We start from the raw sequence: 1,153,433 nt of genomic DNA on the forward strand, positions 1-1,153,433 counted from the left end.
CAGTCTATTTGGATAGTCTATGCTTATGAATGATAATTATATGTACTTCATTATGTTTTTGTATCTTACATCTCTTTTGTTGTTCAAATAAAGTTAGCTGACCTCTAACTACGTTTACCTTGGATAAATATATAATATTTATGAAATAAATAGAGACTTATTTTATGACTTCGTTCTAAAGTGTATTACATTATATTGAACGCAATAGATATATTTATATCACGGTAACCATTTAACTATAATTAACAAAATAATAAAGCATTTACTTAATTAAGAGATATTGACCCAATTCGTTTTGTAGGTCGGTACTAATCACCCGCTCCTAAAATCAGCAAAAAATCTTCTACTTGGCTCCAAGAGCAACCTTCAATCTGTTGGTCTTATTGTCCTGCTAGTGTCCAAAGCTGCTGGCTTCAATGCCACGGACTACTCCAGGGACCATCATGATTCAGGAGTTCTGCATGCTCAAAGAGCCTTGGCTGAAATTGTGGAGATGAAGCGAACGGGCCATCTTATACATAAAACGATGGTTAATCTAAGAGAGAAGCAAAAATATGGGGACAAATACAAGGATTTGTTGTATGGGAACAAGATCGTTTTACTTACAGGTATGTCTTGGTTGTTGATAGCGTATTGTTATAAATCTGCTGTATTTTTGTACGTAGAGGAAATTAGTCATCTCTTGCTTTGACAGTGTCTAAAAAAGGCTTTAAAAAACCTACACTATTATTTGAGAAAACTCCCAATTTTCTCTCATACGACTAGTTGGCTCAACCATTTCCTATGCATTTTGAACTGCTTCATTTTAAAATCCTACATCGTTAACATTTCCAATTCATATTATTATTATCATTCTTTCAGGTGATTATCTTCTGGCTACATGCCTGAAAAACCTCGGTACACTTCGCAATAACGAGGTTACCGAGCTCATTTCCACGGGCCTTCGTGATTTAGTCGAAGGAGACTTTCTTGGAGAATTTGACGAGAATAACAACCCATTACCTACTAAGCCTAAAGGTATTTTGTTAGCCAGGTGATTTTTAATTCTTTCCTTAAGTGTACTAAATCTGAGGATATCAGATTATATTAATCAATTCCAACAGGCAGTAATGAAGTTACGAGCCACTATGCCTGGGAATATGAAGATAATCTAAGCAAGCTTGGCTCTAACGAGTTCCTCGGACAAGGCAAAGATGAATGGATTCTTCGGACCATGCTCACATCGGGCAGTTTGCTCGGCAAAGGTTGTCAGGCGGCCATGAAGTTGTCATGCCGCGGGCAAGAGATGGAAAGAAACGCTTACATACTTGGAGGGCACTTAGCTTTGATTTGGCAGCTTTACTTGGACGTGAAAGACTTTTTCATACATCCACATTCCTATTCTTTAGTCGGTGCGCCAGTTATTCTAGCGTTATGGGAATATCCGACACTATACGCGTACATTTTACAATCGAAGCTGGAGAAAAAACCGGTGGAGTTTAAACAGCTGTACTACGCTGTACGCAGCACGCGGTGTTTGGAGTATCTGTCGAACTTTCTAGACGATGAACTGGCGGCCATTTTGAAGTACAGTGAGAAGTTTCCGGTGGAAGATGCACGGGTGGCGTTGCAGAAGATGGCGCTAACAGTGCATAGTGAAGCCATTCAATATATGGAAGAGTAAATATTGATTAAAGTTTTAGAGAATCTAATATTTTATTTTATATGTATTTTTAATGTTAGATTTGTCTTAGGCTGCAAAAAGGTTTAATTGTTACAAATATTTTATATAAAATCGTGGAACCAGCTACAAAATGGACTGAAGTTTCGATTAGCTTAGTTTACATAAAGTACATCGAAAATTATCTGGGTCGTAACTAACAATTAGCGCCTGCTACAATCGTGCGATACACTAACATTGTGGTCACGACTGCATCCACGAGTTCTCGCGCTGAATCAAAATAATTTGCGAGCGATTTATAATTGAACGTAAATATTCAATTTCCAAATTAAATATTGAGTGAGCGCGGTGGTTAATTGAATTTTGACGTCCGTCATTCTCCTGACCTGCCCGGGAGGCTACCGGACGCGATTGCCGCCATCGGACGCCGCTACGGAAGCTGTGACAGCTTGTCATTTTTTAAATGTCTGTACTTACCTTGTTTAATTATTTTTGGAGCAGGCTATTAACGTGCCACACACATACTAAAGGTTTTTATGCCCTTATTATGTATATGCTCTCACGCGTGCCACTGCATATTATGTCTTATGTAGGTATATTTTTCTGCCATGCGTGTCACATGCACGCAGGTTGCGAAAGGCTGCAGCGAGTTAATTGAACTATGTGTGCGGCACATGCACGGATCAGAAAAAACTAGTTTTTCTGTTCCGTGGGCACACGCATGCGGACGTAAACTCGCACGACAAGAAAAATACTAACTACTAGACTATTTTTGTCACAAGTTGTTATTTTTTTGTGGTCTGATAAAAACATCTACCAATTTACTTGATAAATGCTTAATTCGTGAAATGGCCGACTCTGTTAAATACCGATTTACTAACTCGTAAAATAGTCAATATTCGAAAAGGTCTCTTGAAGAGAAAAAATGATGAAAACATACTTTTCAGAAAGGACGAAGGAGGAAAAAAATATTGATGTTTCTTCGCAGATGGGCAAGGGTGGCGCAAAACTTAAAAATCTCTATTATAACAACTTAAACCATTTATTTCTATTTACACAACAATCACATTTTAAATTCAACAACACTAAGAAGCTAGTCTATAACAAACAATATTTGAATATAAAAAGTACCGTAAATAGTTTTTTTACTATTGTAAATTAAAAATATTAAAAGTAAATAAAAACATGTAAGTCGTAAAAGTAAACCCGAAAATTACAACACTGACACATACACTGACTGACACAGACACTGACAAATACAAGTATGTCGTGTAGGTATATTAAATTATAACTTGTTTCAGTAAATAATGCAATGCAATATTATGACATTTCTATTTACCTCTCACTCATTTTCTATAATATGTAAGCAAGATACAGAATTAGCCATTTTGTTTTACAGAGTTTATTGATTTTCCATAATAAATACATGAAATATAAACCATAATATAACAAAATGTAATAATATTACATCTTAATAAAAATGAAATACAAAACTAAATACATAAGAATATAATTTAATATCATGGCATATTCATGGATATCAAATATAAATTGTATCACCAATAATGTTATACTTAATGTAAATGGTTTATAAGTAAAATACAAGTGGATCACAATTTAGTAACTAAAGTTTGACGAAGCAAATGTCCATGCAGTCCATCTCAAGTGGCGGCTATGGCATACTGCCTCATGTAAGTATTTGCCTTACCACACCCTTCAAACCTGAATACAGCAGCTGAACTCCTTATATTAGGCTGAATATTTCTTAGATATCTCTTATTTTTTTTAAAGTTTCTTGTTATTAAAACTGCATATTATTTAGTTAATTCTAATACTGTATTAATATTATGGCAGAAATATCATTGATTGATTTATTGATTAACTGAATGTCATTTAATCTAATCTATTACTCATATTAACAAAAATTATGGCTTGGCTTTGGTACATCAATACTGCTGTGAAATTAACTGAATAATAGATACCGATAATTAAAATTCTACTTACAACATATAACTATAATATGTAGTATTTATGAAAAAGAAAACACCAAATATCTAAATTTCATCCTCAAATTGTCTATAAAATCATAAGAATAATAAAAATAACTGTGTAGGAATCTTAAACATTTGATCTAATACCAATGATATGAAATTCAAGGATTCAATATAAATTATGCGTAAATTAAAGTACAGACAAACACTCTAATGCCTTGAATTAAACATTACCTTGTTCAGTTATTGACATGCAAATCATTGTGACATGTGAGTTGCCTTATGTAACATGTTTCAATGTCATGAATTAGGACAGTTCATGAAATGCCCAATGCTGCCGCGTCATTGTCATCTGTTTAAATTATTTTATGAACTCAATTCATACATTTTACAGAATTAGGTATGGTGTAATTGTATATTGTACATAAATAATTATATCAAAACATTACTACCATTATTGCAAATTATTTTGTTAAAAAAAATAATAAAATATGATACAAAGTTTTAGTCCTTAAATGGAGTTTGTGAATTGTATTTCACAAAAATGTTGACAATAAGTTTCATGTCGATTGTTATGATTAAAGGTTTTAGAATATTTAACAAAATCATAGAGTATACAATTGCAAGTAATTATATACTCTAAATATAGTGTAAAAACAATTTTCATTATTTTATAATTATCATTGTATTAATGATATTTACTTTATGAATTTTTAGATTATAAGTACTTCACAGTTCGAGACAGTTCACAGATTGCCATAAAAAATATCTTCCCTACAACATATCAAGGCTAACTTATCATTTATCAATATCGTTTGGTATATCTCATTATCTGGTAACCTATTTATCCACTTGATTCGGTATTGTTACTGGGCAATTGATTTCTTTCCATGATTTAGTAATTGCAAATAATAAGTTTACAAGAATCATCATAATTGGTAGTTAGAAAATGTTCTGTAAAAATTGATTGCACAATTGGACTATGGCCAGAGTTATTTCAATTTATAGCAGCTAAGATTTATTGCTGTTCTGGTGTAAAAGGCTATGGTACTCCATATTATTCAATGAACTTTCCCAACTTATTTGCACCGAGTAATAACTCATGAGTCAAGAGGCATCATGTAGGTCACCTATCCTATTTATGGTTATGTATAACATGGCCTGGTAAGATACTGATTGATATGCTAAGCAATGGAGCTACATAGTGCTCATATTTCCTTCATATGTAATTGTCTAGTACAACTGGGTTTAGGTACGACTTCGCTTCAATAATAATAATTAGGAACTATTGTATAAAAATACATAAAAACTGGCCATCTAAGGCACACGCTTACATTATAAAGTTTTTATAAGCCTCTTTATTGTATGAACTGACTGATTGTCACCAAATAACTCGACATAGCTCCGAGCTTTTTCAGAATGTTCCTCATGCAATAATCTTGTCTTTTCTATAGCATTTGTGTTTCTGATATGTGATTTTATAGTATCTAAATTTACCTCAGATACATTTGTTAAATTTTTTAACTGGTCGTAGAGTTCAGGGCTTTCGTTTAGTGCAAATAGAACAGGAGCACTTACCAACGAGAAGGATTCTTTGCTATTGTTTGTGAATTTCTGTAATTCACTCGCAGCTTGCCACGCTAAGCATAGATGACAGCCGAAGAGGAAAGCAATCTTTTGGTCTTCGGAGCTCCTGTCTGCTAGTAATGCGGCACCTTCGCAGCCCCGACCAAACAGCGATCCACCATTATACATTGTTCTCAGAGTCCATTCTCGTATTGGTGATCCGAGTATGTCCTTCACATCCAAAGGCACCGTGTCGCTTGTAATTTTGAACATATCTCTGTCTCGTTTGATTGGTTTCCCTGGCAAGGGAATATTTTGGCAGTCTCGTTGTCCAAAGAACTCCCCTTCGCTCAAGTCTCGGAGGGCTGTTGATATTAAGTATGAAAGGTCCTGATTTTTTATTCTAGCGAGCATGCCATTGGCTGTTACTAACAAATAGTCGCCTATAAGTATAGCTATTTTGTTGGCGAAGATAGAGGTTTCCATTGCCTTGCCCCGCTCTTCTAAAGGTATATTAAGCAAGCCTCTGTGTATGTAGTGCCCTGTGCGGATCATCTCTGTGAGCTCGGCTAGCATCCGTTGCTTCTCTGTTACGGAAGTGGTTAGTAAGGGTTGTACTGGGGATGTTATGGCCTTGGATAGAAGCAGGATGATCAGTCCCCATGGTTGTAAGTTATTGTGTTCATTGTATAACACTGTTTTCGCTGTCCTCATGATTGGATGGTTACTGCCAACCTAAAAATTATTATACATTTCTATTGGCTGTCATTTTTTAAATGCATATCGAACATTAGAACTGCATGATGTTATAGTATATTAATTATCAAATTCTTAAATGGTCAAGAAACAGGGATCCGAGTTTCAAATTCCAGGACCTCTGATTTTTTAAAGTTATGTGCGTATTAGATATTCATTATCACTTGCTTAAATGGTGAAGGAAAACTAGCTGAACCTGAAGTATACCTGGCTGAACTATAATAAATTATCAGCAAAAATACTTTACTAATAACTTAAATTATTTTTTTGTTACACAATAAAATGTTTATGAACATTTAAAATATTCTTAACCTTGTGCTTAGAAATAAGGAAATGACCTTGAATAGGCCTATCAAGTATCTTACATAACTTTTGAATGGAGTGCTTGCATTCTTTAAAATTAGAAAAAAATATATTTGTAAAAAAGGCTAAGTAATTACTTAGAACTATTTAAGTGCTGTAGGGTCATGACTTTGAATATAATTAGTTATGACAAAAGTTATGAAATATAATGAAATTTATGATTCAAATAGATAAGGTATTTTTGAATAAAAGCCAACGACGTATTAATGTTTTAAGTAAGAGAAATTGAATATTGACGATGGTTTGAGGAAAATATGTACTTACAACTTTTCGCAGATGCATCGCCATATTAGCGAATTCGTCGCTTAAAAGCCATCGGAGGTTCATGAATGAGGTGGGGTATCCAACAATCTTCTCAGCTTCTCTTATAACTTTACTCCACTGGGCCAGGGGTGGTCGGTACACGAAGTCTTCTTGGGTTAGGTTCGTCATAGTGCTCTCCAGTCGAATTTGCTGCGACGATAGCACGGTACGACGGAAATGGCGCATCATAGCGTAAGACATGATTACTCTGTTTATTTATAAACGGTTTTTATAGAACAATTACATTCGTTTAGTTTCGCGCTTAAATTTATTGTGATCAAAATCGTAAAGTGCGCTCCGATCACGGTGTGATTATGTCATTGTTTATTTTGACATTTCGCTCGCGTTCAGAAACGCGTTGTAAAGTGACAGCTAGGTAGAATAACATTTCTGAACGTTATCAAATATTATTTTGTTACGTGTAATAATTAAAATTATTGATTTCAATTCGGATAAAGGGTATTTTTCGTTTTTATTTTCGATGAGATTGTTTACAGCATGGTTTTAATTAGAATAATTTGTCCAATAAGCACACGCCTTCTATTTACTATAATAAAAGCAAGACGGTTTTATTGAAGAATGAAGACCACACTTTTTACTGAGCAGTTATATTAATATCTCAATTTTCGAAAGTTCTGTACTACAAATAATTTAAATAATGATTAACTCAGCTCATACTCTCTTGCTTGCTACGTGTATACTTAAATTAGGTCCTGCTTAGATTTGTTGAGATAAGGGACAGACATAAGACATAGGACAGATATAACAAAGAAATAAAAGGATAATTACATCGACGCGGGAGCACTGCACTTTAGATACCTACGAACTTTATAATATTTATGATTTGATTATAAAAAATATGATCAATGGTCTCAGTCAACATTTCATAGACATGGGTTATCTAAATGCCGATATTATTGTTTTAAAAGTTTCACTAACATAACCATTTTACCATCACTTAGGTCTATTCGTTTTTAGGTCAGCAGAATTTTAAGTCTGCGAGGACATTAACTGCATAATGTTGACTCATTAAACGCGCCAGCCAATACCTATGATTAGAGTTTCCCGCAAAATTAATGTTAATTTTTTTAAAGTGCATGCTCTACATATTGTCGCATTTGTCACTTTCGCCTAATCCCTCCCTGTGGAGGAAATTTTGAAAAAGGACAGGTATATTCGTAACAGCTTTCTACAGAAACATAATTCATTTTAGATTTTATCGTCGCCCCACTCGAACATAACACTAATAAATATGAAGTACTGAACGTTAACGCTTCCACGGCGGCCAATCACGTGTCTGGGCGCAATAATTCAAAAAATAGAAGGGTCAGTAGGCCCCTGGCGAAGACGGTGGCTCGTCCATAGCAATTAAAAATAAAACCGATGTATAATTTGTTGCCAGTTTATGGTGGCCCCATCCTGCGGCCGCAAAACGACTAAAATGTACGCATTTGCATTTTGATCGGCGCAGTTCTGATTGAGTGAGGTCCGCGCTCCGTAGGTAGGACGAGTACAGGCGAGGGATAAATCGGATTGATTTCGTTTTTTACTCTTTCAAATAATCGGCAGCCTGCCAGGTATTTTGTGTCGGATTGTGCGGGGTTTATTAAACTTTTTCCTCCGATAAATGCGCGGGATATTTTAGGAATTCGCGGAATATATGGGAGAGATTTGGCGTCAAAACTAAAAGGGTTCCATCAGTTAAGTTCGGGAACGTAGGGCATAAACAAGTATTTTATCGGAGTGTATCTCGGCCGGCCGGGCCGCCGGTCTGCGGGCGGTGCCGTGCAATTACGGCCTAATTGCCGCGTTCATTTCGCAGAAATAATTTACTAATATACATCTACGCAGACCACGCCTCGACCATCAACATCGCATCTTCACATCTATGCACATGTTGCTACATAATGTGCGGTGTAATTTTTGAGGGAAGCTGCTCCTGTGTGTAAAAGTTAAGTGGTTGGTAAGTGGACGTTTGCTGTTGATACTGCAGACATTACAGGTTCGTCCAGTTTCTTCTCTTAAACTATGGGTTTAAATACATAACTCATAAAGAAAGAGTGCGTCATTCCTCTTATGGCACATTGCGTGCGTTGCTACGAAAACAGATTCGCTGAACAATCAAGAAAAATAAATCATAGGCAACTTTGTTTTTCAACTTTAGCTGTTCATGATATGATTGTAGAAGCACCGCTTTACGGCTTTTTTTATCCTATAGCAATAACATTAACGGTATTATGTTCTGGTTTGAAGATGACGTCATATAGCAAGAAATGATGTTTCTAAGAATTGCGCCAATTTGTCGTCAGGTACAGTAATGGGTCCAAGGTCGTTCAAGTTAGATGCATTTTTTTTATTTGATGATGTTATGGACGTCACTTTTTGAGTATTATACCAAATAACGATGAAGTATAAGTGTCTGAAACTACACGTATTGGCTGAAAATATAGAATCCAAGGCCATTAAATTAAATAAAAGAAAATAGGTATGTCATTCTGTGAGTAATTATGTTGTGCAGTTATTTACTGTATGCCTGATATAGTTATCGAACTACGTAAATCGCTAAAAAATATAGGTGCCTACATAGCTATCTGGTAGTGGTCTAATATACCCTCTGTAATACCCAAAACACTAGTAACTGTAAAGAATACGATCAAAACCTCCTTCCTACCGAAAAACTACCCTCCGAAAAACTTACAATATACCTACATATTATATATTTAAATAGATACACTTAATGTATAAAAAAACTATAAAGTAATGTAAATGAGTGTTTTATTTATTGTCTAATACTCATTGTTCAGTCTTTGTTCTTCCTTTGGTAACGGAAAATTAAGAAACACCTCAGAGATACAATCTTCTTTACAAATCAGTAAAATTAATGACAGCCATGTAAATATTTAAATTTGAACGCACCCAAAATATTTTACGGTTGTTCTTAATCGACATCACGCTTCGTTTCAGAAAATTAAGTACTCGTCTACGGTCACCAAAACGTTCTTATAACTATGCATAGAGTAATTTTTGAGAAGGGAACCTTAATAAGTGAGGTGCGCTCCTCCGCCCGACGGTAAATTGCTTCTTCGGTTATTATTCTCCGCATCGCCAATCCTATCCATTTAAAACCAATTATGTTTTATTATAGCTTACAGAGAGGGATGGGGAATGTTGTGTATGGCGGCAGAGAGGGATAGAGCGCGAACCACAGACAAGAGTAGGTTCGTCGAGCGCGCGCTTTTGTTTTTATTTTTTAAAATGCACACACGGGCACGGGCGCGCTGTCTTGATGCCTGATCGTGAATGGAGCCCTAATGGACGCTTGGAAATATAAAATTAAATCGGATATAATGAGTTACATAGGCTATCACGATCGCGGGTTCGACGGGTCGCGGAAGGCTTTTGTTCTTGGGTCGACGAACCCGCATCGTTTTTAGTAATTATAATTGACTTTTTGTTTCTTATTTCACGTTCACCTTAATGGAACGTTAATGCGAACCGTCAAAACTCGTGTTATTTCTCAATAAAAGTCATCAGTCATCGGCGCGTTAGCTTGGATGGATGGAGGATGTAGCTGTTTCCACAAAGATGATTAAATTTAACATGATTACTTATTGACTGTTATAAGATTTAGTTTAAGTATCTACTAATGTACAAGATATAAATTAGATTTTCATTTTTTTATAATTATCTAAATATAACCTAAAGAACTCTTTGTAGTTGGACCGCAGGCTCCACCACCACTTTTATTTCTGCCGAATAACAGCAGTTGCTTCGCATCTATGCCCAACCTCAGGTAGGAATTTGATCTTATCTGCGGTTGATTACTGTTGTCCATGGACGGCAGTAGCTACTAATCAGATAGACTGCATGCATATTATATAAAAATATTAATATAAAAATCCTATGTCGGACGTAGATTCGAATCCCGGTTAGGTGATAATGGACATTTGTTTCGACCGGTTCAAAAAGACATAATGTATATAGCATCTACAATTTTTAAATTTTGTAATAGGACTCCGAAAGAAATTAAGAGTCGTAATTAATTATTAGTAGGTACCTATCGCCTGGGGTCCTAATTTGGAATCTAAGCGCCTAATTACAGCGCAGCCCGGGGTGACCACTTAATTATTTCTTCCATTTTGAGTTAAGGAAAGAATTAATCAATTTTTATGCAAGTCTAATACTTCGATAACTTTAGGTTGTTCAATATGTTCTTTTTAATTTATGAAATGAAACAGTGCTTGTTATGAAGATTACTTATTTTAAAAAAGCAGTGATAGTCTAGTGCTTAAGAAACTCGTCCTCTTGATCGAGGGACCGAGGTTCGAATCCCAGGCATGTACTTCTGATTTTTCAAAGTTATGTGCGTATCAGAAATTATTTATCACTTGTTGTTTAAGCAAGATGAAGGAAAACATCGTGAGGAAACCTGAATACCTGAGAAATTAAAAAAAAAGTTTTCAAAGGTATGTGAAGTCTACCAATACGCACTTGGCCAGCGCGGTAGAGTATGGCCTAATCCTCCTCAGTCGGAGAGGAGACCCGTGCCCAGCAATGCGACAGTAATGGGTTGATGATGAAGATTACGTAGTCAGTTAGCAACTTTTGTTATAGCTAGGTTAATTAGCGTTGCAATTACCTATCTAGATAATTAACCAACAGTGGCTGATAGATAGGCGGTAGAAAAAGTATTGTTTGACGGGAAAGGTGCCACCGCCACACCTATTTCTAGCGTGAAGCCGTTCTGCCTTTAGGTGGAAGGGTGTCAGCTGAATTATATAATAATCTACTTTGGTATGAAGCGACCATCTTAGTACTCAGGAGTGACACAACACATTAGTGTTCGGCTTCAAGTACTTATTCTATATGAAGTTGATCTATATGGCCATGGGAGACTACTGTGGACTGCAAGCTCGTTTACTACTCCAATCTTATAAATATCACACAGCACACAGATAGTTTTAGTCCTCAGAACTTTTGAGGACTACGATGATCGTTTCATTATGTACGGCGGCGGCTAAAAGTACATAGTAGTAATAAGTAGTTAAGTCGGCGTTCATTCATGCTAGAAATAGGTGCGACAGTGGTTCCTCCCCGATTTAACTATTCTATTTCTTTCAATCTTTAACCTTTCAAACAAGTAATTCAAAGTCCAAGTTTGCTAACCCAGGGTTTTACTTTACGTTACACCTTTAGGTACACTGTTCCAATTTTCAAGTGATACTTCGTGGTTCAAGTGTGCCGGCATCACCTTCAAACCAATTTCTACGTACTTACAGCTCGTAATGTTAAGTAAGGGTTGAGTTCGTGTTTTAAGGGCGTGGAAACATTCATGGCCTACTACCGCTCGTTTTTACTCCTAAGGACTAATATGGAACGCCTCGTGTGCCACAACCTTTAAAATAGAACACAGCGCCTGACACTGCAGGAAAAATCCCTATCTCGTTATTGAAAAACGCCGTCACTACATATCTCTTTCCGTCTACTATATATCCTAAAACGTTACGTAAATATCACAAACTCCCACGGTCCTATGTATACACAATGGTCGCATGCAGATCCGTTCGTCCGTCTCAGTGCGCATTAGCGTACAATGTACAATGCGCTTGCGCATGCATCGACTATCCTTTGATCCCGCCGCTGGAACACTGGTTTGACTGTGATGTAGTAGCGAGGAGTGTTGCGCGATCAATGTGTGCGATAAAGCTAAGCTAGAACACATCTTTTAATGGTATTGTCGTAAGAAATTTCGGCTCAAATCTCATAAAATTGAATACAATCCTAATGATCCTAAGATGAATTAAGTTGACTGAAATCCTGCTTTAGTCAGTAAGGATACCCACACAGGATGACAACACAGACCAACTGTATTGGACTATATTGGACCTGAACGATTGTTATTTAAGTAAAACAAAACTTACTTTAGTAAAACTTTAAAAATATGTAAAATACGAAGAAGAATACAAGTATCAGCAACCATGGAAGTCGCAAGATTTTAAGATTTTTGCATGAGGGAGGTAAATAATGATCAGCAATTTATAATTATTAATTTAGTATTACAAAGAGCCATTTTAAGTGGCATTTATTGTAACTTGGATATTTCAATAACATCTTTTATCGCTTATAGTTCAACTTTTTGAATGCAACACATAGTTTTCAAAAGACCTGCATTTACTTAACTGAAGGTAGGTACTTGATTTTTGACGCCCCGTATGTAAATACATCCGTCGGTTAGCCTTCGAACCCTTTGATCAGCCCTTATATACTTTATTTGTATTTTTTCAGCGCCGTTTGTTCCAGTGTTTGTGTTTTTCAGGTTAATCATTTACTTTTGCGGCATACAGTAATTGGTAAGAAGGTATATCTCTGAAATTATATTTTATTATTATTAAATTAGAAGGGCTATTAAATAATTCAATTATCTTATTAACGATATTTAAGGGGTATCACGGCTAACGTTTTATGTTTAGTTTTACTTTTTTAGTATTTCCTTTTCATAATTACTTTGAATAGTTTCAATGTTCGAAATACTATAGAAAAATATATCAGTAGTTGTTAGCCTTATTTTTCATAAAAATATTAATGTGATATTTTATATGTTTATGATATTTGCAATTACAAAGGAAAACATTTTTTAATAAAACAATATCATGCATTACTTTGTTATACAGCCTTGTTCACTACGAGGATCGTGTTACTATATTGGGTTGATTGGAGCATTATAGGACCAGGATTTGATACGGTACTACGAATCAAATCTCTCCGACAAGACGATGTAGATTCACTTGCATAATCGCAGCTTATACTTACAAGGGTAAAAATAAAATACTAATAATCATGCTCAACTCTCTTGAGAACAATGAGAAACACAAGCATAGTAACATCTCTAAGTGGTGGTGCTTGCTTGAACGAGGTGTTCCTGCCGTTTCATGCTAGTAGGAACACGGCCAAAAGTCCGCCTGAATGCGTCGCAACCTTTGATGCTAAATTGAATCACCTCATATTTCCTAGCAAACAATGCATGAGCTGATGCTATACTTAATATAAGATAGGAACAAGTGTAGCCGCCGCCGGTGGTGCCACTGCCATAAAGAGTTATCAAATCTTTAACTTCATCCGTACGTGTACTACCCTTCTTCCAATATTCTACATTTTTTCAATAATGCCTTCCGTCTACGTACAAAACAGGGACCATAATAAGTAATTATAAGTATTATAATACAATATTTAAATTATAATACCTACCTATCAAACAAAATAAGAAAAATATGATCGTACAAGTAAGCTTCTGTTTTAGATTAGAACCATTTTAGAAGTTACCAGTAGCGTTGTAGTTCTGCTATTAGCTACTAGATGACGTTACTGGTAACGTTTTATGAAATGAACGCAGGGAACTTGTGAGCGTACAAAATTTAACAAGATTACAAAAACTTCATTAAGTAACTGCAGATATTTTGTATGTTATTTAATACAAAAGAAAATATTTAAAAAATGCTTTAAGAATCGTAAACATTTTAAAAATATACGAGTAAAATAATTGTGAAGTTTGATTAATGTGTTTAACTTATTTTGGGTGTCTAATTTAACAAACTATATATAAGTACTTAATACCTAATTCACTTGTTCATGTACCCTTTATACATATTCGAAAAACATTGTTATAAAAGGAAAACATCAGTAAATACAGAAAAAACAAGCTCTACAAACAACTGAAGTTAAAAATGCATGATGGCGGAAATAAAAACCGCTGTTTTAAACTCACCGAACAATTCAAATATATTATTTACCGGGATTTCTCTCAAACAGAACATGAGATTTTTCGAAGCTGCCTCCGCTTCTGGGATCAAATATTTAAGCGGTTCCCTTTCTGTTCTAAATGTGTCACTGTATTTTTCTTTTTGTTTGGTTATAAAAAGAGAGAAAATTTAATTTATATGAACCTTACCTAATATTACAAAACGATTAAAGATAGAAATAACACATAGGTAATAAATCATAGATTAGTAAAGATTACTCGCCCTTACAAGAAAATGTAACGTTTTGACAATTGTCACTGTCAATTATTTTCGTATTTGAAAAGTATTTAAAAAATGTAGTTTTTAGATCATTTACGAATGAAACGATATTTATTCGCACTTTTTCTTAGATTTCGTGTCTTAACTGTGCATGTCAATATTATTCCGCGTAAATTACACCATGACAGTCATTAAACGGCTGACAGAATTGTCAGCAGTCATTTAACATAGATTAGTAAAGATTACTCACTCCTAACAAGAAAATGTACCCAGTTTTGAGAATTGAAATAGTTACGTAAAAAAGTTTTGCCACGTCTCCGTGCTAAAATGTCCTTAAAATATTTGAAATAATTATTTATTTATTATGTAAATTACGCAGTATTAGTTATTTATTCGTAAATTTTCTCTAAAAATGTTTTTATGTCAAGAATTAAAAAAAAGAACTTACTAATAAGCCGTTTGTGGCTTCATTCAATTTCAAGGCGGCGAAGTATCTTTACAAATCTATGCCATTTAATGGCTTCCTTCAATTACAAGGCGGTGAGATATCTATACTTATCTACATAATAAATAGGTAGATTAAATATCCTCCTTTTTTAAGTCTGTTAAAAATGAAATAATTTCCGCGAATGTGACATCTATACAATAGATAATAGTTTATTAGGCCATATTTATTTATTTATTTATATTAGTTACGTATGATTCCCGCCAATTTCATTGACAACTGTCTACATTTAAATAAATTATTCTTAATCCCGTTCAGGCAGTGTGGTGTTAAGTGCCAGCTATTTATTCAGCCAGTCTAGCGGCTAGGTGAGCTGTCGGGGTGTGCTCTAATGTGTTTTTGATTGTCTCCTACTCTCCCGGCAGAAGGCAGACTTTTAATGTCTTAAGCGGTTTGATTAACATCTTCAATCTATATAGTCATATTGCAAATACGAGTTTAATTATGTTATACCAGTGATTACGTACATAACTATATATTATTATTGTCTTAGGTCTGCACATAAAGAAATAAGAAGGTTTTATATTCGAAAACGGCTTGTGATCAATTTAAATAATGTCATGATGTGGAAAATTTAAAATTTGTCTTGGCAATTTCGATTAATATTAAAATACAGTACAATTCTTATAGTAAATACCACCATTTGTATAGTTGGGCTAAGCACATTTAGTTTTATCATTCCATCTTATAAGAAGTCGACATATTTAAGTAGTAAGAAAAATAAAATTACAAAGCGTCCAATTTTTATTGAGTGCCTGTTTTCTACTTTACAAATATCTACATCCATTAACTTTTTAAGATCCTCTGCTAGACGTAAGTCTCTGCTAGACTTAAGTTGGACTCCAACCAGTGCTGTGCTTTCTGAGTTTAACAGTTTCCTGCTGTCTTCTTCAGGTTATCGGTCTTAGTCGAGGGCAACTTGACCATGTTTTACCCAAACTACTACTTACATAAAAATATCAAAGCATTTACTTCGGTAACCGTCTCTTCTTAAGCGATACAGTAAGTACCTACTTATATGTTATTCAAAACCAATTCCCACGTTGAGCTAGAAATAACAGAGTACGTCAGGGTATCGCGTCGCGCCCGCTTTAAGTACATTTCCTTCATTTCGGAATTCCCGCTCACAATCATTGTAGCAATTTTCCGGAGCATCCGTCGTGAGAGGCGAGGGTGGTGGACCGGGAGCTGTGGGGGAAATTTGCTCGAATCTTACATACAGTGGAAAGATATTTTTATAATATAAAATAGCAAACAAACATGCGGTCTGTCTGATGGTCTGTCTATGTGGCTAATGCAGCCCGTGGACATTTGTAATCAACCCCAGATAAGATTAGATTCCTATCTCAGGTTGGCCACAGATGCGCCGCTAGCCCTGAGCACTGAGCTGGAGCAGAAATAGTGTGGCGGTGGTGCCATCGGCGTCAAACCACAGAGGCACTGTTGCTATTAGACAGAAATAGGTAAGGCAGTGGTGTAATATAGTAGAAGTCGATGCAAATAAGAAATATATATATGCAGAAAGAAGAAGAAGAAGATACGAATTTGTTACATTTTCATTTGTTTTGTTCCGAAATATTCAACAAATTTTATAAAATTGACGTGGAAACATTTAAAAGTGGAAGTTCTCAAGATTATATTCAACGCATCTCTTCATAATATAAGCGAAGCATCATATTATTATGAAGATGCAAAATAGCCTGATATATTTATTAATCGTAAATACAGGAAGTAAGATCATATTCCTTATTAGAATATCGTGTGGGCGGCGGTTCGTTGACTCTACCACTGCGCCGGAAAAGTAATATTAGTAAATTATCTACTTTAAGAATCATAATACAATTTTGTCTTATTGAAGTGTTTGTTCAGGATATTTTCGTGGTAAACATTAAAAATATTTAGATGAAAGTAACACTTTTGCTTTAAATAATTTCGTGTAAATCCCATTATAGCTACTGATCATACATTAGTAAAGATACTTCGCCGCCTTGAAATTGAATGAAGCCACAAACGGCTTATTATAGTCAGTTTTTTTTTTGAATTCTTGACAAATAAAAACATTTTAGAGAAAATTTACGAATAAATAACTAATACTTCGTAATTTACGTAATAAATAAATAATTATTTCAAATATTTTAGGGACATTTTAGCACGGAGAAGTTTCAAAACTTTTTTACGCAACTACTTCAATTCTCAAAACTGGGTACATTTTGTTGTTAGGAGTGAATAATCTTTACTATACTAATCTATACTACTGATAAATAAAAATATAATGGTTATTTTCTTAGCTCTTAATTTTCTATTTTAACAGACTTCCGAAAGAAAAGAGGTTATCTATAATTTATATTTTTCAATTTACTTATACCTATAGTCGTTTGGCAATATCGACAACCTAATTTATGTCTTAGAGTATTAACCAAACTCTACATATTTTACGTTCTATAGGTTCTCTGAGTGTTAGGTAAAAGGTGTAGAAAGAATCATTTGTTGCCAGATTATCTATCTATAACTGCCCTATATTTGTAAGTCTTATAAATAATTGGAATGTCAAGTAATGCTATGTTTTACTTGAAAGGAAGGCAGGTAGACAATGCATTTGTGTCTGGCCTCCAGTTGGTTCTCAGTAAGTAAACGTAGTTTTAACCACTCACAACCGAGCCCACGAATCCTATTTTAATACCTTAAAATACATAGTCAAGTATACAATTTAGTTTCAAAATATCACTACAACCTCCCGTTCAGGGTGGGTGGTGAGTGTCGGAGGGAGCGTGTGGAAATTACATTCCGCGAGCGCCGCGTATCTATCACTCGCGAATTTAACTTTAGTTCTCAACTAGTGGGCCTGCTGTACCCCATGCATATTTGGGGTGTTATGCAGTTGAGTGGGATGAGTTCAAGATGTTTTGAAGGCTAAACTCTAGCCTGATAGCGAAACAGTGCATCGATGTTGTGTTCAGTACCCTTACCATGTTTTTACGTTTTGACAAATATGACTGTTTTGGTATTTGTTTACGTATTGGCCCATACGATTTCCTAGTTCTGACACAATCCGCTAGAGGCGCTGATTGGAATTTGTATGGGCAAATACGTAAACAAAACAGTCATACTTGTCAAAACGTAAAAACTCATGGTAAGGGAACTGGTTTGAACGGTGTGGTAAACGTATGCTTTTTGAGAAGTTTTTAGTCCTTAAGGGTTAAATCAATAATGTAGCTATGTTCAGTAGAAACTCTTGTCTTATCCGGATTGAAAAAAAGGAATTGTTAAGATTAAATAAAATAATAACACTATTCGTTGTAAATTTAATTTCAATGTCCTTTTTTGGTAAATTAAGTGCAGTGGCCTGAAACAACAAATTTAATAGAGGTGTTACTTAACGAACTTTAAAACCAATGTAAGCCATTTTACGCAATTATTTCTTTTTTCATTTCAGAGGGCTAAGGCTCGTGTGGTGAGAAAAGCTATACCCACCTACCTATGCCTCAAAATACTGTCAATCTACTCTTGGTAACGTTTGACCAGCTCTTGCAATTAAAAAAAAAACTACGTCCAGCAATGGTAATAAAGTGTTGACGATGACGACATTAGGTACTTTATTTTTAGACCTAGATTATATTAGAATTTATCTTTATATGCCATTTTTATGACGTGAATGTATTTGAGTATAGGGCCTATCTAATGGCAAGGGCCACTGCCATCTATGGCCATCTGTAAATAAGATTAGACATCTATTTGGAGCTATCTATTGTCATACCACCTTGTCAAACTCCTCAAAAGAAAGTACAGCGGAACTAAACACTTTTAGAGGTGTTAAGTACACTTCTTAGGTTTAGTTTCGGGGTCACTGCTGTCACACCAAGAGGTTCTACCACCTTTTTTACATCCTTAATATTTATTTGTATTTATAAGTTATAGGCACCATTTCTTATACCATTACAACAATAAAGATTTCTGCCACTTTTTATAGTTTCAGGTTTTTACGGAAAATCCCATAAATTTGCGGCATCACTGACCAGCCTGTCATAAATCACTGCATGTCGATCTTTCAATAATCCAATCAAAGCGGTTCCTATCCGAACTAATGTTATTGTCAAACCGACCAGCTATTATCTGCCCGAAGCGAGCATCTAAATGTCCAGTCACGTACGGTAGAGCGAGACAGACAACCTCGAATGCATTGTGTGCGAGCGAAATAGATGCAACGATGTAAACAATCGAAGTTATGCAACTTTAAAAGGTCGTATAATGCACCAGAATAAAGATATTATACATTTTATCACGACGCAAGAGAGTAACAATTCGAGTGTACGATTTTCGCTGAAAATTCGCAATAGTAACATTGGTGACATCGACTTTAGCAATCTATATGATTTTGAACTATTACTTAAAAGAAATAAGAGTGAAAATAGGGTAGTTACGTGCTAAGATTCCGAACCGTTTTCATTAGTCGGTAGTGAAGTGGCGACATCTATCTTGTTTCTTATATTGACATGGCCGTCACAGGCGGAATCGGAATGAGGTAATAAAGAAATTGGTTTGTGTTTTATGTATGTATCGATACGATATAATGAATGGGGCTTAATTAAATTTATTTCAATTTGTTTTCTCGGTTGCAACTTTTGAGTGGAGTGGGGATATCCGGCTCGGAGGACCAAGTGGTTGTTGTTGTATTTATTGTAGGTTCCTCAAAAGGTTTACAAAATGCGAATTTGGATAATTTCGTACGTAATCAAAAATACAAAAAAAAAGATTGATTAAAAATTCAGATTCCAGAAGAAGTCTTGACTTACATATGTTACAGGTGGCTTACGGGCGACGTTAGATGTTACGGGCGACTACAATATCTATAATGATGATTATGTCCATAATAATACACAACAAACTTTTAACTAACACAGCTTATAAGTAATCTGTTATTAACACCTATTATGTGGGTCTTTAGTTGCCTGAAAAAATTGAATTTTATTTTATTTATTTATTTAATATCCCCTTTTATTATAATCGCCTAAAATCTATTTGTCACTTGCAAGCGTTGTATTATAGATCCAGTAGTCTATAGCATAGTATTGTCTATGGTAGGATATTGCAATAATGTCTATGTTAGTGCAACATAAAGGTCTCTAAACACGGCTAAATGAGTGCAGTTAGTGTCAGCCATTCGCGAGTGAGTAACGCACCGCGGTCGCCCGCCGAATTTTTCACTCGTCAACGCGGAGTGATCGTTCTTTCACTAGTGTAGCGTCAGCAGAAATTACCAAACTTTAATTTGCTAGAAGTTGCTGATGTTTGAAGAACCCTCTGTGGTTCGACTTTGGAGGCACCATCACCACCGCAATTTGTGTCTAATAAAAGCAATGTTAAGCGCTGCTGTGTCCCGCTTTGAAGAGTGTGGTAAGCGAAAAATTCTTATCCGAGGCGTTCCATCTTAATCCTCAGGGGTAGTAATGCATCTGTTGCCAATCTCAGGTAGAAATCTGATATTATTTGCTATTTATTGCAGATGTCCAATCATGGTCTATGGTAGAATATTGCAATAATGTCTATGGTAGTTAACTAAACACGGCTAAATGAGTGCAGTTTAGTCTCAGCCATTCGCGAGTGAGTAACGCACCGCGGTCGCCCGCCGAATTTTTCACTCGTCAACGCGGAGTGATCGTTCTTTCACTAGCGTAGCGTCAGCAAACTGATCAAGCTTTTATCTGCTAACGTTTGAAGAACACTCTGTGGTTCGATTTCGTAGGCATTATCGCCACACTTATTTCTGTTAAATAACAGCGGTGTTAAACGCTGCTGTGTTTCAATTTGAAGGGTGCGGCAAGCGAAATATACAATATACATATCCGAGGCTTTCTAACTTAGTCTCAAAGAACAAGGTTCATTTGTTACCAACTTCAGGTAGGAATCTTAGTTTATCTGCTATAGATTGTAGATGTCTATGGGTAGCAGTAGTCATTTACTATCAGGTAAGACTAGTATATGCAATCTGCCTGATGTTAGTCACTTACTATCACGAAGACTGCATGCTCTTCAATATTATTCGCAATCGCAATTCTTACTCGTAGATACTTTAATTAAGCTAAAAAATGTATGTCCGGCATAAATAAGATAAGTTTATTTAAAGAGGTGTCCTTTGTTGTCAGCAATAGGTTTGCCCGAAGTCCTTTCGGAGTCGAACAATGAAGCGTTCTACCACCTTTGAACCACGATTTCTGTTAAGCCAAAATTTCTCAGCTCTGAGGTAACAAATATACCATATTATATTGATGTAAAGTTCAGATTTTTTTCAGTCGGTACCCGCGAGTCCGCGATGTCCGCTGCGTGCCGCTGATTTACCGGCGCGGGCATGACGGAGCGACACCGGCGCCATCTGTGCCGTGTTTTGTGGCCATCGTATTCATGGCGACATTATACAAGTGTTAGACAATCGTGTCTAAATTAAACGACGATTTCAAAATATATTGCATGTATTAAAACAGAATTATTTAATTCTGTAAGTAAATTAAGAAAATGTATATTATATATTACTGTATATTATAACCAGTTAGTTAGGAGCAATAATTTACGTTATTGAATTAATGTTATTGTAATTAAGTAGCATTTTAAGGTATTAGTAGTTTATGGATATGATTTATTAGTGCGACACAATTTAGTTTCATTTATTTATAATTAACTTACCCATATTTCTTTGCTTTGTTATCCAAATGCAGGTCACATTCGGGATTCATCTGAGCTCCGCTGGCCGGATTTGTCGTGTCATTAATAAGTCCAAGCGGTGAGTTATCGTCCGGAAGTTGATATTACGGAGCCGAAACGCACTGCGGTGCGCCAAACAATAACAATAATTCCAACGAAAACGGAAATTTCCTAGCGAAAAATCGTTAAAACGGCGGACAGAGTCCAGCGCGCGCCATCAAAGCATTATTTGGTCCATTTAACGTGAAATAGTTGCCGTGGACGTACTAGGAGCGCAGAGGCAGGGGGGAGGTTTTAAAATACGATTTATTACACTATCAGCGGTTTAAAAGCCGGCTCACGGTCTGTGCGCCTGGTAGGCGCATGTCGCGGCGCGCGGGCTCAGCGGGGCGCCTTTGAGTGCTCCGGCGTCGATTCCCGCTCGTACCGACGTGTACAGGTTGTACACATTTTCCATATTATTATGATTTACGTAGATAACCTTCCCGGCGGGCGCATTCGTTCGCGTGATTTATTCCACATATAAATATTTCTGTGCGTAATTGATTGCAAATTAACCATTAACGGTTGGAACGAGATAGTCCATTAAAGACGGCTAAAGCGTAACATGTCCTAATATTTTATAAAGGACATGCTACGAACACTAATCTATTCATGTTCCGTGTTACGCTCTTTAATAGTATTACAAATGTTCATTTAATTTATTCATTTGTTATGGGTCGCGTGGATGATTCTAAATGCCAGGCTACTGCATAGCATGGCATGGAAACACGATTTACGTGCGTACGTAACTCCACGCATATTCATAATCTGGATGCGTTTATATAAATATCTTTGAAAGGTTGCAATGTAGGTCCTTCATTTTAACTCTTAGCTTATCATCAACAACTACCGGTCCTTAGGTTTTATTATGACATGAAGGAGTAGACAGCCATATCACCTGATGGTAAATGGCGATGTCCACGGGTTGACGATCAGTCCTGAAGTGAATCACAGATATTGCTACTTCTGAAAACTAAGGTGGTCGCCATATGTAAGTCAGTCGGTAGATTCAAGAACTGAAATAGGTGTGGCAATGGAACCTTCCTGGTTGGAACATACTCATTATACCTTGCATAAATAAGCTCTGTAGTGACAGCCTAGTGGTTAAGAAACTTGGGCTCTTGATCGAGGGGTCCGAGGTTCAAATCCCAAGCACGCACCTGATTTTACAAAGTTATATGCGTATGAGAAATTAAATAGCACTTCTTTAAACGGTAAAGGAAAATATCGTGATGAAACCTGCGCACCTGAGAAATTTAAAAAAAAAGTTTTCAAAGTAATGTGAAGTCCACCAATTCGCATTTGGCCAGCGTGGTGGACTATGGCCTAATCGTTCTCATTCTGAGAGGAGACCTGGGCCCAGTGGAGGGGCAGTAATTTGTTGATGACGAAATAAGCTCCATTATTCTTCACAAATATTATTCAGAAACATTTAAGAGTCGTCAACACCCTCAACATAACATCCAGGTACGCACGATGGTGATATACCATCCTGTACGGATAACGTTCAATGATTCATTAGCGGTGGTTACCGTCCGTTGTTAATGGTTCGTTTAACTGGCCGATGATTACATCGTGTCACGATTAGTTATTCAGTTATTTTAGGGCTCCGCATCGCTACCAGATCGTAAGCGAAGAACGTAACTAAACTTGGTAAGAGTAATTCATTTGTGATAAAGATCGAACTACTTTGGATATTATACTGGTAAACTCTTTTTAGAAGGTGTATTTTAATTAAATGTCGCTTGCATAATTTTTTACCCAACTTTTGACGTTTTTTTTTTAATTTTTGAGCTTGATATATTGAAATAATTACTTATTTAGTTGTAGTTAGAAAATAAGGTTAATACTGATATGTTATATAACGTCATTGCCATCAATGTCCACTATTACAGTTAGTGATCTTCAAAGAATAAATACTTCACCAGGGATATTGCTGTTAGCTTGCAATTCTGATTGTGAAAAGTGTTGGCTTTGGAAAATCTTAGCTTAAATCTTAGCTTATATTTAAATTTCATATTGATGACAAAATTAATATTGTGTCATACTTATTTAAAACGTTACGTTATCGAAATTTAACGGCGATGCATTAGGTTACAGTTGAAAAACTTAAATAAAATAAGAATGATAATGAAACTGCTTTTTAGGTCAATACCTAAACTCCGGTTGTGTTCCATCGGAGACCCCGGAGTTCTCCACCAAGCGCTGAGAACGGCAACCGCGGGGGTTTTAGTGCGTAAAAATCCCACATAACCCGGCGTCGCTCCCACGGCGTCGGGTACCTTTTGAAGGCTTCCCCCTCGTAAACAAAAAAAAGGTCAATATCTAAAGTACAGTAAAAAGTAACTAAATTATTGTAATTTAGAAACTAACTCTCCAGGGTATCAAACCTTTGTATTGAAATAAGTATTTTAACTATTCGACATTAGCCTAGATACTGGTGTACTACGAGTACTAGCCAATCGGTAAATGACATAACTAAATTAATGGTTTAGTATTCCATTCAGCTGATAGAGTAGTCTAATACTTAGTTATACTTTCTTGATGTTTAGTAAACCAAGCTTTGAAGAGAAATGTGTGAAATTTTAAAGGATTAAATAGGAAATATTCGCGTGATCCTATCGACGTAAATAAATAGGAGTATTGTTAGAATAAAAGGAAACCGGATATATTTTAGACAATATGTATCGTCATAATCAACATATTGTCCCATTCTTATTGGTTTTTAGTGTATGTAGCTAAATTCAAATAAGAGTTAGTGCACTTTTGAATGCTAGTTTTCATATATCAACGATAGGTACCAAAAATCGGTAATCTTGAATTTAATTCCAGACCTTCAGAAGGGCGAATTCTGCAAATACTTAGAAATGTATATTTTAAACAAACCTTTCTTTACTAAAGTTTAATAAATCAATTGATAATTACTATCAATTAAAACAATAATGACTGAATAATATCAAAACTACTTAAAATAAATTTTGTACATTACGTAGTTTATAATAGGTTTTAGGATAATTAGACTTCCATCATAAGTAATCATGTATGAAGATCAACTAATCAGTTACTAAGATTAGTTCAAAATCTCATTAGGCGTCGGCTACCCGCTGTAAAGTTAATTATCCGGTAATCGAGCCGGATAAATCGTGTCTTATTGTTTGTTGACTGTACCTACGCAGGTGATTTGCAAATGGTACTGATTGCAAAATAAATAGGGTTTAAATAATTGTTTAATTTTTTTCTAATAATAAGGTGTTGTTTATATTTTTTGACATTGAACGTGACATAATATATCGTTTATATCTGACAAAATTATATTTTTTATACAATACTAGCTGACCCGGCAAACGTTGTGTTGCCATATAAATAAAAAAATCTTAAGGGTGAACAACCCTTATCACTTAGGGGTATGAAAATAGATAGTAGCCGATTCTCAGACCTACTGAATATGCATATAAAATTTGGTGAAAATTGTTAAAGCCGTTTTGGAGGAGTACCTACGTTAACTAACATTGGGACACGAGAATTGTATATATAAGATTTTGATGGGTACCACAAGTGTATGTTCATTGGTCAAGCTGTAGATGTCAATAAATACGTTAATACGCGTTGTATGGAAAAGTATTACTTTATTAAGTATCCCTTATTGACGCTCTCTACATTTTAATTTTTTTTTTCTCTTTGTAAGTTTCCATAGGTAGTCTTTACATGCGTTTGAGTTCTTTGTGATATTTTCCTTCACTGTTAAATCTAAGATGATACGTTTTGTAACAATTCTTCACTCAAAATAACTCAATGTAAAGACTGCGAAATTGTGTTGATGGCACATAATCATATTATACGTATCCCATATATCCGTGTATATTAGAATTATAAAACTACAATACGAAGTGTCATAGTAAATTAAATTAAAATTTAATCAATTTTAAATGGGGCAAAATACAGCATATACAGGAAAACATTGACCAATCACAGTAATTAACTTTACACGCACACTCGCATTTCTAACGCAATTATATTTTATTTGCGGACGCTCCAGGCACTTGTTTGTTTCGGCGTAAAACTTTAATTAACCAATAAACATGTCGCGTGGGCCCGTCTTAAATTAGCCCCCGCGGAAATTGCGAGCGCTGCGTGGCCATGCCGCCCTGGTATTCCACCTGGGAAGCGATATTTATTATTTAGATTATCCCGTGGTTTCGGGGTTCATAATAATTCTACACAATGGTTTCTGTATGTATATTCCGTTTATAAGCTCCCTACACTGTATGTCGTAATTCGTAGTAATTGTTGAATTTCTATATCGCCTGCGTATTATGACCGCCTGGTACAGAAGTGAACTGGAATGAACTTGCTGTCAGCCTGGTACACTCGACGTTAAGGGTGTGTACGGCTCAATTATGCCGCCCTGGTACTTTTTTGACAAGGTGCCACTTTGGTCACAACTGCTTATAATATAATTAATAAATAGAGATAAATAATAGCTATATAATTTGAATTCATGACATGAAAAAGTTTACAATCATTTAAGTTTTAAAAGTTTTTGAATAAATGTATAGTTATTGCCTTGTCGTATTTTTTATCTTTATAATGTACTAGTGGTGCCCGCGGCTTCGCCCGCATTTTAAAGATATTATATGACATACATAAAACAGAAAATTCATACCTTCATTGGAATGACAGTGGTGCCATCTGTCGGTCTTACCAACTCCCAAACCTTCGTGGGCTCTTGGACAACAACTTTGCAAAAGATCATCACTTGATCAAATGCATAGTTTCCGATTTTATAAAATGTATATTATTATAGACAAATAATCATTTTTATATAAATAGATAGATGATCGACTAACATGGATAAGTAAAGTAACTGTAGGTAAATTATGAAAAAATCGAATTTCGACCTTCTGGGTTGAAAGATCGATTCACTGAATCGATCCATTACTGGAGATCGATTAAAATAATCGATTTTTTGGTTCAAAAGATCGATTCTCCGATTAATCGATCTCAGATCGCCATCCCATCCGTAGTTCCCGTGGGATTTCCGGGATAAAAACTATTTATTTATTTATTTATTTATTTATTTATTTACTTTATTATACCTTAACTAACACGGGTATAAAAGGCGGACTTAATGCTAGAAGCATTCTCTGCCAGTCTACCTTTAGGCTAAGCAGAAAACGTGCAAGGCGGTATGTCTAGGAAGAGTAATTATAATATATAATTATAATTATATATGTAAGTATATAAAATAACTATACAAACAACAGGTTACATAACAAACACACACATAATATAATATATATAATTATACATACAATAGGGTACACTATAAGAAAAATGATGAACCGTAAATATAAGCACTATGATTTCTGTAGAAAATATAATTTAATTATATTTTTAAAAGTCTGTCTGCTGCAGGCATTGCGTAATTCATTCGGAAGAGCATTCCACAACCGAATAGCGTGAATTGCAAATGACTTGGATACGAAGCCAGTCCGATGAAGTGGAATCGTTAAAACGAGAGAATTGGAAGATCGCAACTGGCGCTCGTGAGAGTCACGGAGATACTGAAACTTTTGCTTCAGGTATCCCGGCGTAGGCGGTTCAGATAAAATAGAAAAAAGAGTAGAAAGTAATCTAACCTGTCTACGCTCACGAATAGGAAGCCATTCAAGTTGGCGACGGTAAGAGGAAATGTGATCGAATTTGCGCAGACAGAAGATGAATCGAATGGCGTGGTTAATAAGTCTTTCCAACTTATTGAGATGCTCCTCGCTTATATCAGTGCAACATACATCAGCATAATCAATAATTGGTAAAATAAGCGCCTGTACTACAGTGACTTTAACTTTAATCGGAAGAAAGTTACGAAGGCGATTTAGGACGCGCAGCCTCGCAAATACAGAACGGCTGACTTCACTCACGTGGTCCGACCAGCTCAATGTTGAATCCAAACATAGGCCGAGATCTTTGACACAAGATGTGAAAGGTACAATAGAGTCCTCAAACACAACCGGTGAGACGGAACCATGATCCAACATCGCCAACTGCCGAGAACTACCAATTATAATGGCTTGGCATTTATTGGGGTTAACGCTGATTCCATATCTCTGTGACCAATTACTTATGTTGGCAAGATTATTATTAATAATGCCTATAGCATCATTGACATTATTAATGTTGGCTTGTGCGTAAATTTGTAGATCATCGGCATACAAATGGTAAGAGCAATTAAGGGAAAGAGTAAGGAAATTTATATAGAGAGAAAAGAGTAATGGGGACAGAATTCCACCTTGTGGGACTCCATTAGTGAGACTGCACCAGTCTGACAGCGTGCGATCTACTCTAACAGCTTGCCGGCGTCCGCGAAGGTAAGATGAGAACCAATCCAGTACTGTAGATGAAAACTTATAATATTGGAGAGCAGCAAGAAGAATATCATGGTTCACCATGTTAAAAGCATTAGAAAAATCTATGAGAACGAGGACGGTGACCATTTTATCCTCCATGCCATCACGAATATCTTCGATAACCTTGAGAAGAGCTGTTGTTGTGCTATGTCCTGTTCGAAAACCGGACTGAAAAGGGCTGAGAACATTATTGTTAGAAATAAATGAGGAAACTTGTTTGTGTACAGCAGCTTCAAGAATTTTCGATAAGAAGGGTAGTATAGAGATAGGTCTGAAATTATTCACATGACAGGGGTTAGATACTTTCGGAAGTGGGATAACAAAAGCCTTACGCCAGACAGAAGGAAAAACCCCAGTAGCCATGGAAGTGTTGATGACGTCAGTAATAATGTTGAGTAAATGTGGCAGTATTGGAACAATCATAGATCTACTCACATCATCAAACCCAACCGCTTTTGATTGAATGGACGAAATAATTTTTAAGATTTCATCTACGGTAACGGGAGAAAAAGAAAAATTATGTATATCGAGTTGAGCCATGGAAGTAATTTCAAGAATAGTTTGTGACTTAATCTTAGGACAAAGAGAAGAAGAGGAAGAAAAATGAATGTTTAAGTCATTAAGTGAGAAAGAAGTGATATCAAGACCACTATGACAATTGCCGATGCCCAGTGTATTTAAAAACTTCCATATTTCGGCGGAAGACTTGTTAGATACCTTTTCGGTGAAGTAATTGCGCTTAGCTGCTCTTACCATTTGATTACAGCGGTTGCGTGCGACTTTATAGAGACGCCAGTTTTCGTCACACCGGTCACGCTTAAATCTTCTAAAGGCCCTGTCACGTCGTGTCATGGCCATGCGTACTCCACGAGTTATCCAAGGTGCAGGAGGTCGTTTGGATTTTATGGGTTTTAATGGAGCATGCAAGTCGTACAGTTTTAGAATTATTTTATTCAAGAGAGATATTTTATCATCCACTGTTGTTGCAGAAACCACTGTTGAAAAGTCAACATTAGCTGCATCATTACAGAGTGCGCCAAGGTCCATCTTTGCAAAATTGCGCATCCAAACAACTTTAGGAATTAATTTAGGTGGTTTTAGTTTATAACAGATGAATAAACAGTCATGTTTAGAAAAACCAGGAGCCGATAATGTACCATATTTTAAAACATGTGTAGGAGAAGAAGTAATAATTAAATCTATCAAGCTGTCAGGAGCGTTAATATTGTGATGAGTCGGCGAAGAAGAAAGAATAGAAAAATTAACAGATGAAACAATATTTGATAGTTTGGTACTACGAGTAGATTGAATATTTAAATCGGTATTAAAATCACCCATAATTATATGATGTGTGTATTGTGAACAAAGCGATTCCAGAATAAGCTCAAAGCTCGAAAAGTAGTCAGTTGATGGAGGGCAGTAGACCACACCAAGAGCAGCTTTAGCACGTCCCATCCTGATTTCTACAATCAAATACTCACAAGAGGCGGAGTACAGGGAAGGAGAACACAAGATTACAGAAAAGGAGATATCATTGCGGAGATAAATGGCAACACCGCCTCCACCTTTCCCCGTTCGGTCATTTCTTAAGAGTTTATAACCTGGGAGGCTGTAGGAAATAGATTCTAAGCTCGGTTTTAACCAGCTTTCAGAAATCAGGATAGCGTGCACATTAGAATTGAGAGAAAAAGCGTCAAGAAGTTCAGAGTAATGAGCAGGGATGCTTTGAGCGTTCAGGTGACATACATTGAAGGCCAAAGGGGAAGAATCAAGCATAGAACATAAAGAGTTTTGAAGAGTGTCCGGCTCTTCAAAAAGACTATCACTCAAGTCTGTAGAAATAATCGAGTCACGTGCTGAATAAAATGATTCATCATCAGACATACTAATATTCTAAAAAATAATAATAATAATAAACAATATTTAAAATAAATAACTATAATATATTATATAATACGAGAGTAAAATAAATTAAAGACAATAATTAAATTTCTTAAGCAAATTTTCTGCTTATCCCGCCGTAAGAGGGCTATTCACTATGAATATCACAAAATATTTAAATGCAATCTTTAAGACAATTTATACAACAATGTTAAATAAAAATTTAAAAAAGAAAAAAAATATATAAGCAAAATTTATAGCAAGACATTAAACAATATTAGCAAAAACGGAACGTTCAAAAGTGTAAAAGTATTATGTGACAAGTGACAGTGACGTGCGGACAATTGTTGAAAATTGCGTTCAGAAATAACGTTAACACACTAAAAGAAATATGCTCACAAAATAAATTTACATTAACATTTTTGACATTGATGCATAAACGAGTAGACAATTAGATATGCAAATTACAATAAATAGACACAGGTCTGTTAAAAAGACAATTAACAATATGTTTAATTTAGTAAATATGTAACTACCCACTAAATTTAACAAATCTAAAGAGTAAACAAAATTATTATTTAGTGGGTAATCACTGAGAATATAAGTACCTAATAACACTTCTAACTGTATTGAGAGTCATAAAATAACTGTATCACCTATTTCTTTCGAGCCGTGCGTTTCGACTTCAAATACTGTGTGGCATTACTTGCTGTTATTGGAGTTGGAGAACGGGGTTTCGCCTGCCCTTCTTCAATAAGTAAATCATCGTCTACCGGGATATCATCGAGGTCCTGCTCGCAATGTATGCGTCGTCTGGAGCCATCCGGAAGCTTAGCTACGATGTTTCCACCCATGGTCCAGCAGTTCTTAATGCCAAGCTTTTTACGCGCAAGGAGGAATAGTGACTGCCGTTGGCGTGTAAGAAACTCCGACAGGACGAAAGGTGTTCCTTTGAATCCAGCCTTCTTCCTCCAGACTGCAGCCCGATGTGAGAGATCTACAAAACGAACTAAGATAGGACGGGATTTCCCCTCAGTCATGGTGCCCAGACGGTGACAAGCCTTCAGATGACTACTTGTCAGGTCACATATACCAAGCTTCTCATTAAAAAGCTTGGCTATATAAACTGGAAGGTCTTCATTCTCTTCAGGGACACCACTTACTAAGATAAACTTTCTCCGGTGACGCATCTCGATTACATCAACTGCCTTGGAGAGCTCCGTTATTTGATCGCGAAGAAAATTAAGCACCGTCCAGACGTGGGTCTTGAAATCGTTGAACTCCTCGTGAAGACGACTTGTTGTAGTGCTACTCTTAGGTTCTGTCGCCTTGAACTTTGCCTCAAATTCAGAGAATTTCTTCAGGAATGTGGCTTCAATGGCATGTTGTGTTTCCAAAATTGCATTAACGTTGGCCATTGTAAATAGATTTATAGCAAGGATATTTAAGTGAACAATAAAATTGTGAGGACAGTGGTACAGGCGGGACGACGCAGTGTTATTATAGGTCACAGTTCATATGCACGTATATATTTACACTTGTAAGTAAAGTCACTTATCGATTTTCGAATTACACAAAAACTTTGAGGAATTTTGTAACTAAAACGATATTTATTAAAGTTTTTGCAAAGAACTCAGTGCTTACTTCTTGACCTACCGCCCAAAAAAAACTATCCTATGTCCTTTCTCGGGTCTCAGACTATCTTTGTACAAAATTCCATTCAAATCGGTTCAGTGGTTTAGCTGTGAAGAAGAGACAGACTGACCGAGTTACTTCCACATTTATAATATTAGTAAGGATTAGTAAGGAAGTAAGGATTTGCTGACGGATACATAATTTGTTTGATCCTGATAACCTTTTTTTTAGCTGTCTTCGATATCTTCTATCCTCGATTTTTTGTGAATCGATTTATTGCACTTCGATTCGAATCGATTCAAAAATTGATCTTGTTCCGAAAGAATCGCCACCCCTAATATAATCCCAATAAATCTATATAAACAAATATAATGTTGCAACCGTCTCCGAATGCAAGAATTGATATTTTTAAACTCATGGTTACTTAGAGTATGCCAAAAGACCCACAAACGTAGGTAGGATCCATTACTGGAGACCGATTAAAAAAAGTCGACTTTTTTTGGTCAAAAAGTTCGAATTTCTGAGTAATAGATCTAAGATCGCTATCTGGGATAAAAACTATCCTATGTCTATTCTAGGGTCTCAGACTATCTTTGTACAGAATTTCATTAAAATCGGTTCAGTGGTTTAGGCGTGAAGAAGAGACATACAGACAGACAGAGTTACTTTCGCATTTATAATATTAGTAAGGATATCGATTAAAATGATCGACTTTTTGTTCCAAAAGATCGATTCTCCGATTAATCGATCTTAGATCGCCATCCTTAGTTCCCGTGGGATTTCCGGGATAAAAACTATCCTATGTCCGTTCTCGGGTCTCAGACTATCTTTGTACAAACTTTCACTAAAATCGGTTCAGAGGTTTAGGCGTGAAGAAAAGACAACCAGACAGACAGACAGACAGACAGAGTTACTTTCGGATTTATAATATTAGTAAGGAAGTAAGGATAACTCCAATTATTACTAGTATAGCTATGTTTTGTATATTTAAGAACGTTTAGTTTTTGCAAATAAAAATTATAATTATTGAAGTACAATTACTAATGTGGGATAAATTATTACTATTTGAAAGAACTGATACTATACTACGATAAAATTAACTATTACTGTGTAGCTACTTTGGATTAATATTGTGTCATTGTCACGAAATATTAATATTCTTAATTTTGCAGATGTAGAAATAAAACGCATTTTTTTTAAATATCGTGAGTAAAGTATACGGTAATTCAGAAATATATTTATATCTATTAATCATATATTTTGTAAACCTAAATTTCCACTGACAACTAGGCACAAAAAGTCCATATCCTGTCTGTTCACTAGGTGCTGTGAATTGATGTTGCCCTGGTTGATTGGGTATCATTTTTGATATACACAAATGTTGACTATAAAATTTCATAGTGCCCAATTAAATTTTCTTGTACGGAGAAAAATGTTCTCTTTCTACTCATGTTCCCCTAGTAATGCTTCTTATATTGATACGGCTAGTGGCGCCCTGGTACTTTTACACGAAATAAATTACATCTTATTCATGTTCTCCTAGTACTCTATCTCGTTAAGAAGACGTTGTCGTGCTCGTGATGCCCTAGGAAATAAAATACTGAATCAAAGGAAGCTGTCTTAACGAATTTGTAATCCCTAACATAAGTTAACTAAGTTATTTTTATTTATTTACAATTACAATTATTATTATTTATCTATAGCTTATTTATCTGTGCATATACTTTTATATTCGTATAGGTATATACTAAAATTATCCGTTACTACACACAATCTGCATCTTCATGACATAGACGAATTGAACCAATTAATAGGGTGCAAGCATAACATGAAGAGCGTAGTGTTATCGAATACCTAATTTATATTGAGTGTGTAGATATCACAGTATCTTTGGGGGCGCATTGTCAGGAGGGTGTACACTGTAGATGTGCTTCCGAGCGCATACTTGTAATTTGAATAATGGTCTTTTGAAATCAAATTTGACTTCGGTTGACTACTTTTTGGAGTGTTTCCATGGTGTTTTGTACAAACATGATAGCAGTGATAGTTGGTTTGAAATTTCTTCTCTCGATGTGGGACTTCCCGTTCGAATTCTAGGTAGATAGATTAGATAATCTTTAATGTAAGCTGTAAGCTGTAAGCTTGAGAATTATTTAAAAATAAGTTCTCAAAGATGTATGAGTCTATCAATCCATACTTGGCTTATGTAGTGGAGTATAAGCCTAAACGATTGTTCGCCAATAGAACCAACGATAGCTTGAAGCATTCCAAGGCGTAACATAGAGCTACTTCAAAGGTGGATACTACGTCATAATTTTCTACTTCTAGGGTTGAATTCTGTGATAATTCCCTAGTTTGGAGGCTGAAGAATTCAGTGTAACGTAGGCAGAGGCGAAGCTAGGGTCTAATAAAAGTTGACGTTAGTTTTTTCATTTCTTTTACGTGAACGCCGTCACACATCGAGTTACCAGGGCCACATAAATTGGCATAGCTTTAGTTTCATCTGGAGTTCTCTTTCTTTTGTCGCTGGGGCGGAGGGGGGCCTGGGGGGCTAAGGTTGACAAATGGGCCGCTCCGAGCATCCGCGAGCGATACAATCGGTGCGTTGCTTACTGCTCCGTTGTAGGAAAAAAGTAGGGCTGCGTTTGGCGAACGGGAATGATGAAGTGTTTCAAGTTCATATTTTAAAATTGTTTCAGAACACAGATGTCCTTGAGGGTGTGAAGTGCAGGTTGTGGATAGTGTGAAGTGAGCTAAAAGATTACGTGCTTTGCAGATTAACCCTTAAAGATTGAGATAAGGTCAAATAAATTATGTTTGTAATTCAAAATAATAAACAATAGAGTATCAAAACATCAATATTTTATTCGAATGAAGCATACATAGGCGATAGTGCATCAAATAATTTTGTCAATAACGATAATGGTATTAACAATTATAGGTGGCTAATAACAAATTGATAAAATTGGTATTTCATTAAAAGTATATTCAGAAAGAATGGAATTTAAGTATTTCTTAATATCAATGCAAATTTTTGCTACGTATTAAATTGGTTAAGTCGATACTTAGATTGACCTATATAAATACACTGGCAATAAAATACTTTAAAAGTGGCAGTTATATCTTTACTTTCTTTTTTCGCAAATGTATTTTTATATAAATAAAGGACCTATTTCAAATGACTTATTTCTCATACTATTGTTGTAGAGCAAAAAGAAATTGTTGGAACAATGTGCGAACCCTGCAGCACGCGTCACTGGACCCGTCCCGGAGTGCCATTACTCACTGTCGGCCGCCATTTTCGAGCCCCGCCCGCTACGAGCTACGAGCTACGCCGTAGCGACGTACCAACCGCTTCGCTGTTCTGGGCGCCTGGTGCTTTCATTCAACTATTGATAAGTACTTGTTTGTTTTATTTGTTTTGTTTTTGTTTGTGAACATTTTGGCAGTGTTTATTTGTATGTGTGAAAAATATTGGATGTAAATGGTGTTGCAAGTAGAAAGTAGAAGTAGACAGATGTCATTAAAGAAAATTGCAAAGGGTATTTATTTTACGTAATTAAAATGAATTTGCTGTTTATTGTATGACATTAAATTATTTATATAATTTTAGAATATGTTATATTTATAATTAATATAAAATGAATTACTATACTAATCATATATTTTTACAGGGAAATGTGTTATGATTATGAGAGTGTTCATAAATGAAAAACAAAACATTTTTTTTAGTTTTTAATATTTTTTACACAATTCGTAGCATTCATAATGCCGACACATTCCTTCCTCCACGACGTCCCGTCAGCGATTCGGTGTTACTAACTTTACATTATAAACCAGACAATTCGTGTAGTATACTTCCGTATAATATGTACCTCGCCGAAATTATACAATACAAATATATAATTAACATTTTTGTTGTCGTGTCGATCGATAGAGCCATGTCGCTGAGAGACGCATCTTGATTAGTTCCTATATTTACAATAACTCCATGACTTCCAAACTCATTATGTATAATGTACATATACATATAATAAAGAGAAAAATCAAAATAAAATTCTTCAATTAATACATTAATACCTAACAGCTACTATTTAAGACTTTCCTCTTAATAAAATATATTACAAGAGATGACGTTAACAATAATATAGGGTAATATTAACAAAGTCCGGTGTTGAATTCACTTTCGTTACAAACTCACAAAATTATCCTTTTAATACTGAAACTTCACTGGAAAATAAACGGTTTATACAAAGTAAAGTGAACACTCATTGTATACTGATGTTTATATTTACAAAAGATAACATTTCTTTTCTAAAATGATTAGGTTGCGGTGTGATTGCTTTCCTAATTACTATTTCTAGCTTCTGTAAATAATTTCGAGTTTATTTTGAAAATTATAAATTGTATATTTAGAAAAATAAGCATTATTACCTAAATTTAGAATTTTAAAATCCATAAAACAGGCAAGATTTTCAACGTGGTAATCGGCCAAAAACCAGTGTTGCCATAGAAACAATCACATCGCAACACGACAAGTATAATGGTAGATATTACACTAGAATAAAGCTTGAGTTCGGATAACTTTTAAACTATCAAAGTTATTCCGTAGCTAGGGACCAATTTGACAAATTTATAGCTCCCATTTCGTATACATGGCTAAGGCTGGTAATCTGCAATTACCCTTCAAATATTGTGAGGATTCAAAAATATCTAAATATTTGGTTCCGTGGTCAGTAGTACATTATACATATACATATTTCAACCATTAAAATCTAAATATAGATAACACAATTGAAACGCAAACGGTGCTTCCATCCATAGACAATAGCACTCCACGGAACGGAGATCTATCTTTACAAAAACGTGCCAAAACCAACTTTCGTTCACGCGTAGCTCGAATCGATTGGTTCCAGCGATTCCTTTTAAAAAAATAATGACCGAAATTCCAAATTTGAAAGTTCAAATCTAATTTTCAGTCGAGAAAATTTACGTTTACAGTTTCATATTTCGTATAACTTGACATTGACATAATTAGTAAGTTCCTAATTAGCTTTAACATCACCATCCTCCGCTTACGTAGAAGGCAATCGTTGTCAGGTATCAAGACAATAATATAGAGCTAAAAATCTCATCGCATTTAACATTGTAAAATATCATTTTTATCGTATACATCGGTTACAAATTGTGCTACATTATTGAACACCAAGGCAAGGTGAAACTATGATATCCGAGTCCCAACATCACCGTAATAATAAATATAGTATATAATATGATACATAATAATATATAATTCGAAGATATGTATGTCACCTGTAAAGCAAAAATCACAAAACTACTGCGCGGACAATATAATGTTAGGCATGCCAGGAATTGACGTTCACCTACAATTACGTTTTGAGCTCGATAATTGAATAAATTAGCTTAGGTTACAGACGCGAGACAGTTCAAACTGAAGTGGTTAAGTAAAATTTTACATTTAAAACATCCGATGGTTGCTCCCAAGTGCGTAAGGACTGCCGCACACGGTCGAGGCAGATCTTCTCCGGGCCGGACGCGAAACGTTTGCCTGACATTGTTTAGCAATTCACTCGACACAGTCACTTATTTCCGAAAATCGATCAGCCTCTGCCGTTACCGACTTGTCCTCGCATAACAAAAGTTATTCACAAATAAATCATACCTAAATAACTATTACATACACAACTCCTTTACAAAAGTCCCATCTATTACCGTCTGTCTTCTGCGACCCAGTACTTCCAGTGATAGTTACAACTTACAACTATTCAATTATTTATTTATATTTACGTAATAACAATACACAATTAGCTATAAATATTTATACGATAACTATCAAACCATTTATTGTTACATTCATCAACGTCGCTCTATAGTTCCGAGTGATAAAACCGTTTCATTTATTATTATTTATAGTAGGTGATTGCACCAGTCGTATAATACAGCGTCCACAGAGTCACTTCGCGTAAATTTACATTAATTTAATAATTAAAGTTGACTTTAAATCTTAATTTAGGAGATCGTATACTGTTTCAAATATTACAAAATGTTTCGCGTTTATGTACATTTAGCATCGTTCTCCTGTTTGTGTCGGCGCGCGGCCGGTCCGGCGCGGCGGTCCGGCGCGGCGTGTGCGGCCCGCCGCCGGACGACGTGAGTTATTCATATCTGGAACAATGATACACAAATTATACATTTTGCTGCGGCGATGATGTTGCGTAATTAGAAAACTGTAATCAAGCCGTGACGCGCGATGCATTACAGAGTGCGCTTTTCATTTTTGTTTTGCTATTAAAAATTGTTGTAATGGTTTTGTATTTTTTTATTCGACGATATTAAATATTGTAAGTAAATAAGTAATTTATAATTTTAGCACAGTAGTCCACCTGATGGTAGGTGCTCACTGCCATCCATGGATATCTGTAATCAACTCCAGATAGGTTTGAAGTCCTACCTAGAAATGCGTGGCTACATCTATGGATTAAGTTCGACGCCTCGACCAAAAATGTATTTCCTTACTGTGATAAGTAAAGGCTCCAGGAAATACTCTTTAAACTATAACAAAGCACTGCTTAATACTGCTGCTTAACACACAAAGGGTTCTACTATCAATTAAAATCCGTACAAGTAGTTGAAAATAAGAATACTCACATGTACAATTCCGCGCATTAGAGATGGTGGCCGTAGTACTCAGCGGGGTAGTGCGCGTAGCCCTGGTGGAAGGCGGGGTCCGTCGGCGGCCTGTGCATCATCTGCTGGCCGTCCATCATGTAGCCCATCGTGGCCTCCGGACTGTACGCGCCGCTGGGGCCCGCGTGCGGGAACACTGCCGGGTAGAACACTGAACGGTTAATTAGGCCTGCTGTATGTTTCCTAGTGGTGTTTATGTGTGTGTGTGTGTGTGTGTGTGTGTGTGTGAAAGAGCGTGTGAGTGTGTGAGTGCTAACTTGATAAACATGTAGCTTTTTTTTAATTGAGCGATAAGTTTTAAAAGTTAACAATGAATCGATTGTTATTTACAGATTTAACTGACCCTGTTATTTATAAGACATTTCACTATGGCGGTGTTAAGCTAATGATAATTTTGTTCATTGCTATGATGATATTTCAATGCGGAATGATTAAGCCATAATCTACTATTTTGCCCGAGTGTAAATTTTACACATTCAAGATTTTCTGAAAACGAAGTTTTCTAAAGATGCTTATCTTCATCGTTATTTTTCTACACTAATGGTTTTTCTAATAAAAACATGTTGTCTATGGTAAGTTGACAACTTAGAGAGTTGTCAACTTACCATAGACAACATGTTTGTATGTTCTTGAGTGGGGTATAAATGTATTGTTCAAGTTCGTGAATGATCGGTATGCAAAAAACCGAACGATAGGCAATAACAATAAAACCTATTCCGTAAACTTTTGACGACGCAGAATTATGTCGACAAAAAGTCCCGTCAAGCTCCCTGTTCGAATCCGCTCAATTTTGCCACAAAACTGTTATGTCTTCCGGCAATATATCGATGGGGATTATCAATCGTAAACTAATGGTGTTCGTCCATTATAGACGGCGATTTCCGCCTTCGTCGTGGCTCCTTTATGGTGGCACGCGCCATTGCCCCGCGGAGTCCCGGAGGCCCGCGAACGCGCACGGTTCGAGACCGACTAATGTTTGAACGGAATTGATTTGAAATAAAAACGTTAGTTTTTTTTTATAAATGCGTATTTAGCCTAAATAAATAACTTAAAAAGCCTAAACAAGTTAAAAATCGAAAACACTCTTCAATATTTTACGTAATAAAATAATTTTGGGTATTTATTACAAAAAACATATAGATAAATTAATTACAATAATAATTATTCCTTTATTTTCATAAATATTATTTTTTATTTGTATTTTAAAAAAATATTTTGAATTTAGAATACACCTCGGACCACACTTTGGAATACCAGAGAAGACTCGTTAGAATATAAAGTTTTGTTTATGGGTTCCTTTTTTTAATGAAATCATAATGATTTAAGTAAATAATGTTTGGCTGAAAGGCAAGAAGCCAAGACCATAAAATACGATATTGAAAAATATGTATCGACTCTCGTTTTTACAGTGATGGATTGAACAATTGATTATTTGTCGACGATTGATATTTTATTACCTACTATCAAAAACCACATAATTTAAAATCTTGAATCGCAATCTTTTATTTCAATTTCGCAAAACTTTCAGGAATATTATCGCCCCACGTTAACAGTTGCCGACAGCTTTTCCGGTACTCATATTATTTTTTCTATTCCGACGGTTCCCAGACGTTCTCTGAGCACTCTTCAGGCTGGCTAGATTTAAAACGCCTTGTTCACGCGCTGGTGGGTAACTCTTTGTCTATTGTTTTAAAATCGTATAAACTATCTTTAGATTTCATAAGCTGGAATTATATCAATTGTAGCATTGAAATGGGAAGTATTGTTGTAAATTATTCATAAAATTTTAAGTAACAATTTTACTACAAAGTAGGTTTACATTTTTTTACATAAATACGAGTATAATATAGATAAATCCCGTGTTAGCTGTTTCTTAACAGATTGCGAAAGAACTTTGTGAGATTATACTTTGAGAGAAAGATAGCACATATTTAGACTAGATAGGTGGAGTTATTATTGAGATTTGAATAAATTTTTTAGAAAAACAATGGCAGTACGGACCTACTACATTACTAAGAAAATCGATTGTCATAATAAAAAAATAATTTTAAGCAAAATTGTGCAGTTAGTTCACATATATTCGCTTCTAAATCCTCAACACTACAGCAGTGAAGGACATCCGCAAAGATTATCGCCTACTAAATCATAGTTTCCTGGTACCGTGCTCCCGGAGCGTTATTGTTTCCTGTCGGAGTCTGGAGCACGGAGACACGCTCCACTTCACACTAGAGCCTCCTCGCTTTATAGTCTCTGCTTATGTAGTTCTAGTAGATCTTGTTTATTTTTTGTTGAAATGTCAGGTTTTTCCTTAAGTTAATTCAGGGTTAGAGGGAAGTTTTTACAGGTGAGCGAAATAACAGTGCAGCAAGATTATGGATAGATCTTCTACGTAGGGAGCATAGATTAGTAAAGATACTTCGCCGCCTTGAAATTGAATGAAGCCACAAACGGCTTATTTTAGTAAGTTCCTTATTTGAATACTTGACAAATAAAAACATTTTTAGAGAAAATTTACGAATAAATAACTAATACTGCGTAATTTACGTAATAAATAAATAATTATTTCAAATATTTTAGGGACAATTTAGCACGGAGACGTGGCAAAACTTTTTGACGCAACTATTTCAATTCTCAAAACTGGGTACATTTTCTTGTTAGGAGTGAGTAATCTTTACTCTTTAGTGAGTAATCTATGGTAGGGAGAGAGACTTTTGATATTTATCATAACATGGGTGTCGGACGTTACTATTGTCATGATAAAGAGCAAGAGGACTAAGAGCAATGTAGGTATGTGTTTACATCTCATACCACAAATTCAAGAATAAGAAACTTATTTTCTTAAAATTCTTGCGACATAAACCAACAAATGTAATGAAATGACATAACGTTTTGGCATTTAAACAGGCGCTGCGGTCAGTTTTATCTATTCTCCGAGAATATTTTGGCCAATCCATTGTCTTAAGTAGCCGGGCGTCGGAGTTTTGGCGTCGGCGTCGCACTCTAAACAGGCAGTTCATAAAGCCGGGGCAGAATCCTAAATATCCAGCTGGATACCGCCAAGTTTGCCGACGACGGAAAATGGAAAAACCGGAGGGTACGATAGATGGAAAATTGTTTTGGCAATCGACTAAAGAAAATGGCCACCGCATTTCCTGCGGTCAGGCGAGCCAAGAGCGCTTTCCAATCGCCGCCCGCTAACGTATTCCCGCTGCGTGCGATGATTCCCCTTCGGCACACTCCGCATTCGGGAACTTGCTTCGCCCACCACAACTCAATCCGCGCTTTTTGTTCCCGCTGCACCTACTGCTCGGCTACTATTTGTCGACGCTTTTTCTCCTTTTTAGCGACTCCGGCGATGGTGCGTGCAGTTTGCGCTCGACGTTTCTTGGCTTCCGACCAACGAGGCGGCTTATGTCTCGCAGCGACTAATTGATGCAATTATTCGACTCCGAATCCCTAGTCGGATGCGCGCTAATGATAAAATCGCTTCATTATCCATCCGGACGACTGTCAGTTACTTAACGCGGCGGGAAGCTCTTCGGGCCGACGGTACTATAATGGCGCTGCAGCCGTATTTTTGGAGACAACGCGTTACTGCCTTTTTAATAAACTGCAGAGCATCACGATTTAATCCGCGCGAAAAGCTGAATAAACGATTGGTTGGAAATAGCGCGATGGCCGACGCTCGAACGAATTGTAATTTACAGTCTCGCGCGGTAATGGCGTCGCATCAGAGCGCAATTTATGCCCTTATAATAAATTCATTAGCCCGTGCCGTCGAGCCCGTATATATGCGAGCGTCGATCCACTGACAACGTTATGCCGTCGACGGACATGGCCGTGTTCGTCGTGTATCGTGTACCGTCATGCCGCCCCCATTCGGTTATTTGCGATTGAGCTTGTAATGAGGAGAAAATATCGATTGGAAACCAATTACGGAGGTACTTTGGCATCAATGTTGTATGAGCCTTCTTGTTGCCAGTCGTGTTTCGATAGGATGAATTAACTTTTGAGTCCCATCTGCTGTAAAATCGCTCGTGTGACAGTTATACTAGCGAAAAGCATTTTAATGCTATCGGGCTCGCTAAGTATCCGATATAAAGACGTAACCGTAAAAGCTAATTTACTTGCCGGTAAACTTGTCTCACAATTGAGTTGTTAGGCTGATCAAATGAAGTTATAGTGTCGTATTTTGCAAATGTTCCGAGCGAATCTCGTTCCATATAAGTCTCGCAGAATCGCTTTCATTAGCTAAGAGATATGGAGATTGAACTATCACAATCCGCCGATAAGGCAACGACTAGGTAGAGGGCTGTTTGCGAAAATGCAGAGACAAAAGTAGATCTAATCCCGTGTAGGCAACGAATACCCACATATCTAGATATGAGGTAGGTACGCCGATTGTCGGGAGGGGAGAGTGATGGATCGCTCGGGACGGGTCAACGAATTCGGACATTATTCTTTTTTACCCTTCTTGCGTTCCGTTCGCAAGAGTAAGCCCTTTTTCTGCGACGTCCTTTTTTTCCTTTCCCCGGGCGGAATTTTTGTGCCCGGGGAACGTTTTATGGACTGCGCTACAATTACAAAGTAAAAGTGGAATTGGTCGTTTGTAATTCTATCCCATATTGTTGACGAAAATAGACGTTTGCTTACATCGGATGTTCACTGCTTGCTACTTAAGAGATTAATGTTCGTTTTAACAATCTGGCTTTCTACGGATTAGGTAGCTCAGCTAGTTACTTGCTTGGTAGAATCTCTTGAAATATTAGGTATGCTGTACGGACCATTAAATTTTATTTTGATGTGAAACATCTATAGCCGCACGTAAAACCGATTTCTGGCGACGCATGCCGTGGTGACGCGTCGCCACGCTATACGATGGTATATATATATATATATATACAGTCTATATGCAGTAGTGTGTACGGTGTGGCGACGCGTCGCCATGCGCAAAAACCGTAATATTTTATTTTATCATTATGACATATTTAGTTCCTATCACAATATGTTCTTTTCTGCATATTACTTTTACAAAATAATGTCGGTGTTTCACATCTGCCAGGCGTCCCGTGACGGCTCACATTGTTTCTTTTTTTATTTCAATATTTAAGACAAAGAGAGTCAATTGATACTAGATAAAAAAAAAACTTTATTATTGAACATTATGTAGTGATATTACTTATTGATATGAAGTTTGATTACGAAAAAAAAAGATTAAAGGCTTATGAAATCAGACTATTTTTAAGCCATAGACAACACATCTACTAAAACATATCATGTCTGTGAGAGCAATTTTCTCAATAATCCTTTCATTACTTGCAGCAGGTACCAGGCGGACATAAGTGTCCGGTGCTCTAAAAGCCCCGGTCTCCCGGGAGGCGGGCAGCCTGCATACTGTATGAAGGCGGTCAGCAAACTCAATTTTCGGCTTCAAAGTCGTTGTGGCCACCAATTTCGAATTTCGAAACGTGTTCGATGCATCGTCATTGAGTTTGGAGGACCGGTGAATACAAGATCAGTTTGATGTAAACCTTTAACATCTATGCACGTAGTCAGTATATCTAGGTAGATGTTTGTTGAACAATATGGTATTTCGTACAATGTTATAAACCTAAAATGTTATCTAAAACGCTATGCACATTATTATATGTGACGTCATTTCGATAGTAAGGAAAAAATTGTTGTCGTGCTGCGTTTGTGCATTATTACAATATTTACTAATGCAATGACGTCACGAGCCTAACACCACGGGATCTAGTATTTTATGCATAAATTACAATAATGAATAAAACAGTTTTTAGTTTTATATAACTGAAATAAAAATCTATTAGATTCTCTCCACCTTAAAAACTCCACAATAAAATCTCACAAAGGGCCTTAATACCCTATTTAATGTATTTATCGTAAAGTTATAGTTTTCATAAAGTGATTGAAGATAAGTTTCGTGTTTTGAGTGTAGTGTAATGATAATTATGTGAAATAGACGTATAAGAAAAATGTTACCTGCTCTATTAGACTGGTCTATCATTGGTTGAACTATCCTACGTCTTGCGTTGATAAACCTGGAAAAGAAGAAAATACACATTAGTATATTAGAATATAAGAAGACACATTTTAAAAATACTGTACAAAACACTTAAAATTATATATATTTTTTATTTACAGACTTCATCAGGAATGTCAAATTTATCTTTTTTGTTCAGTGAAAATTAAAGTAAGTCTTGTTTTGTGTTGCGTGTACTATAGATACACAGAAAGTCAGACCCGAAACACAAATATAAATGCATAATTTATCTGTCGGCCTAAGCGAAGATCAAACCCGGAACTCTGCGTTTCCGACATAGGTACAACACTACTCTATGTGGCAAACATTAATTATACAGAGAGTAAAAAGTAATTAATTAATTATTATCTCACCTGTGTTATTTATAATTAATATATTTCGCCATATACGTACCAGGATACCATAAATACGAAGCATCAAAATTTTATACGCGAGATTGTTTGGCCAATGTGTTATGAGAGCGCGGTGCATTCCCAAATTAACTGTCACTATGAATTTGCTGGTTCGCGGGATACTTCCCGATTGCTTTGTGATTCGATTAGGTTTTCGCGTAATTTCCAACGAAATTCTATATGTACAACTATTTTTGTATTTTGATGATTAGTTTTTTATAATATAGGAGCAGCAGACGAGCATGCAGTCCACTTGATGGTGGCTACTGCTGCCCATAGATATTTGTAATCAACCCTAGATAGGATTAGATATTCCTACATGAGGTCGGCCACAGATGCGCCGCTACACCTGAGGATTAAGCTGGAACTCCTCGGAAAAGAATGTCTCTTTTACTACACCCTTCAAACCAGAACACTATAGCTTAAGCACTGCTGTGTTCTTATGAGGCAGAAATAGGTTATCGGTTGAATTGATAATACACGCGTGTGGTATGCGTGCGTGCGGTTTACAAGTAAAAAGGAAATGCAATATCTCTGTCACGCCATTATCCTGATACAAGGGAGCGTATTGTCATACATAAACTGACTAGATAATTCGATGTAGATAATCCGTTTGAATGACACAAAGCTTGGTAGAACTTTAACCGATAGTTATATCTTGGGGAGAAAGTAGTATAGGAAAAAATTGTATAAGTAGTCATTATCAGCCGTGGCCACGTAGATAAGTTGTGTTGCAGACCCAAATGACCCGACAGAAGACCGTAAGCGCGAAGACACATACTAAAATCTGAGATCGATTACAAATGCGACACGGACAATATATATATATATATATATATATATATAATAATATATATATATATATATATATTTGAGCCTAACGATAAAGCAGACGTGCTACCTGATGGAAAGTAATCAACGTCGCCTACGAACATTTGCAACACCAGAGGAGTCGCCAATGCATCGCCGGCTTTGAAGGAGAGCTCTATTTGCACCTTTTTTGAAGAGCCCCATGTCATAGCGCTCTGGGAATACCTCAGGAGGAAGTTCATTCCACATCTTGCACGTTCGTGGCAAAATCCCCACTATTGATAGATAGTTTTTGAGGGCTTACAGTTTAGACTATCAATCTGCTGATCGGTCGTATTGCCGTATAAAACATTCATAAACAAAAAAAACATATTTCGCCACCATATAGCAAATCGCGGACGCCGTCATAATCCCATTACACGCATAAAATATTCAGATTAGTCAATTTCGTTTCATCCCGTGACCCTTACATTATCTGTGCTTTAGTTCACTGGAACATTTCAAAATGGAGTCTGTTCGAAGGGTAACTGTAAAGGGTCTGTAATTACTCCGTCCGATGCGACTAATGTATTGTTAATATCTAGATTAGTTCATTAACTCTTCACCGACGGGACCCACGCCTGGGGTCCGCTGGGAGGGGCCCCGTTTTCCCAAATCGTAATATTAATTTTGACGGCTGTAATTGTTATTGCAACGTTTGCGACAATATGTTGTAGACAGTTGTGTGCGATTTATGATCAATATTTGGACACCTGAGGTACAATTAGTTTATGATTCTGCTTTTCTGTTTAATAATAATTCTGTATTGTAATTTAAAATTAATACTCATTTGCGTCTACATTACGTCATAATCTAAGTACTAAGTAACTAAGTAGTAAGTCTATAAATACGTAGGTATAGGTTGCCAGATATGCAGTGCCGTGATATGGTGCCTCCAAAACAAAAGTAACTAGATGTACGGTAGATAGAGCCACTTGAGTTATTTTTGAAAGATTTCGAATTTAATTTTTTTGTTATGGTCTCTACCATAAAAAATAATAAACTTCAGCAATCTTAAAACATATCAGGAGGACACAAAACAACATGATGTTTCAATAATGCAATAATAGCATGTTCGTCTCACAGCATTTGCATCCAAGTTTGCATTATTATATTTGAAACATTACCCTCCGACAACCCGCCGCTGCCGCTCGTAAATCATAAAAACTGATCTCGATCCGTTAATTCCGCAGCCTAAGGGTTGACAGCAGTATTGTCAAATGGTTGCATATACAGGATGTTGCCACCTGCAGTGGAAAAGGACAAGTCTCGACAATTCTAAATATATTTGCATTTCAAAATATAAAAAAATAAAATACGATTTGTTCTTTTCATCTAATCAATACATTTTACGTTTTTTATGTTTAATATTTATATAATCGGAAAAACAGAAAAACAAAGTTATACATATTTCATTCTTTCCGGTGTATAGATTTATGGTTAATGTCGCCATAATAATTATAATTATTTTTATTTTCCTTTTTCTTATTAAAAGTTATAGATTGATATGTAAGTCCGCACTACATAATATGTAGTTTGTAAATACGAGATCCATAACGGTTCTTAGCTTTTTAGTAGCTCAAATCAACACTGTAGTAGGTTAATTCATACTAAAAGTAATCTTAAGACTAAGATCTTTTCACTTAAACTATAAAAAAATATATTGAAAAATTTGTTGGCGATTTTCAACACCCTGTATATTATACATCGGTGCACTCGAAAAATGCAGTGCACACGTCGGGATTTATGCGTTTCGTATGCAAATTGCATTAATTGTAATGAGATTTGAGCGTTAGTGAACCCTTCTCGGAGAGAATTATGCCCATTAAAATGTGAGTCGTTACTGTTTTCGAAAAATAAAACGGAAACATGTGTTATGTGTGATATTAGGGACACATTTGTTGTATGTTTTGGTGCAGTGGTAACCGTATTCCCGCTTAAATAGACATCTTAATATTTTTTTGCATGTATAAAGTACCGAATGAGTAATAAGGTACTTTATATTAATTACAATCTAGCCTACTATAAGACTAATGAGTAATTTACGCTAACTTAAACTGCTAAATAATCATATAATGAAGGCGGCGTCCTCTGACACTGCACTTCTTTGTCTTATCACATAAAGGAGTAGACACATTGTTCTTGTGTTCTATAATATGTTAATAATGAATTCACAATTTAGTTCTCTTGATTTATTATTAAGTCAACACTATTAAGGACTAAGATGATCGCTTCTAAGTCATCCAGCATCCCTCCCACGCAATAACTTCTCACGCTAGAAATAAGGCGGTAGTACCTCCCCGCCAAATCATACTAGTTCTACCACCTTTCAAACTATTACTAGCATACTAAAACACAGTATTTATGCTATAAACGGATCATAATTTAAATATGTAAAAAGTAATTTGATACCAACATGTCGAAGGTTTGCAAGCAAGTTGCAACATAAACCAAACACATCAGATGGCTTCTGACCATCGTACAATGCAGTACATGGCACGCACTTTTAGTTATTTCTCAAAATGGGCGGAGTGTGGGATCAACTTATGTGAATGGTGTGGCCGCGCACACTGGCTACTTTTTAGAAAAATAGCCTGAATATGCGATTGTTGGTAACGTGACGCGATTTTACGATTTGTTTAGCGTTTGGAAATGTCCGTCGTGAGGGTTAATTTTAGCTTAGATGAGAAGAATCGTATGTATGCTTATCAGAATGTTTCAAAAAGTGGTGTGACACCTTCGTCAAAAACATTCTTGCTCTATAGTAGTTGTACATGTAAATCCTTTAAATTTAGTCCTCAAGGGTTGCAACGTGTTTGTGACCAGGTTGCAATGTAATGGCTATGGTTGCAAAGAAAACAGAAAATTTTTATTTTATAAATTTCCTTTTTGAGAAATAAGCCTGCTTACGGGCGATCGGCACTTCAAACACACTACTACCACATTTCCAATTCACAATACAAAAGTATTATTGACCCCTTCAGCCCACACGACAACACGACCCACTCTAGTCCACTAAACTCATGATATCCTGGTACCACGATATCTGTTATTATTATTATTGTGCGATTTCCCGGCTTTCCCTAAATAGGAAAAGTTAAAAGGGCCATTTAGGTCGTCGGACACGTTCGTGAGGTAGTTTGGAGCCCTGTGAGGGTAAGGTTCGACACCGTGAAATACAATGTAAGCCGCCTACTCTGTAGGGCACATTGACTGCGATACGATAGCGATGATAAATATCTTAGAGGCATTCAGCCTTTGGGACTAATTTGGATGATAAAAGATGATTAAATGTCTTGTTAAGCTACAGGTGGTACTGTAGGTATGTAGATAGACAATCAAAAATGTTACTAGCACATTTGTTTCATTCCTTAACTTCACGCCTGATGTAACAGGATAGACTGCACTACAATTATGATTTTTATTTCGTATTTTTGTAACCTTTTTTCAGTACTAAATATTGTTCTGCTATTTTAATTAGACACTAATTTCCTACAAGTTATGTACAATTCGAAAATATCTACGAAAAAACAAAACAACTTATACAAATATTTATTTTCTATTAACCCTTCGAATGCTACTACAACTCTTAAGAAAATATCATAAGTAAATAATGCCTCTGATGCATTGAACGAAATGATGTTAGAGATTTAATCCTACACACTTATAGCATAGCATAGCATTCCGTACAACAGCCACCCATTTCCATCGTACAGAAACTCTGAGCTGCGTCGCAAGAATAAAATTTAATTTCGCTCCAAGTTTTTGGATTTTAATTACCTGAAAGCAAATTAAATAAGGGCTGAATTCCTCGCTTTGCGCGAATTCTTAGGAGAGGCCGTTTATAATTTATTAGGCGTTTCGGAATTGCGTAGCTGTCAAGTGTTATGTTTATTGAAATGGATATTGGGAAGGTATTTTCTGTTACTAAGAGATTTTGTAAGCTTAAATACCATTCTGATATTACGTAGGTATAGCTAACGGAAATGGGTTGGTATTAATTGTTATTTATTAAGATAGTGGCACGAAATGATATAGATTCGTTTTAACAGAATGATAAATCTTTTAATACGTTGTTACTAAGATAGAATTCAAAGTATCTGCTAGCTTCATAATAATCTAAGGGGTTTTTTAGCAAATTCTTTTCGAAGGTTTTAGTTAGTTATTTATCAATAAACTTTTGTTACATTACTTACTTATTAAATCCTCTAGTGTGATTTAATTGTTGTCCTACTCGTACTAACTACTTTGACTTACTAGGTGTATTTTTTATTTATTTATAACAATAAGCACTCTTCCGTAAAAACAGTTCAAATTCGTGTGAAATCAACCAATTCGCACTTGGCCATAGTGCTCTATGCCTGATACCTGATGATCTGAAGTGACCCGTGCCCAGAAGAGGGACAATAACAACTCAGCTCACATAATTATTAAACTATCATATTAATTTTGTAAATAACTTTTTAAATAGTCCTTCCATCGTTCTTACTTCTTACGTCTATGATCAAGAAAGATTCCCCAAGAAATACGTTGTTTAAACAACAAAACACCCAGCGCAGGTGGGGTATTACGGTGGCTATAAATTACCTTTTTCCTAATTAATCCCCTATTCCGGAAGGACTCGCCTAGTACCTGTGTCACAGATAAAACTTTCCCGAAAACAAATTTCGTATTAGCTGTTTTGGGAAGGTCCAGAAAAGTTGTAATTTATTTTTTTATATCTTTACGAATATTGTCTTAAGTAATGTTTTATTATATTTTTAGGAATATAATATAATCCCTTCTTTGGCTCTAACATTATAACACTTAAAAACATACCTATAGAGTTTTCCTATATTATATAAATGCAAAATTTATAGAATTGAATTGAGTTTCTGATTTTTAAATATGACCTATGGTTTACGTGGAATATAGTACGAGTATGTGATATAAAATTAATTTAAAATCTCGTTAGTTTTCACTGTTTGTATATCTTTTGTTTCGATGTTTTTATTCTATAAATTACGTGAGATTGAAGATCAAATAACTATAGTTAATTAACTCCTACTGTAGACCAAAAATAATTATGTTCGTTCTACTTACATTTTATGTATGTAATTCTCGAAGAATTAGATTATATCTTTATATTTCTGTTTAATAACATATCAGAAACATACACTATTTCTCTATAGATATATACAGAACAGGTAAGGCAGGACAATAAATTCCGTTTTTCCCTAATTAAGGTCGGATCCCGCGCGGACCGCCCTAACTCCTCTTGCAGTAGTTGCCTGTTTAAACTTTAATTAAATACTCAACTATTTTTGAGCTAATTACTTATGGGTAAAGTTATAGCTGAGAATTATAATCCTTATACAATATTATGTACTATAAAAACTTAAAAACATTTCAGAAAACGAAGCCGTTATAAAGATTTCCCAAAAAAAGTCACCTTTGTTTAATTTGTTTAGATCTTTTAATTGCCAAAAATAACTATTTTTTTTTATTTTTGAAAACAAAGTTCAATGAAAATACACAAATCCAGCTAGTCCATCGTAATTGGGAATACCAGAGCAACATGGATTATCGGCGGTGGTCGCCGCCAAATGAAGACATTAGTTTTCATAAAGCTGCAGATAGTCTTATCCTAGCTAAGGCTGGGTAAGCCTTTGGTAAATTTTAGCTAAACTATGAATAGTGAAGAATAAAAAATATTTGTAAAATTAATTTAATAGAGAATTAGTAAAGTAATTATATGAATATGTAAAATAACGCAGATAACTATTATAAAAAACTAAGAAAGTATAACCGATAGCTTGATAACGAATAGTTTTAGAAGTAGAAAAGAGTTATTTACCAACAAAACCAACCCTGTCAACCCTGTCTTACCCGATTATAGAAATAGTGGAAATGAGAGGAACAACAAACGTCAAATAAAAACTTACGACATATTAGCGAACTCGCAAAATACGGTTACCGCAGTGGGTCTACCCAACAAAACATCGGGGTTCGGTACCAGGCGCGTATAATTCATTATTAGCAAGTTGTTTTTCCGTCAGTTTGCGGTTGACTCCGCAAGTACGGAACTGTTTTCATGGCAAGAATTACGTCCGATGTCGAAAGTATTTGCGCGTTATGGGTTCCGGGTACAGGCTGTGGCGGTTATGGGAAATATTTTATTAACGCCGACATTTTTCATAATAAGGAAAATTCTGACGAAGCCTATGTGCGTGTTGGCTGCAAAGAATTGAATTAGTTTCTTATCAGGATTCTAGATACTTCAGGTTCAGATAACTACACAGTTTAGATATGTACTGTAGTATGAAGATGGAGACTCATTTTATGATGATCACTCAATTTAAAATACTTGTTCGGGCAAAGTGAATGTATCCGAGTATTAAAATGAACATAAAAATAAATACATTTAATATCGAAGGTTTCGCAAAATCAATTTCTTTTTCCAAACTCACGATTTCAGTACAAATACTAGGTTTCCATAGCTACATAGCATCATCAAAGGCCGGAGCTATCTAAATCTTGGAGATTTGTAATCGACGCCCGTATCTGCAGGCCGTACAAACAAAGGGTGAATAACTCAGGGCCAGTACAAATGCTACAAAACCCCGCAAATCCACTCCGGACAGACAGACGGATCGCGTTCTGATGCCTCGGGATATCCTTCTTGTCATGCTAGCCTGGTAACTTTTTCTTGTAGAACAAATGATTAAGATAGATAGAAAATATCAAATAATAAAGTGTATTTAAGGGGTGGTTTATAAAGGTCTGCAAATAGATCACATTTTTCTGTTATCTAAAATACTTTTAAATTAGCTACTACTTTATTCAAACCAATTGCTGTATTTTCTTCAGAAGTAAGAAATAATGTAAACATTATGAGAGTCGTCGCTAATTCTGAAAATATTATGCGATGTTAGTAGTATCATATAATTTGGCATAATGTGTATTTAAATTGTGTATTCAAAAGAAAATAAACATGAAAACAATTTAATATTGGCTGATACTAGTTACCGTGCTGTAGCGATAGCAGTAACATAACATACATTTTCCATTCATATAAAATAGTAGAATAAAGACACCATCATATGTCAGACCTCGTTACTTAATACGGGAGAATATTGGCGATAAACATCACTAAAAGTGATTTATGACTCCGTTGGATTCGGAAAAACTCGAAAAACAAAGCGGACTCGATCACGTACAAATCTACTAATCCGTAGTCCCCTTGGCGGACAATAAATATTTTTCACGAAATCCACCGTCCGCGGCGTCGCATAGAAACTGCTCTAAATCAGGCAATTATAGGTGTGACCAGTAAATATTATAACCAGGGGATCAGGAGTGGAGGACGGTCAGAATAAGGACCGTTAAGGATATTACGTATTGTGATTTTATTGTCGGAACGTTATCCGGACCTAATATTGCCTTTATGAGCTCGGCGCACTTAGATTGGGTGATAATGTATGCTAAAGGAAGGTATTACTTTCGGTTGTAATGGCGAAGGCGATTTTTAGCACTGAGTTTCGTATCTTTATACTTATTTTTGATTATATTGGTGGTAATTTCTTCGCATATTTGTGGACTGGTAAAGGTGTAGGATGGTAGAGCCAATATGTTTCGATCGGAAAGCCACTACCGCCATACGCACTTCTAGCGTGGAACAGTTCTGGTGATATACACCTATTCTTTTTAGTAGTATCTAATATACTCACTCACAGTCATAGCTCACTATAATCATATCGTATAGGTACTCGTACTTCCTCAACATAAAAGGAAGAATATAATATATTAAAATGTGTTTGGTACATAATTTTATTTCAAAATAAATCTGGTCTTCGTCGGTACAGGAAAATGCACATCACTGTGGTGCATAGCTAATTATATTCCACATACTATATTATACATGCTGTATCGTTGTGATTACCATTCGACCTAACGATAGAACCCATGTTTGTAACTTAGTGTGTCAAGGCGATAAAGCGGTTTTGAATGGAATTCGCAAGGACAATACTGTGTATGATAATGCAACATTCTGCAAAGATAAGTTTGAAATGACTAACGTCATAATGTTAAAATTTAGACAACGACTCATTATTAATACACAAACACAAGCAAAAACTCTAGTTAGGTATGGTAATAAGTCTTAAAGTTAATTATTTTACAAGCAATGAGTACTAGGACACCATAAAAAGCATAGCAGCGGGCGACGAATTATGATCGCGACAAGTGCTTCATTTTAAGGAGTGCGCCTTAATCCGCTTGGCGCCTGGTGGCCGGTGGGTGTAATTACGCGATATATCGCAGTGGACCCTCGAACCTCGACCCTCTCGACCTTCCGTCCTCATCACGACGCAACACATGGTGCCGTGTGCTAATTGTTAGGGTCCGATTTTCACTGTTTTTATTCGCACAGTTTAGGGGAGTTGACGATTGGGACGCGAATTATATTGTTTGGGGCCGGGTGTGATTCCTTACAGTTATAGTTTCATGATCGTGTTCCGACATTTATACAAAGTGGTGAAAACGTTGAACATGTTGTGGACGTAATAACACAAAATTGGCAGAATGTGTTTATTACGCTAATGACTTGTATAATACTTATGTAACCTTATTGATTAGCTCATCAATAAAGCGAAAAATAAAGTTGAGTGTAAGGACAGCAGTATAGTGGAGATATACTTAAGATATACTAATGAAAATAAGATGAAAGTTAATGACAACTTTTTATCGCAAACGGAGCTGCAGGTTAAAAATATTGAAGTTATTCATAATAATAAAATATGACACATGAAATTTGACGTCCGATACCAAGAATACCACGGAATACTATGAATAATATTAAATTACCATTCCGTAAGGCCTAATACTGTAAACGATTGAGCGGAATCCTTTTGATCGGGAGTCTTACACGACTGTAGATAGATTTATAAGTAACATCGTACATATTACCGCGGTAAAAGCTCGTACGAATATAACTTCACTGTTTTAAAAAATTGTTTCACTTTAAATAAATGTCTCTTCTTTTCAACAAATAATTTTTCGCGATGGCCGGTGACTAATTAGGTTCTAAATGAAACGATATAAATCTGCAGTAAATATCTCAAAGTGTCACAGATGGTGTCAAAACAGCCGGTTGGCTCTCAAACCAGCGGTAATGGAACCGGGGCGGAGCGTTTAATATAAATTCCGATTTTTAAGTGAATTTTATAAGAGTCAAGAATTTCTATTTAAATGTACGACTAGTTTTGCTTGTGGCATTGCTTGCTTGTAGTAAGTGTGTAATAATTGTTAATTTTACACCTCCTTTTCTCTGTTTAGCGTAAGGATAGAATACCCCGAATTCCCATTCATAACCACTGCGATTTTTTGCGATATAAATTTAATTTGCTATAATGAAACACTACGTTACTTGTTGTAACTAATGAGCAGTAAAACCCGGTCTAATAACTTATATCTTTAAAAAATAATGTATATGGAACTACTAGTTAATACTTGAGTTATGAGTAGGTACCTAACTACCAACTTTCTGTTGGACAGACATTGTATTTTACTCGTATATTATGTAAGGAAATAGCAAACATGTGAATGCTTCTTTGTTGAGTGTTTCGATGCGTAATGGGTTTTTTGGCAATGATACACTCTATAAACTATTTTAGTAATTGTAATTAGTATACACTCTATTTTGCGACATAATTCACGACTATCAAAATAATTAAACAGTAAAATAAAAATTACAAAAAGAACAAAAGTGACACAAGAAAGTATCTTCATAGAGCTGTTAGGTGCAACATGACTTTTTGGCGCTTCTGAATTGATCCTTTAAACTTCCGAAAATATTGACTACTACTCTAGTGATATAAATCCCTCAGTTTTAAATAATGTTAATTTACCATCAGTTTTTTCACTACACTTTTAATATTTAAAGGATTCCTCATTTTTCAGGTCAAAGGGGTTGCTTCATGGCCCCAAGGAAAGACATCGGCGGATATCCCGATAATAGGCCCGGCGCCATATTGCGTTGATTGCTGACGTGTGCCGAATTTATCCCGCATTAAACATCGGGCTCCCAGCTGCGGCCTGACGGGGACACGCACTTCCCCGAGTTATTGGTTTGATCCCAATAAGTAAAGCAGCTAGCCCAATGAGAATACTGTCGCTCTAACTATGCCTATTGGAGATATAGTGGTAAATGGTTCAGGTCTTCTCCGAAGAAAGGAATAGGTTCATGATCAGCGATTAGGTCGAAAAAAAAAGAATTCTGTTTCATGGCTAGAAGTTTGGGATGCATATCTCAGTGTGTTTGTTTCGAAATTCTCTACAATTTTCTCGAAGGTATGTCTAATCCACCGTTCTGCAAGAAGCATTCCAAATTAGTTTTCAGGTATTGGAATTAATTTATTATAGAATACAGGAATGTGTTCTATTTTTGGATAAAGTCACCTGATCGTTTCGACAGATTTATCTGCATTTACATAAAACATCTGTGTATTTACATAAAATAGAAAAAGGCCAATTATGCTGATGAAGATTCAAATAGTTTATTTCCCCGTTTTAGTGTGAATTGGCAGCAATAACAAATATTTGCAATTAATCAAAATTTTTGCTGATAAATAGGTTGTGCGGTCGTATGTTAATACGTTTCTGATATTAATTATATTCCTGTTTTTGGTTTTCGGGTGTAAATTTAAAATAGATACCAGGGCGGCATGAGCGGCGACCACTAATGAGCGCGACAGCAGCGCCGGGCGGCCGCTGTGGTGGCAGCGTGAACTAATTTGCAGGAGTGATGAATTGCTGGTTGGAGCGTGTGCTCCTACTGACTCTTGGTTGTAAGCTTAATAATTGATATCATGAATTGAGTGATTGAGAAGTAATCTTGGAATAGTACCTAACTATGTCGTACATAATGCGTACATACCAATGCATAAAATTAAAAAAAAAAAACTTAAATTTTCTCCGAAGTTCCCAAATTATGGGGCTTTGTTCCAAGACATTCTTCAAATTAAGTAAGTATATTTGAATATTATTAATGTTAGAATACACTGAATTAAATTGTATCTAGAGGTCTATATTCGGGTTAAGAACATCTAAGTCCCTATGATTAAAATCCCAAATGAAAGTTGATTAATTTCCCAATAATTACTTCAATCTACGTCTATTATAATAATAAGACAAAACACGTGACCAACTTTCGTATAATTTAAAAATAACGCACAATCTAGGTAATTCAATCCAACGTGTTAGACCTAATCTAGCCTTATCCCAGCTCAGATTAACATTCCTACACTAAAACAAACGGTGACATGAGTGGAATATCTGGTTTTGCAGCAATCTGTTTGTTTGAGACCACCCTGCTACATGCTTTAAGGCGCGGCTTATTATAAGCTATTTATTAAGCTTATATATAAGCATGCACTTATAAACTGACTTATAAGAGGATTCGATTTCGGTGTAAGTGAAAGAAATCGAATGTTTATAAATGAGAAAGGGAATTGCAATTGATAAATCGCATAAATTGTAAATAAGCGGATTCTTCGAATATATTTATGAATATTGATTCTTGGATGCGCTTGCGCTTGCTTGAGCATTAGCTAGAGCTTGAAATTGCAAAAAATCGAATAAAATTTTATCTATCTATTAAGATTCTTACTTTAAACTATAAAAATCTCGAATCCTACAATTTTTGGTCAAAAGTTTTAGGATACGAGTAATTGAAGGTACAAAATATTTACTCAAAGAATTTCTAATCACTTCTTATATGGAATTAATTTTAGTAACTATATGTTTTTTTTTCCAAATCCATCAATTTTGATAAACGTATCGAAACGACACAAATATGAATTTCACATTAAGATTATTTGAAACTCATGAACTAAAACAGAATATCGCGTGTGTGCCAATCTAACCAGCCTATCAGCAAAAATAGTCATGATTCCATTTGACCTAGTCCAAAAGAGGATAGAAAAGCAGTATTTTATCTTATCATTGATATTGCTTTAATAAATCGTTAGAAAGCATACGATTAATTCCGCATAGCTGTAAATGTAAAACGACCACACTACTTTTCGTTTCACTTCGAACAAATCGAGCATAGATTAAAAATAGACAATTCGGTACAGAATAAAAATATATTTATCGGGAATAACAATAAATCGTCCGGTAAAAGCTTCCATATTTGTTTACGCGCACGTCAGCCTCCTCGGCGGCTGTCAAATAATAAAATAAAAATTAAAGACGCATTTACACTCCGCTAAATTTGGACCACCTAGTGAGTTAGTACTTTGCTAGTGATCCGGCTAGTAGCAAATGGATACATTGATTTCTGTGTATTAAATAAACAACTATCAAAAGTATTGTTATCATGCACGTCATTTTTTTGTGTTTGGATCTCATTTAGTTCAGATATGACAATTTCAATTAATTTTAATTTTTATACGCCGTTACTATATATGTTAAATTATTGTAACACTTTCAAAAGTATGTTATTAAGCTGTAATGCCGACAGATCCGCACTTGACCATCCTTTTGAATATGCCTTGAATCCGTTTCTCGCAAAGATCCTTGCCCAGCAGTGGCCCTAAAATCTCTCCCAAATCACTTATGGTAATAGTTTTTACATGTAAAAATATTTTAATGTGTCGGATTACTTTTATTCCTAGTGTAAGGGCAGCATAAAGCGCGGAGCAAGCGGTGGTCATAATTGGAATGGCCGCCGGATTAAACGCGCAAACAAACTCGAATCTCGCGTTAAATCCAAATAAATTGAGAAAGGAATGCGCGCTCGGGGGTTTTAAGAACCGGGATTAAAAAAGTAATGTTGTCTTTGGTATATTCTTTTTCGGAGATTTCGTAGAGTTGTACTTATCTGTATTGATTATAATTCGTTACAAGTGCTTAAGCCGAAACTTTGGTTAGATTGTTATAAATTTTAAAGACTTTTTACTAATTGTACGAATATTTTAGTTCTCAATCATTAGATCATTCCAGTGGAAAGAAAGCATTGAACTATCCATAATAATACAACATAGACTAGTTATAATTAAAAAACGAACGCAAAAACCATAGAGTATTTTTTGTTTTTATTCTATTGTCCCACGCGTATTGTTCGAGTTAGGCTGATTAGTTCGCCATATGAGCTCCAACCGGTCGTACGGTATGCTTATGACAAGATATTATATTTTTTGTGGGAAAAGTAACAATCATCTTATCTGATATTAAGTCATTGTTACTTATTACAGCTATATCAATCGACTTAACATTAAAAAATTGGGCAGTTAAAGGAAGGATGTTTTTTTTAAATTTTACTGGATCGAGTTTTGGGGGGAGAAATGAATTTTAAAAAATTGCACTTTTAGCCTTTATCAAAATATATCTGCTCCGTAATTCTGCCATTCACACTTAAAAATTTCGCCTTGTTTCTGTACTTTTTTTTTGTTTTACATCTTTCAGCACGTACATTGCTACAATAAACTGAAACATGTGTACAAAGTTTATCAATAAACATTAGGTATGTATATAATTATCAAGTATATAATTTATACCATTATCATTTTCACAATCCATAGAGCCATGACCCATAGACAAGTGACGCCACCACACAGGGTGTCGAGGCGCGTCCCGTTACGTTCTGCGGCCATTTGTCAAACTAATGACGCGGGAATCTGCGTTTTAACGTACCACCTGATCGCTGCACTTCGCTCACTTCTTTGTGAAATAAAAGGCACATGCGTAAATTATTGCGTACAATGTTTATCGTTTTATTTACCTGTGTTTTTTAATCTGAAATGTTTGCTTCGATTTTTTGATGTGAAACATCTATAGCCGCACGTAAAACCGATTTCTGGCGTGGCGACGCATGCCGTGGCGACGTCGCCACGCTATACGATGGTATATATATACAGTCTATATGCAGTAGTGTGTACGGTGTGGCGACGCGTCGCCATGCGCAAAAATCGTAATATTTTATTTTATCATTATGACATATTTAGTTCCTATCACAATGTGTTCTTTTCTGCATATTACTTTTACAAAATAATGTCGATGTTTCACATCTGCCAGGCGTCCCGTGACGGCTCACATTTTTTTTTGTTTATCTTTTTGTTTTTGTGTATAACAACAAAAACAGTTATAGAAGTTAAATCTTGCTTAGTTTAATGGACTTTTAATATGGTAATATTTATATTATCAAGTTTTTAAAACACAACACGCATATTTTTCTTGTTTTCATTAGTTGTTTGCCTCACTAGTTTGTTATTTTTACGTGATTTGAGAGGATGTCGAAATCATTAATAGGCCAAGATATACCTACTTAGATAGATTAACTTCCGTACAGTACTTAGGTATTACGGAACACCATTTTATTGTTTCATGTGCAAATCTTAGGTTTGGTCTTGTGCTCGGGGATTCTTCCCAGAGATACATCCTAAGAGCTAGCGGTGACCGACACAGGCTATCCGCACTTTATCAATCGAATTCCCATTTTTAATGGCCGCCTCGCGTGTCTCGTACTCAAATTAGCGTAGGTTAATCGCGGTGTCGCAATCGGAAACAGCCGAAGCGCGGTTTTTATTTTAAAAAACCACTGGCCAAGATAACGCCCTCGATTGTGCCGCCATGCTTTTTAGTGTAATTTAATACTTCGAACTGGTAACACCGAAAAAAGTTGTGTAATCTGTGTCGTTATTAGCTTTTAAGGTTACTAAGCTTTATGGTAATGTTTTGTGAATTCTAGGCTTTTACAGTGGATTATTATTACGATGAAAATTCAGGAATACATTTATAACATAAAATATTTTGTATAAAATATTAATTGTATATCATGCCCTAGACTGAATGGATAAAACGCACTGTCTATAATCTATAACGCAGAAAAAATAAGAAAGGCTTACCAATTTAATGCAAACGGTATTCAAATTCCGAACAACAAAACAATATGCTAAGCGTTTCACAATTGGCAGCCCTGTCGTCCGTAGAATGTAATTTATCACGTCTCAAAGAACGAATGAAATAGATAAACACGTGATCGAAGACGCTCTCAGCTCTGCCTTTGCCTATCAAAGTTTCCGATATCTTTTAAAACTCAGCGCCATTTTGAGAGATACATTATTTTAATGGACGCGGCGAGCTGATAGTGTTTGTTGTACCTACCTGTGGTAGTGACGCGTATGAAATATTAAGTATTCTCTTGTTCAGTATAAGACTAAAACCGACGTAGCACTTTACGTTCTATTTTGTAACTGTATGAGAAAATGTTAGTTCGCGCAAATGATGCGGATACTTTGAATTTAACTTAAAAGATCTGTTTTTATAGAGACCTGGGTTCGATTCCAAGTTAGGAATCAATAGCGTATGTAGGTAAAGAAGATGCCGAATTGCTTTTGGCATAGGTATTCATGGTACCTACCCATAGTACTACGCCTATTTAGATTACAACAAGATGGGATATTCTAAACAATTAAAAACTAGCAAATGGAAAATTATACAGCTGATTAACAACGAAAATAAAATTGTAACTTACAACAAAAATACACACGAGTATCATATAAAAATAATTTCATTTCTCTTCCCAATCTTATACGATGGCCAACAAATTTATATTTGGCGTTGATTGTCCAATTTGTTCAGTACACAGCGTTACAGCAAATTACGTACACTTTATTGTAAAACATATATTTGGCCCGAGACTTATTCGATGTGTAATCAGATAAGGCTGTTTCGAATGCCAAAAGCATAATATCGAGTCGTATTTCGATGGATGAAGGTCAGATTCGAGATATGAGACGGCCGCAGCTAGATAAATAAATCTAGTTACAGAATATCTAGATTTTAGGGAATATTAAATTACGTTTTTGTACTTCAACAGTTGATTTTAGCGCTGATCAAAGATGCAACGGAATTTAATATAAATAAATTATGTGTTACACATAGATTAGTAAGGATACTTCGCCGCCTTGAAATTGAATGAAGCCACAAACGGCTTATTAGTAAGTTCTTTTTTTGAATTTTTGACAAATAAAAACATTTTTAGATAAAATTTACGAATAAATAACTAATACTGCGTAATTTACATAATAAATAAATAATTATTTCAAATATTTTAGGGACATTTTAGCACGGAGACGTGGCAAAACTTTTTTACGCAGCTATTTCAATTGTCAAAACTGGGTACATTTTCTTGTTAGGAGTGAGTAATCTTTACTTATCTATGGTGATACATTAGCGGGGGCAACATCGTAGTAAGTTAAAAAAATCATACCCACCGAAATAATTACCTACACCTTAATAAAAATCAATGTTTTGACGTACACATGTGCAACAAAGGCGTCTAAAATAAATATGAATACCATTTTTAATAAAGAAATAATTAATAACAGTATTTTTATTTGTCACAAAAATCTGTAATCGCAAATCGTGCTGGCATCCAGAATAACTTTCCTCGTGTTTGCTATTTGCATAACTAACGTATCATATTGCCTAATTATCATATTCTGCTAAATCCTAAAAGGCTTTCGAAATAAGAATAAGAGAAACAGTTTTTTCGCTATCATTATTAGTGTATATTTTAACGGCATTTTATTCGTTACATAATAATAATGAAAATTTAGCTTCTTTTTCGTTACATAATAATAACGAAAATTTAGTCTACAATTGACTAAAAGTATTTTTGGCAACGTACTGGCACTTTAATATTAATTACAAAATTCTATAATCTATGAATTCCACCTCACTTTCACTACCGTCGGTACGGTCGCCAAGTGGAACATACTTCACGACTGCAGCGCCACCTATATATCATCATCACGAAATGTCATTCCAACTTGTAGTCGTTCTAATTACAAGTAAAATATAACGTTTGAACAAATGACACGCGGCGATGAGATCCGTCGATAACGTGACAACGCATCGTCAGCATCAATCATGTCACAATTAAGCTTTTAAACGACTCGGGGATTTATTGTAGTCCACGGACGATTTATAAAGCTGGCAATTAAACGGAAAATGTTAGGCGAGATTTGTTGTCAGCTTTTTGTAGCGAATAAACAGGTGCAATGGTTGACGTGTTGTTGTATTGGTGTTTTTTTGTACGTAATGTTTGTGATTCTGCAGTAGACTGTTTTAGTGTGAATTGGTGGAGGAATGTATGGGTTAGAGGTTAATCCTTGTCGGATGTTGACAAAACTTACATATTATATGGTCTCCGATAAGGTTTAATGCCACATATCCTTCAATACCCGAGGCCAACTTAACGTGTTCTACAAATCAAGGAAGTGCGCATGAAATTAAGCCACTAGACGTCACTAGTTATACTTGGAAACCGCTATAGTTCATTGTCTATAGTCTTTTGACAGATGAGTAATAATTATCGAAGGGGGTTTTTAGGATAATTGTATTATACAAAATTTTATACTTTTTGTTTAAAAACCCTAGTTTGTTTTATTATTTCTGTTACATTTTTCTGTACGACTCGTCCAACTCCGCCAGGCAAAGTAAATACAAGTTCGCAATCATACAGCCAGATGACTCGTGTCGATAGGTGGAACAAAGGCTGTAAATAAGGCTTAACACTGAAGCGAGGCCATTAGAGACCCTTAGCGGAGCCCGAGAGATGCCGGCGCAGATCTCAGTGTTGCCATGAAATCACCCAGTTATAATAAGATGGGTAGTGTTGCCCGCTGTCGTTTTTGTCAGGTTGTCCATGCATTTATACGGTTTGTTTTGTGTGTTACCAGGACTGTGATCTTAAAACTTAGAAATGCTATATTTTTTTTCAAAATATTTATATTGAGTGAATCTTAATAATACATTTAAAAAATCGAATAATATTATCTATAACTCGTTGTACACAGAAATAAAATTCAGTAAATTAAAAGGAAATTATAAACAAAATATTTATTTCTCATATTTAGCTCTTTATGGTAATGATCGAATTTTCGAATATTTCATGCACTTTTCCTTCCTTATTACATAGACTTTACTAATTTTCATTTTTAAGTTTATAAAGGCCACAAAGTTTAGTGTTTGGTGTTCATACATAATAAAATATTGTAGCTATTACAAAGACGACACGTCACGAAATAAAACAAACACTAGATTATGAAAACGCTAATGTACTAAGCATGTTACTTGAGATAGAAATGAAAACTAACATCAATCTCTATAAAGGGTAGTGGAGATGGAAACTTGAAGATGAGCATTCGAGAACTTGTGTGGATGCAGTAACGCCAACTGTAGCAACAAACTTACGTACCAGTCTGCGAAGTTGGCAACGCTTTTAACCCTAGTGTTGCAGTTATTAAGGAAGCCCCATCTTTGTTTTATAATTGGAACTTTACTTTGTTCTAAGTTATCTCGTTTGTTTGTCTCATTATTTGTCCTTGTTTCTTTGTTAGAAATTTTGTAGAAACTTTTGTACCTATAAATACGTATAATTTAATTTTTATACTTTTATTTATTTGTAAAGACGAAATCTTGGAAACCAACGAATTGGTTTCAAATATAGTCTTTGCATTTTAGAAAGCTTTTTTCTTAATAAAAATAACTTATGAGTGTGATATTTCAAGGCGTGAGAAACCATAGCTCGTCAAGTATATTTCGTGTTCCAAAATCAAGTATTCTAGAACCATTACGAAATCGCTGACACGTAAACGTAAATGGATATAGCCGTCGCAACGTATTATGACCGTGTGATGTTATCGCGAGGTTTTACGCAGTTTTATGTTAAGTACGACACATATTAATTGTTTTGTCGTTTCACAACGTTTTCTAGCGATGAAAAATCTGATTTTTGTCTCGATTACAAGCACGACTAACCAGTTTCGTGGATTGACGGAATTCCAGTAATCGACGTCTATTAATCAAGGTGCACTTGGAATTTTTATATTTCTAAATACTTAATAATGCATAATGTATGCGATAGAGGCCGTTTGTTATTTCTCACGAGATCGCAATCTCGCATAAATAAAAAAAATATTGATGATTTTTTAAATTAAACTGACATTTCATTTAATTTCACGCAAGCAGAATCGAAACGCGAATTGGTACTTTTATTGCGTAAAATTAACAGCGCGGGCGATAATGCAATCATGCAGTAACGGAACGCGAGCGGATGTGACCGCGCGTCTTTCTGTCACAATTAATTTCCGGGCGTTGGAATTGGCGCGAAAACTGTCGCGACGCGGGGCCATGGCGGGAATTTTAATTACGCACCCGTATTCCGAATACCAATGTCGTCTTGTTTAAATTAAATATAAATTATACGCTCCTAGACCCCGTTGCTCGCCTGGTATTGCGAACTGCCGAGTCACAAATAAACAGTTGACTTCAGAAGGTTTTCTCATGGATGAGAAAACGAGGCAGAATTTTGAATACTATTTTTATTGTTTTAATTAAGTAATTATCCACTACCAAAACGCTTTCCGAATCAAAATGTCAAGCTTAATAAAATTAACTACTACAGTTTCTTGAGAGAGCATTAAAGTTTCGAAACAGCGAGCTAAAGAGTGGCAAAACTTATTAATTTCATAATAAAACTCCGCAAATAGAAACTCCAAACGTAATTAGAGGGCAGATGAGGAGCTCGCAACGCAGACGGGTGCACTTCTTATGGCGTTTAACAAACTTTGATAAAAAGATTAAGTATGACAGTTTGAAATATAGCCACCGCAGACGGTGGAAAAAATAACAGTGCAAAACTTTATCGGGCGGGACCGGGCTCCATTGTTGGCAAGTACGGCGAGTTAATTTCGAAAGAAACAGGCGAGGCGCAGGTGTGCTGCCGCCCGTTGTATTAATTCGAGCGTCTCGTCTAATGCCAACGTATGACTGCGTTACGGGACGCAGCTGAGTTTACGGGCGAAGTTAAACGCGTCTCCCGCGAGCCGGGGCTTTGAACAAATCCGAACGCAGATTATGACGTCTCGCCGACTCTGTGACAATCCGAACGCACCCATTACGCGTCCGTACAGAAATGGCGCCATTACCGACCGGCTTTAATTGTAAATTATTGCTCGGGCGATGCTCGTTCGGCCGACGTTAGCTATTAACATAATTGTTTCAAAAGAAACGCAAGTAAACGATCTACTAGAGATCGTAGTAAAGATATTTAAAGTAATTAAGAGGTATATTTGCATAGCGATGCGACCGCGTGACATTTCGTGGGCTCGCCATTTTGTTTTTATCTCGACGCTCGTCGCTTATCATCTTCTTAGAAAATATGGGGGCGGCGTCCATTAGTTAGATGTAATGTTTTTGTTTTATTGCCGTCTCGTTGTGCCGGTTTTACACGAGTATTATTAAGCCGCGTCGAAGGCCCTAAATATGCATTTTGATGCGTCGAAATGACCGTAATTATCATTCGAGAAGTTGTAACTTTTCGTTTATTGCTTGTATTACACACCGTTTCAATGCAGGATTGCGCAATAAAAGTCTATTTTTAATTGGATCATTTTCATTTTTATGATCTTAATAATCAACTCGAAAACGGCTATTGAATTTTATTGGTTGACATTAATATTACGATTAAAGTAAGCAACGACGTATGACGCTTCATAGAGGATACATTCATAGTAATATTATTACTTTGTAATCCATTATAATTTAAATTTCCAACCCCGTGGCGTGGTGGCGGAACCATCGAGATTACAAGTTAACTTTTCCGATCACAACAGCATAGACAAAGGCTTAAATTATACACGGGTGGATTGGCAGAGACGGATTTACCCTTTGACAATCGCCGAGCCAGTTGGGGTGACAAATTGTTGTCTGTTATGTCGTTTACATTGCACTTTCGGTCGGTTTATCTGCTTACTTATTCATCAAAACGTAATGCTATTCATGATCGAGGCATTTCGCTAATTAAAAACAACGAATTTAGAGATAGGATGGTGTTATTAATAACTTACATTTACTTATAAGATTTTGTTTAGCGGATTTTAAATAATATTTCTCATTTTATAATTAGAGAATGAGGTAATTAAGGCGAGAGGTACTAGGATATTAGAAGTTGGAGTAGTGGTCGGGGGCTAATCTAAATAAGCCGGGACCATAATTCAAAACAAGAGGAGCGCTGATAAGAAAGTTTCATTACCCAAATGGTGAATTTAAAACCGGGCTTAATCAGGTTTATGGAGGTTTATCCAAAATCAAGCGGGTCGGCCATGGCTCACGCCACCTGTGTGTTTAGGTACGGATTACTTTGCGAAATTTTCGTAAATATTGCAGGTTGGACGTTGGATTCATTTCGCTTCGCCGGGCTAAATTAAAGTCACGAATTACAAACATTATCTGCCTATCCTTATTTTGCTTTATACTTAAATTTCAAGCTTCAAATTGTTTTGACGTAGAGTTACTTGGGCTATTGATTCCTGCACGCAATAGTGGTTTTATTTACATTCAATTAATTCGTTTATTATCTAATCAAATGATTTTATTATACGAAATGGGCTTGTTAATTTCGTGATTTATAATAATGTTAACGTTTGTATCGCTAAACATTAACCTATTATTGAAATAGGTATTTTCAATAAGCATAGTTTCTTAGGTAAAAGACATTTGAAAATAAGATAACCATATTTTCAACCTTTTTACAAAACTAATTCAAAATTGAACAACACAAAATTATATTTTAATTTTTATTTAAACAAAGATCCGTTATACCCTCGCGTATTCAAAAGCACATACAATTAAATAATAGGATTGTTTGTTTGTGCGTTTCGTTTAACTAAGCCGTATTCCGAGGCGAGCCGTGGTACCAGGGCGGCATGAACGGCTGGAGGCCCCTAACCCCTTCGTTTGATAAATGGCCAATTACAGCCCGCTCCGTCCCTTCTGTAGCTTGTTGCCTATTTTGAATTGCTTTTGCTTTTTCGTTTAGATTAATATCTAAATAGGATAGATACGGATCCCGCTTAGCTATCTACGTTGTTTTTAAACGTAAATTTTCGGGAGCCCTCTTTGTTTTCTCCCGTTTTTCGCGGCCATTGTTCTAGGTCTTAGCGTCTTTGTTCTTGAGAGTAGAGCTCTTTGTAAAGCGCTAATGTCTGTTGATTATGAGACCCTGGTATTCGTAGTTTTTAAGACTCGTTCTTTATGTCGAGATGTTGGAGGGAAATGAGAAATGTTGAATACGACTTTACTTTCTATAGATCTGTATCTAAATTAGTAATCGAAAAAAGTTGAGATATTTTTTAATGCATAGAGTTTTCATATAATTCATATAATTCAATTCCCATTAAGAGTAGGCGGAAACGAATATTAACTTCGTACCCTCAAAGGGTTAGCGACAGTTTTTACATTATTTAAGGGTCTCAGGTGCTAATATTCGTGAATTCTTAAACTCGTGTCATTAGTTGATAAGGGTGCGCACCCCTTGTTTATTCTCTCTATCCGGCGAGTACCAGAGAACCATAATTGCAGCTTCGAATAAAAAATAAAATTTTCATCCCGTTATTGCGAGGGATTATTTTTATTTTGTTTTATTTGACTGGATTTTAAACTTTTATTTCAGCGTGCATACGTTGTTTCGTTAATCTGTCCGTCTGTTTGAATAATTTGAGTAATGATTGTATGAATGCATTATAGTTTTAACTTTGGGTTATCGGGCTTATGTTATAAAATATAAGCCAGTTCTTTTGCAAAACAATATTATATTATTGTTCGTAATTCACAAATTTTAAACGATTGCGATTGGTATTTTTTCTAGTCTTTTCTTGATATTAACCAGGAATATAGCTTACAATATCACATAAAAGGTTGGCCCCTGTAACACACCGCCACCTAACTGTGGTAGAAAGCGATTCTGTGTTCTGATGTAAAAGTGTGGTAAGGTCTCTAGTGACTGTATATGAGGCATTCCAACTTAGTCCTTTTTTATAATATAGGAGGAGCAGACGAGCATGCAGTCCATCTGATGGTAAGTGGCTACTGCCGCCCATGGACATCTGTAATCAACCCCAGATAGGATTAGATATTCCTACCTGAGGTCGGCCACAGATGCGTCGCTACCTCTGAGGACTAAGCTGGAACGCCTCGGAAAAGTCTCCCTTACCACACACAGTTCTATTTGGATTTCCTCACAGACATCCATGACCAAATACCATCTGATGGAGATGAGTGTGCTTAACACTCATCTCCATCAGAGATGAGTGTTAGGCTACTTTTCCGTATAGATAAATTATCAATAATATGTGTGGGCGGCTGTGCTACTTAGTGACTTTCCTCTGATATTATTTATCAATAATATTTCGGTTAGTAATCACAAAAGACAGTGGACAAGATATTTTATCATTTGAGACAGAGACTATTAAGATTTGTAGAACAGTAAGCTCTCAAAAAAGCTTCGAAAGCTTCCAGTTTACACCATTAATTCCATGCCCACGTGTAGCATTGTTTGAAAATACGAGTACTTTGGTTTTTGATCACACTAACATACCGTGGTCCATATTTTTATATTTTAGAAGTCAATGGGCATTCAGTCCATCGGATGGACTAATGCCGCCCATGGACATCTGTAATCAACCTTAGATAAGATTAGACTATAACTTGAGACTGGCCACAAATGCGTTGATATGATCGAGGACTAAGTTGGAAAGCCTGGGATATATGTCACCCTTCTATAGGAAGGTCTATCTTCAGATAACACTGCTTTAATTATGTAAAAATATGTGTGGCAAAGGTGTCCTTAGTCGAATTTACTAGTTGTATCGTCACATTCGTGATACTTTAACATCAGTTTGATAAATGTCGTAAGGTACATTCCAAAAAAATCTAAAATAAAGATGATTACGTAAAAAGAAAAAAAGAACATCTTGAAACCATAGACAAACCCACACCGTGAATGCGTGGCATTTGACAACCGATTGTTGTCTATGACATTGTTTTTAAACCAATTTGCGGCCATGATTGATCGCCTCGGCCGTTAGTTAATTACACGTCACGGCTAGCCTTTAACACCTGGCAGATAGTTTTTTGGCGGCAAAATCATTGGCTATCGTTTTAGTACATGTTTCTTTTTATTCGAATCTATTCTAAGGTATCCACATATCACTGTAAGATTAGTAAACAAGTTATAATAATTTCTTACAGTGTTTAACAATATAACTGTAAAACTAAAGTTAAATTTAGTTATTTCGTCATAAATACGTTTATGTATCATCGTATTAGAATATTATGATGAAAAGCTATAAAAAAATAATAGAAGGCAATTCTATTAAAAGTTTATCAATGGGAAGATCATCAGTGATTTTACGGGAACTAACATATATACATATAATGGTTATTGAAATTAACACTGGAAGGGATAAACAAATATTGCACTTGGTAATATTGTAATGTGTATATTACTGGACCCGTACACACACATTTAAAATATTTGCTCAAAGATTACAATCATACAAAAATCGCAGACTACAAAAAAAATATGGAGAATGCCCAAATATGGCAAGCACTTTCGAATGTAAACCTACACATTGGTGCCACAAAGCCAAGTACAAAAATAACTGATGATACAAGTAAAATACACTTAGCGGGCAAGCTGTGGGAGTAGCCAGCCACAAATAATTTATTTCCCGATAACACGGCGAAATGGACGTGTGTGGCCACATCAAAAAATAAATAAATGCCACATTTAAATAACAAGACGCGTAATTTGTGAACGATTAAAACCGTTTATGACTTAATGAATAGTTATGGGTTCGTTTATAGACAAGACGGTTAAGTTCGGTCTACGCAATTGAAGACTATAGTAAAATACAAAGTAGATTATTTACTTCTAATAAAAAACCTGATTTAGGTACATAGTGAAAAAGTAACACAATTATAAATAATAATTGTTAATAAATATTCCAAAAAAAATTATATCGATTTTCCATTTCATCAAAATGTATCCGCTAAACCTACATCAAATAATTCTTCAAAATTTTGAATTAAACTGAACGTTCAAAGTGGATAAAAATCGGGTTCGAAGATTCCGTTACTGTTACGTACATACATACATACAACCCAAGCTAATAAAAGCGTGTTAAAAATATATATGTCGTGCATTCTTCGCATTTCCGGAAGTAATTTCAAACATGCGTTTTAAATTATTTTACGGTTATTTATAGTAATATAACAAGCTTATTTTTGTCAACGGTACCATGTCTAATTGATACAGCATTAACCACTATCAATATATAAATTAACGGTATTAATCTACCGGTGTACACCGGTTTCCGCATAAGGTGGACCGTGGGTGGAAATAAATGATCCCAAAGATAAAGGTATACCAACGGACAAATGGACCAAATTTGTTTGAAGCTAAAACGCATATCACATTCAGAAACTGATAAGTAAATCGTAATGTACGTATGCCATATTAGTTATGTACGTAAATAATTTGTCTGAAATGATATATGCGAAGTTGTGATAAAACTGTATTTTTGTATTGTTAATCAAGATAGGAACACGTTTTTCGGATAATTTTAAATTAATAAATTTGATTATCAATTTGACTGATATAATCTGTATTTTTTAATTGTTAGATACATAATTGTCAATACTATACAGCCAACGAATAAAAAACCAACTTTTGTTATACATACAAAAGCGAATTTATTTTTTAGACACATTCTTTGATAAGATTTCTTATTAATTGCAATATATTATCTATGGTAAATATTTGCGCAAGCGGCCTCAACAACAGATAAATCTAATCCGCCGTATACATATTTATGAAGAAAAAAACATATCTAGCAGAAATAATGTGATTTGTCTTGTCAAAGATAACACGTAACTCGTCCATAATGTGTGATCAACTTTCTATGAGCAATTTAAATACCTCCGAGTTTTTAGGCGTGACTGCCGGCCATTTGGCCGTCTTTCGGGATTAATGGAGACAACGAAATGATCTCTTGTTTTTTTTTACACAATCTTTTGTTTTTATTCTGTCAGAAAGTGGCAATACAATAAGTTGTGGGTGACGTTAATCCGCTGAATAAATCGTGTAACAGCGCACATTTATAAATAGCTGTGTTAAATTATTTTAGTAATTGTGGGTGGTCTTCGTAAAATAAAATTATGGGTGTAAGGAGATTATTTTTACTTCTTTCATAAACATAGATAATGCTTTTTACCAATTTTCTTATAGACTTATACACTTTATCATTTAATTTGAAACCTAAATTTGAAAGCTGTCCAGATAGGAATTGAACTTCAAACTCTTTAGGGCAGATCGAAGAAGTCCCCTTCCTTGATTTGAACGTTGACATAAACCTATAATAATAATTACACCTAAAATACTACTGATATACGATATAGGTACGACAAATATCAACATACCTACGTACCTATAAGATGGAACCAAAAAACCAGACTCTTTAAATTAGCATCATATACCCTGCCAATGTTACCATAATAACATTTAAAACGTTTAAACAACGCTGTTAACAAGAAAATCCGCCGCCTAATCATTTAAAAAAAAAGTCCACTACAATAACTGTCAAGCCACAGATAACGTCACGAATAAGACAAACGTCATTTTTATTTTTTTAATTTAATTGGGGTATTAACGGCGCTCAGATAAAGTCACTCTATACTTTAGAGATCTTTTCTTTTCTTTTCTTTTTAAGGCTCACTTATCAGATGGCTTACCGTTTGAATTTAAAGGTACGTCAAGTTTGTAAGAAGTTTTAATAGACTAACGCAATCTGATCGAGCCGGGAAAAAAGCATTAAAATAAATTTGTTGAATCGAATTCTTAACTCGGTAGGGATTGGACAATAACTTTCGTATTCAACCGTTATAATTGTTTTAGCACTCCCACTTATCTTTTTTGTTCTTAATTTACTTTGGTTTGTTTTTTATAAAATTCGTTAAATGACACTTCATAATAGCGTTACAGTTCAGATATCCAATTTTATAATTAGTTCTTGGAGTGATTTTAAGAGATTAGTAAAGCCATCTCTTTCGTTAATGGAAATCTAATTTTGAATAGAAAAAGAAACTTAAGTTGAACATTATGTGTTGCATCAAATCTGACATATGAGGTGTCATTGGATTCGACTCAATTGCGGGATTTACATATATTACCGATATCATTTTACAAGCTTTGATTTTTAAATATGGCGCCCGCTAATATAAAACAAATGAAAGTTTTGGTTTGATTTTGTTAATTTAGTTATTTTTTTTTGTCCCCCCTCTAGCAACCCCGCCTCTAGCAACTTATAATATTTAATTTAATTTTTATTATTGTGGTACCTACTTGGATTTCCCTTTTCTGGCATTATTATTCTGCAATCGTATTTTTATAATAACTTTTTTTATTGCCTACGATATACAGGAAGAAATAAAATAGTATTACAAGAGGCACCGTATAAATATATGTATAATATAGTTTTAAGTCACTTTTGTCTCGAAATCTGTAATAGAACGGGTACCTAGTCAGTGTAATCTGTAGAATCATTTGAGTTCCAAAATTATCTCCGCAAAGATACGATCTACGCAGCTTCATTGTTACAATAAAAGACCAATAAATCTATAAGCAGACGTTATGTTGTAATTTATTACAGTTAATCTGATAACGATTATCATTATTAGGTCACAAGTCAAATACCTTTAGACAAACGTTTAGGTACAGTCGGCTCCAAAAGGAGATGAACCTATTAAAGTTCCAAAAACACCCAAGCGTTCATAAGTAGCTGTACACAACTAGCACCATAATTAGAAGAATATTATAAAGTTTTCATAAGGTACTTTTGAAGCTGACTGTACATCAAAATAGGTCTTAAATATCACGTTTATCTATATACAATTTGTTTTTATATTAGCTTTTTAATTTTATACATAACCTTCTATGAGGATGTATTTTGAATAAATATGTTTATCGTGTATTTTCCAGTGCTCTCCTGGTCTTCTGGTCGTTACTCTACTTACTAGCTAGGAGGCTAGACTTGTATGTATTTATTTCAGTGTTTCTCAAAGTAGACGATAAAGCCAGACGATTTGTTGGATTATCTTCTTTTTTGTTGTCCTATGCCACAAAGAGCCGAAAATGCAAATTTTAGGAGGTGTTACCAATTGATTCTCAAAGTGGGCGGTTTGCGATATAAATTTGAGAATAACTACTCTAACCCAATTGTTTGCATTTGTTATCAAGTTAATAACTCCACATCGCAAATATGAGAAGAAAACGCGCCAACTCGAGCGAATGGGAAACGAAAAAGAAAATTTGGTCACAACTCGCTATAAATCGGTCGGAGGCTCTAATTCCTTTGTTTGCCAACCCGAAAACTGCGTCGGGGCGCAACTAGCTGAACAATATTTCACTCGCTCACTCGCTACCGAATGTGACGAGTTGGAAAGTGACAGATGACGGCATAGATCAAAACTCTTATTTCCCCGTCTTAGAGGTGGCATTCGTTTGTCGAGTGTCGATACATAAAAAGGCTGTGTTATGTGCTCGAGTTGGCAATTCGCAAAACACCCGGTAGGTATACCTAAAGGTTTCCTTGTAACGATTCCGGAATCCTTATAAGTCTACAAGGATTTTTGCAGTAATGTATATGCCGGGTTTGAAATGTATTTTCTGGGTTGAAGGATGGCGTGGAGGTTATATTACAAGTTAGTCTTCAGTGGTAGAAACTTGTTAGTTTTAGCTAGAAACTGAGTCCTATTGGGAGGTTGCTACAGATAACCATGAAAGCAGTGGCCAAAATCACATTACGCAACATATCTCCAACAGATAATAGGTAGCTTTTATGATAAAATAATTTTTAATTATAATAAAATTAATGACCTAATATTTTCATGATCTTTGCATACGGGTGTATACAAAGTAATATGAGACTAAAACTAATATTTTAAGAAAATATCTCACATACATATAAATATCACATAAATATTTACATAAACAATCCTCACGCATTAGGACGCCTTCTCTCTCATTGATATTTACATTCAATCAAAATATAAAGCACCATCTAGCGGAAAGCGCTGTAAATCCATTATTATTATCATCATTAACTAATGCCTAATAATATAATTGCAGCTGAACATAACAAGCGCATCATGCTTTATTCCCAAGCATGTGACGTCGCATCGTTCAGCGCCATCTAGCGGCGGGGGGAGGCGCTGGAGGCCTGCCAAGAGCTTTGAAAGCCTGGCATCATGAAAGCTCTGTGTTAATGCTATGTATAAATCGCTTCCAACTATTACCTAGCTACATTATTTATTTAACGAATGTATAAAATAGGATTTGCCGGTTTTGGCTCCAAATTAAAGTCGGATTGGTAATGCTATTATCTATGATTCTCTTTTAACATGTTTTGGTGATAGATTTAAAATTTCCAATTTAATCTTTGTGTGTAAATTTAGAAATGTTTTTTTTTAATATTTGTCTTTACAAAGTTCATGGGTACCTAATGGTACGGAAGCTTATTTTCAAGATAAGCGAAAACGTAAGAATTTGAATAGTTGCAATTTTATGTTTGTAATCTGTGGATTTGGTGACTACATTCAACGCCATTCCTGGATACTAAGATGGTCATCTAATATGCCCCTTTCCATCGAAACGCAAAATTGCTTCACTAAAGAGCGGTGGTGGTTCTTGCCCGGTACCATACTGGCTCTACCACCTTATATAAGTACCTACCTATTTGATACAAGTAGATTTTAATTTGAAAATAAAGGCTGACTGTCATAATTTTACATTTTACTAGTGTACTCTGGTTCTCACAACTAAGGCAAGCCTGGAAAATACTTCACCACAATCTCCAACAAATACTCAATTTTTTCGCTAAAAAATCAAAACTCTATACCCAGTACACGGATTCCTTTAAAAAAAACTGAAATCCGAGCCGTAGTGACAAACCGAGTTCAAACTATGGTGTTGATCCCGTGACGTCACTGCCCGTCGGGCACAATGGCGCAATACCGGTGTACATTAGCGATCGGCGACACAATGGGTGATTTATTGCAACCGGATAACAGAGCCGGATGAAGGAAGGATTTTTCAGAGGCTCGACCGACTAAATTTAGTTGTAGGTAGGTATCTATATTATTCGTTAATCGTTGGAATCGTAATCATTTTTTTTTAGTTTATAAGCATTAAGTAAGTAGCTACAATGATCTAGTATCAATAGACCTTTAAACCTAGACTTAGTCTTAGTTCATTGTCGTAAAAACAGATAATTTAGGAAGTTTAATCTTATGAAAAATATAAGTAACAAAATCAAATTAAGTTAATTCTAAGTAAATTAAGAATAAAAATAATTAAGAAAAATAAATATTATTTTTCTCATTAGCCATACCAATTTTTCATTACTTTTCGAAATAATATATGAAAATCAGTCAAATTTCGCTAACTACAAAATGCCAATAAGCATCGTACACCTCGCACATTGTCTAGTAATTACAGTTTTATGTCTACAATGTGCTGCACCCTAAGCTTTGAACAGTTAATTAAGTTTCAGGTGGTTGGTACGGGAAGTAACGGCGAAGGAAATTGTTGAAAATTGATCAATTTGCACCTATCTATATCAGTTTCCAGGCGATGTAAGTAGCATTTAGCGGAGAAATGTGTTGTATGTGCCCATGGACATCTGTAATCAACCGTAGATTAGATTAGATTCCTACTTGAGGTCGGCCATAGATGTGTCCCTACCCTTGAGGACTAAGCTGGAATGCCTCGCAAAAGTATGTCTCCCTTACCACACCCTTTAAACCAGAACACAGCAGCGCTTAACACTGCTGTTATTAGGCAGAAATAAGTGTTATAGAGACGAACCACGGGTTTTACCACCTTCAATTCTATTTATAATTAGTTACTTTATTTGAATTATGGTGTATAGAAACTGGAGCCACGCTACCCATTTCCAGAACACTTAGTCACACATAAAAATACGAGCTAAGAAAACTGAGCATAATCCCATACTCCTGCAAGATATACCGCCCATTAAAGTATAACCAGCGAAGCCCAGTATTATTCATGGCGCTTCCTTCATTTTGAATAATTAAAAATTTGGCACGAGACGCGGCCAGTAATCAACCGTATCTACCATCTTCATGATAATATTCCAAATATATCAAGAAATCAGATGTATAAATTCTCTTATTCATCTTCTAGGAAAATATTAATCTCCTTTTTTATAATAAAGAATATGTATTTTAAAATATATTATCGTGTTTCCAAAGTTTTTGTGTGGAATCGTTTCTCAACTGTGAAAACAACTTTGTAATATATTTTCATACAATAGAAGGAATAATAAGCTGTATTTCTTTAATTAGTGGATAAAGATTGAAATAGTAATTATATCGTTAATTACTAATTTAACTGGTTCATCGAATAATTTGTCATCGGTCTCAAATGTTTAACTAATCTTAACAAATATTTATGTAAACAGAACTACTTTAATTAAAAAATTATAAAAAAGATATAGAAGTTAGAAATATAGAAAGAATTGTAGAAATGATTACATCGCCACTATTATTTTAAATCATCCGTACAGACCAATAAATACGTTTTTGAAAATGCCTATGTTTTTATCATTTGTGCTTATTTTGAAGTCCTGAAAGGATCCACAAACTTTAAGTATTCATACAGATAGTATTAGTAATTAACAAATTACTTAGACACGAAGTCATTATATGTAATACTTCTCAAATTCTAGACTTAACAAAGGTTCCTAAGCACGGGGAGCTTTACAATCTATTCTAGGAATATTGATCCCCCAGTGCAGCCCCAGACAGACCTCACCGCAAGCTAAGTCTAGCTCGCTAGAAATTTTGGTACCTATTCTATTTCGACATGCCCCATCTTAGCAAGCCATTTCTTAATAGAAAACGTCTTGAATGAATAAAGGCGAGATACGTATCATTTTAAATAATCGTATTTGAATTAGGTATATAGCGCATCATATGAATATTAAACATGTTTAAGCAACTGATCGTATTTACCAGGGTAAAAAGTATACTATACCTATGTTAATTGTAGGTGATAAATTGCACACAGTTGTGACAGAAGTAACTGATGAAAATTGTTAAAGTTGTTCTCTATGTTTCTAAAAACATCTATGTATGTTCACAAACGCCTCAAGTGTCCCTTATATAATATTAAAAGCGTCTAAATCTTCACTAATCGTTTATTATTAAGGGTGGCTGAGTACGAACCTGCAATTCCACGTGACTGCAGTGGTAACCGCTGTACCAAAAGTTTGCTACATAAAGTAACTTAAAGAATCAAACTACTCCAACAAAAAAACTCAATAGTTACTTCTCAAATAGAAACAAAGAAAAGCGAACCGAAAAGAGATCGCCGGAAAACTGTTGGAGCGGCAAAGGGCCCGCAATAAACATGGCTACCTTTGTCACACTTTGACGGCCACTGCCTCTATTAAATTATAAGCGTTTCCTTACAACTTACACTTTTCCTTATTCAATGTTACCGAAAACAGGATACATTATAGATACGGCGAGCAGACACGTACAAAATGAAAACGGGGGTTGGGGAGACCGAGGGAGGTATGGAAATGTTGGTCAAATATATCATCCGGTGGCTGACAGGCCAATTCTCTTATCGCGCTCGCGCTGCCGCCGCGCGATCTAAGCGGGCTTAGCTAATATAAAATGGTTTTAAATTCAAGTTTAATTCCGGGCTATCTGCGCCCAACCCGTAAATACCCCGCCCGTAAATACACGGCCCACATACAAAAGGCCCGATTTACGCGTTTGACGGCAACCGAATATTTTAGCGGGATTAGAACGAGTTACGCGTAAGACGAGAACGGATTTTAATAAGGAGACGACAATTTACGGGTTGCGTGCACGGCGCTTTTGGTAGCACTTTTGATGCTTTACGTACTTGTACTGGATTTGAATATATTTTGGATTAAAGTATATTTTGTAAAGTAAAAAAATGTAGAGCTGAACATGATAATATTTATAATGGCCCAGATTTTCTTCTAAAGAAGGGTTTTAAGTAAAATTTTATAATAGAATTTAACGTTCTAATACTAAATGGTTTTAGCACCGACTGTTAACTCGAGTTCAAATTCGACAAAAGTCCGGCTATACAGAGATAGGGCCTAAGGGGCTATGAAATTTTAAAAGAAAAACACCGTGAAGAAACTGGCATGTCTTCGTGTTCTCAAAAGTGTGTGAACTTCACCCTTAACTTTTACTGCGGTCGGAGAAGAGAAGTGGACATTTACGGGTTAATGATGAATGATTCTGTTTTCACATCAAGCAAATTAATCCCAACTCTAAGGCTCCCCAATCACGTAATAAGACGTATCAATAAACAATACGGGAACCCTTTCAGTGCGTGCGTAGTTGGTAACTGGTGTTTAATAAGAGGATGATAATTTAGCGCCGCGCAAGATGGCGGTACGGCTGCGTTCATTATAAACTTGCTTCATATTCGTTATGAACGCAGCTGTGCGAAGGAGCTGTGTGGGATTGTTGGATTATCCCTTCCGTTTATGTTTATATTTTTGTGTAATTATAAATACATAATTTATTGTAATATAAATACATAAGTTTGTTACTGATCCTTTGTTACTGAGTAAAGGAAAGTGTCATATTTATAGTAACTGATTCCTGGACATGTTATTCGATAGGAATGTCCTTAAAAGTTTTTAAGGACAGGACGGACAGTCAAACCGATTTATCGTATCGTGTGCAATCTGCCTATGAGTCAGTGTTCTCTAGATATATTTCGCTATACATTGGCATGAATACCACTTGTAATCTATCACAAAACAAACAGCCACCAAGTATGGATAAATAAGGCGAGCCCGTAAAATTGCACCAGCAGCGTCAGTTTACAGCACCAGGACATCATAAAGTGCAAACAACGGCGTTTTCCATTACAATATGTTTACCGATCCGCGGCGCATTATGTATGTTATCCTGCTACCCTGGTAGGACGAGCCGCTGAATTTATGAGACGCCCGCAAATATTTGGGCGCTAGTAGAACCCGCCTGACAACGGGAAGATTGTCGACTGTTTACACAACACAGTATGCTAATTTTTCTAACCGTATTCCGTTCGCCACTTCTGTGCTTCCGTGTTTCCGGGTTTGTTTTTTGATAAAAGACCACTGTAATCGTGTAAACAAAAAAATACAACGCACTATCCATCAAGTGTAAAGTCAAATGCATAGTTTTACCATGTTGTAGTTTTTCTAAACATTACATTGCTTCCTACTTCCGTATTTTGGTGCGCTGTGACGTTTAGTGTCATTAAATCTCGTAATAGGATATCATAAATCGCAGGAGGTGGACGGAGCGGCCGGCCGGGCGGCTGTCATCGTTTGTCAGGGCATTTCACGCATTGTTGGCGAATAACGCAGGCATTGTGCGCCGGCCGGCTGGACGCGTGACGTGACGCGCGTGCGATATGCCGCTCCGGTCATGTCGCCCTGGTACCGCTATGTCATCACAACTGTAACTCACAATTGAATAAGGAAGCTTGTATAGCAGGAATGCTAAGATTTTTGAAGGGTTGTGTTGTGGCTGAAATTGTTTTATGTATGATGATCATAGCTTATTGGTAGGGGATCTTAGACTGTAGTTTGACTGTTCTTATCCAGCAATATCCAGAATGATTTGTCTACCACAAATCATTCTCACTTTGAGAGAAGACTTACGTCCAGCATTGGGACAGTAATGGATAATGAATACCTAAATGAGGTAATTACTATGGGCTGTATACCCAATACCTTAGAGTAGGTGAAGTAAGAGTTAGATTACTGTACATGATCTCAAAAGAAAATGTAGATTTAAAACAATATCTTTTTGCACGGCGAAGTCTATTATTATTACACGTAAGTCCTAACACAGTTGATCTAACTGTTTCAATAACAAACACGCCAAAGTAAGTCTTGTTCATCTAGATGCGCGAAAAAATATGACCTTAGAAAATAAAAAATTGATATCACCGACAGACAATCAAATCCACTTATTTTATAGATATATAAAAAATATTACAATCAGAATGAATGTGGCCTTTGAACAATAAGAATTATCGTAAATGGACCTGAATTCCGATGACGGACCTATTCTGATCCGGTGCTTCCGATGGACCGATTCGAAGCCATTTCATTACTGCATCCTGACAGGATGGAGAAAAGGATGCAGTTCAAGTTAGGGATGCAAGTTGGCGAAATTAACGATATCAATATCGATACTTACCTGCTGATAATATCGATTTTTAACGCGTTATTGATACCAATTTTCAATGTTAACGATAACTAAAAAAATAATAACTAGAAGGACCTCTTTTTTATTTGCCGATAAATTTCAAGAATATTTTATTTTGACGACCTTTTTTTAATATATAAAATATTTATAATTTTTGATATCGATGTTTCAATTTTAATCGTAATGATAATATCGTATCAGCTATACTTTCTATATCCTTATTTTAAGTTCGATATTATCGTGAAACCGATATATACCCCATCCCTAGTTCCCGTATCCTCAACTAAAGGACAAGTGGAGAAGCGTCGAGAAGATTGCCGACGTCCGGACGCATTCTTGGCGTCGTTTCGAGATGCAATTTCAAAATGCGTTCTTGCAAAGAATTCCTTGTGTAGGTACAGCCAACTGTGTCTACTATACTTCTATATACCTTCGTACAACGTTCTCTGGAATTCTTTGTCGATGGTCTGAACAAAGAAATCAATACTCTATGACATATACAATGATATCAAGAATATAGTTTTGTCTATGGTAGAGGCGATATTATAGCCAAAGGCGGAAGGCATCTATTTTAACTAGGTATGTGAATGGTAAATTGTAGAAGAGATGTTCTTTTTCATGGGTTACTTAAGGACACAACATTAAACATAACATTAAAATTTGGAGTTGACTTTATTGAGGTCCAAAGTTAGGGATCCCAAAGGACTATTCTATCTGGACAATCACTCTAGTTCACTTATTTTCATCTAGCTGACGCTGCAAAGATCTACCTGCGCTTGAAGTACGTACATCATCATCATCATCAACCCATTACTGTCCCACTGCTGGGCACGGGTCTCCTCTCAAAATGAAAAGGATTAGGCCATAGTCCACCGCGCTGGCCAAGTGCGTATTGGTAGACTTCACATACCTTTGAGATTTTTTTTCTCTCAGGTATGCAGGTTTCCTCCGTTTAGCAAGTGATAATTAATTTCTAATACGCACATAATATCGAAAAATCAGAGGTGCGTGCCTGGGATTTGAACCTCGTACGTACGTCGTACGTTAAAGTAGGTACATTCAAAAGTAACCTCAAGTTGTCCGCCTAAAAATATCACATAATACGGATCGTTGAAAAAAAAACAAGAAATAATCAAATATGTTCGGTATGCGACGTCGAGATCACATCAGAAATTTAAGCCTTCAAGAGCCGGGCGGGTAAAAAGAAAGAAAAGATCGGAAATAAAAAGAAAAAGATAAAGGTAACTAAGCTGACCCCGCAGTCGCACGCGTAAATTCGAATCAAGGAATCAAATGTCAGTTTATGAAAACAGTTTTTTATCTTTTGGTCCACGCAGCGGTAGGTAGGTGTGATTTGAATCGATTTGTTTTAACCGATTCGACCATTTTATTGATAGAATCGATTACGTTCAAGCTTCTTATGAGTGTGTTTTAGATCTCCATAACTACTCTCTCAAGATTGAATTGATTTTTTGTTCACGATTTGTAAAGGATAATAACTTAAAGCCAAAACGATTAGTAGTTCGATTATGGTGAGTGGTCTCACCATTGTCACACCTATTTGTGCCTTATAACAACGGTGTAAAGTTATGCTCTGGTTTTATTGATATGATTTAGGTAACATACCCATCGCAACTCAGAAATCTATTGGACTTATACCTGTTTAGATTAGGTACTCAGTAAACACCTTACTTCTCTGGAGGAGGACTCCGTGCATTTCCGAAGTCATCACTATCATCAGCAAAAGTAAAGAAATAAATTTCAAACAGGATTACTTTTTTATTTAGACTTCGAACACCGCCTTAGCATAAAGTGAAATAGAGACTTGTTAAACATTTTATAGGAAATAGCAAAACTGTAACTGCGCTCATATTGACATCTATGTTATGAAACGGATGAAATCAGGAAAAAGTACATATAATACACATACATAACCGCGAACATAACTAATTTATTTATAATTAAATAGCACCAAGCACCGCCTCTTAGGTGCACTAACTTACCCGTTCTTATTCAGTAATTACGTTTAAAATATGATTTAGATTCTATACAAAAACGCACTTAAAGCCACATAAATATTATAACTTCCTTTATTATCTTTAATCACGATAAGTAACGCTAAGCGCAATTAGGCGTAATCACAACAACAGTTACTTTTGTACACGACGGTCTTCAGGTAGTGATGTTGAAAAAGTACTATTAATAATTATAATTCCACGCGTAACCAGAATAAACAACGAACGGGCGGGCAATCAAACTGTTTTTAAGCTATTGCATAGCTTTTATCGCGGGCTTTGAGCGCGGCGACCGAATCGAGAAATTCCGTAACGAAAATAAGTAACACCTTTCAACAACTCGGTTGCCTGGAGACTTAATATCCAACTATCAAGTCTCCAGGCAACCGAGTTGTTGACTGTCAATACAAAAATATGGATATAATTGAATAAAGTATTATTTTACATTCCTTATTATTTTATTTGATATTGGCGACGAGATGTCGAATGAACTAAAAAACAATAAGGAAATACGAGCCACATTACGTGGGTTAATTAAACGAACCGAAAATTGCATTTCGGGAATAGAAAAAATTGACATTGAAGAAATAAATATACGACTGAATTCTTTACAAGAAAATTTGAACAAATTCTACGCGATTCAAGAAAAAATTGAATGGCTTACAGAAGAAGAAAATTTAGAAGAGGAAATAAAATACAGGTACGAATTTGAAGAAATATATACAAAGCTAAAATTTAAATTTTTGAATGTACAAAAAGAAAATAATCGGCTAATACCTGAATGTTCTTTTATATCAGCAAGAGCGGAAGTTTATTTGATAAACTGTTAACTGTCAAGGCACGCTTGAGACGTACACCTAATACAAAAGAGTTATCACCTTATCAGTTAATGTTCGGCAGAGAGGTAAGAACCTATATGCCTGCCTTATTTAAGAAATCCGCCCCACTATCCAGATTACATTACAATGCACCGCCAACGCAGGAGTTCGGACAAGGTGATAAGGTACAAGTCCGCAGTTACACCAACCCAAGAGTTAAATGGGAGTTCAGAATCGTCATCCGAAGATTAGGTAGACTCCATTATGAAGTCAGAACTGAAAATGGCATACTGGTGCGCCGTCACCTTGACCAAATGCTGCCGGCGCCCCTGGTGGTGTAAGTGAAAATAGCGGTGGAGGACTGTTGGATATCAAGTCTCCAGGCAACCGAGTTGTTGACTGTCAATAGAAAAATATGGATATAATTGAATAAAGTATTATTTTACATTCCTTATTATTTTATTTGATAACCTTAATTCGTCAACTTGAACACAGATGGCAGTAATACACATTTTTTTATAATCCGTGCAGAAATCTTAAAATTGCGTGAAGTATATTTTATATTCCCATTATAAAATTCAAAATTATATTACCATATTATCCAAATAATATGTTTTATCAACATAAGCTATGTTGAATTCTGGATTGATAAAATAACGTAAAAGAGTGTTTGTTATTTTTAAACGTACAATTACAACTGACAGACTTGACAGCACAAAATCAAAACGCCATTATGATTTATGGTACAAATAATTTGTGTACAAAGTGTTTTAAATATGAATAAACAAAGTGCATTTATTAATGAAAAATGCGATGTACCTGTAACATTCGGCCAAATGTTACAGGCACATCGCATTGATCCATTTATATTGCTGGTTGTGAATACTTTACGTCACTTATTAAATACTTTTCTATTTTATATTTTAGAATGTTCAGTCTTGCTTGGAGTTATGAAATGTCAGCTAATATTTGCAATGTCTTATATAATAGAGATATGATAAAATAGTGGATAAAGATGTATTAATGTAAATGTTGATGATTATGGAAGAATATATTGTATTTCTGGAATTCCTTCTGAGCGTTTTCATAGCATAAAAAATGCTATGCAATAGCTTTACCGCGGCAGTCTCCGAGTGCCACACGTATTTTTTTTATATATTGCTGCGTTTTTCATGCGGTCTCTACGTAGAGTGGTAGATTGGTGCATCGTAGAGTCGCTTATTTTTTTTATAATATAGGAGTAGCAGACGAGCATGCAGTCCACCTGATGGTAAGTGGCTACTGCCGCCCATGGATCTGTAATCAACACCAGATAGGATTAGATTCCTACCTGAGGTCGGCCACAGATGCGCCGCTACCCCTAAAGACTAAGCTGGAACGCCTTGGAAAAGTATGTCTCCCTTACCACACCCTTCAAAACGGAACACAGCAGCGCCTAACACTGCTGTTATGAAGCAGAAATAGGTGTGGCGATGGTGCCGCCGGAGTCGAACCACAAAGGGTTCTACCATCTTCAGAACAACAATACAATTCAGGCTTATAACATTGGTGTAAGTTGAGCGGAAGTTTGAAGGCTGCTAGTGCTGCCAAACTTACGTTTAGAGCGTTCCAAACTAATCAATTGAGGTCGTATTGCTTACGCCCGACCTCAGAGAGAACTTCAAAATGAGATATTTTTATAAAAAATAAATTATTATATAAATGTCATCATAATCGACTGTTTAGTTACTTGTTCCTATGGTAAGGTAGAGGTAAGGTAAGAACTAATTAATACAAGACGTTCCAACTAATTATTTAAATATACTTATATGCATCTGTAATCGACCTCAGATATTACTCTTATTTATTAAATTTCGAAGACGTTCATGGCTACTTAGCTTATATACGTACTCCTAAGATGATTGAATTAGATAGTTACTTAAAAAACCTAGAACATATATTTTCATTAGATATATGGACTTAGCTTTTTCAGAATCGCTTTTTATCGAAACATCATGGTATTAAATTTCTTACAGCCATAAATAAAAACATAGACAAACTGATGTAGTACGTAAGATATATAGATGACCGCTCGTTATATATAGCTAATATCGCTTCATATTGCGTGAATCATATTTTTTATTAAAAAAGTAATTGTCTTATCGAAAGCATAATGCGTAAAGAAATCAACGAAGAGTTTTAACACGTGCAATAAAACATTAGAAATTGCTATTTTTTTAAACATTAGATATTGCTGGTTTTTTAATTTATGGTAAGCAATTTAGTTCGGTAATTCGACGAAAATATGATTGACAATCTACTTGACGGTGACCAACAGTACGATGTTATCCTTAAGATGGGACATCTTGTATAATTATTATCTTTCCCTACCGTCTACCACACCCTTAAACAAAAAACAGCAGCGCTTTATACTGCTATTATAGAAACAAGCTTAAGCTTAATGTTGGTATCTGCACAATCGAACTACAAAAATTTTTAGTTGCAATCCTTTTTATTCCCACTGCTAGTTACAGATCTCTAACAACTAAGCCAAGACTCAACACACACAACCATTAAATCACCCAATTATTCCATTAACTAAGTAAATAAAAAACAAAGTTATGCAAAGTCATGAAACAGAATTAGTAGGTATCAAGTAATAACATGAGCTTTATCGTATGTAATTTGAGTACACTAAATTTACAGGCGACGTACCTCCGCTTACGGTACCGCACTCCTGAGACCCGAGATTTCTGTTGGAGATCGCCTTTTTGTTATTCACACTTCATTTTGTTAAATTATTGCGTTATTGTTGGCTGATGGGAATGGTTTGGTGTTGTAGATGTCGCTAGTGCGTAACTGTGTATGTCCACTAGCGCCCTCTTTATGCTTAAACGTCGTTTAAGGTTTTGTTAATTAATACTTATCAACAAAAGAAATCTTTTAACGTACAGTGAGAGCATTTTCGCTATATTCATCAAATTAGGTCTATATTACACATGGACCAAAATGCGACATATTTTTTTCAATTATTCTATTTTATGAACTCCAGAGATAGGTATATTGCTGTACTGTAAAAGATAGAATATATAGTCTGATTCATAATTAGGTGTCCAAAATGTAAACAAAGGTGTTGACCTATCAAGAAAATAAGTTAGAAATGGTAGTTTCTTATTTTTGTCGAGATTAAAGTAAGACAACAATAATAAAATAATAATCTAAATCAATTAAGATTAATTCACATTTTCTAATATTTATATCACCTCAATTTCGATCCATACAGTTATAATAATAAAAAAACAAAGTTTATGGTAGAAAATTAAAATGTGATAATGGTAACACAACCGAAATCCAAGACATTTCTTGTGCTGTCATTTTTAAGTTTCGTAACTGATATTATTAATTTTCGTGATTGTGATCGAAGTCGAATGTTTTCTCGTTTACATAACGCGTTTGCTAAAATGTGTATATTTGTTAATTTTTTGTTTTTTTGTTGAGTTTGTTAAAGTTTTTGTTTCTTGTCAATTTTGACAGTGGCATCTCTTTGTTTACATTTTGGACACCTAATTATGAATCAGACGAGTATCGATGATTAAGATGTTTTTTTCCTTTGAAATCATCGCCCCTATGGAGTCGTTTTGATTTGTGCAACACAAATGGTGTAATGCCTTAAGTTCTTACAAACTAACCTTTTGACATCCTGATATATGCCGGAATGTTTGCGCACTTACCTGAAACAATAAAAAGGTACATGAATTAACTGCTTAATATCTACAAACAAAAATATTTTTATCTACATTTCCAATTGAAAATGTTCTAAAAGGTATAGTCCTCGCCAAACTGCTAGTCCGCTCTGAAGTTGTTGCGAGCAGGTGTAGTACAATTTGCTATGGCGACGCGATTCATTTTCTATATTCAGAGGGGACTAGCAGTTTGACGCGGACTATTTTTTACCTAAACACGTAATTTAAAAATAATAAAAATGATTAGGAATTACGTTGTATATATTGTTATACTTCAACATAATATTGCAAGGTAACATATTTTCTTTCTTACATTCTTTGTACGACATTTTACAGTTATTTCCATTATGACACTATAATTCTTATATCACGTAGCCATTCGCAACTGTCCGATATCGGTACATAATTGGGTGGCCACCCTCACATTATCGAGGAGCGGTTTAAAAATTATACGTCCATTATTAGCTGTTTACGCCGTGATTTGCGGCAATTTTTATACAGTTTACTTGAATGAGGGGTAATTGTGTTTCTTGGGCTTTCCTAGTTATCAATGTCACCACCCTCTGCATTTAAGAGTCGTCAGTATAGGATTATTTTTAACTTCGATTTCGTTCTGTAAATAGGTAGTTAGATGCACTCTAAAATATATAAAGTATGTGTCAGAGGATATTCTTTCTTAAAAATCTTCTAGATTCTTGATAAAAAAATATATGATTCTTCATAAGAAAAACAGACAGCCTAATACTTTCTTGACTATGGGTGTAATACACTTAAAGGTATATTGTCGTATAATTTGCATTTCTTTAGGTTAGACAGCTGACTTTTGTCATTTGGATTCCTAAATATTTGAAAAATATATTTATTAATTGGCTTATAACATATAAGCCAATTTTGGAATATTAACTAACCAATCAAGTATAAAGAAGGTACGGTAAATAGATTTTTAAATAAACTTTAATTTGATTTTCAAATCTAAGTTCCACAACAAACCATTGATTAAAAACATAAAATACAGTCCGATTCAATCAATTTAAAATTACACGTGTAGATTTCAAGGAAATCGCGTGCGCGCTTCAATAAAAAGTACCTAGGCGAAAATTGCATAATGACATACCTAGAAATGTGACGACGCACAACTGTAATTGGCATAACTCATTGGCAACTGTAATTTGAGTTTGATAAGTCGCCAATTTGTGTGTGATTGGAGTGTGATATTAATTGGCCAAGTGCGCGTCGAGCTTGCACAAGGAGGGTTCCGTACTACCGAGTTTACATTTTTTATTTTTAGTATTTGTTATCATAGCAGATGAAGAAGTAGATGCATTGCGAAGAGTTTAACTGTCTACCTATTACGATTCAGTAGAAAAAGCGAAAAACGCCAAAAGATAGCGGTTTCTTGTATGGCGATCCCATTTATTTTCAAGTTTTCTTTATTTTTAGTATTAGTTGTTATAGCGACCACCGTTATACATGGATACTCTTTAAAATTTTCAAGTATCTAATCATTACGGTTCATGAGATAGAGCCCAGTGACAGACGGACAGGCAGCGGAGGCTTAGTAAAAGCGTTCCGTTTTTCCCCTTGGATGCGGAACCCTAAAATGGCAAATTGCTCACACATGGCGCTGGATGGGGGCGGTTTGATTGCGGTTTATCGGAATAACTCCTTGTTAAATTGTTAGTTGTAGGTGCAATATGTTACTCATTAGAATTGGTCATGCTGGAGTTTCCGAGATTTATAGTTAAAAAGTTTTTTTTTTAAATAAATTAATGTTTTTGGAAGATACAAAATTAAGATAAAATTTTAAGTGAAATTTTAAATATCGATATCATACTTGCTGTTTAGGTAAAATCTATTGTACGACTCTTATACAAAATTATAATTTTATCTAACTTAAGAAACGTGGAATGTGCGAAAATTAGTGGGAATTGAAAACCACAGACACTCTTTAATTTTATTTATAAAATATTTTTTTTACTTATAAAAAACTAAGGTTGTAAACTCTAGCATTAACATCACACTATCGAAAACAGTAAAAAACAACAGTGCTACATCCAAAAACAAAGACGCTTCGTTGCAAACCAACACAAGTGACAAAAATTAGCGTGCTTAGTAGTCCTCGTCACTTCCCAAGTTAGTCCCGACGTGAGCGGGACGCGTGACTGTCACTCAGGGCATGATAGGTAAATTGCTCAAATTGTTCAAATTGCTCAAATTACTCAAAAACAAGTTTAATTAACCAATTTGTTTCGATTCGGAGCGGATTCAATTGTTGTTGCACGGTCACGTGACGGCATTGTCGTGCCGTATCGCCGATTTTGAATTGCCCGCCCATTATGCTGTTGGTATTGTGGACCTGCTGCTGCGCCTGGCTTCGTTTGTGTGATTGTGGTAATGATTATCAGGGACTAACCACTATACTATACCTATAGGTAATAGTGTCATTGGGTAGTGACATTTAAAAAAGAAGAAGAGAATTTTTACTTTAATGGTGGTTCACTATTATTAGGTGGTGAGATCGATATCCACAAGTGGATACTTGGACTGAGTTCGAACCTAGAACCGTCTCCACCTGTGGCTCCACTCGGCTACATAAATGAAAAAAACTAAAAAAGTAATGTGAATATTATTTTTGTACATATCTATCTACTTAAGAAGATTATAACGAGAGGATTATACCTATGTTAATAAAAAATAGATTAATACTGGAAGTCCAGGATTCGTATCCCAGACCTCCAATCTTCCAAAAAGTTATGTGCGTATTAAAAACTAACTTTCACTAGCAATGAACGTCAATAATCGAAGATAACTTATATCTTTGAGGGCTTTCCATAAATTTATACCTACGAGTAGTATCTATGATACATCGTTATATTCTAGGAGGAGACATGTGCCCAGCAGTGGTACAGCAATGAGGTCATGTTAAGTTGACAATGAATCAACAAATAAAAGAAGATTATATTAATCAGCAACAGGTAAATCCAGAAGGTACTAACAATATCATTAGGACAAAATAATGATAATTTGCAAAAAGTTTTTATTGCGAAAAGAAATAGAAACTAGCAGGAGTGCATTACATACGTGCTAATGTAACTAATGAACCACCTATACCGCGCCACCATTCAGTCTTCCACCTTTCCTCGATTTTCCCACCGCCTTAGCCTTTCCCGAAAGAAAAAAGGCAGCCGCCCTCTCGCTCGCACCAACTGCACCTTGCACCCGACATTATAGCCTTTTCACTCTTTTGTTTCGACGTCATCTCGCTTGCGCTCCGCCCATTTGTAAAATCGACTGCCCGTCGGCCTTGCACCTGTCTCTTTCTTGTCCGTCTAATTTATGTGGGAGTGAGCGGGCTTGATCGATGCTTTGTTTTCCGCTTCGAACGTCCGCTTAAAAAATGAAGCTGACCCGCGGATTAGGTTATTCGTTATAACCGGGTGTAAATTCTGATAAGGTGACGCGATTGCGTCGCGAATTCTCAGGGCTCGGATGTCGCTGTGGGAACGGCGAGTCCTCGTTTTGCTGCGTTTCGTAAATCTATATTTACGATAATGCTATCCCGTGCCGTATTACGTTACGCGGCGGTGATTAATGATTAAGCTCGGGAAAGAATCGATTTTAAGAATAAACGCCCGTGCACGCCGACGCCGCACGCCTCGATTGTTAGGCGACATAATGAAGACATTTGCGACCAACTGCCATCTATCTCGGTTCGAGCAAATCGTTATTGTCGATGGTCCGGCTCTATAAATCGCTGGTTGTTTATGGTCCCTCGAAAAAACATTTCGGAATTAAGATTTCAAGGCGAGCGCGCGGAATGTGACGCGCAAAAAGCGCGGGACGGTTGACAAGTTGAGAAATGTCATGGCGGTTTTTTTCGGGGTCAGTTTTTGGCGGGAACGCCATTCTAATCAAAATAGTTTACGCGTCGCTCGTATTTTCGCCCCGAACCCTTTGTTTATTCGTTTCCGAAGCTAAACAGTCTATCGTGGGAATGGCTCGCTTTTTTTCGAAGGCCCGATGTTGTTTTTTTAATTTGACACTTATTTTGTGAATGGCTCGAAATATATCAAGCTGACAGGTCCGGAGATCCTTGAGTGTCGTTCGTAGAAGTCTAAATTTAACGGAGATCTAGATAGAGATAGCGCCAGATGGCCGTAGAGACACGACTCGAGTATCAATTTTGTGTGGTCGCAAATTTAAACGTCTAAATCCTAAAGAAATCGTACGTAAGTTAGAAATTACAAATTCAGTGCGCTCATTGCTGGTTTCTTGAAAATTAGCAAATTTACCAAATATTTATTTAAATTATAACAATATAAATACAAGCATACTAAAATATAAATAGATATTTAATTAAGTAGGTACATATTAGATACTTGTCGCAATTCTTAAGTACAGACACACTTACTAATCTACATTACTCTTAAATTGAAAAGCTAGAAGGCTAATACCTAATACCTATGTACCTTATTCATGTCGGTACGTGTACTCTATGAATTTCAGTTAAATAAAAGTAATATAACTACGCGCTTTACCTATTACTTTTACAAACAATTTATCACACCATATAAGCCGGCTACAAAAACGTCATAACTCTGATAATTGAATTTCTTATCAAGAATTTTTAAACCAAAATGTATCATGTACGCATCCTACCTACACTGCTATATGCCTTAAAGATATATTAAACCTAACCAATAACATAGGAGCATCATCTAAGTATCTAATAAGTTACAATAAAATTTAAACAGACCATAGACAAAACGTAACGTCAAAAACAAATAGCAAGTACTTGTATATTCGCGGCAAACGGAACGGCACACGTCACGCCGCGCGCCGCCGCCAACTCGCAAACTGTTATAAATCACAAACAAATAAAAACTGGCGCGAGGTGAAAACGTTATTATCTTTATAATTGCACGTCAAGACTGTACGCCGAGTTTTGCCCCCATTTTTTCCCACTTTTCCCCTATTTTTTCGAGTTTTTCCTCTGTTCTCCCAGTCTTGCTATGATATATCGGCCCATGAATACACGATGCGACACCTGCACGCTTATGAATCCCGTATCCCGTGACGTCATTATAGCTTCTGTCACCCAAATTGTAACTGATCGTTGTTTATGTACACGTTTTTGGGTAATATAAGGCGACAGTTTGGTATGATTATCGTTAGGTACTCGGTAAAATAGCTATTTCAGGAACTTAGTACGAATAATGACTTTTCTACCATAGGTACCTATAACATTTGCTAGCATTATATCGATTTTTAACTTGTGTAGTATGATATGGCAAACTTAAGGTGTTCCAAAATCAACAGGGACAGCGAAGGAGTACCTACATAAAGAGTGTCTGATCGATATTAAATAGAACTCTTAGTTATACACATTAAAGTCACCAAGTACATACATTAACGTCACCATTTCAAGATAATGGAGTTAATGCCCTTCTGCTACTTCAATGACACAAAACATTCAAAACGACGACAAAGCAGGCCTTTATTAGAAATCACAAGGCCAGTTTACGCCCATTTGACTTTTAAATTATCCTACGTGTATGAATCATACAAGGCACGAGACCTCATTACTTATGAATATAATACAGAAATGGATTTACGAGGCGTCAAGTGACAGTATCAAAAACTAATTCGTCAAATTTGTAATTGCCGCTTTGTACGTCTCATCTCGACGGACATAATACATAGCTCACTGAATAGAGATATCTTGGCGCGATACAGCGAGCCCCATCCAGCCTCTTAGTGTTACGCGCTAAAGGAAATAAAACATTTCATTCGCTCCAAAATGGATGTTTATCAGCGCACAACAAAAAAAGCACGCACAAGCGTAACAATGCGCTTACACGGCTAAATCAAATAGGTATAAACCAACAAAATGCGCGATAAGATGTCTGTGCCCCGCCTCGCCGGTAACGAAGCGCCTCACTATCGATGTCTCTGTCAAAAACTGTCAAAAACGTGACAGGCGCCGTGTCGGGCTAACGAGCCGTCCGGGCCCGGCGCGTCACCGTGACGACGCACTTTTGACTTGGACGCGAACCACGCGACCCGCCGCGCCCAACGCCATCTGTTATCAAGTAGAACAACTACCGAGCTTGAAAGTTACGTCCTAATGTCAACGACCCTTTGAGTGATTGTATTGAAATAAAACAATCACGACGCAGAAATACATAAAGATGCAAATGAACCGCGCCCCCGGGCGGCGGGCGGCGGAACGAATTTATCGCTGCGCGCGCACCTCATTACCGCTAACAAGCATTCGGACTCTTTCTTTACCCCATAAATATTATATTTTACACCTGCACTAAAAGGAGCCACGGAGTGCGAATGGTCTAAAACACCTTCGTTTACTTATTTCACAATTAGTTCGTTTCGCAGTACAAGATGTCTTTACCTAGTTGTTATTTTATTGTTATTTGTTTAGACAACTAATGAGCTTTCGACGGAATTAGGTACTCAATAGCTCTAAACTACAAATCGATGAATATGTATGTCTATCTACCTAAGCATTTAAGATTTGAAATAAATTGTCCTTATGCTGACGATTAAAACACTTAAATGTCTAAATACTAATAGGTACATAAAGCTTTAGCTTAACATAATAGGTACATATGGATAAATTTTTCGAGTTTTTAATAATTCGATAGCCAGCACGCATCCAAATAAAATATCAGTTTACGAGTATCGTTAGTAATTATAATTGATTGTAGGGTCACCAGCAAGGCGTTGGGCCTACACATTGTAGTCAAAGGTCAAATAATTCTAGTACCATTTATTTGTCATACACACCGGCCACAAAGCGGAATACGAATTGCTCAATTGTCCAACTTATTTTATGCGCTAGGGATTTCCCGCGAGTCGTCGTGGATTTTGTATTTTGGGCACAAACCCACAACTGGGTGAAATACCTAGATTAAAGAATATTTAGTTATGGAATATATTTATGGACATATAGGTTGGTAGTACCTACCACTTTTTGTTACCTATATACGTCAAGTAGCATATAGTAAAACAGAAATAACTTCCATAAACTAAATCTGTGTAATGACGTATGCCTTATCAAAGTTCATTAGGCAGTTATAAAAACAGACAAACAGACTTACTTTATATTACGTAGCTACCAATGTCAAGATGACAACACACCCGGCCTAGACAAAGGACGGAATGCAAATTGCTCATTTGCCCCGATCTAAGTATATTTTACATAAATAAAAAAATGCGTGTCAGTTTGCAATAGTAATTTAAAAAAACATTATAAACGCATATGGGCTATTATTGTGCAATTACGATACTACATATATAAAAAACTGTGTTCAATGCGATGTAATTATTTAATTGTATTAAAAACTGTATTTCTGTAAATTATATACGATATGATGTTAGTTTCTACGGGCATATCGTAGAAATTATTGATTAGATTTCTACAATACTTTCTCTTAAATATAGACGAATTTACTGGGAGTATAATGAGCTACTTTACCGTCCAAAAATACGTAATATTTCTGTTTAAAATTGAAAACCTATCATGGGGTTGCATGTGAGTAAAATTGCGCGTGTCGGCTTGTTTTTCTATTAATTAACCCATTGGAATGCACTTAACCTTTTATCCCGCAAAAACTACCACCGATGTACCTAAGAACGTGTTCAAAATAAATGCATATGTCATATTTCTTACGGGATACCTACAAGCGTTTAATTTATTAAGTGGTTAATAACCGCTATATATCATATCATGTCAAAAGTTAAAACGATTGTGTCGTTGTGTTTTACACCAGCTGCCGTTTGCACAGGTGTGGATAAGTTGTTGATTAGTTTTTCAAATTAATCCTATATTACAAGAACATTATTTAAATAAATAAATTCTACGTTTGTTTCTTCGGCGCATATAAATACAAGTGTACTAATATCCAAACAATGATAATATGCCAATTCATTATATTAGAAGGTGGTAAGTTATTTTTAGTTTGATTGATGCGACTGTCGTAACATCTATTTTTACTTGATAAGAGCGGTTTCCTTGTACTAAGGGCGTGAATACACAGATACTAATAGGAAACAACGAAGTCCTCAAGGGTACTAATGAATTGATAATAGCTCTCAAAATAGAACTCCATTTCTGTTCAGCGTTAGTAATAGATGGACATATACATGGACGACAATGAGTACTCAATATCTATATACTCAATAGCTCAATATTAGATATTAAACAAAAATGTATTTTGACACAGAAGGAGAAACGGTGCTATTATAAAGGTAATGTCGTGCCAAACATAAGGCACTCCAATCAGTAAAATTAAACCAAACATTACAAAAGAATTACAATTAACTTCCTAAAAGCAATTGCAATATTAAACTTTAACATTACCGCAAAACAACAATGTTTGCGCAACCACAAAACATATTTGATAATTACTATAATTGCTAAAATTGTGGTTTAAGTGACTTTGCCGGGGCGCCGTGAGTGTTGTGTGAACTTAAATAATAGATTATTCTTAAATTATTGACAAGACGATTAGTTGATATTTAGACCCTTTGTGGGGTGAAAATGAAATAAAAAAAATAAGTAAGTAATAGTCCGCGCAAAACTTCTAGTCCGCTCTGAAGTTGTTGCGAGCAGGTGTAGTCATACAATTTGCTATGGCGACGCGATTCATTTCTATATTCAGAGCGGACTAGCAGTTTTACGCGGACTATACCTACCTATCCCTTATAAACGACCTTAGTATGGCGATACTTTTCTATAATAAAAAAAAAACGTATTAACCTATCGTATTAACCCTAATAAACGTATACCTATTTAAACTATTCAAATTGTATGTAATAAATCATAAAAAATCTCGCGTAATCGTATTTTTTTACAAAAACTTATTAAACATTTTAGATAGGTACTCATTTCACAAAAATATAAGCACAAAGAATAAATAATTCGAGTATAAACGTATAAATACGAAACTAATAGATTACAAAAATGGCGCCAAATGACGCGTCGTTTGTATAGCTACGAGTATAAACACCTATTGAAGATGTTTATATTTAATTTTGTAAAAGTTGAAGATTTTGATTTGTCTTTGATCTGTCAACGGCCATTACTGCCATTACTGTGCTACAAATGATAACTTTATGACAAAATTTATAAGTTTTGATATGAAACATTAAATTATTGTTTCTGTAAGGTACACTTTAAATAAAATAAAAGATCAAAAAAAAATACATTTTAAATTGGCTACTTGAAAGTAGAAAGATAATTGATTGATAAGAAAGAATATTCTACAGTCAAAAAATCTAAATAGAGAAATGTTAAACATTTTGTGCCATTCTTATGTCATAAGTTATTTTATATTTAAACGAAAAAAAAACCAAATACTCTATGACTCAAACTCACTGATAACACACGCACATTACCAAACCGTCAATCTTACATTTGGAAAATATCTCCACATCTCCAGACCAACATACCTACATATCTGAAAATTGTACCCGTAACAAACAGGGAATTTCTCGAGATTATTGCGGGACGCACCGAATATTGCCGATTGATACCTCGGGATGAGGTCCCCGGGGACTTCGTATGGGGAAAAAATAGAGCCTCTATCTTGTATACAAGATATTGCTATGGTTTTGTGTGAACGTTTCTCATGTTAGTTTAATTATTATTTACTTTATTTATGGCACTTTTAGCTTAATATTATTTGAAAGTATGTAAGTATGGTAAAATAGTCTAGGAAACCAGATTTGATTTGCAAACTTACGAGATTATTTTGAAATTGCAACTGAATCAACATCTCAAGAGATTCTTTACGTTGATTGAACATTGATTACAATAAAGATTATTAATAAAATCTGTTAATAAATTACTATTACCCATTGCAAGACACTTTAATTTTTAAAATATAGGATAGGATTATTGTTAAATTGCTCAGATATTCTAAAACTCTTTAGACACTTTTGACTAGATCATGAAATGTCCGATCTGTGAAAAATATTAAAAAACGAAAACAATCATGACTTTATAAGTGACAAGGCGATTTTCTAATCTTTTACGCTGGCTATTAATATTGCATAGCATAATCGTCTATAACCGTTCAAACTATAACCAAGACATCAGAAGGACCAAGGGGAATCCATTTCATACTCAACTTAATACATATGTAATAGAGAGGCGTGGCCACAATATCTGCAGGAGCAGCGGGCTAGCAGAAATTGAGAAGCGTTATCGTATCGAAATCCACCGTATCTGGGCCGGCGGTCTCCAAGGAAATCATTGGTAAGGCATCCGGAAAATTTACCGCGCATTCCGGATTATGTGGCGTAACACACCTGCCTCTTGCTTATGCCGCCCTGGTACGTGATGTATTTTGTTGCTCCGATATAAAGGGAAACTGAATTGTCGCTGGAAGTGTGCGGAAGATTGTGGACCCGATACTGTTTAAGCTTAACGTTGTGACCGAAAGATTTAGGGAGACTTTTGGACTTTACTCTTCAAATATTTACTTGGTAGGTATATTAACATCATTGCATCTTAAAAATATTTGGTACATTAAGTTTAAAAGTAGAATAATTAAAATAACTTTTTCTAATTGAAGGCTTTAAAGAATATTTAATAAAAAAAATACTACGACATTTTAATAAAATATCTCTGTTATGATACAGAGATTTTTGCTTTAATTTAAAAAACACCTAAGTCGCCTTCTTGAATTCAAATTCAAATTCAAAGTATATGAAAATCCACATTAAACTCGCGACACGTTAATGTCACGTATTCTATAAGTTTCATATTTAAAAGGACATAACAATGGAAACCATAAAATAAATTCAAAACAGACAATAGGTATCGACGAAGGATATCCAAGAAAGCTATTAGGCATTGATTGAATTTCTAATTATTCATAAAGGGGGGGTATTTCCTGAAGCAATCGCATGTCGTTTCAGGCGGTGCGGGCATGCTTAATAATTCAGACGTCGACATCGTAATAGAGCATACATATTCAATAGCTGGTCGATAGGAGTAACATGATCTAAGAAACTTACGTGTTATAATGAAATTATGAAAATTTACACATTGAATTTTCAGTCAAGTCTGGTTACTAACTAATAGTGGTCAAATTGGAAAGGATAAATATTCAGAATTGATTTGATGCTATTGTTTGATTATGTGAATTTGTTGAATTTAATATTTTTCGATGGGATTTATTGAAGGTAAGGAACTTTTGTGGCTTGACTGCAGTGGCACCACCGCCACATCTATTTCTGCCGGCAGTGTTAAGCGCTGCTGTGTTTTGGTTTGAAGGGTGTGGTAAGGGATACATACTTTTTCGAGGCTTTCCAGCTTAGACCTCATCGGTATCGGCGCATCTGTGGCCAACCTCAGGTAGGAATATCTAATCCTATCTGGGGTTGATTACAAATGTCCATGGGCAGCAGTAGCTACTTACCATAAGATGCTCGTCTGCTACTCCTATATTATAAAAAATATTAAAAAACGCCTACTAACAAGGATTTTCTATCCAACAAATATTAAAAAAAAAACTGCATAAAAATTAAGAAATGATGGTCCGGGTTGCCAGGCGAGAAATAAAAGCAAGGTAGGGTTCTGTTATCAAAGTTGCGGTTTACCTTGCAAATCGCGTGAAGGCCAACCCGAAACTGCCCTTCAACGGTGCCCCAATTAGAGCATATTGTCTAAACCTTGGCCCTATCTGTAACCGCATCGTCGTACAAAAATCGTGGTGACATTTGGCGTAAACAGACCACTAGCTTAACTGTGGTTACTTTAGGGTTGATAGAAAATAATGTGAGGAAAAACAATTAATAGGTTGATCTTAAACTGAAAAGTTTAAAAACGGAGATTATTAAATATATTAATCTATATATAGGTCTGTCACTTTTTATGAAGGTTGCAGGAAAAAACAATTTCAACACTTAAAAAATTGAAACTTTTACATAATTACAGCATGTATAATGAATTACTTACAGTATGTATAATGAATTAGACAGGTCAATACCGAGATTAATCAATATTTTTTTAGTTACTGAAAAGTGACACAATTCTGCTTGTGTAGATCCAGATCGAAAATACAGATTTTTCATGCATTAATAATAACTAACGTTGAAATTAAACCCAAACTTACCCCAAGTATTAGCCCAAATTATATTTCTATGCAAAGTTAGGAAACCTAGATAGACATTAGCTATAATATTATTGTCACTGAAAACAACTACAAGGTATACAAATAGTCTCTTTTTATTTATACTGCAGTTGTAAGTGGTAGCCCTAAAGGTCGAAATAGGGCAATTTGCGGTGCAGGCCCGTTGAACGCCGTGACATTAACGCAGGATCTCCACTCCGGGACGTTCGAATTGTTTTCGATTGCGCACGCGTCACGCGGCCCGGTGCGTGACGCTCGCCCAATTTTCTGTAATTTTTGTGTCATGGATATATTCGAAGGGATTGCAGTATACAGATTTAACTTTTTAAATAGTAATTCTATTGTTTGCTTTATTACTATGACAAGACTGTTGGACTAACATGACTGATGGAAATACGTATATTTGTCTATGGATATTTGCAAAATTAGTTTCCAATGCATAAACAATTTTGAGAAAGACAAATTTATTTATGTTGTATTTTTGCATTTTTTTTAAGGAGCCTTACATTTCACCCTTGTTCCAATATTTCTCTTTCTACTTTATTGCAACAAGGATTAAGCTACTATGTTCTAGAGGCCCATAACGGAGAAAAAAAAGTTTTGTGGGAGGTAGGGTTGTCTCCTATTCCATTTCCTGAAACTTGGTTACAAATTTTAATCCCTTCATGTGACCGCTTATCATCAAACGGGTTACAAAATAATTTGGTATACACAAACATTTCATTCATAATACGAGTATTAAAGCAATACGTAACACGCCAATTGCTACATCGCAAATAAAACGCCACCGAAACGCAACTAACTTAACAAAGCTTGTAATAAAACAAGATGTAGCCGTCACTCGAGGATCTATCCGAGGATTCGCCCTACAATTCCCAGTTTATGACGTATTAGTGAGACGTCAATGGCGACGTTTATGCGTCGTAAACCGACCTCTGCTCACTTGTTGAGTTTATGGCGACATCCGTTGCCGGGACAGTGAATGAGATGTTCCTAGTTCATTTGGGATTTTGTTCGTTTGTTGTCAATCTACAATGGTAGCTAATGTTTAAGTTAATCAGGAGAAAATGCTGTTTACATGTCGCATTACAATAGTCCTAAATGGCGGTGTGAAAATAATGTAAGTTAAAATAAATACAAATAAGAATCTATGAAACTGTCCTGTAGGGCAGGTACAGTACGAAATAATTTGAAGTTACATCGATAATTGAAACATTGGTTCGTAGTAGTTTTGACGAAAATTGAAATTTAAGTATATTTAACCGTTTGATGCGATCTCGAAGTCTCCCACCATTGGAACGAAAATCATAATCAAATCAATTTATTTCAGCAACTCGATCTATATTATATAGAATAAATAATCGATATACAACTCGATAACGATAATTGGGTTAACCGCAATTATCATTAAGTCCTACCATATTTGCATTTCACTCTCCTAACAAATCGATTGGAGGCTCGATTTAAATCGATCGTCTCATACATCGTAATTAGCGCATACCCGTACCTCACTGTAAGACAAATGCGCCTAGTACGTGGTTGTGAGACACCTTGTAACTTATGCGCGCCGGGGCGGGGTTAATAGCTAATATCGCCGCCTAATGACCGCACTCGTCTCGTAATGCCCCGCGCGGGACCCGAAACTGCGACCACCTCGCGCGTATGCTCGCCTGGTAATTTACAAGTGATTGCACTATTATGTTCAATCGTCTGTTCGCGTGTTCGGCTGTTTTGATTATCTAATCTAGCGATAATTACGCAAAGGTTGTGCGGATCAAGAAAAATTCTCATTAGTTCTTGTCGTGCTAGTCTTTTGTATGTCTACACTGCTTTGAGTTATTTCTAAATTTGCTGATATGTTTTGCAATAGAAGTACTAATGAAAACTATAAGAAGGTTAACCATGTTTTTTTGACATTTCATTTTTATTTCACGTAAGTAATAAATGACAATTGGGTTTGATATATTTTTACCTGTTTTAAAATTTATATTATATTACTTAAAAAAAATTCAACATGTTGTTACACAAATATAAAACTACAAATGAGTTGATCTATTAATAAAAAACCTATATCAAAGCGGTTGACAAGCCGACACTACGTCTATTGTTCTAATCGTACCGTGAAGCCATTAACGTTCTCGACTTTAAGATCGCGTTAACGTACGAAAGATATAAATTAACTCCACTTTAAAGAGTGCAAATAAAATCTATTAAGTCGGAGACATGTCGTAAATCATGCCCGAATAGTGTAAAGGAGACGGCGCCTAGCCAAAAATGGCTCGCGAGACGTCGAGCGGACGTAAATGCTCCCTCCGACATTTTTATGCTTAAAATTTAATTGCCTATACGATTACAAAGGGATCATTGTTTTCACAGCCCGACTGATTTATTAACTCTTCAAAAATACCTTAAAACTAATCTCGTAACAACACCATCGGACGCAGATCAGTTGAAATAATATTTATTTACTACTGTGCTCAGTGATATATGGTGCGCGTTAAAACTCAAAAGACTTTTTTCAATCTTTAGAAAGACGGTTAAAGTCAGTTTATAAATCACTGGGGCATAATCAAAAACATTTCACCGGTTTTATTTATAAATAAATTTTATTTTTACGAAATCGCGAATTGATGGTGTATAAAGCAACCGTTTGCTTCGCTTTTGAATAAATACGTAAATCAAATTGTTTACCGCATTCCCGTGGCCGATCCCGTCATTAAAATGTCTAAAATCACGTTTGTCTATCTTAAATATTTTTATAACCCAGACAGCAGACACTGAGGTTCCAAAAGTTAACTAATTACAAAATACCAACATTTAATTTAATTAAATACCTCTGCATTTAAACGTCTAACTTGAACATACCAACCAATTTATTGAATTCCATGACTCTATTTTATTGAAATATCATGTCTTCATACCTTTTACTTTACCTCTTGTTCGATTAGATTTATAATAAACCTAATAAATCAGAAATATGTCGATTAATAATTCTTATTTCTATTTTTTGTAAAGTTTGTAAATTATAACTTTACAGTACATTCTTTATTCAATATAATTATGTACATACAAAAATTGATGAAAAATATTTATTTTGAATATGAAGAAATTTTGCGGGTTTTCTATTATTAATATTCATGAAAAGTAGCTTCAGCGAGTAAAGTGCGAATGGAAAATATAAAAATAACCAATTGATACCGTAGAACCGATATTAAGACCGACCACCAATTGGTCGACACCACTTGGTATTAATAAAACGTATAATTCTAACGTTCGTGATACCCTAACCGATCGTTATCTATCCGTATTCGCTAGCTATCTCCGCTGGTATCTGGTAGCGGTAGGTACCAGATACCTTACTGTAATAGGAGAACAAAGAGATGTCGCAATTTGCAAGCCAGCGGGCCTACCCATATACGGCGGCAGGTCGCCCGAGATCTATAAAGGTCCTACTTGTTCTGCGATCCTGGTATATTAGATGAGATTAGATTCTCATTGTTACAATTGGCTTTGCTTGTTTGACTGTGTGTATGTCCTATTTATTGTTCGATGCAAATTAACTAAGGAAATTCTAACTCGTTACCTACCTACTATTATGATACGTTGTGTTCTATGCAACATAGATTATGTAAAATTGTCCTTTGTGTATTGTCCTTTTGTTGTTTTATTGTATTTTTTATTTATTTTTTTCTTTTGTTTTATGTTATTTTTATTTTTATTTCTTTGTCTCTCTACATTATAGTATTTTATTTGTGTTGCAATTATCCGAATAAATGTTTCTTTCTTTCTTTCTTCTTTCTTTCTAAATTATATTGACTTTCAAAATAATGAGCAAGTAATTTCAAAATATTTTCAGTAAATATTGACTTGAAAAAACATTTGTAAGTGTTATCTGTTGTTTCATTTCAGTAGTTGGCACGTGGCTTAAAATTAAATTTCCTAAGTAGACCATGATGCCGGCAAAGTCCATATTGGTAATCACACTCGTTTGAGAATTTTATGGAAAACTGAGGTTTTCGCAAGACTATTTTTTTTGCATTTTTGACCTCCGTTGCAAATAAAATCTCCGAAAGGCGGAAACCTACAGCGTATACAAGACAAGACGAGCAAGGCAGGATGTATCAGGCAGGCCGACACTGATTGCCGGACCCACCTTTACAATTACCCCGCGAGTTTAGTCGCTTTGGTACCGACTTCGAATTGAAAATGAATCGGTTCGGTTATAATTATTTACTACAATGTTTGAGAAAGTTTTCTGTACTTAGATGATCTTACGTAATTAGTTATTTTCTAAAAGGGTTTAAGAAGTGCTTAAGGCAGATATGGGTAGTGTATGTACACATATTAAACGTTTCCATTTAGTCTATATGTACAGCATTGACAGCACTTGTGTACCTCACGAGGGTCGTAGTAGATACGTAGGTAACATTGCATTTTAAACTTACAATGACTTCAGGTACGATCCCGGATAAAGCAAACCTCTAAACAATGAACTTTTTTGTTCTGAGTTTTTATACCATTTTGTGTCCCCTTGGCACCCACGACACGGGGATTCTAAGTGTGGAATTATGAGTTCATATAGGGTTTAGGGAACATTTTAAGTTGATAACAAATGTCTATGAACGTCATATCGAGACGCATTGTTTATCAGGTGAAGTGCAACGTCAGTTACTTCGCTAACACGACTGCAGTTGCAGAGAAACTTGCAATTTGTGCAATCCTCGCAATCAGCATGTGGCAAACGCCATTGGTTTGCTAACGTAACACGTGACTAGATTTCGAAAAGCAGAGCTTTAAGCTTAGAGCTTTTAACGAAATGGGTCCTTAATGTTGACCTGGATATATCTAGATCTAAGAACTAAAATCTAGGGAATCTTACCTCCTGATCGGGGACCTGGAAAGCTTTACATTCTTACAAATAGTCGAATATCCTTTAATAGTATTTTTTGCTACGGACAGCTTATAAGTCCAAGAGTAGTATGCAGGGTCTTTACACGATGGTATAACTCTCTGTGGTTCGACTCCGACACCACCGAACCACAGCACACCTATTTCTGTCTATTAATAGCTGTCAAGCGCTACTATGTTCTAGTTTGAAGGGTGTGGTAAGTAAGTAAGACATATTTTACCAAGGCATTCCAGCTTAGTCCTCAGGGGCAGCGAAGTATTTAGGAAACTAATAACTGGGTTTGATTACAGATGTCCATGGGCAGCAATGGACACTTACCAGCTGGATTGTCTTTTTTTTTTTAGAATATAGGAGTAGCAGACGAGCATGCAGTCCACCTGATGGTAAGTGGCTACTGCCGCCCATGGACATCTGTAATCAACCCCAGATAGGATTAGATATTCTTACCTGAGGTCGGCCACAGATGCGCCGCTACCCCTGAAGACTAAGCTGGAACGCCTCGAAAAAGTATGTCTCCCCTAACACACCCTTCAAACCGAAACACAGCAGCGCCTAACACTGCTGTTATAAGGCAGAAATAGGTGTGGCGGTGGTGCCGCCGGAGTCGTACCACAAAGGATTCTACCACCTTCTAAATACATGTCTATGTATATTTATAGAAACAACTATGATATATAAAGTATGTATGTATAAAAGCCTAAAGTTTGTATAAAAGACTATTATAACTGTAAACGACAGCACTTTTGATATCAATTTAATTGATTTTGCAAACAGATGCGTTGCGTTTGGCAATGTTTGGTTTAAAAACAATACGGTGGTTGTTGTAATGCCGTGAACTAACAAACAACGTATAAATAGGGGAGGAATCGCTTACGGCGGTAGGGATGGGGTGGTTACGGCTTAATTTGTTTAAAGTATTTTATAAAAAAACAAAAAAGCAGTTTGTTGTGAATATCGTTGATTTGACGGTACCATTGGTCATCATACCGGTCGGACGCGCAGAGGATTCGGGGTTCGATCTCCGGCCAGACAATCATAATGATGAATTTGTGTCCAATTGTCCATAGCACCCACGACATAGGGAATCTTAGTTTGAAGCTTTGCGTGTAGAAAGCTCTTTTGACGATAAAAGGGTATGAGTCTAGAGGGATAGCTTCTGTAGCTGACAACAGGTAGAAACTAACTACGAGTAAAGTAAGTCAAATATATACTTCAATAACAAGTAGTTATACGTATAGGTTAAGTTTGCCGTTGTAAAAAAAAAACATTTACCTATATATTTTTAAAAGATGTGTGTTATGGAGTTTCTTTCGCCATATCGAAACACTTAGTGAAGTGGTGGTAGATGTAATGACATTCAAAAAGAACCTATTTTGAATAAAAATATTTGACTTGATTTGATTTGATTTATACACATTTTCTTAGCTACTAATAAACTGTGATAAATCGTCGATCGTTAACAACGGTACATCACTAGCTGTCAGCCCGCGGCGTAGGGATGTTCCGGCAGATAACAGACGAGGGTGCGAGCTAGTGCTGTGTTGTACCGATAACCATTGTTTGCAATTACACGGAAATTACTGAAAACACTGAAAAGAAATAAATTCTTTTTGATATTTGGTTTTCGGTTGCCTATAGTAGCGACACAATCGCTATTTTAACTTTTGGTTGAAAGCGGCAATGTAGCGCTGTTCTGTTTTATTTACAATTAAGTTGTTAAAGATTTATGATTGACTTCTGATAGAACGCCTAGTCTCAAAGTTATTTTTCTCCTATATATTTTCTCCTCCTCCTATTTTCTCCCTTCTACTTAGAAGTGTTGATGTTGAGTGGCTACGGTGGCCAGTTGGACATAGATACACACAAAGACGAATACAAACACACACACCCCTGTTATATCGTTTCTCATTCAGATGTCTGCCTGACCAAGGAACGAACCCGGAAACTTGCGCTTCAAAGTGGCACGTGACTATCACACGAGTCGTCGGTAACTAATGAAAATGTTTATCACATACCTAGCTATACCTAATACCTAACCCGACCCGAATCCTACCCGCAACCCAATACCTCCACACATCCATTAAGGGTGGTAAAAACCGAAACAGACAATGGCCGGTATCAAGAGGTTTCGATCACCCCCACGACAATTAATCATCCCCCGCCCGGAGGCTGGCTCATTGTCACAAAGGCGGTCACGACTCCACGGCACTCGTAATGAAGCTTCGATTCCTGAGTAAGCAAAGTCAAGGAAAGAAAGAAAGAAATGTAATGAATGACAAAATACTAGCTGACCCGGCAAACGTTGTGTTGCCATATAAATTAAAATATGTAAAGGGTGAACAACCCTTATCACTTAGGGGTATTAAAAATAGATAGCCGATTCTCAGACCTACTGAATATGCATATAAAATTTGGTGAAAATCGGTGAAGCCGTTTCGGAGGAGTACGGTAACTAACATTGTGACACTAGAATTTTATATATAAGATTATCTATATCATTTTCGATCAATGAAATTAATAGACTAAATACGGAGTTGGAAATTGGATTTTTCGAAATTTTCTCTATACCAATATCAAAAATTTACAAAACACGACCTGAAAATTTAATACACTGGCATAACAATTAAAATTTCGACACTTACTAATAATTTTGTATAACAATTAATATTTACATCCGAAACGAGCGTATAAAAATGGCAGTTAAATAAAAAAATCATAATTAGTCGTTTTACTTTGTTACAATTAAGAATTTACTAATTAAGAAGAGCCTGCCGCTTAACGGGTGGGTAATTAAAAAATTCCTAACGTGTAACACCTAGTTGCTTCTACGTTAGTTTATTACAAACTAGGGATGGCGATCTGAGATCGATTAATCGAAAAATCCATCTTTTGGGCCAAAAAAATCGCTTATTTTAATCGATCTCCAGTAATGGATCAATTTGTCCTGATGATCTATTTTCGCTTTTTTGCCCTTTATAGGTCAAAAGATCAAAAATGGATTTTTGGAGAATCGATTCTTTGTGTCCCGATTTATCTGTGAATCGATTTATTGCACTTCGATTCGAATCGATACAAGAATCGATCTTTTTTGGAAAGAATTGGAATCGCCATCCCTGTCAAGCACAAAATATGTTAGTCTGTTATGTTAAGTTTATAAATGGGCGATTAATTAATTAAATATTAACAAGGCATAAATATAATTAAATGTTTCGTGGCATGGCTACGTTGTTTTTCCGTTCGGCGCTGAGTCAACTATTTTTTAATTGTATTACACTTAATTGCGAATCTTCTTTGGTCATTTATTTCTTTATGATCGATTTATTTGCTAATTACCGCATACAGTATCTGCTTATACTAGGTATTGTAGACAGTTTAAAAATTGTTCGGATAATTGAGCGTTTTTTAACGAAGTTATTCAAGTACAATACCTACATAGTCCTACGAGGTATTCCAACTTAGTCCCTTATGTACAATTTTCGCTTAAGACAATCTAATAAAATAAATTGATAATATATTTGCACTGTGTACCCAAGTAATGTCTTCTTATATATAAAATTCTCGCGTCACAGTGTTAGTTACCGTACTCCTCCGAAACAGCTTTACCGATTTTCACCAAATTTTATATGCTTATTCAGTAGGTCTGGGAATCGACTACTATCTATTTTTCATACCCCTAAGTGAAAGGGTTATTCACTCTTAACATTTTTTATTTATAACAACGTTTGCCGGGTCAGCTAGTTATACATACTATAAAAATATTAATTTGTTACATATTTTTTAGAATTTGTTGTCATATTTGCATTTTTATAGACTATTTCCATCACAAAAATATACATCATGAATCTGTAAATCCACCTTAATCAAAAACCTAAAACGTTTTGCATTAAAATTTAATACAAAAGTGTCAATGCCCAAAACGCACGCCCGATCATTACCGAATATTGCCGAACAAAGCCGATCGTTGCCGAGGGGCGCAACGGAAGATGTAATGATGTTTGTCAAATGGAAAATGAGATAGGGAAATGTAGACGGCGCTGAATTTGCGACCTTTTCGCTGATGTTGCTGTTATGCTGTATTCGTATGCAAGCGAGGCTAGAGCTAAGCGATTATCATTTGTTATTAGTGCCACACGATATAAAATTTATTTACTATATACGAAACCTCCATATACGTTGGTGCTTCAAATACTAATTCTTAAATTAATATATTCTGCTTTTCTATATTACCAAAATGGTAAGACTTTATTCAAATATATTTTATTGCGAATGTAATTGTTTTATACGAATTTATTATTATTATTTCCTGGGTTATTATTTTTAATGTAACTTTTTACCCTTTATGAAGAACTCAATTTTTCCCTACTGCTGCGCAGAATTAAAAATAAGCACTTAAGCTAGTTTACCATGCTGGCCAAGAGTGCGTTATTTAAAATGAAATGCATATTCATTATTTTATTAAGATAAGTACTTAATGTACCTACCAAATGTATCGAAAACAGAAAAATAGCGTTAATTTCGGCAATGACCTGAAAATTAAAAATAAAACGTAATTGCATCGCTTGCGGTGTGCAGCAATCCAAAACCACCCTACAATTGCGACACGCTTACATTTACGCGGTAAACTTCATTTGCTAATAAAAATTCAGTTTCAACACAGATAAAATATTAGATTGCGTTTAAAGTTACCTACTTCGTTTAAACTGTTTACGTCAAATGAATTAATTTTGTAAAAATAAATGCTGGCTAAGTTGCCCTTTCAGTGGAATGCTGACATTTAATTAAACTGAGTGCTTCACTTTTACGAATACATATTAAACATTCCCGATCGAATATTTTGATAATCGCAATATTTCGTTGCTATTTATATGGATTATGGACCCCCGCGTAGAGGCTTCGGTCACGCGACGAAAATTAAAAAGTAAAATTGAAAAGTTGCCGATTAAAAAATGTAAAATCGAAAGCTTATTGAATTTTTATTGTGTGCAACATTATTTTTTTTCAGGCGCGCAACATTCGACGTGTCCGTATCGGCGTTTTAAAAATGGATCTTTGAGTGGTTTATTGCAAAAAAATTGGAATCTGACGTTAATTTTCTTTTTTACAATTAAAAGCGTAATGGAGTTGAGTGGCCAGTGAACTATAATTTCATCGTTCTGTTGTTGTTTACTTTTTGTTGCATTAACAAAGTGGCAAAAGATTCATAAAAAGTTTGACATAACGTTCATGTCTGGTTGCAGTCTGTATTAAAAGTGAATAAAACCTTTGATTCAATGTGCCAATTTGACATATATATATTTTTCTTCTTCGCTTGATAAGTGTTAATAAGTGGTGATTGTCGCTCATAGAAATCCGTAGTCAAACCCAAATAGAAAAAATGTCCAATGTCGATCCACCACCACAGGACTTGAGCGCTGAATAGAGTTTATTGAAGTTGTTCTGCCGTACCAAACAAACAAAATCATAATAACTATGCACTAGCATAGCTAGTGTCATCTAGCGGCGAAAAGTGACAACTAAAAAGAGTTTAAACAGTTGCATTTTGCGTCGAAAACAGATCTCAAATCCCCGTCCGGCTGTCTTAAAGGACTTAGCGCGAAAATTTATAGGAATCCGCTCACTCCATTTCCGAATTCAATCTAAAATACAGGTTCCTAAATGAAAATTTAAATGCGCCGTAGTAAATTACTGGAGAAAAAAGAACAAGTCGAGTTGAAAGTCGGATTCTAGCTCAATGGGTTCAGTAATAAATCTTTGGGTCTCAACAGCTGATGTACGCTCGAACCACAGAATAAATAGCGGTAGAAGTGGTGTGTTTCGCGGGTAAGGTTTGTTTACGAAAATGGTCAACAGAACACCAACGTAAAATATTGATCAAATTATTTTCAGTTTTCAAAGAATATGTGTATGAAAGTTTTTGAAAATCTTATAATTTGGAATATCCGTATAGATTTCTGCTTAAGGTATTACCGTGCTTAAGGTTTTATTGAAACTTTCGTGTCTTTCCTCTCTTAGTCTTAAAAATCGTCACGAATTTAAAAGTTATAATTAATGAATTTCACAATTCATGAAAGAGGTTAAGATTTTTCATGAAATTTAACTTAATAATTAGTAATTTTTAAGAAATTTAAACGCATTATTTTAAGCGTTTCGGGAATCTTTCGCATTTTTTTTCGAACTTCAATTTTAGTTTTTAGTTTTTTTTAATTTAAGCTGAGATACACAAACTGTAACATACCATGGCATGTCTGATTGATACGTGTTCTGTGTTAGCGGAGCCCTATCGTCTCCCGGACAGGGCGTGTGTTGCGCAGATAAAATAAATGGAGAACAGTGAAAAATGACGACGCTGCCGCGCGGAAAGACACCCTGAAAGGGTCGAGCTCCGTTCCCGGTCAGCTATGTTTTGTCCGGGACACGCTGTGGAACAGCCGTTTCGAATGGGAATTTGCTACGGTGTTACGTATTTTCCGGTTGTATATATGTATAATGGGAATTGGCTACAGTATAACATATTTTCCTGTTATACCTAACATATAAAGTATTATATGATGTAATTATTTATTTACAGTAATGTTATGTATTTTACATCTATTTCTGCCTAATAGCAGTGTTAAGCGCTGCAGTATTGCAGGTTGACTTTGAGAGGTGTGGTAAGCGAGACATACTTATCCAATGTTTTAACTTAGTCTTCAGTAGTAGTCTCACCGCGCCGCTACCCTTGAGGACTAAGCTGGAACGCCTCGGAAATGTATGTCTTCCTTACCACACCCTTCAAACCAGGACACAGCAGCGTTTAACACTGCTGTTATAAGGCAGAAATAGGTGTGGCGGTGGTGCCGCTGGAGTCGAACCACAAAGGGTTCTACCACCTTCTAAATATACCAACCTTTAATAGGCAACCTTTTTAATCGGCAACCTTTTAATAGGCAACTTTTCGTCAAACACAACATTTTGTGATTTATATTTAGCATCCACTAAATTCTTTACCAAAATTGTTCTCCTTTTAACAAACAAAATCTCCTAAACGTCCCTTACGTTTAAGGCTCCACTCGGAACATCCTCTGGGCTTTGGCCCTCATAAAGTGGCTCGTAAAGCCTTCGCAAGGTCGCTTAGCACCCGTTAAAGTGGTCCTACTAACTGCACATCTTAGTTGCTTCATGTTTCTAACGCCCTGGTACCTACAACCCTTTTAGATAAGTGATTTGGACTGTAGGTACGTACGTATTAAATATTTTGTAATTAACATTTCAAATAGATTTGATTCTTACTATATTGTTATTACTACATGTAACTGGAATTAGTGATATATTTTTATTTTATTTAAGTTTAAGTTAACAATAAATAATCTGTCATTAGATGGTTAACACTACTCTTTTGAATTCTTTACGTATAACATTTTTTACATATAACATTTAAATTTATAAATAATCATTGCAACGCAGAAAAAATCGAAATTAAAAAAAAAATATATTCGCTGAACATAAAGTGTCTTACTTATCTATGGTTGTATAGTACGAACCTAAGTTTGACATTAATAATACGTGTCATTAAGAATATTAAAACAAAGTGAGACTTAAAGCATAAAATATAATATTTAAAAATAGGCAGCCTTTAATCACTTACCGACGTAATTATTTCGCAGCGTAAAGACAACGAAAGGCACTTACCTGAAACAAAGAAGGCAAAAATTAATTAAAATTACAATGAAAAAGTGCTTCGTCATAATTTATTTACAGAAAAGCCCTTTTTATTTTAATTATTGTTTATAATAGAATTGCAAAAGAGACTTAAAGTTTTTTTTTTTGTTTCGTACTTGTCCTGCGGGTTGCATCTTATTTTGGTAATTAATTTTAATTTGTTTAGGTTACAATTGAGCAAAGGGATCTGTTTAAATTTGATTATTTTTCAGAATTTCTTTATTTGCTAAATTGTAGTACTAACTGTAGGATACAATTTTAACTTAATTTAATTGTTAAAAATATTCAAAATTTAAATCAATGAAAAAAATTGTAAACAATATAAAAATGTACGTAAAAAGTAGTAATAATGAAACAGAATATGAAACAGAGAATTATTTAAAAATAAAGCGAAACGAAAATCCAAAACGCCAACCGTTACCCGGACGGAAATTTAGCGAGAGCGTAGATATCTGGGTAGGAGGGCAGACAGTAAAAGGGTCTATAAGAGCCTTTAAGGGAGTCCCCGAGTTATCTCGGCGCTAGCCTCGTAAAATAAAGGTTTACTAGCCCGTAAAGAAAATTAAAATGAATTATTTTGACGAGTATAAGGGGCTTTTTTGAGGCGTAACCCTCGTTTACTGCTGAGGTGAATTGTTATTACGCTATAAGGGGTAATTGTTTTTCTTGTGTTTAATTCAAAGCTTGTTTTCGTTGTAATTACGTCGGCTAACCTGTTATTGGGCTGCGGGGCGTACTTTACGGGGATTTGCGCCGTAAAATTGAGTTTGCAAACACGTAAATTTGCATAGCGTAATGGTGAGTCCATCTCTAATGCGCTGATTACGGCTGTTAGGATTTAGTGAAACGTTTTAGGAGAAAGGCGGTGCCGCTCCCGATTAACATATCGTAATGTGATGTAAACGATCAATTGATTGTAATTACGATAGGGAAGCCATTTACGAAATGTTTACAGAGACTTTTAGACGTTGAAACCAGAAGGTGGGACTACGTCTGAACGATTTTGCAGAGTGAATGTTGATTTGTTAATTATGATTCAAAATTATCCTTAAATCACTATCTAAGGATCAATATCGCTCTTAAATTTGAATTTAGACGAAGGAAGAAATCAGCGAACAATAAAACAAGACAGGCTCAAAGAAGAATGTAAGATGGTCAATGATTATTTATATGATACAGAAATTATAAACCTTGGAGCAGAATTATTGATGGGATACCAAAAAACACTAACAAGACATTTATTAAGATAATAAAGCCAATGATTAGCAAAGAATTGAATGAAGCCATATCGTACAAGCTCTTTTTAACAATAGAGCGATGAAAAAGTAAAATTCTGTTACTTCACAATTTGCTCCCAAACAGAAACAAACTGGGCAGCACGGTTGTTTAGCGACAACGATACAGCGATAGAAAAATAAAGATTAAATAAATGACCCTTCAAAACCAATCCGAACTGTGTAGTGGGAGCAAGCGGCAGTAACTGCGTAAGATCTCCGAAATGGCGCATTTGGACCGCGCCGTTCTGGCGATACGGATCGCGGGTAAAAATTCAGGCTCCGATTACAGGGGAAACGAGTGTTTTATCACGAGCTACGGCATGGTACAGCGTGATATACGGGTGACGATTCGCGGCGGACACGATGCTGTTTTGGTACATTCTAAACTCTACGAAGTTGTGACGTAGTAAACTGCAATATTCTTTTATTGAATGGGATGTAACTTTTAGGTAACGTGAGTGCACGTTGTTTTATTGGCACTTCGCACTTGGACATTATATATTAAGGTCAACTTAGGTACATATTTTTAAATCAGATGTCATGTATGTATGTCTTCTCTAGAACGTTCTTCAGTTCAAAGGTCTTGACGAACTTTATAACATTATATTATTCTAGCATAGTCTAGTTAAAAATGTAACCTATCTCGTTTATATGAACTTGCTCTATTAGTTATAATGTTTTAAGCAATACGCACCATGTAAAGCAGGATTAAACAATAACATTTACCTTAAATGAAAATGTTATCTAAACAAATATCACGAAAATTAGGCATTCTCTCGTAAACGTTTAATTTCACCTGAAGCGGGCGCGCCCGTAACAACCTACCGTGTGTTTCCCACACTTAAGGGGATAGAATCACACGAGGTCCTCGTCGGTGCAGTAAACGCAAAAGTAAAACGCGAGATAGTGTTTTCCTTCACGGTATGGAGATGGGGCGTGATTTCATTGTTGTTTCCAATGGATTCCAACGAGCTCCAATGATACGTGTGGCGTGTGGCTGTGTTGGAATGGAGCGATTTATCTCCGCGTTTAGATACCCCTTTATGTGCAGTAAACGTGTGGTGGATGGGCTTGCGACTTTTGTTTTCAATAAAAGTTTTTGAGACTGTTTTATTCATAGAAAATTTAAGACTTATTATTAATATTATTTTTAAATATATTTGTTCTATTTTTAAAATATTGTTATCAAATTATTGAACTACGGAATTATTGTCTATGGTGTCATTATCTTTCTGTAGTAAAGTATAAATAATTTAGAAAAGGTTTTATTAAAAATAAATTGAAAGAGTTTTTCTTTAAATAAATTGGTATTATAACATGTACACAATTAAAATTGTTTAGCTTTATATTTAGGCGGCTAAAATTACGTGTAATAAAAACGGCGGGTTAAAATCAGAGAAACCCACATTTAATTCGAGAGGGCTTCAAACATAAAAAATAAGCGGGAGGTGAGGTGAAAATAAAAAAAAACACTCGCGAACTCTCAAAAGATCTTATCAAGAGGTTGGAAGTAAACAAAAATCCAGGGTATTAAACTTGAGTGTCGTTCGCATGTTGTTTTACGGGGCAGGGCTCGTAAAAGTCGGGTCGCCTGACACTGATTCTTGATGGACAATTTGAGAGTTTTCAGCGTCGTAGCCTCGGGGAGCCGGGGCGTTATCACTAACTCCGCGGGAATTACGAATGGTTTTACGAAAGGGAAATTGTTGTCAACTGCGCGATTTCGAGTTATTACTTGTTCGCAAATTAGGTGAATGCGACGACTATTTAACTTTTTGGAGTGTGTTACTGGTAATATTAACGTGAAATGTTTATTATATTATATTTGAAATATTGGTTTTATGTATCGGGATTATTTTGACCAGTTGGTAGTTAGTACCAGGAGGGAATGAGATCGCGAGTGCTATCAGGCTACCAGGAATTCAGAACACAATACTGTTAGTGGAATACTAGGCGAACATAATTCAACAGCAGTTTCTTTTTACTCGTCGATAAATGGTTGTAACGAAAATCTCTTATAAAATATAAAACGATATGTTATAAAAATATATTTACAAGATATTTTGTATGTAGTGGTCAATAAGACAGAAACAAAAGCCTTAGTTTTTACTTTCTGTCAATATCCCTATCTAACTAAATTAGTTTTAAATATAAATATAAATAAAAAAAAAATCGAATAAAACGGATGTGAAAATAATTAATTCCTAAAGCTTTTAAAATAGTGGTTACCAGGAAAGCAGTAGATACAGATTATTGTAGCACACTACCAGGCAAACATAAAATTGTAGTAGTTAACAATTAACCAATGAACGCTTTATAAAAAAAAAATACAGCAAAATTCCCAGGAAATCAGTACACAAAAGCGTAGCGAAGTACCAGGCGGGCATAACCGTCAGGAAAGTATGTCGCTGGTATTTCATTTCGCGTCAGGTGAGAGCGGTAATTGCCGGAGTAACGCGTGTTATTGCGTCCGGGGCGAGGGTGCGTCCACTTAGGGGTGAGGCATAGTTTTCCGAGTTGACGTGTCAGTTATTGTTATGTGTTATTGGGGGTGTTACGGTGCTTGCTAAGATGTTGTTTTTAAACTGTTAGTTATGGGAGACATGAAATGGAAGTTATAATGAGGGTTTCTAGGAAGTTTGATGGCGATATTCGGATCATTTTCTCATATATAAAAATGGTATAAATAGTAAAATAGGTCCGTCAACTATATGATCTAATAAAGATATCTAAAACTGAAATACTTATTTCCATCACTCCGAATACTTTTCACTTAGGTCCAACCTATCAATCCTATCGTTTTACCACGCTAGGATATTTAACTGCAAATTTATTCGACCTTCATAGTTTTATTCCTTATACGCGATTTATTTGCGGTTTCTGCCATATGATTTCCCTTATTTATATTGCATTTGGATATTTCGATAGTTTTATGATCCAGCACCGAAACTAAACATTCAACCCTTTTATCATAAGATCTGTCTTAATATACTAAGTCGGTATAGTTATTTTTAGGAGGATAACGGAGGATTAAAATGAAGAAATTGTAACGCCAAGTTTGCAGTTTTTAGAACCATATGTGGTTCGACTACCTAATACATAATTCTGCCTAATAACAGCAGTATTCAGCGCTGCTGTGTTCCGTTTTCAAGGGGATAAGAGAGACACTATACGAGAGTTTACTTAGTACTCAGGGGTAGCAAGGCATTGCCAACCTTAGGTAGGAATCCAATCTTATCGGAGCTAGATTACAGATTGGCGGAAGAAGCCACTTACTGTCGTTAGTTATTTCAATATTATAAAAAAAATCAAGTATCCTATCTATTACGGTTCCGGAGGTGAACCCTGTGACAGACAGACAGGCGGACAGACAGCGAAGTCATAGTAATAGGGTTCCGTTTTTACCTTTTTGATACGGAACCCTAAATAAAGCCAAATTTTGCATAGTTTGAAAACGAAAAAGCAAAACAAGACGAAGAAATACATAAAATTACTTGTTTGGTTCTATCCATAAAACCGTGTCGGGAGGTGCCTAATACGACAATGTGTCAAACTAAGTTAGGGCATAAACAATTTTATTGTTAGCACCAGCTAAAGCGGGCACTTGCCGTTACCTCAAGTAGTTGGAGTTTATTGTTACGGTACGTCTGATACGGGCGAAGTAAAGGCTCGGCCGAATAGTAGCGGAAATTTCGTTGACAAATATTTATCGCATGAAAAAATGGAATAAACAAAATTGGTGTCGAAATGTAAGAATTACCATAAGAAGTGTCACTACGTTAGGCAGATAGAATACGGTTCTAGTTCGGCGAAACTACTGTCACATTTATGTTCTGGCTGTTAAGAAAACAACAGTGTTAAGAAATGCTTAATTTTGGTTTTAATGGTGTAGTGAGTTACACAAGGCGTTTTAAGTTATGAATTCAACAGCATCACATCTCAGTTCATCACAACTCTAATTAGGTTTTAAAATCTATTTGGGTTTGACTATTGGCCATCAGAGAGCATTTAAAGTGCAAATTCGCTAATTGAATTTAATTAAAAAAATGTTTCTGTATGGTTCTCAAATCATTACTTTTTCATGAAAAACAATTATTTAAACGATATAACTAAAGCAAATAACGATGCATTTAATCGTCATTATAATAAAGGCAGACACTTATTTAATTTATGGCTAATATACATATAAAAGTTTAAAAGATATTTACAGTAAAATTTAAATTTGTTCAACTTCGACGCTGATAACTTGCTTACACTGGCAACCCACAGCAAAAGTTTTGATTATGTTATTTACTCGGCAATAATTTCCGCTTACAATGCGAACCTACAACTAAGCTAGTAAATTGTTATTATGTGCCTACAAAGACGTAGCGTATGTCATAGTGTTGATTTACAACTAGATATATTGCCCGTGACAATTTTATATTGAAATCTATGTATTTGTGTGACATATGACGTTCTAATTTGAGTTACGGTATGGATTTTGTGATGATGATGATGAAATTAGCAGCAGTAATAGCTTAGTGGACAGCCTCTAGCATCGGGGTTCCCAGGTTTGAGTACCAGGCACACAACTCAGATTTTTTAAAAGTTATGTGCGCATTAGAAATTATTTTTCCTTAAACGTTAAAAACTTCGTAAGAACTCACACGCTTGAAAGTTCTTTAAATATTGAGATCAGAGGTGCCTGGGATTCGACCCTCGGTCCTCCTGATTGAAAGACTAAGTTTCAACCACTGGGCTTTCACGGCTTTATTGTGTGAAGTTTACCAATTCGCACTTGCCCAATGCGGTAGTCTGCCTAGTCCTCTCTTATTCTAAGAGGAAGCTCATACCCAGCAGTTTAATAAGCAGCAGGTTGAGGACGACAAAAGTTAACAGGGTTACTACCATCTCTAAAAACAATATTATTTTAATCATACATTGACATTTCGTACCATAATTCGATTAAATGTATCAATAATTAATTTCGATGCAATATTGAAATAAAACTTTCCTGAGCTATGAGGGTTTCTAAAAGATGGTGGTAGGCCAGTTTGACAACTTCTGTAAATTTTACATTTTACAGCCGATACAAGATCTAACTCTACTTTACAGTGATACAAATAGGTACATAATGTACACAGACCCAGTTCCCATAGTAAGGAACTCCCTAAGCGGAGGCTTATGGTATTATTCGAATCACAATACCCTCAGTCATAATCTATTGGCCACTAATCAAGTGTAATCCGGTAAGCCGCCTAATCTGGACTGTCGAGCTAGACCTATACGCTAGACTTGGCATATCGTTGCTATTGTAAGCCATCAATAGGTATCGGGCATCCTTTGTTACCTAATATTGGTTATGTTACCTTGGTTAGTAAGCTAATGTGATTAGTTGTAAAATAGTTCTTCGTAGAACTTCAACCCATTATTGTCCCACTGCTGGGCACGGGTCTCCTCTCAGAATGAGAAGGATTAGGCCATCGTCCACCGCGCTGGCCAAGCGTGAATTGGTAGACTTTACATACCCTTGAAAACGTTTTTTTAAGATTTCTCAGGAATGCAGGTTTCCTCACGATGTTTTTCTTCGCCGTTTTAGCAAGTGATAAGTAATTTCTAATACGCACATCACTTTGAAAAATCAGAGGTGCGTGCCTAGAATTTGAACCTCGGACCTCTCCTTCGAGAGGCCGCGTTTTTAAGCCATAAAGCTTTCACTGCTTTTTGTTCCAATGCAGTTTCTCCCAGAGTTCACACTGATTCGACTAAGGGCATTTTCATATTAGACGATATGTGGGACTACTGCCGCTCATGAGAAAAAGATAGTGTACTGGACACACGGACAGTACTTTTTTAAAGATAAACGACTGAAATCATCGTAACGCTGAATAATTACAATCAATCTTAAACTATTTTTGCCAATCAAGATCGAAATCTGAGATTTTCTAGCAAACGTCGATCTTTGATAAATAAAAAGATGGATATTTATAACAAGCGCTCTAAGTGTCCTCCACATTAAAAATTGAATTCATACACCTTTAAGAACATCATGGAAACTCAGGCATGTAGGTTTCTTGGCCATTTATCGTTAAAACTGCTTATATCTTAGCTTGCGTTATTACGCGCATTATTTCAATCAAATCTCGGGACTTCCATTAGTTATGGTTAAAAGGTTGCTAAACTATTACTGTCTCAATATCCTTGTAGATTTAAGAATCAGGTGTGTTCAATTTAGAGAACGTATAGAGGACACAAAAGGATTTCTTAAGCGTCCGCAAATACACCCTTATTACTACGATAAGAACAATCTCGAGAAATGTTGCACGCTCTACAAATTACGACTTCTGTTGAGCCAACACCGTGCGCCACAAAGAACGGGCTTACCTTTGAAAGAAATTACTTCAAGAACCGACCAACCTAGATCGAGCATTCAAAAGAGAAAAACAAAGTTAGAATTTCTCGTTTTGTAAAACAAGATCCTACAAAGAACCCGCTCAATTCCCGGGAGGTATGAATGAAAAATAAAATTTGAAATTCAAATCCGACGTTCCTTATCAATTACATGTACTAGGAGCCCAACAATAAGAGATAGCGGTGTCTCTTTGGTTCCATTCTTCCCGAATTTGCATCTTCATACAATGGCAATTAGGGGCGCGTTCGTTAATTCGACAGGGTCCCACCGCGCGGAGGTTTCAATTTGACGTGGCTCGGATAGAACCTTGTGCGCATAACGTGATTATAGCACATTTACATGTATTTTATGTGCGCCCGGTGTCTAACTAGCCGTTACCTTCAATAACGGATTTGAATACATTTGTTTGTATTGTTTCATCTTGTTTATTGGAGGGCCATTTCCATAATATTTGCTTTAAATTTACATTACATCTTTTTATAGCTTTAACTTTGAATTTAAGCAGCAAGAATTTGTTTTAAGCAACTTCTAGTGCAATTACAACCAATAAGAAGCAATACTCAGCTTCAGATTTGAGATTGTTAATACAAATAGGTAATAAAAGTAAAGAGAAACAGAATTACCTGTTATTATTAAAACTAAATACACTTATGATTCACACGGTACGAACTCAAGTCAAGAAAAGTACGCTTAATTTAATTTTAATTGACTTAACTTTATGTAGCCCTGGTAGATGTTAATAACTAATTACTACGCTATTCTTATTTATTGCGTTGGTTTTATGGAACTAATGTTTTAATTTAAGATAACATTAAGTTTTCCTTCGTATTTTTTTTATTTTTATTACGTATTAGATAAGATAGGGAGTTATGACGTATGGTAGTTATATTACGTAATTTTATCTTTTTTTGAGACAAGAATTATTTAAATTTGGAACAGGCATGTCCAAGAAACAAATTCATGTACATAACAACAAAAAATCGTTTAAATATTTAAAGTTACTTCGTGACCAATTAATACCATTACACACTAGACATCTTATAGATAATTATTATTATAATAGAGAGCCGATTATTCACACACAACTATTTCAAGTGTCTGACACTTCCTGGATTTGTGATTAGCGAAAAAAATTAATTACACATAGTAATTATGTAGTGCTGGTACCAGGCGAGCAGAAGTACACAAAGGCTCACCTCCGACCCGATCGTGTCGACTTGATGTGACTTTTGTATGTAATTGAAGATGCACCATGTAATTATGTACTTTGATACTATAATTACACTTTGTCTTAAATTGTAGTGTAACTACGATGATAAGTGATAGGTGTGAAGAAATACTTTGACAGAATGGAAATCGAATGATTCATAAATGTCAGAAATATACTTTCAATTTGTTAAAATGTTTTGACATTAATATCTGGAGAATAAAGTAACATAAAAAGTTACAGTACCTATTACGATATTTGAAAAAAATAAAACAAAATAACAGTAAAACTCGACATAATTATGACTTATTGATTGATAGTTATGAAAAAAATTTGTTACATACGATAAATTTAATAAATAATTTATTTGTCCTTTTTTTCAAGTCTAAATAGATTAAGTGAAAAATACACGTATTATGTAAATTGGATTAAAAAAATATAAAATCGAGCACCGGCATGTAAGGAACTCGGCGGCCATGTTGGATCGACATGGCGCAATGGCCAATTTACTCCGCGGTTTATTGTCGGATGCGCGCGCGCATGCGATATGCACACCCACACGCTAATGCAACGCATATGGACAAATTTACTATTTTTTTACCTTTATTTCTTTAAACTAAGAACGCACGTGAACAAATATTGAAATATTTTGTTTTTATTTACTCAAATAAAAATAGTTTTCTTTGTATTATTTTAAATTAAATATTGTTTGGCGTATATTTTGTATTATAACTAATGGGTCCGAGTCCGATCAGATGAGGTCCTGACCCAAAAATTCTGAACAACAGTACCACCAAAAGTGTCTAATACTAATCTATCTTTCTAGCTGGAATTAATTAATCATAACATACTCTAAAAAAACATTGAAATCGTATGTATAGAAATAGCATACGAGAATACAGTTCATCATGCTAAGTGGCAATTGCGTCTCATGGACATCTATACTCAATCCCAGATCTAGGATAAGAGATAACCTGAGGTTATCTATAGATGCGTTGCTACCTGAGAGCTAAGTTGGAACGCCTCGTATGATCCTATCTCTCTCACTCTAGTTGTCTATTTTGATACCGTCAAAAAGGCGTCAAAATAAATAAAAGAAAACACAAGCCTGTTAAACACGAATTAGCTACATATCGGTACAAAAGTTGTACCATCACAGGCCTTAACGAATCCAACGAGAACCCTCTTAAAATCATACTAAGTAATTTAGTTTTTCTTTTCAAACCATTAATCATATCTGCCATACCCAAGAGCCGATCTGATTATTATTTGATAATTGGCCGCATTAGTGCCGGCATAAAGTAATTTAATTAATTTACTGCGGCATTCGACAGTATTATAGTATTATATACTGTAATCCTAATAGATGAATGGATCGTGTTTGCGCCGACTGAATCGGATTTCGATTGTATGCGAGGTTTGGGTACTCGCCGAGTAAAGGCGAATAGACGCGAGTACGATATAATCATCTATTCGGGTTTTCAGAATAAATCAAATGATTGCGCGTTCTCGTGCGAGGTGTTTACATAATCGTCATTATTCGGCGAGTTATTTGGCCGAGTGTTCGCAAATTTTAACTGGAGGATGGTAGATTGTAGAGGCAACACCATCTCATCTAATTCTGGTTTATTAGAGCGCTGCTGTGTCCTGATTTGAAGGGTGTGGTAAGCTAACCCCACTCAAACGAGTTATGCTACTTAGTTCCCAGGAAAAGCAAATCATCTGAAGCGGACCATATGTAGGGTATTCTAATCCTATCTAGGTTTGATTATAGACGTCCACAGGCAGCAATAGCCTTTCCATCAAGAGAACGAATTTATTTATCATTTAAATATCGCAAAAATAAAATATAATGACTCTTTTGCAAAAAATACAGATCGATTCATACCTAACATAATTTTCTCGTAATTTAATCCAAACCAAAAAGTCGACCAACGCCACGATACATGTTTAGTGCGGTCGGGAATTCCTTGCGCATTATTAAGCGCATTTATTGGCTAGGCAGAGCGCACGGCTCATAAAATACGCGTTTTATATCAGCCCAACGGAGATAATCACGTTATTCCTGCACTGACTAAGAACTTGGTTGGTTGGCGGCTTGTTCGATTGCAAGCGGTGAGATTTAAAAGATGTTAAAGCTACTCGCTTATGCTACATATTATGTTTCGTTATACACCGCGAGACCACGCTACTGTAGCACATGGATTCATTTATTTTTAATATAATCCCAGCAAAATTATTACTGTTTTTTTTAGTTTTATAGCACAATCGTAAGGAAACCTTTTTTTTTTTTTTTTTTCTCGAGGGGGAAACCTTCAAAAGGTACCCGACGACGTGGGAGCGACGCCGGGTTATGTGGGATTTTTACCGCACTAAAACCCCCCCTAGGTGGCCGTCCTTTAACGCTTGTTGGAGAACTCCGGGATCTCCAACGGAACACAACCGGCCTCCTTCCGCCGTCCTTCCCGGGGTCGCTTGCTGGACGGTTCGAGCTCCCACTCTTGCCGTCCGCAACCCCGGAAGCCCCCTTTTAGTCGCCTCCTACGACAGGCAGGGGATACCGTAGCCCTATTCTAGTCCCGGAACTACAGGGACAAATCGTAAGGAAACCTACTTGCTTGTTAGTTTTGTAAAAGAAGAGAGAAAAAAAAAAAAGGTATAATGTGAAGTCAGCGCAGTGGACTATGACCTAAACCGCTCTCAAAGTTAGATGACTCCCGTACACAACGATGGGACAACTAGGATTATTATTATTATACTTACACTTATTCTAACTTTGTAAATGAAATGACAATGAAAATATTCTTAATTATTTTCGTATTAAACATTGTATCTAACGTTTTTATTTATTTAAAACTAAACGATGAGGCAGACGGGCTAACTTATAGAAAGCAGTGACCGACGCTTATGGACATGTGCAACACCAGAGGAGTCGCCAATGCATAGCTTTGGAGGAGAGCTCTTTGTGCACCTTTTTTAAAAGCCCCATGACATAGCGATTATCGCTTTGTATCTAACAATAGCCTAATTATACGCGATGGTGGTAGATAGTTAAGGTGTTCGGTTACATCGGATGGTGAGCGTCAGTTGCCGCGATACTAATATCTAAAATCTATCAGAGCGCTATTTCTTGGGAAAATCTACTAAATAACAGAAAAATATAGTTTAAGTTATGACTACGGAACCCTCAGAATATTTGTATATCTATTACTAGCTGACCCGGCAAACGTTGTGTTGCCATATAAATAAAAAAATGTTAAGGGTGAACAACCCTTATCACTTAGGGGTATGAAAAATAGATAGTAGCCGATTCTCAGACCTATTGAATATGCATATAAAATTTAGTGAAAATCAGTAAAGCCGTTTCGAAGGAGTACGGCAACTGACACTGTGCCACGAGAATTTCATATATAAGATTATAAAGCTGTTGTTTGTGTTAAGTTTAAGTTTAACGCAAAAAGTCCAGTAGGAATGATTAGTATGCGACTTTGTCTTTTTTTTTACTTTTGTCGTGTCACTGAAGTCGCGAAAATTATAACAGTAGGATAATATAATGTAATAACACCTACTCCGTGTGTAGAACGATAATGGCATATATATTATGTTACTAACGAAATTGTTGGATAAGCCTACTCATAACCTATTACCTATTTACCTTTAACATTATATAGAGGCATTGTACTCTCTTCTTATTAGTTCTGATTATGACTTTCATTTAAGTAAGTAATTTCGATATCTAAATCAATATTATTAAATTATATTTATAAATGGTATCACATAGCTATGGTATTATTCTATAGTATTCTATGGTATTATTTAGGTTACTCATGTAAAAATTAGTTCAAAATAAAGTATTTTATTAAAGACTTGACAGTCCTTACCGCGAAAATTAGGTGAAAGTCATAATTTTAGGTCATAGGTATTTTGGCGATATTCATCAAAATAAAAAGTCATAATTTTAGGTCATATTATCCCGATTCTCACAGCCAAGGTAAAAAATAATATCTGTAATATTATATATAGGATCTATTTACCTATTATAACGGTTAATAGTATCTATAATAAATTATGTACTTACCAATTATTTACTTGTAGTATCGTTAACCCTGTGTCTTGTGCTAATTGCTTCTTCTGGTCCTCCGATGGGTAGGGGTGCTGTAACAAATAAACAAAACTTATATTAAAAACTTGTGATGACATAATAAACATATGAGTTGCCTCCAAATATAAGTTTATTTTTATAATATACAATTAATAAATAAGTATGTCTGATGATAAGTGGTTACTGCCGTTTATGGCTATCTGTAATCAACCCAAAATAATACCAGTGGTTTGCCCCAGATGCCTGAGCAAGTAAGCACTGAGTTACAACGCTTCATATAAGTATGTCCCTTACCACTTCCTTCAAAGCGAAACACGCGCTTAACACTGCTGTTATTACGCAAATATGTTCATAATGTACACACGCACTTAATACTACTGTTGTTAAGAGACAGATGTGACGGTGGTGCCTCAGAAGTCGCACCACAAACACTTATCACCAACACAACTAATAGACAACATACAAGACACCGAACGCCAAACTTTTCCTATTCTACCCTCTTACGAAGTTTTTTAACCCGTCGAACGCGAACGGAACACAATTAGACAGGATCCTAATCGAATCTGCTCGGACAACCAAATTGACTAATTAAATCCGATTGCCCGGTTTGCTTCTAATTTAAATAAAACGCCTTTTTAAGCCCGGAAGTGGGGATTACGGTAAGGGGGTAGCTATGGAGTCGTCTGTTTGTTTGTGATTCAATTTGTGTAATTGTTAGTATGGAAAATTATTTCACCTGAAACTCTGTTTCTTAATAGGTTCTTAATTAATCAACCTTTGATTTTTCAAGTTTATATGCGTATTATTACTATAATGGTGAAGTAAAATGAGAGTTTTAAAAATGTTTTTCAAGGTAAGAGGTTAAGAGGTGGACTTGTCTGAAACGCCTTTTAGTCGAAGAGGAAATCCGTGCGCAGCAGTGGACGAAAATGGGTTTACGACGACGTCGAAAATATTTTTATCGAATCCCAAAGAGAACATTGAACTTTTTAAAAGCTCAAGCTACAGACAAACGTATTGAAAAAAACTTTACCTACTAATGTAAAATTGCAGACGTGTCTTACAATTTCATTCAAAATGAAAACGTGCAAAAATGAAAAATACATTCATATTCCCAGATCCAAAAAGATATATATACACACGCAAAGAAAATTATTTAAACCGAAGAAAAATACCTCTCAGAATATGAAAGTACCAGGGCGACATGAGTCGCACGTAGATCTAATGATATTGGTTTCGCAGGGAGGCTCCTCTGAGACCTCCTCTATTTCATCCGTAGCCGCAGGTAGCAGGTAGGTAGGTAGTAAATTATTAACTCGTTCGACTCCCCGGCCGATACCCGCTGTTATGATACGTGACTACTTATCATTTTGCGCGAATCTCGGATTGGGTAAAACGGATAAAACTACACGACGTCCCGCTCAAATTCATTATATCTTCTCGGAATATTCTCGTAATTTAAGCCGGTTTCTCGGTTTGCGTTTCCCGTGTCCCTCTTGTTTATTATTATAATGTTATTGGAAACGGCGTATAAATTTTAAAGCCTATGAAACTACTCGTGTGCTTGTGATTTTAATTAAAAATTCAAATGCGGTATTAAAATACAAAGATACATAATTCACTATCTATTTATAAGCATTTACTATGCGATGCCAGTAGGTACCTCAATAACATTAATTTCACAGATTACGTGTTAATTCAAATGAAGGAGTATCTTAGCGTCGTATTTGATATTGTCTTAATAAATTCCCGAAAAATCTCAACAAAAATCAAACGGGCGTCATATTACCCTTCGAGATATACAAGATCGTTCCCAAGTACAGTCGTGAGCGTAAATAAATAAAATAAAATAAATAAAAGCGCGCGAGGCGACGAGATGGCCGATAACGCGCCGAAGAAATTGATACGTCATCCGTTACGAGCTGACGCATAACGCGCATTGTGCGCGACTGTACCGCTTCATTATGATTTATAAACACGACCGAGTGTTTTATTATGCTGTGTTTTAGGTTTCGAGGTATTGTTCGAGTGTGTTCGATATTTTCAGTTGCTCATACGACGGTAGAACTCTAGTATCATAGGACTGTAGTTATTTCCGCCTTGTAGGTGCACTGCCGTCTTGACTTGGTTTGATTGCAACTCCTGATTTCATAAGACCGTAGCTACGAGTATATCTGCCTTGTAGGTGCACTGCCGTCCTTGGTTTGATTGCAACATTTTTTATGTCCTACTGTTGGGCGCAAGTCACCTATATCTGAGAGAGAATGGTTCATGAAGCTACTCCAGGTGAGTAGACTTTGGTTTGAACGGTGCACAATACATTTAAAACGTTTCAGTTAAATCCTCCAGTGTAGAAACGCATTTACTCCAATCTTAATTAGTGTTGGGAGACCACTTAACACTGAGTGGTACATCACTAAAAAAAATAAACAAATTAATTTTGCGTTGTCATTATTTCTGTTAAGAGAGCATTACAAGTACAATATATACCCTTCGCCTCGAATCTCAAGTGCGTCATTCGCTTGTAAAAATTAACCCTTACTCACCCACCGTTGATCTGTAAGACCCAATAACATTTTCCGGGACCATAAAAGCGAGCCATAAAACGAAACAACATACGTCGTATCACTGAGGCGTCCTGATGCGCGGGAGTATGTAAATAATATATTCATAGTGAAAATTACACGTAAAAAGATCTTCGCAATCCTATTCTGAGGAAAGGGGAGTGTTATGGGGCGAATTACGTCGTTCCGTGCATTTTATGCCGGTCTCCGCTCGTAAAGCAATAATCTTTTTGCTGTTATTTTAAAACGGAGTGTCTATAAAATTTGATACTAAATGCCTTCGTAATATATACCGCGTAAAACATTGTCCTCTTGTTTGTCTCATTAGCGTGAGAGTAGGGGAATGTGGAGGCGCGGTGATAAATTTGGCAGTAATCATAATGAGGGTTAAGTTGTTTGACCTCACATAAGCTAGTGGGTCATACAGGTGAGATATATGAAGGACTTTTTCTGCAAATTTATTCCCAGAACATTAGTTATAAGCGACTTCCTGTGATGCGACAAAAAAATCGTCGTTTTTTCACTTACACAAATTTGATGTTCATGGGTTCTTAAGAATATCATTTTAAATACTCTAACATGTCAGAATGTTTTATGAAAAATAATTCGATCTTTTTACTGGAATACTTTAAGAAAACCAAATTCAAAGAAGGGTGAAAAGATTTCGAAAATAGTCTGCTCAAGCGGGCTGACTAATAGACATAAGCTACTAAAGAACATCTTAATATTAACAGCTTGTATGACATCGCATACTATTAACGTTAAATCTATTACACAATATGTAAAGTTATGTTGCAATTTCAGATCAGCGTTGCCTAGTTACGTCGCCAGCTTATTATTGATATTGAAGCGCCTAGTTAACCCATTGTCAGCGCTCGTGGGTGGCTCATAATTGTCATTACCAGAGTAATGCGTCACTGTTACGCCGAAGACACAATATTCCTCTATTGTGGAAGTTTAGCGGCGTTCCGTAAAGTAAACTAATTGTGAAATACACATTAGGTCGATCGTACGAACGCGATCGCACTGTTTACGACCGATACGTATTTCTGGCCCACCCATTGATCATATAGCGACTTCATTACCGTTGTTTATAAACGACTAAACAATGAATCGAATGAGATTTACATTTTTTTTCGATCGATCGCCATTACCAAAAATATTTACACTTTATAGTTCGATCTTAATTCTAAACATGTGTTAGTGAACAGGAATAGACGGGAGGTCTTCAGTGTTTATTATTACAATTGAATGTATTGGGCATTGTTGAATTGCATTAATGCATCCATAATGCATGAAATTCGTTCAAATGGCCACAGGATGTTTGGAGCCGATGTTTATAACTGTTCCTTGAGCGACGTCGGTCTAAACTGAGCGAATGAAGCGGTTATGTGACCTGTTTTATTGATTGCTGCAATAGCCGGGGTGGTTTAGACCACCGTGGCAGCGTAACTGTTAAACCATTTGCGGTAAGACGATTTAAAAATATAATAAGCTGTAGTAATCATCTACATTAGTTTTCAAGTTATTTTGATAAACGAAAATAACATTGATTGTATCTACATTAAATCTGGTTCCGTTAATTAATTAGTATACCAAATGCTATGTTCGTAATTAGTAAAATGACAAAATTAATTTGCATATTCATAAACTTAACACGACTTGTCACTGTATGAAACGGCGCTGTCACTTTTTGTGGCTGTTTCAACGTTTGCTTTGCTTGTTTCAAATGATAAGTGTCTCTAGATAAAGAGTTTTTCGTTTTCGGAAGGGGGCATTGCACTCAAAATATTAGAATTGGTATGCGTACAGCAAAAAAATTCAAGTTCGCCCCGACCGATCTGAGCGGATTTTTTGCGCTGACTTTTTCGTGGTCAAACCTGAGTTGGCGCGTCGGTAATCGAAAAAACATTATCAAAAATTTATGAACCCTATTACGATGATCGCAAAAACTGGAAAATGATAAACTCGCCGGCCCTCCGGGTAACGGGACCGCGGCTATATACGACGGGGCTTTTTGTCCGATGACAATTATTTTTAACTACCTTCCCGATCGCGAGTTAGCTGACTTTGTTTGCTTCCAAATTTAATAGTATGTCTTTTTTCTTATCTGCTTTTGGTATTGCCGATCTTGAGCATCGTGGACAAATTGCGAACCATTCTTATATATTTTTATTTTGTCATTTTTAAATTGCTTCATTCGCCGATTATTTTAATATATATTATTACCAACGTAAGGGGCATAAGGTCTATTTATAAGAAAGAAAAGATTTATGCAGACTTACTTATAACAGGAGAACAACTGAATCTTCATCTGCCATGGCAAGCGCGAGGCACCAGTGCCTCATAAACACTATAGAGATATCAAATTTCGAAAGGCAATCCCGTTCCGCTCTCATCCACCCTCGTAAATCACAACGAGTATTAAAATCACGATTATACCGGGCATAAGTTAGCAATAAATCGAGAATCGAGTACGAAAAAACTCACGCGCGAGCCCCCACGGTACTGCCTCGAAAAATACGCCTTGCGAACTATAAATTTTGTTTTGCTATGGAGGAGAAACAATCCATTTGCTGGCGCGTACATCTATGGGGTGTTGGAATAGGGATATGTAAATATGCGAAGAAAAAAGAACGCGATGTTGCTTTTAAGCTCTGAATGGAAGTTGTGCGTGTCGGTACGTACGGGTTCAGCTGGGACTAAACAACACCGTCGGTATTCCAGGGTTAAGTGCGCTTGTGATGAGCATCGATATTTATTGGAATCATTTTCTCGAAATCCTTGCCATTCCTTCTGTTTATTACGTCTACAATTGAGATGTTTTTGTTAATCATTTTCGAGGAGTATGGTTGTAATTCTGAACAAATGACGTTACACCCTTGAAACCCCAATACAAAATTACATTAGGAGATGGTGTTGTCGTTATCAACCCATTACTGTCCCACTGCTGGGCACGGGTCTTCTCACAGAATGAGAAGGATTAGGCCATAGTCCACCGCGCTGGTCAAGTGCGAATAAGTAGACTTCACATATACCTTTGCAAACATTATTTTTTTAAGATTTCTCAGGTATGAGGAAACCTCCTCACGTTTTCCTTCAGCCTTTAAGCAAGTGATAATTAATTTCTAATACGCACATAATTTTGAAAAATCAGAGGCCTGGGATTTGAACCTCGGACCCCTCGATCAAGAGACCAAGTTAACCACTAAGCTATAACAGTGGTACCTTTGTGATATATAGTATAATAAGTTTATCTAGTTAGTTTTACAGATGAGTCCTGTTGGGAATAAGAAGTGAAGGTATGAAGAAAACACACTAGTTTTGACACGTGGCGTGGCATGCATAATTTACGGCTCAATCTGGAAACGTCACGTCTTGCCGGGGAAAAATTTAATCCATCAACCTTGAGTATCAGTTGCTTCAAACTAACCCTTGGTTAGGGCGCATTCGTGAAGCAACTTGGGATTTTAGCTTCAAGTCGAGTTATGAAGGGAATCTGTATTGAATGAATGAATATACTGGAACGAAAGAGACTAGGCGAAGAGGTTGATTCAGTTACTGATGAGTTGAATATTTGGATGGAGACGTTTAGTTTTTTGATAGAAAACGGAAGTAAAATGGACTTGAAGATGTTATAACTCTTGCTATTTAAATATAGTTATATTTCTATATTTTTTATTTTTGTATGTTCAATTAATATAATAATAAATTCAAACCAAATATCATAAAGAAAGAAGAAAATGGTTAATAATATTTTATTATTTATATTCCAAATCTGTACTAGTTCGCATCTAAAAGACCATAATTCCTCCCTGCAAACAATTCAATTAACAGTTTTAAATAACAAAACAAGATTTATGGGTGAGTCGAGATTGCAATCTTCAAAATTCAACATTAAAATCCACCTACTCACACTACTGGGACACTGTGAGTCGTTAAGGGCGAAGGGCGACCACAAATAGACGTCAAAAAACTGGGGGTCCCATGCTATGGGGCCTTTACGACCGACCAGGGACGCATAAAGGTACGGAGGTGGTCCTAACCCTATCAATGCGACCAGATGGATGACACTATCGTGACCCCACGCGCCTGTATCTCACCGTTTGCTAGACATGCCTCTTTGTTTATTTACGCCGTAGTTTATGTGCGAACAATGCCGCTTTTTACTTCAACGCAAGAAAACCGTTTCAGGTGACGTAATGTGACAGTAATGGCAGAATAAACATGTAGAAACGAGAAAAGGAGGTATCCATATTCCATGAATAATGAATGCTATAATTAACTACTTATGAAAAGCTGTTAAAGCGACACGTTTTCCCTTGTTCAGATAAAAACAATGCGCCATCTTAATGTGGATGACTGTAAAAGTAACTCGTTAAATTTTATAGCGGTAAAGTAAGATGCGTTTGAATGAGCATAGATAGCGTTTTTAAATGTCTCACCGTTGTTTTACATTCCATTCTTCTAATTAGATTAAATTAACTTTATTTCCATTCGCAATTTTTACATATAACTTTCCTCTATTGTAAAAAGTTACAATAATGATTTTGTCAATAAATACAATTTTATTACTCTATTAAAGTGACAACGATATATGGTGATATATTGGAATGTTTTAATTAGATCTCCATGTCGAAATTGGGAGGGCCGGAATATCGAAGGAAATTAATGCGGACATCTGCCAATACGGGTACATTTTTACCGAATTCAGATAAAGAATTCAGCGGTCAATACGATCCACCACGACAGGATAGTGTTAAATTATGCAAATCCGTAATGGACAGAACGTCCGCGTTTTTTGCGCGACCGAAATAGTTTTTTAACCCTTCTGTGGCGAATAATTTTTGGAATTGTTTTTTGTAAGACTTTTATTGCCAAATGTCGCCCGTAACGGTGAGCTGTCAGGCGAATTAATTAAAAACTCGTATTAGTTTACCGAGTGGAAAATTTTAACGGTTTCAATTCTATTTTGTCATTTTTATGCGGCGTACAAAACGGGATCGGAGTGTTGATAATAAAACTATTATTTTCAAACTGGAGTTTCAGAATAGAGTACAAATTAATATTTCATGTGTAAGAACGATTTTAAGTACTTACTTTTTAAAATCGCTCGCAAACGCTTCTTAAAAGATTTAAAATTCGAATTTTCGCCGTTAAGTGAATTTCACGAATCAGTTCAAACCAACGGACCAATGGCACATCATTTCAGCTATTCTCGCGCATGAATCGACCAATAGAAACAATGGCATAGACGTCAAACGATACTAATCTGTGGAGCCGGACGCGGCTGACGGCGGAAGCCGCACCGGCTGGGAAATGAGATAGAACTCCGTGCGCCCATGTCAACCTGGTACCTTTGATGGAATTGGGCCGCTGACGTCACACATCCTGAAGGTCGATTCCGAAGACGATTGTCCCATTCATCGTGTCCTGGTATTTGTCGTGTCCAGTTGTATCGTATTAATTTGCAATATCAAAAGTGCTGAGTATCTTCTAACAACTTGAGACGCGTATTATGATATTAAAATCATTTTAATTGGCATGAATGAGTTCTCTTGTTTTTCCTGCAAGTTATCCCCACTTAAAAAGTTAGTAGATTATAGTGACGTAAACATCAAATTGGATTAAACAACTGTATCTAAATTCAAAATGATTTATATTCATCTCAAAAATCAAGTCTTAAAACACTACAAGGACAAGGATACTAATCTTAAGGATTAAGTTACATTTGACAAAATGCTGCTAAGTTATCGTTCTAACCAGAATACAGGAACTTGTAAGGCTTTCTATGGCCGAGGTAACGGCAATAGATGTTTTTTATGTGGAACTTTGACTTTGAAAGTGGTATTTGATCCGCGATAGATGGTTTCTTATGTTGAACTTTGAGTGTCTAAAGCGTATTTGATTACCAACGTGCATATTCTACATAGCTATACGTAATAACATGGGTATAGTCCGCGCCAAACTGCTAGTCCGCTCTGAAGTTGTTGCGAGCAGATGTAGTCACACAATTTACTATGGCGATGCGATTCATTTCTATATTCAGAGCGGACTAGCACTTTACGCGGACTATAAATAAGCAAACAAATGTAAGTATCCCAAAAACTCGACTACACTTGTCCCGTACTTTTTGCGAACAATGACACAGCAAAGTACCCAGAAGAAGCGGATGAATATGTAGTTACTTATAAACTTTGCATATCGAGGCACATCAAAGCCGGCGACACACCTGCGACCCGCGCGGGCGCAGCGGCGCGCTCAAACAGTTGAAATAAACGCAAAAAGGAGTATTCATGAGGAGGTAGCGGATGCTGCAGGGGTGGCGAGTTCGATCTCAGTTGAGGTCGTTTCCGATCCGTTAGTAGCATAGGAAAAAAATATTGTAACTGACAATTTGGGAGACCTATACAGAAATAACTAACAAGACTCCAGTTCTGCCCTCATAATAAAGAATACAGTAATGGACATTTTGGCGCAATTCAATTTTTTACATCGGACATGGCATCAGAAGAATATGCTAGGAAGAACGAAATGTTATTTTTATTGGTAGACTGTAAATCATAGAGAAAAATGAAGTATTTGCACTAGATTTGACAGTAACCTTTAATTTAAACGCGTTTTTCTCGGTACTATTTTGCTAATACTCCGTTCTTCATTACGACGGCAAAGTTCTAGTCGGGCGTTAGTGATTAACTACAAACTGTTAAGTAAAATTTAACTAAATTTCATTTCAAAAATCATATCTTTCAATAATTAACTTATACAGTTGTTATGTTGTTCGCTACAGTTTTACTTCTTAGGCTCGTGTTGCAATTTTTTTTAGTTTTTTTATATTTGAACCTGACGATAAAGCAGACGTTCTACCTGATGGAAAGTAGTTAACGTCGCCTATGGACATTTGCAACACCAGAGGAGTCGCCAATGCACCGCCGGGTTTGAAGGAGAGCTCTTTTTGCACCCTTTTTGTTGTCCTGTACAAGAGCAGTTGGTAGCCCTAGTTGTCAATTTAGCTCGCTTTGCATGCGGCTCGCGGCCATTGTGTCGCTGACGTTGCAACTGCACTGATTTGCTGATATTCACTCAAATACCTACTATAGCGGTGTCTAGGATACAAAGTGTCTCCTACGTTAAGCGGTCTATTGTTGGATAGGATCTAGTTGTGGTTTATGTAAGAAAAATAATTTAAAGATAGTTAATGCAAAGTTGGTGATAGGGCACCACCGACGTACCTAAATCTGCCAAATAACAGCAGTGTTAAGCGCTGTTGTATTCTGGTTTGAACGGAGTGGTAAGAGAGACATACTTCATCCAAGACATTCTAACTTACTCGTAGTCTTAGTGGTAACGTATGTGTGGCCGACCACAAGTAGGACTCTATCTTACTTAAAGTTGATTACAGTGACGGAAATTATAGATTTAAAAAATCCTGTTTTTTCCACATAGATCAAGAAAACTTCTTAACGCTAAAACTACACTTCTATACACATGTACCCGTACCCGGTTTTTCCTCAATCGACTTACACCCCAGATTACACAGCTAATAATATTCAAAAGCCGAGTGTAGAAATAAAGCCGCATACACACAGATAACTCACGCGCGACATACAGGCGGTCGCGATGATTTACGTCGCGTCGATACGTGGCAGATATGAAATTTGTCAAGCGGCGATAGCGGCATCTTCTACTTCTGCTTCTTCTTCTACTTCTACGGTTGGTAAAGGTGGTACAATCATTGTGGTTCGAATCCATAGGCACCCCGCTATACCAATTCCTGCCTAATAATAACAATGTTTGATAAGCGCTGCTGTATTCTAGTTTTAGTGGTGTGGTAAGATAGACAGACTTATCCGAGACGTTCCTACTTACTTTTTAGAGATAGCAACGCATCAGTGGCTGACCTCCAGTAGGACTCTAATCTTACCTAAGGTTACAGTGCCAGAAAGCCTCTTATTTTCCCTTTAGATTTAAAAAAATCTCTTTTATCAAGAAAACTTCTTAACGCCAAAACTGTACTCTTACATTTGTAAGCTGTATTTACTCGTGCAACACAGCTAATAATATTCAAAAGCCGAGTGTTGAAATAAAGCCGCATACACACAGATAACTCACGCGCGACATACAGGCGGTCGCGATGATTTACGCCGCGTCGATACGTGGCAGATATGAAATTTGTCAAGCGGCGATAGCGGCTGTTTATGCGCGGACGTGTTCGTACCGCGTTTCCGAACGCAACGTTTGTCGATGCCACAGATAATGCATGTCTATGGTTTAGGTTTAGTTGGATGGGACAGTTTTTCGCGCCTTGACGATCTAGCGCTGAGTATAGAGATTCGTCAATTTGTCAGTCACAGATGATACAGCGATGTCTATGGTTTGGGTGTCTGACGAGTAACCGATTTTTTTGACAAATCTAATGCCCTCTATAAGCTCAAAGAGTCAACATTTCCATATCCATCATGATCCATAGAATCAATAAACAAGCGCAAACTTGACGTCTTTCAGCCTATGGCATATTTTCGAGGACTATCCACAATATGCTAAAGGTAAAATATAACGTATCTCTTATATAAAATTCTCGTGTCACATCGTTAGTTACCGTACTCCTCCGAAACGACTTTACCAATTTTCACCAAATTTTATATGCATATTCAGTAGGTCTGAGAATCGGCTTCTATCTATTTTTCATACCCCTACGTGATAAGGGTTGTTCACCCTTAACATGTTTTTATTTATATGGCAACACAACGTTTGCCGGGTCAGCTAGTAGGTAATATAAATTAGAATTAATTTAGTAGCATTGAGGTGTGTTGACAAATGTCTCCCTAATATAATAGTTATATATAGTTTATGATATACTTAATTAAAAATATGAGTACTTAATATTTTGACATGTCAAAATTATTTATTTATCTGTGGATGTCATCACGTCCAGTCAGTTAAAGTTGCGAACACGGTGAAATGCTGTTAATTATAATGTTATTATTTTCGAGATTATCTGTAGCATATCCATAAACATATTTATCTAACCGTTTATTTACAGGCATAAGTTTTTGTAAATTCAAAATTATTTTCCAAACGTACACGTATGATTATTTTGTGCAATTAATTTTTAATTTTATTTTAATGTAATTTTATTTTTATGTCTCCTTGGAACTTTGGGAAAATGGTAATGGAAAATTACAAAATAAGTATGTACTTCATCCTACCTTATGCCTGGTCGGTAATCAAACCCAGAACCCTCTACATATCAGACTCTACGTCACACGGGTCTAATTATAATACTCCACACATTTAATCGGATTTACCCAAAAATATGGTATTTACACAAAATGGCAACATTATGCGATTTTATAATTTATTCGCCCGGGGCGCTAATCAGTGTCCGGCACACGGCAATCCGATTAACTAAAATAATTTTCATTTCGGTTCATTCCTCTGGTACTAATTATATTGATTATACTTTCCGACCGACGTATTACACGTTAATGTATGGTCAATTGGTCAGTTGGATAGTTTTTGCTGTAAAATTATAAGTACCTTTTAATAAATGCCTTTTTTAATATTGGGCCCGCAGTATATATAGGGATATAATATTAATCTACAATAGATCCCTAGGTCTAGGATCAAAGTTTGATTGACCAGAGCAGTTTTTCATCAAATTTGATTGTTCAAACAATCTCTTTATCAATCCTGATCATTGATACCCTCTATGTTACTTAAGTAAAGGGTAGATGGGTATCTTAATATAATCACTAACTACATGATAAATTTTTATTACCGTATCATTGGAGCATAACAATTACAGGAGTTCCTTAAGTAAGTAAATGATTAGTAAGAAATTCACAATTTAAAATGGCGAATCTTGGAGGCGAAAATATGTAGAATTTCCTAAATAACATAAATAATTAGTAAAAAATGTTTTTTTTTTTAAATTAATCCCCTAATGCAATAAATAGAGCTAATGAAAGCTTGTAAGGAATTCCTAAGAACTAAAACAATTGAGTGCCTCCGTAGGCCTGTACAAAATAAATATATTTTATTTCATTTCATTTTAAGACATAAATATCTCAATATATTGATATTTATTAAATAATAAGAGGATTATACACATCACAATTTTCCAAACAATCAAAATACTAATTAAAAATATCTCAATTACTTAAACAAACTATTATAATAGCTAGCAATAGTTAAATTCGTTAAATCCCAAGTGAAGCGACGATCTAAAGACCTTTACTGTAACATGCGGGGTCACGTGCGAGGGCGGGCGCTCCGCCCTGGCCTCGGGCGGCGCTGACGACACCGCTTTGGCGGGCCCTACGAGATGTCTTCACGCCTCACTACTGAACGACGCTACAGGACGGTTACAGGACCAGGGCTTGACCTAAGTCGATCAACAAGGGTTTGGTTTGTTCTTGATTGATGAGTTACGAGCAATGATGCGTCATTGTTTTGTTGAAATGTCGCAATGGACATTTTACTGTTTTTGTCAAGGCAATTTGAACGTAGGTAATGATTATCTAAAATGGGTCTCATTTTATGGAATTTATAAAAATAAACGTCTATAATTTTATATTCGTTTACTATTTAGTTTACTTCATAGATGAATCTCTTTTTACGCTAATGCTTTGATAGGCATAACATTGGATCGATTATTAGTAACAGACGTTAGTCAAGTTGACCAATGACGTAGTACGTCAATAGTATAATAGAATCCGTGACGTGGGACGCCGCCAATGACGTAAACCGTAACTATTAATAGGAGTTGAGGCACATTGATACAAGTGACAGATTATGAGATGAACTCATAAAAAACTCAAATGAGTCAATTTCTCATTGAATTTACTGGATTTTAGACCTATTAATGTAATAATTGGTATCTATCCTCCCTATTCTGAAAGATCAGATACCGAGAATGAAATAGTAAAATGGTAGATGAGGAACTAAATGCTTTCTATAACATAATAAAATAAGAACGACTATAGACTATACGGCAGTTACAACCAGTGGTAAGAAAGACTCGCATACTAGTCACAGAGGTTGGAATACTAGTCACAGACCCATGATCAAGTAATGCGTTTAAAACTAAATCATTGTAAGAAAACCTGCATGCACTGGAGCTCTTCAATAGGAGTTCTTAAGAAAATACTGCTGCACGTATAAATAAAAGTGACCATATTACAGTATCTGAACTAAATGATATAAAAATGCATTATACAATACCAAAACACTCAATATTTCGAAATAAGCCAGAGAGAGCGAGACAAAACAAAAAGGTGCAAATCAGCCGCCTGACCTGACCTCTCGAGAGAACTCCGACTCGAAAATGTACCGCTCGTCCGGTTGAAGCACGCGGCGACATTCGATAAATCACCGGAGCATTGGCATGGCTCTGCCGAGGGTTAGTGATGGCTCTCCGTTGCTGGGTGCATCCGTAATAGTGATAACAATATTGTTTTAGTGTTTAGACGTTTCTCTAATGTTGTATAAATGCAGGATGTTAAGGTTGGAAGGGCTATAGATTTTTGTCAACATATTCAGAAACTTTCACCTACCTTCACAAGAACACTATCTCGGATTGATTTTCTGTTGCCATTTAAGACAGCACGCCTTAGCACCAATTTGTAATAAATACTGCTTATGTATGACAGTTTCCTTTGTCCTCTCCTAATATTGTTGAATGGTAGATTTTATTAATTCTGTAGTCAAAGTATGGTGACATTTCACCCTTATGCCAAATGAAGCGCATTTGTTTTCTGATTTGATGAATGAAGTAAGATGATACGAGTCTTTCCTATTTAGTTCTCAAGAGTAAAAACCCATTCAAGATCGATGATTTTAGAGTTCGTTATAGATGCCCAAAAGACTTGGGCAGATTGTCTAAGATACGTCAAAGGATTTAAATTTTCATCATTTTGACTGAGTACTTCGATTTTTGTCTATGCTCAACACCTTGGAATAGATATATGAATACAATGAAATAGAACAATCTATCTAAGATGACGAAATCTTAGCCTGTCCCCGAGATTTCTAGAATATATTCGATTTGAAAATTCACATCTGGTACAAGTGGCATGACAGTCGATAAATCACAAAACCTTTTGGCATAGACAAGAGTTTAGACATTCGTAGCTATATTCAGTTCAACATAAATAAAATCGTGACGTTTTCAAAATCATGATATTCCAAAGCTAAGTGATTAAGTAAAAACGTGAATGATTTATCCAATTAAAGACAAAACGAACAACAAAAGAAATCAATAATTAACCGTAGTTCTTAACTTAAATAGGGTTAAAGTAAAAACCGTTTCCACCTCATTATTTGCGAACTTAAATTGCTATAATTAAATCGGAATCATGAATGGATGTAGCGAACACCCCAATTACAAAGCACGAGCCGTTCAAAGATGTTTTTTCTAATCTCTTCCCACGCACAATGTTCCAGTGTAATTATAGGTTCAACTCGGTAATAACACATCGGCTCAATAAAATTGTATATCATTCGGCTCTTTCCCGGCGCGTTGGTTGATTAGAGCGGCCATCTTGTGGGCGGGCTCACCCGAAGGCGACACGATCCCAGTTCTATTCTCAAAAATAACACTAATCGCACAAATCGAGCACGCGCGCCAACTTCGAACGTGTGTTTTTCAAATTGGAAGCGTCCTTTACCGTTATTACGGGGCGGGATTTGACTACTGTCACTCTTGACAGTTGTGATTGACGTTCATAAATACGCCAAGTGCGAGCTTGTTACGTTCGTTCGGAAACGTAAGAAACGTTTTTATTAAGACGAGAGCTTTCGATGTCACCGCTCGGTCGACGAATTCCGGGGAATCTGACATCAAATGCGCAAGTTTTAGAGTGGATATTTGTTTGAGGGATCTATCGGTTTTCGATGGTATAATATTAATTAACCGAGGGCCACGTCTGGTGCAGATGAGTGCATATTGAAATGTCAAAAATCAGTGTTTCTTTTACTTCACATTTTCGGCCAGTTCCAATATCCTCCACGTCAAGAGCGAGATAGACAGCACGGGTGGCCACTCGTGGGTATTCCGAAATGAAATAGAAAACCGCCTGTTTTTCAGGAAATAGACGCCAAATGGAATATTCCATCTCCCTTTTGGTTAGCTATTTTGCGTTTTCAAGTGGTAATTGAATCGTTTGTAAATTGATATTGTCCATTACACGTCGTTTTTTAACTGGCTCTAGTTAGTTTTTGTCTATCAAATAAACGTTATGAATTTTAAAATCAGTAAGTTATTATTAGGTATAGGTACATAGGTATTCTAATTTATCATAATAGTTGATTTTCAAACGTACGTGCTTAACAGTAATAAAAATATGAATAAAGAACAGAGATAAATTACTTTAATATATTTTACAGAGCAAGGAAGACATAAAGAGCGAACGTCTTTTCCATTTTCTAAGTGCAAGGAAACTATTGACTCCAGTATCTTATGAATTTTAAACGCCCTGTCGCCCGCAACATTCGCGCTGCCGCTGATATTAAATTTCTAATGTTAATATGTAGCACATTAGAATCTGGCTCGCAGAATGCATATCAACATACCGACGCGTATAAAAAGTTTAATCCAAGAAACGAACGGGGAATCACTCATTCATATTCATAGTGGTGGAACGGAGAGGCTTTCACGAAAATGGCTCCGTGTCTAGCTAGGAACAGGATGAGATGCATGAATATTAACACGGAGCTGGTACCAGGGCGCCATAACTATATTAGAGATGCTAGCGTACACCGCATGCCAACGGTAGGGGCACGTTTGAAGTTGCGCCGAGCAACGTTCTGAAATTTGACATTTTGACAGCTCTCCGACGGCGGCTGCCTTCTCTCCTATCCCCCTCCCTCCCGTACCCACACCATCTTTTTATCTCTCTCGTACGTACATCGTAGGCAAGACTCCCGTTTCTGCTACGTCTGACTTCTGATGTGAATTGTTAATGCATCGGTAATTGATATTATAATTCTGATAGCCATTTTGCCGTAATGGCGGCGGCTTTTAGTATAAGAGCTGCGGTCTATAACGGTATGTGTTATCCGATACTTTTGCCGGTTTTTGGGAGACTTTTTTCATTTACTGTTACGTCGATGTGTTACATCATTGTAGAGCTTAAATTCTAATGGATACTTTTGTAATCGTTATAAACATTTTGCTTATTAAAGTATTAAACCCTCATCTAGATCTTTCACATGTGGATACGAAAAAGTTACTACCAAAAACGCTAGTAACGAGCCTACGTCATCAGTGGCTGTAGTGCTACGAATTGACGTTGTCACCTGTCAGCTTGGGTATCGTTTTTAAAAGAAGCGACGGTGCGTTCGGCGATGAAAACTTCGGCAAATTCAGCCGACGACATCAGAACACGTGCTGACTAATCACTGTCTGGTCTAGCCCAGAAAATAAAAGCTAGCGACAAAAACCGACGCGACAGCTCTGTCAATCGCGTATCTGCGACGCTGGAGCGACGCGCCGGCAAAAAGTAACCGAGAACCATAATAAAAAGCGAATTTAAAGCCCAAAATTGCACGTCGCTCGATAATGTAAGCTACCCAAATTCGTTATTCACCGAAGCACGGAAATTTGAAACGTTTGAAAGGAAACAGCGTCGTCATTGTTCCAGTGGGCGCCGGGAAATTTTATGATTTGATCTTATGTAGCACACTGCTATTTTCGTTATACTACACCACTCTAGCCTAACAGAATGTCCAAATTAAACGTTACTTAACAATATTGTCCGTAAGAGGTATAAATATAGTTATGAACTCTATGAATAATCTCGACTCCAGATCTCAAAGTGAACGTTTTGAAATACCACCAAATATGCGACAGGTTTAATATAATTGAAACGTTTGTCGCTACAAACGAAATATAAACAATGCTGCAGTTTCGCAACACGGCCAAAGCCATGAAAGCATTCCCAAAATTCATTTTTGAACGAACAAAACAGTTTAAAGTGTGTCGAGGTTTTATTTAGCGGGAGATATCGCGCGCGCTGCGTAAACATCAAATTTTATTGACATTCGCGCGGCGTGCTGCATTTTTTTTGCAATACACTGTATTTTGTTTTTTTCGACAACTCTCTTGCATTTCGTTTTTGCTGAAAAATTGACATCATTAAAGCGCTTATTAATCCTTTGGCTGTTGTAAATTGTTTTTGACGAAGATTTCACTGGCACGTGACTAGAAAAGTTACCAGGCGAGCAGAATTCGACAAGCGTCTTGAATTTGGCGATATCAAAGCGCTCGTTGCGGACGGCGCGTCTAACGTTTGTAACACAAAGGTAGGAGTAACAAAGCGAGCCTCGAGGCGGGCGCATGTTAAGAACGCGCCTAATCAAACGAGCAAGTCCCGTTTCCACTTTGTTCGTAGTTTCTTTGAAGTCTCTGCGTTGATATGATCCCCCGGTACCTGTGACGCGACGGCACTGAAGTAACAGCAAAACTCGGATTGTTTATCAAATCACGAGTTCGCTCGGGGCTCCGACTTCAAACACTTCTGAATAGCAAAGAATGGCTTCGTAAACAAATAATGTCTATAAATTTCAATATAATTTATGAACATAAAATTTATCTATTAAATCAATAGAATTACTAAATAAGCTACAATAGCAGCTGCATTCAACATATTATTAAAATTCGTCGAATACAGTTGTCTTTGTCTTCTAGTAAAACGAATATGTTATGTAATTTTTAAAGTGGTAGAACCCTTTGTGGTTCGACTCCGGCGGCATCACCGCCACATCTATATCTACCTAATAACAACAGTGTTAAGCGCTGCTGTGTTCTGGTTTGAAGGGTGTGGTAAGGGAGACATACTTTTCCGAGGCGCTCCAGCTTAGTCCTCAGGAGTAGCGGCGCATCTGTGGCCGACCTCAGATGGGAATATCTAATCCTATCTGGGGTTGATTACAGATGTCCATGGGCGGCAGTAGCCACTTACCATCTGTACGCTCGTCTGCTACTCCCTCCCACATTATAAAAAAAAAAACATGAAAATGCTATAACATTACATGTTTTACTGCACCACAGCCATACCTACTTTTGTCTAAGGAGTAGTCTGTAGTTTCTTCCTCTATACATCACTAAAATATTCTATACAGAAGAAGAGTTCTACCTGAAGACCATTACACAACAGTTCCAATATTTACAACTTGCCTACTGTTAAAAATCTAAAGGTCAATTATGTAATTTCTGCATTTTGTCAATTATTTCGGCATTTTAGCAGGACAAATGCAATATAGTAATAACTTATTATTATAAGTCGAACTACAAATAGTACCATCTTCAACGTAACGTTCGTAGCTCTATCGAATATCCCAATTTGGGAGATACAATGAAGTGGAATCGTATTTCACGGCACAATGTGAACAAAGCGGGCCATCACTATACAATGCGTTGAAGCTAACTATATATTAGATTACTAGTTGCCGATCTTAGGTGTACTAGAATCCACAATAATTAACACATTTTTCTGAGAAGTTCTCTGAATGATGTTCTAAGCAAAAGTGGCTATAAATTTATCTCGTATTTTTAGGGTGCGTTTAGACGTAAATAGAAACGTTAACTGATTAATTGTCCATTTGTTAACAATTACAGTTAAATTAATTAAGACTACTTTTTAATTATATCTATCATCTACTGTATTTTCCCTATCTACTGATTCATACTGCGTATTTACTCTATACGGAACAAAAGGCGTACCTAAAGCAGATTACATACACTTGCAACTTGTAAACTCTAAAAAAAATTAAGTCATCCTGAACTGTATCCTTCAAACCAAATACAGCACTATTGCTTATAAGCAGACTTGCCAAGATATCGCAGTCGAACTACAATGAGAGCTATCTTCAACGTAACATTCGTCTGCTAATTTGGGAGATACAGTGAAGTGGTGTCGTATTTCACCGCACAATGTGAACAAAGCGCCGTGTACACAATGAGGGCCATCACTACACAATGCGTTGAAGCTGAGCTGAACTGAACTATACGTTAGATTTCTAGTTTCCGATGTTCTTACTAGTTGCAAGTGTTAAGATATTTGGCCTTAATCGATTTCCTTAAAGAGGCGTTTTTAATTTAGAAATACATACCGTGCCGCTTTTTTTGGCTGGACTTGGCGGAGGCACTGCCAAGCCTCCAGATTCAGAGAAAGTCAGGATTTTAGGGATGTAGAGGGCAAATAATAAGGCAAACCTAATTTGTATCTTTCTGTAATTTCATTTGTGTTTGCAATTATTCGAATAAAATGTTTAAATAAACTAGGACATATTTATGTGTGTTACTCTTGATAATACCAAAACTGAAAAAAGACTAAAATAAGGTTAAGACTGAGAAGCTAGATTTTTGTCTGAAAAACCTTACATAACTAATAATCTCTTACTACGATAGTTTTATAATTAAGAAGAAACAGATACTTAATTTTCTAATATATTATCTTTACCCTAAGGGTGGTATGCTTCATAAGTCTAAAATTAAGTCTAAAAGCTAGTTCTTTGTCTAAAAGTCTACAATAATAAAACTTATTAGTTATAATAAGTAATTTATTTAAGAAGAGACAGCTTCTTAATTTGCTATATGTTAGCAAATTATAATCTATATATTTCGCCTATATTTTTATCTATGTTAGACGCAGATCCAATCAAGACAGGCTGGCGATCAGCCAATCAGAGCTCTGAGGATTCCTTGGAAGTATTTACATGACACTACGCGGATATGCTTTTATCTTTTATACGGAGAAAGGCGTATTCGTCTGATAGTAGAATACTATATAATTCCAAATTAAAGTAGAATGAAGCTTACTGTCCACCAGATTATATGGGGATACGGCTGGCCATGGACATTTGTAATTACCGAAAAGGCTTAGAATCCTACCTGTCGGTTACAGATGCATTGTTACGATTGATGACTAAATTGGAATGACTAAATTGGATGACGTGCATGCAGTCCAACTGATAGCAAGTGGCTACTGCCAATCAAGAACATGCTTAATCAACGCTAGATAGGATTAGATATTCCTACCTCGGTCGGCAACAAATGCGCCGCTACCCCTGAGGACTAAGCTGGAGCGCAGAAAAAGTAAGTCTCTAAAAGTACTAAATTGGAACGCTTAAGCTAACTAACCTTAGCCTTACTGGCCTTATAGCTATCGCAGCAGTACAAAGATATTTATTCCAGAGACATAAGCACGAACCAAGCCCTACAAAATCAATCCTTAAATCTTAAGCTAAGTTACTTAAAGTAATCAAAGTAACTATTAATCTAATAAGTTATACGGAACACAGCTAAGTGTGATTAGGTTTCGATTGCGACGTAAGGCCCGCCGCACACGGCTCGTGACGAGTCAATTCTGATCGTATCGTGTGTGCTATGCTGTATTCGTGAATACATATAGGGTGTTTAAAAAATGTAACAGTAGCAAATAATTGAAGGTGCTGCATTAAGAATTACCTAATGTGTGTATCGGGAATAAAGAAGTCAACTCAATTTACAAGATTTGAAGAGGCGAGTTAGTTTATAGTCGAAGTAGCCATTTTTTTTTAATTGAAGTTACAATTGAGCATGACCGTCAGATAGAGCAGACCCTCTGATATTAAGCGATCACTGCCGCCCATTGTAATCAACTCAATATAGGAGTTCTATGTGAAGTCGATCACCGATGCGGTCACCCCTGATTACCAACTTGAAGTGCCTCGGGTGTGTGCCTATATCGTAATAATATTGTACAATTCTAAAACAACGGCATTTTTTTAATTATTTTTCCATTTCAGAACAACCTGTACACGGATAATCTAAGAATCATGCACCGGCGGTAGCATGGCAAAACGCGACAAGTCACTTTTAACGTATTCGCCGCAAGGTGGCGTCGCCTTCGGCCCGCCAAATTATCATAAGCTTTTGCGGGTTAAAAAATATATAAAAATGTACTTGACGTCTCGCCCACTTAGCGATGGCGGGAAAAAATGTGAATTCGCAATTTAAATTATTTGCCAGTTGATCCAGCTCGCGTGAATTACATAGGCAATGGTTTAAAGCACTTGAGGGTTATTAATGGTGCAAGTTTTCAAAGCTTTTGTAAAAATAGAACTAACGTGAGCAAAAGCAATGTAATGCTTGACCTAAAAAATGCGAAATTTCCGTCATTTAAGCACTAGCTTATAGTGCCTCACACGGATATTTTAATATTCCAGTTGCCTATTAAGTCTTATCAAATACACTTAGCAAATACGTAGATCAGCTCGCGTTTCTGTAGTCATATTAAGTATGTACCGATTTAGTGTCACAAATTGAAATTAAATATTATTAAAAGCAATGTTTATCAGCAAAAACTTCCAACTTGTCAAATCAAATAAGGGCTCATGCAATTGAAAAAGTGAAAAAGAGTAAATAAGCACATATCTCTCGAATTTATGAAAACTCTTGGAATATGCTGAAATTTTTAAAGATGCAGTTTTTCTTCGAAGAATTTTAGTTTGAAGCACTTGAGCAAATAACTTAGTGGATCTTGGAGGCTAGACACATTTTTAATGTTCCTAAGTGGAGTCCTGGCGGTATAATTTAGTATGCGCCGGTTTGAGTGCAGTCTAAAAGTGCGGGTGTCTGAATTTTAAGACTATGTACGAGGTAAAGCTTTCGCTAGATAAGTCTGTTGGGTCTTTCTTTGCAGTGTTTTGTGATATTTTCGTTTTCTTAAACTGTACTTTCTATTTGCGGATAGTCTTTGCTTACGTATATCGTATTATGTAACTTGTGAAGCCAACGAAAATTTCTCATATGACATTGCAGATGAGGAATAACTCATGTTAGACAGAGACTACCACTACCTTCAGATATTGCTAAACAAAGAATAATTGGCTTTCGCCACTATTCAGAATTCAGTTACCATTAAAGCTTTTAAAAATAATGCTACTGTTCTGTACGTGGTGGTATTTAAGTAGTGGACCACAACAATTCCTGCCAGCTTCCATTTTCTACCTACTACCTTTTATTTTCGCTAAGACAATCAATAAACCGTAAACCCTTCATCTTTCATAAACCCTTTACCGAACAAGGGGCCAATTTAAAAGCACCTGTGTTCAAAATCTTTCTTGGCGTACTAAGCAGCAATTATTTAAAGTGTAAAGTTTAAAGAAGTGAACTCGTGGAGTCGTGGTGCATTATGAAAATGGCTGGCACCCCCACCCCGGGCGGCCCCGCCTCCTCTAAGTAATTGTTTCATATAAGACATCTAGAATGCTATTTTGTAATTGCCTTTTCCATTTAATTGATTTGCTTGTGTTTGCTGCTTGTGGGCTGCTTTATGTGCGATACGTTTATACGTTTTAACAGTAACACTTTTTTTGGGACTAACAATACGTACATATTTCAAAGACCCTAATGGATTCATAAAACTAAGTAACTGTTTTATTCATGTAGCCTTATTCTATGATTCATCTTCATTTTAATCAGGACATAATTATGGTGGCAATCCTATCAAAGTATCAGCACAAATGCACCCAACAAAAGTGAGTCTGAAAGTAGATTGTGTCATCTGCTATGCAACTGTCTTAGATCCAGATAAAACAATTACACATTCCAGTTTCTTATGAATTTCTGATTTCAATTTACCAACAATTCTCAAGTGGCCGTAGGAAAATTTCTCATTACGTACCTCACAATCATTTGCATACAAAGTATTACTTCTTTTGAAATCTATACAAGAATTTGCATTACGAACGTTTCTTTCCAATAATATTGGTTGTAATTATTTTTCTCATGCCAAGCCTCATAGCGTACACAAATTGAAAAAAAAAGAAACAAACTAAACAATTTTAATAAATTTTGGCGTTTTGATTCCATCTCAGCACTTCTAATAAACCAATCTGCCTCATTATTTTATTATTTTTTGGAATAAGAATCATACAAATTTGTTACTAGTCGTCCACACATCTAAGAACAAATTGGTAAAGATCCAAACGAAGGGTGCGTTTAGAACCTCAAAATTACTAACGTATAAGTTACACATAGTGTTATAAAGTAAGATGATGAAATTAATATTATGACACATGATAGCATTAATAGTGCACACTTTTCTTCCTACTATATCCCACAAAGCAATTAAATACGACAGCGTTTACGAATCAGCGATTTTCTAAAACATTTTAATGTTGGAAAATACTCCAACAACAATATATCTGTGGAAAGTTGAGCGTAAATCCGCGGTGACGTCAGCGGGTCCAATCCCGCTAATGGCGGCTTAAAGTTCGCTTATTTCGTCCCATCCGCGAGTTACGGACGCTCGCCAAAATGGAAATTTCCGGGTTATACGCTTTTGCGTCTATGCCGCTATTTTTATGAGCTTTGCTTGTCCTTGAAGAATAAAATAATTATAGAAATTTGAAGCGAAGAAATATTTCGAATAATTAATATTGACTTTTTCCAAATACTATGCTTGTTGGTATGGCGAGAAAAGGTAAAAAGATGTTTTGAAAGTATTAAAGACTGCAAATATATGAGGTTTGAATGTGACGGCTTAATTTTCATACAATCTTGTTTGAGTACGACCTTTCTTATTTTGACAAGACCGTTTAGTATTCAAATACGTCATTTTATATTTTTAAATTTCATTTGTGTCGCTCTTGATTATGACATCGATAAATTCATTATAAAATTTAGTACTTCCTAAAAAAATTGAAAATTTTGCTTGCAAACCAATAAAAAAATATAAATAGAGTTCACAACCAGCCTATAAACCACTTAATTGCGCAAAATTAACTTCATAAAGGGATTGTTACATCAATTAAACGGGTAATATATCTTTATATTTATCCCGGATTAGCCGACCCCCAGTACCAGGGGGTCAGCGGTGGCGAGCGGTCAGTCGGCGTTATCGCGCGCCCCACGCCTGATTAGCTAAGCTCCACTGCCACCGTAAGCCTTCCATAGGGAAATGAAGATACGCAAAAAGTTGGTCCTTCGAGCCAGATTACGGCAGGTAGGAAGGGTTTAAGTTGTATCTGGAGTTATGAGCTGGACCATTAGTTAAGCTTAACTGAGTAGTTTAATAAGCGAAGTTACGTTAAGTAGTATAAAAAGCATTAACTTTATATATTAATAACTAAAATTATGTTAAGTAGTAATAAAATCAAAGATATTTAAAGTAGATCGGACACAGGAAAAAAGTGTCATCTACGAGTTATTACTAATTGGTAGTAACTTGGACGTTTGACATCAATCCATCTGAGATGGTGTCACAGTAAACCAGGTTGAAAGTTTTTGTATGGAAGTCCAGTACAATACAAAGTTCGCTCTATAGCCCTATATATACCTAAGTGTTTAAATTCTTTGGATAAAACCTTAATTCTAATACCATTTTACAAACAAACGTATATCGACAAATACATAGTCTAGTCGTTCATGTCTTTATACGATATGAACAATGAACATTTTTTATAAATAGCCTACTTATGCACTTTTACTTCTGACCATTACTTACAATAGGAGAAACTTACTTCTACGAGAAAATCTCAAAACTAATTTTCCGTTCAACCGGCACCCATTGTTAATAAACTAAACATAATGTAAATTCGTGTAAATATGTTATTACATGTAAATGTCAAATGCCAGCTGACCGATAGTCGGAGATGCAAATACAGCACTATCAGCGGCCAACAGGCAGTATGCAAATGGCTTGTTTATTAAAATAAAATAAATACGGCCCTGTCCCCGATGGGTAGGGCTGCTCGCTTCAATTATATCGACTAGACAAATTATCGATAAATTTACTCGTTTTTTTATATAAAATTGGAGTAGCAGACGAGCATGCAGTCCACCTTGATGGTAAGTGCTTACCGCCGCCCATGGACATGTGTAATCAACCCCTGATAGGATTAGATATTATATCCCGAGGTCAGCCACAGATGCGCCACACCCTTCAAACCAGAACACAGCAGCGCTTAACACTGTTGTTATTAGATAGAAATAGGTGAGGTGGTGCCGGCGAAGACGAACTATGAAGGGTTCTACCACCTTCTACTTTAAATATCTAAAATATTTTGGATTTATGAACTATCAAAATAGTCAACAAATCCATCTATTTAAAGATAAAAAAGATAGATAGGTCCTAAATAACATTTTTTTTATAGAATTGAGTTGTTCTACCGTCGCTAATCACAGATATTTTGCCACTCTTGGGGACTTAAAAAGTCGGCATATATTTAAGTCATCTGGCATCCACACTTCCAATGTCACGCAAGAACTGCTTTACGAAATAGGTGTGACGGTGGTACCTCCTCGACCGAACTATACTATGTCTACCACCTTCCTTTATTGCCTATGATAATGAGGCAAGTGCCCGTCTAGTATTTGTTATTTTCATACTTTGTTTTATGAAAATTATTCTACGGCAGACTTCTAAATTTGTTATTTTTATCCTTTGTTTTGTATTAAATTCGCCTTACGTATAAGCCCTATTTATAGCACGACGAAACGACAGCCCTAAGGGCCGCGATCAACGATTGGCAGAGGATAATTATATCATTTGTCAAATTTGAAGACACTCATATTTTTTGCCTATAAGCGATGCCACTAATAATGGCCGCTGGCATTATAATTAGGTAGCCGGCTGTTTGAATGATTGTGTGACATTAAATTTATGCGATTCTCTACTATATTTAAAAGCCAGATGTAAACTAAATGTAGAAAAAACTAATTTAGGCGAAAAACGAATAAAGCTGTTACAAGGCACGAACAAATATTTGTAAAATCTATAATAGTTTCATATTACTTGAAACAGCAGTGTTGAGTGCTCCGCTTTGAAGGGTGTGGTAGGGGAAATATATTTAATCGAGGTGTTCAACTTATTCCTCAATGGCGGCAACGCATATGTGGCCAACTTCAGGAATAGAATCTTATCCGGGTTAGATCACAGGAATGCGCGGCAGTAGACAGTTACCATCAGGTAGACTGCTCGTTAGCTACCCCTACTCGTATATTATAAAAAAAACTTAACAATCGATTTCCAATTCCATTTGCGTCGAACGAAATTATTTTCCCTGAGCTGTACAAAAAACATAAATTCGACCGACGATCTTACTCGGCCCTTATAAATTTGACCCGATCCTTCCTGCGCACTGGGCGAACCTTATTGGATTACACAGCGTCCACGCTGCCATTTTGTTTTTAGAAGAAAAACCGTGAAAACATCCGGGAAAACACTTTCCGAGTTAGCCGGCAGCGAGAACTTGCGCACAATCTAGATATATGGGCGAGTTAAGATGTGCATCTAAATAGCCTCTGCCGCCCTGGTACCTAACTTTAGATTACTTGCACAAGTTTACCGACTTTCCGGGGAAAACGGTAAGTTTCCTCGGAAAAATTCCCGTGTAACTTCCATTCAGTTCGGCTCGAATTTACTGTCTAACTTGGATGTTTTGCTTCTGCAGAAATTACATAGTAATCATGCAAATAGTCAACCCGGCCCGGAATGGAAGTACCAAACAATTACGGATACGAATGAATAACAAATAAGGAAGCGTTCGTGGGTTGCGAGTCACTTTTGCGTTTACCTACCAGTACAATTATTGTAAACTAACTATTCTTAGGATTACGTAAAGATTTTCGAATTTGGAGTAGCGAACGAGCTTGCAATTCACCTGATGGTAAGTGGTTACTGCCGCTCGAAGACATCATTGTGTAACCAACTCTATATAAAACATATTCTACCTGAAGTCGATCACAGATGCCTTGCCACTCCTGAGGACTGAGATAGTCACCTTTTTTATAATATAGGAGTAACAGACTAGCATGCAGTCCACCTGATGGTAAATGGATACTGCCGCCAATAGACATCTGTAATCAACCCCAGATAGGATAAGATATTCCTACCTGAGGTCGGCTACAGATGCGCTGCTACCCCTGAGGACTAAGCTAGAACGCCGTGGAAAAGTATGTCTCCCTTACCACACCCTTCAAACCGGAGCACAGCAGCGCCTAACACTGCTGTTATTAGGAAGAAATAAGTGTGGCTGTGGTGCCGCCGGAGTCGAACCACAAATGGTTCTACCACCTTCACCTGAATTCTATCCCAGATCCATTGCCGCTCTTAAGGACGAAGATGTTCGCCTCATATGTAATTTAGTAGGCATCCAAACTGTCCACCGAAACGCAGTATTCACGCTAGAAAAGAGTATAGCGGTGATACATTACCGGTAGAAACATACCAGTTCTTATACCTTCTTTGTCATAAATAGACATCAAATAGATTTAAAATCGCTACTTAATGTACTCGTAAAATATCACAGGTACTCATAATGTAGCGTTAGTATCGTAAAACCCTAAAAGCATCCCCTAATACCTTACGACACCCTTCAAAAACTCATCATTCGCAGTACTAGGGCAGCACAAACTGTAGGGTTATAACGCTATTAAACATTCATCGATATAAACACTTGCCGCGTTTCCCTATTAGGCTGGGGCCCTATAAATCGATGTCTCTGCAACAAAAAGGTTAAAGTTCTATATTTGGCACTTACGTCACACTTATTTGTGTATAAACGTTATTTGTTATTTGTTAAACAGGTGTGGTTAGGGAGACAGAATCATTTCAACTTACGAGTAGATCTCAGTGGTTGCAGCGCATCTGTAATCTCAGGTAAGATTTTAGAGCTATCTGGGATTGATTATAGATCTCCATGGACGCTAGTTGCCACTTATCATTAAATGGACTGCATGGTCATTTGTTACTTCAATGTAACAATATTAGTCTAATTTATATTATTAAAAAAATAATTTTGAGTGGTTTTAAGTATTTATGTGTTACAGAAGCTTTAGTTGCTACTACAATAAATAATATTATGCAACCTATCTTATCTTTTACAACATCTTTTAACTAAGTTTTGAAAAGATTCTTCTTTAAAATATTGCGTAGGTACCAGGGTAACATACATTTGAAGAGTCCATTTCGTTATTAAACATTCATTGAAAACACTTGGCGCGTCCGCCTATTAGGACGGATCCCGATGGACGGCGGTATCGGACGATACATTTTTAAGAGGGTTCCCAATTGTAAGGTAAAGGACTTATGTCCGGGACAGTTTGTTTTCTTGAGAAACGTCTAAAGGGTTCGAGGGTTTACATTTAACTATCTAAAAAATATCTAGCCAAAGAAAAAATATACACGTATTAATTTAATGTGTTATGTTTATTTCAATTAAAAGATGATGGACATTCATTGCGGTGGTCACTTATGATTATTGCAGTACTTTATATTACTTTATTATTGAAATTTTATAAAATAATACCGTATTTATTACACTTTTATACAGTTACTGTCACCTTCGTGCATAATATGCCTCAATGGTCGACATTATGCACGACATAAGTTAATAGTTATGCTTGCTATAATACTTATTATAAATACTACTTATTATAGTTATTATAAATACTTACTAATGTATTAAATTATGAAGAGTTCCTTTAACAGGAAAACGTAAAATAATTACTTAAAGAAAATAATGGAAAATTATACTCTTCTAGGGAATCATAGGTAGGTACGTAATAAATATAAATACGAGATTTTATTTACACGAGTATTATAATGCATACTACTAGTTGATAAACGTGTTTACTAAATAAGTAAGTGGCTACTGCCGCCCATGGATATTTGTAATCAACCTCAGATAGGATTACATATTCCTACCTACATTTTTAAATCAACCAGATTATAATCTCTAAAATTATATTTTACTAACACGTACCTGTATACAACCAGAAACAATACATCTCTATAGAGCCGCCTTCATCCGATAAGCCGTCAGGTGTCGCAAAAATAGGTGCTCTCGCCCTTTTTAATATACCCTAGATTTGCAATAACACCTCAGACGCGGGCGCCGGAATATACGGGCTTCCTTGCAATAACTGTGACATCAGAATACATTAATCAAAGAGGTAGCGGGATTTTTCGGTAGGATATTACGCATCTAACTTATGGTGTCCTGGTACCTAATATCGCTCTCGGATTGTAGATTATGTTCTTTCCGCACGTCGGCGATCCACTTTATTTATGGTGTGCTGGTAATCCTCTGGTATATGTGATATTAAAATTATTTCGTGTGTACACTTAGTTCACATACATGTCGCTTCTATGTGGGTTACACAATTAAGCACTGGATTAAAAAAATAAAGATGAATAAATTTTAATTTATTTTTTCATCAATCTACCTTTAAACTTTCAACATTATGCCCCTTTAAATTAAGCTTGTATTCAATTGTTTTGGTACCTAATAAAAAGCTCTTAAAATTTGGAATATTTTATACACCAGTGATAATTTCAAAACAAAATTATACCACCAACAGGCAAACCCAAAGATACGGTATGAGAGATAGCTGCCGTACATTTTTCACCGAAACCCTTGGCTGGCCCGAATTCTGCGCGAACCCCTCATCCTGAAACCTGAGAGGCCCCTGTCCACTCCCGGAGATATCTTATCTTAACGACCCTCCCTCCGCTGACCCCTCGATACACCGAGCAGATATGAAATGGGCAATTTTGGTCAACTCCGCTAACTACACTACCGAAACGACTGTTTGTTGTTCGCCGTAAGTAATTGTGCGATGTACAAGTTGCGTTTAATCTTGATTTTTGGTGCCCGTTGCCACCGGAGTTGGTCCACGTACTCGCGTAACGCCTTTTAGTGTAATAGCATTGCTTAAGTTTGGCCGACCGGGACAAAACTGTTTATCTCTATTCATAATAGGCTAACAGTACCAAATATGACTATTAGTACCAATTAGTTCAGTGAAATAGGGTTATGCTAGAAGTTTTCAAGGTCAAGGGTTCCAGTCTCGTAAATTACTGTCGTAAAATAGCGTTAGAAAAACATTTTTGGTCCTCCGAGCCGGATCATCCAAACAAAACTTGTTGAAACGACGAAAATTTTACCGAAGTAATCCGCGACTAGCAAATAGATTACTTTCTGAAGCAGTGTCAATATTTTCGCAGCATAACCCTTTAATATCAAACGCCAACACAAGGATCCTATGCAAACGCAAGGAATCCGATAACTCGGAGCCACCCCGGGAAGCGAACCGGAGACCCTCGCAAACACTCGCCGTGCTATCGAATGACAAGTATTAATTAACTGAGCTAACGAAAGATGAACGCTTTGTTTAAATGGCCCTAAAATGATTTTAGTCAACACTCGACATACTCGGCTTTCCAACTCCACTACCAACCTACAAAATTTTGAACGTATGAGACTGGTCCGTTATTGAATTTGGAAATCGTGTCATCAATCTCAAAGGCATCCCATTTAAAATACATTGCAAATTCAAATTTCGTTCTCGCATCCCAAGACGGACTTGGGAGTTTCCATCCCTGTCTAATTCATACTGCAGCGCGTGCTATTTCACCTACACACTCTATTTCCGGCAGCACCGAATATCCTGTCCGACCGTTTGCGGAGGCATTAAACATCGTGGACTTAAAAAGTGGGAGGAATATCTGGCTCCGGGATAAACGGAAATGATTCCTGTCGTCCCAGGATGGATGTTCCCGGTCCGCATGTCGAAGATTTCGTTCTTGTTATGAATAAAAGTTGCGGAACAAAAAGTGTAGTGACGTATGCAGTTGGCAACGCGCACCGACTGCAACCAACTTTGTGCAAAGAAACGGCGATATTTTAAACTTTGCCCAAATAACTTTATCCTGACACGAGGCTTTTGGAACGGCATTTATTTCAATTGATTTTTTCAGTAACCGTGCAGTTTTAAAGTTTGTTCCTGTGAAAAAGGTATTCTGATTTCTGACACTCCTATTGGAACAAAACTTAAATTTTTATACGAATTTATAGAAAAAGACTTCATAATATCTCCTTGGTGACGTTTATAAATAAGCCTTTAATTTCCAAGCATTAATTTATCCATCGTAGGAAACTTCTTAATAAATAAACGCCTCTATACATTGGGGACGACTTCCAGTCAACCAGTGTTTATTTCGTCGCCAAATAAAAAAAAACCTACAAGTTAATTCTTAGAAGATTCCCTTACAGCGTCGTCGCCTTCCAATATTAATAAATTCTCATTTCCAGGATTCGTATGCAATTTGCCCCCGACTCCTCCAAGTAAAACTTACGACTTGCCCTTACCCTAAATAAAGCAAGGGCAGAGCAAGTTTTCCCAACGTTTTTAACGCGAAAACGAACAAAATTGAGCCATATTTTGGGGAGGGACCAGTTATTGGATTAACGGGTAGACGCGGGTAAATAAGTCCGGTAATTTTTACGGGGCTCAAAGAGTTTTGTTAAGATGGAATCATTTTTATTCTAGTCCACAACACTTATCGCACGTAGATACAACGGCGTAACGAAGCTAATAGACCGAACAATCTCAGGATGTATTTATCTGAGAAAACGAGCAGTTGCTCGATCGCGGAAAACAACATCTAGCAAAGAATACCGCTCGCATTAGGATGAAATAAACATCAGGTCAACGGTTCTATTTCCCATCGGATCGAGCGGTTTGACATGCCTCCATAATAATCGTAAAGTACCAGGTTGGCATAACGCAAGAGACATTGTACTCGCATAAATAAAGTATAAATTCTTTCGGCGCGATGCTTCCATTCCGCTGCGGTGCCTCTCAAAGCGAACCCGATACGAACGTAACTCAACACCGCACGCCTAGGAATTCCGTGTTTCGCAATATCTCCTCTCTATGATGTCTTGGTGCTTCTATTAATATTATGTTAAGCTTGTCGCGGGGAATTATGTTCGTGTGCTTGAAAGAAGACGCAACAAAGTTATTATGGGAAACGTAGATGCCGTCTAATGTTTCTGCTAACTACGAATTTCGGCATAAACTTCGACGGTGGTCTTACTAATGTTACATTCATTATACATAGATACACTAACTTATTAACATTTAGGTCCCGTCTATACATTTAGGTCCCGTACAGTCATGGCAAACAAAATATCTTTACTAGCACGGTCCGTGTCTGCGCGACTGTGTTATGGTAGTTATAAATACGTTAGTACTGTCTGAGAAAATACTATTTTGTCTGCTACGGCACGTGTCTGACACGCTCTGCTGTTTGTAGATGTTAATGAACTCTGACAGTAATCATTGCATGTGTCAATAAATTTTGGAATTATAAAGTTTTCCCATATTATAAACGAATAACATGTCTTTAAACATTTGATTTATACAAACAAGTACCAGGCGATCAGAAATACATCAGAACAAGAATCCAAAAACAATAGAAGAAGAGAAACGCCGCGGGGATCCTGTCGCGGGATTACCGCAGCCTTATAATTATTTTTAGCCCCCTAAAAGGGCTTAAAGTCGCTGGTGGGATTTGTTCCCGGCGACGTTATTCAATATTATTTCTTGGGAAATTTTCGGGGAGACATGTTACGGCAGGTAACGCATTATGGGAGATTTAGCGGCTCACGATCCCGTGGATCGATGGTTCAGAAGATTATACGAGACAAAACTAATAATCGTACGTTCGTGTGTAGCTGATTAATAGGTGTGTGCGATGTTATCCTTATTGATTATTATTGAATGCTCGACCGTTTGTTGTGTTATAGCGGTATCTTCCATTCCTATCAGGACACTAAGCTTTATTATAGCTGTGATGAGAATATCATGTCAATATTTTTCACAACATGATGTGATAATTTATTCCAATCATATTCCTGTTCAATTCATTGATGCTTTGAACCAAGAACATGAATATTTCGACATATTGCACAGACATTTTCGATCGAAACGATGGAATATATATCCAGCGATCTAAAATTACAAAACAGGCAGTAACCTGCTCGGATCGTCGAAATTCAAATTCAAACGGACTAGATTGTAGTGTTTTAAAATTCATACCGTTTACAGTCACGGACATTCGGATTGTTACCAATATTGCATGCGCCGCGCTGAATTTAAATGCGACCACGGTCGACGATTTCCAACTAGCGAGATCACTACTCTCCTTTTTTGGGCCGTTATAGCCGAGCAATTCCGAATTAGCGTTCGGGCGTTCGATTCAATCACCGCGGCCGCCGTGTCGCGACATGACTCCGACCTGTGTAATCGCTAATCGAACGTCCATATTCGTATCTGGATCCGCGGCCAAGGATGCCGGCGTGCGACATTGAATTCATTTGATTCGAAAATTCGAATTGAAACACGGTCGCCGAGCGGGGCGGTGCGGTTTCCATTGAAACGCGCAGGTGGCGCGCTGTCACCGCGCGCCGCTCCATTTCCCGCGCCGTAATCGAATGAATATTACAAACATCACGCTGACAGCTATGCACTCGCGGCTCGTATGTGGGTCGAATGCGCTTTTTGATGCCAATTTGAAGTATTGTCTACGTCCGACCGCGCTTCCACCGCCACCTATCGACGCTCCGATTTCGGGAGCTTTAAAATTCCGACATGAAATACGATTTGCGCCGCTCAATAATGGATTGGAGATTTTCGAGTTAATATTGACACGTACCGACCTATGCCGGTACCGCTTCGGGGAGCCCGTAATGAAAGCACTTAGCGCTAAGCGAAGCAATTATAAGTAATTTGGAACGCGGTAATGGCCGTGGACGGGGATGCGCAAAAACGCGCGAAACGGAACGAGCTAAAAGCTCCCTAATTCGATTGTCGATGGTCGCCTACTTTTTAAACTTCGAACTCTGGACGTCCCCGGAAATAGGAGAGCTTCCGGATTTTTGAACGAACGGTGCACCGTATTCGAATTCAGAAACAAATCGACAAAGGTCGCACCGGGTCGAAGCGAAAGCTTTTCACGCTTTTCAGTGGCGGCAATTAAAACTCGTTCGTGGAAAATTCAGGGAATTCATAGCCATAAAGAAAGCGGGATTCGGGAGGCCGTGAATGAAACAGAGGCACGGGCTCAGCGGAGTTTGCGAGCGTCACCTGAACCGAGCGAGAGAGCGCCTTCGGAGCCGGTGATTTATGGGCGCGGATCCGGACCGGTAATGAAATTGCACCCCGCGCCCCCGCGCCAGAAAGCCATTCTAGAAATTACTACGCAACACGGAGTCGTGCATTCGCGACACTCGGAGCTCCCTATCCGTACCGTCTTATGCTAATGTTTATTTTTTACGTCATCAATCACAATGATAAAACGTGGAGCCGGTATTGAGGCGTCGAACGGGACCAGTTTAATTGCGTTCTCCATGGAAGAGGTGCCTTTTCAAACACTCTTTGTCTACGCAATGAAAAATTTATTGCTTTCGCTGGAAAATTTTAATTGAACGGGAGGCTCGTCGCTTACAATTGTCTCGCGAAACGTTGACGCTTTGTTATTAATACGTTTTTTGCATTCGCCACTTTCAGCTTTTTAATGGAGATTTATAATTTCGATTTAAAACTGTCGAATCGTTTCTCGAAAGTTTAATCAGTTTAAAATGTGTACACGTAATAAACTATGAGGAATAGTCGACGAAAATAGATTGATGGTGTGTAAATTCGCATACGACATAGTCAATCATGCATTTCTTCCATTAGTCATTTGTATGGGAAGCTACACCCGTTTAGAAAACTGAAAGGAAATAATAAATTAATGTACTTAAGTCTGTCTTGTGTCTGTCTACAAATTTATTTAGTTGTTATTGAATATAATGGACATCGTGGCTGGATGTAATTTTAATAATTGTACAATAAATAATTTTAACTAGTCATGAAATGTCTTGACTAATAGTTATTTATTCTTCGTAATTGTATCTCCTTAAAAAATATATTATCTCTCGTTGTTCCTAAAATATTATTCACTACTTTGGATCCAAGAGCTCCATCTTGCGTTTGTTATACCCAGATTCTCAATTGCAGCAACTCTTTTTCTACGATTTCCTAAGTAACTAATTTACACAAGCCTAGCATAATTATTCTCATCAAGACAACACGCGATTTTGTCAACAATCTATTAAAAAGATCAATGAGGTATATGAGAATTATCAGTGAATTTCTAGTCCTAACATTCAATCTCACATCACCATCCATCAGCTTTAGTATAAGCAACTTACAGTACTCACCGTTAAGTGCTGGAAGAGCCACGCTCTTAGGATATTCGTGGCGACCTTCGGGAAGATGCCCCGTTTCTTCTGGTTCTTCTTGCCGTTCGTGTCGTCGTCCTCCTCGCCCGTGCCCTCCCCGGAGCCGATACTGGCGTTGCTGGCGTCACCTGGAAACAAAGGAAGGGTTTTATATCTCTCATTTCAACTTTCTCTTGATTTAGATTAGATCTACGTAGCTCAGTTTGTTGTTCCTCTGCCGAACATATATTTGCCTCATAGTATAGTGTTCGTGTACCTATTTTTTGAAAGAAACCAACTACAATCGGACCAACTTGTAGAAGCTTTACAACTTAGTCCTCAAACACATCAATTTTTGTAGCTTCAAGTCTGTCTTTCGTAAGTCTTAATGCTACTTTACCAAAGGCAACGCAGACGTCTACAATTACAGCTATTTCGTTGAATAAATATTGACCAGAAAATAGCTTTATTTGTGATCCGTGTTACTAACTGATGCTTAACGGACCAGAAATTTGTGTTAACTATCATTTTCCTCTAATCCAATTACTAGAATAGCAAGTAAAAGCCCGTTATCACCACACATCGCCACAGACAGACAGGCGAGACAAATTTCGTACTCGGCTCATTACAATAACGTGTTAATCGCACCGTAGGTACCAGGCGTGCAGGGACCGCAAGAGATGTCGCGTCGCGTCGTTCGCTTATCACCCGTGCGTCTGGCATATTAATTAGAAACGCCAACTAGTATTTATTTAATCACCTGCCACACCGCTGATTCGTATCTTGAGTATATACGCTTAATTAATTCTTAGTACGTCTCGCTACGTGTCTGGTTGGTTCGCGGATTCGTTACAGCGATGTGCGTTTGCGCGGAAATCGTCTACATACTGTTACTTTATCGCTGCGAGCACACTTCGCTTGGTTTATTACATGTCGATTGTTATGCCTGATTTGGGATTTAGATTAGCTTTTATTGTAACTATTATTTTATTGTTTCCGTGCGCAGCGAATTCATGCTTCGTTATGTGAATGTGCTATAAGCGTTGTAGATTACAGTGGGGTAACTAAATAATATTATGATTTGGAATACACCTGGGACTACTAAGAAAGACGCTTGCTAACCAATTTATATAGTCACTACACCATTAATAAAAATGTAGACAACTCTCAAAAAGAGAAAACAAACCAGTTGCGTAGCAGTAGAAAATGTGCTGTCGACAAGCTACTTCGTGTCTACATCTAATGGTTGCAACGACTTTGAAAAATGTTTCCTTCTTTTAGAACATGTGGTCCAACTAAATTTAAAGTGGATTTTCGTGAAAACGTACATCGGAACAAACAAAAGATGTTTTCTGATCGCGGCTACGAAGAATATCTGAATAATTAAGGGGAGTTTCACTTCGGCGATGCTGTACGTGTACCAGGAGAGCAGGAGCTTGGAACACGATAAACAAATTAGTGTGCACTGAGCCGCATCAAATATTCATCGTAGCAGGAACAAATCGAATCAGTACTGTAGCGGGTGTGAGCTTCATCTTACTCCTGTTCGTCTGGTAACGTTCGATGTTAAATAAAAAACGGCATCTCTCATTGTTTTGTCTTTGTTTCGGTGTTTTAATTTAAGCTGTCTATTTGAGACTTATTTGTCGATTCCATTAGTATCTTTTTTCTATTGCTTGTACTTTTATTTTCTTGGGAATTCGATATTTTTGATTTTATGACACTGGATTCTTTATCAAGAATTTATGTTTGCTTATTAATACGAGAAATAAAAGCTTTCTTATTATTGTTTTAAGTTATGCACTTCTCAAAAGCACATAGTTCGTCATGGTCAAACTGTATAAATTTTTCAAAAAAGCTATCTAATTTTGATAAAATTCCCTCGATATTGATAACACTGACAATGGATCGAGCGGCCGGTGGCGTTGGCCATTGTGATGGTAATGGGGGCAGGGTAATAAAATTACTCTTACGCCATTACCCCGCGATACAGGGTGTGTAGAAAACGTAAAGCGAAATTGGGAAAATCGGAAATTACTGGGCAGGTAAAAGTGATTTGGTAGGGCGGATTTTGTTATGATCATCGTAGTATAATCACAAAAAATATGTTTACTTTTAGCAGAGTGGTCTGAATTTTGATTTCTTGAAGATCCTAATTTTTTACTTGGAATCATGTTAGATATGGTCTCACATAAGAAATCAACTCGACAAATAAATCAGACTTGTGTCTGCACCGCCGTCACAACTTTTTCTTCCTTCAAAAACTATAATAATAATCATGTTTAGGCAGCGAACCTAAATTGGTAAATTTAAACTAAATCCCTAAAGGTAGAAAGTACTAAGAATTCAAATAAGACTCCGATTATATTTGGAGTAGATTACATATACCCATGCAGTGACTACTCCTTACCAATCGGACTACATGTTCATTTAGACTTCAAATAAAAAAAAATACATTTTTGCCTCAATACCAGTTTACTAAATACATATTGTGCCATTTATTTAAAAAAACATCAATACAACACCCTGTAGCACCAGCGTGCAAAATCTGAGTGCAGTTGCATGATGCATTCCATGTAATCCCCTCATTCATCACCGACCCCTAATGTCCCCCGCCCCTCGCAAACAGGGGTCGCGTGTGAAAAGTCAAGAGATGCTGCAAATTAACTTAATGTGATGAAATTGTGCCAAGTTGTGCAGTTTGCGAGCGACAAATGTAAATTTCTTGTTCGGATCGAATTTCGTTAAGTGGTCGCTTTGGATATCATTTGAAAAGGAGACGAATAAAACCATAAAAGTGACGTCACTTTTCACGAATTATAAAGTTCGATACTGTATCACAATATTGGAAATCATGGCTTTTTAGATGGTTTATTCTGAAACATGCCTTATACGACTACATTAAATGGTTTATTTTATTTACATTTCTTTTTCTTTTTGTTAACATCTTGTATTAAGTTCTATTTAAAATACGTTGTATAGATACTAATTAAATTATTAAATAGATTTTTACATATGGCAGATAAGAAACATCTCCCTTACTGAAAATTATTTCTTGTTTACAATTTTCTGTATTTATTTGTGTTATAACGTAGAACACAGGCAATTTTATATGATTACATATATTCCAAAAAGATCACATAAAGTTTCCAAATAAATAAGCTAATTTCAAACACTATCTTACAATAAATTCAAAAGCTTCTATAAAATCAAAACATGATTTCTAATCTTCCAAAAAGAATCCCACACGCACACATGTAACCCTACACTTGTGTTATCTCGGCATCCCCACGCAGGGGTCGCGGGTTCGGTGTCGGGTTGCGGCAATCGGCTTACAAACGCCATGGGAGCAAACACCATAGATGGATTACCTCTAATGAGCAGTTCGGTTACCGAACCTAACGATGGTAACGCTATGTTTGTCACTAATTGGGTGAAATTTCTTTAGAACTAAAATGGAACGTTTTTCAAAATGAAGTATTTTAGTTTACTTTGAAACTTCTAAGCTTTTAATGGCAAAAAAATCAATAATTACTGCTACCTGGTTGAAAAAAATATTAAAATTTTTATAAATTGTTTTATTGCCAAATATTTCGCTTCTATTTTGGTAGATAAATATTAACAGCCCTAACTCGCTCGCAGTGGTTATTATACGGGTACAAGTAGACAGTTCTGGGTTCGATCTTGCAGAGTTGCTTTGCTTATGCTTAAATGCATTCACAATATATTCTTAATCTATTTTGGTTCATGACACATAAAATCGTCAATACATTCATTATCCACTCATTGCTGTCCGGTTGGCATAGCTTTTCACTCTGTATGAAAAAGGTAAATCAATATACCCTAAATTAGGTTTTTATAATTGATTTCAAATCCATAATCTTCATAAAGTCATACCACTATGATAAATAATAATTCTCATTGATTGAATTGAATTTCATTGAAGACTGTGTAATCTACGCTGTTTTCTTTTGAATAAATCACATCTGATTTTAAAACGCGCCAAAAGAAACTCCAAAAATATATAAACCTCCACACACAAATCCCAAGTACCAGGCGTACAGGAGTGTAAACGAGTCATTAAAACCTCACAGCGATATAGCGCAACTTGCAAAACGTTGCTATTGAGCGGATCGCAACGTCCGCTTAATCACCCTGGTTGAGGAAAGCGGCAGACGCGCTGACGCGGCTGTTGCTGACGACCTCTTTGTGTAGTTCTGCTGTATTTGTAACGTGTCACCTTTACTTGTACGGGTATGCTTGCTAAATGATAGGATAGGTAAAATTATTTTAATGATCATAGTTAGAACAATCTTGGTTTAGAGTTAGAGCACTAGTTTTTAGAAAATCCATAACCGGGGACCTAGTTTAGTCCCTGTATGGAGGAAATTTAAGATAGAAGTAAAATAAAGTTGATTTATATGATCAAGTCTCATAAATATCAAATTCCAATAGGAGTGAAATGAAAACGTGAATCTGAAATTGCGTTGCCCCATTGGTCGATGATTTCGATAAAACGAATAAGTAAGCCAGCAGTACCATATCCAAAACAGTATCATGAAGTTGTTGCTATTCGGCAAAAATGGGTGTCAACTGGGGGTCCTGTTTAAAAAATTAAAATCCTCCCAAATGAAGTTTAATATATTCTGCGAACACAGCGTCAGTCAAATTAACGAGTCCAATAAGGCTTGCATTTCGGGCACCGAACCCCAAACTCCATTACGTCACCCAATAATCCCACAAAAGCCGATGCAACCGATCCACCTTCGCACCATTACCACCCCGACGTCACTCAAAAACCATCCTTAAACATACAACATACGATCGAAAAATGCAGCCGAATCGTAATTGCGTTTCTGGTGGCAATTTTAATTAGCCCTTCCATCCCCCACCCCTCCGTGGTCCAGATAAGGGTGTTTGCAAATAGAAGGGAGTGGAAGAAGCCAATCCATCAAATCGCTGAGCGCATTACGACGCCGCGGCCGCCCTTAGGGATTGTGACGTTAATAGACTGGATTGTCGATAAACATTTTATGTGGAAAGCTTTTCGGACGACTCTTTACGGTTTTTTAAATGTTTTATTCTGAGCTCATCTTTGGAAATTACAAAATCAATTGGTGTTTAACTTTGCGCGATTCATTCGTTTGTTTGTTGCGTGATTTTTGTCACGATATTGCTATTAAAACATAATTATGCAAAAAGGATTATCTACTAAATGACAAATCCATGTTTTATTTATTGGTTCTTAATAGAGATATTATGTAACAGCAAAGCTATGATTGTATAAGAAATCATTCAGAACTACTCCAAAAGAGCGTTGATACATAAAAATTGGATAGACAGAAATATTTGTTCAATGCTAATCTTAAGTGCATGTAACATAAAAATAATATATTTTTCTAATTTTCTAGAATAAGACCCTGAGAAATAGCACGAAGACACGCAACATCGAAACCAAATCCGCATTCTTGGATGACGTGTGTTTTTACAAACAACATCAAAATCCATTAAATCTGCTTAATATTACTGACATCGATAATTTACACGACAGTAGTCCGCCTTGGTTAAAATAAACATTATATTCACGTTCGTAACTGTTACACCAATTAATCTCTGCTCACTAATATGGTCACTCGATATTATAAGATACAGTGTTTTTAAATAAAATAAAACTATGAAAAATGTGGTACAACGGTATTTCATTAAAACCTCACATTCGGTTTCAAAATGTGTATTAATTTATCAATGCTCGTCTGATTTATACGCTCACGACACTAGAAAAACCAGAAATTAAAACAGAATTAACATCTCGCGATTGCGCCGATACTTGTTTTTACATCGAAATAAAATGTTTCTTGTAAATGAACAAATATTTATTTCTGTTCAGTGACATTATTACTATTCATGACATTACTGAGTTTAATATTAATTTTTTGTCAATTTTTTATAATAAATTAAATAGATATTTTTTGTAACGTGTTTTTGACGACATTTTATTTTACCGATAGTATGTAATTTATCGACGTTTCCCACGACGTCCCATCACTAGTGACGCATGCTTCGATTGTCGTAACTCGATAGCATGCACTCGTTCACACTGCACTATAGGGTTCGATAAATCTCATGGAAGAATGTTGGTGACAGGAATTCTAAAATTTTAATGAGATGTTTATTTATTAAGATAATAGTATATTTATTAAGATAATTAGATTCTTTACTACATACTAGCTGACCCGGCAAACGTTGTGTTGTAATATAAATAAAAAAATGTTAAGGGTGAACAACCCTTATCACTTAGGGTTATGAAAAATAGATAGTAGACGATTCTCAGACCTACTGAATATGCATATAAAATTTGGTGAAAATCACAATTTGGTAAGGCCGTTTCGGAGTATATATAAGATGTAACATAGGTATGTATAATACATGTAATAGATAAATAAATAATACATTTGTAAATCCTTAAATAAATAAATAACCTTTCGAAAGCGTTCCAGATTGATTGAATATTATTTTTTAAGTAAAACACTTGTAATAAAAATTACAATAAACGATGAGGTAAATAAAAACCTTCACGAATCCGCAGTGCAGCAGAGGTATGCTCAAGACTTTCTCCAGCTTTCATCAGATGGACCCCAAGGGTTCCAATTGAATTAAAAACTCCACAATCATTTCCTAAGCGTCCCTCAAAAAATCCGTTTTTTTTTTAATTCTGTCAATTTGTCCCTGATTTTAAAAATACTATATGGATACCTTTGATAATAAATGGCGTTGAACGAAATCAAAATAAATTAAAAAAAAAATTGAAAAAAAAGTGGAATTGGCTGATTTGCGAATTAAGGTATCGATATGTAAAGTAACATTGAAAACATTAACTTTAACTAAATTCATCCCCAAAGCGTATTGCCCATCACCCGGCGTCTATCAAAGCCAAACAATCAAACAGTAATATCGTAAAACGTTACTGTAGCATCCGCGTACTCACTATGCATATAAAACAGTTGTCTGTCGGTGTTATACTACAAATAATTGACTTCCTAAAACAAGGGATAAGTATCGTTTAATTATTTCCTGTTTGGATTTAAGTTTAATGTTCCTATAATATGTAAATAAAATTTCTAGATCTAGGCTTATTATTTTTGTAAAAATCGATAATTACCTATCCTTGAGATGTTTACTTACTTATTCATTATATTACCTACACAATTCCAAATATCTTAAGGTGGTAGAATTCATAGTGTTTCAACGTTAGTGGTATAAAAGTAGAAACTATCATTACAATTATTCCTTTTCTTTTTCTATTATCTATACTAATATTATAAAGAGGAAAACTTTGTTTGTTTGTTTGATTGTAATGAATAGGCTCAAAAACTACTGGACCGATTTTAAAAATTCTTTCATCATTCGAAAGCTACATTATCCACGAGTAACATAGGCTATATTTTATATGAAATATATTTGATAAATAGATATTGAGGCGGTACAAATTTCGCCGGCTCAGCTAGTTCCTTATAAAAGTTGTTATGCGCTGCTGTGTTTTAATTTGAAGTGTGGTAAGCCCTTATATAAAGCTTTTAAACTTAGTACACGAAGGTAGCAACACATCTATAACTGACCACAAATACCACCAATTACCAACGGCAATGACCGTTCACCTGATAGTAAAATCGACATACTCCTTTACCGTTTCAAATCCAAAAAAAAGCATTCAAACTGCACCTAATGACTGAAATATCCACGAGAACTTCTTCAAATAGTCAAACAAAGTCGCCGGCTTCAACTAGCAACTCCGTTCACTTAATGGACCATAAACTCACCCCATAACTCCGCTATCAGCCGCTCCAAGTGTTATACCCTCTTAATTGTCGTTCCGAAATCATTCGAGATATTAAACTAATTTTCAATGCGTAATTGTGGTGATCCGAGCCATTGTCAAAAATTTGCCTATCTCTAAGCGGTTTATTGCTGTAATTGCCTCATCTTTGGCCTGTCGTCGTCTCAATTGTTTTAGGTTCGATTCCGGGTAATTGAGTTGAGAACATTTGTGTTTTTTTATTGGTAGGTTATGTAATAACATTAACGATGATACGATAGATACAATAAATGTTAGAAAATATTTTTTTGCGGTCAGTAAAAGTTTTGTGAAATGGTCAATTTCGGAATTAATATTAATTATTCAATAATGTTCTCTGTTACCTATAAGTACTCTTTAATTCTGCCTAATATTAACTTAAACGATGTTATGTTCTGCTTTGAAGGTCATAAGGAAGATACCTATTCGAGGCATTCCAGCTTATATACTTCCCAGAGGATAGCAACGCACCTGTGGCCCACCTCAGATAGGACTCTAATCTTATCTTTGGTTAATTACAGATGTCCCTGAGCAGCAGCCACTTATCATCAAGTAGACTGCAATCTCGTTAGCTACTATCTTATAAGTAATTCTGTTAAATTATTTTTATCCTTACAGTACTATAATCATTCGTTCGTTCTCGCTCCGTGCAAAATTTAACTCCAGTGAAAATTCGCGATGATTCAGAGTCTATAAAGTGTCCCGAAATCCCGTCGCAGAACGCATATCAAGGGATTAAGGATAGTCGGCGGCCCCCGCGCCGACCGTTCATCCTCGCATTGATTTCAATTTGAATTTTAATTGCGGCATATTATACAAAATTACATCGCTTAATATTCACCCCGGGCGGTGATTTTTGCATATTTTTAACCCTGCCGTCGTTCGCCCGATAAAAATCGCATATATTAAGTAAGAGGGCCGGATTTCGCCCAGATAGCCCGCCGGTTTTCATTAAACCCGATCCGGCGGAGATATCCACCGTATTTTATTACTTATCCGCCAAAAAACATTTTCGGTGACGTCTTAAAACGCCGAATGCCAAATTTTGCGCGATCTAACTCTCCGGAGATCGGGCGGATGATTATTTTTTCGCGTTTCGCAAGCATAACGGTTTATTAAGAGTTCTCGAAGTGCCAAATTGTGAAATTTTGTCACCGAAACTCGTTATTTTAATTCGGAATGGCGAATTTGTGTTCAGCGTTATGGACGTTTAAATGCGTTTTCTTACGACTTTAAATGGTACGACAATGGAGTTTTATTATTATTTCGATAAGAGGTTTTAATACGAATAAGAAGCAAACGCAACACTTAAGCAGTTACATATGATAATTTCGAAATGGTAGAGAAGTGCGAGTTACGTAAGATTTGAATACAACCATCCATCACCCTCACACTGAATAATCTACGTCTGAACGTAAATTCCGTGCAATTTCCGGTCAAAAGCTCCTTAGGAATATATCAGGGATAAATTTGCACCGTTTATTAGACGTAGTGTTTAGGGGTTGAAGGGGTAAGGATAATGAATGCTGCAGCGGTCCCAGATTTGATTCCCGTTTGACACGTCGTTAAAATGCAAATTCTAATATGAGCCATTACATTCAGTCAAACGTCGTTAGTGGAATGAGTTAAAATGGCGTTTTGTTTGGGGTGGCTTATCTAATATTGTGTTTAGCATTTTTATGACGCTGTTGATAATTGTAAAATCTTTGTTCTATTTGCTATCTGCTTATTTTGTAACAGAAATATTTAATTAAGTAAATTAGTTTTCTTTTTCTATAAATGAGATTTTATTTCTATGTATAGTCTGCGCCAAACTGCTAGTCCGCTAATCTTAACCAGTACAGATGTTTCAATATTACATACCTCTTCTTATTTTTTTTTTGGTCTCAGAACAAAAAATAGGTACCTACCTAAAGACTTCCAAGTATTTTCACAAACTAATTTCTTATTGAAATCAATTATAGACAAGGCTTCATCTACATTTTTTCATTTTGATTACACTAAAAAGTAGAGCTCAGAAAATAAAAAATAATTAAAACTACAAACATCAATCAATCAATTTAATTACATATCGATACATAGAACATAAAATACACGATAGATAAAATTCTATGAAACGTTTTAGCGACATTTACATGCGACCAGCAATAAATGAATATTTAGAATACTTGAGCATGTGATCTGCGTGGACTGCGTGAATATATTTACTTGGCCGCACCTGCATTTATTCATTTACATATTGATTTCTAGATGCACAACTGGTACCTACGTAGTACCTAGCTATATGTACTGTTAGGTACTGTTCAAGTATGTTTCGAGGTAATAAAGATTGGAATTGAAAATGACGTAGCTTGGATGGACTTTGGGTAAAACAAAAAAGTTTTATTAAATATTTTGTCTATGTATTCATTAAATTATGAATATTATATGAAAGATAATACGATAGTGGTGGTATGGGTGGGTGTGGTATGGTGGTGGAGCTAGTATGGTACAGTCGGGGAGGTACCACCGCCATATCCAATCCTAGTGTGAAGCAGCTCTGCGTTTCGATGTGTATGGCTGACTTACATATGAGGGGACCATCTTAGTCCTCAGGAGTGACAACGAATCTATGGCCACCTTCAGATAGAATCATTGGTTTATATAGAGCTGATAATAAATATCCATGGGCGGTAGATATTCTATCAAGTGAAATAGACGCGTCAGTTATTCTTCCCCGGTCGAATCATACTGGTTCTACCACTTTTAGTAGATCTTCAAACCTATTTGGGGTTGACACATAACCTGGATGACTTACCATCGATCATACATATTCGCTACTTAAAAAGTTTATCATTACCTACAACACAATTAGCCACAAACCTAGCAACCACATTTAACTATGGTCGTTGAAACGAACAATCCAGCGAGGTCCACTCCGTCAGAGGTCCGCCCCCCGCCGGCTGGACATAAATTGTATCCTCAATCCGTTTCGAGATCGTTAACGATTGTTGATATCTGACCTTTCGCATAACTTATAGTTTTACAGTGTGAATCTAAGCTAAGCAAAGGCATGGGAAAGTCGATATTTTTGCTTATATAAGTAAAATTGTACTGTTTGTCTTTAATTTGCAAATGAAAGCTTATTCCTGACTTAACTTAACTTATTCTTGGCTTACGTTTGTAAAACGAGGTTTTAGCTTAATTTTTCAACCGTTTTGTATTTTTATAATTTTGTAAACATCTCTACTTATTTCTACGTCACTACTAAAATCCTTCAGCTTTGTCTACAAATCGGTCCACTTGTGCGCTCAGATCTAATGAAGAAAGTAAGATAGGTAGGTAGTTATAGCTGATTTAGGCTTTGAGTAAATTGGTCAATAGGTATACGACAATATATGTGTATTAAGTAGATGAAAAAAAAACTTATTGTGTGCATGATCTATGTCTTTCTATAAGAAAGAAAGTTGAAAAAATAATTTAAACAACAAAATTTCGAATTCGATATTGCGTAAAATTCACTTCAAAATAATCAACTTAATTACCAGTACTCTTCCGAATAATTTTTCATCATTAAGCATTACGCTAAAACAAAAAAAAATAGCTAATCGCGGTGTGCTGCGCCTACGCACTGGTAGCAACCGGTATAGGAACATTAATTCGAGCGTGGTGTGCGGCCGGTATTTATGAACACCCGCGCCCCATGATAGCCTGGTACACGGCGTAACACTACACCGGCTTGTTGGCCGATTAATCCCGGTTTTGTCCGTTTGTTCGTACGTGTGACGGGTGCCATCTCTCATTCCTGTCGCGTATCTTGTGTCAGTGATTTGGTGCGGATTCGGTTGGTGGCTGCGTTTGATATGAGAAATGACGTTTTGAGTCGCCATTGCGGACCATAGACAAGTTTCTTTCTTTCGAGTCTTGGAGTTTAGTAGAAACGTGTTTAAGCTATTATGACTAGTAAAGAATGAAATAAACTGCAGCGAAAAATTGGATATATAATAAAAAAAATTCAAGCATCTATCTATTACGCTTTAAGAGGTAGAGCCCTGTGACAGACGGACAGATGGACAGACTGCGAAGTTCCGTTTTTACCCTTTGGGTACGGAACCCTAAAAATATGCAAAGGTATGTACCAATATTATAACAAGTAAACTACCTAATCAGGGAATATAATGAACTTAGATGCATTAACGACCTGCGCAAAATAGTTTTCATTTTGTTCATTAACTCAAAATCAGTCCATCACAGGTATTACGCCGAAAATATCATCCATATTGGCAACAAAATCAAAAAGGTATCCGAAGCACGACTATACCTGTATCATCTTTGTATCGCGAGGCGAAAATTAATACCAAAAAGGAAAAAAATCGAGAGAATGTTATCGAAAACGAAGTCGATGTCATCGTCCTATGCACAGATCACTCGATACTGAGGCGAGTGTGCCCGCAGCAGATACGATCGCTTCCCAAACATATTTCTACACTCCCAACGGAGGACTTTCAACCGTATCACAGGTAAATACAAACTTGTAGATACGCACGGTAATTTTCTGAAATTAAACCCGTAGGTATGTGAAAACGGGGTTTTTAATTAAGGCGCCGAGTCCACCAATCAGTCAAGATACGATATGTCAGAATGTTTTGAGCGGCGCATGTGTAACCGCACAGAGTTGCCATGTGAGAAAATAAAAACGTTTTGTTTCGAGTGTGTTTAACGATTTGTAAACGTATTTTACATTTCAAATTATTGTTCTTGATAAGGTACGATTGTTAAAAGTATATTTATAGTTTTATAAGATTTTGTTATCTTAATATATTATTATTGTAATTACAAGTTTAAATTTATGTTAATTTCAGCGTTCTTTTCAATTACAATTCAAGTTTGTTGCTAAATATTTCTCATGAATTATCAATTTTCAGACAATTATACACTAAAAGTTAAGAAAATTAATTTTTCTGTCGCTTGTTTATTTAATTAATCACAATAATTATTTTAAGACATTGACTTTACAGTAACCTATTGTGATATTCATCACGAATCATGTTTAATTTAAATACTTCATTATAACCATAAAAACTACACATCCGACAAATTGTCAAAAATCCCTTCCTATACAAATTATAACTGGCCCTAAAACCCTCAAAAGTATAATAAAACGGGCGTCTAATAAAATCTGAGTCTGGTAATTGAGCTGTTGTCAATCGGTAGTTCCGGCACCGTTGTCACTTGTGATTCTGTGCGCAGCCGTGGCCGGCCTGCAACTAATTGTTATTTGAATAAGTACGTGACGACCGCCAGGGAACGCCACGCGCACCGAATGTTAACATTTAAGACTTGTACTGAGACGCCGGCATCTGGTTTTGAGGAATTGAAGCTAGCGAACGTAGAAGATACACTCATAGCCAACCGTTGTAATCAATTATTGGTAGGATTGAATTCGTGACAGGCTACGGATGCTACTTCTAGAGGAGTAAGGTGACCGTATGTCTCCCATCTAATCAAAATACAGCAGTGCTTTGTTATAAGCCGGTCGTCAGACTATGAAGAGCACTACAATTCAAATCAAATCATTTTTTTTATACAAAATAGATTCTTTACAGAGCACTTTTTGATCGTCAATACCACCGCTTCACAAGGTTTTTCGTTATGGAAAAGAAGCGGCGAAAGAAACTGCATAATTATCAAAGGATACATTAACAACGGATAAATGATAATGATAAATGATATGTCTTAGGCAACAAAGCAAGATCTCATTGGGCCACTAGAGACCAGGTTTTAAAAACGTTTCCTCCCATCAGACCCCACCAACAACCCCCATTGCTAGCAATTGACACTAGAATCACTAGAGGAACCTCTGAGAGTCTATGCCCAACACTAAACCGATCCACTTATAGATACAATCCATTTACAAAAGACTTAATGTCCCTTCTTCACTAGATCATAAGACCGTATTGATTCGACGCTCATTTATGGGTTTTTTATGGTTAAAAGTGTTGATGGGTGCCATCGCGACGTGATAGTAATACCGATAAATGGTATCTAGTACGGTCTATCGAATACGGTCGTTAAATATTTAATAATGCAATAGTAATGATTTATTGTTTTACTTGAGGATCATTTATCTTTTAACAGCTAACTTCTGGCTACAGATTTGGATTAACTACTAAGTATGCATGAGCTTATAATTGAGTGTAATCACATATACTTTAGTGACCTATATAATTTTCTTACTTATACCAAATATTCAAACTTTTGAAATGATTGGATCTTTCTATACCAATAGTATTCCCAAATCTATATCTTCTAAAATAAATTTAGAATGACACGCAACTTATAAATGTAACATAATATAAAAGCGACAAAAACAAATCTCTATAAATAAAATGCTATTTCAAATTTTAATTTGTTGACACGAATAAATTCTGGCAATCGCATCATACTATTACGGTTGTCAATTTCGTTATTTAAACATCTCACTGAAAGATATACCTACGGGAAATAGGAATTTGGCAACAAAACATCGAGGAAATCGTAGATGGCCGACGTATCTTAGTGATGGTGTGAGTGCCAAGATTTTTGAGTGCTGGCAACACTGCGGTTAAAGTCACTTTTGGCGCGGATTCGATCTGTCATCGTGACGCGCGACGTGTCAACGCATTTTAAACTTGGAATACTTCGATGTTAGTCTCGTAACATGTTTTAGATTGAAAATTACTGTCATTTATTTAGTTTTATGTCACAAAATTCATGGACTTGAGTTATTAAATCTCCGAAATCTAAAAGTCTATCCGTAAGGATTACATACAATTACAATTAAAATATGTTATGTTAGTTTTAATTTGAACCACTCTAAATATCTTTACACTATAGTCGCCGTCAGCCAAAACCAGCAAGTGTAGAAAAATTGGAAGACAAAACAAACAGTAACGATCCGCGACATATTAAATTACCGATCCGGATTCTAATTGAGCGGTCGGCGGTCATTATCTGCGGCGGTCGTAAACCGCGCGTTTTACGACAGCGGCCCAGTCGCGCGCATTAGCCGTAGGTGCGGAATAAATCAGGTGAAACACAAATATTACTGTCAGTGCGGAGGGCGTCATAAACGGCCGGAGGTATTCGCAATTATTTATCCCGACCGAAATAGCTGCGCGCGCGCCGTTAAATGCAGTTTTGCTTTTCGCGAGTAATCCGTGGATTAACGTGGAATTGATGTCGGCGCGTTTTTGGTGCGTCTTGCGCGCATAAATAAGCGCGCGTAATAAGCCCGCGGTCGCCAAACGCCCGCTCGTATGTTATGCTTTCCTGGTACTTGTCCGGCCTTAATTAACTGTTTGTGTGTGTGTTATGTTAAAATAGCATTTGTCTGTGTTTCGTAATGTCTTTGCTGTAAAAATTAGAAATACAATTCAGGAAATTAAAAGTTTATAACAGTTAAAGTTAACCAAACCTCTTTCTTAAAATCTATTCGTTTTTAATGTAAATTAATATCAATTAAATTACTTAACAGACATCGTTTAAGGCAGTCAGTGGCATATAAATTGTATATAGGTATCAATAAGAAAAATAAACACTTAGTTACGTCTATATTGAGAGTGACAATGTTATAGAAATCATTGTCGTTTATTATAACATTCCTTATTTACGATTACAGGACACTACATTACTTATTTTTTATCAGCTATATCATTACACAGCTAAATAGAGACTATTTATGTCGTAAATACTTGTATTAATAAGGACACAAACTGCTTTACAGAATTCATTATTTATAAACTACTTTTTCTCGAAGATTTAAAAATATGAGTTGTAAAACATAACGTAGGTGTGCAGTTGGAATGAGAGGCAAAAACGTTTGCTTCAACCGGGAATGAACGCCCACCTTGTTACGTCTGTAATATATTACCGGCTAAATTAAATATAGACTTCTGATGTAGGACTTGGGTTTATGGAATGATGTGCTTAGGTACAGCATCATTTTAAATGTGGTAGACCTTTTAAAGTTTATGAAAATGTGAAACCTATTTCTATTCTGCTTTGTAAGAAGTGTTAAGTGCTGCTCTGTTGGTTTGAGGGAGAGACATTTATAGAAAGTTTTCTAAGTTAGTCGTTAGGGGTTGCTAGAGCTTTTTAATTGACTAAATCACCTAAATTTGAAATTGAATAAGATATATTGTGCTGATGACTGGAAGCTGATCATGTCTGTATGCTTAGTTCTGTGAGATGTCTGTATGTTAGATCTGTCTAGTTATTGTAAGTGGCTTCGGCCTTTCTAATTAGATCAATAAAATAAATAAATAAAAATAAATATTCCTAACATTGTCAAGCTCGGACTTTCGTCTACAAAGTTGAGTAATGTCAGGCACAGTCCAGAGTCGGATGGGTGTTTCAAACCAAAGACAAAAAGCAAATCATACACTTCAAACATAATTTTAAGTATTTATCATATTCGCACACATCTCTTCCTATTTTAAGTTATTTATATCAGTAGGTACACCCTTTCCAATAATTACAATATTTGGCAATCCGTTCCAGCGTTGCGTCACAGTTTATTTGTGTACGGTAAGCACAGCACGCATGCACCGTGTCCATCACACACGAACGTAAACACAGCGGCCACACGTTTATTTTTAATTGCGGCGGTGCGGTGTTGCCAGTGGGTAATTGGAAAATTCGGGAAAGGAAAAGTTGAAAGGTATTCGACTTTTGTAGCGTATTCGTGACTATCTACGTAGTAAATTAATATACAATACGTGCTTAAGTTATAATTCTTCGTAGGAACACACGTCGTAGTAACATATAAAAATATTCGTCTTTTAAGATTCGTCGTAAAAACTGTTAAAGATGTGGCACGAGAGATTTATAATTTTATTATATTTCGATTGTTTATCAATAAGTTATCTCTCTTCCCTTTATAGTATTTATACTTTTTACACTTTACATTCAATTTTTATAATAGTAGGTATATATTGTAATAATAAATTATTTTTAAAAAACAAATTACAATATGGTTTTCCTTATATCAATTTATATTTGTAATTAGTAATTGGGGCAATATTGATCGAAAATACTAAATGTATAATAAATTGCTTTAAGTTTTTATTTTTTTAACACACTCAATAAAACACCCAGAGACATCCTAACTACCACAATATAATTACCACAACTATGTACACTAGCGCGTAGCCTCAGAGTTTCGTGTTCCGTCCGGCAGGGGCGCCACAATCGGCTGATTGGTCCGACTCTTTTGTCTTGTTCTAATTTTATGGAGTGCTAAACGCTCACGAGTGTCGCGACGTTACCCGTTAAAATGTAAATTTATGCGAAATCATAGAGATTTATGGCAGCAGCAGTGACGTACGGACGCTTCGGGGAACGCCGCGACGATCTTGAAACATTGAGATCATCTGCGTGGTTTGAGTTGTTTCGAATGTTGCTCTCTTTTGGTTTACATACCTACTTTCTGTTCATACACTTGGAGTTACACTCGGTTTTACTTGTCCAAACTTTGTACTTCTTTGTACGGATTTTTCTTTTGTTATTTTCCTTCATACTGTTAAAAGAAACAGCCTAAATAATTCCTTTTAAAGTTATGTTGTAATTACGCAGAACGCCTACTCACGACTGCTCTATAATGTTGGTATAAAGCTAACCATTTAGTTTTTTGCTAAGCTAAAAATAATCTCCTATTACTAATTTTTCAAAAGTCACTAACCAGCTAGATACAATGTCATAATAATATCTCATCCTCATAATAATACAAGTCGCCTCATAACTTTACTGTCCGCTTTAGCCGTAAATTGTTATAATTGGGACCCACTATTTTTAGCCACGAACGTAGAGACGGGGCTCAGAGGGAATAATATATATATATATATATATATATATATATATATATATATATATATATATATATATATATATATATATATATAATATAAACAATAACATAAATACCGCACGGTCCCACCACCTGCTCCATATGAAAGTACCAGGTTACTATAAATATTAAAGAGATGGCGAGCGCGCGCCGCATTTGCATAGGATGTTCAATTACGATCCGGGAATATGGAATGTATTATAAGCAGTTCCTACATTGTTATGCTTTTCGGGTGGGACCGCCTCCGCATGATTGTTTCCACGTTCAAGATGTTCATGTTTTTTGCATGCACACCCGCCGTGGCGAGATAATTTCCCTTTTGCATAAACAAGACACGTCTACCGCTTTATTTTGCGAATACAATATTATTAACTAAGCCTCCAAAAAGGAAAAAACGTCGCCTTTGTACCGCACCGCACTACGGTATCGAGTCAACGCCATCTATCGTCGAATAGCGGGACTCGGACACAGAAATCGATTAGAGTTCGAAATTAATTCAATTATCTGTAAGTATTCTCTGTGAGCCACTTATTAGTGCCCGGAGCGGAGTAATTTGAATAAGGCACGCTCGATTAAAGTCGATGAACACACCCGAGGCTAGTTTTCTTTTCAAATTACCTGCGGTGTGTACATGCGACCGCAGCGCACGGTTTATATCTTTCTAGTTTCTCGTTAGGACCTATTTTACTGCATATCCGTTTGTCAAAATTTATTTTCTTTTTTTAAACCTCCTAACCAGCTACAACCTCAAACGTCCGTTCAAAACCACAAGTTTCATACGTGTCACTGGCAGTAATGTTATACGAGTTGCCAAAATAAAAAATAAATATACGTTTGTCGCCCGCGAACAATGACACTTGAGGCAATAACATTTTTTACAATTGGTTACATTCGTACTGCGCAGTAATTTCTTACGGTCGAACGGACGATAGAATATAGGACCGTATTCTTTTACTTTTTACAGTAATACGTCTTTAGGTTAGTATGCATGCGTAATTTTGCCTCAAGGTTTAAATATGATATTTACGCAAACGATAAAATATCGTGTTATTGTTATGGCGTCGATGGATCGACAATGGTATTGATTAAATGGTTACACAACGGCACTGCTGCGTAATCTGCGTGATTATTTCAAATCACCGACACATTACATTAGAGGTAATCTCTCGTAATGGCGGCCGTGAACGAGTCTATGAGTGGTGTTGCCAGTTTACAGTACCGCGTTGCATTGATTGTGGGAAATCGAAACTCCATTGTTGGCACACCATTTTTGTTTGTAAATTGCCTTTATTTGATTTAACAATACACTAGCTAGGCGGATATAAAATCATCGTGCATTATTACACGAATATAATAAAGAGAAAGTTAAAAGTAGGTGGTAGGATGTTTGTTAAATTCTCCTTTGTATTTTTTTCAAAGTACAAAGTACGACCTTGCAATCGGAATGGATATTGACAGCGAGGCGGGAAGCGCGAAGATGCCTCGCGCTTTTTTCTTTTTTAAATCGAAGTGTCACCGGTGACGGCCGATCGCGCTTTATGCCTTTGTTAATATTTTATTTTATTATTTTGTAACCGCGTTTACTCCAATCACTTACCTTATCGAAATATCTCCGGCTCATTTGTCAGGGAGCTTTTGCAAGCGTCATAAAGTAAGAATTCTGTTGGTTTTTTCCTGTCAGTTAACAAACCGTGACAATACCTTTAAAAGTTGAAGTTTCGCAACACGATATACCGAGATAATGTATGTTTCGATGTTATTGTTAAATTAAAAACTATAAATCGGAGGTGGGAGCTCGGAAAGGGCTGCGCTGTCCCATAATTATTATCGAGATGTATATTTATATTAATACGCATATTACCCATATTCGGTGTGCGGTTTTATTTTATTTTCGTTAAGACGTCCGGATTACGTCGCGATCGGAGTTACGGAACGAGGCTCCGCAATAAAAAAAGCAAATCCCGAGACCGTAGCGAAAAAGCAATAAGACGCACGTCAGAAATAACTTGAATTACAATTTTAATCTTGTCAAATCCCGGTTTTTATTGTGATCGCTCGGACTGCGTACGGGGGACATAATTTTCGTTTTCAAAGATTATTTAATAAGGAGTGTTCGCCGCAAGAAATCATATTAAGGACGAACGGAGCGGGCCTCGTATAAATTCGCGATTTTTACAACCGACTCATTATTATTTTTGAACGTTCGAAACGGCCGCTTATGAATAAAAAGCTGTCTTTATTTCGATGCAAAAATATTGTCTGACGGCAAAAAGGTTGAGAGTGGGCCACGTGTGGGATGACGGACGCGGCTACTTGCAACGACGAAACAGCTATACAGCGATACTGCTCCGGCGGCTCACGAATGTTACATCGCTATCGTTCGCATCGGCGAAATCATCGAGATAGAACAAAACGATGAGCGTCGCAGATTAAGAAATTCCAATCGACACCGAACAATAGGAATTAACCACATTCCTCACGTGCCCTGTCTATTACAAAACGCTTTTTTCCACCAAACTTTTTGTGCCAGCGTTTATTTTAAGTAGATGGATATTTTATCAAATTACTATAATTTTAGTCAAACAAAACTACAAGCTGTCAGAATTGACGTCGGTAAATCATCGGCTTGACCCTTTTTTGTTGCTTTAATAATTTCGTTAAGGGCTTTTTAAACGAGCCACATATTTGGAATGACTGGTGGTACTTTATGGTTTAAATCGGTTTTATAGGAATTTAAATGGCCCAGCCCCAGCGTTGGATTAGAATATTCTAATTGCGACGCGGGCATCCCAGTTATTCGGCTCGAGTTAGTTTACTTCGTAACTTAAGTAATCTTGAGTCTTACAACACGTTCCTTTCTAATTATTAAAATTTGTTTAATTAAAACAAAACTCACTTGAATTTCAAGTTACAAGTATGTTGACATTTATATTTACATATTCTTAAAGTATATTCATAGATAGTTTAAGTAAAATAATTTCAATATATCATTGAGACATTTTACCATGTGATACAAAACAGTATATCGACGTTTGGACATCGGTTCACGGTGAAATCAGTGTATCAACGAATTCGGATGGGAACGAGAATTTCAAGTGCCTACAGATAAAAAATCACATGTCTCCAATAGTGATAAGACAAGAAAAACAAACGGAATAGGCGATCCGGGGCGGAAACTATTAAAGAATACGCCAAGATCCGTCAGAGCGGTCCGATAGCGGAGATTTATCAACCCCACTCATTATTCATATCTCAACAAAGAGGAGCATAAATTACGCGCCCCGAAAATATCTAAATCCTAATCCATTCGCCTCGCTTGTCCCCGACTGAATCCGATTTTAAAATATTTATGAAAAGGCAAACAAAAAACGTACAACTCGACGGACAGAATTAAAAATAATAATAAAAAAGCGAACCTCGAGATCCGACGCTCGAAAAAAGTTAAAATGATCGTAGGGCATCGAGATGTGGTGTCCTTTTTTTCTCCACGTATACCCAGTTTCATTAGATTCGTTTCAATTCAGTCCGGATTAGTCGGAGAAAGGTCTTGATAAAATGCGATGCTCGTTGATTTATAGAGGCCATTTTTGGGACGTCGCCTGTAATTAAACGTAGCTGGATCTATCGTTTTTACAGGTGGCCGAGGATACGGGCCGCAATTGGGGATTATCGATAGATTGTGTCAGGATGGCGAAATTTATGACGTTTGTCGATGATAAGATCGGTGACGTTTACATTGTAATCACATAATCGGTGACGAATGTCCGTTTAGATACAGAACAAATTAGATTCTTGTTTTGATTACACACATATTTCTAATACAAACAACCCGACGTAAAGCAAATATCTATATGTGCCTATTATTTAAAATTCCGCTAGGGAGTAAGCAGACTCGAAATCCTCTGTATGGCAGCCATAATTGATTCATTATTTAAATAAGCAATTGGAATAATATTTTGCTTTCCGCTAACGAAAACGGGTTAATTGATCAAAACTGATATCTATTACACACTATGAATAAATCTAAAGTACTTCCTGGTTCCCTTATAATAAACTCAACGCAGTTTCAATTTATTAATTATTAAAAGCAAATACCGTAGTTTATTTCCCATAGTTCTTTAAACACGACAATATTAAGGATAAGCCTTTTCCTACATCGGTTCATAAGCTGTTCATAGTGCGATCCCTTTCCATCACCAGCAGACATTCTTTGAAACCAAAACCGAGCTACCAACACAGGCTTTATAGGTCAGAGTGGACAAACAAGCCCACGTGCGCGGGCTATGCTCGTGACAGCTCCCAAATTGGTCACGTGGCTTAATAGCGGGGTTGGTTGGTGGCAGTTTTTTCCCTCACAACAGTTGGCTCGCATCGATCGGAATTACTCATCGCCTCTTCGCCCTCTTGTGACTGGTTGCCATCGATTTTCCGGGATACCCTAGTACTAACTGGTGTGACCTTTCGAAGCATTGATAATTGATCAAGTGATGTGACTATGCATGCGTTCTTGGTGGTACCTTATACTTGTAAAGCAGACGATAAATACTAGAACTTAATTGCTAACCATAATATCTTCTTTTTGAACAACTGTTGCTCCTAAAGTTAACAAACTTAACGACTTAACTTAACTTAACGACTGTTAAAGTTGTAAGTATTATCCGAAGATATGTTATGTATTATTGTAGTGTTTGACCTGACTCTATTTCTATCAACTTTCAATTAATTCAATTATTATTCCCACATAGCGTTGTTAACTTATTAAACTTCAGGCAAAGTTAATGAGAATTAGCATCTGATTTATGTTTGATCACTTACCAACTGTAGTAACAACTTTTATTAAAAAGTAGTTCTCAAATACATACATACATGTCAAACGTCAATCAATATGAGATGGTATCTTGACAATGTCCACTTCATAGCCCTATTTAATCTCTTTGCTTAAGACTCATTTAGAAACACAGGAAGTTTATTTCAAACTAGCTGACCCGGCAAAGGTTGTGTTAAGTGTGTTAAAAAAATGTTAAAGGTGAACAACGCTTATCACTTAGGGGTATGAAAAATAGATAGTAGCCGATTCTCAGACCTACTGAATATAAAATTTGGTGAAAATCGGTAAAACCATTTTGGAGGAGTACAGTAACTAACTTAAAGAAGTCATGCTTCATCCATTACTAAGGGTTACAATTTACAAACACTCTGAAATGCAAACTGCAGTACTTTCAAGTTACACATAAGAAGAATAACCTCTGTAACTATCTTCAAACAAAGCAAATGTACTTTAATAAAATTAGGTGTAAGTAACGTTTACAAAAAGTGACAACAAACTGCATAGTACTCATTTTAATAACTACTTTCTCAAATTATACTTTCTTGAACAGATGTTTATCATAGACAATTTATTCTACTTAGCAAATTAGTTATGTGAAACATATGTTTTGGAGCTGTTATAGCCTAGTGGTTAAGAAACTCGGCCTCTCGATCGAGGGGTCCGAGGTTTAAATCCCAGGCATGGCATCACCTCTGATTTGGAATTATGTGCGTATTAGAAATTAATTATCACTTGCTAAAACGGTGAAGGAAAACATCGTGAGGAAACCTGCATATTTGAGAGATTTATAAAAAAATATATCTCAAAGATATGTGAAGTCTACTAATACGCACTTGGCCAGCGCGGTGGACTATGGCCTAATTCTTCTCAGTCTGAGAAGAGACCCGTGACCAGCAGTGGGACAGTAATGGGTTTCATGATGATGTTTTGGAAACCAAAAACCTTTACGCCTTTTAGTAAATGTTTCTCTGGTTTTATAAGTAATGTTACTTCGAACTCAGTACTTATTATGTGTGTACTAATAAGGGTTTTCAAACTTAAGTACCTATGTACCTACCTAATAACCACAACTAATTCCTTTGACATACTTTAAATTACATTTATTTTTGTTAAAACAACTTTTACTGCTGTTCAAGTTTTAAATCGGAATTTACTTCCATTAGTTTATCATTGAATATTGTGTATCTATAATATACCTACTCCCAATCCAGAAAATTGTCAATAGCTACCATACCTTTACACATGAGGAAGCGACTACAGAAGAAATAACATTTAAGACGATCTTACAATTCTTAGGCAACGCAAACAATGTCGCCTATTCGAGACATTTAGCTTGTAATGTTATCCTAAGTGTAGACCCTAGTGACCAGGCTCTACAAGGATGTTCAGTTTCATTACAGCGTTTATCTGGAAGGCTGTACAATCTTCGGGGCCTCGTCTGCGCGTGTGTGTGTCCGGCGGGGCGCAGTGCTCGATTAGCGCGGCCGGCACCGCCACGCCGCCTGATTGGGCCATCCATCACCGCCGCCCCCGCACCCCCCGACACACACCCCTGCCCTCCGTCGCCGCGCACCGGCCCTTCGATTCGCAACCCTCCTGCGTGACGACTGGGCTCATATTGGTGCAGTACCAGCTCTCCACCGACGCGATAATGCCGCGACGCGCGCAGCGAAGTCGACTCGAGGCGTATTTTTGAGACGGATACTTAGTGCGTTACATTATTATAGTTTCGTTGTTTTTTTCTTGAGTCGGGCGTGTAACCCAGTCGGTGTTTTCGTATGGCGGCCGGGTCGACGCACCGCTCCGGTTATGATACCGAATGCTTCGAGATTTTTGATTGAGGTTTTATTTTATTTGGCGCGACGTTCGCCCCGATTACGTTTCTCGTATTCGTTTACCGGTCGGCCGGTTTTTGTTTCGACTCGTTTCATTGTTCGTAACGAGATCGATTTTAGCGATAAGCGAATGCTTTTAATGAAGACGTGGGTGTGTTCGGCGGAGCCGGCGAGCTCGGGGCCTCGGGGGCACTCAATGCCAATGGCTCGCTCTTGACACTTCCACCACTTGGCTGTACTTGGAATATTTTTAAACACCTGACTTCCACCCACTCGGCCGCCATTGTCCGGCCCGTTATAAACACGTTCAATCGTTAGTGAGCAAAACAAACTCTTACACCGCCTATGCGCTTGAGGTCGTGTCCCTCCCCATGACTCAAGACCCGTTGGCACTGTGCTCACTAAGCCGATTTGTTATCCTTAAAGTTCCTGGTTCGATTTCTCGTATTTTTATAGTAGGAGTTAGATGGATTTTGGTATAGATTTGGAAAACGTGGACAGAAACACACAGTTTATCAGATAGTATAATAAACATTAGTTACTTATTTACCAAAGTATATTAGAAATAATGCAATCCAATTGCAGTTCGCACTTGGCCCTATCCTTAACCCCCTCTTACTATGAAACGAAACCTCTGCTAAGTACAGACAGACAGTAGGTTTTACGTAGATGGGTTTTAGGTAGATGGGTTTACGATAACTAAAATAAATAAAATTAAGTAGACTACCAAACTATCACATCACATGAATTGTAGGTACCTACTTTAGGTAAGTTTCTAGCCAAGCATCGAAGCAGGTGTCCTTTTATATAGATAGTTCGGCATTGTGACCACTGCGTCACAGCGTCGTTTACATAACAGTAATATAGGAAATGTATACATGAATCGGTCTGTTCTTCACGTAAATGTATACGAGTATTAGCATATAATCGGCCCGTGGTGCTGGGGTCACGGTCTCGGGCAAATTGGTAGGACACGCAAGGTACCACCGATGGTGTAGTACCATAAAGAACAGAACAGAATTCTTAAAACTAGAACAGAGTATAGGAATAACAGTTTAGTAGTTAGGTCCCTACGTATTTTATGTCATGGAAATAAACAAAGAAAGGTTTGTTTCTAATTAAATTCTGAAATAGAATTCCCGCGCTAAACTGCTAGTCCGTTCTGAAGTTTTTGCGAGCAGGTGTAGTGGCGACGCTATTCATTTCTATGTTCAGAGCGGACTAGCAGTTTTACGCGGACTATACCATAAAGAACAGAACAGAATTCTAAAAATGAAACAAGGCAGAGAAAGAACAGTTTGGTATGTCGTTGATTTGTGCTTAGCTACCTATTTATGTAATTGAACGAAATAAAGAAAGGTTTTTTTCCAATAATATTCTAGAATAGAATTGTGAACTTAATAAATACAAGCTTTGTATAGCATTTGAACCTTTTAGAAGATCTAATTAAAAAAAACTATTTTCTACCCTATTTAGTCCTTTTAGAGGACCTATTTCGAAAAGCCCTTTCTTAGGGCCAACAAGGAATTGTACAAAGTCATGCTTCTAGAGTTTCTAAACCGGTTCAATATATTCCTTAGCAGCTATTACTTTCATTAAGTACCCATCTAATTAATAGATTTCATTAAAATAAATAGAAACAATCGTACTGGATACATCACTGCCTTACGATATCGTACAAATGTTCATTATTAATATCACTGGTTTTACTACCTACTACATTCTTGTATCCGTGAAATGGCCGTTTATTGAACTACGGTGGCCACCCATATGTGAGAGTTAGGATATCCCGTTTCTAGACATTTTATAATATAGAAGTAGTAAACGAGGGTGCAGTCTGTCTGAGGGTAAGTGAGACAATCCCAGATAAGAGTCCTATCTGAGGTTTGTCACTGATGTGCTACCAAGGACTAAGTTGGAAGGATTTGGATTAATGTTTCACCCTTAGCTCACGTTACCTACGTGGCAAGAGGGCGTTCCAACTTAGTTATTAAAGTATGTGCTTCATAAAGTAACTACATAATAAGAAATAGCACATAAGTGTTTGGGGACGCCAAGTGATCTCAGAGCTAGGTCGCCCCATGTCTTTAATACGCTCAGTTAAAGTTATATTCATTTATAAGCAGAATGTAACAAATAATCACATTAATTAGGTAGACCTATATAATATTGAATTTAGATTCATTTTATTCTTGACATATGAAATATCATTTGAGAAGTAAACCACTGAAATTTCTTAACGTTTCTGTAAAATTTACATTTTCCTAACTTTTTCATTCATTTAATCTGGGAATGTCCCATTAACCAGTACATAAAGGCTGGCTAACCTAGTTACGTCGGTTTTACGATGCGACCAACGTATATCGCTTAATAAAATATCAATAACTTTATGCACATAAAAATAGCTCGGATTAGTAAACAAAATGGCAGGTCTACAATTTGCGGATTTAAACATTATTTTAAAACTTTTATTTTTACCTAAAACTGTTTAAACTACTGCGTTCTGTTCTGAAGGGCAAGGGAGAATAGGAGACGTTCTAATTTAGTCATCAGGGGTAAAAACGCATTATTGGTATTATGAGACTTTATATGACTAATTTAAGGCCAATATTTATTACCAGTCGAATTTTTATGACTGTTTTAAGGAAAATAACTGTCGACAGTGGCCACTCAACATCAGGTGCACTGCATGCGTCAAAGGTAGAGGCAATAGGGTTCCACTGGGAAGGTACCACCGCCATACCCCTCTAGCGTGAAGCATGTTTTTTTTTATTATATAAGAGTAGCAGACGAGCATGCAGTCCACCTGATGGTAAGTGGCTACTGCCGCCCATGGACATCTGTAATCAACCCCAGATAGGATTAGATATTCCTACCTGAGGTCGGCCACAGATGCGCCGCTATCCTTGAGGACTAAGCTGAAACGCCTCGGAAAAGTCTGTCTCCCTTACCACACCCTTCAAACCGGAACACAGCAGCGCCTAACACTGCTGTTATTAGGTAGAAATAGGTGTGGCGGTGGTGCCGCCGGAGTCGAACCACATAGGGTTCTACCACCTTCAAATTTTAACCCATTCGGTTTAACGTTTAGAAGACGAATGTTTAAACAAGACTTATAAGTACCTACCTAATCTGAAAAACAGGTTTTGGAGGGAAATCCGCGCTATCTCATCAGAGATCGTAGAACACGACGGATAGCTGGGCTTAATAGCCGCTGCGAATATAATAAATAAAGGGTGTGTACATGGATCAGTAACAGAATAGAGAGTCATCATCAATCCATTTCCCTAATAAACTTATTATAATTAATATTTTTTAGTAATACCAATAGACTCATAATCAATCCATTTTCCTATTAATCTTATGTAAGTGAATATATTCAATCCACAATGTTTGTAATTTTAACAAATGTTAGGAATGGTATGAAAACCTGTATTTTACTTTAGGAGTCCATTTGGTTACTACATTCTTGTTGTAGGTAAGGGTAGAAGCAATCATTTGAATCATATTTTTTCCATCTGTGTATGTCTAGGCACTGATAGCACTAACTAGAAACTCGGCCTTTCAATCACGGGTCCTAGGATCGACCCCATTTCATATTTCAACGTTATAGGCGTGTCAGAAATGAATCACTTGCAAAGTTGTCAGGAGTGTGTGAAGTCTACCAATTTACACTGTACCAGAGTGATGGACTCTGGCCTAAAACCCTTTCATTCTAAGAGGCTAATACTCAGCAGCGGCAAAATAATGGGTTCTAGACTAGATGACAATTTTTAACACTTTTAGGTAGGTATTTCTACTTTTTACACGCTTTATATTAGCTTCACTTGTATGTTTGTCAGTGAGTAACTCCGTTTTTCAGTAGAAAGACATCAACATACATCTTTATCTTACCCTGCATGTATGAAAGAATGAAATAGAATACCGAAAGCTTTTTAGTTGATTTTATCATAAAAGCGTGTTTTTTTAGTTTTTTGAACTATATTTATTAGATAGGGACCTTAATTTTAAATTGGGAGTCTACGTTTACTAGGTCCACGTGTAACGTGTGGCCGCGGGAAGGGCCGAGTGCAATTTTCGCGCGCGCATCACCCCGGACGATCGACGATTGTACGGGGACTTAGGGCCAGAACACACTGCCTGGGGCCGAGATATCTACGCTATGTAGTAAAGGATTACCCACTACCTAGGGCCGAAAGATACCTAAGCTATGTATCTATTATATTAAAAAGGATTTGTACTTGAATGACGTAATCACAGGGTTAAGAGGAGTGATGAAAAGGTGTTTATATTTTTAGTTTTAAAAAAAAGGTTTTGTAGTCGATAGCTATGTTGATAGTTATGTCTATACCTATGTTTGTATGTCCACGGTTTTTATAGTAATATGAAATTGATGAATGTGGACTACAAGTAAAGAAGGACACAGAACATAAACTGAAAACAGAAATGTATTTTTATTTGGAATTCGAGAAATCTACATCTGACCAGTATTGCTGACGTTTATCTTAAGCTAATCCTTCTTTCCCATAGTGGGACTGTGATACAGTCCCGCTATGGGAAAGAAAGATTTAATTTACCTTTTATTAAACTAATAAATAAGAGATGGAAACTATGTAGAAAGGTGCCCTATTTTCACAATCTAAATATATATAACTCAAAGGTGACTGACTGACATAGTGATCTATCAACGCACAGCCCAAACCACTGGACGGATCGGGCTGAAACTTTGCATGCAGGTAGATGTTATGACGTAGGCATCCGCTAAGAAAGGATTTTGATCAATTCTACCCCCAAGGGGATAAAATAGGGGATGAAAGTTTGTATAAATCTTCTTAGTTAATAATATTACTTCGTAACGCGAGCGAAGCCGCGGGCAAAAGCTCGTTATTCTAATAAGACTCAGAAAGGTTGATCCATGGATAGCAGTGGTCACCTACCATCAGTTGGACTGTCCAAACCTACTTGATGTCCATGCTAGGTTATAGTAGGTGTCGTGTGCTTTTACCATCGCTTCGCTCCCAGCTGTGTAGCCAGCCTTATAAGGCCAAGCGAAATGAGTGCCCCGAGACCGCTAGTAATACTAAAATGCATCTTTGTGCACTCGAGCGGTGAGCTTTGACTCTCGAGAAACGTAGATTAAGATTAAAACGTGCACGGGATTCCCGCCTGTAACACTTTACGATACAGACTAGTTCCCCATGAACGTTTAAAGTCACTTAGAACATTCTACAGTGTTGCCATTGCTAACGAACAACGATTCCCACTCTAATTTGCGGACATGGCGAGCGATCGATCTCATTGGATTTTTGAAAAAGGAACGAAGGCCTTATGAGCGAGGCACAAATTGAGCAATTTCGTGCTTGCTCGCTCGCGCGTACGTATCGCTGTCGTGCCATCTCGCTCTCTAATTTCGCGTGCCGGATTGGAGTATTAAAAATTAGCCGTGTTCATGTGCTCATAGCGTAATTATGCAGATCGCCGACAAATGCAACGGCCTAATAGTGCCTGCTTTACGTTCTAGTCTTAAATTTGTATAAGGAACCAACAAAATGTTTGAACTCTGATTCAATGTTATGGTTGCTTTCGAAATAAGACCTTAAAGATGACGAAAAATCAAAATATATTTGACTTTAATAATCTTGAACTAGTCTTAAAAATGGTTGAACTAATTTTGATATAACTTTTACGCAACTGTATAATACATGCTAAAGGACGGACAAAGCCACTCCAAGTCATGATAACATCTACTAATAAAAACAATGATAATCTCAGGGGTACGACTTGACCTCTCACGCTTTCAGTTTAAATCTAGGATTTAATTTAGGCAAACCCTTGTGAAAAATATAAGTTGCGAGCGTAGTTACTTATTATAATTGCATTTGGTGTGAAAGGAACTTGGAATACATAAGAACAGTTAGAAAGATCTACAGTCTAACAGTTCTCAAAGATTATGAAGGCTATCTCTTATGGCCTCTTATGGCTCCTATCGTTTCCCATGACCTAAGAGCCTTATCACTTGCTAAACGGTGAAGGAAAACATCGTGAGGAAACCTACATACCTGAGAGATTTATAAAAAAAATCTCAAAGGTGTGTGAAGTCTACCAATACGCACTTGGCCAGCGCGGTGGACTATGACCTAATCATTCTCATTCTGAGAGGAGACCCGTGCCAAGCAGTGGGACAGTAATGGGTTGATGATGAAGAGCCTCCCTGAGTGAAGGTGCTTAGGCCACGCTGGCCAAGAACAAATTGCTAGACTTCACACACCTTCGACAATATTTTCAAAATTTTACAGGCATTTTCCTTCACAATTTAAACAAGTTATGCCATTCAGAGGGACAATAATTTATTACGATACCTACACTATTACATAATACTGATAAACATTATCATCACATACCTTCATAGTTCTTTAGATAATACCTATGTTATATAAAGATAAACATGGAATTCTATCTAAGCTTATGTACGAATAAACATAATGGGATTAATATATCTTAATGGAGCCATTTTAGAGATCCGTACACAAGAGGTAAAAACAGGAACCTTTTATTAAGCCTTCTGTCTGTCCGTCATAGACCTCTTAAACTGTATACCTTGGAATTTATGCAAAGTGTAATTTATGACTGCTAGTCGTACAATTATAAAAAATACAAATAAATTAAATTGTTTAAATAAAAGAGGGGATAAGTATTTTTGGCGTTGTCCATTTATATATTGAACCGTAATACGTAAACTCTTCTCGCATATACTTCTATATCTATGATACAAAAATACTAAAAATAAAAAGTCGAAAATTAATTACATAATACGGAACCCTCCGTATTCGAGTTCGATTCGCACTTAACCTTTTAACGTAATTGGCCGTATTTGCAATATCATTGCATCAATATTCAATAGCTATCAAATGTCCTGTTGGTATATAAATAAACATTTACACTAACTACGCGATAACTACTTCAGTAATGAACCGGATAGCGACCTATATGAAAGTGGCATTATTATGTCTAATTATGATAAGTGTTGCTCTTATTAGAAAATAATTTATGGGAAAATCGCCCCGAGAGCTGGCAACCCTGATTCCGTTCCGTGCATCGCTTGCCTAAACAGGCATTCCAGCGACCGGTCACCATGGCAACCGTCGTACTACCGACCCGGACAGAACTCCTTCCAATACACGCGATAAACATCCTTATTTTCAAATGCACCAAGGACTAATATCCCGTCCACTACCAAATGAAGTTATAACCTTCCGTTACAATACGCTACAATCGTCAATACGCAATCATAACAATGAAACTGCGACCTTAATGTCTACAAGTAAAGTGCCATTCCGAACGTGCAAATGACTTAAGAATAGCGACATAAGGAATTATTTTATCTCTTTCGCACGTCGTAAAGACGCGATCGCGCGCGCTCGCTCGCACGCCAATCCTTTCCCGCCGAGGACGGAATCGATTGCCTTGCGACGTCCCTCTCTATCGGAGTTTTTGTCGGCGCTCCGTTGCCGCGATCCACTGTAATCCGTCTTCGGCGGCATTCATTCGAGACGTTAGATAAAAATCGAAATCGTAACGAAGCCCCGAATAAATTGACTCCGCTTCTTCCGATTCCATTTCTGATTTTAGTACTTTATTATTTTTTATCTGACGGCTTATTTTTCTCAGGAACGGTTTTTAAAACGGGCGTATTGAAAGGAGTTTCCTAGTGCGTCGCGCGTACGGTGAAACGGCCGACGGGCGAGCGACGGTCGGTAATTTGATTTAGTGTAATGGAAACGGGCAATGAAGCTGACGTATTATAATAAGAACGAGGCAGGTATACGTCGATCGCACGTGCGCGAGCGAGATGGACAGCGTGGTCACGTGCGACGGCGTAAGGGTGCAAGTGCACATCGCCGTTATCGTAATTGTATCTCTGTCGTGCATGACATAAAGCCTAATATGAGCGGTCAATATGGCGGAGTAGTTTTATCGTTATGAATGGGCCACTAGATGGCGCTGCCATATCGATGTCGTATATATTTGACAAGTGAAAGAATGGATGTTTGATTGAAATGTTCCGGCTGTAGAGATTCCGATGCCTATATAAATAACTCCGCGATGACATGATAGCCTGGTATGTAACGGTGATTATCAAGACAAAAACACAAACAATATTTAGGAAATCCCACTACAATGGCAAGCCGTGTGTGTGATCGGTCACTCTCAATCTGCTCTAAAAAGAGTTTCGCATTCGATCCCTGGTCATGCATGTATCTTAATGTCAAAGTTAGATTTTTAATTTAGATGTGCAGACTATCCACTTATCATTGTGATTATCCGTAGGACATAGGGCATTCGAGTAAAGGAATGAATGATAGTATGAAGGGCGTTCTACTGTCGGTCATGACTACAAAAACATTATAGGTACCATCAATATTATAACAATTTTACACATTATTTTAAGTGAAGATAACTTTACTTTTTACGGCACTTTTCCCAACACTCGCATCAAATTGTAACCCACCAAAAAAAAAAAACAAAATTTGTTTTTTTTTTGTTGTTGTTTGAAACCCAAATATTCTAGCCAAACATTCAAGTGATGTCAAATAATGCATTTGTCAAAACGTTTTTGCCGCACTTGTGCCCAAGTGGACTCGAGTGCTTGTGGCAACACTCGACTTGTGGGAAGTTTATCTTGCAAATCTGCACTTGAAAAATATTTTTAAATAGTCTACTTATTAGAATTGTAGTAAAATATGGCGTCGACTGATATGAATGACGTAATGGAAAAAGTTTATAAGTTCCAAGAATCGCTTTACGTTTGAAAAAGAGTTCTTAAGTTGATTCGAATTGGTTTTACGAAACTAAAAGTATGATAAGTCAACAAAAAAAAATGTAATTCTAGTAAAAAAACTAATTTGAAAATAACTTGTACGTATAGCAGACTAACTAGATATTAGGTAGGTAGGTACCAAAACTAAAATTATAATCAGTTTTTTGGCATTACTTTTACGGCATATCTACGGCAATTAATAGTACATTACAATACGAGGACGAAAAATTTTTTTCTGACAAGTGTGAGTTTGCAGGCCGAGCCGCAGGCGAGGACTGCAATCACACGAGTCAGAAAAACATTTTTCGTCCGCGTGTTGTATACAATTTTATATTACGGGGTCGGAAATGGGGGTTTTGCGCACGCGAAGCGTGCGTAAAACGTCCATTTACGCACGCCGTGATATAAATATATTTTTGACATCTCATAAACTTAATTCAATACAAGAGGTGCAACTTATAATATTTTAAGGAAACTATGTCCACCTTATCACAGCAGTGTTAAACGTTTGTATTCTAACTTGAAGATTGTGGTAATGCAGATGATACCATGTTTCGTTCAAACTTCACAAGTCCTCAGGGATGTAACGGCTAAATGTGCCGACCTCAAGTAGGTAGGACTTAAACTTTATCTAGGGTATTATATATGATGTCTATAGACGGCAGTAATATCTGCTCTTGAATTCCAATTTTTTAAAAAGGGAATTTTCTTGTACTTTTTTATATAATATAAGAGTAGCAGACGAGCATGCAGTCCACCTGATGGTAAGTGGTTACTGCCGCCCATGGACATCTGTAATCAACCCCAGATAGGAATAGATATTCCTACCTGAGGTTGGCCACAGATGAGCTGCTACCCCTGAGGACTAAGCTGGAACGTCTCGGAAAAGTCTGTCCCTTGCCACAACCTTCAAACCGGAACACAGCAGCGCATAACACTGCTGTTATTAGGTAGAAAATAGAAATGGGTGTGGCGGTGGTGCCGCCGGAGTCGAACCACAAAGGATTGTACCACCTTCCACCTACCTAAAGAGCAGTTTTTTAGATTACAATTGAAATACCTACTTATTTACCTAACTAGATCTCTAAAACAATATCAGACGGAACCCTTTAACTCATTCGATTTAAATAAGGAACCCCAAAATTTTACCTACCAGCTATTTTAGTTTGACAAATTATTATATTAGGTTCGTTTAGTTAGCAGCCATTATGTCTCGGTTGTTTGGTCTCCACGTTTTCATCAGCTCATTACCAGCGCAGTTGGACTGTCATCGGCCATCTTTGTCGAGTGACAGTGCTACTGATGGAAATAAATATTTACTTAATAAGTGATATTGCTGACAAGGTGTGATGGAGACGATGGAGTGGTCGACATAGGTATCTATCGCTTTGCTCGAGGGTTCTAGATTCGATTCCCAGCTAGGAACACGTCTGAACAATTAAGAGAGAGGTATGAATTTGATGTAGAATATCAAAAATAAGATTCCTAAGTTCGTTGTGTTACAAAATTCTATTCTATTCTGAGAAAGTTTTGTCAAAATGTGTTCACACTTTTAGGTATATCAAGCTAGTTCATTTTAGACGCAGTCAATCATGTGAATTAAGTTTTAATAAGGAGCTTAAAATATGAAGGAATACCTAAAAGAAAGCTTATTTTATAAAGGTCTAAAATGTTCTAAAAACTAACAACCTTTTCTTGCCCAGGCTGATGGATTCCACAACATTCTGATACACCTATGTCCAGCTGTGGGATTAATACAAATAAGAAATGACGTATTTTACACACAAAAGTAAAACTACATTTTTGCAAATTGCAACACCTTAAATGCCCATATGTGACTTATTCATTTAACTAGATGATCTTACTCAAAAAGTTTATGGTAAATAATATGTAAAGTAAACAAAAAAACTGAAAGAAAGGCTACGTTTATATTATAAAATGTCATCTGCTCTAGGCGTCTTATCATATTATTCACTTAAATCTTAAAATAGATAATTGTGTTGTACATTTTTTTATATATGCCTGCCTAGATTCTTAGGGTTCCGTACCCAAAGGCTAAAAACGTTCCGTTTTTCCTATTACTATTTAATCTTATGGAATTGATCTGGATTTACTAAAATAAACAATATTTTAATTTTGTGTCACTTTTTAGGAATATTAGCTTTAGGAAGAGGAGTGTTTCATTATTTTCTATTCTGTATTAGAGGACTGCTTTTGGACACATTGGAAATTCTACAATGGAAATCAGGTAACTTCATGCTTAAAAACTAATGTTTAAAAAAATCGCATAAAAATGATTAAACATATTTAAACATTGTAATGTCTAGTAGGTGCTATGATAACGGACACCTGTGTATAATTTTAATGTAATTTAAAAGCAGCTTCTTATCTAAATAGTTAATGCAAAATAATGTGCACATTTCTGTTACTATGTAGTAATATAAGTATAATGGCTGTATGTATAATATGACCGTATAAATCAGTTGGTATCTATTTTTTTTCTGTGGTCGCGAATTAGCTCGCGCATGACGTCTATTCTAAATTTAAATTTGAATATTCTGTATATGGTAAATGGTATTTGGGTTCAGCAAATACCATTATGACATAAGCTGGCTATAAACGTGAAATTCGTCATAAAATAAAATCGTCATTTCATTTACCTATAGTAATTTATTTTGTTAATGAAGTCGGTCACAGATACAGCTACCTCTACGGACTAAATAATATATGCTGTGTGTATCTGTCCTATCACTGTCTTCAGATTAGAATACAGAAAACCATAACACTTTCATCTACACTACCTAATATTATAAAAAGGAAAACTTTGTTTGTTTGTAATGAATAGTCTCAACAACTACTGGACCGATTTTAAAAATTCTTTCACCATTCGAAAGCTACATTATCCACGTTTGCCGGGTCAGCTAGTAAGGCATAAATAGGTCCCAAAATGTAATGAAGACAGGTTGGTAATTTGCATCCGTATATCACGCCGTGTCTCAATGTATATTTGTATAAGTGTTTAACAAAATCATAACGGTACATAGCAGAGGAACAACAGTGTATAAGTCATGTATATTAGTGTTAAATATAGAAACTGGTTGGATATTTACCTGGGTATTCACCAGGGCTGCCCAGGAACACCGAGGAGTAGACCCGCCGCGCCACGTCGGGTGGCGACGACCACTCTCGCCGCGATGGGCACCATTTGCCTGCAAAAAACACATTTTGTTAATTATTTGGTCTAGCTTAAATAGTTATTGAAGTTTTAAGGGATCAAAAGTTGAAGCTTGAAGGTGGTAGTAGGTGATGGGCCACCACCGCCACACCTATTTCTGCCTCATAACAGCAGCAAGACATATTTTTATACTTTCCAGCTTAGTCCTCAGGGGTAGCGGCGCATCTGTAGCCGACCTCAGGAATATGTAATCCTATCTGGGGTTGATTACAGATGTCCATGGACGGCGGCACTTACCATCAGGTGGACTGCATGCTCTTCTGCTAGTCTATATTATAAAAAAGCTTCAATTGACTCCAAATACTTTGTTTTTAGAACTTGTCGGACAATAAGGAGATATGTAATTGTAAACTTTTTATAGGTCCATTGGTCAGAGTGGTGGACTATGGCCTAAAATCCTTCTCAAAATAATAAGAGAGCTCTACGAAAGGTTGATGAAGATGTTTGATTGTACCCATACTTGTTATAAAGTTATTGACAATTTCTAAGCTTAGTACCTACTCGTTGATATAACAATCATAAATACATAACTAGATTATTAAACAAGATATTTATTTATTTATTTATTTATTTATTTATTTATAAGTTTTTGTACACAGAGAAAGTAATAAATAAATAACATAATAGAAACACAGTACAAAGGACTACTTATTTCACAATGAAATTTCTTCCAGCAGCCCTGGGATTGGAAATCTCACACGAAAACAAATTCAGCGCGCAAAAACAAAATAATAATAATCTACTAAGGTTATAAATACGGATAAATATATAAATACATACGATACATACATATAAACAATATATATAGGTATATATACATATTATACATACAAATTATATACATACATATTATATTATGACAGTGATAAGTAATACTCTTTGACTCTCTTTTTAAACAAAGAAATACTCTTAGAGAGACGAATACTAGGTGGTAATGAATTCCACAGTAACTAACCGCATGAACAGAGAAGGAATGGGAATAGAGAGAGGTTTTGTGGGAAGGATAATTTAAAAGGGATTTAAAGTGACGTCTGCAGGGTGCCAGAGAGGGCCGTGCATACGAAAAACGTTGCTTCAGGTACGAAGGAGAGGATGGATTTTTAAGGATATTGAATAAGATACAGAGGATACGAGTATTCCTGCGTAGACGGATTGGGAGCCACTTGAGATCCTTGCGAAAATGAGAAACACGATCAAATTTACGTAAACCAAAAATGAATCTAATGCATAGATTTTGCAAGCGCTCAAGTTTATTCAATGACTCCTCTGTGGCATCCAAATAGCATGCGTCCGCGTAATCCAAAATCGGTTGAATGAGAGTTTGAGTGAGATATTTAATATATTTTTATGATTAATTTCTTGTAATAAAACGGTTTCAGTTTTAAATCACTGTAATCTTTACGGCATGTCAAAACTATCGAAAAAAGAAAGTGTCTTAATAAAATTGTATCTTAATTTTATACACATTATTTTCTTTTACCGTATATTATTTTCTATTTTTAAACCATAGATTAGTATTTTAAATAGTGGCTTTACTCCGAAATGACATGTCAAAATTGAGTAGATAATAAATTACTTTCTTTTATTTGTATGCTGCTGCCGCAATTGAACTGTTCTGCTATTTCGATTTCTTCTGATTTTTCTAGCTGCCAACCATTGTAAGAAAACAAATTGTAGACGCACTACGACCCTTGGCATTCGAAAAAACCATTACAATTCTTGCTAATGTCCTCACTCGTCGCTCCGTCCCACCGCACATGCGACATCGTTTTTACAACCGATTTCGATCCCAGAGAAAAAATGCTACATTAAGCGCTACCCGCCTATCTAATGGATTCGGCCAACTCTCCCAGGACCTCCACGTCATTACGCAAAAAACATCTACCAAGAAAAAAAAGAAAATACTCCACTCAAAAAAACACCTCATGGGAGCGCGAAGGTGTTGCCACCCCTAGTCTTTTCTTACCCCAAAATAAGGGGAGGCAATATCATACACCATTAGCAATTTTCCTACTTTTTTAACGGTGTCACACTGTATAAGTACATTATTCGGCTCGTAATGGAAACCGACGTAACTGTTCGGTAGTAAACATGCACGTACGAACGAGGGAATACGTTGCTCATTTTAATTATTTAATCGAATAACAATCCCATAGTGCAGTATTTTAGTGCGGCCCGGGGGGCGGCCGGCCAGAATTTTGAAAAGAACGCAACCGCCATAATTTTCTCTCGCGTTATGTACCTTTTTCGAAATTCGTAATTCGAACAAAAGCGCGCGCGGCGCAATGGTGCATGCATGATTGATAGCGAAGCGATGACGTCGCTCGCGCGGAGCGAAACGAACATTCGATTTATGAAAATAAAAAGCCCTTGACCTCTGCACTGTCTTCGTTATTAAAGCTTCGATCCCGTGTTGTCTCGCACTTTCCTCGAGATAAGATTGCCAATTTGCGGCGTCGTCGCCCCCGAAATAACGTAACGGAATTGCGTCGTTGGAAGAAGCGAAAATTGCTCCATAGCCGACTCAAAAAACAAGTTAACGCCATAAACAAATACTAAAAATCTTGTAACCGAAATAAGGCGGCACTCTAAATAAGAATTAAAGTAAAATTGCTGAGGTGTGACTCCCTCGACGCGAGGGGTATTAAGGCGGCTCCGCGCGACGATATTCATAAGGCGAAAAATTGTAATAACCTGGCGAATATCAGAATAGGGCGAGCGAGGTGGCAATGCTATGTTATTTATATGAGGGCGAGCCCCTCGTCGTATTTGTTAAGGAAATTGTCTAAATATGCCTGTTGTACTCGCGCGCCCGCCGTGACGCTACACTCCTGTTCCGTTGAAACGTTGCCACGACATGTTATTCTTTATGTACGTGTACGTATCATTAACTGTCACTAAATCAACAGGCGATTTACTTTTTCACACCCAGGAAGTTACAAATAAGTGCGCGAGTCACTCTAATGTAGTCATGCCGATGAAATATTATAAAAGTTTAAAATGTATTAATTACTAAGATAGAAGTCGACGCATCCATTTTATGTAAATTCTCCAACCGCATCCATTTGGAAATCAAAAATAAATAAGAAAGCTCATTCCGACCCGCCTGATACGCATCAAACAGACTATTAAAGGCAGATGCAATAAAAGAATATGAAACAATAGCAATGTTTCCGTTTAGAGAATATATTACGCGTTCATAATTCTTTTTCGTGTTTCCCGAATTAAAACAATTGCCTCGAAAAACTGTTTTGATCCGAATCGCTCGAAAACGAACGCCAGATCCAGCATAATAACAGTGATTGTGTGAATCGAGAATTAGATCTACCAGAGGGGCATAATTTAAAGGAACCAGCAATTATTTTTACTCGATAATCACTATTAATTATTTTTTAACGATTCGCTTCGTTTCATTGTAGCTTGAGTTAATTTGCGTGCTTGGAGCTTTTTTGTTTTGATGTTGAGTAAGTGTAGGAACTTATTTTTCGAATAATAATATTTCTTTAATATCTGACTAACAGTCGACATTATCTTCAGAAAAAAATTAAATCTTGTCAAAACACTTAAGCTTTTTATTTTAAAATCTACATTATTGAATGAAAAGGGATAAAAAAATACTTTTCAACAATAGTTCAAATAATTTCCAAGAAACAAAACATTGAAACAGAGCAGCACCTGCCAGCGTCTACCTGTGCATGCACCGAATAAAGGAAGGCCCGCGAAGATGTTCACTTCTCACGATAAATCACTCGGAGTTTTTCTCCGCAGAGACACCTCGTGTTTTATGTGCGCCTGGTACTACGCTCCGAATGTCGGACCCTTTTTGGTTTTTTTCACCCACTTGTATTATTTATTTTTATTTTTATTCCGAACATTAAAATTGGATTTTGTATCAAACACCCAAAAAACTTCCGACGGACCGATACGCGTAAGTTTTTATGTATATTTTTTACACAATACAACTGTTATACACAGAGAAATACTAAATACATTTTAACATTCAATTATGTAAGCTGTGGACTTACATATGTGCACAACAAGCCTTAAAGATGAAGTCTGGTCGTCCTTTGAATAAACTATTATATTTTCTGACATAGAAAATCCTGCGATTAAGTCACTACTGATGGATATCTGCAACTAAATGGGACAAGAAGACCATGTTGATATATTCTGCTACAAACAGTATGATAAGGATCTTCTAACAGTTATAATCTAAGATCCGATTGCGTCATTTTTACGTCTATCTGCTTCATTAATATAAAATTCGTTTTTTTAATACAATATGCTGCTCAAGACTATGTTGGTACGCCCATGTACCGACACGCTCCAAACCCAACTGCATGGTAAGTGGCTAATGCCGCCCATGGACATCTGTAATCAACCCCAGATAGGATTAGATATACCTACCTGAGGCCGGCCAAAGATGCGCCTCTACCCCTGAGGACTAAGCTGGGATGCCTCGGAAAAGTATGTCTCGCTTACCACACCCTTTAAAACGAGAACATAGCAGCGTTCAACACTGCTGTTACAAGGCAGAAACACGTGTGGCGGTGGTGCCGCCGGAGCCGAACCACAAAGGGCTCTACCACCTTCGACAATGTGTATAAACAACTCAAACTTTATTACTCTTGTTTAGACATTGCGTTTAGAAAACCAAACCCAACCCACTGAGCCATCGCCGCTAACCGCCACATACCACTACATAAATCGAGCCTGTATAAAGCAATTTGGTTAATGGCCCGCCCTGAGCTCCACTTGTAGCGGGTTCGATCCCATCGATCCACCCGACGGCGGTAATTACCTAATGTTTGAAACGTATGTACCTATATGTTTGTATGACGTTCCAAATTTGATACGTAAAGGTGTTGAGCCAGTGGTTCTCAAGCTATGTAACAGTTTTTAATTTATTAATGTAATCTATAAATAGTTTAAATGAAAGTCCAATAATCGTATGAAACGACTCGTTTATAGTGTTGTCGAGTGTTTATAGGAAATAATTAGGATGTGTACACAAAAATATATAAATCATAAATTAGTACATATTTCTTAGTAGAGGGGTATGAATCATCTAAAATATGGACAGGTAGTTTAAAATTGTTGTTAGGTTTAACTAAATTAGGTACAGGTTTTTAGAAATATTATTAAAGTGCCTACAGGACGGAGAAAAGAAAAAAATGCCTTAACCAAAGATAAGTATTCTAACACCCAGATCAATAATAAAAGTCTGAAGTCATAATTTAGATATCTGCTTCCATGGGGATCTAACCCGGAACCAGATGCGCGACAAACTAGTATAGTGACCACTCCATCATCATCTTTAAACCTCTTTATCCAACAGTTTCAATACTCCACCACACCCAACACGGTATCACCAATAACTCATCCACTACCAATTTCTGTCGACCGTGAAAACGGTAATAAAAATGCATTTTTAAAACCTTTCGCTAGCAATGCCTAATTGCTCCCGCCCAAGGTAGGGCGGACCGCCCGCCCTGTTCCGTCGCCTTATCCGAAGCAATAAAGGTCATTATCCCGCGAGCTGGACACGTCTTTTACTGTCTTATTGAACTCGATCCCCCATTAGGTAGACTTACAATCGTCATAAGAAAAGTTATCTGTCAAAGGAAAACGACTCGTGTTTCTGGAGAGTAAAGTGGGGATCGGTCCGTCGGAGTCCAGGGTCGATGGCTCGCCTCGGGGGGAGTATCCTAGGTATATGATCCGTAGGTACGGACGGACAGATCGATAATGTATACCTATTAGACGTGCATTTAGCTTGTTTGTTTTTGGGCGAAGTCAAAAACGTGTTCGAATGAAGCCGCCTTGACAGCGGCGTAATGAAGTTTCGTTAAGTTTGCACGATCGATCCGCAAATATATGTTTTGAATGATTGCACGATATTTTAGTGTTCCGATACGAACTAACGAATATAACTTTTAACAAAGTGTTAAAATACTGCGTTTATGGTTTATTTTACAAATACGTAAAATATTTATATGTACTAACTTTGTATACTTGTTTAAAATATAACTTCTGTGGTTATTTCTTACTGAATTTGAAATAAAAAATAAAAGTATTCTATGGTGCTAATTCAATGACTTTTTAAATACTTTTAAAATGCTTCTCAATAGTGAACAAAAATTGATGTAATATGCGTTGAATCGAATAACATATTCAATTTTTTTACAAGGTGAGTAAACAGGATGAAGCCTCATTAGTTGACTATAAACATATGTAAGCAGCAATAAAGCAACGATTGGGAGATATACCCTAACTACTGTAATACTTAATTTAAGCAGACCAATACATAACATAACTCAATAACAAAACCAACAACATAATTACAAGATACACGAAAAAATGTGAGCAGGGTTCGTTGGCCCGAACATGGCCGCCGTGGTGCTCCGGAAGGCTATCCATTACGGGTTGACAGCGCGCGTTTTTCAGCCGCGCACTTTGACAGCCGCTGTCTGGGGCGATTTGACAGCTGTCAAACCCGACCTTGACACTGTCAAGCTGACAGCGGTTATCGATCATCGCGAACTGGAGCACGTCACGTGATGCAGCCGAGATTGATAAGGCCGTTGACTATAAACAAACTTGTAAACAACGGCCTATAGTTTTTAGAAAGGAGCCGTGGTTTGCCGAGATGTTATCAGTTGATTGTAACTAGATTAATAACCTTCTTAAATCGAATAAGGTCGAAATATCTAGACGTCAAGATCGTCTACTTATTACGAAACTTATGAGACACACTGAGCAGCAGGTACATAATTTTAAATGTACGAAAAGATGGCGATTCATATCTGCATTCAATCTTAATGGAAATAACAAAGTTTTTATAGAAACAACTTCGATTTTTTAAATTTACTAAAGATAAATTCTACACTTAGAGCAAAATCAAATGTTTTAATTGATCACTCGAACATTTTTCAAAAATAGAACCCGAAATCCAATACATGGCATTTTTTGTATCTAGCACTAGTTACACGAGTCCGCAAACATTTCGTAACTGTGCCTGACACTTCAATTAATTGATCTAAAGTAAAACTACTTGTCACTGGCCAAAAAAGCGCAACACCGTCCAACAAAAAAGAAAAAAGCGTTCAAACGTCAAACATTAACGGCTGTTCCAAACTCAAATTGATTTCCCGCTTTATTCGTTTGCACTACGAACTTCCCGCTACATTTCAGTTCACTTTTTTCCGATCGCAAATTTAGGAACTATGTTCGCTAAGGGCACTTGTCCGAATGAATATAAAACAAGAGGAAACATGGAGGGTGTGTTTAGTAATGACGTTTTGATGGCCGGGCGGTTCCGGACCGAAGTAATGTGATTGACAATGATGTTACGGAATTTCCACAATTATTGACATGCCTAGCTGAATATATTGTGCCCTTGGCCTTTACTCTAGTTTAGAAAAAATAATTTATGATTTGTCACTTAACTTTTTTTTATTCGATTATTTTTCCAGTCGGACAGAATGTTTTTGAACTTCGAATGAAATATATGACGGGTTATAAAAAAGTTAGTAACCTGATTTTGTCTATAACATTGATCCTAAACAGATTTATTTGGACATTATTTACGTTTTTCATAATATTAAAACTGCAACGAATATATTTTATTTTTAATTTCAACTAAGCTCACGATCCGTGTACAAATTAATCTAGGTCGCGAGCGGCATTTAAAATTTAGATCCGAACGCACAAATATCAAGTATAGTAGTACCCGGATTACCGCGGAACGTAATAAAAAGGCAAAAATATACCTACTCCGGGGCGAAATTGTGCCTGTCACGGCGATCCGTACGACGGCACCGTACCGCTCGTGGGATGGCTACCATCACTTAAATATACACTTTATGGCAATAAATTCAAGGTTCGCCATCTAAACGTTTAACATAAGCCGTTCTTTACAGCCAAAAATGCGGAATGTATATAGAAATGTGATTATTCATGCCGACTTTGAGAAAAATTACAAGTGAGTGTGACAGGGGGTCGTCGTAATTATGGATAAAAGGTTAGCCCCACTTTCTAGGTCATCGATCTCGGTTGATTGTAAGTGAAAAGATGCATTACGTGGGAACCCGGTGCAGGTGAACTCCGTCTGAAATGACTGGTTAATTCGATAAGGTTCGATTGGCCGGCTCTTAGAATATTCACGAATGTTGCCGTACACAGCAGTCGTCATGTTGAGGTTTCTGGAATGTTACCGTAGGTACAGCCGGCAGCCGTCATGTTGAGGTTTCTGATGTCCATTGATTACCTATATTGAAATCGCTACCTTATGACAGTTAACAATCATTCAGTACTAACTAAACGTAAAAAGTGAACTCTGTTGAGACTCTTCGTTCACATTCAGACTGCTGATATTACCACAATTTTCTTTCTGCCTTCTAGCAACATCATTCGCTAGTGAGGTCTGGTCTAAGGAATTTGTTCAGCTTGACTGTATTGTATTCTGATTTCTGAGGCATAGATCAGCAGATCCACGTGGATTCTACAAAACACATCTATTACACAGAAGGTATCGGGTTCCATCTCGTGTGTCATCTAAATAAAAAATGTTCCGTTCAAAGTGTTTCTGAAATTGATGGTGAATTCGTGAATCCTTATCTTGTAAATCCCATGTTTTATCCAAGGATTATACTAATGTCCCATTAAAATGTTTTAGAGTATACCTATACTTGCCTACTTTTACCATAATCTCACTGTAACAAAAAAAAAACATAATTTAGCTTGTAACTACAACACTTGTCACTACAACCAGCCCCAAATCATAGAGCCCCCAAACTAGGTTCTTCAGGATAGCAGGACACGGATGCAATTTCATAAAGCAATTTAAACCCACTCGGTCAAGTTTTGGCCTACAAAGAACACAAAAGTAAGGAGTGTATAAGGGTGCTATGAGGGTACTCTGAACGCAAAGGAACCTCAGAGGCTCTTGTACTTCTAGCAAAGGCCTCTAGGAAAGTGAGATACAGCGGTCCCTTTACCAGGGCTTTTAAAAGTAGTTTTAAAACTGTTTTTATCATAAAACTAACCAAAAAATAGATTCCTTTTATATTATTTTTCTATTTTTTTTGTGATTCGTGAATTCGTTGAAAAATCTATGTCATTTAACGATCACTCTCTCATTTATCTCTTTTAACACCGAAGTAGCGAACAAGCATGCAGTTTACGTTATGGTCTGCCGCCACAGGACCAGCTTAATATAGACCAAAGTTCTACCTGAAGCTGATCACAGATGCATCGCCACACATGGTAGGTTCGTAAGTCAGCCGGTATACATACCTTTCCACCGAAAGGCAGAGTTACTTCGCGTTAGATATAGGTATGGAGGTGATACCACGGTTAAACCATATGCTACTGACTTTTAAATTGATGTTTGCCCTGTCAGCCTATATCTAACTAATTTTGTGTTCATATAATCATAAAATAATATAATTTGGATTTACTTTGTCTTAAAAATACTCTGTCTGTCTGTCACCAGCTCCTAAACAGATAAGATACATAACCAAAGTACCAGGGCAACAGGAACTGGGAGTAGTCGACACCCCACGGAGCTGCCAGCCGCACGCCCGCGTCTGCACAACGCTAATTACTTTCATACCGTACTATGTATCTGTTTGGTTTAGTATGTCTCTATTTGGTCACGAATATTTGTAATTGTACTTTAGTTTATTAAAAATGAAAGATTCTGTTAAATGAGACTGATGTTCTGATATTATCAATAAAACATCTATATTATGACGACCTAACCGCCATATCTACTTCTTAAGTAATTTAACAGCGATGTTGAACATTAATTTCTAACATTACAGGAGGCGTTCCAACTTAGTCCTGAGGCAGCAACGCATCTACTCGTATAATTAATCGACGTTAGCACTTCGAATCTCATAGTTGTCCGTCAAAGATATCCATGAATAAAATCGTCAAAAATCTCTACGTGGTCATGAATTCTACTACTACCTATATACTAACATTACTTATAATATCTGGACTAAATTGTTATTTCGATGAAGAACTAATGAACAAAGTCTATAAACATGGACATCAGACTAAATTTAGTTCTTTCGACTTTAAACGTGTCACGTGCGTAGCGCAAACACATACTTTTCTATACAATATTTTGTAGAGGTTTGGCCCGTACCTGCGCGGCTGTGTCACTGTAGATATAAATACGTACTATATATTGAAAAGAAATCCTTTGTCTGGCACGACACGGTCTGATACGGTCTATGTCTGTACACGTAAACAATCCCCAAAAATTAAGCATTATTCACTATTACAACGCAACAAAAACAGTTATTTTCATATTATTTACCTCAAAATTAAACAATATATGTATACTAAAGTACCAGGGCAGCAGCAAGCGGAGGCAACGCCCGCGGAGCTGCCAGCCGCACGCTCGTCTGCGCGGCGCTAATTACTTCCATATCGCACTACCCGCTATGAGACGCGTAATTTTCCGAACACGATACAATACTATTTAAATGATATACGTATCAATTTGTATAGACGCTGCATTAATAGTGTACAAGTAGGGAGTAGTGTACAAGTAGGGGGGAAGTGTTAAGGAAATATGATACTGAGAGAACATGAAATTATGGGTCATATTTTTTATAGGAATGCCTTTTCGGAGTTAGCTACTCGTACAAATGAAATATAAAATTCATTTTACCACGCTTGTTTTCTTAGATTGTTTGTGATTGTTATATTAATATAACCGCCATTTTCTAATACGTCACTTTACTATTTTCTTTTGACAGATTGACTTAGTGTTGTTCGAAGTTCAATACCTACTAATTCTCGAATCGTTTTTCGATACAATATTTTAGTTGTTATGTTTTTAGGTAGTTAACTGATACTGGTACTGATATACTATAGTTATTTAGTAGGATAGGCGCGTAAAAGTAAAACCAAAACTTATACGGGAACAGAATACCTAACTAAGCGTACTTTCAAATCCTGAACTCTTCAAATTATTTTGTATTAGTACAAATTCCACACCCAAACTGCTATACATTTCGAACACATATAGAACAGAATTCCACATCGAAAGTGTTCGAGCAGTGGCCCAAAAACTTGGGGGTGCGGGGTGCGGGGGGCCCTCTCAGCCCTCTGTAACTAAATTTTGAACTGTCACGCAGATTAATGACGCTAGGCCCGTGCGATACGCGCTAATGCCTGTGGATTTGTGTGGATAAGACAGTCGAGTATCTTTTGCATGCGGGGTGAACGGGAAACCGAAATAAATAATAAAAAAAAAGCTCTACACTCACAGCCCACACTAGGATTCCCTGTATCGTGGGTGCTATCGACGCACACAGAGACAAATACACAAACATCCAGACCCAGAAACAGAAATGTAATATCATCATTTAGAAATCTGTCTGGCCGGGGATCGAACCCGGGACCCTCTGCTCGTCAGACCGGCATGGTGACCGCACCGCCACGCGGCTCGTCAAGTATGAAACATAGTTACTAATTAAGTCACAATGTATACAATAAATGGAGTTTTAAATAATACTTAAATAAAATTTTGTGTACTTCCCAGCCTAATCTAAGGATGCCAAAATCCAAAAATACCCTTTTTTTAATCTTTGTGCTCCTAATCTGGGCTAATATTTGTAAAAACGAAACCAAGTTTCACGAAATACTCAAATCAAGATTAACGATTTTTATAAGTAGTTGCAAAATCTTAATTTTATATTTTTTTTTTTTTTTTCATGCATTTATTAGTTTATCGTGCAATAATAATTATTATCGATTCTCTGCTTCAACGTTTAGTGTGCATATATTATGACGTCATAATTCCTATTACAATAGTCTGTTTACCTACTTATTCAAACTAACCTTTGTACCTAAAATTAAGATTTGATAAGCTACCTATTTATTTAATCCATTTTTATCTCAAAACAACAGACTACTTAGTTCTAATTGCAATAACATAGATATCGATAACAATCGATAGAAAACATCAGTATTTATTTTTCGATATTTCTATAATGACTAAAGAATTTGTTAGATGATAATAATAATGAAAATAACATGTTATTTATATTGTTGTTTTAAAATTTCGACAACTGATTTGGAAAATTTTCAAAAAGTGTTCATGGGCAGCAGTAGCCACTTACCATCAGATGTATTGAATGAACATTTCCTACTATCATTTTTTTTAAAGCAATCCAATTTTTTAATTTAATGCGTTGGTATTTTACAGAATATCACAACAGCAGTAGGTATTCAAAATATCGTTGATTATTTAATCAATTAGTTATAATTACTAATTATAAAATGAGATAAGCGGGTATAATTAGACAGGTATTATGTCTAAGCCACAGGTAATCCTCTGTTTGATAAATTTAATCAAAATAATGCCCGAAATTATTTGTAATTCAGCTAATAACAACTTGATGTATATCACAATGGAGCTTTTGTACATTATTGTGTTCATTCTTGTTGCTGATAATTTAAATGCTAAATATTCTGCCTAAGGTTTTTTAGGAATAGCAGACGAGCATGCAGTCCACCTGATGGTAAGTGGCTACTGCATGGACATCTGTAATCAATAGATATTCCTACCTGAGATCGGCCACAGTAGCACCGCTACCTCTGAGGACTAAGCTGGAACGCCTCGGATAAGTACGTCTCCTTTACCACACCATTTAAACCAGAACACAGCAGCGTTTAACACTGCTGATATTAGGCAGAAATAGGTGTGACGGTGTTACCGCCTGAATCGAATCACAGAAGTTTCTACTACCTCCAGAGTGGAATAAAAAAAGGCCTTTGGTACCACCTATTTACTAGTTCCACATGTCTTCTTGTAGTAATATTTATGTATAGAATATTCATTATTAATAACAGATGTTCACAAAGGGTGATCGCTTAACATAAGGTGGCATGCGTACTATGTCCCTTACATACATTGACAATTACACATATATTGCATAACTTAAATGTTTTTGTAATCCATCATTCACTTATTACCGTCCCCTCACTGTCACTTAACATAATTAATGTAATTATAGATGAACAAACATTAGCCTTAAAAAAATGTTAAGTGTGTGTGAAGTTTGTCAATTCGCAGTTGGGCGAGGTAGACCTAGAGGACACCCGTGGCCCAGGATAGTACCTAATAGTTGATAACGCCAAAATATTAATAACAAAAATAATCAAATATTTTTAAAACGTGGTAGAACCAATGCTTTAACCATAGAAGTACCACCACCACCTATTTCCAGCATGAAAGTTCCTGCGTTTCGGTGGTAGGGTGTGGCTGCTACGGTTACATTTAAGGCTACCTTCTTATCATTCAGAGTTGCAATCCATCTGTGATCATCTTTGGGTAAAATAGTCTATATTATGGAGTGGGTTACAGCTATCCGAGACGCCAGTCATTTACCATGAGTTGGACTGCATGCATTTACTACATTATTGATAAAAAAATCTTTCAAAGCACCTATGTAAACATTTCCACAATTTATTTTAAATAACACCCTACCATCAGGTAGACTGCATTTACTACATTAGATAGATAGATAGATAGATAGATATTATTTATTGCACACTTCAATAGATCGTAACAATACACAATTGTATAGGTTAATTGTATGCATTATTCATATAAAAAAAATCATTCAAAGCACCTATAACAATTTCTCCAATTATTTTCCAAGTCGTATCCACACTACCTTACCCGCCGCCGGTGCGAGGGTACGGAATGGATTTCGGAAATCGATTGCCTCCAAAAATATTTACAGCGACCACGTGCGGGCGACGCGCGACGCACGCACTACGCTACTTGTACAAATGTACACATATTTAAATGGAATGAGGATGAAATACAGCTTTAACGTTAACATTTTGAAAAATATTAGTTAGTCTCCCAGATAATAAGTTGCAACTGCCGACCGTGGATGTCTATAATCAACTGCAGATAGGATTAGAGTCGTATGAGGTCAGATATGCGTTGCCAGTTGCCAGCTTTGAGAACTAAGTTAGAACGCCTCGTAAAATTATCTTTCCCTTTTCTACCCTTCAATACTGAACAGAGCAGCGTTTAAAATTGCTGTTATAAGGCAGAAATAGGTATGGGAACGGAGCTGTTGGTATTGTAAGGCAGAAGTGCTGTTATCAGTAGGTATTTTATAAGATATTTCTCTATAAATAGATGGCGCTACCTGCAAACATTAGGTAGAGACATGAATTTGATTTGAAAGTAATGAATGAATTTGAAATTAATTTAATTTGAAATTAGAATCACTGTACGGTTTCCCAAACACTATGGTTTCTTAACAACATTGTATGTTCTCTCGTGGATTACCAACAGCGATAATTCAATTACGGGCTACGAGAGGCGGTTAAAATTTAATAAAGAGTGTAATTACAAAACCAGTATGGCCATTTACGCGGCATTTAAATCATAATATTAAAGCCAAATCGAAAACATAATTTTGGTACGATATTTTAATTTATGGCCACACCACAGCATAAATAAGCGTGAAATCCCCAAAAACGTTGTCGATACGCAAAATTTATATGTCAACACCGGCCGCACGGAAGCCAATATTACCATTAGATAAATATTCAACATTATAAATAAACCCCGACCTAGCCAACATGAATAAAAACACAAAACCACTTTAATATAAATTATGAAAAACATTACACATTGCCACACGCGCAGTAAACGTCATGACGATCAGCTGATCAAATATATTGCTACTATAAAAAGTGAAAACGCAAACTACGCGCCCCCGTAGCGCTGTCCCTTTCGTGCGGATGAACGAATCGTAGGAAGGAGCGAGAGGGATATAAAGTGAGTCGCGCCGTCGCGTAAAATGATATATTAATGTCAGCTGCGTTTAGGACCTCGTGAGTCTACAAAATAATAGATGGTCACAAATAAATTACTCGGCGAGTGCATTTCTGAACGAAATTCGGCCGGCCGTCGACCTCGACCGTGGCGCGTAAATCACGATTGATATACGGCTTGCGAAGGTCGCCATCTTGGATTTTGCGTTCGAAATTTGAATCTTCGCTCGATTCGATCGTTTTGGTACGTGTCAACGGAGCGTTTAGCGGTTTCTCGTGACTCCGACAAGCTGTTAACAATAACAGTACAATAAATGGGTCCTGGAGACCGAATCCTTCGTGTTTCTTTTCGATACATCGATGCCATAACATAAACATGAGCTTTGGGCTCGAACTAGGTCAATTCCGAGATCGGTTCCGAGAATGTTATTGACAGGGAGTTAAGTAATCGTGTTTGTCAGGTTTAATCTTATAATTAAACGGATTTTATGAAGATTTGAACAGTTAAATGACAGAAAGAAGATAACTTATTAATCCGCGTCGCCTCGTCTACAAGTTTCGAAAATAGAAGCGAGATTATTTTTTACAAAAATCTTTATCTGTTATTCAAATACGGCGGCATAAAACACTCGCGTACATAATATTAGATTGTAATGCATAATTTTCACACCTATTATGTGCGCTAACAATCGGACATGAATTTTATGGATTCTATTACGCCATGCAGAAATACAAAACGAATTCTAATCAGATTTTATGTAATGGCAATACCGCCGTAACAGGCAACACTTGCTAATCATACGTCAATCTGACAGTTTATCGCGCCATCTTGGAATGGCTGCAACAATTACACAAATTGTTGATTGCTAAACGTTTTCATGTCCGCTCTGTACACTAATTGCTGGTTAATTTGCACTGTCTGTTTGTTTTCCCTGTCACATGTCGTTTCGTATTAGTTTTTTGTTTTGACGAACTAGGTAAACGTAAGAAACAAGAAGTTATTTACATAACAAGCGGTGTTGTCTGGTACGAATGTATGAATTACATTTGAATAATCATAAGAATTACGAATAATGAAACATTGAGATGCAAGTTTTCAGTTCAATATAATTCTTCCTCAATCAATATCTTTCCATAATTATGGTCACCAATTAGCATGAATAATTTCTATTGCAGTAATTTGTCATACATTCCCTTTTCATCATGTTTATAATCACAATAAAGAAATGTGCCATAATTAAGCCATAAAATAAAAATATACTTAACTCCGCGTTACACCGCGAGTAGCTTTTTAAATAACAATATGAATATGAACAATATGAATATGAATAAAAAAATAATTGAATATGTATTTAGATTTATGGTTTTTAGCCCTAATTTTCTTATTTCCGCATAACATAACCATTTTTTCCGTCAACAACAAAAAAAACAAATCAATAATTTTGTACTGACCATGGCATTTATCGAAACGGCCCATTGTGTTTAATTAACGAATAATGCACAAGTTAGATACATATCATTAGTAGCAAACCACATTTGTATGGTGCTGGCGGTGCGGAACCATTAATCACTTTTGGAGGTCCGTAGGCAGTGATTACACGGGAGACAATGGAAGTGCATTACAGTACGATATTTGCTCGCTCGATGTTTCGGAATATTCCGATAACTACACGGATTATAATCTGTGATGCATGAACAGGCTATAAATAAAAACGAAAACGTCAAACTTCCATAGACAAGGAAATTTGACATATTTGTTTTTAATTTTAACTAAATAACTACCTTAATATTGCTAAACTACTAATAACTAACTACTAATATTGTAATTAAAAAAATTATGGAAACCAATAACATTTTCAAAAATTAAAAAGTTATGACTGATATTGATCCGGTTATTGATATAATGAACTCCACCTCAAAATGAGAAAGACAGATCACGATCGACGCGAAAGAAACCGAGCTCATTAAAGCAGTAATTAATATTGTACGGCTAACCGACACAAACAAATCAACGAACAGACGGATAAGGCGATAACACGATTTGAAATAAGCTTAAAAAAGCAATAGCGTCCGTCTCTTTTCGCCAGCGCTGAAACGAAAGAGACAAAACCTTCAATTTCAGTGCTGTTCGCGTTTTATGATAAATAGCAAAACGAAAACGCTTGAGTGTGTTCTCGTGTCCAATTGATATTGTTTGAATTAAATTTATTTTATGCGTTGCGTTGCGAAATTCGTGCCAAATGAATACGCTGTTTCCGAACTGACAAAATTCCCGCGCATCAAAATTGAAACGGATTCGAACGTTGATTTTTGAAATTGGAATGAATACGTCATTTTAATGACGTGCATGAATTCGAAAGCGTCCGGGATATTTGTTTTATATTTCAAATTGTTCTATTCGGCAAATTGTTAACGAAGAAGTTATTGACTGGGGCTTATTTCAGTATTCATCGTTCTTGTATTGAGCGTAAAAATAACTTTTGATACACTTATTGTATCTATAACTTACACCAATTAGTCCTACTATTACAAAAAAAAATATTTTAGAAAAAATCCAATTACTAAAAATATTTATGATAGTTATGACAAGTGAAAAGCGAAAAGCTATTTAATTTTTTACCAATAGCAACACTGGTAATAACTTCGGTATAACATTTGTCTATGGTCCATCGATATGAGACCATACGATCGATATCAGTTAGGTCGATATTCGATTAAGAGGCTGTAAGAGCAAGACTTTAAAACGCCATAAGTGCTACGGGTGCCTTAAACACATTTTTAACGCTACCTTAAACTTTTATGGGCGAATTTCGTTTGTTTATTACAAATGAGAGTTCGAACACCAATAAATTAAAATGCTTTAATGACCTAATCAAAGTTTATGACGCGAGGCGAATCCCGGACTCCTAGTGTTGCCCGATTGACTTATTTTGCTGAAAAAATGGCCGACGACCGTAATTATTTTGGTTTTATGAAGATTGGAATTTTTGTTAGTGATTTTTACAGCCACTTTGATTTATGACGCTTCCTGGTGACTTACCCATCGCATCTGTAACAAAAGAAAACATTTTTTAATTATCTGTGCAAGGTGATTTCATGTGAACATTAAAATTAATTAAATCTTAAAAATTGTGTAACTATTACTAATACGCTGAATATTTATATTATTTCATTTTAAATAAAGAATTTATATCTACACCAAAACCATGCCATGTGTATGTAGGTATAGATAGGCAAGACCATAGACAATATTAAAAAAAAGAACTAAATACCCCCATAATAAATAATAATAACAATTTAAAAATGAAAAACCCACACAAGATACATATCTAGAGTAATGTTTTACCCGTTATCAATTTTGAGAAAACGCTTATCAGGCTATCGTGACAAATTTGACACATTGACAGCTCCTTGACAGTTTGACAGCTGATGTTTGGTGGAGCATAGAGCACTTAATTAATAGAGCCTAAATGATCAATTAAAAGTTGTTTCATGAGTCAAGACATCAACTTGACGGAGAATAAATAAATAGTAGTTCTTATTCCAATTACAAAACATATAAATAAAAATAGAATAAAAATATCTTTACATTTCTTTAGATATTTTGTCCTAATCAATTTATTAAAAACTATGATCCGATAAATGGCATTGGTTTACATAAGTCTTGCTATTACAATAAAGGGTATATGACACGTATCAAATGTTACTTTGACTAGTACCTATACTATGTCCTTATGCCCTTCAATCTACTATCACTATGTCTCAATAAAACCAAGCAACAACATATTCAAACTTGCGCAACTTAGCGCCACGATTAGCAAAATCAAATAGCCAATAAAAAATTCCGTCCGAACCCGGGCAGCGGACTAGTGCTAAATAAATAATTAAAGTAAGTTTTTCCCGGCCGTCTCGGCACGCTCGCTGTGCCGGTTTCATTCTATTTACATTCCGCGGCCGGTTGCACGCTCTGCCGGTTAATTGCTCTGTCGGTTGTTCAACGTATCGTAGTGATAAGGTTCATTCAGACGCAGTTTCTGGTGATAAAGGCTTTCTTGTATTGTCGTGTGACGTAAGTTTGTCTTAAGGTGGTTAAATTTGGTTCAAAGAACATTGTGTCTATAAAGAGTACGTTTTCTCCAATTTTTCATATGATATCGAAAATTTGAATATACTGTTAGGTAAAATATTAACCGTACATTTTGGTTATTAGAACAAAATAGACATAGAAGTAAAATAAACTATTAACATAAAAAACTTTGTAAAGAGTGAGCTAGATATGATTTACCAAGTAAAATAAGTATGTCTAAAATACTGATATTATTATGAATGGTAACTGGTATAGATTACAGCATACATAATATAATTAGAACGCCATTTACAATCTTTAACATGTAATTATTCATTTACGGCACTTTGACACCTTTTTCCCTATCTATATACAATAGGTATATAACATTTTAAATAAAGAATATAACTTGTCGTCACATCATCATTTGCAATGATATAATCATTCATCATCTCATCATGAGCTCGGTCATCACCCAAATGTACAATGATTATACTCATCATGAGCTCAGTTATCACGCGATATGAGACGGTTTTGCTCATCATAAACTCAGCTATCACTGGTGAACATAACCATGTTAGCAGTTCACAATCTTAGTTTAAACAAGCAGCACCAAAACCATGTCTCAGCTAATCCGAGTGTAATCTGCGATCGGGGATCACCGAGCGGTAACCGATCGCGGCGCGCCGGGCCGCAGTGACGCAACCGTACTTGGAAATGTACGTATGATTCCACTTACTGGCTACGGGCGGGCTCACATGGAGACGCATTTTTTGAAAGTCAATTATGTGTGTTTATTTTATGTATTTTATTATATATTTTTTTATTTTATAGTTTAACCTAACGATTAGGGAGACGTGCTACCTGATGGAAAGTAGTCAACGCCGCCTATGGACATTTGCAACACCAGAGGATTCGCCAATGCATCGCCGGCTTTGTATGAGAGCTCTTTTTGCACCTTTTTTGAAGAGCCCCATGTCATAGCGCTCCGCGAATACCTCAGGAGGAAGTTCATTTTTATACAAACTTTCATTTCATAAAAATAAACTTTAAAAAATACTGTCTTAGTGCTCATCTTCGTTATATAAGAAACTGTAGAAAATGTATGGTTCTGGACTTCTAGAAATTTGCTGTTTTTTTAAAGATTTAAGTAGCAGTATCCTGTGGATGTCAGCTAACTTACATATGTGGCGACTTTAGTCCCTAAGAGTCTCGACGCATCTTTGGTCGGATTTAGGTAGAATCCCTGTTCTGTATGGATTAAGTTTTGGACGTCTATTTGGCCTGCTTATTTCTCATTTAAAGCTTGCTTTCAGATAAAACACTGAACTTTTCAATATAGGTTAGGTTAGCATGTATAGTTATTTTATCCTCGTATTTGGTTCTCAAAATGTTTTTCCAAAACAATCGCAGGCCCATGTGAGACAGCGCTAATCCGGTTGCGTGCCTCGCCGGCGAGTGGGAGTCAGTCTTAATAAGCGGCTTATATACAATAATAGCGGTGCATTCGTCTTACAAATCTCCTCCAATATCGACCTTAGCGCTTGCCCATACGGCGAGACGGCAGTTGACGCATACTTCTATTTATGTCGTGGGTAACAGTTTCAATATTTGGACATAAAGTGGTAACTCGTGGTACGATTCTGGAGTCGACCCCGCCACAACATTTTTTGTCTAATAGCAGTGTTAAGAGCTGCTGTGCTCTGTTTTGAAGGGCGTGTTAAGCAAAAGATGCGTTCTAACTTAGCCTTCAAAGGTAGCAATCTAGTGTTTAACCAAGATACGAGTAGATACTAAGATAGACCAGATAAGACAATCTGTTCTGGTTCGATTTCAGACATTCATGGATGGCAGTCCACTTATAAGGACAGAGGTTGTTATTATTCCAGGTGAATGTAAGCCGCCGCTTACGGTGCAGTTCCCGCTGAAACTGGAACGAGACATGTACTAGATCTCGCGGTGAAACACAAACATTCTTATTTTGCACGAACTTGCTCTGCACTCCACTTGCCGTTTTTGTACACTGTTCCCCTTGCAATGCGGTACGTATGACGTGCTTGAATGCAGAATGTTTCAACGTAAATATTGTGTTAGTTAACCTTGTCTTAACTTAGTACCGCTAAATAAAGATATTGTTTACAAAGTTAGCTACTTTCGAACTTTGTTTTGTATGAATTCGCTTGTGGTTTGCTGTTTTATAGATAAAAAAGCTCTTAAAATAATTAAGCACTTATTAAAAAAAGAAAGCAGACGTGCTCGAATACTGAACATAATAAAAACGCTTAAAATACAAGCAATTAGTTTTATCACACTCAACGACACGAGTAGAGAATGACCAGGGCGGCAGAACTTCGCGGAGGTGTCTATAAATTTATCGACGGCGACACCGCTAATGCAGGACTGAGTGTCGCTGAGTGATAGCGCGAGATACACCGAGTGACGGTAAGTGCGATCGCTTGTACGGCTGATACCGCTGCCTACACGCGTATGCTGCCCTGGTACCGAACACGACTCGCTCATTACTTTTTCGTCCTTTAGGGACTAAACCCCAATAGATCTCGACTATTCAATGTTTATGAGGGGATCGTAAATTTAAATTTTATGTACAGCTAGTCGGTTGTCAAAATGTACACATGGTGGATAATGGTTTGTTTATCACATCTATCTTCAACAGGCCAGGAACTTTCTCTAAACGTTATCAAAATAGAGATCTAACGACAAAGATGTCCGTACTTTCCTATCTGATCATTGGTATTCACGAAACTTTAATTAGCTACGACCTAATGATTTCACAATTACATAACATAGCATGTTCCTTCTTGAAAGACATTTTGTAAAGTTTCGAAACATAGAAAGCTGCCCACCTATGAAATATTTACATTATTGTAATGAACTTTTAAATAAATAAATAATCTCCTACTCCTTTAATCCTACCCAAGGTACCACTGGGTGCTATGAACACACATAAAGACGAGTACACAAAAAGGTACTTGAACCCAACACGAAAATTAATTAAAATAATGATGTGAACCCACCGAGGATCGAACCCGGAACACTATGCCTGTCAGAATACGTTAAGTTGGTCTAAATAACAAACAAGTAATACAACAAAGAACTATTATATTACCAATTTGCTCTATCATTCTCGAATCTCACTTCAATATACTCGTAACTCAAAAGCGAACCTAGCCCCGTTCAATACCACCTGCATTTACAGAATCAAAAGATTTGCCATTATCATACCCGTGAGCGGACCGTATCCATACCGTATCTTTATCATTTCCCGGGCGATCCCGGAGCAAATCCCTACATCCGGGGATCGAGCGGGATCCGGTAATCCCGGTTAATAACGCCTCGCAAGCCCCGCAGATATTTGATAATGGCGCATTAGAAAGTTATAATTGCCCGGTTATTATTACCCGGTGATTGCATCAGGAAACCGTTTGTTTGAATGCAATCATGTTGAATTGTGGACGATTCGTGTCTAATGGAATGGATTGGATTGTTTCGTGAGCTGGAGGCACCGCCGGAGTTTACATTTTCATTTTTATACGTAAAACCATTTTAGTAGAAAATTAGAGATTTATTTTAAAGTTTTTTAATTAAAATGCCGTTAAATCACATTTCCAAAAATAAGCTGAAGCTAGCAGGAAAATATTTCTTACGTTTTTCTAATTTTACAATAAGCAGTAGCTTGTAAATCTATTTACAAAAAGACAGATAATTAATTTTGATTTATATATCTGTATTTTGCTGGTGTATAGTTGCAGTCGTGTTCGCTAGATTGATTTAGTTATATTGTTCTAATGGTGTAATTTAAGATGTTGTTCAGAAAATTTAACGTCAAGTTTCTCAACTGCTTTTTTAAAATTACTTAAAACTCGAATAAAAAGTATACAAATCTGTATCTATATTTTCACATTACAGACATCCTTGTACTAAATGTTTCCGATATTGTACCCTAAAATCGCAAGTAATACCCAATTTTGATATTTCCACCCATAAAAGGGCATGAAGGGCTATGGGAATATCCCGTAAAATTCCCATAGTCCCCTCCGGTACCAGGGCTTCAAAAATATAGAGAATTCTACGGCTAATGATTCCGCGCTCACACGAAATCCTACCAATATGGAATCTACGAATACCTGGAAAACAGACGGGAAAACGGGAATGCTTCCCCTCCGTGTTAAAAGAGAATATATCGTGTGTAACGAGAAAGAAAAACGTTGGAAAAATAAGTAGAATGTGTTAGGAAAAGCTTAGAACGCAACCTTTACTACAATGTGTAATGAAAGAGTCTTATTATAGAAACGTTTTGAATGAGTGCAATGAACTAATTTAACTTTTAAACAAAATTGAACTACAAACGAACAATTGCCGCATTACTTAAGAACAGTCGTCGTCAACTCATTACTGTCCCACTGCTGGGCATTAGTCTTTTCTCAGAACGAGAGGGATTTAGACCTTTCTATTTTAAAGAGCTCTAAGGCATGTAGGTTTTCTAACGATGTTTTCCTTCGTCCCAGCAAATGATAATTAATTTCCAATACCTACCTACATAAATTTGAAAAAATCAGAAACCTGTCTTAGATTCGAACTTCGGAGGCCTAGGTACAACCACTCGGCTATCCCTAACTTAAATACCTAAGAATTGATGGTAGATACAATCACTAATTTTGCTGTATTCTGGTTTAATATGTGTACCAACTATACAAAGATTGCGTGTTGATATATCACATAGTAACATGACACCAAACGTAAGTTCACAGAACTTAAAAACACGTAAACCAGCAAAGCTGTAGATACACGTAGATACGTAGATACATCATAGATAACTCCTATCGTAATGTTTCAAACAAGGCGTCTCCAACAACAGTTGCATTTACAATTGTGTTCGTGTTTATAAGGTGAATTGTTACGCATTAACTTTTTTATCGTCGTACACTCTTTGATCTCCGCCCATCTGTTCGGATTTCGTCGTAAGGGCTGGCCACACACGTTCGTTTACGGTTCGTAACGATTTTACAACCAGACAAACAAACATGCGGTTCCTAGCAACGCAGTAACGTTACCGCAGCGTTAGCCACTATCAAAGGGAAACCGCCCAATTTCTTCGATTCCAGCCACTACTGCGAACTGTGAAAGACCGTGTGGAAAGAATAACTCTTTTTCATTTCGTTCCACGTCTTGTATGTCATAACATGTCGTTTTCAATTCAGTGGTCTGTTGGGATTTTGGAATATTTAAGTCATGACTTGATATAGGAAATCTAGGAATATCTTCAAATGTTAGAATTCGTTTAGGTAATTAGAAATTGTTGAGAAGTGTCTAGTTACTATACTTGAATCTTATAAGTTTATTTTTAAGTAATTAACTACTCGTAACAAGATACTAGCAATTCCTGAAGCATGTCTAGTATAAGTAGATGATATAAGTCCAATTACAGCACAACTATAAAATCTCACATAAAAATGCGACCAATACATAACATAGGAAACGCTTAACACATACTTATTTCATGAGAAATAAAGAGATGACCACGAATCGCTGCGAATATACGAGATGACGTCAATATTTTCATTAAAAGCAGCGTCTCAATACAAAGCCGAGTGATTTATACTTGAACACAGCAATAAAACGAAACTCCACTGGCGGTTGGAGAAATTTTCTATTTGGACGGACAAAGGGCACAATTAAAGACCATTGTTCGAAGGGCCGGCGCACTCGGCCGCGATTAGTTCATTATTATATAATTTTATGGCAACACCATCTCCGTACAATGGTTGTCACTGGACCTATGAACTGCCCTTTACTCGGATGAAGCCTGAAGTCATTAAATCCTTAGAGTATCCTGAGCATCAGTAAGCTGATTCTATTTTAAGGAAAATTACGATTGACTCAAAGATTAACTTAAAGGTGTAAGTATTTCTATATTTACTGAAGATACACATAGAACGAAGAATCCTAAATAAACACTAATTTTAGTGTCTAAATTGTCGATCTTATAAATTCTAGATATGGAGAAAGAATAACCAATAAAAATTTACTAGTCGAAAATTACTACGACTTTGATGATTTGGTTACCTTTCTTAATATATATCCGTAACTTCTACTAAACCTACCTTCTTAATAAAGAGTGTCCTTAAACATGTACAAGCAGAGAGCAGAATAAAACGGATTAGCAATCATATTCACAATCCTTATATCCATATTACTATGTCCGTAAGCGCTAGATCAAATCAACTAATCTTTGTATTACCTCAAGAAACAATTAATGTTAATACAAGATTATTCTTAGCGTAAACGAATTCAAGGGAAAAGATTATCCAAATAGTACCGGCTAATGTAGATAGACAAAGGAGGTTCCAGGAATGCTGGCGCTTTGATATGCCTCCAATAATAAATACAGTTGCTTTGCTGCTTCCGCTGGCAGACAATTGGTTGGGATAAAGTGCATTTGCTCGACTTCTCAAAATTCAGTTATTTATGGCTTTGTAACAACGCGTTTAGTTACATCTTTAGTAACGATTTAAGTAACATTAAAGTTGTTATCATATACTTAGAATTTTTTATATCCTGTATCTATGGTTGTTATAAAACACATTTGAGAAATTCTCATATAAGTGGCAATTTATATTTTTAAAAATAAATTCTTTAAACTTAATTATATGCCTTTTGACTGATTGAATGAAAATTAAATAGGTAGAAACTTATTAGAAATTTACTAAGTCGAATAATTAATAATAATCGATAGACTAAAAGGTACAGAATATTATAATTTAAAGATCATTTGCTTAAACGGTGAAGGAAAACATCGTTAGAAAATCTGCACACAACCTACTTTAAAAAAGTTATCAAAGGTGTGTGATGCCAACCACACTAAACTTGCATGATGAACCTAATGCCAAGATCCTCACTTAAGATGATGGTAGAAACAAATAACTGACGACCTGCGTGGCGGAGCGGTCACCATACCGGTCTGACGCGCAGAGGGTCCCGGGTTCGATCCAGGACCAGACAGAAATTTAAAAGATGAATTTAGGTTTCTGTTTCTGGGTCTGGGTGTTTGCGTATTAGTCTCTGTGTGTGTCCATAGAACCCTACAGGGAACCCTGGTGTGGGTATGTGAGTGTAGAAAGCGTTTAAAAGCGTTTAACTGTAACGTAATGTGTGATAATAACCATAGATAGATAATTAACAGCACCTTGTATGTAACTAACTAGTATCAGCAAGAAATGACACAAATTATACAGATCAGTAGATCCGATAACAGCTGAACGAAAAAGTAATGGAGACAAAAACAATGCACTTAATGATTCCACACACACCCTCAATCTCAGTTCACATTGTTTTGCATGGCGTCTAATGAATAACAATACTCTTTGGTTATAGATATTTTTAGGGTTCCTTACACAAATGATCAAAACCCTATTACTAAGCTTCCGCTGCACGTTTTCGTCACGGGGCTGTATCTCTTGAATTGAAATATGTATACAATTTTTTTAATGCCTGCTAAAATAACAAAGAATAAAAGATAAAACAATAAAGAGGACACTTAAAAGAAAACGTTTTGTTTAGAATATATTTTGAACCATAATATATGGGCACTTGAAATTGCTATTGAAATACGAGTAATATATATAACTACAGATGCTATCACAACAAATCATGAAACAGAAATAAAGCTAAAAATTCATACAAGAAACATATTTTTTCAGCGAATTCAACTGCTTGATCAATCAATTGTGATACTCGTACACAAAAACATAATGGTACTACGGAACCCGTCATTGCCAGACCGACTTACACTTGCCCGATTTTTTCAGTGTTCCCATCACCGTACCCCTTAGTTTACACAACCGTTTCCCAACGTTAATTACCCTATGGAATACACTAATGTTTGCATAGAGCATTATTATTATCTACAGATTAGCCAAGTTACGATGCTGTAAAGATAACCGCCCTACCGTCTTATTCTCCACCGTTTGTTTGGCCTTAACAGCTCTGATAAGAGTATGTCTCAGTTTATGATTGTCATAGGTTATGAAAAGTACTTGTAGTCTTTGATGTAACGACTTCATTAAACAACTCTGTCTTTCAAGCGCCGGCTTCTTAAGTCCCAACTACATTTGTTAACAGTTAAGAAATATCGAAATCGTCGAACACGTACAGATGAAAGGAATATAGGCCACGGATAGAACATTAAAACATCGCGTTCTTTAAAACAAAGTTATCAAGCATGTATGTAATCTACCAATTCGCACTGTGGACTATAGTCTATATCGCTCAACAGTGGAACAGTTATTGACGTTGGGCCATCCATCTGGACTCTTCAAAAAAGGTGCAAATGGAGCTTTCCTCCAAAGCCGGTGATACATTGGCTCCACTGGTGTTGCAAATGTTCATGTACGACAGTGACTCCTTTTATTACACGGCCCGTCTGCTTCATTGCTTAGGTATAAATATAAAAAAAAAATAGTCATGAAATATAAATTAACTATAATTCACTGTTTTCTTAACACATTTGTAATGGGAGCCATTGAGAATTATTTGCATCTATTACACCAATGTTAAGTGCTACACCACGTTCTATAATAGATGGCCTATGTTTAGTCTCCCTGTGCGGTTGCTGTCGAATGGTCCATCAACCAGCAAGCTGTCCAACCAATTACCAGGCGAGCATAGCGGCTCGGAGCTCGTTTATCCAGCTCTTTGATCTAGAGCCTAATTATTACATCAAGTGTGCAACGCTCATGACGCCCTGGTATTTCTGGTTCGTGTCGCGCTTTGATATTTTGATGGCGGGCGACTGCTACGAGAAAATGCTTGCTATAGGGATGTTGATTCTCTCAGAAAAAGATCGATTCTTTAATCGATTTTAATCGAAGTATAATAAATCGATTCACAAAAAAATGAAGGCCCAAAGAAGCAATTCTCCAAAAATCTATCTTTTCGAGATCGATTAAAATAATCGATTTTTGCCCAAAAGATCGATTTTGCGATTAATCGGTCTCAGATTGCCATCCCTAGCTTGTTAATTAATGTTTTTTGACTACGATATTGTATACCGTTTCCAGGTCAGCATCAGATGATTCTGCGAAGTACATCGAAGTGGAGATAAGATTATTTTCGCGTATGTAATGAGGTCATAGAAATGAAAACAAGGTTAAAGGAAAATAAAGTCTCACATTGCTATCCTATCTAAAATTGAATGCTTATCTTATATATAAAATTCTCGTGACACAATGTTAGTTACCGTACTCCTCCGAAACGGCTGTACCGATTTTCACCAAATTTTACCTGCATATTCAGGAGGTAGGTCTGAGAATCGGCTGCTGTCTATTTTTTATATGGTAAGGGTTGTTCACCCTTAACATTTTTTTATTTATATGGCAACACAACGTTTGCCGGGTCAGCTAGTAATATCTAAAAATTAGCCTGGAATTCGAACCTCGGACAGTCAATAAAGAATAGCTTCTTACATTCATAGGCCCACACTAGGATTGCTTGAGTCGTGGGTGCCATGGACACACGATGGAACCATGCCATGGATACAAACACCCATTCAGAACAGATATCCAATCATTCAGCATTTTGATGTTTGCCTGGCCGAGGATCGAACCTAGAACCGTCTGCGCGACACACTAGTAGGCGACCTCTTCACCACGCGCGTCGTTCAACCCACAGTCCAAGAAATCAAAAGCTAAACCCAACAAATGCAAAGCCCGGTCAAGCCTTCACCAGTCCCATCCATCCTCACGCGATTGTCTACAAAACTAATTTGTGCAACAATATCGTTGAGGCCGTAAAACGCAAAAAGCAGTAAAGGTTTCGCACGTTGCCCGGATGGGCGGGGCCGCGCCGCCCAGCGTTTGGCCGCGGCATGCGATGCTCGTGTCTTTATTAGCGCTGCTTTACTGCCGATCAGCACCCTAGTGTTTCTCCTCATCGCTTCCTATCCATGTACCTAACGTCTACTCTACATTAAAACTCATTCGCTTTTTAACCTCTTAAATTTTCTGTAATTTTGCGTCTTTATTAGCGCTGCACAATGCCGATCAGCACCCTAGAGTTCTTTAAATCAGAAAAACAATGATACCAATTTGCCCTTGGCCAGTGCCGTGGATTGTGGCCTTAATCTTTGAGCAAAGAACCGTGCCCAGAATTGAGACTGTAATAGTACAGTAACAGTGAGACAGCATCAGTAACAAAAGACGACGATTTCATATAACTAAGGAATATTAATATTATTAACCATTAACCATATAATTTACCAAGAAATATCTAACAAAGCTAAAATCTTCAGAAAATTACAATTTTCGCTACAATTAATATAATGGCAACATCCACCTATCGGAATTCCGATCCTGTTCACTTCGTCCATCAACCGACATGAAGGGTGCCTGGGATTCCTCGGGGGCATCTCACAAAATCCGCGTGCCAAGATAAATTGTTGCAACCGGAGTTAATAGAAGAATAATGAAACAATTACCCGTATTGGCGTTGCGTGCGCCCCCACGCACTACCAGGGGTGCATAGGAAAAAAGAGCCCGAAAATAACTCTGATAGACACTTTGCGTGCTGCCCACTATTAGGTACTGCCCTCGCTATCCAATTTGGCACATTATCGGCGTTAGCATTGCATAGACAATAATAGGAAGATCGGTTCGTTCGCACCTTTTTTGTTATTTTAATCTCATTAAAATGTAGTTTTGCTCGCCGGGAACATATGGCCGAATTAGGGACGTTACGCCTGTCAACCACGTGATCGGTTGGTGTAAATCGATGTTCTGTGCGAATGGGCGCTTTTGTTTTTGTTTTTATTACAACCTGTGTCTATCGACAGTGGCGTATGTATATTTTTAATTTCGACAAATAGCACCGAAATATCGTTACCTCCGCTTTTAGTACGTAATAGAAAGTATACTATAATAATGACGAAAGGATCGTCGTAATAATGACGATAGTGGAAGCATCTAATGTAATAGTATCCAATAAGTGTTTAACTAGACTTATTTTGTCAGTTCTATTTATGGCTACCCACAAAATAACGTTCGTTTATAAAGGGCCAGACATCCTTGCCTGTCACACAGATTAGTCTAGAGTCTAGACGAGTGTAACGTTACTACGCAACAGAATATTAATATTTCGAAAATATTTTCGACCAGCAACAGTGTTTATTTGCGTCCAAACATGCTTCTGGAAGATTTGACGTAACATTTTTTCTAATGGAAACAGCCGAGCGTTATCGCGTAAGTAAATGTTGTCTATAGCCAAACTTCTGATCTGAGGAGCAACATCCGGCTTTATCTAATCTACGGTCAGTGTTTGTGAAGGCAAGATGAAATCCACTGAGATACGCATGCATACCTACAAAATTCTATCAAAATACCCACAAAATAATTCCCTATTTGACACAGAATAAGAATTATAATCGTTTACAAAATGGCGGCGATTCGTGATTGTCTATACGCAACGCCATCTTGAATTTGCTACAATATCAGTGACAGATAAAAGTTGGCGCCACGTATGTTTGTGGCCTGTTAAATTCTTGTATTACAAATATATTCGTGTTTGGAATTGTATTTATACTGTGATCAGTAAGCTAAATTGATAACTTTTTATGATGTGATGGAATGAAAATAGTAATGTATAATTTTTACAATAATCGGTACCCAGTTTTTATGTAGTTTGTTATTTCGCATTGTAATCATGTATTCAACACATACCTATTTATTTTAATTGTATTGCTACAAATAATAATGTGAATTCTTTCTAATTTGATTTAAATACATTTCATAAAAAGCAGATAAGAAAGACATAGACATACCATAGACAATTTGGCTACTTACGAAATAAAAAAAACTGTACAAACGGATTATTGATATACTTAATCCAAATGTACACGACGCAATAAAAAACATCATAGACACGCAATTTTTTATGCGAATCACGCGACGCATTGAATAGTGATGTGCTGTGTTCCGATATCGTTAATTTCGATCTAATCGCTCCAAGACCACAAGTATTGTCGCTACAGATTACTGTTGCTTGTTTGTCGAGCCCATTGACTTTTGAGTGGTTTTAAACAAACACCATTGAGCTGAGAACAGGAGAACTCTTGTGCACCCCTCAGCAAATAACACTCACTGTATTTATTTAGAAAAGTCTAATCTCGCCGAGTGGTTTATCGTCGCATCCGGCGCATGAGTATCGTAGCAACGAAATTTAAACATTCCTATGACAATAATATGTTCCTATGACAAATAGCGTGTTGGCGTTTCTCACGGTACCTACCCGTTTCTAACGGTAGCGAAACTAAGAAACGTATTTTTTTTTGACGAACACAGTATTTTGAAGGTGGTAGGAATCTTTGTGGTTCAGCGATCACCGACACACCTATTTCTACCATAACAGCTGTATTAAACGTTGTTATTTTCTGGTTTAAGGGAGTAGTAAGGGAGACATACTTTTCCGAGGCGTTCCGGTATAGTCCTCAGGGGTAGCGGCGCATCTGTAGCCGACCTCAGATAGGAATATCTAATCCTATCTAGGGTTGATTACAGATGTCTGTGGGCGGCAGTAGCCACTTACCATCAGATGGACTGCTCTGTTCCATATTGATTACAGATGTCCACATGTCAGGACTCGTTAGCTACTTTAATCTTATTAAAAATAGCCATTCCAATTCGTAAACGTGATTAATTACAGAAACAAACACGCCTAATGCACACGTCGCGGCGTTTTTAAGTGGAAATACGTAAATAAAACGCAAATAGGTGCGTCTAGTTCGAGAGGATTAATTAAAATAAGTATGTGACATTTTCACACGACATTCATTAGGAATATCGGACCATTAGTCATCGGATTCTATTTCCAATACCCCAAAGTTTTTCTGTTGAGATGCCAAAGTATCCCACGTTCTAGCGGACTCTTAATTAATTTTAAGTGACGCGCGTGATGGCTGAAAAGACAAGAATCAAGGGCCAACAAAAGCTAACAAACAACTGTCATCGCTTTGTTCTGTCAAACTGGACCGTCAACTGTCACACGTCAAAAGATGAGCTGAAACCGCTTTCAATTTGGGATATTAATGAATTTTTGTAAATGACCGACATGTAATTTTGGGATATTGTGAATATTTCTAGCGGTACGAAAACGTTGGATGTTTAAACAAACAGACAACTATAATGATTATAATACAGAAGAGTATTCGTAGTATTTTCGTATTCACTTTTTCTTTCATGTTAACAATTTTAAACTGTAACAGTCACATTAAAATACTGTTAGAAAATACATTCAAATTATTTTATCAATATCATTTGAATTAAGTATTTTGTGTTATTTTCATAATGTGCTATTTTTATAAATAATAAGTTCCCATTTATATAGTCACTGGCTGGTACGATTGTGTGAGTTAGCATAAAAAAGAAAAAGAACGTTCTTGACATTGGAGTTGTATTTTGAGTGAATAATAAAAGTTGTAAAGACGAAGATGTATTTTCATTTCAGTACATTATAGATGTCATAAACACAAAAACTACCAAATGGGCTTAAATTCACCCTCAAGTTTGCTGCAATTTAAGTCACCACCGAAAAATCCTCAATTTTAGAGTATTTTAGTAGAGTTCAAAGGATATTTTTGAAAAACACAGCGTTGTACGGAAGCGTACTGAAACTGGACACTCCGGAACGGTTTGTCCGTCTCCTGTGATCACAGTTCGCTGTGTGTAGTGCAGAATAATTGGTTTCGCACCTCCACGCCGTGCGATTCCCAAATATTGGCAACACCGAAACCGCCGTGCGAAAGTACACACGTTTTTATAGGTTTACAAATAGTGCGTCTGTCTGTATAATGAGAATAAATACACATATTTCTATAGCTATATAAATAAATATCGCTAAATCGTCTATTTTTAAAAAATGTCAATTTCTAGGTTTATCGCTGTTAATTGTCACATTACTAGTATGGGTCTCTTCTCAGTATGAGAAAGGTTTAGGACGCTTATACACAAGTGAGGATTGGTAGATATTGTATAACCTTGAGAACTTTTAGAGAAATCTAAGGAGTATAACTATCATGATGTTTTACTTCACATAATATATGTCAATTTTTAATACACACAAAATCTTAAGAGGAAAGTAGAAATCTTAGAGGCGTAACCAAGTCCGGGATTCGAACCGCGGATGTGGAAGTACGTCATTTAAACCATGCTAATACAGATTTAGTCTGGTTACGTTTTAGACGTACGAAAAAAATATTTTAACAATCTGTGTACTATATACATTTATACTGTGCAATCTGTTTGTCCAAGTTTAACCTAGAACAGACATTTACAGGACTTTTACGCGAAAAGAGAATTTTAGCTTCTTCTCCATAACGAAACACCTTGTGAAGTGGTGGTAGTTGTGACATTCAAAAAGTGCTCTGTAAAGAACCTGTTTTGAATAAAAAAAAATGATTTGATTAGAGAACCCTAAAATATTACCAACCCACTATCATACCAAAACCCATAGAGTTTGACGAACAAAACCACGGGCAACCACTACTAACAATCATAAATAAAACATCAAACACCCATCGTAAGATACAATTTTGCTAAACTGTCCCCCCATTAGTATGCCTCACGTAAAAATATTCAAATGGTATTGTGTATGGCGTTGGCGCATACGAATCGGTAACGAATCGACTTGGAATCGATTTAACAAGGTGTTAGTTTCGTTATCTGTGTGTTGTGACGTCAAAGTATTAAGACGAACGTCTACGAAGTAATGTAAGAGTAAACGAAAAATATCTTACATTCATGTGTGTGTGTGTTTTTTTTATAATATAAGAGTAGCAGGTGGACGTCACCTGATGGTAAGTGGCTACTGCCGCCCATGGACATCTGTAATCAACCCCAGATAGGATTAGATATTCCTACCTGAGGTCGGCCACAGAGGCGCCGCTACCCCTGAGGACTAAGTTGGAACGCCTCAGAAAAGTCTGTCTCCCTTACCACACCCTTCAAACCGGAACACAGCAGCGCCTAACACTGCTGTTATTAGGTAGAAATAGGTGTTACGGTGGTGCCGCCTGAGTCGAACCACAAAGGGTTATACCACCTTCAATTACATGTAAACCTAATTCTTTATGAAGTAGCAAGCGAGCAAGCAGTTCATCTGATGATTAGTAACCAGATGTTTTCAGTTTCAAATCTCATAAATAGATATGGACATGGAAATCTGTGACAGGGTTGGAGATTTATCTGAGGTTAGCTATAGAAGCGTTTCTACCCCTAACGTAGAAGTCTTGACAAACCTGTCTCTCTCTAGTCACATCCTCTAAACGGCACTTACAACGAATACAGCAACACCCAGAACTAGAATGGGAATTTAAATTCATTTTAGATTTTTGTTTGACCGGAGATCGAACCTAGAACCCTCTGCATTTGTATTGACAAATAAATCCCTATTTCAAGCGACATTTAAAAAAAAGTGATATTATTTTTACTGTTGCTTCTAAACGTCTTTTCAGAAAAAAGTCTGCTCGTCGTAAGTCATCCTTCATCAAACCTTACTTTCAAAAACTTCAAATATCGAAATGACTTATTCGGAAACTAGTAACATTTGTAGTGTGTCCGTATTGCCGTAATGTTGCATGTCATTAGCCCATACGATCGTCACGCGATGAATTTTACTATTTACCGGCTTCCACCGGCTTCAGGCTTCAGCTGGCTAGTAACCACTAGACTTACACGAAACGTTTTGTTAACATATAGCTTATGTTGTAATAGTGTTGAAGGGTTGTTTGTGTAAGATGATCCATTTGATGTTCGCGAGACTTAAGTTTAAGAGGATAGAACTATTTGTGGGTGTCATAGCAAATCATTTTTTTATTCAAAATAAGTTCTTTGCAGAGCACTTTGAATGTCATTACATCTACCACCACTTCACTAGGTAAAAAGCGTAACTAAAAGAAGTTAAGTAGACGAAAACTAAAAGAAGAAAGTAAGTGAAGTGAAAAGAATTTAAGAAAAGGATGAACCATTTGATTTAATTCCAAGGCGTAGTTTGGGGTGTTAGAACTCATCATGGGTTGGTTTCGCAGTCACCCCTGCGTTTTTTTTTCTTTTTACAATAGTGTTATGCGATGCTGTGTTTTGAACCAACTAGGTGTTTCAACTCAATCCTCAAGTGTCCTCAGGTAGACTTGTAATTCTATCTGGGCTTCATTATTGATATCCATGATTGGCAGTTGCTATTTACCATCAAGTTGAGTGCATGCACGTTTGCATACATAAAAAAAAAACAAAATATCTAATCCATCCGATAAAACTTCTACAGAAAACGCACAGTCAAATAGTACTAAAATGAAAACCAACATTCATTAGCGATTTAAAAAAAGCTAACTTCGAACACACCCTTACTTAACTTGTAACACACAATAAAAACTTACGGTCTTATTCATAAAAAGTTATAGCACACTTATAACGTTGCTATAGTACGATTGTCAAAAAGTGTTATTCATAAACGCATTTTAGGCACTAAACCGTTCTATAAACCTTCTATAACTTATAGAGGCCAGAACCCTACTATAACAGTGCTATAAGGCAAAGATGGCCGACTCTCAACAGCTGATTCGTGATTACTAACCTAATTTGACAATACGTTTTTAATAAATTATGTCAATGTCCATTTTGTATACAAACTTGAAATAATTTATTTTAATATCCGATAAATAACATTATTATATCACTATTTTAAATTACAATGCAAATTTTACAAAGCTTAGATTATTAAAAATCTAGAAAACCGTCCACTTCGAAGAACATTGCACTAAAGAGTGATCTGTTTTCATTAGACTATCGATTTAAGTGTCCCGTCCGTAGTTAGGACGCGCGTGCGGACGTAAGCATACAAGGCAAGAAAAATCGTCATATCATTATTATTAACAACTAGATGCCATCAACTTTACGTGACTTACAATTGAGATACACAACAATAATTCTAAGGGAGCTTTTCTGGAAATTCGCTCAGCAGGAGCTGACCGAATATTCTGTAACTGTGTCGAAAATTCGACACACGAAAGGCTATAGGAAGCGTTGTCGCTTTAATAAATCGACAGTAAATTTCATAATTGATCTCGTACGTAACGATCGTAAATTAGATCGCAGAGGTCCTGGTACACCTTCTGAAATACAGGGTTTACTGCCATAAGATATTGCGAATGTTTACAAAACGAAACTTAATTGAATTTAACTTTATATAATTATATCAATATTACATAAAACATTAATATCCAACCAATTTTCACTCCTTTATCTTTTAACAACTTTTGCTTCACATCCCATTTTAACAAATAAAGTATTTTTAAATTCGCGGTATTTACAAATACAATGACACTGACATGTGATTTGGTTTTATCGACAACCCATTGACAAGAATGTCAAGACAGAATATTTTTTAGTACGAAATAATGTCATTTAATGATGTTTATCTATGGATATTCGTCAATTTGTTCGCCGAACTTCACTATAATGGCAACATTTTCATTTATAGTTGACTTTAGCGACACATTAGTTATAGAAGGTTTATGGAACGTTTATGAATAAGCAATTTTATAGAACGTTTTATAAGCTTATTGAACACTTTAACTAATGAGTGCTTAAAACCTTCTATAAGCATTTTTTATGAATAAGACCGTTAGAAAATGATAATTTAAACAAATAATAATGAGTAAACCAACACGTCGGTACTAGGCTCCCATACATTGTCTGCGCTTCGCACAATGAGTGTTTTTAACCACTATTACGTGTTCAGGCCTCACGTGAATATTGATGAGACTTTACGAGTATCAGATTTAGTAACAATAGTTATTTTATTTTATTCATGTGAGGTAGTAGGCCTTTTGATTTATGGTCGTTTTTTAGTGTTTTATTTTGTAAACAATTATTGGTGAATAGAAAATATAATAAATGTTATTTATCGTTCAGAAATTGTCATTTGAATCACTAAACCACAGACAATATAGATATTGTAGGTACAATAAACAAATATGGCCTCAAATTCATAACAGACTTTCTACTAAGCACTATAATAGTCCTATACAAAAGTTTAGCCATATTTTAATTACGTTATAGGTTGAGTATATGTTTTTTATTTCTATAATTTAAGCTATTAATATATTTAAAATATTATAATATAGGTAAGTGACTATTGCTGCCCATAGACAATTGTAATTAACCCCAGATAAGATTAGATTTTTACCTAAGGTAGAGCACAGATACGCTGCTACCTGCAACCCTTGAGGACCAAGTTGTAATGCCTCCAATAAGTATGTCTTCCTTTCCAACAAGAACATTGCAGCGCTTAACACTACGAGTACACTATACTATTATTAGGCAAAATAGCTATGGCGATGGTGTGTTCGGAGTCTTTCGACAAACGGTTCTACCACCTTTATATGCGGTAACCACTCTTTTTTTATAATATAGGAGTAGCAGACGAGCATGCAGTCCAACTGAAGGTAAGTTGCTACTGCCGCCCATGGACATCTGTAATCAACCCCAGATAGGATTAGATATTCCTACCTGAGGTCGACCACAGATGCGCCGCTACCCCTGAGGACTAAACTGGAACGCCTCGGAAAAGTATGTCACCCTTACCACACCCGTCAATACGGCACACAGCAGCGCCTAACACTGCTGTTATTAAGCAGAAATAGGTGTGGCGGTGGTGCCACCGGAGACGAACCACAAAGGGTTCTACCACCTTTGTCACTCTACATTATAAGCAACATACTTATCTACTTCTAATATATAAGAAATGATTACTGCTGTCCATCCGAACCGCTTCCAATTAGAAATCTCAACACCACGCCTATATATAATTCCACTACATTTAAATGGCAAATGTCTCATATTTCCGATGTTCCCATGTCAAGTATTTACTCCTATAATAGGCTTCATTAATAACGTTTTTTGTTTATATTTATTTGCATAGACTAATGTTAGTCGGGTCGATAACCTGTTTTAGTTCTTGTTCGACTTGTTCTCATTTTGAACGAGTTTCTTTCGAGTGTGGGACTTCTAGATTTTTTCTCTTATGTCAGTTTTTTTAATATGTATTTTTATTAAGTGTGGGATATTTCGGATTTTTAAGCTAGTATTAATTTTAGATTTTTTATCTTTTCGTGATGTAACAGCATTTTAACTTTTAGTCATCTATGGATATCATAACTGATTTAGTAGTTCGTCTCCACCGATTTTTTTGTTCCACTATTGGGCATGGTTATATTGTAACTGGACAAAACCTGGGACATACTCCACCACTCTGTTCCAATGACGATTTGTAGAAGAATAAGTTATTTTGGTTTTACGAAAAACTTTATATATTTTATTTACGTAAAAAAAAAGCAGTGATAGCCTAGTGGTTATTAACTCGACCTCTCGATCGATGGCCCTCTGATTTTTCAAAGTTATGTGCATATTAGAAATTAATTATCACTTGCTAAACGGTGAAGGAAAACATCGTCAGAAAAACTGCATACCTGAGAGATTTAAAAAAAATTCTTAAAGGTATGTGAAGTCTACCAATACGCACTTGGCCAGCGCGGTGGACTATGGCCTAATACTTCTCATTATGAGAGGAGGAGACCCGTGCCCAGCAAAGGGACAGTAATGGGTTATTGATGATGATGATGATGATAATAATGATGATTTTATTTACCCCTGTACTTACTGTCTTACTTTGAAAACATATATTTACCCCTGTAGACAGTAGGTCTACTTTAAACACTTTCCTACTGAAAACATTTTTCCCAACTGCTAACCAAGTACCGTTTAAATCTATAAAAATGTCAGTACACTTCCAAACTTCTAAAACTTTCTTAACATAACTAGATTCAAAACACATAAATTCACACCGAGGTCCCGCGTTCAATCTTGATTCAGTTTTGCATAACACCCTCAGGGCGGAATCGGCAACAAAGTAAGTTCTAGTGGTCCCAAATTCGATTACTGATGGAGGGAAAAATTTAAGGGTTTGTGAGATACTTACAGTTCTTGTCTTAATGAATGCGATTAAGGAATAGACTTAATATGTAGCTTACCTATATCTAAGAGATTGAGTAGTAATTAGTAACTTAAGAGGAGAGTAGTTTACTAAAATCTTTCAGCATTCAAATTTAACGAAACGAAGTCGCAAACGAGGATGCAATCCACCTGGTGGTAAGTCGCCACTGACGTGATCTGACCTGTAACCATACCGAACAAGCTACCTGAAGTCGATTACAGATGTGTTTCTAACCCCGAGGACTCAGATGGTCGTCTCATATGTAAGACAGTCGTAACATGCTAGAAATAGCTGTGTGGTAAAAATGCTAAAATAACATTGCACCCATTTATTAGTTTCAAAGATTTACAAGTTATCTACCTGATTTATTCTCCGAAACTATAATATCACTAGTCGTAACTTTGTTTATCGTTATTTTTTTGAAAATGAAAGCAAAATATTCCAAAAATACATAAAAACTTTAAACCAGATTTGTCTGACAAAAGTTCTCCATTTGATTTTGCATAACGTTTGAGGGCTCCAAAAATCGGCTAACAAAGTAACACTTCGGTGAAGTGGCGTCGAGTGGTCTCAGATTCGATTACCGACTAGTGCAGGGGCAATAACTCGGTTTGAGAGGTTATTCGATTTAGAGACGATTACAATACGCAAGTGTCGTTGAGGTGCGGTTTGGGGTACTGTTACATTGGGGAGAATTGCGTTGATACATTTTAATTTTTTTATTTCTACTTCGAAGGAAGTGATCTTATTGTAGACTGTGTTGCCGTCTTACGGATAAAGTTTAAAGTCGATAATTTGAAGTGTTATTTCAGTGACTAATTTAAAACACAATTTGTACAAATTAATAATAATGTATTACTTATTTAACAATTTTAAACGTTGCAGGAGAAAGAGGAGGATATCATGAAGATAAATTATTAAGACAGGTCTTAACAAAAGTAATTAAAGAGTATTATTATTATTAGTAACAAGACTTGGTAAAAAGTAATAGTGACATTAAAATTAAAATAGGATCAAAGACAAACACATCGCAATCAAATTAAAAAAAAACACACGAAAATCTCAATAACAAGAAAATACAGCGCACACGTAAATTTCGTAGGGGAATTACCTTGAATTACGCTATAAACATTCAACACATGAACGAGACACCGTGGCCTCGTAACGGAGCGCTCCCTACAGCCCTCAGGACCCTTCGACACTTTTAAGGGCCCATGAACCAGATCGTAAAGACTTTAAGATCTTGTGTAAAATTAGTAGATTTTAGATAGCAACTTTAGTGTGCAATGAATTTAGTGGGATGTGAGCGGTTCGAAAATAGCGGAAAATAGGGTATGAGAATAAAGTGTTAATATTGAGTGGTCAACTCATTAATATAAAGCTACAACTTGTTATGTCTTTTCTGGGAACTTCTTCCCAAGTTATTATATTCTAGTAATCCATGATGAATCCTAGAACACTTAATGTCCCATTACCCAGGAGTGGGTCTCAATGAGAGAGATGACTGAAGCCTCAAAAGAGAAGAGTACGAAATGATTATACTAATACATTTGTATAGTGTGGTAAGGGAGACAGACTTTTCCGAGGCGTTCCAGCTTAGTCCTCAGGGGTAGCAGCGCATCTGTGGCCGACCTCAGGTAGGAATATCTAATCCTATCTGGGGTTGATTACAGATGTCCATGGGCGGCAGTAGCCACTTATCATCAGGTGGACTGCATGCTCGTCTGCTACTCTTATATTATAAAAAAAAATATATATTATTTCAACTACAGCCATAAAAAAATATTGTAATAAAAGTTTGTCACATATTTATGTTGTGTGTTATTTAATTGGTTTTGAAATAACATTTTTAGAATAACTAAGACAAATCAATTAGAAAACACTATTTCCAAAAAGAAAAACTCGCAAAACCTAACCCACAAAATATATTTCGAATCAAAACCAAAAAACCGGACCCAAGAACAAGATACAAGATTCATAAAAATTGTAATAAGCGAGCAAATTTTCATAAATTACCGTCGTGAACATGCTATGGCACAATTTGGGAGGCTCATCCCTTAGAGAACCCTTCGACAGGGAATGGGCGATGAAGGAAGCATCAGACGGCAAGACGCCGATGTATAAAATCAGTATGAGCGTTAAATAAAGCCCTACGACCCATAAAACAGTCAGCCGTTAGGGATCTCTTTGTTTAGGATGGCGCGATTAGGGTATCTGTGGCATCGAAGGGAATATCATAAGGGACGGATGACTTGTTAAGATTGTAACGGGTTATGGAAATGTAGACAATGAGTTGGAAAATTAGACAGTTGTAATTGTTGAGGTTGAAGATTTGTATATTATGGAAGTAGTAGGGTATAAATCTTTGTACTATTAAGGGCCTTCTGCCGGTCATGGATAGATAGAAGCAGAATTTTACTAAAGAAGATTACAGATACGATGCCTTGGTAATAGTTCACATAAAAATGAAGAAGTTGGTTGTACTACACCTTCAAATACAAACATAGCACTAGCATACAGTAGTTCAAGTGGAAAATAGGTAGATTCATGCTGTTGAAAATGAAACTCTTGAAAGAGAACTAAAATTAAAGAAGACAACACTGTAATACTGTAATAGCCATTGCACCACAGATGTTTCGTGCAAGAAATTAAACGACGCTAATAACAATAAAGAAAATAGAAAACAAAATCAAGGCAGATTCAGTATCAATAAAAAGTATCATAACTTCATAACGAGATCATGCGAGCTCCATCATAAAAATCGAATAGCTCATAAACAAGTCACTCGGAGCCCTCGGACAGAAACGGTAACATCATGTTACGGATGAAGGCGAGAAGTTTCCTCGGCTCAAGATCTCTTGTCTTTATTTAATCATCGTGCAATTGAATGGCCGCAGTCTCCGGTTGACAAATTCGCACGCCCTCTACATCGCCTTAAACGCGCACTTAACCGTACCCTTCCTTCACCCTCGGACGCCTCCATTCTTTTTATATCGCAACTTTATTAACGCATAAAGGTCTGGTGATGGCCCTTTAAGAATTAGGATGCGTCCCGCGGCCAGCTCGCTCGAGCTGAACAAATGGAGTGTCGGAACGACTCCGAACCCGCGCATCCCTCGCAATTAATGCTACCGTTATCGTCGCTTCTCTATTTGAATTTCGAACTACATTCAAAGTTCTATCTGCGCGGCTTCGATTCAAATTTCAAAAATTAAAAATCTCCGATCGTTCTCGTATTCCACTGTTGTTTTTAAAACCGGTGGCCGCAAGTAACGATGTTTTTGTGACGATTCCCGGGAACCGACTTTTTTGAAGCGAACGGCGGCGAACGGCTCGTTTAAGAGTGAATAAAATGGGAAGAAAATAATTCTATTACGAATGTTGTACACGGAATAAAGGGGGGAAAACGTCCCGATACGAGTATCGACGCCGTGAAAGCAATCGGATTTACATGTCTACCGGCAGTGTACTAAAACGAAATCATGAATGAAGCGCAGTATAGGAAACCCAGAACATTATCCTTATGCTCCCATTTTACGACCTTTACCCCCATCCAGAGGAAAGGGTCACATCGCTGCGACACGCTGTAAAACGTCCCCGTCCCGCTCGCACACGGGGCGTGCTCGTAAACGCGAGCGAGATAATCACGAAGATGAGTCGAAAATTATTTTTTTTATTATCACCATCGGCGGTGCTCTTTTATTTCCTTTTTACGGTCCGAGTACCTCATAAAAAGACAATAAACTTACTATTTACAGACCATCAGGAAATTGTTAGCCGTAGAGGTCTCTTTACGACACATGTTTGCGTGGCGGAGAGGAGCCCAAGTGATGCACTCTTTACGATTGACGCGCGCGTAAAAGTGTAAGGAATGATACATTTTATCTGCTAGTTACTTCGCGTGGCTTGCCCTCAGTGAAAGACAATGGAGTGAGGAATGGGGGAGCTTAGTGTTTGATGGCCGATATTGACACATCTAAGAATATTATGCCTTAAAGAGTAGCAGTACTCTGCTGCTACTGTTCTGATTGGGAATATGTGGTGAATCAGGTTCACGTCTTCACAATATTAGTTCCCAGAGGAATCGGTACCATATACCCACAAGAGGTGTAAAAGCCTGGTCTAGCAATGAGCTTTTAAAGACTTAATGGCCTCAATGTATCAGTAACTTTTGTTCAATTTCAGGTTCAACATTGTGATCTAAGGGTTACTTACAAACGCCCATAAGCGGTAATGACTACTTTAAGTGCTGCGTAACAAATCAACAAACCATTTATATTTTTTTCAGTACCCATATATGAATTTTATATACGGAATTAGCGCCACATAACGCGCAACAGCCAAACAGATCATCCTTACACGTTAATAACGCGAAACTGAGCAAAGTTATTAGTTCATGAATAACGAATAAAGATTAAACGCTCGTAAACCGATATCGAGCGGTTGTTGCGTGCAATAAAATTTGGAGAACGCTCCGTTTATCGCCGGCTTTATCCGCGGAATCACTTTAAATAATAACGCCATCTAAAAGATTAACAATAACTTTAATATTTGTTATATATTTGACCACGAATGTGTTTTTGATTTTTGAAACGAAAGTTTAATTGAAACTATGCTGATAATACATATCGATTCATATATGTATTATTAAAGGTACGAGTAGGTACTTAAAATATATCTAAGATAATCCGATGTGTATCAAGAGTTATTCATGAATATTTGACCACGAACGATGTGTTTCCATTTGAAATATAAGTTTAATTGAAATTCCGTTAAAAATACGTACCAATTTATATTTTAATAGGGAACACATTTCAATAAATATCATAAGATAATTCTATGTGTACCAGGAATCAAATATCAATAAGATTTTAAATCTTTGAATGCAAATCAAATGTAGTCAACTACACGGATTTTATCAATGCTAAGAGGATAATATCCGCAGCATTGTTACTGGAACAGCACCGAATACTTTTATATCTCCAGACATTGAACGTGTCAGACACAGCCAGCGACAGACAACATCATACTTTTCTATACAAAATGATAAAAACATTATATAGCAAAACACTATTTTGTCTGCTGCAACACGCGTCTAACACGCTCTACGTCTGAAACACTTAACAAGCTTAAAACAAAAAAACAAACCAATAATCACACTTAATCCAATATACCGTACCCAATCTGACGTATTCAAAAATAAATCCTTTGAATTGAAGTGGGAACATATCGTAAAACAATTAGCTGGTAATCCAGCGGTAATTTACAGCGGCCGCCAGATCGGTGCTAAATCATAAAAAGAGCGTTAACACATATTAGTTAAGTGGGTTTAATAACTATTATTATGCCTCTCCACGGATTCCTCAATAAAAACGCAGTTTAAATAAGGCTTGACTAAATTGAGCGGTTGGGTTTTGGTTTCACGGTTTTGGATTGTTTCGCTGTTTCTAGTACGATTTACGATATTAAGTCGGTCTTTTAATCGGGAAGTTTGAATCCTAGACCTAAGATTTTTTAGTTCGGTGTAAATTAATTATCATTATAATTTCCTATAATGGTGCAAGGAACTTCATATATGCTCAGGGTAGAAAGTCTATTTTATATCCGAAAACAAAATGTTTCATTGAGATTCAATATTTTTTTGTATCACGCAAATAAACACTTTTAATATGGAAATAATTTAAAAAAATACAATCAGTTATTTTTTATTAAGAACCAAAGGAAAAGTGGGTAATCCTGAAAATGTACGCAAGATTAGGTAAAACTATAGATAACTATTAAATGAAACTGCTGACTATTTATGAGTCGTACAATTTAGTCAAAAATGCGAAAGCGGGTGTCAAGAGCCAAAGAGTTGGTACCCGCCCAAAATACCGCGACGGCTCCCGAGGACCTATCTCGTACATCACCCACTTGTCGCACCGAAACTTACAAAACGATGGACTATGAAAGATTTACTCGCTTAAGACAATATTGAAAAAAATTAACCAATTTTTGGACGACGTGTTTATGTTATAAGTAATTTTATTATTAATTATAATTTAGTTTTACTTTAGTTTACTTTGCATGACATAATAATACAGCATGTATTTTTTTCAAAATAAACTCGTTAGATAAAAAAAATACTTCAGTAGATATTTTGCATATAAGTATTTTGAGTTGACGTAATAATTAAGGCATTGAATATCTAACTGCCGAGCTGCAGTCTGGTTGAGTTGGGCAGACATAACAATTTGAGGCGCTCTTCAGAAGCAGGAACGAATTTCTGATCAACCTCAGATGGGACTCCTGTCCTTTTTGGAATCCAGTAAATGTCCATTTGTGACAGCCGCTCATCAATATGTAGGCTGCATTATTATTTGAAACTTTCGACTTATTGATACACTTAAACTGTGTATTGACACGTCGTTTATTAACCCTTGCGGATAAACAACTAGAAGTCGCTCGTAGATGGTAGAACAAGTCCCTAACACAAGAGAACAATTTATTTTCGCGCTAGTTTGCGATTGCGACATTAGGGGTTTGCAATATCTTGGAGCACGGCCTTCGGGCGCCAAGGATTTCAATATTGTGAATTCCAAAGATGCCTTCGCATAATGAATTTTGGGATTGTCTTGCGGTTTTTCGGTTCAGACCCTCCGTATTCAGTTTATCAGTACATACGGCCTATGTAATGGAGAACGGAATATCTTCGAGTTTTTCGAGGTACGAGTACGTCGCGGCCTGACACCGTCGTTACACCAAATATATGATAATAAGGGACGGTATTATTTAGGTCCGACGATTCGTATGATAAAACTCAACCAGTGATATCTCCAGCAAACAATTCCTATGGAGATTCCGGTCTTGTTTCGGGGTTAAATCTGGGGAATGATATATAAGGGGCAGCGGGAATTTTTCCTTATGCGAAAATATTGTGCAGAGAAATATGAGTTTGGTTTGGCAGAAATTGGAGGGTGCGCTCCGGTGCCTTTCTGTTCGAGATGTTTTGCTGAACGAGTCGGTTCGAGTTCTCGTAAACAGTTTTGTGAAGCTTTCAAACAATTGGAACTTTGGAATTCTATGTTTCAAGTATCAATTTCTTTAAGCGAAAGATAGTTTGGACTAAACATTACGAAGTAAACAGTATAATTAAAAAAAGATATAAGCAATATCACGTGCAATTTACGAATAATATTACGAAATGACGTCTTCTACTTTCATAATAATTAATAACTGGAACATATAAATTTTAGTTATTAATTGGATTTAAGTACAATATTAATAGCAACTTCCAATTAAAACGGAAGGAGTGAAATGCTTTCCGGTCTTTCGACTCTTCCTTTACCGATTTACTCTAACGATTATCGGATTTATGTAATTTACTATTAAATATAAAAAAACGTGTCCGTCTGTAGCTCAAAAACCAGAAATAAATAATAATGGGACTGTCTTAATTACCAGGGCCGCATAGGCGGGAGGTATTAGAAATCGGCGCGTTAAGAAATTCGAAAATGGAACGGGTTAATTTTTTAACGTTGGCGGTTCATTCGTTGTTCCCAGTTTACGGGCCGCGGTCGCCCGAGGCGGGACCGTTCTAATTAAAATCGCCCAGTTCCTCCGCTATTCATTTTCATCCTTTAAAACGCTTTTTGTTAGCGTTATTGTTGTGGCCGACTAATTTACATGTTAATGAGATGGCCGACGTAATCAAATCGGGAATCGATCACCGTTCAATACGTAATTTGCTTTAGTTAAATACTGGGAAGGACCCTATTGATCTTGTTCACAACGAGGTAATAACTAATGGACTTTACGTTTACGCCTATAATTGTCCGAATTAAAAGTCCTACAAGCAAAAAGTGCTGCAATGATGAACTAGTAATTTGTTTTGACAATGGCTAAATCAATTATGCCGTTAGGTGTTATAAATTTATACACAAATTTCATTTGAAAATTGAAATTGAATTTATAATATTATTTTAAATAATAATAACAACGTTCGCCTTGCTATGCTTTAATCGAATATTTTTCGCAAATTTATTATTAAACTCGTTATCAATCACTAAGTCAAAAATTACAGAATAAAACTAAAACAAACTCAAAACAAACTAAACACAAAGTTGCCCAAAGTCATGACCTCATCACCAAAAACAACAGAGCTACCAAAAAAGTACCAGGAGCGAAGTATTTGTTTTTAAAAACATTCCTAATGCCTATTAGCATTATTACAATGGTACCAGGGAGGCATGAGCGGCCGAGCTTCTTTGTCCCGCGATTATGTATGCAAATGACGCTCACTACACCTGTGACTCTGTTCTCCTGGTAAACAATAACAGATGGAAATGGGAAACATTGCTTTCCCTTTGTTTGTGGTACGGCTACCGGTTTTAGAATATAAACGGCTACTGCGGAAACGGTGAAAGAAAAATTTGTAAGTGTCAAACGTACAGTGTCGTATTGTTTGCGGTTTTTCGATTTTTATTAAAAAATCCTACATGGTTTAGAAGTAAAACATAGTCTATGTTATTCCTGGTCAAATTCACTATTTTTAAGTGAAAGTTTCGTCGAAATCGGCTTAACCATTCCGAAGACAAACCACTACAAACAAACCACACCTATTTCTACCTAATAACAGCAGTGTTAGGCGCTACTGTGTTCCGGTTTGAAGGGTGTGGTAAGGGAGACAGATTTTTCCGAGGCGTTCCAACTTAGTCCTCAGCGGTAGCGGCGCATCTGTGGCCGACCTCAGGAGGAAAAAAAAAGATTTCTAAAACTGGTTTTTGGATACAGAGTGATGCATAAAATCGCCTCAATTATTTTTGTATAGATAAAATGGTATCCTAATTTACATATACCAGACTAGAATTAAAAATGAAACAATGTCATAACATTAAAAACAAGTTTAAATATAATCAAGTAACTGTATATCGAGGAACTAATTATCGTTTGAATTTGAACGTAATGAGGCAAGGTAATGGATCGTTTAATTAAAAATCGACCTCTTTTTAACTAAAGCTCGTTTTAACTAATCTGATCTAGTTGTAGAAGTAGTAACCAAATAGGCTCCTAATTGGTAATCATTATAATGTGTACATTACATTAGATATAATTCAATTGCAGATATTTCCAATTCATATTTCTATCTATATCTTCGTTCAAAGTCTTGTAGCAGCAATAGGAATTACTAAGGTAGAACATGGGGCATTCCAATTTAGTATTCAGTAGTGGAAGAGTATGTCCTTATACTACTGCGACTCCTGCTCCTGCTGCCTGGTTATTACCAAATGTTTAAAAGCCGCATCCGCAGCCGCGAATTTCTTTGGAAAAGAGGTAAAAAATCTTGGCAACACCAATAAACAATTTGACCTTATAGGCTCACACAAAACATTGCATATCTATTTAGCAGGTACATTATAATTCGAAAAAATATAGCTATAATGTATGCACATTGCACATACTAACATGCAAGCATATCAGGTTACAATTGTCCAATTTATCCGCGCAGTCCCGAGGCGTGAAAACTGACAGCCCGCTCATTTTCGCCCAGTATCGTTGCACGTAACGCCAGTGTTGCCACATCAACTTCATTTTTTAACAACACTACACGTTACTGTATGCCACGCACTTGCAACACTATACGCCAGATATAATCGAAGCAAATTAAATGTTGGTTTTTTGCCTATTTTGTGTAACGAGCGTGAAATTTTAATTTTAATTGCGATAATTTTGCAAAGAAAGAAACTTTTTTATCTTCAGCACTTTATATAGAACTTTCTTCACAAATATTTTAATGGCTGATCGTAGATAAAAATAAGCACAAATGCACTTTTTTACTTATATTTGCATAGTTTTACATCGTTTTAAAGTAATACTAACCTATATGATGTACATACATTTCTAATGAAATAATTCTTATAAGAAATATTACTAATGATATTTTACTAGAATTTATATAAGAAATGGATTCTAATAAGACAGTACTTTTTTCAAAATCTAATTGTAATTAATGAATAATGATGCACCTCTTACAAGTTCAAAAAAATACATGCACTTTAAAATCAATACAATTTTTATACGAACCCTTTTAAATAACATTTATAATTGCCTGGCATTATAAAATATAATCATTGCATGTCACATACATGCAATGATTATATTATAATGTCAACTACAAAAACTTTTGTCATTATAATAAAAAACAAAGCGTTTTTAAAAATTCTCATAGAATAAGTGCAGACAAAAAACCGATGACACGTGGTGGCATTCAGTCTATGGGCAGGACGTGACATCTGTCAAAATTGAAGCGCCTAATTCATTATCTGTACTTATAAGAAATAAGTCCTACATTTCGAATTTAAATAAATTTTCTTTTTTATATGACAAATTTATTTAAAGACAATTGCATTTTTAAAAGCTAACATTTTCTAAGCTCAGGCTGAATGTTTTTCAATCTAGCTGTTTGCCTTCCTTGTAAAAACTAAAACTGATTTTGCAAAGACGTTTGATGAAGCAACACTTTTTACGAGGAATAACTCTCTTACTTTCGACCCCAGCTTTTTCTTTATAAATCTACTCTATACTCAAGTACTTTATTACCCTGCCAATATTGATTTTATAATTTCTACGAAATTTATAATTTGTATGAAAATACACAGGTAAAGCCGCGAGCAGCAACTAGTGTTATAATAAGACATCAAGTTCCTACAATAATTTGGTGCTATACTTTTGATAGCTACAGCCTATGACTATGCTATACAACTTTAAACCTTATTACATTAGAATAGAGTCGTCGTGAATTAAAACAAGCACAATGACATTGTAAGTGATCAACATACAATCGTCACGTTATCTCACTGTTTGCAAATCAAGGCGGGAAGCGACGCCATTGTGATTAGCATCTTTTTGACCGCGCTCTAAATTCAAATATAGAGCGAACGTTGGTGGTCCTTTTCTTGTGAGTTTATGCTAAGGTAAGTTCCTTTTCAGCCAGTCTTAAATTATCAACCAAAATAATAAATACTTTTTGTTAAATAAATATACAGTGATATGTGTTGTGGAATTAAGTAGCGACCGAAGTATATTAAATTTTAGTTGTATTTTATACCTAAACATTAAAAATAAAATGAACTCTAATTCAGTTTCAATAAAATATTATTAAAAGTCTTATTTTGCAATTTTTATGGGTTATTTGCTGAATGGTCCTGACATACCCGTATTGAGGCGAAAGCTTAGGGAGTTTCTCGAGAGTAGAGTTAAAGCCGATTACTTTATCACGCAAGTGTATGGCGGCAAAAATGTTTAAAATTTTCAAAATATTTACCATTATCATTATACATTTATATGAATTTAGATAAATTCAGAAACTGAGAATTTATTGTGAATTAAGTTATTTTTAGTAGGTAATGATTAAGATATTGAAAAATCCAAAACTATTGATTCGGTACGATTTAGGCTGTTAAAACTACATTTCATATAATTTTGTAATTTTTAAAACTTATAACAAAAAAATCAAAATTTAAGTCTTTTACGACGAAAACACCGTAATATTCGAAGCGAAAAGCTTACCCAAAAGCTCGCAAGAGTTAAAGCCGATTACACCAAGTTGTTATCGCAAACTTGGAGAATTCCGCCATACCGCGCTCCGCCGAGCGGCTAATTTCTCCGCCGACGTAATTAAATGTATTTTTAGTTGCGGTTAATGATTATTTCACACTAACTTCGAACGCTTTGAGGCTGCCCTTTGTGCTTTTAGCCTTACGTCTCAAAATAGTATTGTTTAATAAGTAGAATATTTTGGTACGCTTGTGACTTATTCGTGAAAACTGCTGAAGATTTTTAATGAATAAAAGTTAATAAAACATTGATTCATTTATAATTATAATTTAAATAAACTATATTTTCGATAAATATCGACAATTATTATTAAAATTTATTACGAACTACTTGGTCTATATGCAACAGAATTAACGAAACATTATTTGTATATGGTAAAAAAATAAATGACCAAATAACACAATAATCCAAATTCAAAATAATCACTGCGTCACCCGCAAAGGCATTCCCGCGTCATTTCGGCGTTCTAAATTCAAACTTCGCGGGGGACGCGGCTCCCTCACTTCGTTTCGTTGAAAAAATATAAATATCGATTGTAACATATTCACACGGAGCGAAAACAGCGCAGTGATAAATCACCTTCGGGAAATTAAAACTGTCTTTAAAACAATACTTTCTTTGCGTCCGAATGCGCCCCCTGTAGCGATTCTATCTCTTTCGCGCGTTTATAATTTCAATACTCTCATCTCGCTCTACTTTAACAGGAAATAAAGAAGGGAAGATACGACATTAGTTCAATGAAGCTTTATTTAGATATTTGCGGCGATAACACGCTCCTTTTAATTATATTACTTTGAAACAATGTCACTCTCAGGTATACCTATTAAATGATTTACTTATAGATAAATTTCATTGAAGTCCATATTAGCCACATAATTAAAAAAATCTTAGGTTTTATAAAAAAAGAACTTGCCAGTTACTGCGATATTAACGTAAGTATCTATATTAAAAATACTTTAAATTATTTAAACCCCATAAAGTCGTCTTTTACGATCACGAACGATTAACTAAAAGAAACTAACAAAAGTTATTAAAACATTTTCCCCGCGTTTCGGATGCACAGATCTGATAATTAAAAACATCACAGATACATTAACGAGAGCGCTCCAAATCTAATTTCTTTCGAAACAAAAAAAATCTTAATTACTTTTTCTGTCTATCACAAAAAGCGGGAGATAAGACTGTTTTCGAAACCTCGTTATCAACGGCACCCTAGTGCTTGCACCCTTCTTTCGTCTTTTTTCCTTTTAAAACCCCCTAGAATACCTATCGCGCGTAATTTAAAGATAACTAATGCTCCCAGTCATTAGGGGACGTTGAAGAAAGTAAGAAATGAGAAAGAAATGCAGGCAAATGCATTTTTAATATTAGAAACTCGATTCCGAATCGATTCTCTCGTTTTGATACGCCGTAATGGAAGGTGTTGGCTGGATGTTTTTAAAGTGTAGGTATGCTATAGGTCTCCCCCAGTTGTGGGATATTAACTTTTTGATAAATATTAAGTCGTGGTTTTTAAGATAATGTATAAAGTAGTAGCACACCCGTTCTAATCTTGATAAACTATTTTCAGAATGTTTTTGAAGAAACTAGGATTAAGTGGGAAGAAAGTTCACGTAACTTATAAACTTGATAATACGGAATTACAATATTGTTCATTCAGACAATAATAATAAAAATCATTGTATCTGTTGCTTTTATTTTCCGATAGTGATGCCCGTTGGTTTCATATGGGACGCAATAACATGCGTACGATCTCATTCTGTGCGCGTCGCTTTAATTTTTTTATTTCCTGCCACGTTTTACGATGTCCCCGGCTCGTCATCGCGGGACATAAAGCTGTTCAGAAATATTTATTACAATTAAAAATTTTACGACCCAATAAAAACTATAAATGTAAAAATCTCTCCGCCATTGTTGAAATAGGTCTAATTGACCGACGGTGCCAACGACGTTTAACGATCCCAAAAAAGTTGTAAAAAAATTAAATTAAAAATGCCCTCCATGGCACTACAAGGTGTTTATTTTTTGTTGAACAAGAAATGTATAATAATCCTACGGCAGTAAAATACTATCGGACGTTTACGACAAATTCACGCGAGACTTACTTAATAAATCCGACAGAATGTTGGAATTTATGCGCGCAAAGCAAGACAGTAGGTAAAAAGGAATCTTTTATGAGGCAGTAAACCGACTCAGAATGCGGCCGGGACTCGGGATAATTCGGGAAAATCCGACCGGATTTTAATTAAAATTATTCAAATACTTTAAAATTGGTACCCTCATTAGAACTTGTCCGGGAGAATCAGGAAACTTTAACTGAAACTTGACCGAATCTTGCTAATATTTGTTAAGTAAAATTCGTGGAAAATGTCCTTAAAATCTTTAGAACTTCCAGGTCTTGCAATTTGTACATAATAATGCTATTATATTAAAGTTATAGACAATACCACCTCAGGATAACTCAATGACATTTTTTGTAGTAAGAATGATAAATAGCAAACTTTACCATAGACAAAAAACTATCTAAAAGGCCTATTGCCCATAAAGTTACCTTCAACAAATCCATTAAAATTAAACATGGGCACATTACTAGGAATTAATCCACCTAATTATAATTTTTCAAGCACCGACAGAATAATTTTCATTATTATAATCTGTGGACATTTATATTCGGGCGGCAACACTAAAAAGAAAACGGGAAGTGTTGCCAGTTGTTTTCATTATTATTTTTCCATGCTCACGTTTAGGAAATATTGTGACGTTGCTGTAGGAATGTTAAAAAGTGGTCTTGATTAAATAAAACGTCGCCATGTTAGAGGGGGGAGCACGTGATGAGAATTAGGCATTAAGGGTCTATAAACTGAACGGTAAGTAATGGTTCACTAAACTTTAAAGATTTACGTGGGGCGCTAAATGATGTAAGAAATAAGTTTTGTCGGTAATTCATAATTATTTTTTATGCTACTCGAACTAGTGCGTACGATGATCATTAGACTCCTCGAAAAGTCATATTAATATGGTTAATGAAATATCTAAAACTTAATCGTATAAAGCTTACCATCATCATACTCCGTTTTCAAAGCAAATTCTCTTACCTGTAAAAGAAATAAAATTTATTTAAATTACACAGAAAAAAAAATATTTTATGACGTCAGAATTCTATAGAGTAGATAATTCTGATGTGGTTAATGGCTGCTCATCGACAGCAAATCTGATATTCTTAAGACCTAATTATGCAGATGGTCTGCATTAAGGCTATGAAAATTGGTGGGAAAACAGATACGAAGAAATTATAAGTCTAGCTTTTATAATTCATCTAAAAAACCCTAAAAAATAAAGCTAAACCTATGTTCAACGTACACAAAATACCAGGATAACAGAATATGCAGACATGTACCAAATCGGCGCTATATATCTCCTCTAACAAGGCGAGCACGCGGACATTCTGCCAATATACCGGCCGGATATTTTTTTCTAACAATAAATTGCGGAATCTAATGAAAGGGCCTAGCCGCGTATGTATTTTATGTATCGCCATTGTGTTTCACGTTTTGCCCTTTCCGAAATTCCTCGGAGAAAACTTGTATTTGTGTAGTTGTACATACGACCACAAGTTTCGTTAAATATATTGGCATACCTCGGCGAAGGATTACGCAAGTATGTGGATTTGGGAAAATGTCTTGCAAAAACTACGCTCGTAAACTTGAGTATTTTACATACGTGTTTAGTGTTGTGGAGAAATTTAGACGTTTGCGACCTTAAGGGATAAAGGTTTTGTTTATTATTTCAGCGACGTTTTTGAAATGGCTACGAAATTGGATAATCCGCTTACTATAATGGATATGCTTTTCTTGTTTGCTGATGCTTTTCTTGACCCATTTTTATCGAAAGCGTTATGGTAACAATTGTAACAAGTGAACAAATTTATTGTAAACGTAATAATGTTTGAAAATCCTATTCTTCTTAGGTCGAGTTCGGAGCCACCATCTTCACCACCACTTCTATCTTATAACAGTATTAGGCTTTGCTGTATTTAAGTTTGAAGGGTATGATAAACTAGTAACATTTATACGAGGTGTTTCAAATTAGTCCTCACAAGTAGTAAGAATCTGGCCGACCTTAGGTAGGACTTCAATACAATGTATTTGTGTAATAGATTTTTTATAAAATAGATGTAGCATTCAAGCATGCAGTCCAACTGATGGCAAGTGGCTACTGCCGCTCATGGACATCTAAAAGTACCCCAGGTAAGAACAGATTCCTACCTGAGGCCGGACAGATGCGCCTCAGAAACGTATGACTCCCTTACCAGTTATTTAATATAGATACAAGTAGGTATATAGTACGAGTAAGTACTTAATATAGATATTTTAAAAACCTTTTCCAACTCAAAGAGAGGGCTCTTAATTCACACGTCACCAAATCTCAAAATATCTGGTACATTGACAAAACTAGTCCAAAGTTTGCCTTGAATACATCATCCACAGTTTATCGACAAACCAAACAAACTCCATACATTTACAAAAGCAACCCTTGAAGGGGATGATTACAAAAAGCGAACATTAATATTTATATATGTCGCATACAATTATTACCGGCTGTACTCATTCATGCACCTTTCATAATGCAATAATTTCTATGACAACTGTGACCATCATTTCGACGAGAAAGGGATTTTGTTAGTTCTAGAATGGGGGCAATGGGAATTATTTTAATGTAGCCATCATTTTAGGAGATAAATCAGGAATAAATAGTGTGGTAAATTTATATTTACAAATTTGATTGGTCTAGGAGAAAGTACTCGTAAATAGACAAAGACAGAATAGTTCGGTTCCTTTTTACTTTTCTTTGTCAACTAATATACATTAAATAATAAAAAATTAAATTCACAAAGATATAAAGATTATTGTCGAATTTCCACCACGATGCAAACACATAGTCATAAAATAATTAATATAATTAGTTAACATAATTCCAAAGTTAACATTAATTACAAGACAAATAAGTTAAAACTGGACCTAAATTATGTAAGAAATTAAGAATACCTCATGAAATCCTACATCTGAAAACGACCGTATACCGGAAATAATAAAAAAACTCAAAGCTTAAAGACCCATATTATCATAAGCCGAATGCACGGTATCACAGAACACAATTGGTAATTACAGTTCCCTAATCAAACAGATCGCCGCCCAAATCCGATTGCCAAACATGGTCACAGGCCACAGCGTGTAGCACTACCAGCATCCCCATCTATTCACACCAGATTGACATCTGTCAGCCGAGGGGGCCGTGGGGTCGTTTTGACCCCATACTTTTTCGCTGGTGGAATAAATTTTTAATCAAAATATTTTCGCCTCCCCTCGCGGACGATGTTAATTTCTCCATTGTCAATGAGTGACACAAGTTAAGTCGAGATGGGTGTGGCTTGACTTATTATGAATAAATTAATCACACACTGTTCAATATGAATGAGGATACGTTGAGCTCGCGTCGACTTTTACGTCAATAATTTTTCTCAACAATAAAATTATGAGCTCACCACGGAATAATTTCGACCATTGTACCAACGTGAATACATAAAATTTTTGGTCTACTTATTAATATTTATACCTCTTTGACCAGTAAAGCATTATTTATCGTCATTATGCGCGAGAAGTCGGCCAATGTGTAAATTACCTTACAGAACAAACGGACAGAACATCTCAAAAGGCTAAAAAAACAAAAGAGACCAATTAATTCTGAATCTCACAAAAGGCTTCAGTGAATGCACGGACGACAAAGCTTGCCAATGTAAATGATAGGTGGTAAAGAGCCGTGAAAATTATGTAGGTATCGTATTCTGGACAAGCAGAGAGCATGCCATGTACGGCGCGTCCGGGGCAATTTGTTGCTTTTTACCGTTTCAGAAGGCCGGTAATGCCGTGAAAATTCGTGTGTGGTATATCTGTGGCTCATCGCACAAAGCTTTATGTTTTAAAAGGTATAGTCAGAAACAAGTCGTAATTGGCGTCGATTCGATGCGGCTATCGGCCACCGGAGGCATTTTCATGAGAAAAGAGTGATTTTTTGTAATTTATGTGTATGGTAATGTGATGTGTCCCGATTTTTCGTGCGCTCTTTGTGTTGAATATACACTAGTGACTTTCCTGTCTCATTCAAGCATCATCGAAATTGTGTTGCTAGCGAGCAGAGTAATCTTTGTGATAATAATTATTGCTTATTTCGTCTAATTTATTTCTACAATCTCTGTTATCAACGACTACATTTGTAGCAGCTTCTTTATGTGCTAAACAAAATGTGCTTAGCAAAATATAATATTAAAATATGTTTAAAAACTCCTATAGTAAGCTATAAAATTCTAATTTAGTTTATTACGCCCTACTTACATAATACCTTAGTCACTCTTAAGGCCTCAGTCGAGCGTCACATAAAACCGACATGTAACACGTCCACAACGTCTGCAGCAATCTTCAGTACGAAATTTAGACGAGATCTAATCTTAATGAGACAGTGTAGCATTCCTCGCAGTAATGAAACGCTGCGCTCCCCGGAATCTCATTTTCCACGAGGTTGCAGACGCATACTCTACATTGTAGAGTCTACAAGGCTATGCTCTACCATGCTACAGGCCTGAGATATGCAATTACAATTCAAGATGCAATTCTGAAACGGTTCGTGTTGGAGTAGATTTTCAGGTATTCTCTTATGTTGGAAGGAATGTAATTAAGCAAAAGGCTTTGTTTCATTAAATTATTTTGGGTTCTTAAATATATCAACTCTATGAAATATATGAGAATAAAATAGTTTTTAACTAGATAAATTAAAAATTAATTAAGATATAAAAAGTCAACTTGTTATTGGTATCACATTACTCCCGTAAGTGCGAGTACGAATAAAGAAATAATTGAAAGGTGCAATTGTTTTGCTATTAATTGACATTAAAAAAGATAATATATCATTGACTCCATTATTACACATCCATTAATATAAATAACCAAGAAAGATAAAGGAATGTTACGTAAACAATAAAACAAAGCTTACGTTTACAGAAAGTATCGTTTAATTAAGACAACAATGTTAATTTGTAACAACGCATAAAAATATTAGCCCCAACGAGGAAAGGAAAACAATTAAGATTCCTAATCTTACAGTATTTCATGGTTACAGCAATCTATGAATCAGGTAATGAGCACAAATTTATTAAGACATTAAAAATGATAAGTAAATTCAGCGAATAATTCTTCCTAACTGAAAACGGCCATAATAAAATTAAACTACGCAACGGAATGCTTAACGTTTGGGAAACTAACAATGTATGTAAAACTAGGGTTGCCAGCTGTGCTATTGTAAATAGATTTATACTGTTTTTTACGTTATATTTTTTACTGCTGAACAAAATAAAATATAGAAAATTTGTTGTTTTTATCTGTATTCTGTTTTTGATCATTTGATTGCATTAGATCATTTCAGGAAAATTATAAATCCTCTATAATTGGCATAGATTAAATATGCTTCAAGAGTTAGGGCCCTGTGAAAGACGAAGAGACGGGCAGACAGCAGTGGCTCAGTAATAAGGTTTCCTTTTTAACCCTATGGGAACGGTACCCTTAAAAATAGGCTCCTCATTTATGTTCATTATATTTTGAGTATGTGCCTATGAAAATTTTAAAAATAACAGTAAATTTATAAGTTGTGCGAAAAGCACTGAAAATATGTCTTAAAAACATCAAAAAATAGAATACTGTTATTTTTTCTATACTACTTAAAAATATATATACTTTAAAAAAGTTGCCAACCCTAAAACTGACTAATTTAAAAACCGAAATGACGTTTTGTGATCTCCAAGACGTGTACTATGATTTATCGCTCTCATTTGCGGCCCTTTAGACAAACGGACAAACTAATTCAAATAGGCTACTTGAATAAATATTTCAACTTAAAAATGCTAATGTCCAACTAAACCTTACGTTTTCTTTACAAACAAAATGTGTGTGGAGTTAACTAGAAAGGTAGTTTCAAAATTGTGTAATGTTATTATTATTTAAAAGGGATACGGTAGCCCGCCACCGAGTGAAATGTAACATTTTGTATGTAATTATATTTATGAGATGCATGCGGTATGCGAGCACATTGTTAAATAATTTGAGTGTATTTATAGCCTCGTAACTTTATGGTTTATGAGCTCAAAACTATGGCGCCTCGTAAATATCTTGAAATTAACGCGACTATTATTATTTACTTACTAATGCTTTATTAAGACGCGGAATTAAACCAGAAATAATTGCGTTTTAATAAACTTATTGATAATTTCAAAAGAAATTGTTCCGTGAAATTCATAAAAAGAAGTCATTCAACAGTTATTTAATTAACGTTGACGTGTGAATTGCAAGAAGCATTTACGAATTACAAATGTGACTAATTAGTCATCACCTTTATTAACTTGTCCTTGGAAATTGCAACACATGGTGCTCCTACCGCATTGACAAATACCAAAAAATATTATTATCCACCAACCTTGGCGTAATTTACAAAAGAATTCAACCATTGCTCATATATGGACGCTTGTAATTGTCGATTTGTTCATCCCATTCTGCTTTTTATTTTGTGTCTCTTTTCCTACCGTGTGTGCTTTCTCTGTCCACCGCGCAGCTGTCAGCTCTATGACGAATCACTTTGTCATTCTGACAACTTTTTGTTCGTCAATTGTAATTCTCACCCTTTTGATGTTTGATGAAAAAAATTGTAATCGCCACGCACGCTTTGCGCTTAGATTTGCGCCACGCCTGACCCCGCATTCCGGATTTTGATATGAATTCTGCGAGCGAAGAATGTTCGATAACACGAAAATGCAATTAGAATTTAAATAAATTTATGAGAATTGATGAAGCTTTTTATTTAATGTTTTACCTCATTTATTTTTTGAAATACATGTATGTATTAATAAAATCAAAGAACGTGTCTATTATTAGTATTTTTGAAGTAAGTTTTTGAAGAAATTAGAAAGAAAATACTAGGTTATTGTGAAATTTACCGATGCTAAACAAATGTATATTGATCTAAGTTACCTACTATAATGATTTACCAAAATATCAAATACCTACACAAGTACATAGTCCCCACATAAGCCCTTACTAAAATGCACCAACACAAAAAAACTTAATTTTCTACAAGAATTTAATAATTTCTCAATGCACAAGCCAATTTTCGAATTAAACCATCTCAAACTAGATCCATTTTCCAACCCATATCCGTCACAAACATCCATGTTATCCTAACAATTACCAGGGCTAAGCCGTTCAAAAAACACCCAAAGGGTTGGACAATACCACCCGTTATAATTCCATTGTGATCGTTCATCCCTAATTCTTTTATTTATTACATTCCGAATAACATCGTCCGATACAATTGTAGCAAATATGGCGTTCTTTTGCTTCGTTTAATTTTATTTTATTCAGTGGACTTCAAAGGAATTTTACGGTTCATTTCTGTGATATGTATTTCGATAGTAAATATATGATGTAGGGAACGTGAGAATGTAGATAAATTAGTTATACTTGGAAGTGACTTAAAGGAAAAATGCAATAAGGTCTCTCCGTCACAACAGATAGTAGACATGTCTTTAGTGTTGTAAACAGGTGATGAGATCTTCAAGGCGTAGGATTTAGTGATGTTCTGATGTGAAAGTCCAGGCAATCGTTGAAGACTTTTCATCAGATGACCCCCAGGTGATGAAGACTTCCTAGCTTTTTTATCAGGCAGTACTTTTGCCAAAAGTTAGATTTAAGCCAATGAGTTATGTACATAATGTATTTAAACCGCTAATAGGTTCTTAAATGTGCAACGTTTGCTGTCCAATGATAACCGATAAGTTTAAATTTCCTAAAGAAGTTCCTCTAAAGTTGATTTTAGTTTTTGGTACCTACTTCTGAATACAAAGCTTGATCGACGTTTTAATTCTGTCATACCACAGTCAACTCAAAACAATCTATAAGACAAACAGGTGTGGTGGTGTCACCACAATCGAACGACAGAATTTTATCAAAACCAATCAACCAAACCAAGTTATTGTTATGATAAAACAATAGGAAGTCAATAGGATCGGTAAACGCAACGTGCCACGCGTCTTCGCATAAAGAAGCATAACGTAGCGACGCTTCGCATAAAGAAGCATGATGTAGCGGCGCTTCGCATAAGAAGCATGTAGCTTCGGTCCTGTCGCATTATCGGAGCACGCAACATGTCTTACGTTCCATTTCCAAATGAACCAACCAATCATATTTCGTGGAAAACTATAGGTAACGGGAATCTATCACGAAGGCCCCGCCCTACCACTGCGCCCCGCTAATCTAATATTAAACGCGTTCGGATATTAGATACAAAGTGAGCATTCACAGAATTTAATAATCCCACTCCCTACCCTCTTCGCTTCTTGAATTATTAATAATTGGCCAAGTGCAAGTCGAGCTCGCGCAAGGGTTCCGTAAGACCAATATTTTCATATTTGTTTAATTTTTAGTTTTGTTATTATAGTAGCCACTTAAGTAAATACATTGTGAAAATTTGAACTGTCTACCTATTACGGTTCAATAGATAAAGCGAAAAACGTCAAGAAATAGCGGTTTCTTGTATACCCCCATTTATTTTCTTATTATTTTTTTATTTTTAGCATTTGTTGTTATAGCGGCCACCTTTATTCATACTCTGTAAAATTTTCAAGTCTATTACGGTTCAGGAGATAGAGCCCTGTGACAGACGGACAGACGGCCAGACAGACAGACGGACAGACGAACAAACAGTCACAGGGCTCTCTCTCTCCTGGATCGTAATAGATAGATAGGCGTAATAGATATGTCTGTCTTAGTAATAGCGTTTTACCCTTTCAGTACGGAACCCTAACAATTTTATGATTACATTTAGCATTGAGTGTAAGTAGCGCGCGACGTGACACGAAACCCGATGGCCGGTGAAAAACGGCGGGAAATCGTTGCCAGTTAATATTTTATTGGTTTCGATAGGTTTGAGTTATGTAACCCTGGTGGGGCCGGTAATTTTCAATTTTGTGCCTGAAATATTGATAAGGCGAGCTCCCCGGAGATCGGTTTATTGTCTAACTTGCGCCGGAATGTAGGTACTGTCCTTAAGAGACAGGAAAAGCCGAAAATAAGCTTTAAGTCGTTTTAACTTGGGAGTCTTGTTAAGTTTTGTAAACACGAATCGGTTTGGATCTTTTTATTTTTAAAATGTGTAGCGTTGCGATTTATAAGGCAAGGCATGGCAGACAGACTTTAAAAAAAATGGTTTTTTTTGTTGCACAAATTAATATTCTTGACACATTTCCAAAATATAAAAAAGATATGATAAAAGCATTTGAATAAAATACACGAAAAAGTATAAAGAGAATATATAACAGCCACTCTAAATTATGAATCTGAAGGTTTTTTATACATATTGTTCAGATAACTAGTATCCACAACTGTCAAAAATGACGTTCTTACTATACAATAAAATAATGAAAAAACATTGATTGACAAAGAAAACAAACGGACAAGCGTGAAACTGGCGAATCGATTCAAGGGATTCCGTCCGTCGACTACAAGCGTGACGATTTGGGAATCGAATTATCCCAAATAAGATTAATACGCACCAACCGTGCTTGGTTCTAAGCAAGTTACCTACCAATTTGCGTTTTCAATATTCGATCTACCAACGATTTGGCTATTGAAGACCGACAATTGCTATTTTTCACTGTTTCTAGACATTCGTCAAATGTAAGATTTTTGCTAGGCAAAAGCAATCTATCCCGATTGCTTATTAATTCGAGCGTAGGTAGATAACGGATAGATATTTTCTTGTAAGCTGTGACAGCGAAAGAGTCACTGCCCTATCTATTTTCGTACTATATAAAGGACTAGCTGACCCGGCAAACGTTGTGTTGCCATATAAATAAAAAAATGTTAAGGGTGAACAACCCTTATCACTTAGGGGGATGAAAAATAGATGTTGGCCGATTCTCATAGATACCGGATAAGCACATAAAATTTCATCAAAATCGGTCAAGCCGTTTCGGAGAAGTATGGCAACGAAAACTGTGACACGAGAATTTTATATATTAGACTTAGTTTTGGAAAGCCATGCCCTGCAGTACAATTCTACAAATAAACCCGTTAAAATAAAAAAAAAACCCGAGTCTAGTATTAAATACATAATTGGAAATCTTCTACGTTCATTAATCGTTAAATGCCCTGACAGTTTACTAAATTAAACAGATGCAGTAAAACCAAATTAACTTTTAGACAGTTTACAAACTGCGCCAATCTTTTTCTCTAAGTGTTAGATAATAAGTGATAATTAGGTAATACATATCTCAGACACACAACTAATATAATTTGAAAAACAAGGATAGTGCAAAGACACATTACAGGTGACAGTCAACAACAACAATTCAAAAAAACCTAATTCGAAAAAAATGACCGAAACCGTCGCAAAAACTTTAATCGCGCATTCGCTTAATTAGACTCGCCACGGTGTATAAATAGATTAGATGAGTAAAATACATAGATTGATCACTCCTAACAAGAAAGTGTAACCAGTACCCTTAGTATGAGTTTTTACGTTTTGACAAAAATGACTGTTTTTGTTTTTGTTTACGTATTTCCCACATATTTCCAATCAGTTCTGATACAATCCGCTAGGGGCGCTGATTAGAAATGTATGCCCATTATAATGTATATATTATATTATATAGTACAGTTGTAAAAATTTAAATTGCGTAAATAAAGTTTTGCCACGTCTCTGTGCTAAAATGTCCCTAAAATGTTTGAAATACTTATTTATTTTATTATGGTATTAGTTATGTATACGTACATTTTCTCTAAAAATGTCAAAATTTTAATAGCTGACAAATCAACGTGTTGTGGCTTCATCCAATTTGAAGGTAGTGAAGTATCTTTCTATTTAACTTATCAAAGGTGAATAGTAAAAACTGCGACGTTGGCGCAAACAATGCACGTCACACGCCATTTGCGCCGCTTAAAGAATATCTATCGATATAACTTCGTTTAGACTTGTCCAATTTACTAAAAGCCTTTGCGCTGACCATGGGTTTGGTCGATTTCAAAATAAATGTTATTTTATAAACTGAAGTTGCCAATGCTTGCCTAGTGGGCCTTATAATAGTGTCAATCGCTGCTGTGTTCTGGTTTGAAGTGTGTACTTAGTCCTGAGGGATAACTCTCAATAACGCTTCTGTGGCCGATCTCAGGTAGAATTACGATCTTATCTGGAGGTTAGCACAGACCTCCAGATAAAAAAACAAATATTTATCGTACTTAATAAGGAATAAATCTTAACTTATTAATTCGGATTTCTATTTACGGCAGTAACGTCAAGATTGAATGTTGGTTCCGTACTTCAATATTATTAAATAAAATTTAAAATCAAAATCTTAAATCAAATGCCGGCCTATTTAAATACGGTAACTGGTGCAATGAACAGCAATGTCCATTGAGCAACAGCTATTACGAAAAAAGTAACACGAAGTTATGTTAAACTTGTACAAAAAACCCAAAGATCTAATCACTGTATCCTTCAAATTACGTGTACTGAGGAGACGCGACCCGGATGGAACGCAGGCAGAATAGAATTCACGGCACACAGTGACCACTCAGCGGTCACCAGCCGTGCTTAGAATTAACAAAGTTGACGAGTCGAGCGGGGATATGACGAAAATGGGCCCCAACAAGTTCGGGGCGCGATAATTTTATTTAGAATCCACTTCACCCCAACCTCCCAGCGGAGGCGGTAACACAATAATCGTCATATTTTGTATCTACGAATTATATTTCTCGTTTCGGGTTACGATTTAATGATTCTTTTCGGGTGTCTTTTTTGGCGATGTTGAGTTGTCTTGTGTTCAAATGAATTTAATTTGAGACGAAAGCTTTAGTTAAATAATACATTTGTTTCTCATATAAGGAGTATATAGGTAGGTAATTGAAAAGTCCTTATACATATCATTAATAATTAATTGAAAAAATAAAAGGCATAATGATGGACTGATATTATTTACACATTTTGACAATTTTTAAAGTAAAAATAATACAATGTTTTTTACAGCACCAAAGAGGAGCTATAAAGGAGGAGAGGAGGAGTAAGGAAATACGGTTGGCCAGTATTTTTTAAAATTCGAAATAAACTTTCAGTTTTTACGGGTCAATTTTGAGAACGACTATGTGAATTTTGACAATTTTTTTGCAAAAGGATATTCCAAAACATTTATATGAAAAAGCAAGTCCCATACAAAGATGCAGTTGCACATACTCGTAAACGTAGTCATTGTTATAGACCAATAAAAATATTAATTCCGCGAACAAACAGGGCGGATTGGCGCGAAAATCCATCAGACAGGTTTATGAGGACGTTTTTTAATAAAGCCTGCGCGACGCCCATCGACAATTAGCCGAATCATCCCGTCTCATCCGAATTTCATCCCATAATTGTCAGTTATAATTGAAAAACGCAATTACGCCGAGCACGTCAGTTAATTAATATTAAATTCGCAAATAATCACCCCTCTCTCCTCTCGGGGGAGGCGGGTGTTCTGATTGAATTATAGGCGAATTTTGAATTTTGAATAATTCAGGGCAAGTTAGCCCTTTCCGCCGCCAGGGACGCCACTTACTCGCATTGTTTTAGATTTAATTTTTAATTTGCATTTCGCTACTAAGAAGGGTTGTGGCGAAGTGCGCGAATTGTTTCAAATTACACCAAATTGCACTATGGAGGGTTATGTAATGTTTTGTTTGTTTTGGATGATTTTTATTTGCGGTTTTAAGAGGCAAGTTACTTTGATTGTAATGATTTGAAGGTGGTAGAATCCTTTGTGGTTCGACTCCGGCGACACCACCGCCACACCCATTTCTGCCTAATAACTGCAGTGTTAGGCGCTGCTGTGTTCCGGTTTGAAGGGTGTGGTAAGGGAGACAGACTTTTCCGAGGCGTTCCAGCTTAGTCCTCAGGGGTAGCGGCGCATCTGTGGCAGGTAGGAATATCTAATCCTATCTGGGGTTGATTACAGATGTCCATGGGCGGCAGAAGCTACTTACCATCAAGTGGACTGCATGATCGTCTGCTACTCCTATATTATACAAAAAACTTCTCGTACTTTAAATAGAGCACGACTGAGTCAAAAGATCAGAATTTTCGAAGTTGTGCATTCTACCACATTAAGTGCAAGTTGATTTGGAGACTTGAATCTTGCTCCACTACACTGTTTACGAATTGGTGGTTGGTATACATTTAGCGTATGTTTAGCCTACTTTAAAGTTTTGTCACTGACGGTCACCCATCCACCTCCCAACCGCGCACGTTGCTTAACTTCAAAGATCATTTATGAACTACACAAACCCGCGTCAATATACGCATCTTTCATTTACTAGTTACTTTAGTTAAACTAATCGAGTAAACTGCACTTTATATTATCGCATCCACATACGTATTTATTTCATTAAAAATAACATCCACATACGTAACATCCACATACGTATTTATTTCATTAAAAATAAACATCGCAAGAAAACTACTACTCATTTATAAAATTAGAATAAAAATTTCAAACACCATTTATATAGCCGCTAAATCGCTAAATAAGTTAAAAAACCTCCTGTATCCATTTCAAAGTGGTGCATAATGGATGGTTGTTATTTTTTACGCTAATTACAAGCATAGCAGGATACGCCATGACATTTAATGTTAGAAAAATAATGATACGAATGAGTGAACGGAATTAATTCCTCGTGGAAACATCTTCCGCCGTCAACTAGCCGTGATGTTTTATGCTGGCTTTAAATATAAGTGATAAATAAACTAGTATTAGTGTTATAGTCAGTTTTTTAGGGTTCCGTGCTTAAAGGGTAAAAACGGAAAAATACTATGTTTCTTTTGTGACTGTATGTCCGTCAGGGCTCTATCTATAACCGTAGATAGACACTTGATTACAAATAATGTTTTGTGGTCGTTGTAAGAACAAATGCTAAAGGTAAAAAAGTTAAAAGGGGGTCTTCATACAGCAACAGAACTTTTATATATTGAATCATAATAAATTGCCACAATATCGAGATAGTGTGAAGTTTCTGGTTGCTGTTTTTAGTGTTTCCCAAGAAAGCATTAAGAAGGCTATAGCTACGCCCAACAGTAGCGTTATAACTACTGGTGTTTCAATGCAGAAAAGTAGTCTTGATGTAACCTCAAACATACCATTTGCTTGGAGAAAGGTTTTAAAAGAAGCGCACATGTTATTCCTTCTGAGCAAAGAAGTTACACATTACATAAGGCACCACTGCCACACCTATGGCACCACCGCCACACCTATTTCTACCTAATAACAGCAGTGTTAGGCGCTGCTATGTTCCGGTTTGAAGGGTGTGGTAAGGGAGACATACTTTTCCGAGGCGTTCCAGCTTAGTCCTCAGGGGTAGCGGCGCATCTGTGGCCGACCTCAGGTAGGCGTATCTAATCCTATCTGGGATTGATTACAGATGTCCATGGGCGGCAGCAGCCACTTACCATCAGGTGGACTGCATGCTTGTCTGCTACTCGTATATTATAAAAAAAACAGGCTTACTAAATAAAATAACTTATCCTCTTTAAGATATATGAATATAGATATATGAATGTTTTCAAATAACCAGTGATGTTAGGAAATATATTATTTGATAAATTTTCACTCATCCGAACCAATCCGAAAACAAAGCGTTCAAAAGGGAAATGTAACTCTTTGCAGCGTGTTTTGCATGCGGCGAGAGGCGTTTAAAGCTACCTATAGCTTAACCAAAATTCAATTTCGTTCATTTGCAACCCACCGCCGCCGACAAACCAAGCTGAAAACCAAACAATTACACATACGTGTGTCGAAAGCGTAATTTTTCCACGAAAAAACCACGCCGAAATGCCGAAAAAAACGCGATCACTGACGCTTTGTTAGTTTTCGCGCCAACACGCTGGCCATTTTTGACAGCTGTCAAAGCGCCGCTAGTGATTGCGTCTTTTGTGAAATCACACGGCTCGCGCGGCGTTTTTTTAATTACGAGCGCGTGACGGAATTCTCCAAAGAGACATTTGAATAATACACAATGTAATCCCACACAAATGGCCATGCGGATAGGCGCACGAGAGCGATAATCGGCCGAGATGCGGCCGATACGTGCATCACAATCCCGTCGTCCGCCTCATTTCAATACCTATTGTGTCCGCCGTCGGCGCGGCTCGAAACGTCATAACTGCGCCTCCGATACCGGCTCATCCGTCATTTCCTTACGAAAGATACATGACAATCGATCGAGATTCAGAACGTAACATGTCGCGGCGACGTGACGAGTGATTCCGACACTCGTGACTGATTTCTGAACGTCGACAAGAGCGCGCCGGGAGAACGCGTTGAGTTCTTTTTTCGAGATTTTCTTAACGGTTTCCTTTGTGGAAGAAGGTGACGCGAGATTGTGACGCGACGATGTGTCGCTGTCATTTCTGAATTGGTCGTTGAAGGGTGTTGACGTATCTCGTCGGATCTAGATGGAAGTGTGGACGTATTAATTGTTAGGTGCGCGGTGCGCAGGAGTAGCTCGCCGTCGCCGCCTCGCCAGTTGTTCGCAACCCCTGACATTTGACGAACTAAAAATGGTAGCATTTCGAACGGAGTCAATCAAGCGGGTGACGGATCCGCATGAGCTGTTACGATGCAAATGAGTCGGTAAATGCGACATGGACGCTGTATTTTGTAGTATGCATAATTGACCGATTCGCTCGGTGGGAAATATAATAATGCACATTTCGTATTCAATACCTATTAAGGTTTTGCGATGATTAATGTCAGCTAACCTCGTAGAATTATGCAACATGGCGGCATCACGTTTGGTCACCGGATGTGGGTAATCACTCGGTGATCATTCACTTAATTGGATTTCGAGAATCGAGATAATTTTGTGTAAGAATTAAGCAACAAGTTAAATAACGATAGCGAAATCATGAGATTCTATAAAGTAATAAAGTTTCATCAGTAAATTTAAGTTAAATCTATCTACTCTCTTATACTGACTCATAGACAACGCCCAACAGAAACCGGTGAGTGTATCTAGAAGGATGAATTTCGAAGAGGAGTTCCCACACAGATTAGTATTAAGAAAGGATTTTATGATGGAACGCCCTTCAAGCCAGAACACTTTTTTCTGCTATTATTAAAAATATATAAGTTCGATGGTTCTTCTAAAGGTGAAGCACGAACGGCTATATTCAAAACTTTTTTATAATACAGAAGTAGCAAACAAGCATGTCTTATCAAGCTCAGATAATATTGGACTTCTATCTGAGGGCGATCAGAAATGCATTGCATACATTAATATTGGACTTCTATCTTCTAATTCTCGAAGATTAAGTTAGAGGACCTCGGAATAGTATATCTTCCTTACTTCAACATCAAACTAGAACACAGCAGCGCTTAACACTGCTGTTAATATGCAGAAATAGGTGAGACGGTGGTTTCATCAAGAATTCTATCACCTTCAAGACTTCTACTTCAAAGCTGACTGAACGACTAGCATAGTTGTGGATAATAAAGAGCATCGTACCTGGATCAGTGGCGTCGAGGGTCTGCGGCGGTGGCTGGCTGAGAGGGCCGGGGGTGCCGCCGGAGCCCGGCGAGCGCACGTCGTCGTTGACCGCGCCGCCGTACGACAGAGAGGACGACGGCGGTCTCTGTTGACAATCGTGTTGCTGTGTTATGGTTGCCTGGTACTTGCTCATGGAGAAATGTTGGTAGTTCCTTACTGTTGATAATATTTGGTTGATATAGAGGCCTATTATTTGATCAAATAGATGTTTGGACGTAAGCACTGTTCCCAACAAAGAAAACTGATGCATATTCTTTTTTTCACAAAAAAAACACTGACGCGTAGCTATACTAAAATGACAATAAGGTACTAAAAATGAAAAACGTTTTTACTATTTGATGAACTGTATAACTTTTGACTAATAAGGTTTAACCAGCATTAGTCAAATATCACCCTTATATCTTGGTTACTTTCGTAGCCAAAAACTTCCAGGAAACTACGAGTATTTAAATGTGTGCAGAATCCATTCAGTTTATTTGATTATTCAAAATATTATTCAAACATCATCTAAAATTGTAAGAGGCTGAATTGTAATATTGTAACTCATATGTTAATCTAAGATTAGAATCTTTCCACACATCCCTACGGAGTTCCAACCATTGTTCGTGGCTTGTAATTGCATTTTTGTTCCTTGTCACAGTTACCTCCAGTCTATCTAGGTGAGTGAGCCCGCTAACAATAATATCATCAACGTAACGACTCCTCTCTGTGTCTCTTTGCATTGTCTCCAAATGAACTACATTTAGTAGCTTGTATTAAGCAAGACCTTTTGTTTACGTAAGTATTTTCATAGGGACTTTCAGTTTTATTGTGTCTATTACTAGACTTGAAGTACTCTATACACTATTCCAGAGGCAATTAGTCCTCAACTAATTTACTACAATCTTTCTAGTTATAAGACCTTTATCTAACCAAAAGAAAACCTTGAATTTTCAGTCAGAAATCAAACAGCTACAATTTGGGCACTAGAGTGTTACCTTGGCAAACTCCATTAAGGAAGAGCTGTTGATTCGCAACCAGCGAAAGTAGATAACGATGTAGCGTATCGTTAGCGATCCCGCTCCGGCCATTACCCGGCGACAAGGCACCTGCGTAATGGCCGCCTGCCGTGCGCGCGCGCCTCATTAAACGCGCAACGTTACACGGACGTTGGGAAGTGCTCGCATCTACCCATTCTAACGCTGGATCTAACCTCTATTCAATGGTTAAAAATAGTGGAGAAATCGTCGTGGTATAAGCTACGATTGAGTAATTTATGGCTGATAATTGATTATCTATCTTAAAGAGTAAATTTCAATATAGGTGTCGCTGTGGTTGTTAGCATAAATAACCAGGTTTAGATGACAAGGAAAGATTACAAAATATCTGGCTTAGACAGGAATCGAAGCTGAAATCTGTTACAACGTAGCCTGGTATGGTAATCACTGCGCCGCAAGGATTGTCGTTTATTCATGTTCAAGATCTCGATAGATAGATATAATAAATATATTGTCTAAATTATTGGTCCATTTGTTCATTCCTTCCATCTGGATTGAAATCCAATCCAATCCAATCCAAGAATTGCTAAAGAACCCCAAAAATCCCTTCAATTTATGAATCCGATAGCGAATCCGATAGTGGAACAATGATTAAGCTAGTCAGCTTAAAGAGAGAAAGCTTTACTAAGCATCTGAACTGCGTATAACTTCATCACCAATAGTTCCGTAGATACAACTATCTTCGTGCCGTTGCCCTCAATAATTCATTAACTCACCCAAAATACTATATTATTTCGCCATACACTTGATAAATCAAATCCGTTTATCAGTGCGTAATCCCGGCGTTATCAGGCTAATAAATTTATCGGAAAAAAGTATTTCAGGAAGTATTTTTGTAGCAGAAACAAAATCTACGTTAAAATCGACCGCGGCTACACAAAATGGCGTAACATCGATCGCCAAGGGGAGTATCACATTAAGAACAGTTATTTGGAGTGCTCTGACATATTGCCTCGCGCCTAAATACAGTTTTGATTGATACCCGCCCGTTCGGCGCACAATTCGTGTCGTAATTACCGAAAAAACACAGCTTTAATTGTTATTCATGTATCGTAAAATTGACTGTGCTCTAACGATCATTACGACACCGGATTGTTTTTAATTGAAATAATGGCCGCACGGTTAATTGAATATCTCGAGGATTAGAGCTAATGTTCTTGCAGCTAATTTCAAATGCCTTCACCGAGTTTTAATTAAAAATTCACGCTAATTTATATTGCTGCCGTACCCCTGCTTCCTTCCGCTAATTAAATTTGCGTGTTTAAATTTCGTTTATTTATTACACTTAAAATAAGTTATAAAATTCCTATTTGTTTACCTGTAAGGTATATAACAGAACGCGTTCAAATTTCTTATGTGACATTTAAAATCTAATGTAACACTGCCTGCAATCAGCGAAAAAACTTTTAAATTGATCCAGTTATGGTCAAAATTGACTCTGTTATGTTTGGTGAATAAATATTTTGAATAATAAACCAACATTTATCAAATTTAAACGTAAGCAAATATATACTATGAGCATTTGTATGATAAGCATTATGAAGAATAGACCCTTTTTTCCCTTAAAAGTAATGTCTTCATCAATAACCCAATATAGTCCCACTCCTGGGCACGGATCTCCTCTCTGAATGAGAAGAATCAGTAATGTCATAAACATATAAAATCAACAAGAAAACGCAGCGTTTAAAACGCCGGTAGTGTGATCCTTCTATGGCCAGGAATGTCTACAAAAATAGACCGCGCGTATTGCGACTGGCAATTTCAATAATCATTAAAGAAACGGAGCAGACGGTATTATGCTATATTATTGTATTCGGAACAGATGTCCGCCACTTTCAATTACACCAATCAGAACCTGACGCTGGCTCTATTCCCCAATTTGAATATCGAACACATGCTCCCGCGGATTATTTGAATTGGCGTGGAATTGGCAACATTGATAACGGTTTAAGAGCTTTTTTTTAATTCAGCCTGATTGAATTCAATAGTGTTATTAGGAGTTATGTCTGAAGTTATTCAGGTTGAATAAAATAGCATTTTAAAAAGCTTAATTACATTTTATTCGATTAGTTCAAAATAGCAAGACGTTACGACTTATTGCAACTTATTTGCAGTAAATTATTCATAGATTCGTATATTATTATTCTAGACTACATGTGCAATGTTTTTTTTTTGATGTTTGGGCCATATTTTTTAACTTTATTTAAACTTTATAACATTTCGTTGCTTTTTTTTAACTAACAGCCATCTTTAAAATTCCAGAACCAGCCCTCTTATTATTCGACATAGGTTTGTTTAAAACATTCCATAATTGAATGGTTCGGTTTATTTTTTCAAATATCCTTCCAAACAGGAAGCAGGAGCGCTAATGTGTTCACACTCGCGCCATATGTCAGAATCAACATGACTTATTCGGGCGACGTCATTACCGCATGCGGCTTGCGGCTGCGGCTTGCGGCTAATGCGACTGTGCTATAAGAGCATTGTTTAACTGATGTTAAGCAGTTGGTGAAGACTCTAAGGACTTTATTTAAAACTAGTCATGTTGTGGAGCGGTCATGATACGGTCTGACTGCCATGCCACTACTGGTACGACGAAATACTGACTTATACGAAAATATTAAATATATTTGTCGCACTGGATCTGGGAGTTTTTTGTCTATATGTCTGTCTACATGAAACTCTACATAAATAATATTGAATTATGGTTGTTAGTCTTAAGTCTTTTGTATTTATAGACTAGGCAATATTAAATGAAAGATGTCTGAACACGTGAAATAGCCAAAGGCTTAAAATATTCAAACGTAGGGTATGAAAACCCTTTCAGAACAAGCTACTAAATAGGTAAGTATTTTCGAGAACGGTATTTTTTTCAAATATAATAAAAAAATACATTATTAATTTATTTATTACTAAGCTAACACTGGCTGGCCGCAGCCGCGTATCAGCGCCGCAGTCCGCTGCACCGACGCCATTACTATAATTCTGTTTACACGCCATTGGGGTATTTTATATCGTTAGCGAATATGTCAGTCGCCATTTGGTTAACGATGGAATAACGAATAACACCTTTGATCGTAATTTGACGATTCGAAAAACAAAGTGCCATAGACACGCGATTGGTTTTCGAATTTCGAATAGCAGATGCTCGAACTTTAGGAGCATTTCAAATTGATTATCTTTTTTTCTTTAGAAAGAAAAGGGTATGTATTCCACTTGATGCTTTCTACGACCAACTCTAAATAGAAGTTCCACATGAATCCTGATGATGATAACAAACTATATTTTTTACTTTTGTATTTTAATAAAACATTGACATATCCATATAAAAATAGTTACAGACAGACGCTAAGATTTTTTATATACTATTTATAATCAATTTGATGCGTTGCATTCATCTTTTAATAACTTTATTGTCAATTATACTGCTAATGATTAAATGAGTTACAGGAACAATTAAATAACGATTAAGTATCTTAAGATAACATTTATCAACTTGCAAAATTAATTTACAAAATCATGTAGATACTGAGAATAATTATGCGTAATGCAAAATCTTTGACACAACCGTTAGTATCTTAGTCATGGAGATTAAAAAGTTATTAGGCAAATTTTCCTGCTACGTTTCGCGGTAAATATAAGATGTTAAGAATGTCAGTCTCCGCTTGAGATTATAAATACAGATAAAAAATAAAATATTTATATATTTTACCTACACAAATTGAACATCTCAACCGCGTATAGGCGGGGATCCATTTGCGAAGTAGTAATTTGGCATTGTGTGCCGGGTTCGTTCCCGGGGGCGTGGCGGTGTGCGATTTGGAGAAAGTTTTTTGCGGTCTGTGACCTCATCTCTGTGGGAATTTTGGGTCTGTTGCCACATACCTATGTATGTCTTTAGGGTTCCCTAACCAAAGGGTAATACGGAACCGTATTACTAAGCCTCCGATGTCTGTCCGTCTGCCATAGGGCTCTACCGCTTGAATCTCACTTATTTTTTTTACAGAGTAGATATTACGGTGGCCGCTATATTTATAAGATGGAAGTAACAAAAACCATGCAGTCCATCCGGTGGTATCTAAGTGGTCATGCCCATGGACATCTGTAATCAACTCCATAGAGAACACCTCCTACCTAAAGCCGATCCAGATACAGGTGCATTGTCAATCCTGAGGACTATAATGAATGATGTCCAATTGTCCATGCGCGGTAGTATACTGAAAGTTTATAACTTATTTTGAAATGACGGTCTGTTACAATTATTTTAATATTTTATTAATATAGAAATTTAAATACAAAAATCTAGAATTTGTAAAAGTAAGAAAACAATTTAAAATTACAAAAAATATTCATAAGTCAAACTTATGAATATTTTTTGTAATTTTAAATTGTCCCACTTTCACTGTAAAGATAGGAACATTCACACACATGCATATATTAATAATCTATTCCAAGACGCAATCACATCGACAATTATAAAAATTACAGCTCCTACACACGATCCTATAATTAAACCGATACATCATAAGGCGTGGCACACATCCCCGTCTAATTAACGTAGTCGTGCGATAATCGCAAAAACGCCCGCTTCACACGGCGAGCGGCGCGTGTCGGCTGTCGTGGGAATGCTCTAATAGGAGTTGTATGGTAACATGGAATAAGTGAAGTAAAGGTTCATTTACTAAGATTTTGCTTACTATCAACAGATCAGAATTAGAAGATGCAATATAATAATTTAAATACGTTATGATAACCGTTTTTTTCGAGTTCTTTTATTCTGACTTATAATAATTGTGCCAAGCTCTGCTTTTAGGCGTATTTTTAAACATATCTGGCGTTCTTCCTTATGAAAAATGTTAAACAGACGTTATTATAAAGCCGTCTACTCCTTGACGATCTATCATCTGAATAGATTTATAATTCTATACAATACTATTTATGCAATTTATACTTGCGCATAAATAAGGAACATAGTGATCTTCACTTTATATTACGAGTATTATTGCAGTTCAATCAGGTAAAGGGTCTCTTTACAACTTTATCATATTTCCAATTACAATATACGAAATATTATCCAATTTCATATTTAATATTTCAGTGTCGCATAATTGAATAAACAATCGCAAAAGTGGGTGTCGCGAGCGTCGCGTGCGCTGTATCACATTTCATGGGAACGAAATAGTGCGAATTGTTCCTACTTATGTGCACCTAGTACATGGTGTTGCTTGGGGATCTATTCTGTTGGCACTAATGTCACATCTATTTTCATTGTGGGTATGTCATATTAATGTAATTAGTCTTTTTAGTGTTGTGTAAATATGAAATATTAAATTTTAAAAATATGAAATACAGTTTATTGGCATTCTGCCTTGGACCATAGTCTTAGATTTTTTTCGCTGACATCCTATATCTAAATTAATTCCAAATTAGTTTAAGCAAACCTAAAATCACTGATATAAGAATTAAGTAATAAATATGTTATTGAATTATTATTTTTCTGCTTATTTTCCCATATTTAGATTTGACCCCGACAATAGCCGTGTTCCCTAGTAATTTTAACATGAAGTACCAGGCGGGCATAGCGTCCAAGAAGTGTACGTTGTCGATAAGAACATTGGCAAGCGCGCACAAATGTCCAGTCCGTGCGACCCTCGCAAGGGGTAGAAGGGGGAGCGACCCGACTTTTCCATTACCATTAATTCTCCCAAATGAGAGTTTACTATTGTGTCATCTTGAGAGCGGTCATACGTCTTAATGTAACCTTCTTTTGTTTTGGCTTCGTTTATTTTGTTTTCAGTGTTTTAGAAGTCGCCTGCCCTTGTTCTCTCTTATTAAGACGTATCTTGATGATAGGGGGTGGATTTCACTCATAAATTACTAAAAATGGCTCCTAATTATTTCTCTATTAAAACGCGGTATTATATCTTTATTTTAAAAATAATTCTGCCAAAATTTTTCATTCTCCCTGCTTATTAAATTAAGAAAATAGGTATATCACAGACTAAAATATGTTTATTTCTAAACCCAATATTTTGAAAGCCTAGAAAAATTTAGCAATTTAAAAAGCATATAAAAATATGAGAATAAAATTATATTTATAAATGACTTATCTAAACAGTGCGGTTTGCACTAACAAAACGCCTACAACCGCCATCTTTTCCCACCTGGCGCCGAAATTCGATCGCGCGCACGCGTTGTTCCAAAATCGAAATAATTCAAAAAGCGCGGAACGTTTCCAACCCTTTCCATTGTTCTTTTTATGAATTGTTTTGAATTGAATTCATTGCAGTGCGTCTGACGGCAGCCTGTTGTTCTAAACGTGTTCCACGTTTAAATAACGGAACAATATTCCATTGATGAAAATATAAAGCCTGGTTTTGAATTTATTTAGACGTAGAAAAACAAAAAGTGGCATAATATTATTTTCTTCAAAAATATTACATTTCTATTAAAAAAAATACCTAACAAAATCAAAGCTATTGAAAAATAAATCTATTTGCAATAAATTACTAAGAAATAATAAATATAGCTCTAATATTAGGTACGTGTACCTAAATTGAGCTTAAGAGAACTGGTCAAAAATATTGTGGATCAAAGAATGACATTCGACATTAATATATTATAATCAAAATCTTTTTTTTTTCATTAATGATACACAACATAAATCTTTGCTAAGATATAATATCAAAATCGGCTCCTTTGGATAAGCCTATTAATAAAAAAATAACTTATGAATGCGTGAATGATACACCAATATAATTTATTACCGTGTCCATATTTGACCGCCATAACTTAACTTAACACAACTTACTTCCCGGATCAGTTATTTAATGTCGCATCTAATTCTTTATTCAAGGTCGTATTTTATCGTCTTTTAATCTTTACCCATAATGTCACCATAGTTTTATGGCGACCCGTGATGATAATTATAAGTAGGTCCATGGCGCCTCTGGGTCGTCGAACTTATGGGAAAGGCGGTAACAAAGTGCTAACATTTCTCACATGATCCTTATTTTTAGCGAACTAAAGTTTAGTTTACATTTTGAGTTAGAATTAAAAATTCTTATCATTTTTCGCATATCAATTTTGAAGTGTTTGTAATGATTTCGTTTAGTTTCGTGACCCAATTCACAACGATATCAAATCGTGAATCATTTTAAGATTAACTATTCTCAGTTTACTTAACTATATCTATACAAATAAATAAAATCAGTTCTGTCTATCTGTAAACTTATAAATCACTTTTCCGTCCGTCCGTAATCCCTCTGACGTCACATTATGACACAAGAATATAAAGGATTTTTGAAGATTGTTGTCTTTTAAATGGTCAAACTATAGCGATTGACATTATGACACAATTTATATTATAATAACCTTACTTATTATTAAATTAGTCATTCTAATTATAATAAATATTATAAAGGAGTATTACCGAAAGCCTTTATTGCCTTCCTCCTATCATAAATTTAAACGATCTCTAGGTATATGAAAATCGAAAACTACATACGATGGATCATACAGACAACACCAAATAAAGAAGCTAGTTCACGAAAACATGATTACTAAACATCCAAAAGTAAAAAGTAATCAGTCTGTTTGCAATTGGCGAAACTCAAAATGAAATGGATTTGAAATTGCAATCAGTTTTTTCCCACCGTCTGGAACATGCGATTTCTCAATCAAATATTGATTGAAAATCGACTTTGCTTGTACCACGTAATCTAGCTATTTGCGAAAGGTATTAGAAAGTGTGATTAAGTGTAGAAAAGTTTGTAAAAGAACAATAAACATACAAATAACAGATATAGAAAGAAATGAAAAATATAAAAATCGTTAAAAACAACAAAATGAAGCGGATCACAGTTACGCGTGATTTGAAAATCATACATACAATGTAGTTCAGTTTTCTGTTCATATTTATCATAAATAATGATCGGAAATTACATATTTCCAAAGTTATTCCTGAGGACTACGCTGATATACTCGTACCTCATAAAAGCCTACATACGTGACCAGAACACAGCAGTGCTACATTTCTATAAGTCAGAATTGATGGCGATAGTACCATCATCGAACCAGGAAGGATTCTATCACCATTATATATGCACCTATAATAGTACTTATCTATAATCGAACCCAAACAAACGGTTGCATTGTAAATGTTAATTCTGTTTAAAATTCAGCTGCTCCGGTATCGCCAGCAGGTTTATACGAAGCGACAGTTATAAGAGATCTGATAACTACTGATTGGCATTTGCTAGTAGAATATTAAATAAAGGTTTTATCAGAACACTTGTTAGCACCTCGACTTGTTAGAACGCAACGGCTCGTGAATTTAAACCATTTCACGTATCAGTGAACTAAATAAAATGCCTAGTCAAATCATTATAATTGATGTACGGTTACTTTTGTATCTCTAATCAAACGTAGCTTGATTTTTTGTTAAAAAAACCGACAAAAAAGACACTCAAATTTCGAACAAAGATTAACGTTGTCAAATATAATGTGACGAATCTTCTATATTTAATGAACCGTTCTTAAAGAAATTAAGAGTAGAATTAATGAAAATATGTTTAGCAGTGGACCTAACTGTAGACATTCCGCCTTCATCAAGGGAATGCGAGCAACGCAATGTCGCATCGATATGTAAATTGAAAACAAGTCCTTAATTAAAACTAATATAGCGATTTAAAACCATGCTAGTGTGAGAAATAGAGCTTAGTGTATTTTAAGTACTATTTTTGTTTTGATGACTAATACTTTAACTTTTTAGAACTGTGCTTTGGGAACAGGGGCAATAGCCGTAGATTTTCCTGGAATGATAACATAGGGCTTTTTAATAAGGTGCAGGTGACTACTTTTCATCAGGGAGCCCATCTGTGGTATCGTAAAGTTACACTAGAAGAAAAAACTGTCAGTTCTATTTTTGCTTCATAGCAGCAAAGTTGCGCTGCTATGTAATCTAATTTAGGTAGGCCTCTTGCTCCAGAGTTACCACTGCAGTCTTACTGCTCCAACTTGTCAGAAGGACAAACTGCTCGTGCATAAAAAACAAATCTGCCTTACGATTTTACTAGGATCATGCCTACACGGGCCTCAGAAAATAAAGGAGGTTGTATGCAAACTACGTAGCCACTACGTTGCTGGAGATACAGAAACGCAAAATGAAAAAAACATGAGTATAAATTGTTAACAAGATCTCGCCGTGTCATATTTTAAATATTGTTACGTGATTTTAATATATTTATATTCTGTCAGAGTTCGAGAGCGAGTTCAATCACATTTACGTGTTATTTTGGTCCAGTATTTTATATCATTATTTATTTATTCAACTGATAAAACAACTTCAAATAAGAATTGACTCATATTATGCATGAGAGCAGCAGCATTACTTCTCAAACATAGTGATCAATATAAAAAATTAGCCAAAACTTATTTACGACTTTTCAATTACCAGTCATTTTGATAAAATATTAGAAACTTACTAACTTTAAAAGTTAATTTAGTTACTAAATTACAAAACGTAGGATACCCTGCACTAGTAGAACTAGCGTCTTAATCAACAGATGAGAATCAATTCCACCAGGACTGCATACCTGTACTATGCTATTTTCGTCCGCTAAGCTGGAGCGACTAAGAAAATTAATATAGCCTCATTTAATATGCAAATAGTGTAGCCTTATCTCCGCTGTCCGGTCCGTTCAATCAAAGTGTCCTTTACTGCTATCTTGCGATCGCACCTCCTTGCGTTCATGCCGCCCTGGTACTCGTATTTATTACCACCCGCTATCATTAAGCGTATCTTCGCAATCTGGACTGTTTTTTTTATCTAAATCTGGTTTTGTCTTGTTACCATTTTTACCGTTTTGTCTAATTTAATTTTGTGGATAACATCTTGATTATAACTACAAGTTAACCTTGCTTTTCGCATCCTCCTTGTGTAACAACTATTCATACTTCAAAAATATTTTCTAATGACTCATACTAACAAGCATCATAAATACGTTCAAACAAAACAAAATTCCATTCTTAAAATTCCAATTCAAATTCATGATCTACTTCAACAATGAGATATTTTCATAAGCATCTCCGCTCGTTACATACCTATCCAAACACGTTAGAATGGGCTCCAGAAATCAAATTCAATGGCTAATCAGCAGTAATTGTGTTGTAATAACAACGGGGCCGGGTTCCCATTGTGATGAAACCAGAGACCGCCACACTCCCAACCCTTCGGGGAACGTGTGAAAGAAAACATATTGGGGCATTTCTTTCTCCAACCCTGCATTTGGTAGGGGCTACCACGATCCAATGATCACGTTTTGCAAATACTCGAAATTATGGGTTTGTAAAAGAATCGTAAACACTAAGCCTTGTAAAAGCTCAGGAAAATCAAAGTGATAAGGCGAAACTCTAATGTTTAAGCAATAATGAAATAAATGATACTAAAATACTAAAAAATTTGCCCCAATACTTTGAAACATCTCTTCAATAGAAATGTACCGAATGTAAACAATAATGCACGAAAAAGAATCAAATTAATCTGATTGAAAATATATCAGATTATGCATAAATTGTTGGAGTATTGATTACAAAAATTGTTACAGAAATTGTTTTTTAATGCATTACATACACAAAGACAAACGACACCAACCATTATATTAGTTGCAACAATAAATGCAAAGTAATTGATCTCTGCATCGCAAGGGTTGGACCAACGCTGGTGCGTCAGGCGTCCCGCTGGGCACATTACGCTGCTCTTTCTGCTGGCACAGTCAGACTGCTGTTTTCAAGTTGCTCTATCTTTATTTTAAAAGGCTCTTCAGACCAATAAATCAAAATGTACTTTAAATTTAGAAAATATAGGTAAAATAATTATTGTTACTCTCGCACCTGTAGACTTTGTAGACAAAATAACTTTGATTTTTAAAACTAAACTTTCGGTACATTTTTGAATTCGTTCGAAACAGTTGTAAATTTTCGACGTATATCGTCTCTCATGCAAATTTTATTATTTCAACAAAGGAAATAATTTGAAAATTACTTTATGAGAAACCAATACATTACGAAGTAATTATCTAGGCTAATACCAACCTAAGACCACCAAAGAGCACAATCGTACGTCAAACCGCTAATCACTACCGCCCTCGACTACTAACGATTCAATAAGGATTATAAATGATTGCCGATAATAATTACTGGCTCCACGATAATTAAATGTAAACGTGTAATTGAATCAAACGGAATATAGTAGGAAGTTATTAATTTGAAACGCGACAACGCTCATCAGAATGTATCGAACGTAGTGATATCGATGAAAGGTAGGGTTGCTACCAAGATTTCAATGTCTTGACCAGACAAAAATTTAAAAATAAATGCAATCTTTATTCATAAAGTTATTAATAAACATATAAAGTTATTAATAAACATATAAACATATTAATATAAATGTAGATGGACATAATAAATGTAGGTCAATTAATCAGATTGTAATTCTTATAACATTTTTATACTTGTACGATAAAGCAGACGTGCTACCAGATGGAAAGTTGTCAATATCGCCTATAGACCTTTGCAACACCAGAGAAGTCTCCAATGCATCGGCTTTAAAACAAACTTTCTAATTTTAATATTAATTCAAGCACGCAAATACAGCAAACCACAATAATTTGCGTAACTTAAACTAATCATTATCATAACTTATAGCTCGTGTATCAAAGTAATTGCTCCATCCAGAATCGAATCGTTGAAATCAGTTTCGTTGACAAATCCGACAACCCTGTTAAAAGGTGATTTGCATAATCAGGGTCCGCTACTGCACATCGATATAATCTGATAGGCCTTTAGAAAGTTGGTACGAAACAATCAGTGGACTGGATCTGGACTCAACTTTATCGAAAAAGCTTATTGTTTTGAATTCTGATGCGTCGATATTGACGTCGATATTGATGCGTCGAGATCTAGAACTTACGTAATGGTATTGAATCCTGAATTAGGTTTCGAATACTCAAATCTTTACTGAATCTGGCTAAACTATAAATGTTTCATTATGATGATTGACCACAAGGCGAACTGCAGTGGTCAAAATTCGACCGTTATCATTATAGAAAATGTAAGGACTTTTGTAACATTAAAGTTTGTAAAATTAAGTCAATAGCAATAGAAAAAACTGATAACAAACCTAAGACAAAACGATACTGAACTGTTATATATCAGTCTAATCAAAATCGAAAGAAACTATACAATTTCGAAAAAAAAAGTACTTTGTATATTTAAAAAATATTTTTTAACAGATCAAATATTTCGACACAGTTAACTCAAAAGGCAACACAATTAATAGCTTAAAATAAATCTGCACAAAGTACGATTTCCGCCTATTCGAAACAGAACATTTCCAGGTGAATTTTGGATTCCTAGACCTGTCAATCTTCGTTCGAGTCTGCAGACGTCGGAAACAAATGTAGTAACAGACATGAGTAATACGTACCTAGATAGAAACGAACCAGACCTAAACTTAGTTACATTGAAGGCTTTATAAATGGTTTCCAAACACATAAGGTAAGCTTAGAGTAAATGTATAATTTCAATTTTCAGATATTTTTTGTATAAATTCAACCGACTTTCTGTGTGTGTAAGAATCTAGAAAATCCCGTTTATTTTTAGGCTAAGCTTGTGATAAATATCTGAGGCCTAACAGAGTAGATGTTATAAGGAAGTCTACCATTGGTCTAAATTCCACCAAAGTCGTCAGTTTTCGAAATTTCACAAAAAATATAACCAAATCATGAACCATAAGCAATAGAAAATCGGTTGGCAATCAAAAGAGAAGGTTCTAAAATGTTTTGTATAAGGTCTATTTATACTTATAGATAGAAACAACAAAATTTTAAGTTCATCACTTGAAACATCCGCAATAAAGAAATTACAAGCCGCGTATCATGTCAATCCGTTACACATTACTTGAGTTAATCAGTTACTCCAAGAATATGGAATTAATATGTTCTAAGAGCATTATCCTCGTGATATTTAAATAACAATAAAGTACACTGCCACAATCTATCATAACATCAGACTCACAAACACAATATCGCTAATAGGTGTCGTTGAAGAATTCTCTCAGATCGTGAGCTGCGTATGTATTAGGATGGTGCTATTAATATAAGCATGCATCCTGTGCAAGTCTAGCACAGACAGCACAGACGGGCAGACTGATAAACATGTTTGTTTGTATTTATTTAACGTTATAGTTTTCCGGGAACTTTGAATTGAATGAATGTTTCATTGCAATTATTTTCATTTCTTTAAGTGCTCTAATTTTAGGCACAGAAATAGTTGTTTCACAAACCAATTTTTTTATCAGATCCATTCTAAATTTCTTCATGCTTACTGAAAAGTTAAAGTTACTTTTTTCAGTCTTTCAAATATTTACACATTTAGAGCCTGCCTAACTTTAGTTTAAACTTTCTATAGTGATAAATTCTTGTATATTCTACTGTATCAAGCCTTAGCTTCTCATATGCATCTACGTTTATACTCGTAAAATTAGTGTTTTTCGAGACACTTTTTTCAACTCTTTATTTTGAGCTAACTCTTTTTGAAAATATCATAGAGGCTCCATTAAAATAAACTAAAAAACTGTTGACAGACATCCTTATATTACTTTCATGGCATCGTGATTGCATTAAATTGAAATATAAATAAGAAGGTGGCATCAGACACAGGGCAGACTAACTATTAATATTTACTAAAGTAAATATGCGCATTCGCTCACCACCACACGTCATTAGATATTCAATGTAACGGAACGGGAGAGCATAAATAATTCAGGAACCGTAGTCTATGGTCAAGTAACTCCCGCTTAGCGAACTTAGGTGCTTGCCACATTGAAAGCGAGGCGTCTGCTAAACGTGTTGATTATTTAAATATGAGAACGAAAAATCAAAAGAAAAATAATTAAAAAGCAAGGTTAAGAAAGAAAACGGTTGATATTCTGAGTGAAGAAGTAACTGACAAAGAGGCGATGAGAAGAGACTTGAAAGCGATGTGAATTATGAAATTAGTTCACATTTCCCTGATTTTAAAATGACCTGATGACGGAAATATAATCTTAGATTAGGTAAGTACACGAACGATGCAAAAAATGTATTTATCGACGATAGTAATCTTTGCATAATCTTATCTGTATGTTTGACAGGAATCATCCAATGCTCTCGAGATATTGATAAGAAATTCCGAATTGCCTACGAAAGCGATACCTTCGTTTCGAAATTAGCGAAAACGAGAGGCACGAAAAGGAGTACAATTCACGAAGATGAACTGATTGGGATATAAAGTTTCTCAGAAATCATTTAGAATCGTATAAATTAGAATTTGGAGCTTGCCTTGGTATCAAAACACAATTTTCCAGTTTATTTGTGACATAATAAAATAAAATAAAACTTTTGGTTATCGAAGAAATAATAATATTAATTTTAATTTTTTTTAATATACACGTTTCCTGTTTAATAATCTCAAAATTACTTATTTCGATTTCATTATCATCATTAATGATGAATGGATTATCACTATGATGAAACGGCATCATAGCTTATTACGCTGATCAATCGGGGATTAGTAATTTTGAGTCTAGATCCGGAATTTAACTGGAGTGAGACCCTAACCAACTTCCTATCACACTTCCGCTGGATTAACTAATTGAATCCTTAATACTGTTTGATTGTAGTGTTATTTAAATGAGATCGCGCCTAGGTTTCATTTGGGTCATTAGGGGCAACGGAGAAAATTCTAATTAACAACTTTCACCGTTTCTCTAAGTCTAAGTAGAGTATAATTTTCCATTTTCATAATTTGAAATATAATCGATTAGGCTGAAATAATTGAACTGCAATATTAAATATTGATCATAGTATTATATAATCATCAAATATGTATATTAAGTTGATAATAGTGAAAATAAACAATTTAATAGACTCGTTTTAATTGGGATGTAGAAGGCACGATCACCACACCTAGCTATTTAATAACACGTACTGTGTTTTGGCTTGAAGGGCGTGGTCAGTAAGAGGTATTCTAACTTAGCCCTCATGAATAGCGATAGATCGGAGATCGACCTTAGATAGGACTTTCATCAGGGTTGATAACAGCTGTCTATAGGCAGTAGCACTTACCATCAGGTACACTACAAGCTCGTATGCTACTTCAGCATCAAAAAACCAAACTTTCACTGCATTTGTCTCACCACAAAACATTAAGCTCCCACAAATAAAAATTTAAACAAAGTCAATAACGGAAGCCGCCGTTTGAATCCAATCGAAATCCTATTTGCATGGGGACAAAACACTTGAGTTCACATTAAAAGTATTCGGTCCGTCAATTGAGTCCGAGCCGTGGGCCTCAATAGGCTTTTTACAGAAAAGCTCTTATTGTGGGCGGCTTAAAGGGTTTCGCGCGACAATACGGCCCGAGTTTAATTAACCGGAGCTTAAAGCTTAATTGTAAGTGCAGTTAAGCCCAGTAACACGTGTCGGAGTTTCGCAGGGCGCTGCTCTAGGCCCGCTATTACAATTCATATTGAAATTTTCTTATTTCGCGCGACACTCAATCGTGTTTCAAATGGTTTGAATGGGTTGAATGGGTTGTATGCTCCATTGTGGGGAAATTGTTTTTTCATAACCGAGATACAGCAGCAACAACTTCATTTTTTCGTTTCATTTTGGGAAATTTAAAAGATGTTATAAACGTTTTAGATACTAGTTAGCAATACCTAGTCTTAGGTCTTATAAAGACACAGAAATACGACAAAACTCTCAGACTTGGAACAGAAACTTAAAGTCATTCTTTTCATATCTTTGTCTGGATACGAACCACCTTTAGGCCGATGACTGCTATATTGAACCACTTTATGTACCTAGTGAATTAGCGATCAAAGAGTATGAAAAAAAACAAACACAAAAGCGCAACCTCTAACTATTCCTATCTAATGTTTATCTTAGAAATATCACCACTAAACCTTCTGTATCCCGGCTTATTTACAACCGCGAGCAATTTACAAGAAAACCAAACAGCAATTACCGCACAAAAACAAATAAGAGGAAAAATCATTAGGGGAACGGCGGAGGGATGATTACAAAGGAAAACACGGCGCTGGAGTGCAGTCATTATGTGCCGATTGTTCAGTTGCTAGGGGTAGCGGGTTCGACAATGGCCGGGTGAGATTACGCCTGTCGGCTGTCGTGACGGCTATGGGGTTAAAACCTATGCTTCAGCTTTGTGGGTAATAGTTGTGATTCCGGTAGTTTTGATTCTTATTTGTTTAGGTACTTTTCTATTTCACTAAAATTATAGTAATTGGATTGGCAATTGATTTCACTTGAGCCCTCACCTCCTTTTTTTATTATTTAAACAAAGAAATCCAGACTAGAAAATAGCAGAGGTAACTTCTACCCAGGGACATCTGTAACCAACTCCGTATAGAACAAACGTTCTACCCGAAGCCAAATGCAAAAGCGTTGGCACTTCTTAAAATTCTAAGGTAGTAGAATAAGCATGACGGCATGAAAAGCGTCATGCCGTTTACCGTAACGGCATACGAGTCAGACCACATCCACCAATAAATTCACAGCATACAAGTCAGTTACTCCTAAGCCGTGGAAATACAAGTTTCACATCAAAATATTATGTTATTTACGTAAACAAATACATTTCTACCAATCCGCATTTGACCAGCGGCTATTGTCTAAAACTTCTCTAGAGAAGAGACCCGTGCCCAGCAGCGGGACAGTTATTGCCTAGTGCCAAATTACCATCAATAATTGTTTTCTATGTCAGTTACGCAAAAAAAAACATTTGTATTTCTAATCCGTTCTTAACCAGCGATTATTATCTAAAACTACTCTTAAGAGAGTAATTTAACGACAACGAAGTACCTTCCCAAACTTTGTAACTATCCCATCAATATCATGTCCAAAACTGCCCATAAACCAAACCCGTGGAACCTCATAATCACATGTCACATTCATATGTGTTCCACGTATTGCAATTCCTATTATCCGTAGCCGCTGCATAAATCTAGGGTTCAATATCAGACCTTTGCATGCATGCATTGCATGTTTGTTGCATGTAACCCGACACCTCGATAGATCGGCCTTTGTGCCCTCCGCCCTCTGTACTATTTGTTCCTTGCTATAACTGTTGCTTGTTGTACGAGCCAAAAGATCGCTTAATGTTTTATTATTATGCCCTAAAGTTGTATGAAAATTATTGTGGATGTGGGCAACTTTTTTGCTGGCTGTACCATTGTATAAACACAACAGCCTTGGTTGTACCTCCGTCTTAAATTACTACTACAATAATGATCCGGTACTAATCGGAAGTAGGGTTTAATTACGTGTGACAAGATGAACGTACCTAAGAGACATAAATGTTATAAGTTTAGCTAAGATATAAAGATAATAAACAATTATATTTAGAAAAATTGTAATTGGATTAGAAATATACCCTAATTCACTATCAGTCTTGCGGATTAATATAAATTAAGATAAATATGAAACATAAAATACAAAACCGAAATATGTAGTTTGAGTTTATAGATTTTTTTATTTTATAATATTAGGTACATAATAGCAGTAGCAAGCGATGAAGCCCTTTAATGGATTCGGTAAATGGGCACAGCCGCCCATGGTCATCCATAATCAACATCAGATAGGTTAAGAATCGTACCTGAACGCCCACCACAAATGCCTACCCCAGAGGAGTAGCTGAGTAGAAGACTATTGAGTTAGAACGCGTTCTAAAAATCTACAATTCATCATTATTAAAAGCATTTTCAAAGTCTTAAAAACCCACAGTAAAGGAGTCCATAAGACAAATACTTAATCCACAATAGAAAGCGAGTACCGTAAAAGCATTCCATACTTTCACACATAAAAGAAACTTCCAATACTAGAGGAAGTTAGCGAAAAGATGATTGAAACAAACCCGACAAAGTTTCCGGACACGTCTCCCTAAGTGTATTAAACCGCCTGAACTTCCCTAAAAAGTGAAAGGAGACAAAGTGAAATAATATAAATACTTTCAATAATAAAAAGTTGATATTGGCACAAGTTTTTCGGTGTGTGGCCCAAGTTATGAGCGATATTTTTTAAATAAGAGATAAAAATAGCTTTTTTCAATAAAGTTCTGTTGAAAGGACAAAATAAAAGTTTTTAAGGAATAGCTTGGATACTGTTATATGCAAAACCTCAAGCTCATGTGCCTAGAGTAAAATATAAGTTAACAAAACTAAACATAAACCTTCACGAGTGGTAAATTGACAATTGTGAGAAGATATTAGGTGCTACACTGTAAGGTTATGCCTTATTTTAATATTAATTATTGATTTATCATGCAATTTTGACGTCTTAGATGATAACGTATCATTTGCTACCACCATAAGTTGGTAATTTAATATTGTGCCAAATACAACATTCCCCGCTATCGCTTTTGAACAGAAAACTGTACATTTTACATTTCGTCCTTTCCCCGGCTGTCGCTCCTACCTTAGACCTACACAAACTTAGACAGCTCGAGTCTTGGGAACGGAACCAGTGCGTTATGATAAGCACGTCGAACCGGGAACGGAATGGCGGAGGAATGGCGTAACATTGAATGTGCCGACCATAAACAAGGGAGTTTACGCCATTTTGGCGTGCGACGGCGAGTGGCTTAGCCGAAGTGCTGAAGTTTAATGGATTCATACGTACTGTAGAAAGTACTGAGACGTGCTTTGTATTGGAAATTATTGAGTTTTTGTAAAAATGTTTTCATTGTTTAAAAGGTTCGATTATTACGTGGAGAACTTTTGGTACACTTATATAGGAAATTCCCTTATATTCTTATTAACCAAACGAAAGAATCAAAGTACTAAGGTAAGTAGGTAAGGTATTATTATTTTTAGTGATCTTTAATTTTACTCATAAGATAGTAAGAACTTCAATCATTGACAAAAATAACTTTCTAAATGGGCAAGTGACTAATAACTTAAATTAATTTAGATAGATATTTCTCGATGCGAATTGTTTCTTAATAATTACGACAGCAGCAAGAAATCTAAAAATATGTCAATATACCTACATTTCCGAAACCAGTGACGAGTAGATACTCAAAAATAATAATCTGTAAAAGACAATAAAGATACAAATATATTTTTGGTCGTCGGTCTGTCTGTCAAGAAGTTTCGAAGGGACGGACGTGATGGGAATCAATCTGGAACAGGTGACCCAAGTTATAACTGACACTTGTCAACTAACTGTGAGTTAATCTCGAAGTTTGTGACGTCATCTATTTTGGATTTTGATATGACGAGCGGTTGATATATTTGGCTGTTATTTTTACCAGGCATTTCTTTAAATAGTATGTAATGTGTTCTATATAGCCTGACATATAAATATGATCTATATTATATTCTAGAAGAAGAATGAAGAATAATTTAACTTATTACTAATTTACATATACAACGCTTAAAATGCTTAATATGATTTAACATCACATTTGTTTCACAATGAGAGTGCATTCCACCTGCATCGCTTACAGCCGCCCATAGACATGGGTTCCTGAAGTAAATTACAGAGGCGTTGCCCCTCCTAATGATCACCTCAGAAACATAGGAAAATTAAATTTTCAACATTAAAAAAATCTATTATGACGTCCAAAAACGCCAAATTGTGCATCAATACAATATTTTAAGCTTTGTCTTCCCTTTTTAGTCTTAATTTAAAATCCATACCCTCTTATCAATATCACGTAGGTACTTGTAAGCCCTTATCGGTCACAAGGAGATTTGAACGATCCCTTATCATTACCACTATCATCACTTTCTGTGATATCTGATAGTTCCCAGGTTACAGGACGCCATGTTAATCTTACATGAACTTCTGATTATTTATTTTTAAATTTTACACATCTTATTTATTATTTACAAATCATCTTAAAATTAAGCTTATGTTGTGAAAGATCCTAGGCGGGTTTTAGATTTTTATAAAGGAACCCTATTTTTGTAGATAAAATTGTTTTCTATAAAGCTCTATATAAATTCATCTATGTTTAAGTGAAAGTTCTATCTCAATCGGTTCGGTCGTACATACATATATAGAAAAAAGTTATATGTTTTAGTTTAGTAACTCTAAACATATAAAGAGAATTGTAGCTATTTTAAAATTACAGACAGACACTTCAAAGTTATTTATTTCTATAGATACCTACTTACTGTAATGTTTGCGTTTTACGACTCAGATGATTTACGATCAATATCATTTCTTTCCACAAGTACACGTGCGTAACGCGACGTAAAATTTATGACTTCTATATTATGTACAATATTATGTACTTACTACCTAAACGAACGCCACACCTATTTCTGCCTTAAACACTGGTGTGAAGTACTCCGGTACTCATTTTTTACCACGCTTTTATTAGCTTGGGTTGTATCTATGTATGTATGTAACGGAATCTTTGAACTCGATTTTTACCCACTTTGAACGGTCCGATTAATTTAAAATTTTGAACAATTATCAAGAACCGATGACAATACACGATTTTAATAATTTTATCCTATTCTCCTCATCAGGATCGTCAGGAATCAAGATAACGATAACGATTTTCCTTGTGCGATTTTAGCGTGGTTTTTAGTTTTTTAACTATAAAACTCATTCTATCTTGATCCTCTAGGGAAAAATGCATTTATGGCTAGATTTCAATTCTGTCTGGAGTGGATTACAGATATTGAAGGATAGAAGATGTTAAGTCAATTTTATGAAAAAATCTTGACTTTTGCGTGACTGTGGAGAGTCATGTTTTTCGAGCGTATGTTTGTACATATATATATATGTTTCATTCTTAGACACGCCCTGCACCCCAAACGACTTTACAGCTCCTAACATATGAAGTGTCATTGGATTCGTTTAAATTGTGTAAATGGCGGGTTATATATATTTACTATTAATCTTTAGTTAAAATCTTTTTATACTTTTACCTCAACCAACATGACATAATAATTGTATACGGGGAAATCATTTAACCATTTCATTGAAACATGGGAAATTCCCTATGAACAATTTTCATTAGATTTGATCGATATGTTTAATGGTTTAACATCATGATGTAGTTGGAAACTGCAAATTAATTGCGAATACAATTTTCATTAACTTAGTATAATTACGGTGCCAATCCTTCTACTGTCAGCGAGAACAATTACACTCGTTTTTGCTTCAAATCTACGTATCGAACATAGTTTTGTAAGTAAGGTATTCGTCATAGTATCGGAGAGTAGAGAGAAGCGAGGCGTAATATAAAAAAATGTATCACAGACTTCGATACTATTTAACCTAGCACCACGAAAATTGGCGCATAACTGCTTTTTATTCAGAAATTAAATTGTACCATCCACGTTGTTGTAATTGGTCTCTAGGTGCCAAATATGTACGCTGCAGTACATATTTGGCCCATGGACATTTTTTAATATCAATTCCTTTACTTCAACTTATTCAGCAAATCTTCAAAACCGAAGCTAACAGCTATCAGACTATACTTTGGAGTCTTACAGAAACCTTCAAAAGCGATAAAAATATTGATTGGACTAGACTAAGTCCTAATCTACTAAAATAAATCAACTTTACATCTTAAGCGACACTCGCCTATCGCTACACGCAAGTAATACAACAGCAACACAAACTTTTTCAGACAATACTTCAGTTTAAAAAAGACGAAAGTTTAGCTGGCAATTATAAATTGAGCGATTATCATGATCGGTTATAACATTGTTGCACGTATCATGGCGCAGGTTTTCATGTACATTTTCAACGATTAATCATAATACTTTCAGTTTTACATAAATATCGCGGATAATCGCGTGTGTAGCGAATATAAACGTACCGTGCGTAAGTTTTACGGATTAATTGTAATTCCGGTTCGATTTTTATTGCTACAGTTTTTTTAATAAATTAATGAATACTTAATATGTACTAATATTTTGTACGCTCACTCTTGGGACGCTGGGCTGAAGTTCTCTAAGTAGGTAGAAAGGGCTTAAGCTTTAGTTCATTACGTTGGAGCAGTGTGGATTGGTAGAGTTCGCAAATCTTTGAGAGCTTTTCCTTCAAGTTTTAGATATTACGTGTGTTCTATGAGACATGTGGACATGTAGGTTTTAAAGCATCAAGATCCCTGCCCAGCCGTGGGACAATAACAAATCACTATTACAAAATTATTTGTAATACCTGTGACATTTTCGTAACAAGTGCAGTACAATTTTAATTTGCCAATACAAAATTATGTTTTTCTTTTTGAAACAAAAATGAACATCTGGTTTATTGTTTCAAAATTGTATTGTGTGTGTTTGTATCATTTAGACAATTAACTTTCTCTTTCAACATTTTACTAGAAATGTATTGAAAGTTAACTGTAAAAGTAACCATACAATTAAAAGTAATGATGTCAAATTGAACGTAATCGGGTCTGTGGTCTTGGGCCCGCATCGGTTTAAGTGACATAAAAAGTACTAGACTAGGATCATTACTTCATGATTCAACAGACAAGCCAGGATATAGCCCAGAAAAACGAAAAATCAGATAGCATTAAAAAGTTTTTACACAGTTTCAAAAGGAACTTTCAAAATACATTCTTTTGGCTGTAGAAACGCTTCAACCAAGACAATAAACTTTTATGTTTTTTACGAATATTACAATAGTTATAAATTCACTAATGCTAATTAAATTGAAATTGTATCAAATATATATGGTTACTAAAATGCACAAAATTTTGAAAAAACTATGTAAAGACATGTATTGATATAATATGTAGTCGAGTTTCAAATGGATATAACATATAGCGATATGTAAACACATAGAATACTATAGTAAATACGCTATGTACACATCAACAAGCGAATGACTAAAACGAATTAATGAAGGGAGTATCACTTCCCAAACTAACATTGGTTACTCCTAATAATAGCAAAGCACCCTAAGAGCCACCCTTTAAGAATTCCGACTAATAGAATGCGGATAGACAGACAGACAATCCATCACTGGTCCCCTCCAATGTATTATTTATGGGGACATCCTGCACCAACCCACGGCTAATCTTTCAATATCTTGAGAATTCGGGAGCATCAAAACCAAGGGATCAGAATTCTTGGCAATAACAACGATATTGACATCGACCTTAATGATGGTACAAAAAGGATTATTGTCGCTTGGCTAAGGACGCGAAACGCTGCTCCAGCGAAACCAGAGTAGACCACGAAAGCTGATGCAGACGGCTTAGTCGGTAATTTTAAAGCAGCAAAGGCCATTTTCGCGCAATCCGAACTCAAATTTATCGTTGCCTGGTCGGAATAATTGCAGGATTTGTTTGTTTTGGTACGGAATGAGAGTAATGGCATTGCATTGGATGAGAAATGAAATTAATGGTGCTTTCTTAATGAATTTTCGTTATGGGACCCACTGCTTGTAATCGACTTGTCGGCGGTAAACATACAATTAATAAAAATTACTGTGTTTTCTTTGCAACGTGTTAGTCGGTTTCAAAAACAACGTCGTTTACACCCGGAAGATTAAATCTTGTCCTAATTATCAAAAGCGCCTTTAAAAATACTCGAAAACATTTTCTAATCACCCTTCAGGAAATATAAACCGACAGACAACTAGGGAATCCACGATATGTAACATTATCTCGTTGCTACTTTGAGAGACATAATTAAAATCATTCGGAGTCTCGGCTGCTTTACAAAAACTAAACATATTTAAACTTGAGATAAAACTAAATAGAAATCAAAGCGTCCGCCGTCTATTTCTATAAATACAACACTTAGTAGCAGGAGATGTGGAGAAAAAAAATATTTTCGAGCCGAGATATACTAGAGGGTACCCAGAATAGATCCCTGTGGGACTCTTTACTTTGCAACGGAGTTGGCTTGTTCCACACACTCGTGTTTCTGTGCCCCTGGTGGTTTGCTGCCGTGGATTTAGTTTTATTTTTAAATTATTAAGAAATTCTATCTATCTCGTCTTATTAACAGATGAATATTTACAACAAGAGTTACAGTAGCATTACAAAAAAATGTATCTACCTAAAGATTTAAGTATAAGTCACGAATACTTTGTTAATCATTAAAGACATTCAATATACGTACTTACTAACTACCTATTTACTATATACTTTACATGTAGTGCTTAGGTATCCCACAACACGCAAATCTAATCTCCAAATTCTCAGTTACTCATTAAGCATCTCATTAAGTTCGCCTCATAAACAAATCCGAAGTGGATCCGCCGCCAAAAATCGAGCACAACCTCTTTCAAATCAACGTTTGTTAATTTAAAAATGGCCGCTCATAATCGGTGCTGCGCGGGCGCAACTCATTACCGTCCCGCAACGAGTGTCCGTAAATCAAACGGACACCAGCGGCCATCGGATAGGGATCGTGGATCGGAACGATCGGAGATATTCGATTACCAACCATCGCTACTTTTGTCTCGCTTATTGTTTTGCTTCACTATCTGATTTTACTAAGGAATCGTATATCGTAATGTGTTTTATAGCAGAAGTAACAAACGATGCTGTTTACCGGATTGCAAGCTATCTATTGATATCTGTAATCAATCCGAGATAGGGTTTTACCTAAAGTCGATTACAAATGCGTTGCTATTCGAAAGGACGTGGGAACGGCTCGTATAACGCTCATTAGTAATACTCAATCCTAACCAATACTAGAAACTTTGAATTTTGGCAATAATTGTGGAATTTTTAACTTTAGTAGGCAAAAATTGTATTCATTGTTACTAGTTAAGTTTTATTCGTTACCTTTCAAGTTATTTATCAATTATTTAGCTATTGTGGGTTAGACGGCTTTCTAATGCAGTAATTAAAAGTAATGTTAAAACATATTGCTACAGTATCAGAGAATTATGTTAGTATGTAATCTATGTTAGTGCATTGCATTTACCCGTATTACCTCATAACTAGTAAAGTAAACGAGTTTCGATTACTTTATTACTATAGTATCCTGTCGATGTAATTAATTCTAAGGAAGGAGTTAATTTTTAATTTAATATCATTTTACTTGAATTCATTGTAATTATTTTTCTATTTAAATTGTAAGTTTTTCATGTAACATTGATTTTGTATATATCTACTAGTTTTCGTCAAAATTCGACCATAATCATTATAGATAATTTAATGTTTTTTTTTAATCCATAACAATAATTTTATAAAAAGACAATTTAGGCCACTCTAATTTTATTGTATTTTCTTTTTCATATTTTGTTTTTTTTTTTAATGTGTTAGTTACATAATCATGTGTTACATAAAGATGCATTATTTAAAATTGGAATCATCAATGAATGATTAAAACAGTAACTTGAAAATCATTATTTTTAAATAGTTCAACGATAGTCGATATAGTAGGTGGCCTAATTTTTGTTTGCGATTATATTGACTTAATAAAGCAATCTTTAACGACCTTACTAGCTGAGGAAGCTATAACTTTTATAGCAGAGGTCTTAAAATAAATATAATGTTAAATATCTCCAACATCTCATCCTCTCCATTGTAACTATCAGGTAAATATATTTCTATATCAGTCTCGCCCCCATTTCTGTAAGCACGCTCCATTTGAATCTGGACGTTACTTTTGAGTTCAAAAGGTCCAAAATCTAGATTTTTGTGAATGATCTTGGTCTTTGTGACCTAGAATGTGGTGGGGCGCTGCCAAATAATTGACAACGATGTCATCGGTGGCATGAGTGCCAGCGCGTTTCGCAAGCGAACTCCAAAACTACTAAGTAGTTGTCGTCCTAGTATTAATTTATTATCTGTGCTGGGTTCTTCTGATGCTGAAAATTCATGATCTGTGCTCCGAGCACTGTCTTTTTGTGTTAAAATTTTGGGCTTATGTGGGCTAATGTAAGTTCCTCAAAACAAAATTAAAAAAAAATAGAATTGTTTCAGTGGTATTCGTATGACCAACATGATCCTATTATCCCACTACTGAGGCACAGCTCTCTCAGAAAAATAATGATATAACATAATTAAACTTAGGCATATACCAAAAAATATACTAAAACTTGTCTGTATCTCTATTATTCTATGAACAATGAAGATACAATACATACATCAGTTCAGAAAATCTATAAGAAACCATTTCTGCCTAAGTCACAACAGTCTACAATTACGATCTTCCTATTTTCTTTATCTTGTCTTTCTTTTAATTTTGTAGTATAAGCTCTCAAAATTTTACCAACTATACGGTGTGGGTTAATAACATTACGCAGGATTCATTTCTGCGATATGTGGGTTCCACGCAAAATCACATGCTAAGCTACACTGGCTCTAAGGCTATCAGTTGGGGTCATTGCAACCTGCCTTATACAGCCCGGTAAATGGTATTGACATACAAATGATACCAGTTTGTCGCTTCTCAGGCCTAAAGGTCAATGAAGATCCTAGCATCCATTCCATACTTGTCTGTATTAAGTCGTGTTCTTGTGTCTTTAGGGTGTGGCAGGTACATAAGGTAATGTAAATTAGTTTAAAGTAATTCTCTTTTAAAATAAGAATTGTCCTAGCAATCCTTTACTTTACTATTCTTCCCTTCTAAGCAGGTTGATGGACTAGGAATCCCCTTTAGATCATAGATTCTGTTTGATCTGACTAAGCTATATTCAGGCTCGCCATATCTTCTGTAAAGCTATAAAGGTCATCAGGGCCAGCAATAAGTACGTATTATAATCTTTTTGGTACAGAAAATATTAATAAACCGATGGTACTTTTTATCATTTTCCTAGTATGAGGTATTGTCATTTCTCAAACCAACCCAAGTCAAATAGCAAATCCCCATCGTAGCGCAAATCGAAACTTTCGGAACAAGGAGCCGAACACTTTCGGATCCAATTCACTCAGATCGACACAGCAATTGGTGTCAACAGCGGCCCGGACGCGGGTTACCGCGGTCCCCAGCAATTAAGAACCTATCATGGCATCAACCATCCAATTCTCGAATTATCCAATCGAAATTCAAACCCGCATGCTGGTTGGTGGCGAGAAAACAATTGCCACGAGCTCGGGATGGTTCGTTCAACCCGTTCGTGAATCATCGGCGGCCGTCGGTTGGCATCACGCCTAATCGTCGTACGGCGGAGTCGCATATATCTCGCGGGCCGTCATCGTTTCATTCTTTGGCCGGCCGGAGCGCCCGTTGACTGACGGGGTGGTGGTCGGTTTTGTTGGCTGACAAATTGGAAGCACCTCCGCTTCGGTCACCTGTGCCGCCGTCCATTCAGCTCCCGACGCGCCGGTGCGTCGACAATTCGAATGGATTTTGAATGTACTCCGATTCGAGGCTGGAGATTGATTAGTCATATTGTGTACGAACTAGGTTTAGTTGAAAGATTTTAAACATATACGAGTATACGCTTGTCTGTATTGTTTTATTTCCATACAAGTATAGTACGGTGTCGTCAATCCATTACTGTCTTACTGTTGGGAATTGGTCTCATCCTCTCAGACTGAAGGATTTAGACCATAATACACCATACGCTGCGCCGCCATAAACTAAGTACGACTTCATAAACTTTAAAAAACATTTTTATCTCTCAGGCGTATAGATTGCCTCATAACATTTTCCATTTACGTGATCATTAATTTCTAATACTTTAAAAAGAACATGCCTAGAATTCAAACCTCGGACACTGTGATTGAGAAGAGCTTTAACCACATTTACGATACCAAATTTTGACCACCACACGCAAATCTGAAAATTAACGATCCTGAAACCCTATAGCCGAACCGCGGTACCAGGAGACAATAGCGCGTAGGAGCCGCATCAGTCCGCTAACGAGTGTAACCCGACGCGGCAACCGATACGTTCATTAGCTCCTCGCCATTCACCGCCAGATTGTCTTACAGAGTAATAAATTGCCGGATAAAAGACGCACATAATGTTTACGTAGTATCGATAATCTTTACAGAATTTACAGGCACGCTAGCGCCATCTGCGCTATCGGTAAATCTGAAATTACGTGTCCTGAACCTAAGTGTATTGTATTGTATTTGTAGAAATAGTTCGTAAACTATGAGTATTAAACAGTTGATTATTTAGTTAGATCAATACGGTAAGTCCTATGAAGATGATCTATCATTTTACTAAGGTTATATAAATAAAGCAGAAATATTGTTTGTTGTTAACATTTCTGATGAACTTTGGGTTCAGGACAAACGAATCTATTAAATATTCAGTTTCAATATTGAACGTTGTCAATATCAGTTGTACATACACGGATTAAAGCAAAAACATATGTAGATATAATGTAGACATTTATATCTCACAGTTGGTAAAAAAGAGTTTACAAACTTCACTTCGTTTTTTCATTAAGAAACTTTTAACCCCTTTATTTTTCATTATGAGCAGATAATATATTTCTCAAAAATACAATATGATATTCTAAAATAACAAATAAAGCAGTAATATTTTTTATTTCCAATTTCGATTTCTGGACAAAATAATCACAATCGAAAGCTCATATTAGCAAACATTAGGGTCCATCCAAATTTCTTGTTCAAAAATGATATTTATAAGGATAAATCCTTAATAAATTTCAAAAGATTCGCGGAGGTATCCTTTATATTCAGTAGAGACGTGCATTTCGCCAAATTAATACGAAAGGTTTTAAGTAAAATAAGACAATATACAGGGTGATTGTTTTAATTGGGAGTAGTTGGCCAAACCCGAAACAATGATTTAAATATCGAATTGGTCGAACATTAATTTGGGTGGTACACGATTTGGTTAAATACTTAGTATGTGATTGTAAAGATAACATAATGTATTTTGTTGCAAATGTCTCCTTTATTTTTGTCACTATACACAAGCGCTTTTATCATCATCATCATCATCAGCATGGCCTAATGATAGTGTTTTTCCCTAAATCAACGCCTTAGATTCTCGACTAAGACTTTTTATATATTGAATTACACGATTTTATTAATTACAACAATAGACTTCATCACTATAAAGCATTTTTAGTTGGTCTATACTTTTTAATTTGACCATCCGGACTTAGAAAAATACACCCTGTATAAAGAGAATGCAACTCAATATGGCGACGAAAAAGTCGTCAACGTTGCACACCGGCCGCGTTGGGCGAACACTTTTTGTTCGCGCGCGCCGAACAAGTCATAAAACGACGGCTTTTGGAAATCTGACCAGTATTTGGAACGATGGGTCCCCGCTAATATTGGAATAAACGATATTTAAATTAAACTTCTTTGGCGTTTAGGAGAGTAATTCTTTCCGAATGAAACAAAAGTTGCGCGCGCAACAGGATGAAGTTGGTTTCCAATGATGAAGTCTTTATTGCAGTTACTTTAATAGATAACTGTTTTGTAAGCGAGTTGCGATTCATTACAAAAGGAAGTTAAAAGTCGTACGTATTTTTATGAAACTCAGACGGAAAAGAAAGAAGATTTATAAGCAGTGATGTAGGTCTACTTATAAAGAGTAAGTCTGATGACTTCCCAACCCGTAAATATCCAAAATACACGAGTTATGCGCGTGAGTTTTACAATAAATGTATAGTAAGGCATAAGATAACATCGTTACTATTATTATAAGCTCTATATACAACCGCAATATAAAGAAAAACATTAAAAGTATCGATTTAATCCTGCAATCATAAAAGGAATAAACAGAAAAACATTAATTTATACCAACAAGTCTGCCTGCAAGATATTGAGAATTTCCACCGCAAAGCAAATGTTTAATACTATTTATTTGCAAGATAAGAATAAAGTGCGGATTTACAAAAGCCGGCGGACCCCTAAAACTTAATTAGCAGCTTTAATAATTAAAAGCGAATTATCATTCGGGCGGCGACAAAAAGCTATCAGGCTTTCGAATTTCACTCCTCGTATTTCGAAAATCATCTCTCGAACATCTTTTACTTGAATTCTTACACGACCCAACTCAAAAAAGCTCATCTGTGAACAGCTTAAAAGCTGCAAATTGCACCTTATTTGTTGCACGCTACATTGTTGATTCGTGCAAATCAAATTTTGTTATCGATTTGGATTTATGGCGAGCTGAAATGAATTCTATCTTTTGTGTGTAAAGTTTGTTTTGGTATTGTTTTATTACTTGCGTGTCCGTGTGTTTGGGTGCGCAAGCGCAGCGCGGAGTGACTTATTCGCGAGATAGTTCCGGAGATAGGGGCGTGTGTACAAAACTATTGGGAGTGAGCAAATTGAGCTTTAGTCGGATCCGATCTGCGCAGGCGCAGACCTAGGCGAGCTCTGCGAGACTAGCGGATAATGTCTGTATATTGCGAGAAAATGTTTCAGATTTAGAATATTTTAATGTTTGCTGTTTCTTTAATATTTAGCTTCTTTTTAAAGTTATTAGAATGCAATATCATTGTTATTATTTCCAGTATTGTTACGTCTATAGGACTGATGTAGATGAAGTAGGTGTCTCGTGTGGTTTCAAACAAATACTGGTATTTTTCTTCTAAGTTTATATTCTCTCTATTTTGTACAGTTAGTGTGTATTTTAAATTATTTGATCGTATTACATCAAGTATTTACGCCATTATTAATAAAATTCCCTCCTGTTCCATAATTGGTCTCTTTTAACATGAAAAAATCACATTTATAGATATTTTTCTGATTTTTATTCGCTAAAAGAATATAGACAGACTTTCTAGCATACCTATAGTAGTACTAAGAATTGTATTTTCTATTTGAGTCCTAAGAACTTTCTAATCTACTGTATTAAAACTGTCAATCTGTTAGTCATATATAACCTTATGAAATTCTTTCATAACCCTCGTTTATAATTCCTATACCATAGTCGTTTGACCGGTCGGGGCAAAAACTCTGGAATCCATTCAATGGATTTATATCTTTATTTAACCCTCCTAGTTAGTTCTTAACTACATATCACGTTTATATTTTATAATATTATATCTTTCATATTTTATTTAATATCAATGATTTAAAAATTAAGAAAATATGATTGTAACATTTTGAAGTTTTATTAAACCAACTGTATAGTTTAATTCGATAATAAGTAATCTTATTGTAGCATTATTATTATCAACGCATTACCATCCCACTGCTGGTCATGGGTTTTCTTTAATAGTTTAGTCCAGTGTGCTGGCCAAGAACGTATTGGTAGAGTTCACACACCTTTAATAACTTTTTCTTAGCCTCTCTCAAGTATTCTTATGAAAAAAGTAACGTAAGTAAAAGAATTACAGAAATAGAATTACATAAATAATTCGAGTTACGTGTATCGTCTAAAAATAATTGTCTCAATGTCAGGAGTCAAACCCGGATCACTGCGTAAAAGGCCAACATTTCTACCACGAGGCTATTACTGCCATGTCGTCATTAGGAATCAAAACTCAATATTACGCTTGATCTGATAAAATCAACTTTCGTTTTTCCATAGTAGTACGGAAGCCTAAAACAGCTTGAATTCTGCATAATCTACATTTACAGTTACGAATGGGTTTCTGCATAATAAGTATCAATGTTCATCTTGCCAAGAATTTCAACAATTCGTCGTCCAGATAGAATACAAATCCGACGGCGACTTCACAGGCGGCACTGGTCACCATAACTGTCCTTATGGAGTTAACTTGCATTTGTATCGAGGTAGGTTTTAGTGGGTACATACTACAAAACCCCTAAGTTACCCGATGTCGCTCCCATGACACCGGGTAACTTAGGAAGATGTCCCAATCGTCAAAAAGTATTTATTGTTCGGTTGTGGTAGCATATTTCTGTTGTAACAGTTATAAAGTGGCTGTATTCTAGTATAAATAAAGTAAGGTAGATTTACGCAAAGTGTACTAACTTAGTCCTAAGCAGCAACGCACCTGTGACTGATTTTAAACAGGATTCTGATCCGATTTAAGATTTGTAACAGATGTCCAAGACCGTGGATATTCCAACCTAGTCTTCAAAAGCATTGACGGAGAACATCTGTACCTAGTATTTATCATCATTGTGGATGTCCATGGACGGCAGATTCTACGTAGATACCATCAGGTCCATCAGATAGACAGCATGCTGACTATGCTAACATTTTAAATAATCGTAAAAATATTATCTTATTAAAAATAGAAATACTAAAACTTTATAAGTTATAAAGCAGGTCAAAACCGTAGTACTAAACCGCTTATTACTTAATAATTCAAAAATTTACAAATTTATTTCTAGAATTTACAATTCGAAAATAATTTACGAAATGTCATCGATAAGTATACTGCAATAATGAAGACCAATTTCATAAATTATGCATTAATGACACCTTTTTAATTTAATTAATTTCTTGTAGCGTCCTTTAATTAGAGACGCGAGAAGGTATCACCACTCCATATGAATACTACTTTTTGTTTAATAAATTGTTTAAATAATAATGCGTATGTCATATCGAATTCTTTAGATGGTTCTGTGGTGCAATTAATATGTTATGTAAAGCATACTGGTCATTGATTATCAATATTATATTGCTTGTATTATTACTAAAATGAGTATAAATAAATTGAATTTTATTACGCAAGTTTAAGGGTCAACGCTCGACGAGGCAGATCTAAAAGTTTACAATTTAAATTTGATCTATTTGGGCACAGCTTAAAATATGTGTGTTTAAATAGCACTCATAATAAAACAAATTCTCGCGTTCTTTCCTTTTGTAACTCTTAAAAAATTGTAGCGCGACTTCATATTTCTGTTATTAATATTATAAAAAGTTTAATATTCTCATAATCTGGCACTAAGAGCCCACAAAAGATTTATAAATACAGCCAGACGATTCTTTTTTCAAATCCACTGCACTTGGCCGAACGTTCAAACACGGTCCCGTTCTGAAATCAAAAGTGGATTCGAAATTTGAAATTGTAATGCCGGTCAGCCGGATAGTAAATATTTGAAAAATAAATCCGGACCAGTTCAAACTTCGAACGCCACTTATACTTTTTAATTTTATATCTCGATTGACCTTCAATACAATGATCGAGTGAATACATCGAGTTTGTATCGAGTTTTTGTTGCTTTTTGCCTTATAAAAATCGTATAACGGTATCCTAAGGAGTTAAAATTAAACAGACGAAGATAAACAAAAAGTTCTTTAGAGTCTTTATTCAAGTTACGGAGTGTTAAGTGAACACACGTGTGGCGGTCCCGGGTTCGTTCTTGGGTAAATTTAGACCGGGCGGGTGGCGGGAGGGGGGCCGCTAACGAAGCACCTTTTTATAGAAACTCCGTCCCACAACTATCTGGCGCATCCAGGAATGATGTATCATCGCTAACGAGACCAAAGGGAGGAAATAAAATCACAATTGTAATGCGTTCAGGCCCGACACTATTAAGCGTGATATGGTTACGTTAAAAAAACGTTTCGTTATCTTTTAAGTGTCTGTAACCTTTATTTAAATACAGATTATATTTTCCCTTTGTGTTACTGAATAATATTATTAAGAATTTATTACTTTGTTTTTGATTTTCAAGTAATTCATAATTACACAAAATATTTATGATTTAAAAATAAAATTAACTAGAAAATTTAATCGAGTTATGACGTCATGCATCTTGTACGCAAAGGTAAAATGAAAAATACTATGGGCTAATATAAACAGCTATATATTTTTAGACACAAAACACTATAAACCACCAACATCAGAATTCGTTGCATCCGCGAAAATTAGACGCCCTGGGAACCGCCAATCAAACGAGTGCGTTCAGAATAAAGATGGCCGATTTTTATTATAATCTCCCGTAAAACTGGCAAGAGGCGCGCGGGCCCGCGGCGTGAATACCAAATGCATGTGCATTTGCATTTTGAATTACGCGGTCGAGACCGGCGCCTGCCGTGCGAATGGCAACACTGCTTTATATGAGAACTGACCAAGAACTGGGAACTATTTTTAAATATTTCTCTAGAAAAGAGTCTATTGATAAAGTTCATAACTAAGCAAGTAAGGCTTAAATTTCCATTTTCAAAATTAATCAGTGTTTATGTATACTTCTAACAAGGCTTAACCTTCAATTTTCTAAATTAATCATTATTTATGTATACTTCCAAATGCATACGAAGTTTTAAGGAATTTGAGGACAACAAGTAACATTTTAACAGCACCCTCTAAATAGGCCTATTTTAATTATTGGAGAAATCCACCAAAATAACATATTCTACGAAAATTTCATTCTACTAACTCTTATAGTTCAGGTCATAAGAGTCCATATTTCTTTTATATACAGAAACTTAAAAAATCTATTTTTGCTCTAACTTATCCATTCCTTATTTTTACCCTTGTCTACGGCAGCTTTCAAAAGTATTACTGTTTTTAATTAAGTTTTAATATGAATAGCGCTTCGAAAATGTATTTCATACTACACCCGTTATAAGTTACATTTAAATAAATCACAAAACTAAACTCCGCCACCTAACATTCCGGGAACACCTTGAGAACGCTAGGCGAGTCAATTCGGGCGACGCATTATGTATCTGGTTTAGAGCACGACGCACGACGCATGCGACGCAGGCGTGCGACGCATGCTGATACCATATCGTAGATCCGTCTAGGCCAATACTAGGCCACTTGAGTTTTGGGAATTATCTTATGCTAATTATTTTTAGTAAGAGGTTTTAGATCTAGTGCTTTAGCCAGGAAGGTACCAAGGTCCACATGATGTGAAGCAGTTCTTACGTTTGCAGGAAGGAAGGATGCTCACTAATTTAAATATGAAGTGACCATATGAATGACCTCGGTTATAAAAGATGAGTATTTTTGAAGCTGACGCTGCAAAATGTATCAGGTAAGAGGATAAGATGTCCCTGCACTTGTTTCATGATATTCTAGCGAAAACATGGTTTCGATTACTTCTTAAATGCATTTGGTTTTATTGGAAGAACATCTTTTCGCATTTTGCTTCTTACCTCGGCTTTAAGAAATATAACATATTTAAATAAATTTGATCTTAAATTTGGTAAGGCCAAAACTAGAATTGATCTTAAAAATACTTTCTGAAGTTCATTATAATATTCAACACTGAAGTACTCGTAGCATATTGCAATAAATATCAGGTAAAGAACATTCTGATCATTCACAGTATTCAGAAATGATATTAAGTCATAACATTCCGCTTCAAACATAAATCTCGCAGAATGTCATTAGAGGACCAAGCAAGAAAGGGAATTGCTGAAAGCGAGGCAGCGTCCCACCTTAGAAGAAAGGACAATACTATAATGAATTCATAAAAATACGCGCGTGAAATCTTTTTCCCACTACACGAATTCTTGCTAATCTCGCCGACTTATTTGGGGGCACACATACAGACAGCCGATAAACGAGTTTAAATCGCGGCCCGCGACGAGACAAGCATGTCATTAAGCTACCAACTTCACGTAACACTCCACAAAACACATCTCCTAACTTGGACACTTGTATCTTCGAAGACATAAGGAGTAAAGTTGATCGGACGGCACTTTAGCGGAATTCCTCAGTAAATTTGGCCGCAGCAGATATTGGATTGACATATCTCGAAGTCAATCTAGCGTTTTCAAGTTTTTCAATGCGATCGGAGATTACGGACGCGTAGTGCTTGCTTTATCAGTACGGACTGTACTGCTTGACGCTAATTGTAAACTTTTTCCACAATTTCAATGAGTACTTAATATCCTGTTACAACAATAATAAAGACATTCCGATCAAAATAACACCTAACGTGACATTGATATATTATTCGTATGTCGTGAATGAATACAATCAATCAATTAGAATGCAAACGCATTCCAATAAAAAACTATTTAAATTTCTCTTGCATATTCATATCGATTACCTATTTAATGACATCAATGATCGATGTCATGCAGGTTACACTAATATTTAAATAGTCTATCGCCAATACATCATCGTGAATCTAAAAAATATCAAAAGCAATAACTGAGCAAAAGTCAGTTGTGAGTCCTGAAAACCTATCATATTTCTTATACGAAATGTTTTAAGCATTCATCTACTTTGTAAAGCAGTCGTCACTTGAATAGATCGCTCCGCAAACTTTACTACGACTACTAAACAGACGCTAGAAATAGTCCAAAAAATAATCCTCTAAATCCCAAATGAACCAACACAACAGCCGAAAGCAGAGTGAATAAAATCCCTCCCAATTAGATGCGTTTCCTTGCCAGCGTGCCTGACAAGTTTGAGAGCCGCCAGCGCCGCGTCCCCATCTGTCACGGCGGTCACACGTCAACCGCCTCCCGCTCCTGCGCGCCTGGTACCGTAATTATAGAAAGCGCTAATTAATTAGCAGATACACATCGTTCGGCTTTCATCTTAGCAACAAGTAATTGAAAAATTGGCAATAGCCTCCTGTGTAATGTCGCGCCGCTGCCTCGGAATAGGTTATCGATCATTGTTGTGAAGAAATTGTTCGGGCTGGGCCAATATATCGTTACCGATGTAGTATGTCACATCTAAACAAAAGTTTGTATTAATAAATTAAATTTACACGTAACGGCAAAGCTGTAGTAAAATGTAAAGTTGTTCTATCTTTACACGGACAGTATATTATAGGAAACAAGTCATAAATTACGCGTTAAAAGCATTTAAAAGTACACTGAACCTCGTTCTTGAGAAAGTGTCACCCAAATCGTGCGTATACATAATACAGACGTCATGATTAGAGGACGGCTGATGATAAACTGCGGGCGGGCAGTGACAATTCACGTACGAGCGTGACAGCGATATACGACAGAGGACGAGTGCGAAAAGGTCGACGTATCACACGCGAAGTATAAAAGGCGAGGCCGTTGATTTTATAATTTATTTGTTACACATTTGTCGTTGCGTGAAGATCGGGAGATACATGGGCTTTTTGTAGACTAGTGGGTAATACGCATCAGATGTGATTTGAGGGATAATTTATGGTGTTTGTACAGCGGATGTCACTGCGCACGTTGTCGTAAACCAGCACTTTATTGAAGACATTACGGTACGAGAAACGGATAAGTAACCGCAATGAGCGTCGTAAAACGCCTACTAGGCAGGTACTCCGACATTTTTAACGAGGCAAAAAGCTTCCTGATTTGTTGTACGTAAAAACTTAATACTAGTGAAGTACCTATGTCGACACCAATGTATTAAATGAAAATAACAAATTGACGCATACTTATATCTCTTAATACTTCTGGTCGGCCATTGCCCAATGTCGATTTTACAATCGCCAATCACGTGGGTATCTGGTAATGATCTTAACAGAAAAGCATCGTTATTATTGAATACATAGATACCTCGTCATTGGTAGAATAAATTTAGTCCAGGAAAGCGGTTAGCCAAAAAATACGCATATGTCAACCATATGACAGCAGATACGTTCTTCACTCAGCTTTTAGCGGTTTAGCGAAATATGCTTACTCAGTGCACTAACTATATTTATCGTGGCTAATTCTCGCAGTTAGTCAAGTTTTAGTGCGGTTCAGAAATCAATCAAGTCCGTATTAACCGCGGCCCGTTCGCGCCAACTGGCTGTCTGACGCGTCGCGGCCGCCATATTTCAACGCGCTTTGAGATATATACCCCGTTTTATCAATGCATCGTCGCGATTATTTCGATGATTTATATCTAATTATTATTGCATGTTAATGACGTTTTCACGGCGCATTCGCAGCGTCGCCGAGGCTATTTGCTTTTTAATTTATGCGTTCAATATGGTAACACCATTTCGGTTTCGATTGATGTGCCATACTAGTTGTAATACATCTGTATCCGCTCGAATCTTGGACGTCACTGCAGATAATAAAATATCTATTAACATATAACCATCTGTACATTTCGGATATTTGCGAAAAAATAAGTGAGGGAAATAAAATATCGATAAATCACCGGACAGAATTAGCTTTTAAAATGTAGTCTAAAATTTATTTCTTCCTATATATTTCGTAAGCACATTTCACACCACACTCCACTCCTACTAAAACAAGTTCTAGAAAAAACAATACAATAAACCTGTTTTCTTTTCTACCTACCCGCTTCTTTTTGTACAATTTTGTTACAATTTTGGAATTTTTAAATACAAGATTTAATTAGTAAACAACAATGCAATATTTACTAATCTCTTAATAATATTATCTTCTACTAAAGGGCTGAAAACTCAAAAACCGCGGTCCTCTCACGAGTTGAACGCCCTGAAGCGATTCTGACAGTTTACGCGAGTACTGGGATAAAATATAGCTCGCGTCAGACAGGGGGGTGTCAGGGAGGGGGTGTTCCGCAAATAACCGCCGAGCAAAACAATGCTCATGATATTGGCGTATCAGTTATGAGACGGACATTCGCAAGACGAGCTGAGATGCATCTGAGTTATCTACTGTGATCTCTGCCACAGATGGATACACGATTTGCATATTTATAAATTCATTGGCTACGGAAGACATTAGTTAGGACTAGAGAACTTAGTTATTTAAACAGGAATCTTTATTATTTCGTATAAGTGTCTCATTATTTTAGTTTGATGGTTTGATCTCTGCCAAGCTATTGATGAGAGGTCTTCCAGAGGTCCTGGAGTTGGAGATAGTATATATTGACGTACCGATAACATGTCTACCAACCAGATTCTTGTATTAAGAGAAATCTCATTTCGCAATAAATTCATGGACAAACATTGCAACGGCATTCCTCAATGCAGTCACATTTTTGAGCAACACTTCATTTCGTCCATTCCACAACGCACCGGGGCAGTAACGAGACAAAGAGACATGGCGGCTATATCGGGTGCTTATACATAATAACAAGAACGTAGGACAGACGGACGGACGAGCGACAGCCGCGAGCTATAAATAAGTAATGCGCCAACATTTTATTATTATCATCATAGCCGAGCACGTGCGCCACATTCCGACTCACTGGCAGCTTCTGAACCCGAATAAGCGCCCAGACGGAGACAATCACCGTTTTATACATTTTACGCTCCTGCCAATGCATCCAGAATAACAACTAATAAACTATTTGCTTTAATATCGCAAAACACTTAGACCCGAAGAACGGTGGAAATCTGGCTAGGATTCAGATGCAACGCAATAACAATACGTTGCGGGTGAGTGACACTCGGAGTGGCCACCGATCTCCAGTTTTGACGGCCTAAATTGAAAGGTCGAAAGGATAAACTAATTTGGTTCACGTCAGCTCTTCAGTTATTAAAGTACCACTTAACATTACGTTGGGTTAGGTCAAGTCGTAACTAACATTTCTTTCACGATCGAAAATTATGTTGTTCCCAATGGCACTTTGTGTTCCAACACGTGTTTTCTAAACTCCGACCGCATAAATATCTATAATTTTAAAACGTTCGCAAATTTCCCAGAAATCTCCGATAATAACTTCCCTGAGAAGACGGCCGGCAAACTATATCATCTCTTTGTTTGCATATCAAGTTAACAGCGTGCGGCTCGCGTTACGTGCGGTCGGTTTAGCCACTCGCCTTAACCCTGCGGTCTATTTGCGAACCGTCGCCAAGGTACTCGCCTCATTGATTATTGTTTTAACGGACAATTAAAATTTGATGACCACTTCAGCTTCGGTCATCTTCGACTCACTACGTATTAGCGCCAGTCGGTTACGTCGAGGTCGTGTGTCCGCGATCGCCGGTCGATCCGATCTCGACTCGCAGCGGTCGACGTAGAGCATCTTATTAGTCGCGTGGGAAGTTTGTTATGACTTTCTTGAATGGAAGTGAGCCGAGAGTGTGGGGCCTAAGCATCAATAAAAATAGTCGTAAAACCGACACTTTGAAGCACAAAATGCACTCTAATCTACAGACTTAGAGTCGTTATTCTAAACTGAAAGGAGTCGCGCAAGGAGCGCGTGAAATAAAAATCATGCGTATGCACACATTCGTTAAGAATTGACACTTATTAAGGGGGATAATTTTTTTTAATTGGCATGACGACATCACTTTATTTAGTGGTGACCGCTCACTCCGAGTTTGTTTGATTTGGAATTCCCTTCGTTGGCCACGTCAATCATGTTCACACTCTTTGTTTAAGGAATTAATTCTTTCGAGTGGGTTTTTTGTCCCCAGACACAGTAATGGTGCTTGCGCGTGTGTGCCGTCGGCCAATGCGGGTATGGACGTAGACAACATGACAAGATATGGTAGGGCCAACTGGGACACTTATGCCTCGATTATTAACATACAAAGTTACAAGTCATTTAAAAGTTCAACACAAACTCGTATTCTAAGAAACTAAAATATACTTACAGTCCAGAGTTTTTCCTTCAAGATAAGCTGATGAATATTTTAGTAACGGTGTAGAAAAGAAAATAAAGAAACAAAATAATTGGAATGTCTCTAACGTTTATCCTTGAGCATTACAACATGCCCGACACTCAAACTATTCGAAACCTGCTTTATAGATTAGCCTCAATTTGGAGCAGAATAAAAACTGGCATAATTAAATTAATCCGAAGATAATAGTCAGAAGTCATCTTAAATTGAAACGAAGAACGAGTCCGTTATCGAGTGGCCAGGAATAATTGTGAGCAAATCATAAGTCGAACCGTTCCAAATTCAAATTGCCCGGTTCGGATTGAGAATAGCGCGCGATTGGCCGCCGAGCGCGTGACCAATCGCTAATTAGAAAATGTGTTCGGATGTGCTTTTACGGAAGCCGATCGCTGTTCTCTAATTAAATTTTTAAACGAATTTCTGATTTCGAACGCGCTATTTCCACTTCTGGTGTTACTGTGGCCGGTTTTATTGCGGGCGTTTTTAATTGTGAGGAATCAGTAGCCGCTAACGGTTTCCGAAATAACTCTGCGCATATCAAAACATCTCCCAATCGAATTTGATTGAATTCCTAATTGATCCGGTAGGTTATCTACGAGATTCAAGAACCCATTGATACTACTATGGCGTTTTTGTGAGCAATAAAATTCTGTTTGCAAATTGGTTTTTGTTGTTGCAAATGAATAATTCAATTGAAAGTTTTGGTCTGGTTGAGGAAAACTCTGCATGGGGCCTAGCCAGCTTGTCAGAGTTCCAAATATGTGAGAAAACAGTTACCTGTATAAATTTAAGGACCTTAAATACACCTAATACAGACTACCATGAATTAAAGATAGAGGTCTGCTTTTTTTCTGTGATAATGGGTCATGTGCAAGAAGTAGAATCGTAATACTATGAATCTTTTTTCTATTTTATCTTAATATAGACATGAAGTTCACAAGAAAAGGATCACAACCGTAATTCTAATAACCTATCCTATTTCTGCTACATCTAAAGAAATGAAAACTGAAATTAGAGTCCTGTCTGAAAGTTTTCTTATTAATATTTTCTTTATCCCTCTTTGATCCCGAGACTCTTTGGTCATACGGTGCACATTAGCTATAAATATGTACCACATGTACCTTGGCCAAGGGAGATCATTCAGCGGAAATCTCTCCAGTTTGCGGCAATGGCTCCGCAGGGCGCCAGCCCCCTGTCCCGATGCCCAAAAACCGTAAATAAGGCGGAAATATCGACACGACAGGAAATATTGCATTCTTGTACTGGATTCAATTTCCGGGTTGTTTGGTTTTGGGGTGGAAAATAGTGGGTTTAGAATTGCGACCACTAGTTAGTTATAGATCTACGTAAAAAGAAAATAACTTCTAAATTTTGTACCTATTAAAAGCTTTAGTACAATCAATAAAAAAATGAAAATTTGTGATAATGATGTGTTTAAAAATTCAAATTAATAAATCTTGGAATTTATTTTAAGAGATAGCGGAGTGATATACCTAACATTGGGATCATAGTTGAAATAGGTCACATGAAGATCAGACCAATAGAACAAAATAATTCCAAAGATTTTAGCTAACTTAATCTTAGGAAGAAACTCTTTAGCTCAATGCACCGTCATTTTTTGTAACCTTATTCTTATCATTAGCTGCGACATCTTCATCATCTCTGCCGTGGTCTGCTCACCAACCCTTATCAATCACAATTTCCTAACCATTACCTAATATTGCTACAATCTTCAGAAATATAACAATCATAGATGTGGAATGGAGACATCGGCACCCCGCGGCCGGCCAGCAGGGGTTTGGAGAGCCCTAATTGGCCCTTTGTTGTACAACTGGTGGATTTATAAAAAGCCTTCGATGAGACGCTTTTTACCCAGCTCAGGATACCTTTCATGAGTGCCATGGACACAAACACAAATATACAAATACAGTATAAATCTAAATTAATTATTTACTGATTAGGCTGGGGGTCGAACCCAGAAACGTGTCAGACTAATATGATAGCAGAACTGGTAATATTATCATTGTTACTTGAATGGTGATTGTCCGTCTTAAAAAATGTACTTGCTTTTATTTCCCAAGATCAGTTACTTACCAAACAATTGTTCAGTTATAGTAATAAATTGTGTTTAAACAGATTAAAATTATGTTTATATTAACTTTTTCGTATGTCTACTTTAAAAAGTATGGAATCTAATTTTTATGAAAATCTTATAACTTATGTACTGTACAGTACATAATGGTAATAGATGTACTTCTCTCTAACTTATTCCATATAAGATTCTATCAAGATTTGACTGACCATAGATACTACAAACGGGTTTAGAAGTTATTGTATTTGCCTATAAGCTAAAGTGAATATTTAATTGTTACACAAGATTTAATTTACAAATGCGTATATTTAATTATTGTTTTCTATAATTATTTTTACTTATTCCATTGTTTGTTAAATTAGAATGCGCTAGTCACCATCTTCGCCACGTTTTATGTATTTTATGGGAAAACGTTAATCCATTTCACTGCACCGAACCTCAATACACTTAAAGGCAAGACGTTATACTAATAAAGGATATAATTACCTAAAACGCCATAACAATAAATTACACGGCTTTTACGACTAACTTATTAATAGAAGTTTCGCGGGTAAACCTTAGACTGTCGTAAACAATTAACCGCGTCGTAAAATTCTCTTGGCCGCTGATTGGTCAGAATTCGGCCAATGGACGCGCGTTCCAGATTTGAATGAGACGGTTTACGACTGCCAGGCGGCGTCCTTCGGGTATTTTGGCGCCAAAATTCGCGGATCCAGTCCAAAATGTTTAGAGATAAGCTTGGTGATGAGTCACCGACAATGTGGTTCACATTTGGTTGGATAGGATTCAGATCTCTAGATCAACGTTTGGCGATGGCGTCGCTACGCAAAACTTTAAATTAGATATTTCAAAAAGAAATAGTTCAAAAACGATTGCGAAACATTTCCAGCAATAGTTGTCTCTCTTTAAGATTAATGTCCAGTATATTTATGTGTAAAAATAACTTGTAAATCTTATCATTTCGCAAATGGCGTCAGCTACTGCGGTCTCATTAAGATTTCTCCGCTCTAAATGCTTAATTAGACGGATTTATGGAACAATCTAGAGGGTTATGTAAAATGGAAGAGGTTAACGAGAATTTACAATGCAATAAAGCAGTCAGGACAAACAGACAGACTGCTTTATCTAATATACATGCGCGGGCGCGCTGACGCGGGATCTGTCGCGATTGTACATATCAATTGTGGCTTATTGATGCATGACTTCGTCTCCGATGCTTTACTGTGGGATATGTTGCTCTCTGATTTTTATTAGCTATCGTTATTAGCTGAAAGGATGTGTTTGTAGCTTTCATTAATCTTCTCTGATGAGACTTATTCTATTTTTTAAAGGTTGATGTTACAAATGTGTACCTGACGGTAGCATCTGATAGTAAGTGGTATGCCGCCTATGAATTAATATATTTAACCAACTCCATATAGAATCTAGTTGATCAAATAAAAATGCCCTTGCCACCACTCCTGAGTAGGTACCAATATTACTTTATATGTGACTCATAATTAAAAAACTCAAAAGTTAAAGGATTATCCATATATTCTTAAAGTTATTCTGGATGTATGTACCTATTATAATCTGTGCAGATAATAGGAACCTATTGACAAGATTATAAACGAAATTTTCTTAACTATTAGCTTTAATGAAAAAATGGTGTCTTCCCAAAATGCACCTTTTCTTACACAATAAACACAATATGAGCAGATGACATTATAGAAAAAATTACATTAGACTATACAGTACGGAGTTTCGTTATTACAAGGGGAGAAAAAATCTATGGCTGGTAATCCTCTATGGCCCAGCGCGTCACACGCACCGAGACCAATCCGTGACGAATTGCTCCATCCACCAAATCCCGGACAAGTCCCCTTATTTTTATTATTTCTATTGCTCATACCCTAGTACATTGCATTATTCATAGCTCGTACGGATATGTTGTATGTTGCCAATTGTTGAAACGACGATATTGAATGAAACGGCGCCAATGTCGATTTGCGACCATTCGAATATGGAATAGCTGTCTGCTTTGCCTATATTATCTGTATTCCGCCAGTTGGAGTAATGAAGATTGGAGTTTATTTTTTTCGAGCAAAGCTTTGACTTTAAACAGCCAAGTTAAATATTATTTTTAAATCTTCCCAGAATTTCTTGGATCAATCTGCGGCGTGTTACATGAAGTTTGTTTGTGTAGACGTGTATTATTTGTGGGTTTCTCCGGTCTAGACGGTAGCCTCGTTCGTCAATCGATATCACAGCATCTGTTAAACATTATCTGAAAAGCGGCAATTATTCTAACCCCAATCTCATTACGAGCCCCGCGGGCCGCAATCGGCATCCGTCAAACGTCAATGGCAGACTATAAAAAATAAATAAAATATCAGATTGTCGCGTAACGTCTTGTGAAAAGAATCCGCCATGTTTTACGGCGAGAAATGGGGCTTATGCGCAATACCTTTATATTTTTTGTGATTTAATTCACAACTGTAAATACACCTTATCGTAGAGAATTATTATATTGAATGCAAGATAAAAATTATTTTAAATTGGCAGTCACTCTACAAATACCTTGATATGTCTCCGTGTATGAATGTGGTATTCAGCTATAAATAATCTTATATTTGTGTTGTAATTCCTTTTTCGTAGTCCTGGCTATTAATCTAAACCTAATTGAATAATAATTATTTTTTATTATTATTAATATTATTGTTTTTCATATTTAATTATTTTTTATCTCATACTTACAATGTTAACATACTCATAAATTACAATGTTAACCCGTATTTTATGTACATGTTTTTTTAGTCTCATTTCAATATAATTTCCCAGACATCCAGTATATTCTGCAAAATGGCCTATGCCTAGATTCTATTCTATTCTAATTCTCAAAAAGATCGTTCAAAATGTAAAACAGTCTTCCCAAGCAGTGCGCAGCGACCCAACAGAGATTAGTGCGCGGGGAGCAGTAAAGAAACAATTTTCCGGCTTCCCCGCACCGGGGGACCCGCTTTATGGTACGACATGATAAAAATACACAATTTTTCCCTTATTTCAACCCCCTTGTCAACCTTGGCAACACTTAACGAGTTTATTTTTGTATTGTTCAAGCTTTTCGGCACCTTTTTTCAATAGGGACTCATCGTTTTTGGTTTAAAATCAAAAGTGAACAATAATCAATATAATGTAAATTTCTGTACTATGTTCATATGATTAGCTGTGATTAAGAAATGTGTATGTTTAATTTAATCCTATGAATATAAAATGCAGATAAATAAAGTTTAAATCTGTCTTTTAAACTCTCAGAATTTTAACCAAGAGTAAAGTGAAGTATGTAAGTGAAGTGTACCTAATATTGTATCTAATAATAAAATTATGTCTCTCTGTAAAATTATACTTTAACTTATTTTTAATTATCAAGTAGGTATATTACGTATGATATACCCATAAATTAAAACAATAATTACCTACTCATATATTAGGTATATTAAGTGTTATGTTCAATAAATTTGCCTTAAGATAAAAAATAAACGACTCACTTATTTCAAACAGAACATTTTATTGTTTAATCCGTTCAGAAAATAAAATTATAAAAATTAATCAAATCACATTGACATACAAGATGGGCGTACACCAAACAGCATATTAATATACATTCACGTTAAGAAATAAATTCCATAAAACATCATAAGAAACCTACATTACTTTAAAACCTAACATAGACAAGATTCAACTACGCAATGTTAACTCATATACAGACAGAATAACTACTTTAGCATATATTACCGCCCTCGCAAAATACTCCTTGTCTCATACTTTAGGTTAAACGTATGGCTTCCATGTTAACAATGACAGAAATAATATATAACAACACAAAACAATTCAGTCTCAACGCCCAAAAACACCTCACGTATCACTAAACAAACGAACGAAAGCTTCGAAAATCTCCATTCTGTAACTTCGCGCCAATTCGAACGTCAACGCAATGCGTGGATTCTAGTTATTTTGCCTTTAAGTGGCATAGACAATAATTGAATTGAAATCGTTGACTTAGTAAAGTCAGGCCTATTGAGTGCCACAGACAAAATACATTGAAATCATTTACAGTAAAAAAAAATTCGGGTCTAGTTATAAAATGCGAAACAAATGTTCCAAGAAAATTTATGACAAAATTTGAGTCGTTTAACAACGCAATAGTTGTTATATCATCTTCATTATATCATTACCATTAAGTATTTTTATTTGAAATTTATTATCATAAATCAAATCGGAATTTTATTATACTATTATTATATTTGCAATCTTAGATGAGTAAAATAACTTATAAAAACTTGCAATATACTCCATTTTTCTTTAACTTTTGCTTATACTTTTTGACATTTTGTCCATTGCTAATTGCTAGGATATAGACCTATAGCCAATGGTTTGTCTTTGTAACACTTTTACTCGGTCGTTTTGAAGACAGACCCAAAATCTATTGAGGTTACTGATGGAAACAGATAATAAATTAATGGCAGAAATGTCGACGGAAGTTACAGAATCGAGTGGCCTCTGCGTTGCGTGCTTCTAACTTTATGGAATCGCGAACAAATCGAATATTATGAACCAATCGTGTCCAGTGACGTCAGAGCTCGCTCACTCCATGCAGTGTACAAAAATACAGCAAACAATCTTAATTTATCTAACGTTCCGCGCCCTAAGATCGGAGAGAAAGCTATCGGAACAGAAACAACGCGACGTCTAATTATAATTTATTCAGTAGAAGCATCTATTCTCTATTCATAACGCACATACATATATCGCCCGGTTGCGCCTCTCGCATTCAGGGCACTAGTAGACTTGCTACTTTTGGCATCGACTGTCGACAATTTAGCTGCTTTTTAAGTTAGAAGGATGAGAAAGCGTAGCGTTAAGCGTCGCAGCTTATGTAGTCGCTTGATGCAACAACTGAACGCGAAAACGCGATACAGCTTTAATGCAGCTAAAACACGCGTTATCGATACTGCGACTAATCACAAGTCGCCAAGTGACGCAGTATCGATATAATCGCAAAAACGCAAATAAACATGCGTTTTCGATACTGCGACCGATCACAAGTCACCAAATCGTAATGCAGTATCGACATAATCGCAAAAACGCGTTCGCCAATGTCAAAAGTAGCCAGTCTGCTAACGCCTCACCCGCGCTCGCGCCGTAGAATGCGACCGACCCAACTGACTTTAATTATTAGTTAATTACACCTAGCGTATACTGCATACGTATTTATTTTTCCTTTCGACTAACTAAATTGTATTTTAGTGCTTCTATTGTTAGTGAACGCAAACTGTTATATCTATTACGTATTTATTTACTAGCCGAAAGATAAAACTAGCGTCTACCACCATTAAAATCGAGGACAATAATTTAAAATTCTTAAGTAACCTTATTATCTCACTTAGGCAAGTTAAAGTTGTATCTTTACGTATACTTCGTTTTCAAATAGTTTCCCAATATACCTAATATTAAGTTTTAAACTAAGCTCAATCGCATCGTAGCTTCTAGAAGGTTCGTATGGCAATAGGACAGTGGCTCCGGGGAACAGAGGGTTCCGAAGTGCTCCTTACGCTGCTTTACTCACTAAACGTAAATATTAGTATACACATATTACAATCAACGTTATACGTATGTTTTTTTAATCGTATACATAATTCCGGCGCAAAACAAATTTCGAACATCGGCGCGCATGTTCGGTCGTCGCTCGAGAAGTCGAGACGACAGAATCGAAAGATCCAATCGTCGAGTCGCAACTCGACTCGGCGCTCGAACGTAAAACTAACTGAATGTTTCGATTCTCGCAAAGTTCCCGATTATCGACATCGATAACCGCACCCATCGACACCCCTTCACTGTAACGTGCGTTTTAGAATTGGAATTTAGAAAATGAAAGTTCTCAATCAGATCGTACAGTGCTGAGAGGTTGGCCAATTGCAAAAACGAAGATTTGTTCTAAGGGACTTATTCTAGGGCGGTTCGTCGGGTACCGGTGAAGGTAGCCTTCGGAACCGCCGCGGGCGCTCCGTGCCGGGGCAGGGAGCGCGGGACAAGCTGGAGGCGTGGGATAAGAGAACTAATGTGCGAGCACCCCCTTAAGTACTTCGTTTTTGCAATGGCCAGACTAAGAGCAGGGGTGCACGAGATAGCTCGTGGTCGAGTTGGGTGCTAGCTGGGGATCGCGCCTCTGAATGAGGTGGGACTTGGTGTAGGGGGTACTCACGACGTCGGGGGTGGAGGCTCCGTCGTGGCTGCTGTCGGGGGCGGAGCGCTCGCCGTTCGCGTCGGGCGGCCGCGCGGACTCCCGCTCGTCGATCACCAGGTCGATGGGCATCTTGCCCTTCAAGCAGCTGATGTAGCGGTGGCAGAAGTTGTCGCATAACTCGTGCACCTGCGGACAGGTGGCGCCACGTCAGTACGTTGGAACGCGACATCTTTGTACACAATACAGGTGATCGCTTTCTATACCTTTAGCATATATTTTAAAATATTAATTCTCAAATTTCTCTTTTGATAACTATATCAAATTACTTCATAATTTATGACAATGAAAAATAAACATTTACTTCTTCATATTACTGTACTAATTTTGTTGAAACTTTTTAAAGTTTTAAATGTAATTAAGACATTATCTTTATAACATTTAAATTACAATACATACTTTCTAAAATCATGCATTACGAAAAATAACACAAAAATTAATAAAATTCAAACATAAAAACAATGAGTATCTTGACGCTTGAGTCGAATATTCTGATCACTTAACATCAGTGACGCCTGGCATTCAAACTTCAAGCAAGTTCAGTGACACATCTCAGGAGACGCTGTGACCTTTAAACTGGCGAGCGTCGTACGGAACTAAAAAATGCACACAACAATAGAAACAAAGGGAATACATTTCGAACGAGAGCCAACTGTCGTGTCTTGTGTCGTAAAAATACGCATTATAAAGGTAAATACAGTTTTTTACGCTCCGACCAATAAAACCCGACCCCCGGCCGCGTATTAATTTCCTACCGAACGGCCTTATAAATTTTCATAGGCATAATTAGCTTAGAAATTAACATAAGCCCATAAAAAGACTAACGAAATTTTTAGACGTACGGTGAAAAGTAATAAATGGCAGGTGCTAGGGATTCCTTTTTCGAAAAAGCAAAAAGAGGACTCGAACCAAACATCTAGCGGATTTGAAAATAGAACGCAGCGCCGGAAGCGGAAACGACGCTCCACCGTTGACAGCTAATTATGTCTTCGTGATACTAATTTCCTAATCGACAAACTTTTCTGAATTACACGTTACGTTTGACGCACACATGCTTGAAATATTTTTTATTTTTTCCGTGATCTATCGGTTACTTTGAGTCGTAAAATATGACAACAATTTCATACAACGTAGACAACGTACAATATTTACGTTACAAATTTGGAACGGTACGTGAACCATTAATCAATCATTCATTACACTTCATTCAACACGCACTAATATGTATAATAAAATTTATATATGTGCGGTCATAATTTAAAGTCAAATCAGTTATTGATCTTGAGAATCCACAGTGCTCTGGCAGTAAATTAAAAACGCAACAGATACAAAATTTATTTTCGCTCCCATTCAATTTTTAAATAATTAGCACGATTCGAATTAAATATGGCGACGCACGCGCCAATACGGATTGTTTACAATAATTTGAATTTTACAACAGCCGTTCGGTTGAAATCCATATTTATGACTGAGTGATGCTAGCTGAACAGCGGTTTCCAAACTGTTTTGACATTCAAAACTGATTGAGAACGACTGTCTTTTCAAAATTGACGTAAATTTATATACGTTAGTGTTTTGTTGTTTATTTTACATTTGAAATGTTTAATGTTATCCCGTTATGAATTGTACTAACGCTATAAATAAGAATTTAATTTAGGAACTAAAATATGATTTTATTTTCACATGACCATTTTGTTTTAACTGTCTTCCGGATATGAAAAAAAAGGTTTCAAATGCAGAAAAGTCTACCACTTCACTCTATTTATATTTAATTACTTAATTTTCGACCAAAAACACAACACAATAAATTAAAATGAAAAACAAATGTATCTACAACACAACAGGCAATTTACTAGAATAGAAAGCGACGTAACTATTTATAAAGGAAATCACCAAAATTAGTTGAAACAAGTTGCGCATAAAATGTTAAAGCGCTCCCACATTGCTGTAACTGAAACCCAAACTGCCCATTAGAGGTGGTGTGTAGCCACCATAACTAGCGGCCGCTGCCGACCACTCCATGAGTTCAAAATAAAATGAAACACCCACTAATTCTATGACGGCTATTTCGATAGTGACAACCACTACGCTTGACATCGTAACTCTTCGGAATCCAAATTTGGGATTGTTTTGTCGCGACCCCAAAACGTCCTAACTCTGTCAACTTTAAGGAAATTTACGCCGTATTTCTAAACTATTACGGGTCGTTATAGCCTAATGTGACATTGTAAATATGTTGTTTAAATACAAGTGAGATGTCTTTAATGAGATATTACGACATTCCGAGCCGCGACTCGTAGCCGATTATCGTTCAACATCAAACTCTTTCCAGAAATTTAAATCCCGAATCGAGTCGAGACGAGCGTTAGTGAACGAGTGTTTATTTTTTAATTTTGGAATTAATGTAATGGCGGGTCGTTGACGTGTAGACTATAAAATCTGATTAAAATATTTTGTATTTTTTTTTATTTCCTTTTATTTGTATAGAGTTAGGAACAGCAATTTATGCGTTGAAAATTAATTAGAATCGTTGTTTCGGGAGTTTTAAATATTTTTGCTTTTCTAATTGTGAAATTCTGAATTAAAATTCGTTTCAAACGTCAATTGACGCGCGATGATTAGAGTTGAGTTTGTTTACGAAACTGGCAACTCGGTCTCTCTCAGGAAAAAAAACAAAGAGAAAAACAGATTAATCGGGCATGTATCGCCATTACACAGGTATGCGCGTATTTTTAAAGTGGGGAAGAGGGCTGCCAACGCGTGGGCGGCCGATCTATGCCACGGTCGGGTCGCCACTGAAAGGGATATTTTCTCATTTTCGACAGGAATTAAGAAGTAAACTAATTTTCTACCTAGCCTACACTTCTTTCTATCGTTTAACAGTAAATATAGAAGGAACGCTTTTGATTTAATTTAGTCTTAAAAAACAGTGCATTTAGAGGCAATTTCTGTAATATGAAACATGTGTTGTCAATTTTATTGTAACCTATCACCTTCTATAACGTATTCAAAATTACATTGTTAAGATGCGTATATTTTATGCGTAATTTCTCTTGTCTGTTTAGAATTATCACATTCTTTAAACGAGAATATAACAACAGTATGTATTAGATACTGAAGTCACGTATAACCATTAATTTCCTACGCTGTATAACTTTTCGAATTAATATATTACAGAATCAACTTGTTTATGTCAGTCATATTATGTCCAACACGACCTTTTACAATATTATTGGCCGTCTATAAAATATTCGTACCACATAATAGCCATATTAACAATTTTATTCAGAAAATTACATATTAAAATTCATATTACCGGTAAAATTCACGATTGACACCGGCAATCGAATCGAGCGGCCATATTAAAAACTATAATACATTCAAAACGTAGGTTCCATATTCAAAAGCATAAACTTGACATGAATAAACACACGGTAACGCCAGTGTATCTCATTCCGCGAGAGATGCACGCCAAAATGTTATTTATGACGTTTACACAAAGCTCGCAAATCGCATACGCGCTGAAATGTTTATAGTAAACTTTGTGGTGCATTGTACGGCCGTCGAATAGGCGTATGCAAAAGGCTCGGCATTTTTGGCCGACATTTCTGATCGGAGCCCACAGAGCAGCATTCCTTCTTTTCTTTATTTTTTTAATTTAAATAAAACCGGTCAGTGCCGCATTCAAATGAGGCCTCGATTGGTTCGCACCTCACTTCACTCCGATAACGTTTCTATTCACCTTTTCGATTTTCGCCGATTCGATTTTCAAACTTTTAAAAACTAAAACGCTGTGGTGCGCCAGTAATTTATAAAGTCAATAAAAGTGACCGCCGAGAGCCGTGTTCTCCGATATTAGCGGTCGTGAGTGTTCGTGTTATAAACGTTGTAAAACGTCGGTGGAGGCGTCGTAAAGGGGTCCCAGGTTCGAGGCCCGGCCCGTAAACTAACAAATCTGACCTACATCGTAAATCACTTAGCCACGCTGTTACAGATAACATTTACGAGTTAGAAACAAAATATGAAAAAATTAAACGGACGAAACAAGTAGGTTTTTGGTGTTGAACATTTTAATAGCCGCGAATCGTTGTTATTGCGTTCGGATAATATGCAATAAATTATATTTGTGATCTTTACATTCGAATAGCAATAAAATTGAGTACCGTATATCTACAAGTGTGTAATAAAGATACATTTAACGTATTTTAGACGCTTTTATCTGTATTTTTATATTACTAGACTAATATAGAGGAGTTTAACCTATCTAATTTTACGGGATAATGCGTCTGTGACCAACAGAAATAACTACAGTATATATAAAACTTAATATGGGATATATCTGTGTCCGTCTTTAGGTAGATCAGTATATTATTACCTTCAATATTATCTTCGCTTCCATGACTACCAGATGTACTAAATATCTTTTTTTCTAAATGTATTAAAAACTATTATGTTAACAACCAAAAATCCGAGTAGTTTGATATAAAAGATAAAACCTAAAGAACCGTCCATTCAAATATATAAGAATAATTAGGGGTATTCAGGCACATAAAAAGAGCCACAAACCAATCGGTGACCGAAGGGCCGATGTGACCGCCGGCGGCCATTTTAAAATATTAAATACATAAATCAAATGTTATTGGAATAATATCGGAATAATCTCGACCGGCTCGTTAGGACAGAGGTCGATTGAGTTTTTTCTATTACTTTAGTAGCTGTCATTTATTTGGTGGATTGATTTTCGAATTCCGAACTTATTACCTGAGTTAAATATTTAAATTAACGTTTTGTGTGGATGTTTTGTTCTGGTAGTATTCTCTACCTACTTTGTTGTATTTTTTATAATATGTTCGATGTCGAAAACTTTATTTCTTAAATGAAAACTTCAAATTTTAATTTTGATAATGGCGAAAACGGGCAATACTTTATATCCACCTACCATAGATAGATAAAACATTTAAGACCTTTTGGCGTCATCTTGTCACAACAAATAACTAGCGTTTATATGTAATATCATCTATATGACTGTCCCACTGCTGGGTACGGGTCTCCTCTCAGAATAAGTTAGAAATAGTTTTACAAAATTCTCAACTAAGCTTCCTCACATTTCCTTCTTAATTCAAATAATAATTCCTAACACTCAGACAATTAAAATTTGTTTTTTTAAATCCATCACCTGTTTGGTGTACCTAGTGAAGCGGAAACGCATCCTAACGGTTCGTTCACAAAAACCCGGACGATAAACCGACATGTATGGATTCGGACAAAAAAATATAGGTTTCGTCCGCACAGGTAGACGCGATATGTATCTAGGATCTGGGGCCTATCACCATCTTTTAAAAACCATCATAGTTCAGGAAAGTTTTATTTCCTCCTTAAAACCGTAAAATATTCCGTCATACACAGTTGAACAAACTTAAACCCTTATTAATTTTTCGCTTATCCATTGTTTATAAAACCAACTGAAATTGTCATATTTTGCTTAAAAAGTTAAATTTCCTGCAAAAAAGTAAAAATATGATTAAAATAATATTGTTTTAAGAGATGGTAGTAACCCCCCTGTGCTTATTGGGTATCTCCATTCGGTCACCATGTTAAACTGACGCGCGGTTCCGGTTTCGGTTATTATTTCTGCCTTGCAGTGTTCATCACTGTTCTGATTTTAAGGGTCTGGAACAGTATGGAAGAGTGGTTTAGAGACATTATAGGTAGAAAGCGTTCCAACTTAGTCATCAGGCTGCGGCCGACCTTAGGTAGGACTCTACTATTCTATACATATTACTAGCTGTCTCGGCAAACGTTGTGTTGCCATATAAATAAAAAATGTTAAGGGTGAACAATACTTATCACTTAGGGGTATGAAAAATAGATAGTAGCCGATTCTCAGACCTACTGAATATACATATAAAATTTGGCGAAAATCGCTAAAGCCGTTTCGGAGGAGTACGGTAACTAACATTGTGACACAAGATCTTTATATATAAGTTATAATATAATATTTTTCAAAAAAGTTTCAGTACAGTTTTTAGTAAACAATACTAAAACGTCACTTATTTCGTAAATAAAACCCAAATAAATTTTAAATCCCAAATGAAGCCCAAATCACACGATCCAAGAGTATTACGTGCGACTTCCCCGGAGTGCTCGAAGGGCACTTTTGTTTTTTAATCCCTTTGTACGGCCAGCGATCGTACTGGATCGCATTACAAGTTATCTTGTTACAGACCTTTTCCGAATTTATCGCAGTGTCCTAATCTCACCGATGGGCCAAGGTTATTAACTTGTCGATAAAAATAATAATTCCATATTTTGATGGCATCTTCGTTGCATAGTCCTTGTATTGATCATGATGAATGCTTTACCATCATCCTCAATCTATTATTATCTCTTTGCTGGGAATGAAAGTCTCTTTAATAAAGTTATAGCCTCCATATAAGGCTCAAATATTTTTTCGGAAAGAGCAAATGACTTATGCAACCAACCTCCAAAAAATGGATCCCTACATGAGATCAATCGCAAACACTTAACTGCTTTTGAGGACTAAGTTGGAGATTATATTAGCACTATCTTACCACTCTCTTAGAATTCAGCAAGTGTTATGTAATCGTTGAAACAGAATAGAGCAGCATTTAGTCATAGAGCCATGATTGTACTGAGAAGGCACTTATACCACACACGTTTCTAGTTTAAAGTAGTTCTTGCGTTTCAGTGGAAGAGTGGATGATACCTGATTTACATGTGGACCATTTTAGTCCTCAGAAGTAATAAAGCATCGATCGGCTTTTGTTAGAAACACCTGCATAAGTGGTTTCAGAGGGTGTTACCACTTATCATCAGGAGGACTGTATGCTTCACGGGTAGCAGTGTCTATTTACCTACAAATTATTTTTTTCGTTTTTTTTTTGTTTTTTTTTTTATTATATAAGAGTAGCAGACGAACATGCAGTCCACCTGATGGTAAGTGGCTACTGCCGCCCATCGACATCTGTAATCAACCCCAGATAGGATTAGATATTCCTACCTGAGGCCGGCCACAGATGCGCCGCTACCCCTGAGGACTAAGCTGGAACGCCTCGGAAAAGTTTATCTCCGTTACCACACCCTTCAAAACGGAACACAGCAGCGCCTAACACTGCTGTTATTAGGTAGAAATAGGTGTGGCGGTGGTGCCGCCGGAGTCGAACCACAAAGGGTTCTACCACCTTCAAATGTACAAGATACTCATTTCCTGACAAAAACCTTTCACTACTAACAAGCCAGAAATAGGCGTAGTATACTACCTTAGTTTGTTGTAATTATGATCGTATTCGCGGATGGCAGCAAAAAGCCGTACCGTTAGCCAGCATAATGCGAATCACCGCGGAAACGGGTTCTCGGCCAGGCCGAAATGGGAGAAAAACGGCAACTGGCCATAAGGTCGGCTGGACGACAACGTATATAGCTTGTGTTTAGGTGACCCTTACTGTACTAAACTTAGGTAGTAACCCTTATGAAAGAGAACTAAGGATTTTCTTCTTGATTATTGTCACTAAATAAAGTACATTGGTACATTTTATACTATACTAGCTGACCCGGCAAACGTTGTGTTGCCATATAAATATAAAAATGTTAACGGTGAACAACCCTTATCACTTAGGGGCATGAAAAATAGATAGTAGCCAATTCTCAGACCTACTGAATATGCATATAAAATTTGGTGAAAATCGGTAAAACCGTTTCGGAGGAGTACGATTACTAATATTGTGACACGAGAATTTAATATATTAGATATATGTAAAGGAGTATGCAGTTCACTTGATGGTAAGTGACCTCCCGTCCATGGATATCTGTAATCAACCAGGTAGGAATGGTGTTCATCTGAAGTCGGTCACAGATGCCTTGCTACCCCTGATGACTATGGTGGAACGATTATTTTATGTACATGTCAATGTATGTAAGTTTTGGATCAAATCACCCTTAGAAACTAACAAATATCTTCATACTTCACATAACCTATCCGCTTAGGGCCGTTGAAGAAACCTTTAGGCCATAGACCCTTGTCCAGAGACAATACAATCAATACTGCAAACAGCCCTGCATTTTTGTTATCTGAGTTCGAACATTACTCCGCACAATTTTGCATCTGTATAATATCATTATATGATTATAATATGATATTACACAGATACAAAACGTAAATTAAATTAAATTGTAAAATTACACCCGTTTGAGTCTAACATAGGTATAAATAAAACTAAGGAATTTCGTGTTCCACTTGGTATAAAAATATCTGACCGCATAAACCATTTAAAAATCTATATTTAACTACAGGTGTCTAAAGTAACCGATAGTGTCACACCATCAAACCCAAAAACTAAACCGAATAACAATCCCATTCCAAACGCATTTTAAAAAAAACCTTCATTAAAACCGGTCGTTCCGATACGTTATCTCGATTTTAATCGATACCGGGATAATCGAATCGATATTCGGAGTCAGGTGATACCTAAACCGGCTTCGCTTCGAAATGTGTTCCCTTGTTAAGTATAAAAAGATTACTCACTTTTTCTAATTCTAATAGGTGAAACCGTAGTACTTGGATCGCTTGCACCATCTGAAAACAAATAAGGTGTTGATTAAATGTGTAATCATTAACGGGTTGTATGTTAAAACTAATAAATGGACGGACATATTAACTATTTATATATGTAAGAACGAAATGAAAAAAATCGTGGGGCGGTGGTGGAACATTGCATCCAAAGACATTATGTTTTTATTTTGAAGAATACTAAAAAGCGGTTTTTATCCTTGTCTACCTATTTACTTATCTTTCTAATGATTATGCCGATTTTAATGGGACTTCTACGCAAAGATAGACAATATTACAAGTTACGTCATTTTACATTGTTGTTGAAGTTACTTGTTATTGACGACATATTTAGGTTATAATGTGAAGATTTAAAATCCTTAGTTAAGATTTGACTTCCTTAGCGCAAGAGTGGAAAGTGAATACCTATGTTTGTAATTATTTGTCTAACCAGGGTACGAACCCCGAACCCTCTTATCACAACACATAATCGACTCTTCAATACAAGACATTATACTGTGTATAAGCGAAACCGCATGCCCCAGCTATGCAACGTACTCGTATTGTATTGTATACAAGGTATTGTGGGCTTCGTGCACAAAGCGCGCCCAACAATGACCTGCGAGCGAGGCCCGCTCATTACAGATATTGTTTCGATCGCCACAATTCCAATTCATTTATGAACTCCTTGTACCGAATTCAATGAATGAATTTAGTTCGCCTTTTCTTGGCTCTTTTAAAATTTATTTTGCCTTTTTATAGCTCACCGAGTCCAGCCAGTACCAAATAGAGTGCATTTTTGTTCTATTTTTAATAAGTATTTTATTTTTAATATTTTTTCTTTTTATTACTTTTCTCGTTATTTATTTTGCAATACGCAATTTGTATTTTTTAATCTGAATGAGGTTACATTATTTAAAAAGAGAACTTTTAAAATTAGAATTCTTGAACGAGCAACACATTTCATTTCGGACGAAGACCTTTTTAAAATTGGAATTCTTTACACCGTTACAAAACTAAACAGTACTAAACAAACATAGTTTAGAGTAACTTAATTTAGTGCGCGCGTACTCGAATGGTCGAGATGTTATCAGTAGATACTCCTTGGTTGGTGTTTGAAGATGTAATCGTGTTTTTTTCTATCGATTCCTATCTAAAACCGGCGGTAATGCCGTTTTAATAGCGCTTTGATTTCTTTCTGATTGCCTAGTACCTAGGAGGAGTCCACAAATTTTGTTTTTGATTGATGACGATCCGAGATACTCGGGAAATAGGTGTAACGGTAATCGTATCGGAATAGAAATAAAATCTTTTATAGCTTCCAAGACAATGTTTTATCTTGTTTAATAACTTAACACATGTATGGTATGGTACCAGAATTATACATAGTTAAGTTTGATTTATAATTCTATAGTCTATACATGTGTCGTAAATGGTTGTTCTCGTTTCTTTTTAAAGTAATTGTGGCTTTACGAAATTTCAGGTCAAGATAACAAACATTTCTTTTCCCTACGGAACATACATTTAAAGTTCAAATTGTACTTAAAAGAGCTGATAATTTAATACTTTCGTTATCGTGGCAGTTTTGAAAGTTTTTGAATATTTTGTAATAGAAAAAAGTATAAAAATCTCTCAAAATATCCTTTACAAAAAGCTTTATGTACCAGGGCGGCATAACACGTACGTAGCTGCAATATCAATTAAACCCGTACTAGCGCCACCCCAGTTGTTTGCACAGACGCGCCTCGCGCTGACAGCCTGGTACCAGATAAAAATATGTTAACTCGGTACACACTTGCCACCGAGATGTTTGCCACCGAGCTGTTTGCCACCGCTTTACCGCTCCGTCAACATTATAAACGCAGACTCGAACCCAAACTGTTTGCATGGGACCACTTAAACATGCTACCGTAAAACAAAGTTCCTTTATTAGGACAAAGTTTTTGTTGTTTGGGAAGGCTCTCGAATGATGTGAGCTAATTGCCCTTCACGGTTTTTGAGTCGGGATTAACTGTCGCTGTGGACATTATTTTTTGGAATTCGTAGACGTGTCAGATTATCGAGTAAACGCAGTTAGGTTAGGTTAGGTTTTAATATATACTTGATCTATTTCATAACAATATTTTGCTAAACTTGTGTCGTAGTTACATGAACATAAAGATTATTTTATATTCTAATAACTTGAATAAGAAATACTAACAATAAAATATGTTTAATTCATACTTCTGGTGACTGTTGAGATCATCCACTTATGAAAATGTGAAGCTTGATTTCATTTAAAACTTTAATCGACTTAAATAAAGAATTATGTAATTCTAGTACCAGGATCACATAACAATATAGAGCAGTCTACAAAATCATACCACGTGTCAAGAATTCCAATATTAGTTTCTAATAAGTAAAAAAGTGTTCTTTAGATTGTTTGCAGAGGTTGGCAGCCATGTTGATGGTGTTAAACGCCTCAAAAGCTGTGACAGAACAAACACAGATGTGACGTGGGCAAACACGATGGTCGCCATAGCCACCACGGGACGTAAGGGTACCATGGTTTTGGAAATTTATGATAACGTCCCATAAATTTATATAAGTTCCCAAAAAATTGAGAATAAAATCTAGATTGTAGGTACTAGGCATCTAGAAATTTACTAGAGATGATAGAAGAAATAATGAAGGAAATATGAAGAAGTCATTTAACGTCTCCAATGAGAAATTATCATGATTAGAGAAATGATTAGATGATTAGAGAAAGAAAAAGAGATGAGAAATATATATTATTATGTAAGTACTAAGACTACAGAAGTGAGTGAGTCTTTAATAATATTTTTAGAAAACTAATAAAACAAGAACTTGCGTAACAATACATAAAGATCTCCATATATGCCAGAGTATATTTTCTTCAACAGCAATAATATAAACTGCGTCATCTGACATTTAACATAATCATAGTAGATATTTATAGGAAACGGAATTGCGTATTAAAATATGACCAGTTCGTCCATCAAACATTTATTGGCCGTTTATGAATAAACATGGGAAAATGCAGCAACATTTTCCGAATTTGTATATTTTTCCAAATTAGTCTTGCATACACGTGGTCATTAAAATACATAACCATTAAATATTCAAATTTAAATTCCTAATGTTAATAAAGATGATTAAGCGCTTATATCAGTCTAATATCAATAAAATGGAAAGGAATGTAAATATTAAATTAATGGACTGGGGAAATTGGGTTTATGTAATGATTATCATATAAATTTAGAATTAAATCACATTTTCTGCATGGATACAAAATAGCTTGTATTTTAATAGCTTACTAGATAAGTTTACCTATTTCTGCCTAATAACAGCAGTGTTAGGCGCTGATGTGTTCCGGTTTGAAGGGTGTGGTAAGGGAGACATACTTTTCCGAGCGCTCCAGCTTAGTCCTCAAGGGTAGCGGCGCATCTGTGGCCGATCTCAGGTGGGAATATCTAATCCTATCTGGGGTTGATTACAGATGTCCATGGGCGGCAGTAGCCACTAACCATCAGGTGGACTGCATGCTCGTCTGCTACTCCCACAGTTTCGTCTGTTTATAGGTTTGTGGCTGTTCATTTGTTTATTTGACAAAATTATTGTTTCTCACAACTGGAAATCAATTTCAGACTTTTATATTTGTTCCAAAAAAATTTAAGCAAAAAAGGTTGAATCCAGTAATTCTATTTTAGGGGTAATATAAGAACAATTGACTTTAGGATCATCTCTGTTTTATATGGAGTTGGTTACATGCGTCATGTTTGGTGGTCACCATTTACCATAAGATGGACTACAAACTCATTTATTTCTTAAATATTAAGAAACATAGGGTCCAACTCAACCACTCGTTTAAAGATGAAGATTTTCCAATTAACCTAATTTTCAAAATATCCCGCCTTTACCAAATGCGTGGCTACCGTACCCCGTAACCAATCCGTTTGCTCTACAGTCAATAGTGGGTAGAGTAGCAGTTTAAACAAACTCTCGATATCCCTGGCCACACACTAATGCGACAGGAACATTTTAACCAGCCTTTTAAAACGAAAAACAAACATTTTAACTGGCGTATAAAACTATATTTTTTAAAATTTAATCCCCATTTAGTACTCATTTTTGCATAGAGATAAAATAAAGTTTTAGAACCTAAAAACCTGATAACATTTCGCTAGACAGAACTTATTTACAACTATTTGGAGCCTAAAAAGTGTCCCTACTCAATCCCCCCAAAATCTATAGCTTTCCTCACGTTGTTTTTTTAACCGTTTAAGGATGTAATATTAACCTTTAATAACTGATACTTTCTGAAAAATTGTGCGTACTAAGGATTTGAACCAAGAACTTAATTTAAAATTAACTCCACTGAGCTAACAAACTTATAGTAAGTTGTAAACTTAACCATTTCTGTTCCCTAACAGGTGAGCAAATCGAAGAACATAATTATAACATGTAAGTGTAAGTTTCCAGAAGAATCCAGAGCTTTCCAGGAAGAAAGCTCAAGTTGAAAGCTCGTTAGCAAAATGCTCAGGTTTGTGGCACGCGGCCTGGGGCGCCACGAGCTGGAATGGGCTTCGAGGAATTATGGGTAATTTTTGAGTTGGGTAATCTGTGAATTATCCAAAATCTTTTGGTAATTGGAATGTGTCATATACCAGAATAAGTTAAGGCCTTGAAGGAGTTTTCAAGATTTTGAACTTGGTAAAAAGAGGGCATTATTTTTATTGACATTTTGAAGTGGATACCAAATTGTCCATGGTAGAATGATTGAAAACAATTTTGTAAGTAAAAGTTATTTAGAGCTACGACTAATCTGAGAGAATATATTATCTATATGCAACGTGTATTTTTTTATAATTATTTTTAACAGAATATCGATAATTTTATCAGACGAATACATTTAAAAATCACTACGCCCTAATAAAGTTACACGGTTTTTCTCATACTTAAGCTGCTTTTGAAGTGTGTATTTAAAATACACACACTTCTATAATTATTTAACGAATCTACAACATTATTCCAATTTTAAAATATGTCATTTTTACTACAAAGTCACAAAAACCAATCGAAAAAAAACAAAGGATGCTTGTGACTTCAATACCACCTTAGTGATTTATAACGCAATTTAGACTTTCTTTTTATAAAAACAGAGTTTAAATTAAAATACAACAGAGACAATACAAGTAATGACATACAGGAATCGACAATTATTTTATGAATAGCATAAAGGGCTACAAATTGCCCTAAAGGTGCTTTCAAAGACCTTAAATAGGTCGTCTTGAATAGAATGAACCTTTCCTAAAATTCAAGGAACTCCATTGAACAAGCAATTGTAAGGAATGTATTTCTTTGCGTTTTATGTTGACAGTGTAAGTCGGAAATTACTTTAGTTATGTGGAAAAAATCAATAGTCTATACAAAGTAATAAAATCGAAATGTTTGTATGTGATTATCAAATATTTCTCAATAGCTAAATACATTTTCTTATTAATAATGTGTTTATTAACGTTTCTCTTAATTTAATCTAATGATGTAATTGAAATCCCCTTTTGAAGATATTTTGTTTTTTTTTTAATACACGTAGTGACCAAACTTTCGTCTTAAAGGTCTCCTGCACGATTTTCATTTTTTATTTTGACATATTTTAATGCTCTCCTATAAATTTACATGTTAAATTTCGATCCAGCAACATAATTCATTGACTGATTCGTTGTTATTTAAACTTATTTTAACATCAAGTATAATTATCAGTTACCAATAAAATTTTGTAAGACGTCATTTTTTAACTAAATTTTTCTTTGTTTGTTTCTTTCTTTCTATCAAACTTACGCTCATTTCAAACTTGGAATTGTCAAAAACAAACCATAAATCTAACGAGCGTTTATATATAATTAAGTGGGTGAAGCATGTGGCCCGCAGTGGTTCCACATGGCTTGGGGCAAAAACTGGTGCTGTGGGCCCGGATGTCACTGTTTGAGTTGCTTATCTCACTAACACCGCTATCTATGTGTATAGTAAAATAAAGGTGGTACAGGGTTGTAATTGGGATATATTTGACAATGAACTTAATGATTGGTTGATTAAATTTTATTTGAAAAGAAAAGGGTTAAAAAAATATAATTGTCGCTAAATTAAAGGTATTTTAACGTTATTGACTTGTATAGGAAGAAGTCGATAAAAAAAGAGAAAATACTTAAGTTGTAAAGTAAGGTTTAAAAATTATTTAAGTTTTTAAGAAAATATACAATACTATATCTTGAAGTAAAACTTTTGGCGAAACTTAAGGATAATTTAGATTTTCTTTTGGTAAAAAAAATAATATTCGTATTTAAAGCTATCCTTATTGATGTGTTGTCAATAAAACAAAAAATATAACGGTATTTTTTACTATTAAGTTGTCACTGATAGAAAAATACATGAGGCATAGTCCACTTAAACACGTTTATGACCACGCTAATTTTTTATTCCTAAATCAATAAATATTAGCAATTAGCAACTCAATTTAATTGAATAGCTTAATTAAACTTTCACAGAAGTAAGGTAAGGGCCAATAACGTTAACTTATCTGTTTTTTCATTACTTTATAGTTCCAACATTACATCAATGGTTATCAGCTGTTTATGGCGTCATGGCTCGCTACAACCCTGCTACACCCTTGATTTATGGTGTTGTGTCTTTAACTTTAACTAAGATGTTTTAACGAGTTAAACTTAACCGGAACGTAACTATAACAAGTAATCGTTGTTTTTTTTTAATAGAGTTTTTTAAGCTTTAGCAAATCTATGTTTTTTCGTCATGATAACAAAAACTATGTGAACAATTTGTGGTTCAACTTCGGAAGTACCACGACCATACCTATTTTTGCCTTACAACAGCCGTGTAGCTGTCGTGTTCAAGTTTGAAGGGTGTGGTAATGGAGACATACTTTCACGAGGCGTTCCAGCTTAGTCCTCAGGGATAGCGGCGCATCTTTGGCCGACCTCAGATAGGACTATCTAATCATATCTGGGGAATATCTACTCCTATATTATTCAAAAACTTTGATCCTATTTGGACATTATTGCAGAGCTCCATGTATTCACTGACCACTTATCATCACATAAACCTTGAGCATGATTACTATTTTTAGTTTCCATCAAAAACATAGATAGTAAGAAGTCCAGCAAGTAATAAAATACTTAGTAACCAACAAAAATCAGACAAAAACGTATCAAATTCATTGAAATCGATCAAAAAATCGGTAAAGAAGCGGCAGATAAAACTGATTTACCAAACAGAGGGCCAGCAGTCGCCCGATTCGTAAGGCCTTAGATTTTATTTGTTAAAAATCGGTTAAGTATCCGTGTCGAACCGGGCGGTGGGTGGCCGGACTTTTTGTGGGCCTTTTTGTGACCGCGGGGGACTGTGCCATTCGGTTTATGAGTGACATTATATTCTGGTGCTGTGGTGGTAATATCAAGCTAGAGGACCGCGTTCGAATCCCGGTCACATTGTTCATCGCTTGCTTCAATGGTGATACTTGTGATGACATTATATTCTGGTGCTGTGGTGGTAGTATCAAGCTTGAGGACCGCGTTCGAATCCCGGTCACATTTCATCGCTTGCTTCAACTTGTGAAAATTATATGTCAAAGAATTTAGTTTAATTATAGTATCAATTTAATACTAATTAATTAAGCCCATGAATTTACCAGCTCTTAAGACTAAAGTACGTCTTATATAGGGTAGTCTTAGCTGGAACGCTTTATGTGCATATCCAAAAAATATACTACAACACTATTATAAAGCTCATAGATCCGTGTATGATTTTAGACTAAAATTATCGCGGAATTGAGACATTTTATTATGTTACGGGTACTCACGATATGCGTTTTTATTGCCATTATTTATTTGAATTACACAAACCTCAGGTGTTCTCCAGTGAGCGTCATTACTTTCCTCGTTTCCTCATAGATCCGTGACCTGATCTGAGGACTAATGAACCTCTGATTTTAATATAGTCTAATTTGAACGTCTCGTGGTCATATCCAAAAACACGGCTATTACAAAGCAGTAATAAAAGTGACATGACCACCAGAATCAATCAAAAACCTCAAGTGACAACACTATATCCACTATACCCATGGACATACCACCATTTTCCGAGAATATACCTGTTTCATTTTACTGACTAATCATACCGTAAATTAAGTGATACGTGAACTATAAAACATTATGGTGTATAAACTCGACCGCGACCACCTATTATTTATCAGATAATAAAACTGTACTTACTAATGAGTCGACCTCTGGGTCTGCTATGTAGTAGGGTTTTTCTTGGCGTATCTGTGGACAGAAAACAGATTATTAATAAATATAATCATAAAAGTAAAAAAAATATACGTAGCTAAGTATCGCTATCGTTTTTATGGTAGAGTCGTGAAGAAAAGTACTTTTTAAAAGTTTTAGCGTGCTGAATTAGCCTAAACCCTTCTTAGTCAGGTCCCATACATTTGCCCAACAAGGGAACAAGAATGGTCCAATAATTGTGATGATTCACAATAAATTCTTCAGTGATCCTTATCACACTGATTACGTGTTATTCTTTATTCACCTTTATGATTAATATAAAATCTTAATTTAATAGCATTCCATTCCTATTTATTAATTGTCATTAATGACATTATGAAGGTAATAAAACAAAGAGAGCCTTGAGATCTGTAATACGTGTTGCTTCTTCTGAGAACTAAGCTAGAACGCCTCATGTTTCTACCACTCTCTAAACCAGAACACAGTAGCTTGAGACTAGGGCATAAGGCAGATAGAGATAGGCCATAGACAATACATCTAGTTTTTTTTTTATGCTTTTAGACGACTCTACTATATCGTTACACAGATCGTGTAAAAGGACCCTAAGAATTACCTACATCGATGCATATTGCATATAATATGTAGGTATAAGTATATTGTCACATACATGTACATTGTATGTACGCACATTCTACATACCAAGACAGATCTCTTATAAAGATAAGTTCGCTTTACATTTTAACATATCTCGTTTCTTGCGCACAACAAAGAAACAGAAAATCTTTGGATTCATTCGTAACTAATCGTACAAAAACCGATAGACAAAAACAAATCGGATTATCAATCACACGCAGACGGACAAAAAGGCGAAAGTGTTATATATATTTGCAACCTAATGAGACACCATTTCGCGGTAGATTAATGCGGACGAAGCCGGGTCGTAACGCCTATGCGGCTAATAAAGTTCCCCCCGCTTCGTTGCGCACGCGCACAGATCGCTAAGCGCAGAAGATCTTATCAACGCTAAGTGCCTACGCGCACAAATCGTATCAAAATAGCTCATGTGTCATTTTCGTGGAAGTTACTAATTAATGAACTGTTTTAATGTAGGTCAGCGCGTTTGTCAAACAAAACGAGGTATTTCTGGTAACGCCCAGAAATTTCGTCGAGAAATGTCGAGAGATGTCGAGAAATGCTGTTAATGTCTCGTGTTTACCACTTCAGAAATAATGAAGCGAAATAATGAAGTTAAATATGTGACGTCTAAAGTGTTAGGACGAAATATCACAACAGTTATTAGATATTATGTTGAGGTAGTTATTTCTACGTATTTTCAGGTATTCTACGAAGAGCTAAGTTTCTAATGTTGGCAGGTTATTTCTGAGTAGTCCTTTAAACTTTGCAAGAAACGTCAGATCTAGATTTAAAAACACCTAAGTCATAAAAAATCACAATTAAAAAGTAGTACCTAGGTACTCGTAGACGTTCTATTATAATAAAATTTATAAGGTAGTAGATCCAGTAAAGTTAGATTGGAGAGATACCACCGCCATTTCTATTTCTATCTTGAAATAGTTCTTGTGTTCAGGTGTAGATGTTGGCTGACTTACAAATGACCACCTTAATCTTAAAACCTCTGTCCTATATAGATTTGATTAGACATATCTAAAGGCGGCAGTGACCTCCTACCATCAGGTGGATTGCGTACACCTTTGCTTAAATTAAAAAAAGAGAACCTTTAAACCACATATTCTTTTAAAATGCACACAAAATATCATGCGCGTCTGTGAATACGTTATCTGTGGACTACCTCGAGAACCTTTTTTCCATAAGCTTAGCTGACCGGAAATGCGATACTATCACGCATCTATGCACCGTGCTTGAATTTTATGACTGTCCATGTTTATTTAAGGCAAAAAACTGACACAGTATTCAAGGTAGAAAAAAGTTTATATAGTGGATATACGGCCCGCTTGGTAACCTTTGCTACTAGTATAGAAGAGGAGTATTTTATGTGGAACCTGTAGCCTATATAATACTAGCCCCCGGTAATACAGCCAGGACAGGATAGTAATCTTTCATGGGACTCTACCTAAAAGTATTAAACTTCTGTTAAATTTAAAGCTGAATTTATACGTCTTTCTATCATTTATTTTTATCTAATAATAGTTATTTTATATAGGAAGCCACTGTGTAAAATTATATGTATTATGAGTGGTCGAACGACATTTCCATCCATTTCCATAAAATGCATTACGTACATACAATTTTTGGAGAATGGCAAGTACTTCCATGAATTTTTAATTTTATTCACAAAATAAAATATATTTTTAAGACAATAAAATTGGATCTTTAAAACAAAAGCGACATAGGCCGTATCTACTTCGACTATCGACTATCGTATTCGACTTTGAGAAAGTTCTTCAAAAAGGCTCAGCTGCTCCTAATAGTCCTAATACTAAGCCATACTTACACGATAAACAAAGTATTAGCATTCGATTTTTAATGCTTTTCATTAATAGACAAAGATTAGTACAAACATACCGATGAAGGCCATACATTGAAAGTCATGTACATATTGTATGTTTAAGGCTTTAACGGATTTGACACAACATTCCCCTCTGCTACCTTCGCTTAAAGCCTATTTTCCCATGACCATTAATCGTATAACCACCATTAAAATGTATAGAATCGATTAAGATCGGGCAAACATAAAAGTCGCTTATGAGTTATCGATTCTGTTTTAATTGAAAATTTGTCCGTTTACCTAAACATGATAATCGATTTTATGGTGTACATTATTTGTATTGGTAACAATGCTTTATGAAACGGAAGGTCTAGACTTATAGGGTTTCTAGGTTATGTACTTAGTATAGCGGGTGTCTTAGTGGAATAGGTATCTATATTATTATGTGCTAAGGTTGCAATGATTGGAAGATATGAATTATTAAAATGTAACACTGCTTTGTTCTACTTTGAAGGTTGTAAAGAAATTTACCGACTTCCTTCGACTTAAAGAGGTTTTCTATTCGTCAAGTATTTATTTTAACAAGTAGCATTTACATTACACGTTTCAAGTTAGTGCTCAGGGGTAACTAGGCATCTGTTACCCACTTCGGGTAGAACTCCATTCTTATATGGAGTTTGTTGCATCTGGAATATACCTACCTACTTAACATTAGATGGACTGCAAGCTCATGTCTTCCTTTAATTTCTTATATAATATACTTATATGAGGCATTCCAAATACTAATTTGGAATTACCTCAGACTACCTCAAATCTATCTTTGCCTTTATAACCTACCCTATTTAGATTGTATGACTAAAATACATTACATTATATTTGTTAAATCAATTTTTAGTCGCATTATACAAAATTACCTACATTAGTAGCTAAACCCAAAACATCGAAACCTATTATCTTTCAGACAAAAAACTTAAATACATCTTCGACCAATCTGATCGCATGTACCGCCCATGGGCAAGGAAGTTCCTCATTTTGGGGGGCAGCGACCCATGAAGCCCCCACTTTTGGAATTAAATGCTAATAAGCCAAGATCGACGGATACCATGTCTTCAATGGAAACCATTTTGTGCTAATATACCTTTGGAGGTAAACTCAGCACTTTGTTAATAAAGTTTTTGGGTATTTTAGTTGAAATTCGACTTCTCACGTTAGGGATCTGGGGTTCGATACCCAGGCCTTGAATTTTGAAAATTATGTGCGCATCAGAACTAAGTTATAAATTGTGTTAAAAGTGGAAGAAAATTACTTGAACCTACATGCCTGAAGGTTCTGTAAAATAAGCTCTCAAAATTAAGTGAATTTGGAATTGGACCCAATGGACTAAACTCTTCCCATGAAATTAGACCCGAACCCAGCAATGGGACAATCATTACTTGTAGATAAAGTATATTTTAACAAAATGCTTTTCATAAAAATAAATTAACACACAAATAATTAAGTAAATTTGGAATTTGACCCGAAGGACTAAGCTCTTCCCATGAAATTAGACCCGAGCCCAGCACTGGGACATCATAAGTTGAAGATAAAGTATACTTTAACAAAATGCTTTTTTATAAAAATAAATTAACACACAATGCACCTAATTACAATCACTTAACTATCGAACATTTATATTTTCATCGAAAACTTAAAACGAGAATCGAATGTAAACAACTTTAATTTTCCCGCTAAACATTTTACACGAGAAGTATCTTAAGAATCTTAAGAAGCTACACATACAGTGTTTAATCGAATGTCTAGATCCGATATAAGATACCTAATCGTAAGGTCATCTTGCAGAAGTGTAACTTTTTACAATTGCCTCGTTATTTTTTTACTACAAAGGTAATAATCTTTTATTAACCAGTTACAACGTTGAGTCTATTGAACTAAATTGAATATTTGAACTATTCAAGTTTAGTGTTGTCTTTTATAGAAGAAGCAAAGGAGTATTCCACCTCTTCCAGGAACAGCAAGCGAGGCCTACCAGATACTAAATGAACCCTACCTATGGAAACGTGCAACCGACTCTTTTTATAATTTTTGAAGAACCCTTTGTGGTCCGACTCCGGGGGCACCGCCGCCACACCTATTTCTGCCTTATAACAGCAGTGTTAAGCGCTGCTGTGTTCTGATTTGAAGGGTGTGGTAAGGGAGACATACTTTTCCGAGGCGTTCCAACTTAGTCCTCAGGAGTAGCGGCGCATCTGTGGCCGATCTCAGGTAGGAATATCTAATCCTATCTGGGGTTGATTACAGATGTCCGCGGCAGTAGCCACTTACCATCAGGTGGTCTGCATGCTCGTCAGCTACACTATACTATAAACTAATCTATATTGTAAAAAAAGCAAGATTCTACCACGTATAAAACTTTCTTCAGGACTAGTTAGAAATACGAGCTCGTTACGCACTGATTGTCTATTAGGTCCTAGTTCAGATAAATCAGTATGTCCTTACAATAAATTAGGTTGCATTAAAATTGATTCATCAATATGAAGAGTAAGAGTTACTGTTACTTTGTTGCAGATGAATAAAGTCGTAAGTACCATTCAATTTTAGCTGAAGAAAGTTAAACGTGTTCTATTGATACAAATATTATGAGCATAGTTTTGTTGGGAGCCAAATCAGATTATAGCCTACGATATTTTGATGGTAAGTGACCACAGTACAGGAGTCATAATAGATCACAGGTATGTAGTCATTAGGAAGTTGGAACACCTCTATTAATATAAAAGCTACTTGATAAGCCCTAGGGCTTAATATTTTAATAATATTTAGTTGGATTTTATTGCATTATTTTATTTTTCTTTTATTTCCGACGTAGAAGAACTAGCTTCCCATAAACGACAGACTAAACTAGACAATATACGAAAGCCCAAAATATTTTAAAAAATGCCTCATCAACCACTAGTAACTTTTGACTCCAGAAACTTTCGAGCGTTATTTCTCTATTCATAGCATCTACCTGAGTATCCTTTGTGCATTTTCAGGCGAAATACTGCATTGTTTGTTTAATTGAATAAGTGCCTTGTGATCCCTTTGTGCCCTTAAGGGTAAGGGATGTGACTTAACGATTCATAAGCTTTATTGTCGTTTATTTCCTTTCATGAATATTTCTGTTAATTTTGGAGTAACCTAGTCTAGTGGTGTGAATTTGATTTATTACTGAGGGACAGCGACTCGATTCCCAGGGTAATTTTTGATGTCCTGTGCATATTACTAATTACTTAATGACAGGGACAAAAACATAAGGAGATATACTTGAGAATTTCACTAGAATTCACGAAAATTAAGTTTACCAATTCTCACTTTGTCTATGAGATGGTTTATGGTTTAAGCCTTATTCTGAGTGGAAACCCATGTTCAGTGGGACAGTGAAATGAAATTGAGGATGTGTCTGCGAATAGGCTAACCATTCCCAAACAGCTTGTAAGTTGTGACCCGAATGCCAGCTACCTGACCGCTGTAAAAAACCACGGAACCCATTATTAAATTCATAAGGCCCGGACCGGTGATCCAGCTACAAATGAGGACTCAAATTAAACTCTATTTAACGCGTATCAAAGTGCATAATGAAGGAACCGTTTAAGTGGCACTTGGGGCCGTAAGCAGCGCGCAAGCCTCGGCATCAAAATCGCTACCAAACGTGGTACCCTGTAATTTGTAATAAAAAATCTATTTATAAGATAAAATAAAGCACCGAGACGCTACCTAAGGTGCCCGTCGATCGATCTCGTCAGACTTTTAATAAATCAATCCGTGCGAGCCATTTTGACGCTTGTCATACCAATATATGATTTAGATTCGCACGCACGTGGTGGTCGCGCCCAAATTATTCCGTAATGCGTAAAGGTCGGATTTTGTAATTTAGTTAAGTCGCCTCCTATTTAATAACTTTTTATACGATCGACGGCGAGCAGGTGATTTGGTTTTTTATTAATTTTTCGAACTAAAAACCGATCGCCGCTACTGAAGTAGTTCGTACTCAAAATTATAGTGTATTAATATTGTTACAAATTATTATTTATAGCGTGCGCGTGCGACGCGACCGCGGCCGACACGACACGATTGACGCCGTTTACCGCTTCCGACCAACGACGTGCGAATATATTTATTTCGCTTTACTACCACCCATAAAGGGACGTAATGAACAAACGTCTTTATGGTACACTTGTAAACGTCAGATATCAGTCATTTCAGTGCGCCGCACAAAAAATGCCATAAATATTTCTTAACAAAACGGCTCCTACTGAATATTGTAGCCATAAACTCGGCTCTATAAAATGAGGTTTAGTTGTTTAACTTTTGTTGCGCTCTACAGTGGAATTAAAAGAACTTAGACGACTACGGAACGGGATCTTTTGTTTGCTCAGCGTTCCCGCCATAAATATGTAAATGATAACTATTCATAACAGAGGGAATACATAAATATTTTACTGCCGGTTTTATTCTAAGTTGTCAAAAATGCAACGGTGTCGCCCGAAAATCCGGTCTTGGTTAATCCGGGACGTGGTGCATTCCGTTTCGAGTCTAGTTTAGGCAAAAAGTGACCCGTAACAGTATCCCACAGATAGCATGTGTTCGTTTTTAGTTTTAATTCGCTAGTTCAACCACATGGCGCGAGACGCGGCTAGAGATGCGACGATATCGATATTATCGAACCCAAAATATTGATATAGAAACTATTGGTGATACGATATTATCATATTGAAGACAAGGAAAAATCAATATATATTTTATTTAACAATTGTTAAAAAAAAGGTCGTCAATTTTAATAATCTTTAAAATTTGTCGGCGAAAAAAGTCCCTCTGGCTATATTTTGAATTATGGATATATCATTATCGCGTTGAAATCTTTAATATTATCGGCATATCGATATTTTACATCACAAACTAGCATCCCTACCAACCAACTCCAGCTTTGTGGTCCGTCATCCCCGTTAGACAGCTCCGAAACGAGAGGGATGGGGCATAAAGGAGTTTTTCTTGCGTTTTTTGCCCCGAAATCCGTTTCGAATTTTATTTTTAATACAAGAAAAGTATTCAAAGATACGAGGGCAGGTAGACGGGGTGTTTGCTTAGTTTTTTCGAGAATTCCTCTTGATTTACGATCGCTCTCTGTGACGATTTGTGAGCTGTAATTTCTGAGTTTGTCACTAGTTTGTGATGGTTGATTTATTAATTTATAAGTCGAGAGGCGTGATCCGGTTTTGACAGTTGATGGTAACATGTAATTTTTGGACAACCTGTTATTTGGTGGAACGATGTGTCAGATTTTGAATAGTTTTTGTGCCGAGTAGGTAATAAGTAGTGTTGCTTTATGTCGCATTTTGTGCTAATCTCTGTTTAGATGTTATTAATATCTAATCCGAACAAGAACAATCGGAGACATATGCTTTTACTTTTTGACTGCAGTATTAACTTCAAGAGCAAGAGCGTAATAGTTATTTCTGTCTAAGTCTAGATATATACATCTATGTACCTATATAGGCATAGGTAGGTGTAGAACTCTATGTTCGACTACCTTTTAGTAACCATGAAAGTGCTCTGATTTGAAAGGTTTGGTTAGACAGAGATAGGTACGTTACGTATGAAACCTTTTAACTTCTAACGAGCACATCTTTGTACGACCTCAAATTCTGTCCTATTTGGATAAGTCTCTAATCAGACGCTCATTTACACATGCCTGTTATCAATATTAAATCTATCCAATTACCTACCAAGGATCGGAATGGGATTTTTCTAGTAGGCATTCTCAAAGGCTATTTTTAGTAGGGAAAACATTAGATTAAGACATTGACTAAAATCGACCTATGATAGGTAAAACATTAGATTGATTATAAATAACGCTTAACTCAACTTCTTAAACTATCCAGCTATCAGTAAACAAAACAAATCACGTTCTCATAAAGCGCATAGGTGTCCGCCATTACCCGGTCCCGCGGGGGTCATTTCGACCCGGAAGGTCAGTTTTTCGGCCATTAACGCGATCAGAGGGTTGTGCACGATTAACCGGGTATAAAGGTGTGGGTAATGACTCACTCAGGGGCAGTCGGCTAGAATAGTCCCGTTTTCCACTATTGCCTACCCTACCCCTTAAACGTGATGTTCTAATTGGTGTTATCTTTATTTTATGATATCCTGGTGTATTGTGAAGTAATCTTTATAAGTGCACTTTACAAGTGGCGCCTAAACTGCAATTACTGTAATGTTATAGGTAACTTTATGTTTGTATACTTTGTCTATTATGAAGTGACATTTTCTTGCAAAGACATTTTACTTATTATTTATGTGATTCAAGTGTGTTTCTATTTTTTAACTATATAAGGCAGACGGGCTACATGGTGGAAAAAAGTCGCACTGGACATTAGAGGACATTAGACAATATCAGAGGTGTCCTCAATGCATCGCCAGCTTACAGGAGAGCTCTTTTTACTCTGAAGAGCCCCATGTCATAGCGCTCCGGGAACACCTCAGGAGGAAGTTCATTTGTTTTTTGAGTAAGGATCCTTTCATACAGGAATATTAATTAAGAATTTAAAGTGATTTATACCAAGTTTAACTAAACATACATATAAATTATAACCCAACAGCATCACAGAACTACAAACACTTTAATCCCCACACAGAAGATACATCAAAACACAAAATTTCGAAAAAAAAACACCATTTTGTACATCATCGCAAAATGGTCTTTTCAAAAAATTCAAAAAGCAGCATCTATGAATCCAAATGATGGATTTAAGAAAAAAATGGTGATCCGTTTTAAGATGGCGTTGGATTATTATTTATGAGACAGATGTTTACTTTTTTTAATTTTTAATCTTCTTTGCAACAGATTCATAATTTTTTATAAGTTTCCATTTCTAAAGGAATACATTTGAATAGAGACTGTTAATATGAGATCTCTGTAACGTTTTAACTGTAGTTTATAATAGCAAATTAGCTTTACAAATTTATCAAAGGAAGTAAAGGACAAAAAACACTGATGTTTTATTATTAATAGATATTACGAGGGACTGTAGTATGTCAAGTAACATAACTAGCACAATATAAGGTGGTGGTAGATCTCTCTGTTTTGACTGCATAGGCACCAATGTCACACCTATTTCCGGCTAATAACAGCAGGATCAAGCGCTGACGCGTTCTGGTTTGAAGGTTGTAAGGATCAAACATTGCTATGTTCTGGCCTGGTCCTTCCAACTCTCAGGAGCCGTCAAACCAATGTTAGTTAGAACTCCACAGGAGTAACGAGGTCTATGACTAACATTAGTTAGATCTCTTATCCTATTAGGCTTAATTACAAATAACAATGAGCTGAGTGACTTAGACTGCATGCTCGTCTGCTACTTCGACTTCAAATAAAAACAGTAAATTGTTTGCAAGCGTATGCAAATGCTACAATTTACATGTTTTCTTTTAACCGCTCCACATTAAGACACAATGGCCGCTATCTCCGATCAGTGTATTAACCCTTGACGTTCTCAGCACCGACACGCCAACAAACACACAAACACACAAACAAACAATGAGTTCACAGCCGACCGTGTTTACAGTACTGAAGAGCACTCGCGCACGCTCGATTTGAAAATAAACAAGTCAAAAAGTGTTTTTGGACGGGAAAAAAACAATTTTAAACAGCAAAAGTTCAACTAAATAAACACGGGGCCGAAGGAGCCCCGCATAATGGAATAATAGTTCGAGACCCAACCCTGCGATCGCTTGCGTTTATTTAAACAAAAATAAACGCGGCCAAAGTACTGCATTATGAATAAGTAAGCATATTCGCCGCCCTATTCGGTGCCTTTTTTTAATTTCCACACGCCACCCCTCTAAATCCCGCCGGGCCAGAAATTAAAGTGTAATGGTCCAATGTTTAATAACTTATCTGCGGGTAGCGATGTGTTTGGGCTTTTGTTAATACAATTTTTAAAGTTAATTCCTTGAAAGGGTTCGGAAAATCGATAGGGAATTTGCATGGAGTTGTGGCTTAGCGTACCCCGCCGCATTTTAGTGTTACGTACTTAATTCTGATGCGTGGCTGTTAAGTTTATAATGTCAGTGCTAGAAAAGTGTTTATAGCCACGCTAATTGGATAGTGAAAAGTCGTAAATTTTTTACGCGTTCATTTAATAATATATTCGCACGGTAGTATTTCGTTTAATTTTATTTCTGTAACTTAAAGTTTAAAGCAATTTATGCTATAAACTTGAAATATGTTTAAAAAAAGTCACAAAATGCAATAACTAATTTTAGTAGTCATTCAATTGTATATAATTAGAGAAAAGTAGAAAGCAGAGAAAATTACAAGGGGCATGTAGACCCCGATGCGTTTTCGCGTTAACCCCCAATCATTGACACATTGATGAAACAATCACAGGACGGGAGAGGGTTAGGCGCATTACCGGACATAATCTTGATTGATCTGCTACAAATAACGTTGGTTTTGCTCAGCGTGACCAATCGGTCCCGGCGACCCCGCGCAGTTGAGGGTTGATTGCACTTTTCGCACTACGACGCGCGAAATTATTGTACTCATGAATATTACATTATTTTGCGTTTTTATACATCTTTTTTTCTTTGAGAATGTTGGTTGCAAATTACGTCGAGTTTACGACACTCGCTATATAAAATACAATGTAATGTTAGGTGTGTTTGTAAAGTATCAGAAAGCAATAATACCTACATAAACCTATTGAATACCTCTCTCATTATATTTTTACAGTCTTATATTATTAAATGTCTAATCATTGATCAATATAAGGTAGTAATTTGAAATAATTAGTGCATTTATAGTACGGTACCATAATTATGCTATTTCTTAATAAACCGGGGCGTATGACTGTCAGTCTAGACCTAGGGCTGAAGCAATTACCTGGGTCTAGATTACAGGGGAGGCATGATCGGGGTGAATAATGCACGGTGGCGAAGTATTCAGGGGTTGATAATACGTGGTTACTGGTCTTTGATTATATGATACCTTCTTTTTAGAACTTGCATTGAATTTAATATCAATTGTGAGTAAAATTGTGTATTTAAATTAAATGTTAGGTATAGTCCGCGTATAAATGCTAGTCCGCTCTGAATATAGAAATGAATCGCGTCGCCATAGCAAATAGTATAGTCATACTCATAGTATAGTTGTTGCGAGCAAGTGTAGTCACACTTGCTCGCAACAACTTCAGAGCGGACTAGCAGTTTGACGCGGACTATACCTACTTGTAGAACATATAACACAGTAAATAATGCAGTCCATCTGGTAGTAAGGTGACTACAGGGTGGTCATTACAGGGTTTTTTAACAACCCCAAATAGAATGAGAGACCTAACTGAAGGCGGCCACAAAGGCATTGAAATGAAATATATTTATTATGAATAGGCCAACGGCGGCACTTACAAATTGTCAGTTACAATATTTTTCTTAAATTTCTATTTTCTTAAATTTTTCGATGACATTGCTAACCCTGGGGACTATTTTACCCTACAATATACCCTTCAGACCAAAAATAAATGCTGATGCGAAAAAATAGGTTTAAACCAAAGATACAGTAGGTGTGGCCAACCAGTACATTACAATTCTATAAATACATAACCAGTATATAGAATTACAATTATCCTGCCACAGATAATATCTTTACCATCAATACTATTTACTTCGTATGTAAATACCATGCAATAATTATGCATTTACCTAATTATATTCTTATATATGACATCTTAACTACCTACATAAGATACATACAGATTTGAATGTACCAACCAATAACACCATAACCCAAGCATTATATTGTCAAGAAATAAAACATAAGTTTACAAAAGTTTGAAGGCGTGTCATAATACAAATTGTGGATCCATAGACTAGAGTATGTTATTTAATCCATAAACAATAATTATTGCTCATTTATGGCTCAACGGCCATCTTTGAATCAATCTGTCATAACGCCGATTATATTCTTTTGGTTTTGTAAATACCGGCACCTGATAATTTGGAAATCTTATATGTAAAGGGAGTGCCAACTATATAAAGTGAGTAAACACTAGCTTAAGGGCACAGGACTGATCTGAGCGTGAACTAAGGGAGTCCTATGTCCAGCAATGGACTTTCGAAGCCTGGTAGCTAGATGAAAATAAAATATGTTTATTAAATTTGTAGCTGGCTCAAAATCCAAAAATACTTTATTGTTTCGTCTACAAAATGACATTATATAATAGCGAGAATTGAACAGGACGTTAACAATATGACCATCACGGGATTAGTCAAATAAGCAAAATTAACAAATCCATTTCCCATACGCTAAACCCCATAAAATACCTATAATAGAACGACAAACATAAGCCACCATACACACTGCCTACATAGCATCCTACCCTACATTTGTAGGTAAAAACACCCTCTAATCCACGTCAGCTGCTTCTGACTGGTCGCCCCGTCCCCCTTGCCACGAACTCACCCTTATTTACCCTTAAAAGCCCTTAGACCCCCCATTACTCACTGTTTCTACTACCCCGAGTGCCAAGTTACGCTGGTCATTCATTTATGAACCAGAATTTCTTGAGCCCCCGAATTGTTCCGTTACCTCAAAATGGCGAACAAATTTGAAGATAGAAGGCGCGGTGATGGATCTAGCTGTCATGGTCGTTTGTATGGAACTTGCCCTCCTGTCAAATACATAATAAGTGTTTTTTTTTATTATTTTTGGACTACGTGCAGGTTAGCGATGGATGCGCCCGCTTTAATCGTTCTGGAATTTCTGAGCGACAGATTAAAAAGAAAATTGTTATCGATAACCTTGTCTGGACGTCCTGATTGAAATTTATACTGATTGATTTTTAAAGAAGAAAATATAAGAAATTTTTTTCGTAAATTTTTTAATAAAAGATGTACCTAAAATTTTTTTGAAGTGTTTTGTGACTGAAATCATAAATATTAAGAACTCCATACAATGCTAAATGGTCAGTGCCATAGGTACATTTAAATTTACAGACATTGGAAAAATAAAATGTTTTTTTTATTTTCTTGAAGGCAACACTAGTGTCTAAGGTAAAGTACATCTTTTGTTTAGAAGCCTTACTTTAACATACTCGTATCTTTCACGCCAGAACACATCAGATTTTACTATAGAAAACCACCAATGCGACCTCTACCATCTTCAAATGACATAGTTACTGTAACTTTCCTAAAAATCGCGAAACAAACTAAGAATTTAAGAAATCGTATCTTCAAGCAATTGTTCACAGCGGCATAGAAAGAGTAATGGATGGTCGGCTTTTTAAACGCATGCCCATTTCTGCTGAGAAATCGGGAGCTCGGCGAGCTGTCGCGTGGAATGCCCGCGACCCTTGTAATTACCGCTATACAGGGAGATCCAGCTTCCAACTTTATTTTTAATTTATCAACCGCCTGTAGCTACCTAAGAAGTATCAGAAAGCTGGTAAAATTTAATGCATTTGTTTGGCTACTGTTTAGAGTATTGAGAGATTCCTCTTCATTGAGTATTAGTTATTTGAAATCTGTTGAAGATTCTTCTCGATTCTAACTGTATCGAAACTTGCATTTTTTTCTTGACTGTCTTACTATTTAGAATTCTTTATCACTAGTTTTTACTGATTTTTATTGAGAAACTTTTCATGAGCTATGGTACCTTTTAATTAGGTATTATTTGCAACTCGATAATTCCTCATTAATGCGTACATCTACAATTTAGAAACTACCAAAGTCGTAACTTAACTTTCCTTTGTCATTATTTTTACTAAAATAACATTAAAAAAGTAAAAAGCCGTGTGAAAAACCGTAGATTTGTCGAGGATAATAAACTTAGTTAATTGCAGCCAATTTATTATTCCTGCAACTCTACATTAAGAATCGAGCAATTTCCGTCGTTATCTTGTTAAATTTGCACGCGGATTTTGTCTATGAATATAAAACGCTAAGAAAAACTTCTTTTCACCATTAAAACCAAACGGTATTTGATTTTTAACAAAAAACTGCCCATTAAATGCTCAATTTAGACGAAATCTAATTTAGCGTGTGATAACAGTTTAATGTTTTAATTTCGAGATAATGAAAATAATGACGCAATAAATAACGAAACGCTAACAATACGAGTTACTAAAAATTATATAGAAAACTAACAAAAAATAACTAGCACGTTTATTTATTTATTGCAAAGTAGATTAACAGATCTATAAATCGCGACGAATGCGCAGTTCCCGCCGAATTGGCAGGCCGGAGTGGGCCGCGTTACTTATGTACGATATATTTCCCGCGGTCGCGACGAACGAGAAAAAAGACGAAATTTAATTGACGTTAATGATGCCAATCACAATCGGCCTGTATGTCTGTGGCGCGCACCTAGTGTATTTATGTCATTATTAACCGGTGCGAATTAATACTCATTTGGCGTCCATTTTTATCGCGAGGTTCTGACGTCTGGGCAAAAAAACCGCCATACCACTGGCGGGCGGCTTCGCCCTCCGCTTTTTGCGCGCCAGTCTGGACCGCAGCGCGCGCGTTCTGCCAAAAACGGACTGTTAATCGCTCTCGTATGACACTTTGTAAAATAAAAATATATTAATTAAACGAACCGACGCAAGCGAGTGCCATTTTATGCAACGCCGACGCGTTCGACTTGTGTGCATATCTTTAACCAAATATCTCTATACCGCTGCGTATTTATTGTCGTTTAATTGCACTAATTATGCGAACCTAATTTCGATTCGTTTAAATTCTATCTCCCGATTCGGATTGACCGTTCGCATTTCAAATTCAAGTTCTATAACTCGAACTGGCAACGTCACGTTCGATTTTCAAAAACTGACGTCTCAATCGGCTGTGACCTTGCGCGGGCGTCTTAGATTACATTCATTATTTATCGGAATGCGAGTTGAACCATCGCAAGTGTAGTGTCGTGGTGGTGATGAAAGAGCGTAATGTTTAGTCCATCGGCATATTAATGCCGTTTTAAGCGGACAAAAACGCGATGCGAGCCGGCCGGCGCGGCGTGTCAGCCACTAATTGAGCGACGCACGCTATCGCGGCCGGGCCTCAATCACTACACTAAGTTTATAAGCGAATTCCCTTAATAACCTGTATTTATTTTTTAAGTCGTTGACCCCGAAGTTTAGCGCACAATTTATCGACATGCCTGTGATAACACTCGCTTGTTTGGAATAAAAAAATATTTCAGACCACCAAAGATGTACTCGCATTGAATTTATTTGCTGAACAAGGTCTCACATGCTAAGGCATTGACTCTTAATAAATGTAGCTTTGTTATATGCTCGTGTAATAACTACATGTTCACCAACGGTATTGAAAGCCGGTAGAGGTCTACCGGCTAATAAAATCAATCAACGATTTCTGGACTATAACTTCCCTTTCCACATGACTAGATGCCATATTATTATGAAATTGAGTTCTTTTTGCAATCCTCAAGAAAAATGATACCTCAATCAATTTCTTTATTACTATCATCACGCGACGGCTAATTGAAATTAAGAATAATAGAATTACTTTAATTATAATTTGGATCGTCACGACCTTGCAATAGCGTGACGCTGGTTCTATTGTTGACGATTTAAATTTAGAACACTTGCACCTATTTCTACGCTGCATCATTGATCATAGAGCCAAATGACGTCATTCCTACTCCTTCAGTCTATGTATAGTTTCTTTTTTTTAATTCAACCACGTATTGGGTCGATAGTGTAAACATCCTTCTTGAAGATGTCTGGAAAGGAAAAAGTTTAATGACTAACTAATTGCCGGTAATTGATGGAGATTGCTTTCAAGCCTGCTGCTAGCTTAAATACATGTCATAAATACCCTGTTTACTTCAAGGAGTACGTTTAATTCAGTACTAGTATTTAAAACTTACTCACTACTATAAACAGATAAGTATTCATCGTTGCAAGCTGAGACAGGCATTATTAGTTCGATTAAATCTTTTCGATCCCTTTTATAAAGCCATAAATTTCGCCGCTATTGTAACAATTTTCGGAGGCTTTAACTTAGAAATGTGGACAAAAAACCGTCGGAACCTCTCGATGTTGAAGGGCTGAGGGCTGTTTCAGTAACCTGAATTTCGGCCGCAAGCCCGACATGTCGCGTAAGGAATTTCGAGTAGCAAAAACCACTCGATGGGGACGATAAAACGAAATCGCCGATGCGTTTAAAAAAAGCGCAAATGCTACGTGCGAGCGAGAGACAAAAAACGTATCGTATCGCGGTTCCACTCTGGCGCGCTCGGCTAATGAATATTGTGCGGTGCGCGGGCGCAGCTGCATCGATCCGCCATTATTTATTTTATTTCCGCGCCAAACTCCGAATTGGATCATGGCGACACAGCTTCAATTGCGCGTCCAAATCCCCTCAGCCGACAATCGCAGCTAAACGGACGGCGACAGATGTAAACAAACAGACAAACGACAATAACGGCATGAAAGATACAACTTCTCTTGTGATCTTTTATTCGAATTTCAAAAGAACATCTATGGCTGGTTGATCTTTCTTTGTGATGCGAATGAAAAGCAGTCATGTTTTTGATATCACTCGGCGTTTTTGTTGCAAGTTCGAAAATAAAATTGTGAACATATTAAATGAACAAAGGAAGCGAAATAAAATTATGGCGTGTTGGTTATACTGTTAAATTGAACCGAGATAACAGTATATCTCGTTTTGGCCAACAGCATTGTGCATCCAGCAGGTTTCTAAATCAAGATATCTACAAATAGATCATCTTCAAGTGGGCGACGCGCCCGACCGTTACTAACTTTTTCACTCGACGCTACATGCAATAAAATAAATATTTTATACCAACATTTTCCACGTACTAGCACATAAAACATAAATTTATATGAGGCGACAAGTAATAAAATAATTTGTTTAAAAGGACTTATTATGACAGGTAAAGAAAACCGATCGCTGGATGGCGGCAAAAACGCGAAAACAATTATATTTGTAGGTATTTCTGAGCATTTCTTTATTTTAACGTACCTTTTAAGGAAGATAGTTGTTGTAATTATTATGATTATTCACAATAAGTGTATAAAGATAATTGTTTTCAATAGCCGTAATTAGAATACGCATTAATTCAATGACGGCTAGGCAATTTATAGAAAAGTTTATTGCGGGAGTTGTTAGTTAGCGTGTACATGACAAATATTGACGGTGAGTTGTTAATTATAATATTAGAATTCATTTATTCCAGCTATTAAACGACGGTTGCATATATTTACACCTAGCTGAGCTGCTTAACATATTGAGATATATATCGTACTGCATACCAAAGTCACTGCGCACGCACTGTAACCCGACGCCGTTCTAACGCATCTGTTTTTTTTTTGTATTTTTTTAGAATAGGTAGACTACAAAGTGGCCGGGATTAATATGACATCCAGGATTTTACTTTTACGCTCCTATAATCCCAAAACTAGTTAGAGCAATGACTCATATGCATTTTGGTTCAAAGGTTCCTTATTAGGGTTCCGTAACCAAAGGGTAAAAACGGGACCTTATTACTAAGCCACCACTGTGTGTATGTGCTCTATCTCTTGAGCCATAATAGACGTACGGAATCCCGTGAGTACGACGCATACATAACCAATTCCATTTCTTCGTTACTTTCGATCAATCAGCATGCAAATCAGCTTTAATGAAGCTATCTGCGATAATGTTTTTGTTTTGAATGCCTCACCAATACCAGTAACTGTGAAACCAGTGGTCTGGATGACCACGGTGCGTGTACTAATTCCCCCCTTGAACGCACCGTGACGATAACACTGTTGCTTAACTGTACTTTTTGCGAATTGAAAAACACTCATACAGTAACATTTTGCTATACTTTTACTTTGTACTTTATTGGTCTTTATTGGTCTTTTTGTACATTGAAATAGCAAAGAAGCATGAAGTCCTGATGATTGCTGCCAGTATGGACATGGACATCTATAACGAATTCTAGAATTTCAATCCTTAGTATGTAAAAATTTAATACATTCAATATTATTACTATTCGACTTTAGCTGTACCCATGTACTCGCAAATAAGAGATCATTAGGTATATTTTTACTCTTTATTGTCTTACAAAATTCGTCTCACTTACTACATAATTTTACATAAAAGAAACGTAATAATTATTTATGGTATTGAATCTAAAGAATCTGCACTTATGAGTATAATTTCACAGTATTTCTCACAACTGTTCATTACTTTGTTACTGCTAAGTACGCGAGTATCATCCGTTGAGCGATCGACAATTAAAATTCCCGCAATTATTTCCATTATTCACTCCGTTCCATTAAATATCACACACTTCAGACCAATTATTTATGTTACTTGCTGCTCTTTTTCTGTTAACAACAATTAACTGTATCTTTTAATGTGATAGATCGTTGTTATTATATTCTAGAATCTAGAATCAAAATTTTATAATGAGGTGTTTTTTATTTTTATGTCCGAGGCGTGCAAGCTGATATCTTCAAGATAAAGAAGAAAGACGCCGCCTTCCTCTCGCAACTCATTAATGATAATAAAATGTAAGGACATTGATTCGTGACTAACGTATCTCATTAATTTAAATTGTTAAGGCAAACGAGTACAAATAGTGCGATCGGCCCTACCTGCGATACTTTAGATCGGCCGGTCGATAGGCCAATAAATACCGTTAAGCCCGCTCGACGACGCATACGCACATGTATTTATTTTGATAATAAACTAGCGCTAGGAACGGCAATAAAAAGATCGCGCAGTCATCGACTGACAACGTACGCACTCGACTCGGCAAGCGGTCACTCGATCGCATCACTACCGTGCACTACACTAGTGATGCGCCTATTCAGCGCCGATGACGGCGCGGATGACAGTATCACAACTAAACCGATCGCTCGCCGGAGAGCACTATATCAATCATTCCACAATCGTACCGCATGCCACTTAAATAAATTTATAACATATTAAGTACGTTGAAAATAAACACTTTACCGTTTATGATTTATTCGGTGCGCCGATGAATTATGGACGTTGCTTATTAAAGTGTTCTAGAGCGGGAGGTCCGAATTTTTATCTCTTTTTGTGGCAATTTCACGTGCCACCGCCACCGATAAACGTTTTATTGGAGTAATTAAAACCGGCGATTAGCGTTTGTAAATGTTACATGTGCGAACGCATGATAAATGTGACATTTTACAACGTAATCGGTAAGCGATATTTTTTATTGCACTATCACTACCTGTCACCCGATACAGATTTTATTATTTATGTAATAAAAATTATTCTACTTCCATATTCGCACGCAGATATCATCGAACCCCGGTCGGTGTTTATGTAAATAAATAATTAATAGTAAACGGTCAGTTCCATGACACTGTCGTCTTATCGACGTCAGTTATCTCCGGCGGGCCCCAAAGGTCGCAGCCGCTTGCAATATTACAGCTATAAATACAATTTAATTTCAATAATTAGTGTACAGCGAAGTCTTTGACTGATAACGATTAATAAATATTGTTGTGCTATTAAAAAGTGAAACTTATACCCATCGTGGCACGCCAGTGCAAAGTCACTTCCGCCTACGGAAACGATGTTTGACGTTTAAATGTCAGGCGAAGACGTCGGGTATTTTTTAAATTGCATCCCACCGCAACGTGTCAACGCCTATTCAGCCTATTGTGCCAGAAAAAAGAAAAACCCACAAAGATTTTGCGGTATAATAAATTTATGAGAAAATTACCCAGCCGTTGATTGTCGGTTTGTATCCAGATTACCTGTTTTGCAAAGCCGAATTGATACAAAATGACTCAATTTATGGGGTCTTTTTTGTTGTCAAAATAATAGGTGTTACCTCGGCAATGTTGATTTGTATTATGTTATTATCGGAAGGATAATGAAATATTGGATAAACGTGGGACCACTTTCTGCATAATGCATGTTTATTAAATTTAAAAAGCTCCACAGGAAATTTGGTATTGAAAATGATAGCATTTTGAACTTTATAGGCGATGTTATGAGTATACACACTTTATGTTACTCTGTTATTATACTTTAAAGGTACTTTCACCAAAGCACAGAGTATAAATAGAGCTGTTAAAAGCGTTTTAATCTGTACTAATTTGTTTATGCTTCCAACATTTAAAAATGGAAGTCGCTTAGCTAGCAAGGAACGGGCGCTATTTTTAATCTTCAATATGGTAAGGCAAGCCATGCATTATGGAAATTAATATAAAAACGTAACAAATCGATTGTGGTTCGCCGATACGAGAGCTAATTTGCTCGGCGATCGAATTCGCATACAAACAGCTAACAAGCATCGAAGTTGGGAACGAAACGGTAATGCCGAGGCGAATGGCGCGTAAACAATCAATATGGCGACGCCTACACAATCCAATCATTGATTTACCGTTGCTAATTACGCTTTATAGTTATTAAATCATTATTCCGAAGAAATTGCCTACTGATTTACGGGACGCCATTTTGCGCGACATTTTAATATCCGAATGCGTTCGCGCGCTTTTTTACTTTTTTAATTCTGATGGGTAATGGAGGCAGGTGCGTCGGCACAAATATTCGGCCGAGCATTCTCTTTCGTAATTTTCGTATGGTGCCACTAAATGGGTTTTGTGTATGGAATCCGATTGGGAGTCGTGGATTTTTATGAGTTTCGATTCTAGGGATGTTTGCGTGGATATGAAACGGAATCCGGCCATGGGAAAACCGCATACTGAGTTCAACTTTTTACGGACGCTTTGTTGTCGACATAAAAACGTTCCACGGCTTTACATTGTTGAAAGCGATTGTTTTCGGATAATAACAACTTAATAATAGTTATTAAGAGTTTAAAGAACCTCAATGTGTTCGTACCATCTTTGTCTAGATTACTTTCTTTTTATCACACCGTACATTCCAATATTAGATTATATTTTTTGTTGCAAAGCCATATCAATCTTCAAACACACTTTGGTATTCTCTTTTCTAGTCACTATAAAATTGCTGATAGAATTTTGAAGTCATTAATTCTTTTATAATAAACTAGCAATTACCAAGAAGGCTATTTCATGCCTTTTATAATTCTACCGTTCATTGCAGCCCCTGAAGACAATGTTAGAATGCTTCGGATAAGTATATCATCCTTACCACACTGAATCAGAATACAGCAGCGCTTAACACTGCTCTTATCAGTTTGAAGGTGGTAGAACCCTATGTGATTCGACTCCAGCGGCACCACCGCCACACCTATTTCTACCTAATAACAGCAGTGTTAGGCGCTGCTGTGTTCCGGTTTGAAGGGTGTGGTAAGGGAGCCATACTTTCCCATACGTTCCAGCTTAGTCTTCAGGGGTAGCGGCGCACCTATGGCCGACTTCAGGTAGGAATATCTAATCATATCTGGGGTTAATTACAGATGTCCATGGGCGGCAGTAGACACCATCAGGTGGACTGCGCGTCTGCTACTCCTATATTTAAAAAAAAAAACCTTATGAAAAGAGTAATATTGATGTACCTGTTTGCTAAAGACTGCGATGTCCTCGTTGAAGGACTCGGAGGAGCAGACGTCCCCGCCGGCCACGCCGGGGTCGCGCGGCGTGCACGTCGCCAGCTCACACTTCTCGAAGATCAACGCCAGCAGGGGGAACAAGGGGTGCCTGGGGAAATCATGGGCTAATTAATATGATTATCAATTGATATAACGACGGATAGTGTGTAAATTTACACGCCTTTAAAAAGTCCTCAAAGGTGTGTCATCAACCCATTACTGTCCCACTGCTGGGCACGGGTCTCCTCTCAGAATGAGAATGAGAAGGCCATAGTCCACCGCGCTGGACAAGTGCGTATTGGTAGACTTCACATACCTTTGAGATTTTTTTTTTATAAATCTCTAAGCAAGTGATAATTAACTTCTAATACGCAAATAAATTGATTTGAACCTCGGACTTCTCGATGGAGAGGCCGCGTTTCTTAACCACTAGGCTATCACTGTCAAAGGTGTGTGAAGTTTACCAATTTGCACTAGGCTAACACTGTGGTAAGGCTTAGTTCCCTCTCACTCTGAAGGAAATAACCTTTCCCAGAAGTGGAACAGATGTGATAAATTGACGACATAATTATGTATAAATGGTAAAATTAAATATTAAGTGATTGACTTTAACATCATTAAAACTATTATGGAAATTTTTCAATCTACTCAATTATAAGTAAATTTTGGAAATCATTAAAATTACATATAAAAAATTTCATATATTTTAGCAGATAGGATATCATCATGCATACATACATACCTACAGCATGTTTAATACATACATTTAAATAATATTAATAAAATTACATTTCCATTTCCATCACACTACAAGTATTACTACGAAATACTACTACTAGATACAATAACAAAGTATAACAGCTCATCCATACAAAAGCTAAGGCGAGTGTTACGACGGCCGATTAAACGCAGATTGTCAACACGTGACAGATAGTATCGCTGCGTGGCGCTAGTGGCGGCGGGAGCGGTTTAGAACTAAGGGTCAGAGGTTACCTAAAGTTACTTAAATACAGGATTATAATGAAGATCTGATTGAAGTAAATGTTGCTATTAAAAGCCTATAATACCTAGTGTTTAAGAAAATCGGTTAAAATTTGACGTGATTTTTAGCTGTCATTATATATATAACATTTTTGGACTTAAATTACTCTATATAACGAAAATAAACGTCTCTAAAGCAGTATACCTACACTAATTTTAAGCAGTCAGTTTTATTTTTTTTATAAAGAAATGACTTAGAGACACTTCTTATATCTAAGTACTACAAAGTGTAAATATGCAAAAAATATTTTTATTTAAAATAAACATATTCAGGTAAAGAAATGTTTCTTTATTTCCTAAATAAATATTGTGATAAAAACCTTGGGAACACCGCATCAACGACTTTAGTATAATTCAATAAACAAAACGCGACAAAAACATTTTTGTAAGTAAAGTACTTCAAAAAATTCTAAAAAGCTAGGCGCCATCACATTTCGGATCTAGACTACAGCAATAAAAACTACAATGACGTCCGTAAGTGAGATACAAAAGGTGAAGGAGATTGTCAAGACGTGACATTGACTCAATCGCGATCATAGCGGGTGCTGCCACTGTGATAGGAGGAGCGATTTTAAAATTAAATATTCTACTTAAAAGAAATACGGGACGAAAAATTCTTATTCTTTTGCGAAGTCGATTAAACTAAACTCTATGAATGTTAAAAAGTAGAGTAAAAGTATTTTTTTATTATAAAATTTAGATTATTATTACGAAATGATATTTGAAATCACCCCTAGGAGATCTAAGTAGGTGATAGAAACTACTTACATATAGATGTGTATGTAAAATGAAATATAAATTATTTTTAAAAGGGTTTTTTGTTAAAAGACTTATGAAACCCTAATAAATGTACTCTGGGCAACACATAACCACTTAACATACGATGACGCTCTTTCACTATTTAAAAAAAAAATAGATAAGACTTAAAAATGCTAATTAACATTAGCCATTGATGCGTGCGTGCGACCCTCTAAATTAACTTGGATCGTGTTTATATAATATAGGCATAGAAAATTAAATCCATAATGAAATCGCCTTTGGAACCAATACATTATAATTTATTGCCCTCAATTAGCCAGTAGTTGTCAGGAAACATTAAATATTAAATATAAATTTCGTGTCAAAACACACATGAATTTTTGCGTTCTAAATATGTTACCAGCAATAAAATAACACTAGACAGTTCAAAAAACTGGAATACAACATGTTGAAAGCTGTAATTACGAAATATAATAAAATGGGTGTATATTAACACACTTAAACACAATATTCGCTATCGAAGTCAAATCTAAACAAGAAACTTTACATTTACATTTTACAAATGTAAATTTGAAGTACCTACCTGTCTAGTTTTTTTTAAGTCTAGAGTCAGGTCTAATGTTTTAGGTATTCAAAACTGATAACGCGGGTCGGTAACCCGTAATTTTTCGTAAAAGTTTTAATGTATTTCTTTGTTGCTTATTACAATTACCTTGGCTGTACCCAATGTAAGGTTAACGTAATTTGAATATGTTCATGTAGAAATTATCTATTGTCTATGGCAAAATCGCTTAGTTTTTATTTTATCTAGGCTTTAGCTGCGGCTTTACTTTTAGTAAGTATATTAAATAAATTAAAATCCATAACGCGTTAGCAAAAAGATTTTTATAATCATTCCTAAATTAATGTGAGCTTTACTAATAACTTTCGTTTTGTGTATAATTTATTTCTTAATTAGTTTTAGAACTCTTTACACATAATTAAATGTAGATATGTAAATATTCAAATAAGTATCTAAAAACAACTCCCTAATTGTTATGGGTATCTACATCTACTTATAAAATCCTAAAAAATACACATAAAATCTATTACAAAGAACGGACAGACGGTATATTTTACATATATAAAAGATCACCCACATTGCAACTAGGTTCCCATATGGACGGCCAACGACCGTGACCACTCACCTATAACTTGTATAGAAAACATAACATTACGTGAAGAAAAATAAGGTAGTTTGCAGTTAAACGTTAAAGAGCTAAATAATAATTACAATAATGCGCAAAAAGTGCGGTTAAAAACGAATTCCGAGTGAATAACCCGATTAACTTGCGATTAACCTTCGAACAATGCATGGAAGTATTGGAAAGGTAAGGTAGGGTCTGTTTTCAAGCGAGTTATAAAGTAAACTATATCTATCAAGATATTACTATATAATCTTTCTTTTTTTTGGTATGTCTCAGATTTAATTTTGTATACTTTAGTACAAACACTTTAGTCTAATTCCACATTTCCTGAGAGAGAAACAGTGGGATAAGTATAGGTTAAAATGACAAAGTTTTGGCAAAATATTGTTAATCTTCGTATTTTACTACCCCTGAGAACTAAGCTGGAACGCCTCGGAAAAGTCTGTCTCCCTTACCACACCCTTCAAAGTAAAACACACGCGCCTAACACTACCGTTATTAACCAGAAATAGGTGTGACGGTGGTGCCGCCGGAGTCGAACTACAAAGGGTTCTACCACCTATTATTTACTTTATAAAAACGTTTAAACTTTTAAAAAAGTTTCAAATATTTTTTGCAAATAATTTTATTCTTTGCCAAATATCTATTTATCAAATAACGAAATTAAAATGTATTAAAAATAAATAAATTATAAAAATTAAATCCGCCCCGCTATTTCTTTTCCAACCGCCTACACTTAGACGCGCCCTTAACAACAGAAGCTTCTCAGACTTTTGATCAGATAACCCGAGATCTTAGTAGGGAGTTGAGAGTGCTAAATATCACACTCTTGTCACTATCTGATGCCAGAATGACAAATGTTTGACGTTTATTACCACTCTATTATAAAACTAGAAAAATGGTCGTTTATCTGCTGACAGAATGTAACTAAAAAACTAATTTAGGTAAAAATAATTTTGAATTGAATTCTGGGGTGTTCGCAATTATTCAGCGGTGTGTCGTCTAACGGGTGTAAAGACTATGCTGGCACATGAAGCATTCCAGCTTAGTTCTCAAGAGCCTAGAGTAACAAACTCCAGAATCCATACCTAAACCCAATCAGATACTTTGCTACGTTAGAAGGGCTAAATTTAAAGTACCTAGGGCATCTTATTACGCCCTCAAACAAGGCAGCTATTTCAACTATAGATAATTTTTGTGACAGTAGTACTTCTGGTAATTAACAAAACGTTGCACAATATGCTCTTAACATAGTTCCACTGTATCTAGTTAGAACTTCTTTTATATAATAACATTAAAAATCCTTAACAACATTACGAAATAACGGCCTTAAGATTCTATTATTCCGATATTAATATTAAATAATCCGTATTAACAGCACCTGCTACTGTTCAGCGGTATCTGATAAGCTATAAACCCTTATCAGTATACACGATAATACTGGTTTAAAACGATTAGTACACGACGTTGCAATCGATAAAATTAAACTATCCAAAACTTATCGTAACATGATGTAATCTAAACAAAAATAATATTTATCCGACAATTTATATTACTTGTCAGATAATTAATTATTAAAAAGCAAATACTAAGTGGGGTAGGACTACATCTGTCAATAATTGTGTCAGAATAATAAGTTATTTTTCGTGTTCATCATCAACCCATTACTGTCCCACTGCTGGGCACGGGTCTCCTCTCATAATGAGAGGGATAAGGCCATAGTCCACCGCGCTGGCCAAGTGCGTATTGGTAGACTTCACATACCTTTGAGATTTTTTTTTTTTTTATTATCTCTCAGGTATGCAGATTTCCTCACGATGTTTTCCTTCACCGTTTAAGCAAGTGATAATTAATTTCTAATGCGCACATAATTTTTGAAAATCAGAGGTGCGTGCCTGGGATTTGAACCTCGGACCCCTCGATCGAGAGGCCGCGTTTCTTAACCACTAGGCTATCACTGCTATTTTTCGTGTTAACCTGTACTTATTGTCAATACTTATTGTGTTTATCGAATTATATCCACAATGAAAATCGTAGATAAAAAAATAATGAACACACGCTTCTTATAATCTGACCCTAACTAAGGAAATAACCAATAGCACATTATAAAGTCTTTTAAAATCGAATGAGTTCTGTACTTTTGGTTTCATTTAGCTTTTAGTATTTTTTTATTTATTAACATTTAGTAATTTTTGGCAACAATCAGTTTTAAATGTTTTCGTTTTAGTTCTATCAAATAGAGGATGCCTAGGCCATACTCTACCATACTACGTCTATACCATAGACTAGTATAACTGTCAAAGTAATTAAGATTATTAAAGGTTTATTTAGATTTTAAAATAAGTGAGTATCTACAATAGTAGGTATAACTTTAGGAAATAGTTATTTTAAACTTTCGACAAACAACAATTATATTTATGTACAGAGTTACAGACAATTGTTGGTAATAGCCAGGTTTATGCCGTAAAACAAATTAATATAAAAAGCACATTATAATTATAATTATTATATTATGACTTAATTTGAGGCAATTACGTTTTATTGACATTATTATACTAAATTGCCAAAATCATTGCGTAGTACATGACAGCTGCAAATAAGAATAAAAAGATAATTACATATAATTACTCTTATTATAATAACTAAAAGTTAAACTCCATAGATCCTAGACTAACGCTAAGTTTTAATGAGTAATGAAGTCATTAAGTTCGTTGACCTGTTTTAAATTTTGAATTTTTAGACACGATTATTTTTTTATAACTGTGCGTCTAATTATAATAATGTACACGTGTATGTGTCGGATGTATAATAAATTGGTCTTTATTTTATATATTTCATTTTGTTAATTCATATTGGCATAATGGCAACTGCCGTGGCAACGTGACCATCAATCCCAACTAAGAGTTTTATGATCAGCCACAGATGCGATGCTATCCTGGGTACTAAGCTGGAATGGGTACAAGTCTCTCCCTTACCACGACCCTTCAAACCAAAACAGCGCTTAACACTGTTGTTACTAAGCAGAACCATGTGACAGTGGTACCGTCATCCATATCTATGGGCGGAAGTGACCACCTACTAAGACTAGACACTACTTCTATATTAAAAAAAAACACAAGAACAAAACATTTTAAACCATATTTATAAATTTAAATATTTCTCCATTATTTTATTACACGAACAGAGCTAGTAATTGATATAAAAACCCCATTAACATATTAAAACAAGACCACCTTGCGGGGCGCATTTCGCAAGTACTCAGTACATTCAGATCGGAGATAACATCGGTACTTGCAATGCGTATTATGAAACGATATATTCTTCATCTCTATATACCTACCCGGTTTTCCTTGTCTGCATATATTATTTAACTTTATTCTAAAATGGTTATCTTGCTAGCTTGGTTCCTTCTTACTTTGTCTTAAATGATTTTATTGTCAGTAAATTTTATCATTTTTACTTTCCTATCACACCTGTCATCGCTTAAGTATATTTTCTGACTTATAGCTTCTTTAAACAGACCTCCCTTTAGAATGAATGTAGTGGAAATAAGAGCTCATGTTATGTTGGATGCAATTGGTTAAACTTGGAATCGATAAAATCTAAAAGACTAACAACTATTCTTATTTACCTTCAGCGTTATTGTCTGCGTGTACTTTAGAGCGCTCAAGCCATATGTAACATTCTATTTACCCGATTTTATTCAAACTCGTACAGCAAATAATACACACTAACCACGATCTAGTACAACTAAAGTGGAATTTATATGTTACTCTACCTGTATGTCACCCGGTGCTCGTGATACGTGTCACCCTATCTAGCTTAGCTTTAGTGCGCGTGCAACTCTAGCGGCTAGTGGCCACGACAGCTAAGGTACAATTCACACGTTACCCCTCCACTCACCCATAGATCGCGTCCTTGTCTCGCTTGTGCACGAGCGCGGAGGCAGGTTGTGCACGGGCGGCAGGTGAGGGTGTCACCCGGTATTCGTGATACGTGTCACCCTATCTAGCTTGGCTTTAGTGCGCGTGCAACTCTAGCGGCTAGTGCTCACGACAGCTAAAGTACAATTCACACGTTACCCGTCCACTCACCCATAGATCGCGTCCTTGTCTCGCTTGTGAACGAGCGCAGAGGCAGGTAGTGCACAGGCGGCAGGTGAGGGTGTCACCCGTTACTCGTGATACGCGTCACCCTATCTAGCTTAGCTTTAGTGCGCGTGCAACTCTAGCGGCTAGTGGTCACGACAGCTAAAGTACAATTCACACGTTACCCCTCCACTCACCCATAGATCGCGTCCTTGTCTCGCTTGTGCACGAGCGGCTCGCCGGGCAGCGCGTGCGCGGGCGCGGCGGGCGGCGGGTAGTGCACGGGCGGCAGGTGAGGGTGCGTCAGCCGGTGCTCGTGGTACATCGCGCCGCCCTCCATGTAGCCCCCGCCGTGGAGGCTCTCGTCGTACTGGAAATTAGGATTGGATGATATAGCATACGTATATTCATGAAAATAATAACATTTTAGAGTAATATTATCTTGTATTACGTGTGTTTTTGGAAAGATTTTTTGTAGACAAAGATGTAAATCAGATAATTTACTTTATTTAAAAACAGACATGTTTTGTGCTCGTATATTTCGAAAAGTTTAAAATGGATGTTATCTCACCTGAATTACAATATGTATGGTATCGCCTAAGTAAATTTACTTACACTTAGATCAAAATAAGTCTTATTTGTGTGTAGTGTAGTTAGAAAAGTATTAATACCTAACTCGTAATTAGTATTTAGCCTTAAACTTCAGTACAATTCTGAACGAACGTTGAATACATATGCACATCCACCACGTGGTTAATCATTACTTATTTCTAATTAAAAAAGATTAAATCCCTTCTTAACGCTCGGGTTGCAAATCAAGCAACTTCACAATTACCTTGCCTACTTTAAACTTGCATTTATATTTCGATAAATTATATCGCAATTACGGAAAGAAATTAAAACGTCAGTGCAATTGCATTTTGCAAAATAACAAGGATAGATACATCATGGCTTTATAGATAAAGTTTTTATCCACAAAAAGAAGGGCTAGGTTTATCAGTTAACGAATTAAAAAACCTCAGGCATTACTCACGCAATCTAAAACACGTTAGCATTCAGTTTACAATTAAGTAATGAAATGGACAAGTCGAGTTGCAGTCGAGTGGAGACGGTTCCGTACGTTGAATATGTTATTAGGTGCTAATTAATATATAATTTATTTATCGTGTTTTGTAAAACTTCTTTAACTTCATACAGGTGTTCTAACAATCTGTAAGTAGATATTTTTTGTATTTTATTTAAATTTTAACTCAGTAGTAACGGATATACAGGGATGGTAATTGAGAGATATTCGTTTCAGCTATTATGATAAGTAATTTCGAAATTATTTATTAAAATATTAAAAAATATATATTTAAGACTCCTATTTTAAAAAAATATTTATTTCCCTTACACGTTCGATTAATTCCGTAACAATTATTTTTATCAAATCTCCAGTAAGTGCGGTGCAACTTACAAGGATTATGTTTCATCATTACATACGGAACCCTAACAAACTTAACGACTATTTCGATGAATATTCATTAAAAATAGCCAAGTCATTGTATGATAGCTATCTCCCATCTTGCCCATCAATTAAGTCCCAGAGCTTTTAAAATATATTCCCGAGCTTTTAAGGAACTAGCGGGTTGAAAGGTGCGATGGGCGAGCTTTGTTTCGATGGCAATTAGCCTGATGTATGCGAGAAATGCCTTTTATTTAGATGTTTAACGTTAATCGCCTAGAGATTTTAAGTTATATGCTCTCGGCTTTACTAATTTTTAAACGGTCTCTTTGTTTCGGATGATAAGCGAAATTTTATGTAACAGATGTATGTGCAAGTGGGTGTAGTGGCTGGGTAGAAAGGTGCCGGGTTCGTGCCCTGGTTGGATAAACTTGAAAATTATTATTGATATATTAAGTTTGTGTAATGTAACACGTGAGGGAAATGTTTGGATGTTTAATTGTATTTGTGGGTCAAATCTTGAATTATTTCAGACTTTGGCCAATAATGTTATCCTTAGTGTTGGAAAAATCTTAAATAAAACACTATTTATGGATAAAGTTTAAAATATGAAGTTGATTCTGCAGAATATGTTATTTTAATTATTTTCTAATTACCTACATATATTACCAATTATAGTGAATCATAATAACTAAATATAACATTTTATATCAGAAATAAATTACCTCCTCATCAATCTTATATATAAAATTCTCGTGTCACAATGTTAGTTACCGTACTCCTCCGAAAATTTACCGATTTTCACCAAATTTTATATGCATATTCAGTAGGTCTGAGAATCGGCTACTATCTATCATTCATACCTCTAAGTGATAAGGGTTGTTCACTTAACATTTTTTATTTACATGGCAACATAACGTTCGCCGGGTCAGCTAGTCATTTTACATATTTATCATTTCACTCACTACAGTCGTATTTTTCCGTCATAGTATCGCTCTAGCATAGCTTTTAGTATAGTTAAGACCAATTATACAGTTGTTAATATTTGTAGTTAATGGCATTCAAGATACGGTTTAAATTTAACCGGTCAAATGTTATTACCTAATCGTGTATTGTTGCCTATGAATAATACATTAGGAATCTCTTCTTTGTTTATTGTTAGCTTAACTGGATAAAATCTACCGTTATTAAGTAATGACTAATGAATAGAATAATATAACGTTTTTCTTTTAGTCTTATATGATTTTGTATGTATTATGGCCATAGAACGTACACATACACACACACAAAACTGTAAGTGTTCAAGGTGATAGAACCCTTTGTGGTTCGACTCCGGCGGTACCACCGCCACACCTATTTCTACCTAATAACAGCAGTGTGCGCAGCATGCGCTGATGTGTATGGATTCCAACTTTAAAGATAGAACATTTAAATTTTTAACCTAATAGGTAGCGTTTTCGAGATTTAAAATACGACAGAACGTCTGTCCAAACCAACATACCTATACATACCCACCGTAGGGCACAGGTGCGTTAATGGTGGTGGTATCGACCCTCAGAATCGCACCGTCACCGTTTTTGATGGCGGGCTCCACTCCACGCCTGACATTTTGAAATAAAGCGGTGCCCTGATATATTTATTGTGTCAGGATTTGTAAGGCTGTATTATATTTAAAGTGATGTTCGACCGTTAATTTTATAAAATCACCGTTATACTTGAATTTAAAATTCGACCGTTAGTCTTAACTTTTGATTTTAATTTGTAAAATGCTTGTGCAATTTCTGTTATTAAGAATTATTTTATATTGTCCAAATTGTAAAGTTGTATTTACACTTATTTCTCACTGTAATGACTTGACTAAATAAATATCTAAGGATAACTATTACCTCCTTACAAAGGAATATACCACAAATTGCTATATCCTAACATTAATAAATAATTTTAACTTAAAATCAATTTGTATTTTATAAGTACATTACCATACTTGAACATTTATATTTTAGGTTTCTTTCTTCTATTCCATAGCGATAGATGATATATGGAAACATTTGTAGTAATTACGATTTAAGATCAATATTAGTTTATAGTAATTAAAAAGTTATATACCAGGCAACCAGGAACACAACGTAGCTGGAACATAATCGGTCATTTGTAGTTTTATCGCAACCTTTGACCATTACGCGTTTTCATTTCCCCGGCCAGTAATCCACAGTTTAATGTACACTACTTTAACTTTAACCTTTACTTACTAAGTTGATCTTAAATGTCTCAATATGTTTAGATTTGTTGTAAATAAAGGCATAATACAAAAAATTTAAAAAAAAAATAAGGTTATATGTCGTAAATGTCTGGATACAATCTTATATTAATTAATTTTAAGTGTAAATATTTTATTTCGTATAAATAAATAGGTTCAAATTGATGCTTGAAGTACTTATGATATTTTGTACTTACTGAAAAACCAAATAGCTACAGTAGGTACTTGCATGCACCTTAATTTTTATAAACATTATATAATTAAATTTAAAACTCTACCATTGACGTCATAAAAACCAAGTACCTACCTACTTAGTTAGTACCTAAAATTCAAATCGAATGATGCTAATATTATTTTTAATCTGTTTCTATTTTCCTATGCTCCTACTATTTAAAGATTCTAAAGATTTATTCATCATCACATACCCATATACAATATACATATACTATGAAGTTCTTGATGGTTTTACGATCAAAAATAATTTAAATCACCTGACTAGGCCTACTGTTCAAAAAGCAGTCTATCGCTACATTGCTCTACAAAGTCATTACCATTGAACTGTCGCAAACGCCATAATTATTGAGTTATTACGTCTTTCTAGCGAGCTGCTCGCATTTTCTTCGCATACGACCTGATGTAGCCTAGATTAGGGTAAACACTCTATATAAACACTATATTGTTATGCTTAGGTACTTTAAAAACATTAAAATATAAAATAAGATTTTGATTTATAGTATATACCTACCTATCTATATTTTTAATAACGTAATCTTACGATAAGATAGGCGACCTGTCTAATATTAGATACCTAGTCATGTCCGAAGGTGGTAGAACCCATTGTGGTTCGACTCCGGCGGCACCACCGCCACATCTATTTCTACCTAATAACAGCAGTGTTAGGCGCTGCTGTGTTCCGGTTTGAAGGGTGTGGTAAGGGAGAAAGACTTTTCCGAGGCATTCCAGCTTAGTCCTCAGGGGTAGCGGCGCATCTGTGGCCGACCTCAGGTAGGAATATCTAATCCTACCTGGGGTTGATTACAGATGTCCATGGGCGGCAGTAGACACTTACCATCAGATGGACTGCATGCTCGTCTGCTACTTTTATATTATAACAAAAAAAAAACAACCTAGTCATAGTGGTCTATGGACATTTGCAACATTAGAGGAGTTGCTAATAGTTCATCTTATTCTGCACTTTTTTGAAGAGCCGTAAATTAAAGAAAACATGTTTTAAAACAAATTAAAAGATAAGAGGATAGGAACATTTTTTCTATATATTAATTCCGGTAAAATCAACAGATACATTTTCTCAATACATAAACCAAAACAACTATGCTAAGTATTTATTACACAGTATGTAAATAGTGCTTCAATGGTACAGTACACGACCATAAATGTCTCATAAATATTACAATGTAGCGAATATAAAAGAAATCTACATTGATCTACAAATGTTAGCAATTATGGCTACACAATTGATCAGCAAATAACACAGTAGACATGGGGGATAGCACATTTAATTACAAATATGTAATTTAATAATTAAAGCGCAATCATCCCTCCATTGCAATTATGTGTACCTAGCAATCTAGGTGCCCTAGCGTTTACCCTAGGTTAGGTATTGCAAATTACATAGCACGAAATGTAGGGACGCAATGGTCAAATCGATATAATTATTTAATCGATTTTCACTAATATGTATATTGGAACTAAGTGGAGTAGAATCAAATCCCACGAAAAAGAAAAAAATAATATGTCAATATCAAATGACACCTGTCAAATCTAATTAGGTATGAATGAGAAATGCCGCTGAATTTAATGTGCGATGAATTAAATTAAGTTTAATTACCCAGTAAATATTTTATTTACATAACAACATAAATATTGTCATATTAAATTTAAATGAAGTGACAATGGTTTTAACTTAATCAATACAGCTTTGCCTAACCTAGTACTTAGATTGAAGAAACTATAAGCCAATTAGGTCGAGGTTTATGAAACATGTGTATGCAAAATATATGTGTGTCAGTGACAACATACATAACGCAGTAAGCCTATGCATTTACTTAATTAGAAGTGATTTATACACAAATATCTAGTTTCTAATCCCAGGGTAACCTATGACGTTTAGAGACGACGGCATTGAACAAAACTCATTTGAACTTTACAGGAAATTATTAGAATACATTATTAATAATAATATTATAAACCTGATGCTATAGTCGAGCTATTACACTAGTGTGTACTGGTCTTAACATTGGACTTATATTTTGCAAAGTAAGAACCATAGACACTAATAACAAAGGGTAACAAAATACGATTTATTTTTAATATAACATAATTTTCATGAATTATTAATGGCCAGTTGCACTGAGATAAATGTTTTTCTTGCGTGAAATAAGTAACAAATTTAGAATCCTACACTAAATTATAGTGGGTAATCAATTAATTTTATTCCCAAGCATTGTGTAAACGACAGTTACTTAAATTATTCCGCGCGTTTACTTAAGTTAATCAAAATGTACAAATCTTTACATATTATGAAATATGGCGACCTTTGGAGTTACAACTGCGACCCAGTTCAACCACCATATTAATGACCGCACGATTTAAAATCGCAACTTAAGATTACAAACCGCACGACAATAATCGCAGTCGTAAAAGTCGCCTTAAATCATAATTACTTATTTAACTACGCTTGTACGAGAATCAAACGTTGTTATTGATACCGAATTACGGATAATTAGAGGAAATTAAACTGTATTACATTGTCATAAAGAGGTTGTCAACTGCGCGCGTAATACGTTGCAATTAAAACAGGGAATTATGTATGCATGTGTGTATTGAGTCGTCACACGACTATAGTTCATATGCCGACGTGTTAAGGACGTATTGTTTATACGGAGTGTTTACAATTTGCGCGCGCAATATGAAAATGGCCGCAACTTAGGTATTTTTATTGGAGCAGTCGAAACAATGGGTGAGGCTGTATGTATGTGACGCCTTGGCGCTATAAATACGATTTTATAAAGACGGACGTTTTATTACGTTGTAAATGTAAAGAAACACGCTGTGCTCGATATGCCCAATAAAATAAGCACAAACATAAATACAGCTTTTAATTCGAATGATACGCCCGTGATTTCTTTACTTTTTTCTTTATAAAGTGTCCTAAAAAGGCAAATGTAACAAAATTTTACAGCCAGGTTCTATAATTTATTTTTAAATGTTTAGGTATTGTTAATACATTTTTTGTTATAAACCTATTTTATTTAACTTTTCTAAACAGGTTAACGTTAACTATACCTAGTAATACTTGCGGAGTTATAATTTGCATAATACATACTCCTTATCAATCTAAGCTGCAGTAAATGATAATTACAGTGTAAATACTGAATAAGCAGGCGATAAATAGTCCAAATAAGATATAACGACTTAATTCCACTTCCCGCCAAAACCACTGAACTGACATCAGGTACCTACTACTTATTTAGCTTATCTGTAATCTTGTACTTTTTAAATAATAATACACGTGTATAAATTATTTTTATCTGTAAAAAATGTCTTCATTCAAATTATTTAATGTTAGCAAAGATGTTAAGTACCGCTAACGACTATAAAAAGATTATATTATGTAACAAACAAATAACAACAAACAATAAAGTACTTAATAAGTAAAATTCTTGTATGTAAATGTTGAAACACATTGACCTGTTGCAAAGAATAGTCTATTATATTTATTTTAATAATAAAGAAACATTGATTTTGTTTATGCTTTATATTGAGGAAGTATGTAAAAGGCCTAATGACTGATTCATAATTTAACATTTAAAAAAACTATTATAAATAATTTATTAAAGAATAAAGTTTAACAAAAAATAATAACAACACTCGGTCGACGCGGTCAAAGGAACATTAAAATAAAACAATAATATTATAACGAAAAACAAATTAATTTTGGCAGTCTGTGGAATCTTATATTTATAATAGACAATTCTATTTTCGAATTTGGGAACCGGGTAATGACGTCACGATGCAAGCTCGCGAGCGGTTAGATTTTCTTATTGTGACCACCGCCGTGACACACTTCTGAGACACTTACGTCATTAATTTGTAGGCGGTTGACATTACATGTGGTGTCGGACTACAAAAACAAGAGAGCGGCCATCGAAAACATTCGAGCGAATTCAAATTCTATTTTATTGAGAATAGACACGAATTATCACGTAGCCACGCAGGCTGTATAAAAATATTTTCCCATAAATTTTTAGGTCAGTGCCGAGTAACATTCCGTCACGTACGAAGGGATAGGGGTAATTAAAATTCTGTAATGATCACACCGACACCTCTGCTAGACGTGAACCGGTATTTAGAGTAGGTTTAACATTATTGAGCCATGTATGGAAACAAAAACTCATGTCAGCATATGACACCCGTGATGGATGCCGCGCAATAAAAATATCGACGGCGACAGACGGAAACAAAGTTCTTTCAAAATATTTTAATTATACACTAGCAGCCGTATCCTCGCAGGCGCTAAGCTGTCCTGTCCCTAAAATAATAAAGCTAGTCATTAAATATTTCGAAAATATGTAATGACTACCTTTTGACGTCTTGAAAGCCGGTTTCGAAATGAAATGATACGTTTTAAAAATGGAATCGCTCCGTCCCGCCTTTTTTACTCCGAGATAACCTTTAGTCCATTTGGTTCGCCATAACGAAAAAATAAGCATCGTACGTTTTAATTTTTTTAAATGACATTCTTGTGGTTTTTTCTCGCTGGGAATCTTTACTGAGTAATAAGTTCCATTGGGCGGTCCGGTTTTTGCGATCCGTATGGTTTCTCGGATTCGTTTCTTTATGTTTCGATATGATTAAATTTTGAAAGGCGGTTACGCATTGTCTCGGGTTCGAGGCATAAGTCATGCCGTCAAACTGATGAGTTCTGAACCCCGTTGCGCTAATTAAAGCCCATGGATTAATCGCTTCAGTTATTCAAATTTCGCTTAGATTACGGCCGCGGGTCAGTTTTTTACGATTCGCGGTTTCGAGATTAGTTCGGTTCTGGGAAGAGGAAAAGCCGTTTCGCGGGAATAATTAAATGTGACTGAGTTGTTGAATGGCAGGGCATTGTCGAGACGTAAGCAAGGAAACGGTTCATAACCTTATGTAATGTAAAAAACAGAGCTGAAGGGAAGGTATTCGAACGCAGACGGTTGGGGAAGACAGCACCGTCACTTGTGCCCGACACGGGGTGGGACATGATGAACGCCACCCTAAACGTGCGCCGTCTCCTTCTAACTCGCACCCTCGTCCATGCCGCCGTCCTCCTCTCTGTCATCTGGCGACGCGCTCACATGTCTGGGGCTACCAGAAGCGATTCGTAACAGTGAATAATGTATTTGAACTGCTAACAATGCTCAATACTAATATGAACCGGCATAACACTCATTACACCGCTATGTCTATTCGTTCGCATAGGCGTTCCCGAATTGACAAGAACACAATTCGGAGAGCCAGGTGAGTAGCACTCGCTCCGGTGTTTTTATGTGCTTTTTAAATCGATAGCGGTAAATCAAACATCGTTAGACCTTCCGCGACGCTCGTATCGAATTTTACTGCGCTACTCGACCCATACGTAATATGATCGTAAAACTTAGAAAAATCTTTTTACATTAGCTATTACGCGGACGAATTGAGACGTCCGAGCGGGCGACGGGCGGCGGCCGCGGCGATGACCGCCCGAACTCAACAGTGATATACCATCGTAGCGGGCGCTAGTCATAAATTCCGTTTCATTCATGATACAGAGCATGAGAGCGGAGGAGCGCTGCGTTTGTTTCTCGACCATAAATACTAATAAAACGGCCTCGTTACGGGGACGGATCGAAAATCGGGCACACGACTTCTTAACGACACCTATTAGGGATCTTCTGTCTGGCCGATTTAATTGAAAAATTGTATCCAGAGCGTTGCAAGAGTCGGATCCGAGTCCCGCGCCGGATGCGGGCCCAGACGTCCATTATCCCATTTGCTCATCCGCATGGGGACACCGCTCCGCCGACGCGGCAACACTAACACGTGTCAATAGACCAATCGACTCTGCTACCTTCGCGGCCACTCCGAGTTCTAAATTTGAACGTAGGGCCGAGCGCCGCGCCTCGCACGGACTTAAAACTTCGATATTCATTCCTCCGCTAGAGTGTTCCTCCTTGTGAAATAAAAATAGATTCCTTGAGCGATGTCGACGCACGGATTCGGGCGATTCGCGAGCAGATTTATCGGCGGGCGAAGCACTAACGCCCGTTTTAAGGCCGAGGATGAAAGTTTTACTCGCGTATACATTTTTAATTTGAACTATTTAATAAAACACGCGAGATGTAACGTCACGGTCCGGAGTGGTCGTTATCGCCGGTTTGGGGAGTCGATTGTTTACGATCGTGAAATTAATTTTAATAGACTATTAACCTCGGCCCGAGATTAGGTTTACAAATTGAAACTGGAGTAGTTATCTGCAATTCTGCGCACACGGAATATTATCTGTCTTATATGTAAACAGGGGGGTCAATAGCTGGCCCATGAACCACGATAGGGAGTTGAACCCGTTATCGAGTGCACTCGGGACGGGACAGCTTCACTCTTAGTCAGATTTCACGTAAATATACCTCGTTAAGATAACGATTTCCTTTCGACGCGACGCTCGTCTCCTTTTTGCTCCACTACACGAAATAAGTACCTACTTAAAGGATTTTCTTGTCTGAATTAAACTCGGATAATTTATGGTCCTCCTCCAATCTGAGGACGCTAAGTAGGTGTCTGAATGCGCCGCGTAGGTTTATTCCACTCAATTTCAATAATAAATATTCAAACAATACTTTTGTTAGCGATCGGATTCAACTGTAATATATCCGGTATCGAATTATAACAAACAACGCATTATTTCACAGGAATATATTTAAATCTATACCTCCAACGAGCGACCTAAATACATTTAGTTCACAAAGTTGAAGATTTCACAATATTGGGAAACTTTTTAATTCTACGTTTTTTGTCCCGGACACCAGCGTTTCGGCCGTCGGTGTTGCCATGAAAAAATAAAAAATAAAAAACCGTACGCCATCATAAATAACGTTGACATAGCCGCCCACGCGCGCCTTATTACGTCCGTCCGTCCGTCCGTCCGTTCGTTACCTCCATTGTGAGTGTGAATGCAAGATTAGCCACAGCCGCGTCGTGATTGACTATTTAGTGTTATTATGTCACTGAAGCCTTCATTGAAGCTGGCTTGGTTACGTTATCTATTAGAGGTTTTTGTTGTGGACACCACGGGTCGGCACTGCTGCGATTAAAAACGTTAATTTGATGTTTTATCCATCCAACATTTATTTTTAAAGCAGTCTTATTTATAATTCTGATATTCATTAGGTACTGGATCTACATATTATTTATTTATCAGTACCTATGTATCAAAGGCAAAATGTAATCAACAATTTTATTGATTGAATAATTTAAAATTATATTTAATAAATTCGTCGTATTTCGCAAATTATTATATGGTAATATACATACTTATATATGGTAACATACTTTGAAATACCTACCGATACTGGTAAGGTAAAATATTAGGTATATTACAAAACTTCTTATTTGACAACAGGTAAATATTGTTTTGAGCTTATTAGATTGGTACCTACATTAGGTAAATTTATTAAAGATAATGTATTCATCATTGGGAGAAATTGTGAACATAAACAACTTAATTACAAGCCTGATTATTATATTTGGTATACCTACACTATATGATTACTTCATAACATTTACAAATCAAATGTAAGTAGAACGCAATAGGAACCATGGGCTACTTGCATACATGTAGATATGTAGATGTATTACAAATACAATGTAACACGAATAAGGTAGTTAAATCGGTAGGTACTGGGTGTAGCCGTTTCGTTCTTGGCAATAATTTGGTCATCGCCCCGACCGTGGGACCGCATGCATTACATGGTCAATTGCGACTGATAGATTGATACGATAGGACTTATCGTCAATATTTAAACTATAGTTAAATGTTAAGTTAATCTTTACTTACCTAAATGTGTGTGTACGTTCAAATTAGTCTTTATAGTCCGCGCCAAGCTAGTCCGCTCTGAAGTTGTTGCGAGCAGGTGTAGTCATACAATTTGCTGTGGCGACGCGATTCATTTCTATATTGAGAGCGGACTAGCAGTTTTACACGGACTATACCTACCTAAATGTGTCTACATTCATGTTTCGCATGCCGCTGCAGATTTTTCTACCTTATATGAATCCTATTTGAGATTGACTACTAATATCCATGGTGGGTAGTGCCTATTTATCATCAGATGGAATTGTTTGCTCACATAACTTAATAATGGTGATTTGTACACTTAAAATTAACTACTTTACCTATAAAAATAATGTTAAGACATACTTTTCTATACAGGTACTAAAATTTTCAGTCAAATATCCATAAGAAACTTGAAAAGACTATTAAAATTTGTTATGGCATCTGTTAAGTCTATTTTGTTAGAGTGTTTTATAGCGAATTATATAAATTATAATTAAATGTTTTTAATTATCTGCGCTCTTCGTATACCTAAGCATAATAACAATAATTGAGGAAAACTACAGTTGTTATGCAAATAAATAACTTTCATTTTTAGCAGACACACCACAAGATTATAATCTTATTAAATGAGCCGTTTATTAAAAGAATCTTGTTAACTAAAACTGTACTGCCTAACAGATAAGTCCCACTAATTACCCATAACGACTTACAATTCATTTCACGGCGGCCATAACTCTAAAAACTGTCACCGAAAGCGCGCGCTAAATAGCCTATAACGGACCGTCGTGATTCCAATTTCAAACCTCGTTATAGTATCGTATGTAAAAAGCAGAGAGCGATATCCAAAAAATATCCAGCATTTAAAAAAGGAACAGTGAAATTCGTATGCGTTCGGCAAACAGGCTACAATGGCCAGTGTACTCGATAGTACGCCGCCATTGTTGCAACCCTTCACGAAACCGCCGCATCATCGCGCCTCGATTAATATTGTTTAATGTATCCAGATCCCGACGGCGTATTAGAGGAATTACAACGTTCCGGGAGTCACCGAGGATTTGTCGATCGACGATAAACAACACGGCACGAATGCTCTATTTGATCGCCGAAAGAAATACACTGACGCAAATATTCGAACGCACATTTACTTGTCCAAATTAATTTCCCGCGCTCGGATTGGGCTGATTTGTTGTTACGTCTCAAGGTAGATAACTTTATGACGTCTCAAAAACATCCGCTTAACTGTTGCGACGATTTTAAAGCGCATTACGACGTTTTAATGGGCCGAGCGTACCGATAGCAATATTAATAATACTACGACGACACCGCTCTAGTCTATCAGGAATTCTGTCGGGGCGCCTTTAAAAAGGATGTTTAAGCAGTCGGTTACACAATAAACCCTCAAATTAGCGAGCGCGCGAATTAACGTTGAATCCAAAGTGCGCAATTAAGGCGCGTCTACAAAGAGCCAATTCGAAAATGAACAGCGATATTCAAATTGAAAAAGGTACGCGCGGCGAATAAAACAATGAGGACTCCGTACGGTGGGCGACATGCTAATCATTAAATCGGTTCGGAGGAATATCAGTCATGCGTCTCGCGAGACAAAGCCGCGAATGGTGTGGACCGCTTAGATTTTGGTGTTGTTGTTGAGTTTGTGGTCGCTCGTACCTGCCCTCGGGTAGTCGGTATGCGAGCCGACGCATCTAGAGCGGAGTTGGTCCGCGCGAATCCAAATTCAAAAATGGAATGGAACAGCGAAATTTAAATAACAAATTAGTGGGTGCGTTCGCGAAGCGCGTCGGCCATCGGACTGATTCGAATTGATTTTTATGTCGGGATTATGTTAAAAGTTTCGCCCGATACATAGTGTCGGGCGATAACCATATCTGCATACCGGCTCGTTTCTAGTACAAAATTTACTTACATTATTGCTCAAACAACTATTTAAAACTATGTAGGTAAGCAATTGCATGTAACTTAATAAAATATTACAGACAAAACAAACAAGCGCTTAATAGGTATAGTTAATAAATTATAAATTCCTTTCAATTGCCTTCATTATTTTTTTCTTGCCTTTATTCTAAACATTAACCTATTCGAAAAAAGAACGACAATGCAGATAACAAATTACTAATTAAGAATTCCTTTACAAGTATTTCTTTTAAAAACTGGTCTTTTTGAATGCATCTATATTTTAATATATGATGTTTTTAAATATATTTAAATAGCAAACTATTAAGCGATAGCGAATCGCTATTTTTATACAAGTTAACATAAACTTGTAACTAATGTAATATATAAATAGGCAAAGACAAAACATAGTCACTTTTCTCTCTGCTTTGTCAACCGATTTTTTTGATTTTGTTTTATAGCTATACGACTTTTTAATCTGTAATAATATGTAAAAAAAATTGTATAGTCCTAATTACGTATAGGTAGTACAATAAGAACGAGAATTATAACACTTCGAGTGCGTTTTTCATTTTATAAGCAGGAACCCTAAATTATTATCTATCTTTCGTCCACGGTGTAATTCATTACATCAAAGTAATCTCCAAATTTCAGATTACACATTTCCGTGAGCCATTAAGGAATTACAAAAACGAACCGTAGGTATATTTTTTTCGAAACTTATCTACGCCTACGAGGATTACAATTTATATGTTACGACCGATCTCGTATGGTAAAAGGCTTACGTGCACAAAAAACAAAGTTAACCTATTTAGATTTTGGATTACTTGTTAATTTTAACTCCTACGAACAAATGTAATAGAATTCTCATGTAAAAAGACGACTTATAAAATATGGCAACCTAAATCTCATAAATATAACATATAAATACAATATAAAACTAAAAATATGGCAACATAATACTTAATGGATTAAAAAATATTTGCAAAAAAGAAGTATTTTATGGTCTGAAAGTGAAGTAAGAACAGAAGAATGGTTATAAGCGACATGGTCTCAATAGTCTCAAAGATATGGCGAAAAAACATTTGCAAAAGTCAAAATAACTTTGTATACATACTTTATATACATAATATCTTACTCAAACTTATTAAAACGAATATTTGATAAGTTGTACAACGTATTTTTAATAATTCATCATTTCGTAGTTTTAAATTACTTCCTTTTATGACTTTAAGAGCGCATTATTTTGAAACCACTTTATTTTAAGGCCGGAGATGTATTAACACGCTTATGTGTACTTAAATTCACTTAATTTCAGTTACATGGAGATTGCCACCCCTATTATTTTCATTTTATTACACCATTTAGTAACTCTTTATAGAACACACCTATTTTCGAATAAATATAACTGAGGTACAGACATACATACATATAGAAGGATAGATCGAGGTACCGAACAATATTAAAGGATTAAGCTTTGCCATTTTACTACAGAACCCTAAACTTAGCAGCGACTTAGAGTATCCAAAAGAATCAAAATGGCGTCCATTTCCCAGTTCGAAATAATCCGAGTTGAAAAATGGTCATTCTAATCACCCGATCGCATTAAAACTCGGCGACCGGTTCCGCCGGTTCCATGTTTTATTATTTATATAAATTTTAATACATCATTTGTCTTATATACTGTTATATAATACATCAACCGTTAATTTATCTGGTCATCCGGCCGGTGACCGTTTTAAGTGTTATTTATCTGTGTCCGAAATGGATTTTCTATTTTGAATAAGAAATAGACAAGATAGACGCGTCCGTTTGGATTAGTTGCGTTCGGTTTTCGAACAATCGGATAACCCACGTTTAATGGGTGTCCATAAACAAGATTTTTTTTATTTTAGTATTTTTAAAATTAGAAACAATTCGTTTTTGGCAGATTTAATCCGTAAAATCTACACCTTTCAGAGTTATTTTGTATGTCAGAATTCATACAATGTTATCTCCAAACTATTAATTTAAACGCACATCATAAATGGTAATTTTTTATTGCTTTTTATATCATTTTATTAGATTTGTATCAATATTATTACATTTTAAAGAACTACGATCAAAATTGATTGCATGGATTCATATGTATTAGATTGTCTATGTTTTGACCAGTACAATATATTATCTGTTTCGAAGTGAAATGTAGCAATTAATACCGGAATAATATTTGAATATTTGTGTCAAAGTTTTGAATATTATCAGACAGCTGCTCGACCTAAAACTGATTGGCAATTTAATGAACCGTTATTACAATTTTCATCAAATATTAACACTTCGCCATTTAGCGTGAATTTAAAGCTTTGGTGCAATCAGATAAACGAACTAACTATCAAATACCGTGATGAAATGGCCGATTATTTATTTTTATAACCCATAACACATAAATCGATGGCATACGTTATGTCAGGTGATAAGTGTAACGTGACGCGGGTTGAAACACTTCATTACTACTATCTACTTCCTCGACAAGCAGCCTAACACCTAACTTCGTTTCGCAACCTTGCCAGCCCTAAAAATTAAAAACCGAGCGCTAATGTTACCTTGTTATCTTTCGTGGCGACGAAACTAATGGCGAGGCATTTTTCAACACTTAAAACATAAAATCGAGCTGTTTTATCGTGAAATGTGTACAAAACTGCCTATACAATACCGGTATTATCTTTACTGTTTAAAGTAAGTGCCAATAATAAGTTTAATGCGCTCCGAACGGTCACATAGGCCGCGAATCGGCATCTTAGAAAAAATAACGTGACACAGTAATGGCCGCTCGCAATCAGATGCTCGTAATTTTTATTCAAAAACGTAACAATCATTTATAACGTGTGTTGAATTTTCATATTAGCGAGCTGACAGTGCCTATTTTATAACATAAATTTTGTTAATGTCACGACAAAAGTATAATAAAATATGTTTTAGTCAACGTATTCACACAATTTTTACTATAGTAACACTACGCTATATTTATTTGCAAGCGGTCTAAGAAAGAGATATTTGCAGTCGGTGATATTTGGCTAAAGTTTTATTGGTCGTTAAACCGTTTTTGCAGCTCGGCCAGTTGTATTAAACTGATAACGACGTCTTATATTTCCCACTTAAGCGTCTCTCTTCGTTATCAGGGTTAAATATTTTAGCGAAATAAAATTTAATGGTTACGACACATTTTGGTGGTTGCAACAAATTTGTGGAGTTTTTTAATTAAATAAAAACCGAACTAAAATTTTATCAAATTAACTGTATACTAAATGGCTCTTGTAATAAAACTTCTAATAATTAAATTTACTAACACAGGTATTGCTGCAAAATTCATTAAAAGTAGTTTCTCTGCTTTTTGCAAATAGCTTGATTAGGTTTGTTATCTAAATGACATATGCGCTTTTAAGAAAACTATCGAATGAAAGACAAGTAGCTTTTTGGTAAACTTCGAATGATGTTCAATATCTTCTTAAATTTTCACGGTAAAAGTAAGCAGTGATCCAAAGCGCGTTATCGCGCGTTTGTGGGCCATCAGTACAACATTATCATAGTAGTGGACAAATTGATATCCTTATCGCGTATATCATAAAATTTACGATAGCTCTCCGCTCACAATATTCGGACAAGTCTTGTGTAAATATAATTTCGTGTAGCAATTTGGACACTAATTTACAGACGCCCTAAACGTTATTAAATGGCAACACTGATAAAGCAGGCGCGAACGGCGGGAAAGTGATTTTTACTCTACGTGTGGCGTTTTACCATATGCAATTGTTATTAAAATAATACAATATAATTATTATTTAAGTTTATATTTACAACGAAAAAATATTTTGTTTACATTTACGTATCTTTTAAATTAATATTAATAAGAATAAATGAAACTTTATGTTGTCTACATTTACAGAAATGGCGCGAATAGAAATATTTTTCTTCTGTGGTCATTACTGTTTATAAAAGAGATATTTTTTGGTAATTTGATAAATTTTGGTACATACATATATATTATAAAATATTTAAATAGTTATTTCACTGTGCCCTTAACGACATTATAACTTTAATATACGGACACGACAACTTCTAATCAACTTTTTTATTAATTAGCTTTTTCTAGTAGGAAGAGAATATCAAGGTAATATTTTTTGTTTTATTTATAAATTACTATGATCTAGTACTATCAATTTAGGATGTAAGTTTTAATTATTTAAAGTAACTACTTGTTCACTACCAATGTAGGTAATAAATAAAATTAAGGTTACAATATTGTTTCATCTTTTATCCAAAATTTATACTCAATAGTTTTAGCCGTTTCTGTTTAGCATATTTAGTGTATTTTGAGAAATATAACTTAAACTTAAAACGTTTATAAAGTGGCAGTTAATTAAAAATAACAAACACTTCAAAATTATTCATTGGTATAGGTACCTACTAAAATATAATGTACCTATATTTGGTATGACGTATTTTGGCTTACAGTTAGAAACTAAGTTTTAGCCATAGATTAGTAAAGAACTAAAGATACTTCGCCGCCTTGAAATTGAATGAAGCCACAAACGGCTTATTAGTTCTTTTTTTTAATTCTTGACAAATAAAACATTTATAGAGAAAATTTACGAATAAATAACTAATACTGCGTAATTTACATAATAAATAAATAATTATTTCAAATATTTTAGGGACATTTTATCACGGAGTCGTGGCAAAACTTTTTTACGCAACTATTTCAGTTCTCAAAACTGGGTACATTTTCTTGTTAGGAGTGAGTAATCTTTACTAATCTATGGTTTTAGCTAATAATTTGACTCAATATACGTTTTAATACGTATGAGTGTCAATTAAATTAAATGCGTGTAATTTTATGATACCAAAATATAATAAACTTAATCCGACGGACGTCGCACATGTATTTTATCCTAAAGATTTACTAGAATTAACGTTTAGAGCGCAGATTAAATATTGATTAAAAACTATTAATGATAAAGCTTTTTTGTTCGCATTTAGATAATCCCTGCATTTATCTAAACTCCTTATCGGGACAAAGCCGAAAATCCTTTTCGATTATTTTTCGTTTTAACACGTAAACATTCAGGAGTGGCACATAACATGTGTCCATACTTAAGCCTATCTATATACTTGTCTATTCGATTTACTTTGAAAAATTCGATCATAGTCATTATTGAAACATTAGGGATATTTAGTATTTGTCTACTTATATAAATCCTTGCCTATATTTGCCTTTCTTATAAATCTAAGCTGTTTTAAGGATCAGCTGCTTACGATTCATATTAAGAAACTTTAGTAAGTCAGCATACATAAGATAAAACTTTTATTCTAAAATTAAGACAACTTGATAAGTACTGTGATTTATAAATGTAAGGAATAATTATTAAAATAATAAAGAAACTCTCTCATATATTATAATTTGTTGTAAAAACTTTTTATACGCATACGTTGTCCGGGCAACGACCGACGGACATAATTACTATATTATGATTACGCCAATAATAATAATATTATTGTGCATTACGCTAATATTAGATAAATGAACCGTTTAATAGAAACCTATAAACCCGGAGACATGGTGATAAAAGTAAGATGTTTTGTATTTTATTATGGCAACACATTAATAACCAAATGGCGACGAAGTCTAAAGCTCGTTTAAATCTGTTCATTGATAGTGTAGTCAAATATCATGTGAAGATACTAGATATCAATAGCAGGTTTAAAATAACTAATATAGTTTTTAAGTAGACGTAGAAGTATATTTTTTTAGTCCTCAATGTAGCTCTTGTTCATAAGGTCCGTTATATGTGCTTACCGTCGGCTACGGACATATGCAACGGAGAAGTCGCCTATGAGCTGCCGTCTTCTAGAAAAGCTTTATTGCCGTGTTTGAAGTCTACATCTTTTAAATAGGTACTATAAAGTTATTCATAATTTCTAACGCAATTACTACCTAGTATAATTATTAGAACGTCCATTTTTTTGGTTGGTTGGAATTAATAGAAATAGTTACGAGTATAGCGGTTTGCATCGCGTACAAACTATTAATGAGAGCGAAAAATGTAAAACTTTGTATTATAATGATAATCAGGTAAAGTAAGTTATACATTTTATATTTAGTATGCGTATCAGATAATTATAACATAACATATTTTGGTTATCTCGGTACCGTGGCGTTTATTCGTATATTTTTGAATTAAATCCTCTAAAATTTAACATTTTATTTTATTAATAATAACGTTATATTTTAGACAAATAGTCGATAAATTTTAAAATAGGATTATTAATTTCAATTAAAATAATTATTTCATGAACATTTTTTATGATAATAAAACTTTTATTCTATTAAATGACTTTTTAAACTGCTTACTTATTTTTATTATAATTTATTAGGCTAACGGTTACTAAGTAGGTTCATATGTAGTATTTATACATTTTTTCGCGACGGAACTACAGATTCGCTTAATCTCGTTTATAAATTCGTAGTAAAACGGATTTTTCTCACAGTTTTATAACTCTGAGACGGTAGGTCATAGTGGCGATATAAATTAAAATTTATGTAAATGACATTCTTCTTACATTCATATGATAAACTATGTTATGTAATTTATTATTGTGACTTATGTCTAATTTATCTGTTCTCATTTCAAGATAAAACCGTCAAGTTAAAAATAATTACTTATTAATGATTTCTTAATAAGTTATGGTAAAAAAATATTAATGATGTTTTTAAGATTTTTAAATATGCCTATGTAACCGTTAACGAATGGTCTACGAACTTCGTGTTCGTATTAAATTTTATACCATACGTCTTTTTGGGCCTTTATATATTATATTTGAGTATTAATAAATGAGGCCTGTTTGGTACGATCAAAATATATATCTGAAATAAAATTATCAAAATGAATAGTAAGTATTATTAATATTTCTGACGCATTTTGCTAGTTAGTGTAAATACCCTTTAACAAAGCTACCTTCGCCAAAGTTGAGAATATTGAACAATAATACCTATACCTATTATATCCGAATAAATTTTCTTTTATTCTGCTATTTAATTTTTATTTTCAAATAAAAATAAATACCCATAGTGATGAGTTATGTTCCTTAATAACGGTTACACAAACGCATATGCTTAAAAACGCGTAATTTAAAAAACGAATTAGAATTGTACGAAAATAACTCTGTTACTAGAACAGACATAACTACGCAAAAAATACCTGTCTGCGTAAGATAATTTCATAAAACTAATTAACAAGATGCAGATCTACCAAAAACGTGGCTTTATATGTTTTCTTGATTAATTATGTCCGTGTTAATTGCTTGTGTATGATGCCTAAAGTTTTACTCACATTATCTGTAGTGTGGCTTTATCTGTGTGTTTGTAGCCATAGACAATACGTTTCTTTTTAACATTAAAATACTTCAAGATATTTACGAGCGCACTGTATTGACATATTTTTTTTTAAATAAAATATGTAATGTATTTATTTTAAAATACGCTAAGATTTAAATAACTATCAAATAAATATAAAAATTGTAACATTATTTTTAAGAGTGAATAAGTATCAGTTTTCAATCCATCTAATTAAACAATGATAATGTCTATGAACGCAAAAACGTTCGCGCTTATTTATTTAGTGACAAAATCGAGCGCCGTATGTATTCATACAACAGTTTTTACATACCAATAAAAGATTGGGATTTTAAAATTGTGCAAAGATAAAATAGATCCTAAATTTAAAAAGGTAAACCAATCAAAGTCCTTTTTAGCTCATTATCATTATCAAAGCGCATAATACCTACAAGTTTGCGTTATTCCAACACTAATGACCCAAGACTGGCCCTGGCATTATAATCTGAGTGTTTTTATCTTATTAATAGTGTTGGATTCAAATCCTAAATGTAGGTACTTCGTAGGTAAGTTTTAAGTGCGCGGATTCATTGGAGTTCATTAGTTTCGAATAATAAAATATAAATATGGAGGGTATGGAATTTAATTTATCATCCGTACTTACTTTATCAGTGAGGATTAGGTAGTAATGTAGTAATAGATAAAAGATATTAATTAAATAATATTTTGAAGCGAAATGTATTTTACCGTCGGCCGTGACGTATCGGAGCCAGATCCATTTGATACGCCTTATCTCTTGTTCGTTTTATCGTTTTAAACGACAAATTATGTTATTATCCGTTATAACTTTTTTGCAACTGATTTAGTGTTTTATTTACTAGTCGTAAATTTGAAGTAGAAAATAAATATTGCCTTTCGTACAAATAAAAGTTTTCAATTAGATAAAATAAAATTCAATTTAAACTGTTAATAATTCATATGATGAATATTTTTGTGGATTTAGTTTTTGAGTTATAATTTTAATTCATTATATCATATTTAAAAGAAATTTTAATAAGATTTATTTTTAATATAATATTATTAAAGTATTTTGTAATAAACGAATGTTGGTATTGTATTTTATTTGAATAATATTATAATAATGACATGATTTATCATTTTTATATCATTAAGTAGAATGGCTTATTGCTTCCCGCTATTAATCATTTTGATTGTTTTATAAGTAATGTATCTGCAATTATATTTTAATTTAAATATTTCTACACTACTATTTTTAATAGTAAGAGCAAAATAACTGAGTTAAGAAATATTTATTTCAATGTATTAGTATCGTAAAAGCGATCATAAAGTTGTTTTTGGTACGTACCTTCATACTACAGCTTTGCGTGTATTGTAATTTTACTACTGTTATTACGTTAATGTGCTCGTAATAATGAAAATAAAACAACAAATAAAGTTACAAGTAATAATAAAAACAGTGTTCGCAAAAAGAAGGATTAAACGTTACTGCGTTACCTGCGTTAACAAAAACAATGCAACCCTAAATCTTTTCGAAAGTTGTCTCCGAAATGCCGTTAGGGTATCTTTGTGGCGCGCTCCAAAAAACTTTTTCCTTTCATTGTCAATTGAATTTTATTGTTGGTTTCCGAGATGGGCCCTTTTGTGCCCAACCGTGCGTTTAAAGCCGCTTGTAGCTCGGTACCTACGGCCCCAGACCCCATAAGAGCAGCCGGCGACAATGGGCTCCCCGTTGCACGTCATTTTATCTCATTTGTCGCGCGAACCGAACTGCGTATTCCATCAGGTGTCCATCCGCATTCATTTATTCACACATCACATATTCCAACACTTATTATGCGGTGTCAGCAACGTCAATACGTCTAGTTTGTTTTTTAGCTCAACGACACGACTCCAAGTTCACGGATTCCACTACTGCTACCGACTTAGTCGATCTTATGCGCATTTTTATCGTAGCAGCGGGACAGGTTATTGTTATGATTATGTTATCTGAGCTTTATGGTCGTAAAGCGTTCATTTCTTTTTCATTATCGGCGGTAATACGGCGGCCCGGTCGACGCATTCTAAACGCACCATTACGTATTCCGAGCGCGTCAGACTTGTTAAAACAGCTCCCCGGTGTACGGACGCGCCTAATGTGTCGCATCTGACATCACTTTCTGATTTTAGGATTCTACTTTGATTTTACACCTACTTTGCATTATTTACGTTCGCCTACCTATTTAACATAATATCCTTGACTATGTTTTATGGACCTATCATTTTAAATGTTAACTTAATAACATATTTCAAACGAATCAACATCGTCTACTTAGGCTATCGACGGCAATGTATCGTGGGCTAGGATGTGAGTGTGCCTAACGTGTAACACTGGAAGGAGAGCGTACGTACCCTAGGCTGAGCCATGAAAGCTCGGCCCGAGCCCGGGTGCAAGGCTCCGCTGGCCACCACGAACGTTTTTCGTCACGGGCCCAAGCTAACACACCACACAAGCACGTGAACACATACACATAAATTATTTGACACCGTCACAACGGCCCGCTAGCTCACTAGTGTCATAATGCACTCGCGACGGTGTAGTTTTGGAAGGTGCGAACGGAACGCGTCGGGGCCGAGCGAGGCGCGGGGGAGCGGGAGGCCCGGCGCGCTCGGCAGTCTGGCGGACACTGGCGCGGTCGGAGCGCGCGGAGCCGTCGCCGGGGCGTGGCGGCCGGCCCTGCTGCCTCCGCCAATGGCGCCGCGCCGCCCGCTCCAGTGCCGCCCGCCACTCCGCGCCACTCCGCGCCGCTCGCCACTCGCGCCGCCGCGCCACCGCGGACGGTCGCCACGTACCACACTCTTCACACACGAGTTTTCCTCCGGATTTTCTCAATCGACATTGCTCGACGCCGTCCGCTCGGAACGCACGGCCACCGCCGATCGGATGATACATTTTTGCGAAACTTAGGTATTCTTTTGCCGATGAAGGAATGCATAATTTTTGAACAGGTGTGCCGAGCTCACGCATGCGCCGTACCTAGTGTTTACTAAGACCGGGTCGTAGAGTGGAAACTTTTTGCCTAACTTTAAAAATAACTCGTAGGTAAGGAGCATGTATGTTATTTCGAACACCAACATAAACTTGCTTATTATAGTAATTAAAGAAAGATAAATGAACCCACTTACCTAAATCGTTATCACCAGTTGGTGGATAAAGTCATCTTATGTATGGGTTTCTATGAAAATGAAACATGTTGGATTATGATTAAGCTGGTTACTTAAGCTTATTCTGTAGCTGAGTAGTTAGCAGGTACCTACTAGTAAAATAGTAACAATAATCTGTCTCAGAATTGTACCTACCTAGCAGATAAAGTGGCGTTAGATACCTACCTACGTCACAAGCGACCTATACACTTAAAGTAGGTACCTACCAACCTAATTACATTTAGTAGGCGTAGATGACTTTCTAGAGAATTGTGTTTTACCACAATTTTCATGAGTAGGTAGTAACTTTAACATCTTTTACATTATTTGAACGGTTTAAGTTGCCTGGGGGGTTACTACCATCTCTTAAAACAATATTATTTTAATCATACATTTTACTGTTTTAAGGAGGTCATAGTACGATACAAAATAGTGTTGATGCAATATTGCAATTAAACTTTCCTGAACTATTATGGTTTATAAAAGATGGTGGTAGGCCCCCTGTACCTACCAATTATTTTTGTGGGAAGTGTGTCACTTATTAACTACCTATTCTAAATTATAAATCACTTTACCTAAGTATTGTATCATTATACATATTAGAAAAAAGGAAATTAGAAAATAGATAGATACCTAGAAGATACTACTTACCTACCTACAATGCACTACAATCATTATAGAGGTACCTATTAAGAATTGTATTTCTTTCACCTATTCTTACTGAATTTGAAAAAAAGAAGCGTTTATTATAGATATTTAATTATTTATGATTGCAATGGGTCTAATGAGGGTAGACCTGATTGCAATGGATACAATGAAAACACTAAGGAGGTATTAGCTAGTATACCTATCCTTGTTTAAGTTTTATTATTGCTAAGTTGTTTTATAGCTAAGATGAAAAAACCAAAGAAGCAATAATTCGATGTTATGGTAACTAAGTGATCACCCATGGATATGCCTACTGTAAGATGTATCACAGATGCTTACTACTCCTAAAGACAGATGGTCGCCTCATGGTCGATAAATACCACCACCACCACCACCACCACCGAAATACAAGAAATGATAAAACATTGCTAGGAAAAGGTATCTACTTTTCCAGACTTCCCAAATAGTGTTTCCTACTGCGACATGATACAACAACTAAATGGACAAGCAGCTAAGTGGTTAAAACTCGACCTATCGATCACGGGGTCCAAAGTTCAAATATCTGACAGCATCTCCGACTTTTCACAGTATTTATCACTTGCTTTAATGGATTACGGCCTAACCCCTCTCATTCTGAAAGTAGACCCATGCCCAGCAGTGGGACAGTAATGAGTTGAAGACGATAGCAACAGTGGTTGATACTTTTATTTTTATAGATAAAGGTGGTAGAACCCTTTGTGGTTCGACTCCGGCGGCACCACCGCCACACCTATTTCTGCTTAATAACATCAGTGTTAAGCGCTGCTGTGTTCCGTTTTGAAGGGTGTGGTAAGTGAGACATACTTTTCCGAGGCATTCCAGCTTAGTCCTCAAGGGTAGCAGCGCATCTCTGGCCGACCTCAGGTAGGAATATCTAATCCTATCTGGGGTTGATTACAGATGTCCATGGGCGGCAGTCGCCACTTACCATCAGGTGGACTGCATGCTCGTCTGCTACTCCTATATTATAAAAAAAAAGATACCTATTAAATGCATAGATTAGATTAAATGTAAAATTGTTAACAATATTCTGATTTTCATTAAATAGATACGGGTATTTTGTTAGGTACCTATTATTTTAACAAATATCTCTTTACATGTACTTATTACCTAATCATTTATAAATAGGCCTATATCTATGCGTAAACTAGGAATACTTAATACTTTAATAGGTACACAATTTTAAATTAAAAAGTTTTTAAAAACCCTACGCTAAAAAAAATCATTTGTTTAATATTTGTGCTAAAAAATTGTTTTCGGTCGTTATTCTTACAAAAAATTCACCAGTGAAGTAAGTTTTACCGAAATTAAAACGTTTTTAAATATTAAACTTTATAGCGGTCATTAAAAGTAATTGTTTTACTTAAAAATAATATTTAATTTTATTATAGATAATATGAGGTCGTTTGGATCTATTAACTGACATTATTAATTAAGATTACAGTTATTTTTTATTTAATAAACCTTTTATAAAGATACAATAAACTAAATTGACTTGTATGTCTGTACTCTTTAAGTATGGAAGAGATAGATAGGTTACCTTTAGAGGTAGATACCAAGAAAATACCAACCAAAATAAAAAAAAAAACAAATATTTTTTTAAAATAACTTTGTCTATGTGAGAAAATTTTATGTTTTTTTTTCTATATTGATGTAGCAAACGAAGCAGTCTGGAGAAGTGACCTAATGAAGACGACATCCTTCAAACTGGAACACAGTAGCGCTGAACACTGAAGTTATTGGGCAGAAAAAAGCGGGTAATGTACCTGCCTCCGAAGTCGAACCATCGTCGTCGTCATCGAACGTCAAAGGTTCTTCCTTTAATCTAAACTATCAAAAACTCTACCAAGTCTTTTAAGGACTAAATCTAATTTTACCCCGATTTTTTATCATAATTAGCAAACAATAAATCAGACAGTTCCAGGAGGAAAGGCTTGTTAACCTAATAATATTCTTGTTGGGCTGTAATTTCTGCCAAATACGTCATTAAAGGCGTTTTTGCCTCAATTATTTTTTATTAGCTCATGATCTTTAACTGGTGAGAAAATATGATTTCGCGAAATTTGCGCGGATGGGTAAACAAACGCTGATATTAATAATTAGTTCTACTTTAAATAGATTAACTTTTTATATAGCTATATATAATAGGTAGGTACCTATAGTCCGCTCCAAACTGCTAGTCCACTCTGAAGTTGTTGCGAGCAGGTGTAGTCATACAATTTGCTATGGCGACGCGATTCATTATTAACATTTTAAATATTCTATAATTTTTATGTACCTTTTTATAGGTACCCATTTATTAACTTTTCATATCTCATTCTGTAAATACTGTCTTTGAGACTTTGAATAAAAGTTTCGTTAGTCAATTTCAAGATTATTTTCCTTCTAACCTTTCCTTTCCTCCTTTTCTTTTTTTATTTTGGAATTCGAAATAAGTACCTAATAACAGAATGAGAACAACACACATACAATTTTACTTTCCATTATTTGTGTAGATACATATAGGTATCTACAATTTTAATTGTTTACTTTAAAATGGTAAAATTATTTGTGGTAATTATACCTAATTATGAACTTGCAATATACCTACGGTAATTATAAAAAAAACCTATATACATATTATATAGCTACGTATTTAAAAAACAATCCATATAGGTATCTACCTATTTAAAAATATAACCTACTCGTTAATGCCATATAAGAGAAGTGGTATTAAGCTGTTATATTTTGATTTGGAGGGTGTAGTAAGGTAGAGACGCTTACACGAGGCATTCCAAATTAATCCTCAAGGGTAGCTGCGCATCCGTCCTCGACCTTAGATAGAACACCACTCCTATGTAGGTTTACACATGTAAAGAAAATATATTTCCTTTATTTTATTGTTCTAAATTATTTAGTAAAAACCGACGTTATACAAATGTTGACATAGATAGCGCAATACGATTATTGTATTATTATCTGTGGTACTTATGCTAAAGAAAAGGATTTAAGCTCTGTCAAAAACAAAGAACACGTAAATTTTGTGACACAGTATTGGAAGTTAAAGAACATTAAAAAAGAGAATTTGAAATTAAAAATACACTTTAGTCGTCGTTTCTTTGTTTTTTACAGGTAAGATATAAAATTGTTACTGTAAATAATGTCGAATTTGACGACCCGCGTGGCGGAGCGGCCACCATACCGGTCTGACGCGCAAAGGGTCCCGGGTTCGATTCCCGGCCAGACACATATCTAAATGATGAATTTAGTTGTCTGTTTCTGGGTCTGGGTGTTTGTGTATTTGTCTATGTGTGTGTCCATGGCACCCACGACACAGGGAATCCTAGTGTGGGGCTGTGAGTGTAGAAAGCGTTTATTAAATAAGTGTAAATATAACGTTTTGTGCTAAAATAAAACTTTGTTTTTACAGAGCAACACGTGGTTATTATTTAACCAATATACCCAAACAAACACATTCATATTATATATATATCCAGAGACAGCACACATACCATCTGGTAAACTACCTCAATTTCATGAAAAAGTACTCAAAAAGTAATTTAACATGTGTCGTTAGTTTTATGTAGCTACCTATAGTGTAATAGATATATTTAACCCATTGACGTAAATGCAAATGTTATTATGAAAAATTGTAGGTACTCGTCCAGTTCTGGTATACAAGTATGGTTTATTGGTTTTGCTTATCTGCACACGTTTTAACAATGGCGTTAGTTTGAATAATTCATTATTCACGTAATTGAACACACAAACAATGTTGCAGACATTTAAGCTATATAATTTCTATGCAACGGTCTTTAAGGATTATAAAGATACTATCTACCGTAATGTATGGGTAGTTTTTTATAGGTATCTATAGTAAACTAACTTGCAGTTCACCTTATGGTCAGTGGTAACTGCTGACCATTAAGTTTTAACCAACTCCACATTCAGCCGATCATACATTGATCATACCCGTGAGCACTAAGACGGTTCTTTCATAGATATGTAAGCCTTTAATAAACTACCTTTCTACTGAAACGGAGAATTATGTCTACCTTGCCTAGACCTCTGCAAGACTTTCTATTGGTGAGAATAGATTTCGGTTGCCTAAGGCCGCCACGGGAAATAATTAAGTACTTAGTACTGTAAATACTACATTTTTGATATTTTTTTGGTAATAAGGAACTGCACTCTAGGCTCTAGGCGCATACCGTTGTGCACACCAGACGGTGTGGCGAGCGTCACGCTCACCTGGGAGGAGCCCGATGGGGCAACGCGCTAAGAGGACTCCGGTTGCGTTCCTCTGGAGATCCCGGAGTCCTCTACGCAGCGCACAGGACGGCCACCGGGGGGGTTTTAGTGCGGTAAGAATCCCACATAACCCCGTGCCGCTCCCACGGCACAGGGTACCTTTTGAAGGTTTCCCCCTCGTAACAAAAACAAAAAAAAAAAAGGCTCTAGGCGCACGACTGTAACCGTTCCATTATTAAGACAGGTATCTACTATCTACGCATATCTGAACAAGGCCAATAGTTATTAAAATTTTATAACGATGTCTAGACCTCGAACCATGTGGCTACGTACCCTTAGCACGTTTTCACCTAAAGTATATTTTCTTTCATACCTACTAGATAGGCCGCTGTATGTAGGTAGTATATTAATGTGTTAAAAACTAAGTCATTCTTAATTACCTAAGTGATTCTCTACAGTTTTAATAGATGATAGTATTAAGTAACAAAGATGATTTTTATTACCTTTAGCCCCTCTCAGTTATAACCCTCGCTGTATTTTTTAAATTTTTAAATCAGAACTCTACATTTTACAAACCTTTTTCTTCCGTTTTAAAGTTGTATTTCTAGTCCTTACAACATTGTTCAACCTACTTATAATCTCAGCTAAATAAAAATGTTCATACACAAATAAAATATAAAATCGTCTAACGATAATTAGTACATAGGTACATACATACACAGTTCTGAAAAGTATGTAAACAGATGAGCAATGAATAATGCAATATCAAGAATAGCTCTGACATTACAAAACGACGTTTTTGGGTCACTCGCCATATCTGCGGGCCCTACACTTAACATTTAGTCAACGTCCAATAAGCAATTAAATAAATATGTTAACATTGTTAATAATTTTAAAATACACGTTATAATATAGCATGTGTAGCAAATTATAAAAATATATAAATTAAATTAAAAAATATAAGGAATTTGGTATTTTGTCGATCTATGTTACGTAAACATACTCTTAACTATATCTTATGGCTATTTTTCAACAATACCTAAATATAATTTAATACCTAAGTATCTACTTAGATGGTTCTTTTAGTGTGAAGAATAATATCTATATTGAATGGTATCTGACCAAGATTTTATCTAGATGTAGCTGTCTAAATTCCATCTTTGGAAGGAACATTTGATAGATTGATTATTAAGAACGGTTCAAATCTATAAGTGGCTTCCGTTAAGGGGCAGGTAGGTACCTACTTGTCTTTGTGTGAGTAATCGTGTATGTATTGTACCTACCTACCTAACACCACCCTTCATAGTTAGGTATATTAGATACTAGAAATTATTTATAGTCTTATTATTAGAAATTGTCAAATTTTGAGTTTTGGTAGGCAAAAACTTGGATAGATTGATTATTGAAAACGAACTTTAATCTCTAAGTGACTTCCGTTAAGGGCACCTATAGATTCGTACTTATCTTTGTGTGAGTATGTACGTATTGTAGCTACCTAACCACACCCTTCACAGTCATATTACTAAGCTTTAGCTTGAAAAATACAAAGCCTAGCCTGAAACAAGTTAATAGAAGCCGGTAATGGCTAAGCAAAGCGAGGCGTGGCGGCCCGCCTTCGAACCCGAGTCATTAGGGCGCTGCAGGGTTCGCACAATGAGTTATATGCGCTGATTTGATGCATATGTAGTGGATACTTTAACTAAATAGTTCGTAAGGTTAAGTCTCTGTAGTCACTTATCACAACTAGCTGACACGGCAAATGTTGTGTTATTATTATTTTATTAATATGCTATGTAATTAAAAAAATGTTAAGGGTGAACAACCCTTATCACTTAGAGGTTATGAAAAATAGATAGTAATTCTCCAACCTATTGAATATGCATATAAAATTTGGTGAAAATCGGCAAAGCCGTTTCGGAGGAGTACAGTAACTAACATTGTGACACGAGAATTTTATATATAAGATTACTTTAATAACTTTCTATAAATATTTTAAGAACAACGGAATTTGAAGTAAAGAAACAAATTTGATGTTTCAACATGATGTAGTAACTACCTAAGTAGTACTTTTATTTTTTTTCCCTTATTTTATACACTCGGAATCAAGAGATTGTTACTCCAGACTCACAGACTCCACGACACCCTAATATAATGATTTTTATAACATGTTTGAAAAATATCTTTTAGACTTCAGTCTTAGTATTCTCGACCGCATTGCCTTATTTAAGAACTTTCCAACCTGCAGGATTCCACGCATTTCCTTCACATTTAAGTAAGTAACATCTAATTCTAAAATAATCATCTTTCTGGCATTTTTTACAATATAGAAATAGCCGACGAGCATGCAGTCCACCTGATAGTAAGTAGCTACTGCCGTCTGTAATCAACCCCAGATAGAATTACATATTCCTACCTTAGGTTAACCACCGATGCGCCGCTACCCTGAGGACTAAGCTGGAACGCCTCGGAAGTATGTCCCTTACCACACCCTTCAAACCAGAACACAGCAGCGCTTAACACTGTTATTGCAGAAATAGGCGTGGCGGTACTGCCGGAGTCGAACCACACAGTTCTACCACCTTCCATATAAAATATGATATGCATCTATTAGAAAACTCCCAACGATTTTCTTGTATACATAATTAAAATCTTGATTAACACACTTAGTGCATTAACTTCTCATTACGTTCATGTTCTTACGTTTTTACGTAAGAATGTATTTACTCAAGATGTTATCGGCAAATAGAAGTTTTTGTTAGGACATCAAACATCGCATTGTCAGTTTTTGTCGTATTTGTGACAGTAATTGTAGTGAATGGGATTCATTGCTATGCAGGCTTTGTTAGTTATCATGTCATCTGTTATCAACCTCCCTAGGCACCTGAGTATAAGAACTACGTAGGTATATCATCACATCAACAACCCATTACTGTCCCACTGCTGGGCACGGGTCTCCTCTCAGAATGAGAAGGATTAGGCCATAGTCCACCGCGCTGGCCAAGTGCGTATTGGTAGACTTCACATACCTTTGAGATTTTTTTTTATAAATCTCTCAGGTATGCAGGTTTCCTCACGATGTTTTCCTTCGCCGTTTAGCAAGTGATAATTAAATTCTAATACGCACATAACTTTGAAAAATCAGAGGTGCGTGCTTGGGATTTGAACCTCGGACCCCGCGATCGAGAGGCCGAGTTTCTTAACCACTAGGCTATCACTGCTTTGGGTAGTAGGTAGGTACTATGCATGTACCTAATTATGATCAAATGTAAAGTAGATTATGTCTTGATATTATTAATGAAGAAAGCTGGATTCTTGTACATTATTTACTATTAGCAATTTGCCGTATAAAATGCAAAATTGTGACATCTCGAGGATATTCAGTACCTAATAAAACAATTATTAAATGTGACGTTTTTTATTTGGTAAAAGTAGGTATTGCTATTATTAACATAAATTAAAGAAATATCATATTGTAGGTAGGTTCTTTATTATAGGTAATTATATTGAACACTTTTATTACGCCTTGTATTGGGTGGAAGGAGCTATTAACTTCGTGAACCTACGCAACCTTATAAGTAGCACTCTACACTTAGCTCTATGTAGAGTCATACTTAGTTATAAATTAATAATGAGTCGTAGAGAAAGTAAGACATCATTTCAGCTTGAAAACAGTGTATCTTTGAGAAGTAGTCAATGAATTTATGGAATTAGTTAACAGCGTGCTTATTGCTTACGAAAACATATAAACGGAAAACTAAAGCAAGATATATAAACATGTTTAAAAACATTAGTAATGAAATTTGTGTAATTATAATCTGTCGCTTTTGTTTGTTTGTACGCTCCCTAATGAATTGTGATATCATAGTACATTTTTGTAAACTTTCTCATGTAAGTGAATGTCATTAATTCTTAATGAGAAATAAATATCCAAACCCATAGATAGGTATACTTATGTGAATATACCTAATCTATAACAAAAAGTACCTACAAAGAATATCTACGTACGTAAAAATAACAAAAGCCGAAATAATATTACTTTCATATTAATCCTTAAAAAAGCAATTTAATTAAAATTTCATTATTTAATACTAAAGTAACATTCACAACATTTATATTTTATAATAAAATAAAATGTAAAACTACAATAATTTAAACCCAGCAAATACTTAAAAGAAATACACAAACCAAACCAAACGTTCAACATTTCAAGAACGCTACCACTGACGCCATCTATCAGGGAGTAGCGGAACTAACCGTACGTCCGACAACCATTTTATTTTAAGCTTCATATTTACGACGCCACGTGTAATAAGATTACACTCGTATATCCACTGTGATATTATTGCTATAATAATAATATTTTCGAAGGTGTTTTGAAGATATATTTGCTCGATAATCGGTTTTGATGGTTATATGCATGAATCATAAAATCCACTTGATGTTTGTTAATCGTACTTACTTTTGGTATACTGTAATAACTTATTCTTTAATTATACCTACTTTTGTATATAATGACTTGCTTAATAAAGTCGTTTTAGAATTTTTTGACCTATTTTTTCGGTAAGTAGGTGTAGATTAATACTTTGTAGATTAATATTACACATTGTCAAATTTCCTTTTTTTGATAAATAGATGTCGAAAAAATAGATTGCTAGTGCTACTATGTAATAAAAAAATCATATACTTTTTTTAACGTTGTAGGAGTAAACGGTCTTTCTGATATTACATGGTCGTTGCTTAGTTTTTTTTAAGTTCCGATGCCGCCTATAGACATTTATTACTGTTACGGAGTCTTACTTCTAATTGATCGGAGGTATATTCTGCTTGTGTAGATTAATTTATAAGGATATTAATGTGACTTATTACCATATCTTTAAAACAAAAACACAACAGCGCTTGACACTGTTTCTATAAAGCAGAAATGAATGCAACAACTAACAATGGTGACACCACAGTCGAACTACAAAGAATTCTATAGTCCATATCTAAATTTTATTTCTATGCGCTCCATCTGCATTCCTATAATCTATATTTGTAATATTTTAATTAAAGCACGACAAGAACTAAGCTGTTAATCTCCGATATATAATTTGGAAGGGAATCGTAAAAAAGGATAATTATCTGGGCTTAGACCTTTCCGCGTATACATTTGTTACGTTAAGATTTCTGTGGGCTCGGTAACTATGGAGGAAACTTATTTATCTTTTACCGATCTTTTACTTAGTCTTACACAAAGCCTGAAAAAATAGAGGTATGTATGTATAAAAATAATATTCGAACTTTTAGAATTTAAAGAAAAGAATTTACTTTAAAGAATATTTAATTATAATGTTAGAATGAAAAGTAAAATGTAGGTAGATTTTCATAGTAATTAATTAAACATTTAGTAGATTCAAATGATTACTACGATTTTTTTGCAAAGCATGGATTTATACATAATTTAATAATCCGTTCAATATCTTGACTTATATTTTTGGCACTAGTTACAAGTAGAGCCGCTTATTTTTTCGATTCTTAGTAGATGTAACTTATGGTCTAAGAATTTAACATAATCCATCATTTCTAGGTACTTGTGTATATAGAAAGAAATAAACGTATTTTAGTCACAAAAGTACCTATACGCGCTTTATCTTTATTTTGTATGTAAAGTTTGAAACTAAAATAAATGTTCATAAGTACTTTATTCTTATAGTATTTTCTATTATTACAATTAGTTTAAAACAAATAAAAACTTGGGGTCGAACTAAAACCACAGACATTATAAGGATTTTTGTTAGACATGCCGTGTTTATAATTAGCTTATATTATATTTTAGCGTAACGTAGGTATATTTGAAACTTATTTGCATACGGCTACCGTTTCTTATCAAAACCACTCACTGACATAAAACCGAATTTAATTTTTTTAAATGTATGATTTATATGATATAAAATGTTCACGCAATTTGGTAATTAAACGGCTTGTTCGTTAAATTTCTTTATCTTTTATATCTTTACAGATTAATTAAAGTCAACACACGGCAACGGCAGTTGTGTTTATTTGAAGTATATCCTTTGGTAAGCATCATTCGATTGAAAATTTTGTGGAAGTAAAGAAATATAATTAATTATTAGGTAACTAACTTATATGCTGAAATGTCTACTGTACTTAGTTTAGTTCCCACGCAACTATGTTAAGTAATATACAACTGGTTTCCATAATAATACAATCCTAAGTACTTTTTATACCTAAGTACCTACTGTAGTACCTGGGCCAGAATAGGGCTACGGTATCCCTGCCTGTCGTAAGAGGCGACTAAAAGGGGCTTTCGGGGTTACGGGCGGCAAGAGTGGGAGCTCAAACCGTCCAGCAAGCGACCCCGGGAAGGACAGCGGTTTGTGTGGTCGCATATCGCTGTAATCACCAGGGGATGTGAAACGAGCGTAAATTGCTCCCCCCAGGGCAGAGGACGCGTTAGTAGGACTCCGGTTGTGTTCCGTTGGAGATCCCGGAGTTCTCCACCAAATGCTGAGGACGGCCACCGGGGGGGTTTTAGTGCGGTAAAAATCCCACATAACTCGGCGTCACTCCCATGGCGTCGGGTACCTTTTGAAGGTTTCCCCCTCGTCAACAAAAGAAAAAAAAAAGGTAATACCTATATTATTCAGAGCTATTTACGATTGTCATTATTATTGTGACAAGTTATTATGACATAGGTGTTTATGATAGGGGAATAAGTGGTTTTAGTAGGTAATCACTTATTGTTAATAATATAATATTAAGTTGTCTCTACCTTTTCTTGACTTACTTAATGAAGGTACATTAATTTATTTACTTATATTACAGAGATATATTGCATTACGTTTGATTTTTACTTAATCATTAAATCGCAATAAATATAAGTAAGACTACATAAAAATAATGTAAGTATTTACTAGTAAATCTTACATCACTTTTTCATATACCTATCTACTAATGACATATCTCACCTAAAATCTTTTTCCTTAATAAGTACAAATACCTATCGATTAAGGACTAAATTTAATAAAACGTGCAACAGCTACATATTATATATTTTTAAAGAATCCGTTTCAATACTTGCCGAGCCGTGACCACATGTGCGACGACACATGGTGCTAGCTACCTTCGGGGAACGGTCCCAATACGATACATAGGACTATTTACTACAAATTAAACTATTTATCCGTGTGAAAATTGTCATAACTGTTTTGGTAATAACTTTATTACTTTATTACTAAGATCTGGTAGTGGTCGATTAGTACAAGTAGATAGAGCCTTACGGGAAACGACTGTGGTGCTACAACACCTATTTCAACCTGGTAGAATATTATGGTTTAACTCCGGCGGCACCACTGCCACACCTAATAACAGCAGTGTTAAGCGGTCTGGTTAGAACAGTTTAGTAAGGTAGATTAATTTTAGCAAACTTACTTGAGGCGTGAAACCTAAATTGTCCAAAATGCTAACATGTCTGTGGGTAAACTTAGGTAGGAACCGAATTCCATCTGGGATTGAATATAGGTGACAATAGGCCGCAGTTGCCCGGTTGCCACGTCATACAGTCGACTGCATGCTTATTGGCTTCTTCTATATTTTAGAATTAACAGAAATCAAAGAAAGCAGTATCGCTGCTGTATTATAATTCGACTTGTGACGTAAGGTAGGAAGGGACACTTACTCGGGGCATTCTAACTTAGGTTATCCTCAAGGGTTGAGTTTTTATGGCCGACTAAGCTAGGACTCTAATTTTATCTGGGATTGATTATAGATTTTCATAGACGGCAGTGATAGCCTATTATAGCTGTGATAGTGGTTAAGAAACTCGGCCTCTAGATTGGAGGGTCCGAGGTTCAAATCCCAGACGCACCTCTGATTTTTGCAAAGTTATGTGCATATTAGAAATTAATTATAACGGTGAAGGAAAACTTTATGAGGAAACCTGCATACTTAAGAAAATTAAAACAAAAAAAAAGTTTTCAAAGGTGAAGTCTACCAATACGCACTTGGCCAGCGCGGTGGACTATGGCCTAATCCTTCTCATTCAGAGAGGAGACCCGTGCCCAGCAGTGGGACAGTAATGGGTCGTTGATGATAGACAGCAGTAGCTAGGTAGTACTTACCTAGCATCAGGTGGAACATGCTCATTTCTTATTCAAGAATCATAAAAATATATTTTACGATGTCCAATCCCACAGCTTGTATTGAAATGTTAGAACATATGGTTAAATTCAAATGACACATCAATATTGATTTACATAGAAATATTTTACACCTAACATCGTGTCGCAAGGTGTTTCGCTAGGAATAAATAATATATACCTACTTCTTAAGGTATTTTAAACAATAAGGCTTTCTTTCCTCATCGTAGCAACTGCCTCATTAGGTTTCAGTGTATCCCGGAGACAATGAAATGAAATGAAATTTAGATATTGTTTTGTTTTTGTATGGGCCTGCGGAGGCACTTACAAATTGTCAGTTATAATTCTTTATACTACTACTGGGACGGTGCGCGTGGCTATCATCAATCCTTTTATGTCTTAGAATGAGAAGAGACTTCACGCACCCTTGAGAACTTTTGTATGCAGATTGCAGAACACTGGTTTCCTCGCGATCTTTTCCCGTAACTATAAAGTGATAATTAATTCGAATACGCACAAAATGTCAAATAATTCGAATGTCGGACCACCCTATTACAAGGTCGAGCTTCAAACTTCTAGGCTACTATTTCTTTGGTACGTACGTACAGGAAAGGTGTTTAGAAGGTGGTAGAACTCTTTTGGTTCGACTCCGGCAGCACCACCACCACACCTATTTCTGCCCCATAACAGCAGTGTTAAGCGCTGCTGTGTTCTGGTTTGAAGGGTGTGGTAATGGAGACATACTTTTCCGAGGCGTTCCAGTTTAGTCCTCGGGAGTAGCGGCGCATCTGTGGCCGACCTCAGGTAGGAATGTCTAATCCTATCTCGGGTTGATTATAGATATCCATGGGCGGCAGTAGCCACTTACCATCAGGTGGACTGCATGCTAGTCTGCTACTACTATATTATAAAAAAATATATATATAAAAAAGTAGACTCTAAAAAAGTTAACCTGACCCATAATCGAACCTTAGACTTATAATAATATAGCCTTTTCTTCAGATCAACTTAACCTAATATTTGTAAAAACTTAGACCTTCGAACCTTACGCTTACTGATACGTACATCATAAAACACCTACCTATTTTGAAATCCCAGTTCTAAAACAACACCGTCATATTTACACCGAGTGCATTACATAAACACGTGCACTGAACAAAGATGTCAGCGCTGAACGTTTGTTCAGCAAACATCGCTGACAGCGGTTATCTTAATCGTGACTTACTGTGATTCACTGGTAACTTGAAATGTCCTCTTATGTCAAAATAAGTTCGTTTATAGAGACACGGATATAAACTTTAGTAGAATTGTCCTATAAACGAGGGTCGGTTATAGATACGCCGAATTTTATATAGGATTTGTAGGTTTGTTGCTTTTCTACTAAAAGTAGTGAATGAATACAGTCCTATTTTTTTACAAAAATCGTATTTGTGGTTTATCTGATATATAGGAAGTATTGTATAGGAAGTGTTGGACAACTTTGGACAAGTCCGATAATATAGGAATTGTTCAGTCTTTGGACATTTGAAATCAACCCCAAACACGTTTGGAATCCTACGTGAGGTCAGCTCTAGAAAAATTGTTACCACTGAGGACTAAACTAGAATGCTTCTTGTCCCTTACCACAATCTTCAAACCATCACAGCAGCACTGAGGACGGCTCTTATTTAGCAGAAATAGGTGTAATGATGATGCCTTCGGTCGAACAACAAAGGTTTATAACTAAAAGGTTAATAAAAAAAGGTTTATATCTAAAGGTTAGATATTATCTAGTTTCTGATTAGAAGATGGTATCTCTACCACACTCTTCTACAACAACCAAATAAAGAATTATGTTCTACAAAGCCCCCAAATTGAAATTGTATTTTACATATTTAATTTAATTACAACTAGATTCTTTAAATGTTATGTTATAGCAGTTAAGTGTTAATTGCAATAGCGTGCAACTTTTTTCCAAGTGAAACATATGACTGGAACTGTCAGATAACGTCAGTTGTACACTGACCTTATCAGATCTGTGACGTTATTGACTGGTGTACAAGGGCCTTTACTTATAACCTGAATTAATTTTCTTAGTGCAGGGGCCATTATTAAAATGAACCTTTTTATTAACTTTTTTGTTAATTCTCAAATTGAAAGTTTGCTCGATGACTTTGGTGGTTTTTTATGTCCCACAGGGCGCGGAAACTAACTTATAGAGAAATTTGGAAAATACTCGGCCAAATACGAATTAGGTTTTTCAATACTGCATGCTCATTTGCAGCCTAAAATCTTATAAAAAAATTATGAAAATAATATTATACTCTTTCTTAATGTAGTAACGTACATATGTTAGCAGTTATAGTTCTTTATAATAGATAATTGTAGTTACCAGATTTTTATTAAAACGAATTGACTCACAATTTTGATTTATTCTCTACATCGGCTTGATAAGATTATCATAGAACCGTTCCATATAATACTAGCTGAGCCGGCAAACGTTGTTTTGCCATATTAATAAAGAAATGTTAAGGGTAAACAATCCTTATCACTTAGTGGTATGAAAAATAGTTAGTAGCCGATTCTCAGACCTACTGAATATGCATATAAAATTTGGTAAAAATCGGTAAAGCCGTTTCGGAAGAGTACGTAAACTAACATTGTGACACGAGAATTTTATATATAAGATTACGCCTCATATGTTACCGACAAGTCTTTGTACTTAAGTAATATAGCTTGCGATTCTATATCACTGGACATACAAGATTAAAAGCAAAATTCTGATATTCCTCAATACACATGAACAGTGAAGAACAAGACTGTGTAACGTACATGTATTCAAAAGTTTACAGAGTAAAAGCAATTCTGATTTTCCTCGACCCATATGAACAAGAATATGACTGTGTAACATACTTAGATTCAAAAGTTTAGTTTATTCTTCATCGGATTTATCAGAGCACCATAGGATATATAAAACTGCGTTTTCATATGGTATTATAACTCATATTTTCCCTACAAGTCCTAACAAGTCTAAAGTCCCTTATGAATCTACATTGCATCGTATACAAGATTAAAAGCAAAATTCTCATATTCCTCGATGCACGTGAACAATTAAGTAGTTGTTCTTACTCTTGTGTAACATTTATACCTATATCTATGTATATACGTTAGGTATAAGATAAAAATGGGCGTTTTCACAAACATCAGTAAATCACGGCGTGTGGAGTGTTTAAACACTTTGGGAATTAGGCACGTCAATCGGCCATACCGCTTAGCAGCCCATAAATATATTCAGCTCAAAATATTTCCGTTCGCAAAAACTCGCGCAAAAAAGCGACCAACGTGACGAGAGAGCGGTGCTCAAAGTTTGGAAATTGTGTTTAGTTTATTTATTTATTAATTTTATTGTGTAAAGCATTTAGTACAATAGGTTAATAACGATACATAAAGTCCAATTAAATGCTATCTTTACAGGTGTTACACATGTCAAAACTTAGTCAAAATGTTAGAATTAACAATAAAAGTAATAAAGGTAAACTATATTAAGATTAAGACGTGTGCAATCATGAGCTTGAGGTCATCATCAACCCTTTACTGTCCCACTGCTGGGTACGGGTCTCCTCTCAGAGTGAGATGGATTAGGCCATAGTCCACCGCGCTGGCCAAGTGCGAATTGGTAGACTTCACAAGCCATTGAAAGCTTTTTTTAAGACTTCTCAAGTATGCAGGTTTCCTCACTATGTTTTCCTTCACCGTTTAAGCAAGTGATAGTGAATTTGTTTGAGGTGATTGATTAATTTTAGAAATCCATAGATATTTGGTTAATAAATTATGATGTTAGAATAAATTTGAAATCAAAATGAGGAATACACCAGTATTAAAAAAAGGGAAGTCGAACTTTCTGAAGTCATTACAAAAACGCGTTGTAAAAGCAAAAGACGCTATTTTATTTTTTAAAAATAAATGTATCAAGTACCACTAACATTCCCAATGATAAATCTTCTAACGTCTTAGGTATAATATGATACCAAATCCATCAAATTGCTAAACACATATACTCGAAAACATACGTTTGTAGAGAAAAGAGATTTATTACAAACATCACATGGCGATTCTAAACTTTGACAACAACTGGCAGCTGAAGTGGATGCATACCAAAACACATCGTTCTAGGAATTGAACCCGGTAACATGTTCGTTCTGGACCCGTGCCCCGCCGGCCTCGTGGCTACATATTTCATTAAGAAGTAGTATTGATTATTTTTAAACATTATCTCACATGTTTTGACTGTTATGATTTTAAAAGAAATATCGAAAATAGCTCTCGGTCATTCACCTATACTACATATAATAAATTTTATTTACAAGTCATGTTTTAGAGCAGGTACCTTATAAAAATATGAAATGTAAAGGTTGGACGTCTTGGTTTAACTTCGGCACCACCGTCACAATAATTTTGTCTAATAACAGAAGAGTTGCGGTGTTGTGTTTTAGTTTGGAGTGTCGTAAAGTATTTAATTTTAATTTATGCGAGATATTTTACTTACGTCAAGGGTCGCAACGTATGTGGCTAACCTCAGGTAGCTCATAACTTATCTGAGTTTGAGCATAGATGCATCAGCATCTGCATCTCAGTGGTCTCCTCCATCAGGACAGCAGAGTCAACTTTTACCATCAAATATAATTCTTGAATTAGCAGAGATACTTAACAAAAAAATACAATATAATTATTCAAAAATAGAAGTATATTATTACCTACATTAAAAAAAGGCTGTCTACACTTACAGCCTCACACTAAAATTTCCTGTATCGTAAGTGCTATGTACACACACAGACAAATACACAAACACCCAGACCCAGAAACAGAAAACTAAATTCGTCATTTAGTTATCTGTCTTGCCGGGGATCGAACCCCGTATGATGAACGCAAGTCGTCTGTTTCAATATCATCATTTGAACTAAAATTCTTAATAGTAATACTTAATCTTAACTAAATAGGTTTTATACATATTTAAAATCCGTGTTAAGCCTCATTTTGCAACGTGCTAACATCAGATGGAAGCGTGTTCTCTACTTTTGTAATAACGTTTATAACAACCTAGTTTTACGAGCATACTAACTTTTTGTTCAGTCCACGTGTAACCTGCTTACGGTTTTTGCAAAGAAACACTAGATTTATTGGGTACTAGCGGTGTCCGTGGCTTCGCCCGCGTTTAAATAAAAATAATATGACATACATAAAACAGAAAATCGACTTTTTGGCCCAAAAGATCGATTCTCCGATTAATCGATCTTAGATCGCCATGCCTAGTTCCCGTTGAATTTCCGGGATAAAACTATCCTATGTCCTTTCTCGGGTCTCAGACTATCTTTGTACAAAATTTCATTAAAATCGGTTCAGTGATTTAGGCGAGAAAAAAAGACAAACAGACAGACAGAGTTACTTTCGGATTTATAATATTAAATATTAGTAAGGATAAAACCTATTCTATGTATGGTTTTGAAGTAGAACCCCACTCTGAAGGCACCATCATATCATTTACGAGTAGTTCTGCCTAGTACCAGCAGTGTTAAGGGCTGCAGTCTTCCACTTTAAAGAGTGTGGTAAAACATAGTTTTCCGAGGCGTTTCAACTTAGTCCTCAGGGGTATCATAACCTCATTAGCTTAAGATAAGACTTTTCTATTATTAAGGAAACTTACTACTCGTAACAATACTTTCTCCATGTAGAACAAGATTATTACATGAAGTAAATTAAGCGATCTCTACTCCTGATTACTCGGATGGTCACCGGCATGTAAATCTGCCAGGATTCACACCCTTCCATCGAAACATAACTGCTTCACGCTCGAAATAGATGTGACAGTGGTACCTCCCCGGTCGAATCATACCAATTCTACTTTCCTACAAGATTACTGGACTTAACATCACATGGTAGCTCGTTTCCTATATTATAAAGAGTACAATACCATTTACAATGGGATATAAGTATAGATAATACACGGTTATTTTTCCTGGGACAATGACAAGGACTTATTCGTAAGTGACCACTGCCGCCCATGACATCTGTAATCAACCCCAGATAGGATTAGATATTAATAGATTAGATTTCCAGATGCGCCGCTACCCCTGAGGACTAAGCTGCAACGCCTCGGATAAGTATGTCTCCCTTACCACACCCTTCAAACCAGAACACAGCAGCGCCTAACACTGCTGTTTTGAGGCAGAAATAGGTGTGGCGGTGGAGCCGTCGGAGTCGAACCACAAAGGGTTCTACCACCTTAAGTAAAGCGTACAATTTATATTTACTATAGAAGTATGTAACGTTAAATTATAGAGTACACTTCTTTTACTATAGATGTATAAGTATATATAACTCGGTTATTTTTCCTGGGTGCGCTAGCTCGCAGTCAATCCGATAGTGGGGCTAGATTAAATAGCGGCCATTATCGAAATTAAACTGGATTTAACACGAAACCACCACGAGGCGTCTACTAGATCTATGTAGCACGATCTAGGGACGGATATTGGGTTCCGTATACGTTATATTATTTTTATTAGGATTTTTTAACACTATGATAATAAGTGGTGGGACAACTCTAGCTCCGAAATAAATAATTAATTCTTTGTACGACTAGGTAAACTTGTATATTTAAGTTATAAAAGATGCAATTTTGTACACGTATGGAGTTTCTTTCGCTGCTTTTTCAATACCGAAACACCTTCCGAAGCGGTGGTTAGTTGATGACGTTCAAAAAGAGTTCTTTACAAATTAATTTTGAGTAAATGAGATTTAAATTTGAATTAAAAACATTTGAATTTAATGTTAATATTAACAAATTATTATAATGTTATGTTACTTATCAACTTAAAACAAAAACAATACAGTTTTTAAATACAATTAAATTTATTTTTTACACTTGAATTTGATTATAATATATATCTATGGATGTAATCTGTACAAGTGTACCAAATCATAGTCAATAGTAAAAATCAAAGTTTAAAAGAGTCTTACAATAAGACTCCTTACAGCCAAGTAAAACGAGCCAGATCTACTTCCGCCTAAAAAAACCAGACCAATCTTGATGAAAACCTTTGCGACCGCCAATTTAAAAAGTACTTAATCTATCTAGATTAAGTACACCCTTAAAGGTGGTAGAACCCTTTGTGGTTCGACTCCGGCGGCACCACCGCCACACCTGTTTCTACCTAATAACAGCAGTGTTAGGCGCTGCTGTGTTCCGGTTTGAAGGGTGTGGTAAGGGAGACAGACTTTTCCGAGGCGTTCCAGCTTAGTCCTCAGGGGTAGCGGCGCATCTGAGGTCGACCTCAGGTAGGAATATCTAATCCTATCTGGGGTTGATTACAGATGTCCATGGGCGGCAGTAGCCACTTACCATCAGGTGGACTGCATGCTCGTCTGCTACTCTTATATTATAAAAAAAAAGTACTTTAAGATAAAAACCTTTACAATGTAGGTAAAGCGGAACCCTAAAAGCTGTGGGCCAAGTACGGTAATTACGGCATGTGGGGCCATGCTGGTATGAGGCCCCGCCCGCTCACTGCCGCCTCGCTAAGATTTGCATACACTAATGTGCACACGCGATCTGTATTTTACAAGACCTTCATTTTTACTCTAACGTACTCTTTTTTACTTTATCGTATTCTTGTTTACTCTTTATACTATGACAGTGTTAGTAAACATATTCGTTTTGTGTTTCCTATAATTTGATTGCTCGATTACTTAGTAAACGTATTATTTTTGTGATTTTTAAATTGCAATTCCCAAATTCATATTATTTTAGTGTCATTTAGATTCGTTTCATAGATGACTTTTTAAAACAGGTAATTCGTTTATGTAAATATTTTTGGATTTACAATGCAGTAGTTTTACCAGCCAACAAGTAGGTAAGTAGGTATACTTATATTCTATAAATTTTTAAGTAGAGAATAGTACCTTACTGGTTTCCATTGCAGGATCATAGCGGATAATGATTTACTAAAGCTTGTACCATTTAAAAATGGTTGCATACATAATTTCATGAAAATAAGTCGTTTTAGCAGTCATAAAAAGATTAAATACTTATGTTATGGTAAAATGTATTTACCTTATCTACACATGAACGCAATGTATAGATAGGTATTTGAAAGACCTCATGTGATACAAATAAGTTTTTAAAACTTGGATCTTAGAACAAAAATTTATTTCGCCGCCATTTTAAAAAATAATCTCAATTACAGCCTTTGACCACTAGCCACCCAAAAATAAACATTGTCCTCAAATTTAAAAGACCACACAGCTCAACACTTGGTAGATATTTTTACATAGAGATTGCTTAGTAAAAAAAAATATTAGCTGTCCCATTTAAACTGAAAACCTAGTCACCCTACACAGACTAGGAATTACTGACCTAACGAGTAGTTCGTGTTAATTTACTTCCATTTTTCTTTTAAATAAAGCATTGTTTCCTTTACACGTATTTTACTTGCAACTTGGAGCTTAAGTTACAATACGTATATTTATAAACCTGACGCTCTCTGACGCTAACTGACGCTGCTGAAGCTTGTTTGATATCGCTGTTTTTATAATTGTATAAATATTTAAAACCTGTAGTTGTAACTTATCAGCTTAAAGTGTTGTTATTTTTAGTCCATTTTTTTTATAAATTATGTAGTTAACGGGCACGTCCACACTACCTAATGATAAATAGTTACTGCCGTCCTTGGACATCAGGGACTAAGTCCAAATAGAAAAGATTCTGCCTGACACTGACCACAGATGTGAAAGATTATGAAATTAAATAACAACGACTATGAAGGCTCTCTGATGGGCACTGTAATTCATAACATCTTAAAGTAAACTCCAAGAGGCATTAGTGATTAGTTGGGACGCGTCATATAGGTTGTTGTTTTTGGTTCTCCACCCTCTTTAAACCACGACACAACATACTTAACACTGCTATTATTAGGCAGAAATAATCTTGGCTATTTTGATAGGCACCTCTTTATTAATAAAGGGTTTTAACATATGAGTATGCAGTCTCTTCCTGTAATTAATTCCAAAAAGGATAGAAGTCCTATTTAAGGATGACTGACTTATTTGATATCAATGCATATCAATGCATATCATTACAAAAAATATCACTTTGTTACGAAATTATAAAATTTCTGTCACGAAAAATTGCTTTATTTAGTGTTTAGTTATTCTACACACTTTTCACTTTACGTAAGTATTTTTAAATATCTAAACATAATGACGTATTTAAGACTTTGACTTCCCTATTTCAGAAAAAGACTGCGAAGATACAGTCCTTTTAAACCACAAAACAAACACAATTATTGCAATTAGCAACGTGAATTGGCTTAAACCGATATTTAGGGCCGATAGCTACCTACTATATTAAGATGACTTCACACTTACCGAAAACACAAACCCGAGCCGTCTACGATACCGACATTAGGCCACAACAATTGATGGTTTTATAATTGACATGTCATCCATAGCTCTCTTTTTCAGGGTTCCGTCCGCATAGCGTAAAAACTGAACTCTATTACGAAGCCGCCGCTGCCTATCCGTCTGTCATAGGGCTCTATCTCTTGAATTGTAATAGATAGACACTTGGAATATTGACAGAGTATGTATAAGGGCACCGCTAGAACATCAAATACTAAAAATAAAATAATCATGAAAATAAATGGAGGTCGCCAATCGCTTTGTGAGGAACCACTATTTTTCGGCATTTTCGCTTTATGTATAGAACCTTAATACGTAGTCAATTCAAATTTTTACAACGCATTTACTACGGCTGCTATGATAAGAAAGGACTAAAAATAAATAATACTTAAATTAAAATTTGCTATTACGGAACCCTCCGTGCGCGAGTTCGACTCACACAGCCAATTTTTTAACTTTCCAAGCCACTCATTTCGTCCTTTGTTATGTGGCTTAGTCAAATAATGCCTTAGGAATTAATATAATCATTCTTATTTAAAATGGTGATTGATTATGCTGACGTGGCTATTTCGTGGAGTGTCGTATGTGCTGTGTTAGGTTCGGAATAGGTGGATCGTGTATTGTTTGTCGATCGGTGATTTATGTGTTGTTGTCCTGGCAGCGAGCAGCGATTAAGGTGTAAAGCGAGAAAATCCATAATTAATCAAAAAATATTTGATCAGTAATCCAATTAATTCATTGGTTTTAAACACTGCAGTAGCGTGTAATATAAATATTTTTCTTAAATCAATATGCTTTTTGTTTTAAAATATTGTTGCTAAGTTCCTGGGTACTGTTTTTCAAAATGCAGTAAGAAGACTTAACTAAGACATGAGACGTTTTCATTTAGTCCTATGGAGCTGCGACGCAACTGTGATCTCAGATAGAAGTTCTGTCTTATTTTCAACCGGTGATAGATTTAATTGTCGGTAGTGATTTACAACAGGTAATTCGATTATATGAAAAAAAAAACACATTTTTGCATCCGCAGTATCTATTTAAAGTGGGACTGTGGAGACACCACGATAAGAAATAGTAAAGAAGCATGCGGTTCACCTGATGGTAAGTGGCTAGTGCCCATGGTTATCTGTAATCAACCCCCGTTAAGACTTGATTCCTGAGTGAGATTGGCGATATATGCGTAGACCTCGAGGACTAATTAAAACGCCTCGGATGCTTCTTTTACCACAGCCTTCAAAGGGCAACAACACTCCTAACGCAGCCATTAATAGGCAGAAATGGGCCTCCAGAGTTAACGACAAAGGGTTGTACCTATATTACATAAATATTAGCGATACTTCAACAAATCGCTTGCATTCGCTTGCGCTATCCACACATCGTCAGACATGTCCCTTAAGCCTCGTGTCCAAACGTGTTCTGTATCGGTATTCGCCGCATTTTTTGTGACTGACAAGTGTCATCGAGGCGCTATGTCATGTTCCTAGTGGAATGCTTGACGTCCCGGCCGCGTCAGATGTCTTCATCGTTTTGTACTGGTAAATCACAAGTGTGTTTATTAGATACTAGCTTTTACATGCGACTATGTCTATCTGATAAGAATTTTTTGAAAATTAATTGTACCTACTCTACCTATGACCGTTGAATGTGGTCTGAAGTAGCTCATGCTCCACATGTACCATTAGGTTAAGTTTGCCATTATAAAAAAAAAAAAAAAAATTAAAGATGTGTGTTATGGAGTTTCTTTCACCGCTTCTTCTCCATAACGAAACACCTAGTGAAGTAGAGGTAGATGTCATCAGCGGTGGTCATCACGCTGATGCGACATTTTTTTATAATATTGGAATAGCAGTCCACCTAAAGGTTAGTGGCTATAGCCGCCTAGGGATATCTGTAATCAAACCCAGATAGGATTAGATATCTGAAGTCGGCCACAAATCAATCCTGAGGATTAAACTGGAATGCCTTTGAAAAGTGTGTCTCCTTCAAAAAAGAACAAAGCAGCGTGTTAAACACGGCTGTTACTCGTATTAAACAGAAATAGAGGTGACGGCGGTGCCACGGGAATAGAGGGATCTTCCACCTGCAGGTTGTGTAGGCAAATAGCATCCCTTTGTGCATGCTAGCACTTTTAATTTTTATATCACTTTTAGTAGGATTTTTAAAACCCGAAGTTTAAATTAATGTACGACCAATTAAAAATAATCTGATCTTAATTAAAACCGTAACTGTGGTAAGACTACCACTGTTTATTAAGCCTGTTTACTCACTGCTCACCGATTATTTGTACTGTGATAAGCCCACATTATCTGACACCAGCTTAACACCTTGTTAAATGTTTAAGTTTGAACAGGTGGATCATCCTTTCAAGTTAAACTTGGGAATTGTTAGTGGAATTTTGAAAATGTGCCCTTATATATCAAAATTTTGTAAGTACCTTTTTTGTTTTGAAGGTGGTAGAATCCTTTGTGGTTCGACTCCGGCGGCACCACCGCCACACCTATTTCTACCTAATAACAGTAGTGTTAGGCGCTGCTGTGTTCCGTTTTGAAGGGTGTGGTAATGGAGACATCCTTTTTTGAGTCGTTCCAGCTTAGTCCTCAGGGGTAGTGGCGCATCTCAGGTAGGAATATCTGATCCCATCGGGGGTTGATTACCCAGATAGGATTAGTAATTCCTACCTGAGGTCGGCCACAGATGCGCTACTACCCCTGAGGTCTAAGCTGGAACGCCTCGTAAAAGTATGTCTCCCTTACCACACCCTTCAGACCAGAACACAGCAGCCCTTAACGCTGCTGTTATAAGGCAGACAGGTGTGGCGGTGGTGCAAGTGCCATCTTTAAAAAAATCAAAAAGCCATACGAAATATTACACAACTAACCTTTCAAGAAATAAAAGATAAATGTTCTCCGTCGAAAAGTATATAAAATTAATTGCTTTTACGCTCGCAATTAATTATTATTTGACATCATTTCACACTTTATTTCCGATCTCGAAATTAGATTAAGTTTCAACCAATTAATGAATTTATTTTATCTTTAGACACATAGTAGTGTAAAACTTGTAAATGAAATTAAATTTATGAATTTTAATAGAAAATTTAATTCGATTTAAAGTAACTTTGCGGATTAACTTTACTTTAATTGAAAATAAAAGTTGCAAGGAATTATTTTGTAATAAATAATATATATGAGAACCTATAAGTAAGTACCTACGAGTACTTTTTATAAGAGTTTTATTTTATTAAATGTGGATTTTAAGTAGCATTTTTTGTCTGCCTCAAAGCTACCTATCGATAGGTATATACCTATCTTTTATAAAATGTATATTTTACTTTTTACGATTTACTATTTGATTTGATTTGAATTATTTATTAGTCTTAAGAATATATTCTAATTAATTATAATCGACGTTTAATTTATTCATAGAAATTGCTACTTATATTTTTGATCCATAGTTTAAAATGAATTTATAACAATACAGGCCTCCAATTTTCCTTTTTGTTAAAAATAAGTTCCTACATCATATGTTTTTCTAATCTCCTGCTTAGAACTATTATGAATATTATAATGATGACGAATTATGATGATGATAAAACCTGTAAATAATCACCTAAGAGAATCTAAAGATAGCCTTAAAAACTCCAACATATTTAGTGATATGTTTCAGAAATGTTATTTAATAACTTGTCATTTCACTTTAGCCTTAAGCATAAGTAGGCCACGTAAATATAATATTTTCTAATTATATATGAAAAGTCATACATTACGTAGTGTTATTAGCTTAATTCGTAATTTCGAAAACAATAAAAACAAACATGTTTAGTTCTAACAAGTTGTTTTAGTGCGACATAAGAAACTAACAATTGTTTTCGCATGTACCTAGAAATGTTATCGTAATGTATGTTTGTGTGACGGACAAAGGATGGAAATGTAAATGGCCAATCACAACAGACGTGTAAATATGTTGGTTTGTATGTAAAGTGGGGACAGGTGTATGTGTGAAGGTAGCTATTTAGCTAAGTAGTAGTAGGGTTCCTAAATCATAATACGAACAAATAGAAAGTTCCTACTGCAGAGGTAATATAAGTAATAACTGTAGAATTATCATAAAAACAGCAAAACCTTCTGTTTAAGAATATACGAGCTCGTACCTAGCTTATAGCACTTTCACACTTCAGATGAATCCAATGATGCCTCGTATATTAAAATCCGTAAAACCCAAAACTGTCTTGACATTGGACTACAGGTGGCCTACCACCATCTTCTAAAAACCATCATAGTTCAGGAAAGTTTTATTTCAATATTGCATAAACATTATTTTGTTTCGTAACACAACCTCCTTAAAACATTATTTTCAATGTATGATTAAAATAATATTGTTTTAAGAGATGGTACTAACCCCCCAGAGCGTATCAAAGAAAGAATAGAAGATATCTACAAACTTATTTTTAGAGAAATTTCGGGCATACAGGTTTCTTCATGATTTCCTTCATTGTTAAGTAATTCTACATATTTTGCACTTTAAGTATTTTTGAATGTCTAAATATAATGTCTTATTCCAGACCATAGATTAGTAAAGATTACTCACTCCTAACAAGAAAATGTACCCAGTTTTGAGAATTGAAATAGTTGCGTAAAAAAGTTTTGCCACGTCTCCGTGCTAAAATGTCCCTAAAATATTTGAAATAATTATTTATTTATTATGTTAATTACGCAGTATTAGTTATTTATTCGTAAATTTTCTTTAAAAATGTTTTTATTTGTCATGAATTAAAAAAATGAACTTACTAATAAGCCGTTTGTGGCTTCATTCAATTTCAAGGCGGCGAAGTATCTTTACTAATCTATGTTCCAGACTTAGATTTTATTTAATAAAAAGATCGCGAACATAGACAGTTCTTATAATTATTGCAATTAGCAACATGAATTGGCGCAAATGATTTCCTTAATTGTTGAATAAGTGTTATTGTTTGTTTACCTACCTAGCTTGCCTACCCTTGTGCTTACTCTCTCCTAGTTTAAAATTAAATAGCTTCACATTCCTAAGTTTTTTAGCCTTCGTAAACCCTTTAGAGCAGAACAAAGCAGCGCTTAATGTCATAAAGCAATCAAATCAAAGAGATATCTATCTTCATTTGTTTAGCAACGGACATCTATTTATGAACAATTTAGAAATAAATAAATTAAAATACGTAAACAATTAGCGCTACCTATTGGTTTAAACCCGTATTAGCAGAGAGATACAATAAGTACAATATTATTTATTAAACTTGGTGTATTAATACACAGATTAACTGTCACGTCTCTAAAATCCATAGACAATATATTTATAATCTTTACATCTCTTATTTATCTGTAAAGTGGATTTTAAAAATCAATAAAAATACCCGTTATAACTTAAATCTTATACAATAGCATTTATTGTGGGTATTAGTTTCGTCGAGTAGTTCTTTGTTGAAAATAAAAGATTTTATTTATTGCCTTCAACTGAAGCTTTTGGTTATATTATTAAATTTCGTAAAAGTACTCGTAGTCGTCATTTTGTCTTTAAAATGTTTCTTGAAGATGTTTTTTGTTGACGAATGGTTGACATATTATTTTTGTTTGGATTCCAGAGGTAACTATGTCTATTGTCGTCAAAATTGTTAAATACTTATTGGGTACCATCTACCTAAATACTTATTGGGCCATAGACAAGATTTCATAGTTAATATTTTTTATCCTGTATCACGCTAAAACCATGTCGGATTAATGATAAACTGCTAATTGGTAAAAACTCGTGGACACACTTCCTCTTCTTGCCCCGTCTATTACTATACAGAACCATTTTCTTCTTTTAGGAAATGAGCAAGATACTTATTATGTAAGTCCCTATCATAGGTATATAATCTAGATACTGATAGATTACTTACAATAACAATCTACTTATGTACATAGATTAGTAAAGATTTCTCACTCCTAACAAGAAAATGTACCCAGTTTTGAGAATTGAAATAGTTGCGTAAAAAAGTTTTGCCACGTCTCCGTTCTAAAATGTCCCTAAAATAGTTGAAATAATTATTTAATTATTACGCAAATTACGTAATTATTACGTAAATTAGTTATTTATTCGTAAATTTTCTCTAAAAATGTTTTTATTTGTCAAGGATTCAAAAAAAGAACTTACTAAAATAAGCCATTTGTGGCTTCATTCAATTTCAAGGCGGCGAATTATCTTTACTAATCTATGCTTATGTAATGAAGTTTACGGCAGAGCTTTATTCACAGTTGTACTTGAATCTAAACCAACCATAAATACGAAAAACAAATTGGTACCTAGGTATTGCCCGGTATCTGCCTAAAAGCAGACTCGTTACTACCCCTGAGGATAAGTTAGATCTCGTATAAGTCAAAAATATAGGTATAAGCCTAATTTGAATTAGGAAACAAGATTTACAGATTGTCTAATCATGCCAACTCACTTGTCTGTCTGTCAACGCAAATGATATACCAAAACAAATATTTTGTCTGTTGCAATTCCATGTAACGTTCAAAGTGAACCGAAAAAACAATCTATCTCAATTCTGTTTAATTAACTCTGCATTTAAAATGTGTAGAACCGTTCGCCCCAATTTTACACATTACAAACAAACAATGTCACGGCTGTGATTCAACAAAGGACTCGCCACAAACGTTAAACTGCTCAGAAGTGACGGGCATTTAACAGATTTCATAATAACTAAGGCGATCAATTCGCATACATAATAATAATTCTTGACGAGCGAAAGCTAAGCCGCCGGCCATGTGGCGGGATGCCAACTTCAAATGAATTAAAAAAAAACTATCCGCACATGACGCCCAAATCCGAAATTCCCTCCAAAGCGATCTCACGCTGCGCTCCGAAAAAAATCCTCGCCCGTTCTTTTTTCAAATTTCTTCCATCGAACCATTGTGGCGCATCCGAGCGCTAGACTCTTTATTAACAAGATTTTGAATATTCCATTGTCGCTAACACTTTCTATGTTCGAAATTTAATTTTTTTCCAGGGCAGTTTGGACATTTCGCTTGAATTATCGCCGGCCAGCTTTGTTAAAAGGTTTAAGACGATTGCTCCTTTTTTTTCTAAACGTCAGTGAATGGGTCGCGCTTGACGTGGGTGAGCGCGTGTATAATTGCCATCAGGTAGTTTGGGGCTCGGATCTCGTAATATATGGATAATTAAAGTACGGCTTAAGGTGGAATTTTTGTCAAAGTTTATCGTCGTTTTGATTGAGGTTACGACTTTTGGCGTTGTTATGCCGTTCGATATGGCCGTGAATACGTAGTGCGGCGGTAGCTTTATGTGGGACATAAAAATATTCATTGGGATAGTTCATAGCCCAATCGGGACTCGATTTGTCTTGGTACATTATAAAAACATCGACCGACTATTAATGCGTTACGAACGATAAAATAAAACGGACCACCTTTATTAGGTTTCATTAAACATAGAAATGTGGTTTTATTATCTTTTTAATAATTATAATATGTAATAATTTCGCTTCGGGCGAGCTTTAATAACTATGATAAAAACACACATAATTTTGTATTAGAAGAGGACCGATCAACCTATATTTTTACGACTCATAATTAAATACGGCGTCCGTCGAATACTCGTATTAAGCGGGTTATTAATATTTGAATGACAAATTGACAGAATTTGGAATGAGTTTCACTAATTGTACCGCAGATTAAAAAATCTTTTGTTTTTAATGTTTGTGTTCCCATGATCGTTGGTCCATTGTTAGCCCACAGTTGGGCACAGGAAATAGTTAATGACACTTCGCTACAGCCTTCACTATAGAATTCGGACATTTAGGTTCCATCATGATTTTTTCTTCGCCGATAAAACTAATTATTTTTTATGCATACCTTCATCAATTTTTTAGGTCCAATTTTGGTCTTAGACCTCCCACGGGCTACAATAAGACCGTTCCTGTGCCTGGCTTCCAGCATGTTCCAGCTATCTGCAGGTCTCCAGTCCACTTGGTTGGATGACTCTTCTCGGTGGGTCCTTCTTTCGGCCCATCCTCATCAGAATCTTCGAACAATAAAAAAATAATGATGTTGAAGTTCAAGAGTAAAAGGTCTAAATGCTAAAACAAACATCTTAAAAATATTGGCCTTGGATTTGAAGACTGAAAAGCCTAACTTATAAGTCATAACGCCCACAAGTTCCACATGGTTTAATACCAATACAGAGAAGTTAAAAATGGTTTAGTCTTAGAAGAGACGATGACTTACCTACTTTCTAGAACGGAGAAATCTTTTAAAAATTGGTCGCAAATTTGAAGGCCTAATTTAAAGAAGAAAGAAACTTATTTATTTGTAAAAGTACTACAGCATTATGTGACATAAATAATAGCAAACATAATTTTAAAATCAAAACATTATTCTACCACTAATACGTTCTAACAATCGATCTTACATTTCAAAACAGAAGGTAAAATCAAAATTATTTTTTTCTAAATCTTACAAAACCAAAAACTTTCTTTTACCTTGTACTTTTAACAAAATGGCGCTCGTCCGAATAACTCTCCTACCTACATAGGCCCCCCTCGGCGCGAGAATCACCGACATACAGACAAGACGACATAAAACTAACATATAAAGTGAAACTGGAAACGGCAGATGTATTACAACAATGTGCTATTTTATGGAATAATGAATATTTATTTTATTACGTAGTTTAAATATTTGCAAGAATACTATTCATATAGCCAAATAGGTACTTACCTAAAATAAAAATGTAGGTATGTCTGTGATTTTAAAATAAATCAAAATTTCAATGACTGTTTGTAATTAAAAACGTGTTGTTATGGTTATAAATTAAATTAATTATAGATACTTAGACAATTATTTTAACTTTAATTAATATTTAATATTTGAGTTGCAAAAAACCCTCCAAGTTTTTCGAATAGTGGCATACGTGTGTGATGAGCAAAACTTGCATTGGACCTGTCACATGTGTGACGTCATGACGATATGTCGATGTTATACAGTCGGTTAGGTCCACCACAGATGCGCCGCTACCCCTAAGGACTAAGCTGGAACGCCTCGGAAAAGTCTGTCTCCTTTACCGCACCCTTCAAAACGGAACACAGCAGCGCCTAACACTGCTGTTATTAGATAGAAATAGGTGTGGCGGTGGTGCCGCCGGAGTCGAACCACAAAGGGTTCTACCACCTTCAAGTACGAGTGCAATAAACCTGACCTTTATCAAGGCATCTACACTAAAAGTCCAAATATAGAACTGTACTCGACGACTAGTTTCACAAAATTTGAATACAACGCCACAAGCGCGCAGATGTGACCAAAATGGCATACTTTTATCTACTATGGCCTATGATCACTTAATATTGTATTCATAGCCCATAATATGTTAAAATGTTATTGATTGTATGCTTGTAACATAATATTGCTTCTAACTTTCTTGTTTGGCCACCTGTCCCTAAGTTACGTTGGTCATTTAAGCAAACAAAGGAACTAAGTAGGTTCCCTATATCGTGTATTAATTCGCAATGTCAACAAAACCTTATAACAATGATGATGTAATGAAATGTGTTCACACACACAACAACTCTAACATGTGTTTATTTGTAGATTTAGATTAAATCTGGCTAAGTAGTAAGTAAGTTAATCTAGATTTCTATTTTGGATCTAGTGTCTAGGTGGCCGTGAAGTTACTATAGATTGTGTTCATTACATTTCTCCTCCTTTATTAGTCCCTAAAAGGTCATGCATTTGTTTATAATAGTCTGGTTTAGAGATAGATTGTATTCTTCACTATTCGATTATAGCGGCACCAGAACTATATCAACTTTTTTCTGATAAGATCTGGTGATCTGGTGTGAAGCGCTGCTGATTTCTGGTAGACGTCTGGCGTCTAACTTAAATCGAAGAGATAGCAACGTATCCGTGGCTGACGTCACAACTCCAGTCCTATCTGTAATCGATTGTAGGTACAGCAGTTACCAACAAGATCAATGTAAAGATCTCATCCAGTACATCTTAAGTCGGTGTAGAGTTGAACGCACGCTGGCCCACGTTTCACTGACGAGGTAATTTCGCGACCATCCTGATTACTGTTGCCACACGACCGGTTTATACTGAAACGTCCTAAGAATACATTTTAGGTGCCCTTACTGAAGATTCTAGATTACTTAAGTACTAATAGTCCACTAGAAAAGCTTACCCCTTTCTAATGACCTCAGGTTTGCAATAAAATACTACTATTAAAATATTTTTGAATTTTAATATGCTTAGTTTATTTTAATTTGAGATCTACTACAGAGTTCCCAGCACACTCATAATCTCTTCTCTAGAGTGAGAAAGTGAGTGAACAGAAGTGGGATATGAGGTATTAGTAACTATAAATTAGTTGGTACCTACTATAAAAAAATAATATCAATAGATATTTTTTTAAACATAGAAATAACAAACGAGCTTTCAGCTCATCAGCTCCAGATGAGATTGGAGTCCTACCTACAGTTGGTCCAATACCTTACTCTACCTGAAGACTAAGTTGGGCTTGGCTAAGTAATTAAAAAAACTACCAGATATAATTATCCCGTAAACATTACCAATAAGCTGGTCACCCCAGCGTCGTCGCATAACGGCTCGTTTTAAAATTATTGTACCTTATCCCATCGTAATGTACCTTCGCCTAAATTAGGTACTTTAATAACTTAAGCATTTCTAACATTATGTCCTTTATAATAATTGTTATCACAAGAGATTCTTAACACTTATGCTATGATATAAAGGTGCTATCAACATCGGATTAATGCTAATGTTTTTGTGGTTTATTCGCCATTTAATAGTATAAGCATCTTTTCTGTTAATAATAAGAAACGAGGAGAAACCTCCATGAGGAAACCTACGTTTTTTAAAAAGATCTTAAGTAAAGATTCCACTATGAAGTCTACCTACCAGCCTGCTGTCTAGAGTCTAGGATACTGTCATCGTGTAACTACTTAATATGCCCTAAATCCTTTTCATTCTGAGAAGAGACCCGTTAAAACCTTCTACCACCATTCTACCCGTTCACCTCACAACCATCACCTTCGAAGCTTCACTGCTGGGCTTTTTGTCGTTCGACTACGGTGACACCACCGCCACATCTATTTCTACCTTATAACAGGTATGTTTTGGTTTTAAGGTAGACATTTTCGGAGGCATTCCAGCTTAGTCCTGGGGGGCAGCAGCGCATATGAAGCCGCTCTCAGGTAGGAATCTGACTTTATTTGAGGTTGATTACAGATGTCTATTGGCGGCAGAAACCATTTACCATCAGGTCTGCATGCTCGTCTGACACTCACATATTATAAAAAAAATGATAATCATGTTGATGATGATGATGATGATAAAGATTATGAATAAAGTTGGCTAAAGTCATGTCTACCGAAAGGCCTTCGAACATTGCTGCCGGCCTACTAATACCAATAAAGTATGTTAACATAGGTATAATTATGTAAACTACATAGATAGCTGCATTCCAAGTCGTTTTATTACACAATTTAAATTAATTCTACGGGTGTGGTCCGTTTTAAAACAATAAATACTTAATGACCAATATGTCCCTTGAGGCAGAATGTCTTTGTCGTTATAAATTAAAAAAAAAGAAAAGACATGTGTTCCGGCTCGTACTTTACGTAACACATTTTACAATTCACAAAGGAGATAGACTTTGCAAAACTTTCTAAATACAGACTTTCATCATTCCAACAGTATCGGGAACAAAGCAAGCAATTCCACTCGCAAAAACATCTGTAACACAACAATGCACACTAATTAACCCGCGGCGTCCATCTTGCACGTCCGCCATTTTGATAGAATTATTGGCGCGTAAATTAATATTCAAATTGCTCTTTCAGATGTCGACCGCGGATCGAACGGCCATACAGCCCTCTGACGCTCGTGCAAATAAAAATGATAATTACTTTGTTAAGACTTAAAACTCGGAACAGTGAAGTTTTTAAACCTATTTTAAAAAGGTGTAATGTATGGTGAATTTATTAGGTACTTGTAGCACTTGCTTTTAAGAGAAAATATACCTTATTTCTTACTTGACTCAGACATTTTTTTTAGAATCCTTATGGCAGATACATACTGCGTTATTACGACAAACCGTCTGATCTTTATATAACATACCTACATACCTATATAGGTATGTAATATAATTAAAGGGACATAGCATATTAACTATAAAATACATAAGTTTAATAATTTCCCGGGATAACTTACATAATTCTTACATCTTATGTTTTTCGTTTAAAGTAGCTACCTACCTAAATCTAAAATAGAACATTTAAATTCGGAACTTGGCAGATTGATCGCTGTTATCTGTCGTTGTTTTTAAAAAACCTCGGGATAGAGCGCTCCCGAATGCATTCTACTGTCAAATTTGAATGTCAAATTAGCTTGATAGATAGATGGCGTGGCGATCTGACGAAAGCCTGGCGTAGATTAATGTGGATTGAGGTTTAGGATCATCTATTCTGTCCTTATGGAATGGTTAAGATTTAACCGTTTCAAAGTGTTTTGATCAATTTGGGCGCTGTTGAATAAATTATGGGAGATTTTTTTGTTTTATTTTGGGTTGAGTACTTATTTGTTATGTTAAAGTAAGAATGAAGTGATTGGATTAATTGCTATTTAGTTATCATTGTATCTATTTTAAGTATCAGTCAAACTAGTAATTATTATACAAACAAAAACCCGAATACCTACTTCCTATCTGAGGTCGGCCACAGGTGCGCCGCTACCTCTGAGGACTAAGCTGGAAAGCCTTGGAAACGTATGTCTCTCTTACAATACCCTTCAAACTAGCAGCAGCACTTGATACTGCTATTATTAGACAGAAATAGGTGAGGCGGTGGTGCCGCCGGAGTCGAACCACAAATGGTCCTATCACCGTCAAATACATAAATACTCTGATAGGTAATCTATACCTATTTTGACATTAGTCAAATTTTAAATCCAAATACAGTACCCTTACCATGAGTTTTTACGTTTTGACAAATATGACTGTTTTGGTATTTGTTTACGTATCTGCCCACACAATTTCCAATCAGCGCCCCTAGCGGATTGTATCAGAACTATAGTGTCAGTAACGTAACATTTAATGTCTAAATTGACAAAATGGCGCTTTATGTTTTGTCTCTCTTTTTGCGAACATGTGAGGCAGACAGAAAGACTTGAGCACTTATTGTATTTGTACGTTTACTCAGTCTATTGAAGCAAACAAAACAGAATATTGGATTGAGTAAACGTAACGTAAAATTGTGGGATGCTTTGAAAACTCCTGGTAAGGGTTTACGTACCTACCCATCATAGAAAGCTTTACACAGGAATGCAGATAGAGTTATAACATCTTCGTTTCTCGTACGAACGTAACGTCTTAATTACTTCTAACAATGCACCATTACCTCACAGGGATCGATTATTGCTAATTGTTCACCTCCGACGGTTCGAAATGCGCTGGTTTTAACGAGTTTAAAGAGAAAATGAGCCATTTACGTTGTTTATGTATCAGTAAATAATGATGTATGTACTGATTGAGTCGTCTCGCTAACTGCCCATTCTTATCTGTTACCGCGTCGGTGATTTGTTTCCACCTTTATACTCTTCAGGCTTTGGAGGTCAATTGCTGTCGCTATGGAAGTCTACCTCTAATCGCAAGTTTGATTGCTCGAGAAATAACCTATCTTTGTGTGATAGTCACATGTTGGCATACTAAAAGACCGAAACTATCTACCATGATACGACCTTCGGTAGACACCTATTTCGTAGCATCAGTCATCAGTACCCTTACCAGGATTTTTACGTTTTGACAAATATGACTGTTTTGGTAATTGTTTACGTATTGGCCCATACTATTTCCAAGTTCTGACACAATCCGCTAGGGGCGCTGATTGGAATTTGTATAGGAAAATACGTAAACAAATACCAAAACAGTCATATTTGTCAAAACGTAAAAACTCCTGGTAAGGATACAGTTCATTTGAGACGTAATAGCTACATTTATCTATATCAAACACAAATGACTAATACTGTTTCCTATGATCATGTCAGTTATCTTAGGTTTCTTAGTATTTATAATCTATATTGTACCCTGTGTATTTTACTATTAAAATATTTGACTAGACACTTTCAAGAAATAAGCAAAAACAGCTAAACAAGACCTTAGTGACGCATTGTTGATACAATTGTACAATTTGTACATATACCTAGTTCTTATACTCATATTAACACGTCGGTGTAAGTAAAAAGATTTATATTTCCTGTGTTACTGTGTGTAGTATTAATGTATGGTAGCTTACCAATTTGAAACGAGAATGTATTTTAAACATGTACATGTCTGTGGTTAAATATGGAGGTGGGTATGTTCAAATAGGTAATTTGCGTCTCGTGTAGACACGAGTACCCAGTCCTTATCAATAGCGGATATAAACAAATGTAATGGACGTAAAGTGTGCGTTTATACAGCGGCGTCGTGCGGCCGAGCCTCGCCCACGCCACGGACTTTATCTCATCTCGCGTCTCCGTTCCTACATCTTTATCGCCCAGCCTCGCCGACGACAATGTTTGCCCACCTAATCCCCGCTCTCGTACTGTTGCCCGATGCCAAACGGTAGCGCTGAATTTATGACATACGGCTCTATCTTATCTGTGGCCACTCAGCCCCATATGTCACCCCGGCGCTAATGGACCGGCTAGGCGCTGGCTAAACACTTTCGCCCTAAAATCTGTGCCGGAGTCGCCGGAACACAGCGTGCGCCTTTCCGTGCAATTTATTTTAAATCGCGGATGCCCGCGACACTAATGAAGGGACACAATGGGAGCACCTTCGAGAAGCCGCGAAAGACGGCTCGCTAATTCGCGCCCTTTCACCCGTCAATCAGCCGTCCGGCCGCGTACACGCCCGCGAAACTCGAATTAGCAACGCGAAGCGGAAAGAGCCCTAAATTGCTCGACTGGAAATAAAAGCTATGATTTAGTCGTCGCACGATCGGTAAATCTACCTACGAGTATTTACCGTTGCATGCGAAAATATCGCGCGATCAAAATTTTCGCGCCGCGATACGTCAAGCGGAGTGACGTCGCCGTGCGTGCGTTTCGCTGCGTTCAATTTTAAACGAGATTAATTTCGTGAACGAAATAATTATGTTGACGACCTGCTTAATGTCAAATGTCGCCATGCGTGCCGGCAGCATTCGTGTAATTTTATACCTGAAATAAACATTTAAATACTTAATGGCTACGCGATAATCGCTTGTATCCCACATTAATACGAATGGGAACGGTGAACGGCGCGCGGCCATAAGCAGGTGTAAATTAAGGATAAATAGATATCATATCCAATTACAGGACCAATTTTAATACAATGAAGGCCTTTAACGCAATTATAAGATGAGTTAACCGACAGGTTGATGAAGAAATTGATTGTAAAACTCGCTGACATCGTGGATAGGTAGGCATACTAACAAGCTATGATATTATGGTCTATGGAATCCGCAATTATGTAGAAAGGTTAAAAAATCGTATGATCTGTAATTACATAATTATGTATTTATATATTCCATTTTTTCTGCGTAAGTCATTATTTACTATTGTTTCTTTTTAGTAAGTGTAAGTAAATATAATAATTCCATGAGATGTTGAAAAATAGGTATCAACTGTCGTACATGGAGACAGCTGTGTTTTGTTCGGAAATATTCTTACATCTACACATCCAAGATTTGTCAATAAATTTTTTCAAGGGTATGTGAACTCTACCAATGCGCAACAGGTCAGCGCGGCTAGACCATAATCGATCTATATTTCTCTCGCTCTGAGAGGACACCCGTACTTACCGAATAGTGGGTCAGTAGTGGGTTGGCGATGACGACTTGTTGTAACTCGATTTTATTTTACTTTTATTTCCAGCGTAGTATTACACCAATATTTACGACAATTCTATATGATTTGCAATAGTTTATGTATTTGATGTAGGTGCTACCGAAATCACGCGAATTTAGTATACTCCGTGTTTTCGTTCGTGAGGCCATAAGTATTTTATTTTAACTTGTTTCTAAGCTAGCAACTCTACAATGCGTGTATCTCCCTATAAACCTAAAAAAAATATAACAATAAACATAATTTCCCGCAGTCTGAAAATCCGTACGCACTTAATAAAGCAACAAAATAAAAACCAAGGAAATAGTTTCCATTTTAAAGTTCACTCCAGTTCAGCTAACCAAACATTGTTTATCTTAAAACCGCGGAGCAGAACTATCTGGAATCGCGTAAATCATTTTCTTTTCATAGACTATAGCTGGTTTTCACGTTAGGCTTGCTACACACGGTGCGGTTTAAAACTGCCATAAACTTTAAAAGTAGGTATCTTAAATATTTTTTTTACCCGACTGCGGCATGACCTGCAGCTCAAATGGCTTGAAGAATTTTAACATAAAAAAGTGTCGTCGAATAAGTAGCAGACGAGCATGCAGTCCACCTGATGGTAAGTGGCTACTGCCGTCCATGGACATCTGTAATCAACCCCTTATAGGATTAGATTCCTAGATCCAGGTTAGATCCTGGGGTCGGCCACAAATGCGAGGCTACCCCTGAAGTCTAAGCTGGAACGCCTCGGAAAAGAAAGTCTCCCTTACCACACCCTTTAAACATGAATATAGCAGCGCTTATCACTGCTGTTATTAAGCAGAAATAAGTATGGTGGTGGTGCCGCCGGAGTCGAACCACACAGGGTTCTACCACCAAATAACATTGGCTTACTTTCCTTCAGTTACTTATTTCAAATCAGTCGCGTTTTTGTTTATCAATAACTAATTTTCTTTCTTTCTTTTTTAGTAGCATCGTGTGCAAACGGCTTAAATCCGTTAAATGTTAGCTTACACTGTTCAATCAAAGTTTTTCTAGACCTGCATTTCCAGTTCGCTTGATTTATTGAAAGAAGTCTAGTCTAGACTCAATCATGATTTTAACACGTTTTTTCACTTACGCATGGAACTTAATTACACAAGTAACTAGAAAAAAAGTACTTATTCCGAATATAATGGCTGTAAAATGTAGAGGAAATTAAAAGGATTTTGCAGTTTTAGAAAATATTTATTTCTGTATTTTTAATAAATGGTATGGGCTGTAACCCTTTTATGTTCTAAAATGGGCATGATGTAGAGCTAGTTGTCTTAAATGAAATTAATTTTTGACGCATATTTTTTACAATATTATCAACAGGTAGATGCTCCGGTTATTTTTGAATGCTTATTATTAATAAAGTGATGTCCAGTTACCGTTAGCGCCCGTTGTTAATAACCAATATTACCATTTTTTGCCCAACATTGATCGAAGGTGAACAATTTCTAGTAAGTAGGTAGAAAATGTCAAATTTCGTTCATAGCAATAATATTATTTGCCTTACTATGCAAAATTTAAATACATTAATTAATCATAACGGACCTTAGTCGATTTAAGATTTGTAATACAATTAAAATATTTATTAAATTTTGGTTATATTCAACACCGAATATATCATTATCGAATCGCGTCCTTTGGGATTCAGTTTCAACCGATTATTTTTTTAAGAGTATGAAACAAGCATGCAACCAACCTAATGGTATGTGGACATGGAAATCGCAGTAACTTTAAGTAAGAGTTCTTTATTAGTTCTTCCCTTTCTTAGTCCTAGAGTGACCTACCTAGAGGTACCTAGAGGACTTAGCTGGAATGCCTTATTTTACCATACACACTCGTTGAACCTACCACACTTCTCAACAATATTGTTCTAAATTCAGATGTATGCCTGGCCGGGCATCGAAACAGAACCCTCGGCGCGTCAAACTAGTATGGATACCGCTGTGCCACGCGGGTGGTCATTATTATAAAATTACAAATGGACACTTTAATTTTATTTGCTTACATAGCTGTTTAGAAGATGAAAACTTTCATCCCTTTTCTTAGGGCAGAGTTTCTCAAACTTACATATTTTAAACAATGGCAAACCTTTAAAAGAAGTGGCTGTATAAAAAAAGTAACATTTACCTACACAACCTAATAAAATTGTTATTAGTGAATGATATGGAAAGGATTTTTTGTTGCTACAAGTTGATGAAATTGAGTTGATTCTAGGTGAAATTTTACTATGATTTTAATGCGTACTCACATAACTAAGTAATCGTCGTTACACAAAGATCGCGTACCCCCTACGGTTCCTTAGCGTACCCCAAACCACACCCTACTTTGGGAAGCGGTGCCTTAGTAAATACCTGAGTACTAGAGTCAGTATTATAATTTTATTACGTGAGAGGTTGCACAACACCCTGTACTTGCATTAACATTATCTGCACTCAATAAGCCTGCGACAGGTGCCACGGGCGAGTGGGGCTTAGTTCCGTGTTAAATAAAATTGTTGATAACACACTTTAGCGACTCTATTTTTATTCTGAAAGGGTAATGTTTTTCATGCGTATGTATGTGTTTTTATAATATAGGAGTAGCAGACGAGCGTACAGTCCACCTGATGTTAAGGGGCTACTGCCGCCCATGGACATCCGTAATCATCCCCAGATGGGATTGGATATTCCAACCACGGACGCGCCACTACCCCTGAGGATTAAGCTGGAATGCCTCAGAAAAGTAAGTCTCCCTTACCACCCTCAAACCAGAACACAGCAGCGCTTAACACTGCTGTTATGAAGAAAGACGTGTGGCGGTGGTGCCGCCGGAGTTTAACCACAAAGGGTTCTACCACCTTAAAATATGTATAAATTTCGACGTCTACTTAGCACTATGAAGTCTGAAAGGTTTTGCGTGGGACTGGTATGTGGTATCTCTGCCTTATTACAATAGTTAAATGATGCTGTTTTCCAATCAGAAGAGTGTGGTACAGCTAGGACATGAGAAGAGATGTAACAAACTATGTCTCATTCATTGGCACGCCCTGCCACCAAACAGCCTGACGAATTTTTGGACAAGAGATATTTGCTGGCTTCGTCTAAATTCACTTTCAACACGAAATGTTTCAATTTAGTCCTCAGGGGGACTATAGTTACAACATATCTGAGGCCGTATTTAAGACATTCTATTCGGAAACTTGAAGAATTACTCAAATCTAATCGTAAGTAAGGTTTGATTACACAGGTCCAGGGTGGTATGGGTCATATACCACTAGACGAAGAGCATCTTCCTCTTCAACATTATTTTTAAAAAGGTACATTCATAAGCAATTACAGTTGGACTTGAAATTACTTAAAATTATTATTTAATTTGTCCTGTCCCATTTTTTTGTGTTCCGTGTCACATTGCCCAAGTCACGACATCTGTGATATGATCTTTTGAGCTGAATTTAAAATCGTGTAACTCACGATTAAGTGTGTAATTTTGAGCGTACAATTTTTAATTTTACAAATGTCAGCTTAAGGAATGTTTTTCGAAAGAAAACATTATTAAAGCTTAATAATGTTTTAGTTAAAAGCGGCTAAACCTCGGCCTCTCAGTCGGGGGTCCGAGGTTCGAATCCCAGGCACGCACTTCTGGGGGATTACCACCATCTTTTAAAAACCATCATAGTTCAGGAAAGTTTTATTTCCTTCTTAAAACAGTAAAATATTCCGTCATATACAGTTGAACAAACTTAACCCTTATTCATTTTTCGCTTACACATTATATAAAACCAACTGAAATTGCATAGTCATATTTTGCTTAAAAAGTTAAATTTCCTGCAAAAGAAATAAAACTATGATTAAAATAATATAGTTCTCGATAAAAAGATAGTTCTCGATGGTGTGAAGTGTACCTACCCCTACCTACCCTACAATTCACGCTTGGCCAGCACTCTGAAAGAAGACCGATGCCCAGCAGACAATCCTGGTTTTAAATTGAAATGGTAAATAAACTATTTGACGGCATTTCTTAAATAGCTAAATACACGTATTAATTCTTTTATATATTTACCTAGGTACCTATGGAATATAGACAAGTATAGATATCTCACCGCCTTGTAATTGAAGGAAGCAATTAAATGACTTAAACGGCTGACATTTCTGTCGGCCGTTTAATGGCTATCGAGTGTAATTTACGCGGAACAATGCCGACATGCGCAGTAAACTAGTGCAAGAACACGAAATCGAAGAAAAAGTGCGGAGAAATATCGTTTCATTCGTAAATGATCTAAAAACTACATTGTTTAATATTTTTCAAACACGAAAATAGATGACAGTGACAATTTCAATTGTCAAAACTGGTTATATTTTCTTGTTAGGAGTGAGTAATCTTTACTAATCTATGCTATGGAATGCCTGGTTTTTTTAAAAGGCAAACGGATTTCTTAAATTAATTCTATGACTTGTATTTAGATTTTTGATTTTAGAATTTGACATTTTGACATTTTATATTGTAATCAATTAATTATTTGGAATCCGTTTTATTACATATAAAATTAAAGAAGGATTGTACTTTAACCATGACTAATCATGTAAATTAATATAATAATGAACTATAACCCATTATAAATTGCATGCCTTGACAGGTGGAATTTGGCGAACCTATTCTATTACCGTCGATCAATTGTATTTACCCATTTTCAGGCAATAAATGATTTGAATTAAATTTGAAAATTTAGATAGAGGTAACTAATATAGCATGTGTAGCAAAATGTAGAGACGTCATAAATCTCATGTTATTTCTTCATAATAGATCCATTGCTGTATATTATTGCAACTCTATTGGAAATTGGTATAGTTTACAGGCCATCTTGACCAATGGTAGATAACACTAAACATTATAAAGTAAAATTAATGTAGGTTTCGTCACGAAGGTTTCCTTGCCGTTAAAACAAGTGACTATAAATTTGTTTACACTGATGATGTATACTTTATTATCACTTTATCTTTCTTTCTTATCTTTTAAATACTACATCTGTATCTATTCTTGTACCTAAATACAGGAAAAAAAGTAAAATAGTAAAGTAGTGTGGGAGCGACGCCGGGTTATGTGGAATTTTTACCGCACTAAAACCCTCCCGGTAGCAGTCCTCAACGCTTGGTGGAAAACTCCGGGATCTCCGATGGAACACAACCGGAGTCCTCCGAGCGCGATGGCCCAATCGGGCTTTGCCCTGAAGGGAGCAGATTACACACACCGCCGTCCATCCCGGGGTCGCTTGCTGGACGGTTCGAGCTCCCACTCTTGCTGCCCGCAACCCCGGAAGACCCCTTTTGGTCGCCTCTTACGACAGGCAGGGGATACCGTAGCCCTATTCTAGTCCCGGGACTACAGGGACAATGTTTTTGGGCCTGCAAAATCTTTTTGAACGCAATAACGATAAATGAGTATATATAATAGGCTCATTAAATAAGCATCACCTCTGATAATTTCCATTTTAAGATTTTTTGCCTTACTTAGGCTATCTGGGCTTAAGCCTCTATTAGTCACCATGTGGGGGAAAGAAAAGTCTTCTAGACGAGTACAAATAGTATGAAAAAAATTAAACCAGAATCCGCATTAAATGTACCACTACCATAGATAAGTACAGATACTTCGCCGCCTTGAAATTGAATGAAGTCACAAACGGCTTATTAGTAAGTTCTTTTTTGGAATTCTTGACTAATAAAAACATTTTTAGAGAAAAATTACGAATAAATAACTAATACTGCGTAATTTACATAATAAATAAATAATTATTTCAAATATTTTAGGGACATTTTAGCACGGAGACGTGGCAAAACTTTCTTTTTTTACGCAACTATTTCAATTCTCAAAACTGGGTACATTTACTTGTTAGGAGTGAGTAATCTTTACTAATCTATGAACACGACGTACACTTTTTAATTCGGCATTGCTAAGCAACATAGGGTTATACCTGCCTACCGTATTGCAACTTTAAGCCACACGAAATTAGAGAGGTCCTCTTCCCGAAAATTTTGCAAGTAACTAAATATTAAATCAAATCAAAACAAATCATTTTTTTTTTATTCAAAATAGGTTCTTTACAGAGCACTTTACAGAGAATGTCAATACAACTACTACCACTTCACAAGATGTTTCGTTATGGAGAAGAAGCAGCGAAAGAAACTCCATAACACACATCTTTAAAAAAAATGTTTTTAAATTAAGAACATGTGCAGCATACTGTAGTCACCAAGTGCACAGAACAAAAACCCTAGCTTTCTATCTCTTCAAGATATGAGGCCCATTCCTCTACAAGGCATGGGGCTCTTCAAAGAGGTGTAAAGAGAGCTCTTTGATGTCGATGTTACATTGCCGATTCCTTTCCTGTCTCCTCTGGTAGTGGTGGACGTTATAAGTGTTTCTGACAAATCGTTTCATTATCTGACTTCTTTTACTAAGTATTTCTGTAACCAATAGGTAGAAAGAGTTAAGGTAACAAACGGTAGCTACATAGGTCTGTAAAGATTTAGTTTTTAAACAATACCTACACGGGACTCTTAAAAAAAGGTGTAAAAAAGAGCTCTCCTCCAAAGCCGGCGATGCATTAGCGACTCCTCTGGTGTTGCAAATGTCCATAGGCGACGGTGACTGCTTTCCATCAGGCAGCCTCATCGTTTAGGTATAATTAAAAAAAAAACATAAGTTCGTTATAACTTTTCCCTTAAGCATATAACTGAACCAATGTGCAAATTTTAGAGACAGATACTGTGTTCGATTATCCACAGGAACTGATAACTAAAGATACTTATCTATTTAATTCCTGTAAGAACGTAATTGCATGCCAACGATAGGTAGAAAAGATAGATAGTGTTTACTTATCTTTAACTTTCAAAAATAGTTTATTAAGAAAATGGGTATCTGCTTGCATTTACAAATGCTTTTATTGAATAGCAAATTGATGGAACATAGATAGGTTCAATTAACTACACTAGCCAAGAAATGTGAGTTTACATCAGTACGTAATATGGAAGTTGAACCTATAAAAATTTCATCGCTTCGCGGAGCTAATAGAAACAACTTGTTCTCCGGTAGCCGTCCCGCCCACCATCCCAAAACAACCCTAATTATTCCCCGCGACCGATAAATCAATCAAACATCACCCAACGTGTTAATCCAACGTCATAAATCTAAAAAGATTTACGTTATATGCTCGTAACCCGCCATGTTATTACGCAACCAAGCCAAGGAGACCCCTGTCGCGATGAGGAATCAAACCGGACAGGTGTCGCCGCGGCCGGCCGGCTAGCCTGAAAAAACATTTACTTCAAAAATAGAATTCGAATTCCCGCGCTTAATTGCGCGGCTGCCAATCGGGCCGCGTGCGAGCAAGATGGGTAGTTAAAACGAGCGAGACGGCCAACGGAATCGGAACCCCGCCCCGTTAACAACATGGCGTATAAATGATTGGCGGGCTTTCGGCGGGAGCCTCCCAGCGGTGACGTGACGCGGGAAAACGGAAGCGGGAAATGTCTCCGAAGGCCAGTAGGCGGCGCGGCGAGCGGGAAAGCCGCCCGCCACAGATAAAAACACGACTTGCAAATCAACCGCTGCGCTACTCCATTCGCGTTTTGTTTTTGCTTTCGTTGCAACTTTTTTTAGGTTAAATTATGGCGTAATTAATATGGTTGTAATAGATGCTTTGCATTGATTACAAATAGGTATCCACATGAAGCCATTAATTTAAATTAAAATGAGATAGTTTGAATCTAATCTACCTATTTGGATTATTTAAGAGCAAAAACAAACAGGAACATTAAATTACTTTATTATTTTTGTAGACTAGGTAGGTATAATAAAATTATCTAAACAACACCTTAACATCTCTTTTTAAAAATTTTAAGTGTCTCATAAGAATAAAATTGATTTAAATTACAATTACAGCAATTAACCTCGGAATTTAACCATGAAGACAGTAATTATTGTAGCTAGATAGGTATCATACTGTATGATTATAAATTAAAGTAAGTAAATTTAGATATTATTTTAAATGATTAAAATCCCAGAGAAGGAATATGGTAGATACGACACGATTCAAGATAACATAAAAAAATATTAAAAAGAATATATTTTTTCTTACGTATCCTTGTCGAATTTTCTAGATAAAGTTTATGCAAGCAGATATTACCTAACCTAGGTGGATAGATAAGCGTCCCTGTAGTTCCAGGACCAGAATAGGGCTACGGTATCCCCTGCCTGTCGTAAGAGGCGACTAAAAGCGGGCTTCCAGGGTTGCGGGCGGCAAGAGTGGGAGCTCCAACCGTCCAGCAAGCGACCCCGGGAAGGACGGTGGTATGTGTGGTCGCATACCGTCGTAAACACTACATGGTGTGGGAGGAGCGAAAACTGCTCCCCCAGGGTAGAGCCCGATCGGGGTATAGCGCTTGGAGGGCTCCGGTTGTGATCCGTCGGAGATCCCGGAGTTCTCCAACAAGCGTTGAGGACGGCAAGGGGGGGGGGGGGATTTAGTGCGGTAAAAATCCCACATAATCCGGCGTCGCTCCCACGTCGTCGTCGGGTATCTTTTGAAGGTTTCCCCCTCGTAAACAAAAAAAAAACGGGGGATAGATATTGGACCCACATATTTTTAAGGAAGGAAAGGAAACAATCATGTAGTCCGTTTGTGAACATCTCTACAAGACTTCAAATAAGACAGTCACTCTACCCGAAGTCGATCGCGGTGTGTTAAGACAACCTTTTTCCTTTTTTTTTAGTGGCGGGGAAAATCTTCAAAAGGTAGGAATAGCGGTGTCTTCGGGGAGACGAATGAGTTATGTGGGACTCTTGCCGAAGTAAGACCTTCTCGGTAGCCTTCCTAGATGCTACGTATTCCGGGAGCTCTAACAGAACGTAACCGGATAACACGGGGCTCCTATCGGGCTTTGCACGGGAGATACAATAGGCTCGTGGGATGAGCTTATTTCCAATGTTTACGACGTGATGTGGCCACACAATCCATTCTTCCTGGTATCGCTATGTGGTTGATTGGAGTTCTTAGTATCTGTTATGCCTCAAACTATCTGTGTCAAGCCTTCTGAATTGAACGTACCTTCTACCTAAATTGGAATACCTTGTAGGTATAAGAGTCTCATTTACTGTGGTAAGGTAGGATGTGATCCTTGTCCCTGTAGTCCCGGGACTAGAATATCGCTACGGTATCCCCTGCCTGTCGTAAGAGGCGACTAAAAGGGGGCTTCCGGGGTTGCGGGCGGCAAGATTGGGAGGTCGAGCCGTCCAGCAAGCAACTCCGGGAAGGACGGCGGTATGTGTGGTCACATACCGTCGTAAACACCAGACGGTGTGGTGAGTCCTGAAGCTCACCTAGGAGGAGCCCGAAGGGGCAACGCGTTCAGAGGACTCCGGTTGCGTTCCGTAGGAGATCCCGGAGTCCTCTTGGAAACGCTGAGGACGGCCACCGGGGGGGTTTTAGTGCGGTAAGAATCCCACATAACCCCGTGTCGCTCCTACGACACTGGGTACCTTTTAAAGGTTTCCCCCTCGTAAACAAAAAAAAAAGGTAGGATGTGATCCTACTATTAATAGGTACCTACTGTTATTGCGCAGGAAAATGTAGGAGACGGGAGTATTTGATTTATGCCGTCATCGTCATTCCATTACTGTCTCACTGTTGGGCATGAGCTTTCTTTCAGAGTGAGAGAGATTAAGTACAAAGAACATCGCGAAGGCTAAATCTGAATTGGTAGACTTCACACATTTGATATTTTTTAAATTTCTCAGCCATAAGTAGTTTCTTTAAATTGTTTTCCATCTAAATATATATATAACTCAAAGGTGACTGACTGACATAGTGATCTATCAACGCACAGCCCAAACCACTGGACGGATCGGGCTAAAATTTGGCATGCAGGTAGATGTTATGACGTAGGCATCTGCTAAGAAAGAATTTGGATCAATTCTACCGCCAAGTGGATAAAATAGGGGATGAAAATATTACTTCGTAACGCGAGCGAAGCCGCGGGCAAAAGCTCGTCACCGTATAAAGAAGTAATAATTTATTTGTAATATTTAAATAACTGAAAATCACAGATCGAGTTTCAACTATTAGACTATCGCTACCTTTAAATATTTAGGTAAAACACTACAATATTTACGACCATTTTCTTTCAAATTCAATAAATCGTTCGTGTTATATTTTTAGTAAATAATAGAGATCGAAAATGGGCCGAATTGCTTCGAGAAAAGAATGCTACGGCCGTGCCGCTTTATTTGGCTTTGGCTCGACTTGGCGGAGGCACTGCCGTGCCTCCAGATCTATGTTGTAAAGATATATCTTTATAAATACAAAACGGCAATTTGTTAATCATATCACATCTTGATTTCGCCAGAGACACTTCGCGATTGAGTAAATTGTAGCAAATTAAACATGGTTGGTAGAGCCTGTGTTCGTTCACCTATGGAAATAGCACCGTCACATTTATTTCTATCTCATTATAGCATTGTTAAATCCTACTGTGTTTTAGTGTGAAATATCGTGCGTGAAAAGTGAGAAACTTGACGGTATTATATATGTATAACTATGCCTAAGTAGCAATTACGGTTAATAAGGTAGAGTCACTTTAAATGTGAACCTTTCGTGGTTCAATTTTGGAGGTAAACCTATTTCTACTTTATAACAGTTTTATGCGCGGCTGAGTTCGGATTTGACGGGCGTTGTAAAGGAGACAGGTACCTACTAATCAGAATCGTTCCAACTAAGTTCTCAGGGGAAGTAACGCATCTATGACTAAACTTTAGCTCTATTCTTAAATTGGGTTGTTTGTAGAAAATCATGGGCGGTAAATATTTCTCAAAATCAGATGGACTACATGTTCGTTTTGCTACTTCCATAATATAAGATTGTTGGTACTCAATGATAGCAACGTATCTATGCTCGATCTCAGATAGGCCTCTAACATTACCTTATAAGTAATATGGTGTTTAATTTTATTTTCGCCATGTTGCACAGAGGTTCACACAGGGGGTCAAAAACCGAAAATTGTTTAATGTACAAAATTCAAAATCGCGTTTATATTTAACAAAAGAATGTTAAACGTAAATTTGGGTCACGTTTTGGATCCGAGACAATAATGACCCATTACCATAATATCTCAAAATTAGTCTAAATGGTAACCATCATAGGGGTACCAAGTCTGCCAGGATATTTTGTGAGATATAGAATATTTTTTGGTTCGACTTTTTGGAGGCACTCCCGCCACACCTATATCTGCTTTATAAAGTAGGTAATCGCTGCTTTGTTCTTGTCAGAAGTATATGGCATGGAAAAGACAGTCACAGGGTTATAACATTTTTTTATAATATTGAAGAAATGAATATTCGTACAGTCCACCCGACGGTAAGTGGCGGCTGTCGCTCATGGACATCTGTAATTAACCGTAGATAAGATTTGATTTCTACTTAAGGTAGGCCGCAGGTGCGTCGCTACCCCTGAAGTTTTCAATCTGCAACAAACGTCAGGTAAAACTTCAATCTGATTCCAGGTGTCCTTGGGTGGCAGTGCCAATTACTATGAGGTGGACTGCAATCTCATTTATTACTAAATTTTATAAAAAGCCGGGAACTACGACTGAACGCCTCATGTTTTTAGGTACCACATCCTCATACGAAATCTCGTCACCGCTTTTTTTTTTTTTTTTTTTTTTTTATAATATCAGAGTAGCAGACGAGCATGCAGTCCACCTGATGGTAAGTGGCTACTGCCGCCCATGGACATCTGTAATCAACCCCAGATAGGATTAGATATTCCTACCTTAGGTCGGCCACAGATGCGCCGCTACCCCTGAGGACTAAGCTGGAACGCCTCGGAAAAGTCTGTCTCCCTTACCACACCATAACACTGTTTTAGGACACAAAAAGGTATAGCGACGCCTTTGCAGTTGAATCACGACTTTTTCACCTTTAATCTCTCAGTACATTCACCAAACATTATTCCTGGACATATCTCCAAACAGTCCTCAACAACCAACTCGCCTGGTTCCCCTACCTCAGTTACATAACCCGATCACGCGATGCCATGAATGTTAATACAAAACACATTCAAAATCGCATCCATTACTGACGCTTTGGAACCGGCTGGGGTCGTTCACCCCTTGCAAACTGACGCCTTGAGCGAAATGTTGCTAAAAATAAAGATAGTTAGTCAAACTCTCAGCCGAACTTATAAGTTTAATGTACCTTAACCTTCAATAAGGTAAAGACACCTTGTTTTTGTACCTGAAGTTGCTAATGTACCCTTAACCTTAGTAAGGTAAAGACACCTAATTTGTTTTTGTACCTGAAGTTGCTGATGAGCATGCAATCCACTTGACGTTAGGTAGATATTGCCCATAGACATCCGTAATCAACCCCGAATAAAGGACCATGCTTCACCTGATTGTATGTGGCTACTGCCGCCCATGGATATCCGTAATCAATTCTAGATAGAATAAGAGCCCTTCACGACGTCTGCCATAGATGCGTCACTCTTGATGACTAAGTTGGAATGCCTCGGGTAAATATTTCGGGCCTGTGGAGGGACATACGTTCCCTCTGGCTTTACAATGATTAGTGTTCCGAGGAACTATTTGAACTGGTGCCTACGTCACCATTTCTCCATCGCACCACTCGCCGAAGGATGAAGTTCCATCCACACCAACTGGACTCGTGGCGGTTCTCCACGATTCGGTTTGCACGGACATTCTTGTCACGGACGTGCAAGATGTGGAATGAACTTTCTCCTGAGGTATTCCCGAAGCACTACGACATGGTGCTCTTCAAAAAAGGTGTAAAAAGAGCTCTCCTCCAAAGCCGGCGATGCATTGGCGACTCCCCTGGTGTTGCAAATGTCCATAGGCGACGGTGACTACTTTCCATCAAGCAGCCCGTCTATCTCATCGTTTAGGTATAAGTATATAAAAAAAAAGTCTTTTTTACATTCTTCAAACCAGAACACAGCAGCGCTTCACACTTCTGCTATTTAGCATGATATGCCGCCGGAGTCGATCCGTAGCATTCTACCACCTTTTTATAGGTATTTACCAACATATCCACTTAGAGTATATTTATCAACATATACAGACATAAAGCATGTCGAAAATATCGTGGGAAAACCTAAAAAGAGATTTCGCAGCGTATGAAGCCTACCGATTCTCACTTGGCCAGCCTGGTGGAGTTTGACCCCAAACTCTTGAGAAAAGCCCACCAGTGGGACAGAAATAAGTAAAAGATAAATTATTATATTCTATATTTTATTATATTCAACTTTTAAGTTTATAAACTTGTGGTTTAGCAAACATAAATTACTTATGTCTATAAATCAAAATAACCTATTAAAATTTACATTCTTAAATCTTAATAGAGTAATTGAAAGCGCTAAAAAATTTATGGTTAGATTAATGAAGTGCTTAATAAAAAGATAAAATGAGCCATAAATTCATAAGATATATAGTTTTAAACGATTTTCGGTAACTACCGCTGAAATAAATTTACCTGAAGTAAATATCTTACTCTACATAATCAGATTAGAATAGGCAATGGTTTAATGATCTGATTTTAAGGTTGTGGAACCTTTTTTTTCTCGAGGGGGAAACCTTCAAAAGGTACTCGACGACGTGGGAGCGACGCCGGTTTATGTGGGATTTTCCGCACTAAAACCTCCTTGGTGGCCGTCCTCAACGCTTGGAGAACTCCGGGGTCTCCGACGGAACACAACCGGAGCCCTCCAAGCGCGATGCCCCGATCGGGCTCTACCCTGGAGGAGCAGTTTTCGCTCCTCCCACACCTTGTAGTGTTTACGACGGTATGCGACCACACATACGGAGTGCTCCGAGTGCGAAGGGAGCAGTTTAACCACACCGCCATCCTTCCCGGTGTTGCTTACTGGACGGTTTGAGCTCCCATTCTTGCCGCCCGCAACCCCGGAAGCTCCCTTTTAGTCGCCTCTAACGACAGGCAGAGGATACCGTAGCCCTATTCTAGTTCCGGAACTACAGGGACAAAGGTTGTAGAACCTACGAGAGATAGAATGGAAAGAGATTTTTGTGGCCTTTAACTAACTGAAGGTCAAATTCAAAGACGACGAAAAAGGCTTTTCATAAGAAGAAATATAATTATGCAGTCTCCAAAATGAGTCGAAACTCGATTGAAAGAGGTTGAAAGGAGGAGGAAGTGACGAAAACGAGAACTAGTCTATCATCGTCCTATTTTAATCTTAATAATTTAGTTTAATTTTAATTAGAATTTATATTATTACTTATGACATATTTGCATACCCTTTGAGTTAGGATAGGAGCACAAAACTTATTTATTTCGCGTATGTATACCACCCTAAATAAATAAATAAAGCTTTTATTTTTATTAATTCTAACTAAACATGTCATCTTAGTCTATTTAAATTTAAAAAATAATTACAAATATTTATTATAAAAAATAATTACAAATATTTATTATTATATTTACCTAATATAATTTTGATAATATAATTTTAATTCTATATAATAATATTTTTTTTTTTATAATGTAAGAGTAGCAGACGAGCTTGCAGTCCACCTGATGGTAAGTGGCTACTGCCGCCCATGGACATCTGTAATCAACCCCAGATAAGATAAGATATTCCTACCTGAGGTCGGCCACAGATGCGCCGCTACCCCTGAGGACTAAGCTGGAACGCCTGGGAATAGTCTGTCTCCCTTACCACACCCTTCAAACCGGAACACAGCAGCTCCTAAAACAGCTGTTATTAGGTAGAAATAGGTGTGGCGGTGGTGCCGCCGGAGTCGAACCACAAAGGGTTCTACCACCTTCAAATATAATATTAATTTAATTTGATTTTATATTTATATTATTATTTTAAATCTATTTCTATGAATACATTGAGTTAAACATTAAAGTTATAAAATAGGTATGTCTTGCTATTTCTTTTTATCCTTAAAAAGACCGCCTAGGGCCAAAGCCTCCTCCATTCATTGCCATCCAACTCTATCCCTAGCGAGTCTTCTCCATTTTTTTTTACCAGTAATGTTATATCGTCACTCCATCTTTTGTATGGTTTACCTTTTACGTTTTTTATTTATCGGATACCAGTTTATTATTGTTTTACCCCGTCTTTCATCTTGCTCTCTTTGTATACCACCTTATCCTGAAATAAATTAATTTAATTTGAATTAGAATTACCTGCATGGCATAATGGTAAATAGGTTCGTAAATAGTGTTAACAATTTGTACAAAGTCTAAAATCAATCTACCGAGTGTACTTAAAACTTTGATTGATAACCATCACATTGTCTCCATAATTATCACTCTTACACACGTATTTACCAACTATAAACTTAAGCTATACCTACCAGCTTTACATTACCTGACAGACAAACACCTACAATTACCTGACAAACTTATATTACATTACCTGACAGACAAACAAGACTCTAGAAATTCAAAGACACATCTCTACATGGGTACCTGTACATTGTTAACATAGCCTTTAATAATTTAAACAAGGTAGCCTTCATTCATGTGAATAAGAGAATTATTATTAATTGCAGTATTATAATAATTAAAATGAATCTCCCTAATTCAGTAAACATATTTTGTGAATATTAAATACGGCATTAATAAAAAGAGAGATACTCATTTTGGTATTTCTTTGTATTGCTCTAGGTACTTAAAACTTTTTCAAACGTTTTAATTATGAATGGTTATATAATTATACCTAATTATATCATAAATGTAATATAAAATAAAAAGTTTTCAACACCAAGGGAAACATGACTATAGGTAAAGTTATACTCGTATTTATGAAGTTAGCAACGCCTGTCAAAATAGATATAGCAATCAAATTTCCATCGGTTGTTTATTTATGACTCTACGACCAATATCTGAATGAGAAAATAAGGTAAATTTCATTACCCACATAATAACACAAACTCAAGATTGGATTAACTACCAGCAAGGGGTTTAATACACGTTTATGGGTCAAACTAGTGAATCTAGAGACATGAAACTTAATGTAGAGGTCTTGTGGACATAAAACTTAAATAAGCAATAAGTAAAGTTTTATAAACACCCCAAAGAGGGCTTTATAGCGAGTGAAAGGTTATATTATAATAAAGAGTCAAGGTAAAGTGTGCGTTGATATCTAATGAACTTCAATATTGAGCCTTTTGTACGTACGTACTATTGAGTATTTTTCTTCCTTCCCTTGAAAACATTATTATCTAAGACTCTATGCTGTGTTTTGGTTTAAAGGGTGGATTACGGTAGACATACTTATCCGAAGCGTTCCACCGTAGTCTTCAGAGCTAGCACTACGTCTGTGGCCGACCACAGATAGGACTCTAATCTCATCTAGGATTGATTACTGATATTCATGGGCGGCAGTAGCCACTTACCATCAGGTCGCATGTTTGTTTGTCTCTTCTATGACCTAAAAAACTTTGCCTACTTACCATTCCTTGTGTGTGTCCATAACACCCATAACTCATAGAGCTGACACAAAATATCTAAGTAAACAAACATTGGGTGGTCCTAAACGCTACAAGTGGCAACAAGTGCACATGTGAACCACCTACGGCGACTAAAAGATAAAAGATAAAAGAAAGATATAATAAATCAATCGATGGCCCTGTTTTGACAGCGGCCGCGTGTGGTCGCAATATTTGGTGGTGTGCGAAATTATGCAATGAAGTCATTTTAAGATTACGAAACCTTAGGATGAAATAATTAATTAGTTGATATACTTAATTACTTAATTACGCTAAAGGAGGCGGCGTGTATAAAATTTTGTAATAGATATTTTGTAATTTTCTTTCATGAAAGAAAAATATGGACATTTAATTTGAATTTGTACAATAAATAGGTTTTGTTAATTTTTCATTCACTGTAACTAAAATTAACTAATAGTAAGTGTATTTGAGGGAATTCTGGTACACTGTTGCTTGTCAGAATGAGCGATGAATAAAAGAAGTAAACTTAACATCCAAAATTTGTATGTACATTTATATGTAAAAAACAATTAAAACATTTAAATGGAACAAGTAATTGGTATAATGGCTGAAACTAGACGTTTATGAAAGACGCTAGAACAATTAAGTTTCGACCAGGGAGGTACCACCGCTATACGAATTTCTAGAGTGGAGCAGTACCTACCGCGTTTCGGTGGCCGGGTATTGATACCGGCGACCATATTAGTACTTAGGAATTGCAACGTTTCTCTGATCGACTGTATGTAGAACAATTCTATATGGAGTTGATTAGAGACTATTAACCACGAAGTGTGTTGCAAACTCATTTCCTACTCCAATCTTATAAAAAAAAACTTATATTAGCTACAAACTAGAATGCACAACCCGGTTGCTTAATTAATTAGTCAATTGTTGTAGGTAATGGTGTTACAAACCATAGGTAAATTTTCTATCATTTTTCTTAAGTGGTAAGTAATTAGTCAATTAAACTTATTCGTATTGGTAAGACTGATTTCCATACTTTAAAACCAATCATCCAATCTTTTACTAATGTTTAGTTTAATTAAGTCTCATTATAAGACCTGTCTCATTATTTACTTACAAAAACGAATCTCAGTAACCAGCAAGCTAATAAAATATACTCGGGAACAATAAAACATACGTCTAATTAAACCGCCCCGGGTGGTAGCAAATAAAGCTCCTACGAGTATAAGCCAACTTGCTTCCTGCATGGAACATGCATGCATACAACTTTGTAAATCTTATCCATTTTGAAGAAAAATTAAATGTATTTTACTAACTTGCTTTGCAAAAAAGGAGGTTTTAAGGTGGTAGAAACCTTTGTTGTTTAACTCCGGAGGCACTACCTCCACACCCGTTTCTGGTCGGCCGTTACCGAAAAGAGGTGGTTTTAAAGTAGTAGGCTTTGTGGGTCGACCTTAGAGGCACAACCGCCATACCTATTTCTACCTCATAACAGCAGTGTTAAGCGTGTGCTGCTGTGTTCTGGTTTGAATGGTGTGGTAAGTGAGAGATACTTATCCGAGGCGCTTCAACTTAGTCCTCAGAGGTAGCGGCGCATGTAGCCGAGCCCAGGTTGAACTCTAATCTTATCTGGAGTTGAATAGATGTCTATGGGCCGCAGTAGCCACTTACCATCAGGTGGACTGCATGACATTTGCTATTTCAATAACCTGCTGACATCACACAGCTTTGAATTAGAGTGTTTTTACACACAGACATCTTTATTTTATAATTCATATAAGCAAAGTGCTGGTTAAATGTGTCTCCAGCAAAATACAATTTATGCACAACGTCGATCGTACGTTACGTCGTTTAATTGACACGTCTTACATGTTTTATCTTTTATTGTGATAATAATATGTTCAGAATACAGGAATTATTAAACTTTGCCACTTACATTTGATATTTTGTAAATGTTGAATGAAATTTCTTTTTTTTATGACATAAGAGTAGCAGACGAGCATACAGTCACCTGATGGTAAGTGGCTACTGTCGCCCATGGACATCTGTAATCAACCCCAGATAGGATTAGATATTCCTACCTGAGGTACACACGGCCACAGATGCGCCGCTACCCCTGAGGACTAAGCTGGAACGCCTCGGAAAAGTCTGTCTCCCTTACCACACCCTTCAAACCGGAACACAGCAGCGCCTAACACTGCTGTTATTAGGTAGAAATAGGTGTGGCGGTGGTGCCGCCGGAGTCGAACCACAAAGGGTTCTACTACCTTCAGAATTAATTTCATTAAAAGCATTTTGAGAGGTGGTAGAACCGGTGTGCTTTACTTATGTGTGTCGTAGAACGGGGAGGTCCCACTTATACACCAATTTGTAAAGTGTAACAGATCTCTGTTTCGGGGGAGTGGATGCCGACTGACTATGTAAGAGACGATCATCATATTTATCATGGTATTCAAGTGATAACGCATCTGTCATCGGTTTCAGGTAGGACTTATTTTAGATAGAGTTACAAATGTCCTTGGGCGCCAATGACCACATCATTAGGTGTACTGTGAGCTGTAACTGTAATATTAAAAAAAGTTTGAAGGTGGTAGAACCCTTTGTGGTTCGACTCCGGCGGCACCACCGCCACACCTATTTCTACCTAATAACAGCAGTGTTAGACGCTGCTGTGTTCCGTTTTGAAGGGTATGGTAAGGGAGACAGACAGGCGTTCCAGCTTAGTCCTCAGGGGTAGCGGCGCATCTTTGGCTGACCTCAGGTAGGAATATCTAATCCTATCTGGGGTTGATTACAGATGTCCATGGGCGGCAGTAGCCACTTACCATCAGGTGGACTGCATGCTCGTCTGCTACTCCTATATTATAAAACAAAAGTTACATCGTTAGATCTTTAAAATTCCATGACAGATGTTGTAAAATTACTAACTGACATTTTAATAAATTATTGGAGCCCAAGCATTTTACTGACCCTTTACTACATCTTTACTATACCTACCGTTGAGCACACATAGGTCTCATCTCATCCGGTTATAGATCAGGAGTGAGAAAAGTTAAGGTCTTTAGACCCTCGTGTTGACTAAGTCTGAATTAATAAACTTCACACGTGTTTTGAGAATATCGTAAAAAGATATAAAATCCACATCCCTTCATTTTTCCAAAATGTTATAATATGTAATGTCTGTCTACATTCTAAAAACAAACAGTGTACAGAATTTAATGACTGATCGACGTCTCGCGCACAGCACTAATTTAATTAACAATAATACCTAACGCGAATGATATTGATTACCCCAAAATTAAAATAAAACTACCTTATCTCACAAACCCGTTAGGACTCCGTAAACTGAGATCAGTCACACCTAATTAATGAATTTTAATAAACTAGCCTAACCTAATATTTAAAATCTAAAATCACCATTTCGATAGATGCCTGTGCTAGATCAAACCCGGAACCATACACAACAGCCTACTACGAGTAGATACGCGACACGGCTAATCAATCCCATAAAAAGCCTCACTTTTTGCCCTAAACCTGCGTGTCAGATCCCGATAAAATCAATGAAAGTATTCATATATTCGGCGAGGTGTCCCCATAATTAGTACGGACACATAAACAGCTGCTTACGATTTATTAATTCGGTGTTTTCGGTAATTCAATTAGGGGTAGGTTCGGACGTGGAGAAATTACGGTGATATTTCATTTGATTGTGCTTGGAAATGTATTTCGTGTTAGAAGACTCATTAAAATCTTGCGGCCATTCGAAAACGTAATGTCATTATTTATATTTTTGTAACAGGTGAATGATAAATGTTTTGCATGTAATATTTTTAGACAAATTAATCATAGATTTTATAAAATCCTTACTGGAACTGGCCACCTGTTCAAAGGATTCTTCAAAGGAGTAGGATTCCTGAGGTGGACTATCGCTTCCTATCGGACGGTAGAACTTCGTAGCTATGTGTAGTTACAAATAAATTGTAACTTGTTTTAAAGGTAAAAAAAACATTACGAGAAAACCTACATACGAGGAAAGCATGTAACACAAGTGTCTAAAGTTGTGTGAAGTCTACTAATCCGAACTTATTCAGACTGGAGGACTATGAGACTACACTACTAACTCCTTTTCCTACTAAACAGAGATCTATGTCCAGCAATAGGACAGTGGGCAATTGATGAAGACCATGAATTATATTCACAGTTGAACAAACAATAATGTAATACAAACCTCCATTGCCGCCGATTGCCCAACACACAGACACACATTTCAATTTTATCTGATTGTATTCAAAGGTACGTCTAAAACAGCTTTAAAAACTGATCGATGGATATGAAACCCATTACTAATATGTAATTGAGCATTTGTTCAGAAAAATAAACCTGCAGTTCAATAATAATCAATCAACAGTGGTAGTGAAAAGTACATCCAAATTGACCGAAGGTTTACCGCCACCTTTTTTAATAATATATTTCACCTGGTAAGTGGCTACTGCCGCTCATGGACATCTGTAATAATCCGAGATAAGATTCCTATCTGATTTACGCCATAAACACATAGCTACTCCGGAGAGCTTAGCTGGAATGTCTCTCTTAAGTATGTCCCCTTACTCCTTCAAACCAGAACACAGCAGCGCTTCACACTGCTGTTATTAAGCAAAAATAGATGTGGCGGTGGTGCCACCGGAGTCGAATAACAAAGAGAAACTACTTTTAAACTATGTTGTAATTGCAATAAACATAGTACAATAAATCATTGTACTCATTTCATTTCAATCAATCACAAATGCTAATGGCCAGATGTACCACGTCTTAGTAGTTACTAAGTTGCTGGTAGAATCAATTATAGATCAATCGATAGGGTTTGACATATACTCATACAGAAGAAGCAATGTTAATTGGACGTAATTATGCAAAATAGATCCAACCACAAAAACTAGCTTTTGAGAAAATAGATATTTTAGTAAAAATTAAATTGCTTAAATTATGGTTGGTATCACTGATATCTGTATATTTGAAAAAAAATGTACCGTGCAGCTTGAATACTTTTTGCATATACGAAAGTTGATATGGAAATGCCATTTGTGATAGTAACTAAAAAAACTGTTTTTGTGGGTTGGATCCATTTTGCATAACTACGTACAATTATTCCTAGTAACTGCTATCTGCACATTTTTTATTAGACGTAGCAAACGATTATGCAGAACTTCATCCCCTTGTAACGAATTTTGTATAAAACAAAACAATCGGGGATGTACTACCGTCACACCTATTTCTTTTGTAAAACAGTACTTACGTTTCTGTGGTAGAGTATGGCCGCTGGCTAATATATGTTAAAGGCGACCATGTCAATCATCACTAGTGGCAACTCATCTGTAGTCGGCTTCTGGTACAATCCCTGTTCTATACTAAGTTGGTTGTTGGTCATAAGTGTCAGTAATCACTTACCATCGAATAGACTGTACTCTCGCTTTCTACTTCACTCTTAAAAAAACTGCAGAAATACAACCACCACACCTATAGCAAGGTGTAGAGCTGCTGCGTTTTGGTTTTAAAGAAAAGACAATCGTCAAAGATGTGCAAAGAATTCAGATTTCTGCATTACCAACAGTAATCAATTATCATTAATTGAAATATAATGAAATTAAAAGCATGCATATTTTCGGCTTTACCCAAAGATTGACTGGTAGAGAATGCTTCTAGCATTAAGTCCGCCTTTTATACCTATATATATTTTTATGGTATAATAAAGATCTAAATAAATAAATGAAATTAAAAGAAAATGCTGAATTTGAAAATTATGCCGAAATATCTATGGTGCCGAAGCTAAAAGATTTTCGTGATAATCCGATTATATCTAATATCGATACGATATAGATACCATCATTGATAGCGTGGCAGTAGAAACAAGGGGTTCGAGATTAAATTCCCAAGCTCCAGCATTTTTCAAAGTTATGTGCTTATTATAAATTAATTATCACTTGCTTAAATGATGAAGAAAAACATCGTAAGGAAACAAAGACGGTACTTTTAAAGCTAGTAAAGAAATCAGTGATACTAAATCTTCATTAACAGACCGCGATACCCTAAAGACGTGTTAATTACATAGATATAATGTTGATAAGAGCGTGATATCAGATAAGTGGAACAAAGAGGTCGGAACACGTCGCCGGAACACTTGCATACCACAGTTCGCGATGTTGTGCCGCAAGTGCATAAGCGGAGCGGAATTTTGTAGCGGAGTTTTTGTTTTGAAGCGGAGTACATAATGTAAAATTTCAGAAAGGTGCGTTAATACGTAGTTTTTACTAAGCTGAGAGCAATAAGGATCGGTGTCCTATGTGATAAGTATACGCTTATGCAAAAAGAAATACGTACATAAAGTAGAGGCAGAAGTATATGTTTTTCATCCGAATTGCACTCAATACAGAATGTCAGGCGAATGAAATTGCGAAATAAATTTGGCCGAGAGTTGATTCGTAGTTCAGTAAACCATATTTAATTAATAGCTATTTAGTTTTCACATAACTGTTTTCACAAAATATTTTTTTGAATAAAAACGGTCTGCTGTTATAGGTTATTATACAACAATGTAAAAAAAGTCCGTGAATGAAAGCAATATAGAAATTCGTACTGCACATTTTTTTTAGATTATTAATAAGTACAAATAGGTGCCGTTGGACACAAATGACAAAGGATTCTACCACCATTAATATATAATCGGTATCTGGATCACTTTAAATATACCTAACAACTCACTACTAACTTTCTCTTACCCGCTGCTTCCATGTGCTTGTACCACACACCGCGCACTCGTTTTTGCCGTTACATCAGAGTGATGGTCGGAGAATGCATTAATATACCGGTAATTACTGCCGTAATCAAATCAGTTGAACTGGGAGTAATTAGGAAGTCGGATAGCATTAAAATATTAGTCTTACTTTATTTTACCTAATATAAAAAATTTTAGCCTTATTGTTTTAATATTAGAGAAATTTATTTACCTTCTCTTGTTTTTTCTTTCTTTGGGACGATTATTCCCAAAAGTAGCAGATGAGTAAGTAGGTAGTCCATCTGATGGAAAGTAGACACTGCCGTCAATGGGTATCTGAAAGGAAATTTAATTTTGTCTTAGTGTAGACATATTGTAGGTGGTAGAACCCTTTGTGGTTCGACTCCGGCAACACCACCGTCTCACCTATTTGGTGGTGTAGTAAGGGAGACATATTTTTCCGAGGCGTTCCAGCTTAGTCCTCAGGGGTAGGGGCGGATCTTTGGCCGACATCAGTTAGGAATATCAAATACTATTTAGGGTTGATTACAGATGTCCACGGGCGGCAGTAGCCACTTACCATCAGATGGACTGCATGCTCGTATGCTACTCCTGTGTTATAAAAAATAAATCAAAAGGACTACACTACTACTACAAGACTGAAATATACACCTTTTGAAGGTGGTAGAGCTTTTTGTAGTACGACTCCGGAGGGACCACCAACAGATTTTTTTCTGTCTAGTCCCGGCTTATAGGTTGTGGTAAAAGAGACATACTCAACAGGCAGTTGCAATTTAGTCCTCAGGGGTAGTATCGCATCTGTGACCGACCTCATATAGGACTATCTTATTTGGAGCTGATTACAGATGTCCATGGGCGGCAGTAGAGATTTTTTTTTTTTTAATAATATAGGAGTAGCAGACGAGCATGCAGTCCACCTAATGGTAAGTGGCTTCTGCCGCCCATGGACATCTGTAATCAAGCCCAGATAGGATTAGATATTCCTACCTGAGGTCGGCCACAGATGCGCCGCTACCCCTGAGGACTAAGCTGGAACGCCTCGGAAAAGTCTGTCTCCCTTACCACACCCTTCAAACCGGAACACAGCAGCGCCTAACATTGCTGTTATTAGGCAGAAATAGGTGTGGCGGTGGTGCTGCCGGAGTCGAACCACAAAGGATTCTACCACCTTTAAGATTTACCATCAGGTGAATTGTATGCTCGTTATGCTATATAATTTTAGCTTTTACGTATTACAATAAGGAAGACGTTAGTTCGTCTTAATGAGAATTAAACTATAAAAAAGTATAGATGTATAATATTATTCAAATTTATTTAGCACATACGTAACTACATACTTTGGATAGGAATTAATTGCGCTCGGATATGGCTTTATCAATAAATATGTGAATAATTTTAAGTATTAGATAAATAAATTAAATAACTACTTTATTTTACTGCAAGTCTCATTTTCTCTTTATATTGAAACATTTTGATGTTCTCGATTCTCTTAACAATCTTATCAAAAAATTAAAGCATTTTAAAATATAAATATGTATCAAATTAATTATAATTTATAACGACTCTTATACTAAAAACGTCAAAATAAACCACGGTTAACAAATCGTATCTATTTTGCCAGATTTTTATTTAAATTAATTTATGTGGTTTCAGAAAAATGCGCCCAAATAAGTTTTTCAGTTGTGGTCACATAGTATTCATGTGTGGTTAAAAATATTCTCGTAAGTCTTGCTTTCTGAGGCTAGATGTATTGGACTGGACATTGGACTAGACGAAAGGACTATTGGGTTTACACGAATAATCTGAAGAAAAAAGGTATAACAGGGGCTTTCGTATAATATCATCACGTACACGAAGACATTAAGAGAACCTTTGTGGTTAGACTCATAAGTACCTATCACCCACACCTATTTTTGCATTATAACAGCAGTGTTAAACGCTGTTGTGTTCTGTTTGAAACGGTGAGGTAAGGAAGAAATACTTGCCGAGAAGTTCCAACTTATTCCTCAAGGGAAGCTGTGCATCTTCATCTTGTAAAACCTGTGACTCTTACCTTATCTGGAATTGGTTACAGATGTCTGTGGTCGGCAGTAGCATGCTGTTTTCTACTCCTATATTATAAAAAAACGTTATTAAGTATACAGTCTACGTACGTATCAAAGCTGTAGTCTATGGTCATATCTCTTATTAATCTGTGACAACAAGTGACATGTTAAACTATCTAATTGGTCAATAAGTGATTCATCAGAATGTTTACCAACAGCTGTTCTAGTGGAGCAAGTGAGCAAACTTTCACTTAGCAAAAGCTTTCGAGGGCTTTTCCTTGTACCAATCTGGTTGATATTTGATAATGTCATAGACAGTCCTACGAAGCAATGATGGACCAGTGGGTAGAAAATAGGCTTCTCGACCGGGAGGTCCTAGGTTTGAACCCTCTTTTTTTTTAAGTTATGTGCGTATTCGTTGGCTGACCATACAACTACAGGGAATTCTGTAGATCTGTAAGTGTTGAAAGTTCTGTAGGAATCAATTTAATAAAATGTTAGTTAGTTAGTTCTTAAAGGTGGTAGAACCCTTTGCGGCTCGACTCCGGGGGCACCACCGCCACACCTATTTCTACCTAATAACAGCAGTGTTAGGGGCTGCTGTGTTCCGGTTTGAAAGGTGTGTTAAGGGAGACAGACTTTTCCGAGGCGTTCCAGCTTAGTCCTCAGGGGTAGCGGCGCATCTGTGGCCGACCTCAAGTAGGAATATCTAATCCTATCTGGGGTTGATTACAGATGTCCATGGGCGGCAGTAGCCACTTACTATCAGGTGGACTGCATGCTCGCCTGCTACTCCTATATTATAAAAAAAAGTTAGCATATAGTAGTTACTACAAATATGTATATGCTAACTTTCAATCTGACTGCTCTGGATTAGCTACTTATTAATATTGATATCATCATCATCATCATAATCAAGTCTTTATTGTTCCACTGCTGAGCACAGATTTCTTAAGTTTAGGTCATATTCCAACGCTGACTAAAATATAATTGATACATTTCACATATCTTTAAGAACTTTTTTAAAGATCTCAGGTAGGTATACAGGTTTCCTCCTGATTTCCTTCACCGTTAAATCAAGTGATAATTAATTTATAATGTGCACTAAATCAAAGGTGCATGGAATTTGAACCTCGGACCACTGGATGAAGAGACCGAGTTTCTACCACTGCTTATTTTTCTATAAAAGTACCTAAAGGATGTCGAGTGAAATGCGGAACCGAGCTGGCAGCGCAAAAACGTGAAGATATGTAATTGCTCCCGGCCCACGATTACCAAGGTGTTCTTATGTCACAGACTCACTGTTTTACTCTTAATGTCTGCCGGCGTTTAGGCATGTAATGCTCTATAATCATTGACCATAAGATTCAAGCAGGGATGTAACGATTTAGCGGAAGTTAGATATTGTCGACTCTAAAATATCGATACGTGCATCTTAAGACGGAATGATACAGTCCTTAGATATCGATACGATATTATCCAGATTTTATCAACCATACCTAGGAGGTGATAGGTGATAATCTAGTACAACTAGCATCCGTAGTAGGTCTAGTGCAAAGAAACTCGGACTTTTACACTGGGACTCTTGGTAGGTTGACCAATGATCCAGAATTTTCAATATTAAAGCATAATAAGTGTGATGGAGATCCAAGCATCCCGCACGTGTTGAGACACCCATGCCCAAAGAGCATAAGAGAATAAGCGAAGCAAATTCATATCATATGCTGAGTATTCTAGGCAGAACCTTATGGTAGAGTCACATCAACAAAATTCGTAAACTCATTCGTTTTAGAAACGTAAAATAGTTTCGATAACGTATTTCAATCCAAAATTGTGTGGCTTAACCGATCACGACTCACGGACAGAAGGCAGAGATACGTCTTATAAAGCATATGTAGTATTACGAAGTACCTATAAATAATTAGTCAATCAATCAATCAATAACGTATGTAACAATTATTGTATCTTACATGATCTCTTTATGCGGATTTCCGTGACAATTGCAACACGAGTAGATGATCCTACTCGTATGTCGACGTAACGTATAATGTAAAATCTTACTGCATTTCCTCTATCACTCATAAGGGAACGAGACATGAATAAATAAAAATGAGTGAACTTTACCTAATTTTTATACTTACCTACTATATTTTTTATATCGAGAATATAGCCTAAAATAGGAAATTATCATGTCACATGTTACCGTACTCCTCCGAAACACTTTACCGATTTTCACCAAATTTTATATGCATATTCAGTAGGTCTGAGAATCGGCTACTATCTATTTTTCATACCCCTAAGTGATAAGGGTTGTTCACTTAACATTTTTTTATTTATATGGCAACACAACGTTTGCCGGGTCAGCTAATATTAATTATATAATTACTCCAATTACGATTTCCTATATTTATAGTTACGTTTACTTAAGGGCTCAGCCTCTCCTTAGATTATTTAGAAATTGCGCCAAAAATAAAAACCTAATGAGGTAGGTATAACATTTCTGACACACCCGCTGAATTTTCTGAACCATATAGTTCTTCCAAACAAGCGTGCTACGTTTTAGACCTCACCTTCATCAGGCGAGACTGACTCCAATCGCTTGGTTCTACAATTACCATCAGCTACAATTACCACCAGGTCATAGATCAGTTCAGAATTATTTTTTTTGAAGGAGGTACTTACTTTTACATGATTATTTTTTGGACGTTATGGTCCTTCCATCTCCTCACTCTTTCCCATAAAAATAAGTGAGTAAGTTACATTATTTTCAAATTAATAAGTACTTTATCAAATTCCTCATACTCTTAAAGACCGATAGATTTACTGTAAAAACTGAGAGACCTGCAGTAGGTCAGTAAGAAATGGATTGACATCATAGAAACATCGATCCATCAATGCATTAACGGGGCATAGACCTCTAACGCACATAGATCATTAAATAACTTTTAAGATACGGGTTTGGGAAAAATAAAAATATACCAATCAGCTGTTTCTATCAGATCCAATTTTTCGGAACTAGGCCTAATTAGAAGCCTCATTTACCTTTCTAGAACTTTCTAATACTACAAAGTAATCGGTTAAGGTACCTACTTAACAATTACATAAAAACAACAAAACCCCATCCGCACATATAATGTAAAAAAATAACTTTTAACATAACCGAATTCATACTATCGAATTTTTCTAGGCAACAACATATCAGTTTAGAAATAAAATTTTATTTATACTCCATACATTACGTTATTCTCGTCGCTGCATTATCTAAATGTTGAATTAAATTCAGCAATGTATAATATACATTTGTAAGCATCGTAAGTGTGCCCGCTAGATACATAATGGTGGTAAAAGTAACCTATCACAGAATGGAAAGGCGAAACGCACATTTCACCAAGTATAAAACGCTTGTGGGGACCACAGAGTGCATCAGTCAATAGTGAGAACCAACAGCATCCAAATCAACCAACATGATCGCTTTCGTAAGTTATCTGTGTTATTTTTTACCTGTATTACGTAAATAGGGCGGGAGATAAGTAGAGCGGCATTCGGATGTCAGTTTCATTGCTTTTCCGGCTTGTAAATTTTAAACTATACAAGTGATAATATCAAAAGACAGTATTTGTAAAATGTAATAATGTATCCAATATTGATCCTATCACTGAAATCGTAATAGGATCAATATTGTGTATCGGAATCTCTATAAGTGGTCTAACATTTCCCGCCATATTTTGTCACAACTGTCAGTTTTTAAATAAAAACGTCCCACAACAATAAAAAAAAACAACAATTACAAAAAAATATTATTTAATCATTTTTTCATATATCGATTTAATATCGAGTGCACATTTTAAATTAATGCGATATGGAAGTAGGTACTTTCAAAAGCGTATTATGTCACTTATTATTTTTAATACTGCATCTTTACAAAACGGAGTCATTACATAATGCCACAGCTTCCGGAAGGTAGTGAAAGGACCACGTGTTCCTTTACTATGGCCACTTCCTCGTGTTGTAATGGTGTCATTTGACATTCCAATTGATGGCTATGATATTTTTGAGAACATATTGTAACAACAACAAAAGTACAAAAGCTTACAAAAGGGTACAAAAGCTTAATATTATTTTTTCAAATTGATTAAATTTCATTTGTTTCTTTGTTATCAATAAATTTTATTGTAGAACAATAATAAGATTATCAAGTAATATTTTGACATTTTTTATATATTTTTATATTTTTTTTATATTTATTCTGACATCATAAAAGCAATAAATGATTTTAAAAGTAATTATTTTTACTCTGATTTGCACGATAATTGTACGATAAATAAAATAAAATAAGACCATACTCATTGCTCCAAATGAGGCCAATTCATTCAGTGGCCTACAATACTACATAGAATGGTAAATGAAAGCTTAATTTGCTTATAAAATTAATAAAAAAAACTAACAACTTACTGTAAACTTACTGTAAATACTAAAAACAGTGAACAACTTTACCATACATTATAAATGTCGTCGTCGTATCATAGTCCTTATTAAGTTACGTATAAATCAATTGTGTGTCTATTTTTTTAATATACAAATATAATCACTTACCGACAATATGAGAGAAAAATTTTCAGTCATTAAATAAAATAAACCCCTCATTTTTCAGAAAGCAACAACCCTCCTCCTTATCATCGCTTACGCAGCTGCCCGCCCCTCCGAGGAATGGGAGCCCGAAGGCCACTCGCACTCTGAACACACCAAGCCGTACCACGTGACCGTCGTTAAGAAGATAGGGGTGCCCATCCCCCACCCGGTCGCCGTGTCTGTCCCGCAGTACGTGAAGATCCCGATACCCCAGCCCTACCCCGTTCACGTCACCGTTGAACAACCGATCCATGTACCCGTTTATAAGGTGAGCCTAACCTAACCTAACTTAAACCAGTGTAATATTAAGATGAAGTATAGATCTTAAAGTCAACAAGTACAGTAATGCAACAGCTGATGTCAAGGACTATAGATACATTACTGTCTTTACGGATTAAGTTAGAACCGTACATATCTGATACGGTTCTAACTTACTAGATACTGATCTATCTTTGTAATAATCGCAACATTAATAGTACAGCAAGTGACATGTGTAAAAAAACATTATTGAAAAAGTATCCATCTTTATCCAGCTGAAGGTGTCATTATCATATTTTAAAGCACACCACATTGTTTTGTCTTCTCACGTGTTCACAGGCTGTAAAAACGTCTATATCATTAGATTCATTAGCAATCGCATGATTTTTAATCGTGTGGCTTATTAATTTTCTCCTTTTTATGAACACTTCATCTAAAGAGAAACTACATTTTTATGTAGCTTTAACAAACTAGATTCAGATTATATCATTTCCATTGTCTTTTTTATGTACTCTTCGGAACGGTTGAAATAAGAACACCATTCATGTCACTGCACAGATTATTTATTATTATGTAATGTGACTGGCCGCAACGAAAGTAAAAGCGAGCGCCAGTGGAGCGTGCATTCTTTTTTCAAAAGTTCCCGCGCATTTGTGACAGTTAGCTTAACCTAATAATGGCGCCACTTCCGATTGTTAACTGTTTGAGTATCGAATGTAATGAATGATGTAACTTTTTATTTTCATTTTATTGATAAATTGATTGATATTTTAAATAGCTGTGATGGCTGAACACGGATGTATTCTGATCTAACATTTTGATAAATAATATATGAGCAAATATACGTTAGATAAATTAGAGACAAGTTGATTTTTAAGTAGTTTATAAATAATATTTTTATATTTAAGTAGGTGATTAAAATTTAGGGGAGTCTGAAACCACTTTTCATTTATAATCAGTGTCTATAATTAGCAACATATTTTAAGCCCTATTGATCGTCATCGTCACTCCTAAATATGCATTGTTAACTAATTATGCAATATTTTTTCTAGTCATCAAATACTTATAAATTCTAAGTCTGTACTCTAGATTCTAACTTTATACTTTTGACAATTCACAGGTTGTACCCCAGATCGTAGAAAAGCCAGTTCCCTACACCGTTGAGAAGCCCGTCCCTTATGAAGTCGAGAAGCCCTACCCCGTGGAGGTCGAGAAGAAGGTCGAAGTACCCATCCCCAAGCCCTACCCCGTTCACGTTCCCGTGTACAAACACATCTACCACCATAAGGGAGGCAAGCATTAAGCAAATCAAAGCAAAATCTTCGAAATTTAATAAAATTGGAAGTAACTTTAATAGAGCAACTCTAAAAGACTCTTAAACTATATAATGAGAAAGTCATTGGTTCAAAAACGATTTAATTCAGTACTTGGACCAATCGTGGCGTTTTCAGTTGCAATTTCAAAATTAAGGCACATGAACACTGTTGCTTTACTATAAGGCCTTTGTCACACAGATGAGTACTACCATTTTATTAGATTTGGATTCATAACGTAGCATCTATGACAATTTTTAATAGTTTATTGGAGGTTGATCGTAGATGTAGTGTACAAACACGAATTTGGTTTAAAAGCGGATCATAGCTTACCTTGTAGGTTATCCGCGGACTGTGCCGAGTGGCCAACTTGTAAATAAATACAAATTATAATGTAGTGCTGACGGAATGCCGTCAGGTGAGACGTATGCTATTGTGATATTTATTGCGTGACCCATTTGTTGTTGCTGTGTTGCGTCGTTGTTGACTATTGTGTAATTGTTGTTGTTTGTTTTTGTTTATGTAGATTATAATTACAGTACGATTTTATAAAATTGTTGTCGTTTCTTTTTATATTTTGGTGATTTTATTGTTGCTCGTTTTACATTTTCGAACACGTCATAAATTGTGTAAATTGTATCGAAACTTTCTCATAAAATGGTTAATCAGATATAATTAGTTTAAAACCCAGGTATACTTATTAAAAAATCAAGTTTTAACTTATACCACACTTCCCCAATATTGTGAAAATCAAACATTTTAAAACTTTAACACAGATAAAAAACTTAAAAAAAAATCAACAATATCAACATGCACTTGGGCTAAACAACTAGTTAGTCGGAATTAATCTTAAATAAAACATTATGTATCCTGGCAGAGTATCCGAGAAGCCAGTGCCTAAAAAGGCGCTATCTGCTAATTTAATCTGTGGCCGCGCGATGAGACCACTTTCACTGCGCGGTCAAGGTCCCGGTCGATGACACCCGTTGCTCGCAATTTTTCAGCTACAACACTCACCATTGCTACTCTTACTAAGAATCTATCGTACATGTTATATGTGGTTGATGCATTGGATAATGTCTTAATTTAAAATAACTTTTTGCTGTAGAGAACATAATAATATAGTATTTTGAATGCATAGTAATCACCGCAGGTCATAGACGTCCATAACAATAATCAGTTACAGTCCCGCTGCTCGGTATGGGTCCTCCTTTTTTAGAGTAAGATTTAGCCCTGGAGTATGGGCTATATCTTTCCGCAATGAACATTTAGCTGTACAATAATGCTTATTGGTAGACGTACACGCTTCTAAAATCATCCTAGAAAAATCACAGGCAGATTCTCGACGTTAAATCAAGTGATAATTTCTACTAATAAACTCCTTTTTTTGTTGACGAGGGAGAAACCTACAAAAGGTACCCGGTGCGGTGGGAGCGACACAGGGTTATGTGGGGGTAGAGGACTCCGGGATCTCCAAAGGAACGCAAGCGTAGTCCTCTTAGCGCGGTGCCCCGTAGGGCTCCGCCCAGGTGAACTTGACGCTCGCCACACCGTCTGGTGTCTACAACGGTATGCGACCACACATACCACCGTCCATCCCGGGGTCGCTGGCCGGGCGGTTCGAGCTCCCACTCTTGCCGTCCGCATCTCCGGAAGGCCCCTTTTAGTCGCCTCTTACGACAGGCAGGGGATACCATAGGCCTATTCTGGTCCTGGAACTACAGGGACAAGTACTAAACTCGTTATACCGAGTTTAAGTAGTACCTAAGCAGCGCTAAAAAGTAGAGCTTAAGTTGAGGTCGAAAATAAAAGCGATTATTTTAAACAGTAATATTTACAATTAGAAATTAATAAGAGCTTTGTAAGAGATTTGTGAACTTTAAATTATTTTAAAATGTATTGATTTAACCTCAAATTAAAACCAGAATAGGTGGTAGAGCCACTATTGTACAACCGGGGAGGTCACACCCATTTCTCACGTGAAACTATTACGTTTCGATAGAAAGATGTGGATGCTGGCTATTTATTAAAGCATCTATAAACTTCAGATAGAATTTCTGTTCTGTATAGATACTTCATATCTATCAGATGACACCAACCCTTTACCATCGTGGTATCGTAGACAACAAACTGGTTTCCTACTTCAATGTTTACAAAAACAATCGTAAGTCTTTTCACCACATTCTTTATATGAACGAATAACTTCACACTGCGATATATTTACTGCAATAGGTATAACGCAGCAATCCATATTTCCACTACAGTTAGGGTTCCACTACAGTTGGTTCCACTAGTTCCAGTTAGTACACGACCGACTATTATTATATCCGTGAGAATCAACCACAACATTTTCTAAGTACACCTTGCGTATTAACAACTTCAATATAATAATAACGCTTCTTCAAGCAGTAACCTTGCAACAGGAAAATTATTTGCATTCCGCCATTTTATTAAGACTAAAGGAATTTAATACCTTTTACTATCAACAAAGAAAAACTGCGCTTGTATGTATTTTATTAGGGTTTATAACCGCAAAGCAGGTTGTTCGAACATAATTACAGTACATTATGATTTCATTGATCCCCACTGCATCTAGATGCACCCAGAGGGGGGTCAAATTGAAATTGCAATTTTATCCGCTACTAAGCTTGTGACCTGACGATGCTTGCACGATGGTTTATAGTAATTAATTCTAGGTTAGGGTTCATATATTTTAACTTATAATTATGACTCCCGGCACAAAATAAGACAGAGTCTTAAGCTTAAGTGATCTAAACGTATTTCAGGGAACTGTTTTCTTACAATACAATGGTTTGGCTTTAATAAAGTAAAATTGAAATCAGATGCAATGCAAGACTACATAACAAAATAATATTCGTTAATTTACTAAAAAAAATAGTAAGAACACAACTTACGTAAGTGTCTCTACTTTACAATACTCGATCTAGAACATATACTCTTTACATAGATATTTTAAGGCAATAAAGCCCCTTTACGAATAATCCTTCAAAATGATCTTTGGTTCTACAATAGAGACTACTGCTAAACAACTGTTTAATCAATAATCAATCATTAATCAAGGTCCTTGTCACTACATAAATTGCTGCAACACAGTCCTTTTTGTTCTAAAGTCATACTTTTTGTTTATTTTATTTTCTTAATTTTTAAATGATACAGCGTAAAAAAGTTTTTCATTCATTCATTTTTTCTCCCTTTTTTCTTTCTTTCACAAAGAACATTTCGATGCTTTTAAAAGTTAGTGTAGTCAAAATCATTTAACACAACAACAATGACGTTTAAACAACACAAAATGACAAAAGGACCTGCCCAACGTTAGTAGATCGAGGTTTAGGCTCCCCGCTGCGCGTGAGTCACTTTTATGGCGTTTTGATATGTCATTTCGTTTGTCTGATTTTATTACTGGAAGAGACTTGGCTTGTGTCGTAAAGATTTTTACGAACGCGAATAACTTAGCTGAATAAACAAATTATTTATGGGGTCTGTTGTGTTTCCACCAACCTGTGTTGGAGGTACCTAACTACTGATGTCCCTCAACTATGGGGAGAATATAGGTGTAAGGTTATACCCATGTCAAGCAGTGGGACATAAAAAGGGACATTTTTTTATAATATAGGAGTAGCAGACGAGCATGCAGTCCACCTGATGGTAAGTGGCTACTGCCGCCCATGGACATTTGTTACAGATAGGATTAAATATTCCTACCTGAGTTCGACAACAGATGCGCCGCTACCCTTGAGGACTTAGCTGGAACGCTTCGGAAAAATTATGTCTCCCTTACCACATCCTTCAAACTAGAAATATGTTTGTTGTTATGAGGCAGAAATAGGTGTAGTCATGGTATATAAACAACAATGTGATGGTGATGCGTTGATAACAACTACATGTATGAACTGTAAACTTTTATTTTTAAACTTCTATATAGGTACCTTTAAACCCTTCATAGTTCGAATACCGGAACCGAATTTTACCACACCTTTTTTGTTTTAGGGCTCGAACACAAAACTGCGATGCGACGCGATGCGAATTCGCAACGCAGAAAATTGCGATGCGAATTGCTGCGATGCGTCGAGGGAGCTCGCAGATTTTTGCGATGCGACGTCGCATCGCAGTTTTGTGTACGAACCCTTATAACCGCCCGTGTCCATGACGGTGTCTTGTGAAGGATTTGTTTAAAGAGTTGCACACACGATGCACGCCAACATTGTTAATTCACAGGAAATATTATGTATAGTTTGGTGATAAACTTGCTAGGAATATTTTGTAATAAAGAGGTCTGTTCTGTGCACCCAAAATCAATGTTTTTCTCGCGAGCTTTGCCTTAAGGAAGCCTCATTTATGGTGAAATGCGTTTAAAAAAGACATTTGTATGCAATTCGGAGTAGGTACCTACCTACCGCACTAAAGTAAGATGAGTAGTAACCATTAAAACAGTACCCTTACCATGAGTTTTTACGTTTTGACAAATATGACTGTTTTGGTATTTGTTTACGTATATGCCCATACTATTTCCAATCAGCGCCCCTAGAGGATTATATCTGAACTTGGAAATTGTATGGGCCAATACGTAAACAAATACCAAAACAATCATATTTGTCAAAACGTAAAAACTCATGGTAAGGGTACTGGTAGGCGCACTTTTCGAAAAATATTTCAAACATGACTTAATACGAACATAACGTCATATCGTGCAGGAAAACCGAATTAAAACAAAAATAAAATCATTAAAACCGTTCCTTCATCAATTAGTTCCACTCGTCCTCCGACAGGGGCGCTGTAACATGTTTTTTTTATTTTTCATTAGGGTTCCTTAGATAAGAACACACATGTTAATAAGAGTTACGTGACATATCACGTTTAACTAAATGTCAGTGTAATTTATTAACCCACACTATAGTACTAACTACTTTAACAACATTTTAATTATAGTTTTAATTGAGGTTAGATTAACAAATTCGAAAAGCACGTAAATAAGTTGTCATTTCATTATACCTAGGGCAGCGGTCTTACATGCGAAGATGCAGGTTCGATTTCCGAACAGGTAAATGTTTCATTCATAAATTTAGATTTCTGTCCTGGGTCTGGGTGTGTACCTACTTACTTGTCTTTGTATATTATCCTTATCCTTACTATTATTATAAATCTGAAAGTAACTCTGCCTGTCTGTTTGTCTTTTCTTCACGCCTAAACCACTGAACCGATTTTAATGAAATTTTGTACAAAGATAGTCTGAGACCCGAAAAAGGACATAGGATAGTTTTAATCCCGGAAATTCAACGGGAACTAGGGATGGCGATCTAAGATTGATTAATTGGAGAATCTGGACCAAAAATTTTCTGTTTTATGTATGTCATATATTATTTTTAAACGCGGGCGAAGCCGCGGGCACCACTAGTATACTTATACGTCTATAATACATGGCTGTCTTACATATTATTATCAGGTGACCATTTTAGTCCTCAAGAGAGGTAACTGGCAACATCTGTAATCGCCTTCAGGTAGTACTTTGTTCTATATGGAGTTGGTTGCAGGTGTTCAGGTCGGCAGTGACTACTTACTATCAGATGGACTGCTTGCCTCTTCTGTTACTTTAATGTTATAAAAACATTATATAAGAAATCATACTGTAGGCTGATTAGTAATTACCAAAATAAAAACCGGACAGTCATGACATTGTGTAGACAAACAATATTGGCTTTAATAAGAACTACTCGTAAGTATGTATTTTGAAATACAGACAAACATTTAAAAGTTTTATTCGTATAAACTAGTCCTACATCGTTCTAATATTGATACAAATCAATACACGTTTTATACAGTGCCAGGTTAGATGGATATCATTCGAGCTTGCCGGGTTTTTTGTTTTATTTTTTTCGGTGTGGTAACACTGAGATGCGCGCACGCACCTGCCAGCCCCCCGCCGGGGCCAGGCCTTTCATGCCGACGGATTAATACCGGGTTTTCTTCAATTTTGACGAAAAAACCACAGATAACCCCAGGCTTAAGAGGTCATTATAATTTTTTAAACGCATCGGTTATAAATAACCCAATTGACCGCGTCGATCTCGTTTGTTTATGTTTTGAACATTATTGATCCGGCTGTAATCTACGGCCCATTACCAGAGGTTTATTAAACAAGCTTTCAATACCATTTTCAACACGCTTTGGTATTTTGTAGATTTTGTACCCGGATTTCGAATTATAATGACTGAACGATTAAAAGATTTATATTAATGTTGGTACTGTAGGTAGTTAATATAAAAAAGATCTGTGACGGAAAGAAAAATTACGCAAGCTTATCTTTTACATAACGATATACTAATTGCTCTATAAATAAATAAGATAGTGAAATGCTGTGCATTAAGAACCTACATCAGGTTTAAATGGCGCTAATAAATCAAGCGTTAGTCGGTAGACAGGTAGCCTAGGTATCTATCTTCTTACTTAACAGGATTGCCATGTAATAAATTATCTGTACAAAAACAATACAACACTAGGCGTGTACAGTACAAACCCTAAAATTAAAACAAAACAAACAATGAACGCACGCACGCGCATCGCATCCGAGCTTTACGTATCTAAACGTAAACATGCTCATGTAAACGAAACAAATGTACACATTATCCACCTTAATGCTCCCTAACTCAAAGTAATACAGCTTACAATAACCGAATAAAACAATATTGGAATCGGTAAACGTATTTTTGTCAGGTGATAAACAAAGCGAGGCGGGAAATTGTGCGCGCGAAATCTGGATAATTTCGCGCGCTCTGTCAACAAACATGGCCGCCGGCGCTGCTGCCAACGTCTGAAACAAATGTGTCGAAATATCGAATTATAACTTGGCTCCACTGCATTATTACGTCATTCATAACGTATTTAAATTTATTAAATTGCCCCAGTTTACGTCAGTGCGATCTGTTTAACGGCGCTGTTAATTTGTTTGACATCTTCCGAATAATGTTATCGATGTAATGTACGTAGTGCATTTATATTCGCGTTCCTGATTTTAGTATCCCATTTGGCAATCACCTATGAATCTAAGTACGTGCTAGTCTAATAGTTTTATGTTTACAAATAAACATCCTGCTAACAAAATGGCTTTATCTAACGAGAATACGAGAAGATGTCTTAAATCATGGACTTCATTCACTGGGCATTGCTACCACAGGTCGTGAGAGCGGTCAGAGTGGCTTTACTCATAAAAGGTCTATATAAATACATCATTGAACTTTCACAGGTTGATGACTTAACATTTTTTATAGAAAGAGCGAATGGAAATCAGCAGCATACAAACCTTTTAACAATAAATATCAAGAAATCAGCCACTGGAAATTTGAATAGGTCCTTACTCTTATATAAATTAGTTTGGTCCCTACATATACTCGTAACTGTTTGTTATACCTATAGATAATCATATGTACATGTGCATCGCGCCAGATCCGGACGAATGTAGCTCACCTCAACACGCCTAACTACGCCTCGTGACTGTGTATTCGTTTATATTAAGAAACTACATAGGTACTTTCTGGTGATTTACTGTTAGAAAAACCTACTAGCGCTGAACAGTGCTGAAATAGTACCTGCCTATGCAGAAATAGGATAGAACAAGTTGCAGATAGAAATCTCTATGAACGCAACTTTGTTTCAGATCATCGATTTCGTTGATATTTCTGATATTCATAAATGGCCTACGAGTAACTTTTTAAAAGTTTTAGTGCATAATTCGCTGTGATGATCAAGCTATATTTAACTTATCAGTCTTGTAGGTAAAGTCTGTGATGTCCTGTAGTTTTGGGACCAGAATAGGGCAACGGTATCCCCTGCCTAACGTAAGAGGCGACTAAAAGGGGGCGCCCGGGGTTGCGGGCGGCATGAGTGGGAGCTAACGGTGTAGCGAGTGTCAAGCTCACCTGGGCGGAGCCCGACTGGGCAACCCGCTAAGGGGACTCCGGTTGCGTTCCTTTGGAGATCCCGAAACCCTCTACGCAGCGCCGAGGACGGCCACCGGGGGGGTTTTAGTGCGGTAAGAATCCCACATAACCCTGAGTCTCGCTCCCACGGCACCGGGTACCTTTTGAAGGTTCTCCCCTCGTAAGCAAACAAAAAGGTAGAGTCTATGACAATTAACAACTGATTTCATCATTAAAATAAGCGATGCGAAGAAGTATTGTACTTACGAGTATGTAGCTTCGAAAAGTCAGAGAGTCGGAGATTCAAACCTGGTTATAAAAAATAAAAAATTAAATAAAAAAAACATTGTACACTCCACATACTCCGCCTTATTACTCAATACACGTTACATTTAATTTTCGTTATCTGTGCGCCCAAAAGCAAACAAAGCATAGAGTATAGAGCGGTTGACATTCCAACCTCTGAATATTTCCAACTTCGATAACACATCTCGAGTCTAATCGCACCAACCGATCGACCAACTCACTACCATACGATACAAGTATCTTTATGCATTAACAAACCATTATTCGACACAATATAATCCGTATTTCCTTGTAATAACGTCAATATACCAACAATAAGGTCCTGTTGTATTTTGGTACTTGGAACACTCAACATTCCGGGTTGTCGATTCGAGATGACTCAATTTGAACGCATTTATCTCTCATAACATTGAATAAGATGTTTCTTCGACGGCTATTAATTTTTGTGTGCGATGCTTATGAATAATTGGCGTAAAACAAAAAACGAGCATGAAATAAAATATCGATACAACGTATTGAATATGGTTAATGATCAGAAGTTCCTTTATCAATAAATTTCTACACGATACTAAAACCAATAGACTGAAATACCATTGTCGTAAGAACGCCTGTTCAGGTAAATATTAGAGGTACCTACATGGTATTAAATATCATAATTCATTTATTTTACTGCAAAACTATACAAACACACATACGATTAAATATCGCACTTTAAATATTCGAAGCCATTATGCTCTTGAGATTATGTTGACTGATACTTACATAAATTTAGTAACGACCTTTTTTTGGATTTGTAGATGATTTACTAAATATCCCTTTTTACAAAACACTTGTATATAATATCTCCCTATTTAACTAAGTATATCTAAAAAATCAAAACAGTGCAGAAAGTAACGAAAACGTTGAATATAAACACAAAAATATATTATATTGGCGCTCAACGCCACAAATTGAGAGATTCTCTTAAACCTTTCTTCTTTATACCATTAATAGTCTGTGTTGACACCCTAATTTTAACTCGCGCCTTTTTTCAAACGTCGAACGCCTGGCATTCTTGCAATAGACAAGCATTAGTCAAACTGTCAAAACGCGCGCACAGAACTGTCAATGGACTATCCATAACTCAAAGATGGCCGGTAGCTGAATTTAAAAATAAAAAATGGTGGAGTCGAGCTTTAACATTAATGATTCCGTATCTTCTATATCAACCAATAAATCTGGCAAATATAAACAAGTTGGTACTCTTAATTAAACAGATTATAAGAAATATTGAGCATAACTTGAACCTAAGTGCGAATTACCTAATTCATGGGTGCCATGAAAATACCCACAGAGGAACACAAACATCCAGACCCAGCAGAAATTTCAATTTATCAATTAAATGTCTTACCGAGCATCAAATCTGGAACTCTCTCTGTATTTGACCTATATGATGTCCTCGTCACCACGCGAATTCATATAGTCAAAGCGGGCATGTAGAGTTTGTAGGTAGAGTCTTTAATGAAACATTGAAACATTAAAATTATTCGAGGTCTAATTGATGCTTCGCACTTACACAATGATTTGGCTCGCTTTTATGTCCCGAACTACCTTCGACGATCTCGGAAGCACAAATTATTTGCTGTTCCTTCTACTCGTACAGTTGCACATGCCAATTCTCCCATACCACGAAGTCACGAACCCTGTCTGCTCTCAATGCACTTGAAGCCTTTCCTTACTTCGACTTGTATGCGGACGAATGACAGAAAGTTTTGAATGTGTGCCTAAGTTTCAGTGAGCTCCAGTGAGGATAACTAAATAATCTAATACTGTTATTAATTCTATAATTGTTACAATTATTATTTATTTCCAAAGATTAATTATTATTTTTGCAATTATTCATTCATTATTATTATTATGTTTTAAATTGGAGATGTATTATTGTTATTTGATTTGTATTTATTCTTTATGTCGACATCAAATTGTTTTACGTATCATTTAATTAGTGTGTGTCAATTAGTATAATTGGTTCTGCGACACCGTTCTATTTGACAAGAAATAAATAAATAAATTGCGGTCAACCCATTACTGTCCAGCTAGTGGGCTCTGTCCATGCCATGATCCACCACTCTATATACACAAATGCATATTGGTAGTATTCATAGATCTTTAAAAACGTTTTTAAGAACTATCAAGTTTAGAGGTGTTCGTTACTTACAATATTAAAGCAAGCGACTAGGACTTAATTTTTCATACACACAAAACATCGAAAAATCAAAGCTGAAAGAAAATTCGAAAGACGAAAAAGCCGTTCGAGAGGCTGGGTTTTAAACAACTAGGCTATCACGGTTTTCTACAACCTTCGCGGACCCCTAAAGTTGACAAGGACAAAGCAGTGTTCGGGCCCCCAGATTTTGATTGACTGCACCGTAAGTGACGCATCGTCAAAAATGGCGAGATCCAGCTTCGGTAATCGATGTCTGAATCAGTGATGTGGTCACCACTTAGACAGGTGATAAACATCTTAGCACAACATTAATCTATATATCTTTTACTATCCTTTTCTTTTAGAAAAAGACACTTACCTACATCATTCCATAACTAAAGGTATCGGTATACAACTTAAGTAATTAAGAATAAAATGCAAAATTTGTACAAAATATGCTAGAAAAGGAAATTATAATAAACAGTTGTGATTTTTTTTGTGAATTAGGAAATAGAGTTCGAACGTGGAAGAACCCTTTGTGTATCGACTCCGGTCGCACCACCGCCACACCCATTTCTGCCTCATAACAGCAGCGTTAAGCGCTACTGTGTTCTGAAGGTTTGGTAAGGGAGACATAATTTTCCGAGGCGTTCTAGCTTAGTCCTCAGGGGTAGCATCTGTGGTCGTCCTCAGGTAGGAATATCTTATCCTATCTGGGGTTGATCGCAGATGTCCATGGGCGGCAGTAGCCATCAGGTGAACTGCATGCTGGTCTGCTACTCCTATATTATATATAAAAAAGAGTTTTCGATTTTTCAAGTTTCAAGCATGATAGGTTTGGTTTTCTCACAATTTTTCCTAACCCTTAACGAAAGTGTTACTTAATTCCTTATAAGTACATAACTTTTAAAAACCTTAGGTACGTACGTGCCCAGGATGCAAACCTAGGACATCAGATTGAGACGCCAAGTTTCATCCACTCAATTACTATTTATGCCTTATCACAAAATTGCTGATATATTACGTGATAGCTTTACATTTTAATTAAACAAATTATTTGATGACTATGGATAGAGTTCTTTTTTTTTTTTTTTTTTTTTTTTTCTTTTGTGGCTTTGGCGCATGGACGCTCAGCCAATGACACGTAAAAACGGGGAAACGAGGATTAGAAAAATAAAAAACGGATGAAATTTGGAAAAGGAAGGATCAGTACAGTAGGTTGAATATAAATTTACATACAGATAAAGATATAATAATTAAAGGTAGGTATATAAATATTAAATTTTAATATCATTTTTCATAATAAATAATGCTAAGATTTTATATATATCAGGATCAAGGGTAGACAATAAATATGGTATACATAGTGGAAATGATACATTCGTAAGACAAGATAGATTTTGGTAAAGGGCGGAGGAATCGTGTAAAGGACAGGAAAAAAATATATGATTTAGATTATGAGTTCCACTTTTACAAACACATTCGGAAGTATCAACAATGCCCAATTTCAAAAGATGTTCTTTAGTACAGACGTGCCCCAGGCGCATACGTATAAGAATAGAAGTAGCAGATTTATCAAGCTTTAGTTTATAAAACCAAGGCTTGACAGGGATTGTTGGCTGTAATTGATGATAATATTTCCCCTTTTTTTGGGAACTCGATGTCCAGTGTTCACTCCATGAGGCGTATAAATAATCTTTAGCAAGGGATATTAGGTCTTGGGCGTAATTTTTAAAAGGAAAAACGTCACCACACTCCACTGCATCATTTGCCAATTGATGGGACTTTTCATTTCCTGCAATCCCGGAGTGACTTGGTAACCATATAAAAACTACATCAAATTCATTTAATAGACATGTATGGAGTTTATTTCTAATATCCAAGATTATTGACAACTGAGCTTTGTATTTAAATGGGAATTTCGTGACAGTCTGCAAAGCACTCTGAGAATCAGTAAATATTAAAGTTTTTCCTAATTTCATTGTTAATATATATTCAACTGCTTTGAAGATGCCATAACATTCACCTGTAAACACAGAGGTTTCAGGTGGAAGTTTAATTTTTTGTACAATATTGTACTGGGAATGATACAAACCTACACCCACACAACCAGATTTAGATTGTTTAGAAGCATCGCAATAAATATGATGCCAGCCTTGCCATTTATTATTTATAATTGAATTAAATTTAACATTACATTGAACATCATTTTTCGATAAGGAAAACTCGCAGATTTTAGGAGACATTAATAAAGAATCGTAACTATTGTTAAACAGCGGTAGCATAGTGTCAGCGGATGTAGGAGCTTTAATACTATTAAATTTCTCAAAGCTTCGAAGAAGGCAGGGTGGAGATTTATGTGTCCAATATGGAGAATTTTTTAATTCATAAATTTGACAGATTTTTGTTAAAACTGGATGATTATAAATTTGGAGACACCTACCTAAAAATCTATCGGACAGATATTGTCGTCTTAAGTGTAGAGGGGGATCTCCACACTCAATTTGTAACGCATTGATTGGGCTAGATTTCATTGCACCTGAAATGATCCTTAAGGCTTTGGCTTGCACACCATCTAACTTTTTTAAACCAGCAACGTTACATGGTTCTAATAGGAAAGAGCCGTAATCAATAACACTTCGTATCATGGCATTATATACAAGTTTCATTGTGTACGGATGGGCACCCCACCATACACCTGACAGACATCTTAGGATATTGAGGTTTTTTTCACATTTATTAGCTATATATTGACAATGTGGTATACCTGAAAGCTTAGAATCCAAGATGAAACCTAAAAATTTTACCTCACTTTTTGTTGGAATGGTATCATTATTATATATAACATTTAAATGTGGAGGATTTCGCATTCTGGAAAATAGAACTATTGCACTTTTGGACACTGATATTTCTAAACCATTTCTGTCTAACCATTCTTTAAGTAATTTAAGAGAAAATGATAAATTTTCACAAGCTGTGGGTATTGATGAACTAGTAGAATAAAGCAATAAATCATCAGCGTATTGGAGAACTCTAACAGAATCATTAAGCGTTTTATCCAAATCATGAGTATAAATGTTATATAAGATTGGACTAAGGACCGACCCTTGTGGAAGCCCCTTCCATATCGTCCTTGTAATGACACGATCTTCTACATTTAAGTTAATATCTCTTTCAGATAGCATATTTATAATAAAATTTACAAGTATGTTAGGGATATTCAATTGAAGCATCTTAAGCTTTAATATTGGAATGAGAACATTATCATATGCAGATTTTATATCTAAAAAAGCTGCTAATATACTACAATTATTAGAAAAAGCAAGGCGTATATCTGTTACTAAGATACTTATATTGTCAAGAGTACCTTTACCTCTCCTAAATCCATATTGACTATCAGCCAAAAGTTTATTACTTTCGACAAACCATTCAAGTCTATTTTTAACTAAATGTTCGGCAACTTTTGCTATAGTAGTTGAAAGAGCAATGGGGCGATAAGATGAAACTTCCAATGGAGATTTGTCAGGTTTTAAAATGGGTATGATAATCTGAGATTTCCATGATGGAGGGATGTGCCCGCTAATCATAACAGAATTAATTAAATTTAAATAATATTCAGTGACACCATAACAATTATTTGAAAGAAATGAGTATGGTATGCCATCAGCGCCCGGTGCAGAGTCTTTTAAGTAACTAAGTACAGATGTTAATTCAGACATGGTAAATGGTGAGTTTAATCCGTCGCGATCATCGTTATATGAAATAGAAATAGGAATTATGTTATCTTCAGGAACTGAGGCTGGGGCTAGTTTGTCCATAAATTTACATGCAACTGATAATGGCATTGTATGAGTTACGGATGGGTTAAAGGCTGATCTAAATTTTTTAATATTCTGCCAAACCAGAGTAGGACTAACATTAGGGCATAAAGAAGAACAAAATCTTTGCCACCCTTCTAATTTTTTCTTTTTAAGAATTTTCTTTGAAGCTTGTGACACCTGACAGTAAATGTCAAAATTCTCAGTTGTCATTGAATTGCAATAATCTTTTTCAGCTTGTTTTCTTTTCCAGACTGCTTTAGAACAATCTTCATCCCACCAGGGTGGCGAAGGAATTTTATCGGGCCTGCTTTTTCGAATAGGAAAAGATTCGTCGGCAGCTTCAATAATTAGTTTTGCCAAAGCCTCGGCGCAAACTGGCTCCTGTCCTCTACAAACTTTAGGCAAAGTAGATAATCTTTTGTCAACATTAGACTTAAATAAAGTCCAGTCCGGGCTATTGAGTTTATATTTTAAACGGAAGGATCTTTTGAATGTATGTGGTTTAAGATGGGGAAAAGAGATCAGCAATGGCATATGATCACTGCCATATGAATAAGGCAATGATTGCCATGTAAGAATAGATGCAAGATCAGGAGTGCATATAGATAAATCTGGCACACTATCACCTTGTTCAGGCTTAGTTCGCCGAGTAGGTGTTCCAGTATTAAGTACACACAAACTATTTATATCTAAGATTTCTAATAAAGATTCTCCATAACATGTAGATTTTGAACTTCCCCATGTAACATGTTGACAGTTTAAATCACCTAATAATAAAAATGGCTTTGGTAATCTGCTTAGAAAGACATTTATTTCAGATAAGATTGCTGAAGAAGGATTAGGAATATACATAGAAATTATATTTACATTATATACATAAGCTCCAATAACACATATACCTTCACTATGGGATGGCAATATAAGTGGAGTAAAGAAGACTGAATTGTGTATGAGTATGGCGACTCCACCATACCCATCAGGCCTGTCTTCTCTGAGACATGAAAAACCTGGAACTCTAAAAGAATAACCTGGTTTTAACCATGTCTCAGACAGAGTAACGACTATAGGGCTATATTTATTAATTAAGTGTATTAAATCACTTTTGTTGCTAACTATGCTGCGGCAATTCCATTGGACTATGTTGGTTAACTTGTCCATCTTGGTTTTGCGCATTATTCATTTCATTTATTAAAAAGGCAGCGTTGTCCGGTTTTACAATATTTAACTTTATTAAAGTATTAATTAATTCATTTATGATATCTTTTACAGAAAAATGTTCAATTGTACTTTTTGCAATAGCAGAACCATTGGGTGCAGAAAGATTTGGGCTATAATCTTTAATAAGAGAGTTATGAGCTAATTTGTCATATCCTCTCACTTGTTTAGGTGGTACACGTGGTTTCAAAAATATTGTTTTTTTTGTAGATGTATTAGTACTTGAGTGTGGTGCTGTGGAAAGAATAGATTCGGAATGTAATGTGTTTGGTTCAGAAAGTAAGACTTCGGCATATGACCTGGAAATAGGGGGATGTATTTTAGAGGCTTCAAGATATGACATGCAACTTTGGGCCATTGTCAGCTTAATCCTTTTTTGTCTTTCAAATTCTGGGCAACATTTATTTATAGCAAAGTGTGATCCTGAACATGAACAGCAGTACGCATTAATTTCAATGACACTACAAGTGTCTCCTGTATGTTCCTGACCGCATTTATAGCAACGTGGTTTAGATCTACAATGCACCTTAGTATGACCATATTTACAACAATTATAACATTGTATAGTTGGATAGATATATAGTTCCACACTTAATGAATTATAGCACATGAAAATTCTCTTAGGTAATATCTGTCCATCGAAGGTCAGTACTACAGATTGAGAGGGTTTCCATACAGGTGATCCTTCAACAATTACCTTATAATTCAGCCTACGCATATTTATAACATCACCACAACCAATTGGTACTGATATATTCGACTTAATTTCTTCTTCAGACCATTCTGAGGGAACTCCTTTTACTATGCCGACTCTCGTAACATTAAATGATGGAATAAAAGCTTTTAACTTGTTTTGTTCTAAAAGGGGGCTCAAAACAAATTTATTAGCATCTTCATAGTTGGTAAATGCCATACTTATTCTATTGCGACCTATTCTTTTAAGACTGCCATTAACAATATTTTTAATCACATTATTATTTTTTTTGAGGAAATTACCAAATGCAATAGGGTGGAGTGTGGCACCGTCAGACAAAGATTGTGTAACTTTTTGAACATGTACAAGGAAAGGAGCATTATCTGTTTCAATATAATAACGAATGCGCCTAGTTGGTTCTGTACTAACTGTATCCTGGGTATTAGATACTTCCAAATTTGAGGTGTTACATACATCTGCGGGTGAAGATTCCAATGGAGGAGAGCTAATATCAACTTTTTTATGGGCTCTATGTTTTTTCTTTTCATTTCCACTAGATTCCTCACTTAAGCACATGCAGCTACGATTTGAATTATTATGGTGTTTTGATTTATCGGTCCTTTTCTTTTTATTGCAGTTTTTACAAAATTTGCGCGCAGCTTTAACACGTTTCCTTTCAGACCTGATAGAACTATCAGTGTCCATACTGGATTCGTTCTGTATTACAATATTAACTCCGACCTGGGGGATTTCAGGTCCCCCAGGATCGAAGGTACCATCCTCCGCCATAAAATAATTTAAAAGACTTACCCAAGTGAGATATTTACAAAACTATATATAATAAGATAAACTAATAAAAATATATTTACAATACACTACTTAACTGATCTTTAAACTACTAAAAAATAAATTAAATGAAAAATCTCAAAAAAAGGCGCCCGCCAAGTTGAACGTTTCCCGCGCTTTCTCAATGGATAGAGTTAGTAATTAATCGTTCATATGACCATAAACAAGGATAAGTCATTCATCAATATAATTAAGTCAGTTGTCTTACTACAAGCGGTTAGCATAATGCTAATTGGCTTATTTATCTATGGTCGGGGCTGCGTCTTCACTTAGATTCATTGTCGTGGGTACCATAGACACACAAATAAGAGTATACAAAAACTAGACCAAAACATAAATCTAAATTCGTTATTCAGATCCTTACTTAGCCTGGGGTGCAACCATTGCTTCTCAAAGTGCTAAGAATGCCGTTGTGTCCTACGTTTTAATGAAATAGAGGAAGCCAACGAGCATGCAGTCCATCTGATCGAAGTAACTACTGCCACTCATTAACGTCTGTATTTAGGATAGAATTGAAGTCCTACCAGAAGTTGGTCAGATGCATTGCTAACTCAGAGGATTGAGTTGAAACGTCTCGTATAAGTGACTCTCCCTTACAAACCCTTCAAGCAGACAGAAGCCGCGTGTTACATTGCAATCATTAGACAGACATTTGTTAAGTGATCATACTTAGAACGATTTTTATTAGATTGAAATAACAAAGAAGCACGCAGTCCAACTGATAGCAAATGGCTATCGTCCATCGACATCCAGGTAAACGCAGAACTGCTTTAAGCGGAAATTTCCAACAAAACGCAGAAATAGGTGTGATGGTACCTATTTGAGGAACTATTGGCTCTACCAGATCTCTTAATATGTAGCTATGAAATCTTGACTATTTCTCCAAAGTAGATAAGACCAAAGTTTTCAAAAATCGTCCAAATAAAGCGGTTGGCAGACAACAATGGGTACATTTGAATTGAATTCCTAAGACTGTTAAAATTCGTTTTATTCTAACATCTATCGTTCGAATGCGCTTTGAATGGACAGAAAAAAATCACTGAGCAAATCTTCTCTTAATTTAAATATCTTACCATAAACAACACCACAGACTCACCATCGACCTCGATGTTGGAGTAGAACAATATGAATACAGTTAATAAATTAAATACTTTGTAGTAATACTTGTAGTATACAGTTTCTGCAAGTGATATGTGACAGTTACTATAGCAGTGCTGTATTTTTGTAATATAAAAGTGGCTGACAAGCACTCCTCCTAATAGAAACTAGCTACTACTGACCATGGACATCTTTAATCAACCCCAGATTACATTAGAGTTTTACCTGAGGTAGAACACATATGGGTACTCTGAGAATTAAGCTGGAACGCCCCGGAAAAGTATGTCTTCCTCTCAAGAACACAGCAGCGCTTAACACTGCTGTTATTAGGCATGAATAGATGTGGCGGTGGTGCCTCCGGAGTCGAACCACAAAGTGTTCCACCACCTTCAAAGTTGCTTCAGATTGCAATTGTTAACATTTGTTAAACCGCTAAACCTCGCAGTAGGCCTGATGAGCGGTTTGAAAACACCCGGCAAGGATTTGCCACTCATTCGAGCAACATGATGAAGTATGCTTCAGGCCCTACCCAGTTAAAAAACCCATGAGCAGCAGTGGGACATAAAACAGTTACGACTTGCAACCAAGACATTTCGTGATACTTAACAACTAATTTTATTATTAAAATGTGTTGTCAAAGTTTCAACTACCATTGTATGCCCGCGGCAAAACGACTAACAAGCACATACATACTTACATAGGAAAATTACATTAAATTTTATTTGCAATATTATTCAAACGAAAAAACGCAGCGGGCGAACGAATTTTTATTTACTTTTTATTTTTTATCTATGTACCTTACAAATGGCGTCGATGGCGTTTTTTATTCGCAATCAACAATGTTTTCGTGACATTAATCTAGCAATAATGTATCGTCGCTGTTAATAACCGTCTATGCGGAATGTTCAGGCGCATTCTGCTTACGTACACCAGGATTTTAGTAGAAATTGGGACAAGTCTTGTCTAATTTGTAACGGTTGAATATAGACAATTAATTTTAACACAATGCAAAAACTCTACTAATGACAATAATGAAAGGAAACAAATTAATTTGTTTGCAAATAGACAAACAATTAATTTTATTTGGGTATATGTTTAGACAAATTTAAAGGCAACCTTCATATTTCAAAGATGCCAGACCTAACACACCTAATTGTACTACATAGAAAAGTACCTACACTATTATGCGATACTATGTTTTGGGTTGAAGGGTTTGTCAGAGACACTTACATGAAGAATTACACTTTAGTTCTCCAGCCCAATTTTAGCATTGCCTCTGTGGCCGACTTCAATTAGTATTACAATCATATTGGGTTTAAATCCAGATGGGCAACAGTAATCACCACAACGTGAACTACGTGAACAGTAATCACCACTCCGTGAACTGTGTTCAATTGCTCATTTGGTCAAAAAGGATAGTCCGCACAATCCCAAAAGCGTGGTGCAACTAATCGCAATTTACATTTCGTATAATTTAGTTCGCGGCAGCTTGCTACGCACCTGCGATTTCTGTATACCGCTATTACTCTTTTTAATTGTTGTCTTTTGTGCAAATGTGTGCCAAAGCGAGCTATTTAAAAACTTTATTTTATTTTAAATTAGTAAGATACAAACAATCTTGCGGGAAACATAAAGTAGCATTTGGAAATTATTGTAAACGAACAAAATAAATGATAAACATTTTTTTCGCATTTACGAAATTTTGCGAGAATGTATTTTTTAATTCGTTTATTTATACTTTCTACGTAAGACCTACGTAATACGGAGAGTTCAGATAGAAGGTTAGAATAGAGTTTTTTCCACGAGTACATACTAATATTTAACCAACTGTAAAAATGAGGTTCTGTATTCGAACGTTATGTACTTGTATGTAAGTTTGTATGTCCGCGATTTCAAAAACTACTGATCCAATTTAGATGAGATTTTGTTTTTTTTTAAAGCTTCTTAAATGCAGATGTTGATACATATACAGATGATTGCTAATTCTCTAATTTAAAAAATACAATTATTATAATAAATTGAGGTGTGCATTTACCACATAAACTTTTTAGGCCGGTAATAACACAAAAAAACTATTTATGACAGAAAAACATTAATATTTTTAAAATTATCATAAGAAGGAAAGGTTAACATACGTCTTTAAGTATTAAAATTATTTAAATAGGCACTTAAGCACCATGTTTAATTTATTAAGCTCCTTTATAATGTTAATTAGGTAGCTTCTTATTAAAATACGCATAGAGTCTTTCATGGTTATTGTGCTAGAAATAGATACTCGCCTTTTAATCAACTCTACATACATTATAATGGGACGTTTGTCACAGACTATAAATGAAAGTTCTTTAACGTAACCTTATTGATAATACAGAAAGTGCAAACTAGCAAAAAGTTCAGAAGCATGTAAGTGGCCAGTACCACCCATTCATCGTAAAATCAACCCTAGATATATAAGAGGTTGCAGTTATAACTGGGGTCGACCACAGAGAAGTTACTCTTTTGATGACTAAGTTAGTTTTTTTTCTAATATAGGAGTAGCACAGAAGCTAACAGTCCGCCTGCTGGTAGGTAGCCACTGTCTCCGATGGGTTTTTGTAATCAATCTGAGATAAAATTCGATACCTACCTAAGGTCGACCACAGATTACCTGACCTGACGCTGACCTAACCTGACCCTGAAGACTAAGCCGGAACGCCTCGCAACAGTTTGTCTCCCTTACTACACCCTTCAAAGCGGCACACAGGATTGATTCCGCGGGTATACCAGAACACTACCGTTATTGACAGAAAAGTATGGAATCGCAACGAATTGAATGATTGTCCTTTAATAACTTTATCTATAATACGTGCCGCTGGGATCGAGACTTCCCTCAAACAGATCCCAGTAAAACAATGTGCTCTTAAGAAGTATCAGTCGAGTCAATTATTGGCTGTATGTATATAATACATACAATTATATAGAGTCGTTGTAAATAAAGTAAGTAATATTGTAAATAATTTACTTTATAATTGACGAAGGTTAAAAAAATAAAAATAAAATAGCACATTCTAGAAGTAGTTTTAGATATTTTAGGTACATTATGACTTGAGAGGCACTAAAACTAACAGGTAAAGCAGCATTGCATCAAACTTCACTTCTTATCAGCTTATACCTGATAAGCAGTGAAGTTAAAAAAAATAGAAATAGACCACAATTATATTTTTAATATTTCTATTAAATTGGTTTTATTACGAAACATAGACACATCTAAAAAATTAAAACTACGCGTATAATTAGATACATATATCTTCTTAAGTACATTTAAAACACGATTAATTACTTAATTAGTTAAGTAATTAAAAATATCATAAATGTATGATAATTCGTTGTTGATTTATAATTTTATTTATCTTTGATAAAACATGGAGTAGGTAATATAAAGCAGTAATTTACTCTTATTATAGGTACTTTATTGTATTATCCCACAAATAAATCAAAATTAAGACAATAATTATCTTAAAATAAAAAAAAATGTTTTTAATTTAAATTTATCACAATGCTTGACCATTCGTCTTTAAGCGTTATATTTATTAAAACGCTTACGTAATAAAATATCTACCTTTAATTTATTTAAGTTGCTCTGTAATTAGGTAGTTACTTATTAAAATAGATTACGCATTTCTGTTTTAAATGATCATACATGCGCAGGAGATCATTAAGGTAACAGAAGCACAGTTTAAAACGAAATATCCATAAACAAGGCGCATTAAAATACGTCTTAATTTAAATTTCGAACACCGGTCGGCCATGTTGTTTAAAGGGCGCGGTGGTGTGCACCCGCAATTTGTCAGCGCAAGGGCGTTCCGTACTCAGTAATTGGCGGTCAACAGCTGATAAAAAAGGGCTTTGTTTATTCAAAACTCAGTCGCATACGCCCAACTCATTTATTTATCCGCTTCTAATAATAACTCGTTTGAATTACTCAAACGAATCCTGGCAGTAACCAAAAAAACTCTATGGTTATCGAATGGTAACTTTATTTGTCCGATGCAATGTTTTAAATTACATGTTCTTTTTATTTGAATTTGGAATTGATGTTATTACAGCAATCAACGAAATAACCGTTTTAAATCATGTCTCCTTGTAATTATACCCAGGTGCAGGCTTGCATTTCACATACTTATGCATTTATTCTTCTTATTTCATTAATTTGTTAACTGCAATACTTAAGTTGCATTAATTGGCATTGCAATTAAATTATTTTTGTATAAAAGGCTAGATCTTAAACAGCTCTACACCACATAGTAAAAAGAGACAAGAAATATTTGGACATTTATATCGTGGATTAGACTGTAGAGATGTAGAGAAATAATTAACCAATACTGTCTAGGTCTTATTTTTCAGATAATCCCAGGATGAACACTTAGGACTCTATTACGGTGTAGAGTTCTGAGTTTTGATCTATGTACGCTTAGAACATTGTTACCTAAATTTATTACTTATAAGGACTCGTTCGATTTTTTTTCTTTCCTGGTGCTCACCTTTTTATGAAATGGTAGTTCAAATAAAAACGAAGCAACCTTTAACGCGACTGTTATAAAGCAGAATTACATAAAGGTAATATGCACTGCAGGTGAACTAGAAAATTCTAACACCCTTATTTTTAAAGGTGAACCTAACAATACCTATACTGTAATATACCTACCCAATAATAGGCTTCCTAGTCACTGTCGTTTTTAGAAACTTTCAATAACTGAGGAATCGCCAATGCTCCACCGGCTTTGTAGAGTAAAGCTCTCATTGCATTTCTCTTTTAAGAGCTATCATAATAATAATGTAGCGTGGTCTCTTAAATGTTCTTTATTAATATCAATAAATATAGTATTTCACATCAGTATTTACCTATGTTAACAGTTTTAGTATTGTATAATAAAAATTGCACCAAAAACTAACAAGAACAACGCATCGTGGCAAAACCTTCGTTTTTTTCATACTTCCACGACCAAGGACAAAATGCATAAGAGAAATGTGCACCTTTATTTCGTTAAAAATGCATTTATCTGTTTTAAATTAGGTACTTGGTATCTCGGGACGACATCTAAGCGCGGATATCAGCAGTAAATTACCCGCAAACTGGAGCGGCTGGAGCATTGTATGCAGATTATTGCAGATCCGAGCGCGCCACGCATCTCAGCCATCGGATTTGCATCAACTTTCGGACTCGGAAATTTGCAAATAAGCTCCATCTAATTATATAAAGGACGCCATATCTACCAATATACATACCTACATGGAAAATAAAAATAAATTAAAAGCAATTTAAGCCCTGGAATGCCAGTAATGCCAACTATAAGTTATTGTGTTGGAAATATTGGATATTATCATTGAAAATTTCGCCATATTAAGTATCGAATATTACGAGCAGGTGGCATAACCTGCCATCGGCTGCGCCACTCGCTATCGTTTTCAATAATAGAAACAATGGGCGATCGGAAGCGGCCATTGTTCAACCACAATGGCGTGTCTCATTACTCAGCGGCTCGTTAACGTCCCGCCCGCCGCAAAACACTAACTTTATCAGTCCCTCACGTCAAATATCTACCGATCTCGAACTATATCTCCTCGGACACAATCGAGCTAAAATAAAAGCAAGCCCGCGAACATGACTTCTGAACGTTCCCCGGACGGGAGCCAGATGCGTATCGGCACGCCAAAAAGCAAACTCCGCTGATATGACGTTTCGGCGCTCCTTTTTCGAAATGCCCGCGAATTGTCAACCGTGGCATAGACGGCGGACGATTTGAATACGCCGATTTGAATATAAAGGTCGCTCGCGTGTCGCCGCCATACATCAACCGTGAGGGCTTTAAGTCTTTCGAGCGCTTTTCGGACACAAATAAGCGTCTGAAGTTCGACAGGCGCGCATAATACGGCTCGATTTTATCCCGCGCGGCCGGAGCGAGAGTCGATCGCTCAACTATTTATGTGACGGATGTGATGAAAGTGCGTTTATTTCGGCGGGCGTTTCGCAATGGGGTGCGAATGTTTTAACTGCCCCGAACCGAGGCCCCGACGTCGCGGTGACGGCGCGAGCGGCGCGCATTAAGATAATCATTTAAAATATTTATAGCGTGTAAACGTCGATATTAAGGCGGCGAGACACCCACGACAGAGTCCGTATCGTCCGATGCCATATTTCATTTGGCCACAATTACAACCATTAAACGGGGCGCAACTCTTTGATATTTTCCCTTTTATTTATTGTAGCAAACTTATTAGGATACCGTGGCATTAATGATGACAGATGAGATACCGTATCTCGGCTTAATGCGTTTTGTGTCGGGGCTCTGAAACGATCAGTTTAGTCTCAGCGAGTGAAAAAAAGAAATGTTCAAGTAAATTATGTCGATCTGGGAACACCATCGGAACACTCTCAATTACCATAATGAGCATTGTAGGTGGTTATAAAACGTATGACATAATTTCGCCCCATGCATAATTTAACATGATTTGTAGATAAAGTCATGAAAAATTACGGTAAAACTGCATGTTAAGGAGTTAATTACGGTGTTCGTTTTTAACCAAGCTTGCTTCTCTTATATTAAAATTATGTACCTATTTAGGTATAGGTACAAATTAAGGAAAGTGCATGTAGGTAAGCTGCGTAGTAGTGCTAGATGGTAGGTAGGTTATACCTAAATGGGAGTTTCTAAATGGCGATTTTTTAAGTTTAGATCCTCTACGACGTGGACAAATTATGTTAATTACCTATAGAAGTTATTATAAGTACCTACGTATAGAGCGTCTGTGCCCAATATGTGATAATAATGCGTATATCTCTATGTAATGAGGTAGGTATACCTATAGCTGCCTACATACAGCTTCTAAAATTTATAATTTGGGTCTTATTGATGGTATAATAATAAGGTAGATCCACATTTCTTCATGGTTCTACGGTAGAGATCTAATGCTGTTTATACACATCTAAAGATTTGCATAAACAGCATTAAAGTTAACTAACCGTACAAATTCTAAAACAGTCCATCCAACTAATTCATTTACTGCCACAATAGGCTATTAGCTAATCAATGTGACGTCAACAAAGAACTGACCATAACGAAGCATGCATTGTAATGGCAACACCGATAAATGTCTCTCGTTAAATTTAATTATCCACTCGTTATTCCCCGACCCGTGACCGAAGCGTTCCGTGGCGTTCCGTGAAGTCCGTCCAAACCATCGTGATAACGCACGATCGATTTGTTTCCTTTTACTCGACATTAATTTTAAAATGAACGCACCGTTCCAAATTCAAACTGATTCGACCTATTTTTGGACATTCGAAGTTATTATATTAATTTAATTAGAAATTAATTATTAAATCTCTAGACTCTAGACCATTACTTACTGGAAAATAGGATTACAAACTTTTCATGTTCAGACGTGTATAATATAATTACCAATACTTCTATTATCTAAGTATTGAAGATAATTAGAAACCTATGGGTATTCAATGGGTATTCCATTTAATATCTTAAAAGTACTTACATTCTAATAATAGCTGTAGCATCCTTCAGTACCTGCTTAATAGAAATGGGCATTAATTTCTCAATTAGGTAAGATTACTATTTAGCTTTTTCTTCAACCAGTCACTGATTATGAAAGTAAAAGTATGTAGGTAGGTAGGTAGGTAGGTAGGTGATAAGCTTAGTGCAAAAAACCTGCAACATCTATAGATAATAATATGTTGTCATAAAGTAATTATGATTTTACTTCTTTAAAATTAAATGTTAATAACGTAAATAAGACGTAACGATAGATACCCTTGCAAAGAATAGATACTAAAACAATTGCACCTAATAAAATCTCGATGAGCTCCCGCTAAAAGCCAAGGGAGCCATAGACAAATTAGCACAGATCGAATCTATTCGAATTTGAATAGAATGCGGCGAGCGGAAACACGAAACGTTGTTTTTACCGCGTTTTAATTTAATTTTGAATTCGGAATGTCGTCCGGCGCACGCTCCCTGCCGCGTTACAAATGGCGTCGATACATCACCCCGATGATATCTCTTTCAATTTTGAAAGGAGCCCGCCATGGGCAGCGAATTAATAATGGTGGGTTAAGAAAAAGACGAAGAGGCATGCATGAAGGAGTTAAATTACGTGTTCTATGAAGTTCAAATATGATTTGGGACCATTACCTATACTTATGTTTTTTTTTCAGAAAATAATATGGCTGTAAGTGCGCTATTGGTGTAGAATTTTTTAAGAAATATTATATCTAGCTAGACAGATAGTATTATAACTATTGGTCAATAAAACGTATGGTTAAAGAATTGTAGGATAGAATAAAGATGATACACTTAATATAGGGATAGAAATTGGAAAGCAAATTAGCAGAATTATTAATATCGATAGGTAAACGAAATTTTTAACTACTTATAATAAAAATATTCAATTGATAAGCCTACAAACAATAATTCGTTAGGCATCTAATTAAAACTTACACACTATTATAAAGTGTAAATCAGAAAGAAACTTGCAACTACCCCCTATATTAATGGACGGTGACGATGAACTTAACTTCAGCGGTAGGTACTTAATACTTCATCCAATTTCTTTCCAAATGCTTTTATAATTGTTTTACTTGCTTACCGGTTTCTCCTAAAGCGTAATTTCCTTAAAGATTACAAACTCCTCTTGACAAACATATTTTAAAACCTTATGAACTGATTGAAGGAATCACTACCCTTATTTTATGTTTTAAAAATTCTACACTAAATTGACATGTTTTCTTTTACATACTTGTTATGATTAAAGCGCCTGATATTTTTTAACAACACTATACTCAATATGAAATTTATTGCTTGTATAAAGCATCAGGCACTTATTGCTTTTGTTGATTTATTACTTTAACCTGCTTTTATAAACATAATTCTTTGAATGAACATTGTAAGATGTAATCTAGAGCTATATAATTATTATATCATATACAAAAATATGTACTCAAGCATGATAGCCATTATATTGTATTCAATATTTTGTTAAGAATAAATACTATAAATACGCACACACAAACATTCAGTTGTGTTTAGTTACAATAAAACATTAATGTGACTTTTAACATTATATTTGATAAAAGATAATAATATGATATTTAATGTATTGAGAATTAAAGACCTTAACAGCTGTATAATCTTGGAGAATTTAGAAACCATTTAAAAAGTATCACATTGACAACGTCAGCGTCACTAGTGACAGTGACATTCACCTGTCATTGTCATTGTCACGGGTCACGACAACAACAACATACGATTCAGCAGCCGAGCCGCCCCTCCACGCACCAGCTTTCACCATGGTACGCCAAGCAACGGTTTGTTGGGTAGTGACCGCGATGCGGCGCGCTCGCTCCACGTGTAACCAACTGTACTGTGCAGGGCACCGCGATGTTCGCTCGAGTCACCTTCTACCCCACCCTGCTCTACAATGTGCTGATGGAGAAGGTCTCCAGCCGGCGCTGGTACGACAGGATGGACGACACTGTCATCCTCGGCGCCCTCCCCTTCCAGAGTATGACGAAGCAGGTAGGAATTTCCAAAATCTATATAACACATGTCAGCCCTTTTAAGGTATATTTACACAGTTGTATTGATATTTGTGTATGAATAGAACCTTGAAAATCACTCTATGTATTCCAAATAGGTATATAAAGATAGACGTTTAGTTATATTAGTATGAATATTCAAATTTTAATTAAAAAACTTTGGTTGTAAAATTTTATTTCATGCTTAATAGGTGTAATAAGTTTTATGTTATAGCTAAAAAAGTTTCATAATGACGAAATAGTTCTCTTATTACAATATAAATTGAGGTTTTTTAAAAAATCACCTCATACATAAGTATTACTTAGTATTATGTGGCTGGAATAAGTATGTATTAAGTTTTACGAGCGTGACATGCTTTGAATAAATATGTTTGAGGTAAAATATGTCTGTACAAAACCTGCATTTGTAAGGAAAAGGAAAAGATTACTTGCAACTGAAACAATACTAAATGAAATGGGAACAGTATGTAATGTTGATTAAAGATGAGTCAACAGTGACATTATTATAGCATCACATTATTTTTTATAGCAGTGATAGCCTAGTGGTTAAGAATCTCAGCCTCTCGATCGAGGGGTTCGAGGTTCAAATCCCAGGCTGACCTCTGATTTTTCAAAATTATGTGCGTATTAGAAATTAATTATCACTAGCTTAAACAGTGAAGGAAAACATAGTGGGGAAACCTGCAAACCTGGGAGATTTATTAAAAAAAAAGGTATGTGAAGTCTACTAATACGCACTTGGCCAGCGCGGTGGACTATGGCCTAATTCTTCTCATTCTGAGAGGAGACCCGTGCCCAGCAGTGGGACAGTAATGGATTGAGGATGACATTATTTTCAAGCCTTCTGTTCAAAAGTTTTTCAGAAACATTAATACATGATATCTACTTTCCTATATTTGTAGGGTAACATTATAGTAAGATTGGACATAACATTTATCTTCAGTTGCCTAAACTGGGCGTGAACCTGTAATATAGGCAACCGATCTCTCCCGGTGTGAGTCTAGGATACTATAATAGACTAAGGAACTCTATGTACAAAGTTACAGAAAGTTCCTTAGTCTATTATAGTATCCTAGACTCACACCGGGAGAGATCGGTTGTAATATTACATTCATCATATTTGTAGGTTTTGTTTCACTTTTTACCTAAGTGTACATGGTAATGTATTTTGAGCATATTTATGTCTCTTTCTTTGTCATACCCTCCAGCCCAAACGACCTAGTGGATTTTAACATCGAAGTTATTATGGGTGGATTTGTCTATGGGAGACACTATGGTATATTTTCTAACAGTTGTTTTTTTTTATAGTAATTGCTATTTATTTAAACACACTAAAACATAAATTTTATTTCCTTCTTTGCAAAATAATATTTTTATCATATTAGTGGACTTCGTTGCACTTTTTATCTGAGTTATCTGTCATAACAATTTTTTTTTTTTTTTTTTATATAATTTAGGAGTAGCAGACGAGCATGCAGTCCACCTGATGGTAAGTGGCTACTGCCGCCCATGGGCATCTGTAATCAACCCCAGATAGGATTAGATATACCTACCTGAGGTCGGCCACAGATGCGCCGCTACCCCTGAGGACTAAGCTGGAACGCTTCGGAAAAGTATGTCTCCCTTACCACACCCTTCAAACCGGAACACAGCAGCACCTAACACTGCGGTTATTAGGTAGAAATAGGTGGGTGAATAGGTAGGTAGGAATAACAATTTGAAAATTGATAACATTTTGTTGGTTTGTTCTTCAATATAGAGAATTATTTTGTAAAAATGGTAACTAATTTGCAATTAAATATGATTGTCTTTTACTGAACACCAAATATAAAATTCAATTATTATAACCAGTTTTAATTAATGCAAGTTTGTAAACATAATTATGTTCAATTAATCCTAATTGCTTAGTTACACCAATATAGATTTTTTTATAAAATTTAAGAAGCAAATGGCCTTGCAGTCCACCTTATTATCACATTTAACCAGCTAAATGTAGAATACAAGTTCTATCTGAAGCCAATCATAGATGTGTTGCCACTTCTGAAGGCTAAGATGGTCGCCTCATTATATATAAGTCATCTGGCATCCACACCAGTTGCGGACTAAGATTGTTGGCGGCCCGGGGTGGAAATTTGAATGGAGGCCCCCAGTGCAAAAAGTTCGCCTGTGATTCATGAACCTTTTTTTCGCTGACTGATACACATTTCATAGATTGTTTGGTTCTGATGACCTTTTTTTTTAGCAACTGCGTTTGGGGCCCGGGGCGGACCGCCCCTTCCGCCCCCACTTAAGCCGCTAGAGATCTACTGCTTTGCAATAGATCTAGATGGGGCTGGCATATCTTCCCCATCTATTAAGAAGTAAGATGCATTTTTACGTTTGACATTAATCAAATCATATTTCTTTATTCCAGTTAATAGAAGAAGAAAACATCAAAGGAGTAGTATCTATGAATGAGACATATGAACTACAAATATTCTCCAATGATGCAGAGGTATGTATATAGTTTTTTAAGTCCTCCTAAGTTCGGCACATTCCTTTCTACCAATACTTAACAACTGAGCACTCAGTGAACTGGATTCCATGAAGTTATGAAATGAAATGAAATTAAATTAAATTAAATGAAATGAAATATATTTATTTTGTATAGGCCAACGGCGGCACTTACAAATTGTCAGTTACAATATTTTCTTAAACTACTACCGGATCGGAACGCGACCTCTACTGAGAAGATCCGGTAAGAAACTCAGTGGGTTTGTCTTTTTTAATTTTAAAAATAATTATTCTCTTTTTATTTTTTTTTTAAATGCCATTATTTTTACATATAATTAATAAAGCATTAGCTCCAGTATCTTGCTTTACAATTATGTAAAAAAAACGAAGTTTGTTCAGCAAGATACGCTACACTTTGACATTTTCTTAATTAACTAATAATTATGTTATTGATCAGTCCCAAGCTGTTTTATCATTAATATAATCAGAAATTTTATAATAAGCTTTACGACTAAGTTTGCTTTTGATAATAACTTTAAATTTATTAATTGACAAATTTCTGATTTTGATAGGCAGTTTATTATAAAAACGTATACATTAACCCACAAAAGAATTACTTATTTTGTGGAGACGAGTAACATGTGTAGAAAGGTTATGTTTGTTCCTTGTATTTACATTATGCGTGTCACACCGTTTTACAAATTTATCAATATTTTTCCTTACATAAATTAGGTTTTCATATATGTATTGGGATATAACAGTTAGAATACTTATTTCTTTAAATAGTTCTTTTAGTGAAGCTCTTGGAGGCAGGCTGTAGATAGCTCGTATAGCTCTCTTTTGCAATATAAATATATCATTTAGGTGTGACGAGCACCCCCATAGCAATATACCATAAGTCATAATGCTATGAAAGTAACTAAAATAAACTATTAGTAGAAACAGCTAGGTTTCTACATCTGTTAGAAGTCTAATTTTTTTAACAGCATATGCCGCCGAACTGAGTCTACCCGACAATTTATCTATGTGGCAGCCCCATTGCAATTTGGCGTCAATAGTAACACCTAGGAAAACAGTTGACTCCACGGGATCCAAAACCGTTCCATTTAATAACACATTGGTTTCAACATGCTTCACGTTGGGTAACGAGAACTTAATACATTTAGTTTTCTTCTCATTAAGAAGAAGATTATTTATGTTGAACCAATGGATAACTTTCGAGAGAGCATTATTTACTTCGTCATAATTATTTAATTGTCTTTTAATCTTAAATAAAAGTGAAGTGTCATCAGCAAACAATACAATCTCGTGATTATTCCCTACATAGTAGGGCAAGTCATTAATATAAATTAAAAACAGAAATGGACCGAGTATTGAACCCTGCGGCACGCCCATTGTAACAGAAGCACCGGGCGATTTTGTACCATTTACATCAACCTTCTGAATTCTATTATTTAAGTAAGAAGTCAAAAGGTTGAGAGCCTTGTTCCTGATTCCGTAGTGGTGTAATTTCCTGACCAGTGTCTCATGGTGGACACAATCAAAGGCCTTAGATAAATCACAAAACACACCAAGGGCATCACGCGAATCATCCCAGGCCTCATAAATATGTTTTAACAATTCAATCCCTGCATCTACAGTAGAGCGATTCCTTCTAAAACCAAATTGGTTGTCATGAAGTATTTTGTTTTTATTAAAATACTTCAGCAGTTCATTTAAAACAATTTTTTCAAAAATTTTACTTAATGTTGGTAGAATAGAAATAGGGAATATGCATGTGATTTAGATTTCTTTGTTTTTTTTTTCCTCGGTACATTACGGTCCTGAAATTACATCTAAACCATTATTTTTTCTGTATTTCGTTTTAAATTGTTAAAAACTTTAATCAAAAATCGTAAATTACGCGAGCAAAATTCAAATTTGCAAAACGCATTCCCATTGGTCGAATCGAAAAATGACGTCACATAGCGTGTTACGATGTTTATTGGCGTCGATATTCAAACTGTTTGAGAGAAAAATTGTTTTTGTCTATATTCCTATAGTGTTATTTATTACCTAGTGCTATTTTTCTACATAGTATTATTAGGAATAATCAAGAACAATGATTGAAAGTAGTTTTGTCAAAGCGCAATCGGACTATTTACCTAAAATATGTAAAATGAATACACTGGTTTTTATGCATAGGTCAATACAGAAATATTTAACTGATCATAACTTATTTTATTAATATTATTTTTTTATATATAATATAGGAGTAGCAGACGAGCATACAGTCCACCTAATGCAGACGATTATGCAGTCGACCTGATGGTAAGTACATAGTTACTACCGCCCAACGACATCCGTAATCAACCCCAGATAGGATTAGATATTCCCACCTAAGGTCGGCCACAGGTGCGCCGCTTGAGGACTAAGCTGGAACGCCTCGGAAAAGTCTGTCTCCCTTACCACACCCTTCAAACCGGAACACAGCAGCGCCTAACACTGCTGTTATTAGATAGAAATAGGTGTGGCGGTGGTGCCGCCGGAGTCGAACCACAAAGGGTTCTACCACCTTCAACCTATCGCCTATCTTCACCTATCTTTATAATATTATACTAGATTATAATATTATAATGCATTTTGTGTGTTTCAAATGATAGTGTTTGATGTAGAAGTCGATAAGTACCTAACGAAGTAGATGATCAATGCAATATTTTAAAATTATTTACCTTAAATTATCGTTTGTTACAGTAAATGAAAATATTAATGCGATTTTGGAGATTCTTTATCTGTTTCCTATAATCTTGCACGACATTTTTCGTATTTTCGCATCTTTTGCAAAAGAAAAAACACTATACAGGGTGAATTTTTCAAACGGGCCTTCAGAGCCAAATCCCAAACTATAAGGATTAGCGAAAAATGCTGAAAGGAGTTACGAGGCCGATTTTGATAAACACTAAAACTGCATCCGGAAATCGAACGAGTGCATTTTGAAAAACATACACCTCTATATTATTCCATTATATGATAGTGTCTCTTATAAGGATCAAATTCTGGGAAATAATGTTATGTGACGAATTAAAGGAAAAGGAAAATTTTGAAGAAAATACATATTTTTCCCATACATTGGCATACTAATCCTTAAGGATTATACATAACATATGACTTGTGTATAATTCTTTAGGACTATACAAAAGCCATAACATTGAAGAATTTGTTGGTCAATCAACTAATTCTTCGATGTTATGACCATGACATACGGCTTTGTATGAGAAAGTAATAGGTTGAAATCTGAAAATGTTTAATAATACCTTTATGTGCATACAGTTATCATCAATATCAATACAAATCACGCTACGTGACGTCATTCAAAGAGCGCGTAAAATGGCGGCGTTCAAATGTGTCAAATTTTATTGATACTTTAAATATTTTTTAAAAAAATATTTCAAACACTAATAAAATTGTTTATATTTTTTACTATGTTAAAACGATGTGATAAGTGGTTTAAAATAATAAAATAAAAATGTGCATATTCCCTATTGGCTGAAAATTGGTTGGATCAGTATTACATCCCGATTTAAATAAGGGAATCACTCTACTTTGTTTCATAAGGTCAGGTTATAAATAGAAGTTTTCCTACTTATGAGATAACTAACTCAATTTAATATTTGAAACCTCCGACAATGTAAAGTTGCTATGCCGACAACATGTTGAGCTGGCAAGGATTTCCAACACTCAGAGTCATGGGGTACAAAGTTGATGCGCCGCTACCCCTGAGGACTAAGCTGGAACGCCTCGGAGAAGTATGTCTCCCTTACCACACCCTTCAAATCAGAACACAGCAGCGCCTTACACTGCTGTTATAAGGCAGAAATAGGTTATTTAAATTTGCTTGAATTATTGAAAAACTGTAGTCTGACTCATTTAGCTTAAAATTCAACATTCCGCTTTTCGGTTAAAATTGTAGTTTAATACTTTAGAAATCAATTAAAATGCATTTCCCCCAAATCCTTAATACCCCATTGTGTTTTTATAAATTATAAATAATAAATAAAGTTATCAAACCCTAATGCACATTGGTACCTAATATTCTATGAAAATATGCATTAAAATGCAATATTCTTATAATTTATTCGAGTCTACAATGGCCAATTAATTATGATTAAATCGTTTTCGCGTTAGAATAGATGTAAAAAATACCTTTTGTGAGTTTAAGACTACAATAACATCGTATCGTACCACCCATCTGCGTAACAAACTAACAACATTCACTTGTTATGTTAATCGCTGGCAACATTTTTACGGCACGTGTATTTTATCTGGCAACACTATCTATAGACCGTAAGTCACCTTCTAACCCAATGTTACACTTCCTTATTATTCATATAGAATTTGTTATGTATTTTAAACGATAGGTGTACCCTGAATTTGCAGTTTATGTGATATTAAATAGTACTATGCTTAGTACTATTTCTTTTTATAATATAGGAGTAGCAGACGAGCATGCAGTCCACCTGATGGTATGTGGCTACTGCCGCCCATGGACATCTGTAATGAACCCCAGATAGGATTAGATATTCCTACTTGAGGTCGGCCACAGATGCGCCGCTACCCCTGAGGACTAAGCTGGAAAGCCTTGGAAAAGTCTGTCTCCCTTAACACACCCTTCAAACCGGAACATAGCAGCGCCTAACACTGCAGTTATTAGGTAGAAATAGGTGTGGCGGTGGTACCGCCGGAGTCGAACCACAAAGTGTTCTACCACCTTCAAACTTATTAATTTCAAACTTTTATTTAACTTCAAATTCATTATCACTAACTAAAACGGTGAAGGAAAATATCGTGAGGAAACGTGCACACCTGAGAAATGTAAAAAAAAAATCAAAAGTATGTAAACTCTGGTAATTCGTTCTTGGTCAGCGTGGTGGACTATGGCCTGAGAGGAGACCCATGCCCAGCAGTGGGACAGTAATGGGTGGTTGATGATGATGATTAGTAGTAGGTCAAATAGACTCTGCTTTATAAAAGCAATGTTAGGCATCTTCAACAACAACAACAAATACTCTTTATTTGTAAACCACATTTAAGGATACATATAAGACAATAAATGAGATAGTATACAAAAAGGCGGCCTTATCGCTTAGAAGCGATTTCTTCCAGACAACCTTTGGGATGGAGTTAAAGAGATATGAGATCGTGAGAAGGTAGGGTGTACACATACAGAAACAAAGTATATACATAAATACATAACAGACATGTCCTGAGTAAATGGCGTAATATAGGTAAGAACGAACGAAATTACGTACGAAGGAAATATGTTATGTGGAAGAAGGAAACCAAAGTCAAAGTCAAAGCAAGTAATGAGCCTTGACTTCATTCCGGTTTTAAGGCTGTGCTAACGAAGATACGCTTACTAGAGGCGTTCCTATTTAGTTTTTAAGAACAGCAACGCATCTGAGCCCGTTCTCAAATGGAACTCTAATCCTATCTGTGGTTGATTATAGATGTCCATAAATAGTTGCTGCTTGCGTTTAGGTGGCTGCATGCTCATTTGCAACTTATAAAATGATTTATTGCTCAATTTTGTTAATTATACATATAATAGTAGTAATTACAAAAAATAAAACCTTGTCTGTATGACGCTATTGAATAATTGATTTTTTTCGGTTTGCTGACCGGAATCATGATAGCCTAGGAATTACCTAGATTGCGCTGCATTACGCAAGATGTTTTTGCAATCAACAAAAAGCAAACTTAACTTTTTATGATGCAATGCTAATACAATATATTAATTATTAAATTACAGGGGGGTTACTACCATCTCTTAAAAAAATATTATTTTAATCATACATTGAAAATAATGTTTTAAGGAGGTCGAGGTACGAAACAAAATAATGTTAGATAGTTAATTGTATCAGGCGTTACTTTGCGGAAATCCATGCTATTAAGTTAAGATTAAAACTACTTCGCAACAATCCGCTACAAATATGTATGATGGTATATATTTTAAACCATGCAGTATGTACCACCCTCCCTCCCTCAAAGGATGCATGCAGATGCAAAAATTAAAAATATACACCACCATACATACCACCACCAACACGTGTTTCGCTCCAAAACGGAGCATCATCAGGGTAAGTTGACTCTACGACGGTTAATCGCTAAGTGACGCTGTCAACCTAATGCATGCCTTTTATAATGATATCCAACCCTCCCCTCCACAATGAAATGTAAACAACTGATGACAGTTGTGTGATAATAAGGTTATAGATTAATTATTCGCATTAAATCTGCGAATAATCATCTGTTTACTGATTGTTGGTAAAAATATGAAGTAAAGGAGAGCTGGACACATTAATTTGTTCATTCAGCAGTGTAATCCTACTGTTGTTATTGTGCTTAATAATCTCCCGTTGTTCTAATATATTAAGTCTACAGCCCTTGTCACCCGTGTGTAAAATTTCATACGTATGGTTACTTGGCACATTATGGCCCGCGTCTAATAGATGTTTAGCGAAATTTGACTTGTCTGCGTGACCACTTGTATACGCGGCTAGATGTTCGCGATAACGAATATTAAAATTTCTCCCAGTTTGACCGACGTAAACGCCATTGCAATCAGAACAAACAATTTTGTAGACGCCTGATTGTTCATGTCTACCTCTTTTTTCTTTACAGTTACAGATGGATTTAATATTATTGTTTGTTCTGAAGGCAACGCTGATGTTATGACGGCGAAGTGTTTTAGCAATACGCTCTGAAATAGGACCGAGATAAGTCAAACTGGATCTATACTTAGGAGGAACCACATCCCTTGGTACCGCATACAATTGATCACGCACCATCAAACTTCGCTTCTTACGGATAAGATTATCCACCATCCCCCTACTATACCCATTGGCAACCGCAATATAATATATGGTATTTAATTCAGATCTATAATTTTCTTGTGATAATGGAATAGATAGTAATCTATTTATATAACAGTGAAACGCTGCTAGTTTATGTTGCCATGGGTGGCAAGAGGATGCCGGAATTACCGTATCCGTATGTGTCGGTTTGCGGAAAATTCCAAAGACATGTTTATTGTTGATTCTACTAATTGTAAGATCTAAAAAATTTAAAGAATAATTTTGCTCAACTTCTAATTTAAATTTAATTTTAGGGTGAATTTTATTTAACTTATTAACAAATATATCCAGTTGTCTGTCGGTCCCCGTCCAGCATATAATTATATCGTCAACATATCTGTAATAGTATAAAATATGTTGATGGTTTAAAATATTCTTATTTTCGTAATTATCCATAAAAATATCTGCCATCAATGGGCTCAAAGGAGAACCCATTGCTAAACCTTCGCGTTGTGAATAAAATTGATTATTAAATCTGAAATAATTTTGATTCATACATAAGGTAGTGAGTTTAATAAGATCATCTTTTTCCCCCGGGTGTAATTTTGATTTATCGAATAGGTCGGATAGTATATTTATGGACTCAGAATGGGGGACATTGGTAAATAGATTTTCGACATCTAAAGAAATTAATTTGGATCTATATGGTAAAGTTAAATCTTTAATTTTACTTACTAAATGGAGACTATTTTTTAAACCAAACCTGGGAGAAAAAGATGTCTTGTTTTTGATAATTGAATTAAGCCGACGAGCTAAATTATATGCTGGAGCCCCAATGTATGAGACGACTGGACGTATTGGAATATTGTCTTTGTGAATTTTCGGCAAACCATATAGAATAGGGGCGCGAGGATTCATCGGGATTAGTGAATCTGGTGGTCTAAGAAAAATATAAGATGTGCTTTTGAGAGCACGCTTCAACTGAGCTGTGTATTTATTGGTTGGATCGCTATTTAACCCGATGAAATCCTCGCCCTGTATAATGTTATTAACCTTGTCGACGTATGAAGCTCGATCCATTACCACAATGGTGTTACCTTTGTCGGCCTTTGTAAGAACTAAGTTGTTCTCTTCTATACGATGTTTTATTGATCTTAATAAAGTAACCTCATTATTGGCAATGGACCGATTCGGCTGCACCGCAGACTTAATCTGCTCTGCAATCAAGTATTTGGTCATGTTATCGCCTTTGTTAATGACAACAGCCATCTCTGCATCCACGGCCAAGTTTTCTAATGATTTAGAAGATAATTGTGGATAAAGGTTATATTTCAAACCCTTATTCAAAATATTTATTTCACTATTTGGAAACGTGACATTACTCAAATTCTTGACCCGTGGATGAAAAGAGGGCGGTGCCTGGTTATTTTCAACGTCAATTGGCTCACTGTTAGCATGATTTTCCCTCAATTTCTGTAACTTTCTATTTTGGATTATGTATCTATTATGAGCTTCTAGAGAGGCTAACTCTCTAGCTTTATGATCCAATAGATCAAATTCTATGTTATGTAATTTAAAGGATAATTCCATATGGATTCTATTGGATCATAAAGCTAGAGAGTTAGCCTCTCTAGAAGCTCATAATAGATACATAATCCAAAATAGAAAGTTACAGAAATTGAGGGAAAATCATGCTAACAGTGAGCCAATTGACGTTGAAAATAACCAGGCACCGCCCTCTTTTCATCCACGGGTCAAGAATTTGAGTAATGTCACGTTTCCAAATAGTGAAATAAATATTTTGAATAAGGGTTTGAAATATAACCTTTATCCACAATTATCTTCTAAATCATTAGAAAACTTGGCCGTGGATGCAGAGATGGCTGTTGTCATTAACAAAGGCGATAACATGACCAAATACTTGATTGCAGAGCAGATTAAGTCTGCGGTGCAGCCGAATCGGTCCATTGCCAATAATGAGGTTACTTTATTAAGATCAATAAAACATCGTATAGAAGAGAACAACTTAGTTCTTACAAAGGCCGACAAAGGTAACACCATTGTGGTAATGGATCGAGCTTCATACGTCGACAAGGTTAATAACATTATACAGGGCGAGGATTTCATCGGGTTAAATAGCGATCCAACCAATAAATACACAGCTCAGTTGAAGCGTGCTCTCAAAAGCACATCTTATATTTTTCCTAGACCACCAGATTCACTAATCCCGATGAATCCTCGCGCCCCTATTCTATATGGTTTGCCGAAAATTCACAAAGACAATATTCCAATACGTCCAGTCGTCTCATACATTGGGGCTCCAGCATATAATTTAGCTCGTCGGCTTAATTCAATTATCAAAAACAAGACATCTTTTTCTCCCAGGTTTGGTTTAAAAAATAGTCTCCATTTAGTAAGTAAAATTAAAGATTTAACTTTACCATATAGATCCAAATTAATTTCTTTAGATGTCGAAAATCTATTTACCAATGTCCCCCATTCTGAGTCCATAAATATACTATCCGACCTATTCGATAAATCAAAATTACACCCGGGGGAAAAAGATGATCTTATTAAACTCACTACCTTATGTATGAATCAAAATTATTTCAGATTTAATAATCAATTTTATTCACAACGCGAAGGTTTAGCAATGGGTTCTCCTTTGAGCCCATTGATGGCAGATATTTTTATGGATAATTACGAAAATAAGAATATTTTAAACCATCAACATATTTTATACTATTACAGATATGTTGACGATATAATTATATGCTGGACGGGGACCGACAGACAACTGGATATATTTGTTAATAAGTTAAATAAAATTCACCCTAAAATTAAATTTAAATTAGAAGTTGAGCAAAATTATTCTTTAAATTTTTTAGATCTTACAATTAGTAGAATCAACAATAAACATGTCTTTGGAATTTTCCGCAAACCGACACATACGGATACGGTAATTCCGGCATCCTCTTGCCACCCATGGCAACATAAACTAGCAGCGTTTCACTGTTATATAAATAGATTACTATCTATTCCATTATCACAAGAAAATTATAGATCTGAATTAAATACCATATATTATATTGCGGTTGCCAATGGGTATAGTAGGGGGATGGTGGATAATCTTATCCGTAAGAAGCGAAGTTTGATGGTGCGTGATCAATTGTATGCGGTACCAAGGGATGTGGTTCCTCCTAAGTATAGATCCAGTTTGACTTATCTCGGTCCTATTTCAGAGCGTATTGCTAAAACACTTCGCCGTCATAACATCAGCGTTGCCTTCAGAACAAACAATAATATTAAATCCATCTGTAACTGTAAAGAAAAAAGAGGTAGACATGAACAATCAGGCGTCTACAAAATTGTTTGTTCTGATTGCAATGGCGTTTACGTCGGTCAAACTGGGAGAAATTTTAATATTCGTTATCGCGAACATCTAGCCGCGTATACAAGTGGTCACGCAGACAAGTCAAATTTCGCTAAACATCTATTAGACGCGGGCCATAATGTGCCAAGTAACCATACGTATGAAATTTTACACACGGGTGACAAGGGCTGTAGACTTAATATATTAGAACAACGGGAGATTATTAAGCACAATAACAACAGTAGGATTACACTGCTGAATGAACAAATTAATGTGTCCAGCTCTCCTTTACTTCATATTTTTACCAACAATCAGTAAACAGATGATTATTCGCAGATTTAATGCGAATAATTAATCTATAACCTTATTATCACACAACTGTCATCAGTTGTTTACATTTCATTGTGGAGGGGAGGGTTGGATATCATTATAAAAGGCATGCATTAGGTTGACAGCGTCACTTAGCGATTAACCGTCGTAGAGTCAACTTACCCTGATGATGCTCCGTTTTGGAGCGAAACACGTGTTGGTGGTGGTATGTATGGTGGTGTATATTTTTAATTTTTGCATCTGCATGCATCCTTTGAGGGAGGGAGGGTGGTACATACTGCATGGTTTAAAATATATACCATCATACATATTTGTAGCGGATTGTTGCGAAGTAGTTTTAATCTTAACTTAATACAAAATAATGTTTATGCAATATTGAAATAAAACTTTCCTGAACTATGATAGTTTTTTAGAAGATTGTGGTAGGCCCCCAGATCATTGTTTTTACAAAATAATAAAATTTTCATCGTCATCAAATGTCTTAACCTTAATCTATTGACAAAATTAAAATCCTTATCTTATTGACAAAATTTAAAGTAGGTCTGCTGACTTACTACCGCCATACCTGTTTCTACATTATATCAGTAGAGTGGAGCTCTGATGTGTGTTGGTTTGAATAGTGCGGTAAGGGAGACATACTTTTCCAACGCATTCCAGCTTAGTCCTCTCGACTATCGCCGCAACTGTGGCCGACCTCAGGTAGGAATTTAATCTTATCTGGAGTTAATTACAGATGTCCTTGGTCGGCTGTAACCACGTACCACCAGGTGGTCGGCATGCTCGTCTGCTATTCCTATATTATAAAAAAATCCGAATCTAAGCTTTAGATAGAAAGAGAAACAGTCTGGTAGCTATTACCCGACATTGCAATAATAATTTTCAAAAGCCGTTTAAGTGGTGACATTGAATTCTTATGTACATTTACTTTTTTATTCACAGTGATTCTATTGTATGTAATTTTGTCCTATTGTATGTCATGCTATTTATTTTTTATGCAATTATTACGCTCAATGTGACCGACGATAATTGTTGTTTTTTATTGATGACTATTTAAAATTATGATTAACTTTTGCCCGCGGCTTCGCTCGCGTTACGAAGTAATATTTTCATCCTCTATTTTATCCCCTTGAGGGTAGAATTGATCGAAATCCTTTCTTAGCGGATGCCTACGTCATAACATCTACCTGCATGCCAAATTTCAGCCCGATCCGTCCAGTGGTTTGGGCTGTGCGTTGATAGATCACTGTCAGCCAGTCACCTTTGAGTTATATATATTTAGATTACGTGGTATACTGTATTGGTATAATCATTTCATTCCCTAATGAATTTTGTATTTTATATAAATAATTATAATTCGTTTGTTATTTGCAGAAATGGCGACAACACGGCGTAGAATTTTTACAACTGGCAACGACAGATATATTCGAAGCGCCCGATCAAGACAAACTCTACGAAGGAGTGAGGTTTATCAATAGGTAGGTCGGTAAAATTATTATTATAAATGGAACATTTTTTTTTGGAAACCCCATGAAAAACAAAACCAATTTATAATAAATAATGGTTATAACTCATTGTGGTTGGACCCGGCACCACCGTCATACCAATTTTTTGTAATAACAGCAGTGTTAACCGCTCCTGCATGCTTTGAGCGGTGTGGCGAAAGAAGACGATCTTATCCGAGGCTTTCCAATTTAGTTGGGGGTAGCAACGCATCCGTGACGCTTACGGCTAGAAATCTTAATCTCATCCGTGGATTTCACATGTCCTTACGTGCCAGTGCCACTTACCATCAGGTGGAATCCATGCTCGTTTGTCACTTGAATATAATAAAAAACCTCCAAATCGTAATTAGTATCTATTAAAGTTATATTTTTATAATTATTACGCATGATTTTTTATATGTTCAGTAAAAGTGTTCATTTTTGTATGTTAAAGAAATTAAAAAACCGCATAGCTTAGATAGTAAAAAGTCTCAATCCGCGATAATGTCAGTCTTAAATCATATCTTCGGTAAAAGATTGAACATTTTACCAAGAATGTACCACAGGTTCCTCCCGTCGGCCAACAAGTTGTCCAACGTGCCCACGGAGGAGCGTCAGATCAACAGCGGCACGGTGTACGTGCACTGCAAGGCGGGGAGGACCCGCAGTGCTACACTCGTCGGCTGCTACCTCATGATGGTGAGACCACTAACACGTGTTACATATACCAAACAGGTCATCATCACCAATCCATTACTGTCCCACTGCTGGACACAGGTTTCCTCTCAGAGTAACACGGATTAGGCCATAGTTCACGGCGCTGGCCCAGTACGAATTGGCAGACTATATACAAATGCTTTACTTGAAAACGTTTAATTTTTTTTTATGTTTACCACACTAACAGCGTCACAAACAAAACCTATAAACTACTAGCTGACCCTGCAAACGTTGTGTTGCCATGTAAATAAAAAAAATGTTAAGGGTGTACAACCCTTATCACTTAGGGGTATGAAAAATAGATGTTGGCCGATTCTCATAGATACCGGATAAGCACAAAAAATTTCATCAAAATCGGTCAAGCCGTTTCGTAGGAGTATGGCAACGAAAACTGTGACACGAGAATTTTATATATTAGATAATGTTGTATATTTACGACTATACGTAGGTAAGCCGTATGTATGTATGTAAGCCAATTTGTACGTACGAGTAGGACGTGTTATTGCTTATCTTGACCGTTAAATTAATAACGAAAACAATGCAGTAGTTATACAAGCAATATTCTATAATAACGTAATTAACTAATTATATAGAGTTGACTTGTAATGTCCGTGGATGGCAATGACCGCTTACAAAAAATCAACACAAAAATTATAATTATAAAATTTAATAACTATTACCTCAATTACAAATACAATTAAGTACCCTACGTAAAAGTATTACGTAAAAGTATGCAATTTTTGCACAAGAATCTATACTATTACATTAAGTAAAACTACTTGTTATAATACATGCATACATGTTAAAGGTGGTACGCGCCACACCTATTTCTGCCTCATAATAGCTGTGTTAAGGGCTGCTGTTTTCCGATTTGAAGGGTGCGGTAAGGGAGACATACTTTTCCGGGGCGTTCCAGCTGAATCCTCAGGTGTAGCTGCGCATCTTTTGCCGAACTCGGATAGAAATATTTAATCTTATTTGGAGTTGGTTACAGATGTCTATGGGCAGCAGTAGCCACATTCCATCTCTAATCTATATTGTACAAAATGCAATAATTAATAACATAATGTTTTTACCAGAGGAACGGCTGGTCACCAAACGAAGCAGTGGAGTACATGCGAGCCCGGCGGCCGCACATACTACTGCACACCAAGCAGTGGCAGGCGCTCGACATCTTCCACAGGCGGCATGTACAGAAATGATAGCTCTATGTATACAATTCAGAGGTAGAGTCCGTATTTAATTATAATTGAACAAATACCATATGTATTATGTAGGTAGTAATGACAGATTAAATGTAATATGCTTAGTGTCCGACCAAAGCATATGCTTCGACTTCGGCCAAAAATGCGCCTTCGGCAATAGCTTCGGCCAAAATGGGATAGGTACAGTTTTAGCGACAATCAAATATTTCGAGCACGCACCAAAATTAAATAAATGCGTATAATGGTGACTTTTAAAAAAATATTCTTTTCATTTCATTTTTGTCATATTAATGGCAGGTTGCGCGGTAATTTTAATGGTCTATTAAAAGTTGTTTAAATACAGTAAAAGTAAACCTATACTAAAAAAGTGTGTGAAATAATCATATTATTCAGTTTTAGTCAATTTCAAAGTAAATTTCTTATTTGTTAAACCTTTCGCTTCGGCTGACGGGTCTGGCGATAAGCGGGCAAATAATCGTGTTCGGCCAAAGTGCGATGTACGATTCTAATATAATGAAAGCAATTTAAAATGATGTTATAATTAAATATGGGTTATACCTAACATAGATAGAACAATATGTAAATTTAAAATGATACAAAAATAATGTTAAATAAGACGTTACGAACATAAAAATGTTATACCATTAAGTCATTTTCAATCTGTTGTAAAATTTGCACAAATTTGTGAGTTTTAAATTAAGTAAAATCTTTTTTATTTATTGTTTTCACTTTATAATAATTAATTTTATTAGATACCTACAATTAAAACGAGCAGTCCACCCAGTTATATATCATTCAAAATGAATGATATATTTCCTTATCACACAATTTTATCTATACGACCAACCCCATATATGGACATAAATTACAGTAGGTACTATGTTCACCAAAAACTATCTGGAGAAAATATAACTATGTACCTACTAGGTACTGAACCGTATCTGTGTGTCTTATTAAGTTCTCGACTACAATTCAATTCTTTACACTATTTTTGCACACTATACTTGATACTTGATCAAGACTTGCATTTTATAACTAACACATAAAATAAGCATCACTACCTCAATAGAAAACAATGGAAGGTTACTTAAATGTAATTCAAATTTATTTAATTTTATTATACATTTTCTTTTTTATTTGAACGTAAATTATATGTTAGTGTGACCTTGCGTTTTTATTATTACTTTCCTTTTTTTCTATATAAACAGCAATTAGTATTTAATTATACACAATTACTGCGTGTTTTGTTTGATTTGTATGTATAAAAATTTATAGAAATAAATTTTTGAATGACTGTAATTTGAAAATGATTGACATTTTCCATGTACAATGCTTATTTTCGTTTAAAAAGGATTCTTTTTTGCCTGTTTGCCTGTCCAAGATAATGTTAATAATGGCTTAAATGATTTTTATGGAACTTTACACTAAGTTTAAGATGACTAAAATAATGAAGAAATACACAATAGAATGAAAGTAAAGGTGTAAAAATAAAAGTAAAAATATAATAAGAGACGGGACAAAGTTGTTGCTAAATGTTTATTATAACAGTATTTATTTTTATAGTAAATAACTTGTTGAATTGTATGTTTAGATAGTGGTTAAAATGTTTGTGAATAAATAATAATTAATATTTTTGAACAGTGTTGTTTTATTTAAAGTTTAGTAGCTTGTCCGTTTATTGACGTCATCGGTAACATTCAAGATTTTTAATTGCGTTGAAATGTATAAAGCCAAAATGCAAATAACGTTCTTAATGTATTTTTTGTGGACTAAAATAATTTAATAGTGCCTATTTAATATCTAGATAACTACAGATTACTTTTTGCAATCCAGTAATCGTGGCTTTTGCTATGAGATAATCACTCTAAGGAAAGAGAGGCATACATACACTTTGATCTTAGCCAAAATGCCGAAAAGCTATAAAAGGAACGAATAAAATACATTATGTCGAGAATCAATATTGACCAAATCTGTCGCAATCTTCAGTTGCGAAATTTATACCACAAGGACAACACATATTTTTTACTGCCGTCAATTAATTAAATTAATGTCAGTAATAAAATACCGCTAATTAATGAGATAATATTAATGAACAGCAATAAACAAATATAATTACAAACAGTGTCTTGCAGTTGGATATGTTTCAGGTAAAACTGATTTTGATCAATAATGTGAGTGCCAATTTTATAGATGTTACGTATTTTTGATCACTATGAATTGTACAGTCGATAAATAGGATATTTTTGTAAGTGGAATGATACAATTAGCGACAGGAACATGGGCAGCAGTAACAACTTTACATCATTGTGATTGTCATCGTTATACCACGCTTTCATTATAATATAATGTAGCAATTATTATAAAAACAGCCTAAGCCACTCCAACAATATAACCTTAGGCAATATCAACTACACTTCGTAAGATAAAATCCGTCTAGCCGTTTCGGTTGTAAGGTATGCCAAAGATTGAGACATACGTCTCGTCATCGGAAAATATTTTTTTAACAAAAAATACAACCGACTTCTATGTCACTACAAAGTAAAAAATAATTGAAATAAATGTTGGTTTAGTACATATTTGTGAAGTCGGCGCTCAATATATTTAGTTGGATAACGAAGTAAACAGCGTGTCTAATATGAAGATACCGGCCGAATTGATAACCACCTCCTTTTTGAAGTCGGTTAAAAAGAAAATAAAGTAAATATACTTGTAAGTTTTGTGTGAATGTCCACAGCAATGCAGCTAAGAAGGTTACAATAAAAACACAAATTAACCATAAAAACATTTATTACTATCAATAAATAATACGCAACGGCCCCAAAACTACTTACAACTTTACTGAAAATATGTATGTTACTCGTACATACAAATTAAAATAATTTTAAAGAGTGAACTAAAATGTATAAAGTATGTAGGGTAGGTATAAAAACAAATTTTACATCATCACATGATTAATACTTAGGTTAATACAACCGAAATAAAAGGTTTTTTTTCATAAGATACAACAAGATGACATCGATGGATTCAAGAATATTAAGGTATTGTAGTATTTCGATTAAATTTATGCGTAGGTGTTAGGTTCGGCGCTGTATGTATCCATAGTATGTATCATAGAATACATTAGGCGACAAAAAGTATCACTATAAAGTAAAATGGCGGAAAAAGCCATATCTATACATTTTATCTTGTATTTATTTTCAAAAATATCTGCAATATAAAATTTAGACATCCTTGTTTACAAAACTATGACGTCAAGTAATAAAATCGTATGCCACCTAGAAGTGTCTTTGAAATATTAAAAATATTTTTGAAATAAAAACCAATTAAGCTAATTAAAAACGAGTATAACCTTTAAAACAATTTCGATAAACTAATTGTGCTTCGCATTAAGTACTCATATTGTCTAGAGACCAGACTTTATTTGTTTTCCTTTTTTAATTGTCTACTTTTATTTAAGGACAGTAAAATACGAAAAAAGATATAAAAAAAACATTATTATCCAGCGGTTTATCATAGTTGTAGAAGTCAATGTAATTATAATATAACAAATCTTTTTGTATTTGCAAGTCAATCTATCTGGAGGCACGGCAGTGCCTTCGCCAAGTCGAGCCTAGTATTTTTCAACCATATATTTTTATCCTTTATATTATGGCTTCATCGATTTTCTATTGAAACTAAAAATCTAAATTCTACTAAAAGTCAAGTGGTAACATTTTCATGATACAATATTATATTGTACTTCGTTTTAAATGTCTCTCTGTACTGATGCGTCAATTATGAGAGTTTTCTAATGAGGCGATCTTAAAATAACTACAAAAATGTAGTTGGATGTAAGGTGAATTTCTTATGAACTTATTACATAGCACCAAAATAGTACCATAATATAATTAATTGAAGTGTGACATTGACAAACTAAATTACATTATAATTGTTACAATATGTGCATAAACAATATTAAATATGCAATTAAGCAGTATAATCGTTTATAAAACTTTCTGTAAGCAAAATGATTATCCTCATAACATTTCCATATTTTATTTGTTATAATGGATATTAATTACAACGTTTCATATTAAAATTTAAAAAACAAACATGTAAAACATATTAAATTAATATTATTATAATAAAACTTTACGAGTATAGTTTCATTATGATAATATTCTTCCTGATTTTTTGTAATCATAAGTCGAGCATAATCAAATTAATATATAGTCTTTTTTGTCGACACTAGCACCACCATTTTTCAAATTTACACAACAAACAAATATATACGCTAGTTTAATAACAAAAATATGAAGGTCAATTGTCAAATTAAATGTAGAGAACACACGTTACAAACGCAATTTGTATCTGTAACATTGGTCAAATAATTTCACTTACATCCATCTACAGCACATCAGCAGCTCATAAGAAATTCACCCTACTATGACCATTATTGCACCAACTCACGCCTTCTCAGACTTGACGGCCCATAACCTCCTGACGCAGTTGGCGATGCCGATGTCGTGCATGATGACGTAGAACAGCCCCCCGAGCGTGGCGATGGACAGGAGGTACACGAGCGCTATCGCTATCTTGGGGATGATGGGGCCGAATATACTCGCGCGCACGTAATCAACAGCGATCGCCTCCAGACCCCTGGGAAACATTTTTTGAAATTAATTTAGAAGATGGCCTTATCTATTACATGAATAATTTATAATATAAGATTATGAAATATACTTTATTTACAAAAAAGAGGAACGTATACAGTGGCAATAATATCGTAGTTATGTATGTTAAATAAATTTCGCTTTCTTGCAGTTGCAATATCACGTTCTATATCAGTCATAGAGAGATATTGATGTAATTTTTATGTAATGTAATTACATAAAAATTACATCTTTTAAAAATTACATCTAAATTACAATGTAATTTTTATGTAATTACATAAAAAATTACATTATATGATACCTTGAAGGAATACTATTCACACTCTGTAAAAAATATCAAAATATATACATATAAGAATACAAATGCAATGAAGTTATTTATTTTGTACTATTATACAATTAAACCTTTTTATAAATAACATTACACTACATGACACTGTAGAATAATATTTCAGTCAAAATTACACACTACAATGACACATATTAAGGGCCGATATATCGAATATGATAATAGGTAGAGTAATAGTAATAGCTAGAGTAATTTTCAAAGGTATGTGAAGTCTACCAATTCGCACTTGGCTAGCGCGGTAGACTATGGCCTAATCATTTTCATTCTAAGAGGAGACCCGTGCCCAGAAGTGGAACAGTTTTGGGTTGATGATGAATAGTACACAAGGTCTACTCCAAGACCTTAGCCGGCTTAGCGGGCGCGGTGCGGGGCTTGCGCATGTTCCGCCAGACGCGCCAGAAGCCGCGGCAGAGCCCGATGTCGTTGTTGATGAGGTACAGCATCCCGCCCAGCATCAGCACCGTGAGGAAGTACACCACGCCCATCGCCACGCGCGGCACCGTCGGCCCCACGAGGATCACCCGCAGGTACTCTACAACGATGGCTTCCATACCCCTGCGGGACGGGTGGGGAAGGGGGATACTTAGGGACTAAGGGAATAACTGGGACTGGGATGGGACCAAGGGATATTTAGGTTCGGGAGCAACTATGACTGATGACTATAACTTTGAATAGTAATGGGGTTAAGGATTGTAAATTTTTCTGACAAACCGTCAAGCTTCTACACTAGAGCAGCGGGCAGTAACTTGCGGCCCGCCAATCTTCAAGTCCTAGTCTATGTTCATTGAACCCTTTATAATTCTAATCCAAAGGCACCACCACCACCACACTTACTTCTGCCTAATAACAGCAATATTAAACGTTGATGTGTCCCAGTTTGAAGGGATGGAGCTAGCAGTAGGATGTAGCTACTATGGGACCAAAAAGGTTGCCAACCACTTTTTTATGTATGAACATACAATCTCCCTGTATTTGCCCTTGATGGTCAATGTGTCTCTTGTTTTACCACACAAACTGTGGTTTGTGTGACAGAGCAACACTAATAATGCTGTTATAAAGCAGAAATAGGTGTGGCGGCTGTGACACTACAGTGTAATCCTAATCATGAACAATTCTACCAAATACATAACAGAATATACAGATATACAAAAACTCACCAGAAGCTATGGGCGGTGATGATGATAGCGAGCAGCGAGTCAAAAAGCTTGTTGGGCATGATGAGTGCGATGGGGATGAGGGGCACCAGCACCGCCGACGTCACCTTCTCGATGACCCACAGTTTCGCATGATCGTGAGGTTTCTCTGCCACCTCCTGCAACTGCACTGCTGATGTGCGGAGTGAGCGGACCTGGGGATAATTAAAATTTGATTAGTGTATAATCAAAATAATATGGTGCCAACCCTTTTACCTGCTGGGTTATTGGTTCTTCGCCATAACAATAACTGACACTTTTATGTGGTTTAACAACTGGTAGGGCAGATACACTTACTTTTGACATTCTATTTTAGTATTCAAGATTTCTCATTATTTAGGAAGGTTGTCAAGAGTGTGCAAAACTATGGGGTTTGCAAAACCATGGGCGAAAAATGAGAAATTCTCCAAAAATCTCTTTTCTTGTTTATGGTCAATAAATATCTCAAAGACTAGCCGACTTTTTTTTTCGCCATCTTGGACGCCTTCAACTACACCACTGCTTTTGGGCCAGTGGGGCCACTTAACAAACCTATGCAAATGATTCTCAGGGATCTCTAGGACCCGGAAAATTGTGAAAAATGTTAATAGGAGGTAATTATTAACAATTTCCTTATAGATTAGCACAAGTGAAATATACATTCTATTGCATCAACACATAAATGACATGGACTTTTGTAAATCATTTAGTAAATCACTTGAATACTCAAACTTACAGCATTAAAAATAGGTGTATTCTCAGACTTCAGTGTGTTATTCTGGATGGATAGCAAGCTAGCAACAGCTCGCTGCGTGACGGCCGGGCTCAGAGGTTGCTGGGTGGCGTACCGCATCACTTGCTGGGTGAATAAGCGGCTTGTGCACGCTGTAATATTGTAACAGGAAAAGAATACTTATTTAAATTGCTATTGGTAAATTGAACTAACTTAACAAAAAGACACCAAATAATTTAGTGGAATATGGAACACATTTTTGAGTTGGCTTTAAGATAACAATGTTAATGACTGTTATAATTAAGAAAATTACGCAAGTTTAATTCGTTTACTTCATATCAATACTAAAACTGTTAAACAATTCCAATTTTTTTAAATAATTGCTTTAAATATTTTCTAATTATTTATAATATTGTGTTAAAGGTTCAAAATATACCGTGTATTATGTCCGATTGTACTAACTTAGATACTTAATTTCATGAATAAGCGTGAATACTAAAGAAGCGGTTTTTTATTTTTTATTATAACCTATACGAATGTTTGTATTAATAATATTACAAGTCTTATGCGTCGAAATTAGATTAAATAGTTTAGAGAAAGTTTATTTGCACATTATCTATGCACTAAAATGCATCACAGTAAGATAAATGTAATAAATCTTACTTTATCATACAAAACAACAGACTATTATGTAATGTAAAACAGTTGTTTCATTATAAAACTGATAAATACCTGGTGCGCGTAGGAACATAGAGAGTGCCATTGTGTTATAATGAAAAGGTATTATTTCTTTAAACCAAGCAGGCTTATGCTTGCAGAAATATTTCGAAATTCGTAGTTTTGCCAAATCGAAACACTACTCTGGCTGGCTCGACTACTGTCAACAACGTCAAATTGTCAATGTTAAAGTCAAAAAGGAGAAATGTTTTCAGCAACGAAAATTTTTAATTACACTGTTTATAAATCGATGTATTTTATTTAATATTCAAATATACAGTATATTCAATTTTACTAGATAAACGATATAAATTATAACATTTATTATTAAAAAATAATGTATGATATTAGATTAAATAAACTTTATTTGAGTGAATATTTTGATATCTTTTTTGAGTGAGGTACGACAAATGGCAACACAAAACGCAATGACATGACAATTCATTTTAGAAGATAGAATTCGAAGATTTGTTTTATTTTACTTCCATCCAATAGTTTCTATCTGAAAGACTCTAACCACAACATTGTAAAATGGCCACAACATTAGAAGACAAATCGATCTGGGAGGACGGTGAGGAGGCGCTTAGCGAGGAGGTGCTGCGTATGCCGACAGACGAGATCATCAGCCGGACGAGGCTCTTGGACAATGAAATCAAGATCATGAAGAGTGAAGTGATGCGAATCTCCCACGAATTACAGGCCCAGAACGAGAAAATCAAGGAGAACACTGAAAAGATCAAAGTAAACAAAACGTTGCCTTACCTCGTTTCCAACGTTATCGAACTTCTAGACGTTGACCCACAGGAGGAAGAAGAAGACGGCGCCGTCGTCGACCTGGACTCGCAGAGGAAGGGCAAGTGCGCAGTCATTAAGACGTCCACGCGTCAGACGTACTTCTTACCAGTCATCGGGCTTGTGGATGCGGAGAAATTGAAGCCTGGTGACCTAGTGGGCGTCAACAAGGACTCCTATTTGATCTTGGAAACCCTGCCCGCGGAGTACGACGCGCGAGTCAAGGCTATGGAGGTGGATGAGAGGCCAACGGAGCAGTATTCTGATATTGGTGGACTGGACAAACAGATTCAGGTATAATTTGTTTTAAAAACATCTCAAACTTATACTTTAAATAATTATGTTTTTCTTTGTTCTTAATTCACTTGGTAAGTTGTTTTTAACCGACTTCATTTATTTATTTGTATGTACACAAAAATAATAACATAAATTAAGGAACATATAATATGGAATATTATATTCTATTTTGAAGATTTATCTTAAAATGTTTCTTTTTTTGTATTATAGGAACTAATCGAAGCTGTAGTCCTCCCCATGACGCACAAGGAGAAGTTTGTCAACCTGGGCATCCACCCACCAAAGGGAGTGCTCCTGTACGGTCCCCCGGGTACCGGCAAGACCCTGCTGGCCAGAGCTTGCGCTGCACAAACCAAGTCCACCTTCCTGAAGCTGGCTGGCCCACAGCTTGTGCAGATGTTTATTGGTCAGTAACAGAATGTATACTTTACTATTTATTAACCAACTTGGAAAAAGAAAATTTTGTATTTGACCACTATGTACGTATGGAAGTTTGTATGTCAGCAATATTCTCAAAAACTATTGATCCCATTTTAATGGGGTTTAGATTTGTTGAAAGGTTATGTTGTAAATTGTTCTATTTGTTACAACTTTTTAGGGATTTTTTACAAATTAAGAGTGATATCAGATAAATGGTTCATTGAGTTAAAAAAACACAAAATGTTTCACTCTAGCAATAGGTGTGTCAAAGTGAACCCCCTTCATCATTCAACATTCAAGGTGCCTTAGCCACTGCCTCTCATGCCATTTGCTAGCTATGAACCTATGTATAATAATTAGTAATTACACAATTTTCATAATGATTTATTAATTGTGTCTTAATGTTTAATATCACCAGGTGACGGAGCTAAGTTGGTCCGTGACGCCTTCGCCCTTGCCAAGGAGAAAGCTCCCGCAATCATCTTCATTGACGAGTTGGATGCTATCGGTACCAAACGTTTTGACTCAGAGAAGGCTGGTGACCGTGAGGTGCAGCGCACCATGTTGGAACTCCTCAATCAACTGGATGGGTTCAGTTCCACTGCTGATATTAAGGTACATGCAGTAACTGCCAAGTTTTGCTGCTATAATCAATTTTGTGGTTAGTGTCCTTGTAGTTCTATTCCTTCAACATCAGTAGTGGAAATAAAGCATTTCAAATTTCAATCCTACACCAAATATATAACTGTGTATGCTCTTTACTTTGGTAGTTCTAAAATAAAAAAGTATATTGTTAATGGCAGTTCTATACACTACTGTCTTTGTTATTGACTAATAGACTCCAGTGGAACTGCTCAATTTATCTGTAATGTACAATGTATAAATAAGGTATATATGTGAATTGCTATCTAGAATTTTGTTAATGTGATCCTATTGGATTGTTTCTTACCAACTAATTATAACATATAGTTTTATGACTTATTATTTTTTATCAGGTAATTGCAGCCACCAACAGGGTGGATATCTTGGATCCTGCCCTGCTCAGATCTGGGCGACTGGACAGAAAGATTGAATTCCCGCATCCCAATGAAGAGGCCAGGGCTAGAATTATGCAGATTCATTCACGGTATGTAACCCATCTATACAACTGAAAAAGTATATTATGTAATACTTTAAATTAAGTTCAATTATGAGGCAAATTTATTATTACCCAAATCCCTAAAAGAAAATCTTAAATTTTTGTCAGTTATCTATCTGGTATCTATTAGTTTGTGTGTATGTCATATTTATAAATATGTAATGCTAGTAGGGGAAAAATTGAACTCTACAATTAACATCTGCAAGCACACTATACAAAGCTCAAATTATTGCTCTGAAGATTATACTTAGGTACTAATTTAAAATATCGTTTTTTTCAACAGAAAAATGAATGTGAGCCCCGACGTAAACTTCGAAGAATTATCTCGTTCGACGGACGACTTCAACGGCGCCCAGTGCAAAGCGGTGTGCGTAGAGGCCGGAATGATCGCCCTCAGGCGCTCCGCCACCGCCGTCACGCACGAGGACTTCATGGACGCTATCCTGGAGGTCCAGGCCAAGAAGAAGGCCAACCTCAGCTACTATGCTTAATTTTATTATCTGTAACCTTTAAATTAATTTTAAGTCAATAAAACATTTAACAAACATGTTTAATTTTTGTTTTATCAAATGCAGTTATAATGATCCTTATTGTTTTATACTAAAAAGGCGAAAAAGAGAAGAAAGGTTCCTTTGAGAAGTTAATTACGTAAAGTAAACTAAAACTAACATTGCATCATCTGTTAAATAATTTATATTCAGGCTATGATGTAGAATCTCAGTATAGAATTATTTTATTTTATCAAAGTGATCATAGTGGAATAATGAATTATACTCTGCTACTTTACTGTGTAGGTACTCTTAAAGTTTATCCTGTTTTTAAAATCTATCCAGAAAACCTTACAATAAAAGCAAGCGTATAGAAAGTACAACTATTTCTGGACAGCAGCCATCGCCACTCCACTCACTCGGTTTTAAAAAAAAATACAAAAATAAATTTTAATTACAAAAACACTCAATCACCAAAAATTCAAATATTACTTTATTTATATAAAATAATATCATCTATAATTATTATCTAATATTTTTGAATATTATAACAAGAAAAAAGTTATCTTGAACGCGACCGTACAGATTCGCGACGCGCGTGTGCTAAATTTGAAACATGAAAATGGATCTATCAAAATTTTAGTTGATTTTTTGAACAAAACAGAAAACAAGACAAAAGTAGGATAAAAATTAGAAATGTGAAATTGTTAGTGGTTAAAAAATCTTCGTCCGCAGATCACCGGCGAAGAGAATCGGCCGTATAATCGTAAGTAACCTAAATTATTGTCGAAGGCAGATGACATGTGAGATAAATTGCTAAATTATCAATAATACCGCATAAGGATATTGATTTTTGAATGTTTTACAGTATGCGGTGTTGTGTTACTGCTTCACGCTGTGTTTGCCGCTTGTGGGATGTTTGTTGATAGATTATAAATTGGCTGAATTGTTTTTTCCAACTTTCGTATTTAGTACAAAAAACTTTGTTTACATTCGAATATTTTTATTGTAAATATGAACTCATCTAAACAGTAACAGTATTCTGTTGAGATAATGAAATCCCAATTAAATTCCAATAAGAAAATTATTAATTTGGGTAGATATATTTATTATAAGCATTATTTAACTGTTAGTTTGTTTGTATTGTAAGCACCATGGAAGAGGAAGACGAGACTAGTTTTCGCGTTAGGGTAAGGGATGAAATACCGAAGGTACACACAACACGCAACCACAACCGTCCACACACCAGGTTAAAATCTTATATATTTATTTATTTTTTCATTAAATAAATCTCATTCAAATAATATGTGCAGTCAGTTTCCAATTAATTCCCTATTTAAAGCTGTAATAATTTTATAATATCTCTTCTGGCTTGAAATTTATTTTCAAGGTATGCCTTCTTTGTACAGGGAAATCAAAACCACTGAAAGTCACAGTAAATAATATATTTTCTAAATAATAAAAACCTTATTATTAGGAAAAACTGACTGTAACATTATGAAAAGATTTTGAAGTTTGATCTTCCTTCCATAGTACCTATATTATAAATTATCACGAAGTATATAAAATGTATTATGAGTATATTATATTTTATGAGTTTATTAAGTACTTTGTATTGAACTTCAAAATTATTTGATGTCTATATTTTTCATGTACATACTATAGAAAATATCGGCTTTATCAAAAATTTACACACATTATTTTCCTCTAAACACTGCTTGTGCGTAACACATTTTTTTCAAAATCAGACCCATGCAATCAAAATCATTCCAACATGTGGACCCACTCAACATCTATCAAAAATAATATATATTATTACATTACACTCAGCTATAAAATATTTATATTACATAACATATTATTCTATTAGTACTTTATTCACAAATTATAAATATAAACCACATATTCATAGTAATCACACACTTTAAATATTACACTGCCCATTTTAAAAAATATTTACATTTATATCATTAAGATTTTATTGTTTAGGGCCATAGCACACAATTTATTGCACCAATGATATTTCTCAAAGATGATTAATAGATTTTGTGTTGTAGATCATTATTAAACATTTTAATGTGTTTTAATCTTATTGTTCCTCAAATTTAGCCTATTTTTAGGCCTGTCTGATAAAGCAATCTAATATGAGTATGAAGTAGGGTATGAATACATGCAATTTAAGTCTTAAACCTGAATTAAATGACTTTACACATGCTATTTTACATAAAGTGATAGTGAATATTGTGATGTGAGTGTTATGATGTAAATGATAACTAGAAAACTTTCTAGTCTTGTTTGAGTTTCTGTTAACTATTGGGTTATTAATTTTACTGCTCTTAACTTTCATTTGTGTATATGGCTTCTATAAATTAAATGGTTTTACTGTTTTTAATTACAGTATTTCGCTTATTCTAGTAAGCTTTTATGCTTAATTGTAGAGTTGCTAATTAAAAGTGAAAGTATATATGTACAGAAGTCTGAATATATTATATAGTGTATACAATATTTTTCTAGACTTCATCAGTTATTTTCATCAGGCCAATTTAATGCTTCCAAATTTGCCAAAAAGATTGCAGTCAAAATGGTCCTTCCTTCTTGCGTTTTTGGCAGGGAAATCTATTAAAACAATTTTTATAACATAGTTCTAGTACTACATATACACAAGAGTATGTCCTCAATTTTAATTTTGGTATTTATATTAACATTAACAATTCTCAGATATAGATGAATAATTCATTTATTTTTACATTTTCAAAGAAACTATCGCCCATTAAAACTTATAATTCCGTAATTTCCACATTGTATTTGATTGGACCAGATTTAGTAGCCAGTGCCATACACTTGAACAATTTTCGAATTGGTTATTTAATCGCAAGACTTTCCACACTGCAGTTATTTATTTACTCCCCTCTAGCCTGACCCTGTTAGGTCTGCGACAACTAGATCGCATGCAGACATTTATGAAGGTTTTTAAAATTTCGCAAACATCTTGATACCTTCTGAAGTAAAAAACCTTTAATATTTCATACGGATCTTATTAAATACTTGCGTATTTTTTTACGTAATTAACCTGACTCTATTTTATCCACGGTACGAGAAATGTTATCTAATATCTATACGAATTATAGATCGTAATGGGACCGCAATGGAGATATCAAGTTAATCAAATTGATCCCGGATGTTGAATGTTTGTAAACAAATAAATGCAATTTTACTTTTTAAGATGAAACAACTCATCGTTATACTGTGAGCATTCGGTTGCCGCTTCTTTCGCCAACTCAATTGTATCACACTCTACTTAGGTACTTATCAAAAATATTTACGTAGATATTCTTAAAATCTACAATAGCAATCCGTGAAAAACCTACTCCGCGGGAACTAGCAATCTGAGTCACGTATAAACCCTTTGATTAATTAAAAAAACTTAGAAAAGTGGGGCCAACGCCAGCCCTGGGGTAAACGTAGCGTGAAACGCTCCTCTCTCCAAACCGTCGTCGTTGGCTGAACGTTTCATGACTGTTCTTGCCACCTACAGCCCTGGAAGCCCCTTTTTAGTTGCCTCAATTATGCGAGGGTTGTCGTAGCTCTATCTGGTCGAGAGACTACGGGGATTGAAATATGATTCACGTAGGTTTGATCCCGCTCTACACTCCAGTTCCGCGTCTTTACGCTTTCGGCATAGTAGCTGTACGTAAGATACGTTATCGGTACCTACATACTGACAATATAAGCCAGATTATTTGCAAGGGTGGTATCTGAAACTACGAACAGTTACCCCTAGTAACACAACAATAGCAACAATGCTTACCCACTACTCTACTAGCTACCAGCTAGCATTACCCATACGGATATCCACTACCCAGTATTACCCACTTTACCCAGTCACCTGTCGGCGGCAGCGCGTGACGGACGCGTGACCGGTGCGTCCATTCGCAGCGTCGTTTGTTTACGTCGGGAAACTCGTTTTACGTGTTTATCTTTTTTATTGTTACGTCGGGAAACTTGTTTGTTTATTTTTGTTATCTTTACTTTTTGCTGACCATCATGGGAAAGGTTTTCGTGTGAGTATCGATGTTGTTTTTCGCAGAAAATGGCTGGGTCTACTTTAGTGAATTAAATTATGACTAATCAATTAATAATACAATCAAAATAATATAAATAACATTAGAGGTTAACTAGTGATTATTTCACAAATGGTACAGCAATATTATTCGCATTATTATTGGGTATATTTATACAGAACACCATATCATGAACTTAAGGGGTAGCGTCGATCAGCGATCGGTTACAGATATAACTATTTTAGATAATGTTATCTACGGATGTCTGAGCTTTAAGTATAGAGACGAAAAATATACTTTTAATAAATATTGTCAAATTACTTTATTACATACAGCCGAATATAAAAGAGGCAGTAAAATTAAGCAATTGGTAAAAATAAGCCAATTTAATGGGTTGATGACGATGTTATGACTTAAACCGTTTACTAATAATAATGACAACCAAAGCTAAACCATTCCTTACGAAGTTATGACCTCAATCAGACTGACCCGTACATAAAGTAGGTTCTAAGTTATTTGCCCACTTAGCAGCGTGTTGACAAAATAAATCTTGGCGTTGCATCGTAATTACCTTTGTTCAGACAAAAAAAGAAGACTTCGCCGGTCGGACAAAATATCGTCATATACGAAATTTTGCTGATTTGCATAGTTATACACACATGCAAAACACACTATTCTGATTTTGTTTAGGATAAAGAAGTAATTAACATAATAAATGTTGTTGAACAATATTAAACGCTTGGCAAAATATAATTGAGTATGACATAAAAAGGTCAGTATGACTGTGCCACGATAGGTTTCAACCTATCGTGGCACAGTCACTGAAATACACAAGTTGTGCTTCATTTCAATATTACATAACGCGTTGTCTTTATTTTGTATATCTAAGTTCACGTGTAAATTACGCACAATTACCATAAAGGTCAATGACATTATCTTCACCCAATTGCGGTGGAAAGGTGTTTTAATAAGGCCTCAGGCCTTAACAGTAAGCAATATGCATTTACATATGTGACACGACCTTAGATAAGGCTCAGTTCAAACTTTTTATTATGTGCATATCTATCGCCGGATTTAATCTGGTTCGGATGAAAGATTTTCACCCAAAAAATGAAGTAGACTCCCTGTAGTAATTTAGTAACCCTCAAAATAATCCGTGCATATTTTGCCAATTTACTTACTAAAATTGCTTTGTAAACAGTAAACTTCCGATTCTTACCTACATTAACGTACATTAATAAAAATAGTTTTTTGATACCAACACATACATTTTCTATTATCATTCTCAAAAATAATGTGTGAATGAATAATTCTGACGTAAAGATCAGTTATTAAATTGCAAAACTTTATAGGCTTCATACACATAAATTTTGAAGGCGATATTGAACCTCGTAAGTGGTTTCAAACTAATTAGTAATTAATAGAACGCATAGACACGCAAGTTTATGTGGGCACGTAAAGTTTCGTATCTTATCTACCTTAATTTAGTAATACATCATACTTTTGTAAATATCACGACTATCGCCGTCTAAGATGTAATCATTAAATATATGTTTTTATAACGATATTGACCAACAACAAAAAATATCATTTGCATAAACGGTGAAAGAAAATCGTGAGGGAAACTGCATGTCTGAGAATCAAGTGTGATTGAAGGCTACCAATTTGACATACTTTTCCGAGGCGTTCCAGCTTAGTCCTCAGGGGTAGCGGCGCATCTATGGCTGACCTCAGGTAGGAATACCTAATCCTATTTGGGGTTGATTACAGATGTCCATGGGCAGTAGCCACTTACTATCAGGTGGACAACATGTTCGTCTGCTACTCCTATTAAAAAAAATGCACTTGGCCAGCGTGGTGAAGTATACCCTAACTCACTTGAGAGTGACTCAGTCTAGGAGGAGAGTCGTGACCAGCAGTGGGATAGTATTGGGTTAACGACGACGATCAATAACAACATACACGAAACTGCATTCTCTATCTTTCAAATCATATCACCTTTTAAAAATAGATAAAGAAGTAGTTAACAGTTTTCACTTTGTGGTTATTTCGTCTACTTACTTGGTCTTTCAGAAATACAATGTAGGCACTAAGCTTTCATAAACATTTTACGGCTTAACTTTCGAAGTTAATAAAAAGTTTGATCGTAAAGTTCACTTCTATTACGCTCGCCGGTAACTCTAAATAAGCTTACGTGATAAATGTCTTCAATTTATACGGTATTCATATTATTCAGTTATTCATTCAATAGTTAACTTAAATGTGAATCGTACATGCAGCTGAATAGATTACGAAGAACGAATAGTTATTGCGAAGAGTTGCAACTTACAAATATACAGTTGGACACAAAAATATAGACAGTATGTGTTACATTTGTATAGTACATAAAAATATAAATAATGTATCTTAAATCTAAATACGGTTTAAAATTGCAACAATAGGTTGCAATGGATACACTAATTTTTAACATTAATTACATTGTTACCTTATAATATACCTAGTAATTTATCTGTAGATATGCAAAATGTTATTAAATAAGTAATAATAAAAAGCAAGAAAATGTTTCTTTGTCATAACATTTCTATTACTGCAAACATATTTTTAGAATAGATCTTTACATTTTTATTGTAATACACTATACAAACATTACTTTATTTTTACGCTCAAAACATGAAACATGCAACTTTAAAAATAATCGTTAAGTTCATGTGTCACGCACTGGTTTAAAAATGTCCAAATCGATTGTAATATCCATTTATGCAATTTACGTGTCCGTATTCGAAACCCCTTCGAAATTTTTATCGTGAATATTAATAAGGAAGTTTTTAAATTCAGTTTATTACGTTTCCTGATGAATCACGCAATTTATTTGATTTTAAATGACTTGCATGTTGCTACTACTTTTTGGGTAGCTGTTATTAAAATCAGCATTAAAGTTACGACAGCTACAATCTTCAACTACATCTTAGTACATTTATGATGCATTCTATCTGCTCTTAGTTGGAATGGCTCGTGCTGCCATTATAATCAATCTATTCATTTTTTGCGTACATTTTGACATTGTCTTTAATTTATGAAAATCTCTTATCATGAAATCGTAGTAAATGCAAATGCAATCCTATATATACTATCTATCCTTCTTCATATATATAAACTATCCGTCAATAATTGTGATTACGAAAATTTTGCATAACAACAAGCATAGTATAACACATTTTGGCGTGCGAGTGTACGAAAGCTTCCTTATGCCCGTGCTCTGACCGAGGCTTGCAGTGTTATCGGGGACTTGCATAGCTTTCGGCACGCTATAGTAGCGATTGCTTATTGACGAGAAGCGCGGGAGCGGTAGCGGGAAATAAATTATCTTATTGTATTTTAATTTTTACATTATTTACAAAATATTGAGGGTCAACATATAAGCTTTTATTACTTTTACTTAGGTATTTCAAAGATCAATTAGAGTTCTTTTTATTCTTTACTTTCATTAAATTTTCTTAAAATATTAGATACTTCTCGAAATATATTGACAAATTCTGTGATACTGTGATATTGACAGTCTCTTATCATGACTATTCCATTTTATCTTAAAAAAAATGATTTTTAGAAGTGTTTTAGTAGACCTAAGAAAAAAAATCCAATCCACTTTATTTCTATGTAAGAAAGAGCACATTGCTGTCTTAGAATACAGTATGAGCACTAAAACCCTAAATATGTAGTTTACATAAAATAACACTACTTCCACTAGCCTAAAGGAAATAAAACCCACTTCAACCTCATTGCAACAAAAATACAAATAAAGAAACACATCAATCAAAACTGTCTGGCCGCGGTATCCAATCTAGGAATTGTCATACAAAACGTTTCCCCGCATTTTCATTAAGATATACAAATTTCCGCTGCGAATGCTAATGTAGCCCGCCCCACACAAGGGCGCCACCCCACACGTGGCGGCTGATCGATACGTTGTCAGGAGCCGCGTCGCCAGGGATACACTCCTGTTAACTTCATGTTTGGTCATTTGTAATTTTGGTGCCGCGTTCGTGTCAATGTGAAGTGCGAGGTAAATTGCTTGTTTTTTTTTTTCGTTTGTATTTGAAAGTTTTGGTCCTTCGCGCCAGATTGTAGTAGTTTTTGAATTGTTATGGCTTTAAGTTTAGTTTTGAGATTATTTTGAGTGTTTTTACAAGCAATTGTTTTATGTTGATATCGTAATTACACTAATTACTTAGGTGGTTGATTCGGTCGGAGACATTAATAACTAAACAAATTATTATTAATTATTATTAGACTTTAATAACTAAACAAATTATTATTATATGCATTTTTAAATTTATGCCACAATTGGCAACCTACATATTTGACATAAAATATATATTTTTTAAGAGTGATTAGATTTAATTTAATTATATTTTAAAAAATATTTTGTAGCCCTTTATTTGTTTCTATGAAAGTTAAAAAATAACAATAATTATGGCTTAATGTTATCAAAACTTATTATTTGTTTTATTTTTTTTAATTTATATGATAGATTCTTATCTATCGTAATTAATACAAAAATGAAAGAGGTCACGTCGGTTCATACGACGCAACCCACCTACACAATGAGGTTCGATAAACTTTTTAATTTCTGAAGACATCCCATTCCGTACATATTTGGATTTACGGCCAACGGCGCGGAATATTAATAGGTAATAACTTTGGTGCCGAATTTAAATTGTTCACCGCCTGTGCACGGCTATTGCGTACTTCGAAAGTTAATTTGAGTATTAGTTTGAAAATTTGATCTGTATCTTTTAATTGAGCACGGTTTAACTGTAGAGCGTCGCTAATGTTATTTAAGCACACAATCTGGTGTTACAAGTGTCGCGTAATGTACTTACGTAATAATTTTGGTTACCCAGAAAGCTTACGAAACATACCAGAAAAATATATTTTTGTTTAAATGTGTAATAGTGTCATGTACTTGGTTAAACTTTAAGAATTAGAAAAAAAGAAAGACAACGTCTTGTGGGAAAGTTGCGCAGAAGCAAATCTTACACTTCTGTGAGAAACTAGTTACAATATTAAATTTTATATAATTATGCTTCGTTACACTCGTCGCTCAGTCTATCTCTTTTGGTCTCAGATTTAAAAAAAATATTTAAGAATTGGGAAAGATCAACCAATTTATGTAATCCTAGATTTCTAATTAAATTTTTTATATAGGTACTCGTAAAATGGTATTGTTATAGTACCTATTTAAACGGTACCTACTGAAGTATTCCCCACCTTCAGTTACTTATTAATTTCCTCTGACCCAGTTCAGAACCTCCAACTTAGACAATTGTTATCGATTGGATAATAATGGCTTAGTAAAAGTCTTGACGTGCTAATGCATTGTACTTTGTAATTGATTTGCAAAACGCTTGTTTTATGGCCTCGGTAAGTGTTCGCGAACACGCTTGAGCGCCGCGATTAACACGATAACCTAATTCTTTATATACCATTACGATCTGCTAATAGATCTATCGATATCCAAATGTAGATTGCTTTTAATCGACTTCCAAATACGAGGAAGTCATCAGTTCGACTGTATTTTATAAGTATTTATTTTATTTTCTTGTTTGTTCATAACATCATTGTTATGGCTGAAAGCTTTTTTTGCATAAAGCTTGAGTGTAGTTCCTAATTTGATGATTGGTAGAAGGAATATAACTACAAATTACAAATACAGCAAATACTTTCTGATTAAAGTAAGTTCCATTCCTGAAAATAACTATCAACAGATTGTGTTTTTCGAGTAAGCAGACGTACTGAAACCCCCTATTTGGCCTTCTTCAGATAACGATGATATGCGGCCACCCATACTATATGTCCTTCCCGAAATCACTGGCCGTAGGCTTCGAGCTCCTACTCTTGCCGCCACAAACCCCGAAGATCATCACTTAGCCGCTCCTTGAGTAGAGGATAAAATAACTATATTGTGGTCCGGAGCTACCAGGACGAAAATCCTTTAACCTATGGTTGATCCTTTTAACCTTCACTTTTGAAAGGGCTCCACTATATTTCATTGTGGGAATATTACGGATGATTCGTCTTGAAGATCAGAATTTATATAAATAGCATAATGAATGTACCAGACACCGAAAACATTGGCGCAAATTCCTTTACGGAACAGTCATTTCGGATGTGAATAATATTCATATCTATGTATATGAGTACACCTTTATTTATAGAAATGTAAAATATTTTTACGATTTCAAATGCAATTAAGTAGTAATTCTTTATATCTAGATCCATATATTTAATCATTTAGGGTGGGTTGCATCGAAAGCCCGGTTAAAATCTGCGTTAAAGTTAAATATAACAGTATCTTTGACGGTAGCGATGGAATGTAAGAATTCTGTGTTGCACCAATTAATTTGTCATTAACGTCATTTGTGTCGCTGTCACCCCAATTTTTATTCGAAATTGACAGATAGGGAAGTTGACAAATACAGTAACTTTAACCGATGGAAATCTAGCGCTTAAAGTTAAGTATAAGTTATGACGTAATTTCAACCTTAACTAAAACGGTGCAACTAGTTATTTTTTTAACCATGGATTTGGCAGTTGGTTAGGCTTCTGTAAATGTTAAAGTTCCTTGATGCAACCTACCCTTAAAGAGTAGGTAGAGTTCTTCGTGGTTTTATTACATTGTGAATTTTACCTTGTGTCAAGGTTTGGTGTCAAGATGTGATAAGACAGAAAGTTGTAGAGAGAGACCACAAAGAGAAACTCTGAGTCTCAGAGATAGTCACCTTGAGGTGGAATGCACGTTCCTTTGCTGTTTTAACGAAATAAAAATAGGCTTTCCGTACTTAATTTATAGGTATGTATATAAGACAGGAACAGCAGGAAATTGTCTCTTAGATAAAAAAATCTATTGTAAATGTGACGTGATAGATAGGTACGTGACATAATTACATAAAGGAAACATTATTACAAAGCAAAATTACACGTGCTTCCTTAAGTAAGTAGAGTCTGTAGTTAGGTATAAATGTTTAATTGGAGCACCTTAGGCCACTTAGAATATAAAAAAAATATTATTCTATTTGGTCCTTTTTCTCCCTGGAAATGAATGATGATAAAGAGATTTTATCGACCTAAAACTAAATGTTTATTAGTTGATGCTCGCTGCTCATTTCCATGTAACTGTGCATGATTTTCTATAGTTAGATTTGGTACTTCGAAAACATAATGTTATATCTGTAAAAAAACCCTAAAAAGTCGGGCCCACGGTTCTCTACATTTGAGCGAAAACTGTCAAAACTAACTCGGCGGTACTTAAGTATAACCTTTGTAATCGAATCAAAGTATGAAAGTTGGATGTAATATATTTTAGCATCATATATAAATAAGATTAGAATATTTTACTTATGTCTGTATTAAACGATTTGAGCTTACACAATAGTTTATCGGAGCGAATTTGAGTATAAAATCTACTACTATTTTAAATTTACGACAATACCCAGTGCAGCGCTAAACGTACCGTGTACGTAAGGATTTATTTCCGAAGCTGACCAAACCGTATTCAGTGTGCCTAACCTACTTACACGATTACTAAATCAAGGCAATCATTATACTCTGAAGGTACGCGGTAATCTCATTTTAAACGCGCACATTGTGATATACGAGAAATGCTCGGTAATTGAAGAGAATGAAGAAAATAATAGGTGTAAAGAAAAACAAAGCACTTGATAGTAAATAAAAATATGAAACAACAAAATATCCTTATAGTGGTTTTCAGAAAATAGCAGTGGACATATGCTATTTTGAACTAAGGATAAAGAACATGCATTATATTTGGAGGCTGTGTCAGATGTATATGGGCTGCAGTGATCACTTAACATCGGATGGCTTGCAAGTTTACGCACTGTTTGCTCTAAATAAATTTATACCTATACGAGATTTATTTGAAGCAAAGCAATTGCAGGAAAGTTTTTTTAAATCTTCCCCGTCAATGCTCATCAATCATCATCGTAACAAATCTTGAAGTTAAGCTTACAGCTACTGGATTTCTTATTAACTTGCGTTTAAGGAAAATGTTAGTACTTGTTTTTATAGATAACAGCTACCTAGTCATTAAAGTGAACAATAATAGCATTTGTTATTAGTTTTACTGACAATCCGCTTGGTGAGCGAACAATTTGCAGATTTTATCGCCTCACAACCTATGGAGTTTTGTTTTCTTTAAAACATACGTTAATCAATTGAACTGCACCTGACATAATTATGATAATTTCGCGCATATTAATGACACACATTAGTTAACAAATCTAATAATTATCTGCATAGTCCGCGGTTTTAGTAACATAACTGTGGTAGGTTGAATATGTGTGGTAACTAATGTACCTATGTAGGTAACACCACCGAATACAGTTTCCAGAAAAATGAAGATTGCTATTAAAAAATCCTTCACATTAAGCCTTTCTCTATAAAATCTTCTATCTTTGATTTTTTCAAGCATTTTTAATAATTGTCAAGAATGTTTGTACTTATGGTCGAAAATATAGAGACGGACCGAGGGACAACCACATACAGGCATGCAGGCAGGCGAATAGACAGACAAAAATTTAAATGGTTTTATATATTGTCGTTTACATAATTTGTCGATTACAAATTTAATAGACAATTTGATAATCAGATAAACAGACACTATATTTTTATATCAGCACAAATAAAGTATCTACACACATGGTACATGAATAAAGCCATCCACAATCGATAACCACGCCCTGCCCTTGGTACCACTTTCATGTAATGTGTTCTATTTTTTCCAACGTGGGAATGCCACAACATGTGGTCATTTCACACACGAACTAAATATTTAATGGCCGTCCGTTCTACCTCACACATTGTAACGGGCGATTAGCGAATAATCCATATACTACTAGCGATTTAAACGCTTATTCCTAATAACAGTAGTCATAATCGGTGCTGTGTTGAAGGCCTAATAACAGCAGTCATGTTATGGTTTGAAGGGTTTACGAGGCGTTCCAGTTTTGTCCTCAGGGGTAACAACGCTTCTGTGGCCGATCGTGGGTAGAACTTCAGTTATCTAGGATTGAATACAAATGTTCATGGGCGGCAGGGCACTTTCTACTAGATTGTGGTGCATTACACCACAAATATAATTTACCACAAAATAAAAACGATTACACTATCATGAATAGAATGAGAGTTATCAGACCTCAAAAGTCTACATCTAGGCGACTGGATTTCGTCGAAAGTAGCTGACTCCCCAAATCCAAATCCCCAATCAGGTGGATTCTCGTTTGCTTCTTCTACGCTACAGTGTAAAAATCTGAACAAAAGTAGTAAAATTCTTCTTGATTCCACTGCGATGGAATTACCGTCATAATTTCATAAATTCCATTTCACTTTTATTTTCCGTAGTATTAGGGAAAATCGTTACGATTATGTGTACGGTGGGACAATAAAGAAATAAATAATCCACCGCTGGGCAATAACTTATTGGTCTTGACAGCTTTGCATGTTGTTTTCTACTGCATAATAACTGTTTTATATAATTAAGTCCAAACGAGTGTTTTTCTTTTATTAATTCGAAGATAGTGAGTATGTTGTCTACCTGATGTTGTAGGCGGTCATTTTGTCCATGTGAATCTGCAATCCACTTTAAATACGACTTAAGTCCTATTGCTCCCTGATGACTGACTCCGATGTTGATCTTTGCTACTCGTACCACTGATGACATGAACTCCTCATACACCTTTTAATACATGGTAGAACTAATATGGTTCGTGTGGGTTCCACCATTATACTAGTATAGTCCGTGTAAAACCGCTAGTCCGCTCTGAGTGTAGAAATGAATCGCGTCACCATAGCAAATTGTATGACTACACCTGCTCACAACAACTTCAGAACGGACTGGCAGTTTGGCGCGGACTATACTTCTAGTGCAAAGCGATTCATGCGTTAGCAAAACATTGCAGCGCAGGCCAAATTGATTCGATGTTTTGACAAAAACTGTGGCTCTATCTGTTCTCGGAAGTAATTTTACGATTTAAAATGGCTTACTCTGTCTTTTTTAAGGTAGGTACACGATTTCAAAAGTAGTGCTGAATAAGTTTCGCAATATTGTTTACAAAGGCCGACCAAACATTCAGCGCGAAGGTCGTCCTATCAATGCCATGACATGATTACAAAATAATCTTTTTAAACGTTCATTGTAAAAGCGGCTGTGTCATTGCTTCGAATATGTACCGAGTTCTGATTGAACGTGATTGATGTCATTAAAATCATACATAAAGTATCTATTACATACCGCGTGGTGCGACTGTGATGACTGCCTGTCACTTGAAGTGTTAGGTTCGATTCGCAATCAGTTAAACATTCAAAGTAGGTATATAAAAGCATTGATAGCCTAGTGGTTTAGAAACTCGGCCTCTCGATCGAGGATTCCGAGGTTTAAATCCCAGGCACCTCTGAATTTTCAAAGTTATGTGCGTATTAGGAATTAATTATCACTTGCTAAACGGTGAAGGAAAACATCGTGTTTACTCACTGCATACCTGAGAAATTTATAATAAAAAAAATCTCAAAGGTGTGTGAAGTCTACCAATACGCACTTGGCCTTCTCATTCTGAGAGGAGACCCGTGCCCAGCTGTGGGACAATAATGGATGATGATGATATATGATCTATATGAATATCGGATCGGATTGTTTAACGTACAATATAACGAATTTAGATTTACATATGATACGACCATATTAATCTTAAGGAGTGGTAGTGTCTTTCGCTGCAGGTCAGGTCTATAAGGAAGGTTCTTTAGGTCTCTTAGTTTATAAGGGAATGGTTATATATGTGATCACTTACTATCAGGTGAACTGCGTTTAGTTAAAACCATAAGGTTAAACAGATTTCTGGTCTGAAACACCCACGACTCAGAGAACCAGAGAACCACGTAGGATTACGTTTGTGGGTAGTGCTAATTTCTCAACACTATTATTTATGTTGAACTTAAATTACACCACAGTACAATTTCTCAACAACATTATTTATGTTGAATTTAAATTACATCATAGTATAATAAAGCGTCTATTCGACGTGTTAAACGCTAGATTCGTGCCCTTATATGGTATTCAGAATCGAACTATTGACCGACCATATGTCGGTTCTCGCGCTACATTCGCGTGTGGAGCTGGTACATGTAGCAAGTTTTTAGAGCTATAAAATTGCAATAAAATGCTTTATTGGTATGTTATGATTTCTAGCGGCGAATTAAAGGTGGGTAGTTCTTGTTTTGGCAGCGGAACCTTCATAATATTTTTGCCTCAAGCAAATCTACATGACGTATCTAATTCGCCATCAGAGTCTACCTTCGGCTAGCTCAAGCACCACTTCCTCCTCCCCCTCCCCCTCGTTTCTGAAGTGTTCTGGCTCTACAGATGTAGAACCGTATCTAAGATCAGCTTCATGGAAAACTCTTATTACTTTACGTTATGTTACATTTAATCATTTATTTGCCATGAATATTACAGTTATTACAGGTAGGTACAGTAGACGTTACGTTTAGGTAAAGCAGACTATCGCATTGTACCAATGAATAAAATCCGAAATGTTGAACAACAAGTATTTAATGGTATTTAGAATTAACATAATCTGTCTTTTGTAGTGTGATTTACATAGCCCACTATTCCCAAACTAACTAATTGAATTGAGTGAGTGAATTGTGTGCAACTCCGCAAATAATATAATTATGAACACTTCCCGGGAGCAAGTGGAATGCCTATTATACTCCCTACAAGGGAGCGGACAGGAATGACTCACACACTGCCATAAATTTCGTTGACACATCAAACAATGACTTTACCGTTGCACTACAAATATCATTGCGATCTCGTTAACTATGAAGTCATACTAATTCATTAGTATTCGTATCTCCGCTTCGCCTATGCTCGATAGACTTTAGCCCTTCAACATCTGCAATGCATCACTATGCATTAGAAACCAATTCACTATAAAACCGATGCAAATCTTTTCCTCTTGCCTATTTCGTTTATATTCGCTCGCAACTTAATAGTTGTTCAATAAAGTTAAAAGCTTTCGATGTCATACTTTAAGGCCTCATTCGATCACATGAAATGTTCATGACAGAAAGTTTTAAGGTCACGTCCCGCTTGAAATATTTGAAATTTTGTTAATTTCATCAAGCCACGCGTTTCGGAATTTCACTTTAGAATTTTTGGCAGAGTTATGACACATGCTAGAACGTTATTAATATTTTCGTTCAACTTTCAGTCCACATGTATCATCAGAAATTACGAATCCGTCTACATCGGGCCTTCAGACAGCCGACACGCCAGACAAAGACAGCATGAGAAAAAATGAAGACGACACGAACAACGGAAAAGAGAAAGAAAATGAGGGATCTGTTTCCGATTGGGTGTCGGGCGGTCCCTTGGGATCCAAGGCAGCCGTACTCGTTTTCCGATCTTGTGTCCTCGCGTCGAGAACACCGTCGATGGAGTCCACCACAAAAACAGTTGGTAACAACACAGGGACGACGATTCTGCTCAACAAAGCTAAGAATATGGCCAAAAGGCTCGTAGCAGAACCGCATTCCTTCAGCGTCCGACCAAAGAACATAATGCACGATGTGATGGAAACATTCGGGAACACCAACAAATTCACGGGCCAAGCGTACGTAGTTAGACATGTAAGTGAAACGGACGTGCCAGAAACAGTATCGCTGGACGAACAGGGACACGAAACACTGGAACACAAGAGGGATATAGAGGACGTTTTAAACGACCTCAGCAAGATAACGTTGAAGAAGCATTTAAATATAGAGAACACTACTGCAAACATCAAACCGCCTGACGAGCCGCCTCCGATGAAAGGTAGATTCTTTCTACAAGTTCTTATATGGATTTAGAAGCGTCAGTTTATAAAATTTAAATTCTCAGCAACATTTCCTTCATTGCAGATACCAAAGATGAGAAGAAAGGCAAGAAAGTGAAGGGGAAGAACAAGCGTAAAACGCAGATACAGAGATCGTTGTCCCCGGCACTCGACAGCGATGATTCCGAACATCTTCTAGTCAAAGAAGTCGACAGTATTAAGGTATTTGGAATGCTTTGCTTAAACAGGTTACTATTTTTAATAGTTTCATACTAATCTTCCTATCTGTACTAATCCATATCCGCCATGATTTCATAGTTCTTTAACTCATAGTTTTCGGCTTCTTTTCGACTTACTCGTACTTTCGTCTTCGATTATATATCATATGATTAATGAATGAATGGCAAACGTTCACAAAAATTGAATATTAAATTAATTTTGTTATCTCCGTTCTTTCTCCATAAACGAAACATCTTGCGAAGCGTTGGATTGCACCCAAATAAGGATTTATTTTTTAATTTCAGGTATTAGATAGTAACCAAATGCCGGCGCGTATGTTGAGGATAACATACAAGCTGGTGAACACGGAGACGAAGCTGCTCCACCGGCTGCTGCAAGCTCACGGGCTGCAGGAGGCCTGCCCCGATTCGAAAGATTTCAACTTGTTATGGGCGGGGCTGCATCCAAAACCTGATGTGCTCAGGTCGCTTTCTCCGTACCAACGGGTGAACCATTTCCCAAGGTTGGTGTAAATCAGATGTGCTGTTTAATGTAGAAATGATATGATATAAAAAGGTCGTGATTTACGTAAGCTTTCTATGGGTATAAATATATAACAGACATTTAATTAAAGGCCTCCGTCTAATTGGATCCTCACAGATCCTTTTAGGAGCTTCATAAGACTTAGATCTTACCTTATGAACCCTTTTTGAGCGTTTTCGTCTATCAGCCCTTGAAAGTTCACTGCTGGACATTGTCTTCTAGTTAATAAATTAATGACTTTATACGAAAGCACTGCTTTGCGTATTCTAATTTTAATAAATGAATGTTTTCTTAACCATTCAGGTCATACGAGCTAACGCGAAAAGACAAGCTATTCAAGAACATAGAGAAGATGCAGTACTTCCGCGGCGTGAAGCACTTCGACTTCATCCCCACGACCTTCCTGATGCCCACCGAGTATAAGGAGCTGTGTACCACTCACTACAGGACCAAGGGCCCGTGGATAGTGAAGCCGGCGGCGTCCAGCAGAGGGCGTGGCATCTATATCGTTAATACGGTGAGTCAAGTTCTCATTCTGAGAGGAGACCTGTGCCCAGCAGTGAGACAGTAATGGGTTGATGATGATGATGAGTTAAGTAAACAAAATCACTTTATAGAAGATGATAAGTATGAAGGTGAGAAGGGACGTGGATGCTAACTAAGGGGTATGAAATTCAGTGTGTCACTTTTAATTAGAACGGTTTTCTACTTGAAAAAATGTAAATATCATCAAATCTTTACCAAAATCATTATGTAAATTTTATTCATTGATATTCCTGTCTGATGCCAAATCTATATCTTTACCTTTAGGCCAGAATACAGTAGCACTACACTGATATAAGACAGACATAGTTGTGATAATAATGCCACACTCATCTACATTATTCTAGTTTTACTCTCTTACTCTATCTGTTATTATGAGATGGTATATGAGATGGTTACACATATTTTGACCGTAGTTTTTTTTTGTCAAAAAAGTATTCTTATTTTTAAATAATTTAATTTTAGTCCTGATTCACTATGAACATAGATTTGTAATCGTGTCAACAGCCGGAGCAAATACCAAAGGGCGAGAACGTAGTCGTTGCTAAGTACATCGACAAGCCCTTACTGATCGGCGGTCACAAGTGCGACCTGCGGCTGTACGTGTGCGTGACGTCAATCGACCCGCTGCTCGTGTACCTGTACGAGGAGGGGCTCGTGCGCTTCGCCACCGTCAAGTACGACAAGACCAACAAGAACCTGTGGAACCCCTGCATGCATCTGTGCAACTACAGCATCAATAAGTATCACACGGATTATATCAAGTGAGTAGCGTTTGGAAGACGTACATTCTTTAGTATTGTTTTCTTAAGATGTTCGAAGAGACAGCGTTGTAAACTGAAACTATTACTCGTCAGTTTTTGGTTTATACGTAAAAAAGGTCGAATTAAAAGTGTGCATATCATAAAAGTGATATAATGGCGCATTAGTTATCATTTGCGTGAGGCAAACACCTGAGATATATTATGATTTATTTTTGTAATAAACGATATAACTATTTTGATATTAACGAAAATAGTTATTCAATAGATATTTTTTTCGTTAATTTAGTATCGAACCCGATTTCCAATTATTTGGCCTTTTGTCCTGTTACGCGTGTTTACGTTACGCCCGCAGGCGAGCTTACGATTACATGCACGTAGCACGCGTGCAACGCGTGCTACGTGCATGTAATCGTTTTATACGCACATGTACGCGGTCGCAAAGACACTGCAGAAAATTTGTATATCCGATGTTGTATATCCGATTTTCCAAAAAAATAAAAGCAATATCTTAGTTATTTGTTGCGTATATATTTTTTAATCATGGCTAAATTTTAATATAATAACTTCTCAAAGATGCGACGATCCGAACGCGGGAAACATCGGTCACAAGTGGACGCTGTCGGCGCTGCTGCGGCACCTCCGCAAGCAGGGCCGCAACACCGCCGCGCTCATGGCCGCCATCGAGGACCTCGTCGTCAAGTCCATCCTGTCCTCCGCGCAGACCATCACCGCCGCCGCCAGGGTCTTCGTGCCCAATCTGTTCAACTGCTTCGGTTAGTGTTATAAGATGGTACTTATGATAATACTATATTTCAGAAGTGGTAGAATCGTACGAGTTTCGTCTCACTTATTTCGATGGAATATGCCTTGTTACGCAGCACAGTGTTCTGATGTATTAGATTTGATAAGAGAAAAACGTTTACACAAGTAATTCTATATTCGGAATTACTCTTGTGGTATCCATTCGAGAACTCTTCTACTCATGGGAGTAGCTTTGTTGAAGAGGCAAGAGGATTGAAAAGCAGTGATGTAGGAGGACTTTCACGTCCTCCTGTTTAAAAAAAAACTTTACTTTTTCAGAGGTTGTCTTACTCTCCTACTAATCATACTACCACATTATTTCCACCTCCGACAATTTTTATTGATAATAAAAACAACATATTTTTGTTTTTCAGAATTGTTTGGCTATGACATCCTTATCGACGACATGTTGAAGCCCTGGCTGTTAGAAATCAACCTGTCACCAAGGTACTTTGTAAGAGATTTTTTAATCATAATAACAAATACGCCAAAATACATTCATACAAGTAAATACCATTCTTTGCACAAGTACTTCAATCCTTTTACAAAATTGAACCCATATTTTAGAGTGACATTATTGTGGGAATATTAGACCCCTTTCCAAGCTTTATTCCCTCCTAAGATCTTTACAATCAAGAAAAAATATTCTTGTAACGTTGTAATCATGCAACAGAATAAATGGTATTTGTTATCAAATTCAGTTTTCTATCTGTGACTTGTCATGTAATTTTGTTATGTGTGCCCCAGTTTAGCGTGCGAGAGCCCGCTGGACGCCCGGGTGAAGTCCGCGCTGCTGGCGGACACGCTGACGCTGGTGGGGCTGCCCGCCGTGCCCATGGCCAGGAACGACTCCTCGCCGCAGACCACCTCGCTCCGGATGAGGATCGGCGCTGTGAGTGGCTTGCACAGCATAGTGCATTGTAAATTACTATCATTGATAGAAAATATGTAAAAATCATGTTTCACGTGCCACGTAGGTCAGTAATTAAGGCTGGCATCTAGGTTATCTTCTAGGTTAGGCTAGTGGACGGGTGAAGGCTGCAATAAGACGAGATGTCATAGAAGTCATCCTGATGCCACCGATGTGTTTTTCTTAGCCAATATCGAACAATTATGACATAATGACTTCATGACGCAACACCTAGCACTGGAACGCCGGATCATTTTACTGGCACGCACGCACGCACTCCACGAGTTCGGTGAAGTGTCGTCGGGTATTATAAATATAAAGTGATAAAATAAAATTAAGATTATTTATTTATTTATTTATTTAAAATTTATTGCATCACCTCTAAAAAATGTGCAAAAGGGCAAACATAATGCCTGATGGCATTCTCTACCAGTCAACCCTGGGTGGATGTAGAGAATTTGCAGCAGGTGTTACAAAGCAAGAAAAAAAATAAAAAAAAAAACGACAAACAATAGTGAAAACAGCAGATATTATAAATATGTATTAGAAGTAAGAAAAAATACATATTAAAATGATTTAATAAGTATATATTATAAAATATATATATGTATATATACCTATATATAAATACATATAAATAAACTAAATTATATAAACCAAATTTATTATATATATATTATTATGTGTATATGTGTGTGTTAGATTATGTGTCACCTCATTGTTTTTCTTTTTGGCATAACAATTTATTTCCTCGGCTTTTTATGCATGAACTTTCATGAAAAATTAAGAATCAAAAGGAACTAACGCGGTATTGCTAACATAAAAGTATCAAAATGATAAAATGAAGACATTTTGTACTTTCTCAATGTTTACTATATATATGGCTTGCATGGACAAATAGTGCACGCACACACACAAATAAACGTAAATAACCTTAATCTTATAATAACTTCGTATATTCACTCATTCACTATAACGTGGAACCGTGATGATATGTCAAGTATGTGACACACGCTACAGCGTAACATCCCTGTATATTGCAGTGTCGCCGTGTCCACTCAGCGGAGAACGTATGCGTGCGCAAGGGCGGCAACGGGCAGCACGGCGGCGCGGGGGCGGGCGGCGGCTCCGGGGCGGGCGGTGGTGCGGGGGCGGGCGGGCTGGCCGCGGCGGGCAGCGCGGCGCTGCTGACGGGCGAGGAGCTGCGGCTGGTGCGCGCCGTGCGGGCGCAGTACGCGCGCCGCGGCGGCTTCGTGCGCATCTTCCCCAGCCAGAACTCCTGGCAGAAGTATTCGCAGTATCTCGGTGAGTGGCTTGATTGTAGTAGCATGTTTGAGAGTGCACTGGTCAAGTAGTTGACTTATTGTCAAATCTTCCTATGTTCAATTGAGGTTAGAGATGGGCAAAACACCCGGTTTAAACCCAGTACTGGGTTTAAACCCGATAAATACCCGTTTATACCCTCCCACAGGGTATTTATTCGGGTGTTTAAAAATGATTTCATAAAAACTGTAGACAGTTTTTAAAATAGTTAAAATATTTATTGAATAGATGTACTAGAAGTTTCTACGGTATTTTCAACGTTTTTACATTTTTTAATGTTATTTTTGAGGTTTTACCTACTTTTTTACCCGACACTGCCACGGAACGGTTATGTTTTTTGCGCATATTTTGTATGTTTGTAAATCTTTTTAATACATTCGGATCTGGTTAGATAAATTTCGACAGTTAAGGTGTCGATTTATTTGTCTAAAATACCTAAGTGTCATTTTTCATAGATAGGAATTTGAAAAAAACTGAAAGGAGTTACGAGGTAAATTGTGATAAAAACTAAAACTGCATCATTAGATTTTTTCGAAAATCGGGGAATCGAATGAGTTCATTTAAAAAAAAAACACACCCTGTATTATTCCATCATCGCATAGTGTCGCTTACAAGGGTCAAATTCTAGAAAGTAGTGATATATGACAAACTAAAGGAATGAATTTTGAATGATATTTTGAAAAACTAATGCTGTTTAGTTTTTCACAATATCGGCCTCGTAACTCTCTTCAGCTTTTTTAGCTGATCCTTATTTAGTTTAGGAGGTTTAGGATTTGGTCTTAAAGGCTCACTTCAAAATTTCACCCTATTATAAATATTTTGTATACTATAGTCAGAGGACGACATATACTACTTTTTATCAAGGAAACATACACGTTTCCTGATACAAGTCAAACTCACACAAGGAGGGTTCCGTACCACCCAATTGTCATATATTTTTTCATAGCAACCATAGAAGTAAATGTCTTGTGAAAATTTGAACTGTCTACGTATTACGGTTCAATAGATAAAGCGAAATATGCTGAAAAAAGCGGGTCCTTGTATAGCGTCTCCCGTTTATTTTGATGTTTTTTTATTATTCGTATTTGTTGTTATAGGGGCCAGAGGATATTATATTCTAGAATAACAACGGGACGTGGACATTGTTTAAAAATTTGCACCAAAAGCATACGCTAATTGGTTTCTTACTTAAGTCTGCATCTATAATGGCGTGATAAAGTGGCATTTTCGCGCTGTAAATGTCTTTTTACAGTAAATATTTAGTACAGTATCATCATGAAAGTAATAATTGCGCTTAAAAAAGGATAGATATGCGTGAAAATAGTAAATACCCGAATAAAAACCCATTTTCGGGTTTAAACCCTATTTCTTCCCAACGACCGGGTAAAAACCCGGTTTATTCCCGATGGGTTCAAACCCTCTGCCCATCTCTAATTGAGGTAATGGCATAGTGAATCCAATAAGGGGATCGCGAGGGTAGAACGCTGTTTATTAAATATTTCTTTATTAATAAAGAACAACAGAAAAACTGTCCCTTAGTGACTCGAATTAGAAGTTAGGTCTGTTCCTGGAAAATAATTTATTATTTATATTCAGTTAAAGTTCACTTAAAAAATTGACAATCGAGACATTTTTTAAGTCTAAAATTAAATAAAACATTTTTAATACTTGCATCGATAATTGTCTGGTTTGCTCGAACCTACGTGACGCGTATATCGTGCTGCTAGCGTCATAATTTTTTAAATAAAGCCAGAATACGCGGTTGTTTCAGATCCGGTGACGGGCGTGCCGGTGTGCTCGACGTCGCTGAACAACAACGCGCCGTACACGGCGCTGCAGCACAACTACAACCTGCTGGTGCACGCGCACGTGCTGCCGCGCTTCTCGCACGCCGCCGCCGCCACCGCCAGCCTCACCGATGCTCCCGACAGGTATACCGTCACATTACTACCATTTACCCTATTGAATCCTTTTCCACTTATGCATAGACACCCATGTGCTTTGGGGTGTTTTTTTTTGTGAGAGCTGTTGGACATAAAATATATTATGACATTGGCGTATGCATTTTCGTCCCATGCTAATTGTAATTTCAATAACAATATATTTTTTATATAAAAAGTATGTAAAGACTAACGACCTGCCCTTTCTCCTTTACTTAGAATTTAAAAAATAGACTCCTACCACCACTACGTGTTGATGGTGGTATGTGGCGATAGTGTATATTTTTATTTTTTGGATGTGCATATCTAATGTGGAGGGGGAAGGTGGTGCATACTGCATGGTTTAAAATATACAACACATATTCATAGCGGATTTTTTTGGACTATTGGATTAAACTTTTGGTGTCATCTTAAAGTTATCCTCAAAATATTACTGAAATCATATTAATGTACTCTCACCGTGTTTCTAGTTTTGTACTAACTTTATCCTCAAAACGCCCACTATTACTGAAGCCGTATTAACGAATTCCTCCCCGTGTTGCAGACTGAAGCGGTACGAGGCGGCGTGCATAGCAGGTGCAGCGCCGGCCGTGCAGCTGGCGCCGCGCGAGCCGCCCGCCGCGCCGCCGCGGGACGCGCGCCGCGCCAAGGACCTCGTCAAGCGGCAGCTCAGCGAGGGGCTGCGGCTCACGTTAGTGCCCGTGCTCCCTGTGTAGCGTTAGTCACGCGCCGCGCGAGCCGCCCGCCGCGCCGCCGCGGGACGCGCGCCGCGCCAAGGACCTCGTCAAGCGGCAGCTCAGCGAGGGGCTGCGGCTCACGTTAGTGCCCGTGCTCCCTGTGTAGCGTTAGTCACGCGCCGCGCGAGCCGCCCGCCGCGCCGCCGCGGGACGCGCGCCGCGCCAAGGACCTCGTCAAGCGGCAGCTCAGCGAGGGGCTGCGGCTCACGTTAGTGCCCGTGCTCCCTGTGTAGCGTTAGTCACGCGCCGCGCGAGCCGCCCGCCGCGCCGCCGCGGGACGCGCGCCGCGCCAAGGACCTCGTCAAGCGGCAGCTCAGCGAGGGGCTGCGGCTCACGTTAGTGCCCGTGCTCCCTGTGTAGCGTTAGTCACGCGCCGCGCGAGCCGCCCGCCGCGCCGCCGCGGGACGCGCGCCGCGCCAAGGACCTCGTCAAGCGGCAGCTCAGCGAGGGGCTGCGGCTCACGTTAGTGCCCGTGCTCCCTGTGTAGCGTTAGTCACGCGCCGCGCGAGCCGCCCGCCGCGCCGCCGCGGGACGCGCGCCGCGCCAAGGACCTCGTCAAGCGGCAGCTCAGCGAGGGGCTGCGGCTCACGTTAGTGCCCGTGCTCCCTGTGTAGCGTTAGTCACGCGCCGCGCGAGCCGCCCGCCGCGCCGCCGCGGGACGCGCGCCGCGCCAAGGACCTCGTCAAGCGGCAGCTCAGCGAGGGGCTGCGGCTCACGTTAGTGCCCGTGCTCCCTGTGTAGCGTTAGTCACGCGCCGCGCGAGCCGCCCGCCGCGCCGCCGCGGGACGCGCGCCGCGCCAAGGACCTCGTCAAGCGGCAGCTCAGCGAGGGGCTGCGGCTCACGTTAGTGCCCGTGCTCCCTGTGTAGCGTTAGTCACGCGCCGCGCGAGCCGCCCGCCGCTCTGCTCATAGTTATGGTAGTGCGAACGATCCGCCGAGTGAGACGCCGATTATTATATTGACGATTGTGTAAACTTTCCGGACAAATATAGGCGCGTCATATTTTGATTAACGTATTAGCAAAAAAATTACCAATAAAAACTTTCTTAACAATATGTTAACGCTTCGCACAAATACAGACGAAAATCTCTATTATAGTATCGAGAACTTGCGAACAATCCGCCGAATACCTCGTCGAACAAACACAAATATATGTAGATTTGAAAACAGTTGAATATTAATGGCAAGTACCGAATACATGCTCTCAAATGATCTGGCGCACAATGACGAGGATCTTAACGCCGCTCTCAAAAACTGATACATTTTTCTTTGAACACATTATAAAACATCATCTTTGTCCACAGCATGGGCGAAGGGCGTCGCGCGTTCGGCCTATACCTAACCCACGTGTTGAAGCGGATATCATCTCCGGCCAACGAGTTAGGCGTGCAACACGCCGCCCTTGTCCTCAAGTTCCTACGAAGGGCCTCAGCGTCACTACGAATGCCTTACAATGTAAAGGTGCACATGGTACATGCATGCCAGCACTGTATTAACCTAATGCTTATATTTAAGTAACTACTATAAAACTCGTATACATGTTAAATAACCGCTATGTAAGTAACTAATGTATGTTAAATAACCGCTGTTAACATAATCTAACGGTATAATAAGTTTATAGTAGTAAAGCTTATTACTAACTATGTATGACTAATATATTAATAACAAAACTAATATATTATTAACGGGTACTGCAACTAACATAACTTTTACCACAGCTTTTTGATATTATGTAGTTATTACTGCCAAATTATACATAAAGTATTTGATGGTAAATGGGCAACGCTGGCTATTGACATTTAAAACCAGTGCCTCTGATGGTTGTTGAGGAAGTTACATTTATCATTGTAAGGTACGAAGATAAAACTGTCGACCTCTCGATTCGATAGTCTCTTGGTTGAAAAATTATTTATAGGGTATTGAGGAGTTAGATAATAGTTTCATATTGAAGTCAGTCTCATATTTATGTGATTGTATAATGGTTGCAGGGTCCACCTGCGAAGATGTGCGACAAGGACCGGTGCGCGGTGATCGCGAAGCAGCTGAACGACTTCCTGTACATGTACTACCGCGAGACCGACCTCTACACCGACAGCGAGGACCGCAGCGGCTGCGTCTCCAACATACACTTCGCGCAGTTCCTGTATGCCGCTAGGTGAGTACTGGCCATGTGCGACATGTGCCATAAGGACAGTGAATAAGGTAGAGTCCGCGCCAAACTTCTAGTCTGCTTTGAAGTTTACGCGCGCAGGTATAGTAAGAAAGCCAATAAGGTTCATGACAACTACAAGTGTATACTCCGTAGCAACAGTATGGCACACTAACTGTACTGTGTACCTGTACTGTGGGCGAGAGTGGGGAGCGGAGGGTGTCGGCGGTTTCCTTGCTGTCTTCTTTCTGATGATATCTATAATTTATTGTTGTGACGGGATTCGTGTCTATGTTCAGAGCGGACTAAAAGTTTGGCGCGGACTATAAATGAATAAAGGAAGGTAGGCGCGGGGGAGGAGGGCGCGTTAGTGTTCTGCGAGCGGTTGAGTCAAATTCGGCTCAGATTTAATATCAATGGCCCATGGCATTGGTTGGTGAGTTGATTAAATATTGTATAAGATGCTTACGGCGGAATATCATTCAGGCAGTTAATCAAATGGCACTGTTAACTCCAGGGGCTGGGCGGTTTATTAAATGAGAAATTAAGCTAGTCGACAGTGACATATACATTAAAAAACGCACTCTTGACATCCGTTGGATTTTACTAATATAATGTCATAAGAACGAAGCGGTGAAGTCAGTGACAATGTAATTGCTTAACGTGCTATCGTTACCCGTGTGAAGGGGTGGCGTCATTGACGATGACAGTGGCGATGGAATTAACTAATGTTATAAACTGATAATATCGTCGTGTGCAGCGAGGCGGACCTGGAGGACGTGCTGCTGCTGCTGCTGCGCGTGGAGCGGCACGTGGCCACGTTCCTGGGCGACACGCGCAGCGCCTTCTGCGTGGACGTGCCGCCCGCGCGCCTCGCGCCCGACGCGCCGCGACACTCGCTGCTGCGCTCCCTCGCCGCGCTCGCGCCCGTCAACTGCAGGCGGTACAGGTGAGCGCGACCGTTGCGAACGTTGCGGTTGTTGGCGACTGCCGCGGGTACAGGTGAGGGCGGTCGTTGCGACACACACACACACACACACACACACACACACACACACACACACACAGGCACAACGGCAATGTTCCGTAGTGAGGGAAAAAACACGCTTCCTACACTATGAGTCCATAACACACATCTTTTAAAGAAAAATGCTTTTTATAATGCCAAACTTAACCTAATGGTACATGTGGAGCTGGAACTACGACATACAACACCGTTTTGTCAGTATAGCCATAGTCCACCGCGCTGGCCAAGTGCGTATTGGTAGACTTTACATACCTTCGAATTTAAGAATTCTCAGGTATGCAGGTGTCCTCACGATGTTTTCCTTCGCCGTTTAAGCAAGTGATAGTCAAACACAACTACAAGCATATACTCCGCAGTAACAGTAAGGACACACTAACGCAGCTATGTACCCGCGGACGAGAAATTTGAGTTCACAGATATGAAATTGTTTCGATTATGGGTGTGTTTACTTTGTAAGTTATATGTTTACTAACATAATGTGTTACACGACAGTAAATAAAAGTACTCGTTATACATAGGGTTTAGATAGGTATATTGCGATACTATTAAAATAATGCTTACTCATTGGCGTTCGTTAGTCTCGCTAAAACTCGAGAACGGCTGGACCGATTTGGCTAATTTTAGTTTAGAATAATTGTGGAAGTCCAGGGAAGGTTTAAAAGGTGAGTAAATATGAAATATATTTCATAAATATATTCTGTGGCAGTAAACATTTTGCCGGGTCAGTGAGTATTTAACTAAAAATAAATTTGACAGCCCTATGCATCACTGCAAGAATATGTAAGTTAGGTCAGGTAAGAGTAGGTTAGATACTCGCCAACTCCGCACGGATAGACGCGAGTGAGTAAATAATTTACACAGGTCGTCGCAACGCTCGTCCGTTCTCCGCAGGATTCGCGAATTGAGATATTCGGCAAATTACTCTGCGGAATGTTTGAGTGTCTAATTGAATTTCTAAGCAACGGGACCTTTAACCCGTTGCTGTACAAAAATATATTTTATATAGTATATATAAGTCGATGTCTATACGATGTCGCTTTTTACCTAATAGCACCTAATGCCAGTTATATTTTAGCGCGGTCTTATACAAGCGCCAAGGTAACATCGTTAGCGTGATTCAGAACTTTGTACAGCGCCATCTCTTGGTGTATTGTAGGAATATTGTTATGAAGGGAGAGTTTGAGAGGGTTGTAATGTCAAGGTCAATGTCAGTACTCACGTGGTTTTTAGTCGCGCGTAGAATATAGGCAAAAATGACATTTTGAAAATGATTATAGGTGCCATTTTCATGGCGCAAGTTCCTTTCACAGCGTTTGCAGCTGTCTGCACTTTCAACTGCTACGGTTAGTAACATATATGGATATATTTCCGTCAGACTTTGCAAATGTGTTCCGTAACCGCACAAAATTACAGTTAAAAATTAACGGTCTTAAAATTTCTAATACGTAAATTACTTTTAAAAAGATGTGTGTACTTAGTACCTATTAGAATGGATCCTCCGAATCCTTGGAATGTGGGTTATTACTACAGCTACATTAGGGAGTGTGTGCACGTGTTAGGTATAAATAAGGTTGCTTATACATAATTATTGTATATGTATATATGTAGTAGTATGTACATTACATAGTATACATTGGTTCTTATAGGATTTAAAGGTGAATTCCTGGTAGATGTCTTTATTATTACTATCGAACTGGGGAGCTTAACCTACATTAATAAGAGGCTTACATATACAACACCTTTTTTGAACGAAAAAAATATAATTTGGTTATTTTTAAAACTTAATAGAATGTTTATAATTTTTTTTTAATTCCAGGCCAGACCCAGAGGCGCAGCCCCGACAGGAGCCCGAAGAGCAGTCCGTAGACTCCGAGAGACCAGCGTTCGGAAGTTCAGAACTAGTCCTCAAGGAATCTCTCAAGGAAGAAAAGCCCCACAACATTGCGCTCAAGTACGCCCGCTCCTAGCGCTCCGCTGACGTCACCGGGAGCTCGAGCAGGTCCACAGAAGGTTCTAGGAGAGTGAGATCTCATTCTGATTAAGTAGGGTCTCAACCCTTTGTGATATCTTGATAGGAATTGAATCGTGCCTGTATTTGTGAGATGCGTAGAAACTTCAGTACCTGTAGGAATGTATGTGGTGTTGTGTCGACGCGTTGAGGGCGCCACTTACGCCTCAAATATACCCACTGGCGGTTTGATACTGATCGTGTGTTATGTTTGTCCTCGTTGATGTATGTGTTCAATGTTTACTTAATTTCAATTTGGTTCCAAGATGGATCTACTGAGCGAGTTGGTGTGCAAGTCAGTCAGCGTTATACACACATAATTTAATACGAGTTCTAACTTAAATTTAGGCAATAATTCGCTTTTGGAAATCTGAGTTGTGATGCTAAAGTAAGTTTTTTTAGCAGCGCTAGTGTGTGCTTATATTGCGCCATAATAATATTTATTTAAAGTAAATTATAAAAACATGCAAAAATACTTTTGAATATTAGCAAGTTACCGTCGTTTTAGGTGTTTTTGGCTATGGAGAAATTACATAAACAATTAAATATAAAGTTAAAGTTATAGTATGTATGAATTTCAGAACATTTTATTCATTTAAAAGAAATCCAATAATTTCAAAATCTGAATTTAAACTACAAAATGGATTTTAAGATACAGTCCGTAATGATTTATTACTAAAATTGGATTCCAGCATACAAATAACATATATCTCACGTTGAAAGATCTCGGTAGATCCAGTATTAGAAGCTTATACTCCCGGCGTCTGTTATGCCAGAATCCAGCTTCACTAGTGGACCTGGATTCTGTATCATGTACTAAATATCGTGTGAAATTGCACTAAGGATCACATCAACGATTAGCAATATTATCGATATGAATTATTTAATTAAGGTGAAAAAACATATTTCATGCCTAGTAATGACACTTTTCGTATTGCATGTGATCAATAGCCTATTTGTGTTCCATTGCTGCGAAGGAGAGGCCTTAAGCATACTTTACATGTTGTGGGGATGCGAATTGGTGGAGGCGTAATATTAATATTACTTTTGTGTTACCTTAAAATTGCTAGTTTAAATCGAATGGTTCCTTCTGACGAAATTGTACTAGGTAGGAGAATTAGATGTGAAACAATAAACTAAGTTTTACTGTTAGGATAATAAGATTCATATCCAACGATTTAACACCAAATATGAAAGAGATCGTGTGTGTCGAATATACAAGTATGATAGAATGATTATGATAAATTGTGAATGAATTTTGAAAATTTTCACAAACGAGGAAGGATTTTGAAATTATCTTTATTGAGGTGAAGTAAATTGTTAACTAATTAGGAGGGTTGACTAATGGGGGAGAACTAATAATCCATCAAGAGACAATACTGCCTATTAGTCCATGTTTGGGCAAAATTCTTAGATATTAACACCTACCCCTTTTTTATCCAAAGGGTTGGTTGGTCAAAACTATCATTAGGCGTTAAGAAAATAATCCCCAGGGAATCCAACTTACATCTAGGATTACTAGGAAGAATGAATAAATAAATTTAAGGCGTATTATATTGCCCCATTACGAATTGACATTTTATAAACACAATGTTACTATGAATAACTTATTATAGTGACTAAATTAATATTGAATCTGTGTTCACGTCGCTTAGTAACAAATCCGCGAGTCATTTTACAAGTAGTAGAGATCTTTAAATCTTGTTATTTATGATAGTAATCTATGTACTTACGATTTTTTAAATAATCTCAAAAACTAAACGGATACAGATAAAAGTAAGGGTAAAATTAGCTGTCTGCTTTTAAATAATTAATAAAAATAAACAATATCATCTGTCCATTTTAAAAAAGAATATTTTTTCAATGCACGTAATATAATATAAACAATAAAGAACACATAAACTTTTTTATAATACAACGGAAAATAAAAAAATATTTAAGTCTTGTATAAGGGTATTTTTACGAGATTAAAAAATATAATTGACGCTACATTTACCTTAAATCATAAAATCAAGCAGTCATAAAAACGATTCAGCGTTATAAAAAATGGATTAGAAAGTAATATACACCACTAAATATTCGCAGAAATGCCCACAATCACTAAAGTCTGTCTTAATAAAGATGATAATACAAAATGGCGGCATGTTTATTCTCCTCTCGCTCGTTCTGTTAAATGTGTGAGTGAGAAAAATATACAAAAGCAGTCATTTATGATTTAATCTTTGTTGAGACAAGTCATACTAAATAGCTGAATTTGAATCGAATTTAAATTAGTAGTTTCGATAAAAATGCACCCTCTGGTCTAGTTAAAATACAAATTAGGCACCGCGCTAAGCAAATTCTACAATAGCAATAATTATACTAAATATTAAGCCGTAAAATAGTTTAAATTAATGTGTAATTCCCGACTGTATTTTCACCCTAAAATTAGAGGTAAGTATTGCATTAGCAGCGCTAAGTTTTTTTCAGCTAGTCAGGTAATTTCGGTATCACTTTAGGGCCTTTGTTTTATTTGTTGTAAATTTAATTTAACGTAAGTATTCATTTAATTTTAGATACATAATATTTATGTTTAATTTTAGGGGGAAAATAAATAGCAACACCTTGGCTCACTAAATAACTATTACCAATGGTAATTACTTGTCGCGGGAATTACATTTATAAAATAATTGAAATAGGTAATAAAACTTAAATAATAATAATACATAATTAAAACAGAACGTCACATCTATTTTTCAATATTTTAGCAAATTACTTTTTGGCTATAACTTTTCACTATTACTAAAGTACGGAAGCGAAACATAGTGCTTAAAAATATAGTCTATGTCTCTCCCACAATTTACACGAATCCAACGACACCGTAAATTTGTGAAAATCCGTAAAGCTGTTTGGGCTGCAGAGCGTGTACACAAATATAAATACGCTCGAAAAACATTACCCTCCGCAGTCGGGTAAAAAGCAGGTATAGAATATAGAAATGAATCACGTCGCCATAGCTAATTGTATGACTACAACTACTCGCAACAACTTCAGAACGGACTAGCAGTTTGGCGCGGACTATAACTGCGTAACGCTCTTCACAGAAAGTACGTTTGGTTTGAATGCGCAGTAACTGGTTAATTCAATGACACACGGATAGCATTTTGGTATTTTCTATATATTATTAACACTATTTACCACACCATTTTAAGAGCTTAGTATGAAGCGGACATAGGCACATATTTGCTATTTTCATATAAAAAAATAAACCCTAAATAATAAAATTTACATTAAAATATGTTCACTGTTGAACCAAAGAAAATAAGAAACCCATAGAGTAGTTTAATGAGTACCTGGCACATAGAAATAATTTCAGTGTTATAATTAAGGTGCTATTAAAATCGAAACGTAGAATGGACGCGTGGAGTACATCACATAATTGAGGTGAGCCTATCCTTAGTGATTTTGAGAACAACACAATCTATCAGGTTAAAAGTATCCTACTACAATACTATAGTCTGATTCATAATTATTAATTAGGTGTCCAAAATGTAAACAAAGAAATGTCATTGTCAAAATTAACAAGAAACTAAAACTTTAACATACTCAACAAAAAACGAAAATTTAACAAATATACACAATTTAACAAACGCGTTATGTAAACGAGAAAACATTAGAGTTCGATCACAATCACGAAAATGAATAATATCAATTACGAAACTTAAAAATGACAGCACAAGAAATGTCTTGGATTCCGATTGTGTTACCATGATCACATTTTAATTTTCTACCATAAACTTTGTTTTTTATTATTATTACTGTATGGAACGAAATTGAGGTGATATAAATATTAGAAAATGTGAATTAATCTTAATTTATTTAGATTATTATTTTATTATTGTTGTATTACTTTAATATCGACAAAAAATAAAAACTACTATTTCTAACGTATTTTCTTGATAGGTCAACACCTTTGTTTACATTTTGGACACCTAATTATGAATCAGAGTATACTATAGTTGAACGAGCGAACTGAGTCATAAATCATTTTTATCAGATCTCTCGTTCACACTTATAGGCATATCGGAACTCACGCTCGTATGGTGTGTAACAACAAAGTGATTTGCCGATAGTCAATACAAGGTAATCAAGGTTAAGGAAATAACTCAAAATATTTTTTAGTATGTATTTTTAATATCTGCTTTAATACAAATATGTTAAATGTTTTATAACTTCAATATAGTTAGTTACGACCGCGTCGTTTATAACTACCTGTGTCCAAGCGGTATCCCTTTTTTGATAACGAGTTGTGCGGCATTGTTACATTCCTTTGACGTCATGTTTTATGACTCAGTTCGCACGTTTGTAATGGCCCAACTATAATGCACAAACAGACCGACAGACAGATGTTCTGTTGTATATATACCTATTGATGATGACTCCCAACTGTTATGTGACGTACCTCCAACGCTAGTCTAGCTAGTCGTAGATAATATTTTTGTGTATGTACTTAATAAAACTAAAACCACACAACCACCTATTTTTCGCTAAAAATAACAATGTACATTAATAAGCTTTTAAAAACCCTGCTTGGCACTTGGCTAAAAGAATCCCATGATTAAAAAATAAATGACTTAAATATTCATTTTTTTTAAACGGTTTATTGTATTATGATTGATTTAAAATTACTATTTTTAGCTAAATTAAAACTAATGAATGTATGAAGATCATAGATGACACGTGTTGGATAATAATGTAAGAAATATGACCGTTCCTAATAAATTGTAAGTTCTACTTATTTTGGCTTACAAGGGAAAAAACAAAATGTATTGTATATAGTGTACGGGGGACAAAATTGTTTGTTGGGGAAAAAAAAAACGATATCCTAATGTCGCAAAAATGTGATGCGATTATATTTATGTGAAATACTGCTATATGGGGAACTTTGCGGCAAATTTAACAAAATAAGTTATGCAGACAGAATATGGCTTATAAAATGTTAAAACAACATACCACCTTGTTGACTTTTTAAAAATACAATCGGACTTTAACATAACCACTAAATGGAGTATCTAATGTAGTTTAACTGCAATTATGCGGTACAGCGACAGCTACTGCCGATGAATTGTAATAGAAGCTCCAGAATAATTACACAGTGGCGACAATTTAATTCGTGAATGATAAATGGATGAGAATTATTTTATAAGCGAATGCTATTGATGAGCATATCTGAATATTTCATATTATATTGAATAAATGAGAATTATTGGGAATTGACTATGAATAATACTCAGTTATCGCGTACATGTTATTATATAATTTTAATGAGTGTCAATGCATGTTATTCAGTATTAATTATTGTGTATTCTAGTGTACTTAGGGGTCATCCATAGTTTATTTTACGTCTCAATAGAGGGAATGTTTCCAGCAGTATATAAATAATAATATGTTTAACTATTGTTGGTCATTATTCAAATTATATTTAAAAGTATACTTTGCATTCGAGGCGACTATCTTGGTTCTCAGTAGTGGCAACTGACCTGTGATCAGCTTCAAGTAGAACCCCTTTTTATGTGGAGTTGGTCAGGTTTGTCCACGGGCGAGAGTAACCACTTACCATCAGGTGGTCTGCGTGCTCCTTTACTTCTTCAATCGTATTAATTTATTAATTAATGTATAACATCTTGTTACGGTCGTGAAGTATATCTAGTAAGTGCGGAAACTAATGTCGAAATGTATAAAATTTATGGTTGTATTTCATGGATAACCCCTTAAGATTGTGATTTTGATGAATCCCGTTTGGCTAATTTTGATTTGAATGCTTATGTATCTTTGAAAAAATGCTAAAATGTATTTTATAATATAATGATTAAATTATTTTAGAATAGGAACGAAGCGATCTGTAGTGATGCTAGTCCGATTAATTCAACTTTAGTTAGACACCAAAGTATTAATGGATAATTATGATTTGTTTGTGAAAAAAAGTTTTTATTTATGAGTTGCTGTTTTTCATTTTTATAATTTATCATAGTATTAATTAATTAAAATTAAATCGAAATGTCGAGATATTTTTGTGTCGCAAACAGTCAGACAGTAACTGACCTACTAGTACCAAAAATATTTTGCGCGCATTTCTGGCTTTTATCCTTAATATTTTGCTTTAACCGTCCAGATTATTTTTAAATAGCTATTATATTAAAGGACTTAATTACCTATGCTCGTACTTTTCATAAAATTTTCTTTATTTAATACACGTGGAGATAATACGAGCGTTACTACCTTATTTATGGTCAACATTTTAAGATATTATTTGGATTAGATTTTTTTTCTTTTATAAAAATATAAGTATTTCTGCCATCGCCGTCATTGCTTCCTTTTAGCGTCCTATTTGTCAGGAACTTTTTTGGGTTCGCTATGGATATAAGTGGATGGCAGTAACCACTTACTATTTTGTGATTTTTTAAACAAAACAATGTTTTCTATCGTTTTTTATGTTCAATTTTATTTTTATTATCTCGTCTGCATTGACATTGTTATGAAAAATGTACGTCTGCAGTACCCACAGTGTAAGCTTCTTATTCAAGGTTCCCTTCGTTCAATTTTTGATAATTATTCGCAGGTTACACGCTCGGACCCATTTCTCTTATTCAGGGTTATGTTTTATATTTTATGTAAAACCATGGAATGTATCTCTTATAATGTCGTGTATACCACCATTCCACATACATGGTTTCTCCATTTGGGGAAATTTTTCGAAACGAAATAATGCGAATAAGAAGCTTATACTGTAAATGAAAATGGGCACGTACCAATTCAGACACATTGTACCACGATCCTTACGTTTTTAGACCCGTGTCTACGAATTGTTACATATTGTGAAGATAGGTATTTCTTAAATTTCATATAGAAAATGAATTTAATTTTAATTTAGTGTCTTCCTTGGTATGTGTCTCAAAATGTAAATCATCTATTATTTTTTTGCCTTGTATACAGGTTCTGTTGACTTTATTTTAATAAAAGTTCTTATGTAATGTTAGATCAATTTACAGGCAGCTCGAGATGTTTTGATTTTATTTATGAGTAAAGATTTAACTTATTGTGAATTAATTATAATAGCTTTCAGATACAATACTATTCTACGAACGATCTATATAATTGACAATTGTATAAATTGTTAATATAAATGTTGTTTGTGACGAATACGAAAAATTGTTGCATATTGATTTTAAAGCTAAGAAAATAAGCCTGGGAGGTGAGGACTTATGATAGAGTAGTGCCATAAGCAATACAAATGCAGTGTTCAATTAGCTTAAAGGTGTAGCGTTTGTAACAAGAGAAGGCTTAGCTTGAGTACAAAGTGTGATATAATAGTGAATTACCATCAGCGAAATTTATCTCGTTCTGTGAAAATGATTATATTTTGAATACGCTAATAAAATGACGAATGAAAACATTTATTTTATTTACTATTCTTCCTTTAGCATTTGAAAAACAAAAACATAGCCATTTATCTGTTAGTCAATCAGTTGTGATAATTAAGATGACGCAATTTTCATTATTGAAAAAATAAAATTCTGTAAGTGTCAAATAGAAGTTAAAAAATAGACAGTTGATCTATGACCGTTATTACTAAGAAATGTTATTTTTTTATGTTATAACGGGATTAATGGACGATAATAGTAAGGATTCATTAATAAAATTAAACAAAATATACAAATAACACCTTTATTAACTCATTCACAACAAGCCATTATAGCTAACTTATAAGCTAGCTAGCTCGCTGGCTAACGGATTTACCAGTGGTTTCTTCCAGATCCACAGAATCACTGTCTCGATCTTCATCTAGGTACCCAACTCCTGTCAAATATGAAAAATATGTTAATATACACCTTAAGAAAGCATTTTTATTTAAGGGTGCTAAACTGCTAGGTCCATTTTTGTATTTGAACTAGTATGGAAATGTATAGATTAACATTTTCCTATATCTTAACGATATTTGTATCAACTTTCATTACTATAATCTCGCCTACGTAACTATAGATTTACATACAAAATGGAATTAGCAGTTTAGAAAAAGCGACGATTTACTCTCGTTGAATATTGAAAATGTCACAGCGACTACACTAATACGATTAGAATTTTCTCAACAATTTATTTCTCTTTCCGTGCGCATATTATTTTTAGATGTAACGCAAATTTTAAAGTCGAAATCCATTTCAAAGCGAACATTACATTGTTCGCATAAGCTTTTTTGCGCACCCGCAATTTCCGGACGTGAAAAAGTAAAACGAATCTATTATTGAATTTTAATTGAAACGAATTGATTGTGAGGCATTAGGTGAAGTGAAAATATTCGTAATATAATTCGTAGTATTATGGTTTTAAACGTTAACGTAAGCCTCGCTCAACGAGAATGTTCGCACGCAAACGTTAGGCTTCGTCATACTTTACTTACGATTGTATTTCGCATTGCAGTCTTCTGTCGCAGTCGCCTAACGTATACGCCGTATTGTCGCAACGCTCAGAGCATCGAGAACGCTTCGCCGCCGGGGGACCGCGCTACCTGCCTTGCGCCGCTACTAACGTCTGAAACGTACTCGCACGCCCTCTGCCTCGTTGCCAACCAACGCACGGGACATTGTTATACAGATCAAAGTAGTCTCCGGTCGAGTGAGCTACGGACCGTTGCGTAACGTACTGTTCTACCTAACGGCCCTCCCTGATTTTTGTTCATGATTTTCGTCCGAGTGACTAGTTACATTTTTCTCGAACCACTACTAGACTAATGTGCGTAGCGGGTAGATTTATGAGTGCCTGAGTAGATAGGAGTGGCACGGGCTCGTGAAGCTCGTCCGCCAACGAGATCGGGAAGCTCCAGGAGGAGGCCTGCGACGGGTCGCATCGCTAGACTCGTCCGGTTACTAGTGGTAAAATGTCAGGAAAACACCGCAACCACAGGAGAAGCGCTAGGAGGCGGGAACGCACCCGGGACACATTCATGCAAAAAATCATCGAAAAACGGGGAGGTTTCATCGATTCAAACGATATTTCCAAAAGAAAAAAGTTTAATCCAAAATAAAACGTACAACTAACTCACATCTCACACCTTCATCGAACTAACATTTATATAAACCTAGGAGCGGAGCGCGCGCGGGCGCCCGCATCGTCCGTCGCCGTCAACATCATTCATTTAAAATTACAAAGCGATTCACTCATTAACATTTCACTCGAGTTCTGGTCGTTCGTGCGCCGCCCGCCTGGCGGCCACCCGCGGCCCCGGCGGCCTCACTACGCGCTCAGTAGCGCCGCGCGCCCGCGCCGCCGTCTCTACCGCCGCGCGCCGCGCCGCCGCCGCTACACACAACACACGTCACTGCCGGCCCGCCCGCCCCGCCCTCCCCGCCCTCCACCCGGGGCCGAGGTGTCAGCGATCATGAGCTACTTTGCGCTACTAATTCCGCTTCCAGGGCGGTGACCGAATGGCGTTGTCCGCTGATGAATCGTGACTATTGAGCGAGCCGTGTAAGATTCGATAGCTACCATGTTCCGCTCGATCGCTGCGGCCGGAGGGCGGCCACGGAATTCACCGTGCGGGGGCTTCGTAGCAGACATTGGAAATACACATATAGGAGAAGCAGCATTATTGTTTTACTTCCGATTTTGAATTAGCTGATTTTATAGATTTTTTAAAGTGATTTAGCAGGTTTTTGTATGCATTCGCTTGTATACTAGTCGAATCGTGACATTATACCGATGACCAATAACAAGTATCTACAAATATAAGTGATCCACACACATAATGTATGTTTATATAAACAGAACTATGCACCAGCGAGTATTGAAGTGTATTTGTTAAAGTTCTAATATTAATGTAGAATATATTTTTTTTTCGCTAAAAAAAACTGCTAACAGAATTTAAAAAAAACGCGTTTGTGTCTCATTATGAGATAATCAATATTTCACAATCTTGTTTAGTTTCATAATGTAAATCATAACTTTATAACCAATGTTTTTAACAAAAAAGATGTATAGAGATGTATATATGAAATAAAATTGTGTAAATCTTTAATATTCCGACAAGTTTTAAAAGGCAGTTAAGATGTGACAGATTAGATACAAATGTAATATCATTATCCTCCAATACTCGCTGGTTATGAGTCTTAAAAAATGGTGTAATGCTCACCGTCCCATGGGTGGGTATTGCTGGGCATAGGGATCCCTGTCGTAGGCCCCTGCTGACGCTCCTCGCCTGTAATAGACAAATTAGATTTAACACATTATTACATAATTCCTTATTGTGTTGAATAATAAAGCCATCAATTACTCTATTGGTGTTTATTTTATATAATTACTAGAAACTAATTGGGCCTTTTATTATTGGGAACATCATACATGCCCATTATTATTAAGGTGCGGTACTATTATTTTACATTCAATCATAATATATGATCGTCACATGATAATAGGATATACCATCATCCTTTGTAATTCTAAAAACATAACGGGCATAATAAGAGACAAGAGATAATAATAAGCTCAGTGTGGAGTCTCACATGGGCGAGCGGCGGCTGAACATGTCCCCGTTGCCCATGGGCGCGGCGCGCGCGCGCTCGTAGCCGGCGGCCAGCGGCAGCGGCGCCCGCAGCGCGCGCCGCTCCAGCAGCTCGCGCTCGTCGTACAGCGCCGCGCGCCGCTCGTCGTACAGCGGCGCCAGCTCCTCCACGCCGCCGTAGCCGCGCCGCTCCTCGTACAGCGGCGCCGGCGCGCCGTACTGCTCGCGCCGGTCCATCAGCGCGAAGCCGCGCCGGTCCTCGCCGCCGTACCCGCCGTAGCGCTCCTCGTAGCCGCCCAGCGCGCGCTCCATGCCGCGCTCGTAGGGCGCCGCGCCCATGCCGTTGCGCGCCATGCCGCCCATGGGCGGGCCGCGCAGGTCGCGCATGGGCATGGGGCGCGCGTCGCGCATGTAGGGCGCGTCGCGCGCGGGCGGCGGGCCGCGCACGGGGCCGCCGCCGCGCCGCTCGGGCGCGCCGCGCAGGCCGCCGCGCATGCCGCCGCGCGCGCCGCCGCCCCGCGCGCCGCGCTCCTTGATGCGCCCGCGCTCCACGGTGATCGCGCCGCCGTTGAACGTGCTGTTGTTGAGGGCGCGGATGGCCGCCGTGGCCTGCTCCTCGGTCTGCATGTGCACGAACCCGCACCGGTTCATGATGTCGCACTCGGTGACGGTCCCGAAGCGTTCGAACAGCTTCCGCAGCTCCTCGGGCCTCGACCCCTGGGGCAGGCTCCCGACGAACACTTTAGTTTGCTGAAAGGACGCAATTCTTGAATCTCGGTTCGCTCTTTATGTAACGCGTTACGTAAAGCGACAGTAGATACTCACCAGCACCATTGTCTTCTTTAGTTAATTTCTATTTTATAAACTTCACTTCTGATTTCACTACACGTGCACTATTCACAGGAAGCCGCAACCTCGCAAGCGGCTTGTCTCGGTCTTAAACAAAATGGCGGGCAGTCACTCCAAAGGTTTGTTGTAAATTAAAACGGGAATGACGCCATCGCAAAAATCGACGCTCAAACACGCTTTCTCATTGGCTCGTTATTCTAACGATTCGTTTTACAATCACTATATTCATTTTCTATTGGGTAAGACGTTGTTGACATTTGTCATTATAAACCATCAACTGGCTAAAAACGTGGTATGAACTGTCAAATCTTCACAGATTAAATATCCGGTTACGTTCATGAATTCGTTTTTGGATGCCATTATTATAGTTAACTACCTGATTAGGTTTTTTTTTAAATCTTATAACGCATACGACTTTTGGGTAATGTCGGGTGCCAATTCAATTATTGATTTGGTTATTATTTTACTAACAACCTTGCCGATAGATGCTTCATAATGGAGTTATGAAAACTCTCAGAAGCTATGTCTGTAACAATAGTACAGAATATAAATGACCTAGTTTTCGCAACTTTTGCAAACTGCGTTGCGAGCATTGCATTTTTCGACATTTTATGTTTCTTATAGAATTCCTCATTTCCTTTTGTATGTTATTTTTATTTATTTGGTTAAAATATTAGTAATATATAAATAATAGTATTACATAAAGGAATATCAATGTATCTAAAAAGTGCATACACTTATTACAAAGTTATGTTTGTAGCTCGTAAACTGCAAATAAAACTTTGTTATCGTATATATAGGATAACAAGTTTATCTATGCAGTCCATTAAATTGCAGTGCTAAATTTTTTGCATGTGTCTTTTACATCAACCTTAAAATTTTGATAACCGGTGAGTGTCAGCGACAAAATCAAGGAATTTCGATTTGTAATAGTTCGCAAATTACAGATTCAAATTTAATAGAGTTTAGGATTATATTTAGTTATATTATGCCCTCTTGGTTACAGATTAATTTTGGCTGTAGCACTCCTCATAACGCGGAGCGTTTGAGGTAGATAGTGTTCTACTCACAACGTATCTAAATCAAACTATTTCACTATATAGTAGTGCCTACTTATGAAATACTAGCTGACCCGGCAAATTTTGTACCGCCTGAAAATCTATTTATCAAATACCTATATACATAAAATATAGCCTATGTTACTCGTGGATAATGTAGCTTTCGAATGGTGAAAGAATTTTTAAAATCGGTCCATCCAGTAGTTTTTGAGCCTATTCATTACAACCAAACAAACAAAGATTTTCCTCTTTATAATATTAGTATAGAAAAAGCTGTGATAGCCTAATGGTTCAGAAACTCGGCCTCTTGAACGAGGGGTCCGAGGTTCAAATCATAGGCACGTCTGGTTTTTCAAAGTTATGTGCATATTAGAAATTAATTATCACTTGCTTAAAACGGTGAAGGAAAACATCGTAAGGAAACCTGCATACCTGAGAGATATATTAAAAAAAAATTCAAAGGTATGTGAAGTCTACCAATACGCACTTGGCCACCAAGGTGGACTTTGAAGGTGGTAGAACTCTTTGTGGTTCGACTCCGGCGGCACCACCGCCACACCTATTTTTGCCTAATAACAGCAGTGTTAGGCGCTGCTGTTCCGTTTTGAAGAGTGTGGTAAGGGAGACATACTTTTTCGAGGCGTTCCAGCTTAGTCCTCAGCGGCACATCATAGGAATATCTAATCCTATCTGGGGTTGATTACAGATGTCCATGGGCGGCAGTAACCACTTACCATCAGGTGGACTGCATGCCTGTCTGCTGCTCCTATGTTATAAAAAAAAACTATGATCTAATCCTGTTCATTTCCTTAGTATTCCATTTTCATTTCCAATAGTTTTAAAACAATGATATACATATTGGCTTGGAGGAAGCATATAAAGTATTCTATCTCATTCTCTCTAATATGTTTATCTGATTTCCGTTATATCAAGATTCAGTTCAAAAGTTTATATAGAGACGTTTTTATTTCAATAAATAAATAATACAACACAATACGTAACAAGTAATTTTATTATAATTTTATTTTATATAACAAATAAATTTTGCACGTACGTAGTAAATAATTATAATTAGTCCCGAATACTTAATTATCACTTACACTTTAAAGCTACATGTTATCTCAGTACAAATGTCACCTAAATGTGTCCAAACACAGCGATGCGTTATGGATAGTCTTAAGTAATTTCGACACTTCGAAATTAATAGCATTTTTCAAGAAGTCGGCGACTTTGTAATTAATGATAGTACCACACTCCGTTTGTGTGCAATGAAAGGTTTCTAACAGTTTCTGTGTAATTTTCTCGGAAGGGATATGACGGATGGTTTTGTGCGTCATGCTCTTCGCCTTCTGGTATAAGTTGTCAACCGCAATGGTCAGGTTCGCTAATACAATATCATTGGTCCGGCTCAAACCGCCGCGCGCCATCCGACCCAACAAATAACCTGGAACATTACAGTAAACTTACAATATTATAGTTTGTACTGATCGTGAGTTAACTGCAGTGGAACTACTGTACAATTTCAGTGATAAGCGTTGCTGCGTTCTGGTAGAGGGTATGGTAAGGGAGATATAGTTATCCGAGACTTCCGAACTCAGTTCTCGGCGGCGGTAGCGCATATGTGGCCGACCTCAGATGGGACTATAATCTTATCTAGGGTTAATTACAGATGTCCATGGGCGGCAGTTGCCACTGACTATCATGTGGACTGCATTCACTTTTGCTACTTCAAAGACTATCCCACTTAGTGTCCGAATGTAACAAAGCGTGTGTGAGCTATCTACTCTAATATTTGTTGACAGATATCCGTGGGTGGCAATGACCATTATTCAGGTAGAGAACATGTTTGTTAATTTAATTGCGTAAAAAGTAACGTCTGGAATAAATACATGTGCCTTTTCGATTCAAAGGAAATTTAACTCTAAACACTCTACATAACAAACGACTTTGCAATAGCAATTTCCTTAGAACCATAAGATTTAGGTGAGGTATTACAACGGAATGCGACTGGCGGAAATTTTCTCTTCTATCGCCTTCTGTAGGTATTAATCACTCTGTTAGTCATTCTAACGGTGTACAAGCATTTATTTCGAGAGTTGTTTTTTTAACTTTTCATGTCAACGTCCCGAATCTACGAATAGATATTAATTAGCAACACAATTTTACATGCATCATTAATGTCGTTAAAGAGTAATGAGACAAGCAACGGCTCATTTGAAATACTTTAGTAAATATTTGTAACCACGGATTTAAATTCAAGTGATTGTAGAAACATATTACAGACGTTAATATAAATACTGTCTGAATGAAAATATTAATGCAAAGGTGAATATGAAATCATAAATAACAGCTCAGTGCGTTCGCAGCTTATGAGGAAGTGAAATCTTTTTACAGTGACTTTCATGTAATGATGGTCTGAGCATGTGATCGTTTGGAAGCCGTTTCACTTTAGAATTAATAGAAATAGTTGAAAAAGACCATATACACAACTTTTAGTTCACTTTATGGGCATAAATAAGGGAAGTGTTCCAGTAGGCGACAAAATAAACATGAGGCCCTTTCTATTGATTTGGGTACCCATGGTCAACCACTGCAAGAATTTTAGTTCACTTTATAAAAAAATGTTCAAAATACCGAGTATATTTAATTAGTGTTTTCTATATTAGTCCACCCAAATAATGGTTAGTCCACCTACTTAAAGGGCATATCTATTTCATCATAAAGAATTATTTAATATAAAACATCAGACGGTCGTTCATTGTTTGCAAATTCGTTTTTGCAATTGGTGTTCAAACCAAAAATCTTGTGTTCGCAAAATAAAAATATTTACACAAAGTGGCAGTACCACAGTTACCACCATTCTCAACAGACATGTTAGTGGTCTTTGCTCTTGTGTACCTATACCTCCGCCACGATGCGAAGAGAATTCATGTAAACAAACCGATATTAGGGTCATCAAAATTTTGGTACTGTAAAAATTACTATTATCCTTGTTTTCATTTTTAATTCAACAAAAAACTTCACAATTAAATTGTATCCATTATTTCTATACCTTATTACATGCAAAGTACTCTCACAACTTTCATATTGTTGCGTATAGACAAAGATGAATAAAATATCCTTATCAGTAAGTAAGTGAAAACCCTGTAAATAAGCGTATGCCAGGTAATAAGAACTTTTGGTTACGATTTTGAAAAATCGAAACAGTCCATCAAAAAAAAAGAGTACGTAAATTTCTTTACAACCCCACTTTTACTGCTTCATTTTAAATTAGCTGCATAATAATTGCTTTATAATCCGACTATTTAAAAAACACAATTGCGTTTCGTTTTATTTAAAGTAGCAAATAATATTTTTTGAAGTGTAAGCTGACATTTTAATTTATCCACTATTTTCGTAGTATATGATTAAATTATTATTTGAAAATAATTTTATTTATACTAATGTATAATATTTTAAATATAACTTTATAATAATAGTTCATTGTTACAAATACAAAAAAAAACATTTTGTTTACATTGACTGCTTAGCTATAACGAAACGCACTCTCCGAATTTGGTCGTGTTACAATGATGTTTACAACATGGCTGCTTACGATTACGAGTACTGTGCGTGTTAATATCTCTGTTATCCATTGTTATTTGTTTGTTAAATATTCCTGTTATAGTGTTGTTCTGTTATTTTGTTGAGTTTTTTTTTGTTTCGTTTTGTTTGTTTTGTTGTTCTTGTTATAATGAGTGATTCCCAAGCGGGTCCGAGTGGCCTGCAGAAGTTTTCTTCTCCAAAGAAGAAACGAGCGAGGTGTTCACTCAGTTCCTCGGAGAAAACAGTTATATGTAACATTTATAAAACTATCGAAGAAATGTGGCCAAAAGATAGTTTTATATACAGTAAAGATGTCGCAAAAAAAACTGCAGAAACTGCCGGCGTACATTTGAGTACTGTGTACCGAATAATAAAAGAATATCGAACTCATAAACGAGTTTCGTCACCGACTCCAGCTCCTAAAAAGGGGACAATAATGGACAAATTGGACGATATGACCTTGAGTGGAATTCGTAGGAAGGTGCACATGTTATTCTTTGATAACGATCCACCAACAATTGAAAAAGTTTTAAATTTAGTGAACGAGGACGACAGCTTACCAAGCTTTAAAAGAACTACCTTTCAAAAAGTTTTAAATAAACTGAAGATTAAATATTTGAAACGGTCGAGACGAAGTGTTCTCATTGAAAAGGAAGAAATTGTGCGATGGCGCTTCTATTATCTTCAAAAAATGTTAAGGATGAGAGAACAAAGATGCAAAATTTATTATTTGGATGAGACTTGGGTTAACGAAGGTACATAAACAATTTTAACTTATTTTTTATATAGAATCAATCATTTCTGTATACTTATTGATCTTTATTTAAACCGTAACCATATAAATTATTATTAATAAGTAGAATTTAAATGTCATAATCAATATTTTATCACATCTTTGGCACACACTGTGTATAAAATTATTTATATTAAAATAATTTAAAGCAATAATATATTATTTGGTTTCAGGACATACAAAAAGTAAAATATGGCAAGAACTTTCCATTGAGTCTGCTCGACAAGCCTATCAGGAGGGACTCTCAACTGGCTTGAAAGCTCCATCGGGAAAAGGGAAGCGCTTGATAGTTGTACACATTGGTATGTTATCATCCTAATATTGTTAGCTTAAGATCACATAATTTTAGATGTGTGTTATCATGGAATTGAAAAAAGTTTTGTAAAAAAATAAACTCATGCATAGCTAATCAGGTTAACGTAAAAGTATAGTTTCTATGCCATATAGTCAATATATGATCACTAGACTGCTACATGTACTTTTCACATTTTAATATTTATCATTTTTTTATAGGTAACGAGGATGGATTTGTGGAAAATGCAGACTTAATTTTCGAAAGTAAAAAAGGTGAAGGCGACTATCATAGAGAGATGAACTCGAAGGTGGTTGAAGAGTGGTTCTCTAGAACTCTGGAAAAATTAGAACCAAACTCCATAATTGTAATGGACAATGCCCCATATCATTCTCGACGCTTGGAACGAGTTCCTTCTATGAATTGGTTAAAAAAAGACACACAAAGTTGGCTAACAGAAAAAGGTATCTCGTTCCAAGCAGAGATGATAAAAGCACAGCTTATCGACTTGGTAACACCTGAACGGGAAAAATACTCAGCATTTGTATGCGATACAATGGCGAAGCAGCACAACATTGAGGTATTAAGATTACCACCGTACCATTGCGAATTAAATCCTATCGAGTTGATATGGGGCCAAGTAAAAGGCCATGTCGCAGAAAAAAACAAAACATTTAAAAAATTTGATTTAAAAAAAATATTAAGTGAAGCAATTAAATCTATAACTTCTGCGGCATGGCATCAATGTGTCAATCATGTAATTAAAGAGGAAAAGAAAATGGCAGAACTTGACGGCATTTCAGATAATGTAATTGACAATTTTATTATTCGAGTGACAGACAGTTCAACAAGTCCATCAAGTTCTGCCAGTGATGAAGAAGATGAATAATTTATTTATGATTGTATTCTTTCCCGTTTGATGTAATTCCCGTTTGACGTAAATTTGATGAATAATAACAACATGTCTGTAATTTTGAACAAGACTCTTACAAACTATAATAATTACAATCTGGAGTTTACTAATATCTGCATTCTCTTTATATATAAAAGTACTAACTGGACTAACCTTCGAAATTTCTTCAGGAGTCTTATTCAAAATCTATAATGGGCGGCCAAAAACCCTTAAGGATTTGTATTTTTACATGATGTATTACATACTTGTAATTTGTGCTATTTAATTTAATCATTTTAACCCGTTCATACATGTAATAATAGCTAAATAAATATGTACAAAACTCCAAGTTTTTATTTTTATTTTTAGTTACTACTAAACCAATTTCAATTTTATTTTCCAATCTACTCTGGGAGTAGAGTATTTACTAACTTACAGTCTATTTATTCTCTTAGAGTCCAAATACGAGACGTGTACATATTGCCATGGAGGATATTAAACTACCATTACTCTAAATTACATTATTTTATTCATTCTGATTAAAATAGAATATCACACAGCATAATATCTAAGAAAATTGTATAAATTCACTTAATACGCATTTAAATGCTGATTTAAAATACATATATCTTGCGAGATTATTCTCGAAATCTAATTAAACTCAAGGTCAAATATTTATTCACAATATTTAATTCAAACCAGACATTAGGTATAGTGTATAGAATAGGATAGAAAATAACGGAAATTTTCTTTTATTTTACATAATATTATACATTAATAAATTGTGCTAATGAAAAAAGGTTATTGTTATATGCCCGTTATCGGTTGCTAAGCGACGATTGTTGGTAAACATTCTTCTTCCAATTTGGCTGGAGTATAGTTCACGCTGATAATGCTATCGCGGCAATAATACCCCTTCAATTTTGACAATTTTGTTGGTGTTATAAAAGTAACAGAGCATAGAGTCCACGTGGTACGTACTTAATTCGTGAATGACAATAATAATTAGGTACATATCGTCGACGTTTAGGGGGATAGGTTTAAACAATAAATATGACAAAGTATCTCTGCATTAAACCATCTCTGAACGCAAAAGTATACACCGCGACGTCCTATCTTATGAAGCAGAAGTAGTATTGTAACTGATTTCTTTAATTTCTACTATACCTGTCCAGGTTGGGGCTCATTGCCGTCTGTTCATTGAGCCGACGACATAACTCTTTAATTATTATATTATGTATGTGATGACTACTGACAGATTATTGTAGACACGTGTCCTAAATACTGAAAGCGTGGTAAAAGTACGACATATTTCCCGTATAACTCAAGTCTGCATCATTATATGCGTTAAGGCATTACAGCAAATGTTATTAGAAACAAAAAAGCAAAAGTTAGTTACCTTGTTTGTTAGTAAACAGGCTCACCTCCAACTATGCACAGTACTCCGATGAAGAACATGATAGTGGCGTAGAGGCGCTTGGTGACGTGGGGCGCCGAGCCCGTGCAGGAGCGGCCGCGCTCCAGGCTCATGCTGGGGATACTCTCTAACAGTGAGACACAACACGATATCGGAGAGGCGGCGACGCGACTGAGCCGGCCGTGAGTCCTGGGTTATTTTTAGTGGACACAATCTGTTGTGTCTGAACGTCGGTTCGTTTTATGTCGCGTTGTGTAAGGTGCACGGAGATGGATAGTCGCTATACATTCTTGTGGATGGAATTTATTACCTTGAATCGATTAGCTTTTCGGTGAACTGTTTTCTTACGTAAACATTTGGTAAAGTTGGTATGTAAATAAAACGAACACGTAACAAATTAACCATTTATTATAAAAATAGATAATAATATAAAGCTATTCCGTTTTTTGTTTAATATTCTGTCGTATACTTATAAATATATCAAAAATAGGCGCTGGAATGTGTCCCTAATGATATCTTTGACCCATTTTCTTCGTTCTGCGGTCACGGCCACACTGTTATGAATGAAGTATTCGATTGTGTAACAGCACGCAGAAATTTTACATAATATTGTTCTACATTTAACATTATACAAATAACTCTGAGATTTAAGGCACATATCAATAATTAAAATTGTATTCAAATTCTAAATTTTATGACGTAATACAGGTCACATTGCAACAAGTAAAAATACGCGCAGGCATTTACGACATAATTATAAAATATTTTGAATAACGTTACTTGAGACGTTAGGAAGACGGTTGTGGACAATATATTGAAGGAAGTGAGACAACGTATCATCACATTTGTCATAGAGATAACTTTTATTGAGTTTTTAAGATTAATTAAGAATGTCCAAATAATATATTTCTTAAAAACTAATACAGAGACTAAGTAGTTGAATAAGATTTGCGCACAATCCTGTCTGAAAAATAAGTGTCTCTGAATTTGTGGTTACAAGTTTCGTAATCTACCGCCATTTTATCTGTACTAAAACTTACAATATTTACAAATTCCAAAAAATTGACAAAGGATTACAACACACAAAATTATTGTTGAAAGAGCTGATAATTTACAGTGTATATGGACTAAGTAACTTTAAGATTATAGATGGATCGATACGGGAGATAGTAGAACCGTTGAATATTTCTTCCAGGGACATGTTATAATGATAGTCTAAGAGCGTGAGTCCTGGGGTCCCATGTTGAAGAGCATGTTGAGGACGTCGATGGTGAGATTCGCGCACAATCCTGTCTTTGAAAATTAAGTGTCTCTGAATTTGTAGCAATCTACCACCATCATGATCCCACTCCTCTCTACTAAAACTTATATTATTTACAATTTTCGTAAAGTTGACAAAGCATTACAATACACAAAATCACATTGTTCAAAGAGGTGATGATGGAAACTGTATATGGACTAGGTAACTTAAAGATAGATCGATACAAAGATAGTTGGGAACCGTTGAATATTTCTTCCAGGCACTTGTAATAATGAATGATAGTCTAAGAGTGCGGGTCCTGGGGTCCCATGTTGAAGAGCATCTTGAGGTCGTCGATGGTGAGCTTGGAGGCGTTGGTGTTCCGCGCGCCGGTGAGGATGTTGTCGGCCAGCTCCAGCTTGGCCTCCTGCAGCTTGCGGATGGACTGCTCCACCGTGTCCACGCACATGAACCTGTGGGATACACACGGCTGATTTATTTATTTTTAATTTATAGTAGGATTTTTTCGCTGGGCGAACACATCATCCCGTGCAAACGGAATATAAAGCAATATATTCATCCCATATATAACATTATAATACGAGTATTTACTTTTAAAAGATTATATACACAGCTGATTGAAATGCATCTAATCTTTTTCTGGGATTACAATTTTCCCGCAGAATAAACAGAAATAAAGTAACCACACTACATTTGAATTTTGCTAACCTATACCTTGTTTCGAATTACTCCGGGAGGGTTGTGTGGTTGTGTATACATATGCGCATGTGTGTGTGCGTACGTGCTGTTTGCGTATATGTGTTCGTACGTGTTAATGATTTATTTCTGTCTGTAATCAAAATTTTTATCTTTTTGGGTTTTGGAAGTATTACTTCTCGTTTTTTTTTATAATATAGGAGTAGAAGACGAGCATGCAGTCCACCTGATGGTAAGTGGCTACTGCCGCCCATGGACATCTGTAATACGCCCCAGATAGGATTAGATATTTCTACCTGAGGTCGACCACAGATGCGCCGCTAACCCTGAGGACTAAGCGCCTCGGAACGCCTCGGAAAAGTCTGTCTCCCTTACCACACCCTTCAAACCGGAACACAGTAGCGCCTAACACTGCTGTTATTAGGTAGAAATAGGTGTGGCGGTGGTGCCGCCGGAGTCGAACCACAAAGAGTTCTACCACATTCGTTATAAAGGCAATAGTTAATAGGTAACACACCAAATACGAAAAATTGTAAAAGAATATATTTTTAAAATCTATTTCCTTCTGATCACTATATCAAAGTGACTTATCTTATAATAATGTTACAGAATCTTGTAAATATAATTAAAATCACACACACGCGAAGGCCAATTTGTTTGTGTATTTTGATCCGCTTCACGGCTCAACTAATAAACGATTTGCAGTAAATTTGGCTATTATTTACCGTAAATTATATTTATAATTTAATTTATAAACATATTTGGATTTATTTTCGTGAGTAGTTTCCGCTATGGAATTTTTGACAAATTCTTACAATAAATAATAATATAATTATAGATGTACATATTTATAAATGTAGATTCGTGTAAACCCTAAATTGGTTAGGTGTATTGCTAAATGGATGGCATACTCTATATAATTTTAAATTTCTGTGAGTTCATATTCAAAATGTAGTGGATGGACATGATGTTTTTTGCTAAAAGCAACAGTTTGTAACAGTGTTTTATTTACTATAATCTCGAAGTTCTAATGGGAACAATAGACTGACTGCTACAAGTTTATCTACTTGTAAGTATTGGCATCTCCGCATTTCCCTTAAGATTTATTATTTCGCAAATTGGGGAGCCATACTATATATATCATTTACTAAATGCAATGTACATTTAAAAAATAAAATATAAAACACTGCTTCATAAATTTCCCACAAACTGACAGCCGTGAGACATTAATTTTATGTAAGTACCATGAATCTTCTAGCGGATATTTTGAAATAATATCACATTTTATCGACAGGCGAGTTATTTTCGATACGAGGAAAAGTATAACATAAAATTAGGAATATAAATGGTTGTCTGTGAACACAAAATAGTTTTATTTTAGCGTCACAATGCGTGAATCTCGATAAAATATTTAGATGATTAATTTCGGGTGAACTGTGACCACTTGGAGGTCGATGACTAAACGAACTTAAGTCGTCTACACAAAGCTTCAGATCAAGTTAAACAATTTGTTGAAAATGGTATGGTTCATATTAAAGCGTTTATGCTTCCCTCTTACAGCGGAAGATGTATTCTAAGGGGAGTAATAGACCTTATAAAAAATACCAAAACTGAAAGCTACAAAACTATGGTAAGCACGACGGGCACTCGACAAATAATAAATTTCGATTCGTTTGATGGTTGCGAACAAATGCTTTAATATACGTAGGTAACTAGGAACGTAAGTAGAACCAGGTCGCGCAACTCGTTGCAAATAAATCAATCTGACGGAAATTAAAAATATAATTTAAAGAGATTCCGTCAACAAACCTAATTTTAGCAAATTTAGATTTAGAGTTCAATGAAATAAAACACTTTGAAGTGTTTCAGCAAACAAAGCCGGTAGACGTGTTTCCGCGGCCATTCATAACAGATGTGCGTTGATAGAAAAAATTGGCAAATATTCTAAACCGGACGAAAGACGAGTCTTTGAGCGGACGGATGTGAAAAAACCTGGCGAGCTATCACCCCACTCGATCATGCCTCGCCGCTGACGAACTAACCAAATAGACGCCTAGGCTCCTAATAAAAAATATGCTAGACTTCAATTGAATTTCGAGATTCTTACATTTAAGCACGAAGGGAAAACACAATCTTTAATTTACTACATTCGAATTGAACCATCTATTTATTGCGCTTCTTCTATTCTACAAAGTTTTTATAAGTTACGTTAAGGTGAGTTGTTACCTCACTATCTTATTACACTTTACCTGATTAGAGCAATTTAACTCCTTAATTTCGCAATTTAGTCCAACCGACATTCAATTGTGCGTAACAATGGGAGTCTGTTTGGCTACTACATCCACGCACAGAGAATATAATTAGAGTTCGGTAAAGCAGATTGATTTCAATAATTATAATTCCACTATACTATAGACAATGATTTTAAGTAAAGAAGAATAATATTAAATAATAATAATAACACAAGACGTTTATTGATTACGACTTTTACTTTTGTGCAATTTTTTTAGTAAAAGCGTTTTTAACACAAGTATAGTCAAATACATTTCAATGGAAAATAATCATATATGGACATGATGGATTGGAACTTACTTGAAGTCGTCAAGTGTACAGAAGGAAGCACGAAGGATTTAAGTACCTTTAATATGTGTGAATCCGCGTGCCTGCGCGCGCGCGTTTGTGTGCGTGTCCGCATGTAAGTGCGAGTGTGTGTGTGTGTGTGTGTACCTGTAGATGTGCACGTGCTTGGCCTGTCCGACGCGGTAGACGCGGTCCTGCGCCTGCTGCTCGAGCTGCGGGTTCCAGTGCGGGTCCAGCAGCAGCAGGTGGTTCGCGCCGCACAGGTTCAGCCCCACGCCGCCCGCGCACAGCGACAGCAGCATCACCTGCGTTACATTACCGTTTCAAACACTATAGTCGATTCATAATTAGATGTCCAAAATGTAAACACAGGAGATTTTTAAAGTTTTTTGTCTCTTGTTTATTAGTTAAGGTTCACAATACCTGTAATCTGTATTCTGGTTTGAAGGGTGTTGCAATCGAGACATACTTTTACGAGGCGTTCCTGCTTAGTCCTCAGGAGCAGCGGCAATCCTATTTGGGGATGATTACAGATGTCCATGGGCGGCAGTAGCCACTTACCATCAGGTGGACTGCATGATCATCTGCTGCTCCTATATTATAAAAATAATGTAGTATGTAGACAAATATTTTTGTGACTGTGTATAATTATTTCTGGGAGATTTAGGGAAAATGATGGATAATATTTGTATGTATGTGTATGACGGACGCGGAGTGTGTGTACTGTGCGGTACTCACGCGCACGTCGGAGCGCGGGTCGTTGAGCGCGTCGACGAGCGGCGGGCGCGCGGGGACGTGTGTGTGTACTGCGCGGTACTCACGCGCACGTCGGAGCGCGGGTCGTTGAGCGCGTCGACGAGCGGCGGGCGCGCGGGGACGGGCGCGGGGGGTGTGTGTGTACTGTGCGGTACTCACGCGCACGTCGGAGCGCGGGTCGTTGAGCGCGTCGACGAGCGGCGGGCGCGCGGGGACGTGTGTGTGTACTGCGCGGTACTCACGCGCACGTCGGAGCGCGGGTCGTTGAGCGCGTCGACGAGCGGCGGGCGCGCGGGGACGTGTGTGTGTACTGCGCGGTACTCACGCGCACGTCGGAGCGCGGGTCGTTGAGCGCGTCGACGAGCGGCGGGCGCGCGGGGACGGGCGCGGGGGGTGTGTGTGTACTGTGCGGTACTCACGCGCACGTCGGAGCGCGGGTCGTTGAGCGCGTCGACGAGCGGCGGGCGCGCGGGGACGTGTGTGTGTACTGCGCGGTACTCACGCGCACGTCGGAGCGCGGGTCGTTGAGCGCGTCGACGAGCGGCGGGCGCGCGGGGACGTGTGTGTGTACTGCGCGGTACTCACGCGCACGTCGGAGCGCGGGTCGTTGAGCGCGTCGACGAGCGGCGGGCGCGCGGGGACGTGTGTGTGTACTGCGCGGTACTCACGCGCACGTCGGAGCGCGGGTCGTTGAGCGCGTCGACGAGCGGCGGGCGCGCGGGGACGGGCGCGGGGGGTGTGTGTGTACTGTGCGGTACTCACGCGCACGTCGGAGCGCGGGTCGTTGAGCGCGTCGACGAGCGGCGGGCGCGCGGGGACGTGTGTGTGTACTGCGCGGTACTCACGCGCACGTCGGAGCGCGGGTCGTTGAGCGCGTCGACGAGCGGCGGGCGCGCGGGGACGTGTGTGTGTACTGCGCGGTACTCACGCGCACGTCGGAGCGCGGGTCGTTGAGCGCGTCGACGAGCGGCGGGCGCGCGGGGACGGGCGCGGGGGGTGTGTGTGTACTGTGCGGTACTCACGCGCACGTCGGAGCGCGGGTCGTTGAGCGCGTCGACGAGCGGCGGGCGCGCGGGGACGTGTGTGTGTACTGCGCGGTACTCACGCGCACGTCGGAGCGCGGGTCGTTGAGCGCGTCGACGAGCGGCGGGCGCGCGGGGACGTGTGTGTGTACTGCGCGGTACTCACGCGCACGTCGGAGCGCGGGTCGTTGAGCGCGTCGACGAGCGGCGGGCGCGCGGGGACGTGTGTGTGTACTGCGCGGTACTCACGCGCACGTCGGAGCGCGGGTCGTTGAGCGCGTCGACGAGCGGCGGGCGCGCGGGGACGGGCGCGGGGGGTGTGTGTGTACTGTGCGGTACTCACGCGCACGTCGGAGCGCGGGTCGTTGAGCGCGTCGACGAGCGGCGGGCGCGCGGGGACGTGTGTGTGTACTGCGCGGTACTCACGCGCACGTCGGAGCGCGGGTCGTTGAGCGCGTCGACGAGCGGCGGGCGCGCGGGGACGTGTGTGTGTACTGCGCGGTACTCACGCGCACGTCGGAGCGCGGGTCGTTGAGCGCGTCGACGAGCGGCGGGCGCGCGGGGACGGGCGCGGGGGGTGTGTGTGTACTGTGCGGTACTCACGCGCACGTCGGAGCGCGGGTCGTTGAGCGCGTCGACGAGCGGCGGGCGCGCGGGGACGTGTGTGTGTACTGCGCGGTACTCACGCGCACGTCGGAGCGCGGGTCGTTGAGCGCGTCGACGAGCGGCGGGCGCGCGGGGACGGGCGCGGGGGGTGTGTGTGTACTGTGCGGTACTCACGCGCACGTCGGAGCGCGGGTCGTTGAGCGCGTCGACGAGCGGCGGGCGCGCGGGGACGTGTGTGTGTACTGCGCGGTACTCACGCGCACGTCGGAGCGCGGGTCGTTGAGCGCGTCGACGAGCGGCGGGCGCGCGGGGACGTGTGTGTGTACTGCGCGGTACTCACGCGCACGTCGGAGCGCGGGTCGTTGAGCGCGTCGACGAGCGGCGGGCGCGCGGGGACGGGCGCGGGGGGTGTGTGTGTACTGTGCGGTACTCACGCGCACGTCGGAGCGCGGGTCGTTGAGCGCGTCGACGAGCGGCGGGCGCGCGGGGACGTGTGTGTGTACTGCGCGGTACTCACGCGCACGTCGGAGCGCGGGTCGTTGAGCGCGTCGACGAGCGGCGGGCGCGCGGGGACGTGTGTGTGTACTGCGCGGTACTCACGCGCACGTCGGAGCGCGGGTCGTTGAGCGCGTCGACGAGCGGCGGGCGCGCGGGGACGGGCGCGGGGGGTGTGTGTGTACTGTGCGGTACTCACGCGCACGTCGGAGCGCGGGTCGTTGAGCGCGTCGACGAGCGGCGGGCGCGCGGGGACGTGTGTGTGTACTGCGCGGTACTCACGCGCACGTCGGAGCGCGGGTCGTTGAGCGCGTCGACGAGCGGCGGGCGCGCGGGGACGGGCGCGGGGGGTGTGTGTGTACTGTGCGGTACTCACGCGCACGTCGGAGCGCGGGTCGTTGAGCGCGTCGACGAGCGGCGGGCGCGCGGGGACGTGTGTGTGTACTGCGCGGTACTCACGCGCACGTCGGAGCGCGGGTCGTTGAGCGCGTCGACGAGCGGCGGGCGCGCGGGGACGGGCGCGGGGGGTGTGTGTGTACTGTGCGGTACTCACGCGCACGTCGGAGCGCGGGTCGTTGAGCGCGTCGACGAGCGGCGGGCGCGCGGGGACGTGTGTGTGTACTGCGCGGTACTCACGCGCACGTCGGAGCGCGGGTCGTTGAGCGCGTCGACGAGCGGCGGGCGCGCGGGGACGTGTGTGTGTACTGCGCGGTACTCACGCGCACGTCGGAGCGCGGGTCGTTGAGCGCGTCGACGAGCGGCGGGCGCGCGGGGACGGGCGCGGGGGGTGTGTGTGTACTGTGCGGTACTCACGCGCACGTCGGAGCGCGGGTCGTTGAGCGCGTCGACGAGCGGCGGGCGCGCGGGGACGTGTGTGTGTACTGCGCGGTACTCACGCGCACGTCGGAGCGCGGGTCGTTGAGCGTGTCGACGAGCGGCGGGCGCGCGGGGACGGGCGCGGGGGGTGTGTGTGTACTGTGCGGTACTCACGCGCACGTCGGAGCGCGGGTCGTTGAGCGCGTCGACGAGCGGCGGGCGCGCGGGGACGTGTGTGTGTACTGCGCGGTACTCACGCGCACGTCGGAGCGCGGGTCGTTGAGCGCGTCGACGAGCGGCGGGCGCGCGGGGACGGGCGCGGGGGGTGTGTGTGTACTGTGCGGTACTCACGCGCACGTCGGAGCGCGGGTCGTTGAGCGCGTCGACGAGCGGCGGGCGCGCGGGGACGGGCACGGCGCCGCTCAGCGTGACGCAGCGCACTCGTCCGCGCAGGGCGCGCTCCACCAGCCGCAGAACCGACGTCCATTGCGACACCACCACCGCTTTCTCGCCTGTTCACAACGTGATCGATTTTTTATTCAACAATTCAGTTTCAAACGAACATATAGCAAAGTTTATGGTCATTGGTACTTTATTGTTACAGATGGAAAGATGGAACTAAAATTGTAAAAACGCACATTACTCAATACTATACTATTTATGGCAAATGTGGACACCAAAAAAATCGTATAACTCGAAAAATAGTAGTGTCAACAATCACTCACCCTTGTTAGGAAACACTTTAGTGTTGAGGCAGTCCATAACGGCGGTAATTTTGGCGGAGGGCCGCTCCAGCTGGAACACGGGGTTCTTCAACGACAGCACCGAGCGAAGAGCCTCTGCAACCGTCGCGCCCTCTCCCTCGCCGCCCTCCTCATCCTCCTCTGCGTTACGACCACCACTCTGGGAACAATAAATAGTTATTTGCTTCAAGATATTTTAAAAATAAAATATTATGCAAATTTATTGAAAAATAATAATAATAAACAAGAGGATGCACGTATTTGCCGTCCGTGTCTTACTTCTAATACTAAAAAATGTAAACAGGATAGCAGGCAGTAAATCGCAAAGATGTGAACAAGATTGCTGAGTATTTTGTATCAATATTTTGGTTGTAAGTACTTAATGACCTCTAGAGGTCCACTAAGTGGTAACTAAATAATTAAAATATTGTTAAAAGGTGATCTTCTGCCAAGTGAAGTAATTATGCCCGGGTAGCGTCCATACCGTTTTGTAGTGTACAAATTGTTTACAAATCAAAATCGTGATGCAGAATACGGTTGAAGCCAACTTGGTGAATGTTGGGAAGATACCACTGTAGTGTAAGACACAATATATAATCATGTGTTATATTAGAATAAAGGCAGTAATCCTTTAACCTTCACTCGTTATACTTAATATCAAACATTATACCACATACATATAACAGCCTCAGAATATTCCCCGTATATACCTTCCGCTTATTCTCCGAGTCACCCAGCGATAGCTTATCGAGTTCAGCCAGCAGGTCTTTGCCGGCGGGGTCCTCGTCCACTTCAGAGTCGCCGTCGTTGAGCATGGCTGCGATCAGCCCGCAGTGGCAGCACATCTGCCGCAGCCGCAGCAGGAGCACCAGGATCTCGTGCGACTTCACTGGCTTTGCACCTGATGGGGATTGTGGGTGAAGTCAGGTATCGTCCAGGGTGTTTTAATATAAACTTTTCAGTTGATTTCAGTATTTTTTCTACGCTTTTATTAGCTTGGGTTGTATATATGTATGTATGTATCTTTGAACTCGATTTTTACAAATATATAAACTTGAACGGGCCAATTAATTTAAAATTTTGAACAATTATCAAGAACTGATGACAATACACGATTTTAATAATTGTATCCCATTCTCCTCATCAGAATCGTCAGGAATCAGGATTAACGATTTTCCCTGCGCGATTTTAGCGTGTTTTTTAGTTTTCAAACTATAATTATTTCAGGAAATAGTACGCTCTTAAAGGGGATTTAATCAAAGGCAGCTAAATCAGACTAAAATCGTAAATTGGAAGAGATTGAACTAAGAAAAGTAATTTTAGAAGAATACACTTTCTCTATATTTTATTGTGACTTCCGCTCTTACAATATAAGACCAGATTCCATATTCATATTTGGTATTTAGAACTCTACTTATTTACTGAAGTGTATTTTTTAGTTTTAAAATTATTTGATATAATTTTATTTGGAAACTATACTTAAAACATCGTATGACAATGCAAGACATAAAATATTTATAGCTACTAATTAGCACGTCAGTCCAGCTGCGCAAAAAATTACAAGCGGCATTTGGCACCAATTCAGTAGGTATTGCAGATGAGTATTAGGTTATTGAAAAAAATCGACTTGAACAAGATTATCGACCTATAAGAAAATAAGTTTCGAATAACATGTCCTTGCAGGGTAATATAAGCCAATTTATATACGTTTTACTATGTTATTTTATTATTCAATTATCGCAGTGTTTTAAGTGACTGATAATTTTATTGTTAATTTTATTATAAATGTAACATGTTAATTTTAAGTCTAAAAATACCGCTTGCAATACTTTCGCTGCAAAATGTTGAGATTCAAAGACCAGTTGGGTCGTTACTCTCTTATCGATAAGCATAAAATTGGTAAAATCAATTCAAAATTGGTTAAATAAAATATATCGTTACTGAAAAGGCGAAAAATCTAATACGCAAAGGGGTTTACATGCGTGTTCGATTTTTAGCCTTTCAGCCTAGTTTAATCCTTTTTTAAAATCGTTATTAAATTTCCACTATGTGGGCCAACAACCCTCCAACTGTCTGAAGTGTCACCTAAAAATTTGGCTTACATAGAGTCCACGCCAAACTGCTAGTCCGCTCTGATTATAGAAACGAGTCGCGTCGCAATAGCAAAATTGTAGATATTAGGTGGACGAAGACAGCGCGGTACCGGCACCCTTCGCTACCCCGCTCGCCCGTGGGTACATAGCTGCGTTAGTGTGCACTTACGTTGCTACGGAGTATATACTTGTAGATTAGCGACCGCATTGGCTCTGACTGACACCCGCGCGCATTAACTTCAGAGCGGACATGAAGTTTGGCGCCGACTATACCCAAGGATATGTGTATCGCATTAGCTCCTTGACTGACACCTGCTCGCATTGAATTCAAAGCGGGCTTGAAGTTCGGCGGCGACTGTACCCAAGTAAGGTACGTGTAGTGAGGTACCTTGCAGCGCGACCATGCGCTTGTGCAGCTTGTATGCGTCGTCGCGCTCCTGCCGCGACATGCCGTCGCCCGCCTGCCGCTGCGCGCGCTGGTGCAGGAACTGCGCGAACAGAGTCTTCGACGACACCAACACCTGGCATGAGCATCTTATTATTAAACTGGAGTAGTAAATATGCTTACAGTGAACATATATTATTATGATTTATTATAAACTGGAGTAGTAAATGAGCTTGCAGTAAATGGATAGTACTATGATGAACTGGGATGGCGTATGCGACGCAATTCACGCACGCACGAGTATCAGAAACGAATTTCAGTGGCTATTCACACAAAAACAGATATATAATAGATATTGCTAGAAAATTAATAGAATTTACTATTGCTCTCCATTGCAACATCAAACAAGAAGAACTTTATCTATGTACAATAGGCAAAAACAGTTTGATACCCTTTATTTTTCATTGATAGTTTTTTTTTATTTATTATTTTTTGACGAAATATGACATAGAAAAACAAATAGAAAATTCTTAGAAAATGTGTCAAGTTTTGACCAATAAGCAGTAAATATTCGTACTTGCGACTTTCATAAAATCCTTAGAACATAACCGCGACATCCCTCATTGCAGCAACCACTAACCTTCTGGTAAACATTCATCTCCTCAGCGCTGAGTGTGACAGTCAGGTCGTGCGCATCCCGTTTAGGCAGGCAGCCGAGCTGGCCGCTCTGCTGCAGCAGCGCCTTGGTGCGCCGCAGCATCAGGCACCGCATGATCATGCTCAGCCGCTCCTCGCCGCCCAGGCTCTTGTTGTCGATCCACTTCTTCCACATCTGGGGAACGTTGACAATTTGACATTGTAAGACAGTGCTAAGTAGGTCTTCGTAAATCTATGAGGTTTCTTCTCAGAGTTAGGACGTTCAGGTGGCCAATTCATTGATGATTTTAACATTGGACTGGTTAATTTTGGGTAAGTCGATAATAATAAAAATTAACGTAGTAACACTACTATCAATATTAATAGGTTTATTTCCTCATTACCCACTACATACATATGTAGTGGCTAATGAAAAAAAATAACCAAAGGTCATAGCTGCTAAAATAAACAATAACATAATCTACCATTGCAGCATTGTTTCCATTTTTGTTTTGCATAACTTTTAACTTTTTGAAGATAGTCACGTCGTCCATAGATAACTAAGCAAATAAATCAGGATGGAATCGTTTATAGATTTCCGTGGCAGTCTAACCGCGAGCTCGTCGAAGGGCGTGCAGCGCAGGAACTTGAGCAGCGCGAACAGGTCGAGGTCGCGGTTGTGCAGCGGCGTGCCGGTGAGCGCCCAGCGCCTGTGGGCGCGCACGGCGGCGACGGCGGCGGACGTGGCGGACTTGTGGTTGCGCACCGCGTGCGCCTCGTCCAGGATCACGCGCCGCCACTGCACCTTCGTCAGCACGCCGTTCTAGGGGGGGACATAAGCACGTGGCTCGTGACTTTGTGACTGAAGATATTGGGATTTGTAATTCATATTTTGATATCTAGATTATTGTAATTGTAATACTAATAACGCCATTATTGAGACAATAGTTTAATTACATTACTTAGACAATATTTAGACAATAGTTTAATTGTTTATATTTCGAGTGTTTTACCTGGAAGTATTTTTATACAAAACTAATATTAATAATGTTGAACTTTAATTGAATAAATTGTGGAAGACGACTGACGATACTCTATAGAGAGACAGTAATTACTTAACGACAATAATAAAGGAAAGAATCATTATCACAACTATTTGTACAGTAATATAAGTTACTACATTCTACTTTGAAACTATTGATATAGTCCGCGCCAAATTGCTAGTCCGCTGTGAAGTTGTTGCGCGCAGGTTCAGTAAGCATATACTTCGTAATGTACGACAGCGGGCAGCGGAGGGTGCCGGGAGGGTTCCGCGTTGTCTTCGTCGTCCCGTTGATATCTACAATTTGCTGCGACGCGACTCATTTGTATATTCAGAGCGAACTAGTAATTTGTCGCGGACTCTACCACAGTAAGCAGTTCACCTTCTCGGTCTCCCGCAGCAGGATGTTGTATGTGGTGATGACGATGTCGTGCGCGGCGAGGCGGTGCGCGTGCGCGGCGCGCGCGGCGCCGTGGTGCAGCGCCACGCCCAGCGCGTGCGCCGCGCAGTGCCGCCGCACCTCGCCCGCCCACTGCTGCATCAGCGACGCCGGACACACCACCAGCGTGCCGCCGCGGACCACTGCACAGTGACAGACACGGTTTTTTTTAATTAAAACATATTTATTCACATTGGGTTCACATCACATCGTTAAACTCAATTTTAGTTTCACTATATGGAGTTTTGTTTCAAAATGTGGATAGCAGATGGCTATGAGCTGCAATCTTTTTTTTTCATATAAAATATATCCTATGTCACTCGTATATAATATAGCTTTCGAATGGTAAAAGAATTTCTAAAATCGGTTCAGTAGTTTTTGAGCCTATTTATTACAACCAAACAAACAAACAAACAAAGTTTTCCTCTTTATAATTTTATTGTAGAAAATAAACCCACTCACTTCTACTCTTGCCATTATAGTCATCATCACCATCGTCGATACCACCCTCCTTGTCGCTGGCGATCAGTGAGATCATCGTGATTGTCTTGCCCAGACCCATGTCATCGGCTGAAACGAATGTGAAAATATTAGATACATTGGTCCCTTTCAGGTTTATATTTAAGTTAGTGAAAAAACAGTTTTATGTGTTGTGTCATGTAGTGTTAGTTATTCTGTTTCTACGCATATAATTTTAAGTGAGTGGTGTTGTTGGTAGTGGTGGTAGCGTATTGTTATCGTATTGTGTCGTGTGTAATATCGTGTCATCTCGTATGCCGCCTTATCTTGTCGTATCACACGTATCGCTGCACATGTTAACGAGGACGCCAGCACTACACACACCGTGAGTTATCATGCTGTTACCGAGTATACAGCAGCGCGGTGTGTGTCGCGCGGTGTGTTACCGAGTATCCCGCCGGGCGGGCGCTGCGTCTCGCGCCAGCGCAGCCAGGCCAGCGCGTGCAGCTGGTGCGGCAGCAGCGCGGTGTGTGTCGCGCGGTGTGTTACCGAGTATACAGCAGCGCGGTGTGTGTCGCGCGGTGTGTTACCGAGTATCCCGCCGGGCGGGCGCTGCGTCTCGCGCCAGCGCAGCCAGGCCAGCGCGTGCAGCTGGTGCGGCAGCAGCGCGGTGTGTGTCGCGCGGTGTGTTACCGAGTATACAGCAGCGCGGTGTGTGTCGCGCGGTGTGTTACCGAGTATACAGCAGCGCGGTGTGTGTCGCGCGGTGTGTTACCGAGTATACAGCAGCGCGGTGTGTGTCGCGCGGTGTGTTACCGAGTATCCCGCCGGGCGGGCGCTGCGTCTCGCGCCAGCGCAGCCAGGCCAGCGCGTGCAGCTGGTGCGGCAGCAGCGCGGTGTGTGTCGCGCGGTGTGTTACCGAGTATACAGCAGCGCGGTGTGTGTCGCGCGGTGTGTTACCGAGTATCCCGCCGGGCGGGCGCTGCGTCTCGCGCCAGCGCAGCCAGGCCAGCGCGTGCAGCTGGTGCGGCAGCAGCGCGGTGTGTGTCGCGCGGTGTGTTACCGAGTATACAGCAGCGCGGTGTGTGTCGCGCGGTGTGTTACCGAGTATACAGCAGCGCGGTGTGTGTCGCGCGGTGTGTTACCGAGTATCCCGCCGGGCGGGCGCTGCGTCTCGCGCCAGCGCAGCCAGGCCAGCGCGTGCAGCTGGTGCGGCAGCAGCGCGGTGTGTGTCGCGCGGTGTGTTACCGAGTATACAGCAGCGCGGTGTGTGTCGCGCGGTGTGTTACCGAGTATACAGCAGCGCGGTGTGTGTCGCGCGGTGTGTTACCGAGTATCCCGCCGGGCGGGCGCTGCGTCTCGCGCCAGCGCAGCCAGGCCAGCGCGTGCAGCTGGTGCGGCAGCAGCGCGGTGTGTGTCGCGCGGTGTGTTACCGAGTATACAGCAGCGCGGTGTGTGTCGCGCGGTGTGTTACCGAGTATCCCGCCGGGCGGGCGCTGCGTCTCGCGCCAGCGCAGCCAGGCCAGCGCGTGCAGCTGGTGCGGCAGCAGCGCGGTGTGTGTCGCGCGGTGTGTTACCGAGTATACAGCAGCGCGGTGTGTGTCGCGCGGTGTGTTACCGAGTATCCCGCCGGGCGGGCGCTGCGTCTCGCGCCAGCGCAGCCAGGCCAGCGCGTGCAGCTGGTGCGGCAGCAGCGCGGTGTGTGTCGCGCGGTGTGTTACCGAGTATACAGCAGCGCGGTGTGTGTCGCGCGGTGTGTTACCGAGTATCCCGCCGGGCGGGCGCTGCGTCTCGCGCCAGCGCAGCCAGGCCAGCGCGTGCAGCTGGTGCGGCAGCAGCGCGGTGTGTGTCGCGCGGTGTGTTACCGAGTATACAGCAGCGCGGTGTGTGTCGCGCGGTGTGTTACCGAGTATCCCGCCGGGCGGGCGCTGCGTCTCGCGCCAGCGCAGCCAGGCCAGCGCGTGCAGCTGGTGCGGCAGCAGCGCGGTGTGTGTCGCGCGGTGTGTTACCGAGTATACAGCAGCGCGGTGTGTGTCGCGCGGTGTGTTACCGAGTATACAGCAGCGCGGTGTGTGTCGCGCGGTGTGTTACCGAGTATACAGCAGCGCGGTGTGTGTCGCGCGGTGTGTTACCGAGTATACAGCAGCGCGGTGTGTGTCGCGCGGTGTGTTACCGAGTATACAGCAGCGCGGTGTGTGTCGCGCGGTGTGTTACCGAGTATACAGCAGCGCGGTGTGTGTCGCGCGGTGTGTTACCGAGTATCCCGCCGGGCGGGCGCTGCGTCTCGCGCCAGCGCAGCCAGGCCAGCGCGTGCAGCTGGTGCGGCAGCAGCGCGGTGTGTGTCGCGCGGTGTGTTACCGAGTATACAGCAGCGCGGTGTGTGTCGCGCGGTGTGTTACCGAGTATACAGCAGCGCGGTGTGTGTCGCGCGGTGTGTTACCGAGTATACAGCAGCGCGGTGTGTGTCGCGCGGTGTGTTACCGAGTATACAGCAGCGCGGTGTGTGTCGCGCGGTGTGTTACCGAGTATACAGCAGCGCGGTGTGTGTCGCGCGGTGTGTTACCGAGTATACAGCAGCGCGGTGTGTGTCGCGCGGTGTGTTACCGAGTATACAGCAGCGCGGTGTGTGTCGCGCGGTGTGTTACCGAGTATACAGCAGCGCGGTGTGTGTCGCGCGGTGTGTTACCGAGTATACAGCAGCGCGGTGTGTGTCGCGCGGTGTGTTACCGAGTATACAGCAGCGCGGTGTGTGTCGCGCGGTGTGTTACCGAGTATACAGCAGCGCGGTGTGTGTCGCGCGGTGTGTTACCGAGTATACAGCAGCGCGGTGTGTGTCGCGCGGTGTGTTACCGAGTATACAGCAGCGCGGTGTGTGTCGCGCGGTGTGTTACCGAGTATACAGCAGCGCGGTGTGTGTCGCGCGGTGTGTTACCGAGTATACAGCAGCGCGGTGTGTGTCGCGCGGTGTGTTACCGAGTATACAGCAGCGCGGTGTGTGTCGCGCGGTGTGTTACCGAGTATCCCGCCGGGCGGGCGCTGCGTCTCGCGCCAGCGCAGCCAGGCCAGCGCGTGCAGCTGGTGCGGCAGCAGCGCGGTGTGTGTCGCGCGGTGTGTTACCGAGTATACAGCAGCGCGGTGTGTGTCGCGCGGTGTGTTACCGAGTATACAGCAGCGCGGTGTGTGTCGCGCGGTGTGTTACCGAGTATACAGCAGCGCGGTGTGTGTCGCGCGGTGTGTTACCGAGTATCCCGCCGGGCGGGCGCTGCGTCTCGCGCCAGCGCAGCCAGGCCAGCGCGTGCAGCTGGTGCGGCAGGAGCGCGGTGTGTGTCGCGCGGTGTGTTACCGAGTATACAGCAGCGCGGTGTGTGTCGCGCGGTGTGTTACCGAGTATACAGCAGCGCGGTGTGTGTCGCGCGGTGTGTTACCGAGTATCCCGCCGGGCGGGCGCTGCGTCTCGCGCCAGCGCAGCCAGGCCAGCGCGTGCAGCTGGTGCGGCAGCAGCGCGGTGTGTGTCGCGCGGTGTGTTACCGAGTATACAGCAGCGCGGTGTGTGTCGCGCGGTGTGTTACCGAGTATCCCGCCGGGCGGGCGCTGCGTCTCGCGCCAGCGCAGCCAGGCCAGCGCGTGCAGCTGGTGCGGCAGCAGCGCGGTGTGTGTCGCGCGGTGTGTTACCGAGTATACAGCAGCGCGGTGTGTGTCGCGCGGTGTGTTACCGAGTATCCCGCCGGGCGGGCGCTGCGTCTCGCGCCAGCGCAGCCAGGCCAGCGCGTGCAGCTGGTGCGGCAGCAGCGCGGTGTGTGTCGCGCGGTGTGTTACCGAGTATACAGCAGCGCGGTGTGTGTCGCGCGGTGTGTTACCGAGTATCCCGCCGGGCGGGCGCTGCGTCTCGCGCCAGCGCAGCCAGGCCAGCGCGTGCAGCTGGTGCGGCAGCAGCGCGGTGTGTGTCGCGCGGTGTGTTACCGAGTATACAGCAGCGCGGTGTGTGTCGCGCGGTGTGTTACCGAGTATCCCGCCGGGCGGGCGCTGCGTCTCGCGCCAGCGCAGCCAGGCCAGCGCGTGCAGCTGGTGCGGCAGGAGCGTGGTGCGCAGGGCGGCGGGCGGGGCGGCGTGCTGCTGCTCCGGCGGCCGCGACTTGAGTGACTCGTGCAGGTCGCGCAGCCGCTCCATTATCAGGTTGCGCTCCGCCATATGAGTCGCCATCGCTGCACATTTTTTTTTATTACATACAATCAGCCAGCGAACATGCAATCCACCTGACCATCCTCATGTATCCTCTATATAAATTATAAAATAACTTAATGACACTCAAAATAATCTATCTGCTACTATAGGAGCACTCACCCTGTTTCCCGAACATGCGCGGTTGCACAGCATTGCTCGCCTTCTGTATGTCCTCCCATGTGGGCTCCTTGGCCGGCTTATCAAAGCCGTCCTTCGCTATATGTTCTGCCGTCGGTACATCTGTAGGTTAAAGGGCATAATACATCAAAACGACGGTTAGCATAAAATTGGTTCTTCTGATTATACAAGTTTGTTTTACAAAAAATTGATTTAATTTTACAAACAACAATCATTGCAAATGAAATATGCAGTTATGATTTAGTGTACAACAGAATATAAATATATATTGTACATATATTTTATGGACTGTTTTAACATCTACACTCTCAAGCTCATACAGCTACAACTACAATTCAAATACACACACACACACACACACACACAAATACATCCTACAAACATAAACTTCTTTTTCTCTTCCGGAAAAAACAAATCCAAATAATTCAGAAACTGACCAGGTTCGACGACCATGGCGGCCACCTTGTCCCCCTGGCGGCGCACGTCGGCCTCCAGCGCCGTCAGCCGCTCGATGAGCTTCGCACCACCGTCCGGCAGCGTGTCCATCTCCATGTGCTCCAGGAGGTACTGCGGATGTACATCAATAGATCAACTGGTCGAACCTCATGGCAGAGCGGCCACAGCAGCTCAGCCAGACAATTCATATTTCTGTTATAGATCCGAGTGATTATGTATTCGTCTTTGTGTGTTTGTATATCCATGGAACCCACAACATAGAAAAAATCCTAGTAAGCAGTGTAAAAAGTGTTATTTTATTATTTTAACAACAAATTAACGTTTACTTATTTGAAGTAGTACCAAACTAGTCACATAATTAGCTGATAGATGTTTCTGTCATCTCCTCAATTAAATCCCTTTGTCGGGGGATACTATACAAAACTATATCCAGATTTCACAGTCCTATCTAAAGTTGGTGACATTGTCATTGTTACCACTTAGTATTATGTTAGAAAACTTTATAAAACACATTATAGTTACATTCGTCATAAGTAAAACTCTTTTTTAAACAGTATGTTCTTATGTGTATGTATGCAACCATGTATCAAACTTTACTATTGTCTAGTACAATTCAGGTTCTTGTTACCTCAGTATGTCTACTTACCCTGATATTATGCAGCTCCTCCTTAAGCCCATTAAGCTTGGACAACTCGTTCTCCCGCACATTCTTCTTAACGTAGACCACCTGGTTAGGGTAGCTGGCAGGCACGAGGTACTGCTTGATGTTACTGTCCAATCTCTGCTCACCATCCTCAGATTTTACCTTTGACTTCTTTATATTGGGCGATTTCTTCTCTATTGACACCTGTGAATATATTTCTCATCAACATAACTATCCTATTGCTGGATATGGGGCTCCCAGAGTTGAGCGGGGTTAAATCCATAGTCTACCGTGCGTACCAAGTCCGATTTGCTATATTTCTGGTGTGTAAGAACTTTTCTTAAAAACATTCAGGTGTGTAGGTTTCCTCGCCTTTAGTTTTCTTCACCGTTAAAGCAAGCAGTAATTAAGTTCTAACATGCTCGATAGATCGTACATACGAGCCTAGGATCTCAATACTATTCGATTCGCGCGCCAAGCAATTTATTCCTCAATCTTATTTAATCTCCCATAAAATTATTGATTCGTTAAAGTTACATGAGATGACAAAAGGCTAAAGAAATTAGCAAAAAGGTATGAATATCCAAAATAACGCGTATCTTGAAAAGTAGCACCACTTACGTTTTTAGGCATTTTGTACACTACACAATCACTCACTAGATAAATAATAATTCAAGACATAAATTCTCAAACATAAAAATATTAATAAAAATCATAACAACAATATAACATAAAAATTAAATTAAACTAAAGAATAAATAAATTTTAAGTTTCATTTGCAAAAATTGCGAGAGTTCGTTAGAAGTTTATCTCTCTACCCACATAATGAAAATATTTTTCTGTCAGCAGTCAGCACTAAGACAAAGATAATTAGGTTTATTCAGCTAAGATTGTGTTCAATATAAAAAACCATTACTGAAAAATAATGAAGACTAAATGCAATTTAATATTTACAAATTTGCATTACATGTTCAAATTTAATGGTTGTTTGAGAAATTGAATAAGACATGTATAACATTCTTTTAAGGATAGATTAATTGCGAAAATTTCTCAATTTCCAAATCACTTACCACATCCTCATCATCACTGCTCAGAGCGATAATCTCCGGCGGCCTGTCAATTATCGTAACATCATCGTCGATTACTTTCTCTGTGTACGCCAATTTCGTATCTTTTGGCTTCAAAAAGTCCCCAGCCTTTCCACCAATCAGTGATATGCTGGTATCAGATTTACAATCATCGTTCAAATTGAGGCTCTTGCGCACTGAATTGTTTATTTCATTTGTAATGTCCTGAAGTGGACTCGCGAATGGAGAACATGTTAGACTTGAAGAATCTCCAACTTTTTCTGGAGTTTGTTCTTTGTGTGTCGGGTTAGCGTCTGGCAATTCCGTGACGCTGCTCGTCAAACTACCACGCGATGTGTGTTTTGTCTAAAATTTTTGAATGTTTACAAAATTAAAGATCCTTTTCATTGAATAAAATGATCATATAACATAGAAATACAAAATAGAAATCATAAAAATTATAAAACATTTCGTTTCCTAAAAATTGTGTAGTAAAATTGGTCATTTAGCATAATTAAGACTTACTTTAGATCTAACTTTTCAAACTTATATTGTTTTATTACTTACATCATCTGACTGTATGTAGTCAGAATCATCACTATCATTTTCCTTTGGTAAGAATCCCATGATGCTCATACGAGTTGCTCTCGACAACACCATCTGGTCTTCATCTGGTCCTTCATCATCATCATCATCATCATATTTATGAGCCTCAATTTTGTCATCTTCTGGGCTACTATCATCACTAATTATACCATTGGTTGCACTTTTTTCTTTTTCAACTGAATGTTGATTGTCTTTTGTATCATTGTCAATTTCATTATCACTATTTCCATCACTCACATCCCCATCTTGGTCAGTATCATCGTCAGATTCATCTTGAGTGCTGTCCTCGTCATCTTGGAAGCTCATATTTGGAAGATTTTTGGATTTGACTTTAGTAGTTTCAATTTTAGCTGGCGTATCTTTTAAGCATGCCAGTTTACCTCGTCTTTCATGTTCTATGATGAAGGAGTTGTCTGTGTCGGAGTCTAGAATCATCATACGTTTTTTTCTCTTGTTACCAATGAAGGATTCGGACAGTCTAGGGGTCGCTTTAGCAGGCGGCCGGCGCTTTGGTACTAGTTCTGGAGACATTTCTCCTGATAACCAAAACACGAATACTTAAAATGAAGCAGGTTAGAAGCACGCATAGGACCTAGGCTTGCTACATCAAATTCAAATACACCTAATGTCACCAGCCTACTCATATTGCTGCAGACAATTTGTTCAGTTTGTAAACTCAAGGCCTCCCAAGAATCTCGGTGTAAGATGCTTCTAACAAAGTATCAAGGCTTAATACTATTTTAAATTGCCTTATAGTGTTTATCAGCATTCAAATTAAAAACAAAATACTTCAAGCATAAGTTCTGAGGCTTACCTTCATCTGAAGAGCTTATAAACACCTTGTTAGGTGATGTGTCTGATTGCCGCCTGATGCTACCTCTCTGACTTGTATCTAGACATTACACAAGTTAATATAGGAATATATACAATGACAAATATATTTATTATTTCTGTATTAACAAAATAGTGGGTTTGATTAGCAGTTGGTTATTGGATACATTACACAAGGCAAGAATTGAGAGAAGTGAAAATTAATGCACAATTACATTTAAAAAAAAACCTTCAGCAAAAAAAAAACCAAGAGTATCATATTTTATTGCAGTAATAGAGAAATAAAATGGCATAATTATATTATTATTATATATTCTTCATACATTCTGATTCTAAGCCTTAACTAACCAACTCTTTAACATAATGCAAACTAAAGAAATTCGGCCTGTATATAAATATAAAATAGTAATAATATACAAATTCAGAGTCATCATTAATCCATTATCGTACACCAGGCATGCCTAGTGGAGGGAAAACCTTAATCAGAATGAGAAGGATTGGGCCATAGTCCACCGCACTGGCCAAATGCGTATTAGTAGACTTCACATAACTTTGAAATATTTTTTTATAAATTTCTCAGGTTACCTTTCTATAAATTTCTCACAATGTTTTCCTTCACTGTTTAAGCAAGTAATAATTAATTTCTAATATGCACATAATTTTGAACAATCATGCCTGAGATTTGTATCCCGGACCCCTTGATCGAGAGGCAGTTTCTTAACTACTAAGCTAAGCTTTAAATTTCAGAGTAGTAATGTTAAAATACAAATTTACCTTCATCACTGCTCAAAATAGTTTTAGTCTGGTGTGCACTGCTCCTTCTTGTGACAGATTTTGCCAATCTTTCAATATTTTCCTCTTCCACTTCATCTAAAAAAACAATAAATCATATTTATATATTCTAAGCTTTCATAAGTAAAATAGAAAGATGTCTTGAAATCAAATGAAGCCACAAAAAGATGAATTTCATTTATTTTTGAATGCTTGACATATAAAAACATTTTTAGAAAAAAAAATTTTGAGTATAAATAACTAATAGGTACTACATAAATTACATACTATATAAGTAAGTATTTCAAACATTTTAGGGAGAGTTTAGAATGAAAACGTGGCAAAACTTTATTTATGCAAAAATGTCAATTCTCAAAACTGGTAAAAAAGAAAGTGTATCTTGTTAGGAGTCAATCTATGTATTTTACTCATTCAAGTTTCAGAGGGGAAACCTATGGGGGAAACCTGTAACCAAAAATGTAACTTAAAAATATTGGGATCAAATAAGTTTTCAATGTGAGCTTATGGTTAGGAACCTCCCAATCCTGCCTGATTGGAGCCTGAAAACTCTAGTCGCGATGTTGGTTTACATGGGAAAGAGGAGCTCAATTTTTTGTAATATATTACTACAATTATCTTTTGTTGTAAACAAATTATACCTATATAGCTTTAACACCTTTCTATTGCAACCTTTCCGTTCCATTGTTGGGCACGGGTTTCTCCTCGCTATTAAAACACCTGGAGAATATTTTACTAGGAAGCTCAAATACGAAATGGTGATGTAAATTTAAATAGAAGTTGCTACCTTCTGACACCGATTCTTCAGACTCAGCCACAAATACAGTTTGATTTTTAGTAGCAGGTTTCTTCGCGCTACGAGATTCTTCTACAACTAAACTATCATCAATTATTTCTGTTTCCGAATCACTATCTACATCAGTCCGTTCACGATAATCAACGAATGAATTCTCCATGATACATTAAAACCACCGCCGTTCTTAGTTATTTTGTGGTTCAAATTGTTACTTAATTAAGTAAGTTAAGTTTCATACAATAAAGTACGCAAACTATCACGTTTTCACGAAAAAACACAATGTTGAATTGTTTTTAAAAATGTTTTTTGAACGAAATCGTCGTTTGATTACATTTTTAAAGTTTTTTTTTCAGGCCTTAAATTCCTGGCTTTTGAGAAGACGTAAATGGCTACTTGACACTTTTTGGGAAAGTGTTTTAATGAATTAGTATACGTATTATATATGCCTTTCATTGATCACTTTTTCGAAAAAAGGGCTATTTATTAATAAAAAACAAAGTTTCTTTACGGTGAACGGAACGTCGCGTTAAATCAGGCGGTCAAGTGTCATTTTGTGGCGAAACGTCATTATACTGTAAACAAACAACGCTCGGAAGAAAATAGGGAGTTATTTAGCTTTTATAACTAAAATTGAAATAAATGACAAGTTATAAGACGTGTGCAGTGACGATGTGTACAGGTACGATCGCTAAATATCCTAACAAATTTGCTTATACACGTTCCTAAGCCGAAATCTCATAAACGTTAAAAGAACTTGCAGACAGAGGATTCAAACATATAATAGAAGTATTAAAGAGAAAAAAGAATAAGGAGTGATTCCTCTACTCTAAATCATCAAACCCGGATGTAATCAGAACAAAACAGCATGTTAATGTATTCATATATTATAAAGATGTCTACGATAAGAATAGAGTTAGAATAGTATTAGTTAAGAATAGAATAAATTAATTAAAAGAAGTCTACGAGAATTCTCTATTTTAAGGCCTCATTCTGTAATTAATAAGAAACAAACTATTTCGATGACTGAGTTATTATTACTTGTGCACGGATTGACTTACAGGACTGTATAATTAAAAATACATGATTTGCTAATTTTAATCTTTTATTAACCGACTGCTTTGTTTGTTAGGTTTATATGGGTCTATTATTGCGGACACACCGTAGAACTTTTGTATATATTTATCATAATATGTTACATTTACAATATTTACTACAGATAACCTCAAAGCATTTTGAAGCTGTTATTTTCTTGTATATTGAAGTTCTTGCTAAGCTGAATTTTTGTGCTGCTTGAGTGTGTACTTTCTTCATTTTTAAAATTATTATCTGTAATATCTAGATATATAATTTTTATCATTGTCATTTTGAGAAATCTGTAGTGCAATAACAGCAACTGTATGGTCATTTTCCTTTCTTCATCTTGTTGGGTAGGTTACTCAAGTAAAGAACTACTATTTCCCATTTCCTTTACTTTATTTACTTTAGAGTGCTGACCACCTTTGAAACTTTTGGTTCCTCACTTTCTATGACTCCACATTAAAAATGCTACTGCATGTTTGCTGCATCCTTGGGAGGCAGGACAGTCATCACATTTAATAATACTTTGTTTTTCATATACAGTCATGGACACTGAGCATGACTTTTGATGTACCTTGTATTCAGGACAACTTTTACTTTTCATGAAACACAAACTTGCTTGCCTCTTAAACTGCACATACCCTATAGCGTCGTCACTATACGACTGTCGCGAAGATCTGAAAATATACATATAATCAATAAATAACCTTAAAGCAGTTCACATAAGAATATAAGTATAGTTTAAAAAGCTTGATAATCACTTAAAGACAACCTTTCTTCTATCGGAAATCGGTTAAGAAAAGTTTTAACTGTCCGAAATGATTAAATGTAAATATAAAGAATATTTTACTTACGTTGTTTATTTGTGATTTCCATAGGTTATTTCACGGAAGTTTTTGTATTCATTTTTATTTATTGCATTGTATATCTTCTTTAAGCAGATTCACGCTATCAGCTTTAATATACTGTGGATTCATTTCGGTTCACAACATAAATTCAACCAACTCTAACAGCAAACGATATCATTTTTATTTGTCTTGTTTATTATGCATGTGGTGACGTCACATGATGTTTCAGGCAGCACTGTCGCCGTTTTGGGATTTAAAATCCACAGATAAAAAATCGAAAATTTCTTTTAAAAAATTAAAATACTTAGAACGTATTAAAAATTAAACTAAATACTGCATAATTTATGTTTACTTATAAGTTAACATATTGGATATATTTCATATTTTATTGTTAAAACTGTCAAGTACCACATTTTTATTTTATTATTTTAAACCACTTATCACATCGTTTTAACATAGTAAAAAATATAAACAATTTTATTAGTGTTTGAAATATTTTTTTAAAAATTATTTAAAGAGTCAATAAAATTTGACACATTTGAACGCCGCCATTTTACGCGCTCTTTGAATGACGTCACGTCGCGTGATTTGTATTAATATTGATGATAACTGTATGCACATAAAGGTATTATTAAACGTTTTCAGGTTTCATCGCTATTTACATCATGGGAAAGGCTAAATAACCACTTTATAAATATTTCCTAGAGTTATTGTGCAAAACCAGTACTATAAATACATTATATAGTGTTTTTTCTTTTGCAAAAGATGCGAAAATACGAAAAATGTGGTGCAAGATTATAGAAAACAGATATAGTATCTCCAAAACCGCATTAACATTTGTATTTACTGTAACAAACAATAATTTTAGGTAAATGATTTTAAAATATTGCATTGATCATCTACTTCGTTAGGTACTTATCGACTTCTACAACAAACACTATCATTTGAAACACACAAAATGCATTATAATCTATTATAATATTATAAAGATAGGTGATAGGTTGAAGGTGGTAGAACCCTTTGTGGTTCGACTCCGGAGGCACCACCGCCACACCTATTTCTACCTAATAACAGCAGTGTTAGGTGATGCTGTGTTCCGGATTGAAGGGTGTGGTAGGAGACAGACTTTTCCGAGGCGTTCCAGCTTAGTCCTCAGGGGTAGCGGCGCATCTATGGCCGACCTTAGGTGGGAATATCTAATCCTATCTGGGGTTGATTACAGATGTCCATGGGCGGACTGTATGCTCGTCTGCTATATTATAAAAAAAAGAATATTAACATAATAAGTTATGATCAGTTAAATATTTCCGAATTGATGCATTGCATAAAAAACAGTTTATTCATTTTGCATATTTTAGGTAAATAGTCCGATTGTGCTTTGACAAAACTACTTTCAATCATTGTTCTTGATTATTCCTAATAATACTATCTAGAAAAATCGCACTAGGTAATAAATAACACTGTAGGAATATAGACAAAAACATTTTTTCTCTCAAACAGTTTGAATATCGACGCCGATAAACATCGTAACACGCTATGTGACGTCATTTTTCGATTCGACCAATGGGAATGCGTTTTGCAAATTTGAATTTCGCGCGCATAATTTACGATTTTTGATTAATGTTTTAAACAATTTAACACGAAATAAAGAAAAAATAATGGTTTAGATGTAATTTCAGGACCGTAATGTACCGAGGAAAAAAATAACAAGCAAATCTAAATCACATGCATATTCCCTATTGTCTTAAAGTAGCTTTGTATATATTTATACCTCAATTTAATGAAATTACTATAAATAGCTTATCATTTTTTTCATTAAAGGGAAAATATTAGAATAGTTATTTGTTATTGATTTGAGGCCAAAGCCAGAAAAAGAAGCACCTATGTAATTATTTCTTTCTTTATAATATTAGTATAGATACAAGTATGTTTTTTTATTACTAAAATACATTAAATGTTAAATATAAACTAAAAATGGACTTATTTACAAAATATATACAAGAAAATTATAAATAAAATAAGCCATCTAAAATTGGGTACTTGACAGTTATAACAATAAAATATGAAATATGTTGGATATGATAGCTTATAAGTAAACATAAATTATGCAGTATTTCGTTTATTTTTTAATACGTTCTAAGTATTTTAATTTTTAAAAAGAAATTTTCGATTTTTTATCTGTGGATTTTAAATCCCAAAACGGCGACAGTGCTGCCTCAAATGTCATGTGACGTCACTACATCGAAACCAAACAAGACAAATAATAATTAAATCGTTTGCTGTTAGAGTTGGTTGAATTTATGTTGTGAACCGAAATGAAGCCATACTATATTAAAGCTGATAGCGTGAACCTGCTTAAAGATCCATATATGCAGTGCAATCAATCAAAATGGATACAAAAACTTCCGTGAGATAACCTATGGAAATATCAAATAAACAACGTAAGTAAAATATTCTTTATATTTACATTTAATCATATCGGACAATTAAAACATTTCTTAACTGACTTCAGACAGAAAAAACCTTTCTTCTGTCTGAAGTCTTCAAGTGATTATTAAGATTTTTTTAAATATACTTATATTCTTATGTGAACTGTTTTAAGGTTATTAATTGGTTATATTTATATTTACAGATCTTCCCGACAATCGTATAGTGACGACGTTATAGAGTATGTGCAGTTTAAGAGGAAGGCAAGTTTGTGTGTCATGAAAAGTAAAAGTTGTCCTGAACACAAGGTACATCAATGAAAATGAAAATGTGATGACTGTCCTGCCTAGAATAAGTGAGGAGTCAAAAGTTTCGAAAGTAGGCACCAGTCTGAAATACATAAAGTAAAGTACACGGGAAATAGTACTTCTTTACTTGCGTAACCTACCCAACAAGATGAAGGAAGAAAAGTGACCATACAGTTCCTATTATTGCATTGCAATTTAATTCTGAAAATGACAGTGATAAAAATATATATCCATTTGTTACGGAAAATAATTTTAGTAATGAAGAAAAGCAGACACGCAAGCAGCACAAAAATTTAGCTTAGGTGATCTGTAGTAATTATTGTAACTGTAACATATGATAAATATATACAAAAGTTCTACTGTGTGTACTCACTAATAGAACCATATAAACCAAATAAAAAAAGAAATCGGTTAATAAAATACTAATATTAGCAAATCATGTATTTTTAATTATACAGTCCTGTAACTTAATCAGTGCACATGCACCATCAATAATAACACTGTCATAAATATTTTAATTGTGTCCTATTAATTACAGAATCGGCCCTTAAAATAGAATTCTTATAGACGTCTTATAATTCTATTCTTATCATAAACATCTATATATTATATTAAATATATGAATACTTCCACTTGCTGTTTTGTTTTGATTACGTCCCGTTCCAATGATTTGGAATTGACGAATCACTCGAGATTTACTAAATTTATTCCTTTTTTTCAATAATACTTCTCTTACATAGATAGTATAAAATGTCATTGCTTGCAAACAGAGGATTTAAACATATAAGAATCTGCAAGTTCTTTAACGCTTATGAGATTTGGGTTTAGGAACTTGTATAAGCAAATTTGTTAGGATATTTAGCGATCGTACTTGTACACATCGTCACTGCACACGCCTTGTAATTTGACATTCTTGCAATTGTACTAATAAAAGTTAAATAATTCCCAAGATTTCCCCTGAAATATGTGTAGCGTCGAAGTTTATTTCTATATTTTCAATGTGTTGACGTCACGCTACGAAATGACAGTTGACCGCCTGTTTTGGCGTAACGTTCCGTTTACCGTAATAAAAATATGTTTTTTATTAAAAAATAGCCCTTTTTTCGAAAAAATGATCAATGAAAGGCATATATAATACGTATATGAATTCATTAAAACAGTTTCCCAAAAAGTGTCAAGTAGCCAATTGCCGTGTGAGGCATGGTTCCCAAAACGCTGGCGGCGTTTCCTTGCTGCACGAAGGAAGCATAAGCTACGTTTCCTTCCTATGTAATTAAAAAGCAAATATACTTATGTCAATGTCATTGTCAAATGTCAATGAATAACAACAATGCAACGTTGAAATCATTATATTTATTGTATATTACGCGCGGGAATATCCTTATGTGCATTAATACTTCCAGAAAGTTGTTATTAAACTCCATAATTTAATATATTTATATTAACAAAATGACGGAAGTTCAGTTACAAGAGTTTAAACTGGAACCCGATTCGGAACTTCGCTTCGAAGTCGAATCTAAGAATGAAAAAGTTGTTTTAGAGGTATTTTACTAAACAAACGCTCTGTTTATATAAACTAAAGCTGTCTTTCAGCTGAGACGATTCCACTTAGTTATCAAAGTGATATTTTCAAGGTAATGTATACTTCCATTTGGTTATAGGTTAAGAGTGGTTACGCAGAGTTGTTCGGCACGGAGCTGGTGAAGGGCAAGCCGTACGAGTTCCACACGGGCGCGAAGGTGGCCGTGTTCACGTGGCACGGCTGCAATCTGGAGCTGCGCGGGAAGACCGAAGTCAGCTATGTTGCTAAGGAAACTCCGATGGTAAGCTTTGGAGAAATTAACCATATGCTACATTTTAAGGCTAAAACTTTTCAATGACAAGCCTTAAATTTTTACCCTAGTGAATATTATAAATTTTAGGGAGTTCCTTGAAACAATAAAATGGAAATCTGCCACTGTCTATAATAATTGTCTTAAAAATGCAAACCTCAATACAATTCGCTGGTTGGACTCAATTGTATTAATATTTTTGAACGTCAACTTCTAGACGTCATATAGTCATCTTTTAAAAATTCTTATTACACTTCTGTCACACCAATCAATAAAACCCATTTTTTTTACTTTACAGGTGGTATACCTAAATGTACATGCAGCTTTAGAGCAGCAGAGAGTGGCAGCTGAGCAGGAGAACACTCGGGGCCCTGTTACCATGATTGTGGGCCCTGGGGATGTGGGCAAGTCCACCCTGACCAGACTGCTCCTCAACTACGCTGTCAGGATGGGGCGGAGGCCGATATATGTGGACTTAGATGTTGGACAGGGGCAAATAAGTGTACCAGGGACTATAGGTATGATTAATTAAATTATTTTTACTCTTATCAAATTGTCCTAATATTTTTTTTTATAACAGTGTAATATCAAATGAGCATGCAGACCTTGGAAAGGTGAACAGAGGTCCTATCTGAAGTTGGTCACAGATGTATTGGCCTTCCTTATGACTAAGTTGGTTGCCTCTTATAAATCAGTTGGCATCAAAACCCTTCACTACTCTTCACATTCAATGAAATTTGAACCACAGACTCCCAATTGAGATGCCAAGTTTCAATTAATATTTTTTTCTTAATAGTATACTTAATAGTATAAAAATATTGGATGATTACAGGTGCATTGCTGGTGGAGAGGCCAGCATCTATTGAAGAGGGTTTCAGCCAGCAGGCTCCCCTGGTGTACCACTTTGGCCACAAGACCCCCGGCGAGAACCTCGAGCTCTACAACACCATAGTGTCCAGACTGGCCGAGGTGATTGCTGAAAGATGTGAGAATAATAAGAAAGGTATCAACATTAATTAATTTGATTAATGTCTTTATTGTAGTAGAGTATTGACAAGATCTTAAATTACTACTAGATGAGACCTATAACAGACTCCATTTATTAATACTATACAATTTTTAACAGTATTCTGTCTTATCACAAATATTTGCTACCCTTTGTATCTACGGGGGGATTAATTACTTACTTTTGATGACATAGGGGCAATATGAATTTATTGTATACAATTTATTTGAACAAAATTTCATTAACATTCTAATTATAATCTTTATGTAAATATAAAGGAGGCAGCAAAGAGTTTTGTTTACCTTCTGAGAAGGGGGAGGAAGGGATTTAAAATTACTAAAACTCTGCTGGTATAATACTTGATTGATTCAAAAATGTATGTTATAGTGGGTAATATTGTGTTGCAGCGTCGACGTCGGGCGTGGTGATCAACACGTGCGGCTGGATCAAGGGCGCCGGCTACAAGGTGTTGACGCACGCCGCACAAGCTTTTGAGGTATGTTCCCTATAACGCATGGATGTTTTGTGGCCCTACAAATGCCATTTGGATTATACTTGTTTTATAATACTTGTATGTGATTGAAAGCCCATTTTTAACCGACTTCCCAAAAAAGAGAGATTATCTATTTGTCGCATATATACATTTTTTAACATCTTTTGAACATAGGATTAATTAAATGGTTGATGTCACATCTTGCAGACTGTCACATCTTGCAGATAATAAATATAGTTCTTCTAAAATAACAATTCTCTGCTTTGGATAAAATAAAATTAAGAAAATGTTAGGTATAAATAATGATGATTCTTTTCAGGTGGATGTGATTTTGGTGCTTGACAATGAGAGACTATACAATGAATTAAAACGAGACATGCCCAAGTTCGTCAAAGTGGTGTACTTGCCGAAGAGCGGTGGAGTAAGTGGAAAAACTTTTTTCATGACATCATTGATCGTTACTTTTGCAGTGTTTCTAAATAAATTATTATGTTGGAACACACTGCTACTTACTTCTAAGTTTTAATAACTTTAATAATCTAATCACTTGTTTTTATTTTTTCTTTTATATAAATAAGGTTCGTTCAGTAAGAATTGTATATAATTTTTATTTTACAGGTGGTGGAGCGTTCGTCCGCTCAGCGCGCGGAGGTGAGAGACGCTAGGATTCGGGAGTATTTCTATGGCAAGAGGACTCCCTACTACCCACACTCCTTTGACGTTAAGTTCTCCGATTTGAAGATTTACAAGGTATGTTGTTCTAACAACTTTAAGTTTTTGTTTTATAATATTGAAGTAGCAAATGAGCATGCACTTGCATGTACATGTGTAATGCATGCATGGGTAATCAATTCCAGATAAAATAGAGTCCTACTCTGTGATGATTCACAGGTGCATTGCTACCGCTAAAGTCTAAGCTGGAATGCCTCAGGGTAAATATTTATCTCTTATTACACCCTTTAAATAGGTCACATGACTGCTTAACATTTCTGTTATTAGGCAGAAATTGATATAGCAGTAGTGTCAGGAGTCAGGTGCCGGGGTGGAACCGCAAAGGGGATTGTTGTTAATGTGTGATGGTTATGTCGCAGGTGGGCGCGCCGTCGCTGCCGGACTCGTGCATGCCGCTGGGCATGCGCGCGGAGGACGCGCTCACCAAGCTGGTGGGCGTGGCGGCCTCGCGCGCGCTGCAGCACCGCCTGCTCGCCGTGTCCTTCGCCGCGGCGCCCGACGACCACGTGCTCGCCTGCAACCTCGCCGGCTTCGTCACTGTGTATGTACCGACCGCCGCCCGACTGGCTGTGTGCCTTGTAGCGTTGGTGCAGATTAGTGTTTTGTAGTGTAAACAGCGAGCCTCTATGGGGTCACCTAATCTATTTAAAAGGATTGCGAGACTTAAAAAATCTGCAACTTAAAAGTTAGCCTTAGAAACCTTAATAAATAAAACAATATGCCTTTCGGAAAAATAGTATTTATTGCTATGAAAATAATGATAATTAAAGGATATTAACTGAAATTATATATTTAACTAGTATCTATGAAAATAAATTAAAATGTTATGTTGGATTCTATATTTTTAATAATTCGTTAAGTGTTAATGATACTTATTTGATAAACCATACAATACTATAAAACTATAAATGGCAAATTATTTAGGACTTCTTAAATATTCCGTTGCCCTGCACATAATTACAGATCATAGACGTTGTATGCGCATTAAATATAATGAATATTTATAATGAGTATTGCCCTTCCTGATGAGTAAGTTGTTGCCTCATATGTACATCAGTTGGCATCAAAAAAATTGTAAACCCTGCTGCAAATTCTCTACATCCACCAAGGTTGACTAGTAGAGAATGCCATCAGGCATCATGTTTGCCCTTTTGTATATTTACATTTAGAGGTGATGCAATAAATTAATAAACAAAATATTTCCCCAGCACGGCAGTGGACATGGAGCGGCAGACGCTGACGGTGCTGTCGCCGCAGCCGCGGCCGCTGCCCAGCACCGTGCTGCTGCTGTCCGACCTGCAGTACATGGACAACCACTAGCCCTGGCCCCGCCTCGCGCGGAAAGCCCCGCCCACTCCCTGGACGTGGCGGGTGAATGCACTGTGATGTGTCACTAGTGACTTGTATCAGTGACTTATCTATTTAAGACATAGTGTAATGATGCCGCAGCCGCGGCCGCTGCCCAGCACCGTGCTGCTGCTGTCCGACCTGCAGTACATGGACAACCACTAGCCCTGGTCTCGCCTCGCGCGGACCATGTGGCGAGTAAATGCACTGATGTGTCACTGACTTATATATTTAAGATGTAGTGTAATGAACTGTGTGATGTGACAAGTGGAAGTTTTCTGCGGGACACTATTGTGTGTTATTTGCATATGATATGAGACAATATTTATATGGCCAGTCTAGTGTGTTTATTTACAATGAAATATCCAAAGAGTGAGAGTGAAACTCATGGCCAGCCTAGATTGATACACGATATTGCGATAAAGTGATTAAGATGACTAGAGTTACATGGCCTGTTGGTCCATCTGTTCTGTGTATCATATCCATATGTGGGTGACAATTTTGTAGATATAAGTGATTTATTTTAAGTATTTTAACAGTTGTGGTGTCTTTTGTAATACATAACATTTATATTGATGTGTATGTAAAGTTGATTGTGCTTTATACAAAACAAGAATGTTGCGATTATTTTATAAAATTTACAACATTATGAATTAAATTGTACATTGTCCGGCAAAATGTAAATAATGAAAAATAAATAAAACATTTTTTTATAAATTTCATATTTTATTTCTTATTATAAAATATAAGTATCAATACTATTTACAAACAACTAGTTAGTTGAAATATTACAACAAACGCATTTAATTTTTGAATCATACAAATATACATTTCACTGTTCATAATTATAAACGTAACCATGTAAAAATAAAATACGTTATTGTGAAAATCAATATAACGGATTCTTCCAACATTCCTTCTATTTATAGCGTGATTTATGACGCAACGAAAATTTGATTAATTGGCATTTTCTTTTCGACCCATACATTAGTAAAGATTACTAACTCCTAACAAGAAAGTGTTACCAGTTTTGATAATTGAAATTGTCACTGTCATCCATTTTCGTGTTTGAAAAATATTAAAAAAAATGTAGTTTTTTAAATCATTTACGAATGAAATGATATTTCTCCGCATTATTTTTCTTCGATTAGTGTTTTTGTACCAATTAACTTCACATGTCGGCATTATTCCGCGTAACACCATGACAGCCATTAAATGGCACTACGCTACGTAGTCCCCAGTTCAGTTGTGTCTGCGGTCCTGGCTGGGCGCGCGTTCGTGCTGCAGCTCCTGCTGGGCGAGGGCTGTGGCCGCCTGGATCGCGTCCTGCACCATCTGCTCGCAGGTTATCAGGCTTACCTGCGAATGGACACAACATCTACTGTAAAACACATCTTAACATTGGATTAATTGTGAATTATTATAATTTATTACTGTGTTTACCACTAGGCTCGTTTGCAAATCAATATAAATTTCCGATACTTCATGTTAACGTATTAAGACATGTGGTTTATAACTTATTGGATTTTGTTTAATAAGTACCAAATTAATGATATTCTCTTTTTCTTTTGTTTCTATTTCTCTTCTTTGTCTATAAAATATTTTAACATGCTCATCTATAAATAAAATGTATATGCAGTCTGTAGAAATAACTTCATTAAAATAATGTAAAAAAAATCTTATTGCTACTATATGGATAACGACTCTTGCAATGTATGGAGATCATGCTGTACCTTAGTGGGTGTCATCTCGGCAAACGTAAGAGCATTGTCAGCTGGTACTATCTTGGCTTGGAACACGGGCAGGATGCTGGACAGCCATCGCTTGGCGTTGAACGAGCTGGTTACCATATCCTGTTATATTATGAAAGCTTATTTAGAATATAATATTAAAAAGATGTTTTTGTACATGCTTACCACGAACATAGAACTCACAATATTTTTTGAACATAGAAAAAATATTTTTTTTATTTAGATGTTTAATTATAGGCTTGTGTATGATTTTTTGGCAACCAGAATGATTATCACTTTGTTTAAACACACATGTCAATTTTGAAATAAAACAGCTATTCCGCGTTCACTGCGGACGCAGGACAAAAACATTCGTGAGCTCTCACTGTCAAGGGGTGTACTAGTTGGTGCTCACCTGCGGCACGGTGGCGGTGGCGAGTACGGTGCCGCCCGCGCAGCCCAGCAGCAGCGCGGCCACGGGCGCGGCGGGCGGCGCGGGGAGCACGGGCAGCGCGGCGCCCGGCATGAGGTAGGAGCAGCGCAGGAAGTGCACGGCGAAGCGCCGGCCCTCGCGCGCCGCCAGCGACAGCGCCTCCGACACCTCCGCCTGCGCGATCGCGCTGCAACACAATATCATTACCTCATTATTATTCTTAGATTAAGCTCACGCTGCGCTATAATGCCGCTGTAATGAGTACAACTTAACTCGGCGCTATATAGTCAAACAAAAAACACAATTAATTTGGTAATTTCTACACAAATACAAATTACTAAATTTATGTACACAAGAAAGCTTAAATATTGTCCAAAATAAAACACAACTTACTGCAACGCCACATCATTATCATTCTTATCCGCTGCCTTCTTGAGCAGCCCATCGAGCAGCCTCAAGCACTCCGCGTACTCCCCTGAGGGCGCTCCGCCCCCGCCGCAGCGCTCCGCCAGCCCGCCGCGGATGTACGCGCTCTCCTGCTTGATGCGCTCAGGGTCCGCCAGGTCGATCACCTGCGCCAGCTTCTCCGCTCGACAAAACAGCTCCCGTGCCTGTTAGAAAAATAATTTATTCGGGACTTGTAATTTAATTTTCCATTGGAAAGTTAATCTCGTACTTGAGGTAAAAATAATGTTAAAAAAAATCAAACAAACTTTTCCGGTGATCAAATAAGAAATATATTAAAGTTAAATATAAAGCTTTCATTGGTAAAAGCCCTTTTACTAAATTTTAAAATAAAGCATACATTTTAATAGCAAAGACGTGGAAGATGGATTGTCAAAGATCGACATTTGTCAATTTATGCCTACAAGAAATTGTTAAATTTCGATCTTTGTGTAGACAAAAATTTGACAATCAATAGTAGCTTTATAATTGCCATATATCAATCATTGGTAGACAAAATTGGATAGATTGATTATTAAAAATGAACTCACTTCCCTAGCGGCGTCCCCTGTGAGCGCGTGTAACACAGGGCTGAGGCCGCCCGCGCCCTTCACCAGCGGCACGCAGAACTCGCCCAGCACGCCGGTGGACGGCACGTGGGTACCGCAACACAGCTCCCTGACAGATAACAAATAAAACCCCTACACATAAGTATGTTAACACATTATAAGATTACATTGTACTAAACAAAATAAAAATAAATCTATAAAAATTATTTCAAAATATCATAATTCTATTAACATCTAACAAGAAGCTTAAGTTAATTTAAGTGTTTTGCCGATGCGTATGCCCTCGACATGTCCCATGAGGATGAGTATAATTGTGTACGAAACTGTTAATTAGGTGATATTTGATATCTATGTAATTTTTTTCTTTTACAACAATTATTACTAAACCTAATATCTCTTGGTAAGTATGTCAATGTTAGGGGTTCCTCAACAAAAATTAATCAACTTACTTGGACACAAGGGGCGGTGAACAGCTCACCAGCCTAAGGCCAGTCTCTGGATAAGTCTCCCCAGGCACCGTCAACACAGACTCCTCTGAAGCCAGCTGAGTGCTGTCCAGCACCTTCGTTTCTACTGATGCATTGCTTTTTATTGATTCCCTAGATAAGGTGATAAATAAGATAAGATACAATCATTCTATTATACCAATCATAATGTGTTTTATATGCTATTTTTGATGAATAATGAAATAATTTTCATATTTTTTTTAAACTCCTGACACTTTACTGTGCAGATGTCCATCATCTATAACGAACTCCAAAAATAATTTATACACACAAAAAAAAAATCATATCACTACTTATCATGCCTCTCTCACATCTTACCAACCCATCAAACTAAACAGTGGTGTTTAAAATGACAAAACAATTACACAACTCACCTAACTAAGTCTTGTACCTCCAGAATCGCCTTTTCCGACAACTTCTCACCATACACCGACAGATTTAAACTCAATCCCTTGTCTAACCTAACCTAACCTAACCAACCCATCAAACTAAACAGTGGTGTTTAAAATGACAAAACAATTACACAACTCACCTAACTAAGTCTTGTACCTCCAGAATCGCCTTTTCCGACAACTTCTCACCATACACCGACAGATTTAAACTCAATCCCTTGTCTAACCTAACCTAACCTAACCAACCCATCAAACTAAACAGTGGTGTTTAAAATGACAAAACAATTACACAACTCACCTAACTAAGTCTTGTACCTCCAGAATCGCCTTTTCCGACAACTTCTCACCATACACCGACAGATTTAAACTCAATCCCTTGTCTAACCTAACCTAACCTAACCAACCCATCAAACTAAACAGTGGTGTTTAAAATGACAAAACAATTACACAACTCACCTAACTAAGTCTTGTACCTCCAGAATCGCCTTTTCCGACAACTTCTCACCATACACCGACAGATTTAAACTCAATCCCTTGTCTAACCTAACCTAACCTAACCAACCCATCAAACTAAACAGTGGTGTTTAAAATGACAAAACAATTACACAACTCACCTAACTAAGTCTTGTACCTCCAGAATCGCCTTTTCCGACAACTTCTCACCATACACCGACAGATTTAAACTCAATCCCTTGTCTAACCTAACCTAACCTAACCAACCCATCAAACTAAACAGTGGTGTTTAAAATGACAAAACAATTACACAACTCACCTAACTAAGTCTTGTACCTCCAGAATCGCCTTTTCCGACAACTTCTCACCATACACCGACAGATTTAAACTCAATCCCTTGTCCGTCACACTGGACCCCACTTGGCATATCACACTGCCCGCCAACACTTTCCTAACAGCCGCATTCAACAGATGCACTGCTGTGTGGTTCCTCATTATATTCAACCGTCTATCACCGTCAACTACTAACATTACTTCACTCTCCCTATTAACGTAACTATCTACCCTCTTATTCGAACTAAAATGTCCTTTATGAAATACAAAGTCACGAATTTTGAAAACACTGTCCACTTTAAATATGAAATTGTCTTTAATTTTAATGATACCACTGTCAGCTGCCTGGCCGCCTTCCTCGCAGTAGAAATTTGTACTCTCCGTGACTAGATAATATGGTTTATGTTCCGCTGGCTCCGAGAAGTCTATCCATTCGGCATCTTCGTTCAATATAGCGACTAGTTTAGTTTGTAGAGGTTTAAATATTAGTTTATTATTGTTTATTGTGTAATCATATTTGTGTTTATCGTTAGTGGATTTTATTCCTAGGTTGACTAGATTTTCGACGGCCTTGTCGAACAGGAGGCCCTTAGTGGCAGTTTGTTCTTTGAAGGCGGTTTTGTGCCGCGCCTTATGGTCTCCGAGCAGCTGCCAGAAGCGCTTCCTGTCGATGGTCATGTGGTTGAGGGCGGCTATCCGCTGTATAATATCTTCTTGAAAGCCGTGCGTATCGTATAGTTTGAAGACCAATTCCCCTGGGATTACTGTTGAATTTTGGTTAGCCATGGTCTGTAAATAATATTAAACTTTCAATATAACGTAAATTCAAATAAGTACATTAACATTTACATTTATATACACTTCATAATGTGGATATTGAAAATTATGCCTTAAATACTCTTTACATTTACTATTCTAAACAAAACTGTAATTTGATATATTAATTTGGCTACTAATTTAATGTGTTTAATGTACTTGTCTGCACTTATCTCTATATTTTCTGCACAGCCTCAACATCGGCTAGTAGAAAATTCTATTTAGTATTGCGCTATTGAACAATTTGTGGCCTTTAAAAAATAAATACCTTATTAAAAATATTGTCTCATACCTCTTTAAACTCCTTATAACCCAGCGCGAACCCAGCCAACTCGACATCGCCCATGGCTTCTACCTCAGGATATTCCTTGACCAGCCCTTTCCACTTCTTCCTCAAACCAGCCCTCAGCTTGGCGTAGCCCTCCCTCTCGTGGGCGATGATAAGCTTGGCGTCCCTCTCCCTCGCCACTAGCTCTGGATACGTGGACCTTAAGGTGGCGGCCACGTCGTTGTATAACAAGGCCAGGAGGTCTGGATTTTGGAACACGTCGGTGCATATCTTGAAGGTCTTTCGCATTATTTGCTTGAGGTTTAAACTGAAAGAAAATATAACTTAAAAAAATCGCGTGCAGTTTTGCGGGTTACGTGATTTACTGGGTTCCAGGGTTAAATCCCTTGCCAGATATAGGTACATAAGAAGATAGATGATGATGATGAACAAGATAGAAGCACCCATCAAAATTAAAACATCTATGTGGCTAGGCAGGTATCGATCCCTGCCCTAAACTATACTATATAACTAAATTAAACTCTGAAACCATGAAATAGGTATTTTTTAAATTAATTAACCTTAAAAACTTTAACCCTAATTTAAACCATGAAATATATATTTCATCAATTAATTAAGTTACCTGGTGGCAGGGTACACCCCATCCGCCAAGCACACGCTGACCATCCGCGCGTGGTCGGCCAGCCGCCGGTACATCTGGTCCACGGTAGCGTCCGCACTGTACCGCCCACTGTACGCTGACACGCCTTTACTGTTCTAAAATTGATAAAGTATTACTTCCATAACATTGTTTTCATAAGAACTTAATAAAAGTCAAACTGCAATGATAATTTCACATTGCAGTTTGACTTTTATTCCAATTTATTTAAAAATTAAATTTGTTCTATCTCAAATATAATAAAGGTAGATCCTGTGGAAATTCAATTACGCGACACTACAGTTACGACAGTTTATGTTTTAATGCCCTATAACAGTGTACAGCTTCTGCCTTGTGGTTTTGCAAATGTGGGGGCCGTCAGGATTTTTATTCAGGGGGGTGCATAGCCCTTTTTTCAATAGAGGATAATATATCTTATATTATATGTTACTCGTACATAAGCAGAAATATGTTTAACGTTATACATATTATATGATTTATTCCCACCTAATATTTATTTATTTTACTCTCCCATAAAAATTTGATTGAAGACATCCTAAAAACATTCATCTGAAGCAGACCAGCTGGTAAAAAACACGCTATCCTACCTTCTGTATAGTCCGTATGAGCGGCGCGAAGAGATCAGTCTCGTAGTTGGAGGGCACGCCCTGCAGCAGCGCGGCCAGCCGCTCCAGCCCCAGCCCCGTGTCCACGTGCTGCCGACGCAATGCACGCACCGTACCATCCCCTTCTCTGCAAGCAATCATGGCTTATTATTATATAAAATCTTTTTATATATATACCATAAAAATAGCAAGATAGCTTAGGTATCTTTGGTAGAATCGCAGCCTCTCGATCGAGGGGTCCGCACGCAAGTCTACATTTTCAAAGTTATGTGCGTATTAGAAATTAATGATCACTTGTTTCAACGATGAAGAAATACATCATGAGGAAACATGTATACCTGAGAGATCATAAAGAAATTCTCAAGTTATGTTAAGTCTACCAATACACACTTGGCCAGGTCGCCGCGCTGGCAATTTTATTATGGGAGCCATTACGTCGTGAAGATTACTAGTGTAGGGTAGATAGTAATAAGTATCTGTTAAGGTTTAACAGACCGAAGGACACTGGAGTCTTCGAAATATGGTTCCGTTGGCAACTTTTGGGTACGAAACTCTAATAAAGTTAGGAGAAAATTAACTTAATTAAATTAACTTTTTAAATAGATACATGGGACTTTGAAACATATCTAAACTAAATGTTTTATAAGAAATGTAAGTTACGAAAAAGGCCGGTATCCACAATGGCGAGCCAGTTGTTATGGCGACTTAACAATCCAGCGATGTAATTATTGAAATAGTTTTCATATAATTATAGTACATTTATAGAATAGTGGTTCCTGTTTCTAAGCGCTAATACATATAGAGGGTGATAGATTTAAATGAGCGCAGATAACCAAATCCAAAAGTACATATATGAAACAGCTAAAAACACTGAAGACAATTGGGATGATTTTGAAGAAAACTAAAATTGTACAATAAAATTATAAAAAATAATTTTATATCACGGCGTGCGTAAATTGACGTTTTACGCACGCTTCGCGTGCGCAAAACCCCCATTTCCGACCCCGTAATATAAAATTTTATACAACACGCGGACGAAAAATGTTTTTCTGACTCGTGTGATTGCAGTCCTCGCCTGCGGCTCGGCCTGCAAACTCACACTTGTCAGAAAAAAATTTTTCGTCCTCGCATTGTAATGTACTATTATAGCACTCTGTGACCTAAACCCGCATTTTAGCCACGCATTTCTGTGTCCAAAGTAGCCGATTTTTACACCGTACGAATATTAATACACTACCCTCACAGTTGAAAAAAATAAACATAGCTATGAACGTTTCATACTTTTAAATGCCATTTAAAAATTAAAAGTGAGTAATGAGTATTTTGTTTAAAGCTATAATTATTTTAATATTTTATTTTGGACGTATTTATAAATGTTTTTGTCATTGTGTATATACTAAGCAATAGCATCACTATAAGACTAACTATTGGGCTTTATCGAATTTTATTGTTTGTTTTGACTGTTTGTTTTATTTTCGCTACACACCATAGTAGGAGATATTTAAATTAGGAATCGTTATCAAAATTAGCCATAATACTACTCCAGTAGAATCTCGACTAAGCGACCTATTTGTTGTCGTATTTGTGGCATTCGGATTATCGAAAATTTGGATAATTGAGTTTATGAAGAAAAGCTATTTAAACCGATTTAGGAAGGTAATGTTTTTCGACTATATGTTTGTTACGTATGTATTTTTCAATCTTTGGCAAACTCAAACGACTTCATTAATTTTGATACATAATGTGTCGCTGAATTCGTCTAAATTGTGGCGATAACATAGGTTATATTTTTAGCAATCGGGTTTTTGTTTTTTATAGTAACTATTTTGTTGCGATTTGGCGACTTTCCGGAATTTAAATGCACAAGTCACACAAAATGTGGCTGATCTGTAAGGGTTATTACAAAGTTACTTGTTCACGTTTCACAATCTGAACAATCGCGAATATTTATAACTAAGGTCCGGATAATCGATTTTCTACTGTATCACTAGTATTAGTTATGTATTAGTACATTATGTGATTGCTTATCATATGTTTCTTTAATACGCCTGTATGTAGCCTAAATGGCTTGATAGATTTCGACGTATGTGTGGTGTTAGATTTGTCTTTATCACAAGTGCAGAATAATTACTAAATTTTCTAAATTTCAATGGTTTGGTTGTGTCACATTTTTATTGCTTTTTTAGTTCATAATTTTTAGTTTCAATCATTTATAAGTTTCAAAATAATTATCATATTTTTTCATATTTCTTCACAAGTATAAGCGGGTTTATGTCACACGAGCTATAAAATAGTATACGATACTTGTGACAAAAGTAGCCTATTATCTGCACGGCGTTTAGCACCCTCGCTGCGCTCGGGCGCTAACTTCACGCCGTGCGAAAATAGGCTACTTTGGCCACGCGTATCGTAATGTACTATTAACTAGCCGGTAATCTAAATGAGTTCTTATAAAAAAAGATACATTCTGTATTAGTTTTTATCAAAATCAGCCCCATGACTTTTTTCGGTTTTCCCTCGCCTTGCGACTTTGGCTTTCCACGTTTAGTCGCAAAACTCACTCTATACATAAAACTATTACACATTAAAGGAAATTCCTTATTAGTAATAGATTTTTGTAAACACGCAAATTTATTAACCCAATAAAATAATGGAACGTCAATAAAATTAACACAATAATTTGCATAACATGTGAAAATATTTGGATAGCGAAGAATGTCCATAGATAAGAGAATTACAATATATAGGGACAAGGAAATTGTTCATTATTATTACTAACAATGTCTCTCACTATGAACGTTATGATAGCACTAGTATTGTGCGCCCTGGTGTTGGCTACTAATGCAGGACCAGTTGACGAGAAAACCGAACTGAAGGTTACTGGTAAGTAGGGCTAAACCTAACTTGCGTTGTTAGTAATCTGTCCGAAGTTTGCCTACCAAAGATCTTAGTTTAGCAATTTCTTGTTGACAGAAATTGTCAGACCGATTTTTCTATTTGGGAAAGAATGCCGCGTTAATATCACCCCTATTTATACTTGAACAATGTTATTTTAGGGTTCCGTGGCCTATAAGGATAAAAACGAAACCCTTTTAGATATTTATTAAAGCCTCAGCTAAATGCCCGTGTTACGAGATGTAGCCTTGCCTCTATATATAACCCTAATAATAAAAAGGTTAAAAATAAATGTGGGGTAGCAGTAAAAGAAACAGCTATTTTCAGCATATTTCACTCTATGTATTGAACCGTAGTAGGGGTCTCCCTACTACGGTTCAATACATAGAGTGATATATGCCATAGAAGCATTTATTTCCATGGCGGCTATAATACTCGTATATTCAAAATAAAAAAATGAATAACAAATTGTTGGGGTCTCTTTGTGCGCGAGTTCGACTCGCACTTGGCCAATTATACTGTAATATGTGGTACGAGTGGTAATTAACTAAACTATAGCACACTACTACAATTATTATAGTACCTACTGGTGGCAAGTCTATCATTAACTTAATTACAAGGTCAATTAAAAAAAAACTGTTTCAGACATGATGCAGCAGTCTCATCATTTAAGAGAAGAATGGACGTTGCGCGCAGAGCTGTTTCGGCCTGGCAGAAAGCCGATCACGGACATTTGCAAGAGAGTTTGCTCAGATAACTCCTGGGAATTCAGCTGTCAAGTGTTCGAAGAGTGGTGTCTATGTATGAACCATTTGTTGAAGAAGGAGAAACGATGTTTTCCTACCGAGCTGAAGTCATCGGAGTGACTCGACGAAGAAATGAAAAAAAAACTTGTAATATATCACAACGGCGCGACAGTAATCATTTGACCAAGCAACTGATTAAAATATAATCATGTTGATACTATAATAAAATTACGCAAATACAAAACATATAGGTATTTTTATTTCACATCCTTATTTGTAATTTAATTAATAATATAAGTTTGTCCTGAAAAATAATTATGATGTAAATTTTATTATATTTTTTTACCCGACTGCTAGAAAGCGTGGATGACCCGCGTGGCGGAGCGGCCACCATACCGGTCTGACGCGCAAAGGGTCCCGGGTTCGATCCCCGGCCAGAGAGATATCTAAATGATGAATTTAGATTTCTGTTTCTGGGTCTGGGTGTTTGTGTATTTGTCTATGTGTGTGTCCATGGCACCCACGACACAGGGAATCCTAGTCTGGGGCTGTGAGTGTAGAAAGCGTTTAAAGGGTTATGTTTACGTTCTTGTATGTCTTGTATGTTTGTCTTTCTTTATGCTCTCGGATCGAATAAACGTCTGGATGAATTTCGAATTTAAGATGTCTTTATATTCGGTTCCAATGCCCAAGTGTCCTTAGATAATAAACACAGATGGTAATAACATACACAGATGCTATACATACACATAGATACATAGAGATGCTAATACATATAGATGGTAATTGATTTAAATGAGCGTTGATAGTTACATAACCGACATAGGAAATAGTGGAAAATGCGAATGACCATGGGGGCGATTTTGATAAAAGCTATAACTGTACAATTATTTTAAAAATCAATTTTAGTACCCGTGAAATTAATGTTGTTTTGAAAGAATAATCATTCGTATTCTTATACAATTTTAGCTTTTATCTAAATCCACCCCGTGATTCTTTTCCGTGCTTCGGTTTTCTCTCTGCCCAATGCCTTTGGCCTTCAACGTCTAGCAGAATAATTCACCCTGTATATAAAACTATGACACTTTAAAGGAAATTCCTTTGAAGATCCGTCTGTAAACACGCAAATTTAATAACCCAATAAAATATTGGAACGTCAATTAAGTTGACACAATAATTTGCATAACTTGTGAACATATTTGGATAGCGAAGAATGCCCATAGATAAGAGCTTTCCAATATATATGGATACGGCAGTTGTTCATTATTATTACTCGCATGTCTCTCACTATGAACGTTATGATAGCACTAGTACTGTGCGCTCTGGTGGTGGCTACCAATGCAGGGCCAGTTGACGAGGAACCCGAACTGAAGGTTACTGGTAAGTAGAGCTACACTAGTTGTTGAAGATCTATCTAAAATTTGCTAATAGTACTTGCTATAAAAAGGTTAAAGCTAACGGTGCGGTGGCCATAAAAATAGCTATTTTCAGCATTTTTCAGTTTATCTATTGAACCGTAGTAGGTAGAGGTAGAGGTAGGAGTTAAAATTTTCTCAAAGCATTTATTTCTATGGCGGTTATAATATCAAATATTAAAAAAAATGAATGTAAATTTGGTGTTACGGAACTCTTTCTTTGTGTTCCATTCACATTTAGCCAATTATCCTACAGTAGTTTACGAGTATAGTACAGTAGTTTGTACTATATTGTAGTACAATTGACTAAAATATAGCACAGTACTAGACTATTACGATACGGGTGGCAACCCTACCATCAAGTTAATTACACGCATGGTCAATTAAAAAAACTGTTTCAGACATGATGCAACAGTCTCATCATTCAATAAAAAGGTGGAAGATGCACGCAAAACTATATCGGCCGGAGAAAAAGGCTAGCACGGACGTCTGCAAGAAAATGTGTTTCGATCATGACTGGGATTACACTTGCCAGGTGTTTCAAGAGTGGTGTCTATGTATGGACCATTTGGTGCACAAGGAAAAAAAATGTGTTTCGACTGAGCCGAAGTCGTCGGAGTACATCAGCGAGGAAACGGGAAAACAATTGTAAAATATGGCGATGGCGCGCCAGTAATCATTTGACCAAGCAACTGATTAAAATATAATCATGTCGATATTATAATAAAATTAGGCAGAAACAAAACATATTGCTATTATTATTTCATGCCCTTATTTGTAATTTAATTAAAAATATAACTTTCTCCTGATTTATCATAATTGTTTTTCATGTAACCTTATTTAAATTTTATCATTTGTTGTTAAACATACACACTAAATAATAAAGATTGCAATTTTATCCAAACAGAGGCGTATAAGGGAGAGCGGGATTCGGTGGTCCCTCCCCTAACCTAAGCTAACGTCTCTTAAGGGGAAGCCAGGGGAGAACAGGTGTAAAAAGAAAAAAAAAAACATGAGGAACATTTCTTGTTATAACCAACAAACAATGATTTATTTTGGTTTGTCCCCATCTTAGCATAGACACAGGTCTATTTTATCGCCGACAAATTTTTAGACCTATTTGGACCGCCCAACTCAGCCCTTAACAAAGAAAAGCACGTGTACCTTACTCGACTAACCTGTTGCACTGTATGAACACGATGTTCCATATCTCAGTGAGTGCCCCGCCAGGGTGCACGTAGTGTATCTCGGTGCAGGGGCCGCAAGGGCCACTGGCGCCCATCTCCCAAAAGTTATCTCTCGCGCCGTGACCCACTATTCGGCTGTCTGGAACTCTAACAATTAAAAATTACTTTATTATTTTTTCCATGATAACAAAAATTACAAATAATATCAGAAATAATAAATAGAAAATTGTATCACAAAATAAATTGGTAATAGCCGCACAAGTAGGTCTTCTAAATAATATTTATGTAAGTCTTGAATTGGAATATTCCTTCTTTTTTTCAAAGGAAATCCTTTGGTTATGAATGAAGGGAAGAAAGAGGGGACTTGAATCTATTCCTCTCATTCAGACTATATCTATGTCACCAATTTCTATGGCCACTCTAGCTACTACAGCAAATATTCGCCTCACTATATACAACCTAATTCACTGACTTACTTCTACATATTATAAGAACACACCCAATCGCTCTCCAAATATCCCTGCACTCCCGGTCTTCCTGCAGTCCTATCACAGCATCTCCGGAGAAGTATGTCACTAGGAGGTCTTCCGGTTTCAGTCTGTATGGACCTAGAAGGAGGTCCCACGCCATCTGACAGGCTTCTTTCTAAAACAAACTTGTGAACATCATTAAAATGAATTAACTTTGCTAATACTGTAGACAAAGGGCAATACTTTAGTAGTGTTTACACTCAGTTTATTTCAGTACTTATAGGATGTAGGCATTATAAATCCTTTTTTACTTAATTTATGTATATAATCTAAATTTAACTATAAAACTGAAGATTATGTGTAAAACTATGTAGTTTTTAATGACATTGTAAGGCATGTGCCTTACAATGTCACTAAAGCCAGTTACTCACTACTTTGTAAATCTGCTGAGAAAGATTCCTATCCTCTCTAAAGTATATTGGCTATTATCCAATGAAATTAATCTCATATTAAATTTTTCGGTTGGTGTTAAAATCATGCATAAATAAATCATAAAGACCTAAAAATAACAACTGTGAAGGAGGATGTTACAAATAATCTCAAATTCTCAAATCATACTCTTAACGTATAAAGAGACACCCCAATGTGCTTGTCAGTGAGCTAATGAAGTCCACCCACACCTTTAAGCGCATCAAAAGGAGAGCTCCCCAGGACCTTCTCCCTTCTTAGAAATTACCTCCAAGGGTATACTTATAAATAGGTGCGCCACTGGGCGTAAACCATACATGCCTACTAAAAACTACATAACCTCCAGCTAAATGCCTTGAGAGGCAGATTGCCGGACATTAGGAGTAAAAAAAAAACACATAAATCTATATAAATTTATAGAGGCTTGTCCAAAAGACATATTTAATACTCAAAATTTCTTCATATGTACAAAGTTGACCAAGTTGAAACATGAAATTGCTGCTATAAAATTAACAGAATTTAATTTTCAAAATAAAAGAAATGTCATAATTTCAGCGAATATTATCCTTCACCTTACAATATAGGAAATAGAAAAAACAAGTCAGCAACATATTACTTAACATTTAACATCGTAAATTTAGAATAATGAGCTTATTACAATCAGACAATAGGAACAATTGAATTGTAATGATAATGACATTACAGATAGTTCAAGTATATTGACATAACATTGAAATGTCTTATTACGGAATAAGGAAATAATTAATATATACATGAATACTTGAATTTATTTATGTATACGTGCAACAATTTCAACCCTACATTAATTTAATTCAATTAGGCTAAATATAAGTTATGATTACTGAAGAGCCTTAATTTGAATTATGTTATTACTCTAAATACATACACCACTTTATTACGTTTTATTACTTTTTTTTCATGTTGATATATAACATAGTAAAATGTTCTACATTTTTTATGTAACTAAAGTAGTGAATTATCCAATAATCACTATTAGTGATATTATATAGATAAGTGGTCATCAAAGTTAAAACAAGAGCGATTAAAATTTTTGTCAAAATCCAAAAATAGCTGAAAAGTTGGTGTTTCAGGAAATCTTAAGAGTTTTCCCAACTTTAGACATACCAGACATGCCTTAAGCCTGACATATGTCATATTCTTAATTAATGTACTGCTGGTTTAACCTCCTTATTCATACAGATATATGATTTTGTGACGGTAATTTGCTCACCTTATAATAGTCTCCAAAGGACCAGTTACCCAGCATTTCAAAGAAGGTATGATGGTGGCCGTCCATCCCGACCAGCTCCAAGTCATTGTGCTTCCCGCCCACACGCACACACTTCTGGGAATTCACTGCCCGAGGGCACGGTGCATCCACTACACCCAGGAATACTCCTTTGAACTGTAACAGGTTGTAAAATACGAGGTACTATAATAATAATGTAATTGTTTATAACTTTCACTGTATATTAATCATAATAATTAGAGATGCAAAGAGATCCAGGTTTGATCCCCAACCAGGCAAGAACTATACTACACTAAATCATAAATGTTGGTCTTGAGATTTTGTTAATAGTATTTAAAGATTACATAGCCTCAATATTTACAAGATAACATTTGATAAAGTAGATCCATCAACATTGTATCTTATATTTTTATCTCTTTGTTCTAGGACACACCATATAAACACATTCAATAATAAATCTGTTTGTTTATCATATATAATCCCTCTACACCTCAACAGTCAAAAGCTACTTACTAAAACAATGATAACATTCATTAATTCCTAGATTATTAACTTTGTATAAGTTACATTGTTTTTTTATACTGAATATCACCTTGAGCTATAAAAATTTACATAGAGTTTGCAACATTCGAGGTCACTCACCTGGTTCATGCCAGCGTTAACGAAGGGCACTGTAGGGTCACATAAGGGCACCACCGAGCTGGACTTCACATACTTGTGCCCGTGACTCTCCACAAAATAGTCCACGAAAGTCTTCCTTATATAATTACTGGACTTCCAGCGGATTTGGGATTTTTGGCGGATTGTTCCACTTACAACCGGTAGTCGTAACATCGCGCAGGTTAACTATTTATAAACAAGCAACTGGGTTATATTTCTGGTTTTCTTCTTGTAGACGTTTTAATGGCTTGAGTATAATATGCTAAGTTGTATTCGTATTTTTGCAAGCGATCGTAAAAATAACAAATCAAATTATCAAATAAGTTACAAAGTCGAATTAAATGAAACTGACTTTGACGTCTTTTACTGACAGATCTGACTTAAGTGACATTTGTGGAAGTGCCAGAAATCAAATAAGAAAAACATCGGCAAAACATCTGTGTCATTTTAAGTATTCAGATTCTTGATTATAAATAAAGTTATACTTGTTCTTGAGATTTGTGTAATTCATGACTTAACATTCACATAAATTGAAATCTTATAACTGCATAAATTACATGGAGTTCAATCTGTTTTGATATTATTTATCTGTAACATATTATGATGACATTTAAGCTGTCAATCAAGCAAATGTTCTCGCTCGGTCTTATCGTCGAATTTTGTGAAAATAAATTATTTAGCAAAATAATGTAATTCGCCACAAACGGTGCACACGTGTAAACTCGTGAGTGGTGTAGTGTAACTGTGATTTTTTGCCCGAAACGTAGAGATATGTTACCAATTAGTCGGTAAACGACTTATTGTTTTTATTTGTAGGGACACGTAATTGTTATCGTTGGAGTCGAAATTATAGTCGGTGCAATGGATCATTTGAAGTTATGCATTTTGCTGCTGTGCTTGATGTTCTCTTGGGCCGAGTTGTTGGGCCCTAACACTCGGAAAGGGTCTGAAAGGCGAGACCCAGAGAATAAGGACGATCCTAGTCAAGAATTCGACGAAGAGGATGAAGCCTATCTCAAGCAGTTGACCGAGGCGATGAACTCCGAGTTCGTTGCGTACAAGGAGTTCCAAGAGGCCCTGAGGAAGCGGGGAGCGGAAAACAACGAGCGGAACCTCCAACTGCTGACTGATGCGTTCAACAAAGAGTTTGCGGCTTACAAGAGCTTCGAGGAGGCTCTGAAGAAAAGGGGCTTCACTTTGCCCGACGAGGAACGGGCAAATGGTGCGTACATTTTTTTAGAATGATATGATAGGAGCTATTGATGAGCTGTTCATCTGGCTATGACATAAATCAAAATGACATTAAAAATGTATATCTACTTTAGTGCAGTTTCATGTTTATGATTAACCTACTAATTGGAAATTAGATAGTTCAGAGTTCAAATATATTAACTGATTTTACAATAATTAGGTAAGAACATAAAAATAAATAAAAAATACAGTTACAATTAAGAAAAAATTAAATACTATAAGACACTTTTCAGTTGATAAAAGTAATATTATTATATGAAAAATAAAGAAAGTAACTAGCTGACCTGGCAAAATTTGTACCGCCTCAAAATCTATTTATCAAATATATTTTACATAAAATATAGCCTGTATTACTCGTGGATAATGTAGCTTTCGAATGGTGAAAGAATTTTTAAAATCGGTCCAGTAGTTTTTGAGCCTATTCATTACAACCAAACAAACAAAGTTTTCCTCTTTATAATATTAGTATAGATTGAAATTACATATTTTTTTGTATAAGTAAAAAGTGTGTTTTATTTTATTTTGCTAAAATTTTAGCTGAAGAGTTAGCACATTTGGAAAAGATGTCAGTAAAATTAAATAGAGTCAAGAAGGAGATATGGAAGCAAGCGGAAATTGAAAAAGAACTTCTTGCTGAGAAAAAGAGACGTGAAGACAGGAAGGTATATCAAGCTTTTATTCTTAATTTCTAACATAAATAATGTATCACATCCTCAACCCATTGTCCCACTGCTGGGCATAAGTAAGTAGTGAGAGTTTAGTGCAGGGGTTAGCAACCTTTTCAGTTGGTAGAGCCAGAAATTACAATTTACAAAATTTCAAAGATTTTAAAGAACCACAAAATTATTTTTCGCCAACAATAAATAATAATTGCATAAACAAAGATTTTTTTAACACAAAAAATATATTTATTCATACATAAGTAGTCTTAAATTAGATATTATGTATATGGTATTATTAAATAATCACTTTTTATGTACAACTAAAAAATTAAAACAATTTAACATTTTCATACAACATAACTTCTACTTAAAAAAAAAAAATTCAATGATCCCCAAAGGCATGGCTTTGCATGGTTATTCAAATAGAAAGTTTAAAGTTTATTAAACCATGTAAGTTGTACGAACAAATTATGATTTTTTTAAAATAAATTAAATCATATATTTTGTGAACTAAAGAGCCGCAGCTTCATAACGAAAGAGTGGCATGTGGCTTGCGAGCCGCAGGTTGACAACCCCAGGTTTAGTGGTTGAAATAGCCTCTCATTTATGGGGTCTGTTTCGAATCACAGGCATGCACCAAAACAACTCTAATGAGAGGACACCCGTGCCTGGCAGTGAGACTGTAATGGGTTGATGAGAGCTGAAGGTATATGTTAACACACAACACAACAAGTGCAAATTATGTAGACACATTTTTCTGTAGAAAACATAGTCCTTGGAGACTCTCATGTATGTATTTGTATAGTCCGCATAAAACTGCTAGTCCACTCTGAATATAGAAATGAATCACATTACCATAGTAAATTGTATGACTACACCTGCTTGCAACAACTTTAGAGCTTACTAGCAGTTTGCTGTGGTCTATACAATTTTTTTTTCATCATTGAACCATGTGATGATTGATTTCTTATTTCATGAATAATGCATGTGATTAGAGCAACATTAAGCAGGGTTGAGCAACTGTGGTAATTGTGGTTTCCAAGCTCAAATTTAAAATGTTAATCCTATTTGTGTAAATCAACAATTGTTTCTGATATACAAAAGTAGTATTGTGGTGTAATATTTATTTATATGCCTTCAGAAAAAAGAAGACCACACCCAGGAGTTACTGGACAAATTACCTCCATTACCTGAAGAGCCACAACTGAGTCCGGAATTAAAGGAAGGTAATGTCAAATATTCTGTATTTTATATGTTATTTTCTTCTAATTGTTATTTCTTCTTCTAATTATTCTTCTAATATTATATAAGTTAAGTCAATCTATAGTGTGGAGTTAAAATCATACAACTGGGGCAAATAAATGAATTTGTTTTTTCTGTTCCAGCCAAAGAAATGTACGACGCAGCGGTGAAGAAATTGGACCGACGTTCCCCCGACCGGCGCGCGTTGATCCTGCAAGTGAAGGAAGCAGCAGAGAAGGGTTACGTCCCGGCGCAGATCAAGTTAGCCTGGTCGTACGTGTTTGGCGAGGGAGTTGAGTTAGATGTGGGAAAGGCGCACGAGATCTTTAAGGAACTTGCTGAGCAGGGAGAGGGAGACGCTCATTCTGTAAGTTCAAATATTATTCATTTTTTTTTAATATTTATACCTAACATTAAGGCAGACAGGCTATGTGGTGGAAAGCAGTCGTTGTCGCCTATGGACATTTATAACACCAGAGGAGTTGTCAATGCATTGTCGGTTTTGTGCCTGGTGGTGGTCTGGTGTACGTCAATACATGTATCACACATACTGCCATCCTTCCGGGGGTCACTGGCCGGTCGGTTCGAGGTCCCACTCTTGCCGTAACCCCGGAAGCACCCTTCTAGTCGCCTCTTACGACAAGCAGGGGATACCGTAGCCCTATTCTAGTCTCGGGACTACAGGGACAAGATCCCTGAGCCTAAGGATTAATGAACAATACCAATACAGTTCTTTTGTTGTACCACATAATTTAGTCATTTTACATGTAATCGTTTGCAGTGTTTAACATGTAGAGTGGAACGTATTTATAGCGTAACGTGTGTATCCCAGGGCATGGGTTTCCTGTACGCGACGGGCGTGGGCGTGCCGGTGTGCGCGGCGCGCGCGCTGCTGCACTACACGCTGGGCGCGCTGGCGGGCAGCGAGCACGCGCTCATGGCGCTCGCCTACCGCCACTGGGCCGGCGTCGGCGTGCCCAGCTCCTGTCCGCGCGCGCTGCAGCTCTACCGCACCATGGCAGCTAAAGGTATGGGTTTCTTTTTTTTTTTTTTGTATATATAAAGTACCAAGTGAATAATAAGGTACTGTTTGGGCTTTATTGTCTTCGCAATTGGGTTCAAATTTGTTTGTGGAGTATAAAGAAAAACTGCGTGTGCGCTGTTCGAGGTTTTTATTGCGACTAACTATGAAACAATAAATCATGTAATATATATGCATTCAAATCACAACAGGTACTTTATATTAATTACAATCTAGCCTAATTGAAGACTAATGAGTAATTCTACGCTAACTTAAACTGCTAAATAATAATATAATGAAGGCAGCATCCTTTGACACTGCACTTCTTTGTCTTATCAAATCTAAATCTACGGGTGTTCCGCGAATTACTTTTAGCAGGAGAGTTTCGTTTTAATACTGGGCCCGTGCAAGAAGACTTATAGGGTGCTAAGTTACGGCTGCTAAAGGGCTATGTGTCAGTGTTGCCTTTTAGCATAAAACTGAACCATTGCAATATTATGTAACATTATTATCAATGCGAAGTCATTACTGTTATTCATCAAAATTATTTCTAATATATATCATCAATTCTTTAATTGGTTGTACCTAAGCAGACACTTTCTTTCAGTGGCTGTTAAATTTCATGTTGTAGACATATCTTTATAACATGTAAAATCTCTAAAATGTTGTGTCAGTATTTACTGAACTCTATAACATAAAGTTAACGTTAAACAAGGAAAGACTATATCTTACCCTCCCCAACTTGGTAAAACTAAAACACACTATCTCCACACATCTTTTACAATGTCTTACCTCGGCTATTTAAAAATTTTCATGTCAAATCTTTGTCCATCATTTAAATGAACACGGCAACCATACAAGTACCCATCCCACCACTAGCAATCTAACGTGTGGTATGTTGTCAGTGGTGAGCCAGGTGTCGATGAGCGGCGGACCGGCCATCCAGCGCACGCGGCTGCTGGACGAGGCGGAGAGCGGCGCCGCCGTGGCGCTCGACACCGACCTCATCGAGTACTACCAGCTGCTGGCTGAGAAGGGGGATGTACAGGCTCAGGTGAGGAGTTGTTACACTGCTAGAACTGTGTAGGGGACGTGCAGAACTTGTTTATCTACCAAAACTGTGTAGGGATTGCAGTGGATTCACAGTGGGGTCAAAGTCGAGGTGTTACCAGTAACATAAAAACCTTTCTTGAGTAGAAATTTCAAGAAACAACATGAAGTAAAGATAAAAAAAAAATTGTATCTAGCATATGTTACTTTTTATAAATTATGAAAACAAACACCACAATACACACACACACACACAATACACACACATAACATTAATGGAAATGTAAGTGTACTTGGTCCAAACTTGGTTGTGAAATGGTGATGTGTCAACCAGTATTGTAGTCTATAATTCTTGAATATAATATTTATACAAAATACTTTTATATAAGATCTATAATTTATACCAAACAACTCCAAGAATTCCGTATGACGTGCCATATGTAAAGAAACATTAATGACAATGCATATAAAAATCTAAATCCATCATTAAAATTTCTGCCTAGCTGGCATCAACTCTGGAGCTCTATATGTTAGCCAAGAGTCCTCTAACCGTTAGTTGAAGGTCATGCAGGTGTTGAATTTTGACATGTGATATCCCAGGTGGGCTTGGGCCAGCTGCACCTACAAGGCGGGCGCGGCGTCACCCTCGACATGAACAAGGCGCTGCATTACTTCCAGCAGGCCGCTAAAGCCGGCAATGCGGTTGCTAACGCTTTCCTTGGCAAGGTAATGATATTTAACTACTTTTCTGGCTTAAAAACATGTAAAAGTATGTACTTTGAAAAAAAAAATAATGTTGACTTTAAACAATGAAGATGTTCTTTGAGATTACATGATGAACATCCTTTTTTTTATTATTTATAAAATTGCTTAATATATATATTTTTTTAATATTTTTCATATTGCTGACTATTTCAGATATTACTTACTATTGCAGATATTTTAATTACTTGACATATTGCTAAATATATCAGATATTGATGAATATTGCCTACTATTTCAGATATATCTGGAAGGTGGTGATGGTATTAAGCCCGACAATGATACTGCTCTTCGGTACTTCAGGAAGGCGGCCGAGATGAACAACCCAGTGGGGCAGAGCGGACTTGGCCTCATGTACTTGCAGGTACATTGTATTTTTGTTATGCTGGGGAATGGACTTGCAGGTTTTCCAAGACAAAGTAATTTTAATAATGCCCATAGAAAAATGTATACTTTAGTATTTTTGCACATAGTTTTTTTTTAAACCTTCTAGTTAGGGGCTTATCGTTAAAGGGGCGTAACACAAGATGAATATATGTTTTTCCATAATATTACTTTACACAAAACGACATTGTGGACGTTTGGTCTATTGCTTGGGCAAGTGACTCTTGCTCAAGATGCTCTTTTAAACTCAAACACAACGTCGATTTTAGGGTATCACTGTATTTATTACTATCAGGGTCGCGGCGTGCCCAAGGACGTGCGCGCCGCATTCCAGTACTTCACGCTGGCGGCCAACCAGGGCTGGGTGGAGGGGCAGCTCAATCTAGGCTTCTTGTACTTTGGTGAGTTACTGCCTATCACTTCATTTTTTTAGTTTTATGTAACATATTAAATGTATTAAAAATATTTGAAATATTGTTTTTATGTGAGAAATATAAAAAAGTGTTGGAAAAAGATAAAAAAGTGTTGGAAAGATAAAAAAAGAGGATTGGAATGAATCTACTAGGTTCAAATACAGGTGATAACCAGTAGGTAACCCAATATGCTTATAAAAAAAAACAAAGGCCAACTCAGCTCAGCGAGTGGTAATGTTGCCACCTTAATCGAATCGCGAAAGATTCTACCGTCATAAAATTTCAAGTTTGTATTCTCTTTGGTTTCTTCTTAAACTTGTTTGTTTCCAGGCGGCATCGGCGTGAGTCGCGACTTCCGTCAGGCGAACAAGTACTTCTCGCTGGCGTCGCAGTCGGGCCACGTGCTGGCGCTCTACCACCTCGCGCAGATGAACGCGGAGGGGCTCGGCGTGCTGCGTTCTTGCACCACCGCTGTCGAGGTACGCGGCCTTTCATAAATCGCCACAAAATAAAAAGAACAGAAGTCAATCTTCCTACAAAGCGAACTCGAGCAAAGCACACATAGACACCGCTCACCGACACGAGTGGTGTCTATGTGTATGTATACACCGACACGTATGTATAAGAAATGAGGTACATGAGATTTACTTTTGTTCCTTTTTATTTTGTGTCGTAGCAGAGAATTCGGTGAACTAAATTAGTATATGTATTTTATTTTATAGTAATTAGTAATTTTCACAAAAAAATATAAAACCCTATTTTCATAGTCTAATTTTATCAAAAGCGTATTACAAGGATTCGCCAATGGCGGAGAGGGCGAGAGAGCACGTTGTGTGTTTGGCGTTGCTAAGGGCGACAGCTTTGTACCCGACCTTAGGCTCCCGCCCTCTGCCACAGTTATTAGCTGGTGACGCCCTTGACGTATCGTACTATTAGGGGGACTGGCTAACGTTTCTGCTTGTGTGTATAGCTGTACAAGAACGTGTGCGAGCGTGGCGGCTGGGCGTCGCGGCTGATGGCGGCGCACGCGTCCTGGCGAGCGCGGGAGCCCCTCTCCGCGCTGCTGCAGTACCTCGCGCTGGCCGAGCGCGGCGTGGAGCTCGCGCAGAGCAACGCCGCCTACCTGCTGGACGCGGGTGAGTACCGCGCGGGCCGTCCCCGGCTGCTGCAGTACCTCGCGGTGGCCGAGTTCTAGTATTTATCAAAATGAACCCTGTGACTCCTCTTTGAATATTTTTCGCTATTCTTTTTGATTATGGATTAATCATCCATGTACATTTGAAAAAAATACCTCGTCTAATAGGTTTTTTATATGACATTTCCAGGAGAGGTGCAAATTTTCTCCGAGCCGGAACGATGGGCCCGTGCCCTGCAGCTGTGGTCGCGCGCAGCGGCTCAAGGTTACGCCCCTGCACGGGTGAAGCTCGGCGACTACCACTACTACGGGCTCGGCACGCCGGTTGATCTAGAGGCCGCTGCACACCATTACAGGTCAGCGGCGTGTACTTAGAAACCTCGAGTAGTTCATAGTTACTATTATTATACTCTAATTAAGAGCCTATTTCTCTGTGTTCGGTGAGTTCTTAAATGTCACAGACGTGTATTTGAATCATGTGTCCGGTTGCAGGATAGCGTCGGAGCAGCTGCACAACGCGCAGGCGACGTTCAACCTGGGCTACATGCACGAGCGCGGGCTGGGGCTGGCGCAGGACGCGCACCTCGCCAAGCGCTGCTACGACCTCGCCGCCGACAGCGCACCCGACGCCCGCCTGCCCGCCGCGCTCGCCCTCGCCCGCCTGCACGCCGCGCAGCTGCTGGCGCGCCTGCTGGACGTGAGTACCCCCGCCCCCGCCCCCGCCCCCGCGCTCGCCCTCGCCCGCCTGCACGCCGCGCAGCTGCTGGCGCGCCTGCTGGACGTGAGTACCCCGCCCCCGCCCGCCCTCGCCCGCCTGCACGCCGCGCAGCTGCTGGCGCGCCTGCTGGACGTGAGTACCCCCGCCCCCGCCCGCCCTCGCCCGCCTGCACGCCGCGCAGCTGCTGGCGCGCCTGCTGGACGTGAGTACCCCGCCCCCGCCCGCCCTCGCCCGCCTGCACGCCGCGCAGCTGCTGGCGCGCCTGCTGGACGTGAGTACCCCGCCCCCGCCCGCCCTCGCCCGCCTGCACGCCGCGCAGCTGCTGGCGCGCCTGCTGGACGTGAGTACCCCCGCCCCCGCCCGCCCTCGCCCGCCTGCACGCCGCGCAGCTGCTGGCGCGCCTGCTGGACGTGAGTACCCCGCCCCCGCCCCCGCGCTCGCCCTCGCCCGCCTGCACGCCGCGCAGCTGCTGGCGCGCCTGCTGGACGTGAGTACCCCGCCCCCGCCCGCCCTCGCCCGCCTGCACGCCGCGCAGCTGCTGGCGCGCCTGCTGGACGTGAGTACCCCCGCCCCCGCCCGCCCTCGCCCGCCTGCACGCCGCGCAGCTGCTGGCGCGCCTGCTGGACGTGAGTACCCCGCCCCCGCCCCCGCGCTCGCCCTCGCCCGCCTGCACGCCGCGCAGCTGCTGGCGCGCCTGCTGGACGTGAGTACCCCCGCCCCCGCCCCCGCCCCCGCGCTCGCCCTCGCCCGCCTGCACGCCGCGCAGCTGCTGGCGCGCCTGCTGGACGTGAGTACCCCGCCCCCGCCCGCCCTCGCCCGCCTGCACGCCGCGCAGCTGCTGGCGCGCCTGCTGGACGTGAGTACCCCGCCCCCGCCCGCCCTCGCCCGCCTGCACGCCGCGCAGCTGCTGGCGCGCCTGCTGGACGTGAGTACCCCCGCCCCCGCCCGCCCTCGCCCGCCTGCACGCCGCGCAGCTGCTGGCGCGCCTGCTGGACGTGAGTACCCCGCCCCCGCCCCCGCGCTCGCCCTCGCCCGCCTGCACGCCGCGCAGCTGCTGGCGCGCCTGCTGGACGTGAGTACCCAGCCCCCGCCCCCGCGCTCGCCCTCGCCCGCCTGCACGCCGCGCAGCTGCTGGCGCGCCTGCTGGACGTGAGTACCACGCCCCCGCCCCCGCCCGCCCTCGCCCGCCTGCACGCCGCGCAGCTGCTGGCGCGCCTGCTGGACGTGAGTACCACGCCCCCGCCCCCGCCCGCCCTCGCCCGCCTGCACGCCGCGCAGCTGCTGGCGCGCCTGCTGGACGTGAGTACCACGCCCCCGCCCCCGCCCGCCCTCGCCCGCCTGCACGCCGCGCAGCTGCTGGCGCGCCTGCTGGACGTGAGTACCACGCCCCCGCCCCCGCCCGCCCTCGCCCGCCTGCACGCCGCGCAGCTGCTGGCGCGCCTGCTGGACGTGAGTACCCCGCCCCCGCCCCCGCCCCCGCGCTCGCACACATGCGCGCAACTTCAGAGCGGACTAGAAGTTTGGCGCGAACTCTACCTGTGTAAGTAATGAGTGAGTTGGGGTGATGGAAAGTTAAAGGTAATAAAGTGGACTGCATGTTCGTTTGCTGCTCCAAACTAATTACACATACATAACAGTAACATCGTTGGAAATGTAAACACGCTTAAATCGTTGTAATGTATCAGTCTGTTTCCCAGAGTCCGCTGGCGTGGGTGTTCCTGACGGGTGAGTCCCCGTTCTTCTCCAACTGGGACCTGTACATCATGACGCTGCTGGCCGGCGCGCTCGGCTTCCTGGTGTACGTGCGGCGCCCGCCACAACAGCAACAACAACAACAACAACAAGCAGAAGCGCCACAGCAGCAGGAAGCTCCACAGCCAGCAGCACCTCAGCCGGAGACACCCCCTCAAGCTACCCCCCCGCAGCAACCGGACCCCCCACAACCCTCTCCCCCGGCACCAGCAGCGCCTAGCAACCAGCAACCGGAGCCACAAGCAGTTAATTGAACATCAGTGAATGGACACCGTTGATATTAACGTATGAGCTAAGAATATGGACAGTGGAGATTGTTATTGCGTATTGAAAAGTTTCGATAGTGAAAAATTTAAATTAGTTTTTTTTTAGAACTACACTTTTTTGCACTCATTCAATTTTGCAAATCGCATATACAATATGGTACAACTCTCAGTACTATATTGGCATTACTGGAACATGGAACTTCCAAATCTATATTTACTTTTGTAGGGAAAATTAGAGAATACCAACACGCAAGAGGCGTTCCAGCTGAATCCTCAAACATTTGTGGTCGATTTTAGGCGTAACTTTCTGTCCTATTTATTGTCATATATATTATTATGGCCAGCCTGTCAGAAATAATTTATTGATAATTTATATTTCATTTTTCTCTCAAAACTTTTTATATCATTTTTCACTGTGTATATTACAGGCAATACTATTTATCTTATAAGAAGTGAACATCAGTTTTACGCTCCAAGAAGCAATCTACTATATTAACTTATATTGAACGGACTGAATTATGTAAGTCTTTTTCTAGTATCATATTATATCAATGTCTGTATTCAATATCCATGATAAAATTAGTAGCATTGAGTGAAATGATTAGGGGCTTTGATTGCGGAGATTTATGGCGATAGACTCTTAACATAACGGGACATAAAATTCTGCAAACGAAATGTATCCGAAGAGTAATAAAGGATTTTTGAAAATTATTCCATTGGCCACTGTTTGAACTGAAAATGTTTCCTCTGTGCTAGAGGAAACATTTTCAAATATCCTTTTTAATATGAACTGTTGCTATGTCGTCGATTGTCGTATCTTATCGACAGGACCGTCTCCGACTGTCGTCAACGCGAACTATGGCTTGTGTTAACCACTTAAGTGGGTTTAATTGTTAACATATATCTATTTCAACATTGACAAGTAGTCATCGCTTCATATTGCATAGTATTGCATACATCGTTGAAATGTCCGTGTACAATGACCCTAAGTAACTTATAAAAAATAATCAACATATAACCACGTAGTGAATTTTCTGATCATATTTTTGCAAAATTTTCTATTGACTATTTATAAATCGTCGCTTATCCCTAGAAATATATAATTTTAGGACAACTTTTTGTCAAATATGTTCCTTTCGATACATACAGTCTCATATTACACAATTATCTCTCATTAGGAACATTGAAGTCCTCGGTAATGGCAGTAAAATCCCCCTCTGAATTAGGAGAAACTATATCAATATACGATTTTGGGTTATTTGGCAATAAATACTTTTTTATGTGTTTAAATTTATTGGATTTACCCGCTAGATTTATTTTGCTAAATGTGGATTGAAACATTATTGAACAAAGTTCGATAAATTTATTTCAAGTATTGTAAATCTTAAAAAAATGTTTTTAATTATTTAATTATATTATATAAAGATTATTCTAACTTCTAGCCTTCTACCCCATACAAGAAGTTCGTGTCACAGACACGCCTTCATTCTTCTAATAACTATAAAATTTCAAAAAACATCTTTTGAATTTTATAGGGAATTGTTAATTTTTGAGTTAATTAGTTTTATAGGGGGAACAGTTTTCGAAGTTGAAATGTAAAGTTTACATTAATTAAGGTGCGCTCGGTCAGTCGTACGCTTTTTTTTCAAATGTACCTAAATAGTTCTACATACACGAACATATATGAAGTCATGTCTTCTATGAGTATGGATCGTACGGCCAGGTTCACAATTTAAAGTAAAAAAAATATATTCCAAGACAATTCATAGAAAAATCAGTCAAAAAGTACCTACAATTTCTTATACGGAGAAGTATGTGATTTCATAGTAATATTTTGGAGTATGAAACTAGTACCTTAATAATTGGCCTAGACCAGCGCGTTATATCTTATTTACTTTGTCTACATGATTATCGATCAATAATATTAATATTCAAGGAGGGGTAAATTAAACATACATTTCAGTAAAACGTTCTATTGTGAAACACTTAAAGTATAATTCCTATACTAAAGCAGTTGTTACCCTGCTGTGATCGTAGAGGCACTTTGTAAATATTTCATTACAATTTATAATATAGACTTTTTAAGACAAACGTTGTTTTATTTCTGTATACATATTATTCCGATTTATACATATTACAAAGCAAAACTTAGCGGTTACCGTCCGACCCATAGGGGCACCATTGGCAATCATAATGTAGACAGTTTGTCACAACTACGTAAGGAGTCGATTTTTTTTATCGAATAGGTATACTTAACAATATACAACTTTAAGGTATTATTACGAATCTAATTATAATGTTAAAACTTCATTTTATTGACAAATAACATAAGTTGTAGGTTTTAAAGTCATATCATTATTAACTTAATTTAAAAATTAAAAACTCTTTATCTGGGTAAATGAAAATTGCTCGTGAAGCTGCCAACAAATGCACAAACATGGTTTTTCCGAAAACCGCCACAAGAACAGAAAAGTCGGTCTATAAAGCATGTTGCATGCCGCATAAAGCATATTGTTAACGCATGCCTTTCATATTGTCAGTTGGCACTGCACTGCCTTTCTAGCATTTCTATCTTCCGATCGATGTCTTCCGCCGAGAAAATGTAGTCCATCATCTCTTGTTTCACTTCTGCTTGCTCCTTTTCTTTTTGCTGGAAAAACATTAGTTTTAGTTAGTTTAGGTTAGTTTTATACCAATGTTTTTAAAAGTGAGCGCGCGCTACCGTTCCCATGTGGGCACTGGACACCAACGAGAGGAAAGAAAATGACTATTTTCTCTTTAGTTGCTTTTTATCTTGTAACGGTTATAGGTGTAGGTTGTCAATTTGTTTGTTTACAATTAAATTATAAATGTTCTTATTCCTACCTTATTTAATTGATTTCTCTAATATTGTTTAATTTAAAATTTTGGGGGCCAAAATAATTAATTCCAAAGTTTGAGAAATCTACTTTAAAAATTGCATTTTCTTATGTTAGGGCTTTCTAAAATTATATGAATACTACCAATCTAATGATTGGAATTATAATTATGAATCATACTAGCGTATGTACCTATTTTTATCCTAACTTGCTACCTACTTAGCTACATTGGCAATTTGCAAAACTAATCATAAATAAAGTATAATTACCCAAAACTGCGCGTACTCCGGCGATATAGTCTCCAGGTACGCAATCTTGTCCTCCATCAGCTTGAGCCGCTTGTACACGTCGGGCGACACGGGCCGCATGTGGAGGTAGGACTCCACGGCGCGCACGCGCTCCGCTATGCTCGGCGGGAGCTCCGCGGCGCACCTGCCCTCGGCTTTGGGCGTCTGTTGCACCGTTTGGGGGCCCCACTCGTTGTACACTTTGCGGACTGGGAAATATATAATATGATTAGGATTTTTTGGAACATTTTTTTTAAATATTCGACACAAAGAGTAGTGGAAAGGAGTTTAGGCAGTATTTTATGAAACAAAATTTGGATAATAGTATTTTTGTAAGCATTTATAAGCGATTTTATAATATCTCATGAGTTAATCTTGTTGTATTTAAAATTATTTATTTATTTATAGGTTCTTGAGCGTAGCAATGAGATAATAGTAATGCACGGAGTGAATGTAACATTGTAAAGAAATAGATTATATTAATTAATTTTTCAACAAATTTTAATTTCATCTAAAATGCAATTGTTACAAACTTACTTTTCAAGTGTCCTTTCGAGTCGCTGCGTCTAACGAATTGAGTTCTAACCCTGGCGCACGTGTCTGTGTCGTCGTCGTCTTCCTTCTTGGACGGTATGAAGTCGTGTATATTGTTTATGTTCACTTGCTCCCGTTTACGCTTTATAAAGTTATCTATACGCTTCTGTAATTCTTCGCTAGAAACATTTATTTGCACCAGATTTTTGTCTACAGTCGGTTCTGGGCTTACTCGTGGAGTCATCGGGGAGTTTGGAGAGTTCATCGAACCTGTAAGGACACAGCTGTTGAGTGCCTCGTACCTTTATCCGGCTCGAAGGACCATAATATATAGGGGACAGGGCAAAATTACCGAGTAAAGTGATAAAATACTTGGTATTAATAAAAACTCAATTTCAACAAGAAACAAGTATTTATTACTATTTTTCAAAAATATAACCATTAAAAATATAACTTAGTTATATTGCAAAACATAATGTATAGTAAATAAGCAACAATAACATGCTAATATCCTTAAAAATATTGAGAATAATAAACTTGTTCATCCTCCTACAGATTTAACTCAATATTTAAGTAATATGCTAACTTCCAAATGTTCTTAACAGTTGCTCTAAATTATTTTAAAGTAAATTATAAGATTTATTTAACTGTACACACATTATTATGAAACCTAAGAAGACAAAACCGCCTGTACTTTTTATTAATTTGTGTGCGTCTATTCAATATATAAAATGTGTGTCATGCTAATATAGTATACTATTATTTCTATGTGTGAGGATGGGTGTTTTATTGTAATTACCAGACGGCATGTATGTGTATGTGCATTTTTTCCGTATATTTATATGTGTGGAGATCTTAGTTCCCGTATGGTTTATTGTTTTAAAGTGTCCAAATATCGCATTAAAAATAAATGAAATAATCTCTCGATTAATCTATTTTGAAAACTACATTGAAATCTGGATTACAAATAACAACATATTCTTTGTCCAGAAATAAACATTAATTTGTAGTAAACCTGCCGATGTTCCTTATTTATACTACGAGCGTTTTCTATGAAAAAGACTTTAAAACTAACCTAATCTAACCTAACTATGTTATCAATGGATAAATTTCATGCATACATAATTTGGTTTAATAAAAAATGACATTCAAAATGACGATTTTATATATGTATCTCGCTCACACATTATAAAACAGAAACTAGAGGTAAACAACAATATCGCCATTTTGAATAACATTATTTTTTGATACATACTATTCCAACTGTGTAAACTATATTCTCGTAACTTGTATATTTATAATAACGTCAACGTTTAATAATCTTTAAAATACAACCGACTTTATTAAGTATATCACAAATGTACTTTAAGTTACATTATTTAAATTTTCTTATATACCATAACTACCTATCTGTCTTTATATACCTTTCAGCCTATACATTTACCCTACATTTGCTCAGTACTTTTCTTTTCTCTCATTAACCAATACAACATACATGGTATATTATATGTGTAAGGTAAAACAACTTTCGTTTGAAGTTCAGACCAAAATAACTTAGCTAAGGAAACAAATAAACTCCTAACTCATGATATGATTTCCCAAACCTCACGTGCTCGTATAATTATCGCAAAGTGCAAGTCAGCAAAAGAAAAATCTACGGCGATCATGTATAACAAAATACGAGACTTTCAATTTTTATTGAGACTTTTCAAGACTCAAAGGGAGTTTATTTGTTTCCTTATCCACGGCGACGTAGCCACTAAACTTTCTGTCGACTACCATTAGTCCTACGTGTACTAGACCACGCACATTCAGCGTTCTCCTTCCAGACGGGCGCTTCGCCCTCGTACACCTCCTTCTTCCAGACGGGCACGCTGGCCTTCAGCTGCTCGATGCAGAGCGCCACCGCGGCCAGCGAGGCCTGCCGGTGCGGGCTGCTCACCGCTATCACCACGGACGCCTCGCGGCAAGGCACGTTGCCTAGCCTGCAATTTATTCATCATCATCATCATCATCATCATCATCACCATCAATCGATTAATGTCATAGGTCTCCTCTCATAATGAGAAGAATTAGGCCATAGTCCGCCGCGCTGGCCAAGTGCGTATTAGTAAACTTCACATACCTCTGAGAAAATCTCTCAGGTATGCTGGTTTCCTCACGATGTTTTCCTTCACTGTTCAGCAAGTGATAATTAATTTCTAATACGCACATAACTTTCACAAAATCAGAGGTGCGTGTCTGGGATTTGAAGCTCGGACCCCTCGACCGAGAGGCCGAGTTAACCACTAGGCTATCACTGCAATTTATTAATGTCTATTAAGTTTTGATACTGCTAAGAATTATTAGTTACTCGACTACATCAATTGTCTGGTTTGAAAGATAATTTTAATGTGAAATAAGCAGAATCGTAAAGTATAGATGCACGTTGTTTTTTTATTACCGTATGAGTACATACTACATATCTATATTATTAATAAATAAATTGCAGGAAAATAATATAGATCTTTATTAGTTCTATTCTGTAGAAACCAAAATAGCGTTACAAATTTAAAAAAAGACTAATGTAATGTAACAAATGAAATAATATGATATGAGCATGGATAATGAACTGATATTACTTGTATGTTTAATACAAGTAATATCAGTTCAATAAAGCTAAAATGACAACATACTTAATTTACGTTTAATAATGTAACGATATTGTTCCCGTTTAATTTTCTTTTAAAAAGCAATTTTGAAAACAACAAAGTTTACTACTTCAGTATACCGAGACAAACCATAATTCGACGCGCGAGTATATTTTATTAGAGTGCACGATAAGGTAATGTCAATTTATTTGGACCATGAAAGTAACCACGAGAAGAGAAAAGATAAAAATATTTAAGATAACCAAATGACGCATGTTTACATTATACTTTAGATAAAAAAAAAATGTTTCTCGCGACTTCGAGGCATACATGCTAAGACAGCGAAGGGAAAGTTTTTCGAAAGGGACGAATTGCGAAAGAGATTTTTTGCACAAAAAAAAAACATTTTACACGGACACGGATTCCATTGAAACGTTAGAAGTGCAACGTTTTTCAACAGTTAATTTTTTTAAGATTGGAGCATTATTTTGATTCCCATCATTTTAAAAGCAAAGAACGTTCACATGGCAGCTCAACGCATAATATGATTTTAATGAATATGCTATTCAAAATTATAATTTAGTCGTACATTAATCATTGTAATTAATTTATAAATACACTTCAATATGTATGATTTATGTAAGATCATAAGTATTCTTGGCATTTCATAACTCAGTGAACATTGTATTGTGACATGACCCTACTCCACATATTTATCAACAAGATAATTGCGAGTATGTACAGAGAAAAAGATTTTTAATATCTGATGTGTACTATATTTCTTGGTTGGTGTAATATTAATTGTAAAAAGTTTATTAAGAAAATATTTTAGGGTATAATTTATAAAAAATGGAATAGAAGAACCAGGTTGACTTGACCTCTCGGTACCATGCGCCATCATGTATGTGAGAGGTCAAATAATTAATGTCTTTTTTCACGTGGGGACAGCGGGGAGACTGTGGCGAATGGGAGTAGGGATACTAGATGGGAAAAGTATTGTGGACAGTTTTTAAATGCAGGTAAAACCGTGCGGCAAAGCTAGTACCTATATGAGTATACATTTAAAGCAATGTATTTCCAAATGTATTCAGTACGAAGCGTGTTTTTTATACACTAGTACCTACGTAATAGTTATTTAAGTACTATACGCTCAACGGAAGTTCTGCTTCGGTAACCACACATACCTGTACATACGTCTAAAAACGTATTTAAGTTAATGACATGAAATTACGTTTCATCCAGTAATCAGTAATCAAGTATTTTTTCCATTAAAATGGAATCTATAGGATGCAATTTTTTCCTCGTCATTTGTACGTTGGAGGGCATTAGTAAATTGTTATGTAGGCACGAGGTATGTGTGCGTAATGATAATGAGTATCAATAAATACGATAATATTAAAAAAGTACAACGCGATAAACTCTGACAATTCGCACTTATAACTTTATATTCGTGCAATATAAAAAGTACACTGAATAGACCAAAAAGGGTCCAGGTTATTATTTATACAGGTTATCTGCTAATTTGACAGACAAGCGCATTTCAGACAGAAAAATAAGGAAAAGAATTATGTATCCTTAATACATATTTTTTTGTCAAACTTTCTGTTAAACGGAAAATGTGTTATTTGAATCGTAATTCACGTTTAAATGGCCTATCAGTACTTTATACATATAGTTAAAAGATGTTGCAACCTTGCCCCACTTGACCACTGATAACAAAAACTCTTATAAACATGGAAATTGCTTACGTAATTATATCATTTATTTGTTGATACACATTGAATATGGACGTCATGAAACAGTATTAACTTTTTACAAAAGGATAGGTCATGGCTTTCAAAATAAATACTAAATAGTCAAACATAATTATGATTTAAAATTTGGTTTGGGGGACTGACTACTAATGGGGAAAGCGCTTCAAATTTTGGGGTGATCCTAAGAATAAAATAAACATGATTAGATGCTGGATTGATTAGAGAGGTAGTACTAATCGCAGTAATTATTTGGTGGTACCATACCACCATATCCATCAGTGGACCTCCAAAAGCTGATATAAAAAATGCCAAAAATATGTCGGTTAAAATTTGATACAACAGCTACAAATAACCTCTGAAATAACTTATCCCAAACTAAATACCATCCTAATCTAATGTGTGATAAATTGCATAATGTAAAGAGATTTTGAGAGTGAGATACTGAACTGTCATCATAGCTTATCAGTGTAACCATTACATTCCACAAAACAAGATATTTTGTAACACATATTTATCATTATGCAATGTATTTGTACAAAACTGAATAAAATCTTTTCAAAATTATGTTTAATGTTTGAGTGTTAAACAAGTTTTTATACAAACAACATTTTAACTACGAAATAATTATACTATAATAATAATTACAAACCTGTTTACATATTTAATATATTCTATATATGTATCTTCAATGATGTGAGTTATGTGAGCAGTGTTTAGCACTGCTGTGTTCTCAGGGATAATGGGGCACATCTGTGGTCAACCTCAGATAGGAATTTAATGATATCTGAGGTTGATTACAGATGTACATGGGTGGCAGAAGCCACTTACCATCAGACAAACTGCATGCTAATTTGCTACTTTCATATTATAAAAAGAATTAAATCAAACACATACCTGTGATACATAGCTATGCTATACACCGCGGGCCATTTCACCCGCACCTCCTCACATATGGCTTTCATGGCCTTTAGAGCCATTGACTCATACGCCTCATACTCTAAACGTACCACCTGTGCAAATTGACTACATGAAAACAATTTGTTTGATAAGCGGCAACTATTTTATTGTAATGCAAAACAACATTGGAGTGAAGATAAGAATGTTATTGCTTTTAAAAACCTCTTTGATACTTAATTTGTTTGTTTAAAAAGTAAAAATATTTTGTAAGGTTTGAAAGAAAAATGTATAATCAACTTGAAATATTCTAAGTTACATAGCAATGGTGTATGAGATACTGTTATTTTATTTTAAAAAAGGTACCCATAATTGCTATTAAAATTTATTGCAAAATATATGAGAATTTTAAACTCACCTTTTTACCTTCAAAATTATCTCTAGTAGTTCCTACAAAAATTGATACAGCTCCACAACTATCATCCACAACCAAGTCACTTATTGCTTCAACGGACAGTTTGTCAACAGTCAGCTTTATGTGATCCATTTTTGAAATAAAAAAATTAACCCCCACTCAATGGTGGTATAACAGCTATGCTGTCTCTTTCATTTATCTCTATGTCTATATTTTCTGAGCACACCTCCTCATTTTTAGCCAGCAAAATATTATTTTTAATGGTTTCCAAATTATAATTTGCAGCAATTGTATTCAATAAGCCCTCATAACTTATTTTAGTAGGAAGACATATAGTTGCTTCTCGCGTGCCAGCCAGCTCCTTGGAGCGTGCAAAAAATAACACTTTCACTGTTACTCTATTTTCAATTTCCATATTTCATCCTGCGAAGAATAACAAAATTAAATGCATTATATAATTGAGTATTTCACAGTTACAATTACTAAAGAATGTTCTACACTAATAATGTCCTTGTAATTTTAAAGAACAAGTTGGTATAATATACATGGATGTACAAACGAGGTCACCTTTGCCAAATTTACATTAAAAAAATAAAACACTGGGGTTATTTTAAAATGTAATACAGCCACCAAGATAATAATGTAAATATTTTTATAGTGCATTACATACCTATTAGGTAATTGGTTTGGGAATTTTAAATTAAATAATCAAACACGACCTTCCCTCAAACATGTTCAGCGCACACTGACAATTTAATTGAGTTGGAGCATGGAACGAAAGTCGAAATGCGATGACGAAACTTGACAAAATAAAACGACACCCGCAAGACCGGTATTTAAATTTCAATGATAATGAAATTAACATTAAGATATTCGAACAAACGCGCATGTTAAAGAATGAAACTAAATATTTTATTTCAATATTTCATAATATTTAATATATATTTTAATAGTCAAAACTTAATTGCTAATAACTCTAAATAGGTTATATTTGTATTTTGCATGGGACATGAACTAAATTATAGATAATACTTACCATTTTGGTTTACATAAAAGTACTTATCAGTTACAAAAATAATGTTAAAATAACTCGTTTTTCTAATAAAAAATTAAGACCTGACATTAAAAATAAAAACAAATTTAACCATAAACCATAACCAATTACCAAACTTTATCAACTTTATCTGTTCCCTGCCTTGGATTCTCACCTAGTTAATTATTATAGATACCATAGACATTCTAATACATAAAGAAAAGTTAACTAATTCCAAATCAATAAAATATATTATTTAATCACATATAAATAACAGAGTAACAAAACCATTTTAAATAATTAACGTGAATTTAATTTCTTATACTTTATTTATGTCCGAAGAATATCACAAATATTAAATTTCTTTTTATCGTTCTTTATATTTCTACTTTAATTTTATAAGGATTATTTTAAATTAAATCAATAATCAAAAAATCTTTTTCCGAAATATCATAATCTATGGCATTTCGCTATTTCCTTGAATGGCAAGTTTTATTCAACTGACAGTTGAAATATAAAAAAGTTACCGGATTTCAAACGGTTTTGAAACGGTGACCGGCGTATATTTGTGTGCGAGTACTGTGAGTTCGACTGCTTTTTGGCAAGATTCCCTCGGGCGCGTTACATAAAATGAACGTCGCACTGCATGCAGTACAAAAAGTTAAAAATAGATTTTCAGAGTGAGTTGCGTGTTCCGACATTTTTGTTTTCATGTGACATACATACCGCGTTAGTTCTCTTATTACGTTTTAGAAATCTAAGTGAAACGCTCTGAAATCAGATACTGTAAACATTGAACTGATTTTTTTGTTTGTCTCACCGCAGATAGACGCGTGAAGATAAAGTGTATTAGAAGCGGTGACGCAGTGGTACAACGGTCAAATTTGGATATATGAGAGTGATTGTTATAATTGATTAGAATGGCTCAAATAGAGCCTATGGACATAGACGCTATAGAAAGTGACTTCGACAATAAAGAGAACACATTCCATCACAACAATGTGTTGTCAAGGACACCTTGCACTGAGAAAGGCTACGAGGAGTTGGATGTATCTGAGCTGAACATGAAGCTGAGGTATTCAGTCACCCCGGCGTCCTCTCCAATGTCCAAGAGCCTCACTGGGCCATGTTTGGACAACAGGAACTGCAATCCAGGTGACGATTATCTCAATAACACAGTGGGTACTGAAAATGGTAGTCTAACACGATCATTGAATTCAACTTTAACCAAAACAGAGAGTGTGACTAAATCTAAGGTTCTGCCTTTACAAACACTCTCGGCAGATCCATTTGTTGACAGCAACAGAAACTCTTCTATGCGAAGGCTGATTGAACCAGATAACAACGTTATAATATCCGTTAACAACAACAATGATGAGAACTTATCATTACCAAGCACATCTTCATCTGTCACAAATACTCCTGAAGCAACAACACCAACGAAAGATATCTCAAAGCCCGAGGGTTCCCCAATAATGAGAGGCTTGAAGAGTGTCCTGAGCATGTTTCGGCCTTCACAAAGTCCTATACCACCTGCTGATGATAAAACACTAAAGCCGGACATTCTTAGTCCAGTAGAGTCGCAATTACCAACGAGCCATTCCACCGAGTCTGAAGTAGTGACCGTTCTAGCATCAACACCGGTTGCTGCTAATAAGCAAAAAGATACCTCAAGAAGAAGCAGTCCTCTTAAAGAAAGTGTTGTGTTTAATGATGATTTAGAAAGAGAACTGCAGTGGAAAGATGAAACAACAATTATTTTTAAGCAAGAAAAGATTCCGGTTCACAAATTGTTTTTCCAAAATCCAATCACACCTGAAGTGAAGAATACTGGAGAACATCTGAACAACACTGTGGAATATATGGATATATCGTGCAATGAATCTGTCATGGCAGACAGAACTATGGCAGATATTGAGCCGAGTGTACCGGTTAAAATTGATGGGGCACTCGCAGTAGAGTCTGATAATGAGTTTTTGGATTGTGAAACTACATTTACTAAAAACGAATCTCTTACATCGGATTACAAAGAAACAGAAATGGCAAACAAAACTGAAGTCATTAACAATGTAACCGTGGACTTACTGAAGACTACTGAAATTAAGGAAATAACTGAATCTGAAAGTAGAAATGTTGCAAATACTATTGAGAATATGAAAACAGAAGGTATTTCTGAAGAAATTTCTGAACAATCAGTAACTGATATTATTGCTAGATCTTTAGTAGAAAACTCTAGTATAATTATTGAAGCCACAATGGGTATGTTGAAAAGTGAAACTAATAATCAAGCAATCAGTAATGATGAACAAAGTACATTCTTGGCTCGAGAACAAAATGTTAATTTGCAAAGTGAAACTCCGGTCACAAGTCCTGAACAGCCTGTAGAGCTCACTACTGATGGTAAGATTATTGATAATAATGAAAAAATTATTAATGTTATTAACACAGATGCATCTGCAGCAGATAATAAAATTGATGATCTAAATATGGACAGGACCTTTGAATGTAAGGAAAGTTCAAATGAGATCAAAATAATGAGTACTGAATTAGATTCTGAAAGTATAATTGGCAATGTTGGCAATTTGCCTGACGTTTGTACAGTAAAATTAAATGATACTGAATATTCAAAAGTCATACTATCTGAACAGTCTATTGAATTGAAAGATAATGTTGTATCAGATATTGTAGATAATGATAGGGATATTAATGTGAAAAATACTATATATAATTCTGTAAGCCCCGATATGGTTATAAAAGAGGAAATACATGACCCAAATAATTCCTTGGAAAGTCATGAAATGCAACAGACACCTAATAATTTAGACACTACACAAGTCCTACAGCATGAGGCAAATCCAGATTTATTAAAAACTAACAGTGCTAATCCGGTAATTGTAGATAGTGAAATATCTATAGATGATAAGAATTTAAGTGGAATTGTTCATAATTCTATTATTCATCTAAGTAGTACAGTGGAGAATTTACCTGTCACAGATACAATGAACATTGAAAATGTAATTTCTACCAAAATTACAGAATCTGGATTGCATATAGAACCAAATGTTTTAAATATTGATGTAGATCGTAACCAGGTAAACAACACTAAATTTAATGCAACAAATCATGAAAATATTGAAGACACAACAGAAGTGAATAAAGAAAATTTGAATATAAATACAAATGGTAGTCTTGAATTTCAATTAAATGTTACACAAAACTCACATATTGAATCTAATATTACAATCAGCAATGTTGTATTGAGAGACAATGACCGTGAGCTTTCTGAGCTCAGTATTGGTAATGATATGATGATTAGAAAATCGCCTTCAGAAATTCCATTACCAGATGAAGATGATATTGAACAAGCCTTTACAGAACCTAATAATGTATGTGCAGATCCTGGCATAGCACAAGATGTAACATTCGAAGTATGTGATAGTAACATGACAGTGGACCTTGAAAGTACTAATAAATCAGCGGCTGATATTACCATGGCCATGGATGATATTGGAAATGTAGCGCAAAGTCTTAAAACTGAAGTAGATGATAGTCGTCCAATAAATATAACTATTGAACATAATATTGAACATAATATAACTATTGAACATAATATTGAAAATGCTGAGGACATGGCAATTAAAGATTTACAGTTAAATGATAGCCAAATTTGTAATACTGTTGCTCACTTTGACACAAACCTACATGGCATTAAAACAGAATCATGTAGTGATGAAATAAGTTATACGCATACTGAAAATTTAGCACATTCCGACATTGATTCCAAGATTGCAACGTCTAATATTCACGTTGAAAACACTTTCGATAATAAATGTCAAGAAGGTTTTGAGGCTAATATAGATGGGCAAGATACGAAAAACATTGAAAACAGTTGTGACACTACCAAGATACTGACAGATAATGAAGACTTTAAAGAAAAAGTTCTATGTGATGCTGAAGTAATATCTATCTTAAAAGAAGATAGTGTTGGAGAGGGATTGTTAAATACTATCAAATCTGACTGTGTAAATAGCATTGATAAGTTCGAAGATGTAACCCAAGTTAAAATAGATGATATTGTTCACCAAGAAAAGGAATTACAAGAAGTTGATGAAGAAATTATAACATCTGCAAATAACAGTCCTTACGTTTCAGTTACCGATCTGGCTTTAGACACGGAACTAAATAAAGAACCCTTAGAGAATATAGAAAATCCATTTGAAGCAAAGACAAAAATATGCTCATCGCCCCCAATTTCGCCAAAAATTGTGTCAAAAGGTTATAACTTTAATTTTGATGACATTGATGATCCATTTGCTACTAAAACAAAGATTCGAATGTCACCAACTCCTGATTCACCCAGTCAGACTTCTAATATCTTTGAAAAAGAAGTGAAAAAGCTCGAAGAAATTCCTAAAAAAGTAAACAACAGACGAAAGTCCCAACCTGAAAGGAAAAAGCCCGCACAAAAGAAAAACTTTAACAGAACATTTAATAATCAATTACCAACTAAAGAAACTGTGTCTGAAATAAATACTCACAGGCAGGCAATCAGTACACCGACAGAGGCGATATTGCCAAGTGAAGTTTTAAATAAAATTCCCGCTACATCCATAATGCAAGACATATCAGAGGTTAAAATCGAAAATCCTATAATCTCTGCAGAAGAAGTTAAAAAGGAGAATATCACCAATGACATTAAAAGTACTTCTCAAGAGGAGGTTAAGAAAGAGAATGACGATGAAAACATTTGTGAAATTGCTCCTGTGGAACAGACTTCTACAACTCGTAAAGAAGAAATGAATCAAATTGATGAAGAAATGAAATGTGCGGAACAAACTGGTGTCGTTATAAATGAAAAAAGCACTTCATCATCTGAGCAATATTTCTCCTTGGGTACATCATCAGGCGAGAGCACTACTATCATGAACCGATCCAAAAATGTTTTTAATCTACCTGAAATTGATGACATAAACTTCAACCCGTTTGCAACTAATTCGAAAATGCGTATGTCTCCACCACCTTCGCAAAATTCAACATATGTAGCAGAGGAGCCGAAGAGCACCATTAATACAACAACTACAGATACTAAGGAAAGTGACCTTACATTTGATAAAATTACCACTAAAGATTCTTCATCTAACGTTAGTAATACAACATGCTCATCAAATAATACAAACGATAAGGACACTACAGTTCGAGAAGTCCTAACAGAAGATGAAGACACCATTGAAGGTCCTTTCTTAGAAGCGGAAGACTTAAAACTCTTAGAGAAAGTGACAGATATTGATGTTGCTAGCGATATGATGAATTTCGATGAAATACCTTCTCAAGAGAAGGATGAAAATCTGGAAAACGGTGAGCTCTTTATCGATGCTGATGCATTTGAATTTCTTTTAAACCAAAACAAGAGCTCTACCGTGTTAGACAGCGGTAAAGAAAGTTTGTTTTTAAAATTCGACCCCTTATTTGCCAAAAGAGTATCTTCGGATGGCGTCCTTGCTGCGTTAAGTAAAGTACAGAAAAGACAAAGTACACCAAAGAAACTCACAAAACCTACACAAAAAGACTTCACCCATATTGACAAACCAGTAGCTGGTCCATCTACTGAGAAAGATAACTATGTTCCAGTTGAAGAGTACAATGAAGATCTATCATCAACCATGACAAAGCCAATGATGGTTGTTAATCCTGCTGTAAGTTCTATTGTTTCTCCAAGAAGATCTGCTACTCCACCTAAATTAAATCGGCGGTCTTTAACTTTCACTTCTCCTGCCATGGCTGTAATTGACAGACTTCTCTCCTTAAGTGGTAATTCTTCACATTTGGACAATAATACTTCCATTCCCCTCGTAAGTAGGGAACACTCTGAAACTGACTTGGCTATCACACAATTAAGAGAGCTGTTAGCTGAAAAAGAAATTCATGTTCACAACCTAAGATCTGAGACCAAAGAACTGAAAGATAGACTAGCAGCTTTGGAGGCTCAAGTGAGAAATTTGGAAACGGAAAGTACGGAAAGACTTACCAAAATAAACGATTTAAACGAACGCTTGTCGGAAAAGACGAAAATAAACAAAAGTATGGCAATAGTAGTAGAAGAATATGAGAGGACGATAGCTAGTTTGATAGCTGAAACCGAACAAGATAAGAGACGTAATGCGGAAGAACGGATGAGGCTGATTAAAGACAGGGACGAACAGACAGCGCACTTGACTAGTATGGAAGTGTCTTTCAGTGACTTGCATAGCAAATACGAGAAAAGTAAGCAGATAATTCTGAGCTGCAAAGCCAATGAGGACGCTTATAAGAAATCGATTAAGGAGTTCGAGGAAAATTTTACGAAGATGCAGAACAACTACGAACTGCTCAAACAACACGCAACATCGAAGTTGAACCACGCTAACCAGGAGTTGGAGAAGATGAATCGAGCGCATGAGGCGGAAGTATTGAAGTTGAACGCCATGATTAAAAGAAAGGATTTACATATAACGTCTCTGGAGGAGACGCTCACCCAGAAAACGAAGGCCAACGAGGAGCTAACCGCAATTTGCGATGAGCTCATCAATAAAGTTGGGTGAACTAATTTTAGTCCTAGTGTAAACGTGATTTTATAGTTCTCCTGTGATCTAGACTGGTGTTTCAACGCTTGTGCGCTTATCGCACGATAAGTTGCAACAAGTCAGAACTCTGCGCGTGCCAAAATAGTACCAAGACTGTAAATTGTGATAGAAATTGAAACTCATTTTAATACTAAACAAGCTGCTTTAACTGTGTGTAGTAAATTGATTGTAGTGTTAAATTCCACACCTAATTGGTATCTTACTTTCTTTTCCTGTAACTAATTTTAACGATCTAAAACTGGATTATTAAGATTATTTTATAAATACGGAACTTTAAGTATACATTTTGCATTATGCTGGACATAATCTTAATGTGTAATGGAACGATTAAGAGTGTGTAAGAGCTTATCGAATTCATCACATTTAATTTATATAGTATTTCTTATGTATGACTTCCCAAAATCACAAATCCATAACTTCTATACTCATTTTAATTGCCATTTCATATCAAATATGACGCCTATTTTATAAGAAATTATAAGTTAATTTTAATTCAATTGTTGTAATAATGTGTTTTCGTGTTATTATTGACATATGAAGAAATTAGGTATATAGTTATATTTTTTCATCGTCTTATATAATTAAATTCAACATATTATATTTTTGGACACTTTATCAAATATTTTAGAAATTAGATCCAAGAGTAATTTGGTAAAGACACATGATGTTGGTAATATTAATATTACATTGTGAATGTTAAATCACCTACTTGCAATACTCTATTAAACTGAATCTGTTGAGGTCACCATTGTTCTTATATTTTGGTATTGTAAATGGGCCTTTTATTGGATAATGTGTATTTCAATACAGATTAAAGTAATTTATTCAACAAATTAAATGAAATTGTATCGTATGTAGGCATAACTACGTTCATAGGAAGAGTTATTTTATTACAATTTGTACTCTAACCTGAGGATATTTGCCTTATTTAGATTTGAATGTTAGATGTGTCTGTGTATCATAAAATATATTTTTTGAATGTCATTTTCGATTTGCATGCGACTTAATTGCAAGATTAAGTATTTTTAGAAAGTCTATATTCCGCGCTCGATTCTGAAAATGTTTTAAAATCTCATTAATATAACTTTACCAGTATTTTTGTTATTTGTATTGTGACAGTAGAATATTGTTTAAAATATTTCTAGAATCTGAGGTAACTCAAAAATGCATGTGTTGTATTCAAATTGTATAAAATTGTCCATTCCCAATATAGTCAACCTAAATGCTCGTGTACAAATGTATTAGTGGATATCAAATACGTAATGGTTGTGTACATTGATTTTTGCACGCGAAAGTGTGATAATAACCACTTATAACCAAACAACCGAAAATAAGTGAGCAAAATTTAAATTTTAAATTGTACTGCAATTAGTACTAACTACGTCCAGCAGCTTCGTCCATTAGAAGTGAAGCAGAAAGTGTAAAAATGATAAATAGATGGAATTTGTAAACTATTGTAGTTTTCAAGATGTTGTCTAGGTATCGGCTTATATGTGAAGTTGTGTTACGATTAGGACGTTTTAATTCTACGAAAAGACTAAGTGACCTTTTCGATACCTCGAATAAAGGAGATCAAGTATGTTGTAATTTTTAATATTTTTTTATCTTAAAACTTCAGAATTGTAGATCTCATAGGGCTTTTATCAAAAGATATTATTAATGTACAGACGTCAATTATAATTTTATAAAGCTAAGAAGTTCTTTACAATTTCGCGTGCAAGAATTTGGTACACAATTATAAGCGAGTCCTATTTGTAGCACATGTTTTAGCGCACGGGTTGTTAAATCTACTATTTTTGTAAAATACGATATAAACTGACATTATTTTAGTTATTAAAGTTATTGATTTTTAACCAGGTATTTTTATTACATTCTTTTTTCTAATTCAAAAATTTCATACGCATAATCATATGCCATACTACATATGGACATACAATCTAAAAATATTTCGAAACAGCCTATCTTGAGGCGAAATTGAAACGAAGAAGTTAAATAGTTTAATGTCATATACACAGTTCTATCCTTACAGCTGCAATGTATGAACTAGCTGTTATGCAGTGTGCTCTGGGCTAATCCTTACCTCAAAGTAGAATTCTAAGTAACTTGTGAAGGGGTCGAGTGTGACCGACTAGGTAATACTATCTATATTAGAACTGAAAAATGAGCTGCAAATTAATTAATGATTATGTTATTGCTGTAATTACTTGCCAGTTATCAGTTTCCTCCGCACATTCCCGTCACAACAATAATATTGTGAATATGTGTATAGTTAAAGGTACTTAGTAAAACTATTGCTAAGTATGTATTATTCTTATGTATGCTTTCTATATTTAAGTAGTAGTACTTAATTTTTACCACCGACTTAACTTATTCTCCTGTTATAAATATTGTATAACAGATGTTAAGACAAAGGTATAAAAAGATATATTTTATTCTTAAATCTTCTCTATTTTATGACTACAGTTTTAGTGTTTTTTTTTACTTTGTCTTTTTAACGACGTGGCGTATGATATCGACGTGACTGCTCCGGGTTCGATGCTCCGCGGGAAGAAAACGTTTGTTTATTCGACGTTTATTTCTGTCTGGGACCGCATGGACGCATGGTTTAGGCATAAGGTTTGTCGACGTAGGAAAGTGGTAAATTTTTCAAAATAGCCTCATGAGAAACTGACATATTTGTTTCATATTTGACGTGATATTTCAATGATCACCATAATGCGTTTCTTTTGCGTTAAGAACGACGTTGAATAGTTTTTGTGTTCCTGTTCTGAAGCTGGGTGTGACACGCCCGACAGAATCATTACAATTTTTATTTGTTTATACATACTAATACATATAGAGATAAATGCTGACAGCTGTAATCCTGGCCTAGATGATACCCGCTGCTCCCATTCAGATATTTATCTCCACGCAATTAAGAAGACAAACGCAGTATTGTTTTTTAAAGTACCTACGCATTTAATTATATATTCTTAAGTTATAAATATCAGTTTATGCGTAAATTGATCTTATTGGCAAAGCGAAGCGTAAGGGCGTAATTAATTAAAATGTAATAAAGTAGACGTATAACAAAAGTGATTGTTCAAATATTACGATGTATAAATAATATGTCATGTTTGATAGTATCGAATCATGCGTGTTAAGTTTCAGCCCCGCCGCGAATCTAGTGAAGCATGATGGACAAGAACAATCACCAATTAACATTCACAATAGTGTTATTTTATTATGGGTCGCCCGAGTGTACATATTAAGATCGCAGAGCTCTTCGTGGACCCACAGAGACACCAATAATACTTCTATTCCATAAAATATGTATAAAATTGTTGAACAGCTGTAACGCACCTGGAATGTCTAAAGTTAACAACGCATGCATTTTATTACTACCGCTGAGGACTGACTGAAAGTCATGTTTCCTTTCCATGAACCCGTCAATCCAGTGAACAGTTTGTTGTCGTGTCTTTGTGAAGTGACTATATTTCGTATAAATAAATATGCTTTGTATTGATATTTGATTAAATATATAATAAACTGGGATAGTTAAAGTGGCAATAGGTTATTAAATGAGTGTGTACTATGTTTTTTTTAAAAGTTGTACTCAATATTTCTATTACAAGGCAGTAATAGGTGTAGCAGTGGTGTCCGCGTAGTGATGCCGCGAAGAGTTCCACTAATTTTAAATGTAACGGATTGATGCTGATATATGCTCGTTTATACTACTACAAACTATAGTATTACTTCCTTTTAAAATATCTGTCGTTTTCCATAATTATTTTTACTGTATATAAGAAATTGCTGTAATTTTTTAGCAAGTACGTGGGCGATTACACGATTTAGTAATTCTCAGAGCAGGATTACTGGCTTCCATAATACATGCACTATCCCGCGCAAGGCCAATATCATTGAATTAGTGAAGACCTACGCGTCATTGTCACAAAACTACTTATATGTTACTTACATATAGGACTATATTGAGTACGTGTATCGTACTAAATAGGTGGTGACTATAACAGAACAACTTATAGATTTGTAGAGACAGTGTGCAATGATATGTATGTGACACCGAGCATGATCTCTGAGTGTAGGTTAATATAAAATACCGACGAGGAACACTTTTTTATATGGCTATGTCTGGCTGTAATATCGAAAGTCTAATAAAGAGGTCGCCAGCTGATAAGCTGTGGGACTGTAACGAACACGCTTCATAAGCTTATAATCCCTATTACCTATGCTCGCATCGTTTACGCGCGCAGGTGTCGTGCCATGCGGTACCAGGAATTCAAATTTCCAAAAAAATATCGTCCGAGAGCCACTTGCAGTCGCCACTCCGTGTGAGCGAGCGCTCAGCGCGTTGCCATGACAACCAACGACAAACACTGTCAAACGTTCACAGACACTGAGGACTTTCGAGGAATGTACGACGAGAGTGTCACAGTTGTAAACGCTAGGGAAATTGACAGTCCCAGCTCGGAAGAGGGCGAGGACATGGCGAAGTTCAACCCCCCAGCGCGACACACCGCGAGACATGATTTTGATTCGGACAGCGAGAGCGACTCCAGCCCCGATAAGTTTACTGCCGACATCTCTGAAGAAGAGGTATGGGTCTTAATAGCGATGTCCATCTTAACAACCTTTGTGATAATACTAATCTATCAAAAACTGATATTAGCATACTGATATAGCATAAACTAGAGCATTTTAAGCTACGAGTAAACTGATTACCTACTTAAGTTGCTATCGGTATGTTTTTCAGTGTTAGATGAAATTATGTTCCTGTCAAATCAAATCTCTCCCGAGTAGTTTATAAAATTTTGTATAATATTCACTTATGCAACTATATTATGTATCTTCGAATAATCGCTCGTTGTATTTGACCTACATTCTTGTAAAACGAACTGGGGAGACCATGCAACAATATTGATTACACACAACTCTAATGAAGTGTTCAGATTGTTTTTTTTTATGAAATATAAGTAGCGAACGATTTCTACCACCTGATAGTTTTGTACGTCTGATGACGACTGATTCCCATAGAAGTCTATGTTCAATACCAGGTAGGTTTTTACGTTTAGTAGAGATAACAAATGTGTCGCTGAGAAATAAGGACTTTCAAATTTGCGCATTACACAATTACACAGCGGCTAATTTGAATGCGTCCTTCAAATGAAATTCATCGTATACCGCGTCTTGCGCTACATTTCTAAGCAGAACACAGTAGCAAAGTTAACAGCTACATTGGTCGACATTGTTATATTTTTAAAGCTATTAATTTTCAGTCTCCTGATAGGAAGCCGAAATCACCAGACAATGATCGGGAGACTAGAGAGTCACGGCCAGCGAACGAGGGCGGTGACCGAGGCAGACAGTCAAGCAAACGACACGATTCCTCAAATTCTGGTAAAAATTGTCAATAACGTCGTACGATATTGAAGTAGAAAATACGCTTGCAATCAAACTGATGATAAGTGATCAGTGCCGGCCATTAGGACAATACCTGAAATCGCTGAAGCTTTGCTAGTTATGTGGGCCAATACTGTTATATAGCAGTGGTGCCTATGGAAGTAAACGTCGAAATATATTACGATTCTGGGTTATACTTAATCGGGAGTACCAGTTTTATGTTTGATTGTTTACATTTTCAGTTTTACAAACTTTATTATTCTGTCCCAAACTGATGTTTGAAAAAGCACGCACTATCTAAAAAGCTTTCTCGCGTATATTGATGTTGTTCAAATGAAAGACATAGTACTTAATAAGAATGGGATCTTTATAAATAAAAAAATAAGTAGTGCGAAATATTTGCAGAAACGGACAGCGGTGATGTTGGCTTGGAAAGACCAGAGCCGTTGCTGGGCAGTGGACGAAAGCGCGGCGGTGGTGTGGTCATCCCTGCGGAGGGAGCGTACGATCCCAAACAGTTCCAAGACCTGAAAGTTCCGCCGGAGATGGAAAACATATTCCAGTACATTATGAAGTGAGAGGTTTTACAATTACTTTACACAAACAGACCACTAGGGGTCTATTAGTTAGTTAGTTTAGTGGACTATAGCGGTGTAGGGGCGGTCCACCCCGGGCCCCAGGTTCAGGGGGCTCCCAAACACTTGCTATTTGCTAAAAAAAGGTCGCCGAACACATCACCATCTCTGAAATACGTATTTGTTGGCGAATAAGTCTAAGAGACATTTGTAATTTTGTTAAATCAAATCAACTTTAAAAACTGCCTTCATTCAACTTTCCGCACCGGGTTTCCGAGGCCCTTAGTCCGCCACTGAAACAAACACTCTCCATTAAATATACTATTTGTGTTATCGCACATTAATTGCCCTATGCGCTACTTAAGTAGCAAGCGGCGAAGTTAAGACAACTTGAAGTGTCGTGTTACAAACTAGTCCGTATCAAGTTTGTCGACCTCTTTATTGCATAATTACTTCAATGCCAAGGGTTCATGTCCCAGTTCAGGATTCAGTTCATTCGTTTATATTTTAACGTTAATATTGTTATAGCAATAGATTGACACTTAACTCTGATAAGGCTTACGCTAAGAGACTTACAGGATAAAAAGAAAAAACGTTCAATTTTCCTTGATTTTTATCTAACAAAAAGTTTTTTGTGTCTGTAAAATGTCTCCCGTATCTTCAGTCAGGAGGAAAACCTTATTCCGTGAAGAGAAATCAAGTCATTAATTACATACCTACTTACTTTAATAAGTTTCTAGTTTTATAAGTGCGAACCAATGTTTAAAAATGTGTCTGATGGTCCTTGCAAACATGGCAATTTGTATGTCGGCGATTCGCATGTTGGCGAATGCATCGCGCGTTCAAAAGTACGTACGAGTACCTGCGACAGGACACGTTTTTGGTCATTGCATCGAACTTCGTAAAAGCAGCTAAATCGTCGATCATCTAATCTGAAAAGGGAATTTTCTTTGGATATTCGAATGCTACGATGTGAAAAGTGATCGTTCCCCATTGTAGGTATACTCCGCAGAAGATCGACATCGAACTGCGCCTGCAGCCGTTCGTGCCGGAGTACATGCCCGCGGTGGGCGACACGGACGCCTTCCTCAAGGTCAGCACGCCGGCGTGCGGCGCGCGAGGACTCCCGCTGGCCGACGCGGCGCTGGACCACATTGATAACTTGGGTAAGGGGTAGCCTATATCGATTTTTAACAATGTGTAACGACTGTGTGTGGCAGTGCAACTTCTTCGGTATACATATAGATTTTTTTATAATATAGGAGTAGGACGAGCATGCAGTCCATCTGGTTGTAAGTGGCTACTGTCGCCCATGGACACCTGTCATCAATCCCAGATAGGATTAGATATTCCTACCTGTGGTCAAACATAGATGCGCCGCTACCTCTGAAGACTAGGCTGAAACGCCTCAGAAAAGCATGTCTCCCTTACTACACCCTTTGAACCAGAAAGCAGTAGTGCTGCAAGACTGCTGTTATTATGTTAGACAGAACTATTACTAGCAGTGATGCAACAGGAGTCGAACCACAAAGGGTTTTACCACCTTCAAAACTACCTTCTACTTCTCTTTATATTTTAAAATTGCGACCTTATAAGCCCTTCCGAAATCATAGGGTTCTATCTCACCTACAGTTGTGTGCATACAAATAATACCTTTTTATCAGGGTTGACAGTGTTGGACGAGCCGTCAGCGGAACAAAGCGACTCTGCACTTCTGCACCTGCAGCTCAGAGCCATATCGAAGACCAGTAGCGCCAAGTCTACTGTGGTACGTTTTATATTTAGTTGCAAAAAGAAGTGACTCAATATTAAATTAACAGTGCTTTTGTTTCAAAATTCCTGTTACAAAAATTATTAAATGAATTGTCGTTTTTGTAATATTATGTTGTTATGTGTTAATTACCTGTTTATAGCTAACAAGAAAGATAGATGACGCTGAAAAAAATCCGAAGGCTATTGAAAGGTGGATCAAGGATGTCAGTGAACTGCATATGTCCAAACCGGCGCCGACAGTTACTTATACTAGGTATGTTGTACTTATAGATGTAACCCTTTTTCCATATCTTAATGTCCAACGACATCCCATGACTATGTTGGCCGCGAGTTTCGTAACATCATTGGTGGAGCCCTGCAGAGCACATTTCTATAGTGCAGAGTTATGGGAATCTTCCAATGAGATACAATCAGTTGAGTGCTTAAGAATAAAATATCCAGAAATTAAAGGAAACAGAATTAACATTCGTCTCTTATAAATTCAAATCCATACGCGTAACTCTTCATCAATTATGGATTAGTGTTGAAAAGTATAACTATTTTGATTTGTACCCTCAGCAAAATGCCCGACATCGACAGCCTGATGGAGGAATGGCCGGAATCAATCGAGGAGACACTAAACGATGTGGGCTTCCCGCCGCCGACGCTGGACTGCAGCCTGTCGGACTACGTGGCGCTGGTGTGCGCGGCCTTCGACATCCCGCTCGCCAGTGGCGCCCTCAACGACAAGATACAAGCGCTACATCTGCTGTTTAGCCTGTACTCTGCTGTTAAGAACTCGCAGCTGTACGCTGAGAGGCAGAAGGAGAAAGGGGGATAGAGGGAAGAACTATTGTTTATTAAGTAAAGTTACCAAGTATTTCAAATTTATTTTATTCCTATTTTCATCGAGTTTTCTGATCGCAATGCTGGATTGCAGTCTGTGCGATTGCGCGGCGTTCAACATCCAACTCGCTTGTGGCGCCCTCAACAATAAGATACAAGCGCTACATCTGCTGTTTACCCTATACTGTGCTTTTAAGAATTCGCAGTTATATGCTGAGAGCCAGATGGAGAAAGGGATTTAGAGGGATTGGTTTTGTTGTCTGTTAAGTAAAATAGTCTGTTTAGATTGTTTTATTAATTTTTTTAATGTCTGTTAAGAGCAAACTGGAATATTATGAATAAGGATCTAGGTAGGCCGATTTGTACTGATTTGACATGCACGTTTCGGTCTCCGTTCAGACAGATATTTAGATAATGAATTTAGGATTTAGCCCGCCTGGATGGATGTTTTATTACTTGTATTTGATATCTATGGACCAAGAAATCCTAGAGTCTCAATGTAATATATTGAGTCAATGCAGTTATAGTCACACCACGTTCGTTATTTAGGAAATTATTTTGTAAAGCATTGCGAGTATAAAACAACTAATTCTTGACAGAAAATTACTAATATAAGGTTTACGAAATGAAAAAAATATTACAGATTTTGGCGTACATCTTTATTCACAAATTTCATTACAATAATCTAGACAAAAATATACAATTTCGATCATTGCTTTAATAATAAATTATAATATATAATTACATAAATATATTTAATAATACTAGCCTCATAGGAAACGGGTTGTTTAATATCTAAATGTCGACTTGTACATTACATTTGTTCAGTGTGGACAAACGTAAGGCAACCTGCACAAGTGGAAATATTATTTGACTGCAAAGAAATTATAGCATTAGGCAAACAATTGTTAAAACAGTGTCAGTTAACAAATAAAAATAAAGTTTTCTATTTCGTAGCAATAAATTACTATTGATTTCGTGGTCATGGATGTAAGAAAGGCGCCTGAATGTAATATGGGCATAAAAATAGTGTCTAATTAGCTAGTTGTATTGCTATCGCCACTAGTATTGCCTGTAATCCTACATATGGAAAACAAGGGAAAACTGCTTCATTTCTCACGTGGCATTTATTTTACCACGTGCAATCTAGACCTAAAGATACTTTAATAATAATATATTGCGCATATGGATAACCCAGACAGAATTAAACACGTTTACGTAGTGAAAGAATACAACAAAAAAATAAAACGTGTATTTTCAGCAGTGAATATGGCAGTTTTTTCGAGATTAGATACAACTTAAAAATTAAATAATTCTTCACAAATATAGTTCACATCATTTATTGGTTATGGGTAATTTGTTATATAGGAGTATTATTGACTGTAAAAAATATATCGTCAATAAATTGCTTCGAGCCCAATTATTGATCAATACATAGTGAATGTTGCACGTGTGCGGCACACCTGATGAGTAAAATGATCTAGTAAAATGCAGCACAAACTTATATGCTGTATTATTACAAGGAGTCAGATTAAGGGCGCTTTTCATATCACGCATGTTTACGCTCGCACGTGCGTTTCACCCGCATGAGTACCATGTTTGGCCTATCATTTCATATGCAGACGATTCGCGACGAGACCGCAGTGAGTTAACTCATGCGTGTTTAGAGACACGTGTGACAGGAAAGCTGCTAGCTGTATTCACTACGCGATCCGACCCGTGCGTATGTATGGGACAATAGGATGCAAGCAGGATGCGTGCGGGCGTAAACAGGCGCGACAAGAAAAACATAAATACACAAATGGGCCAGCTACTTCACTTCAGAGTGAAATAATCATAGACTAAAATAGTAGACTGCTAATTGATGCTTATAAGGATATTATATTAGTTATAACAGGATAGGATTTCATAAAAACTACGTGGATTCACCATTTATGGGGGATAGGATTCAATTATAAATTTTCGTGGTTCGACTGTGACGGTACAATCGTCATACCTATTTTCTGCATAGTAATAGCAGTATTAAACGAAATCATATTCTAGTTTGAAGGGTGGAGCATAGCAGGAATACTGATACGACACATTTCAAATTTGTCCTCAAGGGCGACAATGTGTCTGTAATCGTCTTTGGATTATTATCCTTTTAGGGGATTTTTCAGATGTCCATGGATAATAGGAGATATTGGCTGCAAGTTCTGCAAATCAATAATATTCGTAAGCATGACTTTACAATAACACCTATTTGACTGATGCGTACGCGCACACGACAGTGAGATCTAAATGCTTACAATACGTTTCTAATTTGGAAGACTATTAGCTCGTCCTAATTAGCAAGCAATTGTATTATTAATTATAAATATAATAATAATCTTTTTTTTTACGAGATTGGAGTAGAAAATTACAATGCAGTCCCTCTGATGGTTATATAGAATAGGTTCTACTTGAAGCTTATTACTGATGCCTTGTCATTCTTGTGGGCTATGATAATCGCCTCATACGTACTGCTCTGAGGACTAAGTTGCAGTTGTTACCATTACCACACCCTTCAAACCAGAAACTACCACCGCTTAAAGCTGCTTTTATAGGACTGGTATAGCTGTGGTGTCAGAGTCTACTAGATTCAATTACAAAGTGTTCTGTAACCTTTAGGCCCCGTTAATGTTGACAGACATTGAACGTGTCAGACACAGTACGTAGCAGACAAAATAACTTTTCTCTATATGTATATTTTTATAATATAAAAGTAAACGGGCATGCAATCCACCTAATAGTTAATGGCTTCTGCCATCCGTGGACATCTGCAATCAACCCCAGAAAATATTATATTACTATCTGAGGTTGACTACAGATACGTTGTTACCCCTGAGAATCAAGTATGAACCCTTGAAACTACGACACAGCAACGCGTAACGCTTATGAGGCAGGAATAGATATGGTACCCCAAAGGATTCTACCACCCCCAAAATTAAATATACCTCTTATTTAATTTTGGGGGTGGTAGAATGTAATATCTAAATCTAATATTTTGACAACCATGGTCCTTGCCTGCCCGGCTGTGTTACGTCACGTCAATACACATTGTATACGAGAATACTTTTTGTCTGACACGTCACGCGTCTGATACGCTCTATGTTTGTAAATTAAATTTTTAAACTGTAGTCATGTTAATTAGCTTGCTAATCAGGACGAAGTCATATGCATACTGATAAAGTAAACATTAGAATAATGAATATAACAAAACAAATATATTTATTCGTTTTATTATATACACTATACTGAAGCAAATATCGACTTTATTAGTATACATATAGTACATAATATATACAGTGGACTATTTATACATATATTGTAAATATACAAAAACGCTAAATTAAGTGTAAATAAATTTTTAAACATAAAAAACGGAAGCATATAAATATAACATTTAAATTTAATTTGCCAAAGATATTGTACATGTCTAGACTTGGTTCGAATTGAAAAGAAACAAAGAATAATTTACACAGTTTTTATATAATTTTCAAAGTTAGGATAGGAGAATTGCACCCTCAACCTCACTTAAATAAAATATCTTCTTCAACATAATTCAGCACATGAGTTTGTTTAAAAAAATCTTATTATCATAAAACGCACACATGCGCTCATTTCGGTGTAAATATACAGCGCTTGCGCACGCTGTCACACACATATTCGTAAAAAAACTTCTTCTTCTTTTTGTTTTTGCACAAATCTTAACATATACATTATCTTTGGATCACATAATATTAATATACATTTATTTTTATGTAGGTATTTATAGGAATTATCGACATTAACTGGACATATCTACGCAATGACTTAACTCGCATCTGACTAAACTGGCACACGATGAAACGTAAGTCGACTAATCTTATTAAGGAATAAGTTAATTATAATTAGTTAATTAGAGAACAATTTTGAATAACCGTACATTAATAGTAGTATTGCTTATAAGACTTAATAATTAAGAAGTACAGTTGTATGCATAAATTTGTGAATTATTTTAGATTTTTATAAGCAGCATTGGCCACTTAACAATATGGGTGACTGGGTATCTATATATTCCATTATGTCATTATTTAATTGCACTAAAAATTAATTATTTATATCATAAGGGATTTCTCACAATATTAAATTTTGAGCTAACTCTAGTAAATATTTTAATTGAAATTGTGAGATGCCATTTTTAAATTACACCTCTAAATTGAGAAGTCGATTAACATCTATAAACGAGCACTGCTATTTACTTAAAAATAAATGTTAAAGATGATAAAAGCAGGTTTAATAACTTACAAATTTATGCGCATGTCTGTACTTATATACAATTACATAATGTTGATGTAAATAAATAGTAACACTATTGTATAACTTGAATTACATTTATTTAATTAGATTTAATGAGGGAGACATTATTTTAATATAATCGCACTTGGATATTGTTCAGTCGTTAATTTATTATTGTTTATGGACCAAATATAGAAATGGAAAAAGCAAGTTCATTCAAAATTTGGCACTTTTTTTTATATGACGATCTAACCTAACCTAACCACAACTATTTCTGCTTTATAACAGCAGTGTTGAGCGCTGCTGTGTTCTGGTTGGAAGCATGTGTTAAAAGTATCAGATTTTTAAATCTCTAAACTTCTGGAGTGGTATGTGTTACATATATCCGATCTCAGATCGGAGACCAAACCTATCTGGGGTTGATTACCAATGTCTATGTGGCGATTTACTGTCAGGTGGACTTTGTGCGCGTTTGCTAATTTTATTTCATAGAAATATTTAGCAATAAGGCAAACGGCCCACCTAATAAAAGTGTAGTTTTAAACAAAAACTTTTCATGGCATACCGCTACTTATTTCTGCTTTACAACATCAGTGTTAAGCGCTGCTATATTCTACTATCTGCAATTTTGAATGAACTCGCTTTAATTTTCAATTTAACTAAGAACATATTCTACTAATTTATTGCTTTACGTTTGATAACTCTACACCGATCATAACGCAACATTGTCGATAGAATTAGGCCTGTTTCAGCTACCGAAATCCGTTCAAACGTTCTAAGGTATAAAAAAGTGTAAAAACGTGCTACGCCCGTGTAAATTTATTCAATTAATGGTCAAAAACATTTTACACTTACAACTTTTCCAACTAATCCGTCTACGTACATAACAAGAAAGATTTCCAAAAAATACACCATACATTTTTTCTCACTACTTTTTTAACTACACTTACGTTTCACCGTGCACTATTTTGAATACAAGTCCATTATTTAATTGCTAAAACTAAAAAAATACATTTAAACTAATTAATTAATTATTTATTTACATATTTTTTTATACACAACAAATTCACAAGCTTTTTTTTCATATATCACAGTTTCATACTTTGCATGCACACTAAACAATTTGATAATTGAACTACTAACACGATAATTGATATTAAAAATAATTTTGAACGCTATAAAGGCAACATCACATTCTATTTTTCAAGTTATAAATCAATATCGACATATGAAACAAATAAACAAAAGATACAAAACAGTGTTAATGTGACGCAGCCTTATTATACAATTTTCAACATACTAAAGTAACATACAAACTTGTCTTTTAATTAAGATAAATACGTAACTAAATCACATAGTGTCTCACGCCTTCACGCTATATAGCATGGTATATTATGCACTTACATATACATACATTGTTTTAATGGCCTTAATAAACGCTGACTTGTCAAATGAGCGAAGATTAACAGTTGGATGTGACTGAGGCATTATCAAAGAGATCTAACATCAATCGTCCAATGGCTACTATCGCTTGGGCAACTGACGGCTTTAGCACGTAATGGTAAACCCGATTATAAAAAACTGCTGTCAAAATGCTCTGTAACTATATATTGGTTAATGCAATTGATGACGAAAGGCGTCGGCTGCTCAAGCAACTTATTGGATGAATTCAGTAGCTCAAGCGACTAGATTGTGGCTTTAGCAACTATCGGCTAAGCGCTAGTAGCCAATGGGCGATCAGCCTAAATGTTAATCCTTAACAGTAGACTGCTTTCAAAAGTATTTTTGACATATAAACAGAAAAAAAGGGAAACATATAATTATCACTTTTGAGTAATTGTTGCATGTCAATCTAGGTGTAGCGAACAAGAATTTTTTTGGGGTCAACATTTTTTAATTTTTTTTTGAAGTCATGAGTTTTTGTCATTTTAATTTTTGAGCAAAACATGATCAACAAAATCGTTTATACTCTAAAATGGGCCTCAGAACATTTTAAAATGTAATTTAATTATACCCGAAAGCGCTCTAACTTGCGACATAGAAGACGTACGAACAACATAGTCAGTTCAATATCTATCGAATTATAAATATGGGTCTTGACAATTCGAGAGCCATATTGTTATAACAGCCAAACACACATAGTTTTCACAATCACAGCATAGTTCACCACTCAACAGTTAACAACCAATGGTGGACATACCTGACGGAGGCCTTTTGCAGTAGGGCCAGGGCAAGGACCTGAACGAGCCAAGGGCCAAGGGCCAGTGAGTCTAGGCCCCCCGCTCGCTGTATCAGTGGTAGTGGAACAGGTCCAGGATGCGGCGGTTCCACTGCTGCGTCTTGAGGTCCGAGAGCGGCTCGTCGTCGTTCCGTATGCAGAAGTAGCTCTTGATAGCGCTCCGGCATATCGGACACTTGTCTAGTTTCGCTGGAATGGACAAGGAAATTATTAATATAGTTAAAAACATATCATGAAAATTATTTATCGTAATAATAATCAGAATGTTAAGATATTATCATTTTATTTTGTAAAATGAGTAGTAAAAATGTTATTTTCTGAGCGACAAATAGTTTGCCTTATATAATGTAAAAACGTTTTTAAAGTGGCGTCCACGGGACAAGAGTTGCAACCCACAAACATGCAGCTTTACACTAACCCCCCTTGAGATCCAAAAAATATTCTGACTTTTGCACCCCTAAATTTAAATTACCAATGGATTAATCAGTCTAGTCAGCTTCGATTTTAGAATATTTGTTTTCTCTCATTCCTTTGTGCATGTTTCATGCTCTGCTAAAATAGCTTTAGTAGCAAAAGAAAGCGAGGTTTCCGTAAACAAGCATTTACACATAACCGATAAATATGTTAAAACCAAACATTTCTAACAAAATGTATATTTTTTAAGTATTTTCAACCATTATTATAATATTGTCATACCATTTTAAACTATGTTAGCAAACAGTAAAACTATCATAATTACGCATTCTACTGTTCAATTGTAATCAAAATATTGCATAATCAATGTGCAATTTACATGTAAAACACAAAATTTGCATAATCGATTGTATTTGCCGATTATGTTGATTCATAATTAATCGTCTGTACTTTTTGTCATTGCTCAAACGGCGAAGGAAAATATCAGGAGTAAACCAACACGACTGAGAGTTAAAAAAAAGTTCTTAAGGTTGTGTGAAGCCTTTTTTTTGTGTTTACGAGAGGGAAACCTTCAAAAGGTACCCGACGACGTGGGAGCGACGCCGGGTTATGTGGGATTCTTACCGCACTAAAACCCCCCCGGTGGCCGCCCTCAGCGCTTTTTAGAGAACTCCGGGATCTCCGAGGGAACACAACCGGAGTCCTCTGAGCGCGATGCCCCGATCGGGCTCTGCTCTGGGGGAGCACTTTTGGCTCCTCCCAAACCGTCTGGTGTTTACGTCGGTATGCGACCACACATACCGTCGTCCTTCCCGGGGTTGCTTGCTGGACGGTTCGAGCTCCCACTCTTGCCGCCCGCAACCCCGGAAGCCCCCTTTTAGTCGCCTCTTACGACATGCAGGAGATACCGTAGCCCTATTCTGATCCCGGTACTACAGGGACAAGGTTGTGTGAAGCCTACCGATTCGCAATTTGCCAGCTCGGTATATTATACCTAAAACCCATCTCATTATGAGAGGATCCGTGCCCAGCTGTGGGAAAGCAATGGCTTGAGGATGTTTTTGCCTAGGTACATATAATATAGCCCCTGCGGCCGTTGAAATGCCTCGTGTCAGTAAGTAAGTATGTCTCTCCTACTACAGATTCAGGCGACATAATAAAGGCTGTTTTCTGTACAAAAATAATCTCGTTATTACGGAAATACAATCGCGTGATATCTACATTGAATTAGATTTCAAAATGTAATTAATAAAGCAATAATTAATAAAGTAATCACGCCTAGATTTTCTAAATACATGCACAATATGTAAAATTGACTATTCTTCGCATGTCAGTGTTGTATTTGTATCCCATGTAGGATCATCTGTGAATGTTATACAAAAGAATAATAATTTATCATTCAAGAGTTATATAGTAAGAGTATTATGATTTTGTCATATTGTAAGTTATACGTGTATAGTCCGCGTAAAACTGCTTGTCCGTTCTGAATATAGAAATGAATCGCGTCGCCATAGCAAATTGTATGACTACACCTGCTCGCTACAACTCCAGAGCGGACTAGCAGTTTGGCGATAACTATACCTATCTATGTGCGTGAAATCAATTTAATTCGATTACTTCATGGTTTTTTAAAATTGATTTAATTTAACGGAAACGTATTTGAATATTATTGAAGGTGTTAATAACAAAATCCAGGAAAAACAAAATAAATATATTAAAAATTTCACACAAATAATTGTTTCAGTTTAAATATTTAAGTGTAATTCCTATTTAATTGATATATTTAAGTGATAATTTCTTTATGTTCGTAAAAAATATCGTGAAAAAAAAAATGTTTTTTATCACGTCAATCAAATAGAAAAAAATAAGTAACAAATAAATAAAAAATATAGATGTATTTCTTTATACTTTGAAACTATAGTTCTTTGGCGGGTAAGAAAATAAACACTAGTGAACCTTGCATCACAATGACATTAAAACTGAAAAAGCGAAGGTATCAAATCATTTTGTCTATGCTAGCATAAAATTTATTAAAATAAAATTGTTTCACGCCGCACGCCGTAAACGATTTAATTTAATTTCGATCGATAAAATCATACTGATTTTAAGAAGTTTACCATTAATTTATTTTATACAATTTGCACAACTAACTTTGGCCCTAGCAAAACAAAATTATATATTTATGTAGTGTCAAAATATTATATAGAAAAATATGATATAATATGACAAAGTCTATAGATATATTGGGGCTTAACCATCATGAGAACACGTAAACAAACCAAAGTCGTAAGGGCAAACTAGTTTTGAACAATGAAGGGCAGTTCGCAAGGGTACAGGATGAATATGCATTCGTAATTACAATAAATTACCATTCAATGGTGAATAACCCAAATCTTTATTAACTACGGATTATCATGCAACTAGCGCGCTGTTCCTTAATACAGTACAATGGTTATTAAATAAAGGATGAATTAATTATTTTCTTGCTTCGTTATTCAAATCGCGAATAATATATTTGGTTGACCTGTACAAAAACTATTCGACCGGTCAATTGAGTCAAATAGGACTTGACATTATCAAATTCTTCTTACATATTTTATTAAATATTCAATGTATAATCGCATTCATTGAAATGTACTTTTCGCGGACCAAAACTCCAGTGGAAAACTGTCAGTAACTACATATATAAACGATGCTTATGCAATAAATATTTAAATGAATTGGTCTGATATATAATTGAAATAAGAACTGAAATAGACTTTGAATTTGTCATGAAATATTTTTTTTCTGCGGGAAGATCTCGAAGGTCAAATTCAGTCAAGTGGTAAGGGAGACATACTTCTTCGAGATGTTCCAGCGTAGTCCTTATTGGTAGCGGCGCATTCGTAGCCAGTTTCAGATAGGTATCCAATCTTACTTGGGATTGATTACAGACGCCAATGGGCTGCGGAAGCTGCTTACCATCAGATGGACTGATTGCTCTATGGATGGGCTCTTACATTATAAAAAAGTCACCAGATGACTAAAAAGTCACCCAGGCGATGAAAATGAGTCGTCACCTAATGGATCAAAGTTGTCATTGACTCGAACGATCAAAGTGTGTTTACGCTCGCTCACCATTCTTCTACCTCCTTTGACCTGTAAAATACGTACGAGGTAATTCTCACGACAGCTGCGCTCGCGTCCGCCTCCGCCACCTCCTGTAACATGTACCGTACGTGCGAGGTAATACTGCACATGCAGCACAGCGCCTCGCCCCGCCCCGCTGTACAGTGTGTGCGACACTCACGCAAGCAGCGCGCGCAGAGACAGGCGTGCCGGCAGGGCAGCAGCGCGCGCGAGAGCGGCGCGGCCGCGCACACGCAGCACAGCGCCTCGCCCCGCCCCGCCCCGCCCCGCTGTACAGTGTGTGCGACACTCACGCAAGCAGCGCGCGCAGAGACAGGCGTGCCGGCAGGGCAGCAGCGCGCGCGAGAGCGGCGCGGCCGCGCACACGCAGCACAGCGCCTCGCCCCGCCCCGCCCCGCCCCGCTGTACAGTGTGTGCGACACTCACGCAAGCAGCGCGCGCAGAGACAGGCGTGCCGGCAGGGCAGCAGCGCGCGCGAGAGCGGCGCGGCCGCGCACACGCAGCACAGCGCCTCGCCCCGCCCCGCCCCGCCCCGCTGTACAGTGTGTGCGACACTCACGCAAGCAGCGCGCGCAGAGACAGGCGTGCCGGCAGGGCAGCAGCGCGCGCGAGAGCGGCGCGGCCGCGCACACGCAGCACAGCGCCTCGCCCCGCCCCGCCCCGCCCCGCTGTACAGTGTGTGCGACACTCACGCAAGCAGCGCGCGCAGAGACAGGCGTGCCGGCAGGGCAGCAGCGCGCGCGAGAGCGGCGCGGCCGCGCACACGCAGCACAGCGCCTCGCCCCGCCCCGCCCCGCCCCGCTGTACAGTGTGTGCGACACTCACGCAAGCAGCGCGCGCAGAGACAGGCGTGCCGGCAGGGCAGCAGCGCGCGCGAGAGCGGCGCGGCCGCGCACACGCAGCACAGCGCCTCGCCCCGCCCCGCCCCGCCCCGCTGTACAGTGTGTGCGACACTCACGCAAGCAGCGCGCGCAGAGACAGGCGTGCCGGCAGGGCAGCAGCGCGCGCGAGAGCGGCGCGGCCGCGCACACGCAGCACAGCGCCTCGCCCCGCCCCGCCCCGCCCCGCTGTACAGTGTGTGCGACACTCACGCAAGCAGCGCGCGCAGAGACAGGCGTGCCGGCAGGGCAGCAGCGCGCGCGAGAGCGGCGCGGCCGCGCACACGCAGCACAGCGCCTCGCCCCGCCCCGCCCCGCCCCGCTGTACAGTGTGTGCGACACTCACGCAAGCAGCGCGCGCAGAGACAGGCGTGCCGGCAGGGCAGCAGCGCGCGCGAGAGCGGCGCGGCCGCGCACACGCAGCACAGCGCCTCGCCCCGCCCCGCCCCGCCCCGCTGTACAGTGTGTGCGACACTCACGCAAGCAGCGCGCGCAGAGACAGGCGTGCCGGCAGGGCAGCAGCGCGCGCGAGAGCGGCGCGGCCGCGCACACGCAGCACAGCGCCTCGCCCCGCCCCGCCCCGCCCCGCTGTACAGTGTGTGCGACACTCACGCAAGCAGCGCGCGCAGAGACAGGCGTGCCGGCAGGGCAGCAGCGCGCGCGAGAGCGGCGCGGCCGCGCACACGCAGCACAGCGCCTCGCCCCGCCCCGCCCCGCCCCGCTGTACAGTGTGTGCGACACTCACGCAAGCAGCGCGCGCAGAGACAGGCGTGCCGGCAGGGCAGCAGCGCGCGCGAGAGCGGCGCGGCCGCGCACACGCAGCACAGCGCCTCGCCCCGCCCCGCCCCGCCCCGCTGTACAGTGTGTGCGACACTCACGCAAGCAGCGCGCGCAGAGACAGGCGTGCCGGCAGGGCAGCAGCGCGCGCGAGAGCGGCGCGGCCGCGCACACGCAGCACAGCGCCTCGCCCCGCCCCGCCCCGCCCCGCTGTACAGTGTGTGCGACACTCACGCAAGCAGCGCGCGCAGAGACAGGCGTGCCGGCAGGGCAGCAGCGCGCGCGAGAGCGGCGCGGCCGCGCACACGCAGCACAGCGCCTCGCCCCGCCCCGCCCCGCCCCGCTGTACAGTGTGTGCGACACTCACGCAAGCAGCGCGCGCAGAGACAGGCGTGCCGGCAGGGCAGCAGCGCGCGCGAGAGCGGCGCGGCCGCGCACACGCAGCACAGCGCCTCGCCCCGCCCCGCCCCGCCCCGCTGTACAGTGTGTGCGACACTCACGCAAGCAGCGCGCGCAGAGACAGGCGTGCCGGCAGGGCAGCAGCGCGCGCGAGAGCGGCGCGGCCGCGCACACGCAGCACAGCGCCTCGCCCCGCCCCGCCCCGCCCCGCTGTACAGTGTGTGCGACACTCACGCAAGCAGCGCGCGCAGAGACAGGCGTGCCGGCAGGGCAGCAGCGCGCGCGAGAGCGGCGCGGCCGCGCACACGCAGCACAGCGCCTCGCCCCGCCCCGCCCCGCCCCGCTGTACAGTGTGTGCGACACTCACGCAAGCAGCGCGCGCAGAGACAGGCGTGCCGGCAGGGCAGCAGCGCGCGCGAGAGCGGCGCGGCCGCGCACACGCAGCACAGCGCCTCGCCCCGCCCCGCCCCGCCCCGCTGTACAGTGTGTGCGACACTCACGCAAGCAGCGCGCGCAGAGACAGGCGTGCCGGCAGGGCAGCAGCGCGCGCGAGAGCGGCGCGGCCGCGCACACGCAGCACAGCGCCTCGCCCCGCCCCGCCCCGCCCCGCTGTACAGTGTGTGCGACACTCACGCAAGCAGCGCGCGCAGAGACAGGCGTGCCGGCAGGGCAGCAGCGCGCGCGAGAGCGGCGCGGCCGCGCACACGCAGCACAGCGCCTCGCCCCGCCCCGCCCCGCCCCGCTGTACAGTGTGTGCGACACTCACGCAAGCAGCGCGCGCAGAGACAGGCGTGCCGGCAGGGCAGCAGCGCGCGCGAGAGCGGCGCGGCCGCGCACACGCAGCACAGCGCCTCGCCCCGCCCCGCCCCGCCCCGCTGTACAGTGTGTGCGACACTCACGCAAGCAGCGCGCGCAGAGACAGGCGTGCCGGCAGGGCAGCAGCGCGCGCGAGAGCGGCGCGGCCGCGCACACGCAGCACAGCGCCTCGCCCCGCCCCGCCCCGCCCCGCTGTACAGTGTGTGCGACACTCACGCAAGCAGCGCGCGCAGAGACAGGCGTGCCGGCAGGGCAGCAGCGCGCGCGAGAGCGGCGCGGCCGCGCACACGCAGCACAGCGCCTCGCCGCACGCGCCCGCGCCCGCGCCCGCCTCCGCCACCTCCGCTGATATGTACAGTTGCTGCAACACCGATACAAAGTATTGGTTTTAAACCAGTATTATATGTCATAATGATTGACTAAAAAAATGTAGAGCAGGTAGATTTTAGCGTTTATGCCCCTGTAGTCAAGGGGCAGGAATAGGGCTGCGGTATCCTCTGCCTGTCGTAAGAGGCGGCTAAAAAGGGGCTTGCGGGGTCGCGGGTGGCAAGAGTGGGAGCTCGAACCGTCCAGTAAGCGACCCCGTGAAGGATGACGGTTTGTGTCGTCGCATACCGCCGTAAACACATGGTGTGCGGGGAGGAGCGTAAATTGCTCCCCCCAGGGCAGGGCCTGATAGAGGTTCCGACGGTGATACCGGAGTTCTCCACCAAGCGTTTTGGACGTCCACCGGGGGGCTTTTAGTGCGGTAAAAATCCCACATAACCCAGACTCGCTCCCACGGCGTCGGGTACCTTCTGAACCCCGTGAAAAAAAGGAAGAAAGGCGTTGCTCTTTGAAAACTGCTAAACTGACCACAATTTTGGTCTTTGACCTAGGAAGTAGGTTGACAAATACTACGTCTATAATATACTTAAAATTACGTATACATAAAATTTTGCTACCCCCTAATAAGATCTTTTACAGTTGGTACTCAAATTTTATCTCGATGAAACAAACAAACATCAACATATAATTTTCATCATAATATAACTAAACTATATGTCGATCTATAATTCCATAATCAGTCACTGCTGGAGATCACAAGCTCTTTTGGCCAACATCATGATATATGTATGTATCCGGCACGAAGGACCATCGCGTACGAAACATCCGGTCCAAAGGACCAAGCTCTCTCAAAATCGATTCCAATCACGGCCGAGAGCAGGCAAACGATTAATTTTAAACATTATAATTATTATGTAGCATGCATCATGACATTCAACGAGTCCGACTTGATCATATGCACCATGCATGCAAATCACTGGATTATATCATTAAGATATGCTGGCCAGGGCCTATTTCGCAACGGTTTAAGGTCAATATTATGTAACAGTCAATCGGAATTGTAATGTTAGAGTCGATTAATAATATAAGGGTCTGATTATTATTTTAATAGGTTTAATATAACGATTCTTGAATTTTAGTCTGTATAAAAGTATATGCTGGTATATTTTAAGCAATAATTGTCAAATTTTAAAGATGACCGTGAAGTTTTCGAATCCAACAATTGTACAACTTGTACAATTGTATAATTATAATAACTAAGAACGATCATGCAACCGTAGTTGCAATTATTTAGTTGCAATTATTTAGTTGCAATTTCATAATTATTATAATAATACGATATTATTTCATACACATGAAAAATGTCTTGATAACTGATCTTAATAACAGGTAATAGCATAATTTTAATTGGATATCATTTATCAAACAATACGTTTTCTGAAAAGAAAAAAATCAAAGATGGTAGAATCATTCTTGGGTAGGTAGACCACCGAAACCATTTTTTTTTATAACCAGTCCAGTTTAAAGGATGTTGGAAGTCAAGATACACTTATAAGATGTATTCCAACTAAGTCTTCAAGCATCTGCGACAGACCTCCGAGCTGATTTCAAAACTATGGGGGCGGTCCATGTGTGGCAGTGGCGATACTATGACCCTTATCATAATTGGCTTGGTTTCGATTTCATACTAATAAATAACAGTTACCTTGAGACAGGATAGATGTCCATTGGCCTGTTTAAGATACTGCGCTATGACCCCGCTGGGCAGCTGGCACTGGTCGTCCTTTATGTGGACCACGCTTATCAGTGCGACCTGAAACAGTGGTATCGGTAATTATGTTAAAAATAACTTCTAGTCGTGGGCGACTTCACGCTACTCGTCAAGAGATGGCGCTACATGTATTCTGAATCACGCTATTGAAGTTTTCTCAACATCTTGCATATATACAAGCTCCGAACTGAGACTGTCGGAACACGGCCGCTCCCTGGGCATGGAGATGGGACCCGATGGGAGATCTCTCTTTGCCAAAGCCGTATAGATATGCGCACTTTCCTGATTAAACAAAAAAGTTAAGCAGCGTCTGCGCAGCACTACTGACTAATGGCTAAATTGCACACGCGCTTCTGTGTACGGAGAGTATTTTAAGCTAAATTATGTAATTTCTATTGTACGCGCACAGCTGGGGATTCTGCCCTCGACTACAATTAAAAGTAAACTAGAGAAAAAGCGTTTGAAACCGTCGTACAGAAAACATCGAACATTTTTAAAGAGGATACAAAGGGTGTGTTATTAAGTATATTATGAAGATTTTATACTATGCGTCCTTAAATCCACGACAATCTCACCGTATCATCCGGCCGGAGGTCAGCGGTGTCCTTGGGGTCTCGAGCGAGGATCACTACCAGGGGGTAGCAGGTCCGGGGCGGGGGGCCCAGCCGCAGCGTCAGCGCGTCGCCGTCCGTCGCCAGCTTCATCGTCTGCTCGTCGTGGGGATCGCTCCTGTAACAAATACACTTTAATTAAGCACCTTTATAAAGGTATAGCTCGCGCCAAACTGCTAGTCCGCTCTGAAGTTGTTGCGAGTAGGTGTAGTCATACAATTTGCTATGGCGCCGCGATTCATTTCTATATTCAGAGCGGACTAGCAGTTTCGCGCAGACTATACTTAACGACTCGCGGAGTGGTTACGCTATCAGTCTAACGCACAGAAGGGTCCGGGTTCTTACCCCGGCCAGGTAGATATCTTAATGATGAATTTAGATTTCTGTCCTGGGTCTGTACACATACATAGGACCCCATCCTATCTGTGGTTGATAACGATATCCAGGGATAGCAGTTGCTACATAAGATCAGGATTGCATGCTCCTTCAATTCTGCAATATAAAATATATTTACCTAAATATGACTTGCATACTGCCCCTTGTATATTGTACCTGCTGCAAGAGCCCCTGAAAATAGTTTGTGTACCTGCTCATATGATGAATGAGTGACGTTAGTGTCTATTCCCGGCTTGGCGTACAAACTTTATTTATTTTTAAACTTGTTATGAACCTGCGTTACCTAGAGTCTAGACGTTCCACCGCTAACGAGGTTTCAAGCTTGCAGTACTGTTTGGTTTGTGATAGAAAGATGCCTATCTAACGCGCCTATTTGCGAAATTGTAGTTCCGATGCGGTCTTCGGGAGCGATGTATGAGCGAATTCGTAAACGTTGACCGTTTTCGAGCAAACTTAAAACTCATACTAAGGGTAGGTACTACTCGGTTAAAGTTTGTGAATCATATGAGTTTACTTCTCAATTTCTTATCTTGGTTAAGATTTAGAAAATGTGTATTGAGGATTATATCGCATCTAAATCTAAAATCAAAAGATAATACTGGTCACCCATCCAACTGCACCCATCAAACTGCATAAATCAATAATTTATGCAGTTTTTTTCTCTCGTGTCAAATTTGACATTTCGGACTCGCTCAATTATAATTTAAACATTCAAATATGATGAAGTGTCTAAACAGCATGATTGATAATGTTTACAGAACCCAAGAGCGCAGTCGAAAACATTTCCGTGTACCGGGTGCCTATTCCGATTAGTCATTTCCAGTAAATAGTAAACTTGTCAATCATACGATTGACCTTCGAAATATTTGAAAGCAAACATAGGTAATGTCAAGAAAGGAAATCCTTATGTAGTCAGGAAATTATAAAGAAAGATAAAGCTAATCCAAAAGCTGAAATTTGCAATAGATTTTTTCTATTTAGGGTTGGGAATTAAATTTCTACAGAATCAAAAATCAAGGGGGAAGAAACGGCACAAGAAACGTTATAGAATTCATTTATCATAGTTGTTATTATTTTACTGGTATATAAAGATAAACAATATAATCAAACTAAAGCAAATTTATTATTCCAAATAAAAACTGATAATGTTATCAGCTTAGCTAGACCATTATATAGACGACATTTTATCTTATATACACTGACTTTTTCTAGGACACGCGCGCGCACACGCATGCACACAAACATACGCACTCACTCACACACACAGAGCGTAACCCATATAAGTACGTCCACACTGCAAGATTTGAAACACTTGCCATGAGTGAATAGAAATAGGAAACCGTTATACAGTCCACCTGTAGTTAATTGTCCACTGTAACCTAACGACATTCGTAATCTATCTCACATAGGATTAAGTTACTTGCGGTCGACCACAGATGCATTTTATCCCTGACAGCTAATTTGAAACACCTCATATAAGAGTGTTTTCCTTACCAAGGTTCAAACCAGAATAGAGCAGGCTTTAACACTGCTATTGTTTTGTAGACATCTGTAAAACACTGGTGCTATAAAGCCTAACGATAAAGGATTCGTAAAAATCGTAAAATCGTGCACGCTATCAGGAAAATTGGTATTGTTAAGTCTATTAATGTATGTGAAAAAACACAAATTAATTTGGCTCGCGATTAAAAATACTGAGAATATTATGATTAAATTGGGAAAATAGTCTTGTTTATAACTCCAACGATCAAGTTCATGTATAGGTAAACATTAAACGTCAAACCACCGGAAAAGACAAATCGCAGTTCAAAACTTTTCACGTCAGTGCGTCACGGAAAAGCAACAGAAATACGATCGCTGGAAGAACGTCTGTAAACGTCAAAGTCGACGCATCCTTCGTCATTTAATTTTCCCGTACAACAACCATCACAATTTTGTATCCTTGTATTAGGCAATCATCGTCATAATTATGTTATTTTGTTTATTTTACGAATAGAAATAATAATATCCTTTCCACACTTGTACCACCAAGTAAGCAAGTCGGTAAGAGTCCCACATAACCCTGTGTCACTCCCACGGCATCGGGTACCTTTTGAAGGTTTCCCCCTCGATGCTATGGACGCAATCATTAATACCTGATACCATGGTATGTCAGGTTAATGGAGTCCGGGGTTGAAACCCATAAAACGTTTTTACGTACTAAATTTTATTTTATTTTTTACCCGTTTTATGGAGGAAGGAAAATTTTATGAATAAACATACATATCTGAGTTTTATAAAGTTGATCTGAGAATTGGCCTAACATGCTTCACTCCGAGAAGAAACCCGGGCCAAGCACTGGGCCAGTATATTACATATTGAGTTAAAGATGACGAAAACACATAGACAAGTTGAAATCAATAATATTATTGCACGTTTAAATCGGTTAATAGAATGTCTTGTATCAACAAATAGTACCAAACAAAAGATAATAACCGGAGCAAAACATCGTTATCTCGGATATCAGCTCACAAAGCTTACCTAGGCCATTACCACCTACATCTAGATATGTGTATCTGGCATTGAATCGCATAGTCCATTGTTCCGCGTTGTTATATCAACAAGAATGTTTATTGCATATTCGTGTTATAGATCACTGGGGCTTATACATGGTGATTCAGTAATACTGAGAATAACGGTGCCTGCGAAGACGTAATAGCTTATTGAAGTTCGAAGACGATTCTGTATCTAATCGACATTGAATGAAATGTTTTTATTTTCATGACTATAAATTTGTTGCGCGGCGTCATCCGCATTCCTCTAGTACTTTGAAATCCATCTGCAATAAGTAGCCACTGCCGTTCAAGAATATGTATTATCTATTCTAGATAGGAATGTAGCCTCACTTGGGGTCAGCCACAGATTAGTCGCTACTCCCACAAAATAAAAACTATTATTTTGTGCTACTCCTAAGGAGAAGTTGGAATGTCTCAAGTGTCTTTTCATTAACATCAAATCAGACGACAGCATTCAATCACACATCACATTGTTATTAATTTTCGGAAGCTTATACAGGGTGCGCATAACAGCTAAATTGTATCAACATAATATCTATATACACAACACCCGTGTGACTGTTGAAGTGTACACATAAAGGCGTTTGTATCCATTGTTCCGGTGTTATCAACATTTACCGTTTACTGCCAGTTCGTGTTATGGACCACTGGGTAATACGTAACCATTGACACGCTCCGATGATCCCACATATGTAATTATAAACTACCTGCTTAGTGTTAACCATCCATAAGCTTATGAAACTAAACACAGTATTTTATAAAAAAAAAAAACACATTATGGGGATTGGAGGTGCATAAAAACAAAATGGTTTACAGTTTTGGGGCGTACGTCGTGGTGGATTGATAATTACATGAGCTAAAAATGAATTATCATCAAAACCAAACATTAAATAATTAAGCATAATTTTAGTTCAAATCGTTTAGGGCAAGTGGCTTTCAATTTTATAGCCAGATGTAATGTAAAAAACTGTAAAAAATAACTCCAACTTATCATACAAAATTACAATCCAATCCAATAGTGACAAATGACTTATAACACATATGTAAATAATGTACATGTATTATCGGTAATGTAATCATGTAATTGGGTTTGTTCCGGGTCTGGCTATTTGCATATCTTTGTATGTGTGTGTGTGTGGGTATATAATAATTTAATGAACCGAGCGTTAAATTTCTGGAAAAGCAAACAACTGTTTCAATTATGGTAATGTGTTTGCTTTTAGAAACAAAGTAACAATTGACACCCACTCGGCTGGAAACGTCAACAGAAGTAGGCGATATAACAGTGTTCTCGAATCATGACCTAGTGCTTCTAAACCGAATGAATCACACAATTGTTCTCTAGATGTGTTTACAACGAACGTATTCTGTATCATCGTCACGAATTAGTTCTGTCTAGAGATGTTATTATTTAGTGGTTTATAAAACATACACACGTTGATGTTATTAAGAAACATCTATTGATGAAAACAAAATGTTAATATTTTCAACGTCTTTTGGGTAAAAGGTTTTTAACAGTGGAGACACAAAGCTTTACAAACAGCTGTTGATACTTATCTAACGGTAATAGATATTGATAATGATGAAGTCAAAATGGTAAAATAAGTGGACAGACTCTCTTGGTACTCGGGTAAAAATAAGTGGACAGTCACGTATCAGGATTTTGAAAATTGTGCAAGATAATTTACACATATGTATGAATTATGCGGATTGCTTTCAACTTTTCAAAATCCAGAATGTTGCGTTATAATTATGGTAGTTGTACAAATCCATATAAAAACACGTTTTCAAAACTTTTAAAACTTGTCTCAAAAATGTTTTTTCTAACCTTGTCACATGCAACCGTCCTGCCTAATTTCGTCCAATCTGGTTTAACGAATGCAATGCAGTGACATGATTTGCAATGTTGATGTGCGTAATTCTTGTATATTCCGTAATTCGTCCGAATTTTAACATGTTCCAGTATTTTTTTTCAGAGGCCAAGTATATCGTTTTGGTGCGATATTAAAACGCAAACAGTCAATTTAGGAAATAACACTATACTAATAGGGGAGTGATGGTGTCATGATGGTGTCCGTTCCGAAATCAATTATTGATGAAGCCATTAACGTAAAAGATCCCATGCAAACTGTGGGTGAGTTTAATGGAATTGATGATAAAGTTACAAAATAATTTTGAAAAAATTATCCTTTCAAAAAATTTTAACGAAACGTTGTACGTTTATGTTTGCAAAATATATTATATAAAAACAACATTACGTCTTAAGAAAATAGACAGAAAAAGCGTAATTTTTAAACAGGTACGTATAGCAAAAAGCAAAAGAAAAAATAAGAGGAATCTCGAAGCATCCGGCGATGACTGATAGAAGCCCGTAAGGCTTTGTCGGAATGGAACGGAAATGTCGGAATTATGAACCTAATGAAAAATCGAGGCTTCCTCGCGAATAATGGGGATTCCACGAAACCCCTGGAATCTGGCATACAAGCCAGTATCACTATGAAAGAATATGATATTGTAAATAATCCTGTTAAACTTAAATATATGAAATACCTACACTACAATATACCGCATTAATTAGACTGTCCATCAGCATTTATGAGGAAAACCATATTCACTATAATTTGAAATGATCTATATTCTTACTATCAAGATTTGTGAGCCATCTATTGTTAGCTCATAATTGTCTGTTTTGTACTTCCAAATTATATATTCATTATAATCATATTTGTATGGTCACGCTCTCACATGATCATGATTAATAGTCACATAATTTTTAAGATTTGTTTTCTTGATGATAAATTCAGAAGTACGTACTCCAAATTATTAAGTGCACAGTAGAATTTATGACCGCAATATTATAACATGAAAAACGAGACTGTTGCAATCATACCTATTACGCCAATTGACCAAGAATTGCCTAACCGTCGATGCCTAAACTTTATAATTGCTTGTATATTATTTCGTCTACAAATGTAAATGTCTAGACAGAGTGCTCACATAGTCATCTCTCCAACGTATTGTTACTTTTGAAGCCAAAAATAGATGAAGGAAATTGAAATTTACCTATTAGTTTTGTGCAGGCTTAAAGGAGCATTTATAAATTGTTGTTAACGACAGTTTTTTATTTTATTACTGGATCGGAATTGTTCAACTAAGGTCCATGGAGAAACTACGCGGTTATATATTTTTTATCATTATCAATATATCTTTTATTTAACACGACAACCTATATCCTCGGATAAGAATCCAATCTTATCTTCTCATCTGTAACATTCATAAATCGCACTGATCCACATCAGATGTACTACATAACCATTTGCATACCGTAGAAAAACAAGTGATCAAGCTCTGAAAACCCGTCACCGTGACCTCAAACTTTTTCTCACATCCATCTATTTCGATTCTTGAAACCGGCCGTGGTGTTCGTTGACATTCAGAACTAATGTTTCATTTATGAGCCACTCGTGTACATAAATATTAGCATGCCGAATACGGCGCCAATTTTCGCTGTCGTATCATTTGTTATGTGGATTACATAACAATGGACGAGCGTTTGATAATTAACTTCTATATATTTTTTTTTATTAAATCATTGTCCAGGTCAACATGATCATCCTTTACTGTAGCAACCGCCTTCAGCAATAGCAATCCTTCCGTAATTTGAGTTTGATTGTTAGCTTGGCTTGACGACTGGAGCCGATGGATCACAATGAATAGTTCAGATCAGATGGGCATCAGTTTTAATGACATTCATGTGGCAAAAGAACATGCAGCTTGCTCAACTAGGAAGTCACTGCCGTCTATAGACATGTGTAATCAGACTCAATTAGCATAAGTCCTATGTTATATGCCTTGATACTCCTGAGAACTACGTTGATGTGCCGGTCTTTATCTTACACTTCAAACCAGAACATAGTCAAATGACCGAAGCTCGTATGAAAATACAAGTAAAACCTTGAAAATTAAATTTTTCCCGGGGGGGGGGGGGGTATAATTATAAATTAATTGTGTATACATATAACCCGTATTTTTGTTAGTCCTTTTTAATGATACCAGATGTATGAAAATATTTTTGACCTTTGTGCGATCGGCTGATAACTATGCGTGTTTTTTAAATGATAACCTTACTTGAATACATTTCCACATATAAATATGAATGAACACAACGTTTGATGGCTATGATCGCTAGCGATTTTTTATATAAATAAAAAGGCGTTAATTATCATTAACTTATTAGAAGAAATAGGAGTGACTTTCTATTTAAATTTAATTGTTTTAAAGCAATAATGAAAGTCTTACGTGCCTCTGAGGAGAGGACCCTCACTTTATCCAATAGTAGGCTGCAAAAATGTAATCTGCAAAAACCACTTCATGTAATAAATGGTCGCCTCCTAAGTGACATACAAAAAACCTGTCAGATGAACTGCAGGCCCGTTTGCTACATCGATTTGAGAATAACAAATAGAAAGTAGAGTTCACGCAAAAAATTAAAATTAAAATTTCAAGTGTATATTCAAAAATAAAATAAAAATCTATAACGGTTCAAGATATAGAACCCTGTGACAGAAGACAGACGGACAGACAGCGGAGCCTTAGTAGTAGGGTTCCGCTTTTACCTTTTTGGTACGGAACCCTAAAAATAGATGCCACAATGAGACGCAGCTGTGTTTGATACAAATGTCAGTGTGCATTGACCTCAACTGACCCACGTTCCTGATGGTGATTAGTACTTGAGACGGTGTAATGGCGCACTGCAGATACACACACGTAAGGTTCGCCATTTGGCATTTAGGGGTGTAATAAAAGGAGCTGGAATATATGATACTTTGCGTAATTAATGCGTAGTTTACGGGCGGGGGAAGTTTTGAAATCCAGTTATGTTTTAGGCAGCTCTGAAGGATTTTGTATGAGATTTTCCACTACGTTAAAATTTACCTATCAATATAAACTATATTTGCTCTGTTTCAGTTATTCAGACTTAGCATATGTCACATCTTAAGGGTACCCTAAACCGTAACTGCGAATGGGTTTAAGTGTCAGAAAAAGTGTTATGTTTACATATGACGACAAGCGTGGCTGAGCGGTCACCATATCGGTCTTGCGCGCAGAGGGTCCCGGATTCGATCCCCGGTCAGGCAGATATCTAAATGATGAATTTAGGTTTCAGTTTCTGTGTGTAGGTGTTTGTGTATTTGTCTTGTGTGTGTCCATGACACCCACGATACGAGAATCCTAGTACGGGACAAAATGTCTTAATAATTCTAATATAATTTATTATTATTCTTATATTATATACCTGTACGTATCGAGTTAAACATATTTTACGTCGATACATATAGGAACTTCATACATTTTAGATGTGGGGATACTATAGAGCCTAAAATCATCTATGTGCTTACCTGACGAAGTTGAGATTGGTGGAAGCGAGGATGTTCCGCAGCGTGCCCCACAGCGTCTGGTGGAGGTCCGTGACGGGTGCGCCCCACCAGCTCGCGTGCCAGTACGGCACCTTCGACGATATTATGCAGGTTACGCCTGGAACAAATGTTGCAAAATTCAATTATAAAAAAAACGCACTTTAAATAACTTATCAATGTGACTTACTTATATTTATTTAACCCAGAATCTATGGTAGAAAAAATATCAATTAAACCTTGGTTAATGCTTGCTGTTTAAGGGTATTAGAATGAGTATTGGGACGAAAACTTTTCAAATCCTAAAGTTCAGAAGTCGTTATCACCAACCACCAAAAGTCTATTTTCCGAATACGACATGCGATGGGCATATTTCTTCATGATGAAACCAGACTGTTAAACTTAACTGCCTATTAAAGAATTATGCTGACAATGTTATGTTGTACGAGCTTTTGCCCGCGGCTTCGCTCGCGTTACGAAGTAATATTTTCATCCCCTATTTTATCCCCTTGGGGGTAGAATTGATCAAAATCCTTTCTTAGCGGATGCCTACGTCATAACGTCTACCTGCATGCCAAATATCAGCCCGATCCGTCCAGTGGTTTGGGCTGTGCGTTGATAGATCACTATGTCAGTCAGTCACCTTCGAGTTATATATGTATATTTAGATGTCTATTGTATGTATGTTTATCATTTCATTTTAAATCGACTTCTAGACTGACATCAAGAACGCAGGGATCATATTTTCAGGACTAGACGCTAATTCTGCCTGTGTAATAGTACCACTATTTCCTGTGGCTGTAGTCCCTAATAATTATGCAAATTACGCAAATGACTGTTAAGCCGTCTGTGCACGACGAACGGTCATATACCCAATAATCTCGTTACGTCGCCGCGCCTGGAAATGGCTCGTAATGGGATTAGCACTTGCATTCTTATGTCACTCATTATCCTATGCAGACGTCGCTGATACAATGTGTCGTTAAGTACCTATATGACATGTGCCCGCTAATGATATCATTAATTTATCTGATTTTTACTTGATACATAAAACTTTTACTAAACATTGAAATTTGACAATATCTAGTTTCGCCAGTTATTATATAGTAGTATAGAATCGCCCGATAGATCGATTATTAATAACTGAAGATAATTGATAAAGTGTTCACTTATGCCTCGACTACACAACTGACACGGGTGGAGGACTCGTGCCAAATAGGCGTATAACTGGCAGAGGTCTAGGACGCTGACACAACTACACGGTGCTGCAAAGTAAATTGATAGAGGAAGGCACGTGCCAACCCCTTTCGGATGTTTTCAGATGATCCTTTACGTCTAGGACTAGTTTTGGTGTTCTACGAAGCATAGAAAAAGGGATTACAAGGATTAACTTTTTGAAATGAATAATTCCGAAGATGCACGTGATAGTTCACCAGCGCATAAATTTAAAACATACCCAGATATATCACTCACGTGGGTATACTACAGTCACACAATCAAACAAAATAATTACATGTGATGCTACTAGTAAATATATGGTTGTGGTAAATGTGGTCAATAGACAAATGGATATTTAATCAACCACAAGATAAAATACGTGATGCATTGAAGAATACTCTGGAAACTTCCTACAGTCGTCCTGTAAATGTTATAAATAAAATAAACTTGAATAAATTGAACCGAATTAATAAAAGCTTTATTCAAATTATATTTCAAAGGCATCACCATTACACATGTTTCTGCAGTACAAACCAGGACAATGTGTAAAGTTGTCATCGACTGCAGGATTCCTGACATATTTAGAGTTAAAAATTATTACAGAAGCCTACATAATATGAGTCTAATATGAACACACTCCAATGGAGCGCATCGTGAATATCGTGATAGGATAGAAAATGATTTAGACGCTCAGTTTCATAAGGCCATTCTAACGGGCTTATCAATTAAACGACCACCTATGCACGACAGGTGAATTGGCAAGCATCCGAGCCAGCTGACGGTGAAGATTAATCGCCAACCTAATTTTGCAACATTAACTGTCCGTTCGAATGAACAAAATGTTCGTTACAATTGCAATAGCTTTTAGGGCACTGTATCACGAGTCAGGGTCCCAAAAGTTTCACGATTGTTAGAAAATGAAGCAAATCGTAAGCGAATTGCACGTAGCCTTGTAACTTATGTAGCAATACATTATATCTTGACTGATCAGCAAATTTCTTCACCACTATATATTAAATATCATGTACACTTCTTTACTTTTGTTCATTAACCGTCTGTCCCAGATGATATCATTGGATGGAGGTTTTGTGGGCGGTTTGTAGTCCCACACACGGTTTAATCGCTAACTCCCCGTTCTACCAGTACATATTTAGGCATCGTGGTCGAGTATTCCTCAAGACTCCGCAAGTCTCAGGGAAACCCATCTTGAATCTGTGGTACTTTCAAAGGAGCGAGTGTGTTCTGATTTAGGCACAGGCCTAATATTATCGAAATATTATAAAACAATAACAGTATGACAGACACCTTATGAATAGTCTTAAGGTGTCTGTCATACTGTTACTGTTTTTAATAAATAATATTTCGACTTCACTAGACAGGTTTTTCAGAAGCTTTCTGATTGATCTGTTTGACCATCAGGAAGACACATAATTTAAACATATAACAGCAAAAAGTATATATTTCATTACCATTATTCAATATTCAAAGTTTAAGTCGCGAAGCATGTAGCAAAGAACGGTATCGGTTTCAATCTGACCTTTCCCTATCTAAAAGTCACTAATATTATTGATAGCAAAGTGCCCTAATTGACTCAATAGACGATAATATACATATCTATGTGCCTATAGAAATAGTAAACATATTATTACATACTTGAAAATTAGTTGTTGACATATCAAGTGACTTTTTACGGAGGTTTCCAGCTACTCCACGGATCTTCATGAAAATTAATAGGCATATGAGAGCACCCAATTTTATATGGATGTATATAAAGATAAAATAAAAAAATAAATATGCACAAATAAATCGCTACCGTTATGACCAAGGGGATCGTTATCTAGATATTCAGAAACTCTGCAAGGAGACGGAGCTCGTTATAGAAGAAAGCTGGAAAGCTCATTAAAGAAACAAGAACATACAAAACACATATATCATCTCTCTTTGTCACACGGAGATGAGAGGTAATGACGACACTTTGGCGCGAAAGCAAAACGGGGGCGGGTGCCACTTCGACATAATTAGGCGACAAATGTCTGCTATTTGTGACGATCACGTGACCGGCGCTGGGTAAACAAACGTGGATAGCGGTGAATGTGTTGTGTTCGTTTTGAGAGCCAAGAACCACACAAACCAGTATCTTCAGTAGCGTTTGTAAATATGAAGTAGCCGACCTCTCAGTTGAGAGGTCCGAGGTCCAATCCCGGCACGCACCTCTGATTATTTAAAGTTATGTGCGTTTTATAAATCAAATACCAGTTGCTTTAACGGTGAAGGAAAACAATAAAAGGAAATCTGCAAACCTGAGCATCCTTAATAAAAAAGTCTTCAAAGGTATGTGAACTCTAGCAATTCGCACTTGGCCAGCGCGGCGGATTACGACTTAATCCGTCTCACTCTGAGAGGAGACCCGTGCCCAGGAGTCGCACTGTAATGGGTCGTTCATGATAATGCTGGTAAGTTATGCCACCCATAGACATGAGTAATTGAGCTGAAATAGGACTGAAGTTCTTTATGAGATCGATCGCACGATTGTTACCCCATGGGATCAAGTTGGAATGGCTAGTGTAAATATTCTTACCACATTTTCCAAACTAAAACACAGCAACCTAATTAAAAAATATATTTTAAAGGTCAATTTCATTTCCTATATACCTAAAATGTAATTTGCAAACAAAGAATCATTATAATATGTAATTATTTTGAATGTTGAAGAAAGGTTCTTATCATGACATAATCATAAAAAGTGTATACTTAATTAAAACTACAACGAAGGTGATCTTTTTATCATTATATTAATGTATTTTAATTTAAAATTACAACGAAAATGCATTTAAATGCAATATAATAAATATAAAAATTACATTATCCTTGAATGTATAAGCAATTCGTCTGATGGTACGAGTACGTAAGTGCTCATTGTCTCGTGTGATCAAATTTAAATTTGAATATATAAGGTTTATTTCTGCTATATATAGCTAATAAGCTAGAAATAGGTGTAGCTGTTGCTATCGTCGTGGATCCCATACAAATTTTACTAAGCCTTGTACTATGTTTTATGTGACATTTAATGCTGTATTCCCATTGTCCGTGATATTACGGATAGTCCCCGAGCGGCCTGCACCGACCCACTATAGGACATCTTCAGTAGTAGCGCTCGCGAATCCGTAACGGTGCTTTGGAATTGCCCCGAAGGGGTAACTCTCAAGATACATTGCGAACTCTTACTTTGAAATTACCTTTCTCTTTGCATTTGATGAGTCTATTGCGGTCTGTTGTTGTCCGTGATTATCCGTCGTACAGGCTAAAATCCATAGATTTATTGATCGTGGGAACTCTATTATAGATTTATCTAGATCCATATAGATTGTAGAACTTTGTGTCACTCGGTCTGATTTCAAAGACGCGTAATAATTTTCGTCAAACCCATATCAAACCTCTTTAAAAATAAACTTACTAAGCGCTTGAACAACGCCAACGCAGTGATTCATAATGACACAAAATAAAGAGCACAACTTATGGATTATACTTAGGGTTCTTTGGCCCAATGCGATATAAATAGTCACCGTCTCAACTGTCGTATTTTTATTCTGTATCCATTTGCGACTTTGAGTCGGAAACCAGATAATATTAAGTAACATGGGCGAATTAAAGGTGGTAGAACCCATCTTGGTTCATTGTGGCCATTATGCACCGACCTTCAAGTCCGGTCCACTCTCGAATGCCAGGCAACGAAATCAGATCGTATATGTCATATTGAAATTAAAAATAAAACCTAAAAAAAAATATGTTTTGGAGAAGCTACCTGCGGAACATAATATCGTACAAAGCTCCAACTCTACTCCGTGAACATCACTACGTATAATGTGTTAAAATTCTCTTAAAATAAATAGTAAAACGAATTTCCATTACATACTTTCAAAAGCTATCCAAAAGTAAACTTTGGTTATTCAGAGAAACCCGAACCTAGCATTGGAACAGTAATTGTATGATGGCCTTACTACTAAGAAAGTTAAATGTTAAATCGCTGCTTGTTACTAAGCAAAATATAGCAAGTTTATAGTAATAACACAAACATACATAAACGCCTCCAATTAGCGTTCAATGTGTGTACAAGGCTACATTTATATATTTAAGTTAAAATGTTACTATAATGTTGTTATATTTTGCGATTCTTGTCTTAAGCTCAACATTGAATTAAAAAAAGAAATTCATATATGTGAAGACATCGATTCATACCACATTTATTGTTCATATCATTCTCCTTATAAATCAAATAAAAATATATCAGGTACATCACCAACCAGGTTGGTGCCTTCGGCTGAGACGTGTGGCACTTCTAAAACTTCAAATTCCTTCCCACCTCTTAGGGCATTTTCAGTTTAAGGATAAGAGTCGGAGTGTTGCACACGGACAGTTGTGGTTTTTTCATACAAAATTACTAAATATGGGGTCGGGCGGGAATAGTCTAGTCTCTCATCCGTTAGCAGTTAGCAGAACGGCTGATTTTGTCAGTAATTATGATTTTCGGGTATTGCAGACTTGTTTTCTTGTTAAGTACTTCCTAAGATGGCGTTGGCAGTAGACATACGTAACGACTGCAAAGCAAATCTTACTTTAAGATGTTTACTAGTAGCTATAGTGTATTGATGATCGTAGTATCAGATTGGCAGCATAACAGTTCACGGCTTGTTTATTGAATAATAGGACAAAGAAACGAAAACAATTATATAATACCCAATCCACAGAGACAATAAATTCAATGAGAAATCCAGGGCTCACAAAAACGTAAAGAATTACGAGACAATGATAGAATGCCTATAGAAATCAAACAATAACCAATGGACAATACCTAATGAATGGCGATTGCCATAACAGGAAAAAATATACTTGAAAGACAACATATTTCATTATTTACACCATTTATTCAAATTATACAATTTTAATTAACATTAATGGCTACTAAGTATTATATAAGATTAACTTGTATGTTTGACCTTCCACAAGATCTATTTCTGGATAAATGTTTGTTAAATGTGAAGACTTATGAAGGGTTCTAGCGTAGATTTTAATAGTAAATCAATAGTGTGGAATTTGATGACCTTAAACGATGAAAGGTAGTGAAACAAAGGTGGGATCAATGCTCCGTCGCAGACGGAAGGACCTTGGCTGCGACAGGTTTTTGTCTCGCAATTGGGATTAAGCAGACACTTGGTTGTAAATGCTCCTTAGCTAACTTTGTAATTGTGCATATACCTTACAGTTTACAAAAAAGGAATGACTGACACCTTTAATGAAAATAAATAAAATGTTACAATACTAACAAGGATACATAATGTAATTTATGTTATGCCATAAAAAAGATTTTTTCCACACTTCCACATATGCGTGTCAATTGGAATGTTACATAGCACCGTAAACGGCAAATATAGAAACACGTGGAAATAATGTAAATAGGCCTCTAGTGTAAATTCGCACATCAGCTGTCAGTTTTACTTAATGTATGTATGTATGTATGACTGTATCCTCAGCAATAATAATCATCATCATCATCATGATCAACCCATTATTGTCCCACTGTTGGGCACGGGTTTCCTCTCAGAATGAGAAGGATTAGGCCATACTCCTGCGCTAGCCAAGTGCGAATTGGTGGACTTCATATACTTTTGAGATTTTTTTTATAAATCTCTCAGGTTTCCTCCTAAGGATGTTTTTCTTTACCGTTTAAGCAAGTGACAATTAATTTCTCAGCTCAGCAACAAGGATAGGAAGAACGTTTTCATTTATGATCGAAATCGTGTTCGATGTCCAACTTCGTCCATCGAATTGTTTGAACAATGCACAAATCGTTTTAAATTTCTTTGATCAATTGATAAATACTAGTTCGTACAAACAAAGAGCATTGGTCAGCTGTGCTTAAGGATGTACGTATGCATGGATGTATCCTCAGTAGGATACATCCATCCATCCTAACGAGGATAGGAAGATCGTTTTCCTTCACGATATTGTGTTCGATATCCAACTTGCAGACCGAACAATGCCAAAGCGTTCTACATTTTGTTTGAGCATACAATGAATAGTTTATATAAGCAAAGAAACAAATAGAATTAAAATATTTGTTTATAAATACAAGGAAGGAACATGTTATTTTAATCAGTTGTCTGTCGTAGATGCAATTGAATAGTTTTCTGTTTACATATATGTCGGAGAAGGACGGCTCTCATCGACATCATTGATAGAATTTATGGGTTTTGTGGGCGTTGTCATAGGGTAGATGCAGGCACAAACACAGTAATCACAATATTTATTGTACTTAACATTTATAACTTCGGATTTACAAAGTAACTATACTATTACGTTACAAACAAAGGATTTGAGCAGCGGGTTCAAGGTAGTGACTACACGCTCCAAAGCACAACAAAATAATGATCCACCTCGATCATTCACATCAGTTCTTATCCATGTTTCCCCACCGCGCGGCCACATACCTCGACTCCGCTAGAGACCTCTTAAAAGTCTCTACTCTGATTCGACATCTAATACGATAATAATACAATGACTGGTAATTATAATTTAAAACCATATTCCCTTCGATTGATCAAGTATCAATAACATTACTAAAATACTAAAGTAACAGTAAGTCTAGCTATATTAAATAACTTCTATGTTGTATTCGACTCTTCCTCCGACATATATTAACACTTCTGTTAAAAATACTTTTTTTCTGCCTAATAAGAACAATATTAAGCGACGCTGTATTCCGCTTTGCACGGTGTGTTAAGGGAAGAGAGACATATTTATTCGAGGCGTTCCAAGCCGGAGCAACGCATCTGTGGTCAATTTCAGGTAGGAATCTCATAAAATCTGGGGTTGAATATAAATGTCCCTGGGCGACAGTAGATTACCTCCAGATTCCTCCAGATACTTCTATATTATAATTGGATTTTTATTTAGACTCGAGAGTGAAAGCTCTTTTAAAATAAGTTTTGAATACGCAGAACTTCAGTCTTCTGCAAAGAAAACACAAACAGTCCATTACTAAGTCCACATAGCGTCACCGACCCTGACCATGGGGTATCGAGGGCAGCGAATACTAATGCTCCCAGGCGCCCTCTTGCGGACGCATCACGTGCCACTCGTGCTATTTGACATTCCGTGCGCGCTGCCGATGTCCGATATGGCATTGCGATTTGGCCGGTGTGTAAGATCTGTACGTATTTGTTTTCCATTTATTAAAATAATATGCCATAATATTGAATACTTTAATATTAAAGGTGATAGAATATTTTGGATGCCGGCTGACTTAGGTCTTGGACTTTTTACACGGCAACGCTTATAAAGGCTTCGAATGGAACCCATTACTATTCAAATTACAAATTTGTTACTTATTATCAGGTGGATGGCAGGCCCGTTTGCTACTCCAATCTACTAAGAGAGTTTCTTCTCAGGAATCTAAAGAATCTCGGGTAACACAGGTGCCGCTAAGCGGTTTTAGGTTCTTCTCTAAACAAGTGCTCCCCAGTGCTTCTCCACGTTTCGCTTCTTCGTTAGGCAAGAAGTTCTGATTACAAAAGATTGTTTACTATTTGTGACGATTCCTATGTGATGTTACATTGTGGTTTTACAGTAAAGCCTTTATTGCACTGCCTTAATTGTAACGTAACTAATAATTATCCAATATCCATATAAAACAACTTAGATATGCAATTTGCATAATGAAACTTTGTATATTAAGCGAAACTACAAACGATTTTGTTTATTTATACAGATGTTCTACGAAGAAATAAAATTTAATTTGAATACCTACAATTATGTCTTTGTAATTACATTTTATTATATTGTTACGATGCGCTTTCGCCAATACAGCTGCTATAATCGTATCGTGAGGTCATGTTTTGTTCATAATTTGCAATTTGCACAAATAATATTAATGTTTAAATTTTTTGTCAACATTTTTAATGTTCAAGCGCGATGCTATATAAAACAGAGAAAAATGATTTTTTTATTAGTTAATTGATTTTTTTTTACCTTGGGACTGACGAAACCGATTTCGTCTGGACTTTTACTAATAAATTAAAAATTGAGATTGAAAATTTTAAGCGGAGTGTCAATAGCAGCATTAAATATAAATTAAATTTCTGCATATAAATGAATCTAATATAGTAGTTAACCAGAACGTAACAGTGCGAGCCACTTTAGTTTTCTTAGTACTTAGATCAAGAAAGATAGATACGGCCTTTGACCAAAACATGGATGGCTTAATTAAACCTAATCGCTACTTTTAACATAACATTGTCATTAAAGAAAAAAGTTGACATAGAACTCTTAACAAAATCACTTGTTTAAGTGAGTTACACAGCGAACGCTATGCCTCAATGAGGCGAGGGTTTATCTAACAATTTATTTGGTCTGAGCTTCAATAAACACCATTAAATTTTAATGGAGGAAAAATTATGTTTGGGCACACACGAAAGTCGTTCCAAATATTTGCGTATCATATAGACTAGACTTTGAATGTGACTTGTAGGTCGAATCGGTTAAACTATTTTCATAAAGAACTTCAGTACAAATTATCAAAGGCCACAATCTTTAGCAAGGACGTTAAGCTTGTATATTTCGAAAACCATATGACCTTGTGAAAGCAAGATGAATAGAGGTAAAATGTCGTTTCTATTATAATTTATGAAGATAGCTTTTAAACAGGTTTATTTATAACTGACAATTTACAAGACATAAATAAAATTGCACTTGTAAATTATCTATTATAGAAATTAGCGTTCACGTCGACTAAAAGGTAACCTCAGACAGATCTCCAATGTTATCTGAAGTTGATAATAGTTGTTGGTGACCAACAGAAATTCAAGTATGACGTTATTGTTTTTGGATTTAGTGACAATGTCCATAAGTACCTATCTCGGGTGTATTCGGTACTAGCCACAAATAGACGACCTAACCGTTCCTGGCACATTGTCGGTGTTTTTTTGCGCGAATTATGCGTCTATATTTGTGCGCGGCGTTTATATGCTTACTCGTTATTGTTCGGCAAGTTATTCAGCGAATTATTCGTGTATACCTAACCGTTGTATAGAGAAAAGTCACTCACCATCGTACCCAATGGGTTCAGTCTCGTGTAGCTTGAAGGTGAACGGGATGTGTACCCTCTGCATCAGCAGCCGCGGGGGTTGCATCCGCGCTGCCCACGTGTCCTGCCGACCCTCACCCACTATGCCTATCACCTCCATGTTCCTGAGGACAAAGAACCGTCGATAAATATATACATACATTATTTTTTATAATATAGGAGTAGCAGACGAGCATGCAGTCCATCTGATGGTAAGTGGCTACTGCCGCCCATAGACATTTGTAATTAACCCCACATAGGATTAGATATTCCTACCTGTCGATCAGAGGCGCCGCTACTCCTAAAGACTAAGCTGGAACGCTTCGGAAAAGTATGTCTCCCTTACCACACCCTTCAAACCAGAACACAGCAGCGTTTAATACTGCCGTTATGAGGCAGAAATAGGTGTATACAATACTTAATATATGCAATACTTGCAACTTATTTACTGTCCGAAATAGCTTTTATATCACGGCGTGCGTAAATGGACGTTTTACGCACGCTTCGCGTGCGCAAAACCCCCATTTCCGACCCCGTAATATAAAATTTTATACAACACGCGGACGAAAAATGTTTTTCTGACTCGTGTGATTGCAGTCCTCGCCTGCGGCTCGGCCTGCAAACTCACACTTGTCAGAAAAAAATTTTTCGTCCTCGTATTGTAATGTACTATTTCTTATAAGATTGGAGTAAAGTTTGCGTTCCAAATACCATCCCTCACTGCCGCCCAACGACATCTGTGACCAACACAATGTAAAACTCGTTCTATTTAAAGCCAATCACAGTTACGATACCACTGCTGAGGACATGAAACTCCGCCGGCATCCAAATCATTCCATCAAAATGATTTGTTTCACACTAGAAATGATAGTGGAATGTCTATTATATGAGGGCCAATCGACGTCATTCGCATTTAGATGCGAAAACTGTTAAGAGTATTTTATTAAGTGCTACATAATAATATGTATCTAATTATTCGTATTTTTCTAAATTTCTGTTATTAAATTGCGTCAAAGAATAGGTTTATTTTTCTTTAAGTTGTCTCTAAGACCTTTAACTTGACAAGTTAAATCTGCCATACATTTTACGTAACAGTTTCCCAACTTGGTTGCAAAAACAGCAAAATATTCTCGTACGTCTTAAAAGAATACTCTTGCATAGTTCCCAACATAGACTCTCAGAAGCCTTTGAAAACGACCCCTTTCTTTTTACATTCGCGCGTAAAACAGTTGACACGGCTTTGAACTGTAAGGGGAAACTTAAAGAATACTGCGCGGGGTCATAAAATATTCAAAACAGTCGCCTAGTGACGTCGCCGACTGATGTACAAGGTTGATTTTCAGTCGCATTCAAGTTATTCAGACTTTTAAATTTGATTTTTTTACTAACTTTTTAAACTTGCTCTGTTAATTCGTATGTAGGTATAGGCCGCTCCAAACTGCTAGTCCGCTCTGAAGTTGTTGCGAGCAGGTGTAGTCATACAATTTGCTATGGCGACGCGAGTCATTTCTATATTCAGAGCGGACTATATGTATGGTAAGGGACAAATCTTGCAAGGGAGTTAATCAGTTAATCTAACCGATTGGACTAAAGTTTTGGTTTGAATAACAATGCCTGGTTAATTTTGTGACGTCATTCTTAATCCAATATGGCGTTCGCCTAAACACGACGGACCAATTACTTTTTATGCACCCCACGATATGGGTATCAAATAAAGGGTTTTTCTGAGAAGAATACGAAAATCTTGTTTTTTTTTAAGTTTTTTTTTATATTCATTTTATTTCTTTTTACTCCTATCAAAAAATAAATATTGATGCTATACTGCGTAGGTGTCGTGAAGTTATTAATAAATTATATATTTATGGACCAACATTAGAGCTATTCACGATATTATGTTGGTTTATTGCCAAGAAACTAACAAAATTGGGACCCAATAAGCGGTGTTTTGATCAACTTATGAATAAATTTCAATTCACATTTTCTTAATCTCAAACAAAACAAGAATTTTATTAAGAAATTATTTTTATAGCGGGAAGAACCAAATATCTTGGTATTCTCTCTCGAGTTGGTATCATTATAACTAGATACTTGCCATTTAATATGCTCATGTTCATCTATACATACAAATAAAATTGGAGTATGATTGGATGAATATACATACGGTACATATACCAAAATAACATTTTTTACAATTTTGGTCTGTCTGTTTGTTCTGGCTAATTTCTGAAATGGCTGAACCGATTTTGACGAGACTTTTATTGGCAGGTAGCTGATGTAATAAGGAATAACTTAGGCTGCTTTTAGAACTAGCTGTGCGCCGCGATTACACCCGCGTTATTTCTTATTAACGCGAGTGAAACCGCGGGCTACAGCAGGTAATAAAATATATTTCAAATGATTATATTTTTGGATATACATTGATATTGGATCTCATAGATATTTGTTATCAATTCCAGATATGATCGAAGTTGAAGTCAACCGCCGTATTGCTGTCCATGAGGACTAGCTAGGAATATCTCGTATAAGACTTTCCTGTACCACAACCTTCAAACCAAAACACAGCAGCGTTAAAATGTTGCTATAAAAATACTAGTGCACAATGAAATAGGTATTTAATATTTATACAATATTGTGAATCACGTGACCGTTATTAACGCCACGATAATCTTAATTAAATGTATAATTAAAAACGATTGTGTAATTATTTCATCATGCATGTTTCATACAATATTAATAAAGTTGCATTAAGTATCAATTTCGTTGTAAATTGGCCGTGAACTGAGGGTCAAAGGTGTCTTAATTAACCCATTCAATATTTTAAGTATGTTTTATATTATAAGCCTAAATAACAAAAATACAGGCGTTTTGTATTATCATATTCTCATACTTGTACTTAATATTTTTTGTTTCCCATTAACACAATGAAATAAGAGTTCATTAATCGCTAAGACCCATAGTAGAAATCTAAATTCATTATTTACTTATATACATAACCGAGAATCAAATCTGGACTCTGCGGTCCGGTCGATATAGGAACCGATATTATTTTTAAGATTTTATACCGGATATTAGATTTAAGAAATGATAACTAAGGTTCTAGAAGCACGGAGCGTAGTTTCATAAATAACGTATAATTATGCGAATAAAGGAAGTTTTGAAAATAACCCCTTAATGAAATTTAATAGGGGTGAAAGTTTGTCGTTTATAAAATTTCTGTATGTATGTATTTTGCATTAATGAACCAATTTTGACACAACATTTAGATGAATAGACATGAATAGAATTATGGTGTTATTTTATTCTTACCAGACGTGCTAAATTGCTATACGATCTTAATAATAACAATAATTTAAAAAAATGTATGAAAAAAGCGAACATCACTCAATCGACACAACGAAGAAGTAGATCATTCTTGGATTTACATAATAATAATAATACATAACATGATATTACATGATAGTAGCAAATTAGAAGCTTACCTAGAAATGAGGATAATTGATGTGATAATAGTGAACTAAATCGAGAAATAATTGAACTTAAATCAGAATTACACACAGTCCATCAAGATATAAATAATATTACGTATGCCAGTGGTAGTCAACCTGTCGATAGCGAGGATAAATTCCCTCGATCGAGGCATGACAAAGAAAAATTTGGCGACCTTATTTTCGTCGACAATTCCCAGAGATGTCAATTTTAGATTTTTTTACCGACTGAAATTCCTTGGCAGGCAGCGAAATGCATTTGCAATTGATCGATCACGTAGTCTAATTAGTAAATAGTACGGATACAATAAAGTTGGCTACCCCTGACGCCTATAAATCTTACAATTTTCCTATACCAAAGAACTATAAGTTCGAAGGTCGTTTCTTATAAGTATATTTTTGAAAATGTTGAACTTTTCCAGCTCGAGTCTAGCAAGCCGCAACGTTGACGTCTCATCTCGACTGAAGGGTTCTTCTCGCCACCGAGAGCCCTACATGTCGGCAAAATGTTAATGTGGAGGCTAAAAATATCCCACATTCAATATTATTTTTTATAGCAAACATTTTTATTACTGAACGAATGGATCTTAAAACTATTTCAGAAAGGTTAAGTTAAGATTTAGTTTATGTATTTAATTTAAATTTAAGTTACCGTTTAGTGTACTTACTTCAAACTTATTTTACATTAATCAATCTTACTTTAATAGCAAACTTTTTCATCAGTACGAATCTTAAGTGTTTCAAAGAAGTTTAGTATAAATTCGATTAAAGTTTATGTTAGCATTTAGCTTACTCCAAACTTAGTTAATCAAAAGTTCTTCCACGGGATTAATTGGAATGAATCGTGCAAATGTGTTTTGAACAAGTGGGAATGCAATATTTTTTAAATTTAAATCTTTGGATTAAAATGTTTTAGTTGTAATCGAAATTCGAATATTTCTTAATAAGAGTTCATGTATATGTCCAGAACTCCAGAATACTACAAACATAATATGTCAGATGGATGCCATAGCAGACACAGTATTTTCTTATACAATTCACTATTTAAAAACATAATGTTTGTATTTATCATAAGGGACATCGGTTGTCTGTCAAAATAAAAAAAAAAATCTAGTCTACCTCGTTCTACACATTTAATGTCTGTAGATATAAGGACTGCCTTATAATGCCATAGATTAGTAAAAATTACTCACTCCTAACTAGAAAATGTGCCCAGTTTTGAGGATTGAAATACTTGCGTAAAAAAGTTTTGCCACGTCTCCGTGCTAAAATATCCCTAAAATATTTGAAATAATTATTTATTTATTATGTAAATTCATGTAAATTACGCAGTATTAGTTATTTATTCGTAAATTTTCTCTAAAAATGTTTTTATTTGTCAAGAATTCAAAAAAAGAACTAACGATAATAAGCCATTTGTGGGTTCATTCAATTTCAAGGCGGCGAAGTATCTTTACTAATCTATGTATAGTGCATATACTTGTAATTATGCATTTTAAAATAAAAACATACTACTCACATAAAAACTTAATTGGCATGCTACATAATTTGCGTGAATATGATCTTCACTTCAACATAAAACCAATTTCGTAAATTAATTCAATGTCAAATGGAAATATAAAATACAAACTAGAAGCAGAAACATAATATGTTCTCTACATACATCTACTTCTTTTAGAATATAAGCAGATCTGAATTTTTCTATACTAATATTATAAAGAGGAAACCTTTGTGTTTGTTTGATTGTAATAAATAGACTCAAAAACTACTGGACCGGTTTTAAAAATTCTTTCACCATTCGAAAGCTACATTATCCACGAGTAACATAGGCTATATCTTATATGAAATATATTTGATAAATAGATTTTGAGGCGGTACAAAGTTTGCCGGGTCAGCTAGTACATTATAAACTAGTGATTGCTTAGTGGTTAGAAATTTGAAGGGTCCAAGCTTCATATACTAGGCATACCTCGGACTTAATGTTATGTGTATATTAGAAATTATACTATTTCCATTTCTTTATTTTTTCAATGACACATCAACGCCCATGTAATTTTGTGTTGTTTATATTAAAATGTCATACAGATAATACTGTACTCCATGAACAGGTAGTGATGTGCTACACATATTGTACATTTTGTACAAATTTATTAAGTATAATATTATATTACATATACTTATAATATTATATTTCATTCCAAGATGTTACACATATAAATTTTTGATTGATAATGCCTACTTCTTTAAAATTTTCAAAGCTGTTGTAAAATAAGTAGGTACTCGACAATGAAACGAAATAATTATTACAACAGGTAATCTTTATTTATTTATTTTAATAAAAAAATTATGAATTGTCACTGTCACTTGATGAGCTCTCCTCAACATTTATTATAAGTTATTGATATCATTGCTTATTTGGTCACAACACTACAAAGAACTGTCATCGAGAAAATAAAGAAATGGAAATACATAGTATAAATATCACTTGCTTAATGATGCCAAAGACATTCTCTTAACTCTTTTCTCTAGTTTGTATGATGTTTACCAATGTGCATTTGGCTAGCGCGGTGGATTACAGCCTAAAATCTTAGGAAACCCACTGTACTCATTAAAGGCCATTATACATAAAAACAAGGTCTTCAATGTAGAAATTAGTAATATTAACAAATATTATAATTGACATATTGATATGATAATGGCTTAACAAAGATAAACAAACAATAAATAAACAATGAAAAAAAACATAACAATTATATTGATACGTTTATTAAACATTAAAACAACAAGTACTAAAATAAACTGTAAAAGGTTTAATTTAAATGATAATTCACATTTTTTTCTATGATAAAAACTCATGAACTTAAAATGGTAATTTATAAGAAGCCATAAATGCTGGAAAAATGTGGTAATAGGGCGAAGAAACCAATGCTTAACAAAGTGTGTAAGATGATGATGATGATGAAATAGCAATTAGATTAGAATTATTTCTTTGATGTATAACAAAGAAAATTAAGTAATATTATTACCAACATAATGTGATTACAATGTTATCAATTAAAATACCTGTAATATTATTGATAGCGGTGTTATGTAATAAAGACAATGAAACTTTGTCTGATAATTGAAGCTAATGGAACACCAAACAGGAAATATTATACAGTTAATATGCTATTAAATGTTTAATTAATAGTTAACAATAATAATGTTATTAATAGCTCAAGTTGATACAAGACTAATAATAATTAGTTAACACCTAAAACACTGAATGATTCTAGTAACTCTTTCATTATTAGAAAGTTAAAAGTTTTTATTTTACTTTTTAAGATTGATGCCTAAGTCATTATGATGTTACTAGAGAAAACAACTCTTATATAAAATTTTGCAGTAAAAATAAAAAATCAAGAGGTGTAGGTTTAATTTTTATTTCAGTTCAATTGGTATTTCAGTCACATCAGAATTTTAGCGATTATTATATCAATGGTGAAGAAAAACATTTTATATGGTAAGGACAACATAATGTCAGACAGTTCTATATGATATCCTCATAGATGTGTGAAGTGTGCTAATGAAGATTTAGCCAGAATGGTAGCACATGTGTTCCCCCGGTCACAATACAAGAATATCCGTGACCAAACATATAAAAACAATATGTTTACTGGCATAACAGCTTCCCCACTTCTCATTATTGTTTAAAAGCCTTTTTTATACTTATAAGTAAATAGTGCCCGGTGAGGCCACCTGGTTAGTTGGCCACTGCTTTTAAGAACATGCAATGTCAAGGTACTGTCTAATGTATTATCAGCACTGTGGGATGGTCCTACATAGTATCAGATCATTCTTGAGGTAAATAGAGTTGTTCCTTAAGTACAGACTAAGTAACATAATTTATCTGAATGCCTAGAGTTTACTAAGACAAAGTGAAGTTACTGACCCTGAAAAATCTTTAAGCAAATATCTATAAATAATAGTACATAAAAATGAGGAAAATAATTACCTGTTCACAAACTTTAGATAGATCAAAAACACTCTCCACTTTAATGAAAATAGTTGCTGTTAGCTGCAGAATTTCCATGATACTTTTCATAAATGTAGCCAACATTTATTTCAAGACCACTTAAAATAGTAAGCCACATCATTTCTTTTTTCCATAAAAACAGTTAGAGAAACGACTGAGTATTATCTATAAATTATCTATTTATAACAATAACACTACGTGGGCAGTGCGGCTGTGCCACTTTTGTCACACGACCTGACATAATATGGTAATTGAAATCTTTCTCTTACCTTAAAAGTATGACTAGCATTATGAAGAGCGCTATGAGAGCCGCAATCATCACGAAAATGTTCATCAGTTCTGCCATTGTCATAAGATTACCAGACCCCATTTTGCTTCGAAACGTGTTTATCACACAACAAAAACAAAACACGAGAAAGTACGGGAAAAGTTCGCTATCACCATCAGTTCACTTCACACACACCGCACCGAATTCCCATCACTAATACACGCATTGCCGAATGTTATTTCGCGAATGCGGCTATTTCGTCAAAATATCGACGGTCTTGCTCAATTTTACGCAATTACACCGAGATACTGTCACTTTAGCCTTGCGAATAACTAATGAAAAGGTGTTTTCGTTAGACGTATGGTCACAACAAAAACATAATCATTGATCGACTAAAATAGCCGTCACACCGTACCGTTCGAATTATTTTGACAGAGTGAAAATGAAAATTGAATGATCGGAACGAGCCATGATGGCTGGGTTGCTATATGTGAAACGTTCAAATTTCCCACGTTGCTATAAAATACGATTATTTATTTAAGTCAATTAATTTATAAATGAGGTAATTTGTAACATTTAATGATTAATAATTGTATGATATTATCCAAACAAATTTTTGTGTGTTAGTTAGCGTTATTTAAAATAGTATTTGTATGTTAAGCTCGATCTTTGCTTGTTCCGTATGACCAAAAGTAAACTGTAAAATAATAAAATACCACTTAATAAAATACCTAATTATTTTAAATCTTTATGCAAGTAATAATGACACATTATTATATTTCTTCTTTTATTTTACAATTTTCCTTTGGAATACTTATGAACTCACTATTTTGTGTAATAGACAGGGCAGATTTAACTTAGTCAACATTTTATAGCGGCCATGAAAAGTAATGTAACTTTACCTACTTTACTTTACTTTACTTGTATGTATATTACGAATATACAGGGTAAATTTGGCGCGAATAAGCAGATATGCATAGCAGATAAGCAGGGATGGCATAAGGATTCTATATTTATTATACTTTCGGAATTGGCTATCTATTCTAGTTGAAAAAATAGTAGACGTCAAATACCTTAAAATTGTTCTCATGTATTGAGCATTTTATAATTCGTATTATTTTGTATTTTCATATTTCATACATTAAGCCTACCAATTTTCAAGAATTAATCCACAAGTTTCATAAGTGGCCGCGCTGTGTCTTGACAATATAAAAATTTTCCCAATCTCCTTTACTTTGGACATACCCAATACAACCACTCAGTTGTCAAACGCAATAAGGTCTTTAGAACATTCCGAAGTTATATTTATAGCATCTAGTTTCCCATTATATTTGGTATATTTTACAAGGCTGGCAACATTAACCTAAAGGGACCTTCATAAACAGGGGCAAACGCACCGAGACAGAGCAAGAGAGATAACAAACATGACATATAATCGTACGGAAATTGCGCAAGTAAGAAAGAGATACAAGATTCTGCTTTGTCACACCTTCCTTATCTCCTGAGTTCTGTCTGAGTGCATTATAAGTACATGTGTAAGAACAATTTTCTTTTTGTTGACATCTTTTGTCTCTGAGCCAGTCTGAGCTATATGTGGCCACACAATAAATACACACTTCATGAAATATTTTTTGTTTTGTTATATTACTTAGCTAGTCTCGGTTAAGTGTGAACCAAAATTAACAAAATTAATCTTATAGTCTTTACTGGACACTGCAATCCTTAACTTATTATCCTGAGTTATTACCTATAACCTAATTCGGTCATTATTTTTGCCACAAACGTGTGAGTTATGGTACTTTCTTCTAAAGTATTCCTCGAGCTTTTTTGAAGGTGGTAGAACCCTTTGTGGTTCGACTCCGGCGGCACCACCGCCACACCTATTTCTACCTAATAACCAGAGCTGGATTAACCCTGTATGGGCCTGTAGGCAATACAATTTTCGGGCTCCTTTTCTTTACCTACTCTGACTGACTAAATAATGTTTTTTTTTCCTTCTACCCACATTCCTGAATACAATTCCCGATATAGGCATGGATGACGTCCTAAGGGCGGGTTCAGACATACGCAGGCTCTATGCGTGCTCAACGCGGGTTTGGCTGCGTGTTAGTACGGAGTCTGCAGTGGGCCCCTGTCAATCCTGGGCCCCTAGGCCTACTCTGCCTTAAGGTTAATCCGGCTCTGCTAATAACTGCAGTGTTAGGTGCTGCTGTGTTCCGGTTTGAAGTGTGTGGTAAGGGACAAAGACTTTTCCGAGGCATTCCAGCTTAGTCCTCAGGGGTAGCGGCGCATCTGTGGCCGACCTCAGGTAGGAATATCTAATCCTATCTGGGGTTTATTACAGATTTCCATGGGCGGCAGTAGCCACTTACCATCAGGTGGACTGCATGCTCGTCTGCTACTCTTATAATATAAAAATAAAAAAATAAAAAAAGAGCTCTGAGGCTCTTGAACAAAAATGTAGAGAGAGCACTTTTAACCGGTGATACATTGACGATTCCTCTGACGTCGCAAATCCTCATGCGAAATTTATTTCAGATAATGGGTAGCCCGAGTCTGCCTTATCTTGTCTAGGTGGACCTACATAATAGAGTAGATGCCTAAAATATATTTGGGTATTTTGTGAAATGCCCAATTATTATAATTATGTACTTATTGAAAACGGGTATTGAAGTTAATAAACTATAAGTAACTCTGAAGATCGAAAGGTCACTGAAAATATTTTTCATAATCAATTGTTTTTTTTTTCAAAAACCCATAGCAGTGATCATACTTTAAAATTGATCCTTTCAATCATTGCTAATTTATAATGTAACATGTAACGACTTTGGCGGTAATATCCCCAACCCTTTTTTCGCCATACGCCAATTGTAATTAACTGCTGTTTTCAAATTAGAAGGACGTGGTAAGGCGTCTGTTAAAACGTAACATGTTCCTTAAATTAGTCCTTAAGATGAACCTTCAGCGGTAAGATAAGTAGTGCTCCTGTTCTGTCCCTGAGGACTAAGCTGGAACGCCTCGGAAGAGTATGTCTCCCTTACCACACCCTTCAAACCAGAACACAGCAGCGCTTAACGCTGTTGTTATAAGGAAGAAATAGGTGTGGCGGTGGTGCCGTCGGATTCGAACCACAAAGGGTTCTACCACCTTCATCTTCACCTTTACATACTAATGTTTCATCATTAGCCGGTATCAGCCACTGCTCTGCATCAGACGTAGGACTTTTTGAATTATATTGAAACTATGGAGGCTTATCACATGTACTCGTATCTATCTAAAAGACAAAGATAGATTTAACACCCACCTGTAATATTAAAACAACTCTGTCCTCTATATTTGCATGAAAGTCGCGACACATTAATATGACTGGCAGATTTAAAGCACAAACAGAACTTTTAATTTTACTTGTTTATACATTTAGATCGTTAAATATAACGTGATGATGGTATACTAGGGCAAGGTGAACTTGTTAAGTAACAGTTTGGTATTTTAAAAAGTAGTCATTACATTATATTTTTTGTATTAGGGGAATTATATATTGTAGATTTTTATTTTATGCGTACAGATAGATGTGCTGTACCCTTCAAGACTATATTTGAGAGACATAGATAGGTATTTTAAGCATTTATCCCTGTAGTTCCCGGACAAGAATAGGGCTACGGTATCCCTTGCCTGTCGTAAGAGGCGACTAAAAGGGGGCTTCTGGGGTCGTGGGTGGCAAGAGTGGGAGCTCGAACCGCCCGGCCAACGGTCCCGGGAAGGCCGGCGGTTTGTGTGGTCGCATACCGTCGTACGCACCAGACGGTGCGTTCGAAGCTCACCTGGGCGGAGCCCGACGGGGCAATGCTCTAAGAGGTCCCCGGTTGAGTTCCTTTGGAGATCCCGGAGTCCTCTACGTATCGCTGAGGACGGCCACCGGGGGGGTTTTAGTGCGGTAAGAGTCCCACATAACCTTGTGTTGCTCCCACGGCATCGGGTACCTTTTGAAGGTATCCCCCTCGTGAACAAAAAAAAAAGTATTTTGAGCATTAGATATAGCCTGTCTTTACCATTTTCATAGCAAAACCAAATAATGTTATATTACTGTTCTAAGGGAGAAACATATGATTTAAATAATTATAATTTTAAAATAAAACAAGGATATTTTGTGGCACGAAGTTCTCTTTAGGAACTAGACGTCCCGGAAAATCCGAAACGGCTGGCAACCCCAGAAGGGAATGGAACCCTCGCTATGATAACCCCTTATCGAATATAAAGTTTATTTGATTTATGAAATCACATTTTTTGTTTCTGTGTAACGTCGACGACTATTGATTATACGGCAGGTAGGAATAAGTACGAGTATACTCAATGCCACGGTACGAGTCGGATGGTTTATATCGTACCTACTTTATTATAATAAATACATTGTTTTGGGATTTTCCTTCAATATTAATACTTACTGGACTTTCCCATAGAAGACATTCGCGTAATGCTTAGTATTCTGAAATTGTTATTTGCATATGTACTTAAGATATAAAATAAAATTATGTTTTATAATTTGTAACGGTAAGCAGTTCTTGCATTTCATTAATGATCTGCATGCCGACTGCCTTGCATCGTCGTGAACAAATTACCTATTGTCATTAGATTAGGCAATAGTCTCAACCGCGTTAGCCAAGTACGAATTGGAAGACTTCACACACTTTTGATAACTTTTTGACGTGACAACGTCTTATAATTCGATGGAGCCGGCTACACGCACCAAAAAACATGACTCATGCGGCGTTACCTCGCTCTGAGGCGTTCCATTTGAGGCTAGAAGTGCAAGCGAGAGCGCGGAACGAGCGACAAAGAGGCACAATCGGTCTCCGCGTTCGGCAGCGTTCAACACCTGTTAACTTGATCAATTCCGTTGTGATTTCCATTTACCTCCTTCTCTTTATCAAACAAATAAAATATTTTTTTTGTTTTGAACAATGCAACCATTCCATCAGTATTTTCTTATGACGTTGTCACGTTCAATTATTGTCAGTAAACCCACATAGATAACCGATTTTTTTTTCAAAAAACTTTCAGGCGTTTTCCTACACTACATCCTTGTAGTCAAATGTTTTTCTTTACCGTTATACTGAGCAAGTGTTAATTATTTTTACATACATAAATATGAGAGATCAAAGCATGGTTATGATATAATATGGGTAGTGACAACTTAAAAGAAGGATAAAATATTTAAATTTTTCGCTGCGTTTGACTCGAAGGACCTAGAATATGGTATCCAAGAGCATAATAAATTAGTAACAACTGCATGAATCGTACAAAATACCAAAGATGGAAGTCATCAATTCATCTTCAGACCATTGCTGTAACCCTATTGAGCATTGTGAAGGTTTTAGGACCACCATAATGACCAAGAGCGAATTGGTAGATAGGTAACTATTTCGCAATCGTGTGCTACAAATTTTCATGGAATTGAAATTCCCCCCATTTATCAACTACTAAATTGTAAACATTTACTATAGAAGTTATCTACTTAACTATTATTGTCACATCGTAAAACTGACGCCTCTAAATTTACGATCCCCGTCTGTTTCATTCACGAATTTTGTGTAGTGAAATAGTGCGACATTAATCGTACCTACTATACATCTCTAGAAAACTTTCTTGCGGTTATATTCTTTCTGGAAACAAAACGAATAATTACAATTTGAATTAATATTTTAGTAACATTTCGTGTACTTATTTCACATGAGGTAGACGCATAACGGCTTTGACCTATGTTCAGCCCTGTGGTTGTCATGTACACAGCCCGACAGAAACTGTAAACAAACGGGCCGATCGATATATTTCCATTCTACAACTAAACGGCTCCGAGCTTTCACCACGAGAACACTCTCGCTTAACAATACGTGAAAAAATAAAAGAAAGCTAAAACATCGCTACAGATAACTAAATTTCTAAAATATTGGCGGGAAATGATAGTTTTTAGTTTTTAGCGGATACGCGAATGAGTGATTTTATTCTCTGGGATTGTTCGAAATTCAAACTGTGGAACAACGTGGCATCCTGTATGGAGAAATGGTTCGGTGATAAGCGGTTGTGGTTATTCGGCAACAACCTGCCGCTGCTGCCGAGGAGGTAACCTTGACCTTTACTAACGAGCACAGAACCAGCAATCCTTTCACATTCTAATCTGCATAATAAGCCGATTTATTTTGTAAGAATGTATGCGGAGAATGCGTACCGTAACTACTTATTGCCCGATTGCGGAGGGTAATGTTTGTATGTATATATGTGTGTCTCATTCTTTGGCATGGCCCTTGCTCAAACGGCTTGACGGATTTGAACATATTATGATTATTTGAAGCAATCGGGTTTATGTTGTTACCCAATTACATTTTGGTAATACATCTATGTTTTTACCTATAATAATTATAACGATTTAAGTTTTAAAATCTTTATTTTTTTACATGTACTTAGGAATTTAATTTTAAGCTTAGGCGTTAACCGATCAGTGAAGTACGAGAGGGGACTTTAACCAAATGCTTGCTGGAAGCATTGTACTAATTATAATTAATAATTTATAATAATTCTAAAACCACCCTAAAGTCGTACAAGAAAAATCGTTAATCCTGACGATCATGATGAAGACGAGATGAGAAGCTCTTGATAAGTATTCAAAGTTTTAAATTATTCAGACCGTTCAAAGTGGATAAAAATCGAGTTTAAAGATTCCGTTATATACATTCACACAGGTCAAGCTAACAAAAGCGTGGTAAAAAGGTATTCCTACTTAAATATTCCTTACGGGTAGCAATCTTTAGCGGATCTTAGAACTCTAGTTGTATCTGGGGTTCATTAAAGATGTTTCTTTCAGATTACTGTATCAGCATGTTACATTATACTAAGACCACAGACTTGTATTGTCTTCTAGACTTATACATTTTTATTAAATAAATATTGTCTTATTAATATTGAACACGTGTTAAATGAAGTACTTAAAAAAGTTAATTCAATAATTTTGGATTTAAATTATCAATTTATTAAACTACCTTGTTTACTTCGTATAAGCATAATTAATTGATAAACACAACTTAAATATAATTTAAATTTTGTCAAGGTATATTTTTAAGTATTATTTATTACTAAGGTTATCAATTCCTGGTCATTTAGTATTTTTAAATTTACGGACCATGATAAATTTTAAATGACGTCATCTTGTATTAAAAATATTGGACATCTTAAATAAATATTTTACCAGAGGAAATTAATTTTGTTTATTTATTACATAGCTATTAATAACATTTAATCTGTCTGTTATAGGTATTATTCATGCGTAATAATTTATTTACATAAAAAATTATATTATGTCATTGTAAAGTAGTAAACAATATATGGTACGGCCGTGCCGCTTCTTTTGGCTCGACTTGGCGGAGATTATATTCCGCCTATTCCAATGTCAATAACTATGAATTATGTATAGATAGAATAACTTCGATCCTCATGTGTGCGCGTGTAGGCAAAGGGTGTACCCCTTGTTGTGTACTTCTAGGCCAATGTTTGTCAATCTTTTCGTGGCGCTACCCCGTTAGTATGTGAAGATATTTCGCGACCCCGATTTCCGTTTTTTTTTAACTTGTAGTTTTTGTGTTAAGATAATAGTCCGTACGGTTTACGGTTTAGATGTACCTATAATAAAAGCTGTTAAACTGTGGCTGACATATTTTTATGAAGTAGGTACCTACCTAACCCAAAGAAACTATATTATAACATCATGAATTGGTAAATCTCGTTCCTTAGATTGTGAATGTGTCTCTCCTTTATACTTATGAAAGAAAACGCGCTTAACAACGGTGTTAATGAGTATGGCGGTGGTGCCTCTAGAATCTTAACCTATACGGCTCTACCATATTCCAAACTTAAGCGTATTCTCTGGTCGACTGATGAAACATTAGTATGTTTTCTTTACAAAACATTAGTAGTGGCATTCTGTCGGCAACTTGAGAACGAATAGAAAAATAAACTGATTTCATATGGCAATATCTGTTATCACCTGACAAATCATAGGAATCATAATATGTCAACAGCGGCTGAGAAGTGGAAGTTGCATTTAGAAGATTATTTCTATAAATATGTCTGAAAATCCACCTATCCTAGCGAGGTATCTTTCTATATTCCCAGATTAGGTATTTACGAGCTCTACTCTTATCTTCTTAGTATAATTTGCTATTACAATACACAATTGGATTATTTACAATAGAGTAAACTGTAAGGCTAAGTAGGTACCTATTTAAGCAATGACATTTTATATTAAAGGTTAAGTTTGCATTTCTAATTTAATAAAACTAAAATGTATAGCGTACAATCACCTACATTATATTGTGCTATCCTCTATGTTGAATGTAATAAATAGTATTATTATGTAAATATATATTATTTGATCTTTTTTTTATAATATAGGAGTAGCAGACGAGCATACAGTCCACCTGATGGTAAGTGGCTACTGCCGCCCATGGACATATGTTATCAACCCCAGATAGGATTAGATATTCCCACCTGAGGTCGGCCACAGATGCGCCGCTACCTCTGAGGACTAAGCTGGACGCCTCGGAAAAGTCTGTCTCCCTTACCACATCTACTTCCTACCTACCTACATCTACTTAAGTGGTTCTTATATAATACTTCCTTCATCGTACCATTCGCCGAATAATTAAGTCCCGTCCACGATCCATATCAATTGGACTCTTGCAAGTTTAAGATGTGTGAATTAATTTCCTCTTAAGATAAAAAGGGCTCTTAAAATAAAGCTCCCTTTAAGCCTGAAATGCATTGGCAACTCATTTGGTGTTGCAAATGTCCATACATATAATTACTATCTACTTAGGTAGCCCATCTGCCTAATTGGTTTAATCATTTAAAAAAAATCTAAATAACATTATAAAGCATAAGAATAATATCTTTGATTATTAAGTATTATAAAAACAAAATCTCGATATATTAAAATTATAGTCTATATTACTTACTCCCACAATTTAGACGAATTCATACATGAAATCCGGCAAGCCGTTTGGGCTGCAGAGCACGACAAAGAATGATACATACATAAATATTGAATATTTACAAAAACATTACACTCCGCAGTCGAGTAAAATAACACAAACTTCTTGAAGTTAGAGCATAGTTTTGCTTTATCTATAAACTTCTATCAAGTTGACAGAATGCTCAAAATCAATGAAGCGTTTTCTTTCATTCCTTGAAATGGTTCACAATTATTCTAATTTTTCGACATAAAATTGAAAATTATGCTTGGATACATAAGTTCAAGTACGTGGTATCACTATCGTGATAGGAAAATTTAGTGGCGTGAAAGATGAAGGGGTCGATCAACCCGGCCATAGTATCTCCGTATGTTGTGTCTGCGAGGTAACTGTTTTCTATAGTTTACCTGCGAATAATGCAGAATGCTTTAGTCGTAGCTCTGAAGTGTACCTATCCGCCGAAGCAGCGGACTAATCTCGTCAGAGGCTCGGGCGGAATGTTGAATGCGGCTCCTAGTCTAAGAAATTGATATAATTTTACAAGCTTTTACAAATGTCCACAAGGGATTTGTAGGCCTTCCAGGACCAGAGGTAGGGACAACTGATAATGTAGTTGTTGATGATGATGATTTTTTTATAATATAGGCGAAGCAGACAAGCATGCAGTACACCTGCTGGTAAGTGCGTACTGCCGCCCATGGACATATGTAATCAATTCCAGATAGGATTAGATATTCCTACCTGAGGTCGGCCACAGTTGCGCCGCTACCCCTGTGAACTAAGCTGGAATGTTTCGAAAAAGTATGTCTCCCTTACCACACTCTTCATACCAGAACACAGCAGCGCTTAACACTGCTGTTATGATGCAGAAAAAGGTGTGGCGATGGTGCGATTGGAGTCGAACCACAAAGGGCTCTACTTCCTTCTTGTTATTGATGTCGACTTTATTGATGTTTCTGTTTTTGTTCTTCGTGAGCAGGTCGCGCGCCAGCAGCCGCGCGATGGAGCGCTACGAGAAGCTGGCGAAGCTCGGTGAGGGTTCCTACGGGCTGGTGTACAAGTGCCGCAACAGGGACACGGGCGAGATCGTTGCCGTCAAGAAATTCGTCGAAAACGAGGACGACCCTCTCATCCGGAAGATCGCCCTTCGAGAGATTCGGATGCTGAAGGTATTGTATATGAACAAAATACATTAGAATTAGACTCATAGCTGTGCGGAACTGGCGAATTGAAATTCGCTGATTTTGGCTCCGATCGAACATATTTGACGTCTCAAATGACTTGAAAAGTGGGTAACACTGAACAAATTATGTGCGAACATTGAAACACAAAATATGTAAAAAAACAACAATATTGACGTAATTAAATAAACGTTTAGACTATAGTAGGTAACGAACTAATTATGATGCTTCGTTGATTGTTTTTTCGTTACCTGGTAAACGTATTCGATATTCATATACGACACGAAACCCACGAGTATTTTATAAAAAGGCGAGTACCTAGGTTCCCACGTAAACTAAAGTGGAACTTTTTATTTAAGACTTGTCTTTTGTATTATATTTATGCGTTTAATTGTGCAGTAAGGCACAATAGGTAATATATACGAGGCAATTCAAGTTAGTGCTTAGAAGTAGCAACTCATCTGTTGTCGACCTTAGGTTGGACTCTAATATAATTTGCGTCTAAATTGGCAAGGTGAGGATGTTTCGATCATTCAAAAACATACATAAATTAATCAGATTTTGAATGAGCTAGATTATTTAGAGTAATTTAGATATCACGACCATGTCCAAACCGGATTCACAAAGTTAGTGTTTAGTATTATTATTGTTCATTGCTATTTGGACTTCCTACTTATTGTTGGTTGTCGTTAAATATGTAGTATTCAAGTTCTACTCACGATCATTGCTTAATTTTATAGACACAAGTGTACATTATTAACTTTTGTCATGCGGAAGAAAACAGTGCAGAGTTATGTATAAGTCTTTATCTTAGGCTCGTGCTAGACATAGCACAAATATTTGAGTACATACTTGAGCACATGTTTGAACACAGTGAAGTACGGGTATTTGAGTATTTGTTCAAATATATGCACTTTGCCATTTGGTGTCGGTTTTTCGAACGCACATCAAAGCGTACAAACTTCAAATATGTGCGGAGCCTGCTACACATGCGCAAAGTCCAGTTGCTGAGGAGACCATGACTAGAGTGACAGCTTAAAAATTTAAACAAATAAGTGGTCAAATGTGTGTGCAAAGTCTGTGTTCAAATATTTGTTTATGTCTGGTACGGGTCTAATACATAACATGGAATGGGCAATTTTCGTATGCATATATATTTTTACGAAATTGAAGCAGCAAATGACCACGCATTCCACTTGATGGTTAGTGGTAACTGCCGCCTTTGGTTATCTTTGATCAACTTCAGATAGAACTGACGTGCTTACTACCCGAGTTCGGCTACAGTTATGCTTGCAACATGACTAATATCGTCGGAGGCCCGGGGCGGAAAGTTGAATGGAGGCCCCCAAGTGTAAAAAGCTTATTTGATTTTAAAAATGAAAAATGTGTCATAGAATTATTTGCCTGTGATTTTTTTTCGCTGAGTGATACACATTTCATAGATTAAGCCACTAGAGTACAGCAGTGCTCAGTGGCTTTCCTTCAAGCCACTAGAGCACAGCAGTGCTCTAGTGGCTTGAAGTTGGTGGTTGAAGGTGGTAGAACGCTTTGTGGTTCTTTGTGGTATTTCTACCTAATACGAGTAACAGCAGTGTTAGGCGCTGCTGTGTTCCGGTTTGAAGGGTGTGGTAAGGGAGATAGACTTTTCCGAGGCGTTCCAGCTTAGTCCTCAGGGGTAGCGGCGCATCTGTGGCCGACCTCAGGTAGGAATATTAATCCTATCTGGGGTTGATTAAAGATGTCCATGGGCGGCAGTAGCCACTTAGCATCAGGTGGACTGCATGCTCGTCTGCTACTCCTATATTATAAAAAAAAAAGTGCTCAACACTGCTTTTAAAAGACAAATAAATATGTCGACGGTCCTCCGAAGTCGAACAATAAATGTTTTAGAACCTTAATAGGTGATTGTTATGCATTTGCACTTATTGAATTTGTACTTAATCTAGTTTCAGAACTTTTAATTTGTATCCACTATTGAAACTCGAAATTTCACTTCATCTTCCGTAGATATACTTAAGTCTGCAAAAAAAATTGTGCTCAAGCAACAAAAACTAAATAGCCTGTAGGTAGACATCATCCAGCTATTAAAATTTTAAAATCCACTGAGTTGATCTATAAAAAGAAATATAATATAAAAAGGTAGTAAGCGGTGTTTGTTCCACAGAACTTGAAGCATCCGAACTTGGTGAACCTGATCGAGGTATTCCGACGGAAGCGCAAGCTGCACCTGGTCTTCGAGTACTGCGACCACACCGTGCTGCACGAGCTGGAGAAGTATCCTGCTGTGAGTATGCCGCATTCGGTTAATAGTGATCTATTTTGGACGTGTTCGCTACCGTTTTTTTCGACACCGTTACCGCCGCCACACCTATTTCAGCCTACTAACAGTGTTACGCGCTGTTGTGTTCTGCTTCGATGAGTGTAGTAAGGGATTAGTCCTTAGGTAGAAACGCATCTGTGGCCAATATTAGTTAGAATCTAATCGTATGTGGGGTTGAGTTTGTGCCATGATCGGCAGTAGCCACTTACCATTGGGTGGACTGCATGCTCATGTGTTCAAAGTTATTAAAAAAATATGTATTTATGTTATGAATCTTCTGTAATTGTCATCGAGCGAGGTAAAATAAATACCAATTTACCAACAATATGAAAAACTTTTAAAATTCAAACCATCATCAGAATCTTTTTCCGTGAGGCTCGAACAAACAAACAGACAACCACCGTTTTATAATAGATAAATATTGGCAGGTATGTATATGACATCATACATATTAACATAATGTATGAAGTAATGTTTAATAGTTAATATCAACTCTTCCGCAAGAACCACCTGGATTATTGCAAAAACGAAGGTGCACTCTAAGATGGGCTGGGGCCGCTGTAGGGCTGTCACCTTGTTATAAAATATTTATAACATTCTTTGAAATACTTTTTTATATAATTTTGTAAAGTGGCTAGAGAATATCATTTTGATGCGTCACTTAAGTGATCACTTAATTTCTCAGAATATCATTTTTATTGCATTTAAATAATAAAAATACATATGTACTCTTATATACCCATTAATGTTTTAAATTTAAAAGTAGTTTCTTTTTGTTTTAATGCAGTACATTATTAATTTATTCACTTCCATTATTACATTACTTTTAGTAGACAGTTATGGTCCGCGCCAAACTGCTTGTCCGCTCTGAAGTTGTTGCGAGCAGGTGTAGTCATACAATTTGCTATGGCGACGCAATTCATTTTTATATTCAGAGCGGACTAGCAGTTTTACGCGGACTACACCTATTAACTATTAAGAAAATAGTTTATCAAAATTAATGTTAGATTAGTGACATACTTTAGCATTTTTTCTTCCAATAATATTATTATAACATGTTTATAAGCTCACATTAGACTCAATCGACAGCCTTAACCCGCATAGCGGTTTTACGCAAACGGGCCACTTTACAACATTCGCCCGATTTCGTACAAATTCACGTGCGGAACGGCCAATCACGTGTAACCTTACCAGTTTAATGCATTTAGTGTTCACAGTTTCATACGCACTGCGGTTATAATGTACTCTCTGCATCGTAACCTGATGAAGTGGGCTTAGGTTATGTGAGAAATCTCTACAATTAAGAATTATAATGACGTCACAATTTTGCGTTTAAATAAATCTGTGAAGCGCTAAGAATTTCAAACGCCTTTAATTAAGATTTCTGAAGTTTCGAATATGGATCTAAAAGAGTTACCTAACAAATCAGGACTCATGGACCCTTGTTACCAATTACCTACTCGTATCAGATAGGTCCTATTTGTAGAACGTCCTAAGAAGTCGGTTATTGGTTTGTTAGTCTTGCGGACTAAGATGAAACGCCTTGAAAAAGCGAATCTTCTCACCCTTTAAATTGCGAAGCTATAAGGCTCATAAAACGCAGAAATAAACACGGTGATAACGCCGCTACAGAAAAACGCCAAAAAATTGTTTCTAAAATGGCACCTACTTAAAACTCCTTCTCTGACTGTGACCTACTAAGCGGTGCTTGTGTAATAGAAGGTACGAATCACCTTACATAAAGGGTGTTGACATCTCTTAATTCTTATTAATATATTTATCAAATTATCAAAAGTATTAAAAACGCGCTCGTTCTGAAGTGGCGTTATTAGCTTAACCACAAAGCGTCAATGACCATTCAACTTACGACTGGTTTACTGGTTGAAGTCAAGTCATGCTGTTTGCCCCACTTCAACTAACAAGGGGCACGTGTTTGTTTTTGAAAACGTACCTACTTCTTTTGGCTCTTTGTCAAACCGGTAATTTTTCAGCAAGGTAAGTAAAAGTTGCGCGCCCTTAATAAAAATTGTAGTGGATCGACGCTCTTCAAGTTAGCCTTCGAAGACTAAGTAAGTTATGGAACTAATGATAAATTGATTAATATTTAAAGATATAGAGCGCACATTGTCAAGATTTTCATACAATGTCTTTCATCCCGCTTCACATTGACTGACACCATTTAGAGACTGGAACGCCTTTACGAAGTATTTCTGTTTTACCACAACAGAGCTTTAAGCTAAGTAGAACACAGAAAAAAACTGAGAACATAGCCTTTAACACCGTAACAAGTCAAAAATGATATGGCGGTGATGCAATTGAATTACGAGTTGGTTCAAACATTTTAATATTTTACTGCTGTTTTTGCTACTTTTCACTGCCTTCTGAATTGATTACCCACGCAGCTAGACTCCCACTTGGCTAGATTTTTGCCATAACTTTTTGTACTGACTGACGTCAAAGTGTAACGGTACGAGCAAAAGTCGGTACCGTATCCAAATGATAAGTATTTTGGGACTCTATTTAAGTGTATTGACGTCACAAATCGTTATCGAGTATGTCTGCAAGGTTTAAGTGTATTTTGTTGCTGTAATAAAAATTTATTTCATCTGGGGATGCGAGGTTCAAATCCCAGGCACGTCACCGCTGAATGTTCAAAGTTTGTGCATATTAGAAATTAATTATTATCACTTGCATAAAAGGCGAAGAAAACATTGTGAGGAAACCTGCACGTCGGAGAGTTAGGAAAATAATAAGTAGGCAATTAATAATGGTAAAATGTTGAAACAATACCTACTGATAAAATATGTCGAATAAAGTCAAGTCATCAAAAACATTACAGTTAATTTCAAAAGATTAGACTCGTTTGAAGTTTGAAGTTTTGAAATTTGAAAGTTTTACGTTAAAATTTATCTCACTTCAAGTTACTTAATTTTCGTTAAAATGTGTATAAAAACTGGTTCTAATTGGGTAAATTGGAGTGTTTTCCATATAAGGATTTTAGGTTAAGGTTAAATTAATTAAGGTTAAAAAAAATGTATTGCGTAATGTCGTAGGTACCAATTACTTTGATATAGTTATTAATTATCGACAAAATGCCTGCACCTATTTAGCTAAAATATATTTTTGTCTTGGAATAAAGAAATCTTAAAGAACTACTAGCCATGTCCATGAATTTTATAATAGTAACTCAAGGTCTTGCGTGGGTGGCCACCTTCGTCCAGGTTGTTTTCTCGTCTCTCTATGCTCTTAAAAATAATTTACTATATTTATTTTCCTCACAGTGTTTTACACCTGACCTTGGCAGTGACACGCGAACACTAAAATTTTAAGAGTATGTAAATAATATTATCTAAATACCATTTTTTTACATTAAATGTGCAATACTTGTCGTATAAGTCTTGGGTTTAAAATGTATTTAGAAAATGGTTTTGAAGATTCAAATTGTACACACCAGTAACTTTCTTGCAATTTTAAAGCAGTTTTCGCCTGGTAATCCAAAATTTGGAACAGGTTAGTGGTTGAGAAACTCGGCCTCTCGATCGAGGGGTCCGAGGTTCGAATCCCAGGCACGCTCCTCTGATTTTTCAAAGTTATGTGCGTATTAGAAATTAATTATCACTTGTTAAACGGTGAAGGAAAACATCGTGAGGAAACCTGCCTACCTGAGAGATTTATAAAAAAATCTCAACCGTATGTGAAATCTACTAATACGCACTTGGCCAGCGCGGTGGACTATGGCCTAATCCTTCTCATTCTGGCGGAGACCCGTGCCCAGCACTGGGGCAGTAATGGGTTGGTGATAAATCCAAAATTTAACGCTCCTCCAATACTTTTTATTGTACAATAAAAAAAATGTAAACGAGTAAGCAGTCCACCAGGTGGTAAGTAGCCATTGCCGCTCATCGACATGTAATCAACCCCAGATAAGATTAGAGTACTACCTGAGGTCGGCTGCACATGCGTTGCTAGTCTACCCCTGAGGACTAAGTTGAAACGCCTCGGATAAGTACATGTCTTCCTTATCTCATCTTTCAAACTGACACTCAGTCTTTAAGGTCGAACCTGACAAGGTCCTTCCACCTTATATAGAATGTAAAAGTGGCCAAACATGGATCAATGTTATCTGCGTACCTTTATCTAAATTGCAATTCCAAAATGTAGCACCATTTTTGGTTTTGAGTTGTAACAGGAAACGTATTTGCATTTTGCTAAATACTTAATATCTATCTAATTAAATCTAGACATTTGCATGAATATTAGATAAGCAAAGGTTATTTAGTAAGTAGAATGGATATTTACTGGAATTAATTTATGCCTGACGATATATGTGTCTGAAGTACTCGGAAGTTGAAGTTGGAGGTGGTAGAACCATATGTGGTTCAACTCCGGCGGCACCACCGCCACCCCTTTTTCTGCCTCATAACAGCAGCGTTAAGTACTGCTGTGTTCTGGTTTATAGGGTGTAGTAAGGGAGACATACTTTTTTGAGGCGTTCAAGCTTAGTCCTCAGGGGTAGTGCGCATCTGTGGTCGACCTCAGGAAGGAATATGTAATCCTATCTGGACTTAAATAGGAAATAGGAATTAGCTTATTGTGGACTTAAATAGGAAATAGTGAAAATAAAAAGGATCGTCAGGAATCAGGATTGACGATTCCGTGTGCGGTTTTAGCGTGGTTCATAGTTTTTAAACTATAATTATTTTATTAAATAGTACCTAGCCATTAGTATTATTGCAACTGAAACAAGTTAAAATAAATAATAGTTTCGAACAGACAAGCATAAAAATTGTTTTTTAGAAATTATATTATTTACATAATTCGAGAGACAGACTGACTCTTCAATTTATATTGATAATTAACTAATATTGACGGAATTTTAATGACCAAAGAATCCTCATCTTTTTTCAGAATATTTCTGTTCCTCAGATGAGGTCGAATCTATAAAACAAACGCCAAGGCTCATTAGAGCTTTGCTTGAAGTTGAAAGCAATAAACACAAGGCATTAATATTTTCTGAATTAGTGTTATAATATTCAAAAGTTAATTAAACGGAAAGGTCAAATCCATACTAATATTATAAATCCGAAAGTAACTCTGTCTGTCTGTCTGTCTGTCTGTCTGTCTGTCTGTCTGTCTGTCTGTCTGTCTGTCTGTCTGGTTGTCTCTTCTTCACGCCTAAACCACTGAATCGATTTTGCTGAAATTTTGTACAAATATAGTGTGAGACCCGAGAAAGGACATAGGATAGTTTATATCCCGAAAATCTCACGGGAACTAGAGATGGCGATTTAAGATCGATTAATCGGAGAATCGATCTTTTGGACCAAAAAGTCGATTATTTTAATCGATGTTAGTAAGGATTGAATCGTAAACAACGCATTTGATGAAGTGATGATATTTAGCAAAGTTGTTGTCCATGAGCCCACGAAGGGTTCAGAGTTGGTACGACCAATTTGCGCCAGATCTTAGTATGACATATTATTTACTTTTAAACGCGGGCGAAGCCGCAGGTAAAAACTAGTACTAAACAATTCCACTGTTTTAATTTTTATTCTTTTACCCGACCGTGGAGGGTAATGTTTTTATGTATGTCGTATAATAATTAAATTACTAATTTATAGGGGGAAAAAAGTAGTTGCCGCCCTGAATTTCTATACTTATCCGCAATAAGAAAGGAAAACCTTCTTATGGCCCATTTGCTCACACAACACTAGTGTAAAACTTTGGAAACAATCGAGATATTCCAGATTCGGTCGTCGGTCGTACAAATTCATGTTTTAGTCAGTAGAATCGTAAAGAGTTCGACATTTATAACTATTGCCGTCCAGGGGGGTTACTACCATCTCTTAACACAATATTATTTTAATCATACTTGTACTTTTTTGGAGGAAACTTAACTTTTTAAGCAAAATATGACAATTTCAGTTGGTTTTATACAAAGGATAAGCGAAAAATTAATAAGTATTTAACTTTGTTCAACTGTGTATGACGGAATATTTTACTGTTTTAAGGAGGAAATAAAATTTTCCTGGACTATTATGGTTTACCCTGCACATTAAATTTAAAGTACAAAGTGTTTCTTAGGATAAATTTCAAAAGTTTATGCGATTGTCTTCCACGAAGACGTATGCCAGAGCGTATACCTAAAATAACAAAACAAGTATTTGTTAAACTAACACGGAATCATAATAAGTAATGGCTTGGATTTCCCTAACGTTTTTTGAAATTACCGTTTGACTCAACAAACAACGAGTGTTTGTATGTTTGATATCATACAAGAGCACATACTCGTATGTCCGTATACACAAATATCGTAAGCGAAGTGGCTCCTTATGATTTTATATTTGGAGGATCCTTAGAATAAAATTGTTAGGTACCTACTTTGTGGTCGATCTTTTTCAAGTTTATTTTTCTAGTTTGTAGAGTCCATGGGCGACAATTACCACTTAAGGATTGGATTGTATCCTCGTTGGTATAAAAAACAAAACGTTTGAGTGGTTACTTTATGCTATGCACGTATATATAATTATAATCATAAAATTATTAATTATGACACCATCGTCATATGTGCCTGCCTATTATTTTTTGCAAAACTTGCAAAAAATAATGGGCTTCAGAACGCAAATTTCAGAATTTTTAAAAATTACGACCCGCGTGTCTGGGCGGTCACCATACCGGTCTGACGCGCAGTGGGTCCCGGGTTGGATCCCCGGCCAGACAGATATCTAAATGATGAATTTAGGTGTCTGTTTCTGGGTCTGGGTGTTTGTGTATTTGTCTATGTGTGTATCCATGGCACCCACGACGCAGGGAATCCTAGTATGGGCGTAAAGCGTTAAGCGTTAAGTTAAAAAAAATATTGAAAATCCATTTTGTAAACATGTGTGTAGGTAAATTATAGTCAACAATTACCATATCTAAGATATCTTAGATATGATAATTACGATAAGTATTCTAGGATAAAGTAAAATCAATGAAACCAAAACTGTATATACCCATTGGACTTTCATATGTCGTTTACAAATGTTGCAATATGATAATGAAGTTCTTGCATAACATTTCTTAGGCAACTAAGCTATGTATTTAAATGACCTTGACTTTCGAAGAAATACGTTGATTTAAATACTATGTTACCTACAGAAGGTCAAAGGTAAAATATCAAAGGTTAAGAACGGTATCGGTCTTCGTAAGGCGGATAGAAATTTAATCCTGCATATTAGGTACATAAATTTTGCCAGTGACAGACTAGATTCCCAAGTTTGGATCCTATAATAATAAACTAATAGTAATATTATAGTAACAGTGATAAATGATAAATCTTATGTACCTAATTATCAAAAATGGATACATTTCAGTGAACAATTAATGTAAACGGATTATTCCTGCAAGACTATTTTATATAATAAAAGATTCAATAACAGCTCCATTATTTATTTTCTGTGACAATCTTTTGAATTACATCTTATTCTCTAAACAATATAATATCCTCTCTTACTCTCTCTTATTAACATAGAATAATTGGAGAAATATTGTAATTAAAATATACCCTGACGGCAAACGTTGTGTGGCCATATAAATAAAAAAAAATGTTAAGGGTCAACAACCCTTATCACTTAGGGGTATGAAAAGTAGATAGTAGCCGATTCTCAAACCAACTGAATATGTATATAAAATTTGGTGAAAATCGTTAAAGCCGTTTCGGAGGAGTACGGTAACTAACGTTGTGACACGAGAATGTTATATACCTATAAGATATATCACATATTAATCGTAAATAGGTGCAATTTACTAAACATTTATGTAATTTAATAAACGTATCATTATTCGTAAGGCAGGTTGAACTCTGGCCTTTCGTGGTACGACTGCGGCGGTATCACTGCTACGCCTATTTTTGTCTTATAACAGCTGTCTTAAGAATTGCAGTACTTAAACGAGACATTTCTAATTTTTATCCATTTCTATATTTTTTCTTATATTTTAATCCTTAAAGGTGACACATCTGTGGTCTACCTCGGGTAAGACTCCAATCGTATTCAGGTTGAAAAGAAATTAGGTGGACTCCATGTCTGTTTGCTATATTGGTTTCTTTTTTCTCGTGCGAAGCTAACAAATTCTTACCTTAGCTCTTGTTCCCAGGGCTGTCCCGAGCTCCTCTCGAAGCAGATCATCTGGCAAACGCTCCAGGGTGTCGCGTACTGTCACCGTCACAACTGCATCCACCGGGACGTGAAGCCGGAGAACATCCTGCTCACCAGCGACGGTGTGGTGAAGTTGTGCGACTTCGGTTTCGCCAGGCTGATCAGTGCGTATATTTCTTCCCTTACATTTCGCTCTACTTTGGGTGTTTATACTCTTAGACAGCCTCGAAATAGTCTGCGTTGATACGCTTGCCATGCCAGAACGCTTAACTCGCTTAAGGCTCATGAAGGGTATGCTGACGTAGACGAAGAAATAGTCGACAAAAAGGGTCGTGCTACTCAAAATTTTGTGCCGCCCGGGGTCGTAAATGGATTTCCAAAACTCTTCTGTATAACATAAACACACATATGGTGCATGGTAGGTGACATGATAATACATAAAAAAATATTTAGTATTAAAGTAGGAAACAAGGATAGCATAGAAATACGGAACCTTATTCCTTAATCCCTTCCATATCCTATCCTAGTGTGACCCATCCTTCCCTTTCGTCAGGTGGAAGCTGCTCCTCGGAATACTCCGTGCACACCATGATCCCATTCGGCGTGGATGTCAGAAGGAGAGCTAGTAACTATTAACTCTATTTCTTTATCTCTTCTTAGTATTGTTTTATTATTTTCTTTAAAAAAGTAGTTTGGTATTGTAGTTATTTATAGGCATTCTTGAGGAATGTGTAAGATGTATATTACTTAAGATTTACTAGTCTAGTCTATAAAACTAGTTTCGAAATAATATTATACTGTAACTATTGTACCTTGCGAAGATGTGGGAGGTCATTGACGTTAAAAAAAACAAAGAAACTTACACACTTATTGTTTTTATTACAATCATAGATGTTTTCCGTAAGTAGACAGAGCAACATTCTAAATTTAGAGATCATACCTTTGATTATCAAATTTAGGGACGTACTTATTGCAAAATTTATTTTTAACACCTGGTTAAACTGCAAACCAATGTGTTTTTAACATTAGTTCGCCGTTTAACCGAAAGGATTTTTATATATTCATTCGCAAAATATGAATAAAACTAAACGAGCAAACGTAAGGTTATGCTGGTCTGTTGTTTAATAAAATAATGTCATTGCCAGTCACGTCATTCCCAGAAATCATTAATGATCTTCCTTGTAAGGCTATACCAAAAATATAATTATTTCTGTTTACTAACTTATTTATATTTAAATAAAAACAATTATAATAACTTATTTATATTTATGTAAAAATAATTCATAAAAATAACACGAAAGTCCCGAAAGTATGAGGGATTTCCACTTTTTTTACTGCTAATTCGAATAGTCTAAGGCCAAAGTGACGAAATAGTTGAAAACTATTAGACTCAACTAGCGAATCTCCCAGTACCATTACGAGGATCTGAGTCTGAAATTCGGTCCTCGATTTAAGCGTTGCAGATCGAACGGAGTTTAAATACTACTTATTGAGGCAATAATTATCACTCTTACATTTTTCAATTTGATTTAAGTTTCCCTATTCTATAAAAACGTAAATCTCAAAATATTAAAGTGCAAATCTAATCTAAGATAACAAAATCAGTGTAATCCGTCGTTATCGTTCGTTCATTATGTTGATAAGGTGAGTAATTTTTGGTGTTCCTCCTGATTAGAGACAATTTGCAGTTTTTTTTAAATTGCATCAAGGTATCGATATATCATAGGATTTGTTAAAATTGACACGGATATTTTAACGTTAAAAAATTGTGGGTATATTACTAGTGGTTGACTAACGATACCATTAAAGATAAGGTACCAAAGTTCACACAAATTACTATCAGCTCGCCTGCCTGGTTTTGGCGTTACGATACTCCATTTATCCGGGTTACGGCTTATCGGAGATCGACCCGGTTACCCGGGGAATTAGCGTACCAAAATTTGGTACCTAATGGTTATGAACTTCCGAATACTGTTGCTCAGTGATTGTCAAAGTGTGGGGTGCGACCCCCTGAAAATCGTAATGCTTTTATAAAATCGCGGGGTGTCGTAAAGTTAGTAAAATGGAAAAAGACAATAGAGAGTTTATAAAATATTTTTATTGAAGTATCAATTTCAAGGACATTATATTTATTTATTGATATGTGCAGGTAATAGGTATAATTTAATACAAGTTTGAAACAGTGAACAAAGAGGGTCGCGAATTATTTTGAAATGCCAAGAGGGGAATGCTATAAAAAGATGTAAATAACTAGAAATACACAGCCGTAGCTCATAATAATCTAAAGTATGAATTTTATGAATAAGAATTTATGTAAAACACTTACAGCATGCTCGAAGTAAATTATGCATGAAATAATGTTGTTAACACTAAATCATACAGGTATTGCAATTTATAATAACGTTATATGATTTTCAGTCTAATTCTACCGTAATAAGGTTAAGTTATTATTATCAAAGGTAATAATGGTAAACCACGGCTACAATGTAACATACATTAATTTACATAATAACTAGTAGCGCCCGCGGCTTCGCCCGAATTTTAAAGAAATAATATGACATACATAAAATGGAAAATTTGTACCTGCATGGGAATGACAGTGGTGCCATCTGTCGAAAATTGCTCTTACGAACTCCCAAACCTCATGGGCTCTTGGACAACAACTTTGCTAAAGATCAACACTTGATCAAATGCATAGTTTCCGATTCTATAACTACTTATGAATTAAAAATTAATTAAAAAAACCTTTTCCCACGGACTAAATTGTGAATCTAAACCATTCTCAAGTCCCCTTGAACACACACAAAAAATTTCATCAAAATCAGGCCAGTCGTTTAGGACGAGTTCAGTGACATACACACGCACAGAAGAAATATATATATAAAGATATGCAGGTGCATTTATTATGTAAATAAAATTGAAGTGTTTGACCATGATTTGCAATTAACAGACTATTCTTAGACCTGTGCTTATAACTAGGCATCATACCTAAACTGGAGTCTAAATTTCCATGTTTGATAGCTAAATTAATTTATTGTTTTTTAGCAACTTTATAAGTATCACAAGTATCAGTATCAAATTATAAGAGGTAGAATCTCACGTGGTGCGTAATCGCAGGCACCACCGCTACACTTATTTCAAGTTTCAACCACATAACAACAGTGATATCGGTGCTGTATGTTGTTTCAAAGGGAGAGATAGTTACGAGGTCATTCTTATTTTGTTTTGAAGGGTTGAATGTGTCCCTTCTAAATTACAGGAAAGTTTTTCAAGAGACGGGACGATTGGAGTTGTCCATGTCGGCAATGACAACTTACGACCATGGATGGTGAATATCATGCTTATTTGCTGATATTGTAATACAACTTGTATAGCGACTCCTATTTATTATCAAAATACTATATTTTTTACGGTCCAAGAGATAGAGCCCTGTGACAAACAAACAGACAGCGAAGCTTAGTATTAGGGTAGCGTTTTTAGCGTACGGAATCATAAAAAACATTATGACTAACTACTACTGTAACTATTGTACTTAGGAACCTACAATTCGTAAATGCTTTACATTCGTAACCTTGCCCTTGGAGCTAATACCGGAACCAAGGACGGGGTTTGCGGTTTTTAACTACAACCTTTAATTCCGTTGCGAGTTGTAAACTACTCTTTGTTGTTGATGTACTAAGTTTATTCGTGGTATAGTTTAATGTCAGGCTATTTGTATTCAAATTTCTACCGTTTAAGCCCGTGGGTATAGGGTATATAATGTCGTAATAGGGTGGGTATATAATGTCGTATTCGGAAATACGAAATAAAAAAGTTCGTTGTCGACTGATTTAGCTCTATTAAATAAGGTCTGCTCTATCAGAATAAGAGGGTTTAGGCCATGTTACACACTGCCAAATGCAAGGCAATTTCAACACTTTTAGCGCTTATAGCCACATAGGATTACTTTGAAGGTAGTAAAACCCTTCAATCAATTGTACTCGTATGCCAATTACAATATGATAGAGCTTTTCCTGGTTCCTCTGTGACAATCCGAATGCTGTTTTGGTTTAAAGAGCGATGTTAAATAAGATACTTCACAATATATTCCAATGTTTAACTTAGTTCAGTTTTATCTGTAACAATTGACCTATCTGTGACCGATCTTAAATGTAAAACTCCGAGAGGTTTTATTACAAGTGTCATGACAAGAACCATGTTTGTATTTTGATAATATTACAAAAAGCTCTCAAAGAATTCTTTCTTTCATGACCATTTCTAAGAAATGAGAAACAAAGTGGCTTTTTCTTGCAATCGCAGTGATACTACCGAGTTTCATGGCACATATGTGCGAATGCCACAAGGCCAAGGTCTCGTTATAGTGAATCAATACTTAATCCATTAATTATGCACCGCCCCGCACGTATTGCGGTTTTCCCAGCGGCTTATGAGTAAAAATAGAGCATTTCCCTTGCTTGCTTCATGCGGGCTTATAAATTTTTCACGACAGCGTAATGGCTAATGCTACAACGCAGTTGAATTAAAAATAGGGAGGTTCTGTATTTGGAATGCTAGGTTATACCTACGTTCATGCATATAGACTTGAGTTTGGGATTTCCTGAAGGAATCATCGTTTGTTGACTAATAAGCTTTTCGTCTTTATTGAGTCTCCCTAGGGATACAATTTAAAATATTCTTTCTTTGTACTAGAATTAACAGTAACACCCATACACATGATTGACACACACATATAGGTACACGTTGAATTTACCATTCAATTGGTTACGTTAGGAATTGTGAAAGTGAGTAATAGAATAAACCTATACCATACAACGGTTTTCCAATACCCTGATGATAATACCCCCATGTTAATGGACATAACGGGATCCCGCTGTTTTTTCTCCACCTTGAAGTTTGTATTTGTAGATTATGGGTTTTCAAATAAAACTCCAACTTGAATCTTCAGTTCTTTTCTTCTTGTTTTTATTCCGAGGCGTACACACTTTTCCATACAAAAAGGCGAGCTTAAGTACTTATTTTGGGTACCGCAACAGGCGCAGGCTCAGTCAGCAACCGCGTCCTATTGCCGTCCCTTTCTAACATAGCCTGTCTTACTCTTACAATTCTATGCTTAACTCTATTGCTATCCTACTCTTACATATCTATTCTTATTACGTAGGACTTATATCTATTGCAATAAAATGTCTTATTTACATAGTCTTAATTACATACACAAGTTACATTAATCAACATTTACATTTAAATTCTTAGGCCGTTGTCGTCCGTAATATTCTCCCCCCGGCGTAGATTCTTCGAAGCCTCCTCCATCTGAAGGACGGCAAGCTTCGTCGCTGGCCTCTGGAACACACCTCCCTTTGTGCGGACGTCTGCAGACCGGACGATGCCATCAGGTCCCGGGTGAACTCGCTCGACGACTCCTCTCGGCCAGGTATTGCGGGGTAAGGCGTAGTCGACCACAATTACGAGATCGCCTTCCCGCAGTTGTGACGCCTGTGCGTTGGACGGCCCCCGCGGAATGAGCGTAGGCAGGTACTCTCGCAGCCATCGCTGCCAGAACTGGTCCGCCAGTGCCTGCGCCCTTCTCCACGTGCTGCGGTCCGCCTCGGTGTATGGCCCCGTCCGCGGTAGCCCCGTCGATGAGCCGATGAGGAAGTGATTCGGCGTTAGTGCTTCCTCGTCCTCGGGGTCCACGGAGACGTGCGTGAGCGGTCGCGCGTTCACGCTGTACTCGGCCTCGGTGATTAACGTCTGCAGTACCTCTTCTTTTGGCGACTTTTCTTTGAGCGTGGTGCTTAGTGCGGTTTTTACTGAACGCACTAAGCGCTCCCAGGCTCCTCCCATGTGTGGCGCCCCCGGCGGTATGAAACGCCAGTCGGTGTTGTACTGCAGACCGTAGTCCCGTAGTGCTGCGATCCATGCTCCGTATGTATTTCTCAGTTCGACGTCGGCCCCTCTAAAGTTAGTGGCGTTGTCGGAGTATATGACGCGCGGCCAACCCCTTCTGGCGGCCATCCTTCGCAGCGCCATAACAGCTGAGTCCGTAGAGAGCGACTGGACGATCTTTAAATGAATGGCCCTTGTGGTGAGACAGGTAAATAGTGCACACCACCTCTTTTCGTGTCTTCGTCCGATAGTCACCGTTAGGGGCCCGAAATAGTCCACGCCACAATAGGTGAAGGCGCGGTGCCCCGAGTCCAACCTCACTTTAGGTAGGTCTCCTTTCGGTGGTGTCGTCGGAGTCGCCTTGTACACGCGACAGTATTGACACGCTCGTGCTACTTTCTTGACTGTAGGCCTCAAGCGCAGTATGATGAATCGTTGACGGAGCTCGTTGACGACTCGTTCGTTATTCGCGTGTCCCGCCCGGCGATGATAATATTCGACAAGCAGGTGAGTAAAGGGATGCTGCCCGTCGAGTATTACCGGCTCATTAGAGTGCGTTGTAGAATAGAGCGCACCTATACGGCCTCTTGCGGTTATTAGCCCGTCGTTCAATACTGCGTCGAGCCTTTTAAATTTGCTGTGTCGTTGTAGCGGCTGGTTGTGACTTAACCGCGCTAAGTCTTCGCTGAAGGAGTCCCGCTGCGCGCGTTGAAACCACCGTCGTTCGGCCGCTTCTAAGTGTGACACTTCTAAGTGTAGAGTCTTGTCTCTAGATCGAAGCTTCTCGACGAATAGCTGAGTAAGTGCCGTCGCCCTTATAAGCTTCAGGTAACTGGAGAACCTTCTAATGTCGGGTAATGAGTCGTTGCGGTCCGAGTCCTCTTCTGAGACGGTGTAACACGTCTCCCCGGTCTCTTCACCTTCCCCGTTCTCCGTAGGCCAGTGCTCTTCTGTGGCTCGTAGGAATTGCGGTCCCGTGAACCACCGGTCCCGGCTGTCGATCCCGTCGGTTTGAAGCCTGGTCGCATCGTCGGCTACGTTGAGTGTTGTAGGCACCCATCGCCAATCCTCTGTATGTGTGAGCTCGGCGATCTCAGCTAGGCGATGTGAGACGAACGGCGTGTATTTTTTCGTCTCGTTTCTTATCCACTGAAGGACGGTGCGGGAGTCACTCCAGTATATGACTCGTTTGGGTTTCCAACAGCTGTGCTCCCTGACTATAGTGTTAGCCATTCGTGCCCCGATTAACGCAGCTTGGAGCTCCAGTCTCGGAATGGTTAGTAACTTCAGTGGAGCCACCTTCGCCTTGGCCATTACTTGTATTGTTTCTATGTGATCGCCGTGTGCGATCCTCCAGTAGGCCACCGTAGCGTAGGCTTGCTCGCTTGCGTCGACAAACACGTGTAACTCGATGTGAGTTTCCGGCGTTACGTTGTAGCTATAGCACCGCGGTATTGCTAGTGCTGAGACATCTGGGAGTCGCCTTATCCACTCGTCGAATAGGTTAGCGTCTTCAGATGGCAATTCCTGGTCCCAATCAACCTTCTTGAGCCACAAGCGTTGTAATATCATCTTGCCGACGATCGTATATTGACTGAAAAGCCCCAGTGGGTCGTACACCGACATAACCGCGCTTAGGGTTTCGCGTTTAGTCGGTGCTCTCAACCGCAGTCTGACCTCATCGGGAACCCTCTTGATGTCAGTGTTGAAGGTGAGGGTGTCGGAGCTCGGGTCCCAGCGCAGCCCCAATGTCTTTTCCTTCTGGTGTGCTGCTAACTTTACATTCGCGCTTTCAGACTTCTTATCTTCGGGTATGCTAGCTAAAACTCTCTTGCTATTTGAGTTCCATCTTCTTAAGTTGAAGTCCGCTTGTTGATGGATGTAGGTAACTTCGTTCACCATTTTAATAGCCTCCTCTTCAGATGGGAAACTGTCTAGGTAATCGTCCATGTAGTGTCGCTCCTTGACCGCCGTGGCCGCCTCTGGGTATTTACTTTCATAGTCGACGGCGTCGCGGTTTCTTACGCTGTGAGCGAGGTATGGCGAACTGCTGGCTCCGAATATCATGGAGACCATTTTAAATCTTCTCGGAGGGTCCGTAGGCTTGTCCCTCCATAAAAACATCTGTGCCGGTTGGTCCTCGGGTCTGATTTTAACCCTAAGGAACATTTCTTCGATGTCCGCTGTGACGGCGATTCTCTTTTCTCTGAACCCGAACAATATTCTTGTGAGTGAAGCTAGTAGGTCGGGTCCTTCTAGTAGGAAGTCATTGAGACAGACTCCCTTCACCTTAGCCGCCGCGTCGAAGACCATTCTAACTTTTCCCGGCTTGTTGTGATTGGTGACGGCGAAGTGCGGCAGGAACCATTTTACGTTGCTATCCCTTTCGCTGCCGTCGCATTGCACCGCGTAACCCTTTTGTATAAGGTTAGCGATCTGAGCCGCGTATTCCTTTTTAAACGCCGGCTCCTTAGTCATCCTCTTCTCGAGCGTGTGTAGTCTCTTAAGGGCAGACTCGTAGCTATCTGGGAACGTGGGGTTATCTATCTTCCAGGGCAGACCCACTTCGAAGTGGCCGTCCTTTCTTGTGGCGGTCGCTTCGAAAATGTCGTTGGCTCTCTTCTCATGCTTATTAATTTTTTCTTTAGTCGATACGCCAAGCGAGTCCACGTCGAAATGTGACTCGACGAGCTTCTGTAGTTGGACGTCGCTCGCGCAGATGTGAAGTACGGCCGCCTGGTCTTGATAAATCGATTTCCTGGGTACCGACCCGTGCAGTACCCATCCCAACTTCGTTCTCGACGCGGCGGGTTCATTTCTCTTGCCGGCGCGCAGCTGTCGCGATATTATTAGATGCCAGTTGTCGGCACCTATCAATATGCGAGGTCGAGCTTCTCCCTTACTGATGCTATCTTGTACAACTCGCAGGTGCTTGTACCGTTCTAAGTTGTGCGGTACGCGTTGGTGATGTAGCTGTAGTCCTTTTACTGTGCGGGCTGTCACTAAGTAGGCTTCTTGTTCGTGTACCCCTTTGACACGAACCTTGACCGCTTCGCTGTCGATCCTTCTCTGATCGTTAATACCCCTTATGTTCAGAGGTCGATTCGGTCCGCCGTTAGTGAGTTGCTTCGCTAATTCTTCGTCTATTAGCGTCACAGTAGACCCTTCGTCTAGGAGGGCGTACGTATTTACCTCCCCCCGTGGACCGCTGAGTTTCACCTCGCAGGTTTTGAGCAGTACTGATGTAATAGGCGACCTCCTTGTCGTGACGCTCATTACTAGCGCGGCTGCTTCGTCTTCCCTGCCGTCGTCCGGAGTGCTCACTGTAGTCGTAGACTCCGTTACTTTTTCTTTATGTAGTAGCGCGTGATGTTGGTAGGTACATCCGTGGACTCCGCAGGCCTTGGCTTTGCATGTGAACCTGCTGTGCTTCCTTTTCATGCATTTGAAGCACATCTTGTTGTCCTTTGCCCACTTCCATCGCTCGTTGACGTCGAGTGCTTTGAGTTTATCGCACTCAGTAGTGTAGTGTCCCCCAGTTGGACACATGAAGCATTTTCTTTCTTCCGGTTGACTTTCCCCCGCAGTGTATACGCCCTTGGTAGCAACCCGCTTTGGTGCTACTTCTCTTCTGACGGGTACCGGAACGCTTCGCTTCGTTGTGTGGGTGTACCTTATCATAAGGTCCGCTTCGGCCATTAAAAACTCCGAGAGTACTATCATTTCATTATCTTCCATGATGCGTGCTTCGTTATTAGCTGCGTACTCCGCCCATTTGCTTATGAGATGAGGACTCAGTTTGTCCATTACGTCTCGAACGAGTAGCGGGTTTCGTAGGTAGCCTCTTCTATCTATACTTTTTATCGTATAGACAATATTTTGAATCTTCACCGCGAACTCATACAGATCGGTGCTCGCGCTCCCTAATTTCGGGATCTTTTTGAGCTCTTCCATGGCCCGATCTATTATGAATTCCGGTCTTCCATATTTCATCTCTAATGTGCGCATGATGATATCTGGGTTAGATGCGGTGAATAGCTGTGACAGCACGGTTTCTCTCGCTTCCCCTCGTAGGCTGTTTCGCAGTCGAAGCAGATTTTCCGTTGGAGAGAACTTAAAGAGTCTTGTAGAATCTTCCATGGCGGCCTTATACGGTAGCCACTCGGCGACGGCTCCCGTGAATATAGGTAGTTCCGCTGTTTGGCGAGGCAGCGGTCTTGAGGCGACTAGTTTTTCTAAGGTGTCGGCTAGCCGTTGAATGCCTTGGAATTTCGCGTTCTCCCCCCGTTGCTTACTAACGGGAGGGCGAACCTCTTCCGGTTCTTCCCTGTATTTCGTCGCCGTTGGTTGTTCCATGCTTCTATCCACCCAGTCTTGTACCCTTTCGTTGCATGAGCTCGCCGCATATTCAGATTCGGCTTCGATTGCAGTCATTTCGGCGGCTAATCTCGATTTGATTAGCTTTTCTTTCATAAGTAGCCGCTTCTCTTCTATAGCCGCGAGTTCTTTCTCCGCTTCGTATTGTGCCATCTTCATACGTGCGTCGATGCTTCGCTTTGAAGTGTTACTGCGAGCGGTGTGTGCCGGCGACGTAGGTCTCCGCACCGGCGATGTAGGTCTCCGCACCGGCGATGAAGTTTCACGCCTTGGTGGCGTGCTAGCTGGTCGTGCAGGTGGCCCCATGACGGACGTCCGCGTTGACGTCGCTGGTGCTGTCTCTCTCGCCCCTTCTGGCGGAGAGTGCTCCATCCTTTTTTCTTGGGAATTTCCTGCGACCGTCGACGGCGACTGCGGAGAATCTTCATAAATTCGGTGTAGCGATGGCCCTGGCGCACCCTTAGCGCCCGGGGCTGCTTCTGACTCGCTGTACCCCGATTCGGAGCGAACACGACCCCTTGTGTTCATTGCGATCGGCGTATTCATCTTGAGTCTTCTTTAAATCCGGCTTCTCGAAGGACCAATGTAGATTATGGGTTTTCAAATAAAACTCCAACTTGAATCTTCAGTTCTTTTCTTCTTGTTTTTATTCCGAGGCGTACACACTTTTCCATAGTCGTGTGGGGCTGACTGAAAGGTCCTCCTGAAGGGAGGACCATCCCACTAAAAACTCCTTTAAGGCATTCGTCCAAGGGGACCGTACAGCCGACATCGGATAGCGACCTCTCGTTTGCGGAGCGAGAGGCGCTAGCGGCGCTCCCTAGAGAGCTACCGCTGGATAGATGACACTGAAGGTGTCAACGTATCATGAATAAGATTAGAATCGTCGGGAAGACGATTCTCTATGGAGAGTTGTACGCCCCTGTGGGCGGCCAGAAGATTCTCCACATCGGTGGAGAGTTTGTTAGGAGCGTCGGTCAAGATATTTCTTGGCCGACGGCAATTGTAACGGGTAGGAAGAGGGGCAGCATAGTCCGCTGCACCCTTGATTAAGGGGTTGGAATGGTTTTCTGAGCGGTCAAAGAACGCTTCAGAGAATTGTCTGAGGACTTGTTGTATTGGAGCGAGCTCCAGGTCGCGGTGGAGGTCAGCGTTTCTGACATACCATGGGGCATTAAGTGCCCGACGACAAAAGAGATTTTGTATGACCTGGAGTTTGTCTAGGATGGTGGGATTCGCGTGAGCGAAGACTGGAGAGGCGTATGTTAACACCGGTCGAATGCAAACCTTATACAGCGTTCGCTTATTCCTGGCTGACAACTTGCTGTGTCTGCCAATCATGGCGTTGAGGCGGCTCATGTAAGAGCGGGCGGTATGGGTGACCTTAGAGACGTGGGGTCTAAAGGTGAGGCCCGGGTCAAGGGTAACTCCTAGGTATTTTACTGTGGGCCTCCATGGAATGGGGGCCCCAAGTAATTTGACGGAGGGCAGGTTGTTTAAGCGCCTGCGTTTGTGGTCGAAGCGCATTGCGGAGCTTTTCTCCGCATTGACTTCGATGCGCCATTTCCTAAACCAATCTCCTAACTCGTTGACCGAGCGTTGGAGTTTGGCGAGGACAGATGACTCCTTTTGCCCTTGGATGTAAAGGGCGGTGTCATCGGCGAAGAGTGAGAGCTGCACCCCATTTTTGGGGATAGGAATATCGTTGGAGTACGATATGAATAATGTAGGAGCGAGCACTGAGCCTTGAGGGACTCCGGCTGTTACGGGGCGTGGGGGAGAGAGGATACCTTCGTGCCTGTAGCGGAAGGTTCTGTCCTGAAGGTAGGAAGCCACGATGCGGACTAGGCGATCAGGAAGACCAGAATGGTATAGCTTGTATACCAGTCCTCCATGCCAGACTTTGTCAAAAGCCTTGGCGACGTCGAAGAAGACTGCTAGTGTCTTGTTACGTCTTGGATAAAACCCGCTTGTGATGTACTCGACAATGCGGTGGACTTGTTGGGGGCACGAGTGCTGGAGGCGAAAGCCAAATTGGTGAGGAATGATGAGTGGGGGAGCATCTATTGGGAAGAGGTGCCCTCTTATGTGAACGAGGATCACCCGTTCGAAAACCTTGCCCATTGCATTGAGGAGGCTAATGGGGCGGTGGTTGGAGGGAATATGTTTCGGTTTCCCAGGCTTGGGAATACCGATAACTGTTGCTGTCTTCCAGGCTGTTGGAAAGAAGCTGAGATCGAGGCAGGCATTGAAAATAATGACCAGAAGGGTCAGTGCCTGCTCGGGGAAGTGTTTGAGCGCCAGGTTGGAGATACCATCCGGACCTGGGGCTTTACGAGGTTTCAAACCGCGGATGACGGTCCGGACCTCGTCTGTAGTGATTTTAATGGGAGCAGAGGTGACAGGGAGAGAGATCTTTTTAAGGACCTCCTCCTCCACCTTGTGAATGTGGATAGGGTCGCACGGTTGAGTGCTGGGGGAGCACTGCGCAGCGATGCTATCTGCGAAGCATTCGGCCTTCTCGGCGTCTTCGAAGGCTATGCTGCCGTCGGGACGCGTGAGAGGGGGAGTGCTTGAGAAGGCTTCGGTACGAAATCGTCTAGCGATTTTGTAGAATGCCTTATGAGAAGGTTGGATATCCTCCATGAGAGAGTTCCAGTTGGAATCCCTCAATTCGGCTAGCCGGGATCTGACTTTCCTTTGGAGGGCGTTAGCGCGCCTCCTAAGGACAGGGGTGGGATACTTGGCGGCCCATCTGAGGGCTGCGTTTTTAGTTTGGATTAGCTTCCTGACCTCGCGAGGTAGTTTGCGGTTCGGGACCTCTACCACCTTCGCGTTGTCATGAAGCGAAGTCTGAACTAGCTGGGTGAGTGAGTTCACCGTACTGTCTATTTTCTCCGAGCTAACAAGGTAGTCTGGGGGAATAGTATACGGTGAATCGGGGGCCTCTATGGCCGAGGTGAGAGATTTCTCGTACCCTTCCCAATTAGTGAAGGTTTTCGAGGAGGTATGGGGAGTTGGATCATAGGGACCTAACTGTAGAGAGACTGGACGATGGTCTGAGCCCAGATCGTCCAGTGTTTCGATCGCTCTTGTATTGAGCGCGACGCCTTTAAGGAGGGCGAAATCCAGCACGTCGGGTTCCTGGTCTTCCCGATCGGGGTAGTGGGTTGGCGCTGTTGGAGAGAAGATATCAAAGTCCAGTGCGCGGGAAATGGTTAAGAGTTTCTTACCGTTGGTGTTAGTCAGACGACTGTTCCAAACGGTATGTTTGCAATTGAAATCTCCGAATAGTACGACAGAGTCTCCGAGCGAGAGGAGGGCCTCCAAGTCGCTTTGGAGAGGGGCTTTATTGGCGGGGAGGTAAATTGAGGCTATGATCAGGGACGGGTGTCCTGTCATGCCTAATTTGCATATGGTGGCTTCCATATTGGTGAGCTTGGGTGTTTCCAGAGGGGTGCAATGGAAGGATCTCTTGCAGTAGATGGCAGTGCCTCCGCCACGACGATCGTCGGCTCTGTCATTACGTACAAGCGCGTAAGAGGGGAGACTTACGCCTTTAAGGGAGGGCTTGAGGAAAGTTTCCTGAACAAGCAACAGGTCGATATCCCTGTTGCGGACGAACTCTTTGAGTTCGGGAATGCAAGGCTTAAGACCTCGTGCATTGAAGGAGATAAGCGAGACGCCTTTAGGTTTTTGACGACCGGGATGAAGGGGTTGAGTATGAACGTTACTCATTGAATGGACTTGAACAACGCTAGGTGTTCAGAGTAGATTGCGATGCGCTCCGCCTGGCTGGCGTTACGCATCTTTTGCGAGACGAGTATGATCTCGTCGAGGTTCACGCCCTTGACGCAGTCCTTAAGGAACATGATATGTTCCCTTACCGATGCGTCTTGGGTGGGACGGGGAGTGGGAGTGGCCTTAGGGGCCGGGGTTGGTGGGGCGGTCGCGGGAGCGACTTTCCTCCAACTCATGGGAGCGGTTGGGGTTTTGGAGGCCCCTAGCCGCGGGAAATTGGTCGAATTGACCGGAGGTGGGCCTGCTTTCGAGGGCTGCTTTTTAGCAACCTTCTTTTGAGCGGGACGGGGGGCTTTAGGGCAGCCACGGTAGTTAGCCGGGAGCCCTGAAGTGGTGCATAGCACGCAGGCAGGAGGGGACTCGTCTTCACGAGTTCTCTTGCACTCACGTGTGGCGTGGGGTTCTAGGCACTTGACGCACCTTGGGGGGGCAGTGCAGTTCGCCGCTGCATGGCCGTAAAGCTGGCAGCGGTGGCACTGGGCAGGGTAGCCACGCTTGTTAGGTGGTTCCACCTTGATCTCAGAAAGGCCACAGATTGTGAGCTCCTTCTCCTTGAAAATGTCCTTGGAGGACGGGGTCTTGGCTAGAATGGCCAGGGCTAGAGGGTATTTGACCCCGTTGCGGTTGTACAACTTGTGTACACCTTCCACGGGGAACCCTTGGTTGACTAGATCCGTTAGGATTTCGTCGGTGGGAAGCTCGTAGGGGAGACCCCTAAGGACCGCTTTGATTTTGCGGTCCTCTTCTAAAGCGTACGTGTGGTACGGGAGTTGAAGGTGAGTTAGGAGCCTAATGAGGCTCCTGAAGTCCTCGGTGGTGGGGCATGAAACGCGAATGGAGTCGCGAAGGTTACGTGCCTTGGTGTAGTGGATCTGTTTTTCCACTAGGGTTTTAGAGAAGTCGGACCATTTCGACTTATCTCTGAAGAAAATGTGTGGGGGCGGTTTGCACTTGGCAAGTGCCGGTTCGCAGCGCGTGGCTGGCTTGGCGGGCTTAGCCGCGGGGGTTGAGCTCTGGGGCTCGGTGGAGGTTTTTGGCACGGGGGCCAGAGTGGAGGCTTTTGGCACGGGGGCCAGAGCGGGGGCCGCTGGGGCTGGGGTGGCTTCGAAAGAGGCCTCGGAAGAGGTTTCACTTGTCGCCTTAGCGACGCGTTTCACCGGTCGTTTCTTGGTCTTCCTCGACTTGACAGGGGTGAAACCCTGGTCGTCGTCGGAGGAGGGGGCGGTGATGAGGGTGTGCTCCGACGATTCGTCGGAGGAGGCGGGGCGTTTGAGCGAGGTGGCATCGAAGTCCATCTCGTGTCTCGGGGTGGCATCAGGGGATGCGGGTGAATCAGTAACGGACAGGGGATCCGTTACGGATTTTAAGGGCTCGCAAAGGGAGCGGAGTTTGACTGAGTCAAATGGGCGATTGAGCTCCTTGCTCAAGAGGGAGGACAGAGCCTCGAAAAACCTATCTGTTACCATGTAGGCCATGGTAACCTGGGATGCCTCCCTGCCGAGGCAGGGAGCTAACGGGGAGGGGGAGGGAAATGCAATTACCCCTAAGGGAAAGTAACTGCTACCGTCACCCTTGGGATAGCCCAAGTGCAGTGGGATCGGGTCTGCCGGTTTCTCTCAGGCCGAGAGGTCTGAGAAGCGCACCGGGTCAACGCTAGCTGGTTTCGTTGGCACCGTTAGGTATCCACCAACTCAAACGCGTCGGGACGTGAGTTTTGTTTATTCCCAATAAATTGGCAATAAACAAAGCACGGACCGCTATCGATAATATCGAGTAGGCGAGAACCGGCCGAAAGGCCAGAGAAAATTCTGGGTTAGGAAACACTAGAGCGCGAGCAGGCGGGGCTGCTCGGTCTGGCGTTCAAACGCAGAGTGACTTTTCCATACAAAAAGGCGAGCTTAAGTACTTATTTTGGGTACCGCAACAGGCGCAGGCTCAGTCAGCAACCGCGTCCTATTGCCGTCCCTTTCTAACATAGCCTGTCTTACTCTTACAATTCTATGCTTACACTCTATTGCTATCCTACTCTTACATATCTATTCTTATTACGTAGGACTTATATCTATTGCAATAAAATGTCTTATTTACATAGTCTTAATTACATACACAAGTTACATTAATCAACATTTACATTTAAATTCTTAGGCCGTTGTCGTCCGTAATAGTATTAATGATCGAAGACTTTGGAGCAAGTTTGAAGGCTCCTAAATAAATTACATAATTGATTATGTAATTCTGCTGACGCACCTAATATGTATGAAACTTATTTTCGCAAAGTTATTTTAGGCTCGTTTGTTATCCGGTCCACCATTTTGATTAATGGCTTGTTAAGGAATTTCTTCGTGAGCGGGACCTTGTGAATATGTAGATTGTAGGTATTACATAATATATGTGTTAAAGTGACGCATTAGCCGTTTTTCAAATAAAATACATTTTTATTCTACTGTACCAAAAATGTCTGTATTTCTCTCTTAAATGTCAGCTTAGGAAAATCGTTTATGTAGTTAATTACCGTGCGTGTGTGAACATAGGACCTATGTAATTACTTAAAACAACTTAGATGGTTATAAAGATATTCAATAATAAAACGACATTTGTAACTTTCGCGAGGTAAAAATACCTATTTTAATCTTTATCCACTAATCACCGGAGGAGGAAGCTAGTCAAATGACTACAGATAGATTATATTAAGACTATCAGACACTTATACTATGGAATATAATTTATTTATTTATTTAGGACTTTATTATACCATAAAAATTGGTATAAAAGGCGGACTTAATGCTAGAAGCATTCTGTACCAGTCAACCTTTGGGTAAAGCAGAAAATATGCAGGACGATATGTATACGTCAACAAAAATAAACATATACTAGGAATAAAAATGAACACAAATGGAATATATTTATATTACAAGACATATTAGTGTGAAATTGTGTGAAATATTATAAATTTTAATATTATAATTTTTTTTTTTTTTTTTTTTTTTTTTTTTTTATAATATAAGAGTAGCAGACGAGCATGCAGTCCACCTGATGGTAAGTGGCTACTGCCGCCCATGGACATCTGTAATCAACCCCAGATAGGATTAGATATTCCTACCTGAGGTCGGCCACAGATGCGCCGCTACCCCTGAGGACTAAGCTGGAACGCCTCGGAAAAGTCTGTCTCCCTTACCACACCCTTCAAACCGGAACACAGCAGCGCTTAACACTGCTGTTATTAGGTTGAAATAGGTGTGGCGGTGGTGCCGCCGGAGTCGAACCACAAAGGGTTCTACCACCTTCAAAATTCAAAATTATGCTAGCTGAGAAATTACTGAAAAGGGTACGTCCGTTATCTCAAAATAACTGACATTTTAATTTCATTTGCATGTCAGCAAAACATAAAAACACGTTTTCAGATTGTTTGTCTCTGCCTATCTAAGTGCGTATGCAAATTTCTCATTAAAGCCGATCTAACTAGTTCTAACGGTTTTAAAGCACTCAAAGGACCATCTTCCTGCTCTATTATTAAACCAGCTCTCTAATTAGATAAGTGCCATAATTATGTCAGAACTAACGAACCGTAGCGTTTAGAGAATCCAAATTATAAATACTTAACTAACTGTATCCGGCCACACTTAGTTATGCTTGAATATGATATTTCCGTCTTATATTTTGGATAAAATGTACCTATATGAAATACTCTTATAGAAATGCAACGTCGTTTAAAATGTCACATCAATCTACCTTTATTGAGTACCTCTATCGCGTAGGTATGTAAGTTTTATATTATGATTACAGAAAAAGGGAAAATATCTAGACGTTACTTAAGAATGTAAATAAGTAAGATAAAAATATTGTATGTTTTCAGATTTGTAACATAGATTGTAGAGTCATATGTTTGTGCCATAATAAAGTCTACATCACAGTGATCACAGCCGCCCATGGACATCTGTAACTACATAAAGAACAGAAGTTTTACCTGAAGAAATAGTCTTCAGGGAAATCTTCTGTTCTTTATAGTAGCAATACATCTTTATCTTATAGATAAAGATGTGACTAAGGTGATCGTCTTAAATGTACCTAAGTCAGGCAGCATCTACACCTTTCCACATAAACGCAAAAGCTGCTTCACACTAGAAGTAGGCATGGTAACGGTGCTTCCTCGGTCTAACTACACTGGTTTAGTCATCTTTCAATTGCAATATCTATCGCTTACAATGTGGTAAACAATTACATCTATGATTAGTTGTGTAGATATAATAACTAATGTCTTATAATAACATTTTTTCTAAGACCTTACGCCAAGATTGATTTCTTGTGAGTGTGACATCATAACGTGACTTGCTGAACTATGTCGAGATGAAAAACATGTCACATATAACACTTTTGAGGCCATAATGATATAATGTACTTTAGGAATGTGGTTGGGCGTGTTATAGTGCGTAGAGTAGATTGTGTCCTCTAAACTTTAGATATAGTAAAAGCTTAATTTGTGTTTAAGGGTTCACTTACATCTACAGACATTGAGCGTGTAAGCCGCGTGCCGTTACTGACGCCAAAAGACAAAATATTCTTTTAGTGGCTATTGTACTGATAGCTCACGGTAGGTGTCTGACGGCGTCTGTGCAGTTGTGTTACAGATGCCTACCTAAATACGTAATTATGTATTAAGAACATATCCATATACAAAGTTAGGTACATATATTCATTTAATTTACTTGTTTGAATCAGGATTCTAGTATTCGGGATTTCTTTTCTTAGTCGCCTAAACCATCATTTCACGGCAATGTGAATGTGAATGTGAGCGATATACGGCTATATGACCATAAAAGTATGACCATTAAGTATGATACTAATCCCACTCCAGGTCCACAGCATCTGTCCCTGTAGTTTCGGGACCAGAATAGGGCTACGGTATCCCCTGCCTGTCGTAAGAGGCGACTAAAAGGGGGCTTCCGGGGTTGCGGGTGGCAAGAGTGGGAGCTCGAACCGCCCAGCCAGCGGCCCCGGGAAGGACGGCGGTATGTGTGGTCGTATACCGTCGTACGCACCAGACGGTGTGGCGAGCGCCAAGCTCACCTGGGCGGACCGACGGGGCAACGCGCTAAGAGGGCTCCGGTTGCGTTCCTTTGGAGATCCCGGAGCCCTCTACGCAGCGCCGAGGACGGCCACCGGGGGGGTTTTAGTGCGGTAAGAATCCCACATAACCCTACGTCGCTCCCACGACACTGGGTACCTTTTGAAGGTTTCCCCCTCGTAAACAAAAAAAAAAAAAAAAAGGTCCACAGCATCACTTGGACGTGCATCGTGCATTGTTACTTGAAAGAATAATAATGATACCTGCTTTCCTATGCCCTTCAAACCAGAACAACTTCACACCGCTGTTAAAACATAAATAGGTGTAGAGATGGTGTCCGCGCTTTCAAAACAGGAAGAGTAATTGTGTTTAATAGCTTGTCTTATGTCCATCCATCTTGGAGGTTATCAGATCGAGCATGCAATGCCCAAGAATGGATGTCGGGTTTGCGTGACGCGTCACACAAATAGACGAGTAAATACAAGTAAATGCAATGCCCTGAAAGGTTCATGGCACAAAAAGGTTTACTTACCGTCGACGTTTCACATTTAGAATCATTGTACCATTTTTTTCCAGAATTTTCAAATGGGAATCCTTTCTGTCAGATTTTAAGTGATGTGCAAATGCAAGCATTTTCATTACGTAGTATTATCAAGCATTGTAGGTTTTGGATATCGGTACTTAGATGTTTTATAGTTAATTTGGTACTTCGTTTCATTTTCTACATCTGACCTGAGAACTGAGATCTATATAGAAAATTGCTTTATACAAACTATGGACAAACAATGTTTATCATATGGAAAGTGTGGGTTAGTGACCATGAGGGAGATTATATCGCAGCTCTATCTATTTATGTTTAAAAACCCTTGTTGGATATTTTCAAACCGCCCATAAGTACGACAAGGTTTCTGTTTCCTAATGATAACAACCGCGACCGCTGCTTATTTTGCTCCTTGAAACATGGCTGCGCGCATGACAAAACTTCTAGCGGTCACTAACCTTAGTATGAGCTTCAATTCAAAACTCAATCAATCAAGTCGACAGCTGGTCAACTTGATCGCCCATAAAAATGTACATATAGTGCCTCTGATTGTCGTTCTCGTTTAGTAACTAGAATTTTGTCATTGTATTTTATCGATATCGAACTCTTGGTTCGATTGATCTGGATCAATCCCAGAGGTCCATAGGACTGGTCCTCATTATAAAACGCATACCAAGGATAGAATTATCCTCGTACCTTGCCCAGTTAACCCATCACAGTCATAATACAACGTGTAGCTGTCAAACAAGAAATGACTAGAGTGCGTAACTAACAGCTCTTTCGATATACATGCCCAGGTCCTGGCGAGAGCTACACGGACTACGTGGCCACGCGCTGGTACCGCGCGCCCGAGCTGCTGGTCGGCGACACCATGTACAGCACGCCCGTTGACGTGTGGGCAATAGGTAGGGTGTACTATCATAGTGGTGTAATAGTCTTAAGATCTGTCGTATTCTGCAAATCTATTGTGTATAGCTTTCCATGAGCGCCGACTTCAGAAATATGTACTAAACCAACATTTATTTCAATTATTTTTTACTTTGTAGTGACATAGAAGTCGGTTGTATTTTTTTGTTAAATTTTTTTTTGTAGTAAGTGTTCCTTAAAGTTCTCAAGCTGCGTGATTTCATAATGCTTTAACAGGTTGTGTATTCGCGGAGTTGCTATCAAGCGAAGCGCTCTGGCCGGGCAAGAGCGACCTCGACCAGCTGTACCTCATCAGGAAGACCCTGGGCGACCTGCTCCCGAGGCACATGACCATTTTCTCACAGAATACCTTCTTTCAGGTTTGGCACTATACCTTACCATCTAAAGTTCAATTTAAATCTAATTGACCTCAAGACAAAGGTCTTGTTAGGAAAAAACAACTCACTTTCGAACATTTATTTTCAATCAATATTAATATGCTAACTTTGAACGCAGCTGAAAAGGTTTTACTGATACTCTCATAGAAATATGTGGACTTTGTAATGGTAAAGATACTATGTAATGGCTTTACTTATATAAAATTAGCCTCCCTGGGGGCTTTCCAAAATATCAAGTCCGACGCCCAATTATGTTATCACTCTTTCGCAAACAGCGGTTTAAGATATGCGTTGTCTGTTATAACCAAAAATTTTGATAAAAAATTACATTTCTACAGGGTATGGCGTTACCAGAACCGACTACACTAGAGCCGTTAGAGAAGAAGATTCCCCAACGATACGCACATAATGAACTTATAATAGACTTCTTGCAGGTAACTGTTCATTTAAGTAGAAGGTTCAGCGTTTATAGGTCTTCGTGATTTTTCTAAAATTTTATATGTAGGTATAATTACCTATAAATGCATATTGCTTAAAATATAGAAATATTTAACGAGCAGGGAGTCCACCTGATAGTAAGTGACTCCTGTCGGTCATGGACAACTATAATCAAATCCAGGTAAGATTAAATTAATATCAGATATTGACCACAGATGCTGTCTGCTATAAGTAGATACCACTCTATGGAACAACAATTACCACAATTGAAATGGATTAGTTGATACTACTATTATAAAGCAGAGACACGTTCAGCGCAAGTGCCGTAGCTATTAAAACCACAAAGTGTTGCACCACTTTTAAGTTAGTCTTGTCGCCTGAATTTCTGCCTTTCCTAAATTTTGTGTTTATAATTTCCAGAAATGCCTGGACAAGGACCCCATGATGAGGTGGACATGCGAGCAGCTTCTGCGGCATCCCATCTTCGAAAACTTTCTGTTCACGGTGCCGCATTCAGACCACGAGGAATATGAGAAGGCCAGACGAGCCCAGGTGAGATTGCATTTTTTAAAGATGAAAGTGACCTATGTTTGATTATGAAGATGGTCAAAAGATGATGATGATGATGTAACATTAAGTAACACAGATTTATATGTTGCCAAATGCTTCAAACTAGTATACATTAGAGCACAATACTCATACTACACAGCAGAAATGGGTTTGGTAGTGGTGCTACGAATTATAAATGCATTATCCCTGTATTATTGCATACCTCCTCTAAACGACTCTGCTTATTGTCCAACTCAATAACCAGCAGCGCTTTCTTACAAACCCAACATATATTTCGTCTCTATGGGTATCTTATGTACCTATATCACAGTACCCTATCCCTTATACTCCTAAGAACCTTACAAACCATTTTTTTAAATATAGCGTGACTTCACCCACCGTGATCAAACCCAAGACGATTCTTCCACTCAGCGCACGGATCCGATCCCCAAGAAGGGCAAGGGCAAAGGGAAATGACAATAAATAGTGTCATTGGACCAGTGTCGCTGACTACGTGAGGTGAATGGCTGACTAATATCGTAATAATGAAATGTAGCAGCCGTAGTTGTAGTTTAGTGTAAAATTGTTACTCTATTGTGTTTAGTATAGTTATTCATATTATGTTTAGAGTATTAATAGATTTGTTAAACCCTACGTAGACACGTATTGTCGTATGCGAATCGAGTGGTATTTAAAAAGTCCATGTTTTCTGCATAATAATTTTAACATAAGTTATGTTTTTCTGATATCTCTATATGTCTATGGCAGTACAAAAATAATTACCTATATGAAACATATATATTTACCTATATGAAAAATATATATTTCTACTTGAAAATACCATATATTTACAGATAATTATTATATATTAATTTGCATTTAAGTATTCGTTTTATATGTTTACACTATATCTTTGCTTTAAACTTTAAATACTTAAAACTAATACTACAACATTAAAATTATTTTGTAAAATAGGTACCTAACTAATTTAGCAATTTGGACTTTATTCAATCGACAAATTAATTAATAAACTTAAGTACTTAATTATGTCTGATTAATTACCATAAATAATTAGATAAGTATTCGTTTTATAGCTAAGCTTTATAAAATTTTAATGTTCATTATCCTTCTTAGCTATTTCGGTACTATAAAACTTGATTTAATAAATAATTTAATCGAAAATAATAGTTTTTGCATCTTACCTACTCGTTTATTAATTTATATATTTATTATAAATTAGAATTATACGTTTATAGATTATAAACATTCTTGTCACTTCAGCGAAAGACAAATTGAAAATGTCGGTATTAAATTACAATATCAAGTTATGCCTAACGCGGCCAAGTCACTATTGAGATAATATACCTACAAACTTAGATACAGGACATTGAAAATTTGTAAAAAGGAAGCAGTGATAGCCTAGTGGTTAAGAAATTCGGACTCTCGATCGAGGGGTCCGAAGTTCAAGTACCAGGCACCTCTGATTTTAAACTTATGTGCTTATTACAAATATTTCTTGCTTAAACGCTGAAGTAAAACATTGTAAAGTGAGGAAGTCTGCATGCCTTGAGAAATAAAAAAAAGTGTCAAAGGTATGTAAAATCTACCAATTCCCACTTAGCCTATGGCCTAATCCTTCTCATTCTGAGAGGGCTCCCGTGCCCAGCAGTGGGAAATAGTAATGGGTTGATGATGATGATGAAACATGGCAAAAAATACGTTTTGGTAAAATGCAAATTAGCATTTAAATATGTAGGTACATATAACACAATATGTCTAAAAATTACAAGTATTTGCAATTTGCAATCGCAGAGGTGTAAAGGCTAATAAAGTTGGTAATGAATTATTATGTTTAATTGCACGTGTTGAAAAAAATGTCAAGGCAAATGTAAAGAACTTTAATATGTAGGTATTTGACTAAACATTATTATTTTTATTGTCTTTCAATATATTAAAATGAATATTAATATTTCGCAAGTCGCAACCTCTGCACAATTGTTCCTAGAATAATATTAAGTTAATATTTGAGTTTTTGAGGTTTTGTATTGTACAATGTACCTACATTACGTACATGTTGTCATGTTAAAATGTCGGTAATTCCCTGAACTCATTTTGTTATTATGACTATATTGTAACATATTAAATCAAACAAGATAGTGGTAATCTATGAAAGAGCTCTTTATTTTTACGGGAATTGACAGGATAACTTTTTAGTTTCCATTAGATAGGATTGGATAGGAATTGTAAGAGTAGGTACAATGTATAAACTGCCCACGGTTGCCAACTTAGGGGTTTTCCCCCCAGATTTAGGGGGTAAATGAGTGGTATGGGATTTTTCTAGGGGTTTTATATGTCTAGGGGTATTTTTAGGGGTTTTGTAAAGGCGCGGCGAGCAAAAAAAAAAAAAAAAAACGGGAAACGTTACATAATCTTGCACGGCGTCCAAAACAAACATGTTCTGAGCCGGCACGGCGGGGCTAAAAAAAAAAAAAAAAAACGGAAAACGGGTCATAAGGTGGCACGGCATCCCAAAAAAAAGTGTAATATATTTTTAGGGGAATTTTCAAATAATTAATGCAATTATAGGGGGTTTCGACTTCAGTTTAGGGATAAATATTTTTGAGAGTTGGCAACACTGAAACTGCCTTTCTGCGGTGATAGCCAAAGGTATAGTCCGCGTAAAACTGCTAGTCCGCTCTGAATATAGAAATGCTTCGCCATAGTAAATTGTATAACTATCTGTCGCAACTATTTCAGAGCGGACTAGCAGTTTGGCGCGGACTATATCTTTTGAAATAATATATTGCCATTACCTATTACTTACTCCTGTAAGTTATATATAAAATTCTCGTGTCACAATGTTAGTTACAGTACTCCTCCGTAATGGTTTTACCGATTTTGACCAAATTTTACATGCATATTCAGTAGGTCTGAGAATCGGGTACTATCTATATTTCATACCCCTAAGTGATGAGTGTGGTTCACCCTTAACATCTTTTTTATTTATATGGCAACACAACGTTTGCCGAGTCAGCTAGTAGGAATATAAAATCTTGCTGCTCTGTGACTCTTAAATTAAAACAAATCTCATCCGCAGATACAATCATCCCCGCTGTTGCCGCAACTGATAGTGACGGAGCGCGCGCAGCCGAAGGGCAAGAAGGCGGAGCTGGAGGCGCGCGGCCACCTTCCCACCATATGACTAGCGGCGCCCTCCAGACATCGCATGTAGCTATCTTAGCTTACCGATGTCTACTTTTCTCTGCTTAAGACAGCTCTTTGAACTCGAGTTACGGGCCCAAATCATACATCGAAAATTGTTTCTAGAATAAACGACTTTAAATTATTTGTGGTTGTTTTTTTCTTTGGTCGTTCCTCTATCTTATGTATTTTATTAAGAATAAAAATTAGAAATAGATGTCCCAAAATGCATAGATACTTTTGAAAGGGAGATATTTGGAAATTTTCATTTCTCCAGGTTCTACTTCAAAGCCTGCAAAAATTTTAGTGGCAATTTTACTTATGGGTAATATAACAATGATGAAAATAAAGTAGAGTAAGAAAATGTATGAAAATTTAACACAAGAAAATAAAATTGTATATATTTAATTTAGGTTAATATTCATATAGTTTTACATATGTGTCACCTTTTATGCCATACTTTTTGTGTCATGCCTTTTTGTCTATTCCAACAGTGCATAAAAAGGGTCTCCATATGTTTGGAGCAGACTTAAAATAGTCCATGCTGATCAAATGCACCTCTTTTCATATAAAATAATACTGAAAAAAATTGGGTGATAAAAACTAAATTTTAAATATAAATATTTAAATCTTTATTTCATAAGTTACTAGCTATTATAACATACACTAATTTAATGATGCTCAGGTCTCCTATTTACATGTAATCATCAACCATATTTATTCTGTATTTTACTCCTTGTGTTTCTGAAAAAAATAAATGTTTTTAATGTCTTGATCTAATTCTACTAGTAGAATCTGACAGTTGTTTATTTAACATATTTAACTTTTTATTTAAATCATTTAAGGGATTATAAAATGGAATTAGTATTATGATTCATAGCATGCCTTGTCTTTGTTTTTATACCAATAATAATTGTTATTGAAATACAGTGTAAACTCTATATAACGACACTGAAGGGACTGTGCATTTTATGGCGTTATAGAGAGTGGTCGTTAAATGGAGAGAAGAAAAATCAGAATTAGAAAAAGAAAAAGTTTATTTCAGTCTAGTGTTAGTAATTATGTATATAAAAAAGAATCTTATTTGAACGCTATTGCGTGTAGTCTGTTATTTTTGTTTGACGTCTTTTGCTGCACCAGTAATTTTGTTGTATTTTTTTAATTATTTTATTCATATCTTCTGATATTGAGGCATCTTGGTGACAAAGGAAGTAATTTTCCAATAATTTTGCCGCTTTCAGAGCTTCTTTAATGCTCGGTGGAGACTCAAGCTCATCCGTCTCATCTTCTTCATCTTGTTCTTGATCCTCAGTTTTTCTCACTGAATCCAAAATTTCTATGTCTGTGAGTGAAGCCGTTGTAAGCAGGCAGTCGTCTACTTCGATGTAGGTTTGAAGATTTACCGTATTTTCTGCCATGTTGACCTGTTGAATCCACTCAGTTAATGGAAGGTCGTCGTCGCTATCAAACTGAGGTTCTGTGTCCACCTCATCAATCGTAGAATTGGTACAAAGTCCAGCATGTCGAAAAGAGTGCTGTATAGTTGTGGGTGTCACTTCTTTCCAGGCTTCAGATAAAAAATTTACTGCATGCAGCATATTAACAGAAGTTTTACCTTCAGATTCGACTAGCTCCATCAATAATTTCCTTCTGTAGTGACCCTTGAGGCTTTTAATCACACTCTGGTCCATTGGCTGTAAGATACTAGTCGTATTTGGAGGAAGAAATGCCAACTCTATGTTTTGAAGGTTTGATATAAATGGGCGGGCAGGGCAGTTGTCAACAAGAAGTAAAATTTTTCGTCCCTTTAATTCTGCATCCCACTTTCGCACTTCTTCTTCAAAAAGTTGACTGGTCATCCAAGCTGATTTATTAGCTTTATACGTCACTGGCAATTTTTTAATGTTCTTAAAACAACGCGGATTTTTTGATTTGCCTATTACCATTAGCCTTTTTTTTTCTGTGCCATCCATATTAGCAGCCAAAAGCACCGTAATACGTTCCTTGGAAAGCTTTCCTCCTACACACTTTTCCCCTTTGAACTTCAGAGTTTTGTCTGGAGTCAACTTATAGAAAATTCCTGCTTCATCAGCATTGAAAATGTCACTTGGGGCGTATTTGTCTATGAATTTTGACCACACTCTAGTAATCCAATCATGAGTCACATTCGTATCAACACTTCGTGCTTCGCCACTTATTTTACCATAGTTGATATGATGATGTTGCTTGAATTTTCCGAGCCATCCTTCTGATGCTTTAAAAGAAGTTAAACCAAGTTCTTCAGCAAAATTCTCCGCCTTCGCTTTCACGAGTGGTCCCGACATAGGCATATTATTCTGGCGTTGTCGGTGAAACCATAATAGTATAGATTGATCCAAATCTTCGTATTTAGGTTTCTTTAATTTTTTGGAAGATTTTCCCTCGCCCTCAGCTTGTAGAATTTTTTCTTTATTTTTCCATATTGTGGACACGGTAGAGCGACTAAATCCACAGCGTTTGCCAACATCACTTATCTTCTCTCCCGTTTCTATAGCGCGTATCAGTAAAACTTTTTCATCAATACACAGTGATTTTCTTTTACTAGCCATGTTTACAGTTTGCAAGTTTGTGAGCAACTAAGAATATGATAACGTTGTAATCCATGACTCCTACTTATTAGTCACCACAGTCTACACGTGCAAGCAATCCAATTTGTAAACAAAATAACGAATTTCTTAAAAAGTTTTGTATGCATGATGCCGACAGTCGAGTTTATTGCGGGCTAGGATAATAAAACGACAAAAGAACGTACACAGGTGCGCAGTTTTTACTAATTTTAGCAACTTAAAAGGTACTTTTTATTACTCAATTGTGGTCGTTATTGAGAGTGGGTCTGATGCTATGTAGAGTGTATCATTGTATGGAATACAAGCTAAACCAACTAAGCCAATTGTTTTTGACGCTTTAGAGAGTTTGCCGTTAAATCGAGTGACGTTACATGGAGTTTACACTGTATGTCAAATGAAATATGGAACTAAGCTATGATGGCCACAGCAGTAGAATGTCTGAGGTGGTACTGCCTTGTTTTGAATCATAAAGTGGATCTTGTGTTAAGGTGGAACGTTGAGCTAAACCTAGCAAAAGAGTACAGACAAGTTAGTGATACTCTAGGAAGACGGCGGCGAAGAGGATGGAAGGCAATGGCCACATAACTTTAAATGGGCTGTATACCCACTTGTATAACATGAAAATATACCAGAAACGGAAGTTTCTTTCTATCTTCGGCGCTGACGAGATCATCGTTCTCCTGCAACTTGACCCATCCATAGTGGCTCCCAATTATCACTGGGACCATGACTATTACAACTAGATTTTTGGAAATAAATTGGCGGACGTTCATATTTGTATTTTTTTAAGAATTTACAATTATTTTACTAATTTGGTTAGGTTTCGTTAACTTTGACATTGACATTTTATTGATTTGACAACAGAAGTGGCAGCTGACAGCGTATTACGCCGAGAATCCAAAAAAATAAAAGATGGTAAATGGTAATCAATAATCGTCTAAGCGTAGTATATTATTTATAAGTAGTAATGTCTTAAATCATGTTGAAATTTTGCATTTTACATGTTTGGCTTTTGTACCTATTTCTTGTTGTTTTTTTTACTGATTAAAGTTAATAGTTGAGTTCCGAACGAGTGTAAAGACGTCAAATATACTGCGTTTCGTTATTCCTAATCAATATTGTTTCATAGTTTTATCCCATTTAAACATTTGCTTAATATATAATTACCAGTTAGCTATCAATTATATATTTTTTTATTGATCAACAATAAATGATTATATAAATGCTTATATGTCTTAAATTTAACAGATATTTAAAATAATAATACGTTTCATATTTATTTGTGCTATCGGAGTAACAAAACGTTTTATACTGATAGTTTTCTTTGACATAATAAGTGAGACAAATCGACCAATAGCAATGCTTAAATTTTGCAAAATTAGCGAATCACTGATACCACTGGACAGTGTCATTTTACTGTAAGAGGAAAACTGAAATGGAAAACCTAACAAAACATGGTGGCAGCTCAGTGAGAAGGGTGTACATTTCGACTAGTCATTAAAATTTCACGAAGCTTATTAAGCAGGAGTGTTTGATACAATTTGTAAGTTTATTTTGACGACAGTGTGCTAAAATATGAAGTGCAAAATGTAAAATTCGTGTAAATTTTTAGATAAACACCACATCAATAAGCTTCATACATTCGAGAATGACGTCTGAAGAAACGCAGATTTCCGAAGAACTGAAGGGTTGTTACGAGAATCTTATTGTAATCGACATTGGCGCAAACTTGACGAACAAGAAATACGGCCGTGATCTCGATTCTGTGGTGCAAAGGGCGAAAGATGCAGGTACGTGAGGAACCAAAAATGCAGAAATATTGCGTGCAAAACAAACGATTGTAATAGTTTCATCATAAATAACACAGAAGTCGGAGCGAAAATTTATTCGTGTGCCAAATAGTTGCATTTGCAAATGTTCGCGTAACACGCGAGTGTTGTAATTGTAATACCTTTCATACGTCACGCGAAATACTAGTTGTGGGTCTTGCCGCTTTACCCAGCTGTAGGTGTAGCGCTATGTTACCCAGGCTTCATTGGATCTTATAAATATTTATATCTTTTGTATCCTATAAATGAAGTGGAATGCTTGTGACCCAACAGAATGTCAACATAAGAAAATGTGAGCCATCCATCCTAGCCAGGCTTTACAAATGCAATAACATTGTTATTAGAGAAATTAAATTTAAGAACTATATGCAAAATTACAATAAAACATACTAACTTTAATTCATAACATTACTTTGTAAAGTAGGCTTTAAGAGTTACCTAACATGTTATGTAAAAGTACCTGTAATGCTTATAAAATAGCGATTATTTTGAAATGACTGACAGAATATACAATTACATAAAATTGGCTTTCAATTAATAATACTGACCCATATATCTACAAAAAGAGGGGTAAATAATTTAAATCTATTTCATTATAAGCAAATATTTTAAAATTACAAATTCAAAGAATGTTTATTATAACATAGATTATAAAATAAAACTTAAAAATTAAAAACCTAATATGTTGACGTAGGCGTCCAGAAAATCATGGTCACTGGCACATCGGTACGAAGCAGTAAGGAAGCCCTCAGACTGACCCGCCTCTACCCCAGCACTATATACTCTACAGCAGGTAAGACACTAGATTCTTCATTTAACCCCTTAGGGAATGATTTTATATATGGCAGTTATCCCTTTAGGGGATGAAATAAAAAAATCATATGTAATTTATAAATAGAAGTCTAAAAACTACTTTCCATAGTTTTTACTTTAATAATGTTAATTTCTTATACAATTTCATCCTTTATTACCTAAATGAATTTTCAGATATCAGAATTTTTTTACTGTTCATTTATATTGTATTAAAAACGGATCCAATTTCCATGACTAGCTCCGTCAGTTTAAGGTCATTCTTTCAGTTTGTGTTAGTTTATGAAATAGTTTATTAAAATTTGTTATTAATAATAAATAAATAATCATTTCATTTGCTGCATAAATTTCTAATAGGCTAAAATTGACAAATTTTGATCTTGTCTAAGAAAACAATAATATTACACATTTATTCACCATATCATTATTTGTGAACCACATATGTAGGTGCTATGTCCTTAATCGACTTTATCAATATGATAGTCTTGTTCATTCAATTTAGTGACAATTAAAACAAAACATGACCTGTATAGGATCAAGTAGAATTAGCTTATCTGTATAGGAAGGTGAGTCACGGAATGTACCAGTAATTGATTATGTCTGTAGCTGATTATATTTTTCAATGTATTAACAATATGTTTGATAAACATTAATTCATTATGTATGTATTGGATCCTCATATGATGCTATCATACTATAGGTATTTCTTGTTTAATATGCTAAGGAAATTGAAGAAATTAATATTTGCAGCAACTTTGGGTAACTTTACAAACAATTAAAACTAGAATACTGATTATGGGTTTCCTATAAATATGAAAAGAGAGGACTAAGCCCATCTGAATTTTAGACTACAGTATCTCATAGCTAAGTAGAAATTTGAAGACTTAGTGCAAGAAGAAATATTCTTTACAATATTTTCCCTCATGGTTTATTTAATTTTTAATTTTTACATATCTGCTACAAGTATCTGAGTGGGCTTTGGTCCCGAGTGTTCAACAAGCGGAGTATTCTTGCTATGAACATGCAAGATGTGGAATGAACTTCCTTCTGAGGTATTTCCGGAGCTCTATGACATGGGGTTCTCTAAAAAAGTACAAAAAGAGCTTTCATCCAAAGCCATTGTTGCATTGGCGACTCCTCTGTTGTTGCAAATGTCCATAGGCGGCGTTGACTACTTTCCGTAGCACGTCTGTTTAATCGTTAGGTTTAACAATTAAAAAAGATCTCTTATAATTGACACTCACTGAGGTGGACTATGTCCTAACCGTTCTCGATTTGAGAGGACACAGTGCCCAACAGTAACCCAGAAAAGGGTTGACATTACAAACTGTAACCAGGTGTCCACCCACACGACGCGAAGTCGATGGTCGAGGAGGAACTGTGGGCGGAGCTGCTGGAGATAGCGAGCGCGCCGGAGTGCGTGGCGCTCGGCGAGTGCGGCCTCAACTACAGCAAGGACTTCAGCGAGCCGGCGGTGCAGCGGGACGTGTTTAAGCGGCAGGTGAGTGGTGACAGGGGCGCGGGTTTGATTCCCAAACTTGAAATTGTGGGCTATCATGATGATGCTAATGCTATGATGATGTTAGGGTCTGCTTGTTTTTGGCCTCGTAAAAGGCAGATACACATATTATGCCTGTCATTAATAATTAATCGACCCCATGTATTGTTACCAAAAATAGACATTAACCATTTCTTCATACTAGAAATTATCAAATTTCGGCCATTAGACGTAGGTATATAAGAAGGTTTATCACTTTGAAATCTGGGTGCTCATTTTATTTTGGGGTTGTAAGTGTAAATAAGTTTATCACATGTGTTTCAAAAAGTTTTCATTTTTTTCTGTACATAGATTTATGATTAGTTCAAAGGACTAAAAAAGGTTCAAATGACTAAAAATTGAACTACATTAGTTTACGTCACTGCTTCAATCGCACAGGTTAAATAAATCCAACGACATCTTATATGTTAAAATCCGTCAAGCCGTTTGGGCTATAGGGCGTGTGAAATAATAAGACATACATACACACATACATACATACACATACATATACATACATTGATACATACATACGTACATAGGCTCGAAAAATTATTCTCGAGTAAAAACGCAAGCAGTCGTAATGATGTGTAATATGATCTCGCTAATTAATACTGGAACAGTTTGAGTGGCTCTTAGATTAGCGTCTCTAATTGCATTAATTGTTATTAAGTGCAGCGAACAATGCCGATTGTGTAGTTAGTTATGAATTCAAAATCAGTCGGTTTCCTCATACGAATCGTCATATAGTGTTTGCGGAAAGAAAATCTAATGAATTATTCATGTTTTTTCTTATGATACTTTTCCTCCGTGCAATAGGATTTAGTATTTCCGTTGGTAGCTATTGAAAATTCTTAGTATGTCGTTAACGACAATGTTTTCAATGTTGCTGTTTACATCGTAAGATGAAAGTTGGGATATTTATAGCAGTAATAAAATTTTGAATCTTCCTTGCGAAGGGGCTTAAGTTAACTGATGTTATTTAGGATTATTAGGATTAAAGAATTTGTCATGTTCCATAGGATACATAAATAAGGAGTCTCCGTATAAGATCGTGGTCTTTGAATAAAAAAAAAATCCCCTATTTCGGTAATTTTACCGCTCCCCTAAAATATTTTGGATGGTTGAGCTTGAGCCTGGAGTCTCTTTGCCACCCTCGGGCTCCGCTTCTATCTTCAGTGTTCTTGTCTGAAGGCTAAAGATCTTAGTCTATTCTTCCAGTCACTTAATCATCGACACATTACTCTTCCACCTCGAGAAACTTGTCTTCTCATAAAATTTAATCTTGAGGCTTAAGTCATATAAATATTAGTTTTAATACGCAGATGTATCTACTATAAAAAATTGTCGCTTATGTTTTCGTCGCCTATATTTCAAATATATTTTAAATTGTCTAATAAAAAGTACTATTACTTTTAATAACCACGCAAATAAAACACGTATTAATTATCACATATTTCCCTGCGTGACTTAATGAAGTTAATTTCACTTTCGTCACGAGAGGCGATACACAACGGTTTGATAGCCCGGTTCACAGCTAAATATAGGGTGTGACCGCACGGAGCAAGATCGCACGGCCAATAACACGACACGTATGTAGGTAGGCATAGGTGATTGTGTATAAAAACGTCTTTTGTACGTACACGTGTTTTATATATATCTTTCTGCCGCGTCAGAGGTCATGACAGTACAATATTTTGGTGTTGTCCTTAAGCTCATCTGGATAAAAGAGAAGTTTGTTTTTATGTATCAGGAATGGTACTTTTTAGGGATGAAAGATACCTGACAGCGTATGTACAAAATTTCAAAACAGTAAGTTGTAGTCATAGATTCGTAAAGATACTTCGTCGCCTTGAAATTGAATGAAGCTTCAAAAAGGCTGATTTGTCAGTTATTTTTTTGAATTCTTGACAAATAAAAAACATTTCTGTGGTTGTAGTTAAGGCTGTAGTTGGTTCTAGTTGAAAGTGTACCAACCGAACAAACAAACGCTCATTAGTATTTATAAAATTATATTGCAATCAAAACACAGCAGTGGTTTATATCTAAGAGATGGACATCTTTCTACATATTTATCGCCGCACTCACCAAAGAACTGTAACCATCAAAGCCCTACTTTCTAGGAGTAGCCTACATCCAGTGGTTTGCTGGGGATTGTAAGAGCATTAAATTAAAATATCAGAAGCGTGTCTTGTTCAAAAAATACTAATTTAGAAGTGACTGAGATGTTAATTTGGTATACGCGATGGTTTTGTTTACTTGTTTAGTAAACAACGTTTGTGTAGTGGTAGTGTTGTACAAACGACGCTTAGAGGAACCGTGCCAAGGCGAAGTTTAAATAGACTCCTCCGTTCAATCATTAGCTCTTGGACTATTAACATTAAAAAAACTCCGAACTGATAGTCAAAAAGTACCAGCACAAATGAGCTTCCAATTTACCTGGTGGTAATTGGTCACTTCAGCCCATGTATATCTGTGACCGATTTCATACAGAACAGGTGCACCCTGAATCTGGTCACAGATGCGCTGCTAGTCCTGAGGACTGATACGGCTTCTCATATTATGTTAGTCAGCTGGTGGTTAATGGTGATTTTTTTTATAATATAAGAGTAGCAGACGAGCATGCAGTCCACCTGATGGTAAGTGGCTACTGCCGCCCAGGGACATCTGTAATCAACCCCAGATAGGATTATATATTCCTACCTGAGGTCGGCCACAGATGCGCCGCTACCCCTGAGGACTAAGTTGGAACGCCTCGGAAAAGTCTGTCTCCCTTACCACACCCTTCAAACCGGAACACAGCGCCTAACATTGCTGTTATTAGGTAGAAATAGGTGTGGCGGTGGTGCCGCCGGAGTCGAACCACAAAGGGTTCTACCACCTTCAAACCACACATTATGCTGGTAGTTAAAAATACCAGTTAATGGCACCTTATTGCCTGCCAGTAGCTATTAAATAACATTTTTTTGGTTTAAATCTGTTTGTTTTTAAATAGTATTGGTTGGTGATGGTTAATTGTGGTACCGCCAATACGTACTCGAGTGGCCTAGTTGAATATGTTCAACTACATTTTCTTGTAGAGAGCCGTGCCCAGCAATGTGACGTATTATTCACGAGTATTACATATTTCATAGAAGGGACAAAATATGTTATTCAAAAATAAACGTGTCTACGAAATACAAATCTATTTCAGTTTAAGGAAATGACTGGAGAATGCATGTTTAGTAAACACGAGACTTCATCCGATGAGTTGTTTAAATAGAATGGAAATAGGATTGGAAATAGCCGTCGTCGTTTAATCCAATGGTTTAAGTTCCATTTTTGGAGTTGAAAAGCGTTCAAGATTTCGTTAGGGTTGTGCCCACGTGCATCTTTTTGTATTGTTTTTCAATGAATACGAAGGATATAAGGATAATTTCTGGACAAAAACTACATATATTCATTTTATAAAAATACTGGTCGGGGGATACCAGAACCAAACTGAGTGGTGTGCCGGTATGGTAACAACCGCGACGTGAGGGTTAATAGTATTAAAATGTTATTAATTAAAACTTAAAATATTAATAAGTTTTTATTAAGTAAGTCAGTTAAAAGAAAAAAGAAAAACTTTTTTTGGCGAAGATTTCAATGCAATTTATTTTATCTTAAATGGGAATATTACGACTTAGGCCCCAGTTATGTCTACATACATTTAAATAAAATCATGTCTTCTATACAACAGAAATATTGTACACCTATTTCTGCCTAATAACAGCAGTGTTGAGCGCTGCTGTGGTCCGTTTTGAAGGGTGTGGTAAGGGAGACATACTTTTCCGAGGCGTTCCAGCTTAGTCCTCAGGGGTAGCGGCGCATCTGTGGCCGACCTCGGGTAGGAATATCTAATCCTATCTGGGGTTGATTACAGATGTCCATGGGCGGCAGTAGCCACTTACCATCAGGTGGACTGTATGCTCGTCTGCTACTCCAATATTATAAAAAAAACAACATTTGAACAAGTGCGGCCGTATTCGTATCCTGTGCGATTGTTTATTACGGTAGATATAAATACATCAGTACACATTGTATATGAGAATACTTTTGCCTGCCACGGCACGCGTCTGACACGCTCAATGTCTGCAGACGTAACAAATCCATACTCAAATCATAATCTGGAGTCCATACGAGCGATGTCGCGGCCGGAAGTTAGTGCTTATATAAGAATGATATAACTTTATCAATACGAGTTACATGTTTATCACGAACAATCATCATGAAGTATGATTGACCTGCGTTTTATCAATACATGTCATCTCTTTATCATTTATCATCTGCGAGTAACATGATTGAATGACTTGTGTTATAAATAATGCATTGTTTATCTTATATATAAAATTCTCGTGTCACAATGTTAGTTACCGTACTCCTCCGAAACGTCGATACCGATTTTCACCAAATTTTATATGCATATTCAGTAGGTCGGAGAATCAGTTACCAGATAGCACTAAGGGGTATGAATAATAGATATTTTCATACCCCTAAGTGATAAGGGTTGTTCACCTTTAACATTTTTTTTTATTTATATGGCAACACAACGTTTACCGAGTCAGCTAGTGATAAATAATATTTATATACCTAAACTAATTAGTTTTCGTAGTTTGAATCCGTTTCCACCACCACATAGTAAGCAGTAGCATGTCTTATAACAACAGTATTAGTAGTGGCACTGCTGTTGTAATTATAGTTTCAACAACACCGTTAGGCAGAGTCACTTTTGCGTCATTACAATGTATTAGTCAGGGGTTATCAATGCATTACGTCAACCTTATATAGAATTTCAATTCTCTAGGGGTCCATAACATCGATGCCCATCGGCGGTAATGACCACTTTAAGGTGGACTGCACGCTTCTATGTTGCTTCAATATGTTCCATATATACATATTTTTATAATACTATATGTTAGAAAAATCAAGTATTGAAGTCGGGCCTATGCGGGAGGTTATCATACCACTAAGCCATAAGCTCTTCCAATAAATCACGTAAGGTAACATTGTTATCTAATACCATTTAATCCTATAATAGTTTCAAGATCAAACCATACGATCGGCCGTTTCCAACACTATGGTAATCGGTTTAAAATAAACGGGTGACTCCTTTGACCCCGGCTATAAATGACGCTTTCTACATTCATACTACATACATTTACATACACTACGCTGGGTTTCCCTGGGGTTTACACAATACCAATTATATGGACACGCAGATCTACGTCAGGAATTCATCATTTACGAGGGTGCGTTTTTAAGTTCGCGGAATGAGGGACAAGGAGCGAAAATAAAATGTCAAAATTATTTTTTTTTTCTACATATTCTCTTGCAAGACGAATACATTTTTAAGATCTTTGTATTAACTTATTTAAACCCTCATAAAAAATGTTTCGTCCTTGTCGGAAAAATTGCGTCCTTAACTTCTTCGTCTGTAGAAAATTTATTTCCACGAAGCTCTTTTTTCATTTTTGGAAAGAGATAATAATCGCTGGGAGCCAGGTCTGGCCTATAGGGTGGGTGATTTAAAATATCAAAGCTCACCTTATGCAGGGCAGCCAGTGCAATACGGCTTTTGTGTACGGGCGCATTGTCGTGCAACAGCAGGACACCTCTGGTTGATTTTCCCCGCCTTTTTTCTTTGATGGCTTCTTTTAACCGCTCCAGGATAGTTGCGTAATATTCTCCGGTTATAGAGACACCTTTATCTTTATAATCTATTAACAAAATTCCTTCTGAATCCCAAAAGACTGTCGCCATGAATTTTCCGGCCGATTGTGACACCTTAAACCTTTTAGGAGGTGCTGTACCCTTTTTATGCCACTGCATGAAGTCTTGTTTAGACTCAGGTTCATAATGGTGAACCCAAGTTTCATCTCAAGTAACAATTCGATTCAATACAATATCTTTATCTTCTCCACAGAGGTCCAAAAACGCACGGGAACATTCAACGCGCTGTTGTTTTTGAGGCGGCGTGAGCATTCTCGGCACCCACCGCGCGCTGACCTTAGTCATGCCAAGATGGTCATGCAGAAATTTAAAAATGCTTGTATCCGATACTCCAACCATTTCTGCAAGCTGTTCCTTCTTTAGCCGAGCATCTTCCAGTACTAATTTTTCGACTTTCGCCATCGTTTCCGGAGTGGTCACCTCAACAGACCGTCTGGGTCGTGGGTCGTCTTCAAGTGAATCCCTGCCTAGCTTAAAAAGGTTGTTCCACTTGTAAACCATCGTTTTTCCAGGGCAAGAGTCCCCGTAAACCGATGACATCTTTTCCATTATGATTTGCACAGACTTTCCTTGCTTGGTAAGGAACTTTATAACGGCGCGATGCTCGATTTTCTCCATACTTTAATTTTTTTTCCGGATTGAGTTGTTTAATTGTCGATAGTTTTAAAACTAATGATGCAATTGTGATAAAACTTTATATTTATACTATTTATGAGTCACTTAACACGTACCGCCCTTAACAAGCCCGCTATCATCCCTCCAACCCCGCCATTCCGCGGACTTAAAAACGCGCCCTCGTACTTACTCATCGCTTTAATATATTTACCGGTGATAGGACCCCGAATACTATGACTATGCCAGGAGGGTCATCACTCTCTTTACGGTTGCACACTAATAGCCTCAATTATGACAGGCAGGTTACATTGTTAAGAGGACTAATATTTAATCCGTTAGAAGTTTAGAACGCTTGGTTCGACGCCGGAGGTACCTGCCTAATAACAGCAGTGTTAAGCACTGCTGTATTCCGGTTTGAAAGGTGCGGTAAGGGAGACATATTTATTTGAGGGGTTCCAGCTTGGTCCATAGGAGTAGGAAAGTTTTGTGGACGACTCTTGCCGACCTTAGGTCTGACTCTTAATCTTATCTGGGGTTTAAACAGATGTCCATGGGCGGCAGTAGCCCACGTAATAGTAAGTAGTACCATTACGTGGGCTGCGTGCTCGTTTCCTACTTTCATATTATAAAAAAAAATGCAAATGCAATGTGTAAAATGTTGTTGTTGATATTCGATAGCAGCTATTAGTTGAGTCATGACTATCAGACGCGACGTTGACCAGACGGTACTTGGCCAGTCTCAAGTGCGTCTGGGATTAATTGGTCCGTTTTTAGCGAGGTCGCATCTCTGCAAAATAAACTTGTTACCTACCGTACTGTAGAAATTAAATTAAAGTAATAATATATCGCCTTCTACACTGGTAGCCCAAACTCGGATTTTTTCTGTGTTGTAGGTGGCTCGGTGCAATCAATACATTTAAAGAGGAATATACAAATACCCATTCTTAAAACAGTACTAAAGATTATATGCTATATGAAAAATAAAATAACGCTTTCTAGACTCATAGCCCCAAACATGGATTTTTCATGTGTTGTAAGTAGAGATGGGCAAAACACCCGGTTTAAACCCAGTACTGGGTTTAAACCCGATAAATACCCGTTTATACCCTCCCACAGGGTATTTATTCGGGTATTTAAAAATGATTTCATAAAATCTGTTGACAGTTTTTAAAATAGTTCAAATATTTATTGAATAGATGTACTAGAAGTTTCTACGGTATTTTCAACGTTTTTCCATTTTTTAATGTTATTTTTGAGGTTTTACCTACTTTTTTACCCGACTGCCACGGAACGGTTATGTTTTTTGCGCATATTTTGTATGTTTGTAAATCTTTTTAATATCTACATTCGGATCTGGTTAGATAGATTTCGACAGTTAAGGTGTCGTTATATTTGTCTAAAATACCTAAGTGTAATTTTTTCATAGATAGGAGTTTGAAAAAAAACTGAAAGGAGTTACGAGGTAAATTGTGATAAAAACTAAAACTGCATCATTATTTTTTTTCGAAAATAGGGGAATCGAACGAGTTCATTAAAAAAAAATTCAAACCCTGTATTTATTCCATCATCGCATAGTGTCGCTTACAAGGGTCAAATTCTAGAAAGTAGTAATATATGACAAACTAAAGGAAAAGTGATATTTTGCAAAACTAATGCAGTTTAGTTTTTCACAATATCGGCCTCGTAACTCTCTTCAGCTTTTTTAGCCGATCCTTATAGTTTAGGATTTAGTCTTGAAGGCTCACTTCAAAATTCCACCCTATAATAAATATTTTGTATACTGTAGTCAGAGCACGACATATATTTTTTCATAGCAACCATAGAAGTAAATGTTTTGTGAAAATTTGAACTGTCTACGTATTACGGTTCAATAGATAAAGCGGAATATGCTGAAAAAATTTGATGTTTTTTTTATTATTAGTATTTGTTGTTATAGGGGCCACAGGATATTATATTCTAGAATAACAACGGGACGTGGACATTGTTTGAAATTTGCATCAAAGGCTAATTGGCTTCTTACCTAAGTCTGCATCTATAATGGCGTGATAAATGGCATTTTTGGCGCTGTAAATGTCTTTTTACAGTCCATATTTAGTACAGTATCATCATCGAAGTAATAATTGCGCTTAAAAAAGGATAGATATGCGTGAAAATAGTAAATACCCGAATAAAAACCCATTTTCGGGTTTAAACCCTATTTCTTCCCAACGACCGGGTAAAAACCCGGTTTATTCCCGATGGGTTTAAACCCTCTGCCCATCTCTAGTTGTAAGTGCCATCAATACATATAAAGATGAATACACAAAGTCCCAAAATCTAAACGTAATCTAAATTCATCTTAAATAGCTAGATTCATCTAGACGGGGATTGAACCCGGAACCATTTACGTGTTAGATCGGTATGGTGACCCTTTCACGACGGGGTCTGTAATAAATTGTTAAGACAAATTCGCCGAATTACATATCTTATCTTCTCAGTTGAGTTCGTTATTCGGTCAAGTATTAGGTAGATGGTACATGGAGGAAAAGTTGGAACACATACTTTTTAAGGGCGCTACAATAATCGATCGATCGTCGAATATCTCCGTAGGATACACAATTTTATTTAATTACTTTTATGAATACTACTGTCACGGATCTTAGATTTTAAAAGGATTAGACAACCTTCAATTTATCATTTACATATTTATTTTCTTCTTTCTATCTTTGCGGATTTGTGTTCGAGCACCGTGCTGAAGTACGCTCTAGATCTTCCCGCACCGAGCATTGGCACATAATAGTGTAGCGAATGTCTTCATATCATCTAGAACTCAGCGGCACAGCTTATCATTGATATGATCTTGTGTTACACTCGCCCACGACGTCCGCTATCGACCAATCTGTGCTGCTATTACTGCACATATTATACAGGGTGAATTTTTAAAACGGGCCTTCAGGGCCAAATCCGAAACTATAAGGATTAGCGAAAAATGCTGAAAGGAGTTACGAGGCCGATTTTGATAAAAACTAAAACTGCATCATTAGTTTTTTAAAATATCTTTTTCCCTAGCCGGGAATCGAACGAGTTCATTTTTAAAAAAAATACACCTCTATATTATTCCACCATCTGATAGTGTCGCTTATAAGGATTGGTCGCTTGACGAAATTTGCCATCATAGATGACAAGTATATTCCTTATTGATATGTACTACATTTTGTTAACGCTTCCGGCAAAAAGTTGTTATTGCATTAAGACAATGATAATAATAAATAAATGAAAAGTGTGTACTATGGTAGTAGTATCAAAGCTAATTTACCTGTGGTAATTCTCGTAGAAGGACTGGAGTAACACGAGCAAAGACTCCCGAATAATCAGTATCTTGTAGAATAGTTATGCCAATACGTAATAAAATAGACACGTAGCTGCATGGAATTACGGATTACAGTCTACTACTACTAGTCTATAATACTAGCCTACTAGCTAGTCTACGTCTTCCGACTATCGTAACAGCTGTTATGCCTAATGAAAACTTGGACCAACAAGAAAGTACAATAAGGTAAGGTCTATTAAGAGGCTATTCTCAAGACCCGAATTATCCTCCCCCTCCCCCGTCGGTATTGCGAAGGTCATACGAATTGAAGCTAGGAGAAGACTCCGTTCTTACAAAACCCGTTTCACTTACTGCCACTTGTTTTGATGCTGGGGCAAATGCAAACTGGTCTGCTGCCATTGTAGCACTTTTTCCTTTCTAGTATTTTTAATTCGGATATGTTTCAAGCTCGCTTTTTCCCGAAGCTCATTAAACTAAATCTAAATCACCGATTTAAATTTCAGGTGGAGATGGCATGCGAGCTACGGAAACCTCTTTTCGTGCACGAGAAGGAAGCCCAAGACGATTTGATCAAGATCCTAGATGAGTACGCCGCGCGTCTACCGGCGGTGGTCATCCATTCCTTCACCGGTTCAGTGGAACAAGGCATCAAGTACATAGAGAAAGGCTTCTACCTCGGCATCACAGGGTACATATGCAAGGACAAGTCTGATGGCGGTATACGCAGGTTGCTGTCAGAGAGGATCCTGCCTTTGGACAAGTTGCTTGTGGAGACTGATTCGCCGTTCATGTACCCGAATATGAGGGCGTCGAAGCTGCCGCTGCATGTCAAGGATTCGTTGACTGAGAGGTGAGATTGTTTGTTTCTTTGCTCGCTGTGGTGTTTCTTATATTGTATGTTTGTTTTTATGCTTGCTGGCAGGTTACTTATTTTTTTAAATTATATAGAAGTAGCAAATTATAATGCTATTTCTCTAATGTCATTGCCGTCCACGTAGGTACATCTTCGAACAACTTCAGAAATCGATACACGATTTTAGTTCTACCTGAAGTCTGCCAGTCACGGATGCGTTGCAACCTGTATGGACTACTGGAATGTCTCGTATAAGCTCGCTTACCAAACCCTTCAAATCAAAATAAAGCAATGTTACACTGATTCTATAAGGCAGAAATTGGTGTGACCATCGCCAGTGTTTTCAGAGTTTAACTATAAAGACTTCTAATTAAAGGGACCTTCCCTTTTTTATTTATTTGTATTATATTGTTTTCTACCTGTCCCCTCCAGATCCATGAACTTCGTGAACCGCTACTGCACGTTCCAACGGAATGAGCCTTGTGCCCTGCCCGCCATAGTGGAGCTGATCGCGGGCTTCCTCGGCCAGAGCCCCGAGGATGTCGCACTCGCCACCGCCTTCAACGCGCTCAAGTTATTCGGCCTCAGCCAGTGAGGTGGTCAAGTGGAAAGAAGTAGGTGAGGGGGAATGTGCAGAGTGACGTGGGTAAGGATTATTTGAATGTTTTGAAGATATTGTATGCGTTTAAATGGTACGTAGGGCACGCGAAAAGTGTTTGCGGAAGTGTACGTACACGTCGATGTGTCCGTTGGGCAAGCGTATACGATGCGGTCAGAGCAATGTACGGACAGACAGACTTAAGTGGCATTATGTTTAATAGAAGCACGTTTGATACGTCTCGACCTGTTCCGTTTACGTATGCTTTTAACGTGTCTACATATGACCGTTTTATGAGGACGTAATAAGGGACATAAGAATAATGTAAGGACATATTTCCATATTTATGTCATTGTCGATAATTTTGTCAGTCAGTCAGTCATTGTCAAAGTATCCATATTCTTATGAGACGTAATGTGTGCAGCTGCCCTACGCTCCGTTTAGACAAATACAATATTTGTAAGTGAAATGACGTATAGAAATATAGTAACTACTATATTTCGGCGTGAATATCTGGATATGTTTAGATTATTTAATTTCAGCAATAATTGAACTTGGAAACAAAATAGTGTTTTATTATGATTCGGATAATTGAATATATCATATTTTTGATAAAATAAATGCATTATTTTTTCAATTTAATCTTGAATATTATATTAATTTATTTGCTTCCATGAGGCAGCTATTTAGATATTTTACTTGTTACTTTTACTGTTACTTCTTAGGTTGTTTATTATACGTATTCGTTAATAATGTAAAACATTAAATGTGACTTGAATAATGATTAAATATGATTTCTGTGCGTAAATAATCTAAACATATCCAGATATGAGTTTAAGAGTCGAGGTATAATATAAAAGCCCTATTTATACACCAATCGCATTGTGCCTTTAATAAAAGATTACATTAAGATATATTTATGTAAATGTAAAATTATATTTATACAAATGTAATGTTACCATTGTGGTATATTGAGATTTTTATAATACTCCCTTTATCAAAGGGGCGGTAAGACGTTTCTTCAGACGTCAATTAATAATTTAATAAACGAAAATTGACAAGCTCGACCTTAGATAATACTCGATCAAATTGATGCATTTTCTCTATGATTTAAAATGACAAATATAATTACTAATTTGGCAATGTGAGGCTATTTTTTTTGTAATAATGACGATTAAAGTTTTAATTGATACTGTCTTGCCATTGTGAAATAAGATATTGACTCAAATTATATTTGGTTGTGGGCATAGACAATAGAAATTATTTATGCTCTATCCATGACATGACATTGTAAAATAATAAAAGACTAAATTCGTGTATATTTATCGTAAATATAAATATGAATAATTTAATTCACCCATGAGGTACAAATGAATGGAGTGTCTTTTCATTTTTTTAATAAGCATAAATGAAGTTGACTGTCAGTTTTGTTGTCTATGCCCATAACTAAGGGTCAAAATGCCAGTAAATTGGAATATTGAAATGGGAATCGTAGCTTTTAGCGTACCTGAGCGCTCGAGGTTTTAATGCCATTTAATTTTAAAATGTGTAAACGAAGCATAATCATTATACGAAGATTTATTTTATCCGCGCGTCGACTGAGATTTCGTGTAATCGACGCGTAGAATCTATGGTTATTGTCGATGATAATTTTGTGTATTCTGCTCGATTGTTTCTATAAAAACACGTATTTAAAACAACATTTACAATTCATTGCGTGAACGGAAAGACTGAATGTTTGATAAGTTATTGTCGGAAAAAAATATATAAAAAACATGATCGTTGATCATTAATTGTCAAGCGTGTTTTTATAGAAACAACAATTGTGTAGCTTTTTATGTTATTTTTGTAGCGAATTGTGTTGCACGCCTTTGTTTAAATAAAAAATAATGGCACATTGGCAACGGGTAGATTTAGTCAATATGATCTCAATTATTTACTTTTTTCAGTTACAACGCAGTTATGGCAACACTTTTGGCGGGCTGTATAGTGTGTTTATTTAATGTAGTTCTGTAACTATTTATTTTTGTATGCTGCCAAGAGACATTGTAAGATTGTTGCCATAATTGTGTTAACTTGATTTTAATGTTGACTGATCAAAAAATGATGTTCAATTATGCAATTTATTTTTTTACCCGCAACCAAGAGGGGTGTTTTACATGTTTTTATTTTCATAAAGCGTATTACGTTTTAGATTTTTGCCACTATTTCCAATTTCGCCACTAGAAACTAAGACGGCCCCGTTGCCATTTTGCCACGAACGTTCTTCCTGCACGGTGTTAGGTACTTTAGACTTCGCTCTGCGCAGAGCATTCCTATTCGAATTAAAATCTATATTACATAATATATTATTAATAATAAATATTTTTCATCGAATATATTGTAAATAATTATAGTTATTTACCGTTTAGCAATAATAATGATAATGATTATTAATTTAATGCTGGTAGTCACAACGAAATCAAAGACTGCAAGTATTAAAATGACGTGGAATTAGTAGTGTTATTGTAACGTTGTTTTTGTAACGATATTTTTATGTATTTAATCGTTAGGACGGTCGCACACGGAGTGATCTTGGTGTATTTTTGTGGTGTGCGGTCGGCGTAAGAGTATTGTTATCGATTCCTTTATTTTTTGACAATTACTTTGTTGATTAGATGTAAGGTTTCCGCGGTGGATGTACGGAGTTGTGCAGTTTGATAGCTGTTATATAAGCGATGTTCTGTTTGAACTGTGCGATTAGTTGTGTACTCGTCGCGGATTTTGTACTGTAGTGCCTTCGACAAACGTCCTTTTGTGATACAATATATTTCTTAGATTGTACAGATTATTTCTTTCAATAAAACTGGAAATAATATGAGTGTTTTTATTTATTTTTATTGGAATAGGAGGGAATTACCCTGTTAACATGGGGTGGATTGCACTGACCACTTAACATTTAGCGATAAAACAGATTGGTTTGCAAAAAGTGAAAATGTACAAAATAAAACGTAAAAACTTTGGGAAAAACTGCTCATTTACTATAAAATTTACAATGATTTCATTTTTTTTTAATATTTATCAATGATAGAGTTATTATTATATTTTAACATAAACGACATATATATCGGAGATAATTTTGATGTTAAATGTAAATGAATGAATATTTTAAGTTATATTTTATACTAAACAACTGAAGTTCAGTCTTTCTTAGCCTTACTTGAGCGTAACGACAGTTTTTTGTTGCGCCTAGGCACAAATTTAGAATGTCACAAGTAATATCAGCTTTAGCAGCTGACCCTAGGAGACCCGTACACAGTAGTGGGAAAGTATTGGGTTGATGATGATAATTATAATTTATAAGATCACATGTACATTCAAAGTTTCCATAAGGAACCTATAACAAACATCAATTGAAATTCGGAAGGACACTACTTGTAGTTGTAACCCAAACAAACTATTACAGGAAAAGTTCTTATAACAAACTCAAAAACCAATTACACAGATCTACACCGACACTTCACTAACACTTCATGTCTATCACATCACAATTGTTAGCTCTTATCCAGTTTTCTCACGATGCCGGGCGGTGGAGAAGTGAGGACTTTCCGTGATAACCTCACTTGTCCCGACACAGGGTCCCGGCCGAAGTACTTCACTTGGATCTCTGAACCTACTTCCAGACCGAGGACAGATGGGTGCATTATCTGTAACACAAATGAAGTTGAATTATGTAAGATGCGTGATCACACTCCAGGCCTACCTCAGTTGTGCAGACCCTTTTATTTAGCTCGCATATAAAAACAGTGACAAATGTAAATACTGATCAAAATTACTTAAAATACTGTGAATCTTACCATCTAACTAAATATGCGGAGCTTTCAATTACGTAACGAATTTAAGGAGCAGATTATTAAAACAGTGTATAAAGCTTTCCTACATGTTATAGATAGAAGTTCCAATAGAAATAATCTTATTCGAAAGCAATTACAGTTGTATGGTATTTTTTCAATACAGTTCTTGGGAATTAAATTGGATTAACTTGAGAGTTTTATTTATACGTTTTAAATTAGAACGGTGGATGCAATATTACTGGCTATAAATAAGAATATGCGGAAACCATAGATTTCTAGTGACACACGGATCTAGGAGCGATAAGCACCTCTGTGGTAAGGTGTGGTTAGAGAGAGACACTTTTCTGAGGTGTCACAATTTGGCCCGCCGGAGTACAAACGTATCTGTGACCGACCTCAGGTAAGAATCTAATCTTATCTGGAGTGGATTTTTATATATTTATGAGCGGCAGTAGTTAACCATAAGGTGAATTGCATACTCGCTTGCTATTTCTATATAACAAAAACAAAACGCTGGCGGTGTACATAGGCTGCACTCCAGCCGAGGGCCCTTGGCCACGGGCGCGGTGCACACGGGCCGCACCCACCTTCCTGTGGTCCAGCTGCGAGTTGTGCACGAGCGCGGGCCGCATGTCGCCGTGCAGCGTGACCAGCACGCCCGCGTCGCGCACCTCCACCACGCGCGCGGTGCACACGGGCCGCACCCACCTTCCTGTGGTCCAGCTGCGAGTTGTGCACGAGCGCGGGCCGCATGTCGCCGTGCAGCGTGACCAGCACGCCCGCGTCGCGCACCTCCACCACGCGCGCGGTGCACACGGGCCGCACCCACCTTCCTGTGGTCCAGCTGCGAGTTGTGCACGAGCGCGGGCCGCATGTCGCCGTGCAGCGTGACCAGCACGCCCGCGTCGCGCACCTCCACCACGCGCGCGGTGCACACGGGCCGCACCCACCTTCCTGTGGTCCAGCTGCGAGTTGTGCACGAGCGCGGGCCGCATGTCGCCGTGCAGCGTGACCAGCACGCCCGCGTCGCGCACCTCCACCACGCGCGCGGTGCACACGGGCCGCACCCACCTTCCTGTGGTCCAGCTGCGAGTTGTGCACGAGCGCGGGCCGCATGTCGCCGTGCAGCGTGACCAGCACGCCCGCGTCGCGCACCTCCACCACGCGCGCGGTGCACACGGGCCGCACCCACCTTCCTGTGGTCCAGCTGCGAGTTGTGCACGAGCGCGGGCCGCATGTCGCCGTGCAGCGTGACCAGCACGCCCGCGTCGCGCACCTCCACCACGCGCGCGGTGCACACGGGCCGCACCCACCTTCCTGTGGTCCAGCTGCGAGTTGTGCACGAGCGCGGGCCGCATGTCGCCGTGCAGCGTGACCAGCACGCCCGCGTCGCGCACCTCCACCACGCGCGCGGTGCACACGGGCCGCACCCACCTTCCTGTGGTCCAGCTGCGAGTTGTGCACGAGCGCGGGCCGCATGTCGCCGTGCAGCGTGACCAGCACGCCCGCGTCGCGCACCTCCACCACGCGCGCGGTGCACACGGGCCGCACCCACCTTCCTGTGGTCCAGCTGCGAGTTGTGCACGAGCGCGGGCCGCATGTCGCCGTGCAGCGTGACCAGCACGCCCGCGTCGCGCACCTCCACCACGCGCGCGGTGCACACGGGCCGCACCCACCTTCCTGTGGTCCAGCTGCGAGTTGTGCACGAGCGCGGGCCGCATGTCGCCGTGCAGCGTGACCAGCACGCCCGCGTCGCGCACCTCCACCACGCGCGCGGTGCACACGGGCCGCACCCACCTTCCTGTGGTCCAGCTGCGAGTTGTGCACGAGCGCGGGCCGCATGTCGCCGTGCAGCGTGACCAGCACGCCCGCGTCGCGCACCTCCACCACGCGCGCGGTGCACACGGGCCGCACCCACCTTCCTGTGGTCCAGCTGCGAGTTGTGCACGAGCGCGGGCCGCATGTCGCCGTGCAGCGTGACCAGCACGCCCGCGTCGCGCACCTCCACCACGCGCGCGGTGCACACGGGCCGCACCCACCTTCCTGTGGTCCAGCTGCGAGTTGTGCACGAGCGCGGGCCGCATGTCGCCGTGCAGCGTGACCAGCACGCCCGCGTCGCGCACCTCCACCACGCGCGCGGTGCACACGGGCCGCACCCACCTTCCTGTGGTCCAGCTGCGAGTTGTGCACGAGCGCGGGCCGCATGTCGCCGTGCAGCGTGACCAGCACGCCCGCGTCGCGCACCTCCACCACGCGCGCGGTGCACACGGGCCGCACCCACCTTCCTGTGGTCCAGCTGCGAGTTGTGCACGAGCGCGGGCCGCATGTCGCCGTGCAGCGTGACCAGCACGCCCGCGTCGCGCACCTCCACCACGCGCGCGGTGTACACGGCGCCGAACTCCAGCTCCGGCGTCCTCTCCGCGGAGAGCCAGGCGGCGATGCGGGCGCGGGCTTCGTCCATCGCGGCTTGAGACGGCGCGAACACGCTGTACTTCGTGTCGTTTATTGGACTTATCTGGAATAACAATATTATTGCTATTACTTTACTAATTAAAAGTATCGTATCAATCTACCTACAAATTTGCGCTTTTTGGGAGAGGGCAGGCGGGGCTACTACATTGACATCTCTAAAAGGGAGAGGCCCCCACAATGAAGATTCTTTTTTCAAAATTGTCGTTACCCATAATACTTGCATACTTTATTCGGGAAATAAATAGGGGCCTTTTATTTCCCAAGATTCTCCAGACCTTCAAATGGCCCTGGTTTAAGTCATAAGTGCTAATAAAATACTTTACAAAAATGATGTCATCTATTAAACTTTACGTATATGTGTTACTAGCGTAATGTTTCTAATAAATTATAAAAGAAAAGTTACCTGTACTCCAGTTTCTACATACAGCTTCTTTAGGTTGGAGCCGGCGATGCCGACCAGCTTCGGCCGCTTATGGACCTCCACTTCCAACTCTTCTATCACCGGCATGTTCTCTTTACGACCTTCCCTGCAATACACACTGCATATTGAGACTTGAGAGGAAAAATATTCAGTTTGTAGGACTTTTTAGGATGAATTTAATGTTTTATTTTTGCTCAAATGTGGTTTAACTAAATTTTAAGACACATAGGTTTTGAGCCTCGACCGATGTTGAATGGCAGATACACTTTTACGCGGCGTTTCATGTCCATTCTGAAGAGGCAACAGATCAAATGGTTTCAAAGCCGTATTCTTGTTCTATTCGAAATCGTACATTTATGACAGTCATCACTTAACATCGCGTTTGTTTGTTTACAGAGGTCCCTGAATACAGGAATACGGGGCCCCATTGGAAAATAATAATTTATGAAAAAATAAAAACTCAACCATATTATCGATAGTTATAAATTAAAGATAAAAGGACGCAAAATAAACTATGTCACTAGATATGTCTGTATTTTTAGATAATCATCAACATTTTAATCAATCCAAAGTTTCGGTGGTCTTGAAGACAGGGGCCCTAGGCATGGCCCCATATGCCCTTTGGGTAAAAACCGAATAGATTACATAATAAATAAATAAACTTACCGCGGCTTATTAATACATTGGTTCATAATATCAATGATCTTGCTTTTCGCATCGCAGGCCTTTTGCACCGATTCCATAACGACCTTCAGAGGAAGACCTGGTATCTTGACGTCCGCCTGCAAAGCTGTGATGCCCTTCTTGGTCCCGGCAACTTTGAAGTCCATATCACCCATGTAGTCTTCTATACCCTGGGGATAGAATATAATGTGACAGAACGCTTTGTGGATAGACTGCGGTACCCCAAGCCAATAAAGGTTCGTTTATCACTATAGACAGAGAACATGTCAGACAAGGGCCCTGGCAGACAATATTATGATATATTGAACAGATGTATTACTCTTGGATTACACTGGAATGATGTATATAATGTAATATTATTAGAATTTAAAATAAAACAATGCTCACTTGCTTTGAAATAAACTTAATTTTTTTTCACTCAAAACAACGTGATCCGATTTCCATACTAAAAAAAAAGAACATTATTATGAATATTGGCTAGTAGCAATACATCTGTGATCTGATTAGACTCTGATACATTCAATATACTTGTCTGCCACGGCCCTTGTCTGACACGTTCTCTATCTGTAGTGATAATCTAGTACTAGTATGAAAGTGAACTCACTAACAAATCAGTGAGTATCCTGTAGTCGGCGACGTGGCCACGCTCGTCTGGGCGGGAGACCAGCCCTATGGCCACACCTGCTGCGGGGCTGCTGAGGGCCACCCCTGCGTCCATTAGGGCTAAGGACCCACCGCACACTGATGCCATTGAACTGGACCCTGGGGATGTTGAAGAGTAATGTTTTGTCTGAGTCATTCATTGAGAGATTCAACAGGTATTTTTTAAATGAGTGGACTGTGACTGTATCCATTAAAAAATCCTGATGAAAAATAAAGCTCAAAAACATATTAAAAACATGAAGTTGCTTGACCACAGAATGTTGCTAACTTGATTGTTTCCCAAAATCTAGTAATATGAGGTTGTAGGGGTAATGACATAATAACCTCACTTACTCCTTAGCCCCACTTCGCACCGCTCCGTCCTGTCACGGCCCACCTCGTCCGTCATGTTTTTTTAAACATATAAGTAGTAGTAGACGAGCATGCAGTACACCTGATAATAAGTGGAAACTGCCACTGTGCCCCGCCCCGCCGCGCTCCACCTCGCCGCGTGCTCGGGGACACTCACCGTTGGACTCCAGCACCTCGGCGGTGAGGCGCACCGTGTAGGGCTGGTCCGGCACGACGGGCAGCAGCCCGCGCTCGGCCAGCGCGCCGTGCCCCGCCTCGCGCCGCCCCGCCCCGCCGCGCCCCACCTCGCCCGTCGCGTACGACGGGAACTCGTAGTGCAGGAAGAAGCTCTTCTCTTTGACGCCACTGAAACACGAAATATTCATTTTCACAGTTTGTTTTATTGATACCCAGTTGGATAAATTTTTTGTATATCTAATGATGCAATTTAAATTTGAGAGTTTTCCGCTAAATCCTGTATTTCTGTTACAGATTCGTCATCCAAAGCTTAAAAAACAAATACACAGTATCTGGTCATCTTAATGCCATTCACGAAAAACTAAATTTCATACGAACCTCGTGATCATTGTAAGAGGATCCATTTTCATAGCACTCTCGGGAGAATCAAAAGCAACTGTACAGAGAACTTGTGTTTGGCCGCGCTGGAAGAGTGCGCTGCCATGGAGCGGTTCGTACAACGATACCTGGAAATTTTATTAAATTTAGCTGATATTTGAAAGTATGTGATATTATGTTTAAGAGAGTAATATCTAAATCAACCGGTTGCAAACGAGAAAATAAAATGTGTTATAATTATATCACTGTCTTAAATGTCTTTGGTCGCCTGGTAATTGCTACCAACAATGATCAGTTATAACTATGATTTACAATTCTACCAAACTCAGTTAAGGAGTTCCATCAAATTTTGTTTACTTAAAAACCAACGCATAGAGGATATTAGTTTAGTAATAGTAACTTACATCACAACTAATCTTCCGAAGATCATCAAGATGTCTTCCATCACAGCGAGTATCCGTTTCGAAGATCATATCCCTGAAGGTCTGACGCAGATGTGCATTGAAGCAGTCCTGCAGCTGGTTCACATCCACCTCCGTGTCCCTCAGTTGGTTGAGCACCGTGTTACGAAGCTCTTGGATCGCTAGATCGCGAGAGGTTTTGTCATGGGTTGAATCACTGAAAGGATCAAAAACTTGTTATTTTAGTGGATTAGGAGAAATACAAGTATTTACTATTTTTAACATAATACTAGTACAATTTCGGCCAAAAATATCTTGAAATTAATTATATTTTTTATTTTTGGCTGAATTTCTTAGGATTTTTAAACCTTCGGCTTCGGATTCGTCCAGAAATCGACCTTTAGATGGACACTACTTTGATGTTTTATGATGGTCAACCTAAATAGGTTTTGAGTTCTGAGCAGATGTTCGAGAATTAATTAATAGTGAGAATATTATTATTACAAATAGGAAATTAGTTGATTAATTTTGTATTTTAAATCTCACCTCAATATCTCTCTAATCTTCATGGTAGACAAAGTCTTGATAGATTCAACTATGCTCTGTTCTAGTGGCACCAGAGTTTCGTATTCACGTTTCATCTTGCCATGATTCTTTTGTAGTTTCTCGATGCCTCTGACCACATGCTGTGCTTCTTTGGTTCCTGTATGTAAAGGGTTATGTTAATAAATACTGAAGCTACAGTATTGATGGAACATAGCTATGTTGTAGGGGTACTCTGTGTGTACATAATCTGTATTTTTGTGCATCCTACTTCTATATACTTTCTATATACAGGGATATTTAATTTTGAGTCGTTTAATAAATGCTGATCTGAACCAGGTACAAAAACACATCCTAAACTTAACTACAAGTAATCATGAATTTAACTCCCTTAAGTTATTCGCTTAACTTTGTAGATCAGTCACAATCTACATATACTCGTAAAAGCATTAGCAAAAGAAAAAGCTATTAAGCTATACGTGTGAAGACTAATATATATTTTTTTAATAAATATTTTACCCAGCTGTGGACAAAATTAAATAAGATTGCATACAATGTGGGACTTACATTCCTACCTAATTTGATGGCCTTCAGCAGATCCTGCTGCAAGATGTCCTGGGCGAAACCTTCCATCATCACCACCAGGTTGCTGGCCGTTGCAGCCACTATCAGGTTCAGGGTAGACTTCTCCAAGTCACGTCGTGTTGGATTAATGATCAGTTCGTTTTCGATTTGGCCTATCCTGAAATTTTTTGTCATATATTTAGTTTAAATTTTACTTTTGAGTATATTAAGGTCTGTCTAGCCTCATAGCCTGACAGTGTGAGAATAATTCATCATCATCATCATCAACAACAACCCATTACTGTCCCACTGCTGGGCACAGGTCTCCTCTCATAAAACGAAGGATTAGGCCATTAGAATAATTATCCACCTGATATTAATGGTCCTACTTGAAATTAGTCACAGATGTGTTTCTACCCCTGAGGACTACGAGTAAGTTGGAACACATCGGAAAAGTATGTCTCTTTTACCATACTCTTCAATCCAGAACACAGCAGCTTAACACTGCTGGTATTAGGCAGAAATAGATTTGGTGATGCCACCACAGTCGAACCTGAAGTTTTATTTACCTGACAGCTCCTATGGGTCCATTCCAGGGCACATCAGACACCGCTAAGGTCGCACTGGCCGCATTGATCGCAACTGTCTCCGGTGGGTTCATGCTATCCACTGCCAGCATATTGCACACTATTTGAGTGTCATAGTGGTAGTTCTGAGGGAACAACGGTCGTAGAGAACGGTCTATTAACCGTGACGTTAGTATTTCTCTCTCTGTCGGGCCTGAAAAGGAAAAGTATACATGTAAATTAAATTGTATTACTTGTAACGAGTGGAAAGCAGTGATGATAGCCTAATGGTTAAGAAACTCGACCTCTCCAACGAAGGGTCCATGGTTCAAATCCCAGGCATCTTCTAATTTTTCACAGTTATGTACTGATTAGAAATTATTTATCACTTGCTTAAACGGTGAAGGAAAACATCGGGAGGAAACCTGCATACCTGAGTGATTTATATAAAAAAAATAAAAAAAAACATCATAAAGATATGTAAAATCTACCAATACGCACTTGGCCAGCGTGGTGGACTATGGCCTAATCCTTCTCAATCTGAGAGGACACCCGCGCCCAGCAGTTGATAATGACTTTCGACTAGTCTTTGAGATGAAAATTAAAACAAGTTTCAATACGACACCAAGTACATAAATTAGATCATCTATGTATTTGTGTAAGTACAACATGGATACTTGCACGGTCTTCGCTGACATCTTCGACCCCATCATTGATGACTACCACAATGGCTTCAAGAAGACCGACAAGCATCCGCCAAAGAACTGGGGCAATGTCGAGACTCTCGGAAACCTGGACCCCGCCAATGAGTTCATTGTGTCCACTCGCATGCGCTGTGGTCGCTCCCTGGAGGGCTACCCCTTCTACCCCTGCCTGACCGAGGCCCAGTACAAAGAGATGGAAGAGAAAGTCTCCTCCACCCTCTCCGGCCTCGAGGGCGAGCTTAAGGGCACCTTCTACCCCTTGACCGGCATGTCCAAGCAGACCCAGCAGCAGCGACGACCACTTCCTCTTCAAAAAGGGTGAAGTCATTATCAACTGCTTGGTCCAAATTTGCAAAATTAAAGCTCTTAACTCATTTTATATAAGTAGATTGGGAGATGGTAAATAAAACTCATTGCTGTTTTAGCTCGATTAAGCAAATAGTAGTAAAAAACTGTATATATTTGCTTGTATAGGTTTCTAGTACAACTTATAAAACTATTATATAATAACATTCTAAATTTATTTTTTTCTTATCAAACAGGGATTAGAGAAAATTGAACTACCTTCCTTGACTAAAAAGGTATATCACTAAGCATGCTTACCCAACTCCCTTCTCAGGAAGTTTGTAGGAATCCGTCCAGCAGCAGCTGCCTTCTGCCGGTAATCCACTACCAGAGGCAGGAAGTTGCTGGAACTCTGCTTAGCATTAGAAACCACTGTAGAGAGAACACTGGTGTTCCCCAGGGTAGCCACACAGGCACCATCAGCAAACCTTGCATATCGCCCTGTTGATAGCTTTAACACTGTCCTGCAAGGAAAGGTTTAATTTTTGTTCATTTTACTGTCAGGTATTAGTCATCTATATGTATTTAGGTATGTAATGTACTAATTTCAATGAAATCATATATATTTTTAAGAAAGAGGACTATTTTTCGCACTGGACAGTTTTTTGCAATCAGCTAAATGGATTTTGGTTGAATTTTCATGTTAATATAATGCTTTACAGTCTATACAGATTACATGTTCTTAACTGAAAATTCTAAGAGATTTCTACGTGAAAATAGGAAAATACAACAGTGCTATTTTTTTTTTATGTCTCAAATATTAAACCTAACCTCAATGTAATAGCTATAAAGACATAAAACTTACCCATTTGAAAAAGGAATGTCCACTTCTCCAACACTAGATTGGGTAGAGAGTAATCTATTCATATACAGATATCGTCTCCTCAATTTTGATAAAATAATACGATTTTTTGGCAACATCTCAGTCGGCAGAAGGGTCAAAGAATGATACAATAATGTAATAATTAACTAAGAATTAATATACGGTTAAAATAATAATTTGTATATGTTTTTTACTTCTCGTTTAAGTTATTAAATCTATTTAGAGCACATTTTCATACAATTATACCTTATTGTAACCAAAAAACTTACAAATTACGAATTTTACAAACTCAAGATTTTGTCAAGTGTCTAATGTCAAATTGTCAATGTCAAGTCCATTTCTAAAGTGTCAAATTTTCATAAAGTTATCAGTGTACTTTTAATCTTTACTGAACTGCTTCTCAAAAAAAGAAACTTAAATTGTAAACATTTAAAAGAAATAATTAATGAATTCATTAAATAGTTTAAAAATATAAAATGATCCTAAAGAAGATTAACAATACCATAACATTGATCCTTGAGATAATTTTTAAACGTAATATAGTTTTGTCTAAACTGTCAATTTGGTCAGCTGATTGCCGTTAAATACTGTCAAAAACAAATGTAAACAAACTATTTTATTTCTTTGAATTAAAACTTTTAAATTCATATTCGAGACTTGTAATTCTATCCTTTTTATTGTTTGTTAGAATCGCCAAACACTATGAAGAAAATAGTAGCAAACGACGCATTTCAACGAATTAATTTCCTTTACCAAGTACGTACGAGTTCGATTTTATTTTTCTAAGTTTATTGTTAGTACTACTTGCTAGTTAAAACTTGTTATAGTGCTTATAATTATCTACCATGGATTAGTAAAGATTCACTCCTAACAAGAAAATGTACCCAGTTTTGAGAATTGAAATAGTTGCGTAAAAAAGTTTTGCCACGTCTCCGTGCCTAAAATATTTGAAATACTTATTTATTTATTATGTAAATTACGCAGTATTAGTTATTTATTCGTAAATTTTCTCTAAAAATGTTTTTATTTGTCAAGAATTCAAAAAAAGGACTTACTATAATAAGCCATTTGCGGCTTCATTCAATTTCAAGGCGACGAAGTATCTGTACTAATCTATGTTATCTACATTCAATTTGCTTGTAGTTTCAAATAGTAGCTATTTCTTACATTGTAAGATTTAGAAATTTTCATTTATGTATTTTTTTTTTTCAGATAAGCAAACATATTGTGGATAAAAATCCAGCTTTGTCATCTTACTACAGTAATGTTATGCTTAGCGTTGCAAAGAAAAGTGTTCTGAGAATGTAAGTAATATAAATTTGAAGCTGTTTCTGCATTTTTTTCCTTAGTCATTCAAGGGGACTAGAATTTTAATGGTACTGGTTGAATCTGCTTTTTTCTTCATATGACTAAAATTCCAAATATGTGGTCAACCTGATGTGTAACTGAAGATGGTAAGAGGTCACTGCCATCCATAACCAACTACATATAGAACAGGAGTTTTTTCTCAAGCAGTTCATGGAAGTGTTGCCACACCTGGGGACTGAGGTGGTTGCATCATATATAAGCCAGTAAGTAACTGGTAGTGAAATAATAAGGTTAATGTTGCACTGCACATTAACCTTATTATTTCACTACCTACCTACCTACTAGCCAAAGCAGGATTGTTACACTCAAAGGCTGAAGTGAAATTATCTTAAATTAAGCCTTGATGAAAGTATATTAAGTCTTACCAAAACATTTAAATAATAATAATTATTATATTTCAGCCATCCAGACATCAAGAGGCAGATATGCAAGAAGTGTCGCTGTGTTCTCATAGATAACATGTCAGCCAAAATGAAAATAAAAACCATAAACAAACAAAAATGTATAGAGTGGACTTGCAACACTTGTTCTGCAAAAAAAATATTTCCTGCTGATAAGAATAAGGACCATGCACTGTGGCTGGAAAAAGCAGATGCTGTCGAAGAGACTTAATTAATTTTTGGAATTGTCAAGATGTACTTAACATGATTTTTGAATCAGCCTTTTCATTGTTTTTGTATAAAGAGTCCTTTAGAAGGTGAAGTGGGTACTAAGTAACATGGCGTGATAAGGAGATTGGAGGTTTAATATTAAATTAAATTAAAAATTGTCACAAATTATTTTTTTATTATGAAAATAATGTTGTAACCGCGGTAATCCGATATTCATTATGCAATGTGTTGGCGTAACGAATTTGCCGGATAACGTCTCCCTTGTAAAGTTGAACTGCAAATCGAATTTATGTTGTAGTTTATTAGATTTGCCTAACATGTTCGTTGGGTATTCGACAAACGTGTTTAGTCATACCCTTCGAAACATAATCATAATACGAGTACAAATAGGTGTGGCAGAGGCTCTTCGGCCAAAGTATTTTGACTCTACCACACTCTGCAATTTTTTTTATATAATATGAGCTTTTGCCCGCGGCTTCGCTCGCATTACAAAGTAATATTTTCATCCCCTATTTTATCCCCTTGGGGGTAGAATTGATCAAAATCCTTTCTTAGCCAATGCCTACGTCATAACATCTACCTACATGCCAAATTTCAGACCGATCCGTCCAGTGGTTTGGGCTGTGCGTTGATAGATCACTGTGTCAGTCTTAACTCAACTCAACTCAACCGTTGAGTTAGGTATATATATTTAGATGGAAGTAGCAGGCGAGCATGCAGCAGTCCACCTGATGGTCAGTTGCTACTGCCGCTTATAGACATCTGTAATCAACCCCAGTTAGGATTAGATATTCCTACCTGAGATCGATCGTATATCCGCTGCTACCCCTGAGGACTAAGCTAGGACGCCTCAGAAAAGTATGTCTCCCTTACCACACCAAATTTGTCCTGCATAAAAATTAGAAGTATAACCGTGTGTTATCGACAACACAAAGAATGATATACCTACATGCATTTATTTTTAACCAAAAACTCCCAACTTTTTCGTTCTTGTGCCGAAATTAAAAACAAACAGTACATCCAAAAATGTCAAGTACGGGTACGGTATTTCCGAAACGACTTGCAGATAAACATCTCTGCATTATGCATGAGGGCAGGAGACGCCGTAAATCAAATGCAGCGGGCTTCGCTGTTTTAAATAAAATAAACCATGTTTTCATAGAAAATGGTATGTCTCTGTCGTAATATGTGACATTTGCAGTCTCATATTTTCATGTATCTACGTAATTTAGGCATTACTTTATTCGTGAATACGTAATATTACATTTATATTACATATTTGATAAATATAAGATTTTTTATATCAAGGAATTGAGACATTGTAAATATGTAACTATCGGCAATAAAGAAATTAAAACCGCATATCGTGAGTACCCTTTACATATTAATATGTACTTGATAAATATATTTGAGGACAGAAATATGATTTTATATATAAAAAGATTGATAGGTATGCCTGGAGCTTTTTGATATGCGCATAATGGCGATATTACTGTGCCGGTTACCATGATGTGACCCACCGATTGAGAACCCGAGTTTTAACCATTGGGCTACCAATTTGCACTTGGCTAGCCATAATCTAAACACCTATCACTCTGAAAGTAGGTACCTACTGGCCTTTGACAATAATTTAATATTTATGTTTGGATCAATTTAAAATATATGTAAGTACGAAACAAACCTTTTTTATGGTAACAATTTTTTGATATTACTTTTACTTTATTATCTCCATAAGAGTTTAATTTACCTGTGGGGCTACGATACGCATAGCTAGCCAAAAATGCGCATATAAATATAAAAAAATCTACTATTATAGATTGTTATTGCCATCGCTAATCGAGAACAATAAAACATTTCTATTTCTGGAAAGTTGCCTAAGGATTGGAAATAAAAACAGATTTCGAAATTTTATAGGCTTTAATAAAATAAACCGGAGCAGTAAATGTTTTACGAGGCTCGTTTACTCCGTTTGTTCTTAGCAGACATGTAGCGATGACGTCCACGTATGGTTTACTAATACTGGTTACAATCACACATTGTTCTATATTCAACCATTTGGAACAAAATGTGCTCAAATTTACGCCGAAAGACCTGGACAAAAGTGTCAAAAAAGGGGTTTTGGAACAAAGAAGCCGTTATGTCCCGATAAATTATAAACGACAAGATTTGATTGATATACAGGCGGCAAAGAGTAAGGCAAAGGTAATTCAAGAAGCCAGAACGAAAGGCCGTGAACTGGAGAAAGGAATACAGCTTCCAAACATAATAAAAGCTCCTTCGAGCAATGAGAAGCAAAGGTATCACTTGGATTCATTGTTGAATGTGCTGAAAAGAAACTTGCCGGCGCGAAGGTTTGAAGATTATTCCACAGACACGTCCAGTTCCAGCGTGGAGCTGAAAAATTGGAAAGATGAATGGAAGGAGCATTGGTTACAAAAGAAATTTGAAGCCATCAACGCATCGCAACCTAAAGGAGATACGGTTAACATGGCTGCTGCTAGTAAGACTTTGTTTTTTTTTCTCATATAGGAAAGGAAGTTTTCTTACTGAGGCACAGGTCTTCTTGAAAACTTCTGAGTTGTCGTTAACTCTAACACGTTCTTCAAATTGTAATTAATATGAAGACATAGTAGAAGTTAATTATTTATGTGAAGTTGTTATCACTGGTGGATCTTTGGTAAAAGTCTCTGCCAAAGTTTAAAATGATATCATTACCATGATCATTTAGCGGTTGTTAAAATTTCAGAAATAGATTCAGTCTGACATCGGAGACTGATCAAATCCGTCTCTCCCTATCTTTCCAATGATTATGCAAGATCCATTACTGCTTATTAGCACACTGCATTTGTTAGCCTTATGAGTAATAATTATGTAATTATCTCAAATGTGTTGCTAACCCTGACAGCATTTTAATTTTTACTTGTAAGTTGATTTTTTTTACGTTTAAATGTAAATTTAGTCACGTTAGAGAAACGAGAAACTAAGATAAGACAAAGCATGAAATAGAGACTTACTTTTATGTGGTGCAAGAAAATGTATTATAAAATGGATCCTGTTTTTACAACCTAGTTAATACTGTGTATACAGGAACAGCTATCTAGTTACCTAATTAGCGAGAAAAGCTCGCCACACGACCCTCGCACTCATGTAAGGGTTGAAAAAAGTTAAGAACATAAATCAACACACGTTAACACCCCGTTTTTACCAGCTTTTCAAAGCTAACTTTATCTCGTTTATTCTCACGCGGTGAAGTTAAAATATAATTCGGCCGTAATATTTTTCTTTACATTAACTTTATCTGACCTTTGCACTTTTGAGTTTGGGACTTTTTGTTTGGGGTTGATCGAGCACGGCGCTTTTCAACTCAATTATTTTGGGACCTTTCGAGCAGTCATATAAATTTTTACAATTAAAAACTTTTCATTTTATTTCTGAAAGCCGCATTGAGTGTTCTGTAAGAAATGAAAGTGGTAGAACTTTTTACGCTTTTTGAAGTTAAATATATTAATTTGTTCGCCTATAGTTAATTCGCCTATAGAGGCATTAAAAAAATAACGTAACAATTTATTTTTCCTCAACTACCGGATGGTTACATAGGTACATTCCTGGATCATTGCTGCGAATCCTTTTTTGAAGGTTTCAGACCTTCAGGGCATTCGAACACGAGGCATATTAACAGCCTATCTTATCTGCGATAGTCTTTAAGTGGGAGACAAATTTACTTAAGGGTATTTATTGAAGAAGACCAATTTCAAAAAGCAGAGACTGACTCTAAGTATTTTAAATTTGAAATTTCAGGGCCCTGGGGGTTACCTTGTGGCGATCCAAATCAACACGATATGCCGTGGGGGACGTGTATGCTACCTATGGAATGTGAAGCTGAATATCGAATTTACCGAGGAGATTATTTCTGCGGTAGAACACAATTCATCTGCTGTGCTTTGCAGTTAACAACCTATGACATGTACCAGGGATTTGACGTGTCTTTTGCTGATTCGAGTTTAGAAACAGATTCGGAGGAAAAGAGAAATAGAGATAGAGGTTCTAAGGAAAGAAAGCGAAGAAAGAAATTACGAGACCAGAGAAGGCGTAGACTCGAGAGATTGAGACGAAAACGCAAAATGCGAAGAAACATTAGAAAGATAGTGAGAGAAATCCAGAAAATCTTAAACAGGTCTTACAGGAACGGTACCACGGAAAAGAAGAGGCGAACTAGACAGCTGAAGAAGTTCGTTAAAATGCTGAAAAAGAAGTACAAAGAAGAGCGTAAAGTAATCAAGGATCTTCATGAAATGGACCTCATAAAGGCGGACGTAGCAGTTCAGGAAAAATTGAACCAGATCAAAGCAATGAACCAACAGTTTATAAAGAACGGGACTTTCAGGGATATCATAGTAAATGGCACGATCAATACGAAAGATGCCTTACTGTTAATGAAAGCATATCCAGATTTAGCAGAAGCGTTTAGGACACGGCGACGGGGCGTGGACGTGAAGCGACCTCGAGATTATCTGGATTATGATATAGAATATGGGTATCTTTACTACTGATGATTATTAATAAAGATCTTTAAGTATTTTCGTCTTCAACTCTTCATCGTCCCATCGGCGTTGGTCAAGTCCAAATTGGCAGACTTTACACACCTTTCAGAACTTGGGCGTGAAGATTTCCTCTTCAGCGTAATAACATGAATATGGATATTGCACATAACTTTGAAAAATCAAAAGTATGTCTGAGATACGAACCCCGGACCTCTCGATTGAGAGGCCGAGTTTCAACTACTAGGATATCGCCTCTCTGAATACTTACTTACTTGAATATATAACTTGAGTTCTATATTTTTTCTGAGGTTGAAACATGGCGTTACTTAAAATAACAGTACCGTGATAAAAAGAGGCGAATAAAAAGCAAGTACGTACATTGATAGTAATATATGTTTCTCATAAGAGTTTGCACAGTCATAACTGAGGTTGTTACAGTTCGAATGTCGCATTTGATACATATTTTATTTTGATCGCCCCATAACGTTATACAGATATGTAAGATGAAACCGCAGTGTGCAAATGATTCTAATGTCTGCTGAATTCTGCCGTGACTCCGTGAACAATCGGCTTCCTATTTTCGATGTTTTCCTAGTTTAAATACTCGAAGAATTTCCATTTAATAATTGTATTGATTTTACTTCCGCTATTTTCCACACAAACTCAATAAAGAAAGAAGAAAGTAATAATGGCGGAAAATCTTAACAATTAATCTAGACGTACGGCAATGCGTCCACCAAATTCCGCGAATACTATAATGACTAAACTGAGCAATTCTCATTTTTTTGATATGCTAGCTGCTAGGTACATCTTGATCATGTCCCTGTAGTTCCGGGACTAGAATAGGGCTACGGTATCCCCTGCCTGTCGTAAGAGGCGACTAAAAGGGGGCTTTCGGGGTTGCGGGCGGCAAGAGTGGGAGCTCGAACCGTCCAGTATGCTACCCCGGGAAGGACGGCCGTATGTGTGGTCGCATACCGTCGTAATCACCAGATGTTGTGGGAGGAGCGAACGCTCCCCTAAGGCAGAGCCCGATTCGGGCATCGCGCTTGGAGGACTCCGGTTGTGTTCCGTTGGAGATCCCGGAGTTCTCCAATAAGCGCCGAGGACGGCCACCGGGGAGGTTTTAGTGCGGTAAAAATCCCACATAACCCGACGTCGCTCCCACGTCGTCGGGTACCTTTTGAAGGTTTCCCCCTCGAAAAGAAAAAAAAAAGAAAAAAAAGGTACATGTTGATCAACGCATAGGAACAAACGTATGATAGTATATTTTTTAAATTATATTGAATGTGGATACTAGTGTTTTAACGACGTTTGTCAACATTGTTGTGGTAAGTTAGTTGCCGGTAAACAGTAATAATGAATATGTAATATTTTTTACTTCCCAAGACAATTTGAAGCGCTTAAGTAACCGTGTATTCTGGTTTTATCCTTAACCAGTAACAAATCGTTAGCGATAAGCCGGCGCCAGAGGATCGGCCGTAGTACCCCACGAGTATCGATTTGATACCTTGCCAGCAAACGTACGGGAATCCTGTAAATTGAAACGTTGTGGTTGTACTAACTGATTCAATCACACGACGGATAGGACAACTACAGTACCTTGGAATCATGCCAGGGGTTCTACGAAACTTGAACTTTTGTAGTCTATCATTAATGTCTCGCTACAATAGTTGTACGAGTATAGCGTGTAGACCTGTGTTTACCCTATCATCTACTGGTTTCTGTCGGATTGCTTGGCGCACGTCTCCTCTTACAATGAGTTGTAGGTACCTACGCTACGATAACTTTCATCCAACTGTTACACTGTCCTTTGACTTTAACAATCGACTGCTGGATTGTCTTCTCTAATTTGTATCTAGTTCGTCTGAATCCAGCGGCTTCCCGCCGTCCTCCTTAGATCATCGGTCTATATGGTCGGAGGCACCTTTTACAACTTTTACCCAGCTGTGATCTCCAATCGAGGACCTTCTTTCCCAATGCTAACTTTAAATTAGTTAATTTCATGATGAGGATTATGGATAACTTAAAATTCTCGCGATGATTTATTGATGATTAAAGCAGATAGTAGGTATGTTTCTATGATAGGTACTTGATAATTGTTGATTATAACAAGGGAAGCAGTAATAATTATGAAATGAAAATTATTATAAACAACAATGTTCGGAAAAACAATAAAATATAATAGAGATATAAGTCGATATTCAAATCTAAAGTTGTTAAGAATTTTTCGTTAAAGTGCAAGTAACAGGTAAAGTAAACTAATATTCGAATCATTTCGTAAAAGTGCGTGCCTCAGTGCCCAAGGTAAAGGCTCTTTAATTTCTCTTTCGTAGCGTGATCATCCGGTCGAAACCGATTCAACCATTTCCAAGATCTACGGCACGCACCTCGGATTTTTCAAGGTTATATGTAGGTATATTAGAAGTTAATTATTTGCGTTAATGGTGATAGAAAGCATTTTGAAAAACACCTGTACCTACATATAAAAGTTCATAAAAAGGATCAGTAAACTTGCATTTTGCTTTAGCCTAACAACCTAAAATTAAACCTTTCTCGCCCTGGAAGGACACGTGACGAACTGTGGGACAGTCTTAGGTTGATAACGAGGCTATTGTTCAAAAGGTAATATTAAAATTAAAATTAGCTTGAAAGTAAGTGTCGTGGGGGTCGCCATGGAGTTTTTAGCTTTTTCTATTGAACCATAATAGGTAGAACGTTCAAATTTTCTCAATGCATTTATTTCTATGGTTGCTGTGATATTGAATACTAAAAATAAAAATAAATTAATATTTGGCGTTTTTTTTAAATAATGTTATTTTTTATTCTCTACAATAATTTGCAGTCAGTGGCACTGTGCGCTGTCTCTAATTACGTTGTCCGGTGTCTAGTTGCTCCTTCCGATGTGTCCAATCAGTTGATTGGGCGATATCTCACAGCTACACCATTTTGGCGGGCAGCCAGAAATCGTACGATGTTTGTAAAGCCTGATTCTCACTAGAAACATTTACCTGTAACAATTAGAACCAGATGAATCGGAGGTGTTCACATTTTGTGCTTCAAGAATGTAGATTTTAACACTTGTAGTCGGGAAAGTATCTGTAAGTATTTATTAATTAAAACATTTCATATAAGTGCTTGTTGATTAATTCAAAAGTAAGATCAGTACCTACCACCGCCATTCTGATATTTTTATTGTGAAGCAGTTTTTGAGTTTCGATGGAATGGAGTAGACGCCGACTTACTTGTGAAATGACTACTTTAGTCCTCAGGAGTGCAATGAATCTGTGATGTTTATTTTGTATGGAGTTGGTTACAGAGGTCCATGGGTGATAGTGACTACTTACCATCAGATCGATTGCAAGCTTGTTAACTCTACTCTATCTATTCTACTATCTTATGTAATTAAAACAAAAATATGTTATATAAATATTATGTTATTGTAATATTTGTAGTTGTAAACTTGCTCTATATTGCTCGCCTTTAACTATTTAAATGTAATGCTCGTTAACGAGCTGTTACATTACATTCTCGTGGTCAGTACCTATCATAAGGTTCAACCTACTCCAGGGTATTTCAGGATTGTAACGACGTACGTGATAGCGATTTATCCGATATTGATGTTTTTTGTTTCTGTTGATTGACTTCTGTATTCTGGTTGTAAGAATGCGGTAGAATATAAAAAATGTACATCCATTCCAAATTAGTTGCACGTACTTCAGGGGTATATACACGCGCTGGAGAGGGGGTTGACCAACTTGATCCCGAGAGGGAGGCGATCCGGCTCAGGGATGACATGACGGCTATCTGCGATACCGCGATGCCGCGTGTCAGACCTGGCTGGAGGCCCCCTGTGTACTGGTGGTCAGAGCACATCGCACAGCTGCGTGCGGCCTGCCTACGTGCTAGACGCCAGTACACTCGGGCTCGACGGCGACGGTCTGCTGACGCTGCGGAATGGGAGGAGAAGTACGTGGAGTACCGGGCCGCAACAACATTGCTTCAGGGCGCAATCGCCGAAAGCAAGGCCCGGAACTGGAGCGCGCTTGTGGAGGGACTAGACCGGGACCCATGGGGACGCCCGTACAGGATGGTTCTCGGCAAGTTACGTCCATGGGTGCCTCCACTCACGGAAACTCTCGACCCGCATTTCGTGGACACAGTGGTGGACAGCCTGTTTTCAGGAACCACTGGCGAAACGGGTCCTCCCGCCGCGTCGCTGGATCGCTCTGATTGGTCAGATGACTTGGCGGTCACCGAATGCGAGCTCGATACTGCCATTAAGCGCATGGCAAGGCGAAACACTGCCCCGGGGCCGGATGGAATCCCAGGTCAGGCATGGGTCTTAGCGCTGACAGTGCTGGGGGGGAGGCTGCAAAAGTTGTTTACCGCCTGCTTCCGTTATGGACGGTTTCCTTCAGTTTGGAGGCGGGCGAAGCTAGTGCTGGTGCACAAGTTGGGCAAGCCTCGAGACTCCCCATCAGCATATAGACCCATTTGCCTATTGGATGAGGCAGGCAAGCTATTCGAGAGGATTATTTCTTCTCGAATTAGCCATCACCTAGCATGCCATGGTCCAGACCTGTCTGAAAACCAGTTCGGTTTCCGGCGGCAGCGTTCGACGATGGACGCCATCCTTCGAGTTCGAACGCTCTCAGAGCGGGCCATATCTCAGGGTAGAGTAGTTTTGGCAGTCAGCCTTGACATTGTCAACGCTTTTAACTCTCTGCCCTGGAGTGCGATCATGGAGGGCCTGTCTGTCCATGAAGTGCCTTCATACTTGCGGGATGTTCTTAAGGCCTACTTGTCAGACAGGCGTATCCGCTTCCCAGGCCGCTATGGGAGCGTTCGCGGAAGGGTGCGCGGGGTGCCGCAGGGTTCGGTACTGGGCCCACTACTGTGGAATATCGCATATGACGCAGTGCTGAGAACGGTGCTCCCACAAGGAGTGAGCATCGTCTGCTACGCCGATGACACTCTCGTTGTTGCAGAAGGGGTGTCTTTTTGTAGAACGGTTCGGCTAGCAGAGCTCGGGGTGGCACGCGTCATAGCGAAGATCCACGGGTTGGGCCTACGGGTCGCGTCCCAGAAGACCGAGGCTATGTGGTTCCACGGCCGTGGGCGAAGAGTCGAGTCAGCTGAAACTTCAGTGCGCGTCGGTGAAGCGGACGTCCGGATAGGCAGGTACATGAAGTATCTTGGCCTTACACTGGACGACCGCTGGTGCTTCGACGAGCACTTCGACCGTCTCGTCCCCCGGATTCATAAGGTAGCGGGTGCCTTGCACAGACTGCTGCCAAATCTCGGGGGACCAAGGGAGGAAGTCCGCCGCCTCTACGCGGGTGTGATACGCTCGATTGCGCTCTACGGGGCGCCGGTATGGTCGGACAGATTGTCTGCCTGCCAGCGCCGTGCGCGGAAATTAAATTCCGCGCAACGTATGATCGCAATCAGAGTCGCCCGTGGGTATCGTACCATATCGTATGAGGCGGCGACAGTCCTGGGGCGGCTTCCGCCTCTGGACATTCTGGCGGATATGGACGCACGGGTCTTCCATAAGATCCGCGTCCTCCGCCAGAGGGCTGAACCCTTCAGCGAAGAGACGGTCGCAGCGCTTCGTAGGAGAGCCAGGTGGCGCGCTCTGAGGTGCTGGCGTAATCGGCTCCTGGAACCACATAACATACGCCAACGGGTGGTCGACGCAATCCTGCCGAACTTCAGGGCTTGGCTGAGAAGTAAAGGTCGTGTGACCTACCGCCTGACTCAGATACTCACCGGACATGGCTGTTTCGGTGAGTATCTGAATAGGATAAGGAGGGAGGAGACGGCCCAGTGCCATCACTGTGGATGCGACGAGGATTCTGCACAGCACACGCTGCAGCACTGTCCAGCGTGGGAGTCTCAGCGGCGGATCCTCGTCGAAAAAGTGGGACCGGATCTCTCTCCATCGGCCATCATCGGGGCGATGGTTCAGCGTAGCGAAGCCTGGGACGGCATGATCACCTTCTGCAATGACGTAATGTCTGCAAAGGAAGACGCCGAACGAGCTAGGGAGCGCGCTGAACCCGCTCGGAGGAGAAGGAGGAGTCGCCGCGGGCGTACGTAACGCCCCAGGCGCGGTGTCCCTGTAGTTCCGGGACCAGAATAGGGCTACGGTATCCCCTGCCTGTCGTAAGAGGCGACTAAAAGGGGCTTTCGGGGTTACGGGCGGCAAGAGTGGGAGCTCGAACCACCCGGCTAGCGACCCCGGGAAGGACGACGGTATGTGTGGTCGCATTCCGTCGTATACACCAGACGGTGTGGTGACACAAAGTCACCTGGGCGGAGCCCGACGGGGCAGTGCGCTGAGAGGACTCCGGTCGCGTTCCTTTGGAGATCCCGGAGTCCTCTACGCAGCGCCGAGGACGGCCACCGGGGGGGTTTTAGTGCGGTAAAAGTCCCACATAACCCCGTGTCGCTCCCACGGCACCGGGTACCTTTTGAAGGTTTCCCCCTCGAGAAGAAAAAAAAAAAAAAAAAAAAAAAAAAAAAAGGGGTATATACAAGAATAAGTTCACAAATGCAGAGTAAAAACAGAAAATAAATTAAGTATGTTATTTAAATGCCTATTTGTGGATCGAACCCGCTGTTTGTCACAGAGGTATCATCATCATCATCAACCCACTGCTGGGCACGGGTCTCCTCTCAGAATGAGAAGGATTAGGCCATAGTCCACCGCGCTGGCCAAGTGCGTATTGGTAGACTGCACACAACTTTGAGATATTTTTTTATAAATCTTTCAGGTACGCAGGTAATCGCACACAGAGGTATACTGTAACCTCTAGACTGTGTAGATTAGTGCCAGCTAATCTCAAGGGTCGGCAAATAATTTGACGAGTTGGTTCGATATTTGAAAAGTTCCCTGAAAAAAAGATACAACGAAATTCCCAAGCTTATTTTTATATAATTTGATCCCGCGTGTTTTGACGGACAATACCAGGTAATTCTCAATGGGAAATAAAATTTAAAACCAATTCTTAAAAGAGATATCCAATATTTTTTGTACAACGTTGAAATAATACAACTATTTAATTAATGCAATACAACGAAATTGACATAAATGAATAAAGACACGATATTTTTTCCTTTTTTGTCGAACTCTGCTATCTAAAAAGATATTGTAGTCAGGTTGTCTAACCTTTCATAGAATTTGTAAAACGAGCATAGTTCCTGCCAGGCACAGTTCCAAAATTTATTTGCCAAATCTCAACTGGAGCTGTCTGATAAGGATAACAGTAGACATGAAACAAAAGAGATAAGTCTACATTTGTAATGTACGAAATTTCACGGAAGTAACGTATTTATCTACAAGATTAAGTTCGTTTGTTTATTAAGGAATTGTACTTACATTTTTTGTATGAAATATTTGTACGCATTTACTATAGTACAAGAAGTATGAGGTACACTGTATGTTCATGTGATTTTTGCTCAAAATACAATTTTCGTTACATAGTTATTAATTTTATTTTGTTGGGTTTTACACTTACGGATCATAATATGACTGCAAAAGTTGGCATTTTTTATTTAAAAATATCTTATTTATCTTAAAATTGTCTTAAAAAAATATTAAGAACAAGTTGCCGACGAAATCTTGAGGTCGGATCTATGCCCATTACACGTTAGAGCTACAATTATACATTGTTATACTGTAGAATATTTTATTTTAAGTATTTTATGATATTACGTATAACATATTATTATCTTTTTCGATATGCCATATTTGGAAAATTGTTTTGTTTTATAATTACAAGATCTGATAACAATACCAGATAAATATATGTAGATATCTACGCATAAAAAAAAAGAAATCTCGAAGGTATGGGAAGTCTACCAATACGCACTTGGCCAGCGCGGTGGACTATTCTCACTCTGAGAGGAGACCCGTGCCCAGCAGTGGGTTGTGCCCAGCACTAATGGGTTGATGATGATGATGATGATGATCTACGCATTGTCCTATAATATGAACTTTCTTTGTCATGTCGTATGCAAGTACAATACACACAAATAGTAATATATTTTATCGTGCTATTACAGGTAAAACTCTGGCTATAATTTACTCGCTGTGTGTGTCGCCGAATTTATCAAATTACGCTTCAAAGTTTGATATATATCTCTAATTAACCTCAAACACTGTAACAAGTAGCAAATGAGTTCAAAATCCAGCAAACTGTGTAGGGGAGGAATTACGAATTTACACGCCCTTATTATCTTTCTAAAAAGGCGGTTTGCACACGGTTAAAGTGTACCTATTTTGTGGACGCTGTGAATACAATTCAGCCAAGTCTACTTATCTGTTTTATGATAGTTATTAAGTTACTAAGCAGTAACATACTTTTCCGAGGCGTTCAGCTTAGTCCTCAGGGGTAGCGGCGCATCTGTGACCGACTTCAGGAATATTTAAACCTATCTGGGGTTGATCACGGATGTCCATGGGCGGCAGTAGCCACTTACCATCAGGTGGACTGCCTGTTCGTCTGCTAAATAAATAAAAGAAAAAAATATCACACACAACACACAATGTTTCTGTATTTCTGTCACAATGTTTCTGTATTTCTGTGGATTAGTACGCTTGTTATTTGATGTAACGAACACATTTTCCCATTTCATTAAATTGTACGTCATTATTCTATTTAACAATTTTAAGAACGAGCATTTCTTACGACTATTTTATAAATTAAAAGGATATAATTCGGAAACATAGGAATGAAATGGCGGTAAATAAAAAGAGATATAAGCTAAAGTATTGTATTGTAAGGTATTGTGTGTTTGATTATGTGAAATTATACATTCTCTTTAATTCCATATGTTGTGACATACATGCGTAAGTGGTAAAATAATACAAGATTACTTTAATTTAAAAAATCAAGAAATAATTCAGCACAGTAATGATTTGCTAGTATTGGTATTATATTTCATAAATAGTAACGTGTGTAATATGCCTAATACATATGAGTTTCTTAAACAAATCTCTTCAAAGTTCATGTGAAAATTCGTGACACGTCGCTGGTCTCATCGTTTAAATTTTCGTCATTTTGAAAAAAGTGTTACTTATATTTTTTTTGGAATAACTTCTTTTTTAGACTGAAGTGGCAAAGTGGATACAGTCCAACTTTAGGTAAGTGGTTATTGCCATTGATATCTATGCCAAACTCCTTATAGAACAGGAACCTAAAGTCTAAGTCAGCTGACTATCTATCTATCTATCTATCTATCTATCTATCTATCTAGCTAGATATCCATATCCATATATCTATATCCATATCTTTCAAACGAAACGCAAGAAGTGTTTCACCCTAGAAATAGATTGACTGATGTGAAAAAATACTTAAGTATAGTCCGCACCAAACTGCTAGTCCGCTCTGAAGTGGTTGCGAGTAGGTGTAGTCATACAATTTGCTTGCGACGCGATTCATTTCTATATTCAGAGCGGACTAGCAGTTTTACGTGGATTATACTTTCGTCACCTTCTTAATTGGAAAGATAGAAACGCAAACGCAACGCAATGCAACTGTGATTAATCTTAGAAAGGACTCCAATCCTATTTGGAGCTCATACAAAATCACGCGTACAATAAGGTAGCCTGTACGCTCCTTGCTTACTTAAATATCACTTAAAAATATGCTAATTTTACAAAAAGAAATCAAGCAAGTTTTTTAAGGTGGTAGAACCCCTTGTGGTTCGACTCCGGCGGCACCACCGCCACACCTATTTCTACCTAATAACAGCAGTGTTAGGCGCTGCTGTGTTCCGGTTTGAAGGGTGTGGTAAGGGAGACAGACTTTTCCGAGGCGTTCCAGCTTAGTCCTCAGGGGTAGCGGCGCATCTGTGGCCGACCTCAGGTAGGAATATCTAATCCTACCTGGGGTTGATTACAGATGTCCATGGGCGGCAGTAGCCACTTACCATCAGGTGGACTGCATGCTCGTCTGCTACTCCTATATTATAAAAAAAAAACAAGGATAAGTTAGTTTTCTTTTAAAAATAACTCCAGTACATCAACTTGAAGTACATCCGAAAGCACTTAGGAATATTGGCTCGGTTATCGACAAGCGTAGCTTGAAAGTTAAGCCCAAGTTGGAGTTTGTAAGAAGTTATGGAAATTATACACTTTGCAAGTCGGAATATATTGAGCTAAATGTACTGTCAATTATAATTTTAGATATTTTTTTGATTTCCCAAATGATGACAGGAATTGGTAATCTTTGGTTATGAATGAGATTGAAATGTGTGTAAGGAGTCGGGAAATGTCGAAAGATACCTAATGCTTCCATAAATCACCACTATAACAAAAATATATAACAATGAAATAAAAATATGTACAAATGAAATAATGAAACCAAAACATTTGGAAATATTTTACTATAAAATAATAATTGTATTTTCTTGTAAACTTCAAAACTTAGGTATGTTAGTTTTGTAGAAAATATAAATATAATTTGATGGACACACAACCATGCGTCATCTAACACATGAAAGAGTTTTAATATGCGATCACCAAAAAGTATATAAATACATAAAATGTTATGTTTTGACCAGTGGCAGAACCTGTGTGGTTTCATCGGGATAGGACTTCCGCTACACCCATTTTTAGCGTAAGTAGTTCGTAATCTTCTTATATAATAATAATCTTATAACCTGAAAAGACAACGGTTCGCATCGGTCAGCAATAAAAATGTCCAGTAAATTATAAACACGAGATTCTTGCAATTCCATAAAAATGAACATTCATATTGCATAGTAAATGAACGAGGCACGCAATATACGTTCCAGGAAAACCAGATTGCAACAATCTAACCCTAGTTATACCAAAGATAGTAAATGCGATCGTTATGAAAAATGTACTTTATAATTCTGCAAATTGCTCCGATGCGTGGGAACATTTGCAATGGGTTTATAGCGACGATGGTGGAGCAAAATAATAGAATAGTGAAGTAATAACATGTTATTTAAAGTTTTCATAATACATGACCTAGCGATAAGTCCCAGGCGATAGTCATAGGAAGTTCGCGGCTGATGTCTAAAATTGATTGGCAAAAGTTACCTCCTATTAAACTAGACAATGTTACTATTCATTATAGTAACAAGGTTAAAAATCTCGGTGTCTGCATAGACCAACATTTATCATGGATACCGCAGATTACTGAAGTCAGCAAGAAGCTGTTTGCTGCCGTGAGCTTCCTTCGAAGGTTGAAAAATGTTTTACCTTTTCCCACTAAAATAACGCTTGCGCAGTCTCTTCTTCTCCCAATACTTGACTATGCTGATGTGTGTTATCCTGACATTACCGAGCAGCAATTAAATAAGCTTGAGCGTCTCCAAAATTTGTGTATACGATTCATATTTGGACTACGCAAATATGACCATGTTTCTGAATATCGCGCGAAACTCAAGTGGCTCCCAATTCGCCTTCGCCGGAATGCCCACATTCTATCTCTTCTTTATGGCGTTTTATTTAATCCGAATACCCCTCCTTACCTCAAGCAGCGCTTTCAATTTCTTCACTCATCCCATGATCGATCCCTTCGCTCTTCTGAAAACCTTGCTCTCTGTACTCCTTCCCACTCTACTTCCTTCTACAAGAAATCCTTCACGGTAGTGGCCATCCGTCTTTGGAACTCCCTTCCTGTTTCCATACGTAACGTTAAATCCTTATACTCATTTAAAAATCTGGTTAAATCTCATTACTTACAACTATTACTCTGGTTTTAATAATTACTTCTTCTTTTTTTTATTTTTATTTTTTAATATTATTATTTTATTATTTTCCTTTGCTATTTTATTTTTTAATCATCTCTCCCATTCTATTTTAGTCTCCTTCTTTTACTGGTGCTTAGTGTATGCTATATTTTATTTATTCCAACATGTTTATGCTATCTTAGTCCTATAATTATATTTATTATTATTATTTGAACCCTACCTATTTTTCTATTCATCCCTACTATAACTCCTCACCTAAAGGTTGTCTGGAAGAGATCGCTGTTTAGCGATAAGACCGCCTTTTGTATTGTCTTTTAAATTAGTTGTTTATTTTTATATGTATCTTCTTTTATTGGGTACAATAAAGAGTATTGATTTGATTTGATTTGATTTGACCTAGCGTAACTAGCAGTGACAGCCTAGTGGTTAAGAAACTCGGCCTCTCGATCGAGAAGTCCAAGGTTCCCAGGCACGCACCTCTAATTATCGCTTGCTAAACGGTGAAGGAAAACATCGTGAGGAAACCTGCATACATGAGAGATTTATAAAAAAATAATCTCAAATGTATGTGTCATCCAATCAAATCTCAAGTCTACCAATACGCACTTTGCCAGCGCGGTGGACCCTTCTCATTATGAGAGGAGACCCGTACTCAGCAGTGGGACAGTAATGGGTTGATGATGATGGTGACCATTTTTTATGTGATTGCAAACAAGCAAGCTTGATGGTAAGTGGTCACTTCGTTACGTCACCAAATCCATATAGTACTGGGGTTATATCTAAAACTGACCCCAGGTAAAACTCGTGGAGACTAAGTCGTCTCATGTAAAGCTACGTGTGGTAATAGAGACATACTGGTCCGAGACGTTCCAACTTAGTCGTCAGGGGTAGCCGCGCATCTGTGACTTACTTCAGGTAGGAGTCTAATCTTAACTGGGATTGATTAGAGATGTCCCTGGGCGGCAGTAGCTACTTATCATCAGGTGGACCGCATGCTCGTCTGCAACTCTTATACTATAAAAAAAATGTACACTTCTGATTTTTGCTCACACGCAGATGAAGACGGTATAAGCTAGTATTGAATGATCGCCCAGTTAGTTCCTACAATATATAGTTATTATAGCAATGGTTAGTTCAGTCATGTCTATGTTTTTTTCTTCAATTTACTAAGTGCGCCCTACCTCTTTTTATTGTTAGTTAGCTATTTCTTTGACTTTCACACAAGGTTGTCTGGAGGAAATCGCTTTTCCAGCGTTCGCAGCTCAGCGATAAAGCTTGTGGGTTGTTTTACGCTCTGTGTAATTTGTATTGTTGATATAAAATTAGATATATTTATTCTACTTAATAAAATAAAACTGATTGACTGACTCATGACGCTGGTAGGCGTAGTGGTGAAACAGGGATAGACTGCTTATTATTTTTGAATCAAAAGTGTGGTACTTATAATACGCGAAAATACAGTTTTTTAACTACGGTTTTTTATCGTTTTCTTGCATTATAAGTTTCATCTTTTAATTGGAAAGAGCAAACCTTAAATAAAAATAAATTTAATTATTATAAAAACACAATTTAGAACAATCCAATGTCACCTCATTGTTAAAATCCATCAAGTCCATGTCAAGCGGTTTGGTTGTAAAGCAAGTCAAAGAATGAGACATAAAATGGTATATTAATATGAAATTGTACAACATAGAGGAGAAAAAGAATTTAGGAATCTCATTCCCAGAAAGCGCGAAAGAGAAGACAAAACCTGAATAATCCCTTGAGTGGCCACCCGATTACTTGTTTTCCACGACAACTAGACCGTGGTCATTTACGACTTCCCCGTTTTAATGGCTGCTTTAAAACCAAAATGGCGTCACTTTCGACGTTCCTCCAACGTGGCTCGTAAAGTCTTTCATGGCTCCCCAAATTGCCTTTTTGAACAAACTCCATCCAATAAACGGAATTGATGCTTCACTTTCAATTATTTGCATTCGCTTCAAAGAACGAACCATTTAATTTATTACGATAGTTATTTGCATATCTACTTTTATCTAGACTTTCAGTTAATTAATAAAAGGATAAGATAAACTTATTGAAGGTGGTAGAACCCTTTGTGGTTCGACTCCGGCGGCACCACCGCCACACCTATTTCTACCTAATAACTGCAGTGTTAGGTGCTGCTGTGTTCCGGTTTGAAGGGTGTGGTAAGGGAAAAAGACTTTTCCGAGGCATTCCAGCTTAGTCCTCAGGGGTAGCGGCGCATCTGTGGCCGACCTCAGGTAGGAATATCTAATCCTATTTGGGGTTTATTACAGATGTCCATGGGCGGCAGTAGCGACTTACCATCAGGTGGACTGCATGCTCGTCTGCTACTCTTATATTATAAATAATAAAAAAAAAACATTGCATAATAATTTTATTTTTGAAGACGGTTACTAAAATACATACTTACAATAAAAAAGGCCAACTCTATATTTATTTTAAAGTATTAGATATTCCTACCACGCCACTACCCCTGTGGACTAAGCTGGAACACTTCAGAAAAGTATGTCTCCCTTCAAACCAGAACACAGGCAGAAATAGTTGTGGCGGTGGTGCCGCAGCAGTCAAACCAGAAAGGATTCTACCACATTCAGTAACCAGTATAAAACTAAAAATGTATAAAACAACTCCCTGTATACGAGGATGGACCAAAAGCGAAGTTCACACCAATTCTACATACATGGCATATACCTGTAGCAAAACCAATATCTGAACCATACAAATTTAATCCAATAAACGGTACGAAGCCACAAATTGAAAGGAAATTTCGGGGGATATAAATAAATTACATTATTCGATAGAGTTTCTGATGAAAATGTCTGCTCACAGTACAATGCTATTTGCTTTGAATCCGGCCTTTGTCTGATCGCTTGTAAACGACGTGTTTTATAACTAGCGAGAAGCGATTAAAACGTTATTATTAAATAATTCACCCAAAATTAGCTTGGTAATGTTTGTAATATGCTAATTTCTGGTAAGTAGGCACAAATTGTTAAATGTCGATCTTTGGTAGGATATTGCATAGATTGATGTTTACGAGCTGTAGTACCGTTTACAACCGTAGCGCTACAATAACGCTTGTGTAACAATTATCTAATTTTCGCTTCCTATGGATCTAATTAAAAAAGTGTGTGTGTGTCAGCTACGACGCACGATTGGAGTTTACTCCTTACGAACGATAATTATGATATATATCGAATAGAAAAAAAGGGTAAATGAACGCATCTGCTAAAATGATAAGAGAAACAAACATATATCTGTAATTATTCGGATTATTTATATTACTTCAATAATGCGTATTACATAAAGTATGTTACAAAATAATATAAATAATAATAATAATAATAATTGTGTTCAATTTATACAAATCCAATTTTAGGATGATTGATTTCTTTCACTTTGAATTAGTTGTGGCAGAACTTCGTAATACGCAGGCGCGCAACACACACATACAAACATACGCACACATTCAACTCTCAGACTGGAGGTAGTGAACTATACAGTGAGACTACGAAGTATCGCGCAAAGAGGAGACCCCGAGAATGAGATACGCTGTGTAATGTATTCCATCTCATTCTTTTACACGTTCAATCCTACAGATATATATGTTTGTCTCTTTCTACGTTACGCCTCAACTTTTCGTGTTACACTTGATTTTACTCCTCATAAAATTTCCGTACCGGGCCTTATAACTCAAATCGTTTCTTAAGGAGTAAACTCCAAAAAAAATCCAATTTTAAAAAAATCAGTTTCAACTGTCAAATCACGGGTTCGATCCCAGGTCAGACAGAAATCTAAATGATGACTTTAGATTTCTGTCTGACGGGTCTGTATGTTGGTGTATTTGTCTCTGTGTGTCCATAGCACCCACGATACAGGGAATCCTAGTGTGGGGCTGTGAGCGTAGAAAGCGTTTAAAAAAAGAGAGCCATTTGCACTTGGCGAATAAAATATTTCTTCACCCCTTCATATTGGTCATTGTGACCTTGATTAATAATGATGACGTTAATATTTTATAAAAAAGGCAACCGCTGTTTATCAATATTCAGCTAGCGTGTCATTGTCTTACATTCCATGGTCCGATGTCGGGTAACCACGTGAATTTTTATTTTTGAAGAGAAAACTTCTTTAGCGGCGTTGTGCACTTTTTGTGAAGGGGAAAAAATGTTTACTCGCGTCAGGACTCCTGACCTGTACCCTTACCATGAGTTTTCAAACATCCCACAAATTTACGTTACGTTTACTTAATCCATTATTCTGTAGCACTACCATGAGTTGGCATAGAAACGCCACTATAGAAATTGTAAATAGAAAACTATTGTCATTTTGCTAGTGAATAACATAACTACTATCGTTACGGTATTTCTTGACAACGTCTGTCAAATTAATGACTCATGGGACCGAATTTGTATGGCAATAGATCATAATGACATTCGCTAGCGATTTGATTTCGATAGGTTTTTTACGTTACGAGTGGCTCACACTACGGAATTTAGTTCTACGAGTAACCACCAGAGGCGCTGTACAATTTTTCATACATTTATTTTATGTAGTCGCTAGCGAGTAATACTTTTGTAAACTCATGGTAGTGCTACTGTTCCGTTGCTTAGTAGATTGAGTAAACGTTACAATAAGTAAGTGCTCAAGTCTGTTTGTCTGCCTCACATGTTCGCAAAAAAGAGAGACAAAACATAAAGCCCCATTTGTCAATTTAGACATTTAATGTTACGTTACTGACACTATAGTTCTGATACAATACGCTAGGGGCGTTGATTGGAAATTGTATGGGCAAATACGTAAACAAATACCAAAACATTCATATTTGCATAACGTAAAATCTCATGGTAAGGGTACTGATCGAAAATTCGTAAAACGGAGGGAGAGTAGACCGCCGGCGCAGCGTAGGAAAGGAAGTATCCCTCTCTTTTTCTACCGTGCGGCGAAAATGTATGCCTGCGCCCAAATTGTAATAGATCTGAAAAGTAATTTTTTTTATGTAATATAAATTGTCATGTTTGTGTACGATAGTGGAATAAATGAAAATTGTATTTTACCAAATAAATGATACTACTTTTATACTGATAATTAAAGCAATTCCAGCAAAATTATTCCCTAACCATGCCAAAATATCAAAAATGCACAATGTTAATATTCAATTATATAATAATATAATATTCAATTCACTTCTACCGGCATTCTCGAAGTGCAACGCGTTGATTTTTTTAACTTTATATACCTCGTAATCTTTCCCTTTTGCCTTAAATTTACTTGAAATCTTAACTACACTACTAAGTCAGGTAAAATTCCTTAGTTTTTATGTTAAAGCCAAAAAATTCCAGCAATTCCGAAATTTATGGTAATCACCCAGGTCACAAATAGTTCGTGAAAATATGCACATAATGGAAGCATGAAAGTAATTTCGTGGACGGTCTTGTTTCTACTTTGTCCAATAACAGAATGAATTACAATTTGTAACTGTTTTCACGAAAGTTATTACATGCAGAGACATGCAGCGTATTTATGGAACTACTTTCCATTCATTTTTATTAACAGGGTTTTGAAGACAGTAGAACCCTTTGTGGCTCGACACCGGCGGCACCGCTGCACCTATTTCTGCCTGCTTACGGCAGTGTTAAGTATTGCTGTGTTCTGGTTTGAAGGGCGTGGTAACAGAGACATAATTTTCGGAGGCATTTCCAGATTAGTCCTGAGGCGTAGCTGCACATCTGTGGTTGGCCTTATGTAGGAATCTAATCTTATGTGTGATTACAGATAAGTACATAAAATTAAACAACGCGTCTTTGACTGACTTCAAGTAGAATCCCTGTTTTGTACGTGAGTCTTAATTAAAAAATTATATCGAAAAAAAAAACTGTTTACTTACTACTTATATTTTTACAGAACTTGGCATTGCACTACCGTGCGTCATTAAATTGAGTCAGAGAAGAGCCCTGAATGTACTTGAACAATAAACCTCTCGTAATAATGCCCGCAATTCATATTTCCTCTACAATATGTTTTGTATTGTTTTTCGAATAACTATAAATTATTATTGCTTACGATCAGTGCGCCTCATTAACTGCGAACAAGAAATTGTTATCCATTTATTTGTTACAAACAAACATAGTTCTAAGTTGGCGGCCTCGGATCGAATTAGATCGGTGTGGTAAGGGAGACATACTTTTCCGAGGCGTTCCGACTTAGTTCTGAGGGGTAGCGGCGCATCAGTAGCCGACTTCAAGTAGGAAACTAATCTTATTTGGGGTTGATTACAGATGTATATGGGCGGTAGCAGCCACATACCGCCAGGTGGACTGCATGCTTGTGTTTTACCCCTATATTATACAAAAGAGGAAAGTTAAAACAACATGTATAAGCAAAAAATTCTAATTCTATGGTTGAAAAATTTATTTACATACTTGTACATGCATTTACTTTTTTCATTCGGCGAGTATCTAAATTTGAAATTAAATGTAATTATTTTTTTACAACTTCATTCGTTATTCGGTGACTAGTTCGAGTGAAAAAGTAGCCGAACAGGCCGAATACTGAATAGCCGAATATCTAGTCCAAAACGTAGTATCAAAGGACGTTATCAATTCGTAATCGCTATATACTAGCACTACAAACTAACTACATACAAGTTGTCGTTCTGTATCCTGGCTTAGCTCCAACTCAGAAATGACATATAACTAGATATTACATTTAACTTGTTTCGTACTGTGTACTGTGTGATTGTGTTAGGCATTACATTTTCACATACCCAGTTTTGTCAAGCGTTATGTTAACCATGCCATTTAATGTTGTATAACTTTACTCTCACCTAAATATACACGCACCTTTGATAAAGTGAATAAGAAAATTGTTTTCTTCCATGGTATGTACACGATAAGTGACATTACACATTACACGCTCACATGCGGTTGATTACAAATGTCCATGGGCGGCAGTAGCCACTTACCATCAGGTGGACTGCAAGCTCGTCTGCTACTCCTATATTATAAAAAAAAAAAAAAAAAAAACGCAGTGCCGCGTAGCGGTTGCCTTTTGGTCGCATCTCAAGTTTCACATTAAATCTTCATAAATTTACATACATACAAAGCTGTCACGGTTTTACGGTCCCTTGTGTTGTCCCGCGACGCAATCCTAATTTTAGTCGCACATCACAAATACCTGAAAAACATCGATTATACTATGATGCAATAAAGATCAGCTCTTGGAGGGGCTCGTTTGGAAGTATAATATATTTTCCTTGCCTCGAACGCAGAGTAAACTGTAAGAAAACATTTTGTCAGTTTTTTGGGAAATTAAAAACTTTTTACCGTACTTAGGTTTTGATTTAGAAACTCCCTATAACACACTTCTTTCTTTGGATTTACAGATAATTGGCATGCAAATCCCAGTTTAAAATTCAGTAATTGAATGTTCGGTCTATCTTTGGAGAACATCACGGAATATACCATTCATAGATACCATTCATTTATTCCCGTCCGCGACCCCTATTGACTATTCATTGCGATTTGAAAACGAATGAGGATTTCACGAGTTTGCACAGATATTTTTTTACATTTTATCTTCGTAAAATGGGAATAGAGAAAAAATACAAATGGCAAAAAAATCTGTAAAAATGTATGTAGTAGGACCTAAAAGTACTTTTCATGAATTAGTTATATAATACATTTTTTAAGAAAATATTTTTTAAGAAAGTTTGAATGTATTTCTGTAGACCTGTATTTATGTTGTATAGTTTTTGAAATATGAGATGATTATAAAGATGATATATGAGAAGAAGATAAGAAAAATAAATGAAAATGAAGAAGTATTCTTACGTAGTATTTGTATAGGTCATGGAACAGAAAAAACAAGGTATAGGTACTCTTTGTCAGTACTATTAGCGGATTTTATACACGACCAAAGGCAGGTAGCCTTGCACGATGGACATCTTTGTCGTAAAGCATCCTAAGTAGGAAAAAACTACAAAAAACTATGGAGTTATTGCCACTGCAGGCGATCATCAGACCTGTAATACATTTTTTTTTTTTATAATATAAGAGTAGCAGACGAGCATGCAGTCCACCTGATGGTAAGTGGCTACTGCCGCCCATGGACATCTGTAATAAACCCCAGATAGGATTAGATATTCCTACCTGAGGTCGGCCACAGATGCGCCGCTACCCCTGAGGACTAAGCTGGAATGCCTCGGAAAAGTCTTTCTCCCTTACCACACCCTTCAAACCGGAACACAGCAGCACCTAACACTGCAGTTATTAGGTAGAAATAGGTGTGGCGGTGGTGCCGCCGGAGTCGAACCACAAAGGGTTCTACCACCTTCAAAACATAGGATCCAAATCTACGTTGCATACATATATAACAATTGATGTTATAAACTACCGGATGCATATATTACCCCATCAAATTGCGTGTACACATAATTCAATTCTAGCTCGTTACGATCAAAAGGCAAGTCGGCCGTTACCGGCTTACCATGCCAATCAGCTGATTAATCCGTTTGAAACACGATACTAGTGTTCGGTGTACTAGCTGTAAGGCTTGAATGGGACTATTCGCATTTCGTGCTGAAAGGAATAGGTTTCAATCAGTGGTATTAAATATTGCAGATTTAATTTATAGTAGCTTATGGTATTATTTTATGGGGAGGGACAAAATTTTACGATTTTAATTTATGTATGCGTGAGCATGCGATTTGATGTGTGTACTGTGCGTATTGCCTATATACATACGTTCATAAGTGAGTGCGTATTTGCATGATTGTGTGCGTTAGTAAGCTTACGGATATGATTATCATGACTTTTATCGCATATCGAAATATAAAAGTCTCTTTTCATAGAGTATACAATGAATGAACCAACTGTATGTACGAATATGTTTACTTATCGCTTGATGGTTTGGTCTTGTCCCTGTAGTTTCGGGACCAGAATAGGGCTACGGTATCCCCTGCCTGTCGAAAGAGGCGACTAAAAGGGGGCTTTCGGGGTTGCGGGCGGCAAGAGTGGGAGCTCGAACCGCCCAGTAAGCGACCCCGGGAAGGGCGGCGGTATGTGTGGTCGCATACCGTCGTACGCACCAGACGGTGTGGCGAGCGTCAAGCTCACCTGGGCAGAGCCCGACGGGGCAACGCGCTAAGAGGACTCCGGTTGCGTTCCTTTGGAGATCCCGGAGCCCTCTACGCAGCGCCGAGGACGGCCACCGGGGGGGTTTTAGTGCGGTAAAAATCCCACATAACCCAGCGTCGCTCCCCCGGCACCGGGTACCTTTTGAAGTTACCCCTCGTAAAGAAAAAAAAAGGATGGTTTGGTTTTCTCAAGTCAGTGAAAATGGCCAACGGGTATTTAGCGTATGCGTTATTAGTAATTTAAATGGTGCTTAAGATTTCATAGATCATGTGTAATATTTTTATCTTTGTATTTTTTAGTGTAAGTTATATCGGTACGCGGCAATTTCCTAACTTGCTGAAAATACACAACACAATACATTTTCATTACGCACCAAAAGAAGTAGGTATAGCGTCAATAATATTTACTTTACGAATTTGATTCATAAGCTATTAATAATTCGATAAACAAACAAATCAGCGCTAAACCGCCCACCGTAATTAAACCAGAAACGAACACACGGCACCGCGGTGACACGATTTTCATGAATATTCATATCGTGAATATTAAACAGCGTTAATATTGGTATTGTGATGGTACATTATTTATGGCTTGAAGGTAAGACAGGTATTTGTATGAGCCTTTCAATTGAGCTGACAGGGGTGGCAATATATTTGTAACATCAGGTCCTACCTGACGTTACGAAATGCAAGTGTTTTCCCTGTAGTTTCGGGATCCGAATAGGGCTACGATGTCTCCTGTCTGTCGTAAGAGGCAACTAAAAGGAGGCTTCCGGGCTTGCGGGCGGCAAGAGTGGGAGCTCGAACCGCCCGGTAAGCTACTTGGGGAAGGACGTAGGTATGTGTGGTCGCATACCGTCGTACGCACCAGACGGTGGGGCGAGCGTCGAGTTCACCTGGGCGAAGCCCAACGGGGCATCGCGCTAAGAGGATTTCGGTTGCGTTCCTTTGGGGATCCGGGAGCCCTCGGTGCGGTAAGAATCCCATATCACCCTGCGTTGCTCCCACTGCACCGGGTACCTTTTGAATGTTTCCCCCTCGTAAACAAAAAAAAGGACTGCGAGTGTGTTTGATATACTATTGAAATTTATTGAGGAATTGTCAGATCAATTTATTAAAAAATAACGTTTTAAGTGAACGAAATTTTCGTGTTTTCAATTATTTCTGCCGTACCGTCGTTAACCTATTATTGACCTACTTGTCTAATCGTCGGTATCCTCTCAAAGAGGGCTTCAGAACTTAATCTAATACGTGCGAATTGGTAGACCTCACATGCCCTTGAGCGCTATTTCAAAAGAATTTTTAGATGAGTACATTTTACTATGTAACGAGTACAAACGATATGCGTTTTTTAATTTATATATTGCCGATATTTTGACCCAGCGGTGGCTGTGGATTTTAGATATGTAGATTTTTTCACGATGTTTTCCTTCACCGTTAAGAAAACTAATAATTAATTAAAGAAAGTGATAATTCATTCAATTCATAAATAACTTTGAAATATCGAAGGTTTGTGTCTGGAGTTCTACCTCTGATATTGTATTTCATTATAATATTTATAATGAAACAATTATGGAATATTATTCACAAAACTCCTAATATTAATTTGGTTTCATTTAGATTGCTATATTTATCTGGCTGTATGTGGCTTACGCCTTTCATTTGTTTAGGGTTTAATCAAAACTAGCGTCATTATGACGATTACAATGAGTTCTAACAAAGGATTAGAATCCAGTTTATGATAACCCTTAGCGATATTGTCAAGATTCCTTTCAACATTCGCATATCGTACGTACATTCCTTCTTTATTTCATATGAGGGGACGGCTGAATATATGTTATTTCGAGCGCCTTGCATTTATTTTGCGTGAAAATGGAGGGAATTTTGAAGGCTCGTTGCGCGCGAAATATTTTTAGGGTTATAATTTATTTTATGTGACAGTAAAAATGAAATATTTTTGTGAGCACGGCTTTTTGAAAGCTGGAAAACGGGATGGTTGAGACTTTCTTTTTCAGGGTGCAGTAACAATTATTTTAGAGATGGTTAAAGTAAGCGTTAGTGCAAAAGATTTTTGTTACCTTTTAATAATAGTTAAAGCGCTATTGGGTTTAGGTGTAAATGAAAATTACACGAAGAGTTCAAACTTAGCCTTATGTCCGACTTAAGAGAGAGTTCACATCGTCTTCTGAAGCAGCAGGTGACATTCAAAAAGACTCATATAGAAATCAATTTTGAATAAATGACATTTGACTATTGACACGCCTATTTCTACCTAATGACAACTGTGTTAAGCGCTGCTGCGTTCTGGTTTGAAGGGTGTGGTAAGGGACACATACTTTTCCGAGGCGTTCCAGCTTAGTCCTCAGAAGTAGCGGCGCATCTGTGGCCGACCTCAGGTGGGAATATCCTATCTGGGGTTGATTACAGATGTCCATGGGCGGCAGTAGCCACTTACCATCAGGTGGACTGTATGCTCGTCTGCTACTCCTATATTATATAAAAAAATGAACTTGAATTTACTCATAAGCGAGCATATTTATTAATTCATTTAGAGGCTCGCCGCAACTCATTTATTTTACGCAACATTTATTTTACACAACGCGTTGTAATCCCGGCTCTTAGCGGGAAAGGGAGGTGTGAAGTTTGACAGCTCGATTCGCGGCAAATGTTATTTTTTTCTTTTTAATATGGCAACGGATTTTTCCTGACAAAGCTTTGTTATATGATACTCTGATTACGCGATAACGTACGTAAGTAATGCCGATACCAACTTTTTGCTACAGATTTGGTGTAATTATTTATCGAAGGTGTTGTTGAGATGAAGAAATAAATCAGTTTACGTTAAAAAGGTGTTTAAAATTGTAATAATATAACTGTTGACAATTATAATTATGTCGTCCAAGTTAAAATCGCTCAAAAAATTGGGCTTTCATCCTTCATTTATACAAATTCTTCATCTGGGGCCGGCGGATAAACTCAAAAAACCGTTTAAGTGTTTCCATTTTCCAGTGTTTAGTACCTATTTTATATACATTCGTGGAATAGTTTATGCGATGCTACTGTCGGTAATAAATAACCGGCAGCCAGCGATAAGGATCGAGCCTCGCTGCTGCGAACTTACTGAAAATTGGTACTTCATGTTTAATGTACGTGTTACGAAATTACGTGATTGTAGCTTAAGAAATAGTTCGCCTTAGTTTTTGAACCGATTATATTATAATATTATCATGATTATGTGGAAAAAAATTAAAGAACGAATTGTTTTTGCATAGTTAGTTATGTTACTTGTAATAACAACTTTAAAGTAACTTAATACGATAATACTCGTATGTTGGAAATTGCTTTCATTGTCAACATACTCCAACATATTAATTTGTAAATGTATTTTTGTTACATTTCATTAGGTAGGAAAATGACGAACAATACCAGTTTCTTGTAACGACATCTTTAATTTTTGTATGTTTAGTCTTTTTTGTTATAAGTAGCATAGATTAGTATAAGTGATATATAAACTCCATAAAAAATTAAGCCCTGGAGGTAGAGGAGGCTTAGTAATAGCGTGCGTTTTCACCTTTTGGTTACCGAACCCTAAAACTATCCGCAGTATTATACTGAAATTATCCCCAGTATTATAACGAAATAGAAAACAAAAAACTCCACAAATGATATCCACTAATTTACAATAGGCCAGCATATTCAATAAATAGTTCAATTTGCGCTTCAAATTTAATCGCATCAAATTATGAATTGAGTGAGGTACGCGTTCATTCGTACATTCGTTCATTGATCTGCCGTCAGATGGAACGAATTAATGTCCATTTGAAAATTCAGTTCCAAATATCGGAGTGAATAATCATGTCAGTGGGATTTATTGGAAAATCTTATTCAAATTTTATTGATGGAATATTTGAATGTGCAATCCTAATTGACAGGGAGACAGGTTCGTGTATTGTATAAAAATAAGTGTGGCACTCGGAGACTGCCGCGGTAAAGCTATTGCATAGCATTTTTTATGCTATGAAAACGCTCAGAAGGAATTCCAGAAATACAATATATTCTTCCATAATCATCAACATTTACATTAATACATCTTTATCCACTATTTTATCATATCTCCATTATATAAGACATTGTAAATATCAGCTTACATTTCATAACTCCAAGCAAGACTGAACATTCTAAAATATAAAATAGAAAAGTATTTAATAAGTGACGTAAAGTATTAACAAACAGCAATATAAATGGATCAATGCGATGTGCCTGTAAAATTTGGCCGAATGTTACAGGCACATCCAATCCAATGCTACGAAGAATAATCTGCCAAACTAGTTCTCTTCATATCTTTATTAGCCGTTAAAATTGTCCCTGGAGTTAAACTATATAAGAGATCAATATTGAAAATAATAGACCCCTAAATTATATCCACTAATTTACAATATGCCAGCATATTTAATAAATAGTTCAATTTGCGCTTCAAATTTAATCGTATCGAATTATGAATTGAGTGAGGTACGCGTTCATTCGTTCATTGATCTGCCGTCAGATGGAACGAATTTATGTCCATTTGAAAATTCAGTTCCAAATATCGGAGTGAATAATCATGTCAGTGGGAATTATTGGAAAATCTTATTCAAATTTTATTGATGGTATATTTGAATGTGCAATCCTAATTGACAGGGAGACGGGTTCGTGTTTTAATGATCATGCGCGCACGATCATTAAAACAAGCTCGCGGACACGCTAGCGTTATTTTCATAATATGGTGTATTTATTGTATACATATATTTTTGTTTTGTTGTTTGTCAAAACATCAACACATAACATTCTTACTGCTGGGCACAGGTCTTTCTCAAAGTGAGAGGGGCTTATGCCATAGTACATCACGATGACCAAGTTCGTATTGCTTGAAGGTGTGCGACCTTCCAAAATATCTTTTTAAATATTAATGGTATATAGGTTTTCTCACGATGTTAAATTGCACCGTCTTAGTAAGTGATAATTATATAAAACGCACGTAACTTTGAAAAATCACAGGTTATGAACCTTGTAGAGTTTGAACCCCAGACCCCTCGATTAAGAGGTCGTGTTTCAACCACTAGACTATCATTGCGATTACAAAATTGATTAATTTTACATTTAAACGAATAATATTTGTCCTAAGTGCTAATCTTAACGCTAAAATTCACGCATATTTTTTAAATCCGAGGTCGCAAAGAAAAGTCCCACAGTAAATATTGCTTTATTGTACCTATATATAATTTTCCACCTTGTATTATAAATACAAAGCATGGCTGGGGGCAAATGTATTTCCTGGTTCTGTATTGTTATGTAAAGCATTTTCGCCGCCGGTGCGATATGCTAATGCTGCGGAATTTCGATATCAAACTCCGTTACTATTTATGCTATTAGCTTCATTAACATTTTGGGTTGTTATTGTTTTACTCTCTTTTTGTTTACAGTTGGGTTGCAACCCTTTTTTATCTGCTGCCGGAATGAAATATTTCTAAACAAGTGAGGTGGCCCAGAGTTTTCAATGCAAATTGATGATAGGAAAGAAAGAAAGAAATGTCAAGTGCGAGTTGAAAAAAAGCGCTGAAAATAATGGATTATTGTATGACGACCCCCATTTATTTTCAAGATTTGTATTTTTTTATTTGCTCTTATAGCGGCCACCGTTATACATACTCTATAAAAAATTCAAGTGTCTGTCTATTATGCTTCAAGACGGACAAACGAACGAACACCGGAGGCTTAGCAATAGGGTCATGTTCCATACAGCCTGCATGATCTTACCGCGATTCTTAAGTACATAAATAGTGTTTATGAAATACATATTACATTAATAACTCTATCTGCGTCTAATTGTATTAATTGAATCAAATCAGGGAGTACTTACGTATTTTCCCAAAATTAACCTAATTAAGTTTACAGTGACAGTCAGGTTAATTAATTTGACGTGTCGCTACAGTACACAACAGCAGATTAACTTGATAAAACAGTTGGAATAATTACTAGATTTGCACCACGATTTGCAGAGAGGAGTGTCGGAATTTTTTAAATTCCCAAATTTTATATTCCGGAATTTTTAATCAGTCAAAACGCTGAGCGGTGTTGTATTTATAAGGTGTGAAGTTGAAAGTGAAACTACTTACATTAATTAGTCGTTTCAACTTACACAGGCTTGTGTTCTTCATTGTTCACAGCTTGATCGTGCAGGAATATCGGAATTTTGCTTCTACTCTTGTATGTTCCGTGTATTCAGTTATATATGTCCAAGCGGGTTAAACTTAACATGAAATAGAAATAAGGTTATTTATTATTTCCATTATAAAGATCCCTACTGTTGAGCATAAATATTCCCACCAATTATAATCAAAGTACAATATAATTCCGCAACTCCAAAGCGGTTAGAACTCTATTGTTTCGCGCTCTGTGGCATACCGTTAAAACAAGTGAGATTAATTAAAATCTAATTTTCAAACCAATTCTGTGTATTTCCTATTGATTGCGGTGACACGTGCTGTGGAATATTCAAATTATTGTTTACATTTAGACATTTGCAATGAAATTTGTGGTATTTATTGATTATTTACGTTTAATATTAGGCAGCAAACAGTACTAGGTACGATGTTTAAATATGTAAGGTCTATTGTCATTTTTGTTTTGATATTTCCATTTTGAATGGTGGTAGAGCCAGTATGGGTCGACCGAGGAGGTACCAAAGCCCTACCTGTTTCTAGGGTTTCTAGTTTCGTCTTCCCACCGAAATGCAGAACTGCTTCAAGTTCTGCATGTCGGTGGAAAGACGTGGATCTGTGGCCGGGTTCAGGTCCATCCCAGATAAGTTGGTTATAGATGCCCATGGGCGGCAGTGATCAGTCCTGCAAGCTTATTTTGCTACTCCAATCTTATGAAAAAACATACTTGAGTATTTCCAACTCAGTGCTCAGAATTAGTATCAGATTTTTATTTAGTTTCAAATATGACTACTCGGGGTATGAATGAAATATTTATAATTTACGCAAAAATAGATTGGTTATGGCAACACAACATACCACTGACTTTAATGTGCATATAAATGGATAATTAACTGTATTCGATTTATTTTCAAGTTTACAGCATTTTGTGAAAATGGCTCCAGATCTCCGGACGCTGGGAATAAATAGATCTCTCGAGTTCCTAGCTGCATCCGACGTTCAATAATCATCACTAAATTGAATTCGACTCCAAAGTGCATTAATCTAACTGTAATGGAAATCTGTTCTATATCTCTCCCAGGTTATTAAATGCTATTAGATAGAATTTGAATTTGAAGGTAGAACCCTTTGTGGTTCGAATCTGACTGAGGCTTAGGTCATACTCCATTGCGCTGGCCAGGTCCGAATTGGTAGACTTTAAATTTTCCTTTTTTTTACAAGCTCTCTCAAGTATGTACTCGTAGGTTTATTTAATATTTATTTATTAGGTAATCCAACAACGATACATATAATATCGTGCAGCAGCAACAGTGATAGCCTTTTTTTTTTTGGTTACGAGGGGGAAACTTTCCAAAGGTACCCTATGCCGTGGGAGCGGCACGGGGTTATGTGGGATTCTTACCGCACTAAAACCCCCCCGGTGGCCGTCCTCTGCGCTGCGTAGAGGACTCCGGGATCTCCAGAGGATCGCAACCGTAGTCCTCTTAGCGCGTTGCGCCATCGGGCTCCTCCCAGGTAAGCGTGACGCTCGCCACACCGTCTGGTGTGCACAACGGTATGCGATCACACATACCGCCGTCCTTCCCGGGGTCGCTGTCCGGGCGGTTCGAGCTCCCACTCTTACGACCCGCAACCCCGGAAGCCCCTTTTAGTCGCCTCTTACGACAGGCAGGAGATACCGTAGCCCTATTCTGGTCCCGGAACTACAGGGACCAACAGTGATAGCCTAGTGGTTAAGAAACGTCAGCCTATTGATCGAGAGGTTCGAGGTTCAAATCCCAGGCACGCACCTCTGATTTTTCAAAGTTATGTTCGTATTAAAAGTTAATTATCACTTGCTTAAACGGTGAAGGAGAACATCGTGAGGAAACCTGCATATATGAGAATTCTTAAAAAAAAGTTTTCAAACCTATGTGAAGTCTACCAATTCGCACTTGGCCAGCGCGGTGGACTAATCCTTCTCATTCTGAGAGGAACCCGTGCCCAGCAGTGGGACAATAATGGGTTGATGATGAAGTTCTTTTTTTGAACAATCAGGCTTCGGATTTGAACTTGGGTCCCGTCGTTTGAGAAGCTGCGTTTTAACCACTGTTTATATCTTTCTCAATATATGTACGTATATATAATCATGGGTGCTTTTGTGTGGTAGTACGCAAGTTGTCGTTTGGGTTACTGATTTTAGAATTTTTTTTATAATATTGAAGTAGCAGACGAGCATGCAGTCCACCTGATGGTAAGTGACTACTGCCGCCCATGGACATCTGTAATCAACTCCAGATAGGATTAGATATTCCCACCTGAGGTCGGCCACAGATGCGCCGCTACCCCTGAGGACTAAGCTCAGAACCTACTACGGACTAAGTTCAAACCAGAACACAGCAGCGCTTAACACTGTTGTTATAAAGCAGAAATAGGTGTGGCGGTGGTGCCGCCGGAGTCGAACCACAAAGGGTTCTACCACCTTCTAGTAATAATGGCAAATTGCATTTAAATACCGCACCTACAGTGCTTATATAACTAAAGCTCAAAACACAATGAGCATAAAAATAAATTAAAACGCAGCTAAAGAAATTTTTTGAAAAGACCGAATAATTCCTTAAGCGGCTGTTCAGTAAGTACCCTTACCATGAGTTTTTACGTTTTGACAAATATGACTTTTAGGTAGGTATTTGTTTACGCATTTGCCCATATAATTTCCAATCAGCGCCCCTAGCGGATTGTATCAGAACTATAGTGTCAGTAACGTAATGTCTAAATTGACAAAATGGCGCTTTATGTTTTGTCTCTCTTTTTTGCGAACATGAGAGGCAGACAAAAAGACTTGAGCACTTACTTATTGTTACGTTTATTCAGTTTATTAAGCAAACGGAACAGAATAATGGATTAACGGTAAAGTAAAATTGTGGGATGTTTCGAAAACTCATGGTAAGGGTGCAGTTCTGAACAACTTACGTGAGAATTAAAACATCTAAATTACAGCAATGAAAAGAAATACGTAATTGAGGTGAAATTTAATGAAGGCCTCTAAGTAAATACAGAAGTAAGTTGCACTGATTTCTATGGCAATATTGAGGCAAATAACAAAGGGTTTTAAATAGAATCTCGCGTTAAATTTCTATTGTCAGTATTTAATTTGTAGACTCGTGTGGCGCAGTAGTTATCATCCGGTTCGATCCCCGGCTAATGTAAATTATGGATTTATATTTCCGATTTATCGTTTTTTTAATGATCTCGTATTATAAATTAATTATCACTTGCTAAACGGTGATGGAAAACATCGTGAGGAAACTTGCATAACTAAGAGATTTATAAAAAAAAAAATGTCAAAGGTATGTGAAGTCTACCAATGCGCACTTGGCCAGCACGGTGGACTATGGCCTAATCCTTCTCAATGTGAGAGGGACCCGTGCCCAGCAGTGGGACAATAATGGGTTGATGATGATTTCCGATTTAGGTCTGGGTGTTCGTTTATTCGTCTTTGTGTTAATCATTAGGTAAAATTCTATTGTAGAGCTATGAGAGTAGAAAGCGTTATTCATTCTGTTTATCTATGCTTTTCTCAAAATGACAAGAATTATAGTCGACTGCACTGACAAAGAACGTATTTGTAGAATTCACTTATATTTGATAACTTTCTTTTTAAAGAGTGCTCTCAGTTACGCAGGTTTCCGCGCGATCTTTTTCTTCACTGTTAAAGCAAGTGATAGATAATTGCTAATACCCACGTAACTTTGAAAAAACAGACGTGTGTTTTTCATTGAAATCTTATACATAAAATTCTCGTGTCACAATGTTAGTTACCGTACTCCTCCGAAACAGCTTTACCGATTTTCACCATATTTTATATGCATATTCAGTAGGTCTGAGAATCGCCTACTACCTATTTTTCATACCCCTAAGTGATAAGGGTTGTTCACCCTTAACATTTTTTTTATTTATATGGCAACACAGCGTTTGCCGGGTCAGCTAGTATAATTTTATAAACTTAGTGATTTTTTATAAGAAACACGCTCTTAATCTTAAGTCCACTTGTATAATTTTAATTATCTTATTAATATAATATAAAAATGGATTATCTACTACCTCTAGGATTATCAGAAAATAAATTATTGTCACTAAATAAATTTTATTTATAAAACATCATCATCATCATCATCATCAACCCATTACTGTCCCACTGCTGGGCACGGGTCTCTTCTCATAATGAGAAGGATTAGACCATAGTCTACCGCGCTGGCCAAGTGCGTATTGGTAGACTTCACATATCTTTGAGATTTTTTTTTTATACATCTCTCAGGTATGCAGGTTTAAAATAAAACATACTAATAGTTAATTCATGTGGACGTGTGGACATATTATTTGTGTACAATTTTCAAAGAATTTCTACATTTATCTTGAAACTATTCTTAGGATTATCGTCAGGAATTGATTTAAAACAACTTTTTAAAACGAGAACATTTTATATCACGTTAACAAAATAACAAGTAAGCACAATAAACACAAATTCGATAAAACAAGTGGCAGAGTAACGTTTTTTACAACACTCAAATATGGAATTCCCCAGTAAGCGATCTAATGCGCTTTTTTATACGCCCCTGTTTAGTTAATACCCTCATTTGACAATTAAATTTCCTATTTTCTATTATGTATCGTCCCTAATATTATGTATATAGTAGATATATAGTAAAATTATTATCATCTAAATATATATAACTCAAAGGTGACTGACTGACATAGTGATCTATCAACGCACAACCCAAACCACTGGAAGGATTGGGCTGTTATTTGGCATAAAGGTAGATTTTATGACGTAGGCATCCGCTAAGAAAGGATTTTGATCAATTTTACCCCCAAGGGGATAAAATAGGGGATGAAAATATAATTTCGTAACGCGAGCGAAGCCGCGGGCAAAAGCTCGTTATGTATATATTAAAAATATAAGTTCCTACACTTATGCATACGAATGGACAGTAGGAAACCTCGGTAAAAGTATTCACCGCGCTACCCAAAGCTCTAAAAACGTATAGACGGAGCTTTCGCTTGAATATATTAGCGTCGCTACTAATTTCTTCGTGTTTTCCAAGCTTTATGAGAGCTTTTTCTCTTTTAATTCATTATACATTTATTTCTTTTAGCGGTAATTCTATTTATGAAGTTGTGTGATTTTGTATTGTGATGAGTAAGAAGTTTTGTTTATTTAAATACTGGTATAACGACACAATTATAGTTTTTTTATTACTGTTCCACTGTTGGAAAAGGGTCTTAGAATTAGTGGCTTAGACTGGGGCGTGGCTAATTTCAGTTTGGTTACATATTTTAATCGAATCGACACACTGAACCGATTTTAATGAAATTTTGTACAAAGATAGTCTGAGACCCGAGAAAGGACATAGGATAGTTTTTATCCTCGAAATTCCACGGGAACTAGGGATGGCGATCTAAGATCGATTAATCAAAGAATCAATCTTTTGGACCAAAAAAATCGATATTTGGATATTTTAATCGATATTTGTAAGGATTGAATCGTAAACTATGCATTTGATCAAGTAATGATCTTTAGCAAAGTTGTTGTCTATGAGCCCACGAAGGTTTCAGAGTTGGTACGACCAGATAGCGCCATTGTCATTCCAATGAAGGTACGAATTTTCAGTATTATGTATGTTAGTAAGTCCTATTATTATCAGCAGGGCGCGGCAGCGCGGCAGCGCCCTTCGAGCGGTTAAGTCCAATTAACGATAATTCGGACCTAAACTGTATGATACATAGTTACTGTAATACAACCAACCAAGATGACGTTGGTACAACATAATTCATCATTAATAATTTCAGTTAATCTTAAGATTTACCGTACTTCGGGTTTTTACAATAACATATTTATTACTTTGACTAACTTTAACACGCTATTATATATAGCAGCTGGATAAAGTGATTAATTTATCACATTATCGCTCTTTGCTCACTTTGACTGTAACATATGTATTTCTCATTCTTTGACGTGGCCTCCAGTCCAAACAGCTTGATGGATTTTAATATGTCATTGGATTTGTCTAAACTCTTCTTAAAAAAAAAAACATTTTTATAGTAAGTCCTAGTACTAGTTATGTAAATAAAATACTTAAAATAATACATACATAACTGCGTCAAACCCACATAGAGCTATTATGATATTATACAGTTTTAATAGTATGAGTCACTTCAGCTTGGTAATTACAGACCATAAAGTTTCCTTTGCCACTGTGTAGACTATTTATATAATTTCTATTACTTTGTATAAACAATCCACGTATAAATTAAAATATAAAATAGTAAACAAAATCAAACCAAGGATTTGTCTCTCGTAATACGTTTGCAGAGAAAGAGAAATATTTAAATAATGTTTGAATAATTTAAACATAATGTATGCATAATTTTAAAACACAAAACTTTTACAAAGACAGGGATAATATTAGCGTTTAGAGCTCGCATAAGGGTATTTATTTAATAGACAAGTTTTGCAGCGCGGTTCTGTTTACACTAGTATTTTTTTCTTTTATGCAGTAATTCAAGATTTTTTTGAGTAAATAGTATGCTATGTCGCTCTCTGTAAAATTGTCTATTTTAGAGTAATGGTCTCATCTAAATCAGTAGTACTTTTCAAAGTAATAGTTTTCAGAACAAGCTTATATATAAAGAGATAGTGCTATTTAAAAACAACTTTTTATTTTTGTAGGAAAATTTGAATATGGGCGCATCTATTGAAGTTATTGTTAACAAATTGCAGACGGATACTTATTTTTTTATAGCGATTTATCTTAGAGTTCATCGAACTTTAGACAACGCGCACGGAATATTTATAACTATGTAACTTGCTGAAAGAACAAAAGGTTCGTACTAAGTAAACATGATATGATTCGCGTTTCTTTGCAAGTAACGTAGGTCAGCTTCGTAGACTATTTCGGGTTTGAATCTCGGTTAGGAAACTATTTAAATTTGGCTAAGCCGCTTGTGTATTTGTCTGTGTGTGTCTATGTCACCTACACAGGTATCCTCGTATGTGTCATCACCGCCATACTCAATTCTGCCTTGTAATAGCAATATAAAGCGCTGTCGTGCTTTGTATGAGGGATGTAGTAAGGCAGACACTTCAGGAAGCTACTCGTATAACAATTTATATCTCTGCCGTAAATGTGTTGCCGACTTCGGCCATACCTACAGCTAGCGAGAAGCAATTTGAAGTTTCGGCGGAAGAGTGTAGATGCCAGCTTACTTATATATGAGAAAATAAACTTAGTCCTCATCAGTGGCAACTTCATGCCGTCATCGGCTTAATAAAGATCTACTATTCTGTATAGAATTGGTTGCAGATGACAATAAGCGGTAGTGACCAGTCATGTCACGTGGTCGTTCGCAAATACAATTTCATTTAAAATAAATATGTCAGATTCGTCAGATTCGTTCATTACAATATTTACACAAAATTCCCGGCAATAACACGAACATACAAACAGAACGAGAATTGTTTCCGTCACACTCTCGTCAAATTCGAGCGGGAATTATTTTTATTCCCAGTATTTCGTGATTCCCGGGAAAATCGCGTTCACCGTCGCCAATTACGTGTGAAATTTTCCGAGTAACAAATGCCCGGGAGTGAATACGGGAAATTAAATTGTCAAAAAAGAAAAAGAATTGAAAAAAAAGAAAAAGAAATGCTATACGAACTGGTTCAGTATTTATATAGTCCTTTGAAATGTTACAAATTTTTGGTCCTCGCGTGCAAAAGTTAGAGGACTTAATTTTTTTAGATGTCAAGAGGAGTTATTATAAAGCTAAGTCCTAGTTTGTGAAGTCGCAACTCTGGTCCTTCAGCCGCCATTTTAAAAAAGGGGTGCAAATCATTTTTACACCCTATCAGATAAACTCGGCGCGCAGAAAATTTGTAGTTCCGCTTACAATCTCAAATTAGATAGTATTGAACTAATGGAAATATGACAGACAAACATAATGAAATTATTCATGTGGGTTTCGTTATTTCATTGTGATACGGAATCCTTAAAGTTAGTCAAATTATAATTGTCGTAACCATATTATATTGTGTTCACACAAATATTAAATGTTTTTTCTATTTCAATAATTCAGGTAGGTAGGCTCTAATTAGCTAGTAACTAATTAGTAGCTCTAATAATTAAAATAAGAGAACATCATTTTACTTTTTAATTTTCAAACAATGTAAAGCTAACATAAATAAAAAGCTTCAGTTCAGTAAAAAATATTCAGTTCTAAGACCTAATTGGTATCAGCTTGGAACACGTGAGAGAAATATTTTTTCATTTTGAAATTCACGTAGATCGTGTAACAATGCTACATTTATATAGACAGACCTTGGCATTTCCCCGGACGTCATTAGTGAGGCTTTTATCAAAAAGTTCCTCAATAGTAACGAACGATTCAATAGCAATTTTAGAGGTCTAAAATGACGTAGGGAGGCTTACGTAGGACCGAAAGTAAAGTTAGTGAATAAGTCTAGATTGTTAAATCTGTGTGGATCTTTATTAGGGAGTTATCTGAAAAGTAAGTTTTATGATGTAGAGATGTATATAAATATAGTTTAGTAGCTGACCCGGCAAACGTTGTGTTGTCATATAAATAAAAAAATGTTAAGGGTGAACAACGCCTATCACTTAGGGGCATGAAAAATAGATAGTAGCCGATGCTCAGACCTACTGAATACGCATATAAAATTTGGTAAAAATCGGTAAAGCCGTTTCGGAGGAGTACGGTAACTAACATTGTGACACGAGAATTTTCTATATAAGATTTTTTATAAATGTATCATCTTGTTAAGACATGGCAGAATATTGACTTTCAAATTTTAGTAGCATTTTAAAAGTAATTTTATGAAATAAAATATTTTGGTTTGGGTTCTATAAATAAACCACCTAGGGAGAGTACTCCATGCCAATTTACAGATTTGACCTGTCTCAGTGCTAAAGATAAGCTACATAGCGTTACAGATGATGAAACATACTATTAGAGGTAATTCTTAATGGTTATTTATATAAAACTTCTGTAAAATCCTGTTAGGCGCCGGTTTAAGCTATACTTTGTCTGTGAAAAATCAGTAAGTTCTAATGTTAATGTTAATTCACTTGAATATGATTTACTATAAGCGTTTTATCGCTCGCGTTTCGTAATTCGTTTACGCTGAAACAAGTGCTTCTTGTTTTTAATTTTTCACCTCTCCTCGCTTAATGTAATTAAGCGGATGTAATGATTGAGTTATCGTTAACGATGAAACGAACGAACTCATTAATGATTGGAGTTTGATTGCAATGTGATGTAAACGAATTAATTATGCTATGTTTATTTGATTTGCTTTTTTGTTGTATAGGTGAATAATGTTTTTCCAGTTTGTGTGTGTGTGTGTGTGTGTGTGTGTGTGTGTGTGTGTGTGTGTGTGTGTGTGTGTGTGTTTGGTGAATTAGAAGGTGGTAGAACCCATTGTGGTTCGACTCCGGCGGCACCACCGCCACACCTATTTGTACCTAATAACAGCAGTGTTAGGTGCTGCTGCGTTCCGGTTTGAAGGGTGTGGTAAGGGAGACATACTTTTCCGAGGCGTTCCAGCTTAGTCCTCAGGGGTAGCGGCGCATCTATGGCCGACCTCAGACAGGATTATCTAATCCTGTCTGGGATTGATTACAGATGCCCATGGGCGGCAGTAGCCACTTACCATCAGGTGGACTGCATGCTCGTCTGCTACTCCTATATTATAAAAAAAAATTGGCTAATAATACAATATTACAACATATTGTTAAAAATACATAGGGGTTGAACGTTTGTATGAAATATATGTAAGACGTGCATGTTCATTTCATTCATTTTCATTCACACTTAAAATTTTATACAATAATAATTTAATTCGATAATTTATTTATTTATCTTATAGTTATTTTTCAAATGTATGTAGATTAGCTCAAAAATAGAGGAATGATTTATTGCATAGCATCATAATTTCCGCTCTGTGCGAGTGAAGCCGCGTGCAAACCTAGCTACACGTAAACCGAAGATACAATGCAGATGTGGCTGGAGCGTCGCCGCACGTGATGCGATTACGTCGTAAATGGCTTAGAGTAAGCTGTAGGAGGTCCGAGGTTGTTCACAGTTTCATGTCAAGGCACAAGTAAATGTTGTGTAACTACAATGTTTCTGTAGATATCATTTTTAACTGAAGGCAAAAAGTGGTTTAAAGTTTAACGTGTGTATGTTGGGTGTTGTCTGTCTTGAAGGTGGTAGAAACCTTTGTGGTCCGACTTCGGTGGCACCACTGTCACACTAATTTCTGCCTCTGTGTTCTGGTTTGAAGGGTGTGGTGAACAAGACAACTAAATTTTGTTGTGTAGTAAGGGAGACATACTTTTCCGAGGCGTTCCAGCTTAGTCCTCAGGGATAGCGGCGTATCTGTGGCCGACTTCAGATAGGAATATGTAATTGTATCTGGGGTTGATTACAAATGTCCATAGGCGGCACTAGCCACTTACCATCAGACTGCATGCTCGTCTGCTCCTCTTATATAAAATAAAACTGTTTTTCAACAAGTCTCGTGAGACACATAGATGATCAAGTATAGTGCGTGCTCTGCTCCATTTTATTATAAATGACCTCACATTTGTGTTTTCCATTTGAATCTACATATTGTAAATGTTTTCGATTCTATCTAGATGTCTCAAAGGAATAAAGTTTTCGTTGGATTTTAGCAGTAAAATAATATCGGTGTGAGTTATTTACTTATTTATGAGGTTTGGGATCAGTCGTGCCTTTTTTTAAATTTTGACGTAAAAAGCAGAAAATATTTAGATGTGGCATCTTAAATTTAATCGTAATATGTGATTTGAAAACACAGATAATAAGCTGTCTTGTAGTTTAAGGTAACTTTATTTATTTAATGTTTTTTGTTATTTCGCATGTATTTATAGAGAAAAGCAATTTTCGCATGTCGTGGATGCTGGCTGACTTACTAATTAGGGAGGCGACTATTATAGATCTCTGGAGTGGCCTAACATTAGTGATCGACTTCAAGGTCTACCTATTTATTCTTTGTGAAGTTGTTTAAAATAAAGGGTGTGGTATGGTAGACAGACTTTTCCAAGGCGTTCCAGCTTAGTCTTCAGGGGTAGCGGCGCATCTGTGGCCGACCTCAGGTAAGAATATCCTATCTGGGGTTGATTACAGATGTCCATGGGCGGCAGTAGCCACTTACCATCAGGTGGACTGCATGCTCGTCTGCTACTCCTATATTATAAAAAAAAACTTTACAAATCTGGATTGACACAAGAAAATACAGGATACTAGCCAACCCATTGGGATGTTTTCAATCCCACAGACCGTCTAAGTTCAACGACCATCCAATGATAACAAAAGTATGCAAATGATAACAAAATATCATAGTAATTGGAATTTATTTCTCTCCCTTGTTTGTGGAGAGTCTAGACGGTCCCTTTGAAGCTCGTTTTCATTAGCGTCCCTTTAAAAGCACTTAATTCGCACAACGAGAAATGTTACGACCATTACGTACTTTGTGTTTCAACTGACTTGTTAGTGAAATAATTTTTGTGTAAAAAAAATTACCTTTGTGCAATTTTAGCAGAGAGTAGTGGTTTGAAATTTGGACTTATGGTGAGGGTCGAGTTAGGCACGAGTTAGGTCGTGTTAGTTGCGTTCCTTTGGAGATCCCAGAGTCCTCTACGCAGCGCCGAGGACGGCCACCGGGCGGGTTTTAGTGCGGTAAGAATCCCACATAACCCTACGTCGCTCCCACGACACCGGGTACCTTTTGAAGGTTTGCCCCTCGTAAACAAAAAAAAAAAAGGTCGAGTTAGTTAACGACTAGTTGTTTTGACATCGTAGGAAAATATCGCTAGCAAAACTAATGTTTTTTTTTATGTATATTCTATATGTCAACATCATCATCAACTCATTACTGTACCACTGCTGGGCACAAGTCTCCTCTTAGAATGAGAAGATCTATGCCATAGTCCACCTCGTTGACCAAGTGCAATACGCACATAACTTTGAAAAATCAGAGGTGCCTGGGATTTGAACCTCGGACCCTTCGATCAATAGGCTGAGTTTCTTAACCACTAGGCTATCAATGCAATCTGTATGTGGTGACCAACAACGCTAGAAGAATAAAATATTTTTCAAAAGAAACCTCTTCTATTACTTGCTTAATTTATTTACTTACTTCCCCTGTCTTACCAGAAACATAAACGATTGAGAATTCGTAGATAAAGAAATGTTCTTAAAGATGTATGATGTCTGCCAATTACCACTCGGCCATTGTAAGGGACCGCTGCCTAAACGCTTCTCGTTATAAGAGGATATTCGTGCCCAGTACCCTTACCAGGAGTTTTTACGTTTTGACAATTATGACTGTTTTGGTATTTGTTTACGTATTTGCCCATATAAATTCCAATCAGCACCCCTAGCGGATTGTGTCAGAACTTGGAAATAGTATGGGCCAATACGTAAACAATAACCAAAACAGTCATATTTGTCAAAACGTAAAAACTCCTGGTAAGGGTACAGTAGTAGGACATGATCCATTGCAGAAACTTAAAGTCCGTCTACCACATTAAAAAGATAAAGCTACTGTGTTCTGTGTTACAACGAAACGTTCTATCTTAATCCTCAAAGCAGCAATGCATGTGAATATTAGTAAACTTCTGACCTACATTAAGTTTACAGAAAGGCGACAGTCGTACTGACAGTGACTACATAACAACACTACCCTTAGTATGAGTTTTTACAAAAATGTCTGTTTTTGTATTTGTTTACGTATTTACCCATACATTTCCAATCAGCGCCCCTAGCGGATTGTATCAGAACTGATTGGAATATATGGCAAATATATAAACAAAAACAAAAACAGACATTTTTGTAAAAAGTAAAAACTCATACTAAGGGTACAGGTTGACTATTACTCGTTAAATCCATTACATAAAACTAAGGGAAGTAGAACAATTAAGCTTCCGTGCCATTAGTGGCTTTGTTTATGACAACCTGCTAATTAGCCTTGAAGGTTGCGCGGGCCGTTACTTTGGGGTCAGACTTATGGTTATTTATTGTTTATTCTACGGATTCGTAATGGATTTTTTCTTACATTAAGTATACGCATTATTATTATTCTTTTGTAAGCATTTAACGATGTCATCGTGTTTTTCATTAATTACTAAACTGATGTTATTTATTTCCAATTAGTATGTTTTGTGCATTTGCTGTGGATTTTTATTATTATTTTTAATCATACACTTTTTCAAATTCAAATTCAAATATCTTTAGGATGTGGCGGGCAGTTATTTATAAGGACACAAATCTCTTTTATATGGAAGTGTATATTGCAGAAAGCTCATGTTCGATCTACTATTCCAGATAGCCGATTTTTGTTATATCAGCTTGTTGAACAATAGCTTCAATTTTACAATATTAGTATAGAAAAGTGTTGGTCGCTATTTCTGGGGAAGTCAAGAAGCTTTTATAACACAGACACTGTCCTCAGTGTCCGTGTTATAAAAGCTGCAAATAAGAAATATAATATTCAAAAATATATTATCATCATCATCATCAACCATCTCAACTAGCTCTCTCCTAATGAGAAGGATTAGGCCATATTCTTTACAGTGGTGTGTGTTGATAATTAATTTCTAATACGCACATAACTTTGAAAAATCAGAGGTGCGTGCCGGGGATTTGAACCTCAGGCCCCTCGATCGAGAGGCCGAGTTTCTTAACCACTAGGCTATCAGTGCAAAAATATATTATACCTACTTAATTACAGGACATATTTTGTAACTAGTTTATTTAATAAACTTAACTTAACTTAACCCCCTTAGGGGGTCGTGAAAAGATTTGGGAAACACTGGTTTAGATACCACGCTACTGAGAACAATAAGTACTTACAAAGCTTTAAAAGCCCTAAGAGTATTACGAACGTACACGACTTCGCAACCATTGTACGACCAAAATGTTTACTCAGGGATTTCTAGAAACTAGAAGAATGGTCTGTGTCCGGTAAAATTTTAAAGTACTGGCTTATAAATGTTTTGGTTTTATACTCTTAAATATGTGCACTGATTTATTTAATAGTATATACACTTGTATTTATTAGTAGGGTCAAATAATGTTTTGAAGACAATGATAATAGCCTTATAGGTAAGAACAGTGTTAAGCGTTGCTGTTTTCTGATATCTTGTATGATAAGAGAGATGCAGGAGTAGGTAGAAAAGAATTTCTATTTTTTTAGCATCTATAGCCAACCCTAGATAATATTAGATTATTATATTATATTAGACTTCCCCCCGTGCCGCTCCCACGGCACCGGGTACCTTTTGAAGGATACCCCCTCAAAAAAATAAGAAAGGAGTAGGTGGTACAGAAGTCCTATTTTTTCATCGTCCATAACCAATCCTAGATAAGATTAGATTCCTACATGAAGTCGACACCCTTCAAAGCAAAACACAGCAACGCTTAACACTGCTATTATTAGGCAGAAATAGGTGTGGCGATGTTACCGCTGGAGTCGAAGCACAAAGGGTTATACCACCTTTAAATATGATTTCATTTCAATTTGGGGTTAACACAGACACTCAGGCGGCAAGTGACACTTACCATTAGGTGGATTATATGTTCTACTAGTTAAATTTCATAAAAAACCTTCACTTCAAGTCAGTTGAGCTGTAGCCGTCTATTTACGTCAGTTCGCCTAACATGACTGACATTTTCACGAAATTATTATTTGCGATCCACTAGACTGAAACGTTTCCAAAATACGAATACCTTGTAAACTTTGAGCGACACTTGACATTGAATTAAAAGCTTCTCAAAGTTTGTGCGTAATTTGACGGCTGTTGATGTAAAATCAATATTGAGATTTGTTATTACGTTACCAATTTATCAAAAGTTAATTCATTGTAATGATATTTTAACAGTTATCTATTTTTGAAAATTATTTTATAGTCTGCTTAACAGTTGTAGGTTGTGATAAACATTTGTAAATTCAGCTAGACCTAGCAAACGTTGTGTGGACATATAAATAAAAAAATGTTAAGGTTGAACAACCCTTATTACTTAGGGGTATGAAAAATAGATAATAGCCGATTCTCAGACCTACTGAACATGCATATAAAATTTGGTGAAAATCGGTAAAGCCGTTTCGGAGGAGTACGGTAACTAACATTGTGGCACGAGAATTTTATATATAAGATAATAAAATACCGATCAGTTCAGTTAGAATATAATAAGAACATAAATAAACTTGTTAATTTGGTTACTTAAAAGTTTATAGATTTACTTTTAATGCTGAAGTATAGATACGAGTATAGAGGGACTTTCCTGAAACAACAAACAAACGGATTAAAACCGCATAATTTAAAATGCTATTTGTATAAATGGGCATTTTCTATTCATGATATAAATTATTTAAGTAACAACTAAGTCAATTTTGTTCTTTATTTATAACTTAAATATTCAACATTATTTGTTTCATTAAGATTCTCTGTTTCCAAGAAAGTCTTGCCGAAATAAAATTATATATTTGGCTAAGGAAATATTTTTCTTATTGCGAGATCTCTTTAATTTACTCAGAAAGCTTAATTTCTCCATTGTACTGTAATTTATATTGTAATAGGGATTTTATTATAAGCAAATTTACTTACAGTATCATTGTGTCCAATAAACTAAGATTGCTTTTAACATAAGTCTACTAAAGAAAAACTTACTATGTAAGACTTTTTATTCGCTTATTAATAGATCCTATTATATATAGTATCGGAACATAGACACTACAAACTCACATTATTTTAAGTAGCTTAATAATATTATAACAATACACGTAATTTACCACGTACATAAATTATTCATCGTATAATCTGTTGACTAATTTACGTCAAAAGTGATCTATGGCTCAATTGCGTGTTTGTAATACAAACAAAAAAGGGTTGACTTTGACCCTAAAACAATACAAAAACGCAAACTGTTTTGACGTAACCGAAAGGAGCAAATGTGGTTACATCTGCAAACTTTTAGCAACATCCCGGAGCGAGATAGCGCGGCAATAACGCTGCGCCAAATTCCGTATCGTTTGCCCAACTCTAAACTAACTTTAATAACTGAGCCAGGACGTACGCGGCTAATAACTTTTTTCCTCAACCGCCCAACTTTACGGCCCATGACGCTAATAAAACTCCATCAGAGGTACGTGCGAGGACGTACGGACTTGCGGCGACTTTTAAAAGCCTTAAGAGAGCGCGGGGCGGGGCGCGTCTCGACGCTCAGTCGGGCGCCGGCCTTTGGCAGCGCCGGTCGCGCTCATGGATCGCGACAGGTAAAGGGCATGCGGCCCGCGCTCGTCGCGCTCGCGGCTTGCTGCGTGGTGGCGCGCGCCGAGCTGCCGTCCGCGCGCCTCGCCGAGCGCAACACCACCGCCCACCACGTGCTCCAGTGCAGCGATGGGTTGGTCCTCCCCGCGTGGAGACCCCTCGAGGATGTCCCGACCCTCGACATCACCATCCGCGGGCTCGCATACTTCTTCGCTCTCCTGTACCTCTTCATAGGAGTTTCCATCGTCTCCGATAGATTTATGGCAGCAATCGAAGTCATTACATCCAGAGAGAAGGAGGTGCGTGTGCGACGAAATGGCAGCGATCAGATCATCGTCGTCCGAGTGTGGAATGAAACGGTTGCTAATTTAACATTAATGGCTCTGGGATCCAGTGCACCCGAAATATTATTATCAGTAATAGAAATAGCAGGGAAAAATTTCGAAGCTGGAGATTTGGGACCCGGTACCATTGTGGGGTCGGCTGCATATAATTTATTTGTTATAATTGCTATCTGTGTTGCAGTAATACCCGATGGAGAGGTACGTAAAATCAAACATCTTCGTGTATTTATAGTAACTGCAACATGGTCTGTCTTCGCTTATGTCTGGCTCTACCTAATCCTTGCCGTGATTTCTCCGAGGGAAGTTGAAGTATGGGAAGGCGCTATTACATTCTTATTCTTCCCAGCGACTGTCATTACAGCTTATATAGCTGATAGACGACTACTTGTTTACAAGTATTTGAAAAAAGGCTACAGAGTTAACGAGCGAGGAGTGATCGTGGAAGTAGAAGGAGATGGATCTGTTGAAATGGCGCTAAAACCTGGTGATGACTTCGCTTCAGATGATGAAGAAGGTCGAGAGTTAGAGAAATCCCGAAAAGAATACGTTGCAGTCCTCCGTGACTTAAGGCGACAACACCCCGATGAAGATTTGGAAACAGTAGAACGTATGGCGCTAGAAACTTTGATGGCACGTGGTCCTAAGTCAAGAGCATTTTATAGAGTAGCTGCAACGCGAAAAATGACTGGAGGAGGAGATTTCTCTCGTAAAATATCAGAACGAGCTCAGAGTGATTTAAGCGAAGTTAAAGCTGAATTACAGCAGCGTGAAACAGGTAGTGTCATGGAGCCAAAAGGTCCACACGTAAAGTTTGATCCAGAGCATTATACAGTCATGGAAAATTGTGGGTCATTTGAAGTAAGAGTGATCAGAGCTGGAGATCTTAATGGCGAGGTAACCGTCCAGTATGCAACCGAGAACGGCACAGCAGAAGCTGGATCTGACTATGTACCAATTCAAGGCTCGCTGGTATTCGCTCAAGGCGAGACAGAGAAGACATTCCGCGTCGAAGTAATAGATGACGAAGTGTTTGAGGAAGATGAGCATTTTTACGTGCGTTTAAGTTCTCCGAAAGGAGCTGTTATAGCTTCGCCGTCGACAGCTACGGTAGTGATTTTAGATGATGATCATTCTGGTGTGTTCTCCTTTCCGCAAAGAGACTTCGAGTTGACGGAGTCGGTGGGGACTTACGAACTGAGGGTGGTGAGGACTGCTGGTGCTCGTGGGAAGGTGCGGGTCCCGTTCTGGACCGAAGACGGTACTGCGAAGAGTGGTGCTCAGTACGAAGCCGCGCAAGGCTTCATCGTCTTCGAGAACAACGAAGCTGAGTAAGTTTTTTATTCTTCTCTTCTTAGTTGCACTTTTTAATTTTAATTTTACAAACTTTGGTATATAATCATCGCGGATTCTGATATAACCGAGATATCAGAAAAGTTTTAAGCATATTTACATGTTTAGTACATTTATCATCGTGTAACATAAGCGAAGTTTGTTTTATCAACTTTTGTGAATTACGACGTACGGAACTTTTATTTCAGATGAAACTTTATGAAAAAATTTACGTACCGATCATAAATTTTCTAACAATATTTTTAGTTGTCTACTCTAGTTTACGTTTCTGTTGGAAGAAAATATAACTATTTGCTGTTTAAACTTTAGTGAAAATTCGATTTGATTTAAAATGTTTTACACGTTTCAAAACAAATCTATTTTGATGGTTAGTAAAAACTTTTACTATAAACAAAATTTTACTTACATTTGTGTCAGAAACAAGTAATTTGATGACACAAGAATAAAATATTACGATATTTCTCTTAAGGTTAACATTTACCATACCAATCTAAAAATCCAGGTCACAATTAAGCCCTTGTTAAGCCTTATTACGTCACAACCTTGAGCTTTCATAAGCGTTATAAGTAATCATTCTTGGCGACTACATTATTGTCGGCGAACCAAAAATAATGCGGTCATGTAAGGTTTCTGAAGCCGTGTAAAGTCGAGCAAGGTATAGATTGTGAGCGCGATTAGTTAGGTCGATGCATACTGGCCCTATTTCAATGCGTCTTTATAATCCTGCGTAGATCATCCAATTTTCATCATCATCATCATCGTTGGTATGACCCCACGACTGTCGCACAGTTGGAAAAAGGTATCCTTTTTAAGTGGGAGGTTTTAGTTTAACTAGATCATACGTTTTTCATTGTCATCGTCGTTGTCAGCACTCCACGCCTGTCCCACTGCTGGGAATAGTTCTTCTCTCAGAGTGGGCGGTTTTTGACTAAAGACCGTGCCGACTAAGAATGTATTGGTAGACTTTACATACCAACTTTTAAAAAACTCGTTTAAGCAAGTGATAGATATAAAATTCAATACGAACTTTGAAAAATCGTAAGTGCGTGCTTGGGATTCGAACCTCGGACCCCTAGCTTGATAGGCTGAGTTTCTAGTCACTAGGCTGTCACTATTCGTCATCATCATTAACCTGTTATTGTCTGGGAATGGCTCTGCTCTCATAGTAGAGTTTTAGGCCAAGGTTCACAACGGCGAACTTCGGAGTGTTTAATTTTACATACAATTTTTATAAGATTTCTCACAATATTTTTCTATACATTAAACGGATAACGTCTACAATTCATTTCTATACAGTTAACGCATAAATGAGTTGTAATACATATAATATTTAAATATTTGAGACAAGAGCCTGTGATTAAAGTTTCTTTACAATATTATTTTCATCATTAAATTTATATAAGATTTTTTTAAGTAATATGCAAATATCTGTATATCAGAGTTGCCTGAATTTGAAATTTGGACTCTCAACATTCGACATTTGTAGCACTAGGCTTTGTTACCTTTTATCGTAACCTTTTCAGGACTTAATTACAGTAAGCGGCTTAATTCGTTACGCAAATTGTAACTGATACGCGGAAGTTTGTGGTAATTTTTGGTCTATTAACTTCATTTTGATACGATGGTTAATTTTGATATCTAATATATAAAATTCTCGTGTCACAGTTTTCGTTGCCATACTCCTCCGAAACGGCTTGACCGATTTTGATGAAATTTTTTGTGCTTATCCGGTATGTATGAGAATCGGCCAACATCTATTTTTCATCCCTCTAAGTGATAAGGGTTGTTCACCCTTAACATTTTTTTGTTTATATGGCAACACAACGTTTGCCGGGTCAGCTAGTTTTTTTTATAATATAGAAGTTATAAATGACTTTGCAGTCCACCTGATAGTAAGTGGATACTGCCGCTTATGGACATCTAATAGTAATTGCTTTCATCGTAGAAGAAGTAAATAAATCATTAATACCTGCAATAAATAAATTTCATTTCATTTCATAAGTAATAACAAATAGATCACTAAATATTTTTATTTAAAAGTAAATTAATATGTAGGACGAGTTTACGGCTCCTTCCGCACTATTTTGGTGTGATATCTATTTGGGTTCGTTATGGAATATTTATCTTTTTTGAAAGTTTAATCAAAATTCAAAGACGACCTGAGGTAGGAATCTAATCTTATCTGGGGTTAATTACAGATGTCCATGGGCGGCAGTAGCCACTTACCATCAGGTGGACTGCATGCTCGTCTGCTACTCGTGTAGTAAACAATATTAATTAATTATTACTTATGAGTAAGTAGCAAATACCACAAGATACAATTTCCTCATAACTTCATCTCTGGTTGTAACTTCAATTCGACGTTAAGTTTATGCCGAGTTCTATTAAGTTCTAGGCGCAACTTCTCATATGTATTATAGGGATGGCATCTAGTTCGAGTGTTTCAGTCAGATTAATATCTAACTCAGCCGTAAGAATTGCTATAATTTCTGGTTTAAGATAAAATAGATTGGAACTAAATAATAATATCTTATCTATATTTGATAGATCAATGTTAAAGTATAATGTATTTTGAATAAATCTTAGTCAAGTATACAACAAACTATTGAAGTATTGAAATAACTTTATAATCGACGAATTATTAATATTTCCGAATATTTTATGTTTTTATATAATTCTTTTTAATTAATGAATTAAATGAAAAATAATTCTTTGTTATATTATTTGTGTATCTTATTTAAGTTTAATGTAAAGTCCGTTTTTAATGAAAATCGTCTTCAACCCATTACTGTCTCACTGCTCTCACTGCTGGGCACGGGTCACCTATCCGACTGAGAAAGATTAGCCCATAGTCCACCGCGCTGACCAAGTGCGTATTGGTAGACTTCACTTTGAGAACTATTTTTAAAGGTCTCTCAGTTTTGGGTTTTTACTCATGATGTTTTCCTTCGCCGTTAAAGCTGTTGATAATTTATTTGTGATACGCACATAACTTTGAAAAATCAGAGATCAGAGATTCGAACCTTGGATCCCTCGATCGAGAGACAGAGTTTTAATGAAAATAATATTATATAAAAGAAAACATTACACTCCGCATTCGGGTACAAATACTTATATATAACGAGATTTTATTCGTCTTTAGCTGTAAATCGGATTTGACGCTTCGCAAAGTTCCAGAAAGTTCTATACAATTTCTGTGCTTCATATGATCGTTACTAGCAGTGGCATCTTTAATGAGTTTCGCAAAGCTAGTTATGAAAGATGTCAAAAGTTATAGTAGGAGATCCGATCGCCTGATTATGTACAAAGTTTATTTGGTTTCAATCCATATAAAATTTTGTAGATATTTATGACAGTATTAGAACCTTTTGCGGTTGGATTCCGTAAGCATCACCGCCACCACCGCTATTTGTGCCTAACTATAGAGTGTTGCTGCTGTATTCCGATTTCAAGGGTGTGATAAGGGAGACATACAGGGTGGTGGTCCAACTTAGTCCTCAGGTAGCAACTCATCCATGGTAAACCTTAGGTAGGAATGTTATATTACCTGGGGTCACTTACAATCAGGACTACGTTCTTTGAATATCCCGAACGGATCCGTATTGGAGAACTGTGTCGAATCCTCCACGCAAATATCGGAAGAAATTCCCACGGGGACAAAACGTTGCAGCCAAGAAAAGCCAATGCAACTTTACCATAAATAACCAATTTTTAAACGAAAACTTTTGTTGCATATTTTCAGTACTTTTCCGGGAAATTAAAGTTTCCGCAACTTGTCCCGTACACCGCTGCCCCGACTTCGCGAGTTGCGGCAAAATATGGTAATTCCTTAAAACTGTAATTTACCGTTTGTCCTAAACGAAATTAGTTTGAAAACGTTGCATTTTCGTCGCGCAGCCGAAATATTATACGGTGCTTTTATTACGTAATTGAAGAAGTACAGAGGTGCTGTGGTGACTACGGTCCATGAAAGTCTTTAACATTTGGGAATTAATTATTACTTGTTGTTAAACGGTGCAAGGAAACATAATGAGGAAATATAAGTTTGAGAGACCTTTAAAAAATTCAAGAGCGCGTGAAGTGAACGTAATAAACTATCAATCTTGACCAGTGAGTAGAACGATGGCCTAAGGAACTGATTCCTCATTACAAGTCTCATCACTTACTTTGAGTTGAGATATGTAATGAGGAATCAGTGGAAAATAGGTTGCCTTCAACATATACCGCCTTATTGTGACGTAAGATTCTGTGATCTTTTGACGTGACAACGTCTTAAATTAGGTTGCGGCTGGGAGTCACTTATGAAAAAGTGTAACGCCCGGTAACGTTACGATGAGTCACCGAACGAGAGAGAGGCCCGCCGAATGCCTTGCGTCTCTCTCCCACTCAACTATGATCGGTCTGCCGCGCGCGCAGCACTAGAGAATTAGGCGCATTGAATCGGCGCATGCTTGTGTCTCTGTCTTTGTCTTTCTCGAACGTTCTTGGCGTTGGAAAAACAAGAAAGCGTCACAATACAAGTTCACACGTGTGGTTAAAGTATCGTCAGCTGTGTCTGTAGTGAAAATATGGAGTGCTTAGATTCGTCATTTATCATTTACAACAACTACAACAATAAAGGTAAATAATTGTACACTGATATTTCATTATCGTAAACTATGATTGATTGATTAATTGTTAGATTGACACAAAAGTTGAGAAACTGAGTTTATAGGTTATGTCATACTATTGATAAATGTTGATAGTGTTAAGTAAATTATTAGTTTAAAATTAATTAATTAATTAATTATTATTTTACAAATTTCTTTTGAAAAATGCAACCATTCCATCAGTATTTTCATATGACGTTGTCACGTTCAATTATCGTCAGTAAACCGACTTTACAGACAACCGATTTTTTTTTGTTTCAAGTTTCAATTAAAGCTTAAAGAGACACATTTAATACAACATAGATTTGTGCTATACACGAATATGTGTTTGTTAGATGTGCTTTAATGTGCGGTTATGGATATTACACAGATTACTCAATTGGAGATTACGTTAATGATAACATGTGTATGTTATCTTGAAGAGGATATTCAAAGATCGTTATCATTAAGATTATAAAGTGGCCACTTCCAGTAAATTGATATCCTGTTCGAGTTTTATTTTTAATCAGACTGAAACATAACCATGCAAGGTTAAATTAGTTTTAACCGACTTCAAAAAGGAGGTGGTTATCAATTCGGCCGGTATCATATTAGACACGATATTTACATCGTTGTCCAACGAAATATATTGAGCGCCGACTTCAGAAATATGTACTAAACCAACATTTATTTCAATTATTTTTTACTTTGTAGTGACATAGAAGTCAGTTGTATTTTTTTTAATTTTTTTTAATACATGCTTATGTAATATTTGTATATATGAGGTATACGATATTTGTAAAGTATATGAAATATTAACCAACTAAACAGATATATTTTTCTGAAACAGTAAAACTCACTTACCTAAGAACATGTTTTTGTAAATAATTACATCAAGCAAAGGAATGAAAAATAATTTTGAGATTTTATAATTGTACGCAGGAAAGCATTATTAGAAACAGTGCAATATTACATATATGTACATAGATTCAATTTACATATAGTTATACATAGAGGTAATACTGGTATCAATATAGGGAGAAATTATTCAAATAGAATCCGCGTCAATCTGCGAACATTTTAAGTCAAAATAAATAAAAATTTAAATCTAAAATTAATTCCATATCTTTTAGTTACCTCGCGTTTACAACAATAAAACTGAATAGAATTTTGGATCTATTCAAATTCAATATATCATTTTATACTGAAAGCTTTAACTAAGTTTCGGCCGAGTTACCGCATCTAAATCATTTTACGACCGCTTCGAAACCCATAAATTCGCGGCCATCAAAAGTAATTTTGGCATCAAATATGAGTAAATTATTTGGGACGTCGGTAACATGATAGCTTTTATATTAAATATTCGTGTTAGAAAATAATTAAAATTTCATAAAACGACTAAGAGAAGTGTAGTGTGGAATATTGTCTAAAAACGCTTTCTGCACCCACACCCTCTCTCTAGGATTCTCTGTGTCGTGGGTGCCATGGACACACACATAGAGAAGTAAATAAACACACATAGAAACAGAATCCAAATTCATCATTAACATAACTGTCGGGCAGGGGATCAAACCCTGGATCCTCTGCGCAACAGACTGGTATAGTGACCGCTCCCCCCCCCACATGGGTCGTTGAAAGTTCTTCAGTTCCTCAAAGTTCTTCAATTCCTTAAAGTTCGCCAGTTAGAAGTCCTACTTCAGGTCATAGATGCATTCCTTAAGTTTCGGACTAAATTGCAACGTATTTAATTCGTAGGTAGTGGCTATATCTATACATCTATACATATAAATAAAATTGGAGTATCTGTTTTTAATATTAAAATAACCGCTTTTTACTACATGCATATGAATATATGTACGGTACATACAACAAAATAACATTTTTTTTTATTTATCTCTGTTGGTCTGTCTGTTTGTTCTGGCTAATCTATGAAATGGCTGAACCGATTTAGACGGGACTTTTATAGCTAATGTAATAAGGAGTAACTTATATTTTAGAACTAGCTGTGCCCCGCGGCTTAACCCGAGTTATTTCTTTTTAACGCGGGTGAAACCACGGGGCAAAGCAAGTACTACATATGGGTAGGGGATGTAGCAAATAAATTACGATGAACTTTTGGTGGTCCAATTTATAGTTTTTTTCTAAGATTGGAGTGGCAAGCGAGCATGCAGTCCACCTGATGGTAAGTAGTGACTGCCTTTAATTCTTACTATTTGTTGTTATAGCGGATATAGAAATGAACCTTGCGTATGACAAGTGCGATACCAACTCGTACACCGAGGGTTCCGTACAGCCAAACTTTAATTTATTTTTTATTTTGTGTTATAGCGGCCACTATTATACATACTCTGAAAAAAAAATAAGTTTCTATCTATTACAGACCAATAGTTAGGAACTTGTAGCATACGGATAGGCTTAGTATTAGTGTTCCGTTTTTACACTTTGAGAGCGGATTTTTTTTTCGTGGGGAAACCCTTCATGGTTTCCTCTCTGTCGCGGGACAGCGGAGAGGAAATGCCACCGGCTAAAACCCCACGGTGTTCCTCTATACGCCCTTTGTTGGGACCACGGATTCGCTAGTTGTACGGTTTCTTCTGCATACACTATTAGCGATAAATAAAATACAGAATTATGAATTAAGGACCATATTTTCCAAAACCGATACTTAATTGTAATGAATGAGATGCGCTAAAACTACTTTATTTAAATGAGTACGCGGCGTCCTTGTTGGCTAATTGATGCGAACTGATTTGAAAATATAATATTTTAATAAATGGCGTGTGCGCGGCTTGGGAAATGCTGACTGCAGCAAATGCACGGTTGCACCGTACATAAGTAGCACTCGTGAGTACGGAACCCTAAAAAGCAGTCTTTATAAATTGAATCCTTGAGTACGAACGCGTATGTTAAATTGAATGGATACGCGCATTGCGGCTGTGATTTTATTGTGCCGCAGATATACAATGTGTGTGCAAATTTTACACGTATTGTATGTAAATAAGCGTTGTAGCGTATTATTTTATACTTTATGGACATTCCATAAAAATAACTCGAGAATTCCTACTACAACGATTTGATGGGTTACAGATTTTTTTGGGTGGTTGTTTCCATTTTGAGTTCACGTTTCACGTTTGATGTGTTAAAATATTCTTAAAATAACGGAAGTTTGTCTTTTAGTGGAGTTTAGAGTTCTATATAAAAAAAGTCGGTCTTCCGTTCATTAATCCTATTTTGAAGCTTACATCTTCTGACCTGCAAGAAATTATTAGTAAATTTGCATAAAACTACGTAACATATGTAAAGTTTAAGGAACAGTAATAAATATCTACTTAGCAATACAATCCTTATAATGAATTGATCAGAAATGTTTAAAAATATCTGTGGTAACTAATAATTCTCTCTCTCACCACAGGATCTACAACTGTCCACATTTATCCACAGAAAATCCTGCATTATTTAATTTGGCTTTTCATTAAGAATGTAAAGCCACAGAGCTGTAAGCCGTTTAGTATTTACATAAAATGCATTCGTAGCACTCGTAGTATTTACAGTAAATTAATGCTACGTTCGTAGCTCGTAGCAAACAGAGCCTCGAGCGTAGCACATCTCGTAGACCCTGTAGAGTTGACATCAATATGAACTTTGTTAATTACTCTTGAAAGTATATACGCTGCTGTAACTTTTTCTGATTAACTTTTCGCTGAAATAAGTTTTTCAATTAGTAAGTTATTTTTTTATACAGTTGAAGTGGTGATGTGCTTATCTCATTGTCGTTCAATTACATTTTGTAATCAACGACCAAGATATTTTTTTATTTTTAATATTTGTTATTGTAGTACCTATAAACGTATATGCATTGCAACCAAGTTGAAACGCCTTATGTATATGTATGTATATCTTATGTATCTTTGCTATCTCTCTCTACTACTCTACTCTACCTCTATGTTATCTCTCTTATGTATATCTTTGCTGTTGTAAACCAGACACGACTTCGCCACCGCCTAATTGAATGACATTGAGTTCTATCACATTAAAACTACTGTCACCTTCCGGGCACAGATCTCCATGAATATTAAGAAAACTATTAAGAGTCAGTATTGACAACCATAGTATTTTTACTAGCATTGGAAACATTACAGAGAAATCTTAGGTACATACATAATTTTCTATAACAAAACTTATTACATCTCAAACAAGATTCGGTGGTACATACCATATCGCGATGGTATCAAATTAAAGTACATAGAAACAGCGACCGTCGCCTATCGAGGCTTCGTAAGGAAGGTTTCATTTCCGGTGATACGAGCAGTTAGATAGCGGGAATATATGCGGGTTTCGTGTGCGTTACCGAATTTATTTGTTAGGGGACACATGTATGCAATTTGTGATAGAAATATTCGGGGAAACCTTAATACTTAGTAACGTAAACATTTCGGGCATATTTTATCACTATTGTTTTATGGGTGAGCAGAATTTATTGTAGTATTTCGGTGTCTACGATATATAATCGATAACGAAGTTTTGGATTCATCCGTAAATAGCTGTCCAATACAATTCATGTGTACGTGACCATATAATATCTGACTTTTGCAATCTCAGTTGCTTCTAGTTTCATAGAAACAGTGTTAAGGGTCTGTCTTTTTTAACTGATTTAAAGGGTTAAGACTTCTGCCTTATAACAATGCTATACTTATCCGAGACGACTGCGATTTATACTCGTCATTACTATTGTCCACACAAAACCCCAATCTTGTATGAGGTCGATTACAAATATGCACGACAGTGACGCTACCCATCAGGTGGACTGCATTCAACATAAACGCATCCGATAAATGTAAACATTGCATCAACTACGATTTATATTCGTCATTACTGTTCACACAAAACTGTAATATTGTATGAGGTCGATTACAAATGTGCGCGACAGTGACGCTTTACCATCACGTGAGCTGCATTCATACGCATACAATACACGTAAACATTACATCAACGATTTATATTCGTCATTACTGTTCACACAAAACCCCAATCTTGTGTGAGGTCGATCACAAATACGCGTGACAGTGACGCTTACCATCAGGTGGAGTGCATCCATAGATACGCATACGATACATGTAAACATTACATCAACGATTTATATTCGTCATTAGACTTCACACAAAACTCCAATCTTGTATGAGGTCAATTGCAAATATGCACGACAGTGACGCTTTACCATCAGGTGGAGTGCATTCATACGCATACAATGCACGTAAACATTACATCAACGATTTATATTCGTCATTACTGTTCACACAAAACCCCAATCTTGTATGAGGTCGATCACAAATACGCGTGACAGTGAGGCTTACCATCAGGTGGAGTGCATCCATAGATACGCATACGATACATGTAAACATTACATCAACTACGATTTATATTCGTCATTACTATTGTTACTATTGGCACGCAGTTTACATCTATATTCGGTGACTGGTGGCATAACGCCAAGTTGTGTCTAATTCTGCTTGTCTTGCCTGGCTTCAAGGCTTCTAAAGAAAGGTAAATTTATAGGAGCGTGACCAAGTTTAGTCTAAGAGTGGATTAACGGTTGATGGTTTGAGGTATTTTTAGTATTAGAGAAATAGCAAAGAAGTACGCATGCAATCTATTGGGTAGTGGCAATTACTGCTCATGTACACAGAAATCAGACCCATAATAATGAAGTTACTTGAGTTACTTGAGGTGAAGTTACTTGAGGTAAGAAGTACTTGAGGTCGGCCACAGATGCATTGATATCCTAAAGAAACATAACTTACCATCTTTAAATCAAAACACAGTACCGCTCAACGATGACACGGCAAACGTTTTTCGCATTTGATTTCCAAAATTTGACACTTGACTACTCATCAACAATCTATTACTGTCCGACTGCTGGGCACGGGTCTCCTCTCATAATGAGAAGGATTAGGCCATAGTTCACCGCACTGGCCAAGTGCGTATTGGCCTTACATACCTTAGAGATTTTTTTATAAATCTCTCAGGTAGGCAGGTTTCCTCACGATGTTTTCCTTCACCGTTTAGCAAGTGATAATTAATTTCTAATGCGCACATAACTTTGAAAAATCAGAGGTGCGTGCCTGGGATTTGAACGTCGGACCCCTCGATCTTCCGAGTTTCTTAACCACTAGGCTATCACTGCTAATACTTGACTACTAAACCCATTAATTAGTTATAAACACATTAATTGTTAGAAATTTCAATTCATTAAGCAAATTAATTATACAATAATGCATAAACTTAATTCAACAAAGATTGTAATAAAAGACGGTTCTATAATTTGTGTGAGCAAGAAACATACCTATAAAAAGCCATAATTTTCGATTAAATTCTCTCATGCAAGCTATTATAAAGGACTAAATAGTTTTCACTTGGTATTTATCCAAGTCTAAGAGTATCTTGGCGAATAACCCAACACTCAATTTGTGTCTGAGCGTTATCTCTCATTTATCCGATTATGCCTGATCCGGTGTAAGGGTGCTTACACACTATACTTCTACTGTACGTGTTATTTTTTCTTTTGTAATCGACCTCATATGAAAGCACTACGTGAGGTCGATCCAAGATGTGTTATTACACTTAAGGACTTTGGAGGCCTCATATATGTGTAAGGAATAGGTGAAAGGTACAAGTAAGGGAGAGGCCTTACCTATGTTCCTTATCCAAAGTTAGCCGTATTAAACAAGCAGCATTATTATTTATCTGTAATCGAAGTTAAGTATAAAATTTTCTATCTGTGGTCGATCCAAGTTTAAGGGGCCAGAACACTTTTTTCTGTTTTATAACCGCACAGTTAAGTGCTCTGGTATTACGATCTGTTACTAACTTTAGGTAATGACTTATGCCATCAAATGGACCGCATGCTCGATTACTACTTATATATTAAAATGTAATTTTTAAAGTTGCTAGAACCCTTTGTGGTTCGATTCCGGCGGTACCACTACCACACCTAATTCTGCCTAAAAACAGCAGTGTTAAGCGCTGCTATGTTCTGGTTTGAATGGTGTGCTAAGGGATATATTTTTCCGAGGCGTTTCAGCTTTGCCCTCAGGTGTAGCGGCACATCTGTGGCCGACCTCAGGTAGGAGTATTTAATCCTATCTGGGGTTGATTACAGATGTCCATGGGCGGCAGTAGCCACTTACCATCAGATGAACTGCATGCTCATCTGCTACTCCTATATCATAAAAATGTAATACCACATTGTGACAACGCCTTTAGGTCTGGTAGCTAAACGATTAAGTTTGTAATGGAAGTACAAATGGAGGCAGCAGTCCCTTGAGATCCCCGTAATGGCTTACGAACATAACGACGTGCTAACATATTTAGGTATAACTAATCTCCCAGGATGAATAGGTTTAATGACTTCACGCTGAACAAGTGTCAATTGGTAGCCCGCGTAAAATAGCAGTTTTACCGCTCTGAATATAGAAATGAATCGCATCGCCGTAGCAAATTGTATGACTAAACCTGCTCGTAACAACTTCAGAGCGGACTAGCAGTTTGGCGTGGACTATACATTGATACACCTTTCTGAGAAAACTTATAAGAATAAATAAACGTTTGTTCACTCACATCCCCACATGGGCATTTACTGTATCATGGGTGACATGTATACCCACAAAGACGACTACACAAACATCCAGGCCTGAAATACATATCTAAATTTGTCATTCAGATATCTATCTGACCGGGATCGAACCTGGAACCCTTTGCGCGTCAGACCAGCGTGGCGCCCGCTCCACCATGCGGGTCACTCATAAAGCTTTGGAATAAGTATTAATTAAGAGTATTTAAAGATAATTAATTAATTAATTGTAGTTCCTCTGAAAAAAAGGCCCACTTTAAGTAAAAAAAATAATAATTCATAGTTATTATATCTGAAGAGTGGCCGTTTTCCGATGGTCTCAGTTCGCAACTTGTATACAGGGTGAATTTTTCAAATAGACCTTCAGGGCCAAATCCGAAACTAAGGATTAGCGAAAAATGCTAAAAGGAGTTACGAGGCCGATTTTGATAAAAACTAAAACTGCATCATTAGTTTTTTAAAATATCTTTTTCCTTAGCCCGTGAATCGAACGAGTTCATTTTGAAAAAATATACACACTCTATATTATTCCACTATCTCATAATGTCGCTTAAAAGGATCAAATTCTGGGAAGTTATTTACACATTATTTCAAAAATATTGGAGGCGACCTCCAATATTTGATTTCGACCTCCATTTTATCAACTTCGGATAAAGCCGAAATAGTTACCACAAGGCCATTACTGCTCTACATAGCTTTTTCCTAAATTGGTACAATTTAATATTTTGCACACCTCAGACGGGAAAGCAGGAGCGTGTACTTGACCCTCGGTCTAAAAAAATATTTGGCTGTAATCATTTTTATTAATTTTCTAAACCTCTGATATAAAAAAAAATACACTAAAGTCGAGAAGACATTTCTATTTCATATTAATTCTAAATAAATCAGACACTAAATTTAATTATTATGACAAAATGTAGTTGTTTTAGTTAAAAATAAATATTTCTTCACTTGATAATCACCTGACAATAAAATAAATTTAATATCCACATACCTACACCTGATTCCAAAACTTTATCTAAAACTAAATCACTTGAGAGCTATCATTAAATCGTATTCCAGAGTCAGACGGCTGAGAATTTAAATAAATGTCAGGACAGTTCCAGAGTTAATGAGTTGGTAAGGTATTTCATTAGTGAGGGTGAACAGGACTCGTATACATATGCAGAAGTATATGTAGGGGTCTCGTACTCTTACCTTCATTGTCATACTAGATATCTTGATAATCTCTTAAATAAAAATATATTTCTACGTTTTTGAACATCTAATACTACTATTTTCAAGGTGGTAGAACCCTTTGTAGTTCGACTCCGGCGGCACCACCGCCACACCTATTTCTGCCTAATAACAGCAGAGTTAGGCGCTGCTGTGTTCCGTTTTGAAGGGTGTGGTAAGTGAGACATACTTTTCTAAGGCGTACCGGCTTAGTCCTCAGGGGTAGTGGCGCATCTGTGGCCAACTTCAGGTTGGAATATTTAATCCTATCTGGGGTTGATTACAGATGTCCATGGGCGGCAGTAGCCACTTACCATCAAATGGATTGCATAGTCGTCTGATACTGAGGTTTGGTAAAATATGGCATTAGTAGTTTTAGCTTAGATTTGAAGGTAGACTTTTCTGTAGCTACAATACAAAATTCAAAAACCAGGTTGTTATAACGCGTAGTTTTACTATTCGACTATTTTCAAGGGTAGCAACAGTCAGATCCACTACAGATAAGAGCATATCTATTATCTATGTCTAGTTGATTACAAATGATAATGATTTGTAATCCTGTTGTGACCACTTATTTGTACCGTATACGCATTTGCTACTTATGTTGAAAATGGTATTAAATTTGTGATTAAATAGATAGTCAGATAGTTAGTTTTATTTTACCACCTGACGTTTTCTGAATCACGCTATTGCAGATTTCTAAAGGTATCCCATATATAAAAGTTCCGAGTGAGGCCATCGGAAAACTCTCACTCTTCAAATATAATCTCTATCCTGGTGGAAGATGTGTTATTGATAAATTATCATTTTCTTAATTATACAGTAATAGAAAGCATTATGGTGGCGCGTGGCGAAGCGTTCACTATACTCGTCTAACATGCTGATGGTTCCGGGTTTGATCCTCGGCGAGACAGATGACTAATTGATGAATTTAGATTTGTTCTGTTAGGGTATAATTGAACAAATAGTTAAACCCTTAGGCAAGTTTTATTAAAATATTTTTTCCAATATTTACTTACTATCGTAATAATTGACCTGACTTCAAGAGCAAACATCAAAGCCGGCTCAAAATTAAAATAAACGGTGAGCAATAGTTTGAGAGCCGCTTGTTTGCGAGGTTTTTCATTAATAGAGAGAAATACTGAGTGAAACTAATATTAAGAACTCGGTATTTATTTGACTTTTATTAAAGCTTCTCAAAGTAATGTAGATATCTCTCAAAGTAATGCTGATATCAATATTAGACGCAGTTGACGTCTTGCAACCGTCCTCCTATATAAGTACTTTGAGTATAGGTTTTAAGCGTCAACATATCTCATACTTTAATTATTAATACAAATACCTTCGAAAAGTATGTTTAACAGAAACAAAAAAGAAAGAAATTAAATTTAGATGTTTGCTTGGATGAGAATGAATACAGAGCCCTTTGGGTGTTATGGTGACTGCCACGACCTGCACGTCAGATCTATTTAGATGGGATCAAGAAGAACGCTCCTTCCCCCTCATAAGGTTGTAGGAGTAATAGTGACAGTGGTACCGCGACATTCCATTTTTTGTTACCATTCATCCATCCAGTCTTTAGGTGCACTGCTGTATAAAGACCTCCGCCAATTGGTGCCACTCCAAGCGGTTCCATGGCCCCTGATTCCAGCAGTTTCCCACCGTCTTCTTCAGGTCGTTGATACACCTATCTGCAATCTGTGCTCCCTTTGCCTAAACGAGGACGTTTTATGAAACAATACATTTTTATTTCATATTTTTATTTTTACTAATGTATTCTCATTACAAGATAAAACATTATGTAAATTGCTCAATATTAAATTGTATTGGAGAAATAGCTATTAAAAAGATCTTTTCTAGAAGTCTCAATTCCTTAAGAGCTGTTACGTCGCTATTGTATTAAAGTTGGCTGAGAATTAGTGAGAAAACAAAAGGTTACGAAGAATGAGTTGCACCATGTAACTCTAACGTCAACAAAAACATCACCAGTCTTTATAAACTGTTAAACAATTCATGGATTGTATCGTTTTCATTACGGGTAACATGACGTCACAACTAAATACCCTTAACCGGTCGATTTCGATCGATTAAAGTTATTGTTTTTGTCAACTTCCATATCTGTCAACGTCGACAAAAAATTGTGGTGACGTTGACAAATGACATAATTGATACATTTCATCGCTATCGTCAAAGTTATGATATATTTAAATTGAACGCAAACTTTAAACGAGCCTTCAGAACAACCCACTCTTAATGTGGGTTTCACCATATATCCTTAACATTAACAAAATACTAATTTGCCGTTGTTCCATGCTTAAGGCATGAGATGTATCATTTTCGTTTTGGTTAACATAGCGTCATAACTAACAATAAACGTTAACCGATTAATTCACTATTGTTACAGTCAAATTTAATGTAAAATTTAAACAGGCCACGGTGCAACCCGCCCTCAGTAAAGCAGAGGGAAACTTCAATAGTCTGCACGGTACTTTACTTGAACGGTGAAACAGATCATTGGTTAATTAAGTAGAGACAATGCTTTCGTTCAATTTATGGAACGTTATATTCTGTACCCTTACCATGAGTTTTTTCGTTTTGACAAATATGACTGTTTTGGTATTTGTTCCCGTATTTGCTCATACAAATTCCAATCAGCGCCCCTAGCAGATTGTATCAGAACTATAGTGTCAGTAACGTAACATTAAATGTCTAAATTGACAAAATAGCGCTTTATGTTTTGTCTCTCTTTTTTGCGAACATGTGAGGCAGACAAAAAGACTTGAGCACTTACTTATTGTTACGTTTACTCAGTCTACTGAAGCAAACGGAACAGAATAATGGATTGAGTAAACGTACCTAACGTAAAATTGTGGGATGTTTTGAATACTCATGGTAAGGGTACTGGGCTGAATACCTCGGAATTAAAATGATAAGCACTTTATTATTGCAAACTTATGAAGATATACTGTGGTTTGAATAATACGTGAAGCAACATCGCGCGGTCAGGAGTTGGATGGGTGACCATTAGTATTTATTTCTGAAGGTAAATTAAGCAGCCGATTATTATTATTTCATAACGAATAATCTTAACACACTTTTCAAGGCAAAATATAGCAGTTCTTATCTTTGTTGTTATTAGGCAGAAATTGGTATATTGGTGGTGTCTCCGTCCTCGAATTGCAATGGGAAGGGTGTGGAAGGACCACCTTCTAAACAAACCTTCTATATTATAACATGAAGTCTTCTAATCCTTATCCTTACTAATATTATAAATCCGAAAGTAACTGCCTGTCTGTCTGTCTGTCTGGTTGTCTCTTCTTCACGCCCAAACCAGTGAACCGATTTTAATGAAATTTTGTACAAATATAGTCTGAGGCCCGAGAAAGGACATAGGATAGTTTTTATCCCGAAAATCCCACGGGAACTAGGGATGGCGATCTAAGATCGATTAATCGGAGAATCGATCTTTTGGACCCAAAACATCGATTATTTTATTCGATATTAGTAAGGACTGAATCGTAAACTATGCATTTGATCAAGTGATGATCTTTAGCAAAGTTGAAGGTACGAATTTTTATGTATGTTAGTATGCTATATTATTTTCTTTTAAACGCGGGCGAAGCCGCGGGCAGAAACTAGTATCTTATAAGAGATCTTCTACATCTATATCATAAGATATTAATTTCTGTCTTTGAAACTATTATTGTTGAAGCACAAGCTGCCTCTACTGATAAACTCAGTGTCTCTTGATACACTGAGATTTTTAATAAACAGTGCCTCAGATACCAAGAATTCCGTAAGATTGCACGGTATTTCATTATTATAGAGAGATACACAAACGAGTTTTATTTAATAATACATTTAATTTTAAAATAAAGCCATTTTATTTCTTCATAATCCTTTGTGTCTTGCTGTACATTAAAATCTTTTAAGAAATTCTCTAAGGATCCTGTATTACATCTTACTTAATCAGTTAAATTACAGCAGTGATAGCCTAGTGATCGAGGGGTCCGAAGTTCAAATCCCAGACAAGCACCTCTGATTTTTCAAAACACTGTACGTATTAGAAAATTAATTATCACTTGCTAAACATCGTGAGGAAACCTGCACACCTGAGACATTTATAAAAACAAAAAAAAGGTCTCAAAGGTATGTTAAGTCTACCAATACGCACTTGGCCAGCGCGGTGGACTATGGCCTTATCCTTCTCATTATGCGAGGAGACCACTGCCCAGCAGTGGGACAGTATTGGGTTGATGGTGATAATCAGTTACGTTTGGTAATTACAAAGAAGCAATAAATCCATGAAATAATAAGTGACAAAATAAAAATTGGCACTACATAAATGTACTCTAGAGAGTTAGTAGTATTTAAAACGCTTTCGCATAACTTTTTTTCTTGTCCATCTATTAACATCCCACCGATGGGCATAGATAACCCCTGTAAGTGGTAAGGGAGACATACTTTTCCGAGGCGTTCCAGCTTAGTCCTCAAGGGTAGCGGCGCATCTGTGGACGACCTCAGGTAGGAATATCTAATCCTATCTGGGGTTGATTAAAGATGTCCATGGGCGGCAGTAGCCACTTACCAACAGGTGGACTGCATGCTCGTCTGCTACTCCTATATTTTAAAAAAAGTGGGATTTTACAGTGCTTTGCTACGAATATAGGTGACTTTATTACAGCAAATAAATAACTTAAGAAGGGTGGGATTAGAAATGCGTAGTATTTTACCGTCGCCACAGATCTGTAATCAACCCCAAATATGAAGTCAACCCCGAAATCGATTACAAATGGGTAGCCACACCGAAGGACGTACTAACCGCAAGTTGTAGCTGAATTACTGGCTTAACCGAGCCAACAAACCACTGTATTACTCAGTGACTGGTTAGTATGTATCACTACGGCGTCGTGCCTGCATCATGACTTCGTGACATACTTATCCGAGGCGTTCCAAGTTAGTCCTCAAGGGTAGAATCGCGTTCGTGCCAAACTCCAGTAGAACTCTTATCTTATTTAGTTGATTAAAGATTTATATGGACGGCAGTAGCCACTTACCGTCAGGAGGACAGCAGGATCATTTGCTACTCCTATATTATAAAAAAGTATGTAGCTGTGGCATTTTAATCTTATATTGTGAAGGTGGTAGTACTCCTATACATTTGCATGTGTATGGCTGTGCATTCGATATCCGACCAAGTAGATCTGATCAAAATTATGATGATTATGATGGATTTTGGGTTCTAGGTCTGGGTGTTTATAATCGTCTACATACATGTCTGAGATCCACGATGTATTCTTAAGGTGCAGATATAACTGTAGAAAGCACTATAATTTTGATAAAATTTACAATGTTCATTAAAAGACGTATATTCTTCGATTTAGGTTAGTTTAGGTTAGATCTTTTATTAATCACGCGGCTGTTTTGTAAGGGGTCAAAATTTTATAACAATCGTAAAAAATGATTGCCTAGGGTCGAATTTGCAATATAGCCCTAAGAAATTGCCTATAGCCCTATTGTTTTTAAAAATAAAGAACCGGACTCTAGGGCCTGTCATGGAAATAAAGAGCTAATACCACGTTTTTATTCCAGCTCCATTCATTGTATAGAGCTGTCATGTTTTCATGAAAGCGATCTATTGAAAAGCTCTACATAGATTGTTTTGCTGAAAATAATAATAAAAAACTGTTATTCATATCAGCGGGGTTAATCAGAACTCTACCGAGCTTCGTACAATGGGTTTCACTGTCAGATACATGTGGTTGGTTTTATTTTGCGCGGTATTTTATGGTACTAATCTTTTCGGGTTCCGTACCCAAAGGGAAAAATCGGTACCCTATTACTAAGCCTCTGCTACTGTCCGTCTGTCACAGTATTCTATCTCCTGAACCGTAATACATAGACATTCGATTTTTTTACTTTACGAATGTAGGCTTTCGTCTCGCCAAGTTAGAAAAAATCTCGTTTACTATCTGCTTATTCTGTACTTGGATTCCAAAACCTGTGCTTTATCGTTATAACAAATAAAATAATTATTTAAAATAATTCCATACCATTCGTATATTTATATATTTGTTTATTTTAAATTCTACCTCAAACATAGACGTTCGAGCAATATTGACAAGGGCAAACATATTGCTACTAGAGTAAAGGGCTGCATATATTTAACCCTCACACAAGCGACCTTTCATTCGGAGGTGTAATTAAACTCACTTTATTGTCGGGTCTAAATGACCCCGTTGTGTAGTTGCTGTACTCTATTCACCTCACGTTTTTGAGGGTTACAAAGGAAGTAGTACTATGTACTATGATTCAGGGTTTTTGTGAAGGTTGCGTCATTTTTAAACCCTGACATAAAATTCCGACATCTATATTTGTTTGAGCTCTGTAGTTTTTAAAGTTAATGGATCGATTTGAACGTGGTTTTCCTTGTAAGTTAGTTTTATTGCAGTGATTCTTAACTTTATTAGTTGAAAATATTTTCAAAAAATATTCACTTGAAATGACTTAATCCATGACGATGTAGAGAAACCATTCATACGTGTCGAGATATCATTTATACATGGCCATAGGTTGCCCACAGATGCGTTGTTACCTTTAAGGACTAATCTGGAACGCTCGAATAAGTATTATTATTGAAAAATCGTCGAGTTGCACTCTGGGAGTGCCGGCAGAAGTGAAAACTTTCGAAACGTAACCTGAATAATAAAATATTATTAATAAAAAAAGGAACTGACACCCACTGACATATTTTTTCTATGCTGACACCGGACATCTTGACTTTTGCAGTTTGCTTTGCCGTCTTACGAATTTTCGATCAGGACACGTGACCTGACGCGAGTTTATCGTTTTTTACCCATTACAACGCTGCTAAAGAAGTTTTCACTTCAAAAATGTCTTGATCATTATTTATGTACATTTTTTCCAAACGGTAACAAACTGAATAACTAAAACATAGACACGAACTATATTCAACTACGCTATTATGACCTAAACACTGTGTTCGAAAGATAATGGGCCGCATCTGTGACGTTGCGACTAATTCATACCTCGCCACCGTTAATTTGGTTTACGATAATTCTATAGTCTACGCTGGATTGGTTGTTTAATAGTCTAGTACCTGGGCTTCCATCTACGCTACTAAATTTGAACTAAAGTTGCTTCTAATCAATATATATAACAATGAATGTTTGTCAGTATGTCCTTTATAGAATCATAAACTATGCATTTGATCATGTGATGATCTTTAGCAAAGTTGTTGTGTATGAGCCAAAGAAGGTTTCTGAATTGGTACGACTAATTTTTGACAGGTGGCTCCACTGTCATTCCAATGAAGGTACAGATTTTCAGTTATATGTATGTTTTTAAAACGTGGGCGAAGCTACGGGCACTAGTAGTAATAGGTATTTCAATACATAATAAATAATATGTTACTAAATTATAATTAAACATTCCTACCATTTTAATAGTATTGGTAACGATTTTATAAATTACGCAGATTTATTGGATTGTAAATGTCTAAATTACTTAAAAATTATGTTGAAACTTTAATAACCACTATTATTCTACCACTGTAATTCCGGAAAAACAATGAATTGCAAATGAAATACGAGAAAAATACATGAAGGTTATAAATGTTACATAAGTTATACACATTATTGTACCTACAATACACCATTGTAGACATGAAACGTTCTTGGTTCTTCGAATTTTCTATAAATGTATCTTATAAATAGTCTTTCTTTAACATTTTCCTATTTCGAAAATGTTGGTAACTTCTCTTGTTGACTGTACCTGACATTAACATTCTATCTTTCAGGATAGCGGGGATTACACCTGCTCCGGTGTTCCCGTACCATAAAGACACGAAGGGCTTAAAAAATACGATCACATTCAAGAGGTTCGTTTTCCAAATTGTCAATGCAACTGAAGGCACGCTTCTCCAAAAAATCTCTTATCACTATTATTTTATTCTCACAAAATAAAGCTTCGTTCAAATAAATGCGAACTGCGCGGACGCGGGTCGCTTTTGCTTGGTCGCACGTTTTATATAATATTTTCTCACTTTCAAAAATATTTACTGCACTGTATCTAAAATTTGCCAGGTTAAAGGTATATTATATCTACCTGAACACGTATTTAATCTTTCTATATATATCTAGAATAAAATGCGACTGGTTTAATTTTAAATTCTTTTTATATAAATTTAAAATAAAATTGGTATGAAATAGGTATCAGCTACGTCAATATTTCGACCCAGTTCCATGGTGGCGACACAACTGTGGATAAACTATTGACAGGGACTAATGGTTGTAAGACTATCTAGTTTAGGTCACAATATTTCGACCAAGATACATAAAACGTGGTCGTGACGAAACTACAAAGACTAGGAAATTTGGTTGAGAATATACAACAATTATAGTGTATTGTAATAAATTCTCGTTATTTTTACAAAATTTCAAGTTTACGTCACTTTAAGTATAAGTTTTTCAGTTTTTAAAGGTGTTTGTGCGATCAAGTTTTTAGCGATTGTCATGCAAATTCGCTTTTATTTGAACAAAGCTGACACGGACTATTTTTTTTAATATCAGTGCCTCACCTATGACCTAAATTACATTTTCTGTACATATTACTTTGTGTTTAACATTTTTCTTTACAGAATTTCTGATACTAGGTAGGTGAAAAATTGATTACTTTACATTACTGTTATTGTTAACTATATAATTTTACAATTTGTACAAGTTTTATTAATACACGTCGAGTTGTTAAACTAATGACACGTAATCAAAGCAGACCTTAGTAGTCAAAATTAGTCCCAAATAGAATTGGATAACAATGTATCATGTATGTATCTTTCTACCTTAAGATCACGACACATCGATGTCCTACATATTTCTATTCATTGTATTACGAAGTGGTCGTAATTGCCTCATGTGGATGAACAGGATGGAAGGTAGAATACACAGACATAACAAGTAAGTATATTCGTACATATTGGAATTTTTGATAGTACGAGTATGTTGAAGTAGTTATTTTTGAAATTCTATTACAGCTTTTGACTTTAGGGGAATAATTATATTTTTATTGTTGACAATTTTCAATGACAAAATTCGATACAATTGTTCCGCTTTATATTTAATAGCACCTTTATTTTTCATTTTGTAATTATATAATGATAACATGTTACACTTAGTTATGAACGGCAGTGTCCAATGAACACAGAACACTCACAGGTAACCTATATGTTCGTTTGTTATATTGTTTTAAGGTGGTAGAACCCTTTGTGGATTGACTCCGGCGGGACCACCGCCACGTCTATTTCTGCCTTATAACAACAGCGTTGGGAGACAGACATTTCCGAGGCGTTCCAGCTTAATCCTCAGTTGATTACAGATGTCCATGGGCGGCAGTAGCCACTTACCATCTGGTGGACTGCGTGCTCGTCTGCTACTCCCAATTTATAAAAAAAAAATTAGGCTTGGGAAATCTCCCATCAGGCAAGATGGTAAGGTGTCTCAACTCTGGCGAGACTACCGTCACATATTTATCTATCTCACAACAATGTTAAGCGTTGCTGTATGGTGGTTTGAGGGGTGTTGTTAAGAGACATACTTGTCTGACACGTTCCAACTTAATTATCAGGGGACGCGACTGTTGCTAACCTCAGGTTAAAAAATCTTATCGGGGGTTGATAACAAATGTCCATAAGCGGCAGTAACCACTTATCACCATGTGGATTGCATGCTCGTTTCGCAAAAAAAAAAACAAATTTAATATGATATTTAAAAAAAGCCAAGCAATCTCGCAGGCAAAGCCTAGCAATGAGCATCATATGACTACATTGGATATTAATACCATTGTCCTCACTCGCATTAATCTCACGTCGGTGGATTTAATTAGAGATTAATGCCAACTCATCTATTTATATCGTCCATTTGCTAATAACTATTGTTAGTTTGTTTACTATGTATATATACATACATATATTTGATATACTTTTATCCGCGAATTCGTACGTGGTTTATCGTTAAGCCGTTACTGTCCCACTGCTGGGCACGGGTTTCCTCTCAGAGTTACGTCATATCCAACGCAATGTGTTAATAGACTAGTGCTTCGAACCTCAGCCTTTTAATTGGATGGTCAGAAGTTGAAATCGTAGGCATCTCTAATTTTCCAAGTTTTGTGCGTTTTAGATAAATTATACTTTCTTTAATCGCTGAAGTAATACACAGTGAGCCAATATGGCCGCTAGAGTTCAAAAAATGTTCTCAACTCTTTGTGAAGTCTATTCGCACTTAGATTACAGCCTAATACGTAGCAGTGAGACAATAATTGATAGATGATGATCATAATCATGATCACAATTATTTATTGCAAAAATATGGCATTACATAGGATGCTGTACAATTTATAGAGTTCAATCATATTTCACCGGGTGAGGTATGTAATTTTAAGTTCTAATTAGTGTAAGTATAAATTAGTTAGTAGATGATGATTTAACAATCTTATTTCCACTTAAAGTCACGGGAAACTAGTAATAAATTCCATACAAAATGTCTCTAACGATGCATTTGTCCACGTCTGGCTAAGTTGAATGTGATAGCAACGATTTATGTTGCTGGCTCGAGTTGCGAAGTTGTTTAGCGCTTTGTAACTACTCTCAAGATGATGCAAGAGATATTTCGTTGAGGAATTGTACCGCACAGCGGTTATGATAGGAGTGAAATGAATCAGGTTGAAGGGCTTAGGTTCGAATTTGATTGTTCGCAATTGTGTAGGACTGTAACCTTTATGTCCAAGTTATGAGCGAAATACTTCCCTACGCCTCAAAAAGTGCCTGAAGCATCCACTAGTCTTAATTTCTCCTATTGTATACTAGAAATTACTTATCACTACTAAAGCAAGATACTGGAGCTAATGCTTTATTAATTATATGTAAAAATAATGGCATTTAAAAAAAATTAAAAAGAGAATAATTATTTTTAAAATTAAAAAAGACAAACCCACTGAGTTTCTTACCGGATCTTCTCAGTAGAGGTCGCGTTCCGATCCGGTAGTAGTTTAAGAAAATATTGTAACTGACAATTTGTAAGTGCCGCCGTTGGCCTATACAAAAAAAAAATATATATTTCATTTCATTCATTTCACTCCGTATAATGAAAGAAACTTGCAGTCCTTAGGTTTGAAGGTTTGATTCCGATAAGTTTTCCGTTTCTGATTTAGTTCCGGTGGCACCGACACCTATTTTTGCGAATGTTAAGGGCCGCTGTGTTTGTGAGGTGCCGTAAGGGTGACATCTTTTTCCAAGTTGTTCCAGCTTAGTCTTCAGGGGTAGAAATGCATGTAACCAGCTTAGTTACAACCAACCAGCCAAACTACTTCGCTTTAAAAAGAGAAATTTGTTACCAACTTACACTATGAAGAACATTCATGGCTTTAACACTTTTCATTCTAAAAAGACACGTGCCCAGCTGTGGGGTATAATGTATTTTTGATGATAGTTGAAACACGCTGTTTCTTACAACAACAGCGTAACTAGTAGTAGTAAAGTAGAGTGGTTTTAATGGTGTGACCTATTTCTCCGTCATATAATATAGTTCTTAGCATATAATGTAGGTTGCGTTCTTACAACATAGTAAGATAAAGCTACCTCACTCCTCAGTAATAGGAACGTATCTGGCTTTAACTAAGAAGGGACTCTTCCCTATATGGGTTTAATGAACTATTAACCTATGACAGTTTCACTGCTGGATGCAGATCTCTTTTTCGTATAAAAAGGGTTTTTTCAATTATTCATTACAGTCCCATTGCTTAGCACAGGTCTTTCTCTCAGAGTGAAAAGGCTATCCTTCTCTTTACATAAATGGCAGTCCACATCGGGGGCCAAGTATGTAGACTAATTAACAATGTTTTTTTCGCAGTTAAATTAGAATAATAATAGGGGACTTAAAATATCTAGTAACACATAAATAAATAATAATAAAATTATGGAATTTTGGACGTCACGGCTTTACTGACACCAATGCCTGTAAATGAACGATGAAATTTTGATAAAAACAATATACACAATGGCCAATAGATACTATAAGCTCACCCTATCAAACACACATAGACTTTAAAGCAGAAATAGGTGTGACGTGGCAACATTCGTTTCTGTCTGCGAAGCGCCGTGCTGGCGCGCCAAGTGTTTAGTTAACAGCGTGCATTATCGGTGACGCTTTAGTTATATTCTATTTTAATTGCCGTTACCTTTTATTAATGCCATGTGACTTCACAAGTTTAAATCACTTGCTTTGGGATACATTGTTTAATTGTCTGTCTGTAAAAACGACTGAAGTCCTATAAGAGATCGGCTACAGCATTGCAGCCCTTAAATACCATAAGGAGAACTGAAAAGTTATCAAAGTTTTGTTTACTTATTCCATCACTTTTTTGCCACTGATGGAAAAAATGTTGATTGGCATTTAAGAGTTCTTTAATAAATTAAAATATCATAAATAAGCACAACCTTTTCAAATCTACGATGTTTATGATGGATCCTACCACCTGGGGTTTTTGTAGTCCCATAAATGGACACTTAGGCAAGATTACTTTCAAGAATAATTTATACTTCGCTCTTTACGATTATCTCTCTCTATGTATATATTCTCTCTACTCTATACGATTTACGGCGGTAGTATACGAGCGACTGTCGTAAGCGAGTGTTGTCGATTGTCATCGGCGTGGGTTATCGCTCAACTGCTCTCGATTTGGCTCTAAAATTGATTTCTATGCAACAAACGCACGTCTTAAATAGTTACATTTCAACGGGTCTATTTCTCATCCATCTGTCGGCGAATATATCTTTGTGGTAATCCAAACTATCATTGAAAGACATTAATCATCAGTTGGATACGCGCCAACCGAAAATGTTTCCATTTGAGTACCTTTTCACTTAAGTTTTCCTGAAATTAATTCGCAATTCATGTTTTTGTAGTGTATTTCATTTATTGTGGTAACGGAATTTATTTATTGAGAAATTCATTGGGTGATGTAACGAAATAATCCATTCGTGTACATCGATCAATTCGGACAGTGTCGGTTATTTCGTACAGCAATAAACCGTAATTGGAATACAGTCTGTTTATTATCTACGAGCTTTAAACCCGCCTCGCGACTTCATTCGCGTTTAAAAGTTTAAATGCTGTGGACATTTCTCGGTATTTATTTTTATGGGGTAGCCAATTTTTTCTTTCTTAAATAAAAGTAAGTTGCTCATTATAAGATTAGCTGACTGTCAGTGAGTCTCGTCAAAATCGGACCAGCCGTTTCTTAAAATAGCCGAAATAAACAGATAGACAGACGGACAGACTAAAATTGTAAGAATTGATTTTTACTGTCAAATGCATTGAATGAAATTTACTAACTTTATTTGAGCAATACCAACAGACAATTTAATTTAATTTATGTATAGATAATAGAGTTTAGTATATGTTTCCTTTTTTTGTTTCCAATTTCAACACTACCCTATACCCTATACTATGTTTCCTAGTGTGTCCAGTAGAACAGTAACGGGCTAATCTTAAATATATATAACTCAAAGGTGGCTAACTGACATAGTGATCTATCAACGCACAGCCCAAACCACTGGACGGATCGGGCTGAAATTTGGAATGCAGACAGGTAGATGTTATTGCGTAGGCATCCGCTAAGAAAGGATTTCGATCAATTCTACCCCCAAGGAGATAAAATAGGGGATGAAAATATTACTTCGTAACGCGAGCGAAGCCGCGGGCAAAAGCTAGTAATTAATATGATGAACGGTTTAATCAAAGTCTATTTAGTTAATTCGTCTATGGTACGCTTTTACAAAAGTCTCCGAACTATGGTTGTAGACAGAGAGACATCAATAATGCATTAACGCAACCTCCAGAATCCACCGCCATCTTTAATGTATACCGATTCCATTATTCCCGGCTCTTGTGTGGTTTTCTATGAATTTATCGGTTACTATTTTTTGTTATTCTTTTTGGACTTTGCCGTATTATACAATATACAAGAACTATACTAGAATAAAGTCTGCTTGATGGTAAGTGGCTACTGCTGCCCATGGACATCTGTAATCTGTAATTAATTATTATTTATTAATTTATTGTCAAATAGAACGGTGCCGCCGGAATCGAACTACGTAGGATTCTACTATACTAGGAGTGGTAATGTTTTCTACACTCACAGTAACGTCTTGTGTAAATGCTTTTAGATTGAAAAAGGCCATTTAGAACACGTGTCGCAATCGACTAGCCGTAACAGGAGTTGTAAATAGCTTTTTGAGATATCTTTTAAGACGCCAGATGTAAGCGATTATGGGTTGGTCTCGACTTTGTGGGAACCTTTCTATCTTTTTCTACTAAGAATGTCTAGATTGTCTTCGCATTGGAAAACTTATAGATCGCTTAGTCACGTATGATTCCTTACCTATTTTTCCATATCTATACATATTTGTAGTTACCTAAAATAAATTTTCAAATTTCTTTAGTTAATTAATTCCTTCGAAAAATGTGAGGTACGTTTCGGGATTAAAAGTCTCTAGAATTAGACCTAAATGCTAATCTCTTAAGCTTATCTTGGCAGTAATATCTAATTACCATCTGTTGAACTGCACACACGTTTTTTATACTTTAATTTAATATCTATATAATTTACTTTAATATATAATAATTACTTTACTTACTTACTTACTTACTTACTTACTTACTTACTTTAATTAAAAAAAAGAAAAATATTTAACTTACCAAAGAGTTCCTTGTATTGAGGTTGTTATAGATACTTTTGACACACTTAAAGACATACACAGCACCGAGACTCAGAAAATAAGTATAATCCACTACTTTGTTTAATCCGGCATCAAACTCAGGACATCGCGTGACAGTCCAGGTCATCAAAAAGGTTTTATAGGTAAAAGCCAGTCCACACGCGAAACGGGGTCCCGTAAATCACTCTAGTCGTTATCCCAAACCCGGTAGAGGTCGCCAGATGCGTTCACTTTATGTTCATTCAATATGTAGTGATACTGTTTGTTTATGGGTCAGTATTGTCAGTAATTTGTGTTGCAGTAGCTAAGTGGATAGAAAATTGACCACTCGTTTCAAATTTCACTGCTGGATATGAGTTTCTACTCAAAGCTCTGTAGCCTTCCTGTTATGTTATTTTAATCATCAGACAAATTTAAACTATTTCGTAAGAAGGTTTGAGAAAAAAAAAAGAAAAGGGATCGAAGAAGGCTTTAACAATTATTAGAATAAGTACCTAGTAAGATTACAATGTCTATAAACGCATAAAGTCTAACTTTTTTTCACTAAAAGACTGACTTTGCTGGCCTACAACTGGGAGAGTAGAGCATATTCCACCACTGCTACAGTGAAGATTAATGGAGGCATGTAAACATTAGATGTCAAAAAGCAAAATGACGGCTATAAACAGCTTTGCTTTGCACTCGCGGAGCGTTTTTCCTCCGCTTCCGCGCACGGATGCGGTAGATAGTTGACGATTTCACAGCTCGATTTATTTCCGCTACGTCGCAGTTGTCAAACGTCGCGTCGCGGTATTTACGCTGCAATTTATATCAATTTCTTCGTCCCACGGCTACTACGTATCCGCCGCGGCTATTTAGACGCGCAAAATTGCGGTCTAGTGAATTTTGAAAGAGCTATCCCGCATCCGCAGCGGCGGACGACCAATGTTCCGAGCTTAGCTACTACCTAATTGCCGACCGCCTTCAACACTTCTTAACTTTGTAAATCGGTTATAATTCAGGTCTTCGAATCTACTTTTAATGTTGCTTGCAAATTCCAGTAAACGCCAAGTATACTTTAATTACTGCTCGTAAGAGATCTTACCTAACCAAGCTTACAGCGAGAATAGGGTTAAACTTTATCTTGTAGACAAGAGAAATATTACTTGACGAGATTTTGTTGCTGTTTTAGGGTTAATTCTCCGAAGTAGAGTTTGTTATTAGTTCTTAAAATTTTGTGCGAAGTTTTGATAGTCATGTTCTTGTAAAATATTGTTTGGTTCAAAGTTTTTGATGTTTCGAGAGATAGTGCTATAGTTTTTCTGTAATAATAGGAAATGGTCGTAGGTGGTAAAACATTTGTGTTCCTACTTTGAAGGTACCACAGCCATATCTATTTCTGCAGAATAAGAGCAGTGTTAAGCGCAGTTATAGTTCGGTTTGAAGCGTCTTCTGCGTTTGATTCTTATCTTGTATTAATTACATAGATATAATATTATTTTTCGAATATATGAGCATATTAGAATTTTATCAACAATTTTCGTTTAACAATGAAGAAAAACATAGCGAGAAAATCCTGAGAGGTTTTTGAGAAAATTCTCAATAAAAAAAAAGTAAAGTAAAGTAAAGTAGTAAAGTCTACCAATATACACAATATAAATTTAAAGGTGGTAGAACACTTTGTGGTTCGACTCCGGCGGCACCACCGCCACACCTATATCTACCTAATAACAGTAGTGTTAGGCGCTGCTGTGTTCCGTTTTGAAGGGTGTGGTAAGGGAGACAGACTTTTCCGAGGCGTTCCAACTTAGTCCTCAGAGGTAGCGGCGCATCTTTGGCTGACCTCAGGTAGGAATATCTAATCCTATCTGGGGTTGATTACAGATGTCCATGGGCGGCAGTAGCCACTTACCATCAGGTGGACTACATACTCGTCTGCTACTCCTATAATAAAAAAAATATAATATATACACTTGTTCGGCACGGCGCACTATGCTTTGAACGTCTTTCCAAGATTAGTGGGTCAATAATTAGTTGATAATAAAACACACATTTAGGATCCAAACAATCTACTTTACACCCTTGTTTTACTAGAACGTGACACTCAATACAAGTTCATTCTGTTCACAAACGTGTCCACTACAGCTGTGTTTGATTGTGCAAATAAAAGTTTGATCAAACAACATTGCTTCATCCATTCGACTAAAAGTTTTATTACCGAAACAACAGTTTGATTGCGAATGTAACTGCTCGGTTCCGTTTAGGGTTCCTTAAAAGCTCAGGCTGCAAAATCTTCGTGTTTTTTTTGCAATTTTGATTCTTGTTAATCTATTTAATAGAATGTCTTCCGATCCTTCGTGAATGTAAGTTGTAATAGTTTTTTTTTGTATTTATAAAGATAGCAGCTATAAAAGTAGGTAAGTACATGAATTGCTAAAAAAATATTATTATTTACTATCTATTAGGTACGTTTTAATAGATAAATTGAAAAACGCCAAAAATCACCGATTTCTCAAATGGGAATCCATATTTATTATTAACTTTTTTATATTTAAGTATTTATTGTTAATAAGTAGGATCCATAGAAATATATATTCCAAAAACATTATAGAATATTTTTAGTGGGGTTCAAGAGATAGTGTCCTGTGGCAGATGGAAAGGCAGCGAAAGCTTTAATAGAGTGTTGGTATTTCCCCTTGTGTACAGTACCCTAAAAATAATACATCTGTACACAATAAAAAAATCATAAATCAATGTTTAAGCAACTTATTAATGTAAAGAACCATTCATTGTAAGTCGACTCGCGCTTTATTCTCGCGTTCTATATTCAAAGTTAAAATTGTCAGGTGCACGAAAAACGCAACAATTTTTCAAATAAATTGCTTGTCCTATCTTTCTTTTCTATTCTTTTGACTTGTGGTTTGACTGATCTATCTTTTTGATCTAACTTTTTTTTTAGAAGCACATGGAGTTAACATATATGAAGTGTGTAGATGTACTTACGTAGATATATGAGTGCTTCTAACGTCACACACTTTTTATCCAACCCGGCTGCCAGCCCGGGATCGAACCCGGAACCTCTCCGGAATCCCTTAAACCGCTACGTCGCCTCTTACGACAGGCAGGGGATACCGTAGCCCTATTCTAGTCCCGGGACTACAGGGACAAAGAATAAGATACTAACCTAACCCTGAGGACTAAGTTGGAATGCCTCGTATACGCAAGAGTTAAAACGTTCTCAAAATCAGTATTTAATCAGACATTATACGGCTGAAACTGGAAAAAAACAATCAATTAATCCTCGTCTTAACAAAACAATTTGTCCTCTACCGTACTCCAGTCATTAAGACGGACTCTCTAAGTACCCTGTAATCCGTATTACAAGGTATCATTTCCCGGGTATCTGAATATCCTATTAGGACTTTGTTCATCCGAGCATGTGCCGGAAAATAATGGTTTGGTATTTACTGCCTATTCACACGTATCATAAGCTTATTTAACGGTAGATAACAAGACGATAAGTAGTACATTTTAATAGTAACAGTTCAACTACTTGTAGCTGCATTGTGGTAGATGCTGTGGCGACTTTCCGCAACTCTTCAAAAGGAAGGATTCTTTCTTTTGAAGGGTGTGGTAAGGGAGACATACTTTTCTGAGACCTTCCAGCTTAGTCCTCAGAGGTAGCGGCGCATCTGTGGCCGACCTCAGGTAGGAATATCTATTCTTATCTGGGGTTCATTATAGATGTCCATGGGCGGCAGTAGCCACTTACCATCAAATGGACTGCATGCTCGTCTGCTACTCCTATATTATATATAAAAAAAACTTTCTGAATCAACATCTTGTATATATACAAGCTCCGAATTGTAACTGTCGGCGCAGGGCCTTTCCCCACATGATCACCTACCAGCGGGAGACCTCCCTTTGCCAAAGTGATAACAACAAATACGTGTCTTTCTGATAGAAAGGCTCTTAGTGTGGTATCGTTTGTAGTTGCGTCATGGCAGCGATGTGCTCAGTATCGTTTGTACTTTGCCGACAACCCGCGACCTGGCCTTTTTGGCCCGCGACCATCTCCTGAAGCCCGTGATATTTCTCGAAATTGTCCTTGTGGCCCGTGGACCAAAATTCTAAAAAAAAACTTGTACCAAAATATGTTTCAGAGACTCTTTATGTGACGACTTTTTTGACAAGAACTACTTCCGAAGTTCCGAATGTGGCAACCCAATATCATATGTAGATATGTGGTCCATGTTACCAAAAAGGTTGCTGACCGCCGATCTGCATTGTTGATTTGGACGGCAAAGTGTGAGTAAGAATTTTCATTTCAAACAAATTTGCACAACACGCAACTGACGTTGTTATATTTTTATTTTATTTATTTATTTATTAAAGGTTCACTGACGTCACTTATATAAATTATATTGCAAAAGTTAGATAAATAAGTCGTGTACCCACAATTATAGGTGAACACGGCATTTACAGAATTGACTCTCTAATTAATTAAAATATAATGAAATTAAGATAACAATTTAGATTAAATATAAGATAAGAATATACATTATACAATTTTATACAATTAATAAGAATTTAGATAAATTAAATATATTGAAATTAAAATTAAATCTAAATTTAATACGTTGGACGGTTGTGGTATGTTGGATGGTTGTGGTACGTGTGAATAGGCATTTAGGGTTTGTGAAATTGTCTCACTGTGAAGGGATATAACGTAGTATTAGGTTACAGGCATACAATTCGGCTTTCGATTAATTGACTAATTACGAACTCTTGTTCGCCCTGGTTTTGAAGTTGATCAAAATTATTATTGTTATTACGGACGACAACGGCCTAAGAATTTAAATGTAAATGTTGATTAATGTAACTTGTGTATGTAATTAAGACTATGTAAATAAGACATTTTATTGCAATAGATATAAGTCCTACGTAATAAGAATAGATATGTAAGAGTAGGATAGCAATAGAGTGTAAGCATAGAATTGTAAGAGTAAGACAGGCTATGTTAGAAAGGGACGGCAATAGGACGCGGTTGCTGACTGAGCCTGCGCCTGTTGCGGTACCCAAAATAAGTACTTAAGCTCGCCTTTTTGTATGGAAAAGTGTGTACGCCTCGGAATAAAAACAAGAAGAAAAGAACTGAAGATTCAAGTTGGAGTTTTATTTGAAAACCCATAATTTACATTGGTCCTTCGAGAAGCCGGATTTAAAGAAGACTCAAGATGAATACGCCGATCGCAATGAACACAAGGGGTCGTGTTCGCTCCGAATCGGGGTACAGCGAGTCAGAAGCAGCCCCGGGCGCTAAGGGTGCGCCAGGGCCATCGCTACACCGAATTTATGAAGATTCTCCGCAGTCGCCGTCGACGGTCGCAGGAAATTCCCAAGAAAAAAGGATGGAGCACTCTCCGCCAGAAGGGGCGAGAGAGACAGCACCAGCGACGTCAACGCGGACGTCCGTCATGGGGCCACCTGCACGACCAGCTAGCACGCCACCAAGGCGTGAAACTTCATCGCCGGTGCGGAGACCTACATCGCCGGTGCGGAGACCTACGTCGCCGGCACACACCGCTCGCAGTAACACTTCAAAGCGAAGCATCGACGCACGTATGAAGATGGCACAATACGAAGCGGAGAAAGAACTCGCGGCTATAGAAGAGAAGCGGCTACTTATGAAAGAAAAGCTAATCAAATCGAGATTAGCCGCCGAAATGACTGCAATCGAAGCCGAATCTGAATATGCGGCGAGCTCATGCAACGAAAGGGTACAAGACTGGGTGGATAGAAGCATGGAACAACCAACGGCGACGAAATACAGGGAAGAACCGGAAGAGGTTCGCCCTCCCGTTAGTAAGCAACGGGGGGAGAACGCGAAATTCCAAGGCATTCAACGGCTAGCCGACACCTTAGAAAAACTAGTCGCCTCAAGACCGTTGCCTCGCCAAACAGCGGAACTACCTATATTCACGGGAGCCGTCGCCGAGTGGCTACCGTATAAGGCCGCCATGGAAGATTCTACAAGACTCTTTAAGTTCTCTCCAACGGAAAATCTCCTTCGACTGCGAAACAGCCTGCGAGGGGAAGCGAGAGAAACCGTGCTGTCACAGCTATTCACCGCATCTAACCCAGATATCATCATGCGCACATTAGAGATGAAATATGGAAGACCGGAATTCATAATAGATCGGGCCATGGAAGAGCTCAAAAAGATCCCGAAATTAGGGAGCGCGAGCACCGATCTGTATGAGTTCGCGGTGAAGATTCAAAATATTGTCTATACGATAAAAAGTATAGATAGAAGAGGCTACCTACGAAACCCGCTACTCGTTCGAGACGAAATGGACAAACTGAGTCCTCATCTCATAAGCAAATGGGCGGAGTACGCAGCCAATAACGAAGCACGCATCATGGAAGATAATGAAATGATAGTACTCTCCGAGTTTTTAATGGCCGAAGCGGACCTTATGATAAGGTACACCCACACAACGAAGCGAAGCGTTCCGGTACCCGTCAGAAGAGAAGTAGCACCAAAGCGGGTTGCTACCAAGGGCGTATACACTGCGGGGGAAAGTCAACCGGAAGAAAGAAAATGCTTCATGTGTCCAACTGGGGGACACTACACTACTGAGTGCGATAAACTCAAAGCACTCGACGTCAACGAGCGATGGAAGTGGGCAAAGGACAACAAGATGTGCTTCAAATGCATGAAAAAAAAGAAGCACAGCAGGTTCACATGCAAAGCCAAGGCCTGCGGAGTCCACGGATGTACCTACCAACATCACGCGCTACTACATAAAGAAAAAGTAACGGAGTCTACGACTACAGTGAGCACTCCGGACGACGGCAGGGAAGACGAAGCAGCCGCGCTAGTAATGAGCGTCACGACAAGGAGGTCGCCTATTACATCAGTACTGCTCAAAACCTGCGAGGTGAAACTCAGCGGTCCACGGGGGGAGGTAAATACGTACGCCCTCCTAGACGAAGGGTCTACTGTGACGCTAATAGACGAAGAATTAGCGAAGCAACTCACTAACGGCGGACCGAATCGACCTCTGAACATAAGGGGTATTAACGATCAGAGAAGGATCGACAGCGAAGCGGTCAAGGTTCGTGTCAAAGGGGTACACGAACAAGAAGCCTACTTAGTGACAGCCCGCACAGTAAAAGGACTACAGCTACATCACCAACGCGTACCGCACAACTTAGAACGGTACAAGCACCTGCGAGTTGTACAAGACAGCATCAGTAATGGAGAAGCTCGACCTCGCATATTGATAGGTGCCGACAACTGGCATCTAATAATATCGCGACAGCTGCGCGCCGGCAAGAGAAATGAACCCGCCGCGTCGAGAACGAAGTTGGGATGGGTACTGCACGGGTCGGTACCCAGGAAATCGATTTATCAAGACCAGGCGGCCGTACTTCACATCTGCGCGAGCGACGTCCAACTACAGAAGCTCGTCGAGTCACATTTCGACGTGGACTCGCTTGGCGTATCGACTAAAGAAAAAATTAATATGCATGAGAAGAGAGCCAACGACATTTTCGAAGCGACCGCCACAAGAAAGGACGGCCACTTCGAAGTGGGTCTGCCCTGGAAGATAGATAACCCCACGTTCCCAGATAGCTACGAGTCTGCCCTTAAGAGACTACACACGCTCGAGAAGAGGATGACTAAGGAGCCGGCGTTTAAAAAGGAATACGCGGCTCAGATCGCTAACCTTATACAAAAGGGTTACGCGGTGCAATGCGACGGCAGCGAAAGGGATAGCAACGTAAAATGGTTCCTGCCGCACTTCGCCGTCACCAATCACAACAAGCCGGGAAAAGTTAGAATGGTCTTCGACGCGGCGGCTAAGGTGAAGGGAGTCTGTCTCAATGACTTCCTACTAGAAGGACCCGACCTACTAGCTTCACTCACAAGAATATTGTTCGGGTTCAGAGAAAAGAGAATCGCCGTCACAGCGGACATCGAAGAAATGTTCCTTAGGGTTAAAATCAGACCCGAGGACCAACCGGCACAGATGTTTTTATGGAGGGACAAGCCTACGGACCCTCCGAGAAGATTTAAAATGGTCTCCATGATATTCGGAGCCAGCAGTTCGCCATACCTCGCTCACAGCGTAAGAAACCGCAACGCCGTCGACTATGAAAGTAAATACCCAGAGGCGGCCACGGCGGTCAAGGAGCGACACTACATGGACGATTACCTAGACAGTTTCCCATCTGAAGAGGAGGCTATTAAAATGGTGAACGAAGTTACCTACATCCATCAACAAGCGGACTTCAACTTAAGAAGATGGAACTCAAATAGCAAGAGAGTTTTAGCTAGCATACCCGAAGATAAGAAGTCTGAAAGCGCGAATGTAAAGTTAGCAGCACACCAGAAGGAAAAGACATTGGGGCTGCGCTGGGACCCGAGCTCCGACACCCTCACCTTCAACACTGACATCAAGAGGGTTCCCGATGAGGTCAGACTGCGGTTGAGAGCACCGACTAAACGCGAAACCCTAAGCGCGGTTATGTCGGTGTACGACCCACTGGGGCTTATCAGTCAATATACGATCGTCGGCAAGATGATATTACAACGCTTGTGGCTCAAGAAGGTTGATTGGGACCAGGAATTGCCATCTGAAGACGCTAACCTATTCGACGAGTGGATAAGGCGACTCCCAGATGTCTCAGCACTAGCAATACCGCGGTGCTATAGCTACAACGTAACGCCGGAAACTCACATCGAGTTACACGTGTTTGTCGACGCAAGCGAGCAAGCCTACGCTACGGTGGCCTACTGGAGGATCGCACACGGCGATCACATAGAAACAATACAAGTAATGGCCAAGGCGAAGGTGGCTCCACTGAAGTTACTAACCATTCCGAGACTGGAGCTCCAAGCTGCGTTAATCGGGGCACGAATGGCTAACACTATAGTCAGGGAGCACAGCTGTTGGAAACCCAAACGAGTCATATACTGGAGTGACTCCCGCACCGTCCTTCAGTGGATAAGAAACGAGACGAAAAAATACACGCCGTTCGTCTCACATCGCCTAGCTGAGATCGCCGAGCTCACACATACAGAGGATTGGCGATGGGTGCCTACAACACTCAACGTAGCCGACGATGCGACCAGGCTTCAAACCGACGGGATCGACAGCCGGGACCGGTGGTTCGCGGGACCGCAATTCCTACGAGCCACAGAAGAGCACTGGCCTACGGAGAACGGGGAAGGTGAAGAGACCGGGGAGACGTGTTACACCGTCTCAGAAGAGGACTCGGACCGCAACGACTCATTACCCGACATTAGAAGGTTCTCCAGTTACCTGAAGCTTATAAGGGCGACGGCACTTACTCAGCTATTCGTCGAGAAGCTTCGATCTAGAGACAAGACTCTACACTTAGAAGTGTCACACTTAGAAGCGGCCGAACGACGGTGGTTTCAACGCGCGCAGCGGGACTCCTTCAGCGAAGACTTAGCGCGGTTAAGTCACAACCAGCCGCTACAACGACACAGCAAATTTAAAAGGCTCGACGCAGTATTGAACGACGGGCTAATAACCGCAAGAGGCCGTATAGGTGCGCTCTATTCTACAACGCACTCTAATGAGCCGGTAATACTCGACGAGCAGCATCCCTTTACTCACCTGCTTGTCGAGCATTATCATCGCCGGGCGGGACACGCGAATAACGAACGAGTCGTCAACGAGCTCCGTCAACGATTCATCATACTGCGCTTGAGGCCTACAGTCAAGAAAGTAGCACGAGCGTGTCAATACTGTCGCGTGTACAAGGCGACTCCGACGACACCACCGAAAGGAGACCTACCTAAAGTGAGGTTGGACTCGGGGCACCGCGCCTTCACCTATTGTGGCGTGGACTATTTCGGGCCCCTAACGGTGACTATCGGACGAAGACACGAAAAGAGGTGGTGTGCACTATTTACCTGTCTCACCACAAGGGCCATTCATTTAGAGATCGTCCAGTCGCTCTCTACGGACTCAGCTGTTATGGCGCTGCGAAGGATGGCCGCCAGAAGGGGTTGGCCGCGCGTCATATACTCCGACAACGCCACTAACTTTAGAGGGGCCGACGTCGAACTGAGAAATACATACGGAGCATGGATCGCAGCACTACGGGACTACGGTCTGCAGTACAACACCGACTGGCGTTTCATACCGCCGGGGGCGCCACACATGGGAGGAGCCTGGGAGCGCTTAGTGCGTTCAGTAAAAACCGCACTAAGCACCACGCTCAAAGAAAAGTCGCCAAAAGAAGAGGTACTGCAGACGTTAATCACCGAGGCCGAGTACAGCGTGAACGCGCGACCGCTCACGCACGTCTCCGTGGACCCCGAGGACGAGGAAGCACTAACGCCGAATCACTTCCTCATCGGCTCATCGACGGGGCTACCGCGGACGGGGCCATGCACCGAGGCGGACCGCAGCACGTGGAGAAGGGCGCAGGCACTGGCGGACCAGTTCTGGCAGCGATGGCTGCGAGAGTACCTGCCTACGCTCATTCCGCGGGGGCCGTCCAACGCACAGGCGTCACAACTGCGGGAAGGCGATCTCGTAATTGTGGTCGACTACGCCTTACCCCGCAATACCTGGCCGAGAGGAGTCGTCGAGCGAGTTCACCCGGGACCTGATGGCATCGTCCGGTCTGCAGACGTCCGCACAAAGGGAGGTGTGTTCCAGAGGCCAGCGACGAAGCTTGCCGTCCTTCAGATGGAGGAGGCTTCGAAGAATCTACGCCGGGGGGAGAATATTACGGACGACAACGGCCTAAGAATTTAAATGTAAATGTTGATTAATGTAACTTGTGTATGTAATTAAGACTATGTAAATAAGACATTTTATTGCAATAGATATAAGTCCTACGTAATAAGAATAGATATGTAAGAGTAGGATAGCAATAGAGTGTAAGCATAGAATTGTAAGAGTAAGACAGGCTATGTTAGAAAGGGACGGCAATAGGACGCGGTTGCTGACTGAGCCTGCGCCTGTTGCGGTACCCAAAATAAGTACTTAAGCTCGCCTTTTTGTATGGAAAAGTGTGTACGCCTCGGAATAAAAACAAGAAGAAAAGAACTGAAGATTCAAGTTGGAGTTTTATTTGAAAACCCATAATCTACAATTGTAAAATTGATATTCTATTGATAATACTGCTAATAGGTAAGAAACAAAAGAAAATCGGTTCACACACGAAAATAAAAAAATAACGGAACTTATTTGTTTTTGCCTAATTAGGTAGTATATTTTTTATTTTATCTATAGTGTCCCACTGCTGGGAAAAGGTCCCCCCCCAAATCCTCTATCGCTCTCTATTTTGTGCCTACTAATCTGTTTAATATTTTACCAGATCTCAGCTCCATCTTTACTTTCTTAGAAATACTTTTCCGAGGCGTTCCAATTTAGACCTCAGGGGTAGAGGCGCATCTGTGACCGACGTCAAATAGAAATATCTAATCCTATCTGGCATTTATTACAGATGTCTATGGGCGGCAGTAGCCCTTACCAGACTTACCATCAGGTAGATTGCATGCTCGTCTGCTACTCCTATATTAGTAAAAAAAAATGATTAAATTTTTTTAACAACATAATTTTAGCAACACGATCTTATCATAAAAATCCTAAATTGTTTGCTAATTACTACAGGGTTATATTCGTCGGTAATAAATTAAATTACTGTTAATTATACCCTGTTAATTATAACTCCAAAATTTTCGCACCAGGCGGGCTGGTTATAATTAAAGATATTGTTACAATATCGTTATTATACTTATGTTTTGTAATAAAATTGTTATTACTGAGTTATTTTGAGTTTACTGACGTATCATAATTTCTTAATTACTTCGTTTATTTCGGAAGGCTAGAGCAATTTTACGTTAATTAATAATTTTAAGAAATCATTTGATATAGTTAGCTTGTAAAAAGTTTTCGACAAGATTTTGGACATCACAAAAATCGTTCGTAAAAGTCACCTAATCCTCTTCCGTTATATTTCCGTTGCAACCATAATCTCATCGTCTTTACGCCATTTTGTTTTTCCATCATAATCACAATTCTTGTACCCATCCTTAATACTGAGGTAAGATTGTACACAGAATTCAAATAAGATCTTGGACTATATAATTCTTTAGCCAAAGTTGCCTAATCCTCTTCCGTTATATTTCCGTTGCAACCATAATCTCATCGTCTGTACGCCATTTTGTTTTTCCATCATAACCACAATTCTTGAACCCATCTTTAATACTGAGGTAAGATTGAACACAGAATTCAAATAAGATTTTGGACCTTATATAAATCTTTCGCAAAAGTCGCCTAATCCTCTTCCGTTATATTTCCGTTGCAAACATAATCTCATCGTCTTTACGCCATTTTGTTTGTCCATTATACCACAATTCTTGTACCCATCTTTAATACTGAGGTAAGATTGTACACAGAATTTCAAATAAGATTTTGGACTATATAAATGTTTCGCAAAAGTTGCCTAATCCTCTTCCGTTATATTTCCGTTGCAACCTCGTTATCTTGCTCGTTGCAACCTCGCATAATCTCGTTGTCTGCCATATTTCAGCTCCATCGGCTATGTCTTTGACTAATGGAACGGAAACGAAGATAACGGAACTAAACGCTAAGCTTTGGTTCCTACAGCTTTATTATAAAATCGGAGATATAAAATCAAGATTTACGGAGTATTTCTTTTGAAACATTTTCTTTTATATATTCATTTACCATACAAGTTAATGACTTGACTTCTTTGGACCTTACAAAAGCTTACGCAATGCTTCGGTAACTTTTTCATTTTGGTAATAATCGAGCATATTCTAGTCCACACGTAATCGGTAACTGGTCACTGGAGCTTGTGATAAAAGTAATCAAATCTAATTAAATTTGAAGGCCTACCATAGTACGACCACGAGTTTGAATAATTGTGGACCAAGTAAGAACTCTTCGTAACACTTTTCGAATACCCAGAACACAATAACGTTAGCTTGCTTTGTATGAAAGATATAGTTGTGACGGTACTAACCCAGGTTACGGATTCTACTACCTTTGTAGATATATTGGATGTATCGGATTCTACTACCTTAGAATACTTCCCTTATTTCTAAATCATAGACATACGTAGAACAATTGTTTATTTTGTTAACTTTTTTATCTTTCTTTATTTTTGTTTTTGTGTTTTATTTTGTTTTTTCTTCAATTTATTTTTTGATTTTTATCTATGTATATTTAGTTTTAAAAACTGTATCGTGCTGCAATTGTCTTGAATAAATGATATTATTATTATTAATTTTACTACCCAGACATACATAAAAACGTTTAGAAATAAACGTTTTTATGAGTGATTTATCTTTAGTTGAATGAAGTAATTAACTAAGGCTAAATGTATTGCTTACTCTTAAACAAAAAATAACGACAGGAAAAAAACCATCTAACCCTTAAGCCCATCAAGACTTGTACCTAAAACGACCATTATCAGTGAGAATGATACTCTCAGGAATTCTCAGAAACATTCGAATTTCACAGACAATTTATTCGAACCCAAGCTTGAAAACAGAAATTCTCGTATATCGGTTCCCAGCATCTCACTAAAATCCTATTCAATCCAGCCTCCAAGACAATCTGTTGTTGCATCCGGACCTTTGGGAAATACAGGATGATCGTTTTGTCGAATCTTTTTTCTACAAGTTTATATTTAGTTTGTAGCGTATCTTTAGAGAATATTTCTGTGGCATAACACTATGTTTTTTCAATGTACTTTATAGCATTTGTATATCTTAAACTACTTTTTATTATAAAACATTGAAGTAGTGAGCGTTTACTGGCAGATAAGACTAGATTCTCAATTTTTTTTATTTAATTTCAGTTCTACTAAGTATCTATTTATTACATTCAATCGGCCATTGACCTTAAATACAACAACAATATCTATTTTGTAGTCGAATCAATATCAAAATTGGTTAATACAATATACCACGTAATTAATTTTATCTATATGTCAATAATATTAATTATTTATGTCAGTCAAATAATCTGGTATCATTTGTACAACAGGAGGTTATTTAAATAATATAGGCATTGTACTTGCTTTATTACCTATGACTATCTAATGTTTATTATCATTGCTTATCAAAAACCACATGACATATATTTAAAAAAAATAGGCAGAATTTTTATTACATCACTTCTGTTTCAGTGTTAAAAACATTCTGTATACGCTCCCTCGGGAAATACATAGACCTCGTTTGAACTGCCTGTCTTTGTGTATGTCACAGCTAAACCATTGGATTAGCAATATCATGTTATATCCAATCGCTTGAGAAACCGTTTTTGGCTTTAAAGTATTGGACAACTGGTTTTTTGGACTTTTGTAATTATCTTTTTGCAACTAAATCGTACTAGAACTACTATTGTGACTATTCATGTGTTTAGTATTTAATTTTTTAAATGTAATGGAACAAAAAATGCCGCCTGTAAAAATCTGTTACAAACTGCGAGTAAGGTCCTACTAAATACGTCTAAGTACGTTGTCACCTAAAGACTAAGTTGGAGGCTTACATAAATCAGCCTTATCACACCCTTCAAACCAAAGTTCATCATCGCTACTGTTGTAATGCGGAGATAAAATCTTTAAGTATAGTGTATTCGTCATCATCCTATTATAATTCCACTCCTGGGCCCAGGTTTTCTTTCAGAGTGAGGAGGAGTCCATTGTCCACGACGCTAACCAAGTGTGCATTAGTCGACTTCGAACAAATGAGATATATTTTTTGTAAAATACTCCCCAGATACACATTTCCTCCTTTCTCTCCATGTTTCTCTTAACTGTTAATCCTAAATTAATTGCTTACTTCGACAATCACTACCTCGCAAGCAATCGAACATCCTTCAGATTGCGCAGCCGAATTCCAACCCACTTTTACTATATAAAACAGATATAGTACACTTGTAACATTTTTCATCTATCCCGTTCCTGTTCCAGGCCATAACATCCTGTAGCAGTGCCCTCGGGAAATATGGGAGCCTTCTTTGACTCGTTCCTGTCTTTATGTATCAATCTGTACATTTATAGAGAAATCGGTTTATGCCAGTGAAGACATGTTTCTTCGGTATTTTGTAGTAAGAGAAAATCCGACGCTTAAACTTTACAAGTTACTATTCTGACATGTATTTCTACATTTTTATTAGCTTTGGATTTGGATTTTCAGTATTCTCTCCTTAAAGTAGATTTGGCTTAAATTGATTTAAATACTGTCACAATTGCCTTTAAAGTATTTCACGGTTAAAACGTGCAATTTAGAATTTGCAAGTTTAACAAATGCGTATTTTTTTGGTAGTCTTGATTCTGAAGTTCTGTTTCTTGTAGACCATAGCAAAGGTAATTTATAAGTACGCAACAAAATGCAAATAAAATACTGAATTATTTTTTTATTACCTACTCATGTTACAAATTTAATATTCCTAACATCAATATTACTAATTCAGATATAACCGGTAAAGAAGAGTGGCCGAAATTATATTTTTTAATTAAATATTTTTTAGTTTTTAAATCTGACATCCGTACATCAATGTTGCCAACTCCAGTTGCGTGTCCGGCACCAGCGGTAACGGTGCATTAGTGTTGCCAGTATCTAACGGCGATCTCGCACGAAACGATAAGATGTCGAAACGAAACGTTACGTTGTTCCAAATAACCACCGTACAATAGTGATTACGACTTAAACTGTTTAAAATTACACGATAAACTCCTTTCATACTTTTATGTGCTTGGATTAAATTGAAAGTAGTTCGAAACATGAAACTTTATAAAAAAATATTAAAGTTAATAGTTTTTATTAAATGTCATAGGCAAATTTATAGTTCAGGCCACACAGTTTGGTATGGCTAACAAATGAATTAGTTTAGTTTTGATATATTGTTGAACCTAACGATTAAGCAGACGTGCTACCTAATGCAAAGTATTCAACGCCGCCTATGGACATTTGCAACACCAGTGGAGTCGCCAATGCATTGCCGGCTTTAGATTAGATCTCTTTTTGCACCGTTTTTGAAAAGCCCCATGTCATAGCACTCCGGGAATACCTCAGGAGGAGGCTCATTCCACATTTCGCACGTTCGTGGCAAGAACGTCCACTTATACGTCAATACAATTCTTTAAAACTTTTTGAAAATAAGCATATTGACACACCGGGCAGAAGCACAACATGAAGCGAAGCTATCTTTTAGCATTGATTCCACAGTCCTAATTATCTATGTAAGATTGTTTCTAATCAACTTCGGAGTCTACACGTTTTCTACTCACCTATTAGTTTTCATAAGTTATGATCGGGAAGTAAAAATAAAACAAAAACTTACGAAAATATAATAAAAGTTTGCTTAATCTGAAATTACTTTACTTAGAATCATATTTATATGAAAGAATTGTTTATAAGGAGTAAACAATATTACTATTTTAATAAAATTACAAGGTTATATGTAATAACATAGTAATAAGTAATAAAATAGGTTTCGACAAAGATACATATTATGCATAGGATATTCGCTACCAATACTTAATTATCTAGTGACATATTCTAGTAATATAATAGAAAATGAAACGATAATAGTCTGAGGATCCAATAAACCCACATTAATTGGGTATTTAATTGAACTGTTTGTCTAAAATTAATTGGATAGCGAAATGCTGAACAATCTTCCTGAACTAATTGAGATATTGAAAATCATATGGCTCGTGATAATATCTCAATTAATTGAAAATCCTGAGCGATTCTGCTAGGTAATGGAAATTATGAACGCGTATGCAGTTCATCTTATATTAAGTCTACTATTATAGTAATGTTCTTTTTAAATATAGGAGTAGCAGACGAGCATGCAGTCCACTTGATGGTAAGTGGCTACTGCCGCCCATGGACATTTGTAATCAATCCCAGATAGGACTAAATATTCCTACCAGAGGTCGGCCACTTATGCGCCGCTACCCCTGAGGACCAAGCTGGAACGCCTCGGAAAAATACGTTTTTTTTAATATAAGAGTAGCAGACTAGTATGCAGTCCACCTGCTGGTAAGTGGCTACTGCCGCCCATGGACATCTGTAATCAACCCCAGATAGGATTAGATATTCCTACCTGAGGTCGGCCACAGATGCGCCGCTACCCCTGAGGACTAAGCTGGAACGCCTAAGAAAAGTCTGTCTCCCTTACCACACCCTTCGAATCGGATACAGAAGCGTTTAACACTGCTGTTTTGAGAAAGAAATAGGTGTGGCGGTGGTGCTGCCGAAACACAAAGGGTTCTACCACCTTCATGCTGTAACCAGATCTGAAATGCAAAAAAAAATCTACCAGCTGGTATATCTATAAACGTCATCATTATCATCATAACTTTTATAAGACTTGCTAATAGACTTTTTTTTTTTAAATTTGATTCCTTCGACCTTTATTAGTTCCTTGTTGACATCGCTAGATGTAGTTTTTTTAATAGTTTCTGCGCTTTTGTATTCTGCTGATGACTGCAGTAGAAAGATAATTTCGTAAGAAAACGTTCTCATTCAAATGCATCAGCCAGCTCCTTTGCTATGAGTAGACATGGAATGGTAGTTATTGTGGATCGACAATATAGTAATAAAACTTACTAGAAGATCCCTTACGCACGTAAATCGTTTCAATAAGTCTTACTAATATACCTCTTAGTTTCCTAATAGAGTTATATCTAACAATAAAATACCCATAACTACTACAAAGCCATGAAATGGGATGCTATTATTATGCTATTCGAGTCATCTTACAATACGATTCCGCAACAATTTGTACGAAATCTAGTCAATTTACTGAGAAACATGTCGGCCCAATTGTCAGCGAGGTAGACAATTATGGCACCGGATATAAACGCCGACTGAATATTACGGAGAATATGGGAATAATTATTGTTGTGTGGTATTTTACATGATATGGGAGCAGCAAAGAAGTATTTAGCGTTATGTTAAGTGATGTGTCTATGGACGAGTATGACTGACTCCAAGATTTTTTTACTATAATATAAAAGTAGATAAGTAGCATGCAGTCAATCGATGGTAAGTGGCTATTGACGCTTAAGAACGTCTATGATCTACCCCAGAAAAAAATATAATATTACCTAACGCCATGAATAACTATGTCTTCCCTTTTTTTTTTTGTTGACGAGGGGGAAACATTCAAAAGGTACCCGACGCCATGGGAGTGACGCCGGGTTATGTGGGATTTTTACCGCACTAAAACCCCCCCGGTGGCCGTCCTCAGCGTTTGGTGGAGAACTCCGGGATCTCCAATGGAACACAACCGGAGTCCTCCTAACGCGATGCCCTTTTATCGGGCTCTGCCCTGGGGGAGCAATTTACGCTCCCCTCACATCCCCTGGTGATTACAGCGATATGCGACCACACAAACCGCTGTCCTTCCCGGGATCGCTTGTTGGACGGTTTGAGCTCCCACTCTTGCCGCCCGCAACCCCGGAAGCCCCTTTTAGTCGCCTCTTACGACAGGCAAGGGGTACCGTAGCCCTTACCACACCCTTTAAGATTATTGTAATATGGCACAATTTCTGATTGGAATTTCTATCTTATTTCATGTCTTTAGTATCCTATGGTCATGACGTCATGACGTGTGAGGGGAAAAAAATAATTTTGTACCTCCTAAAATAATTATATCAAATAAAAATAATATCTAAGATTTCTCTAGAATATCGAAATATTGTTGTACTCTTAATGCACTGCGTCCTTTAGGTTTGCAAGTTATTCTTTTGATGTCTGCGGGCCCGGTAGCTGCTCATGATTAGCTCCTAGGATATCTTAGCCCCTAGTAACCTCTCGTGATCTTTTATGTTACCTATTTTTAGTACTAAGGTTATACGGCACTTAAATTCAAATTCAAATTTATTTATTACTGACCCATAAATCACAGTAAAGTAAATACCTACAGTAATTTTACAAGGCACTTCGTTGTACAATAAACTTTAATGTTGTATCATACTTTAGTGTGAAATCTTCGTCTGATGGTAGTCTTATTTCTAGCTAATATTGTGTTCCTATAAGCTCGTATGTACTATATTTATGTGTGCATAAATAAATAATATTATAAGGGCGAAACTTCGTGGATGAATGTTTGTTACTCTTTCATGCAAAAGCACCTGTATGGATTTAAATGAAATTTGGTACACATATACTTTATGAAATGACCCCTGAATTGACCCGTAGGATATACTTTACCGTGATAAAAGATACCTAAATGGGCAGAGACGCGGGTAAAACCTAGTTGTCTATAATCGGAAATTATCACTTACCATCAGTACACACATTGCTATTTCCAGTGTAAAAATACCAACGTAACATTTCTTCGTATTCACTCCGACATTTCCCCGGTTTTCTTTCCGCGAAATATCACAAAATGGCGTCCAACCGTTTTCCTTGTAATGGCCAGTCTGCGTTTATTTCCGCCGCCCTAATTGTCTTACTCCGACAATCGACTCGCTTCCTAGATGTCAATTTGGCTGAGTCGCTTGGAAAATTGTGTTATTGTTGATATCGTAAATTGTGTACGCATCAATGTATTATACCTAAAAATAAAATATAAATATTATAAGTCAAATAATTTCGCATAGAATCGTTTTTTTTTATTATTTTGCTAATATTATTATTTTCGTAATGCTAAACCAAAAAAGAAATGATTTCCTTTTCGTCACTTTATCTGTCATTTTTTATTTTTTTTTAACTTTGGTGTAGTCGTTTATGCTTTACTTAACATAACTAAAGACAAGTATATTTAATACTAGCTGACCCGGCAAACTTTGTACCACCTCAAAATCTATTTATCAAATATATTTTATATAAAATATAGCCTATGTTACTCGTAGATAATGTAGCTTTCGAATGGTGAAAGAATTTTTAAAATCAGTCTAGTAGTTTTTGAGCCTATTCATTACAACCAAACAAACAAACAAAGTTTTCCTCTTTCTAATATTAGTGTAGATTAATTACTATCATAAGCTCCGTTCAAAATAATAGTTTAGTAGCTGTCTTCTTGTAACATAATATGATACCTTTTAGATATAGAAGAAATATTAACATTTCATTTTACAACTAAACTATTAACGTAACCGTTACGTCCCAGTTACCGTTATGTTTAAACGTTACACAACGGAACGTTCGGTCTAATTCGGAACATCATTCTCCCTATATATAGCCGATAATTAGGACGGTACTTCACTAACGAAGGTAAAGTCGTCTACGCACTGTCCATGTTTATGTTTGGCATTCTTGTTTGTTTTTATGAGGTCGACTTTTAATAATATTTGGTGTATTGTTCATAGATGCAGTATGTTTGTTTATATTATGCTGTGACGTCACAATCGTTATACATTCCCTATAATTATATAAATATTTTTGTTTCACTTTAAAATTGTAAGGTTATAGAATATAAATGAAATGTAAGAAATCGATTAGGTTTTTTTAACACTTATTACGTTTTTATTATTGTTACAAAAAGCCCGTCATACTATAAAAAAAATACCAAAAGAAAAAAAAAATGTACCTACTGAGCCTTGTTTTGTGCCTTTTAAATAAAATTCTACGCGTTGTCATAATTTTTTTTTGTTATTGCATTAATTTCATGAATAAATTTACATTTTAATTTCAGGTATTTATAGAATGTGAACGGATAGTGCATAAATCGCTTTATAATTGCATAATTTTGAAAGGTTATCTGTCAACACGTAGATATATTTTAACGACCGTACATTCTTTATTTTAGGATCTTTCAAAGACTTTTTGATTACGTTACGCATGTAATTAACAAAATAGCTGTTTATTCTTTGTATTCAGATAAACTATCCGGAATTTTGGACGAGACTACATATGTCATGGCTCTGAGAACCTAACCTTAAAAGTTTGTCTAATGTGTGAGGTAGATGCCTACATGCATGTGTCTACTAATAACCATTTAGAGAGGCAACATACGAGCGACAATTCACATCGGAGACCGTCGCCTACGATCGCAATCGGCGCCGATAGTCGACAGTCCTCGCCACCCACCGCCTGTTGTTAGCGACCGTCATCGCTTGTCATCGGCTTCGATCACTAATCAGAACTAGATACACAATCCCATACAAAAATGAACTTAAAAAGTGGCGTCAAATTGTCGTCAAAAACAAAGAAAAAAAAAACATTAAATTTTACGACCGTGGTTTGTCACTTGGACAAGGAATTAGTGGAAACGAACTGTCATTACTTTTAATATTTTTATTAGGTCGAAGTAATTAATTTTAATTAACATAATAATAATGTATCAATGAAAGTAAGTAATATGCAGTCACAATTTATTATAATAAAAATATAAGTTTAAAATTAAAATATAACCAAATACAAGTAATTTAATTAAAAAATCAACAAGCTGTTTACGCCGTTTTGACTGTACGTTGAATTCTGAAAAATGAAAAAATCATTTAGTCAGTGAATCAGTCAGTCACCTTGCTATTTTATATATATACAAATATGTTTTTATAATCTCCGTTTAATTTCCTTTCATTTGATATCATACTCGATAGGTTCGGTTAACTTTTTTTGAAATATTACTATTTCGCGCCAAAAAACCGCCATTTTTATTTTTTCTTCCAACACCTATGTAAGGACATTTGGATATTTGAGACGAATATAATGATACCTTAACTGTCGAAATTCACCCAGCCGTTTGTTAGATCCGAGGGAATAAAATGCAGTACAGCTAAAGTCCGCTTATAAAGATACATACAAGATACGTGCAAAAAACATAACCCATAACCCAAATATCTATTTGGGTGCTCTTTTCGTCGCGCCGTTTTTTTGTCGATGATTGTGTTTCTAGTTTTTATTAGTGATCGAAGGTCATCGGCAACTGACGGCGGCATTTGTCGATGTAGACTGTCACACGTGTGCAACCTCCCTTATCCATCAACTGGAATGCATATCCGCAGATCTTCTGCATTCTGAGACAAGTACGAGATGACTAAAAATAGACCTCGATAATGAGGCGACATTACTGCCTACTTGTACCTTGTTATGCTATTACCTGTATTGCAGTTGCATCTGATGTGATGTAACGGTAATACATTCATTACAATGTATTAAGGTCATATGGAACTATTTGTGTGGGTTGCTAAGATAGAATCTTTGTTTTATTAGTCTTTATGTAGATACAGATGTCGCTAGGCTGAGATTTTTGTACAGAATATATCAAATTTGCATGCACATCACCTTTTTTATAATATTATGTGGCGACCTCCCGCTACTTGACAAGAGATGGCGCCACGCCATCACGCTATCGAAGTTTTCTAAATATCTGGTATATATACAAGTTCCGAACTGAGACTGTCGGAGCGCGGCCGCTCCCCGCACATTATCACCTAGCCCGGCGGGAGATCTCCCTTTGCCAAAATTACAGTAACAAAAGAACATGCAGTCCTCCGCCATGAATGTAAATGGATATTGCTGCCCATCGACATATGTAATCAACCAGGTGAGATTAGATTTCAATCTAAGGTTGGCCACAGATGTGTTCCTCTCATGATGACTGTTAAAACGCTTTGGATAGGTATATCCCTTGCCACGCCTTTCAAAGCGGAACAGCTGCGCTTAACATTACAATTATTAGGTAAAAAATGTGATGATAAGCTCAGCTCTTTGGTAGAAACAATTCCAGTTAGGAATGAATTTCTGACATGATCAGATCCACTACCTCACAAAGTTTCTATTAATGGCATAGAGGGTCTTTAGATCCATCCAAAAGTCCGTAAATAACTAACAGATTACATTTTTTGATGCTCAAAGCCAAATAGCGTTAAGCATAACTAAATTCTTCATGAAGAACGTTCAAAAGATCTGTAAGTAATTTGAAGCGTTCCTCCACGGCATCAAAACTGATCTACAAAGTAAAACGTCTGGCATCAGTTGGATGTTTGACCGCTTGTGACTAAATTGTATGCGCGCTTCCGTACTTCAAAGGGCATGCCGTCGGTTACAGTTGCTATTATTGGATTAGACGTAAAATCTTGTCGGCTTCATGGGTGCCTTGAAAACATTACATTATTTGAGTTGCCCATGAAGACATACTTTCCATTAGTTGCCATTAGACACTCTATACACTCACAGTCCCGCACTAGAATTCCCTGTGTCTTGGGTGCCATTGACAAAAAGACGAATACACAAACACCCAGACCCACGGGTGGCTTGAAAACATATTCTCTGGGTTCATTTCCCATGAAGACATACTTTTCATCAATCGCCGTTACACGCCTTTCCTGCCGCCGCCCCGTTTCCTAGGTGCCATAAAAACATCCGTGAACGAATATACAAATACCCAGAGCTAGAACATAAATGATACTAACGAACGATCTAACGAACTATAGGAATCGTCATCATTAGTGTTCTATTAAAGTGTGTTCAATCTTCTCCTAGCTGAGGGAAGATTACAGTATAGCTCTTGGATTTAAATAAAAGAACAAATTTGGTTAGTAGGAAATAACCAATTTACGAATTTCGTTTATACAAAGTAGAGCTTTTCGATTTAGCATCTAACTCAAAAACTATTCCCGCGATCTATTGAACGATTCCTTACGCTTTCGTACCGCGAACAATGTGAGAGAAATGCCTTACAAGTCTAATTAATGATCATAAGCAGTCTTGTTCCTTATTGAAAGACTGAACTCCGTTGTTAATTTTAATTATGAGGAAAACGTTTTGTTTGCAATGAGATTGAGGAAACATTTGATATGTATTTTTTAATGTAACGAATAAATTTTCTGTTATGATAACAATAAGAAAGAACTCGCTGACGTGGCCAAAACGCTATGTTTATGGATAACTTCTTATAGATAATAGATCAGGAAGACTGCACGCTCGTTTGCTCCAGTATTATAAACTTCGATCAAGAATACTATTGTTATTGTTGTTGTTGTGTTAGTATTGTTGATCGAAGATTATAAACAAAATAAAGACCCGCTGTCGTGGTTGAAATGCCTCGCTTAACATGGAAAAATCCTCGTATTTAAAAGTAAGGCCCCACTTGTATTGACTCGTGACAGACAAAATGATATTATTCCACACAATATTTGGACAGACACGATTCGTGTCTGCACTGTAGACAAGAAGTCCAACAGCTTGAAAATAAATCCTATTTCACTTCCACAGTTAATACAAATCTAATGTCATGTCGTATGTTAAAATCCGTCAAGTCGTTTGGGATGGAGCAGGCCACCTTAACATTAACCACTAGGCTATCACTAGCCTAGTGGTTAAGAAACTCGGCCTCTCGATCGAGGGGTCCGAGGTGCAAATCCCAGGCACCTCTGATTGTTCAAAGTTATGTGCGTATTAGAAATTAAGTATCACTTGCTAAACGGTGCAGGAAAACATCGTTAGGAAACCTGTATACCTGAGATATTTATAAAAAAATATTTCAACGGTATGTGAAGTCTACCAATACGCACTTGGACAGCGCGGTGGACTATGGCCTAATCCTTCTCATTGGAGAGGAGACCCGTGCCCAGCAGTGGGACAGTAATGGGTTGATGATGATAATGATTAGATGATGATAATGATTAGATGCAGGGCGTGCCAAAGAATGTAATATATACATACACATTCATAGAAATAATCTGCCTTCCGAAAAAGATACTCTGCCTCCGCTCCAGTATAAAAACAACAACATAAGACGATAACACTTTCGTAAAATGTTTCAAGAAAAATACTTTGCTTAACAGCGAAATTCTTCGCCAAATTTGATCCCAAAAACTAGTTAATCATCTGTTTTGATGTAATCTGCTTACAATTTCTTCTAAGTTGGTTTCTGGGACGTTCGGGTTTGATTAATTACGAAACTTACTAATTGAGTTGTTGCTTTCTGTTGCTGGATCGACCTTTTATCTTTGATTTTGGACGCTAACCGCTGATTAAGGTTAGGGACTCTCAAGCTTTTATTTCCTATAAAAGGAGTAAAAAAGAAAAGGAAAAGAAAGAAAGAAATAACTTAATATGTAGAGCAATATTGTTTATGTTATAATAATGAGAAGTTTAATAACATGTTTATTAACTTATCTTTATATATATATATATTTATATATATGTATATATATATATTTCTTATGTGCGTGTGTATGTCACTGAACTCCTCCTAAACGACTGGACTGATTTTGATGAAATTTGTTGTGTGTGTTCAAGGGGACTTGAGAATGGTTTAGATTCACAATTTAGTCCGTGGGAAAAGGTTTTTTTTAATTATTTTTTTATTCGGAAGTAGTTATAGAATCGGAAACTATGCATTTGATCAATTGATGATGGTTAGCAAAGTTGTTGTCCAAGAGCCCACGAGGGTTTAGGAGTTGGTAAGACCAATTTTCGACAGATGGCACCACTATCATTCCAATGCAGGTACAAATTTTCCGTTTTATGTATGTCATATAATTTTTTTAAAATACGGGCGAAGCCGCGGGCACCACTAGTTTAATTACAAAATAGTGGGATATACAATATATAAAAAAACATACGATTTATTTGTCAAAATACAAATACATATAAGCATATAAACATCTACAAACATTAATAATATTCGCTTTTTATTGATAGGAGTAAGGAACGAGTATTTGATTAGAGCAGGGTTTGAAAGGTGGCAGAACTCTTTATGGTTCGACTCTTAAGTCACGGTAACACTTATTTCTGCCTTATAAAAGCCGTATAAATAGTTACCGTGTCATTAAAATATCAGATGACATGCGCCCGTTATTAATAAATAGTCTATCCAATGTTTTTCCTATCAACGATCGCAACGATCCCCCCCGCGCGCCGTCGTTCCGCTAAGACGTGTTCGTACGACTTCCCAAGTAATAAATTCCTAAGTCTATAATTATGGAGAAATTAGTGTCCAGTGAAGTACTAAAACTTATTCAAAGTCTGGTTCTACCATTAGAACTAAAAATTAATTCATTAATAGACATGGTTCGTCTACTTGAAACTAAAATCGACAAACTTCAACAATTCGATTGCTCTAAAGAACAATTGAGTACGGAAGGTAGACCTGCGGCAAGCAAGCGACCCAAAGGACCGAGCGAGAAGCCACTTACAACAGCAACAGAAATTGTACAGCCAATTATAGAGGCCGAACCAGTGATGACGCGTCGCCAACGCGCACGAGTGGCTGCCGACAACGTCCCGCTCCAAATGAAGCGATGCGCCGAGCAACGTGATTCGACCAAATCCGCTGTCTTATCAAGTTCTAAGCCGGAGTCATCATTGCCGAGTGATAAAGACGATACAGTTTTGCATGACGAACAAAACGGTCAATGGATAGTGCAACAACGTCGTCGTAAGTACAGACGTGCAGTCATTCGCGGCACGGGTGAGTTTGACGATAATCTTGCTTCTGTTGAACGAATGAGACGTATACATGTGTGGTCCCTGCGTGTAGACACCACGCCAGAAAATGTTATTGCGTATATGATGAAGCGCAAACCTTCTGATGTAGCATATGATGTGCAAAAACTAGATTTAAAACACAAAAATTATGCCTCATTTGTTATAGCAGTACCCGAGAGTTCGTTCGAATTTTTCATGAATGCTAGCAGCTGGCCACCAAATACTGAATTCAATGAATGGTTTCAAAGACGTGAGCAAAGATCAACCGTCAAACTATAGTACAGCTGCATGTGAAAACAAATGGCGTAATGTATATATAACATACCAAAATGTTCGTGGCCTACGCAGCAAAACTGCTGATTTCAAGAATGCTATACTAAATAATTGCTCAGATATTATAGCTCTGACTGAAACGTTTTTATTGAGCTCTATAAGTGATGGTGAGCTCTTCCCGCCCGGTTACACAGTGCTACGTCAGGATAGGTGTAACGATGTTGGTTGGGGAGGCGTTCTATTGGCGGTGCGCGATTTATATCATGTTAGACGAGTTTATGATATTGATGGACTAACGCAGGACAAAGAGTTAGTGTGCGCTGTTATTAGTTTTAAAAATATTAAATTCATATGTTGTGTAGTGTATATACCACCTAGCTTGATTGACAATTCCTTTAACGCCTGCGTACCGATCAAAAAGCGTAGTGGGCAAACCGGACGATACATTTATCCATCCTGGTTTACGCCTGATATTATACGCAACATTCAATATAAATATTTTCATCATAAAAGATATAAGATGGAAGGTAAGGTTTTTAATTTGGAACTATTTAAATACTACAGAGCTAAAGTCAAGTTAATGATCGATAATGCGTATGCACATTATATAAAATTTGTAGAACATAGTATTAGTAAAAACCCAAATATATTTTGGAGACATGTTAAAACTCAACGCCAGAGTCAGCATAGGTGTAGCTTATTTAAAAAAGATGGCAAATATTTTTCTGGACAAGACGCAGTCAATGCTTTTGCTGAGTATTTTAGTTCCGTATTTCTGAATGATAAGCCATGCCTTGACTGCGACGTGTACCAAGATACTCATAATGTTAGGACCTCCATAAATACGCCGTACGTTTCTGTTGATTCTGTTATTTCGGCCGAAATAATAAAGGCAGGGAAACGCTTGAGAGACCAGTCTTCTACAGGACCAGACGGTATTCCTCCATTCGTAGTAAAGGATTGTATACAAGTATTTATGTATCCCTTGTTGCATATATTTAATCTATCCCTATTAACATCAACCTATCCTGCATATTGGAAAACTTCTAGGGTAACACCAGTTCACAAAAATGGTGATAGTGCTGAAATATTTAATTATAGGCCGATTGCAGTTCTATCAGCTTTCGGCAAATTGTTTGAATCTATTCTCAATGCTCGTATAATGCAACAAATTAGTATCCATCTTCATGATAGCCAACACGGTTTCAGGCCTAGCCGCTCAACAGTTACCAATCACATTAATTTTGTCAGTGACGTCATAGACACCATGGACGCGGGTCGCCAAATTGACGCGGCTTATTTTGATTTTAAAAAGGCATTCGATCGAGTAGATAATGATATACTTTTGATGAAGCTCAGTCTATTTGGTTTTACTCCCAAATTGCTTGCATTTTTAGCTTCTTACTTAGACAATCGAACTCAGTATGTCCACCTACTTTCACATAAATCTTATCTCTATTATACACGATCAGGAGTCAATCAAGGAAGTACACTTGGCCCTAGTCTATTTTTAATAATGATCAACGATTTGCCGAGGGTTGTTAGATCTGCAAAATGTCTTATGTTCGCTGACGATCTGAAATTATATTACCCTATAGTTGATAGTCAGGATTGTGAAGCTCTGCAAAGTGACATAAATCGTATTTTGCAATGGAGTTCTGACAATCGATTATCGTTAAACAGCGAAAAATGTAAAATTATAACTTTTTCCAGATCGCGTTTACCGTATATACACTCCTACCACCTTGAAAACAAACCTCTCGAACGCGTAAACGTTATACGTGATCTTGGTTTAACACTCGATTCGCAACTAAATTTCAGGCAACATATAAAAGACTTATGTCTTAAGGCACACAAAACATTAGGTTTTGTTTTGAGAACGGCTTCAAACTTCACTGATGCAAATGTAGCGCTCATTCTATACAATACCTTCGTTCGTTCCAGACTCGAATATAACGCAGTCGTTTTCGATCCTTGTGAGAAGAAATATTCTGTCATGATGGAAAGAGTCCAAAGGAAACTTGCCAGATTTATCTACAGTCGTAAATTTGGGTTCTACCCTTATCTATACCCATCCCTTTTTGTAACAGGTATGATAGGGCTCGATACATTAGAGTTACGGCGAAAGCTATTTTTAATGGTGCATTTCTATCTGTTACTTAATAATAAAATTGATAATCCCCTTGCACTTGCCAAATGTGGTATAGAGGTTCCGATGCAGTATATGCGTGGAGGGTATGGAGGCAGAAGGCCTGGCCGTCTGTTGACAGAACGTTTGTTGCGCACGCGCCGCACAGCAGCTGCACCACACTGCGCTGCGCCTGCTTTAATCAATCGCCTGCTTTTACAGATGCCTGATGTTGACATATTTCATGACAACCTTACAAGATTTATGAATGTATGTAAAGTATTCTTGAGCACATGTAATGTTTTAGGTTAAGCCTGTAAATTACATGTTATGTTATGTTATAAATAAATAAAAATAAATAAATTGGCAATTTATTCATACTGAACATTTTTCGATCTTTGATCGACAAACATTAGATAGATTGATTATTAAAAACGGGTGTTAATTCGTATGCTTAGAGATGTTGAATTGCTGTGAAACTAAATCAACATTAGAATTCAAAAGAGTGCGCCCACGCATATAATAACAATGGTCACCGACATAGAGGAAATGACCAAATTACTTCCTACTGACCGGACACATTCATTCGTGGACTTGTTTCCATATTAGAGTAGGTAGATAAAATACTTGTGTTATGTCTAGTCAAAGCAGTGTTTCACTTAGTGAGGAAGGAAAGGGCTCTATTGGGGATAGAGATTTGGGATAAAAGAGGAGGAGAGGTGTTGAGCCAGGCAAATAAAAAGGTAGTAATGAAAACCATAAATTTAAATTTGGTAAATCAAAAAAAGTTATAACTTCTTCAATAATAAATATACTTAGTTCAACAAACTAAGAACACGCTTTTGTGATAAAATCAACTAAAGAGTAGAAAATAATATTTAATCTAGGAATCAATTAAGGAACAGTAAATGGTAAAATTGTGAAAAAAGCGTGGGGTGCTCCATTTATCAGTTTTCGAAAAGCGGTTTTGAGAATATGTAATACGGGTCAATCATTTCCAACTGATATTTATAAACTTTATTTTATTTTAAGTATATCGAATACCTAATATAAATGAAAACACAATTTTTCAAATATTCCATTCCCCTTACTTTTGACGTATCAAAAAAAAATAATTTCTTGAGTAGGTATATTGTTTTACAAGAAATAAAACAAATAACTTTCCAAACTTCCTTATTGGACGGCAAAACGAAATCGCGTGTTTTCATTTTAATTAACTTTCCAAAATACACAACGAATTAAGGGAGTTTCCTCATTTATCAGTAAAAATTCGAATCGTATAAAATATATTTCTCAATGGGCTTTTTCTTTTTTTAACATTATTTTCTTTATTGTTGGTTCGACTATAAAAACCGCGATTTTTTGCCTACAATTAATCAGTGTTATCTTTACTGTATTCTAGAGATATAGTCTGTACGCACACTATCCGTAGTATCTAGAATCTCCAAACTCTAATGCCCGTCTGAAACAGACATAATTGTCTGTTTCAGACGGGCATCGCCATGTATAAAGACGTTAGCTCTTTGAGTATCAAATCCTATTCTAGATGGCTTTAAGCACGTCCGAATATTAAATTAATTCTAGGAAAACATGGTATTTACATTCAACGAAGGTGGTAGAACCCTTTGTTGTTCAACTCCGGCGGCACTACATCCACACCTATTTCTGCCTAATAACAATACTGTAAGGCACTGCTGTGTTCCGTTTTGAAGGGTGTGGTAAGAGAGACATACTTTTCCGAGGCGTTCTAGCTTAGTCCTCAGGGGTAGCGGGGCATCATTGGCCGAGCTCAGGTAGGAATATCTAATCCTATCTGGAGTTGATTACAGATGTCCATGGGCGGCAGTAGCCACTTACACATCAGGTGGACTGCATGCCCGTTTGCTACTCCTATATTATAAAAAAATGGTATATCCTAACCCTCGTCACCACTTATCAGGTGAGAGCAAAACGAAGCGCTTAATATTGCGTATACCAAACATAAAAAAATTGACAGTCATTTCAGCCTTTCGTAATTTCAAATATCTATACACAAACATATTTGATCATCAAAAATATCCTGTATTTTTGAATGGCCGACCCCAAAACAAATCTATAAAGTTTACACTATATTAGGTCAACTTTGATGCTGGAATGTATTACGATTTTTACGGGGTAGAGCAAAATTTATGGCTTTTACTGCTTATATTTTTTTATTGTTGTTATTATTTACCTAAACTTCGCATTGAGTGTTTCAATTAATATTGAAGGTACAATACCGTTAATAGGTTGTTCTGGCTCAGTGCCGCTTTATACCTAAATCTATGGGTCTTACTTCTTATTTTTTCAGTGTTGTTATTTTTTATTAGGGCTCCGTACCCAAGGATTAAAAACAGAACCCTGTTACTTAGCCTGTCAGTCCCACCTTCACTGGCCTCTTTCTTTTAAAAATTTTCATTAATATTTTTATTTCTTATCTTCTATTATTCCAAACATCCTTTAAAAACAGGTTGTTCTAGGACTTTCTGGATAAATGAGGGGAGACCCCCACTCAATGTAATCGGTTACGTGACAATACATCGTTATGTTGTCTTTGTACCAGTTATGTACACAGTTAATGAACTTCGCATCGAGTGTTTCAATTAATATTGAAGGTACAATACCGTTAATTGGTTGTTCTGGCTCAGTGCCGCTTTATACCCAAAACTATGCGTTATGTGAAGCAAAGGTAAAGCGGTTATCTATTGACGATGGAATAGTTTTATTATAAGTTGTAAGAAGATCGGAATTGATGTACAAAATTAAGCAATGCTCGACAGGAGTTTGATAAACCGCTAGTGGCTCTTGGCATGCGCTTCTCTGTTACGGAAGGCAAGTTAAGCCGTACCGTTGGTACCAGAGGTCCCGAACCGCAAACTACCTCGCGAGGTCAGGAAGCTAATCCAAACTAAGAACGCAGCCCTCAGATGGGCCGCTAAGTATCCCACCCCTGTCCTTAGGAGGCGCGCTAACGCCCTCCAAAGGAAAGTCAGATCCCGGCTAGCCGAACTGAGGGACTCCAACTGGAACTCTCTCATGGAGGATATCCAACCTTCTCATGAGGCATTCTACAAAATCACTAGACGATTTCGTACCGAAGCCTTTTCTAGCACTCCCCCTCTCACGCGTCCCGACGGCAGCATAGCCTTCGAGGACACCGAGAAGGCCGAATGCTTCGCAGATAGCATCGCTGCGCAGTGCTCCCCCAGCACTCAACCGTGCGACCCTATCCACATTAACAAGGTGGAGGAGGAGGTCCTTAAAAAGATCTCTCTCCCTGTCACCTCTGCTCCCATTAAAATCACTACAGACGAGGTCCGGACCGTCATCCGCGGTTTGAAACCTCGCAAAGCCCCAGGTTCGGATGGTATCTCCAACCTGGCGCTTAAACACTTCCCCGAGCAGGTACTGACCCTTCTGGTCATTATCTTCAATGCCTGCCTCGACCTCAGCTTCTTTCCAACAGCCTGGAAGACAGCAACTGTTATCGAGCCTGGGAAACCGAAACATATTCCCTCCAACCACCGCCCCATTAGCCTCCTCAATGCAATGGGCAAGGTTTTCGAACGGGTGATCCTCGTTCACATAAGAGGGCACCTCTTCCCAATAGATGCTCCCCCACTCATCATTCCTCACCAATTTGGCTTTCGCCACCAGCACTCGTGCCCCCAACAAGTCCACCGCATTGTCGAGTACATCACAAGCGGGTTTTATCCAAGACGTAACAAGACACTAGCAGTCTTCTTCGACGTCGCCAAGGCTTTTGACAAAGTCTGGCATGGAGGACTGGTATACAAGCTATACCAATCTGGTCTTCCTGATCGCCTAGTCCGCATCGTGGCTTCCTACCTTCAGGACAGAACCTTCCGCTACAGGCACGAAGGTATCCTCTCTTCACCACGCCCCATAACAGCCGGAGTCCCTCAAGGCTCAGTGCTCGCTCCCACATTATTCATATCGTACTCCAACGATATTCCTATCCCCAAAAATGGGGTGCAGCTATCACTCTTCGCCGATGACACCGCTCTTTACATCCAAGGGCAAAAGGAGTCATCTGTCCTCGCCAAACTCCAACGCTCGGTCAACGAGTTAGGAGATTGGTTTAGGAAATGGCGCATCGAAGTCAATGCGGAGAAAAGCTCCGCAATGCGCTTCGACCACAAACGCAGGCGCTTAAACAACCTGCCCTCCGTCAAATTACTTGGGGCCCCCATTCCATGGAGGCCCACAGTAAAATACCTAGGAGTTACCCTTGACCCGGGCCTCACCTTTAGACCCCACGTCTCTAAGGTCACCCATACCGCCCGCTCTTACATGAGCCGCCTCAACGCCATGATTGGCAGACACAGCAAGTTGTCAGCCAGGAATAAGCGAACGCTGTATAAGGTTTGCATTCGACCGGTGTTAACATACGCCTCTCCAGTCTTCGCTCACGCGAATCCCACCATCCTAGACAAACTCCAGGTCATACAAAATCTTTTTTGTCGTCGGGCACTTAATGCCCCCTGGTATGTCAGGAACGCTGACCTCCACCGCGACCTGGAGCTCGCTCCAATACAACAAGTCCTTAGACAATTCTCTGAAGCATTCTTCGACCGCTCAGAAAATCATTCCAACCCCTTAATCAAGGGTGCAGCGGACTATGCTGCCCCTCTTCCTACCCGCTACAATTGCCGTCGGCCAAGAAATATCTTGACCGACGCTCCTAACAAACTCTCCACCGATGTGGAGAATCTTCTGGCCGCCCACAGGGGCGTACAACTCTCCATAGAGAATCGTCTTCCCGACGATTCTAGTCTTATTCACGATACGTTGACACCTTCAGTGTCATCTATCCAGCGGTCGCTCTCTAGGGAGCGCCGCTAGCGCCTCTCGTTCCGCAACGAGAGGTCGCTATCCGATGTCGGCTGTACGGTCCCCTTGGACGAATGCCTTTAAAGGAGTTTTTAGTGGGATGGTCCTCCCTTCAGGAGGACCTTTAAAAAAAAAAAAAACCGTTGGTACCGTTGTACCCTTGGTAGCTTTTTGAGTAACTGTTTTAAACCGTGACGGAAGCTGTATGGGTGGATTGAAAATGAGCAACACGATTTGATTTCGAGCCCTTTCCATTTTCGATTATTATTAGAGTAGAAAAAAGCATTTTCCCAGAAGTAAACTTACACATAACTTTGAAAAAAAAACAGAGGTGTGTGCCTGGAACACGAACCTCGGACCCCTCGATTTAGAGACAGAGTTTCAACCATTAGAGTATTACTGCTGTAAACCGTCTAATACAGATATATTTTAGAAAATAGGTCAAACAAATAAGGGTTTGGCAAAGGGAGATCTCCCGCCGGGCTAGGTGATCTTGCCCGGGGAGCGGCTGTGCTCCGACAGTCTCAGTTCGGAACTTGTATATATACCAGATGTTTAGAAAACTTCGATAGCGTGATTCAGAATACTCGTGGCGCCATCTCTTGACTAGTAGTGGGAGGTCGCAACAAGGGCAAAACAAACATATTTCTATCGATTCGATAGTCTACGTTAGTTTGAATATTACAATGACCTTAGTAAAGTTCGATGGCAAACAAAATCGATTTACACAAACATCTCATTAGAAAGTTGAATATGAATGGAATGATTTAGGACTTTTAGAACAAACTTAATTTATCTGAAGGGTGGAATATAATTAGCATTTGTTGAACCCTTTATGTACTCGTAGTGCGTCATCGTCATCTGTGACATTTTAATGAGAATCATATATTGTGACAATTTTATTAAGAATATACTATTTATTTTCAATATGTCCAAATATTTATGTTAATTAAAAAAAAATTTTGGAAATGTATTTTTTGATTTCAATAGCAAACGAACATGCAGTCCATGTGATGGTAAGTGATTACTGTCCCTTTTGAACATTGGACATGTACAATCAATCCCAAATCAGAATACAAGTCGTATCTTAGACAGACAGGTTTTCAAGGTGGTAGAATCCTTTGTGGTTCGACTCCGGCGGCACCAAACCGTACCCAAGTAAAATATAACAGCACAATAAATTAGAAATAGGTATGACGGTGGTACCTTTAAAATGGAAAAATGGAAGGTTCTGCTACCCAAATTTCCAATTAAAAATATTTCACCGTTTGCAATAATCCTAAGGCAATTCCACGTTCTATTATCATAAATAAGCTGATTACACACAGCGCAATCCGACCACAATACATATTTGTTCTCCATAAAGTTTCCTTGTGAAATAGTTTCCAGATAGCCTTTAAGCTGGAATAGCTTTTGCGAAACAAAAAGGACCAAAGGCATTGGGAGCTCGAAATTAAGCAGACGTTTAGGATGCCTACGTGTTTGGAATAGGTAGTGGGTACAGAGTTAGAAAAATATAGAGATGGCGTCGCGAAAAGACTTTTAACAAGAAGTCTCGCGAATACAAATGAGTACTCATACGTCTATTAGGTTCAAAAATGAATTGGAGGCTATTATAAATTGATAGTAATCGTTTATTTAAGAAAATAAACTACAGAAATATATGTGGCTCTGAGTTCTCACAGTCTCACGAGTGACAATTAAATATTACATTTTACGAATAATCTGTCGCAGTTTTTCGAAACTCATTACATAACATACAAATATATTTTGGAATTTTTTAGATATTCGGCTATTTTTGTATACGTTGAATTAAAAAAAAATACTTCACCGATAACTTTAAAACAATTTAAACATAAAAAAAAACTAAATAGAGTAATAAATGAACTTTTTCATATAAATTATGCCACATTACGCGCTGTGATGTTGCCATTTCTATGGGCGTGGTTATTGTTGACTCTGTGGTAGCACTTGTGATATTTGGCGAACAAAGTGTGCTCGGGTTGCCAAAAGTATTAGACGCATTTGTTTTACAAACTGTTAGATATTCCGCTACGTTTTAGGACAGTTAATGGTGAAGGACCACTAAAAGAATGGCCACCGTGCCGAATTTCGCGGTATTGATTTTACCAGAAGACTAGTGGCTACTGCAACCCATGGACATTTATCACGCAAAATAAAAATCAGACAGAAATATATGTAGTATGATTTCTAAGCCCACTTATGTACATCTGTAATCAACCAAGATAAGATAACATTTTTACCTGAGATCAGCCACAACCGCGCTGCTTCCCCTGAGGACTAATCTGGAGTTGGAACAGTATGTCTTCCTTACCACACCCTTCAAACCAGATCACAGCAGAGCTTGACACTGCTGTTATTAGTCAGAAATAGGTGTGGCGATGGTGCCGCCAGACTCGAGCCACAGAGGGTTCTACCACCAAAATTTATGTTCTATATTTTAAATTGTTTGGTTCCTTTTATAATAAATCATACTTTATGTACCGTCGTATTATACGTCAAAAATATGTGTATTATTATCATAGAATCTTCTCATCTCTCGTAGTTTGTAAAAGCGATTTATTACAAAACACGACTTGTTTTGACATTTTCTAGTTAAAATGGAAGCTGTATTGCGTTTGATCGCCTTTGTATTATGCTTTGTGCTAGAAATTTGTAAGCAAATATGACCTCAATTTGGTTTTACATTGCATTTATGAAACACTTCTGAGATGTTCAATTTAGGTTTTAATACAAGTTTAAATTTGTTTTTAACGACCATTTATATTAATAATAAAAATATGGCTATTCATCAACATTTTCAGAGAATTAATAATACTAAAATAATAAAGTTATGTTTTGTTATCAAATAATAAAATTATGAATAAATAAAATATGATGAATATTTGCAAATAAATGGAACTTTAAAATTTGTTTTACATTACATATTAATATTACATACACATTAAACACCTAACCTAACCTTTTTTTTAACCTAACTTCAACAGATCTGAAATAAATACAAAAATGCGTAAAGTTCTCCAACAAAAATTTGTGTTTACAAAACGCAACTTCACAAATATCACAATGTTGTCACAATTATGTTTTGAAAACTGTCATTTCCACACCACAGAAAACTTTCAAGCGTGAGCTGAGTGTAATTGCGCGAAACAAACTGAATTTGATACAAATGAAAACAGGTTTGTATATTTCATTAAAATAAATATTATTTTCGTTATTTAATATAATTGATCTATGAAATTGTAGGTTATCTAAATTATCTATATTTTTTAATTATCTATGGTACTTTGTCAGGATTGGATATTCCTACCAAAGATCGGGCATAGATACGCCGCTACCCCTGAGGACTAAGCTGGAACGCCTCGGAAAAGTCTGTCTCCCTTACCACACCCTTCAAACCAGAACACTGCTGTTATTATTAGACAGAAATATATGTGGTGGCGGTAATGATGTGTAATGAAACAGTAGTTTTTTGTAAGAGCGAAAACACAAATGCACGTTACGGCGTCGTATCGTAATCGTAGATTTCCATGGTAAGCAACATGTCGTTAGAAATCTACGGTGCCGTAACGTCCATTTGTGTGTTAGCTCTAAAATAGGATTTCAGTAAAGACGACATTTCGACTTATTTTCGACTAGTTTTAATGCATTTACTAACGACGTATGTTTTAAAAAGGACCATCATTTTTTTTTTAATTTTGCCGCAAATAGTAAAATATTTAATTAATAAACAAACAAATGCTTCATTTACGTAAATATTTTAATACATTTTGACTGTTTCAGCTGCTTTAAAAATGTTCGTGTTTAAAATTAGTTTCCCGTATGAGTAGATTCTGTTCCATTTGTCTTCCGAACACACGCCCTGTCATATCCACGCCCTACAAACTTTTCAACCGAATGCACAGTTTAATTGTAATTCCGTTTTTACACCGTTTTAAATCACGTTCACAATTTGTATTTGTATATTGTATTTTATGTATCTATTAATTTTATGAATTTTAAAAGATATACATATTTACGCATAATATTCGTAAGTTTAAGAAGGCAATTGTTGAATCTATATGCTCTTCTACATTACCTACCTATAGCAAGTCTTATATAACTTCTATCTTTGTTTAATGAATGTGTTTAGTTCATTAATTTATTATTCTGTTTAATAACTTTTAATAAATAATTTAATATAATTTGTTATTGTGTTAGACAACTCAGTCTAGCATTACCTTTCAAATTTAAACAAATTAAATTTTAATAATTATTTTTTTCATGTCTAGACGTATTTTTAATAATTTACAATTTAATTTATTTTTCTGAACTATGTTTTTTTCTTATCTTTTCATATTGCTCTGTTGATACATAGTGTTGATATAAATAATTAATTATATTTTAAATTCGTGATATTAGATGTTTAATACAGTGTAATTATAATACCTAATACTGCTCCTACAGCTATGTTACTCGTTTTCTGTATTTGCATGCTGTCTTCACCTATACTTGTATAACACTTACCTTTTTTCTCTGTATTTATGATTGTTGCTTTTATTTGGTGTACATTATGTTAGTGATCATGAATAAATAAATAAATAAGATTCACACAAATTAATAAAGCGTTTATACTCATCGCCATTGCAACAATGATCAACTTTAGGTAAGAATCTAATCTTATCTGAGGCATATTATAGACGTCCATTGGCGGCAGTAGCCACTTACCATCAGGTGGTAACAAATTTTATAATAATTGTAGTGTTCAAGCAATTAATTTTGAACACAGATATCTATATCGCAATAAACGCCTCGCGATTTCGTACATTATCCAGAAATTTTATTTCGTGGTTTGTGATTTTAATACTCTTATATTTCTTAATTTTGTTTCGTTTCAATTAAAAAGAGATAAAAAGTAATTTTCTTGTTACGATTAATTTTTACGAACGAAGATTTTTTTATATAATAATATAGAAGTAGCTGACGGGTTTGCAGTCCACCTGATGATAAGTGGATACTGCCGCCCATGGACAACTATAATCGATCCTAGATAAGATTGCATTTCTAGCTAAGGCGCTGTTAGCGCGAAAAGTATGTCGACTTAACATGCTTTTCAAACTAGAAAACAGTTTAACACTGCTGATATTAGCCAGAAATGGTGTGGTGGTGGTGCCGCCGGAGTCGAAGTTGAAAGGGTTCTACTATCATCAACTTTATATAAATGACACAAATACTAATATAATTCAAAACATAAAAGCCCCCAAAAATAAAGTAGTAAGTTAGCTCTATCTAAAAATAGTTGGAGCATCACATATGTAAAAGTTGTGGTACTAAGCTGTCTTTAATCTTTCTCACTTCGACGTTAAGGCGATGTGGTTAGAATCTTTTGGAGTAACATCGTATCATAAGTTTCCCTTAGGGATGGAGCTAAGTCACATAAAGGATTGCATTTCTCTGTAGTAAGTAACAGATCAAGATTTTGGGTTACACCCAGCCGAAGGTAGGTATTTCCTTTTCAAATCTTGCCGCCCCCTAAAAGGTCAAGGAGGACTTAAGGGGACTTAGATTTACGACTCTTACCACATGCAATGGATTCCAAATGGACGATCGTGAGGAAACCTACATGATCGAGGGTTCTTAATAAAAATTCTCAGAAGTGTAGTGAAATCTATGCACTCACACTTGGTCAGCGCGATCTATGACCTAAATCTCTCTCACATCAAAGGAGACCCCCCCGGTGGCCGTCCTCAGCGTTGCCAAGAGGACTCCGGGATCTCCTACGGAACGCAACCGGAGTGCTCTGAACGCGTTGCTCCTTTGGGCTCCGCCTAGGTGAGCTTCAGGACTCACCACATCGTCTGGTGTTTACGACGGTATGCGACCACACACACCGCCGTCCTTCCGGGAGTTGCTTGCTGGGCGGCTCGACCTCCCAATCTTGCCGCCCGCAACCCCGGAAGCCCCTTTTAGTCGCCTTTTACGACAGGCAGGGGATACCGTAGCCCTATTCTAGTCCCGGGACGACAGGGACAAAGGAGACGCAATGGCACAGTAATGGGTTGACGACAATTACCACATTTAAGCTATAAAGCCAAGCTTAATAGTACAATTTTAAAATTTAGGACACAAATGCAATTTCCGTGCAAACCCAGCGCAGTTTTAATCAAATTGAAACACGTAGGGCGCGGTCCCTATCGGACGAATAAATCACGCCCGTTTTTATTGAAAAATAAACTAAATTAACCCTTGTGTTTGGACTGGAAACGTGTACCGATCTTTATTTGTATTAGAGAACGTTATGTATATATGTGACTAGCTGACCCGGCAAACTTTGTACCGCCTCAAAATCTATTTGTCTAATATATATCATATAAAATATAGCCTATGTTACTCGTGGATAACGTAGCTGTCGAATCGTGAAAGAATTTTTAAAATCGGTCCAGTAGTTTTTGAGCCTATTCATTACAACCAAACAAACAAACAAAGTTTTCCTCTTCATAATATTAGTGTAGATTACAGCGAAGGGATATTTAATTTTAATAATTTTTACAAGATTTTTTATTACTTTCTGTCATGCGCGAAATTAACTATCTTTTTTATTTTTGTGTTACAGTAATAATAGAGTAAACATACGCCTGATTGTTAGTGATTATTGTCACCCAGAAAAATCTGTAATTAATCCTAGATAATATTAGTAAATACCAAATTAAAGACTAAGTTGGAACGCCTCGGATAGGTATATCTTTTTTATTATACCCCTTAATGTTTTAACACAGCAGTGTTTAACACTGTTGTCTTCTAATAAACCTTTTCTTTTTTTTCTCTTAACGAGGGGGAAACCTTCAAAAGGTACCCGACGACGTGGGAGCGACGCCGGGTTATGTGGGATTTTTACCGCACTAAAACCCCCTCGGTGGCCGTCCTCAACGCTTGTTGGTGAACTCCGGGATCTCCGACGGAACGCAACCGGATTCCTCCAAGCGCGATGCCCCGATCGGGCTCTGCCCTGAAAGAGCAGTTTTCGCTCCTTCCACACGATCTGGTGTTCACAACGGTATGCGACTACACATACCGCCGCTCGCAACCCTGGAAGCCCCCTTTTAGTTGCCTCTTACGACAGGCAGGGGATACCGTAGATCTATTCTAGTCCCGGAACTACAGGGACATTCTAATAAACCTGCCTAGGTACCTATAGGTGTGGCGGTGGTGCTTCCGGACACCAACCACGAAGGATCACATTAAAAACGTGAACAAATAGATTTTTTCTAAATTCTCTCTTTAAAAAACGGGCAACGTACAGGCAACGAAGAACACGTGTAACTGGAATTTGATTAAAATTCGCGCTTGAAATGCTTCGGTGGCACGCAGAATTGTTCAAATTGTATTACGTTCCGGTGGGTTCACGGGGCGTTCGCAACGTGCCACGTATTCCTAACACCTTGTGGGGTTAATATAACGAATTGAATTTTAGAAGTGTGGTATGATTTACTGTATGACCTTTGTACATTTATCCAGACTTGATTTTAAAATTGAAGTCGATTATTTCGGATTTTGTTTTTAAGGTATTTTGTACCGAACTGTGTGCCGCAATGGTCATCATGCTGGTTCGATACGCAGAAGGTTCTGGGTTCTATCTTTGGTCAGGCAGATATTTGAGTGGTGAATTTAGATATCTGTTATGGTGTGTATCTGTGTGTACTTGTGTACTCCTGTCTGTGTTCGGGTGTCCATGTCAATTCTAGTGCGGACTTATGTAAAAATAGAGTAGAAAGTATACTTAAAAAATTACCTATAAATGGTTAAATAAAAAAGATTTTAAATCCGTCAGTTATTAAAATATTTTTATATATGTACGTTCGCTATTCAGTGATTATTCAATTAAAAAAAAAGCTGCCGATTAAATGAATATTCATCTCTTATATGGAGCCTTATACATAATCAATCATATATTGTTTTCTCAATCATATAAGTACTCGTATAGTCCAAAAAATATTATAAAAGCTATCCTAACAACGTTCTGATTCAGATTAATTCAATACAACTGATGTTTTAAAATGGAGCAACGAATTTCAAAACGATTTCGCTGGCCAATTTTCTCATTTTCGCAAAATTCTCTCCTAATTTTTCCTGGCGATACTGTAATTTATAAAGCTATCTATGAAGGTGGTTATGGTTACACTACAAGCGCGGAGCTTAGCGAGTAGCGACTTTTAAGAAACTTTCTTTATACGATCTAAGTGAATATTAAATTGTCTGCAAGTATTTTTATTGCACAGTGAAATTTGCCACTTGGTCACCAGCAAAACTGAAAAAGGAATGAATCGCCCTGCATCGCTTTTTCTTTAGTTTACGAAGGGGAAACCCCTTTTAATCGCCTCTTACGACAGGCAGGGTATACCGTAGCCTCTTTCTGGTCCCGGAACTACAGGGACAAAGCACGCTGAGTCTAACATGTTTCGAAAAATCTGGTTGATAGTGGATAGTTGGCGGTGGTTTATTTAATGGTAGAGCCCTGTGTTGTTGAAATCTGAAAGCACTACCGCCTAAATCTGTCTAATAACAGCAGTGTTAAGTGCTGCTGTATTCCGGTTTGAACGGTGTGGTAAAGGAGACATACTTTTCCAAGGCATTTAAACGTACTCCTAAGGTGTTGCTGAAACTGTAGCAACTGAAATGTAGCAACATTTCAGTGGCCGACATCAGGCAGAACCTTGATGGTGAACACCAGTAACGACATGACCACCAACTTAAGGCGGTTACACTTCAATTTTATAAAAGCATTTAAAGCCATAAAACATTGTTAGTAAAACCCTAGAAAGTTTACGGTTGCATAGCAGTATGTGGTTTAAAATGAGCGTAAACCGTACACACACTGAAGTGTCATTATGTGGGCGAGTGTTATAAAATAATAAGCAGGGTTGCCACTACATAAAAATAGAAAAAAAATGTCGCAACCCTAGCCATTATACAAAATCCATGTATATCATACAAAACAGTACATGAATGTGAAAAAAATGTATTATTAAGATAGTATTAAAATTATGCGGCCGTGCGTTATATATCCCTTTTGCCTAGTAAGTTTTCAGTCCAACGCCAACTACGAATCTAACCTAATCCAGGGTTGATTACAGATGTCCATGGGCAGTAGTAGCCATTTACGATCAGGTCGACTCCATGCTAGTCTCAGCTCGACTCGTACTCATTTGCTAAATTTGACAGCCCTGATCATAAGCTACCGTAGAGCGAGAACTTGAATAGAGTTTATAAACAGCTGTTTATGTTTTAATAGAGTAACATAAGTTTATACGCTTTCATTGCCTATTTAATTTTTAGAGAAATTATTTTTAAAATCCTTTTTAGTGACTATGCTAAATACCTTGCTTCTAGGCCGACCTAAGGTTAATTCACATCTACAGGCATAGATCGGATCAGAAACGTTTTGTGGCAGACAAAAAGGTATTCTATAATGTGTATTCCATATTTATTTCTACCGTTCTCAGCTGCGTAGACACAAACAACGCCTGTCAAAATAGTTTGCAGAATAATATGATATTGTCTGCCACGGCCCATGTCTGACACGTTCAATGTCTGTAGACGTAGACAGGGACTTAACTGTGCGTCCATCTACACACTTCATAGAACGCATTATATACTCACAGCCACACACTAGTATTCACTGTGTCATGGTTGCTATGGACACACACAAAGACAAACAAACACACAGACCTTTTTTTTTTGTTTGCGAGGAAACACCCAGACTTAGAACTATTTTTCTGACCAGGGATCGAATCCGGAACACTCTACGCGTCAGACCCGTATGGTTACCGCTAGGGCTTCAATTACATTTGAGTTTGATTACAAATAAATGCCGATGAACGACAGCAACCAATTATACGAAAGCGACCAATTATTTTCAAGTTAATTGCATTCTAGTCTGGTACCTCAATTTAATTGAACAAATTGACTTTGATTTACAGATAATACAGTTCTTTAATACTGATAAAACATATTCGTACCACAAATTGTAAATTAAAATAATAATAATTATAACGTTAAAAATTTTGGCTTTGTAGGTGGTTCGACCCCTGTCCCTGTAGTTCCGGGACTAGAATAGGGCCACGGTATCCCCTGCCTTTCGTAGCAGGCGACTAAAAGGGGGCTTCCGGGATGCGGGCGGCAAGAGTGGGAGCTCGACCCGTCCAGCAAGGGACCCCGGCTTTATGTGTGGTCGCATACCGTCGTAAACAGTACATGGTGTGGGAGGAGCGAAAACTACTGCCCCAGGGTAGAGCCCGTTGGGCATCGCGCTTGGAGGGCTCCGGTTGTGTTCCGTCCGTTCCGACCCCGGCGGCACCACTGCCACACCTATTCCTGCCTTATAACAGCAGTGTTAAGCGCTGCTGTGTTCTGGTTTGAAGGGTGTGGCAAGGAAGACATACTTTTCCGATTCCATGGGCGGCAGTAGCCACTTACCATCAAGTGGACTGCATGCTCGTCTGCTACTCCTATATTATAAAAAAACATTATTTTTACAATGTTTATTTAGGGAATATATATTCAGAAAAGTGAGACCCTACCCCACAGGAGCGTTCCGGCTACATCGCTACATCCTCAGGATTACGTGATATGAATTTAAGTAATCCGCTTACGTTTTTTCGTACGCGAAGGCTTTAGCGGAATCCTTCTAGTCACTTAATTCATGCTTAGAAATATATTAAAGACAATGACATATTTATATTTTGAATAAATAAGCATATTCTTCATGGACTTCGCTATTTAGTAATTGTGGAATTCATGACGTTGGTGATATCGCAAAAAAAGTTATATCTACGTCATCATTTTTATACTGTCTCACTGCTGGGCACGAGTCTTCTCCCAGAGTGAGATCTCCAGAAGTGCGAATTAGTAATGACGACCCGCGTGGCAGAGCGGTCACGATACCGGTCTGACGCGCAGTGGGTCCCAGGTTCGATCCCCGGTCAGACAGATATCTAAATGATGAATTTAGTTGTCTGTTTCTGGGTCTGGGTGTTTATGTATTTGTCTCTGTGTGTGTCCATGGCACCCCCGACACAGGGAATCCTAGTGTGAGGCTGTGAGTGTAGAAAGCGTTTATTATGTTTATTATTTAATGAGTTAATACAATTGAGAACTTGACTAAATATATGTATCTACTTTGTGGGATTGGAACTTTGGACGGCCCGGTCTAAAAAGTTGAATTTTAAAACTAGGCTATAACTGTTATGGTTCTATCATCGTTTTCTAAAATCAATTCAGTTTCTTACGCGATTACGCATAGAATGTAGAGTTAATTTTTCTTATTCTTTATTACGGTCAAGGCCTTTAAATAAAGGCTTTATAGGCTATTCCCATTGACCCTCCTTAGATTCCTTTTAGGGAGATATTTTTTTAGATTTTTCCAGACTTCTGTAATCTGAAAACAATTGCGCTCCTTCATAAAAGACCCATGTTTTTTGGATTCTGGACGCATCAACGTCACATCTCTGGACTGGTGGAGTTGGTTACAAACGTTCATGGGTGATAGTGGTTACTTACCATCACTTGAACTGCAAGCTCCTTTGTTAGTTAGAAAAGCCTCACCAACAAATAAAGCGATTATTTCAGTCAAAAACAATTCCACAAATACCTAGAGCCAGAACAGAAATTGTCTGACTTGTCTGTACGCGGATCGAACCCGGAACCCTTTGCCCGTCAGACCAGAATGGTGATTGTTCCGCCACGCGGGTCGTTAAACCGAGTTGATAACAGACGTCCATGGTCCCTAACCATGAGTTATTATGTTTTGACAAATATGACTGTTTTGGTATTTATTTACGTATTTGCCCATACAATTTCCCATCAGCGCCCCTAGCGGATTGTATCAGAACTATAGTGTCAGTAACGTAACATTAAATATCTAAATTGATAAAATAGCGCTTTATGTTTTGTCTCTCTTTTTTGCGAACACGTGAGGAAGACAGAAAGACTTGAGCACTTACCTATTGTAACGTTTATTCAGTCTTCTGAAGCTAACGGAACAGAATATTGGATTGAGTAAACGTAACGTAAAATTGTAGGATGTTTTGAAAACTCATGGTAAGAGTACAGGAGTGACCATCACGTAGATGATTCATTTTTGTTAGAATATTCACTTAATTCTTAGTAACATCTTTATAACGTACTCTGGGAATACACATTATTTTTCACATGGACCATATATTATTCCTTCACGTTTCAAGCTCTCACTCTCAAGTTCCCACCTAGTAAACTGTAATGTATACTGCATCACGCAGTAAGCTTTCCGTCCATAACATTTAGCCCCAATACGTGTCTAGACTACGCCATCACACACCTACTTGAGTGTTCCATATCATGTACCTACATTTTAAATAGCAATACTCTCAATTCGAGTATTAGTCTGGATATTTTTAAGGGATTTTTCACATTTTCATCAGAATAGGTACTCAATGTTTGGATAATTGCGTTTTTGTCGTTGTGAATTCATAGTATCTGTTTTCTTAGTATTACTTAAAGCAATTGACGATATTTTTTTCTTTTTTGTCTCTGTAAGTGGCTACTGCCGCCCAAGGACTGTAATCAACTCCGGATAAGATTATATTCCTACCTGAAGTTGGCAGAAGGTGCATGCTACACCCGAGGACTAAGTTGGAAAGCTTCGGATAAGTATGTTTCCCTCAACGCACCTTTCAATGCAGGATACCTCAGGGCTTAACACTATTGTTATTAAGCAGAAATAGGTGTGGCGATGCCGCCGAAGTCGAACCACAAAGGGTTCTATCACCTTTATACACACACAAATAGAACACAAGAAGAACTGAACAGGACACCAGCATTCTTATTATTAAGTATTAAATAGAAAATATATAGCAGCGATGCCATCTCAATAGCAAAAATAATTGTCATTTTCAAAAGTCAGAAACTTTATGAAATAAGTCCGTTCCTATTATTCTAGGGCAAATAAAAGGTTATATTTTATTTCCACTGTAAATACCACGCTCGAAGGGGTTAACGCAATAAGACATTCGAGCGAAACCGTTCGAGACAAGAATGTTGGAAGTAGTCGAGAAATTAGGGAAAATATAGTGGAATACGGGAAGATATTTTTGCAATAACATGACATTTGTATGAATATATTGTTAAGTAAGTTGTTTTTATTTGTGGTTTAATTTAGTAAGCATTCGGTATCTATTGAAAAGAAACCACTATGTCCCAGCACTACCCATCTGCAATGTATTAATTTTATTTGTTGTATTTCGTATACTAAAAGAATATTACATGCATAAAACTTTACAGAGTTTAATATTACATTTTTCATCAAAAGCTCTTGCACGTGAGAAATATCGATTTGCGATTCTTGATTCCGACAATTGGACATTTATAAATAATAATTCTTCAATGTTAAAAAATGGAACAGAATATTCTCGGTATTAAAATAAAGTTCAGTAATATCTCATAATAATAAAATCATGTATGTTTGTCTGTGTATCATAGGTATCCAAATAAGTCGTAGGTAGTCGATTTCAATAAGTAAATGATTTGTCATTATAATTTCTCGATATACTTAATAAATGATTTTTGTAGGCTCCTGAACGCAAAATACGTATACATATTTTTATATATACGGCATATACTTATTTCCCTACTTAAAACCTTAGTACATAATCCAATATTACATTTGTAATGTGCGCCATTTTTCACCACGGACGTTAATGGCCTCTTGCACGTGGGAAATATCGATTCTCGATTCCGACAATTGGAGATTTATAAATATTTAAGAGTCCTACCAAGTTCTGATATTCCGTACAAATTGTGTCGGTCTGTCTAAGCTCTGTGGAGTTCTAATTTTCATACTAATTGCCGTTGTGGTTTAGGTTTTTGGTTTTAATGATATTCTGTATTTATGAGCTCTCATGGACATTAACAAAGACAAATACTGAAACATCCAGAAACAGTACAGAATTTAAATTGGATACTTAAATGTATAACTAGCCGGGAAACGAACCTAGAACCTTTTGGCTGACCATATTGCCCCATGTTAGTGCTCAAAACATGAGTCATCTTAACCCTCAGCAATGACGTAAACACACACACTGCGTTCAGACTACACATTATTATAATATAGATTGATGATCCACGATATTACTATTTTCTAAAAAAAATTAACGGAGGAGAAAACAATAACTTCTCGAAATAGATAAAAAATACTCACAAAATTAATACAATACAATAACCCCTAAATAATTTGATTAATAAAACTTAATTAAGAGAAAGTTACATAAATAAGCTTATTAAGGGAGACCAGAGTACAACTAAGTTTTCTGAAGTACCGGCGCTCCGGGAATTACTTAAGAAATGTAAAGCTGGAAATTCCCAAGTTCTCCGTCTCGACGTATTTTGTTGAATTGTGTGAATCCGACGCTTGTTTCATAACTATTTCAAGTACTGCAGCGCTGTTAAACTATGTTTTGAAGTAAGGACTTTAAAGACTTTCTACGACATACCTTAAGTATTAAGCATCATTAACATACACAAAAACAAACACGTAGACACAAAAACGATAATTTCTCGCATCGCTTATTTTCACGAAGAAACAAGTTGTTATCGTTGCAAATGGTATTTACTTATAAACATTGAAAAGCATTATGAAAAAATAATTTCTGAATAAATATATTTCTGATTTCGACAAAGTTTCCTGAAGAACTCCGGGAATTGTGGAATAGAAAGCTGTAAATTCCCAAGTTCTACAATGCGCTCGTAAGTGCTCTGTTGCGATGCATTTAGTTAAACTGTGGTTGAAGCGTAGAACTAGAACTCAATGGCTTGTTCGATCAACAATAAGAGTACGGCGATTTTTAAATATGGAATTGTAAAGGTTGCTAGTTGTTCACTATTTTTGCCTTAAGTTTGAGTGCTGTGTTCTGATTTTAAAGGTGTTGTAAGTAAGGGACAGGGCGGGATTTGGAGGTATGGAGCTCTAACAACAATCAATAAAAATGTAGTGCAAGTTTAACAGGGAATTTGGAAAAAATACTGTTTGGAAAAAATAACCTTAAGTGTCTGATCCGTCGAAAACTGTAAACTTTTTTTCTAATATGGAGGGGACTATCTTGTGGAGGGCTCAGGGGTAGTAGCCCAGCTGTCCTCCCTCAAATCAGCCCTGGCCAAGGACATATGAAGCATTCTAATTTAGTTTAAAGACAATATTATTTGGCATTGGCAATAAAGGTTTTCAACCTGATGCTGATTATCGATCTTAATAGACGACAGTGACAACTAAATAAAATGGGCTGCACGCCCATTTTCCGTCAAAATTACACAAAAATCATTACCCAATTGTACTCCAACAAAGGTTAGGGAAGGACACCGAAAAAGACAACATAAAACAAAAAACACGTAAAAATAAATATGAAAGTAACCTCTCGGCGAAAATTCACCCTGATTAAAATCTTAATATTTTACGAACTTGCCTTAAGCTTATTGTATGGGCGACTAAATTTAGCCATAGCATGCCAACGCCTCTAATTACCTCGTTAACATTCCCCGCGTCCAATCTGTTTGTTGGCTGATGAAATATTCAGCCTCGTGAACAGTGACCTTCAATTTATTTCCTGAATCCTTGACCAGGTGGTGGATTTTAATTGGAACCTTGACCAATTTTTTGATTTATGTTTGTTATGTTATTATTGTTTTCGATTTCTTGCGTCGTTTCTTATTAACCCATTTTTTATTATCCTCAGAAGTAAGTAATTGATGTTTCTAAAATATATATTCTGTTATATAGGAATTTATGTTGTTATTTCTTTTTGGTAAGCAAGAAACCTTAGCAGTATAAACGCGGAATAGAATAAAATGTTTAGAACATTAAATGAAGGTGGTAGAGCCCTTTTTGGTTCGACTCTGAAGGCAACTTTCTGCCTAATAACAGCAGATGTGTCCTGGTTTAAAGATAATGCTAGGGGAAACATACTTATTCGAGGCATTTTAACTTAGCGTCGGTACCCCTGAACGCACCTGTGGCCGACCTCAGGAGTTTTATCTTATCTGAAGTTGATTAAAAATGTCCATGGGCAGCAGTACCTATAATCAATCTTCATAATCATCGGATTTCTTAATGTAGCTAATGAAGTAGTTAAAGATACACGAATCCACTAATCGTCAAATCGTAAAGAGAGTACTGATCCACTGATCCCATCCACTGACAGTCTTAACCATACATGCCCGTGTACAGGAGTGGGACAATAATGTGTTAATGATAAATTTATATTTAACTGGTATTGGTTTAATTGGCACGTAACGAGCAAACCGCAGGTTGCACGCATATGCGGTACTTATTTAAGTTGAAATTTGATCGTTTAATTATCACAATTTGGGGAAATATTCATGCGTATTTACGGAATATATTATGCACATTTGGGTTACTTTATTATAAAATTTAAATAAATGTTTTTTTAATACATATTTTTTTTGCTGTTGTGTTATCAAATACACCCATTTTTTTCCCATAGTGTACTCACCATGAGTGAACGTAACGTTTTTTGTGAAGTAAAATTTCGTAATTCATGTTTTTTTTCATGATATTATAATGATTCGGAAATTTAAAACACAATTTTACGCATTCATACATTACATACTATCAATTTTTATGTTAAAAGCAACAAGCAATCAGAAAGCAAGCACCAGGCAATCAGAAAAGGATCACTGCGCCAAAAATCGAAAAGAGCAGATAAGTAAAGCGGCAACTAAAGGCAAAGAGGGCCATAGCCAAAGAGGCGAGGAAAACATGTACCTAACTGCAAATATCGGGAGCCGAGATTGCGTTTCAACTTTGATTAAAAAGTTTTTACTGACAGCCTGATGGCTGCCCGGATTGCCGGAAAAGTTAGCCGAAGTGCGAGCGTGTATCTGCCAATTTCTTTTTTTTTATGTGACTCCAATTTGGGCTAGGACGCGTTGCATTCGTAAAAGGATAACGTACGAGTATGTGATTTTTAAATTGTCATTACTAATTTATTTTTTGGGTTTTGCGTTGGTAATTTATACCGCTGCGTGTATTGCTGTTGTGTTAAGTCATTGTATGGTGAGGTAAAATAGAGACATTAATAAGTGAAAATTAGACGTTTCAGGGTCCTCAAGGGATAGTTTGGGTTTTATTACGCATATTCATGAATGGCTGTAACTAATTGTCGGTTATGTTGCTCGCTTGCAACTTCAATTTCATAAAATGTGAATAACTGTAGTATATTTCTATTTGAGTTGCATATTGAGTACTAGAATCTGAAATTCAAATTTATTTTACATATTTTTGGTTAACAAATGGCCTGTTTGAGTTTGAAGAAGTTCGTTTTAAATTATCGATACATAATTGACTTACTTATTAGAGTAATGCAATTATTTGAAGGATTTTTATTGAGAGACAATTTTATTTAAATTAGTTTTAAACTTTTATTGACTCGTTATTTTGTATTTAATACTATCTTTCTTTAGAAGTATGTATGCTTTTTATATTCAATCCCTTTCTGCTGTTCATCAGGTCATTATTCTCACCAATGAGAGATTTAAGACGTTTAAAATAAATAATTTGACACCATTTAATATAGCACAGTCTAAGAGACAAAACCGACTTTAAGGTAATTTAACATTCCATTTTCGCGCTTAGAAGTGATTAAAGTATAATGGGCTGTGAAGTGAGCCTCTTAAGGCTCCGTTCACACTTTGACATACTTTGCAAACCGGATACCTCTCTGAGTAAGAAGAGATTTTTCAATAAGAATATAATCTCTTTGACGTTACAGATAAATAAATCTAAACAAATAAATAGAAATATATGTCAGTGCTATCATGTTAGTTCTTAATTTTAGAAGCGAAAATTAATACGTCTTTAATCAAATTTAATCTTTAATCGAATCTAACTAACGTTATCTTGTTTATCTCTAAATTAATCAAACTGAGCGTGCTGGTGACCTTATAATAATTGCACGGAGCAATCAAGGGTGTTAAATGATTGAGAGCAGTGACCGGGTTACGTGCAGTGAGTCAGGGGCACCGGGTTACTCTGTCACGTATGACTTATAACTTAGGTACGGTCCCTTTTGGTGTATGTGTAAATTATGTCAGTAGAATAATTCTCGAAGTTTTCTTTGTCTGTGTGTGTTTGCATGCGTACGTGCGTGCGTTCATGTATGGTTTTATGAGTGTAAGAGATAGCGATGTATTCATTTATTAATACTATAATTATTGTCTTTTGTCAATCACATCATTACTCTGCAAGTCTAAGTTATTTTAGCCCATAACGTTCATAACCTTACGAATACGATAAGTAACTTTCTTAGGCCACCGTGTATAATCTTATCAAAATTGATCAAAAGAAAAATTATAAATTCAAATACATATAATTAAAATAATCACGCTATTAACATTTTAATTGCACTTAACAATCAAGTTATGTTTAATTAACCAAAAATAATCAGATTAAATATAATCAAAATGTGCTACCGACCTTTTAAATTGAACATAGCAATCAAGGGTTTAAATTATTATAGGCGCAGTGAACGGGTTATGTGGAATGAGTCAGGGGTTACTTGGCGGGACCAAGTCATAAATGAATGTTTTTCTATATAATGGGAGTCGTAAGCGTGACGCCCATTTGATATTAAGTGATTACAGTCGGTTATAGGCATCTGTATCCGATGAATGGTACAGATGTCTGAAGAATTCAATGACTACGGAATTCTTGGATAGCAATGTTTACAGAAAAAATATAAATAGGGGAAAGAGATTGATTAAAAAGTGTAGAGCACACAAATATAACAGAATGTAACATGTTTGGAAATTAGGCTCATTTTACATTTTTGCTGAATACTAAATACAGATTCAGGTGCTTAAGACCAAGCCTACATACATAGATATAGTGTCTCAGAGGGTGTATGTTATAACTTAGTCTGACGTCACAAGCGATGACGATCTCCAAGCGTGACGTGATCGTGTGCGGGTGGCTTTATGGCTGGTCATTTAAGTGGAATTTCTGTATGAGCGAGTCATTAAGATTAGGGGCTAGTAAGTTAATTAGGGGAATGTAGGTCAGCTTGTTGGCAGGTTTCGTATTAGAGGGTATCGATAGGAAATTATTCGGTTATTCATTAATATTTTATTCGGTAATCTGTTATGTAATATGTAGTGGTACTAATCAGTTATTAGTTATATGAATAATAGAAGTATGTTGAGGTGTTTAGGCTATGTTTGTAATTATAAATTGGTATGTATTAAATTTTATGTATTTTTAGTAATACTTTGTTTCATTATATTTAAATAATCTTATATAATCAAAGGCAGTATAGGGTTTTTGGTTTTTTAATTACAATGGAACGATTAACAGATTTTACGCTGGGTTTATGGCTTTTACGCTATTGTCATGGGCATTACAGACGCATATAAAAGCCTTTTTTGTGACGTTGTGGAAACCTTAAAAAGATTACTTGTGCCGGGAGACTCCCACTTTTGTGGGATTATTACCCACTGAAACTTCCTCTCGGGTTCCGGGGTCGCTGGCTCTTGAGTTTGGGTGGCAAGAGCGAGACTATCACCTGCAACCCTGACTCCTTTTAGTCCAATACGCAGGTATTACCGAAGTTCTATTCTATTCTAGTCTACGTATGCCTAGACCTAGAACAGAATTTGCCATTTATATTTTGGTATTGCCAGGCATCGAGTACAGAAACATTTCTATATCAATTCGGTAATAACGCTACTACGCCACGGGGGTCGCCGAATTTGTAACTTTTCCTGAGGGTTTTACAAGTTAATTTCTGAAGCAATTACGTTTTATAGAGCCCATTTTACCCTTATTGGAGTATCCAAACAGCTTAACGCCCAATCATCCCCCGTGCCCCATTCGCTCCATAAATATCGACAAACAATACCATGGGGAGTATTTTATGAAATATTTATGAATTAAAAATATGGCACTTTTTAAACTTATCTGTTTTTGGTGTCTAGTTGAAGCGTTTATTTGCTATTTCAAAAACAACTTTTTTTTATTCAGCTCGAGTACTAAAGCGAGATGCACTGAACCGATATTTATTACTTGTTTCCTTTACTTTAAAGTATACATTCCTTGCTTCTTCTTCAACCCTCTAATAAGCATTGAATATAATATAGTTGCTAATTGTAATCGGTTACCTATAACGATTCAAAATGTATTTCCCTTCAAAGGTAGGTACAACAAACGAACAGACCAATAGCATAGATACAGAAGACCCCTCTTTCCTCTATGAAATCCCAAAGAGGAAAATCCCAACAATAAAAGTAACATCTCACCAGTTACTGTAATATAAAGTATCAAAGATCCGGATAAAGAGATAACTCAGCTTATAAACCCCACTTTACACCCGGTTCTGACACATTTTTACCCGGTTTATCGTCGGTCGAAGCTTTTCATTACACATATATCTAGTTTATATCGGTTATGGTGCTTAAATATGATGAAGTTATTGTATGTAAAAAATATCGAAGGAGAATTTTAATAATGAATCCCATATACTCGTAATATCTGAGGGTGTGGTAAAAGAGAGCTACACTAGGCGTTTCAACTCATTCATGAGAAATATTAAATAATCTGTAGCCGATATCAAGTAAAGTTTCAATTACCATTTAAATTTTATAATGTGTACAATGTGGATGGAGAGCGGCCATCGTGTAAGTTACATAATTATAATTTTTGTCCTATATAAGATTCTTTTATATTTATAAAATTTCTTTCATAAAAAAATAGAAATATTTTTACCCTACATCTAATGATAGTCGAATATATATCCGGGTTTACTTTATAAATAACCGTTACCCGGATAACCGTATAAAATATCGTATCCGTATATTTGTATCCGTAAAATGTTCGTAGATCCGTGTACGCACAATTTAACATCCGCCTTAACATTTTGTACACGATTTTATCGCCATGTTAAAGGAAGCTACCCTATACATTACTAGTTTTTACGATTTGCACTTAACTCTTTTAGAATATTCTTCTTCTTTTCTAAAATAATGTATGTTAAATGTTAAATAAATAAATAAAAGTATTAAATATATTCTTGCGCCTGCTTAAAATAACCTTAATTAACATTCATATTACTTCCCTAAATAAATTTAAATATTAAAACATTTTTTTTTACACTATATTGTAAAATATAGAACAGAAAATTGTACTTATTTTAATTTATACTCTGTTTCACCTGAAATACATTTCATTAGGAATATCTACTGGTGGACAAACTATCAAGGGTCAATAAAAGATATCTCTGAGCTTATCCGGGTATAAGCTCGCAGCGGATCCGGGTAAAGCCGCAACTTTTCATGTTTATCCGGTTTTATCGCGCTTCAAAAAGAAACCTTGTGCTTGATTTCTAGCTTTGCGGTCCCATGTTGTATGTGAAAATATGAATGCGACCGTAATTATAATAATTACTTTCGGATTTTTAAACTGACTATAAGCTACGGGTTAAATACCCTTTATAATTATTGATGGCCATTTGAGGATGTTGCTTTTAAATCATAAAGTGATTTAGAGTAGTGAATACCTTAGTAGTTTATTTTTTATAATATAGTAGAAGCAAACAAGATTGCACTCCACATTATAGTAAATGGCCACTGACGCCCATGGGAATCAGATCAAGCTCTGATTGTCTGATTGATTAGACAAACCGAACAATTAGTAGTAATACTACTTTTTAAGATTCACAAGTTAAAAAATATTGTCTCCTATAAATCACACAATATCTCAGTCATTAGGTAGCCTGGAACAATTTCTAAAAAGTTAAAAAACGCGATAATTTCTCCGTAAGTACCTCTCAGAACTAGAACGTTGTCTCAATAAATCTTAATTCAAGAAAGATAATTAAATCGAAATTTAGGAAGACAGTGAATAATTTAGGCATTTTTAATTGCGGCACTAAATTACAGTAGCCTTAGGTGAGATCGGTGAGGTATCTCAAGAGGGTAAAGAGGAATTGACTTGCAAATTGGCCTACAATCTTTCGAAGAGGGCAGTCGATAGACGAAACCGTCGAACTTCGTTAAGTTTTACTTTTGGGATTAATCGTAACCTTATTATTATAAGTAAAAAAAACCTTAATAATATCAATAGACAACCAATAGTATGATTACTGAACGTAGACGAAATTATTAAATAGATATCTAATAAAATACTTTCTGGTAATACACCAGACATCAAGGTCGATATCGATATATCGATACTTTAGCAACGGCATCATAGCATTCATAAAATAGGATATCCGTTATCCATTGCAACTCAAGAAACCCTTACCATAACCTTGTAACTGATGGACAGACGGACAGACAGCGGACACTTTCTTACTCCTTGGGTGACCCTAAAAATGATGACATATTATAAAATTATATATTGATAAAGTGTCCATCATTCAAAAACCATAGAAATAGGAACAGCGGTGGCGCAATTGAACTACGAAGGGTTAGACCACCTATCAATCTTCCATAAAAGCCAATCGTGTTAAAACGTAGCGTTATCACACGAGCGGTTCACGTGGCGATAAAATGGATTAGCGGGTAATGTGCGTCACTGGCAACTTTAAATTATTTTTATATAGCTGTTACATGTGTGATATACACATTTGAATAAGTATTTAAGGTTCTGTGCTTCCTTCTGGTGGCACCACCGCCAAGCCTATTTCTGCCAAATAACATCGGTGCTGTGATTTGAAGGGTGTGGTAAGGGAGACATACTTTTCCGAGGTATTCGCTTCTTAGTCCTCATGAGTAGCGGCGCATCTGTGGGTAACCTCAGGTAGGTAACGAATCTCACCTGGACTTCTTATCTGGGTGGCAGTAGCCACTTACCATCAAGTGGACAGCAAGCTATATTGCAATATTATATAAAATGAAATTTCAACGTAAAGAAGAAATAGAGAAATTCAATTTATGTCATAGTGACTCATATTAGTTGAATTTATATATTTGGTTTCAAGTTAAGATTAAAACTACTTCGCAACAATCCGCTACAAATATGTATGATGGTATATATTTTAAACCATGCAGTATGTATGCATTATAAAAGGCATGCATTAGGTTGACAGCGTCACTTAGCGATTAACCGTCGTAGAGTCAACTTACCCTGATGATGCTCCGTTTTGGAGCGAAACACGTGTTGGTGGTGGTATGTATGGTGGTGTATATTTTTAATTTTTGCATCTGCATGCATCCTTTGAGGGAGGGAGGGTGGTACATACTGCATGGTTTAAAATATATACCATCATACATATTTGTAGCGGATTGTTGCGAAGTAGTTTTAATCTTAACTTAATAGCATGGATTTCCGCAAAGTAACGCCTGATACAATTACCTATATTTGGTTTCATTCTGGATAGAAGATCTAGCTGAATAGATTTTCTAAGTTTCCGCACATTTTTTGCTAGCCTTAAAGGCACCGATAATGAATTTCCAATACGTACATTACCTCGAAAAATCAGAGGTCAGAGACTGGAGACAAAGCTTTGACTTCTTAGACCGTAATTCATGATATCATTGGATAAAACCCAACTTTTTATTCTGTGCGTAAATGAATAAGTATTATATTTGGAGTCGATTACGTGAGGCATCTGTTACCTAAGATCTAAGTTAAAAAGCTCTATCTGCAAGTTTCTTTTTTGTTAATTTATATTTATTTAATAATATAATAGTAGCAGACGAGCATACACATGATGGTAAGTGGCTACTGCCCATGGACATCTGTAATCAACCCCAGGTAGGATGAGACATTCCTACCAGAGGTCGGCCACAGATGCGCCGCTACCCCTGAGGACTAAGCTGGAACGCCTCGGAAAAGCCTGTCTCCCTTACCACACCCTTCAAACAGAAACACAGCAGCGCCTAACACTGCTGTTATTAGGTAGAACCGGTGTGGCGGTGGTGCCGCCGGAGTCGAACCACAAGAGTTCTACCACCTTCATCTCATCTCTATATGACGTGTATATACACTACCATAGACTTAAAATGTATAATTCTATACATTACACAGACATAATAGCTATTTTTATATTTGTATTTTTTCCAATGTAATAATAGATTTAGTTGTAAGCTATTCGTAAGTGCCTCTAAGGCGTATACAAAATTAGCAAACATTTGTATAAGCGTAGGGTAACGGAGGGTAATATGACGCTATATGGGAAACTACGCGGTAATTAAACTTCCTTCATTTGATTTATGCCTGCATTAGTGCAAGATAATGAAATTCGTAATTATGTGTATTGTTGCAGTAGATATAAATTCAAGAAAGCAATACTGCAGCTGGGGTCATACATTAGTTACAGTTATTTGGTTATACTTAGTATTTTTAATAAAGAAACAAAAAATGTTTATGAGTGATTTTGAATTAATTACTACTAGTCAAAGTCTTCTTTCCGTAAAAGTACCATTAAAAATAATACTGCAAGCGCTTGCAGGTTTGATATTTTAAAATATTTTTTTGTTTCTATATTCGCTGCAAACACAAGCTATAACAGGCTTTAAAGCCAAGAAATGTTCTGACCTTCTAACATTATTTTTCATAAATAATGGAAAACTGGAAACTATTACTCATGGAACACCTAGCCCCATCTCTTATTGAATCTTGAAAGCTCACAAATCAATAACCATTTATAATACGTATTTTTCCATTACTGATCCTCATCGCTATCTCATACTTCAAATCGACGGTCCTTGACAAATGGACTTCTGAGTGTCATCAATCAAATATGATGTCGTTATGAGCTGACCTCTCTACGAGCAAGTCAACCCTCCTTTGTACCCTTGCTGATGTGTATTAGAAAACCAATTGAAACTGATTTTAAAATGTCCATCAATTTGAAATATTAGTCAGATGTATAGGTATAAATATTATCAACCCATTACTGTTCCATTGTTTAGGCACTAATCCACCAAAGATGATCTTAACCTAAGAACCACTAGTTCGATTTACATTTTGTTTAGCCTTTTATAAGTTTGAAGTAACAAACGTGCAAAGTCACTATCCCACGAGGACATCTGTAACTAACCAACCAACTCCATAACTAACAGGTGTTCTACCTGAAACCTACCACAGATGTGATACCACGCTTGAGAATCAAGACGGTCACCTAACTGTCTTGCGCTATAAATAGGCTTGACAGAGGTACCCGACGAATCGAACTTTATTTATACATTTCAAGTTCACCTTATGATTCTTATCGGAGGTAGTCTAATAAAGGAAGACGCATACAAATTCTAAATTTGAAGATGGTAGAACCCTTTGTGCTTCGACTCCGGCGGCACCACCGCCACATCTATTTCTACCTAATAACAGCAATGTTAGGCGCTGCTGTGTTCCGTTTGAAGCGTGAGGTAAGGGAGATAGACTTTTCCGAGGCATTCCAGCTTAGTGCTCAGGGGTAGCGGCGCATCTGTGGCCGACCTCAGGTAGGAATATCTAATCCTATCTGGCGTTGATTACAGATGTCCATGGGCGGCAGTAGCCACTTACCATCAGGTGGACTGCATGCTCGTCTGCTACACCTATATTATAAAAAAAAACTAACAAAGTTTATGATAGGGTAAGGTAGGGTAAGAGGTAAAACCCGATAGTTTTGCGCTATAAAGTTCCAGCTCGCACTAAAAATCTTTCTAAAGCATGAAAAATCGCTCGCAAATACCGCTCAATCATCCTCCCGCGGCGTTTGAGTGGTTCGCATACAAAGAGCCTTTTATATCTCCACGCTACTGCATATTCTCAAACGATTCATTCAATGCTCATATAGTGTGTGATTTGGCGTAAGGAAATGGATTTTCTGTTTCTTCTGTCTCAAAAGTGACTATCTTGATGATATTATTGTGTTTCTAGACAAAAATTTTTTAACGATGAGATTTAGGATCCTCCATTCGGATTGGAAGATTTTACACACCTTTGAAAATGGTATGAAAACCAAGATATTTTCTTGGGTTTGACTAAGTATATATTTTTTACTGATAAAGTGATAATACGGTTCTAATACGTACGCACGGGTGTATGTAATAGCTGTCATCAAAGAAATGATTTCACTAAGCTGCGGTAGGCTAAGTGGTAAAATACTTAATTCATCATTTTTTGAGAGAAGATCTCTGTCCATCCAGGACATAGAACACGTTAAAGACATAAAATGAATAATATATTTATAGGTCGTAGTATTTCAGGTGTAAAATCATCGTTTTCCTTTCTACAAGCACTGCTGTGTTCTTAGGTGTTAAGGCAGGCACATTTACGCAGGGCATTCCAAATTAGTCCTTAGTAGCTGTGGCCGATGTCAGGTAGGGGTCTCATCTCATCTGGTCTTGATAACAGATGTCGATCAGTGGCGGTAGACTGTATACACTTACCATTATACTGCTACTTCTATATTATAAAACTAGCTGACCTGGCAAACTTTGTACCGCCTCAAAATCTATTTATCAAATATATTTCATATAAAATATAGCCTATCATATCAAATCTAATAACATATTTCCACAGTGACTTTTTTGCTGTTCTGTGTGCTCTTATCGTTTGAACTTGATAAAAGTACAAAAAAGAAACAAAGAATCGGTTGAAATAAAGAGTTCTTTGTTTAGATTGCGAGCCACTCATGAGGGTGGGGTAAACGGCGCAAACACTTTGCTAAGAGACGATTGAATGCTTCTGAAGGGCTATTCCTACCCTATTCATCTTGTTTATATTTACCCCTTTTATGTAATTTAGCTGTAGTGAATCTATATTTGAGACAAAATTAAATATTGTAACAATCAGATTGAATTTTACAACTTTAATTCTTACTTGCAAAAAATTCCGTAAAAATGCTATTTAAAGATGTTTCATCTTATTTTTGTATAATAGTATTTGGTAATAACTTTCCATAATCATGACATCACGTCATAACTAATTGAATTTTTCAAACTACAAGAAACTACACAATCTACAAAAAACAAAAAAAAAGTTATTGAGAAAATGAGCATATTTATTTTATTTTATTATTAGTCAAGCATTTTAAAAAGAATAGACGATAAATATACGAAATTCCTTGTGCATAGCTCAGTTAGTCAAAAGTTTTACCCGTAGTATATTGAAATACCTCACAACAAAGAGCCGAGTAAATTGAATTTAAGACTACTTATCGTTTATCTTGCTTTTACGAAAATTAAAGACCGAATCTAGATTCATTCTCCTTCCACTTTACCAAAACATTTTATTATTAAATTGATGACTTATGCAGTATTGAGATAAGAAACGAGTATGCAGTCTACCTGTTAGTAAGTGGCAACTGACGCCTATGAACATGTGTAATTAATCTCAGTTTTTTTTATAATATAGGAGTAGCAGACGAGCTTGCAGTCCACCTGATGGTAAGTGGCTACTGCCGCCCATAAACATCAGTAATCAACCCCGAATAGGATTAGATATTCCTACTTGAGGTTGGCCACTGATGCGCTGCTACCCATGAGGACTAAGCTGGAACGCCTTGGAAAAGTATGTCTCCCTTACCGCACTCTTCAAAACAGAACACAGCAGCTAACACTGCTGTTATAAACAGAAATAGGTGTGGCGGTGGTGCCGCCGGAGTCGAACCACAAAGGGTTCTACCATCTTCAAATCAATCTCAGATAAGATTAGAAAATCTACCTCAAGTGGGTCACAGATGCATTGCTACCCTAAAGGGGAACTTAGTCCTTTAGGGTACGCGACGGATAAGTATGGCTCCATTACTACACTTTTCAAACCGGAACATTGAAAAATCAGAGGTTGGCCTGGGATTCGGACCTCGGACTCTTAGATCGAGGCCGAATTACAACCACTAAGCTATCACTATTTATGTATTTACGCACACATTCGTCCATATCTCGATAACGATAAGAAGGTGGTAGAACCCTTTGTAGTTCGACTCCGGCGGCATCGCCGCCACACCTATTTCTGCCTCACAACAGGAGTGTTAAGCATTGGTGTGTTCCGGTTTGAAGGGTGTGGTATGGTCCTCAGGGATAGCAGCGCATCTGTGGCTGACTTCAGGTGGGAATATCCAATCCTGACTGGGGTTGATTATAGATGTCCATGGGCGGCAGTAGCCACTTACCATCAAATCAAATCAAATCAAATCAATACTCTTTATTGTACCCAATAAAAGAATATCTATAAAAAATAAATAAGTAATTTAAAAGACAATACAAAAGGCGGTCTTATCGCTAACCAGCGATCTCTTCCAGACAACCTTTAGGTGTGGAGTTATAGTAGGGAAAAATAGAAAAATAGGTAGGGTTCAAATAATAATAATAAATATAATTATAGGACTAAGATAGCATAAACATGTTGGAATAAATAAAATATAGCATACACTAAGCACCAGTAAAAGAAGGAGACTAAAATAGAATGGGAGAGATGATTGAAAAATAAAATAGCAAAGGAAAATAATAATAATAATATTAAAAAATAAAAATAAAAAATAAAGAAGAAGTAATTATTAAAACCAGAGTTATAGTTGTAAGTAATGAGATTTAACCAGATTTTTAAATGAGTATAAGGATTTAGCGTTACGTATGGAAACAGGAAGGGAGTTCCAAAGACGGATGGCCACTACCGTGAAGGATTTCTTGTAGAAGGATCAATTCAATTGGACTGCATGCTCGCCTGCTAATCCTATATTATATAAAAAATGTATTTATGTATGCACTCGTACATATCTCTAACTACGTTTATTTTTTGTGCGTGTATTAAAACCCTTTCAATACGGCAGTAGTTTCCCCGTTTTCCTATGTTTTCATCGAATGATGGATCTATTTATAGCCTCGCGAACACGTTTCTGATGAAACAAATATCACGTGCATATGCATATCACTCGTGTGTACTCGTAAGTGCATATGTGAAAGGTTTCTACGGATATTTTTATCGTCGTTCTTTGCTTCGAAATGGTTTGCTTTTTTTTCTTTTTACTTTTAAACCTTAATTAATGTTACTTTTTTCTAAATACTCTTAACTGAGAAACGAAACTTATATTCTTTCTATCGGCTCGACTCGGCTTTATATATTCGGGCTATACAGACCCTCACATACAGACGAGGTAAGTTAAATAATTATTCCAAGGTTAGTAAAGTGTAAGCCAATTTCGTATCTAAGTTATGTAGTGTCACAAGCTTTTAGTAGATCGCATCTGATCTATAAAGTTATGCAACATCGACGCTGTAGGGAATTGGTTTGGCTTTGGATGCGCTTCCATGCTTCGAAGAGCTGTCGATTCCAGTTGTTATTGAACTGCTGAAGTTAAATCTTACGTAATAACACACAAATAGCCAGCTGAATTTATACTTAGAACAGAATTTTTAATAGATTGTCGACAATGACATAATTTCGTTAAATTTGGAAAATGATATCTTTTTATAGGATTGAAATTGCAAACTAGCATGCTGTCCACTTGATGGTAAGTAGTCAGTAGTAAGTAGTAAGTAGTAAGTAAGCAGTAGTAAGTAGCCCATGGGCATAGTGGTTACATATGTCATATATAACAGGAGTTCTACATGAAGCCGGTTGCGTTGAGATTCGTTGCCACTTTTGACACTACTAGATGGTCTTCTCATGTGTAAATTAGCTGTCTTTTAAAACATTAACACTTATTAAGTTAACATGTGTTTTTTTTTTCCTTTCTCAGTTTTATGTATATAGTATAGTAGTTGGTGGAACACAAATTCAGAATGTTATCTACTGTATTCCAACAGTCTCTGAATAAATCAGTAGTGATCATTTTATCCGTTTTTCTGCGGAATCCAAAAAACCCAAATCATTCACTATAATTCGATTTTGTTGATCCGACACTCAATTCTTCATACAAAGTTAAACCTTAATTGTACAACATAGGTACCACTAATCTAAACTAGTTCCCAATTGTTCAAATCTCAACTAATTTAGAACGCTAACTCCGAATGCACTAGAACTAAGTTAGTGCAACTTGTAATAAGAAATAAAATAACACTGATGTTAACTTTTATTCGAACTTGACTGAGTTAGGAAGTAGGAAATACGAGAATTCAAAGTTTCTAGAAGGTGGTTCAATTCGACTGTGACCGCGCTAACCAGGGTTGCCAAATGCAGATTTTTTTCCTCGTACCTTAACAGATAAAATCTGGTATTTTGCCTTTTAAAACATGTGTACTCCTGGAGTTATGGTAGGTATATAGGCCAAGAAATCTCTGAAATGTGTAATTATCAGCTAAAAGAGGTCGTTAGGGTCAATCTGCAAAATGTATATATCAGCGAAAAAAAATAAGATCGCCAAAAAATCTCTGAAACACAAAATTCCGCTAATTCCCTTTGAAATCAATACCATCTTCCATTATGATAAAATCTCGTACATATTTGTACGAGATTGATAGTGTCCTCGTACCTCGTACGAAAGACCACAAATCTCGTATTTGTACAAGAATTCTTGTACAGTTGGCCGCGCTGGCACTACCGTCATATGTATAATATGTATATGTATAATGTATATGTATAATGTATATGTATAATGTAATACTATTAAGGATTGAATAGTAGCGTAATGCTATACTGCAAGTCATTTCAGGTTAGTCCTTAGACGAAGGGAACAGGAAACATTGAAGAAAATAAATGAAAAATATTTATTAAGAAAACAGAAAAGTAATTTTTTTTTTGCAAATAGTTATTTATCTCTCCTCGCCTCTCTCTCCTCTGATGGAAATTATTTACTTAACATTAAAAAGTCGTAGTATAGCGACTTCCCGCTACTCGTCAAGAGATGGCGCTGCTGAATCACGCTATCGAAGTTTTCTCAACATCTTGCATATATACAAGCTCCGAACTGAGACTGTCAGAGCACGGCGGCTCCCCGGGCATGATCACCTAGTCCGGCGGGAAATCTCCCTTTGCCAAAGTAGTATTTGCAATGCCATCGAACTCTATTTCATAAAAAAGCACTAATTTACAAACTAAAATAAAAAAAAACACTTCAGAACCAATAATAAACAGATTTTTGTGTTGCCATCTTAGTCATAATGTTTAAGATCATAATTTAGCGAAACATTCTAGCACGAAAAGCCTTACGAAATTAATGGATCGTTTGCAAAAGAAATGTTTTCTAGCAATAAATCCTTGGGCCGTCTGAATTAATTTCCGTCCATTACAGATCGAAAGTTGGAAAAGGAAATGTGCAGGAAAAACAAAGTACGTCAAGTTCTTCGTAACTTTTTATACTTAGTTTTATTTCTGAACTATTGCTACCTTGAAAATGATAGATTTATGTAACATCTTTTCTCGAACATTGTTGAAATAGTTGTAATAACAGAACAACACAAGTTCTTACAATATCTCGCAATATAAAAATACAAGAAAGGGTTTTAAAGCATACAACATCAAGAGTGGATTGCATCGAAAGCCCGTTTAAAGTTTGCGTTAAAGTTAATTATAACAGTAACTTTGACAGTAGCGATGGAATGGAACCATTCAATGTTGCACTAATTTATTTGTCATTAACATAATTTGTGTCGCTGTCTAACCGATCGAAATCGAGCGGTTAATGTTAAGTGTTAGTTACGACGTAATTTCAACCTTAATTAAAATGGTGCAACTAATTATTTTTTAACCATGGATTTGAGGGTTGGTTAAGCTTTTGTACACGTTAAAGGTACATGATACAACCCACCCTAAGCATTTGGTTTCGGTTCTTGTTATCGATGCTGTTACACCTTTCGAAAAGCTTGAGAACTTTGAAAATATCCAATACTGTAATTCCAATGTAAATTTATAAGTTTGTCAAATAACTATTCTTAATCACAATCCACAATTTGACAATATTTCTAGTTGTATACTAGTATACTTCAATTTGTTAATTTTCAAACGATTATGGAATCTAGTCATCCAAACATTAAGCCAAGTACATTGTTAGTTCTAAATAACCTGTACCCAATTTCACTCACAAAAGCTACATGGCCATAAATGAGGGCTAAGGGCTAAGCGGTTACACGTTACAATTAATCTTGACACCGCGACATCTAAGAATTTATATTAAGAAGCGGTATTCACACACGCATTCGATATACTTACGGAGGGCTCCTGTCCTAATCAAGGGTTAAAGTTACGACCACTTAACGTCTATTTCATTAAAATTAACTTTAGTACTTAAACGCCAACGTCAAATCATTTTTTTTTATAATACTGTAGCAGATGAGCATACAGTGCATGGTCTTCTTTATAACCCCAGATAGAGTTAGATTCGTACCTGAGGTCTAAGCTGGTAATCCTCGGAAAAGTGTTTTTTTCTTACACACCCTTAAAACCAGAACACAACACCGCTTACCACTGCTGTTATATGGCAAAAATAGGTGTGTTCTGTTTTAAAAAATGTGACAAGGATTTATGAAAGTTACCTACGAGTTCATAATATAAGTAGAATATCAAGCGAGGTAAGTTACTACAACGTCAATAGATTGAGTATTACAAGTTACTTACAAAATATCGATGATCTATAAATAAGTCCCACAAAGAGAATTATTAACAACTTTACCTTATTTATGGTAAAAGTAAAGTATATTACATATATTGGTGTATATTTAATAATCCATTAGCTTCAGTATTTCATAGAATCGCAGAAGCGTTTTAATAGAAATAGCAAACATTCAGTCCATCTAATGGTAAGTGGCTGTTTTCGCCTATGGGCACTTCTAATACGATTAAGTTCTGTCTACTGATACTACGAGTATATGAGTTTGGTCACTGATGCACTGCTATCCCTGTTAATCTTTAAATCGGAATACAGCCACGCATAACACACTATTTGTATGAAATGTTATTAGGCAGAAATAGGTGTGGTGGTAATGCCTCAGAAATCTGAACACAAAGATTTTGCCATCCTGTAAAAAAATAACCTTATTCTTAGGACAAGGACATGAATACATCAAAAATTAAAAAAATAAATAAACAAAAATAAAAAAAAAAAACAAAAATAAAAAATACTTTAAAGTATTTTGATTTTTTTTTAGGACAAGGAGTTAAATACATCAATCAAATGTTTACCAAACCAGGGATCGAATCCGGAACTCCCGAGTATCAGACCACTGTGATTAATAGAGAACTTTTACCCACCTTAATCCGAATCTTATCCAACTTAACTATGTACTAAAATATATTTTATTTGTGTAATACCTTTTTATTTCCAATATGTACGAGCATCACAATAAAGCCGCCGTTACCGCTAATGAAGTAATAACGCTTTTGTTACCGCTATTAAAGACTTGTAGCTGGATAACTCCCGGGGGAGGCTTTTATATATATTATCTGGAATCTGGATCATTTAGTTACAATTTTGGTTTATTTTTTTATATAATGTAAGAAACAAAATTAGAACGGAGCTGTTATAATAATGATTTACACTGAAACTGAAACGCATCGTTATTATTATGCAGAAATAGCTCTGATGGTAGTGTCTCCGGAGTTGAACCAAAAAAGGTTTTGGTTTAGTTTTTGTGTATAAGAAACAATAAATGAGCAAGACCTAATAATAATGTCCTATATTTATACTGTTTTAAATTAATTTATAAATGATAATATGATATGTGTCAAGAAAAAAGTTAATAAACTTGGGAATGACTAATAAATACATGTTCAGAAAAATATTGAAAAAGTCTTGGGTCCAAATTTCCAGTGTATGACCGGGGTCATCAACAAAGTAAGTCAAATGTTAAAATGTACAACAACATTTTGTTAAATAAAATATGTATATGTATAATATGTATATGATAAACATTTATCGAATTTTTAATTATGAAAAACGACAAACCTGTTAAGTTTCTTACCAATTTTTCTCAGTTGAGGTCGTGTTCTAATTTGTTGATAAGGAAAAATAATGGAACTGGCAATTTGTAAGAGTAAGTATAGGTTTCTACGATAAACATACATTTTATTTTATTATTACAGAAGCGCCAGATTTTTTAAAATTTTATTAGTTTGTATTTATTTATTATGTGTTATAATTTATTATAATAAACTCATTCACAACCATTGACATAAATTTGTTAATAATTTGTTTATTTGTTTCTCTGCGGGGATAACATTATTCTCTATGTCCAACTAATTAAAACATCATAGGACCACAATTTGATACCCTCCTACGCCTCAAGTCTTCCTGACAAGTTTATATAACTTCCCTACAATCTTGCTTATCGCGTGACATACAAGAGTAAAAGCAATTCTGATACTCCTGCTCAACCCACTTATGAACAATAAGAAATACATGTAACATGTATTATAATTACATTTGCTATATCATAACCGTTAGCGACATAGTTATCACAAGTATCACAACCGAAGGCCGTCTATTTGTGGCGTAGAGGCGGTCCCCGATTGAATCAATACCATTACTGATGCATAGGTCACCACTGACCACACGGATCGATGGTGTGTTACCATTTTTAACGCACTATGTACTTTATTTTTTAATCGTTGTATATAACAACAATATATAACGTATTACGTAACAACGGTCAGAAATTCAGCCCCTCTTGCTGGGCGTTTGGGGTTCAAATTCCAGACATGCAATGATTTTTGGAAGCTATGTACAACGTGTATATTAGAAACTGCTAGCTGACCCGGCAAACGTAGTGTTGCCATATAAATATAAAAATATTAAGGGTGAACAACCCTTATCACTTAGGGTTATGAAAAATAGATAGTAGCCGATTTTCAGACCCACTGAATATGCATATAAAATTTGGTGAAAATCGTTAAAGCCTTTTCGGAGTAGTACGGTAACTAACATTGTGATACGAGAATTTTATATATAAGATTAACATTGCTGTAATGGTGGCGAAAATCGTCTTAAGCAAAACCTATAATCATTGTACAAAAAAATCAAAGATAGTGGTGGTGATAATGGTGGTCTACGCTATGCCCTAAATCGCTTTTATTACAACATGTGACCTAAGTAATGTTAAATTCAGCCCTACTCGTATATCGACCTTTCATAGACATTCTGTCGTATTTGGGCTCTGTCATAGTTATCCATCGGCGGTGTTCGCTCACTTACAAGAAGCATGTATAAATGCGATTTTCGTCTAATTAGTGTTTTATTAGTATAGCATATAAATGGCATCTATTAACGGAATGGCTATCAAACGGTTTTCTGTCAATTGCAGATTAATTACATGACCCTTGTATTTGGGCTTATGAAACGAATTCCGTGACTTCATGACGTAATGTAAGAGGGCTAGTCCAGAATGAGAAGGATTAGGCCATAGTCCACTGCGCTGGCCAAGTGCGTATTGGTAGACTTCACATACCTTTTGAGATTTTTTATTTCTTTATAAATATCTCAGGTATGCAAGTTTCCTCACGATGTTTTCCTTCACCGTTTAGCAAGTGATAATTAATTTCTAATACGCACATAATTTCGAAAAATCAGAGGTGCGTGCCTGGGATTTGAACCTCGGACCCCTCGATCGAGAGGACGCGTTTTTAATCACTAGACTATCACTGCTTGTAAAAATGAATGATAGCATACGGGTAACACTATAAGTAAAAAGAAGTTAATTTATAAACTAGTAATGCAGTCTATCCTGTTCATACAAAATTATCTAAACGCTTGATACGTCGTAAGATTCACTGAGCTAGAAAACTAGATAATTTCACAATAACTTAAAATCCTGCAGTAAATCAGGGCGCTATCGATGCTCTGTCCGAACGTCCGATGTCCCGTCGAATACAGATTAACCCTGCACGTGACGTGTCACGTAACTTACATGTAGTGCGACTGCAAAACCGAAATGTAGAGATTTTTTTTTTTTTTTATAATAAAGGAGTAGCAGACGAGCATGCAGTCCACCTGATGGTAAGTGGCTACTGCCGCCCATGGACATCTGTAATCAACCTCAGATAGGATTAAATATTCCTACCTAAGGTCGGCCACAGATGCGCCGCTACCCCTGAGGACTAAGCTGGAACGCCTCGGAAAAGTCTGTCTCCCTTACCACATCCTTCAAACCGGAACACAGCAGCGCTTAACACTGCTGTTATTAGGTAGAAATAGGTGTGGCGGTGGTGCCGCCGGAGTCAAACCACAACGGGTTCTACCACCTTCAGAGATTTTGCATTGTTGCATAAATGGAACGGTATTATGACACTCAGATGATTTTGTATTTATTTTAAAAGTTGGCGTGCCTAAAAACAAAGGTGGTCGCCACATTTGTCGTTTAGTCAGTATACAATTCCACCAAAACGCAAAATTGGTCCACGCTAGAATGTACACCCTTTAGTATGTTTTTGAATAAATGAAAGTTTTATTTTATTCAACAGTAACAGACGAACACACATTCCACCTGATAGTAAGTGGCTACTGTCGCCCAAGGACATCTGTAATCAACCCCAGATAGGATTAGATATTCCTACCTGAGGTCAGCCACAGATGCGCCGCTCCTCCTGAGGACTAAGCTGGAACGTCTCGGAAAAGTATGTCTCCCTTACCACAATCTTCAAACCAGAACACAGCAGCAATGAAAACTGCTGTTGTTAGGCAGATATAGGTGTGGCGGTGGTTCAACATATATTACCACCATAAATTCAATTAATTTAATATTTAAAAACTATTATAGTAATAACTGACTATTATAATACTATTTCAGTAAATCAGGTCGCTATCAAAGCTCTCCCGAACGTCCGATATCCCGTCGAATACAGATTAATCCTGTACGTGACGTGTCACGTGACATACATGCAGTGCGACTGCAAACCCGAAATGTAGAGATTTTGCATTGTGGTGGAATAAATTAACCGGTATTATGTCACTCAGATGATTGTGTATTTATTTTAAATATTGGCATGCCTAAGAACAAAGGTGGTCGTCTCATTTGTAGTTAAATCGGTATCTTTACCCTTCCACAAAACGCAAAACTGGAACACGCTAAAATGTACATCCACTTTAATATGTTTTTGAATAAATGAAAGTTTTTTTTTATAATACAAGAGTAATAGACCTATCGATGCTCTGTCCAAACGTCCGATGTCCCGTCGAATACAGATTAATCTTGTACGTGACGTGTCACGTAAATTACATGTAGTGCGACTGCAAAACCTAAATGTAGTGATTTTGCATTGTGGTGGAATAAATCGAATGATAACACCTTATTCATATTTAGCTGTGTTTATCTTAAGTAGTGTCCGCTCAAGGATCAAAATTCCATATTAATCGGACTTTTTTAGGTTCCGTACCCAAACGGTAAAAACGGAACCCTATTTTTTAATTGATAACGAAGATTGATCGCTCGTCGGTTACTATCGAGCGACTAATAATTGCTTTAGCTACCATTTTGTCGTTTGAGCTACGATCATGTCTCTTAAGCTACCATTTAGACACTTAAGCTATCATTTTCTCACTTAAGCTACCATTTTGTCACTCAAGCTACCATTTCGTCACTTGAGCTACCACTTTTGTCACTTGAGCTAACATTTTGTCTCTTAAGCTACCATTTTGTCACTCAAGCTACCATTTCGTCACTTGAGCTACCATTTTTGTCACTTGAGCTAACATTTTGTCTCTTAAGCTACCATTTTGTCGCTTAGGTTACTGAGCAACGGGATTTTCCGGCATGTGTTATTGAGGCGATAACCCTACACTGGGATATCGCACTTAATCCCAGCTATCCCTTTTTGCCACATTCTAACAAACAACTTAAGGGACCTTAAGCCGCTAACCCTTTTTATCAAAGTTCAATCAAGTTTCGTCCCTTTCCATAGTTTCCATGTTTCTGTTGTAAACAAATCTTTTTTATGTACAGTTCTTATCGATTGGTTATTTTTTATTGTTATAGTTATAGTTTAGAAATACAGAAGTAGTAACCGAGATGATGATGAGTTACTACTGCCGCCCATAGACATCTGTAATCAACTCTAGATACGATAACAATCCTACCTGAAGTCGTCCACTGATGCGCATCTAACCTCACCCCTGATGTCTAAGCTGGTACGCCTAGGCCTTAGGCAGAATAGGTGTGACGGTGGTGGACTCAAACAATAGAGGGTTCTACCACCCTCGAAGTACCCTACATACGCATGAACACATACTTATATGCAAATGCATTCCAACAAGTAATTAAACCACAAAGCGTTTCCAGCCCTTTCACATTATGAAAGAGTTATAACTAGAATGTTACATGTAACAAGAATATCACTAATGCAAGATTTTTTGCTCAAGTCAGCATCCAAAGCGCTGTGAAGCGTAAATCTCTGATATTATTCCGTCATGTCATTAATCTTACGTACGCTGATTCGGGAAGGAAGTTTACCCTTTACGACGATAATATCACGACGATGTGTCTATGAAGTCGTAGCCCTTTTATGTGGAAATAAGTTTTTTATGTAGTCATTCCAAAATTGATAAATTTCATTTTCATTCCTTCAGATTTTGGAGGGGAAAAAAGTTAATATTGTGCTAACTATGGACTCATCTATAAATATCTTCTTAAAAATATGAGTGTTACGTGAAATCGGTCAAGGAAGCTGCTATGTAATTGGCATTTATTCAAAATTGGACCGTAAAAAACTTTATTACCTATAGCTCCCTTTGCTACGCCTTAGCATGCCTTTGTATATCAGTTATTCTAAAGTCCGCTCCACATTCTTGCGAGAATCTCGCGAGAACTTCGCAAGAATGCGAGAAAAACTCGATTCGTATTGGCTCCACATTCTCGTTTCTCGTGCTTTTCTCGCGTTCTCGCGAGAATGTGGAGCGGGCTTAATAGAATATACGAGCAGAAGCACAAAGACCGCTGGCTATGACACATCGTCATTTATTTATTTTATCAATATGACCGGTCATTCCACTGAATAATCTAATTAATTACATCAGTAAAATATTTAAGTAAAATATCAACTTATTACATAATAGAAACTAGATGATGCAACAATAGAATCGAGTCGTCGATTTGTAGAAATCGTGTCGGAGTCGTAAAGACTAAAGCAGTAAATGTACGAACGTATTCAAACTAACGTTATGTGGAAGTAATGGCCGCTTATGGATTCGGAGATTACTGAGTTTGTAATTTCGTCCCCGAAGATTAACTGGGAGTCCAGAAATGGGGTTTCTGATTAGAAACTACATATCGATGGGTCCTACGTAAACTGGTGCAAGTGCGTTTTCACAACTTTACAGTAGAGCGATTTGAATGTTCTAATGCGTGTAACCTTAACATTATTCAACGTACATAGTTAAAATTTTAAAATGGTATAATTGAATCCTTTTGAAAAAAAACTGCATTATACGTGAATAATGTTAAAGTTTTGACAAATATTCAGCGCCCCCAACGGATTGTATCAGAACTATAGTGTCAGTAACGTAACATTAAATGTCTAAATTGACAAAATGGCGCTTCATGTTTGTCTCTCTTTTTTGCGAACATGTGAGGCAGACAGAAAGACTTGAGCACTTACTTATTGTTACGTTTACCCAGTCTACTAAAGCAAACGGAACAAAATATTGGATTGAGTAAACGTAACGTAAAATTGTAGGATGTTTTGAAAACTCATGGTAAGGGTACAGATACCTTATATACGTCCCGCATCCATACTTTTCCACTGAAATGTAAAATTTATGCAACACGATTAAAATGAATTAATTAAAAAGGATTGTTAAATCTACGAACCTGCACTATTACCGAATTCCTTCGCATTGGGAGCCCTATACCCAGCAGTGGGACAATAAAGTGTCAATGATAATTCCAAAACTCCAACATGATGTAATATTTAGCCTGCGACTGTTATCATTCAGAAATAATACTTTACCTTCCTATCCTCCCACAACCACATAATAGAATTATGCGACACACAAACACACTAATCTAATTACAACACATGTGTGCACTTTCCTACAAAAGTCGGTTAAAATGGAACAATCCTATAATAGAAGTTGTATAAGCTACATTACGTATTACTGGTCTAATAATAACAGGTTTCATTCATACGCATGGTCGCGTGAATGTTGTTATGTAATCAGAATCTCTGCTGAGCATGCCAATATGTCCTTTGATGACGAATATGTGACGTCAGTGGACAAAAGATTCATTTTTAGGGTTCCGTACCCAAAGGCAAAAAACGGAACCCTGTTACCTAAGACTTCGCTGTCTGTCCGTCTTTCATAGGGCTTTGTCATAGGCATCTCCGGAACCGTGATAGATAGACATTTGATTTTTTTACAGAGGACGCATAACGTTGGCCGCTATAACAACAAGTACTAAAAATAAAATAAAGTTGAATATTAAAGGGGGTCTCCTTACAACAAACCGATAATTCGGCATTTTTCGTTCTAACTGTTAAATCGTACTACGAGGACAGTTGAAATTTTTACAATCCGTTTACTACTATAACTGCTATTATAATAAATACAAATAAGAACAATAAAACATATGGCATCTGATACGGAAGCCTCCATGTACGAATTCGAATCGTTCTTGGTGAATTTTTTTATAATAAGGAAGTAGCGAATGCGTATGCAGCCCACTTACAAGTGGCTACCGCCACCTATAAACATCTGATATCAACTCCAGATAAGAATCCTACCTGAGGTTGGCCACAGATACGTTGCTACCCTGTGAACTAAGTTGGATCGCCTTGGCTAAATATCTCTCTTATCATAATCCGGTCCCTTCAAACAGGAACATTAGCAGCAGTTATTAGGCAAAAAAAAGGTGACGATTATCCTACCAGAGTTAAACCTCAAAGAATTTAGAGTAGAATTTGAATTTAGAAGGTGGTAGACCTTTAATGTAGATAGCATAAAGGTGGTTTTCACAATTTTCTACTTGAAATTCTATTACGAAAATGTTAGAAAACCACTACTTTTCTTACAATAGAAGCGGAAAACCTTAAAATAATAATAAGACAATTTTCAGCGGCATAATATTTTATGAAGAACACTAACACAATAGACGGCTTAGTCCATTATATGGAGGAAGTCATTTTGAGCCACTATTTCGCCCTCATGATAAAACTAGATAAGGCATTGTTTAAATTAGAGCGTATTTGCAGTTTTATTATATCACCTATTTATTATTTTAAGTACATTATTCTTCGTCACGGTATCAATTAGCACGTTTTAGCGACTGCATTAATTCTTCGATTTTTGGCGCTTAATTAGTACTGTGAGAGTACAGTAGCACTACCATGAGTTCACAAAAGTATTACTCGCTAGCGACTGCGTAAAATAAATGTATGAAAAATTGTACAGCGCCTCTGGTGGTTACTCGTAGAACTAAATTCCGTAGTGTGAGCCACTCGTAACGTAAAAAACCTATCGAAATCAAATTGCTAGCGAATGTCATTATGATCTATTGCCATACAAATTCGGTCCCATGAGTCATTAATTTGACAGACGTTGTCAAGAAACATCGTAACGATAGTAGTTATGTTATTCACTAGCAAAATGACAATAGTTTTCTATTTACAATTTCTATAGTGGCGTTTCTATGCCAACTCATGGTAGTGCTACAGTAGTAAAACGTGCAAGGTATTAAGTTTGATCACCGAAGCTGTCAGTAACTAATGTGCTGGAATTTACCTTTGAAATAAACTAAACGATTGAATAAATTACATTTATTATATTAGCGAAAAAACCGAAGTGATTTGAATGAACCCTTAATTTTAATCCAATGGGTTTATTGGACATTGGTCAAGTTTTATTGGAATCATGAAAATTTTTGATAGCAGATAATCCTATAGACCTAAATGAATAAATATTTATTTTTACTATTTTTGGTTGCAGGAAATTCATTCCGCTTCACATCATAGAAGAGGACAGCTACGAGAAGGACGTGCTGTTCTACGTCAATCTGGGAGAACCAGAGTTACTTGGAGGTATGTACCCTCACTCAAGTTAATAAGTTGACCGGACGGTCTGTCACGGAGGTACTGTATGAGCGAATTCGTTAACGTTGAACGTTTTCGAGCAAACGTAAAAAATCATACTAAGGGTACTGTACCCTTACCAGGAGTTTTTACGTTTCGACAAATATGGCTGTTTTGGTATTTGTTTACATATTTGCCCATACAAATTCCAATCAGCGCCCCTAGCGGATTGTGTCAGAACTAGGAAATCGTATGGGCCAATACGTAAACAAATACCAAAACAGTCATATTTGTCAAAACGTAAAAACTCATGGTAAGGGTACTGTACAGTAAGCACGGCACGCGCTCGTCCGTTTGATGGACTACCATTAGTGGCTAAGCACGCTTACTTCTGTGCTTCTTTGAATTACAGTCGTCAAACATGTTATAGGCCTATTGGATATTTTAAAAACATCTGCCACGTGTTATTTAATCCTCGGCACACGTCGCTATGTGACGTGCAGATAAGTTATTCATATTCATATCATAGTGTGTATGGGCAAAGATTTGCAATAGAAAACTTATCTTTTTATAACACACAAGTGAAACACTTGAATAATAACAGCTGTTTTATGAAATACATATTATTTCGTCGTTTGTAGGTAAATTTCAAGTCTTCGATATTACGATTGTAGCAGTATCGTTTTAGTAGTAACATTGGAGGTTGCGACCAGATGTCACCAACGACTACACATTTTATACCTTATGAGTGTGAAATTGAATCCCATACATATATATGTACGTACTATGTTCTGACAACTTTGTGGATTCAGGATCATTTGTGGATTAAGGATCAAATCCCATGCACAGCTCAGATCCTTCAAAGTTATGTGCATATTAAAATAAAGGATCGCAGAAATGAATTTATCCACAATTCATGACTTTAGCTTCAGTAGTGTAAGCTCTGCGATGATTAATTGGGAGTGTATCCTTTCGCTTTTATGTGTATACATATATTTTAAATACATTAATAATTATTATATAATTTAAAACATCCCGAGGAATATTACATACTCTTAATTTTTTTTTTTTATATAAATCTCTCAGGTATGCTGGTTTCCTCACGATGTTTTCCTTCACCGTTTAAGCAAGTGATAATTACAAGTAATTACAAGTAATTACAAATAACAGCTGTTATTTATCAAGTGTTACATGTGTGTTATATAAGATAAGTTTTGTATTGCAAATCTTTGCCCATACACACTATGATATGAATATGAATAACTTATCTGCACGTCACATAGCGACGTGTGCCGAAGATTAAATAACACGTGGCAGATGTTTTTAAATTGTCCAGGTATGCAGGTTTCCTCACGATGTTTTCCTTCACCGTTTAAGCAAGTGATAATTACTTATTGTTATCACTTGCTTAAACGGTGAAGGAAAACATCGTGAGGAAACCTGCATACCTGAGAGATTTATAAAAAAATCTTAAAGGTATGTGAAGTCTACCAATACGCACTTGGCCAGCACGGTGGACTATGGCCTAATCCTTCTCATTCTGAGAGGAGACCCGTGCCCAGCAGTGGGACAGTAAGGGGTTGATGATGATGATGATGAAAATAAATATTATATGCTCTTAAAAAAATCAAAATTGGTGAATTCTAACAATTCACACTTGAAACCGGGCTGAACCCTTTCATTCTTCACTTCATTTCTTCACTGCATTTTATCTGTCAGTCAGTATAAAAATATTAAGTAGATATCGTATTCCTAAGTGTATCATATCAAGTATATTACACTCTTAAGTACTTTCCGAAACTCGTGAGAGTCTAAATTGACATCATTATGAAAATGCGAGCAAAAGTTGATACATTTACCAACATTCCATGTCTTATATCTAGCGAGGAAATATGACAATCTTTTGTCGTAAAATTGTTTTACTTAATATTTTTTTCAAAGTTATCATATGGTGCTAAATGATAAGTGGAAAAAGAGTAAAATTATTGTTGAAGTTAGTAAAAATAATGCAGTTACGAATTTAGACTCTATGTAGCTTTATTTCAATTTAGAAAAAGACTCAATTTTTCAAGCAAATACTTTTTTTAAAGACCTAGCTTTAAAACTATATAATCGTATGCACTTATCCGACACACTATTTTAATTTTCTATCTTAACATTAAATTTGGTTGTTTTTTGTTAAAGTTCTTTCAAACAATTAACAAAGTTGACGTATAGAAGTGATATGTATAGAAATTGATATTTCAATATTTATATCTTTTCTCTATTTAATTCTCTTCTCTCTGCCCGTAGCGGGTAACGCAAGTCCATTATAAATAACTTTCTGCTGACTCAGCGCACAACAATGTAGAAAGTTAAAAAGATCTCATTGAAAAGCTTCAAGAAGCAATAAGGACTTGGGTGGTACATTTGTACTTTTAATGCCGGTTTCGCCATAGATTACAATTAAGTATCCTCGAGACGGATGTTATTGTTTTAATGTCCCTATTAAAGGTTTGCAATTTTTTATTTTTTTATTGAGAGTAGCACACGAGGACGCAGTCTATGCGTGGCTATTGCCGCCCGTGGATATATCTAATCAACCTCAAATAATAATTAATAGATTTATAGCTTAGGTCTGCCATAAATGCACAGCTACCCCTGAGGACTAAGTTGGAACGTTTCGGACCTCATGTGGCCGACCTTAGCTAGGAATATCTTATCCTATTTGATGACAGATGTCCATCGGCGGCAATATCCACTTAGTATCAAGTGGACTGCATGCTCGTCTGTCCATGGGAGTAGTCCCATATTAAAGAAAGTTACATTTAAGGTTTTACGGAAATCAGACCAGAATAATCAAATTTCCTAACAGCATATGCCTCACTGAGTATCAATCTAAATATATATAACTCAAAGGTGATCTATCAACGCACAGCCCAAACCACTGGACGGATCGGGCTGAAATTTGGCATGCAGGTAAATGTTATGACGTAGGCATCCGCTAAGAAAGAATTTTGATCAATTCTACCGCCAAGGGGATAAAATAGGGGATGAAAATATTACTTCGTAACGCGAGCAAAGCCGCGGGCAAAAGCTCGTCTTGTATAAAAGGTAAGCATAGTAAATATCAAAAGGCGAATTCACCCTTGGCACCCTTCACAGAAGTTACATTAATTCGAGTAAATTTTCGCGTCGAAGAAGGGTTGTATCGAGGGTGAGAAAGGGGAGATAGGGCAAGCGCGGCTATTGAAAAGATTTTATGCGATTAGGTTTTTCAGATAGGGTTAAGAAATATTTGGCAATCTCCTAAATGGTTCTCTTGTAACCTTATTTTTTAAGAATGTAGATAGCAACGTTTTTGTTGTCAACCAATTATTATCCTACTGCTGTGCGCGGGTCTCTCAGATTAAGAGAGGAAAGTCCATAATCCATTGCGCTTGCTATGTGCGAGTTGATAAAATTTACACATCTTCGAAATAATTTCTAAACTCTTAGGTGTGTACTTTAATTTCTACAGTGCACATAATTTTGAAAAACCAGAGCTGTATGCTTCAAAACATTAAAAGAACGAAAATTAGATAAGTAATGTAGCTTCTGGAAACCAGTGTAGCGAAGGACTTATGGGTGGCATAAAATGCTCCATAACTTTGCTAGTTTTAAGGGAACTGGTAGGGCTTCTATACATACACTACTATATACGTTATACTACATGCAACTGCATACAACTACATTTTTTTTAATATAAGAATAGCATGCAGTCTACCTGATGGTAAGTGGCTACAGCCGCCCATGGACATCTGCAACCCTCGATAAGATTTGACTCCTATCTAAGGTCGCCACAGACGTATCACAGATAGCCCTGAGGACTAAGCTAGAACGCCTCGGATAAGTATGCCTGTTTTACAACACACAATATATATATTTTTTTAATTCTGTGTACTACGGAATCCCTCAGGTGTACGGAGCTGTAAATCAGAGCTAGTATTAGAAAACGGAAAAGCCAGTAGTGTTAGATGTAAATAGATGGGGGACCGCGACCCTATTTATACGTACCATAAACCAGTTACAAATACCCGAAGGCGGTTGAAGGATCAATTGTAAATATTGACGAAACCCGCCAATACTGGGTGTCATATTGACTTAGTTGGGACCCGGGCATCGATTTTTTAATTCACCTTATGTATCTGAAGGGTTTGGTAAGAGACTGATATTATATTTGTACGAGTCATTCCAGCTTAGTCCTGGAAGACATTTGGGGCCAACCTCAGGTGAGAATCTAATTTTATTTGAGGTTGATTACAGATGTCCATGGGCGGCAGAAGCCACTTATCATCAGGTGGACTGCATGCTCGTCTGGTACTCTTATAATATAAAAAATATATATATAAAAGGGTAAAGCCAGTAGTGTTAGAAGTAAATAAATGGGGTACCGCGACCCTATTTATAGGTACCATATATGAGTTACAAATACCCGAAGGCGGTTGAAGGATCAATTGTAAATATTGACGAAACCCGCCGATATTGGGTGTCATATTGACTTAGTTGGGACCCTGCCATTGATTTTTTAATTCACGCTATATTTGAGCTATATCTATGTACTAGACCTTCAAATACAATGTTATATTTTGACGACCCGCGTGGCGGAGCGGTCACCATGCTGGTCTGACGAGAGGGTCCCGGATTCGATCCCCGGCCAGACAGATTTTTAAACGATGAATTTAGATTTCTGTTTCTGGGTCTGGGTGTTTGGGTATTTATCTCTGTATGTGTCCATAGTACCCACGATACAGGGAAACCTAGTGTGGGGCTGTGAGTGAAGAAAGCGTTTAAAAAAGCGTTTTATATGAGAATGTTATGGACTAGTCTAGTCATGTTTACACTAGACCTTTGGTTAGATGCAATGTTGATAAAATTGAAACACCCAGAACTCAGCGGTTTGTGGAATAATTTTTATATATTAAGGAATAAGTTCAGCATCGTCGGACGTGGTCAGGAGTTCGATGGGCGATCGGTAGTGGTTGAAACCTTATGCTTGCTTTTGTGCTAGTTAATTTCATTGAATGTGTTATTTGAAATTTAAATTTGATTAATAAAAAATTGGCCAAGTGCAAGTCGAACTCGCACATGGAGGGTATCACCAACATTTTCATATTTTTTTATTTTTAGTATTTGATACTACAGCAGCCACTGAATTAAATACATTGTAAAAATTTAAACTGTCTACCTATTACGGTTTAACAGATAAGCGAAAAACGTCGAGTAATAGCGGTTTCTTGTATGGCGACCCCCATTTATTTTCAACTTTAATTTATTTTTAGTATTTGTTGTTATAGCGGCCACCATTATGCATCCTCTGTAAAAAATTCATGTGTATACCTATTACGGTTTCGGAGATAGATCCCTGTACAGACGAACAGACGGACAGACAGCGAAGTCTTAGTAATAGGGTTCCGTTTTTACCCTTTGGGTACGGAACCCTAAAAAGTAATATCCAAATTCTAGCTTCGCTGTGTCACCTAATCTGAGCCTGTAATTCATATCACTATTCCATCAAAATTATTTAGATCGAACTATCTATGAAATAGGGCACTTATCTACTTTTGTTAAATTATCTCGAAATATGTTTATGTTAATATTCATCAAAGTAAACCCCAAACGTTTTCGATTTATAGCACTATTTGCGGCGGAGCAGGCAGTTTTATGATAGTGAATCGGATATCATAGGGAAATGTGTAGCTCACATAGGGTGAGATGATCTGATAGAATACAATCGTATCGAAATTATACAATATATCCACAAAAATAGGTGTAGTTTCTGAGAGATATTTAAAAGGGAAGTCGAATTAAAAAGTATTGTGAATATACGTAAATATTCAAAGCTTTGAGGTGGATTTAGGTAAAAAGTAAAATTATAATTACCTTAATTATGTTTTAGAACTATCTATAAAGAATTTAAAGTATTTAGAAAATTGTCAATATAATCCTATTCGATATATAGCGCTATCCGTAACTGTCTTTTGCCCTTTAGATATGGGAATAATATTGATTAATAACAAGTTACAGCTAACAGTATACTATAATACCTAGACATATAATAAAATATATTTGCTAAGTAAAGCCTCGCTATGTATTAAGAATACCTAAGCCAGGAAATTTGGTATTTAAAAAAAGCCATTTATATTTTCCAAAGACAAATTTAGTAAGTAGGTATTCGTTTTGTAAATGAAATTAATTTACAAGCAGAAGAGGTTTCAACCGAAATTTAGTCTTAAATTCTGAAATGACCGTAGAATTTGCTAAACCACAAATTATTCGGGCTCTATTTTATAGAAACGTCAGCCTTCAAAGGCACTAAAGCTACTAATGAACGAGTTATGCTCGGAAAATGGTAATAACATAGGAATTTCATTAACCTAAATCATATTTGTTAATGATAAACTGACCACAAACGTTTAGGGAGATAGCTATAATTTATGTAATTTGACTACAAATACTAGTGACGGACCGAAGTGAAGACCGAACTTTTCGGTTTCGGTCAAGTTTCGGCCAAAAAAGAGGTTTTGGCAAAAAATTCCAAATCACCAACTTTCATGGAATTCTGTACATTTCATAAATCAAAAAAAAATGTAACTCGGCCAAAATTTTTACATTTGTAAAGAAAACGTAGGGTTGTTTTTGGTTTAAATTGTATACAACTTTGTAACGATAAGTGGTCATTCCCAACTATGTACTTCTGTGAACAAATTCTTAAAGAAAAGTTTCTACCCAAAGACGATCACAAAAAACTAAAAACCTTTTTTTATAATATAGGAGTAGCAGACGAGCATGCAGTCCACCTGATGGTAAGTGGCTACTGCAGCCCATGTACATCTGTAATCAACCACAGATAGGATTAGATATTCCTACCTAAGGTCGGTCACAGATACGCCGCTACCCCTGAGGACTAAGCTGGAACGCCTCGGAAAAGTATGTCTCCCTTACCACACCATTCAAAACGGAACACAGCAGCGCCTAAAACTGCTGTTATCAGGCAGAAATAGGTGTGGCGGTGGTGCCGCCGTAGTCGAACCACAAAGGGTTCTACCACCTTCAAAACCAACTCGCGAAGTTAGTCAGTTAGCATCCAAATCGGTCCATCGTTATTCAGAACTGGTTTACGCTAGAAATTGATGTTGCTGAGCACCTTCCCGGTGAAACCACTGGCTCTATCACCATGCTATTTTTAACAAAAACAAGCTTAATACAGGCTGCCGAATATGCCTCTCAAGTACATAAAGTAGAAAGTAAAAATAAAATTTATTAAGATATTATTTTTGAAGGCAAAAGTTAAGCAAGCAGAATAGGAACACAGCCTCGACGACGAATTATGGCAATAGAATTAGCCTAATTTGGCTCGCTTTGATTATGGGCGGAAAATAATGTAATACGGTACATTGTATATTGTTACAGGCATACTATTGACCATAAAGGTAGACCTTCAATTAGCGACTAAAAGATTTTTGTTTTATTAGTAAATGGTTAAGTAACCGTTTAATTTCATATCTTTATTGAAAACTGTTATCTTAAATCGATGTGAGAAGGACACGCGAAGCACAGCTTGTTAACGATGTCGAGTTGGTATTTTTGAGTAATATTGTAACTACGAGTAAGTACATTTTGAACCTGTTTTTCAACCAGACGTTTGTAACCTCAAAACTTAAATTGAAAATAGTTTTCTGATTCTTCTGTGCTAAGCAGTGATCGAATCCCAGGCACATACTTGTGATTTTATTGAAATATTGTTATAGCGGATAGTAGGTCGGTAAACGAAAAACAAGAGGTAGAAGAGGTAAAAGAGTTATTTATTTTACACAACACAGCGACAGTTTAACAATGGTGTTCACTGCACAGAAAGCAACGGATAACGGTAACTTTATTTTACAATACACTCGTGAGAGACACTACGCGTGTGCGCGCTCAAAGGATTCGTCGGCCACACTGCGTGCGCGCGCGCTTTTTTCCCGCCCCGCGCCGTCCCTTCGCGCGGGAAAACGGCGTGGTGTTACCAACATTACGAGTACTCTATTATTTATGAATTATTATATATATATACCTATATTTACATCATTTATTTTATATAAGGTACCTCGCCAGGCGAGCCGTTTAACTGTCGTTAACAATTGTGCGTACTAGTAATTAATTATCACATGCTTTAACAATGAAATGTAAGAAATCCTGCATGCCAAAGAATTTTAGCAATCTCACAGATGTATGAAGTGTACTAATCGGCTCATACTAGAAACAGATTTATGCAAGAAATATTTGTTATTATGAGTAAATGCTTATTTTCCTTCTAAACGAGTATAACTGTAACAAAATAAGGAGACGCCATTCCGGCGGGGCTGCGGCCATCAAATTAGCCTAATACAGCCGCTTGATGGGCAGTTGAAATTATCACAAGAATCCCGTTACGTAATGCATGAAACACAATGATATTTTCGTTACAAGCTCCGTTAATCGTGTGAAATTGTGTCATGTTTATTTTGGAATATCTTAGGCTTCTTGGGCTCGAAATTAAGATATTTTTGTCATTGCTTCAAGATGATGTAAGGTCCTATAGCTGATGGCAATAGATCCACTACCACTATTTCTGTAAGTTTTATGTAAATATTTCAGGAAATAAATTCATGTAAATGTGGATGTTGCAAGAGGATGACCACTATACGATTCTCGTTCTAAACACGTTATTAATGTGGTGTTTATTTTTGACGGAGTAACTCATTGAAATACATTCATTGATTAATAATGAACGCGCCAAATCATGTGATCAAATAACGCCCGTTAATAAATAAAAGAAATGTAACTAATTTTCGCTTAATTTTTTCAGTATCAAATTTCGACCTTAGGTAAGCAAAACATTACAAAATTTCATATTAAAAATGGTCATTATAGAGTAACACATGAGTGACAGCAAACTATTACACGAGCGACTGTCCGCGATGACGACCACCGCCGATGGCCGGCCGTAGTCGCCGGCGACTGCTTTAAATCCTTCAAACCAAAGCCCCTGTACTATAGTCCACTAAAACTTTTATTATAAACAAATATAATCTTATATTTATATTTTCTTTCACTACTCATTCACATAGATGTGATCAACAAGCACCGTGATTAACTTAGATCAGCCTGCATAAATAAGGCTAAGATTTTAAACGAATACCATCAGACAGAGTATTCTTCTGAGAACTAAATGACCTGCTAAATAATTCAAGGGAGGTTTGAATAACAAATTCGTCTTGTCTTTGTTGGGTTAACACCTTAGCTTGCTTTGTTATTTATCGTGAACTAGGCTTCCACCCGGTTCCATCTATACAGATTGGCAGACTGTTGATGCTTTGAACTGTGACGTCGTAAGAAATATAGTAAAGCCACGGTTTTTTTAATTATAAACATAGAACATCAAAATAGTTTTTATTGTTTCGTAAGTAGAAAGAATATAAGGCAAAGAATATAAGAGAAAAAGAAATAAATATGAAAAAGAACAGATTTTTTTTATTTTTTTTTATTTTATACATATTTAAGGGATAAAACGTATTTTATAACTAACTGTTGATTTATTGTAATTATCACTAAATGGGTGTACTTTTTCAAAAAACTGAGACAAGTAATCCCACAAATTTAATGATTGGAATTGTTGAAATATTTTATAAGATCAGCAAGGATGGTTATGAAATCAAGATGGCAGAACCCGTTGTGGTGCGACTCCGGCGGCACCACCGCCTCTCCTATTTCTACCTAACAACAGCAGTGTTACGCGCTGCTGTGTTCTGGTTTGAAGGGTGGGGCAAGGGATACATACTTTTCCCAGGCGTTTCAACTTAGTACTCAGGGGTAGCGGTGCATTTGTAGCCGACCTCAGGTAGAAATATCCAATCCTATCTGGGGTTGATTACAGATGTCCATGGGCAGCAGCATCCACTACCATCAGGTGAACTGAATGCTCGTCTGCTACTCCCATATTATAACAAAGAACAAATACTTAATAGTTATATGCACGTCCTAAACATCCTGTCTTGTTGATCATATCACTTACCATAATACCCATTACTTTCCCCGGTAACAAAATACTCTACTCAAGTAATCCAGCTTAAGATATTCCATAAGATATACCTCTAGGCAACACTTTTATCGCATTAGGCTAATTTGATTGCCACAATTTCGTCAGCGCGGCGTCTCCTGTCTCATATTACTTATAGTTCTCTCGTGTTGCTATGGAAGATATTTTGTAACAACAGCAAGTTCCATGACGCCGTTAGTGATAATCTATCTTAAGGATGTTATTAGTAACAAGCTATCCATTTTTGTCTACTAAAAATCTAAATTTGTTCTTGCCACCATAGATTTTCAATGTCTAATTTGTGTCTATTAGACATTGAAAATCTATGGTGGCAAGAAAGTTCGAAATTTGTCATTTTTAAACCAAAATTGGTTAAGAGTAATTACTATTTAAGGGCTTAACTGGGCGTTGAAATTGAAGTAGAGAACATTTATAAATGAGGGAACTTGTTTTTAAAATTGAAAAATTACACTAGCGTGCGGTCCAACTGCTGTTGTTTGTCTACTATTTAATCTGACGAAGTGTACTTTTTAAATACTTTTAGTAATTAAAGAGATATAGTTGTAAATTCTAAAAGATAAGTAGCTTCAACTGAAGGAAAACTTAATTCTTTGTAAAAATAAGAAAGAGAAAAATGAAAAATGATGGAATATACACAATAAAATAGTTTGACCTTATTTTTAGACGATCCGTGTGTTAGATCTGCCACCATACCGTCAAACATACAGAGAGTTCGAGGTTCAATTACCAGCCGAGCAGACATCTAAATAATTAAATTAAATTTAAGCTCTAGGTCTGAATGTTTTTGTACTTATCTTCGTTTTTATAGCACCCAAAACACAGTCAAAACTAATGGAAAATTCTTTACCCAGCGCTTCAACGATAAGTAATGGTGCAGTTCTTCACAATTACTTAAAAGGAATAGAAAATCTTACCGAAGAGACGTTTATTTTTAAAAAAGCGCACGTCAGTCGACTGCAGTAAATCCTTCGGGGAGTTTGCTTTTCAAAATCACGTTCGCAAAAGAAAGTCTGCGAAACGTGATGTCGCGAATGATACTACAGTACGTGTTTCTAAGAAAACTCGAATGGAGTACAAAGGTCTAGAATATTGATAGCCACTTTAGACCACTTAATGTATGTAGAACCCATTGTGGGTTGACGCCGGACGCACCACCGCCACACCTTTTACTGTCTAGTAACAGCAGTGTTAAGCGCTGTCGTGTTCCGGTTTGAAGGGTGTGGTAAGGTAGACATACTAATCCCTGGTCAACATAGTCATCAGAGGCAGCCACGCATCTGTGGCCGACCTCATTCCTAACAGAGACCTTTTTTTTTTTTTTTTGCCGTGTTATGTGGGATTTCTACCGCACTAAAACCCCCCCGGTGGCCGTCCTCAGCGTTTCGTGGAGAACTCCGGGATCTCCAACGGAACACAACCGGAGTCTCCTAACAGAGACCTATCACCAATATTTTTGAGGTTGATTACAGATGTCCATGGGCAGTAATAGCCATTTACCAGATGAACTGCATGCTACTTCAAATTCCTAAAAGAGTATAAGAAATCTAGTAGATTTAGTAGGTACACGAATTAACCTTATCGCGACACGTGTTCATAAGTCGGCTACGCTGTCTCCATTATTTATGTGCACGTGCTAGCCTTAAAGGTTTCTCGAAAGAATTCACTGGTTTGTGCTTTGAACAAGGTAAAAATACTTTTACAGCTTTAATAGTTTAACTGCGTATTTTTCTATAGCCTTACCAATGGGCCTTACTAGTTTTGTTTTCTGAATCGATTAGTCGGATTCCTTTTCAAAAAGAACTACAAGAAATACAATAGACTTTTATAATGCATTGCATTACGATTGTAACACTTCATTGTAACTATATAGACATTATTGTGCTTCTTCAATTCAATTTTATGTTTCTTTTTTCATTAACTTGCTTGTAGTCTACACCTATAATTATAGTGTCATTAAGCTAGCCCCTTATATGTTTTGTTCTACATTAAATGTATAAATGTACATTATGTTGGTGTTCAATAAATAAATAAATATAAGGCTACAAAGTTTAAAAATCATTTTTATTATTGTTGGTTAAATAAATATGTACACAGTTCTAGAATGGCAAACGCATCTGGGGGCGACCTCAGGTAGGATTCTAATCTTATCTGTGATTGAATGAACTTACCATCAGTGGCCACTTACCATCAGATGGGCTGCGTACTCGTTTCTACTTATTTATATTACGAGTATATAAAAACGCTGTTCCGATATGGATCGGTGGAACGTAACACGTATAAATAGAACGAAATATAGTGTTCCATTTACTGAAATTAAATATACATACTCGTTTTACCCTACTCAATGTTGGAAACTGACAGTCAAGGTGATCAATACACGCCTGCCTCGGACATACGTTCTTGTCACTGTTAGGGTGTTGCTGCACTGTCGAAGAGTTTTTAGCTGCAAAAGTAGCAGAAAAGTGAGCCTGCATCAGCCTGCCAGCCAATTAGAGCCAGGCCAGCCATATTGACGATATTACACCACTTAGCCAAAGCCAAAAGTAGAGATGGTTGATAACAAAAGCTACAGCCAAATATTTTACCTGCCTAATGTAACTGAGGTACGTACCCGATAGATGAACTTTCCTGTCTATTAAGAGGAGGGTGGCCAGGACTTCAGCAATAAGTAGGCTCTCTATCTTACTTCCCTTTAGCGATGCTGGATGTTCTAAAAAACCGACGGTACCCTCAGCCAGGGATGGTTAAGGTTACCTTCGATACCATGGCCTTTTTGTCCCGGCTGAATTTTAGGCTCGCAATCAAACTGTTATCATCGACACATTATAAAAAAGCCTATTACGTTAAGAATTGCGATAAACATGTCGTAAAAATTTTATGTATTTTTTTAGCTTCTTTTAAAGTTCTGTCATTAAAAATACGATGCGATTTTTTTTAATCGTATTTCTTTCTCGAGAAAATCGTTTATCGCTCTCAGCTTGTCCGCGCGCAGTGAGTTGACTTCGTGAGTAAAAACGATTTTTCTTCCCGACAAGGTGAATAGTGATGTGATTAATGATAGTGGAGTATTCAAAGGTTTATTGGGACCCTATTGTCCTGGGACAAAACACATGGAATTCGCAATCTATTTGTTACTTAAATGGAGTGAAAATCTGCGGACCTTGTGAATGGATACGGTGAATGGATGAAACTTGGTGATTTTTTTAGGGTTACGTACCCAAAGGAATCGGAATCCTATTACTAAGACTTCGCTGTCTGTCCGTCTGTCCGTCTGTCACAGGGCTATATCTCCAGAACCGTAATAGATAGACTTATGATATTTTTACAGAGGATGTTAACGGTGGCCGCTACAACAACAAATACAAAAAATAAAATAAAGTCGAATATTTACGGGGGTCTCCATACAACAAATCGGTATTTTTCCGCATTTTTCGATCTAACTGTTAAACCGTAGGGAAACCGTTGAAATTTTTACAATCCGTTTAGAACTGGTATTATAATAAATACAAATAAGAACCATAAAACATATTTTAATATACTTATTTTAATTTTATTTTATGTTGTTTACTTTTCTTACTTTGTGTATTTTTCACATTCATTCAGTCATTTTGGTTGTTACGTTATATTTTATGCGCAGTTTTGCAACACAAATACCATGTTTCAATAAATTTACTCGTACATTTGACGATCCGAATTTAAATGTGTTATTCAGTGATATACTCGTACATTAACATACATTAAACTTACATTCCAAACATAGAAAGTGTATATGAAAGTCTAGCCACTAGCGGTTACCCATCCAAATTCAACCGCGCTCGATTTAACTTTAATCGGTTGAAATCTACACATTCCACTGAACTATGAGCTTCACAATGTATTACATAAATGTTATAGATTTATGTTTGTTCCGAGCTAAGCGGATTTGAATGTTTGAATGTTAAATGAATCGATTTGAATACATACATACATGTTTACTAACTATTTAAGTTGATTAATAGTCGTTAATTATTGAAATATGTAAATTGTTATCACCAAGGCGCCATAATCGCATTGGCGATAAAGCCTTTTCACTGAATAAAAAAAAAAAAAATGTTTACTAACACCCAGATATTTAAATTGACTTATATGGTCGTAGCCCTTTCCAAGTCATGTTTGTGGGTATTAAAAAATGGTCACTGGACATCTTTAATCAATTCCAGATTATATTCCCTTGATGTCGGCCTCATATGAGTTGCTACCCTTGAGGACTATGATCAAAGTCTTCTTGAAGGTAGTCATAGTCATGTATTAATATCACAGACCTATATTTTGATAAATATAGTCACATATACGGTACGGAGTAACGATATTACAATTACACGTAAGTAAGTACACACTAGTGTTTAGAGGTATTATAACTATATCCCCGTTATTAAACTGTTCTTGCTAACTCCGACCAGAATGCCACTCTATGTTAACTCGAGCGCCGCCATGATATCATCCCCACTTTACATCCCCACTGCATCTGTGTTTGAACTGTAGTAATCAAATGAGTGACTTATTATTTTAAAGTACTATTATAAAAATGCGATATCGTTAATATCCAAGCATCGTATTAACGACGATAACAGGAATAAGTTAGAACAGCTCGAATAACCATGTCTCCCTTACCACACTCTACAAACTGGAACACAGCAGTGCAGTACCCTTACCATGAGTTTTTACGTTTTGACAAATATGACTGTTTTGGTATTTGTTTACGTATTTGCCCATACAATTTCCAATCAGCGCCCCTAGCGGATTTTATCAGAACTATAGTGTCAGTAACGCAACATTAAATGTCTAAATTGACAAAATGGCGATTTATGTTTTGTCTCTCTCTTTTGCGAGCATGTGAGGTAGACAAAAAGACTTGAGCACTTACCTACTTATTGTTAAGTTACTCAGTCTACTAAGCAAACAGAACAGAATAATGGATTGAGTAAACGTAACGTAAAATTGTGGGATGTTTTGAAAACTCATGGTAAGGGTACTGAACATTTCTATTAGTAGACAGAAAAAGTTTGGTGGCGGTACCTCCGGAGTCGAACCACAAAGGATTCTACCCTCTAATCCGTGGTTCGGTAATCGTTATCACTTTCAAAAAATCCCATTTTCCATGCTCACAATAGCATTGTCTATAACACTTAATACTGTAGGTACAACCTTTCAATCAATATATACCTTCAGCATTTACACATACATTAGTATGAATATGTCATGTATGTGCTACACAATTTGGTACACAGATTTCGTCTTGACTCTCGTGTAAGTTTGGTACATACAATTATGTATACAGTACCCTTACCAGGAGTTTTTACGTTTTGACAAATATGACTGTTTGGTATTTGTTTACGTATTTGCCCATACAATTTCCAAACAGCGCACCTAGCGGATTGTGTCAGAAATTGGAAATTGTATGGGTAATACGTAAACAAATATCAAAACCGTCATATTTGTCAAAACGTAAAAACTCATGGTAAGGGTACTGTGCTGTCATTATTCGTAACACGAGAATTAACTACTGGACTTGGTTCAAACAATAAAATGTTAGAAGTGACCCGTACTTAACCAGCTTTATGAGGAGTCCGAAATATAAAGTTTACGAGCAATGAAAACGGTAGGAAAACTAACGAAGTGAATTCAATTGGTCTCCTTATAGTTTTAGTTTACTCGTGAATAACTTAGATTACCACACTTAGATTAGATTACTTAGATGCCATAGAACGTGGTCGATCGTAAATGTTCTAAGAAATAAAAGAGATAAGACAGGTGGAAGGCAAGTGATTTCCGAAATTTGTGTATAATGAACATTCAGTTATTGACTCTGCACTATCGCTACACTGATTTCTGCCCAAAAACAACAGTGTTAAACGCTGCTGTGTTCTGCTTTGGTGGATAAAGTAAGACAATTTTTCCGAGGTATGCCAACTTAGTCTTGACGGGTAGTGACGCCTGCGAACGAGTTCTATTACCGTACAAAAGGATAAAGGGCAGCCAGAGGAACGCCGTGGTGTTTTATCTACTAGGAGTCTGGCATATCGTCACCGCTGCCGCGGCTGAGAGGAACCCATGAAGGGCTGCCCCACGTAAAAAGGGGTAGCAACGCTCCATTTGATAGAGATCTAATCTTATCTGGGATTTAGTTTAATTAATACCTTTATTCAACTCAATCATATTGAAACGTACCAAACGAGTTAAATTCCTCAATTTTCAGAATACGTAAAACATTACCATACGAAGTATCCAAGCGTGTTTAATATTGCAAATGGCGGATTATCTCGTTCAACCTATCAGCAGTTCGTTGCAGCTGTTATCTTTCATCGTAATACATTTAAAGTTTAGTTTCATAACATTTCAGTGCGCTATATTCGCTTTAGTGAAGGTTTTACTTATCAATTTTTTTGCTGTGAGCAAATTAATAAATAAATGCGGTAGAACCGTTCATGGCAAAGTAGAACGGTGCCGGTGTTTAAAAATAAGTGTGGTGGTATCATTCGAACAAGAACACAGTAAAGTCCTGTAGTAAAGAAATTGTGTTGTTAGAACCCTTTGTGTTTCGATTTCGAATGCACTATCGGCAGAAATAATTTTCTGCCTAATAACAACACGGACTGTATCAGAACTGATTGGAAATGTATGGAAAATACGTAAACAAATACAAAAACAGTTTTTTTTTGTAAAAACGTAAAAAAATATACTTAGGTTTGCAGCAGCTAACTTTACATAGGACTCTTTTATCTAAGGTTGATAAATAGGTTTCGAAATTCGAACTCCTCGTGGAGCCGAATAACAACAATTGTTTCGTAAAGTAAAAATAACCTTACTTTAAATCAAAATACAGAAGCACAACCGCTGACTGCTGGCTAAATATCAATTCAGCGAATTGCAATTTCAGACAAACAAATAAAATTTTAGTTATCGGGGAATAGTTGATCGTAATAAAAGGTAAAAAGTTGTGTAGTTTCCAATTATACGGAGTTTGAATTGTTGAGCCAGTTTGAAATAAACTCCACTAAAATGTGGTAACGACTTCCGTTTTAAATTCACCAGTGGTTTCATCAGCCAGTAATGCCTTGTTAGAAAGTAAGCTACGCGAATATAGAGTGAACGAAAAGCTATGTATTTTTTTAACTAAAAGTAGTTTTACTAACTATTTTACTTGTCGTTGTCGAATTATTATGAAAACAATAGAACTCGACTGCTTAAAAATAAAGGTTAAAGAATGAAGCTACTAAAGTATTTTTGAATTATTGACTAAAAAACATTGTTAGAGAAAATTTACGTATAAATAACTGAGAATTACGTAACTTACGTAAGAAATAAATAAGTATTTCAATCATTTTAGAGACACTTTATAACGGTGACGTGGCTACACTTTATTTACGCAACTATTACAATTCTCAAAACTGGTTACACATTCTTGTTGGAAATGCTCAATCTTAAGTCTATAACAGTTATATTTTCCTCTTTCCTTTTCTTTGGCAGGATATCGTGCACCGCTTAGTCAGTACCCTTACCATGAGTTTTTAAAATATCCCACAATTTTACGTTATGTTTACTTAATCCATTATTCTGTTCCCGTTGCTTCAGTAGACTGAGTAAACGTAACAATAAGTAAGTGCTCAAGTGACGATGAACTTTTTGTCTACCTCACATGTTCGCAAAAAGAGAGACAAAACATAAAGCGCCATTTTTTCAATTTAGACATTTAATGTTACGTTACTGACACTATAGTTCTGATACAATTCGCTAGGGGCGCTGATTGGAAATTGTATGGGCAAATACGTAAACTAATACCAAAACAGTCACATTTGTCAAAACGTAAAAACTCATGGTAAGGGTACAGATCATATTATACTTACGTAGGTTCTCAAAGAACTTTTTCTATAAAATGTGCGGTATTTGCTCTAATTGCTTTACTGTTCAGATCTTTGGGCTTTTATTGCAATTCAGTGGCATTAGAGAGAAAGTTTTTATTACTGTTATAATTAGAGTGCTTCTTTGAACATTTAGCGTTATTGCTTAAGTTTAATACTAAATTTGAGATTATGTAGGTTACTTTTTGGTTTGGGTGCTCAAAGTCATACGTTATTTATCATCAACAACCTCAAATTTCACTTTAGAGATAAGATGAGATGAGAGATTAGACAATTTCTGCCTACTAGAAGTAGTTAAATTTAGATCTTTGGTAGGTGAAAATTGGATACATTAATCTTATTATTAACGGGCATTAGTCAGCTTTTCCTGTGATGTTTTTCTTTGCTATTAATCCTGTCCTAGTCTAATATAAGTGCGAAGGATATTAGTACCGTAATTGTACGTTTATTATTATTATTATGTCGACAAAACTTTGGGCCTCCTGACGAGCACTATAAGAGTGGTGAAAGTATTACCAACTTTGAATGTGAATCCTCATTACATATTATGATGATGTTCACAAAACTCCGGACCGCGTAATAAACACTATAAGGGTGTTTGTCCACTGCACCGTCACCGAGCCGATACCGAGAACGACATTTATTTCGGGCCGATTTTAATATGTCGTGACGGTGACCGATATCGGCGGATTATTTTGTTCGATCGATATCGGCGTGTGACGACAGTGTTTGGACAAGTTCCTACGTGTTTTAAATTGTTGTACCGTTTTTGTCGGGACCATTCCCGACAAAAACTCGGTGCCGATCTAGCGATCACGCCTATCTACTCGAAATATCGGAGGCCGAGATGACGGTGCTCGGGTGACGGGCGTGCGGTGGACAAGCGACTATAGTAAATGTATGTACACTGCTTCGGCTCCATCATTAATTATCGGTTTCGGCTCGGTGACGGTGGCTGTGGACAAACAGTGTAAGAATGGTGAAAGTATCACCAACTTGTGAACCCTTTCTTTCTTACCTGAAGCTTTATCTTGTTCCAGATGACGAGAATCCAGTCTCCACTGGCAATGACTCCAACCACCTCGCCACGTTGCCGGAGGACGAAGCCGTGGTCGCGATGATGGGGCTACCAAGATCTGGAGAGATCACGCGAGCTCAACTTCGGATCAAAGAGAGTAAAGAGTTTAAGGTTAGTGTAACCAAGTGAAAACTGTTGTAGGTGGCCATATATACGAGTGCTCTAAAATGGCAACCAATAGAGAAAAATGGCGAAATCTCGTGAGTCAAAACAGCCCCTACACATGATGACCACGACCGTGCTGACAAAAACGAAACGACTGAAAAGAAGTATTTGAACGAATTGGAAGCTTAAATCTACAGCTAGAAGGGCTGTAGTTTATATACTATCGTTTCTTTAACTCATATTATTATTATAGTCAATTAAAAAATTAAAGGGTCCCAACGAAACATCGATTAATAGATTTTCATTAACCACGTATTGAAAATTAGAAAGGAGCATATGAAAGCTAGTTAGTTAGGTATGGATAAAGTTGATTTTATGTTGGATAATCCAAATTAATATGTATCTTGTTTCAGAATACTGTAGATAAACTAGTACAAAGAGCGAATGCATCAATCATTATCGGAACCTCGTCGTGGAAGGAGCAATTTACAGAAGCATTGACAGCTAGTGCAGGTATGAATACAATTTGATTGTAAATTTGATTGTAGAGGCATTGATGAAAAAAGTCTTATTTAAATACTTATCCAATCCCATTTAATTTTAAAAGCACAATAGCAGGCATTTGTTATGCCAAAGGTCATGCCTGTTTCCGTTGTACAAGTGCAGAATTTCGTTGATGTGGTATAACATCTTACTCATCATCATCATCATCCATTATTGTCCCACTGCTAGGCACGAGTCTCCTCTCAGAATGAGAAGGATTAGGCCACCACGCTGGCCAAGTGCGTATTAGCAGACTTCACACACCCTTGAATTTTTTTCTTTTTATAAAATCTCTCAGGTGTGCAGGTTTCCTCACGTTGTTTTCCGTCACCGTATAGCAAGTAATAATACGCACATAACTATGAAAAATTAGAGGAGCGTGCCTAGGATTTGAACCTCGGACCCCTCGATGGAGAGGCCGAGTTTCTTAACCACTAGGCTATCACTACACGTGCACATCTTACTCAGGAGTCAGCAAATTCCGGGAACGCACGCAGTACTACTTACTACACGAAAGATTTCAGCGTGTGTTTTGCTATATAAATAATAATGGACAATTAATTTACATAACGTACTTTGAAAATAGTAGGTGCGTTTATATCAAAAACATACTTGTAATTGGATAGTCAGAAAGCCAAATCAATTCATTGGCCTATCCTTTCTTCTAACACTCATTTATTTTCAGATTCTGATGATCCAGAGGCTTCGCCTTCTTGGTCTGACTACGTTCTCCATGTTGTGACTCTGTTTTGGAAGATACTTTTCGCTTTAATCCCACCCACGGGTAAGTGACTTTAAATTTGTCTGATTTCATCTTGCTTATACATAACACTAAGCTCAGCTTAGGATGACTTAAGAATAATTTTGGCCCAAAATATATTCATGAATTAAAGAGAATTAGTGAAACTGTCTAATATTATCCCAAGCCAAATTTTAAAAAGATTGATTACATTAAAACTCTTTCCGTATTAGGCACTATATTATTCAATATTTATTGTAACCTTTACACGTATTCATGGTACTTATAAGGATCTTGATAAGTTCCACATATATCCTTAACATGCCTGGCTAACATGCATTACCTAACCGAAGATTCTTACCTCACAGACATCGGCGGAGGCTACCTGTGCTTCGTGGTGTCAATCATCTGCATCGGGCTGGTCACGGCCGTCATTGGTGACGTGGCCTCCCACTTCGGCTGTACCCTCGGCATCAAGGACTCTGTCACTGCCATCGTATTTGTTGCCTTGGGCACAAGTATACCAGGTACGGTCCTTAATAATAATACCTTCGTAATATCTTGTACCTATTTATCCTTAATTTAAGTGACTTTATGTTGACGTGTTCTATCTTAGCATTTTGGAATATTCTGGCAAAAAGATAAGACATTCTTAGGCTAGGCTAGACTAGGTTTAGACGCTGTTGTTCAGTCTAAATAAAGGATTACTAACAACATTTGTGGTGCGATAATTATTGCATATATATGTATAAATAATATAATTACCATGTTGATTTGATTTTCAAATAACTTAATACTACAGATGGCGTTGTTAATCGTTATAATAGTGTACTTAGTAAATTAAATCTGCTTAATGTCCATCTAACACGCAGAGCGGGTCGTTCAGGCACTATGAGTGAAATATTTATTGTTATTATATAATAATTATTATTTATTTATTGTTGCTTTATAATGATATTTATTTACTTACTTAATTAAAGAAAACGGTAAGATATAGTAAAGAGTACACTCTCTTTATTAATATAATAGTGACAATTTTAAACGACTTCACAAAATAATGTTCTGTAATCGACCACTATGTATGTCAGTATGTATGAAAGTTTGTATGTCCACAATTTTATCGAAAACTACTGATTCAATTTTTATGGGGTTACTTGAAAGCATATTTTACCAGAGAGGTTTCAGTATAATATACTATGTTACTGCTATTGCTTTTATATGACTCATACAATACATTAGTATTTTTTGTCAGTTTTCGTGGAATACCCAAAAAACTCGATTTCACATAATCATGAATGTGCAAGTTGAATGATTGGAGAAAAATTTAATTTTTATTCTTTTTAAAGTAAAAAGTTTAAAAAAGGTAAAAACTGTTTTGTACTTTTCTCAGACACTTTCGCCAGCAAGGTAGCAGCTATTCAAGATAAGTATGCAGATGCGTCAGTGGGGAACGTGACTGGCTCGAACGCAGTCAATGTTTTCCTGGGGATCGGCGTGGCGTGGACCGTGGCTGCTGTGGTCCATTGGAGCAAGGACGAGAAATTTATCGTGGAACCAGGAAAGTAAGTAAATGTTGACGTGGTTGGAGTGGGACAGGTTCTCGTCCCTTAGATGTCTACTACTAAGTGATGAAGTGCAAGAGATGGGGCGTAACGTCTTTCTGCAAAGTCGTCAATAGTGGTCACAAACGCGCTAAGATTGGTAATTAAAATGTTTTAATAATAATAATAATAAATATACTTTATTGTACCCACAACATTAAATAACAAAGTAACACACAAATATAAAACAATACAACAGGCGGCCTTATCGCTAATCAGCGATCTCTTTCAGGCAACCTTAAGGTGAGGAGTAAAAGTAAGGATGAGATAAAAAATAGGTAGGGTGCAAATAGAGTGCAGTTTTAAATAACAGTAAAGTAGTGAAGTTAAATTGATGATAGCATAGAACATACAATAAAAGGAGAAGGAAGGTAAATGTGAAAAGAAGTAATAACAGTTAACAAGAATAAACAGTTAAGAGTAATAACAGTGAAGAAGTGTTTTGTAGAAGTTTAGGAGTCTAGCCCCAAATTACTCGCATGTGCTTATCTCTGAAGAATACTTACTTACTTAATTGAAACGCTTTTAAAAAGTAGTATTTCTAATTGATGCCATTAGAAATGTTGTTAGAGGAGCTAGCATACGGAACCAGGACAAATATCTGGAACCATTTTGAACCTACTTTTTATCTCGAAATTACCTTAACAATTCCCCCAAACCAAACTCAAGCGCATACGATCTACTTGTTATCGCAATCTTCAAACCTTAAATATATCTCATTCCTAGTTATGCTTCTCCGTAATTTCTGAAACAGCTTCAATACGCTACCTCAATGTGTCTCTAATACTTTTTTTGCCCACAGCCTCGCGTTTAGCGTCACGATGTTCTGCTCGGAGGCAGCTCTGGCGGTTCTCGTCCTTGTCCTGAGGAGGCGGAAGTCGGTTGGAGGAGAGCTCGGGGGTCCTCGCACTATCAAACTACTGACCTCAATGTTTTTCTTTTCTCTCTGGATATTCTACCTCACGGTGTCCACCTTGGAGGCCTATGGCGTCATCAAGGGATTCTAATTGGTTTGATTAAGATTAATTTAATATTGGAAATAAAGCTCTATTCAAATGTACACGACGTGATTGAGAAAGCGATTTTTGTGTCGGCCTTTTTTTTTAGGTAGATTTAATTTTGGTGAGGTTTTTCGCTAGGTATGGAGTGTTTGTTAAATATTTTCGTATTGAATTAACTCAATAATCTTAATATATTTGTTCCCTAACTATGTATTATTTTTATAATTTTCGTAATATTAACAAAAAGTGAATGAATATAATGTTTTGGAATATTTTTGATATTTTCTGATTTTCTCGTGACAGGCGTCTAAATAACACATCTAATATAGGACAGGAAATTACCACATAAGAATATCGCGTGTGGCGATACAGCCCTGATTTGAATAGAGCTTTATTCAGTATATGTATGTGGGTGAGCGTTGGTGATAGGTAATAGATGCTTCAACTATGATCCTATATGATATCCTAAGGTTATATGTATTTAAAATTCTAATCTTGCCTGTATGTTAGCGTCACGTTGTAGGAGTCTAGATTTTCGTGAATTATTTCAGCAAGGAAATAGGGTTGCCAAATTCTTCGTTAAGCTAAAGGGGTCAAAGGTTTTTTTTATTATTATTCTTTAAAGGTTTTGTAAGTAATAGTATATTCTATGGTTTCATTTAGTTTCAAATGATAATGACTACACAATGTCATAAAATTGATTCACATTAAAATACGAGTTGGGAAATCTTTGATTAATTTCACAAAGAGAATTTCCGAAATATATAATATTTCCTTGCATGCTCTGCTAGCCCTAGCTTGCGCCTAGCAAACACCCATTTTCTCAAATTTAATGTTTCAATAAATTATACTAAAAAGATATATACTGGCTAGTAAGCGTCCAAAATTGATGACGATAAAGAGAGAAATTTGGCAACCCTAGCGAGTCTACGTGCTCAAATGTACAGGTTAGGCATTCTTCAATATTACCTTTTCCTAGATGTTTCTCTTTTCAAATCTCTAATCTATTTAGCCTCGAAGGCTGTGGTATAGAATTCTATTAGATTACAAATTTAAATCTAAATTATATACTACATAAGTTATATGAGAGAGGTTTATTATAAATTGACGAGTAGCGTTTGCTTTGTAAGGAATAATGCTTGAAATGGGATTAACTTTCCTTTGACTTATAGTAAGCCGCTGGTTATGAATAACTTTACTTATACTGATTCATATAAAATCTGTGCTATGTATCAAATATTTTCTCTCCGCATATTTTTATTGTATAATTACACAAAAGGTGGTTAAACCCTTTGTGGTTACATTAATATCTACACTAATACATTCGATGATGGCAGAACTTTAAGATTCAACTTTAGATTCGTAATTGCGCTGCCGCGTTCTGGTTTAAAAAGAGTGGTAAAGAAGATCTCTTACACGTATATTTTTACGAAGCCATCCTAAGCTCCTGTGGCCGATCTCAGATCTCTCATCCAATCTGGAGTCGATTACAAATGTCCATAAGCGGCAGTACGCAGTCATCACGTGGACAGCGTGCTCGTATGCTACATATATTTACAAAAATAATTAGTCAGTTTAATTACTGCTGACAGATAAGATAATAATATAATAAGACAATAGTATCAAAATTACTTGCACACATACAGACCGACGCCTACAAACGCGCCATACATGTATCAGTGTACCCATTATATATTATAGTGTGGATATGAAGTACATAATGACATTGATCTGAAGACATACATATACATATATAAGATAGCGGGAATCGCTCGAGTTCCTAAATTCAAGAGAGTACTAAAGGCTTCTTTACAGTGTAATAGGTTTTACGTTGCTCATAATCGGCTACTAACTATAAGTAAGACTGCAAAGCTAGCTAAAGGTACCATACACAATAATTGACTTGTCACACTTTCAACGTATAAGCGAAAAGCGATTGAAAACGGCAAGAGACTCCAGCAATAATTATAACTGATACATATTGAAAATGGTTTCGTATTTTCTTTCGATTTTTATGGAATTATCAATTGTTGTGCGATATTATTCGTTGACAGTCAGACAAGTCATTAAAATACAAATTCACAGAAGACAACACTAGTAGTATTTTATTAAATATATATAATTATGTATAACAGTCAATTGTGACATAAACTATTAATTCATAGAGTTGTTTTAGTCACGAATGCGTATGTTGTAGTTCAAAAGGTATTAAGTTTTATTTTTGTATTCATTTTCTTTTTTTCTTTCTTTTCGTTTAATACAATGAATGGTTTCTTTTAACACACGCAATCGTGTTACATCAACTATAATCAATGTGTTTTTTCATTAAAAATAAATTAAGTAGTCACAGTGCAAATGCGGAAGTGGCCTTATGTACGGTCCGAGTGATAGCGGAAAGCGGGAATAAAAACCCAAATAAAAATGACAAAAAAATATAATGATCGTAATTAATGTACTTTACGGAAAGATACCGATATTTTCGTGTCATAAAACCTCTAATTACCTATTCAAATTTTCTTGGATTTAAACTCATTACTCCATTATTTTTTAACATCGAAACTTTCCTTGAGAATGAGACCAAAATACCATAATAATAAAATTCATTCATAAAAAGATGTTTGCTTTTGTATTTTCTCCCACTTACTTAAACATTGACTTCTAGAAAAATAACATATTGTGTTCCTATAAGACTACTGACAAGTTAGTATCAAATTCAACGAACAACGATTTATGTAGCGGCCTAATTTAGTATTTGCTGTAAGTTAAAAAATATGAAAAAACATTCATTATTTTATATATAATGTAGACCGTAACAATTTACTTGTAGATTTTTGAATAGATAATTTACAAGAAATAAAAATAGTTTTAATAATTTTGAAGTTTTATAAGTAGTGGAATTTGTGGACGATTTTAAATTATTTATATTTGTATAAATATCCGCTCCGCTTGTAATTTATGGACGCTGTCACTCGGAACCGACATGGCGCTTGTAGGAAGAATGTTTTCCGATCTAGGGTCTTAGCAGATATGTTACTTTTGGCATCGGCAATCCACGTTTTAACTATTTTTCGGTAGCTTTTCGGATGCATCGATCAAACGCTACACTCTGAACACATAAATGCCGACCATAGTTACGTTTGGGCGCTTGAAGTATCAACCTAACGAAAAAAATACGTAGCATTAACGTAGTCACTCAAACGAGCGTTTTAAATTTTGCTACCGATCGTCACATGTCACAGAAAGGTGATGCAGCTTAGACGAAATCGTCAAGATATGAGACTTAAGACGTCTATGCTTAAAGTAATATGACTGTTGGGACCATTGCAAAATCGTATTACAGGTGACACTGCTTTTTCGTACGTATTTTTAGTCACTAGGTAATATTTATAAAGATGAGAATATTGTGTGAATTTGTTTTTTGTATATAAGTGAGTTGTTAGACGTATTTGTTTAGAAATATTTATATTATATAGATTTATAAATTGCTACAGCTAGCAGATGTTTTACGTACTGTATGTACACAAATTCTATATATTATATTAATTTTGTTATTACTCAAATTGTTCTAAAAGTATAGTGAGTTTTTATGTGAAGTTGAAAAAGTAAGTGTTCAATGATAATTATTACATGTGTCCGTTAAAATAAAAATAAAGATTAATATTTATTTCAAGTGAGTGTTTTATTGTATAATATATCCTTTTTATTTCAAACCCCATAAATGTATAATAGATACGAATCTGATTTATTAATGACGTATTTGAAACAAAGTTCAGTAACGGTTGTTTTCCAATATGGTTGTATTTATTTTTACCTCTGGCTCATTCTGTATAATGTATGAGTGAGAAACATTCACCTCAAAAGCCATTTTGAACTACAAACTTTATTAATACAAATTATTTACATTTTCATTTAACACATTTTACTGCTTCTCAAAAAATCATATCGCAGATAATTTCCGCTCTCAGTGAGACCATACCTTTATCCACCTTTGTAAGTTGATAAAATGAAACGTATTTTGGTACATTATTTATTGCCTATTTAGAATTTCATTGGCCATCAAGTCTATGAAATATGGGCCCATTAGATCGCGTGTAGCGTTTTATAATTTCCTCCAGCGGTAAATTACTTTTTACGCAATCTCGCCATAGAAATACTCGTATATTTATGGAAAATGTTGCTGCAATATTAGTTTTTACACTTGATCTTGACCCTGAAGTTTATGTAATAGCTTTTTGCGCGGTAATAGTGAGGGATTATTTACATTTTTAAATTAAGTTCTGGTTCATCTGTGTAGGTCATAGAATAAATTAAGGGCCAGGTTTTATAAATAATATTAAAATATTAATAATCTTTATTTTTGATGTAACAGAAATATAGAAAATTTGAAAACATGAAAATTATTTAATGTTTTAAAGAATAAGCATTATTGTCTCACTTGCTCCATTATTTGTGCATACTTTTCCTGAAGACCACTAGACACACCCAAAACTCATTAATATCCCAAAAAAAGTAGATTTACAAATGTCTTCAGACATTGAACGTATCAGTCACGGGCCGGTGCAACCAACATTTTAATATTGTGTCGCAGTCGAGTTACGGTAGACATATATATTATGTCAATGTGCATTGTATAGGAAAATACTTTTTGTCTGCCACGGCACGCGTCTGACACGCTCTATGTCTGTAGATGTATATGAACCCTAAAATATTGTAGCTATGGTAAATTAGGAGTTCAACTACCTAATAATAATATATCAAAAATGTTATCACCACTTACATTCTTTACAACGCTCCGTATTTTTATTCGATTGCGGATGGTAATGTTTTAAGAGCGTATGTATGTCTCATTCTTTTGCACACCCTACAGCCCAAACGACTTCAAGAATTTTAACATATGAGGTGTCATTAGATTCGTCTAAATTGCGAAACTAACCATAGGCTATATTTTTGAGCAGTATTTTTTTGTCTTTATCATAATTTCTTGTCTAATAAGGATATTATTATTTACAGAAATAACACTATCATTATGCAGAGTGACCGCAACAAAGCAGTTATTTTGCTGACCACGAGAGGTTATCGTTGGTCACCAGGCGTCCATAATCTCATTGGGTAGTTGACGTCATCCCTTCTAAATGTAAAGCCTTATTTACTTGTTTTACTGATAGTGGATAAGCGATACGCGATAAATAATGCGAACCCAAATGGAGAAAGTGAGATCTACAGATTTTGAGTTATTAAAGCTTTAAATTAATGAAAAAAGGTGCAAAAAGAGCTCTCCTTCAAAGCCGGCGATGCATTGGCGACTCCACTGGTGTTGCAAATGTCCATAGGCGACGTTAACTACTTTCCATCAGGTAGCACGTTTGCTTTATCGTCAGGTTCAAATATATATATAAAAAAAAGGTTCGTGTAATATAACGCATAGTAGTGTGTAGTTCTTTTTTTTAGAAATTGGCTGTAAAATTAGTTAAAATTACTGCTCCTCTCGTATTGTGTTTAGATTTAACTGCACAAAATGAAAGTGTTACTATTTATCTAAAATCATATTTAAAATTTACTATTATTTTAACTGTCCTAAGAGGTTCATTTCTGGGAGTCACTAAACTGGTATAAAGTCTAAATTATATAGGTAAAGTACAACGTGTATCATATACAAGTACATACGGGTTGGATCGTGTCACTGACGTGACCTAAAAACTCTATTTATCATTCTATTACAAATTTAAACATTATTATAATCCATATTCTTACAAAATAATTTGCAACAACTAAAACTTAATAATATGATTATTTTGTAAACACATTCAGGCTAATTACTCGTTCCTCGCTTCTCGATTCTGGTGAAACATGTCCTTATGACGATTGCTTTAGGGATGCCATTCTCCAGATAACCGACAACTATAACCACAAAGCAGAACTGTTTCGTAACCATAACTATAATACAAATGTAAATAAACTTTAGCTATGAACCGCGACGATGACATTTATTATATACTAGCTGCTTTTCCTTACTTCGCTTGCATATTACGTTTTTATAAGTAAACTAGTATGGAGTTCACCTGATGGTAAGTAGTGCCCACCCTTAGATTTATGTAACCAATACCAAATAGAACGGTGATACCTGAAGCAGATTACAGATGCGCTGTCACTCCTGAGGACCTGACGAGGAGTTAGTTTCTACCGCCTAAGGACATTTATACTTAACTCCATATAAAGCATGGTATTCACATGAAGCCAAATACAAATGCGATGCGTTGTCTAAGATTTCCACCTTTTAAGTAAGTCAGCTAGTCAGCCTTTATAGATTATATAAGATAGAATTTTACAGAAAAATGTTTATGTCTGCTTAAGTATACATACGGTATACTAAGCAATATACTGTTATACGAGACATTCCAAGTTAGTCCTCAGAGATAGTAACTCATTCTGATCGACCTCAGGAAGGACTACGAAGAAAGGTAAAATGAGGGCAGGTGGCAACTTGCCTTCAAGTAGATTGTATAGTACCTTGTCACTACAGTATTATAAAAAGTTTTACATAGAGTTTATATAATACAACGTTTATTTCAGTAGCGTAGCTTTATGTTTCAAGTATGCTTCAAACAAAATTAACAGCGAGCGAAGCCTTTAACACCGTAGCGCTTAACGCTTAGCTAACTCTATCAAGGGAGGTGTAGCGGAAACGAACTCTACATTTTTATAAACACGATAATCCCACTAACGTCATAAAGACCTTACTCTATGTATGTATTCCTTTGGTTGTATGTATGTATGTATGTATGTATGTATGTATGTATGTATGTATATATGTATGTATGTAGCGGAATCTTTGAGCCTAATTTTCACAGATTTCCGCAACTCTGATTAATTTTAAACTTTGCACACGTATCAAGGACCGATGACAATGCAATAATTTGATAACAGTATTCCCATTATCCTTATTAGATTAATTAATTCCCCAATATATGAGTTTGTCACACACTAAAAATTAAATATAAATTCTCTTTTTACTTTGAATTGAATTATTATTTTAATAACTTACATTATTTTCTACTTTTTAATTCTATTAGCAATAAAAACGTGGTTTTTTAAACTATTTATTTATTATGAAGTGGAAATACATGTGTATTATGTATGCAGTATTAACAAATGATAAATGGTTACTACACACCACGTATGTGTATCACTGTCCCACTGTTGGACACGGATCTCCTCTCAGGGTGAGAGCGATTAGGCCATAGTCCTTCGCGATGGCTGAGTGCGAACTGGTAGACTCGTATATACGTTTCCTCCCAATTTTCCCTTCATCGTGTAAGCAAGTGATCATTTAATTCTAATGCGCACGGAAATTTAAAAGCAGAGTTCAAACGTCATATCTCTTGATTGAGAGACCGGGTTTCTAACCATTAGTCTATTACTGCTATTATTACATTATTATTCACTACAGATTTATAAATTTCAGCGCTCTTTCAAAAATAGCATTAAAATAAAGAAGTCGCGATCTTTTATTCATTTTGTAAAACTTATCTTATGTCCAACTCGTTAAAGAGAACTGTTATCTTTCCAGGCTACTGAGCGAAATGAATTACAATTTTTGTCCATTTCATAGAAGCGGATAAAAGAAATATCTGGTGGGTGTCACAAGGGATGGGTTATTCTGGTACTTTTTTAGATGAATTACGATACTACTTATAGTAAAGTATAAAGAATTTTTGACAAAGGGAGATCTCCCGCCGGGCTAAGTGATCATGCCCGGGGAGCGGCCGTGCTCCGACAGTCTCAGTTCGGAGCTTGTATATATGCAAGATATTTAGAAAACTTCAACAGCGTGATTCAGCAGCGCCATCTCTTGACGAGTAGCGGAAAGTCGCTATAAATTGAAGAAGTACGAGTATAATGAATTGAAATAAGTTGAGGTTGGAAATATTTATTGTGGCTCAATTGAAATGACACTTATTTCTACCTACGTATAGATTGATGTATAGTGATTAGGTAAACATGAATTGCCGCCCATGAATATTTATAATCAATCCCAAATAGGATATGAATCGTACCTGAGCTCGATCAGAAGCGTTGTCACTCCTAACGACTAAGGTGGAATGCCTGTATATATTTCCCTCTTACAATACTCTGCAACCCAAAATTCAGCAATACTTGACACTGGTGTCATAGGTGAGGCAGTAGTGTATTTGAAGGTGGTAGAACCCTTTGTGGTTCGACTCCGGCGGCACCACCGCCACACCTATTTCTACCTAATAACAGCAGTGTTTGGCGCTGCTGTGTTCTGATTTGAAGGATGTGGTAAGGAAGACATTATTTTCCGAGGTGTTCCAGCTTAGTCCTCAGGAGTAGCGGCGCGTCTGTGGCCAACCTTGAGTAGGAATATCTAACCCTATCTGGGGTTGCCCATGGGCGACAGTAGCCACTTACCATCAGGTGGACTGCATGCTCGCTACTCCTATATTGAATAAAAAAAGTGTCACCAGAGTCGAACCCTGAAAGGATCAACCACATTTAGATATGTGTGTACTAAGTAACTTGAATAATACTTAACAACGGGTGACGGCGCGCCTGTATACCAGTATTATATCAAGAGCCTACTTCTATTATACAAAAGATCCTTTTTTATTTATTGCCACAAAAAATACAAGCGGACGCTTACCTGACGGGTTAATCTCATTACGCACCGGGCACAGGTGGATGCCGCGAGGAGGCTGTACGCCTAAATCTACTCGCAAATACGTGTACTTGTTTCATTTTAATGTATATAAAAGAAGGTATGTTCGTCTTTAGATCATCATTAAAACTTGTTATATAAATGTTATTTAGTGTGGTGAGGCAGGTGATAATTGATTTCTAATACATTGCTTTTAAAAATAAGAGATGCTTAAGCTATGTCTGATATAATAAGATATGTACGTCTGGGATTCGAACCTCGGACCCATCGAGTAAAAGGCCGCGTTCAACCTTTAGACTATCACAATTGACCACTAAACTATAGTTTAAGCATTTCAGCCTTACAAGGGACGGATGACTAGGAAATAGGGTTAATGTAATTGTTGAAAGAATCCGGCGTCTATTACGAAGCGTCATCTGCGTATAAAAAATAATGATAACAATATCATTATCTAAGATTATACACCAAAAAAAGTAAATTTGCGTCACTCACGTCACGAACGTAGGCAACTAAATGGGAGATTTCATTACAAATAAAACAGAAAGAGCAGCTTTTTTTAAGTAAAAAGAGAAATATACACAATTCTCGGGAAAATAAGTCTGAAAATCTTGGGAATTATTTACGTAGCGCTTTCGTAGAGGCTTCGTAGCGCTCGTAGATGTCTCGTAGACCCTGATGTGCCGTGACTCGTTATGAAGAGCGCTAAAGATTTGCCTTTAAGGTAAATTGTGGTCGTATTTTTAGTAATTCAATAGTAATTAATGTAGCAGTTTTAGGAAAGGATTAACGCTAGTAAAACTTAAAATATTTTCTCGATTTTAAATTAAAATAACTAGTTTTTAATCATTACAATCTTTTTATTGTAAAAGTAATTTTAGTAATGAGTTTCAATTATAAAGAACTAACAAAATATCTTAGCTATTAACAAACCTTCCTGCAGTGATGTTAATTGTAAAAAAAATATTATCTACTAACATTATTTTAAATCTTAAAAGATTATAAAGGTTGAGATGTTCACACATTTGCACAATGTTTTATTTATATTATTTCAATTTTCTGATGCTTGTAATAACTTGATTCATGAATGAGATTTTTTTTTCTAGGCCAGCGATAATTATGAGACCAATTTTTGGGTCCTAAGTGCATTTTAACACTTTAGTAATTTACTTTTGTAGTAAACTTTAACAAAAGTAAATTATTAAAAAAAGTGTTTGACATTTTCATACTTACTAAGGCCTACTTAGACTGAAACAGTGGCAGAATAATCTCCAAAAACATAAGAAAATGTTATCTTAAAAGTTAATGGGAAACAAAACACAGCCTGATTATATTTTTATATCACAGATCCGTTTTTCATTATGGAACCGAAGCCAAAACTTTATGACATATTTCAGGGCGGAGATTACAATTCAGCTGAATTCAAAATACACAAACAGAGCATTATGTCCCTTATGTATATAGACATGAAGCCTAAAGTCCTTTACCAAGTTAATGATGTTATGAACACTTTAACACCTGATTTATCATGTAACTTTTGTTTCTCTTACTTGTCCCAAAATTTCAGGCTTTGTCCGAATTCTGAAGAATGTAGGAAGAGAAATTTGCAACATTATTGCAACGTTGCTAAATACAATTCATTTAAACAAGTTTCGTATTACATTTGTTACAGTTGACTAACTAGAAAGTTTCTTTATGAAAGTAAAATAGCAAATGAGTGTAATTTTGAATATCTGATGGTAAGTGATCACAACATACAAGTGACAATCAACTTTATCCAATCCAAAAAGCAATGAAGTAAGGTCGTCAGAAATAAGTAGATTGCAATTTATCTAAGAGTGAAGGTGGTGGTATACAGCAGTGGTAGCCTAGTGGTTAAGAAACTCTGCTTCTCGATCGAGGGGTTCAATGTTCAAATACCAGGCACGCACCTCTGATTTTTTAAATTTATGTGCGTATTAGAAATGAATTATCATTGCTAAACGTTGAAATACAACATCGTGAGGAAACCTGCATACCTGAAAGATTTATAAAAAAGAAAAAAAAAACCAAAATCTCAAATGTACGTGAAGTCTACCAATACGCACTTGGCCAGTGCGGTGGACTATGGCCTAATCCTTCTCATTCTGAGAGGAGACCCGTGCCCAGCAGTGGTACAGTAATAGGTTGATGATGATGATGGTGGTCAAGCCTTTTGCGGTTCGATCCCGGAGGTACTATTGCCATTCTTATTTTTACCTAATAACAATAATTAGGTAAAATTCAATTATTTTTACCTAATGACTCTGCTGTGTTTCGGTTTGTGGAGCATGGTAACGGAGAAAAACTTCTCCTTGCATTATATTTAGCCCTCAGGGGTAGCAAGCAATCTTTGAACAATCTAAGGTGGGACTTTTTATCTAAGGTCGATTACAGATGTCCATGGGCAGCAATAGCCACTTACCATCAGGTAGACTACATGCACGTAAGCGATACCTAATTAGTGGTTCTATGTGGTAAGAGTCAAAAGGTTTCACTATAACAAAATAAAACATATTTTGAAAATAAACTAAAGTGACCTCAACGGCAAGAAGAAGCGCTTATCTTTATCTTTTTGCTAGAAAATAAATTAAAGTCTATTTAGAAATGGCCAACAGCCGACGATAACGAGACTCCCTGAAGGTCCAACGGTGAATGCAACTTTTGTCAGATTTCATTTTAACAGATCTAGGTGTTTTTGTCTGAATTTTACCTTGACTTTATTATAAAGTGTGATATTTTTAAAATTCTGGGTATAAAATTGTCAATGACGAATTTTTTTAAAATAAATTTATTATGTTTACTAGTTGATCCGGCAAATGTTGTGTTGCCATATAAATAAAAAAATGTTAAGGGTGAACAACCTTTATCACTTAGGGGTATGAAAAATAGATAGTAGCCGATTCTCAGACCTAATGAATATGCATATAAAATTTGGTGAAAATCGGAAGAGCCGTTTCGGAGGAGTACGTTAACTAGAATTGTGACACGAGAATTTTATATATGTCGGAGAAGGACGGCTCTCATCGACATCATTGATAGAATCTATGGGTTTTGTGGGCGTTGTCATAGGGTAGATGCAGGCACAAATACAGTAATCACAGTATTTATTGTTCTCTTAACATAATAACTTCGGATTTACAAAATAACTATACTATACTACTACTATTACTTTACAAACAAAGGATTTGAGCAGCAGGTTCAAGGTAGTGACTACACGCTCCAAAGCACAACGAAATAATGATCCACCTCGATCACTCACATCCGTTCTTATCAAAGTTTCCCCACCGCGCCGCCACATACCTCGACCCCACTAGAGACCTCTTAAAGTCTCTGCTCTGATTCTAATACAAAAGCTATACAATACTGTTAATTATAATTTAAAACTATTAACCCTTCGATTGATCAAGTACCAATAACATTACTAAAATACTAAAGTAACAGTATAGCTAAAGCTATATTAAATAACTCTGACTCTTCCTCCGACATATATAAGATAATTTAAGCGTATGTATGATCGCAACACTAAATCTTAGAAAGAGCTGAACCATTGTTTTTTACCTACTGTGGAGGGTAATGTTATTAGGGCGTATGTGTGTTTCTACTTAGGTCTCATTTTATGTTTTGTTTTTGTTTTTTTTTATTATTCCTTTTATTATTTTTAATATTTGACATAATGACCATAGCAAAACATGCTCTGTAAAATCATCTATTACAGTTCAAGCGATAAAGCCTTGTAAGATTCATGGACGGATATCTGATAGCATCTTAGTAACAGCCTTGTTTTCGCCCTGTGTGTACGGAAGTATAATAAGTAGTTGTGGTCATATTTTTAACAGCAACTATATTATAACATAACAGCTCCATTAACAAGTAGGTATCTGTAAATTTGTCCCTGTAATACCGGGATCAGAATAGGGCTACGGTATCCCCTGCCTGTCGTAGGCGGCGACTAAAAGGGGGCTTCCGAGATTGCGGGCGGCAACAGTGGGAACTCGAACCGTCTAGCAAGCGACCCCGGGAAGGACGGCGGTATGTGTGGTCGCATACCGTCGTAAACACCAGACGGTGTGGAGAGCGCCTGGGCTCACCTGCAGCCTGATGGGGAAACACGTTCAGAGGACTCCGGTTGTGTTCCGTTGGAGATCCCGAAGTCCTCTTCGCAGCGCTAAGGATGGCCACCGGGTATCTTTTGAAGGTTTCCCCTCATTAACTAAAAAAAGGTAATGTAAATTGCATACTTCGAATTAAAGTACCTACATGGTTTTAATTAACACGTTTTCATACATGTACTAAAGTTCGTTTAACCTGAAAATATTGATGTAGGTAATTGGGAACAGCCGATCAGTATTCTGTTGTAGGAACTGGCGCAGGTGCGTATCAGAGCCTACAGCTAACTAATAACTCAGAAATTTATATTTGGCCATAAAATAGGAAACAATTTTCGTAATGGTTGCTATAAGATTTTCAAACTGGGGTAGAAATAGATTGATGTACGCTTTTATGTAGTATTGAGAAAACGAGCATGCAGTCCACCTAATGGTAAAATGGCTATAGATTTCTGTAATCAATCCCAGATGAGATTCGATTCCTACATGAGGTTGCCACAGATGCGTCGCCCATGAGGACTAAGTTGGACAGCTTCGGTTACGTCTGGCTTCCGTGTCTCCCTTAAAAACTGATCACAGCAGCGCTTAATACTGTTGTTATAAGGCATAAATAAGTCTGGCGGTGGTACCTCCATTTTATATGTAGTTTACTTTCCAGAAAATCAAACCCTAAACACTATGTTTCATAAAATACAAAATAATTTCAGTAACGATTTTCTAAAATATTTATATAAATAAAATTCCTTTATTTCAGGCAACTAAAGACTCATATTATATGTGTTAGTAAAAGATTACTTATAAGCTATGTTAGTACCTACTATAATTCATTACCATTTATTAATTTATTTTATATTAAATTAGCTAGTTATCATGTCATTAAAATTATTAAGAATCACAATTATTTGCAATTAAGATTAAATTTGAAAGTTTGAAGTTGAGTAGTTTGTACTTTGCCTCTCCGGGATTGGAACCCTGGTCTTCCCGTGTTAATTACTGCCACGGAACAAAACGCGCAGTTAAAGTGCACGCCAGTTAATTAGTTCTTCTTGACCTATTTACTGAATCGGGTTAACTGGTTTTTGTTACGTAAAAAATTAACCTTAATGAACAAATCGGCGGTGAGATCTGATGATTTTTTCCTTTGTATGTATTTATTGAAGATCCATAAGTTTTTTTTGGTGGTAGAATTCTTTGTTGTTCGACTCAGACGGCAATACTGCTACACCTATTTCAGTCAAGTAACAGCAGTGTTAAGCTGCTGTGGACTGATTTAAAGGATGGGATGGGTAAGTATGTCTCCATACTAAGAGTGGGGAAAAGTATGTCTCCATACTTTTCCGATACGTTCCAGTTTAGTCCTCAGAGGTAGCGGCGCATCTATAGCCGACTTCATGTGGGTATTTAATCTTATGTAGGGTTGATTACAGACGTTTATGGATGGCAGTAGCCACTTACCATTACGTGTGTTACATGCTGGTCAACTGCTTCTATAATATAAAAAATCGCTCGCGGTCTTCTATATCACGGGATTTGCAAAAGTAACCAAAATTCTAATATTCCTGATTGATCCACTTGTTAACAATAAACACAAAACTCATTTGTCAAAGAAAGCACGATTTAAATCGTATCGTAATTCCCTCTTTATCTCGAGTCTCAACGACGGGAAACATCATTATTATGAACGACTATTAAAGTTGGATAACAAACCTTCTTACCTAAGAATAAGGCTTAGTATCATGGTAAAGTAGCTCAGTGATTGATAAGACGGAGTCTTAAACAAGAGTAATATTTCGATAGCAAATACATTAAATGATGGATGACACACGGGATGTAATTCTGCCTCAAGACGTTACTTTTATATACGAATAATAAAATAAAAAATAATACTAATAATATTTAGAATAGTGGAAATATTTTTATTTGGTTCATTAATTTATTTTAAGTTCTTATAATGTTATTTTTTGTTTTTTAAATAATGTATACTTAGCAGTCACTTAAATAAATGTTCATATAACAATAAAGATATTCAAATGTTATTTTCTATCTTGTTTTATATAACAAATAAAATAATAAAAAAGTGAAAAACATACATTTAAGAACATATTTCATTTAAGACTAATATTCGCGAAATTGATTTTAACGTTACATTATTTACACGTTACATTTCAGTATTTTTAGATACTTACTAATGTTTTGTAATCAACCCTGAATTGGATTAAAGTCCTACCTAAAGTATTAAGAGAACAGAGCACTGCCTTTAAATGTCACAAGGCAAAAATAAGTTTGTGAGCGGTGCTTTCGAAGTTACATTAGGAAGCTCTCCAGCACGTTTACGCTATTACAATCTTCATTGATTATAATTAGTAACAAGATAATAATTATATGTAACATGTAGCATCGATATGATAACAATATGTAAAAGTACCGAATACTTACATCTTATATATAAAATTCTCGTGTCACAGTGTTAGTTATCGTACTCCTCCGAAACGGCTTTACCGATTTTCACCAAATTTTATATGCATATTCAGTAGATCTGAGAATCGGCTACTATCTGATACTTCATACCCCTATGTGATAAGGGTTGTTCACCCTAACATTTTATTTATATGGCAACACAACGTTTGCCGGGTCAGCTAGTACTTTTATAATATAGACGCCTGAAATTAAATCTCGTGTGTTTCCAGGCATTGTTTGAGAGATTCTTTGTGTAAAGAGAAGTTCTCCGATGGCCTCTAATTTATGAAGTGGGAAGGAAGAACAAAGGGTATTCCATTCAATTGAATTATCAGATAAATGTAGAAAGTTCGCGATCCCCTCTATCTATGCGTATAATATATGAGTTACAGATTTTACGCACACACTAGAATAAAAAAGGCCAAGTGTTTGTCTGTAATCTTATAATAAATGTCATTTTCTTAATTCGTCTTATTTGCCACGATATGTGGATGTGCTAAAATAAGGCAGGTTTAATAGGCCCTACTAAAGACATAGGCGAGATTTTTTTTTTTTTTAAAAAGAAAGCCGTATTTATTTTTGCCGATTCAGAGACTATTTATTCCGGATCCCCCTTAACATAGGGTAAGTAAGATTTCAGAAACTAACCGACTTTTTCTTGCAGATCTTGTCTACACTATTACTCTTGAGATGCTCCCTACGCCCATGCACTAGTGTTTAATGTTAGCAAAACTAATAAACGTCTTACACAACAGTTGTGGCAGACAAATCACTGTAACTACTGACTTATACTAGCATTGTTACAATATACTCGCGTAAGTCGGTTCTCTTAAATACATTTTCACAAAGTAGGGATGGCGATTCTGTCTGAAAAAGATCGATTTTTGAATCGATTCGAATATACGTGTAATAAATCGATTTAAAAGAAAATCGAGGTCCATATAAAAAATGTCTATAACACATTCAACGAACTTCGAAAAGATCGACTTTCGATTTTCTCGGATTAAAGATCGATTCGTTGAATCGATCCATTACTGGAGATCGATAAAATATTCGATCTTTTTGGTCCAATTAATCGGTTTTTTGATTGATCAGCAAAAAGTTAAAGCAGCGCGGTGGACTATGGCCTAATCCTTCTCATTATGAGAGGAGACCCGTGCTCAGCAGTGGGACTCTGAAGTTTCATTACGTGTGCTAATACACACCTCACACAGTAATGGGTTGTTGATGATGATGATGATTCGATTAATCGATCTCAGATCGCCATCCCTATCACGAAGTATATAATATTATATTCAAATGTATAATAAAGTACTTTGTCACGAAAGGCCACAAAGTCACGAAATGAAACAGACTTTTCCTCGTTGTAAGTCGCGGTCGTTTGCAAGATAACAAAGAAATTTATAAAGTCCGTGATCCTCTAAATGAGTTGAACTTTGCAGATTCAGGGATTTGGGTTTCGAAGACTATTGTCAGAGGCAAAGATTCTTGCAAATAAACGTTTATTTTTCTCAACTTTTTATAGCTTTGCTTTGTCAGTTGTTATGTGATATTTAAAAAATACAACTTGTCTTTTTTGGATTTGTAAAGAACTTTGGCGTACTGGATTTTAGGATATGAAGGGTTTATATAGTAGTTTTATAGTAGCGGTTACGTATATTGGCCTAGCAGGGTTCGGGGTTCCATTTTCGGTCAGGCTAACATCTAAATATTTTAGTAATAAACAAAACCCGGCTACTAAAAAATAACCTATATCCCATTCCCAGAGTTAAGAAGAATCCAATGGTACCATATGATATCACTTATATATGTCAAGCCTGCAGAGTGTGGTAAAAATAAGCCGTACTTAGATAAATAATTTACTCTAGATAACACGCAACATTTCCCTCCGCATTCGGGTAAAAATACCAAAATAAATACAATTTACACAAAATATAAAAATATCAAAGAGTTGAAAAGGTAACTCGATTCCAGATTTATCTTAAGATGAGTATAGATTACTTCGACATTTTACCGGTAATTAGGTGTTTCGTTAGTAATTGACGCCTTGGGCGTTTTCAGATAATATCGGCCCTTGCTATCGAGTTAATTTCACGCTACAAATTTTATGTAATGTCTATTGTACGTTTTAAATGATTTTCCAAAACAAAAGTGTTGCGTTCGTTGCGTATTGGCGTATAGTTAATAGTATCAAGCATTCAAAATTCAAAATCTATGCTATACATTTTGGATAAAAACTGCTTGGCAACAATCCGCGGCCACTATGTACAATGATTTACAATTTAAACCATGCAGTATGCACCACCCTCCCATATAGGACACGTGTAATGTGCATAAAACAAAACGTATACTATACCAATACACCACCAACACGTGTTTCACTCCGAAACAGAAGATCATCAGTGTAGGTTGACAAAGATATAAAGATGTATCACTTAAAGATCTACTCTCTAATTTTTACATAGTTACTACTAAAGATTAATCTATCTACACTACGTCTAGTTCAGATTCATTCTAAGTAGTAAGTATCACGATACACGACACTAACTATATATTTACGCACCGGTTCACTATTTATGATTTAAATATATATATTAAAACGGCGTACCATGACTGTCAGTTGTATATTAAAATATTTGTGACCTTATGTCCCAAGCAAACCAAAGGGAATACTGTTGCTATATTAAAGAGCGTCTCTATAATATTTAAGATGAAAACCGGCCATTCGATTTTAATTAAAACGGTCGGCCTCAGACCGATCGCTCCCCCGGGATCAACATCTTATTAGGGGACCGAACCGGAGTAGATTGAACGTTATAGAAATTTCTCATCACTTAACTATACGTTTACAGACCCCACTTAACTATAAGTTTAGTCACCCGCAGTCATTTTTAAAATAACTTATTCAGTAGTTATTTATAAACACGATACATAATTATGTAAATGTACCTATGGTCGTAGAAAGTTCATTAAAAACAGCACGGCCCAATAAGAGTAAAATACCTTTAAGTAAATGCCATCTCCAAATACTTAGCCGATTAAAAGATATCAATAAATTTGTGAGAATGTATTTTACACCTTTTAGTATCAAACAAATATTAATTAATATTTTTTATGAATAAAAACACGACAGTTATTTCAATTTACATCATCTGAAAGGTAATCGAAATTTCGTTTTCTGGCGAAATTTATTAAAGGGATCTTAAACACTACAACCACCAAAATAATTTCCATCATTCCTAAAATTGGCAAGAAGTGATAGAAATAGAATAAAGATTTCTTTTATAAATAACAGCAAACAAATTTTGATTACTTTTCGATTTTCTTAAAATATTAAAAACAGACATTTCAGCTTTATTTATTTGTACAGATAGATAGCCACATCAAACATCAAATCTAAAATGTTTGTAACGTAACATTAATTAACAATATACCGATACACAAAATAGCCATCAACAAACAATCCTCCACTTTGATCTGTTTAACAACAGAAGTCAGTATACAAACTGAATCTCCGGATCGCCACAACAAACAATATCCTCGATCAGGGTTTCTCAAAGTTATTGCGACTCCTTTACAGGTTTTCGGGTTCTGTACCCAAAGGGTAAAAACGGAACCTTATTACTAAGACTTCGCTGTCTGTCCATCTGTCACAAGTTCCTATCTCTGGTAATAGATAGACACTTGAATTTTTTACAGAAAATGCATAACAATGCTGACCGCTATAACAACAAATACTAAAAATAAAATAAAGTTGAATATTAAAGGGGTCTCCATATATATCGATATATGTGTATCGGACATATCGGTATATAAAAGAAATAATTAAAATTTCAGGGTACGAAAGCCTCCATGTGCGAATTCGACTCGTTGGCCAAGTACGATTAACTTATAATAATAGCAAGTGAGCTTTAAGTTCGTCTTTATAGCTCACTACCGCCTATGGACATCTGTAACTAAATTCTTCTTTAATAGTTTCTAATTGAAGCCGACTCCTGTAGATTGTTACTTCTGAGGACAAAAACGGTGGTCTCATATGTAAAAGACCTTCTTCTCTATCTAGCAGCATTAGGTACTATACTTTATAATACAAAGAAAACACTATGGTATTGAAACTAAATAATTCCTATGAAAACACAACACAAGAATTTATTTATTTATATAGCATACATTCTTTAATCGCTTAAATTAAGAAATATGGACGTTCATAAGCATAGTTTGGGAACCTCTGGCAGAGTTTATATTCAAATTGTGATCCGTGAAAAGGAGCTGGACTCACGAAAGCAGTCGGCGAGAAGGCTTTTGATTTTCATTCCGGCCGGAGCACAAATTACCTTTAGTCTCTAATCATGTCCATTTGTTACTTTAATAAGTATATATTTTGTCATAATCGTTAACGCATTCCTGTCCCAAAAAGTAATAGCCTAGTGCTTAAGAGACTCGGTCTCTTCGAAGGGTATTGAGAGGCAGACTTTCAACCACTAGGCAAGGTATGTAAAGTCTACTTGGCCAGCGTAAACTTTGGCTTAAACCTTTTTGAGTACCTATTAGAAGAGATCCGTGCCCAACAATGGGTACTAGAGGATGACGACGACTTAAAACGTACAAAGAGTTGAAAACTAATGTGATAATGGTTATATGACCCATCCCAATATCAATTTGGAAGCTATATACAAGCGATAGCTGAACCATCGACCACCACTGACGGTCACCGACAGTCGTTGAGAATAGATGGCGACCGTCAGAAAGGTCGTTGAAGTAGTCGACTCCGGCGGCACCACCGTCACACCTATTTCTGCCTAATAACAGCAGTGTTAAACGCTGTTATGTTGTAGTGTGTGGTTTGGCTGTAACGGTGTGGTACCTAAGGGAGACATACTTTCTCAAGGCATTCCAGCTTAGACCTTAAGAGTAGCGGTGGACATGTGGTCAACCTTGGATAGAACTATGATCTTATATGGAGCTGATTACAGATGTCCATGGGTGGCAGGAGGCACTTACCATCAGGTGGACAGTATCATCGTCTGCTACTCTAATATTAACTATAATAAAAGTCGGTGGTTGTCGTCGTCGATCGCTACTAACGTCGTCTCGTATCGCCAGCGACTGTCGCTTTTGGGCTGCCGCTTGTATTTACCATTACATATATTATTACACGAGATTCTTATATCTTATTCAACCGACACTTAGGATTTTATTTACTTAATACGTTAACACTTACTTTCCATTGCTAGCTTCTCTCGAGAAAACTTTATCTGCACTCAAAGACGCCCGGGAGAATTCTGCGAGGGTCAAGGTATAACACTGCCTAGTTAAAACTTTATACAACTTTTATATAAACTTACCTGAACGCTGTGCTCGCTGTTATAAACCTTAGAAAGAAATGAATTAACAGTTGTATTATGTACTTAACTAAGTTGTGTATTATGTTTATATTAATTTAAAATGTTATCATGAATTAAATAATTATTTATGCGTAGTACTGAAACGTTTGAAGTTTGAAATTTAACATAAATCTTTGTGATTTGACTTTGAAGGCGCCCCCGTTAAACCCTTGCTTTTCTCTTCTATGGTTAAACCGTTATATTGGTTTGAATGGTGTGACAAGGAGACTTATTCGAGGCATTCCAACTTAGTCCTCACTCTAATATGCGTGTGATTGAACAAAATAAAAATATGTCTTATACTAGCGGACCCAACAAACGTTGTGTTGCCATATAAATAAAAAAATGTTAAAGGTGAACAACCTTTATCACTGACAGGGTTAAAAAATAGGTAGTAGCCGATTCTCAGAGCTACTGAATATGCATATAAAAATTGGTGAAAATCGGTAAAGCCAATTCGGAGGAGAACGGTGACTAACATTGTGGCACGAGAATTTTATATATAAGATAATATTGTAAAATAAAAAATATTATCACGTTCCATTTTGAATGTTTCAGTAAATTCCAAAAAACAAGCAACAGACAACAGACAAGCAGAGTTTCTATGACATGTACTTTACACATTACAATTTACGTACAATACAATATATTTACTTGCATAGATATATAACGTAATGCAAAGTAACTTGCCATATACAGTCCAGTCTCACGGGAGGAAACATGTCTTCACTTATTGGAACAGAACAATGCACTTTGGTATTGTATATATTGAAGTCGCTTCATATTCACGACACAACTTATTGCACAAACATTTTCAGAATTCAGTTTCATTTTCAGTTAAAGTTAAATTAAAATATTAATTAATTGATTAAACATATTAATGAAATGACGCGGCTAGAGCTAGCTTTAGTTAATCAATGAATATAAAACGACAATAAATGATGAAAATATTATGACCCCATTTATTTATTCTTTAACTAACAGAATTATATGATATAAAAACTAATTACGAAGTGTTTGAGCGTAATATTGTGTAACTATTTATATATTTTACTACGGTACATATACAAGTTATAAGTATAGACATACATCTATATAGGTGTTATGTAGTACCTATATAAGTAAGCAATGGAAAGATAAGCATGAGGTGACGTAGGTCAGTGTTCAGCAAAGTGTGTACCACGGCACATTGGTGTACCGTCATCATTAGTTGGTGTGACGCGGAAAAGTAAGGATATCTTATAAAATTATTTTAGTAATTAAGTAAGGGTAAGTAAAATATATACACAAAGGGTAAGTAAAATACATACACAAATCACGCGAGCTCACCAGCGAGGCGTTTTGTTTCGTTCATCTAATTTTTTGTCCAAAATAATAAGTAATCTTCATGTAACACTTCAGTGTAATAATAAATTAGTATTTTAAATGTATATTAATGCACTCGTTTCGTCGATTCTTTGCGACATTTCATATCCATAGTAGATTGTCTTCACCAAAAACAGTTTTATCAAAATTAACTAAATTTTGAACACTTCAATTTCAAAATATCGAAATCACTTAAACTAGACCTGTAGCACTACCATGAGTTTACAAAAGTATTACTCGCTAGCGACTGCGTAAAATAAATGTATGAAAAATTGTACAGCGCCTCTGGTGGTTACTCGTAGAACTAAAATCCGTAGTGGCGTAACTCGATACGTAAAAAACCTATCGAAATCAAATCGCTAGCGAATGTCATTATGATCTATTGCCATACAAATTCGGTCCCATGAGTCATTAATTTGACAGACGTTGTCAAGAAATACCGTAACGATAGTAGGTATGTTATTCACTAGCAAAATGACAATAGTTTTCTATTTACAATTTCTATAGTGGCGTTTCTATGCCAACTCATGGTAGTGCTACTGCTCTGCGTTACTTATCATAATTGGTACAAATTATAAATTAGATCTGCCTTCACTTGAAATTTGCTTCGTCGCCGATTTCGTTTTTTTCGTCATCTTGTCGCAAGCTCTCACCCTAGAGATTATTTTCTTGATGAAATATTCTCGGTGTCGGGGAAAAATTGACCGTTTTTACTCCAGTTTTATTATTAAGTGACGTTGCTCGTTTATTATTTAAGATGGATTAGTTAATTAGTATTTTATGCGTTTGGAGTGGAAATTTTGTAAAGCTTGCAAAACCCAAGGTAATAAAATATTCTACATGTCGTCGACATTTGACTGCGGTACATGTATACCTACATATATAACGGTAACGTTTTGATTCCAAATGTGATAAGAAAAGTATTTTTTAATGCTTTCTATTTTTGTATTATGGTAAGAATCCTCATTTTTATAGAATTTATTACAAAATGTATATATGTTCCAATTCACCAATTAGGGCAACTCAGGTTAGGTCAGGTAAACTTGGTCATTTCCACCATTTATAACTAATTGGCTACTTAAGATCGTAATATAAGCGGTCGAGAGATAAATGGGTGGCCGCTAGGGACTAAATTTACAAATTAAACCGTCGGTTTCGGTTGTGATCATAAAATATAAGTTGTTAGGCTTTATGGGTCATTTGAAAACAACCAGATACTACTAAATCATAGCCGTTGCATCAATATGCATTGAAGCAGCGTTGTTGACGTACTCTCCAGGCCTCTCTCAGTTATGGGTAGAGCCTTATACCTCCTTTTTTCGTTATGAGGGAGAAACCTTCAAAAGATACCATATGCCGTAGGAGCGGCAAGGGGTTATTTAGGATTCTTACCGCACTAAAAGTCCCCCGGTGGCCGTCCTCGGTGCTGCCTAGAGGACTCCGGGATCTCCAGAGGAACGCAACCGGAGTCCTCTTAGCACGTTGCTCCGTCGGGCTCCGCCCAGGTGAGCATGACGATCGCCACTCCGTCTAGTGTGCACGACGGTATGCGACCACACATACCGCCGTTCTTCCCGGGGTCGCTGGCCGGGCGGTTTGAGCTCCCACTCTCGCCGCCCGCAACCCCGGAAGCCACTTTTAGACAGGCAGGGGTTACGGTAGCCCTATTTTCGTCCCGGAACTACAGGGACAGAGCGACCTATACCTAGCATTGGGAGATAAATCAGATTGTAGGCAGTAACAAGAAAGTGTTATTAAATCATGTGTTTGACATACCACAATTTCAAAAATCTGAGCCTAAAATTAACTTTTAAACAGCAGTTAAAAAACAACTCCAATGCCTACACCGTTGAAACAGGTAAGTTCAAAACTTGAAGCGACGTTCGTTTTAAACCAATCTCGGCAAAGGAAAAGTTTAAAAAAGCTCAGGAGGCTTATTTATGCTTGAATTATTAACGATGAGGTACAACTTTTTTCATTAAGAGCTTTTGCGTTGCGTGGCGGTTTGGTTAAGATTTTTTAAAAGCAAAATAGGCGTGGTGACTATTTTTGAGCTTTGTACACTAATTTGTTTTAATATTTATTTGTTCAATTTTGTGATTTGCGAAACAGTTATTTTCGTCTGCAATTTAAAAAAAACTTATGAATAAGATCACAATATACTTACTATAATTATGTTAAAAAATTGACTGATTATTTCTACTAATCTTGGTAATTCTTAGAACAATTTTACAGTAATAACTTTTAGTACAAGTTTTATTGTTATGTTTTAATTTTTTATATAATAATATGTGTGTGTAGGGTTATTTCTAAGAACGACAGAATCCATTTATATTTGAATCCCCGATTTTCTGAAATTTGATATCCTATAATACAATATGTATGAATCGATCGTAATATACAATCTTCATTAAACGTGTCATCAATATTAAAGAGCTGGGAGCTTCTGAACTTTTGGTAGCAAAAATATTTTAACATTATATAAGGGACTAAATTTATGACATACCTACTTAATTCGAAAAATTTATTGGCCCTTCGAGTGCCATGTTGCTTGTTTAAATGGCGAAGGAAAACATCGTAAAGAGACCTATGCATATGAAAGTTCTTAACATTTTTCTTAGTTTTGTGTCAATCCAATCTACCAATCCGTGCTTGGCCAATATCAACAAACACTTCTGCGATTTAATGAGTGTAACAGGTTGTTGTAATCTAAGCTATTTATTAACTCGGAAATATCTAGACTTCATTGCAAAGACCCACCTACTCGTAAAATGGATGATAAAGGCATAATGAGTGGACGTGAATAAATAGTAACCATTTGCTTATACTGCTTAGCTTAAACCCGGAGACCGTATTTTCCAAGCAATCCACTGAGTAAAGTGTGAACCACTATTTAGTTACCAGAGCTCGCTAATAAATGAGACAGTTTTAGTCTCGAGTTTCACTGTTGTGATGACACAAAGAACGTTTTGAAGACGGTAGAACCCTTTGTGGATCGACTCCTTTGGCGTTTGTTAAAAATTATCATGAGTAACAACAAGTATTTGATTTTAAAAATTATGTAACACCTACCACTATTTATTAGCGACTTATATTTTTTTATTTATAAAACGCCACTAATATTTATTAGCCACTTACTCGTATATACCAATGCTGTATTTTATTCGCGGCTTCCTCGTCAAAAGCTAACAATTTATCAAATTACTGGAAATTGTTAGCTTATTTCAGCTACTCGTTGTTGGTATACCTTAATGGAAGCGCGGTGTCCCGTTTCGTTTGCACGCCAAGGACCCCTCTGATTTATATTTCAGTGAAATATTAGACCCGTTTTGATTTTACGCTTTTCGTTTTTTTTTTTACTTAAATTAATATTTTTCATAAAATTGAAGTAGTAATGATAACCGACGGGGTAGAAACCCTGCCTCTCATTCAGGGTTTCAGTCCCCTCAGTGTTCAGGGTTCACATCCCATGCACGTACCTCTGACTTTACAAAGTTATGTGTTATTAAGTCAAGATTAAAATTACTTCGCAACACTCCGCTATAAATATTATGTATGATGGTATATATGTATATTTTAAACCATGCAGTATGTACCACCCGGCCTCCCACAAAACGCATCATTCGTGGGAGAACAGGGCAGATGCAAAAAATTAAAAATATACACCACCATACATACTACCACCACGTGATGTACCACGTACCACGTGTACCACCACCACGGGAGGTACCACGTACTACATGTACCATGGTGGTATATTTTTTTTTTGCATCTGTACACATCCTTTGTGGGAGGGAGGGTGGTAGATACAGCATCGTTTAAAAAATATATACCATCATACATATTTGTAGCGGATTGTTGCAAAGTAGTTTTAATCTTAACTTAATAGCATGGATTTCCGCAAAGTAACGCTTGATACAATTGACTATTATGTGTAATTAATAATAATCACTTCCTTAAACGGTGAAGGAAATAAGTGTTCTACCTAAAGCCGATCATAGATGCGTTGTAATCTTGCAACTCCTGAAGACGGTCGCCTAACAAATATGTCACTAAAAGTATAAAGAACTATATATAAAGATTTTCCGGCGCCTACTTTACTTATACTTTTCTTTCATTCTTACGGTACTTTCATAAAAAACAAAAACCTGCCTACTTTTTTATGCATGAGTAACAAAAATAATACGAGTACCTTCCTACAGGTTCTGAGTTATTTAAGGTAAACAAGTATATGTTAATAAAACTGACCCAAATAAATATTTTCCCTAGGGACGTGATAAAGATGTCAGTTATAGTAACGTATGGGCTATATCTTTTCACTGAGTAAAGTTATATACGTTACGAAAAGGATAGCTGAAAAATATACGATAATAGTAAAAAGACAATACAATATGCTTATATTACAAATTATAGAAATTATTCATGCTTTTTGTGAGTATGCTGGAGACTTCAGAAGTTCCATTACAGGCCAATACCTAGAAACGGTACGTATCGATTACTATCATTTTTACATACTATACATACATACATACTAAACATATCATTAGTACCATAAATGCATAGGTACATAGTACGATAAATGCAATCTACCTAATAGTAGAGGTCACTGCAGGTCACTGAGTTGGTTTGCCCAACCAAGAGTTGGTTTGCAGTGATTTAGAGAAAGGATTTTACTTCAAAACGATGATAGATCCATTGCCACTCCTGAGACCCAAGATGGTCGCCCCCATATGTAGGTAAGTCAACTGGCATTCGCACCCTTCCACTGAAATGCAGAACTGCTCCACATTAGAAGTAGGTGTAGCGATGGTAGCCCCACGGTAATAAAGTTACTAAGGTTTCTACCTTTGATTACCATGTATTCCAGTACCTACTTTAATTTCATAACAAAAGAGTCATGTTCTTAAAATTAATAAATCTAATCTGTTCATTATGATACGCCTTAATCCCCCTAATTGCTAGAGTCTAATCACGCAAGCGACAGAGCTAAACCCGAAATTTACGATAAAGGTGTGTCGCAATTACCACTAGTCAGCGCCATCTGTCTTACAAGCAATAAAACTGTCACCACCACCCAGTGTTGTACCATCACAATAGTGTACTTGTCTCTACAGGCTGTATTTGTATGATTTATGGTGTGATAAAGGTGTTTATTGAGAGCTGGGGTCGTAGATAATGGAGTAATTAAGCGTATTTAAGTTATGAATAATCGTTTTTGATAATAATTTAAATGTTCAGTTTTTAATTTGAATATACCTTCAACTGATCAAGTTTGAGTGAGATAACAATATTACAGTTTGCGGGAGAAGAAAAATTAAACATACGTTTTTACGATAAAACAATGCGACTGATAATTTAACGTTAATAAAATAGCATTATTTAATGTTAAATTATTATATGTCTGCTTGAGCTTTCTGTAATACGACGATACATTAGGGAGGTCAATTAAAATGGTAATTATATTGGAATTGTTTATTAAACATTCTCAATCTAAAATGATGTTTTTAGATTATTTAGATAATAAAATCTAAATATGACAGTTAATTATTATAACATAAGAAATTCTTAAACTTCCCGCTACCCGTCAAGAGGTGGCGCCCAAAATATTCTGAATCACGCTATCGAAGTTTTCTAAACATCTTGTACATATACAAGTTCCGAAATGAGACTGCTACACTCTTCGGGCATGATTACCCAGTCCAGCGGGAGATCGCCCTTTGCCAAACTTAAAATGTTGATAAGTTAAGCCGCTTACAAGTTACGGGTTTCGTTTAAAATGCGTCATCTCTACATTTTCTTTATTCTAAGTTACCGTCTAACTTCACTAATTGGACGGCTTAATAACCGAAATTGAACAAGTTTATGATTACTTCAATTATAGTTAAATATTAATTTGACAGGCATTTTTTATTGTGTGCATTTTTTGTTGTGGACAAATTTACGAGGAATCCATTAAATAGGTACTAAGTTATTATGATTTTTTTTTATAATATAGGAGTAGCAGACGAGCATATAGTCCACCTGATGGTAAGTGGCTACTGCCGACCATGGACATCTGTAATCAACCCCAGATAGGATTAGATATTCCCACCTGAGGTCGGCCACAGATGCGCCGCTACCCTGAGGAATAAGCTGAAACGCCTCGGAAAAGTCTGTCTCCCTTACCACACCCTTCAAACCAGAACACAGCAGCGCTTAACACTGTTGTTATTAGGTAGAAATAGGTGTGGCGGTGGTGCCGCCGGAGTCGAACCACAAAGGGTTCTACCACCTTCAAGTATATAAGTAAATATATAAGCGAATAAGCCCTATTTATAGACCTAAAATATCTTTTCTCAAAATAAGTATTTCACGAAACTAAGCACTATTTTGGTACGTATATTTTTTCTTTAAAACGTGTTTTTTTAAACCGGTTTTGAAATCGTTAAACATAATTTATTGGACTTTTACGCAAATTAACCATTTAACATAAAGTGTTACTCTTATTTCGAAAATATCTGAGTATTGCGTGAAATGTAAAAAAAATAAATATTATGCAAGCGACGAAAAGCTAGTCCACAATGTACGTAGATCGCTAAACTTAACTAATTCGACCCATCTACGAGTATGTTAAAAATTGAACAAGTTCGCAATTACTCCAGATAAATTATAGAGACGGATTATATCGAGCCAAAAATAATAGGTTTCATTAGCGTTGCTAAAATTAAGGATGATTCAAGTATTATGGAAGTTTATATTTGTTTTATAGATATGTCTTTTTATGAAATACGAGCTTTTGCCCGCGGCTTTGCTCGCGTTACGAAGTAATATTTTTATCCCCTATTTTATCCCCTTGGGGTAGAATTGATCAAAATCCTTTCTTAGCGGATGCCTACGTCATAACATCTACCTGCATGCCAAATTTCAGCCCGATCCATCCAGTGGTTTGGGCTGTGCGTTGATAGATCACTATGTCAGTCAGTCACCTTTGACTTATATATTTTTATTTTATTTTATTTTATTTTTATTTGGGAAACATACAATATTTAATACATACAGTAACTTTCACACAGACATGACAAAAATCAGCAAAGTTTCCACTAATAAATAATACATAAAGGTTTATAAATGTAATTGTTTACACTGTTAGGAGTAGGTATATTGAAATAACAAAATATATATACAAGTAAAAAAAAAAAGAAAGGAAAAAGTAATTTGTTACATAATGCAATTTTCAAGAGTCTGTTTCAGTTCCCGCTTGTATGCAAGTATTGAGCAATTAAATATGTCCAATTCTTGTAGATGTTTGTTATAAAAGTTTGAGGAACGATATATGAAAGTATTACTTGTGTATTTCTTTTTACACAACGGTACGTGAAACAGACTTCTACAACGAGAATGAATTCGGGGGCATCTCAAACCAATAGTGCTTAGCATGAAAGGGGATTCAATATAATTATTTAATATTTTGTACAAAAACATTTGGTCTCTCTCAATTCGTCTAAGGGTAAGGGGTGTAAGCACTGGCACATTGTTGAATCTAAATTTAAGATGTTTTAAATATAAATTAAAAACTCTGTCTATTCTATTTACTTGGTCCTTGTATTGCGGGTTCCATACGACAGATCCATACTCAAGCAGAGGTCTGACGTATGAGTCAAATAGGCGCGAAAGTGTTGAACTTAATTTAAAGTCTCGACTGACTCTTAAAATAAAACCTAGCATACGGTGGGCTTTGGATATAGTATAATTTAAATGTTCATTAAATGTCAGCTTGCTGTCCAAGATTATCCCTAAGTCTTTGTTCTCAGTTACACGAGTTACAGTGACATGGTCGATGTTATAATCAAATTTTACATAGTTTCGATTTCTAGTAAAAGTTATTATGTTGCACTTCTTAACATTTAGCTCCAAATAGTTATTTTTACAATATATTACAAATTTATCAAGGTCTTTTTGTAACTTTTTGCAGTCAGTGAGGTTCTTAATTGTTTTAAAAATTTTCATGTCGTCTGCGTACAATAAAATATTGGAGTGATTAAATATGTTGATTATGTCATTAATAAATAAATTAAAAAGGAGTGGAGCAAGATGAGATCCCTGAGGCAAACCGGAAGATATATATTTAGATGTACTTAACATGAAGGGTAGCACGCGATCCATCTCATGACTGGCTATCGTCGTCGTCAACCCATTACTGTCCCATTGCTGGACATGGGTCTCTTCACAGTGTAAAACGAGATTAGCTTACAGTCTGTCACGCTGACTAAGTGTCAATTGATGTTCTTACACACCTTCGAATACTTTTTAAAAAACTCTCAGGCGTATAGACTTTCTCCCAATGTTTTCCTTCATTGTTAAAGTAAGTAGACATCTGCAATCAACCCCATATAACTTGAAGTCAGCCACAGATGGGTTGCTTTTCCTGCGGACTAAGATGGAACGCTTCATAAATATGTCCTCTTACCACACCTTTATTTGCGTAAAAAAACCAATACTAAAAAGCAAATTCGCACCAAAAAACTACAGGTCAAATAATGAACTACGAATGTCGACAAACAGATTAATAAATCATTAATATTAATTGCATTCTAGTTATTTTTACAGATATAAATAAATGCAGTCTTATCTTCAGGTCACCGTTCAGTACAATAGTGGGAATGATCGAGTGATGTTACTCGTGTGACAAGTATATTTATATATTTTGTTTTGTGTTAAAATGGACCCAGAAAGACAGCCTTTATTGAGACCGTCTGCTTCGGATGTACGGATCAGATACAGGTAGGTGAGAGGCTAAATATTTAGACTGTATAAAAATTACATAATTAACTCTATGAAGTATGCCGGTTAAGCAGCATGTACTTACCTGTATCATGAATTCATATGGTTATTCTGGATCTGGGAATGTGTGTTCGTTTTTGCGTGTGTGTCCATTTCAACCGTAATACAGGGAATCCTAGTACAATAGAAATCATAATTTCAATTTATTTTTAAACCGAAATAAATTGCCGCAATTGATTCTACATACATGACATAGTTTTATTTAAGTCTGTCTGCAGAAAGTTAACTTCGTAGGTATTTTTTATTATTATTAATAATATTTATTTTTATACATCAACTTCAACTTCTGTACTCCAACTTCTATAAATCATTAAATTAATAATTTATTAAACTAGAATAAATTAAGTTATATACCTAATAATAAAAATACTATTATCTCTCAAAGGTATGTGAAGTCTACTAATACGCACTTGGCCAGCGCGGTGGACTATGGCCTAATCCTTCTCGTTATGAGAGGAGACCCGTGCCCAGCAATGGGACGATAATGGGTTGATGATGATGGTTGTAGGTATTTAGCTAAAACTTTAATTTTCCTTTCAGGCCCTTAACCTACGAAGAGGTGGTCGCATCACGTCACGAAGCACCCTGGCGACGATTTCGCCTGTTACTGATCCTCATGTTCTGGGGAACGATAGCCATGTTCATATCCATAATAGTGTGTATACTGATCACGACTCCAAAGTGTGGTAATGGTCTCGGACCAGGACCCTCAGTGCCACCGTCTCATTTGACTCTAGCACCGCTTGTGTTGAAAGGAAGACTGGTGAATGATAATGTGTATGCGTTTTAGATTGTGACGGCTAATGGACTTATTTACCCTATAGTTGAGCCATTACATACGTGCTACCTGAGTCATAAAACATGACGTCAAAGGAATGAGACAATTTCGCACAACTCGTTTTCGATAAAAGGATGCCGCTCGGACGCAGGTAGTTATAGACGACGCAGTTATAAAGCAGGTATACGAAATACATCCTAACAAATATTTTGCATTATTTCCTTAACCTTTCCTTGATTACCTGCTATTGACTATCGACAAATCTCTTAGTTTTTAAATACAACACTAGAAATGTGAGCGGGAGTTCCGATATACCTATAAGTGTGAGCGAGAAATCTGATAAAAAGTATTTATGGCTCAGTTCGCACGTTCATAATGGCCCAACTATAGAGCCTGTTAACACTATAAGGGCTATTTTACAGTAGACATTTTATGTATGATGTCTACTTATTTTAGAGAAAATGCCCGTATTTATGTTGGTGACGGGGCAGTGGCCCAACTGTGTCAAACGACTTTTACCCCACTGTGGAGGGGAATGTTTTCCGAACGTATACCTATACCTGTCTCATTCTTTTGCAAGCCCTCTAGATGAAAAAAATGTGTGTTGTTAATTGTTACGACTATGCATTTTACCCTACCATATTCGGTCTAGTGCAGAGGTCGGGAACGTTTTTAATGTGAAATACTAAATTAAAAATTCATGGCGTGCGTCAACTATTTAATAAATATTATTTAAAAATAATATTTGTATTTATACATAACATAACGTAAGCGCGTCACAGTTCAGGTTTTTTTTTCAATCCACCTGATGGTATGTGGCTACCGGCGCCCTTGGATAACGATTATCGGCCACAGATGCGCCGCTACCCCTGAGGATTAAGCTGGAACACCTCGGATAAGTATGTCTTCCTTACCTCACCCTTCAAACCAGAACACAGCATCACTAAACACTGCTGTTATTAGGCAGAAAAAGGTGTGGCGGCAGTGCCACCGGAGTCGAACCTTAAAGGGTTCTGCCACCTTGTTGTTTGACGTACAGAAGATTCTAGGTATTTTAAAATTTACGTATTAAATTTCTTGTCTAAATTAATAATACTTTAAGGGCGCACTAAAATTTATTGAAGGGCGCAGTGGTGCCCGCGGGCGCCGCTTTGCCGTCCTCTGGTCTAGTGTTACGACTTACGAGAATCATAGATGTTTATACGTATGATTATTTTTATATTCGCCCCCAATGATTTAATTAGATATTGTTAGTAATAAATATTTGAGTTAAATAAATGTAATTTTTATTATTCAATTAATATTAATCTGATATTGTTGAATAGTCTACTTATTGTTTTTATATTTGCTTATATTTTTATTGAAAATTTGTGTGATATAAAATTTGTGTGACTTCAGGGATTTTCATAAAAATCAAAGGTGATAATATAAATAAAACATTTTTGTAGGTTATACTTTTTATTCAACTTTCCTTATGACATAAGTTACAGTCCGCGTAAAACTACTAGTCCGCTCCGAATAAAGAAATGAATTGCGTCGCCATAGTACCTAAATTGACTACACCTCCTCGCAACAACTTCAGAGTGGACTAACAGTTTGGCGCGGACTATAATAGTAATACAAAACTATAAAATATTTCGGTAGGTACATAACACCTATACTGTATTTATTTTAATTGCATCAGTAATAATAATTATAATAACGGATTACCCGGTAAAGATGGACTAATTTCAGAACCGGTTATAACCGTTTGACATAAGTCATTCCAAAATTTAAATTCCTGGTATTTTTTTTATTTTCATTAATTTCTTGTATCAATTTTAGTACATCTTTAAAATAAGGATATTTACTTAAGAAAGTAACAATAATAAAGTACCCAATAGTTAATCTCCAAAATAACAGTCAATTTGGGTACATCCATAGCTTACAGAAGGCAACTGACAGTTTTGGTTAGGATTTGAGCCCAATATCACCTAATCTCACGGGGCGGAGTCTCGACAAAAATCAAGGTATTTTTACAATAAACCATGTAAAATTGCGAGAAAATCGAGTTAAATTAAGTATATCATGTTTCTCTGTTAATCACCAATACTACCTCAGTAGGATATTTTCACGTGAGATTAGGGGCAAGAAGGGGAAGTGGGATCGAGAAATTGTCAAATCACGTAATAAATGGACGCCCCCTTTACAATTTAATAATTCATACAAAACAAAGTCAATACAGAAAAGACAAAAAATACAATAAGAATAGTACAAAGCTACTTTTTATATTAATAGCTTCTACCCGCGGCTTCACTTGCGGTTTCAGGTCGATGAAAATAGTTGTTTTATGTATCCCTCGAAAAAAGTAGTTTTTTCTCGACATGCTTTTCTGGACAAAATTTCACGACAATCCGTTTTGTAGTTAAGTGACGCCTTAATACATGTATCAAACAAACAAACAAATAAACAAACAAATTCACTTTCCTATTTAAAATATTAGTTAGATTTATCTCACTGGTATAGAAGTAGGTGTAGATGTAAAAAGCGACATTACAATCTAGAGATGAGGGTCACTTGTAACGAAGTTAACCCTGGAGGGTAGTGGACGCTTCACCCCTCCAAGTGAGGTAGACTTGACTTGGGAACTTCAACAGAAAATACCACATGAAAAAATAATTTTCGAGACAAAACTTTTAATAGAGTCCGCGCCAATCTGCTAGTCCGCTCTGAATATAGAAACGAAACGTGTCGTAGTAGCAAATTGTAGATATTAGCGGGAAGAAGACAGTGCGAGACCCCCGGCACCCTCCGCTGCCCGCTCTCGCCCACGCGTACATAGCTGCGTTAGGCGCCCGCACGTTACGGAGTATACTAACTAAACCTGCGCGCAACAACTTCAGAGCGGACTGGAAGTTTGGCGCGGACTATAATAAAATTGTTTTAGATTCAAAATTACTTGATTAGGTTTCACATAATTCAGACGCATTTTTTACAAAATAGAATAGAATACTTCTTAATACAATTCACAACAGCAATATACATTATAATAACGCTATAAATCTAGTAATCATTTACTATAGACACTCAATGCAGTGTTTAGCTAATGAGCTAAACATTAACATCACGTGATTAGGCGGTATAGCAGTCCGGTATGGAATAGTGCTTACAGATATTTTACGACAGACATAAACAAATATTTGAACAAAGACTTTGCCCACACATTTAAACACTTATTTGTTAACATTTTTAACTGTCACTCATGTCATGGTCTCCTAGCAACTGGACTTTGCGCCTGTGTAGCAGGCTCCGCACATATTTGAACGCTTTGATGTGTGCTCGAAATACTCAAATACGCGTCTTCACTGTGTTGAAACATGTGTTCAAATGTTTGTGCTATGTCTGGCGCGGGCCTCAAACGTACCATACGGTCATTTATTATTTTTGTTATTGTTACATATTCATCGATACAATACTTATACAACTGCACTACACATTTTAATGCGATTATAATTTTATTCTAGTAAACATTTCTAACTACAACCACTAAACATCACGTGATACCTCTTAACCAGTATGAAATAGTTTTGGCAAAGGGAGATCTCTAGCCAGGCAAGGCAATGCCTGGGAAGCGGCCGTACTTCAACAGACAGCTCGAAGCTGAAAAAGCATATACAAAAAGTTGAAAAACTTCAATAGCGTGATTCAGATTTGTGGCCCCATCTATTGACGAGTAGCTTAAACCAGCGATCATAGATTAGTAAAGATTACTCACTCCTAACAAAAAATGTAACCAGTTTTGACAATTGAAATTGTCACTGTCATCTATTTTGGTGTTTGAAAAATATTAAAAAAAAATAGGTTTTAAAGCACTTCCGAAAGAAACGATATTTTTCCGCACATAGTCTTCGATTTCGTGATTTTGCACCACTTAACTGCCCATGTCGGCATTGTTCCGCGTAAATTACACCACGACAGCCATTAAATGGCCGACAAGTGTCAGCCATTACATGGCTTCCTTCCATTACAAGGCGGTCAGATATCTATACTTATCTATGCAGGCGATTAAAACATTGCGACGCGTTTTTTCTTTTTCTATTCTTTTCGATACAGTTGCTTGTCTACGTATTGCGTATATTCATTATTTTTACTATTAAAACGCACATGTTTAACACTTAATACAATTCGTTGTACTTTGTATCAAAGCAATTCTATTAAACAGCAACTATTATAGCTAAACATCACGTAATAAGGCGACATAGGGAGTCCGGTATGGAATATAGCGCGTACAGTTGCGTCTCCTCCGCATTTCTGTTCTGGTTGCTCTGTTTCGCCATGTTCGTCAGCTCTTTCAATGCGTCCTCTAGAATGTTGTGGAGCTTGATGAACCTGAAATGAGACAATTAAAATCTGAAAATACTATACTATACTATACTATACTACACTACACTACACTACACTACACTACACTACACTACACTACACTACACTACACTACACTACACTATACTATACTATACTGTACTGTACTGTACTATACTATATATATTTGTTGTTAAAAATAACTTGATACCAGTGTAGGGCGTAGTTAACTACGTGTAGTTATGATTACATTGTAGTTAACTACTTATAATCGTGACATAACTTAACTACAGTAATCAAACTACATGATGTAGTTATTAATTTGATTGCTGCAATCTAGTAGTTATGAAAAGTAATCATGTAATCGTGATTGCAACTACAATTAGTAGTTAGTAATGAAAATGTTATTTAAGTTACCGGCATAGCTCTCAAAATAAGCAAGCTGAAGTGGCAATGGGCTGGCCACATAGTTCGTAGGACGGATAACCGATGGGGTAGGAAGGTCCTCGAATGGAGACCACGTCTCGGAAAAAGGAGTACAGGACGCCCCCCGACCAGGTGGACTGATGACCTGAAGCGGACGGCGGGTAACCGCTGGATCCAGATCGCTCAAGACCGGTCGGAGTGGCGTAGATTAGGGGAGGCCTATGTCCAGCAGTGGACTATTACAGGCTGATGGATGGATGGAATGAAAATGTTTAACTACTTTTTACGTTTTGTTTTTGTAATTTGTAGTTATAATTACTGATTACTATATGTAGTCGTAGTTAGATTTCATATTGCCCAACACTGCTGGATACCACGACTACCAGAAGCGTGAGGTCTGCTATTACGCCTCATAACAGCAGTGTTGAGCGCTGCTGTGTTCTGGTTTGAAGGGTTTGGTAAGGGAGACATACTTTTCCGAGGCATTCCAACTTAGTCCTCAGGGGTAGCGGCGCACCTATAGCCCAAGCCAAGTAGCAATATCTAATCCTATCTAGGGTTGATTACACATGTCCATGGGCAGCAGTAGCCACTTACCATCAGGTGGACTGCATGCTCGTCTGCATCCGTCTAGATAGGATTAGACGTTCCTACCTGAGGTCGGCCACAGATGCACCGCTGCTGCTGAGGACTAAACTGGAACGCCTCGGAAAAGTAAGTCTCCCTTACCACACCCTTCAAACCAGAATACAGCAGGGTTTAACCCTGCAGTTATGAGGCAGAAATAGGCTCTAGACAGACGGACCGCATTTAAACTGCAATCCAACCGCAAAATGCAGTTCAGGTGCAGTTTGGAAGCAGTTGACACGACTGTAATTGGACTGCAATCGAACTACGCGTTTGGTTTGCAGTTCTATTGCAGTCGTGTCAACTGCATTCAAACTGCACCTGAACTGCAATTTGCGGTTGGATTGCAGTTTAAATGCGGTCTGTCTGTCTAGAGCCATATATACAAATATGCTACTCACGCATCAAACACAGGCGCGAACGCTCGCGGTAGACACGGTCCGTCGAGCGGCGCGGCGAGCTGCGCGGCGAGCAGCCGCACGCACGCGGCCTCACACGCGAGCGCCAGCACGCTCACACGCAAGCGGCCGAATAACGGCTGCATCCCTAATGCCGTCAGCATTGACGTCACTTGCTTTGTTATCTGAGGGTTGAAAGACAAGTGGAGTTGGTTAGACTTAGAAGTGAACATGCAAATGTTTTTTTTTTTATAATATAAGAGTAGCCGACGAGCATGCAGTCCATCTGATGGTAAGTGGCTACTGCCGGCCATGGACATCTGTAATCAACCCCAGATAGGATTAGATATTCCTACCTGAGGTCGGCCACAGATGCGCCGCTACCCCTGAGGACTAAGCTGGAACGCCTCGGAAAAGTCTGTCTCCCTTACCACACCCTTCAAACCGGAACACAGCATCGCCTAACACTACTGTTATTAGGTAGAAATAGGTGTGGCGGTGGTGCTGCCGGAGTCGAACCACAAAAGGGTTCTAGCACCTTCAATTCAATGTGTTTTGCGTTCTTAAATAAACGCCATCTTATTCATTGTATGAAATGGAAACCGATGCGGTACAATCCGTCACAAAAAATACATTTTTTACTAATAATAAATTCACGAAATGTTAATATATGACAGATTTTGATTATTATAATGTTTAAAATATTATGTTTACTGATAATAATGTAAACCTTTTTAGAGTAAATGAGCATGAATCAGCTATGTATTACATTTAATAAGAGTGTTTCTATGATTCGATACGCATAGTTGTTAAATCAATATTCAGAGTAATCTGTAAACAAATATTCAAGTTATTATGATTACTATAAACTTACCTGAACTTCACAAGGTCTTTTGCTGTTTTTAGTCATTCGTTCACTGGCTGTGATAAATGTAATAGATATGGTAGGACTATTTGACTTTTCACCTTCTGTCCAACTCATCGATCTGCTACCTGAAAACATATAAAACAACAATTTATAAATAATTTAAAATTAAATCTTTATGACTATCCCTTGGTTTTGTCTATGGTACTTGAGAGTTTCAACAATATCTTATATATAAAATTCTCGTACCACAATGTTAGTTAACGTACTCCTCCGAAACGGCTTTACCGATTTTCACCAAGTTTTATATGCATATTCAGTAGGGCTGAGAATCGGCTACTATCTATTTTTCACACCCCTAAGTGACAAGAGTTGGTCACCCTTAACACTTTTTTTATTTATATGGCAACAAAACGTTTTCCGGTTTTCAATTTTAAAATATAATTTTATATTCACTGTATTTAGCTACTTTTTTCGTTTAAATTCTTTAATTAGTACAATTTCACAAGATCAAATTGTAACTATATAGATGTATTATAACAATTACCAAATTCTGGACTCCTCACAGCATCTGGACTCAGTCTCTGTTTGATAAAATCAACTACATCTATGAATGGCACTTTGTGTTCTCGGACTCTGTAAATCAAAAAATATGTGTAAATGGATTAAGAACTTAGTTAATGTATAATGTACAGCAACTACTAGTTTAGAGGATAGCCGGATTCATGACAATAATTTCCACTATACGTATGTATTTACATGAATTATAATGAATTTTAATGAAATAGTGTGCTTATCATACAGTTATTTGTGAAACAACAAGCAGCAGCACAGTGCGCGTTTCATCCAAGTGAATTTTATTTTATAAGTTGAAAACGTACATGACCTGTTTAAGATACTTATATCAATCTCAATCTGTTACCCCTTCCCGTTCTCTCCCCCTTATTTACTAATTTTACCTAAATTTCATCTATTTCCCTCTTCATCACCTTTTCCTCCATCAATCTTAGCCTTTTCCCTCGATCTCAACTATTTCATTTCAATCTCACTAGTTACAATTCAATCTCACCCGTTCCTGTTCAACCTCACCTGTTCCCCTCCCAACAGCAGACGAGCACGTACGCGTCGTCCTGCAACAGATGCACGTTGGCGGCGGTCAGCTCGTGCGCGTCCGCGTCGCTAGCGGACCACGTGCATCAGCTGTACCCGCTCGCCCACAGCTCTCTCACTTTTACCTAAATTCCACCTAATTCTTCTCAATCAGCTTTTCCTCCCTCAATCTTAGCCGTTTCCCTCAATCTCACCAGTTACAATACAATCTCACCCGCTCGTGTTCAATCTCACCTGTTCCCCTCCCAACAGCAGACGAGCACGTACGCGTCGTCCTGCAACAGGTGCACGCTGGCGGCGGTCAGCTCGTGCGCGTCTGCGTCGCTAGCGGACCACGTGCAGCAGCTGTACCCGCTCGCCCACAGCTCGCGCGCCAGCTGCGCCCGCCGCGCCGCGTCCGCGCCGTCACGACTGTCGCCCGCCGTACCCCATACTGACACGCTGATTAGCGGAGTCTACGAGCGAGATTTTGAACACTTTATTATTTATAGATAAGTATAGATATCTCACCGCCTTGTAATTGAAGGAAGCCATTAAATGGTTTAAACGGCTCACAGTTCTGTCAACCATTTTATGGCTGTCATGGTATAATTTACGCGGAACAATGCCGACATGCGCAGTTAAGTGGTGCAAAAACACGAAATCGAAGAAAAAGTGCTGAGAAATATCGTTTCATTCGTAAATGATCTAAAAACTTCATTTTTTTTAATTATTTCTCACACGAAAATAGATGACAGAGACAAATTCAATTGTCAAAACTGATTACATTTTCTTGTTATGAGTAGTCTTTACTAATCTATTGGAAACTGGGCCTACAATCATCTCTTAAAAGAATAAAATTTTAATCACACATTAAAATTTCGTACCACGACCTCGTTAAAGTAAGATTGTTTTTATAATATTGCAACAAGCAGTTTTGTATGATATTCGTCGAAATTATTCATTCTTTTTTTGCAGGAAATTTATTTTTTTAAGCAAAATATGACAATTTCAGTTGGTTTTATACAATGGATAAGCGAAAAATGAATAAGGGTTTAAGTTTTTTCAACTGCATATGACAGAGCACAATCAAGATCGTGGTGCGAAACACATGACACAAGTTTTGATGTCTCGTTTCCACTTGAATAAGAAATAGACAAATTACTCATTATTTTACATAACTCGGCAAGAATAAAACAATACTGGTTTAAGGAGGTCGTGGTACGAAACAAAATAATGTTGAATTGAAATAAAACTTTCCTGAACTATGATGGTTTTTAAAAGACGGTGGTAGGCCCCTGGAGATTTATTCCGTAAGTTCGCCGAGGAAGTCTTGGATCCATTCGTTAGATCTTAGCTAAGTCTTCCTTTATTATAGTTGTATAATTAGAGGTATGAAAAACTAAAAACTCAATTTATTAAAGCTTCCTATGTATATTATAGAATAAACAAACAGACATACAGATCGCCTGATGGTAAGTGGTCACCCATAGACGTTTGTAATCAACCCGAATAGGACTGAAGTTTCAACTGAGTTAGCCACAGATATTACGTTGCTGTCCGTGAAGACTAGACTGGAACGTAGCACAGTACGCGATACCTTAATTAGCAAATCAGCCAACTCCACTTTTTGTCATAGTGTTTTATTTATTTATTTAGATAGCATGTGGCGTTGAACGAAATTAAAATAAATAAAAAAAAATTAATCGGTACGTCTGCCTTACTGAACTCTTCAAATCATATAAAGCCTCATATAAGTATATTATATAATGCTTGCCTTATTAAGAATAATTCTTAAAAAGGCAAATATATGGTGTGACGGTAGTGCCCTTCTACTCGAATTACTACTTTAATTTTAGTATAATTACATACCTCTAAACCCTTAATAGTACTCGGCAATTGAACTTCCAAGGATTTTATGATGGCAGCCATGCGCTCCAAGGACATGGAGAAGCCCACCGAAGAACATTTCAGTTCCGCACTATGGTCCTTCTCAGCGCGGGCTATTTTCCAAAATTCTTCGACGAGAGCGTCGTATCTGTAAATTAATATATAATTGAATTAACAAATTATATAATTATTGATATGCTATTAAAGGGATATATTAGCAAGATTTACTGAGTTTAGTGAGTTTCCGTTACATATAAATTCAAATTCAAATCATTTACTGCCTGAAAATGGGTAAATACAATTGATCGACGGTAATAGAATAGGTTCGCCAAATTCCACCTGTCAAGGCATGCAATTTATAATGGGTAACAGTTCATTATTATATTAATTTACATGATTAGTCATGGTTAAAGTACAATCCTTCTTTAATTTTATATGTAATAAAACGGGTTCCAAATAATTAATAATTATTTGGAATCCGTTTTATTAATTTATAATTTATAGTGTAATATATAGTACACTAAAGTCTAAAATTATACTAATTTCAACCAAAGAACAGGGAATATTATTCATAGATGTCATATCAATAAAAAGATACGATTTACGATAAGGACATCAAAACAACACATGTATTGACATGTTTCAATATCTAATTTCTATTGAGAAATTAGAGAAAGAACAAGAATTTATTTATCTTTACACATCTAATAATTACAAAGGGGACAGCGCGAAGGCATCCACATTAGGGATAACCACAAGGGTCAACCCAACCGGAGTGCAATGGGAAGGCCTCGCCCTGGGGGAACCGCCTTCCTGATCACGGTGTCCCCTACGCCAGGTAAGTATGAGTTCACCCCCGTAGAGCCTGGTACTTATACGAGCCAGGACGACATCTCAACAGCGTGATTCAAAGGAGACTTTTATGCTGCTACCTAGCAGCGCATAAACAGATACGATAATAAGAACAAGCGCCACCTAGCGACTAGTCCATTGGAATGTTATAATTATTGGTCCTTGGCGTGTACAAGTCAAAAACGCAATTTTACTTTTTGAATATCAAAAGGGGTTTGTGTGAAGCGAAATTTAAGTTTATGTAAACTTATATCCTAATTTGTGGTGTCGAGGGACAACAGTTGCGACCCTACAAATTAGGAATTAGGTTTGTACCAAGCCCTCAAAATATTTAAATGTAATAGACATATAATTAGTAGTAAAAATAAATAAATGAACCAAATGTGTCAAGAAAAGCAAAAGGCCAACGACACGCGGTGTTCCCAGGCGGTCACCCATCCAAGTACTGACCGCGCCCGATGTTGCTTAACTTCGGTGATCGGACGAGAACCGGTGTATTCAACGTGGTATGGACGTTGGCGACAGATGTTATGAAATATAAAAGTCGTTTAGTCATTAATTCGGATAATGCAACAAAATAAATCAAATGCATTACAATAAAATGAATAATTTCATTGCAGTTTATATTCTAGCATTCATAACCAAAAAATAATATTTAATGAAATTATATATGAAATATAACAATGAAGATTGTAGAAATGAAAGCAAAATGTATGAAGAAAGCATTTAAAATAAAGTCATATATTATTAAAAAAGGAATTGTGACATGAAACAAAAAGCCAACTATTAAGTAATAAAAATGTTAGTATACCGTTTAAGGATTCAGTACCACCTGGTGGAATAGATGAGAACCAACTTAGCAATGTGTAGCTGTACACAATGCCATCTATTGAGTAATTTCAGCATTAAGAACTTCTGTCTTTATTTGGAAAAATCAAATTTAAGTGCAATTGATAAAACAATGGTGATAGAAATAAAGCCGTTCGAGTACATAGTTGCTCCCTTTACTATTTAGAGTTAATTTGTTAGTAATAAAGCTTACTATTTTGGTATCGTTGTGTATGTAGGTTTCACGCTCACAGTCGCCAACGTCCATACCACGTTGAATACACCGGTTCTCGTCCGATCACCGAAGTTAAGCAACATCGGGCGCGGTCAGTACTTGGATGGGTGACCGCCTGGGAACACCGCGTGTCGTTGGCCTTTTTGCAATTTTTCGTATTTTAATGTTTTCATCGAATTTATTGTGTATTTTTTCCAACTTCCACATGGAGGTGGGGAATTATTTGGTTAGTTTTTTTGTTCAATCCTATTACTTATAGTGATTTTGTTTTGATCCATTCTTCTTAATAGTATTAACATACCTTTTGGATTTTATTGGTAATTTGTCGCATTGTAACATTTTTATCTGATTTATTTTGTTATTTACAAGTTTCCAACTTCTTGTCCCTAACCAACAAATCATATATGTTTCTTTCTTGTTTTTTTTTTTACTCAATCTCATTACTTTATAATTTGATATTGACTACCAATCTGGTATTATACTTTAGTTTTCTCTCTGGTAGTATCTTTATTTATCAAATCACTGCCTGGAAGTATCATGCTATTTATTCTTCCCTTCTCCTAGTGTAAACTAGACAAAGCACAGACCTGAATAAAGATTTGTAGAACAAACAGACGCTACCTAACGCAGTTCAAGCTCAAGGTAACAATAACTCCAAGACTCAAAACTAGATGGCGCTACCTCTGCTAGTATAAATAACTAACGGTTAAAGATATTTGCCACCAGATGACGATATAAAAATGACGTCACGAAATCTGAATCACGCTAACAACATGTTGTTCAAGGAACTATAAGTACCCGGTTTTGCGCTGAAGAACTCATACTTACCTGGCGTAGGGGACACCGTGATCATGAAGGCGGTTCCCCCAGGGCGAGGCCTTCCCATTGCACTCCGGTTGGGTTGACCCCTGCGATTATCCCTAATGTGGATAACTCGGACGCGTAATTTTTGATAGTGGGGACTGCGTACGCGCTGTCCCCTTTCTAAGAACTGTTGAGTTTAACTCGAAGATATATAGTCTTCATTCCTTCAATTGATTATATTTCCTAATTCCTACCAACGACCAACAATTTGGGTAAACTTAACCCAGTTCCAGTTAAACAACTGAACATGGCGATAAAAATTAAGTAAATGATACAAATTACTTCATTATTCACCAAAGGGTAATGAGACTAAGCTCTATTTTTAAGCAGTAGAATTTTGTAAAGCAGTAATATTGTTTTTGCATTACAATAAAATGCATAATTATCTTAATTGTCTTATTCAAAAATCCAAATGATCCATATTAGGGGTTCCATATCCATAGTGTAAAAACGGATTCCTATTATTAAACCTTCGCTGTCTATCCGTGTGTCACAGGGCTCTATCTCTTGAACCGTAATAGATGGACACTTGTCTTAAAATGTTTACAGAGTAAATACAACGGCAAAATCTGAATCTGATGATATCATTTACCGTGAAGAACTTTTACAAAGGGACAGCGCGAACGCAGTCCCTACTATCAAACATTACGCGTCCGAGTTATCCACTATCTATCGCTGGGACGTCTTACCCTCCGGGCGCACATATATTGCGGCAATGTCAACATAAGGGCGGTGGGCAGGAAATTCGGGTCTCGAGGATACCCTCTTTGCCCGGGCAGATTCTCAGGTGGTAAATACCCCCCGGATTCTTGATATTTATTCATAATAATATAATGTTATTTAAAACATAATAAAATAATGAACAAATATTAAAAATTTCTATCATCCCCCTGTTGAGGGGGTGATTCGGTAATTATCGCGTCGTTGTACCGAGCGGACGGTCGGCCCCCTGATGGTCGGGGGTCGCCAGCCCTGGGAGCTCCCGCGGGAGCGGGCGCCCCGTAGGTGGTCGATCGTGTAGGGGCGCGAACCCCTTTAAATGGGAGTATGGTCCGGCCTCCGCCCGCTCATACATTGAGCGTGCGAGGCGGACCACAAACTCCTCGACCGTTTCGATCTTAAGGTCGCGCCTCACCACTTCGTTCCTGACGTAGCGACCCGCCCCCACGATTGCTCGTAGGGCCAGGTTCTGCTGGGCCTGGAGACGCTGGCGTTGCGACCTAGATACCAACGCGTACCATGCCGGCGCCGCGTAGGTAAGTCGTGAACGAATGTAGGTCTTGTAGATCCCTAGTTTCGTCCTTAACGGTAACCTGGATGTAAGCACCGGTCGGAGCATCGCTCGGGCCGCTCGGGCCTGGTGGATCGATTGTTCCACCTGCGGGATCATGTGCAACGAGCGATCGATGTTACATCCTAGGTATTTAACTATTGGCTGCCAAGCTACCTCCGTGTCACGGAGCCTCAGCGGAGCCGGCATGATACGCTTGCGGCCGAACAGTATTGCGACTGTCTTTCCGACATTGACAGCCATGCGCCACTTGTCCAGCCACATAGGTAGTAAGTCGAGCAGACGCTGCATTCTCCGTGCAGCTAAGTCCGCTCGGCGGGACGACGCGAAGTACGCACTGTCATCTGCGAACAACGCGAGCATAACGTCGCGCTCCCAGTCTTCCAGGTGACCTTGGAGAGTGGGGGCGTCGTTGGTGTATAGAGCATAGAGCCACGGAGAGAGGCAGCTGCCCTGCGGCACCCCCGCACGTATGGGCCTAGGGTCTGAGGCGACGCCCTCGACCGAAATATAGAACTGCCGCTCACTTAAAAACGATGCTATCAACCGTATCAGCGTCGCCGGGGCAGGTGTATTCATCATTTTGCATATGAGCCCCTCATGCCATACGCGGTCGAACGCCTTCTCGATATCGAGAAAGACGCCGACCGTGTGACGGCCGTAGTTGAGCTCGGATGCTAAATGATGAATAACCCGCGTGAGCTGCAGCGTTGTAGAGTGACCGGCGCGGAACCCGAACTGCTCGTCCCTTATATTAAGGAACGGACGCAGTCGTTTCAACGCCAGTCTCTCAAACAGCTTAGCTGTGGTTGATAGCAGGGTTATGGGGCGGTAGTTACCCGGGAGACGGCGGTCTTTCCCCGGTTTCGGGAGGACGATTACCTTCCCTAATTTCCAGATGGTCGGGAAATGGCCTGTGCGTAGGATGGCGTTGAAGACCCGAGTCAATGCGACAAGGGCCCCTCTGGACAGCATACCTAGCGCCGCGTTGGGGATCCCGTCGTGACCTGGGGCCTTACGCCTTGGTAGACGTAAGGCCGCCTTCCTTACCTCAGTGGGAGAGATAAACTCGATCCCTTCGAGTGCCGGTGTCGGGTCCCTAAGGAGGTCCCCTACTCTACGCCCTACATCCTCGTGATGCGCGGAGGCTGACAGTGCGGGTGGATGGGGCGAGAACTGCTCTTCCATATACTCCGCAAGTATCTCCGCGCGGTCCTTCGCTGCGTGGACCCGCCTCCCCCCGCCATCTAGGAGAGGGGTGACGGGGACCTTAGCTCGAGTCAGCTGTCTATTGAGATGATGGAGAGACGTTTGCGACTCGCCAGCCTGGTCGATTCTCATCTCCCAGGTGGCCCCTCGCAGCTCCGCCATCTCAGCAGACAGCCGCTCGGCCAACGCATTCAGGTCGCGCTTGACCCGGGGACAACGTGTGCGCGCCCAGAGCTCGCGCAGCTTACGCTTTTTAGCGAGCATGTCGCTTAGACGGACTGGGAGTGGTGTACTATAGCGGCCCGTCTCCACAGGGGACTGCGAAGTCGAAGCCGCCAGGGCATTAATAATTGAGGTTTGAACCGCCTCGGTGGCGGCTTCGACCCCCTCGGCGGAGGAGAGCGAGCCGCTAAACTTAATAGAATTTAAAGTATTTTTAAACTTATCCCAGTCCGTCTTGCTGCGGAGTCTGGGGGGTTCCACACACGCCGCCCCAAGGCCAAGAACGACCAATATGGGCAGGTGTTGTGTGTCCAGGTCATACAACACCTCCACATGGACTGGACACGCAAGATCCTTGTGGAGTATGATGTCCAGGACATCTGGGCGGTGGGACTCGTCCGAGGGGATATGGGTAGGGGCCTCAGGACCCTGTACCTCATAGCCTTTAGCCTCGGAGTCTTCATACAGCTTCCGTCCCACGGGACTGATGACTCTGGACCCCCAAGCCAAGTGCTTGGCGTTGAGGTCACCAGCCACCAAGGTCGGAGCACCACCATCCATGATGTTCGAGATGTCCTGCGGGTCAAATTGGGGACCTGGCGGGCGATACGCCGCATAGAGTCGCAGGTCCCTTCCCGCCGCACTCAACGCTACCCCTATGGAGCGCGTGTGGGTGAACGGCGGGTGTGGCAATTCCTCGTGTACCAAGTCGTGTCGAACCGCAACCGCGGTTCCCCTGAAAGGAAATCCCGTGGGCGTCTGTTCGTCACGCCGGTACACGTGGTAATTAGGTAGCCTTAGATCGAGGCCTGCACGCAGCTTGGTCTCACCCAGGAGCACGACGTGAATGTCCTGCGCCTGTATGAGACCACGCAGCGCTTGCAGGTGTCTAGTGACGCCGCCCGGATTCCAGTACAGCACCCTGAGGGACGCTGCACTGGACCCCGAGGACGTCTGAGACAATCCGTTGCACGGCCGCAACCAAGTCCGGGTGCCGGGCCACTGCCTCGCAGATGGACTGCACTGCTGTGACAAGGGCATCTGCGGGCGTGTCAAGCCCGAGGGCACGAAAGGGCCGCGCAACGGCGACCGGTGTTGTGGTCTGACGGGGGCGTGGTGTTGGTCGCTCCTCCGGTTCCTCGATCCTTAGCCGCCTCTGCGGTCTCCTGCGGCCGGTGCCCTCCTCTGCGACAGGCTGGGCCGGGAGTTGGGCACGGCGGGGGCGCGGAGCGGGCTGTCGCGGCTGTAGGGCCGGCGCGGACTCAGGAACTACCTGTGCCCGGGCCGGCTCCACCGCCGGAGCGGGGGCTGGCCCCGCGGCCGGATGCGTCTCTGGAGCTGGGTGTTCTGTCTCCATCGGCTGGGGGGTCGACTCGGCGAGGGGTACCCGCCGGGTCTCCCTCTGGTTCCTAAGACGCGCGGCGTTCCGACGCCTGTTATGCCTTTTACGCTTAGCAGACGTCGGGCGCCTCGCCGGTGCCATTAGAGATGCACCGGCCGCGGGCTCATACTCCTCCACTTGCCGCACTGAGGGCCCCACTGCGGTGGGCGGCGCACGGCTCCTGGCTGGAGGCGCCGGAGCAGGTGCGGCGCCCCGCTGTTGACGAGGGCCGGGAATAGGTGGTGGTAGCGCGATGCTTTTGGCCCGCGCCACTCGCCTAAGAACCGCACATCGCCTATCATTGGCCATGTGCGGTCCATGGCAGTTGGCGCACTTGGCTTGGGCATCGCGCGGTAGGGGACAATCCCGAGTTGCGTGTCCCTGCGCGCAACGGACGCACTTCGGCTGCCTGAAGCAGTTGTACGAGGCGTGGCCGAAGCCTTGGCAGCGGTGGCACTGGGCCGGGCCACCTCGGCCCCTCCACGCCTCGACAACCACCCCCGGCATGTTAAGTAGCTCGTCCACCCTGTAAAGGCGGGCGAGCTCCTCCTGGCCCAAGTGGTCCATCTGCACGTGAAACGTGCAACCCGGGCGTCCTCGCCTCGGTGGAATGTACGTCCCGAAACGTACCGGAAATCCAAGCGCCCTGAGCGCCCCGCATACTCTCTCCGGGTTCGTATCCGCCGGCAAGCCCCACACAGCCACCTTAGTGGGGCGGTTCTCGCGCGGCGTATAGCAGAACCAGGAGAGATCTGGCTCTGTGCCTGCTAGGTCGGTCAGGAACGCCTGGACCGTCCGGTACTCTTCAGGCGTCTGAGGGATAAACCTAATCCCTCGTCCATAGGGCCGTGCGCTCGGCGCGCGACCCAATCGGGCTCGCAGCACCTCGAAGTGCTGCGTCCAATTTGGGAACCGCTCCACCACAATGGGGGGGTAACCCTTGGGCCTGTCGTCAGCTCGAGGACCCTGGGATGGTCCACCAACGACGGGTGAACGTTATCCACATTAGGGATAATCGCAGGGGTCAACCCAACCGGAGTGCAATGGGAAGGCCTCGCCCTGGGGGAACCGCCTTCCTGATCACGGTGTCCCCTACGCCAGGTAAGTATGAGTTCACCCCCGTAGAGCCTGGTACTTATACGAGCCAGGACGACATCTCAACAGCGTGATGCAGAGGAGACTTTTATGCTGCTATCTAGCAGCGAATCAACAGATACGATAATAAGAACAAGCGCCACCTAGCGACTAGTCCATTGGAATGTTATAATGACCAATCATTATAACATTCCAATGGACTAGTCGCTAGGCTTGGCGTGCACAAGTCAAAGACGCCATTTTACTTTTTGAATATCAAAAGGGGTTTGTGTGAAGCGAAATTTAAGTTTATGTAAACTTATATCCTAATTTGTGGTGTCGAGGGACAACAGTTGCGACCCTACAAATTAGGAATTAGGTTTGTACCAAGCCCTCAAAATATTTAAATGTAATAGACATATAATTAGTAGTAAAAATAAATAAATGAACCAAATGTGTCAAGAAAAGCAAAAGGCCAACGACACGCGGTGTTCCCAGGCGGTCACCCATCCAAGTACTGACCGCGCCCGATGTTGCTTAACTTCGGTGATCGGACGAGAACCGGTGTATTCAACGTGGTATGGACGTTGGCGAGAGAGATGGTGAAATTTCTGAATTGTTGAAAACTATATGCATTAACATATTTTTGTTTAAAGTTACTTATTTTATAGCTTTCATTCTTCTATAATTAATAACAATCGAAACCATTATTAGAGCAACTTTATTTTTTTTAGATTTTATTCATAGACCGGTACAATAGTCTAAATAGTACTTACATTTGTGTTGTGTTAATAAATTAATATGGCCGATGTAGCTATCGGCCATATTAATTTATTAACACAATTAGACGAGTCATTTTGTTACTGTAAAAATATAATTTTAATGAAGTAGGTAAATATTCTATTCTACGACTATTATATTCATAAATAAATATAGAATGTTGAATGAAATATATTAAAAATATAGAGCAAAGAAAAAACGTACAAAAATCAATAAGCCACATGAATGAGGAAATCTTTAAAATAAGGCCAGATAAGTAAAGAAGTATGGAGAGATTTTATGAAAAGTAAGCAAAAGGCCAACGACACGCGGTGTTCCCAGGCGGTCACCCATCCAAGTACTGACCGCGCCCGATGTTGCTTAACTTCGGTGATCGGACGAGAACCGGTGTATTCAACGTGGTATGGACGTTGGCGACAGTGAGCGTGAAACCTACATACACAACGATACCAAAATAGTAAGCTTTATTACTAACAAATTAACTCTAAAGGGTATAACAACTATGTACTCGAACGCCTTTATTTCTATCACCATTGTTTTATCAATTGCACTTAAATTTGATTTTTCCAAATATAGACAGAAGTTCTTAATGCGAAATTACTCAATAGATGGCGTTGTGTACAACTACACATTGCTAAGTTGGTTCTCATATATTCCACCAGGTGGATACATCCTTAAACGGTGCATTGATATTTCTTTTACTTAAAAGTTGGCTTTTTGTTTCATGTCACAATTCCTTTTTTAATAATATATGACTTTATTTTAAATGCTTTCTTCATACATTTTGCTTTCATTTCTACAATCTTCATTGTTATATTTCATATATAATTTCATTAAATATTATTTTTTGGTTATGAATGCTAGAATATAAACTGCAATGAAATTATGCATTTTATTGTAATGCATTTGATTTATTTTATTGCATAAGCCGAATTAATGACTAAACGATGTTTATATTTCATAACATTTGTCGCCAACGTCCATAGGACGATAGTTTACACTAGGAGAAGGGAAGAATAAATAGCATGATACTTCCAGGCAGTGATTTGCTAAATAAAGATACTACCAGAGTGAAAACTAAAGTATAATACCAGATAGTCAATATCAAATTATAAAGTAATGAGGTTGAGTAAAAAAAAAAAGAAAGAAACATACATATATGATTTGTCCCTAAGACAAGAAGTTGGAAACTTGTAAATAACAAAATAAATCAAATAAAAATGTTACAATGCGACAAATTACCAATAAAATCCAAAAGGTATGTTACTACTATTAAGAAGAATGGATCAAAACAAAATCACTATAAGTAATAAGATTGAGCAAAAAAAACTAACCAAATAATTCACCACCTCCATGTTGAAGTTGGCAAAAATACACAATAAATTCGATGAAAACGTTAAAATACGAAAAATTGCAAAAAGGCCAACGACACTGGAGGCACATTTTAAAGACCATTTAATCTTGACGACTTTTTTTGTTAGATTTCTTCTTAACGTGAGTGAAACCGCGAGGCACAGCTAGTATCATATAATTACAAACAAATCAGGAATATTGAAAGTATATAAGAACCCTGAAAAGGAAATGTTGGATGGAAAGAATGGATCATACAGTATTGAGAAAAAAACTAACTGTAACAAAAGTAACAGAAAGAAGTTCCTTCCCCCCTTCATTTATTGGTTAGGGATAAGAAATTAGAAATATGGAATATGTAAATATGCAAAAATAAATCTGATAAAAATTTAAAAGTGGGGAAAATTGCAAAAGGCCAACGACACGCGGTGTTCCCAGGCGGTCACCCATCCAAGTACTGACCGCGCCCGATGTTGCTTAACTTCGGTGATCGGACGAGAACCGGTGTATTCAACGTGGTATGGACGTTGGCGACTGGAATTTTTAAATATACGCATCGTATAGCCATGTGCAGCACGTGACGTCATTAGAATTTGATATAGTCATTTTCTTAAACTGTCTATAAAAAGAACTATTAAAAATATTTCAACATAAAATATGTAATAGTAAAAAGAAATAAATAAACCAAATGTTTCAAAAAGTAAACAAAAAGGACAATGAATAATCGTAATTCAAGATTTAAGTATATTATTAATATCTTGACATTGATTAGTATATTTCTAGTTTTTCTACAGTACTTTTTCTTTTGATTCTAAGTCGCCAATATAAATACAAAGAGTAATACTTTTTGAATGCAATTAAGGCTTTAGTCAAAGTTATACCTACTTTTATAACTACTGCTACTATATTATGCGATTCATTGCATCCTTCTATTTTAGCCACAGGTTTACAGTGAAACGTGATTTTTTTAAATTACAGAAATGAGAAAAGGCACTATTATAGAACACAAGCATAAGAAAAATAAATCACAAAGTAAAATGTAGATGAAAAAGTATAAGTGGAAAAAGCAAAAGGCCAACGACACGCGGTGTTCCCAGGCGGTCACCCATCCAAGTACTGACCGCGCCCGATGTTGCTTAACTTCGGTGATCGGACGAGAACCGGTGTATTCAACGTGGTGTGGACGTTGGCGACTGATGATATGAAATATAAAAATCGTAGTCATTAATTGAGGTTATACAATAAAATAAATCAATTTCATTACAATAAAATGCATAATTTCATTGCAGTTTATATTCTAGCATTTATAATCAAAAATAACATTTATAGAAATTATTGTATGAAATATATGAATGAAGGTTGTAGAAAAGAAAGCAAAATGTATGAAGAAAGCATTTATTATAAAGTAAGATATTATTAAAAAAGGAATTGTGAAAAAAAAAAAACAAAAAGCCAACTATTAAGTAAAAAAAATGTTAGTGTACCGTTTAAGGATGCAGTACCACCTGGTGGAATAGATGAGAACCCACTTAGCAATGTGTAGCTGTACACAATGCCATCTATTGAGTAATTTCAGCATTAAGTACTTCTGTATTTATTTGGAAAAATCAAATTTAAGTGCAATTGATAAAACAATGGTGATAGAAATAAAGCCATTCGAGTAGGTAGTTGCTCCCTTTACCATTTAGAGTTAATTTGTTAGTAATAAAGCTTACTATTTTGGTATCGTTGTGTATGTAGGTTTCACGCTCACTATTCCAACGTCCATACCACGTTGAATACACCGGTTCTCGTCCGATCACCGAAGTTAAGCAACATCGGGCGCGGTCAGTACTTGGATGGGTGACCGCCTGGGAACACCGCGTGTCGTTGGCCTTTTGCTTTTTCCACTACTACTTTTTATCTACATTTACTTTGTGATGTCTTTTTCTTATGTTTTTTTACATAATAATATTGCCTTTTTTCATTTCTATAATTAAAATTTTCACGTTTCACTAAACACCTATGGCTAAATTAGAATGGGTATAACCACAGTACAAATATGGACCAGTATGGAAACTAAGCCTAGTTTATAAAATAAATACCTACACTTTATCGAAGCAATTAGGTTGTCACTATATTATTTTTATTAATAGTGTTATTTATTTCTATTTTAGCATTTACTGTGCTGTAATGATCAATCAATGGAATTGCATCAATCAATCAATTGCAATCAATCGATTTTTTCGCATTTGAACATATTTTTCGGATTTATTTTGTAATTTACGTATTATAACAACTTTAACATGGAGGTGGGGGAATTTTTTGGACAATGTTATTACCTACTTAAAGTGATATAGTTTGATCGATTCTTCTTATTATTATTAATTACATACATATTTGTTCTTTTTTTGATAAGTTTTCGCACATTAACATTTTTATGTGATTTATTTTGTTATTTACATCATATTTCCAACTTCATGTCTCTAACCAATAAATCATATTTGTTTCTTTCTTAATTTTTGCTTAATCTCATTACTTTGTAATATGATAGCGGCAACCAATCTGAAGAGTTTCCTCCCTGGCAGTATATGATTACTGAAATTAATATTTATTCTTCCATGCTGCTAACGTGAACTAAACAAAGCATAGACCAGGATAAAGATCTGTGGGACAAACAGTAGCTAGCTAGCACAGTTCAGGTCACAATAAAACCAGAACTAAAAATTAGATGGCGCTACTTCTGCTAGTGTAAACGAGTAACGGTTAAAAATATTTGCCACTAGATGGCGATATATAAATGACGTCACGAAATCTGAATCACGCTAACAACATGTTGTTCAAGGAACCATAAGTACCCGGTTTTGCGCTGATGAGCTCATACTTACCTGGCGTAGGGGACACCGTGATCATGAAGGCGGTTCCCCCAGGGCGAGGCCTTCCCATTGCACTCCGGTTGGGTTGACCCCTGCGATTATCCCTAATGTGGATAACTCGGACGCGTAATTTTTGATAGTGGGGACTGCGTACGCGCTGTCCCCTTTCTAAGAACTATTAAGTTAAACTGGAAGATAAATAATCTTCATTTCTGCAATTGATTAGGTCATTAGGAATTAGGATTAGGAATTAGGAAATAAATTCCTACCAACGAACAACAATTTGGGTAAACTTAACCCAGTTCCAGTAAAACAACTGAACATAGCGATAAAAATTAAGCAAATGATCTCTATAAGCTAATAAGCTCTATTTTTAAGCAGTAGTTTGTAATGCCATAATATTACTTTTGCATTACAATAAAATGCAAAATTTTCTTATTAATCCTATTCTAAATCCAAATGATCCATTTTAGGGGTTCCATATTCATAGTGTAAGAACGGATTCCTATTATTAAACCTTCGCTGTCTATTCGTGTATCCCAGGGCCCTATCTCTTGAACCGTAATAGAAGGACACTTGTCTTGAAATGTTTACAGAGTAAATACAACGGCAAAATCTGAATCTGATTATATCATTTACCGTGAAGAACTTTTACAAAGGGACAGCGCGAACGCAGTTCCCACTATCGGAAATTACGCGTCCGAGTTATCCACATTAGGCATAATCGCAGGGGTCAACCCAACCGGAATGCAATGGGAAGGCCTCGCCCTGGGGGAACCGCCTTCCTGATCACGGTGTCCCCTACGCCAGGTAAGTATGAGTTCACCCCAGTAGAGCCTGGTACTTATACGAGCCAGGACGACATCTCAACAGCGTGATGCAGAGGAGACTTTTATGCTGCTAATATCTAGCAGCGAATAAACAGATACGATAATTAGAACAAGCGCCACCTAGCGACTAGTCCATTGAAATGTTATAATTAGTGGTCCTTGGCGTGCACAAGTGAAAGACGCCATTTTACTTTTTGAATATCAAAAGGGGTTTGTGTAAAGCCAAATTCAAGTTTATGTAAACCTATATCCTCATTTGTGGTGTCGTGGGACAACAGTTGCGACCCCAAAAATAAGGATTAATGTTTTCACCAAACCCCCTGGACATTTACGTCATAATTGACAATATGACAATTTCAAACCAAAAACATTTCAATGTAATAGACATATAATTAGCAGTAAAAAGAAATAAATGAACCAAATGTGTCAAAAAAAGCAAAAGGCCAACGACACTGGAGGCACATTTCAAAGACCATTTAATCTTGACGACTTTTTTTTTTAGATTTCTTCTTAACGTGGGTGAAACCGCGAGGCACAGCTAGTATCATATAATTACAAACAAATTAGGAATATTGAAAGTATATAAGAACCCTGAAAAGGAAATGTTGGATGGAAAGAATGGATCATACAGTATTGAGAAAAAAACTAACTGTAACAAAAGTAACAGAAAGAAGTTCCTTCCCCCCTTCATTTATTGGTTAGGGATAAGAAATTAGAAATATGGAATATGTAAATATGCAAAAATAAATCTGATAAAAATATAAAAGTGGGGAAAATTGCAAAAGGCCAACGACACGCGGTGTTCCCAGGCGGTCACCCATCCAAGTACTGACCGCGCCCGATGTTGCTTAACTTCGGTGATCGGACGAGAACCGGTGTATTCAACGTGGTGTGGACGTTGGCGAGAGAGATGGTGAAATTTCTGAATCCTTGAAATCTAAATGCATTAACATATTTTTGATTAAATTTACTTATTTTATAGCTTTCATTCTTCTATATTTAAAAACAATCGAAGCCATTATTACAACAACTTAATTTTTTTTAGATTTTATTCATAGACCGGTACAATAGTCTAAATAGTACTTACATTTGCTACATCGGCTATATTAATTTATTAACTCCTTTAGATGAGTAATTTTCTTACTGTAAAATAATTTTAATGAAGTAAGTAAATATTCTATTCTACGCCTATTCATAAGTGAATATTGGATGTTTAATGAAATATATTAAAAATATAGAGCAAAGAAAAACCGTACAAAAATCAATAAGCCACATGAATGAGGAAATCTTTAAAAGTAAGGCCAGATAAGTAAAGAAGTATAAAAGTAAGCAAAAGGCCAACGACACGCGGTGTTCCCAGGCGGTCACCCATCCAAGTACTGACCGCGCCCGATGTTGCTTAACTTCGGTGATCGGACGAGAACCGGTGTATTCAACGTGGTATGGACGTTGGCGACAGATGCTATGAAATATAAAAATCGTTTAGTCATTAATTCGGCTTATGCAATAAAATAAATCAAATTCATTACAATAAAATGCATAATTTCATTGCAGTTTATATTCTAGCATTTATAACCAAAAATAACATTTATAGAAATTATTGTATGAAATATATGAATGAAGGTTGTAGAAAAGAAAGCAAAATGTATGAAGAAAGCATTTAATATAAAGTAAGATATTATTTAAAAAGGAATTGTGAAAAAAAAAAACAAAAAGCCAACTATTAAGTAAAACAAAATTTCAGTGTACCGTTTAAGGGTGCAGTACCACCTGGTAGCATAGATGAGAACCAAGTAAGCAACGTGTAGCTGTATACAACACCATCTATTGAGTAATTTCAGCATTAAGAACTTCTGTCTATATTTGGAAAAATCAAATTTAAATGCATTTGATAAAATGGCGGTAGAACTAAACCCGTTCGAATGCATAGTTGCTCCCTTTACCCTTTAGAATTAATTTGTTCGTCATAAAGCTTACTGTTTCGGTATCGTTGTGTATGCCGCTTTCGCGCCCACTGTTGCCAACGTCCATACCACGTTGAATACACCGGTTCTCGTCTGATCACCGAAGTTAAGCAACATCGGGCGCGGTCAGTACTTGGATGGGTGACCGCCTGGGAACACCGCGTGTCGTTGGCCTTTTGCTTTTTCCACTACTACTTTTTATCTACATTTACTTTGTGATTTCTTTTTCTTATGTTTTTTTTTTACATAATAATATTGCATTTTTTCATTTCTATATTTAAAATTTTCACGTTTTACTAAAAACCTATGGCTAAATTAAAATGGGTATAACCACTGTACAAATATGGACCAGTATGGAAACTAAGCCTAGTTTATAAAATAAATACCTACACTTTATCGAAGCAATAGGGTTGTCACTATATTATTTTTTAATAATAGTGTTATTTATTTCTATTTTAGCATTAACTGTGCTGTAATGATCAATAAATCGAATTGCATCAATCAATCAATTGCAACCAATCGAATTTTTCGCATTTGAACGTATTTTTCGGATTTATTTTATAATTTACGTATTATAACAACTTTTACATGGAGGTGGGGGAATTTTTTGGTTAGTTTTTTGGACAATGTTATTAGCTACTTAAAGTTATATTGTTTGTTCCATTCTTCTTATTATTCTTATTAATCACATACATATTTGGCTTTTTTGGTAAGGTTTCGCATTCTAACATTTTATGTGATTTATTTTGTTATTTACATATTATTTCCAACTTCATGTCTCTAACCAATAAATCATATTTGTTTCTTTCTTAGTTTTTGCTTAATCTCATTACTTTGTAATATGATAGCGGCAACCAATCTGGAATTATACTTAAGAGTTTCCTCCCTGGCAGTATATGATTACTGAAATTAATATTTATTCTTCCATGCTGCTAACGTAAACTAAACAAAGCACAGACCAGGATAACGATCTGTGGAACAAACAGTAGCTAGCTAGCGCAGTTCAGGTCACAATAAAAACCAGAACTAGAAGTTAGATGGCGCTACTTCTGCTAGTATAAACGAGTAACGGATAAAGATATTTGCCACTAGATGGCGATATAAAAATGACGTCACGAAATCTGAATCACGCTAACAACATGTTGTTCAAGGAACTATAAGTACCCGGTTTTGCGCTGATGAACTCATACTTACCTGGCGTAGGGGACACCGTGATCATGAAGGCGGTTCCCCCAGGGCGAGGCCTTCCCATTGCACTCCGGTTGGGTTGACCCCTGCGATTATCCCTAATGTGGATAACTCGGACGCGTAATTTTTGATAGTGGGGACTGCGTACGCGCTGTCCCCTTTCTAAGAACTGTTGAGTTAAACTCGAAGATATACAGTCTTCATTTCTTCAATTGATTATATTTCCTAATTCCTACTAACGACCAACAATTTGGGTAAACTTAACCCAGTTCCAGTAAAACAACTGAACATGGCGATAAAAATTAAGCAAATGATACAAATTACTTCATTCTTCACCAAAGGGTAATGAGACTAAGCTCTATTTTTAAGCAGTAGTTTGTAATGCCATAATATTGTTTTTGCATTACAATAAAATGCATAATTTTCTTATTAGTCCTATTCTAAAATCCAAATGATCCATTTTAGGGGTTCCATATCCATAGTGTAAAAACGAATTCCTATTATTAAACCTTCGCTGTCTATCCGTGTGTCACAGGGCTCTATCTTTTGAACCGTAATAGATGGACACTTGTCTTAAAATGTTTACAGAGTAAATACAACGGCAAAATCTGAATCTGATGATATCATTTACCGTGAAGAACTTTTACAAAGGGACAGCGCGAACCTACTATCAAAAATTACGCGACCGAGTTATCCTCATTAGGGATAATCACAAGGGTCAACGCAACCAGAGTGCAAAGGGAAGGCCTCGCCCTGGGGGAACCGCCTTCCTGATCACGGTGTCCCCTACGCCAGGTAAGTATAGACGACATCTCAACAGCGTGATGCAGAGGAGACTTTTATGCTGCTATCTAGCAGATAATAAACAGATACGATACTAAGAACAAGCGCCACCTAGCGACTACTCCATTGAAATGTTATAATTATTGGTCCTTGGCGCGCACAAGTGAAAGACGCCATTTTACTTTTTGAATATCAAAAGGGGATTGTGTAAAGCGAAATTCAAGTTTATGTAAACCTATATCCTCATTTGTGGTGTCGTGGGACAACAGTTGCGACTCCACAAATGAGGATTTAGGTTTGCACCAAACCCCCTTGACATTTACGTCATAATTGGGCCTATGACAATTGCAAACTAAAAATATTTCAATGTAATAGACATATAATTAGTAGTAAAAAGAAATAAATGAATCAAATGTGTCAAAAAAAAGCAAAAGGCCAACGACACGCGGTGTTCCCAGGCGGTCACCCATCCAAGTACTGACCGCGCCCGATGTTGCTTAACTTCGGTGATCGGACGAGAACCGGTGTATTCAACGTGGTATGGACGTTGGCGAGAATGATGGTGAAATTTCTGAATCGTTGAAAACTATATGCTTTAAAATATTTTTGATTAAAGTTACTTATTTTATAGCTTTCATTCTTCTATAATTAATAACAATCGAAGCCATTATTACAACAAATTTATTTTTTTTAGATTTTATTCATAGACCGGTACAATAGTCTAAATAGTACTTACATTTGCTACATCGGCCATATTAATTTATTAACTCCTTTAGAGGAGTAATTTTCTTACTGTAAAAATATATTTTTAATGAAGTAAGTAAATATTCTATTCTACGCCTATTCATAAGTGAATATTGGATGTTTAATGAAATATAATAAAAATGTAGAGCAAAGAAAAATCGTACAAAAATCAATAAGCCACATGAATGAGTAAATCTTTAAAAATAAGCTAGATAAGTGAAGAAGCATAGAAAGATTTTATGAAAAGTAAGCAAAAAGCCAACGACACGCGGTGTTCCCAGGCGGTCACCCATCCAAGTACTGACCGCGCCCGATGTTGCTTAACTTCGGTGATCGGACGAGAACCGGTGTATTCAACGTGGTATGGACGTTGGCGACTGGCATTTTTAAATATACGCATCGTATAGCCATGTGCAGCACGTGACGTCATTAGAATTTGATATAGTCATTTTCTTAAATTGTCTATAAAAAGAACTATTAAAAATATTTCAACATAAAATATATAATAGTAAAAAGAAATATTTAAACCAAATGTTTCAAAAAGTAAACAAAAAAGACAATGAATAATCGTAATTCAAGATTTAAGTATATTATTAATATCTTGACATTGATTAGTATATTTCTAGTTTTTCTACAGTACTTTTTCTTTTGATTCTAAGTCGCCAATATAAATTTGCAAAGAGTAATACTTTTTGAATGCAATTAAGGCTTTAGTCAAAGTCATACCTACTTTTATAACTACTGCTACTATATTATGCGATTCATTACATCCTTCTACTTTAGCCACAGGTTTACAGTGAAACGTGATTTTTTTAAATTATAGTAATGAAAATAGGCACTATTATAGAACACAAGCATAAGAAAAAGAAATCACAAAGTAAATGTAGATAAAAAGTAGTAGTGGAAAAAGCAAAAGGCCAACGACACGCGGTGTTCCCAGGCGGTCACCCATCCAAGTACAGCCCGCCCGATGTTGCTTAACTTCGGTGATCGGACGAGAACCGATGTATTCAACGTGGTGTGGACGTTGGCGACAAATGCTATGAAATATAAAAATCCTTTAGTCATTAATTCGGCTTTTGCAAGAAAATAAATTAAATGCATTACAATAAAATGCATAATTTCATTGCAGTTTATATTCTAGCATTCATAACCAAAAAATAATATTTAATGTAATTATATATGAAATTTAAGAATGAAGATTGTAGAAAAGAAAGCAAAATGTATAAAGAAAGCATTTAAAATAAAGTAAGATATTATTAAAAAAGGAATTGTGAAAAAAAAAAAACAAAGTAATAAAAATGTTAGTGTACCGTTTAAGGATGCAGTACCACCTGGTGGAATAGATGAGAACCAACTTAGCAATGTGTAGCTGTACACAATGCCATCTATTGAGTAATTTCAGCATTAAGAACTTCTGTCTATATTTGGAAAAAAAAAAATTAAGTGCAATTGATAAAACAATGGTGATAGAAATAAAGCCATTCGAGTAGGTAGTTGCTCCCTTTACCCTTTAGAGTGAAATTTGTTCGTAATAAAGCTTACTATTTCGGTATCGTTATGTATGCAGTTTTCGCGCTCACTGTTGCCAACGTCCATACCACGTTGAATACACCGGTTCTCGTCCGATCACCGAAGTTAAGCAACATCGGGCGCGGTCAGTACTTGGATGGGTGACCGCCTGGGAACACCGCGTGTCGTTGGCCTTTTGCTTTTTCCACTACTACTTTTTATCTACATTTACTTTGTGATTTCTTTTTCTTATGTTTTTTTTTACATAATATTGCTTTTTTTCGTTTCTATAATTAAAATTGTTCACGATTCACTAAAAACCTATGGCTAAATTAGAAGGATGCAATGGGTATAACTACAGTATAAATATGGACCAGTATGGAAACTAAGCCTAGTTTATAAAATAAATACCTACACTTCATTGAAGCAATAGGGTTGTCACTATATTATTTTTTATTAATAGTGTTATTTATTTCTATTTTAGCATTTACTGTGCTGTAGTGATCCATAAATAGAATTGCATCAATCAATCAATTGCAATCAATCGAATTTTTTGCATTTGAACGTATTTTTCGGATTTATTTTGTAATTTACGTATTATAACAACTTTTACATGGAGGTCGGGGAATTTTTTGGTTAGTTTTTTGGACAATGTTATTAGCTACTTAAAGTTATATTGTTTGATCCATTCTTCTTATTATTCTTATTAATCACATACATATTTAGCTTTTTGGTAAGGTTTCGCATTCTAACATTTTATGTGATTTATTTTGTTATTTACATATTAGTTCCAACTTCATGTCTCTAACAAATAAATCATATTTGTTTCTTTCTTAGTTTTTGCTTAAATTCATTACTTTGTAATATGATAGCGGCAACCAATCTGGAATTATACTTAAGAGTTTCCTCCCTGGCAGTATATGATTACTGAAATTAATATTTATTCTTCCATGCTGCTAACGTAAACTAAACAAAGCACAGACCAGGATAAAGATCTGTGGGACAAACAGTAGCTAGCTAGCGCAGTTCAGGTCACGATAAAACCAGAACTAAAAGTTAGATGGCGCTACTTCTGCTAGTATAAACGAGTAACGGATAAAAATATTTGCCACTAGATGGCGATGTAAAAATGACGTCACGAAATCTGAATCACGCTAACAACATGTTGTTCAAGGAACTATAAGTACCCGGTATTGCGCTGAAGAACTCATACTTACCTGGCGTAGGGGACACCGTGATCATGAAGGCGGTTCCCCCAGGGCGAGGCCTTCCCATTGCACTCCGGTTGGGTTGACCCCTGCGATTATCCCTAATGTGGATAACTCGGACGCGTAATTTTTGATAGTGGGGACTGCGTACGCGCTGTCCCCTTTCTAAGAACTGTTGAGATAAGAAGCTGGATAAATATAATAATCTTCATTTCTTCAATAAATTGATAGAATAATTTGGGTAAACTTATCTAGTTCCAGTAAAACAACTGAGCATGGCGATAAAAATTAAGCAAATGGTACAAATTACTTTGCAGACACTCTACACCAAAGGGTAATGAGGCTCTATTTTTAAGCAGTAGAGTTTTTGTAATGCAGTAGTATTGTTTTTGCATTACAATAAAATGCTTAATTTTCTTAATTGTCCTATTCTAAAATCCAAATGATCAATATTGTGGGGTTCTGTAACCATAGTAGAGTAAAATGGGATTTATTATACTTCCGCTGTCTATCCGTCTGTTACAGGGCTCTGTCTCTTGAACCGTAATAGATAGGCACTTGGAATTTTCACAGAGTACGTACATCGACAAATATCTGATGTTTACGAATATTATTATATTTTACCGTAAATAACTTTTACAAAGAACTTATCAAAAATTACGCGTCCGAGTTAAGTAAGTATGGACGAGCCAGGACGACATCTCAACAGCGTGATTCAGAGGCGACTTTTATACTGCCATCTTGCAGCGAATTAACAGATACGAAAATGAGAACCAACGTTACCTAGCGACATAACGCCGGTTTATCTGCACACTTTCACGCTGTACTGACACCATGCTTCAAGGTCCATAGTGATAACTGATCGCCAACTAAGGTGATTTTAATCTATGATCAAAGTCATTCAGAGTGTTATGTCGTTTGATGAGGGCGTTGAATGATAATATAACCTACTCCTAAATTCTAATAAAACTAAATGTATTAAATTTATGCTACCATATGTAAGGAGTACGGGGATGAATTTCACTCTAAATGGTGAGACTTTGCAATCTGTCAATGAAAATGTTTTCTTGGGGATAACCATTGATTCTAAACTCCAGTGGGGTCCTCACATCTCTGCTTTGTCCAGCAGACTTAGTGCTGCAGCTTTTGCAGCAAGAAGAATTAGACAGTTAACAGACATCCCCACTGCCAGGCTTGTCTATTTCAGTTACTTTCACAGCATTATGTCTTATGGCATTCTGCTGTGTGGTAGTGCTGCTAACATAAACTCTATATTTACTGTTCAAAAAAGAGCAATAAGGTCAATATATAGTCTGCGACGTGGTGAGTCTCTGAGAGAACTATTTCCCACTTAACATATTGACGGTACATAATCAACACATCTATGAACATATTATGTATATAAGAAAACACACTGATATGTTTGAAAAAAATAGTAACCACCATAACTTTAATACTAGAAATAGAAATAAATTAGCAATTCCTAAACATAGATTATGCAAGGTGGCTAGATCTTTCATAGGTAACTGTATTCGCTACTACAATAAAATACCTGACCACATTTTGAATCTCACAGAAAAAAGTTCAAACATGTCGTTAAACAAACGCTATCTGAAAAAGCATACTATAAACTAAGTGATTATTTGACTGACAAAACGGTGTGGTCTGAAGTAGTTCCAGCTCCACATGTACCAATAGCTTAAGTTTAACATTGTAAAAAACATTTTTTTTTAAAAGATGTGTGTTATGGAGTTTCTTTCGCCGCTTCTTCTCCATTACGAAACACCTTGTGAAGTGGTGGTAGTTGTATATTGACATTCAAAAAGTGCTTTGTAAAGAACCTATTTTGAATAAAAAAAATGATTTGATTTGATTTGAATAAATAATTACGGCCGTGTTCCTTTTTCATCTTAAAGTATTACTGTTATAAATATCATAATATCCAAAGCAAATCAAGTAAAATTAACTTAACATTGAAATTAAGTTCCACAAGGTGTTTTGTAGGACCTAGTAGCTAGTTTAGGAGACAAAGATTATATCCACAAGATAAAATTAAAATATGCAATAAAAATAAATGAATCAAATATGTCAAAAATAACAAAAGGCCAACGACACGCGGTGTTCCCAGGCGGTCACCCATCCAAGTACTGACCGCGCCCGATGTTGCTTAACTTCGGTGATCGGACGAGAACCGGTGTATTCAACGTGGTATGGACGTTGGCAACAGTGAGCTCGAAACCTACGTACACAAAGATACCGAAATGGTAAATTTTTTATTACGAACAAAGTAACTCTAAAGGGTAAAGGGAGCCTATGTACTCGAAAGGGTTTGTAACCATAGTAGAATAAAAACGGGTTTATTTTTATCATCTTTTTTATCAATTGCATTTAAATTTAATTTTCTCAAATATAGACAAGTTTTTAATGCTAAAATTACTCAATAGATGGCGTTGTATACAGCTACACATTGCTTAATTCGTTCTCATCTACGCTACCAGGTGGTACTGCATTCTTATACGGTACATTGATATATGTAGTACACAACTACACACACATTTCCACCAAATATCATATTTGTTACTGTCATTAAAATAATAATTCAATTCAATAATTTCAATTCAAAAAAGCGTGGGGTGCATTTTACTGCGGTTCATAACTATTCTCTCATAGATAATTGCCAATAGAATGATTGTAACATTTAAAATATCAAGCACCCCACACTTTTTACTCTAAATTGAATTATTATTTTAATAACTAAAATTTGATTCTAATTTTATTTTGAGGCGATCAATTGTTCGATCATCTATCTACTACTGTAATATTAAACTCTTTGTTATTAAAAATTATAATCATAAATGCACCTTAAACTGATATTCAAATTTTCTTTAAAACGACCGATGAGAATAAGTAATTAATTAATATTAATAAGTAATAGCTTCCTGTCTCAATTAAGTAGTACTATTTACCCTTTCAAAATCAATTAACATTCGTTATCATTGTTATACGCACTTACTATTCAAAACTTATTTATTGTTATTCGATAAATTATCTTTTTTTACAAATAATAACTATAAATAAATAAATAATAAGTGGGTGTTTAGGTATTGGGTATAAAACTATAAAAAGAATTTTTTTTCTTGACATTTCAATTTATAACACTATTTTCCAAAGTGAGTGTTGATCTTATTTCTACTTTTTATTCAACATGCTCTGTTATATCGTATGTGTGATATAGCCGAGTGTCAAGTCTAGCAAGTAAATTTTAAAGTAGTTAACTAGCAGTAAAATCGGGTCAATTACTTTTTATCCACCTCCATGACATGATAAATCGAAAGGAGTAACTGGGAAGAATACGGAAAACAAATGTCAATACTATAAAGCTTGTTTTCAAAGTATTTTGTATATTCTTTACAATAACTATGTTGATGTTTTCGTTCAAATGAATGTTGATGATATTCTGAGTTTAATATTTATATCTTGTATTAATTAACCTAATAAACTATAATATGTAATCTACTGCAGAATTCATGAAAATTAGTATAATACCTTGTTACGTCATATTTATACCAAAAATATCTATGTATTTTTTAAATGCATCGTTGCCAACGTCCATACCACGTTGAATACACCGGTTCTCGTCCGATCACCGAAGTTAAGCAACATCGGGCGCGGTCAGTACTTGGATGGGTGACCGCCTGGGAACACCACGTGTCGTTGGCCTTTTGCTTACTTTTCATAAAATCTTTCTATGCTTCTTTTCTTATCTGGCCTTATTTTTAAAGATTTCCTCATTTATGTATTTAGGCTTATTGATTTTTTTACGTTTTTTCTTTGCTCTATATTTTTATATATTTTTCTTTAATAATTCAATATTTACTTATGAATACAATAGACGTAGAATAGAATATTTAACTACTTCATTAAAATTATATTTTTACAGTAAGAAAATGACTCGTCTAATTTTGTTAATAAATTAATATGGCCGATGTAGCAAATGTAAGTACTATTTAAGACTATTGTACCGGTCTATGAATAAAATCTAAAAAAAGTAAAGTTGTTGTAATAATGGCTTCGATTGTTATTAATTATAGAAGAATGAAAGCTATAAAATAAGTAACTTTAAACAAAAATATGTTAATGCATATAGTTTTCAACGATTCAGAAATTTCACCATCTCTCTCGCCAACGTCCATACTACGTTGAATACACCGGTTCTCGTCCGATCACCGAAGTTAAGCAACATCGGGCGCGGTCAGTACTTGGATGGGTGACCGCCTGGGAACACCGCGTGTCGTTGGCTTTTTTGTTATTTTCCCCATTTTTATATTATTATTTTTTAGGGGGGGGACTTCTTTCTTTATTAGTTTTTTTCTCATTCTCAATACTGTTTGATCCATTATTCTTCTCAATATAAGTAACATTTCCTTTTCAGGGTTCTTTAATCCTTTCAACATTCCTGATTTATTTATAATTAAAATGATCTTTGAAATGCGCCTGCCGAGGCGCTCATTTTATACCAATGGCTTCCTTTAGGATATACAGATAAAATAATACAAAAACGTTCATACACATAAAGTAATACATAAAAGTTTGTAATTACAAACTTTTAAAGTCATTTTCATTTTCTGTTTGAAAATCCGTCGTTTTTTGTTTCTTATATCTGTCATATGGATGTTGTTTTTCTCTTTCCTGTTTTTGAAATCACCCGATCTTGAATCACTTAAGTCAGCGTCACAAAAGTTTCAAAAGTTTTACAAGTAAATTTATTTTTAATGACGTATCCGCGCGCTCAGCACTTGCCGCAATCTACAAGCCTTTACAAACGTATGGCTAAATTGTTTTGGTACAATTTGGTACCCATACGAGGCTGTCCCTCTATCCACACGTTTAAATTAGAGATGTTCATTGAGGTTTGCCAAATGTGTGGATTTATTTATTTGGGAAACAAACGGATACATAGCGCAGTTATTCTAACTTAAGAATAAAACATAAATTAGTAGAAAAACACGAATTACATGTGAATGTGGTATAAGATACCTATTTTTTTTGTTTCTCGAGGGTAATCTTCTAATGAGACTCAATCTTTTTATAGGAAAATACGAGTTATGTGAGACTCTTACTCATTACAATCCCCTCCGTAGTCTCATATTGTGTAAGATACATGACATTCAGTATTTTTAAAGTTTTACTAATATGCCATTGAATATAAATCTAACATTATCCGTCCAATAATAACGTTTTTACCGCGCTTTTATTAGCTTGAGCTGTATGTATGTATGTGTATGTATGTATGTATTTGTATGTATGTATGTAACGGAATCTCTGAACTCGACTTTTACCCACTTTGAATGGTCCGATTAATTTAAAATTTTGAACAATTATCAACAACCGATAACAATACACGTTTTAAATAATTTTATCCCATTCACCTCATCAGGATCGTCAGGAATCAGGATTAACTATTTTCCTAGTGCGATAGGGTGGTTTTTAGTCTTTAATATAATTATTTAAATCTATTATTCAACATTGCTGGCAATATCCATCCAAAACTGTAAGTATACGTCCCACTAACCTGCCACCAGCCGCGATGAGGTCCCTTGACCGGTGTTTGGCGGCACGCTGGTCCGTCCTCACCACCGACATCTGCCAGAACACGCCGCTGTGCTGCGTTGCGTTGTACGCCAGGAACGGCGCCACTGTTATTGGACACTGGAATATGTGAAATAAATACTAAATGAGCTTCGCACTATGAACATATGAATTTGAAGTTCCGGCCTAAAATTTCTTAATGCTATTTTCTTTTAGCATGATTTTTATTTTTTAAAAAAAAACTAAGTTATAAATTGTTAGTCAAGACTGACTGTTTGTAATGTCTTTAATTTTAATTGTGTAGAGAGAAAGAGATCCACTACCTATTGAGAGGTGAGAGAGAATCAGAGACCGCATCAATACGAAGTAACTTACGTCACATCCAAGTGCACGAACTGTACAGTAGCAGCTGCGAGACAGATAAACAATGAAACAGTAAGGCCCGCTCCACATTCTCGCAAGAACTAGAGAAAAACCCTATTCGTATCGGCTCCACATTCTCGTTTCTCGTGCTTTTCTCGCGTTCTCGCGAGATTTCCGCGAGAATGTGGAGCGGGCTTAAGAAAGAACTACTTACGTCATAGCCAAGCGCCCGCGACTTACCGTGCACAGTGAGTGCGTAGTGAGTCCGCAGAGCCGAGCAGCTATGAGAGAGAGAGAGAGAGAATAGACAGCTTACGTCGCAGCCCAGGGTGCGCGCGTCATCGCGCACGGTGCGTGCCTGATTAATGACGATAAGAAGCTGCGAGAGTGAGAGAGGGAAGAGACAGCTCACGTCGCAGCGTAGCGCGCGCGCGTCGTCATGCACGCCGCGCAGCTGCTCCGCGGCGACGAGAAGCTATGAAAGGTTTCTCTTTGAGAGAGAGAGAGAGAGAGCGAGAAAGAGAAAGAAATAGAGAGAGAGTAAGAGACGGAATCGATATTTATGTCACGTCTAAATGCACGCGTGTTAGATTGCACAGCGCGTGCCTGGATAACGACGACAAGAAGCTGCGAGAGAGAGAGAGAGAGAGATAGAGAGAGAGAGAGAAGAGACAGCCTAAGAGAGACAGAAGAGTAGAACACTCACGTCGCAGCCCAGTGCGCGCGCGTCATCGTGCAGGGCGCGCAGCTGGTCCCCAGCGGCGAGCAGCTATGAAAAAGAGAGAAGAGACGAGCATTCACGTCACAGCTGCTGCTTGAGAGAGAAGGAACAACTACTCACGTCGCAGCCAAGCGCGCGCGCGTCATCGTGCACGGTGCGCAGCTGGTCCGCGGCGGCCAGCAGGCGCGCGCCGCCCCGCGCCTGCGCCGCCAGCTCGCGCGCCGCCGCCACGCTCAGCCGCGCCTCCATCAGCCGCAGCAGCGCGGCCATGTCGCTGTCGCTCACGCACAACGTTGTCAAGTGCGTTTGTAGCTGAAGACTGGTTATGCGACCTGGAAAATGCAAATTTACAATATTAGTTCTTGTTATTAATAATGAATCTATCCAATGTTTACCTACCAAAGATCGAAATTTGATATCTAGTTGTATCAATTGTCAAACGCCAATCTTTGGTAGGCAAAACAATAGATAGTGATTATTGAAAATGGGCGTAAGTGAAGTAGGTTGGGAAATAAATTTCCAAGAGTTTTGATATTTAATAGTGAGGCCTAATTAACTTAATGTCCGTAATGTTGTATTATAGCTAATACCTTAGGTATGTCATGAAATGCATGTTTCTTACTTTGTTTTTTTGTTTTTATTTAATTTTGTCTACAATGAGAAGTACCAAGAAACCACCAAAACTAACCATTTCCTGAGGTAAGAGAGCTAAGTATAATCTTTCCTGGCCGTATAAAAATACTTTGCACAGCGTGACTTCTACTTTTAAGAAATAATGGCTTTACCCAAGCTAACATCAACCAAAACAGGATATATAAGGGCGTGTTTATCCAGTGGTACCCCACAGGATATGAGCAACGTCCTCAGTAGATCCGTATGGTTGAGTTGTATTGTGACTTTTAAGGAACATTCCGCCGCCGCTCTACTGGCCACCACCAGCAGTTCTGCATCAGGCCACAGGGTATCTGGAATTAGTGACAAAATATATACATAAATTGTATGAATTGGAGAATTATTATTAAAACAAAAAACCGACTGCTTAAAAATTTAGCCATGTTAGGCCCCCAATTTTAACAGTACCTCATATGTTAATTTCCGTCAAACCGTTTGAGGTGGAGTGAATGCCAAATAATGAGAAAAAAAATTATAACACTTCACAGTGGGATGAAAAAATACACAAGTCTCAGCGAGAATTGTAGGTACCCCTTTTACAATAATTTTGAGATAAATTTAAAACGTTGGTAAAATATGGTACCTGCCTGTGGCTTAGCGATTTATAAATAGCTGAAACATATGAAATACGCAGTGTCTAAAGGAACTCCTCAAATATTAACGGTACTCCTATTGTGTTTGGGCTCATTTTATTCATCTCAGGAAATACTTTTATATAAAACTAAAGCGAATAGAAAGGCTTTTATCTTTTTTACAATACCTGACTTCGGCGTTACGATGTCGAAGGCGCACTCAATCATTTCCCGCGGATGAAACCCTTTAACTGTTCTCTCAGTTTCTCTGTACACTTTGTCGACTACGTACCGACGCATATACCTTGTTCCTGAATATGCTGTATGTCTGAAATTATGAAAGGAAAAACCTTGTAATACAATTAAATTGTAATGGTAGATCCAATTCTATTGTATTACAAGGTTTTTCCAAAAAGGAAAAAAGCCGAAAAGACTGAATTAGACATATTTATGTGTTATTGTATGCTTAGTGTGGTCCACCTGACGGTCAGTCGCAATAGCATCCATGGATATCGGGTAGCCATTAAATCTTCCTCCATCTCTAACAGCCTTTAAATCAGAACGCAACAACACTAACACTTTTATAAAGCAAATGTAATGATGGTGCCTCCAGAATAAACCACGAAGTTCTACCATGGTTAAAATCGATTTCCACCACAGTTTCCATTAAAAAACACAATATTTTCTTACCTAGCGAATGGCAACCTAAGATCGTGTGGTAGATGGCACACGGAACCCGATGACGTCATCACTTTAACTGCATTAGGGCACTGGTCCCAGCGAGATGACCTAGGAGTTAGCAGCGGCGGAGAAAACTCCGTAGCACCGTGACTTCTGAACACCTGGAAAACGAGATAAAGGATTTATTAAAGTACCACTTTTAGTAGTAAAATAGGACAACATTCTCTTGGTTATGGATGGGTGTAACTAATTGCGACAGGACTTTTACAACGATAGGGACTTTCACTCCGAAATGTTACAGGGCTTATGATAAACTATTTTTAATGTTGTCTCAATTTTGGTAAAAAATCATAAAAGTTATAGTATATATTTGGCGCGTAAAATATGCTTGTCACGAGCTGCTGGGGCTGAAGTTTGCATCCTGATTCTGTTATACATACTTTGACTCGAATGGTAGTGTCCATAATACCTGGTTGTTACGCCGAATATTCTAAGCTGAATCTCCGGTCAGTAAGACATCCAAGTGATAAATTTCCAATTTTGCCTCTAAGGATATTTATGTACTCTCCTGTGTGTTCTCTGCACGTTACGTAAAATTCTGAGATCTAAAATTCAAGAACCTATGAAAATAATTCCAATTTGACTATAAAATCACATATCGATGTGATGGTCTCGAACCAACGCTGAAGAAAGGGAACTCCTGAGCGGTGTACAGCATCTGCTCAAAACAAACTGCAGCAGTACCCGGTTAGCCCACTTCTACCGCATTAGCTAGACCAACCTTGACAACACAATCCTGGACCGCAGCAATGGACTCCGGTTTGGCCTTCAAACCGCTGTGGTACGTGAACTCCTCAGCAGCAGAGAGCTTCTGGTCAAGACAAGCGGCTACAAGTCTCTGATAGCCACGAGAACCACGCTCGGCCAGTGTGTGGGACAGTAGACCAGATAGTGCACCCTCGGGGACAGCGCGGGGAACATGCTCGCTGGCGACTAGCTCCGCGCTAGTGGGGCGAAGGCTCGCGTCGTGGTCTAGGAGCCACCTGGAAACAGTTGGATATTGGTGTAAGATACTATACTTGACTTTTTTTATAATATAGGAGTAGCAGGCGAGCATGCAGTCCACCTGATGGTAAGTGGCTACTGCCGTCCATGAACATCTGTAATCAATCCTAGATAGGATTAGATATTACTACCTAAGTTCGGCTGAGAACAAAGCTGGAACGCCTCGGAAAAGTATGTCTCCCTTACCACCCACCCTTCAAACCAGAACACAGCAGCAAATGTTTCATTTCTTACCAATATAGAATATAGGCAATATCCCTTGACTAGTTCCAATATTATATGGCGTTGATTAAAGATACTCATACTAGAGATGAACCACTTACCATCATAAGATTACACGTCTATATGTTACTGAGTTCTTAATTTATGACACCTTTTAACATTGAACAGCCAAAAAACAAGTAGCTAGCTCTAACAATATGCGAATCATCTATGTAACACCCTTAAAAGATCTAATTAATCGAACAAAAATACCTTATAACATGAATCTGCTTCGAATTATCGCCTCTAACAAAATCCTTAGGCATGATAATGTTCTCGTCCCTAAGGTTCGTCAACACCGTATACCTTTCCGTACCAGTTTCAAAGGGCGCATGGAACATTTCAAACAAAATGATACCAAGGGAATATATGTCCACTTTCTGGTTGTATATCACTTTGGTGTTAGACTGTTGGAGCTCCGGCGCTACGTATAGTGCTGTGCCCACCTGGAAAACATAAAATATAAGAAAAAAAAGGAAAGAAAATCTTTATTCCGATTTAACAATTAAATTACAAACAAGAAAACATAATAAATAAAAAAACATGCATTAAAAGGACAATAAAAATATATATTATGTATTGCAACAACCCGGAAAGGGACAAACAACTTTTGCTACCAGCAGATAAACTGCGTCAATGCGCTGACTTTTAGTTTGCGCCATATGTTCGGCCAAAAAATGTATGTTTATTACTTGGCGTATTCCTATTATCTGACGACGAAGAAGCTCGGAGAGTCGCATAAAATCTGGTCACGTAACTCATCTTATATTCCTTTTTTTAATGTACACCAACCCGCACTATACAAATTAAAACTAACTTACCTTCCCAGTCAACAATCCATCAGCTTCTTCCGCACTTTTAGGCTTATCTGAAAAAATAATAATATCGATATGACTATCCGTGATTTCAAAGCAACTGTCTTATTGTAAGTTTATTGTACTATGATTTAATACTTATAACAAAGTATTCCACATTCAAAAGTTTCAAATATAAATACCATAATATAGATTCTCACAACACGTTATCATGCAGATACAGTGATACCTACTGAACTTTGTATTATTATATTTATTTCCAATAAAATATTAAAATTTCTTAGTGCTGCCCTCTGTAGTGAAAAATACATACCATCTATCGGCAATCCCGTAAAAACCTTCGTCGCCAAGCCGAAGTCTCCGATCTTGACATGGTCGTTGGAGTCCAAGAATATGTTCACTGGTTTCAAGTCTCTGTGGATCATGCCCTTTTGATGTACATGTGCTAGACCTAGAAGAGTAAAGGAAAGTGTTCGTTAGGGTTCAAATTGGTATTAATAGGGTTAAATATAAAGAAATGTTCTACCCTCAAAAACGTCCTAAAGTGCTACAAAATGTAAAAAAAGTACTACAAGTCGTTTTTTTTCCTGTCGTTCCATGCAGTTGCACAATAACTTTAAATATCAGGGTTGATGCCAAAAGCCATTCATTGCGAAAGCCACTTCACCATATCGTCGTTGTCAATCCATTAGAGTCCCATTGCTCTACATGAGTCCCTTTCCTCGTACTGAGTCGGGTTATGTTAGGTTAACTATCGCGCGAGCCAAATGCAGATTGTCGTGTAGTTCAGGGACCAGAATAGGGCTACGGAATCCCCTGCCTGTCGTAAGAGGCGACTAAAAGGGGACTTCTGGGGTCGAGGGTGGTAAAAGTTCGAGCGCACGAACCGCCCTGTAAGCGACCCCAGGAAAGGCGGCGGTATGCATGGCCGCATACAGACGTGCACATTTGATGGTTTGGCAAGTTCATAGATTAGTAAAGATACTTCGCTGCCTTGGAATTGAATGAAGCCACAAACGGCTTATTAGTAAGTTCTTTTCTTGGAATTCTTGACAAATAAAAACATTTTTAGAGAAAATTTACGAATAAATAACTAATACTGTGTAATTTACATAATAAATAAATAATTATTTCAAATATTTTTGGGATATTTTAGCACGGAGATGTGGCAAAACTTTTTTACGCAACTATTTCAATTCTCAAAACTGGGTACATTTTCTTGTTAGGAGTGAGTAATTTTTACTAATCTATGGGCGAGTTTTATACACATAAGGGTAGAGCCCGACGGGGCAAGATGCTTCGAGGACTCCGGTTTCGTTCCTTGGCACACACAAATCTTGAGATTTTTTTTAACTCTTGGGCATGCAGATTTTCTCACGATGTGTTCCTTCCCCGTTAAAGCACTTTTATTATTATTATCATTAAATCATAGAAATATCAACGTACCTTCCAATATCTCCCTAAACAGCCTCCAAGCCCTGAAATGCTCTTGATACAAGCCATTATCGATCGCTTGTCGTAACGTGTTCTTCTCACAGAACTCCATCTGTATGTACAGTACTTGTTTCAACTGGCTCCTGGGTGCCTCTGATATATCTTCGGTTGGTATAGATTGTGATTTATTCGAGTCCACTTCGAATTCTATGCCGCTACTCGTGTCGTCTTCTGGCCTGTAAAATTGAAATTAGTTTTAATTTCACCTTTCAAAATACATAGTGATTCATATAAAACTCCATTTTAATGTCAACAATCTACAGCCGCTTCGAAAATCAAGGTGTTTCCCATGAAGAAGAAAAGGCGCAAGAAAATCCATATAAAATATATAAAAATCACAGTAAACTCCATTTTAAAAAATATCATTCTTCGGCTATAGGTAGCCGAAGAATGATATTTCTACTTCATACCAGTGTCGTAAGGGAGACATACTTATCAAGAGGCGTTCCAGCTTAGTCCTCAGGGATAGCGGCGCATATGTGGCCGACTTCACGTTGGAATATCTAATCCTATCTGGGGTTGATTACGGATATCCATGGGCGGCAGTAGCGACTTACTATCAGGTGGACTGCATGCTCGTATGTTACTCCTATATTATAAAAAAACAAAGGTAGCGCAACGTAAATTGTCGTTAAGAACCTTTGAGCGTTGTGTGTTGTATTTTGTTCTTTGAATAACAGTTAAGTCAACCATGTTTTAACCAAAATATTAATGTTTATGAGAAATTGACAGGTTGTTATGATGTAATTAAGTTGCATTATAACATTAAAGACTTTATTTTCTTTGTTGACCTTCTTGGCATACGGCGAGTGATTATCCCACGACTTTCAGACCCCTTTAACAAAGCTATAGTTACGCCAATATCGCACACCGATCGAAATAGGACGTCATACCTTATGGGTTTCTCATATGCTAAGGCAATATTAATATAAGGGCGGTAGGCATGGAATTTCGGGTCTCGAGGATCCCCTCTTTGCCCGGGCCGATTCTCGCTTGGTAAATACCCTCCGAATTGATATATATCCTTGATATTTATTGATAATAAAAATGTTATTTAAAACATTATAAAATAATGAAAAAATATAATAAAATACATCATCCCACTGTTAAGTGGGTGATTCGGTACTTATGCATCGTTGCCGTATCGCACACGCGCGGATACATGCGTCCCCTTTGCAGGGGTAAAGTAAAAAAAACTCACTTCATGATATTGAACCAAGAATCCGGTTCATCGTCGCTCTCCTCTTCGCTTTCAGAAGACTCATCCCGAATTTGTACTGGTCCGTCTGACATCGACCAATTCACCTGGAAGTTACAGATAAATATATATTTTTAAATGATGATTTATTGAATACATCAAATTAGAGAATTATATAAAAAACTCGACGTTTAAAAATATAGCCTATTATACTTCCACTATTTAGACGAATCCAACGACACCTCATATGATAAAATCAGTCAAGCCTTTTGGTCTGCAGGGCGTGCCAAAGAATGACAAATACGTACGCTCAAAAACCTTACTCTCTGCTGTCGGGTAAAAACATATAAATTTTCAGAAACAAAATCAAAACTTCAAAATACATGAAAAAAAATCTGCACTCTTAACATCCCTTGATTCTTCGACCACACTACAATCTAATTCTTCTTTATTCAGTCATTTTAGTATCTACTTATAAAATATTCACTCACCTTAACTTCCTGCCCCAACTTAGCGACAACATCCACCAAACTATCCACAGTTTTCTTCTTAGCCGGGCTCTTTATTTCACTGGATTCTTCTACCACGCTCGAATCTTCTACTTCTGTCTCCGTTATCGTCTCGATCCAGGCGTTGTAGTATCTTACTACATTCTCGTGGTTGAGTCGAGAGAGAAGTTTAACTTCTCTGGTGATCTTCTTGTTAAGTTCTACGCTTTTTGGGTTCAGTTTAACATGTTTTATTGCGTAAAAGCCGCCGTCTAGCTTGTTCTGGACCTGTGGACACCTACACGATACATGTATGTTTCTTGGAGAATATAATTGAGATTTATAAAATAACTCCTACTGATATTATAAAGCTGAAAGTTTGTGAGGATGGATGGATGTTTGCGTGTTCTTGTAGCAAAACAGCTAATCGGATTATGATGAAACTTTCCAATAATATAGTTTATACATTAGAATAACAGAATATCGAAAATTCACAAGGATATTGTTAGATTTCTTTTCAACGCGGGTGAAACCACGGGGCACAGGTAGTAAAGTATATGAGTGTCCCATTTATCTTTCAGCTTTCAGAAGTCCACCGCTGGACACATCTTTATCTTGTGTCCTTTCTAGTTTTGCAATAGTTACCGCACTAGGCTATGTAACTCCGTATTTAAAATCTGAACCCTACTACTACTACATCCAAGGGACGGGAAAGAGTAGCGATCAACTAAAATCGAGATAGTGAAACATCTTAATTTTAATTAATCGCTGATCAAGTGATCAGGTATATCTATAGAACTACAGTATATTTTTTAAATTTATCATACATACATAACTATACTTGAACAAAGTTGTGCCTCATATGGCATAGATGCCAATTAATAAAGGCGATGGTATAATAACCTATCCTTATCTATATAATAAAATTAAATGGAAGCGTCTATCTGTACCTTCAGGACATCGCCAAACGCGCCCTTGCCAAGCCAAGCAAGAACCTCAAATTCAATATTAAGCCGAGAATGACCATTCGCTAATGTGCTAATTGTATGTATCCTTTTCGTGCCGTCTTCATCCTGGAAATATAAGAATCTATATATATATATAAGAGATTACCACGTATATAGTCACTCATCACGATATCTCTGGAACCATTAGAGCTAAAGACTTGAAATTTGGTAGGAATATTCTTTTCACCGAGTAGAGGTCAGCTAAGAACGGATTTTACGAAATTCCACCCCCAAGAGGGGTTGCGGGGGTGTTAATTAAAAAAAAATTCACATTTTAAAACTACAGCTCTTATAGGTATGAAACTTAGTCAGGATATTCTTTTTGGCATGTTTGAATTTACTAAAAACTAATTTTATGATATTCCACCCCCAGAGGGGAGTGCGGGGGCGTTGAAAATTAAAAAAAAAATTATCTTCCAATCTATCGCTTTTAAAACTCTGAAACTTGACCAAAATTTTTTATGAAATATAGCTTCATTGTATAATGTAGATGCGCACTAAGAACGGATTTTTTGATATTCCACCGTTAAGGGGGTTAAATGGGGGTTGGAAGTTAATATGAAAGTCCGTCAGTTTTAAAGCAAACTAGATGAAAATTGGTATTTAGCTTTCTGATTTAAAGTAATAAAAATCTAATCTAAGGGTTTTTCCAAAATCAACCCTAAAGGTGGTTAAATAGGGGTTGACAGGTTATTTTAAATTTTGCCATTTTGGAAGCCAGCACTATGAAAGTTAGCCATTGCTTTGCTGGTTAGATATAAAATAACTTTAGTTCTACCGTTTTTGGAAAATCAACCCCTATGTGGGTTAAATAAGGGTTGTAAGTTTGTATAGAATTCCCCCAGTTTTGATGTAAACGCTATCAAAATCGGTATTTAAGTTTTCGATTAAAAATAATTAAATACCTATTTCACCATTTTTGGAAAATCAACCCTTAAGTTGGTAAAATAAAGGTTAACAGCTTATTTTAAAATTTACCAATTTGAAAGCCAGCACTATGTAAGTTAGCCATTGGCTCACTGGTTAGATACAGTGGAACTATAATTCTACCTTTAGAAAATGAACCCTTAATTGGGTTAAATAAGGGTTGTAAGTTTGTATGAGAGTCCCCCAGTTTTGATGTAAACTGTATAAAAATCGGTATCTGGGTTTCGATAGAAAATAATTAATCATCTATTTCATTGTTTTTGGAAAATCATCCCTTAAGTTCGTTAAATGGGGGTTGGAATTTTACTTCAAAGTCCGTTAATTCGGAAGCAAGGACTATAAAAACTTGCATTTGGCTTTCCTGTTGGAAATAATAGAACTTTTTTAACACCATTTATGGAAAATCTATCCTCAAGAGGGTAAAATAGGGGTTGTAAGTTTGTATGAAAGTCCACCAGTTTTGAAGTAAACTGTATAAAAATCGGTATTTGGGTTTTCGATAGAAAATAATTAAACACTTATTTCATTTTTTTTTGGAAAATCATCCCTTAAGGTCGTTAATTGGGGGTTGGAATTTTATTCCAAACTCCGTTAATTCGGAAGCAAGGACTATAAAAACTTGCATTTGGCTTTCCTGTTAGAAATAATAGAACTTTTTAACACCATTTATGGAAAATCTACCCTCAAGAGGGTAAAATAGGGGTTGTAAGTTTGTATGAAAGTCCTCCAGTTTTAATGTAAACTGTATAAAAATCGGTATTTGGGTTTTCGATAGAAAATAATTAAACACCTATACCATTATTTTTGGAAAATCATCCCTTAAGGTCGTTAAATGGGGGTTGGAATTTTATTTCAAACTCCGTTAATTCGGGAGCGACCACTATGAAAAATTATCATTACATTCAATGAAGCATCTGAGTCACGGTTTTTTTTAGATTTTTAGATCAACCCTTAAGACTGCTATAGAAGGGTGTATGCATTATGCCTTTCTGTTTACACATCTGTTTCAGCATTTTAGCAACTCAACAATCAACCACCATTAGGGTACTATTTTTTTTATACTATAGAAGTAGAAGACGAGCATGCAGTCCACCTGATGGTAAGTGGCTACTGCCGCCCATGGACATCTGTAATCAACCCCAGATAGGATTAGATATTCCTACCTGAGGTCAGCCACAGATGCGCCGCTACCCCTGAGGACTAAGTTGGAACGCCTCGGAAAAGTCTGTCTCCCTTACCACACCCTTAAAAACGGAACACAGCAGCGCCTAACACTGCTGTTATTAGGTAGAAATAGGTGTGGCGGTGGTGCCGTCGGAGTCGAACCACAAAGGGTTCTACCACCTTTAGAAACCTATAAGTAAAGGAAGATTCTTTAAAAACCGTTGTTGAAGTTACTTCCTTTGGCGTGTCTGGAAAAAGAACACAGTGCAGAGAGGTTTAGTGTAGGGTGAAATTCCACGGGCCATCGTAACATATATTTTTAACATGGGAATGTATTACGCGTGTTGAAGTGCACATCGACGGTTTTTTAGGGTTCCGTACATAAAGGATAAAAACGGAACTCTATTACTAAGACTTCACTGTCTGTCCGTCTGTCCGTGTGTCACAGGGCTCTATCTCTGGAACCGTAATAGATAGACATTTGAAATTCTTACAGAGGATGCATAACGGTGGCCGCTATAACAACAAATACTAAAAATAAAAAAGTTGAAAACAAAAAGGGGTCCCCATACAACAAACTGCTATTCGATATTTTTCCAACTAACTTTTAAACCGTTAGAGGTAGACAGTTGAAATTTTCACAAAATGTGTAAATAAAAATTTTAGTTGTACGGAATGCTCAAGGTGCGGGTTGGACTTGCACTTGGTAAATTATTAGTAACGCGCAGACCCGCGGGCCACAAGGAAAAGTCGCGGGCTATACACCACCCGTGGGTGTCGGCTTGCCGACCGCAGGTGTTGAATTAGCTTTCAGAAATTTGATGATAAAGTATTTATTGATACATATGTACATAGGAATGTTTTTGAAATTCTACTAAGGAGGTAAAAGAAGTGTTATATGTATATATACGGGAATTCTTTAGGTTCGAAGTTAGAAACGTAAAATTTCAGATAACGTCTATTCAGACAAATACACGACAACGTGGACGGGTGCAAATTTCATATATGATAATGCGTAATTTTGGTATACTGATTAGGTACATCGCAACTACTTTGGACACACTGCGTGCCAACATTTTGTCCTGCCGTGGGGTATGGTTGTGGTTATGCGTGGATTAGTGATGGTTATGTGATAGACACATAGACCTTGGATTAAAATTTTTGGGCTAGAACAGGGCTACAGTATCCCCTGCCTGTCGTACGAGACTAAAGGGGGACTTCGGGAGTTGCGGGCAGCAAGAATGGGAGCTCTAACCGCCCAGCCAGCTACCCTGGAAAGAACCACTGTATGTAAGGCCGCATATAACATGGACGGTTCCTATGGAATAGAGTAAATAATAATTATTGTATCCTACATGAAACTTATATTTTAAAGAAAGTTTTATTACAGTCCACTAATTAGAATTTTAGTGTATGTTTCTGAAGAAAGCTTGACCAATTTAGTTACACAGTGAAGAAAAAAAGCTTTTATTAATTAAATATTAATGCTATTTTATCGTTAAAATTGTTAAAGGTACAAATTTACGATTACAGTTACGAGTATTTGTCTGTTATATCATATTTTTTTTACGCGGGCGAAGCCGCGGGTTCTGCTAGTATTAATATATTTTTGACTTTACTGAGTTACAGAATTAGAATTTTATCTATACAAAAAGTACAAAAAAAAGTTTTTGTATATAGTTTTACATATTAAAACCCTGGCATTCAGTCAAATTGACATTTGAGTACATTCAGTGTTATAGATATACAGAGTAAATTTTTCAAATAGGCCTTCAGGGAAAAGTCGGAAACTATAAGGATTAGCGAGAAATGGAGGAGGTACGAGGCCGAGTTTGATAAAACTGCATCATTACTTTTTTAAATATATTTTTCCCTAGCCGGGTCGAACGAGTTAATTTTGAAAAAAAAAATACACCCTCTATATTATTCCACTATCTGATAGTGTTGCTTATAAGGATCAAATTCAGGGAAGTAATGATGTATAGTACGAATGTATAGATAGATAGATAGAGTGTAGTGTGAAAGAGAGAAAAATAAAAAAAATAATAATTTGAAGGTGGTAGAACCCTTTGTGGTTCGACTCCGGCGGTACCACCGCCACACCTATTTCTACCTAAAAACAGCAGTGCTAGGCGCTGCTGTGTTCCGGTTTGAAGGGTGTGGTAAGGGAGACATACTTTTCCGAGGCGTTCCCGCTTAGCCCTCAGGGATAGCGGCGCATCTGTAGCCAACCTCAGGAATATCTAATCCTATCTGGGGTTGATTACAGACCATGGGAGTCCATGGGCGGCAGTAGTCACTTACCATCAGGTGGACTGCATGCTCGTCTGCTACTGCTATATTATAAATAATAGGCTACCTCAGATTCACTTTCTCCATTTTCCTTGTCCTTATTATTTGGTGATTTTGAAGGAGCATCCGTCAGGAACCCGTGGTTGACCAGCTGTTCAGCTGACCACTGACATTGCTCATCTTCCGTGAGACACCTGAAAAGAGCGTCAAAATTATCTTTACTTGCTTATATATTTAAAGAAAAAAAAAAGAAGAAATTAGCATTTTTTCGCATAGATTAATAACTTTTCGCATAGATTAAATAAATAAATAAATAATAACTTTAAATTAATATTATGAAAAAAATATCTTCAAAACTGAAAAAAAATGTTTCAAGTTCAACAGATATTTTCAAATAAAGAATATATTTTGATATAAATATACTACCTTGAAAAGAAATCCTTAGCAGAGCTCGGTAGGTCCGGCGGGATCTCTTGACTAGTTTCCTTTGAGACAATCGAGAGCAGTACTTGCGCCGCGGCGTACACATCTTGTACTTTGGTTTGTCTGTAAAATAATGAATCATTTTCTTTATATAATTAACGAATAATCACGCAGCGCTCTTGATGTTAAGTATCATTGCAAGGGTATTATTGGTCTTTGACCTCAGGTAGGTATCTAATTTTATTTGGAGTTGATTACAGATATCCATTGGCGGCAGTAGCCACTTACCATCAGGTGAACTACATGGTCGTCTGGTATTCCTGTATTAGATAAAAACACTCAATAGAACATATGCTGAATTTCATATTAGTCACAAATAGATAGCTATTCCTGAGAACTGAGAAGATTTATTCGAAAAAACCAATCATAGCAGAATTATAACAACAGTTTGAAGGTGGTAGAACCCTTTGTGGTTCGACTCCGGCGGCACTACCGCCACACCTATTTCTGCCTGCACAGCAATATTAGGAGCTGCTGTGCTCCGTTTTGAAGGGTGTGGTAAGGGAGACATACTTTTCCAAGGCGTTCCAGCTTAGTCCTCAGGGGTAGCGGCGCATCTGTAGCCGACCTCAGGTACGAATATCTAATCCTATCTGGGGTTGATTACAAATGTCCATGGGCGGCAGTAGCCACTTACCATCAGGTGGACTGCATGCTCGTCTGCTACTCCTATGTTATAAAAAAAGTGCTATTATGCAGAAATGGGTAATGTGCACCTTAACCATGTGTGTACACGAACAAAGAAATGAAACTATTAAAAAATATTTGGTAATGATACATTATTATATATCTCTGTTTCAAAAATCGTAACACCAATCTGTTTCAACCAAACACCCACCTATCACAATAGCTATCCCCTTCAACCATTTCACTGAGTCTCGAGTCCAGGCCAGCACCAACCAGCTTCACTGTACCACTCTCCTCCAAGAACACATTCTCACTCCTCACGTCCCGATGCAACACACCCACACTGTGCAACTCGTTCAACGCGCTAAAAACACCCAGACCCACTTGCCGAAGCATCCTTAGCGCTTCGAACTTGTCTCCAAATGTTCTGCACTTGTTCTGAAGGTACTTTAAGGAGACGCCGAGAACGAAATCTCTGAAGAGATATATCAGCTGTTTGCCCGTTCTCTTTGACTCTGTATTTAGTTCCATGGCGATGTAAGGGATTAGATAAGGATGTTTGAGTCTGAAGGTCGCCCTTAAGTCCTGTTGAAGGGCCGTCAGTTGTCTGTTTCTGTTTTGGAAGTCCGAAGCGGGGGGCAAACACCATTTCTTGGCGACGACTCGCTGGCCATCGTCGTCGATCGCTAGGTATGTTGTCGAACCATTGATAGAATGGCCTGGAATGATTAAAATGGTAAAGTTAGACACTGATTGATATTACGAAGTATGTACGGCCGTGTGCGTCCTTGTTTAATAATAGAGTTAATAATATTCTTAGATACAAAAGGTTATTACAGTAAATAAACATATTTAAAATATTATTATTTTTTCGTGGATTATCATCAATATTAGCTGAGTTGATTTTAAGAGGAATTTGTGCACATAGGTAAGCAGAATTTTAAGTAATGGTTACGTAACGCCAGTTATTTTGGATTCAAAGAAACACGCTTCAATTTTGCGGATTCACTGTTCGACTCCCAAGTATAAATTGGGGCTATTTGAACACTCATATAGTCTGCACTAGACACACTCGATAGTCTACACTCGATTTTTGTAAGCTATGCAATGTCGAACCCAGAACCCGTTTTGTATCCAAAAATGTTGTGACCGTTGCACTACGCAGGTCGTCATATATTTATCTGGCAAAAAGTCTAAGCATGCAACATTACTCGTAGTCTCACCAATACAATTCCCAACGTAGACCTTCTTATTGTTCCTCTGTGTGTACCTGAAGACCTGCGTGCCCTTAGTATTGCATGTGCAGGGCACATCTGCGTTACGACTACGCAATATCTTCTTAGCCGGCGACATCTTATCGTCTGCATAGCTGGAATTATAATTGGTTTAGTTTAATTAGAACATAATTGAGTAGCGCTTATCAGTACTATTACAAAGTATAAATTATGTAACTTTGAACTAGTCTTCCTTTTAAAATGAAGCAACTAATCAAAACCTCTTTAGGTAGGTAGTAGAAGAGCATGCAGTCCATCCAATGTTAAGTGGCTACTACCGCCCATGGGCATCTGTAATCAGCCCCTGATAGGATTAGATTCCTAATTTCCTACTTGAGGCTACAGATCCGCCGCATTCCAGAGATACTCAAGCAGAAGAAGAAGAGGGTCCTCAGAAGGACGAAGCTGTAACGCCTCGAAAAAGTATGTCTCCCTTACCACACCCTTCAAACCAGAACACAGCAGCGCTTGACACTGCAATTATTAGGTGGAAATACGTGTGGCGGTGGTACCGCCGGAGCAGAACCACAAAGGGTTCTACCACCTTTCTCTATACGCCTAAATTGTCCATATGACGCAGGGATATGATAAAAACAGAGATTTGGTCAATTCCCTAAGCGATTTGATCAAGTCACGGAGGATGTCAAAATAACAACATATTTTTATCTTTTCCCTAAATAAATCTAGTGATTTGAACAAATACCTGAACTAGTCTAGAGAAATGATATATACACCTAAATACGCCTAATTTGTCTATATAAGATCGAAATTTAACAATCTCTAGTAGGTATAAGTTATCCTAAGTTGGTAGAACTCTCTATAGTTCAAGCAAACAAAATAATTAATTTATGTCCTTATATAATATAAATATATAGATGACTTACTAGACCAATTTAGGAGCGTCGCCTTGTCCATCGTTCGGCTCGATCTCCTGGTTCACACTAGACAACCGCACCCGTCTACCCCCACTCCTGAGTGCCTCTTGCCGACGTTGGATTTCATCTTTTATCTTTTGACGCTGAAAAATAAATAACAAGTGAACTACTGACATTATTGTACGATGCTAAACTTGGTTAACAATATCGTCATCAACCCATTACTGTCCCACTGCTGGGAACGGGTCTCCACTCAGAATGAGAAGGATTAGGCCATAGTCCACCACACTTGGCTAGTGCGTGAAATAAAGTAGTATGTGAAATAATTTTGTAAAAAAATTTTTTAAGATTTCTTAGGTATGCAGGTTTCTAAATTCTCAATTTGTAATACATAACTTTGAAAGATAAGAGGTGCATGTCTGGGATTTGAACATCGGACCCCTCGATCAAGAGGCTGAGTTTCTTAACCACTAGGCTATCACTATTAATTAAATTAATTAACATTAAATTACCTCTTCATTCTCCTTCACTTGAAGATCATGTTTCTTTAACTTCTCCGTTTCAGTTTTCTGTTTCAACATTTCATCATAAAACGAAAGTGTTGGCTTGTTATGATCATGTAGGAATTGCTGAAAAATTTGAAATATTTGGTATTGATAACTTTGCTAAGAGCTTATCTTGATTATGAAAAGATTATCTTGATCTTATTAAAAAGTAAGTACACCAATCTTGGATGTCATGAGAACACTCTATGTATATTAAATATACTCAGTAGCTATCGGATAGCATAATATTTAAAATCAGTGTGTCTCATAAGGTATATTTAAAAAGAATTTCATTAAAGTTTGTAAAATTGAGCTTAAGATCATTTTCCTCAAAAAGTTAAACCTTTTTGAGGAAAATGATCTTAAGCTCAATTTCAGTTCAGTTCAGTTCCAGTTCACAGAAACGAAAAGATTTTCTATAAATCCTATTCTTAATTAGTATTAATACCAAAAAAAAAAAAAACATTTGATAAAAAAAAATTGTTGTTGAAGGTACAAAATTTCAATTATATATCATGCTAAATATCATAAACGCGGGTGGAGCCACAGGTATTATATTCTGTGAATATTTTTGGAAGCAAAGTACAAAAAATTCTACTACTTTTATTATTAAAAGATTATTAGTCTCTCAAAGCAAAATGTATATAGATTTCATGCTCCTACCTGAACATGCTGTGCCAACTGAAATATCATCACTTCACCACACAACTCAACAGCCATTTTATCCAATTCTCCCAATAGTTTAGTTGCATTATCATTTGACAGGCCGTGAATTTTGTTGATTGTTATTGTTGGTGGTCTGAAAAAGAAAATAAAAATATATATTTAAAGATTTATATATGTGATCGCCAAATGTTGTGTTGCCATATAAATAAAAATTTGTTAAGGGTGAACAACTCTTTATCACTTAGGGGTATGAAAAATAGATTGTAGCCGATTCTCAGACCTACATTAATATAGTCTCTTAATACTTTGAAGTCCCTTAAAGTATGGTTTGACACGGGAGGCACCACCACCACATTGATTACTACTCAATAACAGCATTGTTGCATGCGGCTGTACTCTACTTTATGAAGCCCCATGCCAATAGAACACATGACCTACATGCTCATTTGTTATTATCAATACATGGTTGTGACTCGTGTGGCTGAGCGATCACCGTAGCGGTTTGACGCGCAAAGGGTTCCAAGTTCGATCCCAGACCAGATCGATATCTGAATGATGAATTTAGATATATATATTTTTTAAAAGTATTTTGTCAATTAAAGCACAACTTACTTATCAGGATAGTTGTGACAACATTTGAACTGGACTGTCGCTGAGCAGTGGTTCCCCTCCGAGTTATGTAGTGGATTCAATGTTATTGACAGATCTAATGGACGGAACTCGTTCCACACAGCCTTCCGACGATTATCCACAACTGCATCTCCGTAAATGGCCTGAAATATTGAAAAGAATTTTTTTACACAATGTAATCACTAATAACTTTAATGACAAAGAAAATAAATGTATTAAAATTTATTTATTTTGTCACTTTATTTATTTTCTTTCATCATGAAATAAATGTAATTACATTTATTTTAACCGTGTATCCGTTAAAACAATACAAATTAACCAATATTGAGTAATATAATGATTAAAAAGGAAACTACTATACTGTCAACCAATTACTGACCATATTAGAAATTAATTATCACTTGCTTAAACGGTGAAGGAAAACATTATGAGGAAAATTGCATGTCTGTGAAATCTTAAAAAATATTTTAAAGGTATGTGAAGTATACCAATACGCACTTGGCCAGCGCGGTGGACTATGGTCTAATCCTTCTCATTCTGAGAGAAGAGCCATGCCCAGCAGTTAGACAGTAATGGGTAGAACACATCTTTCTTGTTGAATGTTTACAGAAACTATTTTTAAACAACCTAGTACATACAAGAAATGCAACAAGTATCTGTCATATTTTTAAAAAAAGTTTCAATCATTAGCATTGGGTTAAAACTTATTTGTTAATGTTAGTAAGGTTAAAAATAACTGTTATCTAGATTAATCTCTTGTTCATCAAGTAAATAAAAGTAAGTCAGATATTTTTGCTGTAATAAAACATATTTGTGGAATATATATTATATTCGTTCGTTTAGTTACTATGCGGCAACTGTTCAGATTTAAAATATATGTAACTTAAATTTAAATATGTTTTTCTTATTGGAAGTTTTTGTAATTAAACCCTGTAACAGTAATAGAAAACTAATTAGATTCTCATTAGTAATAACGTTAAAGTTAATCATAGTAGTTCGTGTCAAAAGTAAGTATAAAAGTTTGAAAAATATAAATATAGATCTGAGCGCCCAATCAAACTTTGACTCTATAAGTCTATAAAACAATTTAAAAAAGGAACAAACCTGGAGAGCCACCATTTCGTTACTTTGTCGTTCTTCTGGGGTTTCGTCGCACATTTTGCATGAATAGTATCACAATTTGGAAATCATAATTCAAAAATGAAGTAAAATAATCACTCACAGCAAAATACACAACACCAACAGTGGCTAATATCTGTCACTGTCAATGTCAGTCAGTCAATACTTCAATAGTCCAACATATGGATGTGACAGTTGTGTCAAAACAGGTACTGTCGGTGCGTTCAGCGCAAAAATATATGTCAAACTGCGTTTAAATTTTTTTAACGTGGTTTTTGATGAGTTGGTATTTTGCCTATTGTCAGCTTTGTTAAATAGGCCTAATATTTTAGTTAAATATTTAGTTAGTTTAAAAAATGTTGGGTGATACTTTATTCGTGGTTATTTCATTTGAGTTGTCTTGTTATTTGCTTGACTTGACAAATATATCAGTATATTCATAGTCAGCAACATAAAATTCTGGTCCATAAAAAATTAAGTTAATCAAAGCGTAGATATTGAACGTGTTCTTCCAATTCCAAAAATAAGGTCAAGGTTACAACTCTCTGGAATACTGGATGCTTGTAAATTTGCAACAAGTGTAGAATTTTTTTTGTGCCTACTATATTAAAATATTTTAACACCATTACTCAAATACCGTATGCAGATGAGAGAACCCAAATAAAACACAATAAAAAGTATTTTTAATTTGTATGGATTCAATCACATTACAAAAAGCTAAAATAAATTGTTACATTTCAGGAGTATGATACTTTTTAAAACAACCACTAACGCATAATGGCACATTACAAACTGTGCAGTAAGTGTTTACTCTGATATTCGTTTTCGAGTTTTGTGATAGACATTGTACACAGCGTTTCCTTACAAATTTCTTAGAAGGTATCTCGGATCCATCGAATTTAACGAGCTTTCTTCTTCGTGGTCGTTGGCCGTCCGTGACTATATCGCTTTCATCAGCATACATTATATCAACAAAATGGCCTAGCTGATACTGGTATCTAGCTATGATCGATGGTAACCGCACATTCAGGCTAACTGAAGCTCGATCAAGATGTCTTTTTATTATACTGTCCACCAAATCTAATCTAAAACTCAAGTGATCAATCTTTTTCTTATTGGATTCCTCAACCAGGACCCTGCTATTTAGAATACTTACATTAAGGATACGTTTAAACAGCTTGAAGTACCACTTTTTACATTTTTTTCTCTCAACTTTGTAAGGTTCTAGCATTTGATCCTTCTTGTCTACTCCTCCCATCATCTTGTTGTAATCCCTAACAACTTTTGGTTTGTAAATATTTTGTTGCCTTTTCGACGGAGCTGCGATTTGTTCATCGTCGTGATAAGTTGATACCATAATAACTCGTCTCTTATCTTGCCAAGCAAGTAAAGAAACATCTTTGGCGTGTCGCATAATATATTGGCCCTCAGCCAATGGCAGCATTCTTACAGTTCTTGGAACATGTAGTCTATTCGATCTTAACGTCCCAACGCAATCTGTTTGGTTTCTTTTAAGGTAGCGGGCCATGAGCGGAGAATTGAACCAATTGTCCATCCACAATGTGTATCCTTTCCCAAGCAAGGGACGAATCAGCCTCAGAATCGTCTGAGTGACAACTGAATTACCAAGGAAATTTTTATCATCAAAAGTACTTTGGCGTCCCGTGTAAACAAAAAATGACCATAAGTAACTGGTTTTCGAACAACAAAGCTCGTAAGTTTTAATTCCCAATCGTGCTGCCTTCGATGGAATGTATTGTTTAAAGTGAAGTAGCCCTTTCCATAAAGTCAGCGACTCGTCAATAGTTATGTTCCTCTTCGGTACATACAAACTCTGAAATTTGCTGTTAGCGTGATCAATTACGGTTTGGATTTTATATAACGGTGTACTTTTATCCACTTTCAAGTTATTCACGAAAGATAAGTATCGATTAAGTGAAAAATAGCGGTCGCGAGATAAAACCCGCGAGAAGAAGCTGTTAGAAAACAGATAGGATTTAGAGTATACGGAGTCTATCGTAGGATATTTAACGATTCCTAGCATCATATAAAAAGCAAAGAGTACTAGAATTTCATCTCTATTCGTAGGAGTAAAGACCTGATGGTCTTGCAACTCTTTTTCAGAATGTATTTGTTCGGCATAAGTATTCGTCTCCTTTACTATAATATCCAAAATATCGTCGGTCCATACCGCACGAAAAGCATCATAACTGCTTTCAAATTTCTGTATAGGACCTGTTTGACTAGGTAAAAATATCTCCCGTCGGGAATTAAATGACTTTTTTCCTTCCCAATTGAACACTGAAATATCTTTAAAGCTTAGGTCCATATTTGGTTCAAATGTACTATCAGACATATCATCAGCAATATTGTTGAGTCCAGCATATTGTAGGGGTTTATGGTCTACACTATCTTTTACCAGTAATTCATATCGTAACTCTTCCGGTATATCATTGTCCTCGGGAAATACTTCAACGATTCTATCACCAGGTTTCCAATTTGCACACTTCAATATTGATGAATTCTCTCGATTTTTGCGCATACATATCTTATTACTCATATCAGGAATATTTTTCGTTATTAAATCTTCCTTGGAATAATAATTGTTTCTATCAATATTTTTTGCAACATTCACAGTTTTAGTTCCAACGTCTAAATTAGATTTAGATATTGTCAATGAATGCTTTACATCTAAATTCACAACCTCTGTTTTTAAGTTGGAATTAAATTCTTCTGTCATTTGTTTCACAAAGTTTAACTAGTACATCTAAACAGTAGCACTTGTAAAACACATGTAACTGAGTTTTTATGATGTTATTGATATCGTAAAAAGATCGTTTATAGATAGAAACACGATTTGAGGCAAATTCCTGTTAAAATAAATGTTCCATGGTCGATAAAAGCCATATCATAACATTATCATGGCACTCCCAGGGGCTACTGTAATTAGTTCGTGCCCACAAGACTACTGTTTAACTTATCACATCATGTTATTATCTTTTACCTATATCTTTTATTTACACTACTTGTTTCTGCGAGTGACTTTAAATACAGCGGTCATCAAAACATTAAAGAAAAATGACTTTGTTTTTTTTTTATATTATTATTTATTAATTAATTATTAATTTTATGGAAATGACCATAAGCCAAGTCTGATTTCAGCTGGTTACTGAACTCTATTGCAGCAGTACATTTGCCAAACAAAACATTCCTTTATGGATGACTGTACGAGGGTACGTTTTTAAGTTCGCGGAATGAGGGACAAGGAGCGAAAATAAAATGTCAAAATTATTTTTCTTTTTCTACATATTCTCCTGCAAGACGAATGCATTTTTCAGATCTTTGTATTAACTTATTTAAACCCTCATAAAAAAATGTTTTGTCCTTGTCGGAAAAATACGAGGAAATTGCGTCCTTTACTTCTTCGTCTGTAGAAAATTTCTTTCCACGAAGCTCTTTTTTCATTTTTGGAAAGAGATAATAATCGCTGGGAGCCAGGTCTGGACTATAGGGTGGGTGATTTAAAATATCAAAGCCCACCTTATGCAGGGCAGCCAGTGCAATACGGCTCTTGTGTACGGGCGCATTGTCGTGCAACAGCAGGACACCTCTGGATAATTTTCCTCGTCTTTTTTCTTTGATGGCTTCTTTTAACCGCTCCAAGATTGTTGCGTAATATTCTCCGGTTATAGAGACACCTTTATCTTTGTAATCTATTAACAAAATTCCTTCTGCATCCCAAAAGACTGTCGCCATGAGTTTACCGGCCGATTGTGACACCTTAAACTTTTTAGGAGGTGCTGTACCCTTTTTATGCCACTGCATGGAGTCTTGTTTAGACTCAGGTTCATAATGGTGAACCCAAGTTTCATCTCCAGTAACAATTCGATTCAGTACAATATCCTTATCTTCTCCACAGAGGTTCAAAAACGCACGGGAACATTCAACGCGCTGTTGTTTCTGAGGCGGCGTGAGCATTCTCGGCACCCACCGCGCGCTGACCTTAGTCATGCCAAGATGGTCATGCAGAATTTTAAAAATGGTTGTATCCGATACTCCAACCATTTCTGTAAGCTGTTTCTTCTTTAGCCGAGCATCTTCCAGTATTAATTTTTCGACTTCCGCTATCGTTTCCGGAATGGTCACCTCAACAGACCGTCCTGGTCGTGGGTCGTCTTCAAGTGAATCCCTGCCTTGCTTAAAAAGGTTGTTCCACTTGTAAACCATCGTTTTTCCAGGGCAAGAGTCCCCGTAAACCGATGACATCTCTTCCATTATGATTTGCACAGACTTTCCTTGCTTGGTAAGGAACTTTATAACGGCGCGATGCTCGATTTTCTCCATACTTCCAATTTTCTTCCGGATTGAGTTGTTTAATCGTCGATAGTTTTAAAACTAATGATGCAATTGTGATAAAACTTTATATTTATACTATTTATGAGTCATTTAACACGTACCGCCCTTAACGAGCCCGCTATCCCCCCTCCAACCCTGCCATTCCGCGGACTTAAAAACGCACCCTCGTAACTCTTTATGACCTAGTTCTGATTTGAAGTGTCATAAAATAATCTGCTGGAACTTTCTTACTTTCTGTGTATATTCATATACTTTTTCTATCTATAAAAATATTTAACTGCTCTTTCTTTTACATTACCTTTACAAATATTAGAAACAATTTACGTAGGGTAGTACGTGATAAAACTGTAGCTTGAAAGTATTTGGATCACTCGAAAATTTTAGGATAATAAAACAAGTATTGCTAAAAAAATAATTATATTACATATTAACAATTAACAAAACACACTTTTGGAAATTCCAGCTTCGTCTGCACTATTTCTAGCAGGAGTGGTTGAAATGTGTCGGTTGCCCACTCCCTTACACTCCTCGAGATGCTACTTGGCGTAAACTGAAAAATAACATGTATATGGTCATTATTGTCATCATCTTTAACAATTAAGTGCAAGTTTAAAAATTATATATATTTTATAATATAGGAGTAGCAGACGAGCAGTCCACCCGATGGTAAGTGGCTACTGCCGCTCATGGACATCTGTAATGAACCCCAGATAGGATTAGATATTCCTACCTGAGGACGGCCACAGATGCGCCGCTACCCCTGAGGACTAAGCTGGATCGCTGCGGAAAAGTCTGTCTCCCTTACCACACCCTTCAAAACAGAACACAGCAGCGCCTAACACTGCTGTTATTAGGTAGAAATAGGTGTGGCGGTGATGCCGCCGCAGTCGAACCACAAAGGGTTCTACCACCTTCAAAATAATGTTCTACTGCTCGCTCATCTTACCAAAAAATAAAAGAACCATTGCCATAATTACCCACTTCTATTTTGGAATTCGACTCCAAAGGCATCACCTTTACACAGATTTGTCTAATAACAGCAACGTTAAGCACTTCTGTGTTCTGGTTTGAAGTGTGTGGTAAGACATTCTTGTCCGAGGCGTTCCAACTTATACCTTTGAGATAGCAACACACCTGAGGCCAACCTCAGGTAGGACTCCAATCTCATCTGCCGTTGACTGCAAGTATGAGCGGCAGAAGACCATGGTGGACTTAATTATTACTTAAAAGAAACTGGAGCTGGTTGATTGCCTTCAAACATTTTTTGTCAATCGGTTAGCTTACGATATTTGCCTTCGTCATTAACATTTTAAGTGCTTATTTTATAATCGTGTCACTTGCAAGTATTTATGTCAAAAATACCTACCCGTCGTGATAAAACCTCTGTGACGCTGTTGGCTGGCATGTAGATCATTCTTGGACCCTTCGGATTCAGGGATGTTGAAGATACAACTGTTGTGAATTCTCCCGTGTGAAAGTTCTTCGAGATCTAAAACACGTAATAAACGTTTTAATAATAATAATTTTGCGCCTTTAACCAGTTTCTGATTTTTTTCTGAATAATATTGTACAAATAAATTGTGTGTTTTGCTGTTCGACTATTTTATTTTATTTTTTATTTATTTATTAAACTATGACTATGATTCTAGCAGCAATGCTGTGTTCTGTCATTTTTAGTCATAAATAATGTTATTTATTTTTATAGGTTGGAATTAAAAATTATGGTAATTCAGAGTGTGAAAAAATATATTTCCTTTACATCAGGCCTTATCAACTTACTCCACGGATACATTGACAAGTATAAACCAATAAATGTGATAATAAAAACTCGCACCCTTGTCCTATTTTAAATTGGTTACTATCTTTAGATAATTTATATTTATAAGAAATAATACAGATACAAACCGAAAACAGGAAACGGGACAGAACGTATGTAAATACGCCAGTGTAATGTTGAACGCTACCGTCTTCCTGGACAAAGACCACGTCGAGCCCAACTTGCATGTCTCTGAAGTTAACTTCGCCTCGGATAGTGCTAACTGCTTGTAAAGTCTCGTTGACAGTCCGAGTGCCGAAGAGGCTCACTATATTGGAGATGTCGATCCTCTGGGTGGTCAGGAAGAAACCATTGGTATACGTCACGTTGCCAACAACATGCCAGTTATACATGTGATCGCTGCAATTTGGACATTATTCATATTATTTTTCGATAACAGATAGGACTTCTTTGTAGGTCAGTAGTTGATAAATATATTTTTAGATGATACCAATGCCGTAAAACAATGTAATGGTGATTTCTGATTTAATGTAAAACCTGAACATAGAGAAGCATGGAGAATGGAGTGCGTTACCAAATTCCAGGAACGCACCGAACGCATAACAGTACAATTCTACGATAGTACGTACAGTAAGCACACACATACTTCCAAACATAACAATTCATAACATATTTATAAAGGGACAGCGCGAACGCAGTCCCTACTATCAAAAATTACGCGTCCGAGTTATCCACATTAGGGATAATCGCAGGGGTCAACCCAACCGGAGTGCAATGGGAAGGCCTCGCCCTGGGGGAACCGCCTTCCTGATCACGGTGTCCCCTACGCCAGGTAAGTATGAGTTCTTCAACGCAAAACCGAGTACTTATAGTTCTTAGAACAACATGTTGTTAGCGTGATTCAGGTCTCGTGACGTAATTTTATACCGCCATCTAACAGTTGAGAAGCTCATGATTTAGTGGCGCCACCTACCGGTACAGTTTAATATTAATTTCAACTTTAAGTAAGTGACGTTTTGTACGTCTGTTATGGTTTGAGTATAGATCTGAAGTTCTAAAATTATCTGGATTCATAATGCCATCTTTGTACCATCTGTTCCTTTATTATGCCTTCAATTTAGATATAGGTCTGTGCCTTCAATTATGGTTTTTCTTGTTTCAGATCTGTATTCCAGTCTAGCTATGACTTTATTTATTGACGTATACGTTTATTACACATTGCCCTTAATATTATAGTGCTAAAGTAGGATACTAATTTTCCATTAGGTACCTATTCTCTCTTCTCTTATGAAAAAGTCTACGTCTTATTAAATATTATATCTTAATACTTTATGGGGCCAATGACATAGTATAAAAACTAGTTATTACATATTGTATGGGGCCGAATTTTTGTTAGTATATCAATTTGGTTTATGTAACATAAAGTAAGGTAACGTAAATCGTATACGGGTCAGCAATATCAATGTATACATTAATTTTCTATTTACATTAATCTTATACTTCCAAAATGTTGATTTCATATAAATTATATCCTGATCATGCAGAATTCATTGCGAAAAATACAACTTCAATCACAAACTTTAAGGTTACATTATATTACGGTTACTCTTACAATACTCTTTGGGTAATACGCACTCGTATCATACCAAAAGGCACGAAGTGCGTTCCCAAATTCCGGCGCCCAACTTTAATTTAACATAATTTGAGGTAATAATATTAACTTGTTGTTCGTAACTAACGTACTAAATCGTTTAATTCTAGTTAGTTCGTGCACCATACACAGTCAGAAGCAATTTAAAATTTAATTGTAATTATGAGCCCTCCATAAAAATAAAAGTAAAAGATGTAACAATATACAAAAAACGGTCACTAGTACTATGATAATTATGGTTACAAGACGTCCCCTTGTATGGTTGCTTAAAAGAAGATATTTACAGTATGACTTCTTAAATAAGATTATTGTATAGTTCTTGGAAAATTTCTGAGAAAATATCAAAAAATCAATTGTTGAGGGTAAATAATCACCATAATAAAATGTATTTAGCAACAAAAAAGCCAACGACACGCAGTGTTCCCAGGCGGTCACCCATCCAAGTACTGACCGCGCCCGATGTTGCTTAACTTCGGTGATCGGACGAGAACCGGTGTATTCAACGTGGTATGGACGTTGGCGACAGTACGAACGAATTGTGTAGTGATGAAGTACCGTAGTCTGATGATATCATAGCAATATTTATAAATAATCAATTAATGATAAAATTAAATCTACATACATTATCTATCTGAACTTGGCGATAGAATGTTATTAATTATTTATTTATTGTTTTATACAACTTAAATTGAACAAAATTTAAGGTAATGTAAGCTCATTATTCCTGAAATACTATTTTATATAATAAAAGATTCAATTACAACTCCATTATTTATTTTCTCTGACAATTCATTCCATGACATCTTATTCTCTCAAAAAACATAATATCCTTCTTTCTTTTTATATAGTTTCCCGCTACATTGTTGCTCACCAGCAATTAAATAAACTCTTATTAACATAAATTAACTAAAAAGTATTGTTATAAAAATATACCCTTACAGTTACATCCTGTAAAAGTACTTTTTACTCTTTGGGTAACATGATAACATTCGCAAATTCCGGCGCCCAACTTAAATTTAACATATTTATTGGCAATATTAGTAACTTTTTGTTTGTAACTAACGTACTAAATTGTCTAATTCCAGTTAATTCGTGCACCACATCCAGTCAGAAGCAATTTAAAATTTAATTGTTATTATGAGCCCTCCATAAAAATAAAAGTAAAAGATGTAACAATATACAAATAACGGTCACTACTATAATTATGGTTACGAGACGTCCCCTTGTATGGTTGCTTAAAAGAAGATATTTCCAGTATGACTTCTTAAATAAGATTACTGTATAGTTCTTGGAGAATTTCTGAGAAAATATTAAAAAAGCAATTGTTGAGGGTAAATAATCACCATAATAAATTGTATTTAGCAACAAAAGGCCAACGACACGCGGTGTTCCCAGGCGGTCACCCATCCAAGTACTGACCGCGCCCGATGTTGCTTAACTTCGGTGATCAGACGAGAACCGGTGTATTCAACGTGGTATGGACGTTGGCAACAGTGCGAACGAATTGTATAATGATGAAGTACCGTAGTCTGATGATAACATAGCAATATTTATTAACCCTTAATTAGGCGCGTAAAGAAAATCGCTCAATTAGTCGCATGGGGTCTCGACCTCTCGAGTGACCACAAAAAACAAGATAAAAAAAGAACATAACAAATAAATAAATAGTAGTGTGTATTATCAAGATATTAGAGTTATTTATTAAGGAAACAAAAACATAACTTTAGATTGAAACTTAGTTAAAAAAAAATGTCTCTTGAAACTAAAAAAAATTGACTTAATTAAGATGAACATTAAAAATAATAATCAGTTTCATCAGGAGATTCTTTTGTTCTGCATTGGATGTAATAAACCCCAAAGTGTTGTTGACAAATAAATTTACAACACTTGTGGCATTTGGTTGGCACTTTTTGTCGTTCTTTCTGCGCCACAATGTATATCGGCTGCGCTTAGCTATTGATTGATCTACCTTCTCTTGCAGATCTCAGTGGAACTTATCTTTTATTTCATAAATATATTAGTTATATAATGTTTATTAAATAACGCATTTGTCAAAAAACAATTGAAAATATTCCACGAGAACTTTAGCGTTTCTAGTACCCCGTATGGCTCCCTGTGTTAGGTGATGGTACTTTGAACCATTACACTTTCCGTCCATATCTTCAGATTGTCATGAATCATAATTGCTATATCTACATAAAAATAGCTACCCTCAGATGACTTCGGGATATTTTGGCTACAAAACACAAAAATAAAATCTTATCTTCCGTCAAAAGATGTTACGTAAGTGGTCAGTACTCAAAAGATATGGGCACACGATGATTTTTGAGCTGTGACTAATTTGGGCACCTCCAGGGGAGGTAGGAAGCTAGCAAGAGCGTGAGTGCGGTCCTAGCACCTCAAGAAATTTTTTTTCATTTGAAGTGGTTGTGACCCCATGCGCCTAATTAAGGGTTAATAATCAATTTATGATAAAATTAAACTGTTACGTTCTTTATCTGAACTTGGCGCTAGAATGTTATTAATTATTTATTATTGTTTTATAAAACTTAAATTTAACTAAATTAAAGGCAACATTCTATAAAGGTTACTATACTCATATATAATATAATTATATGATAACATTATATGAAAAAGCACGAAGTGTGTTCCCAAATTCTGGCGCACAACTTCCGTTTAACATAATTGTAGGTAATATTATTAACTTGTTGTTTGTAACTATAGAACTAAATCGTCTAATTCTAGTTAATTCGTGCACCATACACAATAAGAAGCAATTTAAAGATTAATTAATTATAACTATGAGCCCTCTGTAAAAATAAGAGTGAATGAGTTAGGATTAACATGTAACAATATACAAATAAAGGTTAATAGTACTAAGATTATTAATGTATGATTTCTTAAATGTGATTAATGTAGAGTTCATTGAGTATTTTCTAATGACACACTTGTTGTGGATAAGTAATGACCGTGAAAAATATTTTTAGCAACAAAAAGCCAACGACATGCCACTTATAGAGTTACATGTTGGACATTATTTATTTTTGTGTATCTTGTTAAACTGTGTATTTATTTTTTATAAATAAATAAATAAATAAAAAAAAATTATTACCACAGTATAAAGTATATGGATTATAGATATTTGTACTGTGTTATTAATATTCATTTTAGATAACAGATATAAGACTTTTTATAGGTGGATAGTAAATGATACATATACCTATTTTGAAATGAAACAACGTAATATCAGTAATATTCAAATGGTTTGAAATTGTGAATAACAATGTAATCGCGATTTAGTCTACGACAACGTAATGAATATTAAGACGCACGGAGTGTAGTGTATTACCAAATTCTATGAACGCACGCATTACAGTGCAAACTGCAAAGTAGAATTGTGTAGCTCGCGAGTGAGTGATATAAAATATATATATCTTCACCAAAGAGCTAATCACTCATCAACTCCGACGGATTTGAATTATATCTTTATATCCGCATCACATGGTTTAGTTCATAGATTCAAACGATTCCGGATATAAGATCTTCTTCAACTCAACAGTGTTATACTAGCTCGCGAGTGAGCGATGAGTCAAATGAGCGACTGACTGAGAGTGAGTAGTGAGCCTGATTCGAGTCAAATGCGTTGATTGAGATATATAACAGTTACGGTTACGTACTAAACACTAAATTAAAATATTTTATTGCTAAGAACATGGAAACCGGGATATACAAATAGCGTTGGCTGTGATAATTCATATATAATTTCTTGCCAGTTTTGTATTAATTATAGGAATCAAAAATGTTGTCAAAACATTTTGATCTGATTCTCTGATACTGAGCTAAAGTGAGCTATTGAGCTAAAAGAGTGATATATATCACTAAGTTCAAAAGATATATATCACTCTTTTCACTTTAGTGATACATTTTGCGCAACTCTACTGCAAAGTACACACAAGTACACAACACACCATACCATAATTCCAAACTTAACATATTTATAAAGGGACAGCGCGAACGCAGTCCCTACTATCAAAAATTACGCGTCCGAGTTATCCACATTAGGGATAATCGCAGGGGTCAACCCAACCGGAGTGCAATGGGAAGGCCTCGCCCTGGGGGAACCGCCTTCATGATCACGGTGTCCCCTACGCCAGGTAAGTATGAGTTTATCAGCGCAAAACCGGGTACTTATAGTTCTTTGAACAACATGTTGTTAGCGTGATTCAGATTTCGTGACGTCATTTTTATATCGCCATCTAGTGGCAAATGTTTTTAAACTTTAGTCGTCTATACTAGCAGAAGTAGCGCCATCTAGTTTTGAGTTCTGGATTTATTGTAACCTTGAGCTTGATCTGCGCTAGCCTATAATATATTATAGCGTCTGTTCATCCTATAGATCGTCATCCAGGAGCAGGGGAAAACAAATAGGTATGCTTTCAGCCAATGATTGCAAAACAAAAAGTAACATTTCAAGATTTGTAGACAATATCATATAAAGAAATGTTACTTATATTAAGAAGAAGAATGGATCAAATAGTACGGAGATTGATACAAAAACTAATAAAGCAAGAAGCCTAATTTCATTTAATGGTTAGGGATAAGAAGTTAGAAATATGGAATATGTAAATAACAAAATCATGTAACAGAAAATTTATCTTCTATGAAATCTATGTCTATGAACAAAATAAATCGGATAAAATTATAATAATGGGGAAAAAAGCAAAAGGCCAACGACACGCGGTGTTCCCAGGCGGTCACCCATCCAAGTACTGACCGCGCCCGATGTTGCTTAACTTCGGTGATCGGACGAGAACCGGTGTATTCAACGTGGTATGGACGTTGGCGACAATGCATACGAATTGTGTGTATACAGTACACTGATGATGTCTGATGATGTCAGAGCAATATTTATAAATAGTCAACTTGTGCTAAAATTAAACTGTTACATTATGTAACTAAACTCAAAACAGTCTATGATTACAATAAAAAAAATATTTCATAAATGAAAAACTGAAGTCACAATATTAAAATATAAATGTTGCTAAGATAATAAAAAAATATAAAATAAATTTGCTGACATTGGCAAACAAAATTATAAAATTCAGAGAATACGTCATTTTGGTGACATAATTATAAATTCATCAGTCATTATAAATTATTTTGTATTAGATCATCATCATCATCAACAACCCATTATTGTCCCACTGCTGGGCACGGGTCTCCTCTCACAATGAGAAGGATTAGGCCATAGTCCACCGCGCTGGCCAAGTGCGTATTGACACAGTATAAGGATATATACTGTGGTATTGGTAGACAGTGCGTATTGTATTAGATACACACAATGACATTTTCGTCTTTATTAGTAGTATATCGATGGATACACAGATTAAATTTTATTCAGCGTGGTTAAACGAAGCAAGGATGATAAATTTTAAAGAAGTTATTTTTGTGCCTATATTTATATTCATAAAGTTCATAAGGTTTATATTAGCCTATGATTGATCCAGATTCCGATAAAATCATTTTTGAAACTAGAATTATAAAGTGACAAAGTCTACAAATAGTCCATTGAAATGTTACATTTTTTAGGCCTAACCTTACGTTTTTTAGAGGACGCAATTTTATTTTTTTGAAGTGTAGGGGGGGTCAGTGTAAAGCCAAAACCAAGTTTGTAGGGTCGCCACCCTTGTCCCACGGCCGCCATCTTGAAAATAGGGGTTACCTTACCCTTCAAAAAAATAAAATTGCGTCCTCTAAAAAACGCAACCCCAAATGTAACTTTTCAATGGACTAAAAGTAAACTATCTACTTAAAGTAGCAAATAATCTTTAAATTAAGTTATAAGGAAAAATAATGTAACTTTCGAGGATGTGATTCAGCTAGAAAGGACTAAGTAAGTAAATTGTAAATTATTTGGAAACTGTAAAATTGTCTGGTCTCTTTGAATCTAGAACATTACAATAATTCCAAGGAAAGACTACAAAGCTACATCTTGCCTTTACTTGATTTGGTTATCCACATTATCTTAAGGGCCAGCGTGTACGCAGTCCCCACTATCAAAAATTACACTTCCGAGTTATCCACATTAGGGATAATCGCAGGGGTCAACCCAACCGGAGTGCAATGGGAAGGCCTCGCCCTGGGGGAACCGCCTTCCTGATCACGGTGTCCCCTACGCCAGGTAAGTATGAGTTCTCCACCGCAGAGCGTGGTACTTATACGAGCCAGGACGACTTCTCAACAGCGTGATGTAGAGGCGAATTTTATCCTGCCGTCTAGCTGTTACAATAATCGTGAATTTGTAGTGCCACCTGGCGATGGAATTTGAAATTAATTCAACTCCATGATTGAATCAGCAATGTATATTATATAAGACGGAGAGACGAGAACTGGTGTTATCAGTATGTATGGATGTACCGCGGTATGGATGTTGGCTACAGCAGAATTAAATTGATTTAGTGAGTAGCCAATACTGATGGCGTTGGCTCGCATTGTCATTGCGCCGCCATCTTGTGCGAATAGTATGACTTTATTAATAGATAACTTAATTTCATACTGAATGAAATTGAAAATTATAAATTAAAATGAAGAATAACTAAACAAATTAAAATATGGATCATTGAAGAGGAATCTCGAAAGCTTGACATAAATTAAATTTATTCACATGTACATTGTACACGACACGTAAATGAGTGCAACTCAGTAGCGCGATCTAGCGATGCGATGTAATATTAACTTCTTAACTATGTGACCAACGTACCAAATCATTTAGTATAACAACCCATTTTACACATTGATTTATACTCAAACCACAGCTTACAGGGAATAAGATTTTTGGAATAAGGCTTGAAGGATCAAAATCAAGGAAAGGTAAGGAGCAGGATGTACAAAAATATTTATTTTTAGTCTTTCCAAAAATAGACATATTATAGAACTATTGGTAGTACGTTTGCTGATGGTGACCATCGTTAATACGAATGATGATGGTTCCACAAGGGAGCGTCTGTTCCACAAGGGACCAGATGTTCCTTTGTGGAACAGCATACGTTATGGAATCACTCTTTGATTAAGTTCTTGCTTCTTTCTAAAAGGGTTTAATCTTGAATTTTCTCGTAGTAAATAATTTAATAATGCTTATTTCATAATAATTTTGCTGAAGAGGAGAGGAAGACCATTTGCTCAAAAATAAAAGTTATAACCCCTTATCGGTTTTATTGTACTTGTTAAAGAGAAGCCATTGAGTTTAATGAGTATATGATGAATAAAGAGTGTTAAATCTTTGCAAATGATGCATAAGACAACAGTAGGTAATGATCGTTTAGAAGTCGCTAATATTTCAAAAGGTTCCCCAAGAATGCGACAAGTCCCTTATAAATTAAGAAATAATACTTAATTCAAATAATTAATAACATTTTATGGGAAACAAAAAGGCAAAAAGCCAACATCACGTGGTGTTCCCAGGCGGTCACCCATCCAAGTACTGACCACGCCCGACGTTGCTTAACTTCGGTGATCGGACGAGAACCGGTGTATTCAACGTAGTATGAACGTTGGCAACAGCTGAAGTAAATTGTTGGGAGACTTACTGCCAACATTGATGACGTATGATGTACTTTTCATACATTGTGTCGCCATCTAGCAATAAAGATGAAGTGCATGGAGCACAGGGATGCAGACCATGCACTTAGTACTCTAAACGATATAGAGATGGCACTGGCTAATTTCTCTCGCAATGAGCATTCAAGATTTATCCATACATTTGAAAATATTAAAATAGTGAAAATTTACATTTACTTTTGGAGCAAAGAATACTTCACGAGTTCGGATGAATTTTGCTTTTTCTATTATTTAATCCTGGAAAGGTCCCTGTGGGATCATTTCTTTGTTATTTCATTAAGATGTTTGTCTACTCGCGGCGCTTTAATCTGGTCTAGACGTAATAATTTAAACGAAATGTAACGCAAAATATTTATATGATACTTTTTACACCGGTAACGAGTTCACAAGAGATTTTAGACAGATCCGTTGATAGACTGTAGATTCCAAACCATGAGTTAATTTTGAAAAACTATTGTTACTGTCAGTTTTTAAACAAATCATAAATAATCTTTAGATCTAAATGTATAGTAAAATTCATATTTCGCTGTGCCCTGATTTTCAGTATTGGTAACAAATACCTATATTTTGGAGCTGGTTCTTCAGTCTTATTTGTGATTCATTGCAGATGTCCATGTCCATCTTAATGATTGACAGTGACTTTAACAAAGATGATGGGCAAGCTCATATATTATTTTAATTTCGTATAAAAATACTTTAATGTTAACTTACTCAATAACAACAGGGATATCGTGTATCTTCAAACTTGACCATTCCTTCTTTTCCATTTCATTTATTACATGTTGTATTGCGTTTGTGAAATAGGTGTTAGCATCAGGCAGTCTTGCACGACTTACTGGAATAGTAATAAGTATAATTATATTTTTTGAATCATAGTAATTATAGTTATTTCTTTAAAAAGTAACATGGTGTGTCGTGTTTACGCGTCATTTAGGTCAAAGAAAAGGTCATTATTATTAAGAGCTAACTTCCGATGTCAATAGATGGTACTAAAAATGCCATCAGATGAGCTGTATGCCCATGTGAAAATTACTTATTTAATTTTATTTTAGTACTTAGCAATAGGTTAATACAAAAATTAAGAAGATGCATTTTACCGAGGTGCAAGCATTGTTGACTTTTATCAAAAACAAAATAATATCAGATATTCCAAGCAAAATTATATTTTTGAAAAAGCAAAAGGCCAACGACACGCGGTGTTCCCAGGCGGTCACCCATCCAAGTACTGACCGCGCCCGATGTTGCTTAACTTCGGTGATCGGACGAGAACCGGTGTATTCAACGTGGTATGGACGTTGGCGACAAAGCGTACGAATTGTGTAGTGATGAAGTACGGTCTGATGATGTCATGAATGTTTAAAAATAGTTGACACGTGATAACAATAAATGGTAATTTAACTGAGTAACAACATCCTCATTATGATTTACAATTCAAAATGTTTTCATTACTAATGAGTTTTCTTTGGAGTCGTTAAACCTTGTTGATATCATGAGAGAGCATTGGAAACATGTGTTGGCCCTTGTAAGTTCCCTTACCAATCCACTCTGGAGGTCGTTGGTGGAGGTGGATACTTAGATATGTTTAAAAGCGGCAGTATTTTGGAACCCATAATATTAAGCTAGACTTTTACCTATGCGACATCATGCGACACATGCTCGATTTTATCGGGTATCCTCGTTTGAAAAAGTCATCACAATGACTTTTTTCTTATATAATGTTGAAGTAGCAACTGAGCTTGCACTCCAACTGACAGCAAGTGGCGTTGCCGCCATTGAACATCTGACCGATCTATAAAGAACAGGGATTCTACCTGAAGCCATTCACATGCATTTTCACTTCTGAAACCTAAGATTTAAGGTTGCCTTACATGTAAGTTAGCCAGCATCAACAGAGAAACGTGCCGCGATATAGGATATCTACGGGTCTAATAGTAGATTATTTATAAAACTTACCCCATGTTTGGCCCGAAACAGCAAAAAACTGAAGAGCGAGATATATTCCTAGAATTTTCATTGTCGTGGAATCTTCACTAACAAAACCTAACAAACTCAATCTTGGTAATCTGAGTTCCTGAGTAACAAATTAATTTAGAATGATTTATCATTAAGTAATCACAGGATAAGATAAAAATTCTGAATCGATTATGTGATTTCGATTTCGATACTTAGATAAATTATTTGATAATGGAGATTCGATTTAGGATTTATTGTTTTGACACAGAAACTGCTTTAGTTGACGATTTATTAAAATATCTATACGCTTCATATTTCAACACAATTGATTATCCACGACTGCTCCATATCAGTATGACGAATGACCCGTATTTTTCGGTAAAAATGACATCAAAATCTAAAATATTTGTGTAGGTAGAATGTAAGTTGCTAAAGTAAAACAACAACTGAAAAATTAGGTAGGTGTCTGAAATGAGATCTTCGAATTTTATATCAAGTTAGTCTAAAAATGCAGGAATCATTCGCTAAAGGAACATTAATATTCCACTATGAGGTATAGGTTTCAGAGCTGTCCCTGTAGTTCCGGGACCAGAATAGGGCCACGGTATCCCCTGCCTGTCGTAAGAGGCGACTAAAAGGGGGCTTCCGGGGTTGCGGGCGGCAAGAGTGGGAGCTCGAACCGCCCGGCTAGCGGCCCCGGGAAGGACGGCGGTATGTGTGGTCGCATACCACATTGTAGTACATACGAGTACCATGCATATTGTAGTTTTATGTATGTTAGTATGTTATATTATTTTCTTTTAAAAGCGGGTGAAGCCGCGGGCAAATTCTAGTACGAAATAAAAATGCAAGTTAAATACACGCTCGTAAAAACAACCATTGGGGTTGAAGTGCAAAATAATTTATTTTAGATCAGTCGTTGTCACTCGTTGTACACTGTTTAATTTTTACACAACCCTATGGTTGTGTAAAAATTAGTACTGTGGTGGTATGTGAAGTACTGTGGTCTATACCACAGTACTTCAATCATTTATTTTCTTAGTTTCTAAGAAACAGGACAATTGTAGCAAATCTTCGGGAACTCTATTTCGGTGGTGATCAGCTTGTACGCGATCGGCTGGAACACCTCCGAACCCCAGCTCGTTATCCCAACGGTGGTGCTGTTCCAATCATACTGGAAAACGGAAAAGTATACATCAAAATAGTAATAAAAATGATTTATCAGAAGACAGAGTTAATGAATATTCTGTTTCGTAAATCAAATGATTGTTTGTATTGAAGGAAAAAAACTATAATAATTAAAATGGTTTCAAACAACTGCGGAGGGTAATGTTTTTTAATAAATATTCTAAATTTCGTAAATCAAATGATTGTTTTATTGAAGGAAAAAACTATAAGAATTAAAATGGTTTCACCCGACTGCGGAGGGTAATGTTTGGTAATGAATATTCTAAGTTTCGTTAATCAAATGATATTTTTATTGAAGGAAAAAACTATAAGAATTAAAATGGTTTCACCCGACTGCGGAGGGTAATGTTTTTTAATGAATATTCTAAGTTTCGTAAATCAAATGATTGTTTTATTGAAGGAAAATACTATAGTAATTAAAATGGTTTCACCCGACTGCGGAGGGTAATGTTTTTCGAGCGTTTATACCTATGTATGTTTCATTCCTTGGTAAGTCCTGCAGCCCAAACGACTTGACGGATCTTAACATTATATAGGAATAGTCCGGGCCAAACTGCTAGTCCGCTCTGAATATAGAAATGTTTCGCGTGGCCATAGCAAATTACATGACTACACCTGCTCGCAACACCTTCAGAGCGGACTGGCAGTTTGGCGCGGATTATACCTATTGTTGGATCTGTCTAAGTTGTAGGTTGCATAAATTCATTACTCATCAAACAGTTTTATCTACAAGTCCAAAAAATCCCTTAAATTATTCCCTTTTGCCTATAGCCGCAAAAGAGCGTGTTTTAGAAGAACAATTATTCGTATACTCAAAAAATTAAAAGTACATCTTAATTCCAGTTATTTTACTTACAAGCGCAGCAATCACTTGGCTGGTATGAGTATTCGGTAGGAATCTCATAGCGTTGGTGGTTCTAGGCACCCTCCCGAATACAGTCACACTTAGAATATTTGTAAACATGTCCCTGATGACCTGAAGCAGAATAAATACCATATTTAAATTGTCTTCAATAAAATACAAATCGAATTTCAATTATGATTATCAATTAAAATTTCAAACACTACTTTAATTTTGAATAAGACTCGGACAATATGGGAAAATGCATGCACGCAAAGTATAATTGCATGTATTTGTCAGTGGATTAGTCGACTTCACAACACCTTGAGGATGTTATAGTAATCATATGTAGGTAGGTATATCCCCACGGTATATTTCCTCCCGATGTTTTCCATCACACTTGCAGGAAACGATAGTTTCCTTTTTAATTTACAGTGATACAATTCAGGCTACCTCGTTAAGCTCATTATTGATAATGAATGAATCAATTTTTTCTCTACCAAAGATCGCATGATAGTTCTTTACAAATTTTTTCAAGTTAACCTGTAACGCCACAGATCTAACCTACCGTAAAGTCAAACTGCAGCAGCGGGTGTGTGAAGGTTGCAGTATACCTCTCCGCACCTGAAGCCAGCGTCGCCAGCACATCAAAGCCGATAGTGACAGCGTGCATGCGCATGTTCCCCCTGACCTCCACGGTCGTGGTGTTGGTGACTCGGTCGTAACGCCAGACCTGCTGCACGGTGGACTGGATGATGTCCACCCATTGGATGGAAGCCACGAAACCATTCGTGAACTCCGCTTTGCCGACCACGTCTGTTCCTAACGCGTCTTCTCTGTAAACATATTTAATGTTTTATACATTCCGCAGAAATAATCAGAAAGTGATGGTACTCACATTTGTTGAAGATTGAAGGCTTTTAAATATGAATTCTACGGCATTTGATAAGTCTTCAGATTTTAGACACACAACACAATGATAATAAGGGCAGTATAGTGTTCATTGGCAACTTACTTTGAAATTTTACCTGGATTACTTTTTTAGTTCTGAGGAGTATCAACGTATTTGTAGCTGATTTTAGATAGATCTCATGTTCTAAGTAAAATTGTCTATATGTTTATAAATAATATCCATGCGCTACGGAACCTAAGATAATATATTTCCCAGGGAAATTCGTAGAAGTCATAAATACTTCTTTAACAATGTTACCATTTTTGGAAATTCCCTGATACACTTAGCTTGTTTAATAAATAGGTGCATATAATAATACTTACTCCAAAACCAAAGTGACGTCATTGACCTTCAGGTGACACCATTCCAGCTCTTCCACCTTCCTCATCGTTTCCCCTATCACCTTTGCCATGTAATCCACATGATTGACTAGTCGGACATTGTTTACTAAAAAAATTACAATTCTTGTATTAGCATAAAAAACATGTATTTGTAAGCTCTCTTTTAGGTCTATACAAAAATAATATATGCCGTTTGTCATTTCATTAAACCAGGATTTGGTTCATAGTCATTGTAATTAAGCTTGAGGCTTTGGTATTTTTTCCATAGAAGTTTCTTATCATAGTTGCATTTGAAGTTGAAACATGTTATGACCTATTGCAGCTGTGATAGCCTAGTGGTTAAGAAACTCGGCCTCTCGATCGAGGGGTCAGAGGTTCAAATCCCAGGCACGCACCTCTGATTTTTCAAAGTTATGTGCGTATTAGAAATTAATAATCACTTGCTAAACGGTGAAGGAAAACATCGTGAGGAAACCTGCATACCTAAGAGATATATATAAAAAAACTCTCAAAGGTATGTGAAGTTGACCAATACGCACTTGGTCAGCGCGGTAGACTATGGCCTTATCCTTGTCATTATGAGAGGAGACCCGTGCCCAGCAGTGGGACGTTAATAGGTTGATGATGATAATTATGTCCTATTCCTCCCCATAGTCAAGTCATGCGCGGCAATGCCTACTATTATATATGTATATTAGACAAATGGATAAATTTTAAGTAATCTTAGTCATACTCTAATAGCAATATCATATTATATGCAATATAAGTAATAAAGCTACGAAATAAAGAGCCTAAGTACTCAACCAAAGCACTAAAATAATAATGATTTATTGAATTAATAAATAACTTACTTGTATTACTTTTAACTACCACTAAAACAGTACACAACACTAAAGGAAACAAAATCAATGTTTTCATTTTGTTTTGTTTTTTTTAGTTAATTATAAAAAATACTACATTCAAAGATGTCGAGAAAATCTATTCAACATTACCACATGATTCTTAAAAAATATTATCAGCGTTTCGAGATAATTTTCTACAGAGATAACGAATTTAGTTTGTCTGTCAGTGTGCATAAGGTACTAAGGAACTATAGTTAAAACATTTTTAATACGTTTTTATTAGCTTGGGTTGTATGTATGTATGTATGTATGTAACTATGTAACGGAATCTTTGTACCCGATTTCTATCCACTTTGAACGTTCAGTTTAATTCAAAATTTTGAAGAGTTATCAAACACCAATGATAAAACATGATTTTAATCATTTTGTACCATTGTCCTTATCAACATCCTCAGGATTAACGATTTTCGAGGCGAGATTATTCGAGCGCCTTAGAGAAAGTTCATCGCAAAGTTACTAGATTGCAACAATTATTGCTTTCTAGTTTCGATAACTCTTATAGCGTGATTTTTAGATTTGAAAATAATAATGTTCATTATAAATTGGTAAGGGAGACACACTTTTCCAAGGTGTTCCAGCTTTGTCCTCAGGGGCAGCGATGCATCTGTGGCCGACCTCAGGTAGGAATCTATTCCACCTGATTGCGTGCTCGTCTGCTACTCCTATATTATAAACAGTTGGAGGAGATCCGAGTGTTGCAATGGGACAATTATTAAATTTGATAAATATTTACTAAATTTATACATTTTTAATAATACAAGTGAAATCAAAACAATTCATTAGTTAATTGTTTAATAATTATGTAAAAATAACGATCTAGGTACGATATGCATAAGTTTTAATTGCTATAGATTAGATATTTTATATCAATATAAGTAATTTTACTGATAGTTACAATGTATGAAACTAATCTGAGTTGCGCAATAATAACAAACAAAATAATTTAATAAATCCAGCTTTATTATTTCTTACAAAAAAAATTTAGTTATTTTTATCCAAAAACAATCAGAAAATTATTTTATCACTGTCTTATCCTTTGTCTTCAACATTGTGTAAACCAACTTGAAACGGTTCTCATAGTAGACTGACATCCATAGATTTTCAGTTTCTAGATTCAGCTCGAAAGACGTCTAATTTTATGAAGCGGCAGTAAATGCAATTCATCTGATGGCGAGAGGTTATGATAAGTGACCACTGCCCCCAATGGAGATATGTAATCAAAATGAGATAGGATTGGAAATCAATCTGAGGTTGCTGTTAATGCAGGTGTCGCGGTGGTGTCTTCGTAGTCCAAACACAAAAGGGTCCACCAACAAATTATGAATTTAGATTTGAATTCTGAGTCTGGGCATTTGTTTATGTATCTAAGATTTATATCAAAATCTTAGCTATCCCTTTCACTTCACGACACATCCGCATCCTGCAGGAAGGATGTCACCGAAGAGAATAGGTCCTTTGTTAGAAAACAAGACACGACGCTATTTGCATTAGAAAGCTGGATAGTGTGAGCCGCTTAATTAATTAAACTTGACATTACATGTACGATAATTATGTACTAAAATTAAACAACAATAAATAGACAATAGATTTACAAGGTGGTAGAACTCACGAGGTTAGACCCCGAAGGCACCGTCGTCACACCTATTTCTGCCTCATAAAAGCAGTGTTAAGCGCAACTGTGTTCAGCTTTGAAGGGTGGGATAATGGATACATATCTTATCTAAGGCGTTCTTAACTTAGTTCTTAACTTAGTTTTCAAGGATAGCAACGGCTCTATAGTCGAACCCAGATAGGAATGTAATCTTGGGGTTCAGATCCTTTAAATAAATCTCATTATTATTCTTATAATAACACAAAATGCTGCACAAAACATTGAGGTACGTTCGCGAAAGGCGAAAGAGGCGTCCCAAGGAAATAAAAAATACAATATGCAATGGAAGCATAAAGCAAGCCTGGACGGTAGTATTCAAATATCTAACATAAAAACTTACAGCCGTTGAAAAATTTAAATTAATTTCCAATTCCAGTGCTGAAATAAAATTAAAAACTTATACAGCCGATATCTTTGCCTTCGGAAATGAAGGCGTCATTGGAAAACAAGTAAAAAGTTTGACAGCAACAAGGGAAGTTTCCTCGCCTCTGTCTCCGTATCAGCAATCGTCTAGACTGCAGCGACATCTGGCGGTAAACTACATTGCATTCCCTATACGGTGAGGGTATTGGACACTGAAACTATTTCTAACAATCTTGAAAGTTCCGATTATACTTGCGATGTATCTACTATGTATCTAAAGCAGTGATAACTTATTGATTAACAATATTATTCCATTAAAATTGCACTGATTCATGGTCATGTTATGTCTATCGTTATTTTTTTCGTTGTGAACCCAATACAGAAAGATGAGACCATGGTCCTTTGCGCTGGCCAAGTGCGTATTGGTGGACTTAACATATTGGTACATTAGAGAACATTTTTCTTTTTCACAATCTCTTAGATGTGCAGGTTTTCTCGCGATGTTTCCCTTCACCGTTAAATCACGGGATATTTAACTTAATTTAATTTACTTAAAATACGCACATCATTTCGAAAAAATTGTGTGCCTGGGAATCAAACCTCGGACCCCTCGATCTAGAGGCGGATTTTCAGCCACTACGCTCTCTCTGCGTTTTCTCTATAATTTATTCTATAATAGTATAGAAATCCGATAAATATTCACCAGCCGCGACACGAACGCGACTTTTAATTGAATCCCAACGATTAAGCGGGAACCGTTGCATACATTTGAATGATATTCATCATTCACTCATTCACTCATTCGCTCTCGTCAATAATGAATCCAGTGCTTCCGTCTGTTCTCGTATATTGGATGATTGTTAATCTGATGGAAGTGAAATCTTTCGCTTTTGCAAATTAAAGTAGGCCATTGTTTTGCTCTGTATACTGAAATACAGTTTTTTTCAATAAATTGTAAATATATATACGAAGATTACATAAATGGCCACTGCTGCGTATGGATACGTTTTATCAACCGCAAATAAATCCTGCCAGAGATCAGCCACGATTGCTTTCCATTGCTACCCCTTACACTGTTTGCCCACCGCTATTGATACCGATAATTAATGACGGCGCCGAAGTAGCGTACACACATTTACCTACTATAGCCGCTTGTCCACCGCACGTCTGTCACCCGAGCACCGTCAACCCGTCCACCGATATTTCGTGTAGCTCGGCGTGACTGCTAAATCGTTACAGAGATTTTGAAGTGCAGATGTGCCGGCATTATAAAACACTTTGGAACTTGTCCATACGCTGCAGTCACTTACGTGTCAGCTGAAACAAAATAAACCACCGATATCGGTCGCGGTGGACAAACTATCGCCGTCTCGACATATTAAAATCGTCAAGAAATAATTTCGTTCTCGGTATCGGCTCGGTGACGGTGCGGTGGACAAACGACCTTACTATAGCCGCTTGTCCGTCACCCGAGCACCGTCAACCCGACCGCCAATATTTCGAGTAGATCGGCGTGCCCGCTAGATCGGCACCGAGATTTTGACGGGCCGATGTGCCGGCAATATAAAACAAATTGGAACTTGTCAATACACTGCCATCACACGCGTCATAGCAGGAACAAAATTAACCGCTGATATCGGTCGCGGTGGACAAACTATCGCCGTCACGACATATTAAAATCGGCCCCAAAATAATCTCGTTCTCGGTATTGGCTCGGTGATGGTGCGGTGGACAAACAAGAACTTAAACAGAAAATGTACCTATTGTGTTACCAAATCCATCTACTAGACTCTGGGTTAAAAACATTTTGTATAAGTTATTTTTACAACACGGACCTTATTAAAATGGAATTTCTATTAATCTCACCCTCCTTTTCTACAATGTGTAAGTGAGAAATGTTTACAAAAAACATTTTGAAATAAATTATACCAACTACCTATCTACTTGAATAATTAAAACTAACAAATGTTGTCCGCATATTTGAGATAAATTAATTATTTGTGCCAAACGATAATTTAATATGACGTTCTCAATTCCATTGTGACGAGGTTATCCGGCCGTATTAACCTGTCGCCTGTCATGACAGCTGGGAAGGACAGCTGTCAAATTGTGTCGATTCGCAGTCCTCTGTCAGCCGGTATGTTTGTCACGTTGAATAGCTTGTGGTCCAAGGGAGAGGTGACGCGGTTCTGTAATATGTGCAGGTTTCCTCTTTGTACTGTTTGTCTCAGTCGCATCGAGCCGTTGGCGAACATGGGCTTGACAACCCTGACCATTGGTGACGTAACGAGCCTTGGCTCGTTCGGCACAAGACATAGGCATTGGCCTATGCCTTGTGTTGTAGTGATTATTACACTTATGAGAAAAATCTTAGTACCTAAATTCATTATTTCAGTATATTCATTCTGGGCTGTCAATCCTCTGTCAAACCAGCGACTGCTACGGCAGGCTGTTGTAGCGAATTTAAAATGCATGCGCTTGTTAACTTTATTCCTATTTGAAAATGAATGCTATTCTTATTGAGCCAACATTTATTGAAACCAAAAAATTAGATGAACGAAACAAAACGCCTCGTTCGTTCAATTGTTTTCTTATCTCTTATACATACAATAGGATAAGACCTGTTTATACTAATTCCACTACTATAAATACCTTTAACATTTAGCCCACTACTGTTACTTCTACAATTGCTTATACCAATCACAGACAAAACAAAAGATTATTTAAGCCAGTGTTCCGCAACCTTTTTGTATTCAAGGTACATCTAGGAAAACTAAAAATTTTTTGGAAGTACACCACAAATTAAAAAATAGTTTTTTAGTAATATGATTCAACATTTATTGAAACCAAAAAATTAGATGAACGAAACAAAACGTCTCGCTCGTGTGCTCGCGTGATTTTTGTAGATATTTTACTTACTTTTACTTAGTAAGTAAAACTAAAATAATTTTATAAGATAACCTTATTTTTCTGCGGCACACAAACTAATGGTCACGGTACACAAGTGTGTCCCGGTACACACTTTGCAGATTTAAGCAACAACATGAACTCATGCGCTTCGTTTAACTTTAATTTAAACTTTGCTCTAAAGTTTCTCCAGTGTTTTTATTATGAACGAAGTTATTCACTATTTTTTTCTGTTTTAAACGCCGCTTGAGATTAAGAACTAGAATTAAGTTTAAAAAGTTAGGTACTTATACAATATTATGTTCAAAGAAAAATATACACATCAGTACATATTATGATCGCGTTCAGATGCTGTAGTAACATAAGAAAAAATATTGTAACAGACAATTTGTAAGTGCCACCACAGGCCTATACAAAATTAATGTATGCCATTTTATATGATACGGTATATAAATGTAATGTAATGTAATTTGAAGGTGGTAAAACCCTTTGTGGTACGACTCCGGCGGCACCACCGCCACACCTATCTCTACCTAATAACAGCAGTGTTAGGAGCTGCTGTGTTCCGGTTTGAAGGGTGTGGTAAGGGAGACAGACTTTTCCGAGGCGTTCCAGCGTAGTCCCCAGGGGTAGCGGCGCATCTGTGGCCGACCTTAGGTAGGAATATCTTATCTTATCTGGGGTTGATTACAGAAGTCCAAGGGCGGCAGTAGCCACTTACCATTAGGTGGACTGCATGCTCGTCTGCTACTATTACATTATAAAAAAAAAATACATAAGATGATAAAAAATACCTATCCCCGCCAATCGCTTATAACTCAATCTGGCCACAGCACACCTGAACCACTCGGAATACTAATAAAGTTTTTGTGTTTAACCCTTTCAAATCTAAAAGGGTCGAAGTTGCCCGGGACCTGGCGTTAAAACTCTGCTTAGAACGTCTTACGTGCTGGATTTGCGAACTCTAGCTTATATGTGAACAAAAGTTGAATGTTTTGTATATAAGCTCTGTGGCTTATTTATGGATATAAGCTGAAATTTTGGTATATAAATTCCGTGGTTTATATGTGGACAAAAGTTGAATGTTTGGTACACAAGTTCAGTTGTTTTCTTATGGATAGAAGCTGAATTTTCGGTATATAAGCTCCGCGGCTTATATGTTAACAAAAGTAGTAGGTATCATACTATAATCTTTGGTACTATTTTTTATATGAAATTTCCGATGCTTATTTAACATTATGTCAATCATTATCAATTTAATATTGTCCTACTATTGGGCACGAATCTCTCTACCGTACTGGCCAAGTGCAGATTGGTAGATGTGATAACTTTTTATAGGATTTTTAGGTATAAAGGTTTCATCGATGTTTTCCATCACTGTAAAAGTAACATCAATATTTGTACATAACTTAAAAACTCAGTGAAGGTTGCCGGGATTTGAACCCAGAACCCTGGTGTTCAAGCTATCAGAGTTCCCTATTACTTTAATAAAGATTGATTGTATAGTCTTTTGAATCTCATAATTATAATAATGTTATCATTAGTCCCATTAAGATTATAGCATTGTTTCTCAGTTACGGATAAAACAGTTTCCACTTTCAAAAACATAAAAAGGCCAAAAAACCACCCTTTTAACCATTACGCACCCTTCGTCGCAACTCAAAGACATAAGAGGACGTAACACTTAACGAACTTTTGAATTAATTTTTTAATAAAAAGGCTTTCCGGGTAATGAAAAGAGGTTTAAGGCGGACTGCATACTAGACAACTGAAAATGTTTCAGTCAACTTATTAGGTATATCTATTTCGGAGTGTAAGCTCGTTCGCTACTTCTATTAGACAGAATAATCAGATCTATCTCTAGTTCTAATTATTTAAAAATAACTGCAAATTAAAAGCTAAAAAAATGTCAAATAACTTTAAAATCTGTGTGAAGAACCTAAGATATAAAATAATTCGCCAAGTACGAGTCGAACATGGAGGCTTCCGTTACACCAAATGTATGGAGACACCCTTTAATATTCAACTTTATTTTATTTTTAGTATTTGTATACCTGCCACCGTTATGCCTCCTCTGTAAAAAAATCATGTGTCTATCTATTATGGTTCCGGAGATATAGCCCTGTGACAGACGGACAGACAGCGAAGTCTTAGTAATAGGGTTCCGTTTTTACCCTTTGGGTACGGAACCCTTAAAAAATAAGTTTATAATATATTCGTAACTTATATAAAAAGTTATTTTTACATTTAGTTTATAATAAAAAATAAAAATAAACAAAAACAGCCCTTATGTTTTAGAGCTGATCTTTGCTTAGTTGTTATGAACATTCATAAAAAGAGTTAACGTAAACAAAGAAACATAGTATTGAATAAACTAGTGTTAAACCAAGAGTATGTTTTACCATCATTATTTCTCAGTGTGTGGGCAGCCTACAGGACATTTTTTCACTCAGTTACCCCCCACGTCTTTCCTTTGCAGCTGCGGCCGCTGTGGTTAATATTTACACGGACCACGCGCCCTAAGGAGTAATTTGTGCTGGGATAAGAAAAATAAAATAACCCTAGCACTTTTAGACGATATTAACTGATAACATACATAGAATTTTACGATTGACAATTTAATAATTATTAAGTATGCACCAATTGTTAATAGTAGTGGTTTAAAACTTGGCATTTCAATCGGTCCGAGGTTCGAACCTTGAATTATGAGAAAACCTACATGTTTGACAGTTCTTAAGTAACAAATAAACGAACAATTCGCACTTAGTGCGGACCTATAGTCTAAAACTCTAAACTTTTCTCATTCTGAGAAGGAGACACGTGCGTTAAGTGTACGAGAGAGTTTTAATACTCCACGCAATACCTACCTACAGTTATTAATATGTTTGTCACAAAATTATACTCTCAATAAAGGCACCAACCAAAAATAATTTAATTATCTATAAGAGACAATGCAATTTAATTTATATTCTAATACGAGTCTAATTAATTCCGTTTCGGGAATTATTATTAACTTCTAATTAAAACACGTGTAACGTCCCCTACACGTAAATTTCCCGGGAGTATCTAATTTGAGACCGTTTTCGGAATGAATTAAGAAAGTAGTATTCGCTATTGTTTTAAATTATTTAATTTTGCTTATATAGTGTGTTTCTTTATAAGATTGGAGTAAGCGTGCTAGCGGGTCATCTGATGGTAAGTGGTCACCATAGACTCAGATTTTTTTCTATGGTGGTCACTATTGCCCATTGATGTCATATCAACCCCAGATAAGTTAATATCATATTTGAAGCCGACCACAGACGCGTTGGTACGCCTGAGGACTAAGTTGGAACGCCTTGGATGAGCATGTCTCCCTTGCCCTTATTCTTTACCTTTAATATGGAACACGGCATCGTGAACAATGCTGTGAGTAGGCAGAAAAGGTGTGGCGGTGGTGCCTCTGAACTTCTGAAGCTCATTAAAAAGCATTCTTTAAATAAGTGTCTCCCGTTAGATATATGTGTAGCGGTGGCGTACCTAGTTAGTTCTATCACTTTTAAAAATCTTCAATTGAATTTGAATTTGAAATTGAATTGAGTTGAATTTCAAATCATTATTTCTATCGCTACTTCTAATAATTATTGTGCTGAACACTATATTTTATAGTAAACAAGTAGCAAACCAAACCAAAAACAACAAAAAAGTGCACGTCAGTATACAAGATAAAAAGGGTAGACTTCATAAGAGCAATAAAATTTTTCACCACAACAGACATTCGTTGCGTTGTGTGTGACAGTCCTATAATTGAAAGGTTTATCTCTCCTAGCTCAATCGGTTGACGTAATCAAAAACGGTCCAGCCCTTTCTTCAATCAAATTTTTCACCTCACATTCAAGTTTACACCACATCGCATTGTGTATGGCAGTTCTATAATTGACTGGTTTTGAATCATTCGTACCTTATGGTGATGTTTCACCACAGAAGATTGGCGAGAAGCGATACCTATACCTACATTTTGCACGACTCATGATGCGAAGCATCAGAGAGTGCTTTACGATCGAAAAATTTTTTTCGCTTCATTTTGGCGGCTATTTTTATTATTGTAGCCTTGATAGTTCACGGAATCAAGATATTTTGCATACTATTGTCGAGATAATTTAATGGAGATTAATTCCATACTTTTTAAAAATTGATTTACTGCAATAGAATTGGAAAAAAACACCAAAATAGGTCAAAAAATTTTCCTGTCCGTCATGTGTGAAACCTGAAAACACTGTAACTTGTGAAAAAATCCATCATTTGAGTTAAATTTTTTTTTAATTCTAATCGACGATTGTAGGTCACTGAATGCGAATGATTAATTAATTCAGTGTCGTTTAATTGCAATTAATAAAAAACGAAAACTACAAGACTGTATATCTATAGATATTATGTACATTTATTCCACCACGGGCGCTTGTGCAGTACCTTCTTCCTACTACAGCTGTTTTTTCGGCAATTAATTTTGAACGACTTAAGTATTTTTTTACTTTTTTTTTTTAATATTTCATAATTAAATGAGAATTATGAGTCGTGCACTTTTGGATTTTCCAAACTTTTATAATATTCAAATGTAGGTATATTCAAATAAATGTAGGTATATTAAGGTAAATCACACGATAACAGAAGACTTTGGCTCAGCCATGTTATAGTTTGAATGACCCACGTCATTCAAGAAAGGTATTTTGGAGGCGATGAAACGTATTCCTCAGGGGTAGTATTCTCAATGGTATCGATATCTTAACGCATTTACGACTGAATTATGATTTAAATTGTGTTCGTGGGTGTTAGCTATGCAAAGAAACTTTACCACAAGATAAATTACTCTTTCGCTACTTAAAATTCATAACAAATGGCATTATATAAACACACGATTTATTAACATACATTAACATTTTACACGGCCGTGGCACAAAAAAACAAGCTTTTCTACCAAAGCGCTTAGTATAAAATGTTAAAAAATATTTCGGAAATAATATTTCTGTAGTATCTTACTTATAAGCGTAATAATAATTCTCGTAAGCGGGGAGACACGTCCTCTACCCACCCTTCAATCAAAGCGCCTTTATGAAAAGAGATATTTAATTCTGTTCCAATGTCGTGCTATTCGAGTTGTGCAGGCGTAAAATGAGTGGGCGGTCTAAATTAATCAAAGTTTGACGAACCGATTTCAAATTCGAGTGTGACCCTCGTGGGGTTTGTTTGTTTGTTCTAGAATAGGATTTAATAATGGCACCTGACTTTGGTTTCTGTTAACGATATTTTAATAATATTGAGTATTTAGATACTCAGTACGTAGTTATAATGTTATTATGACAATTGTATACAATTCGGTTGAAAATTTAAAGGAAGAAGTTATTTATATTACATGAAATAGATAAGATGATAAGTCTTATTAAATCAATTTTTAAGTAATGTATGGTACACTTTATGAATCAAAAGTAAACCATCAAAAATCCTATAAGTAGATAAATTTCTGTGCACAGATAGGAATACATTTCCAAACAAAATTCCGATCCAAATATATCTATTAAATTATTTTTTGATTAGTATTAATACTTCAAGATAAAACCAGTACTGGCGGGGCTAAACAAAGTAATTTACAGTCGAGATGTACATTTTTATTACAGTCAATGTTTTATAGAAAAATCTGTTTAATCCTGTCGCTTAATCACACTGTGTAAAACAAAACATAGCAAGTTGAATATTACGATGATATAGCTCTTATAGAAAGTAAAGGCGCTGCTGCCGCTGCATCGAACAATTTTTCTACCTCGAACTGATTTTTATAACATTAACAAACGATTACGCAGTCCATCTGATGTGAAGTGGTCACTGCCGTCTATGGCACATACATATGGCACATACTACATCTGTAACCAACTCCATATACAACAGGTTGTCACTTTTCAGGACCAAATGGTCACCTCATATGTAAGTTTGAAGGTGGTAGAACCCTTTGTGGTTCGACTCCGGCGGCACCACCGCCACACCTATTTCTACCTAATAACAGCTGTTTTAGGAGCTGCTGTGTTCCGGTTTGAAGGGTGTGGTAAGGGAGACAGACTATTCCGAGGCGTTCCAGCTTAGTCCTCAGGGGTAGCGGCGCATCTGTGGCCGACCTCAGGTAGGAATATCTTATCTTATCTGGGGTTGATTACAGATGTCCATGGGCGGCAGTAGCCACTTACCATCAGGTGGACTGCAAGCTCGTCTGCTACTCTTACATTATAAAAAAAAAAAAAAAAAAAAAAAAAAAAGTCAGACGACATCAAGACCCTTCCACCGCAACGCATAACCGCTTAACACCAGAAATAGGTGTGAAATCAAGAAAAATATTGAAATACTGAACTTTATACATTTTTATTTCAGATTCTCTTCCCACAAAATTGCCTTCTTAAAAACCAATCTCTCATCTCAAAAGGCGTCTTGAGAGCTATCTGAAACATTTTCCATTTTATCCTGACCGCAGCGTAAATTCCTTTGAAGGCTGAAAAAATGTTGAAAGTTTTCTTTTTATTTTCCGCCCCATCTCCAGTGACTATGCAATTACCGATAAGCTGCAGCGGAAAACTGGAATTTCGTCGTCATAAATCAGATTGCCGGTTATTGAAACACCCTCGCCACTCGCCACCTTCGGATCAAGGGTGTGTTCTGGGTATGGACATTTTATTCGAAAACAAAAAACGTTTTATTTGGTTTTATTAATGCTCCGGTTAAATTTTTTTTAATGTTTAGTAGTATAACTATTATACTTTTTTTCATTCCTAATTAATAAAGAAATAGTATACATTTTACAATAAAAACGTAAACTAGAAGTAATTTCGTTTACCTACGCATCATACGTGCTTTGTGAAATAAATAAAAACATCCCTATAGATTTAATAAGAATATTATAGACGTTTGAAATTTGAAGGCATACCTAATATAAGCTATTACAATGTAAAATTAGGCGCGTAGGTAGGAGTACCTATATGAGGCGAATTTCAATATGTAGGTGTAATTACTTTAATACGGTAGAGTTATAATTATTACGGCTTAATTCTCAGATGTGTTAAATCTATCTTAAAGTTTTACACCAATTACCTAAGAGTTATTAAAATTTCATATCAAAACCTCACTGAACTCCACTCTATTAAAATCTGCTAAGTTTGGGCTGTAGTTCGAGCCAAAGAATGAGACATACGAGTACATACATATACGCCTACAAAAACTTGAGTCAAAAAAAAAGAATATACAAAATAAATTATATTTAATAAAATATTAGGTACTACTTAATGAAACATAATAATCTAAGTGTCATTCCCGTCCCCTATATAATATAAAAATTATAGTTCAAAAAACTAAAAAACACGCTTTTATGATAAAATCAACTAAAAAGTAGAAAATAATTTTCAATCTAAGAATCAATTAAGGAACAGTAAATAGTATAATTGTGGAAAAAGTGTGGGGTGCTTTTCGAACCTGATAAATGGAGCACCCCACACTTTTTCCACAATTATACTATTTACTGTTCCTTAATTGATTCTTAGATTGAAAATTATTTTCTACTTTTTAGTTGATTTTATCATAAAAGCGTGTTTTTTAGTTTTTTGAACTATAATTATTTATTAATTTTTAGTATTTCTCGTTATAGCGACCACCATTATTAATCGTTTGTAAAAAAAAATACGTGTGGCACTCGGAGACTGCCGCGGTAAAGCTATTGCATAGCATTTTTTATGCTATAAAAACGCTCAGAAGGAATTCCAGAAATACAATATATTCTTCCATAATCATCAACATTTACATTAATACATCTTTATCCACTATTTTATCATATCTCTATTATATAAGACATTGCAAATATCAGCTGACATTTCATAACTCCAAGCAAGACTGAACATTCTAAAATATAAAATAGAAAAGTATTTAATAAGTGACGTAAAGTATTAACAACAAGCAATATAAATGGATCAATGCGATGTGCCTGTGACATTTGGCCGAATGTTACAGGTACATCGCATTTTTCATTAATAAATGCACTTTGTTTATTCATATTTAAAACACTTTGTACACAAATTATTTGTACCATAAATCATAATGGCGTTTTGATTTTGTGCTGTCAAGTCTGTCAGTTGTAATTGTACGTTTAAAAATAACAAACACTCTTTTACGTTATTTTATCAATCCAGAATTCAACATAGATTATGTTGATAAAACATATTATTTGGATAATATGGTAATATAATTTTGAATTTTATAATGGGAATATAAAATATACTTCACGCAATTTTAAGATTTCTGCACGGATTATAAAAAAATGCGTATTACTGCCATCTGTGTTCAAGTTGACGAATTAAGGTTATCAAATAAAATAATGTAAAATAATACTTTAATTAATTATATCCATATTTTTCTATTGACAGTCAACAACTCGGTTGCCTGGAGACTTGATATCCAACAGTCCTCCACCGCTATTTTCACTTACACCACCAGGGGCGCCGGCAGCATTTGGTCAAGGTGACGGCGCACCAGTATGCCATTTTCAGTTCTGACTTCATAATGGAGTCTACCTAATCTTCGGATGACGACTCCGAACTCCCATTTAACTCTTGGGTTGGTGTAACTGCGGACTTGTACCTTATCACCTTGTCCGAACTCCTGCGTTGGCGGTGCATTGTAATGTAATCTGGATAGTGGGGCGGATTTCTTAAATAAGTCAGGCATATAGGTTCTTACCTCTCTGCCGAACATTAACTGATAAGGTGATAACTCTTTTGTATTAGGTGTACGTCTCAAGCGTGCCTTGACAGTTAACAGTTAATCAAATAAACTTCCGCTCTTGCTAATATAAAAGAACATTCAGGTATTAGCCGATTATTTTCTTTTTGTACATTCAAAAATTTAAATTTTAGCTTTGTATATATTTCTTCAAATTCGTACCTGTATTTTATTTCCTCTTCTAAATTTTCTTCTTCTGTAAGCCATTCAATTTTTTCTTGAATCGCGTAGAATTTGTTCAAATTTTCTTGTAAAGAATTCAGTCGTATATTTATTTCTTCAATGTCAATTTTTTCTATTCCCGAAATGTAATTTTCGGTTCGTTTCATTAACCCACGTAATGTGGCTCGTATTTCCTTATTGTTTTTTAGTTCATTCGACATCTCGTCGCCAATATCAAATAAAATAATAAGGAATGTAAAATAATACTTTATTCAATTATATCCATATTTTTCTATTGACAGTCAACAACTCGGTTGCCTGGAGACTTGATAGTTGGATATCAAGTCTCCAGGCAACCGAGTTGTTGAAAGGTGTTACTTATTTTCGTTACGGAATTTCTCGATTCGGTCGCCGCGCTCAAAGCCCGCGATAAAAGCTATGCAATAGCTTAAAAATCAAGTGTCTATCTATTACGATTTAAGAGATAAAGCCCAACGACAGACGAACAGACCGCAGAGGGTTTCGTTTTAACCTTTGAGTACGGAATCCTAAAAATCATTCTACACGAGCGCATTATAGATATGTTTCAGAACATTTGAGTTATAGGAAAATAACATTATTATTTTCTAAACTAAAAATCACGATATAAAAGTTACGCCTATTGAAACTAAATAGCAATAATTATTTGCAATTTAAAGTTGCGATGAACTTTGCTGAAGGTGTTTGAAAAATCTCGCCTCGAAAATCGTTAATCCAGAGGATGTTGATAAGGACAATGGTACAAAACTATTAATGTTTAAAATATTGAATTGTCATCGGTCCTTAATGAGTATGCCAAATTTCGAGTTAATCCGACGTTTTGAAGGGGGTTAAAATCATGTTCAAAGATTCCGTTACATACTAACATACCAACATATCAACATACATACGTCTGAAGCTAATAAAAGCGTGTTAAAAAGGGTTGAAAGCAGCATCCATACTGGGAATACACCCACTATCCCTCGCACCGTTATGTTATTTCTAATCTGCGCTCTCTAGATGCAAACTTGGCTCCTGCGGGAAGTGGTCGGTTTAATGGGATGTGCGCGGATAATCCTGCAGATGTAAGAGGTACACGGATAATCCTAATTGTCGATAGATTAATCTATTATTAGTGTCTGTCAGCATTCTCGACATCGCAGTATCGCGTTTTAACGTAGTCGATGTTGGCAAATAAAAACAATACAGGTAACAGTACAGGGTAGATCAATATGCGGTATAGGTACATACTGTATGTTGTGATATATGCTAAGCTTTTTTATGTAACATACAAGTAAGAAACGAGCATGATTTCATTCATACTTCACACCATACTTTCACTTACGATCCACTGGATGGTAAGTGAAAACTGTTGCCCATGGACATTGGACATTTTTGTCATCAACTCCAGATAAAATAAGAGCCCTACCCGATGTCGGCCACAGATGGGTTGCTACCTGAGGAATAACAGTTAGATCTAAAATTGCTGAAAAATACCGGTTTGTTTTATGGAGACCCCCTTTAATATTCAACTTTATTTTATTTTTAGTATTTGTTGTTATAGCGGCCACCGTTATGCATCCCTTGTAAAAATTTGGGTACGTTGGTACGCAACGGTGGTGTCTTCAGAGTCGAATCACAAAGGGTTCCTCAGTGCTGTTCCCAAGTCATTGGCCTGTAATTACGCTGCCTGTAACACCCCTCCGGAATACTGTGTAATATTATTACTGGTTTCCGCCCTTTATACGAACCCTCTTACAAGGGTCGCTCAAGATAACTTTAAACACGAATAATCCTATACACAATAATGGAATAAATTAACTAGATTTTACAAATTGCCTGTTTAAAATACGAATTGAGAATTACATTCATTAATAGCTTCGTAATTGAGAATTGTATATTGCTAAGGGTGACGGAAAACAGGTACATAGAATTTTCGAAAATATAAAGATGTTAGAAGTTGGTTATATTGTAATGGTAAAGGAAAACGTAGTGTGGAAATCTATATGCTTGGGAGTTCTCTACAATAAATTGTTTTCTAAAGTATATGGAGTCTGCTAAATGACACTCGATCGTCATTGACAGTCCATCACTGTCCCACTGTTGGGGAATAGTTTCTTATAATAATGAGACAGTTGGCCATAGGTCAACGTGCAAGCCAAATGTGAGTTGGCAGACTTCACCCATCCTTGACAACTTTTTTAAAGAACTTACAGGTGAGCTGGATGTCTCATGATATTTTTTTACTGTTTAAGCAAGTATTCGTAATTTCTAACATGCACGTAACTAGGAACTTGGCACTTGAAACTAGGCGAAAAAAATCTAAGTCTATGCTTGAAACTGATTCAAGCCCAATTTTCTAAATACTTGACTTATATGATTCTAGAGTAAAATGATCGCGGAATTAAGACATTTTACTACCCAATTGCATGGAAAGAAATATCGGCAATAAAGAAATTTGATAACCGCATGTCGTGTGTACCCGTTACATAGTAAAATATTGCACGACTCATGATGCGAAGCATCAGAGAGTGCTTTACGATCGAAAAATTTTTTTCGCTCCATTTTGGCGGCTATTTTTATTATTATAGCCTTGATAGTTCACGGAATCAAGATATTTTGCATACTATTGTCGAGATAATTTAATGGAGATTAATTCCATACTTTTTAAAAATTGATTTACTGCAATAAAATTGGAAAAAAACACCAAAATAGGTCAAAAAATTTTCCTGTCCGTCATGTGTGAAACCTGAAAACACTGTAACTTGTGAAAAAATCCATCATTTGAGTTAAATTTTTTTTTAAAAAATTCTAATCGACGATTGTAGGTCACTGAATGCGAATGATTAATTAATTCAGTGTCGTTTAATTGCAATTAATAAAAAACGAAAACTACAAGACTGTATATCTATAGATATTATGTACATTTATTCCACCAGGGGCGCTTGTGCAGTACCTTCTTCCTACTACAGCTGTTTTTTTGGCAATTAATTTTGAACGACTTAAGTTTTTTTTTTTTTTTTTTTTTTATATATTTCATAATTAAATGAGCATTATGAGTCGTGCACTTTTGGATTTTCCAAATTTTAATGCTTTTTTACTGCAATTTCAGTCAAAGGCAATCAGTGTGGTAGAAGTGTGGATGCTTTTGAAATATGTGCAGGAAAACATAACGAAACAAACGTGATTAAAACTTATATTATGTATGTTTCATAATAATACAACATCTAGGATATAACGGTAGTACTCGTAGGTACTAGGGGAGCATACAATTTAAACAATGCCAATTTCGCCAGAGGTGAAGTGACGTCAATTCATAGGGTCGTATCGATGGGCTACAATTTCTATGGCGGTATGCGCCGTTTAGTTACCTTATACAGGTTGATAAAATTATTAATTAGTGCATTTAAATAAAATATTTATGTTAGTAATTTAACAAGGCTGCCATTTTGTAAAGTTATTATGCGTATTTAAATGTTACGAAATACCATTTTTTATATTTCGTCTGTTTGTTTAGAAATGTTAACATTTTCATTTTCTATTAAATGTTATACGATATTACCACCTAATTCTGTCTACAAAAGTTTCATTTCAAAGGGTCAAACAAGTGGCTTTGTTATAGTAATAAAAAACAGTTAAAACAATCAAGTTTTAACTGTTTGAGTTTGAAGTTGAACGAAAACAGTTAAAACAAACAAACAAACAAATAAAAAACAGTTAAAATTAATAAACAAACATATAAATATCTCCAGATAACTACTAAGCTTACATCCATAGCCTTTCTTAAGGATTTATTGGATGCGGGTGCCTTGGATACCTTATATAAAAATATTTATCACTCTAATGTATTTTAATACACGCAGAAAATTTACTCACCATTTTTGAACACCCTGTATTTCCATCTAGGCATTTCCACTCAACGTCAACACCGGATACCGCGTAACGTGGCTCGAATGCCACGGCACGGCGAACATTCCTCAGCATGTTACTCATGAAGTCTATAGCTCGCTAATAAATTCCTACCTCCAGGGTTTAATTTACCGAAGCGATTGTATGTGTTTAGTAAATTTGCGTAATTTTAATAAAGACGCTAGTATTACAAAAATATATCCGTTAACTAATAACTCTCAATATAAGTCCGTGGTATAGTCCGCGTAAAACTGCTAGTCCGCTCTGAATATAGAAATTAATCGCGTCGCCATAGGAAATTGTATGACTGCACCTGCTCGCAACTTCAGCGCGGACTAGCAGTTTGGCGCGGACTATACTCTATTAATAATTTTCGGTTTTTAAATGTACATACATAGAATGTTTTATGCAAAAAAGAGTTTTCAATATTTTTTCTTTAAAAATATATTTAAAGAAATAAGATAGAGATACTAATATGTATATACTGATTAGGTAGCACATTTAGATGTGCTCATGAAGAAATTAAAAACATGATAGGAACTTTATTTGAAGACGATTACATTACTTTGAGTTAAAATAGTACATATAAGTCTATTTCACTGCATTCTTGCATAAAAATAATACCGCAATATGGTATTAAGCAGTAGTTACAGAAATATTATATAGAGTTAACATTTTAAGTGTAGTTAATTCATAATATAATTGGTAATTGATTTATTTATTTATTTCATATCAAAAATATATAGTTTAAAAACTAAAAACCCACGCTAAAATCGCTCAAGGATCCGGATTTCTGACTATTCTGTCGGGTAAAAATTGTGTTTAAAGATTCCGTTACATACATACATACAGGTGAAGCTAATAAAAGAGTGGTAAAATACGTTAACCTTAGTGTTATAGAGTTAGTGTTAAATACCTGTCTGCTGCTTAATGGAAGTCTCTACGGGTAAAATTCTGAGAATTTATACCAAATATTATGTTTCCCACCAAAGCTTCACTACGCTAACCGCTGTCTATAGACAGACAGCCACAATCACCACGCATTTCCGATCGAAATTCCAAGACAAATATTTAAGGCTCACAGATTGCTGAGGTCCCAGTTAATCAAATCCGTCACTTAATTATGCAGGCTTGGAGGCTAAGAGAGCAAATTGTGGTGGGGAATGTTTGCCGTGTCACACGATATTGACAGGGAGATTCCAGAGGATTATACAGGATGTTTCAATACTTAATTATAATGGTAAATATTTGAAAGGTTGTTTGTAATGATATATAATATTAAATTATTACCGGGTAAGTGTAGAAGTTAATGTTTAAGTGGAATAGATGATAGAACTAATAATACGTGGATACGTGGAAAATACATTATGTGGATGACTTTTTATTATACGAGGCGATGAATTGTTATTTTTTGAAGAGTAACACATCCGTAATCGGGTTCAGATTGAATCCCTGTTCTATTTTCACGGAATTAGTTATGGATAAGTGGCTGTGGCCATTTAAAATCAGGTTGACTACAAAATAAAAAGATTTTTTAATAAGGGTCTTGTCTAGAAATGGTAACAGTTTCTTTCTGAGCATCCATGACACATGTAACCTATATATAGTGTTATAAGCTTTATTAATGATTTAAAATAAATCAAAATACCTATCTCCATTATTTAATTCAAACATAATTTATTTTATATTAATAGATTACATATCTGTAATGAGTTGTTACGCATAGCTTATCTTATCGTCACACAGTAAACGTTACGTGTCCTTCCATATGTGGTTATTAGTAAATATTTGGATAGTGTATCCAGGCAAAACGTTGTCTTATTTTGTTGGTACACGTTAATTTCTATATCTATAATTAAAATGATAATGATAATCTACTTTTGTTTTAAGTTTCATATTCTCCCATAACAAATATTATTGATGATTTAAACTTCATAGATTTTATTTATAATATTATAATTTATTTTTACTGCAGCTACACTTTTGAAATCGAAGTCTGAGAATATTACAAGAAGTTACACACTATTAGTATAATGTTATTTTTTCTGCTACTTAATCAAAAAGTGCAGAAAGAATGTTTTTTTGAAATTGTCTCGTTGTTACTCTAGGACTTCATGATTAGCAGGTTAACATAAATATAACTCAGTTAACTCTTCAATGGTTTTAACTCAGAACAAATTTTTGATCAAGAAATTTTGCCTGGCTCTACTAAATTCAATGATATTTTGAGTAAACATGTCCACATTTTCTTCGAACCATATTCCTTTTAAACTTTCAAAGCGCGAAGGTTCCCCATTGCAAAAATGCCACTTGCCAACTCTTCAAGACTGACACTTATAAATTGACACCTTAACCCATGCGTCACCTTAAAGATTCCAAATAAATTCAAAAACATCATCAGCATTCGATAATACACCTTCGTTTTTCTAGGACCTGCTTAAAATGATCTTCAAAAATTAGTTTTTGAGAGGAAGAAGTAAAGTGCGAGGTGTCAGCTAAGGCTGGTTGTTTAAAATTTAAAGATGTTTACCGTGTCTCCAGTTTGTTTATATTGCGCCCCTCATAAGGAGGGACTTTTGTGATTTCCTGTCGCCCCTGGGAGTTCACGATTATTTATGGCTTAAATTTTGAAGCGTTATTGTAAACTTTGGTGTTTAATGTGAGGGACGCCGAAAGTTATAAGTAATAGACTCTTAAGGTCTTAGGATGAAAAGCATTTTCGTTATGCGATGACACAACAGATGGTGCGTAGAAATATGGACTTAGAAATATTGTCAACAGTACGTGAGGAAAAGTAATAAGTTTAAATGGAGAGATGTTCAATTTTAATAAAGAATATTATATTATTATTTTTTTAGTATTGTTTATAGTTGTTCGGCGGTTACATATGTCGGTGATAGCTTGCTCCTTGATTATAATTATAGCGATTCTACGAAATTATCTCTACTTTTTTATTATATAGGAGTAGCAGACGAGCATGCAGTCCACCTGATGGTCAGTAGCTACTGCCGCCCATGGACATCTGTAATCAACCCCAGATAGGATTAGATTTTCCTACCTGAGGACGGCCACAGATGCGCCCCTAAGGACTAAGTTGGAACGCCTCGGAAAAGTATGTCTCCCTTACCACACCCTTCAAACCAGAACACACTTGTATGCAGTTATTTAGTAAACAGTAGTTAAATGTGTAACTATTACTCTATAATTTCTATTGCTAATCTAAGGTGTGTAAGTCAAAATAACATTAGGTAAAATATGTGAAAATAAGAAAAAGGTTACAACTGTCAGCAAGTGTTATTTTTTTAAAAGACTCTTTCGCTTCAGTCGTTGTTACTGACACGTCACTAAACACCCCATCTTATTCCTATGCAAATCTTTCGAAAATTTTCAGGTTGTTATAGACATTTTTCACTTTTTATTTTTTCAAGCAAAGCGGTTCTTTTATTCCGACACGGAATTTATATACTTACTTTGAATAATGCTAACCTTTGTCAGTTATATATGTCGGAGGAAGAGTCGAATACAACATAAATGTTATTTAATATAGATAGACTTACAGTTACATTAGTAATGTTATTAATCGAAGGGAATTGATTTAAATTATAATTAACAGCCATTGTATTGCTATCGTATTAGATGTCGAATCAGAGCAGAGACTTTTAAGAGGTCTCTAGCGGAGTCGAGGTATGTGGTCGCGCGGTAGGGAAACATGGATAAGAACTGATGTGAGTGATCGAGGTGGATCATTATTTTGTTGTGCATTGAAGCGTGTGGTCACTACCTTGAACCTGCTGCTCAAACCCTCTGTTTGTAAAGTAATAGTAGTAGTATAGTATAGTTATTTTGTAAACCCGAAGTTATAAATGTTAAGAAAAATAAATACTGTGATTATTGTGTTTGTGCCTGCATCTACACTATGACAACGCCCACAAAACTCATAGATTCTATCAATGATGTCGATGAGAGCCGTCTTTCTCCGACATATATTTATAATTTTAATGTTAGATATATTTTCTATTTATATCGAAATATGAATCACCTTTAATTTCTACTAGAATCATGGACTTATGTAGGCTTAAGTACGGCGGGTCACATTAAGACATCATGCTTGACTTACTATGTGTGGTAAACAAAAAATAAAACAAATAAATTAGTTTAAATTATTCCTATTTATTGATCTATTTTTTCTTCTCTTGTTGTTTTACTTCATCTGTTTTCTTTTCTTTTGTGGCTTCTTGCTTGCTATCTTTCTTTACATCTTCGACAACTTTCTTTTGTGGGACATCTTTTTGCTTCACATTGTCTTTTTTACTTTCATTAAGAACTTTACTTACTTTGACAGTGTCTTGATCGTCTTTTTTCTTATCATTTTTAACTTCATTAACAACTTTCTTTTCTTGAACTGCCTCCTGTTTGGCTTTATTTGCTTCTTTTTTTACTTCGTTGACTACTTTCTTCTCTTGAACCGTCTCTTGTTTGGCTTTTTTATCTTCTTTCCTTACTTCGTTGACTACTTTCTTCTCTTGAACTGTATCCTGTTTGGCTTTGTTATCTTCTTTCTTTTCTTCATTAACTACTTTCTTTTCTTGAACTGTCTCCTGTTTGACTTTGTTATCTTCTTTATTTACTTCGTTTACTACTTTCTGCTCTTTAATTGTCTCCTGTTTAGATTTCTTGTCTTCTTTATTGACTTCATTAACTACTTTATTTTGTGTTTTGTCGGCCTGATTTTCCTTATTAACTTCCTGATTATCCTCAGCTTTTTTTGTGAGGGTTTCCGCCTTAGGTGCCTCTGGCTTCCAATGATATTTCTTATAAACTTTGTCCCAAAAATTGTATTCATCAACAAAAAGTTTCTGTTTCATACTTTGTCTTTTACCTATTTGTAAGTAATTTTGATTCTTATTAGTGTATGGTAGCCATTGATAGTTAACTATTAAACTTTCATATGCCGTTGGATTTCTGTAAAAATACGAAACATAATTATTTTTGTGTCATATTAGATTAATGTTTAAATCTCTTTCATTTTATTGAAATTGAAAGTATTAAACATTATTTCTATTACATGAAACTACATAAAGAGAAACATATAAAAAAGATAGTCGTAAAGGATGGTAATACATACCCATATTTAACGAAATCGGCCCACATCGTCGTCATGCGATCTCTCATGTCTAAATCTCTATAATTGTTGGTCCAACCGTAGAAATCTAAAATATATGCTGTTTGGTCTCGATGACTTGCCCCTTTGATCTTATCCATGTAATTGTGATTCATGTTAAGCTTCCCAACATAACTAAATTCGTAGAAATATATAGGCTTTGTAGTAACCGCTGCGTGTAATTTTAGGGATTTCATTATAGAATATTTGAACATTGCATCAGAAAAGTAGTTAATGTAACCCTGTAGTTTCTCATGATTTACTTCTTGACCATTAAAGTAACGCTGTTTCACTTCCTTGATGAACGCTTGTTTCGTTTCTTCACTGTTGAACTTTAGATCAGCTGGTATAAAGTCGGAAAAATCTTCAGTCATTCGTTCTCTCCATTCACCAAACTTAATTGTTCGGCTTATACCTTCCATATTGGAAAAGCCAGTTAATATAGGTATTTTGTTGAAGTCCCCTCTTTTTAAGATATCCAATGGCGATTCAGTTAAGAACGGTTCAATTCCTTCGTGAACATTTTCAATACAAGGTGTGTAGCCAAAAGTACTATTTGGTAAAAAGAAGTTTATGCTTTTTTCAGCCAGAGAATGTACTGACACGTTTAAGTAAAATTCAGTTAAATCTTCCAAAGTTTCAGTTCCATTATATCCCATTGCGAATGCTATATTTTTTGCTGTGCTTAATGGATCTCTGTTAACTGTAAATGGTGATAGAGCCGATCCACTTTCAAGGATGAGTTGATTAATCAAACCATCTGTTGTTTTGGATAGCGTTAAGAGTTCTGCCATCGCTGCTCCAACACTATAACCAGCTAAAGTGATTTTATTAGGATCACCGCCGAAATTCTTAATATTTTTTTTAATCCATCTCAAAGCAGCAACTTGATCCTTCAATCCAGCGTTTCCTGGTATTTCCTTATTTCCAAGACAGGCAAACCCAAGTGCACCAACTCTATAATTGAAGCTTATGACGAGTATATCGTGTCTGGCTAAGTAATGAAACATAGCCATAGTTCCACTGCCTCCAGAAAAAGCGCCGCTGTGTACATAAACGACAACAGGTACTAAATTTTGTTCAGAAGCAACTTCTGGGACCAATAGATTCATGACAAGGCAGTCATAGTCGCCGGAGAGAACAAAGTCGGCATCTTCATCGGTGTAGTGAGATTGGTAACATACAGTTTTCTTAGATGTAGCTTGAAATATATTATTCCAAGGTTTGACAGGTAGAGGAGCCTAAAAAGAATATGAATATTAAGTCAACAAACTTTTCACGTTTGAAGTTATAATATGTAGTTATTATTATTAATATTATTTTTAACTCGATGCAAAATTAAGTGCAATAAGGTTTAAGTGTAAAATTCAATGTCTTGTAACGAAACATAATAATTATGTACATATTTAAACAATGTCTGATTTATCTAATGATTTTTTTACAATGTACGTTACGTTACGTAACGTTTTAATAAATCTGGACGAGTGTTAACTATATACAAAATTAAACTCTGTTTAAATATTGTCAGCTCTTATCCTACTTTTGCTTTTCGGTAGAAATACATTTTGAGGAAGAAATTATCTCCAGTAATCTGCATTATTATTAAATTAATACTTCTCGTTCATTTAACAAAATTTTACTACTGAAATATTTCCAAATTTTAAATTAACATAAGTAGATCAACTTTTTATCTTTTATAAGTTGTAAAAATCACAGTAGTAGTAAAGATAAATTATAATCAACTAACCTGATATCTGTCCCTTCCCGTGGGCGCTTCAGCGTACGGAACCCCATAGAATTCGTAGAAGTCCCCATTCCAATATTTAACTCCTTCTACGCCCCCATCACTTAAAATAACCGTTCTAGTTTTTTCATCATCAGCAAGAACATTAGTTAAAAATATGGAGAATAATATAAAACGCCACATGTCTGCTCGCTTCCGTACGGTAAATCGGAATCCTAGATACTAGCCACTTATCAGAATGACTGTATAATCGATAATGATAAATACTTTTTGGGACTGGGTCGTATAGTTTTAAAAGATAATATATTTATTAATTGGGTTCAGCGCGCGATTTTTTTGCATTTTAATGGTTCGTCAAATCATAAATAGGAATCAAGATATTTTTTGGGTATTAATTGTAGTACCTACTTTACAAACGCGCTTGGAGTCTATTTCATGGTCATGTGTAACCCCAGATGGAATTTAAGTTTCATGTGTATATAGTCGTATATAATGTCAATATGAATTTAAAAGGACAATATAGGATTAGGTATATACTACCTAATTACGTAAAATTATATCTTAGTGATATTACTACAATTAACATATGAGTTAAATGTCGAATTTAACTTCACGATCATAAAAATACTAGCATTAAACTTTTAAGGAATAGTTCCTCTAAATTGGATATACTTAAGCACTGTCTAAATTTCAGCTCCCAGCACTTGGGTTTTATGGACGAATTCAAATTCACCGGGCGTCCAGGTTGTGTGGTCATTTGCCACGGCAGCAACTTTGGCTGCATTTTGTTCCACAAGTTTGTTGAAAATCTCGTTTAAATACATAATGTCCATCTCATTTCAACTGCGAATAGTTTTCTCATATCTTTGTAATAGATTGAAATAGTTTTCGATTGTAGTGCTTTTAATGTCAAAGTTTAATGTGCTTATAAACTGTAATGGTGACGTCAAAAAAAGCTCACTAATTTAAGTGATGCGACGATGACAATACGGTTTTCTAAAAGCTAATGAAAAAGATACTATAAATTTTCCAATTAATAAAATTAACAGAATTAAAAGTGGGTTATTTTGCATCGAAAATATTTGCTATTACAAAAATAGAACCACATAATGAATATTTATTAACAGAAATTAGAAAAAATAATCATCTATCTCCAACTAGTTTTTATCTCATCCATGAACATTATTTTTTAAATACCATATATATTTTAAGATATTGTACATATGTCAATTAAATTGTAATAAACACCTAAACAGTTCTTTATAGTAATTCCTATAATATCTAGTACTTATTTCTAAAGTATACATTGCCATAAATCTCGCTTCACAACTTTATGTTAGTATAGATCACAAACGCCAGACAAGAATAGTGTGAAATGTGAGATAGTAACATATTTTATGCACAGGTGTACACGGAAACCTACTAAACCGAATATATTTAGTATAAAGAGCAGGGCTGCCAAGAAAAATATAACAAAATAGTGACAATTATACAAAATTCACTTTTTATTGTATAAATAACGAGTCCTGTCCAAAATGTCATGTCAAAAACAATCAAAAACCAAGTAGTGTTGATCTTAAAATAATGTCTAAAGTATTTTCCAATTAGGTATCCTAGTTTAGGGATAGGGTCACTATAATTGAATTATACTATTATAAATTAATCTTTTAATAATTATTTATGTTAGTGTTTACAATTTTTATTTGCACGTAATTATACAAGTTTTTACATAAAGATGCCACAAGGGATAAAATATACAGTTTTGCACACAATTATACATTGTGACAACCCTGGTAAAGAGCTTCGCCTTTATATTCGTCGACTGAAAATAAAAGCCTGCGTGCTTTTTTCTCAAATGGGGCGATGTGAAGACTGGTTGTGTTACTTGTTTGATATATTTATTTTTACTGATAATATATGAAGTATTGAAGTTATACTTCTTAAGCGTATTGTTGTATAGAAGTAATGATTCTTTAAGCATAGAAGTTACGCTTCTTGTTTAAGAGGAAGCATAAGTTTTACTAGCTTGGCATGTATCCCATACCTTTCTGAATTATAATATATATAGACAGATTATTAACTTATATAATATCTTTGGAGTAGGTAACGTTGTTTTGGCAGTCTATAAAAGTTATACACAAAAAAATATACCTTACTTTAGGAGTCCAAAACGTTGCTTCGTCGCAGAGAAATATATCTCAAAGACACCTGTGAGTACATTTACATAAAATATCCAAGATGGTGTCCAGTGGAGTTGTGGGTGTTTATACTTTCAGATCGGACCCTTAATGTGTTTAGTTTGGAAATATGTATCAGTCTTCGTACCACAAGTTCTTCGATGTCAACTAAATTTCAGAACAATATGGATAAAAATACCCAGAACCAGAATGGGTAAGTTTGAGGCAAAATGGCAGTAGTCACTTTCAATATGCGGAGGTGGTAGAACCTATTTTTTGCCTTATAACAGCGGTGTTAAGCGCTGCTGTGTTACTGTGTGTAAGAGAAAACCCATTGGTAGTTTCAACTTACTCCTCAGAAGTAGCTACGCGTGGGCGATAGATGGGAGTCCAATTTTATGAAGTTGATCACAAGTACCTATTGCGGTAGCGGCCCCTAAATGTTAAATGTAACGAATTGTCGTTTTTTTACGTCTATACAAAATATTTACCTATTACCTTACATGATTCGTTTTACCTTAGTCTTTTGATGTAGAAGTCATATTCACTTTTCCAAAAAAAAAAAAAAAAGAATGAGATCACGGCAACGTACTGTCTTGACTGAAACAGACGTGAAATCCCGTCTAATGTAAAAGCTTTCGTGTGTTTCTGTAGTTCCGGGCACGACGTTAAATTGGTTTATGCCTGGTTTGAGACGCATTTGTTCCGAGTTGTTAGGCAGTCAAGAGGCAAGGTAGACGTGATTTGTGACTAACAATGCTTGCCGTTAGTAGCTTTGCGGCTGCTATTACTAATAACTGTTACCGTTAGTAGCATTCATGCTTCTATCAACATCTATATTATGGCTGGAGACACATTCAAACTAACTATTATACCATTGCATATTTCATGAATATAAGGTTGCAAATGGACATGTAGTTGGTTTGGTGGTAGTAAACATTACTCCCAATTAAGATCTGTAACACAGGTTCAGTACATATATAAATATCTCTGCCTTAATACGCCATTCAAACTCACAATAGCGCTCAATGCTTCTGTTATAATACGAGTATGTCAGAAGTACCTAGATTTGCCGTTGGTGCTTACTGCTTCCGTATTCCAACTATCATGATTTCCACTACTATTATATTAATGTAAAGAAGAATAATATATAAATATAAAAGATCAGATCATGGCAACATACTGTCTTGTGTCTGAAACAGACGTGAAATCCCGTCTAATGTAAAAGCTTTCGTGTGTTTCTGTAGTTCCGGGCACGACGTTAAATTGGTTTATGCCTGGTTTGAGACGCATTTGTTCCGAGTTGTTAGGCAGTCAAGAGGCAAGGTAGACGTGATTTGTGACTAACAATGGTTGCCGTTAGTAGCTTTGCGGCTGCTATTACTAATAACGATTACCGTTAGTAGCATTGATGCTGTTATCAGCGTCTACCTTCATGGTCTAAGATGCATTAATAATAATTCTGCTATAATTCATAATTATTTTCATTTGAGTTATACATATTTTTTATAATACACAATTAGCAGGCGAGCATGCAGTCAATTTATCTTGAAGACATCTATGAGTAAGCGATTGATGGTAAGCGACCTGATGGTAATCGATTACTGCCACCCATGGACATCTGTAATCAATCCCAGGTAAGATTAGATTCCTACCTGAGGTCGGTCACAAATTAGCAGCTATTCCTAAGGACTATGCTGGAATGTCTCGAAAAAGTATGTCTCCCTTACCACACCCTTCAAACCAGAACACAGCAGCACTTAACACTGATGTTATTATGCGGAAAAAGCTGTGGTGGTGGTGCCTCCGGAGTCGAATCACAAAGGGTTTCTATCACTTTTACTACAATTATACGAGATACTCGTTTGCTATTCAAATTGTAAAAACGAATGTAAAAGCAATAAAATGCCGGTAAACAATTCACAAAGAGTTTGCTTCCCGCAAGCCCAGAATAAACCAATCTGACTCCTGGAACAATGTACACACAAAGGCTCTTACGCTGCAAAGGCTTTGTTGGAAATGTATGTGCTGATATAATGTATGTGAATTGTAGTCCATGGCGCGTGTGATATACAGTGGGTGTCCATATTATTAGGGACAGTTGTATTGGATTTTAGTACTTCCTACTTTAACTGAATTTTTCGAACATATCATTGGTTGCAAGAATATGCTACGATGATAATAAAAACAGCCAGTTTTATATCCAGAACAATTTAGTTATTTTTTAATAATATTTTAAATTAATACAAATCTATTGCAATAACTCTAATATTAATCTAGATATTTAGTAATGCTATTATTCTGTTAACGATTGACTTTGGAATACCTGAAATAGTTGCTATACGTCTCTGCAAACATGTGGAATAGAGTAATAATGATGGAATGTCCCCAAATTTTTCTTGGAGACGAGTCTGAGTCAAGTTATCATCGCATATTGAACATAAAAGTGAAACACAAACATAAAATATAGGAAATATAATGCAAAGATAAATAATACTTACGTTTTAATAATATAAGGTGAAAAAACCGTAGGAATATAATCACAGAAGATTTTAAAAAACATTGGAAATGTTGCAATGCACTAGCGATTTTCAACAATCTTCAACCAATTGTGATTTAACCTCACCTATGTAGAAAATCACGTCAAGTTTCGGTGTTATCATTAATGAAAGAGCAAATACGAACAATATACACAATATTGTCAAATAAAACAATCACAGAAACATATGTTAATCCTCTGATAAAACCGCTTTAAACTAGGAATAACATAAATCTCAGAACTGTCCCTAATAATATGGACACCCGCTGTACGTAGAATGTGTATGTATTGGTTACGCTGTACGTATAATGTCAACCCAGTACTGTCCCACTACTCGGCACGGGTCTCCTCTCATAATGAGAAGGATTAGGCCATAGTCCACCGCGCTGGCCAAGTGCGTGTTGGTAGACTTCACATACATTTGAGATTTTTTTTATTTTTATAAATCTCTCAGGTATGCAGGTTTCCTCACGATGTTTTCCTTCACCGTTCAGCAAGTGATATTTAATTTGTAATACGCATATAACTTCGAAATATCAGAGGTGCGTGCCTGGGATTTGAACCTCGGACCCCTTGATCGAGAGGCCGAGTTTTTTAACCACTACGCTATCACTGTCACTCACACATCTTGTATTGGAGTTATGGAGTATGAATTATGAATGTAGTAGGTATGGAGTTATGAATATATGGTAGATATAATTATTTTCATTGTTTCCCTTTAATTCCACAAAAACGTTTAGAGAGTTATAAAGGTTTAAATACTGGTATAAACTATCGAAGGGAATGGTTGAAGTAAAAACTCCATTTATGTTATTATTTATTTCTATACTTCTTAGGATTTTTACCTTCAAGAATGAACAAACATCCATCCATCGCCACCATCCAAACTTTCGGCTTTATATTATTAGTTGACTATCTGTCTGTCAACCCAAAAATATCGAATAGGTTTCTAAGAAATAATAGAGAGTATAATGCTATAACGTGTTACGATATACATGTTTTAGCATTTACGGCCGCGGCCAATGGCGGCCGTAGCAATACATACCCTATGAAAATTTTCGATATGTTACGCTACAAGCAGCGACGGATCAAGAGTTCTGACCGCCCTAGGCTAATTACGAAGACGCGCCCCTACCGTAACGATATACCTCAAAAGTAATATTTTAGTTTTGATTTTGTTTAGAGCAGTGATAGCCTAGTGGTTAAGAAACGCGGCCTCTCGATCGAGGGGTCTGAGGTTCAAATCCCAGGCACGCACCTCTGATTTTCAAATTTATGTGCGTATTAGAAATTGATTATCACTTGCTTAAACGGTGAAGGAAAACATCGTGAGGAAACCTGCATACCTGAGAGATTTATAAAAAATCTTAAAGGTATGTGAAGTCTACCAATACGCACTTGGCCAGCGCGGTGGACTATGGCCTAATCCTTCTCATTCTGAGAGGAGACCCGTGCCCAGCAGTGGGACAGTAATGGGTTGATGATGATGATGATGATGACTTTGTTTACTAGCATGAAATTAATAGTGCCGAAGACACAATTTTGCCGCGCCCCCCCGATCCTCGCGCCCTAGGCTACAGCCTAATTAGCCTAAGGGTTAATCAGGCCCAGGCTACAAGAGATGGGCTCCTGTGGTAGACGGACAGACAGCAGAGGCTTAGTAATAGGGTTTCCTTAGTAAACATTTTATACAGAACTGTAAATGCGATTAAATGGGAGGTCCTATACACTACAACTTTCATCTAGTTACGCGCGGAATGATAATGTACCAATACGTCCTCAATGAAATACGAGCGGGTTCCGTGCCAAATACGTACCAGAGTTACGTAATGCCTATAATTAAAAAATATATCCGAGTGTCTAGTCGAAATTTATTCGAGGCGCTTCTAATTGGTCGAAACGGTAATTTCCCGAAGGATGAGCTGGCTTAAGTCAGAGGAAATGGGGGTGTTTATATTCCATGTGAGGTTTCTACTCGTATTATTATAAAACTCTTTTATATATCTATATATATAAAAGCGAAAAGATACTCACGTTCGAAACGTATTAATCAAGGTTTTGAATAAACTACTGAAGCTACAATCATGAAATTTGAAACATAGCTTCATTTTATAATGTAGATGCGCACTAAGAACGGATTTTTTTATATTCCACCGTTAAGGGGGTTAAATGGGGGTTGAAAGTTAGTATGAAAGTCCGTTAGTTTTAAAGCAAACTGGATGAAAATTGGTATTTAGCTTTCTGATTTAAAGTAATAAAAATCTAATCTAAGGGTTTTTCCAAAATCAACCCTAAAGGTGGTTAAATAGGGGTTGATAGCTTTTTTTAATTTTTCCATTTTGGAAGCCAGCACTATGAAAGTTAGCCATTGCTTTACTGGTTAGATATAATAGAACTTTAGTTCTACCGTTTTTGGAAAATCAACCCCTATGTGGGTAAAGTAAGGGTTGTAAGTTTGTATGGAATTCCCCCAGTTTTGATGTAAACTCTATGAAAATCGGTATTTGGGTTTACGATTAAAAATAATTAAATACCTATTTCACCATTTTTGGAAAATCAACCCTTAAGTTGGTAAAATAAGGGTTGACAGCTTATTTTAAAATTTGCCAATTTGAAAGCTAGCACTATGAAAATTAGCCATTGCTCTACTGGTAAGATATAGTGGAACTTTAATTGTACCGTTTTTGGAAAATCAACCCTTATGTGGGTTAAATAAGGGTTGTAAGTTTGTATGGAATTCCCCCAGTTTTGATGTAAACTCTATGAAAATTGGTATTTGGATTTTCGATTAAAAATAATTAAACACCTATTTCATTGTTTTTGGAAAATCAACCCGTAAGTTGGTAAAATAGGGTTGACAGCTTATTTTAAAATTTGCCAATTTGAAAGCTAGCACTATGAAAATTAGCCATTGCTCTACTGGTAAGATATAGTGGAACTTTAATTCTACCGTTTTTAGAAAATCAACCCTTATGTGGGTTAAATAAGGGTTGTAAGTTTGTATGGAAGTCCTCCAGTTTTGTGTAAACTGTATGAAATTCGGTATTTGGGTTTTCGATAAAAAATAATTAAACATCTATTTCATTATTTTTAGAAAATCAACCCTTAAGTTGGTAGAATAGGGTTGACAGCTTATTTTAAAATTCGCCAATTTGAAAGCTAGCACTACGAAAGTTAGTCATTGCCTTACTGGTTAGATATAGTGGAACTTTAATTCTACCGTCTTTGGAAAATCAACCCTAATGTGGGTTAAATAGGGGTTGAAAGTTTGATGGGAAGTCCGCATATTTTGAAACAAATTCTATGTAATTTAGTATTCAGCTTTCTGATTGAAAATAATAGAACACCTACTTTACCGTTTTTGAAAAATTAACCCTTAAGGACGTTTGATAGGGGATGGAACTTTATTTTAAAACCCGTTAATTTGGAAGCAAGAACTGTAAAAAATGGTAATTGGATTTCTGGTTGGGAATGATAGAACTTTTTTAACACCATTTATGGAAAATCTACCCTTAAGAAGGTATAATAGGGGTAGAAACTTCGTTTAGAAGTCCGCAGATTTTGAAGCAAAGTCTATGAAAATTGGTATTTTGCTTTCTGGTTGTAAATAATATATCACTTATTTTTCCATTTTTCGAAAATCAACCCTTAAGGTCGTTAAATAGGGGTTGGAACTTTATTTTATAATCCGTTAATTTGGAAGCAACCACTATGAAAAATTATCATTGGACTCAATGAAGCACCTGATTCACGGTTTTTTTAAGATCAACCCTTCAGACGGCTATAAAAGGGTGTATGCATTATGCCTTTCTGTTTACACATCTGTTTTAGCATTTTTAGCAACTCAACAATCAACCCCATTAGGGTACTATTAGTAAAGAAAGTTTCTTTAAAAACCGTTATTGAAGTTATTTCCTTTGGCGTGTCTGAAAAAGAACATAGAAGAAAAAAGCAGAGAAGTTTAGTGTAGGGCGAAATTCAGAACAGCGGTTTTTTAAGGTTCCGTACATAAAGGATAAAAACGGAACCCTATTACTAAGACTTTGCTGTCTGTCCGTCTGTCCATGTGTCACAGGGCTCTATCTCTGGAACTGTAATAGATAGACATTTGAAATTCTTATAGAGGATGCATAACTATGGCCGCTATAACAACAAATAATAAAAATAAAAAGAAGTTGAAAACAAAAAGGGGTCCCCATACAACACAAACTGCTATTCGATATTTTTCCAACGAACTTTTGAACCGTTAAAAGTAGACAGTTCAAATTTTCACAATGAGTGTAATTTAATGGCTGCTGCAATATTAAATACCAGAAATTAAAAAAAAAATTTGGTTGTACGGAACCCTCCAGGTGCGGGTTTGACTTGCACTTGGCCAATTATTAGTAACGCGAAGACCCGCGGGCCACAAGGGAAAGTCGCGGGCCACACACCACCCGTGGGTGTTGGGTTGCCGACCGTTGGTGTTGAATATTATCTTTCAGAAATTTGCTGATAAAGTATCTATTGATGCATATGTACATAGGAATGTTTTTGAAATTCTACTAAGGAGGTAAAAGAAGTCTTATATGTATGTATACGGGAATCTTTTAGGTTCGAAGTTAGAAACGTGAAATATCAGATAACGTCTATTCAGACAAATACACGACAACGTTGAAGGGGTGCAAATTTCAAATATGATAATGCGTAAGTTTATTCAATTTAGCCTACATTTTGGTATACTGATTAGGTACATCACAACTACTTTGGACACACTGCGTGCCATCATTTTGTCCTGCCATGGGGTATGGTTGTGGTGGGTATGCGTGGATTAGTGATGGTGATGTGGTAGATATATAGACCTTGGATTAAAATTTTGGGTTAGAACAGGGTTATAGTATCCCCTGTCTGTCGTACGAGACTAAAGGGGGACTTCTGGAGTTGCGGGCGGCAAGAATGGGAGCTCTAACCGCCCAGCCAGAGACCCTGGAAAGAACCGCTGTATGTAAGGTCCCATATAACATGGACGGTTCCTATGGAATAGTGTAAATAATAATTATTGTATCCTACATGAAACTTATATTTTAAAGAAAGTTTCGTTACAGTCCACTAATTAGAGTTTTTGTGTATGTTTCTGAAGAAAGCTTGACCAATTTAGGTACACAGTGACGAAAAAAAAAGCTTTTATTAATTAAATATTAATGCTTCTTTATCGTTAAAATTGTTAGGTACAAATTGACGATAACAGTTATTTGTATTTCATATAATATTGTTTTACGCGGGCGAAGCCGCGGGTTCTGCTAGTTCAATATAAACCCATTATTGCATTGCTATGTATGGGTTTTTTCTAAAAGTGACAAAGAAGTGTATCACGCTGACTTCACACATTTTGAGAGTCACTGCTTAACATTAGTGTCCTCTTAGAATGAGACGAACCACGTTGGCAAAGTTCACATACCTTTGAGGTTATTTTAATAGAGCTCTTAGTCACTTAGGCACTCTTGTATAGTCCGCGCAAACTGCTAGCACTCACTGCTCTGAACATAAAAATGAGTCGCGTCGCCATAGCAAATTGTATGCCTACACCTGCTCGCAACAACTTCAGAGTGGACTAGCAATTTGGCGCGGATTATACTCTTGTAATAAATAAAAATGTAGAAACACTCAAAGAATCAAAAATTTTCTACTACATTAAAATCAAAGGTATTAGAAGTATCGAAATCTTCCATTTGTAAGAAGCCGAATTTCAAATTATAATTTTTTGCCATTGATAAATTATAGGTCTAGGTTTGACTTCCGTACCCGTAACCCTTAGGCTTCAAACTTAAGTACGAAGACAAGAGCCTCGGTGAATGCTGCAAGAATTTGTATTCCTGAAACCTGAAATATCTCCATCTCACAACTTGCGCCAACCAATACGCGTCGTTTCGCCCAACGGTATAATTCTCCAACTGGTTGAATTATGTGCTAATGCGTTCTTGTAATGGGCTACTTCTGATTACAATTAGCCGATTCTTCTCCTTAATTACTGGTGCCGAATCTTATCCTGGACTTGCTTCACTGCTGCTTGGGAAGCGAGAAGTCATCCTTGCTATTTACCTTCATATTACCCTTTTTTCATATTATCTTCATTACCTTTTATAAAAGTGTATCTAGAAACAAGCAAGGAAAGAGAATATAAATCACAATTTTCTATCTTAATAAAAAAGTTAATTTACAGGTTCATACTGATGTAAGTTTTTTTAATTAGGTGATTTTTTATTTATTCGATTAATATTTTTGTTTAAAACATATTTATTTTCGGGCATTGTTATTACAAAAAAAATACTAAGGAAATAAGTTTTTACCGAAATTCGCTTTAAAACATATTGAAACGTTTTAAATATTCAATTTTGTAGTGGTAATTAAAAGTAATTGTCTGATTTAAAATAATATGTATTTTTATTAATGAGGCCAACATTATCTGACATCATTAATTAAGATTACGTTTTATTTAATAAACCTATCATAAAGATAAAATAAACTAATTAAATTGTATAATAATAATAAACGCTTTCTACACTCACAGCCCCACACTAGGATTCCCTGCGTCGTGGGTGCCATGGACACACACATAGACAAATACACAAACACCCAGACCCAGAAACAGAAATCTATATTCATCATTTAGATATCTGTCTGGCCGGGGATCGAACCCGGGACCCTTTGCACGTCAGACCGGTATGGTGGCCGCTACGCCACGCGGGTCGTCAATTGTATGCTTGTGCTCAAAAAAGTTAAAAGAAAAAAATGTTTCTAGGAAAATATTTGTGTATGCCAGAGAATTTTAAGAAATTTCCTTTCGAAAACTTTCGAACGCTTCCTCGCTTGTGGTAAAATGTTGCTAACTCCACCGCGGTATCTCAACAGACGCTAAACTAATTAGATGTACAAACGAGAGAAACGGCATTAAAGGCTTTAAGGGCCAGAATTAGATGAATTTACGATGAAGTCTGAAAAATATAAAAAGTCACTTTTTGAGAGATACAAATGTCAACAAATCTACAGCAAAGTAAGGAAAAGATATTTCATGAGAGATATACACCTAATGATTGGATGAAACAAACAAAATATTTCATTCAACAAATAGGACCAGAGGTCCATATTACTGTAAATAATGCTGCTAGACTCAAAATGCACTCGTTTGTCCAAATAAGCAAAATATTAAGTATAAGAACCGTTGCATACATTGTGAAGTGATACTTGAGTTACAGTTTATTCTTGTTTACTTTCTGAAGCGCGTATAAACCTAAGAGTTGTTTTGCCTAGACTTGACGTGTTTTGAGATCTCAACCGACCGAGAAAGATAAGAACCGTCGACAGCGGACGAAAGATGCATGGGTAACCGTTAGTGGTTAAATTTTATACGTGCTTCTGGGCTTGCACATGCATGCACGTTAAGCTATCAGTCCTGGTTGTTATCTATAATTGAACAACAGTTCTTTGTCTTTCTCCGAAAGCAAGTTGGGAGTTTGGAAAAAATCTCCACAGGTTCGCCAGAAACGCTTCTTCAACCAATCCGGATCGAAGGAGCGTGATGGAGTATGCTTCCGACCTTCTATTTTTTATAATATAGGAGTAGCAGACGAGCATGCACCTGATAGTAAGTGGCTACTGCCGCCCATGGACATTTGTAATCAACCTCAGATAGGATTCGATATTCCTCGATTAGATAGACTCGTGCCCAGCATTACGAAATGCAAAGAGCTACAGACAAGCTACTTATCCACAAAATAAACTACAGATCAGCCAACACAAGAGGTAGACAGTGGGAAGGTGCGGTGCAAACAATTATTCCAGAATGCAATTACGTGCAGCTCGTAAATTCCTGCAAGTCGCCGACGGATGAACGTGACTGCTGCTACATTTGTATAAGAGATCGTTCGAAGATCTTTAAGGGAAGACAAATTGTGCTTTACATCGGTATTCGTAGGTTTTGTAACATGTGGCAAATAAAAATGCAGTCACAGATGTTTAAGTTAAGGCTATTGAATTGGAGGTCGTAGAACACTTTCTGGTTCGACTTGATAAATGGTTACTGCTCATAGATATTTTTGATTAGTCCCAAAACTAATTATCCTACCTGATTCCTACATGAATTCGGTCACAGATGTATTGGTATCCTTGAGAACAAAATTTTAAGTTGAAAACGTATTAGTATTAGTGTTTCTCCTTTACCACACCTTTCATTTAGAATGTAGCAGTACTTAACATTGTTAGAGCTGCTGTATCCCGGTAGGTGGCAATAAAAGTGGTGGAGATTCCCCTGGTGCCAAATCACGAAGAGAAAATCGACTTCACTACAGTTTCTAAAAAACACTGATTACTAAGAAGAGCTACTTTTTCAGCTTCTGAAGAGTCCTATGTCACAAAGCTCAAAATACTTCAGAAAGGAGCAACTTCCACATGATGGAATCACGATTCCACGGGCATACGCTGAAAACGCGACTTATTACAACTTCAAAAGTTCACAATTTAGCGCCAAATAGCACTACAGAATACTTTAACTTTAACTTTGTCAACATCCTTTCACGGCATTCTGAACGCTTTGAATCATTTTAAAGGCGTTCAAGCGCAAAATATTCCGACGTGTTTCCACAAAGAGAGCTGTTTGATTTGACAAATTGCATCCTTTGTTGGTGCCAAGGGCCCAAACTGTCGATAACCCTACACTATTTGTCGTCCTATTTCAGTTAAACGATTCGATTCTACTACTTGACGGACCGTGTTTTATTAAGTTTTGGATCGATTTTTTGTTAAAGTTTTGAAGGTCTAATAACAGCAGTGTTAAGTGCTGCTGTAAGAAAGGTGGTAAGAGCGTCCGCTCAAACGAGGCATTCCAAGTTTGTCCTCGGAGGTGGAAATGCATTTATAGTCGATCTTTGGTAGGTCTGGTCGACCTTAGATAGGCCCTCAAATTTATCTGGGGTTAATTACAGATATCCGTGGGCGGCAGTGACTAACCATCAGGTGGAGTGCATCCTCGTTTGCTATTTATATTTATAGCCTTCAAGGGATTGGCGACTTAAGATTCAATATTTCTAATAAAGGTATACTTTACATAGTGACCAATTACCGTCAAGTGGATTTAATGTTTACAATTTTTAAAACATGAAATATGTATAAGTGTATTTCAGAATGATTCGAGTATTTTTTCCAAAAGAAAGAAGACATGTACAAAGGATATTGCTTCCGACATATTTTTTATTGCCAGACGCGATCATACTCAAAGAGAATTGAATTGAAATTCAGATTCTAATAAAAAATCTATTGCAGTCACAATAATTACAAAACGATGCATCTTAGATTTCAACCTGTCTTTCAGTCTCCATCTTTTACTTGTTTCACCCTCAGCTAGTAACGAATAAGCTAGAGTATGAAAGAATCGATTCAATATAACTTCAAAAACAACATAGAAATTACTAAAGTTGTGAGGGTATTTCTACATGGTTAACTAATATATTTACCTATATGAACATGAATAAATCATGTTGTCCCATCGCTGGAAACCCGTCGAGCCCACAATATGGTCACCTCATCATCTACCTAATACTATCCCACTGCGGTCACTGGTCACGGGTCTCTTCTCATAATGAGAAGGATTAGGCTATAGTTCACCGCGCTAGACAAGTGCGTATTGGTAGACTTCACGTACATTTGAGATTTTTTTTATAAATTATAAAATGTACGCATGTTTCCTCACGATGTTTTCCTTCACCGTTTAGCAAGTGATAATTAATTTCTAATACGCACATAACTTTGAAAAATCAGAGATGCGTTCCTGGGATTTGAACCTCGGACCCCTCGATCGAGAGGCCGAGTTTCTTAACCACTAGGCTATCACTGCAATGGCCACCTGATGGAAAGTATTCACTGTTGCTTATGGACATATGCAACACCAGAGCAGTTGCCAATACATCGTTTTGGTTAAGATTTTTTGCATCTTTTTATAAATCCCTATATAATGGTATTCTAGGAAGACTTCAGGATAAAATTCATAATATATCTTACACGTTTATGAAAAAAGAATTGCAAGGAAATAGAACTATGGAGGACTGAGTGGAGGTGTCAAGAATAGTTCAAATATGGGACATGTGTGACACTCTGACTTTTCTATTTAAGTTAATCGAAGCCCTGGAAATCTTCTTCCCACAATTTAGATAACTAAGGAATAGTAGGGAGGCTAAGTTCTCTAAGACTCATTCACTCGTACATCTTTCCATCGCGCATCGTCCATCGCTCGCGGTACATACAGTCACTTATGTCTACCGTCTATTCACTTTTTATTCTCCTATTAGCTCCCAGACAGCTCTCAAAGGAAATAAACAGCAATATTGTTCCTTTGTGGTGTTTCCTCTGTAATAATCCATACTAATATAATAAAAGCATTGTCTGTCGTTATTTCTTTCAATAGCTGTGAATGGGGCTGTTTGGATGTTTAAATTATGGTGGGTTTAAGGAAATCTTTCCAGTAAAATGTGATAAGAGCTTTACTCTCGCTAATAACTGTCAAACTCTATTTTTGGGATTTATTGTGAAACGACAGTTCATTCTTCTTGCCTGCCCGAATTGGACATCTGTAACGCCCATTATTAATAATCGGTCTATCCAATATTGTGCCAAGCAAAGACCGATAATTGACAATTTCTTTATGTTAGACATAGTTTGTCAAAATGTTATCTAAGGTGGATTAAAAATGTTATAGATTGTTGAAGTTATTGATAATATATGTGCACATAAGTGGGCATATGTGCACCGGAATTGCAAATTTGTAAAAACATTGCAAACAAAGTACAGATCTCGTCCTATGTGGTCAACATTAAAATGGATACTCATATAAATTAAAATACTTTTACACGATGACCAAGATTTAAAATAGGATTCTTTGCGTTACTTACTATAAACAAACACACATAGCTCACACATACGCACAAAGTAAAGCAAGTACCTGCACAAAAGTATGTATAAATAAACACACACGCTCACACATACCTACACACAAGCAAAGCAAGTACCTACACAAAACTATAAGCAAATTAGCAAACACACATGCTCACATACACATGCGAAGTAAAACAGTACACAAACAGCCCAATCAGATACTTAGTTTTAGAAACCCGAAACGCTTCGCAGATTGGTACGGTGAGTGGTGCAGTGGCTCGAATCTTCAAGGAATCTCTTTCATTACACAAATTCAGTTAATTAGTTATCAAAGTCTGTAACATCTGCAAGTTCATCTTTATCGACGCACGTTCGGTGGCAAAGGGGACTTATTAGTGGTTTTCCCGTTGCTACAGTCGCATTCGACCTAATGATTAATTTATTTACATCATACGACGGATGAGGATAACGGTTAAGTCATGTGTGGCTTATAAACGTGCGTTTTATTAGTTGAATTGTAAGTTGTTCACCTCCGTAATATTATCTTAATTTTTTGTTTATGTATTTCGACATCTAATTAAGCACATCCGAATACTATCAGTCTACATATTGCTTTTTTATTAAAACGAAACATGTTCACAACAACACATGTGAACAAATGAGCATATTCAATTTGGTGTTAAGTGCCCATACCCGCTACGAAAATCTGTAAACAGCCCTAAGTTATCCTACCCGAGTCTCTCATTTACCGCATCACCCGAACTCACCAGGGCTCATCACTGCTGTAATAGGGCAGACATACTTTAATAGATGTGACAATGGCACCCAATATAAAACCAAACAAGTATTTAAACATATTAAACATTAATTATGTTCTTATTCATATTCTTACTCCTAAGTGCGTATTGCCTTTATACTTGTATTTGAATTGATACATTTTTAACTTCTAAGGTATCTAATACTGTAACAGTACCAAAAGTGTTTCTAATAGTCAGAAGTTCCAACTTGGAGCCTTTATTGGAGTCCGCTGTCGGTATTAAATTCAATGCTACGTATGTACTTCCCCTATTTGAAGGGGATGGCATGTTTTCTTTGTTGGCTGAACATGAAATGGAATTTAGTAACCCCCTCAGTTAATAATAAAATAATATTATAATTATATAAATCTAAATGTATCTTAATATATTAAAGTTGTTAATTACGAGTATTTGACTTTAGATGTATTTTTAGGACACTTTTAGTTTTCTTTGTATGTGGGTTCCTAGCAGTTTTAGGTATAGCTATGTGTAGGTACCTACCTACATTTATTTAGAAGGGTTTAAAGAACCCACAACATAGAATCTAGGCACCTGCCTAGATTCTATGTTGTGGGTTCTTTAAACCCAACTAAATAAATAATTAACAGTTATTAATATCAATATATTATAATACCTATCCAGAAAAAAATAGCAAAATACAGGAATCTTTTGCATACTAGATCAGTATAGTACTTGGCATGCCAATAATCAATCTATCACATTTAATTAATATTTTAAGACAAGAAAAATATAATCAGAAGTAATCATGGACCTTATCTAAGAACTGTCCATTAATTATTAAAATAAATTGTAGCAATACAGTTGCGCCTGATAAGACCTTGTAAGCAAAGAATAAAAAATCATTGCTCCATATCTGAAGATCTCATTTGTTAAGACTTCACCCCAACCCCTTAGAAGGGGTGGACCAAATTCCAACTTTATCACTGTACACCATTCCGTGTTTACGCTTTGTCGTAAACAAAATGATCTCTTTTGTTCTTTTTGAGACAAGTAAAAAAGAAGTAAAAATCCTGATGATGCTTAGGAATAAAATTGTTCTTACGTAATACTACCCAGTTGTATTTTGTTTGACATTTAGTGGCCACTGTCATCTATGGATCTTTACCTAATTATCTAATTAAAAATAAAGAGAGGTCCCACCTAAAATCGATCGTAAGAACACTTTGAAGGTGGTAGAACCCTTTGAAGTTCGACTTCAGCGGCACCACCGCCACACCTTTTTGTGCCTAATAACAGCAGTGTTAAGCGCTGCTGTGTTCTGTTTTGAAGGGTGTGTTAAGGGAGACATACTTTTCCGAGGCATTCCAGCTTAGTCCTCAGGGGTAGCGGCGCATCTGTGGCCGACCTCAGGTGGGAATATCTAATCCTATCTGGGGTTGATTATAGATGTCCATGGGCGGCAGTAGCCACTTACCATCAGGTGGACTGCATGCTCGTCTGCTACTCCTATATTATAAAAGAAAACTTATATTCCGCAAGACTAAGATGGAATGTAACTCAACCAATTTTTTTGGCATTTTATGACATTATTGTCACAATTTTGATAGCAGAAGCGTCATCTATCGGGTTCAAAAGTATCCAGCCTTTCAAGGTGAAATCAAGTAGATATATAGCTATTTTTGTTAACGAGGTGGTACCTTTCACAAGGTACTCAACGCCGTGGCGGTTCTCAGCGCTTGGTGGACCTTTGGGATCTCCGGCGGAACACAACCAGAGTCCTCCGAGTGCGATATCCCTGTCGGGCGCTGCCCTGCGAGGATCAATTTACACTCCTCCCGTACAACTGGTGTTTACGACGTTAGGCGACCACACATACCGTCGTCCTTCGTGAAGTCGCTTGCTGGACGGTACGAGCTCCCACTCTTGCCGCCCGCAAGCCCCTTTTAGTCGCCTCTGACGTCAGGCAGGGGATACAGTAGCCCTATTCTATTCCCGGGACTACAGGGACAAAGTTGATATACGTAGGAACATAATCCTATTACACAATGTTAGAAATTTGATGTGTCAGTTTCAGACATTAGCATGTAATACACAGAAACGTGATATACATAATAATATCCCTATTATGATTGTTAATACGGACATTACCATAAAAAAGAAATATAAATTCAACCATGTCCGTGAATAACTAGTTTTGGTGCGACTTATTTGAAAACTATTTCTCAGTAAAACTTATTGTTAATACGTATTGACTTACGATTTTCCTGGTTATCAGTTATTCCCCTTTTACTAATAACAGAGCTAATGAAGTATATAAATGGGGTTACGCGAAGTCAAAGTCAGTCACTCACTCGTGAAGAAACTACACAGCGTAAACAATATTTTTCAAAATGAAGTGCATTATTTTGTGTTTCGTCTTAGCTACTGTTGTAGCGTTAGCGCAGAGTCAAGGAATTCCTATAAGTGAGTAAATTATTTTATATTTTTTTGTAGTAGGTACAATATGTTAGAGAAAATGGACATGCAACCCACCTGATAGTATGTGGTCACTGCTACTCAAGAGTATCTATTGTTATAAGGTTACGGTAGTTTTTGAGGCTGCCTGAGGGTCATAGGTCCTAAGGATTAAAGGGGAATGCCTCATGTGAGAGTCTATGCCTTAGCAGCCACCACCACCACCACCTTTAAGCCCTGGTCTTACAACGCAGAAACTGTTGCAGGGATGGTCCCTTCGGAGCCGAACAATGGAGTCGGACTCTACTACCTTTCTTTCTACTTATATTAATAATTATATCCAAAAATATGAAATAAAAAAGACTATAAAGCGACTACAAATTGTCAAAATTATCATATAAAAAATCCATCCTGCTTCACACCGACACCATCTCAGATTGATAGACGATTGACATATATAATTACTAATTGGTAACAAGTCGTGGATGACACTTTTCATCCCCATGCCTATCTTATTACTACTATATAGAATATCTTTGTTAATAGTTACATAAAAATGTATATGAAGAAGCTATAATTAACATTGTTTTTCCAGAATCATGTCCTCCAGGAGAACACTCCGTCCTCTACTGCCCGCCGATGGCAGAGCCCTCTTGTGAGAAGCCCTATGTCCACAAGCCACCCGTTGTAGGGCCATGTGACATCCCGGAATGCTTCTGCAACACGGGTACCATCAGGGATACTAACTCTGGACTGTGCATCTTACCGACAGATTGTCAAAACTAACACTTGAGTTGTGATGCCAAAGTGAAATCGCGGAAGCAAAAAAATGTTAAAAATTGCCAAAAAATATATATGTATTCTTTATAAACTGAGAGTCAAAATTGAAACAGTTCGCTCATAAAATATTTAAAATTCAGACTCATACTACAAAAATAAAAGAAATAGATAAGAAGATTATGAATAAAGTTAATTGAAAAATATTTTGGTTAATTTGACTTGCATTAAAATTTCATTCATCATCATCAACCCCATTACTGTCCCACTGCTGGGCACGGGTCTCCTCTCATAATGAGAAACATCAAGCCATAGTCCACCGCGCTAGCCAAGTGCGTATTGGCAGACTTTACATACATTTGAGATTTTTTTCTTATAAATCTCTCATGTATGCAGGTTTCCTCGTGATGTTTTCCATCACCGTTTAGCAAGTGACAATTAATTTCTAATACGCACATAACTTTAAAAAATCAGAGGTGCCTGGTATTTGAACCTCGGACCCCGCGATCGAGAGGCCGAGTTTCTTAACCACTAGACTATCACTGCTCTAATATTTCATGACCTTATTATAGGTAACATACAAAAATCGTTAAAAATGTCATCTTATTAAAATTATAATAAGAATGTAAGGAATTTTACGGTTATTTTTACCTACCACGCAACTCCCCCTCTTGAGATCGTGCAATTCCCCTTTTTTAATTTAAATTTAAATTTTACACATTATCCTGTCTCCAGATTATCTGAAGTATTAAGAAAAGTGATATCACGAAACACGAGGGGTATGCAAGATATTCAGATAAAAATATCATAAAAGTTTATTTTAAAAACTTACGGAATATTACGTTCTGTACACAACCCCACACTAGGATTCTCTGTATCGTGGCTGCCATGAACACACACAAAGATCCACACAAACACCCAGACGCAGAACTGATATCTAAATTTCTAAAAATCATTTGGATTTCTTTCTAGCCAGGGCTAGAACTTGGAACACTTTGCGTGTCAGACTAGTATGTTGACCGCTCCGCAACGCGGGTCGTCATATAAATACAAAAAGTGGTAAATAGTTCTCTATACATATAAATGCTTTGTACGGCAATAAATAAGTGTGTAGCCATTACAAAAGGAAAACATAAATGTTACAGATATCTATGTACTATTTTTAAATTTAATTAGCAAATAAGTTGGTATTCACCTCATATCAACTTCAAATAAAATTACAGCCTTACTAGATGTTGTCACAGTTGCGATTTTACATAAGAACTAAATTGAAATGCGTATAAGTGTCTGCTTTAGAACATGCGAGATATGCAGGTCTCTTATAAAAAAAAATTGCCGAAGTCAAAAATTATGCCAACTCAATTTTTCCTTTAAAGAAGCATAATGAATACCTAATTTGAAATCCGAACGTTCATCAATATGGCAACTCAATACCGGAACGATATTCGAAAATTGAATCAACGAATCAATGACGTTCCCGCCAATTCGATAAAATATGGCTGCGGTAAACATTGTGTGTCATTTTGTAAATAATTTAATTACGTTACATAATACTTGATTGGTATTTAGATTCTAATCGAAATAATCGCAAGGCAATAAAATTTAGTAACCATTCTGTTGTATATATGAGGTACTGGCAGCAACTCTTTGGCAAGTGTCAGACGTCAGTTATAATTTGAATATAATAAAATGGTATTCAATCTAAATCGTAACTTTTTACAAAGTTTTCTTAAATGTAAAAGTGACAATATTTTTTAATTTAACTGCGAAAACACTATCCTTAAATATATTCATTTTATATTATTATATCACGACAAATAAGAGCCCTTATTTATACGAGAGTGAATGACAATGAAATAACTCCAAAGAGTATAAGCAACACGAAGAATGTCAATAATAAAACAAAAGGAAAAATAATGAACTCTGTTTTATTTCTGTTTTAATGTTCACTTTCTGGTCAGCTCAATCTTGTCAACAATCTCCCAACTTTTCGGGGGAAACCTTGAATGGCAACCTCAGCGATTACATGGCAACATCATTCTACTTTTTTATCTGTGTCGTTTAATTTTTACAACGCCCGATTATTTTTACGTCCAACCGACAAGGGGTCGGCGCACGTAAATTTTTAATACAACTTTTAAGAGGTCCCCTTTCAATGTTAGGTCATTTCTATTCGGCTGGCTTTGTCTTAGTTTATGGCCACCATTTCCCTTTTAAATATCCCAGCCTTTGTCTAGGAAACGCAGTGATGTAAATGGAATTGAACAATGACGTCATAACTATGCTACTGAATATTAAATACTTATTTCATCTGTGGTAAAATATGTATCAAAATATTTCAAGTACTTAAGTAAATAAATAAATAAACGCTTTCTACACTCACAGGACTCCCTGTGTCGTGGGTGCCATGGACACACACATAGACAAATACACAAACACCCAGATCCAGAAATCTAAATTTCTTCATTTAGATATCTGTCTGGCCGGGGATCGAACCCGGGACCCTTTGCGCGTTAGACCGGTATGGCGACCGCTCCGCCACGCGGGCCGTCAAAGTCGTCAAGTCGTAAGGAGTAGCAAACGAGCATACAGTCCACCTGATGTTAAGTAGGTACTGCCGCCTATGGACATCTGAAAACAACCCAGATAAGATTAATTTCCGAACTGAGGTCGGCCACAGATGCACCGTTACCCCTAGGAACTAAGATGAAATGCCTCGGAAAAATAATATCTCCCTTACGTCACTCTTCAAATCAATACAGCAGCGCTTAACACTGCTTTTAGTAGGCCAAAATAGGTGTATGTGACATTGCCGCTGGAGTCGAACTACAGAAAGTTCTACAGTGAAAACCGTTATTGTGATACTTAATATCAAGTCAGGCCCTACGCCCAAAGTTTGTTAAACAATCAACACCACAGATCCAATAAACCTCATTAGATAAATCAGTACGTGTTTAATCTCATAGTTGAATATGCATCGTGTAATAAGGGAGTTAATTCGAAAGCAACCCATTCGCACAATATGAACAGTAATAATATTTGTTTGTAATTAAATTCCTGCATACATACGTGTGATATTTATCTTTATGATATGTAATACTGAAATTTTACGATGGAAATTGCAGTTTCATCCTTATTTAGTTTTAATTGTATGCCTTTAGTTTCATAATTTAGTTACTTTTAATATTAGATACGTTTAAATTTTTTAAAAGAACTAAATTGTACTTACTAAATTTTATGATTTTTTTTCTGACTGTGTCTTTACATAATAATGACGTTTTGACTGACATGATACGAGTAAAATAAACCCCCGTGTAAATCGATTATTACGACCTTATCACAAAAAGGTGAACGCAGTGACAGTCTGGGGGTTAGACCATAGTTTCAAATATCAAAACTCGACTTTGATTTTCTAAAAGTTAGTTGATTAAATAATTCTATCAGACGTTACTTTGCGGATATCCATGCTATTAAGTTAAAAAAGTTAAATAGTTCTTTGCATAATATAAGAACACTGTGTAATCAATTTCATTGAAATTCTCTATCTCACTTTAAGATGAGAGCCGTGCCCAGCAGTGGGACAGCAATAAAGACGAATAAAATATGTTTGCATTCCTTAATGTTTTAATAACTTCGTTGCTTCAAATAAGGAAATGCATTACAATGTCTTTATGAACTTTTAAATTTATGAGACGAAAGGCGAAAGGCCACAGACCAAAAAAGGAAGACCACGTCGTACAAAACATTGCAGTTACACAACTTGCCTGTTGCCAATTTACCGCCTTCTGTAATCTTCTTCATGAATGCGACGTAATTCTCGTAAGCATAGTAAGTAAAATATTGGTATACAAAATGGCGCCTTTGGTGTATATTTCTCGTTGACACATTCTAGAGAACAGAGCAAATAACAGATATATTTTTAGATTATAGTCGTAATTAAAAAGGTTAAACACTACTCAAATATAATGTTGGTATGCTTGAATTTGTTTATGAGGGATTTTAGGGAAGGAGATACCGTGGATGTAGTCCACCTGATGATGTGAGACGTCTGCCGACCATGGACATCTATGATCAAACCTATGACAGGATTAGATTGAGATCGCCTCAATTTGTGTTGCTATCTCTGCAAACAAAATTGTAACTACTCTTATAAGTGTATTACCTTCATTCAAAAATACAGCAGCGTTTAGTCAGACCACGATAAGTTCTACAAACTTTGAGTCTTTTCCTTTTTTAGTCTGAGATTAAAGAAATAAGATGAAATTAATTACGGATTAATTTATCCCACGGGAACCGGCTACTGGTATTAAGTTAATTAAAACAGGGCTAGTGGCGGAAAAATCTGTTACTGCCGCTGACATGTTAAATTTCTTAAGTGCTCTAGGTAATTAGTGACTTTCAGTTAGTTAATGTTCTTGCTACCTTGTCATGAACTTGGGTTTGTGCTTTTAATAACTTCCTAACTTAACCTTAATAACTTGTTTTTCTATTTCTTTATTTTTCCGTATATACTTAGGGCGAATTTTTCATGTGAGCCTGCATGGCGAAATTCGAAATTATATTTATTAGCGAAACATGCTTTACCAACCAACTGGACCATATTCTAACTTTATCTCACTGTACACCATTCTGTGTTTACGCCTTGTCGTAAACAAAATGATCTCTTTTGTTCTTTTTGAGACAAGAAAAAAAGAAAAAAAGTTCCTGATGATGCTTCGGAAAAAATCTACTGACGTAATACTACGAAGTTTTGCTTTTGTACATTCAGTGGCCACTGTCACCTATCTTTATCTAATTACCTAATTAAAAATAAAGAGAGGTCCCACCTAAAATCGATCGTCGTAACATTTCTAGTCCGAGAGACTAAGATGGAATGTATGAAAGACTAAGCGAATCTATCTTTTTGGCCTTTTTAGACATTGTTGTTACAATGCTGATAGTAGAAGCGTCATCTATCGAGTACAAAAGTATCCAGTCTTTTAAGGTGAAATCAAGTAGATATAAAACTTTTTGTTTACGAGGTGGAAACTTTCAAAAGGTATCCGACGCCGTGGCCGTCCTCAGCGCTTGGTGGATAATCCCGGGATCTCCGGCGGAACACAAGCGGAGTCCTCCAAGCGCGATGCCATGTCGGGCTCTGCCCTGGGAGGAGCAATTTACAATCCTCCTGCACATCTGGTGTTTACGACGGTATGTGACATACCGCCGTCCTTCCCGGGGTCGCTTGCTGGAAGGTTCGAGCTTCCAATCTTATTGCCTGCATCCCCGGAAGCCCCCTTTTAGTCGTCTCTTATGACAGTCAGGGGATACCGTAGCCCTATTCTGGTCTTGGGACTACAGGGACAAATTAGAAACCTTGGAACATAATTTTATCACAAAATGTTAGAAATTTGATGATTCAGTTTCAGAGATTAGCATGTAAAAACACAGAAACGTGATATACATAATAATACACCTATTACACAGTACAAATTCTATCTTCATACAAACGCACGAAACGCAAGTTATACCTACGCGCCTCGATGTCGGTAAACACTCGGTACACGAACAGTCGTGAATGTGCCACAGTGACGAGCGGGTAATGTGACGGTTTTGTAAGCATATATTTTTTATTTCAATAATAATATATGGCGAAGAAAAGTTGTCCGACTATATTGTGCTGTTTGGGGTTGCTTCAATTCGACAATATTCGACATCCAGATATAATTTTAAACTGACTGGAAACTCCGAAAAGTTATAATTACAATGATTTTTATGTTAATACTAGATACTTAATCTACTAGGTATAGTAGTACCTAGGTAGGTAAATTTCAACTAAAACAAAATGTCAGTCAACTTGTCTCCTACTACTAGCGTAGCAAAAAAAATCTAAGTCTATGCCTACTATATCATTTTAAATGTGAATCTAGTGTTGAAATAGCGTTGACAATGGCGTTCGCGCGCTGTATGCAGATGTAATTAAAATACTGTAGGCAGGCAGCCCTAACGCGTAACCTTGCCCAGCGCTCCCGTAGGTACCTATATAATTAAAGGAAAGGGCCGAGTTACAATACTGTGCCTATTACGATTGTAAATACGGACATTACCATAAAAAAAAAATATAAATTCAACCATGACCGTGAATAACTAGTTTAAGCGCGACTTATTTGAAAACTATTTCTCAGTAAAACTTATTGTTTTCTAACACGTATTGACTTACGATTTTCCTCATTATCACTTTTACTAATAACATAGCTAATGAAGTATATAAGTGAGACTACGTTACGTTATTTCAAAGTCAGACACTCATTCGGGAAGAAACCACACGTCGAAAACAATATTTTTCAAAATGAAGTTCATTATTTTGTGTTTCGTCATAGCTGCTGCTGTAGTGCAGAGTCAAGAACGTGAGTAAATTCTTTTATATTTTTTTTGTAATACAATATGTTAGATATGAAACATATGAACATGCATAAATTGCTGGACTTCAATACACTGCCACAATTAGTCGTTAATAACACTCCTATTCCGTACTCAGCTGTAAAAAACTTCGGCATCATTTTGGATTCCAACTTATCGTGGGACGCTTATGTGCGGGAAGTAAGTCGTAAGGTTCACTTTACCTTACACTCGCTTAAATGTTTCCAAAGTATCTTGCCCTTTCAAACTAAAATCTCTCTCACCTAAACTCTCATTCAACCGATTTTGGATTACGCGGACGCATGCTATTTGTATGCCACAGAGGAGTCATTGAATAAACTTGAGCGCTTGCAAAATGTATGCATTAGATTAATTTTTGTACGTAAATTTGATCGAGTTTCTCATTTTCGCAAAGATCTCAAGTGGCTCCCAATCCGTCTCCGCAGGAATAATCGTATGCTCTGTATCTTATTTAATATCCTTAAAAATCCATCCTCTCCTTCGTATCAGAAGCAGCGTTTTTCGTATGCACGGCCCTCTCTGGCACCCTGCAGATCTCACCTTAAATCCCTTTTAAATTATCCTTTTCACAAAACCTCTCACTATTCCCACTCCTTCGCTGTTCATGCGGTTAGAATATATATATATATATATATATATATATATATTTCATTGTGAAACAGGAATATCTATTATTAACCACCAATAGGATTACGATCGTTTTTGAGGCTGCCTGAAGATCATAGGTCCTAAGGATTAAAGTGGAATGCCTTATGTAAGGGTCTAGGTCTTAGCAGACACCAACACCACCGCCATCTTTAAGCCCTGTTCTTACAAGGCATAAACTGTTGCAGGGATGGTCCCTTCGGAGCCGAACTATGGAGTCGGAGTCTACTACCTTTCTTTCCACTTCCACTTCCATATTAATAATTATTTCTAATCAAAAATATTAAATAAATAGAACTATAAAACGACTACAATTTGCCAAAATTTTCATATAAAAAATTCTATTCCGCTTCATACTGACAAGATCTCGGATTGATAGACGATTGACATATATTATTACCAATTGGTAACAAATGGTGGATGACACTTTTCATCCCCATGCACTGTTTATTACTGCCATATAGAATGTCTTAGTTAATCATACATAAGTATAAATATACGTATAAAGAAGCTATAATTATTATTGTTATCCAGTACGCTGCCCTCAAGGAGAATTCCCCATCTGCTCGACGGAAGAGCCCTCTTGCAAGACGCCGTATGTCAACATCATACCATATAGCACTTTGAAGCCATGTAACGCGACGAAATGCATCTGCGGTCCCGGATTCCTCAGGGATAATGACTCTGGACGGTGCATCTTACCGCAGGAATGTTATACTAACTATTATACTGACTAACTAATACTAGATATGTGATGCTCAAAGTGAAATCTTGAAAGCAATAAAATGTTAAAAATTACCAAAAATATATATATATTTCGGAACTGGTGGTTCTTTATCGCTCATCGTAATCTTCTGTGGGCTTCATTATTACAACACAGGAATTGCTTAGATTAGAATTAACTTAGATAGGCAGGTATAAGTAGCTCGAGGAACGCGTGATAATTTTAGTGCCCGCACCAGCCGACCGCCAACAGTAAAGTCTAGTCTCGTCTCGCTCGCAAGCCCGGTCGGTTCCCACACCAGCGCATTCCAACACTAACTTTATCAAGGGCCACTAGATGGCGCTAGCGCTCCGGAAGCGCCTCAGTACCGCCATTTCCGACATATATATATATATATTGGTTATAAACTGAGAGTCAAAATTGAAACAGTTATATTTAAAGTTCAAAGTCATAGCAAAAGTAAAAATAAAATATATTGTTATAGTTTTTTTGGAAGAGTATGAATAAAGTTTCTTGAAAATTATTTTGTTTTTTTTTTTACTTGAAAGTAACTTAGCTACATAAATAATTTATTCCTGTGTTTAAATTTCATTTCCTATAACATACAAAAATCGTTATAAAATGTTTCTTTTATTATCATTTTAATAAGAATGTACGGGATTTTACAGTTCTCGTGATCATGCAGCTCTCCTTTTTAATTTAAATTTAAATTTTAGACGCATTATCCTGTCTCAAGATTATCTGAAGTATTAAGAAAAGTGATATCACGAAACACGAGGGTGTTCAGATAAAAAAATCATAAAATTTTGTTTTTTAAAACTACGGAATATTACGTTTCGAATTATCTAAGAAAAATGTAGCAAGTACAAAAGTAAAACATAAATGTTTTAGATACCAATGTACTATTTTTAAATTTAATTAGCAAATAAGTTGGTACTCCATATCATATCAACCTTAGATAGAATTCAAGCCCTACTGGAGGTCGTCACAATAGCATTTCTACATAAGCTAGAACGCCTCATATAAGTGTCTGCCCTACCACACCTGACATAGTAGGTCTTTAATAAATAAAAAGATCTTGTCAAAGTATAAAATTATGCCAACTCAATTTTTCGTTTAAAGAAGCATAATGAATACCTAATTTGAAATCCGACGTTCATCAATATGGCAACTCAATACCGGAACGATATTCGAAAATTGAATCAACGAATCAATGACGTTCCCGCCAATTCGAAATATGGCTGCGGTAAAAATTGTGAGAATGACACACTATAATAATATAATTATGTTACATAAAACCTGATTGGTATTTGATTTCTAATCGAAATAATCGCAAGGCAATAAAATTTAGTAACTATTCAATCTAAATCGTAACTTTTTACAAACTTTTCTTAAATGAAAAACTGACAACATTTTTTAATTCAACTGTGAAAACACTATCCTTAAATATATTTATTTTATATTATTATATCACGACAAATAAGAGCCCTTATTTATACGAGAGTAAATGACAATGAAATAACTTCAAAAGAGTATAAGCAACACGAAGAATGTCAATAATAAAACAAAAGGAAAAATAATGAACTCTGTTTTATTTCTGTTTTAATGTTCACTTTCTCGTCAGCTCAATCTTGTCAACAATCTCCCAACTTTTCGGGAGAACCTTGAATGGCAACCCCAGCGATTACATGGCAACACCATTCTACTTTTTTATCTGTGTCGTTTAATTTTTACAACGCCTGATTATTTTTATGTCCAACCGACAAGGGGTCGGCGCGCGTAAATTTTTAATACAACTTTTAAGAGGTCCCCTTTCAATTTTAGGTCATTTCTATTCGGCTGGCTTTGTCTTAGTTTATGGCAACCATTTCCCTTTTAAATATTCCAGCCGGAGTATAGGCAACGCAGTAATGTAAATAGAATTGAACAATGACGTCATAAAAAAGTAATCAATATTCAATACTTATTTTATCTGTGCGAAAATATGTAGCAACTTATTTTAGGTAAGTAAATAAGGTTTTTTTTTATTATATAGAAGTCGCAAACGAGCATACAGCCCACCTGATATTAAGTAGCTGCTGCCGCCCATGGACATCTGAAAACGATCCCCGATAAGATTATTTTCCTACCTCAGGTCGGCCACAGATGCGTCGCTACCCCTGAGGACTAAGCTCGAAAGTATATCTCCGTTACCACACACTTCAAACCAGAATACAACAACGCTTAACACTGCTTTTAGTAGGCCAAAATAGGTGTGGTGGTATTGCCGCCGGAGACGAACCACAGAGAGTTCTACAGTGAATACCGTTATTGTAATACATATTAAGTCCTGACTTAATATTATGCGACGACGGTATGACGACACACCGCCGTCCATCCCAGGGTTGCTTGCTGGACGGTTCGCGATCCCACTCTTACCGCCCGTAGTCATGGAAGCCCCCTTTTAGTCGTTTAGGCAGGAGATACCGTAGCGCTATTCTAGTCCCGGGATTACAGGGACAAGGGAATTATACCTATGAGAGGGCAGTGTGACAAAAATAAAGTTTGTTAAACAATGAACAACACAGATCCAATAAATTTTGTTAGATAAATCAGCACTTGTTTAATCTCATAGCTGAATATGCATCGTGTAATAATAGTTAGGGAGCCCAAGAGGGGATTTCGGAAGTGTCTCGAGCGCGTCAGACTAAGGTATGGGATCTCCCATACACCCTGTAGAGTATACTAAACCACAAATGAGCTTGCTATGTCGGGGAGTTTGCAGAATCATAAAAATCGATCACTGGACATGCTCGAGCGTGGTCAATTTTATTTTTAATGTAAAGTAAATAATGCTAGAAAATGGGAAACGTCATAATCTGCCAATTATTACACGTCGAAGTAGTGAAAAAAAGTCATTTAAAAAAACACATCCTGTATTATTATGCTATCTGAAAATGTCACTTATTTTGATACATGCTAATGAATCCCTGGGAAGTAATGATGCATCACAAACTAAAGGAAAAGGCTCATTTTTTGGAAAATATATTATTCTTCATACATCATACATTTTTTATGCAAATCGTCAGAATAAGAAAATCCCACGCTGAATAAAAAAAATATCATATAACCTTTTCTTCATTCTAATGTGTAATCTACACAATCGTATAGGTCCCAATGACGCTCGAGTTTCTACACATTTAGCATCCTGGGCTCCCCTACTATAAGGGGGTTAATTCGAAACCCATTCGCGCAATATAAACAAGTAATATTTGTTTGTAATTAAATTCGTGCATACATTCGCTGTAATTGTGTGATATTTATGTTTATGATATGTAACACTGAAATTTCATAACGGTTGATGGAAATTGCATTACAGTTTTATCTTTATTTAGTTTTAATTTTATGCCTTTACTTTCATAATTTAGTTACTTTTGATAGAAGATACTGTTAAATTTTCTAAAATAACTAAAAATGTACTAAATGTCATAACATTTTCTGACTGAGTCTTTTTAATATTAATATTTTTTACATGATACTAGTAAAATAAACCCATGTAAATCCATTATTATGATCTTATCAGAAAAAGGTAAACGCAGTGATAGTCCGTGGGTTAGGTTTTAGGTTTAAATCCCGAAACTCGTTTCTGATTTTTTAGTTTTTTTAATATTAGACCATCGTATAAACAACTTACTCAAACAGCATCTCATCTGAGAGGAGACTCTAGCCCAGCAGTGGGACAGCAATAAAGACGAACACATCTATGTTTGCATTCCTTAATGTTTTAATAACTTCACTGTTTCAAATAAGGAAATGCAGCACAATGTCTTTATGAACTTTGAAATTTCCGAGACGAAAGGCGAAAGGCCACAGACCAAAAAAGGAAGACCACGTCGTACAAAACAATGCAGTTACACAACTTGCCTGTGCTGAGCGCCAATTTACTGACTTCTATATTACTTGGCGTAAATGTGGCGTAATTCATGTAAGCGCAGTTCCATAAAGATTGTGGTTCTAAATGGCGTCCTTTGTGTTTCTTGTTCATACATTCTAGAGAACATATAAAATTGAGAGATAGAATTTAGATAATAGTCGCAATTGAATAAAGTTGTACAAAACTAAAATTTGACGTTGCTATGTTTGAATTTGTTTAACAGCGTTTTTTTTACATTACAGAAGAGAAATCGATCATGCAGTACATAAGTGGCAATTTCCGCTAATGCATATCAATGCATAATCAAATATAGCCAGGAATAGATTACTATCTGAGGTCGAGTTGCTTTGCTATCCCTGAGGACTAAATTGGAACGCCTCGAATAAGTATTTTCCTTTATCTTTATACAAAAACACAGCAGTGTTTAGCCTATGGAGTAAGACCACGAAAAGTTCTACAAACTTTGAGTCTATATTTTTTAGTCTGAGGTTAAAGTAATAAGATATGAAATTAATTACGGATTAATTTATCCCACGGGAACCGGGTACTGGTATTAAGTTAATTAAAACAGGGCTAGTGGCGGAAAAATCTGTTACTGCCGCTGACAAGTTAAATTTCTTAAGTGCTCTAGGTAATTAGTGACTTTCAGTTAGTTAATGTTCTTGCTACCTTGTCATGAACTTGGGTTTGTGCTTTTTATAACTTCCTAACTTAACCTTAATGCCTTGTTTTTCTATATTCTTTTCGTACATAGGGCGATTTTTTCAAGTGGGCCTGCGTTTCTGGGAATAATATAGACCATAGTTCTTCGTTAATCATAGGCCGCTTGTATAGATTGCATAGGTTTCCTACCGATGACTTTCTTTACTAAAAGTTAATTTCTATCGCCCACATTTTCGTTGCCGTTTCGAAAAATACCCCAGGTACTTGGCGGTATTTGGCTCGCTGACTCCCAACGTGAGTGTTCCAATTTTTCAACACTTAAAGACATAAAATTTTATCACTACTAATGTAAATGTAATGTATTATTAGGGTGATAATATATTTTAACATAAAATTAACAAACGAACAAACATCCCGCCACACTCTGTGAAACGCTGCTGTGTGTTTGAAGGATGTGGAAAGGGAGACATACGTTTTCGAGGCGTTCCAGCTTAGTCCTCAGGAGTAGCGGCGCATCTGTGGCCGACTTCAGATGTCCATGGGCGGCAGTAGGCACTTATCATCAGGTGGACTGCAAGCTCGTCTGGTACTCCCATATTATAAAAATACCGTAGTCCTTCTCGCTAGTCATACGCTGATTGTGTACATTAAGTAGGCACATGTAGGTTTCGTAACGATGACTTTCTTTATTAAAATTTAATTTCTAATACCCAGTCACCTTCACGAGAAAACTACCTAAAATCATTTACAAATCTTACCCCTGAGCACTAAGTCAGCCTCATGTAAATGTCTTATTAAATCTATTTTAATATAATCTTCACAGCATGTTGCCAATAGTGTTATTTCCCCTGCGACTCCGTTCATTCGTGTAAGACGCCGCCTTGTTTACATGTGTTGCGTCGTGTATTTGATTTATCTAGGAACATTTTCTGTTTATCCTATTTGGAAAATTCTTGTTTGTGTGTTGTGTTTTGCTGCTTATTTTTGAAGGTATGCTATCGGGATTATATGTTATAGAACTAGTGATTAATTGGATTATACCTTTGAGAGGACAATGTGACAATAATAAAAACGCCCGCATTAGCATTGAAAATATTAACGGTTGGTTCATAAATAGATGTACTACTACTATTATATTTGCAAAAAATAGCGATATTATTTAACGAGTCACGTGGTATGGATAGAGTATGTGTAGGTGTTAGATTTACCTAAGAACGTTACCTACCTTTTAAAATAATAAAATAGTTCCGTTTCGTGTCGCGCGTGTTTACACTCGCACATGCGTTCCATCCGCACACGTGCCTGCTCATTCTTTTGTTTCATACGCACTCACACATTGCTCACAAAAGACTGCAGCAAATTAATCCATGTGTGTGTGAAACGCGGGCGAACCTATGCGCGGCAGGAAATGGTAGGTAATATTTATACACAAAAAATCGAAGTCTATGAAAGCTAATAAGTTTAACGTTAATTAAATTTATATTGAATGGAGTTTAACATTCATAATTAATTAGACGATTTCACGCATTACAAAGCAATAATTGTTCGACTAAACTGAACTAGCGTCATACAGCTCTCTAAATGCACAACCATCATTGAATTAGTTAGCATAATTTAATGTCGATAGCCAGATGTATTGATATGCAAAATTCTGAATGCGTTGTAAGGGAAAATTGGGAATGGCATGAAAATTTAATTAACATTAACCATCGCTTTAGAATTTGATGGAAAATGAAGAATTCGCAATGCAATCAAATCTAAAGTATCAATTGATTTAAATTTAAGTTAAACATATAACATTTTATGTGTATGATTTTGATACGTATATATGATTTTGTTACATACTTTCTATGTAACAAAATCATATATTCATTCGGATACACAATATTAGGTGAACCAATTTATGCACCATTTTTTACAAATATTAAGACTTCCTATGTGTATAAGAAAAATTAAGAACATTGTTTTAAAATTTCAAAAACGTATAACGGATTTGCGTACAACTAATTTCGCTTCAAATGACACAAATATAATCCTTTGGTATTGTTTACAGTCTGTCAAAACTTTGTTAACATTGATCGATTAATCCCTATTAAGGATAAACGAATAAATGTCATTACCCTGGCTTACACACCAACTTGAGACAGAGGAAGCTCAGCATCGAATCGAAACTCAGTTATAAATCAAAACCTCTGTTAAATTCAATCATTGTCTATGACAGATGGCTTTCCATTCTACGAAGTTCTAACTTCGTTTCCCGATTTAAAAGCAACTGTATTTTAGAATGGTAAAGTTGATATTCGGTTTGTTAAAAGGTAGGTCGTTAGCTGTTAGGCTCCAGGGGAATGATTGATGCGCTCAGGCTAAAATATTATTGATTGTCCCTAACAATTTATTAGTGCATTTTGGTTTTTCTCAATTATTATATTTTCTAAGGTAATTCGATATAATCAGTTCCCTGGCTTTTATGTATCACAGAGAACTGATTGGCAATTACGTATTTAAGATTATATCCCAAGTTACCACAGCCACAGTTATTTCTGTTATTTCTGTCTTTATATCAACAATATTAAGCATTGCGGTGTTTTGGTTTCAAGGACGTTGTAAGGGTCTATTCGATGCGTTTCAACTTAGTTTTCGGGGCTTGCTACCCACGAATACATCGCTGTGCATCTATGACCTAGGTTGGACTCCAATGTTATTTGGAGTCCGTGGGCAAAAGTGGCTACTTATTATCAGGTAAACTGCACTTTTGTTTCTTACTTGCATTATATAAAAATATTAACCCAAAACAGTGTAATTGCCCTTTGCATTTGAAATATAGAAATACGATGATTAACAACATAAAATGACAAGATCAAACCATTATCATTTTTTACGGTTTTATTCTCCACGGTATTAGTGTTCGTTTCAAAATTTGCATTTTTTCTGATATCTGATATCTTGTTTAATATGCAAACTTCCCTAATTTGAGCTCTTTGTGCCACGGTGAAAATGAACCCCTAAGGCGGAGACCCTATTCCAATTCTCTTACGTTAATACACTTATAAGTAGATAGAATCTTGCTAATCAAAGACCTTTTCGTGTTAAACGAGTCGTTAGGCAAATTACACGGATTTTTGTGTTAGGACCCGAAGCTATAAAGAAATTCCTGATTGTTATCATGATCCTTATAGGTTCTATCTTGTTCAGCTGGATTGCTAATCGTAATGATGTCTGGATCGATTAAATAACTTGCCTTGAAAGTGTGTAATCATTAATGACTAACTCAATTATTGCTTGTACGTTTAGAGGTAGCAGGATTTTGATCCGGTAACAGCATTATTATTATTGTCTTCATAACTATTTCTGCTTTATAGCAGCATATATGCTTTATATAGCGTAATGTGTTCCATTTTGAATGGTGTGTTGAACCAGATTCACACTAATTAGAAGAAATGTAGTTCAAACATATTTATCATCATTTATTTTTGAGTTCAGCTATGTTCACCTGTTAAAATTGCTGGATTAGTAGAATTCGGAGGTGGTGAAACCCCCAGTAGTTCGACTCAGGAAACATCATCGCCACATATTAGTATGTTTAGCAGCAGTGTTAAGTGCTGCCATATTTTGGTTTCAAGTTAAGGGAGATATACCTACGAGGCCTTTCAACTAAGCCTTCAGGGTAACAAAGTATCTGTTCCCAAACTCATGTAGAAATCTCAGTCTTAAATGGGGTTGGTTTCAGATGTCCGTAGGTGACAGTAGCCACTTGCCTCAGGTGGACTGCATGCCCGTTTGCTACTTCAATAATCAAAAAATAAATCCCCTAAACAAGAGGACAAAACTTTTATATATACTTCTACAATTTCTCCATCTCTCGCAAAAATATATTCCTTTTTTTCTTTCAGCGCCTTGAGGTTCATAATCTGCACTAACACACGTACAGTTGCAGAGTAGTCTTGGCATACATTATTTACGATTGCAATAATCTGGAGTGGTTTCCCCTTTAGTGCGACTGAATTTATAATATTCTCTCTGTGATGCAGTATGGAATATAGACTTAAATTATACATACGTCTTGCTTTAGCCCCAAACATTCATTTGGTCAGCATTTTCAGTGCAAATACTAATCTAAAAAGGGAGAGTGCGAAAGTTCTGATATACCGAAATTTAATAGGAGTAAAAGAGACAACATTATTTTATTCATTTGTGTCAAAAATATTCGGATTCAGGATGCTTCTGTAAATTAAAGTTGTGATATGAAACTTTTGCAATATTGTAGAATTTATGAAATTGAATTTTTTATCATTGGATTTCAAAGGCGATTAAAAATACGCTTTTTACAATCATAGCCCCACCCCACACTAGTATTCTCTGTATCATTGGGTCCATGGACCCATAGATGAATACACAAATACCCAGACAGAAATCTACATTCCCCATTATCTTTTTATTACCTATCTGTTTGGCCGAAGATTTACCCCGGGACTCTTTGCATGTGAGAACGGTACTGTGGCCGCTTCGTAACGCGGTAGTCAAGGCGTGATGTGATGATGATGTCATGTGATATGTACCTGTAAGTGGTCGTACATTTAATGTTTGCAATGTAGATCACCAACAACCCATTACTGTCCCACTGCTGGACACGGGTCTCCTCTCAGAATGAGAAGGATTAGGCCATAGTCCACCGCGCTGGCCAAGTGCGTATTGGTAGACAATGTAGATAGATTTAATTTATTAATAAGTACGAGCTTTCGTATTATGTTACAACCGTTGATGAACTTAATAAAATAAAATAAATAAAAATACAGCAGTATTTCATTAATAAATTTTAATTTTATGCGTGGTTGCTAAATCTTCACAACTTATTCCTTTGCCTCTAGCAAATCCTTGAAAATTACGCAATAAAATCAAGTGTACTATACAAACAAACATCTCATGACAGCTAATATCAAACATTACTTTACCTCAAAGCAGCGATAGTCGGAACAATTTTCCATCTGATCGCTTTTCCAGATCTTGTTTGCAACCAGAGTGTTCTAACGTCGTGTGCAATTCCCTGATATTCCTCCCATTGCGAAAATTGTGGCGCATCTTTGATATGGGAACGTTTTGTGATTTTATATGTAACTGCTTATGGTTACGTAAAATATTTATATTTTTGTTGAATTGTTAGAATACTTCGTGGTTTAAATGCAGATGGGCTACCTGATTGAAAGCAATCACCATCGCCCATGATCACTTATTTCACAAATTTCACAGGAGTCAGTAATGTATCGTCGGCTTGCAAGGAGAACTCTTTTAATACTTTTTTGAAGATATTGTTCGTCATCGTTATTGTTAACCCATTGCTGTGTCATTGCTGGGTATAGGGACTGGACCATAATCCACTCTGCGGGTCAAGTGATTATTGGTGGACTTCTCATACCTTTGAGAACATTTAAATTAAGACCTCTCAGGTTCCTCACGATATTTTTCTACACTGTCAAAGCACGCGATAGTTAATATCTACATAACTTTAAAAGATCCTACCATCCTATCCATCGAGAGACCAAAATTTAACGACTAGTTTATAACTACTATCGGGGTTGCGGGTGGCAAGGGAGCTCAGACCGTCCAGCAAGTGACCCCGGGAAGGACAGCGGTTTGTGTGGTCGCATATCACTGTAGTCACCAGGGGATGTTAGAGGAGCGTAAATTGCTCCCCCCAGGGCAGAGCCCGTTAGAAGGGCATCGCTTAGGAGGACTCCGGTTGTGTTCCGTTGGCGATCCCGGAGTTCTCCACCAAACGCTGAGGACGGGGGGTTTAGTGCGGTAAAAAACCCACATAACCTGGCGTCACTTCCATGGCGTCGGGTACCTTTTGAAGGTTTCCCTCTCGTCAACAAAAAAAAAGATAAAAGTAGCAATTGATACCAATTATGGACACATGGATCTCAGTGGATTCTGCATCCCATCCCAGAAAAAAGAAATCTACACACTAAACTGAAAACACGGAATCCTATTCACAATGAGCGTAAAAACCGTTTTAAATGTCCTCATAAAATAGTACCACGGTTTATATTTCGCCGCGGTAGTTTTTTGTGGGTTGCTCCAGAAAAAATTGAAAAATTAATATCCCTGTGTTAAGCTGACCGTAACTAAGTTGCTTTGTGGACCGCGAAAATTGCCTTTTCCATAACATAGTTCGTCCGCAAAATGGAATGACAATTTTATACCATTCATTACACTATTTCCTTCATAGCAAATGGATGGGATTATCCTTGCCATGTTAAATTCGTCGGAAAATTGAATTGGATTCGTCTTTTATAAGTTTTTTCGCAATGATGGTGATATTAAAAGCTGACGTTTTGTGACGATTGTGTTTTTCAGTTTGTATTGTTATGTTTTTATTTCAATGTCGATTTTTTATTTGTGAAATTATTAAGTACCTCAATGAGAGTGCAGCGGTCATCTACAACGTCTAAGTTGGAGTTATATTGTAGGGCAACTTTACAATTAATTCTCCTTGTTAGTGTTTGAGTTATAACTCGAGAACTGATATAATCTTTATGTTTATGCTAAAGTGTGGTCGTACGTTATGAGCTCAGGTTTTGGTATTAATTTGGTTATCATCAGAACCTTAGGGTATTAGCACTAACATATGTGTTTAGTTTTTGTTACAAAAAAAAATCACGACTTCCTACGCCGCGATAGCCTTTCATAGTTTAGTCATTCAGGGAGACACTTGCGTAAGGCCATCACTCTGGATGACTCAAATTAATAATAATTACTGGAAGTTAAACAAAAACAGGAAGGGAGATTAAAAGGAGCAGTCAGCACGTGGTTTAACTAATAAAAAAAAAACAGGGCAGTCCAGAAGGACAGTCGATAGTAGTGAAAACAGTAACTTGTGAATTGTATCGTCGACCTATTACATTAACATTATTTATGAATTATTTTTAGTATGTCAAGATCTATTTAAACTTTAATTCTTGATCATAAAGCTTCCGTGACGATGACGCCAGTTCCATGATTTTTTTCACCTAAAAATCGCTAACACGCCTAAAGACGTTTTCACTTAAAAACTACCAGCTAATTACACAAAAGACCGAATGGAAGGTCTCTGAATATTCTTCAGAAGAAACTAAATAGGTACTCCACGTTATTGGTCTTTAAAACTTGGTTTAGCGACCTAAGCCTGAGGGAATCGCGAGTCAATACATCCATCGACTGAGACGTTTCCTAGTTTCCAATAAGTAATTGTCAAGTTATACAAGTTATCGAATCAGCTGCATAGCTCGCTAACTTGGTTGAAACTTCCCGACGTTCCCGAGGGACGCTGGATCGAGTCGGTATAGGTTAATATTAGTAGATATTTATAGGGTTAATGATAGATGTTATATATTTTTTAGCATATAGGTACTATATAATTTAGTTTAATATTATTATTTTGAACATGAATAAAGGTTTTCTGTCGCTTTTCTACACTCAAATTCAGAACAAAAATGGAACATAATTTAAATTCATACTTAGCTGGAGTTCGAATACGGAGCCCTATGCCCTATGTATGTTAGACCGATATGTGTTATTTAATTATGATTTATTTTTATTTCAGATTTGAGCATTGTTTCTCGGATTGCAAGGTCAGAGTCATTCAGAGTCACAGTCACCACAATAGTACAGCTATAGTAGTTCGTATACAAGCTTGCTACAAGAACTGCAAAATGTACCAAATTTTGCAGTACTCCTAGCAACTTCTTCGTCATGAATCAACACAAACCCAGCTAATGGCATGTAAATCAAGCCAGCGAAGTAATTCCCAATCTTCGCAGCCAAGGACCGATATAACTCAAGAGATCCCGGCCGTCCGGGATCGCGACAAAAACTATCCCGAACAGAAAGGAATGTGGATAGAGCGATAAATCAAGCCAGGATTGATTCTCGGACTCCGGGATCGTATTATTCATGGGTGACTTTTAAATATTTTTTTTTCATAGAAGGATATTTTATAAAGGAATGATAATGTTTCGTAAGTAGCCAGACCTGGAACTCTATATTGAGCGTATGTCTTCTATTCTAAGGGTGGAAACACTTAAAAGCTAAATAGGGGAGGTTTTAATTTAGGTTAGTAATCACCCTCCTTAGATGAGCGCAGTGACATTTTAAAATAACTTAGCAAGTATGGATTGCAACCTTTATTTTGGTCTTGACTTAGTCCCTTATTTTCCCTTGATTCTCTTTGGGTGTAGGGTAAGCTAAGCTTTACATTAGGCTCCCTTTTATCGTTATTATCGCTGTTATTAGGCCCAAGTCGCCAAGAATACACAAAAAATGAGAAGTTTAGACCCAGAATTCGTCATGTGTTTCTATTTCATTTTTAAGGCTAAGGTAAAGTCACCTATTTCCGCGGTATTTTCACCAAAACTAGAAAGAGCGTCAGATATTAAGCATTTACTACGGCTTAATAAGGAATTAGATAATTTTATTAGAAGCTTTATTATCTGTACTCGTGGAATAGACTCGACATTTTACGATTAAATATTGATTTAAATATGTATTTTAAATAAATATGAACCAAGTCAGAAAACCCTAATTCCGATGTAAAAATCCTTATTCCGATGTATTTGGTTCCTAATTCCGAGTATACAAAATAAGGGAGTGAAAGAGATAGAACGACTGCTACATGGTGTATAAAAATAAATGTTAGTTATTGAATTTAGTTTCAATTTCGATTTAATTTTTTTATTACTTAAAGAGTAGCTTTATCAAAAGTGTTCATAAGGCAGTTTCCCTTTAATCATATTAAGGGAAACTGCCGAAATAAAACTTTTTTACGGTATAGTTTCTTGACTGGATAATTTTACTAATGTATATCTTGTATTTTTTTATCTGCAGTCAATTCGTGTATCTGCAATACAATTTTGGACATTCTTCTTCGTGTACCTACATTATACTAGGGTTTATTATGGTACACCAGAAATAATAATAATATGAAATATCGTCATGAGGTTTGTAGAATTATTTCGTTTTGAGTAATTTAATAAAATGAAAACGTCGTAAAATGTTCTAGTTCTTATTTAAATATGTATTAAAATCGTATAACAATTTAATTCTTAATTAATTAGGATTAAGCTAATTACTGATACAAACAATAGAAATGTTCTTAAAAACCGATGAAAACTTTAAACACCCTGTATAGTATTTTGCGGTTATGCCGCGGATTAATGTGCCCATATAACCTAGTTCCGACTTATATACATCGGAATAGCGTTTCATAACTAAAAATCACGTTTCCAAATTCCGATTATTAAATAATAAAATACTTTTACACAATTTAGACGCAGAAAGATGCTTTATTGAAATATGTACATAATAATATACAATACTTGTTCAATATTACATCCACATCTGGATGAACTTCATTTTCTCTCCTTAGCTGTCCCATAGAAGAAATTAGGAAAGTACATAGATAGGTCATCTTTGATATTATATAATTAGGTAACGCAGTACAATGCAGTACCTCGGAAAATGATTTCGATATTAATTGAGTATTAAACTTGTCAAATTCGAAGCAAGACGTGCTTATTCATAAAAACAACTACAAAAATTGAAATTAAAAACAAGTCTATGAAATTGCTATTCCGTGGTATACCTCGGTTTAAGGGACAGCCCAAAATATTTGGCACCTATTGCCGCTGTATTTTTAAACTTATTTTTACTCTTATCTGTTAAGAAATAAGCACAATATCTAAATGTTATCGATTTCATATATAATCAATATAATGTTTTCATCGAAACACTATCACACACATACAAATTTATTGAAAAAATCACTATTTGAGAAATCGTGACATTCACGTGCAAAAGGCCCAAAATGTATGAAGCATATGTTTGATGAAGGTGCTAATGCAAAACTATGCGATTATTTAAAAAACCATACACATAATACTATTACGATAGCCATATGACAATAGAGTGATAAATTATAAATTAAATAACATACCTTTCAGTAAAAATGAGTTGGTAACTAGTTTATAAAAGTCGTTTTTGTAAATACCACGGAATTTGGTGCCAATTTCAGAACCCCTCGGCATTAGGTGACTTTACCTTAATTGAGATCCAGATACAGTCTTACATTTACAAACCCCGTATAACCTGATATGGCGTATAATTAACAAATTATTCCTAAGTCAAAGGTGTGAAAATCTCGTTTATATGCGTACGAGTATATAACATCCATGTCACAACCACCGCTTCGTCACTAACGCGTTGAAAGTTATTCGTCTGTAGAATTTACGGCGTCTTGTTTTAAGTTGAGCGAACATGTGGTGTCTGATGTGTATAAAGATTTGGAGGTGTTGAGACACTGGCTTGGGGTGGGTTTGGGTTAAGGTACAAGTGGAGCGGTTAACTATGTTGTACGGATTTATTTTTCAGCATGTCATAAGAATTTCTTAAAGTTTATGTTTATTGCCTCGTCATTGCATTGTCATCTAATCTACATATGGATGTAAAATTTCAGCTTAATCAGATATCAGGAAGTTCAGTCAACTTTAAGTTGTAAGATTTCGCCCGATATACATTGCAAAGTAATTAAAAGCTTGTAAAATTATACATTTACTAAACGATTTTCGAACGGAACAAAGGAACTTTTCTAGATGTAGATAACAAAAGGTTCCTTGAATTTAAAAAAAAAACTAAGTACATTTAAAATAAATAATTAAAGACGACTGTAAAACTCACCTTTTTGACGGCGGTAAAGAGTTGCTAATTCCAGAAGCCTAAATGTACTTGTTAATTAGCATGGTTTGTGTATGGGAAACAAACACGGACATTTTAGAGTGAGGCATGCGAGGGAAAGAGTCGAAAATTCACGGTAGTCATTTCATTCCAACTTTGATCAAAGTGTTGTAATTTGTTTCCTCAAATAACTCTTACTCTTGGACCACACTCCATAGTGCACCTTGATATGACGAAAACTTCTGAAGGCGTTGTTGTTGAAATTATCGGCATCATACGGGGAGGCTGGGGCCCGACTGCTTCTGAAGTTTACTGTCTACAACCCCAGTAATGAAACTATGAGTTGATAGGGGGAGGCAGCGGAAGGATTATTTGCTGAGATTATGTTTTAGATGGTTCGTGGAAATTATATTACTCGAAATTATAAAGTAAAGACTACTCAGAAGTCTGTTAAGGACGAGTTTAAAGGTAAGTACACTACATCGTGATAAGGATAATCAGGTGGTTGAAACTCTGTCTCCCAATCGATGCGTCAAAAAATCTTATGCTATGCCCGCATATCGGATTTTTCAAAGTTAAGTGCGTATAAGAAATTAATTGTCACTTTTTTAACGGTGAAGGAACGCATCGTTGGGAAACCAACATGCCTCAGTGTTTTTTATTTTTTTTTAAGGTGAATTCACGACCAAATCGCGCTTTTTCAGCATGATGGAGAGAGACAAAACCCCTCTGAAAGACTTGTGTCAAGTTGACGACGACGTAACTGTAGCTGAACTTTTTAAGGACTTCTTGAATCTGACGGTTGGAAACGTTAATAAAACTAATTAAAATGAGTTCAATACTCTTAGTATGAGTTTTTACGTTTTTACAAAAATGACTGTTTTGGTATTTGTTTACGTATTTGCCCATACATTTCCAATCAGCGCCCCTAGCGGATTGTATCAGAACTGATTGCAAATATATGAGTTTTAACTCATAATAAGGGTACAGAACATTAAAATCTCGCGGCGCATTTTCTCATAAATCATAGAGCACTAAATTATTTTTTTGGAAATACATCCCTTAACTTATTAGGAACCAGGCCAATGTTATTATGCAGGATTAGGCAGAAATTATGAATGTACCAATTCCCAAATTACAGGATGGATTCAGCAAACATTCTGATTGTATCCCCCTAAAATTGTAAGCACATATCTTGTTTGGGCAGGCCGACCTGAATACGATATCGGGAATAATGTTTGATTGCAACAAAGTACGAGTATAAGTAATATTGTAATATCCTACCCTACTAATATTATGAAGGCGAAAGTTTTGGAGGATGGATGAGTGGATCGATATTTGTACCTTTTTGTATCAGATTTTTGTTTTTGTATTCATAGACTCAAATTTATTAAAATAAATTAGTAAAAATTCGTGCCCTAAAATCTTAGTTACACAAAAATGTACCATCGAATTGTTTAAATGGTTCTAACAGCCTGTAGCAATATATATCATTTAACCTTTGTCGCTATCTCTAATAGTCAGGCATACATAATTATTTGGACACTTTCAAGAACGTATATTTAACATTATAATTACTAAATTGAGTAGTTCTTAATAATTAGTTAAGATATTTCTTTTTCGACTATTTTTAGACAGTTCTGCAAACTCAACTTAATCCTCAAACCTTAGTCAAATCTTAGACAAACTGAAACCGAAATACTCGTCTTATTTCTGCCAAAATCCACTGATACAAATCCTATAAAAGCAAGCTTAGTAACCGCCCCGCCAAATAAACTATTTATGCAAATTCAACGAGCACGCGTTTGTGACGCAACGGTGTGACGCTGCGGCTTGCTTCATGCGTCATGCGTCGCTGTCTTACATTAATATATTCTTCCTTAGCGATAACTAAGTTCTGACCAATGAATGATTTTTTTTTTATATAGAAGTAGCAAACGAGCATGCATGCACCATGCATGCAGAATCCTCTTTGGTTCGACTCCGGTAGTACCACCGCCACACTTATTTCTGCCTATCAATAGCAGTGCTTAGCGCTGCTGTGTTCCGCTTTGCAGCTTGCGGTAAGGGAGACATTTTTTCCGAGGCATTCAACGTCTGTGGCAGACGTCGTGACACATTATCCTAAGTGTACAATATCGTAGGATTCCTGCGTGGTACGAATCCCCAGATAAGTAGGACTCTACTTATCTGGGATTGTTAACAAATGTCTATTCGTAGTAATCACTTATCATCACATGGACCGTACGTTTGCTTGCTACTTCAATATTACAAAAAAAAAAAAAAAATATAACAATTTCGCATTTCGTAAGCCGCATTCGTAAGTCGCAGCCTAAGTCGAAACACTAATTCTATCATTACGTCTAAAAGCACAACAGTGTAAGCCGATTAATTATTAACTGTGAACACTGTTAAGCAATCATCTACTTATTAAACCCCCTCAAGCCACCCCTAGTATTGATTGTGCGGGCTTCGCTTCGTATGATCTTAAAAGTGATGTATAAAACTCATTATAGAGAGGATAATGTTATAGTAAAATTAAGATGAAATTTACACATGATGTTGTTTCTAAGTCGTGATCTGTTATGTTACAAAGTTATGTCATATTAAGACGTAAGCTCAGAGTTATCTGCTGTTAAAAGTCATATAAAACAGTATTAAAATCAAGATTCAAAATTATGTATATTTTTTAAAGTGAATCTCAAACTGTCAAAAAAATTCAGTGCCTTTTCGATAGTGAAACTATTTGAATTTGGATTTAAAATATACTAAGGTAATGGTTTCGATTCGATGTTATGTAATCGTTTTTATAACGTGGATGTTACTAACATTTCAAGCTTCGTTAAATAAAATAGAAATAACGTTACAGTTTTTAACGTGGAACATTTGGAAATAAGAACGAGAATTTTCATTTAAAGTTTCCTGTTATAATTAATTCAAATTATAAAATTACTGTACAGTTCTGACAGCACAACAGCCAAAGCTTTGTCTAAAACAATAGAAAATTAAACCAAAAAAATCTATGTTCCATTGTAAAGATTAACATATTTAAATCTGTTGCTACTTTCATTGTAGGTAATAAAAGTTTATTCAGCAACCAAAAACGCAAAATGCACTCACAGTATTTTGCCAACAATGCCTCCTCATTGTGTATATTCTAACGAGTACTTGTTCTCTTCGGAGTTGCTCTCGCATTGTTCCTAATTTACACAACACCCAAACTTTGGCTACACGACATCACTTCGAAACTTGTATGTGCCATTCCGTTTGAATTTTAACACTCGACGCTGTTTATGTAAAGTAGTATTTAAGTATTGCTCATTGCTTTGATTATCTCCTGATTAGAGGTTTTGCTTGCCTTTTAATTAAACTCATGTTTTACCCGACTGCTGACGATAGTGCTTTTCGAGCGTATGTATTTATGTCTAATTCTTTAGCACGTCTGACAGTCCAAATTGCTTGACGAGTTTTAACATATGAAGTGTCGTTGGATTCGTCTAAATTAAGTAAGTGGAATACTATCCTTTTTCAGTTAATTATATTCAAGAAGTAGTTTGTTAGTGTTATCAAGAAGTAGAAAACAATAGGACAAGAGAGAAGAATAGTTTAAGGGAAGAGAATTGATTTTTGTATAAACTAGTACATTGAATTATATTTAAGGAATTTTAAAAGAACAGTAGGATATGATGAAAGGAACTTCCAAAATAATAAATACCAGCTCCATTACACTATACTTAGGATATTTAGGTACACGTAAGATATAACTTAGAAAAAGATTAGAGTTAACCAAGTGACAAAGGAGCTCAGCGGTTGTGATCGGTTAAAGATAAAGGTAATGAAGATTTATTGGACCCCAGCGGCGACGCGAAGTAGTATAGGATTTTAGGTCTTATCTCTCGAGTACTATAGTACTCGTACCTAGAAGACATTTAGGTAACTTTTTTTTTTTCAAAAAGGTGTAAAGTATGTACTGCTTCTGATTTGAAGGATGAGGTAAATGAGCATGCAGCACCTGATGTAGTACATCTGTAATATTCTGTAACCAATTCCACATGGAAACCATTCCACAATAACAGCATGGATGTCGCTAATCACGTATTGCCAATCCTGAGGACAAAGATGTAGTGTATTATTATTATATATCTTGTTTCCATTAAAGCGTTGATATGTAAGTTAGCTGGAATCCACACCGTTTCACCGAAACGTAAAAACTGCATCACATAGAATTATACTGGAAATAGATGATAAGGAAAATACTCACAAATAAGTTTTTTTATACCATAAGAGTAGCAGACGAGCATGCAGTGCACCTGTTTGTAAGCGGCTACTGCCGCCCATGAACATAGATGGACATAGGACATATTATGTGGTAGAAATATGTGCGGCGGTGGTGCCGCTAGAATCGAACCACAAAGGGTTCTACCGCCTTCCAATATTATAAATTGTGTCGGAGTCCTTATATACTGTTCATTCGATCTGAGTCCTTATATGCCGTTTCATAATATCTGACACGGAATGGCTTATTAGCTTATGGATGGTTTGATCCAGGTCATTCCCAGTAAAGGGCGAGATCTGTGCCCAGCAGTGGGACAAAAAAAGGTTGCAGCCAAGGGCAGATAAGACCCTTAAATTATTTAACTTTGGCGAGAACCTTTGAATTTTATTGTAAATCAGTTGAACATTCAGATTCTATTAAGTAAGGTCTAGAATACTAATGAACGGAATAGATTTGACTAAGTGATTATGAATTTATTATCTAGGGCACTATTGTACTTAATAATTACATTTCTAAAGTTTTATTGTTGAATTGCTAACTAAGGACATACCCGTGTTAACTTTTGTGCTAATTTCTAGGGCTGATTTTATAAGGACCCTAGAAACGTGTATTTTTTCAAAATCACATCAGATTATTATTTAGTAGAAACAACGACTTACTTGATGTAAAATGATCCCTGCTGGTTATGGTAGCTTACCGATACCAAACAAAATATCAATCTTACATTCTTACCTGAGACCGATCACAGATAGCTTAATGCTTCCTAACATGAAAGTTAGAAAGCCTCATATTTCTACCTTACCACTTTGAAACGTGGTAGAATGAGTATGGTACGATTGGCGAAGTACCAACGCCACATCTATTTCTAACGTAAACTTACCATCATGTTACCAGATAACTTTCTAACAGCTGAATCAAGTGCAGTGAAGCTGCAGTCGAATCATCCACCAGTTTTTTTACCAGTTCCATCAGACTTTACCAGCTCCAGAAGTTTATGGAATAGATGCTTGAGAGGTAGGTCTCTCAAGCATCTATTCCATAAACTTTTCTCATTTTCAAGATATGTACCATGTATCTAAATTCAAGTAAGTCACTTTTGTCTAAGGTAGCTAAAGAGGTAAAGGGCTGGTTGGTTCCTTAGTAAATAGTCTCAACCTTTTTCCATATTCCGGGAGTAAAGTCGTACATTTGCAAACCGCAACCATTTTGTATATTTCGTTCTTGCATGGTATTTTTCCAAAACCTAATAAATGTCCCCTTCGGCCAACAATGTAGTTGTTAACGACATTTAAAACTAAGGGTTTTGTACAACATAACATGCAAATAACCCCCTAATACCCTCGAAACATGTCTAAATAGGACCCCAGCATCAATAAAGTGAGTATGAGTACGGTCACCAACTATTATGTTTGAAGAAGGAATGGGGTACATTTTTACTAGCTTTTATTTTACTTGCCTTACTATAGCTACCTACGTGAGGGTCGAAACTTTTAACCCGATTGAGCTGAAATTATTGTCACATGTTTTGGATGAAAATGCATAGTGACATCATGTGAACTGTAGTTTTTTATGCTATTATTATATATGCTAGGTACTAGCTGACCCGGCAAACTTTATACCGCCTCAAAATCTATTTATCAAATATATTTCATTTAAAATATAGCCTATGTTACTTGTGGATAATGTAGCTTTCGAATGGTGAAAGAATTTTAAAAATCGGTTTAGTAGTTTTTGAGCCTATTCATTACAACCAAACATTATAATATTAGTATAGATAAATGTGGATATTAAATAAAAGGTTTATAATTATGAGAAGAATGAGAATAAAGCTTGTTCTTAAAGAGTTATTTTTCATATAAATGTATGTGATGATAAGGTTCAGGTCATCTATTTGCTTCTTAGAACACTCTTGTTGTAATCTCAACATAATTAAGATTGTCTCCTTCTCCGAATTTAACTAATTGACTATTTTTCGTAAAAATGAACCACTAACAGTTTTTTGGTATTATTAATATTAATTTTCGGTAGAAATTAAATGGTTCACAAAGTACTGGGTACACCAGACCCAAAAAGTACATGTCCCGAATTTCCAAAAAAATATGCAGTCCGCCGAATGACTCCAATTTTGCGTCACCCTTGCAGAACAAATGCGGTCGTTAACGGCACTAGATGAGTGCCAGCCCCATTGTTGTTAACCCTATCCCCAGGGAACCTAGACCTGAACGGGGTTACTTAACGGGAACTTCACAAAAGCAATTCCCGGCCCAAAATGCAGTCATTTTCTTAATGTGTGTTTTTGCCTTAATTGTGTTTTGTTTATACTTTGTAGCTTTGTATCATGAAAAAATAATAAATTGATAAAAAGTATTGTGCGATGAAACTATTTTGATATTAAATAACTATTTTGAAAACAAAGACGATGGACACAATTTAAGTAGTTAGTCAATAAAATTAACTTTGATATAACTACTGTTTTTCAGGTTTAACCTAAAAAATTATTTAAACCACTACAAAACTGTTTATGTGCTACTAATGCGGATAAGTTCTTATTTGCCTTTAAAAACGGACCAACCAAATATCAATAATGCCGCTCCTTGTTAAGAAAAATAATCATCATAATAATAAACGTTCCAAATGTTAAATATTTGTAAGTAAAATAAAAAATATATATTAAAAGTTTATTATTTTTTATACGTATAATCAAGATGCCTCAGTTGCGTCGCAAAATTCATATTTCCTTCGCCGACTTTTTGTATATTAGTATTAATACTAGATTCGTGTATACTATTATTTGTAACCTTTGGCAATAAAATAGAAAGGTACTTCACCGGCTTGAAATTAAAAGAAGCCACAAAAGCATGATTTTATAATTTATTGCTTCAATTCTTGACAATTAAAAACGTTTTTAGAGAAAATTTACAAACGTAAATTTTCTATAAATACTTATAACGAATGCTACGTAATTTACGTAATAAATAAATAGGTATTTCAAACATTTTAGGGACATTTTAGAACGGAGACGTGGCAACACTTAATTTAGGCAACAATTTAAATTCTCAAAACTGGTAACACTTTCTTGTCACGAGTGATAAATCTATGTATTTTACTTATCTAAGTTTGTAACTAAGTCAGTGTTAATTAACCTACAGTCAGCTCCAGAATTTAATAACGTCATGTACCAAACATAATACCTACGAATTAGCGAATCGCTAATTTTAGCCATTAGTATGCCGCGCCGATCTTGTGAGAACTTGAATACATTAAACTATTTCAAAGGGAAAACTCAAAGGCTTACTTAATATATTAAAGGGCGTTCATCCATCTACCCCCGAAAATGGCAATGCTTTATTTGCAACCCTTATACCATGCTTATAAATGTTACTTACATTTAACCTGACCGTTTTTATTTTAGTATGATAAAATTGTTACATTTTACAAGTTTTTTTTACGTGCCTCATTACGTATGTGTTGCTTAAATCTTGTAACGGAATTTTAAACCATTTATCTCCAAACAATGAAGCTAAAGGTAGGCTAAAACTAAAAAGATTTAATTTAATTTGAATTTTTTGTTTTAATTTAATTTTAATTTTAATTCATATTATTCACTTATTATTAATTTATATTATGGATTTCTTTAGAATCGTTTAAAAATAGAAAGATAAATTTGAATTGATTTATTGAGCGTCAATGAAGTTTTAAGAAGTTATTTGTTTTGTTAGAATAGAATAGAATAGAATAGGGCTACGGTATCCCCTGCCTGTCGTAAGAGGCGACTAAAGGGGCTTTCGGGGTTGCGGGTGGCAAGAGTGGGAGCTCGAACCGTCCAGCAAGCAACCCCGGGAAGGACGACGGTACGTGTGGTCGCATACCGTCGTAAACACCAGATGGTGTGGGAGGAGCCAAAAGTGCTCCCCCAGGGTAGAGCCCGATCGGGGCATTGCGCTTGGAGGACTCCGGTTGTGTTCCCTCGGAGATCCCGGAGTTCTCCAACAAGCGTTGAGGACGACCACCGGGGGGTTTTAGTGCGGTAAAAATCCCACATAACCCGGTGTCGCTCCCACGTCGTCGGGTACCTTTTGAAGGTTTAACCCTCGAGAAGAAAACAAAAAAAAAAAAGGTAGTACACCTACTATTGACTGAATTTCGTATTCGTAAATTTATCACATTGGTGTATATTTTAGAGTCATAGATTTTATAGCGTTGGCTTCCTAACACCTGAATAACAGTAAATACGCGAATTTATTCCGAACACTTCTCCACAAATAACCAAGTTATTCGTCGAATATACTTGTCAAATAACTCGAATATAAGCTGGAGATGTTTCAAGCCATTTTCGCTCTACGGTGCAAGTAATAAACTCTGTATTTTCTTAGCAAGTGTTGGTAAAATTTGCATATTTATTGCGAGCCTCGTTTGTATTAGCTGTTCGGGCTATTTATTTTGTGGTTGAGGTGACAAACGTGATTCTCTATTAAGATCTTAATAGGTTCTACAGAACGAATTCTAGAAACTTCTTCAGTGTTTCAACTTGGCAATAAGTAGCATGCGAGGAAACTATTTAGGAGTAGTTTAGGAGTATATTTCTTACCGTCATCATCATCATCAACCCATTACAGTCTCACTGCTTTGCACGGGTCTCCTCTGATGTCGGGAATGAGAAGGATTAGGCCCGAGTCCACTGCGCTGGCCAAGTGCGTATTGGTAGACTTCACACACCTTGATGATGTTTTCCTTCATCGTTTAAGCAAGTGATAATTAATTCCTAATACGCACATAACTTTGAAAATACAGAGGTGCGTGCCTGGGATTTGAACCTCGGACCCCTCGATCGAGAGGCCGAGTTTCTTAACCACTAGGCTATCACTGTTTTGATTTATTACCGTGCTAGAGTGTAAAGATATAGTACCAAAATTTTAATATCAATTTAGTACTCGATAACTGCGTGACGACTTTTCGAAACTTGTTAAGAGATGACGTCACATGTTTCTGAAACATTTTGCGCATATAGAAGCTCTTAAGGATTACAGCCACAGAGTTTAGTACTCTGGTCCAGATTAAGGAATGTCGTGGGCTTATATTATTAAAGGAATCAATCATTCCAATTTAGTCGTCATTTCAGTCATTTTACCATAATATCAAGCAATAATATTAAGACAGGATAATATTTGGACCAAAACCTTCATTTAAAAATACAAAGGTCTATCGAAACCCACAGTTCATTGCTTCCAAATGGAACTAGCAATCTATAGAAACGCGGAAGAAAAATCATCCATTACCGCTTAAATCCATGCTATTTCCCATTCTAGTTTTTACAGCTTCTAATATTTTACTAAACGGTTTATCCAAAGACAATTCTATTCCGGTCGCATAATCGATAGATTTGCGAAATTGAGTACGTTAACTATTGAATCTAAAGCTATTATACTAGATAGTCTAGAATAGACTTTGGCTTAGAATTTTCGTTTGTAAAACTTGGTAGAAAGGTGGTAGAAAGATGCTAGAATCCTCTATAGTCCGAATCCGGCACCACCACCTATTTCTGCCTAATAACAGCGATAATAAGCGCTGCTGTGTTCTGGTTTGAATGGTGTGGTAAGGGAGACATACTTAGCCAAGGCATTCCAGCTTAGTCCCCAAGGATAGCGGGGCATCCGTTGCTGATTTCAAGTAGGAATCTAATCTTATCTGGGGAAGATCACAGATGTCTATGAGCGGCGTTAGCCACGTACCATCAGGTGGACTGCATTTTTTTTTTATAATATATGAGTAGCAGACGAGCATGCAGTCCACCTGATGGTAAGTGGCTACTGCCGCCCATGGACATCTGTAATCAACCCCAGATAGAATTAAATATTCCTACCTGAGGTTGGCCACAGATGCGCCGCTACCCCTGAGGACTAAGTTAGAACGCTTCAGAAAAGTATGTCTCCCTTACCACACCCTTCAAACCGGAACACAGCAGCGCTTAACACTGTTGTTATAACGCAGAAATAGGTGTGGCGGTGGTGCCGCCGGAGTCGAACCACAAAGGGTTCTACCACCTTCAAATGCATGCTCGACATGACTCTTAATGTGTGTTGTAGTTATCATGGTATGCCCATTACGGATAGTCAAACACCTAGAATATAAATTAGCACTCACGAATACTGTTTTGAGTTTAAAATCTTACTAGTATTTTCATAGCTATTATCAATTCACAATTACTTTTCAAGAAACTATCTCAGAAAGCTAAGAGGTTACAAATAAAAGCTGAAAGAGCTGGCTAAAAGAACTTTTATTATACTTTTGTATCTTTTAAAAAAGATGGACTATCGCTGAATTCCATTATCCTTGTGTTGATGTAAGAAAGAATGGAATACAATATGAAAATCTTTAATAGTTTTTATAATATGCTTTTTACGCAATGGACTTGTTGAAACTTTTCTCTAATAGATTCGTATATTGAAAAAGAAATGTATAGATCCTTCAGCAATTAATATTATTTTAAGACTACGTGTCCTAAATACTTCAGCTATTTAAAGGTGAAGGTGGTAGAAGCCTTTGTGGTTCAGCTCTGCCTATTAACAGCAGTGTTAAGCGCTGCTGTTAATAGGCAGAGCTGCAGATTCCTCAGATCCATCCATCTAGTCTATTCCATCTAGTCCTAATTGGGGTTTATTACAGATGTTGTTGTGGTTCGACTTCGGCTGCACCACCGCTACACCTATTTCTACCTAATAACAGCAGTGTTAAGCGCTGCTGTGTTTCGGTTTGAAGGGTGTGGTAAGGGAGATATACTTCTCCGAGGCGTTCCAGCTTAGTCCTCAGGGGTAGCGGCGCATCTGTGGCCGACCTCAGGTATGAATATCTAATCCTATCTGGGGTTGATAACAGAGCTCCATGGGCGGCAGTAGCCACTTACCATCAGGTTGACCGCATGCTCGTCTGCTACTCCTATATTATAAAAAAAAACTTACAATCAGGTCGACTGCATGTTCGTCTACTACCCCTATAATATAAAAAAAGAAAAAAATATATAATTTCCATGTAACATCACACGTCAGGAAAACTACAGGACGCTTTCCAACGGCCTCCGATGTCCGATAAATCTTCATTAGCGCTATCTTGTACCGATCAAGGATAGTCTTAGGCGCTTTGTCTCTACTTAGCGATCTTATTCGTCTTCTTTTGTGTGTCATTCTTTTATCTTTTGTTCCAGTTACTTTATTTCTTTTCATTTTCTCGCGGCGTTATTTTTGAAAAGGTTTTCTTACTTTCGTTGTTATCTGTTTATATAATAGTCTTTGATAGTCCATTGTTAAAAACAGAGCTCCTGCGCCGATGAAACTGAACCTGAATCCAGCTCAGCGGTTTTTAGATCAACTTTCGAAAAAGATGTGTTAATTATAACAGTTCTTGGGTTTACTATATTTTTAAATGTATAGCTCATCTCAACAAAAGCCAGTAATGATTTATGTAATTAAATTTGCTAGTTTTTGGTTTATTTTAGACATTCAATTTTTTAGTTAAAGTAGTTTCTTCATCTCTGTGATTGTTGATGACCCGACCTCTATTTTAGTTCTTTGGGGAAGCAACGCGTGTATATTCAAGTTTTATGACTATAAAATTTGCACTTATATCTGGAGTTTAGTACGGATGTCTACCAGAATTATTTCTTACTTTAGTATGTGTACATTTATGATTAAATGGACACGCATCACAGGCACAGTCAAGGACTAAGATTTTTTTCGCTATAGCATGTTAGATCCATGGACACAACATAATCTTGTCGCTATTCAAAATTACAGGTTTCACACAAAGACAGTCCCCACAACACAAAGGAACGGTGACCATTCTGAGTGTGACACGTAATATAAGATTTGGATTTCTTTTATTACTATCCGGACATTATCATAAATTGCGGAGACTCGCTCAGTCCGAGTCTGCGGCGGACGTAATGGAGGAAATTAGAAAAAACTGAATCAGGACGGAGCTGATGAGGAATTACGACACCTTTGTCGTTATGAAAGATTCATAATGATTTGAGAAAATGTTATGGAGAATTACGGAAACGTAAGGATTTCTAAAGTGGTTAAAGATTTTAAGGTTACAGCCCTGCAGCGACTTAATGTTTATAGGTACCGATTTTTGGTTTATAAGAGCAATGTGTCAAGAATGTCAGTTCTCTGATCCATTGTGACATCACTTTCGCATCGATGAAACAGAAACGTTTCATGTCACTGGTATAAATCTGCCGCGTAGTTATTTCAAGGGTATACAATTACATATAGTGTTACAACCACATCACATTTATTCATGTAAAGATCTCATAACTGCTGAAAGGCAGCGAAGCTTAGTATGGGGCTCCATTTTTACCCTATGGGTACGTAAACTTATAGATATAACACAAAGACTTCCCAAACCCATTACACAAAGGAACGGTGACCATTCTGAGTGTGACACGTATTATAAGATTTGGATTTCCTTTATTACTATCGGGACATTATCATAAATTGCGGAGACTCGCTCAGTCCGAGTCTGCGGCGGACGTAATGGAGGAAATTAGAAGAAACTGAATCAGGACGGAGCTGATGAGATATTACGACACCTTTGTCGTTATGAAAGATTCATAATGATTTCAGAAAATGTAATAGTGTTAGGGAAATGTAAAGATTTTCCAAGGTAGATTCTAAGGGTGCTAGTTTGACTGCGGACAGTGACGTTTTTGGTACCGATTTTTGCTTTATAAAAGCAAGGTATTAGCAATTCTTTATTGTGACAGTTTCTATGAACCTTTTAGGCATTTGAAGGACTCTGTAAAGGGCAAAACACTCAATGTATATGTCAGGCAATGCGGCGTTCTAACTTAGTTTTTATACGCATCTTTCGTGAGCACTACAAATAACTGCAATTCCGTTTGCGACAGCAGGTAACATCATGAGGACTGCATGCTTGTTTGCTATTACTACTTCTTAAAACAACTATATACATATACTTCATTATCAACCCATTACTGTCCCACTGCTGGGTACGGGTTTCCTCTCAGAGTAAGAAGGATTAAGCCATAGTTCACCGCGCCGGCCACGTGCAAATTACTAGACTTCACATACCCTATGCAGGTTTCCTCACGATGTTTTTATTCACCATTTAAGCAAATCACAATTAATTTGTAATACATAATAACTTTGAAAAGACATATGAACCTCGGACCCCTTGTACAAGAGGCCGAGCTTCTTAACCACTAGGCTATTACTGCTTTTACTTAATTACACTACTTACTCTGTATTGTCGTAAACAAAACGATTCCTGCTCAAAAAGAGCTTCGCGTAGTAAAGTTCCCATTCACTTTGTTCATATAATTTAAACGGAACTTACGAACTTCCCGTGCAGTACACGGTATCACTCCCAAACTTTATACATGACAACTTCGAAACTTTGCCGTATGTGATTACGCACCATTTAGGATTGGTTTTCTGTTATTTTCATAATTCTAAGCATTTTAAGAACGGTGAAAATGTACGAGTGGGAAATTGGGTCTGACACAACTGTTTGTACTATGTTCTAGTACGCACTTTGGTTTAGCAGTAGAAGTCTTGTACTACTACTGCTAAACCAAAGTACTCTTCTCTTTAATACTCTTATACACTTCTCCCCCTTCTTTCGGGAAAGAGATCCGAAACCCACAGGAGGATTGTAAAACGTCATTAAAAATATCATAAAACTAGCTGACCCGGCAAACGTTGTGTTGCCATATAAATAAAATAAATGTTAAGGGTGAACAACCCTTATCACTTAGGAATGAAAAATAGATAGGAGCCGATTCTCAGACCTACTGAATATACATGTAAAATTTGGTGAAAATCGGTAAAGCCGTTTCGGAGGAGTACGGTAACTAACATTGTGACACGATAATTTTATATCTATCTATATATATAAAAGCGAAAAGATACTCACGTTCAAAACGTATTAATCAAGGTTTTGACGAAACTACTGAATCTATAATCATGAAATTTGAAATATAACTTCATTTTATAATGTACATGCGCACTAAGAACGGATTTTTTGATATTCCACCGTTAAGGGAGTTAAATGGGGGTTGAAAGTTAATATGAAAGTCCGTCAGTTTTAAAGCAAACTGGATGAAAATTGGTATTTAGCTTTCTAAATTAAGGTAATAAAAATCTAATCTAAGGGTTTTTCCAAAATCAACCCTAAAGGTGGTTAAGTAGGGGTTGACAGCTTATTTTAAATTTTGCCATTTTGAAAGCCAGCACTATGAAAGTTAGGCATTGCTTTACTGGTTAGATATAATAGAACTTTAGTTCTACCGTTTTTGGAAAATCAACCCCTATGTGGGTTAAATAAGGGTTGTAAGTTTGTATGGAATTCCCCCAGTTTTGATGTAAACTCTATGAAAATCGGTATTTGGGTTTTCGATTAAAAATAATTAAATACCTATTTCGCCATTTTTGGAAAATCAACCCTTAAGTTGGCAAAATAAGGGTTGACAGCTTATTTTAAATTTTGCCATTTTGAAAGCCAGCACTATGAAAGTTAGCCATTGCTTTACTGGTTAGATATAATAGAACTTTAGTTCTACCGTTTTTGGAAAATCAACCCTTAAGTTGGTAAAATAGGGGTTGACAGCTTATTTTAAAATTTGCCAGTATGAAAGCCATCACTATGAAAGTTAGCCATTGCCTTACCAGTTAGATATAGTAGAACTTTAACTCTACCGTTTTTGGAAAATCAACCCTTATTTGGGTTAAATAAAGGTTGTAAGTTTGTATGAAAGTCCCCCAGTTTTGATGTACGAAAATCGGTATTTGGGTTTTCAATAGAAAATAATTAATAACCTATTTCATTGTTTTTGGAAAATCATCCCTTAGGGGTGGAAACTTCGTTTAGAAGTCCGCAGCTTTTTAAGAAAACTCTATGAAAATTGTTATTTATCTTTCTGATTCAAAATAATAGGACACATATTTCACAGTTTTTGGAAAAATCAACCCTTAAGGTTGTTTAATAGGGGATGGAACTTTATTTTATAATCCGTTAATTTGGAAGCAACCACTATGAAAAATTATTATTGGACTCAAGCAATCTTGCTTGAAGCATCTGAGTCACTGTTTTTTTTAGATCAACCCTTAGACGGGTATAAAAGGGTGTATGCATTATGCCTTTCTGTTTACACATCTGTTTCAGCATTTTTAGCAACTCAACAATCAACCCCATTAGGGTACTATAAGTAAAGAAAGCTTCTTTAAAAACCGTTATTGAAGTTACTTCCTTTGGCGTGTCTGGAAAAAGAACATAGTGCAGAGAAGTTTAGTGTAGGGCGAAATTCCACGGGCCATCATAAAATATATTTTTAACATGGGAATGTATTGCGCGTGCTGAAGTGCAGAACACCGGTTTTTTAGGGTTCCGTACCTAAAGGATTAAAACGGAACCCTATTAAGTACTAAGACTTCGCTGTCTGTCCGTCTGTCCGTGTGTCACAAGGCTCTATCTCTGGAACCGTAATAGATAGACATTTGAAATTCTTACAGAGGATGCATAACTGTGGCCGCTAAAACAACAAATACTAAAAATAAAAAAATAAAAATGAAAACAAAAAGGGGTCCCCATACAACACAAACTACTATTCGATATTTTTCCAACTAACTTTTGAACCTTTAAAGGTAGACAGTTCAAATATTCACAATGTGTGTACTTTAATAACTGCTCCAATATTAAATACTAGAAATTAGAAAAAAATAATATTTTGGCTGTACGGAACCCTCCAGGTGCGGGTTTGACTTGCACTTGGCCAATTATTAGTAACGCGCAGACCCGCGGGCCACAAGGGACAGTCGCGGGCCACACACCACCCGTGGGTGTCGGGTTGCCGACCGCTGATGTTGAATATTAGCTTTTAGAAATTTGCTGATAAAGTATTTATTTATGCATATGTACATAGGAACGTTTTTTGAAATTCTACTAAGGAGGTAAAAGAAGTGTTATATGTATGTATACGGGTATCTGTCAGGTTCGAAGTTAGAAACGTGATTTCAGATAACGTCTATTCAGACAAATACACGACAACGTGGACGGGTGCAAATTTCGTATATAATAATGCGTAAGTTTATTCAAATTGGCCTACATTTTGGTATACTGATTAGGTACATCGCAACTACTTTGGACACACTGCTTGCCAACATTTTGTCCTGCCGTGGGGTATGGTTGTGGTTATGCGTGGATTAGTGATGGTGATGTGGTATACACATAGACCTTGGATTAAAATTTTGGGATAGAACAGGGCTACAGTATCCCCTGCCTGTCGTACGAGACTAAAGGGGGACTTCCGGAGTTGCGGGCGGCAAGAATGGGAGCTCTAACCGCCCAGCCAGAGACCCTGGAAAGAACCACTGTATATAAGGCCCCATATAACATGGACGGTTCCTATGGAATAGTGTAAATAATAATTATTGTATCCTACATGAATCTTATATTTTAAATAAAGGTTCATTACAGACCACTAATTAGGGTTTTTGTGTATGTTTCTGAAGAAAACTTGACCAATTTAGGTACACTGTGACGAAAAAAAAGCTTTTATTAATTAAATATTAATTCTACTTTATCGTTAAAATTGTTAAAGGTACAAATTTACGATTACAGTTATTTGTATGTCATATCATATTTTTTTACGCGGGCGATGCCGCGGGTTCTGCTAGTACTCGTATAAGATTAAGATTATTTATTAGTTTTAAGAGCACTTCTTTAAAAGATGGTAGAACCCTCAGCGTTTCGGCTCCGGCGGCAATACTGCTACACCTATTTCTACCTAATAACAGTGTTAAGCGCTGCTGTGATCTGCTATGAAGGTTGTAGTAAGGAAGACATACGTACTTTTGCGTGACATTGCAAATATTAAAAGATTTATTGAACATAAAAACAATAATGCACAAATACAAATTGTTCGTAAACGACTGCTATAGTTAAAAACTGTGACGCAGCCATTTACGCCCACCTCGGGACAATGAGAAAGTATGTTCTGCTTACTGAACTATTACAATTACAATATTATTTTACATTTTGAGCTTAGTCCTCAGATGTACAAGCAAATCTGTGGCTGACCTTAGATTGGAAACTAATATTGGGGTTTGCTACTTCTATATTATAAAAAAATACACATATATCTATAATACATCTAACACTAAACAAAGAATTCTCCAAAGAAGAACTCAAGTCCTCGGGGATTAACGGGAACATTCCCTTCCGTAAGTGTCAGTACGTCACGGCGATTAAATGTCAAAAGTTTTTCGGTAAGAATATTTCATAAGCGCAATATAATAGTTTGTGGCTGATACAGCGAACACTAAACCCTCGGGGAGGTAAGTTTTAGACGTGCTTGTGACCTTGTCTCATTGGCAGCGAGTGAACTATTAAATATATTAATATAAAATTAGTATAAATGTACTAGTCGCTTGGCCAGGGGCACGGGTGATGCGAATGGCGATGTCACAGGCAAGGCGATAATCTACAGGGTGTTGCGATCACAGCTACGACAAGCGTAGATCAAAAGAAAAATGTATGTATCAAAAAGGGTTAGACGGGTTAGAGAGCAGTAATTTCATGCTTCGAGATATAGGTAATATTTGAAAGAGATATATTATGTATCTCTAAACGTATTATTAAGCATGAGTATTTATATGTATCAGATGACACGTAATTGATATGCTTCAGATTTATTCTAGCTATGAGGAAATCAGTGAATACAAGTAGGACATAAAATGATGCAGTCATCGTTACTTATCGTTACAGCAACACTGCTATAGTAACAAAATGTTACGTGATATAAAACAATGGAAACATGAAATATTTCAAAACCAGAACTAGCTGACCCGGCAAACTTTGTACCACTTCAAAATCTATTTATCAAATATATATTATATAAAATTTAGTCTATGTTACTCGTGGATAATGTAGCTTTTGAATGGTGAAAGAATTTTTAAAATCGGTCTAGTAGTTTCTGAGCCTATTCATTACAACCAACCAAACAAACAAAGTTTTCCTCTCTATAATATTAGTGTAGAATAGTGTAGATAGTGTTGACGCGTGTGCGATGCGACGAGTTTTAAGCGCTTGCACGCGGCGGCTGCCCGCTCGGACGCTTTTTTCTCAAAATCCGTTGAGTGTTGCTACTACATACCGTTGCACGTGACGGACAGTCACGGTGGTTTCCAAAGCAGTTTAATAATAATAATAATTTAATTATTTATTTATAGTTACAAAGACTCATTTCCATTTCATACTTAACAAAAATTAATGTAGGAAGTTGAAATGAGAAATATAACTACAGTCTACTCTATTGCTTATCATCTTAATATTAATATTTTATCATCGACGCCTGATCCGTGAACAAGGGCTAGTTGTAGCTTACCTGAGTAACAGAATTCTCTTCTCGCTGTTAATAAAACAAAAGCCTTATACAGCAAATGTACCAGTTTATAGCAGTACCAGTTACTGGATCCCAAAAGTAATTTTCTCATGAATAACAAATTATTGTTCGGTGGAGGGGGTTACTCTGCGCCAATATTCCGCTGCATTTACATACGGTGTTAATAATATGCATTGTGAAACAAAATTACATTAAATTGGATGAAATATGGAGTATGTTATTATGAAGTTCATTTTGTAAATGACAGAGTAGTTTAGTTAATTTGGTCATATTACAACATATCGATTATTGATCTTTTCTGTGACCATTGGATATCTCTGGTATGTCTCTTCCTAAAACAAGACTAGGTGTGGAGTATATTCTGGCGTGAGTCGTAAGGAAGACATACGTAATTATTTCATTTGTGTTGCAATTATCCGAATAAATGTTTCTTTCTTTCTTTCTTTCTAATTGAGGCGTTTAGGCACTAACCATTTATCATCTGGTGGACTGCATTCTCGTTAGCTACTTCTTCATTATAAAAAAGAAATATATGATATTGATAGATACGGCCGTATCTAACTATCTAGATATAACCAAAACCCCATCCAAATTGGATCAGTAGTTTTTAGGAAACCGCGGACACACAAACTTACATACATACACTTGAATTTAGAACCTTTTTTTCTTGAAGTCGATTAATAAATGAGACCTAATTGTATATATAGGCCAGGGATACGAGAGCATAGTTACACAGTCGGCTTTAGAGTGCTTCCTCCTTCATAAATTCCTTCTATGAAATTAAAAAATACCTCGAACATTTAAAGGAAAAGTTACCGTTCTTATCGCAGCAGATGTTCAACGTAGCAGTTGCGCGCGACGTGTAATTCTATTAAATACTCAGTCCAATTACAGTCGCTACTGTTTAAGGTACCCCTTTATTTGTTAAGAAAACGCTTGTATTTCTTCCTACATACACAGGAGTGTCTACTCGTTATTTAAGCGCATTCAGAAATTGGTTTTTAAGTAAAACGCTTGAAAAACCCCATTGCTGCAAGTAATAAAGTTCTGCACAAAGATTACGTATCATACTCTACTAAGTGCGGTTTGTAGAGTATACGCTATCATACGAAAAAACCTAAGATAAAAAAGGTTTAGAACGTGGTAGAACCCTTTGTGGTTTAACTCCGGCGGCACCACCGCCACACCTCTTTCTACCTAATAACAGTTAAGAGCTGCTGTTCTGGTTTGAAGCGTGTGGTAAAGTGGACATACTTTTCCGAGGCGTTTCAGCTTAGTCCTCACGGGTAGAAGTGCATCTGTGGCTAACCTCAGGTAGACAAATAACGAATTGTTTCTACTTTATTTTGGTTTATTCAGGATCTAATTCATCTCGAAGTTGTAGGAATGATTCGTGGAAATTTCTTAACTAATTCGACCATAATATAATTGGTAATCTTTGTTGCATAGGTAGCACTTAAGTTCAGAAATGAATATGTTATTTGTATCTATCTATTATCTTATATTAAGATCTCAAGCACTTGATATTTGCAGGTGCTCCAAAACAGGCAAATAAAGTTTAACTACCGCCTTAAACTTTACTACCCACAATATACATTACCTCAAAGTGCTACGTACGAGTATTCGTACACTTAGAGTAAAATAACACTCCACAATAGTGTAGTTTAGTTCGCTTCATGATATGTTGTTTGAATAATAAACATTTTTGAAACAATTCTAACCTAATCTAACCTTAATTTCTTAATTCGCTGAAATATTTCTAAATTCGCTTGATTAGTACTTAAAGTAGAAGTTAAGTTCGCTATATTAAATAATATTTTTCTGCATAACAATTTCTAGTTTCTACTTTCGCTTAAATATTTAATTTTTATATTCAAGTTAATATAACGTTTTCTAAGTTCATTTAAGTATTTCTTAGTTCGCTTAAAAAATCCAAGTTCGCTTAAATATTCGTGTTTTAATAATTATTTATGAATTTGCTAATGATCCTTATTTTTATTATTTAAGACTAATACTATTATCTATCATAGAATTGACACATTTTAATATGTAACGAGTATTAATAAAGTGCGGTCTTAATTTCTATACTGCTGATATTTCGACCCAATTACAGGAATCGTGCTGACGGCAAAACCTTTATATGTTTACCCGCGGATATATTCATAACAGTCCGAACTTTGTTATAAACTATTCAAGCGAACTCTAGTTATCTTTGCAAATTAAACAATACCAACAATACCGAACATCGTACACTAACACCCACAAGTGCCGTATAGAAGATTCACGATATGTACTGTCGTAATTCCGTTGTTATTGCTCTTGCGGCGCTCACTGTAAATTTAGGTGAGAACACATGTTTTCGTACGTTTGGTTGTTACAGATAACTGTTATTTGGATATGGAATATGTCACGTATTTTTGATGCGATTTAGTGCCAATGAAGGCAGCGTTGCATTAATTTTGTAACGCGTATCCACGGTACCTGTCTGTTGCAAATTTGAAGTTTGTTTATTAATTGGCTCGAAGATTATTAAAAACTACAAAAATAACTTCTTGTATCAGTAAGTAGAAAGAAAGAAAGAAAAGAATTATTCAGATAATTGCAAACACAAATGAAATAACAGAAAGAAAATAAATGAAAAGCATAAATAGGGATTTAAATTTACTTAACACATTATTAATAAAAGCGTATTATAAGTAAAATAACAGATAATAAAACTCGCAATACTTTATTCAATTTATACACATTTTCTCATACTTACGCACAAAACCCGTTAGCAATTACCAACTTGAGATACACATCAAAGGATGTGAAATGTATTGAGAATAACGCGTCGTTTCCCTTATCAAAGAAATTGGGGGAAAATAACAGAACTCGGTGTACCATAACGAGGGTGTTCACCCTTGCAGATAAGGGCTTTGTAGCTTTGTGGTATGAAATCGGTTTCAGTGCGGGTTCGAAGTTCTCACTGATATTGCGAATTGCAACTGCAACTATTTATTTATTATATATTATATTTACTTCTGGGCATAGGACAATCCTCAGAAAAGTGGGGAGGGCAAAATTGTACTCTGTAGCAGACCGGTCATCAATTCAGTGATGCAAAGGTTTTTGAGTAAGGTTCCTGGCCAGGTCCTAAACCGGTATGGGGGTACTTTTTAGAAGTTGCTGGGTAAAGTTAACGAAGCTACGGATTATATAAAAGCAACAAGGCGTAGCGTTAGTCGGAGTTGGCTTTTGAAAATATACCAACGAATAATATGGTCATTGTCAGCCTCTTAAACTGTGCCGCCCCAGGCGCAATTACCTACAATTATGCCGCCCGAAAAAAGATGGAAGAAATAACTACTTCCAGTCTTCTGTGACTAAAATTTTGCCGTTTAAACTTTTTTTTTATAATATAGGAGTAGCAGACGAGCATGCAGACCACCTGATGGTAAGTGGCTACTGCTCATAGACATCTGTAATCAACCCTAGATAGGATTAGATATTCCTGAGGTCGGCCACAGATGCGCCGCTACTCCTGAGGACTAACCTGTAACGCCTTGGAAAACTATGCCTCCCTTACTGTGATAAGTGGAAGGGTGTGCCCTTCAAACAAGAACACAGCAGCCCTTAACGCTGCTGTTATACGGCAGAAATATGTGTGGCGGTGGTGCCGCCGGAGTCGAACCACAAAGGTAGAACCCTTTGTGGTTCGACTTCAAGCTGACGCGGATCGGCCTTTGCTCATTGCCGTTCAAAACATAGAAATTCGGTTTCCGCTCTAGACTTGGGTATTTGTCTGCGTTTTTTGCTTTGTCCATGACACTCAGCATTGTCCTGCCAAAAAGCCTTATTTTTATTTATTTTCTCAGTACTTTGTAGTGACTAGCTTAAACAAATCACAGACACGCCTGCCTGACCACTTGGCATAGTCTGTAGGTAATCTGTGTAACCCCACAGGACGCTACCCCAAAACCATCCCCAAAACAAACCCGTTACGGAAAGCCTAAGCCGTTTTACATAATTCTCACATTTGTATGCCAATTTTACTCTCTGCACCGGCCTATACAGGGAAAGACTTGAAATCGCACACGCGAATACAACCCTTATCCCTTATACCAATAAGCGTGTAATTCCTGTGTACGTTGTGAAGGGAATGTTGCATGTCAGTTTAACCCTTCTTGCATTTTAAATAAGTCATACATTTCTTCATATTTATGTATTGATGGTGATGATGATGTACTGGATTTGGGATTCTCTGTTTTGGATGTTTTGGTTTTCATTTTTAATTTTGATACTCTATTGATCGCTTTAGGGTATTCTACGTCAAAACGAAAATACGAAACCCTGTAAGATTATTCGTGTTTTTATCTCTCTGTCTGTCCTTCTATCAGAGGAATTTTTTATTTTAATTTGACATGCAACTATCACAAACCCCTTTTTTGTTTACATGGGGGAAAACCTTCAAAAAGTACTCGATGCCGTTGGAGCGACACAGGGTTATGTGGGATTCTTATCGCACTAAAACTCCTCGTTGGCCGTCTTCGTTGCTGCGTAGTGGGCTTCGGGATCGCCAAAAGAACGCGACCGGATTCCTCTTAGCGCGTTTTAGTTTATATTACGCCCACAACTTTAAAAAATGAGTATTTTAATTCGGCTTTAACCTCGGACCCCTTGACTGTGAGTCCCCGTTTCAACCACTAGGCTATCACTGCTTTACTTAAAAAATAAATCGCAGTTATGTAACAAACTCTTGAAAGACAAAACCTTTTTTAATTAAATTTATATTTGTTTTCAGTAATTAAAATAACGTAGGTCTTTATATTCAAGTCCTTTCCGGTCTTAATTAGTAAGCGTCTATGAGGCAGGTGTTCTTGTGCAAACACGGGCTATTTCTTGTGTACTGAAAATTTTCTCTTTGAATGCTGCACTATCTGCTCCTTTCCCGCCCTAAGCGGCTTATGTTCTATTATTTAAGGATCGGTACTTGCTTGTGTATTAAACTGTTGTTTTTAGTTTGAAAAATACAGCTCGGATTCATAATTTATTATACTGCCTTTGTATTTTAGTTTCATTTTTAAAGCGAAAAACAGTAGTGTGAAGTGCTGCTGTGTACTGTATGTACCCTTACGATAAGTTTTCAAAACATCCCACAATTTTACGTTACGTTTACTCAATCCATTATTCTGTTCCGTTTGCTTCAGTAGACTGAGTAAATGTAACAATAAGTAAGTGCTCAAGTCTTTTTGTGTGCCTCACATGTTCGCAAAAAAGAGAGACAAAACATAAACGTAAAAACTCATGGTAAGGGTTTTAAGGGTGTGGTAAAAGATATACTTGTCTGAGGCATTCTAACTTAAGATCTTACTTAACTACTGTAAGTTTGAAAAGCAGCTAATAAGATTTGACAAATTTACATGAAACACAGACTACCCATACTCAAAGCATGCAGATCTTATGGTTACATTTTTAAGACCAAAATATATTTGTGGACTTTCCATTAAAAATAACACTGATTACTGTACTAAAAGACAAATAAAACTTTATTATTACAATCTACAGAAAACTTCACTTCAAACACAGACTAGCTACTCCCAGAAAAACATATGTTATGTCATCGTATTACTGCATTTTAAGGCCCAAATATATTTCTAGGCTTTCCATTAAACATTCCATAAAACAGTATTATTACAGCCGACAGAGCACTACACGTCAAACACAGACTAGCCACTCCCAGAGGTTATGTCGCTGCATTTCTTAAAACCCAAATATATTTCTGAGCTTTCCATTAAACATAACAATAGTAACTTATAGGCGAATAAAACAGTATTATTACAGCCGACAGTACACTTGACGTCAAAAACAGACTAGCCACTCCCAGAGGTTATGTGTCGCTGCATTTCTTAAGACCCAAATATATTTCTAGGCTTCCCTTTTAACATAACACTGATAACGGTCTTTAAAGGCGAATAAAACAGTATTATTATAACCGACAGAGCACTACACGTCAAACACAGACTACCAACTCCCAGAGAATACATATCTTATATCATCGTATTACTGCATTTTAAGGCCCAAATATACTTCGGGTCTTTTCATTAAGCACAATGTATGTAACATATTTAAAGACAAATAAAACAGTGTTATTACAGCGACAGAACACTCCACGTCAAACACAGACTAGCCACTCCCAGAGGTTATGTATCGCTGCAGATATCGATTATGTTAATGACCGCTGCAGCGGAGGTCAAGGATTTATTGGACAGTCGAGCCGTATAAATCGAGCCACTAAAGAGTAGAATCACAAATGGCGAATTTGAGCTGATATAACTAGTAATTGGGTAAGATTAGTCAGAGTCGTTTGTTATAACAATTTGGCTAGAGAAGCACTAAACAACTTGTAGTAAAAATTCAAAATGTAGAGATAATAGCAAAACATATAACACAATTTACATATGGGGCAATATGAGTGATGCATCTGTGATCGAATTCACATAGAACCCCTGTTTCTATATGAATAGATAGAATATTCTTTATTCGTCGGTCTTACGCAATATACAGTCTTATCGATTATCGCTCAGTAGCGATCCCTTTTAGACAAGTTATGCATGGAAAAGGTGGACGATAAGAGAGAAAAGTAGAAAGTGTGTATGAAGTTAAAGAAAGAATATAATAATTTAATTTTTGGATTGGATGACTTAAACTGATCTATCATTTTATTATGATTTCATATACCATCGTTATACATTTTAGATTCTATTCATTATTGATACGGATTATACATGCAATGGTGACGTAGGGGAATTTTGTTACAGAAAATAAATTGGTGAAAATAATTTTAATAACGATTTTGCAATTTTACAATCTAGTAACTGGGTAGGTGTTCCACATACTACCTGACTATTTCGTATGAGGCGGCCACAGTCCTGGCGCGGTTTTCGCCCCTGGATAATCTGGCGGATATGACCGCGGAGATTTTTAAGATCTGCGGTCTCCGCCAGAGTGGCCATCCTCTAACGCTGAGATGGTCGAAGTGCTACGGATGAGAGCCATCTGGCGCGCCCTAAGACGCTGGCGTGATAGACTCCAGAAGACACGGTGCGCACGCCAACGCGTGGTCAGTGCGATTCTGCAAAGCCTGGCTTTATAGAAAGAAACGCGTCACTTACCGGCTGACACAGGCGCTCACCAGACATGGCTGCTTCGGTGAGTACTTGCACAGGATAGGCAGGGAGGCATCAGCGCGGTACCACCATTGTGGACATGCCCAGGATTCTGCGCAGCACACGCTCGAGGATTGCCCAGCGTGGCAACCCGAGCGGCAGATCCTGGTGCAGCACATAGGGTCGGGTCTCTCCCCGGAGACTGTTGCTGCGGCGATGGTCCGTTCAGGCGAAGCCTAGGATAGCGTGGTGGCGTTCTGTGACCGCTTTATGCTCGCTAAAGAGGACGCCGAACGGGCCAGGGAGCGCGCCGATCCCACGCGGTGAAGAAGACGCCGAAGGCGCAGATAGCGCCCCCCGGCGCGGTGTCCTTGTACTTCCAGGACTAGAATAGGGCTACGGTATCCCGTATATCCGTAAGAGGCGTCTAAAAGGGGGCTTCGAGGGTTGCGGGCGACAAGAGTGGGAGCTCGAACCGTCCAGTAAGCTACCCCGGCAAGGACGGCGGTATGTGTGGTCGCATACCGTCGTAATCACCAGATGTTGTGGAAAGAGCGAACGCTCCCCCAAGGCAGAGCCCGATCCGGGCATCGCGCTTGGAGGACCCCGGTTGTGTTCCGTCGGAGATCCCGGAGTTGTCCAACAAGCGCTGAGGACGGCCACCGGGGGGTTTTAGTGCTGTAAAAATCCCACATAACCCGGCGTCGCTCCCACAGCCTCGGGTACCTTTTGCAGGTTTTCCCCTCGTCAACAAAAAAAAGTAAGTACTTACCTATAGTATATTATACTTATACAAAATATGAACTTTATATTTGTCAAATTGAAACTAACGCAAGACCAAACCTAACAGTGTCATATTTCAACTTGTCTAGAAATTAATAGAGCCCGCTGAAACCGGAAGGACTCAATGTGTCATGTCTCGCGACATTCAGACAACTTGCTGTAGAGGCACTGAAAAGCTAGTTTTACGGCAGTCTAGCTGCAATATAGTCGGTGAGTTACCACCTACATTGATATACGTAGAATAGAATATACTTGTATGCACACTTACAAAAGAATTTACAGTAGTATTAATTACAGGTTAAAGTAGTATGCAATAGGCGGCCTTATCGCGAAGCAGCGATCTCTTCCAGGCAACCTATGCATGGGAAAGAGAAAAGGATACATAAGGAAAGTAGGATAGAGTGTGCGAAGTTAGAGGTGGAGCAGACTACAAGGAATAGAATTACAGTAAACAATAATAACATAAGATGTAGGAATCCGATAAGAAATGAAAGAGTAAAAAAAGAACAAAAACACATCCAGATAAAGTAGCAATAATAATAAACAGAATAAAAGATATAATAATAATATAATAAAAAATACGTCCTTTTCTGTGAGATGTACTTTTGCGAGGCATTCCATCTTAGTCTTCAGGGGTAGCGGCGTATTCGGCCGACTTCAGGTTGGTATTTATTCTTATCTGGGGTTGAGTACCCATGGGGTTGAGTACCCATGCAGTAGCCACTTACCTTACTTGTACTTTTTATGTTCGTTTCGTTTTTTATGGACGAACATAAAAGTATTTTCACCCTTTTTCTTGTTGATTAAAAATGTTCAGTCAGGGAGCAGTACTTACCTACCGTTGTTTTAAAAGTTTGTTTTCAGTTTTAGAAATTTACCGATAATATAAACAATAGCATAACAAGTAAGTAACAAAATGCATTAAATGAGGGTAGCAGCTGCCGATTCATTAAACGAACGACTAATATATTTAGCTATGAATTAAATAATTGCTCTCATGTAAGTGACTGTAAGTCTTAATGAGAAATTAAATTCTTAAAACCCAATATAATTTAACACAAGCATACACAGCAATAAAACTTTTTTAAGTAACTGATCTAATAATATATTATGTGCAATACTATTAATGTATGAATATTCAGAATAAACCGTTTTATAAGCAATTCACGCAGCACTTAACTAAACGAGGGAACTTAAGTCTCATGATCTTAGATTTTACGTTAATTAAACCTTCCGAATAATTAAACTTAATTCACAGGTGCATTGTTTGACGCGGCTCCCGCGGTTCTTAGCGCACAGTTTGAGCACCACATGCTAATGTTGAGGTTAGTTAAACGTAGGGTGAACGCTATGTCTTGGTGTATCATTGATTAAAGATAGTTTATTGCCATTGTTTAAAGATAATCTAAAAAATATTAACTAATTTTGAAAATTAAAAATATGTTACACTTAAGTATAAAATTAGCGTAATATATAATATTACAAATAATTAAATTTAAGTGTTAAAGATGCAGTGTTTGACAGGGCTCCCGAGGTTCTTGAGGATTTAGTTAAACGTGGTAAATGCCATGTCTCGGTGTACCTCTTTTTAAAGACAGTTTATTGCTATTGTTTCATTTTTACTTTTATAGTATAGGAGTAGCAGACGAGCATGCAGTCCACGTGATGGCTACTGCCGCTCATGGACATCTGTAATCAACCGAAAATCAGAATCAAAATCAAATAGGATTAGATATTCCTACCTGAGGTCGGCCACAAACGTGCCGCTACCCCTGAGGACTAAGCTGGAACGCCTCGGAAAAGTCTGTCTCCCTTACCATTGAAAATCGTTAACTAACTTTGAAAGAATTAAAAAAAATAATAAATGTTACTCTTAAATAGAAAATTAGCGTAATATATAATGTTGGAAGGTGGTAGAACCACCTATGGTTTGACTCTGGCGGCACCATCGACACCCCTATTTCTGCGTAATAGCAGCAGTGTTAAGCGCCTCTGCTCTGAAGGATTATGCCATAGTCCACCGCGCTGGCCAAGTGCGTATTGGTAGTCTTCACATACCTTTGAAAACTTTTTTTTCTCAAATATGCAGGTTTACACACGATGTTTTCCTTCACTGTTTAAGCAAATGATAATTAATTTCTAATACGCACATAATTTGGAAAGTCAGAGGTGCGTGCCTGGGATTTGGACCTCGGACCCTTCGATCAAGAGGCCGAGTTTCTTAACCACTCGGCTATCACTTTACTTGATACTAGACCTTACCTTATTCCAATACAATTCCACCATGCCATATACCAGGTTTTACTTGAAGAGCCGTACAGTAACCAAACCAATGGTTATCGGAATGGAACCTGATGAGATTATTTCAGACGTAACCGCAAGAGAAGATTGGAGGCTTTCAGAACCAATTCTGCTATATAATTGATTGTTGCGGCCGATTCGCCATTTGTATTGGACCTACACATTTGTGTCTCCGGTTGGGTGTGTTCCACTTAGTACTAAACGCAAGGTATTTAATTTTGGAACAAAACTAGGAATTTTTAGCCAACTTTCGGAAGGTAAGTGGCCATGTATTCGTCGCGTTTTTATTTATGTTTGGCGATTATGTAAAATAAGTTCTGAGTTCGGCTCCTCATGATGGGAGTACAGGATTCAAATCCCTGGCTCTTTTTTCAGATTTTTCGAGATTATGTTATTATTAGAAATGAAATTTATAGAATTTTTTTTAAGACGAAGGAAACTTTTGTGCGAACACATACAATTCCTTCATGCCTAAAAGATTATTAAAATACCTTAAAACGAAAACTATGCCATGTTTAACAATCTGAACTTGGCTAGCGCGATGGACTATGATTTAGTATATTCTGAAAGGAATAATAATGGCTTCATGATGATAATAAACTCATCTTCACAATTAAGTATAATTGAAAAATTACAAATCACCAAGAACCTCTAAGGCAGTGATAGCCCAGTGGTTAAGAAACTCGGCCTCTCGATCGAGCGGTCCGAGCTTCAAATCCTAGGCACCTCTGATTTTTCGAAATTATGTGCGTATTAGAAATTAATTATCACTTGCTAAAAACGGTGAAGGAAAACCGTGAGGAAACCTGCGTACCTGGGAGATTTATATAAAAAAATCTCCAAGGTATGTGAAATCTACCAATACGCACTTGGCCAGCGCGGTGGACTATGGCCTAATCCTTCTCATTCTGAGAGGAGACCCGTGCCCAGCAGTGAGACAATAATGGGTTGATGATGAAGAACCTCTAAGAACTTTACGAACTCTCATAAACCATATAATTTAACTAGTTACCATAAAAACGCAAGGCCCAACAGAGCACCAAGTGGAACATACCAAGGATACGTCTACCAACCACAAGCGCAGCTGAAATTAATCGCAAGCCCCATTTTGTGCCACCCTCCCCCCTAAGATGTTGTTTAGCGAATGAGTTCCAAACTAGTTGTCGATTTAACTGTCGATTTACTGTTACTTCTAATCCTTAAAATTGATTCATTTGTTAATTAAGTTGTTAGTTGTGTTATTTAACTTAGAAGTCAGGTTAAGTATATTTTAAGCCAGCATTTTGACGAGTTATTCATATTAGTTACTTATTATTATTATTTGTTAGTAAGCTTTGTTATATTTAATAATCCTATATATCGGTGGTGACCATGCCAGTCCAATTGATACATCAAGTGTTCCAGGTTTTACATTTGCAGGTAAAAACTTAAAGAAGCATTTGCTCTTCTGGGTATGAAGCGTTATTTAAAGTTTCATAAATATGTTTTTACTTTTAAATAATGTTTAGCGTGTACGCTTTAATAAATATAGATTTAATCAGAAGTTACAATAAAAAAGATGAAATCCTTTTTTCGAAGCACGTCTGCGTTCAAATGCAAAGCTATAGTCTCTCTATTTAATTTAAAATATAAACGACGAAAAAAATTGTCATTTTATTAGAATATTGTTATTTAAATGTTTTGTTTAAACATTTTATTCTAAAAATAAAATCTTTCAGCCGTTCACTCCAGCTCACTTACAGCACGTGCAAAGCTTTATGTTACCGTTAATCCGCTCGAGAGCCGCATTCTGTGGGCTTTGATGGCTTAGCTTCACTTTGTAGGGTCTTAGAGCTTTCGCTATTCTTGAATAAAATCCCTGTCATCGTAGTGTTTTACCTGTCCGTGCTTACGTTTTTAAAAGGAAGCTATGTGGAATTTACTAACATAAGCACTAATTTCTACTCGTAGATACAAAATATTGTTTGTAATTGGTTGCCTATCTAGATTTCTATATTGTGTTAGTGTTGTACTTGTGGTTGTGGATTATAAATAAAAAGAGTGTTATTTGTTATTTATTAAATAAAGTCACTTTTAACAACTATATCCGTCTGTAAGCTGATGACACACTTTAACTTAAAATGCGATATTTTAATTCAAACGAAAAAAAACAAACACAATGAAAAAACACATATAAAAATAAAGTTGCATCGTTTTAGTTTTAAATTTCAAATATATATTTTTTTAAAGAGAAAATCTTTCAGCCGCTCACACCAGCTCACTTACAGCACGTGCAAAGCTTTATGTTACCGTTAATCCGCTCGAGAGCCGCATTCTGTGAGCTTTGACGGCTTAGCTTCACTTTGTAGGGTCTTAGAGCTTTCGTATTCTTGAATAAAATCCCTGTCACCGTAGTGTTTTTACCGGTCCGTGCTTAAAGCTCTTTAAAGGGAAGCTTTTGCAGTTTTCAAATATCTTATAGATACTTACGTACGTACTTTTAAATAGTAACTGCCAAAAAAAAATGTTTCTTTTTTTTAAAGTATGAGTGTAGAAAGCGTTCATTTATGTTATTATTTATGTATTTATGCAAACAAAACAAAAATTAGTTCTTGGGTTTTTCAATCAAATAAACAAATCAAAGTTTTTTATATGCAACCCCTAAGGGGGTAAAATAGAGCTTCAATGTTTGTATTATATTATATAATTTATGTTCATATTTATTTAGTCAGTAACAGGTTAGGTACGTAAATACTTAAGTTCAATAGTTTAGAAAGCAATAACCAAAAATCATTAACCTTCAAAATCGATTATTCTCATTGCAATCACTAAAACAGGTGTGAAAGGCAAATAACATCGTGTACCGTCAATACAACTCGTTACCCGCTAAATGAATGCGGTGATTGTATTTGACAGCGCCATTCAAGCCGAACTGATGCGGTTTCTGCACTGAATGAGCATGTCTGTGACGTTAATATGTGCATACTGTGGATGTAGTGGTCTATAGAAGGACCTGGAATATGGTTGCTAGCTGCAACCCACTTACTAGCACTAGCGCAGATATCTCCCTAAAACTGCAGCTCTCGGAATTTCTTCATTATGTTTCTCTAAGATATAGCAGTGTCGATACAGCCGCTCAAGTCCACCTGTAACAAACTCTGTTTAGAAGCTATGTTTCAACCTGAAACCGATCACAGGTATGTTACCAGTATGAAGGACTACTTAAGATGGTCGTTTCGATATTCGATAAAGCCAACCGGCATACACACGTTTCTACTAAGACACAAGGACTGCTTCACGCTAGAAATAGTTGTGGCGGAGGCACTTCCCCGTAATTACTTTAAGAGACAAAATCATGAAAATCGGTTACTATCATTACAATATCACTAAAACAGGTGTGAAAGGCAAATAACATCGTGTACC

At 36.9% G+C, this 1,153,433-nt stretch overlaps 29 protein-coding genes, 1 long non-coding RNA gene, 30 other non-coding genes and 4 pseudogenes across 76 annotated transcripts in view; 25 read left to right on the top strand and 39 right to left on the bottom strand.

Annotated features, from left to right (window-relative positions):
- The window catches only part of LOC140742546 (all trans-polyprenyl-diphosphate synthase PDSS2), a 2,456-nt gene extending 771 nt beyond the window's left edge, over positions 1-1,685 (top strand). The window contains exons 3-5 of the mRNA XM_073073447.1: positions 302-608; positions 862-1,017; positions 1,104-1,685. Coding sequence (XP_072929548.1) covers positions 302-608; positions 862-1,017; positions 1,104-1,663 — 1,023 coding nt within the window. The 3' untranslated portion in view covers positions 1,664-1,685. The remainder of the gene's footprint in view (positions 1-301; positions 609-861; positions 1,018-1,103) is intronic.
- A 1,235-nt stretch (positions 1,686-2,920) lies between these two features.
- LOC140742626 (all trans-polyprenyl-diphosphate synthase PDSS2) lies at positions 2,921-6,960 on the bottom strand. The gene is made up of 2 exons (XM_073073563.1): positions 6,601-6,960; positions 2,921-5,952 (listed from the first exon to the last, which is right to left on the bottom strand). Exons 1-2 carry the CDS (start codon positions 6,838-6,840, stop codon positions 4,987-4,989), a joined length of 1,206 nt encoding a protein of 401 aa, XP_072929664.1. The 5' UTR covers positions 6,841-6,960; the 3' UTR covers positions 2,921-4,986.
- A 29,982-nt stretch (positions 6,961-36,942) lies between these two features.
- Positions 36,943-386,027, bottom strand: hth (Meis homeobox homothorax). 5 transcript variants are annotated; one of them, XM_073073577.1, is made up of 14 exons: positions 385,732-386,027; positions 362,447-362,619; positions 355,142-355,283; positions 333,132-333,182; positions 324,823-324,873; positions 316,242-316,409; positions 266,510-266,636; positions 215,211-215,219; positions 197,220-197,318; positions 160,903-161,060; positions 125,279-125,355; positions 44,529-44,587; positions 38,487-38,661; positions 36,943-38,003 (listed from the first exon to the last, which is right to left on the bottom strand). In XM_073073577.1, the coding sequence occupies exons 1-13, from the start codon at positions 385,744-385,746 to the stop codon at positions 38,504-38,506; spliced, it is 1,287 nt and encodes a 428-aa protein (XP_072929678.1). In that variant the 5' UTR covers positions 385,747-386,027; the 3' UTR covers positions 36,943-38,003; positions 38,487-38,503. The 5 variants fall into 5 exon arrangements, with proteins under 5 accessions (XP_072929678.1, XP_072929675.1, XP_072929679.1 ...); XM_073073574.1 differs by having other exon boundaries at positions 38,487-38,676; XM_073073578.1 differs by having other exon boundaries at positions 160,912-161,060; positions 385,732-386,026.
- Positions 240,388-552,907, bottom strand: Bmp-2 (bmp-2 protein). Of its 4 annotated transcripts, XR_012102299.1 has the most exons (5): positions 552,587-552,907; positions 551,763-552,511; positions 551,393-551,458; positions 549,665-550,563; positions 548,921-549,066 (listed from the first exon to the last, which is right to left on the bottom strand). XR_012102299.1 is itself a non-coding variant. In XM_073073579.1 (4 exons), exons 1-4 carry the CDS (start codon positions 552,593-552,595, stop codon positions 550,506-550,508), a joined length of 882 nt encoding a protein of 293 aa, XP_072929680.1. In that variant the 5' UTR covers positions 552,596-552,907; the 3' UTR covers positions 548,921-550,505. The 4 variants fall into 4 exon arrangements, 2 of the variants coding, with proteins under 2 accessions (XP_072929680.1, XP_072929681.1); XR_012102300.1 differs by lacking the exons at positions 548,921-549,066; positions 549,665-550,563 and adding an exon at positions 240,388-240,398 and having other exon boundaries at positions 551,291-551,458; positions 552,587-552,905; XM_073073579.1 differs by having other exon boundaries at positions 548,921-550,563.
- On the top strand, positions 453,589-457,003 carry CPH33 (cuticular protein hypothetical 33). The gene is made up of 3 exons (XM_073073564.1): positions 453,589-453,725; positions 454,901-455,146; positions 456,257-457,003. Exons 1-3 carry the CDS (start codon positions 453,714-453,716, stop codon positions 456,437-456,439), a joined length of 441 nt encoding a protein of 146 aa, XP_072929665.1. The 5' UTR covers positions 453,589-453,713; the 3' UTR covers positions 456,440-457,003.
- On the top strand, positions 483,777-502,198 carry PTPMT1 (protein tyrosine phosphatase, mitochondrial 1). Its single transcript, XM_073073565.1, has 6 exons — positions 483,777-483,882; positions 483,962-484,108; positions 486,542-486,622; positions 498,529-498,632; positions 499,205-499,337; positions 500,435-502,198. Exons 1-6 carry the CDS (start codon positions 483,880-483,882, stop codon positions 500,555-500,557), a joined length of 591 nt encoding a protein of 196 aa, XP_072929666.1. The 5' UTR covers positions 483,777-483,879; the 3' UTR covers positions 500,558-502,198.
- Positions 503,330-508,371, bottom strand: SdhD (succinate dehydrogenase, subunit D). Its single transcript, XM_073073566.1, has 5 exons — positions 508,199-508,371; positions 507,470-507,618; positions 506,719-506,909; positions 505,976-506,116; positions 503,330-505,198 (listed from the first exon to the last, which is right to left on the bottom strand). The coding sequence occupies exons 1-5, from the start codon at positions 508,227-508,229 to the stop codon at positions 505,006-505,008; spliced, it is 705 nt and encodes a 234-aa protein (XP_072929667.1). The 5' UTR covers positions 508,230-508,371; the 3' UTR covers positions 503,330-505,005.
- On the top strand, positions 508,585-511,377 carry Rpt5 (26S proteasome regulatory subunit Rpt5). The gene is made up of 5 exons (XM_073073567.1): positions 508,585-509,269; positions 509,483-509,678; positions 510,111-510,307; positions 510,688-510,818; positions 511,114-511,377. The coding sequence occupies exons 1-5, from the start codon at positions 508,715-508,717 to the stop codon at positions 511,319-511,321; spliced, it is 1,287 nt and encodes a 428-aa protein (XP_072929668.1). The 5' UTR covers positions 508,585-508,714; the 3' UTR covers positions 511,322-511,377.
- On the top strand, positions 515,231-542,641 carry TTLL5 (Tubulin tyrosine ligase-like 5). The gene is made up of 16 exons (XM_073073581.1): positions 515,231-515,379; positions 527,664-528,265; positions 528,352-528,488; positions 528,791-529,008; positions 529,332-529,545; positions 530,079-530,335; positions 530,909-531,108; positions 531,511-531,583; positions 531,884-532,028; positions 533,090-533,351; positions 535,141-535,300; positions 535,854-536,000; positions 537,351-537,507; positions 538,035-538,201; positions 538,956-539,144; positions 541,039-542,641. The coding sequence occupies exons 1-16, from the start codon at positions 515,363-515,365 to the stop codon at positions 541,187-541,189; spliced, it is 3,096 nt and encodes a 1,031-aa protein (XP_072929682.1). The 5' UTR covers positions 515,231-515,362; the 3' UTR covers positions 541,190-542,641.
- A 1,761-nt stretch (positions 552,908-554,668) lies between the features above and the next one.
- On the bottom strand, positions 554,669-560,858 carry LOC140742634 (uncharacterized). The gene is made up of 2 exons (XM_073073571.1): positions 560,655-560,858; positions 554,669-555,112 (listed from the first exon to the last, which is right to left on the bottom strand). Exons 1-2 carry the CDS (start codon positions 560,758-560,760, stop codon positions 554,802-554,804), a joined length of 417 nt encoding a protein of 138 aa, XP_072929672.1. The 5' UTR covers positions 560,761-560,858; the 3' UTR covers positions 554,669-554,801.
- Positions 556,565-559,579, top strand: LOC140742631 (uncharacterized). The gene is made up of 3 exons (XM_073073568.1): positions 556,565-558,008; positions 558,220-558,348; positions 558,560-559,579. The coding sequence occupies exons 1-3, from the start codon at positions 557,402-557,404 to the stop codon at positions 559,225-559,227; spliced, it is 1,404 nt and encodes a 467-aa protein (XP_072929669.1). The 5' UTR covers positions 556,565-557,401; the 3' UTR covers positions 559,228-559,579.
- Positions 560,859-561,037: 179 nt separating the features above from the next.
- Positions 561,038-584,526, bottom strand: lds (transcription termination factor lodestar). 2 transcript variants are annotated; one of them, XM_073073569.1, is made up of 19 exons: positions 584,215-584,526; positions 583,413-583,508; positions 582,622-582,699; positions 581,769-582,343; positions 581,205-581,567; positions 580,138-580,338; positions 579,473-579,602; positions 579,018-579,137; positions 578,678-578,878; positions 574,680-574,787; positions 574,161-574,360; positions 573,350-573,559; positions 572,741-572,932; positions 572,104-572,236; positions 570,333-570,523; positions 569,605-569,782; positions 569,231-569,391; positions 565,332-565,489; positions 561,038-562,360 (listed from the first exon to the last, which is right to left on the bottom strand). In XM_073073569.1, exons 1-19 carry the CDS (start codon positions 584,381-584,383, stop codon positions 562,192-562,194), a joined length of 3,633 nt encoding a protein of 1,210 aa, XP_072929670.1. In that variant the 5' UTR covers positions 584,384-584,526; the 3' UTR covers positions 561,038-562,191. The 2 variants fall into 2 exon arrangements, with proteins under 2 accessions (XP_072929670.1, XP_072929671.1); XM_073073570.1 differs by lacking the exons at positions 581,205-581,567; positions 581,769-582,343; positions 582,622-582,699; positions 583,413-583,508; positions 584,215-584,526 and adding an exon at positions 580,756-580,943.
- Positions 584,527-585,307: 781 nt separating this feature from the next.
- On the bottom strand, positions 585,308-586,493 carry LOC140742635 (uncharacterized). Its single transcript, XR_012102298.1, has 2 exons — positions 586,155-586,493; positions 585,308-585,977 (listed from the first exon to the last, which is right to left on the bottom strand). It is a non-coding gene; the product is annotated as an uncharacterized LOC140742635 (long non-coding RNA).
- A 3,694-nt stretch (positions 586,494-590,187) lies between these two features.
- Positions 590,188-594,381, top strand: cbc (protein CLP1 homolog). The gene is made up of 9 exons (XM_073073573.1): positions 590,188-590,425; positions 590,545-590,706; positions 591,014-591,233; positions 591,548-591,718; positions 592,129-592,217; positions 592,534-592,635; positions 592,833-592,964; positions 593,306-593,487; positions 594,155-594,381. Exons 1-9 carry the CDS (start codon positions 590,333-590,335, stop codon positions 594,264-594,266), a joined length of 1,263 nt encoding a protein of 420 aa, XP_072929674.1. The 5' UTR covers positions 590,188-590,332; the 3' UTR covers positions 594,267-594,381.
- A 1,136-nt stretch (positions 594,382-595,517) lies between these two features.
- Positions 595,518-610,973, bottom strand: AlaRS-m (alanine--tRNA ligase, mitochondrial). The gene is made up of 14 exons (XM_073073582.1): positions 610,615-610,973; positions 609,955-610,128; positions 608,264-608,409; positions 607,756-607,911; positions 601,504-601,648; positions 600,881-601,014; positions 600,262-600,565; positions 599,140-599,942; positions 597,919-598,068; positions 597,452-597,578; positions 596,850-597,067; positions 596,439-596,643; positions 596,027-596,146; positions 595,518-595,652 (listed from the first exon to the last, which is right to left on the bottom strand). Exons 1-14 carry the CDS (start codon positions 610,804-610,806, stop codon positions 595,536-595,538), a joined length of 2,991 nt encoding a protein of 996 aa, XP_072929683.1. The 5' UTR covers positions 610,807-610,973; the 3' UTR covers positions 595,518-595,535.
- Positions 610,974-611,236: 263 nt separating this feature from the next.
- Positions 611,237-623,379, top strand: Hrd3 (HMG-coA reductase degradation 3). 3 transcript variants are annotated; one of them, XM_073073585.1, is made up of 15 exons: positions 611,237-611,356; positions 611,449-611,854; positions 612,421-612,545; positions 613,687-613,771; positions 613,931-614,154; positions 614,620-614,815; positions 615,714-615,862; positions 616,459-616,584; positions 616,862-616,984; positions 617,300-617,405; positions 617,748-617,896; positions 618,388-618,553; positions 618,743-618,908; positions 619,045-619,249; positions 620,956-623,379. In XM_073073585.1, exons 2-15 carry the CDS (start codon positions 611,494-611,496, stop codon positions 621,274-621,276), a joined length of 2,502 nt encoding a protein of 833 aa, XP_072929686.1. In that variant the 5' UTR covers positions 611,237-611,356; positions 611,449-611,493; the 3' UTR covers positions 621,277-623,379. The 3 variants fall into 3 exon arrangements, with proteins under 3 accessions (XP_072929686.1, XP_072929684.1, XP_072929687.1); XM_073073583.1 differs by having other exon boundaries at positions 611,243-611,854; XM_073073586.1 differs by having other exon boundaries at positions 611,243-611,854; positions 620,968-623,379.
- Positions 623,246-630,795, bottom strand: Mocs2B (Molybdenum cofactor synthesis 2B). Its single transcript, XM_073073587.1, has 6 exons — positions 630,664-630,795; positions 630,246-630,361; positions 626,777-626,952; positions 624,971-625,237; positions 624,416-624,642; positions 623,246-623,938 (listed from the first exon to the last, which is right to left on the bottom strand). Exons 1-6 carry the CDS (start codon positions 630,790-630,792, stop codon positions 623,825-623,827), a joined length of 1,029 nt encoding a protein of 342 aa, XP_072929688.1. The 5' UTR covers positions 630,793-630,795; the 3' UTR covers positions 623,246-623,824.
- Positions 630,790-631,836, bottom strand: LOC140742644 (molybdopterin synthase sulfur carrier subunit). 2 transcript variants are annotated; one of them, XM_073073589.1, is made up of 2 exons: positions 631,697-631,836; positions 630,790-631,083 (listed from the first exon to the last, which is right to left on the bottom strand). In XM_073073589.1, exon 2 carries the CDS (start codon positions 631,073-631,075, stop codon positions 630,809-630,811), a length of 267 nt encoding a protein of 88 aa, XP_072929690.1. In that variant the 5' UTR covers positions 631,076-631,083; positions 631,697-631,836; the 3' UTR covers positions 630,790-630,808. The 2 variants fall into 2 exon arrangements, with proteins under 2 accessions (XP_072929690.1, XP_072929689.1); XM_073073588.1 differs by lacking the exon at positions 631,697-631,836 and adding an exon at positions 631,331-631,471.
- Positions 631,837-632,203: 367 nt separating this feature from the next.
- On the top strand, positions 632,204-640,166 carry LOC140742645 (uncharacterized). The gene has a single exon (XM_073073590.1). It carries the CDS (start codon positions 632,614-632,616, stop codon positions 638,269-638,271), a length of 5,658 nt encoding a protein of 1,885 aa, XP_072929691.1. The 5' UTR covers positions 632,204-632,613; the 3' UTR covers positions 638,272-640,166.
- Positions 640,167-642,054: 1,888 nt separating this feature from the next.
- IFT46 (intraflagellar transport 46) lies at positions 642,055-647,143 on the top strand. The gene is made up of 7 exons (XM_073073591.1): positions 642,055-642,906; positions 643,587-643,707; positions 644,116-644,284; positions 645,285-645,451; positions 645,950-646,053; positions 646,199-646,311; positions 646,617-647,143. The coding sequence occupies exons 1-7, from the start codon at positions 642,667-642,669 to the stop codon at positions 646,876-646,878; spliced, it is 1,176 nt and encodes a 391-aa protein (XP_072929692.1). The 5' UTR covers positions 642,055-642,666; the 3' UTR covers positions 646,879-647,143.
- A 377-nt stretch (positions 647,144-647,520) lies between these two features.
- LOC140742651 (cell growth regulator with RING finger domain protein 1) lies at positions 647,521-689,467 on the bottom strand. Its single transcript, XM_073073601.1, has 7 exons — positions 689,014-689,467; positions 681,227-681,369; positions 670,894-671,029; positions 662,508-662,661; positions 661,867-661,974; positions 660,051-660,195; positions 647,521-653,610 (listed from the first exon to the last, which is right to left on the bottom strand). The coding sequence occupies exons 1-7, from the start codon at positions 689,112-689,114 to the stop codon at positions 653,474-653,476; spliced, it is 924 nt and encodes a 307-aa protein (XP_072929702.1). The 5' UTR covers positions 689,115-689,467; the 3' UTR covers positions 647,521-653,473.
- A 5,400-nt stretch (positions 689,468-694,867) lies between these two features.
- On the top strand, positions 694,868-734,971 carry LOC140742647 (cyclin-dependent kinase-like 4). 3 transcript variants are annotated; one of them, XM_073073593.1, is made up of 10 exons: positions 694,868-695,129; positions 699,009-699,198; positions 701,375-701,494; positions 709,667-709,832; positions 730,130-730,237; positions 730,476-730,618; positions 730,975-731,070; positions 731,495-731,626; positions 732,008-732,142; positions 734,721-734,971. In XM_073073593.1, the coding sequence occupies exons 1-9, from the start codon at positions 694,999-695,001 to the stop codon at positions 732,098-732,100; spliced, it is 1,179 nt and encodes a 392-aa protein (XP_072929694.1). In that variant the 5' UTR covers positions 694,868-694,998; the 3' UTR covers positions 732,101-732,142; positions 734,721-734,971. The 3 variants fall into 3 exon arrangements, with proteins under 3 accessions (XP_072929694.1, XP_072929693.1, XP_072929695.1); XM_073073592.1 differs by lacking the exon at positions 732,008-732,142; XM_073073594.1 differs by lacking the exons at positions 694,868-695,129; positions 732,008-732,142 and adding an exon at positions 698,207-698,414.
- A 3,841-nt stretch (positions 734,972-738,812) lies between these two features.
- LOC140742650 (3'-5' ssDNA/RNA exonuclease TatD) lies at positions 738,813-755,588 on the top strand. The gene is made up of 6 exons (XM_073073600.1): positions 738,813-738,973; positions 739,043-739,220; positions 739,954-740,052; positions 741,407-741,570; positions 751,786-752,132; positions 752,568-755,588. Exons 2-6 carry the CDS (start codon positions 739,079-739,081, stop codon positions 752,728-752,730), a joined length of 915 nt encoding a protein of 304 aa, XP_072929701.1. The 5' UTR covers positions 738,813-738,973; positions 739,043-739,078; the 3' UTR covers positions 752,731-755,588.
- Positions 755,589-756,200: 612 nt separating this feature from the next.
- On the bottom strand, positions 756,201-765,985 carry PNPase (polyribonucleotide nucleotidyltransferase 1). 4 transcript variants are annotated; one of them, XM_073073595.1, is made up of 13 exons: positions 765,641-765,985; positions 765,094-765,299; positions 763,790-764,000; positions 763,232-763,398; positions 762,660-762,816; positions 762,117-762,330; positions 761,713-761,840; positions 761,315-761,502; positions 760,748-760,905; positions 760,126-760,313; positions 759,442-759,565; positions 757,154-759,081; positions 756,201-756,419 (listed from the first exon to the last, which is right to left on the bottom strand). In XM_073073595.1, exons 1-13 carry the CDS (start codon positions 765,754-765,756, stop codon positions 756,416-756,418), a joined length of 3,789 nt encoding a protein of 1,262 aa, XP_072929696.1. In that variant the 5' UTR covers positions 765,757-765,985; the 3' UTR covers positions 756,201-756,415. The 4 variants fall into 4 exon arrangements, with proteins under 4 accessions (XP_072929696.1, XP_072929700.1, XP_072929698.1 ...); XM_073073599.1 differs by having other exon boundaries at positions 758,848-759,081; positions 765,641-765,977; XM_073073597.1 differs by lacking the exons at positions 763,790-764,000; positions 765,094-765,299; positions 765,641-765,985 and having other exon boundaries at positions 763,224-763,356.
- Positions 764,456-764,897, top strand: LOC140742484 (arginine kinase-like; annotated as a pseudogene).
- A 3,644-nt stretch (positions 765,986-769,629) lies between the features above and the next one.
- LOC140742547 (uncharacterized) lies at positions 769,630-772,207 on the top strand. Its single transcript, XM_073073448.1, has 2 exons — positions 769,630-770,137; positions 771,436-772,207. The coding sequence occupies exons 1-2, from the start codon at positions 769,630-769,632 to the stop codon at positions 772,185-772,187; spliced, it is 1,260 nt and encodes a 419-aa protein (XP_072929549.1). The 3' UTR covers positions 772,188-772,207.
- A 43,239-nt stretch (positions 772,208-815,446) lies between these two features.
- Calx (sodium/calcium exchanger 3) lies at positions 815,447-944,816 on the top strand. Its single transcript, XM_073073602.1, has 8 exons — positions 815,447-817,295; positions 921,069-921,160; positions 940,189-940,337; positions 940,745-940,844; positions 941,560-941,658; positions 941,982-942,140; positions 943,004-943,175; positions 944,017-944,816. The coding sequence occupies exons 1-8, from the start codon at positions 815,473-815,475 to the stop codon at positions 944,219-944,221; spliced, it is 2,799 nt and encodes a 932-aa protein (XP_072929703.1). The 5' UTR covers positions 815,447-815,472; the 3' UTR covers positions 944,222-944,816.
- Positions 944,817-977,692: 32,876 nt separating this feature from the next.
- On the bottom strand, positions 977,693-1,032,287 carry Gcn2 (eukaryotic translation initiation factor 2 alpha kinase Gcn2). The gene is made up of 28 exons (XM_073073603.1): positions 1,032,140-1,032,287; positions 1,031,018-1,031,178; positions 1,030,403-1,030,538; positions 1,029,707-1,029,823; positions 1,029,204-1,029,337; positions 1,028,269-1,028,414; positions 1,027,257-1,027,764; positions 1,026,362-1,026,481; positions 1,026,003-1,026,129; positions 1,021,496-1,021,618; positions 1,020,549-1,020,833; positions 1,020,061-1,020,164; positions 1,018,812-1,019,035; positions 1,017,679-1,017,816; positions 1,017,372-1,017,418; positions 1,016,764-1,016,996; positions 1,016,006-1,016,267; positions 1,015,234-1,015,385; positions 1,014,732-1,014,871; positions 1,014,085-1,014,264; positions 1,013,420-1,013,631; positions 1,012,199-1,012,335; positions 985,439-985,604; positions 983,822-984,042; positions 983,025-983,113; positions 982,487-982,605; positions 981,616-981,797; positions 977,693-980,188 (listed from the first exon to the last, which is right to left on the bottom strand). The coding sequence occupies exons 1-28, from the start codon at positions 1,032,191-1,032,193 to the stop codon at positions 980,041-980,043; spliced, it is 4,665 nt and encodes a 1,554-aa protein (XP_072929704.1). The 5' UTR covers positions 1,032,194-1,032,287; the 3' UTR covers positions 977,693-980,040.
- LOC140743007 (uncharacterized) lies at positions 986,178-986,302 on the bottom strand (annotated as a pseudogene).
- On the bottom strand, positions 986,710-986,828 carry LOC140743032 (5S ribosomal RNA). The gene has a single exon (XR_012102344.1). It is a non-coding gene; the product is annotated as a 5S ribosomal RNA (ribosomal RNA).
- Positions 987,393-987,511, top strand: LOC140743043 (5S ribosomal RNA). The gene has a single exon (XR_012102353.1). It is a non-coding gene; the product is annotated as a 5S ribosomal RNA (ribosomal RNA).
- Positions 988,192-988,354, top strand: LOC140743050 (U1 spliceosomal RNA). Its single transcript, XR_012102357.1, has one exon. It is a non-coding gene; the product is annotated as a U1 spliceosomal RNA (small nuclear RNA).
- On the bottom strand, positions 993,313-993,447 carry LOC140743059 (uncharacterized; annotated as a pseudogene).
- Positions 993,886-994,004, bottom strand: LOC140743053 (5S ribosomal RNA). The gene has a single exon (XR_012102361.1). It is a non-coding gene; the product is annotated as a 5S ribosomal RNA (ribosomal RNA).
- On the bottom strand, positions 994,489-994,607 carry LOC140743009 (5S ribosomal RNA). The gene has a single exon (XR_012102323.1). It is a non-coding gene; the product is annotated as a 5S ribosomal RNA (ribosomal RNA).
- Positions 995,956-996,074, bottom strand: LOC140743010 (5S ribosomal RNA). The gene has a single exon (XR_012102324.1). It is a non-coding gene; the product is annotated as a 5S ribosomal RNA (ribosomal RNA).
- Positions 996,615-996,733, bottom strand: LOC140743036 (5S ribosomal RNA). Its single transcript, XR_012102348.1, has one exon. It is a non-coding gene; the product is annotated as a 5S ribosomal RNA (ribosomal RNA).
- On the top strand, positions 997,299-997,417 carry LOC140743035 (5S ribosomal RNA). Its single transcript, XR_012102347.1, has one exon. It is a non-coding gene; the product is annotated as a 5S ribosomal RNA (ribosomal RNA).
- On the top strand, positions 998,402-998,564 carry LOC140743051 (U1 spliceosomal RNA). Its single transcript, XR_012102359.1, has one exon. It is a non-coding gene; the product is annotated as a U1 spliceosomal RNA (small nuclear RNA).
- On the bottom strand, positions 999,053-999,215 carry LOC140743056 (U1 spliceosomal RNA). The gene has a single exon (XR_012102364.1). It is a non-coding gene; the product is annotated as a U1 spliceosomal RNA (small nuclear RNA).
- On the bottom strand, positions 1,000,012-1,000,130 carry LOC140743037 (5S ribosomal RNA). Its single transcript, XR_012102349.1, has one exon. It is a non-coding gene; the product is annotated as a 5S ribosomal RNA (ribosomal RNA).
- On the bottom strand, positions 1,000,563-1,000,681 carry LOC140743011 (5S ribosomal RNA). Its single transcript, XR_012102325.1, has one exon. It is a non-coding gene; the product is annotated as a 5S ribosomal RNA (ribosomal RNA).
- Positions 1,001,247-1,001,365, top strand: LOC140743019 (5S ribosomal RNA). The gene has a single exon (XR_012102332.1). It is a non-coding gene; the product is annotated as a 5S ribosomal RNA (ribosomal RNA).
- Positions 1,002,378-1,002,540, top strand: LOC140743052 (U1 spliceosomal RNA). The gene has a single exon (XR_012102360.1). It is a non-coding gene; the product is annotated as a U1 spliceosomal RNA (small nuclear RNA).
- Positions 1,003,028-1,003,182, bottom strand: LOC140743058 (U1 spliceosomal RNA). Its single transcript, XR_012102365.1, has one exon. It is a non-coding gene; the product is annotated as a U1 spliceosomal RNA (small nuclear RNA).
- LOC140743012 (5S ribosomal RNA) lies at positions 1,003,596-1,003,714 on the bottom strand. The gene has a single exon (XR_012102326.1). It is a non-coding gene; the product is annotated as a 5S ribosomal RNA (ribosomal RNA).
- Positions 1,004,163-1,004,281, bottom strand: LOC140743018 (5S ribosomal RNA). The gene has a single exon (XR_012102331.1). It is a non-coding gene; the product is annotated as a 5S ribosomal RNA (ribosomal RNA).
- Positions 1,004,822-1,004,938, bottom strand: LOC140743041 (uncharacterized; annotated as a pseudogene).
- On the top strand, positions 1,005,494-1,005,612 carry LOC140743013 (5S ribosomal RNA). The gene has a single exon (XR_012102327.1). It is a non-coding gene; the product is annotated as a 5S ribosomal RNA (ribosomal RNA).
- On the top strand, positions 1,006,628-1,006,790 carry LOC140743054 (U1 spliceosomal RNA). The gene has a single exon (XR_012102362.1). It is a non-coding gene; the product is annotated as a U1 spliceosomal RNA (small nuclear RNA).
- On the bottom strand, positions 1,008,730-1,008,848 carry LOC140743015 (5S ribosomal RNA). The gene has a single exon (XR_012102328.1). It is a non-coding gene; the product is annotated as a 5S ribosomal RNA (ribosomal RNA).
- LOC140743020 (5S ribosomal RNA) lies at positions 1,010,228-1,010,346 on the top strand. Its single transcript, XR_012102333.1, has one exon. It is a non-coding gene; the product is annotated as a 5S ribosomal RNA (ribosomal RNA).
- Positions 1,010,808-1,010,926, top strand: LOC140743038 (5S ribosomal RNA). Its single transcript, XR_012102350.1, has one exon. It is a non-coding gene; the product is annotated as a 5S ribosomal RNA (ribosomal RNA).
- A 4,623-nt stretch (positions 1,032,288-1,036,910) lies between the features above and the next one.
- On the bottom strand, positions 1,036,911-1,038,823 carry LOC140742488 (uncharacterized). The gene is made up of 3 exons (XM_073073387.1): positions 1,038,416-1,038,823; positions 1,037,877-1,037,999; positions 1,036,911-1,037,060 (listed from the first exon to the last, which is right to left on the bottom strand). Exons 1-3 carry the CDS (start codon positions 1,038,677-1,038,679, stop codon positions 1,036,938-1,036,940), a joined length of 510 nt encoding a protein of 169 aa, XP_072929488.1. The 5' UTR covers positions 1,038,680-1,038,823; the 3' UTR covers positions 1,036,911-1,036,937.
- A 142-nt stretch (positions 1,038,824-1,038,965) lies between these two features.
- LOC140743049 (U1 spliceosomal RNA) lies at positions 1,038,966-1,039,127 on the bottom strand. Its single transcript, XR_012102356.1, has one exon. It is a non-coding gene; the product is annotated as a U1 spliceosomal RNA (small nuclear RNA).
- Positions 1,039,128-1,040,340: 1,213 nt separating this feature from the next.
- LOC140743039 (5S ribosomal RNA) lies at positions 1,040,341-1,040,459 on the bottom strand. Its single transcript, XR_012102351.1, has one exon. It is a non-coding gene; the product is annotated as a 5S ribosomal RNA (ribosomal RNA).
- Positions 1,040,460-1,041,308: 849 nt separating this feature from the next.
- Positions 1,041,309-1,041,427, bottom strand: LOC140743021 (5S ribosomal RNA). Its single transcript, XR_012102334.1, has one exon. It is a non-coding gene; the product is annotated as a 5S ribosomal RNA (ribosomal RNA).
- Positions 1,041,428-1,043,938: 2,511 nt separating this feature from the next.
- LOC140743047 (U1 spliceosomal RNA) lies at positions 1,043,939-1,044,100 on the bottom strand. The gene has a single exon (XR_012102354.1). It is a non-coding gene; the product is annotated as a U1 spliceosomal RNA (small nuclear RNA).
- A 563-nt stretch (positions 1,044,101-1,044,663) lies between these two features.
- Positions 1,044,664-1,044,782, bottom strand: LOC140743016 (5S ribosomal RNA). The gene has a single exon (XR_012102329.1). It is a non-coding gene; the product is annotated as a 5S ribosomal RNA (ribosomal RNA).
- Positions 1,044,783-1,045,964: 1,182 nt separating this feature from the next.
- On the bottom strand, positions 1,045,965-1,046,127 carry LOC140743055 (U1 spliceosomal RNA). Its single transcript, XR_012102363.1, has one exon. It is a non-coding gene; the product is annotated as a U1 spliceosomal RNA (small nuclear RNA).
- A 1,247-nt stretch (positions 1,046,128-1,047,374) lies between these two features.
- On the bottom strand, positions 1,047,375-1,047,493 carry LOC140743006 (5S ribosomal RNA). The gene has a single exon (XR_012102321.1). It is a non-coding gene; the product is annotated as a 5S ribosomal RNA (ribosomal RNA).
- A 1,243-nt stretch (positions 1,047,494-1,048,736) lies between these two features.
- LOC140743017 (5S ribosomal RNA) lies at positions 1,048,737-1,048,855 on the bottom strand. Its single transcript, XR_012102330.1, has one exon. It is a non-coding gene; the product is annotated as a 5S ribosomal RNA (ribosomal RNA).
- A 1,698-nt stretch (positions 1,048,856-1,050,553) lies between these two features.
- On the bottom strand, positions 1,050,554-1,071,527 carry LOC140742531 (uncharacterized). The gene is made up of 5 exons (XM_073073431.1): positions 1,071,494-1,071,527; positions 1,052,813-1,052,936; positions 1,052,106-1,052,373; positions 1,051,553-1,051,672; positions 1,050,554-1,050,682 (listed from the first exon to the last, which is right to left on the bottom strand). Exons 1-5 carry the CDS (start codon positions 1,071,525-1,071,527, stop codon positions 1,050,554-1,050,556), a joined length of 675 nt encoding a protein of 224 aa, XP_072929532.1.
- A 4,177-nt stretch (positions 1,071,528-1,075,704) lies between these two features.
- LOC140742532 (esterase E4) lies at positions 1,075,705-1,078,614 on the bottom strand. The gene is made up of 4 exons (XM_073073432.1): positions 1,078,435-1,078,614; positions 1,076,652-1,077,928; positions 1,076,308-1,076,488; positions 1,075,705-1,076,169 (listed from the first exon to the last, which is right to left on the bottom strand). The coding sequence occupies exons 1-4, from the start codon at positions 1,078,612-1,078,614 to the stop codon at positions 1,075,705-1,075,707; spliced, it is 2,103 nt and encodes a 700-aa protein (XP_072929533.1).
- Between the last annotated feature and the right edge of the window lie 74,819 nt (positions 1,078,615-1,153,433).

The sequence above is a fragment of the Epargyreus clarus genome, unplaced genomic scaffold (assembly GCF_041222505.1).
Source record: "Epargyreus clarus isolate Ecla_fem2 unplaced genomic scaffold, WU_Ecla_fem_2.2 ptg000006l, whole genome shotgun sequence".
NCBI classification, from domain to species: Eukaryota; Metazoa; Arthropoda; class Insecta; order Lepidoptera; family Hesperiidae; genus Epargyreus; species Epargyreus clarus.

Bases quoted from the DNA above. Each gene is read 5' to 3' on its own strand.
- Calx (XM_073073602.1), top strand. From the start codon at position 815,473: ATGACGCTAATAAAACTCCATCAGAGGTACGTGCGAGGACGTACGGAC. The intron at 817,296-921,068 runs GTAAGTTTTTTA...TTTTGGTTGCAG, and splicing joins TTCGAGAACAACGAAGCTGA to GAAATTCATTCCGCTTCACA. The intron at 943,176-944,016 runs GTAAGTAAATGT...TTTTGCCCACAG, and splicing joins TTTATCGTGGAACCAGGAAA to CCTCGCGTTTAGCGTCACGA.
- LOC140742647 (XM_073073592.1), top strand. From the start codon at position 694,999: ATGAGTGATTTTATTCTCTGGGATTGTTCGAAATTCAAACTGTGGAAC. The intron at 699,199-701,374 runs GTATTGTATATG...TTTGTTCCACAG, and splicing joins GAGAGATTCGGATGCTGAAG to AACTTGAAGCATCCGAACTT. The intron at 730,238-730,475 runs GTAGGGTGTACT...ATGCTTTAACAG, and splicing joins CGTTGACGTGTGGGCAATAG to GTTGTGTATTCGCGGAGTTG.
- LOC140742532 (XM_073073432.1), bottom strand. From the start codon at position 1,078,614: ATGTGGCGTTTTATATTATTCTCCATATTTTTAACTAATGTTCTTGCT. The intron at 1,077,929-1,078,434 runs GTTAGTTGATTA...TATTCTTTTTAG, and splicing joins CGGGAAGGGACAGATATCAG to GCTCCTCTACCTGTCAAACC. The intron at 1,076,489-1,076,651 runs GTATGTATTACC...GTATTTTTACAG, and splicing joins GCCGATTTCGTTAAATATGG to AAATCCAACGGCATATGAAA.
- Mocs2B (XM_073073587.1), bottom strand. From the start codon at position 630,792: ATGGATCACATAAAGCTGACTGTTGACAAACTGTCCGTTGAAGCAATA. The intron at 625,238-626,776 runs GTGCGTGGTCTA...GTGTCCTTACAG, and splicing joins CTGGAAGGAGAACGCTGAAT to GTTCGATGAACTCTCCAAAC. The intron at 624,643-624,970 runs GTAAGTTTGTAA...TATATTTCCCAG, and splicing joins CTCGAAAGGACACTTGAAAA to TCCGCAAAGTGTACAACGAG.
- CPH33 (XM_073073564.1), top strand. The intron at 455,147-456,256 runs GTGAGCCTAACC...GACAATTCACAG, and splicing joins TCCATGTACCCGTTTATAAG to GTTGTACCCCAGATCGTAGA.
- lds (XM_073073569.1), bottom strand. From the start codon at position 584,383: ATGGAGAATTCATTCGTTGATTATCGTGAACGGACTGATGTAGATAGT. The intron at 581,568-581,768 runs GTAAGTAATAAA...CAAAAATTTTAG, and splicing joins ACTACATACAGTCAGATGAT to ACAAAACACACATCGCGTGG. The intron at 574,361-574,679 runs GTGAGTGGGTTT...GTCACTGTGCAG, and splicing joins CTATAATGGCAAGAGTAGAA to TGGTCCGCGGCGGCACGCTG.
- AlaRS-m (XM_073073582.1), bottom strand. From the start codon at position 610,806: ATGTTACGACTACCGGTTGTAAGTGGAACAATCCGCCAAAAATCCCAA. The intron at 607,912-608,263 runs GTGTGTTCTTAT...TTTAATTGTTAG, and splicing joins GATATTTGGAGAGCGATTGG to AGTTCCAGACAGCCGAATAG. The intron at 600,566-600,880 runs GTAACTTAATTA...ATTTTCTTTCAG, and splicing joins GGGGTGTACCCTGCCACCAG to TTTAAACCTCAAGCAAATAA.
- LOC140742634 (XM_073073571.1), bottom strand. From the start codon at position 560,760: ATGAGCCTGGAGCGCGGCCGCTCCTGCACGGGCTCGGCGCCCCACGTC. The intron at 555,113-560,654 runs GTGAGCCTGTTT...GTAATGTTCCAG, and splicing joins AGTACTGTGCATAGTTGGAG to GTTATTTGTTGGGTCGGATG.
- LOC140742650 (XM_073073600.1), top strand. From the start codon at position 739,079: ATGACGTCTGAAGAAACGCAGATTTCCGAAGAACTGAAGGGTTGTTAC. The intron at 739,221-739,953 runs GTACGTGAGGAA...ATGTTGACGTAG, and splicing joins GCAAAGGGCGAAAGATGCAG to GCGTCCAGAAAATCATGGTC. The intron at 752,133-752,567 runs GTGAGATTGTTT...TGTCCCCTCCAG, and splicing joins AAGGATTCGTTGACTGAGAG to ATCCATGAACTTCGTGAACC.
- LOC140742645 (XM_073073590.1), top strand. From the start codon at position 632,614: ATGGCTCAAATAGAGCCTATGGACATAGACGCTATAGAAAGTGACTTC.
- cbc (XM_073073573.1), top strand. From the start codon at position 590,333: ATGACGGAAGTTCAGTTACAAGAGTTTAAACTGGAACCCGATTCGGAA. The intron at 590,426-590,544 runs GTATTTTACTAA...ATTTGGTTATAG, and splicing joins ATGAAAAAGTTGTTTTAGAG to GTTAAGAGTGGTTACGCAGA. The intron at 592,218-592,533 runs GTATGTTCCCTA...GATTCTTTTCAG, and splicing joins ACGCCGCACAAGCTTTTGAG to GTGGATGTGATTTTGGTGCT.
- PTPMT1 (XM_073073565.1), top strand. The intron at 484,109-486,541 runs GTAGGAATTTCC...TCTTTATTCCAG, and splicing joins TCCAGAGTATGACGAAGCAG to TTAATAGAAGAAGAAAACAT. The intron at 498,633-499,204 runs GTAGGTCGGTAA...AATGTACCACAG, and splicing joins GGAGTGAGGTTTATCAATAG to GTTCCTCCCGTCGGCCAACA.
- LOC140742488 (XM_073073387.1), bottom strand. From the start codon at position 1,038,679: ATGTATAACTGGCATGTTGTTGGCAACGTGACGTATACCAATGGTTTC. The intron at 1,038,000-1,038,415 runs GTTTGTATCTGT...TACGTGTTTTAG, and splicing joins TGTCCCGTTTCCTGTTTTCG to ATCTCGAAGAACTTTCACAC. The intron at 1,037,061-1,037,876 runs GTAGGTATTTTT...GTTATTTTTCAG, and splicing joins CAGAGGTTTTATCACGACGG to TTTACGCCAAGTAGCATCTC.
- Gcn2 (XM_073073603.1), bottom strand. From the start codon at position 1,032,193: ATGTGCGACGAAACCCCAGAAGAACGACAAAGTAACGAAATGGTGGCT. The intron at 1,014,872-1,015,233 runs GTAAGAAAATAT...TCATAATTTCAG, and splicing joins CTTAGGTTGCCATTCGCTAG to ACATACAGCATATTCAGGAA. The intron at 980,189-981,615 runs GTGAGTAGCATA...GTCTCATTTCAG, and splicing joins TTCGCGCCTGTGTTTGATGC to GTTCATCAAGCTCCACAACA.
- Bmp-2 (XM_073073579.1), bottom strand. The intron at 551,459-551,762 runs GTGAGACTCCAC...TGTCTATTACAG, and splicing joins TTCAGCCGCCGCTCGCCCAT to GCGAGGAGCGTCAGCAGGGG. The intron at 550,564-551,392 runs GTGAGCATTACA...TGTTGTGTGTAG, and splicing joins CAATACCCACCCATGGGACG to CGGCGGCGGCGCGGCGCGCG.
- LOC140742631 (XM_073073568.1), top strand. From the start codon at position 557,402: ATGAGTGATTCCCAAGCGGGTCCGAGTGGCCTGCAGAAGTTTTCTTCT. The intron at 558,009-558,219 runs GTACATAAACAA...ATTTGGTTTCAG, and splicing joins TGAGACTTGGGTTAACGAAG to GACATACAAAAAGTAAAATA. The intron at 558,349-558,559 runs GTATGTTATCAT...ATTTTTTTATAG, and splicing joins CTTGATAGTTGTACACATTG to GTAACGAGGATGGATTTGTG.
- Hrd3 (XM_073073585.1), top strand. From the start codon at position 611,494: ATGGATCATTTGAAGTTATGCATTTTGCTGCTGTGCTTGATGTTCTCT. The intron at 612,546-613,686 runs GTATATCAAGCT...ATATGCCTTCAG, and splicing joins AGAGACGTGAAGACAGGAAG to AAAAAAGAAGACCACACCCA. The intron at 614,816-615,713 runs GTATGGGTTTCT...GTATGTTGTCAG, and splicing joins CCGCACCATGGCAGCTAAAG to TGGTGAGCCAGGTGTCGATG.
- LOC140742626 (XM_073073563.1), bottom strand. From the start codon at position 6,840: ATGTCTTACGCTATGATGCGCCATTTCCGTCGTACCGTGCTATCGTCG. The intron at 5,953-6,600 runs GTAAGTACATAT...AATAATTTTTAG, and splicing joins CGATGCATCTGCGAAAAGTT to GTTGGCAGTAACCATCCAAT.
- IFT46 (XM_073073591.1), top strand. From the start codon at position 642,667: ATGACAACCAACGACAAACACTGTCAAACGTTCACAGACACTGAGGAC. The intron at 644,285-645,284 runs GTGAGAGGTTTT...TCCCCATTGTAG, and splicing joins ATATTCCAGTACATTATGAA to GTATACTCCGCAGAAGATCG. The intron at 646,054-646,198 runs GTACGTTTTATA...ACCTGTTTATAG, and splicing joins GTAGCGCCAAGTCTACTGTG to CTAACAAGAAAGATAGATGA.
- Rpt5 (XM_073073567.1), top strand. From the start codon at position 508,715: ATGGCCACAACATTAGAAGACAAATCGATCTGGGAGGACGGTGAGGAG. The intron at 509,679-510,110 runs GTCAGTAACAGA...TAATATCACCAG, and splicing joins GCTTGTGCAGATGTTTATTG to GTGACGGAGCTAAGTTGGTC. The intron at 510,819-511,113 runs GTATGTAACCCA...TTTTTTCAACAG, and splicing joins ATTATGCAGATTCATTCACG to AAAAATGAATGTGAGCCCCG.
- PNPase (XM_073073595.1), bottom strand. From the start codon at position 765,756: ATGTTGCCAAAAAATCGTATTATTTTATCAAAATTGAGGAGACGATAT. The intron at 765,300-765,640 runs GTAAGTTTTATG...CTTTCCTTGCAG, and splicing joins GACATTCCTTTTTCAAATGG to GACAGTGTTAAAGCTATCAA. The intron at 759,566-760,125 runs GTAAGTTTATTT...TGTGTATTGCAG, and splicing joins CAATGTATTAATAAGCCGCG to GGAAGGTCGTAAAGAGAACA.
- LOC140742531 (XM_073073431.1), bottom strand. From the start codon at position 1,071,527: ATGCCTAGATGGAAATACAGGGTGTTCAAAAATG. The intron at 1,051,673-1,052,105 runs GTAGGTTAGATC...ATTCTGCTTCAG, and splicing joins TGCTGCAGTTTGACTTTACG to GTCATCAGGGACATGTTTAC. The intron at 1,050,683-1,051,552 runs GTAAGTAAAATA...TCCGTTTTCCAG, and splicing joins GCCAAGTGATTGCTGCGCTT to TATGATTGGAACAGCACCAC.
- hth (XM_073073574.1), bottom strand. The intron at 316,410-324,822 runs GTGAGTAATCTT...ACCTGTCCGCAG, and splicing joins ACCTATTAGAATTAGAAAAA to GTGCACGAGTTATGCGACAA. The intron at 125,356-160,902 runs GTAAGTTGCTTA...TATTTGTTACAG, and splicing joins AGCACTTAACGGTGAGTACT to CACCCCTACCCATCGGAGGA.
- SdhD (XM_073073566.1), bottom strand. From the start codon at position 508,229: ATGGCACTCTCTATGTTCCTACGCGCACCAG. The intron at 507,619-508,198 runs GTATTTATCAGT...ACAATATTACAG, and splicing joins TATGTTCCTACGCGCACCAG to CGTGCACAAGCCGCTTATTC. The intron at 506,910-507,469 runs GTAAGTTTGAGT...AATTATCCCCAG, and splicing joins ATACACCTATTTTTAATGCT to GTCCGCTCACTCCGCACATC.
- TTLL5 (XM_073073581.1), top strand. The intron at 530,336-530,908 runs GTGAGTAGCGTT...AACTTCTCAAAG, and splicing joins TATCACACGGATTATATCAA to ATGCGACGATCCGAACGCGG. The intron at 533,352-535,140 runs GTGAGTGGCTTG...CGGTTGTTTCAG, and splicing joins GAAGTATTCGCAGTATCTCG to ATCCGGTGACGGGCGTGCCG.
- LOC140742651 (XM_073073601.1), bottom strand. From the start codon at position 689,114: ATGGGGTCTGGTAATCTTATGACAATGGCAGAACTGATGAACATTTTC. The intron at 661,975-662,507 runs GTGAGATTGTCG...CCACTGTTTCAG, and splicing joins ACCTCCGGCCGGATGATACG to GTCGCACTGATAAGCGTGGT. The intron at 660,196-661,866 runs GTAACTGTTATT...TCGGTGTTGCAG, and splicing joins GACATCTATCCTGTCTCAAG to CAACTGTACATATCAGCGGA.
- LOC140742547 (XM_073073448.1), top strand. From the start codon at position 769,630: ATGACGTCCACGTATGGTTTACTAATACTGGTTACAATCACACATTGT. The intron at 770,138-771,435 runs GTAAGACTTTGT...TTGAAATTTCAG, and splicing joins GGTTAACATGGCTGCTGCTA to GGCCCTGGGGGTTACCTTGT.
- LOC140742644 (XM_073073589.1), bottom strand. From the start codon at position 631,075: ATGGAAATTGAAAATAGAGTAACAGTGAAAGTGTTATTTTTTGCACGC.